The 1,080,000-nt window shown below is 41.5% G+C and overlaps 15 protein-coding genes, 4 long non-coding RNA genes and 1 pseudogene across 52 annotated transcripts; 12 read left to right on the forward strand and 8 right to left on the reverse strand.

Annotated features, from left to right (window-relative positions):
• Nucleotides 1-17,869: 17,869 nt before the first annotated feature.
• Nucleotides 17,870-100,963, reverse strand: LOC309367596. The gene is made up of 4 exons (XR_014167247.1): nt 100,876-100,963; nt 80,835-80,995; nt 21,340-21,439; nt 17,870-18,523 (listed from the first exon to the last, which is right to left on the reverse strand). It is a non-coding gene; the product is annotated as an uncharacterized lncRNA (long non-coding RNA).
• Nucleotides 100,964-138,414: 37,451 nt separating this feature from the next.
• Nucleotides 138,415-174,608, forward strand: MAP3K7 (mitogen-activated protein kinase kinase kinase 7). Of its 3 annotated transcripts, XM_081907003.1 has the most exons (17): nt 138,415-139,180; nt 141,576-141,686; nt 143,717-143,782; nt 144,554-144,599; nt 145,404-145,542; nt 146,546-146,670; nt 148,647-148,775; nt 149,866-149,996; nt 151,992-152,073; nt 153,279-153,430; nt 153,873-154,032; nt 158,261-158,341; nt 164,220-164,287; nt 166,774-166,888; nt 169,660-169,721; nt 170,715-170,827; nt 173,761-174,608. In XM_081907003.1, exons 1-17 carry the CDS (start codon nt 139,091-139,093, stop codon nt 173,939-173,941), a joined length of 1,851 nt encoding a protein of 616 aa, XP_081763129.1. In that variant the 5' UTR covers nt 138,415-139,090; the 3' UTR covers nt 173,942-174,608. The 3 variants fall into 3 exon arrangements, with proteins under 3 accessions (XP_081763129.1, XP_081763131.1, XP_081763130.1); XM_081907005.1 differs by lacking the exon at nt 158,261-158,341 and having other exon boundaries at nt 138,416-139,180; nt 164,223-164,287; XM_081907004.1 differs by lacking the exon at nt 158,261-158,341 and having other exon boundaries at nt 138,422-139,180.
• Nucleotides 174,609-187,152: 12,544 nt separating this feature from the next.
• Nucleotides 187,153-424,424, forward strand: BACH2 (BTB domain and CNC homolog 2). Of its 4 annotated transcripts, none has more exons than XM_081906998.1 (6): nt 187,153-187,261; nt 347,149-347,303; nt 378,889-379,143; nt 405,275-406,822; nt 415,869-416,075; nt 417,417-424,424. In XM_081906998.1, exons 3-6 carry the CDS (start codon nt 378,901-378,903, stop codon nt 417,897-417,899), a joined length of 2,481 nt encoding a protein of 826 aa, XP_081763124.1. In that variant the 5' UTR covers nt 187,153-187,261; nt 347,149-347,303; nt 378,889-378,900; the 3' UTR covers nt 417,900-424,424. The 4 variants fall into 4 exon arrangements, with proteins under 4 accessions (XP_081763124.1, XP_081763123.1, XP_081763126.1 ...); XM_081906997.1 differs by lacking the exon at nt 187,153-187,261 and adding an exon at nt 248,066-248,911; XM_081907000.1 differs by lacking the exon at nt 187,153-187,261 and adding an exon at nt 249,384-249,472.
• LOC309367598 lies at nt 410,271-413,019 on the reverse strand. The gene is made up of 3 exons (XR_014167248.1): nt 412,803-413,019; nt 411,478-411,771; nt 410,271-410,680 (listed from the first exon to the last, which is right to left on the reverse strand). It is a non-coding gene; the product is annotated as an uncharacterized lncRNA (long non-coding RNA).
• A 1,987-nt stretch (nt 424,425-426,411) lies between the features above and the next one.
• Nucleotides 426,412-434,654, reverse strand: GJA10 (gap junction protein alpha 10; the record flags this gene model as incomplete). Of its 2 annotated transcripts, XM_081905571.1 has the most annotated exons (3): nt 433,845-434,654; nt 430,833-432,366; nt 426,412-427,134 (listed from the first exon to the last, which is right to left on the reverse strand). In XM_081905571.1, exons 2-3 carry the CDS (start codon nt 432,354-432,356, stop codon nt 427,096-427,098), a joined length of 1,563 nt encoding a protein of 520 aa, XP_081761697.1. In that variant the 5' UTR covers nt 432,357-432,366; nt 433,845-434,654. The 2 variants fall into 2 exon arrangements, with proteins under 2 accessions (XP_081761697.1, XP_081761696.1); XM_081905570.1 differs by lacking the exon at nt 426,412-427,134 and having other exon boundaries at nt 430,788-432,366.
• Nucleotides 434,655-437,955: 3,301 nt separating this feature from the next.
• On the reverse strand, nt 437,956-453,981 carry CASP8AP2 (caspase 8 associated protein 2). Its single transcript, XM_081905544.1, has 10 exons — nt 453,844-453,981; nt 452,110-452,190; nt 451,372-451,449; nt 450,294-450,394; nt 449,811-449,885; nt 449,232-449,347; nt 445,070-447,249; nt 440,711-443,939; nt 439,713-439,812; nt 437,956-438,933 (listed from the first exon to the last, which is right to left on the reverse strand). The coding sequence occupies exons 2-10, from the start codon at nt 452,162-452,164 to the stop codon at nt 438,877-438,879; spliced, it is 5,991 nt and encodes a 1,996-aa protein (XP_081761670.1). The 5' UTR covers nt 452,165-452,190; nt 453,844-453,981; the 3' UTR covers nt 437,956-438,876.
• A 2,712-nt stretch (nt 453,982-456,693) lies between these two features.
• On the forward strand, nt 456,694-545,448 carry MDN1 (midasin AAA ATPase 1). Of its 2 annotated transcripts, none has more exons than XM_081905542.1 (102): nt 456,694-456,923; nt 460,418-460,644; nt 461,615-461,839; nt 462,473-462,580; nt 462,694-462,886; nt 464,275-464,490; nt 465,043-465,174; nt 465,843-465,946; nt 466,664-466,778; nt 467,600-467,790; nt 468,074-468,155; nt 468,614-468,709; nt 469,811-469,923; nt 470,227-470,375; nt 470,470-470,530; nt 471,094-471,299; nt 472,611-472,714; nt 473,369-473,513; nt 474,610-474,706; nt 476,092-476,205; nt 477,887-478,034; nt 478,186-478,296; nt 478,982-479,133; nt 480,382-480,560; nt 480,699-480,907; nt 481,449-481,595; nt 481,952-482,093; nt 482,215-482,349; nt 482,470-482,608; nt 482,714-482,852; nt 482,978-483,105; nt 483,331-483,466; nt 484,533-484,662; nt 486,254-486,487; nt 486,780-486,977; nt 487,551-487,759; nt 488,016-488,138; nt 489,139-489,336; nt 489,505-489,612; nt 490,262-490,450; nt 491,261-491,350; nt 491,460-491,720; nt 491,938-492,208; nt 492,981-493,140; nt 493,785-493,901; nt 494,944-495,146; nt 495,393-495,538; nt 495,794-495,996; nt 496,919-497,139; nt 497,916-498,029; nt 498,533-498,662; nt 499,531-499,640; nt 499,786-499,919; nt 500,723-500,883; nt 501,343-501,463; nt 502,380-502,590; nt 502,760-502,982; nt 503,392-503,518; nt 504,895-505,062; nt 506,422-506,636; nt 506,918-507,305; nt 508,088-508,197; nt 508,693-509,392; nt 510,242-510,403; nt 511,360-511,633; nt 512,819-513,054; nt 513,744-513,839; nt 514,100-514,194; nt 514,750-514,874; nt 515,548-515,685; nt 516,504-516,613; nt 516,802-516,875; nt 517,427-517,622; nt 518,733-518,889; nt 519,023-519,169; nt 519,903-520,029; nt 520,887-520,992; nt 522,338-522,453; nt 522,758-523,213; nt 525,207-525,436; nt 526,457-526,597; nt 527,524-527,696; nt 527,905-528,066; nt 528,418-528,555; nt 529,250-529,391; nt 530,433-530,605; nt 531,653-531,793; nt 532,728-532,866; nt 533,866-534,161; nt 534,436-534,597; nt 535,580-535,681; nt 536,142-536,343; nt 537,619-537,792; nt 538,254-538,408; nt 539,664-539,744; nt 540,187-540,302; nt 541,522-541,696; nt 542,248-542,321; nt 542,412-542,526; nt 542,936-542,999; nt 543,553-543,695; nt 544,533-545,448. In XM_081905542.1, exons 1-102 carry the CDS (start codon nt 456,825-456,827, stop codon nt 544,719-544,721), a joined length of 16,617 nt encoding a protein of 5,538 aa, XP_081761668.1. In that variant the 5' UTR covers nt 456,694-456,824; the 3' UTR covers nt 544,722-545,448. The 2 variants fall into 2 exon arrangements, with proteins under 2 accessions (XP_081761668.1, XP_081761669.1); XM_081905543.1 differs by having other exon boundaries at nt 464,278-464,490.
• A 2,270-nt stretch (nt 545,449-547,718) lies between these two features.
• LYRM2 (LYR motif containing 2) lies at nt 547,719-563,411 on the forward strand. 2 transcript variants are annotated; one of them, XM_081905591.1, is made up of 4 exons: nt 547,719-548,026; nt 550,745-550,885; nt 553,212-553,412; nt 563,169-563,411. In XM_081905591.1, the coding sequence occupies exons 1-3, from the start codon at nt 547,982-547,984 to the stop codon at nt 553,290-553,292; spliced, it is 267 nt and encodes an 88-aa protein (XP_081761717.1). In that variant the 5' UTR covers nt 547,719-547,981; the 3' UTR covers nt 553,293-553,412; nt 563,169-563,411. The 2 variants fall into 2 exon arrangements, with proteins under 2 accessions (XP_081761717.1, XP_081761718.1); XM_081905592.1 differs by lacking the exon at nt 547,719-548,026 and adding an exon at nt 549,266-549,328.
• Nucleotides 555,627-621,659, reverse strand: ANKRD6 (ankyrin repeat domain 6). 12 transcript variants are annotated; one of them, XM_081905545.1, is made up of 17 exons: nt 621,334-621,659; nt 589,580-589,844; nt 579,843-579,965; nt 577,637-577,888; nt 574,636-574,734; nt 573,377-573,475; nt 571,743-571,841; nt 570,044-570,142; nt 568,455-568,553; nt 568,220-568,297; nt 567,754-567,858; nt 567,309-567,446; nt 564,113-564,289; nt 563,080-563,232; nt 561,909-562,022; nt 559,769-560,096; nt 555,627-556,665 (listed from the first exon to the last, which is right to left on the reverse strand). In XM_081905545.1, exons 2-17 carry the CDS (start codon nt 589,697-589,699, stop codon nt 556,097-556,099), a joined length of 2,652 nt encoding a protein of 883 aa, XP_081761671.1. In that variant the 5' UTR covers nt 589,700-589,844; nt 621,334-621,659; the 3' UTR covers nt 555,627-556,096. The 12 variants fall into 12 exon arrangements, with proteins under 12 accessions (XP_081761671.1, XP_081761678.1, XP_081761681.1 ...); XM_081905552.1 differs by having other exon boundaries at nt 579,843-579,941; nt 621,334-621,620; XM_081905555.1 differs by having other exon boundaries at nt 577,637-577,814; nt 579,843-579,941; nt 621,334-621,619.
• A 1,923-nt stretch (nt 621,660-623,582) lies between these two features.
• Nucleotides 623,583-636,879, forward strand: RRAGD (Ras related GTP binding D). The gene is made up of 7 exons (XM_081905585.1): nt 623,583-624,084; nt 630,208-630,503; nt 631,554-631,753; nt 633,096-633,210; nt 633,742-633,884; nt 634,888-635,036; nt 636,109-636,879. The coding sequence occupies exons 1-7, from the start codon at nt 623,883-623,885 to the stop codon at nt 636,258-636,260; spliced, it is 1,257 nt and encodes a 418-aa protein (XP_081761711.1). The 5' UTR covers nt 623,583-623,882; the 3' UTR covers nt 636,261-636,879.
• Nucleotides 636,880-638,891: 2,012 nt separating this feature from the next.
• UBE2J1 (ubiquitin conjugating enzyme E2 J1) lies at nt 638,892-652,834 on the forward strand. Its single transcript, XM_081905589.1, has 8 exons — nt 638,892-639,172; nt 645,241-645,314; nt 645,557-645,688; nt 648,220-648,304; nt 648,819-648,924; nt 649,498-649,627; nt 650,073-650,210; nt 651,823-652,834. The coding sequence occupies exons 1-8, from the start codon at nt 639,142-639,144 to the stop codon at nt 652,084-652,086; spliced, it is 960 nt and encodes a 319-aa protein (XP_081761715.1). The 5' UTR covers nt 638,892-639,141; the 3' UTR covers nt 652,087-652,834.
• Nucleotides 652,835-653,015: 181 nt separating this feature from the next.
• Nucleotides 653,016-678,199, forward strand: GABRR2 (gamma-aminobutyric acid type A receptor subunit rho2). 3 transcript variants are annotated; one of them, XM_081905567.1, is made up of 10 exons: nt 653,016-655,201; nt 660,219-660,325; nt 667,242-667,309; nt 667,714-667,937; nt 668,563-668,645; nt 670,285-670,425; nt 671,741-671,893; nt 672,728-672,924; nt 673,031-673,168; nt 674,757-678,199. In XM_081905567.1, the coding sequence occupies exons 1-10, from the start codon at nt 655,011-655,013 to the stop codon at nt 675,063-675,065; spliced, it is 1,611 nt and encodes a 536-aa protein (XP_081761693.1). In that variant the 5' UTR covers nt 653,016-655,010; the 3' UTR covers nt 675,066-678,199. The 3 variants fall into 3 exon arrangements, with proteins under 3 accessions (XP_081761693.1, XP_081761694.1, XP_081761695.1); XM_081905568.1 differs by lacking the exon at nt 673,031-673,168; XM_081905569.1 differs by lacking the exons at nt 653,016-655,201; nt 667,242-667,309 and having other exon boundaries at nt 660,263-660,325.
• A 19,044-nt stretch (nt 678,200-697,243) lies between these two features.
• On the forward strand, nt 697,244-728,414 carry GABRR1 (gamma-aminobutyric acid type A receptor subunit rho1). 9 transcript variants are annotated; one of them, XM_081905572.1, is made up of 10 exons: nt 697,244-697,461; nt 713,518-713,571; nt 715,656-715,762; nt 720,021-720,088; nt 720,920-721,143; nt 722,344-722,426; nt 723,383-723,523; nt 724,146-724,298; nt 726,087-726,283; nt 727,587-728,414. In XM_081905572.1, exons 1-10 carry the CDS (start codon nt 697,340-697,342, stop codon nt 727,875-727,877), a joined length of 1,440 nt encoding a protein of 479 aa, XP_081761698.1. In that variant the 5' UTR covers nt 697,244-697,339; the 3' UTR covers nt 727,878-728,414. The 9 variants fall into 9 exon arrangements, with proteins under 9 accessions (XP_081761698.1, XP_081761702.1, XP_081761701.1 ...); XM_081905576.1 differs by lacking the exons at nt 697,244-697,461; nt 713,518-713,571 and adding an exon at nt 714,729-714,745; XM_081905575.1 differs by lacking the exons at nt 697,244-697,461; nt 713,518-713,571 and adding an exon at nt 714,814-714,903.
• Nucleotides 728,415-734,680: 6,266 nt separating this feature from the next.
• On the reverse strand, nt 734,681-753,684 carry PM20D2 (peptidase M20 domain containing 2). The gene is made up of 7 exons (XM_081905584.1): nt 752,588-753,684; nt 752,111-752,259; nt 746,041-746,183; nt 741,616-741,770; nt 740,148-740,280; nt 738,417-738,524; nt 734,681-737,165 (listed from the first exon to the last, which is right to left on the reverse strand). Exons 1-7 carry the CDS (start codon nt 753,107-753,109, stop codon nt 736,960-736,962), a joined length of 1,416 nt encoding a protein of 471 aa, XP_081761710.1. The 5' UTR covers nt 753,110-753,684; the 3' UTR covers nt 734,681-736,959.
• Nucleotides 753,685-757,331: 3,647 nt separating this feature from the next.
• Nucleotides 757,332-767,650, forward strand: SRSF12 (serine and arginine rich splicing factor 12). 2 transcript variants are annotated; one of them, XM_081905540.1, is made up of 5 exons: nt 757,332-758,605; nt 762,159-762,263; nt 763,967-764,070; nt 764,265-764,406; nt 765,153-767,650. In XM_081905540.1, the coding sequence occupies exons 1-5, from the start codon at nt 758,541-758,543 to the stop codon at nt 765,505-765,507; spliced, it is 771 nt and encodes a 256-aa protein (XP_081761666.1). In that variant the 5' UTR covers nt 757,332-758,540; the 3' UTR covers nt 765,508-767,650. The 2 variants fall into 2 exon arrangements, with proteins under 2 accessions (XP_081761666.1, XP_081761667.1); XM_081905541.1 differs by having other exon boundaries at nt 758,065-758,605; nt 765,213-767,650.
• Nucleotides 767,651-767,681: 31 nt separating this feature from the next.
• On the reverse strand, nt 767,682-771,669 carry LOC309366753. The gene is made up of 2 exons (XR_014166866.1): nt 771,618-771,669; nt 767,682-770,466 (listed from the first exon to the last, which is right to left on the reverse strand). It is a non-coding gene; the product is annotated as an uncharacterized lncRNA (long non-coding RNA).
• A 3,029-nt stretch (nt 771,670-774,698) lies between these two features.
• Nucleotides 774,699-777,640, reverse strand: PNRC1 (proline rich nuclear receptor coactivator 1). Its single transcript, XM_081905696.1, has 2 exons — nt 777,030-777,640; nt 774,699-775,736 (listed from the first exon to the last, which is right to left on the reverse strand). Exons 1-2 carry the CDS (start codon nt 777,453-777,455, stop codon nt 775,302-775,304), a joined length of 861 nt encoding a protein of 286 aa, XP_081761822.1. The 5' UTR covers nt 777,456-777,640; the 3' UTR covers nt 774,699-775,301.
• A 483-nt stretch (nt 777,641-778,123) lies between these two features.
• On the forward strand, nt 778,124-779,367 carry LOC309366843 (BLOC-1-related complex subunit 6 pseudogene; annotated as a pseudogene). Its single transcript has one exon. The product of its transcript is annotated as a BLOC-1-related complex subunit 6 pseudogene (transcript).
• Nucleotides 779,368-790,172: 10,805 nt separating this feature from the next.
• Nucleotides 790,173-918,831, forward strand: RNGTT (RNA guanylyltransferase and 5'-phosphatase). Of its 3 annotated transcripts, none has more exons than XM_081905565.1 (16): nt 790,173-790,247; nt 793,659-793,768; nt 794,658-794,761; nt 794,841-794,929; nt 800,569-800,644; nt 805,303-805,555; nt 810,181-810,290; nt 811,396-811,497; nt 826,622-826,757; nt 829,892-829,963; nt 841,326-841,490; nt 861,210-861,278; nt 885,876-885,976; nt 892,627-892,693; nt 914,449-914,572; nt 917,120-918,831. In XM_081905565.1, the coding sequence occupies exons 2-16, from the start codon at nt 793,682-793,684 to the stop codon at nt 917,275-917,277; spliced, it is 1,713 nt and encodes a 570-aa protein (XP_081761691.1). In that variant the 5' UTR covers nt 790,173-790,247; nt 793,659-793,681; the 3' UTR covers nt 917,278-918,831. The 3 variants fall into 3 exon arrangements, with proteins under 3 accessions (XP_081761691.1, XP_081761692.1, XP_081761690.1); XM_081905566.1 differs by lacking the exon at nt 790,173-790,247 and adding an exon at nt 792,859-793,064; XM_081905564.1 differs by lacking the exons at nt 790,173-790,247; nt 861,210-861,278 and adding an exon at nt 792,868-793,064.
• A 28,415-nt stretch (nt 918,832-947,246) lies between these two features.
• Nucleotides 947,247-949,899, forward strand: LOC309366775. The gene is made up of 2 exons (XR_014166868.1): nt 947,247-947,388; nt 949,675-949,899. It is a non-coding gene; the product is annotated as an uncharacterized lncRNA (long non-coding RNA).
• The last annotated feature ends 130,101 nt before the right edge of the window (nt 949,900-1,080,000 follow it).

Below are 1,080,000 nucleotides of genomic sequence, written 5' to 3' on the forward strand. Positions count from 1 at the left end.
AGGACTTGTGGTGTTTGAGGTTTTTCTCTTCTTGTCATCTGAATCTGTGGGCAGAAAACTGCACTAGAGGCTAAATAAAATCAGCTGCTTAAAAAAATGCATTTGATAAGTTTACAAAACTAAAATTGAAAACAATAAGTAAGGCATAATAAGAAAATAATAATAATCATTCTGTATTCCCTGCCCTTCCACCTCCCTAGTCCTCAGTCAAGACTTAGAATAATCAGAAGCACTGATGTTATTATAGCCATATCTGCCATTGAATGGATGACAATAGATCTGTTCCATGATTGCCATTAGTATATGAAATAAAAGGCCACCAAATCATAAAAGAAAATGCACCAGAGCTGCACTCCTCACTTTCCTATTCCACTTCACCATTGTTCTTGGGGAAAGTACACAAACTTTCTGGAAAAGCTCAGAAGTACAAGTCTTGGGAAACCAACAACCATCACTGGGTGTTCCTGCCAGTTGCCCTCTTTCTGAATATTTACATTGGTAAGGGGACTTTGTGTGAAGGGCTGCAGAAGAAGAAGAAGCCTAGTCTCTAAGGCCAATTTGCTCCTCCTTCCTCTGTGCAACTGGCAGAGAGTCATTGGGAACTCCTGTCCCAGGCTGTAAGGAAACATCACCACAATTAAACAGCTTTTAGTCAGTTGATAACCAAAGGTTGCATTTCTCTGGCAAGACAAAAGCAGTTCATAACAATCTGAACTCATTACAGAGTTTTACTTATATAATCATGAAGCAACTCCAGGCAGAAACTGTCTATGCTCTTGCAGGGTGTCATGGTATCGCTGGTAAATGCCAGTCTGGTGTGCCAATGAGGCTACAACTTGGATAAAATATGAATTCACAGAGGCTTATTTCCAAGCTAATTCCAACACTCTTGCACCTGACAGATAAAAGACACAACCACCCATCTGCTTAGAATTTAGGATAAGAAACAAGATTAAATGGGGTTACAACGGAATCACATAGAAATGCCTTGGGGCATTGATAACCTTTGTTTACTTCTTGATAGCTTAGCTACAGTAAGTAGAGGCTTTAGAAACAGGGGAAAGGCCAATTTAGCCGATATATTTTATCAGAAAGCCATGTAATTGGAAGCAGAGCATGCCTTATTTATATAAACTTTATATAAGAAAATACTGTCATGGTCCTAATTTGAGATGTGCTTTTGATAGACTATACCAGCCTTGGCACCTAGACAACATAAAAAACAGCAGTGACATGGCAAGGACATTATGTAAACAGAAAGCAGCAAGCTGGAAGTAGAGAAAGACTATGAGCTGTAGGCAAGGGTGTTACTGCTGCTGCCATAATGTGCTACCAGAGGCACCGGCTTGGACCCAACATTGCACGATGCCAAGAGGAGGCCCTGTGCCTAACCCAGTGCATTGACCACAGCAGCCATGGTTGGCGACAGCGGAGTGCTATGGCATGGCTTCCCAGCCGCAGGAGGGCTGGCCACTTGTGGACCAACCCAAACTGTGGTCACCAACAGGCATTACTGTCAAGAGCCTTACAGTAATGGTGGGAGGAGGAGGCAGATGCAGCAGCGGCATGGGCAGTGGGCAGAGTGGATGGCAGAAGCCCTGGCTCAGTTCACACCATAGGAAAGAAGGCACAGCTCTGCCCCACACGCTGCATTAAGCTCATGTCCAGCCCAGCTACATATGACCCAGAACCAACACACTTGTCATATTGTGAAACAATCCTAGACTGTAATTATAGGAAGCTCACGCCTTTAAATCTAGGTGAAGTTTCACATTTCATTTGGTCGGCTCATTGTGTTGAGAAAGGATGTAAAGCGTGCGCGCACACACATATACCATATCTTTATATTCTTAAGAACCTAATAAGAGTCTTGCCTGACCAGGCCAAAAGCTCATCCTTTCTGTTCTTGTCAAATGTGGCCAACCACTACCTGTGAAAACCCTCAAGCATTTTTCAGTTTCCAGTTGGACTACTTGGAAAACTGAGCACAAACTGAGAATCAGAATAAACAGAAGATTCTCAGCACACTTATACCAGGACTGCTTCATATGGGAGCAATTAAATTTCTTTAAGTGCTTTGAGGGCTGGTCCTTGAAATATTTTTCGCTTGCTCGGCCCCTATTATATCATGATATAACGAAGCAGCCATCCTAACCAATTTCTTTGTTCCTTTATTTATTTATTTATTTATTCTGAAGCACTTCTTTCTTGGAAATTAAGTTTCTGCCTAGGTACTCTATAATCCAAAGGATATAGACAAATGGAAATATTATTAGGGGGATGGAAAAATTAATTTGAAGTGAAGGAATTAAATATGTATGAGAGAGCTTGACTAAGAAATGACAAATGAAATGGTATAATGTATTTGAAGGCGTACACCCCAGGGAGCGGAATTACTTAAGAGTTATTCAAAGTGTTAAAACTAGGTCTGATGGGATGAAATTAAGAAAAGGCAAAGGACCATGAAATTCAGGGGTGTAAAAGCTCGATGAAAGTTAAGTTTCTATTAGACTGTGCAACAGTTTCCCATAGGAAGTGGTAAAAGCCCCAATCCGTCAGCATTTACATTCGGTCTAGGCAAAGCACCACTAACTGTACAATAGGGAATAAGGCTACATTGGTGGAAAGAAGGACTACCCTAGAATAATTGGCCTTTTCTTTCTTATTTCTCATTGCTATAATTCTCTGGTAATTTTTACACATCAAAGTCTTCTATTTTTAATGAGGATAAACTCAAGGTCCTTAACCTGTCTTCATCATTTAGAGTATTCAGTTCTACAACTTCTTTGGATTTTTGCCAAAGCTTCCTGAAAGCAATGCTATCCTCCTAGAGCCCTTGTAAAGCATAGTATGCGGAAGCTCCCATCATTTCTAACCAAGGCATTTCCATCTAAACTTTTGTAAAGGGAAATCTAGTGTAAGGGTGGAACTGTACGTCTGGAGGAGGCAGGAATGTTGCTGAAAATGGTTTTCCACTTCATAGATTTAGTTGACTCAAAAATTTTCAAACAGGAACTTCCAGCTTGAAAATGGGGGGGGGATTCATGGGGGGGTCTTCACAGAAAAGATGAATCTAGAGGGAGACCAACATTTCATAACAGGTTTTTTGGCTTACCATTGGTGGCAGTAATGGTTACAGTGAGTCGTTTTTTAAATGTTTTGTTTTGTTTTGTTGCCACTTCCTGAGGCGCTGGTGGCACCAAAGCTCCTTTTGACTGCAGGCTTCCCTTTTACTTTTCCCTCAGAATGTCCCAAAGCAAAGCTTTATCATGTGCATTCTGGGAAAGAGAAAATGGTGAGTGCTCGTGAAAGGAAAATATGCTGCAACCACTTTTTCTTGTGGTGTAAAAATATATATTAAAGCTCTACCTAAGTTACCGCCCGCCCCCAAACAATAATAATAATGCTACTTGTGAAATGGGTAACAAATGAGGAGAGTGAATTTACAGCAGCACTCTAACAAGTAATAACATTTTGCCCTGTACCATTCCATCACAATGCTGACCATTTCTTCACCATGATAAGCCACCGTTGTGAACAGGGGCAAGAAAATACATGATGTTGTGATGTCATGGAGCAAGTGATGCTACCTGTTTTGGGAGAAGAAGGTCTGGAAATGGCAATGATGTTTTCCAAGGTATGTGGACTTTCAAGAAGCTTTTGATACCATCCTCACCAAAGACTTTTGAGTAAGCTTAGCAGTCATGATGTAAGAAGACGAGTCCTCTTATGTATCAGTAACTGGTTTAAGAACAGGAAGTTTTTACAATGCAGTGATGTAAGAAGTAACCTTCCAATAAAATATTCATATTGGAACCCAAGGGTTTTGTTTTTACTGTTTTTTATCTAGTGATATACAGTGAGCAATGAATCAGCCAAGACCCCTCTGCTCAATCCACCACCATCCAGGAGGGTTTCAATTGTTCCATCATGTATGAGAGACTGCCTCAAAACTCTACATTTTTCAGAGACTGTTACCTCCTTAAGTGAACCTCAGGATTGCAAGCAAAATTATAGAGATTGCCATTTCTGTCTTTATAGACCACCTTCTGCTTAAGTCTTCCACTTTGTTCACAACATATAGATCAACAGAAGAAACCTATTCAGTTTGAATCCTTTGGCACACTAGCCGCTTGCAGAATCATGATCAAATCCCTAAAGAACCAACCTGAATTTTTCAAAATAATACTCGCTTGGGTTCAACAATAGCATTTTTCAGAGCAATTTTCTAATGCTAACATTTTGTACAAAGAAGTGTCGGGATCCAGCAAAGCCTCTTGAATTATTCAATGGAGTGTGGTATCAAATTGATTTCCCCACTCCAGTGTTGTTCTTGATGCATGAGAACATAGTAGTAGGTTAACCAGCATGCATGAAACCGAAACAGTGATTCAGCTGTGTAATTAATGCAAAAGAGACCCAATTTCTTCACTTTCAAGTGTGTTCTGTGGGTTCAATTTTGTGGTTAAACAGCTGGGATGGGATGGGGGTAGGAGTCCTGAAATAATCTGAGTAGGAGCCTTTTGAAATCTGTGCTGTTTGGAGGGGGGAGTTAAAGCTCTCTTACCTTGTCGTGGGTCAAATGAAAATTGTTTAATTTTCTTTTCAAATTAAAGACTCAGAAATCTGAATAAGACAGAAGCTAATGATGATCTGAACTGTGTGGTAACTCCTTTGAGGGCCATAAAATGTATTAAGACAGGAATTATTTTGTACACCGTGCTGTATTTCAGTGTTTAATTCTCAGCAGGGTATATCAAATCACTTCCAAGATAATGAAATTACAGAGGAATTTTAGCTTCATATTAGTTTTCAGTACTGCAAACATTAAGGAAAAGATGCTTCAAGAATATGATGGGGAGTATCACTAAGGATCCCTGTGTTGGATATTACTTGAGCTGGATTATCTAGAAAGCCCTTTGATAAATGAGAATTCGTGCAGAAATTCTCAGGCCACATGGCCACCGGCCCAGTAAAAATGGTAAGTACCAAAAGCTCCTTCCGTATCCCTTTCAGGCAGCATTGTTAGGATAGAAGAGGCCGGTCAGAGCACTGGAACTGAACAAGAATGCTGGTCCCCTGGTCAGTGCAAAGATGCAGCTGGCAAGCATCCTTTGTGGCTGGGCCAGGACAGACACTGGTTGGTCTGACATGTACATATAGTAATAATAATAATTTATTATTTATACCCCGCCTATCTGGCTGAGTTTCCCCAGCCACACTGGGCGGCTCCCAATTATGTGTTAAAAACAATACAGCATGCACATGTTGATGTCAGGAAGGTCCTTAGGTCATTTAAGTCCATGCAAGGCTAAGCCATTTTGTCAGGAAGATGTGGGACATTACATGGGAATAAGGAAAACTGGGGAGCACCTGTGGGCACCTTTAATGACCATGGATGTTTCTGGAGGCTAACTGCTAGGAGGTATGTGGCCTTTATGGAGCACACTTGGGGATAATCTGACTCCAGTATGTTTATGATTGCTGCCTTGGAGCTGGCTTTTTCTTCTGTTTAATATACAGGTTTCCTAGCATCTCAGAGACTTTTGTCAGTTGACTTTGCCTAAATAATCTGCAATGCACCTGACAAACATATTCCTAGAGATGGGGGGCTTGAATTGTATTTCATTTCAAAGGCAGTCCAAGGAAACAGAACAGAATTCTCTGCTTGTTTTGCTTAATTTAGTTCAAACCATTACTTGTTCCGTCTAAGCTAGCAAAATTTATGGACACATTTACCAGGTCTTTTAAAGGCTTCTTTTGTTTCTCTACAATGAAGACTAAAAGAGATGTGATTCCAGAAGCTGGGCAGGCTTTGATTCCTTTGTGCCAAGTTCCACATTATATTTATCTCCCAGCTATCATCCAAACACAGACCCAGTTTGTAAAAAACAGCCTTTGTGCTGCCAGCAAGATTTCTTTCTTCAGGCAGCATAAAATGAACTATTAGTTTGCTTTCCATTCTTGATAGTTCTCTTCCTCCCATTACTTCTTCAACTGTCTGGCATCCTCCACTGCCTCTTTACTTAGCTTTTCATGGAGTGCTTCCTCCTCACCCTGGTGAAATATCTCACACTGCCTGAAAACTGTCTGCAGAGGTGCTGAGTCACATCAACAGAGTCATACCCATCCCATTTGCAAAGAGGATAGGACTAATTGCAGGCACTCTTTCTGATCCAAACGTACAATGTTTGTGTGGGGTTCTCCTATGCCACAAAGTTTTTCTTGGAACAATTCTGGTCCAGTTGACTCTCAACGTACACAGGGATTACATTCCAAGGATAGTGCATAAAGCCAAAATCACATATAGTCGAAACAACCTTCTGGAGACTCTCCCAATTCTGCTGAACACTTTTCCTGCACCTTCAAATGCTCTCCCAAGGTGAGTGCAATGGCAGGTAGAATTGCTGGCATCTCCCCTCCCCCCCCAAAAAAACCACCCACCGCCACCCCTTTTATTTTCAGTGATACACATGTAGTTGAAATTGTGCAAGTTAAACTTCACGCAACTCCTCAAAATCTCCCCCCGCCCCCGTGTGAAGCCTTTGGGCAAACTCCTAATCCCCATGCCCTACTGTAACTCAATCTGTAAATAAGCCCAATAACATGCAACCAACCAAAAATCTGCACATTGCTTCCTTGTTTTGCCCACAGCCTGAACATCCCTCCCCTTTCTCTGTTGTTTCCTCTGTGTAAAATTTGAGATTGTAACCTCCCAAAGCACAATGCACACTGATGGTATATGGCTGACGAAGACACATCTGTTTCAATGGGCATTTAGATGAGGAGAGACCTGATTGCTGTCCTTCGGTGATTTGTTGTTCTACATTTTAAATGGATTCTGGTTTTATTGATTTTATGTATTCTTACCTGCTTGTTTTTTATTGTAAACTGCTCTCTATCCCATGCAAAGGGCAATACATAAGCCATGTAAATTAACCAACCGGTAGTTATAATGATTATTAAAAACAACAACAACAATACTCTGAGAGACAAGTTTATCAAGGTCACACACTGAATTATTGAGGGCAAGACTTAAATGCTACTGTCCAGGATCTAATCCCATTCCTCCATTTACTAGATCACATTTGCTGCCAGAGTCCAATTTCTCCCCTCCTGTGCTATGGAGTTTGTTTCCTTTCTTAATTTCTAATCCATTTGTAGGCTTGTGACACAGTACCTTGTAATTTTTCATTAGCACCCAGTGGATAAAATACCTGCCTCTTGTACGGGAAAGAAGCCAAATTCTCTATTAGCCTTTCAAATCAAGTCTGGCTCTTTGTGGCGTCTTTGGTTCAAGAAGCATAAATGTGTGTTACTGGTCAAACGCCCCATGAGCCTAAAATTATTATAAGCAGGTACAAATTATAGTAGTCATGTATTTCACTAGAACAGAGATTGAGGACACTCCCCCCAGTTGTTTGCTTGCTTGCTTGCTTGCTTGCTTGCTTTTTTGTTTGTTTGCTTGTTTCATTGTTTGGTTTTGCATTCAAGTGCTTAACCTTTCTGCATTGTTATGTTTCGCTAGCAGTAAGTGACGGTTCCAAATTTCACAGCAATTTTTAAACGTTATGCTGATGTACATCAAAGCTTTTGTTATGGCATTGTGGCACCCTAGACCCAGCTGGCATTACAGACTTTCGGAATAACAGATATACCATAAACCTGTTCCACTCCAGATGAAAATTGCCTGAGAACATGGAAAAGTTGGCAAAGTACTTCATGACGCTTTGACCACATCTACTCCAGGAATACCAGGACAGATAAAAGGAAGTACTTCTTCATGCAGTGCATAAACTATGACACTCACTCCCACAGGAAGTGGTGATGGCCACCAACTTGGATGGCTTTAAAAGAGAATGAAATGAACTCATGGAGGACAAGGCTACAAGTGGCTGATGTCCATGATGGTTCTGCTCTGCATCCACGACTGGTAGTGCTTCTGAATACCAGTTGCTTGAAAGCATAGGTGTAGTTCCTGTGTTTGTGTCCTTCTTGTAGGTTTCCCACGGGCATCTGGTTGGTCACTGTGACAACAGAATGGACCATTGGTTTGATCCATCAGGCTCTTCTTATGTTTGGAGAACAATTCCCTACAAGTTTACATCATACAAATCATGAAATGCCAAGGACAACATCTGATTTCCTGCAAATAGCCCGTTTTCCTTTGATCATCAATATTTGGTGTATCTATCAGCATTTGCTCATGTTAATTTGGACTTAGTTGCTAGCTTCCTGAGTTGAAGCAATTCTTCAGTTTAGTTCTTCAGTTTAGACTATATGTTTCCAATGACTCATTCAGGGCACTGAAACATATCCACATTCTGCATTCATTTCAGTTGCCCAGCTGATATAGCGGCAAACTTGGACCAAAGAGACACTGGTTCAAATTCTTGCTTGGGAATAAAACTCATGGGTGATCTCAGACCCATCGCTATCTCTCAGCATAAGCCATCTTCTAGAGTTGTTGTGGGAATAATAGGAACAAGATCCCATGTATGCTATTCTGAGCTCCTTAGTGGACAAGTAGATTAAAAATGTGATTAATAAATACTGGTAATAATTGATAAGTTCATTCATACCTTGTGGTCTAGCAAAGGCACAAAAGGAATTTGAATTCTTCCTTCCATTGCTTCCATCAGTTTCTTCAATCCGAGGAAATGTGTTTGATAATGTGAGCGATAAACAATAGATATAATTACTATGATGAGAGGGCCTAGTTGCAAAGCACTTAAGACTGCAATATCATAAGATGTTCCCATCCAGGATTGAGCAATGAAAGGAAGACCTAATAGCATCTAATTAGCAAACAAAGGGGAGGATAATGAAAGCAAAAAATGGACCACAATCTACTAGCCTTGCAATAAGAGTCTCTTCGCAAAAACACAGTCATAAGGAAACCTGAAATAAACCTACCCAAACAGAAACAATTCTCCAAACAATATGACCATCAAAACAAGAACTGAGGAACTGAGAGTGACTACACCATAGGAACTGTGTACATCCAACTCGAATTCCTTTCCTTCCTGTCAGCCCTTTGCCTTTCCTTCTCCTCTTTTGAAACATCTCTTTCCCTTTCCTGACACTGGATGGTATTCAGTTCAACAGTTTGGCTAGTACATGGACTTTTAGCTGCACAATGGAACTTCCTCATCCTTTCCACTGCCTCCCACCCCACCCTACCTTCCACCCCACCCCATCCCTACATCTGCTCTAGGTTTTTTCCCAACCTTCCCCAGCAGATGTACAGGGAGTGCCGGGAGCACTGGGGAGGGCTGAAGTCCTTGCACTAACAGAACTGTTGACTTGGATATCACTCACAATTTCTCAATCCCTTTCACACACACCCCTTTGATTTAACTGCAGTCTACCCATCTTTAACCTTGATTACACACCTTTTTATGGGTCTCTCTAGGATTTAGTTTTCTAATATATTTCCTTTCTTGTTAATGTTGTATATAAATGAAAAATATCTGGAATAAAACTTTTTAAAAACTGAAGGCAAAACTCATATAAATTCCTTCACCTATATACCCTGATTGAGTTACCTGATTTTTTTATTCAAAAGAAGAAGAAAAGAAATATTTTTTCATGTGTGAATTGAACAGGCCCACTTTTTAAAAAAAGAAAAGAAAAGAGAGAAATGACAGTGGAATTTCATTTGTGTTGATAATTTATCCATTTGCTATAGACACTATCCAGTTTGCTATGAATGCATTTCCGATGGCACAAGATTCAGAAACATAACAAATCCTTTCGCACCTTTTCAAATGTGTTTACACGAAGCAGTTCCAAAGTATAGTTTCTCTTATCTTTCACATCGAGTTACGCAAAGGTCAGCCAAAATAGAACGTTGAAAAGATTCCAAACCTTTCATTGAGCAATATGTTAGCGTTTGAAATTCAGAGGTGACGACTGCGTGGAAATTAGTGATCCACGGTGTTTGGCTGATTCGGCTTGCATCACTAAACTGACATACAAAATTAATGACTATAATTTTAAACTTCAAGGCAAAAGGGGAAATTGTCACACAAAATGATTGGATCAGTAAGGATCTTGAAAATAGAACCACAGCTGTGGATGATCCTCCACGCTATCAAAAAAATTTCTTTTCATCATTTCCCATCTTCAAAAGAAAGTTAAAGAAGCCGTAAATGTTGATAACACTTTGCTGAATAGCTTGACAAGATTGTAAGAACTTTGAAAGAGGATTTTGGACTACACACATATCAAGCCAGCAGTCAATTTTCTCACTAACCCTTTCATCATTGGTGAATAAGCACAATTGCTAATATACACACAGCTGACACAGAATGGAAATCATAACTCTGTAAACAGATGCACAATTAAGGCAAGATAATCTGCTCCAGGTTTTCAGTCATTAGCTGAGCACTGGAATTTCCATTTCTGAGTGAAACTATATTTGTGGCATTGAAGACAATGGACTAGAAGTTCAGCTGAATCTGGACAGGTGCAGACCATATTCATGACTGCCTGATGATGGCAGTGATGCCAGACCACAGATGCTGGCTGAAAATATGCATTGTCTGGGTTTTAGCTAATATAGAGAGTATATAATTTTGTGTTTGTTGTACATTTTGGGGGTATTATGGTAACCTTGTAATTATAAAATTGTTAACTTATGACTATTGTTGCAATTCTCAAATCACTTGCTGTGACATAAGGCAGTCACAATGTGGTCCAATAGCCAGAGGAGGGACATGGACCTAAGAGACACTGATTCAAGTCCATGTCCAGCTATAAGTTCATCAAATGACCCTGAGGAAATGACCTATACTAGTTTCAATAATGGATAGTAGTGGAACAAAGCCATTTGGTAGTCATTAACACCTGCTTCATGCATTCAGAAGAACACATATGAACATACAGTGTGTAGTGGAAGTGGTAGGGACCTCCATCATCCACATCTGCTCTAGCCCTTAAAGTCTGCTTAAAGTGGCACCTTAAAGTCTAGCAAATTTATAAGCTTTCTTGGACTTCATTAAGGGCATGAAATAAATAAATAGCTAGGATCAGCGTGTCAGTTACACTGCATCATGGTTAGATTCTCTTTGGAAGCTAGGAAGCTTTTCAGTAAGCAAACTAATTCGTGCTTTCATAATAAACCAAAGCAATGACACTTGCAGTTACCACAATGGCCTCCCCACATTTTCATTTCTCACTTTGCCAGGTCTCTTCCTGATGGATGATGCTGGGCCCCCAGGAGACTTTGAGATGCCTTACAGCTGAATTGGCTTTCAAAGAATGATACAGCCTGCTTTCAGAGTGTTTTCTGTATATTATTTGTTTAGCAACCTGGAGCAGTGAAACCTGGAAGTGGTGTAATTCACATTTACCCCCTGTACTTTGTCAATAACACTTACTCATTTCCTCTACTTGAATGGCATATCCCCACAGGTAATTGTCTCGGCATTTTTATGTGCTTCTACTTATTCACTGGAATGAGCAGGGAAATGTCCATCAGAAATCATTACCATCTCATAGCCATGCTCCGTTTTGGCTCTTGGAATATTAATATTGGGTCCAAACATAAGAAGAGTCCTCCTGGATCATTCCAAAGGCCTTTCTAGTCCAACCCCCCCAAATTGCAACATCTTATCTGCAGCAGAAACACTGTAACTATTGGCAGAGGAGAGTGTTTCAGGGTTAGATGATCAAATTTCTTGCTTTGGTGTAAAAAAAAAGAGATTGTAGAACATGTCTAGAATTCAAAAACTGCTCCCCCTCCTCTTCCATTAGTGAATACCTCCGCTAGATCAAAAGCCCCTCCATGAGTTTAAGGGCATCAATTGGATCCAACTCTGTATTTCATGAAAAATGGGGAGATCAGCCCAATTAATACACTACTCAAGCAGTATTAAAAAATTCAAAACGCATGCAAAAAGAGAACTTATGAGAAATTCTTACACCACCGTTCCTGGAAAAAGTTGTACTGGCATGAGAATTTCACATGCCATCCCTGCATCTCACTTGTCCCTTGTGTCCATTCCTAATAATGTGTGTTCACATCATGGGTTTCCATGGGGTGTTTTCCAGGAGGACAAGCAAAGTAAAACATGGAAAAGGAGGAGCAGGCCAGTTTCTCACCAAAATTGTGAAGACTGCTTCTACTTTTTTCCTCATACCTCAAGTTCTACAAATGCTGGAACTTGCTCTCTATTCTAAGCAAGCAAACAAACAAACAAACAAACAAGCTGGGAATTATGGTTCAGGGGTGATCTCCCCTGCCCCAGATGCCCTTAGCTCATGATGGTATTGGTATGCTTATAAACAATCCAACTTACAACAGTGCTTACTGTTTGTACCTGCAAAAAGTTTTGGGCTGGACATAATGCTTTGTTTCCAAATGGTGCATGTCCTAGAGCTTCCTGCTGAAATCCTGTAATATTTCATACCACAAATGTTCCGGGTTGGGTGGGTGGGGGTTGTCCAGCATTCGTTGCACTATAGCAGTGTTTCCCAACCTTCGGCCTCCAGCTGTTTCTGGACTACAACTCCCATCATCCCTAGCTAGCAAGACCAGTGGTCAGGGATGATGGGAATTGTAGTTCAAAAACAGCTGGAGGCCCAAGGTTGGGAAACACTGCACTATAGCATGAGACTACACCTCCAAACAGCAGTGACAGGGTAGCACTGGGGAAGCATTGCAGAACCACTATTGGGATGGTGTGTGGACAGTCCACTACTGCATCAGTGACATGTTTCAAAATACACCCCCCTTAAAGCCAACAGTCTGGAGAAGCCCTTTTAGAATACAGGTGGCTACAGGTGGCAATGACAATCACACTCTCAGTTAACATAGGAATAATGTACTTGAGAGTACCCAAGAAGGGTGTGCGTGAAAATTTGAGCTTTTTGCTTGCCTGCTTCCTGCTGAACCCCTAATCTGTGATTAAAGCTTTAATCAGTTAATCGCACCAATTAACAGATTAAAGCTTACAGCTCTAATTACTTCTCATTGGCTATACTTCAGACACACACATTGCAAAGGAAGCAGAAAGATGCATCCCTGTTCATTTCCCTTTGAGACGCTTCCATACTCATTCCAGAAGACATCTTCCCAGTACAGAAAATACCAGGTGTGGGATTTAAATAGCAACTTTTACAAAAGAAATATACTTGATAGACAATAATGCAAAGTATCCAGCTGCTGCAAGATGCTAAATTGTTCCTTAATATTTATAGGGTTGCATGCAACATAGCACCAAGACTAAGATTTCATCAGTGCAAGGATTTCTGCTTGTGCAACAAAACCTTTTCTCCTGTTCCTCTTCCTGCATACCCCCTAAATCTGTTATTAGGGTTCTCCCAACCTTCCAGAGCAGATCTGGTGATGGGACAGTGTGCATGTGGGAGGATGGTAGTGGAGTCCCACTGTGTTTGTGCGAATGCTTGCATTGGTTCTGATAGCACAATGGAATGGTTGAATTATGGTATTCCAGTAGCATCTGGGCATATTCTCTGTGTATCCATAAGTGATCTCTGGAAGATCTGTGGGTTTAAGGGAACTCTCAACACATCAAATCCTTTATGAATTCTTTGAATGGCCTATCCCTCACCCCTATTCTAATGCAGTGCTGCCAGAGTTGAAAACATTGAATTTCAACCAAATCTTGGTGCCATGTTACCTGGAATGAAGCCAGAATTAATCTCTTGCTGCTTCCAAACACTACATACGCAATTCTATTTCAGCACTAAATATACTTTTTATTCTCTGAAAACCATCTGAATGATCAAGTGAATAAATAAACAAGCATATCAATTAATGGACTGGAACTTTGAGACACACAAGTCAAGACTCAATTTCCTTCATTTAAAAGTTCATTAACAGAGTTGTGCAAAATGAGGAGGATGCAAATGTTGCTAACTTTAATTAAAACGTAGACTAAATCTAATGAAATTGTCATGATTGCAAAACTTATTTTATCCCTTTTTATAATAGTGTCATTTGTATCAAGTTCCTACCCATCATCCCTATGAAAATTCAGGGCCCCCCCTTCAATTAAAAAAAGAAAACACTTTTGAATACACGTGTATACTCACACAACTGCAAACTAAACTTCTGATGGTGTAAATTAGCACACACCTAGCCAATCTAAGTAAATCAAGGGTAGAACTGTCTGTCTTGCCACTCAAAGGAGATTATGTGATCTTTGTAAGTATATGTCTATACTGCTTCTCACTGGAGAAGGAAACATGCAGGAGAATGGGACCTCAAACACAATGCATGAGATTATCCACTGAGGGTGATAACTATTTAAACAGGCTGTATAATTGGCTATCTAGTACTGCAGTTTACTTCAACCACACTCCCTGAACCAAATCTCAGATCTTTTATGCCTGTGTCCAACCCCACTCCCAGGGAAGGATCAATCTCTAGTCATCACAATAGCTGCCCCTTCAATCCCACTGAATTTAGACACTACCGCCCACCTAAGGACTATGATACAAAGACCTTCTCCTAGAGTCTCTGTGGGTTCTGGTAAGTGATAATTGGGAGCACACAGCATGGGCAGGAGGAAGAGACTTTGTGTTCAGCCAATTCCTCAGAAAGTTCTGAAAGGCATTTGGCCATCACGAAAGCATTATCTTAAAACTCCAGACATGCTGATTAAATGGCAGAGTTCTGTGTTACAATTAATTAAAATGGCAGCCACCTGCATAATAAGTGGAACACAGCAAGCACAGTAAAGCAAGTAAAGGTGCTTGTGTGATAATTTTGATCTCTCTCTGTAAATGTGGATGAGATGCCCTATGTGGTCCATAGACAGGACTCCAGAATACTGTTCAGCATAAAGCATTCATGTCCTGTAATCCAGAACCATCTAGGAACCTACAGGTATGGGGGACCAGGTTCATCATCTTTAACTTGAAAAAGTGGCACATCGGTCCTAAACACACCATGTAGAATTCTGTCAGGTGTCAGCTGAAATGCATTAGCTTTATCGCTGTTCTATTGATCATTTTGGTACTTTATTGCTTTTTAACATGGATTGCCTTGAGATATACATTTATTAGATTATTATTTTAGAACACTTGCCTGTTTAAGAACAGAGTTAATGCAATTTCCAACAAGCTAAGGCTGATGCCTTGACAGACATCTCCCAAGATCAGCAATAATGTTGTGCAGTGTCACAAATTGTGCTTGCTTACAACTTAACTTCCATGCACCTACATTTTCCTTGGTCTTTCAGCCCAAAATCCAGGTGGATTTGCTCTGGACCTGTACCGTTTTATGTAGCATCTGAGCCTTACTTTATTGCTAGAGGAATCTCTATGTGAGTTGACTCATGCCAGTTGGTTACTTACAGTACATAAGTTGACACAATGGCTGTGACTCAGCAGTTCCAGCATAGAAATCCTGTGTTTCACATAGTCAAGGGCTTCGTTTCTATCTTCTGTGAAAAGCTTGCCACATGCCGACAGGTACATCACTGTGTGCACATCAAAGTCACCACTTGAATTGTGCCTAATTTGCACAGTGTATTTTTGAAAAATTGACCTGTGTCTGCTCCTACCTCCTTATGGAATTCCCATGTACTTGAACGTTGTTCTGTTAGCCTCATCCAACTTAGTAAGAGACTATGGAAGTTTGGTCCAGCAACATTAGTGGGGGCACATTGGCTACCCCTGAACTAGACCCTTAAATATAGTAAAACAAGGCAGAACACAGAAACTTTCTAAACACTTAAAACTACTTGGCCACAGATGGAAGCATCTGTTTCTGTCCCTCAGATGTTGCCCACTGGAAAGCTTTCTTTCATGTAGCATTTCACTCTTGGGAGATTTTTCCTCCCAACCAACCCCCCTGTACAGGCTAAAATGGCCAACACATGGGAATGCATAGGACATCTCTAACTAATGAAAATTGTACGGCTCTGTGAAGATAGATTTTTTCCAGTGATGAAAGTCAGACCTTTGGTAACTGAAAAAATCTGGTTTGTGGTGGCCATTTTTGACCATCAGAGTGTGAATACATGCTAGTTTCCCCCACCCCCCAAAAAAAAATCAGTGAAGGACAATGTATCCTTGTTTCCATACTGTTCATTAGTTTTGTGGCTTAATTCCTATCTCTAGTTAGCAGGGGCAAGCAGCTTTGTTCATTCAGCAATTGAAGTTGAATTGCCCTGCCACAGATCATGTGAGTTTGTTGCATGAGTGTTGCCAACTCATTTCTCCTTGAGACCAAAGCATTTGCCTGCCAGCATGGCATTGTCCTTCAATGCTCAAACACATTTGGAGCAACGAGCTGTGAGGAAATCGCCAGAATAAGCACGGGGGGGGGGGAGATTTTGTAAGTTTTTAGATCAGAAAGGTGAAGGGGCGCAATACAGAATTAATGGTGTCATTTTAGCCTGATTTCAGAGTTACCATAATGTATGCTTGCTACCAGAGACACCACTGAATTATATAAGTCCCCTTCATACCTTATCTTACATGCATCCACCTTACGTGTTGATGGAGTGGTATCATACCACTGACCTTGCCCTGACACTGCAATGTCCCACTGGCCCTGCCCCACATAGCACTGAAGATCTGGAAAGAAGCAACCTGTAGGCATACAGTTGTATGCACATGTGCGGACCATGCAACTGGGAATCCTAATTGTAGCAGCTTGTGTGGAACATCTACAGGCATACAGCTGTACATATGGACCTTCAGCTTCATACAAGGAGGTGTTGGGCCGAGACAGCAGGGCATAGTGATGCCAGAGCTGTGATTTTGCACCTGCTCCATAAGTAGTATGAACATGTGAACACTGTATGAAAGGAGCTATAAATGTAAAGGTAAAGGGACCCCTGACCATTAGGTCCAGTCATGACCGACTCTGGGGTTGCGGCGCTCATCTCCCTTTATTGGCCAATGGAGCCGGCGTACAGCTTCCAGGTCATGTAGCCAGCATGCCTAAGCCGCTTCTGCCGAACCAGAGCAGCATACGGAAACACTGTTTACCTTCCTGCTGGAGCGATACCTATTTATCTACTTGCACTTTGGCGTGCTTTTGAACTGCTAGGTTGGCAGGAGCAGGGACTGAGCAACGGGAGCTCACCCCATCATGGGGATTCGAACCGCCAATCTGCAAGTCCTAGGGTCTGTGGTTTAACCCACAGCGCCACCCGCACCCCTGAAAGGAGCTATAGAGTCACCCTAAACCAGCAAGGGAAACCCACCTGTGGAAGTAGGATTGGGTGAGGAGAACAATTGCAGCAGATTATGCATTTCTGAATGTACACAGTGATGATCTTCTAGGTTCTTTTGGGTATATGTTGCAATCTGGATGGGATTTCACATCTGTATCAGGAACAGGGCTGACCCTACCATTAGGAAGAATGAAGCAGCCACTTCAAGGGCAAATGCTAGGGGCAGCAGAAATAGTGATAACTGCCACTCCCTGAATCCTCTCCCCAGTTACTTCCATCCTCCTAAGCTAACACTAGCAATGTTTGCTTGGTGCTGACTTGAGAAGGCAGGCTGTTTTACTTAGCCATCTTCTCACAATGCATCTTCTCCCATCTTCTCCCAATGCATCACAGACAGCACCATTGAAAAGAACCCTCAGCAAACAAGCAGGCAGGGAAGCACCAACCTGGTCCATGAACTTTATCAGGCACTGCACACATTGCTCTGTCTGTGTGATGCAGTGGAAAGACTGTATTGGTGGACATAACTGATGGTGGTGAGAAATTATGTCAGATCTCAGCCTGATCAGTGAGTAGATGGTTTTATTAGATGAAAACTTTGGTCTTTCTGAAGGATGAGTGGGACATCTATAAACCCTATCCTTTTATTATAAGTCCAGAAATGAACGCAGCATCCCATAACCAGGGTGACAACTCAATGCAAGGCAAACCCCCACCCCATTGGTTTCCTATAGGAAAATGTTATTGCCTCTTTAATGGCAATCCACCTTGCCCAGTATTATGTCTAACTTAGGATCAGAGGATGGAAAGGAGGGATATATATGTTTTATTACTTTTACAACTATACATGTAAAGGGATTGTTGTTGTTGTTTTTTAATGTAAATATTCTGCAAGAGGCGATTTACAGCAAATAGAAACACAACAATCCTAAAGAATGAGCATTTTGCTTTCCGAAACTAAAGTATAGTCGAGCTGTGTGGCTTAAGGTACTGGCTCACATTTGCATTCAGAATCTGGAATTTTTTTCTGCAGCCAAAAGCTCAGATAGAGGGTGGGGAGTACAATGTGTGGGCTTGTGCAAGTGCAAATACAAAAGGTCACTGTCTCATCTAGAGAAACAATAAGATTAGTGCTTTTATCACTCATTTTTTGCTATCCTGCACTGTTCTGTAAACACTGTTGTATAACTTTGCCTCTTATCATCAGTCAACGGGATCTGCTTTTGTTGAAAGAGCGTCAATCACAAGGGTTTTGCCATTCATATACTTAGCCTTGTAGCTGCAGGGACTGGGAGTGGGGGGGGGAGGGACAGGCTTTCATTCAGCCTACAATAGGTGGCTCTGTCACTGTTAGAAAAATGCTGTGAGAGGAAAAGGAATCGTCATGGATAGTGTAACCAAGAGTTCACTTGCTCTGTCAAGCAGATTAAGATAAAGCTGAAGGAGGTCAAAGCTATTAACATTTAGACTACAGGGTATATAACCAGTTAGCATCTAGTTAGACAGTGGGTTTTTAATTGGAGAGTAGCTTCCTTCTAACATTATGTAAACACTAATATTAGCTGAAGCCTGGGTGGTCCCATCTTTACAACCCAGAGGACATATTTGATGCACATCCAGCTCCAAATTATCCTTTATTAACCAAGCCACATTTGAATTGTAAATGAGTCCTGTCCCTACCACCCCACTGGCAGACAGAAAGCTTCAAAGTCACAAAAAACTTTGGCTTCCCATTTGTTGTCTGCAAAGTCAAATTCTCTTTTGCAGAACATACTTGGTCTTGATCTTATTCTATATTCTATTGCTTTTCTAGAATTTATTTGTAAAAAATAAGAAGAAGTGAATTTTTCGCTCAGTTCTTACAAGACTGGTAATTCCCTTGGTGTGTATGGTGGTGGGGGTGAAAACCATGACATGAACCTACCCAGACCCATCATCTGAGGCCCTTCTTCATGTGCCTCCTCCGTGAGAGGTCAGGAGGGTGGCAACTTGAAAATGGGCCTTTTCTGTGGTGACTCCCCACTTGTAGAGGTCCACCTGGCGCCTTCGTTACATATCTTTATCTGGCAGGCAAAAACATTGCTCTTCTCCCAGGCCAATTAAACTAATTAAACAACCTATGGCCTTTTAAACTGGGTGGGGGTTGTTTCTGTTTGTTAATATGTTATGTATTTTTGTGTTTTTATATTATAACCCACTGTGCAATCCTCAGATAAAGGGCGGTGTAGAAATTTAACAAATAATAAAATAATAATAATGTGTGAAATGAACAAATGAAATTTAACAAATACAGAGACGTGTACGCGCATGAACCCAATTTATGTAATCTTCCGCAACTGTGCATTTTTCACATGCAAGGTCAGCCAAGTCGTGCTGAAGGACATGGGAACGAGCCTTGGTGCTAAAGAACCACAACACATAGATACGCACACACAGGGCCAGCCCTACCATAAGGCAGAATGAGGCAGCTGCCCCAGATGGCAGGTGCTGAAGGTGCCAATAGCTCCCACTATTCACCAAGTACCTCCTAAGCTAGCATGCCCTGTGTCCCATAAGCTAGCCTGCTGGCCTCATATACACTGGCAAATGTTGTCCCAACACTAGTAAGATTCAACAGCCAGTGTGGTTGAATTATGTATTTACTCCAAGGAGCATAATGTATTGGATCAGCCTAGTACAGACACAACATATGCTCTGTTTAATATGAAGAAATGTTCGGGGGAGGGGAGAGACCACCTACATCATTTTTGCAGTAGACATATTCTCATATGTAGGCCTCCATTCATATGAAGCTGTCTTCTATTGGTTGCTGAAGACATTTTAATTCCAGAAAGCTTTTGTAATGCTAAATAATTGACATTTTACTTAAAGGTTGTGTTTTATCTGTTGTTTCTCTGCCTCTGGTGTGTTGTTGTTGTTCAGTATTTTGATTAAATAGATTTTTATTAAAGATCTTTAAACTTTTAAGGATCTTCCGTTTCTCATGAATAGTTTCTAGCCTCATCACTAATATAGCATATTTATTCAGCCAAAATATGGTTAACCATAAAAATCTGCAAGAACTTTGAAAATGCATGCCTGTAGTGGATTTCTTGTGGGTTCCCTTCTCTAGTAGGTACACCTTATATAGTGAACTAACCTAGAGGGTAAAACATATCACTCACATCTTTAAGGGCTCATAGCTTTCACAGAACATAAACAACTAACAAAGTACATATGGAGAGGACTCAGCAAACAGAGCAGAAAGTAATTTGTTCTCAATTTAGCAATACACCACCCAAATAGGATATCTGGAAAAAATAAGCATTTGGGTGTTTGTGCAGTTGTTCCACAGCCAACTCACACAACCTTGGGCTTATGTTGGCCATTTCAAGTTGTTATGTGTGTCATTTCCCTGCCTACAGCCAAGCAATCTGCTGTTGTATGTAAGATTAAGTCTGTTGCACACACCCATAACTTAGCCTACTTATCATGAAGGGTATGTCTTCCTGCCTCTGAATTCCAGTTGTTGTGGAATAGGAAAAGGCCTATCGTACTCATGTCCTGCTAATAGATTTCCATGTTAGGTTTCTGTGTGTTGCCACTGTGCAGTGCTTTGGAGTCACAAGACTCTGTTTTGCTTTCCAGAGATTCCAGGCTATTGGCAGTCTCACGGAAGACAGGAGACGGATGTAATGTTACTGGTTTCCTGTTCTTTTGTTTCCCAGTTGCTCTCTGCTCTCACAGAGAGAGGATGTTTCTTTTCTGTCTGCGTAGAGAGAAATAAAACTCTTTAGCCATGTAGCTCATCCTATTTCGTCCTTCCCTGTGTGTTGGATACTCTGCGTAATGGGGGAATGTGCTTGGAGCCTTATCAGAGGCTCAGGTCGTTAAACATTGTCAGAGGCGATTCCGGAGGAGTCGCTCGGTCAAACGCAAGTCCGACGTTCCCATCAGCAACCCGTTGGCTACTGTGAGAACAGAATGCTGCACTAAATATGCCTTTGACCTGATCCAGAAGGTTCTTCTTATGTTCTTGACCAAAAAATTAGCTTTTGAATGGCAGGCAAAAAAGCTAAACCCTATCCCTGGAAGTGACTGGTGACTGCATACAGCTTGCAGTCAATACGCAGGTTGCCAAAATGTACAGAAATTTCAAGTGACCATCATAAACTTAATGGAAGCATGAAAGACTTACATTGTAGTTTCTAGTCACTTTCCAGGGGGCTTGACCTATTGCACTCATGTCCTGCTTGCGGACTTCCCAGCAGCAACTTGTAATTGGCCAAATCCAGCCCCTAAGAAAGAAAGAGAAAAGCGAGGACATTCCAAGGTTTAATAGTCTAAATATAAGTAGAAATGCATTAAGAGAGTGGGGAGAGTATATTTAAATAAATGAGGAATTCAGAAAAAAGAGATTAAAATCCAAGTCTGAGTAGAATATAGGGTATTCCACTTAAATTCCAAGTGGAACACACATGCACACACACACACACACACACGGCCCATCATTGTTCATTTTAGGTGACCTCTGCCTGAGATATCAGTGCGCAGCACAGAATATTTTATTAACAAGCCAATAAGAGTTTGGAAGGGCATATATCAAACTGCTGTAGATACCACTTTCCCCAGTCATCATTGTTGGCAGGATGGAGACAGATGCTCCCAGAGCATTTAATAGCTACAAATGTTTTCAAGTTGCTATTTGTAAAAAGAAAGAAAAGGCATGTTCCTCCTTGTACTCCGGAGAAGGCAGGCAGCTCTTTGAGTCATCACAATGATCCTGCCTTCATCTTATACTTTAAAGAAGAAAATGTGAAGCATCTCCAGATGTTTTCAAAAACAGGTCAAAGCAACTACCACCAGCTGAGCTTCTCTTTCTCTTTTACTTTACTTTTTTTTATTTACGGAGTGCACAAAGTAAACACATCCATGTATTCCTATTCTTCTTACAAACCATACATAAATGCAAGCCATTTCTTAACAACTTCAGATGTGTCTATAACAATATCATCTTTCCAAGTCACTAATGAAGTTGGAAAAAAATACCTTGCATCCAACCTTTGTATAACATTGATCCTTCAGGCTCAAGCATCTTCTTTCTATTGAAATCTTGAAGGATTTCTTCCTGTTGTCCTATTAACGTTCAAAAGAGACATTTTCCAAAGAGATTCAGGCATCTCTTTAGTCTCAAATGATGCATTTTAATGAAATAGCTTCATTATGTTTTCAGGGCTTCACAAATACAGATACACAAGAGTTAGTCAGAACTCACTTATGAAAGAAGGGTGGCAACCATTTGAGTTATTTTCCTCAGTTCTTAGAAAAAAGAATAACTTCAGTCTGTGTATTACAGTTAGCTGGAATTTCAGCCAATATCGAAAGCCTTAATCTAACATCACTTAGATCCAACAAAAACACACTATACATAGCCACAGACACAAGCAAACAAATGAGAAGGCTCATTTTATTTGTCTCAGTTCAAATTTGGGGGTTCAAAACTTCTGCCAAAGTCTGATCTTGCAAAATGGTATTTTTTAATAGGGAAGTTGTTTGAAACAAACCAATGTGTTAATAATGGAAGTGTATGCATTTGGAAATCGGGTTTTCGGCAACAATGTTTTACCCGGCAAATGAAAAAAGCCATAATAGGAGTGTTACAAGTTATTGCTACATAATGATTCATCCAAGTTGTTGTTAAAGCTCAGTTTTCCTTCTTTACAGGCCTCATTGCTGCTGTAAAAAAAATGAAAGTGATGGCAAAAAAGTCAAACAATGCAATGGCCCCATTACTGACAGAAGTTAGTTTTATGATTGTGCTGGGCCACTAAGAAGCCAATGCAGTGTAGTGACAAGACAGCCCAATTTCACTGCATGCTAACTCAAATGCAAGTCTCACTGTAATCCATGCACCTTACCCACGTGAAGGTGTGCATAGCTTGGCAAGCTAACAGCAGTTGTGGAAAACTGGAGTGACAGAACCACCATTACATGCATAGCCCCAGAAGGGGTGCATCAGTTTCAGGGCTGGCACAGCAGAGAGGCCTGAGGGTTTTTGAGGCCCCATCCCTACAACACCCTGTTTCAGGGCATTCAGCTGGCTTGAAGCAGAGGACTCCCCCACTGATGCTCTTTTTTGCTAGCTGAGACTGCTGGAAAACCTAAGAACTGCAACCTAAGAAGCACACCTGTGAACCAGGATCTGCTGTGCTCTCCTCTCTGGTACTACTAAAGCCGAGTCAACATTTCCAGGATGATACTCCTCAGAGAAAATGTCTGACCTTTCCTTTTTCTCCCCGCCCCCCAAAAAGATCACTTTGCAGAATTTTACCTGAATATTCTCCACCATTTCCTTGCCCCACAATGACTGTGGATGGAAGATGCAAGATAGTGGGCCAGATTGCTAACGTAGTTGTTATGCTTAAAGCTGCACAAACAAGCAAAATGAAGGCCAAAATTTCCCCAACCATGCCCTAAACAGGTATGTCTATCTCAAACAAGATGTCAGTGATGGTTTCCTTTGTGAACATACAAGTCGCTAGAACACTACTTCAAAGGGGTATTATAACAGAGAAGCAGAACCAGGAGTTGTCATTGTCCCACTGCATGCAATAATCCACTTTTTAAAGTGCTATGAGTCACTTTTGTGGTTAATAGGCATTCACATTTTTTTTAAGGGCCATTAGGCGCCAAAGAAAGGAAATATTAAATAGATCTCCTAATGGACTGTAAATCTTAGAACATAAGAGTTATTCTGAAGTTTCAATCCAGTCCAGCTTCTGGAGATGGCTCTTTAAAGCTTACCATTGATAAGAGTTTACTTGTACTAGGAGATTTAACTTTATGGAGGTCTGTTATACATTTCCTTTATGTGCCACACTTTACGAGCAAGTTCTCTGTACATGAAGGCATTGAAATCCACCACCATAGAACTTAGTGCATTAATTCACTTGATCTGTAAAACACAGTTCACTCACATAGAGCAGATTAAAGACCTAGCAAAAGGGAGCAAGCTGGTGAACCAGGAATTAGATACATCATGTTGGAACTATATCTTGTAAAGCTTTTTTCCAAAATAAGTGTCAAAATCTTCCAAGCAAATCTAGTCCTCTACTGAAAACCAAAGGGATTTCTCAGTTACATGTAAGATGGGACAAATTCAAGCTGACTGCAGGTAGTTGTAGGACTTCAAGTTACCCCTCCTCCCAAAAAAAAAACCAACCCAAAAAATGTTAAACCTGCAACACTTGAACAGAGTACTTGGCAAACCCATCATTGCTTCTACTAGCATACTGCATTTATTTAACATGAATAGTGTAGTCAAACAGAATACAAACGGGAGATGTTGCATCCCCTGGACCACGATATATGTTACTATCTCCCCATGTATTAGAGTGGCCAGATGTAAAAGAGACCAGGCACTAAATTTAATATTTTTGTAGAAGACAGAATTTTAGCTGGTATAGCCAACATGGCAAGCTACACCCATTCAACTTCCCCCTTCTACATAACTATTACAGATGCAGGAGCCCTATGCTATTTTCTATCTCATCCCCCCGCCCATGCAAATTTACTCAGAAGTAAAGCCCTATTACGGCATCCACCATCACACGAGTGAGAGGCGCATGGACTGGCCAACAAGCATGTGGCAGAGGAGCTGAGGCCACAGAGCTGGCCCATGAGGCGAGGTGAAGCAGCTGCCTCAGGCAGTGGAAGAACAAGAGGCCCCATCCCACCTGCCCCACTGCTTCTGCTGCCAGCAGAAAGCCCCCTCTTGCCATGGGGCATTCCAGCACACAGCGTTGCTGCTCATTTTCTTCACTCCTTGTGAAGCGTTTCCTCTTTTGCCAAGTTTGGTGAGGGGGGTGTTCCAGCATGCAGCGTAAGTGGGGGCTGCAGCGTAGCAGGAGGGCAGGAAGTAGTACATGCCCATTTTGCCTCAGCTGGTGAAATGGGACATGCCACCCCTGTGGGGCCAGGAAACATGCCTTCACACACACACACACACACACACACATCATAGCACTGTAATTATGTGAAGGGAAATATCCAAATATGGCTTAAGACTCCATCAGTTCACACAAGAGCACTTCCAAATATGACTTTGTTTCTTCAAAAGCATTTGAGGTAATAACATTTAAAGGACACGTTTTGCACACAAGAGGTTCTAGTTTCAATCCCCAACATCTCCAAGTAAGGCTGAGAAAGACTGAAATCCAGAACTGCTTTCAGTTGGTGTAGAGTAGGTTTCAGGCAGTAGCTAGATAGATACCCACAAACATTTATTTAAACACTTATATCTTTCCACTGCTCAATAACTTAAAACACAACAAATGGCAATTAAACAATAAGACCACTAACAATCAAAACAATTACCGGTACTAACATACTCAGGCCATTTGGGGAGAAGAGGAAGGAAGGAAGGAAGGAAGGAAGGAAGGAAGGAAGGAAGGAAGGAAGGAAGGAAGGAAGGAAGGAAGGGTTGTCAGGAGTACAAATAATTGTCATTTTTCAAATCTGGTAGAGAAACAACAATATATTAGCACACAATACTGAAGTTAAAATGTGATCAATGTACAAGACTATTGTGCTGGACTTGTTTATTTTTTAATGCTTTGTGTTTTTGTAAAATAATAGCACTTTGTGGGCAGCCATTTTTTCAATTACTTTTACAAACAACATTCTGGTTCTGAAGTATGAAAGCATGATTATGAGAAGCGCCAAAATAACCCTTAAAAAATATACACACAACCTGGAGGATTGTTTTTTCATACCAATAAACTTTTGCTCCATTGGGAGATATTCTGTACACAGAGCAGTCATTAGCTGTCTAAAGCCAGGTCATGCCTTCCCTCATTAAATGACTTTCTGTTTGGAGGACATTGGATTGCTTCAGTTACCAGTGAGAATATGTCAGTCTTTATTTCCTGCAAGCATTGCCTCACCTAATGGAAATGCTAGCCTTTCATGTATATTTCCTGGAGAGCTAAAGAATGTTAATGACGGTGAAGCCTATGCCACACTGTGGCTGGGTTTGTCAAAGTGGCTGGGGCAGCGGACAGACGTCAGCAGGATACACACATGCTAATCAAACCTCCATCTGCACTGGGGGCTGCTTACAGAAACAGACAATTAATTTATAGAGCTCCATCCTATGCCTAGGGAATGAAGAACATATGAAGACAAAATGAATTCCCAAGGTCTGTAAAATGTTAGTAGGCTCCCCCAATGCTTTGGGGAGTGTTTGAAACAGAAAAAGTTTGTGTGGGGGTGGTGTGCTAACCTTGTGGAAATCGACATCTTCATCACAGACAACTGCTTCATTTATCTGAAAAGGCTTGGTGTTGTTGCTTTTCTCCAAGTATAGGAATTCTGACGCTATAGCTATCATGTGCCTGACTCTTAAAGTGACCCTGTGGTGCCCTCAGGAATGAGGCGGCCAAAATCCTTTTCAACTAAGGGAGGAAGTAGTGGGGTGCCAATCACAAGACAACAACACATTACAATGACTGGCAGTCATGGTTAGCAAGCAGTGAAATATTTTTTTCTCATTTCTCAATCTCCTGCTACTGGAAAGGGAGGGGGTGGGTTTTAGAAGGCTTTCTGGATGAAGAAGCGTGAACAAAAACCAGCTCACAAAATTGCACAAAATCAGTGTTTCTTATGTCTTCTCTAGCATTACAAGTTTCATATGATTCCATTATTGAGGGCCACCTATACTGCATATAGGGACGCAGGTGGCGCTGTGGGTTAAAGCCTCAGCGCCTAGGACTTGCCGATCGAAAGGTCGGCGGTTCGAATCCCTGCGGCGGGGTGCGCTCCCGCTGCTCGGTCCCAGCGCCTGCCAACCTAGCAGTTCGAAAGCACCTCCGGGTGCAAGTAGATAAATAGGGACCGCTTACCAGCGGGAAGGTAAACGGCGTTTCCGTTGTGGCTCTGGCTCGCCAGATGCAGCTTTGTCACGCTGGCCACGTGACCCGGAAGTGTCTCCGGACAGCGCTGGCCCCTGGCCTCTTAAGTGAGATGGGCGCACAACCCCAGAGTCTGTCAAGACTGGCCCGTACGGGCAGTGGTACCTTTACCTTTACCTTTTATACTGCATGTCAAAATGTAGGTTGAGTATTTTATGGCAGCTGGAGTTGAGCTGAACGTATTTCAGGAGGTTGCTGTGTAATCCTGATAAGGTCTTGACTGTCACCCATCCCCTCAGCTCTTCCACAAGCCCATGTTTCCAAATCAGTGACACTACTCTGAAGAGACCCATACCTTATCAGGGTTTCACACAGGGAGCAAGTGAAATCTGTGCTTGTCTCCAAGCACACAGGCATATTAAATGGTGAAGGGAGAATGTGAGTTAAGGCAACTGCATAAGATCATATTCACTTACAAACTTACCAAGGCAATGTAAAACAGGGATGGGGAGCCCTTTTAAGCCTGAGGGCCATGTTTCCTTCTGGGCAACCATTTTAGGGGGCATCATATACCAGTGCCGTGTGGGGCCAGAAACATAAGTAGGCAGAATATCAAATACTATGCTTAGTTTGAAGTGTTATATTGGGATGAATGGCACATATTATGAGGTTTTATTTACCTTTTAGTTATTACATTTCTATACCGTCCTTCAGCCAAGGATCACAGGGCAGTTTACAATATAAAAACACAGAAATACATAACATAGTAACCAAACAAAACAAAAACCCACACACAGCATAAAAAGCTATCAATTGTTTAATTCGCCAAAGGTATGATTCTGGGTGAGATTCTTGGGGCAATCTAGGAAGCTTTTTAAAGTTAAGTTCCACACTTGTTTTAAGAATGAATTGTGTGCTCAGGAAATTCTGTGCTAAGGCACCGAGTGTGAGGGAATACGCTTCTCATGCATATGTATGCAATGTATAGAGTCATTTTCACTCGTTTCATTAGCTGTTTAACACAATACCCCATTAAATCCCTTCAAGAGCTGCATTAGAGTTCTGTGGCAATAAGAAACTACAATTTAAAGTTGCATTATTCTAATAGTGTTATTGACGTTTTGAGGAAAAGCTTAAAAAGTAGGAAAGCATTGGTTGCATTGTGGAAATTCTCTTCAGGTGCAATCAACTCTGTGGTAAATAAATGATATTTATAAGGTAACATATTCATTGACTATTTAATTGAAAGGGGACTGAGCTTTTTTGCAGTTTTGCTTATGTTCAGTGGTGGAACGCTTCACTCCACAGAAGACTATGATCACATCTACTGTCTCTAAATCTCTTATTGAGGAGATACTTGAATGCTTCCCATTAGAGCATGATTGCACTCGTTTGTAGTTAAACATAATTAAAATAATGGTACTCGTGTTACCTTGGGTATATTACCCCCATTTTCAAGCTATCCTATGGAATTAAAAAGAAACTGCACTTGTGGCAATTGAAACGATGAAGAAGAAAAGAAATTGGCACATCATTGGATTCTGTCAGCTACATAAACACATAAATCTCTCTTTTTTCCATAAACAGAGCCAAGTCACACTTTTATATACAACCACAGACTGTATAGAAAGACTGTCTAATGAATTCTATCCCATTTTGTGTGTGATCACCACAATCACTTCTACATGAGTTCAGATTGGTGAGCCAAATCCCATTCCCATTTGCAATATCATTTACTCTCTCTGGAAATGACCCCATTCGCTTACAGGGAAGAATGTTCCTTAGAAGTGTTTCATGCATATTTAGCAGCCATTGGGAAGGTAAACTAGGAGGCTAGTCAGTGCTCACTGGACCATCTATATAGTCCTTTGCAGGAGACTAGATCAGAAGGGAATGCACTGCTACAAAGACCATATATCCAGGTCCAGTAGACATTCCTACGGAAGATGCTGGAATCTTCTATATCTGTCCACCTTAGAAGCTCGTAGAAACTTTTTCTCAAGTAAGCAGTATACAGCAACTAGAACTCCATGTTTGCAAAAGTGCTTAAATAATATAGAGTCCAGAGAGAAAAGAAATCCCAGTAACATTTTTCTGAGGAAATGAAACAAAAGCAGTGTACAATCTGAGAAGAAATAAACAGAGAAGTTTTGTCTTGAGGCCTTGAACATAGCAAGTAGGCATTCAACTAAAAATACAGAGGAGACGCTCCCTCAGAACTGCACAGCCAATCAGGGCATACAGTACAGCAGCAAACATCAGGCCACTCTGCCTGTCAACAGTTCCTCCACCACCGCTCTTGGTTAGATGACTTACTGATAACAGATTACCCTTAAGTCACAAACTGGCTGATCTCTGGTGTTGCATTTCCAACAGACCCGGACATTTTGGTTTGATGCGTCATACCTAGGTTTGTCTGCTGCAACCTAGAAATTGGCTTCTTTACATTCTCTGATTAAGAGAGAGATCAGTTGTTGTTTATTCTACAGCCTGTTTTCACCTCCTCCTTTCTGTTGTGCTGACCAGCACACCTGAAATCATGCTTACTGCAGCAGGCAGGGGGAGATAATAGAGTGAAGGGCAAGAGTTCAATCCATTGGGGAATGCTACAGTTGACCAAGGCTCTTGCTTGGTCAGGATTTTTAAAGAATAGCACCAATCCGTACCCATGCAGTTGCTTTTTGCAAAAGTGTTTTTCCCCTAGTAACAATCAGGAAAAGTATAATGAAGTTTCAGTGAACTCATTGCGAAAGAAAGAAAGAAAGAAAGAAAGAAAGAAAGAAAGAAAGAAAGAAAGAAAGAAAGAAAGAAAGAAAGAAAGAAAGAAAGAAAGAAAGAAAGAAAGATCCAGTCTTTACTTCTTCCTTGTTGAAGCTACTGGTGGATTTCCCCCCACCTAACAAGAAGAGAAAGCTAAAAATGGAGCCAAATAAATGGTGTGCTTTTTTTCTTTGGGATTGTAAGGATATGTATTCTCCTTAACTTGCTGAGTGACATCAGCATTTCTAACACTGTTTAATGGCTGAGTGGTAATCCCTTTAGGAAAACATCTAAAGCCTTACACAAAGCAACAGTCACATCAGTTCTGATTCACAGTCAGTGACTTTCTATGTCTTAATGTGCAGGCTAAGATGCCGGTTATTTAGAAGAGGCTGGGTAATGAGGCCCAGACGGAAGAGAGCAAGTTGCAAGCCGTTTCACACCAAGGGTTGACACTATGCCAACGTGACGTGAGACTTTGTGGATTAGAATATAAATTATACTGCTGTTGCCTAGTTCATGCAGATGAACTCCAGTGCTAAGTGTGCCGTTTATACAGTTTTCATGCTAGTCAGACAAACTGAGATCAGTGGGAGATCCTCCTCCACCCAATATGGAGGGTAACACACCCATCTGCTAAAGATATTTAAAAAAGATTTCAGACGGGTAGTTGTGTTACACTGGGTGCACGCCATGCATTTCAAGCACATTCCTTCCCCACCTCAACGATTCCTGGGAACTGTACTATTATTATTATAATTGGCTGCCAGTTCTGGGCCGCACTAGCATTTAAAGCCCTAAACAAGTTAGCCCCCAAATATTGGAGAGTCACACACACACACACACACACACACCCCTCTCAGGTGTTAAGATCAGCAGAAGGGGCTCTCTTGGTAGTTCCACGATTTCTGTTGTGAGGGGTGGCCCAGAAAAGGGCTTTATCCGTGGCACCACCTAAGTTGTGGAATTCCCTCCCCACAGAGGTTCATCTTGCTTCTTCACTATACAGCTTTCGACAAATGATGAAAATGCAACTCTTTACTGCCTGACACCTATGATGTGTGTTTTCAGGGGCCAACCTATTCCCGTGACTGTAATCTGTTTTAACTCTGAGTGTTAAGTTATTGTAACCCACATTGGAACTTCCTGATAAAGGGCTGGCGGTGGTGGTGTTGTTGTTGTTGTATTTTATTCTGTGAACTGCACTGGGAGCTCTTGATGAAGGGCAGTATATAAATTTATTTATTTATTTAATAGTTAAATAAATTACCACCTTTATCAAACAGCTGCTGCTATTGCAGCAAAAACATGGGAGGCAGCAGTTACAAGTTATCAGTCTCTACAGCCACAGCAGGCACTGTGATTCTCCAGCAGTTTGACTTCATCCTCAGAGGTGCACTCTATTGTTTCTCAAGACAGACGGATGCCCACAACAGCAACAAATGATCCATATTCTGGTAGAATCATTTCAAAAGACTACATAGGGTTTTTTAAATGCACATTGGCTTTATCTATCTATCTATCTATCTATCTATCTATCATCTATCTATCATCTATCTACTGTACTTACTTACTTATTGTACATAGGTATAAACCACATCACAGTCTGAGGCCATCAAATTCAGTCCATAGTTGACTGGCATTCAATTGATGGGAGGCACCCATCAACAGAACAGAGAAAGAGGTCATTCTCTCTCTCTCTCCACCCCCCTCTCCCCACCCCAGAAATTTGCCTGTGCACCCCAAAGTCTGCTCTAGAAGTTGCCTCAGACCTCTGGGTCAAATTTAGGGATGGCAGGGAGACTGTAGGGGGAGGAGGGATCACAGAAAATTGCCTCTCTGTTCCAAACAGACATCAACCTGGGGTCTCCCTTTGTCCACCATTAATCAGAGAGCAGATATCTGCAGATCTCTCAGCCATTCACTTCTCCTAATGCTCTTGTTTTTGTTATTCTGGCATATCAGTCACTTGCTCATCCTGCACTATTTAGTTCCGTTGTTGCCTTTGCTGAGGAGAAATTTCATTTAAGGTATTAAAGATAGGGTGTGAGGAGATTGCATAAGTAGATGAGCTGTAAAATAGCTGTAAAAGCTCCACCCTTAGATGATTTATTTCAAGGCACATGAGTTAGGCTTTGAGAGAATGTTGTGGACAGAATGTGATCCACAAAGTGCCACTCCAGCATCCTTCAGTGGGAATAGCACCAGACAATGCAACCCACCCATAGATTGCAAATTTTGCCCTTCATTCTGTCCTCCTCGATCAGAGTTGAAGGAGAAAAGTAGGTCTGAAAAGAAAAAGGAAATCCGGATAGCATGTTTTTCTCTTATCTGTATCAGAAACTGCCTCTAATCAGGATTAATATTACAACATTCCCCATGTGCTTCAGTAGAAATATTTCCTAGGGTGCATCCATTTCCATATTTGATCTGCATTAATACACAAAATCCCCCTGAAGTTTGTTTCACGATACAAAAGATTTACAAATTGTATTCTGAGATAAATATGTTATTGTGATGTAAGGCTAACTCATGCTTAGAAATACAAATGAATGGGGCCCTCAGTCTGAGAAAGGTTCTCTGCCCCTGCTGTGGACTATAAATGATGCTCAGCAAACTATAGGGCAGGATGGAGGGCTAAACTCTCCAGTAGCAAATACATCTGCTGCTGCAGCCTAACTTGAGAGAAGAAATTCATTTCATTTCACATATAAGGTGGACCTACCTAACTTGCACTTTCTGAAACAAAGAATTCTTTCAAAGTTCACACATCTCCAAATTTTGCAATGCAGTTCTCCAACCAAAAATGGTTACAAAAATGTGTTTATTGCGGTACAGTGCATAAATAAAAACATATGTTGATGAAACTAGCATACAAAAAGGACTGGTATTTGAGGAAATTCTTTGGAAAAATATGTATATTAGGAAAAAATGCATATGAAACATATTAGGAGAAATTCACACTAAAATACTGACAATTTTTCATGAGGACTTAAAAAAAACACCTTAAACTGATGTGGAAATGTGGGGGAACTAAAGATTGGAAAAATGAGAAACTAAGAGGAACAGTAAATGATAGATTCACTCATCCCTGATCCTCACCAATGAACAATGTACTATCCCAGGAAAGACTCTGAAGCAGATATTACAATTGTTTGAAACTGCCCTTAAGATGACTAAGGTGAAACCAACCGAAGGGAGCCGGCATTATCAGTGTAGGGATCCTAGAGTTGTCAGGGACCAGGAAGAATTAGCCTAGTTGTGAACTGTATAATGCCATTGCTGTGCATAGCCTCCCCATTGCAAAAGTTCTGCCCCAAGCACAAATTTTGAGGCAGCGCCAATATGATATTGAGCCAGGGGCAGGATATGCAGCCCGCCCACCCCTGCTCTACATGTTTACCTCTCTGTTTGGAGCTACTTTGAGAAGAGGGCTTGAAAAGCTAGTGCTATTTTTCTAGAAAATGAGGTGCTGGAACTCACCATGAACGCCTCCCCGGTTCTCTTATAATGGCAATGGCATGCAACTGAGAGGTGTTGGAACTGAACTCTGGTTTGTTCCGGCTGAAAAAAAAGCCCTGAGAAAACCACAGGTTTTTCTAAGACTTCCCTTTAACAATTATTGAAAATTGTAACCTGTAGAATTACAGGAGTTCATACACCACTGGTTTCCTGAGACAGGTTTAGGGAAGCTGGGCTGAAGAAATGCATGGCGAGCCCTGAAATAATAATTATTATTATTATTAATAATAATAATAATAATAATAATAATAATAATAATAATAATAATAATAATCTGCCCTCCATGAGGTCACAGGGCAGGTTACAATTGAAAAATACAATATTAAAAACAGTTAAAACAGATTTGTGTTCAACAGGTCCACATTTCAAGCCACCCAAGAAAGACACGTGGATATGAAAATGAGCAAGAAATGTGCTTTATCTGCGCACAAAGGCCAAAACCAAGCACAAAGACAAATTGCTCTGCCACCTGGACCACTACTGCCCAGAAGAAAAGGCTTCAGTGTTCAGTGTGATAAATGCACGTTTGTTGCGTGCATTCTCGGCATCTTCTCTCAAGAGGGATCTCTTTTTCCCAGCAGTGGGACAGCAAACTCATACCCCGCTGAACTCCCATACTGTTCTCACTGGTCTGTAAAGCACACTGATGTGGCACTATTATCATCTAATTTTAAAACATTTAAAGCTTTTTACCTTCCGGCACCCATCTAGCCATTTTAATGACAAGCAGAAAAAGCCCTGTCATTCTGTAGGCTTTTCTGTGAACGAACTCATTTTATGGGTTTGGCACGCCTCCTACTGACTCCCACCCCTCAGGCCTGAGCTAAGCATCCATCTCAAGAAGTAGATGCTGGAGGTGCTGGAGGCCACAGCTGTGTGGGCAACACAGCCTCCCTCTGTGCCCTCTGAAGTAGCCTGCCTCCCTCAATTGTTGCAGGGAAACAAACCAGTATTCAAGTCAGATTCAACTACCAGTTCTATCATCCTATTTACATGGAATGCTAGAGGGGCATCATATTGGCCTTTGCCTGAAGCAGCACAATGTCTTGAGCCAGTCCTGCAACCCTATCATAGCCTCTGCAATGAGATTACACCAGTGAAGCCACATTGCCTGATGAAAATCCAAATTCTACAAAGCCATTCTACATGAGACCATCTTACAGAAAAACTGAGAATTAGATTGGGGGGGGGAGTGTATTCCAAATGTTGCTGTTTTTCCCAAAGGGGCAGGAAACAGGGTGGAAAAGAGCAGATTAATTTGGATTTGATTGAAGGGTTTTTTTTCCCCCACCCAATATTGAGCAAGTATTAGAGATATTTTCCTGTTGGTTAGAGGTTCTGGTTTCTGGACCATACTTCAAATCATTTGGTTTGTGGTTCGAGGACCCGACCCCCGCAAAGTAAAATGAAGAACCAGGGACACGTGATATAAGGTTAATGGGCTAGAAAAGGCCACAACTTTATTGATTACAGCAATGAAAAGGTATTGGCTTAGGCATTGGATCGCGAAACAAGTGGGTTTATTCACCAGGGGTTCATCACCTGTTGATGCTAATCCAACTATAGGCTCACCCCTGAAGTCACCGAGGGTCGTGCCATGGCCTCCCGCCAAGCAGGCTTCGGACGGAATACACGACCGCCAGATTCCTTTAACAGAATACCCCTAGAAATTGAAGGCATAGGCGATGGCCACACCTAGCACTTCGACACACCACAACACATTATTCCAATGCCTAACCGCCACCCAAGCTAAAGGCTCGCCGCCAATACCTTCAAAGCTGCAACCAATCCCAGATGCTTTTGCTGACACTAGCTAACCAAATGTCGTTCCCCAGATCCGATAAGTGGACGCCGTCATTCCGGTATAAAGCTTGGTCGCCAATCCGGATATGGTCATGATAAATGAAATGACTCGGCCATACATAAAGCTGTCATAAATCTGTCATAATCTGTTATAGCATGTACCTTCTCCTGAACTTTTTAGACAGACAAATAGTCCAGAAGTCCCTGTTCTAATGGAACTAGAGGGGATCTTTTGATTCCCCCCCACCCAGAATTTGTTTTTTACTTTTTTCTTTCTCTGCTTCCACAATAACTGTACCTATCCTGCTGGTCATATTTCCATTGCCTCCCCAACAAAATTCCATACCACAGTCATGCATTGCACAGTCTTAAGGATGAATTGATTGGCCATATGCTGGCTTTTACAAATCATATATGTGGTAAATTAATGACTCCCCTTTATGTCCAGATAGCTGTTGCGCAGCACTGGAGAATATATTCCAGTTGGAAAAGAAAGAGAGGGAGAGGGAGAGATAGCATTTCAGTACCTCCCAGTAACATTGCCTCTTTCCCCTCTAGTGTCTTTTACCATCTCAGGGATGACTAGATTCAATCCAATGTCATTCTCTTTGCGCCAACCACACTCTTTCCCCATCCCAAGATTTTCACATAAAATTAGAGGAATGGTTAGTATGACAAATACTGAGCACAGCAAAGCGGTGTTGGATTATTCTAGCTTTGTTTCAGGTCCAACCCTTTACATCAAAAGGTAGCTCTTGGGAGTATCTACCTGACTGCATTCACCTGCATTTCACGAAAACGTGTTTGCAGATAAAGATTAATGCAGCATTGTCAACAAATGTGCAGAGTTTCACATGAACAATTAGAACTGCCATTGCCTCTTGGCTTGGAAATATGTTCCACGGTTATCCTCTCCTCCCTTCTCTGAAGCAAAACAAACAAGGAAGTCTGATGAAGTGCTTACTTATTTTTATCTTTTAAAGAGTCTTAAGATACACCACACCAATCAAATAAGCTTGTGTTTTGAGATAGGAATCAAGCCAGAGGTAAAAATTCTGCCAGCCTGTTCTCTAGCATGTACATATGCAGTGAGAAAAGAGTGGGGAACATCAAGAGAAATAATCCATAATCTAAAAATAAACTGCTTGCCATAGTTAAATTAAGGAACTTCAAGTACAATCTTAGAGAAAATACAGTATTCATTTCATGCCCATTACCCAGGTCTCTGTGCTTGTTGTGATTATTGAGTCACACTTGAAATGCTCGCATCTTTCTACTTAATTCTGTAATGCAGCTAGACAAATATATTTACTTATTTTAACGTTTGTATCATGCCCTTTCCCAGAGAACTAGGTTGAGTAGGGATGGGGGAGAAATTTGGTTCAGTTTGCTTCCCAAAACAATAAGTGAACTGAAACACAGCTAGCCTTCAAAGCTCATACTTCTACAAATGTTGCAATGCAGTTCTCCAACTTCAAAAATGTGTGAAAGGGGAGTATATTAGGGCCAAGTGTGCATTAAAAATTAAGAAAAAATGCTTTCAAAAACATGTGTATTGGACAAAATTGCATGCAAAAAGGTGTATTTTAGGAGAACTTTGTTTTAAAATGTTGTCAAATTTTCATAAGAACTTACTTACAGTACTTACATACTTTATTTCCCGCCACCCTAAAGTGGGTTTTGAAATTAAAACACAATATTAAAAACAGTTTAAAACAACTTGTTCAGAAACTGATATGGAAATGTGTCAAACTGAATTCAGATTGAGAACATAAGAAACAGATAAATTTATAGATTGTATTCTTAAAATGTTATTTAAATTTGGGCCTTATTAGTGTGATGCCCATAAGAACATAAGAAGAGCCTGCTGAATCCAATCAAAGGCCCATCTTGTCCACCATGCTGTTCTCGCAGTAGACATCCAGATGTCCATGGGAAGCCCACAAAGAGACCCTGAGCCAAACAGCACTCTTCCTCACTTGTGATTCTCAGCCACTGGTGTACATCAAACACCAAATGCCAACCAGGTCAGGAGAGAGAGTGCTAGAGCAGGCAGGCAGGCATCCAGGAAGCCTTTGCATAAAACAGAGAATCCCCAAGGACAAACCTTTGCTTCGTTCCAGTATAGCTGGGTCTGATGCCAAATGGCCTCGCTTGTTCATAGTCCTCATTGTGGCAGTGAACTTGGAAGCAGTTCCCTCCCACAGTTCCCTCCCACAGTTCCGCTTAAAATATGAACAATTCTTGCATTTTACATATGTGCTGTTAGTCTATGCATATTATACACATATTCAATCCAGTACATGAACAGATTACCTACAAGGATGCAAATAACTGTGATAGAGATCGAGACAGAGGTATGTTGCATAAGTATAGTACAACAAGGTTCTTGTATAATGTATGTATGTTTTGCATAGAATTTTCCATATTATTAGCCAAGCTTTTTAAAAAATAAGGGGAAACTGACAAAGCACGGGCAGCTTAGACACTTGACGCAAGGGGCAGTCCAATGCAGAAAAAGCTTGATTGTGTTAGAACAACCAGAATCCATATATGAATCCATTTAAAACAGATACTTCCTCCATCCCTCCTGCTCCTTAGGAAAAAGGAGTAAAATATGTACAATGGGAGAGATACATTTGATGAACCCTTGTTTTACATGCTACCTAAACAGTTGTGTGGCTGTACATAGGATGAACTGCTAAAAGGAGGGGGAGGGAAAACCCAGCATCTACTTTCTAATGACAGTCAGCAGGAATTTAACCATCCACAGAACACATTTGAATTTCATAATCTACTCATTAGCACAGGTAAATGCATTTCCAAGATGCCCTCAGAAACAGGCGACATGTAGCAACGCTGCTCCAGGAACACATACCTGACATTTTTGCCATTAATATTTTCAGGAGCACATTCCATGGGCCACATATTCTCTAGTAAGAGTAGGGTCAGGCCTGCATAATTTCACATTTCAGATGGAGAAACCCTTTGAATTCAGAGCAGTGAGTAAAGATCTTGGCCACTGAACCCCAGTACATTTATCATATCTAGTTAAGGCATTTTTATCCAAATCCCATCAGTGAAAGAGCAAGCGAAAGGAATGACTACTCAATGTGATCAAAGGACTTTTCGCTGTCTAATGAGAGTTATTTTGCCCTTCAAAGGCTGACTCGGTAAGTGGATAAAAGTTTTACTGTTGCTTCCAGCTTTGAAAAAAACCCTTTCGCCTTTAAGACAGGGGCCATTTGTCATTCATGTGGCCTAAACAAAATGTAGCATAATAACCTCCCTATATTACCATTGTGCTTGGACTTGAGAGTATTTCTTGACTACTGCAACCAACTGCAGCAAGAAGTTTTCTCTCCTTCACAGGTCAGTGTTGCAGTCTAATGAGCCATCCCAACACAGTCCAAGGTAGCAGGCATCGTGGACCCTGCAATGCTTTCGAAACATCAACATATTTAGAATAGAGCTGGGCTTTAACATAACATTTTGGCTTCTACCTTTATCAGTTGCTCTGAGAAAAATGATTCTGTTTCCAAAGTAGTGGTTATAGAGTTTTGAGGGTGGAAAGTTCAGAAGGGTTTAACTTATTGAAGCTAAGGTACTATCCTCAAAGAGGTTGAGGCCATGCACTGGTAATGTGTCCAGTGTGTGCTTCCAGAAGTTCTCTCTTTTTACTAACATGTTGGCATCCCTATAGCAATAACTGATAATTCTGGCAGACTGTGGTTCTAAGAATTAAAGTGCCGATTTGTGGTTTCTAAAATGTGTGCCCTGGTTACTTGTAGTTTTAACTACATGTTGGATATGACATCCTGTTGTTTTGTTTTATTTTGTTTTGTTTTGCAATACACACACACATATTTCCCAAGGATAGTATTTCACACATACAATAACGTAGGCTCTAGCCCATGAAGCTTTCGCTTCAGATTTCTTTTTTTATGAAAACATAATGTATGGATGCATTATATACTACCAACATTTGCATGAAAAATATATAGCCTTATTAACTGAAATTACCAGTTGTAGAAGAAGGAAGGGGCTGAGATCTTCTGGGAAAAGGGACCCAACAGCATTAGAGGGCAAGAAGTGTTTGAACACATCCATGCAGTTGGACACACCTTAACTCCCATTCCTACCCAAAGGTTGAAACAACTAGACAGGGAAAGTAGAAGAGGGAGCATCAACCTGGCATGTATTCTTGCAGCAGGACACAGAACACTGTGTTTATTCTAGCTAGATGTCCATCTGGCCAGTAGCAGGGCTGGCTCCATAAAATGTAACTCTATTGGACATGACAAAGGGATGGATTTAATCTCAACTGTGCTGTGCCCAAACAAGTAGATTGCAACATGGATGAATTAAAGTTAATCATAAATGTGAGACTCATACTCAAAGTAAACAAATACAACTCTATTAAGATTGTATGGGTTACACCCTCTGGTTTTACATCAGGGGTGAATTTGCCCATAAATCTATAAAGCAAAATGAAATGTTATTGAGGGGTATGTTCTTGCAGCTGTCCTTCAGCTGAGAAAAGTTCAGCTTCACTTAGAGAATCAATATGTTGATAGAATCGTGTTTTCAATAAAAATGAGGGTGTGAGTAGTTGCCCGGGTTATTAATTTCCAGAAGTAGCCGGTGAGCTCTGAACATTTGCATTTAATTGCCAATTATTAGGAGAGGATGGGATGATTGGCAAGACTGAAGTCTTAAATAATCATATCCACCTTTCTACATATTTAGAAATCACTTGGCTTTTGAGAAATATGAACAAAAATAAGGGGGAAACATTTCTTTTGCGGCATTTCCATTCTTTTTACTTAGGTAGCCCTATGCTCATTCTGCCACCTTGTGTGTGTCACATATATTACAGGAGCTCATGAAGGAACTCTTCTTTCTTGTACCAATGACTCTCTTCTCATGATAAAAACTTACAGAGCATGTGCTAATGTCACAAATCATGTGATTCATCAATATATGGTCTGTTCTTATAAGCAGAATCCACTCTTGCAGCTAGATAAACATTCAGATTTTTTAAATAATCTTTATTATACATCAATTTACATAGAAATACAATTAACAGTTTACAAATACAATACAATTCATTACATATAATACATACCCAACATACCTACATATCCTATGTGTATACCACAAATATTAGACTTCAGGTGTTTTAACCATTTCAAAGCACAAACTGCTGCAAGATTAATGTATAATCAAAATTCCTTAAATTTTAGAGCACAGCAATGATCTAGATAGTCACAAAGTCAGATATGCAGAAGTGCCTACAGAGGTTTGCAAGGCCATGGGACATAGTGGGGAAAGGGAAGAGAGATATCAGCATTGAACTTAAGAAACTTGGAGTCACAAAACACAAATTACCTAGTGTACATATCCATAGAGAGTCTTCATGGTCAATATTACTTAAACCAGTTACTTAATTTATTTCAGCTTTTTATATACAGCTTAATCGGCAAAGTTTCTAAGTGGTGTGCATACAAATTACCAAAATCATACAGAGGATATGATCAATTCAAAATCATCATAAAAGCAGAAAACTGTCCTTAAGATGCCTGCTGTATTGTTCAGGCACCTGAAGCTCAGAATGCAGGGGACTTGACTGATCTCAGCCAGAAGGCAGTTCCACAGAATCAGACCCACAACAATGAATGCATGGCTTCTGGTGGATACAAGCCACGCATCTGAACCATATAAAGAAACAGGTGGTCTTTATGGCATCCTGGACCCAAGTTGTTAAGGACCTTTTAAATTAATTCAAGAACCTTGAACTGGGCCCAATAACATTTGAGCATGTAATGCAAGGTTTTAAGTGCTGGAATTATGTGCTGGTGGTAGTTCGTCCCCACCAACAGTCTAGCCACAGCATTTTGAACCAGCCTCTGGACCAAGCCAAGGGTTGCTCTACATACCAGGAATTGGTTCAATCATTCTCCCCTGGCTGCAGGGTTTGCATTGCTGGGGGCCAGAAACTTTCAGAAGACTCCCCTTCCTGGGTGACCCTCCTCTTTCTCACCACTCTTGCCACTGACCATTCAACTGCCATTTCCCCTGGTGTCCAGTCCACATTTCTACCTAAAAAAAGAAGCCAAATGGAGGCTTGCACTCATTTCCCTTGCGCTACCCAATGCTCATACACTCAGTGCAGATGGAAAGAGAGAGATGTGAAGGACAAAGAAGAGCAGAGTCAGAGGACTTGCACCTGGGGTGTGGGCCTCAGTAGGTGCCCAACAACGCTGAGCCCTGCCCCACACCCTAAGGATAGAGCAGTGTGCTGCAAAGATGACCACAGCCCTATTGGGTGGGTGTAGTGGAGAAGAGCCAGTCCAACAGCTGAGCCATCAACAGGCTGCCCTTACTGAAACAGGGTACATAATTTGCTCATCAATGGAGTGCAAATCATTTGAGCACATTCCACAGCAGAACCTGAGCAAACAGCTGTCCCTGAAATTGTTTTGGCTAACACGTTATACAATTTGGTCTGAGAGGTTTGTTAAAACTCAACTATCTACTCTCACCTTAACAGAAGCTGGGGAGGCGGGGAAGGAAATGAGTCCACTTGTTTAATAAGGAAACACTAAGTCACTATTGCTGCAACAGGACTATATGGTGCCTTGAAGACAGAGGAGAATCTAATTAAACCAACCAACAAACCTAAAGTGATACAGATTGCCTTGTTCATCAGGAGTCCAGTGTATATCCAATGCACATCCTTAAACATAAATATTGTACCTACAATTTTTACAGAGCTGTGCCACTACAGAAGGTATGGGCTCTCCTGCCATTTGCTGCAATCTATCCATCCCCATTTCCAGCTAATTATAGGATATGTTATTAGGTATTAAGGTACAGGAGTCAGTCTTTTTGCTGCCCTGGCAGTATGCTTTCTCTTTTAAGCACTCTTTGTGCACAGAAAGGTATAGACTTTAACTAATGCCTTCAAGGAAGTGCATATACCACTGCCAAATTAGCTCACTGCAATTAGTAGCTCAGGTTTCACTGCAATGGCAAAGGAAAACAGCAGCAGCCATTGATGTAGTTAATAATGCTGACCGGGTAAGATAAAACTTGAAGGCTAATATTCAAAAGGCCTGCCAGGGAGCAAAAGGCCCGCTTTTTAAAAAATGACCTCTGCAATGGTTTACAACCAGCAGAGGAGATGGGAACTGGAAGCAAGAAAATGATAGAATGCTTTTACATTTCACTAAATAGAGACAAAATAGAAGTGCCAAATGATACATTTTCAGTCCATCAATAGCATTCACCTGACATTTTTGTGCGCTCTGTGACATTGGACACAAGTGGGAGAGGAAGGTTACCACAACTTATTGGTTGCATTTCAAATAGTTTAGACCAGCCTTTTCCTGCATGCTGGCTGGGACTGGTGGGAATTCTAGTCCCAAACAGTGCTATTTTTCTGGAAAAAGAGGTACCAGAACTCACCATGAATGCCTCCCCAAGAGATGCCGGAACTCAGTTCTGGCTGAAAAAATAGCCCCTATCCAAAATATCTATAGGGCACCTGGTTAGAAAGACTGGTTTAGATCATTCACAAACAACTTGCTGGAGGGTTTTAAATCATCATCATCGTCATCCTCATAGGGTCCATCCTTACTTTAGAGCAGTGGTTCCCAATTAACTAAGTACTGCAGACCCCCTCTTTTTCAAAAGCTAAGCCCCAACTTTCCATATCTCTATGATAGCTTTTTGTTATGTGAATGGTGCCCTGGACCCCTTCGGTGGCTTATGCAGAGCCCCTAGGTTCTGCAGACCACCAGATAGGAACCACTGCCTTAGAGAAAAGTGCTGGGATAAGTGACACATTAACATGTGTTTTTATTGTTTCTTCATATGCTCCCAAACTGAGCCCTGGAACGGAGGACAGGCTTTGGGGCTTGAATCCACACAATGTCAGTTGTTGGAGATGCCAAGTGGGCATGGGGCAGCTGCTGTCCTTTATAGATTTCTTCACTTCACTGCAGGATATTCTGAAGCAGCAGCATTCCTTTTATTAGCAAAGGGAGTGCGGGCTTGACTGCTGAACTCCTGCTTGAGGCTAATATGCCTCTGCTTTGGAGTCTGACTCTCCAATGGCAGCCTAATTGCTCCTTTATGAGAAAGTCCAAGGGCATTCCTTAAAAGCCTTGCTTCAATATGTCAATGCATTTAAGGTATCCCTCTGTGTCTGCTTGCCGTCCAACATTATTTTCCCCCCTCAAGTATAATTACTCATTAGATAAATAACAGTAGCAATAAAAAATGCAAAGGAGGCTGGGGATCAGATTAAGCCAAACAATTAAAATGATGCCTCTGTGTGTGTGTGTGTTGTTTAGAATTGCACAGGACAAAAAGACTGTGTCAACGGGGATAATGGCTGTACAATCCTTCCCGGTGCTTGTGAGAGCACAACAGGAATTGACTTGGCAAGCTTGAAAATGGAATTGGAGAAAAATATTTACCGTGGGTCCTTTAAACCACTGCAAGGGGTTTACGAAAGCTCAAGCTGTTGTTAATTTTACCTCCTAAGCTGTCCCCATTCTGTTTCAAGGCTAAATGCTCTTTACTAAATACTCTTTATTACTTTTTTTAAAAGGGGGGGACCGTAACATTTTAAGCCTGAAACTTTGTGTGCGACTTTCAACAGATTTGAGAGACCTCTAGCTATTTCCAACTCTTGAGCTTCACTATTCCAAGCACCATACCGATAGCGCCGGAAATTAAATTGACCCATTTTATTTAAAAACTTTGGGAGGGTGTAAACCTCAGCTGTGTGATTGCCACTGTGTCAGAGCTGCTGATGACCTACGCCTTGAATTTAAGGGATTGTGCTGGCAACACTTTATAATAAGTGGCAAAAGATTATTTCTGCCTTTGGTACTCATTATTATAACATTAATTGGGGTGAAAGGTAATCCGTTTTGTATGCTAAATCATGGATCTTCTCTTAAAAGGTTAGCGGGAGGAATGATGTGCTGCTTGCCTAAGTATGCAGCATTCAGGGTTTTTGTAATACTTTTGCTTCAAAGCTTGACAGCAAAGGTGCTACCTCCCCACAGCTTCCTCAACAATGCAAAGCTATGTACAACTGTGACTGGAATAAGCCAGGTAGAGATAGGTGAGCCTGATTAGATTCCATATGGTCCTGAAGCTGGATTCTGGCAGAAGAACTGTAGTATGGTCAGTGCATCAGGAGAAACATGGCAAAATGGATGGTTCAATTTCAAAGACTTAATAAAATGTTGCAGTGTGGAGTTCTACTATTCAGGATTCTAGTCGCTCTAGTCTGTCTCCCTGTCCTGGTTTTCTGTCCATCCTGTATCAGCATTCCAAGGCTGCAGAGCATTCTCCAATCTCATTGGACAATTTTGGGGGTTCTCCACTTTAAGAAAGTGTTCACCAGGATTTTTTGTATTTTTGTAAGCATTGGGGTTCCCCCATGCCTGCTGATACCTTCCTCTTGTGCATGGGTGCAATGTTTTGCCTACATAAGCAACAGAACACACAGCCTAAACATTAGAAATAGAGGGAATTGTACTAGGTAGTATTTGTACAGTCGAACCTCAGCTCCCGAATGCCTTGGGAGTCGAATGTTCTGGCTCCCGAATGATCGAAAACCGGAAGTGAATGTTCTTGTTTTTGAACATTCTTTTGGAAGCCAAATGTCTGATGGGGCTTCCGTGGCTTCCAATTGGCTGCCGGAACTTTGGAAGTAGAACGTTTCGGAAGTTGAATGGACTTCCGGAACGGATTCTGTTTGACTTCCGAGGTATGACTGCATAGTACTTTCCTGGGTTCAAAGCACTTCATATGCCTATCCAGTTGTAATTCTTGCAACAACCCCATAAGGTACATCAGTATTATTATTCTCCCATTTTGCAAATACTACTTGGAGTGGGTATTGCCTAACACCACTTTGAGTTCTTTCAGATGGTGGCTGGAAGTCACCAGGTCATCCATATATCACAAGTGGGTCAATGGCAACAGAGTTTTTTAAAAAAAAAATTAAAGGGTTTCCTATGGAAAGGATAGATCTCGTTTAAATTGGGGAGGGAGTAGTATTCTGATGCCAACAATGTTGTGTGGATTCAGGAAAAAAAACACCCTTGCATGCATGAGAAGCACTGATCTTACCAAACGCAGATTTAGGGGAGCTTCTGGGGCACTGCAGTAGATGCCACAACTACAAGGTCCAACAGAAATTGAGAGGCATAGGATGCCAGATTTTGGTGTTACACAGGGTGCCACTGAAATTTGAGATGCCAAGGTCTGCCACTGATCTCACAATAAATACCCATCTGGAAGCACACTACACATTCAAACCAGAAGTCTCTTAGCCACCATTCTACACTAGCTCTCCATTCTTGCCCTACTTCTTGGCAATGACTTTGAAGTAGATTGTGAATCTTAAAGCACACAAAACTCCACGTTTAAAAATAAGTCTAAAATTGATCTAGCACCTTGATCCTAAAGGTAGTCGTGTGGGTAAACTATATGCCTTCAAACAAAACATCTCTTGAAAATATTTTTGCTGAAGAATGGCAGATCAAGTTGATGGATTATGCCAAAATGGTTAAAATGACTGGAAGAATCAGAAATCAGGAAGACCAACATTTTAACAAGGAATTGGAAAAATTTATAATCTATCTTAAAAACCATTGTAAACAGTTAAAATCATTAGTAGGATTGGAATAACACTTGTAGTTTAATGGTGAATTTTGGACACAACTGAGAGTTAAAAGATTTGGATTATTATAAAAGATGCAGGAGGAAATTATTAAGAATAGGACCCGCAGAGGGGAGGAGAGAAGTCTAGAAGATTCTTTGGAATCTTGTTTGTATGTTATATGTTGGATATGTGATTATAAATTTTAATCTGAAAAACCAAATAAATAAATTTATAAATAAAGGAATTATTTTTTGTTGAAATGCATGCATACACACATACAATTTAATTTGAGTTAATCTCAAAATACCGCAATGTCATCATTTGAAAATACTGTGGAACCTTGTGTTCCATAGGGGTACCATACCCCTTGCAAATGCTGCGGGTTACGAGCTCCGCTAACCTGAAAGTAGATGCTCCCAGTTGCGACCTTTGCCCCGGGGTGTGAGCGAAAGTCGCGCACCGGCAGCATGGCAGCAGCAGGAGGCGCCATTAGCGAAAGCGCACCTCATGTTACCAGCAGTGTTTCGGGTTGAGAATGGACCTCGGGAACAAATTGAGTTTGTAACCAGAGGTACCACTGTAGGTAGAAATAATTTATGGACATACACACAAAGGTGAAACTCAGAGGGTTGGGATGCTGGCAAATTAAGAAAAGGCTGTGATGTGTCAAGAAGAGCTGGCAAATGGAATTGAAATCTTAGATTATGAGCTTGTTCCTGGAATTTGGATTTAGAACCTGGTTTGTGATGTCTGTGAATTAGTATTTCCCCTCTAAAAGTGTAAGAATGCTTTAAAGTGCTCTTTGAACGCTCCTTGCAAGCAGTGCCCATGCTGTCTTTTTATTCAACATAAAATATGACCTTTTAGAGAAATGTGCTGGTCTTACAGAGTAATCCTCTCTTTGTTTATCTTGTGGCATGTCTCATGTGAGAGTCCCTCCTGCTTGCTTGACCTTGGCAGCAATTGCAGCATCTCTCAGGAAGGTCAAACAGTCAATGAGACCAAGAATGGATTAAAATATAAAGCTTCAGATAAATCCTAGCATTTATTATACCCTGGAAGAAAGTTTCAGGAGCTGTTTCAATTAGGGAAGGTTTTGAAATGTAATGAACATGTTAAGTATGTAACATCCATCACTGCTTTGAGTAGGAAGCATGCAGAGTTCTTGCCTCAGATCCTGAAGATATTTGTTTGGAAATAGATTAAAGCATAATTGGGTAGTGGTGGGGAAGGATCTCCTAAAACAGGGTATGGGAGAAGCTTGCCAACCATAAAAAAGTGAAGGAAGCAGAGGTGGATACTGACAATAGACTGTTGCAATGAGTTCAGCAAAGGAAGGAGAGCAAGTTAAATTCCAAAGAAGGCTTCGATGAATGAAAATACACAAAAGCAAATGAGGTTTCAGAGCTTTTAAAGATACTCTCTGGGTTGTGACCTAGACCATACCTATCATAATCCTATTGATAGGTGTACCTCTTTTATCTACTGGCACAAATATCATAAAATATATTTACTGGAAAGGGAACCGTTTTCTCTGTTACAGATAGGTAGCCGTGTTGGTCTGCCATAGTCAAAACAAAAAAAATTCCTTCCAGTAGCACCTTAAAGACCAACTAAGTTAGTTCTTGGTATGAGCTTTCGTGTGCATGCACACTTCTTCAGATACACTGAAACAGAAGTTACCAGACCCTTCTATATAGTGAGAAGGTGGGGAGGGGTATTACTCAGAAGGGTGCTGGGAATGGTTGATTGGCAGATAGCTGTGATGAGCCTGTTGACGACTCTTAACGACTGCAATAGGTCTTACAGGAAAAAGCAAGGGGTGAGAAGGTGAAAAATGGCTTTGTCATGTATAATGAGATAAGAATCCAATGTCTTTGTTCAGACCAGGTCTCTCCATGGTTTTAAGTTTGGTAATAAGTTGCAATTCAGCAGCTTCTCTTTCCAGTCTATTTCTGAAATTCCTTTGTAGTAAAACAGCTACTTTGAGATCTTGTATAGAATGTCCTGGGAGATTGAAGTGTTCTCCTACTGGTTTCTCTGTCTTGTGATTCCTGATGATAGTTTTCTCTGTTGTAACCTTTTGGAGTCAGCAGACACAGTTGGAATTTTGATAAAGTATCATTGGTGCCAGTCACAGCTGTTGTGGGGACATGGCCTAACACAAAATGGTTACCATGTCTAAAAGAGCAGAAAAAGAGAACCACAAAATGGTGCAGGTATGTAACTCACTATCAGTTGGAAGGGGAAAGCACCTATATCAGCCACTGCTGCACTTGCTTACAGACAGAAGATCTGAACAGGAAGACCAAAAGGTCTATCATGCATTGTGAATTTTTGAGGCAATATTTACCAAGACCTTCCATAGGCATCCACAGGTAACACACTCACACTCCCTGCTCTACACTGACTGACAGAAGCTATCCAGGGTTCAGACAGAAGTCTCTCCTAGCCCTATATTTTGCATGTAAAACTCATGCTCTACCACTGACTTATGGCATAGGAATGCATGGATGTTACTTTATTTCCAACATTCTACTGCGCCCTATTATTTTAATTATTTTAGAACTGTGTAGTTCTGCATTCATTAGTCATGATCGCACCATCAATGATAGGATTTTTAGATACCCCTCTTCTTCTTCTTTTACAATGCGTTAAACTGTCCTTTTCCCACACAGATGATACAGTTCTGAGCATCATAACAGCACTAATTTCCAGATGTTTCCAGTTCAGACCATGCAAGTCAGATGTGCATTACATAGCACTCAAATCATCACTTAACCACCCCACATTCCTATACACTTGTATAGACAAGTGTCCCAGATGACTCAACTAATCAAGAACAAAATAATCTTCCTGGTGCCAAACAGACTTTCTTATCAGAATGCATCAGCCCAGTCCAATGACCTACTCCAAACCTTTTGTGGTGGTTAGCAGGAGAACAAAAAAAGAATGACACTACTTTTTACACCAAGAAGATTAAAAACAATTCCTGGTCTTGAAAGCCCAGTAAAGAATTAATAAACTATCACATGAGATTCAGTTATGTCAACTATAATTTTCAAATAAGAAAGGAAATAAAACATTATGTCATTTATCTGCTTTTTATTCTAATTCAATTTTGGAAAACATCTACCGGAATTTATCAGACTAAAGCACAGATTTTTGCAATTGAGTTTAATGAAATGAGAGTGAAGTAAAAGGGTTCGCCCCACGCTTTTCATATATCAGGCACAAGAGTTGAGACGGAGGATTGTTGAATAAAACGGTTAATACATTTCTTCTGCTCATAACTGATTCTTCTACTTAAATTATTTACCTGATAACACGTAGCTCATATGGATACACTTGGGCCAAGGGGAGAGGACAAAGTGCCAAAACAGGCAGCCATAGCATCTGGCCTAGTTATAATGATTTTGATAGTTAAACTGTATTTAGTTTGCATAAAAATCTGCAGGTTTCCCACACAGAATCCACTGAACCTTGTCCAAATAAACAAGGCTGCTACATGATTATGATTGTGTGTTATTCTTATACATATTAATAACTTGCAGAATCCACTTAAAGTGACAGTGTCATCACACACTGTGCAATATGGATAGCAAATAACAACTCAGTTACTTATAACATGTCAGAGGCCAACTTCTGCAAAGGCTTATATGCAGGGTCTTTTGGGGTGGGGTAGGGCACTACAGGGCTGTTTGGACCCAGGGCATCATCTCAAAAGGGGGCTCAAATGAAGACACTTGTTATTTTTTGGCATTTGATAAGATTTTCAATGTCTTCTTAGGCACATCTAGCCAAAACGTGACACTGTCATAGCTGCAAATTCAAGCAAAGAAGGGATGTGATTTAGTAAAAGACACTCAACATTCAATCTGTGTGTTTAATTCTCACAAGTTACTCTCCTGTGGATCAGTTTTATTTCTTACTTTGAGGTTGAAGTAAAGAGCTTTTTGGTTTTTGTTTTGTCATTTTAAAATTTTTATTATTGGAAGGGACTGAGCCTCTCGGGAGCCCTGAGAGCCTCTGCTCACATGTGTGGTTTATTCACAAAGAACAGTGTTACTGTTACTAAGTCATATACATGTCTTAACTTACTCATAAGCAAGCCCCACTGAGTTCAATGAGGCTTCCTCTCGGGTAAGTAGGTTTAGGATTCTAGTTAATGGAATGAAAGGTCTCCATCAATGGTTAATCTACACAGACAGCAGACAAAGCAGGTCTATAGTTCACCTAATCACAGTTCCTCCCCCCCCCCTGTGGATGTAGTTGTTAGTTCTCTTTGGATTATTTTTACATTGTATATGTATATAATAGCATATGCAAATTCTATGCAAATCTGTTTGCTCTCCCTGCCCCAAAATCTTTATTTATGATGCATTTCCTCCTTTTTTGGCAGTGCATTTCCTTTCCTTCCCAGCAGCCCCCACTTCTGTGTCCTATCCTATCCCACATTGTTCAGGAGAACCTCCCAGTTCACTCTGGAGAAGCTTTCGGGGAGATCACAGTGGCTGCAGGGAGGAAGAGAAGGGCATGAAAACTTTCCTTGAGCATCAGTTCCATTGACATGAAAAGAAACAGCCCTGGGAGGTTGATCTCTTTTTAAATAGCAACTTGAAAAGCAACCCTTGTTTATCTCTGTTTTTCATTTATTCATCCAATGATCCACAGTAGTGCTACTACCATTATCATGCAAAGACAGGAAGCATCCATTAAAGTGCAAGCGGATGCTCGCCAAACACTTGCAAATATTTATGGGCAATGACCCAAGAGCTGGCATCAATTTCCAAAACAGAGCAACCCCAACAACAGATGCCTTGCTCCAGTTCTATGCACATAGGGGCTTTGTATTCCTAAATATATGCTTTGTGTACTACAGTTGTATGCATGGCCCTGTAGGTAAACGAGGCATGAAATGCTACACAACAGATTATGAAAAACACAACCTATATTTGCTAATTATTTAAGGAACCATCCAAAGCATATAGAAATGTCTCAGGGTTTTCTAGAGCTGTTCCTTATAACATTCCATCCTCTTAAGGTCTCTCCCCTGCCCAATAATGAGTAATTTATATAAAATATTCATCATAGTTGCTGGGGAAATGACATTAGGAATTTTAAACTTTAAACACACTGAGGTGGGGGGTCGGTCTGTCTCTGCTCCGTTATTCTCACCCAACATTTCACTTAAATCATAAAACCCAACCTCACACTTTGAGATAAAAACACAAAAGCCATAAACAAACCAGCTGCCGCTCCACATATCTCCAGCAATGAGAGCTCTTTTCTCCAGTAAAAGTCTGTATTCCATATAGTTTTATATGTTCAAGAATTTAAGTCACTTAAAGTGAAGATGAGGGGACGCAGGTGGCGCTGTGGGTTAAAGCCTCAGCGCCTAGGACTTGCCGATCGAAAGGTCGGCGGTTCGAATCCCTGCGGCGGGGTGCGCTCCTGCTGCTCGGTCCCAGCGCCTGCCAACCTAGCAGTTCGAAAGCACCTCCAGGTGCAAGTATATAAATAGGGACCGCTTACCAGCGGGAAGGTAAACGGCGTTTCCGTGTGCGGCTCTGGCTCGCCAGAGCAGCGATGTCACACTGGCCATGTGACCCGGAAGTGTCTCCGGACAGCGCTGGCCCCTGGCCTCTTAAGTGAGATGGGCGCACAACCCCAGAGTCTGTCAAGACTGGCCCGTATGGGCAGGGGTACCTTTACCTTTACCTTAAAGTGAAGATGAAAGTATAATCCGATGTTAACCTTGTAGGCAATGTGAATTACTTACCATATGAAACAAATTCTTCCACTGGCTATTAGCTGCTGTAGGTTCTTTGCCAAATTGGACACTCCAGGTGAGGGCAACGCTTCTAATGTTTCCTGGTCTTTCACAGGCTTGATGTGCCAGTTTTGAATTACGACCAACCATTTCTGTTACACATGACGATGGGGCAATCATGCACACCACACCTGATGCCTATCTAGTCTTACTCTGTCTAGTGCAAAGAATATCTGGGAGCTAACAATAGGGTGCAGGTGCTTATAGTTGATCAAGGTGGGAAAAGGAGAGTTCAGGCAAGGCCGGCCCTACCATTTGGCAGAGTCAAGCAGTCACCTCAGGCAACAGATGGTAGAGACTGTGAGTGGCACAAGGGGTTGGAGAACAGAGTTGTGTTTGCCACATAGCCAGTAGTGCATTTAAGGAATTCTAATATCTGCATTTAATTGATAGTAGCATACATACTTCAAAATGTGGTAAGCCAGTCCTGCTACATTTGGGAGCCCCCCTGCTCATTCCCCAGAGTAGGACCCTCGACATCTGCCCTAAAGTCCTGTCCTGATGGCACCACTTCACACAGCCTGTGCTCCTCCTTATAAGCTAGACTGTTTCCCTCAAGTAGAAAACACAGCCAGAGTTGAATTAAAAGTCAAATGACAGTTGACTTTCTGCCCCCAAAGCTTCTGTACATGGACTTGTGGAGGGATAAACCTCCTGTCTTTCACCTCAGATAGCAAAATGTGCGGAACATTTGGCCCTGCCCTCCAGAAGTTGCCAAACTACAACTCCCATTTACCTTAGCCATTGGCCATGCTTGCTGGGGCTGATGGGAGTTGTAGTTTGGCAACATCTGGAAGGCCAAAGGTTCCCAACACCTGGCCTACAAAATCCCCTCCCCTTGTATGATTCCACCATTACAGTTAAAGGATTATAAATTAGTACTTATGGGATACCTGTCCAGATTTCACTCATGTGCCTAAGTCCTATTAAATGTAATCTCCTACTTCCAAAACTGAGTCTTGAAAATCTATGCAAACATTAGCTAGTCCCTCACCCAAGGTGCATTTCAACAACTCCTGAATCAAGTTGTTAGCTACCAAAGTTAAATTTCTAAGTGAATTCCTAAGGACTCTTATTGGATCATCAGTTTTGCACATATCCTGGGGAAGTATTGGGTCCATATGAAAAGAAGGCTGAGTTGTAAACCCCAGACAATTCCTTAAGAATCTGAAGGCACCTTGTGGCCATCATTTCTTTTGTGGCCTACAAGCAAATTGAAGACAAGAGGCACATAAGGGACAGCATGAATGTGTCAGAAGACTTAAGAATAAATGAATGGTCCTGCTTTCAAGAGCCCATATTCTTTTCTTGATGTAATAATGGTAAGCTGTTCATCTATACTTTTATTGCATACTGACTGCATAATCATATTTTAGTGAAAGCCCACAGGAAAATTAATCTCAACTGTACTTCTGTTTTAAGACACTGCTTCCATAAGATTGCAGAATAAATTTATGCAAACACACCATCGCTGTCAAAATCCTGATTTGGGAGCAGGTGTGTGTGTGTGTGTGTGTGTGTGTGTGTGTTTGCAAAGTGAAAACGAGATGCATGTGTTAAGAGGAATCAAACCCAAGCGTTCTGTGGCTGTGCTAAAAACCGTCAGTATGGTTTTCATAAAGAAAAGCATATTGAAGTAGAAGAGAGGTAATCAACACACAGCTTATGTGCTATGCTGAGCCTGCCAAGGTCTTTCTCTCAGAAAAGCTTTCCTCCCTTCTTTTTCTCAGAACAATTGGCCTGCAGGTGAGTTTCCATATGGCAGCTTCATGGTGTTGCACAGTCCAAGGTAAAAAATCTTGGCAGCCATGGCCCATATATGTTTCCTATCCCTGTTCTAGAAGATGCCACTAAGCATATGTCTGGATATACGCATGATTTTTACCCTATCTATAGAAACATTTTCTGGCTGCAACACACCTATCCAAGACTAAGTCTTGTCATGCTCAGCTTGCTTCTGAACAGATATGCATAGGGTTGCATCTGCCTACAATTAAGGATGGCGATAAAATTTTAGAGGGCGAGAGAGCAGGATAGTCTCTTATAAATACCTATTTTTGCAAAAAATATAATGGGTAATTGCGGTAACTTCTACTGCTTCCCAACTTCCACTCCCCCCCAAAAAAAACCCCTGAAAGCCAAAGTCTTCCACATGCAAGCTCCCCTTATGCTAAAGTCAGAGTACTACAAGACTCAAAAAGTTCTCATTTGATGTTCCGCATCCTTTGCTTCTGTTTGACTATCCTGTTTGTCAGTATGGATGGAACACAGGAAAATGCCTTATACCAGGAATGGGGAAGCAGTGTGACTCTCTAATTGTTGACACCAACTCCCATCATACATGAGTATTAGCCATAGTGGCTGGAATGGGACAATATTTGGAGGCCCACAGATTCCCCATCCCTGCATTATACTAATGGTCAATGTAAGTATTGTCTATGTTGGAGTATCCAGTGTGGTACCCTCCAGAGTTTTTGTTGGAGTCCAGCTCCCATCAGCCCTAGCCAGTATGGCCAATGGTCAGGAGTGGTGGTAATCATAGTTCAGCAACATCCATAAGATGCCATGCAAACTATCCCTGGACTACACTGTCTAGCACTGACTTTCCAGAGTTTCCCTGATAAGTATTCCTCAGCCTACCTGGAGATGTCAGAAATTGAACCTGGAACCTTTGCAAGCAAAGTATGTGCTCTCTCACTGAGCTACTTGGCTCCCTCCATGTCGGTTCCAGAAGGTAAAGCACAGAACACTTACCTGGAGCACTGAAATAATTGTGAGTGAGGACAATCCTTTTGGCAAAAAATATATGCAAGAATATTGTCACAGATCTGCACTCATACATTTCTATCTATTATCATCCTATTTTTTGTTTGTTGATTCAACAGGCATCAACCCCAAATTGAAATACTCCCATATATACAACAATTAATTCAAGGTGTAGTGATATACTGCACCAGATTGCTTAAAACTGATTGAAATTATGTGTGCATGTTAGTAACAGTGTGCTACCTATGCTTAGAAGAAGAAGAGTTTGGATTTGATATCCCGCTTTATCACTACCCGAAGGAGTCTCAAAGCGGCTAACATTCTCCTTTCCTTTCCTCGCCCACAATAAACACTCTGTGAGGTGAGTGGGGCTGAGACACTTCAAAGAAGTGTGACTGGCCCAAGGTCACCCAGCAGCTGCAGGTGGAGGAGCGGAGACGCGAACCCGGTTCCCCAGATTACTAGTCTACCACTCTTAACCACTACACCACACTGGCTTACTTGTCAAATGCCTAGATTTTGCACCCTGAACACCACTCAGTGCGTAGCTAGTTGCAGAGTCCTATTGCACTGGGTGAGTAGTCTCAATGTAGTGTCACTTTGGGCATCTGAATGTTCTTGCTTTTGTAATATTCCCACAATGTAACAGAATTGTAATGAGCAGCTTCTTTAAAAAACAACAACCCCAAAACAATCTGTACGCTTTGGGTCTTTCCATTTTCTGCCTCCCTTTTTTATTTGTTGCCTTCTTTTTCAAATGCTACTGCAGACTTTGGTGCTGAAGAAACAAGAGACATTATTGGAGTTTTCCCCTCTCTGCGTTTTTTGCCAGCTTTTGAAAGAGGATAATACACTACATCATTTCTCTGATTTATACTGCCTGCAGTAGTGTGTTGTCTTTACCTATTTTGAGCAAGATGAAAGTTTTGGAACCAGAAAAATCAATGCCTTATTGTTCAGTGATTTCTCTTTGCATGTTTCTTTGTGCGCTCGGGGGGAGAATGTACATTTGTTCTCTTGCTTGAAAATGCATTATTTAGCTATAATTCATTTAGGAGTCGAGACAAAGATATTGTATGACATTAGTATTCTGAAGTAGTATTGATTACCGGTATGAAATGAAAATATATAATTGATGAAAACATCACGATCCTGCAGGCACAGTCAGATTGGAAGGTTAAAGGAAAGCTAATCAAGAGGAAGAAGAAGGAGAGAAGGAGGAAGAAAAAGAAGATCTACATGTAGTCTAGTGAGCTGACTCTGAAAACATAGGAACGGGGAATTTTCCATCAGTGCTGCAGTTGTCATTAGCAAAGAGAAATTGTTCCTTTGGGGCAAAAGCATCAGCTTTGGCCTAATTTCATCTCTGGTGGTCTCCCTCTGTTTTGCATATAAATAGTCCCATATCAGTTGTTCACTCCCAGGATGCTCTCAATGCAAGGCAACCTGAGGTCAACTGATTTGGTTTGAAGCCTAATATTGGTAAGGTTGCAGAAATATGTTCCATTTTGGGTCATCAGCATATTCGTATCTTTAGAGTGCCAAATCAGAACTATTGCAGCTAATAGATATATGAACAGACTGGCAGCCTTGGCAAACCATATCGCTAGACCTCCTATGGTCACCATCATAACTCATTGAACTTGAATTGCCACATGTGCAAGAGGTGAAGGCAACTGAAGTTGGAGATAAAGCCAACCCAGAACAGGAGTAATGTTCTTGGATAAAATTTGCAGACAGGAATAACAAGCCTGGTACAGCCTCCTCTACCCCATGGCTTGGCTTGACTAGCATTAAATCCTGTCTCCAATCTGTCAAGAAGCAGATAGTATCAGAGCATTACCAGACTCTGCCCTTTGTTTCTGAATTGTCTACTGGTGCTAGAGAGAGGGAAAAGTTGGTGTATTTTGTTACTTACTGATTTACTTACCAAATGCTTTGACTGTCCTTCATTACAGAAGAATAACAGAGTATGTTCCAGCAGAAAATAAAAGCATATATTATACAACATTAAAATAGTGTTTCTGATTGTTTCTGCTGTGCTGGTGACAAAAAACTTAACTGAGGAAGTAGCAACTAGGTGAGAATGACTCACTACAAATAAATCTGTGTGAGCTGCATAAAAGCTGTAGATAAATTTGCAAATCTTCTCCATTCTATTAAAATTCTCAAAAAAGTAATAGAAAGAAAGTTTGCACCACAGAGCCAGCCACCGATGGCACCTTCCAAACAGACTTCCTTGTGGGAGCTGTTTCATATGAGGCCAATGACTTCACACTCTGACTTAAGACTGGACTTGTGACTGGCCAAATCATTTGTGGTTTGCCAGACACTTGGTGACTGGCTCTTTTATGCAGACACCAAAACAAGTTTTACAGAATCCTTGGAGGGTTGCTATACTAACTTGACTGGGTAGGCTGTGTTTGTGGGTCAGAAGTTGGACAGAAGTACCGTAACTTTGGCTCATCTTTTATATATATATATATAAAAGCAAGCAATATTTTTATGATGTGGTATCTGAAATAAAGGTAATCTGTTATGTTCTAATGGAAGTGTGATGTGTGGAAAAATGGAGCATCTCATACGTGCTTTGGGGCTGTGGTGTGGTAGCAAAAAATGATGATCCTTCAGCAGAAGAAACATCTGGCAACCCCATGTATCATCACCCTTCCTCTTAGTGATCAATCATCTGCACGAAGCTTACCTTAATTTTTTTCATACATGAAACATTCATCATTTGTCACATTGATAATGAATGCTTCATTGCTTTCCAAAGACCTAGGGCAGGAGAAAGTACCCCAAATAAGGAACAGAGATGTCTATAGCTTTCAGCCATTTTGGTCAGCACTGCTCCTTTAACAAGCGTCATCCATCGTATTAAACTAATAGCGCTGAGATCTTAAAGAGTTTCATGGCCTAGAGTTTCACATCATTTGAACAATTTAATATATGAAAGAAGTTTCTAAATTGTATTTCAGCTACATTGTAAACCTCAGTTGCTACACTTTTCCTGGTTCCCTTTTTACCCTTCTTTTAAAGGACTTGTCATGTTTATTAGTTGTAAGAGGAGGCTGCTTTTGTCTCTTGGACAGACTTGCTTTCTGTTTTGCTATAAGCTGGAGATGCCGAAACTGAACAATAAAGACGAAATAGCATGATATGGTGGCCTAATTGGTGTTTATCAAAAGGAGTGTTGTGTCTTCTTGAGTTGCTGGCCATATCCATTAAGTTTCATTGAATTACCTCAGGAATTAGCCATTTAAGTTTTGCTTTCCCAACTTCACATATTTGTGGAGAGCAACAAACCAGAGTCAGGTTTTTTTAATCATCTTGGGAATTCACCACACAGTTTATCAGACTTAGTTTTGGCCTGAATCAAGGCCTATAAATTAAAAGCATACTCTCAATAAGGAGGCAGCTTTGATGTCTAATAGGGATTCTGTGAATCCATCATTTAAATATTTTAGATTTATAATCAGAGGGCTTGCCCCTTCACTCCATTCCCCATAATACTTCCCTCCTCCCCATGATCACTTTTTCTACCCCCTTCTGACAAATGTTTCCCTCAGATTACATTCATTAATGCAGTTGATGCGTAACTAGCCCTTGGGCCACAGGGATCAGAGACAATTCAAAACATCAGCTTTCCCATATATTGAAACTAAAGTTCAAAAGGAGTTGAGAAGATCTTTCAACCAATCTGAATGGTTTGGATTCTGTATCAACGTATATCTGCTGAGAGAATGCTGCAGAATTTTAAACATTTCAGCATCAAAGTGCCACAGAATCAGCCACATGCCAATTAAAGAATTTCACAAAAGATGAAGAAATCATGGGATTGGATCAAAATCATGTGTTCTACACCTTCAGTGTCAAAAAACCACCCATGTTTTAAATATTTATCATCCCCTTGTTTCTCCTACTATCTTCACAGTCTTCCAAAGCTCTTCACTGTGTTGCAAAAGCTTTGCCAGATAAGAGTATATAGATAGAAGTGATCCTGTTGACATAATGTACAAAGACTTTCAAAAAGCTTTCCACAGCGTACCTCACCAAAGACTCCTGAAGTCATGAAACAAGAGAAGAGGTCCTCTTGTAGATCAGGAACTGTTTAAATAGCAGGAGCCAGAGAGTAAGCATAAATGGGCACTTTTTGCAATGAAGAGATGTAAAAAGTGGAGTTCCCCAAAGATTGGTATTGGGACCCGTGCTTTTTTAATTTGTTCATAAATGATCTAGTTAGGACTGAGCAGTGAGGTGGTCAGGCCTTCTGATGATGCTAAACTGTTCAGGGTTCTTAAAGAGAGAGGGAAATTACAAAGAGCTCCAAATAGCCCTCTCTTAACTGAGTGAATGGGCAATAAAATGGCAAATACAATACAATGTAAACAAGTATAAAATGATGCTTGTTGAGGCCAAAATTCTTAATATCACATATACGTTCATGGGGTCTGAAAAGGTAGTGACTTACGAGGAGCAAAAGCTTGGGGTCGTATTAGATAGCTTAGTGAAGATATCAATCCACGGTGGGGCAGCTGTAAAAAAGGCAAAATCCATGCTAAGAATCATTAGGAAAAGAACTGGGGGATGCCAATATCATGATGCCAGTATGCCAATCTTTGATGTGACTACATTCAGATTACTGTGTACAGTTGTAATCCCACTTCAAAAAGGCTATTGCAAAGTTAGGGAATGTTCAGGAAAGAGCAACCAAAATAACTGTGATAGAAGTTTCTAAAATTAAGCATGGCATGGAGAGAGTGGAGAGAAAATGCTTTTCCCCTCTGTCATAACACCAGAATTTGCAGAAGATATTGCTCTTGTGATCGTTTTCTGTTTGCAGGATTCCCACAGGCATCTGAATGTCCTTTTGGGTGTGCATGGAAATGAGGAACTAGGTCTCCAGATAAGCAATTTGTAGTTACATCACTTGAGCTTTAGTCCTACTATATCAGGCACCCCCAAACTCGGCCCTCCAGCTGTTTTGGGACTGCAACTCCCATCATCCCTAGCTAACAGGACCAGTGGTCAGGGATGATGGGAGTTCTAGTCCCAAAACAGCTGGAGGGCCAAGTTTGGGGGTGCCTGTACTATATTCATCTACAACATATAGCAACAATTATATCACTACTTGTTAATGCTGCATAACGTTGTGTAGATTCATGATATGGCACATGTCATCAGAACCTCAAATCACCACAGTGTCAGTTGACAGCAACGCCCAATAATGTGGTCACTTCCAGGTTTGTTCCAAGAAACTTAAAGGAAATGCAAAAGTTTTTACACCCTTCAGTCTTCAATTTGTGCTTCATCAAACATTCTCAAATCTATTATCTAGCCAGGATCACACTGTGAGGCCTAGATAAAATGATTTATGTTAGAAATAAAAGTGGCAGAACAATTTAGAATGCACTGATCTTGCACGGTATGTTCATTTGTATGTGTTTTTCTTTTGTAGAGAAGTGTGCCAGTTCTTTTGATTTTTGTACATTGGCAAGGTCACTGTGACAAATTTGTAAATACACATGTAGGGCAATATCAAAAGACAATAGTCACCAAAAGCCAAACCAGGGTGTATGAAAATATATTTAAATAAGGCATGATTAAGGCTTGAAACAATACACAATCCTAAAGAACAAACTTCCAGATCTAAAATTGTTTGCAGTTGTTAATCTCACCTTTTTCTTCACACTTAGGCCAGGTTCAAGTGCAGCAGGAAACCTTGGTTTTCTACTACATGTATCAACCATGCCAAACCTTCAGCTTTCGTAACTATGAAGAGGAGACCGAAAGCTTCCCCTTCCAGTCTTAAACTAACCATAGTTATTTTCCTCAATGAAGGTTTATATTTTAAACCATGGTTGAAGAATAACCCAGGATCTATATCTACAGTTGATCCTATTTTGTTCTTTGCTAACTATAGCTAAAGCAAGCCAAAGTTCTGAAGCATCCAGAACTGTGGTTAGCTTAAAATAAAAATAGAAGCTTTCAGTTTTCTTGTCTGGAATGCAGCAGAGGAAAAACAGAGAAAGTGCATCTTTGACCCTGAAGTTCTCGTTGGCTCTTGCACATGTAGTGGTAAATAGTGATTCCCTGTTATCTCTGAAGCTGGCCAAAAGAGTTTTTCATTCGCAATATACCTATGTCTAGTCTGGCTGCACTGTTATATAACCTAATAATGTTATCCACAGCATCAGTGGGTCATTCACCTATGCATCTTCCATAGTGATATATGCCAACTACTCCCACTAATGGCCTTCTGCATTCTAAATGGGACAAATTTGCTCCAGTGAAAGATTTGCTTTAAGCCTGGTAGTCATATCACTGTCTCTCCCAATGTCGTGATTATGACACAGCTCTTTTTAAGCACATGAATGATTCCCCATCTCCGCCAACACTCATTTCAAGCTTCTAGTTCTGTCATTTAGCACTCTCACACTTTGTCCATAGCTGTAACTCTTTCTCCTCTCCGTTAATCTTTCTAGCCCAACTTACCTCAATGTGTAATAATATCAGAAGCACTCCTTCGTGCAGAAACAACCAACCATTACGGAAATGTGAAACCACTTTAACCACTTTACCAGTAATGTCTGCACTCTAGAAAAGCAACTGGGTGTGCAGAAATGGGTTTTGCTGTGCAGAAAGTGTCTCGGTAGTAATGCTCTAGGTAGGAAAACACAGTAAGCAGATGGAAAGCTAGACAACTGCAGAAACTATAGCCATGTAGCCAGGGTTGTTCTGCACCTCATTATGAGATGGAATCCTCATACTTTCAGTGCTTGGGAAGATTCCCCATCCCTTCTGACATGAGTTTCAAGCTTGAGGTTTCTAACATGCACTCATACTTTGTCCATAGCTGTATGCCTTTCCCCTCTCATCTGTTCCTTATTATGATGCTTCAAAGAACTTCCCTGGGGAAAATGTCTTCACTCTGCAATAGAATGAGAACATCCCTTCTTTATGACTTATGGTCAGCCTCTCCCAGTTTGTAGATCTTTCCTTTTCCTTCCCCACCAGACCCATGAAGGGGGGGGCAGAAAGCCGGGTATACTTTCCCCAGACCTCAGGGGTCTCCGCCATAGACTGGCTGCTTCTTTGTTTGTGTTTATAATTTATTCTAACAAGATTTCCACCCTGGGCCTCAGGTGAATTCTGCATGGGCCTGTTCCCCCACCCCCGCCATAAAGCAATAACATGAGGCAGCATGTATAACAGTATTACAGCCTTTGTTAAATATAAATATACAATTACAGATAGGTAGCCGTGTTGGTCTGCCATAGTCAAAACAAAAAAAATTCCTTCCAGTAGCACCTTAAATACCAACTAAGTTAGTTCTTGGTATGAGCTTTCGTGTGCATGCACACTTCTTCAGATAGGTATCTGGAAGGAATTTTTTTTGTTATAAATATACAAGTTAAATTTCCTATACAGGAAAGCTAACTTAGAACTTTTCCTTCCATAAAGGAAAATAAAATAAGTCCAGCCCATGGTCTTCAAAAGTGTGATTCAGTTAAAACATTTTAAAAGACATTTATTTAGATACTTCATTAACCAATCATATAACTAACTCACTACTCAAACATTTACCTCCCACCAATTATTTCTCTTAGTGGGGATAATAGAACTCCTGGATCCTGGTTAAAGTCCTAGTTACCCAGTGGTAATGAGTAAGATATAGATACTCAGATATAAAGAAAGGTAGGTGTATCTAAATCCTGTTAAAATTCCTGGGCTTTAAATTAGTTGCAACTAACTTGTCCCATTGGTTGCCATAAGACCTAGTAACATTTTCTGGATTGGTGCCAGTTTAAAATGATTGAAGATCACAACCAGGACATTTAAGTTGTCTATAAATACTGTAAGAGTAGCAAGTTAAAACTGAATAAATCAAGAAGCACATTTTCCCACCTTGCCTGAGTTAAAGCTTCAGAGGTACAAAATGTCATCTTAAAGATTAAAGGTTAGCACATGATATATAGCCAATCAACTTAGCAGACACCTTATCTATCAAGTCCATCTTATAAAGGTAGCATTGCCTAAACTGTAGTAAGATACCAGGGGATGTAGACCAGGATCCCAAACTTTTAATCAATGAACTTAATACATTCACTCACTAGTTTTAAAGCCTGAACTGGTTTTGTGGGCTAAGATTTTTATATCTACACCTGTACTTGTGTCCATACTCAATTGCAAGAGAAAAAGTATTGTCTAGTCCCTGCCTTTTTGCTCCCAATTGTCATCGGCTGATGTTGAAATGTCAAAGGGGAGCAAATCAACTTCCCATCATCCCTGTATCCTGCAAGTAACACCAAATGTGTCTTCTTCTGGAACACAATCCCATGTATCATATGGGATTGCCTCAACGCCATCTCTGAGTTGTGTGTTGCCATTAGGTTCTAAGTATTATCAGAATGAGCTGTGATTTTTGCTCCTTGTTATGAGACTTATACCAACTCCATGTGACATCCTCTGGTCTACCACTACAGTTCTGGGGTCCAAAAATAAAAATAGGCTATAGCTCAGTTGGTAGAGCATCTTTTTTGCAGGCAGAATGTCCTAGGTTCAGCATCTCCAGGTAGGAACGGGAACCCTGTCTGAAACCCTGAAGAACCACCAGCAGTCAGTGTAGACAATGCAGAGCTAGATGGACCAAAGGTCTGATTCAGTGTAAGGCAGTTTCCTATGTTCCTATGTCTCCCTTCCAACCCATGACATTAATGCCACATCCTGACCTATGATGCCAGGTACCATTTTGGAAGACTTATTCTCTGCTTTCCTGTCAGAGCAGATCAGAGGCTGTCCCTACTGGATGCAAAAATTACATTTGTGGTTGTGATCAGCTACTAGCCAGCCATATTTGCTGTTCTTTTTCCAGCTACTGGTTCCAAATCCCAGGGCTAACTCTCAGAAATACTCTCTGTATAAAGACAGTGCAAAGGTGACTCTAGCTGTCCTTGGTTAGTAGGATATAAGCTGATGGACCTGCCAGAGGAGCAATGAGGAGAATTGATTTCTTACTTCAGAAATGACCAAGCTTCTCCCAAACTTGTAAAACTTATAATTTGCTGGCTTCATATCATTGTTGAGAAAAGTTAGTAAATCAGGAACATTTGCTTTTTATTTATTTCTTTGGCTGAAAACTGGAGTTATCTTGTGTATGTGCATCAGTTAACCCAATTTCTTAGGTAAGTGAGTTCTGATCCAGTTCTGATCTGGGTAAATTCTATCCAAGCATGATTTATCCCACATGAATTTGACCTGTACTTGCTCCAAGCTATTAGGAAAGCACACTGAGGGCACATGTCTAACTCCCTGATGTTGATGCCTGAGAAGGAGGAGGGTTTAAGATGGTGTGCAAATGCCTCTCTACTGGTCTCCATGAGTGAAAGGGAGAGTGGCTGATGGGGCAGTGTCTTCCACAGTGGAGTCCCCAAGCATTGCCCTGGTGGATAAGAAGTTATTACTGCTGGTTTTTTTGCTGGTGGTCATAGCTGGGAGAAACATCCGCAACAGGGTGTTTTAGGGTGTGGCACCAGAGTCTTTGCATCCATGGGATCTAAAGTCCCACAGATCCCCTGAGGGGCCTGTTTGCCCTCAGGTGCCCCAGCCTAGAGATGAGACTGCATAAAAATGCCCTTTCCATGCTGGCCAGCACAAGCATTGGGACTTGGGGTGCAGTGGTGCATTGCTCTGCTGCTCCAAGGCTGGAGGTTGGAGTTTCTGTGTGACCCTTAGATATTTGTGGTTATACTTTCAGAAGCTGGTTGGAGAAACTAGTAATGCTAATTTTAGTACTGCAGTGTCAGTGATGATTAAAAAAAAAGTAGATAAATAGATGTTATGTTCCCAAATGTTTATATCTCACTTAGATTTCTTGTAATGTTTAAATGGGGGGGGGACTTGCTAGGTCCAAGCATGCATCCCGATAGCAATTGTTTACTTCAATTCAAAATGACACATTCAGAAATGATGGCATCCATTTGTTCTGCTAGATACTCTGTCTCCCTTGCCTATGCTTCTTAATTTCCTTCTCCTTCTGTTACTAGTCTTATGACTAAATGCTTCAATTTATTCGCCATACAATGTCACTACACTCGATTTTGGTCATTTATTACATTTTCTCTCTCTAGCTTTACAGTATGGCCAAGGTGTAAGTGGGGGGAGGGGGGAAGAGTGCTTTAAAGACATTGCAATGTATCAAGGTTTTCAATTTGATGCTCCCAGGCCCTTGAGGAGTCAGGAACGTGTTTCACCGAGGTCGCGGAAACTTTCTTCTTTTTTAAATTTTATTTTGCGCCCTTTCATCTCAAGGTTGCCAGATGTCTCCCCAGATGGGAGCTTCGGTATGATAAAGCAGGTATCTTAGCTTACTGCAAGTAAACAACTGAGCTCTGCAAGTCCTAAAGCCTACCACAAAGTAGAACAGCTATACATAGAACGCTGTGCAAGTTATAATAACTGTGCAAGTGAAAATCTAATCAGCCAACACAAATTACCCAGTAGATACAAATAACATTCAGCATTCACGGAAGTAGGATCAGTCTAAATGTGTTCTGCACACCGGGCTAAGCAATCGGACTTAAAACAAAAGGGCTGTAGCTCAGCAGTACAGTATCTGCCGTGGAAGCTGAAGGTCCAGGGTTCAGTCCCTGTAATCTCCAGGCAGGGCTGGAAAGACTCCCTGCTCAAAACCCTGAAGAGCCACTGCAATGGTCTGACTCTGTATAAGGCAGCTTCCAAAGTTCCTATCAAGTGGGCAGTAAGGATTCCCTACCCACCATTCCATGCCATGCTTCTTTCAGGAGGCAGTAAATTAACGAGTTCTGTTCATAGGAACATGTCTCAGACTATTGGCCCATTATTGTCTGCTCTGCTGATAGCACCTCTCAGGCAGACATCTTTTACACCACCAGCTTCCTGATCCTTTTCTTTAACTGGAGGTGCTAGAGATTGAACCAGGCAAAGCATAAGCTCTCCAATAGAGATACTGGCTCTTCTTAAAGCAGCAGCACTTTGACTGGTGTTTACTTTGGCAAATGTGTTTCATGTGCAGCCAGCTCAGACGTGCCACAGAATAGTTGCAGGGTGGATCAGCGCCCCTGTTCTGACCTTGGAGGTAATTTCAGCCTTAGCCCGAGTGATGTTAAACAGCCCAAGGCCACAGACCAGATCTGATTCATGTGTTAAATGATTTAAGGCAGAAGGCAGATAGGGATCTACTGGTGGAGCTCTGGGTGATTTGCAGTAGATCGACAAGGCGTTCCGATTCTAAATCGATTGTATGTTTGCAGATATAGGTTGTTGAACAATGCCAGCAACAAAGTGACTTTTTAATTCTACCTAGGCTAGGCTGCTAAAATAAGTTGGCTAGCCAGAAGTGCACACTTGTGTGAAAGGACTGTGTGCTCACATTTATGTGAAAGGACTGTACTGAAACCCAATTCCTAGACTCAGAATGTGCTCAGAGGCAGCCTGTTTGTTGATTCTAACCTCATGACTTTTGCACCTGGCTCTAGCTGACAGGTCCTGGGGTTCTGCCCAAAAAATGAAATAGAGCCGTCAAGTCCAAAGTCTGCCCGCCCCTGTTTTAAAGTATGCTTGTAATGTGTTTTACCTGTAAAAATGCAATGTGAAAAAATAAAACTAGCATAGGATGTGGCAGCCCAGGAAAGACATATTTCTTAGCAGTCTCATATTGAAATTTTCAGCAATTTAAAAGACGATGTAAAACTATTGCATTCCATTGTAGCATTAAATGTAAATTGGCACGAACAACATAAGCCCTACCACGGAAGAGGCACTTGCAATAAGAATTAAGATGAAATCCATAACCTCAGTGGCACTTGCCAAGCCCATTTCTCATTGCTTCTTTTGAAACTTGATTTCATCATATAGCAGAGAAGAAAGGGAAATATATTGATTGGAGCATAAAGCAGATGAACTCTTAAACAACGGTGAAATCACAGCCTGCCTCTGTAACTATAAAGAAACAGTCAGAAAGTAGGGCATCTATTGAAACTATGCAAAGATTATACCTATATTATGCTATAATTGGAAAGGAGGCACAGGCTTTTAAGTCATAATGATTAAACTGTGGAAACTGGAAATATCAAGGAATGGGGGGATGGAAAGAAATAGGCATGTAGGGGGGGACTTACTGACCTGCTCCCAAAATATCATTAAGATCTTTTGAAAACAGCCAAAATTCTGACATCTGAGAATAATTCCACTTGATCTCTTTGCCAAGCTTTGGCATGAAAGAAGAACTGGATTGTAAAGAAATGCTTTGCTTTCTTCCAAGTAGAAATGTGCCTTCTATTCCCCACTAAAGACGCTGTCTAGTGACTGGGATTATTTCTTCTTGATAACCTTGCAAGTTTTAAAATTCTAGAGCCTAATTAAAAGTTCCCCACTAACCCAAACTGCAGTAATAAGGAACACCAACTACTAGTCCCTTATCGTCTCAGTAAGCGCTCCATTTCACCAGTCATCCTTTTGGAAGAGCATTACGAAATCCCTCGGTTTTATAGTCCTATCAGCAAATGCATATGGATGCGCACACACATCCAGGGAAAAAACCTTGCTGCTCATTAAAACCTTTTATCTTTCTTCTGACCAGGTTCTAAGAAGACCTGCGAATTAATATCCCTTTCCCAATATAATATATTTTGCTCTTTCTCCGCCTTTAGAGGGATATGTAAAAATGTATTTACCTTTTTCAATATGTGCATTAATGGGAACTAGAATTGCAAGGTTAGGACATTCTATCATATGCTTGCATAGCTTCCTTTTGTGTTCTGAGAATGAGATTTCTTTAAAACCCGACATATTCCAAGCCAATTATTTAATCAATAATTGGAGCAAAATTATCTAGCGTTGTAGCTTGACTAGGGAAGCGAGAGAAGAGGGGGAATTGCTGCAGGTGGCCTATACAGCTCATTTTGAAGTTAGCTCTCCTAAGCTTACGCAGCGGTCTTGAAGAATATTAATATAGTGTAATGCACCAAAGTACCCTTAGGGTGTTCACCTGCCATGGAATTTAATTTATTTTATATCTCATCTAATAGCCTGAATCTCCTCAATTAGGTAAATATAATGTGAAAATGTTTCCTTGTTTCTCTAAGGAGTTTTAAACCTGGAAGGTCATTCCCACAGAATTTCCTTCCTTGTACATAATTGGGTTGAAAATTGAGTCTCTGTGTGTTTCCTTCTCTTAAAGTGAATGCTGAAAGTGCAGAATGTGATTGATCCACCTCCATATGCTGTGACTGAACAACTGTTGTGTAGATGGGCAAAAGGCATGAATATTGCAGAGAATTCAGCAAGGTATTATATTAAGTCTCTCTTGGATTGAGAGACAGGTTGCAAGAAGACACCCCCATATTTTCAGCAGGCTACCGCACATGTGTAATAAGCTAAGTGGCATTGCTACATGGATATGTACAGAGGTGGTGTGGCAAAGACTGCCTCTGTAACTTTCATATAATTATGCCTATTGACTGGTGTTTAGATGAAGGTTATATCTTGTGGGGGACATAGCCAGAGAAAGATGGCTGTACTTGGTGGAATGAAACATAGATGAAAAGGAAGAGCTCCATCTATTGGTGCAGAAAGAAATATATTACAAAGGATTCAACTCTCATCACTATTTCTGCATTTCCATTTTCAGATCTGAGGTACTTCAAAATAAACAGAAGAGTTGAGAAACAGGAACAATTGCTACAGTACTTTCCTAAGTATTCATTTCCTGCAACCGTATCCTCAAAGTCCTGTTGTCCAGAGCACTAGAATCTGGAGCAGTTTGAGCAAAGTCTTTCCATAGCCTCCCCATGATATACTCTCCCAATCCTAATTCCATACTTTTATTCTACCCAATTTGTTTCATTAAAAAATGGTCTGTTTGTTCTTTTCATCCACCTGCACCATCTTACAGATGCCTAAACCTTAAGTTTTGGATTCCACCCAGTGCTTTTTTCCAGGGGTACTAAAGGGTATGCAGTACCAACACCTCTTTTTGTTGTTAAAAAGTGTGGCACTTACAACAACTTCATGGTGAGTACTGGCACCTATTTTTCTAGAGAGAAAAAGCACTGACTATACCTGAACATGGAAATGAATAACACAAAACCAGACCACACACGATACATTTCCTGGAATGCTGCCAAAACCCATGTAAAGGACCAATGTCGCATGGCAGTCCCCACTCTCAATGCCTCCAGCCCACATTTCTGGCCGCAGCCAGAAGGCACAGAGATTCTCCATATAGTGGCAGCCCTTGGGAGATCAGAGGAAATGGTTGAAAACAAACTATCAAGTGGGGTTTCTCCTGTGCACTCTTTTGAACCCAATCCCCACCTGGACTATTGCTAAGAATGTTTTTTGCCTTAGCTCATTTGAACATTTTATAGCATGCACACATGCTAGAATATTGTTATAAACATATTCACAGATGTATAATTGCCACTCCCAATTGCCATTTCAAACTCTATTTCAGTTTGCATGGAAAAGCCATGTGACATTATTCTCCCTTTGGTCCAAGATGGTGTAGTGGTGAGAGTGTTGGACTGGGATCTGTGAAACCAGAATTCAAATCTCAACGGAGCCATGAGGTTCATTGGGTGACCTTGGGCCACACACTATTGCACAGTTTAACCTACCCCACAGGGTTGTTGTGAGGATGAAATGAAGACCAAATGAGAATGAAATACACACCACCTTGAGCTCCTCAAACAAAAGGTGATGTACAAATGTAAGAATGAACATGGAGAAAGAGAGAGAACAACTAACCTTTGAGACTTGCTTTATGTGGCGGGAACCAAAAATAAAATAAGCAGGGATGGTGGAGGGAAAAGTGGAGAAACTGCATCAGAGCAAGAGAGGGCAAAAACCCACAGGCGAGTTTTAAGAAGTAGATGTGCTTCAAGTATGACATTCTGGTACAGAGGAAATTGAATCCATCTATTCTTGATAAAGGTGGCTTCATTATTCAACTTTGCTTCACAATGACACTTATGAAAGATGAAGCCATCCCTATCTCATGAAGATAAATTCATGATCGGTGGTATCATTTTAGTATATTCCCTTTATAAAGAAAATCTTCTTAACAGATGGCAGGGGGGATCGTATTTTTAACTTCAGTGCTACATGAAGAAGGGGGAAATGATTCATAAATAATTGAGAGGTGATATCTGGGGTGAATGTATACAGTGCCCCAGTGCAAAGGAGGATCATATAATTGTGTTGTAACAGAAGTAGGAAGTCAGTGGGCCACCAGTTAGTGTTAGACTCCAACTCCTATCAGTCTCAGCCAGGATAGACAAGGTCAGGAATGATGATAGTTATGGTTCAGCAACATTTGGAGGGGCAGGGGCTTAAAGTTAGGTTTGCTGCTCTTCAGCTTTAGCAGTGTGGGCTCACATCAACTGTTGCTAAGCAGGCTGAGTAATTTTCTCCTCACTAGATTTGCCCACTTTGTGAATGTTAAGAACTCCATTCCTTAAGCTGCCCATTGTGGTGGATCCTTTCTAGTCTCCAGCCACTCTAGCTCTTCTCTGTACCCACAAAACTACCACTGTAAGTGCAGTGCTGTGGGGATATGCTGGCCACCTTCGGGGACCAAGTGTGATTTTTTGCCCAATTTTTGCCCATCCTTTCTGAATGCAAAATATGTGTTTATTGGGAGAAATTCACACTATTTTTAAAAGAAAATGCTGCAGAAATGTAGAAAACTGAACTTGGAATTAGAAAATTGAGACAACTGAAATCGACAGGTTTGCAAATCCCTGTCCTTGATCTCCCCAATTTGTAATGTGTGAAATGATATATCTGCCCCTGTAAAAAACATATGCACTACCACAGAGGGTGTGGCAGGCAAGAGTGATCTAGAAAAAGGAAGAGGCCTTGAACTGAATCCTCCATGCCTATTTTTCCTGTAATGATCATTGCAAGGCAGGATAGGGGAGTCAGAAAGCATTTTCCACCCGTGAGGCTGAAATTGATTTTGAGCCTCTCCTGCACTATATGAATGCCTGATCATGGCCCATGCAGAATAGAAAGCAGAGAAAAGAGGCATTTCTCATTCAGACCAATGTAGGTTTTACATTGACATTTAACCTGATTCAAGCAAGAAAGGCTGTTTCAAGAGGCTAGCTTGCATAATGGATGTCAAATTCTCTCTCCTCTCTGTGATGTCCTACATTAGGAGGGGGATATGGCTGTAGAATGTGGCCTCTTTCTTACTTCGCTCTGTGCAAGGCTAGTGTAGCCAGGCATGTGCTAGGCAACATGGATGATTGAGCTGTTCTATCCTTGTATGCCAAACAAAAAGATTCATATGTCTTATCTAAGTGGGCTACACAGAGATGGTTCAGTGTTTGCCTGCGTCTTCATTATAACCTTGTTCAAAGTTTTGCAATGTAGCCATTAAAATCTGTTTCAGGCTGAAACTTGGCACACCATTATATGAAGCATACAAAAGCAAGGAAAAATGGCTTTAATTTCCTGCAAATTATTGCAGCCTGCCCCTGTTCAGGAGAAAGGAATATGTTCGCTTGCTTTGATTCCACATGCATAAGCAGTTAATGGAAATTTCTTCTTCTTGGTCTACAATCTGCACATTTTATAAGCTGGTGCTGTCGTGAGCTATACAACCAAGCATTTAAAATATACACACAGAGAAAACCCTACAGCTCTATGCATATATGATCAAACAGAAGTTGCATCCTTGCAAGTACGGTAAATGAGAGTTATGTTGACAGACTAAGAACAGATTAAACTTGATTAGAGATTCTCAAACTTCATAAAAGTGAAGGCCCACAAGCAACTTGATATTGCAGACATATAGACTGAGATTCCAGTGGATTTTACCACTTACTTGCAGGTTCAAGGGTGATCTAGCTGTTGTCAGACCTAAGCTCTTGTCAGAATCAGATCTTTTACAGGTCTTCTAACCCCATATAGGTTAGAAACCAGAAAGACTCATGCAGAGTACTTCTGCACACCGAGAATGGAGCATGTGAGAATTTCCCCTTAAAGTTTCCACTATTTAACCAAAATTTCTAACTCTCCGTGGTTGCAAGTTGTTGCGGGGGTGTTTTTTTTTTTTAATCTGAGAAGCAGGACAGGTCATGGAAAGGTCTGTTAAATTGCGACTTCAGCCTACCCAGAGAGAACGGAATGCACACATCCTATTATAACAAACATTATAAAAATGTTGGAAGTAACAACTCAGGCTTAAGCACTGTTTGTGAATTGCCAGTTAAGGGAGGGAAAGAAGGGACAGAAGGGAAAGAAGGGAAAGAATGTATAGTGCAGTTTCCCTGAGGGTCCAGCTTCCATAGACATACAGGCAGGTCAGCAAATGCACTGGGCTAAGTAATCCAGCTGGGCAACTGGCAATTGAGACTTTGTCTCTTCGATTCATGCCTTGGTAACTTCTAGATTAGATTATTCTAATAGCCTCTACATAGGACTGCCTTGGAAGACTGTTCAAAAAATACATTACATATGTCCTTGAAGAGTTGTAGAGGTTACCTGTTGCTTTCTGGACAGAATTCCAAGTGCTAACCTGAATTCTCAAAGCTCTTTACACATACTAGGTCCTGCTTGCTTGAAGAAAAACCTCCTTTCATAGATAGGATCTGCCCATGTGATGCCCACCTAGTGGAAACTCACATGGCCCTTAATTGTAAAATATATGATGGTCTCCGCCAACAATTCTTAGACATGGAAACCAGAGACAGAGGTTATATGCTTTTTATTACAGGGGAGAGACCAGGAGCTCACCAAGACAGTAGCCAAGTTCCTCTATTTGATTTTCTGCCACCAAAGTACACTAGAGGACCCCTGCCCTTGCTGGTGTCCCACAGAGGTGAAATAGATTGCTCGCCTCTTCTTCCCTTTGGCAAATGACTGTACTGTTGAAATGGTGACGAGATCGCATTGGCCTATTTATTCTGAATGTTTGTAAGTGATGCCAATAAAGGTTTGATGATCACCTCCTTTCATACATGCCCTGGGAAACTAAAGAGGCTCTTTTGCAAGTACCCTTGCCACACAAGACTCCAGCTTGCCTATACACATCCCTCTCTATCTTTACAAAGCAGGCAAACCCTGTTATATTTTGGAAGGAATTTGCCTTGGCAGATGCTGTGCTTAAACGATGAGTTAGAGGCTGCACTTAAACGAGACTGTTGCTTTAATGTTAGCCTCAGATCTATATTGCTGCTTTATTAAGGTGGGCTTGGCATGGGCTATAAGGACCTATCACAACAAAAGCTTCTGAAGGACTGGAGCAAAATATGACACCAGTGATTCACTAAGTAGTAGATTCATTGGGCAACAGCCACTGTATTTTGTTTTAGCCTAGTAACCACTTTCTCTACAGCAGGTTTATTACAATCAATGAGTTCTCTCAGAGGTGCCGGATTATAAACAACAGAAGATCCGCATCTGGTATAGTAAACAAAAATAGCTGTTCCTGAAGTTAGTTTTAATCTTTCTTCCCCCACATCTGTTTTAATGTGCGTGTTTTTTATATATAAAAAAGGGAGGGCACACTTCTAAAATCTAAGCAGGTGTCATTCATTTAACAACAAAGCAATACTTTCTGTTAGATCAAGTTGCTCCCTACCTCTATATCCTTACATAAACAAAGTAATTCAGAGATTTCGACTCTACACACACCGTACAATTAAATCACACACACCCCTCCCAAAGAATCATAAGAACCGTAGTTTGTCAAAGGTGCTGGGAACTGTAGCTCTGTGAGGAGTAAACTATAATTCCCAGGATTCTTTTGCGGAGATGCTTTAATTGTCTGGTGTGCATGCAGCCTTTGTTATCAGTTTATTATTAAAACAGTTTCTAAGGCATTTGCACAACTTTGAAAACATAATACATGCAAAAGTTGGACAGCACATTGGAATGCATTAGGGAGGGCCAGGGGGAATTCAATGAGACAAAACTTATTTTTCCAGCTCTTCACACCAGGGTTTATGGTGCTTGCAAGGGATACTATAAATGTCTAGACGGGGTATTTTTAGCATTCACAGTCATTGTAGAAAAAGAAGAGTCTAGGAATAAAACATTAAAGCAAACTTTCACTACAATGGAAGAGGTTTTATCTTTTAGTGAGTAACAAAAGGTGCCTGGTGAATAGTATTTTGAGAAGAAGGGCTCTCTGCATAAATCAACCAGGCATCAACCTAACTAGAGTAGAATGGACGCATATCTACTGTCGGTCCTGTCCAGTTCATGTAAGGCAGATGTGGCTAACTTGCGGCCCTGCAAATGTTGTTGAGCTATAAATCCTACCATCCCTAACTGGCTTAGGTCACCCATATAGCAGCCATCCCTGATATTCAAGGATTACATTAAAGAAGGGGAGGACTGAACCCAAACACACTCAAAAAAGTTACACAACACAGTAAGAGTGGACTCTTTTTGTGCTTGAAAAGTTGCTTTGGGAGGAAGTGATTGGAGGATGTTAGAGCAGTGAGTAAAGGAGGCATGGGTTACACTTTTCAGCCTCAGAGCCACATTCCCTTCTGGGCAACCTTCTAAGAGCCAGGAGTGGGTAGGGCCAGAGGCAAAAACAGGAAGAGGAACTAATGTACATTTTGTTTTTATGGTACACCACACCTTTTCTGCACCCACCCTCCTCACTATCTTCCACTCCATTCAAGAGGCCTCACCACTTCTCACTCCCTTGGCACCTCTCTGCCTTCTGCTTCCTCCTGCAATGGCAGTGGGACTCAAGCAAGCATACACAGAGTGGCTGCTTCTCTGCCTGCTTGCCTCATTAAGGCCTTTCGCAACAGTGCTGTGCATCATATGCTGGGAGTCGGGGCAGGGCAGCCCAGAAGAGCAGTAGGCAAATGCTGTTATCACTTCTGGGATACCAGCTCCGAATTATGGTAACGGTGGGACAATTTAGGGGGCACCCCAGTACCTGTTTTTTCTCTGTTTGTTTCCTCACTCTGCCTAATGGTAAGCTTAGGTCATTTGCTTGATCTAGTCCAGCTTCACTTGGGGATGATTTCCACTGGGGAAGCTGTGAGCAGCAAAAGTATTAAAGGTCAATTGGGTTTATCTTATTCTGTTTATTTCAACAGAAGAATAATTCACTGCTGACATCTCTTAAGGCTCTGGAATGAAGAGTGCTTGATGAACTACACTCCTTTGCAATTCACTCTTCAGTTATGTTTGTATAATTGGACTTAAAACCTGACCCAGATGATTCAGTAGCTCACATTATTAGGTCCTGATCTTCAGGGAACTGAGCCTAATTGTACTCTATGGAAATTCCAGGGATAGCCAACTTGCTGTCTGCCAGCAGTGTCTGCCATCGTGGTAACAGCGTCCTTGCAACAACACAGGGTACCCACACATACCGGCAATGATGTCAGAGCAGAACAAGGGTTGCAGATGCCATGGGACATCCCAAACATCGGGCCACACAACAGCCAACCAACTAGGCTTGCCAACTGATCAGAGAAACAGACAGCTTGTACCTGTGCTTTTCACAGTGGAGAAAAGCTTGTTAATCTTTGTATACATTAAGTTAAAGGCACAGCCTGTGACCAGCTAAGATGGACCTGCCGCTCGGGCCCTAATTATGCTCTGCTACTCCTCATTCTCTCCCTGTTCCACCCCTTCTTTTTGGTTCCTGTCTGTTCCTTCAACTTCATCCCCATACTAAGGAATCTGCTTCTTCACCTTTCTACAGCTCACTTCCTCCCTTCTGGAGGCCCAAGATCTTAAGAGGAGAACAATCCCAGCAATCTTGGGCATTACAAGTTTAAACGGTCCTGTCTTTAGAAATATAACGATACAAAGCCCTGAGCTGATTGTTACAAAAAGCACACCTGTAGCTTTGTAAGATATTTTGTGGGTTCATTTATATAAAAAAATTGAGGAAAATAAACATTTATACATACATAGTCATACATGCATACATACTAACCCCAGTTCACTATTCCTGTTCTATACAGTCCCATTTGCTTATCAGCTGGACCAAGATGGCTCAAATATCCTGACTAAAGGAGAGCGACCTATTTCTGGTTTCTAAATCCACTGTACATTGGATATCATTGTTATTAATTTAATTTGTATACTGCCCTTCAGCCAAAGATCTCAGGGCAGTTCACAGCACAAAAATACAGAATAAAACCACAAGATACATAATATAAACAAGAAAAAGAACAAAGCAAACTAATAACCCCCCTTTCACAAACACATTTAAAAGGACATAGACTGTTAGTCATCATTTTAAGAACGTCATTTCCCTTGAGCACCTGTTGCTATCTGTCTTTTAACAGTGCAATTCTAGTCCTACTCAGAAGTAAATACTGTTGTGCTCAGTGGAACTTTCAGGTGTTTGTGGAACTGTGGGCGCAAAGTGTACCTGACAATTTAACTCAGGGGGGAAATGGTTTCCTGTAATTGTCTTGTTTATTTAAAAACACACATGCACAATTAAAGTAACTCCTGAGTTTTCACTCTTCTGGCACACTTTTATAAGCACACTAAACAAAGCTGGGCATTTTATCCGCTATCTGCTATGGGTGGTTGCATATAATCCTATAATTTCCAGTGAAATAATTAGAGGTTTAATTTTCCATTTCTTTCCACTGTGAGATGGTGTGTGGCTCTAAATGCTAACTCATGTCTGCATGGGTACACAGTTGGCATATGCATTGCTGTGAAGCCAATACTTGTTTTTTTAAAAAAACAAAACAAAACCTCAAAACAATTCCAAGCAATATTTAAAATCTACTGAATAATTTATCTTTTCTACTAAGTTTTAGTTTCCTAAAGAGTTCTTAATGGAAATGCCTCTTATTCAATAATATATTTTACTGCTTGATTCAGAAATCTTTCAGTCCGAGGTTTAGAAACCATCCCAGTATATCCTATAGCACATGGGAGAATCCTCCAGATTCCAGAACAAGATTGCTTCCAGATGAGCTGTTTCTTGAGCATTCATTATGATTTGTTTCCACAAAGTTTGTGGGGAGGTTAGACAATGTTGTGCTAAGTGATTGTTATCTTGCACTTTCCAATGCATTTCCCCATCACTTTTCTGATCGCAAAATGTCTGCTTGCAAGGTGGGGGTAGTGGGTTTGTTGCATAGCAGCACCAATTCAGTTTGAGTTTTACAACCTGAATTTACCAGCATGTGATTGAATCCCACCTGAAAAAAGGAACAGCCTGGAAGCTCCCTGAGAGATGGTGGAGGGTCACTCACCAAACCTAGTGGAGCTTCAGCAATAGTCTTCTGGAGACATCAGGTAGAAGGCAGAGGCAGCAAGGACTTCAGGGCCTCTTGGACACAATAGCAGAGCCAATGTGGTGCTCCCACTGCTGCAACCATACACAGCTTTAACCTCATTGCTGCATCTCCCCTTTCTGGAAGCAATAGCAATACCATTGCAGGAAGGCCATTGCTTTAGCTCTGCTCCACCAACTGAGTCACTTCTGCTCACATCATTGAATAATCAGAGAAATGACTAACTCACATTAAGAAAATGCAAACCACCAAATGGAAAAGGTCTTCCAGAGATACCTGAGAGTCAAAGGTGAAGATGCCTGTTGAATCTCTGCAGGAAGAGAGTTCCCCAGAATGGGAGCAGCACCACTAAATACCTGTCTTCTAGTTCAGGCCAGCTGGACCTCTGCAACACAGGAGGATACCGAACAGTGCTCCTCTGGATGTTCTCAGGAACTGGGCTGAGATATAAGGCCTCCGGCAGTCCTTATATCCTAGGCCCAGTTTTTTCAGGACTTTGCATATGAATACAAGAACTTTGTAGAAAGTAAAAAGGAAACCCAGGACGGATTGTTGGAAATGCCAGCAGCTAGGTAGGAGGAAAGCAAACATTTGAACAGACCTTACCCAAGCTCATTTATCCTGAAGCAATCCTCTATGTTGTTAACATTATACCGCTGTTATAAAGAGGCGCCAACAATGGTCATTATCCTCCAATAATAACATTTTTTATCAGTATGCTGCAATGGCTTTCTACAAAGTAGGGCCACTCACCCCCTCTAAAATTTGACAAAAGGTGTACTGTCAAGATAAATGTTTGAAAAGGTTAGTGATGTAAACTTCCTGCTGTAATCCTTCTGAGATTGTCAGTAGTGTGTGTGTGTGTGTGTGTGTGTGTGTACGCACTCACGCACGCGCAACATGTTGTTTACTATTAGGCTTGTTTGATCTATTTGTTCAGACTGGAAAGCTGTTCCTTGGCATCCCGCTGTGTTTTGTAAACAGCCCCAGCAACAAACAAGGTTTTAAATGAAATCTGTGTGTAATCAGAAGACTCCTATGCATCTTATCAGTTCTCCTCAAATATCCAGGTAGCTTCCTGATCAACTCGTACATTTATCAACTTTAAAATTAGATATTCCATCAGTTCCTTTCAGGTTCTTTTGTCATAAGGCTGACAGATTACTACAGCCTGACTTTGCACATGAGAAGAACTATTATTTGTTCTGAGGAGGGGACAGGGGATAGGGGAGAAACACACTTTTCCAAACAAAAGGCAGACTGAAACACAGCCATCCTTTGAAATTCACACTTCTCTGAATTTTGCAATGCAGTTCCCCAGCCGAGTAATGTGTGCAAAAATTCATGTATTGGCTAAAGTAACATACCAAAAAAGCATATTAAGGCAAACTGCTTTGCAAAAAAAAGTTAATTAAATGTCTCTAATTGTTCAACCTAGTAATGAAATAATGTTTTCAGGTGACTGAATCACACCGGAAAATAGTGACCCTCTGAAAGTGCCCTTAGCTCACATGGGAGTAAGTGAAGTCTTTGTGCCCCTCTTTAGAAATATGCTTGCTGACCAGGTTCAAAAGACATACTAGTTGGGGCAGTGGTGTTGCTGACATTTTCAAATTCTATACATTCATTCATTCAACTGAACTGGCCACTAAGATGCTTTAGATTAGGCACTAGTAAAGCTAAAGGGGACCCCTGACCATTAGGTCCAGTCGTGACCGACTCTGGGGTTGCGGCACTCTTCTCGCTTTACTGGCCGAGGGAGCCAGCGTACAGCTTCCGGGTCATGTGGCCAGCATGACTAAGCCGCTTCTGGCGAACCAGAGCAGCGCACGGAAACGCCATTTACCTTCCTGTTGGAGCAGTACGTATTTATGTACTTGCACTTTGACGTGCTTTCAAACTGCTAGGTTGGCAGGAAGATTAGGCACTAGAGCCCTTTTATTACAACACTCGGTATAGAAGCCTTTCTTTTGAGATATTTGCAGGATTGCAATGAAACATGCAGCTTACGTAGTAAACTCCTGAACACATGCCAAGCCAGCAGCTTTACTTTAACTGAGGTTAAGTCTTAGGTAATTTACTATGTTGCCTTCCTACACAGAAGAAAGGCAACATTTTTTGTTGACAATATTTCCCAAGAATACACTGGCTTTGGGCTTCTCTCACTTCCTTGACAGTCAGAGGTATACATTTGCTGGATGCAACTTGATTTAGGAAAAGAGCACCCTCTATCTGTAGCACTTTCTGCAGTCCAATCAACCTGCAACATACTCAGGAAAACACAACCTTTGCTACAGCTCATAACGTACAAACCAAGAATTCCAGAAGAAAATCACAGATTGGGAGAGCCCAGTCAGAAAATAAATAAAAGGGCTCAGATAAGGTGGTCTCGGCTTGCTTTTAAGAGTTGATCATACTGGCAGCAGAGCCCTCCTTGTATGATACATTCTTCATTTCCCTACAAACCTGCTGCAAAACTGACATTTGTCAGCCAGCAATGTTTGCAATGAAAATGTATTTATAAGCTTTCCAAGTCCATTATAGGCCAAGCATATCTGATTTAAGATTCGCTAATCTTGTTCAGAACAGCAAAAACTCATTTTCTGCACAGGAAGTTGCTGCACAGTAGCAAAGTCTGCAGGGAAGGTCGGTATTTAAATTGATGAGGTAGGTTATGAATTAAATGCTGAGGTTCCGATGCTCTTAGGCGTTCACGTGGCGGCTTGTGGGAGTGTGGATTGTGTATGGATTGGCACCTCCAGGTGGAGCTGCTGCCAAATTACAGGGTGGTCGTGGGTCCTTTCACAGGTTGTCAGGATGATCACATCAGGGATGGATGGATCTGCCCCTTTTGGTTTCTTTCCATTTCTCATTTTCCAAATATTAAATTCAGTTTGCCACATTTCTGAATCAGGTTGCAACTGGCTCTGTCATGCAATCCGAGTTGGTTGCAAGCATTGCATTATGCAACATTTTTTGATCCTTATACCAACGTGTCATGCTAAATTTTAAATGGTGGGAAATAACTGTATGCCAGAATAGTGTCCCAAGTTTCAGCAATGCAAAATTTCTACAATTTCCCAAGTTAATGGGTTTGCAAATGGACTTTTTTCTGGAAATAATTAAAACAGAAATGAATGCTAGCCTTTCACTAGATTCCACTAGATTTCCGGAAGTGGCTTTTACAAGGTGTAAGACTTTCACATAAAACACAGACATGCTCAGGTAAAGAGAGAGCAGGAAAACAGAATAAAGTGCTGTCTGGATGCAGCCTAAGTACAAATTATCATGAATGAGTACAGCCACAAGGCAGCAGAAGTTTAGGATCAGAGTTTCCTTCTCCTAGATGGGCTACCTTCCCCGTCATGGTACATAATGACTGCATAGTGTGTGAATTTGGGGAATGCATGCTAGAGCATATTGCTGGTTCCAGTTTTTTGCGCATTCTTGAGCAAAATACTCTTAAGAGCCAGCTCCCTGAGTTTGCCCCTTTTCCTTCCTACTATTGCCATGCCCTCTTTGCTTGCCTCCCATTCTGGGTCCATTCAGCACCAGCACATGGAGCTAGAGGACAAGGCATGCAAAACCTACTACAGTGGTACCTCGGGTTACATACACTTCAGGTTACAGACTCCGCTAACCCAGAATTAGTACCTCTGGTTAAGAACTTTGCTTCAGGATGAGAACAGAAATCGTGCTCCGGTGGCAGCAGGAGGCCCCATTAGCTAAAGTGGTGCTTCAGGTTAAGAACTGTTTCAGGTTAAGAAGGGACCTCCAGAACGAATTAAGTACTTAACCCGAGGTACCACGTACTCCTTCTCCTTACTGCCTTTTCGTAGAGGGCAGGTAAACAAGAAGCAATAGCAAGGAGGATGAGGGGCAGAGGAGGCCCTGGAAATGAGGAGTACAGACCACAGCAGATGCCCAGCAACACGAACTCTGGCACCAGTCCCACTATGAATGTGGAATTGCATAACTCTTACTACTACCAGGAGCTATGCTGCTGCTTAGCACTGTACTTAGCCTCCTCCAGGGTTACACTGGGGGCAAGATCATAGGATGCATCATCTTTTGTGAGCCTCAAGAAACTGGGGGTGAGCAATCTCTTTGTACCTTCAGTTCAACAGCTTGCTTGTGGAGAAAGGCGACAACGCCAAGAGAGTTGTGGCTGCCTGCTTTTCCGCTGTTGCAAAGTCACCGCTGGCCGCGTCGTCCTCTTCTTTTCCCCTGCTGACTCCCAGTGCCTTAGAGCAGGTGAGAACACCAGAATCAATCTGTAATTATAAGAAAATTTACACTTTCCCCAGGAGTTAATATACTTTATTCTAGGCAGTTTTATGGGAGGCAGCAAAGCTTATCCTGAAGCTGATGGTCATAACAATGAAATAATAGTATAATTTTTCCTGCTCGAAATATGGCTTTTAAGAAAATTACATTAAGAGAAAGAGCTGCTCTAGGACCTCATAAGGAAGGTACTTAAAGAGCCATTATCTGCGGAATTCTGGGGAAGTGTCAGGTTCATTTACTATTTGAACTGTATAAAATTCCAAAATATCTTTCTTTTGAGCTATTGCCCACCCTCTTCCACATGGGGTTAGTGAAACATTATTTCATTTTCACTGTTCTTAGGAGACATATTTTGTTTGGGAGATGGCAGCTTCAGAACACAGACTGCTATAGGCTCATTCGGGCAGAGTGCCTTGGCATCGCTGGAGTTAAAGCACTTTCCATAAATGCATCCTGGCATCTACATAAATAAACACATTAGTTTTCCAAAGGCTTCTGTTTTCATCACAAAGGGAAAACTTCACATTCAAATGAATATATATATATATATGCACTATTATAAGCATAATTGGAGCGCACAGTGCAATTAGAAATTGGAAATTTTGCTCCCATAGCTGTGTGCCCAACTAAGCAACCAATTTTACATGGGAAATACCAGCATGATGAGTCTTTAAAAAATAATAATAATAGTTAATAATGAGGTAAACCAAGAGGTTCAGGACTTGAAATTCAAAATGACTGAAAATCAGCTAGGCGGTGTATATTGCACTTCAATTTCCATGGCCTTATCAGGACAGGGAGGGAAGCTCTAGACACACGGACACACCAGATTAATCACTGTCCCAAGGGAATTTCTATTCCCACCTATAGCATTTTCATAAAATGTGTACCATATTAAGCTCATCCATTTCGCCAAGGTGCTGAGTAAGTAGAACAGGGTGCTGTGGTTGCTTAGCAACATGCTTTTCCTTCTTCCTTAACATAGGGGGGGGTGTCTGAGGTGGGGCTGCTTATTTGAAACTGACATTAGCAACTCTGAGAGCACCCAGCATCTGGTTGCTTGGGATCCCTTGAAGAACTAGTGCTGTATTGGCAAGCATCTTCTACAAATACATATTGATCTCTTCTTCAGCTGGCCTCTTTTGAGTGAGCAAAATATACCTATATTGTCCATGCTATTTGTCTCTTGCACGGAAGCAAGCACCGCCCTATCTCTGAAATATGTTGCCTCAATTCACTGATTAAGTTACCAGCACCAGCAAAGTCAATCAGGTCCTTTCATTGTCTTCCACAGGGCAAATTTCATACCTCTACAGGTATTTGCTGATGAGAGGTGGAAGTGCTTGTGTGAAAGCTGTTTTCTGTGTTGGAGTGAATTTTCAGTTTGAATTTCACACAAGTAGCTTTATGCTTGAAAACTGGGCAAGGTGTTGAAGACTTTACTATGTCAAAGACAACTGTGTGATTCAGTTGGGTTATTGGATTTTGGTCTAGCAAATGATCACAAACGTCTTTACAATATTGATATTTGTCTAACTGCAAGGTGCTAGATGCTGAGACATGGACACCATCTGCACTAGACATCAAAAGCAGCATCATATCACTTTAAATAGTTGCGGCTTCCTCCAAAGAATCCTGGGAACTGTAGTTTATTAAGGATGCTGGGAGTTCTCAGAAGAACCCCAATTCCCTCACAGAACTACAGTTCCTAGAGTGGATGAATTTCTCTTCCCAGAGAACTCTGGAAATTATAGTTCTTTATGATAGTCTACCACCTTGCCCTAGATGGTTTTGGCCCAAGCTACTTGAAGAAGCTACTTGAAGGCCCAAGGTACTTGAAGGTGTGCTGTCATGTCAACCTGCCCATTCCACGAAATCAACATCAGACGTTTGGCTTAGGTGTCCACCTGTTAAGATTGCTGACCACCTGTATTAAAGTCTTCTCCGCTGTGGCACCTCTCTTGTGGAACTCTGTCCCTTTCAGACGGTGACAGGCCTCATCTCTTGCAATGTTTAAGAGGGCATGGAAGACCCAGCTCTTCTCAGTGGCTTTTAGTGGGTAACTGGAGTAACTGGGTATCTGGAGAAACTGATTTTGTGTGGCTCTGGGTTTTAATGTTGCTTTGCTGTTTTATTCATTTGATTAATTTATGGAATAAAAGTTTCCTCTCCATCTGTCTTTTATGTATCATAATGCTTATTTAAAAAATTAAACACAGTGTAAGCTGCTTTGTAAAGAATATTTCTGAAAAAGTAGGCATAAGTTTATTAAATAAATAAACAAACAGTGGGAGAAGGCTTTTTGTCCTGTTTGTTGGCTACTGCGGGCATCAAATGCTGTATTATGTAGGCTTTTGGACTGACCCCCACGGGGCTCTTTTTACAATGTTTGGGATGTTTCAACATAAAGAAAGTTACCTTGATTCAGAGAACTGGGATTCATGACCTTCCTATTGATTTTATGGTTCTAATGTAAGCCATCTATCTTTGAGAAAGTAACATCTTATTTCATTAAGGGAAGGTATAACTGCATCATCTTTTAAGACAAGCCTTCTGGTTACGACTCATACTTAGTTTCATCTGTGTTTGCATTCAAAGCAGTAAAATCTGAAACAAAAACACAGAGGAAAAATGCTCTGGAAAACTTTTTTTTTTTTTAACACCTTTAAATCTGACTTCATCATCTGAGACAGCAGTAAACACATTTTTTATGGAAGGTTTCGAAGGCTATGAAAGAGAAGGACATAAAGTGCCCTAATAGATTTTGAGCAGAAATCCAACCTTTATTGGGGAACTTTAGTGTCCTCAATAACGACTTGTCATTTGTCTCATTAAGCTTGCCTAGAGATTTGTTTTGCCGGACAACATCTGCGGCCTTCTGGTTCATGGAAAATGGAAAAAAGTTACATGACTTGTCATGGCAATGCAGTTGAGTGAATCAGTAATATTCTAAACTGCATTTCACAGGCCAGTGGCCTACAGCAGGCAGAAGTGACATGGCATCAACAGGCACACATGAGAATAGAGAGGCCTCCCTGCCACCCCCAGTGTCCTCTCCCCACCACACCCTCCAGATGAACTTCAAAGTGAAAGCAGTATTTAGCTGTAGCCCGTGGAACAGGCTGCAGTGTGTGCTTCATTGTGAGGGGTGTGTAGTGCCTGCAACAGTTTCTCTGGTTTTCCTATGTGCGCACAGGGCCCAAAAGATTTGTGAACCTTGTCCGACAGAAGTCACTTCCAAAATGGAAGTGTGCCACATCACCTATGCTCTGCATAGTGCCTAGAGCATGGCAGTGTTCCACAGCAGTCCCTTTCACAAAGCCTGAATGCATATCAGAGTTAAGGCAAGACAACTTCTTGAGGAACCGAAAGAGCAAAGACGTCCTTATTGCAAATTTAGTACTCCATTTAGGTGGAGAATATTGAAGTATAATGCAGTGCACAAGACATAATGTGCCATATGGTATAGTGCAGCCTTGAAGAATTCCCATATGCTCACCCTCCTCGTCCTAACAAAGGCATCCCATGTGTTTGCAATAAGCTGGAATTAACTTTTTAAGTTCCTCCCATCCTCTTTTTCTTTTCTTTTTAAAGAAGCCTCAGAAATCAAAATAAGATGAGAGAGAAAATGAATACAATAATGGATGAACTTTAAAGAAATAAATTTCAAGTCGTTTGAATCTATAATTTCACACCAGGATAGGTTTGTTGTATCTGATTCTTTAAAAGGAGGAAAAAGCCCATCTTCACTTAAATGCACAAACTATTCTATGGTTGGTTAAAAGCCATTTTTGCAGTCGCAGATGGTGTCAGCTGTGATAAGACCTCCTGCAACAGAGATCAATAAAGCTTACTTTAATAGCACTTTTTTTCTTACCCGAGAACCTCCAAAATTATTTTGCGCCACAATGATCGCTATTGGGTGGGAAATAAAAGGAAGCTGAAATCTATCAAAGTTTTCTTAGCAAGGAGGATTAGTTCAGAACGACACAGCATGATAGCTAAAGTTCTCTATCAGCACAAAACTGGTGTGCAGGGAAAGACTGTGATAGTGTTGTGGGGTTTTTTGTTTTTTCATTTCAGGGGCAAGAGACCTTGATTCTTTTAATGAAGAAACAAAGGAACAAAAAAATAGATACACACTGTTTTCAAGAGCCCATGGGCATTCAGTTCAGAAGGAACCAGTAATTTAACAAAAGTTTTCTCCTTGGGAGCCTTACAGCTGAATAGTAAGGCTAGAAATGCATCCTGCTTTTTTTCAAATAAAAAGAGCAATGTTTTAAAGGGTATGAGTCTAAAGGTACATACTAAAGGTATGAGTGCTAATTTTGACTTAGGTGAGCCAGGAACTATAGTACACACTCATTGTGAGGACATGCAAAGAAGCCAGAACCAAAGGACAAGCCAGGAAGCAAGTGTAAGGAGTAAGCCACAAGTCAGGGTCAAAGAATAACCAATGAAGTGGCCTGAGACAGTGGCTTCACCCTGCCTAATGGCTGGGACGGCTCTGTGCCTACCCACCAGCTCTGACCTGCAGAACTGCATTTTTGTATGGCCACAGCAAACATGGAATAATATAAAATGCCATGGTTAGAAGCAGATGTTTCAGAACAGAGTATTAGTTTCACAAAGTGATCAAATCTCTGTAATACTATCCCAGGCTGTTTTTCCAGCAGCACAGGGGAAGTTCTAAATCACCTGTTGTATGTACAGTGCAAATGTGTATAAGAGCTCCAATTCTGAAAATGGGAGTTTAGTGAGGATGCTAAGAATTCCCAGCAACCCCAAGTTGTCTTCGCAGAACTACAGTTCCCAGGTTTCCCAGAGCAGAGGAAGTAATTGTTAAAGCAATTTGCCAAGTGCAGCTATGGCAGCTGTATAGCAAATGTGAAGGGGGAAATAACATTTGTTTTCATTTTTTAAGTCATAGTTCTCTTTCGTAAAGATCTGTGATTGGCCACAATCCAGTGATAACACTTTCTGAGCAAGCACTTGCACAAGAGATGCTTCTTCATACACACCTCCCATTCATTTCAATGGGACCTTCATGAGAGAAGGTCCTGGTGAAATGTGTCCTTTAATTATTTTTGCATTTTGTAAGCAGATGGTCCGGCTCAAGACACATGCTTCCCTCTAAGGAAATCTTCTGAACTTTCCATTATTTCCACTAGCATACAGTACAAATTAAAACCCTAAAAGCCAAAAGCATCGGACAGAAGAGACGTTGTCTAGGAGATTCTGAACATATTAAATGCCACTTATAAAAAGCAAAGCTATGTTCAAATGTCTATTTACCTCCTGCTGTTTAACCATATTAAAGATTAAAGGCAATCATTTTGCAACCTGAAAACTTCATAGTACCATCTTGAGAAGAGCGTGTCAGCATTCTAGATACGGTAGCTACAAAATCCTTGTTGCTGTGGATTGCTAACGGCTCCCTTACCACTCCATTCCCAACGGCCAAGGGCGTCCGACAAGGTTGTCTCTTGGCCCCTTTACTGTTTAATCTCTATCTTCATGATGCAATTTCCCCTTTGAAGCTAGCAACTAAGTATCCTCCTCACTTAGCAGGCCACCCCGTTGCTTCCCTTTTCTATGCAGATGATGCCGTCATCTTATCCAGAACAGCAGCGGACCTAGCAAATGCAGTTAATGCATTTATCGCCTATTGTAAGGCGGAAGCTCTTAATATTAATTATAAAAAATCGAAAGTCCTCCACTTCACTCGTTCCCGCAAACTCAAGCTGGAGCCCTAAACTGAGTGATTGCCATTGTAACACAGTGAAACAGAAAGACTTCTAGACAGATATGGGGAGCCATTTTCAATCTGAAGACCACGTTCCCTTGAGGACAACTTTCCTGCAACCACCAGTGGAGGGTGGGGGCCAGAGGTGAGAGAGAGAGGAGCAACGGATATGATTTTTTTTACATTCCACCCATGCAAAAGTTAGAGGTTTACACACACACACACACACACACACACACTGTTCAGCACCCTCCATCAAGGCAAGCAAGACTCACATTCACAACTCAAGGATATAATGCCAGCCAGGCCAGAGTTCTTAAGGAGGGTGCTAAGGAGGGCTGGTCTGGGGAAAGAAAGTGAGACTAGGGAAGTGGGACGTGGCCTGGGAAAAGTACCAAGGACTGGATAGAAATTCCTAGAGGGGCGCATCTGGCCACACCCACACCCCACCCCAGGTTTCCCACTCTCTGCTTTAGCTCGGGGTCTTTGCTTTGGCTCTGCATCCTTTTGACTAAAATTGAGTCTCTCTGCCTTAAAATGCCTAAGTCTTTGGGGAACTTTAGAATGATGAAGAGGGAATATCTTTAGAGCTTTTGTGTGTTTCAGAGCTTGCATTTACATGCATTCAATAACCTTTGGAATACACTTAGCGGCTGAGAAAGATACAGTGAAACTGGGGACATATTCATTCTGGTAATTGAGAAAGCTTATTCCAATGGAAGTGAATAAATGCATAGCACTCTTTGCCATTTATTGCAATATTCCTCCAAATGTTTCTTCTTAAAATATGTGCATAGACCATGGGTTATCTCTTTCTGATAAAAATCCTTTAGATTGTTCTATGAAGAATTTAAAAACTTTTTTTATCATTTCAATATTCCACCTAATTAAAGGACCTCTTCTGTTCAAAACCTTTTTTTTTAAGGGAGAAGGTTGCATTTTATTTTAATATATACTGAACTGGTAAATACAAATTACAATCTGTCAGGGCAATATGAACAGGCTCACAGAATATATTTGCTTTTGTAGTCATCTTAGCTATAAACTTTGCCTAAAGGTGAAAAGCTGTGCTTTTCAGACTAAGCTTTCACTTTGGAATATGTATTGAACCACATTTCACCCAGTCTCTGTTGGGTTTTTTCTTTTAAAAAAATCCATTCAAAATTTTCTAGATACAGTGGTACCTCGGTTTACGAACTTAATCCGTTCTGGAAGTCCGTTCTTAAACCGGGGCCTCTGAGGGAATATTGAATAAAAATGTTTCCATCCACCCTTTCTAAATCTTAGCTTTCCTGTTAAGCCTGTACTGCTGTCTACCACATGATCCACAAGTATGTGGGGTCACGGATGGCAATTTCTAGACCGTAACATTATCATACAGAAATTAAATCAGAATACCCCATAGAAGTAGAAAAGGGGAGGGAAGGCATTTTAAATATGAAAAAGCTTGTCTAGGCCACATTTTATGATTTATTAGCATTAAAGGAAGCTTGGCAGAAATGTTTGACACAGCATATCAGGCCAATTTTTGCCGCCTCCTCAAACATCCATCTTTAGGACAATTAATTGCAAATTTGCTGTGCTGATAGATGTACACATCATAGTTGCCAGATGTTTTTAGGCTCCATGTAATTGTTGTGTCCCCTTACACCCCTTAGCTCATCTCGCAGCAATTGTTCTACATGTATTGCCAGTCACCCTCTATGGTCATTTGCACAAATGACACTGCAATCTTTGCATTTCTCATGTCTGCAATTTAAATTCTAAAAGCTGCCTTGCACATTCAACTGGGTCTTTTAAGCTTCTCTACAACACTAACAACATCTGTAAAGTAACAGATTTCAATTTAACATATTACTGCTATCACCTATGAAATGCTCGATGCAGTCAGTTTCACCATGTTCAGGAAACTATCTGCTGATGTGCATGGCCAGGTCACTAAGTGGATGCTACTTTACATTCTTCTACACCAAATAATCCAGGTGTTTTTATTTTATTCACAGAAAAGACCAGTAAGTTACAGAAGTGTTTTATTTTTTATTTCTTATTGATTGAGAGGTTTAAACCATCCTTTCCATTTCATTAGAAATCTCCAAGGTGGATAACATCAATAAGAATCAAACCAGTAAGCATCATTAGGTGTGGCTGGTACAATTAATTATGAGGTACAGGATGAAATATCATGTACTATTCTGAACCTATGCGCTGCTACCAGAAATAATGCTTTTGATTCAGCCAAATGATTTATGTTGTACTAACCCAGAACAATAAATCATTCAAAATGGCTCAAACTGTTGCTTAAGTTAGGAGTAAGGAACCTGTGAATCTAGGTTGTTGTTTTTTTACTCCAGCTCCCATCAGTCGCAATTAGCATGGCCAATGCATGGATGATGGGAGTTGTAGTCCAGCAACATTTGGAGAGCCACAGTTTCCCTTCCCAAGGTTTAAAGTATAGTTCTATGCCAGGATAGCCAGCTTTTCAACATTGTAGAACCTGTAACTTTAACTGCTGGCTATAACAGGGATTCTAGCAAAGTGCTATAGAGTTTGAAAAGTCAGACTTGCTAAAATTCTGTTTACCTATGAAACAATAGACTACATTTTCTTTCTCATAGTTAAATAGGTATATCCTGTGGTAGTGCCCCATCAATCTTAAACTAATGTAAAATTAATGCAAATCGAATTCAGAATGTGAAAACAAAAAATACACGAAAAATTCAGATTTTGCATTAACACAATTTTACAACGTGACATCTGAATTTTTAGGGCTCAAAACTAGAGCCATATTTAGAACTGGCAAACAATTTTTCATTATTCAGATATTTCTGGACATAATTGAGTGCCAAAGCCCAGTGATTATATTTTTTTAATTAATGATGGAAGTCCTTGTTTGCAGAAAGGTCTAAAGAAAATGGGTGAGAAATTCTGGTTCTAATTATTAGCACTAACCCCCACGTTTGATACTGAAACTGCAGTATGGCCTTTGAAGAAAAACTGGGTGTCTCTTTTGATAAGGAACCTTGCATATTTTTCACCAGAATACAGTAGCTTGAATCCAAAGCTAGTTAACATAAGGAGATGGCCAATCTGAGACACTAGCTTCATGCGTGCCTTCTTTTTAATAAATAGCTTTACAAACGAAAGAGTTGAGCAATATACCAAAAGATAACTCTGCTTTTGATTCAGACATTACGCTGCAGGTTCATTATATTAATGCATTAATGCATTCACTCACAGGTTTGGGGATGGAATGTACAGAGTGAAATGAGCATAGATTATTATTATTATTATTATTATTATTATTATTATTTGCACTCACTTTTCTTCAGAACCTTTGAACAAAATGGAAGTGAGGAGCCTTCAATGTCAATAAACATGCACTCCCTGTGCTATGAGCTCCATGTCAGTACCCTGGAATCCTTGATGTTTATTTGTCAAACAATCAAACATTGGTTTGAGATTCACATATGTTTAAAAATATTCAAACGTAATTACTCAGAAAACTGTTTAGGAGGAAGTTGGGTTCTCTCCAAAGCTCCAGGGATTGCATCCTGGTTCATACTCTATAGTCAGGTTAAAAAGCATTGATGTCTTGCTAACAAAAATATCAATGACCACCAGATGTTTGGAAGTCAATCCTTGACACTCTAGAAAGGTTCTATGACAGGGAAGGATTTCTGGGAGAAATCTTCACTATTCAACAGCAGCAGCAACAAAAGGATATAGAGACAGACACAGAGATCAAGGTATCATCAAGGTTACTCCTTGCAACTGACAAGAAATATCTCATTAAACAGAAGAAAGAGTTCCCAGGAGCAACAGGCAACCCCAGGGAGGAAAAGACGAAAAAAGGAAGACAATGCAATGCTTTCCTCAAATGTCAAAGCTCTTCTGAAAAAGAAGATAGAACTGAAGCAGCTGGGACTATTTCAACAAACTTTGAAACCAACCTTCAAGATGAATTAGCCTCAACTAGGAATTATAGTGGCATGTTTGCTTAGGGAGCTTTAATATTTTTTAGCATAGCTAACATGGTGCTCTTCAGACATTGCTGAATTATTATTTCCATTGGCCTCAGCCAACGTGGCCAGGTACGATGGGAGTTGTAGTCCAACAATATATGGAGGCTACTGTATGGGCTACTGCTGGTGTCCAGAAACTTAGAGCAGGTGATATGGGTCGTATGGCTTTGCTCTGTTGGAGAGCACGTCTTCTTTTTTCAGCTGACACCTCCGAACTTCACTGATCCTACATCATTAGTTTTGAATTAATTTATTAAAACAGTTTGGTAGATCTAAGTTTTTAGGAATACAATCAATGAATTTGTTAGAGTTATTTTAACAGGATTTTTCCATTTACATATACACACACGACCCTAATTCAACTAAACTGGAGGGCTTTTTCTTCTTAAGATGTCCACAATTAAATGTAGTGCAATTAAATGTAGAAGATTCTCTTTCCATTGACGGTTCAAGAATTAAAACAAGAGTTCTGAAGATGAAGAAGAGGCCTCCATTGGTGTTACGCTTTTTTATCCTCAATTACACTTGCTGAAAATGAGTAATGCACCTAAAAGATGCCAGCTGGGGGGTAACTGATTTATTAGATGGTTGATATCTTGATAACCGATCTGCATTCCAGTGATGACTTCCATTAAATATTAAAAGGGCCTTCAACATACCTTTTCAAAATAGCCCAGTAATTGCTCAACTAGACACTATTTTCATCTCTTATTCTTCCCAGGTGAAGCAAAAGAGCTGTAATTGATATTGAACAACCAGCGTCCTAAAGATGGTTTAAATAAGAAGGTTCTGGGTAGAACATATTGATTCTCTGGCATTCCAAAAATAGATGGGGGTGAAGGTTATCTATAGAAATAAAGCACTTATTACTCTACCGGTGTGATGGCCAACTTCTAGACCAAGTCCACTAAACTTTTGTGGGCCAAGCTACTTGAAGGCCAGAGCTCAGAAAGAGGAAGAGGGACAGAGAAAGGGAGACATCTCAGGCCTGACATCACTGCCATATACAAACACCAATGCCATATATGAGTTCCATGTATGTTTCAACCCACTCTGGGAATGAATGTAATGAAGAGTAAGTCAAAAGTGACTCAAATAAACAAATGTAGGAAAATTCCCATGTATCCCATGTAAACTATTCCATTGGAAAAATACTGGCATGTATTTTGTGGTGCAATAGACCTGTGCATTCACCACATACATGCATTTTTTTCTGCAACAAAATCATATGATGTTGCCATGTTTCTGAAGTAACTTCACTCTCCATAGAGTTACACATGGAGGTGTGAAACGGGCTCACTAAAGCCCAGAAAAAATAAAACTCCTACTTATTGTTGCACGCTTAGTAGACTATTCAGAAAGCTTCAAACAAAAGCTTTGCAAACTCCTGCAAGTTCAGGCCAGTTACTTAAGTTATTTTTCGGCATGTAAAACTCACCATGAATTTTTAGATTATTTTCACATCAGTGTGGTCGTTGCTGTTGCTGTTATAACTATTTAATTGGAATGTGAGCAACTACAATGAGATATTTTGAGTGTCGAGGTAAGCATGGAAAACAGAAGCTCGCTTTGATGTGGTAAGTGGCCTTCAGGTGATCTGCTTCACATTCTGAAAACACATGTGATGTTGTTGAAGGAACATGATAGCTAGTCCCATCCTCCATGACTGATACAACCACCTGCTATACCCCCTTCATTCAGCAGCTGTGTGAAGGGGTCATACACATGTGCTAAGCTCCTTCACACAAAGAGGAATCCTGATTCACTCAGGATTCCCCCATATCTGGTGCAGAACTCAAGTATACTTCATACAAGTACACAGTGTCAACTCGAACACATCTGTCTATGTGTTTGTTGACAATCTCTAAGGATTCTAATAGGTTAGTGAGACAGGACTCACCCTTGCATAAACCATGTTAGTTCTGCTTCAGTAAGTCTTGTTCTTGCAAAGCAGCAGCATCCACTCCGAAGTCAGACAGCCACTCCAAGATGCCATGATTAATTGTATCAAAAGTCACTGGGAGACCAAGGAGAATCAACAGGTGCCTTATCATACAAGTTCATCATACAGGGTGACCAAGACAGTTTCGGTGCCAAAACCCGATTAATAGATCTAGAAAATCAATTTCATCTATTTCAGAGTGATTGGACCTGTTTGGGAATCATGCCCTGGAAGGGAACATTTGTGACTGGTCTATAATTATCCAGATCCAGAGAAGGGTCTTATTAGCACCTTTTTCACATGGATTGGGACTGCCCCCTCATACAAGGAGATATTAATCATCTCCTTGGCCCAATCAGGCCATGCCTTCTCTTCTAGATTTTACTAGCCACAATGGGCAAGACTCAAGCATACAAATGGATGCTTATATTTCTGGCGTGTGCATTTACAGGAAATGGTTACAAATTGCACCCAGGAGGTGTTTATTCTGCTATTTGGGTCTTTTAAATTAAATACTGTGTTCATCATAGGCAGAGGGGCAATGGATCAAAATGCTTAGTAAATGTAGGTTTTGTACTTTTTGATCAAACGAGTTTTGTTCCATTACAGACAGTAAAGACAAATTGATGCACCTTTACATTCATTCTGCACGACAAAATATTAATCTGAAGTGGGTGTTCACTTTCCATCATGAAGAAGCGTAAGTACTTAGATCTCATCAGCCAGAGCATTTATTTAATTGTCTTTTTACCAAACAGATGAATGAAAATGATTATTTTACTTCTTGCTTTTCCTTTAATGTCAATCTTATAGCAGCATTAAAGAAAGGAAGCCCTGTTTAAAGAGGAAACAAATGCGCCTGTATTGAAATAAAGGCATATTCTCACTGTGGTGACAGACCTGTTTCGGAGCTCTATCACTTGAAGCTATGGATTGTTGGATAGACAAAATCTGCAAAAAGAAAACTAAAATTTACCAAGACAGATAAGCTAAATCCCTTTTCCTCCACATATGTGTGGAAGAGGTACTTTGTATGCCAGAGAGGGTTCAGTGACATGATATGCATTCTAGGCACAGTGGTGCAGTCTAGGGACAAATGTAACAGAGTGGGGGAAACTATGCCAAAACTAAGCAGGTATGCTATTTCAAGTGTATCAAACATAGCTTCTTGCTAAGAGCAGGGTAGGGAACCTTCCCCCATGCCCATCAAGGACTGCATTATCTTGAGATAATTGTCAGGGTCTGCATGCCAGTGGAGGATGGGTCCTCATGCAGATGGTGGGCATGAACTGAATCCAAAGTCATCCCCTTTGCCCTCCGTCCCTCCCTCTCGCTGTCTCTCTGCCACTCCCTTTCCCACTTCTTCTTCCCATCAGCATAAAGTGAGGCTGAAGCCCACATGACTGCAGATATTATTGAACCCCCAGCTCCCACCGTCCCTGACCATTGGCCATACTGGCTGGCCCTTACATAGAAGGCCACAGATTTCTCAGCCCTGCACTCCTGCACTACAGCATTAATGGTCAAAGGCAAGATCAGCTTTATTTAGAAAGGTATTTTATTATGTGTGTATTATCATGTGTAATCATAAAAACCATTGTAGCTTTTCTTCCCCAATGGTGTCAGGTTTTTGCAAAACGTATAGAACATGAATGTCAGAGTCTGTGTCGTTAGTCCAAAATCTATTGCAATTAGATTCAGAAATGAAAACAAATGCCAGACAGCTACATTTCCTTCCTTCTGCTGTGCTAAATTGCTTGTGAAGATCTATTTCTTCCATTTTAGCCATGGCAAAAGCGTACAGCATAAGGCCACATATGCTGCCTATTAAATGACACTGTCAAACTGGCAACCAAGCAGTGCACAGTTCCATGCTAAACGTGTTAATTGAGTGTTTCTGAACTAGCCTTTGTGTAGCAGCCCATCAAACTGGCTTTGACACTATTCATCACTCATTTATTGCAGGGAATCCAGACAACATTTCTTCCAAACCATTACCATTTCCAAAGATCATTGCAAGTTTTCAAAGAGACTGGCTGGTAATGATTTGGGAGGGTGTTTTCATTGCAAATGTGCCACAATCCTTTCATGCACCAACTAGTACAGTGCTGCTATCTAACATAGGTAAGATGCTTTGATATTGAAACATCCCTAAAGACACAAGAAGAGCTCTGCTGGATCAGACCAAAGACCTATGGCTATGGAAAGCTCACAAGCATCATACAAGAGCAATAGCCCTCTCTTTCTGTTTTTCCTCAGCAACTGGTATTCAGAGGCATGCTGTCTCTGATTCTGGAGATGATCTATAAACATCACGACTAGGGCTGTGCAAATACCAAACATGTAAAGCACAACCCCAAGAATCCTCAGAAATGTAGTTTGTTAATGGTACTGGGAATTATAGCTCCATGAGGGGTGAAGTACAGTTCCCAAGATTCTTGGGGAGAGGAGAATATGCTTTCAATATATGACATGTACCCAGCCTAGCAGACAATATGGCTTGGAGGCTTGGTTCATAATGATCTTGCTGACAGGTGTAAGTAACCCAGCCTCTTCTCCATTATTGTCAATCTAGTTGTCCTGCAGGACCACAACCTTCATTACAGAGTGTTAACTCTTCAGAATAGCTCCCTGCTGATTAATGGAAGTTATTCACATTAATTTGAGGGGCCTGAGGCAAGAAATCCTCTAACAGCCCAATTTGGATGTGGCTACAGTTCAGCTCCTCACACCAGGCTGAGAACTTGACCCTGACAAAGAAGCGACTCTTGACACGGCTGTGCCATTCCTCCTCTATACCATCTTTTCTTTCAAGATCGTTATTTACCTATGTAGACTATTGTTTATTCCCCCTGTATAGAGGAGGAGAAATGAGGCATGATTGCAGCTTTTGTGCACAGTAAGAGTTACCTTCTCATTTATTACACTCTTATTTTGATAGATTTTTGCACACATGCTTGGACAATTTTTAGAAGTGTCATCAATCTAAGACTGCAGTGCAGTTGCTCTCTCACCCCCTGTTCAGCCTATAACTGAAGAGCTGCTCGTAATAAATGAGCGATACGGCTGAGTGTCACCAACCTGCTGTAACATTTAATAGATATTCATAACATGTATTAATCATATGCCGTTCTGAAGGGCTGCGGTCCTGCAAGGTACCAGGCACCTTCAGCTCCCACTCGTGTCAGTGGGACTTGAGATTTGAAAGACGAGGGCCTCCTGCCCTCCAGAAGCTGCTCTTCCCACTTCCTTCTGCCTCCCATGTGTCATGATATAACCCCAGACAGAAGGAAGGGAGCACACTCTGAGGAATAGCTACTACTGTAATGGATTCAAAAAGGAAGGTTTTTGTCTACGGTTCTTCAGCAGTTGGTTTCTTGTGCCTGCATAGGTAAGCTGCCAAGGGAAACTCCATATTGTATTCATTTCAGCTCCCTAAGGCTAAACCCTGGGAGAAAACCTTGATGGATGCACTAAGTTGCACTTCAGTGGCAGGGTGTCTGCTATGCATGCAGAAGGCCCCAGATTCTATCCCCAGTATCTCCTGCCGGAAATATTGAAAAGCCACTACTAGTCAGTGTAGACAATCCTGAGCTAGATAAGACCTATGGTCTGACTTGGTATAAGACAGCTATGTACCTGCTTTGAGCCCATTTTAACTCTAGCTCTGTTCATGCATTTATGCAGGACACTCACACATAGTAGCAATGGCCCCGTCCTCAAAATTATGTCCTATTGCCATGCTTCCCATGGCCTTCCCATGCTGAACACAGGAGTCTGAAAAGGGATAGCTTTGCATCAGTAGCTGTCCACACAAAGTCCTCCACAGTAAATGTTATTGGTGGAGCCAGAGGCATCACCCCACTTCTGCTGCTTCGTGTGAGTAAATGTGTGAATAGGGCTTTTGTGTACTTTATATCACCTGTGTACCATTAAAAAAACATTGTGGATGCAGATTAAGATAAGCTCAGAACTACCACCACCCTCAAAAAAACCCCATTCTTATGTTTTTTGACAATTCAAAGCCACTCTTACTTTGTACCACATTGTGTCCCACCCTTTGTTTCTGGTACATTTATGAAATTTATTGTTTCTATATAGGGAACCATACTGCACATGTACCGTACAACTTCCAGTATGGTAATGGCAACAGTGGAGGTTGTCTGAGGCTGCACTGAGACACCAAGAGGAAACAAGAATTGCAGGACTAGTCAAAACGGGGCAGAGCTGCCTAGTTTATATCCAAATACCTACACATAAATACTGCAAACCTGAATACATACCCAGGCAAACCTTATTACAACATAAGTAGTTTTATAGGCTCAATAATTAAACATCCTAAAGTTTCCTTATCCAATAATGTAAAATATTGCCTTGCAATTAAAATGAATGAGAAAGGGATAGATAGAGTTGCAAAGCATTCCTTACAACAGATCATAGTTCCCTTTTCACTATTAGGGTAACTGTGTTCTAAGGTGATTAATATTGTATCCACTATAAAACAAAGCAGAGGGAGAACAACTGTGAAAGCTCAACCCTAATTTGGACTTGAAAACAAGAAGAATCAGACAGTTCTAAATATGTGCCCAAGATTTCCAGGGTCATCCACAACTAGATTCCACAATACACTTATTTTACTTATTTATGGTGAAGTCTTTTCCTCTAGCCTTTGGTCCTGTTTGAGACCACCTTCCCCATGGAGAACTCTCCCAACCTTAGAAAGCAGGATTGAACTCTGCATATCAACTGATGCATGTAGAGTTCAATCCCCCCAACCCATGGGCCAACTTTGTCCAGTGGACGGGACCCCCCCCCATACACACACACACACCCCTAGCAATCACCTGACATCATGGAAGGGCTCACGAGGACCATCTAGTCCAAACCCTTGAAATTCAGGAATCTTTTGCCCAACATGCTCTACCAACTCAGCTAAATACTTCATTAGCATTATGATGTCAGATGATGGTCAGGTGGGTGGCCCTGCCCACCTGTCAAAGCTGACCCATGGAGTAAGGGCAGATAAGAACCTGGCCTGCTGCATAGTCTTTGATCCACATTTGCATGCTTATTGTGCACCACTTACATTCAAGTTAATGCAAGAGTGTATGGTGCTTTGGATCGGAACTTTTGCCATGAATCACCATATTTGCTAAGTGGCCTGTAAGTTCCTTTTAGTTAAAGCTCATTGAGAAGCAAAATACTCAATGTACCTTAAATGAAATAAGAACAATAACAACAACTGTGCAATTGTATTTTTATTTTAGGGAGAAATCTATTATGACAACAAGATCAAACCTAAGTCAGGTTTAAAAACATTTCTATTGATTTAGCGTCTTTATCTGTTTTCTGAAAGACATTCAATATAAATATCCGATTTATACTAATAGTTATACTTAGCCCAGGATAAAAAGTCATATCTGATTCTACCATGATCTCACCATCATCTAAATCCTAACTTTTAAGCAACCAGAAAAAAGCCATGCTCTTTCAATTCTGTTTTTAATATATGTGAATATCTTCTTCCACATAATCAGAGACACCTAGACTTTTCTTTTCTTTTTACCTTTGGTCCTGCTTTACAATTCCATTATGCAAATTGTCAGTAGGACTCATTGTGAAAAAGAACATAATAATAGGAAATGAGCTATCCAAGCTCAACATAGCAAAAAGAAAACGATATATTAACTAGCAAAGTGGGGGAGAGCTATATTGGGTTAATGGTGGTGCTTGATGCTCAGATTGTATGATCTTCCAAAGACAGAAAAATATTTCTAATTGGAAGATATTTTTAATTGAATTCCTACATGCTTGTAAGTGTCTACCATCTTCAGAATGTTGATAGGACTAACTCCATTCTTTTTTTAAAAAAAAAAGTGAAATGAGGGGAACCTGAGATTGCATGCAAAGAATATCCAAAACTATTCCTTTGGGAAGATGTGTCTACTCTAGATGAAGAGACAGCATATGCACGAATATTTCCCTGGGGAAATATGTAAGCTGAGCTTTGGACATCCTGAAAGGATAGGGAGAGGATAAAGGCTTTGTTTTCAGACATTTGAGGTGAATGCGTTCAGGCTAAAAATTGAAGGGGGCAGGACACTGTTCACAGTCCTCATCCAAATTTCCCCATGCACACCATTGCAAATTCAGACCTTCATCTATTAAGAGAGAAGTTCTGAAAGGGGGTTCTAGGGACATCTAGGTGAACATACTTAGAATCTCCCCTCAGAACTTCCTTTTCAACACAGTAAGGTCTGAAGTGGAACTGGTGGACTTGTGGCTTATGTGCTCTCACCACTTTAAGTTCAGTTGCATTCAGGCAAATGCCCATAGAGGTGGAATGTCTGAAACTAATCCATGATTAGTAGTACCCTACAAAAGTAAGGTCAAATAATCTTGGTTGGTAAATTTGTGCAACATAAACGGAAAAGCTACTTTATGGTGCTCTAGGGCTTTTAAATAGCATCTGGGAAGTTTTTATTTCCCTTTGGAAATTAGAGATTTTCTATTGTCTGCTATGGCATCAGAACTAGGGATGAAGGCCAACAGAATTTATTCAGAAAAATATACTGTGATAAACCCAGTGGTTTAACTGTAATAGAAGCTTAATCCACCCTATAATATTAGTTTAACTGATGTTAAAATAAACTTAATCTATTATTGTTGAAAACGAATAAAGTTACTTAGTTCAGTTGGAGTTGCACCAAAGTCAGGGTGCATAGGTTTCTGCAGCGGCAAAAGAAAAAGGTAACAGTTGGCATAAGGTATGAATTGGGGTGCTGAGAGTCCTCTTCCATTAATCTTCCCATTCCAGGAATGTTAGAATGGGGAATTAGCCCTTGTAACCTTATGGTGGTATTTAAAAGAGTTCTCCAAGAGAATGAAACCTGACTCCATGTGTCACGTGCCAAAAGGTGGTTTCTTCAAAGAAACTGGAGCAGAGACCCATTCTGCTATGGACAATAGAGTTGTCCCTTTCTACTCCTCATGTCAGAAAATATCAAAGGCCAAATGCGACACCAAAAAAACATAATAATTGCCTCGCTCAGTGATGAGACTGTACTTTGTGAAATTTTCCACTCAGTTATGCCCACATGATATATGATCAAATGCAGTATGCAAGCTGCTCTGTTGGGCTCTTTTGGCTGAATGTAATCACTGTGAAGCCGTCTACTATGTTAGGCCTCAGGCAGACTGAGAGGGACAAAAGGGACAAACGGGCTCCATTTTTTTCTGTTTTCCTGTCGCATCTCATCCTCTCTCTCTCCTTTTCCTTCATCACCCTTTCCCTGAGCAATGACATTGAAGCTGGGATAAAAACAAGAGAAGCTGGTTTTGTTCCTAATGCAGAATGGGAAGAAAAGAAAGCCTTATGTGGTGTTCTGAGATTAATACCTTGCCTGTTTTCAGCTGTCAGATTTGTTTCTTCTGTGTGGTGAAATCATATCATGCTATCACAATTCTTATTATGAATGACTATTTAAAGCCTTGAACAGCCTGATGGAGGGGGATTCCTACCCCCACCAGTCAAGGCATGATATCAAGAACTGAGTAACTAGCTGTAGTTTCATCTGGATATTTATACTGGGCATCCTATCAAATTCCACTCACCCTTCATTGACCCCTTTATCTTGTGCTAACTCCTCACGAATCCCAGTAACCTACTGTATTATCCTTGCAGAGAATTTTACGCTCAATTATAACTATCACAACATCTAAGATGGCCTGTTTTACAGAGCCATGTTAAGCAATCAGAAGAATTAAATGGCATTTGAGGCTGGCTTTCTCGGTAATAACTGTTCAAAAGAAAAGCTTCCATATTTAAAGTATTAGCAGCTGTCTGTATTATCGCTATATTGGGATGGGAGGAAAGCAGGAAATAAGGAAAAGATTGCACGCTTTATTTAACAAATTCACCAAGAGATTGAAAAACCATTGAATGAACCAAGCTACAGCTCAATGAAGCAATGTATTTGAGCCCATGGGTGTATTGGCTGTACATGGTGTCTTACTGTGAGCATATTAAGTGCCACAGACAAAAAGATATGAAAAAGTAGGTCTGCAGTTGTAATCACAGTTTTCTGAAAAAGAAATCCCATCCTGCAGAGAATGGATTAATAAAATATAGAGGTTTATGGTCATGTCCAAAATTGCCTGTCAAATCTAGAAATGCAATCACCCAAATGGCTCTGATTGTTCCCTCAATATGTGGCTTCTGTTCTTCTCTTGTGTAGAAATTCCTAAAGGGAAAAAGATACCCCAGAGTTCTTCAAATGCCTATCTTTAAACTGACTGCAGTGAGCTAAATCAGAAGGGCTTTTAAAGGTATTTTTGTGTTGTAATTCTAAATCTAGCTTCCTCTTTTTTAAAGTAACAAATGCAATAAACAAATAGCCATTAGGAAAGCAAATTGTTTGTTATTTCAAGGTACGCTCAAAGTAGGTAGGAAGCTGAGAGCTTACCCGATGAAGAAAGAGGAACATACGATTGCATTTTCGGTCTTCTTTGTCCCACAATCCTTTTTGTATTTCTATGGCTGGATTATAATGGTGTACTTGGAGCAACTGCACAATGATCCATGTCTATAAGAGGGCCCCATATTCTTAGCTGGAAGGAAGGAAGGAAGGAAGGAAGGAAGGAAGGAAGGAAGGAAGGAAGGAAGGAAGGAAGTCCCCTCTTGGAAGGAAAATTATGAAGCAAAATGTACATACAATGTACAGTTGTACAGTTTGCACAATTAAAGTGGATTAAAGCATTCTGTCACCCAGGCACAACAAATCCATTTTTTGCAGTTAGGAAAGTGATGAGGAAATGCACTGGAAAGTTTGAGGTGAATTAATGATTGACAGGAAGCACTGTTATTATTTTATCACCTACCCTCCCTTCACCCTAAGGTGCTATGTATTGATGTCATGCAAGTGTATAAAGAATGACACTCATTAATTTATCTACAAACAAATTGGAATGAATCCTTAAAAAGAACAAGCATATCTAACCTCAACATAAGCTTTGAAAGTGAATCAGGATAAATGCTTGACGAAAGCTCTTGGTGGGATTCAGAGGTTCTTACCTTTGAGTAGACATTTGTAGGGTTGGCCTGCACAACTATAGCCTAGGTAAATATAACCTACCCCCCCCCCCAGCTTTTTCTGCTTTAGAAGACTTCTGGAATAAAATCTTACTTCTAATCAGAAGTAAACTAGCTTGGCTTAGGCCTGTTTTGTTGTTATTGTCAGCACTTCTTGCATTAATAGGTTCTATATGATAGCTACAAAACTTATACCACTTACTTTTTAAGTGAAAACAATTTTTAAAGGGTTTCATATGCTAAAGAAGATACATGTTGTGTGTATATATATATATATATATATATATATACACACACACACACACACACACACACACACACATTTGGTTTTCAGCATAATAATATCTGACATTTATATAGCATTTTAGAGTGTTCAAAGTCCTTCACATGAATTATTGCCACAATCTTTGCAAAAGCTGCATCAGGTCAGTATCATTATCCAGAATGGGGAAGGCAGTGGGGAGTGAGGCTGAGAGTATCTCACCTAAGGCCATCTGTTAAGTTCATGGCAGAGAAAAACTGTGAACCTGTGACCAGTAGCTCTTTCATGCTAAAGAGCTTCTTACAGCTAGAGGTCAGGTGCACTGAGAACCTCTACACATTTAAGCAGGCAAAAATGCTAAATAAGATACATAAAAATATAATACAGAAGATTGCTGTGCTGAATTCAGGATTTGAATTTTAGTGCAAAAAGGGACTTTTGATGAAGTTAAAAGTTTCCTGAGAGCTACAGACACACTCACAATTTTTGAGCCAATTTGCTGCTAGTCACAGATTTGCATAGCTATTGCTTCAGTCCCATTTGTAGTGACCTTTTTCGTTCTGGAAACAGTGAGGCCATGGTGTAGTTAATCACATTTGGTTAAGTGATGATGTCACTGCAGTCAATTGAAGCTATTTGGAATGGGAGCATTGCCCCTTAGCTTTATTTATCATCTGTGATGTCATCATCTTGCCAAATCTAATTGAATAACAGCAAACCCACTGCATATAAATATATGTATTTATTTACTCATTGCTTTTTAAAAGCCATTTTTACTGGGATAATTATTTTCTCTGCCAATTTTTACAGTACACAAAGCAACTTTGTAACATTTGTAAGCACTCATGTGACAGTGGCATGATGAGAACAACATGCCATGTTCGATTTCTGGTGATGGTATATTTCCAAATTTGATTAGTACTATCCTATCCCTTGGGCAGTAAGAAATATTGATGCAGACGCTGACCTGATCTCCACATTAATTCACAGACGGAAATGTAAAGCAATTTTTTTGTTTCAACAGTTTGTCAGGAAAGCCTAAGGCAGCTGTCAACCATGACAAGAAAAGAGAGGAAATGGAAAATAGGGGATCCTAGCCCTACTATCAGGAAAGAAGGCTGTGAAATTACAACAATTTACTGTGATGTGTTTCAATTTTTCAGTAACTAATATATAATTGTATACAATATTATAATCTTGGTTAAAGAAATTAATTCACAAGGAAGAAGGGGTTTTGCTGCACTGATCCTGCATGCAGGCTTCCAATGAGTATCTGCTTGACCACTGTGGGAACAGGATACTGAGCTGTATGCCCCTTTGTCCTGATCCAGCAGGTCTTTTGTTATGCTCTTACTACATACTGATATACCAGCTAGGCCTGTAAAACTGAGATGATATCCCCCCCCCCCAGCCCACCACTTATAAAACAGAATGAGTTGGAGGGTTGTGGGTTGTACCCAATAGGTGCCTGGGTAGAAAGGAACTTCTGCACTGGGTCCCCTTTTCCTAATGGATCCTTTCCATCTTCCTCAGACTGATGACCTTGTTTCCTAAGAAAGAGGTGGATTTGGGCAAGACAACAGGTTCCACTGCACTGAGCACCAAGCCTAGGGGGAACCACAAGGTGTCACAACTATGACTTAGTGAATTGAGCAGAATGGAAGGTGAGAGGTGGGAGTGTACACCGAATTTTGGCCCTGCACAGAGCACCACTGAATTTTGAAAGACCAAAGTCCGCTCATTCCCAAGACCCTCAATCTCTGTGACAGCACTCTGACTTGGGAGTGGGAAAGCACTCTCATGTCCCTAAGACCTCATCCAGCAACTTCACTGACTCTCTCTGGTTATCTTGACTCAACGAAACAAACTTGTGTCCTTAGTGTCAAGAGCTTATGGCACTGAACACATACAACTTCTGTCCAGCAGGACACAATATACAGAATAGCTCCCACATTCCTGCTGCCACATTTCTACCTGCACATGTATTGTTGTTGTCTAATGAGTTTCTGGCTCCTTGCCCTACTGAAAAACTCACTTGTTACCTTGATGCTTTGCACTGGGGCAAGACACTTCCTCAGCTAAGAGTCCATCACTTCCACTAAAGACAGAGCCAACATTTGAATAACTAGTTTTATTATAAATATAGCCTTCTAAGTACTACAATGTTTTTACACAAAAACCAGGGTGCATGAAAGACATAGTCGACATTGTGGCTATTACTTATGCAGAGCCAGCTATCTCTGTGATGCATGCTAATTGTCTGCAAATATTTGAATATGAGAAAGAAAGATTACTTTACAACAATTCCAAAAGAAAATTATAATAATGGAACATTAAGGCTGCCACTGAGAGTCAGAAGCTGAATACTTAAGACTGCAACAAGTAACTGATAATACTTCCTAGACAAGGAGATGTGGTGAAGGTGGTAGTAGTGGAATCATTTATTATATGCTCAGGCCTCAGGCCCTCCCCCAACCCCCCCCCCCCCGCAAAAATGAAGTCAGCAAGCCTCACTGCAGCTAACAGCACTGAAAGCGACACCACTGTAATGCACTGCACAACATTCTTATTGCCTCCAGAAGCCCCTTTTTTCAATGTGAACAGTGGGAGTTAGTTTCATCTGATGTGTAGATGAAACATGGGGCCATTAACAATTTTGCAGAACAATTTTGTGTGGATCTTTTCACATTGAGATGGATGTCAAGGAACTTCCAAATTCTAGAGTCAGTCTGGCTGGCTCCCTATTGTAAGAAGTCTTTGGGTGTCAAATGCTAATGCTCAGTGTTAAATATTGAGAGAGTATCTACCAAATGTGTATATCCAGAAAAGTTTCACTGTTAAACTTCAGAAAGGAGCGTTTTGAGAAGAATTAGAAGGAGCAGTTTCTCCCCTTTTTTTCTTTCAGCCTTAGTATTCATCAAGTCCCAGGTGTTTCTGTTTCACAATTTGGACTCTACATAACACTTTTAACTTAGCACTTACTTGCAGTAAACTTGTTGTGTAGAGAAGACCCCTGAAACTTAATTTGATTTCTGAGCAAGTTGGGAGTACATAGCTATCTATTAAACAAGGTCAGAAAGAATTCTGAACGGTATACCAAGTTATCCTGAAGTTTCTTTGTAATGTTTACTATGTTTTTCAAGTTCTCGTGCACTGGAGGAGATGGAAAGGGAAGCTACGTCTGCCCTTTAATATTAAACCATGTAGCTGGGTGGGTAAACAGTGCGAGCAGAGATGGTACAGTGAATGCCCTTGGGAAGGGCTTGTACATAGCTCTGACATGGGAGAGTTATTAAATCTTCGACCCAGTCAATACAAATACATTGAACCAATGATTAATCAGACTGGGGAGACAAAGGAAATAACAGTGTGAAAAGAGAATTCTGCACAAGGTTGCTGAACCAAAGAAATGTATCACAGAAATCAACTACGCAGTGCCATTATTTCACAAAAGCTAGCAAAATGTTAGCAGTGCATACTTAAAGTATTGCCAGTGTGATAGAGGAGCATTTATGCTTAGATCAAATCTTTCTTTTGCACGTATTTGCATTCTTAGTCAGCAAGCTTGACTGCAAAAGTGTTCAAAAAGCAGAAATGCAAGAGAGAGTACAGCTTCATGTTCCTTTAAGGTTCCTAACTATCCAAAAGAAAACAGCGAACATGGAGAAGAGACAAGGGAATGAGAGGGAGGAACTAGCTGGAGTTGGAGCAATGCTGCAATGCACACAGTGTTTCCACAAAGACTAAAACAGCTTGAGGTATGAAGACTGAACAACGTGGACCCAAGCACATAGCAGGGAAATTAATTGAAACAATAGATAAACTTGAATATGGCTGAAGAGAAGGGCAAGATACTCAAGGGGAAAGCAATTTCCAAGACCGAAGTGAAGATGCTAAGTGATGAGAAGCATGGCAAATCAAGTTTGTTGCACAGCATAGAAATGGTCTAGGGACGTGGGTGGCGCTGTGGGTTAAACCACAGAGCCTAGGACTTGCTGATCAGAAGGTCGCGGTTCGAATCCCTGTGACGGGTTAGGGTTAGGTTGCTCGGTCCCTGCTCCTGCCAACCTAGCAGTTCGAAAGCACATCAAAGTGCAAGTAGATAAATAGGTACCGCTCCAGCGGAAAGGTAAACTGCGTTTCCGTGCACTGCTCTGGTTTGCCAGAAGTGGCTTGGTCATGCTGGCCACATGACCCGGAAGCTGTACGCCGGCTCCCTCGGCCAGTAAAGCGAGATGAGCGCCGCAACCCCAGAGTCGGTCACGACTGGACCTAATGGTCAGGGGTCCCTTTCCCTTTCCCTTTATCGAAATGGTCCTAGGAAACAGAGGGGCTTCATTTGGGGCATATTTGGAGCTTGAGTATCCCATGGAAAACTGTGGGGTGGCAATATAGTTCCAGGTGCAAAACAGAGGTGGGGAATACTATCCATACTTGAAGACATGGCTCCTGTTGGAAATCAGTCATACACCTGAGCCATGAGGGACCAGTAGCTATTCGGACTAGTGTAGATTGAGTGATTCAAGCCTGTGCCCACAGAAACTAGTATGAACCTCCAAATGAGATGTTTCTCCAATGCAATTCAGCTCACCCAGGAATTGCATCTGATAAATTAGCCATTTTCCTCATGGAGAGAGTTTGGGGTTTTCCAGGTTTCCCATTTGAGGGAATTCATAGCTTCACCACCATGACTTTCCCAGTCGGGGGCCATCTCAAACAGCCCAAAATAAAGGCCACCTGGGAGATAGAAGACCCAAGCAAAGGTCAGAAATGTGGCAACAGGCAATCAGGAACAGATTTTTAAAAATCCTTTCCAGACCCCATTAAAAGCAAGCAGCCATAGCCCAGAGTACTCCATCACAAAAGCTGTTGGCTGAGTATGCTACACTTCTGCCTGCCCAACTGTACTAAGGCAAGGTAGAAATAGAATTTTTGTAGGTCCCACTCATGTCTCTCATTAGAATTCTCACAGGAGCACATGGCCAAATCTCTGGTATTGTGAAACTACAGGCAACTGCCACAAAACCTGCCAATACAAAGCCTGATTGCTACAGCAGGTTTGTTGACCCTGTGGCTGAGGATGCTGGGTTCCAACTCCCATCAACTCCTAACAGAATGACAAATGGGATTCAGGGATCCTGAGAGTTGAAGCCCAACAATGTATTGGGGAACAAAAGCTAGCCACCCTTGACCTACAGCAACACCCTCCCCCCTTGCAGACTTTACAAGAGTGTGTAGAAGAGGAGTCTTTTTTTGCTAGAACCCATTTTTCTTCAAGAGCTATTTCTGCCTGCCATTAGGTGTGCATTCTGCTCTTCTTATTTGCCTTCTACTGATATGCAGTTCTTGCCAAAACCCTTCCAAACAAATTGAAGGTTAGGTGACTTGTTTCTTTAATGTCATCAGTGCATTAAACATTCTCTCTCTGCAAAATGAATTCTTCATACCTATTCCGTGAACATTAATTTAGTTGAATTTGATAGTGAGAGCACAGTGACATTGTTAAAGTTAACGACCCAGTGGTTTACAAGACAAGACACACATCACACCAAATTGATTGCATTAATTGTTTTATTGAGTAACATCAACAAGAATGTGTAGTTCCCAATGTCCTCGAGCAAAGGCTGTGTGATTCCATTAATAGTGAGAAGTGTGTCCAAATTCATTAGGTAAGTGGCACTTTTTTGTTTATGAAATCTGTAGATCTAAGTAACTAAAACTTTAGCTTCAATACAATAAATACATCACATTATTCATCTCGCAGCTCATCTTGCACTGAAAGGCTCATATAACTCCTGCATGCAAATTTGCTTGCTGTGGCAAATAGAATTTCTGTGTGTAATCTTCCAAATCAGGAAAATGAGACTCAAATACCACACTTCCTTAAATGAACTGTAGTGAATAGTATGGATCCAAAGATGTGTGTATGAACTCTGCTTGTGCAAGGGAGTCTTACCAAAGTATTCCATCCTGCTACAGCCTCCCATTCCACACTGTTCCAGCATATCCATCAACCATCAATAATAGCTTTGGGGAGTGCAAGATGAGTCGGGAAAGCTGCCTTGCACACAAGGAGCACCAACCATATCAGAATGGAGAGAAGGCAACACAGGAGCACAGGATCAGGCCCACAGTAAAGAATAATCCAGATTTATTTATTAAATGCTTTATATCCCATCCTTCCCCCAGTCTGAATCACAGGGCGGTTTTACAACAATACTAAATAAAACACAGCACAACAGTAAAATATATTTCAAAGCAATGGTTTTTAAATAAAAATAAACAACCAATAATTATTGTCACAGTTGATAATGTGCAAAATCACACCATGGGAATACCTTTCTTAAGATCCAGACACATGATTTATAGCACACCAATATAATACTGATTCAGTATCTGATTCCTTATTACTTCCTTGGTGTGCCACTGCATGAATATAGCCTGCTAGCAGACAGAAAAAATGAGGAAGTAAAGTATAGTATTGGATAGCAATTCTCAGAGCTCATATACACCAAGGATCAATAACCTGTTGACCTCCAGATGTTGTTGGACTCCATTCCTATCGGCCTCTGCTAATATGGCCTGCTAACATGGCCAGTGGTCAGCGGTGGTGGAAGTTATTGGGAATCGAGGTGTGGAGAACCTTTTGAACTCGAGATGTTGCTAAACCACAACTCCCATGAGCCCCAGCAAGCATGGCTAATGACCAGGGGTGATAAGAGGTATAGTAAGTGGCATCTGGAATACCAGAAGTTCCACACACCTCTTGTAGTCCATCAACACTGAGAGGGCCCCAGGTTCCCTGGCTCTGAAATGTACAAATACATGTTTACACAAATGTATTTCAAGCACATTTAAGATGCCCCCTTTGCTAAGTAAACTGAGGAAGCCATGCTTGTAAAATTCCATTCACCACGCTGCATAATTTATAGCCCAGCGGTCACAAATTTTGGCTTCCCAGGCACTTGTTAACCTCCCTGTCTGTACAATCCAAGGCACACAATAGAAGCAAGTTTTATCAAGCCCCTGGTGGGCTGTCATGCCAATGCAACTGGCAAGTCCATAGCCTGTTGCATGTCTTCTATAATACCTATATAAAGAGGCCAGAAGAGGTGTATCCATATAGAAGTCTGCCACCATTTCCCTGCTCCCACTGCATTCTGCTTCTCTTTCGTGCTCAGCCAGAAATTGATTCCTGCACCTGCAATTTTAACCCAGACAACTTTCAATGATGCAGCAGAGTTTGGAGACAATTCCAAGAAAGAGAAAGAGAGATCATTTCAGAAAAGGATCACAAACAGGAAATGTGCTGGCTGAATAGCAAGCCTCAGCTTGTGAACTAAAAATCCATCTCAGATAATTGACATTTATTTGATTGAAACAGCAGGGTGCCCTCCATCACCATGGGAGGAGACCATATGGAAGAACAGTAAGAGTGGAGATAATGTCTGTCTGCTGAGTGTGTCAATGTGTTTAGAGATTATTCACAGGGCTCTAGGGATTCCTGTATGGTAATGTTTCAGCTAAATTGGAATCAGATTAATTGCTCTAATCTAATTGAACGACAGTGTTTATCAAATTATTGCTCATTCACCACATGATATTGCAGAGTCATTATTCTTTGAGTTGAAATAAATAATAATAATAATAATAATAATAATAATGAAAAGGATCTCTTGTCGTGCATCTGCTCAAGAGCTCTGAAAGATTGCTGAGCCCTACGCATGAGTGTTAATGTAGTTTATAACTCTATGAGGTAACAAATAAATTAGAGGCAAAAGGTTTACAGATGATAAATCTGCTGTCTTTCTGTGAAAATGCTTCTTGTTGCATAATGCAGCCCTAAGTTAATTAAACTGTTTTTGCAGAGCCGAGTTTCATTTCATTTTAAGTAAAGAATATTTCTTCTCAGAAAATTAAATGTTATTTTTTTGCAGCAAGCAGCATAAAAAAACTAAATTAAAAAGGCACATTTTAGTTCTGCTACATTTAGTTTTATTCTGCTTTAATTTTCCTCCCCCCACCAAATGATACTTTCAAATTTTATTTTGTAAATTACTTTGTAGATAAATGTTGTTATAATTTTCCTGGAAACCTTCATTTAATTCCTGTGTCAGGTAGATTAAGAATCATGTAGCTGGCTGGGGTCGGTTGCTAACGACTTTAACATCTGGTCCTATGTAACACAGTATCAGAAGAGAAATAAACATCACCTCTCTGAAGCTGCTGTTGGTATTTCAACAGAAGCCTCTGTTGGGGCCAATTGGAGCTTGCAAATAGCAGCTTAAGAAAGGCAGGAACACTCTCCAGTACCCATTATCCCAAGGCTGTTCTGGTCTCCCTGTAGTTGCTGTTTCCTACACTTTCTTTTTTTAATGCACATGAAGTGTATTCATGCAATAGACATCATATCAAGTTTGCACTAGTTCAGCTCACAGATAACAGGAAAACATTGACATGTTTAGGATGTTTTAGGATTTGATGCCTCAGTCTGTGTTCAACTGCAATCAGGAAGGATGGCCTTTCCCTACACTTTGAGATGTGTGTCAGAGCCTGAGTGGAAGAAAAATGACTTGAGGGAAGAGGTTGCAAGATGAAAACAGCAACCAGAGGCAGGGTTCAGGCAAACCACTTCTGCAATGGGGATTGACTCCACTGCCTTAAAGTGTTGGTCAGCATTCAAAGACGTGGTTCAGAGGCTGTCAAGTTTGATCCTCTGGTATTCAAGATCAACAAGAGGTCCCCCACCCTCTTTAATCACCAACACCTACCACTTAGTGAGTATTGAGTCAGATTGCATTCTTAAACATAGCTAGCTTCGTCTCCTGCCCTGAAAATGTATCCCCCACCCCAGATGTTACCTGTGAAAAGGATGTTGTCATGATCTTGAATTCAAAGGTGCCCTCTGAGTCACAGAAAGCCTCTTCCACTCATGAGACTATTGTTTCCAATCTAGCAGAAGAGTGTTGCATGAGAGAAAACTCACCAGCTTTACATAGAGATGCTAGGGATTGAACCTGAGAGCTTTTGTATGCAAAGCAGATGCTCTATCCTCACAGGAATACTTGTACAATAACTTCTAAAATGTGCAGGGGGGTTTTCAATAACTTTTTACCACCCACTAAAGTGGATAGTTTGACCAAACTGCAGGAGGCAGTGGAAGACAGGAGTGCCTGGAGTGCTCTGGTTCATGGGGTCACAAAGAGTCAGACACGACTGAACGACTAAACAACAACAACAAAGTGGGTAGGCCATAGTCAAAATCTGTCTTACTCACCATGTTTCTTGTACTGTGATGTAACCCCTGATACATTGTGGCACTTCACTACAAGGAGCCTTCTACAGTCATACCTCGGGTTACAAACGCTTCAGGTTGCGTTTTTTCAGGTTATGGACCCGCCCAAACCCGGAAGTACTAGAACAGGTTACTTCCGGGTTTTGGGGCTCGCGCATGCACAGAAACGCTAAATTGTGCTTTGCGCATGTGCAGAAGCGCCAAATCGCAACCCACGCGTGCACAGACGCGCCATGCAGGTTGCGAACATGCATCCCTCATGGATCACATTTGCAACCCAAGCGTCCACTGTTCTTACTAGTGCTTGTGCAAGTGTTCAGAGAAGTGCACCAATATACAGTATTTCACTCATGGTGCTTCATATCCTAGTCACTGAAAAAGGAGTTTGCCTGAGGGGTACCAAGCAAAGGTTAAAAGTTAGGAGGGCTTGCTCTCAAAGACCATTCAGAAATGGTCTTTGAAAGCAAGTGGTGAGGAATTTGTGACCCTCCAAATGTTGTTGGACTCCAATTTCCATTATCCCTGACAATTGGCCATGCTGGCTGGGGCTGGTGGTTACTTGGAGACCAACAGCCTCTGGAGGGCCACAGATTTCCCCATCCCTACCCTAAGAAACTTCTCTGCCTTTAGAGCAGTAGGTAATAGTGTCAAGATCTGTTTGGGAGGGATTCATGGTGTGCGTTTAATTTGCATTTATCATTTTTATGATGCACTCAGTTAACTTAAATATCTCATTTAAATACATTTTATTATTCATATTCTTTACACTCTTCACTGCAGTTATTTGGAAATGATTCAGAGTGGCTGCGGTAATATCTAGAGAATCATAACAGATGGCAGCATTGGGAAAACACATAGGAAGCCCATTTGTAGGCGGAATATATAGCTTAATCTATTGTCAACACAGAAAAAGGAAACATTCTGCTGTGTAGGTGACTTTGTCAGGCATCAAATTAAAAGATTTGCAAACTAACATCAGAAGTGGCCTTTCTGAAGGAAGGGATTACTTGAATCTTATTACTTACTTTAAATTACTTTTAGCGTTAGAAATGCACAGCAAGCTTTTCAGACTTGTGAAGCAGTAAAGGGTAGTCCCTGATGCAACAAGCCTTAAGCTCAATTCTGATTTCAGATCAAACAAGCACATCACCACGTAGGATGGCGGCAGCCACCTTTGGGATCAAGCCTTAAAATGCCAGTGACAGGATATGACACAACACAGCATTATCTTGTTTTCAAATGAAGGTCAGTTGCTACAGCTCTAGCTCCAACATTACTAAATTTAGCCCTTGATAAAGACTACAACTGCCCTGTTGTCTTTTGGGGAAAAAATTACAGTACTGGTCTTTCTTAGCCAATCCTATCCATTGGAGGAGAGGAAATGGAATGATAGATTGTTAAGGATATTAACAGCTAAAGATGCTTCCATTTGGTTCAGCAGCTTCCTGTATACTAAGGCAACAGCCCCCAGACTCAAGAATCCTCAACTGACTTAGTTCACATACAAAACAATCCTATTTATCTATAGGTAAAGGTAAAGGTACCCCTGCCCATACGGGCCAGTCTTGACAGACTCTAGGGTTGTGCGCTCATCTCACTCTATAGGCCGGGAGCCAGCGCTGTCCGCAGACACTTCCGGGTCACGTGGCCAGCATGACAAGCTGCATCTGGCGAGCCAGCACAGCACATGGAACACCATTTACCTTCCCGCTGGTAAGCAGTCCCTATTTATCTACTTGCACCCGGGGGTGCTTTCGAACTGCTAGGTTGGCAGGCGCTGGGACCGAACGACGGGAGCACACCCCGCCGCGGGGATTCGAACCGCTGACCATGCGATCAGCAAGTCCTAGGCACTGAGGTTTTACCCACAGCGCCATCCGGAAGTAAATCTATACTCGGAAGTAAATCATGCATTCTTCAATGGGAACTGCTCCCATGTAAACAGAGATAGGTCAGAAAGAATACCTTCCTCAGCACACCTTTATGAGCAGGTGATAAATGCTTCTTCATGTCCATACCTGGGAAGAGGAAAGTAAGTACAGCATGGGATAATGTGCAACCCTACTCTCAACTGCATGAACTTTCTTCATAAATTTTGTATATTTAACTTTGCTTATATAACAGACAATGACACAATGTATTAAAAGTTTGCTTTGTTTTTTTTTGTTTTTAAAAAAGGCTGAAATATGTATGTATTTTCAGTTTTGCTATAATTTCCTGTTTCAAAAATAAAACTTAACCAGTGCTGTGTCTTGGGAAATATAACTACTCAACTGAACTGAAAGATTCCATACAGCCATTCCAATCCATCTGCTAAAAATATATTGGTACCTATGCTTTTTAAAGTCCATCTCATTATTAAACCAGCAAGATGGCTCTAATCCCATTCTAGGCACATGACTATACATTATAATTTGGTTATATTAAGATGTAACTCATGTTCAAATATGATAGTACAAAGCATTCCAAGTCTGAATACTGTAAACTGAAGGATGCAGGTGAAAGGCTAAAGCTATGTGGGAAAACTATGGGAAACAGCAATAAATAAAATATGCTATGATCTTGTCTATTAAATTTTCAGTTTAACCCTATTTTTTACAGCTGTATTGACAAGCTCCTGAAAACAACATTCTAGGAAACCCTCCTGCTAGGATATTGAACCACTGACCTCAACTGAACAATCTGGGAAAATTCAGGTTATATTCTATGTTAAACTCACCATTATACAGTGGTACCTCAGGTTGAGAACTTAATTTGTTCTGGAGGTCCGTTCTTAACCTGAAACTGTTCTTGACCTGAGGTACCACTTTAGCTAATGGGGCCTCCTGCAACTGCTGCTGCGCCGCCAGAGCACGATATCTGTTCTCACCCTGAAGCAAAGTTCTTAACCTGAGGTACTATTTGTGGGTTAGCAGAGTCTGTAACCTGAAGTCTCTGCAGCCCAAGGTACCACTGTAATTCAAAAAGGAAGACACCTGTATTTTCTGCGTCTGTGTGTCTCGTGTGGAATAAAATAAATAAATGGAAGAAAACTTGTTTTTGAATTGATTTGCCCTTTGTCACTGCCACAGATATGTTTTCCAAGTTATGACAGGTAGTTGTAATTCTATTAACAGCTCATCAACTTCCCTGTGAAATCGATCTAGGTTGAGTTAGCTGAGTCTTCTTAAAGGGGCTGATTTATAGCTTCTGCCAGTTTTAAAGGGCGGGGGGAGAAAGAAGCACTTCTGCCTCCACTGTAATCAAAGCGCCCAAACAATGTCTGCAAATGAATAACTTTTAGACCTTACTGCAGGTTGTCTTAGTGGCAGGTGAGCTATGACCTAGGGCTGGCAGTTTTGCTGAGAGGCCTGCTGATGCTGGCATGTATAAATGATTGTCAATTTCCTTTATTAATTTATCTTGCCATCTCATGTATAAATGAGAAGATTTCATTCCCCACCAACACCTTAAACGTCTCCAGCATCAATCTACCATGTTTGCCTAATTTGCAATTTTGCACCATGCTGCACAAGCAGTCAGATATGGAGAACTGCAGAAAATACATTTCGATGCCTGTCCTTTCATGCATATTGTAAATGGGGGCACACAGGTGAATTTTCAGTTGACAGCACTTTAGTTAAGGTCATGGAAAGAGGTTATCATAATACTTCTTTTTATTGAGTGACATCAAGAGGAGGGTAATGAATCACAGTGATGCAAAAGCCATCCCTGAATTTTAAGAAGTAGCTACTTGTGTTGCAGTCATTAATTAATTTTCAAGAGATCAAGCAAATTGTTCAGCTTTTTTTTTAAGACAGTAGGCAAATTATTCATCTTCTCTTTACTGATAAAATATTCAAAATACTCATCTGAGCTTCAGCAACCGAAACTACAGGTTGCACATCCAGTGCAAAGTGTCATTTGATCCTTAGATACTCATACATCTGCAGGGTCTAGAATGATTTAAAAGTGGATGGAGTACTGTGTGTTGAGATTTTTGTATTTAAGGGACTAGGTAGCAATCGAAGTCCCTTCCAATTCTACAATTCTGTGATTCTATCTATATGGATCTAGGGGGCTCTACAGAGGGCTAAACTAGGATATTAAATGTATCCAGAAGGGTTTCTCCTTTACACATGAGAACACACTATTTGCTGCTGCCTGTGTTAGTTATATTGCACCTTGATGAAAAGCCTCAAAACCTCTAGGTCTCCAGATAGCTTGAGGAGAGCATGTGTCAGCATTAAGCACACAAACTTTTGGCTTTACTACAACCCTTCTGTATACTGCAGTGGCACAAATAGGCTATTAAACCAATTTAATCAGTCAACAGACAATTTGCCCAGCCTGGGAAATCCCCAAATTGTATTGGGGCAATATGGGATCTGGCTGCTAAATTCAAATTTACGGCCCATTTTCACTGGCTTAAATAAGGGCAGGCTTTTCCACAACTCATGTTGTGCTGGCTTGAAATACGTTGCACTCTTTCTCCTAAAAATTACTGAAAACTCATCTTCTAAATAGCATTGAGCCCAGAGGAGAAGATCTATAAAGGTTACCAAGCTGGAATACAATGTCTTCTAATATGAACCAAGAAAGTCTTTAAACAGTTACCCATAGGAAATCAGTTCAAACTCCTAATTAAAAAGAACTATCAATCCCCTTTCTTAATAGAGCTTTTATCACAAGGGTGGGTTCCCCCCCCCCTTTAATTGAACATAAGGAAAGGGATCAAAAATAAAACTGCCAATATCAAAATGCCTTTAAACAAGTATGTGGAGCAACTACACTTGGAATACTTTGTACAGTTCAATTGCAGCATCACAAAAAGGCTGCTGGAAAAAGTCCAGGTAACTTTCCATGAGAATGGAGCAACTCCCCTTACAAGGAAAGGGTTAAGGTCTTTGGGACCTTTTAGTTCAGAAAAAGGGCAAGTAATCAGAAACACAACAGAGATTTACACAATTTATGCTGTGAGGAAAGTTGATCATAGTAAAGTTCAGTCTCTCTCCTTCCCACCATCTCACAATATTAGAACCCAGGGTCACGGAATGAAGCAGAAGGATTAGAGATCTGGGACATACAAAAGTACTATTTCACACAGCACATTTTTAACCTATGGAATTTGCTACCGCAAAATGTGGTCAAGGCCATCAACTTGGGTATCCTTAGAAGGAGATCAGACAAATTGAAGCAGCTATCAATGATTACTACTCATGATGGCTATACATGACCTCCAGGACCAGAAGAAGTATGTTTCTGATGTATCAGTTGCTGAGGAACAGCAGCAGGAGAGGGCAATTGCCTTTATCTTCTACTTGTGGGCTTCCCAGAGGCACCTGTTTGGCCACTGTGTGAAACACAATGCTGGACTCAATAGGCCAGGGGTGAGGAGCATTAACTTAAGACTATCAAGTATTGCATTCCCTTAGGGGAAATCTGCCAGGGGCTGAATGCTGGTAGTGGCCAGTGCTGAAGCCTATGGTGGATGGAGCCAGAGTCAAAGGTCAATTAGATAATAATAATAATAATAATAATAATAATAATAATAATAATAATAATTTATTATTTATACCCCGCCCATCTGGCTGGGCCCCCCCCAGCCACTCTGGGCGGCTTCCATAGAAACCAGGAAACACTAAAATATCATACATTAAAAACTTCCCTGAACAGGGCTGCCTTAAGATGTTTTCTGAATGTCAAGTAGTTGTTTATCATTTTGACATCTGCTGGGAGGGCGTTCCACAGGGCGGGCGCCACTACCGAAAAGGCCCTCTGCCTGGTTCCCTGTAGCTTTGCTTCTCGCAATGAGGGAACCGCCAGAAGGCCCTCGGCACTGGACCTCAGCGTCCAGGCAGAACGATGGGGGTGGAGACTCTCCTTCAGGTATACTGGGCCGAGGCCATTTAGGGCTTTAAAGGTCAACACCAACACTTTGAATTGTGCTCGGAAACGTACTGGGAGCCAATGTAGGTCTTTCAAGACCGGTGTTATGTGGTCTCAGCGGCCGCCCCCAGTCACCAGTCTAGCTGCCGCATTCTGGATTAGCTGTAGTTTCCGAGTCACCTTCAAAGGTAGCCCCACGTAGAGCGCATTGCAGTAGTCCAAGCGGGAGATACCGTATTTTTCGCACCATAGGACGCAGTTTTTCCGTCTTAAAAACTAAGGGGAAAAGTCTGTGCGTCCTATGGAGCGAATGCAGGGGGGGAGGCAAGCAGGAAAAGCCCCCAAGAGCCACACACAAGCTTCGCGCGGCACTTGCAGGCTTTTCCCCAGGAGGGAGAAGGGACTGACGCGGCCAGTCAGTCCCTTCTCCCTCCTCTAGAAAAGCCTTGCGCAATCTCTACAGTCGTGGGAGGCTGTGCAAGGCTAAAGAGGAAGCCCGGGCAGCGAGCGCGATCCATCCCGCTCGCTGCCCGGGCTTCCTCTTTAACCGTGCGCGCCTCTCCAGCCGTGGGAGGCTGTGCAAGGCTAAAGAGGAAGCCCGGGCAGCGAGCGCGATCCATCCCGCTCGCTGCCCGGGCTTCCTCTTTAACCGTGCGCGCCTCTCCAGCCGTGGGAGGCTGTGCAAGGCTAAAGAGGAAGCCCGGGCAGCGAGCGGGATGGATCGCGCTCGCTGCCCGGGCTTCCTCTTTTGCCTAGCAGCCTCTCCAACAGCCTCTCCAGCTGCACAAGGCTAAAGAAGCCAACTTTTTAAAAATCTCTCTATCTCTACCTCTTTTTCTTTTTTAGTCCTTTCTCCACCCCCTTATTTTCCTCTGGATCAGTGTTTTTATCTAGATTAACGTTTTAGTTTGGAAGGGGGGGGGGTATTATAAAAAAGGAAACTTTGTAGCTTTTATTTTAGTATACAATAAAAACAGATTAAACAAAACACAAGAGAAGGAACTAGCATAGAAGAAGAAAAGGGAAAGAGGGAGGATACAAAGCCATTTACCAGAGGTAGATCTTAACCCTTGCCTCACCTGGGAGCTTCTCTGGGCAGGAATTCCCTCGTCTTAAGTGTGGTGGGGGAAGAGTGGCAGGTAGGGGGGTACCTACCTAGACAGTGAAGCCACATGTCTCTCCAATGAAAATTGGGAGTGGGCATTGTGTGAAGTGGCTGTGGATCTCCTGCCGTAGAAGTGTAGGACTGCATAGAGTTGGGAGGGTCACCCGAGGGTCATCTAGCCCAGCCCCCTCACAATGTAGGAATCACAGCTAAAGAACAGATGGTCCCCCAACCGCTGCTTAAAAGCCTCCAGTGGTGGAGACCCCCAACAACTTCCGAGGTCACAGAATTGCAGGGTTGGAAGGGAACCCCAGGAGTCATCTAGTCCAGCCCCGGTGGACAGCGGGCACGATCCATCCCATTGTGCAAGGCTAAAGATGCTGCTCAAGGCTAAAGAGGAAGTGTGCAGCCTGTCCGTTGCTCTTTGGGGCTGGGGGGGATAATATTTTTTCCCTTGATTTCCCCCTCTAAAAATTAGGTGCGTCCTGTGGTCCGGTGCGTCCAATAGAGCGAAAAATACGGTAACTAGAGCCTGCACTACTCTGGCGAGACAGTCTGCGGGCAGGTAGGGTCTCAGCCTGCGTACCAGGTGGAGTTGGTAGACAGCTGCCCTGGATACAGAATTGACCTGCGCCTCCATGGACAGCTGTGAGTCCAAAATGACTCCCAGGCTACGCACCTGGTCCTTCAGGGGCACAGTTACCCTATTCAGGACCAGGGAGTCCTCCACACCAGCCCGCCCCCTGTCCCCCAAAAACAGTACTTCTGTCTTGTCAGGATTCAGCCTCAATCCATTAGCCGCCATCCATCCTCCAACCGCCTCCAGGCACTCACACAGGACCTTCACCGCCTTCACTGGTTCTGATTTGAAAGAGAGGTAGAGCTGGGTATCATCTGCATATTGATGGACACCCAGTCCAAACCCCCTGATGATCTCTCCCAGCGGCTTCATATAGATGTTAAAAAGCATGGGGGAGAGGACGGAACCCTGAGGTACCCCACAAGTGAGGTCCCAAGGGTCTGAACACTCATCCCCCACCACCACTTTCTGAACACGGCCCAGGAGGAAGGAGCGAAACCACTGTATAACAGTGCCCCCAGCTCCCAGCCCCTCTAGACGGTCCAGAAGGATGTTATGGTCGATTGTATCAAAGGCCGCTGAGAGATCCAGCAGAACTAGGAAACAACTCTCACCTTTGTCCCTAGCTCGCCGGAGATCATCAACCAGTGCGACCAAGGCAGTTTCGGTCCCATGATGAGGCCTGAACCCCGATTGGAAGGGATCCAAATGGTCCGCATCCTCCAGGCGTGCCTGGAGTTGTTCAGATTAGACCATTCCTTCCTCCCACCTCTTACTGCAATTCTTTCTTTCTCTTTTCCCCCTCCCCCTTCTTTGCTGGACAGATTGCTTTTGCTAGAGCTCTCAACTGATCAGCTGCTGATAGCTTTTGAATGTTAAGTTTGCTTCCATCTGAAATCAGGTTGACAGCAGCAGAGCACCCATCCCAGATATAGCCTCTGGTTGCCTACATCTGAGGTAGCTTTATATTCTTATGGCTTCTTTATGTTCTTAAGGCTTCTACTCATTTATATTTAACAAGTCTTGCTTTAAATTCAGTAGCAGCTAGCAGAAAGGAGAGACATCACTTACCTGACCTCCTGTCCCCAGCATCATTGCACTTATCAGAGGTGGTGTGGCAGTCATCCCTGTGCAAATGGTTCAATGGAGCCAACCCAACACTCTTGTTGGTGCATTTGCACTGCACTGACTGGCCCACTGCCTTGCCCCTCTTCCTCTCCCTTCTGGTCAGTCCAGCAATACTGGTGATAGGAGATTAGGTAAGAATCACCTCTGCCACCTCTGCTCAAATATATAATAGTGAGGAAACTCATTCGATGTTTTATAGGTTAACAAAAGTGCCTCTATTTGCATCTTTGAAATGTTGGAGGGGCTGAGGTCCAAGCTAGAAAGCTTATGCCAAAAAGCATTTCCCTGATAAGATTAGTTGAGATTCCCAATGGCAATGGAATCAAATAAGTAAAGCCACTCTTCTTACTTAGTTGTATCCACCTCAAGAGTAGACCTCTTGAAACTGGTGTGCTGACTAACTTGAATGAACTGATTTCATTGGACCTACACTAAAATATGGCTTAGTTGGATACAGACCCTCTGTCTTCTTCCAGGCTTGTTTCAATCAAAAGGCCATACCCTGATGCATATTATCATTCAAATTGTACCTGAGACTTAATTATACTCTCTTGTTTTTATTAATTCCATATCTGTGAGATGTACACCTACACAAATATTATGCTGTGCTATTAGTTGGTGAGCAAAACAACATAATTAAGATGTATAAAAACATCCTCCATTGCAAGTAAATATTTTCTTTTTAATTATATTATTACCTGGTTTTATGCGACTAATTACTGGAATTTGTTATATAATTGACTCAGTAAGGGGAAAAATTATCCAAGCAGCACTGCTTCAAAACAGCATGAACATGGTAATAGATTCCAGTAATTTTAATCTAACAACCTATGGGTCTGTGTAGAATTTAGTATGCTCACAAGTTTAGTTTATCATATTCAAATTAAATATTAATCGATGCCTAGTTCCTTTGGGAGACGGTTACTGCAAAAGATAAAGCAATTCTGTTGTAATGATAGACTCTACATTCATATAAGAAAGGTCGTAGCTCAGGGGTAGAGCACATGGTTTGCATGCAAAAGGTTCTAGGTTCAGTCCTGGGGTCTCTAGATAAGGCTGGACAAAATCCTTGGAATGTCGCTTCCAGTCAGTGTCAACTATACTGACTTGGTGTAAGTCAGATTCTGAGGTTTCTTCACTATGCTATGACTGCAACAACAGATAATTGTTGTCAGACTGTTGTCAGACTTGGGCAGGTGTCTATAGTCTGGGATCATCTAGACTTGCATTTTCCCTGTGCCTGAAAAGCATGGGTCCAATTGGTTTTTATGCTTGTCCTGTGCTTTCTAGACACAGGTCTGAGTAGTTTTGCCTTTGCCTTGTCACTTTCTCCAAGAAAAAGAAACACTTTAGTGCTAATATCGGTGCAAATGTCAATCTGGGGAAAATCCAATTGATCTTTGCTCCTATTCAGTGGTAAAGATGGGGTTTTCCCAGAGGAAAGTGGTGGGGCAAGCACAAGTCTGGATGAGCCCCACTAGATTTTTCCCTATCAGCAAGAAAAATCCAGATGCTAAGAAAATATAGTACTTTTACCCAAGAATTGGGTGGGCCAGATTTGGCCTCTGGGTTTCTGTTTCTCTTGGTCAGCATGAGATTGTGTTTGAGTGGGAATATACCAGAGGGCTATATTGCCCAAGAAGTGAAGGTACTGCCATTACTTACATTGCTGCCTTATGATAAAGAAATCCAATGATTTGTCCCTGATCCAGACAGAAAGTTAGTAGGGTCCTGTTGCACAGAAGACAACAGTAGCTTCCACAGTGAGGAGCAAAAGACACAGACTTCCTCCACATAACACAGCCAGAATAACTGCAGCAGTGGGAGTCATGTCCTACCCCTTCACTGGCCTACCTAGGAGAGAATGGCATGCACACAGGTGGAGTGTCCAGCTATGCACAAGACGAAGTGGAATTATTTTCCATTTTTCCGAGTATTTACATTGCTGCCCTGAATGCCACAGATACCACAACTCACATAACTTCTCCATCTAAAGACACCAATGCCAAGGTCCCCATGAGCCCACAGAGATGACTAAACCAACTTCAGTGTAACTTGCTTGTCTTCATAAACCTCTTAGGTGGTAAGCAGAACTTACTATGTATCTGGTGCAAAAATGATTGCCAGAATTTGTGGTCAAATACATTGCCCAGCTGAACTCTGTGGAAAAATTGCAAAGCTTGCAGAATCTTGCACACTGCCAATTGCTTATTTGGAATCCAAGCTCCCCTGTTCCCCACTCCAGTATATAAAGCTAGAGTTTATACATAGTAGGGACACAAAAGAGCTCACATCATTTGTTCAGCCTATGTACTTCAAGAGTTTCCTGTGTTAGTCAGGTTTTGATTTCAATTAAACCAAGGAATCAACTACTCATTTGTATCCAAGAGAAAAGGAGATAGGTTTATGCTGAACACCGTAAGTTGTCTTGCCAACATATAGATTAGCCACTGCCATCACTTCATCAATGTTTTGCACTAATGAAAATATAAGAATATCACCTTGCTGCAAATAATAAGCTGACTATTAGAATCATGAACTATTGATTAATGAAAACCTAAGTTGATTCTGGGATCAAATGGTCCTCAGTTCTTTTATCGTTCAGAATTTGTGCAGGGTTTTGAAAAGAGGAAGACCACCACCCTTGACAGGGAGCCTGATAAGAGATAAAATGAAAATACAGATTGAAGACCAAGACAGGATACACTACATAGTGAAGAAGAGGAGTTTCCCATGTTTCTGCAGTTTGTTTCTCCCCAAAGCACTTTGTAACCATGGTGTAGGGCAGTGTGAGACAGAACCTTGCAACCTCCGTGAGGCGAAGCATTTTAGCCACTTAGTCTCTCTACAATCTCCAGATTAAGACCTCCCAGGATTTAAAAAAGGGAGAAGTTACATTTCAAGTTTCAATATGAAATTGGGGGCGGGGGGGGTTGATATGACGTGGAAGCCGCATGGTCAATGTGTGAAACATAATTCATTATTCAAGCTGTCATATTTCATATTATCCTTGCATGATTACACTTAAGCTCCCTAGCTAATTCACTCTGGAGGGAAATGCTCTACAAGTGAAACACAAGGCATATTGGTTTGATGGTAGTTAGCGAAGATGTATGCTCCTGTAGTGGAGTTCACAGCCAGAAAACAAGGACCTGTCCACACACCAGTTTTGCTAGCACAGACAGTCTTGACTCGCCAGGTATTTGCATGTTCACATGGACAAAATGGGTGTGTGACGAGGGTAGTCACAAATATAGTCAGAGACAAGTCCCATGATCACAGGGCTCCTGTGATGTGGAAAATTGTTAGACTATATCCACAATTTCCTGTTTGGCACAATCTATCCCCTGCTGCCTACATACAGAACTTTATCCTTATGCAGCTCCGCATGCACAGAAGATATCAGCACTGGCGTTATACTGAGTTCTCCCCCTACTGACCTTCTGCCCCTGCACAGTGCCAGAAGCAGTCTAATGTGCCCAGCCATCAGCAGTAACATGAGCGCCTCTAGCATGTCACATGCAGTCATCAAGTACAGTCTCTTCTCTGGGCCTACAGTGTACTTGAGTTGGGAAAGAGTGACTACTGAATAATATGTGTACTTCATTGGAGGGTCTCAAGTTACTGGCAATATCTGGGTATGTTGTAGTGCACCTGACACATCCAGCTGATGGAATAGATCAGTATGGAGATCACTGGTAGGGAGGGGTGGCAAGGTGGACCTGGCCCAATAGCAGTAGCACCAATGGCATGTACTGGGATGGAGAGGGAACAGGGCACCTACAAGTTCAGGGCACTTTGGGCATAGCAGTGGGGCCAATATGGCATTGCAACAGTGGAACCAAAGTGCTCCAACCTCAGTGTCACCCTGCCCTACCACTCACCATCCTCATACACAACAGTCCTGCTGCTGGCATAGCAGGTCCATGGAGCCACCCCTTCCCTGCTGCACAAATTGAAGTATTTTCCATGCAGCCATTTTATGCCTGCAGAACGGTGCACACAGATAATCTATCATGTGCAGAAAGGTATGGCTCTTGACAGTTATGTTCATCTATTATGTGAATGCATAAAAAATGTGCACACTAATAAGGCAATAATGCTCTCTTGTCAATTGCTGATAAAAGCACAAGCTGATCACACACACACACACACACGGTTGAGTTCAGCATTTCTGTTCAGCTACTATGCAAAATGAAAGAACGGCAGATTTAGCAAAACCAGCTACTAAGCGACAATGTAACAGCAAATTCACTTAGATATATTCCAGTATATACTATTAACGTCACCAAGAGTGATAATGCTCTTGAGCTGACATCACTCAAAGACAGAAATGAAAGCTGTTAAGAAGTCAGTGCCTCACCCATAAAAGTTTAAGAGCCTGAACACTTTAAAGCATCAAAAGCTTAACAAGTTGTATATTATACAACATATGTATACTCTTGTATCAAAGAAACAGCTGGCCCAACAGCATAAACAAATGAAGTCATTCCTGAGGCCTGCCTAACTCAGAAACCACCCTGATCAAGTTTTCTTGGTTTATGATGCCAGGTGAGCTTTTCCAATGAAATTAAGTCTTGTTATTTGCACAGGAGCCATCTCTTGTCCTCCATGTATAATGTAATGTTTTCAGAAATATCTATTTATCAATGGCAGAGGTGTTTTTCACAGAAGTCATTCACATGTGCACAGTTAATTGCAAACTATAAATATGAGAAATGACTTTTACCGTATAACAATGCTGTCTATTGTGACTGATACATGCTATATTTTGAAATAATGTTTGCACTATATTATAATTTTGGATGCTGCAAAACTCAGCTAAAGATATGCTTTGGTTCCATTACAAATCAACAGTCAAATCAACTCTTCTCTTCCCTTAGATATAAGATAGTTTATTAGGGTCTTTGGAAAAAAACATATAATTCAGAGAACGGTGGCAGCATCACCCTGGGGTCAGTGTTAACTTTCATCATTGAAGAGACAGCTACAATGCAAAAGAATAAGTTGTGTTTAATATAACTAAATGTGTGTGCCCTGAGTCAAACAAAGTACGTTAACTGTCCTGAATCCCTAGCCTACCTGGCCGCAAGTCCTGCTGGCAGCAAGTCCCGCTGGTGCATACAGTATGTCAAGTCCAAAGTTCAACAGTCAGGAAACATCCCAGAGTCAAACCCAAAGCATAGTCCCATAGAGGTCCTGGACTAGGGGTCAGCACGGTTTATCTTGCCTGGGCCGGATCAGTCCCATGGAGATCCCTCTATGGGTCGGATCGCGCATGCACAGACGCGATTTCCGGCGCCGCGGAAGCGAGTCCCCACGCCACGCTGCACTGGTTTAGCACAGTGGGCAAGTGGGCGTCTTGTGGGCCAGTCAAATGGCCTCTGTGGGCCACTTCCAGTCCATGGGCCTTTGGTCAAGGACAGGGGTCAGCAACCTTTCACGATGAGGTTCATCAAGAGGGGCAGTTGAGAAGACACAGCAACTCGGCTCTGCTTCCCTTTTATACCTTGCATGTGGATTGCAGCATCTGGGCTTGACGAAGCATGTGACCCTCACCTGTTCTGGCCTAATCCATCTGAGGAATCACACACCTCCCCCCCCCCCCGAGCTAACAAACCACACCTGGGCTTTGGGCCCTTTCCTGCCTTAGCGTCCCTAGAGTGTACCTCCCACTGCTCCCTATGCCTCAGAGCCTGCCTTGTTTGTAGAGACAGGGGCCTCTCTGGCTCTGATGAGGGGTCCTGTTCTTCTGGTCCCAGAACACTGACCCCCCCCCCTTCCTCACTGTCCTCTGTCATCTCATGTAAACTTGCTCCGGTTGGTCCCAGTCACAGCTGCATCCCTTGCCAGGATCCTTTTCCTCCTCTCCATTGTCCTGCCAGTTCATGCTATTGAGTTGCGTTGAGTTAATATTTATATCCTGCTTTTCTACCAACAAATGTTGAGCTCAAAGTGACTCACAATAATCACAGTAGCATTAAAACAAAAACATTGTCATCGCTATAATATCAAACACAATCTCATATAAAGCCACAGATGTGCCATGTGCCTGGTCACCCTGCCAGAAACAAAACAAAACAAAAACAGCTTGAGAACAGGTTACCTAAGGGAATACTTTCATTCTGATAATTCTGCCCAAGAACTGAGACCTTCCACAGATCTCATTTCAGCTAGTCATAGAGTGACAATGCACAAGGAGTGTTTACTGTGGTATCCCTCCACTGGAGATCATTATGACTCCTTCACATCTTATGTTAAGGAGGGCAGTTAAAACTTTTTATCTTTAATAAGTTTTTTTACTGTACACTGCTCCAATCTCCTTAGGGAGGAAGAGTGGGAGGTAATTAAATTTAAAATAAATAATCAAATGATAATTAAAAATAAATTTTAAATAAATAACTTGTGATTGCTTGATCATCACTCTCTCTTACACACACACACACACACACACACACACACCAGAATTACCATGAACACCAGCCCAAAGCTGACATAATATTGAAAAAGTTAAGGCTACCTTTTTGCAGTATTCCCCCCCCCCCTCACTTTTTCTAAAACGGTCAGACAGAAAGCAATCATAAACAAAAGAAGAGCAATGCTGGCCTGAAAGTTTGTATTAAATATCAAACTGCAAACAGTAAAGCCTTGCAATTCTCCTGTCATTTCTTTATAAGAAACTTACCGCTGTGCTGCCAGGGTAAAGTCACTGGATTAGCAAGAATACCGTGTGCCCTTCCTTTTAAATTCTGAATTATCTCCAAAAAGATATGAAGGAGGACATGCTTTGAAGAGCAAAGATTGCTGAGTTCCAGACTGCCAACATTGTCACCCAAGGCCCCCCAGAATGTAGAATTCCCAAGAAGTATGCCCATTTTAATATACATTTTCTCATCTCAGACCAAAGTCAGATTGCTGGAAGCCTCATTAAGCTTTAACTGTCAAACAATTAATTCACATGCAGACTTAAAAGGTAAAGGTAAAGGGACCCCTGACCGTTAGGTCCAGTCACAGATGACTCTGGGGTTGCGGTGCTCATCTCACTTTAATGGCTGAGGGAGCCGGTGTACAGCTTCCGGGTCATGTGGCCAGCATGACTAAGCCACTTCTGGTGAAGCCAGAGCAGCTCACGGAAACACCGTTTACCTTCCTGCCGGAGCGGTACCTATTTATCTACATGCACTTCGTGCTTTTCAACTGCTAGGCTGGCAGGAGCAGGAACCAAGCAAAGGGAGCTCACCCTGTTGTGGGGATTCAAACCGCCGACCTTCTGATTGGCAAGCCCTAGGCTCTGTGGTTTAACCCACAGCACCACCTGACTTAGCCTCTTTCAAATGCATATCTATCAAGGTAATTCTCAATGGAAGGCTGTCACATTTGAGTCTATTCATGTGTTCAGGTCAATGAGTGTGGGCATTAAAGTGAGGAGGGGCTTGCAGTGTGCATACAAGACACATACCTCCTCTTGTGCCAACTAATTTGAATGCAAAGATCTGAAGGGAGATTAAAAGCATGTTCAGCTGAATGTGCTTAGATGCCTTCTTGTTGTCAGAGCTCCTGACAACAAGGGGGTTCTACGAGAGTTCAGTCAAATGTGTGTCAAATCTCCCCTTGTGTGTCACAACGCCAAATGTGTGTCACAACGCCACCCGCGTCCCTTTCTCCCAGCAATAACTAACTGGCCCTTAATGCTGGCCTCAATCCAGCCAGGGACCCATTGCTCTCTTTTCCCAAAGGAGGACATAGCTGTGTTGTGTGTGAACAATTAAGTGTGTATGTCAATTGAGAAAAAATAATGGTGATGATTATGACAATGCTCTAAAATATTATTAATCTCTGCAGCCTTATGCACTATAGTAAGTGCTCATCTAGTTAAGTGAGGGCTCATAAAAAGTTCCTAGGAGTTTTCATAAAAGTTCCTAGTAGTTCTCATAAATAAAAGTCTGTGATATGAGTCATTCTTGCCATTGTTTTCTAACTCAGTATCACTTTCTGTTCCAGAGTGAGAGAGACTCAGCAGCAATTTACAAGACAAAGCAAAATCTGAATGCTAAATCAAGCTAAATGATCAGCCAAAGACCACACTAAAGAAAATAATGGGTTATATATGTTATAGTAAAATGCCCATTGAAAATTACCTCTGAGCATATGACAAAAGATATCAAGAGATTCAGCATTTAATGGAACCAAACTTAATTTTTCTGGGAATATGGGGCAATCATAAAAAGTCTATGTCACAACCTCAGTACATTCTATACAATGTTAAGTTTCAATTGTTGGGCAGTGCAGACTTATGACATAAGTACAAAATTACAACAATAAGAGCTGTAATAGGAAATGGTGATTATTTATCAAATGAGGAATTGTCAACTACAATGGAAGCTAACAAGCCCCATGGTATCAGTATTTTCAGCTAAGGAGCTTTCCGATGATAATTTTAGAAAAAGAGAAAGGAGAATTGGTACAATTGACATCATTTGAAGAAATAATTACACAAGGGGGGGGGACTGTTATCCAAAATATGATAATATTTTTATACTTCATGAAGTATAAAGGAAATGAACATTGACAATAAAAAGATTAAAATAAATGTCTCAGATGAAATGTGGAAATAAATATTTTCTTCCCAGTTCTCCCTATCCTTGTTTTAATCATGCCTCTGCCATTGTTTTAAACTATCACCTTTCTCCCTCTCAGGGTCTCTCCCTTCTCCCATGCCATGGCCACTGCTGTTGTGCAGATTGCCTTCACTTTTGCTCCCCTGCGCCATCTATGAAAATCCAGGACTGTGATGCAGTTGTCCAGAGAAGACTATGAAATGACATTCTTCCTTTTTTATTATAGAAAGAGATACATTTTAGGAAATATTTATATCATATTACATTAAAGTTATGGTCTTAATGTAGGATTGATTTTCTATCCCACTCTTCCTCCCAAAGGAACCCATGGCAGCATACAGAAGTAAGTTATAAATTTGGTGAATATTAGGTAATATGTAATATATCACATGTGCTCTTTGTTTACTTGTGTATTTAAAATTTGAAAAAAAAAAAAAACAGGCAGGCTCACATTTGAAAGGTTATTACCCATTAAAGCTTGAAGCCCCAGGACATAGTGATGTTAAAATCAGGGGCGTCTTGCCCATAGAGGCAAGTGGCGCGGGGCGCCAAGTTCTGGAGGGCGCCAGGGAAGAGGCAGAGGCTGGACGTGGCACCTCACCTCCCGGCATCAGCTCACCGCCCTCGCCCACCTCGCTGAAGCAGCGCCGCGCCCGGATCCTCCGCCTCTTCCCCGCCAGAGGAGCCACTCTCCAGTCGCTGCCCGCCTCCTCCAGTCCTGCAAAATTGCCAGCAGCGATGTAAAAAGGTTGGCAACTCTGGGAAATTATCAGCTGCTTTATTTCTATTTAAGGATGTTTTCGCTTTGAACTTTATTGTATTATTTAAACTGGATGTTGTAAGCTGCCCTGAAAAAAAATATTTTCAGGATATAAAATAAAGACAATATGTACACAACAAATGTAATGCCTTAAAAGAGAACATAATGAAAATGATTTACAGGTGGTACATGACCCCAGTCAAGCTTGCAAAAATTTACCATTTGCCCAATAATAAATGTTGGAAATGTAATGAGACGGAAGGTACCTTCTACCACCTTTGGTGGACCTGCCCAAAGATTAAAGCCTTCTGGGAAATGATCTATAATGAAATTAAGAAGGTCCTTAAATGGACTTTTCCTAAGAAACCTGAGGCTTTTCTCCTGGGCATGGTTGGCCAACTGGTGCCAAAGAAGGATAGGACTTTTTTTATGTACGCTACCACAGCAGCAAGAATTCTTCTGGCAAAGTATTGGAAGATGCAAGAACTACCTACTCTGGAAGAATGGCAGACAAAGGTGACAGACTTCATGGGACTAGCAGAAATGACCAGCAGAATCCGAGACCAGGGGAAAGAGACAGTGGAAGAGGACTGGAAGAAGTTTAAATTATATCTTAAAAACTGTTGTAAAATAGAGGAGTGTTGAGATGTCAAGGGGTAAGAAGTAGAGAAATACAGCGGTAATTATTAAGTTTAAAGAAATTTAATGAAAGGGAAACAGTAGATAAACTGATTAAAGGGTTGCTAAAGAACTTCGGAATAAGGATGCAGCGAAAGGGAGGTATGGGGAAGTCGGTATATGTTTAATGTTGGGTATGTTTTTGTTTTGTAATGTGTATGTCTTTTATTATGTGTTTGGAAAATCAATAAAAAAATTTATATAAAAAAAAAATATGTACACAACAAATAACGTTGAAATAGTAGGCACAGCACTCTTGGAAAGTACCCTGCACAAGTTTCACTATATCATATGGGAGCCACAGCAAATGTGCAAGTGATTGTGCCATTTTCTTTTTAAAAAAGAAAAAGGGTTACTCAATGATAAATGAGTGCTGAATTGAGATAGCAAGGATTGCTACCAAGACAGTGGATGTATAGTGTTAAAGGTACAAAAGTTAAGGTTCCCAGAACAACACTAATTTTGCCGTATGGAACAGCATGTCTAACAGATGTTTCACTTTGGATTACTCTCTCTGGTTGTGATAATAAACACGTTTATTAGCAGATCCCAGTACCCTCAGTGGAATGTATTCATGAGTAATTGTGTTTAGGACAGCAGCTTCAGTTAAAACATACTCATGCTGGTTCAGAGAGGAGAGAGAGAGGGGTAGAGAGGATTTGCATGATACAATGTTGAAATATCAAGCAAGAGTTTTTAGTTATCAAAGTACCGAAATACCGGCTCATCCCCTCTGCAAGGAAAACCAAGGGGAACCAGTGGCTTTCCAGATTTTGTTGGACTTTAGCATGGGCAATGTCCAGGGATGATGGGAATTGCAGTCTAACAACATCTGGAGGGCTACAGGGCTTGGGACATCAGAGGCAGATTTAGGGGAGCACAACTGGTTCGACCACACTGAGTGCTGCAGGAGGTGCCACAACAATGACAAACAACAGAAGGCAAGAGGTGGGGGGATGTTGAATTTCGGCAGCACACAGGGTGCTGCTGAAATTTTAAAGCCCCAAGTACACCAATGGGGACACAAACAGATACTGTGCTAAAACTGTTTTTGCTAGTTTTGTATTTGAGACAGTTCTACTGATCCAGATAGATGGACAGATAGATCAACTTCCACACTCTTAGGGTTCTTCCAGACTCTCACTATTTTTGGATGGGCTTCAATCATATACTGGCACTAGGATAATTGACCGGGAAATATTGTGTCACACATTCTATTTCCCCCAAAGGCTGGAATTTTTGTGATGGGAAAAGTGGTGAGTTGAAGTGTGGAATAACACGTGCTTTGATACAAAATAAACAAGCAAATCAGGATGAATGCTCAATAAACAGGTCATCTAGAAGTAGCCCTTGACAATGGGAAGAACTAGTCTGGAATCCTTATTCTCTATGAAAGACTATTTTTTTCTATCTACAGGGAGTTTTAATACTGGGGGGGGAACACACATTCTGCTGTTCAAAAAACAGTTTCAACATGTGACCTGTTGATTTTGGAGGGGGGGTGAAGAATCAAGTGCAAAGGGGAGAGACAAATCTCAAGGCCTTTGAACCCAGCCCTTTGATTACCCAAGAGTGGCTATGTTGAAAAGTAGCACATCCCTGCTTTGGAGGAGTCCATGTGAACTGGAGAAGTTGTCCAAAGCAGTTTTATCAAATAGTCATAAATTTCCCTTAAAACACATGGAAACCAGTTCTATTTGTGTAAATGTCCTTTTGTTGTTGTTGTTCCAGGACTTGCAGTCATTTATTATCCGCTCTACTGTGTGTGTCCCCATTTTGTCTCTGTCCCCATTTTGTCACAGCCCTGACAAGTAATCTGTGGGAGGATCTGTGACATATATCAAACTCTGACAATGACATTGTCCTTGCTAGCCGAGCATGCATTTAACAAATTATTATTAGTGTAATTGTTTATTCATAACTGAGTGCTTCACATAGATAGGCAAGATCCACAGTCTCCAAAGATTTTGTATCTAAATAACTCAAGAGATAAATAAATATAAGATGAGACACAAAGGGCTGCTGCAGCAGAGGGAAATTGAAAGGATTACGACCGGTGAAATGCAAAGGGAAAGAATTTGTTTAGAGAGACAGGTTTAATTAAGGACAATGAAGAAGGTGACTGGTAGGCAATATCCTGATTCAGGTGGCACAAAAACAGAACGGTTAAGAATTAATCACTGCTTGGAGCATACTCTGATGGAAGTCCAAGGTCCAAGCATGGATCTTGTTCCACTGAAGAGCTAGGCAGTCAGAAGCTACCCAGTTCTGAGAGCTAGTTGCTCCATCACTCTGCGTCAAGAACTGAAGGCTTTTAAGCCTGAGCCTTCAAAGCACAGCGGCTGGCTATCAGTGTGAACTACGGGATTTGAGTACTCATGAGGAGTGGCTTCTTCACAAATACCCTTTTACTCATGCAGTCACTTTTCTGCTTCTGTTGGCTGTTCAGTCCCCACCTCTAGGTCAGAGCAGGGCCTATCTGCATCTTGAGGGGAAGCATTGGTTGCCATCTCCCCTGGGGGTCCCAGATCCACTTGATATACCTCAGCATAGTCCCTCAACATGGGCTGTTCCTTTGTGACATTTGGCTTGGAGTGCTCCACATCATCTGAGTATGAGGATACCATGAGCAGGAACAAACCTGAAAAGAGGACTACTCCCAGCAGGAACATGCTAAGCATAAGGAATAGTGAAAAAGAAACTTCAGAACAAAACACAGAAAATAGGAATAGAAGAAGCAGAAACAGGAATATACTTGAAAGACCCTTAAAAGAAGGGTAATAAAAGTGATAGTCAATGCAAGGTGATGGGGAAAGGAGACAGAAAGTTAAGCGCGTGGTCTAAAATGAGGCTGCAAATGTTAGTCTGCTTAATTGGCCACTTCATCAATAGTTCAATAATTGGTGCAGGCCAATTTTAATAGATGAAGGTACATATTCATTGATTGGATGAATAAAACAGCCCCAGCAACCCAGAAAAACAGCAGACCTAAAAGTTTTAGAGGCCACTGAAAAGTTAAAAAATAATTTCTTAAGAGCTTTAAGGAAAATGCATTTTTAAAACATCTACATCCACATAGTATATATTGAACTAATTATGATAAAACAAACATTGGAAAGGCAAGAAAATGTTACATTTCTCCAAGAGGCATATAGGTGACATTTCTTGTAGTTTGAATTTTACGTTTTCTCATACACATCAATATTTTCATTTAGGTTCCTAGAGAGGAACAGAAATATTTGCTTGCATATTGTTACAGTTACTCTAAATAATTATTCATCTAAAACAACTTCCTTATCCTGAAATGACCTACACTAGGGTTGCCATAGCTCAGGAACACAAGCAGCTATTATTCCATTTCTGCAAATCCCCAGACATCCCTTAAAGTAAAAGCGAAAGTCACCTTTTACTACCTACTCATAAGTAGGGATGGGGGAGAAATTCAAGACCATTCACATTTACAGGCAAACTTGGCTAATTTGCACTTTCTGAAACACAGCCATCCTTTCAAAGTCACACTTCTCCATATTTTGCAGCACAGTTCTCCAGACAACTAATGTCTACAAAAATGCATAGTTGATTAAAACGTGTTTATTGGTACAAAGGAAAAGGAAAAGGCGATGAAGAATTTCCTTGCATTGGATCTGAGGGTAGTGTAAAGATGTACCATTGACAGAAGCATAGTCATGGTTTCAGTGAGTACAGGATAAAATGTAGGTGTCCTTCTTTCCTATGACACACCCATCCCATCCAGGAATCCACTCTATTTTAGCCATTTTGTTGGTGCATTTTCACCAGCACAGCAACTGTACTAGCAGGGTTTTCTAAGAGCATCTCCAAACCGTTCTGCTGAGATATGTGTCATAGTGGCAGTGTATCTTGTGTTCTGCCAGCAGTGTGGCTTTCACCATTTCACATATCCAGAGGTAGTGAACATGGTGCCTTCCAGAAGTTGCTAGGCGAGAACTCCAATTGTCTCTGGCCACTGACCATGCTTTCTGGGGCTGATGGGAGTTGGCTTCCAACAACACCCAGATGGCACCATGTTGCCTAGCCCCTTGCCAGCTTAACTTGAGTAAAAAATTGCACCCTAAATGGATCTATTTACAGACAACTCCTCATTTGCACAGGGGTTGCATTCCAGGTCATTGTCCATGTCATAAACCTGTTCCACCCCCGCCACACACCCATTTCACCCCTTCTGGAGCTGAAAACACATGCATGGGTGGTCGCATGTCAATTGGATGCATGCTAAATGGTTGCCACCTGTACTTAGGTACTCGTGTTCATCATATTTCCTACAGTTGTAATGAAGTATAAGAGAGGAAATTATCACAACAAATGCTCTTAAAATAATTGGGGGGGGGCTTTCCAACTAAACCTTGAATATACTCCAAAACCAGTCTTTAGACCCAGATAAATATTCCTCACAAATTCATATGCCACTGAAATAGCCAATAATACCTGTGATATTGGGTGGAGCCATACACTGCACCAATTATGATTCAGGATGTTATCAGAACAGGCATAGATAGTTCAGCTGGACCGTTTGCCACCTAGCAGTTTTAGCATTTCAGCCCAGGTTTCCAACAAAAGTTTCACACATTTAAATAATAATAATAATAATAATAATAATAATAATAATAATAATAATAATATTCTAATCATCAGGCTGAAGATACCTCTCAAGTTTTTAAAACAAAAAGGACATATTGTTGCAAATGAGTTATCTTGTAATAAAATGTATAAATACTGTTCACAATGTAAAAACAAAAGTACTAACAAGACACAATACTTTTTTAAAACAAACTTGCCAACTTGTTGATTAATTTTTTTAACTCTTTTATTTTGAAGATTTCTGGAAGTTGGTTTCAGAAATGAATTAATTTAGTAACGTAAAGGGGAAGATTTCATAGAACAGTAGTGCCACAGTACCACCTTGTGGGAAGAAATATATTTGATACTGAATAGGAAGTAAGTTTTAGAAAAGGCAAAGTAGCAGGTTTTCTGTGTGCTTTATTTTAATTATATGCTGGTTCTACAGTGTTGAAGTATCTGAAAAGTGTTCAATCAAATTAAAATTTAAAAGAGAAAGAAAATAAATATTATGAATGCATCTTCAGTGCATTAGTACGATGCAATAATATTGCTGTCAATATTATTACCAATATCTGTTTGGGGGATCAATAGTTTTATTCATTTTTTGTTAAACCTGGACAAGTTTGTTACTTACAGACCTGTATGATTTGCTACATGAGTTCAGAAAATCAGAATATGTTTTTGTAGTACCTAAGGCTGCAAGCCCAACTCCACTTAAGTCTCAATTCAGTAGAGAAGGTATGGTTAAGACTGCATAGCATTCAATCAAGAAGAAAACTTCTGAGGAGACATGGTTTGTGATTGCTCTATAGTGTAGAGTGCAATCCTATACTGAAGATCCACCAACAGCAAGAAACAACTATGCTGACAGAACTCCAGATATGCAAACAACCAAGACACAAATAATCCTTAACAACAAACTATGTAACCGAAATATACGGTGTGTGTGCAAAAATAAAAAATAAAAATCAGAATTCTACTACAGTACAATAAAATAGTTGAAATATGTACAAACATTCCAGTAGCAAACTGGCAACCAGTGAAACTCTTTCAACAAGAGTAAAATATTCCTGCATTGCAGGGGGTTGAACCAGCTGACCCAACTCCACAATTCTATGATTCTAAGTTGCCAGTAGCCTGATCCTGTGTACAATCTGGCTTCTCAATTCTGCACTGCTTGCAGCTTCTGACCAGATGCAAAGACACTCCACATAGAGTGTGTCACAGTTATAAAGTCTTGAGGTTACCAGTGCATGGACCACTATCATTAGGTTATACCAGCTCAGGAATGGTCATAGCTGGAGTACCAGCTAAAACTGTTAAAAGCACTGCTAGCCACAGAGGCCTCTTGATATCCCAAATTCCACACGGTTCAGAAGCATCACAGTTTCAAGTCAGTCTTCCCCTGGCAACCGATGGGACCAATCTCCACCCAGCACCCCCGCAGGCCTATCCCTGCTCACCCATCTTGTCCTGTATCACTGAGACCTGGATGGGTGAGCAGGGAGGAGTTGGTCTCATCCAGCTGTGCTCATCTGCATACTTGGTGCAGCATCAGGCCAGAATCGAGGGTTGGGGAGGGGAAGCTACTGTGATCTACAGAAATTCTCTTCCCACCCCTCCAGGTTCTCTCTCTCCAGGTTCTTTACCCAGTTGCGGGGATCTAGTGTGTGTGTTCCTGGCATTGGGCAATTAGGACAGGTTAGGGATTTCACTGATTTACTGCCTGCCTCACTGCCCAGCAGTCTCCCTGCCTGAGCTGACAGAGCTGACCTCAAGAGGTGGTGTTTAGGCAGAGTTTCTGCCCCAGGTGAAGCCTCCAGAGGGGCACCATTGAGGCTCCCAGCCTCCCAGGGCTTCAGCTGGAGAAAAAGATGAAAAAGTGAAGGCAGCCAATAGCATCTTCCTTCCCCTAAGAAGCTGAAAAAGGCTCATTTACAACATGATGCAGGGAGAGGGAGAGTTTGAAAATCTGGAGAGGTTGCATGGCTCTCCCCCACGAAGCAAAAGACTCCCTGTGGATTTGCTACTGCATTGAGATTGTAATGAAAGGGCACTTTCTACTTTAAACTCGTAAAAAGCATTTTTTCACCTTACATGGAACCTAAAATTGCTATAAAATTATCATTTCCTAAAGTGAGTAATCAAACAAAAACAAAATTGAAAGGAATCTTGTTGAAGCTTAAAGGTAAAGGGACCCTTGACCGTTAGATCCAGTCGTGGCCAACTCTGGGGTTGCGGCGCTCATCTCGCTTTATTGGCCGAGGGAGCTGGTGTACAGCTTCCGGGTCATGTGGCCAGCATGACTAAGCCGCTTCTGGTGAACCAGAGCAGCGCACGGAAACGGCGATTACCTTCCCGCTGGAGCAGTACCTATTTATCTACTTGCACTTTGATGGGCTTTCGAACTGCTAGGTTGGCAGGAGCTTACTCAGGAGTAAATTTACACATCAAAAGTCATTGAAAAGGTTCTCTCAGAACCAAGAAGAGGGGTGGGTGACAAAAAGCCTCAAAGAGAAAAAGGAAAAAAGGAAACCAGAGGGCCTTGGGTGATCTTATAGAAATGCTGTCTTTTAATTATCCTGTGACCAAATAAATCCAATTCAAAACCTGACCTCAAATAAACAATCGATGCACATGGAAGTTCTACTCTTGACAAACAATTTGCTTTTACTGGAGGGGATTGCTCATTTTCCCTTTGGCCATACAGTCATAATACTTCTTAGGATTCCTTTGTATTAAAATGACATATTGACTACTTTTTATGCTCTTTACAGATAAATGTGTTGTTTGTTTGTTTGTTTGTTTGTTTGTTTGCATGCATGCATGCATGTATGTGTGGGTACGCAAACATGTATGGGGGGGTGAGGTGCCAAACTGGATCTTTGACCCGATTGACAGAAAGCCTAATTTCGGTCCTGGTTTAGAACTCCCATATTATCAGGGCTTCATTGCTGCCATGACAACCATGGGGCTGCCCCAACATGTCATTGGCCCAATGCATGTGGCAGGCCACACTCTGGACCTTAATTGGGCAGGAAGAGGGTGATCATCAGTCCCTTTTCATGGTCAGATGCTCAGTGAGGTGTGCCCATTTGTGCCCATTGACTTTTTCCAATATAAGTGCAGTACAACGCTCTTTGGCAATGCTCCTACCTAGCACGTTGGTGCATTGGTAGCGGAAAAGCATCCCGTCTAAAATCTATGCCTGTCCTGCTGCTGCTCAGAGGTGTACAAGAGAGCAGTACAGTGGTACCTCGGGTTACATACGCTTCAGGTTACAGACTCCGCTAACCCAGAAATAGTACCTCAGGTTAAGAACTTTGCTTTAGGATGAGAACAGAAATCGTGCTCTGGCGGCACAGCAGGAGCAGCAGGAGGAGGCCCCACTCGCTAAAGTGGTGCTTCAGGTTAAGAACAGTTTCAAGTTAAGATGAATTAAGTTCTTAACCCGAGGTACCACTGCACTTCTCCTAAGGGAGACATGCGCTTCCATGTTTCGCTTTCGTATTCCCCGCTCTCTCTCGCACCAGGCCGCTGAAAGCCAAGGCAGGCCACTCCTTGTGAGCCTCACACCTCCTGGCCGGCTCCGGAGGGAGAAAAGCCCTTGCCCGCTCGCGGCTACGGGGAAAGCGATGCGAAATGACGACCGCGGGTTCCTCCGGCGGCCTCTGGGAGGCGGCAAAGCAAGCAGGAAGGCGGAGCAGCTCCGGGAAGAGTGAGGCGGCGAACGAGCGAAAGGAAAGAGGAGGAGCAGCTAGTGGTGCCGCCGCTTCTCCTGCCAGGCCGTGGCCCTGGCCGGGCCTCCTCAGTAGCCGGAAAGGGAGAGGCGGCGCGCCGTGTGGGGAAAGTCCCTTCCGCGAAGCGGCCCCGATGTCGGGCGAGGCGGGTGCTGGGCTCTGAGCGGCGGCTGCGGCGGCGGCTCCTCGTCCTCCTCATTCAACCTCCTCCTCCTCTGCGAGGGAGGGGGCGCAGCCGCCGACGCGACTCCCAGGCTCCGACCGAGGAGAGGCCGCGGCCTGCAAGAGCGGAGCAAGGAGGGAAGCCGGGGGTGGTGGTGGAGGCGGAGGTTGCGTGCGTGCGAGGGCGCAGGATGCCGAGCCGGGCCCCCTCGGCCTGGGCTTCCCGGTGGCCCCAATAAAGCCCCGGCGGAAGAGCCTCGTATGAGGCCTCTCGGCGGCCCAGGAGGCGCCTCCGTCGGGCCCTCCGTCCCCCGCTGAGTGCTGTGAGGTGGGCTGGGGGTCCCGGGGAAACGGCCCCGCGAGAGGAGCCCTTCTGCGCCCCGGTCCCCGCCTCGCCTGGGCGGCCTGCGCTCTCCTCCTCTCCCTCCAGACGCGCAGCCCCACACACCCCATATACACTCACACTCACCCGCTGGAAGTGGAGGGATGTCTTCTGCCAACTCCGCGGACATGATTGAAACCCCCCCGGTGCTCAACTTCGAAGAAATTGACTACAAAGAGATCGAGGTGGAAGAGGTGAGTCCCCACAGGTGGAGAGGGCGCCGGGAGGGACATTTGGTAACTCAACTCGGCAGTAAAGCCCCACATAACTCCAAAGACACTTTCCCCGCCCGCCCCCCTTGGAGATATATAGATGCATATATAGGATGGCAGGCTCGGTTGCACGAAGTCAACATTGCCTGCATTGCCCCCATGCGCACACTTGAGACTGTAATCCTGTGCCTAAAAATTACTTGAGAGTAAGCCCAATGGAGTACAGTGCACACATAGGATCGCAAATTTATATGAGGGGTCTGGGCTCGAGGCTTTCCTGAAACTGGGTTTCAGGGTTGTGTGTAGTATTTAAAGGGCTGCCCTTAGACCAGTAGCTTGGGGTTCAAATCTCTACGTGACTTTGAAGCTCAGTGAATGATCTTGAGCTGATCCCCATCTCTTGAGCATAACTCAACAGGCGTGTTGTGAGGATGGAATGGGGAGCGACCTTGAATTCCTTAGAAGGTTTGAAAATATACTAATATTCCAGTGGTACTTTATCAAGCATGAAAGCTGAGCTATGGCTTGAGTAACTAGTTCTGAGGCAGTCATCTCAAGATTTGAGTTGCAATAAGATTTAAAGGCCGCCACCCCCAACACACACACACACATGTTTAGGGAACCTCAACACACATAATTTTAAAATAAAAGATAAGACTGAGGGACTTTTAGTGAGTACAGTGGTGCCCCGCAAGACGAACGCCTCGCAAGACGAAAAACCCGCTAGACGAAAGGGTTTTCCGTTTTGGAGGCGCTTCGCAAAACGAATTTCCCTATGGGGTTGCTTCACAAGACGAAAAAATCTTGCGTCCCCCGGCGGGTTTTTTTTTGCTTTTTTTGCCCTTTTCCTAAGCCGCTAAGCCGCTTATCAGCTGTTCCGCTGATAAGCCGCTTAACAGCTGATCGCTGGAAGCCGCTTGACGGCTCTAGCACTAATCCGCTAAGCTGTCAATGGGCTTGCTTCGCAAGACGAAAAAACCGCTAGACGAAGAGAATCGCAGAACGGATTAATTTCGTCTTGCGAGGCACCACTGTAGTTCCCTAGACTGGATGGATGGGAGGTTGCCTGCTCTTGATGGGGGTACATGCCCTCTGAAGGACCAGATACGCAGCTTGTGGGTATTTCTGGATCCTTTGCTGTTGCTTGAGGCTCAGTTGGCCTCAGTGGTACAAGGTACCTTCCGTAAGCTTCAACTTGTGGCCCAGCTACACCCCTCTCTGGACAAGGATAGCCTAAATTCTGTAGTCTATGCTCTGGTAACCTCTAGATTAGATTGCTGCAATGTGTTATATGTGGAGCTGCCTCAGAAATTAACATATAAAACAGCCAGTATAAAATAATTATCACTAAACACAGCATTAAAGCAGTAAATCAACAGTATCGCCAATGAAACCACGCAAAAGCAGCTTAGAACAGATTGATCTTCAAAGCCTTTTTAGATCAACAAGACCCATCAGTGGTGGGATCACTTTAAAACAGTTAGCTACTGAATATGGGTTTGGTATCTTAAGTTGGAAGAGTCATCATAAAGTCAAAATCCTTTTTGCAAGTTTACTTGCAAGTAGTCCCTGTTGATTTTTGTGGGACTAACCTTTTCCATCTGGGCTATCACATCTCCTGGATGAATTACCGTATTTTTTGCACCATAACACTCACTTTTTTCCTCCTAAAAAGTAAGGGGAAATGTCTGTGCGTGTTATGGAGGGAATGCCTATGGGTGGCATGCCTACGGATTTTCCTCCTCTAAAAACTACATGCGTGTTATGGTTGGGTGCGTGTTATAGAGCGAAAAATACGGTACAAACTTTCATATGCACTCAGCTTCATAAACACTAAGGTAGCCAGAAGTGACATATTTTCTCAGCTCAGGGAGATCTTGCATTCAAATAAAAAATTGGTGTGTCAATGATGGGAAGTGTGTAAGGAAGCATAAGATCCCCAAGGTTCATTTCTTAAAAATAAAAAAATCTGCACACTCCTGGAGACTCAGGATAATCAGTCAATGCCTGGATAGAAAGGTTTTTAGGATAGAAAGAAGTTAGGGCATATGCAGAGATGGAAATTATTTTGGACAGATCTGTACAGCAATATCTCAAATCTGAACATGACCCACCATCCAGGTATGGTGGTTTGCAGGAGCTTGTTTAAACCTCTTGGTTTTGTTGCCTGCCTGAGACTGCAAAAACAGGAAGTTGCCAAGCATCTGGCAGACTGCGATTAATATATCTTGGCAAGCCATGAGTTGTGCAGGTCTTTTGCACAACATAAATGTTTTACCATATCATTCTATAGTAGGAAGAAAGAAAATAATATGAGCTATGCAGATGGTTTGATTGAAATATGTAACTGAAAGTTTCCAATTGACTTTTTATATAGGTTGTTGGAAGAGGAGCCTTTGGAGTAGTTTGCAAAGCAAAATGGCGAGCAAAAGATGTGGCCATTAAACAAATAGAAAGTGAATCGGAACGAAAAGCTTTCATAGTAGAGGTATATTTTTTCCTTTTAAAATTCTTTTAACATAATCTGATTAACAGGTAGCCTATTGTGAATTTGTATGGGTGCTCATAATTTTATTGCTGTGCCGTAAAATGTTCCTTTAAGATTTATTGTGAGTTGTGTTTTGAAAAGTTTCTACACCCCTGGGGTGTATTCAGGACTCTGTTGGGATGAGGGACAAACTAGAAAGTTGACTCCAAGAGCCCTCTGAATTGTAGTCCCACCACCTGTATTTGGGAATATTGCAAACTCAATTAGCTGATTAAAGACTGAATTCTTCTGTGTCTGTAGGGATATTATGTCAACTGCATTTGCTTAGAATAAAACAACTCTGCAAACTACTAAAGCTGACTTATTGGTGTCCTGCTTCTCCAGTCACACTGGCCCATTTAAAATACTACTTCCCCTCTATGTTCTCCCTACAAGCAGTGGTGAGGGAAATGGGACTGTGCGTTCCTACTCTTCCTGCTGGTAACTCTTGTCACACTAGATGTGGGTGTCACATTTTGTAGGGTGTGTCAGAAGGGTAGAGAGGGAAAGTGTGTTTTCTACCACACATAGAAAAGAGATCAGGAAGTGAGTGTAATTTAAACCAGATCACTCAAAGTGACAAACTACTTGAATATGTACACTTATATATCAGACGATCAACACTTAATATTTCAGGGGGTTGGGGGGAGAGAGAGAGAGGTATGGCACTTCCGTTGGTGGTACAATGGTCTATTGCTAGTACACTATTTAAATATGCAGAAATACATAATTAAGCATAGTGTGCCCACAATAGGCCTGACTCACACAAATAGGCAAATAACTGGCTGTAATTTTTATTAGCCATGCTTGTAGTTGGTTTTGCATATGAGGGCAGAAACATCGACCTTAACGTGTCCAGTCCAGCTGCTGAAAGGGAGCTTCTACTCCATCCCAGTCCAACTGCTTGGGTAAACCTGAGAGACAGAACCATGGTGGTCAAAGGCCTGATACAAATTTCCATCCCTTTTCTCTGGAGTGGGATGAAACTACATTTCTCTTTCTGGACTGAATTGGAGTGCTCAAGTGATCCCCCACAGGGTCCTGCGGAGTGTCCAAGCCTTGCTTCTGTTGTGTAAAGTGTTGATTAGGATTGCCAGTTACTACTACCATTATCTGCCATGTAACATCTCTGTACATTTTCTACCTATAGCTAAAGACTATTGTTCTTCTCAGAGGATGTGTATTGATGTAAAATTAGTCCAGGGACTCAGCTGCAAATAAAACATTTTGAATGTGTTGTAAAGTGCAATATACAATTGTGACACTAGATGGTGACTGTGAGCTATAGCAAATTCAATGCTTTTTTCAAAACAATTAAAAAAACGCATTTTACAATGTTTTTAACACGTGTGTAGATTAGGCATCCATTATTTGTGGTCTCCACCTATCCCTCCCCTATTGTATGTGCTGTGGACTTCGGACAGGGGTGGGGTCACCCTTTCATTCTTAATGGCAATCAGAAGCCATGAGTTCCCCCTCCAGATTTTTCTGTGGTGAGAGGACTTGGGGGATAGGGGTCTCACATCATGCTATGATTGGGACAGTGGTCACCCAGAATTGAATGCTTGCAAAGGCTAACCTGTTAAATGTGTTTCTAGAACCTGATTTTATGCTCAACCTGATTTTATGTTCAGATGCTGTTCTATACGTACAATACTACTCTGTCACTGGCAGAGTAGTGGCAACCAAGGGCCACCACAGATAACACAAACTTTATCCAAAGTTTGGATAAAGCAGTCCATCTCACTGAAAAGTTGCATAGGGGGAGGGTAACTGGTAGTATTTTTTTTAAAAAAAAATAGTGTTAGGTGAGGTATCTGCTTTGTACTAACTAAACCACAGTTCATTCTCCAGGTCTGTGTAAAATACCATACAGCATCAAACTGGTTTTAGCATTCAGCTGTGAATCCTACATGAGCAAAGATTAGAAAAGATCACTTTTTAAAATTAAGGACGTAGCCTTTAAATGCATTATTTCTCTTAAATTCCAGCTTCGACAGTTGTCACGTGTGAACCATCCTAATATTGTCAAGTTATATGGAGCTTGTTTGAACCCAGTAAGTTGCACTTTTTCTGTTTTTGAGATCACAATACAATATTTTGTAGGGCTAAATATTTTATGATGATTAAAAGTTTTGCTTGCATTAAGTAAGAATACGAGAGCAAATAGTTCCTTAGTTGGCTTACTTGCACATACTGCACTGACTTTTCCCATTTTTATTATGAAAATGTGTGTATAAATTGGATATGCTTTTGCTATTTGTTTAGCAATAAACCTGGAATAATCAGGTTTCCCAGGTTATGTTTCATGGGTTCACTTGGCCCAAGATTTTCTTTTGCCCCCCTTCCAATTCACATGAATAATTTCTAAAATTAGTTTCTAAAATTAGTTTTAGAACTGTGCACCAGTTAATTTATTTTCATTTGTTCTTTCCCCCCTTCATTACCAATGTTCACAAGTGATAATTAACTGAAATACAACATAGAAGTGCATCAAGATTTTTGTGTGTGCTGTGAATATGCACAAACCCATGTGTGCATCAGTAAAGTAGGGCTGGATGGATATCGTGTAAGAACAGAAGGAAATCAAAGTTGCAGCAAATTATATGTATGAAGCTATCTGCAAAGATCAGACATCGAAAAAAGATCATGAAATTATCCCAAGTTACTTTTGCCACTGCACAAACAAGATCAGGCAATTTGGAACCCACGAATCCACACAGGAGTTTAGATAGGGAACTTTTAAAAAACATTCCTATTTTAAAGATTTTCTTCTACAGAAAAATCAAAAGTGTCTTCTAACTTAACACTTTGATTTTTCCACAAAGGTTTGTCTTGTTATGGAATATGCTGAAGGAGGTTCTCTCTATAATGGTGAGTCTCTCTCTTGAGTTGCATTATCTAAAACACTTAACTGAAGTGCAAGGTTGCATTTAGAAATTTGTACTATAATTCCAAAGCTGTAGAAGTGACAATTTCTTTCTAGTGTTGTTTGATTTTTATAATGTGAATTCATGTGTTCTTGTTTTGTCTACTTTAAAAAAAAAATCAGAACTCGCTATTAAGTATTCTACTCAACTACCATTAATCAACTCCATTGGCATTGGGCCTAAAGTTGTGAAGATATTTCATATAACCAAATTGGCTAAGCAAGAAGGTGGGTTCATCAGCAAGTTATGCTGTGGTGGTGCAATTGCTTTACTATGAGTATACAGTTACTGAACCCACATCTTTTAAGTCACCACAAAGCCACTGAAAGCATATTCACTTGTGGTATTATAAACATAGAGATTGAATTGTATTCTTAGTGAAGCATCCCTTATATTGCATTATCTAGAGCTGCCATATTTCAAAAAGTGAAAATCCAGACACAATAGTTGTTGAGCTACCCTCACATTACCACAAATACCATTCAGGACAAATGACTTTGAGCACACATTCTTAGTCTGCCAGTTTGGCCCTGTGTTTTGTTCTAGAAATAAAGTTACTGCAATACCCAAGATGTTTGTAACTAATTCTTCACATAAGTGGTGCAGTTCACAAATTAAATTGGCTACCTTCTTGTGTCCAATGCTGCTAGAAACAAACAGTGACTCAGACCTGTGATTTTGTATTCTTGTTTTGTATCAACTGTAATGTGCAATTAAGTTCTTTTTAGTTTGTAACTTTGTTTTTCAGTCCTACATGGTGCTGAACCTCTGCCTTACTACACTGCTGCACATGCAATGAGTTGGTGTTTACAGTGTTCCCAGGGAGTGGCATACCTTCATAGCATGAAACCGAAGGCTCTAATTCACAGGGACCTAAAACCACCAAAGTAGGTCTTTGGGCACTGTTTAAGCTTCTTAACATTCAAAATAAATCTTGTAGTCTTCTTCCCACCCCCACCCTTCTTAGAGGATAAATGGCTTACAGCGCATCTGAAAGCAGATACTATGCTCATATTATGGTTCTTTTTATTAGCAGGGAATAGGGTATTCAGCACAAGTGCTCATTGTGCAACATGCAAAGCATGTGTTTGTATAACATCAGATACCCAGTTCTACGAAACTGTTCTTTAAAATTAACATTAAAAACAATGTTTAAAAAATCTATTGAAAGTTATGGAAGAACTCCCATTATAGCGCTCCATTCTTTATTCTGATCTGTGATTGATAATAGCTTGGAACAACATGATAATCCTCTAATAAAACTCTCCTTCTGGCAAGTTTGCATCATTCTCCTCAATGGAGCATGGGATTTCAGGATGCAATCTTGAAATGTCTGGCTTACAAGGAAATACAAATCCAGCACCCTCCTGGGCTTGCCTTAGGGCAGTAGTAAGCACAGACGAATGCTCTATTCCCAACCTGTATTTTTTATATATATAAAAAAACCCACAACTCTATATTTTTCATTTTCTCCCCCACTGAAAACAATGGAAAGAAAAGGGAAGAAACAATTTTAGACCCTCTCAGAAGTGTGTCAGTCTCTATCCAGTTTGGGGCTCCGGAGGGAGGGGTTAGAGGAACAGAAGACTTTGGATTTTTCAGATCTTAGCTACTCTTCAGCAACCATTTGCTTTTTTGGCCCTGCTGATGTCAGAGCTCCATCACTGCTTGAGCTAGGACATCAGAGGGGTCAGCATCACCTAAGAGGGGGCAGTGGGCAACATCGTATCCTATGGCTCCTGTAACACCTTCCCAGCAGCCATAGAATCTCACCTTTAGTGTAGTAACATTTTTAAAGTTTCTATCCCACCCTTCTTCCCAAAAGAGCTCAGGGCAGCAACTACTCTTATTTAGTCACAAGATTCCTAAACTATTCTCTTTGTTTGACAGCTTGCTCTTGGTGGCAGGGGGGACAGTTTTGAAAATCTGTGATTTTGGTACAGCCTGTGATATTCAGACACACATGACCAACAATAAGGGAAGTGCTGCTTGGATGGCACCAGAAGTTTTTGAAGGTAAGAAAGTAATTTGATGCCTAATATGCATTTTTGTGTGTTCTACTAGCTTTATTGTTCGTTGGTTTTTATACTGATTTTTATTTATCAAGGGCATATGTAATTTTTCTTTCTCTGTATTCCTGTTGAATATTGTAATAGGTAATGGGTTGGGGAGGTTAAAAACAATATATTTAACAAAAGTTAGATATTTAATACCTTGAGTTAATTTTAACAATAAGCAATAAACTTCCAAATCGTTAAAATATTAGCTATATATGTAGACCCACCATAAATTATATATCTTGAAGGGAATTACCTGTTGACAAAGTAATTTGTGCTGTTATGAGTCACTTTGTGCATATTTACATTGAAAAGTAGCCTATAAACTTAAATATTAAATAAATAAACTTGCTTCCATATTAATATATACCTGCATTTAATCTTGCAGGAATTCAATTCAAATATTGCCATTTATAAAATCTGCTTAGTGGTATCACTTCTGTGACACTGAAATAGATATGTATATGAGATTATGCATGCAGGATAGGGGCATTGGTGTAGCCTTGTCACATGCAATAGCATCCTGGTGTGGACACAACGTAGTAGAAGTTCACACACACTCAGAAGTCACCTAAGAGTTTCCTTGCTCCTGTTCTCAATCTGAATATGTAATAAGCCATTCAAGGATGCACTCTCTTGGTTCCATTGAGCTGTCACTCAAGGAATGCTTTGTAACATGCTTAGAATGATTTCTTTTTAAATTTCTAACAAAACTACTTGCAAAGAAGTTTTCTTTTTGAAAACTCATCAATTGTTGTACTAAGAGAATTTAAGGGACTCCTAGTTAAATATTTCCCCCCAGATATTTGGCATTGATCAAATTAATTAGAGGGGGTGGGAGAACCTTTCCTGTGCTTTGTATGTCAAATTTGACAGTTGGGTAGTCCTGCGTGTCAATAACTTGCCCCTCCCCCAAACCCAGAACCTTGTCTTTGGTGATTCAAAATATTCAGGGTATAAAACCAACCCTGCAAGGTATTACACTACCATTACTCCTTAAGTGCAACCAGCCTGGGCCAAGAGACTCCCAGACCTTACTGGAAACTTCCCTAAGATTCCAAAGAAGCAACAGCTGAAACAGGACTGTCTGTTCCCTGAGCCTCAGATTAACCACCTTATTCAGTAATCGGTAACCAAGAGATTAGGAACTAGAATTAGTACCAAGGCATTACCCAAAATAGACAGATAGCAACATAAGCGAGGTAGATTTATTAAAAAGAAAAGACTGGAAGTAGAATAAAAATAGCCGCATATGACAGAACCAAAAGAGCCATAAAAGTTGCAGATCAAAAACCCAACCGACAAACACCACTGGGAATTACAAATCAGACTAAATAAGAAAGCTAACTTCCTAACTCTATCAGTTCCATAAAGCACTGACCCTAGTTCTCAATTAGCAGGCCTCACTGCTGATCTTGAAGCACAGTAGCATAAGATAACACAGTGCTTCAACCTGATGAGCTCACTCCATTACTGAAAAGTAACAACTTCTCACAGACCAGAGGCCTAAGCAAAAGAATCTTTTTCTTGACACCTTCCACCAAACATCACAATGATGTCAAGTGATAATTGTCAGTACTTCAAAACACCATGCCCTACAGGGTGCTTTGAAGCATCACTGATCAACAGGCTTGAAGTAACCACCCATCAGCTGAATGCTTTCCTACTTTCTGCAGAGATTAGCTGTTTGATGGCACACCCCACGATTAACTTGATCCACAGACTTGAACACAGCTGATAGTAATTTCAAGCCTGTTTTTTGCATTGGTTGGTCATGGGGAACGTCTTCTTTACCTGTGTTGTAGCATCTCATACAGAGTTGAATGCATGGAACACCTTGAGTTTTGTCACTAACATTCAGAAAATATATTGTTTGAGAAGGGACACATTTTGTTTTTAAAAGGATATAAATTATATGAATAACCTTTTTTCAGGTAGCAATTACAGTGAAAAATGTGATGTATTCAGTTGGGGTATTATTCTTTGGGAAGTGATTACCCGTAGAAAACCTTTTGATGAGATTGGTGGTCCTGCGTTTCGAATCATGTGGGCAGTTCACAATGGTAAGCTCAAACTTAATGGGTAACTGACAAGTAGCATTTCTGAATTTTTTTTTTTGTGTGTGTGTGTGTATTTGCCACATGTTTTCAGGAAAGTGCATTACTCTAGTGCCTAATTCACTGGCGCAAGATTGGGGCAAAAGTAGACCAGCCAGGGGCAAATCCACTTGTTTAAACTCTTATCTGCTCTAGTCGCATAGAAGGCAAGGGATTATTTTAAATAGTAAAATGGTCATTAAGTGAATGTTTGATTGATTGATTGATTGATTGATTGATCAGTCAATCATTTTATTTGTATGCCTCTTCTCCAAAGTTAAAACTATGCTCAGGGAAATTTACAACTTAAAAAAAATTGCATAACTACAAACATCAAAAAGTACAGAGCCAAATTAAACATTTTCCACTTAATTCATTGTATCTTAATTTTGGATGTTGTGATTTAACATGAACAACAGCAATAAGCCCTCCGCCACAAAACCCCCTAAACAACACCCCAGCCCAAGATTCTGTTAAGCAGCCTCAGCTTTTGTAACTGGAGTCAGTCAGGGCCCTGCCCTCCCAGGCCAGGTGGGATAAGGTCTTCCAGCACTCAGTTTAGGTCCCAATTTACCTTCTTGCAACAATTTGCTGCCTTCTATGCTGTCTTGGCAGAAGCCAGGTTGGGAGTAAAAAAGGCTTTGGGGACTGAATGGGAAGCCTCTGACAGCTGCATTTGGCCTACTGGCCAGAAGATCCCCATCCTCAGTTGAGAGTATATACAGTATTTGCTTCAAGTAAAATGCTTTTCTCATTCAGAACCCAAGTACCACTTCATAAATTGGCATACCTTTTCGGTAAGCAATTTAGTGAAGTGGTAAAATAATCCCTATATCCACTCATGTGAAATCTTTCAAGTTGCAATGTTGCAAGGATAGCAGATGGAAAGCCGCAAGATTATTTTGTTGAAAAAGCAACGGTATTGTTAATTTTCTGAAATCGTCAAGGATGGTTAGTTCAGTATAATCAATGGGATAAATATGTTTGTTTTGTGTAGAATTCTTACAACTTCATTGTACAATTTTATAATGTATTTTTTTTAATGGTCTCCCTGTAGGTACTAGGCCACCACTGATAAAAAATTTACCCAAGCCTATTGAGAGCTTAATGACTCGCTGTTGGTCAAAAGATCCCTCACAACGACCTTCAATGGAAGAAATTGTCAAAATAATGACACATTTGATGCAGGTACATTTTTCTTACATATGGCATAATGTACTGAAAGGACTGGCTTATATAAGGCATGGAAAGTGGATGGTTTGGAAGCAGTGGGGGAAAGAGAAGTATGGAAAAGTCACCACCATTGTAGAAGAGAATGATAATGGAAGACCAACAGAAGTTATATGCTCCAGAACATCCAGCCCATAAGAATTTGCTGGCTTGGGATAATGTTCTGCATATTGTAAAACTTTATTTTGATTTTTTATATATTTTGTTTAAATAAGTAGTACAGAAAAAAGCTAACAATAGCAAAAAAAGAAAGAAAATTAGATTGAATACAATCCAAAAATATTGAAAGCACATATTACATACTTACCATATAATACCTCCCCCGCCCCGCAGCTTCCCTCTGCCACAATTCAACTTCTTTGAATCTCTATTTCCACCTTTATCTTTGCATTCTCCAAATGTCTCGTTCTTTTTATTTCTTTTATCTCTTCTCTTTTCCAAATCATAGATATACTTTACATTTTTATTCTAGGCATATTAGCATATATTTCTTAGAACAATATTTTAACACACAATCTCCGAAACATTTGCATTCCTTTTTAAATTTTTTATTTGACTGCTTTCTAATGATTGAGGTTAGCTTAATTTTGTTAGTAGAATGTTGGGTGGTTTTGTTCGGAGGAATAATTCTCTTCTGCTTTGAACACCCTGAAGCAAAGGTAAACAGCAGACTATATTTTTTACTCTATTTGAGACTTTTTCTTACTGCTTCCCCACCCACAGAAATACATTGTAAAATATTCCATTCAGGCCCAGTTTGCACATCATGCTAAATTACTGTTTAGCACTTTCAGAACAAGTCTCACTATCAGGTACTCCTCACCTTTCCACTCTGTCATAGCTGCAAGGAGGAGATCAGAAGCATCAAATTTTAAACACACACCCCACTTCATTGTTATGCCCAAAGTATAGTTTATTGAAATTATGGTTTATTAGCAAGCCATAGTGAACGATGATTTGAGCCTTACTTTTGAATATAAATCATGTTTAAACTAACCACAGTTCCTGCAAGTTTGGTCATAGCAAGGAACTCTGGTTTATTTAAAAGCAGATACTGAAGATCCTCATGTCAGGTGAAAAGAGAAAAGTGGGGAGCTTTGAAGCCTGAGATTTGCCAGGACAGATTCCCATAGCATTTCACCTAGGAATCCTCTTTCAACTACCTGCGACAGTTTCAGCCTTACAACCTAATTACAACAATCTTGTTATAACTGCTTTAGCCTTCATAGCCATTGGAAAGATCTATGCTGCAATCTAGAGATAGCTATCTAATTTCTTGAAGTAACAAAAGAGAAAGTAACATGTCACTTGGGACCCATGTTTACAAATTACTTTACTGTATTTGCATAATATGCAAGATTACAGTGGAAATGTGTAATAGAAATTATGCTGGTATGCAAGCCTAGAATGGAAATGTTCACATCTCTGTTGCCAGGATTACTGGCAAACATATGTAGCCACATCATATATCTCTTGTGCTAGTAAACTATTTATGAGACTTTTCTACAGTCACATTTGGAGTCAACTTTGCAAAATGAATACTGCCTTTCATTACTGAACATCAGGATTGTCTAATGAGTAGTGTTTCAGTATATTTTGACTGATGCTGTTAAACAAATATTGCCATTTATTTAATATCACAGTAGAAAGACTGCATACATCTTTTATGTTAGCTGAGTGTTGTCATTCATACATATGAATCATGCTACATCTCTCCTTGTACTTATGTCTGTTTGACATTTTTATGTTGTCATGACTTTTTAGTTAAAGAATAAACTGGCTTTATACCAAACATCCAACCTCAGATTTTGAGAATCAAGCTGAAGATCTATGGGAGTTTACTAAAATAATATATGCAGTATTGATTTTTCCTGTTTCATGTTCTGTCCAGTGTGCCAGGAGACAAAATGAATTTGTCGATCATTGAGCTTTTCCTCCTTTACGTCTTTGCAGTACTTTCCAGGAGCAGAGGAACCTCTACAATACCCTTGTCAGTATTCTGATGAAGGCCAAAGCAACTCTGCCACTAGCACAGGTAAGTAGATTATATGCATAAGTAGTTGATTATTAATTAAGATTTTGTAGAATTTAAAAAATTGCACAATGTCCTACTGCTCATTGTGTCAGCAGATAAATGGTATAGGCATAGCCCAGAACCACTGCACTAGTATGAGTTCCCAATTTACAGTGTCTATAACACAGCAAAAGATGTCGTATTGGCGCAGCAGTATTTGGTATAACTCTAGAAGCAAGCAATCTTTTTTCTTTTGTAGCATTGTACTAAGCTGTCATGGTAAGACTCACCTACATACTGTTTCAGATGTTTTTTTAAGGCACCATGGAACAACCATTGTGTTTAATATTTTCTTAATATGGGCTGTAATCCACAGACAGCATAGGAACAGGAAGCTCTCTTATACTGAGTCAGTTCTTTGCTCAGTGTTTTCTTGATTGTCAGAAAGCAGAATTCCAGACAGTATTTGTTCCCAACCCCGCCTGGAAAGACCACAGAGCCTCTGCTCTGCCACTGAGATACAACCCTTCCCCACAGAGAGTTAGTTCTGCTTCTTATGCCTTAAATATTTGAAGCATAAATGTTTCTGCCTCAAATGCCTTACATACAGTAAGTCTGTAGATAAACAGTACTGCAGAGTGTAAGATATTCTTTCTTGTAGTTGATTGATGGTACGATGATTTCAGCAGACTAAGGAATCCTTTTCACATAAAGTTACTGTGAAATGCCTTAACTCATATGTGGAGAAATTACCTGGAAGCTAGCTTTATGTTCAGATTTATTCCTCATAAAGTTTAGTGCTATCCATCTCATATGCTCACAGAAAGAAATAAACAAGATAACAACTTTGCAGTCCATATTTAAAAGATATGCAGGATCATGCTATTCTGAAACCGGGGTTTAGCTGAAACACCTAAGCCTTCTAAAGAAGGATTTATGTCAGCAGAACTGGTATCCATTAGCAGCACTGCCTGTCATGTTTCCAAACAAAATACCTTTAGTACTAGTGATTTGTTGTGTTGAGAGGATGAATTTGATTTTCACATACTGGGATAAATCCGTAACTCTAACAAATATGTTAAGGCTGTAGTTATGCAGTCTATTTGGGGGTTTTAAAAAAATAATAATCTAAAAATAAGAAATAGAATACAACCAATATTTAAAACTGTAGTTTTGTAGTCATGAGTGACTTCTCAAGTAAAGTAACATACTTCTAAAATGTATAGGTTCCTTCATGGATATGACTTCCACAAATACTAGTAACAAGAGTGATGCCAACATGGAACCAAATGACTTTCCAGGAACTGCTACCAATGACACTATTAAACGCTTGGAGTCAAAACTGGCCCAGCAGATGAAAAATTCAGCAAAGCAGTCGGTAAGAACATAGAAATAATAGTTATTAAGGAAACTTTAAAATCAAAATAATGAGATCTCCCTAACCATTACTGCTTGAAAAATACATATTAAATCATTTTAAAACTCTGACAGTAAGTACCTATTCAGAGTTTGTGACAAAAAAAATACACAAGATTTAAAGACATTTATCAAATCTAACTACTACTGCTTTTGTTATGGAGATCCAGGTTTGCAGAGAGCATAAAAATAAGTTCCATGCCTTAAACATATGTTTATACGTTAACAGAAGCATAAACCTACTGCCTACTCTTCTTCTGAGAGTGGTTATTATGGGCTTGCATATCATCTTAAGAACTAAATGAAAATGGCGGCTGCAGATGTATTATTCATGCAAACTTTATTTGTTCACCCATTTCTGCAATTAGTTTTTGAATCATTGTAAAGTGTTTCGTTTTCTGCAGGGAGAGCCTGGCCGTTTGAGCTTACCTCCATCTCGCGGTAGCAGTGTCGAGAGCTTGTCAGACGTTCGTGGGCGACCGCAGTCAACCCTTGTTTCGGGAGAAAGCAAACGAATGAGTGCTGATATGTCTGAAATTGAAGCAAGAATTGCTGCTACCACAGGTAAAAGAATCTTACTAAATGGCTAGGGAAATGGGACCGAGATCAATAAGTTCTGCCAGGGGCTATAGGACCAAAATGAACAGAGAGAGCTGCATTGTAGGAGGAGAAAATCATCCACAATCAGGTGGATGAACCTTGCACCAGTGGAGCTTGCTGGCACAAGATGTATCTACCTGAGGACTGCAGGAGAGAAGGATCATTTTGTCAGCTGTGCACATTTGTGATGCTATTTAATTCTACTCGCCCACCCCCATCCTTCGCCATTGAAACGGGTTATTCTGGGTGCAGTCTGACTCTCAGTTAAGTGCACTTGTGTTGCAAGAAGATGAGTGAGGCATATATGCAATTATTTTTGCCTTCTCTGGGTATGTCCATGACTGTTAAAGTTGGTCACTTTATTTTTCTAAATCTATGCAGTTCCCTTTAGGACTGAATGTTTTCATTTGCCTGGAATATTTTCTGCATTTTAAGAACAGCTGGTTTAATTGAAAAACTGGAATTCTCCACATGTAAGAGGAAACTGGTGCATACGTAAGGTAGTTATTAAATTAAAATATGGTGATCTTTTGTAGAGAATTCTAGTTACTCTTTACTATATTGTAACTAAAAAGTGTTGTGTATGGCCTTTTGTAATGAACTCTGAATTCAAGTCTGTGATTTAAGAATGCACAGAATTCATAAACAGAACAGAAAATTGCATGCCTATTCATCATCCTGAAATGGTTGGAAGGCAGAAGCTGCTGTCTCAGAGCGTGGAAACAAAGGCAAAGTGGGTGTCCAGACTTTGTTTCAGGGCCTTTCTCCCAGCTGCTCACAATAGATCAGAGTTGCCAGGGGCTTCCAGGTGAACCTTCTCAAGGAGCCCCTCAGATATTTGGTATGATCAAAGCTGAGGCAGAGAGCATGTCTGGAGTATTTGACCGCGTTAATCTTGTGTTGTGCAGAGGGAGGTGCCTAAATGGGGCCAGAGCACCCACTTTTTTCTACCCTGGCTTGAGGTCTGAAAGGATCTAAATAAGGCTTCCATTTCCGTTTTTTAGTAAATTAGTGGAGTACCTAAAATGTACTATGTCGCTAATTATAATATAATAATTTATTATAAAAGGCAACCACAGCTTAATTGGGATTGACATAACTAAAGCGATGTTGTTTAATCTATTTGTATATTAAAGATGGTTTTTTTGTACTATGGAAAATTATTGGTATTCTGAACCGGTTAATGTGCCCTTACTAAACAGACATTTTTATTTTATCAATCAACCTTTCTGTTGCTTACTTCTGGTGAGATATTGGCCGAACAACGATGAAGCAAAGTTTTCAACAGGCAAATGGGATGACTAAATCCCAGCCTTTGAGATCGTAGGTTCTCTTCTGTCAGTAATAGTTCAACATTTAATATGTCCTTGTAAATGGCTACAATTGCATTCCTGTACAAAATTAACAAAGAGAAAGTCCCATTGAACATTCATACACATGAATTCAATGAGTAGACATGCGTAGGATGGTGTTTTTAAATTACATTTTGACTACACACTCACTTCATTAGGTGACATAAAACAGATATACACACTGGAACTGATACTGGTTTGTCATTAGTTTTTATACTAGATCAGTTTCCTGACTTCAGTGGAGCAGTAGAGAAAACTGAGAGGCAATTCTTTGTTCTTAGATTTTGATCTGGGTATCCTTTTGATTTAAAGAAGGCTAATTTGAAAATGTCAAGTACCCAAATCAATAACATATAATTCCAGGAGAAACTTCAAAATGGAGATCATCTAATTATGTTTATGTAAATGTGGTGGAGCAGAATGCTCCAATTCCATGACTGTCTAAATCAGAAGTTATGGTGCCTAGAATAAAATAAATGTTTTAAAGATTGATGTGTGGCCTCTATTAGAAAACCAATGAGAGCAACAACTCCTGCTTATATGCTCTTATTGCAAGCAATTGGCTAAAGCAACAGAATTTAAATCTTTTAACTACAGGGAATGTTGCCCATGGTCAAATCTGCTATGTTCATCCTATTAGTAGTAGTAGTAGTGGTGGTGGTAGTAGTATATACCGCCCTATACCCACAGTTCTACATTCTAGTCCAGAAGTGATCTATATTTGGAGCTGGCAACATTACTGTTATTTATTTATGTTTGTGGCCAACTCTTTTCCATAAGGTCCCAGGGCATGTTACATCTTAGAAATAGAATAGAATACAATACAGTGGTGCCTCGCAAGACGAAATTAATTCGTTCCGCAAGTCTCTTCGTCTTGCGGTTTTTTCGTCTTGCGATGCACGGTTTCCCATAGGAATGCATTGAAAATCAATTAATGCGTTCCTAGGGAAACCGCCTTCAGACCAGGTCCGGGGACAGTCTGTCCCCGGACCTCTTCTGAAGGCTGGGGGGCGCGGGCTTCGCAGCAGCGCTACGAAGCCCGGCGGCTGGGGCAGGTGTTCCCGCCCCCCCCCCCTGCTTCAGAGCAGCCTTCCGAAGCGGGGTGGCTGGGGCAGGTGTTCCCGCCCCCCGCCCGGCTTCGCAGCAGCGCTACGAAGCCCGGCGGCTGGGGCAGGTGTTCCCGCCCCCCCACCCCGCTTCGGAGCAGCGTTCCGAAGCGGGGTGGCTGGGGCAGGTGTTCCCGCCCCCCCGCCCGGCTTCGCAGCAGCGCTACGAAGCCCGGCGGCTGGGGCAGGTGTTCCCGCCCCCCCCGCCCGGCTTCGCAGCAGCGCTACGAAGCCCGGCGGCTGGGGCAGGTGTTCCCGCCCCCCCGCCCGGCTTCGCAGCAGCGCTACGAAGCCCGGCGGCTGGGGCAGATGTTCCCGCCCCCCCCGCCCGGCTTCGCAGCAGCGCTACGAAGCCCGGCGGCTGGGGCAGGTGTCCGGGATCTCTTTTGAAGCAAGCGGCTGCGGAGAGACGCGATCTCCCCGCAGCCGCTTGCTTCAAAAGAGGTCCGGGATCTCTTTTGAAGCAAGCGGCTGCGGAGAGACGCGATCTCCCCGCAGCCGCTTGCTTCAAAAGAGGTCCGGGATCTCTTTTGAAGCAAGCGGCTGCGGAGAGACGCGATCTCCCCGCAGCCGCTTGCTTCAAAAGAGGTCCGGGGGCAGCGGGAAGAGCTGCCCCCGGACCTCTTTTGAATCAAGGGGCGGTGGGGAGAAGCGATCTCCCCGCCGCCCCTTGCTTCAAAAGAGAAGACCCGCTGTCCCCGGGGCAAGCTTCGTTTTGCGAAGCAAGCCCATAGGGAAATTCGTCTTGCGAGGCAACTCGAAAACGAAAAAACCTTTCGTTTTGCGAGTTTTTTGTCTCGCGAGGCGTTCGTCTTGCGGGGTACCACTGTACTGTAAAACAAACTTAACCCAACTTAGAAGTACCATACAATACATACATATCAATGAACCCGATGGTATACAGGGATTGGTGAAGGCACTAAATATTGCTAGATTCTCATCCACCGTATTCATAAGATTTTTATAGAACAGCATTCCCAGACCTGTTATTTGTTCTTAAGAAGGAGCTTTTAACTTAACTCGTTGGGCCATTATACCACCACTGTCACCACCCTTCTTTATGTTACTGGTAGCATTAACAGCTGTATTTAATTCCAAAGCTTTCCATTACACATTTCACTTCCAGAAAATACTTATATTTCATCATTTTAATCTTTCATTGTGTTTAATATTATGGAGGTTGCTGATTCTGACTCTCCTTCAAAATGGCAGTTCCAGTCAGTTTCCAGCTGAAAAGTGGGTGGCAGGGAATAATCTGGCAATGTTAGTGCACGTAAATCAAAAAAGCTTTCTTGAAAATGTATAGGCGTTTTCACTAAAATCTTTTGAGAGGAACACTTTTTAGAAAATATTTAGACTGCCACATGTGGCAGACATCTTATTAGTATATTAGTGAAGTGGAGCCAGTGGACAGTTTAGTTTATTTTGTGACCAGACTTTGGTTTTCCCTCTCTCCTTTACCATTCCGCTTTGTTTGTTTGGATTTTGTCTTTCTAACTATAACTAATAAAGTGCTGTGTTACGTTGTTGACCGTACTTATGTTTGTTGCCCTTAACAAATGCTTTACAGTTTTGAGCATGAATGGAAAGCTGTGCAGACCATTCTGCATGACCTTTTTTGCATGGTCTCCAGTTTAACCAAGTTGAGTAAAAGGTGCAGTTTTAGTCTGAATGATTTGTGTTAAAATTGTAGTCGTTTGCATGTGTATTGTATGTGTGTATGTGTTTTTTCAGCCTTTTCCAAACCTAAACGAGGCCATCGTAAAACTGCTTCATTTGGCAACATTCTGGATGTCCCAGAGATCATCAAACCAGGTATCACATACCGGCAAAGTGGGCCATTGACATGGATGCTGGAATAATGATCAGTTCTTTAAATACTTCTTGCTCCTGTTAATGAATTAACAAGCTGGCACTACATGCTAAAGATGCATGAGAAAAAGAAGGCTTTTGCTCCCATTGCAAATTAACACAATTCTTTGAACTAGTAAATAATAATAATAATAATAATAATAATAATAATAATAACAACAGGTGAATTTGTTCAAATTCTCAGTGTAGAAAGAACTTGATTTTTTAAAAATGAACTATTAATATGATTCTCAGGATAAATTTTCCTGAATTATGTCAACATACCACTGTTGTCTTTCAAATCCAAATGGTTCTCTTCATAAAAAAAACCTCTTACTTAGAAAGGTTAATATGTGAAACAAGTCTGCATTTTGAATGATTAAATAACAACTACATTATCAAAATTATATCAGACCAGTTTTGGCTATAGTAATAATTAAATGGTTATTTAAACCCATGTATATGGTTTATGCCAGTGCACCAGATATGGTTAAAATAACAGATTTTAAGAAAGTATGCAATATCTACTAAGACTGACTAAATGTAGCCTGAGATATAAATGCATTTGTTACAACTATATTTTGTTAGTTTTAATTTTTACTAATTACTATTAATACATAAAGGGAATATATGGAAGGCCATGCAGTAAATAAAGAACTTAAAATAAATATTTATGAATAAAAATGTAGGGCAAGATCCAGTGATTTCTCCTTCCTCTCCTCATCCCGCCTCTTCTCTCTCTCTCATCCACACCAAATCTGCTCTGGATGGTCCACTGGTCGATGGATACAATCAGATTTCAGAAAGAGACACACTTGTTATTAAAAAAACACAGGTACACATGTACATTAATATATTTTCTTCTCCAAAAAGTTGCTATTCTGTCACAGATGTCTTGTTACTGTGACTTCCTTCTCTCAATTTAACATGTTTTTAAGTTGAAGTGGTCAAAACACTATATACTTTCTTCACACTTTGGAACAGTCTCATCCTTAGTTAAGTTTGCAACAATAATTAAGTTTCCAGTCATAAGTAATTTACAACAATGTATTGGATCATAATAAGTGCTCAGAGAAAGGGATTGGCAAAAGAGCACTTTCCTGTATTCCCCCAGACGTCTGAAAGTTTGGTGGGCCTTTCTGAATGGGGTGAGCTATGAAGCAAGAAGCAGTTCAAAACTGGATGCATGCCTCACCCACAGAAGTTACCTGGGCTCATATATATATATATATATATATATATATATATATATATATATATATATATATTGCAGTTCCTTCTCCCACCCCACTGCCCTGCACCTCACCTTAGAGCGGGCTTCTGGGAAGGATGGAAATCACGTGACAGTACAGGGAAGTGTTAGCAATAAGAATCTTATACAGAGTGCAGTGCTGGAAAGGAGGGAACAGGAAGCATTCTCTCTGAACTTCTTGATTTATTTTAGGGTCCAAGTCTATTTTTGTCAACTTTATAATTAAATAGGAATGACGCCTGTTGAGTAATGAATGCTCTATGTAAGATTGACAAATATACAGAAACAAAGTGACAATCAAAACATTCTTAACAAATGACCTTCATATAGTAGTTATTCCTAGCCAAATAGCTTAGCGAATTTCATGTACCAAATACTTTATAAAAAGTTCTATTACACCCTGAGTTAAAAAATGAATACAATGTTATGCGATGTCTTGGGACATAGCAAAGAAAGTTTTGAAAGGAATTCTAAATAGTCAAGATATGATGCATAGCCTAGAACTTGGCCTGGAAACAAAGGCCAGCACCTCTGCTGTTGCCCAAGTGATAAGGAATCTGGTGACAAGTGGTTAGGAACTTCTTCATTGCATTCTCAGCAATCCAAGTGTTTCTGGAACAACAGTAACAAATGAATTCAATCATAAACTTCTGTAGGCATGGAGATCACCTTTTCAGATGAATGAAACAGTGTTTTCAAACAGGTTCAGTCATTGAACCTGTTTTTCATATATGTTTATGAGGAAAATTGGCATGCCAAACATTCATTCATAAATGTTTTGCACAGGATGGTATTTGCATTATTATTTTTTACATATTTCCTGTGTTTTTTACTTTGGGATTCACTGTTGGCTCAGATCAATCTATTTCTGGTTGTGCCAGTTTCACAATATTATTTCATGTATCTCATTTCCAGAACAGTCCAAGTTTATTTTAACCAGCACAAAAATATGCATTATTTTAAACATTTCTTCACAAGGTGCACATTATTTGTATGCATTTTGGTATTTATTTTGTGTCAAGATTTGTGAAAAACAAAGGGTTAATGCATTCCATTCCATAAATCCAGGAAGCACAAATCCAATTCACTTAAAATGCAGAGCTAAGAAAATATGCAAGTATACTAGTTCATTAGCAAGTTACAGTTGTGAGGTTGTAGTATAATTAAAAGCAGGGATTGTCAATCTTTTGGGGCACATTCGTTATTTGGAGGCAGTGCCATGAGTGCCAGTCATAAAATGGCTGCCAGGGGGCATAGCACAAAATGGCTGCCATATCTAAAAGAGCAGAAAGTGACAGGACCACAAAATGGTGCAGCAGATCCCTCTCCCTCAGATAATAAGCCATTGCCATATTTGCACCTTTTCTCTGCTCACAACAAAAGGGTGAGCATGAAGTGTGGTCATGTTTCAGGGGACATGTAGGAGAGGCCAAAATAGGGCAAACAGCGACAGGACAAAAAGGACATTTATTCTCATTCTGTCCAGATTTTTGATGGGACATTTACTGAGACCTGTTGCAGGCACCATAGGAGGTACTGGCAGGCACACTGGTGCCCACAAGTGTCTCATTGATAACCCTGATTTAAGCCCTTTGAATTTACTCATGCTTCTGTATACTGTGGAATGTATCCTTTGCCACAATCCCTCAACTAAAACAGCTAGAGTGACAGATTCTACAGTATCTATAACACTTCACTAAACTTCTCAGGGGAAGGATTTGAACCAGAATTTAAAGTAAAGAAACACATGTATTGATTGGTGGTCAGTACACATGTTAAGTATCTCCCCACCCAAAATTTGTTTACCTATCATTAACATTTAGGGTTATGGTGCTTTTCAAAGGCTTCTCTTTACCTTTTACCCCCAAATTACATAATCACTTGAATGGCACTCCTTGCAGTAGGATATTCTCTTGTGTTTTAACAGCATTGTTTTCGGTTCGTAAAGAGTAAGATGGTTACTTCTAAAAAATAGTAGTAGTAGTAATATTTATTAAATTTACTGCCTGCTCTTTGCCAACAGTGTGGTTTACAACAATTTAAAATTCAGTATTAAAAACACTTAAAACAAATTGCAGTCACAGGTGTCCTGAAACACGCATCTCAGGTGTTAAAGGCCAATGTAAAGAGATGCCTTTTCAGCATTCACTAAAAGCTGTATAGTGAAGGTGGCAGACATACTTTGGGTGCCACAGAAAATGCTCTCCTGGGGGCACCACCAGGACTTCTGACGGTGGCAGAAATACCAAGACCTGCTTATTTTAATACCCAAGAGGGTCTATAGGAAAGGAGGCGGTCTGTCAAATATTTGGGGCCTAATCATTTGAGGGGTTTTAAACAGTAATGTGAGCATCGTGAATTGGGCCTGGAAATGAACTGGCAACCAATGTAGCTGTTTTGGAATGGGTTATATGCATTCTAAAGGCATATAATCTGGCTGCTGCATTTTGGACCAGTTGAAGTTTCTGAGTTGTGTTCAAGGGCAGTGTTTATAACTGGAGCTAACTGATTTCCGTGCTGGAAGCTTGTGTTTTTATGGCTGGACCCCTAAGCTGATATTGATCCAGGAGCAACAAGTATTTATCGATTTCCTGTTTGTTTGGCTGTGCTTGAGCTGCTTGCCCTATGCCAGTACTAGTTAACTGCAATGAAAATGCCTTAGCCTAACAGCTTGCTTTAAATCTCACGCTGCTAATCTGGAGGTTTCTCATTTAAAGCAGTTTGGTGTCGTCAGTGCTACAGAGCACAACCTTCTTGAATATAAATATATAAAAGCATTTTTAATTCTACCCCACCCTGATTATTTTAACTTTTTGGTGGCCATGATATAATGTTTCAGCAGCACATGTGCTGGGTTCTTTAGATTCACAAATGTTGCTAATCTGAAAGGAGAATGGGAATTCCAGATATTTTTTACAAGTTTATTTCAGTTAAGCTAATTTTAGAACGGAGCTGTTGAATGAAATGTGGACATAATTGTTACATCAGTCATGAGTGGATCATCTTGAGGTCCATGCTAAGTTGCTAGAGCCTGTGACCAACTGCATAAATCTGTTAATGAGCAACTGCTTTTTTAAAAAAACATCACAAGTTGTGCTTCCCAATGTAAACTCCTAATGATCATTTTCTTAATGACAGGCTGCTGCATGCTTTTTAAGGAGCAGATCACGGACCACTTAGGCAGTTCTTGGGAAGTTTGTGTAGTTGACCTGGAAGTCAAGCACTTGTGTGTGTCAGTACTCTGTAATTGATATTTTCAGAAGTGGCGTAGAAATTCTGAACCACTTTGCTGCTCACAATATAAATTTGCTCTAAAGTTCTAAAAACTTTTAAAGTATCTGATTCCCTTTCTGTATTTTTTTAAATAACTTGTTAAATCAAAATCCTTTGGGAGAAATGGGTAACAAACCGCCCAAATATATACTCCTTTTGGTGGTGTGTAACTCAAGGGGAACCCAAGATGTTAAGCAAGACATTATTCAGAAAACGGGTTTGTTCTCTTCCTTTTTATCCCGTTTATATTCAAACTGGAAATAAGTTCCTAGGTCACTTTAATCAACATTGAGGCCTCGTATAAAGCCAAACTGCATGTTGTAAAACAGAATGATCAATTGAAGGACGCTGAATGCATGTGCTTCTCATTGTTGGAGTGGTTGCTTGCGTTACCGCTGGTCTGTGTTTTTCTAAAACAAAAATGTTATGTAATGTAACCTTCAAAGACTGAAGAATCCTAAGTATTGTGTCAGCTGTTAATTTCAATGTGTTGTTGTTTCCTTTGGACAACTGATCTCTCATCCCAGAAGCAGCATAAACAATGATCATTAGAATAGCAAAATGCTAGCGGAAATGCTGCATACCCAAAAATTGTGATCTTTTGTTATTTTATTGGCTTGCAGATTTTAACAATGTATATATATATCACATATAACCATTAATTTTTTAATTAAAAAAACTGATGGCATTCAGGTCTGTAATAGGTGCAAAATTATATATATATAAAAGCAGGCTACATTTTCAAGAATGGGACAAATAAGTATAATATGATTCTCGGCAACTAAACAGGAGCATTATAACTGGAATAGAAATTGGGTTGGCCTTTCCTGTGAGAGAGAGCAAAATTATGATTTGCAGGTCAGTACTGCTGATTACTCATTTTGCTTACTAATCCAAAGAAGTGAGAAAACTGGCAGCATCTTATCGTAGTAGCCGTGCTCTAGAAATCCCCATAACGTAACCTCCTTGAAATAGATGTCGTCATCAGTGCCAGCCCCCCAAGCACTAAGCCTGTTAAAGCACATGTGACAGAAGATGGTGAAGGAAAGTGCAGAAGCTATTCATGGGTTAGGAGTGGTTATTGTATTAGGATATGCTTTCTGTTGACACGCCAGTGTGCAGGGTGCTTTTTTTTTTCTTCTTCTTAAAACTTTGCAGCTGTCTTTCTGCTCTCCCCCACTCCTCCCCATATACAAACACACTCTTTCTCTCCCTCTCGCTGGATCTGTACAAATTCCAAGCTCTTTCTGCAACAGTCACACCCTTATTTTGTTTGAGTGCATTTCAGCTCCTTTTTTTTTTTCTTTCTCTCATCAGCAGGCAACGGACAACAGAGGCGCAGATCTATTCAAGACCTTAGTGTTGCTGGAACAGATTCCAACCAGGTAAAAAAGCTTTTTTTTTCCTTGAAGATCATAGTTGGTTCATTAAATGATTGTCTAATATTATTTTATTTTACTTTTTTTAAAAAAAATGTTTTGTGGGTGAACAACTCTTTTCAAATTGAAACCACCAAATTAAAATTATAAAATACCTGAAGAGCACTAGAATTGTGAAAGTGCAATGTACAGCTTTGAAGAACCTCTACCATAGCTCTGTACTGCATTAAAGATGCTTAAACTGGCAAGAAAAGTTTCACAATATTGTCTCTCCTTTGCTATAGTCTAAAGTATATTTGCTTGCCTTTTGGTAAGACTTAGTAATGGTATAACAAGCCTATATCCCTATGTATTATTCCAGGTGAGAAAATGGCATTGTACTTAGTAGGAATTGGTTCCAAGCGAAAAACGCACAACATGCCTAAAAAGATTGCAAGTTCTGTTAACGCTACCCATTGAAAATGTTTATTGTTGACTATGCATATGATGCTGTTAATTACTATTTTTTAACTATACTACTACATATTTGGCTAAATTTGAGAGCAATTTCTTGCCTGCACAAACCTTTATTTATAAAACTTAGAATTCTTCAGCTTCATTGCTTTACTGTAAAACTTTTCAAGACCGATGTGAATTTGAAAGCTCTCAAATTTGTGTTTAGGGAAAATACAACTACTGACTTATCCATAGTTTCACCTTGTGATTTGAGGTGACATTTCTGAGTACATATGCACATACCAAAGACATATCATCTCATCACTTTGTCCTTAGTGGCTTGGAGTGAAATCATTGGAAGGGGGGAAATGAAATCTTTTACGTTTTGTGTTTTTAATTTTTATACCTGAGCTAATGGAATGTCAGGCAACAGTCTTTAAATGTCAGTAGCATGAGTAACATTGATTCATTTGCTTTGAATATGGTTAGCGTCAAACTAGTAATGGCAGCATGCGTGCTGCCTAGGTGCTTTTCATTTTATATTTTTGTGAAATGTGTGATCATGGCCTTCATAATTAATACTTGTGCTCCACCTGTATTTGTATCAGCATAGAACAGGGATTAAATCTTTCCTCCCCATTGAGATGGGAGCCCACCACAAGCCAACCAGAATCTTGGTGCAAAGTGTTCAATAACATTAGTCCTTCAATAAATTCTCTGTATATTCTTTAACAACCATCCGTCTGGGCATTAATGCCCCACATTACCTATGCATGTATTATAAGAAGAAGAGCCCCACTGGATTAGACCAAAGGTCTATCGAGTCTTGCATCTTGTTTCCATTAGTGACCACCCAGATGTCTCTGGCAACCCTGCAAACAGGACATGAGCACTCTAGCCCTCTTCTGTTGTGGTTTCTCAGTAACCAGTATTCAGAGTCATGCCGGTTCTGATCCTGGAAGTGTAGCGGAGGTGTAATGTAGCCATTGATAACCTTAGCACTTTTCCTACTTTGGGCTCTAAGAAGCCCATCCATAAATGTACAGAGAAGCTTGATTGGACTGGAACAGGGCAGAGGTAAGAGGTGTACACATTCCAAAGGATGGGCAACACTCCTCGTTTTCCATGACAATAATTTGTCCTTGCTAACTTTGTTCCCCTTTACGGCCAGTTCTTGTAATTTTGCATTTTTCAGCAGGGTTATTGTGTCTGATGCAATCTTGTCCCAAGAATCCTTTCACTTAACCCAACCTACCATTCCATGTTTATTTGGTTGATGAATAGTGCTGTTTATTTTCCCAATAAATCCTGATTTTTATTTACATGATGTTATACTGTTGTTGTTGTTGTTGTTGTTAATTGAATTTATATACTGCCCTATACCCGGCGGTCTCAGGGCGGTTCACAGAACAAAATCAGAATATAAAACACAAATATATAATCAAAATAAAAACAACAGCCCAGTAACCCCCCTCCCCCCTCAAAACCCCACCATGTTTTAAAAGGGTAGAACCCAACTTCTGAGGGCCATAGCCCTTGTATGCAATTATTTTTTCCTTTGTTCTTGACGTTAAATAGTCAGCAGGGGCTGCAAACCACATCAGTATCATGGCATGGGGAAAGGGGGACTTTAAGACTTTGCTGCATTATGGTGTCAGTCTAAACTGAGGATGGGAGGCCACACCGGCTATTTTCAGTGGGAGGAAGAATATGTCCTTTGGCACCAAGTGGGTGGGTTGGAGAAGAGGCATTGCTGCTTTTTTAGCTCTACTCTTTTCTGACAGCAGTCCCCGTCACTAGAAAGTCCCTGAGCTCTGATGAAACATGTAGAAAAACATCATGGAAGAATGACTCCCGAAACTTGTGGACTGCTTCACATGTTTTTTTATATTATTGTTTTCTTTATTTCAAGGGGAAGCAAACCTCTCAAATGTTCATGAAAATTAACTGATCTGGCAATCAAGAAATTTCAGATTTTCAACAGTGTTGTTCTGAAATTGCAATGTGCTTAAGATAATAATTTGGGTTGTTTTTTTTTAAAAAATGTCTACGTACAGGAAAGCAGGAACAACAGTAGATCATCTAGTCCTAGTGTGAGAATGATCACTACCTCGGGACCAACCTCTGAAAAGCCAGCTCGCAGTCTTCCATGGACACCTGATGACTCTACAGGTAAAGTTGGGTTTGGGTTTGGCTTTGGAAGTATCAACGCTCGCTCTTGAGAAGTACTGTGTTTGCGTAGTGATTTACACACAAGGCTTGTGTGTATTAATCAACTTCAGGTTCAAAATCAATGTGAATCCCTGCTAGGCATCTACCATAGGGCAAGTGAGTGTGTTGCTACAGCTGTGACTGCGGCTCCTTATTTGGCCTCTTGTGTCCGCACCATAATCAGAAGCTTTATTGCACTAGCCAAAGGCCACAGCATCATCTAAAATACTCAACTACATCACAGAGGGAGAGAAAGCTGCTGCTGTCACCTGATCACTTGCTTGCTCTCCATCAGTAGTGCTGAACCATGGGAGGGTGATCATTTGTATTTTACAGGAACCCGCTAAATTCTTATGCAAAAACCTGGAGCCAGGACTGTTGGACATTGTGCTGTGTGTCAAATTTTTGTTACAAAATGTGTTCTTCCAATGCTGTATGTAAGTTACTTTTTAGCATAAAACATATAATAAAAACAAATTGTACATCATTTATGTGCATGCCTTCATTTAAGACAGGCTTAATTGATTGTGAATGTTACCCTACATCAGACTCTCCCCAAATTTATTCCCAGTGCTTCTAGTGTTAATAACTACATTGACTTCGGCAAAGTAAATTACCATCTGTGTTGTTGTTTAGTCATTTAGTCGTGTCCAACTCTTAGTGACCCCATGGACCAGAGCACGCCAGGCACTCCTGTCTTCCACCTGTACTTCTAGCATTATTACATCCAACAGCAAAATAATGTAGAAATGGACATTTTGTATACAGTGTACTGTAATCAAACTGTTGTTTCTTATTAGATAGTAAATGGCCAATTCTTGTGATAATGAATACTCAATATTAGGAAAGAAATGCTTTGTAAACATGACTGTTCCGTAATGATTTTTTTTCAAGCTAACCTGAAGAAACAACTTTTACCAGTGGTTCACATACTGCTGCAAAAGTGCCTTGGGTTTTTTTTTGGGGGGGGGGGTGTTGGTTTTTTACAATCAAGCAACATACAAATTTTATGAAATAAATAAATACCTCCAAAATGTGTATATACACATGGTCCAAAAGCACCAACTTTTTATTTTACTTGGGGGAATTTACATCCTGTCCCTGGGAGTCCCCAGGGCAGCTTCCAACATGGCATAAAACAACTATAAAAAGCACACTAAACAAAATACAAATGAATAAAATTAAAATCCTGAAGAAAGCATAGCAGATTGGCAATCCAACGGTTCATATTATAAAAATGTAGCCTGGTCCCCAGTCCCCACCACCCCCACACATTCACACTCCTTCTAGAATGAAAAATCCTTTACCATTTCTAAAATGAAAACAAAGATGCCCAGCTTCTTTGGGAAGAAGAGATCATAATGGGATTGTTGAAAAGACTCTGTTCATCTCTGCAGATATAACTACAAAAAGGTCTCTGTTCTGGACTCTTTCCCTTTAGGAGGATGCTGGAGTAGGGATCGATTCTGGGTGCTGTATTCAGCTACCCTGCTGCACACATAGGACTGCAATGTTTGTGCACGCCACACACACAGCTTTGCACCTGAAAGGATTGCATCTTTTATGAGTAACAGAATGCCTTGTTTTCACAACAGAGAATCCTCGTTGTCTTTGCAAAGTATGCCTTGACTTAAGAGAACAAGGAAACTTATGTACATGAGCAGTTCTGTATGTGCATGAAAAAAGATGCTATTGCCAGCATCTTGTAGATTCCTGAGGGCCATTGTAAGCGAATGCTATTACAAATTCCTACATATACAATACATGTGGAGATGGCAGTACTGAAACTGTAGTATTGTTTGTACAGAGATTTGTGTAAGGAGTTAATCACCCCAATATTGCTATTTCAGCTGGAGTGCTAACTGGCTATTGTGTGATTTTTCTCCTTGCAGATCAATACTAGCTGATGACAGCAATGGCTGCAAAAGTCTTAGTAACCGTCCTTAAAATAAGGACTACACTTTTGCCCTGAATTTTCAATTGTATAATTTTAAAATTCTAATTAACTTTGATAATTGTAACTGCTTAGAGGTGTTTATACATGTTTGCCTTTTAAAATCAAGTTGCAAAAGTCAGTAGCTGGTGCAAAGAAATATCCATCTGCCTTTTGCAAAAAGATTTGGATTGATTTTGGGGTAGATTTGGATTGCTATTTTGCTGACACACACCCACCGCCGCCGCCCAAACCACTCAGTAGACCAAGTACAACATAATGGCCATTTTCATTATTGTATGATGAGAGGAAAAGTGACCTTTTTATGTGGTTTTGAAATTGAACAGGCCTAGTTGGAGGAAGACTCTAGAAACCTGCTGTATGTAGATGTAAGCTCCTTGAAGAAAGAATATGAGGATTTAACAGCAACAAAAACACTATTTTTATAAATATATCTCCACTGCATTCATTATTATTAGACTACTTGAAAGCACCTAGATACTAAAGGTACAGGATAGATATCTGACATTAATACACTCCAACAGCTTTACAGTTCTGTGTGGTTGTAGTTGCTCATTAAATACTTCACTGCATGATCAGTTAGTATAGTCAGCAAGCCATAAATGCAGCCATCATGCAGAGATAGATAACAAGTGCTATGTGGCACTTAGTCATGTGAAAGTACCCTGTATCATTTCCTCATGAAACCAATGTTTATGTAGGACTTTGAGAACTTCCAACATGTATTGATGTCACTTTGCACACTTGAAACTCAAAATACCTGTCTTTTTTCCAACAGATACCAATGGGTCTGATAACTCCATCCCAATGGCATATCTTACATTAGATCACCAATTGCAGGTAAAATCATTCTGTGATTTCCGTTTTTGCTTAATATGTTTAGGCCACCTTTAATGGCAAAAGCTCTTTTCCCGGCTTCTTTCAAAGAGAAGCATACAATACACAACCTATTAATAAATAAAAAAATAGATGATACAATTCTCTATCTTCAATATTTTGTCCATTTTGGGGGGTAAAAAGGTAAAGGACCATTAGGTCCAGTTGCGGACGACTCTGGGGTTGCGGCGCTCATCTCACTTTACTGGCCGAGGGAGCTGGCATACAGCTTCCGGGTCATGTGGCCAGCATGACCAAGCCACTTCTGGCGAACCAGAGCAGCACACGGAAACGCCATTTACGTTCCCACCGGTACCTATTTATCTACTTGAACTGGCGTGCTTTCAAACTGCTAGGTTGTCAGGAGATTTGGGGGGGGGTGTAATTATACTGGTGTGCATTCAGGAGTCAAGCCAAATTTAGCATGTGCATGTTTAAAATAGTTTTGTTTTTGTTTGTTTTTTAAAAGGGGTACTGTTGCAATTGGTTTGATTAACCAAAAAGCTAGCTATGCAAAATGTAGTCTCTGGTCTTTATGTCTGAATAAATTGACCTGATGCAACGAACTGCTGCCCTGACAGCCCAGCTCAGAAAGTTAGAGTTACATCTTGCCAACACTAGCCTCTTATCCCACACTCTGTGCTGAAGAAGTACCAAGTACCAAGTACATTGGTAACTGCATGGTCACCCATCCCAGGGATGACGTAGACATCCAGAGCAGAGTGGGCTGCCACTTGAAACGCTTCATCAGTCATGATGATCGCTAAATAGTTGCCCACATATATTTCTTTTACAGATTATAAAATAATACTCTGGTATACTTCATGTTTGCCTAGGTCTGCGAAGATGTTTTCTGGATATAGTTTAGTTCCCTTGAATTTAAAAAGAGAAGGTTTGACATGCTGTGTGTTGAGATAACAGTTGGTTCATTTTTAACATGTTTGATTTTATTTTCAGCCTTTACAGCCATGTCCAAACTCAGAATCTATGGCTGTGTTTGAACAGCACTGTAAAATGGCACAAGAATATATGAAAGTTCAGACAGAAATTGCATTGCTGTTGCAAAGAAAGTAAGTGGTAAAATATGTTCCTTTTTTTGTTCTTGTGTGATAATTTTACTGAAACAAAAGTGTAGATTAACACAGTATTGCATTTTTTAAAAATTAAAAAAACCCCTACATATTGCTTCTAAAATGGCAGCATTTTCTTATTTTCAAGCATGATTCTGGTTATGATAAACTTATAATACTAGGAGTCTCTGTAGATGAATTTGTAATCTGCTTACAGAAACAAGAACATGTAAAGGTATGGTTCCCTGTTTTGTGTCATGTCCCAAGGTTGAACTATCTTCTTCACTTGCTTTGAATGGCAGATTGGGCTGATAGTTATAAATATTTCACATGCAACAAGCCATGGAGTAATGTTTCTGTACTTCCTAGTGAGATACAGAGTCCCATTTCTCAGAACAGGATGAGTCTGGGAAGGCCTTGGAAATTCCCATGACTCCCAAACTATTTATTTATTCATTCATTCATTCATTCATTCATTCATTCCTGTTTATATATTCTTCTTCACACAAGATCACAATGCAGTCTACAGCTAAAATACAAAATAAACAACTGCAAAAACAAATAATCTAAAACAATACATAAAAATAATTATAACTTTTTCATAATACACTGGTGCCATGATTTGTGTCTTTCCCAACTTAGAGCTGTAGGAGTGACGACTGGCTCATTCCTATCATGGGAGCTTCCTCCAAGACGGTTGCTGCAATTCCAGACCCCCATTTCTCCTCTTCTTTTCCCAATTGCTTCCCCAATACCCTGGCCTGTGACCATAGCTCAGCATTCCACCTGCCAGGCAGCAGTTCCTACTTTTGACTGCAGGACCATTTTTTTGTGACAGAGCAAACAGCATGCTCTTCAGTTCCCAAGGCAGTCCAACCCTTGCTGCCATGAGCCGTGTCACAACATCACTCTTTTCTCTGAGTGTTAAATGCCACTCACTCTCCAGTCTTAAGGGAAGCAGCGGATGCCCATCTTGTGACAAATGTGCTTCATCATTGAAAGTGCATCATTTGGAGCAGTTGCAAAGCAGTACAATGGACCCTCCGGATACGAACTTAATTTGTCCCTGGGGTCTGTACTTAACCTCGAAAAGTCAGTATCTAGAGGCGCCACTTCTGCAGAGCACTTCTGCACATGCGCGCACTTCTGCATATGCACTTCCGGGTTTGCCGCGTTCGTAACTTGAAATTACGTTACCCAAAGGTAACGTAACCCAAGGTACCACTGTATTCCCATTTCTGCTTCACGGGTACATCTCTAAGAGAGCACTGTGGGGCAGCTGGACTCTCTAAATGAAGTAGATTCTTTAAGACCCAGAAGAAAACTCGGAGAACTAGTTCACTGCAACTCTGTCTAGAATATTTTCTCATCTAAAATTAGAGGCCGAAAGTGTTTTGAATGCTTATCTCATCAATTAAATGAAATGACAGTTGTGAAAAAATAGTCTACGTGACTCTTGCCTCTGCTATTTTAACAAGAGTTCATCTCAAAATAGAACGTGACCTATTTTGAGAATGGTGTAAAAAGGACAAAACCTAAATAATCTTTGAGACTATGAGCCGAAATAATCTTCTGGAATATTAATATTATTAGTTTGTTTTTTATTCTACCCTTACTCCCAAGGGAGCCTAGGGTGACAGGACACATGATTAAACGTTTGAAAACTCACAAATGAAAACAGTGGTCTCAGGGTTTCCAGGAACAGTATCTCAGTCATCAAATAGCTAGGTGGATATAAATGTTTTTATTCTCTCCTTAAAGTCAATAACAAGGGAGACAGATGCAGCAAACCAGGTCGGAGATTCCACAAATGGGGAACTGCCACAGAAAGGCCCTGTCAGAAGTCACTGCCAATCAGACAGCCCCTAGTGGCACTTGTGTCATATAGGGCTTTATATGCCAGTACAAACACCTTGAATTTAACTTGGTAGCTTGGTGGCAGTCAGCACAGTGTTTTGAGGACCACCAGTGACACATGGTCCCATCAGGCTACCTCACTTACCAGCTTAGTGACTGCATTCCACACTAACTCCAGTTGTCAAGTGTAACCCCGCATACAGCACATTGCAGTAGTCCAGATGAGAGGTTAGCAGAGAATCGATAACTGATGCAAGGCTATTCCAATCTAGGAAAGACCATAGCTAGCAAATTGGCCTAAACTGGGCAGAAGCACTCCTAGCCACAGAAGCCACTTGAGACTCCAGTGACAAGTTGGGATTCAGGAATACTCCCCACCTTTGGCAGATACAGACACTGACTTCTGGATGAACCTGTGGCCAGATCATTGCCTGTTAATTTGACATTGACTATTAATTATGATCCTACATATAGGAGTCAGAACTTGAAGCCTGTACTAAGTTCTCCTTAAAATCAAACTGATAGTTGCTTTGTGAACATCTGCTTCATGCAGTGCATTTGTCTAGAACTGCTGCATACCTGAACTGAGCCAGTGACAAGTACAGCTTCACTAAAACCACACTTGAATTTCATACATAATTTTGTGACACACAATTTTGGCATCCAAAAAACTTGTTAAATAATAGACTTAAGTTATACTACTAACAAAATATTGGTGGCAACGATCTTCTGTACTTCAGCAGGCATCTGCTACTGAAATATTGTTTTTTATCAATATTAATGAACTTGGGGTTGGTTTACACTGCTCCCTTGCCTAATTTTCAAAAGTCATGTGCTGTTGTATGGTACATGGATAGTTGTGGACACACATGCTACCGCACATGCATACTTAAATGGGTGTGAAGGAGACCTTACTACTGTACCCTATGGAGATTACTTTATCAAACCTCTGTGAAGTATATTAGATAATATTTGAGACTTTTTTTTTTTAGTAAACAGCAATGTTGGTAGATAAATGTGAGTATCAATTAATTTCTCTTGAGATTCTAATGTTAACTTTTCAAAATTTATTTTAGGCAAGAACTAATAGCAGAACTGGACCAGGATGAAAAAGACCAGCAAAATACATCACGTCTGGTACAAGAGCATAAAAAGCTTTTAGACGAAAATAAAAGTCTTTCCACGTACTACCAGCAATGCAAAAAACAGTTGGAAGTTATCCGAAATCAGCAACAAAAACGTCAAGGGACATCATGATTCAGTGGGACTTCAAATTGACAATGTTGCACAGAAAAACTTCTTTTTAAAAAATTATCCCTTAATATGACATCTTCTGAGTGTTCCCTTATTGGTGTGTGCTGAATGTGTAGACATACCTGCTGCTCTTCCAGCATCGGTCCAGTATCCTTTTTATTTGGTTGAACATTGTTTGAGAAAGGTATGAGCAGCTACAGGAATTATCAGCAGCACTAAACATAAAGCAAAATGCAATGAACTCTGGCTGTTTGCATGCACCTCGTGTGATGGCTAGCCTACCAAAAGTGGTTTAAGTGGCTGCTAAATTGTAAGATCTTTTGGTGTTAACGCAATAGGAACAGTATAGATTTCCCCCCCCGATTTTTAGAATGTTTTTGTTATTCCCCCATCTCGGACTGTTAGCAAGAATCAGTCATTTTCAGGACTCCACCAAGCACGAGAGCTGATGCTGGCTAAACACTGCATTCTTTTGAATATGGGAAGTCTAAGCTGAGGCCACCATCACTGGTTGAGCACTTGATCACCCTGCATTTTGACTAAAATTTCTTGTAATCATGCTATCATACAATCCTGTATTTTCTTTACATTTGAGAGTTAAAGAATGGAAAGATATGGTGAAGAAGTTTATCAAGCCCGTATGTTCAAATTGAGGATAAAGATTCAATAAATCAGGGATGTGACACCTGAGGCCTTCCAGATATTTTGACCTACAACTCCAATCATCCTTGTCAGCTGGCCATGCTTGCTGGGCTCGATGTGGGTTCAGCAACAACTGGAGCCCCCAGGTCTCAGCTTTAAATGTCCTGATGTAGCAAGAGAGAAGGTAGTTGCAATTCCCCTTGAATCCTGTTCTCTACACCACTCTTTGTCTTGTCAGATGCGAGCAGGAGGATTACAGGTACACTGCTACACAGTGGGTAACATGAGGATGATGGGATTCAGCAAGCGAACAAGTAAACAGTAGCTACCTTCTCTTGTGTTGCAAGAGATTATAAGGAATGTGATCAGATCGAAGGTCACAACTCTGCTGCATCTTAGAATAATCAAAACATTGCTACCTATATCGCAGTCAAATTTGAATGCGGAGTTGGGGAGGGGAGAGAAAAAGCACCATGAATGTCCCTAAGCTCTCTCACTAACCACCACCTTCTTTTAAGAAAACAAACTCCTACAATCTATACAGGGATTTTTAAAAATTACTTTTAACCCCATTAGAATAGCTGCCCCCCACTCCCAACACAATCTGCTGTTGAACTGCCCCAAGTCTCAAAAGTGGCTTCCATGTTGCGTGGGCACTTGGTGGTTGGGAATTGGAGAACAAGGTGGTGAAATGGTGGGTCTGAGTGAAAAACCATGTCAAGTGACTTTTAGTACATAAAATGCCTATTGTCTTCCGAGTCTGAAGCAGAAAGGCTGCATTTTGACAATATTTTGTCATGTCAGTACTTTGAACCACAAAGATTAGACATGAATTCTTTTGTGTGTATATATGTAAATATGGCCCAGTGTGATGAGAGGGAGGAGTTATTGATTCCAACTATAGATTTTGTAAGTCAGAAAATCATTAAAGATATGACTCACAACCTATGGTTAGAATTGTCCAAAAGGAAGACATACAGCCTTACACGTTTCAATGTCCATCGTTCTGTGGGTTGACACTGAGAATCTGGATAACTTTCAGTCCTAGTTGAAATATGCAGCCTGATTCTATGCAAGTTTCCTTAGCGCTATGTCCAACTGTATTCTCTGAGGCTTATTCCCAGGAAAGCATGTGCTGTGTTGCAGCCTTAATATGGCAATACATTTCTGAAACAGCTATGGTTTTTAATAACTTGAAACTTATAAAACAAAAATGGTAATTGCTTTGGTGAAATATCCAAGAAGCCTCTGAAAGATTAACTGAAAAATGTTGAGCTTTGATTCAAGCTCGCTTTTCACAAAACAGCTACCTATGAAAGGTTTTTAAAATAACTCCACACATTTGCCACTGTATACCATACCCGTGCACATTACTGTTTACAGAGGCATGGAGGAAAATATACAGTAACTTCTACAATATCCGGTGAGCCATTGCACTCAGATGCTGCTTTCATGTGAAACAGACCTTGGAAAAACCAGTCTGGTCAGGAGCCATTCCAAAATACTCAGAACTCCCCCCAGTTATAGTGCAATACTCTGCTTATTTGCCAAGAAGTGTGTGCAGTGGGGCTTACACCATAGTAAGTGTGTGCAGGATCCTTCCTACTTGCCTAGTAGTAAGTCTCATTGAACTCCTAATGACTTCTGAGTAGACAGGTATAAGGTTTCACTGTATGTGTCCTAACTTTATCCTTGCCCTCCTGTGTTTCTTTAAACTATGAAGTATTGCTGACTTGTTCACAAAGGTTACCATACCTAAAGGTCTGTGTTCTGAAAACAGCCCCTTCAACTTTAAAATAAATCTATTCTTGGCAAGTTCTCAGAGTTAAAACCCATCTCATTTTGTCTAAATAAAGGGGAGGGTTATAATTCCTGAAACCTTAGCATATAATTTGATTAGTTAGCTGAAACTGATATTGGGATCAACTTAAGGGCACACCTATTTTTAGCAAAATGTAATTGGCAGGGAAAATAACTATAGTATTAGGAATAGCTCAAAGTTATCCAAAGCATTGCTATCTGCACACATCTGTCAGGTTAGCCAAATGGATGCAGTTGTGGTGCATCCACTTTTCTCAGTAAATTTGAGTAAGACTAAGCACATATGTTGAAATTTGACTTTTTCTACACATTATAGGCTACAACCTCAAGTTGTCTCTGGAACAATCCTGTTCTACTGTGTTGTGAAATAGCTTTTGAAGTGTAGTCAGCGTAGATAATTGCAGGTGCGTAACTTGCACGTTAATGGAATATCTACTGAAAGCTATGGTTTTTACTAATTTTGTTTTAATACAAAATAGGCCTAGTGGTGCTGAAGAAGTTACTCATAGGGATTAGCGTTACTGAGCAACTCTCCTTTGCCATATAATGTGCTTTGAGGGCTATGGAAAAGCTTCATCAAGGATGATTGCTGCCATTGTGCAAGATCCAGTTGATTATTGCAGTAGATTTATATCACAAATGAGAAAGCTGCACCTCAGATTTGTAGGAGCAGTTCTGAAGGGCTGAAATGGCAAGCAGAACTGTGCACTTTTAGACCAAATGTAGCATTGCTACATCTTAGGTTAGCTCAGTTGATAGAGCATGAGACCCTTAATCTCAGGGTTGCTAAAATTAACAAGTAGAAGGGTAGCTTCTGTGGGAGATGCTGAAACTTCCCCAGATATCTTAGCCTTGTAGTTCCCTCTTAGGTTGGATTTGATAGTAGAACAAACCCTCAGGCAGGCACAGGGGAGTTTTTAATGCAGGGATTGCAGAGGGAAGGAAAGTATACACATCTTTTTGGTATTCTAAATCATGTTTCACATAAATGTGCTTTAAATGAACAATACATTCTGCTTTGCATCAGCTCAAATATGTCTTAGGAGCAAAGAGTGATCCTTGGCCAACGTGTTTTGTATTGATACGGAGATGGAAACTTGCTGGCCTCAATATCAGTAGTATGCAAATGCATATTTGGGAGGGGGTGAAATACAGCTGTGTTTGTGGTGCTGTTTTTAACAGGTTATCTTGTAGGAGAAGCAGCACTGTAATATATATAAGATATCTACAAGAAATCGTTTGAATACTCCATCAATCCATCCCACTACATATAAAAACTTGCCCTTTGCCTGCTTCTTTCTTATACATCTTTTTAACTTTCTGGAATGGAGAATTTCAAAAATAGGAAGAAATACTGGGAGTGGGAGTGAGAAATAAGCTTAAACAATACCTAACAGCAGCAGGAGGTGCGAAGCATATCCTAGATCAGGGTTTCCCAATCTTTGGTCTCCAGGTTTTTTTTACTACAACTGCCATCATCCCTAGCCAGCAGGGACCTGTGGTCAGTGACGATGGGAATTGTCCAAAAACATCTGAGGACCCAAGTTTGGGAAACCCTGATCTAGACGAAAAGTAGTTGTGACAGGCCCTGTTGGAATTAATGGGGTTATATAGTCCTGTGCTTCTACAAATCTTGTGATAATTAGAGGGGTTTTCCCCTGAAGTTATTTATTTCTTTATTTTTAGTATCTGTAAACTTTTGAAGTTACCCTGAGTCTACTGATGTCTTTCTTGGCAGTATGGTTTTGGTTCCTTATGCATAAGCCTTAGAATTCTAAAATTTGTGTTGATGCTGTTGAAAGATGGGGCTGAATGTCAGTCCAAAATCGGAGAAGATTGAAAACAACTTGAGTAATCTACTTCGACAACTGTCCAAGACACATTAATGAACTGCATAGAAGCAATACTGGTCGGTTATAAATGTCACTTTGATAGCCATAAGATAACTAAGCAAAACTCTGCATCCTGCCCTGCATTTCAGCTCTCTACATCAATTCCAACTGAGTGTTTTGTGGTTAGATGAGAGCTTGACATTACTTGTGAATGACACAATGCACCAACGCAACAAAACACACTGGGAGCTGGGCTGGCTGTGCCGCAGGAATGGTACTAAGAATTTATTTTTGTAAATTAAGCAGATAAAAGGAGAGCAAACATGAAGTAAGATGCCATTTTTATGCACTTTTCTGTCAGCACCTGTGCTTCAAATGACAGCCCAGGGCAACAGCTGAGGCCAGCAAATGACTTTTATGGAAAAGCTACCGCCTCCTTTACCAATAGGCTTCCGAAATTTCCAGAATTTTAGAGAAGCCTGGATCTGCAGCCAAGCTTTGTGGTTCAGTTCCAGTGTCCATATGGATGTATACTCATAGTCATTTGAACATAAATCCCATTGAGCCCCACAGGGCTTACAACTGGGTAGACCTGTGAAATGTGTGAACTGCCTCCATCAAAAAGTATGGTGTTGGTGCTATAAGAAGCGAGGGAAACACTCTGTGATGACTTTCATGCATGCATCCAACCCATCACAGTATTGATGATGAGTGACAGGAAAAAACCAAGAACATGCCCTTAACGGATTGGGGGTAATGGAAACTGTCTTAACTAGAGAGAAAATTCTAAAATTGAGCAGATTCAGGGGTCAGCAAACTTTCAGCCGGGGGCCGGTCCACTGTCCCTCAGACATTGTGTGGGGCTGGACTATATTTTGAAGGGGGGGGAGAACGAATTCCTATGCCCCACAAATAACCCAGAGATGCATTTTAAATAAAAGCACACAATCTACTCGTATAAAAACACCAGGCAGGCCCCACAAATTACCCAGAGATGCATTTTAAATAAAAGGACACATTCTACTCATGTAAAAACACAATGATTCCTGGACCATCCGTGGGCCAGATTTAGAAGGCAATTGGGCTGGATCCGGCCCCCGGGCCTTAGTTTGCCTACCCATGGGGTAGATGGTGCCACAATCACCCTACAATTGTAAGCAGAGATCAACCCTGCTTCCAGATTTTACCTTGGCTCATAATCCCCACCTACTTCCCAAACTGTCACAATCTAACCAGGTTGTAAAAATGGGACAGGGAGGGGCTAGCAGGATTCAAGCCGCTGGCTGCTTAATTTGTTATTTCATTTTTTTAAATAAAATTTTTATTGGTTTTTCAACACTTATTAAACACAAACAATACAACAATACAAAACAAACAAACACATAAACACACAAATATAATTTCAAATCCTTTTTTTCCCTTAAACCCTACTTCCCCGACTTCCCCATACCTCCCCTTTCTGCATCCCTATTTCCAAATTTATTTCAGCAAATCCTCTCTTCTAAATTTATCTAGTTATCCCTTATTCTTCTCTTTTACTTAATCTTTTACAGCTGTAATCCTCTTTTTTTCAATAACCTCGACATTTTAGCACTCATTAATCTTATAATATTTCTTAAGATAAATTTTAAATTTCTTCCAATCTTCTTCCGCCGTCTCTTTTCCTTGGTCTCGAATTCTGCCAGTCATTTCAGCCAGTCCCATATAGTCTATCACCTTCGTCTGCCATTCTTCCAGAGTGGGTAGTTCTTGTGTCTTCCAATACTTTGCGATGAGAACTCTTGCTGCTGTAGTAGCATACATTTAAAAAGTCCTATCTTTCTTTGACACCAATTGGTCGACAATGCCCAAGAGAAAGGCCTCTGGTTTCTTGTGAAAAGTACATTTAAGTACCTTCTTCATTTCATTATATATCATTTCCCAGAAGCTTAATTTGTTATTTCAGGGCCTGTGTCAAGGCTGGGCACCTGTTGAGGGCCCACACCACAGCAGAGGGCCTGCTGGCCTGCTCCTCTTCACCATGGCAACCTGCTTGCTCACTTGAATGTTGCTCTGGCCTAGAGGAGATGGGCAATCAAACAACTGCAGTGTTTAGTACAGGGAGCAGTAGATGCTGCTGCCAGCTTGCTCATTAGGTCTTTACATAATAATACAAATTTTATTGTTTATACCCTGCCCATTCCTCAGCAAGGAAGCAGGAGCAACTGGCAACAAGAGCAGTGAGCAAGCAGATGCACTGTGGGGAGGGTGTGTGTGGAAGATGTCTTGCTCAAGGCCTTCAGCCCTAACCAGACTGACAAGGCAGAAGCAGTTAAGACAACCATTCCATCTTGAAGTCATTGGCACTAGCCCAGGCGAAGGGTTTGAGAACTGTATCCACAGCGCTGGAGGGATAGCTTTCCAATACTCAGATTAGGAAGCATTTCCAGCAGTTATACATTAGCAGCTAAAGAAAAATGAAGAGTCTGTAAGACTTTGGACAGTCCTGGAGTTGAACCAACATCACATCATCTTCTCCACTGAGTAAGTATCTGTGCACTCAGCACAATGGGCAAAGCCATTTTCAGCTCACACAGTGAGCAGTGACAATGTCCAGCCTTATTTCATTTGGCTGGAAGGGGAAGGGGGGAAAAGCAGCAGCTGCTCTTAGAGATGCATCAAAAGCTTAACATAATAGCACACTTGCCACTGAACACTGCAGTGGTGGTTTTCCACATACAACTAAAATGATGCAATATTGGCAAGGCATTTGTTAATGTGAGATGGACACTTGCGGTCTTCACAATACATAAATAAAAATAAGTCATCTTCACCCTGCTTTCAAGGATCGAATCAAGCGCCTTACATTCTAGCACAGGTGTAATCTGCTGTTTGTGACTTGTCCTAGGCAAGAGCAATTCAGCTTTTAAGACACCTGCCTCTTGGCTTGCTACACTCTGGTCATGCTCCCACAACTCTAGCTACTTATTCTCACCATCTCCAGCTTCCAGTTTCACCACACTGCTGTTGCCTACCAGAAATGTCTGCCTCTCGAGTTGTTCCCCCGCAGCGTAGTTTACAATTTTTTGCTTCTCTGTATGGAATATCTGACCGGACCAGCCTATCTCACAGGGTTGCTGTAAAGATATTATAGGGAGAAGAGAACCATGTACACCACTTTTATCTCTTTGGAGGGCAGTTGGGTTATAAATGCAGAATTATTGTTGCTTTAGGAGGCTGTCCGCTGTTCCAAAAAGATAAACGATCACATATTTTGCACAACCCACCTTGAGGTTTTTTTTAAAAAAGGAAAAGCGAGATACAAATATTTCAAACAAACAGTTTGGCCTTAACCATGAAGAATCCTTTGTCTCTGGGTAGCATTTAGTGAGAACAAAGCATTTAAATGTTATACCTGAGAGGTTCTTAGATTCAAATGGCTTGGAAGACAAGTGGTAAGTGAACGCCTGCCTTGTCTGTTAGATTGGAAATACAGCTTTTAAGTACATCCTTTAATTAAAAAAAACAACACAAGCAAACACCTAACCCTTCTCAAGTCGTCATTGTAACAGAATTACCACACTTGAAGAGCTAAAATATATCATGCACTGGAAGTTCTTGGTGAATCACACAGAGAGCTCCAATGCTTAAGAATATTTTTCCTTTATTTTTACAAAAGGCTGCCCTTTTTCATTCTTCTTCCCCCCCCCCCCCCCACTTTTTGTACTTGACATATTTGGCTCAAAGGATATTTCCAAATGTTAAGGGCTAGTTTTTCATTGCAGCATATGGAGAAAGAGTCTGAATCCAAGCAGAGCCAATGGCTCTCATGCTGCAATTTGTCGGAGAGCTAGTGTTGCCTGCCTGCCAAACATTAATAGCTAGTATTTATCTGACGAATGGCCAGGATGTTTAATGTTCTATAGAGAATGCCTCACAATGGAGCTTTTACATATGGCAGGGGTAGGGAACTTTCTTCAGTCTGAAGAATGTATTCCTTTCTAGGCAACCTTTGGGGGGTGGCAGCCACATACCAGTTGGAGGAGGAGCCAAAGGCAAAAGTGGGTGGAACAATGACTGTAAATGTTTATCTTTCTGCTAGTTTCTAGACATCCTCTCACACTCTGTCCTCCATCTGGACAAACAGGGATCTTTACCAGAGTTCAGGGGCACATTACAGCCTGACAAAAATACTCATGGAAGTTGTGATGCAAAGCTGGTGAGGAATTTGGCCTGGAGAGAGAGGGTGTGAGAGGCAGGTGTGTGGACACATTTGGCAAGGTCAGAGGTGCTCCACGCCTGGCCTGACATGACACAGATTAGTGCATGCTTTCATCACTTTGCATTTGCAGACTGGTAGATTAATATGCTACCAGATTTTTATCTGTGGGTGTTACCGGTAATTTAAGACCACACTGCTTGTTCTCCACAGCCATGCCAGCATTTTAGAATTCAGAAATTGAACATAAAATAACATGTTGAAAACATATACACGCCAGATCACTGATATGTCCAAAGCTTAAACAGGCAACAAAGAAATTAGATAACATACATAATACAAAATATGGACAGCAGCCACCACTGTCTCCCCCTCCCCTTCTGTGGAAGCTCTAACAAATCACTAGCCCTTTGCCTTGAACCCCTGGCCTACCTGGCAGCAAGTCAGTATGCACAGTTCCAAGTCTTAGGGTCAATCACACAAGCAAAGTACAGAGGCCAAAATTCAAAGGTCAGAAAACACAGTTCAGGGTCAATTCAAGTAGCCAAGTCTGAAGTCTAGCAGTCAGGATATAGCCCATAGTCAAACCCAAAGCACAGTCCTGTGGAGGTCCAGGAGCATCCAGGTCAAGGTCCATCAACATGGGAAGTTGAGCAGACAAAGCACCTCAGCTCTGCTTCCTGTTGTACTTTGCATCCAGACTTGATGAGGCATGTGGACCCTCGCCAGTTTGGAGCCTACTCCAGCTGAGGAATCACACACTTCCTCCCAGAGCTAGTGAGACCCACCTGACCAGCTAGGGAGCTGGGCTGTGGGCCCTAGCCTGCCTCAGCCTCCTAGAGTGCCACTCCGGCAGCTCCCTACACCTCATAGAATCACAGAATTGTAGAGTTGGAAGGAATGGTATACATGATTCAATCTCTGGTCTTCTATTACCATGATTTTAAATAATTTACAAGTGTCCTGAACAGATTTGACGTCCTGAACAGATTTGACTCTCTTGACTCCTCCCTTCACCTTTCTTCTAACTAATCAATATGTTTTCAGAATATTCGAGGTTTTGAAATTAAACAGGACCCTGCTGGGCTTTCTGGGTCATTTTCTATTTTCACGTATGTTGGATCTGATAGCTCTGAGACAGCTCAATCACTGTTCCAAAGCAGTTCAAACAACACACCACATCCCGAGCACTCTTCAGAATACAGCTCAAACTTTCCTCTTCCGCCACCTTCCCACCCCATCCCTGTACCCCACAAATTATCACCTCCTCTAAAGCTCCATCCTTTATTGTATCTAGAAATGTTGTGTCTTTGTGACCAAACCCCAAAACTAATTCACTCAGTCAATGTGAGGGTAGTTAATATACAGGGTACTATATAAAGCAGAATAAACAAATCACAGGAGCAATCTGGATTTCTATAGAGGGTGTAAAGAGAGATGTAAATGTATTATTATTATTATTATTATTATTATTATTATTAAAATTTATATCCTGCCCTATACACGGAAGTCTCAGGGCATTTCACAGAACAAAATCAAAATATAAAACCACAAAATATAAAATGAAAATGAAAAAAGCAACCCAATTGTAGCAATGCGATTATGCATAGTGAGGCTTGGCTTCTGAATTGGGTGAGGATTAATAGGAGTTATTATGGGGGAGCACAGCAGCACTGTGGGTCATAAATTCAGTAGCAGTGTGTCTGCTTTGCATGCAGAAGATCTCAGGTTCAATCCCCAGCATTTCTAGGTAAGAATGGAAATGTCCCCTGTCTGAAACTCTGGAAAGCTGCTGCCAGTTTGGTTGACAATACTAAGTTAGATGGACCAGTGGTCTGATTTGATGGAAGGCAGATTCCTTTGTTGGTATGCTCCCTCTTGTATGTTCTCAAGTGCTTTGAACATTCTAAAGTGCTGCCTAAATGCTAGCATTAACATTAGTATTATTAGTATTATTTCAGAACCTCTGCACCGCAGCAGGTGGAAAGCCTTGAGGGCTCAACCCCCTTTTTAAATTGTTTAAACAACACAAACGCCTAGGAGCACATTAACTCTCTAAACAACTGGAAATCATTTTCCAGGGCTGCCTGTTCAATGAGAGCCATTCAATTCCTTGAAATGCAAGCTATTTTCGAGTCATTTAGCGCAGCAAATGGGACAGGTCCCAATCTGTTTCTTCAAATTTCTGTAATTTAAAAGGGACATAACTGCATTTTTTATTCTAATGATCATTGCAAACTCATGTAGAAAATGTAAATGCACAATTCAGAATGATCTTGCAGCGCAAGGCATAGCCTCTATTAATGTGTTCCAATTTGTAATTCTTTACACAGTATGAGATTGGAAAGCTGTGATTAAAATTAATTAGGTTAAGTAAAGTTTATCCCCCCCTGAGCACTGCTGTTTGAAGAAAGAAATGGTACAACACTCGCTACATCTGGCGCTGCAGGAAGCAAAGGCATCAGGCAAGGGAGCGAGGCTGCTTAGCTAGACGTTCCATGCTGCTTATTTGGCACACCTTACGCACCATGTCCTTTCTTCCAAGAGCTAATTGAGACTAAAATACTTGCTGACACCTTGCAAAATTTTAACTACTATCTGTGGATGTCACAGAAACTGGTCACTGAAACAGTTATTTGGGGCAGGGTTGTTTATTAAGAAAAAGTGAGAGAAGAAGCCCTGCCTTAGTGAATGGTGGGGCTCCCTCCTTAAGTATCAAAGATATAGCACCTGTTCAAAAGAGTAAGAAAGCATACTGTCAGATTTTCATTGCAATATTCAGCTGATAAAAGCGTTGGTAAAGCACACAGATCTCAGTTGCTACTAGGCATGGTACACTTTTTTAAAGGAGATTAAACATACACATATATATGTAGATGTACATGTACATATAATTTGCGCATGCTGGCATGTTAGCATCACATTCTCCCATACCCTTTTGGAAAGGTGAGCCATTACTGTAGCTGCCTTGCCAATACGGTTGGTGGTTATGGTGGAATGCAGGTACACAAAATTGTCAACCACCTCAAGCATGTGGTCACCACTGCTGATGTGTGGAGTGCTATCCCAGCTGACCCAGGATGCTGGTCTTCATCAGGCTGAACTCCCTGCAGTCTTGGGCAAAGCGGTTGCTGAGTCTCTGTAGAGCTTCCACAGAGAGTGCTGTCAAGACTGCATCATCTGCAAACTGCATCTCTTGGAAAAGGACAGGCCACACCTTTGTCTTGGCACGGAGACATGTGAAAGACCCCTGTTGCTCCTTGAATGAAAGCACACATCATCTTCAATCAAGCTAAAGGCATATGAGAGCATGAGGGAGAAGAATATGCCAGAGAGAGTTGGGGCGAGAACACAACAAGGTTAGTCACTGAAAATCTCAGCCCTGCTATGAAAACCCAGAACATATTGTCCCTCCCAGGGTGGTGAACCTGAAGCCCTCTATATGTTGTTTATGTCACATAAGGTTGAACCAGCAGAACCAGTTATCACATATGTTGACAGATGTGCTGTGAAATATGTTAAATCCACTAACTTAATACAGAGCTTAATCCAGCTTTGAAGTATCTTTCAATATTTTAAACACTAGATGGCAATAGACACATTGCTTTATTCAATGAGGTTGAAGAGACAATGTCCTAAAATCAGTTATGACAGTGAAAAGCATAACCTGCAATTTAAATTTCTTGTTCCCAAGCCCTGTTAATTATGCCTACCATGCTACATTTCTATCACAATTTTATATTGTCCGTGATCTGTGCCCTGATGATTGTAATGTCAATTCTGCTGAAATTCTACCCCCTCTGAAACATATTGGAAAGGTCTAGTGGATTTCAGTGGGGCCAGGGTATTTTTCATTTTTAATCTTTCTTGGGAAACATTGAAGGGGGGCAGAGGGCAGGGAGACATTTACTCCAGTGTAACACTTGTAGTTCAATGTTAACCATGCTTACTCAAAAGGAAGTTTCACTAATTTCCTCAGCGCTTTATTTCAAGGAAGTACGCTTCGAATCTCCATTCATACCAATAAACTGAACTAAAATGACAAAAGCAAGATGTTCCACCTAGAGAGAAAAAGTATAGTCCGTTGTAAAACATGCTCAGCATGCATCCCATGTTCAGTCCCTGGCATCTCCAGCTGAGAATCCAAAATAGCTTCCTTAAAGACATATGGCTGGAAAATACCTTCTGCCTGAAATCTCCAGGAGATGCTGTCTTTGAAACAGACTGTGGGTAGATCCACTTCATGCATTTAAAACACATTTAAAGCACATGACTCGCCTCCCCCCCAAAAAAAACAAATCATGGGAATGGTAGTTTCCTCCTAATGTAGCTACAATTCCCATCTCCCTAAACAAACAGCAGTTCCCAAGCCTCTTTGTGGGAGGTTTCTATAAATGTATAGTGTAGTATAAATCCATATAAAGTTGCCTCTTATGCTCAGCACATCACACAGTAACAACAATGCAGCCTTCAGCTGTGAGGCATCTGTTCCTTCAATAGTTGGGCTGGAAGCAGACATTTCATCAAATGCAGTTTGTCAGTTCACAATGACCCAACAGCAGCCTGACAGGCAGAAATTAAGCAGGGAGGGTGCTGTTAAAAACACTGCTGCAGCCCCATAAACAGCAGTAGCCCTCCTGACATGACTACAATATTATCGGCACTGCTGCTTTGTTTACAAGGATGTTTTCCTTCCTTCCCCTACAAGGGCTGCTTGCATCATGGAAGCTAAGCTCTGGGACGGCTTTGTGAAAAAGCTGGATGTCACATGCAGAACCCTCACCTGCAGGCGCTGTTTGGTTCGCCACAACTCAGTATATGCTTTGCCAGGTAAGAATATAACTTTTTACTAATAAACACTGTTTCCCAAACAATCTGGATAGAATATATCAAGGGGCTACTATTCCATATTGCATAGATGGGTCAGCTGCCAACTCTTTTTTTCTGGCACGGCTCCAGTGCCTTTAACAGGTGTGTGGCAAGCAGAAATTCAGGAGCTAACACTCTCCCCATTACTTCATCACCTTCCTTCGCATGATGAATTTCTCCCAGGCATGAAACTCTTAGGGTAGGAGCCTTGCCAGATAAGGAACTGGCAACCCTTTTTTGAGGAGTGTTCAGGTCAGCAGATACAAAGGACTGTGTCTTGAATAATTCCTGCATCTTGAATGTCTGCTCTGACAGGCATGGCAAGTTCTACAAAGATTTATGCACAACCATGACTCTTCCTCTACATTTGGTCATGCTAACATCCATTAAGCATTTTGGATAACCAGAGTTTGTTTAATTTACATATCAGGGAACACCAAATCCTGCCAATTGTCAACACAGAAATACTTATGCTCGTTATTGAACTTACTTAGGATTCTCTAAAATATCTCTTTTGTAATATAAACATGGATGGCTTTGTTTGTATAAGTCTGTGTTTTGCCAGTTAATATAGTCTGTTATCTCTTAGGTGTGATTTCATAATTATTAAATGTTTCCAGTTCCTCAACTTGTTGCCAGGTGTTCCTCTATCTCTTATCATTTGCAAAATGTGATAACTTAAGCACAAAGTACTGTACAACACTATATTCCACAGCTGATTTTCCTGCCTACGAAGTCAGTTAAGGACACATATCGTCATGTTCTAGGAAAATGAGGCATAGTGAAATGCAGTTAATTCAAACAGCCAGAAAACTGTTTGGAAGTTTTGACTCAAGAGCTGTCTGTATATACTGGCATGTCATTTGCCCCCTCCCCCCAATTCCCTTTAAACTGGTTCTCTCTCCTTCTCTCTCTCTCTCTCTCTCTCTCTCTCTCTCTCTCTCTCTCTCTCTCTCTCTCTCTCTCTCATACACACACACACACACACACACACACACGGATGTCCTGCTTTCTCTGACAGGACTCTTGTGCCTTTCACTGTTGCATGACAAACAGAAATTGTGCAGGTGTAGCATTGTCCAGTGTTACCACAAGAATTACTTATTTGCTAAGTATCCATTGCTGGTGTGTGTGGTGTTAGGGGAGGGGTAGTAGTACCTCTGGTGGAGGATGTGTCGTGATCGTTCTGGGGTGGTTTGCCCACCTTTGGTCCCCACCCTGCTCTCACCTGTGGATTTTAGAAGCTGTCAGCATGCGGCTGTGGCCACATCCTGAGAAAAGGCTTTGACTGACCGGCTAAACCTGGTGAAGGTAGTTGATGGGTCTCAAACCCTCAGTGAGTTTGGGGTTTCCCCTGCCTGTGAAGACGGGCTCTAGTGAATTGAGCGGTGGAAACCAATGGTGGGTCCAATGGTCAAGAAGAGTGGTGACAAAAAATAAAATAAAAACACAGTTGTCAACCATTGAAAATGGGCCAATGAAATATGGAAGTTATGAGTGAAAATACAGACTAACAAACAGAGCATTGATTTAAGAGTTGTTGACAGTTCAGAAAAATTAATTAACAAACAAAGAAGTACCAGAAGGGCACCAAAAGAAGGGGGGATTTGTGGCCATCTCAAAGTTTCCTTGCTGGGGTATGCTTATTCTGATAAGTTTCAAATGGTCAAGATGGTGATGCTAAAGTTATTCTGACTTAATATACTTTTTAAAAAAAAAATACAGTTTGATATAAAGTCTGCTTAGAAGGGCCTGACTAGTCGTTGTTCGTGGTTGTGCCTTTCCTGTTAGTTTGTTGTTGTGGTTTTTCAGCTACCATGCAAACCACTGTCAAGTGTTGCTGGCACTGCTGTGGAATTACGTAGATAATATTCTTTTGCCTCTTATAATCTCTCTAGTGGGGAGGGGGAGTTGGCCAAAGCTTGCTTATTTTAGTTTATTTTTTAAAAATTTAATATAAAGATAAACTATAGAGGTATTTTTTAAAAATAAAAAGCATGACCCACTAATAACAGTATTAATATTCCACTCCACACACACTCATACTGTGTGAACTGCAGAGCACACAAAATATAGGAGCATTTGAGAGAATTCTCATGATTTACTAAACCTTCTCATCAGACTCAGTGCAGATGTCCAGTGTGTTGGACTTGGACCTGGAAGACCAGGGTTTAAATCCTCACCCAGCTATGAAGTGATTTTGAGTCAGTCACAGCATCTCAGCCTAGCTACTCACAAGGGTGTTGTGGGGCTTAAATTAGGGTGGGTGGAAAACCATGTATACCACCTTGAGCTCCCTGGAGAAAAAGGGATATGAATGCTAATAATAAAAATAAAATAATAATAAAATAATAAATAATGATGTCACAGCCAAACTATGCCCATTGGGAACAGTTGTCTCAAATGAAATAAACAAAGTCATATGTCCTATTGTGCTATAGTAAAGCAAGGGTGGAGAACCTAAGACACGGGGTCAAAACGCAGCCCTTGGGATTCTCCCTAAACCTCACTCCCTCCACACAGGCCACACTGTTCATTGGTGTCACGCCCAGCCCTGACCTACAGGCGAGACTGGAGGGAACCCAAATTAGAACCAGAATATATCCCTTAATTTAAGATACAGGGGTAGCTGGGTCAACATTTGGAAATGGGGAATGTTGGGGTGGAACCAAACTAGATAGCTGCTAAGGCTTCAGATACTGTTGAAAAGAAGCTTCCATGTGTATAGTTCCATGCCTTCTCTTGTCTAATGCCTCATACAAAAATCAACTCAAACCATAACATTTTGTCTTTTCTCACCTTTCCTAAAAAGTGACAGCTAAAATATGTGACAGGAATGCCTCAGCTCTTGTGGTTTGCAACAGAGAGCTAGTTATAATATAGTTCTGTGCAAAGACATGCAAAGAGAGCAAAGGTTCTTGTGTAGTATGATAACACACATATCTGGGGCCATAACTCAACAGGCCTCCAATTTGATTGCTTCTGGTAAGCATTAACTAACTCTGCACTTCTGGACTGTGTGCTTTGCAGTCTCCTTCCTCCTGTTCTGCTTCTGATACTTTCCAGTGACCCCTGTAATAATGTTTTGCATTATTGTAGCGATAAGACTTGGTGGCATAAGAGCTCAGCTTCCAATCCGTGATGCATGTGATTATATTAGTCTTCCTTCAGTGGCTGCAAAGTCATAATAATAAATATATCCCTTCTGTAAATCTGCCCCATTGACGTCTGAGGAAGTTGGGTTTGTTATTGTTTCAGCAGAGAGCATTCTGCAACTTCATTGCTTTGATCCTTGGCCTTACGTGGTTTTTTAAAGCTCAGCAGAGAGGAAAGGAGGGTTACGAGACTTGTAAATGTTTCTGTTACATCAGATTGTCTTTCCTTGTACAATCTGCTTGTGTGACTCATACTTTTATATATTAAAACTTGAACATCTCACTCTTTGGAAGGCCCAGGGCCTTGTTCTAAAAGATTTCCAAACAATCATTTATTTATTTTTGTTATGTTTAGACATGATTTAGAAGTACGTAAGCGAGAATAACTGTTAAGCAATTTCAGACATTATTGATATTAATAATAAATTATAGACTACAGGAGTCTGGAGAGGTGTGAAGCTGCTTCCACAAGATTTAAATCTGTTCTTCAAGAGCCTCCTCTCTGCCCACATAAAAGGGCAGAGCGGTGATAAACCTGTATAATTTTTCCTGCTGTTTTTCTTCTGCTGAGAAAAGCCTTCTGCGAGAGCAATACATAAATCGTTCAGCTGCTTAATGGTATCCGTTATGACTATGTTAGGACAGGGGGAGGAACTGCCTTTTATTGGAAGCCTAAGTAACATTTTCAGGCAATGGTTTAAAACTGGGCGTCAGAAGTCCCATTTCCTGTTGGCAACATTTGCCACTGGTTGAACTGTGTGCAGAAGCCACAGGATAGAATAGGACTCGGACCAATGGCTTCAAGTTACAAGAAAAGAGATTCCAACTGAACATCATAAAGAACTTTCTGACAGTAAGAGCTGTTCAACAGTGGAACGGTCTCCCTTGGGAGGTGGTGGTCTCTCCTTCCTTGGAGGTTTTAAAGCAGAGGTTGGGTGGCCATCTGTCATGGATGCTTTAGTTGAAATTCCTGCATTGCAGAGGTTTGAACTAGATGACCCTTGGGGTCCCTTCCAACTCTGAATCTATGAATCCGGAAATTGGTTTACTAGTTTGCTTCATCACCACACCAAGCTGCTGCGGGACTGGGGGCAGGGAGAAATGGTTTTTAAGTTAGATGTGACTGGAAGGAATCATTAATGTGTTGCCATGTTGACTGTGGCAATTTGCCCACTAAAAGAAACAAATGCCCACTTTGGCTTTCTCCTTGTTCTTTCAGTAAACCACCTTTGTAAGCCAGGGCCCCCTAGTATTCTCTTATACTTCCAGGGTTATTTGGTGGTTCTTTTTAATGGCATCCATCAGAATGAATAAGTATGGAGACCTTCAGTAATATGCTTCAATAGATAGTAATATGCTCCAATAGTTGGACTACAGGGGCCAAGTGCTCATTTATCATGTTGCATTTCCTACTGACCCAGAACGACACAAGGTCAGCAGTTCTGCTCACTGACATGAATAGGGACATATCACATTTAGGAAAGTTGTGTTTGCCACCCAATTAAGGGTACACATGTTCAGTAGTTTGCCAACCTGTTCAACTGCAGGCATTCTTTTTAAAATTAAAAATTAAAAAATGCTGACCACATCAAATGCATTGAAGACTAAAGGTGGGAGGTATAAAACTAAAACCACTTAAGGTTGTTTCACATTACCTTACCACAACCACAAATTAGACACCAGGTGAATGTTGGCTTAAGAAGCTCTTCAGTGGCTTGGAAACTGGCCTCACATCCCAAGAATGTACAAATATTGTTTATAGTATAAAGGACCAAGTGTAGGTAATTGTTTGCAATTGTAAGCACCGCACTAATACAATTATGTAGACTGTTACGATTTATTGTAACATAAATCATGTAATAAGAACAGCTGTACTGAGTCAGTCCAGTAATCCAGCTCTGATTATGATCCAGATCTGAATGCTTAAAATGTATAATAGCCTAGGAGGTTTACAGAGCAGCGGTGGTGAATCTGTGTCTCCCCGGATGCTGTTGGACCATAGCTCCTATCATCCCTAACCGTTGCCATGCTAGCTGAGTCCTGCAACTGGCAGCAGGGTGGAGAAGGCTGATCTGCAGGGCCACAAGTTCCCCACCCCTGTGGTAGAACTTCTTTGAGATACCTCTCTTATCAGTGGTTCACTGTGTAATGAAGAACTGAGGCAGAGCCATTTTTCATCATTGGCAAAGAGCATCCAACACTGTTGAGCAAGCAGTCCCTCCTGGAAGACAAGGGTTCCAGCTTGTCGTTCCTCGCAAGCAGATCTGATGCAGATGGGGAAGAGCCCCACATTTTAATGACCTAGCTGCAAGGAAAGACTACACAACTTACTCTATGAAAAATGTGCATAGCAGCAAGAGCCCTTCCAACCAGGAAACACTAAAAAATCAGGATATTAAGTTTTCCCCAGAAGCACAGCCCTGTTTGGAACTCTGCTAGGATGAGATACAGGCTACACTAGCTGTGTGAGTGCATCTCCTTGCAAGCTGGAATGTGTCTGGTACAAAGGAGGGGTGCATTGTACATGCTTGTGTAGTGCCTTTTTGCAAAGATGGGGAGGCTTTCTTACTGATACTATTTTGAGTACCTGAATAGGATCATGTTGGGAAAGTGTTAACTCTTTTTGTGAAACCAAATCCACCTGCAATCACTATCCCTAAAGTACTGCTAAATAAAAAATGAAGCCCCAAGACCTCAATTTGAATCTTTTGTAGCTAGAATAATAAAAAGCAGGCTCTGAAACAGAAATAACTTTATGAGGCAGGGATGTTGTTCCAATCTGTAAGTAATGCCATCTGGTTGTCTAACAATCTAGGCGGTTAACATGGTTCCCATCATCGTCACAGTTTGTGATTTTCCACATATGGCAGCGATTCTTCTACAATTTTGGTGCAAGTCCTTAAATTGTTCTGTGTGCTGAAATCTCTTGTAAATGTGATTTGGCTATACCAAAACATAGTCTCATGTTAAAATTATTTTCACCAAAGGAGTTAAATTAGTACTACTGTATGGTAAAAAGTTTTTATTCCATACTATATGTATGTCAATCTGTACATAAAATAAGGAAACTAATTTGGGTGTACCCACTTCCGCCGTGGTCTAGGACCAGGAATCTTCAGACACCAGAGTCTTCCAACAATAACTCCAAGGATGAGCTGGATCCACTCCCCATTCCATCCCATGTGGGTCCATTGACCCTGCATCTCATCCCCTGCAGCCCAGGTAGACACTTCTACCACCAGCCTCCAATGACTGGTCCACAGACTTCTTCGAGGGTCCCAAAAGATGTGAAGAGCTTACCCCAAATAAATTCCTGAAGCATGAAAATCTACTGTCTAGGGAGGAAAAAACAACCGCTGCAGGAAAAGGCACTGGTCCTTTTTCTGCTGATGCACAGCTCAGGGGGCAGAGCTTCCATCTGCAATACCGAGCCCAGACTATAAAGACCAGTTGCTCAAATATGTTGCTGAGGTCACTTGTATTTATTTGCTCTGGCTGCAGAACTGCTCTGCAGTTCTCAAAACTAATCGACTTGACCTCCTCCCCTGTCTGTCCTCCCATCCCTCCCTCTGCCCCAGAGAGCATGTGAACTTCCAGGATTGGCTTCCTTTGCCTGGTGTTCCTGGAATGTCATTCTACAAGGATCTTGGTTTATGCTTGGGGGCTCAGTTTCATGTGCATTGGAGGTGGGGTGCTATTGGGTTGTTGTTCCAGGACTGAGCCTCACCATCGTGCCCCTGGCATGCCTGTTAAATGAGAAGCTGTTGTTACATCCCCAAGATGCGCTGAGCATTTATCGCACCACCAATCCTTTTCCTAGCACTTAATGTTAATTGCTAGCCTGGTGTTTGCATTAGACTGAAGGATCTGGGGACAATTAAGGCCTGTGTCACAAAAGCAAACATAACCATCTCCTTTCAGAGAGTGAAATGCATAATGACTGGGTATAAAGGGGTTCTCAGAAATCCCAAGCTGAACATATTCCAGAACATGACTTTCTCTTTAATAGGCTCCCTGCCAGAATGACACATCGCTCTGGCTCACTGGAGTCGTTCATAAGCTGCCCTTTCTCACTCTGCTCCTTCCTGCAACATTCCCGCTTCCATGGACAGGCACCAGGGGATGGTGCTACCGGTGGCAAAATACTGTTATATTATTTACACTAGCAAAGCTGTGGGAGGAAAGAAAGATTCTTTGCTCCTTGCTCAATCTGGTGGAAAAGAAAGGGGAGGAAAAGACCACAAAAAGTACATAAAAATTGAGCAGCACAGAAGGAGTTGGATGCCCACCAAATGCTTAATTATTTGTGGCTGACTTGGGTTTTCCACTCAAAATCTCTAGATGGCTTTTGACGGTAAAGCAATATTGGAAAAGCATCCTGTTCCTCTTCCTGCTTTCCTTGAGAGACCCTTGCTTCGGGGATATTGCGCCCTGAATATAAACTTGAAGTTGAACCAGAACGCTGTGGGACTTGCAAAACAATGGCAAGGTCTGTCAAAGAGACCTAGTGATATGGAGTTGTTTGTTCTTTCCCCCTCCCTATGAGCCAATGAACCCTCTGCCCACATAAAATGCCCCTCAGTGCAGTAAACAGGCACATCAGGGAGTGTGTTGTACACCACTGCGACCCCCTGGAGAGCAGCAGGGTAAATGCATTTTAAATGAATAAATAATTAACCACATGCAGGGTGTTTGTTTTGTTTTTAAGGTAGTAGAGTATTCAAAAGCATGACTCTCTCCGAGTCCCATTTGCAGTCAAAAGATTTGTAGGCTGGGATTAGGCCACCTTGGGACTATTCATCATGCATAGCTCTACACATCATGCATCATGTGTAAAAAGCTCTAATTTGCACTTGCAGAAATATGAAAGAAGAGAACCAATCGGAGACAAATCCCTGGACAGGTGCAGAATTGCAGACCTGATAAGATGGCTCACTCAAGACAGAGTTTCTTTTGTCTTTTGTGCACATATTCCTGTTTTCTCTTTCTCTGGCCAGGATGTTTGGTGAAACTTGGTCACGGCTGTGGTTTTCTTTGAGCAAACTCATATTTGTTCTATTACCATTTCTCCCTCAATATTTGTGTCATTTTACAAATTAAGGCAGATAAAAAGTTTTCAGTTTAACGGCAATCAAATAAAGGTTTGTCATTGCCATACGTTTAAAGCACTTTTCTGAGATGAGGTGGGTAGCAACTAGGGGCCAGCCTTCTTAATGATAATACCTCAGTTTTGGAAGTCTATTCCCCCTCCCAATGCACAATCTGTTCATCTAGAGCAGAGCTGGTAAACCTGTGGTCCTTCAGGCATTGGTAGACTCCAATTCCCATCATCCCCAACCAGCATGGTCACTAGTCAGGGATGGTGTGAGCTGTAATTCAACAACATCTGGAAAGCCACAGGTTTCCCATCTGTGGAGGCCTTTCTGCTGTTGATTAAACTTACTTGAAGACGCATGCTTAATAGAGACTAATTCTTCCATTTGGCTGCTGTTTTTTTCTTAAGTTTCATAGTTCATCTTAACCATTTCCTTTTTGTATTATATCATGATAATGTTGGTTTCTGAACTATACTTCTGGGTAGTGTATAACTATCTTAAATAAAATGTAATAATAAGATGTGTTGATTTGTGATGTGATGGGGTGATGTATGAAAGATAAATGAGGCTAGAACTGATGTTCTTCTGTTCCCTTTCTGCTCTTTGATTCCATGATTTAATACAGTGCCAAATCTGACTCTCATAATACTGCTTAAATCATATTTCCTAAGGCAGAGGGTGGGGAAGGGGAATTCAGCAGGTGCTACAAATACACCCAGATGCCTCAAGGTACAGGATCATTGGACGATGGGATAAGGAGGATTGAATCGAGGCAATATGATTAGACACATTCCGCAAGAAAAAAGGCACTTCCTTCAATGGGCAAATTATTCACTGTCAATTATTCATTTAGGTCGTCTTATATCCAGTGAATTATTCATTCAGGTTTCCCTCTGAGCTACTCATGGTGATCAAATATGAGGTCAGAAAGCAATTTCACCAAGAACCTACTTGCAACGGTATATTTAGCAGAGTATAGGGAGGACAGCGTCAAGTTTTTCAAACTGTGTTTTTCATACAAGGTTTTCTCAGGAGGTTTAATCTGTTAAAAAAACAAAACACCCTTCATTATTCAGCTGAAGATATGTAAAAATAAAACTTGACAGGCCAGTAACCTCATGAAAGCTGTTGCATAAGATGGGTGCCACAGCAGAGGAGGTCCTGCCTTATGCACTGAAGTAGAAGGAATATGGGTTAGCCAGTTGGTGCCACAGCCCACCAAGAATATTGATTTGCAAGACCCAAATAACTTTTGAAATGTACACACACACACACACACACACACTTACTTATTTACTTCTTGCTTTGTTTATGGTAATTGTCTCCCCCCATCTTCTCCCCAAAGGAGCCCAGAGCAGCAAACAACAAAACAATACAGAAAATTTTGAACACTGAAAATGTGTGGCTTGCCAACATACATTAAGGACAGTACCATAATGGCTTGGATCCTAAGATTAAGTTTTAAAAGTTTATGGAAGGAAAGTTTCCCACTCCCCAATCTCTTCCAGCTGTGCCCCCTCAAAATTCTCTCTGAACTGGGTGTGTGGCACTCCTGAACAATGTTGCATGGGGATGCTGGGGAGGAGGGGACCCCAAACAGTCTCAGAGCATAGGATAAGTTAACTTAAGAAAACCCATGGAAGAAAATTTTCCCATCCCATTCTTCCCAAAGCAACTCCCAAGCCCTGTCCCACATTGTTCAAGAGGGGTCCCTCAAGCTGTGGTGAGGAGGGTGTGGGAAGTATTCCTTCCATGAATGCCTTTAAGGTTAGTCTAATACACAGCTGTTTATATTTGTGGTTTTAATTCCATTTAAATGTAACTCAGGGGTTACTTTTGTGATGCAGGGTAACCTACAAAATATTTCAAAACAAATAAAATCTATTCTAGAATCCAAACCATTATCTACTGAAGGCTCATCATAAATTGCTAAAAGCTTCAAAACTTTAAAATAATGGCTCTGATTCAGTGTCTGTTTTGGGGGTGCTAGCAATTCATGGACACTTGGGTGGAATCTACACACATATAAAAAATGCTATGAAAATGCTTTTTAAAAAAACGTTTTGAAAAATACATTGAATTTGGCATAGCTCACTGTCACCATATAGTGTCACATTTGTATATTGTCCTTTACAACACATTTTAAACATTTTATTTGTAGCTGTATAGCTGAGTCTTTGGGGACGCGGGTGGCGCTGTGGGTAAAACCTCAGTGCCTAGGACTTGCCGATCGCATGGTCGGCGGTTCGAATCCCCGCGGCGGGGTGAGCTCCTATCTTTCAGTCCCAGCTCCTGCCCACCTAGCAGTTCGAAAGCACCCCTAAGTGCAAGTAGATAAATAGGTACCGCTTTATAGCGGGAAGGTAAACGGCGTTTCCGTGTGCTGCGCTGGTGCTGGCTTGTCAGAGCAGCTTCGTCACGCTGGCCACGTGACCTGGAAGTGTCTCCAGACAGCGCTGGCCCCTGGCCTCTTAAGTGAGATGGGCGCACAACCCTAGAGTCGGACACGACTGGCCCGTATGGGCAGGGGTACCTTTACTTTTACCTTAGCTGGCCCGTATGGGCAGGGGTACCTTTACTTTTACCTTACCTTTACTTTTACCTTACCTTACCTTACCTTAGCAGGGGTACCTTTACTTTTACCTTACTTTTACGGGACACGACTGGCCTGTATGGGCAGGGGTACCTTTACTTTTACCTTACCTTAGCTGATGAAAAGGCTCTAGGCATTTCTGTTGCATAAGAGGAAGTTGGTGGTTGTCCATTCACTTCTCTGGAAAGGTGGCAGCAACATCTAGTAATGAACAATGGCTACGGTTCTGTATTTGTAGTAGAGTCTGCCTTACCAATCTTAATAAGCATATGACTGGAACTTGAGTTCCTTAACCTTTGCTCAAGTTTTGACTTCTTATTAAAGTAGAATAGGGATTTCCATGCTTAGATTGCAACATTTACTGTACACCAAGATGCATCAACACTGCAAGATACAAAAAACAAGAACATGACACAGATTAAAAAATAGCTTCTGCATCTTCAATGAGGCAGCAGTTGAAGAAATTGAGCACTGATTGTGTGTGTGTGTGTGTGTGTGTGTACAGTAAAAATTGCTCTGTTTTTTATAGTTTACCTGTGTCTGCTTTAAAAACAAATCCTGTACCCTCCTGCCCACTCACTCACCCACACTGCCACCAATTTCCATGTTCTACCAGACATGTCACCAGCCCATTTTAAAACCTAAACAGGACTGTCAAAGCTGCCTATCTATTTACTGATCATCTGCTCTACCAGATTTTAAACAGACAAGCAACAACAAGGTGAAACAAATGAAAGAAAAGTACAGGAAGCCTATTTTAAGGTTTAAAAGTACCATGATTATGATGAATTGAAATGTGACTAAAAACACACCAGGTGAATCTTGTGCATTTAACACTGTTTCGTTTCAATACACTCTTCTAGAGGCATTGTCAAAAACAGCATTTGTCTCAATTAAAAATGGAACATGCACATACATAGTGACTTTAGTAAGCAGAAAAATGTATGTGGCATTGAAGGAACTTAGCATGTGGCCTGTCTTGCCAAAGGCAGTGGTATAGAGTAGCATTTTTGTTACCTCAGCCTATGATTCTGTGATTGTGTAGATTAAACATAGGAAGTTTATCTTGAGCCGGAGCCAATTGTAGAAGAGGAGAAGGGAGAGGAAAGGACATTATTTTAATGAATTGCTCATGGACAAAGAGGTGAATATAAAAGAGAGGTTGTGAGCTCCTCTCTGGGAGACTGCCCTTGAGCATGTTCTAGCTAAACCATAGTTCAGCATACCATGTTGTGGGAATCAGGTCATTTTCTGTCTGTCTGTTTATTAATGGGTCTCTATGCCACCATTTGAACTCCCAAACAGCATTCAAGGTGGTTAACATCAGCAATCAAACTATAAAATGATATTAAGACATAACAGACAGGACTATAGAAAGCCAATGACAAATTCAACCTCAAGTGGCAGACAAGGTGAAAGCTTGTTTAAATGACAGTCTTTAGCCGCCGTCAAAAGACAGAGAAAGGCAGCTGAATTGGTCTCTCAGAGAGAACAAGTCCCACATTCTGGGTTACACAACCAAAAAACCCTTTCAACTTTTTCTACCATTCCTCCTTCCTTAGATGGTGGGGTGAAGGCCCACTGCAACTAGCCTCAGTGTATGGGAAAGTCTGAATAGGAGAGGATGAAATAATGCATTTGTCAATATGGTGTTTAAGAATATATCATCTCGTGAGCAAACTCTGATGCATTTTCTTTTCCAACGTCATTACTTTGTGAAGTGAAACAAATAAGGATAAAGATGTTGACGTGCACTGTGTATATATAGAGTGAAAGAAACCTTTTCATTCTTACTGCGTCAGGGGACGGTCTTAGCTGTGAGAAAACATGACCTATGTGAAGTTGGCAAGGTCAGCTACACCCAGAGTGATTTGCTGCGTAAGAGCCGGTGACACCAGCTAAGTTGCCTTGAGGCCATTTTACTTAGGTAGCCAAATGCAACAAGACATTGTTTCTGAAATCTGAGCAAACAGCTTTCTTAGTTCCTTTAAAAAAAAAAAGGACGACGTTTATCCTAGAGCATATAAACAGACTAACTAGTATATTATTAGGGTTGGCGGGGTGTTAAGTGAAACTATCAGCAAAGATGCCAGTAATCAAATTAGCAAGGTGTTCCTATTCCGCATATTCACTGAATTTGGAAAGTGCAGGCTGCCTCTAATGCAAGGGAAGGGTGCTTCCAAACATAGACAATTTAACTGCACCCAAGTCTTTCCTGTTCTGCTTTAAGCAGTGGTGGGCCTTGGGGTCTCAAATTTCAGCACCGCCCTGTGTGGTGCCAAAAATTGACACCCTGTGCCTCTTGCATTCCATTCTATGTACCTCATAGTTCCAGAGACCCCTGAGGTGACCCAGAGGCTCCAAACTGGCTGCACTCCCCTAAATCCACCTCTGCTTTGAGCTGCAAATGTAATAGAAACTCTGCTTCCAAACTTCTAACAGTACCCCCCCCACACACCCCCACTCTGTTTCTGGCCCATTCTGTCTTTATACAGAGTGCTGATTGGCAAGATACCTCCCCCTTGACTCCACAGGATGCTGACTGGTTGGCCTATATGGCTATTCCACCTTTCAAATGAAATAAATACAAACTGTTTGCTGCTGCTGCTTCTTCTTCTTCTTCTTCTTCTTCTTCTTCTTCTTCTTCTTCTTCTTCTTCTTCTTCTTCTTCTTCAGAAATCAGCCAGGTGCATTTCAGTCTCAGCCTGAAGAGGAACACTCCTGTCATGTATTTAGAATATATGGCAACATTTTGTTAGAGATCCTATTGGTGTGTTCTTCTCCTGAACTAGTTCAAAAATGGTCCATCCTAAAAGAGCTGTTATGTGAAAAGCATTGTAATACAATTTCTGGTAGATATAGGAAGGACTATTAGCATCATAGATGAAGCAACCTATACTTAGGAATGCTCAACAGCTGAATGCACAACCACCCCAGTTTTTGTATGTGGGTCCATGGTGACCCGGAAGTGTCTGCGGACAGCGCTGGCTCCTGGCCTCTAGAGTGAGATGAGCGCACAACCCTAGAGTCTGTCAAGACTGGCCCGTATGGGCAGGGGTACCTTTACCTTTACCTTACCATGGAGAAAATACAGATCAAAAGCAAATGTACTACTATGGTAAAATAAAATAAAAAATACAGGGAGTGTTGCAGCTTTCTGAATAGCCCAGACTATGAAAGAGCAAATTGATATGAACTTACAGAAGCTATCAGCTGTGCTGCTTGTTCCATAAAGTTGTACTAATGTTTGAAGTGACTAAATGGGTCTGAGCCATTACTCAGAAGCAACAGTATAATAGGGTATTGACAGCAGCATTCATTAATTTGATTTCTTACTGAACACTTTGAGTGGACATGCTACAGTAGTTGGATCCTCATTTCAGATGCCTGTACATATTGATAGGAAATAAAGGGAAAATTACAGCACTGAGCATTGCCGCAATGCAGGAGATGAGCTAATGGAACATCACTGGGCAGGCATCTCAAGCAAGTTGATTGCAAAAGAAGAGAAGCCAGTTTGTTGTAAGCTCCAGAGGGGTGCAACCTTCCCCCCCCCCAGTGACTGTGATCAAGACAGTGACGAGCCACTTCACTGAAGCTTGAATGCTAAGACTTGGGTTTGCCCTCCCACACACTTTGGGTGGGCAGACAAACCGCAGACTGTCATTTGCAGAGTCAAAAAGCACTGGGTACAGCATTTAATTACTGTGTTAACACTTGGGAATGCTTTCTGTGCCAAGAGCCAGTTGCAGAGGGCTGGTGGTACTCGGCTGTCCTTTCACTACAGCATAATAACAGGATAAACCTGCACCTGGGATTGAAGCTATGCAAGTGAGAGTGCAGGGATGTGTTACCAAACGTCATTCCCTATGACAAAGCAAAGATGCAGGTTTTTTGCCTTACTATTGTTCCTTTGCTCTCCTTGGAAAAATGTTGTTCTTTGTAGTTCTGTGTGGCAACAGTAAAGGATTTTCACAGTCTGAGCTTGGGTGACCAGGCCTTCTGTTCTTTTTAACACTTCTGTGGAAGGGAATTTTATTACCCTTCTTGCTTCACAAACCTCAAATCTCTCTTTTACACAACTCTGCTCATTAGAATGCCTGTAGGGCAGCCTCTTCTTGGCCACCAAGATATTATTTGGACTGCATCTCCGACCATTGACTATGCTGGTGATGATCTCAGGACTCAAGGTTGTGGGAGGCTGAAGGCTTCTGTAGGAGGCTTTGTAGCCTAAGGTGAAGGACAAGATGGCGCCCTTCGCCAGTACACATACAGAAGCTGACTGGACTGGTAGATGAGACTCACTTTGACACAAGCATCCTTCCATACTTTAAGGGGTACAGTGCATGCTGCGAGGCACACACAGTTTTGTCTTCCTGCAGAGGGGAATGGCTGGAGCAACAGCCAGGAGAGCTGCCACTGCTGCCCTTCAACATCTGCCACCTGAGGTGGCTGCCTAATGATAGGGTGAGTCCAGTGTGGAGGTTTCCATGTATAGAGCTGTACATTTGGTAATGAACCCTACTATTGCAGCTGTATGAGCAACATGCATCCATAGCTAATGTAATTTGTAGATAGTGCTTGCTCCCACCCCATTCCGCCCTGCAAACACACACCTAATCAGGCACATATCAAGTATTTGGAATGCTCAAAAAGGACTATTAGCACTAAATCATTTGGATACTTAAGTTCTCAGTAAGTATATTTTATATAGCAAATCTGGGGGTTTTCCCATTAGGAAACCTGCTAGTGACTGAAGGAAGGTTTCTAAAGCCAGAGACAGCTGCTGTGTTCCTGACTAAGCAAAATGGATGAACAATCAACAATGAGCTTACTCCTGCACTTTCCTTTATGTCATCTGAAACATGTACATAAAAGTAATTGGAATCTAACCTTTTGTCAGTGGTGGGAATAAAAAAATATGCAATTCAACAGCGTCTCTTCACTCAGCACTTCTTCTTGATTACCTTGCAGATGTTCCTGTCTGGTGTTGATGTGTGAGAGAGGCAGGGTAAGCAGTGTAATCCACACACATAGGGTTCCTTGGTTGGATTATTTCTGCCATTTCCTTCCTGGCTAGGAAAACTGTATATACACATAAACACATAATTGTCAGGGAGGGGGTCGCTTTCCTGAGTTCTCCTTCCAAGCTACTAATCAATCACACACAGGAACCAAACCTGTTACCAGGCTTTGGTTACCACCTGCCTGAGGGGCCACACCCAGCGATACTTGATCACAGGATCGGTACTTCATGACAATAATATTCTCCTAGTTAAATTCCTGCCCTCTGACTACACAGTGCATATATGCCATTCTGCATCTTCTTTTGAATACACCAAGACATCACGTTGAGAACAGCCATTTCTTCTTTCATTTTAAACTCTGCACAATGAAGAAAGGGGAAAATGTGAGTGCTGATATAAATTATTTCACACGGTTAGAATGTTCTTAGTTAGGCAGTCAGATAACACCATCATCAATATCATTATGTTTATGTTGCATTTCCAAAGTATTCCACGTGGTGTGTGTTTTTAAAAAAATATCTATGTTTATTTTTGTATTCCATCCCATAACATAAAGGTATTGGGGTGGCTTACAACAAATAAATGAAATATAATTTTAATATAAAATTAAAGATAAAACCATAAAATTAAACACTGCTTCTCACTTTCAGTCAAAAGTTACCTCAGTAAACCTTACCCTGCCCCCAAGAAAAACAACTTAAAACAACTTATGAGGTGAGTCACTATCATATCATACAGGAGTTTGGGTGGTGAGTAGGAACTTGAGAAGAAAGTGGCTTAATTAAGGCAGACACAGTAGCTTTGGGTACTTCCAGATGCACGGCTTGAACTCAAAACAGGTCATTCAAATCTGGTGGGGGTTTTTTCATAGCATGTTTGGCACTTTAGTTTCCACGCATTCCTGCTTTTCCAGTCATTGATAATCATTGGTATTCAACTCACTCACCACCCATTCCATTGGAAAGAAGGGGCTTTGGTTGGGGGAAGGGGAGTTGTCCCTCCTTTCAGTCATGTCTCCTCCACTTGCCACCAAATTATTCCATTCAGGACATGCGTACAAATATCTCTGTGTGCACGCCTTAAAGTAATTTTAAAATCCTAGGATTTGTGAAAGGGCAAACGTTTACCCGCCTTACTTATCAGGTTTCACAATGGACAAAAATGGAAGCTTATGCTGTTTTGGTGCTGGGGTGGGCAGCATCCCTTTCCATTTAGATCAGTGGTCGCCAAACTCGGTATTTTTTTGAGACTACAATTCCCATCATCCCTAGCTAACAGAACCAGTGGTCAGGAATGATGGGAATTGTAGTCCCAAAACATCTGGAGGGCCGAGTTTTACCACCACTGATTTAGATGATGTGTGCTTTTTTAAAATAGTGAGATCTTGTGCAAGAGTGATGTTTACCTTACTAAGGGATACACAAGAATGATTAAGACTTCTTGCACAATCACTCTATATTAACTGATTCACTACCAACTCTTAATAGCCACTATACCACACCTGATGAATGTTTTGTAAATAATTAATCTAGCATCAAACAATAGAAACTCTCTCATCTCTCAATTTACCAGAAAGGGATTGCTTTCAGGCCCAACTTTATCATTAGGCAGAGTGTGGCAGCCATTTCCCGCAGCAGATTTTGGGAGTTCTGAAAGGGCAGTAAATTGTTACTTATTTAATTATGATTGTAAGCTATACTTCAGAGGAGAAACACTTGTGGGATTTTCTGCCTGGAGTGCCAAAGTAATTTGGCCAGCCTTGCATCCTGTACACCTTACCTTGTGAGGAAATGGATGCTATTTGGTGCTATGCCTCAGAAGGAAAAATGTCTTGGGTTTGGCCTGTTTTCTTTCCCTGGAAGTTATAAATACATTTTAGAGACTTCAGTGTCACTCCTTTCCTTTAAAACCTCCATGCCTCACACTTCAGCTTCTCCAGAATGGTTGTGAAATTTATTCATGCATGAACCAGCAGCTGAATTTCTGTCATGTAATGTTCATGTATTCTATCATTTCCTTTGCTTTCCTACAGAGGTTTCTTTTTCCCTGTCTCAGCTACAACTCTTAAAGCTACTTGCATTCTGTGGTGTTATTGGAACACCAGATTCTCTCTCTTTCATTTAAGGGCAAAGGAAGAGAGAAAAGCAAAGTGGGGAGTTTGTGTCCCTTGATATTTTAGTCCGTACGCTAATAATTGTATCAGCAGGTTTATAAGCTGATGTTCTTTTAATTGTTTCACCCTCTCTCCTCATATGCATACACTAATGGGCCCACTACCTCTTATCCTTTCATATTTTTTTAATTGCTAATGGTTTATCCAGTAATATAAAATGACTGATGGCCACAGTCTGAAAAATATAGAAAAATCAATATGCATCCAGACTCCATCTGTATAAGTAGAGAAGACAAGGAGCTGGCTTTGCAAGACAAAAGAAATCCTTTCATGGTTCTGCCGAAGTGTGCTAAAATACTGACCAATTCCCACAGCTAAGAGAATGAAGGCATGGCAAAACAACATGGGTCGTGAGCACTCCCTTGTGCTCCAAGTAAGAGGCAAAGCCACTTCTTAGAGAGCAGGAGCAGAAGAGATCTATTTGCAATGATGCTCCTTGCCTTCTTATAGTCACCTGCTGGCCACCGTGTGAAACAGGAATCTGGAGTAGATGGGCTTCTAGATAGGGTTTGTTTATTTTCTTGTGTTTAAATCTCACGGGCCTACATAGGTCCACCCATATTTGCAATTCAACCTAATCAGCAAAATACGGTACAGTGGTACTTCGGGTTAAGTACTTAATTCGTTCCGGAGGACCGTTCTTAACCTGAAACTGTTCTTAACCTGAAGCACCACTTTAGCTAATGGGGCTTCCTGCTACCGCCGCGCTGCCGGAGCCCAATTTCTGTTCTTATCCTGAAGCAAAGTTCTTAACCTGAAGCACTATTTCTGGGTTAGCGGAGTATGTAACCTGAAGCGTATGCAACCTAAAGCGTATGTAAACCGAGGTACCACTGTACTTCCTTTCACTAGGTTCTCTATTGTCCTTTCCTCTAGTCTGGTCCTGGGGTAAAATTGAGCCAGCAGCAATTTTAGATGTTTATGCCCATGCAGCAACAACCACAAGGTGTTAGGCGCATTTTGGAACATCAATAATCGTGGAAGTTTCTGAAGTAAACTGTGTGAGTTTCTGGCTCACATTGCTCATGGGATGAGAAGGGGAGAGGAGGAGATAGTGAATTAAGAGGTGGAACTGGAAATGGGGCAGCTCAAATGACATGGGGTTGTAATCTTGCAGGTGCCTCTAATGTATAGAGCTCAGCAAGTAGTTCAAATTTGTAATGTAAGTATGTTTCTAAAATTCTAAGGCTGACTATATCCAGGCTTATTATAAAGACTTTTGTTTTTTACTTCATCACACCTTTGAGTTATTTTTCAGCTGACTCTACAGCTTGTTTTATTCTGTTTGGTTGTATGTTTTTATTGCTATTTTAAGTCGGGGGGTTATCATTGCTGTTGTTATTATTGTAAGCATTTTGTTAGTATTGCAAAGTATTTTGTTAGTATTGCAAACAAAATAAATAAATGATTCTACATTGACTATAGCTTAATAAAAATGTAACCCAAATAGGCTAGATCTGTTCTCCCAAAAAACAAAAGATCACGGTATCCTTAAATTAAAAAAGGTTTTTACTAAAGCAGAGCAAGAGCTCATCCTCACTTCAACTTGTGCAGTGCCTATAAAACACTGTTGTGAGCAGTTTTCTGCTTGACTCACACTTTTTAGGCTTGGATCCAAGCGGTTTACCACTTGCCCTACTCCTTCCCAGGGGAAAACCCACTCTTTAGCAATAGATTGGAAGAAATGGCAATCCAAGGAAGACCTGAATTGCCATTTGCTCCAGTGGTTTTCCTCAGGTTGCGGGGGGGGGCAGAGGGACAAGAGGAAGTCTGGATAAGTCCAACAAATTCATTCTTTCCAAATTTAGCTATAGAAATGTGGGTCAAGTTACTTAATCTTCCTTGCAAGGTGGACAACCAGTGCCGCTGTGGATCACCTTTTTGGGTTACAACGACTGTGATGGTGCCACTCCCTTTCGCTGTTTGTTTTTATTGATATTTGGATGGGGGGATTGTGGGTGCTTCCTGGCGAGAGCAGGGAGCTTTGGGAGACAGTAAAATTTTCTTACACCTTTTACCGTGACGTTTATGTTAGGGAGACAGCAGAAGTGAGAGTGCTGCTTCTACCTATAAATACATGCCTGTATATTTGGTGGGTGGCACTGTCTGCCTCTGCTGCATTTTTGTATTTTGGATCTGCTAGTAGTTATTTTTTGAATAGGCTACAGCCTTTAATTAACACCCACTGTCTTTAGAAGAAAAAGCTACTAAGGGTATAGTCCCCATATGTTAATTGTTTCAGTTTACACTGATGTTTAAGAGGGTATATTATTTAATTGTTATCTGTGCTGCTCTAAAATGTGGACTTTTTACTTGACTTTTGTATTTGACTTTTAAAAGTAGCATTTTAGAATGTTGTCAACGGCTTAGAGATTTTCCTTGAAATATGAAGCTATATATACATATTGGGCCGATGGGGCTGGTCAACCTGGGAAGGTATCTCATCTAGGAGAAGGAAAACTCCTTCTGCCCTGGGGCTATACTCATTTGTGAGAAAGGCTTTGGGGGTAAACTCCAAGGAAAAATCTCTGTCCGCTGCATTGTAGGACATCTTTGGGAGAAGAAAAGGCTAAGGAGTGAACACCACACCAATCTGGAGTGGAGTCCCTAGGGCAGTTGGATGGTGTCTTGTACGCCTCCTTCCAGCAACTCCTGCAGCCAAGGTGGTGCGAAATGTATTGCTCTGCTTTCCTTTGGACCAAATCCTGGGGGCAGGGATGTCTTATCGTCTGGGCAGCCCAGGACCTCCATAGACACTTCCCAGTCTTGTGCCCTGGAGAGGTCACTTTGGTGCTGCTAACACAGCAAAAACAACACAGGAGGGAGCAGTCATGAGTTACCATTCCCTGCAGTCACAGTAGCTGCTGTGATTCTCCAGTGGTTTGACTTCACCTGCGGAGGCACACTCCATTGTCTCTCAAGACAGATGGATGCCAGCAACAAACATATATATTTATTACCTAAATAAATAAAATATATTTTTAAAAACTTCTAGGCAGCACAGCTAGCTTGTGCAGTCTGCTAGCTAAGGCTCTTGGGCTTCACCATCTGTCAGCCTCCAGGCCCCAGCATCATTGCAGCTTCCTGGGATGGGGACGGTGGTGGAGAGGTCAGTGCTGGTGCAGTGGAGCCAATCCAGCACTTTCGCTGGTGCAATTGCGCAGTACGAAACTTCTTGCCACTTCAACCCTCTCCCTTCCAGAAAGCCACTTCACCAGTCTCTCCCAGCCAGACACTTCTGTCCAATGTAAGGAAAATTGACAGCAATGGGCAATCTCTGTCCCAGGGAGGCTTGTACACCTGATCCCTTTGTTGAGGCTTCTCTTCTAATTCCCGTCCCCGAGCTGGAAAGTTACAGACAGAGACACACAAAGAAGAGTCATAAGACCTATTTTGAAACATTTTTTTTGTGAATTAATTTTTTTGAAACTAGTTTCCTAGGCAATCTCTGTCCCAGGGAGGCTTGTACACCTGATCCCTTTGTTGAGGCTTCTCTTCTAATTCCCGTCCCCCAGCTGGAAAGTCACAGACAGAGACACACATAGAAAAGTCATAAGACCTATTTTGAAACATTTTTTTCTGTGAATTAATTTTTTTTGAAACTAGTTTCCTAGGCAACTTCTCTTCCCCTCCTTCTCCATCCAAGGATCTGTCCTTTTTCAGTCCTCCTCACCTTTAAACACCCAGCTCAACAAATTCTTACCCAAGTAAGAACTTTTTCCTCCTGGGAATCTCACTTGAAGAGTCCTTTCCTTGCTTGCACCAATGCATCAATACAGTGGTACCTCAGGTTAAGTACTTAATTCGTTCCAGAGGTCCGTACTTAACCTGAAACTGTTCTTAACCTGAAGCACCACTTTAGCTAATGGGGCCTCCTGCTGCTGCCACACCGCTGGAGCCCGATTTCTGTTCTCATCCTGAAGCAAAGTTCTTAACCTGAAGCACTATTTCTGGGTTAGCGGAGTCTGTAACCAGAAACGTATGTAACCTGAAGCATATGTAACCTGAGGTACCACTGTACTGGGGTGGGGAACTTCTGGCTCCAGATGTTGCTGGACTTTGGCTCCCATCATCCCTCACAATGAGCTGGGCCAGCTAGGACAATAGGGATTCATGTATGACTACATCTGAAGGGCCACACTAGTTCGCCATCTTTGCATTAAACATGATCATTTTTGTATCTTATTGTAAGCTACTCACAGCATAATTATATGGACATGTTTATTCAGAAGGAAGCCACACCATCCTCAATGTGGCTTACTCCCAAGCGGGTTTACATAGGATTGCAGCTGTAGACTGTATACACACGTAGCATTTGAAATGCACAGGGGTCAGTTTTTTCACAGTACATAGTAGTTTGCTTCACGCAATAACATCATCTAAAGTGTCAGCTAATATCCATGTTGTCTGTAGGTGGCCATGTTTTCAAATCAGTGTGCTATCTACTCGTTGTCCTTCAATTACTGTTTCCACAGACCATTTTTAAAAGACACACACACCACACACGCGTTCAAAGCCTTCAAATGAGAGGGGCTGGAAACTGGTACATTGATATAATGATATACAGAGGATATATATCAATATAACTTACTATACTGCTTCCTTGTTTGCCTGCTTCATTCATAGGCAAGTTAAACATAGTGGGGGGGGGGGGCGGCACATTCCTGCAACATCATTATGTCTGCTTCAATAGGAAGTGACCTGAGAAAGCACTCTGTGTATAAACATGTAGACAGCAAGCATTTCAGAAGTGCATTCTTGGCACAAAACAGATTATAGCCATTCCAGCAGAATTCACTTTAGATTGGCAAATAGTGTGGGACAGGGATGTCATGGGGATGACATCATATGCACAGCAACCAAAAGAGGCATCTTCATCCAGCACCAAATGCACATTATCATGCAGTGTGTACATGAGCTTAGTAGCAGCACATAATGTCTCTATAGTAAGCTTGGAAGGAGCAACCTGTATTGCTTTGTCCTTGCTGAACCAGCAATTCAACAACTCTTTGCCCTTTCCGCTTGTCTAAATGCAAAACGGGGAACAGCAGTGAATCAACATTGCTGATCATGTGACACACAGGCTCAACATCTCCACAGAGGGTCTCTTTTTCTCTGCGTATCCTCTCACCTCACACGTTTCTTTTGCTCACCTCTCCAAAACCCAGAATCTCAGTTTGGTTCAGCAAGACCAAATTAACTGGCTAGTTAATGCTATGAAATGCTGCACAGAGCACAAAAATGTTTGCTGAAATTCTGTTGTGTATTAATGTTTTATAAGAATAAAACTTGTGAAAGAAAGAGGGGGGAAACACACCAACACCAGCTTTTAGTGGAAAAGAAAAATAAATGACATTTTGTACTCAGAATCTATAGTTCAAGGTCCAGCGTATGTTCATTACCAGAAATATAGGAAATTAAAAGCAGGTGTGGGGAGGTTTTTCTGAATGATGCCAGGGCTCAGCTCAGACCTTGGCTGGAAGGAAATAAGTGTTTGCACACACCAAATGACTGGTTTATTGCATAGTTGACGAGCTGCCACAAAGCTTCATCCATTAAAATCAGGCAAATATGCTCAAATTGATTTAAAGTAAAGCCCTGCTTGATAACAGATGCCAGTCGGAGGAAGGGCTTGTTGGCATTCAGTAAACTTAATGAGGAAAATCTGTGGGACTGTACCACAACTTTTCTGGGTATCTTTTTTTATTAAAAAAAAAATGGATATCAGAGACAGCCAGAGAAACCAAACTGTATGAAAGCTATTTTTGGTAAGCAGTGGCAACAGAAAACAAACTCCATATTTTCACAAATGCTCTTTCTTAAAAAGATAAGAGCTGCATTGCTGGTAGCTGACCAGATTTAACAAAGAATAAAAAAAATCCCTGCTCTTGTTCCTTGTATCAACAGCTTGGTGTGCATAAATCAAAAGAAGTATTTTGGTGCATACAGATTCATAGGTAAAGGGTCCCTGGATGGTTAAGTCCAGTCAAATTCGACTATGGGGTGCAACGCTCATCTCCACTTTCAGTTTGAGGGAGCCGGCGTTTGTCCACAGACAGCTTTTCTGGGTCATGTGATCAGCATGATTAAACCACTTCTGGCACACAGAACACTGACAAGTGCCAGAGCACACAGAAATGCTATTTACTTTCCCTCTGCAGCAGTACCTATTTATCTACTCGCCTCAGTAGATGTCCGGGAAAATCCGGACGCATGGCAAGCCATGCCAGCAGTGTCATTTTTGCTAATTTTCCTTAAAAATAGCTCAAAAACAGCAACAACTTTGCCAAAAACACTCAACAACTTTTGTGTCTGGATTTCCACTTTTTGAAATATGGCAACCCTAGTGTTGGAGGCAGTATGCCTTTGAATCACATGTGTTGTTGCACTCAGGTCCTGCCAAGCCTTTGGTCTGATCCAGCAGGGCTCTTTTCATGTTCATACCTGGTAGTTTGGTGCACCCAGGGGTGCATGTCTGGAGCAATGGCTGGGAACATGTGGCCCCCCAGATGTTGCTGGACTACAGTTCCATTCAACCCTTACCACTGGGAATGCAGGCTGGGGCTGATGGAGATTGTAGTATAACAACAGCTGAAGGGCTTATCTCTGATCTGGAGGCTAGAAGCAGGTTCAGTGGATGTGGTCCTTCTCTATCAGCATAGATAAATACCTAGAGGAATGACTGAACAGAGTTAGTTAAGCTACTGGCTACACTACGTCTTGAATTCTGAATGTTTATTGTGCATTGTGTAAAATACATGCTTTCTTTTCCTGTCCTCATTCACATGTTTGCAATGCTTCATCTGGGTTTCTTGGTCAGAGGGGAAGCTCAGTGGAAATCTAAGAACATGATCTATCCAAGAAAGATGCTGAAAGAGTCATGGGAGGTGAAGGGACCCAGAGTAAAAGATAAACAGGTTCTGCGTTAGCTCCAAATAGTTCTCAGTCTAGACTTTGGACAAAAAGTCTGCCTCTCTGTTTTTAATTCCTTCTGCTGGAAAGAAAAGTGCTGGAAATTGGTTCTTCCTCCTGCTGTATGTTGAACACTGACTCAGGAATGAATGCCCTTCAGCTATCCAGGAACTGCCAACTGAGGCCTTCAAAAGAGACTCACATGGCCAAGCTTGAACAAGGGAATTTCAGTCTGAACTTGGCCCCACCGAATGCAGTGGTTGAAAGGCCCCCTGAGGCTGCAACAGTGCTGTAGTAATCCAAGTAAACAGGGACATTTTTTCCCCACCCCTAACTTTCCTCCAGTTAAACAGAACTCGCTTACGCATCCAGTCGTTTAGGCCCAGTCATGATTCTTTTCAAGCAGCTGCCAACAGTTTTTAGTCATCTTCTGGCAAAGTGTTTTTAACCACAAATGTTACATAGCTGCTGGATGAGTCATTGCTTTGAGTTATCTAATTCCTAGACCAGTGCATGCTTGCTTCTTCCTGCAGTTCAGGAGAATTCAAATATCGTAGAGGGTGCTGAGCAGAGCTCACTGCTTGGAAAAACAGGAGCACTCGGAGTCACTCTTGTCTCCAAGACAGGGATCCTTGAGGAATTTGATCTTTGTGAACTGCACACCTCCTGATTGATTGTGTAGATTGAGACATTATTATCCTTTGGAATTCATACTTTTCTGAAATTTGTGATACGGTTCTCAGTTCAAAAGAATAGCAAAAAATAATCTTTTAGGATAAAATATATTTAGAAATGTTACATTTTAAATACATATTTGAAACATTTTTATATTTGAATTTCCATCCATTTTTTAAATTACATATTTATTTTATTTAACAGGATTTATCTAGCACTTAATCATCAATAACCTCTAAGTTTACATGGAATACACATTAATGTTGGAATGGACTTATAAATGGATACATGACACTGACACGAACCTGGTAATAGATTAATCCATCCATCTCAAGTCTGAGAAAACCTTGTTAAGATGTTTAAGACAAACAAGTAGCTCCAAGTCATGCTCCTGGACTGCAAACCTGCACAGTGCACTTGGTTGGTTTGCTGCTAGTTACAGGCATCAATAATACCTATAAGATGTTTCCAGACAATGGAGTGACTTGTGCATAGGCTCCTGTATCTGAAAAAGAGGCCCTGGTTTGTTCTCTGGGATTTTCTGTTTCTTGAGCGCAAAGGCAAGCTGTGTATAGATTGACTAGTTGGGTTTATCAAGTGATAGTTTGCCACACTGTTGTAAGGGTGTCAGGAGCAGGTCAGCAATAACAACTCACATGGTGGCAGTGAAATTAACTCTCTTTATTCAAAGAAACAAGACAGCTCAGTAGGCCAGGTCAAGTGAACACAGTAACTGTTGCTGGTAGATCTTGTGCCAATGAGGCAGTTGTGAGGACTGAAGGTCCCCACCTTCCCGCAGCTCTCTAAGTCCTTCCCCAGCAACCTGAGACGCCTTCGTCTTGCCTCTTTTTGTTCTGCCCGCTACATACCTCTTTGGGTTCTGGGAGACCAGGATGGAGGGCAGCTGCCTGTTGCAGGAGGGGGAGGCACCCTGACTTTCTCACCAGCCTGACCCATCTCTACCACTTGACCCCCCTCTTCTCCAGCCTCCACTTCTGATTCTGGACTGCTCTCTGCCACAGCCTCTTCCTGTTCACTAAACCCTGTTGCCTCTTTAGTTTCTGACACCTCCTCCTACCAGACTTCTCCCCCTGACCACACACTGTTGTCCCACCACTAATCCCCGGGCTCTGAGCCCCCCTTGGGGGTTCCCCAGCTGGTGCCTCCCACCACTCCTCTAAATCCAGCCAGACCATGACAACTGTGTATGTAACCAGCTGATTGGCTGGCCTATAACAGCCTGCCAAAACACTTCTGTATCAGAAATCTGGGAACCACAGGAATAGTAGAATTCTCATCATTTAGCCAAATAATATAGGCGACTAGCTTATCACATGGTTACATGCTCAGTTGTGCAATGCATAACCGCTTAGTAAATGGCTGTCTGTATTCACCCAGTGAGACTGAAAATTCCAAAAAGGAGAAACACCCACAGAACCTGTTACTCTGGTGCATCCATGCACTGTGACTTCACAACAGTCCTAAGCAGATGGTCATTGAATGCACAAATAAATGAGAGGTGAGACTGGTATCATGTCAAATGGCCCTGCTTTCAGTCTCCATGTTTTCAATGTGTCATTTGCACAGAAATGTCCCAGCATCACCATAGTGTATGTAGGTCCATACACACAATTTGTCCCCTTCATTTTTTTCAGAGTACAGAGTGCACCTAAAGACCCTATACTCTAGAACCTATACTCTTTGGGGTGTACTTGCATTTGCTGTCCATGTGTATACAGTACAGGGGTTTCTCCACCCTCATGAAGAAGTATACTACCTTTTTTTAAGGGCAAACATTTGCACAGGCTACCTTGCCACCAAAATAGTACATTCAAATTAAACCTATACTGTATCTGTTTACAGGGATGTAAGTCCCACTGAGTTCCATCAAACATTTCCATTTAAGTTTCAGCCTAAAACATATCAGTTAGTCTGCTTAGCCTTTTTGTGTTTGGCATTCGAAAGTACTGTAGAATCAAAAGCAAAATATGAGATCAGCAGTGATGAGTGCATATATTATGTTTTGCGGTATTTCAGTTTTATTTTGTGGCTTTCAGTTGTTAGGGTTCTTAGTTACAGAAGTATTACTTCTTTGGCTGTCTAGATCACAGCAGTTGAGTAGTATGATTTAAAAAGTATAAAACTGGGTTAGGTGACAGCTTTCACTCAACTCATATCCGTCAACCCATGGGTATGTAAATATAGAGTTATGTGTAACTCATAAGCCTGCATTCGGGGCCCACCCAAGATGTTTTGCCCCTGCCACCTCTGTGGGTGTGTCCCAACCTCTGCCATGGTTGTGCCATGCCACCACCACCATGGGTGTGCCTTGGGCATGCCCCTTCCCCTTCCTACATTTTGACATGCTTATCTCATTCAGCCAGCTGATAAACAATCTACTAAACCAGGGTGGGTAACCTTCACCACATGGCCAGTCCTGGCCTACCAGGGGTTCCAATTTTACCTGTGATGCCATTAAAAAAAACCAACAACCGCACCCACCTGACAATCAGGTGACATAACATCAGTGGACAGGTGACTTCACTTTGATGGGCAGGTTTGTGGGCATGGTGGTTCCCTGCACCCAGCAGAAGTCAACATCCCTGCCTCCCATCAGCTGATGGACAGGGAGAGGATCAATTCTGCTTGCTTCGACTTTACACACAGTCAATCCTGTGGGGAATAGTCGATTCCTGCAGAAAGCAGTTCAGTTCTGCTTGGTTTGGCTGCGTGCACAGAGAATTTGCACATACAGTCAATCCCTTCACCTAGCAGGAATGACTTCATCTACCCATCCATTAGCTGATGGATAAAGAGTTCAATTCTGCTATCAATCTTGCCTACCTGTCAAAGTTGGCCCATGCAGGTGGCAGGTAAATAAAGATCTGGCCCATGGGGCCTAAAAGGTTCCCCATCCCTGTACTACAATATACAGTCAGGATAACTGTAAGCACTGGCAGAGGAACAGGGGTGCAAGGGGAGCGCACCGCCCCTGGTGGCACGATCCCGGTGGGGAGCCATAGAGGCTGCCCCCCCGCACTGGGCGCCACACCCCCGCAGGCAGTACACCACACCCCCAGGATGCACGCCATGCCCTGGGACACACGCCACACCCCCTGGACGCGCGCCACCCACACCCCCACCTGCTCTCCACCACCCCCGCCAGAGCTTGAAGCTCCACCACTGAGTGTAAGAGCTGCACAAGTTGTAATAATAATGAGATTTCCTGCCCGCCCTTCACCATGAGAACCCAGGTTGAGTTGCAACAATTTAAAAATACAATATTAAAATCATGTAAAACTAAATGAGTAATAGTGCAATACTATGCATATATACTCTGAATTAAACCTCCCTGCATTAAGCAGGGCTTACTCACTAGTGTGTTTAGGATTGCAGTCTGTAGTGTAATATGGTTAGAGTGTTGGACTATGACCTAGGAGACCAGGGTTCAAATCCCTTCTCAACCATTGGCTTTTTTAGCTGCCGCGTCACACTGTTGGCTCATGTCAAGTTTGTGGTCAACCAAGACTCCTAGATCCCCTTCACATGCACTGCTCTCAAGCCAGGTGTCACCCATCCTGTATTTGTGCCTCTCATTTTTTTTGCCCAAGTGCAATACCTTACATTTCTCCCTGTTAAAATTCATCTTGTTTGTTTTGGCCCAGTTCTCTAATCTGTCAAGGTCGTTTTGAAGTGTGATCCTGTCCTCTGGGGTGTTAGCCACCCCTCCCAGTTTGGTGCCATCTGCAAATTTGATCAGGATGCCCTTGAGTCCATCATCCAAGTCGCTGATAAAGATGTTGAATAAGACCGGGCCCAAGACAGAACCCTGTGGCACCCCACTAGTCACTCTTCTACAGGATGAAGTGGAACCATTGATGAGCACCCTTTGGGTTTGGTCAGTCAGCCAGTTACAAATCCACTGAGTGGCAGCATAGTCAAGACTGCATTTTACCAGCTTCTTTACAAGAATATCATGGGGCACCTTGTCAAATGCCTTGCTGAAATCAAGGTAGGCTACATCCACTGAACCATGAAGTTCACTGGGTGACTTCGGGCCAGTCACCATCTCGCAGCCTAACCTACTTCACAGGGTTGTTGTGAGCATAAAATGGAGACAAGAACCATGTGTACTACATTGAGCTCTGTGGAAGAAAGGTGGTATATAAATGTAAGATATAAAATGAAGTAAATAAAATGTAACGAAAGGTCTGCTTCAGTGTATAATATGCCAAATGCAAAGAGCTGAGGCAGTGTACAGTACCAGAACCCAGCTTATCTGATTCTCTGCAGTATCATGTTATGCTTTACTACTTGTTGTCTAAGCATGGATGGATGAGCTATACACTCAACCACAGCAAAAAGAAATGCAGTATGAAGATCCAAGCGGTGAGGTGATCAAAGGAAAGGGAAATAAATCAAGGGGGGAAATGGTTGTGCCGAGTGCTTCAGCCATTTCTTCCTCTCCTTTCCCCCATCCCAGCCCCCAGCATTTTCTTCGCTAGATTCTTCAGTCTGCTAAGTTTTCAAGATGTATAAAACATTACCATCTTCCCCCTCCAAAAAGGGGGGGCACTTTTCCTGACCTTACTTTAGAGTTGTACGTATATTACATTCTAAAACTGTAGTGTGTGTGTGTTGAGGGACCCAAGGTGATTTGTTTCATCACCACACTGGCTATCCAAATAAATGCCTATTGACCTTAGACACATAACTTTTCCTTAGGACTGAGAGAGCTTGGTGGGGGGATTCTTTTGACTAGCAAGCTCTCTCTTTTCTTAGATCTTGCCAATGTCACAAAAATAGAGTCAGCTTAATTGCAATCAATGGATAATTCTCAGAGATTTTTTTTTCTTTTTTGCATGGTGTAATTAGCAGCTTTTTGCAGCTTTTTCTTATTCCTAAATTCGTCTGTTTTCTGCTTGGGCACATTTAGCTGTAGTAAACAAAATTCTGCACAACCTTTTGTGCTTAGGATTTCATTCCCCCTCAGTGAGCAAATGGCTATGACTATGGCTGTGTGCACATTGCCAGCTTAAAATGCAGCTTGCTTGTTCTTTTTCTCAATTCAGATGGAAGCCACTTTGGAGGGGAAACGTATCAAAATGCAGAAACAACAGGATAGATTCGGAATAGATATGGATTGTCCATATATACATGTACAATGAATCCTAAATTTCTAGCAATAGGTATTCAACTGTTCCAGATCAAAGCTGGTTTGCTGGTTCTTTGTCATTGTCCCTGCTTGTTAATATAATTAATAATATCATACCAAACTGGTAGAAACATGTCTGCTTTATTCTGCCTCTTGCCCATCTCAAATTATAGGTTAACTCACCTATGTTTTGTTATCTTGAATAATATGCAGGAATTCAGGCTTACAGTGTCTTTAAGGGAAAGAGTCAGATCTGTGCCAGTTTTCTTCTAATAACCAAGCAGCATTAAACAGAGATATCAGAAACTGGAAAAGGAACAGCCATTTTTTATCTAATCCATACTGTGATACAGTCCCCTAAGTTCTAGTAACATATTTAAAATGCAGCAAACAAGCAGTGAACTTCTGTGTAAACAAAGACAAAGACATACTTTAAGTTGTTTTAAACTGTATAATATTGTGTTTTTAATATCCATGTTGTGTTTTGATTGTTGTGATCCACCCACCCTGGCACCTTTCGGTGAATGGCAGGTAATAGGTAAAGGTAAAGGGACCCCTGACCATTAGGTCCAGTCATGACCGACTCTGGGGTTGCGGCACTCATCTCGTTTTATTGGCCGAGGGAGCCAGCATATAGCTTCCGGGTCATGTGACCAGCATGACTAAGCCGCTTCTGGCAAACCAGAGCAGCGCACGGAAACACCGTTTACCTTCCCGCCGGAGCGGTACCTATTTATCTACTTGCACTTTGATGTGCTTTCAAACTGCTAGGTTGGCAGGAGCTGGGACCGAGCAATGGGAGCTCACACCGTCGTGGGGATTTGAACCGCCGACCTTCTGATCGGCAAGTCCTGATCTGATCGGCTGTGGGTTTAACCCACAGCACCACCCGGGTCCCCGAACGGCAGGCAATACATTTTAATAATAATACTGCCCCATTTTAATGTTGTAGATCAGGAGAGCAGGTGGGTGGAGGATAACAATCTGCTCAAAAGAGGCAATGGGGGTGAGGGATGGAGGTGATACCCAGCATGTACACTGAGTACCACAGACATGGGTGCCTTAGCACTTGCCACTTGCAGGAACCTAGAAAGGAAAAGTATAAAATGTGCAGGACCTTTTTTGGGGTCCGGCAGTTGGGCTTACAAAAGGCTGGGGTGGCGGCATTTGTGTGTGCATTCCAGAAAAACGTGTTGCTTGCTTGGTCCTAATTGGAAAAGAGGGATTAGCTGATATAATATTTTGAAAGAGACCGTCTTTGAAAGAGACTGGCTTTCAGCACAGGCAAGCCATTTCACCTACCGAATTTCCACCTAAACGTCTTACCATTCAAACACTCCTTGACTGGAATCTTGACCAGTCTGGGGGCCATAGCTCAGTGGTAGAGCATCTGCTTTGCACGCAGAAGAGCCCAGGTTCAATCCTCAGCATCTCCAGAAGGACAAGAAGAGAGCCTTTCCTGAAACCCTGGAGGATGGCTGCCAGTCAGTGGGGACTATACTGAGCTAGAAGGACTAAAGCTGTGCCTCAGTATAAGGCAGCTTCCTGGGTCCTGTGCTTTATTATGTGCATATAGATCTCCCTTGCTGGCTGGGTTGAGAAAAGAAAATTCATTGTATTTCCCTGGATGTCTTTCTTTCCAAATTTGTTTTTACCTTGTTCCACTATAACCTGACTGAGAGGCAGGATGGAAAGCAGCTGAAAAGCTTCAATCTTGGACATAAGTCATTTTTTTTCCTTATGAAGAAGTGCACTGCAGATGAAAGGAAAAAAAGATGAAGCCCTTTGTTACTTATATTATTTGTACTGTGTTAAGCGGGTGGGTGGAGGGGCAAAATAGCCAAAGAAGCATCAGGAAGGGGTTTGTTTTCAAGATAGATATATTCCTTAATCCTTCACTGCAGTACTCTCAACTGTAATGGAAAACTCGTCTCTCATTAAATCTCTTGGTGCTAAAGAAGGTGACCCAAACTCCCGTTCCATCCATTTGCATCTTGCTCTGGCAGCCACCGACTCGTTAATTTTTAATATGAAATATTTGATGGTACACGGAGCAGCTGAACCTTGCGTAATGTATTGTTGCTTTCACCCCGCATCTCTGAGCTATGAGAAGTTCCACTTTGTGACATCAGAACTGCATTACAGAAAGATATCTTCATCTAAGACATTACAGATCTTTCCCATCTCTTGCGTTGCTGCAGTGCAAGCCATTTTTTTCCTTGCCATCCGAAGGCACAGGCCCACAAAATCTCTGCTGTTATAATCTTTGCAAATTTACATTCTAGTGAATCTTGTTGTTGTTGTTTAGTCGTTTAGTCGTGTCCGACTCTTCGTGACCCCATGGACCAGAGAACGCCAGGCACCTCTGTCCTCCACTGCCTCCCGCAGTTTGGTCAAACTCATGCTGGTAACCTCGAAAACACTATCCAACCATCTCATCCTCTGCCGTCCCCTTCTCCTTGTGCCCTCCATCTTTCCCAACATCAGGGTCTTCTCCAGGGAGTCTTCTCTTCTCATGAGGTGGCCAAAGTACTGGAGCCTCAGCTTCACAATCTGTCCTTCCAGTGAGCACTCAGGGTTGATTTCCTTCAGTATGGAGAGGTTTGATCTTCTTGCAGTCCATGGGACTCTCAAGAGTCTCCTCCAGCACCATAGTTCAAAAGCATCAATTCTTCGGCGATCAGCCTTCTTTATGGTCCAGCTCTCACTTCCATACATCACTACTGGGAAAACCATAGCTTTAACTATACGAACCTTTGTTGGCAAGGTGATGTCTCTACTTCTCAAGATGCTGTCTAGGCCTGTCATTGCCCTTCTCCCAAGAAGCAGGCGTCTTTTAATTTCGTGGCTGCTGTCACCATCTGCAGTGATCATTGAGCCCAAGAAAGTAAAATCTCTCACTACCTCCATTTCTTCCCCTTCTATTTGCCAGGAGGTGATGGGACCAGTGGCCATGATCTTCGTTTTTTTGATGTTGAGCTTCAGACCATATTTTGCGCTCTCCTCTTTCACCTTCATTAAAAGATTCTTTAATTCCTCCTCACTTTCTGCCATCAAGGTTGTGTCATCTGCATATCTGAGGTTGTTGATATTTCTTCCGGCAATCTTAATTCCGGCTAGGGATTCATCCAGCCCAGCCTTTCGCATGATGAATTCTGCATATAAGTTAAATAAGCAGGGAGACAAAATACAGCCTTGTCGTACTCCTTTCCCAATTTTGAACCAATCAGTTGTTCCATATCCAGTTCTAACTGTAGCTTCTTGTCCCACATAGAGATTTCTCAGGAGACAGATGAGGTGATCTGGCACTCCCATTTCTTTAAGAACTTGCCATAGTTTGCCTTGGTCGACACAGTCAAAGGCTTTTGCATAGTCAATGAAGCAGAAGTAGATGTCTTTCTGGAACTCTCTAGCTTTCTCCATAATCCAGCGCATGTTTGCAATTTGGTCTCTGGTTCCTCTGCCTCTTCTAAATCCAGCTTGCACTTCTGGGAGTTCTCGGTCCACATACTGCTTGAGCCTTCCTTGTAAAATTTTAAGCATAATCTTGCTAGCATGTGAAATGAGTGCAATTGTGCGGTAGTTGGAGCATTCTTTGGCACTGCCCTTCTTTGGGATTGGGATGTAGACTGATCTTCTCCAATCTTCTGGCCACTGCTGAGTTTTCCAAACTTGCTGGCATATTGAGTGTAGCACCTTAACAGCATCATCTTTTAAAATTTTAAATAGTTCAGCTGGAATACCATCACTTCCACTGGCCTTGTTATTTGCAGTGCTTTCTAAGGCCCATTTGACTTCACTTTCCAGGATGTCTGGCTCAAGGTCAGCAACCACACTACCTGGGGTATACGAGACATCCATTTCTTTCTGGTATAATTCCTCTGTGTATTCTTGCCACCGCTTCTTGATGTCTTCTGCTTCTGTTAGGTCCTTTCCACTTTTGTCCTTTATTATGGAAATCTTTGTACGAAATGTTCCTTTCATATCTCCAATTTTCTTGAACAGATCTCTGGTTCTTCCCATTCTATTGCTTTCCTCTATTTCTTTGCATTGCTCGTTTAAGAAGGTCTTCTTGTCTCTCCTTGCTATTCTTTGGAAATCTGCATTCAATTTCCTGTATCTTTCACCATCTCCCTCGCATTTTGCTTGCCTTCTCTCCCCCGCTATTTGTAAGGCCTCATTGGACAGCCACTTCGCTTTCTTGCATTTCCTTTTCATTGGGATGGTTTTCGTTGCTGCCTCCTGTATAATGTTACGAGCCTCCATCCATAGTTCTTCAGGCATTCTGTCCACCAAATCTAAATCCTTAAACCTGTTCCTCACTTCCACTGTGTATTCATAAGGGATTTGACTTAGATTGTATCTTGCCGGCCCAGTGGTTTTTCCTACTTTCTTCAGTTTAAGCTTGAATTTTGCTATAAGAAGCTGATGATCTGAGCCACAGTCAGCTCCAGGTCTTGTTTTTGCTGACTGTATAGAGCTTCTCCATCTTTGGCTGCAGAGAATATAATCAATCTGATTTCGATGCTGCCCATCTGGTGATGTCCATGTGTAGAGTCGTCTCTTGTGTTGTTGGAAAAGCGTGTTTGTGATGACCAGCTTGTTCTCTTGACAGAACTCTATTAGCCTTTGCCCTGCTTCGTTTTGATCTCCAAGGCCAAACTTGCCAGTTGTTCCTTTTATCACTTGACTCCCTACTTTAGCATTCCAATCCCCTATAATGAGAAGAACATCCTTCTTTGGTGTCACTTCTATAAGGTCTTGTAAGTCTTCATAGAATTGGTCAATTTCAGTTTCTTCAGCACAAGTAGTTGGTGCATAAACTTGGATTACTGTGATGTTAAAAGGTCTGCCTTGGATTCTATCATTTTTGAGATTGCATCCCAGTACAGCTTTCGCCACTCTTTTGTTGACTATGAGGGCCACTCCATTTCTTTTACGGGTTTCTTGCCCACAGTAGTAGATATGATGGTCATCCGAACTGAATTCACCCATTCCCGTCCATTTTAGTTCACTGATGCCCAGGATGTCAATATTTATTCTTGCCATCTCATTTTTGACCACCTCCAACTTACCCAGGTTCATGGTTCTTACATTCCAGGTTCCTATGCAATATTTTTCTTTACAGCATTGGACTTTCCTTTCGCTTCCAGGCATATCCGCAACTGAGCGTCCTTTCGGCTTTGGCCCAGTCGCTTCATCAGCTCTGGATCTACTTGTACTTGCCCTCCGCTCTTCCCCAGTAGCATGTTGGACGCCTTCCGACCTGAGGGGCTCATCTTCCAGCGTCATATCTTTTATATGCCTGTTGTCTTTGTCCATGGAGTTTTCTTGGCAGGGATACTGGAGTGGCTTGCCGGTTCCTTCTCCAGGTGGATCACGTTTGGTCAAAACTCTCCACTATGACCTGTTCATCTTGGGTGCCCTGCTCGGCATAGTTCATAGCTTCTCTGAGTTCTTCAAGCCCCTTCGCCACGGCAAGGCAGTGATCCATGAAGGGGAATCTTAGTGAATCTTAGTGAATCTTAGACGTGACCAAAGCACCTACTGTGGGAAAGCTGTTGGACTGATTCCTAAAAATCAATAGGTAGTCCAAAAAAGCACAAGCTCCCATCTACAAACAGTGTATTGTCCTGGGCAGTCTTTTTATCCAGGGTTTTCATGAAGCTCCAAAGCTTTGTATTGCACAATGGCTTTCAAGGCACTGCTGCAGGAAGATCTAAGGGACATCCTTCCAATCATATTGTCCCTCAAGGGCAAATGGTTTCCTTTTCTTTCTTCTGTTACCCTGACCAGTCAAATCCATTCTTTGGAACTAACTATCCATCTGTCCAGTGGAACATTGTTCAAAACAAGCTGTCCTAGTCCATTCAAGTTGGCAGCAAGAAATTTCTATCCCTCTGCCTACCTGCCCAGTCCAAAATTAAGGCACCTCTCATCCCCCAGTTTCTTTAACACTATGAAACACATAGGTTTATGGCTTGCTCCCACTGCCAGAATTTGCCTCTGGAATGCAGGAACTGCAGCCGTCTGAAACTGCTGGAACCAGAATGTGTTGCTTCTCATTCCTCCATTCTCAGTCACATCAGCTCACAGTTCTTTTCTGTGTAAACACAATCCCACTCTCACACCAGCATTATTCTCACCCTGCTTCTCAAATGGTGAGGGATGCAGGGCTTACCCAAGTCTGGTTTTCTTTGGAAGAAAAGTCACTGGAGGCGTATTGACATTTTATCATATTTTCTTTTGTTTACAACTATACAGGTTGAGCACAGGAGGAGGCACAGTTTAAACACCCCAACAGATAACCAAAGTCCCATGTCAGATCTCCAGGAAGACAGCTAGGATCCTAAGAGGAACCCAAACTCGGCTCTCTGTCTCTTCCTCTGTGTATATAAAGCATCTACACCCACACAAAGGATCTTGGGAACAGTAGTTTGTTAAGGGTGTTGGGAATTCTAGCTGGATAAACTGAAGTTCCAATTATTTCTTTGTAAGGGTACTTTAAGTTTATAGAGTGTATTCATGCCAACTGCAACATCCGCAGTGGGGGTTGGGGGGGGGTGAAATCTGCTTCCCTCCCCTTTCAAGCATTCAGAAGGCTTAAGAGAATTGGTCTAACAATTAGTTTCCATGGGAACACAACAACACTGGGATATTAACATCCTTCTATCCCTTCCAAGGCTCCGTCCAGGTGTTGACTCAGGACAACACACAGTGATAGACCTGCTAGCCAAATTCCGATAGGGAACCAAGTAACAGTTTGTTCAAGGAAGGCCTCCAAAGTTGGAGTCAGCCAAAAGCCCTTCTGGATCACCCCTCAAAGCCCATCTAGTCCTGCACTCTGTCCTCACAGTGGTCATGCAAATGCTTATGGGATTTCCACAAGTAGGGTGTGAGAGCAACATCACATTTCCCAGTTGTGGTTCCCAGGAACTTGCATACCTTAGGAGGCATACCACGTCCAATACCAGAAGTGGTACATATGCACCAGTGTTAGCAGCCATTGAATAGTCTTATCCTCCATGAATGTGTCTTAAACCCTTTTATTGACATCCAAGTTTGGGGTCATTGCTACATACTGTGGTCGTACCTTCTAGTCCCTGAGATACTTTGACAGATGCTTTCTATTCCCCCCCCCCTTTGTCTCTTGCTCTCTGCATCTTCTTTGAGCAGCTGTGCCGAGTTTCTCCTTTCATCTAATGTTATGAATCAACAGATCAGCAATTGAATTTCATCCCCTTTCTTATGTAAAGAGAAGATGCAGTTTTGCGTTGTTGTTTTTAAAGTGCCCTCTTTGCTGCAGGCATTTTCATTTATTTATTTTTAATGCTAAATATTTTAAAATGTAGCTTGGGAGTATCTCCTCTTGTATGCCCCTTCATGGCTCTTGCATGGCTAAGTGGGCATCTGAACCCACATTCCTCTGGTACTATTCAGGTCCGACATACTCTGTGCTACACAATACGCAGACGCATTTAAAGAAAGCGATTCAATCACATGCATATTCAATGCACATATATTGCAGGCCTTCCTATATATGGAAAGGTGGGCTATACTATAAACAAACCAACTCATAGATAATGTCCATCTTTGCAGAGCCCCAGAGCTGCAGTAGCAGCTTTAGCAGCAAGAGAAATCACATCACCCAGAGTTAAACATGTGTTCCATGTAGTAAATACAGGCTTAGAAGACTTATCTCCTGGCTTAGGGCACACTTTTAGGAAGTACTGTAAATCTCTGTTTAAAATGATTCCCATGATGCAAGATTATGATTTGTTACCTGCGTACTTTGTCAGGGTAAACATACATTATTGAGGTCATCATCTCACATAGCAGCTAAATGCACAATCAATAGGTTTATTGTAATAATACTCCTCTTTCTTCTCTGGCAAGTGGCCTGCTGACAATTTTCATAGTGTGTTTGCTTTCTTCTTGCTCAGGGCCAGTGGCGTAGCGTGGGTTGTCAGCACCCGGGGCAAGGCAAGTAATTTGTGCCCCCTAACCCGTGGATTTGCGCCCCCTAACCCGTGGATTTGCGCCCCCTAACCCTAACCCCCTGATGTTGCGTCCGATGCGGCCGGCCCCCCCTGCACCCCCCATGCTACGCCACTGCTCAGGGCACTCTCCTGTCCTCAACAAACAGCCATCAATGCCTTATACGTGTCCCATAGAACTTGTGATGGAACAAAATACTTTTATTAATCTCTTCTCCACCACCCTCCCACAAAGTGTGCTGCTTCCTACCTACAGTCTACCTCAGGACTAAAGAAGTCAGATACAAGATGAACAGAAACAAGTTGAGCACATATTTTCTGTCTTGCATGTAAATTCTTTGGACTTCAACAAACACATGTTCGAACTATTCCCCCCCCCCCCATTCTTTAGACCAATGGTTCCCAAACTTTTTTGGCCATCTCCCCCTCGGTTCCATAAATACATCCTCTACCCTATCTTATAAAAAGCCATTACTGTATTCAGAATAGCAGTTTGCAGGACACCATAAGGATAACACAATAAAATTCAGAACAGTCACAATTAATTGCACATTTATTCAAAACCCAATTAAAACTATTTATTAGTTTAACTAATTCAACAAAATTGATGAAATGGATCCAGCGACAACAGCTTTTTTACCTCCAGCACACCTTTGCTGCCACTTTGTCTCTTAGCACCCTGCTAGGTAATCCCACCGCTAACTTTGGGAACCACTGCTCTAGAAGCTTATCTAATTACATCTTTATTAATAAGAATGGTAACAAAAACAAGAAGATTCCAGAATGCAGACTTAGGACCAGGTTGAAATCTAATTATGGTTTGATTGTTTGAAAAGGGATCCAAACTACTTCCGGTCAGATTAGGAAGTCTTTTTAAAGCCTGGTTATCAAGTTAGCAGGTTACTTGGGAAGATAGACTATAGCTTCCCAGCATCTGTATACAATATGCATGTACTGTGAAAGATAAGTGTGCCCAATCATTCACACACACACACACACACACACACACACACACACCAGGTGTGGGGAACCTTTGACCCTCCAGATGTTGCTACGACTGTTGTTATCCTTGGCCAAGCTTGCTGGGCAGATAGAAGTTGCAGTTCAGCAACATCTGGAGGGTCAAAGGTTCCCCGCACCTGATCTAGAAAGAGGTTTCCTACTTTAAACATGTGGAAACCAGACAGATTTCCACATCCAGTGGAGGACTGCAATCACAGCAAGTGGCCCTAGTTCTTTGGTGTCCTTTCATTGAATGTCACAATTTTATCTGTGGACTCAGCTATACAGCTGCAAATAAAACGTTGTGCAACATACAATGTGACACTGGATGGCGATGGTGAGCCTAATGGAAAATTCAATGTATTTTAAAAAATTGTTTGTTTTTTTGTTTTTAAGCATTTTCAGAACATTTTTTATATGTGTGTAGATTCCACCAGGGTCTACATTAATCAAATGCAATGTGTATAGCCCAAACATTACGACCATCCTTCAACAAATGGTTTAGGAATGGCATGTGCAAGTTGGACTCCACACTTGTAAGCTCCCATTAAAACATGACATCCAACACACATTGAAAACGAAGTCTGCATGTATGAAGTGGCTCTGGGTCATAGGAACATAGAGAGATGCCTTATTCTGCACTGAATCAGAACATTGGTCTATCTAGTTCACCACTGACTAACAGCAGCTCGCCAGGATTTCGGCAGGGATCGCTCAGCCCTAGCTGGAGATGCTCAGGGCTGAACCTGGGACTGCATGTTCTAACTCTGAGCTACAGCTGCTCCCATATCCAGACCACAGCTAACTGAGAATTTGAACCCATGTACATAGTCTACAACAATCCAGGCTGATGGACCATTGTGGCTGGCCAGTCAGCCAAGTCATCATCTTATTTAACTTTTTGTAAACCATACTCATGAGGTTCATCTCTCATGAGGTACATCTAAAATGTTTTCCCCTGCCTCACTAACTTGCTCACTCTGTTTTCCTTAATCCAGCACAGCAGTACTTCAATATGCTCTGTGACGATATTGTGGAATAAAGGGTGATTGTGAATGTGTTTTGGGAAGAGTTCAGCAAATCAGGGCAGTGATTTCTTTATTGAAAAATGTGAACACTTTTAATCACATTAGCTGACATTACAGCAATTTATTTCTCTGCTCTCATAAAAGGAAGTAATGAAGCATGAAATTTCTTAAGGAAATTCTCAACATCAGCCTTCAAGTAATGTTCATCCACATGTGAACATAGTGAGACGGGGGAAGAGAACAGAAGAGAACAGAATAACAGTTCAAGGAAAGTGTCTCTTGTCTTTTTTCAGGAAGAAGAAAGACCTTACTACGCCAGTATAATTTTGGGGGTAGGCTTCATTTTAAAAAAATTGTATTAGCATTAAAGAAAATTTAGCAGATATACAAATTACAAGTTATGAAAAAAGAAGGAAAAGGAAAGGAAACGGAGAAAAAAAGAAGATTACAAAGATAATTATTTCATTTGGCTTTATTCATATTCATTTATTCTTATTCATATATTATAGGAAAGAGTACTATTTTCTTTAAAGAAATTATTGGATTGCCTTTTTCATCTGATCCTAAGGATATCTGTCAATTTCTTTGCTGAAAATGTGTTGTCTTTAATGACAAGTGGATATTTAGATTTCCATTACTGAACCATTTTGATTTTATTTATTATTTATATACCACTTACTATCTAAATGATCTTGAAGTGGTTTCCAATAGGTAAATGCACACACAAACATACACATGCACAGTACGAACAAAGTACAGTACGAACAAAGAAACACCACATATGTTTGATAAACAACTGCCAGTTAAATGAACTGGCTTTTTTTTTTTTTGCATTTTAAGTAAATCATATTGGGGGGAAATGTTGTTGTTCTTTTAAAATCATATCATTTTTCTTAGTTTCCAGCAAATTTCTTCCCTAGATTTGCACACCCAGCTTTTGAACAGGAGGGGAGCGTGTGGCTTTCTAGTTATTGTGGGCCTCTCCCATCAGACCTAGCCAGCATGGGCAAAGATCCATGATTATGGGAGTTATAGTCCAAAAACAAAGTTAGATGGCCATAGGTCCCTCACCTCCATCTTCAAACAATTGTATTTCTACTGAAATTTCTACTTTCTGCAGGAACTTAATCCAAATCAAAACCTGCAACAAGATCTAATCAACATAGGTACATACAGACTGTTTTCATTGTGTCCAAAGACACACATTTAGTATTTGATTGCAGTTTCAAATTAGCATTCGTAACTGTTGCCTGACACACTGGTTCCATCTATATGGCACTGTGGCAGCATCTATAACTACCTTTGTCATGATGAATAAATCCTCTCTGCAGCTTTGTTGACAAATAAGCTATTAAAGGATTAGTCATCATCAACACTGAGTGGCACTGCGAGTGCTGGGACAATATACAGAGCTGACATCTTCACTGCCTTGCACTTTATGCTGTGATTTATACACAACCCATTGGCTTGACTCACTGAAAGACATAAACTGAAAAGCAGAGAAATCACTTTTTCAAATGTAGCTTTTCATTGGAGGCTGAATCCTGATCCGCCCGCCCACCCACTCAAACCCCCCAATCCAACCCACTTAGTTCATCCCTGAGTACATTTAATTAATAGAGTGGCCACTTACACATTGCCAAAAGGGAGGAAATGCAGGTCAAAAGATGTCGCTGATATGCATAACATGTGCACATGCTAATTTGTATGTACAGATGCAAATTTATACATGATTACTGTTATTTTAATAGAAATATAGCGCCTCTCACCATAACCGAGGCAAGGGCCAGGTTTGCTGCTCGTTCTCCTTAATGATGTTAAGGAGAATATGAAAGAAACATCAGGAGGGGTGGTTTGGGGATCTTTATTTATGGAAACACCTGAATCCCTATCAGCAGTTATCTGATTTACCTTCAACAAGTTATGTACATATATCTATCTATAATAATACGGGGAGGGGGATTTTGAGCAGAGAAGTGTCAGGTAGGGAGTGAGACAAGGTGTTTCCTCTCATTCTTTCCTCCTACTGTGCCATCAATGCTGCAGAAATGCAAAGGCATATCGGCTGCCTTTCAGACTTAACAGACTTATTCCACATTCAGTATTAGCCACAAGACCTTGTGCATGAACCTTACTGGATCCAGTCCAATGGTTTCACTGGGGTTAGAAATACAAAATCAGACCAGTGCTTTCTTTCATTACAAGAACATTATCCTTCTCTTCCAATAGTAAAGGTAAAAGGACCCCTGACCATTAAGTCCAGTTGCGGATGACTCTGGGGTTGTGGCGCTCATCTCGCTTTACTGGCCGAGGGAGCAGGCGTTTGTCCACAGACAGCTTCTGGGTCATGTGGCCAGCATGACTAAGCCGCTTCTGGCGAACCAGAGCAGCGCATGAAAATGCTGTTTACCTTCCCGCCAGAGCGGTACCTATTTATCTACTTGCACTTTGATGTGCTTTCGAACTGCTAGGTTGGCAGGAGCTGGGACAGAGCAATGGGAGCTCACCCCATTGCAGGGATTCGAACCGCCAACCTTCTGATCATCAAGTCCTAGGTTCTGTGGTTTAGACCACCGCGCCACCCGCATCTCTTCCAATACCCTCAGATTAATTTCTTCTGGGTATTCTCTTCCCTCCAGCAGCTTTTTGATTTATTAGCATCTTTCCCCCCCTATATTTAGAATGATCCAAACCCTCCCTCCATTTCTTTGTCCTTTTCCCTGCTTGATGTTTCTGCCATAAAAACAAACAGTATTTTGAGTCTAACAAAAGACACGCATACTCACAGGCACACACACACACATGATATGAAACAGATGGCAGAAATAAGGTAGGTGATGATGTGTCACTATAACAATAGGCAGAGCACAATATTCTATAAACATTGCAAACAATCTGCTTCCTCTCATGGAATGCATATGAAAAGCTTTGTTTAAAGAAAGAGTACACTGTACTAACTAACACTTACCAGTGTTGTCATTAAGACTCCAGCTGGTAGAATGCTTGGGTGAAAATGAGCGGCAATGCCTCATGTTCAATCCATTTTGAAGTTAGTTTTCAGGTTAGTATTTGGAAGGAAATGAGGGAAGTCAACAAGCCAGGGGGTGGGGAAGGATAGCAAGAAATTGCTCATAACTGATTTAGGGTGCTTGGGAACGCTTTCTTTCTTTGTGCGGGGGGGGGGGGAGTGAGATTCAATGGCACACCGCCAGATCCAGGTTGTGCAATTAAAGTGGATCTGGTGCTCTTCCAAAGAGAGAGAGAGAGAGAGAGAGAGAGAGAGAGAGAGAGAGAGAGAGAGAGAACATTTCTGACCACAGGAAAATGCCCTGCAAAATGTGGGGTAGCAATTGCTTAATGTGGTGTCCGGGAGCCTACCCCAAAAGCAAATAAATAAGGATGCATACAATCACATTTCTACTTGGGTATCTACAGGAATTTCTCCAGTGGGACAGAGTGACCAAAGTAAAACACTGAAAGGGAGGAACAAGCTAGTTTCTCAATAAAAAGGATAGTGACTGCATATCTTGCCTCATTTCTCAGGTTCAATAATTATTATTTTAATGAAAGTTGGGATTCTAGGGATTCTGGTAAATCCAAGAGAGCAAAGCCCCTCCCCCTCCTTGTTCCCCTCCCATATAGCCTCCCCTCATACATCATGCAAACAAATCCGGATGAATGCTCAATAAACAGATGGTACAAAAAAAAAAAGGAAATTAATTCCTACAAACTGTAGGCTTGATAAAAAATAATTGGGATCAAAAAATTATTACAAACTAACATAAAGACATAAGGCATATAAAAATAAGTTTATGAAATCTAATAACAATTGCAAATGATATATATCTATTAATATCCAAAGTGAGAGAGTGCAAACATAATCCACATATACTGGTATAATTTTATGAAATGTAATCACTTACAAACAAGCGATGTATATCTATTAATATCCTAAGCAAGAGCATGCAAACACTAACAGCATGTACTGATGTTTTGTCGGTATTCATTGTTTATGTTTGCAATCTCTTGCTCTGGATATTAATATACATACTGTTTGTTTGCAATTGTTAATAGATTCCACAAAATTATTTTTATATGCCATATGTATTTATGTTCATTTGTAATAATTTTCTATGCTATTTTTTTTATCATGCGCTCAATAAACAAATCCTCTCAAAGTGACCTTACACCCAGTAGCAAATGATTTCAAAACTTAGTAACCTGCAACTAAACACCTCACGCAAGGTGGTGTGCTTTCCTCTAGGTTCTCCTGGAGGGAAAGTGCTGGATTTCGGGTTGCCGCTGCCATGAGAGCAAACCTGAATTATATTCCTGACACTGCGCTACCTGGACTCTATTGACAGGGAGTCCAATACTCTTGCTGACAGCCCCCTGTCTCTCCTGAGTCCTGACCCGTCCAGAAATTTATCATGAATAAAATTTGAACCTTAAACTGTGGCTAGGCTAGAGTAGACTGTTACCTTCCAGATTTGTTAGACTCCATCTCCTTTCAGCCCCACATAGCATGACTAATAGTCAGGGATGCTGGAGGGCCACAGATTAATTTAAGAGTGTCCCACAGAGTCCACATAATCTCAACCGATAATCAAAATAATAAGAGAGAGGCAAAGCCAGCTAGTTTATCTTTCTTTTGCTGCTGAGGACAACAATTACAAGTCTGTTCAATTCACTCAGATAGGTGCATCTTTGAAATTCAAGAAAGGTACATGTACAGCTTTCTTGACTCATTTCTTTTGCTCATTACGTTATAAAACTGAGGAACTTGTCTTTACATGAATGCTTAGCATTAAACTTTCTCTCTTTTTCCTCCAACCCTCTGATGCTGTCCTAATAATATTTTCACAGGATGCAACAAAAGAAATTATTTCAATAAAGTTTCTTTCTCCCTTCAGGAACAGAGGAAATAACTTGTTATGTAGCCTCTTAAAGAGTGACACATCCCTCTGACATCCTCCCAAATTCAGAGCTAATCAAAGGCCCGCATCATTAAGAGTTTTGCTTCTTCTAGTCTTTTATAACTAGCTTAGTTCTTATCAGTTCTGGAAAGGTTGTTAACATCTGGTGCATTACAGAGTGATTCATAGTTTTCATTCAATTACCTCTGTGTTTACTTAGAATAATTTGTGCAATGCTTGCCTTTTTATTATCTCTAACAAGGTTGGCCAAGCTAAACGGTATCTCCTTTCTGGGAAGAGATATCTTGTTACTTCAATTTGGTGCTAAACTTTAGTATGTAATTTCACCTTTGAACATCTTCTATTAGGATACATATTAACAGTCTAGTCCTTTTCCTGACATCAAGGGGCCTGGATTTCCAAAGCTGCAGCAATAGAAGAAGAAAAAAAGAGCTGCTACTAAATAGCTGGAAATACTTAGGTCTCACACCTTCCATTTATTTGTGCTGAACTCAAATGAATGATCTACCTAAAGATGCATTATTCACCTAATGCACAAGAAACTGATGGCCCGTTTTTATACAATAAGCCCACAACTTACACGAGGGTTCAGCTCCCAGGAACTGCGTGCAAACCCCAAAATGCATGAAGCCAGGAAGAAGCCGTAAAATGTAAGAAGCCGTAAAAAAGTGTAAAAAAAACCTAGCACTTCCAGCCAAGGATGGCTGCTTTTAGCTTCCCCACCAGTTGAAAGGGAAGTGACCTTGTATTTGGGGGCCATGCTCTCAGACTGAAGCTCTGCTTGCTCTCAGACCACTTTCTCCTTGCAAAAAGTGGTTGAGTTTACAGCTGTGTCTCTTCCCACCATGTGTAGTTAGATGAGAAGGACATATTTAAATAACTTGAGGTACAATCCTAATTAACTTGCAGTTTGAAAAGCACTCTCACCCTACCCAAAATTAGATATGACCAAGAGATGACCAATAGGCACTCTTGCTCTCTGTGTAATTTAATGATGCTCTTTGATTATCATAATGAACTGGAAGGCCATCTAAACCCTTCCACCACACACACACAGGAGTACTGCTGGAAACTGAAAAGTGGCCAAGTATCTTCCTTGTGTTAGGGAAATCAGTTCTCAATAGCTGGTCTTCTCAATGGCTAAATTTCTGAAGGGTGGGGGCACACATCTTCCTCCATCCCAGCTAAGGATGATGTGACCTAGGTGTCTGTGAAAGAAATCCACATTCTCTAAAGAGGCGGGGCTGGGGAAGATCCAACATGGCGGCGAAGGTAGTTTCCGGGTAATTTCGCTTACCCTTATCAAAGTTTTAAGTGGTTTTAAGCGGTTTTTGTCCTCCCTTGTTTTTAATCCGCGAGTTTTAATGATCTGCTGGCTGTGCTGGCTGTCTTTTAGTATCTTTTAGTATCCCGCTACTTGTTTTATCTTTGTTTTCTTTTTATCTGGGTTGCTCTGACGCCCAGACTTGCTGCCACGGCTGCCGCCGCCTCCCTAACTGGGAGAGATAAGTGAAAGGTTCTCCTGGGCATAAATCCTCTGCCCTGTCGACCAGCTCTTTCCTTTAGCTTTTAGTTTATTGCATACTACGAAGTGAATTTTGCCCGACTGCTGGAACCGAGCTTTCTCAAAAACCCTAGGAACAAGGAAGAGGGGAAGGAAGAGGCTTGAACTGACTGCCTTACTGTGAGTAATTTTATGGCACCACTCTCCTGGAAGTGGTAGTATTCTTGTGAGGAAGACTAAAGGATTTAAGGAGCTCCCCAGCACAGTGCCCACGACAGTTCTCCTGCAAAATTGATTTATGGGTCATGGAAAACGTCCAAGAGACTCTGACGAGGCATTATCCTCTCCGAGGCCTAAGCAATTAAGAAAGGGCTCACCTAAAGGAGGGAGAGGCCCCGAGGAATGTACCTACTCAATAGCAACTCAAAATCGTTTCGATCCTCTAACTGCACTTCAAACAACATCAGAAGATGAGGCCCCTGAGACGTTACAAATTGGAAACGCTAATGGTAACACAAATGGGGATGGTCCCTATCCGAAGGAGGAGTTGGTAGCTGAATCGGACTGCACAGGATGCGAGCAACTCCATCTAATAATTAGAACTCTAAACTGTATATTTAAGAGAATTGACGGCCTATCCCTTCAGCTGCATAGCCTTCAGCAAAAACTGGATGACCTGCCGGCACAGACAGCCCAAGATGGGGCAGTAGATGTTCCATTGTGCCGGCAGAAAGCTCCACCAAACACTGATCGTATGAAGAACTGCAAATACAATCTCAACCCTGCACTGAATCGCCAATCCCTGATTCTACATCCAAGGAAGATTTCCTTAACCTTCCGGGAAAGGGACCTAAGTTGGACAACGCTACATGGGACTAAAGAGCACCTCAGATGGCTTCTAAAACTCGAGGCATCACAAATAGATCTTTGTGCTGTGCTTCCCTTAGTCCGCCAGAACAGATATCAGAGAATGATGCTGGCTTTCCACTCTGCAAAAATCCCCTCTCTTATTATTAAGCAAAAAGTTTTTTTTGAATAATCTTGGTATTTTTCCAACGAGAGTTTTCATGGATTCCAAAATTAGACGCCTCCTATCAGAGGGATTAACCAAGGAGACGGTACAACCCTCCCGCCCTGAACCACAAAAGAGGGCTGAGCTGTACACCCCATGTCTGGGCCAGTCTCATAGTACCCCCACTCCTACAACTAAACACTACGAGTGTGCCAGTAACTCTTTGACACCCCAGGAGGAAAGAGAGCTTATCGCCTCCTTTGGAGAGTTACCAGCGATGGAGCAACAAGAAATTATAAATAGACTGGATTTACTTAAACTTCAGCTCCTAAGGATCGCCTGCAACGGAGTTCCTACGAATGATACCCACTCTAATTTAGCAGTGCCATGCCCAATGGAGGTGGAAACAACAATTCCCCAATACCCAGCATATAAGGTGCCTTCTGCAGTGGATGGGAAGGTCCCACTGCTGGAGGCAGACTCTTCTCCTCCCCTTCACGCTGGTAACTCATCCCTGCTTTTAATAGACTTATCTGTTCCCTCCGTGAATAACCAATCCAAAAATGGAACTCAGGATAACACCCCCCTGGATAAATCGTTGTCCCTTCACCCCTCCATGCCGGACTTGGAATCAACATACATCGAAGACCATCCACGTCCTGAGACGGCAGTGGCCACCTCAGGCCAGGCTTCTGCACCAAAAATCCAACAATCATGTGAGGAAGACACCACAATGCCGAGAGTCACCACAGAGTGGACTGAAGACCCAGCAGGACATATAAACCAAATGATCACAAGTGGATCGGTTAGATCCCCAAAGAGGACGGACCCAGTGGACTTGGCAGGAGCATCTTCAGGGCCTAGTTGGGCCCGACAGCTAAAAACGTCAAATATTATCTCTATTCACAATAGCTCAAGAGGCACACCTGCGCCAAAAGGAGAGAAGTCATCTACCATTAGTCAAAGGAAAATTACTGACTTCTTTAAATTTGACAACCCACCAAGATCAGCGGCCCCCCCTTCTCCATTGTGACTACCCAAACCTCAGTCAAATCTTCCCCCGTTCTCCCTTCTAAGCTGGAATATAGCAGGTTGGAAGGGGAAAAAATCTGACCCGGACTTTGTAAAACTAATAAACTCACACCAAGTAATTCTTTTGCAGGAAACATGGGAAGAGGGGAGAGTAGATATTAATGGTTTTGATGTTACATCATTACCGGCATGCCCGTCTACTAAAGGAGGCCGGCCTAGTGGAGGATTAGTTATAGCAATTTCCTTGAAAATACAGGCAAAACTCACGCTTGTAAACGCTTCCACCTTTGCAATTACAGCCCTGGTTACGGGGAAAAACTTTGAACTTGTTATAACAAATGTTTATCTTCCTCCTGGAGGCAACATTGCAGACTTATACAATAAATGGGGAATCTTGGAGGAACATCTTACTCTTTGTCACTCCAAATACCCCAATATACCCAATGTTATAGCAGGGGATTTCAATGCTCGCATTGCAACCAACTGGGAGTCTTTAATCAAAGCCAAATGGTGGATAAGCCCAGAATTCATTAATGACCTCTCCCTCCATAATCAAAGACTTTCCAAAGACAAAAGGGTAAATGAAGCAGGAACCCTTCTTTACCAATTGGTACTACGTCTAAACCTAGTGATTCTAAACGGGAATTGCCCGCCTGACGTACCGGGTGAGTTTACACACATAAGCTCCTCTGCAAACAGTGTCCTGGATTATATGTTAGTATCTCATGATATATTCCCCAAATTTTCCCATTTTAAAGTTGAAAATATTCAATTGAGCGACCACCTACCGTTGGTCGCCATAATGACTATAGACTGGACCCCAGATGGAGACAGACACCCAACACATCTGATTACGAACTCAGTATTGCAAATCAAAAGTGTCAAATGGTCCGAACTACAGGCCCAAAAATACTCAGCATATTTTCAACAAGGACTAAAACAAGCATATTCAGGCTTAATCGAGGATTGTGATGATTATGACCAAACTCTAAGACTATTCTCGAATTTGTCGGAAGATCTAAGGTCTTTTTTCTCTGTCCCGACGCATAAAATAAACTGAACACAAAGGAAGATAGGTGCATTGTGGTTTAACAGTGCTTGTAAACAGGCTAGACAACTTCTTGGTAACATCTACAAAGAGTATAAAGCCTCCGGGGCAACAGTCTTGCCAAAAGAATATTTCCAAGCAAAATCGGCCTACAAGCAAATTCAAAAGGAAGCCAGACAGGAATGGCAAGCGAATCAATGGCGGGCAATCATAGAAGCCTCATCATCACGGAACTCCAGACAATTTTGGCTCCTTGTAAATAAAAGAACTAAAAAATACCCTTTGACTATTATTCCTGCCCCGGTTTGGGAATCTTACTTAAAAAATTACTTTGCCACAACTGACTGTATTGCTAACACAAGAGATGAATTCCAAGATCAGCTTCCCCTCTGGCCCCCCACCGATCCGGAAGACATCCATGATCTGATCGTTAAACTCAAAACAGGGAAAGCACCTGGGCCAGACCTGATCCCGGCAGAAGCTATAAAATACCACGCGGACTGGTGGGCCAAAGTCCTGGCGACCATCTTCGATGCCGTTAACAACTCTGGAATGATCCCGGAAGTATGGAAGGACGCTGTTATCGTTCCAATCCACAAAAAGGGCTCACCAGATGACCCGGGGAATTACAGAAATATCAGTCTGCTCTCAATAGTGGGGAAACTGTATGCCCGCTTCCTGCTGAGCAGACTTATCCAGTGGTCCGAAGAGAAAAAATTAATTGGGCCCGAACAAGCTGGATTCCGCCCCAAACAGTCAACAATTAATCATATTCTAATTTTACAGCATCTTGCCTGGAAATATTCCACCCCAAAGGGTGGCCAACTCTGTGTGGCATTCATTGACCTAAGGGCAGCATTCGATAGTATCCCCAGGAACATCCTCTGGGAAAAACTCACCCGCTGGGGCATCGACAGAAGGCTTCTCTGGCTAATAATCAAACTCCATGAGAACTCAGCGGCTAGAGTGAGATTCACCCCGGAGGGTGATCTCACCAATTCAATTCCCATTAACAGAGGTGTCCGACAGGGTTGTATATTGGCTCCATTCCTGTTCAATTTGTTCATAAGCGACATGAGGACTCCCCTAATAGAGGCTCAAGAAAGGATTCATGCACCCCGCCTAGCACTTTATCGCTGCCCTTTGTTACTATATGCGGATGACGCAGTCATCCTTTCCTTTTCTAGAGTAGGTCTCAGAAGGGCCTTGAAAATTTTTGGATCATATTGTAACGCAAATTCCCTTACAATTAATTATGGGAAATCTAAGATACTAGTTTTCTCAAAGAGCCGGAAACTCCATAATTGGAAAATTGATGGGAGAGCCATCGAACAAGTCTATAAATTCCAATATTTGGGAGTTTGGTTACAACATAACCTTAGATGGAAGGCCCATGTAGCCTATGTTACAAATAGAGCCAAAGCTATCTCCTTGGCGATCTTGCGATTCTTCTTCACCGATGGGGCCCTTCATATCCCATCGGCGTTGAAAGTCTTCAAGGCCAAGGTGATTCCGACAATTGCTTATGCCATCTCAATTTGGGGGACTTTTGTCAATCTATCTCACCTAGAGGTTATTCAAAATCAGTTTTTAAGAGGGATATTGAAACTGCCCAACTGTGTAAGTAATACAGCGTTACGCATGGAACTTAACACTGTATCCCTGGAAAACGCTCTGTGGAAGCACATACTTTGTCATTGGTTATCTCTATGGCACAATCTCCCAAACTTGTACTTGATACAATGTATGTGGAGAGATGATTTCCAGAGCCCATGGGTAAAAAAATTACAGCTGAAAATTACAGCATTGGGAATCTCCCCATCCAAATTACTAGAGCAGGACATAGTTCCAGCTAAAAGAACAGTAACCTGTAAACTAGAGGAGATGGACTTGCAGCAGAAAATGGTCTTGGGCAACGGTACCTGCTCACCTCTAAACCTTGGTTTATTACCCCTCTTAAGGCTCCCAAACTATTTGAATTCCTTAACTTCTTCGGCTCATAGATATGCCTTTGTAAAGGCAAGATTCAACACCTTCCCATCAAACGTGCTGAGAAATAGATTCTCCAATGGACAGATATCGCTCTTATGTGATTGTAATTGTGGGGCACCGGAATCGTTGCATCACATAATTCTTGATTGTGCTTTTCACTTATCGGCCAGGAGCAAGTTTCTTGCTCAATATCTTAAGGGAATTGCCGATGATACAACTGAAGCCAAACTGAGATATCTATTAAATGATGATGACCCCCTAAGATCACTCATGGTTGCCAGATTCTTGATCAGCGTCCTATCCCTAAAGAAGAGAAACGGACTCTTGTGTGGCTCGGATAATCCCTTTAAACCATGATCTATGTTTTAGGATGTAATTAGGTATTATCACCATTGATGTCTTCTATTAATTTATGAGCAGAGGGCGATGTTTATGTTACAAATTTTGTAATGTATGATGTTGGTCTTTTGTTTTTGTTTTGCTTTGGTTCTTGTCAGTTTTTTGTAAGTTTTGGAGGTTTTAAATTTGGAGGTTCAAGTACATTATGGTGGTATGGGAAACTGTCGTGTGATGGGCCAATGGCCGTAATAAAGATCAATCCAATCCAATCTCTAAAGAGGCTCCCATACCAGTCCAAGAACAACTTCTACCCAGGTGATGTTATTACCTACTGATGTTATTACAATGGCCATTCTTCTTTTTCCTTTGTTTTATAAGGAAGTCTTCTATAACCCTAAATGCATTTCTCAAAAGTAAACCACAGGGTTATTAAATCAGTGGCAACCGCTTCCAAGTACTCTTCAGATCCACTGGTCCTAATTCTGTTTGCTTTTAGGTATCGTCAGTCCAAGAGCAGCTCCTTCCCCCACCCCTCTCCCAAGTGGTATGGTACAGGCAGCGGTTTAGGTCTGAGCACAAAAATGTAAAGACAATTAGTCTGTGTTGTCTGGCAGTGGACTTCATTCCATTTAATTTGGAGCTGCAGAGGAATCACCTGATGTCCCATGCACGTTCATGATTTGATATATTTATATGGATGATATGGATCCTAGAAAAGGTTCTGAATTACTAGTATTTCCCTGACAAATTACAGGCAAGATGGGATGGGTAATGTAGGTGAAAGGAGCATGTAGTAACAAAGGCTGCATTGCTGTGCTGCTGCTTTGATGTAGCTCATCTTTGCCCTAAAGGAATTTCTTTCTTTCTTTCCTTCCTTTTTTTTTTCATCCTATGGTGAGCCAGCAATGAAAACAGTGCTCAGAAATCAAGCCTTTTAGGGAAGGATATCTTGACTTCCATAATATAATGGATGAGTGTGACTGGAGTGCATTTCTATGGTTAGATAGTATCACTTTGAACATTGATCTTTAAAGATTAAATTAAAAGATATTGGCCTTCTTTGACAAAATATTCCATTCAACTATCCTACCTGCCCCCGCCCCCATGTGCTATGTTCACTGTTTTGGAGGGTATGTTTTCCTTCACAATAAAGTCTTTCTTTTCTTTTCTTTTTCTATCAGGCTGAATAGAATGTCAAAACCTAGCTCTGCAAAGAGTGCAGTGGGCTGCTCAGAACTATATTTAGAACAATGCTGCATCAGATTTACACACACACACATACACAGACAGGTTGGGAGTGGGATGTACTTTACAGACTTTGGAGCCAAATAGCGTTTTGCTGCATAATGATGATATGCTAACTGTTCTTTGTAATCAGGTTTCTTTTAATTTTAAAAAAATGCCACAGAGCAAATACCCAACACACATTTCACATTTTCAACTAAGGATGTTGTCCCTTAAAACTGATTTTGCAAAGGAAGGAAGGAAGGAAGACATGCATTTGAAATCTTTTGTATTTAATAAGTCCATTACTCAATGGGGCATTGTAATGCAATGGACAGTCTCTTTGCCTATGTTGACTGTAATAAGTAAAATTAAGAGACCTTCGGGAAATACAAAATCCAACTTTAAATGTGATGAAAAATTACATCACAGAAATTGTGATTTTTTTTAGGATTGTTTCCCACATCAAACTTTCCCCCAGTTATATTTTCCCCATCTTATTTGTGGCATTTGCACCACAAGAAAATTGGTTGGGATTCCAAGAGCTGCTTCGCTTTACGCAATGAGTTAGCACTAGCTCAGTAGAATTTTTGGCTTACAAATAATAGTGATGCTGATGGTAATGTTGTTGTTGTTGATGATGATGATGATGATGATGCAGCTATCCTACAAGCTATATCATATATATATTTCATCCCCTAAATTTCAAAAGTGTTTTATGAAGAGACACGTGCTGCTGCTGATCCACAGAGGAGAGGGGCATTTCTAGGTCTATAGAAGATGTTTTTCAGATTCTGGTCATTTAATTACAAATTCTGACCCGGCTGGTAGATGCAGTCCACTGCCACCCAGCTTTATACATTTTAGATCCTTATTTGCCTAGATGAGAAAGACTCTGGAGTCTAGACCACTTACTAACAAACAGAAGGAACAGTTTACATATAGGATAAACACATAAGCATAGGGACAGAGGAAGCTGCCTAGTAGCAAATCAGAAGGTGGATTCATCTAGCTCAGTGTTGCCTGCTGACTGGCACAGCTCTTCAGAATTCCAGACAGGAATCTTTCCCAACTTTAGCAGGAGATACCGGGGTTTGAACCTAGGAATTTTGCATTCAAAGTGTGTGCACTATCACTTAGTTACACGGTAGGAAATAGGTTGTCAATAGAGGCAGCTGACACCTTTAACCCAAACTTCTGCATTTGCAATCTGTTTTGCATGGTAAAGAATTAAAGAACAGAATAAGCAAGCTTCCAATTTATTTTCTCTGGTTTAAATTCTTCCTTGCAGACAAATGACTTGCACAGGTTGCAGAGTTGTAAAATGTGCTTTATATGTATTTTAGGAACACTGTAGGGCAGGTATGAGCCGACATCTGGCTTGTCAGATCGACTTCTTTTGCTCTTGGAACCCCAAGAGCTACCAATCAGTGCCAGATGCAAAAGATATATAGTTATAATTAAATAATAGGGTGTTTCTGAGCATATTCTGAGCCTAGGAATTTGTTTACAGAGCCTGAGCTGAGCTGAGCTTGCAGCCCTTCCACTTAATTTCAGCAGCCTTAATTTCTTAATTTCAGCAGTGTAATTCAGATGAAAATATTGTAAGTTGCTTTGTTGTTGCTATTATTAAAGAATTGAGAGCCAGAAATACTTGCTGATCAGCTGCAAATTACCCAGAGATCCTTTAGTAGAGCCAAATCTACCATCTACCCACCCCTGCTGTAGGATACCATGTGTGCTAATTACCATATCAATTAAAATAAGTCAAAAACAAAATTCCAACAAGTTATACCTCTTAAGTGATATGTCAACTATGCATATGTTATTATTTATGAAACTCATTTCCAATAAATGATTCCCGATAGCACTCATTTACTTTAATGAATATCACACATTTAAAGAAGCTGTATAAGGCTGCAATCCTATACCCACTTAGCTGGTAGGAAGCCCCACTGAACTCAGTGGGACTTATTTCTGAGTAGACATGGCTTGGCTCATGCTATAAGGCAGAGCAGTCCAGCTTTTCATGTCAAGAGTATTGTGACATGAAACCTGTGGGCTACAAACTACCTTGTCGCATGGGGGTGGAGAACAAGGCCAAAATTTGATTCTCTCTCCCCCGCAGCCCTCATGCTGCCTTCCCAAAACCAGCTAAGCAAGACACTGAGCTTTGAAAAGGAGGCATGAGGCTCATGAGGCTCTGGCATGATACTAGAGTCCTCCCACCTGCTTCCCAAAGCTGGAAAAGTGATAACTGGGCTTTGGGAGTACCATGTGAGTACTGGGGCGGCGGGTGTCAAATGTTGCCAAGGGCCACCAAAAAGGCACTGAGGGCTGCATGTGGCCCTTGGGCCAAGCATTGGACCACCCTGCTGTAAAATATTAGTTACTACCCAAGTATCAATCACAAAGGAACTTTCCAGACTTTTATTGCCTGTGTGTCTCAGCATTTCAGTACTATTAACTATGGCCATAATCACACCATGCGGTACTTTTAAAGCACTTGGATACTGTTCACAAATGATAACATTTATTTAATTGTTTCATATATATGAAACAACATGAAAGTAGTAGTTATACGCAATCAGTTTCAATTAATATATTTTATCATACCTATGATATTAAAACCTCTAATTTTCTGAATAAATAAACAAACAAATAACAAAGACTTGTCTTTTATAAAGTCATTTCATTTTCATTCAGTTCAAGGTACAATGTTTACTTAAAATCCTTAATTAAAGTTAGGGGAGGTAGGCACTGAGGTAATAGGTTAATTGAAAACTGGATCTTGTTTATTGCTTACTGGAATTGCAGAATGCAAGTTACAGTAAATCCTTATATATTCTTTGGAGGCATGCAGATTTAAGAAACAGTGGGATTTGTATTCTGTTAATTAATTCTTTTTTTTGTGTGATGCCATTTCTTATACCTCAAGAGGTCAGGTCCTCAAGGATTTTTCCAGCTCTCCAAACCCAAGATTGCCCTTTGGCTTCACTAGTTTGTTGTCTCACAACTTCTTCTGGCTATGCTTAGACAATCATTCTTTCTTCTTTCTCCCCCCTTCCATCCATTGTGTTTCTTCTCTCTCTGATCTTGCAAATTCAAGTCCAGCCGTGCTGTGCCTGCTGGATTTCCTCTTTCCACTGACCTACATCATTTCTATTGGCTTTCACTCACTCAGCCTCATTACACCAATCTTCTTCCTCAACCTCATTAGTATTTTCATATCTTTGTGGCTTCACTTTTTATGCCATCTGCTATATCCTGCATGACTCATCACTAGAACAACAAGAATCCCTCCTCATGCTGAAGAAACAATAAGCTCAGCAAATTGTCTGCTCTCCTGTCAAAGTGTGGGAAGAACAAAGCTGAATACAAAGGTGGTGCTGAATTAAAATCTGAATGGAAACATTTTTTTTAAAGATATAAAATCCCCTGCAGGTGCCTAACACCCGTACAATTTTGCTTGATGTTAGCAAACTGAAAATTCTTCCTTTTTATATGTCTTGGTTTGAAGCTGTTACAGTCCTAAATCTGAACAAATCTGAAATCTTTTCTAGCACATTTTTACCAGTACACACCACTGTAAACATTATTCAGTCTTAAAATCCATCTGAAAATGGTAAGAAGAAAAGGCAGTTGTGGGGGTTTCCAAAACAATTTCTTGAAACTGAGCGAATGGTCATTAAAATGGCAAATGCAATGCGATGTGGACAAGTATAAAGTGATGCACATTGGAGCCAAAATACCTAATTTCACATAAACACTAATAGGGACTGAACAGGCAGGGACTGACCAGGAAAAAGGTGATGAATTGTGGTGAATAGATAATGAAAATCAGCTATGAGTAAAGCAGATTTTATACTCGGGATAATTAGGGAAGGGACTTAAAATAAAACTGCCAATATCTTTATGCCATTATTCAAATCTATGGTGCAACCATGTTTGGAATATAGTATTTGGTTCTGGCTGCTGCACCTCATAAAGGGTATTGTATGGTTGAAATAGGTTCAGTAATAAGCAACCAAACGATCAAGGGGCTGGAGTGACTATCCTATTAGAAAAGGTTCCAACATTTGCAGCTTTTTAGTTGGGAGTACAAGGGAAGGGGAAACATGACAGAGCTGTGTAAAATTATGCATAGTTTGGAGAAAGTGGGTAGATAAAGGAATTTAATAAAGAGAGTTTTCTTCATCTCAGAATATTAGAATCTGGGGTCACCTAACAAAGCTGAATATTTGAAGATTCAGGACAGGTAAAGTACTTCTTCATGCTGCACATTGGGAAACTGCAAAACTTACTGGCACTTGGATCACTTTATAAGGCTAGGCATTGGTGCACTTGATGGACTTGAAGCTAGATCTAGCAGGTTCCTCTTCTGTTTTTATCCTCAGAAATATGAAGCATGGTCCAAATTAAGTTATGCACATGTAGGTCTGATCAACTTTGATAGGTGAGATAATGCATTTGGGAATGTTTGATTTATGAAATAAACATTTAAATGCAACCCACAGGGGGAAAAAATGTCAAAACAACAAGGCTGCTCCCTGTTCCATCAGGGTTCAAATTCGTTTTCCTGGCTCAATGCTGCTTTTTAATGTGTGCATTATGAGGTTGTTTTCTGCTTGCTATCAATAAATCCCAAATCCACTCTCCATTAAGAGGTGTTGGAGAGTTACTTTCCTGCATTTCACAGTATGTTGCGATAATGAGCACAATTAGTGATGACTATTTTCATTTCATATATTTATTGCTTTGTTTGGCTAGGGTGAGATGCATATTCCAATATTGCAATATCTCGAAAGAAAGTTCAAGGAACATTAAAGAAATAAGTGAGAAATCAACAGATCAATGAATCAAGCATGAATGAGTGCTCTCTCTTATTGAATCACAGAGGGATAGTGTAATTAGTGTGTAGCAGCAAATACAATATTGCAACATTGTAAAGACTAAGAGGGATAATGTGCTTAAATGCATATAGATTAGGCTTCATCAAACACATGGAGTATTATCCTCAAGTTGGCAGACAGATATATGCATGTATCTCATATATATGTATGGTGTACACACAAACACATACAGATATACATACACATAGAGATGAAATGAAAAAGAGAAAAGCAAAGCAAAGCTGTAGGTCATGAAATATAGGAGGTCCGCTGGCCAATACAGTGGTACCTCAGGTTACATATACTTCAGGTTACAGACTCCGCTAACCCAGAAATAGTACCTCGGGTTAAAAACTTTGCTTCAGGGTGAGAACAGAAATCGTGCTCCGGCGGCACGGCGGCAGCAGGAGGCCCCATTAGCTAAAGTGGTGCTTCAGGTTAAGAACAGACCTCCAGAACGAATTAAGTACTTAACCCGAGGTACCACTGTATGTGTTTGTTACCTTTCTATGTAAAGCTTACACAAATACAACATAATAAACGACCTATTCAAGACAGCGGCAATTGGTGCTGCTATCTGGGTAGCAAACAATGGTTAGCTAATTTAACAGCTGCAGGGATGCATTCCTTCTGCGGTGCATGGGTCACTTCTGATCTTACATGCTTTTGAACTTTGAATAGTAATAGCCTTTTGGTCTCATTCTTTTCATTCCTCCCTCCCTTATTTCTTCTACTTGTAAGCTGCCCAGAGGACTTTGCAGTATGGTGCTGAGTTGTGGAGGCTGCCCTGGGGTGCCTTTGTGTCATACCTAGAAAACTTTGGCAAAAGCCCTTGCAATTATGGCAAAATGTGGAAAAGGAGGATGGCAGGTACTATGTCATCACACAGTTCAGGATGTAAAATACCTGGGCTATTTGTTTTGTTTTGCTTTTTTAAAAGGAGGGAAAGTGGAGGTATAAAGCCAGGACAATGGAAAGGATTGCAAAAATAAAATCAAGCCAATACTGAGTTAAACAATTTACTGCCCCAGTGACCACCATGTAAGGTGTGGGGGCTGTAGTTGTTAGAACCTGGATCTCTCTCTCTGATGCCACCACAGTATCAATGCAGTATGTTATTTATAACAATTTACTTATTTATTTTAATTTTTATTAAGTTTATATACTTCCCTTCATCCCAAGATCACAGGTGGTTTACAATATAAAAGCTATTTAATATTACACACACACACACACACACACACACACACACAGAGAGAGAGAGAGAGAGAGAGAGAGAGAGAGAGAGAGAGAGCCCTTTTTACAATGCAGCTTAAAAAAAATTAAAACACCTATCGATTTATGGCCCACTGATGCTTGTGTTGTCTTGGCCCATAGTCTAAGCCCATTTATTATTCCACGAAAGCACTTCGTTTAGCACATATTGGTGATTACCACTTTATTATGTTAGGGCTTCGCGCTTGCCACGTTTTTATTAAACACGTTTCAGTTTATGATGGAGAAGGAGGTGGTATTCAGAATTCGCCTAATGCATCTCTCAGAAACCAAAGTCCTCGCTAGTCGTTCAGCACAGAAACAATGACCTCATGCCCCTTTCGGCTACACACATACACAGCGGCTGTGGCTGCTTTATTGTCCCGCTGGGGCTGCGTTACAAACGAGTTCCCCTTCCCTTGCTCTTCCAACAAACGCAGAAGTGAAGAAGGAGAGGGAGGGAAAGGAGGACTACAATTCCCAGTGTGCCTTTCGATAGCTGCGCGATCAGGAAAGGAGGGGGGAGAGAGAGAAAAGTTAGGAGCGAAGGAGCAGCGCTTGGAATCACTGAGGCCGCTGTGCGCATGCGGGCAGGAGCCCTGGGAGAGAATGCCAGCAGCGCAGGAGCTCCTATTCGCAGAGCGGGTTTACGCCCGGTTGTGCGCGTGCGGGCCCGCGCCGCCTTAGGAGCGTGCGCTACGCGATTTGCGCGGCGTTATTGTGAATGGCGGGGGGGAAGGCGGGGTGGATTCTATGCCTTGTATGCATGCATGCATGTATGTGAGTGTGTGCGGTAGTTGGTAGTGGCGGCGGCGGCGGTGGGAGGAGGATGATGTCAGCCTGCGAATGTCAACAATGTAGCGATTGAGGGGAGTAGGCGGCGTTCCATTGGGAAGAGCGCGAGCCACCGGGAGAGTCAGTGGAACCAACAGGACGGGGGCAGCAGCCGCAGCAGCAACAATACGACGCCGCCGGGCTGCGAAGAAGCGCGGAGCTGCCGCCGCCGCCGCCTCCGCCTCCGCCTTGTGCACAGAAGCCCCCGAGCGCTGCAGCGGCAGAGCAAGCCCTGCGTGGCTCCCCCCTGCCACCTCTCTCTCTCTCTCTCTCTGCCTCCCCCCCATCCCTTTTCGCCGTTGCAGCCTCTTCTTCCTCCACCACCGCCACCCTCTTCCACTTCCCCGCCCCCTCCCTTTTATATGTCTATATCCATTTCTGTCCTCCCCTCCTTTTATGTCTATGTATATGCATGCCTATATGCGCGTGTACATAGGCATATCTAAAACTCCTCCTGTGCAAGACTTCGCTTCGCGAGGCAGCTGGCTGTTGTTGTTTCCATTTCATTTTATTTTTTGATCGGCGAGCAAGTCGGTATGTGACCGGCGCCTTCTTTGAGGCGCACATTTTTCTACAGACCACCTCAGCGGCCCCCGCGAGAGCCCCCAACCAGATCCAGTTTGTTTTTTGTTTTGTTTTTAAGACCTATATAGATAGATATATTTCGCCCCCTTCCCGACGTTGCCAGGGTAAGGACCGGTCGCTTGTCGAAAGTTGCGTGGATGAGAAGGTGAGTCTCGTTCTCTCTCTTTTTCTTCTCGGGATGGGAGGAGGGCGAAGTTTGGCGCCGCGGGTTATCTGGGGGGAAAGGGCTGCTTTCCTCGCGGCGGGAGGGAGACTGTCCCTGCGCTTTATTTCTCTGCCTTTGCGCCTTTGTATTCTGGCGGGAGACCAGCCGCGTTGATCCGGAGGCTTCAGAAAGTCGAGACGTTGCAGCGCGGGAAGTGTACCCGAAGCGAAGCCAGACCTGTTGTGAGGAGGCGGGCGGCCGTGTGTTGCGCTCCGAGAAGATCTGTTTTGTGTGTGTGTGTGAATGTGAATTGTGACCGGCACTGCTTTGGCTCTGTTGGGAGTCCCGCGCAAGGGTGGCTTTTATAGGTGGCTGGGGAGGAGCGAAGCGGAGGGAGGGGTGTGTGTGGCGTGGAGAGGGTTAGGCCTGCCTTATACAGTGGGCATTTTTTAATTTCATTAAAGCTTCCGTCCCCGCGCGCCAGGGGAAAAGTGGTGACTGCCCTGTGCATGCCCGGGGATGGGTGTTTTGAGCAAGCCGCAGGAGGAGGAGCTCAGGATAGTAAGTCGGAAAGCGGGGAAGGGGAGGGGTGGAGAGAGAGCGACTCTTGTTTTTCATGCGAGCAGCTGTCAGATTGCGAGGCCTTTTTAACAAGCTGGGAAAGAGGGAAGGGGGAGTTGGCAGGCAAATATTCCCTGGCCTTGCACATCTACTTTTATGAATTCTCCCCTTCCCCCAAATGTGTCTCCGGTGCATTCCAGTTTTCCTGTGTTGCAACAGCGACTTGATGGTTCTCAACTGGGGTTGGGAAAAGCTTGTGCAGAACCTGGGAATGCCTGGAGACAAGTTCTAAGAAAGGAAGAGGTTGTGTTGTTGCTGCTGCTGCTGGTGGTGGTTGCTTCAGGTGGTGCTGAATAGTGAGCGGGCAGAGAGGAGATGGGTTTCTTTTTGTGAGCTTGTTTTGTTTGTTCAGTCTGGGTGGCTAAATGCTTCCTGCCAGATCCTTATTAAAGCCATCCAGCATGGGCAAGGCATGCAAAGCTGCTCTCATTATACCCGCTGCTTCTGCCCTCATCCTCCCATTGGGGTTTCCTATTCATAAGTCAATATGGATTGGGGATGTCCATCTGGTCAGCACCTCAAATCCTTTCTTGCCCTCCCCTTCTCCCTCCCTTTCCTTCTTTGGGGCATAATAGGAATAACTTTGTGGTGCATTGCAATGAAATGAACACTTTGGGAGTCAATACTACATTGCAAGTTCCTGTGTATTCAAAGGCAGCGTCTAGTATTATTCTGTTGATTGCTTTGAAGAGAAATTTATGTTCTGTTTCCTCCCAGAGAGAGATCTGGAACATGCATTTGTGAAAGTACTTGGGTCACTGTGTGTAAGTGTGCATACTTAGGACATCAAAAATGATTGCTTCATTTATAGCGTCAGGCTGCCAAATCATTTAATTACTGGAAGTGCCTTGTGGCAAGCAAAACTCTCTTTTAAATTATTTGTGACAAACGTTGGAGGATGCTTTCTTGTAACACAAAAGATTGTGCCATAGTTTTTTTAAAGAGTGGTTTCTATATCAATTTAATCTGTTGAGTTGCACAGCAAAGGATAATTACTTCCCAACAAAATATCTCACTTGCCTAGTGGGTTCCCAAAATAAGATAATGCCAAATGAAAGACCACATTTTTCATCTCTCTCTCTCTCTCTCTCTCTCTCTCTCTCTCTCCTGTATAAAGTTGGAGAGAGATGTTAGCGCCGATAATTATTTTCCCAGATCATTAAAATGTAACATACAGACCAGGCCTCTTAACTGTAAAGGCTTTGGCTGTCATGAAGTAAGCTAAGTGTGAAATCATGCCTCTCCTTTTGTGGAACAGGCTATTTTTGTAAATCACCAGGCGTCTTTTTAAAAACGCTTATTGTGAGATCATTGGGCTTTTCATTACTGAGGCACTGGCAGATTTTGAGTAAACTTTTTTTTCTATTTTAGATTATCAGGATGTGGAAGTGACACCTTCTTACACGGAGGGCCGTAGTTTAGTGACAGAGAACATCTTAATGTTCAAATAGTCTCTAGTTGAATTTTTTGCCATCTCTAGTTAAAAGGAAATAGGTAACATGACAGATCCATCTCTGTTTGAGATCCTGGAGAACTTGCCAGTCAGAGAAGGCAATGCCTGGGACAGATTGGCACATGACTTAATGAAAGCAGAGGCAAATTTCAAACTAGGAATTTCTTATTTGTAGCTCAGCCACTCAATCACTATGCTATACTACATATATACAACACACATAATATGTTGTGCTAGGTACACACGTGTCCTCTATTTGGTACAATTTCTCCCTAGAATTACATAGGAAAATGCTCGTATTTAGGGTTTAGGACCATTACAGACCGATCCATTGCACATTTACTGAAATCAAGTCCAATTCTGATCAGTGCACTTACTCCCTGGTAAGTGTGAACAGAAGTGCAGTCTTGGCCTACATTCAAAAGCACATAGAGTAAAATTTTCATTGATCTCAATGGGGCTTTCTTCTGAATAAGCACGAACAGGATTAGACAGCACACGACTATGTATTGTCTCTACTAAAATCATATTTTCTTAGAATAACATGCTAATAAATGTTATCCTTTGGCAGTAAAAATAATTTAGCACTCTTTTAATATGACTTCCTATTCTAGGCTGGACTATTTGCCAATCTGTGCCTTTCACTAGGCTAGTTCATAGCGTTATGAGCATGAGTCGGCTGGGTATTGGGCTCACATGAACCCTTCTCCCCTGTCTTCCTTTGATCTAGCTGCAAAAAGGCAATTGGAAGCTTCAACTTCCACTTCCACATTTTAAACTAACCAGAGTTAGTTACATACAGATTTAGGGGGATTTTGGTTTGAGTAAACTGTTGTTTTTTTAAAATAAGCCATGATCATGCTATTGAGTATTATCCTGGCTTGTGCTAAAACCATAGCGTAAAAGTAAATACAAATTAATTTAATAAAAAGTGGTTCTAATCCTCCCCCTATATCCATACCAGGGAGCGAGAACATGTGAGCCAAAGTGTGATAAGTGTTAAAGCAGGCATAGGCAAACGCGGCCCTTCAGATGTTTGGGACTACAACTCCCATCATCCCTAGCTAACAGGACCAGTGGTTAGGGATGATAGGAACTGTAGTCCCAAAACATCTGGAAGGCCGAGTTTGCCTATGCCTGTGTTAAAGTCATATTTTAGTATCGCACCACAACCCCAGCAAATATAGTCATGACTTGACCTACAGCAGGGATCGGGAACTGGATCTGACTGGTGTTTCAGATCATTATTTCTCCCATCCCACTCCATGGTCAAGTGGACAGGTGGGCAGGGCCACAATGATGTTAGATAAGCCCCCCATCTTTTTGTCCTCATGGTTTGAAATCAAATATTGCAGTCAAAGACTCAACCTGTAAAGCACGAATGATCAGCTGATGTTGAGTGCTGTGAAGACCCCCAAGTCAGCTGATTGTCACATCTTGTCACACACTTGTACATAGCACTTTGCACAGGCCTTTGTAGGCACGCCAAACACTACACCACTTCAGCTGAGCCAGGTTTCTCATATGGTGTTGGGCATGGAGCAGATGGGCATGATGTGATCAAAATGGCCGCATGAGCCAAATGGGGAAGCGTGATTAGGCCCACAAGATGAAGGTTCTCCATGCCTTACCTTTATACAGTATTGTGTTTTATAAATGGCTAAGCCTGCTTCACTCATTAAGATTCACTCATGAACATTTTAACATGGAAGTTTGGTGTCTTTTTTTTTTAATGAGTAACAATTGTTATTACCTATATGAAGCTTATGTAAGTTCAACACACATCAAATATACACCCCCCCCAAAAAAAAAATAATAATAGAGATGTATCTGAGATGTTTATGTCAGCATTGTAGCTTTTTGGATTTGGCAATGAATAGATTTTAAGGAAACATAGCTAAGAAAAGAAAATGCTAATACATTTTAGCCTGTAAACAGTAAATAATACTCCAATTATTTTTTAAATGAATTGAAAGACGGTGCCAGTTCTGCCCCGTTGTAGAATACTTCATCACACTTCAGCCCAAATTGAGATATGTCGTTGAAAATATTGGATGCTTGACATCGAATTCTTAGTGTAAAAGGGATGGCACTTTGTTTTGTGTTTCTTTTTCAACTCCCTGCTTTACAAGCGTGGGAATAAGAGTAGGGATTGTACGTTGGTATTCCCAGTTCTGCAGATAACTTGTTCTGTGACATGCTTCATTTTCTCAAGCTGTACAGGTAATGCCTACAGCGATGTTATAAAGATGATTGATGTTTTCAAGAGAGTTAAGAGATCTCTTGATGAGCAAATACTGTAGAGGTTCAAGCAATAGCTGAGGTAAACTCCAGACCTAATTAACTTCTGGAAGGTATGCATTCATATGCAATTGTAGGCAGGAGAGACAGGTTGAGGTGTGGAGGGATGACTACACACTGCTTCTTAACTTGCCACTAGAGAGCCTTGTGGGAAACTTGCAGTGCAATCCTGTGTATGTTCACTCAGAAGTGAAGTTCAATAAAGCTGTGAATAAAATTGCAGCCTTAATCGCAAAACCCAAAGATCTGGGTTTATCCAGACAAAGAAATGCACGTGTGACCTTTTGTGAACAACCTCTGTGTGAAAACAGAGCAGGTAGTGCTTTTTAACCCAAATATAAATCACAGGGTATATTCTTATAGGGACTTTTCAGGATTACATGTTACTTCAGTGGTGGCCCATGTATAAAAATGCAGCATATGCACATTCAGAAATGGATATGATCTGGGGTAAAATTGTTGCATACTTCAGCTGTTGCATACTAAGAACTATACAACTATTTCCACATGCTCAATGAACCTTTGGCTTGGTATTTTTGAATGGCAGCCCTCCCCTGTCTTGGGTGGCAAACTGATTTTGAAATGTAGTTGCTTTTCAAAAGCAGCTAAAGTGATAATGGCAGTTGGGAAGGGAGGGGGTTTGCTGTCTAAAGAACACTATTCAAAAGTTTGGCTCTGCATGCACACATGTCGTTAAACATATTTAAAGTAGATCTTTGATCCCAGCCTTGATATGGAAGAAACTGCTTTGGGTGATATCTCTGGTTTTGACATTCTCAGTTATGCAGCAGTGTTCATTATATGAACTTCCCCTTCTTGGAGCTTCTGCAATAATTATGAGTTAAGCCAAATTTCTTCTGAGTTCAGACTTGGCTTCTGATTTGTCCAGCCTTCCTATCATTGGTTCTTGCCACAGCTACTGCCAGTCCCTTCTCTTTCCTATAAAGTAGAACAGCTGCTGCTGTAGCTTTCATTTGATACCTGCATTCTGGGTGCCAAGACTCTAGGAAATATTGTCTTCAGTGTCTTTCATAAAGACCCTGGAAGATACCTTGAAAAATACAATTCCTAGGGATTTTGCTGCCTAAAATACTGTTGCTGTATGAGTGCCTAACCACAGTACCGGTTACTCTTATCTGGAAGCAATGGGAATAATGAAAAGCTTTGAGGAAAGCAGCAAGCCTTGGGCATTGCCATATTCCCAGTGACATCTTTGAGAGCATAACCCAACATGGAATTTGGAAAGGGTCCAAATTTGAAAGAGTTAATTTGGGCCCTATTCCAAGCCAAGATAAACTAGCTTAGTTTAGGTGATCACATTCCAGATTGAATCTATTGCTAGTGGCTTGGTTTGCAGGTCACATCACTATGGTTTAATGTGAACAAGAACTACTCCCCGCCACACTGACAAAAAAGCTAGCATCATTCATGGTTTGTTTCCTCCAAACAAACCAGAAGTGGTAGCAAATGTTTATGCTTGGCTTACTATTTGTGGTTTGTTTGGAGGAAACAAACCATGAATCTAGGTTCAGACAACATGATAAGCCAGGCTTTTGCATGCTTTGTCTGTTCCATGACAGTAGCAGGAATCAGGGAAGAACACTGCAAACTTTTCAGCCATGTTGGTTCACATCATACCATAGTTTGTTTAAAACAATGGTTTATTATGACATTTGAACTGGGCCAGTGACAGAGACCCTTCAGTGCTCATATTTACATGAACATGGTCATGTCCCTGTATTTGTCTTGGGGATATCCATCCTTTGTTTGCCACCAAGCCTTGGTATTCAGAGGTAATAATAGTCTATAAAAAAATAATGTAGCTTACTAGCTAGAGGCAGTATTTGATAAAAGTATGTTCAGATACATAATATGAGAAGGAACCTTGCAGATACTTGGCGCTGTAATAGGAAATTTGCTGAGCATGTTAGCTTTGATATGATAGCAAACTATAGTGTGTGATCATTCCTTCATATACATTCCTGCAATAGATATTGAACGAAGTAGAGCTACTTTTTATGGGTTGTTTGGTATATGTTTAGCAGTTCGAAAGCACGTCAAGTGTAAATAGATAAATAGGTACCGCTCCGGCGGAAAGGTAAACGGCGTTTCCGTGCCCTGCTCTGGTTCGCCAGAAGCAGCTTAGGCATGCTGGGCCACATGACCTGGAAGCTGTACGTCGGCTCCCTCGGCCAGTAAAGCGAGATGAGTGCCACAACCCCAGAGTCGTCCACAACTGGACCTAATGGTTAGGGGTCCCTATACCTTTGGATTTGGATTTTGGATTTGATATCCCGCTTTATCACTACCCGAAGGAGTCTTAAAGTGGCTAACATTCTCCTTTCCCTTCCTCCCCCACAACAAACACTCTGAGGTGAGTGGGGCTGAGAGACTTTAGAGAAGTGTGACTAGCCCAAGGTCACCCAGCAGCTGCATGTGGAGGAGCGGAGACACGAACCCGGTTCCCCAGATTACGAGACTACCGCTCTTAACCACTACACCACACTGGCTCTCACTTTACCTTTACCTTTACCTTTGGTATATGGATATATGATATAATTTGGCAATCTACATGGGAAGTAGTTTTTGTGTGTGTACAGATTTGTTAGTATGGTGTAACGTTAAGTGAATTACCACTTGTATATGTATGTGAATTGTTATTGTAGGTTCCTAAGTTATTCTGTATTGTGATTCTATTAAAATTGATAATAAAGGATATTGAAGGTTGAGCCTCCAGAAAGGGAGGATATGAGCTCGAATAAATGAATGTGTATGTTCTTGAATAGCAGTAGTGAAGCGTTCTATGCTTTAGGTTTACCTGTAAGTATTCAACAATGTGTTCCACTAGGATATAGCTAACAGTTTCATTGTTTCACTTCTAAAATCCAATTCTGTATACCCTCTGAAACACTGAAAGGGAATATTTCAGCTTGTGTAAAGTGATTCAGTAATACTGCCTCATACCAATTCAATATTTGATGATAATGTCTTGGCATGCAGAATTTATATATCTGGTTCCGTCTTTTATGTGACCCCATATGATGCATCTTCTGATTAACGTAGCCTTTCATCAGCTATAGCTGTACCAATTTCGTTGAATGCCCTGTGGTGTTAGGGAGTAAATATAATATGTTACACTGTTAATTTGGCACAGATGTTTTAAAATAATTGAACTTCCTATGTTAGCAATATAGACAGACCATGCTTCCATTAGTGGATTTCAAAGAACATAATGGTTTATCCTGGAATACTTCAAGTGCCCATTTTTCCTTTCTGAAATCTGCATACGGTTTGCTACAACTGTGCTAATAATGCCTACTCAGCTCTTGCAAAACTTGGTCACTGTTTCTTCTGTTCTGAGCAGAACAAAATAAAATAAAATAAAAAGAATCTTATGGCAGCTGCATAAATTAAGTATTCATTTTGAAGCTTGCCTCAAGAAAATGTAAAATGTATGAGCATAGCCAGCTGAGTTGCAGCATGCTCGTTTTGCTTTCTAGTCAGACTGAAGCATCTTTGTAGTGTGTTGAAAAGCGTCATACTTAGCCTGCCACTGCTGGAGTTGAAATGATAATTTTAGAGCAAGCGAGCAGAGGAATGCATATAAATTTCTGTGTGATCAATAATGAGCTCAAATTGAAGCTACTGGCTTAGTACAACAATTACCAGCATTGACAGAAGAGCTATTGAATGAACAATGCATGCAAATCAAAAGGCAAAAGGGGTAGCATTTTTAAAAAAAACAACACAAAAACTAACCAATTTGGTGATATGTTATGTGAGTGACATATAGTGTTTGTAATCTTCTATGGAAGGTTGAAAAACGGGTACTCTTCACTTGCTCATTGATACTTTGGGTAGTCTAGTTTTCATACTTGGGTATGCTGCTATTTTCCTGCTATAGAAAATGACTTTAAGATAATGCTTTTTATGCATACAATGATACCCTATGCATGCTTTCCTGGAAGTAATTCCCTGTGCATTTAGTGGTGCACTTAGGATCACAGCATTTGTCATCCTAAAAAAATAATGAATTGGTATAGTAATTTCCTACTTGGCCCTAAACCTGAAGCCTCTACAATTTTTGTGCATGTGGATAATATTGTTTTTGCATTCAAATCACTTATCCTAACATATTCAGATTGAAATTAATTAAGAATACTCTGAAATCACTGTGTCCTGAACCCTTGGCGTACCTGGCAGCAAGTTCTCCCTGGGGTATACAGTCCCCAAAAGCGCAGTTCTGTAGAACTCCTGAAACATCCAAGCCAAGGTCCATCCACATGGAAAGTTGAGCAGACACAGCACCTCAGCTCTGCTTCCCTTTTATACCTTGTGTGTTGATTGCAACTTCTGGGCTTGATGAAGCATGTGACCCTCACCTAAGCCTACTCTAGCTGAAGAATCTCCCAGAGCTAGTGAGCTAGGCTATGCTTGCCTGTCTCTGCCTCCTGGAGTGCACCTCCTACTGCTCCCTATGCCTCAAAGCTGACTGTGTTTGTGGAGACGGGGACCCCTTTGGCTCTGTTAAAGGATCCTGTTCCTCTGGTTTCGGGGCAGCGACCCCCATCCTCTCGCCACCCCATGAGTACATTCTATGTGTTCCGCTCTGGGTTCCTGTAGCACATTCACATAGTGGTCAAAAAGTAAAAGAATGGCTGCTGCACATTATGGAGTATAGCGATAGTGCAGGAAATATACTGGCATGTATCTGCTAATTTCTTTACTAGAGCTGTCCACATGTATTGTGAAGCTAAACTGTGGCTTAACACAGGGATGGGGAGCCTGTTAGGCAAGATCTTTACTTCTCCTCTCTCCATGGACCAACTCTCATCTATTCTTCTCCCCACTTGTTGAAGCTGACTGGCTTACATGGGGGAAGGGGTCTGCTTGACCAGCGCACTCCCTGCAGGAAATGTGCTGGGGAAGCCTCACCCAGCAGTTTGAACCTGGCCCATCAGCTGACATCACCCAGCAATTTCATCTGATGGACAGTGGCCATGGTTTGGTATAAATGACTTTGAAGGCCAAATTGAACCTCCTGGTGGGTCAGGATTGGCCTGTGGACTAGGCAGTTCCTCTCCCCTGGCTTAGAGCGAACAAGTAAGCATGCTCATGCCTGGCTGCTTTCCTTCTCTGTTCCTGCTGCTTTGGTTTGGAGTGAGATCTATTTGGTTTAGAATGAGACGAACTACGGGTTCAGATGTAATGCTTAAGCCAAACCAAGGCTTAGCTCTTGGTAGCATGGTGGCTGCAGGAATGGCACAGGATTGAAGCTGCTGTGATTTTCTCCCTTGCACTGGTATGTTTGTTCGTTCATGCTAAGCCAAATTTTAGTTGAGTTATGTGTGAACCAGGCCACTGTACGACGAGGACTGAAAAGGTTAATAGATTGTTATAATCCTGTTGTTTGCAGGTCTACAATTTTAAGCCTGAGTGAAGTAGCAGCAATATGTGCAGATTGTGTTCATCATATTACTGAATAATTGCAAGTGTTTCCCCTGCCTCTCAAAAACCAATCCAAAGCCTGTGAATTGGGTCTTCGAGGTCAAAAGGCATTATCTTCTAATATGACTAAATTCCAGCATTTTTCTTTCTAGAAATAAACCTTTATTCTCCAGCTTATGAAGTCATTTCTTAACTAGAGCATTTGATACTGTGAGTGTTCCAAGTTCAACAAAGGACTCCCAACTTTAAAAAAGGAAGTGCATTTTACAGCCCGTGCAGTAAGTTGTGCTCTGTGACAACAATTTCAGTTTTGAAAATAGAGAAGTGTCTCAAGTCCTTTGTTTGAATAAATAAGTAAGCTAAACTAGTTGACTCTTGAAACTCAAATGCAGCTGCTAATTATAACTCACATTAAAATATTTTGAAAAAGAAAATATATGCAATAAGGAGAAGAGAACTGTAAGCTGAAGGTTGTTCTGAATGCTTGTGTGTGTGTGTGTGTGCATGTGCACGCGCGCACGTGCGTCTGCACTTACTGAGTGGGAAGGGTTTTGCGTGTGTGTGCATTTAGCGTATTTGAGCCATTAAAAAATGTCAGCAGTTTCCTACAGGCAGCTCTTGCTGACTCACATGTCTGCCTGCAGCACAAACTACCTTTAATTTAAGCTGTGCACAATAGGAGAGCACAGACTCAAAGAATGTGAGAGAGGTGTTTTGTTGCTCAAAGGCTATTTTTAAGTTCCCTTTGCTGCGGCAGTTTCCTTCCTCATTAACACAATACAACTTTCTTCTTCTTCATTTTAACATCTTCAGATTGCTCTTTAGATGCACATTTCAAGCAAAGATGACCATGTTTGCTGCACCCCTGCTGATGTGGGGTGGCTCCTACTGATGTTTTGTAGAATATGTTTGTCTGTCTTGGGGGCCGCTCTACACATTGCATGACAGCACACCTAGGTTAAACGTTGAAAGCATATTTGACATGGAGATTCATTTAATCCTTTACCTGATTACAGCAGCCATGTTTCAAAACGTATTTATCTCACTTACGCTTTTCAATTTTAGATACATATGTGCCTGTACACCCCCCAAGAAAACCTCCAAACCACACAGTGATCACATGTAGTGTGTTTCCATAAGGGTCTTGCTGGCTTTTATGCCTATTGGATAATTGCAGATCGTTACTGCTCTTTTCTCCTTTTCCCCTTTTCATTTATTTCCTCCCCTGTTTTCTTTCTTGCCAAATGAATTCCTCATTAGTTACAACAGTGAATCTTGATTGCATAGGTATCTGAGTACACACCTGCACAGCAGTTTTTCATGCTGCCAGAACAACTAGAAAATTCCTGAACAGGCTTTTCTTGCAGCATTCCTCTGTGTAGCACTGTGCCTTCTGGCCAGTGATTCCCACAATGGAGGGCCGTTCGTTTTATGAATGGATAGGTGAGTTCATGTGGCCTGCCGGAATTCAGTGCACTGAAAAGTTCATATCTGGTCCCCTGTGATCTTAGGCAGGCATAATTTCACCATAGGATGGTGACCAGCATGATGCTAGTTCTAACTGTCAGGAGTAGATTAAATCCCAAAGTCTCATTATGCTCCTGTGGATTCAGCTTGTTTCATCTTTCCCAAACGGTTCTATCTGTTGACATAAGAGCCGTCCTTCCTTTATAACAGAACAAATAGTTGGTACATACTTTAAGTTCTGTCTGCACAGGTTCTACATCTTGGTTGGCACATGGTCTCCTGTCTGAAACGCTCTTACCCAGCATATTTTTTGCTTTAAAAACTGGTTGCACTGGAGGCATGCAGAAGTATAGTTGAACCCATGGGATCTGTTCCATGCATGAGCATGATTGGTGTACTAATATCTGCATGGTGTCAATGGTTTGTGGTGAAAGCCAGGGTGCCTTTGCCACACCATTACACAAAGTGTAATCTGCTCTGTTATACTGGTATTCCATTACACTGGTATTGCTTCACCAGGGGAGTTGGTACCGCTGTGGTCTAAACCACTGAGCCTCTTGGGCTTGCTGATCAGAAGGTCAGCGGTTCAAATCCACACAACGGGGTGAGCTCCTGTTGCTCTGTCCCAGCTTCTGCCAACCTAGCATTTCGAAAGCACACCAGTGCGAGTAGATAAATAGGTACCGCTGCGGCAGGAAGGTAAATGGTGTTTCCATGCGCTCTGGTTTTCGTCATGGTGTTCTGTTGCTCCAGAAGCAGTTTAGTCATGATGGCCACATGACCCAGAAACCTGTCTGCAGACAAATGCCAGCTCCCTCGGCCTGAAAACGAGATGAGCGCCGCAACCTCATAGTCTCCTTTGACTGGACTTAACCATCCAGGGTTTCCTTTCCCATTTATTGCCTTGCCAAGGTCTGCAAATAGCATTTAATATAATAATTCTGAAGATTAACTAATTGTTTAATTGTTCTGCCTTTATAAGAGTGTGTTGCTTATGATGTTGTAGGCCAACTGCTAGATTTTACGAGTGATCCCACTTCTTTTCCAGATAGCAATCTAGAGGCTAGGACTGTATTTTTCTTTACTACCTGCAATATTGCAATGAAGTTGGCAGCACCTAGGAGTAAGAGCTTTCACACTTATGGCACACAGGCTGCCAACTGGGATATGACATATAAAATCACAATGAGGCAGATAACATTAAAGCAGGCTTCACCAACCTGGCACCCTCATATGTTTTGGTCTATGGCTTCCATCCACCCCAGCCAGCTTGTCTTTTGCTAAAGTGCAAAACATCTGTAGGGCCTCATGTTGCAAAGGTTCACTAAATAATGGAATCTCTCTCAAAATTTTGAAAACACATGTTTGTTTGTTTTTAAAGACAAGACTCCCTTGTTTTTAAGCAACTCTTGTTAGGTCCCTTCAATCCATTTGACTAATGATTAAGAATGGGAGGGGGCGGAAATTTATTTATTTATTTAAAAACCCTGAGTGCTGTGGAAGAAGTGAAATAAATGGGTGTTCTTGGTATCCTCCAATACATAATGACTCATTGGTTTCAGGAGGTTTTCTACTTCTAATAATAAATCTGTACAAAACTCTTCTTAAAAAATCTGTGGTGTAAGTTCATACTCATAGTGAAAGGCTGGAAAACTTTACATGAAGAAGCACTCTTCTTTTCTTTTAAGTCAATCAGTTATTTATTCTTTCTTTGGTTAGTTGAACAGTTACCTTGCATGGTATGATTGCTATATCAGTTCCTTAAAAAACAAAGAGAAGGCTCCTACTCTCACCTGGGTGCTAGCTGCATGCTTAAGAAATATACATAGGAATGGAAAATATATAGATTCCACTGACTTGGCAAAGCATAAGCTGGAATATCCTCCTTGATCCTGTAGTCCTGTTTCCAAGACAGGCAGAGAGGGAGTCACATCTAAGTTCCCCAGGTTGGCCTGTTAAGCCTCTGCTTCTTTGTGACACCATCTGCACAACTTCTGTTGCAGTTTCTTTCACTTCTTTGGGTATTCAGGGTATTTGGCTACCCAATTCTCCTTAAATTACTTAATAATACTTTAATACATATGTAGTCCTATAGACAAAGTGGCTTCTGAAACTAGGGAGTTGGAGGTCAGGAATTCCTCACCAGTGAATTGGAGGTTACTGGAAGCAGAAGTTGGACACAGGACAGATGATATCGTTTATTTATATACCACCTCTTCTTTCAACAATCTCAAGGTAGTGTACATGGTTCTTCCCTCCCTGTTTCATCCTGCCCTGTGAGATAGGTAAGACTGAGAAACACCCTTTATGGTGTGTCAGTTTCATACTTGAGTTGGGATTCAAACTCTAGTCTTTCAAACACTAACCATTACACCGCAGTGGCTTCCAGTGTTCTGTCTGAGTCAGGTAGTGGACTGTTCCTTCCTATAAATTAATTGGCATCCTGCTATAGAACTCTTAATCACTTGTGAGGTTTTTTTTGGTTCTGTGATGTGTGCTTTACTCAGTTATTTCAGTTTTAGGAACTATTGAAGGGGGAAACAGGCAATAGCTGGAGCAGGTATCAATCATGTAGTTAAAGTTAGATTTTAAAGCACATTATACAGGGTGAGTCCTTTAAAAGAGGCCCCGTGGATACAGAGTACACATGTTCCACAGGGCCTCTTTGTAGTAAGCTATATGGTGCCCCAAATTCTGTAGATTGGAGGGTTGGGAGGTACATTGCCACCCTGACCTTTTAAACGATTTGCTTGGAAGCAATTGATTTTGAGAAAACATAGTTATAAGTGGCATTGATGAAGCCATAGTTGTCCTCAAGTGAAAATCTTTTTAGGTAGCCTTAGTTTTCTGAATTTGCAACACAGAGCTTTGTTATTTGTTCAAAACATTTATATATTGTTATTCACCCAGTTTGGATTTCAGGGTAGTTTACACAGCTGGTGAAACCCAATAAGGATGTGAGCAAGATAAGTTTGCCTATCTTATTATGATTGTCTCATAATATTTTACCGTACATGCTTTTATAGTGGCCATGGAATACATTTTAGATTTTTATTTTTTTGTGTGGCAAACCACATTATTCAGTGCTGTAAATATCTGTTACTGCTATCAGCACTAAATATTATCTCCTAATGTTGAGACATCAAATCACCTACACAGTGATCCCAAGTATGTTATTTAGGAGTAAAATATATTGAATTTTGTGCATCTCAGTTCCTGGGAAATATGCTTAATATCCCAGATTTAATATGGTAGATTGAACAGTAGCTTATGAGTGCTTTTGGCTAGCTCTGGGAAAATATCACCAAGATGCAATTATTAAAAATAACTTAAATATATGATTCAAAGTTTATGACGAGAGTCGTATTTTCTCAATGCAGATGAAACACTAGTATTTTAAAAGGCTCCTATAGGAAATTGCAGACACTAGATATTTTATCCATAGATGCTTCACCCATACACTTAATTGTGGCAGTTACAGTACTGTGTTTAGAAACATGCTGTTTGTTTTTAACTGGGAGTATTATTATGGGCTTGTTGAAATAACACTGGTAGGAGGGAAAGCAAATTCTTTCTTTGAAAGGGACATGATACACTGTAATCATGCCAATGTATCAGAGAGAAGTCAGTGTTCAATATGGTTGGGACTCACCACTGAGTTATAGAAATTTTCTGAGTAAATAAGTAAGCTTCCAATGGTGGAAACAAAATAGAAGAATAACACCTAACTGTTGGGTTTTGTTGAGACCAATAGGTGAGTTATTTTTAATAAAAGGCAAAAGAGTAAAGTTAATTTAGTAGAACTTGCATGCACCTACACATGAACCACTGCCATAGCTGCATGATCCTAGCAAAAGATAATTAACAGTTGGCTCAGTTAGTTAGAGTGTGGTGCTGATAATGCCAAGGTTGCAGGTTTGATTCCTGTATGGGACAGCTGCATAGTCCTGCATTACTGGGTATTGGACTAGATTATCCTCAGGGTCCCATCCAACTCTACAGTTCTGTGATTTACGAATATTTATACCCTCACCTACTAACCAAAGTTTTCAAGTAGAAGTGTGGTTATCAATGAAATGTAAGAATGGTGGCTACTCAGAATATATTATTCTTTAAATTCTTCATGGTCTACTATATGTGCAAGTAATGTACCTATTTTGAAACAAGGGAACCATTTTCTTAAGAAGGAGCTCTGTGCAAAATCTTGATCGGAGACCAAGTTCTCCAAATAATAGATAATGAGAAGATTGAGTATTGAGTGTTGTCAGTTTTATTCTGTTCTGTTTATGCTATTTTTCTGTTCTTTGTATTTCTACACTTAATCATGTCGATTTGAAATAATAGCTGTTGGTTTTGAGGCAGAGATAGATAGATAGATAGATGATAGATGTTTTAATACTTATGTGTACCCTGCCTTAAGACCTTTGAGTGAAGGGTGGGCTATACATCTTTGAAATACATACACATACACATACCATTTTCCTGAAATACCTTCTGGTGGTTCATGATTTAGGACAGATTTCTGAACTTCATGTGCAATCCAAAACCATATTTGCATTCAAATCAAATTGATAAGGAAGCAAGTCTGTTTGAAGTCTGTGCACTTGCTTCCAGATAAAAATACATTTAAATATTGGGGTGTTAGTTATATAAGCTTCCTTGTGTGAAAAATAATGACATGTTGTGCAGAAGCCAGAATGAGTTTAGCAAAATTAAAGCCCATTGATCTCAGTGGGATTGAAGAGTACTTAATTCTTTCTGGATAGCAGAGTATGCCTGGCAGCATATTTACTTTTACCAGTGTCTAAAGGGAAGGAGGAACAGAAAGAAAGGGGCTAATGTGTTTGGGCCTACAATATGCTTCAAGGTATGTAGTTGAGGGCACATGGAATTCAAAGCTTTTTTTTTAATTGAAGGGAGGAAAGATTGGCCCATTGATTCCCTATACAGAAACCAGTGCATAGCCTTCTTGTATTGTATGAAGTGGGCTATGGTGCAGTAAGTTGGTCCTCTCCCATGACATTAAAAAGCACAGTGAAAGGGACCAAATAGAAGCTAGTTCTCTTTCCCCTTCCCTTCCTTTGAAAAAATTGTTTGAGTCCATTCACTGCATAAAGGACTTTCTTCTTGTATGAATGGTCTGTCATATGCGCTGAAATCCAAAATGTTAATTAGGTGGCCTGATCCAAAAGAGATGACGTCCCTGTATTTTGCAAGTTGTATAAACTTCTGCATTTTGCTGTTTTCTACTTTACAGTTTGTTCACTGGAGCTGGAATTTAAGGGTGATGCCATACACAGATATAAGCATCTGTACAAAGAATTCATTAGCCTACATAGGCACAATGATGTAAAATTGTAAGAGAGAGAAACAACAGTGACCTTACTGTGGGTGCCTGCTATAGACCACCAAGCCAGACTGAAGACTTGGATGATGCCTTACTAGAGCAGATTACCAAACATTCAAAAAGGAAATAAATAATAATCATGGGGGACTTAAACTTCCCCGATATCTCTTGGGACTCAAATTCTACCAAGAGTGTAAGGTATGACAAATTCCTCCATTGCATCGCTGACAATTTCATTTCCCAGGTGGTGGGAGAACCAACAAAGGGATCATCTATTTTGGACTTGGTCCTCAACAAAAGGGAGGAACTGATTGATGCTTGGAAACTTGGGAGGAAGGGAAAACTGAGTGCAGTTGGACATGCATTCTGGACTTTAAGAAGGCCAATTTCGAAAAGCTGAAGAAGTTACCAGGTGTGATCCCGTGGTCAGAAATACTCAATGAGAAGGGAGTCCAAGAAGGATGGGAGTTGCTTAAAGGAGAAATATTGAAGGCCCAAATGCAGCAGATAATACTAACAAGAAAGAAAAGTGGGAGTTATCTAAGGAAACTGGTGTGGTTGCATAAGGAGCTTACAGATGAGCTGTGAGTTAAGAAGGGCATGTATAAGAAATGGAAGAAAGGGGAAATCACAAAGGAGGAGTATACATGATTAGCCAGCAATTGCAGGGAGAAAGTCAGGCTGACTAAAGCTCAGAAGGAGCTCAGGCTTGCAAGAGAGGTTAGAAATAATAATAAAGGCTTCTTTGGTTATTTCCGAAGTAAGAGGAAGAACAAGCAACTGGTAGGTCCTCTGCATGGGGAACACGGAGAAATGCTATTGAGTGACAGAGAAAAGGTGGAACTACTCAACACCTACTTTGCCTCTGTTTTCACCCAAAAGGAAAGTGATGCCCAACCTGGTGATAACAGAATAAATTATGTAAGGAGGGAGCTGCAACCCAAGATAGGAAAAGAGGTAGTAAGGGAACACCTAACTACTTTAAATGAATTCACATCTCCAGGACCTGATGAGCTGCATCCAAGGGTACTAAAGCAGCTTGTGGATATAATTTCAGAGCCTTTGTCTATTATTGGAGAATTATTGGAGAACAAGTGAGGTCCCTACAGACTGGAGACGGGCAAATGTTCCCATCTTCAAAAAGGGGGGAAAGGAAGACCCAGGTAACTACCGACCAGTGAGCTTGACATCAATAGCAGGGAAGGTCCTAGAATAGATAATTCAGCAATTAGTCTTGTGAACAATTTAGAAAAGGATGCTGTGATTACTCAGACAGCATGGGTTTCTTAAAAATAAGTCATGCCAGACCAATCTGATTTGTTTTTTTGATGGAATTACAAAATTACAAACAGGGAAATACTGTGGACATAGTGAATCTTAATTTCAGTAAGGCTTTTGACAAAGACCCCATTACAGTATATTCTTACGACGATGCTGGTAAAATGTGGGTTGAACGAGATAACTATTAGGTAGATTTGTAGCTGGTTGACTGACTGAACCCAAAGAACTCATTAACGGTTCCTCATCATCCTGGAAAAAAGTGACAAGTGGGGTGCCGCAGGGTTCTATCCTGGGCATAGCTGTCAACATTTCCCTTTTTTTAAGGGAAATTCCCTTATTCCAAATAGGATTCTGTCTAAGTTGACAGCTAAAGCCACAGAAGACAGAATCAGAATTCAAAATGACCTTAACCAGATGTGCAAATATAGGATGGGGGACACCTGGCTTCCACACTTGGAATACAGTGTCCAATTCTGGGCACCACAGTTTAAGAAGGATGTTGACAAGCTGGAACATGTGCAGAGGAGGGCAACCGAGATGATTAAGGGTCATGAGGAGCGCTTGAAGGAGGTGGGTATGTTTAGTCTGGAAAAGAGGAGACTGAGAGGAGATAGGATAACCATTTTCAAATATCTTAAGGGCTGTCGCTTGGAGGAGGGAAGATGCTTGTTTTCTTCTGCTCTGGAGGGTAGGACTTGAACCAATGTCTTTAGGCTGCAAGAAAGGAGATTCCGACTAAACATTTGGAAAAGCTTTCTGACAGTAAGAGCTGTTCAGCAGTGGAACAGACTCCCACAAGAAGTGGTGGACTCTCCTTCCTTGGAGATTTTTTAAGCAGCAGTTGGATGGCCATCTGTCATGGATGCTTTAGCTAAGATTCCTGCATTGCAGGGGGTTGGACTAGATGACCCTTGGGGTCCCTTCCAACTCTAAGATTCTATGATTATTTGAGTATGTCCTACGTTACTATCCTTTCCCTTTCCCATTCTTAATCCTGTGGGCTCTGCTAAAGCAGGATCTGTGACTCATTCAGTTATCTTTCTCCTATAGATGCTCATCCGCCACTTGAGGTTTATCTTCAGCTCGGTGGAATCTGATGACTAATACTTAATAAGAGTAACCACCACAATCTCAGCTGATATATGCAAGCATCAAGAAAACAAACTATCCAGTTTTACCATGTCATGGTTTTGAAGCTAATAGAATTTAGCATGCTTGCTTAGTTGAGTTACAACATAATTGCTTTGTCTAGCCCTGATTATTAATATAATAGATCAAGGGAAAATTTCGGAACAAAAAATATGCAGCTTCATGCATTCTGTATCATGCTTATATTACCAGCACCCCAATGTTTAAATTTCAGTTTGCAACCCAAAGTATGTATTCTGTTTTCTGTAATTGCATATACTGTGTATTCTCAGTTAAATAATGATTGTGCCACCCAGAGGCTTCACTATATATACCTGAAAATAAATTATTAAAATAGTCAAGATACTGCAATAGATTTAAGACACTTACACATTCTTTAGGAAAGTAAAAGGTAAACGACCCCTAGATGGTTAAGTCCAGTCAAAGGTGACAATGGGGATGCGGCACTCATCTCACTTCAGGCCGAGGGAGCTGGTGTTTGTCCACAGACAGTTTTCCAGGTCATCTGGCCAGCATGACTAAACCGATTTTGGTGTAATGAGACACCGTGATGAGTGCCAGGCACAATGGAACACCATGACGGAAGCCAAGATCGCACGGAAATGCTGTTTACCTTCCTGCTGCAGCGGTACCTATTTATCTACTTGCACTGGTATGCTTTCAAACTGCTAGGTTGGCAGAAGCTGGGAAAGAACAATAGGAGCTCACCTTGTGATGGGGATTTGAACTACTGACTTTCTGATCAGCAAGCCCAAGAGGCTCAGTAGTTTGGTCATGGTAGGTTGTCACTGCTTCTTAGCCTTTTTTTAAATAGCATGAAAGGTATGTGAAATACTCACAAAAGCAAAAGAACTGAAAAGTGAAGCATAAACTGAAACAAACATTCTAGGGAAGCGAATTGGAAGTAGTTCACTTGCCAGCTAGTTCTTTTTCTTTCTCTTCCCTTTTGGATAGCTCTGTTTTAACCCATTTTCTTTGGGTATCTCTCTTTTCTTTTGGCTGATTTCAGATCAATTATTCACATGAAGCTAACATCCAGCATTTTATACTGAACTCACTTGACCTGATCAATAGGGGAAGAAGAGAGATAAGATTGTCTCCTCCTTAATGCTTGGAATAATTTAAATGTTTGCTAAAATCATAGTTTTTGTGGCTTGATTCCCACAAGGTAGGTATACCGTATTTTTCACCCCATAGGATGCACTTTTCCCCCTCCAAAAATGAAGGGGAAATGTGTGTGCGTCCTATGGGGCGGATGCAGGCTTTCGCTGAAGCTATCCTTAAGCCTAGGGAGCACGTGGGAGTTCCCGCAGGGCTCCCTAGGCTGCGGATAGCAGCCTGCTTGCCGGGAGCGCAGGGCGCACTGTTAGCAGAGCGCCCCGCACTTCGGGCAGATATCTGCAGCCTAGGGAGCCCTGCGGGAGTTCCCACGGCTGGGGGGGATAATTTTTTTTCTTTATCCCCCCCCTCCAAAAAAACCTAGGTGCGTCCTATGGGCCTGTGCGTCCTATAGGGCGAAAAATACGGTAGTACTTAGGATCTGAAACATCAACGCCTCGTTTTCTATAGTTCTTATCCAACAAGAACAAACTCTGTTATTCCATCTTTCTCCATGTTTTTCTCTTCTTTACAGAATAGGAGACCGCCTGATATTTATTTACGTTGTTATTTTCAGGAGCTCAGAGTGGTTGATAAGACACAACTGTAGCACTCTTTTATCCTCACAACAGCTGTTTGAAATAGATTGTGCTGAGAGACAATGGCTAGCCTAAGTTTACCCAATGGGACCAGGACTGAGTGGTGATTGGAACCTGGATCTCCCCAGCCCTATTTCAGCATTCTAACCACTGTACCATATTACAGGGACCCATATGTACACCACCTTGAGTTTGTTCAAGGAAGAGAGGTGGGATATAAATGAAATGAAATCAGCACTAAAGATCTCTACTTTTTGCAATGATAACTGCTCGGTGTGTTGTCTGATTGTACAATAGTTAGGACTATTTAACTAAAGAAAGCCACAGGTTCTTCCAGGTGGGTGCTTAATTTGCTAACAGGTCACTGAGATATTGTTGGCAATTTATTGTTGGTTTTGGTATATGGAAATAGTAAATCGAAAATAAATGGGGAATTAATCCAAGGTGGCATTTTGATGCCAGTGACAGTCGTACCGAGGAAGTCGAATGGAATCTATTCCGGAAGTCAGTTCGATTTCCAAAATGTTCAAAAACCAAATTGCAGCTTCTGATTGGCTGCAGAAAGCTCCTGCAGCCAGTCAGAAGCTGTGGAAGCCCAATCGGACATTCGGGTTCCAAAAGAACATTTGCAAACCAGAACAATCACTTCTGGGGTTGCGGCATTTGGGAGCCAAAACTTATGAGTTCCAGGGTGTTCAACAACAGACAACTGTACTGCAAAAAAAAAAAAAAAACTTAAATGCATTGGGAGCACCAATCCCACAACAAACACCTGTCTAGAATCACCCTGAATATATAAAAGACCATGTTTGAAGTAGCGCTCTTGATGTTGAGTTATATGAAAGTTCTGTCTGAGTTGCCAGTGCTTGCTGTTTAACATATATGAATCATCCCATCAAGTTGCTGTCTTAAGTCATTAATATTAATAATTTTGACTCTCCCTAGCTGCACATGTTTGGTATCATGTGTGCCTCAGTGACAAGGGAAAATACAGTAGGGGTGTGGGGATTTTTATTTTTTATTTTTTGGAGGGGGGAGGGAACAAATGACTGACTAGCCAGACAAAACTTTGATCTAGAAAGCTTTTGACATATATAATCCATAAACTGATGTAGAAGGAAGGAGGGACTAGCTGTCTGCCCATGCAATAGAGGCCTAACTTACAATTTGAAAAACTGCAAGGTAAGGTAATAATGAGGTATTACAAATTCATAATGTCTTGAATGCAGTGTTATCTTAATGTAAATTACTTCTGGACAAACTGAATTGTCTGCAAGAAGACAAGTGAAACATTCCAGCCATTTGTAGGCCTAAATTTAATAAAATGTGCGAAATGTCCCCAGACTTTGCCTACAGGAAGAGAAAACTGTCCAATTTGCATCAAACTTTTAGTGTCCATTTTTACTAGACAGCTGTCAATTAGAGCCAGGCTACATGTTGAATGGGACACGGGTGGCACTGTGGGTTAAACCACAGAGCCTAGGACTTGCCAATCAGAAGGTTGGCGGTTCGAATCCCCACGATGGCGTGAGTTCCCGTTGCTCGGTCCCTGCTCCTGCCAACCTAGCAGTTCAAAAGCACGTCAAAGTGCAAGTAGATAAATAGGTACCGCTCTGGCGGGAAGGTAAACGGTGTTTCTGTGCTCTGCTCTGGTTCACCAGAAGCGGCTTAGTCATGCTGGTCACATGACCCAGAAGCTGTACGCCCGCTCTCTAGGACATTAAATCAATATGAGCGCCGCAACCCCAGAGTCGGCCACGACTGGACCTAATGGTCAGGGGTCCCTTTACCTTTACTGTTGAATTCATCACATCAAAACCAGCCACATTCAAACCAGCTAAGAATTCCTAAGGTCCTCCAGAAACAGAGAGTGCAGGCTAGAGAGGATCACCAGCAAAACACAAAGGAAAACAGGAGCAGCTGGTCAACTTTCTCCAGTCATTATGCATCTGTGCTCTAGTGGCCAGTTGCCCATCATGGCATTGTGGATGAGAAAGGACAACTAGGAGAAAAAGCAAATCAAGATGAACAACACAGCTAGAAAAGCAGCCAGCGAGATTGGCCCTGCCATTAGGCTGAGAGAAAAGCTTTGTCTTCTTCTTCTTCTTCTTCTTCCTCCTCCTCCTCCTCCTCCTCCTCCTCCTCCTTCTGTCATGAATGGGAGGCAGATTTTTTGTTGTTTCACTTACTGTATTTCTACTCCTGAGGAGAGGCACTTTCTGCTTCAGGCTCGGAAATAATTTGATGATTAGCCTTGGCTAACCTGCAGCTTGACTGGTGAAGGCATTTTCTGTTGTTCCTCAGGAAAAAAAATGTAGGGGTTTCTAGTGGAAATCCGGACAGAAAAGTTGTTCAGCTTTCTTTTTTTCGGGGGGGGGAGGGGGAGGGAGTTATTGAGCTTTAGTTCGACCAAAGGTTATTGAGCTTTTCTGGCAAAATCGCAAAGAAGCCATTTTTGAGCTTCTGTGTGTGCGCCTATCTACAGTATAGTCTTATAGAGAACACTTTTTGCTGGGTTACAGATATTAGGATAGCTGACGTCACTACCAAATGGCACTCTCCTTACTGCACCCTGCTCTTTTTATACTTGTGAGTTTTCATTCTATTTTCTTATGCACAGGGATATTGTGTTTGGGGTTAGAAGTGGTTATTTCAGTTCTGAAAAAGAAACCAAGTCTTGCTAAATGCACAAATCTTTCCACATGCTCTTTGAGTCTTTGTTAATGTGCATTATGAAGTAACAGCAAGTCTGTCTTCTAATGCATCCTTTTTCCATCTGACATTTGGATATTTCCCACCTTTCCAAATGATGTCTGCTGATCTAGTTAATCTGAGCACATACTACAGTGACACACATACCCCAACTATATGGAGAATCTGCCTCTTCATAGTTCCATCCTTATTTCAAACATTGTGTTATATCAATATATTGTGATGTTTAACTGGTGATATATCGTGATGTTGAAAACCAGATATTGCCGAGCCCTAGTGGGAAAGGGTATCACCCTTTCATCTTCTTCCTTCTGTTCTACATACTTTCCAGGTTGGGGTGTAGCAACCACCTTTGCCTCCTCAAAACAAAGCATGCAGGCTTTGCTGGCGTCAGACAAATTCCTCAAGGGTACCACTGAGACTATGGGCACCATGTTGGTGACCCCAGCACTAAAAGGCTAATATGAATAGAAAATAATCTACTGCTAATGTGAATTCTTTGGATGTAGTGTCAACAAGTCTACGATGATTCATAATGGTGTGTTTTAATAATGATATTGTGGGGAGTAGAGTGGTTCTGCAGTTAGACACAACCTTTTATTTTTAATTATGTTTCCATAAGTGACCCTCCTACTTGAACTCTTCAACTTGGAAAAGCATTTGTGCCCTGGAGAAAACTCTCAAAAACGCTGCAGATCCTGGATTTCTTAAAAGCCAGTCTTTCAAGGACTGGGAGGTGGGGTTTGTTTTGTTTTTTCGTTCAGAATGAAATCTCATTCCAGGATCTTAATTTCTTCCATGTGTATCAATATGTGGTGATTGCTGGCTTTATGTAATGATTGTGGGGTGGGGCTTATCATCTGGGCAGCCCAGGACCACCATACACCCTACCCAGACTTGCGCCCCGGGAAGGTCATTTTGGTGCTGCTAACACAGTGGTTTGGCTTCACGCCCTCAAGTGCACTCCATTGTCTCTTGAGACAGATGCCACAACAAATGTTCGTGATAGAGAGTTTTCTTTCTTTCTTTCTTTCTTTCTTTCTTTCTTTCTTTCTTTCTTTCTTTCTTTCTTTCTTTCTTTCTTTCTTTTTCCATTGAAATTCTACCAAATACTGTAAAAAATGCTTCATTGTGAATCTTTTCTCTTTGGAGGGAAGGCTATTGGGCCATTAAACATCAAATTGCATAGTTGGCAATTTTTATATCAGTAGCTTAAACTCATAATACATTACGTATTGTTTTAAAAAAAACAAGTGAATGCGGCAATCACTAGCAGAATCCAAGGATCACAACAACAAATAATTTTAAAAACGTTGTAGTGAAGCCCTATACTGAGGCAGTTTCTTGGCAGAAATACCTTTCAGCGCATTCAGAAGTGAATTTGGAAGAGAGATGAGGGGCCTTTAAAAATAAATAAATAAATATTTTGTGGTTGACTCTATAATGTAAGCATTCAAACGAATATCCTTTTTGGTTGCAATTTACAGAGCTGGCAGCCTAGTCAGTGATTCACTTTGCAGGTGCAGTTCTATTCAGTTGGATAAACCACTACTTTAAATAATCGCTCGAGTGAAACATAGCAGTTAAAAATGGCATTTAAATGTCTGCTTTTCTTTTTAATTCGTCCAAAGTTCTCTTTCTCCCTTTGATATTATGCCCATATATGCCTCGTGGCGGTGGGACATCTCTGGACTTTTTGAAATATAAAGCATTTCCCAAGCATTCTCTTAATACCTTAGTGATTCTGTAAACCATCTCCATAGATTATTTGGGCTTGTCTAAACAATTTATATTGTTTGCCAGGACTTGAAAGCCTTTACATCTTTTCTGAAATAATGCAAACAGGCAAAACTTCTCTTAAAAGTGTGTCTGAAGGGTCCTTCTAGAACTTGGTTACATAGCCAATTTTCACAAGATGGCACCTCTTTAATTTTCTGCAGTCTCAATTTTGTTTGTGTAGTAACTAAAGAAAATGATTGTGCTTAGATCTGGGTAACTCAGCAAGTGGCCCTGGTCAAGATTTCTGTAAGATAGAAATGCTGCCACAGGCCCTGTGGAGATAAGACAAAATATAAACATAACAAATAAAGTAGCCTTTTACATCAGAGATGGCTGACCCTTCAAAATTAAGGTGTCTGTACTTTAGTAACATTGAGAGGATTTTGGTAGGTGAAGTGTTATGTGAAGCAAAGCCCCTGGAAAAATCGGGCATTAAACTGGTTGCTGAATCATTTAGATGCATCTTATAAGAATAGAAGATGAAATAAGCCTTTGTCTACCCTTCATTAGCCAACCTGGTTTGCTATTAATGGCAGGGTGATCAACAAATGTTAAGGAAAAATTAATCCATGTTGGCCCGGGCCACTTTTCTCTTTGTGGTAACCCATGCCTAATGGTCACTGTGAACTCAAAGATTGCATCCCTCTTTGCTCCTCTGCTAGCAGCAGATCACAACCCTTAAATTAGTGATAGGTCTGAAACAGAGTTTTGCACTGAACAACCATGATTGGTAAGTCATAAAAGTAAACTTGGTTTTACCAGTCAGGGTTTGTTAAGAGCATAACAAATCACAGTCTCAGATGTTATGATCTGCTGATTGCACTAGGAAAGAAGAGAAGCTGGGACCATCTATATGTTTAGGTAAACTTTTAACTATTGGTTGCTGTGTTGTATGAATGCTGACACAGTCTCATTTGGTGGTTTTTTAAAAAATTATTCCCCCACCTCATACCCACTTGTTGAAAAGGACGTCACTGGAAGACCATGACTGGACTTGCTAAAGGGATCAAGGAAGGAAAACAGTAGGGAGGATAGGAAGTAGCTGAAGGGGTATTGTAATCATAATATTCTTACTGATTATAGCTTTGAAATATTTAGATTCAGTGGGAAAATGAAGGAGAATAATTTCAACATTTTTTTGTTTCGGGGTAAGACTACACGTTATGACTAGAGATATATACGTGCATTTTCAACGCACATTTTCAACCCCAACATTTTTGGAAATAACAGCTGGGTGGTGTGATTCAGGGTGAGATCACGGTGCATGGGTTAAACTTTTTCACTGTGCACCCCATCCCATCCCATGCTGTTGGTTGTCTTGTTAGTAACAGCATGTGACCATACAGTGACTAATTCTAACATGGAATTGGAGAGGACATGCAAAAAAAGACCAAAAAAGAGAGGCGAGTTTACATTTTAAAAACCCACGTGTGAAATCCTGTAGTCTACCACTAGAGGTTCTGCTTTAAAAAATGCCTGTGGGGGAGGGGGGGGGAGTATTGTGAATCATGACACCAGAAGGTAAAAAGGAAGCTAATTTTTCCCAACACCACCCTCCCAGATGTAATTTGTTCACCAGTGGAAAAGACTCGTCAGAAGAGCAAAATCTCATTGCTTGTCTCTCTGTGGGTTTAGCACATATATTTTAAAGTCAACATTACTCTGTACCTTTACAGAAGATAAGTTCTGTCCTGCTTAAAATATTTGCCCAATATTCTGTTGAGATAATCTTAAAAAACCACACAACAAACACCACCCTCATTCAGGTTAATAAATGCTAGCAAAACAGTTTTGTGACAATGATTTGCCCTTTACACAACTCTTTGTGCAGATGCTTATGGAGATGTGCGTACTCTGTGGTTGTTGCTGTGCAGCTGGAAATTACGTGGGAGACTGCTGGCTTCCTCTGAGACAGTTACAGGTGGCCAGATGTGGGTGGGGTGAAAGGAGGAGAAGCTGTGGGAGAGGCACAACACCCACATCCTTTGGCACACACTGTAAGAAATGCTACTGTTTGTTGGCATATGCTTTGTGTTAGAGCAGGTTTGATTTGTGCTTTTTCTTTCACTGTTTTGGTCGAGTGAGCATTTGGTTTCAAACAGCCCCCTCTTTTTTTTACTTGAGTGAAATATGTATTAAATCATCTAGAAATATTTTGATCCAGCTTGGTGGATTGATTTGAGCCAGGATGACTTTGGCTAAGATCCAAAGGTGCTCTGCATTGCATCAGTAGAAGTCATTTCTGCTTGTGCAAGGTAGATACTCTTGATTTCTACCATTTATTCCTTCCACCCTCCTTTAGTCATTTGTGCCTTGTCCCACCATTCTGGAGAGCTAGTGTGATAACTTTTATGGCTGTAGTAGTGAGGAAGAAACCTATGATGCAGTTGGAATTTTGTATGAGATTACTCACTGATTTCCCTTCACTATTAGGCTTAGGCTGAGTGTACCTGCGGAGACCCATATCCTCTATCATTTGCTGAGAGGTTCTGAAGAGTCCTTCATTCCTCTGTGAGAAAGTCCAGGGACTCAGCTATACAGCTGCAACTAAAACGTTTTTTTTTAAGTGTGTTATAAGTTCGATGTACAATGTGATGTACAATGTGATGGCGATGCTGAGCCTTATGGAAAATTCGATGTACAGCGGTACCTCGGGTTACATACGCTTCAGGTTACATACGCTTCAGGTTACAGACTCCGCTAGAGTACTTTGGGTTAAGAACTTTGCTTCAGGATGAGAACAGAAAGCGTGCTCCGGCGGCACGAGGCCCCATTAGCTAAAGTGGTGCTTCAGGTTAAGAACAGTTTCGGGTTAAGAACAGACCTCCAGAACGAATTAAGTTCTTAACCCGAACTGTATTTTTAAAAACACTTTAAAAAAAAAGCATTTTCAGAACGGTTTTTATATGTGTGTGGATTCCACCCAGGACTCTTCTCATCATAGGGCATCCTCCACTTGTAAAGTCTGACCCTTAACAGAACCCCTCACAATTCTGCTTATTTCTTGGAGTGAGGCTTCTCCATTCCCAGGCCCATGCATGACGGGCAGGTGGAGGGCATGGGGCTTGGAGAGTTAAGCTGGCTGGGGGTGGGGGCAGGGACTGGCTCCCTTTTTTATTGTGTTTATTCCAAGAAGATTCCAACCCCCAGATCTCAGACAAGCTCTGCATGGGAAATTTAAAATGGTGGTTAGCGCCAGGTACCTGTTGCTGTTCAGAGAGTGCCAGGCCACTTTGTCTGTTAAAAGCAGACAAAGGGAGGAAGGGAAAGTGGGCTGTAAATTTGAGGTGTCGTCGTTGTCAAACCCCCCCCCCCAAAGCTCAGTTCATCCTGTGGACTGGCAGTGGGGGGCAGGTTTGCCACACCAGCCAAGGCCAGTGCTCTGAAAGGGAAAGTGGTGCAGCTACAGAACAGAGTTGCATTTTAAATTGCAGGGGAAAGGGCAGTTCTGTTGCTTTCCTCAGAATACATCTGTGTTGGAATATGAGGCCCTTTTGACACCTCATTTGTACATTGTTTCTGTTGGATCAAGGCTAATCAAAAACTGTTTCTCAGTAGGATTGAAAATTCCTGTTGGACTGGTGATTTAACAGCAGTTTGAAAGCATACATATTGGTAGACCAAATTAGCAGTAGGTTTTTTGAAAAAGAAAATATGTACACAGCAGGTGGATGGCACTGTAATCTATTTTTTCTTACACTTGTTTGAAATAAAGCCTGATGCTGTACATAAGGCTTCATGAAGAGCAACTTAAAAACATTACAAAAAAAAAAAAGGAAAAAGCAGTCTGTATACCGGAAACATGTCTTTTTTTACTCCAATAAATAAGAGAGACTGGGTGATCTGTGTGTTTGTGTGCATGCGCCTTGTTTTGGGAAGGAGAAGGACTGAAAACACATAGTGGTCTACTTTTCTGCTGTTTTCTGCTGCTCATTTTCTCAGCCTCTCCAATTTTATTTATTTATGGACAACCCAATCACAAAATTTGGTGGGCAGTTTACAGGAAGGAGAAATGAAGACGATGAGATAAAAGCCTAAAAACATGAAATCCAAAACAAAACAAATTCAACAGCAGAGTGAAACCAGCAACGGAGTAATTTTGTTGATAGCAGCTCCAGACTATTATGCTCCTGCTTCACCTTTTGGGGCCTTCTGAATGGGAGCACTCCTCCAAGGAAATTGCGTATATACAGCCACATCTTTTTCCAAGTTTATAATTATTATTATTTTCCCTACTGAACCAGACCTATAATATGGCATACCATCTTATAGGGGAGCTTTCTGTTATAATTTTCAAGTGGGCACTGCAACAAAATAGTGACTTTTGTCTTGCATTCAGGAATCTAAACAGTCTGAAAAAGAATGGAGAGGTAGAATGGAGAGGTGGGGAGTCTCTGGAATAGGAAAGGAAAAGATGCCTTTTTTTCTCCACCATCTACCCCAAGCTTTCTCCTGCTTTGCTGTTTTGTACTAGAGGATTGCTAGTGCCAAATCTGAACATTTTATATTGTGGAGGGAAGAGCACTGTTTTGGAAACTGAACCATATCTGTATGTTTCTTTTCAGATTTCATAGGATGCATCATCATTACATTAACTACCAGTATACTTGTGATTAACTGCTGTGTTTCCCTGTGCATATGTGCAGACGTTCAACTGATCTCATGATGCTCTGTTTCGGCTGCTCTCAGCCATAGACTTAATTGGGGCTCACAGGGTCTGCCTGACTTCAGCTGCTTCCCTCAATCTCCCTTCTATTATTAAAGTTATTATTATTATTCTATGCTTACCTGCCATCAGCATTTTGTAAACTCCCAGGTTCTTTGTATTGAAGCTTTTTTTAAAAAAAATGTTGACAGCAACATTTTAATTTACAAACATCTCTATTCCTTCCTATATAGGGAGTCCCCTAAGTGGGTAGAAACCATGGCCATACTTCAGCATGACCCCATTTTGCTTCCAGACTGATAGCTACGCAACAGCCTGAGTTTGCTATTAGAGGGAATGATTAACACGAACACACTAGCAAGAGTCAGGATGCATCGTGGTCTAGAAGAAAGTGTGGCCAGGATGGGACAGATAAATTGTTCCTCTGATATTCTTAGAGGAACCTCCCCCAATTTCTCCTTTCAATTTGCTCTTGGAAAATCTTGCTGGCTACTAAGTTTTGCAAAAAAATAAAATAGATAAATCTACAAGATGCTCATGCACAAAATATGCTACCGTGATTTCAATCCTCTCCCCCTGCTTCGCATAGCAGTTTACCAGTTGTTGCATGAGATGCACATATCTCTCAATATGTTGCCGTTGCTGGGAGATCCAATTTTTCTAGCACCTAAAATAGCATAAAGTATCTTGTCAACGGCAAAAGTAAATTTTCTCCAGATAACAGTTCAGTTGTGATTAGTGCTGTGTTGAACGTGATACGTATGTTTATGTGTCACTATAGGAGGCATTTCTGTAGGGTGGGGATAATGCATTCTGAAGCAGTTTTGCTGCTTTCTGTAAATGCATTTTTGATTCTTTGGTTGTTTTTCTAACCTGGCTTAACACATATTGTATGGTTAAAACAAGGATGCTTTTAAAAAGGCCCCATCTTGCAAAATGTTTAATTCAGCAACACACTGCCTTCATGAATGCTGAAATGCTTGTCACTCTACGCAGTTTCATGTCTTTCATTGCACTTGGAAATAATGTGTGTGTGCGTGTGTATATACAAAAGACAGTTTATTGTGCAGTAATAGTTAGAATAGAATAAGTTGGGATCTTTTTAATCTTTCTCCTTTTTGGTTATTGAGTTTGCAAGTAGTTGACAGCTATTCATCATTTTCAAGTGTTTAAAAATGTAATATTTAATGCTGAACATTTCAAAAGAAATGGCTGGGAAAATGAGCATGAGATTCCAGAGCTGCATTTAATTTGCAAGCCATACAGCTTAGTTTGGAGTAAGCCCCCTTGTTAATCAGTTGGACTTCCAAGTACAGAGAACAGGATTGAGTTAGTAATCATGAAAACAGTTGCATCCAAAATTCACACCTAATTTCTGTTTGTGATATCATTTCTGATTATCGGAGTACAGTAGATTGATTTCTTTTGGTATTTAGATTTACACATTTATAGGTAAATAGGTCCAGGAGCTTTTGTGCTAGATCCCCCTAAAGTTTGTTTTAAAAAGGAAGCACCCATAATTTGGGACAGAATTTGAAGAAATTTGCAGGCAAGGTTACTCCTTCTGAGCACACAAATCCTGCCAAATTTCAGAAGTATAGGTGCAATGCTTTTTCCACAGGAGAAACTTAGTTTTAGGGTGGATAAAAAGGAAATCTCTTAATCTTGCCTAATGTTTTGTGGACAATTGCTCTGAAAAATACAGACATGAGACAGCTGCCCCTGGATAAGAAACCTTCCAAATTGCAGAGAAAGAGATCCAGGGGCTTTTGTGCTAGGTAAGCATGTTTAAAGTTGATTTTGAGGTGCGAAGAACTAAAAGGATTACGGTAACTTTTGAGGTTAAAACATTCCTTCTGATCTGTCAGTCGCAAAGAGGGCTCTCACCCCATTCTCCCTCTGCTCTGATGTTTGCTTTGCATCACCCCATCTTAGTGTTATGGCGCTATTGGTAAACTTGGAGACGTTACTTTTGATTTCAGCGGCCACTTGTCTACTGCATTTTTTAAAATGTCTGCATTGTCAAGATACCACAAAGCACTTCAGGGCTCCCTACTTGTGCAGCTGCTTCACCTCTGACAAGCCAGTATTTTCTCCAAGGCACCCAACTTTTGGGTCTTGAACTTTGTCCAGATCTGACACACACCTCCAGTAACTAATTCATGCATGACTATGATCCTGTGTTACTGAAATTGCCAAGACAGAACATCTCCGGCGCACCAGTCAAAGTGGGGCAAAGGCATTGCTGCTCACAAGTCTGAGTCCAGGAGTGCGCCCAAGCTACAAACCTGTTCTGATAAGGGGAGTATAGCCCTGTCCAGAAGAGAAGGACATAATATGCCTATGGGGCTTTGTACATATGTTCCCCATCTATAAATTGTGCATATTTATGTCCTATGGCCATTTTAGCGGATGTTGAGAGGGCCAAGTATATAAAAACCAGGGTACAGGGGGCTATGAGCAGAAAAAGAAAATGGACCGAATGTGCATGTCCACTTCTGGATGTAAAAGTCCCTGAACAAATTATGTGGACATCTGGCTGTGTAAAAAAAGCCTTCTGCATATGAAAGATATTCCCTAGACAAGGATTGGTATTTTTTCCTTCAACAACGTTCATGCACAAGCTGTTCAAATTAAGGAAAGCACTATTTGCAGTGAATGTACTGTGTGAATTGATTCCTCTACTACATCATTTCAGAACACGGGTGGGCCAGAAGGTTGGCGGTTCGAATTCCTGCAACGGGGTGAGCTCCCGTTGCTCGGTCCCTGCTCTTGCCCAACCTAGCAGTTCGAAAGCACGTCAAAGTGCAAGTAGATAAATAGGTACTGCTCAGGTGGGAAGGTAAACAGCATTTCCGTGCGCTGCTCTGGTTCGCCAGAAGTGGCTTAGTCATGCTGGCCACATGACCTGGAAGCTGTCTGCGGACAAACGCTGGCTCCCTTGGCCTATAGAGTGAGATGAGCGCCGCAACCCCAGAGTCGTCTGCGACTGGACTTAATGGTCAGGGGCCCCTTTACCTTTACCTTTACTACATCATTTCAAAACAGCTGTCCTGCATCCTGTATTCTGCCTCAAGTACAGTCAGTGCCTTTTACCAAAAACATATTTTCCCACATTTTCTCTATATTGATATTCATTTGTTACTTTCTGAAGAATTTCATTCTACACCCCTTCCCCCTGTACCCAGTTTGACTCTCTGTAGGTATCACTTTGTCTTGTCTAATAAAAATAAGATTGCTGAACTCCAGACTTTGCTATGAGAGAAGGCCTTTCATGATTAGAAGGTGATTCTGCTCTAGAATTGGGAAGGAGTAGCTGCTGACCCTTCTCTGCCTTCTTGTCCCTGCTTAAATAGACTTATTTGGTAACGCACATGTCTCTGGCCTCTAAACATCACTCCCGGATGCCAGCCAGGCCATACTTTCATTCTAAAACTGGTGGCGGTGCTTCATTCCATGCCAGGCACTAGAGTGTTGTTGACTAGGAAATCTCCGTGTAACTAAATTGGGAATTCCTCTGGTTTACTTCTCTCAAAATAGATCAGCAAGTCAGCTCCCAAGCCTTTAGACTCTTCCTCATATCCAAGATTTTTTCTTGGAAGAACCTAACCTGCATAGGCTATTTCAGCTGTATCACCTTTGTGTGTGTGGTGTGTGTGTGTGTGGTATGGTGTGTTTGTGTGTGGTGCTTTTTAGAAATCCAAGCTGCTGAAAACATGACAGTGGACCATCCTAACCAGGCTGTGAAATTCTCTCCAAATGTCGCTTGGTATTTAATAGGCTCAGTGGTATGACCTAGTAGCTAACACATTCGGTTTCCCATTACCAGCCTGCTGAGATTTATGGATTCTCTACTCCCTCCCTTTTATTCTGGGAGTTTCTTGCCAAAGTATGAAATGTTGGCTGTGGCCAGATTTGAGGCAAGATGTATTTTTGGGGTGGGGGTGGGGGGAGAGTTAAGATGGAATGGGCTGGGTCTGTGGCCCTTGTGTTTCCATAGGCTTCTTTACTGAAACTTGCCATTTTTCAGCTGGTACCTACCTTGGAAATATGATCAATGTCTGCATTCCTTACAAATTCATCTAATGCAGGGATGGATGGCCTAACAATAGGGCTTCTTATTCTGCTCTGTAGACCACAGTGTTTTCTCTCCTCCACTTCATCCTGGATTTAAGCAGGTTGCAGGCAGACTGAATAACAGAGATTACAAATTTTTAAATGTCATTCAAAGAACACTCTAACCGAGCTTAAAGATAGAAGGCAAAAGCTGTTTCCATTTCTCAGTTACAGGGAAATCTGTGAAAGGCGTGCATGAGACATGTTGTGGAGGTGACACACAAAGAAGGGCCTCAGATCTTGGGGTCTGAGTTGGTTCATATGGGGAGAGATGGTCCTTGAGGTATTGTGGTCCTGAGCCAAAACCGGCACTTTGAATTGGGCCCAGAAACTGATTGGCAGCCAGTACAGTCAGCTGGGCCAGCCTTGGTGAGCAACCTGGCTACCAAATTCTGCACCAGCTGAATTTTCTGAATCATTTTCAGACGCAGCCCCACATATAATGCATTGCAGTAATTTAACCTAGAGGTTACTAGATTGTTGGGTTGTATACAAGCATGCAGGCAAATAAGCAATGAAACAAGTCTCCAAAATGTCACTAGATATGCAAAAGTTCAATATGTGATTGATTCTTATATAGTATCAGCTATGAAAGACTGGATTCTTGCAGTTAGGAGTTTTGTCCAACAAATGTGGAGTCTGGCAATTGTGAGATGGTAGAAACAAACTGGAACTAAATTGTGTAAAAGGAGGCCCAATAATCTGGTTTCGCTTTGATGTCTGCCACGTGAAGCCCCATGAAAAAGGTGACCCCATTTTATTCACACTTTTGGATGACTTTTTAAAAAGGCACCTCTTGTTGGAATGAGAGAAAAGATTCTCTGATTCAACTCACTGTTTCCTTCCACTCGTGGTTCTTGTCCCCACTCTACCTCAAAAATAAAACTTTCGACATATCCATGTAGCTACAGGTGAAGAGAATAATGGGGAATGCACCAGATGGTGCAGTGTTCACACAAAGCACTTCACTTGCATAGTATGTAATGGTCTTTGTACAATGGCTTGAGACATAGTGGGTTGCTTAAAGCCACCACGGGTCTGCTCATAGACATGCCAAGATTTTAACTTTGGTAGCGCATGGCTCCAAGCAACATCAGATTCTTTCTTTGTGGAAGGAATAACTTGTTACAATGGTGTAGTGACTGATTTTGTAAAGTGTGAAAAAGAGTAAAGCATGAAATATTGTCTTCATTCTTGGTCTTGGACCTTGTGGAAAATACAAGGATAATCCTGAAACATGTGAGTCTCTCTTGGCAGGCTTGGATCACAGATGTCTTGTCTTCCTGTGTTCTTGGAATGTAAGCAAATGACTTCAAACAAATTCCATTATTCAGACACTTTGTCTCAAAAGTAGCAATGTCTCCTGTTAATGGAATAAAACTCAGAGAATCAACTTAACAAGATTACTGTCTATACATATTTGTAAAACATATGAGTTGCACAACCCCCTTTAAATGAGATTATGTTATATTTCTAATACTCATATCTTACAACCAATATGGTCTAACACTGAATCATTTTTATTTCATTTCTCTCGCTTGTTTAACTTCATGCTTTAAACCAATAAGTTGCAAATTCGCATGACTGCCCACTTATCGTTACTTTGAGGATAATTGCGTTAAATCACTTGTTCATAGATGCAGATAGCCATAGGGAACTAACACTGGGTGGATATTTAAAGAAAACTGGTATGTTCATAATCCACAGTGTGAACAGCTATCTGAGGGTAAAACTTACTTTCACTATGCAGCTGTGCTTTGATAACGTGCTATCAGTGTAATAAGTGAAGCAGATCATTAAAGCAGTTTCATTGGCTGAGATCCAGACTAGCACCTGCCTAGGTCCACACACCCACTGGCACTTTCCATCATTTTGTTTTCTAAAAGAAGCCCACCCCACTGGTTTGTTGCAAGTTCCTATTAATAGGAGTCAAAAGGAGTTTACAGCGTAGGATTTTGGAGTTACTGCATGCTCTGTTGTGTAAGAGGAATCTTTGCAGTTGCAGGCACTATGATTCAACACATAGCTTTCCTTGTGCTTGGGAAGTGAGTAGAGAGAAAAATACCTACTCCAAAATCAACTTTATTTGCTACTTTCATACTGAACATCAACAAGGGATGAACCAAAACACATTTGGTTAGCATTTGGTTTAAAGCTCTCCTTCTCAAAATTCCTGTACATAGTGCCAAAACTGTTGGGGAGCGTGGCTTGCTGTCTTATAGCAGGACACCTATAAAATCGTAGGGGAGAGGGGTATTTTGAAGGAATAGTCTCCACCACATTGTGCGGATATTTGCTATATTTTGCACTCATCCCAGCCCTGTATGTTAAATCCAGGGACTGGCTTGTGAGGCTAGACATTGTGGGATAGAGGACAGAACATCTTGGAGGAGTGCCTTGACACATTGCTGTGAATATTTGTGCCATTGTATACAAAAGACGTTGCACAGTGCAATACCTTAGACCACAAATTGGATCTAGAATTAATATGAGCAGAACTTTGATGTCTCCCATATTCTCCTGAAAAGTTGCTCTGCAGGGTTTAAAACCTCCATAGTGGTGCAAGGACTGCAAAGAGAAGGGGAAAACCAGGAAAAATTTCCTTCACTGGATCTCATTCAGAACTGCAAATGAAAGGAGGCTTTCCTCTTTCAAGTGATGGTCTTGTTTTTTTCAGGTATATTATATATATATATATATATATATATATATATATATATATATATATATATATATATAGAGTGGTGGTGACCTCCTAGAGTTCATATTTTTATACACATATATATTAACACTAAAATTATTATGTTACAATGGTGTTATAGGACGTGGCGTACTGAGGTAGATACCAGAATGCTGCCAAAGACTTTGGTGCTGATACCTATTGCATTCTGCAAATACGGTCCATCTTCATGTTTAGCTAGAATGCTAAGCTGTACAAGTTGTGCTATTGACAGTTAGTGACCGTGAATTGTGCGTTGTGATGGTACTTGAGCTCTTTTCCCATGTGTTAATGGAAGTATAGTGTGTGGAAGTGTTTTCATCTTTTAAAAAATAGAGCACATGGCCAGTAGAATAAGCCTTCTTGGCAGCTGTTAAGTTGAGGAACATGTTCTCACTTTTGGCTTGAAAGCAAGTTAAACTATTACATTTTGAAATTACATGCATTATACTTCGAAAGCTTGTAAGTACGTAGGGATTTTAAACTTCTGTTTCTGGATTATATTCAGTGCTGAAGTTAAAGCAGATTTCTTTTTTTTTCTTCCACATACAGGAAGCTTGTGCCTTTATTATAAAATGTGTTAGGAAGATAGTAGCAGACAAATAGCCAGATTACATTAATGAAAAGTATGGGAACAGGTTTCCATTTTAACACTGGTTAAAATTGATTGGGACAGTAGGCACACTAGCTAGCTACCTGCTACCTGAATGCCGTAGTTTGAAAAATATGTTTCTGCCTTGAATTTTAAGAGCCAGATCACTACAGAGCAAGGACACACACAAACACTTTGCCTCTTGTCCAGCTAGAATAGGGGTGGGGAACTTGCCCTTCAGATGTTGTGGAACTCCAATTCCCATCAGCCTCCCACCCAGCACAGCCAGTGGTCAAGGATGATGGGTTTTGTATTCCAGCAGACCCACCCACTGCTCTGGCCAGCAAAGAGCACTAGAAGAACTCCAGATCCAGAAGGGCAAAGTAAGTTGCAACTTGAGGTATCATACAGAGATATGTTTTTACTCGTATGTAAACTTAATCAGTTCAGCTTTGTTAAATTAGCATGCCAGACAATTGCTTCTTTACACACATTATTGAAACAACTGCATTGGCTTCTGATTAGTTTCTGGACCCAATTCACAGTGGCAGTCACAGTTTGGGACTAGTTTGTACTAGCCCATTGACTAATTCTTTAGAGACCTTGTGTGCCTCAGGAGCATATTTGGGTTCAAATAAGAAGGGGGCCTTCTCAGTAGCCATCTCCAGGCTCTAGAATTTCCAACCAAGTTATGTTCACTTTGCCCCTTGTTTTTCCCTTTCCCCCCTGTGCTTTTCTTCCATGCTACAGTATTCAGCTTTGTGTTTTTTATTTTTTTATTTTTATAAATATTTTATTAAGTTTTTAATAAACAAATTTCCACTTTCAAATACATACTTCCATGAATCCAATGGACTCCCCCCATCTCCCGGGCACTGCATTCCCTGTGTAACCAAAACCTCAGCAATTTGTTAACTTGTTTTATACATAACAATATATCTTCCATTTTATCGTGTTATCTGATGTGAACATTTCAATACAATTGCATTAATTTTTAGTTTCCACACAATAAAAATATTTCGTTACCTCACTTCTGTCTTATAGTGTCTTATTTATCAATTCATAAATTTGCCGATACTGAAGCTATACCTTCCTAGAGAGGAGCATTTTTTAACATTCATACAACTTATAATGCTTTTTCAAATAGTCCTTAAATTTTTCCCAAACTTCCTCCGTTTCTTCTTCTCCCGAGTCTCGAATTCTGCCAGTCATTTCAGCCAGTTCCATATAGTCCACCAGCTGCGTCTGCCATTCTTCCAATGTGGGTAGATTTTGTGTCTTCCAGTGCTTTGCCAACAGAATCCTCGCTGCTGTAGTAGCGTACATAAAGAAAGTTCTATCTTTCTTGACCATCCTCTGGTCTACCATGCCCAGAAGGAAGGCCTCCGGTTTCTTAGGTAAGGTGAATCTCAGCACCTTTTTTAGTTCATTATGTATCATTTCCCAGAAGGCCTTCACTTTCGGGCAGGTCCACCAGAGGTGTAAGAATGTCCCTTCCTCTTCCTTACATTTCCAACATTTATTATCGGACAGGTGATATATCTTTGCAAGCTTGACTGGGGTCATGTACCACCGGTATATCATTTTCATAATGTTTTCCTTCAAGGCAGTACATGCCGTGAATTTCATTCCGGTGTTCCATAACCTTTCCCAGTCTTCAAACATAATGTTATGCCCCAAATCCTGTGCCCACTTTATCATAGAGGATTTGACAATCTCATCCTGTGTGTTCCATTTAAGCAGCAAGTTATACATTCTCGAAATTAGCTTAGATTTTGGCTCAAGCAACTCTGTTTCTAGTTTCGATTTTTCTTCCTGGAAACCCACTTTTTTGTCTGCTTTAAAAACTTCCTGGATTTGAGCATAATGCAACCAATCTCGCACCTTGTTTTTTAACTTTTCCATACTCTGTAACCTCCATTTATCTCCAATTTTTTCAATTATTTCCCAATATTTAGGCCAGTGGGCCTCCATATTGAGTCTTTTACGTGCTTTGGCCTCCATCGGTGAGAGCCACCTCGGAGTTTTACTCTCCAATAAGTCTTTATATTTTGACCAGACCATGAAAATTGCCCTTCTGACAATATGGTTTTTGAACAATTTATGAACTTTAACCTTGTCATACCACAAATATGCATGCCACCCAAAAGCATTATCAAATCCCTCCAGGTCAAGGACGTCGGTGTTCTCCAATAGAATCCAATCCTTCAACCAGCAGAGGGCTGCAGCTTCATAATATAACCTCAAGTCCGGCAGGGCAAACCCCCCTCTTTCTTTCGCATCTGTTAGTATTTTAAACTTTATTCGGGGCTTTTTGCCCTGCCAGACAAATTTAGATAAATCCCTCTGCCATTTTCCAAAACATTCCACCTTATCCACGATCTGGAGGGACTGAAACAAAAATAGCATTTTCGGCAATACATTCATCTTTATAGCAGCTATTCTGCCCAGCAAGGAAAGTTTTAATCTTGACCATGTTTCCAGATCTCTTTTTATCTCTGACCAACATTTCTCATAGTTATCCTTAAATAAGTTCAAATTTTTGGAGGTCAAGTGCACCCCTAGGTACTTTACTTTTTTAACCACATTTAGTTCTGTTTCTTTTCTGAACTCCTCTATTTCAGTAGTTGTCAAGTTTTTTGCTAGAACTTTAGTTTTTTGTTTATTCAGCTTGAATCCCGCCACCCGACCAAAATCAGAAATTAATTCTAACGCTCTTTTAGTACTAGAGGCTGGCTCCTGTAATGTTAATACCAAGTCGTCTGCAAAAGCTTTCAGTTTATATTGTTTCTCTCCGACCACAATTCCCTGTGTCAACCGGTCGTTTCTAATCATGTTCAGTAGCACCTCCAGGACTGAAATAAACAACAGAGGAGATAGAGGGCACCCCTGTCGTGTCCCTTTTTCAATTTTAAACTCCTCTGTCACCACGTTGTTTACTATCAATTTGGCTTTTTGTTCTGAATAAATTGCTTCTATTCCATTTTCAAACCCCCGCCCTACTCCCATCCTTTCCAAATTTTTCTTCATAAACAGCCAAGAAATGTTGTCAAAGGCCTTCTCCGCATCAATAAAAATCAACACCGCTCTTGTGTTTGAATTAATCTGTAAAAACTCCAAAATGTCAATGATGTTTCTTGTGTTGTCAAATAAATGCCTACCAGGGAGAAAGCCTGCTTGGTCCTTATGAATCACTTCATTTAAAACTTTCTTAAACCTACTTGCCAAAATGTCTGCAAAAATTTTGTAATCCACATTTAGGAGTGAGATAGGACGGTAGTTTTTAAGTTGAGTTTTTTCAGATTCTAGTTTTGGAATCAACGTGATGAAAGCTTCTTTCCACGTTTCCGGTGCCTTCCTCCCCTCCATAATCTGGTTACAAACTTCCAGCAATGGTTGTGTCAATGAGTCCTTCAATACCTTATAATATTTGGAAGTAAGCCCATCAGGTCCCGGAGATTTGCCCAGTTGGAGGTTCTGAATGGCGCATTCAATTTCTTGGGTTGTAATATTACAGTTCAGGGTTGCTCTCATTTCCTGGGGTATTTTTTGTAATCCATTAGTTATAACAAATTGGTCCACCTCTAAGCTTTTTTGTGGCCTTTGAGAGTAGAGTTCTTTGAAATATCTCTGAAAGGACCTTCTAATTTCATCGGGTTTCTGAACCATTCTCCCTTCAATCTCTAGATTTGTAACTGTGTTAAGTTTTTGTCTCTTTTTCAACTGCCAGGCTAACAATTTTCCACATTTGTTTGCAGATTCGAAGGATCTTTGTTTCATTTGTTTAATTTTCCATTCCACCTCTTGATTTATCAGTTTCGAGTATTGTGCCTGGAAAAACTTCACTTCTCTCAATACTTCCTTTGATTTAGGCCTGGATCTCAGTTTTCTCTCTCCTTCTCTTATTTTCTCCAAGATCTTCTCCTTCTTTTCATTCCAGAGTCTTTTTTTAATCGTGTTCTGTTGTATTAGAAACCCTCTTATCACTGCTTTGCTTGCGTCCCAAATTATTCTTTTTTCCACATTTGTCTTTAAGTTTATTTCGAAATAGTCCTTTAAAACTTTTTGGGCCTTCTTAACAATCTCCTGATCTCTTAACAAGGCGTCATTCATTCTCCATCTGAACGATCCGGTTGTATTTAGTCTCAATTCCATTCTCAAGGCGTTGTGGTCGGAGCAGGTTTTTGGGCAGATTTCCACTTTTCTGGTCTTAGGCGCCAGCCCTCTAGTTATCCATATTTGGTCGATTCGCGTCCATGTCATATGGGCCTCAGAAAAGAAAGTTCCTTCTTTCCCTAGAGGGTTCTTGATCCTCCATATGTCGATCAAATCCAAATTGTCAGTCATTTCAAAAAAGGTTTTTGGAAGCCTGCCATCTTTCGTTATATTAGCACTTTGTGACTTATCCATATTCACTGAGGCGACACCGTTCATATCTCCCAACATGATAATGTTGTTATAGTCCAAATAATCCAGCATAATCTCGTGCAGCTTCTTAAAAAATTCCAATTTTCCATCATTTGGGGCGTAGATTCCTAGAATTAAAAACTTTTCACCTTGTGTCTGGATTTCAATTGCCAAAATTCTGCCCTGTTCGTCTTTAAATACAAATTTTGGGGACAAGTTCTCCTTTGCATAAATCACCACTCCTCTTTTCTTAACTTTATCCGATGAAATAAATTCTTGGCCTAACCTTTTGTTGATTAGCACTTTTCTATGGAGTCTTGTCACATGTGTTTCTTGCAGGCAAATAATGTCCAATTGTTCTTTTTTCAAAATATGAAATACTTTTCTGCGTTTTTCTGGAGAATTCCCGCCATTTATATTCCAACTAAGAAGCTGTAGAGACATCCCGGTTTACTTCTTGGGTATCACAGTTGGGTATCTAGTTTGTCGTCCTTTTCCGGAAGCTGTGGTGCCGGGCCGCCTCCAGATGGTATGGATCCTGGTGGTAATCCCGGTGGTGGAGGCCAAGAATCTACGGCTCTCTTTTGGAGGTCCTCCTCGTTGTCGTGTAGGAACTTCTGGTGGTCTTCTGGTGTTTTAATTCTTACCTTCTTTCCTTTATAGGTGAATGACAGACCTTGAGGAAATTCCCACCTATAAGGGATTGCGTTGTATCTTAACAATTTGGCCAAGTCTGTGTATGTGGCTCTAAGGTCCAACAAATATTTAGGAATGTCTCTATAAATTTCTGCCCTTTTGCCTTCGACTTCCAGGGATTTTTTAAAGTGTTGGCCTAATATCTTGTCTCTTTCCTCTCTTGTTCTCAAACTAACCAAACAGTCTCTGGACTTATCTTTCTTAACCGATCTTCCCAGTCTGAAGGCCGTCACAATCTTGAAATCTTTATCTTCTTCCACCCCCCAAAATTTAGAAAACAGCTCCGTCAAGAATTTCTCTAGGTTGCCCTGTTCCAACTCTGGGACAGCCCTCAGCCTAAGATTACATTCCTTACTTTTCAGTTCCACCATTGACAGGTAGGCTTGCTGTTCTCCTACCTGTCTTTTCAGAGGTCTTACTTCCCCTTTGATCTCTTCCACCTTCTTGCACGCTTGCTCAGCTTTTTGATTGGCTTCCGCAGCTAATTTGTAGTTCTCCGCCGTAGCTCCTTGCAGTTTCTCAATAGCCTGAGTGTGCTGCGAAACCTGATCTGTTAGCTTGCTGATAGTAGATGTAGCTCTATCAATTTTAGATGACTGATCGTCCACCTTCTTATTCAAAAGAGCCAATTGTTCCAAAATTTGTTTCAAGACTGGATCAGTTCCTCCAGCTGCCATTTCTTCTGTAGCAGGTGTTTCAACTTCCTCCTCCTGCGCCGTCAACACAGTTGGCACCGAGGATCTACGATGATGAATCAAGGTTGTTTGGACAAGCTGCCCAGCTCTCTTGTCTTTTTTCTTTTCTTTAGCTTCCTCAGCTAAAGCTTCCTTAGCTTTAGCTGCTCTTGTTTTCGCTGGGCCACTCATTCCACAGCTGCTGTTCAGGGTCAAATAGTCTTTCAATCCATGAGAAAGGCAAGTCCAGAGTATAAACAATTAAACCACAAAAAATCCCAATAAAAAACAGTTCCCAGACCACTATGCCTCCGCAAATCCACTAGGGGGGGTTTTCAAAGGAAAGAAAGTTTCTTTTCCACCATCAAAGCTCCTATTTCAACTGAAATCCCCAAGTTCATAAAGGAGGATTTCAGAAAGTTCTGTTTCAAATTAGTGCCACAAGGTAACGGAGAGGTTTCGATGACAGTATTAAAGCGATAATGTATCCATCAATGCAACAGTTTATGTTAAAAGAAAAGTTTCAGCAGCCTGACAGTACTCATTTGCAACACTGGCAGTCCAATAACTCGGTTATCCCCTTCAATTCCACATCTCTTCACAATAGGAGGAAGATTCTCTAGCACACTGAACCAAAACATTTATTTCTTCACTCTTTTTCAGTTTCTAGAAACACACAGTCTATTAATGCCCCTTCTTACTTCTTTCAAAATCTCTTTAACGCTTCAGCCCGCATCGGGTTCTTTGCTTTGCTCCGATTAGCAGGACCGGAAGGCGGATTTCCTGTTACTCGCCTCCCGTTTTCAGCCGAAATAGCCAAATTTAAGTTAATCCTTAATCAGTACTTTGGTACCCCTTACTCACGGGTAGATTGCAGCCAATCTCGATGTTTTTCAAGAAGAAAGGTCGGCGCTCATCAGCAACAGCAGCGCGGCTTCACTTCCGCGAAAAGAGCGATGAACTCACAGCGCCGCTCCCCCGTTCACGATCCGGAGCCTCTTACGAGGTCCCTTCCTCGCTTCTGGGGGGGCTTCTGGCACCCGCCGAGTCCCACGGCCACAGGCTCGCTCTGCCTGCGGTTTATCTGGATGGGTCTCCGCTTCGCCGTAGCGGAGGACCCTTTTTCGCGGAGCCCCTCTTCACTGAGTAAAGAGGACCGCCATTGCCGTTTTGCGCCGCCTCCTTTTTTAAAGTGTTTTAGCCTGAGCTGAAAATTGCGCTTAATGGATGCTCTTTATTTTCACTTTGCTATCTGTTTCTTTGTTGGATTTTTTGGGGTGTGGGTGGGTGTTTATCTCTTCTCATTTCTATTTCAATCTTACAGTGTTAGCTAGCATGGATTCTGTTGGAGGAAAGGCAGGGCTAAAATGTTTGTATGAATAAATTGGTATTAGCACAAACTTGGGTCAAGGTGTTAACTAAGACTGTCTTGCTAACAGATGGGTCTGAAAAACAATTTCATTGCCTGTTGAGTCAGTTATTTTTTTCCTTCGAGATCAGTGTAGCAGCATCTGTCTCTACTGAGGTCAGATTAGGTCATTCTAATTTGGTATCCTAACACATTATCAACTCCAGCAGATTATCTAAAGCAGGGGTAGCCAACATGGTACCCTCCAGATGCGGCTGAACTACAATTCCCATCATCCCTGACTATTGGTTACGCTGGCAGCAGATGCAGTGCAACAGCATATGGAGAGCACCACATAGCTCTCCCTTGGTCTAAGGGCACTGTGCAGAAATTTATGCACTTCTCTTATTTCCATTTCAAACAACTGGGCAGTGTGAACAATTTTAGTTAATAGCATCCATGTCCTGCTGCTATATTATTTGGCGCTTCTGGACTGCATTTCTACAATATCATATGAAATTGTAAAACTACACTGAATCATTTTGTTCAATAACAATGTTTCTAAAACAAACACAGTTATCATGTGAATTTTAAATTCTTTGAAATCTTTTAAACATTGGCTTTATTTAAAAAATAATAGAAGTAAACATATTATAAACACAGTTTCTAAGTACCATATTTTTCGCCCTATAGGACGCACTTTTTCCCCTCCAAAAATGAAGGGGAAATGTGTGTGCGTCCTATGGGGCGAATGCAGCGCGCCATCCTGCTGTCCCCCGACCTGGTTTGGAGGCTGGCGGTGGGGAGAAGCCCACTTCTCCCTGCCGCCAGCCCCACAAGCTCGGGGGACAGCGGGGAGGCGCAGTGCGCCCAGGCTTTAAGCTTTGTGCAGCTCTCCGCAAACCGTGGAAGCCCGGAGCTGGCCTCCCATGGCTTGTGGAGAGCTGCCTGTTCTGGGGGCTGGGGTCGGGGGAAGCTCGGGCTTCCCCTGCCCCAGCCCCGCGCCGGGGGAAAAAAAAATAATTTTTTCCCCTTTATTCCCCCCCCACCCAAAAAAATTAGGTGCGTCCTATGGGCCGGTGTGTCCTATAGGGCGAAAAATATGGTAGCTCTTTTAATGTGTCAGTGTTTTCTTTATTTTTAAATTGATTTTCACTATCTTAAATTCTTTTCTAGTTAGTAATCCAAAATAATCTAAAAAAAAATAATAGTTGGCTGTTATCTGGCTCCAACCTTCAGCCTAAGTTGGATCTATAAATCAAAATTTGAACATTCTCATCCACCCTTTGCTAAAAATATAAACAAAATAAAGCAATGGTCTTAAAGCAATATGTGCATAGGATTGGCATACATTATTCTCTTATTACAAAATTAAATCTCCAGGTTGATATGGCAGAAAGGAATGGAGTTCTGTGTGATCTGCCTGGTCTAAGCTCTGAGTTGCTGTCAGCTAGCTAGACTTGAGAGAGAAACCTCCTTTTTATTTCCGGAATAATGAGTACATTCAAGCATTTTTTCATTTTCAAACTGAACAAACATCAAACAACAATCCCCCTTCCCCTGCCAAAATCATCATCATAATCATCCTTGTCAGGCATTCTAATCTGATTCTGTTTTTTCCTAGGCTCACTTTGGAAGTGTTGAGGGAATTTTAAGTCTCTACCCGTTTTAAACAAAAGTAGAGGCTCTTAAGTCCTGAAACTTTTATGTGAAAGAATAGAAAGGGCTCTGGACATTGCTTTACTCCTCCTATTTGTGTCTGGCAATATCAGGAAATGCAAGTTGTTGGCATTTTGTTATGATATTGCAGTAAGTTCTATAAATTCTGTTTAGAATATTTTTATTTTGTCAAATTACAGTCGTTTTTGGTAGGTCTGAAACCAGAAGATTATACAAACGTGCTTACTTTCTGGAATATGCAACCTTTTCTTCCTGGAGATGCAGCCTGTTGGCAGTGAACTGAAAGGAAATGCAGGGTTGGTGGCCATACTGTTCTCTGAAATGTGTGCCTTAGAGAAATGAAAAGCATGTGGCGAATTGTAGGTTTTATCTGTACTGTCCTTAAGCACAAGTGGAAGTGGAAACGCTACATGGAAGCAGTCAAACTGCGTTCAAATGAGCTTCCACTTTTTAAAGCATCTGCTCACATTCTCAGACATTGGGAACCATGGATTTAAGGTATTTAAGCTGTCAAGTTGCATAGCTTTAAGAGAAGATGAATCGTCTGTTCATGCTAGGGTTGTGCCTTGCCTCGGTTATGTTTTCAGATAAGGGTTAATTTTGTAGGATTTGATTGTGAATGCATTTCTGTCCTTCTGTCACCACCTCCTAACTCCCAGTTGACTTACTAGGTGTAATAGTCTGCTGATGATATTCATATGAATTTTATTTGGATGTAGTAGTGAGCTAGGCACTGTCATCACAAATGTCCTTTCCTGTGTTGTTGCCCTTCTTTCAGGACCTTAAAATATGCATAGTGAAGCAGGCAGAGAATGGTTTCAGATGTGCATCTTCATAATGTGTGAACCGCCCTGAGACCCACAGGCATAGGGCGGCTCGCGCGCGCGCGCGCACACACACACACACACACGTGTGTGTGTGTGTGTGTGTCTTAAAATGATGAGTCTGTGAAGGCTACTAGTCATCTGTCTTGCCGTTTATATAATGAAGGCCCACATCTGTGGCCATTTTGTTGCCAAGATCCTGCATGTACTTTAAGTGATGCAGAAAACTAGTGATTGTTGCATCATAGATTTTCTTGTCACTTAATAGCCACTTTTCCTGAATTGATTTTTGAGGCCTTTGTGTACTTACTCTCTTAAGTAATCATTAAGTCTTTGGTTAATTTGCTTTAACTATCCCTTTAAACCAAGGATTATATTATAATCTACAGCGATATTATGGTTTTATGTGGATCGCTCAGTGCAGTAACAATAGTACAAGCAGTGCCACAAATACTGAATTGTCTACAAAATAAATTGAAAATGGCTGCATGGCCAGCTAGTATTTTGTAATAGTCTTCATTCCACCGAACAGATAAAATGAAGTTTGTTTGCTATAGAACTTGACAAATACTTCTGTTGAAGGGGAAACTGTCATTTACGTTGGACACCCATGAGTTGATCCAGGTGCTTGGTCTTCAGCAAAGAAAGATATGCTCAGTCATGAGTGTGCAAACTGTTGCAATCTGTTAATCCCTTTTGAATGTATTAGCCAATCAGAAACAATGGGCATTAACGTTCACCTGAAGTTATTTTAAAATGATTGCACTGCCATATTCTAGATTGCAGTTACTGTCTTAAAAAAGATCTCAAAAATATTCAAGTAGGTTATTGGTTTGTGCTCCAAGCAGTCTAAGAAAGCTGTTGAGGTGAGGTGGCAGACATAGCACATGCAGAGGCCAAGTTTTCTATTGAGGACTGTGAAGCAATCCTGATCAACACAGTATACTTCAGTTGAGTGGTTTTCTTTAGACTTCATGGGCAGGGCATTTATTTTGTTGGTTTTAGTAAGATTTTATTAAAGCTGGCAGGGTGCTTATTTTAATAGGTAGGAAGCTCATCTAGCTAATATAGGTTCTCTGAAAAGTATTAGTTATAGTGATTGGGTGGAGTCAGCAAAACATGCTGATATTTTATTATTTATATAATAAACCAAACTTTTATTATATGGTTAGCTAAAAATACGTAGCTACAGAAACACTCACAGAAATTTATGAAGTTGGCTCTGTTTTTGTAGTTTCTATATATGGCATTGCTGAATAGAAATGACTAAGAAGGTCCATTATCCAATTTTAAATGTAGAAAATAACATAATAATAATACTGCTTTGATCCTGGATAGCTCAGTTGTGATAGAGCATGGTGCTGATAATGCAAAGGTTGCAGGTTTGATCCCCGTATGGGACAGCTGCATATTCTTGCATTGCAGGATGTTGACCAGATGATCCTCAGGGTCCCTTCCAACTCTACAATTCTATGATTCAGGAAAATTGGGAGAACACTTGCACATTCTTACTTAGCCATAGTTTGGCTTAGTGTAAACTGAACAAAGGTTCTCCTTCCTTAGATAGTCACAGGGAATTAGAGCAGTTAATATTAGAAAGAGGATGCTCTCTATGAGCATTTCAGAGTGGGTATAATCGGTTCTTTATGCCCATTTTGTTGCAGTGTTGTCTAGTTATGAGAATGTAATTCTTTGTTTCTACTTAGAAAAGGAATCACATCTGTTGTGATGCAATGTGATTTATTTTTCCTCCTGGGAGATATAAAACATTATACTTTTTGAACTTTCAGGAATCCACAACAGTACCATTAATTTAATCATTGTAAACAATAATATTGTAGCATAGCCAGACTTCAGCTAATTTTTAGTTTTGTTGACTCACTATTTATGGAGTCACATAAGCCTAGTGCCTTTCCCACAGTGCTTAAAATAATGACATGGTAGAATTTCCAAAACACTATAGGTAGCTACCTAGGTCAGCACTTCTGCTGTTGCAGGGGTTGGTGAAGGGTGCTCCTGTTTATTAGTGTTGCCTTGGTAATTGCTTTTAGATTCTCAGGAATAACTGGGTTAAGCGAAGATTGAGAGTTTGATGTTTGCAGTGTAGTTTCTTCATAGATATTCCTGAAGTACTACAGTTCCCAGCAGTCCATAGGGGATACAGAAGCTACGAAACAGTTAGGAAGCCGAGGGGGTTAAGAAAGAGCTAGAGATTACAAGAACTGCAACCAGAATGGAGAGATTAAAGTAACTCACTTTCTAAAGAGACTTTATTGTTAGACAAATGTCAAATGGATACAGCAATGCTGAAAAGAAGCAAAAAATAGGTTGGTCAGGAACTGAGGAGTCTTGAAGACCAGAGCCCAATATATAGGGTAAGGGCTGTGGCCAGCCATGAATTTTTCAGCCACTATTCAGTGAGAAGTATAACGAGGAAGAATCTTGAGACAGCTTTGCCAAAGAGAAGGTGGAAGAAGTCCTATCAGGGGCCCACAGAGTGAGCCATCAGGTTCAACAAATTCCACAACCTGAGCTGGTAAATTCCACGACTGGGCAAAAAAGGGGTCATCTAAGGTCTAGTGCAAGGGTAGACAACCTGGTGCCTTCCTTCTAGATGGTGTGGACTACAATCCCACAATTCCTAACCTTTGATGATGCTTGCTGGGGTGATAGGAGTTGTATACAACATCTGGAGGACACCATGTTGGCTACTTCCAGCCTAGTATTTCAATTGTGATGACAAGGTAAAAGGAACAGCCACTCTGAGTTCTAAGGAATTGTGGAGAACTCTCTTATACTGTACGAAGCCTGCTTCAGAGTTTAATTTGTAGTTCCTTGAAGTAAATGGTAACCATAAATGGTAACCATTTCCCAAGGTCACTATCTCATAATGCAAGGACTATTGGTTCTCACATGTGATGGAAATAACATTCTGTAGGAAGCAGCGTCATATGACAAAACTTCAATAGCAGGTAGCCATAATGATCTTGTCTTAAGCTATGTGAGACATTCATGCTTCTTTTTGTGTGTGTGCATGTTAAACACCACAAGCATCTGAAAGAAACTGCAATTTTGAGGGGAGGAGATGAGGGGAACAGAACTGCTTCTTCTATGGCTCTTTTTCTGCTCAAAATCTCCCATCTGTTTTTCTCCCTGGGGTACTATCAGTGGATACTGGTTCCCACATCCCTTTGCTATGCATCACTTATAAGTGCTCCACCCTTAAAAGTAATGCATCTGAATTGCTGCTGGAAGCCAAAATCCAGACTAGACAGAGCCTAATGTTTTCTATGCTCACAAAGGTTATATGTGTCAAACATGACATTGTTACAGAAGAGCAGGAAGTATGGTGAACTTGTTCATCCTGCTCCTGAACAGCCGGGTAATGTTTGAAACTGCTCTGAAATGTATTTGTTGTAATATGTTACATGCCATTTGTCCCAGGTCTTGAGGTTTAAGGTGGCTTATACATTCAAATGCTAAAAATATTATTGCAGTTGTTTTAATCCCCTTTATATTTTCTGTATCACATTGAAAAATCTTGAGTGAGTTATCATTTGATTTCTCTAAATTTCTCTTCTCATTCATAAATGTTTTCTTCTGGAATTTTGAAAATATTTCAGGTCATTTATTTCTATTTTGATTTTTTTTATTAAAAAAGTCATTAGAACAGAATGAGGTCAGTTCCCTTAGTGGGAGGGCCATAGCTTTGCTCTCAGAAGGTCCTAGGTTCAATCTATGGCAGTTCTAGGTAGAGCTGGGATAGACTTCTGCTGAAACCCAGGACAGCCATTGCTAGTCAAGGACAACATTGCAGAGCTATATGGACCAGTGGTCTGATTCAGTATAAGACAGTTTCCTGTCCGTGTTTGAAATTATCCAGGTGCCAGGCGTATTTTGCACCTGGCTTTTAACCACTTGTAAACAAGTGAAGATGCCTGTGCACCAGGATGGCACCAGAGATCTCTACCATCTGGAAGTGCATGGCTGAGGATCCTTGGATCTAGACTGTTTTCACATACTAAAACCCATCCTGTAGAATTATATCAGTTAAATTTTACAGTATAAGCACAATCAGAATGAATTTCAGGAACCAAAATGCTTTTTCTGCGCAGCCTGAGCAGAAAAGAAAAAGAGGTCAGAATAGGCCAAGTATATGCAGATTGTCTCTGGATCAAGTGCCCTTTCTTTTTTAAGTTCTCAAAGCTCTTAACCTAGTTCAAGGTTGTCATCTGAACTAGCCAGATGTTTAACTGATCATCACAGTCAGTCCATTTGAAAAATAAGACTTTTGAGCCTTCTTGCCCCCAAATGGCAACTAGACATTCTGTTTTTGTGACCTGGCACCTAGTTTATATATCTGAGTTTCTAGCACTTCTTCCTGTGTTCTTATGTCATTCATTTTTTTATTTAGAATAATGTTTAACTGAAAAACAGATGCAGCCATATTCCATTAAAAACAGAACAGTTTTTAGCTGCGGATTGACAGTGTCTTAACGTAGTATGCGTATGCGAAGACTTGAAGAAGTTTTAATATTTTATAGCAGTGGATAACTAAAAACCCAAACCTGCTGTCTTGTTTCTATGGTAACAAATATTGAAGCATGTCTAGCCAACACTGATTTTCCTGCCTTAATTTTTGTGTTAATGATTTTCTAGAGCCTTCAAACTGTTGAATCCTTTAAAAACAAAAACATAATTATGAATTCCTTAAGATCAATGCTCCAACATTAAATTTCATATTTTAACAGATTTAACAGAAATATTTCTTTGTTCAAGGGAAAGACTTAATAAGCAATGGGATGTGGAGACTCTTATTAGGCAATTGGATGAAATTCCTGGGAAGCATTTCGCGTCGACATTGTGTTTTGTATTGCAGAATTGGCATTGAGTGGGAAGAGTTGGATTTCAATTATTATAAAACAGAGTTGCCGTGGCAGGATTCTAGGAAGAATGTCAGAATCGTCTCTGAGATGGGATGTCCTCCAGATGGTGTTGGCTTGGGTGTTTCATGCCTTAACTAAGGCTTAGCTGAAATTTGTGGCTTACCTCGAAGCTGCGGCCCACCACTCAGCCACTGGTGAAGTTGCGAACCCAAATGTTTGAAGGCAATTCCCATTGCTGAATTCCACATCACGGGGCAGCTGCACTTCCCACTGTACTGTAACCTTTTGTCTGCCTTAGGCCTGCATTTTCTGTAGGGCTTTCTAGACAATTTAAAGCACACATCCTCATGCACTTACGGTGCTTGTGTAGGGGTGTACATTGTCTTTGTGTACTTTGTGATTTGAAAGACGTTTTCACATTGTGAAATTGCATTTTGCCAATAACAAGGCATCTCAAGTAGAATAAGGAGCTTCTTAAAGCCCTTGGTTGCTCTGCGGATTATTTCCCCCAGGGCATTTCAATTAAACAATGTGTTTGTTTTTCACGTGGGCCTGTCTCTTTCCCTATGCGGGTCTATTTCTTATCTTGTGTAAGTCAATGGAGATAACTTTCCTATCCCCTGCCCTGCCCCTGGAAAAGAGGCTGTATTTTCAAAAAACTATGGTGCGGGCAGAAGCCCACCTCCTACCAGCTACCCTTGAGGTAGCAGAGTCTTGCTTGGAGGATGATATTTCTCTCACTCCTAGGGTTCCATGTTCTTTCCCCCACCCAAATACCTTGCATCTAGTTACAATTTAATAGGCTCAATCCACTCTGGAGGTGTTCCTATGTCTGCAAATTTCATCTGCTTATGTGAAAAAGAACAACAACTAAAATAGATTCCCCATTATAGTGACTGCGAGGAAAACCAGAGCTTCCTTTAAATATGAATTGGAAAGACACAAAGTGGCTATGAAATGCCCATACATTTTCCTTAATATGATACTTACGTGAGCTCCTGTCCAACTCCAGCACTATAATATCCCACATAAAGCAGCTCGTGGCTACACTTAACATTCACTTGTTTTAATCAAGTAAAGCTAATATGCTACAGTGATGAAATGCGTTACATGCTAATAATTAAATTACACACATTTAAGAAATATAGAAGATACTAATGTAATGGTAGGGTGTAGTTGGCTCAGGAATATGTAGCTTTGTGGGCAGTGGTAATTATACGTGCCACATGTTCATTACCATAATGGAATACTAAGATGAGGGAATTTCAGGCAGTGAAGTACTAAATAATAAGTAAAAAGTGTCGGGAATGCAGAGGAAAAAAAGGGCATGTGTACGCAGGAAAAGGGAACTGCACCACATCACCCATGATGTCATACACATCTCCAAATAGATGTGAGGCAAATTGTGTTTTTCACAGCAATTACAATGGCCAGCAAACTAGCTCCATGTGTATGTAATGTTATTTTGTAAAATATTGTGACCGGGCCCTGGAGAAAAATGTAAATTTCCATACCAAAGACTTGAAGAACTTGGGAAAAAACCTGTGGATTCTGCATCAGGTATCAACAGCACAATGGCCGTGTTTGGACATAACATTAAAGTAGTTTTATTTTAGCAATATATTGAACAATTCAGAATCTGGCTTGCTGATAGGCAAAGAAGTCACAGCTTGTTTCTACCTAGGGTTGGGTTTCTTATCCTTCTGCCTTCTCTAAAAACATCTGGCTGCTATCCTGAATGTATTTGCAGCAATTGAGGACTGGGCTGGCTGATCAGAAGGTTGGCTGTTCGAATCCCCGCAACGGGGTGAGCTCTCGTTGCTCGGGCTCTGCTCCTGCCAACCTAGCAGTTTGAAAGCACGTCAAAGTGCAAGTAGATAAATAGGTACCGCTCTGGCGGCAAGGTGAATGGCATTTCCGTGCGCTGCTCTGGTTCGCCAGAAGCGGCTTAGTCATGCTGGCCACATGACCCGGAAGCTGTCTGCGGGCAAACGCCAGCTCCCTCGGCCAGTAAAGCGAGATGAGGTCCGCAACCCCAGAGTCGTCCGCGACTGGACCTAATGGTCAGGGGTCCCTTTACCTTTGTAGCTTCACTATTATCACCAGTTCCCTTGCCACTGGTAATTACTGAACATACTCCACCAAATCTGGCTATTGTGATTTCTTATTCCTTTTCTCACAACCCTTTTGGAGCAAAGATTGCAAAAACTTGTTTACTTTTCGACTCCAGGACCTCTCTCCCTCTCCCTCTCCCTCTCCCTCTCCCTCTCCCTCTCCCTCTCCCTCTCTCCCTCCCTCCCTCTCCCTCCGCCCCCACCCTCTTTTTACTTCACCTCAGAGAAACTTTCCTTTTATATGGGAGTTAAGTCTATGGTTGGTATGAAAAAAGTCGCAGATTCAGTATTCAGCTGAAAAGATTTCTAGTACCACTACTAGTAGTGCTAGGAAAAACTTCTGAAAGTTGGAAAGATGCTGCCAATCGAAAGAGAAAAAGAGGAAGCATCTAAGGATGATGTGCAGAAAGAGAAATGAATCTCACAGATACCCAACATGTTTCAGCCAAAAATACAATAAAATAACACTATATAATTTCCCTCAACTCATTTTCTGACTCCTTACAATTGTTATTATAATGCATTCTAAGTTTTAATATTTTTTTTTAATGTGTGGTTGAGTCATTGTATAATAAATGTTAATATTCTCATTTTAGATAAGCCATTGACGAAGGTATGTTTAGCCAAAATGATTTGGGCACATTTTTAAAAATAAAGAACACATCCCTTTGTTAGCATTTGTTCCAATCAGGAGAGATAGTACTGTTGTCTATCTCAGTGTAAAGCAACTTCATTATTTTCATTTCCAGCCCAGAATAAGAGTGGGACAGCTTCGGAACAGTGACTCTCATTCACTTCTTTTTAACTTGAAAGCGAACCACAATCACACAGATAATTGTCTAGCAAATAATTGTTTTTACGCCAGTTCTTATCCCTATGTTCAAGTAAGGATGCCTGAGGAATTTGCATTCTTATTTCCAGTGTGAATTAATCTGATCTTTCCCACACTGATGTGTGGATTGGACCAGCCAATCCTTATTTAAATGGTATTTCATGAATTTTTTAATCCAGATTTTAAGAAAAATGCAAATAAATGTGGAAACGGGATAGAACAGATTTGTGAATGAACACATGCAAGAATGGCATGGACTGGGACGATGGAAGAGTGGAGAATGAAATTAATGGACTATGCAGAACTTGATAAGCTAACAGGAAAGATCCGAAACCGGCGGGACCAGAAGTTCACCGAGGACTGGAGTAAATTTGTGGATTATTTGAAAAGTATATGCAGCGATGAAACAACATTTGTGGGCTTACAAGAAGCTCTGTGAAGAAAAAATATTAGAAATATTGTAAAAAAGGGAAAAGAGGGAGGAGAGGTAAATTGTATAAGGCAATATAAAATTAGGAAATGCGTAAGAAATGCGTAAGATATGGATGTCTCATACACCGCAGGTAGTGTGGTTGCTGACCTTGAGCCAGACATCCTGGAGAGTGAAGTCAAATGGGCCTTAGAAAGCACTGCAAATAACAAGGCCAGTGGAAGTGATGGTATTCCAGCTGAACTATTTAAAATTCTAAAAGATGATGCTGTTAAGGTGCTACACTCAATATGCCAACAAGTTTGGAAAACTCAGCAGTGGCCAGAGGATTGGAGAAGAACAGTCTACATCCCAATCCCAAAGAAAGGCAGTGCCAAAGAATGCTCCAGCTACCGCACAATTGCACTCATTTCACACGCTAGCAAGGTTATGCTTAAAATTCTACAAGGCAGGCTTAAGCAGTATGTGGACCGAGAACTCCCAGAAGTGCAAGCTGGATTTAGAAGAGGCAGAGGAACCAGAGACCAAATTGCAAACATGCGCTGGATTATGGAAAAAACTAGAGAGTTCCAGAAAGACATCTACTTCTGCTTCATTGACTATGCAAAAGCCTTTGACTGTGTCGACCACAGCAAACTATGGCAAGTTCTTAAAGAAATGGGAGTGCCTGATCACCTCATCTGTCTCCTGAGAAATCTCTATGTGGGACAAGAAGCTACAGTTAGAACTGGATATGGAACAACTGATTGGTTCAAAATTGGGAAAGGAGTACGACAAGGCTGTATATTGTCTCCCTGCTTATTTAACTTATATGCAAAATTCATCATGCGAAAGGCTGGGATGGATGAATCCCAAACCGGAATTAAGATTGCCGGAAGAAATATCAACAACCTTAGATATGCAGATGACACAACCTTGATGACAGAAAGTGAGGAGGAATTAAAGAACCTTTTATTGAGGGTGAAAGAGGAGAGCGCAAAATATGGTCTGAAGCTCAACATAAAAAAAACGAATATCATGGCCACTGGTCCCATCACCTCCTGGCAAATAGAAGGGGAAGAAATGGAGGCAGCATTTTACTTTCTTGGGCTCCATGATCACTGCAGATGGTGACAGCAGTCACAAAATTAAAAGACGCCTGCTCCTTGGGAGAAAGGCGATGACAAACCTAGACAGCATCTTAAAAAGTAGAGACATCACCTTGCCAACAAAGGTCCGCATAGTAAAAGCTATGGTTTTCCCATTACTGATGTATGGAAGTGAGAGCTGGACCATAAAGAAGGCTGATCGCCGAAGAATTGATGTTTTTGAATTATGGTGCTGGAGGAGACTCTTGAGAGTCCCATGGACTGCAAGAAGATCAAACATATCAATTCTTAAGGAAATCAGCCCTGAGTGCTCACTGGAAGGACAGATTGTGAAGCTGAGGCTCCAATACTTTGGCCACCTCATGAGAAGAGAAGACTCCCTGGAAAAAACCCTGATGTTGGGAAAGATGGAGGGCACAAGGAGAAGGGGACGACAGAGGATGAGATGGTTGGATGGTATTCTTGAAGCTACCAGCATGAGTTTGAGCAAACTGCGGGAGGCAGTGGAGGACAGAAGTGCCTGGCGTGCTCTGGTCCATGGGGTCACGAAGAGTCGTACACGACTAAACGACTAAACAACAAGAAATGACTAATACAGAGGATTATCAGAAGGGCTGAGGGAAGTCCATAACGAATGTAATTTGTGAGAAAGTATGTGTTGTGTTCTTTATAATTTTGTATAGTAAAATTAATAAAAAAAGTAATAATAATAAAAAATATATGGCATAGACTGGACCTATCCTTCCCTACCTGCAAGTATAACCATTTTAGCGGCTGTAGATTTCCTTCTGGATCCACCATGTAACTCTGAGAGATGAATTTTGCCCTAAGCATTTTATTTTAAGGAGAAGCGTTGCATCTCTAGAGCATTTTATTTTCTACAGTAGCTACCGTCTCGAGTTTTCCTTTTCTCTCCCCCACTCTGAAGACTCAATAACAACAAAAGGTTTTTCTTATTGCAGTGTTTAGAGGTCTAGTAACAAAGGTTGTTGAGGTTCTTTTCTTCTGTATTTTTACGCTTCATATAATTTTAAATTAATAGGTCCACCCTTCATCTTGAGAACTCTTTTCAGCAGATATTTCCTAGTTTTTCCCATGACGTTTCGGCCTATTTCTTCAGATGACTGTGTGGTGTAAAAGAGGTTATTGTTTGCTGCCTGAGAACAAGTATGTGCAAGTATGTTAGTCTGGTTGGTACAGGATTTCAAGACTGGGTGGTATTTGACTCAGGGGCAGAGTTTGGACATGTGGATTCATTTTAACCCCAGGAACTTCTTTTTGTCACTATGCTACGTATTTCCTGGGTCTATAGGATCAAAGGTGCATTGGCTTGGAAGCTTGTTTGCTTGTATTAATATTTGATACAGGAAAAATAAGTAATTTGTGTCCCTCCCTGCCATATGGGCTCATGGTGGTAACAACATATGATTCTACGATGGCCCTAAATACCGCTCTCAGAGGCCCTCTTCACTCTCTAACGCTGGCCATGTTGTGCGATCATTTTCCAAAGCAACTATTCTATTCCAAACTTAAAAATGGAAAGCGTAATGCTGGTGGTCAACAAAAGAGGTTTAAAGACTGTCTCAAGGCAAATCTAAAAAAATGTAGTATAAACACTGACAACTGGGAAACACTGGCCTGCGAGCGCTCCAGTTGGAGAACATCCTTTACCAAAGGTGTCATGGGCTTTGAAGACACTCAAACTCAGGACACAAGGGAGAAACGTGCTAAGAGGAAGGCACACTTGGCAAATCCACACCATGATCAACTCCTGCCCAGAAACCAATGTCCCCACTGTGGAAGGACGTGTGGATCCAGAATTGGCCTCCACAATCACTTATGGAATCACTTATGGACTCATTGTTAAAACTGTGTTTATGGAAGACAATCTTACTCGGCTACGAGTGATTGCCAAAGAAGAAGACTATTGAGGTACATCAGGGCCCTTTCCGTAAGTCCTTTTCAGCTTCCGCTCTTGATGCCTTCAAACAGACCTTGAAAACATTGATATTGGCATCCTTTATGTTTAGCTGATCCTAGTTTTTGTTGTTGTTTGTTGCATCATATTGTTTGCTATCTGGGGAACCTCCAGCCTATGGGCCAAATTTGGCCTACCAGGGATTAAATTTACCCAGTTAGGCCATTCCCCCAAATTCATGTCTACTTGCTCTGCATCTGACATATGTGGGGCATATAGACATGTGCTAACAGTGCGCAAATGAAGTTTGCTCCTGACAGTCCATTGGCAAGTTGATGGGAGGTAAAACTGAAGCTTTGGACTCTTTGCAAATACTCCATGGTGCTTTGAAGTCCTGCCTTTGGAACTTCAAAGTGTCATTTGGCCCATGAGGCTAGGATCTGATAAGGATTTGGCCTGTACCACAAAAAAGAAGGTTCCCCACCTCTGTTGGATGTCAGTGTGTTACATACATTTTCCCTTCAGGATTTCCTGATATATAAAATGCATGTGCTATAGTGTTTTTGTCTGGCAATTCATCTTTTTTGTATTAGCATTGTTTTAGCTTGGAGAGCCCCAAGGATTGCTGGGCTATAATATCCACAATCCTTGACTGTTGGCTGGTCAACAGACTGTTGGCTGGCTGTGCAGTCAAAAAACATCTGGAGGGCCAAATAACCCCCATCCAGTGTTAGTGAATGATATTTTAGCCCTTACAGACTAATTAAAATATGTCCACTGCAGCTCTACCTGATTATAGAGTGCTAGTGTTTTGCCTGCAATTTTCATTTGTATGAATGAGTGAAAAATAAATGCATTCTGTACTATAATATTGGGTATATCTTTAGGTTTTGTACATAATGCTAGGTATATATGATCTTAAATGGATAAGTCTTTACTGTATTCCTCCCATTATTAAGACAGTGTCATACATCTTTCTTACTGCTAGGTAATATCAGCTTCATTGTAGAGGCTGATCACCGGTGAAAGAACTAGGTTGTACAGCATGCTCTTCAGCTTCAGATAACCATTAGAGGAATATAGTATACCTCAGGAATATAGATGTGGGCCACCACTGCCTGATCAGAAGATACTGCTGAGGAATGATTTTGTGGTACAGTAATTTGGAAACCCAATACACCTTTTAGTGGGAAGTTAAAATTCCTGGAGTGCAAACATGCTGCAAACACCATAGTAAAGTTTTCTTGTATCATGTATTAAAAGAGTTTAGTGCAGGACATAAGAGTAGACATTGTCAGGTTTTAGAATACAACTCTCATGAATGTGACCAATGGTCAGGAATGGTGGGAGTCATAGTCTAACATTTTGAGGACACCACACATTGACTGCCCTTGGTTTAGTGCAGGCATGGCCAAACTGACCCTCCAGCTGTTTTGGGACTACAACTCCCATCATCCCTAGCTAACAGGACCCAGTCATCAGGGATGATGGGAATTGTAGTCCCAAAACAGCTGGAGGGCCAGGTTTGGACATGCCTAGTTTAGTGTGTAGGCATTTGAATAGAAATGATATGACTAAACCCATCTTGGTGCCCAAGAAACTAGTATCAGTGGGAGGGAGGTACTTCTGAGACACTTAACTAGGATCTAGATGGGGGGGGGGAAATGGGGCTGCTGTTTCCTTGGCTGACCGCTGTAATGCTACCACTACAGCCACGCATCAGTCACCACCCCTTATGAATTGTGCTTGCTGCCCATCCGAAAATCATTTCCATGCACAAGAAATTGACTTAATACGCTTGAATATTTGAACATGTGGTATTGAGTCCAAGGGTATTTTTACTTGAATACTGTGTGCACGGCTGACTACATTTCAAGCTTTTAAGAGTAGCAAGTACAAAATTTGCTGAGCATTCCAATTTGCTTTCATCAGCGAATGTTTGATTGCGATTGAAATTATACCAGGCTAACAAAAGGGATAGTCATTGTTCCTCCTAAAGTAGCCGTTACACAGGGCTATACTGCTTGGAGAAGTGAACATTTCTACAATAGGCAAAGTGTAGCTTCAAAACACACAAGCAATCCTTCTGACCCATCTGATTTTATTTGATTGGGATGTTTGTGTGTGTTCGGTTGCTGTTTAATTATTACACCCTCAGTCCAGCTTTGAAGTTGTCAGAATGTAGTGAAGCTCACTTCTGTCAGGGTTTTGTTTGTTTTTGTTTTTGTTTTGTTTTTAAACTCATTTCCAAGAAAGCAGTGTGTGTACAGAGGGCGCCACGGCAATGCCTGGATCGGTTGAGACGGCACCCTATTTTTAACATGCTGTATCAAGTGTCAGTGCTGCCAGGTTTAAATCCCTGTGTGTGTGTGTGTGTGTGTGTGTGTGTGTGTGTGTGTGTGTGGTGTATGTATGCACTTGCTCCCTCCGAGATCTCTTGTACAAACAGGAATGCCTCTCTATGCCTTGTTTACAGTGCATTCTTGAATAATTATAGTAAAAAGACCTTGGCGGGATACTCTGTGAGCTAAAGTTTACTTTCAGACTGATGAATGAGAGAAAATCTTTGCTGGGAAGGGTTTTTTTTAAAGGAAGTTGTGTGTGTGTGTGTGTGTGTTTTATAAAGCAGACATAGAAAGAAACATGCGGCTCTGGAGGGAAATACTCCGTGCTTTACAGTTGCTTGTGTGGATGGGAACCAGATGGTAAGCTGGGATACCCGCTCGGATATCTGAGGAGCCAAACATATGGTTAATAGTTAGGAGAAATAGCTTTCAGAGCCATGGCTTTGCTGACTGCTTCACGTTACAGATTGCTACAGTGTGTCATTACATTGCCAAGCTAAGTGCTTAATACCCACTGTGGGCTCTGGGCACGCACTTGCACAAACGACTTTCAGCTCTTTACTGGCACAAAGTAAGAAACTGATGTCATATATGCAGCTTCAGAAATGCCACTTTCCTCCTCCCTGCTCTGTCTGCCGTGGCGAAGCTGTAGAGTGCTTCTTCCTCCTCTATGTCTCCCTTCCTTTCTCTTTCTCTTTTTTACAAGCTGAGTCCCAACGCCAATCAGTTTTCTTGTTGTTCTGCGTGTGCTTGTGCATTTTTCTGTGCTCCATATATTACCAGTATGTCATATTTTTTAATAACCGGAAGCTTAGCCTGGATTGCAGCGTTGCCCTTACTTGCCCACCATTTGAAGTTCCTGTTTTGGAAGCTTTTGGGGGGTAAAACCATGGCCCCATGTTATCTAAGGAACTGCTGAGCTCATTCATCTGCTTTTCATGGCCCGCTTCCTTTTATTTTTAGCCAAATCCGTCAGGCCTGACAGGCGGGTAATTTGAGCCAGAGAAAGGGCAAAGCTCCAGGTCTCTTCCACAAAGCAATTCTTCCCTCCCTCCCTCCTGGGAAGGCTCCAAACTTGGCCTGCTTGAGGCAGATGGATTTGTTGAGTCATGTGAGATCATTTACACAAAAACACAGCTAGGCAGTGAAGGGGGGGAGGTGGAAAAGAAGTGTGGGGGAGTGGGAAGAGGGGGGTTAACCGAGGAGGAGATGTGGGTGGGTGGGAGAGTGTGCATTGCTGTTGACTCTGCTGGCGAGTGTAGGAAATCTTCAGTGAAGCAGCTAGACAGTGGAATGCAGCAGATTTATTCTTGTATAAGGTAATGTCTAGTTTACAGTATAGGGTGGAGACACGGCAAAGGGATTCGCTTAAAATTAAAGCCATAACGCGTCCGTCCAAGTGGAGCGGGGAGGCTGTTCCCTTCGACTAGTGGGTCACAGTAGCAGTCCAACCACTTGACAGGATTGCGTATTTTGAAGCAGAGAATGCCTCTCGCAGTTCGGAAAACCCTGCCTGTGTGATGCAATAGGGAGTTTGCTTTGTCTTGACTCCAGCATGACTGTGGCGTGGGGGATGGGGGTGGTGGTGGAAGGAAGAGCTGGAATGCAACGTGAGCAACATGGGCAGGTCCTTCCAGAAATTATTTAGCAAGACAGCTAAGGGTGGGGAAACCAGTCAGCATTTCTGTACACTGAATCTGCATAGAGCAGCAGTCATGGCAGGACGGAGAGCTGGGGGTGGGGGGTGGGTGTTCCCCCGCACACCACCACACTCCTGAAAAATAGATAGGTGGTTTTGGTGGTGGTCTTCATGACTGAGCGTATCTACATTTACGTTCCAAATGGTGGGTTGGCAACAATGATTTGAAAGGTTTGGTGGTGGGTGGAGGGGGGGGGGAGTGAGAATGGCATTGTAATAAAGCAGACTTTGAAGTACAATTTCAAATTTGATCAGAACACTTTATTTTAATGTTTCATATGAGGTAGGTATGAGGAAAATTGGGGATTTTAAAATTATGTGGATCTGCCAGATTCTGTAGCTGGAATAGAAGCAAAATATGCAAACTGGGTGGTGTACAATATGCAAGAAGAGTGGTGGTGTTTTTTTAAGTGCTAATATATTTAAACTAGGAATATTAAAATTTGGTTTTATTGGGTACCCTCCCTGCCCCATTTGCCTTGTACCTATTCCAGTCTCTTCCTGGATGAAGTGTATATATATTTATCTACAGAAACAATTTCTTTGTGTGTATATTGTTGAAACCAATATTCATATTTTGCTTTGAATGATAAAGTAATGTTTTTACTTTGAACCAGGATGTTTCAGTGGGTTCTATCTCCTTCCTCCCATATCTTCCTCCTTGTTTCCCCTTCCTCTAAAAATAGGACAGGGACACCCGGCTAGTTGAATTATAATTCAATCTGTTCTTGATTTATTTTTGACTTTCAGTGTGCCTATTAATGAAGCTGATACTTCAGACTGTGAGTCGTGGCTCACATGCTTCACATGCATACACAGAAGGGGAGAAATCCCTGCACATAGAAAATTAGTGTGTCAGGAAGAAGGCTAGGATATTCTGTAGAGGAGTATTCCATCATGTAAGCCCTGACTTCACTCTATAGTAACATACCCTCACCCCAATAAGAGCTAAGCCATAACAATGTCTCTTTCTTTGGGGATCCAACTACATGTTGTACTCAGATACATTCATCATAAGCCCAATATCTGTTTTTCCTAGGAAAAAGTGGCTTTGGAGTAGAGATTTGAAGAGGTGGTGGTGTGCTTGTGTCCACATAATATGTTCAATCCTTTCTTTCACCTCCGTCACCAATCTGTTCCCAACCCAAATGACTTCCAAAGCATAATTTCCTTCATGGCAACCGACCGCTTCACATTGGACGGGGTGGCACACAAAGGCTCTTATGCCCCAAGCATACCTATAGTGGAATGTGTGACATGGGTTCTGTTTGTGAATAGTTTATTAGATCCTTCTCCCCCCAAAACGGGGGGGGGGGGTGAAGGTTTAATGCCTATGTCATGCCTAGGATTATGCCCTGAATGCACATGGTCAGACAGTTTGCTGACACTGATAAGTTTTAGGTCTGGTCAGTGCAGGGATGGAGGACCACATAGGAAACCACATGTGTGCTACTTAGGGTTCTGCAATGGAAGATTATGAAAAAAAGGAATGTAGCACATAATACAAAGTTCAGAAACATCAACATTTGCAGGCATTGTGGGGGTACTTTTAATAAGTGTTTTGAAAAGGGTGCTCTAAGCTCAATAGCAACCTTCAGGTTACATACGCTTCAGGTTACAGACTCCGTTAACCCAGAAATAGTACCTCGGGTTTCTGCACCAGTCAGAAACTGCGTCTTGGTTTTTGAACATTTTGTAAGTCAAACAGACTTCCAGAATGGATTACGTTCGAGAACCAAGGTACGACTGTAGTGAAATATTAGGAGTATCATCAGCTTTCCTTTGACTTCTAATTTTTGTTTCTCATTCAGACAACCTCATTTTGAACTGCAATGAGTTGATTTTTTGTGGCATGTTCCATTTAACTTGTAGCTTGAAAGTGCAATGCACTGGGCTGTTAATTCATTTTAAAATTATCTTTTGCTGATACAGTAAGAGACTCTTCAGTGGTTTAATGCTTGAAGAATACAAGTACGTAAATAAGATAGTTTGCGTATCCATAGCAATAAAATATTGTGTGATATCAAGATAGTCACAAAAAATGCATCTTAATTATAGGTACTGGTAATCTGTGGTACTTGTTATGGAAAACTCACCATATTGTGATACAATTTTACAGTTCATTTCAATTAAACCAGGATAATTGTTCTATACACTAGGAAAGGGGTGGTTAAACTTGAGGGGAACCTGGTAGATTGACACTAATCTACATAATCAAGGCATTTTGTAGAAAGCTGTGTCTTTCCTTCTTTACTTGCAACTATTTTTATTATTTCTTAAACTTGTATACCACCTCTCATCCACAGATCCCAGGGCGGTTCACAACATAAAATTACTAAAAACAACAACACAAAATACACAATAAAAATAAGAACAACAACAAGCCAATAATCCCCTACTCCCACAACAAATTTAAAGGGGCATCGGATGTCGAATTAGCTAAAGGCCTACCTAGCAAATGGCTGGTGAGAGGGGACCACAGTTGAGTCATGCTCTGCCCACCTGTCCAGTTAGCAGATGTTTCTGTATACGAAGTGTTCTTGCAGGATCAGGGTATTTGAATATGAAAGTTAACACCTAGGTTGTTAATCAAGGTAAAACACATGGAATTGAAATACTTATGTTCTCCTTCTTGTAATGATTTCCTCCAGAGGAACATCAGTGATGCTACTAAATGGAGACTTTTTAATAGTGTACTTTAAAGACCCCATATACAAAGTATTTATGTATAAAACATCCATTGTGGTAAATTACTACCTTTTATTATTTAACAAGTAGTAAACATTGCATACAGCATTGCATATGGTAGTATTGCTGGGTGGGAATCGCCTATACCAGGCATAGGCAAACTCGGCCCTCCAGCTGTTTTGGGACTACAACTCCCATCATCCCTAGCTAACAGGACCAGTGGTCAGGGATGATGGGAATTGTAGTCTCAAAACATATGGAGGGCTGAGTTTGCCTATGCCTGACCTATACTGATGAAATTTGCTAGCATGTAGGGAGGGTTTTTGCATTGAAGAGTTAGCTTAATACTAATGTTCAGAAATTGCAAATTACACCTTTTTTATATTATTTGTTTGTGAGGCTTCTCTCATCATTGCAGCTTCCCCCACTCCACCCGCCCCTCCGGTCTGCCCACGCAATGTCTTTAATAGAGATAACATTTAAAGAAAAATATAACCCAATTAAAAAGAAATGACTTGGTTAGCAACTCTTAAAGGCTTGCGTTGGATTTCAGTTGGGGTTGCACATACAGCAGACGAAGGCCCCACTGGAGAGTCTGTGAGAGAGCAAGAAGCAGATGCTTTTGCTCGACTGAAAGACATTTATCTCTTTTAATGAGATAACATCATTAGTGCTGACAAAGTGCTGCAAATCAATACACATAATGGACTGCTTCTATCTTTCAATAGTACATGGATTGTCGTACTTCTGAGCCCTTAGAATCTGCTGAATCACAGATTCAAGCTTGGTCTGTCATTCTAATCATTAGTTTATAACTTCCTAGAATGAGAATACACTTCAGGGATGGGAGTGCAGAATAAGCAGAAATTAATTTGTACATCTAGAAGCCCCCCCCCGCCCCCCATGAAACAATTTTGTATAAGAAGCTGCATATTGCCTGGGTAGGAATGGAGGAAGAGTTAAATGAGAATTCTTTTGTGTTTTAAAAAAGGCCACAGAAAACAGGATTTATCAGGCTTATGACTGAACACATGCAAAAGTGCTGCAGATCCTTCTGCTTGGGCCCTAGAAATTCATCTTCATTTGAAGTCAGTTTTCCTTCCTTCCTTTCTTCCAAGATATCTACGGATTGTCCCTTCTGTCCTTCATTTGCTTTGTTTCAGAACACTGGCTTAATAGCAGCAGCTCCCGGTTAGTTATTGACATCAATGGCACTAACATTCAACCATCACAGGTTGAATTGAAAAAGGAAAGGTGACCAGTAAGCACGGTGAAACAAAACATATCTATGTGTATTAGGGGGTGCCATGTTTTTCTTTTTAAACATGGTTTTAGATTCTATGTATACAGTCATAAGGGGCAGGAACAAGAGCTAGATGAGAAAAAAGGGGGAAATATAAAGTACATCTTAAAGGTTACTAAACCATCAGTCCATCACCTCTTTTCTTCCACAGAATAATTTTAAAAATGTATCTGTGTGGGTGCACCCAGATGTAGGGTTTTCCCCTAGAATAGCTAAACTTTATCTGGCTTTTGGGTAACCACACTGCTTTGCAGTTATATCCCACAGTACATCAATTCTAAATGTGATTACTTTCCAGTTGCACCAGAAATTCTTTTTCTTGTGCTTCCCATACAGTAAGAAGGGGGGGGCGCTATTGTTTGAAATCATATCATTTCAATTGGGAATCAAACATCCTGGGAATCCTAACCGACTAGCAGTGCTGTGCCTGTATACTTTCATTGTCATGTCAGACACCCCATTACTGGGCATTCATGCTAATTATGCTCCTGTTTAGAAATTGATAAATAGCTGTAGTCCTCCTCCTTATGAGACATATCCTTTAACCCTGGCACAAGATGGCCAAGATCCTACTGAAAAAATCCTGTAATAGGTGTGCAGTAGCACATACACTTCTCCTTTAAATCAACACCACCTCCTGTGCAAGAACACTGGCATGGGCACGCAGAGAGTTTTAGCAGACATAAATTTCTACTGAATCACATAGATCTGTTTAGAAAAAGTGTGCATTACTGTATTCCCATGGTAGCACAGGGAACTGTTTTGCTTTGTCCTCCTTCAGGGGACTAACGGCTGCTTGCTTCATTCATAAATGATGGGAAGTCTTGGAATCTACTCTTGCAGTGTCTCATTAATCAGGTGAAACTCTTAAGCCTGGACAGTGAGTAGAACAGAGACAGCCATCCTTGATTGCAGGCTGCTAATGGAACTTGGGGAGCAAGTTACGGTTATAGAGTGGAATTGGCAGTAATCCATTTTTCTTCAGCCCACTTCCTGCCCAAACTCTCATTAATTTCAAGTTCTACATATTGTAATTTGTATAATGGAAATGTGTAAATTGCTATTCGTCCTGTTGTTTCTTGCAGTAAAGAGTTGTGTCAAGGCAATCCTTGCTTTTGATTATCTTTTTGGCCACACAGGATAGGAGTCTGTATTGAAGGTAATCTGTTAAGTTTTGTACATGAGTAACTTCTCTAGACTTAATTGCAGGGCTATGGGAACATCTGGGACAAGGGTAGGTGTTCATGGTGCCTTCTGGGTGGTGTTGGGATACAACTCCCATCACCCCTAACTATTAACTATGTTGGCTGAACTCAACAGCATTTGGTGGGCACCACATTGGCTACTGCCAGTTTAGAAAATGGAAGTCATTCCAGACACATAAGTAAAAAAAAATAAGAATCTAGCAGAAGTGCCTTTAAACTGAGGAGTAGAAAGTTGGGGTGGATAGATCTGTCTGTTTTTTAACCTATGTAAATATTGTATATGTTTCTTCATAAGTCTGTTCCATCTTGTTTTTGCATTATCCTGCAGTTTTTATTTTATTTTTTAAAATCGTATTCCATTCTGTCATTTATGTCAAAATGTATATTGAAATATGTATTTTATTTCAGCACCAAAAGCATTGCTCCCAGTGCTGCTCATGAAGTAAAAAAAAATAAAATCAATGCAGTTTTGAAATGAGTGGTGAAAATCACTGCAGTTTTGAAAAGCTCATTCTGCCATCTTGATTCAAAATGGCATACAATCATATCCAAACATAGACAGAAACTGGCTTCTTGATCTTAGAAACAGTCATTTGATTCTAATTTCTCAAGAGATGCCCAAATGAATAGTGAACAGGCAGAAAACTTTCCCAAAATAAATAGTAGATATGCATTTATAAACATACTTTATCCCCAAACATGCATTTTAAATGTATTTTGGTCCATTTTCGAGCCAGGAAATCTGTCAATTCAATTTTTAATTCAATTCTTTATTTAATTAAATAAAGATACGCATTTAATAGATATGCATTTATAAACATACTTTATCCCCAAACATGCATTTTAAATGTATTTTGGTCCATTTTCGAGCCAGGAAATCTGTCACAAAATTCTGAGTAGTGCAGAGTCCATAAGATGATTGCATTCTGATCTGAGCATTAGTCTGGGGGTGCAAATTTGATCATTCCACTTAACGATACAGAACAGACAAAATCCTCCTCCATCCCTAGTACAAAGGACTTGGGGCTGAACAACTTGAAATGGACTTTACTTAGGCTAGGAAAAGTGATACCCAGCATCAGCAGCCACATAAGCAGCAACCTACTTAAGGTCAAACAAAGTATTTGCATGTTTATTTTTTACAGAATACAGATCAACCTACAGTCTGAGCCAAGAGCTGCTGCACATAGAAATTTCATGGTCTCCCACTTTGGGGGAAAACCTACCACAACATACAGATGCAGAAATGCAAATTAGATTTCTTCTGCGTATGTTCAAGCGTCTGTGAGCACCAATAAATTTCTTTCTTTTTTCTTTTTACTGTTTTCAAAGCTTGATTATATCTGAATGTGGAAATACATGGCTACAACTTCCTAATCACTTCCACCATTTTGCAGCCAAATTCCAAAATGTATATTAGGTCAATATTTTTGTAGAGATTTATTTCTTAGTTGTAGGAATTGCAAGAATTTCAGTTCATACTTTTCTTCTTTACTTGGGATGGGTTTGATAAAGGATTACAAAAATTATTTGTTGTAGAAACTTTTTTGCAGTGCTTGCTTGTTAAAGCAATAATTCTGGTGCCACCCAAATACAGTGGTACCTCGGGTTAAGAACTTAATTCGTTCTGGAGGTCCGTTCTTAAGCTGAAACTGTTCTTAACTTTAGCTAATGGGGCCATCCACTGCCGCTGCGCTGCCACCACACGATTTCTGTTCTCATCCTGAAGCAAAGTTCTTAACCCGAGGTACTATTTCTGGGTTAGCAGAGTCTGTAGCCTGAAGCATCTGTAACCTGAAGTGGTACCTGTGGTACCACTGTATTGATAATCAAGTATGTTACCTAATACAGTGGAGACCTACTGTTGGAAAGCTGAAAATAATGAGAGTTTGGTCAGAACAAAAACCATACTGGCTAAAGGTTGCTTTAAACTGCTACAGCAGTTTAAGATGTCTCCTTCTGTAGTATGATAAGGTAGCGCATGTCCAGTACCACATGTATGACCATTTGGAATAAAAGTAGGTTGAAAATGTGAAAAAATAAAATAAATTGTAGCCTTTTGTGCTTTCCAAGAGGGTTACTGCTATAGTTCATTAGCCACAGCTCTTTGAATAGCATTATTTTCAGAAGGAGCTCAGAGGATAAATGGAAAAAGAAAAGGAATTTTGAACTGTGTTTTTGCACAACATGGGTGGGTCACCTTTTCTTTTCTTTGGTTTTCAAAACGGATCAGGTTTCCAGTCACAACTTAACTAAAATTACCTTTTTATCCCCCTACAATGAATATATTCCCTTGATGTTTAGACTGTTAGTGTGCCCTCAGGATGGGTAATAACTTTACAAAACTCATGTGCTAAGTATACCTACGAAAACTTTTATGCAATGTGTAACATCACACCACCCACAGGCAACTTGGAAATATATTGTAAACATTGCCCCAACCCTATCCAAATAAATATACAACAAGTTGTTCCCCACCACCACCTATTTGTTCATCCTAGCCGTTTTGAAGAAGTGTGGGTGGAAAAGTGGCCTAGAAATTAATAAATATCCCATTTATTTAAATGCTTTCTCAAAGACAAAGATCTCATGGAATCTCTTGAGAATGTTGTGCTTTTGGAAAATCTCAGAAGTACGTGTTTCAGGGCAGCAGCACAAATATAATTGTGTGCCCTTATACTATTTTATGGCATCCACAGGAGTGTGCATTTGCTTGGTGTAAGGGCACAGTGGAGACATGGGGAAGATGCAGTCTAAGGCATAAAGAGTTTTTACAGGTAAAAATCAGTATCATGGTTGAAAGATAATAAAATGTCTAGCCATTAAGGTAAATCGATGAACTTCCCTCAGTGCTTTCATATCATTACACTGCAGGATAAATGGACATGTGAATATATATTTTCTTCATTCTATTAACAGTTGCTTTAAGCCAAGAAACCTGTGAATGGAAGGAGAAAATACGTTAGTGCTCTTCCATGAATAGGTTGCATTATAAGAAACCGTGAATAATGAATAATGATGCCACCTGCATCCCTAATGAAAGTGCAGGTTCTTGTGTATAAACTGTAGAGGACTATAAAGTCTTGTGTAAGAAGACTTTGAACAAACACATTCCCAAGAGTTTACAAGAACAGAAGAAGTCTTGCGGATTTGAAGTCATTTTTCTCACACAGCTCTCTTCTGTTACATCAGTAACAGTCATTTTTGTAGAAGAAAGATTTATATATTTATTTTGTTAACAGAAGGGTAATGTTTCTGGAGAATGATGTTGTTTGGTTGAACAGTCTATTGCATGAGTCTGCTCCACCAATTACAATCCTACTGTTAAATTAATGTCACAAAGGCATTGCTCTCTTGCAGATAAAATATTATTATTTTTTGTAAATGTTTGGAGTAAATAGCTTGGATCCAGAGTAGCCATTCTGTTAGCAAAAGGGCCTCTTGCATTAACAGACGGGGTAGTGATCCAGTAAAGGTTTCCATTCATTGCAATTTTCATCAGTTCCTTGGTCTTCCTGCAGTATCCTACCATCCTCAGACCAGCCCCATTTAAAGAGTACAGGGCTGCCTGGGCAAGGGCTGATTGCTAAAAATTACCTCCAATCCCTTCACTGAGCCAGAAGATCCATGAGTGGATCTGTGAATCAAACTCCGATATGCACACATCTGTGTCCCAAGCCTTGCAAGTTGGATTCCGATATAAACTTCACACTAAAGCCACAAAGGAAACTTGGAGGAGGAAACATTTGCGTATCTCAAATACTTAAAGCGGTGCCAATTATTTCAGCAAGCCATAACTGCAGTTAATCGGCTACTTTATTGTAGATGAGGGCTGAGAGCGAGGGGGGACCACCTATGGCTGAGGTGGTATTTGAATTTGTCACATTCTCATCCATGGTTTTCAGTCCTATTCACTGCACCACATCACCTCCTGGGGCCTTGGTGACCCTGAAAATATCATGAAAGCAGATCCTTTCTATTGTAAAACTCTATTTAGAGGTATGTTAGTATAAGCCATGAGTGTCCCATGGATGTGGTTGGACTGTATGTCCCTTCAGCCCACAAACAGCATGGCCCAATGGCCAGGGATGATGGGAACTGTTGTTCAACAAGACCTGGAGGGCACCCTTCTAGCTACCCCTGGTATAGGCAGTCGGTAGGACCATGGTCTGAGGCCACTGGATGATGCAGCTGCAGGAGTGAAATGAAGCAAATCAAAGGGATGAGATTGGAAGCCACCTGGAAGCACCATGTAAGCTGCCTTGAGTTCCACAGGGGAACAAAAGGCAGAAAATGAACATATTAAATAATAAACATCTGTTTCTCTGGCCCTCCCTTTTTTTTGCGAGGGTAAATGCTTCAGAATTCAATGTTCTTGTCAATGCATGCAGATACAGCAAAAGTTTTATTGTTTCGCATAATTGTCTACACCATTAAGTACTTTATAAACACTAATTAAATTAAATGCCACACTACCCCAGTTGCTGCTAACTATTAAGCAGGCAACTATTATACTTGTTACCCAGATGAATAAATAAGGGCGTAAATAGGTCACATCTACCATAGAAACCACAATGACTTAGCGACAGATCTATTTATAGAAGTGAGATTTATTTTTTTTGACTCATCACTTTTCTTACCTTTTATGATAATGTAATTTGCAGAAGTATATCGTTGTGCCTTCCATAATGAGGGAAGAGAATTAATAGGAAATTATGCTGATGACTTAAGAATTACTCTGAACTGGTTCCCGGCTGCAGCTTCTGAAGCATGTATAGCCGGGTGCTTCTTACGTTCTGCAAACTGCTGGGAGGAAACTCAGGTGCAGGTTTGGCAGAGGTTCTCAGATGTGATACGAGCCTTTCTAATACCTCCTCTCTAGAGAATTGGTGCCTGCAGAGAGGGGGACTTAAGCCGTGTTCAAAACTCGCATTGTTCTAGGTGCATTTTGAAACATGGAATTTCATTAGGGCGAGCAGTTTCTGAGCTCTGGGCGCAGTACTGCACCTAAGATTTCAGATTAAAACTGCAGAGTGGAAGGAAAGGAGGACCTTTTTCTGTCCCCCCACTTTCAGATACTCTCTGAAGACTGCAGAAGAGACCCTCTTAAGAATATTAGGGGGGTGGGCAGGGGAAGGACTAGACCATGTGAAAAATGAACACAATATTTTAGCTGCAGTTCATTCATTTTCAGCTTTGTATTTTTGTTATGAAAAAGCGCCCCTAGTCATTCTGTTGTTGCACCCATAACCTAGGTTTAAGGTGCCATTTAGCTCCTAGCTTTCATACCTCAGTTTCTAACACTGGACTTAAGCCCTCGTGGGGTTGGCCTCTTGGGGGTATGGGAAACAGGGGAAGAAAGTAAAATGGTAAGCTGTCATTTACTAAGAAATATGACAATCTTCTCTAGAGACGAGGCAGATTTGGTGTCTCAATCTGGTAAGCAGTTTGAGCAAGGAGAGTCAGGGACAGCTTCCCCCCTTCAACTTTGTGTCATTTTGGACTAAAATCCCATAGCCCAAAGTCAGGGAAGGTGGGAGTTATAGTTTAGCAGCTAGTTGGGTAAGGCTATAGGATGGAAGGTAAGAATAAGGACCAATAAGAAGAGAGGGAAAGAAGCAGACAGACAATGAAGGTGTAAAAGCCACACACACACACACACACACACACACACACACACACGGCATATGCCACCAACTGCCCTGTGGGGAAGATCCTGATAACTTTTGGTATTTTGATATTGTTTGCTATGGCTTTTGAAAATGTATTTACTTGTAAGCTGCCTGAGAATGCGGGATATAAATGCATAGGGGCAATATAAAATGCATAAGGAGCCAGGGCTGACAATGAGTTCCTGCGTGGGGGAGCAATGCATAGGATGTGGTTTGCTGCATAGACAGAGATTGTGGGGAGGAGGAGGAAGTTTATATTGGGAGTGAACAGCAGCAGTGTTTGAAGAGGAGGGGAAAGAATAGAGGAAAGCGGGTTAACACAGTTTCTTGTCCCCAGTGGAGGCACATGCTTTGTGAGGAAAGTGGTGCCTCCATGAATGTTTTTTTAAGTCTTTCTGCAGCTAGAGGTCCTACCACATATGGAGCTGTGGACAAAGTTTTGGAGGGCTGGGACTGGAAATGTGAACTATTCTCGTTCTCTCATCTCTCCTTTATTGAGCCAGGAGGGGCAAGCGTCAAAGAATAGCAACAGCTCCCACTGGCATGCTTGCCCAGTGGGGAAGGTTGCGATAGACTATTGTCTATCATGAGAACGGCTGTCTTCTTAACCACCGCTTTTAATATTTTTATGGAAGCTAAATTCTCATCTCTCATTTGTCTGTGGAGGATTGTTTCCATAGGCAGCTGGATTTATGGAGTGCTGTGGGGCACAACAAATGCATTTGAATAAAACTTTTGAGGTTATAAAATCATAGAGTTGGAAGGGACCAACAGGGTCATCTAGTCCAACCCCCTGCAATGCAGGAATCTTTTTGCCCAACGTGGGGCTTGAATCCTATGACCCTGAGATTAAGAGTCTCAAACTCTACCAACTGAGATATGTTTTATTTTGATTGTTTCTAGGAAGAGGGAATGCGCTGTCTAGATATCACTCCCAAAGCAGGTCATGTGAGCATTATTCTTAATTTTTACGGAGTTAGTTTTGAAGCCAGGGAAAAGTTGGCATTGTTCAGACACTTTCAGTTGTGGGTAGTTTGCCACAGTGATAATGTGCTTTAAAGGGGGCATTTTCCCCATTTCACATCTCACCAGATGCTTTTGTTAATGGCTCTTGTAAGCCCGTTGTACCGTATTTTTCGCTCTATAACACGCACCCGACCATAACACGCATGTAGTTTTTAGAGGAGGAAAATCCGTAGGCATGCCACCCATAGGCATTCCCTCCATAACACGCACGGACATTTCCCCTTACTTTTTAGGAGGAAAAAAGTGAGTGTTATGGTGCAAAAAATACGGTATTTCCCCTCCCTTTCTTTTCCTGCTCTGTACCTCTACTTGGGTAAAGATTGAGCTTGGTGGAACTAGTTCTTCATGGATGCTCACCATTGTAACTCATTTCTTATTGGAATGAATTCAACATTTCTTTCCCTTCCCCCTTGTTTAGAGCCATTTGGCAAAACTTGCTGCTTTTAGCGAGTTTTTAATTGTTATCATTGCATAATGACAACATTGTATAACATTGGAATTTTAGCTAATTATATTGTGCTAATTTGAAGGTATTTTGGTTTTTGTAAATCTCAAGAATATAAAAGATTTTTTTTTAAAAAAAAACTTACATTAAAAAAATTACCCTGGCTTTAAAAAGAAAAACCCATGCAAGCCCTAGGTATCAAAATTTCCAGAATTTAAAGCTCAGATGCATATCAACACTTGTGGGTTTTTCAAGCTTCCTGATGTGTGGGTGTTTAGTGGCATGCAAAGGAAGGTCATTTACATTTACATTTGACTTGTCATAAATATTTTTGAGTAGTGTTAGACTTAACAGTTTTGACTGTAGAGGCTAAAACCAACTTTGCTCTTTATAACTCTGCTGTTATATTTGGGGTGGCAGAGGGGACAGAGAGAAGATGCTTGCTTTCCTGCCAATCCTGCCTGCAGGATAACCTGTCAAAATTGTGTCCTATGAATATTTTTCCTGTTCCCTTAAACAGCTGGTACCTCTAGAACCAGACGTAAACTTTGTAGACAATCAGACAGGTGTTTGGGACATTATGAACACAAGCAAAAGCATGTAGCAGCTAGAACATCTGTAGAAGTTATTTAGCAGTGTATGCCTTCTCCTAACGCATATATTGCATACTGGAAAATATTTCCCACAAGGAATATCCTGTTCAGTGACATTCCGGTGATGATTCTCCAACCCAGAGTTCTCTTGATGGTCTGCTTTCTGTATGGAGAACAACCCTTCTCTCCATGGTGCTGCATAGAGGTACCCTCAGAATTAGATCCTACTCTAAAACCTGGTCTAGCATAGCATTGAAGGGCATGCAACGCATCTTGTTTAAAACTTAGCTACACATGAAGTTGGCTAGCTATCTTGGGTAACTTGACACTTCCTTAGCCTTAGTCCTATATTCCAGATGGAGGACTATACTAGTCGGCTTTGCAGACTTGCTGTAAGGACTGCTAAAATTTTGTGGAACAGCTTGCCTTGAGCAATTAGAACCCAGTGTGCCAATTCCACAATGCAGACCTGTGCCAAGTATTCTTACAGCCCAGCCTCTACCATTTTACTTGAAAGTGTGCTCTAGTGATTTTAGTTGGATGTTCCTGGAAGTAAGTATAGATCTGGACTGCTAGCGTCATCCATGAAAGTGTGTGATCAATGCAGTAAAAAGGATTTCCTCATTGTTGCTGTGGCCAACGTCTGAAAGCTCTCTTCTGTTAATATAATGGTAGCTTAGCTGGGACCTGGGAGGGTCGACAATTGATTCACGGCTCTTACAGGAGGCTTATAATTCTTGCTGATCACAAATGAAACCCCACAGTGCTATAGCTAAGTTGACAATTATTGATGTGCACATGAGGGGAAGAGTAAAAGAAAGAGAGGGAAAATACTCTATGCTGTAGAAGGAAATGTACTTATGCAAGCGCTGGAAACCAAAGCAGTTTTATTAATGGCTAAGAATTGGAGTGAAGAAAGTGCTAATCATACTTTCTCATGATTTTTTTTTTAATGGAAGGAATGGGGGAGGAAAGCTGCCTCCTGCCCCATTCCTTCCATTTATTTTTTTTAAAGCATAAGTGGTTTGCTTTCAGTTATTTGCTCTTTGCCTTCCTGATTTCTGAACCACTTCTTGTATTGAGTGTGGCATTGGTGGAATTTTTGGCAGATGGGCAAAGTTCCCTCTTTGGATGTTACACTCTGCAGTGAACAGGTGTGTGAATCAATGCATTATCTTTTCATCACTTATTACAATGTTCAAAGTCATCCCTTTCACATTTATACAAAACATTTTTGAAAGGTGATGCATTGGTTCAATTTCCCACTTCCCCTAAAAATTGCTTACCATAGACTATGTGCCTATTAATTCCCCGTAATCATCCCTATCAAAGTGGTTTGCAGGAGGTTAGTCTTTCCTTTTAACCAAAGTGCAGATTTCCCCCCAAAATTAATAGTTCTGAACATTTGAGTTTAAAAACGTGTGGCGTGTGTATGGCATGAATAAAATAGTCAAGGCTAGATGTTAGTCCACTATACTTCAAGTTTCTACTTCTTTGGGCTGCTCAGGACACAGTTCTCAGAGGTGGGCAAATTTCAGATTGGTGGGTTCTGCTTTGCTTTTTTGGTGGGCCTTGGGAGTTCTAGATGCAAAATGGTGGCTAAGGGAAGCGAATAGCCACTTAAAATTAAGGAACAATGCATATGCTTGGCCCACACATTTTGTGTTCGGTACTCAAGCTGAGCTCACAGTGCTTTAACACAAAAATTCCCCTAAGCTCTTCTTGTTTCAGCTGCCTAATTTAGCAGTTGGGAGCTTTTCCACTGTTTAATGGCAAGTTGTAAACCCTTGCCAATATGCTGCAAATCACCCACAGATCTACCAATAGATCCCAATGTACCTTCTGCCCACTGCTCTATATAGGATCTATGTGCAGGGGTGGGAACGGGGTGTATACCAAAGAGTCTAAATGCAATCCCTGGGACTTTCAGTTTAAAGGACTTCAGGTTGTACACATCTGTAGCTAGATGCAAGCGTGTGTGGAGGTCTCACCTCACCATCTCTGGTGTACTTAACATCCCTGCAGTCTTTGTATTGACTCCTGGTTGTCTGCTTTGTTTTATTTCTATTTTCACAGTGCTTCAAGACTGGCTCATTAGGTATTTTACATTTTTTTAAAAAGACTTCTCTCCCACCCACCATTTAAAACTTTTTAAAAAAGAAACTGCTTTGAATTTGCTCTGACATGGGGAAATGGGCCTTTGTCACTGACACAAAGGCAGCCTATCCATGCTCTGCTCTGAGGAGAATGGGAGGTAGCTTTGTGACTGACTCATGAATGGACGAATCCAGGCTGTTTGAAACTGGGCAAGTAGGACAGGTACTGCAAATATATTGAGCATGTTTTCACAGCATGCTTCCTGCATACATTGTGTACCTTCATCTTGAAGAGCTAAGGGGGGAAAACTGCTTGAAAGCTACTGCCATTCAAGCATAGTGCCAATACTCCTCATGTTGTTCCTTTTAACAGCATTGGGGTGAACAATTTTTGTGTTATTTCAATAGTTGGACTACATCAGCTTCCAGCTCTGCTCTACACAGCTCTTTATTTGCAGCAGCGTCTAACAGTCCCACAATTGTAGCACTAATCCATGGGTAGGCAAACTAAGGCCCGGGGGCCGGATCCGGCCCAATCATCTTGTAAATCCAGCCCACGGACAGTCTGGTAATCAGCATGTTTTTACATGAGTAGAATGTGTCCTTTTATTTAAAATGCAACTCTGGGTTATTTGTGCGGCCTGCCTGGTGTTTTTACATGAGTAGAATGTGTGTTTTTATTTAAAATGCATTTCTGGGTTATTTGTGGTGCATAGGAATTCGTTCATTTCCCCCCAGAAAATATAGTCCGCCTCACCACAAGGTCTGAGGGACAGTGGACCGGCCCCCTGCTGAAAAAGTTTGCTGACCCCTGCACTAATCAGTGTGTCTACATGTTGGAGGAAGAGGGAAACTAACACAGGAGGACAGCAAAAGACTTATGCAACCTTCTGTGTAGATAGAATGCTTAAACTCCCACTGAATAGAATGGGACTTACACTGTCTAACCATGTGCATGACTGCAGCCTTCATCCCCCTAAAAACAAATTACTTTGTAGTGCAGTATAAAATTGATGTGCCTGTGAACATGGAACGCACAGGATTACCTTCTGTCTTTTTATCATGGAGAACAGAATCAGTATGGGGGAAAGAGATTTATTGCACATTCATTTCGAGCTGACCAAGCAGCTTATAAGAGATTCAGCTAATGATTTATTTCTAGAGAGAGAAAGTGTTCTTGATGAAATGTCATTAATTGCTTAATTATTTGAGGGAGAAATTACACTCAGCAATTTGTTCGCCTTTTAGATTGGTTTCATTTAAGTAATTCTCCGTGAAAGCATTCCTGGGTTAGAAGTAGATGATGAACTTGCTAAGCAAACGCATGCATTGCAAATTGCTGATATTCCAACTATTTACCTACTCTCATAATTTTATTTTATTTATTTATTAAATATATATACACACACATATATACGTATATGCATATATATACATATATACACATATATACATATATATACATATATATATGATTCGTCTCCCCTCTGCTCTCCGCTGCTGAAATTCCTACTGATACTAGAGGCACATATTTAAGTCAGTGTTTGTATGGCTTTGCTATGGTCTTTGGCTAGTACAATAAAGCTTACTCACTCACTACTTAAGAGGAACTGTGCCTTAGTTTCCATACATCACTGTAAAATTGTGTTGATGAACTTGACATAAGCAAATTCTGCCACTGTACAGTCTTGCATTGTTTCAATTTTGCCTATTTGTACACTAGCATCCAATAAAGACAACGCTTACCCAGTGCTTACAAATGCTTATGCTACAGAGTTTGCCTTTACAATAACCACAGAAATCTTTATGGCTTGGCTACACCAGTGGACTGCAATTAGGCAACTTGTTGTGATTAGGCGCTTCTGTGTAGAAAAGCTTTAATGAAATGGGAATTTTAGAATCATTTATTGTTTCTGCTGAAATCTTTAAAATATTAGACTTTTCTGGAAAAGAAGTGTTGCTTGTTCTCTCCCCCAACCTCCTTTCAATGATTAGAACTTTTGTAGGTTTGAGAAGAATATGAAAGTTACAAGGCCAAAAAAAAGTTTGAAACTTCTCATACTGTTTTTGCTACACGTGAATGTTGATAATGAGGGAGAAGCCCTGTCCAGGCATTCAGCATGATCATGGAACAGCTAGATGTGTGCAGAGGGCCAGGCGTGCATGTGCTTCCTCTGCCCCCAACCTCTCCTGCATTCTGGGCATGCCCTTCCTCTCCCCAGCCTTTGTGTGTTCACTGGAGAAGTCTGAAGGCGGCTTCTAACAGTGTTCAGTGGGAGAAGCCCCCTTCAGGTTTTTGGGCTAAACACATTCCTGTTGAGAAGGTGTATTGGGGGACAGGGAGGCCATGCCGACAGCCCTAAACACATTTAGCACTCCTGTAAACAAGTTGAATGAGTAAATAACACAAATGTAGAAGGGAAATTTATACTTAGGTTCTAGCTGACATGGATTTTACTTTTACGCATTAGACCACATTTAAGTCTCCCACATGGAAATGCCCTTAACACCATCTGATTCATGCAAGGGGGGGGCAATTTGTCAAATGACAGTAAGGATTGCAGGCAAGATCTCTGAATTGCCATTGGCCTTATGTTAGTATGCCATTTGTTAGGGCATCTTTCACCATGTTGTTTGTTGGGGTACAGGTGTGTGGCACATGTGTGTATATGATGCACTAATATCAAGGTGTGAACAGAGAACATTTTAAACTGAAATAATTAACCGGTACTTGTGAATCTTGATTGAAAATTTAATTAATGAAAGCAAAATGTGTGAAAGGTAGTTGGAGAAGGAATTTTGGGAAGTGATATTCAGAAAAGTATGGTTCTTTTAATAAATACACACACACCCCAAACCAGTTGCCAGAAAAAAATACTTATTTCTTTGCCTTGTGTACTTCAACATTGTTGTATATTTATAGCCATCCAAGTCTCCACATCATCTTAGCAAGGCCTGTAGTATGATAGCAGTTTCCTGAAAAAATGCTGGCTCCATTGATACTTCTAACTCTTTTTGGCTGAACTCCCAGTCCTCTTCTCTGTGTCCATTCAGTTATTTTTGTCAAAATTTGAATGGTTTGCTTTCATGCTATATCACATTTGCCTCTGTACCCCATTTTCATTTTTTCCTCTTCTTTAATTATATACACAGAATATATCTGAAGAAGTATCTGAAGAAGTGTATCTGAAGAAGTGTGCATGCACACGAAAGCTCATACCAAGAAATAACTTAGTTGGTCTTTAAGGTGCTACTGGAAGGAAATTTGTTTTGTTTTGACTATGGCAGACCAACACGGCTACCTATCTGTAACTTTAATTATATATGTAACTAATTTAGAAGAAAAGAAGTAACAACAGATTATTATTTTTTAAAACAACAACAACAATGTATTGTGAGGAAATGCATTGTGATTACTTTAAAACAGAAGAGGGGAATCAGTGGCCATCTAGATTTTGTCCCAATACAACTACCCTCATACCTGACTATTGGTCATGCTGACTGAGGCTGATGGTGATTGTAGTCTAGCAACCTCTGGAAGGTTTCAGGTTTCCCACTGTTACTTAAACAGTCTAATATTTCAAAAAGGTAATCAGGTTCCTTACAGACCTCAGACGTAAGCCCTTTGGAGTTCATTGGGACTTTCTCCCAAGTAAGTGTATATGAATCAACACTAAAATTATTTCTAGTGTTAAGGGTCATTTGGAGAAAACCTCTGTCCTTGGTACTGGATGCGTATAAGACATTATTAGCCTCTTCTGCCAAGGAACCATTTCCTTCTTTAAGTTTAAATTATAGGGTTTTAAAAACATGCTGTGCATTGTAATGAATTAGAAATTAATCAGTCAGATTTGTCTTATTTTGTCCATTACAAAGTCAAAAATAAATGGGCACAAGAGGGGAAAAACCAGGAAGCATGTTGGCAATTTAAAACATACACACAATATGTAGCAGTTGGTTTTTACAGGCTTAACTATTGTGTCCTTTCTTGAATGATGGCATGAAATGTACCATTGATATCTTATGTGCCTGCTGAGACAAACACATGAACTCTGCTTGTATGCTCAACCTTGTTTAATGGTCCCCCCCCCACTCAATAATTACATTTTACTTGTGTTCTCCCTTTAGTTCATAAAAATGGATCCCATTCTCAGGCTTCATGGGTGGCTGTTTGTGACCAGCTCATAGCAAAGGGGATAGGACTTCAAAGATCCTGTTTAAGGTCTTGCCACTTTTAAGTGTTTGAAACATTTTGAGGCAGATAGGAAGAACTGAGAGCTTATTTGGAATGGAAGGAAACACTACACTTCATTCAAACCTTGAAAACTTCACACACACACACACACACAGAGAGAGAGAGAGAGAGAGAGAGAGAGAGAGAGAGAGAGAGAGAGAGAGAGAGAGAGAGAGAGTATATAATGTGGTGTAGGTTGAAACATTTCTCAAAGTCTGCAGCCTCTTGCTTCATGATTTGCTTCTATGGGATACTTCAGTTCCTTATTTGCTTACTGAATGTTATATTCTGCCTTTTCTTTCATCATGGAACTGAATATGGTATATGCACATATTCCAGGAAGTCTTCAATCTAAGCATTGAGCGGATTCAGTTTCTTAAGCTTTCAGACAATTCGTCATGACATCACACTTTTTATTACAGCCTGAGACACCAAATTAATTGGGCTTTTATTGGAAACTGCTACTTTAAGAAGTGGCTCTATCAGTTGCACTTTTATTTGTTTTAGTAAAGGGTAAACACTTAGCTCATTACAAAATATAATACTGCATTGGCCTTTTCTTTGAATTGTGACATAAATAGTTCATTCACCACCCATCAGAAATATGGTTCCTGAACGTAAGCTGGTAAAGTCCCAAGTTGTCATGTGTTTGCCGAGGTAATGATATCTGTTAGGTCCAGAACTTAATTCTTTCTATAATGCTTAGGCAGTCCAAAGGTATTGCCAGGATTTGCATGAGCAGCAAATCTCCTTCAGTCTCTGAGATGACTTGCAGAAATGAGAAGAAAAGAAGATTAAGTGTATTGGCTTTTAGCATTTTGAATCTGCTCTGTCTTTGCACTTTATAGTTTTCTTTGGGTTCAGAACTCTCTGCGTTACTCATTAGTTTCTTTGCATTTTGCATCTCACAGTTTTAATTCAAAAACAAGTCTCTCTGATGTTCGTTGAATCCCATGAGATGTTTTGTTTATTGATGACCACCAATGGTCATGACCACTGTTTTTGCTCATGAAGCCAAAGTAGGTATATCTGGGTCCAGAGTTAGTATACTTGGTTTCCAGTTCCCCTGATAAACCTTCCAAGATGTCCTCCTTGCTTTCTCCAACTTAAGCCTCTGCCTGGTTCCTTGTGACATATCAGCTTCTACAAACTGATGCAAAATCCTCTGTTTAATAGTGTTAAAGTGTGCATAGATAGATAGTTACAGCTATAGCTATAGATATATTTGAACATCAGTTTGAGGCCTTGATTTTCAAGCCAGGAGCTTTGATGTAGGCCAAGGTTTCCCAAACTTGGGTTTCCAGCTGTTTTTGGACTACAATTCCCATCATCCCTGACTACTGGTCCTGCTAGCTAAGGGTGATGGGAGTTGTAGTCCAAAAACAGCTGGAGACTCAAGTTTGGGAAACTGTGGTGTGGGAAAACTTGATAAGAGGAATTCCTTGTCTCAAACAACTTGAAACATAATGGCTTTGTCAGTAGCTTAAATAAAAGCAAGTTGTGCCAAGTAACCAAGTGGTCTGTGATATTTCCCATAATGGACCTTCCCCTATACTTTTGTGGTCTGTGAGGTATCAATGTCAATGAAACCTAGGATACAGTTCAGTCGGCGCAACTTCTTTGCAGTGTGCTTTGTAGCATTGTAACGTGTGTGTCCACCTATGTGTTTCTTAGGCTATGGCCTGGCCACCTGGTAGTCTTTTTTGGCTAATTTCCCTGTTTCAGCAAATAGCTGATTCCATGGGAGGGCATATTTTTGTCTATAAATGCTACACTGAAAAGGCACCTGTTCCAGAAGCCCAAGTGCTTGGATAATTGCAGCTTCCATTATATGTAAATATTAGCGTGGGAGTAAAATTACCACAGAAATCATGAAATCCTACCGCACTTATGAAAATAAATTCTTGGACTGAACCTTTTTCTTAAAAGTTCTCACCATCCACAAATATTTATTCTGCGGAAAATTGTGGGAAGTAGGATTGGCAGGTTATAATGTCTCATATTCGCAGCTGGAGAGTCTGCAAGGAGAAAGTAGTTCCTGTGGAAATAAAGGGATGTGCATTGTGTTCCTCAGTAATGTGTGTGTCCTGAAAGAAAGTGGATCAGTTGTGGAAAAGCCTTTGCCAATGCCTCATGTCATGCTCTCCTGGGTTGCGAAAAGCTTAGATATCAATGAAAAGACTTCTAGCTGTCCACGTGGAGAAAGAATTTGTGGGGGTGTTTTCAAACAAGTGGTTCCTGCTTGTGCATTCTGAGTATTGTGGAAAGGTGTGTCATGTGCCCTCATTAGTATCTGTTCTCAGAAAAATATGTTGGGTGGTTGTGTGTGTTTTTATAGTCTGCAAACAAAAGAAGCCAACAAAACAGGTCAGGAGTAGAGATTCAGTGGAGTGCCGTAAGGTGTCTGAGCTGCCCATTTCCAAGAGTTTGCCTTTTACCATCCCACAAGTGCCTTACATAACATGGGGAATTTTGGGGGGTAATCCTCTGATACAGCCTGAAAGTGTTGGGTGAAAGGAAGAAATAGGGGAGGTTTAGCGTGCAATCTAAAATCCTGCACCCCTTTGCCAAGACTTGAAAGAGAATATTATAACAAGGCAGGTTTTTCGTCAGTACGTTTTGTTAATTGTACATCCTAGTGATATTAATCACTCACTTTTTGTTGGGGCGGGGGAAATAAGTACTATAATGTTTTGAGTTGGGTGTTCCCTAGGAAATGAATAGTCTTTGCTGTGTACAGCGGCAGTTAAAGCGATGCCAGCGAACTTTTTGTGAGACATTGAGACTAGCAGCAAGTGTGATTGTACATAACTTTAATGATTTACAAAATTTATTTGAGGCTGAAAAGGCTAAACTGCAGCGCAGTGCGGAATCTAGAAGATCTTGTTGATTGAAAGGGTATGTGTGTCACTGAGTAGCCCTTTAAAGGGAGAGAGAGTGTTTACAGAACTCGCAAATGAATCGTACGCTCAGAAATGTAGGTCAGTCAGTGACCTCCCAATAGAATGAGGCAGCAGTTTAATAGTGCAACTGACAGCTCAGCAGCAGTAAACCTCACTGTCTCCAGGAAACTTGTCTTGACAAATGTAAACACATTATATCCTATATTACCCTGACTTATTTAATTTTTTCCCCCAATTGCCACAGCAGGAACCACAAACTGTCACTGTGGAGTCCCCTTTCCTCACTCCTCCTTGTCCCCAGAAGCAAATGTCTTGCAACAAAGCTTAATCTGTTGATGTTGGGAGACTGTATGCAGCATGCAAGGCTTGCATTGAACCTTTTGAAATAATAAAATTGTAGCAATGCTACATTTCTCCATAGTGGTAGAATGACTGAATAAAATTGAAATTCCTGTTTCCTTGCAGGAATGCTACCCCACCCTCACCCCTGCCCTGAAGAACAACCAGAATTTGATTATATAGCACCTAATCTTATCTGGTAGTTATTGCTATGATGGTCAGGAGATGGGCATGTGCTGATGTGCATGTTACATGCGGATTTCAAGTCATTAATAACTCTGAACACACACACACACACACACACACACAGAGAGAGAGAGAGAGAGAGAGAGAGAGAGAGAGAGAGAGAGAAGATAAGCACTGCTCAGCTAGTGCCTTAAGCTTCTGCTCTGCTCTGCTCCCAGTTATCACTGTCATTTGGGGAGTGAGAAAGTAGAAAACAAAATAAAAGTGTTTTGCACTGCATGATTATATTGAACTGTGTGGTCTGCCTGACCTGACAACCAGACTAGACTTTATATTTAGCCCGTGGAGGCAGCTGCTTGAAACAGCCTACACATGATGACATATCCTTGCCATCACCATAACATGTAACACTTCTTTACATGATTCTTCCATCTAACGTACAGATTCCACTTCAGTCTGGCCCGGTAATGTTGGCGGCTTGTGTGTGGAGAGTCAGAACATGAAGTAGGTGGAAAAATTGCACAAAGAGTAATGCTTCATATTAACTGTGACAGAATGTCACCATGTATAGACCATTATTTGAGCAATGTGCGGAGTAGACATCACTATACTGGCAACCCAAAGAGAGAAGAGCACCTGTGATATGCTTAGATCAGCTTTACCAATAATTCAGTAGTAGACTTGTCTAAAAAGGAGTATCTTTAGTCTTTCTTTCTTTCTTTCTTTCTTTCTTTCTTTCTTTCTTTCTTTCTTTCTTTCTTTCTTTCTTTCTTCGGGTTTTAAAACTTGGTTTAGTAGTAGTGGACTAGAATACGTGGGTGTAAATTACAGTTTCTTGATGTATGTGAGCTGAAACATTTGCTGTTCACAGCCTAATCTGCCTTGTGTGGCTTTTGAGAGGGGAGAATCGTATATGGCTACCCAGCACTACTTGAAGGATGGGTGGGATAAAACTGTTCCATTAAAAAAACAAATAGATGTTTTATTTCAGTATTCTGTTATACCTAACTCCACAGTACAGTGGTATCTCGGGTTAAGAACTTAATTTGTTCTAGAGGTCCGTTCTTAACCTGAAACCGTTCTTAACCTGAGGTGCCACTTTAGCTAATAGGGCCTTCCGCTGCTGCCACGCCACCAAGCACGCGATTTCTGTTCTCATCCTGAAACAAAGTTCTTAACCTGAGGTACTATTTCTGGGTTAGCGGAGTCTATAACCTGAAGCGTCTGTAATCTGAGGTACCACTGCAGCGAGCTGTTTACAGAATATCTGTAGTCTCCATTTTTTAAAAAAGTTTTTTTTTTTAAAAAAATGTTTATCCTGCTCTTCATCCCAAAAAGTCTCCCTGGGCATCTTTCAGATCAACAACATGGCAGTCCCTACTCTTGTTGTTGTGGCAGCATTCCATCAGTTTCAGGAAACAGTATAAAGAGACATAGCACTAAAATAAAATGGATTTGAGGTGTGGGGAGGACATAAACAAACACATACAAGTTCCCAGTTGCAAGTTTTTGTATTACCAGCTGGGCTGAAAAAATCAAATTTGCTGGTCTTTGAGACACTCCTAGAGAGTTGTCCTGCATCACTTCTCTCCCCATCGTTTCCTATAGCCTGATAAACTGGCTGCTGTTATGTGACAACTGATGGAAGGAGAAGCCTGGCTTCTCAGCAGACTTGTTACAGCCCTGAAGTAATTAATGGCTGCTGCAAGCTGAGTTGGAAAAGGAGCCTGATAAAGAGAGATTCTACCTTTTTAAAAAATCCACTTGCTTGTTTAAGCAAAAAGCTTCTTACAGTTGTCTCATGAAACACTTTGTTTAAAGAGGCATGCAGATGCAGTGTTAAATAGATACAGTGATTTTATTATCACTACATCATCATCATCTAATGGGCAAGTTCAGTGCCGCCAGGTTTATATGCAGTCTTCAAAATCTGCAACATTTGCAGCCACCAAACCTATTCAAGTTTTCACGTAAATCCAAATATGCTAAATGGGCCTTATTCCCAGGTAAATTTGTACAGGATGGCAGCCTTACTGCATATGTTTCCTAGAAAATCTAATATTACACAAAGGGCAACTTGCATACATATGTCCTTTATTATTCCTCAGTCATAATACCATGTGTGAGACACACGGGTACGTTTGAATTAATATAATTTCTTTTTCTTGGATATGGTTTTCTCTGCATTCCTGAGCAGGTCCCATTTTGTTTTTCATTTAATGAGCTGTAAAGATAAACTGTAATTCTGAGCCAAGTTGAAGAATTACAGATTTCCGTTCCAACAGCCCTTGCAGATAGAGTAGTCTTTGTTTTTCCAATCACTCCCAAACATTCTTGGGGTTGTTGTTTTTAAGTTGTAACTTAAAGGATTTTTGCCTTGATCCAGCTCTATTTGCAGGTAAAATTGGTATTAACATGTGACCACTTGTGCCAGAATGTTAGTGGGAGTGAATAATTGAATGTCATTGAAAGGTGCTTTTCTAAACCTCAGGCTCCAGCATTGCAACCAGCATTTCTTAACAAGGAGTCTCTGGAAAATTTGCTATGACTACAATTAGCTACATGTAGTTATGATGGATCTCTATTATAGTCTACTCCAGAATGGCAAATTTGTGGCCTTCCAAGAAGTGTCTGGCTTACAACTTCCATCAGCCCCAGCCACCATGGCTGGAGTAATGGGAGTTGTTAACCAATATCATCTGCAGCGTCTTGGGGAAACTATAATTTGCTTCCTTTTTAACCAGGAATGGAGGCTCATAGTGACTGGCCCAAGTTCACTCTTGTCTCCCAAGACCCAGTACAACAGCCTAACCAGTACACCACACTGGTTCACACTGACCAAAGTTGGGGTGGGCGGGGAGTATAGCTTATCTAAAACAAATAAGAGACCCGGAAAACAGATTTCTAAAGTCATCAAGCACCTGCTTTATGAAGACAGCATTCTTTCAAATATTAGAAGCTAAATTTCTGTCTTTTTTCCCCAGTAGTTCAGTAAAGCAATCTTTTGCTTATTTCTGTCCCTTTGTAAATTGAATAGTACCATTTTTATTTTTAAGTTAGCTCACTAGTTTTTTTCTCTTGCTCTTGTCAAATTCTCTTCTGTCTTTGTTCTTCTCCTTTTAAAAGATGTTGCAAAATGAACTACATTTGGTATACATTTTGCTTCTTTGCTCTACCATTGAACAATGGCAGAATATTTAGATGTCGTTTGAATGCCACCCATTGGTGCACAGAATGTGCCCTTCAGAAAGATTAATGCTGTCTGCAGCTTTCAAACTATGCTCAAGTTCCACCTTATTTTTGACCAAAATGTTTTGACCAGAATGTTGCATTCTCAGCTGACTGTGTGTGTGTGTGTGTGTGTTTTGCACTTTCCCCTTAATTATGATTGGCTTTTTATAATCCTGCCCTCTTCCAACTTTCCCCCATCTCTGCAGTTGTTGTTTTTTTGAACCAGTTTGCAAGTTACAAAAAAATTGCTCTGCTTCAATTGAAACATTTAAAGGAAGATTTCTGGAGCTTATGACATCCCACAGCAAGTCATTAGCTATCATGGCTCTCTCTCACCATGAGTGGGAACCACATTTCTGACTTCACACATGAACAACTAATCTCTCTCAGAATAAGTACATTTTGAAGAATTCTGGAGGTTTTTGGCTGTGTTAAAGAAAATAAATCAGGTAAAAAATGGATTTGTGTTGCTGTTCCAGTTAACAGGAGCTAGCTGTAAAGGAACAGGTCACCATATCACCACCATGCAATTCAGCCTTCTATCTGAAGTCGATTGCCTGCTTTTAAAAACTGATTCCCCCTCAGTTATAAGTGAAATTGTATCTAATAATGCTATGTGAGTAGTATGTCATACTAGAGAAAATATATGCAGAGTTTGGGAGGCTGCAGGTACTATTTATGTTTTCATTAAATCTCTGTTATTTCTTTGACTTCTCACACAGGAATCCTGTCAGGAAATATTGAGTCAGATATCAGTTTCTTAATTTAAGCAAATGCTATAGCCTAGTCAGGTGCCAAAAACTTTATACTCATGAACACACCACATCTCAAAACTGTAATTTAAAATTAATTGCAGGCAATATCAATCCAGGGCTTTCAGTCCAATCATTTCATCACCACAGTTAATTAGCTGGATACCTGAAAGACTTCCAAACGCCAGCCAAGAGGTTGCCGCCTTTGCATTAAGGACGCATAAAAACCAAGGGAAGAGTAAAAATCAAAAATTCTCTTCTTTCTTCACAAGCAGCTCCTTAAATGTGTGCCTATTCCCCACTCTCCTCTAGGTCAGTCTACTTGCATTGTTCTTCCAATCCTTTGTTGCAGTTCTTTCCCTCAATGTTCTCAAAGCTGTAGCAAACACAACTGAAACGACAACCCTCTTTCCAATCCATCTGCTGTTCCTTTGTCTCACCAAACATCATCTCAAGCTATGCCCTCTGCTCTAACATCAATACATCCTGATCCAATGAAGGAATCTGCATTTGGATATAGATTGAGATGCGTGCACAAAAGTGTGTTGATGAAAACCATTAGAGGTTGGTGCTGCAAGCATTGCGAGTATTGCTCACCTGGCTCCTTAACACTACATGTTACTGAGGGGGAGAAGCAAACCAGTGGGGAGCTTGGCGTAGCGCAGGCTTAGCAGAGTCAATCCAGTACTCCTGCTGCCACTCCTGAGCCAAGCTCCCCATCACCTCTCTCTCTTGGTAACCAGCAGGGACACGTGGTGTTGGGAGACAAGGTGAGAAACACTACCTTACTGGCCACTACTGGTGATAATCCCACCACCTTGGTCATAGGCATCACATGGAGTTAATTGTTACTGTGTTGGATTTATTCGAACTGCCAAAGCAATGGGGCTTAAACTTTCTACCATCAAGAAATTTCCACATGCTGTGTGTCTGCCAGAGAACCATATGGAACTCCTTCAAGTTGCAGAGGGTTCAGGAACTGATTCTAGAATGATCAAATGGGTTGCTTGCCAGATATGTTAAGCCCCCCCCCCTCTCTCTCTCTGCGTTTCTATTAAGAACGGGCTCTATCATGCAGCCAACCCTTCCCTGTTGCCACCTGTTCCAGGGAACAAAATAGGTACAGATATGCTGTCGTTTCGGAAAGGTTGGTCACCAGTTCTGACCTCAGCACTGGCAGTGTTGACATTCTCTTTTAAAGTTGCACCGGGTTAGAGTCTCATGACAAGCCTTCATCTTCATGTGGAGATTTGTAGGTTGATGCCACCATGAACTCAATACCACAACACATGTCTGTAGTGCTACATATTTCCTAGTTGGTGTAAAGCATTTTTCATAGAGCACACTTGAAGCTGAGTGACTTCTTTTTTTGGATAAAATACAGTACATGTGCTCCTGTTTAACATTGGGGTGGAAATCAGTCACTACCTCCTAAAAGATTTCTCTGAATTTTTCATTCTTGTCAGAAAGAGTCTTTAGTGTGGGACTTTAAAGACTAAATGTTCATTTTGATGGAAACTTGTGAAGGAATATAGTAATATCTCTCTCTCTCTCTCTCTCTCTCTCTCTCTCTCTCTCTCTCTCTCTCTCTCTCTTTCTCTCTTTTATACCAGAAAGCCAAACTTGGACTTGGAATCCAATTCTAGAGATAGTCTCTGTCACAATTACCATCATTCATATTCTCTCTCTCTCTCTCTCTCTCTCGCTCTCTCTCTCTCCCTCCCTCTCTCTCTCCCTCCCTCCCTCCCTCTCTCTCTCTCTCTTGTATTAAAGTATGATTCACAATGTCAATACATAAGCAAAATCTGACTCTGAGGTATGTTTTCTTCAATTAAACAGATCTGGGAGCACATGTGGAATTATATGGTTTTGTTTATCCACGGGTTTTTTAAACGTCAGCAGAAGGTAAAAGAAATAAACAAAACCCCAAATTGAGTCAGTATTGGTTATTAATAGAGAAAAGTAATTGATGACTCAAGCATTCAATGCTATGGCAGTTTCCGAGTTTCGGTTTCATGTTAAGTTCTTTTTAGGAATAGTTTTTGTTTTAAAATTGAAGTCAGATTTGTGTTCTACATCACTGCTCAGTCAGAAAAGCAGTAATAAGCTTGGGCAGAAGACTGCTTTGGATCTGTGTAATAAAAGTAGTCCAGCTAATAGGATGAAGTAGATGACGTATAGATCTTTCCCTTTACAGTTATAACTGGGGAAATTTGTATCTATATTTTCATTTGTTAAAGAAACAACTGAGTCAAACTGTAGCACTTGCTGAGTTTCCTTTATTAGTCATTTCAGTCAGGGTGTATGTTAAATTGGTGAGTCAGAAGCTGAGATGCAAAATATGTTTCTGAATGACAGACAGAAACAAAGCACAACTTTGAAAAAAACCAAGTGCATTATATTTATTATTGCTCGTTCATTGGTAGTCTAAAATGCACTGGACGTTATAGATTCCTCTTATTAAAACCCATCCAGTCCTGCTGCAATTATTTGGGGGGGGGAGGGAGGAAACTGAAGTTGGAACTGTCTGGCACATCTAATTTTTGGATTGGAGAACAAATTCCTAGTGAATGATTTCACTGCCTGTAGTGCTGTCTGATTCAGTTACGGCATTTGATGGGACTTGTTGGAAGTATTAGCAAAGACAGGATGTTACTACATTTGAGGTCATATAATTGTTGTTGTTTTAAATATGTGCTTTGCATTCATGGCATTGAATTCAGTGACATAACAGTCCCGTCCTTAAGGTACTCCACCTACTCAAACCTGAGCCAACAAAACACTCCGAGGATTGGAGCATAAGGCTTGTACTATTACGATTTTTCTGTGCTAAGTCTGAATTTGATTTAGCTTTAGCCTGCAGGAGGTCTGCAACATCTCAGCTAACTCAATCTCGGGATCCCCGTATTCACCAGCAGAGCTATTATTGTAAATAGTATTTGCAAAGCTTTTACCTATCACATCTGGAGGAGAAACAAATGTTACTACTAACAAATGACACCTAACATATCTAACACCTAACAAATAATGCATGGTGTTGGCAATCCTAAACAACTGTATGTGTTTGGCCATGGTTGGCATATCTGGACCCTCTGTGTGATTCCCCCCCCTCCATTCTTTTATTGCTTTTGCCTGTCCCACCTAGCACCTAAGTGGCTGCTTGCGTCAGTGAGCCATGCCACTCTTCTGTGTAGTTGGAGGGGAAACATTGCAGCAATGTTGCTTGTTCCTAATGTAAAAGAATGTATAAAGCTTGGGACTGAGTTACGTGAGAAACTGCTTTGCCTCTTTCTTATTATTATTTAAATTTGTATCTTGCCCTTCCTCGAAAAGGGTGGCAAACACAGCAGTGATAAAGCAATATGGCAAATACAACAGGCACCCACTGTTTGTGCTTCATGGAAACAACTGAGGACATTTTTGTTTTGAGAAACTTTTCCAGTTGGCTGTTTTTGTTTCCTTTTAAAGGTCTGTGCTTTGGGTATTTGTTATTATTTAAATCTATCTTTAGTTGTTTTCTAACCTATTTTTAGTTGTTTGTATGTAGCTTATGTGGAAGACGATTCATAAAGATGGTGGTGATGGTTTAAGGTTGATATATGACAAAATGCCGGTAGATTGGGAGACTCTTAATCTCAGGGTTGTGGGTCTGAGCCCCACTTTGGGCAAAACAATTCCTGCATTGCAGATGGTTGGACTAGATGGTTGGACTAGGTGACCCCTTGTTCCTTCCAACTCTAAAATTATCTGATTCTATGAAATGCTTACACAAAGGATGCATGAATAAAACCCAAGTATAGCTATTTTAGCACAAAGGCCTAATTTATCAGGGGTTAGAGGGGGCTACAAGCCCTTGGATCCATGTTGTGCAGGACTGCCATATAGACAAGTCCTAAATAGTATCTTGCAGATTTTTATAGACACACGAGTGAGAAACTTGACACCAGTATATCTTCTTATCTCTTGTAGAGAATGTCTCTGCTCCAGTGTTAGAAAGTCCCATTGTTCTAGGTGCATTTTGCGACAGGGAATTTCATTAGGGCGAGCAGTTTCTGAGCTCTGGGCGTAGTACTGCACCTAAGATTTCAGATTAAAATTGCAGAGTGGAAGGAAAGGAGGACCTTGTTCTGCTTCCTCACTTCCAGGTACTCTCTGAAGACTGGAGAAGAGACCTTCTTAAGAATATTAGGGGGGGTGGGCAAGGGAAGGACTAGACCATGTGAAAAATGAACATAATATTTTAGCTGCAGTTCATTCATTTTCAGCTTTGTATTCTTGTTATAAAAAAGCATGCCTACACATTCCGTAGTGCCCATAATCTAGGATTAAGGTGCTGTTTAGCTCCTAGCTTTCACATCTCAGTTTCCAACACTTCTCTACTCCTGAGGCAGCACATCTTTGTGTAAAAGGGATGTTTATTTCTGGAAAGGGAAGGGGGAAGCGCCAGGGCATTACACTTGAATTGAGTGTATGAAATTGCAATGAATTAAACAGGGCAATGTGTTTTTAAAATGAAATATGCAAATTTCTTCCAGTTGTGTTGGAATCTATGGATTTGATTTTGGTCTCTAGGTGTGTTTCCCCGCCCCTTTGCTTAGGTATGCTATTTCCCTGTGCAAGCTAAGCCAAGCCAAGCACAGACACAAGTATCAAACCACATTCCATGCTCCCACGACTCTAGGGAGGGCCTGTGTTTCAAAAACAATTAAGAAGTAATATACATGGAAGTGGGAAGATTAGAAGGGAGGGGAGCAGAGAAAGGTTTCTTACAGAGGTACATCCATGCATTGAGCACCAGCCCTTACTATGCAAATTTAGGCAGGTTTCCCCGCTGCTGTGTCTTGTGCAAGCGCAGTCCAACTTTCAGTAGAAACTGCTGCTGTGCACCTTCTGTCAACAAGACTTTCCATGCATCCTGTGCTGCCTAAGGACAGAGCTCCAGTTTTATGGCACTCTTGGCCTGACCCACATGCTTCTGGTATTCATGGATACAGTGGTACCTCTGGTTACGAACACTTCTGGTTATGCACGCTTCAGGTTACGAGTTCCGCTAACCTGGAAGTAGTTGCTTCTGGTTGCGAACTTTGCCCTAGGATGTGAGCGGAAGTCGCACGCCAGAGGCACGCGTGCAGCGGGAGGCGCCATTAGCGAAAGCGTGCCTCAGGATAAGAACAGTTTCAGCTTAAGAGCGGACCTCCGCAATGAATTACCGTAAGTTCGTAACCAGAGGTACCACTGTATGTGATACAATATATGCATACACAAAGCAGAGCCAATAGGGTGATTCACTTCTTCACTCACAGCTGCCCCATACCCCTTAATTTTGAACATTTCTATCTAGATAAAATGTAAATAGTTTATTGCTTCAATTAACTTGGAATTCCAAGTAGTTGTTGGCAGTGGCAGACCTGCATTTTTGGGGCCCTGAAGCTTGAACTGATATGGGGCCCCCTTTGCAACCAGCAACAAAGTTTGAGTAACCACAGTTATCTTCTTCAGTGGATTTGTTCCTTGACAGATCACCACATTAAAAGGGGGGGGGGGAAGGTACTACATCTTACATTTTGATTAAAATTGCTGCATTGGATTATCTCACATATCAAAGTCACTGGTGTGAATAAAAAATTATTATGCCTTATAGTTTTTGAGGTATAGCTCAGTTGGTAGAGCATGAGACTCTTCATTTCATGGTCATGGGTTCGAGCCCCACTTGGAGTGAAATATTCCTGCATTGCAGGAGGTTGAACGAGATGATCCCTTTGACTAAAGATACCTGGGATCTTCTGCATGCAAAGCATGTATTCTGCTAGCAAACCGTGACCAGTTCCTCAAATATAGTGATACAGGAACATAGGAAGCTGACTTATATTAGGTCAGGCCAGTGTTGCCTGCTCTGACTGGCAGGAGCTCTTCGGGGTCTCAGGCAAAGCCTGTGTATTTTGAAATACCCGGACACCTTTATCTTTTGGAGTGGGCGGGGCAGTTGAAATTCTGGGTTAACTATTCAATTGTCTTCTGCTGGGCTGCCATGAATTTTAAAGGGATCAAGTTGCCCTCCCCCCCCCCAAAAAAAAAGTTGTTGTTTTTTGTTTTGGCACTTCCATTTCTAACTTCAGTCCAGGAAAAAGAACTTTTTGGCTTCAAAATTTCCAGGCCTGCTATTCCTCAAAATGAGGTTAAGCATAGAATGTGCCAAACATTTCCTCAAATGCTGTTTGGTACAGAAAGGAATTCAAACATTCGCAACTTGTTTTGACTAAGTTTAGGGAAGTGACCTGATCCATTTAAACTAAAAACTAAGCAGGGTCCTATTATATACTTGCGAAGCCTTCCCCCAATGTGTCTGTAAGCAGTTCCAGCTAGAGCTGAGCTTTTTTATTTGGCCACATGAGCTAAGTGAACTCTTGGAGACACACACTGTGTGTGTGTCTCTGTGCGTGCGTGCGTGTTCATTCTACATATGTTCAGTCAGGGACCTTCGTCTGAGAAACTCAGGGATTTTTACAGCCTTTCCTCACCTTAAGATACCTGTTTGAATTTCTGTGTGTTCAGAATAAGGTTATAAAAGCATAGTGATGGTGCTACTAGAGGGAAAACTACATGGGTGTGCTATATTTCAGTGGTCCTACTTCACCAGTAAGGAGGAAGACGGAGAATCTGTCCATTACATCATAGTTGTAGCAATTGAAGCAGTGTCTTTCCCCTTGACTTTAGGGAACTTCCTGTAGTAGTCCGCACTCAGGCTTGCAGGACTTTAAAGCCAGAACCATGTCTTTAGCACAAATTGATAGCAGTGAAGTTCAGAAAGAATTTGGTGGTTTGGAGGATTTGTGGAGAGCTCCAGGTAGAAGCTGAATTGCTGCATTTTTGAGCTAGTTGAAGTTCCTTTGTGGTTTTTAAGGTCAGCCCAACATACACTGCATTTTACAAGCCAAGTCATGTGTATTGTTGCAAACCAGTATTATTTAAAATATAGGAACAGTAATCCTTGCTTTGTCTTAAAGGGATGTTGTGAAGCATCTTAAGATGATGTATGTGAGATGCTCTGAGCGCTTGGAGTGCCCTATATAAATGTGCATTGCTGCTTGAAAGGACGCTCTCTACTTATGCCATCTTCTGCTTTGTTGTGTTTTGTTTTTAAAGTGTCTCATTTCCACTTCATTAATTCTAATTTCTGCTTGAGTTCATTCAGGCTGAAACAGAAATCACAGTCCATACCATGGTGATCTTGCAACATTTGAAGCAATCAGTCTTGCTGGTTTAGTGCATAACTTTCAGATGTCATGGCAGTTTCTGGAACAGGTCTAATCAGCAAGTGATGTGTTGTTCAAGGAAGAAGGGGGCAGAATTAGAAGCCTGTCCTGGTGGAAGATAATGCTTTTTCTTCCACCCCGTCCCACTCCTCTTCAGCAATTTCGTTCTTCCAGATTATTTTCCCAAACAAGTAGCCTCCAGCTGTGGCAGAATAGCCTCAAGGCAGAACACACATCTTAAACAATATTTCTGCCAAACCAAACTCCTTGTTTGTTTGTTTGTTTGTTTGAGTGGTTGCATTTGGAGCAGCAGACATGGGTAGATAGATGAGCATTGCTTTCTAGAGATTTGTGGGAAGCCTATTCTCTATACTCAGTTTTGTTAATCTATGATCTACATCTACAACTACCTCCATGAGCATATAGCTGCATTCTGTTGTACCGACCTTGTTTGTGTGGCTTGGAGTGTGAAGCCAATGCAGGGAAAGGATTCATATATACTTGGGTGGAGGTGTTTTACATCAAATCTTGATCAATGGGAGTATGTTCTCCCTCCTTGTGCCTGTTTTTTTTTTGTTTTGTTTTTTTGGTGTGTGTAACGAAATTATTTCTATTAGTCATTCCCACATTTCAGAATAAGAATAGCTGTATAAAACAGAAGCATGGGATGGAGTTAAGACTAGACACAGATGTTTAGCAATGCATTAGGACAAGGTTAGATTACAACTTACCCTAGCCTGACCCCTGAGCAGAGAAATTCCTGCTTTCATTTTATAGGTCATGTGTTAAACTTAATACGCTCTGGCTCACTCAGTGTAGTGTAAGGATATCTGGGGAACACAGGGAGAGAAATAGAGAGTGAGACATTTGCAGAAACAGAATGAAATGTGTGGGATGCAGTCCCAGGCTTCTACAGCAGTGAACATCAATCACACCTTCCAAGAACAGGGTGGACCTGGTTCTCACTGAGGTGGCAAAGTTATGTTTGGGCTCTGCCACGTCAAGACTGTCCCGTGCTATGAAATGGCCACCCACTGAAAAAGAAAAAGGTGTGTACATATAGATATCTGGCATGCCAGAAAGAAGCCTTGGCTAGAATCTTCTTCCCCGAATCCTTGTGCTTGAATCTTGCTTGTGGGTTGCCTACAAGCCTCCGGGCAGCTACTGTGAGAACAGAATGCTGGACTAGATGGGCCATTGGCATGATTCAGCAGGGCTGCTCTTATGTTTTTGTGTTAGCTTTCACATAAAGCCTGGAGTGAAACAGCAGAGACATCTGTACTAGGCCACAGACTTTCCCATCATGTCTCAAGTTTCTCCCACCTCCATTCCAACCTTCCTCCCAGAACAATTGTAATTTGACTGGAAAAAGCAAATGGGGCTCTGTTATGACAAACGCACACACTACTAATTTTGCTACACATGGACTTGTTGATATGTGCTTTTCATCTTTCTCTACAAATTATTTAAGATTTTACCATCCAGGTAGAACTTGAGTTCTGTATTTATTGAGAATGGTTTATGCAGGCTCTCTGCCCCACCTTACTTTATAGATTGGCAGACAATAGTAGATGACCCGGTGTATAAGGCACTATGTTCCATGCTTTCAGAAAGTAATTTCTTCTTTGTGGTTTTCTGTGGTGCATCAAAGACTGGTTATGTGCCTGTACAGAACAGCATTTGGAATATTCCAGAGCTAAGCTACTGAAACATTTATGTAGGCCACAAATGACTAACACAGGTAGGTATAACTAGACAAGCGAATTTTTAAAGAAATGTTAGCTGGATTTTTGTGGGGTTTTTTTTTTGCGTGTCTGTGTGTGACTCTGGCTTCGCTCATTATCAGAACATCCTGAGAATGCTTATTGATTGAGCTTCTGTTCTTCAGTGGCATTAAAGAAATGAGTCAATGTATAGCTTTTAATTCATTATGAGATTATAAAATTTTGTAGGGGAAAGGGGATGCTTGTGCCAATGCAAACCTGTTTTCTCAAATGTGCCCTGATGTTTTGTTATGTTTAGGTTGCCACCAGAGAAGCTGAGCTGCCAGAGGCTTGCCCTGTGAATCTTCAGGCGTTCTTATCTTAATGGATTGCTGTAACCTACTAATCTCTCCATTTGTCCACTTCCCTGTTTCGTGAGAATATTAGCCAGCACAGATCCTGGGAAAGTTACATGTAAGTCCTACTTTTGATTCCTATTTCATCAAAAACAAAACAAAACAAAACCTATGCAAAGAAGGGGGGGGGGGTCCAACTGGTAAAGGGGGGGGATCCATATAGCACTTGTTAAATCATCCTAAAAGCTGTAATTCGTCAGATAACATTAGACTGTGAATAAATTGATCTTGAAGTACTTATTGTCTCTTTAAAAACTAAATGGAGAATGTAATTTTGTCAATTTGTGGGCTTCCTAAGTATGTTTTCTGCCACAGCTGAACTTGTCACAAAGCACTTTATAAATAGCTTAGGCTTTTTTAGCTTAGGCTTTTTTCTCAAAAGTAGGCTAAGTTGATGTGGTGTGTGTTTGTGCATATATATGCGCAAAACAGGGTAATATTTCAGTTGAGGTGTGGAGAGGTTGTACTGATAAATCACTTCTCAGAATCAGCCTACAGATTCAGCCAGACATCTCCCCCCCCCCCATTAAAAAATACAGTGTGGCAACTCCTGCATTTCAGTACCCAAGTATTGGCATTTTGGGGAAATCAGGGGTTTCGAAGCTTCCAAAATATACAGAGCTAGCTACATGACAGATTCCCGGTTACTTATTTCTGTGCAAGTAGCTAGTGTGTGTTAACAGAAGAAACTAGTTGCTTGAATCTATCCCTAATGAAACAGTTGCATATAAAATGTGTACCACGTAAACACACTAGATGGATGCCTTTGGTAGCACACTTCAAATGGTGCTTAGGTTATTATTCCGAAGCAAAATCAAAGTAGGAATTTAGGAACTCACATACTCTGGTGACTTCCAATGTGTCTTTCTTGCTGCATAAATACAGAGTGCGCACTCAGAGTGATGCCTACTCAGAAACATTATGCCTCTAAATACCAATTGCTAGGGAAGAACAGCAGAAGAATACTATTGCCCACATGCCCTGCTTTGTGGGCTTTCTGTAGCTGTCTGCTTAGCCACTGAGAGAACAGAATGCTGTGCTGGATAAGCCTGTGGTCTGATTTCCTCAGGATTCTTGTCCTCTTTCTGTTTTCTGCTTTTCTTTTTGCTTTCTTGGTGACAAGGGCTGTATTTAATTAGATGCCGGGGCTGAATTTGATGCAGCGACTGTTGCTCCACGTGCTTTTCAACATAGAACTGCCCCAGTCAGGGCAAATGGAGGACATGGGCGGGTATAGAACCTCCCTTCATTTCTGCCTTTGTACCTTGCAACTTTTCAAGTGCTTCTCTTATTTTCTCTTCGAGCTGTTGACAACTCATCTGATGGGCTTTTGAGAGCAGAATAATATGAGGGTGTGCGTTTTAAAATTAGACAGTGCTGTTTGTTATGCAGGAGGAGCAGTGCTAAGATAACATGCCTCTGCGCATCTGAGAATCATATGGCCCTGCGTATTTTACCAGTATCAGCCTGGAGTTCTCCCACTGTTTCCAACCAGTGAATACATGTCTTATACAGTGGATGCTCGAGTTGCGAACGTGATCCGTGCGGGAGGCACATCCGCAACCCGCAGTGCCATGTCTGCACATGCATGGGTCATGATTCGGTGCTTCTGCACATGGCCAAAGCGCGATTTAGTGCTTCTGTGCATGCACGAGCGCTGAAACCCAGAAGTAACCCATTCTGGTACTTCTAGGTTCGGCGCGGTGCGCAACTCGAAAACACATAACCTGAAGCATCTGTAATCGAGGTATGACTGTACTGGGTTATGCCATCTGTCTATGCATCCCAGCATTGTCTACTCTGATTGGCAGTAGTATTCCAGTCAGCCTTAGATTCACCTCAGCTGGTACCTGACCCTTTTAGCTAAAGATGTTGGGGATTCAACTTAGGCCCTTCCACATGGAAAGCACATGAGATATGACCCCTCTACTCCTTAATTTCCAGAGCTGACTTGAATTTTGGGGCGCTGTTTTGAAATTGCTTACCTCTGCATGCTTTCCCACATTCCTGTACGAGCCGTGCAACCTGTAATAATCCATTTGTAACGTACGTAATCCACTTCAAATGGACTGTTCAAGGACAAAATAACCCTCTGGCCCTCTCTTCTCCAAATGGATCTTGAGAGCAAAGGGCTTCCCCATAAAGCCAGAGAAAAGCATTATGTTCCATTCATACAATTGAAAACTTTGAAAATCAAAATAACTGGCGAGGAACATCAACGCTGCTGGTATTCACACTCCACATTCTTTCGCCTGCTCATAATTACTAGAAAGTGCTCTCGCACTGAACTGTCAGACAACAGGCAACAGCGTTGATCACACACCGCTTTATGTATGTCCTACATGTGGATGAATGGTAGGACACAAACCAATGGCTTCAAGTTACAAGAAAAGAGATTCTGATTAAACATCAGGAAGAACTTTGACCGTAAGAACTGTTCAACAGTGAAACAGACTCCCTTTATGCTGCACCCTTAATTTGGTACTTTTATACTCCACTCTTTCTCATAAAGCAGGGTACCTGCCTCTACTACCACCCATTTTGTCCTCATAACAACCATGTTATGGTTAAAGGAAGCACTTCTGTTGTGCAGTGGGTCAGTGCGTCCGCCTGTGAACCATTGCAGGGTGCTGAATTTGATGACCCTTGGGGTCCCTTCCAACTCTACAATTCTGTGAATGATGTTGTTAAATAAAATGATAGTGTACCATTGGACAATTGAGTAAAAGGAAGGATATGCCTTATACTATGGACAGGAAGATTGTACCATTGAGCTCCATGTTCAGTGTTAGCTCCCTGATTCAAAGGTTTTGCTTAGGAGCATGTGTCAAAAGAGGGAGAAGGGGAACAAGAAAGGTCAAGCTATCCACGAGAGAAAATTTGAAACTATTTTTGTGTGTGTTAGTGTCCCTGCCTCCAGACAGCTTGTCATTTCATTCCTGTTTCCTGTCTTCCACATGGACAAAAAGCCTAAATTGATGGAGCATGACTTAACATTGCCCATCCTATTCTTCCCAACCCTGCTTTGCCTGTATGACCTATGTGTCCCAGTGTAGTCACTGTTTATTGTATTTGCTTTATTTCTACTGTGGCTCTTATATTTATCAAGGTTTGTGAACCTCAGAGCTTATGGCCAAATGTGGCCCTCTAGGCTTTCCTATCTGGCTCTTAAAACACACCTTACTGACCCTTCTTTGTATCCCGAGCGCTTTGCTTGGCTGGAATGTGCCTTAAACTCCCACAAGAGATTTCTGACAGTGTTGGTGATTGTGTTGTTTTTGAAGGAAGGAGTGAAAGTGGAACTAGAGTCAAGGAGAGAGACAACAGTGCTTAGTAGCAGCTTGCAAGCATGGGAATGAGGACAGCTTAAATCCACAATGTGAAAATGTTGGAGCACAACTCAAGGCAACCGTAGAAAGCTTTGAAACACAAAGTTTAGGTTGGCAAAATCCCATGTGCATTGGTGCAGTTTGCTGATAAGCTCACAAAAATATGGACCTATATTTCCCAGATTTGGGTCTTTTAGTTGAAGCTTCCCAGTTCCGTTGTAAATGTAAATGACCTCAGAACTGTCAGGTTTTTGTAAACGGGAAAGTGCCACCAGAACCACTTGTAATACTTGGGATCTTTTTTTGTCTTTGGGCATGCTGCTACTTTAGACGAGGCTGGGTACTGTGGTGCCCACTATTCATAGTCTTGGGGGTCATGTGATTATTTGCAGCTGCTCAGATAATTCTACCAGGATAACCCAGAAAGAATTTGTAGAATGAAAACTGCACTGGATCAATGCTCAGGAACGTGAAATATTCTGTATAAGGACATCTGTCATTCACACTCCTGGTGTCCCTAGCACAAGTTTAAACTACCCCTTTCTTGAAAACGGCTTCACACATTGCACTTTTCATTCAGATGTGCAAGTGAACCACTTTTATGTGTACCCAGGAACGTTCATGTGTGGACGTGTGTGTTCTCTTTGTGCATTGTACAGCTCCAGGCTCCCTCTTGCATGTGCATGCTGTGGCCTGTGTCCACCATGTAACATTTGAAGGGGCCCAGCGTCTCTGAGCCTATTCTGTACTTGGAAGGTATCAAGTACACTATTCAAGGATAACCATCTTTGGATTCAGACTTGGTGAAGGATTTATAGCCTGATTCAAGAACATGCCACAGCGGCAAACGGAATATTTAGAGGAAAGCAGGCTGCATACACGCCAGTGCAAGGTTGAAAATCAGCACATAATGCTGGCACAGCCACCACTGTACTTCAGACTGCAGGCAGTACTTCAGAGCGGACACTTAGGATGTGAATTAATGTGCTTAAATCTTTGTGCTAACGGAACAAAGAAGCTGATTAAAGGTGTACGGCAAGCATGAATCATACATAGTGGTGCCTAAAGGAATAGTGTGTGTGTGTGTGTGTGTGTGTGTGTGTGTGTGTGTGTGTGTGTGTGTTAAACGAGTGGGTTTTGAGCCAGCAAATGCTGTCATTATGGCTACTTTTAGCAAGTGCTGCATTCTTGCTTCAGAGCAGTCTATTTCACATAGCGTTACAAGATTATTGCCTTCTGAGCTGTAGCTTGAAGCATTTTGGTTGCTTTTGCATTTGAACAACACTTAACTTTTAATGTTAAAACTCGTTTTTTAAAAAATGCTAAGGTCATCATATAACATTAAAAGTATAGTGTTGATTTTTATATAGTGCCAGTAACATTGAGAGTACCATGAGGCTTCTAAAGGTTTAACTATCCATCATTCTTGAAGAACATAGGAAGCTGCCTTATACAAGGAAGCAAGTGCCTTATAGCTCAGTATTGTCTCCACTAAATGGGCAATGGTTCTTGATGGTTTCAGGCAGAGAACCTTCCCAGCTGTACCTGAAAATGTCATGGATTTAACCTGGGACCTTCTGCATGCAAAGCAGATGCTCTTCCACTGAGCTATGAGTTTCAGTTTCGCAGCTTTCAGAAAATTGCAACATGTTCACAAATCCATTAAATTCATGGTTTTACTTAAAACTATCTTTTGATGGTCTGTTAGCATCTGTGTGCAATTTTGAAAGTGCAGTGTATTTTCCTTCATCTACCTAGCCCTCACTTCCCAAAGAAAATACTAGTATCTATGCATACTAGCATGTATAGATCTCAACCTCCTGGTTGTAACACTGCCCCCAAGGGTTATTGCTGAATCCGCAGTATGAACTACCCATGTTCTAGCTGATAACTGCACACATATGTATATTCTCACATCACATTTCACACGTGTGTCTCCCCCCCACCCCACCCACCATTTTTATTTTTTTTACACCACAGTGTGGGAATTGTCATTGTTTCGAAGTGGTTGGAGTTGTACAAACTGAAGCTTAATCCAGGCGAGAACAATGCACTATTGATTCAGGTTTCTTGTGATCTAGGAATAGGTGTCCAATCTGTATTGGACAGGTAGTGCTCTTTTTTCTTAAAAAGTTCTCAGCTTAGTGGTGATCCTGAATGGCCAACAGCAGCCAGGGACGCCTTTTATCAGTATGTGAATTGCATCCTTTCCTTGAGAAGTCAGACCTTGCCAGCGTCATTCCCACTGTAGTCACCCTGTATGCTGTGATGTTGGGACTGCCTTTGAAAACAGATAGGAAGCTTCATCTGGGGCAGAATGTGGCTGCCAGGATATTACTAGAACTGGCAGATTGTACACATAATTCCAAAATTGTGCCATCTACATTGGTTTCCGCTTTGTTTCCAGGCTCAATTCAAAGTGCTGGCTCCCTAAATTTTTGATCGTTAAAGATCAAAACCAGCACTTTGAAGTAGTTTCTGAAAAAACTGCAACCAGACTATATATTAATCATCCCCACTCACATGAAACTTGCCTGACTCATAAGATCCTCTTCTGTCGCCAGCTGAGTTCCATCTGCCCCTGCCATTAGAAGTGTGGTGGTGGGCACAAGGGACAAGTCCTTTTTTATTATTATTATTTTGCAGCGCCAGAAAAACAGTTGTTACAACCACCGTCGGTTTACCGGTGTGCCACCTCTTCCCTGATAAACAGCACCCAGAGTGGCTTGCAGTAGCCTTTGAACCAAGTGCAATTGACAAGAATATGCATAATAAAATGTATCACCGCAGCATTCCAAGACAATCAGTTAACAATTCAGTTTAGAGCATATGGGAATAGTATAAATTGGGGTTGTGCATTCCAGCCAGGCAAAAACACTCAAGGTGTGAAGTAGGACCCCTGAGGGGTGTGGCCTGGGGAGAGTCCCAAGGGCCAGATGGAGAGGCTGGGGGGCCACATTTGGCCCCTGGGCATGAGCTTCTCCATCCCTGAGTTAATGTTTCAGTTGGCTCTCCAAAACCCCTGAGGTTAATAAATGCGATATTAAACTAAGACTGGACAATCCACTAAAAATAAGAAATTAAGCTACAGTAATAAAAATCCTGAAACAGGATTCAAATTAACCACAATATAATTTACCAACCCACATTACAGAACAGGATAACAATGTAAAGCGAAGTATTTATCACAATCCGTTTCAAAACAAACGAGCAGAACGTTAAGTCCACAATCGGCGTATCATGAACCCGACGAAAAGCATATCATATTGATACATTCAAAATTATACATATATTAAACAGTCCTTTTGAACTCATGCTTAATAATAATAATAAAACACCAGATTTAGCAGCAGAAAATTAGAACTTTAGGAATTGGGTGCTATAACCAGAGGCAGGAGCAGTTGGTATGGTTTAGCCTGGTTTGTATGAGAGCTGCTGCTGGAGTCTTTAATCTGAGATATTATAACCCAGAACTGCAGCAGCAACAGCAGCCCTCATAGAGATTAGGCTAAACCATGCAAATTGCCTCTCTTCTTATCCGTTTCTCAAGACCCTCCCAAGGCTTTGCCCCCTCCCCAGCTCTACTATACACCCTCCATCAGTGCTTTTGCCTGGTGAGAATACGTATGTCCTTAAACTGTGATAAGCCTCTGACTTCTGTGTAGCTAGACTGTAGCCTGTTGGACAAAAAGGAAACATGACATCTGTTGCTCTGCCCACTTTTGCTTCTGGTTCAACTCACTTTTGCATGTTGCCCCTTGGAAGTTGCCCACGAGGAAATGCAAGCCTTGGACTGAATAAGTTTTAATCCCCACTCCCCCGGTCTGTGCTTTGTTGCCCTTTTTTGACGTGCATTTGAAAGCAGGCTCCCATCCATGTTCTTGCACAGGTCTTCCATGAATCTTTCTTGATGTATATACTCAAGCAGAGCTGGATCAGAGCAGCATGGTTGCAGATGTGTGCTGGAAATTGTTCTGCAAGGGGAAGACATGGGCTCAATAACTCTTCATATATAATGTTATCGGAAGGTGTTGAACGGTCAGCCATCTGTCACTGTCATACAGGATAATAAAGCTAATGGAACTGCTGACACTTGAAATAGGACAGCATCATAGTGAGAAACTGCTATTTCCCTTTTTTATGCCTTTGCTGGAAACTGCACTATGCAGACACTAAATTAAGATAAATGCCATTTGTAACCCCACTGGACATAAAATTAAAGCTTGGAAGCCATTTCACTGTGCATATTGGATGCTTTTAAATATTCTAGCTTTTCTTCCCTGCTTCCAGTCGTTTTCTCCATGTCCTAACACTAATGTGAAATGTCCCTTAAGTTACTGTAATGCTAAATTATTTCTCCCCCGGCCCCCCAGCTGCCTACCAGACGCTGCTTGTAGCTTTTTCAGGTTGCAACCTGTGTATACTTCTTCACATCCCAGATTGGTAGGAACCCCCCCACACACACACACACAATGTTGGAGGTAACTAGAAGGGATGCAGTTTCATACGTTGGCATTGGGCAAAGAGAGCTCCGTGGGGAAAGAGCCAAAAATTGCAAGCTTCAGATACTTGCTTCGGGACTGTAGCAACAACAACAAAAGAGTATATTTTAAAATGGTTTGTGGTGGTAGTTTCTTTTGTACCTAATAATAGCCAGGGTTATATAGAGGCACTGGGAAAATAATCACAGCTGGCCCTCCATAAATCTTGCCCCAGTGATGAACATTTCCCTGTAGGTCAGTCGCTGTCTTTTATGGACCGTAAAGTTTCCCATAGAATCCTTCACATGCCAAGCGCTAGTCATTTATTTCAAGACAATTTCAATGAAAGATTACTTAAAAAGACGATACTAGTGAAATCCACTTTCCCTAACCTTAGCCAGTGAAACTCAAATTCTTCTCACCACATAAGTTTTAATTTTACTGCAGTTTCAATACTTCCTTCTGTGCTCGTCCCATACTGTACAGTCATTTAGTGTCTGATCTGAGGGCATTGTGGTTGCAGCTTGAGTGAGATGTGACCCATTTTTCATAACACTTCTAAATGCTACAAATACCAGACGTATTTGGAACTTCTACAACATAAAATAATCTTCAGAAAGCACGTTGCTGCTGCTGTTAATTTATTATATAGCACTTCTAGTTTTAAGTGCTTTTACAGTAATCGTTTGTTAATCCCCTCATTCATCCGGGCATTGCGCTCTGTGGGAAGGGTCAGTTTTAGTCCTGTTTTGTCCCTAAGGGGGACAAAACATTTAAATCTGGGCAAGTGAGTGAAGGCCCAAAACGGTTCGCAATCCCTGCACACAGCCAGGTCAAGTGAGGCAGCCACATCAGACAGCTGATTTTCAGTGCTATGAAAGAGCAGCAAATGGTTAGTTATTTTATTAATGTCATTTTTGCTGCTGGGGGAGAGAAACTTGTGGGGTTTTTTTTTTGCCTCAGGTGCCAAAATAGCTTAATTTGCAGGGTGGGAGGCATTTGCTACTCTACCTCAGGCAACAAAATGCCTTGGGCTGGCCCTGATTAATCATTAGCTTATTTACAGTGACTAGAGGAGAGTTCACATTAAGCCATGTCATAATGGAAGGTCAATGGACATAACAATGTGCAATTTCAGAAAGGGGGTTAATGGGGGGGAAGGAAGCTGGCTTTCTGAACTGTCTTCATTCAACTGTGTCTGCTCTCAAGGTGGGTTTCTGCTAAATAGGCAAAAGATGTAAGCAAAGATAGTCATGTGCGTGTTAAAAGAGAATTGCTTCTGAAATGCATGTCTTTCACGGAAAGAAAAAAAAATTAGGTATGCATGAGACCCATAATGGGGGGAAAGGCGCACGGTGTTGTGTGTCATATGTATTAAAAATTAGTCTAATTTGCAAAGCAAGTTCTGAAGTACAGTATTTAAACCCAGCATCATGCTTGACTGTACAATGTTTCTGTGTCTTCAGGTACGATTATGACTGCTGGGGTTTTTCCTTCTCACTGTAATCTATTTTCTGGGAGGGGCCATAGCTCAGGGGCTCACGGCACCAGATCTGCATGCAGAAGGTCCCAGGTTTAATCCTTATCATCACTGGGGGGAAATATTGTGTAGAGGGTGATGCGAAAGACATTGAAAGCTTCTGCCAGCCAGAATGAATCATACTGGACTACATAGACAGATACTCTCTAACCAGCCATAAGGCAAGTTTGTACATCGTTTATGGGTGGACCATTCATAAAACTCCCCAGCAATAAGTTGCTCGGCAGCTTCTTTCTTAACTATTTACAATGTGCATAATCCAGACAAAGTTAAGCACTTGGACAACTAATTACGGTAATTTCAGTGGAAGAGTTAAGAGCCTTCTTCAATAGCTGCCGCTGAAATAAGGGGTATTTAAAAGGGCTTGAAAGTGACTGCATACTGTGCGGTGTTTCCACATAACCTCAGCCTTTTCCATTTGAAATACAATGCTACCCGTCCTTACGGCGGGGCTTTATGTTTTACTGACTGTCCGTGTATGTTTATTTGTTCATCTCCATTTATGAATCACTTCCTATGAAACATCTCAAAGCAATCATTTAAAATGTTACCATTCAAAACTTGAAAAACAAGTTTGTATACGAGAACCATTTAAAATCTAATACAGATACTGACTAGCATGTTCCTCAGTGCTCTGATTAACAGTAGTGATCATATAGGTATATAGCAGGGAATCATGTATAGTTTGGGATTCCCCCCCTCCCTCAGAGCAAACGTTAACATATCACCTCATCGTCTTGACATGTTTTCTGCAGCTTTTGCCGATTATTGCTTTGGCATCTGCATGTATCAATTTACAGCAGAGATTTCCATAATGGAGCCAATCCTAGATGACCTCCAGCCTGCATGAAACCCTTACCTCATGTCCTCAAGGGCGACCTAGATTCATGTGGGCAGAGAACTGCTCCAGTAAAGTAGAAAGAGGGTGAGATAGGAGATCCAATTATAAGGAGCAAAAGTGGTGTTCAGGTGAGGAATGCAGAACCCAGACCGATTCCGTTTTAGCGTTGGAGTCTCTAGTTGTGGGGAAATAACCTGTTGGAAGAGTCAAGCAATGAGAAAGGGGATATTCTGTCTGCATCCCGCCCCCTTTTGGTTCATAAACCGGACCTACCTACATACATTTCCTTCCTGCTTCCTAGGTGATTTCAGCAAGTCTGATGGTGACACAGGGATCTGTCACCATCATATCTAGTTCGAACCCAAGCTCTATACATTTCCGCCCCCTATATCTGTTCATCAAGAAGCAACTACGTTTTTGGGTGGCGAGGGCAGATGGAGAGGAAGAGACTTGTTCTGGTTTGGTTTTAAGTGAGCCATCAGTCTGGGTTTCCCCCCCACACTCTTTGTCTTTGTTGCATTTTTGTACTTGCCTTGTAGGTGTTGGAAGTGTGGGCGGACAAGAAAAATTAGTGGTTTTAATAAGACTTTCCATCTATTGCCCTTTTGTGTACAACTGAAAATAAAGACTCATATAATCTGGAGCCGTAGACCAAACATAGTCAGTCTGTTAAATGCTCACAGTTGGCTGGCTTGCAATCCTGCCTCTGTCTGTCTGGTAAGATCTATATTTTGTATTTGGCAGCTAACTCAGTTGAATTGAAAGAGGGTTTTCAGGTTAAAATAGCAGTTGTTCTGTATGAGATAAAGTATTTGAACTTGCTTACTCAAAAAAAAAAAAAAAGGAAAATAATGTGGATGTGTAAAATAATTTTCAAAGGTTTGGCGTAAGTGGCTACGAAGCCTTGTATTCTTGGTTAAAATTTATCACCCAAAGTGCAATTGTGCATTTAACATGGATCTGGATGCAAAACCTACATTTCTGGACAAAGCCAAGATCCATCAAGCTTTGGCACCAGATGGTTGTTGTAGGCAGGGCATGAAAGTGACCGGTATCACCTGTTGTTTTTTGCCAGCATCTGGTAGTCAGGGATATTCTGTACAGTACATTCTGTACATCGAGGTTCTGTTTACAGGTCTATAGACCTAGGCTTGAATCCACTTGTGTCCTTCCATTCATGGAAGGACCTTTGGTCCAGCAGATGCCTCAACTGATGGTAGAGAAGACTCAGCCTTTGCTCATTTCCCTGTCCTCTTTGCATCTTCTTGCGCCTTCTGAAAATCTCTTCCAGATGTTTGAAGGATCATACAAGATAGCATGGAAGGTGATACACAGCTCTGCAAGGAGAAGGGGAAATCATCTCCCCACCTCTTACATTAGAAGAGGCTAATGCTCTTTGGTAGAGCAAAGGCTCTTTGGTAGACAGAAGGACATAACTGGATACAAACCCTAATTCTAAATCTATGGTGGGTGGCCATGTTAATTGACAGTGGTTTGTTTGCTTCTCATTACTGTTGTTTGTTTGTTTGTAGAATTTATATCCTGCCCTTCATCACAGGCAACCTTTCAATGGGTCATTTATTAATGAAACAAACACATACAAGAAAAACAATCAAGAAAACAATTAAAACTACGTAAACAACTTAAACCCTCACATTCAACGTGCTCCTTGAACAAAAGACATTTGAGGGCATTTGTCTAAGCTGGTTAATTTGTTTGTTTGGACTTCTGGTGATTACAGATCTGAGAAGTTGAATATGATCACTTGCAGGGTTTCTGTTTGTTGTGTTTTAACTTTTTGTGTAATTGGGATTTGAATTGTATCCCTTTAATATTGTATGTCTCCTGAAGACATTGCTGCATCAAGAGATGACCAATCTGAATGATTATTATAATATAAAAATCAAGCAAGTGGCTTGATATATCAATCCCCATCACCAACCAAAAGATAAAGGAAAAGGAAGGGTGATTTTAGCTATGGGACAGGGTGGCACTTGCAAGGCTTTAGTTCTGTCCTAAATAGCTCGGGACCCAATTACCTGAGAGAACACCTTCTCATCTGTAAACCAGCCTTTATGTTAAGATCAGCCAGGGAAGCTGTCTGGGCAGTGTCACTTATTCCTCATGTTTGATTATCAGTGATGCAAGGGAACGCTTTCTTGGTTGTGGCAGCTCAGCTTTGGAACTCCCACACTTTCTGAGATATGCCTGGCACCTACATGGTTTCATTCACCCAAGCTTGGGGTGCAGTGCAGTTATCTGACTGGATGTTTCTATAGTTCTTGTAATTTATCTGCCTTGTTTTGTGCTGTTGTATGCTGGTTTTAATGTACCATATTTTTTTGCTGTATAAATCACACTTTTCCCCTCCTAAAAAGTAAGGGGAAATGGGGATATGGAGCGAATGCAGACGGGAGTCTCTGCTCAGCGCTCCCTTTTAAAAAGCCGCGCTACCTTCTCGGGGGAAATCCCCCAAGAGCCGCACACACACTCCGCTCGCTCTTTAACGGGAGCACAGCTCTTGGGGAGCCTTAGCCGCGCGCAGCCTCTCCTGGGCAGGGGATGAAGGCTCCCCTTGCCCAGGTGAGGCTGCGCGCCACTAAGCCAGAAGCCTGGACAGCCAGTATGTCTTACTGTTACTCACTCTGGAATGGTCATTTGCGATGTAGAGTGAGATATAACTTTTTCAAAGAAAGAAATGTTTTAAATAAATCAAAAAGCATTTGGAGGGGGAGTTCCTGTAGAAATACCCAACTGCATATTGTGTTCACCCCTCCCCTCTGTAATTGGCAAGACACTGATAAATATATATGAGCTTCCGATGTACTACTTTAGCTGTAGTTTGGTTGCAATCATATGAAAAGCATGGTTGTATGAGTAGGCCAAACTACACACAAAAAGCAGGTCTGTGAAAGGATCTCATGACATTTCTATTTTTCTTTGAACTAATAATGGAGTCCTTTGGTTTGGAGTGGAACTGTGATGCTAAGGAGGGTTTTAAAATATCCTCCTTGCCATGCCATTTCACAAATCTAAATCCTTCTCAGTTGTTCTTTCACCCTGGAGGGGGAACATGCAGTTATCTCTTGAAGTTTAGACCTTAGGATATCTTTATGTTTGTTTTTGGAGAGCAACAGAAGTCTATTTTAAACAGTTGGCTAATAAAATTTCTATGCATGGGTGACTGTTTTGCGATTATAACCTTTCCAAATTGAACAGTCACCTATAAAATGAGTAATATTGGAAATGCTTAAATTTAACTCGCTTTTTGCATTTAAGCTTCTAGCACCGTGCCACAGAATTCATTTGAAATTACTGTGTGCCTAGTCAGACACGTCTCTGAAAGGGGTTGAGTTGGTCTTGGCCGTACACAGACTTCTATCAGTCTATTCCTCTCCCCTGCCCCCAATTCTGAAGACAAGGCAGGTGGTTCAGGAAGATCCTGCTCTTCTGAACTTACTATTGTATTGGGTCAGGTGTTGCTTTTTACATAAGCAGAGAGGAAGAGTAGAGATGACAGCACCTGTGAGCCTATGACTCTTTCACTTATTGATTATACCCAACTAAATTCTACTCAGAATAGACCCACTGAAATAAATAAACATAAGTTATTTAAGTGTGTTGATTTCAACTGTCTACCTGTGTGCGTAACATTGCATATCACCCTGATTGTTTAAAACACTTATACCCTGCTTTTCTGCTTTGTATCAAGGCGGTATACAGCAAAAGGGTGTACATCTGTCTAGGACCTATACAAACTCCTAACTTTACAAAAGAAGCAGCAAAGATCATATTCCACCAGCAATCCACTTCCCACATCAGTATGCAGAAGAACTACAGAGGTTTATAGATGTTTCTCATTCACAGTGGATGACCTAATCTCCGCATAATGCTTGATGGCGGTAGCTCAGTCCAGCCAGTGTCGCTTTAGTTGAATAATATACAGCATTTAGCAGTGCCACACTATAATAATGTATTTTGCCTGTGTATCTCTGCTCTCTGGCCACAATGCTTGCTTGAGGAATGCTGTGTAGCACTTACAGCTAATGGCAGAATCTTGTGCGTAATTGGAATTCTCAAATAAGGAGTGCGGAATATAAATGCAACGAGGGCATTTCAACAGAGCTCTGTAATTGGGGATGAATGGAGTAAATTTGTACACATGTGCTGTGAAAGGGCACAGTGGAAGGTGAAACTGCACACTCTGCAGTGAATGAGGGATGAAAGCCAATGTATCAGTGTCATGGCATGACAGTGTAGAGTATAAATGATATTGTCACTGAGTACTGCAGCAGGTATCGAGGGAATTCCACTCCAGTGAATTACATTACATAGGCAGACCTGAAGGCATTGTGTCTGAATGAGTGGAGGGGGAAAGAGAGGTTGTCAGCATAAAGGAGAAGACGTTACAGTACAACTGGCTGCAGGGTTTGGAAATTGGTGCATTTCTGAAGTTTACCATGTTAAAGCGTTTCAGGGCCCTCTGCGTTTAATTTTTTGCAAGTTTGTGTGTGTCAGAATACATTCTTATTCTCTCTGCTGCTGTTACTTAAATTAAAGGACCTATTTTGCAGAGGATGTGGGCAGTAAGCCAGGGTTGTAGCCCAGTCAAACATATTGCAACAAAAGCATATACACCAAAATGATTAGGGATGTGGGGTCTGTCACAGACAAAAAAAGGATCCTGGAATTGCCTCCCCCTTCCGCTCTTTTCTGTGCAATTCAACGTCTCTTTTAATAACCGATAAAAAAAGAACCCCCCAGGACTATTAGAAACAACACCCCCCAAGCTTCAAATTGATATATAAGACTTAAGATTTATATACAGTTTAAGCTGCACTATGGCCAAAGTGTTGCCTTTTTGTTCCTTTTTTAAAAGATGCAAAAGCAGCAGAGGACTAATATTTTTCCACAGAATGCTTTTCCATGTGTGTCTTAAGAAAACTTGTAGAGCATTTTTTTTTTAATGCAGAGCTTAATGTATAACCATAATCCCACCTATGACTCTTCCCAGAAAAGAAATAAAACATCAGTTACCCATGTACTATGTTTCTGTTGGATGTTTTGGACCATGACAAACCCACATGTCCAGGAAATTACCCCTATGAAAGATCATTATTTACATAAGACCTAATGAAGTTCAAACTGCAACCCTATGAGCAATATCCTACACTGTCCCCCAATGCTTAGGAGCATAATTTTGGGATGCTGTGATACTTGTGGTGTAGATTGAATTCATTTGTTTTTGGGGGCGCGTCCAAAAGGTACATGATTCAACATTCTGAGCATAAACTGTGATGCCTACTGTGTCTCATTGTTTTAATGATCTTGTTCACTTGCTCACCCCTTAGGATCAGATACAAGGAGAGTAACATAAGCCATTGTAGCATTAAGTCACATTTTGAGAGATCTAGTCAGTCATCCACTATCCTATTCCTAGTTCAACAGTAATTGCCAACCACCGTACTTTCCGAAAAGTTAGAAATCTACCTCTGCGAAAGCTGAGATACTGGATGCACTGTAAATCATGCAACTTTGGTAAACATATGTGAAAGTAAGAAAATGAGTGGATGGGTGCTTGGCTGGAATTGTCCAAATACATTACATATATGTGGTCATGGTTGTATCGAGACCTTTGCCAGGTTGGTAGTGTGATGTTTCCTGTCTTTTGGGAGAAGCTTTTCAGAGGACAGTGGCAGAGTGTGTGTGTGATGCTTTGTGTGCAGTTCTTCAGTCTTCAATCTGTTCTACTACTAGGGACTTTTTTCCAAGAATTGCATCTTGTAAATAGTATAGTTTAATTTTATAAGCTTACAAATATATATCAGCATTGTTACAGTGCTTCCTTAGAATTCAGAGCACTTCCAGTGTATTATCATATTAATTCTTTTTAAAGCCCTGTAATGTAGGCCAGTATTATTTATTATCCTCATATTGCAGATTTGGAGAATACTGAGAGAATACTGCTTTTGTTTTAAGCTGTCTCTTGAGTTCATGGCAAAGACAAAGTCTGAACCAGGTTCACAACTCAGCTTCTCTCTAACATAGCATTCCAAGGGATCACAAGGAAATCCTCAGAGTGGTATGCATGTGAACACCAGAGTGGTTTTTATTTTGTGATCACAGAGTCATAGCAGTCTCATCAACAACATACACATTCACAGGATCCAGCAGGTGAATGTGTGCGTCTTTAGGGAGGCATTCGCCGTAGCACTGACTAAGGGAATTGTTCTGTCTGGCAAGCTGATATGCTTGCCCTGGCGGAGCAACTGCCCTAGTATAACGTCAGATTCCTCCCTAAAAATCCACACTCCTTAAAGACCCTCCCTCTCCTCCCCATTCATGCTGTTCTGGGGGTCCTCCTGATCCAATTTCAGGGGGTGCGTAGGGGGAGAGGGGAAGGGAAGTCCTATTGCAGAAACACTTACACTGGGCTTCCACTGTTGGGACTTATCTGTTGAATTTTACCCTTAGTTTTGGAAATTCACAAGGTGCATTTCCCAGCATTAAAGAGAATGTAGAAAACTCGTGTAAAGAACTGTGCACATAGCAGAGCTCTGCAGAGCTTTGTGTGGTCCCTCTCATGGTTGAAATGGGATGCTGTGGCTGTGTGCTTTCAGATGCAAATTATGATCAGTTCCTTCATCCACAATAGCTTAAGTATGCTGTGTATTTCTGTTTTTCCATGGTTTCTTCTGGAAACTCTAGCAAGATTTTGCTCAAGTCGTAAAGGTTGCTCTAATGATGGCAACAAAGGAAGTAGGCATTGCTATGGCAGGAGGAAGATTAGGGGCAGGATGAATGCTTTAGGAAGGGCAGAAGAACAAGTTTTGCAGATACATGTTAGAAGAATGTTGTTTTTCTTAAGAAACAAGTAAGTTGGATCTGTTTTATGTATGTAATCTCTCATTATTTTGTTTTCTTCTCCCTTTCTTGAAAACCTTCATTTAAACCTGCTGAATCAGATTATGCCACTTTGAGCCTTTTCGGTTTACTGCATTCTCTAAGACTGCGTTCAGCATAATCTTCTGACTCATAGCGGTTCTTAATTTAGCCCACCCTGGACAAGGGATTTAGTGATGTATGCGCAGTAATATTAGTAAAAGCCATCCAACAATTTTATTTATTGTTGGATTTGCACCCTACTTTTCCTCGAAATACCTTAAGGGTGACATACATGGTTGTCCTTTCCATTTTATTCTCACAGCAACTCTGTGAGGTAGGTCAGGTTAGGTTGAGATGGACTTGTAGCAGCACTGTGTGCAGCCTTGAATACAGGCACCCTTCTCACCAATAACAGGACACACTAGCTAATTCCAGCCCCCCCGTAGTAGAGCCTGGCCCTGCCACCATGGAACAAAGCTGAAGTTTTGCCTTAGAAAGGGATGCTGTGTTGCACCTAAAAGTGAAATACTTAGAACTTAACTTTTATTATATGTGCCAAGCTTTTAAAGAATTCACATATATAAACACACACACACACACACACACACACACACACACACACACTTTCCTATAGGCTTGGATTTCCTTATCAAAGGCTAAATTCAGTAACATTAGTGCTGCTTTAATACATATCATTATAATGTCATTTAATATGTCAAAGGCTGTAAATAATAAACTAACATAGTGTTATTAAACTGCCAACTGAAAGTGTAAAACTTTCCATTTTTATTGAAGTTCCCCAAACTGCACTTAAAAAAAAAAGCACTTTTGTTCCCACTCTGTAAGAGGAATAATGGAAAATAACACTATGCCCCAACAGCAGCACTGTTCATACAAAGATATGTTCTGAACAATGAAGTTATTTGTTCATATGTGACATATGCACAGAGGAATTTGAATTATGAGAGATTTTGTGAAACAGAATAGAGTACACACCACTGGCATTGTGTGAAGTTCCCTGCTACTGAATCTCTGTCTTGAGAAGAGTCGCTTTATTCTTCCTTCAAAAATCCATTAGTGTAAACTGCTCCTACTAAAGCACTTGTCATTGCACTATTATCATAATTTCATACCCCAAGAGAATCTGTTTGTCAGGTGAAGTGCAATTGCACATGTATTTAATTGTGGTTCATAGCAGCCTCCACTCTCCCTAAAATCAGAAAAATTGCAGCATTTTCCCAGTTTACCTGTCTGTTGATACAGCATCTATATTGTCCATATGTATTTTCTTTTCTGTAGTCTAAGCCAAATTCTTTTGAAGGTATTTTGTGAGAGGCTTCATGTTTTGTCCCATCCCCTCCCTCTCCCCCCACACCATAACAACCTCAGAAAGTAAAAGCAGAGTCGAGAACTCTTTTGAATGAGATATTGCCATTTGATTGGAATGCTGGTATTTAATCTTTTTAGCTTGATGTCACCACCACTAAAGAACCCTTTCCAGGACATGGCATTTGTCAGAAACAGCATTCCAAGAGCCATGCTAAATAAACACAGCCTTCTTGAAAAGTTCAAGTGGGCAATCAGTAGGGAAAGTGGTTTCTTCTCCAGTTTGTTTGCAATGTGTTTATGATTTCAAGGAAACCTCACAGTAACTGGAAACTACTATGGCAGGCAGTTGGTGAGCCAGCTACTTTGATTTTACCTCATTAATTAAGGCTCAACATGCCTGCAATGAGGAACTATCACTCTTGTTTCTGCCATACAGGACATCATCAGATCAACTAGGAAGGGAAAGCGGGGAGTACTAATTCCTGCAAGTCCTTTTCTAGATAAGCAATGCAATCCAACTCCTTCAGGGGGCAATCTCTAAAAACAACTCAACAACCCTGGCAGATCCCCTAAGAAAAGCTCAACAACACCCATGTCCACCATGCTTTTTAACATCTATGTTAAAACCACTGAGTGAGGTCATCCAGGGTTGGAGTGAGTGAGCAGGGTTTGGATTGCGGTGTCACTGGTATGCTGACGACATCAAGCTCTCTTTCAGTTTTAAATCTGATCCAGGGAGTGTGCTGGAACTACTGAGCTAATGTCCAGGGTGTCACCGGGATTGTCAGATGAGTGTGTGAAACTCATGCCTGCCTTTTCTAACATTCGCCACCATGTATGCTCATTTGATCATCCCACTGTTTCTGGCTCCTTCTTCCTTACTTGTATTTTGCAGAAAGTAGGAATAGGGAAGATATCATACCAAATGTTGCCCTCAAGCTGGCTGCTGAGGTTAAATGGAAGTGTTTTGCATGCTAATGGGCTGGATTGTAAAACTTGTTATGCCAGCTGTTCCCCAAATAGCTTCAAGAATTACGACACTGCAGCGATTCTGCAAGGGCAGCCCTTCTAGAACCATGAAGGAACTTGCGTAAGTTTTTTTTTATAAAGGCAGCCACAATTCTATACAATTGCTAAGGATTGCTAGATTCAGCCATTTATGGTGAAAGGGGCCATTTGGCTTTATAGTCAAGCCACCTGTGCTAGGCAGATCAATTTGCGTTAGACGCTAAAAACATTCCCATTTTCAGGACAGTATCGCTTACCTACTTAGCAGGCAGTTACACACTGGGCTGCTTTTGTACTTGATGCCAAGCCATGGCATGTTTCAACCATGGTTTGTTAAACACACATTAGCAAACAAGCCGTGGCTTGTTCCTTCAGAGCTTGGCTTGTTTTCCACCTGCCCATATCTCATGCCTCTTTGGTCAGCAAGTGCCTGAGGTGGGATGGCCAAACAAACCATCATGAAGCAAGGCTCTTGGGCTCAAACCTCAATGCTAAACTATAGCTAAACAAGCCATAGACGGCAGCAAACCATGGCTTCACGTCATAGTTTGTTGCCTGAAAAGAAATCATGGCTAGTCTGCTGGGTTGGCTTCAGATGTTCAAACAAGCCACCCTATAGCTAAATGGCTTAGCGTTGTGTGAAACAGACCATTATGTCTTTATTGCTGTTGAATTTTAAATGGTTCCTTTTGGTGAGCTGATTTGAGAACTATGCCATAGGGTAGCCTATACATGGCATTAAAAACCCCCCATAGAATTTCCTTATTGCTGTTATTACTTGTAACTGACTTGATTTAATAGTATATCTATTTTAAGATAAACGTTATTACTCTGCAAAGTAATCTGACCATTTCCAAATGGGAAAACACTGTGCAGCTTTTTTAAACTAAAGGATAAAAAAATCTTTTAATCTCTAGAACTACTGCTGTTAAGTTTGACATCAGTGAACCCTGTCTTCCCTTTTCAAAAAAATATTCAGCCACAGCACTTGCTTTATATAGCACCAATCAATACAGTTTAAGAAAATCTTCAGCTTTAACCTCTCTTCCATGATGGACAAGGCTTGTTATGTTAACCTCAGCAGCATTCTGTCCTTCTAATAATGTGATGCAGTGCCTTTACCCTACTTAGAAAGCAATCTGTGTTGACTGCCTCAGATTTCTTAAATAGCAAATAGTTGTACCGAAGCCTAAATAGGCTTTCCCCAACTGTTTGAGAATTTGTGGATGGGGGAATAAAGACAAGTGATTAATTGCACATTTCACTGTGAAAGAACGTTAATAAAAATATGTACACTACATGAGTTTTGTTTAACGTAGATATCAATTTCTCTGTCAAACATCCATAGTTTATGAAGTATTAAATAATTAGGAATCTTCACGAGGCAGACAGTTTTAGCATTGGCGATGTCAGATTGATACACTCATAATAAGCATAAATAAGCATACTAATATCCCTCTCATGTCTTCATATCCATCCGCTCATTGTTGATTGAAAAGTTGTCTTGTAGAGAAGATGATCATTGCATAATTTAGAATGGATGTTCAAACGATGGGCATGTTGTTACTCCACATATGACAAAGATCATTTGTCACTTTAGAATACAGGAATCTCCCAATCGAAATAAATAAAAAATTGTCCAGTAGCACCTTAGAGATCAACTAAGTTTGTTCTGGGTATAAGCTTTTGTGTGCATGTACACTTCTTCAGATACATGCATTCTTCAGATGAATGCACACGAAAGCTTATACCCAGAACAAACTTAGTTGGTCTCTAAGGTGCTATTGGACAATTTTTTATTTATTTCGACTGTGTCAGACCAACACAGCTACCAACCTGGAATCTCCCAAGTCCCTGAAAAAATGTTTGTTTGTTTGTTTGAGAAGTACCATTTTCTTTGTGTCAGGTCGCACTTTTACAGAATGTGGCATTAACCTGTTTTAAACAGAGGTGCTTTATCATCTTATGCTTATCTTTAATTTTATCATCATTAACTGTTATTTTCACTCCTTGCCTGCCTGTATTACTGTAGAATTTCAGCTCATTTATACGTTTTTGACCGCCAGCACTGACTGCCTTTGTCACCAAACTGACACTATTTCTGGTCTGTCCTTTTTTTTCTTTTTCTTTTTTCCCCCCTGCCCAACTGAGCAGTAACATTTCCTTTTCTCTGTCACTACTGGCTCACCTTTTGGCTACATTTCTACCACAATCAGCCCTCCATCAGAACTCTCCTCCATCGACTTCTGTGCTAACAGTTGCTTTAAACAAAAAACAAAAAAACCTATCTCCGTACCCACTTTTCTGTCTGACTTTGACTTCATTCTCCTCCTGTTATTCCAACCCCCTTTCCCTCCCCTCATTCATCTTGGCTGACCTCCACACTCATTTTGTCCCCTATGGCTGTGTTGCATGATGCTTTTATTCTCTTGCTTCTCCTTCTGACCTTCAGCTCTGGACCATCTCCATGTCATATAGATAGATCTCATGAATTTATTGCTGAAGACACTCTGCAAAAACATTGGGCCTCTCTCTCTCTCTCTCTCTCTCTCTCTCTCTCTCTCTCTTTCTCTCTGGGCTTTTAGACTCCCTTTTCATGTTTCTGCAATTGTAACTTTCTCACTTCCATCCAAGTGAACCTCCCACTGTAATTCAAATGAGAAACAAACACTGTTGTAGTAAATATGTGGGCATACTAGATGATAGATAGATAGATAGATAGATAGATAGATAGATAGATAGAGAGATAGATAGATAAATAGATAGACAGACAGACAGATAGGCGACAAATACATACAGTGGTACCTCAGGTTAAGTACTTAATTCGTTCCAGAGGTCCGTTCTTAACCTGAAACTGTTCTTAACCTGAAGCACCACTTTAGCTAATGGGGCCTCCTGCTGCTGCCGCTCCGCCAGAGCCCGATTTCTGTTCTTATCCTGAAGCAAAGTTCTTAACCTGAAGCACTATTTCTGGGTTAGCAGAGTGTGTAACCTGAAGCGGATGTAACCTGAAGTGTATGTAACCCGAGGTACCACTGTAGTTGCCTATATATTACTGGAGAGATTTCCTTTCCTCTAAGTGATTTTGAATACTTGAGATTGGGAACAACACACACACATGCTCATGGTATGGTGCATCCTGGCTCATTCTGCTAACTATGATTGTGAGTTTAATGCATTTTCATGTGGGATTTATTTTCCAAGAACTTTGTGCACACATAGGAAATATGGTACAGGTATTAATTTAGCCATGGGCTTCCCACATAGGCTTATATTATACCCTTAGCAAAAGGCCATCTGCTTTTTCTTCTTCTACCTCTTTGGTTTCAATGAAAGAATTAGACATGTGTTTAAATTTGACCCATTCAAATCCATGGGACTTAAGAAAGCTCAACTTGGGCTTTGAGCCATCTTTCTCTGTTTTAGTTATTCTTGCCCCTTGGAAACTCACCTTTTGTCCTGCCTGTATAAGTTATGTAAACACTTTGAATGAGCAATTTATGGCTAGTGGCTGCTAATATACACCATGTTCAGCATGTTTGCCAATAGACATAAAGGCAAGGCCATGTAGTCCTACTTGACCCATTATTGTGTTTCCAATTATCCCTGATGCTCCAAGAAAGGAGATTAATGCATCTGAAGATGACATGGCAAATTACTGCCGCTCCCTAACCTTTTTTTAAATTGCTAACACTGTTGTAATCTGTAATTACAGAAATCAGCGTGAGAATTGTGGCACTGTATAATTATCTTTTCCTGATACATTATTGCTGAATGAATTATTAATCTAGATCAGTCTTGTATCATATTTGCAACAGCTAAAGAATCATAATAATAACGTACAATTACATTTCATTATTTCTATCTTTATGTTCATGTTTTTGGATGTTGTAATTGGTAATTAATTTGGATTTTTTTAATACTCCCAAATAGCTGGTAACTTCACATGGTTGTAAATTATTTCATGTTCCAGCATTTGGCTAAAAAAAAATAGGTGTTCGTTTCTTCTTCTCTTCATCCTACTTAGCTCTTAATGATTTTCAGCACAATCTACCAGTTCTGTTTCCTGCACAGTAAATGGGAACTTAACAGAGGAATATGTCAGTGGATTTTGCCATTTGAATGATAAATGGAGAATTGGCTAGAGAATATCCTGATGCAAAGGGAATTATTGCTGTTATAATTCATATTCCTGTTTCTGTAGTGGTATGAATGTTTCTGCTCCAGAACTGCAAAATTTTGGTGTGTGTGCGTCCCGTGTCATTTGTATATCACAAAAACAGCATAATAAATTTGCAGTAATATCTACAACATATGCTTCATTATTGTTGGCCAATATATAAGTTCTTGGTTCGTGAATTGGTTTAAACAGAAGCAAAGGGGAAACAGGATAGAGCAGATTTAACAGATAACATTCAATATCTCATAGCTAAATGCCTAATCAGGAGCCCTTGTAGTTGTGCTTAGATTAACTATGAGTAATAGTCATTTTTCCTCTTCTGTTTCCAATGAAAAATATAGTCTTAGTATATTGATGAAAAAAGTGAAGATAACAATTGATGTTTACAAGTCTTTCAAATTGGGCTAGTGGTCTTGTGGATGCCTTACTGGTAAATAGGTTAGCAAAAAAAGTGTGGATTTGGTGGAGTAGCAGCCAAAGGGTTTTGTAAGTTTCCTTGCTAGTTTAGTCCGTATTTCTTGGTCTGAGAGTGGTGCATTTATATTATAAAAGTCACATAACCAGTACAGACTTTTTGCTTCCTCCTCCGTCCACCACCAGATTGTCGTGAAGTTAAATAGTGGGTGAAAGGTGGAGGGGGGGCAGTGGTGGCAGTGCTGGAGTCAGAATTCCTGCCTTCTCTTTCTACACATTAAGCATGGTTTGTGTGAAGCTGTTTTGGATTTTAGGCTGGTTCTAAATGCTGTGGTCTAAACCACTGAGCCTCTTGGGCTTGCCGATCGGAAGGTCGGCTGTTTGAATCTGCGTGACTGGATGAGCTTCCGTTGCTCTCTCCCAGCTTCTGCCAACCTAGCAGTTCAAAAGCATACCAGTGCAAGCAGATAAATAGATAATGCTGTGGCAGGAAGGTAAATGGTGTTTCCGTGCGCTCTGGTTTCCATCACGGTGTCCCATTGCTCCAGAAGCGGTGTAGTCAGGCTGGCCACATGACCCGGACAGCTGTCTGTGAACAAACACTGGCTCCCTCAGCCTGAAGCAAGATAATCATTGCATCCCATAGTCGCCTTTGACTGGACTTAACTGTCCAGGGGTCTTTTACCTTCTGAAGATGTGCTAAGAACTCATCTTCATTTAATAGATATGCTTTTTGTTTTCCAGTTTAGAGTCCCTTGATGTCCGGTGTTGTTCTGAAGCACATAGCTAATGGTTCCAAAGTTAGGGTGAACAAAATGGGAAAGTAGGCAGCCTTGTGGATTAAAGGATAACTTGCAAACAGGATACCATTTTCCTTGATATTTTCTTACAGCCACAAGTTAGGTGTGTCAGCAATATCTCGAGGGTCTAGAACATAGGAATCTGCTTGGTATGTTATAGTGGTTTCCTCTGTTGCTATGTGTGAGGCATTTGTGAGAACCTTTGCTCCTGTTAGCATCCTTCAACCAGCATGAGAAAGTTCACCTCTTTCTTCTTCCACTGCTTGCTGCCATTCCAGAAGTAGGCCAGTTCCAAAAGTATTGAGGAGATGTGTTGCTTCCAGTCTATTTGTTGCTATGACCTATATTGATCTTCTCATGACAATAAGACAGAAGGGGAAGCCCCAGCGATATTTAATTACAGTTTCTTGCAGTTTAATTGTGCAAGCACCTAGATTCTTTCCTTTTTTCAGTGCTTCAGAAGTCAGATCCTGTATCACCATAACTGGGCTGTTTTTATACATTGTGGATATTAGGTTCCTCTGTTTGTTCCACACTTCTTCCTCTTACCTGTAAGGGGGAAAGCAGACAATTATATCATGGGGAGTGGAATGGAGCTCCCTCCCTAAGTTTGGGTCCAAGTGCTATGTGTGCCCGATCAAAATCATCAGTAGATACTATGAGGTCTGAAAGCAGTGATCTAAGCCATGAGGCAATAAATTGTGCAGGATCATTCTCTTGCACTCTCTCTACCCCCCCAAAAAAAGTAAATTAATTGTCATATTTCGATTTTCTGCATCTTCAAGCTTGTTGCATATATCTGTACAGTGGTACCTCTGGTTACAAACTTAATTCGTTCCGGAGGTCTGTTCTTAACCTGAAACTGTTCTTAACCTGAGGTACCACTTTAGCTAATGAGGCCTCCTGCTGCCGCCACGCCAAAGCAGCGCGATTTCTGTTCTCATCCTGAGGTAAAGTTCTTAACCCGAGGTACTACTTCCAGGTTAGCAGAGTCTGTAACCCGAAGTGTTTGTAACCCGAGGTACCACTGTATTTCCTTTTTGTAATTCTTTGATTTGAGGAGGGGGGGCATGGATTTGGCTTAATTCTTTTGCTGCTGTAGTTGTGTCTGTTAAGTCTTCTGTTAAGTTCTGTCAGTTTCGTTTCCATTGGAAGCATTAGTTCTTTCCAAGTATTTTTTAATAAGCTTCTTTATGGCTTCTTCTTGTGCTGCAAATTCTTCTCTTAAGATATTCTTTTTGAGAAAGGAAGAGGCCACTTTTAAGGGCGGCAACATCCTGGACCATGCATTAGTGTCCTTGTTGAAGTAAGCCTTCTGTCTCAGGGCAGGAAGAATGGAGTGAGGTCTTTTATTTTCAGCTTTTCTAAATCCTTTTGCATTCCCCTCTCCTTGCTTCAAGGTTTGGGGTTTTGACAACCAGGGCTTTTGCTGAAAACAGTTTTTTCTGAGCTAGAGTTTAAACGGCCATCTTCTTTCCTTCGTGGCCACGCTCCCTCCTTTTAATGCTCCCCCCCCCCAAACCTCATAATTCTATTTTCTAAAGGTTGGAACTAAGTTGCTCTGTATTAGCATTTTGACCTAACAGCTCCTGCATGTGGCTAGGCAGGATTACTAGGCTTGCTGTGGTTTGTATCTATCACTCTTTTAACCTGGATATTTTCACTGTTTAGAGTGAGCACTCTAGGGCTAAGGATTGGAAGGTTGCTGCTATTTATCAGAACTTGTATCTTTGCCTAGATCAGAGATGGGGAGCCTTAGGCCTGGGGGTGAAAAGTGGCCATCCAGATCTCTCTATCTGGCCCCCAAGACTCCTTGGCCATTCTCCCTACCTAGGCCCTTCTCACTTAGCTCTGAGACCCCCTTGAGCAGCCTGAATATGTCTTTGAACTGTGATAATTCATCCTGCTTGCCCGGATGGAAAGCTCTGGTTTTTGCATGGCTGGAATGTGGTCTGCTGTACAGACATAAGAGTCTCATCCATTGCTCTGCCTACTTTTGCCTCTCGCCCATCACTAGCACGTGGCCCTTGAAGAGAAGCTATATTAGTGTAGCAAATGTCAGTAGCTCTTCATTTCACTCAGATTTGAGACGCCCAACTCACTGAATTCAGCAGTGCAGTTTGCTTCCATTCTGCTTGTAATTAAGACTTTTCCTGACAGATTGACCTACTGCTATGTAGCAATTACTGTGCGTATGTGGGGGACCTTTTGTCCTGTTAGCTTATTTAGACTGAATATATTTGGCTGTCTTGCTTTCCAGTATTAGAACTGGTGTTTATTTAACGGACTGCATCTTGATTGTTTCATAGAATCTATCTTTCTTTTCTTATTTTAAACCTTCCTTGCCTTAAAGATGCAAGAGTGTTGTATAATTAACTGATTGGGAAATCAGTTAATTAAAATGATAATTAAGATTCATTCTGGATTTTTCTGAAGATAATTTGTACTTGTACTACAATCCTTTAAAACTAACCTGTCCATATAAACATAAACTTACCTGCACATACCTATGAAGTAGTGCAGAACTCAGCCACTTCTGGGGGTGGGGGGAAGGTAAAAAATTGATATTCAGGGAGTAAAAGGTGCAACCAAGACTATCCTTCCTAGTCTGTCTCACCACGAATTATTCATGCTCTAGGGGCCATCAAAAACAACATTCCTGTTGTATGTTTTCCTGCCTTCAGGTTTAATGCTTATTACATAGAATGGAACATTATGTAGTGGGTCTTCTCTCCCACCCGCTACAAAGAATGCAAGATACTTGCTGCATGATGATAGTTCTCCACAAAGTAAGAGCTCCTAAATGTTCCAGCTCAGATGGGTAGAATGTGCAACAGGGATGCCATTTGGGGTGACATGGCAGGGATATCATGTATCCTACCTCTTAATGTTGTCTTGCTCACTTTCAGCATAAAAAATTGATGCATTGATAAGTGTGTGTCTTTACCCACCTGAAGCCTTGCTGAGCATGGTATGAGTAGGCCAGTGGTGCCTGCTTATTATGGGCTCTTCCACTTAACTGATGTGAAGTCCTGACTAAGGCCAGAGTTAGCAACTTGGCACCACTAGGCAGCTGCCAGGCACCCAGCCCCTTGGCAGGTCCCACTGCTAATACCTGTCCATGAAGTGGGTTTTCAGTACTACACCATGCCCCATATCAATGCTATGTCAGTGATTGTTCCAGGGCACTGTATGTCACCTGAATGAATGCCTCAGGCTGCCCTAGCTCTCATTCTTGGGAGAGGTATGGCCTTATTTGGATTTTGTGCTCTAAAGTATCAGGTATCAGAGATATCACCCTGCTCTTTCCCCAAAGCTGGGGAGGGGAGAGAGAAGGTGGCAATCTCATCTTTTCCTTCCACTTTGCTTCAGAGATAGCGCCTCCAGGGATTAAAATGAAAGGCAAGTGAATGTGGACAGTTGCCAGAGGGCTGGGAAGCCTTTGGCGGTAATTCACATGCTCAGTCTCTACATTTGTCTCCCAGACAGAATCTCCTTCAAAGGTGAGCAGGAGGGGAGGGAAATACACTTTTTCATTCATTGAAAGGAGGGCATTCATTTAATCTCTCTTGCCCTTCATTAGTGTTGCAAAGTGATGTCATCTCTTATTTATGTTCTTCTTAGAGCATCATCTTTTGCAGTCTCTTCTCATCTAGCTAATCTGCTAATCACTTTCACCACCCTATTTGAATTATACCATTTACTTCTGTGGCTGGTTATATACAGTGGTACCTTGGGTTAAGAACTTAATTCGTTCTGGAGGTCCATTCTTAACCTGAAACTGTTCTTAACCTGAGGTACCACTTTAGCTAATGGGGCCTCCTGCTGCCGCCGCGTGATTTCTGTTCTCATCCTGAAGCAAAGTACTTAACCTGAGGTACTATTTCTGGGTTAGCAGAGTCTGTAACTTGAAGCATTTGTAACCCGAAGCGTTTGTAACCCGAGGTACCACTGTATAGCATGGAAGCACAAACCTATCTGAAAAGCGCATTTAAGATTATTTTTATTTCAGTGGCGCCCTGTGTGACGCCCTTCCCCGGCCTCTCATGTTCTGTTCGACACTATTGTTGTGGCGCCCCTGTGGTGCTGGTGCCCAGTGCACCTGAACCAGTGGTGCTACCCTAAAACCACCTTTGCTTATTTATCTCATGCATGCTACTTGTCCCATATTTCAGAGCAACCCAGGAAGCAGAAAACTTGAAAGAATCAAAATGGGAGTGAAGAGGCAATAATTTATAGTTGCCTCATTCTGTTTCTTAATTAATACGTTCTTCCGTCCTTTTTAAATATCAGTATAGAGACAAATAGGACAGTCTGCATAACTATAGACCAAACTGCATTCCCCAGCACATGTCCACTTGATACCTTTTTGTGTAGGCAGAGCCGTGCAAACATGAGCTTCCCCTTTAACCCATCTAGACCAGAGGTTCTAGACCATCTAGAGGAAGTTAAGGGGTGATATGATAGCCATGTTCAAATATATAAAAGGATGTCACATAGAGGAGGGAGAAAGGTTGTTTTCTGCGGACACGGAGCAATGGTTCCAAACTACAAGAAAGAAGATTCCACCTAAACATTAGGAAGAACTTCCTGACAGTAAGAGCTGTTTGACACTGGAATTTGCTGCCAAGGAGTGTGGTGGAGTCTCCTTCTTTGGAGGTCTTTAAGCAGAGGCTTGACAGCCATATGTCAGGAGTGCTCTGATGGTGTTTCCTGCTTGGCAGTGGGTTGGACTCGATGGCACTTGTGGTCTCTTCCAACTCTATGATTCTATGACCAGTCAGTCAGTTGGACTTTTTGTCCTAGACCAGGTTGGCTTCATTTGGGGTGAAATTGAAATACTTTCCTTTATTGTTTTGCCTTTGCAAAATGCAACAATGTTTTGGGTATTACTCTTTTTTTAAAAAAAGCAACTTTTATCTTCTTTGTATATTTGTGTATTTTCTGACGCTTGTGCTTGGGTTACATCCATCTGTAATCTCTCACTAATTCCTCTGCCTTATTTCTTCTTCTGATGTTTCTGGAACCCTTCACATGGTGAGGGCTGGTGTTAAAATGTTTTGTCACACCAAATTTTGTCCTACTTAATAAAATATTATTAAAGTTTTTCTCTTTCTTTCTTTCTTTCTTTCTTATTTATTTATTTCATAAAATTTGTGCTCTGCTTGATTGTAAAAAAAAACCCCTCAAAGAGCTTTACAAAAGATAAAACAGTAAAATAAAATAAAATTCACAACCATATTTTAAATCATTAAAAAGTTAAAATACTAAAACAGATGTAAAATACTTCCAGCTTTCTAAGGCTCTGGGTAGGCTTGTCTGCTTGTTTAGCAGGTGTGATAAAGAGTACATTGAAGGCAGAGGGCTTGTGGTAGCTCAGTTGGCAGAGTATGAATCTCTTAACCTCAGGGTGGTTGGTTCAAGCCTCACATTCAGCGAAAGATTCCTCCATTGCCAGGGGTTGGACTAGATGACCCTCGTGGTCCCTTTCAACTCTGTGATTATATGGTTCTATGTCCTGCTTGATCTCAGTAGGCAGCGAGTTCCAATGTGTAAGCATTGCCACACTAAGCAATTGGGTTCTTACAAATGCAGGACAGGTTTTATGAAGCAATGCCAGCTCTGTTGACATTCTTGCTTAGATGTGAGAATGGTAGCCACTTTCGTATTCAAGAAAGTGAAGCACCTTACAGGTGAGGAACAAAGCTTGCTTCTACCTATCACACGCAAGTCACTGTGAATAGTTACTCAGTGCTTGCAGAAAAGCATTGCAGCAGCGGAAAACAAGTACGGTAATTAAAAACATTTTAAAAAACCAATTAAAACCAGCAGTAAACTGACAATACATTAAAACATAGTGCAGATCTCTCTGTAGAGAATGATTTGAAGACTTGGGGGAAAGTTTTATTTTAATGCTAACTATTATCAAGAGCAGGATATCTGTTTCCAAGCCAGTTTATTGAGGTGCGAGGTGTTCTCAGATCATTTACAAGTGTGGATAGAGCATGTGCACTGTATGCAGAAGGTTTCAGGATCAATCCCTAGCATCTCGAGATAGAGCTTGGAAGTACTCCTGCCTAATACTCTGGGAGAGCCCACTGCTGGTCAGTAGATACTACTTGACTAGGTTAACCAGTGGTATGATTTAGTATAAAGCTTCCTCTGTTCCTCTGCTGGGTCCTGTTCTGAAGACACACAAACACACTGATCCAACTGGTCAAGTGTACATACAGAGTGAACCCCACTGCCCCATTCTTTTTGATACTGATAAATATTCTGTGTACAGGCAGTGGGAATTTTACACAGAGATTTCTGTGAAATGTTGGGTTGTGATAACTTATTCTGAATTGTGCCGGTAAGCTTCAGTTTGGCACCATAGTTCTAATATGAAAGAGCTCTGGGTTGAATTGCTTTTCTCTGCCAAAAGATGCTCACAAATGTTTTTTTAATTTGTGCTTCCCTTTCTCTCCCCACCCATTCCCAGGAGCCTCCTATCTATTAAAACTGTGTTGGTTGATAGCCTTCAACATTTCAAGACGTTATTCCATATTCCTGATTCAATGTTGTGGGAGGGAGAAAGAGCCAACTAAGTGCATAGAGTAAAAAGCTTATAATGCAATTGTCTTTTCAGAGATACATTTCAGAGAAATATATATATATTTCTTGAGCTCTTTGTTCCAGCCAAGAAACAAAGTGCTGATCAGCAGTTCTGCAGAGAGCTGGCTAACCCATGCAGGACGCAGAAATCATGATGTAATCTTCCTTTCTTAGCAAGCACTTTGACAAATCTCTCCAGCCCTATCTCTCTCCCTTATTGTTTGTTGTTTCTATTTTAGGGTGTGAACGGAATGTCTGTGGATGAGAAGACTGAATCCCCCATGTATGTGTATGAGTCAACAGTCCATTGTACCAATATCCTCCTGTGCCTCAATGACCAGCGGAAGCAGGATATTCTCTGTGATGTGACTTTGATTGTGGAGGGGAAAGAGTTCCGAGCCCACCGGGCTGTGCTGGCTGCGTGCAGCGAATACTTCTTGCAGGTGTTGGTCGGGCAGACAGAAAATGATCTGGTGGTCAGCCTGCCAGAGGAGGTATAGTATGTCACCATTCCTACGTCCCTTTAAAAAAAGCAAAACTTTATAACGTGGTAACAGAGACAGAGAATAAGCCACTCTCTTACGGGTAGGAACATGTTTTCAGATTTGACTCTGTGTGTGTTTTAGTCCCAGGAGTGAGGGCAGTAAATGATTCAGAATCAGACTCCCTGTGGTCTTCTGGGCTAGAAACAAGAGAACAAAGGCGCTTACCAGGCAAGAACAAGGCAGCAGGCAGGGAAGAAGGAAGAGCAGAAACAGGGAGGGATCATACAAACATAGCGTCATGAACTCCATTAATCTGCTGCTGAAACAAGAGCTGGAAAATGATCTGGAATACCTATCTGTAGGTTGTAGAATGAGCCATTGCAGAAACAGGGAATGCATAATAGAAAGTCACTAAGAGAACAGAGTATGTCTCCCAAGCAGGTATTCTCTCAAGCTCACAACATTGTCAGGGTCGAAACAGGGTCACTGGGACTTTTTTGCTGCGTTACAAGTGGTTGTGTGACACTTAAGAATAATTGAAAAAGCCTATTTCCAGCACATAGAAGACAGCTTTCTACTATCTCAAAAGAACTTCACTATAGTGAGAAATGTAAAATCCAAAACGGCAAACTCACTGTAGTTTCCCTGCACTACCAGTACCTTATACAATCAAGCGACTTGTAGAAGTTTGAAAGATATTTCTAGTCCTCTTCACTGCAGCATGCAAATTGCTTCTAATATTACTGTCACTTAAATGCACATTTTATAATGCGGAATAGTAGCACAGGAATCTTTTTAGGACCAATAAATGTACTTCCAACACGCTTCAGCTTTTACTGTTTGTATTAGACCAGGAAAAGATAACTGTGCAGCAGAATCTCACGTTATACAAGTGTCCATCTGTATAAAATTGTAATACCAGAACAAGGCTGATGTTTGCATGAGATAAACTGAACAAACTGTCTCCAGCGGCAGGGTTAGTAGGGGAGGCTTATTGTCCGTCCCCCCCATTCAATTGCCTCACCTGCTGGTCCACCTACTCAGCCCTTATGAGATTCTTCAGAGAACTCACAGCATCACCATTCCTGGCTTTGAGGAAGGAATTTGTGCCTCAGGGAAAGGCATCCTAGGTGAAGTGTCTCTACCTTTGCAGTTACCGTTAGAAAACTTTTTTTTTAAATAAAAAGTTAAAATTTACTAAAGTAACTTTACTAGCTTTCAATTTTAAAAGAAAATTTCTAGCTGCCATAGAAAAGGATCAGAGGCACGGGAACACTCCCAATGCCACCTCACCCAGAATGCCTTGCTCCGAGAAAGGACCCCCTCTATAGAAGAAGGCAAAGAAGGCAGGGAGCTGGAGAAGCCACCCGTGCTCCTGTGTGTTAGCAGCAGCAAACCATTCAAAAAGTAAGCTGGTGGGGAGGAGGGGAGGAGGAGGAGCAAATTGCAGTGCCGGGGGTGGGGAGGTGGCAGCAGTGCATGCTACTGTACAGTGGTACCTTGGGTTACATATGCTTCAGGTTACAGATTCTGCTAACCAAGAAATAGTACCTCGGGTTAAGAACTTTGCTTCAGGATGAGAACAGAAATCGTGCTCCGGCGGCGCGGCGGCAGCAGGAGGCCCCATTAGCTAAAGTGGTACTTCAGGTTAAGAACAGTTTCAGGTTAAGAACAGACCTCCAGAACAAATTAAGTATGTAACCAGAGGTACCACTGTATTTTAATATTTTGTTGGAAGCCGCTGAGAGTGACAGGGGAAGCTCAGCCAGATGGGCAGGGTATATATAATAAATTATTATTATTATTATTATTATTATTATTATTATTATTATTATTATGCTTCCACCTCACACGACATGCCTTATATCACCCTAGACTTGGGATGCTTCGCATGGTTGGCAGCAGCTGCTTGAAGCTTCAGAAATAAGTCTGGTTGAGACATGGAACATGTACATGTTGTTTGGCCTCTTCCATTTCCTCATGACTTAGGCTTTCTGCTGCTTGTCCCATGAGGCTAATGCTCCCTTTCAGCTTTGCCTTGTGTGAGGGTGGACCTTATGCAACTCTCTGAATTCTTTTGAAACCTGGACCTGGGAGACCAGGGTTCCAATCGTTTCTCAGCCGTAAAGCTCACTTGAGTGACCTCTCTCAGTGTAATCTACCACACAAGGTTGCTATGCAGGTCAAATAGAGAGGGTCAGAGTGTGGCATCAGGAAGGGCTATAACTCAGTGAAAGAGCATCTGATTTGCATGCAGAGGGTCCCAAGTTCAATCCCTGGCGTCTCCAAGTAAGGTCATGAGCATCTCCAGGAAGGCTGCTGCCAGTCAGTGTAGGTGTCAGGATGCTGTCAGCGACTCCCGGCTGGTTGCCCAAGAAAATATAAAGACAAGGGAAGGTTTCTTGCTGTCCTTTTTTATTCAATATTTACAGAGAGAGGCTATAGAACCCAGCCTCCTGGATAATGGCGTTGTCCTGAGTGAATCTCCACACACACATCCTGCCTCTCCTACTTCCTCATTCATCACTTCTGTGGGTGCTGACAAGTGCTCTCTGTCTTTGAGCTCCTTGCTCTCCTACTTTCAAGGCTCTCTGGGAGAGGAGTGGGTCTGGAATGCTTTCTAAAGACACTGTGTCCATCAGCTGTTGCCCCGCTTCCTCCTCCTCCTCTCCCATTATTTCCCAACTATTCCCCTCATCTGCCTCTGAGCTGCGACCTCCCTCAAACCCCTGTTGTAAATCTATACTGTCTTCCTCCTCCTCCTCCATGGAAGGGTCAGGCTGGGGAGGTGGTCTCCACCATTCTTCCTCTTCCGAGTCCCTGGCAGTAGGCAATACTGAGTTACATGGATGAACTCGTTATAAGGCAGTTCCTCTGTCTACCTTGTGCTCCTTGGTGATGTGATATAAATGTAATAATAAAATAAAATATTGCAACTGGAGTAAATTATACAGATGAAGAAAACTTCAAAGTAATAAAACTCCAAAGCAACAGAGCAAATATTCTTCATACCCGGGGTAACCAACATGGCTTTCTCCAGATGTTGCTGGACTCGAACTCGCATCAACCCCAGCCAGTATGACCACTAAGACACTAGACATCCTTGGGATGTCTTCAGAAGCAAGCTCTGCTGAGTTTGGTGGGACCAGACCCCCCCCCCCCCAATTAAGCAGGTGTAGGGTTTCATCCTAGGGCTGTCATGAAAGCACAAGGCTAATTCATCTTGCTTATACAGTATTTGCTCTCATGGTGGGTTTGAGTTTTAGTCTATGCCTTAGTACCATTCATTTGGAGGGGGAAACCCACTCAGGCCTCATGACACCCACCCGCCTATGGAGCAGCAGGAGGGATCCTCCCCTCTGTGCACGTTCCATAATGACTCTTGTTAAAAATTCAAACCGAATAAATTATTTCCCAAGAAACATATTAATTCGGTAGAATTGATTTGATTCATATTCCTGTTGTTGTTGTGTTTTTGCTTTATTTAATCATAGAAATCAGTCCTCCTTCCTTTTAACAAGGCATTTAATTAAGCTTTTAATTCATGATAAGAAGTTAAATAGCACTTGGGAATATTTCTTTAATGGTTTCCACTTCCCATCTAGATTACAAAAAAAAGAAGAAGTGTGATAGAGAGACATCCAGGGCTGTCAGCCAAGGGTATTGTAGGTCATGCCAATATTAGCTGGCAGAAGGCCATTATCCAATTAACATTGCTTCATCGCTGCAAGTAATAACTCTCAGGAAAATGATTGAGTCATTCATGGTGTAGTGGTACTTTTACTTTAGAAATACCCAGCACTGTTTAGAATAGTGCCTGATTCATAGGGTTGCCTGCTCTTCTTTGCCAGTTAAAGCAAAGCTGCATTAGTCATCTCTGAAGGTGAAAGCTGCGTGGAAGGAAAGCATGGATTTTATTTTATTTTCCTGCTTCTGACAAATCGAGATTTTAGCTAAAGGGAGTTTTAACCCAATACAAATGAAGTCTTGGAAATACTAAAGCAGGGTAACAAAACAATGACTCCTAAGGAAGCCATTTTCCATGGGGAAAATGCTGGGGTAGCAATCAGTGTTGTCTAGAACTCTTGTCAAATACTGATGTCATATAAGATAGCCAGAATTACAGGCAGTACAACATTATAAGAATGGTATGCTTTCCCCACTTCCTGCCCAGCCAGCCCATCATAACATATCCTTGTTTATTTTTCTAAATTGTGTTACCAATACAGAGTGTGTGCATTATATGCTATCTTTGCACTTTGCTCTCATTTTAAGTATTTATCTGGGATCTGCTTTGAAACATAACACCTTTCAGTGACAGTCGCTGTCCTGCATTATCTCATCCGTTTTCTTATAGATCTGCATATATAATGCCTTGGGTTGCTGAATGTTTTACATGAAAGAAATACCAGGCAGAAAGATGAACTCAGGCTTCTAGGCTGGCAGAAGCCAAGTGTGTTTAGAAAGCTCATCCATTCAGAGCCATGGGTGGGATGGAGTCAGGCATCCAGCATTAGCTGTGTTCCTTAAGTGGCAGCAGTGAGAAGCCCTTGCATCAGTTAGCCATCCACGGCAGCCGACTGGCCCGAGATGGGGGAGCGGAGTGTTGTGTATTAGCCAACAGAAGATGATTGGGCACAGGAGAAAAATCAAAGGCAGAATGCACAAGGTCAATTACTACTGGAGTGTTATATGAAAGATTATGACTTACTGTGTTTTATTCTTTGTTCTTTTAGAAAACCGAGAGTGTTCCGTTATGTGCATCTCTCTTCTCTCCTCTGTTTATATATTGTGTATAATAATTTGACAGAGTGCTCATCAGATGTAGCACATCTGGTCTCCACAGTGATCTGAATTTGGAGAAAAAACAAAGAATAGTTAAAGTAGGAGTAGTAGCCATTTTTAATGGACAAATTCGCTGCCTGGCTTTCAGAGCAGGCAGGAATTCATCATAGGTTAAAAATAATTATACAAAATCAGTACATATTTAAATATCTAGTGATTTAACAAAACAATAATCAGAGGGATAGAGATGGCAACTCTACTGGGAAAGACTTTCTAGCTGGGGGGGGGGGAGGACAAGGGGGTGGAGAGGTAGAATGAATGGGACATGATAAAGGTTCATACAATTATGTATGATGTGGAGAAATTCATTCATTCATTCATTGCTACATTTTTATCCCGCCATTTCCCCAAAGGGCTCAAGGTGCCATACATACTTTCCTTCAGCAACTATCAACTGAAGCTCTTCATACGCTTTATTTCTTCCACTGATTTGTCAGATTCCAAACTAGCCTGCATTCCAGCCTTCACTCCTCTCCCATCTTTCCTTCTGGAGAGAGGTTGTTTGCACCCATCAGTTTTCAGGCTAAAGTGATAAAGCTAAGCTCTGTGAACATTTATATTGCATTATGCTCAGATCACTAATAAGCATTATCATCATTCTACACCCAGAGCACTTTGCAAGTGGTTCTCTAGCCTCTGCGGATTGATGGGGGGGGAATTACACCTATAGTCGGATGCATGCATGCTAGTTGTTTGAACTTTTGCAGTCTATGTTCTAAGTGTATTTTGACAATCACAGCATCATGAATCTGTGTCGAGAGAGACAATTCATTCTCTTCCCTGAATTACATAGATTTAACTATTGTCCTGAAAATCCTCTGTTACAACTTCTTGGCTGGCTATTTCAGAGCATTCCAGGATTGCAATTCCACAGTTCATCTGTGATTTTCTTTTTCTTCTTTTTTGCCAAGAAATGGAATTTCAAATGTTTCTGAAAGGGGTAATCGTGTCGGCAGATACGAAGTGAGGCTCTGTTGTGTGTATTAGTGAATTGGATATTATTGGAAGTGGCCATTAAAAAAAAAAAAGCTTTCAGAAACCACATGAAGGCACCCTGTGATACTTTATTCAGAAGGCACAATAGTTCTGCTTTCTAGCATACAGCACAACATCCACCTTTTTGAGGTGGAAGAGATAAAGAGAGCATTGCAAGCCTTGAAAGTCATTCCTTTCCCTCCCTCTGGTGGTGGTTCCTGATTCTAGGTTGTTGTTACGATATGAAAGCAACACAGCTGCAAATGAATATATAAATGAATATATAAATGCACTATTTGAATACAGATTGTGTAGACATGAAACTACAGGGATAAACCCCCTCCCTGATATTCTGTGTGAAATATAAATTGAAAGCCAAACAGTATGTTAATAAGGCTTGGTTTATGGGACTGTATTAGCCTTGGTTGCCCTAGGAGAAAGATGGATGGGAGTGTGATCTTGCTGCTTTTGCTCAATCTCTCAGCAGCTTTTGATACCATCAACCATGGTATCTTACTGAACCGGCTTGGTAGGATAGAATGGGAGGCAGTGTGTTGCAGTGGCTCCACTCCTACCTACAGAGTTGTTTAGAGGGTGGCTTTGGGTGATTACACCTTGCCCCCCCCCCCGGCAGCTATGATGTGGAGTGCTCAAGGTACTGCCTTATCTCCAATGCTATTTAACATCTATATGAAACAATTGGGAGTGGTCATTAGCATCAGTAAGTGGATGACACTCAGCTCTTTTCCTCTGTTACATTTGTCAGGTGTGGCTGTGCAAAACCTAGACCTAGACATAATGGTGGGCTTGATAAGAGCAAATAAGGTGGATGCTGATGAGTCAGAAGCTTTGTGTGTAAGCGAATTCCCAAGTCTGGGGATCAGGCAATTTGCCTGCTCTAGGCAATGTTGCACTCACCCAGAAGGAACAGGTATGTAGCCTAGGGGTACTCCTTGAGCCAGCAATGCCTGAAGATCTTCTGGTAGATTCTCCTGCTTATACCTCAGTCGCTTCTGGTACAGAGCCTAGGGGGAAAGCCTAATCTGTAGTTGCACCCACCCCTAAGCCACTTCCCCTATGAAAGAAGGTGCTTACTAAAAACTTACCATTTTCCAGATGAGTCTGAAGGACATTTCTTCATAGGGTGATTTTTATTTTATTTTTTAGTGAAAGGTGGTATGTTAGTCCAAAGGGCCTTTCTGTGGAAGTAAAGCCACATAGGGAGGATCAAAGAACTGGTGCTTAATTTTTTACCTACAAATTTATCCCATCCTCTCTTCTCTATCCCCCAAGTGATTCTCTCTCTCTCTCTCTCTCTCTCTCTCTCTCTCTCTCTCTCTCTCTCTCTCACGCGCGCGCACACACACACACACACACAGTTTAAATTGTGTGCATTTGAAATGCTGGGTGTACAATTTCAAATAGACATTAAGTGCACAAGGAAAGGGTTAAGCACTACTCTCTATCTACCCTCCCATGCTGATTTTCTTGCACACAAAAAGAGAATATGGTTGCATTGTACCATTTCCACAAGATGTGAATTTAGCCAGTAGTGCGTAGATTTTGAAATAGCTACTTCTAAAGCAGCAGGATGAACTAACTTTGCTAAATTACTATAAATTTATTTCTTTTAGATTAGAATCATGGTGAGCCATCTTTTCACAGTGTTGTTATTAATTCTAGTTCATACTCCTGCCAATTAGTGGCCACAAGTCCCGTGGTCAAGGAAGTAGATGCATACCGTCACTTCCACCATGCACTTCCCATAACATGTAATGTGTAGTACTAGGCCAGGCTCCCTCAACCTCGGCCCTCCAGATGTTTTTTGGCCTACAACTCCCATGAGCACTAGCTAGCAGGACCAGTGGTCAGGGATGATGGGAATTGTAGTCTCAAAACATCTAGAGGGCCATGGTTGAGGAAGCCTGTACTAGGCCATACAACAGGGCTCAATATATTTGGGAAGGAGGGGAGAGGAAATCTTGCAAATAGAGCTTCCATGCAGAGCACATATGTCACACCACCTGCATGGGAATTGGTAAGCATGTGTGGTAAGCAAGTGGATTTCATCTGAAAATTGGGCCAGATTCAAAAGTTTTGTTAAGGCAGTGGCAGATGATGATGATTTTATTTCTACCTCACCCAGTCACTTTTTGTGTGATACATGTGAAAAGTTTATGCTGAAATCCCCCTCTTAACTAGGGGTCTGCCCCATTGAGCACAGGAAGCTGACTTCTGAATAAGCCCGTACAGGATTGTGATATTAAGCATTCTAAGAGCAACATGGAATCCCCGCCACCAAGCAGATGTGGTTTTCAGGGGTGTTCACACTACAGAAAGAATGTGTGAATTAGAGCTAAAATTGCTGAAACCAAATTTTGCCTAATGCACACCTATTGGCAAAGCACTTTCCCTTAAAAGAATGCATTTTTGGATGTTATGTTTACTGATACAGTGGTACCTCTAGTTACAAACTTAATGCGTTCGGGAGGTCCGTTCTTAACTTGAAACTGTTCTTAGCTAGAAGCATGCTTTCGCTAATGAGGCCTCTTGCTGCCGCTGCACCGCAAGCACACGATTTCCGTTCTCATCCTGGGGCAGAGTTCTCAACTTGAGGTAACTCTTCCAGGTTAGCAGAGTTTGTAACCTGAGGTGTTTGTAACTCGAGGTACTATTGTATATGCAATTTTATGGACCCTTAAAACCCAATACAGTCATACCTCATGTTATGTCCGCTTCAGGTTGCATGTTTTCATCTTGTGTCCCACGGCAACCTGGAAGTACCGGAATGGGTTACTTCCGGGTTTCGCCGCATGCGCAGAAGCGCCAAATCGCACTGCACCCATGTGCAGACATGGCTCTTCGAGTTGCGGGCTTTTCACGTTACAGACTGGCCTCTGGAACAGAAGCTGTCTGTAACACAAGGTACCACTGTATATGCATTTTGTTAAACATTGCTTGCCTGGAGAACTGCATCGCAAAATTCAGAGAAGTGGAAATTTTAAAGAATGGGTAGGTTCCAGTTCTTGTACTGTTTTGGAAAGTGCAGAATTCGTAGGCTGTGAACCGAATCTAATTTCTCCACCATCACATAAGCCTTCCCCTTTCCAGAGTATTTTCTTTTTCAATTACACACTTTATTGTGGATATCTGTATTTTGTTGATTGCGCTCGGCTTTCTACATTTTTAATATATTTTTTTATATTGAAAGAAAAACATAGCAATGCAGCTGCTGAAGTAAGTTGTAGAAAGCAAACACATTTTCTCCTCCCTTCTTCTTTGTATATCATGTCAGAATCTGATTTGACCAGCAGGTCCCTAGTCTTCATTTTTTTGCTTTTAATGATGGAGACTGTGGAGTCAAAGCCAGTATCTCATTGTTATGCATGAATAGGAAGTATTCCTGTACTTATTTGCATTCATTAGCTGTAGGTAGTTCCTCTGTAGGGGTCCCTAGTCTTGTTTTTACAGTGCTTTTGGCAGTGTTTCTGAGGCACGTGAATTTTTATGATCTGTTGCATGTTCGTGCAATTTCCTGCCCTGTAATGGTATCGGTTTTCCGGGCGCAGAGGAATAGAAACGAAAACCCAGGAGCCCGCATTAGCATAAAATGTCCCAGTTCTGTCAGTTTGATTAATTTGTCTCTTTGTCTCCACTCTATATGATAAGTGCTATTAATGGCTGCAACACTTCATATGTCAAAGTCTTTCTTCCTAATGACTTGAAAATGTGGTTTATTTCCCCCCTTTTGTATTATTTTCCTCATTTAGCATTCCACTCAAGTGTAGATTTATGCTGCGCTCTTTCATTATCTTACTGGTTGCAGCACTCGAGTGATTACATATGGTGTTGGGGTATGCGTAAAGATGTGATCCCAGGGGTAGCAGCTGCTGATGCAAGCTGAAAATAGATCCTGCGTATGCTCAGCACTTTTCCCAGAGGTCTTTTATTTATTAGTAACAGTCTTCGTGCAGGGCAGCTTGGATCCTCATTTAGCAGGATGACTCTTTGCCTTTCAGAGAAAGGCAGTGACTTTGCTCTATTTACCGACTGCTGTGTAATTTTATTTGTTTGTTTATTTATTTGCTGCTACTTGCTTTCTATAGCCGTGTGGTGATATCACCTAAGCACAAATTGTAATACAACCCTGATTTAAAATGAAGTCAAGATATGACAGCTCCATTTGAATTAATGGAACCAGGCAGATCTAAGGTTTAAATTAAATAATCCTATTTGTAAGACAGCGCTTGTACATGGCGCACTGATTTAAACCGAACTCTGGGCTTTCTCCAGTGATTTCTTATACTCGGTATTGTTTCTCTATTCTGTTTTTCCATAGGGGATTTTTTCCCTGTTATAAATTCATTCAAGAAGATTTCATCTGCCTTATGTACTGTTAAAAGAACTAGCCTGATCCTCATGTTTCATCATTTCCTGCATGCAAAAAATATATGCCTTGTCTCAAGCATAACTCCTATACAGCCTTTCTGAAATGTGTCGTACATTTTTTAATCTTTTTTTTTTAGACTGACTCTCTCAAAACCTGTAAAATGCCTACACATTTTGTTTCATAGGACAAAATAAGCAGAGCTTTGTGTTGAGGTGGGGATTTAAACCAGGGAAGCCTTGCCAGGAATAAAGGGTTAAATATCTCCTCCCCAGCACCGCACCCCTGGCCCTATTTCTCCCCCACGTCTGCCAGCCCCATGATTCTTTTAAGCATAAAAAAAGCAAACGTCAGGACCTTCCACCATCTCATCAAGCTGCATCCTTCATTTGAAAGATTTGTATTTTCATATGCATACCATAGTATTTATATGTAGGAAACTTTCTGTTTTGGAAGCTTTCAGAAGCATGTGAAAATGTAGCATTCTTGGCTGGGAGAAGAAAAATGGAATTCAGTTGTATAGGCCAAAGCTGGACTAGGATGAACATGCTTCTTCCCACCCATCCCTGAGATTTCTAGACAGCAGAATCAAAGCTTCCAGGATGTTTACAGCTTTATTAAAATAAAAAGTCAGCAGGGAAATAGTGGCAACGTCATCTGTTTCCGCTTCCCTTTCTTTTTTAATACATAAAGCATTTATGAATAAATGTAAATAATAATTAGAAAGAGAGAGAGAGAGACTGACTTCTTTTCAGATGGAAATTGAGATGAAACCAACTTCCAGGCTCTATTAAGTTCATTGTGCAACTATGAACCTTACAAGAAGCTGTCTTTCGTCGGATAGTACTGCCCAGGTGTGACCAGTTCTACCAATCAGCATTGCCCCTGGAAGTGCTCCGATTGAAAAAATATTGCTTTATAGGATCACCCCCACCCCCTCACTGTTTATTCTCATCAACACTGATTAGTTATCACCTCCTGCTGGGAAGCTATTCTCCCCTGAAACGGTTAGCCCATAACTTGGAGAGGCAGATATTCTGGAAGATAGCAAGTATTAATTCAAATATCTAGGAAGGTAGCACACACATACGACAGAAGAAAACCATGGGGAAAACTTTTTATTTTTAATAATGGAGTTCCACTTCCTTTGTAATATCACCTTTTAATATAATAGGAGTGGGGTAGGTTATAATAGTGAAACCAGAGGCAGAAAGGGAGGGGGTTGAAGGAAATAGTTCCCATTCTACAAAATCCTGCTTCCTTTGTCCACATGTCTCCCATAAACATTTAAACTTCCCCAGTCAAGGGGAAGGGCTATTTCTCAGTGGTAGCGCAGTTGAATCCCTGGGTATCTCCAGGTTGATTTCCTTTCTAAAACCCTTGAGAGCTGCTGCCAGTCAGTGTAAACAGTGCTGAGCTAGTTGGACCAATGGCTTGACTTGGTCCTTTATTTCTAGAATTGCATTACATTTTAGTACAAATAAAGAAATAACAAAACAATTGGATGAAAATTAAACATACGAAAACAAAATGTGGGGCATTTCATTCACAATCCCGGAAAACCCCCATTACTGTTAGTGTTAAGGGGTAGTAACGTGATAAAATCACCATCATATAGTGCCACCTATGCCACTTATTTTATCACTTTTCTTATGTATTATCACATCTGTCATTCTTTCCCTTGATGCCTTGTTCATCAAATGTTATACCAAACTCCAGCCTTTGGTTATGACATGTGTTCCCAGGATTAATAGTGTATTATATGTCTTACTAATAACAGTAAAGGAAAGTAATTTGGGAGGAAGTTGGGGGAACACGTGTACATTCTGATTCAAAACTCATACTGGTGATACGTGAGTTACTAGTATTACTGTGGTTTGTAGTATAATCTGTCATCAGAAGGATTAATGACTAGTATTATTATTAGTATTCATGTTGGTAGTATTAATATTATCTTCCCCCACCCAAAGGGTAATGGGACATACCTAAATTATATGGCTAGATAATGCCTTGCAGAGCATTCCATCTCCAATAACAATATATTTGCCATGTGTTTCAGCTTTCTAACCTTAGTGAGAGCCCTCTGAAGGAAATAAAAGGGAGTGGGGCATCTGAACTAAAATATACTATCTATAGTAAACACTTCAAGAGCCTCTAGTGGTGACATTCTCTACCGCTTTTCATGAGCGGGGGGGGGGAGGGAATTGGAAACCATGGCGTTGGAGTTGACCCGAAGTGTGCCTTTGAAACAATGAGCTCTTCACTGAAAGAGAACACTTCAGAACAAGCCACATTTGACCTACTTATGCTGCCAAAGAGGGATGCTGTTAGAAAGCAAAGGGAAAACTGAAAGGCAAATGGAATGCGGAAGAATTTATGGTTTCCACTGCAGGAAATGCAGCACTTTAGCAAGGAGCCTTTGTGAGAGGGATGGTTCGTGCTCTGTCTGTCAGGGCGAGAGTGTGCTGTGGTGCCCTTCTGTTTTATTCTTCAGGTTGCATCCTCGCCATCCTGACCTTGTGCAGGCAAGCTTCAAAGAAGGGTGATTTGCCGCCCCCACCCCCCAGTGATTTGCTGTTTAAGAGTTAGACATGAACGTGCAATGCTGTGAAAGTGATTTCTTGAGTTGAATGCAACCAAAGGAAATTGAGGGGAGTCATGGACAAACAATAGAGCAGATGGCAGAAGAACCATGAAGTAGATAAATGTGAAGTTGGATTTGCATTCATTTTGTAATATTTTATAGTATACTGGGCAGAAAATAGATTTGCTCCTTCATAGCTTTTTGTTGTTTTCTCCTTTGCTGCTTGCTGCAATGTTTTTGGGTCTTCTAGAATCTGTCTGGATCCAATTCATTGAATTTTTTCTCAAGCAATCTGTACATATGGACCTCAACCTATGTCCTTCATATGAGCAAAATGCTAACTACCCACACCAAGTTTCTGTTCCTCAAAGTAACCAGGCTTGCACCTATTAACTCATATTGGCCCATTTTAATCTAAGCCTCCATTATCTGTTTTCTCATTTTAGAAAAGGTATATCTTCTATTCTTTCTTTTAAAAAACATAAACATTTGCCATATCAGTAGTGGTTAAATAGATAGCTTAATTTCATTTCCTTTTTTCCACTTGAATCCATAGGCACAACCACATCCAAACTATATTCCAGTGCAATTCATCTATAAAGAAACAAATGGCTGAATTTGAGTTTAATAGACTTGCTGATTCGGAAACCAAATTTGGTGATCAGAGAAACCCTACGTTTTTCTGCTGCTGTCAGTATTCAAAAAAAGTCCACCAGCTCAAGCCTTCAATGGGCTTTGTGCAAATAAAGAATGTCAAGAGTGTCACATAATTAATGCTACAGAGAGCTGATTAAAATTATCCTTAATTAAATTAACTAAGTTTTGTGGTGCTTAGAAGAGTGATCTTAAGCACTTAAAAAAGAAGACATGACTCCACTCTTGAGGTTTGTGTGGATTTGCATGGATTTGCAGATTTTGTATGCTACTATAGTTGTAACAACATAGAATGGTTGTTTTGTAAGGTGTTGATCATTCGTTCTTGTTTCCTTCTCTGCTGTCTATGGTAGAAAGAAACGGGCGCATGTGGTGGGGGGGAGAATAACACTTTACTTTGACATCAGTAGCAAGATGACAAATTATGCTCATAAAAACAAAAACCTATTTTTCTTGAAGCTGTCTAGGAGAAAGAGAGGCTACCTATCACTTCAGAAGCAGGAGCCAGCAATCTGCCAAAGATGTAGAAGCATGTGGGGGTGTAATAGTCAGCAAGGCTTCAGTTGTCATCGAAGGAGAAAGAAAGAGCTCCCAGTGAGGCAAATGTTTTTTGTACGGTGTGCTAAATTTTGGTTAGTGCTGAATTGCTGAATGTGAATTCTCCTTCCCTCCTTCCCTCTCCCAACATTTTTTTGCTCTTCAAGTTTGTAGGTGTATCACCCCTCCCCCCCCCCCACTGGACTTGTATTCATTTTCTACTGAGAATAGCTTCCCAATTTTATCACCTTCTTGCCATGTCAAGATCGGTTTCATAGTCCTCTTCCTTGTATTTTGAAGTAAAGGAGATGCATGCAATAAGGAAAGGAATTATAAAGCCACTAAATTTGCCAAATGAGGACCTCATCTTAGTTAAGAAGCACTAAACCATGATATTAATTTTCTAATTACTAAATATAAGATGATTCAGCATGCAGAAGGCTATGTTTTTCATCATACGGAAGTAAATGAATGAACCATCCGAATATCATTTTGCTGTTCATTATTTTATTCAGACAGCGTTAATTGCAGTTATTTTCTTTGAGTGTCTCTAAAAGTTTATTTATGCTGTTAATAAGCTTGAGCAGCTGTAGTGGTACTGACTGCCAGAAGTGTAGCTTTTTTTCCCTTTCTTTTTTTTGATACACTCTAGTGTAGCAATAAAGCAGTTGGAATATAAATTCAAAGTGAGCATGATCCTGTCTTAACAGATGGAACCTAAGCTTGCTCACACATGCACTCCATATTCTTTTCCTCTCACATATGCATACACACTTCCTCTGGCAAAATGGTTTTATCATTCTCAGTTGAAACCCCGCAAACAATAGCATAGAAAGAAAGACTTCTGTCCGATGGCATTAATCTAAAACTATAATGATGTGGGGAAGTGAGAGCCTGGCGTGCTCTGGTCCATGGGGTCACAAAGAGTCGGACACGACTAAACAACAACATAATGGTCTGGATTGTATTGCAGTTGCTATTATCTCCTAGGTGTTACAAAAGCGGAGAACTGTAATGGATGAAATAGCTGTCTAGTGCTGGTCAAAGGGAAGACCTGCCACCTTCTGGTCCTTTCTGTTCAATAACTCAGTCTAGACCTTTTTGTTCCTACTGCCCACTAATGCATCTTTCTTAATGGTAAAATTTCCTTACCGCCCACCAGTGCTCAATGGAAAGAGGATTCAGTTTGTGCTGTAGAACCCCCTACCGCCCACCTAGAATCCTGAAACGCCCACTAGTGGGCAGTAGGGACCAGGTTGACAACCCCTGGTCTAGACAATTGGAAACATAGATGACAGCAAGGAGAGGGTGTGTGCATAGTGCCTATAGACAACACAAAGTAGTGAATGCTATAAGGGAAGGCCAAAATTAATTGGTTCCTGACTCTTGGAGATCCTCCAAATTAATTCACAAGATAGGATTTCCCAGGGTCTGATTTTACGCCATGTCAGTTAGTGACTTGAACCCTCTGCTTTTCCTTACTGAGTGGAAGCAGCTTCTGTTCATGAAAAGCCCCCTTTACTCATGATAAGTCCCATCAGTAGAAATGATGCAAATACAGTGAAAACTTCAGATCTTGGGCCACTGGTCTTAAGCACATTTAACTAGGGAGGGGGCAGTAGGTGGGCCATGTAGGTGTCATGCAGGGTCTGACCTGACCTGGATGTCTCTTCCAACACCAAACATCCAGGCAGCCTAGAGCGTCAGAAGACACTTGAGAGCTTGCCTCCTGTCTCCAACCCTGATGAGGGTGACCTTGGGCTTCTTGAGGAGTTCTCTGGCAAAATAACCTCCTTTCCAAGTCAGAGGGGGAGGCAGGTGGAATCTCCTCTCAGCTTCAGATGGTGGATGCCAGAAATTTCAGGCTCAGGTGGCTGCCTTGCAAAGGAGTGTGCACCGGAGAATGCAGAGTTACCTAGGAATAAGGGGCTCAGGCAGTGTGCCCATGGGTTCCATGTAAAAGTACTCTTGCGGTTCACTTGGTATGAAAAGTTGGACCATCCTGACCTAGACCCTGCTTTTTCTATTCCCTTGTTCCTGACTGTTTCCATTGTGCCTACTATTGCCCTGGTTTTGTGTTTGTGGGATTGGTGTTGGGAGAGAGGGCCTCTGCCTCAAGAATTGAGTTCTAATCCAGTTGAAGCTAAACAGTATGCAAAAAATACACAGTTAAGAACATGAATGTTGGTGCCTGGGCAGCAGCACCTATTCCACAAAAAATGCAGAGTAAGCCTAAACACCCTGTTGTTTTCTCTCCAAACATGACTGAAAACAAGTACACTCTTAAGTTTGAGTGTGCCCTTTGTGTCTTTCTCCATCAAGTGGATGTAGAATGCTTTTGAGCTAATAGTACCTTTTAAAAATGTTCTTTATACTCCTACTGAGGAGAGAGAAATGACTATAGAAGAGGCGTTGTTCATTATGTAAGTAGACTGCTGTTCTAAAACTTCTCTCAAAATGTTGAAGGCATGGCTATAGTGTTATATACTAGTATGCAGCACAATCCAAACATCATTAGTTTGATCTGTTATTTGGGGGTGTAGCTCCTTGTTTAAGTTGAGGGCACCACTAAAGAATGACCCCCTTTTCAGCAGAGCTATGCTGACACTGTGCATGCAAATAATGAATTAAAATGCAAGCTGCGCCAGTCTTGAGAATCACTAAGAGTATAGGAACAAAGTACAATAAGTGCCAAATTCGGGGGTGGGGGATAGAATGGGGGAAAATAAGGGATTGGTGTTTCAGATTCTCCCAAAAGACTAGAAATTGAAAGCTATAGATAATCACTTTATGGTTGTTTTGGATGGTATATAAAGGCCTGCAGGAAGACAGGATATTTATACATGGCTGCAGCCTACCAGTTAATGATTTTAATTGCCTTGTTATCTAGTCAAGTGGAATCCTCTTTTGACAGTGGATATCTTCAGTAGCCCAGCTGAAGTTCCCACCATTTGGAACATTAGAATAGTCTAGTTGCGTTGCTGATTCAAGGGTTTTTCTCCTCAATATTTTTTTTCTTTGCCGCTCAGTAGTAACATTGCCTCCTTTTGAAATACTAGCCTCCTGATTGTACATAGTCTTGAGCACACACAGTCAATAATTTATCGAAAAATTCCTGGTGGCGTTTTCATGTTTGGAGATTTTATAATGGTCCGGGTATAATTCTGCTTTCTGGTCCTTGCTTGATGCGCTTGCTATGATGCATACTCACTAAGTGTCGTTTTTGCTAAAACGTACACAAAATCTGCATCCCCCAGCCTACTCAGCAACATTTACTAGCAGATGCTGACTGGAGGGCTCTTGCCATGAAGGCTTAATTTCACTGCAAAATACACCAGAGTGTGTTTTCCAGAATGCTGTCAAAAGTATTTGCATAAATCTCCAAGCTGAATCCTGATTTGTGTAGAAAAAGCGAAAGCAAATGGCCTCTCTGCACAATAAGTTGAAGAATCAGTGGTGGGGTTGCACAAGAAGTGTTTCTTTGTTATTTCCCTCAGAGTGGCTCTTCAGATGTGGGTCTATTTCACTGCCCAAGAATTTGAATGTGTTTTTTAAAATATAATAAAAATGTTATATTCCCCTTGATAGCTTATCTCCAGCTTTTGAATTCAAAAAGGTATAACAATAGTTTTAACAGTAGAGATGAACATCTCTGCTCCCCATCGTCACCCTCCTCCCAAATCCTCCCAATTTTGTAAGCTTATTTTTTTATTTACGTAGACTACAATCCAGAGATGCCCTTATTTTCAGGTTTTGGGTTTTAAAAATAAAAAAAAATCAAAATGTTAAGCCACTACATTTAAAGTACTGGAGCCAGATCCTCAGGAAACACTCTTCAGACTTGTCTGTCTGGATGAATTCAGGCCTCCTGACCAAAATATTTTGTCACAGTTAAGGAGTTTTAAAAGGTTGCTGGTCCGTTGGTCCATTTTATACGCATCCTATCCTTTAATCTGACTTCATAACTGCTTGGTAAGCACCTAAAATTTAATATATCTGATTATAACTATGCATATGGTTCGTGTTCGCTATATATGTGCCAATTCCCTGGAACAAAAGAGAAACAGGTTACATAGGAAACTGAGACATAGTAAACTAGTATACCGTATTGGCCTGAATATAAGCCGCACTCCCCCCCCCCCAAATTCTGACAGTGAAAAGTTAAAATGTGGCTTATATTTGTGATCTTACGCTGCCAGCAAAGTGGCGCGGCTCCTCCCTCCCCCCGGCAGCAGTCTGGATATTGTGGCTTATTTGCGGGAGCGGCTTATATTTGGGTGAATAGTACTTGTCCCAGACTAAAAAGCAAAGCATTTTCTTCATACAATCTTCCTTATAGTAATCGGTCCTCTAATGTGGGTGTTCTTTCTTTCTGGATATCTCTTACTGTATATATACAGGGTGAGTCTTTTAAAAGAGGCTCTGTGGAACATGTGTACTCTGTATCCACGGGGCCACTTTTAAAGGACTCACCCTGTATATATATTAAAAAACATGTTTTGAAAGCTTAATACATATAACAATTTTAAAAATGAGTGAAAATCACTGCATAAAATGTGCATGTAAGCAACTCTGCATGGGGGGAGGGGGGAATGCCAGTTACTGCTCTCTGTCTCTCATTTGGTGAAAAAGCTGATCATTCGGCATAGCAGCTCTTGAATTACAAAGTTCACAAATGAGAAATTCTGCCTTATTTTAAGAGGTAATAATAATAATACAGTGGACGCTCAGGTTACGAACGTGATCCGTGCATGGTGCACGTTTGCAACCCGCAGCGGCACATCTGCACACACACAGGTTGCAATTCGGTGCTTCTGCGCATGCACAACCCCCAAACCCGGAAGTAACCTGTTCGGGTAATTCTGAGTTTTGGAGGGCCTGTAACCCAAAAAAACACAACCTGAAGCGTCTGTAACCCGAGGTATGACTGTAATAAAAAGTTGGTCTGTTTAACTTGTAATGTAATGTAATTACACTTTGAGTGCATTTAGTACTAGTTACAGACACACTATGAAATCCTCATTTCCAGTTACCGCACTCCTGCTGAAGTTCTGCAACCTTTCATATCACAAATGTCCCAGGGTTTTTTTTTTCTGTCCTACTATTGTTGCACTATAGTGCAAGAGTGCTTCTCCAGATGACAATAACACAGTTCCAATTACAGAAGAACTAATAAAGCAGAACAATGTGTGGACGGCTCAGTTTAAATCCACCGCTAATGCACTGTTGCATTAGTGAGATGTAGCAGAATATACCCACAAAAAACCCCTCCTCAGTCTGGTCTCCCCCACACATTATACCAGCACCCTGGCTTTTAAAAAAGTATAAGTATGCTAATTACAGCAAATGAGATTAGAAGTCATGTTTAATCCCAGAGACTTTTGTAAGGCTGTGGAGAAAAAATAGAAACAGAGTTAACTGTCACTAAGCTTATCTTCTATTTCTAGGGACTGGTTTCTTATATAAATTGTAGCTTTAGGAAAATGCCAAGTGAGGCTATTAAGTAAATTGACTAATAGAGCTGAGGGGGGGAAGGCAAACCACCTATGAAGCAAGTAGAAATTCAGGCTGGCACAGGCATAAAAATTAACTAAGCTTCAAGAATCCGCACATAAATTCCACTTGCATCTCTACCTAGGTTCAGCATCGTATTCAGCCATTCCCAACCTGGCATTGCCCTAAACTTGCTTCGAGAACCTTAAGAGTTGTCTAGAACACTGAACATGGCTGGTTAGAGGGAATGTGTGCCTGAGAACAGAAGGATAGGAAGTCATGAGCGCATGAAGATCCCACAGCCTGCTCTGGAAGCTCTACTTAGTGTTTACATCTGTGCATGGTCATAGATGGCTTCTTATGCTAGATAAAGATCATTGCATTATGGGCAAGGAACTGGACGACCACCCCAGTGTGTGAGGTGAGCACCCAAGGAGGTGAGTGGGTATAATCAAGACATAAAGGAGAAGTAACCAAGAGCGATGGAATGGTGGAGAGAAGGTCCTCTAAAAAGGTGCCATCATAGACAAGCCTTCCCAAGTTGAATACTAGGGTCTGGGTTCAGCTAACTCTTCCCACTAGAGGAAGCCTGCACAAGGACTTCTGCTAGCACAATAGGGCTTCCCCACCCCACCCCACATCCTAGTGGAAGGTGGGGAGGGACATGCATGATCTACTGACTCATTCCAAGTCTTGCTAACTCACACCAGCCAGGGTGGAGAGAAGGGCAATGTTCGCTTCATCATTACACCAGCTCCAGGCTGACTCAGGCCCCTCTCAGGAGAATGGAGGAGCTTAGGAGCATTTCCTGGAAGCACTTTATTGACTGAAAGAAACAAGTGTAGGAAAGGGGGGGTGTATTTATTTATTTTATTAAAAAATATGTATTGCTATATTCCGAAAATATGTCACAGTGGTTTAAAACAATATGAAAACATAAAATCAAACAATAAATTTATAAAAAGTTACAAACAAGTAAAAAGGAAAAATAAATTAAAAACAGTCATCAATGGACAATTGTGAGGGATGATGAGGATGAGGATGAGGATTTTATTTATGATGTCTATTCCTCCCAACTAACTGGGTTGTCCCAGCCACTCTTGGCAGTTCCCAACAAAAAAAATGGTAAAAACAAAATACTCTTAGTTGCCAGCAATAGGCCTGGCAGAATAGAAAGGGGTTTTTTGTTTTTTGTAAATAAGTTTTTATTGGTTTTACAGTTTTATCTTCAACAATTATTCTTCATAAAAAACACATAACAAAAAAAGATTTAGACAGAAACATAAGACATTAACACTTTTTTCATTGTATAAACATCATCTCTTTCTTTTTGGAGGTTCTCTTTAACCTCCTGACTTCCTTCCATTTCCTTTTCTGTGAGTTTAGCCGTTTCAGCATAGTCCATCAATTTCAGTTGCCATTCTTCTATTGTTGGTATCATGTCTTCCTTCCACCTTTGGGCTAATAGAATCCGGGCTGCTGCTGTTGCATACATAAACAATTTATTCTTTTCCTTCAGGATTTGGCTTCCTGTTATTCCTAATAAGAATGCTTTTGGTTTTTTAATAAAAGTCAATTTAAACTTTTTCTTCAGTTCGTTATCTATCATTTCCCAATAACTTTAACCATTTTACATTCCCACCACATGTGATAAAAGGTACCCTTTTTTTCTTTACATTTCCAACACTTATTAGAACTTGTTCTATACATTTTGGCAAGTTTTACTGGTATTATGTACCAACGGTACATCATTTTCATATAGTTCTCTTTCAGTGTTGTGCATGCAGTGAACTTCAAATCCCCCTTCCAAAGTTTTTCCCAGTCACTCATTTGAATATTATGTCCCAGATCTTTTGCCCACTTTATCATCACACATTTAACCTCTTCATCCTTTGTTTCCCATTCTAGCAGCAAGCTATACAATACAATAATTTGGTATTGTCCTCTACAATTTCTTTTTGAAATCTGAATATAGTATAACTAAGTCCTGTCTTTTTATCCTCCTTAAAAATAACATTTAATTGAAAATATTGTAACCAATCTGTTATCTTTTCTCTTATTTCTTCAAATTTTCTTAATTTTAATTGATTTTCCACTTTGATTAGGAGCTCTCTATATGTTGGCCAACTTGTCCTCATATTTATCTTTTTGAGAGATATTGCTTCTGTGGTGACAACCAGCATGGTGTCTTTTGTTCTATTAAATTTTTGTATCTACATACCTACAGAATAAAAAGGTTTTCAACAGGCATTTAAAAGTTGCTACAGAAGACACTCACTGATGACCACAGTTGCTAAAATGTTATGTGTTTCTGGGGAAGTTTCATTTTCTTTCATCACCACTCCAAAGATTTTCAGATAGCCCATTTGGCAAATCATGAGACTCTTAATTTCAGGGTTGTGGGTTCAAGCCCCACGTTGGGCAAAAGTTTATGGGGTTGTACTAGATGACTCTTGTGGTCCCTTCTACCTCTACAATTCTATGATTTGAAAACAATGAAACTATAAATGCCAAGAATCAAATGTTGAGAACCAAAACCTCCCTTCAGCACTCTCATGTTATTTATTGTTAGATTGTTTCAAAGGGCTTGTGGCAGGTGGTGATGAGCAGATCCCTACCTTTCATTTTGGAATCTGTTGATCCCAAGACAAATGATTAATCAAAGTGGATCTCATTTCACTGTGACGAGATTATCAGGTGTGCAAAAAGGTCTCATCTCCCAGCCACCTTTTAGCCTCTAAACCCTCACCTAACTACTGCTGTGGATGTCAGTAGCTCTGGGGGAAATTACATCACCCAGGCCTTTTAGCTTCTAGGACAGCGCTTCAAAAGCAAAAGGAAGATGGAGACACCTCCGCTTCTTCTGGAAGCAGCCAGGCAAAGAAGTGGGAGGGAGGAATAGAAGGTTTCTGGGGAGGGGGGAGGGGGGCAGAAGGTTTTGGTGTCTTATGTGAGAGACAGTGGGAAAGGAATTGAGTTTTTCTCTGGCTTAGTTCAAAATCTGAGTGGAGAGAGATGTTGTTGCTTGGAAGGCCTTTCTTATGTTTACTGCAAGCATTTTGAGTTAAAGAGTTACTTTCTGAGCCAAGTAGTATGAACTATGGTGGTATCTCTAATGGCGAAATATGCTATGTCCTTATTTCATTCTAACTTCCCCAGCTGCCCTGCAAGGTAGCAGAGACTCAGCAAATGACCGAGCAATCGAGTAGGGATTTGAACTTTGATCTCTCATGTAGAAATCCAACATTCTCTGTACTGCACAGCTAAGTATGCAAGTTCACACAAGGTTGCAGACTAATCTAAGCCACTAAAAAGGAAGGAGGGGTTGTTTGTCTGGATTGAAGCTGAACTGAAATGTGCATTCTTGGGCAAAACATCCTCTGCATGGCCATTTTGATGAGCATAGAGCTTACACAAACCCGTACACAAGCTCCTAGGAATTGAGGTTGTTGCAGCCAAAGTGGGTATTCAGTAAAGAAATGCAACTAAGGAGACTAGTGACATACTTTATGACACACCCGTTTTATGTGGACATTTTTAGGGCTGAGTTGACAGGCTAACATTTGGGTCCAAGTTGAAAGCTGCTCTGTTGTACATATGGAATATCTTAATCATTTGGCACCCCTTGGTTATTAATTTTTAAAAAACTGCTATTTTACTCTCATCATTGTTTCTGCAGAAAGATGTTGCATCCCATTGTGTATTCCCTTTGTTATGCTGTCATTGTAGCATACTTAAGTTTCTCCCAGAAATGGTGGAAGGGGTTTGCACCGTGAAGAGCCCTTACCATCATATACAGAAAACAAGTGTTTGGATGTAATGTATGCAGCTTTTAAACCTTCCTCTTTAAAATGTGCAATATTTATAAGCACTTTGCAGTCCCTGAATATCTGCTTTCTTGTCACAGCAAATTAAATACAAGCAGTTCCAAAGGCAGTGTGCTGGTGGACCCACAATAAAGGCCAAATCAATATTTAGACAGCTTCAGGCTACTGAGATTCTGCCAGCTTCCACACTTGCCAGCAAGCCTTGCTTGCATTCATCATGAAAGTTGCTGTTTATGTACTTGAAACATTAGTGCTGGTCTGAAATGCTTCTAAGAGTCCTCCCTGAGGGCATCTTTTAAATTTGCAGAGACGCCTGCTACAGTACTTCAAAATACAGCGTTACTACCCAGTGCCTCTTGTAAATTGGTGCTATGTTGTTACTGATACAGGATTTTTGTAGATACAAACACACCACACTGATTCAGTCCTCTTACCTCCCTCCTTCCCCCCTCCTGGATTTTTTTGCCCTTTGTTTTTAAGAGCAATCAGCTGTCTAGGATGCAATGTGAACAACATCACAATACTGCATGCAATATCCTCTGGAGGAAGACACATGTAGCAGATGTCTCCAATGCCATGCTTTTGGGGTGCTGAAAGTCTTGAATCAGCTTGAAAGAAAAATGTACCGTGGAATGTTCTGAGTCAGGGAAATTTCTTTTATTTTGCCTAAATGGCATTGCAAGAGGTACTGGTTAAAACATACTTGGAAGCTCTTAGGCAAGACTCTACTTGTTTTGCAGTTCTCCCACCTAGTGGCTGCATTAGATAACTACAGATTGTATATGTATATGTATACATATACATATATGTATGTATATGTATATATATATACACACACACACACACACATACAAAGGTGACTATGGGGTTGGGTTGTGGTGCTCATCTTGCTTCAGGCCAAGGGAGCTGGCATTTGTCCACAGATAGCTTTCCAGGTCATGTGGCCAGCCGCTTTGGGCACAACGGAACACCGTGACGGAAGCCAGAGCACACGGAAATGCTGTTTACCTTCCCGCTGCAGCGGTACTTATTTATTTGCTTGCACTAGTGTGCTTTCAAAGTGCTAGGTTGGCAGAAGCTGGGACAGAGCAACGGGAGCTCACTCTGTTGTGCGGATTTGAACTGCCGACCTTTTGTGCGGATTTGAACCGCCCTAGGCTCAGTGGCTTAGACCACAGCCCCACCCAGGTCATTCATATACACACACACACACACACACATACACTTTGACTAAAGCCAGACTGAGACAGTAAGCAAATACCTTAATTAGAAGCAAGTGAAATCACAAAGTGGACTAGTGTACACAGGCTATTAAGTGCTTGCTTTGGTTTGGACTGTTATCAGTGCAAATAGTTGTGCTGAAGACCCAAGTGACATTTTTAATATCTGAGTTTTACAAATTGTTCATAGAATACATATATTATCTGAGGCAGAGCCAGCCCTAAGCTGAGGCACAGTGAGGCAGCTGCTTCAAGCGGCAGAAGCTAAGGTGCAGGGAGCTGTGAGTGCCATGAGCCCTATGATAGCCTGTTGCCCTCAACTTCAGTTGAATACACTGCCCTTTCATCAGTACTGCAGAAAGATTCTACCACCAGTTCCAATTGGCTTATGTATGTGCCTTCGGGGACGGTGCCATTTATCCTTTGCCTCATACAGCAAAACGTCCTGAGCCAGCCCTGATCTGAGGGGGCTGCTCTGGCTAGCCAGTCACTCCATAGAATCATAGAGTTGGAAGGGACCCCAACTGCAATGGGGTCCAACCGAACTGCAGTGCAGGAACCTATTTCAGAAGCATCATTATTACGTATCATCACATTTTCCTCCTGCCAGGCTCACAGCAGAGATAGTTCCCAAGTTGTTTGAGGGAAGGGGGAGCACAGTTCAAAGATAGAAACCTTATCATCATCATCTCCTTATACACCCCTAATTTTGACATAGTCAAATTTATTTAGGTGCATGAACCCCATGCACCAGAGCATAAATCTATCTGAGAGTGAATTCAATCAACTAGGTTAAGGCTAGAATTATTACTTCTTCACAGTGGTGCTGAAATCTGGGGAAGCAGGTGCATGTTAACTTTGTATTTCACTGTGTATTGGGAGGCTATAGCTGGCTTCCCTATGTTGTTAGAGAAACCATGATGTAATATAAGTGTTTAACTAAATCCTTATCTGAACTCAACCAGAGACTCCAGCATTTGTGGGATAGTTTCCTATACAATTATTCACGTTGTCTCCATGCTTAATGTTCTGTCTTCCCACTTCTATTGCATACTCAGACAAACCCCATGCCCTTCTCCAACTTTTTATTAGTACCATTTAATACTTAGGTTGTTCCAGCATAGGGAACTTTGTTTTCACTAAACTAACCATTATAATAATATATTCCATTTCTTTGAAAACCCGATAAACTGTTGAAGAAGAATAAAGGATTTTGTAATTGGCATAATTTATTCTGATCACAGAGTGAAGTCAGCCTAGATTATAGGAATATTGTGAAATTGGTGGGATTCGTGCACTCATTGGAAACTTAGCAGCATTCTTGAGTTCGTTAAACATATAAATACCATTTGCCACATATCTCATCTCTCTTTAAGTCATTTGTTGGAAGTGATGTTTAGCTCATCCTCTAATATGAAGTGTGCAAGCAGCAACAGGGCAGGCAGCATTAATGATTGGAAGTAGCATTACTGCTGACTTAAGGAAAGATTAACTATTGGACGGTGGTATTTATGGACATTAGAACTGTTGAGTTATCTAACTACACTTGAGGGGCTTGGGACAATAGCAGTGCTGATGGTAATGCTGGCAATTTCCCTGTGTTTTTGTTCTTTTGCAGGTCACTGCCAGGGGATTTGGCCCATTGTTACAGTTTGCCTACACTGCTAAGCTGTTACTCAGCAGAGAAAACATACGAGAGGTCATCCACTGTGCAGAGTTCCTGCGCATGCACAACCTGGAGGATTCTTGCTTCAGCTTCCTTCAAACGCAACTCCTGAACAATGAAGATGGCCTGTTTCTGTGCAAAAAAGACACCACCTACCAGCGGATGCATGAAGACGAGAACTCCGAGGGAGAAGAGGAGGAGACAATGGAGTCAGAGACTTCCAAGATCTCTTGCCCAAGGGAGAGAACACACCCAGAGCCCTTTAACTTTGAATCGGCCAGTTCGGGAGCGGACAAGGAAGAAGGGATGCTGCCCGACTCTGATATCTTGAACGATGGCAAGGACAGTTTGGACAAAGAAGCAGTGACGCGGTTACCCAGATATAAGAAATACCAGATGGCTTGTACCAAGAATGTCTACAACGCATCACACATCAGTACCTCAGGTTTTGCAAGCACATTCAGTGAAGAAAGTTCTGGCGATAGCCTCAAGCCAGAGCTTCCTGTAGGGCAAATTAAAAGTGAGCCTAGAAGTGAGGAGAATGATGAAGAAAACATCACGCTTTGCCTCTCTGGAGATGAGCCTGACATCAGGGATAAAGAGGGGGATGTTGAAATGGACCGGAAGCAGCCAAGTCCCACCGGAGCTGACAGGTCTAAAAGTGTTTCCTCCCCTTCCTGCCTAAGGTCTTTCTTCAACCGAACAAAAAATGTAGACTTAGTTGGCTTCCCCAGTACTTCCCAACAGCACTTTGCCAGGAGTCCAGCATGCCCTTTCGATAAGGGGACAACTCAGGGTGACCACAAAACTGATTATGTCCCTTTCGCGGGGAATTATGGACTCTCCCAAGCTGTTCAGAAGGATGCTTCCAATTTTACCGTGGGATCGCCTCTCAGGGGCCCTGGCTTTGTTGAAGGTCTCTGTAAGCAGGAAGGTGAGGTGGACAGGAGGAGTGTTATATTCTCTTCAAATGTTTGTGACCAAGTAAACACTTCGGTGCATTCATATTCTGGCATGAGCAGCTTGGACAAAGATCTCACCGAGACTGTGCCAAAGGGTCTCTGGGCAGGAAGTAGCCAGTCCCTTCCCAGTTGCCAGACCTATTCTCACATTGGACAGGCAGCTGATCTCTTACCAGGACGGATGCGGCCGAACACCAGCTGCCCAGTGCCAATTAAAGTTTGCCCTCGCTCTCCTCCACTAGAAACCAGAACCAGGACCTCCAGCTCATGTTCCTCCTACTCGTACGCGGAGGATGGCAGCGGGGGTTCGCCATGTAGCCTCCCTCTCTGCGAGTTTTCATCTTCCCCCTGTTCCCAAGGAACTCGGTTCCTGACCGCTGAGCATCAGGAGCCAAGTGTGATGGGAGATGGAATGTACAACCAAGTCAGACCCCAGATAAAATGTGAGCCATCCTATGGAACAAACTCTAGCGATGAGTCTGGATCGTTCTCTGAAGCAGACAGTGAATCATGTCCTGTGCAAGACAGAGGACATGAGGTAGGGCTTGTGATAAGTACACCTGTTAACACGTCTTGTTACCAGTTCAATAAGCCTGTTGTTCTCTTAAATGGCATTCCTTGTAAACAGAGGCAGGGAATAGCCTGTTTTACCTCACTTTTTGTTGACATTGCAGTCAGACTAATGGGGGGAAATGCATGAAATAGGTGGGGGGGGCAGTAAAAACCCATCATATGAAAAGGTTCATTGCAGCCCTAAAGCATTTTCTTTTTGCTAACTATAGTTCACTCAAACTACAGTTTGTGATCTGCTTCTAACCATAGTTGCAGAGTGCTGCTTGGTGTTACCGTAATTATAGTCAGCAAGAACGTTGGTACAAAATATTTTTGTCTATGTTGCTTGTGTGCCAAGATGTGATGCTAATCATACTCATCTCCAAAACTGAATCGGAGAGGGCAGTGCCTATGCAAAGGGATGGATATAGTATTTGCTCATCTGTTACTGCAGGACAGGGGAAACCCCTGTAATGGCCACTTTTGTTCTTCATGGACACCTCCTGAATTCTGAATTCTTTTTTAAAAAATGGATTTGTTCCCAGAAAGATTTGTCCCAGTGTCCATTTTCAAGTATAGTGACCCTGTGTGAATTGGCAGGTTGTCCTTTCTCAAAAAGTTTTCATGGATTGAAGGATATGATCATACAGACACAGGGGTTATTTTCCACCCAAATCTAGCTAAGTATTGGCATATGGTCACAATCAGCTCTCAGCCAGAAGATAATATGAAGTGGCACTTCAGGCAGCAAAATCTGGCCACTTTTAAATAGTAGCAAATTGCTAGTTACATAATTTACAATTTTATTTTAGCTTTACTGCTGCTAGGGGTGGGGGAAATCTCTGCCTCAGGCACCAAAATGTTTTTGGCAAGTGCTGCATGTTATTTAATGTAGTTGGCAAGTTCTTTTCTTTTCTTCCTATTGGTTTTATCACCCTTGGAGGGACATAAACGGAAGAATAAAGAGTTTAATGGAGAAAAAGGGAAATGCTGTTAACTTCAGATTCAGCAGTCGGACTTCTGATATGTACTAATGCTAACTTTATCAAAGATAGTAGAGATAGTGTACTCTTTGAGAAGTATCCAGTTTATAAATTTATAAAGAATAGGAAGGCATCTCTTTTCAATAGTGACTTTCTTTCTCTTCCCACCCCAGTCCTTTCTGTCACTTTAAAACAACTGGGTTGCTGTTTTGTATTTTTGTTATATTCCCTTTGGACTGTCGCAAGTGAAATCTAAACTTACTACATCTTAAAAGCAAAAGCTTTCTAGAGAATATTAAAGAAAGACAGAAAGCATTAGTAGGCCATTCTTCCAAGAACTGTTTGTGCCAGAGGAATTGCATTCATCTTGTCTTTCATTTAATAGCATCTCCCTAACTGGGGTTGGTGTGTTCCTTTTCAAAAGAAATATATCTCAAAGGCAGTGCTGTGAGACAATTCAGTTGGCCTACTGAGAATTCTAAAGGCCAACCATGAACTCTTAAATGACAGTCCTAAAGCATTTGTGTCAAATTGCATTACAAATAGCTACTCGTGTATATGTATGGTCATAACCGAATATGAAGGACCTGATTTTCAGAATAGCTCAGCTAATATTATCAGAGCTACCCAAACCTAAACTTGCATTTAACATTTAAGAGAACGATGAGTAATGTGTGAACCCACTGCTTAATCTTACAGTGGTGCCTCGCTAGACGAAATTAATCCGTTCCGCGATTCTCTTCGTCTAGCAGTTTTCTCGTCTTGCGAAGCAAGCCCATTGACAGCTTAGCGGATTAGTGCTAGAGCTGTCAAGCGGCTTCCAGCGATCAGCTGTTAAGCGGCTTATCAGCGGAACAGCTGATAAGCGGCTTAGCGGCTTAGGAAAAGGGCAAAAAAAGCAAAAAAAAAACCGCCGGGGGACGCAAGATTTTTTCGTCTTGTGAAGCAACCCCATAGGGAAATTTGTTTTGCGAAGCGCCTCCAAAACGGAAAAACCCTTTCGTCTAGCGGGTTTTTCGTCTTGCGAGGCGTTCGTCTTGCGGGGCACCACTGTATCTAGCTTTTTCGCTTGTAAGCTGATGGTGCTCTCCAACCAGAGCCCTGCATCCCACCCTTCAACACATGGTTTCAGGGTGGATTTCGGTGAAAATCAAAGTACAAAGCAGGAATAAAAATTACTGTACTCAAATGAAAATACTTCAGTTAAAAACAACAAATAGCATATCACCACTGCTGTTGGAAGGCCTGGTAAAAGAAAATGGTCTTTGCTTGAGATCACAACCCATCCAGTGTCGATGACTGTCTAGTCTCAAGAGGCAAAGCTATTCCAAAGCTGGGATGCTACCACATAGAGCTAATTTGAGATTGGATCAGCATTAGCATTTACCTGGCCAATGGAGCAACACAAATTGGCTCCTCAGTTGTATTTTTTAAGTGTTCCTGTGTTTTGGGTGCAGCTTTGGAAATCTGTTTAAGGCATAAAAGCAGGATTTCAAAAAGCAAGATATTGAGAACACACTCACTGTAATACAGTTGTGTGCTTGTAGTTATTTCAATCGCTCTGTCACAAAGCTGTTTTGTTTTTCCAGGAGGGGAAAGGCCAAGACAACACTGACATCACGGGAAGTAGCTTAATGCAGATACCGTGTGACTATAAGCCCTATTCAGTCATTCAAAGATCATGTAGGAACAAATCCCTGTTCCCACCACCTGTGCCCCAACCTTCCCATGTTGAATGAAATGGTCTGAAGTGGGCTTCTAAGTGCATTTAGCTGAAAATAAACATTTCTAAGGGTGATGGCAGTTTATAAGCACATTCTGCCAAATGCACAAGGAATCCCTCCCCAGACCTTCCAACTCAACATGGGAAGACTGAGAGTGGAGCTGGTAGTGATGAGGACATGAGGGAGCCTAGGCTGCCATTTCCCCCTTTCCTGCACCCCCTTCACGCCCCCACGTGTTAACTGAACACTAGAACATATCATTCATGTAATGATTATGATGTACAGGAGGCCACCCATGGCCATGCCATGGCCTGGTTCACAATAGCATTGTTGACATTACGCAACTTGGTTTAATTGAATGCACAGCCCTCAGGTGCTGGCTGCTGTTGGGGATACCTTGTGACCCTGGGTGTGTGTGATGATCCCTGCACAATAAATGAGGAACTGAATTACACCCATCCTTTTTTCTTTTTTTCTTTTTAAAAATTATACCTGTGAAATTCATGAAATTACAGAGCACATTGTGCAGTAATGCACAGAAAAAGGAATCCCCAGATCTTGAATGACTTTTATTTCATGCTTTTTGTATGTGTGTCATAAGGGTAACTTAACCATCCCTCATTGTTATATGTCACCTTCTATGCAGCTCACTGTGAGTAGCAATGACATTAGAAGGCAGGTACACATGTCTGGACTTGCAATATTTATGAGGTACATTCTCCCAAGAAGGACACTGCTGTGAATTTTAAAAAAGAAAAAATATCTGGAGGGTGTTTTGTGATTTGTTTTTTAAACAACATATATCTGAAGAAAGAAATGTGCAATGATTAATTGTGCAGCTATTTAAATGTTAAACATCAAAACTTTAAAGCTTTTCTCTTTAGGCTTATTGGTTGTTGTTGATAACATCACACTGGAATTGTGAAGCCTGTACAGTTGTTTCTATCTCGAAACATCTCAGATCATTTGTTAAGATGTTATTTACACTGTGCAAGACCCAAACCAGCAACAGTTTATTTTTATACATCCTCTTTTTATAGTCATCTCACCTCAAGGTCTGTTAATGTTTGATAGATTCTTGAAAACACATTTTCCCCCAGCTTATACAAATGGATAGGGAGATGGTCCATGGCCAATCTAAAATTAACAATGGCACCACATCTTAACTGCTGTGCAACAACCACTTCCTTTTTGTTTTATTTTTTAGGGAAAGAAGAAAGTGCCAAATCTGTGAGCTTTGCAATATTGTAAATGAATTATTTCAAATATGCTACATTCCTTCTCTGTAGCAAATACATGGGCAAACTTCATTTACACCAGCTATTTCTGTTCTGAATGAATAATTTGGGGGAGCTTCCAGAGCAACTGTATATTGCAGACCCAGGCACAGAGAAGCCATGAGGGACTTGTGCAGACAGCGAATGAAGACAGGTGTTAGATTGTAATTAGGCCACAACCTTATTGACTGCAGTCATATAGGTTTGCGATAGGCACAGGGCATGTATCCATTGCCATAGGCATTGGACATGATACATTGATCAACGAGTTATCCTACTGGTTGACATGCTTTCTTTTGATAGATGCAGTGCACCAGTGTTAGGGATCTGCCATGACATGAACCACTTCCAGTGGACCTTGTTCAGTCACTGGCAGGGGGCATGGTTGCTTGTCAACCCCTGAGCTGGACAGCAAGCAGTGCCCTCCAAGATCCCTTAAGGAGATCCCACACTTGGATGGGGCAAGGGGGCCCTTCCTGTGCCCATTCCTGCTAAGGATCCAGACCAATGCTTCTTCCTCCCTAAAGTTGCAATGTTTGCTATGAAGTCCGCAACACCCCCAGACCCAGCCCAATATGTCTGTGAAAAAATTCCTTCCTGGTCCTTACTCTACTGCAGTTCCATGGAGGGGGGTCACACATATATGCAGTTACTCACCTCTGACGTGGAGTGTTTATGGTCCAAAGGGCATTAAAAGGAAGCCAAACATTCTTCATAATCACTAGTCAGCAGTCTTAATAGTCCACATCACTGTGTCGAAGGTCAGCTTCTGTGTATTCAAACAAATCATTGTTTTCTCTGGCAGCTCTTTTCTTGTTCTTTCATGACCTGCAGCAGCGGTGTGTATTTTGATACGGTGCCATCTTTGGCCTTCATTGGTGGGATGTGAGGGTGAAGTCCACTGTGCAGAATGTGTGGATGCATTCCTGTGACTGTGGAGTCCGTAGAATTCTATGAGCAAATGTCATACGCAAAGAAATGGAACGAAATAGTTGTGCTTTCCTATGTAGAAAAAACTACACTGTAGTGAATGCCACATTATGTGTAACTTTCAGGGTTGGTATTTGGGGGCTGACATGGTCCGGTGTTTGCCAAAGACCCACACCCAAACAACAGGGGGTACACTGGTGAGCCTCCTGGACCTGCTCCTCTTCTTTATCATTGCAACCTGCTTGTTTGTTTACCTGCCTCTTGCTCTGGCCCAGACAGCAGTAGTGGTTAGAATTTGCAGTTGTGCACATTGGGTAACCCCCCCAAAAAAATAATTTTTCATATTTGTTTATGTGAGATGAATTGGCAGTGATTGACCAGGAACAAGATCTTGGGGTCATAGTGGATAACTTGATGAAGATGTTGACCCCAATATGTGGCAGCTGCGAAAAGGATGGCTTCCATGTTAGGGAACCTTAGGAAAGTGGTTGAAAATAAAACTGTCACTATAATAATCTTACTGTGTTGTATAAGCACATTATACAAATCCACAGTGAGATTGCACGTGGACTACTGTGCTCAGTTATGGCTCCCATGATATCGATATAAAATGATATCGTTGAGCTGGGGAAACATCAGAAAGGGGCAACCAAAATGATCAAGGGGTTGAAACAATTCTCCTAAGATTATGTATGGTGTGCAGAAACTGGGTAGGGAAATAAACCTTTCTCCTTCCCTGATAATACTAGAACCAGAAGCTGAAAATTGGAAGATTTGGGAGAGACAAAAGATAGTACTTATCCACCCAGCACAAAATTAAACTATAGAATTCACTCTCACAAGTTGTAGTGATAGCTACCAACTTAGAGTAAATAGAGGATACGGTGAATTCATGGTGGCATAGAGCTAGATCAATGCTTCCCAAACTTGGGTCTCCAGCTGTTTTTAGACTATAGAATGGGAATTGTAGTCTGAAAACAGCTGGCAATCCAAGTCTAGGAAACACTGGGCTAGATGGCTGTGTTCTACCCCCATTGTTGAAGGTGTTGTACCTCTGAATACCAGGTGCTGGGAATAACAAGTGGGGATAATGCTGTTACTCATGTCTGGCTTGCACGATTCCCATAGGCATCTGGTTGCTGATCATTGGGGCTGATCCAGATGTGTCTTTGCTTTGATCCAGCAGGCTGGTTCGAATGTTAGGAGGAGGAGTAGATGGCACTGTCATCCATTGTCCGTTAGCTCTCTGCCTGGCAAGCAAGCAGGTGGCAGTGGTGATGAAGAAGACGAGCAGCAGTTGGTGATGATGATAGCAATGAGGAGTTAGTGAGAGACCAGGGCCTGTTTGGATTTCTTGCTCAAGCACCCTCCAAAACCTAGTGCTAGCACAGGTGACATGCACACTATTTGTTGTATTAAAACAGGCAGAAAGGTTTGAATTGGCTTCTAAAGTAATAGTAGGTATCTCTGTCTCCATGTATTACAGCATCCATACTAAGTACTAAAATCTGCAATGAAATATCAACAAGAGTTTTCCTCAGGAATCTGTGACTAGATGACCCTTGGGTTCTCTTCAAACTCTACAATTGGCAAAAGAATATAAAGGCTTTACTCGTTCTGTTTACCCATTTCTAAGTGCAGTCTTTCTTTCAGTGTGAAACTTAAAGGCCTGGCACCACCTCGTGGCCATTGTGGATAACTGAAACAAGCAAAGATGCATTCACGATGTATTCTAGCGTAGTGGGCTGTTTTCGTACATAAAAGGACGAAAGATGTCAAGGCACCTTGCGGACTAATTGGTTCCTTGTAACATGACCTAAAACCATAAGATCTATTTTGCTAGATCAGTATTCTTATTCATTTCTAGGAATAGTCAAACTAGGTGCTTCTAGAAACTCAGAGCAAGAGCTAGGTGTTGCACGGTCTACTGCTGTGAGGAATACTACTTCTGAGAATGGAGCTTCTATTCAGCTGTGGTGAATAGCTGTTAAGAAACCAGTGCTCCATTAATTTGTATGATTCTTTCCCAAGGAGTAGCTTTAACCTGTGGTCATTCAGAGGTGGTACTACAATCAGTGGTGGAGCTTCATGCTCTAGCACTGGGGGGCGGAGAACAGGCGGGGGCGGGGCTGGCATGTGTCCCAGGGGTGTGGTGTACTGGCCATAGGGATATGGCACATATCCTGTGGGCGTGCTGTGCATCCTAGGGGTGTGGTATGCCACCCATAGGGGTGTGGCACATGTCCTGGGGGTGTGGCGTGCATCCTAGGGGTGTGGTGTGCTGCCCATAGGGGCGTGGCACCCAGCGCGGGCAGGGGGCAGCCGCGATGGCACCCCGCCAGGATCGCACTACCAGGGGCGGTGCGCTCCCCCTGCACGCCTCTTCCTCTGCCAGTGACTACAATTCCCATAATCCCTGACCATTGGCCATGCTTGCTAAGGCTAATGGGAGTTGGAGTCATTGCAATATCTGGAGGGCCACAGGATCCCTATTCCTTTGCTACATTATCTAAGATAGTAGTCGCCATAGTGTCTTGGGGAAGTAAAATTATGCCTTGTTTGAAGAAGTACTTCCTATTGTCTGTCCTGAACCTGCTGCCAATCCTACCACTGTTGATTCCAGAACAAAAGGTTTGGGCAGAGATGGGGGTGGGGGGTTATGTTTCTTTCCATGACATTCTTTCTTTCTTGTAAATAAATGTTTTTATACCATCTTTTCTATAAATTAGAATAGTGACTTTAGTGTTCGGTTGTAGGAAGGGTATTCCCAATATATTGATTATTTCGGGCAGCAATCATATACATACTTACCTGTGAATAAGTCCCATTAAACTCAATGGGATTTACTTATTTCTTTTAATGGGATTTACTTCTGAGTAGATATGCTTTGTTTGTTACTATGTTATACACACACACACACCGTGGTACCTCAGTTTTCAAATGTCTATGTTGACAAACATTTTGGTTTTCGAATGCCGTAAACCCGTAAGTAAATGATTCGGTTTTCAAACACACCTTGGAAGTCGAACATGCCATGTGGCTTCCATATTGAGGTTTCCGTGTTGAGTTTTCGGTTTTTGAACGTTTCAGCAGACGAAATGTCTTCCAGAACAGATTACGTTTGAAAACTGACATATCTATCTGTGTGTGTGTGTGTGTGTGTGTGTGTGTGTGTGTGTGTTTATTGCCCTGTGATCTTCAGATGAAGGGTGGTATAGAAATTTAATAAATAAAAATAATAATGTAAAGGATAGGGCTGTTAGTTGCTCTTTTCTGTACTTTGCCCAGTTCTAACCAGAACTAAACACACTATTCCAAGTATGGATGTGCCATATGCTTATCTAATGGCAGTATGTTACTTGTTTTATTCTCAGTCCCTTAGGATAATTCATTCCTTTCAGAGGGAAAAACATTTTAGGAACCTTGAAGGCCTATGTATACTATTTGTTTTTTAATTTGTTGGTTTTGTTTTTAATTTCCTTCTCATTTATATTTTCATTGTAAGTTGCCTTGACTTTATTTTATCACAGAAAAGTGGGAAGTAAATGTCTAAATAAACAAACAAAATCCTGAACATTTGTGCCAGTGTGTGAACCTCAAGGGTCACTGAACTGCTTGCATAACATTTTTGTGCCATTGCATTGATGTATTTGCTCTAACCTTTTATATGCTGGCTGTCAAATTGGATAGTATATAATCCACTGATATAAGTTGGATGAACTTTCTCTACTAAAACAGTTAACATAAGCCATAAATAAATTCAGTAAATATGAGAAAATAGTTCTTGTTTTAGGGTTTATAGCAAAATCTTGCACTATAGAAATTAAAAACCCTAATTCTCACAAGTGGAGCTTCTATCAAGTAGACTAGTTTCTTCTTATATATAAATGAATCCTGTTCAATTTATAATTACCTAGAGATAGAGGTAGCACTGCTGATTTTATTATATAAACATTAACTTAAACACTAACTTCTGTGAGTATTCCAGGCTGACTAGAATGCAGCAGTTAGTATAGATGTTGTCAACCCTCTTTGGATAAAATCTTCTTTCCCTAAACAGCTGTTAAATACTTTGTTAATTAAGCAATCTGAATATTATTTTCTCTTTTTTTCTCCAGGTGAAACTTCCATTTCCTGTAGATCAAATCACGGATCTTCCAAGGAATGATTTCCAGATGATGATAAAGATGCACAAATTAACCTCAGAGCAATTGGAATTTATCCATGATGTTCGACGGCGCAGTAAAAACCGGATTGCAGCTCAGCGTTGCCGTAAGAGAAAACTGGACTGTATTCAGAATTTAGAATGTGAAATCCGCAAGTTGGTGAGTTTTACCTTTTTGTGTTTTAATTATTTTTGCATTCTGTGCCCTTCCTTGCTTCCACAATGCAGCCTGCTACTGACTTCATAAGGGTTCTAGGTTGTTTCCCTGCTTAGTGTTAGCAATCATGTGCCTTCACGTGATGGGCTTCACGCCTACATGTATATTTAAATGCTGCTTTTGTGCATCTTTTGGTCATGCCAAAGTGAAGAGAGGCATGTGGGTGAAGTTTGGTCACCATATTTTTTCCTTTCTCTCTGAAGCCCTAAGCATTTCTTATCTGCCTTTGCCCTCTGGGCTACCTCAGTTACCTGTGCTCATCCTTAGCACATATGGCCCAGCTGTTTTTGGAAAGTGAAGAAAGAGGTAGAAATTGCAATATATAAGATCAGCAAGTTGCATGTTTTTTCCCTGGCTGTTACAGACATCGAAAATGGACCTAACTAGAGCTCTGGGCTGCTCTACACATTACATAGAATGAGGTTTCAGAGTGTGGTAAAATTTTGGATGTGTACCACACCTTATGGAGTGCAAATGGTAGAAAGTCCAGTTTTTGAATGCTGCCTTTTAATAAGAAACTGTCTGCACTCTTCTCAGAGAGGGCTGTGCTATACTTTTCTCTCTGGTGTGCTACTTTACTGCATGAGGGGGGAGGGATTTTTACATGGTTGTGCACTTCATAAAAATATGTCACGTGTGTGCAAATGCACACAAACCACTGCAGTCTGAAGCAGGAGTGTACAAACCTCCTAGTGCATGCCCTGAAAAATAATTGGGTCTTTGAGTGTACTATCAATTGTCTGAAGCCCTCTTCAAGCATTCTAGTAGGAATCCTCAAAGAGCCTGGTTCCTTCTACTGCCTTCTATCCCTTCACCCTGTCATTATCTGAGGAGAAATAACCTTATTTTGGGGGAAGGGGTTGAAGCAGCAAGAAGTCAAGGGCTACCCAGATGGAAGGCCTCTCCTCCTTCCTATAAGCAGAACACATTAGCCGTATAGAGACTCTGCTAATGAGTTCTTTTACTCTCCTCTTTGGGGTGTGAACGGAAATGAGGTTGGGACAGGGAGCCTACACTTAGCATGCAGTGCCCCTTTTTGATTTTATCTACAAGAATTCAAGCAGTGATCCTCACATGCTCAAGAAACTCTGCTTCAAATCTTCACTCCATCTCTAGTCTGAAGTTGTATAGTCCAAAGTTTTGCCACATCATTCTGTGTAATGTGTGAATTAGCTTTGCCTGGATTTATTTCTGAGTTCTAAAAGCCTGATACACCATATTTCTTAAAATGAAGACCTTTCACTTCTCTCTCTCTCTCTCTCTCTCTCTCTCTCTCTCTCTCAGGTTTGTGAGAAGGAGAAACTTTTATCAGAAAGGAACCAATTGAAAGCATGCATGGGGGAGCTGTTAGATAATTTCTCCTGCCTTTCCCAAGAAGTGTGTAGGGATATGCAGAGCTCCGAACAGATCCAAGACCTGCACCGATACTGCCCTGTCCTCAGGCCTATGGATCTTCCAACAGCAACCAGTATCAACCCTTCGCCAGCCGGAGTAGAGCAAAATGTGGTGACATCTCAGTGTGTTGGGGAAGGCTTGCAGTGCTGTTCGGAGCAAAGCCCAGTGCAGCAACTAGGAGCTCACTGGCTACCTAACAACATTTCTGACAAATGCGCAGCGGCAAGAGTATTGGATGGAGCTGACCAAGGTACTTACTGCGAGCAGGAGCTCCCTCTCGAGCAGAATAACCAAACGGTGACAGTGGACTTCTGTCAGGAAATGACTGATAAATGTACAACAGATGAGCAACCTAGGAAGGAATACACCTAGTGGCTGTATACCTTTTTCACGCCATGCCTAGCAAGGTATTCTTCAGTCAGCCAGTGGCCACGTTCGTTTGTTGTTTAGATTGAAGAACATATTTGGTGCACACTACAGTGGTCTTAGCAGCAATACTGTTTTTAAGTATTCCCTCCTCTCTACAAGCGGGAGTTTAACTTCTTCACTATGGTGCTATCCCTTGCTCATGCAGGGGAACAAAACAGTGGCAACACTGTCTGTTTCTTTTTTATTGTTGTTGTTATTGTTGTTGTTATTGTATTTTAATTTCAATATTCAACAGGGATGGACATAACACCTCTGAGGACCCAAACGCAGCTTTTTTCTCAGTGGCCCATGTCACAAAACCCTAACTCAGGAATTTCCTCTGAATGTTCAATTTTTCATTGAAGACAGCTTCTTTACACATCAAAGTTTTATAACTAAACTGTACATACTATATATAGTATATATAAAAATATATATCCATATGCAAAAAAAATCCCTGCATGCCTCAATTTTTTCTCATGAAAACAACTGGAAATTTTTTTTCATTTCTATTGTATAAACAAATTCCAACATTCCTTTTTTTTGTCAATGCTAGGTAGTAGTTTGTACCTGTTTTTAATATTTTCTCACCACCACTTAGGTTCACGGTTCAGCAATATCATTCAGTTTGTATTTTATTTATAAAGTTTAATGTTGGAAGCTGATTTGAAATTTTAATATACACAGTGTTTGTGGCACAGCTGTCTTTTATGTGCCCATTTGAGCAAAGTGGGTTTTATTTGAATCCTCTCACAATACTGTACAGCGATGGTCAACTTTGCCACTTGCACTGAGTTTTGGATCAAACCCCTTTTCATAAATGAAGTTGTGACTTCAGTATAACTCATATACTGTATTCTTTGCTTTTTTATTGTTATCTGTTAAGTAAAACAACATTTTTTATATAAAAAACAACAACACCACTCAGGAGATGATTATGTAGGGAAATAACAATCTTGCCAAATATGGAATTCACCCAATAGTGTGAATTGGGTATTTTCTGTATTCGTCTTTTTCTTCTTTCTTTTACTTCCCCAATTCAGATATTAAGTCGCTGCTTCTTCTTCTTTCTTTAAGAGGGATTTTCTATTTGTCAAGTATCGTTTGATACTTACAAAGACACCTTAAAAACTGTACAGTGGCCAGTGTATGTCACTGATATTGAGAACTATAGCTTAAGACACAGGCTGTTTACGTTGGTGAACATAGTTCCATGAGACTCAGTGAAGTTTGAATTAAGCTTTCCACTGCAATTCTTGCTTATTTATGTCGTACTAGTGCTGTTTATCCCTTCCAATAGTCCTATTGGCCTCAGTGTGTAATTCTGTTGTACACCATGTTATGCAGGTGTTAACAGCAGTGTTTCACTACACTATTTACACTGGCATTTGTTCAACTCTAACTCAGCTCCACAAACGTATGAGAAACTGTCTACGTGAAAGGTTTCCAGGACTGGCCCTGTAATATAGACATGTAGAGGTTTGCTTAGAGCAATCTCTACCCCAAAGTGCTAAAAAAGCGTGCATTTCTGCAGTGATTCTGCAGTGATTGCCCATGTGTCAGAAATATTGTGCTGTCAGGTTCCCTCAGTTTGTATTATTTTTATCAGCACAAAGCAGCATCTGTCTCAGAGGAAACTTTGTTGGAGGACAAGTTTCAGAAGTACTGAAACTCAAGGAAATTCACAGAACTCCAGCTGACCTGACTCACATGGTGATTGTGCAAGGCAAGCTTCTTTCAGATGTAACATCTGCCCAACAAACACATGGAAACAACTCTTCAGGGAATGGGTGGGCACAATCCACCAGGACTTTTCCTACACCATTTTTATTGTGATTGATGGGAATTGCTCAAGAGAGATGCTTTTGCATAACATCCAAAGATTTCAAGGAGTTTTTTTGTAGGATACTTTTTCCCTCATCACCTTATCCCTGATGGATTGTGTCCTCTGTTTTGTTTTGTTTTTAAAGTGACTTTCTATCTTGATTGTGCCAGGGTGCTTTGAGCTATATTTTATGATGGCATCTATGGTTTACAGATTGGTACCTTTTCTGTGGGTAAAACCATATTGAGCCACCCCATGTGATTCAAACAGGCTTGTTTCCCTATTAACTATGACAATATGTTTCTCAGTGCTAATGTTTACACTAAGCGGTATGGCACTCAGTAAATCTGCATTGTTTTTCTAAAGGATGAATTGACACCCTCTTTTTTATCAGCTTATGCAGACAGCTTGCCAGTCCTGTTTCTTCTCTGTACTCCAAATTCACTGCAACCTACCTGCCAACCAGGAGGCGTATCCATTGCATGTGCCACATTTATTTACTAGGAAGGGAGGGATGTTCTTATGTAGGTTGGAACTGCTATGTTTTTAAATATATAAATTAAGTATTAACCATTTCTGTAAAACAAACAAAAACTTACTCTAATTATTCATCTATTTATATATGTCATAAGGATGCTAGTTCAAGCTGTAGGATGTTTTGGCGCAGGGGTGAGAAAGTCCTTGACTCGCTTTGTAGCTATTTAATTATATTGGAAGCTTGCAACAATTCTGTGTGCAGAAAACAGAAGCTCTTTAGGGGGTTAGGGGATATGCAACTATGAGGGGATTGACTTGTAATCAGTTGACATTGCAGAGCCCTTCTGTGCTTTGCAAAGAAATCTTAACTTCTGTGAGATGGACAGTGATGGAAGCTAGATTTTTTTTAAAGCTACATGTGAATTGCATTACGGCTTTAAAGCCAGGTTTTTGCATTTGAGATTTTGTTGTTGTAATCGTTCAGTCGACAGTATTGTTCAAATGTTTGTTTTTTTCTGTTGCCTTCTTTATTTTTAAGTGACCTCCAGCTAGTTGTGGTTTATATGGGTATTCAACCAAGTCTGAGCTAGCTTTCTGACATGAAGATTTGCTATCACACCAACTCACGTGCAACTGGTACTTTTGACCTCATTCCAGTGGTTTAAATGCAATTGACAGAACATATTGTTCCACAGCTATTGTATTGACCTGGCTCTCTCATTGGTGCTGGGCCTCTCTCTACCTTTTTCTTCCGTTTTCTTTTCTTGGAGAAACTGATTTTTTAAAGTCCACTGCTCAGATAAGTCTATCGTTTCAAGCTTTTTAGGATGAGTTTAGCTTTTCACCATTTACAAATGACTGATATGTATATTTTTCTTCATTGGACTATATATTGTGTATGGTTCTTCAGAACTACATGTGGCTCTTGGGTTAATGTCAAGAGAGACATGTAGGAGAATTAGCTTCAGAACTGGACACGAAGCGACACATTTGAATAAATAACTGACGACCAAACTTCTATTGGAAAATAAATAAGTAGGCATTGCTGAACAATGCAGAAGGAGAAAATACCTTCGATTGATAAAAAATTCATAAAGGAATTAATAGGTTTGTCTCAGTTTGACGTTTTGTGCTAGATGGAAACTGCTTTTGCACTGATACAAAGAGCATGTAAGGAGTATGCATTTAGATTTGTCCAGTCTGCAACTAGTCCTCCTTTTTATTTGCCTTTGCTATACTTTGTATTGCCAGAAAACCTCATTTCATTTAGGCTTTTTCTGCTTTTGTCAGGTGAGTATTACACTATGTAATATATTTGTTTCTCCGCGTTATCTTGGGGGTGCCTTGAATACAACTGAAGTTCATTGCAACCTGATTCTGGAACAAAAGAGCTAGTTTAAAAGGAAAAAAAAGACTCAATCAAGTTACCAAGACATCCCCATATTTATATTCTAGACCTAACATATGACGACTCAGGCGTCAGAGTTTGATGCTGCAGTATAAAACTATTATTTTATATATTGTGCAAGTAAATTATTCAATGTCTTTCTAAGGATATATGCTGCTTTAAAGATGCACTATTTAATTTTATTTTTTTGGATCTAATCCATGTATTTTTGTTCCCAAGGAAGTAAAAAAAAAAAATCATTGGATACACAAACCACTGTGATTAGTATTTGCAACTGCTGTCTCTTTAAAAAAAATAGTGTGGGCGTTGGATAAAACTTAGTGTAACAGATTCAGCTGCTGATAATATGGTGGTTAAGGGTTACATTCAACTCATGTCCAAGCTTTTAATTTCAAAAGCTTTAATAAACCCAGCATACTTTGATAAACCCAACATACTTATATAGGCAGGTTTTTTAAGAAAAAGAAAGAAAAACATTCAGCCTTTTTTTCACCCCTGACAGGAGTTCTGAACACTGTGGTATTCAGCAGGTGTGGATTTTCTCGTCAGTGCATTGCTGTGATGAGAAAAGCTACATCTGTGGAATTTCAGTTTTCCTCAGAGCTCTTAAAACAAAAACGAATTCTTCCCTAGATGGAATATGGTAAGCATTGTGACAAACTGCTATATATTTGGGGGTTTTTAGGTTTGTATGCCAGAGTCAGAATAATTCTAAAATAAAGAGACCTCCAGAGCCTTTAATCTCATTCCACCATTTATCTTCATGGGTGTCTTTTAAAAATAAATAAAAATAATACATGTAGGTTTAGCCGATGAAGCTAGAGTGTTCCTTGAGCATCTGGCCTAATGGGTAGTATTGATAAGCCTATGCAAGCCTCACCAACCCAGCTCAAACCAATGACTCCAAGAGGTAGTCTTCACACACAAATAATAAGGTTTTTTGTTTATTTATCCCCTTATTTTTGTTACATCAGCTTAATTGTGTACCTGTTTTAAAATTCTATTTAGAGAAGGTGGATAGGGACAAAAATTTTTTAAAAAGGATTTGATGTAGCCTAAGGGAAACCTTGCTAAAAAATGTGGTAGCTAATTTCTATCTCCAGTATAAAATCAGTGTGTGTACTTTTGCTTGTTTATACTATGTATATTTATAATATTTGAATTATTTCAAGACTCAGGCATCAAATGATGCTGCTGAATAGAGTTGTACATGTACATATGTTAAGTCCATTCAAACAATTTTATGTATATTAAAATCTATAGTTTGGTGGATTGTAGACTACTAATAAATTATTATAATTTTCTCTGGAAGTTAGAATGTCATTGCTTGCTGTGTAAAAGAATTACAGTATTTTCCTACACTCCACCAATATTATAGATTTAAAAAAACACCATTAAAACTAGTGATATGTGTTTGTTTTAAATTATAATACTCATATGGTTCTACCATTGTGATGGAAACCACTTTTCCGGTGGAGCGTTAATTATTCAAATTCCCTTCTCAAACTTAAAAGAAAAATTTTATGACTGGCTTAAATACCTTTTATTGTTGGACATGTCATTAACTCTATTACAACATCAGCTCTATTATAGAAGTCCAGTTTACATACAAGTTTAGACACCTATGCAGTGTGGTAATTGATATGTACATTTGTGCAGCATGTTTGCTTCCTTTTTGATAGAACTTATTCTTGGCTAAGTGTGCATAGGCCTGCAACCTTTGGAACTGAAAAGCTTAAGCAGTTTGGTCAGAAATTGACTTTTTTCATTGCTCAGAGTTTGAAATGTGACTCAGTTTCTCATTCTGGAATTAGTTATCCATTGATTTGAAGGAATTTTGAGTCAGAAACTCAGCCTAGGATTTCCCATAGCCCTCTGTCTTAATAGGTCAGTTCAGATTTGGAGAGCCATCCTGAGTATCTAATCGGGATTTCCCCACCCCACTTAACCATAGAACTGTGTGTTGTTTTGAAAGCAAGTTTAAGCTCTTACATTTGCAATGTCACAAAAAAAAGATGATGTGTGCTTCAGAAACTTGTATATTTACTACTTGTGATATGACTGAATATATCTGGATCCCTCCAATCAGAAATTATGCTAAACACTTTGGAGATCTTTGGATGCTTGATTTTTGCCATTCAATTCAAGGGTCAACTTTTTATTTCAAGGGTGGAGACCACCCCAAGTTTGTTCCAGAACCAGTGGGATACAAGTGCACCTCTACTATATGCCTTACAAACTTCAGAGGCCATATTCAAAACAGGGTTTTTATCAGTGTATGCAAGGGGATGCAATCCCTCTTCTCTTCCTCCCCAGGTCAGACAGTATGGACAGTTTTCACACATATCTACCTGTATAATCCTCTGTACCTCTCATAACTGGTCAATGACTGTAACAAGTTGCATCAGGTGTTTTTCTATATACTTTTTACACAGATTCTATGCGATTAATGTAACTTAATTCAATGCATCATTTTATTGTACTAGTTCTTAAGCTTGTCTATTATTTTTTTTCTAGGTGACTGTGGTTTCTTGTGATTTATATTGTATAAATGAAATGGCTGTTGATGCTTATTCCTTGTTACTAAGAATTTTTACCTTTTTGGAGAAAAAAACAGCATTGCTATGAACTAATAAATTTAAGACTTCATTTACTCATTGTAAATACAGTATCGTGCAAAGAAAAAGAAAACCCTTTCCATTCATTTGAATTGATAGTGTTAACTGAATTTTGTCTAGACACCATTTCTGTTGATGAAATAAAGACATATCATTACGTATTGTAGATCTCTGCCTCTGAATTTAATGTTACGTTCATTGAAAAGCAAGCAAATCTGAAAGGTGGCTAAGGCAGCAGTCCTAACCCCTTTACCTGGGAGTAAGCCCCAGTAAATTCAATAGAAATTACTTCTGGGGTATATAGGGTGTTAGGAGAGGCATAGTTCCATTGGTGGAGGAACGCATTGTGCTCCTTCTGTGGTAGTTTGTCTTCCTTTGATCCTCACCCTGCACTTAGCTCTTACCTGTGACTTCACCCCGGAGGCATATCCCATTGTCTCTCAAGACAGATGGATGCCAGCAACAACTTCTGAATAGACATGGTCACGATTGTGCTGTTAGATACCAGATCTTAAATAAACTGCAAGACTACATCTAAATGTAGCATTATGTAGGGATTAGGCATTCTGCCATTGTCCATACTGGCTCACTGTTGGTCTTCATTTGCACTTCAGGTAGCAAGATCGGTGTAGGTGCCACAGGCTTTTATCATGGGCAGAATTCACCTTTGCATGATCTTAGCTTACTTTTAAGGTGAATTTTAATGGAATCACACATTCATGTTCAGCCCTCAGTGGCGTGCAGCCGAACAAATGAGCTGCCTCTGTTATAAAGCATTGTATCCAAGGTCATGTGAGCTACTATGAACGTTCTGTCTGAGCTTTTGATGAGCGTTTTCTCACATGGGGGTCTTCTTAACATTCATAAAGCAATATACATATGTGAGCCACCTTCAGGTAGCTTAAATGCATTTAGAGAGTTGCTCACATGGACTTATTTCAGGAATATTTGGACTGCTCGGCTTTGAAATACTGAGTTGCGCATGTCATTATTACTTTGGCATTGTATATATTATTTAAGATCTCATGTAATAGAATGTGTTGACATACTGTACATTATTGTCAATTAGGTTTTGTAAACTAAATACAGTTGTTTACCGTAGTTTGTGATTTATCTTGCTGTATTCCTTGGGCATGGTATCTTTTAGAAAAATCTTCATTTACTAGTAAAGAAAACGCTAAAAGCTTGTGAAAAACATGGAAGTGGGTCTTCCCCACCATGTCTTTCTTTATCCTTTAGTTAATGTTTCCTATTCAACCTAACATTTAAGTGTGCAGCTTGAAGCAATTGTGCATTCTTGAGGAGGGTTGATTGGAGCACCATTATAACTGGAACAGAAGAAGAAACTCACTTGTTCCATATTGAAGTTGCCTGTTTGAACGTTTATCTATTGTGGTTTCTAGGGCTGATTTTTTCTTTCTGTCCCAAAGGGGTAAGGGTTGGTTTTTACTCTGTATGCTTTTTGTGTTTGAGTGAGACTGAAAAGATGGAATGGATTTCATAAAGAGAGTGTGTGCTGTATGAGAAAAAGAAATCAAGAAAGAAAGAAAGAAAGAAAGAAAGAAAGAAAGAAAGAAAGAAAGAAAGAAAGAACTATTAAATTTGTATCAGAAATGCTTTTCGCATGGAATATAGCAATGAGGGCCTCTTGAGTTAGTTAAAAGCACTGAAGTGACCCTTGGGAGTTGTGCATCCCTGTTGTGAACTCGATAATCTTTCCCTTGTTGCCACACATAGCTGGAAACAGTCTGGCCTATTCATTTTTGACCTTGCAGTTATTCCCTACCATTTTTTGAATCTATTATCCCCTCCATTAAGTCTATCTGTGTGCTCAGACATCTCTGCCCTATTTAAGAACAAGAGGAGAGAGAGAAAACACCCAGATAATGAACAGTTTCCCTTTCAGGACTGGTATCTTTTCTATGGCAAGGCTACCCTTACTTCCTATGTGCTATATAGGGCAGGAACAGCAGTAGTCAGAAAGAGACGTTATTATTCTTTTGTTGTTAAAAACCCTACCTTTCCATAAGCAGCAGCAAGTAGAACTGTCTGGACAAAGACAATGTAGAAACAGTTTAAGTTGTTGTTTTAGTCCCCTTTTATGCTAAAGGAATAAAACGGGGGTAGGCTATGTCATGTTTTGTTTTTTAAAAAAAGCTTTCAGCCCGTGTTTATTAACATTTGGAGAAACAGGCAAGTAACAAGGTAATGCTGACAATTCCTTCAAGATCATAAGATTCAGCGTGCCAAAGGTCTGGGGAGGGAGGTAGCTGTGCATCTTCGAGATGGATTCAGACTTCTTTGTTAACCTGCAGCATTGAACTAAAAACTTACTGCATGCTGCTTTCATCTTTTATTCATTGATTCCTGGGGCGTACAGAGGTGGGCAGGGAAGAGAGCCTTTCAGAAAGCAGTCTTGTCTGCCAATCCCACCCTTACAGATGTTTTGTATCTCAACAGCCTTGAAGTTGTGTACCGGGGCTCCTGCTGGATAGCTATGTGACAGTCCTACAAATCAAGATGTGTATCTCCCCCATAGTCTTCTCCTAGGAACAAAAGAATGCTGTTTTGTAGCAGCTGGACACACTAAACAGCTCCTAGTTGTTGAACATGAGAGGAAATGGGAGCGTTTTGAAAGAGGCTTTTGGATCACACGTGCGGCTGCCAAGATGCATGTGTCAGTCAGAAATAACAGATTCCATATCCATAGCTGTCCACCTTGAAGCAGCATATTTGCTAGGGTCTAGGAGGAAGGGAGAGAACTGCTTTTAACCTTCATATTTCAGGTTTCGGGATTTGCTGCTGTGCTTTGGTAGTGCTGCTAAGCAAGCATTATTTTTTCATGATAGATGATAGTTCTAGTAGCACATTCTGAAAGAGAAAAGAGAAAGAAACTGATTTGGCTTGTAGAAGAAGAAAGAAGGTTCAGTGAAATGTTCAATCTCAATAGATTTGTAGATTATTTTCGTTTTAACTTACCTGTTTTGCTTACAGTTTAGCGAAAGAGTGACAAATCTGTTTCCCTCTGGATGTTCCCATCATCTCAAACCATTGGTTATGCTGAGACTGATGGGAGCTAGAGTCCAACAATATACTGAGGGATGCAGGTCAGCCACACCAGCTCAGTGCTTCATCTTAAAAGCACAACAACCACCCTGCTGGATTAAACCAAGGTCAGCCTAGTCCAGTCACAAGCCGTACTTCTGTCCTGCTGTTTGGCCCCCAACAAATACTTTCCAGTCATCTATTGCCTCAGAATATGAGAGTGGTGGAAAAGCTGTAGCCCTGCAGATCATGGGTAGGCAAACTAAGGCCCGGGGGCCAGATACAGCCCAATCGCCTTCTAAATCTGGCCAGCGAAGGTTCAGGAATCCGCATATTTTTACATGAGTAGAATGTGTGCTTTTATTTAAAATGTATCTCTGGGTTATTTGTGGGACATAGGAATTTGTTCATTTTTTCCCCAAAAATCTAGTCCGGCCCCCCACAAGGTCTGAGGAACAGTGGATCGGCCCCCTGCTGGAAAAGTTTGCTGACCCCTGCTCCAGAAGATGTGGAAGTTGTGGCGCATCAGCTGCAGCTACCATCACAAAATGGTTAAGGATCATGGGGGTTGTGGTTCAACAGTGCCTTGGGGCAGGGGATGCAAATGGTTTCACATTCCTGATATAACAGATCTGTCCTCCATGAATTTATAGGATCCCTTTAAAAAGCGATCTAAGCTAGTGGCCATTTCTGAATTTGTGTCAAAGTACTTCCCTTTGTCTGCCCTCAATTTCTTGTCACTCAGGGTGTTTCCGAGTAGCAGGACAGGACTAGCTTTGCTCTGCCTGCCCCATTCTCTAAGCAACAAAGCCACATTTCAGTTGCTGTGCTGGTCAATGCTGCTGCTTCAACCAATCCAGCAAATGGAGCTGTACATGTCATGGCTTTTAACAATTCAATTGGAAGAGGGAAATCAATTGCCCAGGACTTCTTGGGTCCTGTTCAACCACATAGACACTTGTTGCCTAAACAGCAGAGCTCAGTCAACAGCTGAACAGCATAGTAAGTAGTGCAAACAATATTTTCTCAGAAATATAAGAATGTAGCAGCCCACAAGGCCCAATATCCAATCTCTGAAAGTGAGCCATCTTACTTGTTTAAGATGTCCTGTCACAGTGGAAGCATCTGCTAGTGTGAGTTCCCCCTTACATCTGAACTTAGAGCTCTGATTAATTTAAACTACAGGTGCCTTCCAGGTGTTGTTGGACTACAACTACCCATCATCTGACCCTGACCATCAGACATGCTGGCTGGGTGGTGTGAGCCAGGTTTGAACCTGGTTTGTTTCATTAAACCATTTAAATATATATATATTTATAAACCACACTTTGATAGAAAAACAACAAGGTGGCGTGCAGTGTGGAAACATAAGCTACTATAATAGCATATCAATAAAACTGGTTAGTTAAAAACAACAAAATCCAAAGGCCCGTCTGAACAGTACAGGTTTCAACATCTAAAAGGAAGCAAAGGTGTCCTGAGGGACTTCCATTGGCAAGGAGTTTCTCAGGGTAGGAGCTGCAACACTGAAAGCTTGGTGCCTGGGAAAGGCTGACCAAACCTGACAGGCATGAAGGGCTACCCAAATTCCCCCTTGGCAGTGGAATATTTAAGGAACCAAGTGGTTTTTAAGGTACTTTAGGCCCTAGTTCTGTAGGGCTTTGTGAACTAACACAATAACCTTGAACCTGGTCCAGCAGCAAGCTGGCAACCTGTGCGGCTCTCTCAGCAAGAGTAACATGTAGCTTTCTCCCATGAGCAGTCTGGCCACTGGAAGTTACAGCTTCCAGACCAGAAACAAAGGCAGCCCCACATAAAGCATCTTTATAGTAAACAGTTTTGAGGGTAGGAATGAGATGGGCAGCTAAAGCTCTGACCCACCCCATTGTCAGTGCAGAGGTAGAAAGGGAGACTAGAGCAGGGGTGGAGCACCTGTAGCCTACTAGATCAGGTGAGGAACCATTAGCCCTCCAGATTTTTCTAGATATTCATAGATATGTTGATGAGCTACGATTCCCATTGGCCCTTTGGCATTATTGCCATAGAACATTCATGCTAAGGCTGGGAATTTGGAGGGCCATAGGTTCCCCCACACCTGCTCTAGATCCTGGCCATGCTGGCTGGGGCTGATGGGAGTTGAATATGGGTAGGGCATAAGTTTTCTGTCTATGATGTAGAGAGAGTAGTGCCTATGGTCATGGAACATGCAGGCAGTCTAATGAATGTGTGGTGAGCCATGACCTCTTGTCCTCTTTCTGGGTTCTGTCCAGGCATTTAAAGTGAAACTCACAAAGTACCACATGGCAGCCACATAAGAACCTCTCAGGTAGCATCGCCTAACTATGCGGCAGATGAGCCTTTGCTTCTTAGGAAAACAAGTGTTATCGTACACTGAGCCTTTCTCTGAATTGGAATGGTTGCAGGACCATGGTAATGCTTAGCTCAAACTACCAGTTGGAAGCAATTACCAGCAATTACCAGCCAAAATTAGTATGGAGGCAGAATCCTGACAATTGAACAGGTTAGAAGAAGGCACCGCATGATAAGAGACCAGTCTCAGTTAATTCTTGTTTAGCTCATAAAGGAGCAGAAAATCTCTGCTTGGAAATGCACCCACACTCATATTTTATTACTGTACAATTTCTAACTGCATAGGTCACATTCACTTGATATGACTGTAAAGGTCACTCAGCTGATTGATCTGCATGGTGTCTACATAACATTGTGGCATCATGGCTTGGGGAGGAATTCTGAGATACATACATACCCTTGATCACATTCACCTGCTGGGATAATGGACCCTCCTGTCCCCTAGAGGGTGTGCACACACAAGACGGGTCACTGTGAGCAGGACACAATGGAAGCCATGTATATAGCAGAGGGGCTAAGAGGTTTCAAGCCTCAGAATGCTTTGTTAGACCAGTGTTATGATACCCATATCAAAGGTTGGAGCTGAGTCCAAGAGGTCTTTGGCTTATCTTATACCACCTTATGAGTTTATAGCTGATCTGTGATTTGATGGCACATCCTCATAACTGCTGAAAAATAGAGTTTAAAATCCTACTCAGCTGTGGAGATAATGTACCCTTCATGGTGTCCTTAACCTCAGTTCCCAAACTGAAAAATAGGGTAAAGTATGCTTCAAGGAGGATTCAGGGAAATACTGTTTACCCTGTTTGTTCATGTGTGGAAGACAACAAGTCTTTACATTAATATTAACACTGATAGCAGTGGCAACACTATTTGATTGTATGCACCTCCCCCATTCCCAATCCCCCCCCCCATAAGATTCATAGTGGCTGATGCCTTTCATTTTGTTTTGTTTTTAAAATGCCTTTCTGCTGCAACAGTTATATTTCCTCAAAGAATTAACTTGGTATAAAAGAACTCAAAATTATTTTACGCTCTATTTTATCACAATTCTGAACGAACCAGTATAGCCCAAGACCTAAGCTAGCGCTATGCTAAGGAGCGATAACTCACACTAGCAGGGTATAGAAGGAAGGTCGCTTGGGTCTACTTGCCATTGACATTCTGCGTCCCATTGCGGAAGGAAGTGGTGGTGTGTTCGGAAGACTGCTATCATCTCTGTGTTTGGCATCTGAGCCAGAACCATTCCGCGAGTCTGAGGTGTCTGAGTCTGTGTCCAGCTGGCTTTCTGACAACACCCTGGACAAAAAGCTAGACTTGCGGTTCTGATGACGCCCGCTGTCTGGAGAGTCACAGCGATCAGTTCCTAAGTCCTTGCAGCTGAGTGCCCGGCTATGCTTTCGAAGAATGCCTTGAGGGCTGTCCATATGACTGGAGATAATGCAAGGTTTAGGACCATGTTGAGGATTCTTGGAATGTTCTAGAGGATACTGTTCATTCTTTCGATAGCTGTTGGTGCCCTGCTGTGATGGCTTCTGGACATCCTCACTGCTGGAAGACTCATTCTGTTGTTGATAGTCATGCCACTGACCCATGAGATTTTGGAGGTGCCTGGGGAGCTGTCGGTGGTGCTGATCACACTCATTAGGATGTTCTAGATGTCTGCAGAGGTGGTGGAGTTGACCCTGGTGCTGATTTGGCCTGCTTCTCTGGTTGCTGCACCATTGTTGTTCTGCGTTTATTGGGTTCTGGTTTTGTTCAGCAGGTGTGAATCCTTCCTCAGGAGCCAAGTAAGCTGGCAGCCCAACTTGCTGGTCTGGCATAAATTTAAAACTGCCTTGGGGAGACAAGTTAGACATGATGCAAATCTGCTGTATCACTGAATTTTTTTTTGAAAAGTTAATGTCATTATCAGTAGCTACAAGCTCCTCCTTGGGTGTCCCACAAAGGGTCTTTTTAATCTTCTTTACCCCCAAGTGGACAATCTCTAAAACATTCAGAAAGAGAGAAACTGCTGCAATACTGTGCATGAAAACCATGAAGATAGTTTTCTCTGTTGGTCTAGATACAAAACAATCCACAGTGTTAGGACATGGTGGGCGAGTGCATTTATAAAGTGGATACATTTGAAACCCATATAAAAGATACTGACCCACCATAAAACCCACTTCTAAGACTGACCGGGTCAGGATATGCAGGATGTAGGTCCACAGCAAGGCCCCTTGCAAGGGTGCCTTGTTTACTTTCTTTTGTTCTTCCAACTTCCTCAGTTCCCTCTCTATTCTCCTGTGTTCTTCCAATATAAGCTCGATCTCTTCCAGCTGTGCTTTGAGGTGAGCTTTCTTCCGCTGCCTCTCTTTCTCAAGGGCCCGGAGTCTGTAAAGGGCATGACCCATATAAACGAGGGAAGGAGATGAAACAAAGATTACCTGTAGCACCCAGTAACGGATCAGGGAGATGGGAAAAGCTTTGTCATAGCAGATATTGCTGCAGCCAGGCTGCTCTGTGTTGCAAATGAACTCTGCTTGCTCATCATCCCAGACATCTTCAGCTGCAACACCAAGAACTAGCATTCGAAATATGAAAAGGATGGTGAGCCAGATTTTGCCCACTATGGTAGAATGGATGTGTACTTCTTCTAGAATGCTGCCCAGCAAGTTCCAGTCCCCCATAGTCATGGGTTCATCCCTGAAACAAATAACAATGCAGTGTTAAACGATGAAATACCAAACTACAGTTCGGTTCTAAGGGCATTGGCGCTTGATCACATTTTTATCTAAAATTGTTCCTAATTCCTTTTGACACAGCTGGCACTGACTGAAATAGGATGATCAAATGAGATTTGCTGTGTTTACTGTTGTGAGTTGGGAACCCTATGGCCCACCATATATTGCTGAACTATAACATTCCTGATCATTGACCATGCTGACTGGGACTGAAGGGAGTTGAATACATTTGGATAGCTACAAGTCCCCATCCACCAACCTAAAGGATCCTCTTGGGCATTACTATTGATTGCATTATTTTCTTTCTTATGCGATCTTCACCGTTGAAGACCTTCAGGCTTCAAATAATAATAGGAACAGCTAGTCTCTCTCTCTCCCTCCCTCCCTCTGCCTTTCCCTGTCACCTGGTTTTCTAAACTTGGACAAATTCAACCCCATCTCAAAATATCAATAAAAAGTTGCATCTGGTAGACTGAATGAGGGGTGCCACCTATCAGCCGAGAATTTTGGAGATGAATAAAGAACGTAAGAACAAACCTGACTGGTTTGACTAAAGATGCATATAGCCCCACATTCTTTATCAAATTGCTTTTGGGTTTGTTTGTTTGTTTGTTTGTTTTTGAAAGCTTACAAGCAGGGCATGAAGGTAACAGGCATCAACTGTTGCCTATCCCCGGCACCTATTGCCAACAGGTATGCTGCCCTATGTATCAGGTTCTATCCTGGTTTCACAAATTTGCCTAATCCCACTTTAAAGACACCTAAAGCAGGGATGGGGAACCTGTGGCTTTCCAGATGTTGGACTCCAGCTGCCATCATCCCCAGACACTATTGCCAATAGTAAGGGATTATGGGACTTGTAGTCCTGCAAAGTCTGAATGGCCCACTGGTCCCCTATAGCTCATCTAAACTAATGCCCATATACCCATTCTGTGGTAGCAAATTGTGTAAGTTATACACCATAGTTATACACTATAGCTATACACATAGTGCATAGATGCTGGACCACCTGTGCTCATAAGCAGGCCACCATTCCCCACCCACAAAATAGCCACACAAATGCCTATACACACCCTTTCCTTTGATTCTAACTTAAGTTTCAACCAGGAACATAATTATAAACACATAAGATCCCAATGAGACTTCCTTGTTAAGAAATGCTGTGACGGACAGATGTAAAATCTGTTCTACCTGCTGGAACTTTTCAGTTACCTTCCTTTTTCCTCATGGTTTTAGCACCCATCTGGTTTATATAATCAGGTGCAAAGTTTAGATTAGAAAAATGGATAAGGGGAAAAAATGGAAATATTATTTAAACATGGCAAAATCGTAACAGAACCTAAGCAGTCATTTAAAAACCAAATAATAAAAATAAGAACTATGTAATCACCTACATATATTTGCCTTTGAAATAAGTTCAGATATTATTTGGCTGCTTACCTTAATAGTAATTCTCTTGCTCATAAGCCTCTTCAAGTATTATAAACATATCAGAACCTGAAAATGAGTATACAGCCAGAAAGCATCATTTAGAAACTTTGTTTTTCCTTTTCCTTTTTTTAGAGCAAACTCTTAAGACAGTTTACGGTTGACACGGTGACTAGAATTCATAGTTCTGTAGCTGACAGAATAAACGAATCTGAAGTACGCAGGCAGAGTTTGATCGACTGGCTGACAAGAGGACAGTGCCTTCAGCCAGAATTATCCTGCAATTATTTTAGTCCTACCAAATCACCCCCAAGGCTTCACACATACTTCGTTACTCTGTAAGGCCACTGCTAATTTCGTTTGAACCCAAATATGCTAGCCTTTATTGCTGAGCCAACTGGTAAATGAGTTTATTTTTTAAAATGAACAAACAGCCTCTTCACACGGATCTGGCTTCTTACGTTTTCTTTACATTCCATTAGTTTTCATGAGAATCAATGCCTGGTGATCAATCGGTCATGTCCGATTTCATAGTCTATTGCCTAGTGGGACAGACGGGTTAGAACAGCACTCAAGGGGAGGGGTTGAATGAGACACCAGAATAAACTGGGTTTAAAATTTGCTATGAGGAATCGAATTTCACGGATGTTGTGTTTCATTTTGGTCGGCATTGCTATAGCATTTATGCTTATATGGCCTTCATCTCCTTTCCTCTTCTACAATGGAAGGCAAACATCTGGCTGAGCTGGCTTAAAGACAGACGTTATGTGTATTTTAATGAATTGAATAGAAAGATTACAAATCATGGGGACATGGAGAGAGTTTGTGTGTGAACTTAACAGAGCTTACTTAACTTATATTTTTAGTTGTTAGTCTGTTAATTTTGTTCTATAAATTATAAGTGCCATATTGATTTGGTAATCATATGTCTTTTGCTGTCGTTTTGTGTGTTGTTGTTTTTTTAATTGCTGCTTTTAATATGTTTTATACTATAGATTGCAATTGTTTTATTGTAATTGCCTTCTCGGTAGTTGAGTCCGCCCTGTGGAATGCCCTCCTGTCAGAGGTAAAGGAAATAAACATCTACCCGTCTTTTAGAAGACACCTGAAGGCAGCCCTGTATAGGGAAGCTTTTAATGTTTGGTGTTTTACTGTGGTTTTAGTTTGTTGGAAGCCGCCCAGAGTGGCTGGGGCAACCCAATCAGATGGGCGGCATATGCAATTATTATTATTAGTAGTAGTAGCAGTTAATTTTTTAATGATTTTTCTGTATCTGTGGTGTTCCATTACATTTTATTCTCTTAACTGTTATTTATTGTTTGTAAGCCGCTTTGGGATTTATTTGAATGAAAAGCAGCATAGAAATACGATAAATCAAAGAAACCTGTAATAAGCACTTTTGTGTTTTCCCCACTCCCATCCCAGTGTCTCCTCATTCTGTGCAACAATATTAATTAATGAAAAGAAGCAGGGCTATGAAGTCAGCTATGTTAATTGTGTGGCCATTTATTGTATGACATGAAGCAGAAAGAGAAAGCATATTGAAGTCTTCTGCTTGTGGAATTGCTGTTTGTATAACTATAGCCTTAGGTACTTGGCAACCTCTGCCTATGATGGCCATAGGATTCCAGTTAACCCTCCATTCACTTCAACAGTGTTTGCAGCTGCATAATATTTTGAGGATCCGCTCTATGTCTGATTGCAATTCAATGAGGTTTAGGGAAAAGAGAGATATGAATACTCACTTCTGGTACAGTCTCGAATGACTTCCTGGGATTATTCTAGATAAGCAGGCTGTAGATTAAACTTCATCTCCAGAAATTATTATCTGACAATGAGAAGCTACTGGAGCCCTTAAACCCATCTACAGCACTGAAGACTAACAGACTTATAGCGACATAAGATTTCATTGACTAGAGCGCTTTGTCAGATGAAGTATCCTCCTTCGTTGGTAAATATACACACACAGCTTAACTACACATGCAATATATGTCTGTCACCTGTAACATGTTGAGGTCTTTTTTAAAAAAGTACGGTGGGGAGGGGCACTGAGTTTTGAATTGGATTTTGGGGAAGTGTAACCCTTTCCTTGCTCACTGTGATTCTGACAAAAAATGGCAACAGGGAGGAAAAGGTGATCGAATTGGAAGCCCAAAACATCTGGAGGGCACCAGGGTTGGCAAAGGCTAGCCTAAAATGAATAGAATTGTTTGTTGCTAAATTCTACTTCATCAATTTCATACCGGAGTTTCCCTTTGAAGTGCTGTCACTGAGGTACAGCAATTTTAAGAAATGATGTCTTCTGGGAGAGAGAGAAAAAACCGTTTCCCCACAGGTTTGTTAATGTTGCAGTTTTCAACATCACCATTCACCAGTTCTTAAACCACGTAACTTTATTTTGGCGCTTGATGATTGAAGAACTACTTCTGTGGTAAATGACAATTTGCTGCATGGCATTCTTGGTGGAAATATGTATAATACTTGAAATAACCACCGACTGTCCTTCACAAAGAGAACCTGATGCCACTTAAGTGTTCTCTAAATAGAGCTGATTAGATTAAGAGAGCAAGGTACACTGGAAAAAAATCACAAATGAAGCACCATGCACACATATTTATCCATTATTTACCTGGTCTAGTAGGTAGTAGCTAGGAGATAGGAAATCCCAGCCTCTGCCATTAACTCATCAAATGGGCTTAGCCATGCCACTATCTTCCTGCCTCAATACACCATCTGGCAATACAAATTAGGCAGAAATTATTCTTATCCTCAGTGGTTCTCTGGTGCTGGAGAGAGTGGTGGGAATGGCACTAGTGGTGATAAGGATAGGTTAGATTGTCGGGAAGCACTGACCAATAAGTGTGCATGCAGCTGTGCGCACATGCTGGACATGGGTTCTCTCTGATGAAGGCCCATTTTCTGCATGTGAGACCTAGCAGAGGCAAATCTTGATGAAGACTGCTCTCGCTAGATCAGAGAACCCTCACTCGAAGCAAGCCTCCATGATTTCAATTTCAGTGGAACATAGTACAAGTGCTGGGCTTTGCACTGGAATATTATGACATATGTTACCCTTTATGTAATATAAGGTATCATACCCTGTACTGAAAGGGGGGGGGGGATACAGCAACACATGTTATAAAAAACACTTCAGGTCAATGTTTAATGAATATTAAGTGCATTCATTTTACAAAGTTTGGGGTTTTAACAGTGTGCAGTATTTAGTAGATACAAAATAAAACTTGTTTTATGTAATCAAAAATGTTCAGGTAAAGAACAATATTTTACACATTAGAGAATCTGTACAGGTATTTACAGAAGTGTCTCGTTTAAACTCTACTATTTACACACACAAACACACATATCCAGATCAGAACGGCAGTAAGTGACTTTAAGAAATGAGTTTTCACCTTTTTATAAGATTGTTTTCTTTCTGAAATAAAAGGCTGGGGAGCCACTTAGGGCTTTTCCTGCTGTGCACATGTTCAGCAGAAATAGCTGCCAAAACAAGACCCTCACTTCTCTAAAGGTTAGGACTTATTAGGGCAGAGGTGTCTATCAATTTCTCTGGATTACCTGCAATTAAAATTTTGAACCTCTTAATTTAAGCACCTTTGAATTTACATATTCGGATTCTACACTTAGTTCATAAAATGTTGAAAGTATGTTGTAAAGGGAAGCAATACTTTTAAGCTAACACGAAATGGCAATTGTAGTTTAATTGCAAAAGTTGGCTTTTTAAATACAAATAATTGTGCATACAGGTTCCAAATAATTGCTCTGCTTGGCTGCAATGCTAAGCCACAAGTTATGGCTTCTCTAATCACACTCATCGCCCATTAGTAAAATTGATGAACAAAAACGGAGTGGCTGGCTTAGCAGCACTTCTGGTTTCTTTTCTCCAAACCATAACTGGGAAGGCAAAAAGAAACTTTGGCTTCAGACTATGGTTTATTGTGATGAGAAAACCATAAGCACTGGTTGGGACATAATGCTAAGCCAGGAGCTCTGTGGTTTGTTTCCCAGGTGAACTAATGGAAGAGTGAAGCAGAAAAGCTTGAGTTGTGTGCACAGTACGGTTAAACAAGCCATATTTCATGGTTTAGCATTATTTCTAATGATCTATAATAAGGACTGTATGTACAGTACATCTTTGAACAAATGCCATTGGGTAATATACTGCAAAGTTTCACAATCTGTGTTTGTGCTTTCTGAAAACTGAGAGAAAGGAGGAGTCTGTTGTTTAACAACCAACCCTCTTGTGTTTTCTAGTGGTCAACATTTCTCTGTGACATTCTAAATCAAGGTGGGGAATCTATGTCCCTCCAGATATTGTTGGACTACAATGCCCATCGTCCTGACTATTGACCAGGATGGTAAGGGCTGATGGAAGTTGGGAATCCAACAACTTCTGGAAGGCAACAGGTTTGCTGTTTGTTTTTAAATCAATAGCATGAGGTGTTTCAACTCAAAGAATTCAACTTCCCATGTGCTAGGAATTGATCATCTGCTGTCCCCGAAGTTTTAATAAAATAATGGCTTCAGACACAGTGGAATGCAGAGAAACAAGAAGTACTATAGTGTCTTGCACTTCAACTTCCCCTAACCGTTCTTTATAATCCCAAATGAAACTTCTAAGGAGAGATATGAAAGTTTCACTCTAGGCAATTCAGGTAACAGGAAAGACAGGTTGTATGCACTTCCTGTTTCCTCTGTGCTCTCCAATATGCAAGGCTGCTCAAGGACACTAATAGGTCCAACAGATCTGTTTGATACCTTCAAAAAAAAAATATTGAGAAAGCAGGGCATTATTATGAAATCTGTGGGCATAAAAGGTGCATTTTAAGTCTACCTAAATGGAGAAGCGACAAACAGTTATTCTGACTTTGATTACATGTCCCATTTCTCTCTCTCTCTCTCTCTCTCTCTCTCTCTCTCTCTCTCTCTCTCTCTCTCTCTCTCTCACACACACACACACACACACACATGCACACAGTGCACATAAACTCATAACAGTCCATTCTTAGTAGCAATAGTATAGCCACTAGCTGCAGTTTGACATCTTGAATAGTTTCAGCAACTGCTTGAATCTTTCTTCAACCTGTGGAAAGAAAGCAAAGAGTCTAAAAGTTATTTCCCTAAAAATAAAGTATGCTTTTTTTCTCACACATGTGCAGATATGAATATGAACATATCCCACCAGTTCTGATTACTGAAAAGTGCAACTACAATCATGGAAATGCTGCCAGCCTTTTCAGCGATTGCTCAGCTCACGTGCATACTTCAGGTAGGACACCCTTGCCAATATGGAGAAGCAACATTATGTATTGAATGGCCTCAGTATATGTAGATGTGAACATTCCCTCATCTTGAACAGACTAAAGTGGGTTATGTAGGCTTTCATAAAAAAGGATTTCCACAGGTTAAAGGCACCAGAGGTATAAATCTATTGATTCCTGTCTTGTGTATGAATATTGCATATCCACATGCAGCATCATTAGTAAGACTGCCACCTCAGAATAAACAAGTCCCCGCCCCCACTTCAGACTTTATGTATATCTTTTATGGCATGGTATATACCCAAAGGGTTATATAAGATCAAATAAAATTACATGTAAAGCCTTTATGGATGTAATATTACTTTTCATATAAATATATATTAAAAATTAACTTCCTTTCTACCAATCATTTCTTTAGTCTGTAGAACAATCTGAATTTTGACACATCTTTACTGATACATTTTTTCTCCTAAGAAATGTTAATGAATTCAGTAGTGTCATGGGGTTATATTTCTGAAGATATGCACTGCTCAACCAGACAGAAACAGTTAGACTTGTGTGCAAGGGAGGTTCAAACACAATTCCTTACCAAAATACGTACCTGAGCTGGACTTTTATTTAACCTGACAGCAACAGAAGCAAATGTTTTTCCTGAAGGTCCTTTCTTCTGACATTCCAATAGAATCTCCCGGTCATCATTTCTATAATAAACATACGAGGGTAACTTCAACATCTGAACACTGTTTTGAACTAAGTCTATCTATGTCTATTGCACTTCACACAGCAATGTTGTAACTCGAAATAAGTTCTTAAAAGTCTGTTAATGAAGACAAACAGAATTCTGAAGGCTAATAGCAATTGCCCAAACCCTCCCTTATAAACTAAATGATACCCATTATGTTCACGCCATTCTGAAGCTTCTTCGGAACAGTGATGATCACCTTATAATAATAATAATTAACAACAACAACAACAACAATTTATTACTTGTACCCCTCCCATCTGACTGACTTGCCCCAGCCACTTGGGGCAGCTTCTAACAAAATGTAACAGAATACAGCGAAAACATCAAACATTAAAAACTCTGTTCAATGGCTTTGAGGTCAGGTTTTCTCTCAAAAAATAAAGAAACCCAAAACAGATTGAATGGTTGCCCTTGGGTTTCATTCGGATATGAAAAAAATATTTGTAAAACAAAGTAAAAGCTTATACTTTCTAATTACTTTGCACCATTGCTCAATGAAGCAAATGGAAATAAAGCAAGGATTTCCATTTGGGACTATATTAGGCTTCATGATTTACTGCCAAATGCAGACATTTTCCGCAAAGAAAGTCTATACAATACAATGAACCCTGTCAAGACAAGAGGCCACAATTCAACCCACCAGGTGCTCACTTGGGCTTCCAAGTTTCCCCCTCTCAATCAATTTACTGTCCCTACCTTCCAGTTCAGAAAACCTAGTTTCGACTGCAATGTAAAAATAAGACTATGCCACAGAATGCAGAAATGTATCACTCTATCTCCAACTGTTATACACTTCCAGACCTCCCTTATTCATCCCATTGATTCGGTTTTTGGTTTTGGTTTTGTATTCTTACCTTGTCCAAGAAATCACAACTTCCCCTTTTTTCTTAATGATGTTTTTGGCACACAGACTTGAGGGTGTCAGGGAGGATGTTGATGGTAAAGAATCTTTGTCTCCGACTGATGCAGTTTTATTACTGGATGTGTCTGTGGTCACTGAAGTAATCTCTTTAGACCTTTTGCTGTTTTTTTTACAAGCCAATTCACTACTCTCCTTTCTTTGTCTTTTTGCATTGGATGTATCTTCTGTCTCTTTTTTTCTTTTTTTCCTTTCTTTCGTTTCACATCCCAGGCCACTAGTATTTAGAGTAGTACCTGTTTCAAAATTCTCATCTGCTGTACACTTGTCAGGAGGATGCTCTGTCAAATTTACAACTGCTTCAACATCATGCTTTGGATGATCATCTGCTACATGGTGGTTCACTGTCTTCTCCTCATCTTTATCTTTACATAAGCCTCCCATTCTAGCATTTGAAGAACGTTCCACTGTAAGATCCCATGAATCAACTTCATTTTCTATGGGAGTCTCATCAGTCAAGTCTACACATATATCAAAATGGGTCTCAGAAGACAACTTTTCTACAAGGGAAACTGCTGCACAGCTAACTGGAGAATGTTCTAATTCAGCACAAGATGCATCTCTTTTTTGAAAAACTTTCACGGTGTGTGCCTGAGGTAGTGTAAACACTTCAGGTGTGTCCTCATGCTGGCTAGTTTTAACCAAGGATTCTAAAGTTCTCCCTGGTTCTTTAGGTGGCTCTTGCAAATCAGTGGCTTCTTCTGGGCCAGCACCACTGTGCAACACCTGATGGGGCCCAAGTAAATCAGGGCCTTGAGTTTGACTGGCATTAGTATATCGCTCCTGAAGCAATTCAGACGCTGCAAGATTGCAAGGTCGTTCTTCTATGGCATTCCTGAACAGGTCCTCTACAGATTCAAGTGCCTTGTTCGGGGCATCAGAATGAGGTTCCTGTTGGGGTTCAGAAAGATGAGGAACCTGATCGTTTGCAAGGCACAGAGGTGGCTCCTTCTCAGACTCCAGCAAATGAGTAACTTGTCTCTCTCCAACATCATTCAGCTTACCCTCAGAGTCAATAATCTTTAAATTTTCCTTAGATGTTGCTGTATCTTCCAAAGGAATGCTTTTGAGGTCCAAAGTATCTAATTTTTCTTCCAACACTATTTCCTTGTTTCCTGCCCTACTAGAAGAGGTCAGTGGTTCATTTGCTAGAGTAGGCTGTTCAAGGACTGGTGAGGTAGATGGTGCGGCACGCCTTATTTTAACAATAAAGTGGTCATTTGATTTCTCCATAATTACTGCCTGCATTGGAAGGCTTGGGCAATACTGAAATCCAGGAGCAGGAGGTATACTTGCCCATGATGAAGAACAGCTTGATTTGCTGCTTGAATTATCAGATTCCAAAGCCAAATGGATGTCCTGTTCAGAAGCATCCTCCTCTTCGAGATGGGCATCTTCACTGAAGTGTGCACTCAGAACATCCTCAGGAACTGAGCCATACATGTCAGGTTTCAAGAAGCTAAGATGAGCATCTGACTTCAAAGGGGAGGGAATAGTCAATGACACAGCTAGGTCTTCCAGAAGAATAGAAGAGACAAGTGATTTTGGTTTGTCTGAAATGCACTCCTCACCTTTCTTCAAAGCAGGACTAGTAGGAATTTCAAACATACAGCTTTCATCAAGAATATCTGGATCAATTGGCATCTGCAGCCTAGCTAAAAAAGCTGAATCTCTTTCAGGTGAAACTATAGGCCATTTAATTCCATCTAGTACTCTTGACTCAACTCCAGTCTCTCTTGGAATCTGCTCTCCGGTCTCATATGGAGGCTCACTCACACAGTTCTGGCCATCTTGGGTGTGTTTTTCTGGTGTCCTGAACTCCCACTGATTGTCATTGATAAAGTCACCATTTTTTTCTGAAAGGTCAGAGCCTTGTAACAAACTTTTGAACATTTCACCCATTTGAGCGTCATTCACCAGGTTGAATGTCAGGCCAGACATCTGCTGTTCTGTGAGAGGTCCACAGCTAATATCAGACTTGTGAGAGTCTCCAATCATATGCAATCTTTCATTTTCATTTTTTCCACCGTTCAAAGAAGTGTCTGACATGGAGCTTTCCTTGAAAGGTTCAGCTTCAGTCCGAGAATGTTTTGGGTTAACAGTATGGGAACTTCTACATTTTGCAGTCACATTTTTCTGTGTACTCATTTTGTTTGTGTTATGGTGGCCTCGCTTCAATAGCTGGTTACCTGCTACTGGTTTTGATGGGGCACATTCTTCAGGCCTTTGCATTCTAGCATTTAAGGCTGGTTTCTTTGATTTCTGTCTGTCAATTTTATTTTTATGATTTATAAGGCATTTGGGGCTTTCTTTCTTTCTTTTATCAAGCTTACCTTCATCGCTTTCATTTCCAAAGCTTACCAAGGTACATAGCTTTAGAATAATTTTTTTTATTTTATCAAATAAGTAGTCAAGCTGCTCGTCCACAAGTTTCCACAACTTTTTCTTCATATCGGATTGCTGCTGTTCAAAGAGATGCTCTATTGCACTATTCTCTTTGATCCGATTAAGTTTATATTCTATAACTTCACAGAGGTTCAGCTTTAAAGCCTCACTAGATTTAGACATTTTAGAGAAGTCAAGGTATTTTACCAGAGATGTAAAGTTCAAAATAGCTGAATCTATGATCCTATGAAAATGCTGTACTGGAAATTGTATCTTAAACTTCATGTAGCTTTTCCGTACTTGCTTTCTTATAGCTTTCAGCATCTGCATGAACTCATGCACTGTAGAAGGTACAACAATAATTTGAACTATTTTTTCAAGACTGTCAATGCTCACAGTTTTAATTTTCTTTACTTCATTGGAGCGCATTATAGTTCCATCTTTGGGATTTTCTTTATTTTTTCCCCCAGAAGACAATTTTCCTGTATCTTCTCTGGAAGATGTTGTCCTGACCTTGTGGTTGCAAGTACTCTTGGCCAAATTAGATCTATCTGGAGATGCTTTTCTTCTTGTTTTTTTACTATTTTCAGAGCTGGCTTCTATTTTAGGCTCATCATTGTCACTTACAATTTCACCTTCTTCTAATTCATCTGAGGACATGCTTAGCTGAGACTCCTCTAAGATTTGATGATCTGAGCAAAGAGGCTTTTGGTTTTCCTTGTTCAGTTCACTGGACTGGTTCCTTCCAGGATAGACAACTGCATTTTCTGGAACAAAATCTAGAAATAATGAAACAATTTGTTAATTAAGCAGCCCAAAGTAGCAAGCCTCAAAACAAATTCCAATGACAGTATAATCTAATAGTCAATTTTAGTTTAGAACAGTGAACATAATTGTTTAGAAGTGCCAGTAGCTCTAGGTGATGCATTTTAGCAGAGGACAGGCAGCTTTTGGAAGAAGAGCTAGATTTAAAAAAAAAAAATAGCATGGAAACAGTATTTATATATCAAGTTCCATGGCAATTTATCTTGAAATTGCAAGATTAAGCCCAAAAGCACTTTTAATTATTACTGCCTCCAAAACTAGTGGATAAGACACTGTGCAAAGAGTTCTGCCAGAATGTGGGTTACACTATGTAGCTTAACATGGCTTGCAATTGTAATTTTCAAGAGTGGGGAAACCCTTTAGATGCTGTTGGACCCCAACGCCCCAGGGTTGATGGAAGCTGTAGTCCAGCAGCATCAGAGGGTCATGGGTTTGCCACTACTGCTTTAAACAGTTTCCTCCTATGTAATCAGTTTGAATAAATATCTACCTCAGAGCTAGCAGACTGAAAGCTAAGTCTTACTCCCCACTGAATTTAAACAGGAGAGTCAGTAGCCCAGTGTCAGAATATTTGCTTTGAACACAGAAGGTCTGAAGTTCAATCCCTGGCATCTCTAGGTAAGGCTGGGAGAGACTCTTGTCTGAAATCTTGTAAAGCCACGGCCACTCAACGTGGACAATACTGAACTAGATGGGCAAAGCCTCAATATAAGGCAGCTTTGTTACCTAACTTGAGAAAAAATGCCTGTGAATTGCAGCTGTGCAGTATGATCTTGTGTGATGCTCAGAAGTTGCATTTAGTACTCCCATTCAAGTGTGTATGGGATCACAGTCGTAAATTCCTACACGCTAAGAACACTTACTAAAGAGAAAGCTCCACTGAACTCAATGGGGAAGATATGTACAGGATTGCACTGCACAGATGAAGCACGCTTGCCTACAAGTTGTGCAGTAAGTTCTACTGAAAACAAACAGAACTTAATAGCAATTCACTTATGTTTAGCATCGGTATACGTGTGAATGCTTAATGTGTTCCTCATTCAAATAAAAATCATGTAACAGGCAGAGCATATTAAACATATACCTGTATTATAGCTTTTCACAGGTCCTTTGTAAGGGCTTTCCATTCGGGGTACTTTAGCCAAAGGTCGCATTGGACTATTAAGTGGGCTGATTGGTTTTGGAATATTCCTCATATGATTGAGATCAATGCTCAGAATAGAGTTATCATCATCAACAGAAACTGTGCTTATTTCTCTTGCTGGAGATGTAGGTTTCAACCCTTCATTGTATAATGTTTCCAAGTGGTTTTCATGGTTACGGTCAGGAAAGCTTGGCTCCAAGTGACCACCACTCAGTATTTTGCCTTCTTCCACAGTAGCTTTATGAGGCATAGGCTTGTTCTCTTTTTCAGGACCCTCCAAGACATTTTCACCTGTCCAATTACTGGACTCCTTCTCGTCCATCAGTGAGTCTGAATCTGTCCCACTGATCTCATCTATTACACTAAAAGAATCAAAATCCACAGAACTTATAGTCTCCACATCATTGAGAGAGTTATCGGGAAGTGTGTCTTGATCCAAGGGGCTTTCTAAACCAGAAGCCACATGCATCTTATCAACTCCATCAGCTTCTCCCATCCCAGTTTTTGCCTCAGGCAGGAGCTTCACATCCTCCGGGGCCCACTGCGCTGCTATATCTTGTGGGTCTGAGGTTGTCTTCAAAGGCTTTGTGTTTAGAGTTTTTGGCAGCCCCTCATTTCCCACCTTCGTTTTGACTTCAGAAAGAGGAATTACTTGTTCCGATTTGGTCTGAACAGGATTGTCACAGATTGGTGATAGTGGTGTTTGTGTTTGCTTAATGGCATTAGCACCAATAGCCTCAGCTGGTACCAACATGACTTCCTGACCTGGAATTTCTGTACCACATTTATTGGTAGACTTTGCCACTGCTTTGCATTTGTCTGTTTGCTTCTTAGCAGGAGAAAGGGTTAAATTTAGTGTCTGCATAAAGCTCAGTTTTAAGTCTTTGCTTTTCGACTGCTCCTCCTCCCTTCTAACTTTTATAGGCACCTGCTCCTCCAAGCCTTCAACTACCTTGGCAGTCTCTACTGATTGAAAGGACTTCTTTTTCTCCCTTATTGCACTATCTTTAATTTTCATGGCTCCTTTTCCTGTTTGGAGGGATGCTTCCTTTGATTCTCTTTTTTCATTTTGAGAAGTCCTGGCCTCATTAGAATCACCTCTCTCATTTTTCCTTTTCTCTTCAGTTCTATGTCTGCCCGATTTTGAACGTGTGTGTTCAGATTCACTTTTACTGCTATCCTCTTTAGGGTGGCCATGTTTCAAGTCTTTGTTTAAAACAGAAGGTGGTGGTGAAGGTTTCCCTCCACAGGGCACAGGACCGCTTGCTTCTTTGTTCCTCCTGCAATCACTATGTTTTCTCTTTCTGTCTTCCACATAGCTTTTGCTTAATTTTTTAGGGCTTCTGGCAATTTTATTCCATTCAGGGGGACTACTAACCTTGCCAGTTCTTTGTTGTTCTAGATAGCTGTCAGATTGCCTGTTTTTTTGTCCGTTGTTGCTTTCCTCTTTGTTTCTCAGTTTCAGGTCCTTCTGATTTTTGTTTTGTGACTTTTCACTCCTGTCACTGCTGGAGTGTTCTGGTTTTGACAGTGATGTGTCTTTAGGAGTTGGTTGTTTCTCCCTAGCAGAAGGGACCTTACCAGTTCTTTTTTCTGTATGTGGGCTGCTTTTGAGCTTCAAGTCCTTTTTGTCTTTCCATAGTCCATTTTTTTCTGTTTTGTCTGGATTAACTTCCAACCGTCCATGAGGATCCAACTTTCCCTCTAGTGTGCTGCCCAGATTTTGGTGTGCTTTTGTTTTGTATCTGTTGTTATTCTCACTGCTATGATGCTCATTATGTTTCATTTCTTTTCTTCCTTTTTCTTTGTCATAAGAGCTGTCAACACTTGCAAGCCTTACATGAGTACCATCTCTGCAAAGCTGTTCAGGATGAGATTGAGATACGTACAGAGTGTCTCCTTTTTCTGGAGGCAATTTCTTATTTTCTGTACCCCAAGGTGGATAACCGCAAGGTTTGTCCTTAGGCAGGGCTTGGGTAGTTCTAGAATCGGTTCTTGAATTGTTCTCTGGAACTAAATCTCTGAATTTATTTTTCAGTTTTGATCCCTCAAAGTTTCTTGCATTATTAGTTGATGCTGGGACGTATGTTCTATTCGGATGAACTTGAAATTCTGTTAACCTGTTTAGAAAGAGATTGTATTACTATACTACATTTCAAAAAATATTTCAGATTTAAGCAAACTCCAAATTCTACTAAAATCTAAATGCCGTGGTGAGACAAGCCAGAATAAGCCTTTAAAAGTGTTAAATAAATATTTAATCTTCCTTTTACTTTTAAAGGAATAAAAGGTCCACACAATGGCATTCTTTATGAAGTTGGCTTGTATCAACAAAGCATAGTTAAGATTAACCAGTTTGGATGGGGACCTTCTATTTAGGATTTATACAAACAAACAGAAAGGATATCACTGAAGGAATTACCATTGGTGTTCAAAGCATGTCCTCAACCACACGCTTCAGGAATATTCTCACCCCACACATTTCACTCTGCTGCTCTCAGCAGGCTAGAATCAAGAAAGGTAGGGGGCAACGTTGCATCTCTGCTTACACTGACAGCAGACAGCTAACTCTTTGGGAGAGCAACACACATTTCTTACTGTTACAATACTCTTGCTTAAAAGTTCACTCATTAATTGAAGAATCGTGCCCAAAGCAATAATTTAGCAGTCCATGTCTGACAAATATATAATCAGGCTTAAGCACCCTTCCCTCAGCAGGCATAGCAACAGAACCTGCACAAACCCTGCTGAAGCAACTACTGCTTGCATTGTTGCTTTTCTCCCAGTAATTTTGAGAGTCAGGGTCCCATAGGATTTGTCCAAATCAGTTGAGAGCTCTTCTAATGAGCTGTCGTTCCCTTTTGAAATGACAGTCCCCATTTAATGTTTTCTCTCCCCCCCCCCCACTTCCTAATATAGTAACATACCAGAACCAAAATAGGCAGAAAAAGAGAGCCTTAATTCATAGCCTCTCTGGTTAAACTGGTCCCAATCACCCAACGCATGCTTTACTCAGGGCAGCCTAGTTTCAGGAGTGCTGTTCCCAGGGATCCTTGCCTGGTGCCAATGTTGTTGGCATGAGATGAAAATGATATGAAATGATTTGTTTACAAATGTTGATGGCTTGGGGCTTTGTTGAAGCCAGTCTGGTCCTTTCAGCTTTTAAAATTAAGATAGAATGAGAACTGAACATCATTTAATTTGCTTGTATCTTCCTTAAAAAAGAAACAAGTCTCAAAGCAACTTCCTATACCGATAAGTACATGCTAATGCAGATACCTCAAAACACACTTTGAAACAGTACAACACATTAAAAGTGTCCATCCACAGTAAAATGGTAAAGGCAAAGGACTCCTGACAGTTAAGTCCAGTCACAAACAACTCTGGGGTTGCGGCGCTCATCTCGCTTTACTGGCTGAGGGAGCCGGTGTTTGTCCGCAGACAGTTTTTCTGGGTCATGTGGCCAGCATGACTAAGCCACTTCTGGCGAAACCAGAGCAGCGCATGGAAATGCTGTTTACCTTCCCACCGGAGCAGTACCAATTTATCTATTTGCACTTTGATGTGCTTCCAAACTGCTAAGTTGGCAGAAGATGGGACTGAGCAATGGGAGCTCACCCCGTCGCGGGGAGTCGAACCGCTGACCTTCTGATTGGCAAGCCCTAGGCTTAGTGGTTTAGACCACAGTGCCACCCGCGTCCCTCATCCACAGTAGTCAGCTTAAAAACAAAATACACTTTCCCTGATCACCACTGAAATGAACACCCAATTGAACCACAAGACCTTAGCACCATCACCGGCCAAATACCGGACAGAATGAAAACATTCCACATCTTTGTGCACTAGTTATGCTAGCAAGCATGAAGCTATGAACATAATGTGTGGGTAACCTTTTTCAAGAAACACTTCAAATTTTAGCAGAATTTTTTTTTCAGAAGATGAGTATCTGATATCTAGCAAGTTAATGTTTATGTGTCTGTTAAATTTAACTACAAAAAAGATAGGCTTAGAAAACATCTTCTACTTTTTAGTTTCAAATGTGTCTTGTTTCTTTTTCTTCTAAATATTTGGACAATAGAGGACATTCCTGAAAAAAGCATACCTTCGCTGGAGACTATTAATTTCTTCATCCTTGCGATTAATTTCCACTCTAGCTGTTTTTAGAAGAGCGGAAATATTCTTTTTAAGAGACTGGTTTTCATTTTGCAGAGCAGAGTTCTAATTTTAAAAAAACACAGAGACATATAGATGTTATGAACTTGTATCTGCATATATTGGGGGAGAGAAGGAAAACACCAATAACGGTTTAGGAAAAAATCTCATTTAAATGAATCACAGTTAACTTTCACAAAGAACTTTCAAAATGCCCTACCGACTTTGTGCTGCAACCTCATACAAAAAGCACTATTTTCAATAAGCATCAAAGCAAAATACATTTACGATACTAATAGTCCTTACAGAGACAGAGCTGCCCTGCACAGCCTCACTAATTCAAAATATTACTATTGTGGTTGCTGTTTCTTATTTTATTATTTTGTTTTATTTAAAAAACAAGATACACTCGCAACTAATACTTCAAAACAGCAAACCAATACAAATTGGAAGATGTATATGAAGAGTTTCTAGAACGCTTTCAGTTACAGGATACAAAATGGGTAATTAATGCTTAATGCTTCTTTACCTGTTCTTGTATTTGCTGAAACCTCCTTGTCAACTCTTGAAGTTGTTGCTGACATTTCTCATGTTCAGCCTGCAACTGTTGAAACAGTATTATTCACATTTGTATTAAAGACAGTATTAAGTGAGCCTAATTTTCTTTGGGTAATAATAATAATAATCCAGCTTTGTTAAAATATGCAAGAAAAGTCATTACATTAAAATAATAGTAAATAAAATTTCCCTCACAAACAGGAAAACCTTCCAAACATGCATTTACAAAATGTCTGTGTCATGACTGATCACAGATTTCCTGATGCACGTCGAATTTTTCAATAAATTGAGACTGCTCAGTAAAGTGGGTGTTTGGGGATTTTAAAATGTTTTGATAGTACATAGTGTACTAAAATGTGCTGAACTGATGAATTTAAAACACACACCTTGCTAACTAACTTGCTAACTAACTACATCACATTTCACCAACATATCATTGATTCAAAATACATACATCATTGTAAGTAGCTTCCTTTGCTGTTCCTTCTTCAATCAGGATCTCATCGAATAGGTTTAAACTACTTATTGATGAGGTCAGTTTTGTAGCAGGTTTGACTGAGAGAGCAGGGAGAGGGAGAGGGAGAGGGAGAGAGAGAGAGTTTTACATGGAATATTTTCCTTTTTCATTGTACCCATTCTTCCATTAGATAAGATCGAAAGAGCTACTTTAATAATAATAATAATAATAATAATAATAATAATAATAATAATAATATTTATACCCCGCCCATTTGGCTGGGTTTCCCCAGCCACTCTGGGCGGCTTCCATCAAAAGATTAAAAGTACATTAAAACATCCGTCATTAAAAACTTCCCTAAACAGGGCTTTTTTCTTACGAACAGCAGGTTCCTATGCCACATCAAACTGCTTTTGAATATTTTTCTCAGTTTCAAAAGTGTTTCCTATGTGGGACGGGGGGGCGGCGGGGGGCAGGACGCACTAGGCATCTAGTGGGGGCTTAATCCCATTTAAAGTTGTGAAAGTTAGTTTCAGTTTCACAACTTCCATCAGGTTTTTAAATTATGTATAGTATTATGATGTTCCAGGATACAGCAACGGGTTCTGCACATTTTATCTCTCCCCTGAAGTCCTTCCAAATAAGCCATGGTTGCAACTTGTCACCTAAGAAATTTTACTTAGATCAAAATGCTATTTGTGGCAGCTGCTAACTCAAATTGCATATCAAAGCCATCTCTTGAGAGTCAATACAAACTACTCCTATTCTGAAGTGCAAAAGATACTTATTTTTTCTGCAACAAACCCAAAACAAAAATGCTCTATCCTAACAGCAGGATGAATATATACAGGACCTTTTATGATAAAATTCTCCAATGTATAATTAAATAACCAAATTACTATGGATTGTATCCAACTCAGCTGAAAGCTTCTGTCAGTGGAACAGGAAGGGAAGCAGTGAATTCTCAGTGGTTCCTCCTTCCTGCTGAAGCCCTACCCCCATGTCCATCATAAATCTGCTTCAGAGTTTTACTCTCAGCTGAGCAATGCCATTGGTTACAAAGCTATGAACATACCAGAAATAACTGGAGAGCTGTCTAATCCATCATAAATATCCACTGAACTCTCATCATCATCTACTCCTTGAGAAGAAACTGCAAATAAAGAGAATAAAGTAATAATATGTAAGTTCACCCAGTCTACGTATGCAGTAATGGTGAAATACAAGAGAAATACACTACAAAGGATCTCTAGTAGAAAATCACTATGAGATGAAAGAAATAAGAAGCTCGTCTCCCCTTGCACTATCGCCCCCTTCAAATTGTAGCCTCAGCGGTGGGTTTTATAGAATTAAAAGGGACAAAAATAGGCCATTTCTGTGTCAGAAATAACTTCTTGCATTAAAAACATAATACAGCATCAAACATAGCCATAACAGTAATATCTAGGTCCTTATTATTTGTTCGATAATGGTATCCATCTTATTCTATGAAGCCAGAAGAAATGGGGCAGAGCCTAAAATTGTAGTTAAGAGGGCATCCAATGTTTGTCTGTACAACTCTGCTCCCAAAGATCAGATTCTTAGAAAACCATGATGGGTCTCCCAGCAATGCAGGAAGAAAACTCTCTTCCGATGACCAGCAACAGCTCTTGCCACAACATATGACAGTCAACTGTGCTGTACAAGGAGCTACATATACTGGTCCATATATAACTTTTCTCAAGGGTTTCTTCCTTGGTATGGAGTTTCCCTACATTTATTTATTTTTTAAGTAAAAATAATCTGATTAAAACCAACAAACAAAAAAACTTACCACCATGCAATAAATTAGAAAACGTCATCCCATCGTCATCATCATCTGTTGCCATTATACTCTCTTCCTAGTATTCTCCATCTGCATTTGACAACAAAAAAGATTTTGATTAGCCTAAGTAAAAACATGCAGGTTATTAATATAGAAGACAATCCATCAGAGAAAGATGGGACACAAGTGTTCCTGCATACACAGATGGTGGTCAGCATGGGAAGAATATATTCACAGGTGAATGAGATTGCCAGCATTTATTTTTGCAACAAACAGTTCCATAGCACTAAGCAGTGTTGTAGCTATAGGGGGGCTAGTCAGATCTTTTTGCCCCTGGTGAAGCCACCAGAGGGGCGCAATTGAGGCTCCCAGCTTGTGTGTGTGTGTGTATACACAAATGTGTATGGGGTGTGTGCCAAACTGGGTCTTTGACCTAGGTGAAGTAAAACCTAGTTTCGCCCCTGGTGCTAAAGCAAACCATAACTTGGAATGAGAACCAATATTGTAGACAAAGCACTCCTTCCCCTGATCACACTACCTAGGCCTAAGCCAAACTGTGTGTCAGGACAAATTAGTGTGTCGGCTGCACTGTGTTGAGTGTGCCTTGCAAATGCTCCCAGGGCTGGAAATGGGTTAATTTAACCTCTAATCTGCTAGTAAAACTGAATTACTGTGTCACGAAATGACACATGTCTAAAAAGTGTGTCACCAACAAGAAAAGTTTGGAAAGCTCTGGCCTAAGCCGTGGTTTGGCTTAGGGTTATGTTTGAACCTGGGCTTGTGGTTTGTCCACCAAGTCAGAGGGGAGGGGGAGAGCAAGTGAAGAGCAGTTCTCCAAAGAGGACAGAGTGGAGCGACCACTGTATACAATTCTTCCTATGAAAAAGTACAGGGCCTACTGCTCAACCAAGTCTTATCCAATGAAAAGCAGTCTTCACTCTTAACCACAATAGGTAGAAGTGCTTTCTCATTACTAAACAGCAAGGCACTCTGCACATGTTCTTTGTGCACTTATGCACAACCCTAGTCTACTTAACTGGGAGCAAGCCTCACTGAATTCAACATTGAATTATTCCTCAGCAGACAAGTTAAGCATTACAAGGTTAGTCCTGGACTCAGGTGGGGTGTGGGAAGGCAAATTGCACCCAAAGCAGAACTAAGTGGCGATATAAAACATGACCCACCACCACTCTCCGGTTAAACTGGTGCGGTCCAAGTCCACCACTTCGGAACTTCGACCCCCTCGTTCCCTCTTCGGGTGCTGACCAGGCCTTAAGGCAGCCCCAGCCCCCCCTTTCACCCCAGTGACCTCCAGCTGCTGTTGGACTACATGCCCAGTCACCACAAACCAGGATGGCTTGAGTTGTAGTCCAGCAACGTCTGGAGGGCCGTAAAGGCACCCCCACTCTCCAAACCCCCACCCTTGCAGAAAGCAGGGGCGAGAAAGTGGGAGACGTGGGAACTGGGAGCGGGAAGAGTTACATGCTGGTGGGGGTGGGGTATGATGCCATTCGGGGGAAAGACAATATATAGATAACTCGGGAGATGTGCTCGTGGGAATGCCTCCGCGGGGATCGGCAGGGGTTCCGGGCAAGCGAGGCAGCCACCCGCTTGATCCCCACCCGCTTGATCCCCCCCACCCGCTTGATCCCCCCCACCCGCTTGATCCCCCCCACCCGCTTGATCCCCACGAGAGAAAGACACCCCCCCCACTCCCTTCCCGGGCCACTGGTTTCCACAAACCGGAATAACGCGCGGCGTGCGGCCTCCGCTTCTCCTCACTTTCGCTCCCTCGGCCGCCGGCCGCCTCTCTCGCTGACAACACTCCCCCCACCCCCAAAACACCGCCACCTTCGCCGCCGCCAAACGGGAGAGGTGGCGCCCGGAAGAGCCCGGCCAATCACCGGAGACGCTGGGGCGCGCGCCGTGCCTCGACGTCAGCAGCTCCCTCCTCTGCCACAGAAACGCTTGGCGCCAAAAGGAAGCGTCAAGGCCCTCCCCTTCGGGATGCACGAGGGGCGGGTTTCCTTCGCCGGAGCTGCTTCAACGAGCGGCTCCGCTGGGGGGCGCCTGCTTTTGCTCTCGGGAGCAACCCGGCGGATTCTGTTTTTATATGCAAACGCAAGCCCTGAAGCCGCCGTCGGTGTTTCGATACTACAAAGCCACCAGAAAACTTCGTGGCTGATAACTTTGCCGGGGCAGAAGTTTGGGTTGGCGCAGCCGCAGAGCTCGTTTTAATCAGCGAGGAGCGTTTGTTTGTTTCGCCAAAAGCCTTATTGCGGTAACGTCAGCTGTCAGACGTGCATGAGGACAGAGAAACTCTTCTCTGTCAGCTGTCAATTGAGGGCATGCCCCAAATATGTGATATAGAGTGGGCTCCTAAAGGCGCTAGTCCTGTTCACGAGGATTGGGAGGAAGTCCCGTTAAATGCAATGGAGCTTACTTCCAAATAAACATGCATAGGGTTATGGAAAAGCTCATGCCCAGGGCTTTTTCTGTGAGTGCTCAAGGGTATGCAGTACCAACACCTTTCCTCACAAATGTTAAAAGTGTGGCACTTATTGTAACAACTTCATGGTCAGTACCAACACCTTTCCCCCCTATTTTTAAAAACAAAACAAAAGCACTGCTTATGTCACAGTACACATTGCAAGCCTATGCTTGTCTACTCAGAAGTAAGCCCTGTTGAATTCAGTGGAACTTAAATGTAAAGGAGCAGTGGCATAGCGTGGGGGTGCAGGGGGGGCCGGCCGCACCGGGCGCAACATCTGGGGGTTAGGGTTAGGGGGCGCAAATCCACAGGTTAGAGGGTGCAAATTACTTGCCTTGCCCCGGGTGCTGACAACCCACACTACGCCACTGTAAAGGAGTAAGGCCCACTGGGTACAATGGAGCTTCTGAGGTAATAATAATAATAAGAAGTTATTTATATCCTGCCCTTCCCAGCCGAAGCAGGGCTCAGAGCTCCTAACAACAATAAAAGTAACACAGCATTCTAAAATCAATTCATTCTAAAATCAATGCAAGGTTGCACTATTAAGTCTTCAAGGTGCTACTAGATTATTTGCTGTTGGTGTAAGTAATAGACCTCAAATGAGCAATGGTTCAGCATTTTTAAAAAATGTATCTAGCAATCCATCTTTCATCTCCTAGATAAAGGGCAAGGGGAAAGGATGGCTAAAGCTGGCTGTTGGATAATTTTTTGTGGTTTTGGAAACACAGCAAATGAGATGAGACCTTTGCAACTGGATTTTATGTATGCTTTCTCAGCAGAAAGCCCCGGAGTTCAATGTGACATACTGTCATGTACTATATAGCTGCTATAGCACATACAGTTAATTACATCTTGTACCAACTAGGGGTTAAAAAGATTGATTGTAAATTTTCAGATCTCCTTTGACCTAAAAAGTTAACTGTCATTTGTTGGCTTTGTTCCAGCTATCCCATATAGTTTTTAAGGTTCATTACAATAGTACTTTTGATAGCAGCAACTTTGTCTTTTGGCACACAAACTTGTTCGCATGCAACAAAGTGCTTTTGGCCACTTCCATTTAAGGTGCTCTGTGCAATCTAACCCTTTGTATATTTATTTGGGACTTAGTCTGAATAAATTCCAATCAGCTTTATCCCTAGTAAGTCCGTTTAAGATGGCAGCTGTGCGGTCCAGTCCTGTGCAGGTATAGGTATGTCAGGGATTGTTGCCTAGAAATCAATGGACTTGTAAGCTTAATTTCCTTTAAGGCTAGCTGGGCTGTTGATGTTTTGCCCCCAAACACAGGCCCTGCTGTTCAGTACAGTATAGTGCTAGAGCGCCACAACCCTGAGTATTTTCGTGCTGCTTTCAAACTATTCCTGCCACCCTTGAAAACCTATTTCTCTCCTTCCTCTAACAGAAACTGATGTAGCTCCATCAACTGGGGAAAGGTTTTGTTGCTGTTGTTGTTTATCAGCACACTTTTGTTTGTTTTAGTTACAGGTAGCTGTGTTGGTCTGCCTAGTCGAAACAAAATAAAATAAATAAAATAAAACAATTCCTTTCAGTAGCACCTTAGAGACTAAGTTAATTATTGGTATGAGGTTTCATCTTAGTTGGTCTCTAAGGTGCTACGGTCACGACTGGACCTAATGGTCAGGGGTCCCTTTACCTTTACTTTTTAAGGTGCTACTGGAAGGATTTATTTTATTTGTATTTTTTATTTTATTTTTGTTTTGTTTGTTTGTTTGTTCGGAGGTAAGTCCCAATGGGATGTTCCCTATGCTTTAAAGCCCAAACGCCCTGCAGCCACGGCGTTTCTGTTTTTATCTAACACAAACCCGGCTTTTGAGGGACTTGGCGCAAAAACCCCGCGCAACTTCAGCCTACAGCGAAGGAGAGGAGGGAAATCCTATTTATCCCCGCGCGCAACGCTCGAAACTATGCAGGGAGTTGCTACGAAGGAAAGTCGCCGTGCATGCTGGGATGAGTAGTTTTTGTGCGTGTGTGTCTCTGCAAGAGGCGGGTGAAAAAAGCAAAGGCCGAGACCATCCCTCCTCCGCCTTGGTTTGTCGCTGGGAGATGACGCGGCGTATACACGGGGAAAACGAAAGTCGCTCTCCTTCCCCACGTGTCGCGCAGCAGCAGCGGGTGGCGGAGGGCGCTAGCTGGTTGCCTTCGCGCGCGCGCGCCCACCGCCCGTTACCTCGGTCCCGGGGCGAAGGGGAGCTGCTCCGGGAAGGCCGAGGCAATGGAGCACCTGCGTCTCAGCCTGGCGGCTCCGCTGCAGATGGTCGCGCAGAGGAACGAGAGGAGCAGCGGCGAGCTCAGCAGGTTCCTCGCCAAACAGGTGGGAGAGCAACAATAGCGGCGGCGGCGCCCTCTTCGCCCTCCGCAGTCGTGGGGGGAGGGCAGTGATGGACATCGAGCTGGGGGAGGGGGCAGCCAGGCAGCCTTTGCCTGGGGCTGGCCGTCCATCTTCGCTGGCTCGACCCCCCCCCCGCGCCGTTTCTTCAAAGTGCCTTGTGGGCGGAGGGGGTGGTCTGGCTGGAGAAGGAGAGGGAGCAGAGCTGGGTCTTGCCTTCTTTGTTTTCTCATGGTGGCGGGAGGTGGGGAGGAAAGGAGGCGAGAGTCCCCTCCATGAGCCTCCCAGCGCTTTAAAAGCCCCAAGCAGAGTGGAGATGGTTTAAATTTGTAAAGAGAACCTCTGGATCGCCGAGGAGCTTCGTCTGTTTGTATTTCCTGTTGTTGTTTTTTATTTTTGTTTTTAAGAATATACTTTGGCACAATCCTATCTGTTTACTTAAAGTGTTTGGTTTTTTTCCCAACTGCAAGGAAATGCTGCCTTGTTCAAATGTATATGGAAGATTTCTCACTTCGTTGCTGTAAAGTTGATACTTCTCTGCTTACAAATTTGCAATACTATACACACACGCCTCCGCCATTGAGTCTGGGTAGTTGAAAAATACTGTTAGCCCCTCCTGTAAATAAATTCTTATACCACTTAAAGGAGTGTGTGTGCAGGGCCGAAACTAGGCTTTCTGTCACCAGGGCAAAGACCCAGTTCGGCACACACACCCTCAATACATTTGTTCATAAAAGCCATGACATGAAAGAAGCTGGAGAAGAGTTAGTTTCCCAAATAGTAAAATTTGATGTGTGTGTGTATCTGGCTTTCATTCAACCTCAAAAGAGTAATAGATCATTTGAGAAAATCTAAGAAGTATTATGACTGTATGATCAAAGGGAAGAGATACTGACACACACCCCTTGACTACAGCCCTGGTGTGTGTTTGTTTATGTATGTATGTACTTCTAGTCCCTTTCAATAAACTAATCATGTAGAAATAAATTATTTTGGTAGTCTGCACAAACAAAAAGATTTAGGACTGATTCAGTCTGTTGCAAACGTTGTAAGTGGAAGGCACATTGGTATGTGGTGAAATATGTAAGTCTTGTGTAGGTCCCCATGTGCTCAGATCACATATATGGTATACAATATTTGCATATCAAAATGAATGCATGTATTGTATGGTTATGGAGCCTGAGACTGCTGGTGATTTTCACTATTTACTCCATCCTCAACAAAGTGCTTTTTGTGTATTAAAAGAGAGACTAATGTTACAAAGCTCTGTAAAGATGAGGGGTCATAATTCAATTTTAGTACAGCATTTTTGTTTCTCTTCATACTAGCATTAACTCTTTAGTAAATTTGCTGTTGCTTAATTTGGAGCTTAATTTGGCTTGCTTTAAAATTAAATTAAACGCACTGTTAATATAAAAATTAAATGCACTATTAATAAAAATTAAACGCACTATTAATATAAGGGGGGCTAATTTAACTAATATCTTGTTTGCAAGAAGAATAGTCAGTTCTATTCTCAATTTGAAACTATATCTATCCACATTCTGCAAATATTTTTTTCCCAATGCTTTGCTGTACAATACTAAAATCTTCAAATGTTTCTTTGATAATCCTTTAATCTTCCTGCCACACCAGCGTGCGTCACCACACCCTTGAGAGAACCACTGTGCTAGAATTTAGGTGGAAATCTAAGTTTAGGTAATTTTTAACTGACAAAATAGTAATATGCTAACAGCAGTAACAAAACAGAGGTTGTGCTTGCAGCAAAAATTAGTTTAATTAGAAATATTCCCAACTGCTAAAATACTGTTCTTCCCCCCAATCATACATTCTGATGGGGCAAGATTTCAAGCTTTGTAGCAAATTGGTTACAGCAACAACAAATTATTTTTACAGCTTGCTTAATCCATCTCTCATTGTTTTACTATAGAGCTTGAGCAAACATTTGGGCAAAGGTTATCTGCTCTCTTTGGACCACAGAGTGCTGTTCTTGTTTACAAGGGCTCCCTTGTTTTATGTAGCACTTTTTCTGAGTAGCTACATTCCCATCACTGTGATCCAAATGTAGTTTGCAGTGTTGTTTCAGGAAAATATATCTCATTGGGTACAAAACCTTCCACCAGATTTGTACCATAGAGAACTGATTCATGTGCCCATTGAAAAGTAGTTCATTAGAAATGCTTTTACAAGGTTGGAATTTGTTTTTGGGGGGGGTTTTGTCAAAAGATTCAAAGATTTTCAAGGAATGATAGCAAAAGTTATCTCTATCTTTCCTAATTCTGTTATGTTACTCTTGGTAGGGCTATAAATTTCTTCCCTAACTACTGTCCTTGGGACTCTTTGGATTAAGCTGTCATCGATCTTTAGGCACTCATTTTGTACAATACTTTGACTGGGGTGGGAAACCCATAACCCTCCAGATGTTGAGTCCCATTAGCTTCTGCCAGCATGGCCAGTGCTCAGGGATGATGGGAATTGGAGTCCACCTGGATCCCCATCCATGTTCTAAGGTTCTCTGTGTTGAATTTTTAAGAGCCCAGAGAGGCCCACTATATTTATAAGCCAAATTCCTATATTTGTAATCTTGAGTTAAAAAAATGAGGAGAGGGTTGTATTCCTTATACTTGGTTTATTGGAGTCAGAAGGTTGTTAGAGACATGCGATACTCTAGTTCACTGCCCCCTCCCCAATTCCAAGGCAAATGGTGTTTGTAATTGTTCATGTGTATGACACAGTCTGATACCACCCTATAGTAAAGTCACATTGTGTTTTCTTTCTTTTTTAATTTATTTAGAAATGTAGCCTGTCTTGTCATGGTAATTCAGGGTGGGTTAGAAAAACACTTTAAACAAGGAAGGGTGGAATTGGCAGTTTGCTTTCCTTAAATGAGCTGTAAATTAACTTTGTGCACATTTTTGTTTATTTTTGCGTGATAGCATGCCTAGCAGTAACCATCAATTTAAAGGTCTGCAAGAAAAGTAACCTTAAGTTTTTAAGAGCTTATAAGAAGCAACTCATCAAATATGGCTGCCAGTCTCTCGTTTTAGTAAGGCTTGTATGGCAGTTCCAAGTCTCTCATAGTAGAATGAATAAAGGGGGGACAGGAGAAATGTTTATGTTACACTAAGTGTAAAGTACCTTTCCCTCCCATTCTTGCTTTCCACATTCTTCTTCAGCTCTTCCTCCTAGCTTTATCCTAATTCTATGGAGGTTTGAAAAATCTTTTTCATCCCTTTTTGTTGTACTTCTAAGGCAGTTTTCTTCAACCTTGGATTCCCAGATACTGTTGGACTTCAACACCCATCATCCACAGCCAGCGTAGGCAATAATCAGGAATGATGGGAGTTGTAGTCCAACAATATCTGGGAATCCAAGGTTGAAGAATGTTGCTCTAAAGTCTCTTCCATACACAACATGACTTGTACTTCAGTAGAATGCAGGGGGGGATCACTCTTTACTGAGCATCTCTTTGTTTTCAGATCTGGAGTCAGCAGGACCGTCAGTGCATCCTCAGTGCCTTAGCACAGTTACTGTTGGATAAAGAATGCACGCTCCTCATTGGCCGTCAGTTTCGCCCAATCTTGCTCGATTTGATGGAAAGAAATGCAGAAATAATTAAATCCAGTGGCCAGATCAACCATGATCTTCATGAGAGACTCTGTGTGGCAATGAGCAAACTTATTGGTGACCATCCAGATGTGATGCCGTAAGTCAGTAGATGTCTGGGATTAAGTTTTGCTTTCATGGGGAATTGCTTGGTGGACAAGCTGAGGGTTGGTGCACATGGTAGCCAGTTCAGGTTGGATTTACATCCATACAGTCATGAGTAGTGAGCCCGGTTTCCACGATCCATATCCCTTTTTGAGGTGTGCTGCAGGAATTTGCAGCTGCGCATACCTTTTGTATCACATGTCAAGGGTATCTGCTTGGCTAATTGTTTTAAACCAAGGCCTTGTATTCTATTACATGCTCAATTCAGCAATTACTGAATTGCAACTAAAGCTGCTGTTAGGTGCACATTTACTTGGAAGCGAGCCATACTTTTGAATAAAATGCATAGGATTGGACAATAAGGGTGATGTAACCCAAGCTTCAGTTTAGAGGAATACAAAGATTGAATGGCAGTTAGACCTTCATCTTCTTTAACATAAAGGGGTGTGTGTGTGCATTATTTGATTCAGTGAGAGAGGTTTAAGTGAAAGTTGCTCTTGACAGATCCCCATATTAGATTAGAAGTAACACTTTTATCCAAGGAGTTTTGAGTAACATGCATACTGTTCCTATCTTGCTACTAGTGAGATCAGAGCTGGGTCTACATCAAGTGTCTTCAGGCTATTGTTTGAGTGTCAAGTCCAGAATACTACTTCCAACCAGTTGTCCCTACCCCACCCCACTCACAGGCTGACCTTAATTTCTGATAAACTAAGGAACTGAAAAATGGTGATGGATTTCAGTTTTTTTATTAAAACATAATTTGCTGAAAAGAAGACCATAACTTTTCTTAGGACCTTTTTTTTTTTTTTTTTTTTGGCCAATTTCTTTCCAAGTTCAGAAAAGCTTAGCATTCTTATTTGTGTCAGGACTTTAATAGGTAAGCATCTGCTTCATCAGATGAGCTGAAACCTCGCTGTTCTAGCTACATTTGCATTTGCTTTCAATATCTTCATTTCATGTAGATTTGCTTTGAGATACTTTAAGGATACTTCACCAGTGTTCCAAAGACTGTTTCTGGAGAGCTCAGATACAAATATGGTTCGATATGGGCGACGACGAATGAAGTTAAGGGATCTCATGGAGGCAGCCTACAAATTCCTCCAAAAAGAGCAGGCTGTATTCAGAGAGTTATGGGACTGGAGTGTGTGTGTCCCTTTACTGAGGAGTCATGATACTTTAGTTCGATGGTAAGTTTAATTTTCGTTTAATTTTATATGTCACTTTCAGTGTGTAGTGGGGACTATTTTATTTCTGTCTTACTAATACCTCATGGGGAAAGTAAGGTACAGCAATAAGGGCAGAAAATGACTTGGCCACATTTGAGTTGGATTTGAAACCTACAGTATAGTTACTGGACTACATTAGACCTCTTATTGACAAGAAGAGCAGTTTCTGGCAAGAGGTTGAGGCTAAAATTGCTGGAGTCAAATATGAAGAAAGATTGATTTGGTCATATTGGGTGTATTTTCTTAGAACCTACTACTACTCCTTAATTTTCAGGCCCAGGGGCTGACAATAACCCCACACTAAATTGTGAGACCTACATCCAAGTTCTTTGTTTTTTGTCCTGTTCCATCACTCTTCTCTTACAAATGCAATAACCATAAGGCAGAATGAAAATGGTGGTACTGCCATTGGTGTGGCTCACTTTAAGTTGGCACATAGACCTGTGCATCAGTGGCCAAATCATTTATTGAAGACCATTGATCAAACAGAGACCATTTGAAGGGACAGGATAGCCTTTTGTTGTTTTTCTCTGAAAGGAACCTGGTTCTATAGACTTAAGATGTAACAGTACTTGAACTACCTTTGCTTCATAGGTATACTGCCAGTTGTCTCGCACTGGTTACGTGCATGAATGATGAGCATCGGTTATCCTTCCTGAAGAAGATATTTAATCCAGAAGAGTTAATACATTTCAGACTTAAGTAAGTTTTCCCCCAAGATGTCTTTGTGTGTGTTTTTTCAGTTAATATTTTACATGGTAGATTTGTCTCCCATTTGTTCAAAACATTGAAAGATGCACATTTTTGACTGATAGGCTACTGGAGGAATCACGGATGCAGAACGTTGAGTGTGCCCTTGTCCTGGCCAATCCAGACGCAACCTTTTGGAACAAAGAGGAGGAGTTGCGGTACACTCAGGGAGAACTTGTATCTGCTGACCTCTCTGCAAAGGTTGTAGCAGTATGTGGTGTTCTGCTCCCTAGACAACAGTTTGGACCAGGAGAAAATGTAAGTAAAGGACTGATACGTAAGTTAAATTCTTTGGCACTGATCCTGATCTACCTTTTGCCTATCCCAGCTCTAGGAGATTTCCCTCTGAAAAGAGAGGAATCCTGGGCCTTTGTTTCCCTCAAAATTTCTTCGTAGTGCTACTTTGATGCATTTAAGCATTGATTAAAATCCTGTCCTTCGGTTTTAAGGCAAAAACAAACATGTTTTGTATAAAAGTTTCTGCAAAATAGTATCCTTCCCTTTATAGATGGAATACACTTTAAGAGCAAGCGCCTTTGAAATCTCCAGTCCCATTTCTGATCCATGCCACTGTGTGTGTTTTTTTCTCTCCCTTTTTGATATCCACAGGCTTGGATGTTAAGTAACATAGAAATCATGGCCTCATTTATCTGTATGAAGTATGCCAGGGGAAGGGGATAAGACAGTTTTTTCTATATGGCTCTCTTTGTTACCAAACAGTGTGCTTCAGAAGGATTCTGAGTGTTGGTAAAAATCACCTTGTACCTTTCTGACCAGCGAGAATCTCTGCTAGATCCTTAGGCAGAGATATCACTGTGATCTGACAATAGTGTTTAATACTTGAAGCAAAATACCTTACTTTCTGTCACTCCAGGCATGCAGCTGGCACTCCAGGTATTCTGATGATTTAACATAGGGCAATTTCATACATAGAAACATATGAAGAACACACCTTCAGACATAAGTGAAATTCTGAACATAAGTTGAATACAATTATGCTCTAGAGACTTAATAGGAACAGCTAAAGCCATACAAGATTGGTTCTCTACAAAGTAGAAAGATTAAAAAGTGTCGCTATTAGTCTTAATAATACTATAGGAAAAATGACCAACTATGAGTTTCACAAAATAGCTTGTTTACTGAAGATTACTTAGTGTGTGTGGTGCAATTGCCTGGATTGGGCCAGGCAATTGCACCACACATATTATATATGTATTTGAGATGAATCAGAATTTTGAGCATATCCTAAAGTAAGCTGAATCTTTGAAATAACAATAATAAAAAGAATTGACTTGTCATTAAACATGGTCATTGTCCCTCTTCTGGTTAAAACAGCAGCTTCAGAGGGGTCATTGGTCCGTATTTATCTCATCCCCCTGAAGCTGCTATTTGTTCCTGAAGGTACTATTGCAGTAAATGGCACCTTGGAGCAGGGTAAGCGGAACACTTGAGTTTGGTGGGAGGAAGAAAGTGCAAGGGTTTAAATCCCCCTTTAAAAAATGGGTGTGGAATGGGGACATGGATGTGTGTGGCTCTGGGATGCGTAAAAATGGTAGCTTAGCAAATTTGTAACTTGTATTTCATGTTTCTCCATAATACTTGCACCCAATATTATCAGTTGAAAGCATTGTCTTCTCTTGTCTCAGCAGGAGACCATCCTGAACCAATTTGTGTTGGTGAAATCTTCCTGCACAAATCTTCAAAATCTTGCTATGGCTGTAGCTTCACAAAATGCAGTGTTACTTGAAGGACCAGTAGGTTGTGGCAAAACGTATCTTGTTGAATACTTGGCAGCCGTTACGGGAAGGATAAAGCCACCTCACATTCTGAAAGTCCAGCTAGGAGATCAGACCGATAGTAAGGTAATGGAAAATGCATTTTAGTTTTCACTTGCAGTTGTTATTGCAAAGTTAATTGCCTTGCAGAAACTGGCTGCGCTCAGATGTAACGATAAGCCAAAAACCATGTCTTACTATGGAATTAGCAGTGTGCACACTTCAGAAATCCCTCCTGCTGCATTCCTCCCCTAGTAAAACATGAGCAAGACTATAGATTACTGGGATGCCTAAAGCAGCCACTATTGGGGCTTTGCTTTAGGTCATGGGTTGTTTGGTGAGGGATATCTCAGTGGCTCAAACACCACAGTAATCCAAACTCATGATTTTTGCTCCTGCTCATACTATGAGAGGGCACAGCAAGAATGATTTGGCAGTGCTTGTTCCCACTGAGCTTATTGTAGCTGCTGAAGCTATATCTGGCAATATTTATATTTGGTAGCATACCTAGTATGGAAGAAAGCAAATAGAAATAGATACAAACCTCAGAAACCTTATTGTTCGGTAAATATTTGAAGACACTTTGTAAAGTTATATGGACATTATTTAAAAACCTTTCTTGCTTTTTCTTCTTTGTAGACCTTACTGGGCATGTATCGTTGTACAGATGTACCAGGGGAGTTTGTGTGGCAACCTGGGACCCTGACCCAAGCAGTCAGCAAAGGGCACTGGATACTCTTGGAGGATATTGATTATGCTCCTCTGGATGTGGTATGTAGCTGTGCTTTCTAGAGGTAGTCCATAAATACCTTGGGTGAGGCACAGGTATCTTTTTTGGAAGTCATGTATTTTGTAACCAAAGCAAAGGAAACTTAAGGGCACTGGATAAAAGAAAGCAAAAGTTCTCCCCAAAAAGTTATCATGGTTCTCAATTCCCAGTATATTTTCTTCTTCGCGGGCAGTGATTTTGGGGACACTTGTTACAAACTACTGAATGGACCCTGTCTGTATCTGCTATTCACTGGTTCTCTTATACGCCCACCTCCCACAATCTAGAACTGGAATGTATATGTAAAAGGCTGCTTATTGGGAATGAGATTTCTAACATTTCTTGTAACATATTTGGTCACCAGCAGAGGTGAAACAGATTGTTTCATGCACTGTCTGCTGTTAAGTCTTTTTGGTTGTTGTCATTGATATAAGGTGGGGCATCAAGATAGCCTCATGCATGAGAACATGGCATTACAATGAAGCTTCCTTAGATTTTTTTTTCTACTGCTATAGCACCACATTTTATGTATGCCCTGCCCCAAAGCAATTTTGGGAAGGCTTCAATGAGTTAAGGTGAGAAAGTCCTGTTCTATGAGTGGGATTCTTCTTGTGGTGCTCTACATCCTGGTCATTGAAATTGTATTCTGTGGTTTTTTTCTATTCCTTAGATTTCTGTATTGATTCCTCTTCTGGAAAACGGAGAACTGTTGATTCCTGGGCGAAGCGACTGTATAAAAGTAGCTCCTGGGTTCCATCTTTTTGCAACGAGAAGGTAGACTGTGTAGCTTTGTTAACACAAGGAAAACTCTTAGCACACGACAGTCATTGGCAGTGACTAGACAATAGTCATAAATATAGGAATTTGGGGGGGGGGGATCCAGTTTTTAAATTGTGTGCATATATAAAGGTGACATGATTTTTGAATTATAAGTATGTGGGCACTCCTTTGCTATTTCTTTTGCAATTTTCCATACTAAGAAATAGAAACTTATCTCCTGGAAAATGATAGCTAGGAGTGTGAGATTATTTTGAAACATAATACAACTCTTTCCCCTGGAACATAAGTGAAAACTAAGCTTGATAAGAGGAATTACCAAGCAGCCATAGGGAAGCCATCATCACTTGGCCTTAATCTGTAATATGCAGATAATATTGTCCTGTCTTTACGCTTATTGACATTATACATGTATGAAGTGCTTTGCACATAGAACATGCTTGTTGTTGTTTTGCTTAGCCTGCGGGATACAGCTGCCCTATAAGCAATTACTTAGCATTTCATTATTTAAAGACTGTAAAGTGGAAGAATGACAATTGGACAATTGTAGATGGTGAATTCATGTTTCTTGTATTGATGATGTTGGGACTTTGACTCCCTTATCTGGTTGTAGATCTGCAGTGAAGGAGCGTTACAGAACCCTTGAACTTACTCTGTTCTGCACTATAATACTTCTAATGCTTCAATTAACTTGTTCTTTCATTTTTAATCTAGACTCTTCAGTTATGGTGGTGGTTGGTACAAACAGCAAAACAGCCATGCTGCTCTTCTAGATAAATACTGGACAAAAATTAAGCTGAATAATATGCCTAAAGTTGAACTCAGAGAGGTAAATGGTATCAGAAAGAGAACTGTTACTTTGTGAACTGATGTCAAAGAGTTTTCATTTAAAAACAAGTGAAAGTAGTCCTAATTTTTGTAGAAGAGGTTGAAACTGTGTCCATTCCCTTTTCCCCACATGGCTGTGAGGAGACGTTTAGAAGCATCTGTGTTTGGTTAACCATAGTTTCTTGTGTTGTCCGAGCCAAAAAACTGGGAGGGAGTTAGTCTCATTTACATCTCACCAAACCATAGTTTAGCATGATGTCCAAACACAATCCTTGACATGAAAGAAGTTTGTATCCATTCCATAATGGAATGCTTGTTGCTTTGTGCTTCTGCAAGAAAAACAAATTGACGTTGCTGGATTGACTTAATCCGACTGTCCAGCTATAACTTCATATGAAATCATCTTAAATTGTTATTGCCATTTCCTCAGCGTAGTATAGCCTGCAGGTTTCCCATATGCATCTTGTTGGCCACAGTGAGAACAAAAAACCTGGACTAGATGGGCCATTTGCCCAGTCCACCGGGTTCATCTTACTGACTGACATTTCTATCTAGCAAATAAAGCCTAAGATAATTTAAGAGCATTACTGTATTTTACAGTGTAATTGGCATGCAAAGAAATTTTCCTTTAAGAGAATTTCAAAGTAAAATTTGATGGTAGGCACTACCCCATGGGACCAGTCCAGGCAATTGTGCAGACTGTAAATGTATCAATTCTCTGGATTTTAAGACCATTGTCTGTCTAAACAAAACTCAATGAGTTATATAATCCTTGGAATACTGTAAAATATTTACTTTAGCTAATGTTATTTTGTTTTTCAGATTCTTCAGAGGAGGTATCCTAAACTTACTGTCGTAATTGATCGCTTGTTAGAGATTTATGTTGAGCTTACTGGTGATAAACATCTATTGCAAAGCCATATCGCAGACGATGAGAACATAATGGAAGACGCATCACACTTAACCGAAAACAAAAAAAGCCTGAGCTTAGAAGGCAGAGAGTTATCTCTGAGGTATTTTAATATGCAATTAAGCTGATGGATATTTGAGTTTGGGGGAGGCAAATTATCTTTGGACTACTGCTCTCTAGTGTGTTGGAGGCCATTTGCTCTGTTCTTAATTGAAATTCCTAGTGAGAAGGCATTAATTGAATGAAAATGTGGTGAGTTGGCGCTTAAAAAAAATAGCCATGCAATTAATGAAGCGAGACTAGCACTTTTAGCAGTGTGCAGCTGAGGAAAGTTAAATGAAGGACTACTGTTGAGTTGCTTCACATCACTTATTTTCTTGTGTTAGGGACTTGCTGAATTGGTGCAACAGGATCGCTTACAACTTTGATAGTTCTTCTTCCTCTACTGCACTGAATATTTTTCATGAGGTACGTGTCAAACTGTTCCTTGTTTTTAAGAGTAATGTTGACCTATTCCTTAAAATGTAAAAACCAGGTTGCATTTGGAATATGAACAGGGGGCTGGTTCTGGTGTTGGAAATTTTCCTTGAGGGTCAATCTAACTAGACCTGCTGCTTCACAATGGGGGATTCACAGGAATGGTTGCATAAATCGCACTAGGAAGAGGCAGCTGTCGTTGGGGACATGCCAGGTCCCACAGCTGTTACACCAGGAATTCCATTATGAAGAGAGCTGAAATGTCTGAATTGGCTCGTCCTCTTGTTTTCCTCGTGGAGACATACTAGCGATACATTGCATGAAGCTCAGTTGTATATTTTGACTACAGTGAACTCAAGTATGGAAGAAAAGTAGAACCTCTGATTAAATATTAAATTAGCTTGAATTCTGTCTCTCTGTTTCTCCCTCCTGCCACTCTACTTTGACAGGCGTTGGATTGTTTCACAGCTATGCTGTCCAAGCAAGGAAGTAGACTGAAGATGGCAGAAATCATTGGAAGCCAACTGAACATTTCCAAGCATAAGGTAGACATAAGGAAGAGTTCGCACACATACTGTATTGTGCAATAAATACCCCTTTGTCAAGGAGGAAAAAAATAGTTTCATGTCTCCTTCACTGCCAAGAAATAATTAAATGATCTAACTGGATAGTGTCCACTCTTGTTTTTCTTCTGAAAGAAGAGAGCCACGTGTAACATGGCTGAAATTGGGTGTAGGGATCATGCACATGCACATCGCCACTGGTGCAAGATTCCATTGCCTGATTTGAGGCAGCAGCTTCCCTCCTGCTGCAACCATAGGCTTCACAAGGAGGCACCCAACCCTTTGGAGGGGAAAAGTGACTGCAGGGGGGAGCAGCAGCAGCAGGAGGAGGAGGAGTGAAAGAGAAAGTTTGGTTGCATGAGCTGACTTCTGTTCATGTAACAACTGAATACAGCCCAAAGGCCTTGTTCTCACATCACCATAGTTAATAGTTCACTGTAACCATGGTGATCTTGGTCATTTGAATCCTGTCTACTCACACTTGGAGGAAGCAAGTGTTACATTCAAATGAGGGATCATAGTTTTGTGCCCGGCAAATTGCTGTAGCTGAGGTTGTTCTTGATTTGCTGATCATGGTTTGAAGCAAAGCAAATCATGGCCTCTGGTTTGGACATAATGCTAAGCAGGGACTGTGGTCTGTCTGCTCCCTGCTATCATGAGGGGGGGGCGGGACATACAACCCAGAAAGGCACATTCACAATTCACTATTTACTATGCCTTACTGTGATGTGCAAACTGGACTTGTGTCTTAACTTTCAGTTGTACAGTGGTACCTCAGGTTATATACACTTCAGGTTACAGACTCCGCTAACCCAGAAATAGTACCTCGGGTTAAGAACTTTGCTTCAGGATGAGAACAGAAATCGTGCTCAGGCGGCGCGGCAGCAGCAGGAGGCCCCATTAGCTAAAGTGGTGCTTCAGGATAAAAACAGTTTCAGGTTAAGAACAGATCTCCGGAACGAATTAAGTACTTAACCCAAGGTACCACTGTATTGCACAACTGCATATGACAAAGGACTACATCATGTGTTTCTTTTTAGTAAGCTGAGTTCAGTATGTATGCTCTTTATTTATTTACTCTAGACTGAATACTACTGTCAGCTTTACAAACCAGAAATTGCAATAAGGGAGCAAGAGGTCTCTGTGGGAAGAGTCCAGCTCTTACGGAAGCAAATTCATGCACTTCTTGTGCAAAGGTATTGATGCGTTTGTTTGTTTGTTTGTTTGTTTGTTTGTTTGTTTATATTTTAAAATTACTAAGCCACCCTTCAACCAGATGGCTTACAGGTTGATGTACAATAGTGCACTTTTTAAATGTGCTTGTAACTTTAAAATTCCGTGCCAGCATTTTTAATGTCTCATTGAGGTGTTTTTTTGAAACCTGGTAATAGAGAGAGATTATATTTGTAGAATTAGTGAATCAAATGCACTTGGAGATGCTTAGCACATAGCATTAGAGTATTGCTAACAGAAGATTTTACCCTTTCATGTATTGGCAGAAAAAAGCAGACCTTTGCTCCCACTCGTCCATCATCCGTATTAATTGAGCAGCTGGCTGTGTGTGTCGACAAAGGAGAGCCTGTGTTGTTGGTGGGTGAAACGGGGACAGGCAAAACATCTACTGTTCAATACCTGGCCCACATTACAGGTAAAATGAAGTATAATGCGGGGACTTTGACCAGGATTCTAGAAAAGGTTTGAGAAGTGCTTCAGTGTCTTTTCTGTGTTTTATTTCTTCCAAGGGCACCGTTTGAGGGTTATCAACATGAATCAGCAGAGTGATACTGCAGATCTCCTAGGGGGGTGAGTGTCTAATAATTCTGCAAATTGCTGTTGGCAACTGCATCAACAAATCATTTTTTTCACTCGTGACTTCAGATCTTGTATTTAGTAGAAGTGTGCATGGACCCCATTCATAAGAGTTACTGTATTCAGAAATAGAGAACCATATGGCAAAAAGAAAAGTACATAGAGCGACATGAAATGGGGTGTGGGATTCCATGGATGGGGTAATGACAAGTACAAGGAAGTAGAACAAGGAAAAGGGAATGTTCAGTCTTGGGGCAGGGAGAGATGTTGGAATGAGCGGTGCCATGTAGCTGTGGGATGAAATTTTTGACATTTTGTGTACCTGGGAAAAAAAGGGTAGGTTCTCTTATATGTTTCAGCCGGTCTCTAATTTTCAGCATGTTCAAGTCATCTGTTTAGTAATGGTGTGCAGGGGCCACCAGATTCACCTTTTATCTGTTATCAGATCCGCTGAGGCTGGTTTGATTTTCACCTTGTCCGATCGTACTGAGCCTGATCTTGCCACATGTCGCTGCCGGAGTTTTCAGTTAACACATTACTGTTTGCCCAATTTACAGCTATAAGCCGGTGGATAACAAACTGATTTGGTTGCCCTTGCGAGAGTCTTTTGAGGAGCTTTTTGCACAGACGTTTTCCAGGAAACAAAACCAGACTTTCTTGGGGCACATCCAGACATGTTACAGACAGAAGCGCTGGCATGATCTTCTCAAGCTGATGCAGCATGTACACAAATCTGCCATTAATAAGGAAGCTAAAGAAAATGGTAAGACTTCCAAGTTCTTAAAATGGGTTTCTGTTTGAGGACGGGCAGGGTAGAAATCAAATAAATAAAACGAGAGATTTAAGCGGAACTTGCATTCTTAAAGTTGGGTGGACTGTGCTTCAGTGTGCATTTGGCAAGGGAGATACAGTGTACCTCAGGTTACAAACACCTCGGGTTACAAACACTTCGGGTTACAGACTCCGCTAACCTGCAAGTAGTACCTCGGGTTGAGAACTTTACCTCAGGATGAGAACAGAAATCGCGTAGCGGGGGAAGCCCCATTAGCTAAAGTGGTACCTCAGGTTAAGAACGGTTTCAGGTTAAGAACGGATCTCTGGAACGAATTAAGTTCATAATCAGAGGTACCAATGTACTAGGTGTGATTTTTCCCTAGAATTCAAATATGGAGAGATCAGCAGTGGAGGGAAAAAAGCAATTTTTCTGCAGTAGAAAATAGCATTTTCTGATACATGATCCAATATCATTCCTGAAGCTTAGTGGGTATGGATCTGATCAGTGACTTGGGTGGGAGATGCTTGGGAGTCACAGTTCAGCCTTCCTGAACTATTTAATGAACAGTCAGATGAAAGGACAGAAAGAATTAAACATTCTCGCACATCATCTTTGACTGAAGAGGTGAAGGTCTTGTTAAAGTTGTACAAACTTTATCCCAGCCTAATAATAATAATAATAATAATAATAATAATAATAATAATAATAATAATGTAAGCTTGACTGCATTTTAAAGGGGAAGGTGAAAGGGGGGAAGGTTATTGTTTTGTTTGTTACTATGTTTCGTATTTTTGTGTTTTCATATTGTAAACTATCCTGTGGTCCTCAGTTGACAGGCAGTACAGAAATTTAATAAATAAATAAAGATAAAAATAAAATACTGCTCTGAAGTGGAAAGAGATACAGTTTAAGTAACTAGCCTCCTAAGGCTGAATCCAGATGTGTTCAATAAAAATAACAGATTTGTAAGCATTCCTTTGTTTAAACAGAGGAGGTGATTGCAGATGCATTACAAATGACTGGAGCATTACTTGACCACAAACATTACTCAGTCCAATGAATTCCAACTCATTCAGTTCATTCATTTTAATGTCCCTGTTCTGCTAGTAGGATTTAAATTGCATAAAATCACTGGTCTAAAGGTGATTGTTGGAATAACTGGACTAATTCTCTTCAGATCGGCTTATGTTATATTCAGAGTTGTTTTGCACTATGACAAATTCTATTACGTGGTTTCATGAACTTGAATGTTTTTATCTTACCCTACGTTTACTATAGCTTGCCTTTTTTTTTTGTTAGGCTCACCATTGAAGGAAAAGTGGGAAGAACTTGGTATCCGCTTAGATCATGCAAAACAACAGATGAAGATGACAGAAAATGCGCTAGTTTTTGCATTTGTAGAGGTAGTCCTTTTGTCCATAAGATGCATATTAAAGTTACTTTATTGAAATAAGGTTCCAGCTGCAGTTTGTTAAAGGTGCTGGGAATTATAGATCTGTGAGGGGTAAATTGGAGTTCCCAGGATTCTTTGCAAGAAGCAGTGTGCATTCAAATGTGTGATGTGGATCATACATACACAAAGTTTTTTTTTCTTCTTTTTTTTGCATGTGGAGGCGGTCATTTGATTTCAGGCTAGCCAGGTTTCACTTAATGTCCTTGTGTGATGAGCACCTTTACTCCCCTTAGTCTTGGCTGAAAATGAAGGTGAGATAGATTTCCTCTGCAAGCCAGGAAGAATGAGTCCTCATTGAGGAAAAAAGTTAATGCTGCAAAGGGTTTGGTGCTAGGTAAAAAAAAGTAGGTACAACTAGAAACACCTTGGAGGGGTTTGCAGATATTTAACTGTTATAGGGCAAAAGCAGTTAATTAAATGAGGAGTTTCCACCCCACCAACTTGCTTAAAAACAATGTAAAAGATGGAATTCTGCTTATACCACTGTGGAATTATCTAATTCCTCTAACTATAAATGCAGTTTTCAAAACATAATCCAAATAGAGGGCAGCACCAGATGCCTTTCAAATGGTAATTTTGAGTCTTTTTGTCTTTTTTTTTTTAGGGCACCTTGGCACAAGCAGTGAAAAAAGGAGAATGGATTCTACTAGATGAGATCAATTTGGCAGCAGCAGAAACTTTAGAGTGTCTGAGTGGTTTACTTGAAGGATTATCTGGTTCACTGATATTGCTGGATAGAGGAGACACAGGTATTGTTTTTGGTTTTTGTTGCAGTAAGTTTTCCTGTTCTGCAGTGGTGTATTTTTTCAGTTCCCTATTTTTTAATGAGAGATTGAAATTAATGGTTTCAAGTCATCTAAGTTCATTGACCCATAGATGAGCATATAAAGATGCATCAGACCCAAAAGCAAAATATTAGGAATGTAAATGAAATAAACTCAAGAAATTTGAGTATATAATCCACAATATAATCACCATTACGAGGAATTGCAAAAAAAAGATTATATTATTCATATAGGAGGTGCTGATCTCTAAATATCCAAGCCCTTTATTTCTGATGCTCATAGAGCCTAATTAATTTCTCTGCACTATATCTTGTAAACTTTTTCACACCTATGTCACCTTCTGCACAGTCACATAAACCCCGTGGGTCAACGTTGACCACTTTAGGAAGCCCTGTAAACTGATAGCTGAAAAATTCACATCTGAATACAGTGGTACCTTGGGTTACATACGCTTCAGGTTACAGACTCCACTAACCCAGAAATAGTACCTCAGGTTAAGAACTTTGCTTCAGGATGAGAACAGAAATCGTGCTCCGGCGGCACGGCAGCGACAGGAGGCCCCATTAGCTTAAGTGGTGCTTCAGGTTAAGAACAGCTTCAGGTTAAGTACGGACCTCTGGAACGAATTAAGTACTTAACCTGAGGTACCACTGTAATACTATCTTTTCACTCTTTTGATTCCCGATAACTTAAGAGATTAGCATGTGGGAGTTTTCTCCTGAAGAAGAAAATTTCAATTCCTTGCCCATGCTGTCCCTTAGCTTGAAGAACAGCAAGTTCCAGAGGACTATGAAAAAAGACCCTTTTGTTTGCTAAGATAGAAGATGCAGTTTTCATCTTGTGCTTTTAAGGATAGCTTCCTCTGAAGTTTGAGAGTAGGTTTTTACCAGCTAGGACAACCAATTGGCTGTGTATGAGTTTTTCTGTTTGCTTCTTGAACTTCTGTTTTTTTAATTTTCCTTAAATGGCTGTTTCATGCTTTCTTGTTTGTATGCTTCATTTGTTTTTATGGGGCCAAACAGCGCTGTAATTTGTTGGTTGTGCATTTTTTTTCTTGTAGAGCCCCTGGTACGTCATTCAAATTTTCGTTTGTTTGCCTGCATGAACCCAGCTACTGATGTTGGCAAAAGAAACCTCCCTCCAGGAATACGGAACAGGTAGATACAGAATGTACATTTTTACAAAACCATTTTAAAGCTGAGAACAACTTGTAGCTCTTGAGGTGTTTGGCCTTCAGTAGCCTAGAATGTTGTACTTCTTTTGGTCTGTTGCATACATCTCTGATTGGCATGCAGTAGCTTAGGGATATGAGGGACCTGTGGCCAGCCAGTTTGTATTAAGACTCTTAACTCCCCATCCTCATCCCTGCTATAGCTGAAGCATTCTGGTAAGCTGCTATGTTACAAAATACCTTTTGCTGCCAATCTCAGGAATAATAGACGTTGCACACTCTCTTTGAGAGCTGCAGTTGTCTTCAAGTGTCCTTTATGTCATCAGGTTCAGAGTTGGATACTAGAATTATATAGTGGTCTCATGGGAAAGATAAAAGGAAAATGATCTACATTGCTCTGTTGGCCATCTTCTGATTGTCAGCATTACATGTTAGCTACAAAAACAGCTGGATAAAAGGCTGGTTGGGTATATGAGTGGATTTTATGCTCACTTTGATCTTTCATAGCCCATGCAGTCCAAATTAGCTAGGCAAGCAAGAGCTGATGGTAGCTTGTCAAGTGTTCATTAGGCACTGAATTCCACAATTGCACTTTCATTTCCCCACTGAATTGCTCAACAGGTTTTGACTTACGGACAGTGTGACATCAGTGACAAATGCATGGTGTTATCACTGCCCCTGCAGAGCTCAAAATAATTCAGCAGCAATATCATAGTAAACCCAGTATCCTAGGTTTGAGTGTATAGCAGATGAAAGGATTCCAAAATTTACCTATGATAAAAGGTCTATGTTTTTCCAGAAACAACTAATGCTCAGATAAGCCAATAGAAGTGCAATTTAAACATTTTTGCATGTTGTTTTTAATGGTATGTTTTAACTTTTGGGGTTGTATTCAGTGTGGCGCTAAGTGGTCCTTTGTGTGAGAAGAATGACTTCTGCTTGCATGGCAGGACATCTCCCCCCCCCCTTCCTCTGTGTGCCCCCTAATCTGTTCTGGGGTTTCCCCAACCTTCTAGAAAGGTTTGGGGATGGCGGGGGCAGTGCTCCAAGACCAAAGGCAGATGTTTTCCTAGGCTTGCTACCTGACTCCTTTTTAATTACAGCTCTTGGGGGTTGAACCTGGGACTTTCTGCATGCTGAATTATGTGATTTCTAAGTAATCTGAAGCTTTCACCGAATGGTACTCTATTAAACGTAAAGGGACCCCTGACTATTAGGTCCAGTCGTAATCTATTGTTACTCTATTACTAGTCTTTAATTCAGTACATTTGTAATTGGTTGTGATGTCGACAGGCTGGGGTCCGTGATCAAATATCAGACTTTGGTATCTATAAGCAGACAGGTTTTTTACAATGTAATGTTGTCTTGTAGGTTCACTGAACTTTACGTAGAAGAGTTACAAAATGAAGGAGACTTGCAGATTCTTATCATGGATTATCTGAAAGGGCTGAATGTGAGCAAGAGCGTAGTGCAAGGAATCGTAAAGTAAGTTTTTGACGAACAGAAAGTATTGTATAAATTGTAAGATCTGATAAGGGAGTCTTTGGGAAAGTTTTGTTGTATTTAACTTGTAGCAGTGCTTTTTCTGAGGGGGATGGGAGATGCACTGGTACGCATACCCCTAAACATTTTGTGAATCTAAGTTTGGCCTCATTAAGGCACAGTATTTCAATATGAGTAGGAAAATGAGAGTACCCCTAAACATTCTTTAAGAAAAAAAGCACTGACTTGTAGTGTGGTATTTCTGAAACTGGGGTAGTTAACCTGTGGTCCTCAGAAGTTGCTGCACTACATCTCCTATCATCCCTGACCTTTGGATACACAGGCTGACGGTGATGGGAATTAAGAGTTGAGATTGCGCTTTTCTGCCTTTTGAACTTCCTCTATGAGTTGCCATTTCTTTGAGCTCATTGCAGTTCAGAACGTCAAATAATTTATTTAAATTGTGCACCAGATTCCAGATGTGCATTCCACTTGCTTTCCATGTTTTTACTAAATGAGTGTGAGCTGCACTCCCTCAGTGTCATTGTCTTAGCCAATATCACTGTCAGTCAATATATATGGGTTTTTCCCTGCTTTTCTAAGCCCCAATATTTGAATAAATTTTAATCAGAAGCCTTGAGTATTTCAATTTTATTCTACATTAGCGTAACAGGGATGCCCTCTTCTCTCTTGACAGTGGTTCAAAAGTTCATTGTAACTCTTAACTCCTGAAATTCCTGAGGAATTTTCATGTTTGAAGACTTTAATTTCTTTAGAAAACTATTTATTATTGGATAATGTATTGCACCACTTTATTTTTCTATGGCTGGGGTGAGATTAATATGAAGGGGAAAGCATTTATCTTTAACCACTGTTTTCAATATTTTGATATTGATATATCTTAAATACCTAAATAAAATTATCAGTAATTTTAATGTTATATTTTATAAAATGCTTACAGTTTTCTTTATGAGTTTTGTTAAATAGATACATCTGAATATTTAGGGACTATCTCATAGAGGGCCTCACTCTATATATACTGCAACACACGAGTCCAATTTCTTTGAGTGGTGTGAGATTCCAGGGGTCCCATACATGATAAATGCAGGATCTGTGTTTCCTTTTGGAAAAATGAGGCACAGTGGAGCCTGTGGTGTTTTTATGATATATGGTTAATTTACGCATATATACAACATGAAGCCTAAAGGAGGAGAATCCAATCATTACACCCATACAGATTGTCCCTTGCTCTTTCATAGCTGTGCTCCACTTCTAGGCAAGAGAGCATTTTGGCTTGGCACAGACATTTAGAATTGAGCTTATTTTTTATGGCAGTTTCCTCTAACCTAGTGCATTCCAGGTTGTTTTTACACTGCACCTCCCATCATATCTGTTGTCCAAGCTGATTGGGATTCATGGGAGTTGTAGTCTTTCACCAGATGTTCTGGAAGACTGATATGTGATATATAGACTGAGCCTTACCTGGGTTGGTTAGCAACAATATGGAGTGAAATCTCTTTTGCACCCTTATTCAATCCTGAAGGAGACAATATTTATTCAGGAAAAGGAACTACGCAGCACATTGAGGTATCAAGCCCCTAGATAAATTAACTCCTGTTAATATGGTAGAAAAATGAGTGTAATGAAAAATATGCTTCATATATATAACCCTTCGCTTCTGCAGCTTTTATTTGTCTGTGAGAAAGGAGTGTGAAACAAAACTGGTAGATGGGACAGGCCACAGACCTCATTACAGCCTTCGTACTCTCTGCAGAGCTTTGAGATTTGCATCATCCAACCCATGCTGCAGCATACAGCGCTCTCTTTATGAGGTGACTATCTTTGTTCTCTGTTCCTAAACTTCCTTCTCTCTTCCCTTTTGTCTTTAGACAAAGAGAGAGAGAAATTCTCTGGCGTTAGCAATTAAAATCTATTTGAAACTAGCTACTTTAAAAAAAACCAAATCTGTTTTCTTCTCAATAGGGCTTTTGCTTGGGTTTTCTCACCCAGCTTGACAGAAGTTCTTACCCTGTTGTTCAAAGGCTAATATGTCAGCATATTCTGTCTGGAAATGTGAAAAGCATCCTCAAGCAGGCAAGTAATTTCTTAACTATTTGTGTGTGTGTGTGTGTGTGTGTGTGTGTGTGTGTGTGTGTGTGTGTGTGTCTGAATGGAATTGTTCTCAGATTGAGTTCTCCCCTACTCCTCAGAATTTGCTTGGGGTATGACATAAAATACATAAAACAGAACAAAACTCAATTTGAATTCTGAGTTTAATTTTACCCACCCTGGATTAAATCAAGGGTTTCCCATTTTCACCTGGAATGTTTGCTGAATGGACTGACATCGATTAAAGCCTCCCACTTGGAGGAAGGTGAAAGACAATTGTTACTGATCTCATCTGCATACACCCTAGCAGTACCTTTCACACTGTTTTCGAAAGCCCCCGATCCATCTCGACGGGTCTGCAGGAGAAAGTAGAAATTGACAAAATGCTCCCTCCGCACCCCCACCCCACCCAATCTCCATAGGAGCATCCTATAATGAAATTCCACTTACTGTACAGGAATGCTGAATCCATGTAAGGTGTAGACTCTGTGCTTGCTTGGTGTATTATACCATAACCAGAGTGTGATAATCTTCTGCATCTCACATATGAAGGAAATACCACATGTATTCTGGTGTTCTAAGAATGTGTTGCTTAGCTAAACAAAAAACAGAATTATTATGCGGAGATAGCAGTTCATAACAAGCTGGTTTTGTTTCTGTAATGTTCTAGTCGTTACCAGAGCCTAAAGGAGGGAGAATGATTAAGGTAGAGGGATACTGGATTTCGATTGGTGACATGGAACCAACTGTGGATGAGACTTATGTGCTCACAGCTTCAGTTAAACTTAACCTCAGAGACATCGTCAGAGTTGTATCTGCTGGGTATGTTGGACTTCAGCTGTACCTTTTTCTTTCCTTTGGAAATAGTTTAATTTTGATTGGTGAGAATAAAATAATCACTTGCTATTTGTTCCTGAGAGCATACTTCCTTGAATTGTGGCTACAGTGAATTTTTTTATTTAGTAATGTTCTTATTTTACAGGTACTGCAAAAAGCCAAATATTAACTGAAAACAGTATTGCAAATATATAAGCAATTGACAAATGTCTCTAACTGTTGTAGAAAAGCACGAAAATATTTTCTACATCTGTTCTTGATTGCTTGTAATTGGAATAATTTCTGGAGCATTGTTATGACTCCGGAATAAACTATGCCATACGTGTTCTTCAGTCTTTTTGAAATTATGGAATCCCGCTTTTGGAGATCCCATGATGTGAATTGTTTACGTGGCCAAATTTTGACGTATATGGGCCTAGAAATCATGACTTGAAATTCACTGAGTTGGGGCTGCTTACGTTCCACCTTGTTTTTGCATTCTTGCTAACAGGCGGCAAACAAGATGACAGCCTACATTTCCAAGTATATATTAGCAATGTGAGGAATGTAAGCAGTTGTTTGTTTTGTTTTTAAGAAAACAGAATTTTGAAGTGTTTAAGACTCTTAACAAGTATGTACAATACACAAAAGTGTCTCTTTGCTCCATGGGAGCGAACGACTACAATAAACATGTAGTTTGAGTTTCAGACATTTGCTGGAGGAGGCGTATAACACGACAATTAAGAAGCACAAATACTGTTGTCGGTTGTCCCTAGCTTTGACTTGTTTATTCTGAACTTCAGCGAACTTTTCTTTTTTTAATCACACAACACAACAGGAAGCCCAAGTCTCATTTCTGGAAGTGCTCTTAATCAATATATGTTGTAAAAAGACCTTGAAGCCAATCAGGTACAGTGGTACCTCAGCTTACGAACTTAATCAGTTCCGGAAGTCCATTCTTAAACTGAAACCATTCTTAAATCAAGGCGTGCTTTCCCTAATGAGTCCTCCCGCTGCCAGTGCCCTTCCACCATTTGGCTTCCATTCTTAGACTGAGGTAAAGTTCACAAACACTACTTCCAGTTTTGCATAGTTCATAAACAGGGTTGTTCTTAAACGGAGGTACCACTGTAGCTTCTTACAACAACAACAACAGTAGTAGTAGTAGTAATAACAGTAGTAGTAATAATAATAATAATAATTCAACACCATAGAACACAACATATAACTTGGCTGTTTTCTAATTCTTTTAAGAACCTATCCAGTGTTGATTCAAGGAGACACATCCATTGGTAAAACCAGTTTAATACGCTGGGTGGCTGCTGCAACTGGGAACCATTGTGTTAGGATTAACAATCATGAACATACTGACATCCAAGAATACATTGGCTGTTATACTTCAGATCCATCTGGGAAGCTGATATTTAAGGAAGGTAGGATTTTGATTATTACCTCAAATCACTCGGTGTTTCCTTGCCAGCCGGCTCTCCTACTTGCTCAAACAGATGCTTGCCTGGCTTGCCTCAAGTGGGCAACTCATTTATTTCTTTTTTTCTGTAAATGCTTCATAGGTGTCCTCATTGATGCTATGCGAAAGGGCTACTGGATAATCCTGGATGAACTCAACCTGGCACCCACTGATGTTTTGGAGGCCCTGAACAGATTATTGGATGACAACAGAGAGCTGTTCATAACAGAAACCCAAGAAACAGTCAAAGCTCACCCAAGATTCATGCTCTTTGCTACACAGAATCCTCCAGGGCTCTATGGAGGCAGGAAGGTACATACATAGTTTCCTCAGATGAAGCTGGCTTTCTTTTGATATGCTATTCACACGTACACTCCACCATTTCTTCAAGGACCTTATGGTGGCATATGTGATTTCTCTCTTTCACCGTAGTCCTGTGCAGTAGGTTAGGCTGAGTAATAGTTTGAGTGAAAGACTGGCCTAGGATCACCAAGTGAGCTTTATAACTAAGTGGTGAGTTGAACCTGAGTCTTCGCCACTCCTAGTCAAACGCTCTCGTCTTTGTAGCATATCCAGAACCAGTAGTGAAATCAGTCTACAAGTTGCCAATCCAAAATGGTACCATCCAAACACAAGAGAGAGGTGTCAACAGAGTTGGGAGAACCCCACTGTTTGCAGACGTGCACAGAAATCTTCGGGGGGGGGGAATTAAGAGGGCAAAGTATGACCATGTTCAGTGGCCATGAAATACTAGCTGACTGTTTGAGGGTGGGAAACGTGTTAAGTTTTCAGTGTGTGTGAATTTCTCAGTAGATTAACACTTGACAGGTGGTTTTTGTGTGTGTGTCTTAAGGTATTGTCCAGAGCTTTCAGGAACAGATTTGTGGAGCTGCATTTTGATGAGCTACCAAGTACAGAGCTAGAAACCATCCTGCACAAAAGATGCCACCTTCCACCTTCGTACTGCAGTAAACTTGTCAAAGTCATGCTGGAGTTGCAGGTACGGACAGTAATCTTTTTTCTCTTAATGAGAAAAGAATAGAGAAGTCATTTGAGCCCGAGTTGTAGTTTGGTGCCTTATACTCAAGGCGCACACATTTATTCGCTCTGGGGTTTTTTTTTGGGGGGGGGGTATTGTTGAGTTACATAGCAACCTACCAGAATTTGTTTGGCTCAGGGGACTGATGGTCATTACTGAAATATTGGTGAAATTTGGACAAATAAATGCTAAGAAGACAACTAGGAGGTTTGGTGGTAAGGAGGGTAGGCATTGCAAGAGTAGTGGAAAATGCAGTTGTGGGTACAGAAAATTGTGTTGGATCATGAATGCTTACTTTTATGTCCTTTTAAATCTAGTCTTATCGCAGAGGTTCCTCAGTGTTTGCAGGCAAGCATGGCTTCATTACCCTTCGGGATCTCTTTCGCTGGGCCGAAAGGTACCGATTAGCAGAACAGATGGAGAAGGAGTATGACTGGCTTCAGCATTTAGCAAATGACGGTGAGTCTCCACTCGTTTCTTTTCAACTTACACAGCCATTGTGTCCAGTTCAGTAGCCACATTTCAACCATTTTTCAAAAGCGGTGAACATCTTGATAAACTGTTGTCTTTCTGTTACTAGGATTTATGCTTCTGGCAGGAAGGGTCAGGAAACAAGAAGAAGTTGACGTTATCCAAACAGTCATTGAAAAACACTTTAAGAGAAAGCTGCATCCTCAGCGCCTCTTCTCAGAAGAAAGCGTAAAGAAGCAAATGGGTAAATTTGAAAAACGATAACAATAATAAAAGAAGATTTAATGTTTGGCTAAAGCTAATTAATTTCTTTTTGTTTGTTTTGTTTGTTTCCTTCCCCAACCCCATTACCACTTTGAACCAGCTAAAGCATCTAGGTGGACATCAATAATGGGCGATGAATTCAGTCACATTGTGTGGACTCAAGGGATGACAAGGCTTGCCATTTTGGCAGGCCGAGCATTAGAGTTTGGTGAACCTATACTTCTGGTTGGAGACACAGGGTAAACCAGTCTTCAATATATTCATTATTAGTTTTATTTATTTTTTGCGTAGAGCAACAGACAAGTCACTGGAGTTTAATTGACTGCAAACTTTTTGTTATGCAGGTGTGGCAAAACTACTATTTGTCAGATATTTGCAGCATTGGCTGGTCGGAAATTACATTCTGTGAACTGTCACTTGCACATGGAGACCTCTGACTTCCTGGGTGGACTGCGACCTGTCAGGCAGAGATCAAAGGATGAGGTAAGATGGCATTATGGTGCCTGATATAATTGAGAGCTTGAAAAATCCACCAAGTGCGTGTCTGTAAATGTATGTATGTATGTACACACACACTTGATCAGACTTTCCCCTTTTCTTTCAAACAGGAGTTTGATGGTTCTAGGCTGTTTGAATGGCATGATGGAGCCCTTGTCTTAGCAATGAGAGAGGATGGCTTTTTTCTCATGGATGAGATTTCATTGGCGGATGATTCTGTTCTAGAAAGACTAAATAGGTATGCACTTCAAAACTGGACATTTTTTAGTCTGTTGCCTTGGTGTGTCATTCACAAATGCAAATTGGATAAATCTTAACTTTTCGCTGGCTTCTTCTGATTCTTGCTGCTCTTCTAAACAACAAGAGTTGCAAAGGTTCTGTCGATTAGGCAGGTCTCTAGTGTTTTGTATGGATATTTGGAAATTTAACGAGAGCAAATACTGAGAACGTGGTTTTATTTCAGCGTCCTTGAAACTGAAAAGACGCTAGTGTTGGCTGAAAAAGCCAGTGAGGACAATGAAGTAGAACTGCTGACTGCAGGAAAGAAGTTTCGCATTTTAGCCACAATGAATCCTGGCGGCGACTTTGGGAAGAAAGAGGTAATGTAAGAAAATACCGTTCTGTGCTGGCCGCCACTTTCAATTACCTGCGGTTTTAGGAATGAAAAAAATGCCTATTCCGACTTAGTCTTAGGGTTTTTCTAGAAGCTTGTAAGGCATTGCAACCAGTCCCACATCCTACCTTTCCCGGACCCCAGGCTCTTTGATAGTTACATTTTCCTTATCACATGGCTGTCCTTCGCAGGCTACAGCTGCTTGGGAGCCCCATGCCCTTATCTGTAAGAAAGACCACACACTTTCACACTCCCAGTTCTTTTATTTATGACCTAATTACCACAGGGAGGAAGAGACAGGAAAGCTCTTACTACCAGGCCTTTCAAGTCAAGTAGGATACATTTCAAGGAGTAAAGAGTACTAAAATAATATTAAACGGTTAGGAAAAGCTGTTTCAGTATAAATTCATATCTCATTTGTTTCACCACATAGTGATCCTTTGCAGGGGAAGGTGGCCATCAGACTGAAAAAAGATTCCCTGCCCCGACCTAGCTCCACATGGAGCTCTGACAGCTAATTTGATTGTTGATTGTTGGAACTGAGTAAATGTGTTATTTCCTAGATAGATAGAATTAATCGGAAAAATGTGGAAATGGTTGAGATTAATAAAATTAGTGATGATGAAGAAAATGCAGCATAAAGAAGTGTGGGTTGGTTTGGGATCCTGTAGTAGATCATATTATAAGACTATTAGGAATTTCAGGGGCAGGAATTAATGTCATTCTCCTCTGAGAATGTCATAAAATATCAAGACTATTAAGCTGCAAGTATGAGTAAATCGTTTTTCTAAGGCTAAATTAGGTCTAATAAAACATTCATTTTAAAAAAGTAAAACTCATTTTTATGCAGTTTTGTTCTTTGACACACACTATTCTAACCTATTGTGCTTTTTGATACTCTCTTACACATTATTTGTAGCAATATGTTTTCCCTCGTTTTATAATTCTTCTATTTTCTCTTTTTATCCCAGTAATCCTCTTTGAGGATTCTTAAATTTTCCTCTGAGCAGTTCCCTTCATAATAACTGCACTTAATATTTTCTTGCCCATAGCTGTCGCCTGCCTTGCGTAATAGATTTACAGAAATATGGTGTCCGCAAAGTAACAACCGTATGGATTTAATGCAAATTGTAAACCATAATCTTCATCCAGGACTCTGCTTTGCCAAACAGAATGACAAAGGTAAATATCAGAGGTATTTGTTCACCAACTCCATCACCTACTTATTCTCTCTGGGTGTCGCTCTGCTTATATCAGTAATGGGAGACCTTTTCAGCACGAGGGTCACATGCCAGTGTTGGCCAGATTAAGAAGCACCTCTCCCCTCTTCCTTAAAGCCTTCTCTTCTTACTCTAGTGAGTTTTAGGGCTGCCATGCTCTGCTGGTTTAATCACATTCAGGCAGGATTTTTCATCCTTTGTTGGCCAGGAAGAGAATAGAAAAAAGAAAGAACAGAAAAGATGTTAACAGTCAAAAGAGACTTTTATGAAACTGCCAAAGCAGTTTCAAAACCAGTGAAGTGTTTTTGTTGCTGAAAAACGTCTGCAATCACTTCTGAGTACCTTTCTCCCTAGTAACCAGCCTGCACTCCTCCGTTTCTGTGTCCCAGTGGGGTTTCCTTCTAAAAGACCCTCTGTTCTTGCAAGTCAGCTTCTCTCAGATTCTAAAAGCTAAGAAGTTAGTTCAGGCGGTTCTGAAATAGTCTCACTCTCTTAAACGCTGCCCATAGGTTTTTCTCTAAGCTGAATAATATTCCTGTGGAGAAGTCCCATGGGACTCCTGCTACAAATGGCACAGACTGAAGGTACCACTTACCTGTTGTTCAGACGCGACTAGCAGATAACAGAAATTGCAAACGGGTGTGATCTTGCGACACTGCAATTTTTCACTTGAGATTTAGTCCAATGCATGTTTATCTGCCAGTATGACAAATTGAATATAGGAGTGCTTACCTTTGAGTATGTTTCAGATGCTGTCTGTTCCAAATTCTATACTTGATAAACCTAGATTGTGGAATTGAAATATATTTGCATAATACTGGGGTCATTTTAAGTGCAAGATCAGTTTCCTTTTGCTTAAATTTTATCATTGCCTGGACAGTGATTTAAGGAAGAACAGTTCGAGCTCTTAGTACGTTGAAAGGGATAAAAAAAAGTTTGGAATTCAGTGACTAGATTCTGTGGTATAGGCAGAGGTTGCTATGCATATTGTCACCAGAGACCTCATTTGAACACAGCTGTAAGTTGCTGTCGGAAAAAGCTCTTGCAAATTGAACATCTAAGGATTGTTCTAGTCCAAATATATGTGCATGTTATACAAGTCTGACTTAGGTTCTTTATTATCCAAGGTTTTAAATGAAGGATGAAAAAATAAGTAGTGCTGATGAAACATACACTCTTATTTTTTCTTTTTGGCTATATTCTCTGCATTAAGATGAATGTTTGTCCTCTTAGGCTTAAAGTAATAGTCTGGGCCAAAGTTCAGTCACTGTGGACAAAGAGACCAATGAAGTTGCAGGATCAAAGCATGTTTTGAATTTTGCATCTGCCGATTTACTTGTGGATGGTTTTTTTTAAAAGCATTCAACCCTTTCTAATTTTGCAAATATTTATGTAAAAACATTTAAGCACTTCTCTTCAGTTATCTTGCAAAAATTATGTACAGAGGCCTCTGCATCCCTTGTGGGTCATTGTGAATTACTGCAAAACATATTCTGTTTCAGGTCTGTGTCTTAAGAATTTTTCTCTTCTCTCCATCTAATCACCTTTCCCAGGGGCAGATATTGCAGGGATCATGATGGATTTCATAGAGTGGCTGACCAATCAAGAATTTGGACACCACTGTATCCTCAGCATCCGGGATGTTTTGTCGTGGGTCAGCTTCATGAATGCTATGGTGCAAGACAAACTATCCAGTTCTTCAGAGGAGCACCAGCTTTTTGGCGTCTGTCCAGTGACAACATTTGTCCATGCCGCATGTCTGGTGTACATAGATGGAATAGGTTCAGGTATGTCTTCAGTTTCTTTGCTTTATCTCTGAATAGTTCAGATCGTTTATTGGGGAGGGGGTCCCTCAACCCCTGGATGAGAACTACGCAAGGGTTTAAAGCAAGTTTGTCATTTTGGAACAAAAATAGTAAACAGTCTCAAGACGCATGCAAGCAATGTATAGTGTTTGTGCTACAGAGTGTGCATTACAACCTGTCTACAGATTTTGGCCATATCTTACTGTTAACTATATGTTCATTTCCACCATTGACATATAACTATGATCTCTTCCTCCCTCTACCCCCTATGTAGGCACCATGTCCTGTTCGGCTGGCTCAGCTGCTTTGGCTCGTGAAAAATGCCTGGAATATTTGTGTGGGAAAATTTCCCAAGTAGTGCAACTCACTGAGGTTCAGAAGAATGAGCTGAAAATATATGACCTGAAGAGGGAAAGGGAAATGGTTTGGATGGAGAACCACATAGGAATCCACCCATTTTTCATACCAACAGGCAAGGAACTCTTGGTGGTATTGCTGCTGCTGTACAATTTGAATGGTGATGTGCCGCTTACGATGACTTAAGAGCCGAATGCGTGAGAGATGACAAACATGCAGAAAAAATAATTTGTTACAGTCCTTCCAAGACCCTTCCATTTCTAATTGAGTGCTTGAATGCTCTTTTCTCAGATGAAGGCACTTAGCTTAGACTTCGCTCTGGCGTGCTAGCTTTCCATATGCATGGAGTTTTTAAGAGCTTTAATGGTGGAGCATTCAAATATTTTACTCCACAATCTGTAGTTAGAATTGTTAAGTATCATAATTCTGTGTATTTCAGATGTTAAGACAGGAGTGCCGTTGCTTAATATAGCTAAGCCTGCACCACCCATTAAAAAGAGGGGAGATTAGAGGAGATTGCAAAAATACAAAAAACAAAACTTTGGAGGAAAATCCCTCTGCATCAAGATGAATGTTGATCTGGAACCATTATTCTGTCTGATGAGCTAGTAATTTCACTGGAGCAAAAATGTTGATCATCTTACCCTGTAATCTAATTAATTTTTTATTTGCTTTCTCTGTGCTGTAGGCCCTATTTACCAGAAGAACAATGTCTCAGACTACGCTCTAAATGCAGGAACTACAGCAATGAATGCACAGCGGTTGTTAAGGGCCTTGCAACTTAACAAGCCCATTCTCCTGGAAGGCTCTCCAGGTGTTGGGAAAACCAGCCTAGTAGCAGCCTTGGCAAAGGCTTCTGGAAATTGCCTTGTTAGAATCAATCTTTCTGAGCAAACGGTAGGTAGGGATTACTGTGGTCTCCACTGAAATACCTGTACTTGTGAATGTGAGAGTCTATACTTGCAAGTTAACAGGTGTTAAGTTTTCACAAATCTTGAGAATACTCCTAATTGATTGGGGAGGGGGAAGATGCTTAGAAATAGGTAAGTTTAATAAGGGGTGTATTGTTGATTAATTATAAGAGGAAGCATTATATTCCTTTTCCTGTTTCACATGCATTTGGAAACCTTGACTTTTCTTCCTTCTGATCCAGGACGTCACAGATTTGTTTGGCACAGACTTACCTGTTGAAGGGGGCAAAGGAGGGGAATTTGCCTGGCGTGATGGACCTTTGCTTGCAGCATTGAAAGCTGGACACTGGATTGTATTAGATGAGGTGAGTTCAGCTTAATGTAGCACAGAAAAAGGATTTTCGTTCCTTTTTTGGAAAATGAGGTCTCTAGCTGTCTCAGTTTGCTGTTTGGGGGCTTTAAAAGGATCTTATCCCAACATGGTAAAGTTAACAGTGCATTCTCCTTACGTGGAGAAAGTATCCTGGAACAGTCTGCTGCTCCCATTTATTCAAGAGGCTGCTCAGATTTTATCTTCAGTTTTCCAGTGGGAGAACACACACTTGCTTTTTCTGGGGTGGCAGTTACAGAAGGCGATTTTGTGGACAAACAGCTTGAGTTCTGTGTCATGGATGTGCTGCAGTTTACAGAAGATTAAAACTACTACTCACCTTTTAAGTGCCGTCTTAGGGCTGAATTAGCTTGAAATCAACACTTTCTTAATAGAATCCATAGGAAGTGGTTTTATAATATTGGTCCATCCAGCTCAGGGTTTCAAACAGTGCCACTTGAAGATGCTAGCCATTGACTCTTGGGACCTTTTTTTGCACACAAGGTATCTACTCTACCCCTGAGCAATGGCATTCATCTGGGTGGATTCTGACAGCCTCATTGACTTCACAGTTGTATTTACCTTTAGGCTATGCCAGGCATGTCCAACAGGTAGATCATGATCTACTGGTAGATCCTGGTAGATCTCAGGCCCCTCAGTGATCTCCTCCCCCCCTCCCCCCAACAACTTTGGTCCATCCAACAACAATGGGTAGATCATTGCCAGTTTTTTTATAGTGTGAGTAGATCACAGTCTTTGGGAGTTGGGCGTCCCTGGGCTATGCTGTTGCTCTTTTGAGTTGTGCAAAAGGAGCTTGAAGCCTAAAGAGTAGCTAAATAACCAGGCCATTTGTGTTAATCTGAAGTTAACTTTTCCTGAGCTAACTACAGTACTTTTGCTTATTTGCTATAGATTTAAAGGTGTTTTGTGGGCAAAAGTGTGTGTTGTGAAGAAGAGGGGCAGTATAAATTTTCCTGTTGGTTTTTCTCAAATAGCTGAACTTGGCTTCTCAGTCGGTACTAGAAGGCCTGAATGCTTGTTTTGACCATCGGGCAGAGATTTACATTCCTGAGTTGGGAATGAGCTTCCATGTGCAACACAAGAAAACAAAGATCTTTGGATGCCAGAATCCCTACAGGCAAGGAGGTGGCAGAAAGGGGTTGCCCAAATCTTTTCTGAACAGATTCACACAGGCAAGTCCATAATGTCATTTAAAACTATTTCTCTTGTCCTCCTTGCAGTTCCTTTCTAAATGGAATCATTTTTTATTTCATTTGCAAGCGCACTGTGCATTTTTCTGTGTCTACATAAAAATAATACTTGAGTCTCACCTCCCACCCCATTTAATTATATTGATGTAGGTTTTCGTGGACCCTCTCTCATCCGCAGACATGGAGTACATTGGAAATACCCTGTTTCCTGCTATTGATAAAAAGATTATTGCAAAAATGGTTGAATTTAACAACATGGTAAGTATAATTCCTGAAACTCCTCTTGATGATGTGAATGGTCTTCTTAAGGAGAGGGACTTCAGGGTTCTGGTGACTGTCCCCACAAGTCCAAGCCAATGACTGCTGCAACTATGTGAAAAGCTGGTCACAGTTTCATCTGAACATGTATTGAGACAAACTTCATTTGTAGTCATTTTCAACTCTGGAGTTGCAGTGGCATGTAAACTAGCTGGGCTCCACAGATAACAGCCACTGCAGACTGGGTTTGTATTTCATTTTTTGTTGCCTATTATGTCAGACAGAACTTCCCTTTTTTTTCTTCCTATGGCATGTTCTGTTTGTGTGGCTGAGGCTTACTAAGTCTGAGTTCACATAAAAGTTTCTTTGAGGCTTTCCCCCTAGCAAGTAGGCATAGAATCATACATGTGTGTCCAAGGTAAGACAACTGCATGTTGTATGTGTTTAGGTTTCCCCAGTTATTCTGGAACAAGAGCATTCCATAAAGATTTTGAATGGACGGTAAAGAGTGGTGGTAGCTTAGAAGAGCAGTAAATTAAGTTGAATGCTTGGCGCGATGAATGCTTTCTTGTGCAATGGCGTTTTAATAATCTACCATGAGCTGAAACATGTCTGAGTTTTTAATCTTTTGAACTGGTATGTTATTCAGATTGATCAAGAAGTTATGATTGAGAAGAAGTGGGGGCATAAAGGTGGACCTTGGGAGTTTAATCTGCGTGACCTTTTCCGATGGTGTCAGCTGATGCTTGTTGACCAGTCGCCTGGCAGTTACGATCCAGGCCAACACATGTTCTTGATATACGGGGAAAGAATGAGAACAAATACAGACAAGGAGAAGGTAAGGAGCATGAAAAATGTGCTTAATCCTATTAGTCTTTTCTGTTTTACAAGTATGGATATGTTAAACCATTCTTGGAGCTTAAACACAAATTTTACTGAATTTTTTTGGGTACCTTTCCCCACATTATTTGAAACACTGAATGACTTCTATTTAAGATTATCTACTTTCCTCCAAGGCCTTGAATTAGCATTTCAGTTAAGCAGGTGCAGGATTTGAAGGGACCTCATGTAGTTTTATCACCATTCATGTGCTAAGGATGTGTTAGAGATAGATTAAACTCCTGGTACATTGGGTAAGAGGGCTTACAGCAAGTGTGTGGAAAGGGAAGCTACCTAAGTGTAATTTCATTGCGATTAGGGAGCTTGATCAGACAAAATGATCCCAGAGCTTTCTTGCTGTGTCCTGTGCCAGCAACTCTCAGATACCACAATCAGCCTTTAGTGGATTTGCAGAATGCTGTTCTCGTTTTGCTTATGATTAGTGCTCAGAAAAATGGCGTGAAAAATAAATGTGGTTTTGAGGGGCAATTGAAAACTCACTGGCCCCGCATGTAAGCAGTCTAGTTTTGCATTCCAGCTTCTCTCAAGCTGAGGCTTAGTTCAGGTTGCACCTGAGCATTACAAGCTGGGCAGATCTGTATCCTGAAGCAGGTGACTTCAGACTTCAACAAACAACCCATTTGGAGTTTCCCCGGTTTCTTTTGAAATCGTTCATTTGAAAGTTGCTGCAGAATTAGAATATAAGGATTTCAGCATTTGTTATAAATGTGATCTTTCATCTGGTTTTTTGTTTGTTTGTTTGTTTTAGGTAGTGTGTCTATTCAGGGACATTTTTGGTCAGGATGCTGAACCATATATGGGTTCCAGACAGTTCCACATCACTCCTTATGACGTCCAGGTGAGAGAGAACAAAAGTTGCTGCTACTTGGGCATCTTCTTGAATTTCTGCTCCACACTATACATGCACACTAATGCACTTGCTTATTTTGTTTTTAATTCTACTGAAGGTTGGTTTCTCAATCCTCTCCCGCGCAAACTATGCTCCTCCTCCTGGCAGAAACTTATCCCTGCTTCACCATTCACTCCAGCCCTTGGAGTCCATCATGAAATGTGTGCATATGAGTTGGATGGTGATATTGGTAGGCCCTGCGGCTGCTGGCAAGACCAGCCTCATTCAGCTTCTAGCATATCTGACAGGTCATCAGTTGAAGATCATGGCGATGAACAGTTCTATGGATACAACCGAGCTGTTAGGTGGATTTGAGCAAGTAAGTGTGCATTTTTTAAATTTGGGAATAAGGAAAAGTCAAGTGCATACAAGATACCACTTAACTTAAATTTGAGGAGTATATGAATGGGCAAAGTTTAAATGTCTTAACTGAAAGCAAGAAAGAAACACCTCTAAGTGGTTTCCAAAACAGTGCTGAAGGAACCCAGTGGGAAGTGGTGGTTCAAGCAGTGACCAATGTAATAAATGTCCTATAGGTTGACATCATTAGGCCTTGGAAGAGCTTGCTGGAGAAGGTGGAGAACGTTGTAAGCACACTTCTAAGAGACAGCCTCCTCCTCACTGCTATCTGTCCAGAAGATGCTGAAATTGTGCTGCGTGCCTGGAGCAGTTTCGTTCTAAATTTCAAGCCAAAGTCCCTTGGGGAAGGGAATCAAAACATAACCATTGAACTGGTGAACAAATTGGAGGGAGTCCTTGCACTGGTCCAGCGGCTGAACAACAAGATCAGCTCCTACTCAAAGCCAGGTATGCACAGAAGCAGTAGGAAGTGATAGCATTTTTCCCTTTTAAAATGTCATCAGCTAAGCATGTGCAAATTCCAGTTGCTGCATGCTACCAGAGAAGGCAAAAACCACAAAGCATTTTAAAGACTGCTCTGATGTTAAAAGGAAGACATTTTCATGGCGAGAGATGGTGTGCCTTTATGGAGCAGTTGTCAACTGAGATAAATGTGTACAAATGTGACCAGAGGAAAAGTATGAGTATTTGTGGTGCCACATGGTCTAGACATGTGTGCAACCACCTCTCTATTCTCCTGCACCCACTGGCATTCAGCCGAAGTGTGCAGGAACTTTACAGTGATGAATGCACTTAGAGCACTTGTGAGCAAGCCACCCAGGTCCATATTTATTAAAGCTACATAATCTGCGGAAGCACAAAGCATAATTATTTGCTTCCTTAAAGATTTTTCCAGCCTCCATCACAGTTATGGTTGCTCCGCTCCCCCACACCAGTTAGCAATAGTCTATTATGTTTATCATTCTGTGAATATTAAAGACATTCTCCCTTTTTAATGAAAACCTGGTTGAACTACATGCATTAGTTTAGACATCACATCTTGTCGAAGCTAATGCAAAGATCTTATGATCACAACTGAACAAAGAAAGAGGGACCGTTTTTCTAGTTGGCAAAGGATACTAGACTAAATGTAGTTGTGAAAAGCCCTCTGTGTGAATCTTGAGTACTGGCTTATTGGTTCATTGAATCGTATTCTAAGTATCTCTCCCCCCGATTTTAGAGTTTTCAAGACTTGTAGAAGAATTTCGGCACTTCAAGCTGCAGGTTATTCAGTATATGAGCAGCAGCAACCACGGCACATTTGAATGGGTTGATGGGATGTTGGTTCAGGCTTTACAGTCCGGAGAATGGCTCTTGATGGACAATGTTAACTTCTGCAGGTAAACGCAACTGTGTTGTTAGAAAGAAATTATCATAAATATAGAAAACCACATTGGATAAACGTCACTGAATCTCTGTTACAAATCATGTACCAGATCAAAGAGAGAAATTCAAGGAGTAGATCATCATTTACTGTTTCAAAGGAAACTGGATTATACAGTTATCTCCCATCTACTCAAGGAGGTCCTTTGCTCCAGCAGACACTTCCGTGAACAGAAGGGGGAAGTCATAAGGCAATTTTTGCTTATTTCTCCCTTTTCTCTGTAGCCTGCTGTGACCCCCCCCCAAAAAAAAGAATTCTTGCTCCAGAGGGTTAGGGAACACTTTGGAAAAGGAGGAGGCAATGCAGAAGAAAGGGGGGAGTTTGCAAAAAATTGCACACATTGCTTTCCCCTCCCTTCCAGTCACAGAAGCATCCACTGGGGCAAAGAGTCATTGTTGAGCAGAGGGGACAGAACTGGACACCATCCCATGACATTTCTGCATTACTTCCGTATATCTGATGCTATAAAACTGATCAGATTGAGCAGGGCGGCGGGAAGGAATACTCCTTCCATTATGAAGCCAAATGAATGCTTGCAGTTGTTAGTAAATCAGTGAGCCACCTTTAGTGCTTAATTGTTCCTTTACTTCTTGTGTGTAGTCCTTCTGTGCTGGACCGCTTGAATGCTCTGCTTGAACCTGGAGGAGTCCTCACCATGAGTGAAAGAGGGGTGATTGATGGTGTAACCCCCACTATCACACCGCATCCAAATTTCAGGTGCGCTGACATTCTTTGTGCTTATTGGAGTGTGTTGTTGGATTATGCTTTGAGAGTTGCAGTATGCATTGGGGTGGGAACACTGTCTCTTTAAGGTATCACTACTGCAGCCTTGAAAATAAGTGTAGGTTTGATCATCGCTCAGCTGGGTCAACAAAGTGATGTATTGCTTGATAGTTTTATCTTAGCATCCCCCCCTTTTTTTACAACAAGGTCATTTGTCTTCCTTTGCTGGGCAGCAAAGCAGTGTGATGCACGAATGCTAGTCTCTCCACCTTCTCTGAACTGCATGTGTATATGCAGGCACGCACGGACACACATACGTTTTCATTCTCTGCTTAATTATTGCCTTTAGATTGTTAACTGGATTCTTGTGTTTTTTAAAACAATCATTTCCTCCTTTTCTGTATAAAGCCTAGAGAGCATTTGCTGTTTGGGTGTCCAGCAAGTTTAATAAAGCAGGTTGGGGAGGTTGGTTGGTTAGAGTGCAGTGTTGATAATGCCAAGGTTGCAGGCTTGATCCCTGTATAAGGACAGTTGCATATTCCTTCACTGCAGGGGGCTGGAATCAGTGATCCTCAGGGTCCCTTCCAACTCTACAATTCTTTGATTCTAAGTAGGATAAGGAGAGGAGGAAGCCATGAAAGTAGCAGCCACAACATGCCTCTGTGTTCACCTAGCCAAGACAGTAGAACAGTGTGGTTAGTTCCCTTTTCTGCCAAGGCAGAGTTCCCTGGTGGTGGAGAGGAGGCAGTTCAGGGGTGCAATAAGCATTTTTTAAAAAAAAACTTTGTGCATAGGGAAGACCCAGACAAACCAAGTACCCCTCTAATAGAAACTCAGCTTAGAAATGTACTGTTGGTATCGCTCTTATCAAGGTGATAACATTGATCGCTAAACATTGCAGGCAAGTGCCTAATTGCAAGGCTGTAGTGTGACCTCTTCCTCACTCGCTCCACCCCAGGAGCAGCAGTGTAAGATTACATACTGGATGGGTAACTTAAATAACCATACTCTCTTATGTGTATTGAAACTTAAAAAGGCTTTTCCTTTCGATGGATCCATCACACGGTGAAATATCCCGAGCCATGCGGAATCGTGGAATTGAGATCTACGTTCCTGGAGAGAGTGATTCATTGGATCTTCACGATGTGAAGCTGCTGCTTCATGGAATGGGCTTGTTTGGAAGCAGCATATGTGATGAGCTCGTGGCTGTGCATACAGAAGCTAAGGAAAGCATAGCAGGTGAGATAAGCATGCATAATAAACTTGGCAAGCGCTAAAGAGAATAACTTCCATTTAGTGATTGTGTTAGAGACCATCTGAGAGAGAGAATGAATTGGGAAATTTTGATTATGATTTCAGATTTACAATACGGAAGTTAGCTCAGGTAGTTGGTTTGAAAAAGGGGGAAAGCAAAAAAAATGGTTAAATTCCTAGGCATTCTACAAAGGTGCTTGGTGGGTTGTAATGTTAATTTTTCCTTCTCAGGTTCCTCTTACACTCTATCTGCTTTGATTAATGCTGCAACGCTGATCGTGCAGCAGTTGCGCCGAGGATTCGGTTTAGCAAAGAGCTTCTATAAAGCGTGTTGGGACATCTACGTCAGTTCACAGCAGTCAGGAGACAATCAAAAGGTAAGTCTTCCTCCGTTGGAAATGTGCTCATCAAGTGTTTGTGCTAGAGAGTCAACTTTTGCAAAATCAGTGAGAGACAGTTCAAAGTCTGAGTAATCAAGAATTAGAGACCATGTATATATCTATCTTTTCAAACTAACTGCTACATTTTAATTGTTTTCCATGCCTGAGAAAAATGTTACAGAAAGACTACTGTTGTTGTTTTTCCCAGTTGAAGAACCTAATCGCAACCCTTTGTCTCTCCTGATATACTAGCATATGCTGGACTTGATAATGAAGCATGTTTCAGTCTTGGATTCAGAGGAAACGAGGGGTGCTTCCCTCCTTGCCTTAGGATTGTGGCCAGATTCTGCATCCAGTGCTTTGTTTGCAGCTGAAGACTCTCTGCTTTCTATGGTTCATCACGATGGCCAGGTCCTGGCTTACTGCCTGAACAGGCTGAATCTGAGAAACAGCAGGTGAGCACAAGGTGTTGCTATCCCTCTGGAAATATAAGAGTGAACTGTTCCAGGTTAATTGGTGAGCAGCCTTTTGCCTGCCCCTCTATGTAAATAAGTGAGCAACGTTAGCAGTTACATCTGCACTGGGCAACCATAGTTATCCTTGCTTACAAGGTAGCAAGCAGCTCTTATTCCTTATACCTGCGAAGCTTAAGCTGCTTTCAAATGTGGGGTTTATTGTGTTGCTATTTTGGTTATAATGCTAGCCCTGCTCTACCAGTTTCTAACATTCCTTTCACACTGCATTACCTGTTGCGTTATGGAACCGTGGCTTTTTGATGGATATACCACCATGTCATGCTAAAAGTCATTCTCACCAGTGGGCGTGACGTCACGGGTGTCATTGGGCATTTCACCCCCCTCTATATGCATACATGCTTCAGTTCCCCCATTGTGCACCCATGAAAATGTTGGGGGGAGGGGAACTGTATGATGGACTACCTACTCTCCTAGATTTCATCACATGAAAACGGCAGGGAAATTACAGCTCAAAACTACTGAGATATTCCAGGTTAATGGGGTGGTGCACAGTTGCTGTTGTTTTTCTGGAAGCAGTTAACATGGAAATGAGCATTGAACTTCCATTAGGTCCCACAGATTTCCAGATATGTCTTACATCATGTGAAAGATCACATAAAATGTGATTTTTAATAGTGCATGTTAGAAAAATGGAATACTGTAAAGCGTCAATTCTGGACGTGGCAATAGTTTGAAAGCATGGTTTCAGTGTCCAGCTGGGATTTTACTCAGAGTTAAGGCAGCACACTATGGTTACTTCTAACATGTTTAGAGGTTAAATCTCCTCTAGGCCTTTGGAAATCATATAGATGGTTTGTTCTTTGCATAGGTATGATCTTCTTACAATGACCTCTCGTTTCAGGACGCTGCCTCTCACTATACATGACTTTGAGAAAATCCTGCACTCTCCTAATCCAGACTGCCTCAAATTTGGTGCAGTGGAAGCTAGTGCCTCTTGGGCAGACGGCATGGAGGTCCTTTCTGCAGCCGTTAAGTTATTCATAGAGAAAGCAACGAATCAAGACTGGACGTTGAGAGTTGGGTGGCTTAATCAGTTAAAAAAGAATTTGCCACAAGTGCCTGGTAAGTGTTGACTCTTGCTGCTTAAGCAAGACTAATCTGAATGTTTGTGGTGGTGGAAGAGAGTCATGCTTGAGTTTTGTAAGTAAATGTAGAGAGATGGAGGAAGTCAAAAGCATAGCGTCACCAGAATAGTGTGTGCAATAAGTGAGTGAAAGGAAATAGTGTCTCATGGCCAAAAAATAATAATAACCCCAAAACTGGAATTTCTTGGCTCTGTGGCCTACAGCTTCTTCTTGGCCTCTGATAATAATAACCATACCCATCTGGCTGGGTTTCCCTAGCTCACAACTGATTTCATATGTTGATACCAATTCAGCTTTATCTTGATTAATTGACTGCATTCTCTGCAGGGGTTGGCTTTCTTCTCACAGCTGCCCCATGAATACCCCACTCATTCAGGTTGCTGGACTTTCAGCGCGTCACCTGATGTGTAAGGAGCTGCAGCTAATGGGAAGTAGCCCCTCCCCCCAATATTATGCACAGGAGTTCTTGGTCCTTATGCATGGGGCGGAAGGGGCTTTGGGATTGGATCGCAGCGGAATCCTTTGGCAGTCCAGGTGTTTTGATTTGTGGGACCCAGCATGTTTAATTGAAATTACACTGTTCTGTTTCGTTTCACTCGTTTTATAATTGTAATGGCTCTATCTGTTTTCATCATTGTGCTATTGCTGCAACCTGCCCTGACGATGAAGGGCGAGTAAGAATTCTTACCAGCATATAAATAAAAATAATAAGCTTAGAAAGGCATGAATTCACATGTCCTCTTCTTTCTACAGATTCAGTGTATACTCAGCTGGAAGCCGGTGCAGCATCTCTGAATAATTTTTACTTCAGTCCCCTCTCAGGTGCGATCAGTAATGTAATAAAGTTGCTGCAACCAAATATGACCGGTAAGATGTCTTCTTTCTCTCTTGGCTGCGAGTGTGTATTCTCTTCCTGTGTTTTTGATACAGTGAAGATTGATTTGCAATATTGAGGAGGTTATGGGGAGTGAAACGTAGCTTGCAACAGAACTGAGTGGGCTGTGTTTTGTTTGTTTTTTAAAAAAACCTTTCATTGGGCTTAGAAAATGCTACTCTGCATAAAATAAGATGCAGTAAATTGCATATTGGAACCTGCCCCACGTTCGTTCCCATTTAAACAAATCTCTCCTTTACGCAGTGAACATGTCAAAACAAAAAAAAATTCTTCCAGTAGCACCTTAAAGACCAACTAAGTTAGTTCTTGGTATGAGCTTTCGTGTGCATGCACACTTCTTCAGATACACACGCAGTGAACATGTGTTAGGTGTCTTGTATCCTGTTCATGCAATATTTCTTGGATTGAGGGAGTTGGAAAATGTTTATAATGAAAACAAACGTGAGTTTCCCTTGTTGTTCATCTATCAAAACAGATGAGCATGTGATTCCTATGGATCCCAGATGGAACATGCAGTGTTTGGATATCATTAGCAATTCAGTGGACTTTGAAGCAGAAGAACACTCGGATCAGCTGCTTATCCTGCTGAAATCACTTTCAAATCGGTGAGTTCAGTCACACACGTGCTATTTCTGGGATGGGGAAACCCTGTGGCCCTTCAGATGTTTTTGGTCTCCCAACTCTCCCCATATGGCCGATGGCCAGGCATGATGGGTGTCGTATTTCCAGCAACATGTGGAGGACCAATTGGTATCCACCTTCGTTCTGTTATTTTGATTAGAAAAGTTAGTTTGTCATTTCCACATTCTATAATAATGTATTTCCCTTTTTCAGTTGGTTGATAGTCTATAATTGTCACAGACACCCCCACCCCCCGCTTAAACTGCTAAAAACAACAACCAATCAATCCCTGGCTCTGTTTTCTTTTGGAAGGCAAGTTGTGAGGCAGCTTTCACTAACCTGGTGCCCTTAAGAAGTTTTGGACTACAGTTCCCATCAGCCACAGCTATGCTGTGCTGGGGCTGATAAGAGTTGTAGTCCAGAACAACTCAAGGGCACCAGGTTGATGAAGGCTGGTGTAATGTACAAACTAGAAAAAGTCAGGTACCCTTATGCTCACTGATAATCCAAAATCTAAGCGTACAGTTACATCAAAACCTTTATTTCACAAGGAAACTCATTTTTACATAAATCATTCAGAAGATTCATGCATCTTCTGCCATTACCCACTGCTGTAGTCAGAATTCTTTCCTCCTGTTTTGCTCGTCTGATGCAGATTATAAATTCTCTATTCAGGATCCATTTCACATTAGTATTTTGGAGTGTCTAATGCTTTCTCTGCATTATGTACGTGTTAAATAGTCCCGACATGATTCAATTCGTGGGTTGTTAGCTTCCTCTTAACAGGATTTTGATTTACTATTGACATAACTTAAATGATATCCGTGTGGGTTTGTTGTGTTGTGATTACAGGGCAATACTGCTTCTGGACCGTGAGAAAAAGAGCTACGTTGAAAGGAGCCTGATTAATACCAAAAAGCCAAGAACTAGTGCTTTGAGGATGTCACTGGAGTTCCATAAAGGTATCTATTGTGTTTCCATTTAAAAATTACTTAAACGAATCCCTGATGTTGTTTTTGTAGCATGGTGCTTGGATACAGTTCTGCATTTTCTTTTGGTTTAATTTTCTGCATTGTCTTTTGGTTTAATTTTATTCTTAAAATGAAGATCCCGGCAGCCACAGCTCACTGCCGCATGCTGTTGTGGTGAACCTCGCAGGCTTTTTTGAACTTTGGGATGCCTTCGTGCTGAACTGGGTGAAGTCTACTCAAGGATCTGTGTCTGATGAAAAAATGTATGAAGTAAGTAGACCATACAAACATCTGGGGTCACCCATTGCTTGGACTTTAGGAGCTGTTGACTTGCTTTCCCTGTGTTACGGTCTCTGATATTTTTGTCATACCATTTTGTTTGAAAGTGGAAACCTGGGAAGACGACATGAAATCCACCTGTCTATTCCAGTTGCTTGGAGGATCGGGCAAAGTGGTTAGTCACATTCAAGAGATTCCTCTGACTTAGGAATAAGAGCTCGTCTAAAACAGATAAATGTTTTGCCTAGTTTGAACTGTAGGGAAATAGTGTGCCCCTGTAAAGATACGTACATTCCAGAGCGAAGCCAAGGATCTATGAATGATTGCAGAAATGGGAAGCTGATCATCTTCATGCTAAAGGATAAGCTAAATTGCAAGAACTGCAGTGCTCCAGCTTTCTGTTTTTCTGGTCTAATTTAGGATGTTAGATCAGAGAAATCTGTTTCCAGAAAGATACTGTTCTCTGGAGCACAGCCTGGATGGGTCATGGAAGCTGCCTTAAGAGATTCTCTGAGCAAGGACCACAGGGAGTCTACTTCAGGCTCATAGCTCAGTGGGTGAAGTGCAAGAGGTTACCCTCCTGAGACACCAAAGGTTGGAAGGTGCAATTTTTGCCTAGCAGCTTGTGTTCATTCTCAGGAATGAAGGTGTCTTTCTGCTCAAACAAGGCCCTTTTGGATTTAAGACATGTGTCATTTCCTAATGATTAAAGAACAATGTTCTCCACCTGAAAAAGCATTACCGTGTGCATCATGGAATGGAAGACTCATTTTTTTTTCCTGGCTTGCCTCTAGATACTGCACTGCTTATTGTGGCGTGACAGGTTTTGGACGATATCGGACATGGTTGCTGTAGATTCCTCTGGCTTGGCACTCCTGTCTCTTCACTGGCACTGGGTTGTGAAACATTTAATCAGCAGGACAACTAAGTTGCTGAGCACATACGAGCAGCAGAAGTATGTTGTCTTTAGCTTGTACACCAATGCATTAAATCCGAAGGCAGCCTTCTATAGGGAAGCTTTTTAAGGTTTAATGTTTTATTATGTTTCCTATATATGTTGGAATGGCTGGGATTAGAAGGTATAAAGTTCCTGCACAGAGGTATTCTTAGTGTTCCCTGTAGGTAATCATGTCAAGATGGCTATGTACCATCTATAATTCAGTTTTATTAGCAAACCTGAGGTTAAACTAACCCCTTTCCAGCCCTAGGAGGAGTGCGGGGAGTGTTTGTGTGACACACCTACACACTGCAGCTGACACACTAATGTGTCGTGACACACTGTTTGGAAAGCTTTGGACTGGGAGAATGAGGTTTCATAGGTTACTGTATATCCAGGCTGCATGCATGGTTTGATGACCAGTCTTACCTTTTCTCAGTTTTCTGTATAAACAACTATTTCTTCTCTTATTTTAAGGCTGCCCAAGGATATTCAGTCTGCCTCACAACAAATCCAGGCTTGCCTAGCCAATCCTGCTGGTGTTTCTGCTAGTGTAAAGAAGCTGCAGAAGTTTTGGGGAAGACCTCTTCCATTCAAGGTGCAATGTATTTATATGTAACTGAGTACTGTTGACTTCTATGGAGGTTTCTCTTTGGTAATACGTTTTAGAAAAACTGTTGTATTACACTGCTACCCCACCCATCTAGAATTATTTAAGGATCTCAGAGTTACAGAACTGCTTATAGATATTTAAGAAGGTGATCAAGTGAGTGTATGGATTTAGAAATATAAATACTCTCCTTTCAATAAAAGTTAGAGCAGACTTACTAAACACCCTACAGCGAGAGCCATAGTTAAGTTTCATCATCATCATCATTTATTATTTATACCCCACCCATCTGGTTGGGTTTCCCCAGAATGCATGCCTTGTGCACAGAAGTTCTCAAGATTAATCTTCAGATTCCTGCCTGAAAACCCAGAGAGCTTACTGCCATTCAGTGCACACAGTACTTGGGTAGATGGACCAATCAGCTGACTTGTTTTCTGTGTTCCTAGATAGCAGTTCCTAGTACAGTATATGACTTTTGAATATACTTGCACAGCTATACAAATGCTCAGGCAGCAGATTTTTTAGTAGCATGCTTGTGCAGAAGCTGTGAGACCAATGGGGCCTGGCTTAGGAAACGAAGCAAACCGTTGGTCCTGCCTGTCCTGTCCTGCAGCACTGCTTCTGTTAACCAGAGCCAAAAGTACCCACTCTCTTAGACAGAGTATTGCATACATACCAAAGTGTGCACCCTTAGTGTGGGGCATTCTCATGCTTTGGACTTTGGCGCAATTGCCTAAAGGGTTAACTGCTGCTTGCATGCATATAAATTATATGCACCGCTTCAGTCTTTACAGAAGAGGTCAGAATAAGTGGTCTTATCATGCGTTTTAGTAAAACAATACAAAATAGTGTTCAATCTATTGAGTTGGGAGTTGCCATTTTTATTTTTATTCAACTTATTCAGGATGTAGGAGTAGTGGATGCGTCTGTTCAGTTGCGGAAAATTTCCAAAGCACTTAATGTCCAGGAGCTGAGGCCCGCTATTGGAGATGGCGAATGGCAGAAGGAGGTCTGTATTCTGAAAATGGCCGCCACAGAGTGGAAAATCAAGACTGCATTGCTCCAGGCTCAAGGCCTAGTTCTCAGAGCCAATAATTTGAAGGATGTCATTTCAGGTAAATGATTTATTTGTGGTCAGGTGAAGCGAAGAACACCTCATAATGTTTGTACTACAGGTTACTTCAAATATATATTTTCATGTTCATATAGTAAGCTTCCGTGTTTCCTGCAAACGAACATACAAATTCAGATAAAATTCATATTTCTATTCTTTATTTCTTTCAGATGAGTTATGGGCTCTGGTGAATCTCCAGCAGTCAAAGCTGAGGGAAGGAGGTGTCCTGCTTGAGCCTCTCAAAGAAAAGCCTGCTGAAGGCAAACAGGTGGATTCTAGTTTGATAACTCAGCTCTGCAATAAGGTGCAACTGTGGCCTGCAATGGAGTATCTAGCTGTGCTTTGGCAGTACAAGCTAACCACTGATTGCATAGCCGAGGCTTCCTTGCAAAGGTGAGGACAAGTTTTCTGTGACGGAGCAAAAGGTTACTGGGATTCATGTAAGGTCGATTTTCCAGCCTTTGCCTTCCTTAAGCTTTTGTAGTCTTTTTATCTTGTGGTTTGCATGGCAGGTAGCAAATTCATGAACACGCACTCTGAGCTAGAATGTCTCAAGATGTTTTTAAACCTCAGTTCTACTGACAGAAATGCAAGTAACTTTGAATTGGGGAGAATTTCAGAACTTATGTCTCAAAAGGATTATGAGACATTATTAATATTTCTGATAAGACCAGGATGATTTTGAATGTGGGACTTTCCTTTAATTTTTAATTGACGTGTCGTGTCTTTCCCCTTTCATTATTTTTGTACCTTGGTGTGTATACAAACTATCAATCAGTAGCCATGCCTTTTATTTTCTCAGGAATGGTAGCAGTCAACAATCAAGCCTATGTTCAGAAATAAGGCAATTTATTGCTTTCTGCCTTAAGTTTACACCATCTACCTCACAACAGCTTCAAGGCCTTTATTACTTGTTAGACTCTCAAAAGGTAGGAACAAATTTTAAGTTCAGAAAACTCCCCTTCCCTTTTCATTTTTCTTTTCTTTATTCACATGGCACTGTATTCTCCAATCCAGGACAGAGACCCGCAACATACAAAACAAGAGAAAATGTAATATGATATCAAAAGAGGCTGCATTATAGTGCTCTGCACATTCTCATTATCAGTGTCATACACCTGGGTACTTTTTATCTCTATTATTATTACTATCATCAGGGACAGGGGGCAGTTTGAATCCCTGTGACGGAGTGAGCTCCTGTTGCTTGGTCCCTGCTCCTGCCAACCTAGCAGTTCGAAAGCACGTCAAAGTGCAAGTAGATAAATAGGTACTGCTCCAGAGGGAAGGTAAACGGCGTTTCCATGCGCTGCTCTGGGTTGCCAGAAGCGGCTTAGTCATGCTGGCCACATGACCCGGAAGCTGTACGCCGACTCCCTCGGCCAATAAAGCGAGATGAGCACCGCAAACCCAGAGTCAGCCATGACTGGACCTAACAATCAGGGGTCCTTTTAACTTTATTATTATCATCATTATTTTATTTTTTGTCATTCATATTTTGAGTAATTTATGTAAAGAATTAAAAAATCAAATCAACATAAATTTAACTGTTACTTAATAAAAGGAGCAGCTACATTGGGGGGGTGGCAGGAAATGACAGACTAACTTCCTGGCATTTAAACAGAAGTCCTTGATTGACTTCCCATATTTATTTTTGGATAAACTGTGTGTTTAGCAAGAACTAAACAACGGGAAAATTGAAAGTAGGTAAGATGCCTCTAAAAAGCATCCGCTGTGGATTAAGGAGCCAACATTTCTCCTCTCTTGCCCCCCTTACTTTGTCTCCTTAACCTTGCTACCTGGTGAGCATCTCTGGTTTCAGTTGTCCAATGTCCTGGAAACAATCTTCAGGAATCAGCTAGCATCTTGTGGTTGCTTGCAAAGTTTTAGGAGTGGGAAAGTTCTTTCCTTCTGCTTGATTCATTGTTAAACTCTTTGTACTGCTATAAGTTCTTATGGTACTCTTTCTCCCTTTCCCCCCATGCTATTTGCTTGCTCCTATGTAGGCTGCATCACTTTTGGTGTACTATTCCCAGTGCATCTGGCTCAGTTTCCTCTATTCTCTCCCATTTATTGCTTGTCCGGAGAATGCTGCAGTAGGTCCTTAGCTATAACTAGTTGAACAATGTGGTTGGTGGTGGTGTTTTCTGTCTTAAGTTCTCTCTTAGGACCAAGGGAGAACCTTACTTTCAAATCTGATTCAGGAAATGCTTCCTGTCCTTAATAATAAAGCTAAGGAAAATTCTAGCTGATGTGGTTGGTCCCTGAAAAGTAACACTAAAAAAGCGTTTTTGTCCTACGCTTTTAGGTCTCTGCAGAAGAAATTTCTCTCGTGTGGTCAGAACTGGTGAATGCTGCTTTAGTAGCGTTTTGGAGCAGTGTCGTTACTACAAATCCAGAGCGCTGGTTGACCTGGCAGCCGCTGTCTGCCGAAGAGAAGAAGATGCCAAAATCTCTCATGGACTGTTCTGTTCAGGTTTGTGTGAGGAAACTTTCATTTTTTAAAGGATTAGGGTGAGACTCTACTGTCAGGGCAGGAACTTATTATACGATAAACTATTTTACGGAATAGTGTAAGACCTTCAACAAAACGATGTACTGCCAAGTGCTCCTGTTCACAAAGCCATGCTTTCTTTTAGGTTACTCCATTCCATCACCTCATTTAATTTTTTCCTCTCCTAATTGTGATTCTTCTCTGTCCACTGAGCATGCTCAGTCTTCACTCAGTTTTCCCAGTTACAATTTTTTCTGGAGATCTTTTTTTTGGGGGGGTGGAGTGTACTTCTGCAGATATCAAGTTTCCTACAAACTTTCTTATAGTTCCTTCTTGTGAATGAATGGTGCCATTTTGATGTCACACAGAGAATGGGTTCACTATTCATTCAGAGGATTGAAAGTATTCACTACCATTGCTTGGAGTGTGAATTAGCTACTAGAACTGATCCCAAGGAAGGCTCTGCTATTTATAGCTTATGCAGGTTTAAAATACAGCATTAATATGAAATAAAGCGTTAATGCTCCTAAAGTGCTTTTGAGCTGCCTGTTAAGCAGCAGATGTTTGTGACAAGCTGCAGTCTGGATAATTCTTCAGATGCTAAATTCAGGGGAACTTAGATTTGCTTTTTAAACAAAACTTGAAAAGGAGCCTGACAACTTGAACAAAAAACTAAACCCATTTTCTATGCCCTGTCCAAAAATCCAGCTGGACTTTTCATATTTGAACAACTTGTGCAAAATTAGCAAAGTTCCTGTCAGTATGTTCACTTTTGTTTGCATTTTTCTGTAGTGGTCAATGAAAATCATTGACTAGAGACAGTGCAGGAGATAAAGGAACACAGTTGAGATGAGGCTACATTCACCCCTCCCTATCAAATATTTTGATTATCAGAATGCCGGGGGTGGGGTGACAGGTTTTTCTCCCACTGTAGAGGACAGATAGACAAATAGCACAACCCTGCATTAGAAGTTGGGGAATTGTCTTTTAAATAAACTTTATTAGGAAATATATTTAGCAAAATTACAAATTTTGGGATTATCTTATTGCTGAAGGTAGGGATTAGTTTAGTGCTTATGCACGGTATTTTAAATACGGGTGGGATGGAAATCCTGTTTGGAAATCCTGTTTTGCATCCACCTAACCTGGTGCACTACGTAAATTTCAGTGACTTTCAGTGGGTTCCAATGTTTCAATGATGATGATGTTGTTTTTTGGTAACATGTTCCCCCAAATGTTCTGACATTTCCAAGTCTGTGACCTGCCCATTTTAAAAATAAAATAAAATGTGGAAACCTTTATCAATGCTATAAACATATGTTTTGATCTTTATTAATTTAGGGTGTGGGTATTTTGAGTCGAGCAGTTTTCTCCAAGTGCCTCTCTGAAATTCTAACTAGCAGCAGCAAGTGGAGCCAGTGGGATGTGACCGGCCTCCCTGTCCTGTCCGCCTCCAACGTCACACTGGGAGAGCGGCTGGAGAGAGCACAGCAGCTTCAGGAAGTCAGCACAGTTCTGTGGACCAACTTGCCCTTTTCTTCCATGGCTGAATTTAGGTATTGTATTAAGAAACAAAGCCGGAGGGGGGGGGGTCAGGAGAGATAGATGCTTTGTACCCTTAGTTAACAGCTGGTCTTAAAAGAGAAGCACACCTGAGGATGGGGTGGGTGGATGGTTGGCTGGACTCCCCACCCTACTGTAGAGATAGTTCTCTTGTCTCTATGTTGGCAGCAGAGGCCTAGAGGATACCTATCCAGTAGCCTGATTAGGCTCTAGGGACTTTCCAGTTGCAGATCTCTTCTTCATCCTTATTTGGAACATCTCTTTCTTCTTTCAGGTTTACAGATTCCAGGTTCCAAGGTGTCATGTTGCATAGGCAACTCGTAGTTCTTAAAGGCCTGGTTCCGGCAGAACAGCAGGAGGAATATCTCCGGAACTGCAATAAGGTTTCCTCCAAGAGCCCAGCGGCGTTTCAGTACATTTGCAAAGTGCTCAGGGATGCTGCTGCCCGGGAAATATTGCCTGAGCAGATCGTCTGCATCTGGCTGACTTGCTTGCAGCAGTTCTTTGGGCACGAAGGAGGACTGCAGAACTTGCCCGAAACGGCTCGGCGAGGCAGTCTCTGGGTCAACCTAGGTCTCCTGCAGATCCAGCTGTGGCTTCCACAGACCCAGTATGATCCAGCGGTGAAAAGGGAATACAAGCTCAAGTACGCAGAGGAAGAGGTGAGGGCTTGGGTTCCCTTGCCTTGTGGCTAATGGGATTTTTAGGCTACACCGACATTTCAAATCTTCAGACGACTGCTAAACTATACCAAGCCACATGAACAAATGTAGTAAGATTGCATTGGAAATTTGCTGTCATATGAGACAAAACAACCCAGTATTCAGATAACATGGTGCATAACTACAAGTACTAGGGCGGGTGCAAGATCTTATTTATTTTTCCAAACAGAAAATGAGTCTCTGCATAGTCATGTAAAACCCTACAAGATGAATAAAGATTTACACAGATATGCAGATTGAGCACAGGTGAGGAATCTGTGCCCTTCTGTGTATTGCTAGAGATCAGCTCCCTAGACAGTGATGGTCACTAGTCATGCATGGGTATTCAGAGGTAATTGGGGTAGTGGTGGTGTATCCAACAAAATCATCCCATTTGTGCGAGGACTTCCCCTCCCTCTACCTATACCCCTTCTCAATCTGCTCCAGAGGGCTTTGGGAATGCCAAGAACAGTTTTGGGTGTGTGGGGAGGGGGCCAAATTCATTTATGCAAGCATAAGTCCTTGCCCAAACATGACAACGTTGGAGACAGCCCACTGTTTCTAGACTTTGAGGTTCCATTTACCTGTCATGACGTAACAGCCTTGCTGTAGACTTACAACATACAGAAGGATCTGTAAATTCTCAGTACACAAGAATAGCTCCTCCTCCACCCAATTGGAGTGGTGGCAGAGTTTTATCTTGAATGAAACATGCATGGTTTTTTGTTTTTTGACACCTTCAGCTGCACCATCTAGAATGTGAATGGAAGACACACAATCTATCAACTCAGTTACGCACAGGGAAAGATCTGGAAGATGAAGCCATCAGCCATCACAGTCACCCTCACATTAGGTAACTTCAAGATTCCCTGTGGCTTTGGAATGTTGTAATGTTTACCTCCTGTTCCCAAATTTGAAAGGGCAATTGTAAATGGTCACAATAGTCCAGTGGGCTGTGGGTTGAAATCCCTGCTTGTAACAGAGCCTTGGGTAGTTGCACTTAAGTACAATATTCTTGTTTTCTTGACTCTCAGTTTGCCGTTTGGGTGATAAATGATTTGAGGCAGGGGTGGGTGGATTGCAAGAACAGGTGTGTGGCTCTTGCCATTTGGTCCCCATCCATCTGGACACAATTTAAAAAGCTCGCTTTCGTCCAGTGTACCTAGACCTATACAGAGTTGCCTGAGTTCCTTGTGGCAAAGAAAAGTGAAGCTATATAAATAGTCAGGGTGGCACTTAGATTTCATCATGGCAGCAAAATAATTTGTTCTGCTCTTGAAGGCGGCTTTCATCTAATAATCGTTGGGTGACCCTGACCTTTGACCTTTTGCAACTTATCCTCTCTCAGGATGTTATGCCAAAGAATCCAGAAGCTGAAGGACCAGATTGCCAGCCTCAGCCAAAAGCAAGCCTATAGACCACAGGCTCCTTCGTATGAGTCATTGTACAAGGAAGTTCATCAGTACGTCAGCAGCATTGCCCAGACTTCAAAAGTCCAGGATCTCGTGACCCGCCTGCTGCAGTTACTCCATTTGGATAAGTCTCAGTCTCTCCAGATGGTGCAAAACGTCCTCAGTGAAGAGGCAGCCTGGCAGCAGTCGCACCATCAGTTCAGGAAACGGTTGGCAGAGGACTATGCCGCCTTCCCTGATGCAATCGTCCCACTGCAAGCTGCCATTTTGCAGATGCAGCATGGCCTAAGGCTTGTGGCTTCTGAAGTCCATAGGACGATGTTCAGCAGTTTTGTCTGCCCAGCCAAGCTTGGCACTCTGGTTGCCTCTCTGCTGTTGTTTCCTTCCGTCAGCGCCACTTTCCCCTGTTACCTTTCCCACGCGGATGCCTTGTGCTCTGTGAACGCTCTGGACGTCCTTCATGGCCTTAAGAGGCTGTCTCTGAAATACTCCTCTGAGGATGCTGATGGGGAGCAGAGGGTATGCCTCACCCAGGAGCAGCTGCTGGTGAATGCTTTGTTGTTTCTCCATTGCCACGTGCTGTCCAAGGGAGAACTGGACCACAAATCTCTGCAGCTATTTAGGCATTTGTGCCAGGTATGGTGGTGCTATTTAAGCAGCTACATTTTTTGAGCCTCTACCTTCATTCTCTCCTTATTGCTCTGGCCAGGAGGGGACATCTTTGGAAACTTAACTTAAAATGTTACGTAGATGCATTTGGCAAGTGAAAGCAGGCCACTCTAGGAACTGTTGCTCTATTTTTTTAATTTGCGTCAGCCCAGAAATACCTCCCACAAGTAGAAATATGCTTCTGCTTGTGCAAGGCAGCTCCAGAGTTCTCCTGGTTTCCCTGTCCTGCTGCAACCGTGGTTCCTCACAATGCCATTCCAGAAGGTCCTTTGATCCTCACAAGCAGCTATTCTGAGAGCCACAAGGAGGGAAAGAGCCAAGAAAAAACCCCATTGTGTGCGTGGATTTTTGCTTTGTTTATCTCTGATAAAATGCAGCAGGTTGGATCTCAGTTGTTTATAGACTGCTTTTCTGGTTGCACAAAGCGTTTCAAAACCGATAAAAATAAATAAATCAAGAAAACCCGGCAATAAGACTAAATGGCGGCAAAAACTTCTTCCAAAAACTATCTGTGAAAAATAAATCTTGACACCCTTGGGAGAGAGAAAGGTGACTGGCTTAATGCTCACTGGAAAGAGGGGTCACAGCTTTAGAGCAACCAGTATAAAAGCAAGCCTACAGGCTCCAGCTCTGGGCTTTTTTTCTTGCCACAAAAACAGAGTAGAAAACAAAGCCTGTTTGACTAGGCTTCAACATACAAGTGGCCTCATGCCACCATATGTTTACTGTGTGACACATGTGGATTTTATATGCACAAGTCTCTTATGGGTTTCTCAAGATGAGTGGGCTATTGTTTGTTTGCATTCTATTTCTTAGGTAATTATAAATGAATGGGATGAACAAGAGCGCCAGGCCCAGGAAGAGGAGGAACAGAAGAACAGTCTTTACAGATACAGAACCAAGAGCCATGGGAGTGGCCTCAGTGAAGAGGAGGAGGAAGAGAGAGAGTTCAGGAGGAAATTTCCTCTGCATGAGAAGGTAAACAACTTCTGCTTTAATCAGAAATTGCGTACGGAACTTTATTCTGTTTGTGGTTGTGCAGGAGTTTACATACTCAGAAAGAAATACTGAAGTATCAATAGTGTGGCAGCTGGGAATTGGATGAAATGGGATAGGGGCAGAACCTGAAAATGTTTTTAATTTCACTGGAAGTCAGTATGTCCAGTAGCCTAACTTCCATTTCCATTTCCAGTTCACATTTCCGCTTTGTGTTCAATGAGCCATTGTGACGTTATTTGTTCTTGCTGGGAGAATACACAGTGTAAAGACTGAAAAAGCTCTCTGCACATCCGAGGAAAGTGTTTATAGAGCTTTGAATGGTAAATGGGGGGGGGGGGACTGTGTTATGAAACAGAGCAGGGGAAATAAGCCTTCAGTTACCAAATTGAGTCCTTCTTGCTTTTGGTTGTAGTGCTGTTGCTTGTGTTTTCTTTTTTTGAAAACAGTAAAAATATTAGTGTAGGAGTCAGATAGAGGCTTGGAAAGAGGAATAAAATATATTATGTTGCAAATAATTATAAAATATACAAGCTTTCTTTTTACTAACACCATAAAGAAGATTCCTAATAGAATACAGAGCAGATAATACAGCTGCAGTGCTATGGTAAAACGTACAGTATAGTTCCTCTATTGCCACAGAGAGGTGGCCTCTTTTTTGCTTCCTACCTGGATGTGTGTGGGGAGCCCAGTTGTGTTCCTGCAACTTCTCAGATGAAACAGGATCTTTAGTAAAGCCTGGCTCGCTAGACGACCTGAGGGTGCATACAACTGGTTCCCCATGTTCAGAAGAGCTGCATAGTAAGCAGTCATGCGGTTCTTACCAGCCTGCCTTGTTCCATGCAGGTGTGTTCTTTGAAATTGGTGAGCTTTGCTGGTGATCTTAAAATACAGTGCTGCAAGTTGTCACCAAATACACCTTTCAATACCATTTGCAGGATTTTGAAGATATTACAGCAGAGGCGAGCCTTGAGGGGAAAATGGAAATGAATGACGGTTTAGAAAAGGAAGCAGTTTGTGAAAAAGCCCTTCTTTCTCATCACTCAATGAAAACAGTCATGACGATTCATCAGCAGCTGTGCCTTTACTTTGCTCGGTCCTTGTGGTATCAGCAAAGCCTGTCCTCCCATCAGGCGAAGCATCATTTGAATACATTCCTTTCCTGTTACCAGACTGGTGCTTCGCTGGTAGCTCACTTCTATCCTTTGATTGGTAAGGATTTTTTGTTTGTGCTTTCAAGTATGCTGTGCTTCAGTGGCCCCATCCTTTTGAGGGAGCCATAGAATCCCCCCTCCAATATGTTGCACAAGTGTGTGTGGCACCTTCCTATCTCTTACATAAGCTAAAGTGCTCCCTGCAGCATACCCAGCGCTGCCCTGCCATCTGAACACGGCAGGGTGAGGCCATTAATAATGGGCAAGCTGTTAAGGAACCCCAGGTAAGCTTCCATGGAACCATCATTCAAAGACCGCAGCTGTGATTTAAAAATCCTGGGTGTCTACCGCTAATGGTTGTTGAAGTATGTACAGTTGTACCTTGGTTTTCGAAAAGCCTAGTTCTCAAATGTTTTGGCTCCTGAACGATCAAAACCCAGAAGTTGCACCCAGAAGAAGAGTGTTCCGGTTTTCGAACATTCTTTCGGAAACTTAACTTCCGACAGGGCTTCTGCGGCTTCCGATTCCACTTCCACTTCACGACTTCTTTGTTGTTTGTATTCAGAAACCCATTTTCCCACTCACGTTTGATATACTTAGCTTGAGCCTTAAAAGGCCAACGTAGCTTAAATGAGTGGTCTCTCATTTCCCTGCTTAAATAATGAGCATAATTCAGTTAGAGTTAGTTGTATGTGTAGAATACTACTGAAGGCTATAGGCTATAGGGTAGGTGAGATTTTATTGTGATGCGTAAATGGAATCTCCTACTTTCAAATAGCATGATGAGTTTCCACTGAGGGAAAGTAGTGTGTTTAGTTCTGCTCTTTATTCAAGAATCTAAATGACACTAAAAACATAGTAATAAAGCAAAAGAAAGCCTTGTATAATTGAACTTGGACAGCCTCTAGGGTGTGGGTGGTCATTTATTGAAACTTTCTGTGTGATCTTGTTGATTTGCTGTGCAGAGGGTATTTGGTAGAAAGGCATTCTAGGTTATTCTTCCTAGAATTAAACATTCCGGTCTTAAGTGCCTCAGAAGTAGATACTCACGGAGGCTTTGGGAGTGAGCTATCACTTTATATAGTGTTGGGCTGTGCAAAACAGTTGCTCTAAGACACAACACATTTGTCTCTGAGCTTATCCTTTACTGTCTTAATCAATGTGCTGTTTTAAAAGATAAATAAAGCTTTATTGCCTTAATGACTTTGTTTCTCTTCTTGCCTCCTGGACGGCCAAATCATAGGTTCTGAAATGAACGATAATCTCCATGGCAGCCAACTTCTAGCTAGCACGATACTGCACAATACACTTTTTGAACAGGGGGCTTCAGAACTAGTCCTGCAAAACGAAGGGCCGTATGACTTTTATCACCATCCTAATATTCAGCAAGTGCAACAGTGTCAACATGTTCTTGAAAACTTCACAAAAGAGGTGAAAGCACTATTGCAAGAATGGCCGGACCACCCTGCACTTGTCCAGGTAAGAGTCTAGACTTTCAGGAACTGAAGCAGTAGCTAAAATAACCAGAGTTCAATTTATATTTGCTTTGACCTAGGATTCCTTACATTTTAAGGCTTTGTATGGGGACGCAGGTGGCGCTGTGGGTTAAAGCCTCAGCGCCTAGGACTTGCCGATCGAAAGGTCGGCGGTTCGAATCCCTGCGGCGGGGTGCGCTCCCGCTGCTCGGTCCCAGCGCCTGCCAACCTAGCAGTTCGAAAGCACCTCCGGGTGCAAGTAGATAAATAGGGACCGCTTACCAGCGGGAAGGTAAACGGCGTTTCCGTGTGCGGCTCTGGCTCTCCAGAGCAGCGATGTCACACTGGCCATGTGACCCGGAAGTGTCTCCGGACAGCGCTGGCCCCTGGCCTCTTAAGTGAGATGGGCGCACAACCCCAGAGTCTGGCAAGACTGGCCCATACGGGCAGGGGTACCTTTACCTTTACCTTTATGGATAGCACCTTCCACAGAGACAAGCATACTGCTAATCCCCTAAATTTGTTAGTATGTTCAGCTATATGTGACAGATGAACGTTATATCTGCTATTAGCAGAAGAGATGAGATCTTGCAATGCAATATGAAATTAAAAGTTCTGTTCCTTTGTGTTGTTGATTACTTTTAAGCTTTAGAAGGCGACTGCCAGAAGCACTGATTGTCTTTCATTTTGCAGCTTTTGGTTGTACTGGACAGAATCCGTAGTTTCCCGCTCTCCAGTCCCCTTTCGAAGTTCCTGAATGGCTTGGAAATTCTGCTGGCCAAGTCCCAGGTAAGAAATCAGGGGGCAAGTGGTTGTTTGTGTGTAGCCAGAAAGGTGAGAAGAAGTTAAGAAACTTCTGTAATACACCTGATTTTTAGTAGTATAGGAAACACCAAATTTACTAATAAAGGAAACTTATTTGTTGAATGAAAGTGATTGCATTTTTAAATTTAAAGGTGTAGATAGTGGACAAGCAAATCAACTTTTTTTATCAACGTTGAAATGTATAATTTCAGTTTTTGTCTGAAAGGCATCTTTTCCTTTTCTAGGATTGGGAGGAGAATGCTAGTCGAGCTGTCTCTCTTAGGAAACATCTGGATTTGGTCATTCAGCTGATCATCCAGTGGCGTAAACTGGAACTGAAGTACGTACTGTCAGTTCCCTTTGTGCTGAGTATTTTCAAGTGTAAATGACCGGGGTGGGGGGGACAAGCCAGATCAGGGGTTTGCTCACAGCATCTGGAGCAAGCTCAGAAATTGAAGGGAGAGATGTGGAGTTTCATTCGTCTACACAGCTTCTTGCTACATTCCAGCATGTCTTCTATTTCCTACCTTCTAGATCCCTGTGGGTTTGGTTTTTTTGTATTTTTCTTCAGTCCTTAGCCAAAGAAGAATCCCTGTTCTTTCAAATATAGATAACCTAGCAGCTTATGCAAAATAAATGTGCTACATTCACTTCCTTGCATATCTGATTATTTACTAATGCAGATGTTTTTAAGTATTCATATTTCAGAACTGATGTTAGTGCAGAGCAAAAATAACAGCCTTACCTGTACTGTAAAAATAGTTGTCGTAAAAATTGGGCTGCTTTCTAAGAAACGTGTACCCATTGATCTAAAAGCAAGCCTGGGTGGGTGGTGATAGGGCTCCTAGATTTAATGTTCATTAATAGGTCTTTTTTTCCCCACTTGCATTGACAGCTGTTGGTCTGTTAGTCTGGACAACACAAGGAAACACCACACAGAAAAGTCAATGAAACACTGGTTTTCAATCTATCAGATGATTGAGAAATATAGGCAAGAACAGACACAGAAGAAAACTGAAGGTAACTATTGATAAAAGAGTGGTAAAAGAAATGCATGCTGTTACTAGAAGTGCATACACTCAAGGATACACATTTCTATAAACTGATAAAAATACAAATGGTATATGATCTATATCTGCATTCGCAATTCTCTATTACATGTCCAATAGCCAAGTTTAAAGCTTCTTTCAATATGTAGCATATTGGAGAAATCAAGTATTCTTCCATCTTGATTCTCAAGCCACTTAACAGGCAAATCTTGTAACTGCCTATATTATTGAAATGTTGAGCAGTCCAACTGTGTGTTGCTGTTCACAAGAGCTGTGAAAAACCACATTAGCCCACAATGCTGCTGACTTCAGAAACCATGGTTCTGTAAACAGGGCACACAAATCTTGGCTTGTTTTAAACCAGATTAACGTCCCAAGTGGGCAACTCTAGCTGAAAACAACCCAGTATAGACCAAGCACCTGTTATCAGTGCCAAAAAAAAATCTTTTATGAAGTAGGCAAGATCACATCTGAGCAGGACGTACGCCTTTATTGTCTGTCTGGTGGACTCTATAAAACCTTTTCCTTTAATGTGAAGTGAACTGTTAGTAAAGATACTATTGCATTAGATGAATAGTATGATGCCATCTTGTCCTCCCCCCCCCCCTTTCTTCCCTACAATCCCAACTTCATGAAATGGATAGATGTGAATTTAAAAGCACTGCTCGGCACACTGCAGGCTTTCATAGAAGGGTCAACATTGGGGGAGTTTGACACACGGCTTCAGATGCTGCTGGAATTCCACTGCCACGTCTTGCTGATGCCACAGGTGGAAGGAAATGGTAGGTGAAATGGGCCAAAGCCAGACGCCAGACTTGTGGGGTGTACTTTAGCTCCACCAGGTAGCGCTGGGTGGTGAATGCATGCACACACAGAATTAAAGAGAGCAGGGTGGCTCTGAGCATGTGCTCAGCTTTCCTTGATCTCAGCTGCCTGCTTTGGGAGCAGGAGAGCTTGCTGTTGTTGCTGTTGTTAAACAGTTTGCCAAGGGTTTTTGTCTCAAGCCAGTCTACTGTGGATCAGCTGGAGATCTACCAGCAGATCCAGATCTGCCTTCTGCCTACCTTTCTTTTCTTTATTGCACGCAGTTGAATTATTATTCCTAACATTTAATAGAGCTCAGCTAAATTTTCCAGTTATTATTATTTTACATCGAAAGTTTTCTCCGAAAGATACTGGCAAAATTACAGTGTGGTGTATTCAACCCAATTCTCCCCTGTAGCTTGCCAAAAGACAAAGTAGATTATTCTATGCAAAGCACTGAATGGAAGATTAAAAGTTTTTCCACACCTCTTTGCTTGTCTTCCCCTTGCAAAATTGCCTGAAGGAATCTCTTGATTGGAATGGGGCGTTGAACATATTTTCATTATTAATTTATTAATTTTTTACCCTGACCTTCCTCCTAAAGGAACCTAGGGAAGCAAACAACAAGGCAGCAATACAGTAGAATTAAAAAAATAAACAACTTCTTGAAACTTTTACAGATTTAATAAAAGAGAGATGCTGTTTCAGTCAGAACTACCATGTCCTTGAAGATCCCTAAATCCTCAGGTGCGGACGAAGATGCATTTTTGTATGAAACCCATTCTCTCTTTTTCAGACATGCTGTGCAATGTATTATGGAATCTCTACAATTATTATAAGCAGTTTTCAGAATGTGTCCAAACCAGGCTGACTGAACTTCGGCATCCGATAGAAAAAGAATTGAAGGTGAGAACAAGATTTCTTGGTGTAATAGTATTCTCTGGTTGTTGGAAGTAAAGCTAGTTCAAATAAATAGCTAGGTCCTACCCTGCTTTTTAAGTACATCTCTTCAAACCAGAAGCACATGTCCTCTCAGCAATTCTTCATTCTGTTTAAAATAAACATCATAGTTTATTGAATTGAATATTTTTCAGGAATTTGTAAAAATCTCTAAGTGGAATGATGTCAGCTTTTGGGCTATAAAACAGTCTGTGGAGAAGACACATAGGTAAGTATGAAATTTTGATGAGATATTGGGCATTTGGGCATCAGGAGGATTATATCAGTTATCGGCCCAGAGACGGGGGGCTTGAAACATGTCCTCTGGGGACTGCTCTCCTCTTTCCTCTCCTCTTACTTTTTTCCTTAAACCCCACGCTGAGAATGGTTAAGGGGAGGGTAAATGCAAATAAGTCAGTAGTGGGAGAACGAAATTATACACCTGAGTCATTGTCCCAAGATTCTGTCCACTATGAGATTGCAGAGCCAGTCATTGACAGTATGAATCTTAGCTACCAATATAGAGTTAAATTTTGCTTGGGTTAAAGTATCTGTCTGACTGGCCTGCATGTGTCAAATATCTTCTTTTGACACTCACATAGCATAGTGGTGACTGAGGATATACTGCTTTGCCATAACTGCATTGAATACCTTAATATGCATACACTCAAAGTGGATTTTTAACTTTTTAAATCCCCTTTAACCATGTTGCCGTGGAGCTTGAGCTCTCACCCATATTGATGGTCCTTGTTTTCATCCCTGTCTTTTCCTGGGTTTTAGGACACTTTTCAAGTTTATGAAGAAATTTGAAGCTGCTCTCAATGAACCCTGCCGTTCTGCCTTGGTGGAAACAGCAAAAGAAGAGCAACTTGCTTCTTTGCAGGAAGCAGAGACATTGGGCAACCAAGAAACTAAAATTCAGAGCCTGAACAACATATTAAGAAAAAAACTGACTGCTAGGTCCCATTCTGCTCAGGTACCTGGAGTTCTCATTTGCGTTCAGATGGAATGGTAGACATTCTTAACCTGAGTGCTGGATTCCCTTTCTGCGTATTGGAACACTCTTAGTTGTAACCGTGATATGACAAAATGTTTGAAATGATAACAGCGAAACAGGAACGTAAACTTTGTTCTCAGTGCCGTCCTAGTGTTTCATTGAGAGGTGACCAAATGTGTGTTTTTCCCTGATGGACACAGTAGCCAATCCCAGAGGGGTTACATCACACCCTACTAGGCTAGACAGGAAAACTCTTTTGCAAATCGGTAGGCTGTATCCTCCCCTAACTTTTTCAAGTTTATTTTGCTTACCGAGACTAGCAGAAGTCCTTTCTCCTCCATCCTGTGCTTTGACTTTCCCCCTACCTCCGAGCTTGCACTTCTTTTTTTCTCCCTCTCTTCAGGGCAGCCCAAGATTACAAAATAGAGGCAGCCTTCTTGCAGAGGGTTCTGCAGACTGCTTTCTTTTCTGGTCATTGGGTACTTCCTGAGAAGGATCTTTTTCTGATGAGTGAGAGGACCACGCCCTGCATGCATTCTTAGGCTGCTGATGGCTGCATTGCCTCTCTTCCTTATTCATCTGTCTGTTATCTGCATAACTGGAAAGGTGACAAAAGTCCTGGTTGCTATTTTTTTATTTTTTTTATACTTATCAGTTAGGACTCCAAGGCTTCCAGGGACATCCTTTCAAGCTTCTCTGTGAAATGGAAACTGGAGAAGCTCTTGGAAGGGGGTGTGGCTGCATTCAAGTTTGCAGTAGAATTTTCCTGTCTAGGCTAGTAGGATGCGACATAACCCTCTGTGGCTGACTTCTGTCATCTCACAGTAAGTACCCAGTGACTCAGTAATATGGCTGTTATTATAGCCAAGACTACAGGTACGTGTAAGCCAGCATTTCCTTCTTCAGTAGTGACCAGCCAGACTCCTTGGGAAGCTGACCAAAGGGCCCAATGGTTACCCTGCGTTAGGTTTGAAGTCCCATTCTTCACTCTCTAGGCTAGTTGGTACTGATAGGGCCCGTAAGTCTTACCAGAAGCACAAGGATTTCAATCACCTGGACTTTTGCCTGTTGTGAACGTTTCCCCCGCAGGCTGCTCACTTAGAGGATATCCAGGGAGACATTTTTCACCCAGAGTCCCTTCAGGGCCGCTTACCCAAACTTACGAAGCGGATGGAGAAGATCTGTACATCTCTAGTGAAGAACAACTCGTTCTTGGATCTGGTGGAGAGCCTTGACAATTTCACAGGTAACACTTTTATTACAGTGTAACATTCAACAGGAAGGTAATTTGTTTTTCTTAAGAATTGATGGGTTTGAGTAGACGTGCTGAAATTAATAGATTGACAGATTGCTTTCTGCTGCGCTCCTCCTTTTTACAGGTGACATAATTTCCTCTTCCCTTGAGCTGCAGCATATGTCTGTAAATCCAACTGCAGACAAGGAAAAGCAGAAGTCCGAGGCCAAACATTTACTCGTGCAGAAGCAGAGGGCCCTAACAGAGCTCTTTAAAAACCTGGCTAATACAGGTAAGAGGAACTGGAACTACTACTCTTTGGAGACAACAAACAAAAAATAAGCAGTAGTAACCCCAACTCCCACCCCTCAAACTAGCAAAATGCCATGTGAGTGTGTTTGGCACTGCCCATGATTTACCTCCATAGGCACATGTATAGTGTACCAAATGATAATAGCTGGGAGGTAGGTAGTACAATTGGGTTAGAATGAATACTAATTGGAAATGTGGAATGAATTTTTACTGTATTGCTCTACACACACACACACACTAATGCACAGCTTTGTAGCCATGCACACAGAAAGGATAGGGTCCAGAACGTTTTCATTATTTATTTATTGCATTTATATCCCACCTTTCTATCCAAGGAGCTCAAGGTGGCATACGTGGTCCCCCACCCTCTTCATTTAATACTCAGAAGAACCCTGTGGTGTAGGTTAGGCTGAGAGGCAGTGCCTGGCCCAAGGTCCCCTGGTGAGCTTTGTGGCCCAGTGGGGATCTGAATCCTGGTCTTCACACTAGCTCTGAAAGCAATTCCTGCTGGTTAGTTATAGCCGGTTGTTTTCTTTGCTCCTTTCAACCACTAAAGCTAAATTCTCAGAATCATCTGTATCAGCCATCATCACTTAGGTGTTGGAGAGGAAAAGGCATGACTGAATGGACTCACTAAAAAGAACTTCCATGTTGTTTATTTCAAGTCTCAAAAAGAAAAATTGAAGTTAGATGTATTTTAAATATCTTCCCAGGGTTGTCATATCGCAAAGGCCTTGCTTGGTCTCGTTCAAAAACTTCCCAGGACCTGCTTTTCCTTCACCCGTTGGATTTGAGCAGTGCATTAGCCTTGGTTAACTGCACACAGAAACTGGACGCAACGTATGTATTTTCTGTTTCCGCAGCTACAGTTTTGACCTCCAAAAGTATCTAATTGGGGTTTTTCAATCCAATAGTACCGTTACCTCATCTGTTTATTGGTGTGCCACTTTTCCACAGAAATTGTGCCCGAAGTAGCTCACAACATAACAGATGCACAATATTTGTTATGCACCTATTAGAAACCTTTATAAATAATCAGAACTAATAAGGACGAAAAAATCAATGCACATAACATTGCACAACAACAATGCAAATAAATTAGGTTATCCTAAAAACCTAAAGAAATAGAAAAGTAACTGTTGTGTGGGAGACTTGAACCATTTAGCCCTGTTAAGAGTTGTGGCTTCCCTCCTGTTAGTAGTGGGAAGAAAGCCGCCATTTGTGCCAGTGGCTGCTTTCTTCCCCTTGCAAACAGCAGACATAGAGGGGATCCCGATTCTGATCAGGACCATGGGGTGGGGGGCAAATACATACTCCATCTTTGAGCCCTCCCTCCCACCAGCTGCAAAGGAAAATCAGCTCTGCAAAGGTGACAAATGGTGAATCTAGTTTGGCCCTTGGTTCGTTCGGTTTTCATTTTAAGGAGCGACTTGCAAATTGTGTAACGTGATATTTTCTGGAACCAGCAGAGCAAAAACATCCGGATATTGCCTTAAGTAAAAACGCATTACAGCGTCGGGAGTATCAGTTACCAAACTGATACCTTAAGCAGGCAATGTAAAGCCGGTTAAGACTGCCTAAAAGCATGGGTAAGCCGAACTGATGCACGTTTTGTGTTTGTGTGGTCGTAGAAAGGCTTTGAAATTGCTTATTTATTTATTTTTGTCTCGGATGAACAAAAGTCTTACGCTTTCCAGGTTGCTCTCTGAGATCTCTTCGTCCTGGGATGGTTGCCAGAAATACTTCTATCAGTCTCTCGCACGCCACTGTGGGCTTCAGACAGCATTATTGGCACCTTCAAAGGTAAACACTAGCTTCAGTACTAGAGATTTCTTTCAAATCTTCTCCTTTTAAAAGCTTTGAATAGGCAAGACAGGATCATTCATCATCTAAACATTTGGCTTTTTATTCCGAATCAACATAGTTTTTTTCTCAGTCATGTTTATACCTGCCTACATTGTAGTTGTTGAGGAGATAAATAGAGGTAAACTACCAGTAAATCTACCTAGACTTGTCACTTATGTATCATATTTCTTTTCAAATGTACCCAGTTGCAAACCTTGACATATTCAGAAATCCTTGGCAAGTCACTAAATTGTAGGATTGTGTCAGGTTCACTTTCCAATTTCATATACAGTGATACCTTGGTTTTTGAATGTCTCTTTTGATGAACATTTCGGTTTTCGAACATCGTAAACCTGGAAGTAAATGCTTTGGTTTTCAAACACGTCTTGGAAGTCGAATATGCCACGCGGCTTCCGCTGAGTGCAAGATCCTGAGACCTCACTGTTGGCAATGAGTTTTCAGTTTTTGAATGTTTCAGAAGTCTTCCAGAGCGAATTACGTTCAAAAAACGAGGTACCACTGTAAACCTTGGAGAAAGTGGAGGTGACATTGATGTAAAATAAAAATGGTAGCATATAAACTAGCTGATCAGAGGACAAGCATTTCACCTACCTAGGCATTTACTGACAGCTCTAGTCCTCATAGCATAAAAAGGACACATCCTACTAACAGATGAATTGCTGCTGTTGCTGCTGCTGCTATCGTTATCTATTCAATTTGTATACCGCCCTTCACAGGGTGGTTCACAACATAAAAATACATTGCGTGAGAGCACAACATAAACACCAGTTATGAGTAAAATGCCTAGGTGCTTAGTAGCATCTTCATGTGGCTAAAGGTTGATAGAGCATTCCACAGCTGGAATGTTGTGGGGATCCTGCTATCCTCCCTGATTTAGCACATTCAGTCCTGATCATCCACAGCTCTTAAAACTGTCATTAAAGTTGCTGCGATAGGAATTTGTTTTCAAAGCACGTTTGTGCTATTTTGATCTTTTTATGCATAGGCTTTCAAATCTGGTTTTCTGGGTATGTTAATTGCCTGAAAATTGTCCAAAGGCTGTAATCCAGTGCACATTTACCTGGGCATAAGCACCTTTGAATATAGCGGGAGTTAGTTTTGAGTGAACAAGCATAATGTTAGATGGGGCTGCACAGTAGTTTGTGTGCCTTCCATGCATCTTTCATTGTCAAGGCGTAGGCAGAGTTCCATGGATTTGGCTAGTAGCAGTGGGGCGGGGGGGGGCACATTATTATGGCAACCGTTACACAGGAGTGAAAAGTGCTACATTGTCACACTGCAGGAAATTGGACTGGGCACCGTTGAGCGATGCAAAGGATTCACAGCACACCTTATGAAGATGCTTGTCAAGCAGAGGAGCTCCCTCACCGCCTTGACTGAGCAGTGGATTATCCTGAGGTATTTGGACTTTGGTTTTCTGTGTACTTCTTTAGCTCATTTGAGAAAGGAAAGCATTCTGACTCAAAAAAGAGAGAGGCAGACTGTATACTTCAATAATAGTGCAAAACGTAAACCCTCAGTACATTTCTACCCACATTCTCTATCCTCTGTTCATACAAGGAAGAGGCATTGCCAGATAAATAAATAAACTTTCCACAAAAGCTGCAGCGTTTGGAAATTGCCGTGATCCACTATATACTGACTGAGGTGTACCGATAGTATTATTATAAGCAGATCTCTTAACCTTGTAAATTTCCTACAGGAACCTTCTGAGCTGCGTGCAGGAGATTGATGCCCGGTTAAACCCTGCCTGTGAATATGAAGTGGCGTTTCCTCCTCAAGACGGTGTTCAACAGTGGACCGATAGACTGCAATACCTTTCAATGCAGTGTGTGGTGGTCCTGGAGCAGCTGTCCTGGTTTATGGAGTGCTGTCCAAAAGACCAGTCCTTGAATGCTTCCAGGGCAGAGACTGAAGCAACTGAACTGAATTCCCCTTGTGTTCTGAAGTCCATGCCTGGTTTTAACCCTCCAGAGCTACAATATTCCACTCCCATAGCTGCAGATCAGCTGCCCGCTGGATGCAAGATGCGAAAGCACGACCCGTTGTTTCAGAAGCTGATTTCAGACGTGAAAGAGATGCTGCTGGAGGTTAAGGCAGTAAAATCGGATGTGGACAGAATCAGACAACTGTCTTGTGAGACACTCTTCCATTCCTGGTAAGTAAAGTACTATGGGGAGAAAACAGTTTCACTCCTGCAGCCTTCATGCACCCTAATATGTAAGACTGTGACTTTATTGACTGCATTGTTCAAAATGGGGCCTGCAGTCAGCCCCCATTATATCCCAAATAAATGATTGGTGCTGCTGAAGTTGGTGGCCCAGCCATGGAGGCACGAAACAGTCCTCTACACTGCCGAATATCAAGACATATGCTGTATCTAAGCTTAAGTGCCTTGGGGAAGAGTTATGCCTGCACTTTTGGAGGAAGTGCACAGAGGAAGCTTAGCACTCCTTGACTGGGTGATACGCCCCTTGCATTTCAGAGGACATAATCAAAAGCATTAACTGTGCTTCAGCATTGCATATGAACTAGGCCACTGTGAGTTTAGAAATTCTAGTAATTTGCAGAGACATGTGTGTCTATAAACTGCTATTCCTAAACAAATAATAAACTTCATTGGACTAAATAATTCTTGGAAACCCAGACAACTGTTAGGCCAGTTAGGGACTCTTCTCACCTACCATCTTAATGCTTATGTCTTGTTTCTGTATTTGTTCCAGTGGTTATCCTATTATTATTATTATTATTATCATCATCATCATCATCATCATCATCATTATTATTATTAGAATTTATATGCCCAGAGGTTTCAGGGTAAAACCACAAAATACATAATCAAAATAAAAGCAACAATCCAATAACCTCCTTTTCTTTTACATTTGTATTTTAATATAATTTGAATTAACTGAAATGCTCAATAAGTAACACTTATAATAGTACAATAATAATAATTTATTATTTATACCCAGCCACTCTGGGCAGTGTCCAACAAAATATTAAAATACAATAGTCTATTAAAAATTTAATGCTTCCCTAAACAGGGCTGCCTTCAGATGTCTTCTAAAAGTCTGATAGTTGTTTTTCTCTTTGACATCAGGTGGGAGGGCGTTCCACAGGGTGGGTGCCACTACCGAGAAGGCCCTCTGCCTGGTTCCCTGTAACTTCGCTTCTCGCAGTGAGGAAACTGCCAGAAGGCCCTCGGCGCTGGACCTCAGTGTCCAGGCAGAACGATGGGGGTGGAGACGCTCCTTCAGATATACTGGACCGAGGCCGTTTAGGGCTTTAAAGATCAGCACCAACTGAATTGTGCTCGGAAACATACTGGGAGCCAATGTAGGTCTTTCAAGACCGGTGTTATATGGTCTCGGCAGCCGCCCCCAGTCACCAGTCTGGCTGCCGCATTCTGGATTAGTTGTAATTTCCAGGTCACCTTCAAAGGTAACCCCACATAGAGCACATTGCAGTAGTCCAAGCGAGAGATAACTAGAGCATGCACCACTCTGATGAGACAGTGGGCAGATAGGGTCTCAGCCTGCGTACCAGATGGAGCTGGTAAACAGCTGCCCTGGACACTGAATTGACCTGTGCCTCCATGGACAGCCGTGAGTCCAAAATGACTCCCAGCTGCGCACCTGGTCCTTCATGGGCACAGTTACCCCATTCAGGACCTGGGAGTCCTCCACACCTGCCCACCTCCTTTCCCCAAAAATAGTACTTCTGTCTTGTCAGGATTCAACCTCAATCTGTTAGCCGCCATCCATCCTCCAACTTGTACAGAATCAAAAAATAACAAATCTGCAACTTCCAGTAAAGTGTGTGGTTTAAACAGTGTAGTGCCTCTTTGTATCATAGAACATTTTTTAAGGGTGGAGGTACAGGCTAAAGAAACTGAAGGAAATCTGCAGGACTACCTTATGCAAGCTGAATTTCCTTTTCCATTCATGTAAGACACTTCCAAACCTTCTGGTAAAACCATAGATGTTATGTTTTTAGTATCACAATTGAGTCTTAGCTTGTTTTTCTGATTACCAGTAAGTCCAACAGAAGCGATGTTTTGTGTTAACCCCAGACCCACTCTTTCTCAAAAGCAAATGTGCAGGCTAAAAGGTGGCTCGTTAAAGTGAGCTGTGATTACTTTTGTCTTACAGGAAAAGCTTTGAAGTGTGCTCTTCAGGAATAGAATGTTTGCTGAAGGTTTCAACCCAACTGCAAGATATAGAGTCTTTCTTTGTCCTACCTGAGATGGAAGCCAATCAAGTTTCAACACGGATGGCGTTAATCAGAAGTCTTGTGTACATCCAAGGAGAAATTAATAGAAGTGTGGATGACTTTGCCATTTGGAAGACACAGCTCTTCAGTTCAATTTCACACTGTAATGGTAAAGACATGTTCCTTTTAATCTTTCAACCAATAAAGCAGTTGATTTAAGTATTATTCTGTTTTCTCCTTTGGATATTTGCATCTGTGGCTAAGGGCAGTAAAATTAGATCATGATTTTGTTAGGATCCTAAGCATGCTTACTGAGAACCAAGTCTTGCAGAGTTCAAGAGACGGTCCTATGTAAGTGTACAGAGAGTATTGAAGCATTCAAAATAATGTTCAACGTTTTGTTTAATGTAGCATGTCAAAATCCTAGCAGCTGTACTTTGGTGGGAGTTGGTGTTTTGTTTATTTCTTGCAAGTTGTTGTTGGATACTTCCTGGGACCTCTGTTCCTAGTATCTGATGCTACAAAGCTTGTTTTCTCATTAAAAGTTGGACATTTGTTTTCATGCCGCTGCATGTCTTTAGCCGAGTCTTGTTAATGCATTATGAAATGAGCTGGAATAAGTATAGCAGTGGCAACATTGCAAGGGGATTAAGGATTCATTGATTTGACCTGACTTGACTTGGGGAAAATCCTAGCAGCAGCACTGCCTGAAAATTCAGTCTCATTTCTGGGCCAAGGGCTGGTGAGAGGCTAAGAGGCAATATTATTTGCACTATCTTCCACTTTCAAGGCAGATGTCAGACTTTTGTTCTGTGAGATAACTGCGGCAAAGCATATATACTTGTTGGAGTAATGGAGTATATCAAATTTTAAATTAGGCGGGGAACTGGGAATTCTCCAGGTTTTAACAATGGGGAGACACTAGTTTTATAAAGCCCAACCATCATATCAAATCTTAATAGTTAATAGTTAGTCTTATTTCAGGTTTTTGAGCATTATGTCTTTCTTGTTAAAGTTTCATTTGTTATTGTGGCTTAGAACTGCAATTTGTTTGTGTCGTATCATTTGTTTATTCCATAAAATTTATTATGCACCACTTGATTGCAAAAACAAAACAAAACCCTCAAAGTGGTTGCTGCTTTCGAAATCGGATGTTTCCCCCACTAACATTTCTACTGTATTTCCAAAGGGAACCAAAAGTCAGATGATGGATTTGTCGAACTCTACTCAGAACAAGTAGAGCTTGCAATCCAAGCTATCCTGGGTGCAATTCAGTGTTTGGTAGAAAGGAAAAAGGTAAAAGAAGACGACACCTCACAGAAGGAGGATGGTGAGTCTTAACTTTTGTCCTTTTCTCTGAAGCACTCTTTATACTTTCAGAAATATTCTCTCTCTTTCCCTCTCTCTCTCTCTCTCTCTCTGTGTGTGTGTGTGTGTGTGTGTGTGTGTAACTGAACACAACATATATCCTGACAAATTAGGGGCAGAGGTGGATGTTCTAAATATGATTACCACGGTGAAATTGTGAAATTTGTACTTGCTGTAGCCGCTGCTTCCTGAATGCACCCCCCCCCCGCAAGAGACTTGTGGAATTCAGAGGATTCTTGAATGCTCTGATATATTTTATTAATCTGTTATTTATTGCATTTATATCCCACCTTTGCTCCATGGAGCTCAAGGTGGCACACATGGTTCTCCTCCTTCTCGTTATTATCCTCACATCAGCCTTGTGAGGTAAGTTGGGCTGAAAGACTGTGGCAAACCCATGGTCACCCAGTAACTCTAGCCACAACACCACACTGGAGGGTGGAGAGAACTGGCAATAGTGCCAAGGCCCCTTGTCTGTGAAGGGCAATCAGTACAGTTCTCTTGGGCATCTGGTTCCTCCTGGATCCTGCAACATGCCGTGGTGCTCTAGGGCAGGAGTGGGGAACCTTAGGCATGGGGATCAAATGTGCACCTCCAGGCCTCTCTGTTTAGCCTACAACACGACCCCTTCCCAGCCACACACCCTCTCCCCGGGCCCTCACCAGCCCTGCTTCATACTTTCCTTGAATTTTTTTGCCTGGCTTCAATATGCCCTTGAACTCTGATACGGCCTTTTTCTTGCCTGGATGAAAGATGGAAGTGTGTGTAGAAACTAGCCTACTGTACAAAGGCAACATTTTCATTGGGTAAAAATGTTTACCCAAACCTTTTCTGATTAAGGATGAATTAAGTCTTCAGTCTTTTCCCTTTTCCCTTTTCTTACTCAAGGGGAAGAATCCTTGGTTGACAGGCTCAAGGCAGGGCATTTAACTAAACTCTTGGATGAAGACATCTGTGCAGATGTGAATTCTCTGCATGTGCAGAAAATCATTTCGGTTATTTCAGAACTCCTGGAGCGACTAAAATCCTATGGCGAGGATTACACTGAATACAAGTGCAAGGTAAAATTCATCTGTCAAAATGTCCTTGCTCTTCATTGAGGCTTGGTCCAGCTGGAGGAGGCTTTGAATGTGAATTTCTAGACTTTCTGTAAAAGGCAAAATAGCAGAGGGAAATTGTAAGGTCACTTAGAAACTTCTCGTTTTGTCTTGGTGGGGGCGGGGAAGCCCCTATATTTTTAATGAACATTGGATTTATTTCTGTCCACAGCTTTTCAATCAATCCTGCCACTTACTGGTGCGTCTAATGCCAATACTTTACAAATATTCCAATATCATCCTTTTCTACCTCACTGTTACCTTGGCTACACATAGGAGCACTGGGAAATTGCTCTCTGTTCTAGCTAACATATTTACAGAACTGGCCCGGAAGGTAAGAAATTCTAGTTTACCCTCTCAGTGGATTTGGGAAAGGGGATAGAATTCTGAGATATCTGGAGTTGTGAATAAAGCTTGTTTAAAGAAAGCCACAGCAGAAGCAAAGATGTTCGTCAGTGTGTTGAATGAGCTCTTTATCTTTGGCTCCATAGTACTTTATTTGTGTGCCTGTAGATAGATAGATAGATAGATAGATGATAGATAGATAGATAGATAGATAGATAGATAGATAGATAGATAGATAGATAGATACAAGTCTGTGTATAATCTGTCCTTTGGAAGCTTAATTGTGCTAAAATCTGTCCAAAATGTTTCAACTTCTTATTATTGTTATTATTATTATTAGGGGTTTTGTTTACCAAAAGAGCTAATGGAAGATGCAGGAGGAGAAGGAGGAACAGAATTCCATGATTACGAAGGAGGTGGCATTGGAGAAGGGGAAGGCAAAAAGGATGTGAGTGACAAGATAGAAAGCGAAGATCAGGTACGTGCCAAGTGGGATTTGAGGCAGCAGCTCCAGAGTAGCCATGAATATGTTCATAAATAAGTTAACGATAGTAAGCCAGTGTAAATTTCACCAGTGCAAGTAACCCCATTCCACACCCTATTCAGGAGTGGCTGGGAGGGGCTACTGTTGGCTGTGTTGGCAGGCAATTATGGGCTTGAGTTTTGAGGATTGGGCCCTAGGTCACTTGACCTAGCTGAACAGACTTTGGAATAGCTATAAGTCTCTCCTTGTCCTGTCCCACCACTCCCCTGGAATGCCCTTTTTCAGGACCTAGGCTGGTTTAAGATTGTCTGGCTGAGTAGGGGTGAGGGAATTGCACTGACATTGTTACAGTTTAGCTGAAAGTCAGCCAAGAAAGCCCCAAGTTCCCCCGAATTCAGAATTTCTCATCCCAACGGACCTTGGAGGTTGGACCCTGCTCTTATTTTCATATAGTTTAATAGGTTTCATAGTAACTTTCATTGTCTCTCTCCCCCCCCCCCCCAAGCCATCTGCTGCTTACTCCTAAAAAAGAAGAAAAATGCCTTGGATTCTTAAAGCAGTTCTGTCCTCCTGCTGGGGTTGAGCAGTTAGATTTTATTCAGTAATAAAACTGTGTTGCTGAGATAATGGTGGGGATGAAACTAATGCTTCATTAAAAGCTGGAATATTCTTTGGTTAAATATCCCAGGTAGAAGATACTTACCAGAAGGGTCAAGAAAAGGAGGATGAAGACCCAGAATCCAAACCAGGTATTGAAGGAGAGGACAATGCAATTGAAATGTCAGATGATTTTGAAGGAAAAACCTATGACGGGGAGCAAGAAAACCAAGGTATGTGGCTTGTACTATGGCAATTGTAGGTTTCGCTTGTCTGTCCTGTTATATGCCAATACAGGTGGTAATGCTAAACATTTTTTTTGTGGGCATCTTTGTGCAAACATTGACATTCAATGGAAGTACTTGCGCAGAATTAACATTAAGTGTGATTCCAGCAGCTTGATGTCCTTCTGTGGCAAAATCTGGCAGAGTTCAGTATTTGTGAAAATGGTAATGCTGCTGCTCTCTTATTAAATTAATCCTTGTGTGGTTAGGAGCTCTTCCTGATTAATGACTATAATTGGAAGCTGGAAGCATCTATAACTATTTCTAAATGCAGCAGAAGTCCAGCTATATCATGTCTGTGTGTAGTGTGTTATTCTAAGTGGGATAGAACAATTGGGCGAGACAGTTAGTGAACCTTACCAAACAGTTTTCATGACATTACTGTTAATTTCAAACTGTGACAGACCCTTGGAGAAATCTGAATAAGAATATACGAGAATATACATTCTGTTCAAATGTTCATAATTCTTATTTCTGCTAAGCTTTTTCCCTTGTTTCACCAAATGTGTTGAAACAATTTCAGGAGATACACTTCTTGTACAGTAAGCCCTCAACTGCCACAGGGGTTACATTCTGGGGATTGCATCTAAACCCCAAATCACATACAGTCAAAATGCATTGGGTTCAATGGTGGGTGGGATTGCCAGAGTCTCTTTTCCTGGATACCCACCCCCTTTCTGCCCACTTTTTAATTAATAATAATAATAATTGCCATGTGAATGAAGCTGAATGTGAGCAAGTTAAATGCACGTAAGTTGCAGGCTTACTGTACTCATGTAGGTGTCCTCTGATGCAGAGTGGCTGAATGGTTTTAGACTGTCAGCCTAGTCCAGTCCCTGCCAGTATAACGTGTGCATTGCTAACCTGTAATGTCACCATGCTTGTGGGGTTCATCTTGAAAGTTTGTGAAAGGCCATGTGTCCCTTATGCACTGAGTTCTAGTACCTTATAAAGAGGATGGTGCAAAATGAGCTGTGTTGCCTTATACAGAAGAAGACGACAAATCTGACGAAGAGTTAGACAAACAGATGGGAAATCTCGGAGATGCTGAAGCTGACAAATTGGATGAGAGGCTTTGGGGAGATGACAACGATGATGAGGAAGATGATGAGAGTGATAATGAGGATGATAATATAACAGAAACGGGACCAGGAATGGATGAGGTAAAAACGTAAATAAAAGTGTGCTCCAAGGAGGAAGCATTGTCCAACTTTATAATTTTATGGTACGGTATATGAAATACAACACAGAGATTAGTGTCTCAGTTTTTTGTGAGACTCCCTTTTTAGAATGGGATTATTGAGAAGCCTGGCTTGGATTTCATAAAATCAGCAAGGAGTAAACTATCCTGCTGTCTACCTTTTTTTGAAGATGCCTCTCTCCATATGGAACTTGCCACCCACAGAGAGTGGCTGAGGAGGCAGTGCTTCAAAATCGTCCAGTCCTCAAGGTGTAGATATCAACAGGGGCTACCAAATCCAGAGCCTTTTATGTTGCATCCCTAGTTTTAGACATCTGCTTTCCTATGAAAAGAAATGGCGACCTTAGGGGTTGTTGTTTTTTAATCGGATATCCATCCATAGAGTGACAAGGAACAGATAAAACACCTACTCAATCTTCATAATACACAATTCCTGTAAAACAACTGTTGTCTTAATATATTTTGGGATCCAAAATGTGCAACCATGTTTCCTCAAGTAGACTGGTAGCTAGGATGTTGCCCTTCAGATGTCATTGGACTCTGAACTCCCATTAGCCCCAACCAACGTAGCCAATGGTCAGGAATGATGGAAGTTGCAGCCCAGCTATATCTGGAGGGCCCCACGTTGACTATCCCTGACTTAAAAAAAACGCACAAGGTTATACACGCATAACGTTATGCAGGTAGTTTAAACAACTGCGTGCACCTGCCTGAGAACCCTGCTATGATTAAGCTTCCAGGCAAATGTACACAGTCATGTGTTTATCATCCACCCTTTGCACGTTTGCTGTGGGAAATGCCCTGGGCTTACACACACAAAAAGCTGTTAGTGTGCCGCCGCCTTTAGTGTAATAAGTAGAGTGTTTTGATAAAGTAGCCATTTGTCTCAAAGCGTGTTGTATGTTCCCTGTGGCTTGACTGTAACAGACCCAACAGAATTGTATATACACCAATGGTAGCAGGATGTACAATGAAATGGTTCCATGGCTGTTTTCCTTGAACAACTTAGGGCGATTCAGAACTTGTAGCAAAAGATGACAACACGGATGTTGACAACAAAAATGATAAGAAATCTCCCAAAGACGAAGAAGAAGAGAATCAACCAGATGGTGGTGAACCCAAAGAGAAAGTCCATGAGCAAATAGATGAGGTAATGAGAGCAAGTTTGCTGCAGAAAGCTACGTTTATATAACTACCGTTTATTTTAACTGAACTTGAGCAACATGCGTTTCCAAAGGGTTTTTATGTATTGCTATTTCCAAGAATAACACCTGCTCCTTCTTAAATAGTTTGTGGTCCCATTGTCTTTGTGGCTTTCATTCTTTTAAAGCCCTAAATGGCCTCGGCCCAGTATACCTGAAGTAGTGTCTCCACCCCCATTGTTCAACCCAGACACTGAGGTCCAGTGCCGAGGGCCTTCTGGCGGTTCCCTCACTGCAAGAAGCGAAGTTACAGGGAACCAGGCAGAGGGCCTTCTCGGTAGTGGCGCCCGCCCTGCAGAACACCCTCCCATCAGATGTAAAAAAACAACTACTATCTGATATTTAGAAGGGAACTCTGTTTAGGGAAGTTTTTAATGACTGATGTTTTAATGTATTTTTAATCTTTTGTTGGAAGCCGCTCAGAGTGGCTGGGGAAACCCAGCTAGATGGGTGGGGTATAAATAATAAATTATTATAAATTATTTATTAATTAATTAATTAATTAATTAACTGGTGCATATTTAAGGTCCCTAAACCTAATCTGCGGGTTACCACCTGATTGGATTTTATTCTGATCCTGATCCTGATCTGATTTTAGGATGTATTTTAATTGATTGCCTGATTTTATGTTAATGTTAACATTTGATGTTAGCCACTCTGAGCCCGGTTTTGGCTGGGGAGTGCGGGGTATAAATAAATAAGATTATTCTAGGAAACTAGGCCTCTTTAATGAAGTTTGGCATCCTTTCTGTTGGGGGTTCATCTAAAGATAACTTCAAGAGTTACTTTACTATGGCTCTCAACAGGTTCCCTCCCTGCCCTCCCCCCCCAACTTCCTGCCTCCATTCCTTGTATGATGTGTCACTTCTTTCTGTTTAACAGCGTGAATATGATGAGAACGAGGTAGACCCTTATCATGGAAATCAAGAGAAACAGCCTGAAGCTGAGGCATTGGATCTTCCTCAGGACCTGAACCTAGAGAACGGAGAAAAAGATGACGAGGACAAGGAAGAAGAAGGAGGTATGGCTCACAAGCTGTTCCTTTATCAGCAGATATAAAGAAAAGAAAATACTACGTAGTTGTGGTGCCTCTTGAGTGTCTAGCTTTAATTGGGGACTGGGTGGAGGTACAGAGCCTTAATCTGATTCCAGACAAGGGTCGTCCCTGTTGTTTGGGGAAAATAAGGATTGATGTCATAATTTTGATCATTTGTGCTTATAACCATTGGAAGTTTGTGAATTAATTGCTGCATCTGATTGTGTTTGCATTGAGGAGCACTCATGTGGTAGGGAGGCTGTTGCCTTTTCCACACAGGTTTGGAATAGGCTATGATTGTCTTCGAAACTTAGGAAGAATCTTTCCAGTTTTGTCCCACCTTCTGAGGTGCCTGGGCCATTTATATCAGTGTTGGTTTCCATAGCTCTCTAGTCTCAAGTATCTGTCATCTTCTGATCCTCTCCTATTCCAATCAGGGGCACACAGTTTGAAAGAGAGATTCTTATGATATTGTTTAGTGGCCCCTAGGTCAATCTCATGCCTGTATTTGCAGGACTAAAACACTGTACAGTGTGGTAAGATGCACATCAGGGGCATAGACCAAGGAGCAGTGGACTAATTCTGGTTTCATGGGGCATATCTGCCATTTGCCTGTGTGTTTGCATGCATTCTTCGTATTTTAGGGTGTTCAGTACCACAAATGTTGATATGTGTATATAACAAATCTTTCACCTATTTCAAATAAGTAGTGTATTGTTTGCATGATTGATACCATATAGAGAGTTGGGCATTGGAAATACATAATATCAGCACTTCCATTCCTGCAGTACGTTGACATATTGACTATCTATGCTTGTACCAAGGGAAAGTTTCAGGTTAAATGTACCTTACCTTTTCTTTTTTAAGGATTATCTAGGAATCTTAGTAAATCTTCCTCTCTGTTCCTACCTGCCCAGCAGTCGGTAGGAGAAAAAACTGAATTCTGCCTGCCTTCTGAAAGGTGTGTCTTTTGCGTTGCTTTAGGAGAAAATCCTTTTGAGATTGAGGAGAAGACGATGGATGTAGACAAAAAAGAAATTAAGGATTCTGAAGAGACGGGAGAGGATGGTCAGGATCCTGAGCAAGCTGAGAAAGAGTCCTCTGAAGATAAAGGTGAAGGAGAAGATAAAATGGAGGAAGAAGAAACAAAGGATGAGGAAAGCGCAGGGCATCCTGATGCAAATATGGAGGAAGAAGCAGAGGAGCCAACAGAAGACCTGAGTGAATCTCCTGAGAAAGAGGGAGAAAAGGGCATCCCTGACCAAGGCCTTAATCCTCAGGTTTTGCTTATTCTTTTATTAATAAAAAATAGTAAATGGCCTCCTTGAGTTCCCCTGCAAGGAGGCATGTGAAAAACACATCTTAGTCTCAGCACCTTAGTGTATGTAGAGATAGTATACAGTTTTAAGGCTAAAATTCCAGTAAATGGTAGTAGCAAATTGTGGTTTTCTTGGACAGCAAATAGATCTCCTGTAGTACAAAACCCTTTCTGGCCCTCCCTCCCATCACACCTGTCAAATGATCATACTGATGTCTTCATCTGAATTGCTTTAGAAAGAGGAAGCTATCGATAACCCTGACAAGGACGAGGAGCTGCCTGATGCCGTTGAGAGAATGGAACATGAAAATTACGGGCAGGCAGGAGAGGAGAACCTGCAGAGCGACACGGCCGTGGAGCTGGCCGGAACTGCTTCTGAAAAGGACCAGGCGAAAGAGGTGAAGCGGGGAAAATCCCACAGTACCTTTTGTATTATGTGGAACATACTTTGGGGGAGGACTTCTAAAGCACTTAACTTTTAGGGTTGTCTCGCTGCTGCTGATTTTTCCTCTCTGGGTAAATACAATGCTTTTGGGGCACACAACTGTCTTCCTGCTCTCTCCCTGCCAATAAATCTCAGTAGCTGGACTGCTTAAGCCAGAAGCTAATTCTGTATGCTTAAATGGACGTAGGAGATGCTCATATATATGACTGTAACACACAGGGCCAGCAGCCCCTGTTTTCTGCTGCTCGATTCCCTCAGTTGTTAATCGTGTGCACAAATCGCAGATCCCACTGGGGCAGTCTCATACTAAAGGAAAACAACATATGTGATGGCCGTATGCAATGAGCAGTCTGTGACCCTAAGTGCAAGCAGAGAGGCAGCATTTGTTGATTCACCCTTCCTTTTGCATCTGCCACGCTACCTTCCCAGGCTCTGGTGTGCAAGAGGTGTCCAAGAGTGCATTGACTCTTCCTGTCACTCAGGCCAGAGTCCTTTGACTAAACTTCATATAGTACAACTATCTACAGTGGTTCTTCGCCCAGGAACAGAGCTACTACCCCCTATATCAACTCCCACACTGTTCTGGAAGGTCCCCTGAATCTACAGCACTAATATTTGGGGTGCTGGGAACTGCAAGGCATGTGCATTGGGGAAAAGGAAATGGGCAGAAATAGCCTCTCCTCCCTTCTGTTACCTGCTGCTGTCCCCAAGGATTTTTTCCAACCCTGTGGTCGAAGCATATTGATCGTGTTTCACTAACTAGCCTTGGGGTTTTCTGCCGTGTCAGAATTTACACCCTGGCTGCTTCTTAGAAGCTCAGTCGGGTATGCTTCTGTGTTGTGAAGACACTGCATTATTCTCAGATGAGTGTGGAACTGTGTGTTCTACGTTTTAGCAGAAGACTTAACTTTGGTGGTTTGTCTGTCTTTCTTCAGGAACATGGAACTGGAGCTGCTGATGCAGATCAGTCAGAAGGACACGAGTCTGAGTTAATGGCACGACTGGCCAGTCGGAAACAGAGCAGGAAAAATACACAGGTCTTTTATTCTTTCATAGATTAAAGAAATTGTGAGCTAGCTTTTTTATATGACCTTTTCTGCACCTCCTGGACTAATGCCTGGATCAGAAATTATTCAGCAGCTGTAGTACATCCCAAATGCTCTTAAGCAGCTCCCAGCTGCTTTTTAAAATACATCTTTGGAGAGAGTACATTTAGAAATTCATATTTAAATGCAAATTTTCCCGCATTTTTTAAAAAGATGTTTATATTTCCCCCAGTATCAGAGGCTGCTAATGCACTCATGTTTTGCTTGTGGACTTTGAACAGGCACCTGACTGTCTGCTGTGAAAACAAAATGCTTACCTAGATAGGATTTTGGTTTGATACTGCAGGTTTGTTCTAGTGGGCAGTGTGATAAGTTACCGAGCTTCTGAGCCTTGACTTTGGTTTTTCCGAACCTCATTGAAATTTCATTGCTGTACTTGCCCATTTTTCAGAGTTTTAAGAGAAAGCCTGGCCAAGCCAACAATGAGCGCTCAACGGGGGATCACAGTCAACAAGTTCACAAGCGGCTGAAAACTGTTGAATCCAGCAGCAAAGCAGAACAGGAGCAGGTTCAGCCAGAACGAAACATGGGAGAAGCTGATGCCTTTGAGCACATTAAGCAAGGCAGCGAAGCCTACGATGCACAGACCTATGGTATGCCAGGATTCGCACAGTGATGTCAGAGGGACAAACAATTTTAAATCCTTTGTACCACTAAACCTCCGCTTACAGGAAAATGAGCATGCATTCTTTATTGAAATAAAAGCAATGAAACATGTTAGATTTGGTTTGCACAACTTAATGCTGGGGAAAGTATTTAGATGAGGAATTTTTCAAGGAACTTGTGTTTGCTTCTCTCTTATAGTTCGCTTTGCGTGGCTTCATTTTTAAACTTAATAGGCAGCCATGTTTTATTTCTCCCCATTAAATCAGTTGAAGCTTTAAAAACAAATCCCTAAGAAGGTATTTTCTAGCGTTCCAGTCTAGGCTGCAGTCCATTATCTCATGGTGACAACACACTTGGGGGTGGGGCTATTGCCCAAAGCTTTATTTTACAGTGGTAGGTAGCCTGGTTTAAGATAGCAGCTAAAGTGCTTTAAGTATCTCCTGCAACTGAAGTATCTCTTGCAATTAAATCCCAGCTAAATGCTACTGTGGTGAATCCTACTTGCAGTTTCTAAAACAAAGTATTTTCATGGTTTCTCTCAAATCCACCTGTTTCTTGAAGGATGTGTGCTTAGATTTTATGATTTGTAATGAAACCTCTTTCTGTCTGTCAGTGAGGTGTGTAACTTGCATTTTTCGAGACTGGAGCTAATCAGTTTGTCCTCAGTATGATGAAGTCCGAATCTATTGTACCTGTACATACCATGAGTGTTTTAGCACACATCAAGTGCAGATGTGTGGTAAAATCCACTTTTAACACTGAAAAGGGCAACCAAAGTTCAACACGTTAAGGAAGTGTAACCCAGGAGATTGTGGTTCACATAAATTCTTCATTCATCTCATCTCATTCACCTAGGTCCTAAGTCATAGCAAGGTGGGTAGGAGGCAGAGCTATGAATGGGGAAATCCTCAGTTTGAAGTTTGCCTTTGCTATGACCTCACTAAGAGGCTTTAGGCACAATTCTCTCTCCCCCATCCCTCCCTTCTCCCCCTTAGCAATATGGGAATGGTGACATTGACCCTACCTGGAGGTTTTAAAGAGTGTAAGATAATGCAGGTGAAGTACTTTGAACACTCCCAAACGCTATGTAAATTGCAATATTTATTTCACTCTCTGAATTGTTGTTTCCCCCACCCCCCCTTTCAAGTGCTTCAGGTGTCAAGTTAAAACTTTATAGATATTGATGACTGTTAGTTTGGTGATAGGGGAGAACAGCACAGAGTTGCAAGATTTTGGTTTGATTTTGGCTATGTTTCCACCAGATGTAGCTAGCGAAGAACAACAGAAAACAACCATGCCTGTCACCGAAGACAATGAAGAACCAGTTTCTGAAGATGTAACTATGGAAACAGAAGCTCAGAAAGATGAGGATCTTAGAACGGTAGAGGCGGAGAAACTGAATCCAGAATTAAAGGCACCTAGTGCTGCTAAATCTGGTAAGTTGCCAGCTCATTATCTTTAAAAGAATTTTATTCTTCGGGAATAATTTCTTCATTTCAATTGAAAACAGTCCTGTAGTGCCTTTGGGGCATACTATTTGCTCCCTGGCTCTGACTCACCCACCCTGCCCCTACTGCTCACATGTTGCGGGGAGCCAGGGTCTCCTACAAGGAGCCTGCTGTGCCATACATGATTTTAATCCTGTTACCATGCATGGGGAGTTTATGCATCTGCGGCAGGCAATCCACTTCAGATGTTACTCCCAGGAGTGGCAGAGCCAGCAAGAGCAGCCTCTGTCTTCCCTTCACACCACTGTAACCAAGTGAAGGGCCAGTACCTGAAAAGAGTTAGTATTATGTATTGAATTTATATACCGCCCTATACCCGGAGATTAGTAGTATGATTGCTAATGGCCCTGAAAATGTGTGAAGCAAGCATGTCATTTATTCAACGATAGGACCCGAAGAAGTCGAATTGGACGGTCAAGCCCTCAATTCTGAAGAAGACGAAGAGCGTAGAACAGAAAAATCGCCACCAGAAGTAAAGCCGGACAGAGACAAAAACTCTACCATACATACTGCCCATCAGTTCTTGAGGGATACCTCCATCCAGGTAAACTACCAATTGTGCTATTCAATAAATAGGATGTGTTGATTGATGTAAATCTCTCCAGGATACAGTGCTATTGTAATTTTAGTTTATCGCCAAATTAGTTTCTTGCTCTGAATCAATATTTAGGTTCCACTGAGGAAGGACCTCCTTATACATATGGTAGAGACTGGGATAGGGAGATCACATGACTGTGAAATACTAGAGAAGGGAAGGTATACATCTGATCTACATTACTTAAGCAGATTTCCCTCTACATCAAAGTAGATGGCTTTTTTTAAATGACAAGTTGAATCTCAGATCTTGTGGCCTCAAAATGCATGTGTAAGTGAGCTGCCTGTAGGTGGGACTGTCTATAATTGAGTCAACACTCTCAGCTTTGACAACACGGATCACTTATTTGGAGGGCTGGAAATCCTTGAGTTTGGGGGCACCATTCTCTCTGCAGAGATTCAGCTCTGGTAGCTTTGCATGCGCACAATCTGATCCAACTCAGTATATTCATGCAGAAACTTGCATCTGCATGGAGATTTCCCTCAATGGATGGGGGGAATTTAGAAAATACCAGTCATGGAGATATTTGCAGCTGGATGTTTTCCTCCAGACCCCCAGCATACAAGGAGATATATCAGATTTGGGCTTGGTCATGTGGTTCAGAGATGAGATTAGTACAGTAATATGCTGTATGCACATAAATTTTCCCCAGGAGTAGAAAAGTAAATTTAGAATTTCTCCTTAATTGTTGCTATCCAGTGGTCCAGAACACTAAAAGTTCTCCTAAAAAGATCAGGATGTGTTTTTTTTTTTAAAAAAAAGTTTGCTTTTGGAGGTAGGTATGTATGTATGTCGGGATTAAACCACAGAGCCTAGGACTTGCTGATCAGAAGGTCGGTGGTTCGAATCTCCGCGGCAGGGTGAGCTCCTGTTGCTCGGTCCCTGCTCCTGCCAACCTAGCTGTTCGAAAGCACGTCAAAGGTAGATAAATAGGTACCGCTCCAACGGGAAGGTAAACGGCGTTTCCATGCACTGCTCTGGTTCGCCAGAAGCGGCTTAGTCATGCTGGCCACATGACCCGGAAGCTGTACGCCGGCTCCCTCGGCCAATAAAGCAAGATGAGCACCGCAACGCCAGCCAGTCACGACAGGACCTAATGGTCAGGGGTCCCTTTACCTTACATGTATGTATGTATGTGGCAAGTATGTCATTCTAAAATACCTGTCCATATTGTTTGATTTAAATTTCAATTTGTTGTTTTAAGTGCATTGTTAAGGATCCTGAAGAGCTAAGAAGAGAACTAGAGAAGCAACTGGAAATTTGGCAGAGTGGAAACGCTGCTGAGGTTAGTGAAATGTTTAGCCAAGCAATATACATTTGCATAATTCTTTTGGAAAGCTTTTTATTGAATATAAATGGAATATTAACACATTATTTCCAAAGCCATGTTAAATGTTGGGTTCTGGTACAGCTTAATCATTACAGAGCAAGGGGTGGAATTGTAGATACTGATAATCTTCTGCAATACATGGACGGCAATTATACACATAAAGACGCTTAGCAGTTGATCAGTTTATACCACAGAATGCTAAGACAAAGCTATACTCGAAAGTTCTAGCAAGAATTATTTAAAAAAGCATTGCTATAAAAGTATTTGCAACTGATATATCCTGAATTATTTAGGTTTTGTACTTGGGAAAGAGATCTATGTATAGAAAGGTTAATGCTCTGGGCTTTCAACTTTACTAATAAAAATTCTATGGGGTTTTTTTTATCTTAATTTGCAGGAAAAGGCAGCAGCAGAGATGTGGCAGAGATATCTTCTCCTCACTGCACCACTTTCACAGCAGCTCTGTGAGCAGCTGAGACTCATACTGGAGCCAACTCAGGCAGCCAAACTGAAGTAAGTTGGGTCACTGTAAAAATAAAAGCAGAGCCCCCTATATACACCGCGATTTGGCACCCAAGCCATCTTTCCAGCTACAACTGCTTTAGCCTATTGTTACTATAGGATGTATCATTCACTTTCCACTGGAGTCAATGGCAAGAAATCAAAGCGATTCTAGACTGTTGCATTATGTGTGCTGTATAAATGTGTTTGTTAAGTCATTCGTTTTACAAAGTACTTTGAAAGTTAAAGCGCTGTAGGTTTTGATTTGACACAGGCCACTATTTCCAGAGGTGTAGCCATATTCGTCTGTTGCAAAAACAAGACCGTTGTATCACTTTAAAAACTTAACACATTTATTATAGTAAAAGCTTTTTGTGGACAAAAGTCCACTTCATCAGAGGTACATGTGTGTAGTTTGCATGTATGCATGAAGGAAAGTATGTAGTAGGAATGGGGAGCCAGTGTTCAAATGTCGTTGGACTACAATTCCCATTATGTCTGACCATTGGCCATGCTGCCTGAGGCTGATGGGAGTTGTAGTCCAACCATGTCTGGCAGGCTACCATCCCTCATTGATATGGTTTGACCTGGACATTTCTCCGGATCAAACTGTATCATGAACAAAAGAGCTCCTTTCATTCACAGGGATGGCTGGTTTCCAGTGTTGGAGGAAAGAGGAAAGGAGCATATTTTTGCCAATTTCTCCTGCATCTGCCCATGCTGCTTCTCCTGCTGCTCTGGGGAGTCATTCAACCTCCTAGAGCAGCTTTGGAGAGGGTGGAGGAGGAATTATTGGCAGAAAATCACCTTCCTGCCTTCCAACACAAGTGGATTTCCACGCAGGTTTAGTAGCAAGTTCCAAATTAAAGATTCCAGAGAAGCTTATTTTCCCCCCTGAAAGGAAACATGTCCAGCCCTTGTAGGCATTGCCTGCTGAAATCTCAGAGGGGAAATTTGGTGCCTTTGACCCACCCATGTGAAACCGAAATAAATTATGCAAAATAAGAAGCAATGTGCAAATAGGCCTGGCTCCTCTAAATATCAGGACAGTTACATAGGTGTGCAAGTAATGAATCTTGATGCCCGAAAAAGCTGTCTTATTTTTGGCTATTCGTTATCTACCAGTTCATGTAAAATGCTTTCTCTGAAATGTATATCCCGCCAAGTTGTTTTTTCCTCCCCCAGCAACTGTGTTACTGTTAATATTGTGCCTTTTCTTCTTAACTACCAGAGGTGATTATCGAACAGGAAAAAGGCTGAACATGCGCAAAGTAATTCCATATGTTGCAAGCCAGTTCCGAAAAGATAAAATTTGGTTACGGAGGACCAAACCCAGCAAAAGGCAGTATCAGATCTGCTTGGCCCTTGATGACTCTGCCAGTATGGTAGACAACCATTCTAAGCAGGTAAAACAGAAATTGTGAAGAAGCCAACTTAAAAGTCTTATATGAATGAATTCAATATTCATCTTTCATGCATCAGACTTGCAGTTAACTATACAGGAGGCATTTCCCCACCTCATTGCTGTTCTTCTTCCTTCTCTTTCGTCAGCATGGCTGCTACTGTTTGCTTCCCTCTGTCTGTCACCATGGGGTTTACTTAACACCAGATGCTCATTCAACAAGCTCAGGGATAGCGACAGGGATATAGGAGGGTGATCATATGGCTGTGATGGATGAGCATGCATTTCTTTCCCTGCAGCAGGGGGTTTAGCAATGGGGAAAGTTTCACCTGGGGGGAAAGTTACAAGCAAGTGCAGATTGCATTGCAGGGGTATATCATTCCATTTTCTAATTCCTTTGCTTCTCTGATAGTATCACATATCACAGTGCATTTTTGGTCCATGACAAATGCATGAAACAGTTTTAGAATTTTGCAGTTCGTTAACTTCTGTGGTGAATTCTATGTACTTCACGTAGATATACAACAGACTCAAACTTTTATTTGTTTTCTATAGCTTGCTTATGAATCCCTGGCAGTGATTGGAAATGCTTTGTCTCTCTTAGAAGTGGGACAAATTGCTGTGTGCAGGTAAGGCTATTTTAAAGCCAGAGTTGTCGTCATAGAAATCTTTTTACTGCTGCTCACTGTACTGTTTTAAAACGTTTCATTTTATTTCAGTTTTGGAGAGGCTGTTCAGCTGCTACACCCATTCCACGAACAATTCAATGACCAATCGGGAACGAGAATACTCCAGCTGTGCAAATTTGAACAAAAGAAAACTAAAATAGCTCAGGTATCTCTCATCTTGGATGAGTGGGGCTGCCTTTTTTCATTAAAAGTTCCTAATGTTGTATTTAAATAACTTTTGTGCCAGGCTAAGGGTGTTCTTAGGTTAGTTCTTTTACTTTTCTGTCCAGTTTGTCCATAGAATGTTACAAGAAGAAAATGGTCTTGTCTCTGCACTAGCCTGGTATATTGCTTGTAACAAAAAAGAATGGTGCAGTCTTGTGTTTACTGCAGCCTCTTCAAAACAGCCAAGGAAATAATGTGGCTGCCGTAATAATTTTAAGTCTATTTTGAGTTCACAACCTTAGGCTGCAGTTCTCAACTTGCGTTCCCATTCATTTCTGAAGAACAATTGTCTTAGAAAAGAAATTGTTAGCTCACAGCTGATGCACATATATTCTCTCGCTTATCTACAGTTCCTAGAATCCTCAACAAATATGTTTGCTGCAGCACAGCAGTTCTCTCAAAGCATTAATCCAGGTGAGTTCTCCTCTCCTTTGTTGTATACAAACAAGTTAGGCATGGTAGTTGAAATAGTTCTTCATTGGATTTATCAGGAGTGTGGCTCTCTTGGCAGAATGCTGAATACACAAATGGCAATTGTTAGTAAATCAGGCTGAAATCCTAGCCCAACGTATGTGGGGAGTAAGCCCTGTTTTGGGGTAGGACTTGCTTGTGACAAGACATGATTGGGCTAGCTTTGTGAGCTCTTCTCAGCTTAATATTTTAATTCTTGTTTCTTCTTTGTTGGCACTACTACTGGACAGTGGGGATGTTTCTTCCTGTTGCTTTTAGAACATTCATAAGCATTGATTGTCTTACTTTAAATTTCGTGTCCCAATTTTGGGAAGCAAAGCTTTCACATCCCATTCAGGGATGTATTTTGTACTATTTTTATACATAAAACTTTGTTCTTGGGGCTGGCTTTCATGTCCACTTGTATGTTAAAGTAATAGAAAATGTTAGTAAGACTGAATATGTACCCTTTTTCTAGTTTTGTTTGCTAAAACTGAAAACATGCCTTTCTCAATAGAAACTGCTCAGCTACTTCTAATAGTGTCAGATGGAAGAGGTCTTTTTCTCGAAGGCAAAGAACGTGTCACGGCAGCTGTTCAGTCTGTTCAGAATGCAAATATCTTCGTCATTTTTGTAGTGTTGGACAACCCTAATTCACGGGTGAGTAAATGAACCATCAGATAATTGTACCACTTTTAACTGGGTGGAAAAATCACCTTGGTTGGGTTTAAAATAGGTCCAAGGCATCCTGTATATGAAAAACTTTATTAAACTGGTCAAGCTTCCTGCCAACCATAGATTTGGGAGCTGAGGTTTCATACTATTAGGAAAAATCTACTTTCATCTGCACTTATTTCTGGTTCTTGCCTTCAACTTTCGTTTTGCTAATAAGAAAATTTGCCTAGTGTTTACAAACTTCCAGAGTTAACTGCTGACTACCTTTCCTGCAAAATAGTTTTTTTTATATTTAAATCCAGCTTCTTCTGCCTCTCACCTTGGTGAGGAAAGCAACAAGTCCCTTTCCATTGGAGGTCCAGCTCAGGTTATTCTCAGCCTGACTTTGCAGGTTCTAGATCAAGGAACAAAATTCTGCGAGCATCTTTGTCTTGACATTCCCTGCCACAATACTGGCATTTAGTATTCCTACTGTGCTAAGTTTATTTCCAATCACAGGCAGCAGTTTGTGCATGGAGACTATGAGACTATGCTATAAAAGACCACATGGAGTAGGAAAAAAGCTACAAGTAGTGTATGGTGACAGCCCTGAAATCAGCACTAATATTCTCTCCCTTGGTGACCTCCTGCTTTAGTCTTCAGTAACTATTGTTAGGATTGTCTGCAAAGGCTACGATCCACTCATTTGAAAACAGAATGAATTGGCTCTTTCAGGAGATTGGTGAGAGATGAGGTCTGAGGGAGGCAACTTTTTTCATTGATCCCAGCTGCATAATGCTACTTGTGTAGTCCTGTATCTGATGTTGTCATTTTAATTCACAGGATTCCATCTTGGACATTAAGGTACCTGTGTTCAAAGGCCCAGGGGAATTGCCAGAAATCAGGTCATACATGGAGGAATTTCCCTTTCCTTTCTACATCATTCTGAGAGATGTGAATGCCCTCCCAGAGACCCTCAGTGACGCACTGAGGCAGTGGTTTGAACTGGTGACTGGTTCAGACAATGTGTAGAATTTGGCATGTCATGGGAACATATAGTTGGCAGTTAATGGCAAAGGTCGTCAGCAAATTTGAGTTGCTGTTCAGACGGGCCAGAAATTACACACAAACATAACATGCATTTTTCCCCTTAACAGTGCAGGAGACTATGCAAACCGTGATGAACTAAAAGACTGTTCACTTTCTTGCCTATATCTGAAAACAGTGGAAAACCATCTCCTGTATTTTTTACTCTTTGTATAATTTATTCTTATTTCTGTATCACTAAGAAATAAGTGGCTCCCAAGACTATTTTCTATAGTAGTAAGAAACTAGTTTCCTTCTGAAAGGAAGTTGCAACTAGAATGATTAACCATCATTAAAGAATACTTGTTTGTTTTGGGTCACATGTGTGAGTGGGACCCTGTGTTTGGAGGAAGGGTTGAATTTTACACAACCAAAAAAAACCACAACCACCACAAATCCTACTTGAATACTTGAAACTGTCGCTGAACAGTTGCTGGTTTTATGATAATGCTGGAAGAGTAGTTTTTTTAGAGAAAGACTCCGCGTTATCATTTTACACTGTGAACTTTGCCCTCTGTTCAAGGGAAATAGTGATAAACACATTTTAGTATCCTGAAAGCATGCCCAAGGCTCTTTCTGTCGTCTCCTATTCCCTGCCCCCCCCCCAACTTTTTTCATTGCAAAAGCTATGCATCAGTCGTGATTACTAATAAACAATGTTTTGCTGTTTGTATTGTGGTGTCCATTATTTGTTGGAATATTAAGATTCTATATTAAGAATCTTGGGAACTTAATAGAATTGGTCTAGAGTGGGCCTGACCTTCCTGCGCTGCTGTGACCTCAGGTCTGCTTCCTCCCCACCACTTCCAGGAAAAGCACTCGTCACATGATGTGTGCTTTGCTTGCACAGCCCATAAAAGAAACGTGTTCACCATCAGATTCAGATTTCTCCAGCTTCTTTCCAGAATGGACAAAGATGGGTCCATTGAGCGATCACAAGACCTCTTGGAATTTGCCCTTCTCTCTCTCTACAGAAGATAAAGAAGGAATTCAGTATAAGGGAAACAATAACAGAAGACCTAAAAAGAAAAAAAGCCAACCATTGTTGATATGCATTTGTCAAAGACCTCCAGCTCCAGGGAAATGAAGCTGGACAGGAGCTTGGGCTGATGACGTTATCCTGAAAGACTCACTTAAGGCCTTCTTGGAGAAAATGATTTTGAAAGCTACATGGATGACCCGGAGCCCTTTGTTTTGCTCTTTTCAGAGGGCAAATCCAAGCCTGATTTCTATGTTTTGACAGTTAATATTCCCACCGTAGTTTTCTCTGTAAACAACTGTGACTTTGAGGGGTGACTAAGTTAGCCCCCTTTGGATAAGCACACAGAATATTTAATGTTTAAGGATGATTCTTCGGGCACATTCACTTAGAATTTAAGTATTACAGAAAAAAATACATGAGATTAATAGCATAAGAAGCTTGATAAAATGCTGGCATTGCAAGCCAAAATACTGATTGTTGATGCAGAACTGAGAAACCTTAATTAGATAATAGAATCAGCAGTGGTAAAATTGGGCAGCAAGGAAAAGCTCATATGAAAGGTCCAAAGTGAAAGGAGTGAAAGATGCTCAAATGATGTGATGTTTACGCCCAATTTTTCCTTTGGATTAGTCCCCCCCCCCCAACCTTCCTCGGTTTATCAAAGAAAAACAAAAGTTGTAGGAAGGGAGTTGATAAATCATGCCCCAAATTCATACTTTGCAACTTCTGCATTAATTTTGATTAAACAATTTACTATCGGTAAATACAAATAACTTCTATTTTCTTAAAAGTTTTGAATAGAAGTTACATAGCACTATTGTCAAAACCTAGATGCTGCAAAAATGTGTATCAGTGTTAAAAATAGAATCTGCTGTGAATACAGCTTGGTAAATTAATCTATAAAGGCAGATTAATTCAGGCCAATTAAAGTCTTTTTCAGCCGGAGATATAAGCATATTGTTACAAGATAGGGGATGGGGAAGAGTGATGTACCATTCTGATATGCAGGTTTGGGCTTTCTCCAAAGGATGTTACAAAAATAGGCAGATGCCTTTTATTCCTACTTTAACAAGTTCAGTTGTGTTGCAATAGGGTAAAGAAAATCTCTGTACTGTTAAAGCTGTTTAACTTCTGATGGAAGCAGTCTTTCACTGATTAAAAAGTGATGTCACCAGAGTTAGAACTTCAAGCTTGCTCTCAGGCACAGGCCTATGTCACCTTAACTGCAATACTTAGCCTTGGACCTTATGCACTTACATGTGTACCTCTGAGCTTGCAGAAAGTACTTTTTTGTTGTGTTGTAATATACAGTTAGTTGCATGAGGGTTAACCTGAGCTCAGGTTGGGGCTTAGCAGGCTCCCAGTAGCTTCTGCTCCCCCCCCCCCTTCCTTTTTCTCTCTGTGTTTGTGTGTGCTCTTCCTGGAGCAAGAGGAGTCGTAGTCATGTGGCTTTGGCTCCCAGCTCAGCTGATCCTGCAGGTGAACTGAATCTCTCCAAAAGGCAGATTTGAAAAGCCTGCATCTGTGCTATATATACACGATGCTTATTTGTAAGGAAACACAGTTCTTTCCTTTCTTGGGTCGTTTGTTTCACTGCCAGCCGACGGAGGGCTTATTTCGTTGCAGCTTCTGGAAACTGTGAGTAAATATTCCACTTATTTGCAAATCACTTATTTGAGTATTTTCGTGGGGAATGTTTGTTGAAAGGTGGATGAAGGCGGATGTAAATCTAACCAGGTTAAAAAAGGTGCTTGGAGCAATCACCGTTGTGCTTGACGCTGCCATGAAAGAGTAAAACTCTTTCAAAGCCCTCTCTCGGCCCTTTACGTGGGCTCCGCTTAGCTCTGGCCGGAAGCTCTGGCTTCGTCGAAGCTCTGGCTTCGTCGGCGAGCCTGCAGGAGTCCGTTCCGGCCTTCTGTTTTGAGAGGAGGAGCCTCTCTCGGCCCACCCTGCGCCGTCCTTTCCAAATATCTGCAAAGTGCGCGCGCTTCTCCCTTGCAACCCTGCGCGAAGGGCGGCCTGCTGAGCCGCTCGCCCCGCAGAAGCAGAGTTTTTCTCTCCCTCCTCGAGGAGCTGCCCGGCGCCGCAGCCTCGTTCTTCCCAAGAGCCTGGAGAGAGACGCCGGGCGGGGAAGGGGGAGCCTCCGCTTCCCTTTCCTCTGACACGCCTCGGCAGAGCGCAGAGAAGGAACCACGCCGAAGCGAAGCGCGCGCGCGCCTCAGTCATGGCGTCGTCCCGGCTGCCCCCGACGGCGCTCACTCTGAAGCAGGTAGAGAGGGAAGGGAAGGCAGGTGCCCACCAGCGAGGCGACTCTTCGCCCTTTCCTCGGCGAGGCAGAGAGCAGGGTCTAGGCTTGGCGACCGGGCATTGGAGGAGGAGACTGCAGGGTCGGGGGACAGCAGCAGCAGCAGGCAATACTGTAATGGCTTTGCTATCTTTAGGTCAGGGGCCTAGCCTTTACTGTTGATTATTTCTATTACTAATTCCATTTCTATACCGCTTAATATAATAATTTAAAGTTGCGAACAAGAAACGGAAGCTATAGCAGCAACTTAAGGAATAACCAGTTTTTTAAAAAAACAACAACAAGCAACTGCATATGACAATACTACAACTTTACTGCTAATACTGTGCATAAATCGGGATTGGTTCCTTCTCCGCCCCACGCCTCTCACTCACCCAGGGCCCAAACAAACTCACAGCTCTTCCACAAAAATTCCGGGAAGAGCTTGTTTGGAGGTTCTAGCAGGGGAGCGCAGCTGTCGTATACCATTGACCGAAGAACGGTACACTCCTTCTCAGTGGCGTAGCGTGGGGGGTGCAGGGGGGGCCGGCCGCACCGGGCGCAACATCTGGGGGTTAGGGTTAGGGGGCGCAAATCCACGGGTTAGGGGGCACAAATTACTTGCCTTGCCCTGGGTGCTGACAACCCACGCTACACCACTGCTCCTTCTATCTGGGATGGTCGTCCTCTTCCACCGAGCGCGCAGCTTCGGGAGGGACGCACATGGAGCGGTGAGGGAGGAAGGGGACACCCGCCTAGCCAGCCAGATCAGCCGAATCAACCCTGGCGATCAATGGGGTGACAGATGTCGCAGCCAGATCGCCCTCACGGGCAGGTGGGAGCAGCTTCCTCAGGATGTCCGTTTTAGCAGTCGGGCAGCGCTCTCACACCCAGTTCCAGGTACAGCAGGGTTGCCCAGGGGGTCCCAAAGGTGGGAAAAGGACATCTCACCACCCCACTGTTCCTTCACCAGCCTCTGTCCTCTTTTCCTCGAGCTGCTTTCACCATAGCATTTGCATGCTGAGGAAAAGCTTTGCCAGCTGATTTTCTGCAGGAAAAGGAAAGTTGGTGTAAATAGTATAGTTTGTATATGGCATGCTTATGTTCACGCTTCACAGGAGTGGTGGAGACCCCATTAAGGCTGCATTTATATTCCTCTGAGTAATAGCATTTAGCAATAGCATCTAAGGGTTATTTGGATAGGCATGCTTGCTTCTGTTCTGTTTCTTCACATTTTTGGTGATGGAACATATACTGCTTTTTGACCCAAGAGGGGATGATGAGCAGGTGATCTCCTAGAAGTGTTCTTGGATCCACTTCTAAGATTTTTTTACTGCCCTACCCACTGTAGTGGACAGGACAAGAGTGTAGGAAATAGAAAAGCAACCTATATTTTTGTTCAATGAGAAAAAAAAATCAAGAACTTCGGTTTCTTTTCTTTTCGAAAACGAGTTTTTACTCCTGCGCTTTCTCATTTTAGCATTCTGGTTGCTATGAATAGCAGGGCAGTTAACACGGGTTGAACTGATAGAACTTTCTGGGTAAACAAGGCCTCACCTCTGCTTTGCTAGTGGGCCTTGCAAAGATGGGAACAAGTGCTTGCCCTTATAAACATGTGCTCCACATGAGTTTGGCCATTCACGTGTAGCACAAGCTTGTCACAGGTCTGTAACTCAGGCATTTACACTCTGCATGTAAATGGGACAGTGGTATTTATATGTGACAAGGTACTTGCGGAAATCTTATGCAGATGAGTTCTTTACCTGTGGCATTGTGTGTTTTGCATCTGAACATTTTAACTTAATATTTTAAATTCAGGTAGGTAGCCCTGTTGGTCTGACGCAGTCGAAATAATAATAATAAAAATGTCCAGTAGCACCTTATAGACCAACTAAGTTTGTTCTGGTATAAGCTTTTGTGTGCATGCACACTTCTTCAGATACCTGCACACAAAAGCTTATTATTATTTTTTAAATTAATATTTGAAGTGAAACAATTTATAAATGAATGGGCAACAGTGGATGTATGGTAACTGGTAGTTTGGAAAACATTGCGTTTTACATGTGAACGCATTAAAGTATTAACATATCTTCCGTCTTTTTTCATTTAAAGATTTATTTGTTTTGAATTACAGAAAAGAACTATTTTTCTTTCATAGTGTAGTAAGTGGTGATTTGTGTCGCACATGGGCCTCTTCATTGTAGTGTTTGAATCTTATTTTTATGATCCTGTCAAATGTTTTAAAACTCAAGGTTACCTTTATTCTACTTTTGGAGTGATTTTATAGATGACTGTAAATGGACCAACATGGGAGGGCAGGTAGTTAGAATAACTGATTTATAGACTGTGGTTTGCAGCAGAAAGCAGATGGACCCCGTAGTGGGATTACTACATCCATAGGTTATATACATAAGTTCAGACTCCAGTTAAAAGGATCTCTCTACTTGAGATCTGGAGAGCATCTGACATTCAGAGCAGATGAAGGGTGGAACATGTCACCCTCCAGATGTTTTTGGACTCTGCCAACAACCCCGGCTAGCATGCCACAGGTTGACATCCCTGGAATAGACAACGAATACAAAAGTTTTATCAGTCACCTGACTTGGTTTAAGACACCTTTCCATGAGGATGTGAGCGCATGATCAACACTAGATTGTGCAAACACTAAAAGGGTCATCCTTTATTTTTCTTGATACCTTGCAGTTCTTGAGAAGGCAGCAGGTCCTTCAGTTGTATAGAAAAATTCTGAAGGCTGTTCGTCAGGTGCCTAATGAAGCTGATCGCCATTACCTCAGGGACTGGGCAAGGGAAGACTTCAAAAGAAACAAAGGTGCTACAGACGAGGTGAGAAATACTTCTGGTTCTGCTGACTTGGTACATTGCAGTTGAAGGTTGAACCTGTATTCCTGGCTCATGAAGATGTCTTCTCCGAGACTTCCAAACAGCCTGTTCAGAACACCTCATAATGACTGGGAATAATTATCACTGTGTTTCACCTGCAAGAGGTGCCACGGTAGACTGGACAAATTTGGAATATTTGATTAAATGACTCAAGAATGGGCATTTCCAAGGCTGACTTGCGTAAAACCACAAACTGGTCATTGTGGTAAACCCTCTGAAGTATAATACTTAAATGAATCCATCCCATGTGCTATATCCTTCCCTTACTAAAGGATAATCGTGGCTCAGAGTAGATTGGGAGGGGAGTAGTTGAGCCACATTGGACCAGGTAGAACAGGGGTCAGCAACCTTCAGCCGTGGGCCGGTCCACTGTCCCTCAGACCATGTGGTGGGCTGGACTATATTTTTTGGGAGGGGGAATGAACAAATTCCTATGCCCCACAAATAACCCAGAGATACATTTTAAATAAAAGGACACATTCTACTCATGTAAAAACACGCTGATTCCCGGACCGTCCGAAGTCCAGATTGAGAAGGCGATTGGGCTGCATCTGGCCCCTGGGCCTTAGGTTGCCTACCCCTGAGGTAGAATGTTGATAGCACCAAAGGTATTTTTTAGGTCAGCACTTCATATGCAGACAGATGTCACCAAGTTTAATATTCTTGTGTTTCACTCTTAAATACTGCTTCAGTATACTGCGGGCTTTCTCAACCTTGGGTCCCCATATGTTCTTGAACTACAGCTCCCATAATCCCTGTCCACTGACCATGCTGGCTAGGTATGATGGGAGTTGTAGTAACAACATCTAGGGACCCAGAGTTGAGAAAGGCTGGTACAGTGGTACCTCTGGATGCAAACGGGATCCGTTCCGGAGCCCCGTTTGCATCCTGAAGTGAACGCAACCCGTGTCTGCATGTGCGCGGGTCGTGGTTCGCCGCTTCCGCGCATGCGCGTGACATCATTTTGACCGTCTGCGCATGCACGAGTGGCGAAACCTGGAAGTAACATGTTCCGTTACTTCTGGGTCGCCGTGGAGCGCAACCTGAAAATGCTCAACCCGAAGCTACTTCAACCCAAGGTATGACTGTATAGTGGATAGGTGGTTTTTAACAGCTCTGATACTTTTCTGTGGCCTTGAACTTTTTTATGTATATATGTATGAATGTATGAGCTCCAGTGGCACAGTCTCATGACTGAATCCAATAATGATGTTAGGTGGCTAACAGGGTGTCCCTGCCCACCTGTCATTGTTGCCTGTTGAGGTCAGGTTCCCCATCCCTGTCATAGAGATTCATTTGCCACACACGCTGCCAGTATTCTGGCATCTTTTCAAGATGTGCCTGTTTATCCTAGGCCCTGCAGAACAGTGACTGCTTTTATTAACACAATATGCCTCACCTGCTATAGTTGTCAGATTCTCTTAATGCTGTATTACTGTTCATTTGCAGTTACAGTGGTGCCTCGCTAGACGAAAAGAATTCGTTCCGCGATTCTCTTCGTCTAGCGGTTTTTTCGTCTTGCGAAGCAAGCCCATTGACAGCTTAGCGGATTAGCGCTACAGCTGTCAAGCGGCTTCCAGCGATCAGCTGTTAAGCGGCTTATCAGCGGGACAGCTGATAAGCGGCTTAGCGGCTTAAGAAAAGGGCGGAAAAAACCTGCGGAGGGATGCAAGATTTTTTTCGTCTTGCGAAGCAACCCCATAGGGAAATTCGTTTTACGAAGCGCCTCCAAAACGGAAAACCCTTTCGTCTAGCGGGTTTTTCATCTTGCGAGGCGTTCGTCTTGCGGGGCACCACTGTAGTGTGTGTGGTACTCAGCCCTGAGCTCCTCTCAGAGGAAGGGTGGTGTAAAATATAATAAGGATTAACTGCAATCATAGAACACTTAGGAAATGTCCAATGAACTTTATGTTGCATTCCCATTTCAAAAAGTTTATGCTAGTGCAGCTGTTGGTTCTTTGCTTCCTAAATATATCTAGAAAACAATAAACACAAGTTGTTGTTTTTGAGCCCATTTTAGCATGGTAGATCTTCAGGAGAGGAGCCATAACATGCAGTATTGTTTGTTATGTGAAAGATCTTTCTGGTATGTAACATAAGCAGAGGCTTTTCTAAGTGCCCTCTAGGAGTAGCCCTAATATGTAGAGCAGCCTTTGGGGTGAGATCATTAGTTGCGAATTTTATGGATGTTGAAAATAGAACAGATTCAGTGTATGAATGCATATTGCCTTTGTATGTGCCTACTAAGTGTATAATTTCTGCTTTGCAGGATACAATTAGGATGATGATCACTCAGGGCAACCTACAGCTTGAAGAGCTTGAGAGAACACTAAAGCTGGCAAAATCATAGCCTGATCATTCACTGATGGTGGAACACAATATGTGTTTTTTCAGTGTGTCTCCCTCAAAAGACTGCCATGGAAGGACCTCTCACACAACCAAACTGATTTCTGTGCAGACTCCCTTATTGGTAAGTAGACTTAAACAAAGCAGCTAGCACTGCTATAGGTGAGAGTGTTGAGATTGTTTTTTAAGGTTCAGGTGTGATGGGAAGCAGCTCATAAGAGGTTGAAACACGGAGATTTCTAGTTCTGAACTAGGTCTGTAATAATATGGGAGGTGTGCGCTATCTTAAGTAGTTGTTCTTAAGGTGCTGCTCTTGACACTTCTGAGGGCAGTTAACACTTCTGAAGTGCATAGAAACACCCACACACATCTAAACCTGCCTGAAAACAATGGCATACTCAAAATGAACAGAATGCAGGAAACCTTTAGTAAATTTTTGATGAGACATTCTGTGTGTTTCCAGAGATGGAGGATAGTCAGTTATGCTTCTTGTTTCCAGCAGGCTTAGTGCAACCTAATACATGTTTTTCCCTACTCTGGATAGTTGGGCTTGAAACAATGGATTCAAGCTATAATAATGGAGATTACAACAAACATCAGGAGGAACTTTCTGACAGTAAGAGCAGTTCAACAGTGGAACAGACTCCCATGGGAGCTTGTAGACTCTCCTTCCTGGGAGGTTTTCAAGCAGAGGTTGGATGGCTTTAGATGAGATTCTTCCATTGTAGGGGATTGGTTGGACCAGATGACCAATGGGGAATCCCTTCTAACTCTATTATTCTGTAACGGGTAGATATTCAGTTACATTGTCTGCTACGTCCTTCCATTCCATTTTAAGACTGGTGAGATAACAGGTTCTATGTCTTCAACATCAGCTACCTTTTTCCCGCCACTGCTCAGTTCTAACCTGACAAAGAGTTTTGGAGAACTAAAAAACCTGCAGACTTACTTTGTGATAGTGCACTATTAGCTTGTTTGGCCTACCTTAAATATGGATTTTGGTGTTAAAAATTGCTTTTTTAGCTATATCACACAGCCCAACACCACCACCTCCAAATTATAACCTAGGCACATTTAATAAGCTTATAGATTTATGGATTACCAGATTTAAATTCATTGTAGGATTTAAATTATACCCCACTTTGGGCAGCATAGATTTAGACCATAGAAGCACATGAATGTAAAAAATGTAGAGTATTTGGATTGAGATTTTGTGTATAAAGATCTTTATGTACTTTTTGTATACAACCATCTCTCTTTAAGGACTTCATTCAAAATGTTTATACTCTTACATGAGAGATAAGATCTGTGCCTGGAGAACTATTTCTAAATCACAACAGATTTGGCCTCAATTCAGCATTAGTTGTGCAATAATAGGGCTAGCAAAGCACAATCACGGGCACATCCAGAGGCGTACAATGTTAACATATTGCATCCTCACTAAGATGTGCGAAACATATATGCAAGTCTGCTTACATACCCTAGATTTCTTTAGCTGCATTGTGCTGTTGAACTTTAAAAAGCAATAGCTGTTTTTGCCTAAGTGTCATGCCAATGTTAATTTTAAAGTTTACCACCCACCCCCCCGGGTGAAAAAAACACACCTCTTGACACATATCACAGCACTCAATATATATTTAAAAATAAAGGAAGACTGAATAACAGTATAATTTGAAGACTTGAGACTACACAATCCATCAAGGGCCAATTGTGCATATAGAAACTTTAAGGCAAGTTTTAAAACTTTTTGTTAAAGATGAAATTCATGTGGGGCAAGTGCAGTGAAGACAGAATCTAATTTAGGAAATACGGCCCATTTCTGTACTTGCAAGGACCATTCTCCAAATAACAGTTAGTGGGCCAGAAGAACATGTTGCTACTATCTAGCAGTGTCTTTTTTCCTTTAAGTGCAACAAGGTACCACACCTTGGTTAGAAGTTGGCTGGGGCATCAGGACCCAGCTAAAAAGGCCATATTTAGCTCACAGACCACCAGTTGACCATCACTATACAAGGACAAGGCGTTAACTTTTAGGAATTTACTGTCACTCAAAGGCACTCAATATCTAGCTATATATAATGTTATTGCTGGCTGCAATAGCTTTTTGGTTGGAAGGGCTAAAACTTCAGCACCTCCATCCCAAAAGCTGATCAGTAAAACGGTATGACAAACGTACACACAGCACAAAGTGTTAGATAGGACTTGAAAATCACTCGCATGACCTGTTAGCACACAGTTCCCCGTACAAGCTACTCTATCTGTATTGGGGTAGGGGAACCCATAGGATTCATAAAATGGCAATGCAGTTCTATGAAGGAGGAAGAGGTAGCCTTGCTAATTTGGGGCGCTTAATTCTTTTATTTTCAAAAAGATACATGAGCACATATGGTAGAGCAAGAGAATGCTTCGCTTCAAAAACATGTCTTAAATACGTATAAAATAAAACTTTACAAGATTCATAAAAATGGCACAGGCATACTGGAGAGCTGTATCATCAGCACTGAAAAGCCACGCAACTAGGTTCTGTATTATACTATCACCACTGGCACACTGTATGGGGGGATAAAAGAAACATTTTTAACAGGGGAAGGAAAATTCAATGCAGTTTCTGTACAAAACAAGTGCTACTTGGAGGGCAGCAATCTGCATTCCTTGTGAGCAATGCACGAGCAAAAATCCTTATAATCTGGAAAGGCCACAAATCCCCAAGAAGTGTAAAATTCCAATAAAACTCCAATAGAATTAGCTTAATTGCTGTTTGTGAAAGTTACCAGTTCCTTTGCAACACTTCATGAGAGCAGGCAAATGCTAATGTTCCTTCTGCACTTTAGTCCTTAGCTTATAGAGTTCCTCTTCTAAACTTTTTATATGTTCTTTGAGGAGTGCTTTATCTTCCTGGGCTCTCTGGTCAGCTTGGCTCCGAGCTTCTTCAATCTTCCTTTCATACCACTTCTCCATCTGGCTGGATACAGCCTCAAAAAAGTACTGTGTGATTTCCAGAGCTTGAGAAGTGCCTGCAAGTTGAGGGCTGACCTCTTTTCCTCCAGAGACAGCAGGTGGTGGCGGCGGCTGCTCTGCAGAGTGGGTGCCTGCGTGTTGCTGAGGCCTGTGCTTCAACTGACCACTTCTGCCAGACCTCTTTGTTTGAGTTCCTTTATCTATAAAGCAGCCTCCTCTCTCCACCTCAGTCTTTGTAAATTCGGTCGGGGTCTTGGAAACAGTTTGTACCTTTGCGTGTCTCAATTTGGAGCCTGAGTATTCAGATGGTGGCAGTTCTTGTTTCAATCTGCTGAAACTTGCTTTGTCTTTGGGCCTTACAACTTGAGGAGAAACTGCAGCGGGAGTTGGGCCAGGACCAACTAACTGTTGCTCTATTCCTGTAACTAAAGAAATATTAACAGTTATGAGTTGTTTTTTAAAGGTTTATTAAAGGTTTTCTTGGGTTACAAAAGTACATTCAGTGTCTCTGCTTTCCGTTCATATAATTCTTTCTTAAGATCAGTTATACACTTATGTTACAGACAGTACAAGGTTAGGAGGGGACGGAGGCGGTAGTAAACTTTCATTCTTTTACATAGTGTATGTGTAAGGTTTTTGTGCCAATGTCACGTGGGTAGGTTCTCTTACTGTTCATTTACTAGTTTTCATTGGCAGGGAGGGAGATTGGGGACTCCAGGGTATGGTTGGTTGCCTTCAGTTGACTGCAATGAGTTTTGTTTGCATGTGTGAGGTGAAGGGGTTGTTGGGTCAAGTTATACATATCAGTTCATATGCTGTCGGTGGGTTCTTGTTGGGCTGCGTGTGTAATAAAGGGGAGCCACAACAGGGTGAAACCATCCTTTTTTATTTGTGCCCATGCTAGCTTCAGTTTGTTTATATCAGTGGTCCATGTTCACTCCTGGCTGTTGAGAGTAGGTGGGTTATAGTGTGAGCATTATTGTCTTGGAAAATATTAAATAAGGCCAGTTCTGGGGCGGCTTCTAATGCTTAGTTATTTTGCATATTTCTTGTAGGACTGATGTCCAAAAGGGTTGGGTTTGGGGGCATTCCCACCACATGTGGAGGTGCAGACTCTCCAGCATTTTAGTGAGGTTCCTGGGTGTATCATTGCCAGCTACCATCTGTAGATAGGTTTCAAGGTGAGTTCCCTTCTTTTGGCTGAGATGGATTAAACTATGATCTAAACATTCCTTTAATCCATCAGGCGGGGTTTATTTTGTAACCTATGTTGTGCTCCCTTTTGATTGAGATGAGGGGGTTTCTGAGATTCTAGTATTTTGTATCTTGTGGAAACCATGGCATGTCCCTCTGCTGTCAGGAGGTGGTTTTCGAAGTTGGTCCAAGGCCTAGTGGCTGCTGCTTTTACTGCTAGATTGTTTAAGGTGGTGTATTTTCCAGGATATTTGGGCCTCTCCTAGTTTAGTATTGTGGGGATTTTCCTTAGTTTTGAAGGAATGGGTATGCTATGGCAGGGGTCTTTTTGATTGGGTACGCACATTGTTTCGTCTTATCTTCTAAGACATATGGATTAGGTTGGTGGTGATTGATCTATGCTGGAAATTCCCAATCCCCCTGAGGAGGGGAGGTGTAGTAGTTGGAGCTTTTTCTGCCTATCTGAAGGTGGCTGGAGCACAGGCAACTGTGCACCCCTCAGCGGTACAGTTTAAAGCTGCTGCCTGACTGCATGGTCCCTCTGTGTTATGAGGGCCAGAGCGTGATGGTGGTTTTTACCCAGTGGTACCCAGTGGCGTAGCGTGGGGGTTGCAGGGGGGCCCGGCTGCACCGGGCGCAACATCTGAGGGTTAGGGGGCACAAATTACTTGCCTTGCCCCGGGTGCTGACAACCCATGCTACGCCACTGGTGGTACCTCACAAGTGAAACCACAGCCACTCTTGAGTCCCTCTGCCGCTAGCATATACTATGAATACTATGTTTCAAAGGACTACCCCCTGTACTGAAGGTGTTGAAGAATGCCCAACTGTGTGCTAAATTACTTCAACTCTCTCTGCCCAGCCTTAGCTGTAGATGATTGGCTATGTCAGTGAAACATCATGTTCTGCTGCTATCATGGGATGTTTTAACAACAAGCTGCATTGGCCCTCCAATATAGCTTGCTCCTCTCTCTGCCGTATGGAGGGCAGATTGTGATGGTGGCTTCACCCAGTGGTATATTTTGGGTGAAACAGACACCACACCCGAGACCAGTGGCCCAATGTTGAAAGTGGCGCTGGTAACAGAGGGTCTTGGGTGTGGTGTCTGTTTCACCCAAAATATACCACTGGGTGAAGCCACCATCACAATCTGCCCTCCATATAGTTCCTGGGTGATGTATCAATACAGCACCCAGACCTACCATATTTTTCGCTCTATACAACGCACCCGACCATAGGACGCACCTTGTTTTAGAGGGGGAGAACAAGAAAAAAAATTCTGCCCAGCGCCCCTTCAGCGAAGCAGCAGGAGGCACTGCGCAGAGGGGGGGATTTTTTTCCCTTGTTCTCCCCATCTAAAACAAGGTGCCGTTCAAGGTGCGTTCAGTCGCCTACCTTGGAAGTCTGGAGAGAGAGAGGGGTTGGTGCGCACCAACCCCTCTCGCTCTCCAGGCTTCAGTGAAGGCAACCCGAAGCCTCTGGAGCACGGCGGAAGTTCCCGCTGTGCTCCGGAGGCTTCGGGTTCCTTTTGGCCTGCTCTATCGGGCTGGCAGGGGGAAGCCCACCACCAGCCCCAAAGAGCAAGTCGGGGAGCAGCGGAAAGGCATGCAGCCTTCCGCTGCTCCCCGAGCTTCTCGGCGCTGCCAGGGAAGCCCGGGTCCCCCCCCCAGCCCTCTCCAGCCAGGAGAGGCTGCGCAGGGCTAAAGAAGCCATAGCCGTGGGCAGCCTCTCCCTGCCAGAGGGGCTGCGTGCGGCTATGGCTTCTTTAGCCCCATGCAGCCTCTCCCGGCTGGAGAGGTTGCGCGCGGCTGAAGAGGAAGCCAAGACAGCGAGCTGGATCCATCCCGCTTGTTGTCTTGGCTTTTGCCAAGGTGCGTGCAGCCCCTCCGGTAGGGAGAGGGTGAGCTATGGCTTCTTTAGCGCCGCACAACCTCTCCAGCAGGGAGAGGCTGTGCGCGGCTATGGCAATACCCCCACCTCCTGCAAAAGCCCACAGGAGCCGCGCACCCTTTAAGGAGCGTACGGCTCCTGCGGGCTTTTCTACGAGGAGGGAGAAGCGACTGACTAGCCGTGTCAGTCCCTTCTCCCTCCTGGGGAAAAGCCCGCAAGAGCCATGCGGAGCTTGTGTACGGCTTTTGGGGGCTTCTCCTGCCTGCCTCCCCCCTGCATTCGCTCCATAAGACGCACCCACATTTCCCCATACTTTTTAGGAAGGGAAAGTGTGTCTTACAGAGCGAAAAATGCAGTATTTACAACAGGAGTGATGATTCTTTGCCACAATACTCTAGCATAGCTTTCCCCTCCAGAAACTACTAAACAAAAAGATACCTGGAGTGTTGGCTTCTTGAACAACAAAATACTGCTTCCCAAAGCTCTGCTCTGTTGTGGGTACTCTACTTCTTCCAGTATCTTCCGGGACACTATTCTGAAGGGCAGTGCAAGAATGTTGCTGCGAACCATCCGACTGCAGTGGGGTTTGGCTAGCTTTACAGTCCTTCGTACAAGGAAGGTTCTCTGTATCCAAAGTCTCAGCGAGTGACTCACACGTAGACAGAGTTGATTTTGGCCTTGAAGATCTAGAGTCTCCAGAAAGCTTCAACTCCAGGTTCTGAATTTTTAGCATGCACCAAGCTTTCAGTTCCCCCACCAACGATATCTGTATGGGAAAAACCCATGTACAAATCAGAGGCCATCAAATGACAGTATTAGTTTTAGTAGCTAAATGCATGCTAGATTATTGTTGCAGCCTGATCTACTGAGTTAAAAGAGAACTTAGCGTCCTATATAGTAAGGAAGTTTACAAATCTAGCTTTGGGATAATGAATGTTTTATTTGAAAGACCCTAGCAATAATGGATCAGATCTGCACTCTTGCACACTGAAATGGAACATTTGCATTGGTGTATTGGCCTGGAACACTGTAATTATACCATGATTTGTAGCACTGTGATAGGACCACAGTGTATGCAATAGCCATTATTAATTGCTAGTGCAGTATGTCTGGAGACACAGTCTTGCTTATTCTACCAAAATGGGGGAGTAGGACATTGCTTGTAAGATTATTATTGCTGCATTAGAGCCATAAAAATGTCAGAACAAATATGAAGATTCTTGAGGATAGCAAGCAGGAGCATTCTTTTTAATCATTTTATATTTCATCCTTCTGCTTGGCTAAAATATATATATATTGATCTTCGTGAAGTTTTTAACCTCCCAGATCAGATCTAATAATGTAACCAACCACTGCTGCGGACAAACGTCAGCTCCCTTGGCCAGTAAAGCGAGGTGAGCGTCACAACCCCAGAGACATTCACGACTGGACTTAACAGTCAGGTGTCCTTTACCTTTACTGCACCCCCACGTTCTTCAATGCACAGGGTTGTTGACTTTTTTTCTTATTATGTAAGGAAATAGAAGTTTTAAGAGACATTCTGAAAGCATTTTCCTGCTGGGTTTCTAAAACTGGAAGTTCAAATGTTAGCTACCTAAAAGACAGTCAAATTATGACACCACAAAAATCAAATGAGAAGCAGATATTTCCTCAGAATACAGTGGTGCCTCGCAAGACGAAATTAAGTTTTTTCTTCTTGCGAGTTTTTCGTCTTGCGAAGCACGGTTTCCCATAGGAATGCATTAAAAATCAATTAATGCGTTCCTATGGAGACTGCTTGCCAGGCTGGCGGTGCGGAGAAGGGCTTTCCCCCCCCACCGCAAGCCTTCAGCACAGGTACGGGAACAGAGGGGAAGGCGCACAGCGCTTCTCCTCTGTTCCCGGGGCTTGCGGTGGGAGGAGGGTTTTTCCTCCCCACCGCCAACATTCAGAACAGCATCCTGAATGTTGGCGGTGGGAAGGAAAACCCTCCTCCCACCGCAAGTCTTCAGGACAGCCATCCGAAGGCTGGCGCGGGGAGAAGGTCTCTCCGCCCCACCGCCAGCCTTTGGAGGAGCCTTCCGAAGCCTGGCAGGGGGAGGAGGTCTCTCCGCGCCACCACCAGCCTTTGGAGGAGGTCCGAGGACAGTGGGGAAGACGCGCTGCGCTTCCCCGCTGTCCTGGAGATTTCCCTATGGGCTTTCGTCCTGCGAAGGAAGCCCATAGGGAAATTCGTTTTGCGAAGCGCCTCCAAAACGGAAAACCCTTTCGTCTAGCGGGTTTTCCGTCTTGCGAGGCGTTCGTCTTGCGGGGCACCACTGTATGGGTTCGTTTAAGCATCTTGCAAAAAGGTTTTACATAAGATCACTGAAATGGATAAGCTGCCGTCAAGAAACATATTTAAATGGCTTATTTCCAACCACCCAAGTAAGCTATCTATGACTGCTCAAAATGAATATCTCACTATAACCAGATAATTTTCTTTTTAAAATTGCTTGTCATTCTTTAGATAAGCGCTCTTTTCTGTGTATCTTAAATGGAAAGTTTCAGATTCCTCATTGTCTTATATGGTCCATGAGATACTTATTTTCTAATCTACCTGGCGTTTCTCCCCTTCATGCCTTTCCAACTCGGCATGCTCCTGAAGACGATGAAGGCACTCTGTTCTTTCTGCTGACAGCCTCTCTGCCATCAATTTGTCTAAAACGCGGAGCTGTGATAAAAGAGGAAAGCACAGCAGAAATGACAACAATGCATAGGCTGACTTATTAAACCTCATTACTTTACTACTGGTAATTTAACTTACCAAGGGCAAAAATTGCATCTAAAAAGGACAGCAGAAAACGCATTTGTGAAACATTGTGAATAAAAGTATTCCTTTCAGTGTTTTTAAAAACACTGCAGGTTATTTCAGTTGGCTGCAGGTATGACTCTAAGGAGTGACACAATAAACAAATGATCTGCAGTGATCAAGGCAGATTTCTGGTAATTCTAAACCCTGCTTGCTTCCCAAGGCTTTTCAGACCTTCTTGCTCAGTGCAGGAATGTCTGGCAAGGAGAGTAGTGCCACTATGTCCTGCATTGCAACCCCTCCAGAAATACAATTAACTAATGTCTGGCTAGGCCAGGTCTGGCTACTCCATGGCGCAACAGCCACATGGAAAAGATTGCCACGTTATGAGTTTCAAGCAGCCTCCACCTGAAGATTGTAACAAGTAGACCAGAAGTGGAGAACTGTTTTCTGGCTGGCAGGCCAGATCCTGTCTCCCCACCCCTAGGAGGGCCAAATCTGACAGATGGGCAAACCCCTGAAGACCTAGTGACAGTCAGTGCTCTTTTGTAAAGAGCCCCTCGCTATTCTTTAAAAGCTCATTTTCAAAGAGCAGCGTGGAGCTGTTTGCAAAAGTGCTTTCAATCAGCTCACCTGCTTTTTGAAGTCTGCATCACCTGGTGTCGTTCTGATGTAAGGTGATTGACAGATGGGGAAGAGAAACATGGAACAGGGTTGCACCCTCTGCTCACCAACAGGATAAGCTGCAGGTTCTGCTACTCCAGTGTGTTCTCCCAGGGAATGGGACCCTGCCTATATCAGTTGACCCAGCGACATCAGCTGGTGAATAGGTGGGTATGATTTGGGGGAAATGGCTTCATGGGCCAACTTGGACCCCCTGTTGGGCTCCATTCCTGACACAGACCAACCCACGCCCTATAGGCTTTAATCAGGCTCCTGGTATTTGAAGAAATACTTTGTCCATGGAATGTTTCCTTACCTGATGCTGAGTTTTGTTTTCCATTTGACCTAGTTTGCTGTTCATCTTATCCTGCGCTGTAACAAACTCCGCTTTTATTTCTTCCACAGCGGCTGCCAGCTGGTTCTCTACTTTATCTATCAGTGGCTCACAACGACATCCGTTTATTGGTGCCTGCAAGAAGCAAAACAACTGTGACAACACATCCTCTGTATCTTAATAACAACTATGATTGGCTCAAAGGACAGCAAAGCAACCACAACAAACAGTACTGCTTGGAGCCTCCAGGGAGAAAACAAATATACAGGTTATACAGTAGGAAATGAAAATAAAATAAATTTGCCTGGACGTTTTTTCTCAAGAGTTCATCCTTCGCATTTAGAGTATACAGAGGGCCTTTATTCGTTTAGGGAGAAAAATGGCAAGATATTAGCTGTTTAAGAAAAGCACAACTACAGCCAATAGTTTAAACAAATAGCTCGCTTGACCTGCTGCTGTAAAAATGAGTCTACGGTAGAACCACAGCATTTCCCATTGACTGCAGCTTAGAAGCTACCAGGTATGCTCCTTAAGCTCACACAGTTACGATCAGATCTCTGTGATGCTCTATTAAAGCTGTGCCAACACAGCTTCTGTAGTCCCTCCAGCTTCTTGTTAAACAAAAACCTAAAACCAGGAAGTATCTTTCATTGGAAATGTAAGTTTGTTCACTTGTAATCTTTCTAAAAGAGTTGGTGAGCCTTTTTCAGGTCAAGGACTGTGCTTCCTCAGGGGAAACGTAGGGACTTATGTACCAGAGGCAAAAACAGGCAGAGCAATGGATGTGACTCTTAACTTTGTACAGGCTACATTCCAGCCACCCAGAAGTCAGAGGTTCCTACATACACACAAACCCCTCCATCCTTCATTCAGGCAGAAAGAGGCTTCCGGGCTGGGGTAGCCCACAAAGGCACAAGACAGAAAGTTAATATATTTAACTTTTAAATCCTTTTCTGCCCCCTACCCTCTGAAGAGTGTACATGCCTGTTAATCCAATTACAAAGTGCATAGTTACCTGCATGATTTTCCCATTCTTTCCACGGTAAAGTGTATACAACTGGTAGGCTCTGAATTCATGGGGAGGTGGAGGAGATGTGCAGCGGCGCTTGCTCTTGCGTTTTGGCAAATTCTGCTGTGGGTTAGGAGGCACTTGCTGATCAGCTGGTGATGTGGGTTCAGAGAGTGCCAAAACCTGATTTGTTTTTAAAAATACAGCACTTTTAAAAAACCTATTTATTCCAGCACATTCATTCTCCATGAGTGCAAATGTAGCACTCATGATAACTTATCTATTGGCATACAAAAAGCCCCATTTTCCCCATATTCCATAACAAGGTCTAATTAAACTTTGCTGAGGACACATATGAAACATTCCACATTCTTCAGGATCAGACTGTTTCACACAATATCCATTTTAAGGTGATACCCAAATTCAAAGCTAACTGTGTTCTTCAAACAACCCAATAAAATTGTCAAAATAACGTGTCAAATGTTATCTCTCCTGTTACATTTGCTACCACTGCCCAATTGAAGTGATGAAATGCATTGGCGCAAATGTGGCTGCCATATGGACTTGTTTTCATTCATTCAAATCAATATTCCTGTTTGCTGCTCATCAGGCTCTGCAAACTGTTTTGGAAAATGTGTTGAACCACAACATGCTACGAACTTGTGCCTCTATTAAATGCACTCGGCACTCACTATCTGCCTAGATTTCAACACATACTAAAGAATAATTGGCCCCAAGAATACCTTTCTGTGAATAAAAGGGCTTCTTCCATTTGCTAAAAGGCGGAGGGCCCCACTACAGGAAGGCAATTTCCACCAGTTCCCCTTTCCCCTTCCAATGCCACTTTTAATAACTTCCAGAAGGTCCCCTGACCTTCCAGAGCAGGTCAGCAGGAGGAACACTGGAGAAGGAATCAGTAAAGGTTGCCTCCACCTCTTTCTTCTGTGGAGCATCCTTTGAGCAGCAGTCTGCTCATGTGAAGTCTGGACCCAAACCTCCTCCCCATGGTCAAGAGCAGGAGCAGCTAATCCTTTTAAGGCTGTGTGCTGCAATCACCCATGGTCAACCTGGGGGGGGGGGCACATGCCAAAGTGGTTATATGGCTCTTCAGGTCTCTCACTTGGCATGAGGGATTCACAGAAGCTGGTGATGATATTAGCAGCAACTACTACAGTGGTGCCTCGCAAGACGAAATTCATTCGTTCCGCAAGTCTCTTCGTCTTGCGAGTTTTTCGTCTTGCGATGCACGGTTTTCCATAGGAATGCATTGAAAATCAATTAATGCGTTCCTATGGAAAAAGCCTTCCCCCGACCTCTTCTGGCGGGCGGCATTTTAAAATCGCCCGGGACAGCGGAGGACTTCTCCGCTGTCCGGGGCGATTTAAAAGCCCCTGGGAAGGCAGGCAGGGGGGACAAAGGCTTTCCCGCCCGGCCGCCCGGCTTCGGGACATCGTTCCGATGCCGGGCGGCTGGGGGAGGCTTTCCTGCCCCACCGCCCGGCATCGGGACGATGCCCCGATGCCGGGCGGCTGGGGGAGGCGTTCCTGCCCCACCGCCCGGCATCGGGACGATGCCCCGATGCCGGGCGGCTGGGGGAGGCTTTCCTGCCCCACCGCCCGGCATCGGGACGATGCCCCGAAGCCGGGCGGGGGGGGGGAGGCTTTCCCGCCCGGCCGCCCGGCTTCGGGACATCGTTCCGATGCCGGGCGGCTGGGGGAGGCTTTCCTGCCCCACCGCCCGGCATCGGGACGATGCCCCGAAGCCGGGCGGCTGGGGGAGGCGTTCCTGCCCCACCGCCCGGCATCGGGACGATGCCCCGATGCCGGGCGGCTGGGGGAGGCGTTCCTGCCCCACCGCCCGGCATCGGGACGATGCCCCGAAGCCGGGCGGGGGGGGGAGGCTTTCCCGCCCGGCCGCCCGGCTTCGGGACATCGTTCCGATGCCGGGCGGCTGGGGGAGGCTTTCCTGCCCCACCGCCCGGCATCGGGACGATGCCCCGAAGCCGGGCGGCTGGGGGAGGCGTTCCTGCCCCACCGCCCGGCATCGGGATGATGCCCCGAAGCCGGGCGGGGGGGGGAGGCTTTCCCGCCCGGCCGCCCGGCTTCGGGACATCGTTCCGATGCCGGGCGGCTGGGGGAGGCTTTCCTGCCCCACCGCCCGGCATCGGGACGATGCCCCGAAGCCGGGCGGCTGGGGGAGGCTTTCCTGCCCCACCGCCCGGCATCGGGACGATGCCCCGATGCCGGGCGGCTGGGGGAGGCGTTCCTGCCCCACCGCCCGGCATCGGGACGATGCCCCGAAGCCGGGCGGGGGGGGAGGCTTTCCCGCCCGGCCGCCCGGCTTCGGGACATCGTTCCGATGCCGGGCGGCTGGGGGAGGCTTTCCTGCCCCACCGCCCGGCATCGGGACGATGCCCCGAAGCCGGGCGGCTGGGGGAGGCGTTCCTGCCCCACCGCCCGGCATCGGGACGATGCCCCGAAGCCGGGCGGCTGGGGGAGGCGTTCCTGCCCCACCGCCCGGCATCGGGATGATGCCCCGAAGCCGGGCGGGGGGGGAGGCTTCAAAAGCCGTCCGGGGGCTTTTAAATCGCCCCGGACAGTCCCGGGGCGATTTAAAAGCCCCCGGTTAGGCAGGCAGGGGGGGCAAAAGTCTTTGCCCCCCCTGCCTGCCTTCAAAAGCCGTCCGGGATAGCGGGAAGCGCTTCCCTGCTATCCCGGACCGCTTTTAAAATGCTGGCGGTGGGGAGCAAAGCCTTTCGCCCCCGCCGGCCTTCCTGGACCTCTTCTGAAGTCCGGAGGGGGGGGAAGGCTTTGCTCCCCACCGCCAGCATTTAAAAAAAGGTCCCCGAGATTTCCCTATGGGCTTTCGTCTTGCGATGCAAGCCCATAGGGAAAATCGTCTAGCGAAGCGTCGCAAAAACCGAAAAACCCTTTCGTCTTGCGGGTTTTTCGTCTTGCGAGGCATTCGTCTAGCGGGGCACCACTGTATTACACTTTTTTAAAGCAAATGGGGACACAGAAATCTGTGGGGCCCATTGTTCCCCTCCAGCTGAAGGTCAGCTACCCCATGGCCCATTCTCTTTGAAACTATAGAAAGGTTGATGATGTCTCTGACAGAGGGCAGCAAAAGTAGGCATGTTTTAGAAAGCCTGCCCATAAATGGAAGGAGTGCCTTCCCTCTGTCATTCTGCATCTGCTGGTACCTTTTCTCTTGGTTTCTTCTTTTTATTCTTCCTTGCTCTGAGCTCTGATAAAGGCAACTGTGCTTCCTCTTTCATGTCACCTCTCCCCTGAAGGGCCTGGTCACTGCTGTGAGTGTCATCAGCGGCTGAGGCACTGCCCTGTTTCAAAATAAAAGCACACACAGGCAAGGGGGCTAGAGATCTTGATCTTTGCTCTCTGATAAGTTCTCACATTCAGTCCTGAACACAACAGTTCTCCAAATTCCAAACAGAGCAGCAGCAGCAACCGAAGAGGGATCAGCTAGGTTGTAACGCAGGTACTAATTATTTTCCTCCAGGTGCTTACCGCACAGCAACGCAAAAGGTGAAACACTCATAGCAGATGAAAAAAATACTTTCAAAGGGTTGGGGACTCAAGCACTCAGACCACATTCCTTGCCTTCAGTACACAGAAAGCTGGCTGTACCTTGCTTTGCACCACTTCATCTCTTGGTACAGACTGAGCACGCCTTTCCTCTTTCAGTCTGTCCCTCTTCTTCCTCAGGCTCCTTCCACGATTAAAGCGCAAGATCTGCATGTAGCAACATTTCAAGTTAAGACCATCGTGACCCAGTCATCCTGGTCCAATTATAGAAAGGGAATGCTTTAAAATATCTGCCTGGTTCCTAGAATGTAGCAGCAGCAAAGTAAATTCTGCAATGGGCAGAGAATGTAGCATTTGAACCAAATGCTCCAACAACTAGAGCACAGCGTCCAATACATTAGACACAACACACCCCACTTGCTTATGCATGCGAGAACGAGTATCATCAAGTCTTCTCTTTGTCAACAGAACACATCCACTTCACTAGTGTGTGAGACATTTATTCCAGAGCAGTTTTGTAGAATGATGCTTCCGAGTCGATCATTAATGAACTGTATTCATAACGTACCTGTGGGGCTTTAGTGAGTAGAAGAGCAACCTCAGGGTTGTCATGTTCTCTGGCAACTTCTAGCGGGGTCTGACCAGCCTGCAAGAGAAAAGGATAACACGATTCTCTCCAAATGACATTTTAGAAATTAAAAGAACCAGACACTCCTTTCATCAATGCTGTCCTGTCATCCAGCACTCAGGAAAAAATAACAAGAAACAATAAGAATAAGGACTTCAGTGACTTCAGAGCTTACATTGTTAACGGCTGTACCATCAGCTCCTGCTTCCAGCAACAGTTTGACCACCTTCTTATGATTCAGAGCAGCAGCTACATGAAGTGCCGTGTCGCCAGCCTAGAGGTTAAGAAAGCGGAATGAAACTTGAATATGCCCCACCTTGAGGTCCGGACAAACAGCACCATTTTGTGGCACCCAAAAGGAGGGTGCACATTTTGTATTACCATATTGTTGAGCCATTCTAGCAGACTGGTTGGTTGAATACCCCACCTTTCTGCCAGTGCAGAACCCAAGGCAGCTCCCAGCATAAATTAGAACAGAAACAACTAAAAATGCATAATAAATAGGATTTTTTAAAAAAATTAAAGAAATAGCCCTATTAAAAACAGCAGTGAAAATATGTAAAGCCATTTAAAAGCACACACATTCACAAATGTATTCCCCAGTATATTGGCTTTGAGACTTGTCACACATTAGCAATTCAGTGTAACTAGATATTGTAAAGGATCCTATGGAAGCCACAGCCAACACTTGTCACCACGCTTGTTCCACAGCATCTTAAATTCCTTTGGACAATCCAGTTAACAGTGCAACTAAGGTTGCACCTTGGACCCAAATTCCAGAGCCCTGCAGACCAGAAGGTCCCAAAGGAGAGTGGCAGATGATGAAGGCAAGTGCAAACAGGACGAGCATCAATGTACCTCCAAGGTTCATGATACGTCACCACAGCTTCCTTTCTTTCTTATTTCTAATAATATTTTTATCACGAGGCAGCTGACTAGGCATATACATGGTTACATGTGTTCATTTTATTATTTTTACTTTTGTGTATATTTTTCTACAATGTTCTGAAGTAGATGTAAAAACAAAAAAAATTCCTTCCAGTAGCACCTTAAAGACCAACTAAGTTAGTTCTTGGTATGAGCTTTCGTGTGCATGCACACTTCTTCAGATAACGAAAGCTCATACCACGAAAGCTCATACCAAGAACTAACTTAGTTGGTCTTTAAGGTGCTACTGGAAGGAATTTTTTTTGTTTTGACTATGGCAGACCAACACGGCTACCTATCTGTAACTGAAGTAGATGTGTTTAACAACAAGACAGTAGAAGCAAACTTCATTTTAGTCTTATAGCCATGATGGTGTTGTGACTTAAATCAGTGGTTCCCAAACTACCCCACCCACCGACCACTTGAAAATTGCTGAATGATCTTCCTGCTGGTTGCAGTATTTGCAATGAGCTATGCGAGATGCCATGGAATGAGTCTTGGCAGAAGCAGGAGCATAGACTCAATGTTGCAGCTTTTAATTTACAGATATATATATATATATATATATATATTTAAAGAGTACAGATAAGAAATGTAAATGCAACAACATGCTCTGATGTGACAAACTAAGGACACCATTTCTTTAAGGCAATTCTTGATGCCAAAATAATACCTATGATATAGCAGCACTTTAATTAAAGGGGGAATAATTTCAAAAGCTTTCTCCATAGTTCAGAGCACAACAGACACTCTTTTGTTCGAAATACCGGAATCAGATTATACTTTAAAAGCCTTATAGAAAATGGAGCGTAGTGGCAATGAAGTTCATGCACTGACCTGGTTTTTTTCACGGACAGAACAGAAAGCACTGAGGAGCACCCTAATGATGGGCAAATGATTATATCGAGCTGCGACATGCAAACAGGTGTCTCCTGCCTAAAAATAAGGGAGGCAAATCACAGTAAGGAAGCTAACAGGATGCCTTAACACATTAAAGCTGTGGTTCTGTGGAGTAAGCCTGACTATGAGGAAATATGCATCTGGGTAAACATGCAGGGGCAAGTGCTGTACACTGGAAATCTGGTTAACCACATGGAGCAGTTGTGCTTCTTTTCCTCCAATATCCATGGTCCATTTAATTGGTAACTAAGATATTATGGTTCAATAGCAATAGCCAGGTTATAGCTTGAAAATGTGAGGCCACCTTTTTTCGGTCAAGGGCCACATTCTCTCAGGGGCAAACTCTTGGGGGCCTCATGCAAGTTGTAGGTGCAGCCAGAATGACAGGTAGGAGCAGAGAGAAAACTGCTCTGGATCAGAGGCGTAGGGAGGTCAGGTGGTACCTGGTACAGAAAATTTCTTGTCACCCCTCCGATTGATTTTTTTTTTTTTTGCTTGCAAAAATGGTTGTACGTTATTTCATATTTTTTTACAAAGGAATGTGGATTCTGAGGCTCTGATAACAAGTAGGAGACTATAAACAGATACTTCAGTGTGGATTGTGTTTTGGCTTGTGTTATTTTATTTATATTTATTGTTTGTTTATTTAATAAAAATTATTTTTAAAAACCTACAAAGTGGTTTACCCAAACAAAAAACAAAAAACCACAGCAGTAAAATCAAGAAAAATTAACAATCCTACTTTAAAACATACAAAAGCTAAAATATTGAGATTATAATTACTTCAACTTCCTAAGCATCTAGTTATGCTTGCCTAAAGAAGAATGCTTTTAGCAGGTGCTTGAAAAGAGTCTAGCAAAGGCACGTGCTTTGTTGAAATTTCAGCCTTCACTGAAATGCATGAAATTTCATATGTAGCTATATAATCCCTAGTGTAGTAAGGTAAAACCTTTGGAGCAGGCATTTTTTAAAAAAAAATTGTTATGAAGCACCCTAGTAGGGCAGTAATTGTTCCTTGATAATTTGTCACACACACCCTCCATTATGGCACCTGGGGCACGCCCCCCCTTCCTACGCCCCTGCTCTGGATTAACTAATCTGAAATAAAGACTACCCTGCGTCAATTTTCACCTTGGTGACCCAGCCTAATGTGGGTCTAGTCAGAAATAAGCTCCACTGGGTTTGATGGGGTTGTACATATGCAGATGGTCTTTTTTTAAAGGTACAAGACAATTGCTATCTTGAAAAACAAACAACAGTAATTCTTTCAGACTCCAGTATGCTCTATGCACTTGACTGAAAAATGGAGGAACAAAACACTGGGAGAAACTGAAGGCAGAGAGGAATGGGGCAGCTTCACGAGGCATCATTAATATGAGGTTGGGGTGCAAGCTGCCCTGCTGCCCTTCTAAAATGTTTTTTTGCCTTTATTAGGTTGACTGCAAATTTGCTCCTCTCCTGTTAAAATGTACAGGTTTTTAAACCTTCAGAAAACTCATTCAAAACCATTCAACTGATAATTTGGAATGGGACCAGCCACAATACTCATATCCAAGCATGGTCACATTATTTTTTTCCACTCAAAGACTGCATTTTCCACTCAAAAACTGCAGATATAGATTTTGATAACACTCACATTATTTTTTATATCAGCCCGTGAGCCTCCAAGCAGCAGGACCCGAACGCTTTCGGAATGACTGTTTTGGCAGGCCAGGTGTAGTGGTGTGTTACCTGCCTTAGGAAAGAGATGGGGGGAAACACAATAGTCACCTTTAGAAAAGAACAAGAAACTATCTTACATCATTTCTTATAATCCTGTTAGATCACCTATATATCACTTTGCTATAAATTTTGGTAGTTTGCTCTTTGGCATTAAAAAGTGCCAAAATCAGCTGTTAAAACAGCACTCTCTTTTTTACCTGCTGTTTGATAATATCTTTTGCTATAAATAAACTTAATTTCCTGAGTTCAAACCAAGGGTGCTCTTGTTCATTTCAGATTTCTCTGATTTCTTTTTCTTGGCCATTATAATAGAACTCCCTAATCCTGTATAATTCCAGTTTATTGGCTACTTTTAAAAAACAACAACTGGGTTCTGTTCTTGTTATAGAAAAGTGGAGCATGCATGGGGGAGGGGAAGTAAATGGGAACTGGATAGGAATTACTTTGTTTCCATCTAGATTTGAAAAGTGTGATTGTAGTTTTTAAGAAGGGACCATTCTAAGTCCTTAAGATGTGTCTTAAGGAAAATGGCTGCCACTACCAGGATTTTGTCTTTACACTAACCCACACATTTTTTTTTCGTAATGTCATAAGTGGCTTAGTCATGCTGGCCACATGACCTAGAAGCTGTACGCCGGCTCCCTCAGCCAGTAAAGCGAGATGAGCACCACAACTCCAGAGTCACGACTGGACCTAATATTCAGGGGTCCCTTTACCTTTTTAATTTGTCTTAAGTGATTTGCTTCATCATTAGGGACACTCTATGACCCTTCACCTTTTGGCTTGTTTGATTTGTGATCACACACAAACACTTTCTAGTAGATTTTTCCAAGAGTGTTCTGAAAGATTCGCCAACCCAGAAAGGTGGCACAAGTAGCAAAAGTCACCTCCCTGCTTTCTGCTGGTGGGAGTTTCCACTGAGTGGAATTATGCAAAAGGAAATACTCTTGCTGATTTAGAAAAAGACAGGATCCAGCCTTTTGCTGTCCCCCCCCAATCCTCTCTGCAAAACATTCCTCAAAACTTAATATAGACAAGAAGAGGAAGAACACCTGAGTCTCTCTCAAAAGTTTGCAACAAGAGCTTATCCTAGTGTCCTCATGGAAGACAAGCAGTTTCCCCTCAGTTTTGCCATTCATGTGTCTGGCTTTCTTGTTTCTGATAAACGGGTGTTTTTTAATTGACATTTTCTTGTTTGTTCATTTTCACACGCTTCTGTACTGATTAGAGTGCTAGAAGGACTTTGATAGTTCTTCAGCCATAATTAATGCGACATTCACTCCCAACAGAGCGGTGTGTGTGCATGTATGTGTGCGCGTGCGTCAACTGCCAGAATACAAGTTTTCCCTCAAAGAGAATAATCAAGGCACAGTCCATCTTAAATGAAATGGAAGAGTGTTGCCAAGAAAATGCACTGCCACTTATCCAGAAATGCCTCTGCTGGAAACTACTGATGAGGAAAAACTCCCATTTAAAAATTAGTTATTCTTTTCTTTTCCTTCTTTTTAAAGAGCAGCACTTGAATGCTCCTTTCTGCATGCATCTCACCTTGTTTCTGGCAAGAACATTTGCCCCTGCTTTAACAAGCAGTTTGGCAGACTGGCTGAATCCATGCCAAGAAGCTTCATGGAGAGCTGTGTTCCCGTCCTGAAGGCAGAGGAAAAGCAGCAGTTTAGAGTACTGTGTCCATATAGAGAAAATACTGCAAACATCCGGAGGTGCTATTTATAATTCTATCTGGATGCCATCTTAAATGACTGAATTACTATATGCAGACCATGGGAATTCGCATACTCACTGCCACTCTCTCTTTTTCAGGAAGTAAAACCCTCCTAGTCCCAATCTTTGTTAACCCAGCATCAGCGCGGCATCAACATTTAATTTACCTGAGGCTAACCAGGGTTTGAAGTACACTAGAAACCACAGCTAGGTGCAATCCCTGGTTAGAATTTACTATGATAAACATCAGTGCCAATGCAGCCTTTCACCATGGTTAAGCTAAGCAGAAAAAAATGTGTGAAGGAGGGAGCGGGGCCTAGGGCTAAGGTTCATCCCGAGCAGTTACATCTAAGAACTTAAGAACATAGGAAGAGCTTGCTGGGTCAAGCCAATGGCTCATCTAGTCCAGCACCTTGTTCTCACAGCGGCAATGCGTGTGAGAAACCAGCAAGCAGGATTTGAGCACAAGAGCACTCTCCCCTCCAAGGGTTTTCAGCAATGGTAGCAGCCCTGGGTGGGTTTCCTCAAAACAATGTGGTAATCAGCTCAGAGCATCCTACTACTTGAAGGGAAATAATTCACTTTGGACACTGCAGATGCCCACCATACATATATAGCACACCCAATGCAAATTTAAAGCACTTGGCTGGTGCTTCCCCCTCACAGAGCTGTGGTTCCCAACAAACTACAGTTCCCAGTATTCTTTAGGGGAAGACATATGCTTTGAGTTTATGTGGATCTGTAGCCCACTGCCACTTGAATACAACAAAAAAGGAAACATTAGTAACTAGTACAAAGATCAAGGAAGTTTGTGTAAGTATTGTATTTACAGTGATGCTGCTGTGCATGTATGTTGCCATGTGCTGTGTTGTTTTGTATTTAGCTATGACTGGTATTTACTTATAAAAAAAATGAAGTTTACCAATTCAATACAGATGTGTATTTCCAAGACCTTGTAGTTGTGTTGTGTTATTCTGCATTATATTTATTTCCTCTACAGCAAATGACACAAACAAGTTGGAGAGAGAGCTTCCTCCAGAGACAACAACCTAACACAGAAAGAGAATAAACACAAAACTGGCAATAACCTTGTCTTGTCTGTCCAAAGCGCAGCCTTCGTGGATGAGAGCTGCTATTACATCTGTGTTCCCCACAACGGTAGCTCGATGCAAAGCTGTCTGGTCACCCTGCAAAGAGCACCCATTATTTACTAACACACATTTTATTTCAAATCTACATCAACATACATGCATATCAATTAGCCGCATCAAAACATCCCATCCCCATAAGCAGCAACATACACAGTGCTACTGAAATACTGTATGAGTTTAAGAGCAAGCCACACTCTGGTTTCCAAATTCCAAATTCTACATTGTGCAACATTATACTGGTCTAGCTATTAGCAGATAACCTAAGCAATTAGGTCACCTCACGTGTTATACTTTTCCTACACAGAAAGAATTCCCATTTAGAAAAAGAAGAAGAACATGAAACTCGAGTGTAGGCTGTTGTCACATGTGAAGTTTTGCAGCATGAAAACTAATGCGCTGGCAACTGTATGTGGTGAGCCACAGAGGTTATCATGCTCCGCCCACCCCCCACCGTTTTCCTTGTAGAAGCATTACATGACGTAACCATTAACTGCTGGTAGCTTACGATTCTAAAAGTCATACCCCACTCCAACACACACTGCTTACAAATCATGGGCCTCACCATATGTCCTCCCTAGCAAACTTCTACCTAGCACTATGTATCACCAGATCAGCAGATTAACTGACTCAGAATCACTCAAGTAGCTCTGAGTGTTCCTCAATCATCTAGTTTTTTCAGATGGAACAAAATCAGGCAAAGTTCAGCAAACTGACAGGCAATTTGACTGACGTTTGCAATATCCATTGATATCTAGATAGCCCAATGAAGAATGCAGTTACAAAGGCCGCATGTTTGACTGGTCAACCAACTATTTGGATGTGTGGTGGGTTTTTTTTTTTAAGCCTTATGCAGCCAGTGGGGCTGTGTTGCTCTCCTGGCTTACCAACACCATGTGCCACGGCTGGTTACTGAGAGGAGAAAGGGAGAGGCAGCAGGGAGCTTGGCACAGTGAAGGTGCAGCATCACAGCTCCCCACACTGCACCCACAACATGCCAGTTTCCCCACTGCCTTGCCCTCCCTCTTGGTAACCAGCAGCAACACTCACCGGCTGGCCACTACTGGGGCTTATATTTGATGAAGAGGAAGAAACAGGCCATGATCCTTGGCTGAGTGTTACATCGGAACTAGGGGTGATGGTTTGTTTCATTTGCTACAAACCATAAAATCTGTCAGTAATATTTGCCCTTGGGATTCCTAACTGGTTTGCTGAAGCGAAACAAACCACATCCCATGGATCAGACATTAACACTAAACCAGGGCCGTTGGTTGTTTCACCCCACCATTAGTAGGGAGATAAACAGGACAGGAAAAGCTTTTCATGGTACACCATTAGGGTTACCGTGACGTGCAAACTGGGTCAACACATGTTCAAACCGCATCCACTTTTCCTAGAAGCTATGTCTGTTTCCAGTCTAAATAAAGAAGTTGGAATGTAAGTTGAGTGGCTCCACGCAATGCCTGGCCTGCAGCAAAGTGGTTATGTGACAGTTTGCAATTTGACCCATTGTGAAGCTATTGGGGAAAGTACAGAAAATATCTTCAGATAGCAGCAGGAGACCATTTTATTTGTACAAACATTTCAAGGAACACAGTTCTCTTAGTGGCATGTTCAGATACTATTTTCTTTCAAATACTATTTTCTTACTATTTCAAATGTTACTCAAATGTTCAAAAAATAATAATAAAGGCCAAATTATAAAAGATCATAAAATCAAGCTACATTTTTCACTGGGATGGGACTGAAATGAGCTACTATGATTCCCTGCAGCTCAAACCCAAAGCCTTCTAAATGGCACTGCTCAAGAGCCAGCTGTTGCAGATAGAATGGATTAGGCTGATGATTGTTTCATAACAAAAGACCCACTTGCTCACCCGCTTGATAGATTTTTGTTGTAACAATTATTTTAATTAGATCAGAGTGACAGCAACAAGAAAAACTAATGTAGTTCATTAAAGGACTTATTAAACATACTGGCATTTGAGGAAGACAACATATGCTCTGGGAACCATTTCCCTCCAATTAAAAGAAATCTGAAGTCACAAACAGAAAGATGCATTTCCAGTGCAATAACAAAGAGTAATTGAAAGACAACCAACGTCAAGGTGGAAAACTGTTTTATAAATAGTTGTCCAGGCCAGCTTGCTTTGGCTATCAAAGTCATGTGTTCTGTTGCACATAAATCAGCTACATCTGTATAATATCCACACAGGATAGCACATAAGAATGACTAGGAGTGAAGTGGGTATTTTCACTCAACATAAAAGAGTGCAACAGTGTTCTCAAAATATCAGGGGAAATAATTAGAGCTCTTTTCCTCCCCTAGCCCCGACTACATCATGTGCTACGGAGGATGAAGGTGGACAAATGAAGAGGAAATTGTGCCGTGTTAATTGCTGTATGCACCACCAAAACATAAATGTCCAACTAGCCAAAACTAGCCAATAAGAGCCACCTTTGAGGCACAGTATACCCGTCTACCCTCCATTATTTTCATGCAGAAACTATTTCTTAAGTGCAAGGTCATTCATAGCTGGCCAGTGACTTTTATGAGTCCAGAACTGTAGGGAATGCATTGAACAAGGGGTTGCTGGACCACAACTTCCATCATCCATGATCACCGGCCAGGCTAGCTGGGGTCGATGGAAGATGCGATCTCAATAACACCTGAAGAGCCACAAGATCTCCACCTCTGCTTTAGATTTTGGCAATGCCAACAATTCCCAGGAAGCATTTCCTTTAAATATGGTAACCACAAAACAATTAGTGGGACTCTTGTGTGAAAAGGACACAGGTAGGTAACCTTTTGGCAAAGCATATTTTTAAAAAAGCCAGACATGCAACCATGCACTTTTAAAGTAGCTCTGACATGCCAGATGGCCAATCCAAATGGTACATGCAACTGTGTCGCAGAGAAGCTGAAGTTAACAGTTCTAACCTCCTTCTCTCTTTGCAATCTTCTAGGATCTTTTCTAGCCTTTCTCCTCTGTTTTTTCTTATCTTTTTCTTCCTTGACTTCTTTAACCAGGGCCACTTTTCCCTTGACTATTTCTGAGGTATGTGCTGTATGAACACTCATTGACCAATCAGAGATGGCATCAGGATTCCAATAAGGGCTTGCAGGATTAGCAGGGAGAAGGAAAGAGTTACTTCTTGGGGTTTCATACTCTACAGAGCTGGTCTCCACAGGCTGAAATTCATAATAATCCCATTCAAGGCCACTGGAGGTCATTCTTCAACTAATGATAAGGTCTTTTACAATATGTTAACGATCAACATCTGTAGAACATGAAGTCAGCATTTTAAATCCTCCACAACATTTTTAAGAGTTTCTTTATGTTATGCAACATTTGGCAGATGGAAAATTAATTGGGCAATTATGTATTTACTATATAGGATATAAAAACAATATAGTTATTGACTTTCACAGTTCACTGGAAAAAAACAGGATAAAGGACAGTCTTTTGAAAGTTGAGAATATTTGCAATCCAGGAGGCTACAGAACTATGTTTCCAAGTCCACATTTGCAAGTTCTTTCTGGTGTACAACAACCACTGTTGTCTAGTAGCTGGAGTGTTGCTACCAGGACTGAGGAAACCCAGCTTCAAATCCTCAATCAGCCATGAAGCTTAATGAGTGATCTTGGGCCAATTACTGCTTCACAGGGTTGTTGTGATGATAAACTTGGGGAGGGAAAATCTTGTACACCACCTTGAACTCCTTGAAGGAAAGGTGGAATATAAATGCATTCAATCAATAAAAGAGGTACAAATATCTCAGGTGGGATGTAAATGGATAAAAAAAAAATCCACAGTGACCTTGAGTGAAATCCAACAAGAGCCATAAGCAGAGCAGATCCACTCAAAAACTCAATGAACTTAAGTCAAGCTCTGAATACAACCTAGTTGGATACAACAATTGGATTTCATCTATGCTATCTACTAGCTGGAGGAAAGCTACAGGAAGAGAGAATATGATTACTTCATCAAATGAATATACGCGCTCTGTATAACTTGTACATAATGTGACTTTCAATAATAAAACCACTTTCACCCCAGCTAGTAAAAGTTTGTTTGAGCACAACAACAGTATTCATGCTGCACAGATTTTATGAGAGTCAAATTCTGCCAAAAATATGAAAATAAAGGCTTCTTTGAACGTTTCTTTTTTAATGTTAAGGCTGATCACAATATATTAGTTCAATGAATGGCAAAGAACCATCCACTAGGAGTACAAAAATAGTGTGATTTCCATGCCATAAAGCATTTTGGTTCCGCTCAGAAATGTACTGAGCATTATAAATGCAAGCATTCTTCCCATGGGTTTCACACCTCTGAATGGCATGAATGATGTGATGGTGGGTGGTGGTGAGTTTCCAGCTATAAGAAAAGTGGAACCAAAAAGAACAGCAGTGAAAAAGATGAGTGAGGTTCAGGGGTGGGAATTTAGCTCCCTCAAAGCACTAATTTCACATGGAATGTTTGCAGATGTGAACATTCAGCACAGCTTAGCTCTGAGCTTCCTGGAGGAAGGAAAGGCCTGTGAAATCTAAAAACACTTGGTGTCTGTCCAACACCATATTGAAAAACCTTTTACTTCTCTGAAAGGCAACATCCACTCTTTATTTATGCTTAAAATTTGAAAAGTATCTGGCAAAACGATCCTTGCAGATTTTGAAAATATGCCCCAAGGCACCCATCTACAGGACCACTGTCTTTGACCATCCCAGTTACATGCTGTCCTGTAAAGCTTTAAAATTAGGGTCCTTCCAGATAGGGGTTTATTGTGGAATTAATGCTTCTCCTGCATGCAGGGTTCTGTTGTTGTTTGCAGTATCCATACAACTTTGTCAGCATCAAAATGCCAACCTCCCCACAAAATAATAATAATAATAATAATAATAATAATAATAATTCAGATGTACACTTTCTGTGTAAAATCCAACGTAGAGGAAAAGCCTGTTTCCTATGAACCGTTTGCAATATTAAGCTGCCATCTGGAAGTACCCTTAGAAAACAAAGCAAACATCTGTTTTGAAACAGAATCAGTCTCTAAAAGGAGACAACTTGTTGCAGTGTTCTTTGGACTGCTAACCCAGAGACAGAAGGGCTTTCCCTGGTGTAAGAAGGGTTAGAACTACTCACATCATCCTGAAGATCCACATCACAGCCTGCTTTGAGCAAAATCTGGGCAACGCGGAGATGACCCTTATAAGCCGCAAGATGGAGAGGTGTCCTCCCATGCTGTAAAGCAGAAGGTAGCAATTGCTGAAAAAAAATCAAAGCCAGTTGCTGGTACACAGCATGTTAGCAACCTTATACCAGAGACATTCCTATTAAATGAATATTGCAACACTACCAACTATATGTACTTACAAATGTATGGCCTCTCTTCATAGTCATGAACCTGCACTTCTCTCTAGGAGTATCAGATGCTCCTAATTTCTATTGTTTCACCCACACTTTCATTTCCCACTAGAATTCCATTTTAGGCCAGCAAACCAACTCACTCTAGAAGCAAGCAACTATAAATGCTGGCTTATATGGAAGAAACCAACCAATATTAAGAAGAAGAAGAAGCAGTGTTTGGATTTGATATCCCGCTTTATCACTACCCGAAGGAGTCTCAAAGTGGCTAACATTCTCCTTTCCCTTCCTCCCCCACAATAAACACTCTGTGAGGTGAGTGAGGCTGAGAGACTTCAGAGAAGTGTGACTGGCCTAAGGTCACCCAGCAGCTGCATGTGGAGGAGCGGAGACGCGAACCCGGTTCACCAGATTACGAGTCTACCACTCTTAACCACTACACCACACTGGCACATTAAGCAATGTGAAGTCCATTTATTTCAATGGAAGGGATTTAAGCAGGTGCTTAACTGTACAACAGAAAGCAAAAGAACTTGAAGTGCAATCTGAAGCATGTCTACTCTGAAGTAAATTCCACAGAGTTCAATGGGACTTACACCCAGATAAACTGCAACTTTTAAAATTAATTTTGCCCATATTATTTTATTGACTTTATCATTATCCTTTGGAGTGAGCACAGAAATCATTCATAGTGAACAGAAAGCTCTGTGAACATTGAAATGACATAAAATCATCAATTTCATACAGTGGAACCTCGGTTTTCAAACGAAATCTGTTCTAGAGGTCCATTTGACTTCCAAAACGCTCGAAAACTGAGGATCAAAGGGTTGCCAGCAAGTTCAAAGGAAAGAAATGAAAAATGCACATCGGAAGCCATTTGACTTCCGAGGCGCATTCAAAAATGGAAGCATTCACTTCCGGGTTTTTGGCATTCGGCTTCCGAAGTCTTCGGCAGCCAAGACGCTTGAAAACTGAGGTTTGACTGTAAGAATATAGGATGAGTCCTGCTGGATCAGGCCAAAGATCCATCCAGTCTAGCATTCTGTTCTCACAGTGGCCAGCCAAATATATATAGAAACCAGAAGCCCACCCCCACCCCTGTGTTATCTGTTGTTTTCAGAAAAGAATGTGTGTAGAAACAGGAAGTGCAGCTATCAAGATACACACTTTTTATTTAAATAAAACAAAAAGCCCACCAAGCAATCATAAAAGCATAAACAAAAGGCAGGAAGACCTTTAAAAAAAAAAAAAAAACTATCAACAGAACTAAATTAAGCCAGGAAAGGCTGGGAAAATAAAAAAGGTCTGCATTGCAGCAAAAATGCAACAAAACAGGCATCAGATGGACCTCTCTGTGGAAACAATTGCATAATTGGGGCACCACATGACGAACAATTTGGGATCATGAACTAATTGCAAAGTTAGATGTTTCTTGTAATTAGGGATATACTAATCAGCAGACTAGCTACTGGAACTAACCAAACAGAACTAAACATCCACGGAAGTGACAATCAAATAATATCGCCTGAACTCCAATTAAGTTTCACTGAATTACTGCTCAAAGTCCCCAAAATTATACTTTTTGAGGGGATAGGGGATATGTCCCTCTATCAACAAGGAGATAGCATTACACCAGAAAAAGAGAAAAGCTAATTAAAACCACTGGTCTGCCCATCAGTGCCTCCTTTTCTGCCTCCACCACTCTGGGTTGCCAGTTCTGCAATGCCAAAAAAGAAAACACCGCACCAAAAAAGAGAGAACATATCTTTGCATAAATGGTGCATATGCTTGCATATATATGCACCTAGATGAACATTTCGAAAGAATCACTAGAAAGATAATAAATGTCACCATAGTGGGGAAGAAGCTAGCCAGGGGGATCTGTGTATCTCCTTAATCTGCTGCCTAGTTGCAACTTTAACCCTGCTCTCTCTTCTTATAGTTCCTTAACTTGAAACCACACTTGGGTGGATTGCTCTTTAAGAGAGAGTGGTCCTCTGTAGGACACATGGCCACCGTAACACAACCACCTTGGACAACAGAATTCCAACCAGCTCAACAGCCACTTACGGCAGCAGCATATACTTCAGCCCCGCAGCAAAGTTACACAGATCCCATAGGAAGATACATGGCATGGAGCTACATCATGGGCTGGGACTTGTGACAGCATCATGATGTTGCCACCATCACCACTGATGATTGGCGCCTTGCATGAATATTATGGGGGCATAACATCATGTTGGCAGGTGTTGGCGGAGTTGCCAAGAATACTTGTGGGAGTGGCTGTGTACTATGTTATCTCTTGCCTCTACAAGCACTGTTTTGCTTTTTACTTTGCTGCTGGGAGTGCATAGGATTGTTACATTACATAATACCATATTAGTATAAAGGTTGCCAGCATAGTGAGATCATAATTGTGGTCAGCCCACAGCAGGGTTTTGTTCTTGTTCTCTGCTTGTCTGTTTTTTACTGTCCGTGGCTGATCTAACTGCAGCTTTGAGATATATTTAAAGGGGGGGAAAGCAAAACAAATCAGTCCTAAGGTTTGATTGCCATTCTAGAGATCATCATATGAAGATGCACCTATGAGCAAAACAGATGTCCAGAATCCTCAACTCTGTCAGAAGACGGTGAATGGAGCCAATGCTTGAAATTAACAAATCACCACAATCTATTTATCCATCCACTCTTCCCCTATCAGACAGTAATGGAAGGAGTCCTGGAATTAAAGAGTAACAAGATGCTCTTGAAAAATGCAAGTGTGTCATTTAGTCAAAAGAATGCCTTGTCCAATGGGAGTCTTCTTCCTCCAGGACTCTGTTTCAGATGACTTGGTCTTGTAAGGATACCAAGGTGGGTCTTTTTAATGGCAACCTCTCTTACCTAGCTAAACATTTCTTTTGGAAGGCATTTGATCAAGTCTGTAACAGAATGCCATTTTAATCCCACTGTATCTTCTATATTTGGACTATTTCATTTAATTACATGGCCTACATGACTCCTGCCCTATAAAACAGAACATTCTTCCAATATGCTTTCAAATAGCTTTATTCCTGTGCATTTTGGTTTCTTTTTATTATAACTCACACTGATTTACTTGGTGTCTGCAGCACAACTCATCCCACCCCTCATTTCAAAAAGTCTCAGGCAATGTGTGAATCTATTAAGTTCTTAAATTCCACAAACAGAAAGCTGTAGCTTTGATAGCCACATATACAAGTCTGATCTGATTCAAACAGGACCTTTTCAAAGGCTGTCATATAAAGTCAACAGCTGGTTGAAACCTTAGGAGTACATTTCCTTTTATTCTTCCCTGGAGAATATCATCCAGAACTTGACACTACTTTCAGCTGACTACGTAGTAAGATGGTTCAAAGAATCTCTTGGCAATTTCACACCCCCCCCCAAAGAACCTGAATTGATAAATGATTCAGAGATGCAAAACATAGATGATAAATATGAATTCAAACAAGTTTAGCCCTGTAGTCAGGGTTGGCAGTGTTTCACCTTATTAGGGCAAAAAAAGAGGGACACTGTAATGGTTCTAGGGGTTGCTCATGCGTAAGCTGGTGCCTATCTCCCCGGCTGGGTGCAAACACCTGGCTGGGTTGCCAAAGTGAACCTTTTCTGTCCGGACAGCCACTTACCCGTGGCTGACTCAATCACTGGCAGAATCCGTCAGTGGGTGTTTCTTAAACTTCTTCCAGCAAAGAAGCTCTTTGACGCCTAGTCTCCTCCTACTCTCTCTGCGCGAAAGCCTTCTGCGCAAGGAGGGCGTAGGCAACAGAGGACCCCTACTCTCCCCGCTGGTCCCAGGCAAGGAGTCATGGGACCGCCTCGCCGCTTCCCCCATCTGCCCCCCTTCTCCACTGGTGATACGCTGATTCTCTTCCCCAGAAGACGGGCTGCTTCTCCCGATCCCTGGACGCTCTCTGGAATCCCTCTGGCTTTTGCTCTCTCCCTCCGGCACAGATGGCAGTTCCCTGACAGACACATTTGCTGACTTCTACTTTTAACTATGGATTGTTATGACGACTCTCATTTTACATACCCATGAAAAAGAGAACATGTCCTGGAAAAAGAGGACATGTGGGAACCCTTCTTTCATATGCTGTGGGTCCACAAACAGTGGATGCAGCAGGGTTTTCTATGACCATATGAACTTGCCATGCCAGAGTACATCATAGTCAGTAATAGTAATTCCCCAATAGTGCTTCCACACTTGATTGTGGGAGGCATATGTTACCAGAGCTGGCACAGCGCTAACATTTGGCAACAAGTCAGCACATGGCAAGTGAAGATGGTTTATACTTTGAAGCTTACTTCCAACCCAACTAACAAAACTCTGTTTTGCTGGATTCTGATGTGGCATCACAGATATGCCTGTCTGACATGGAATTTTCACAAGCACAATCTGAAAATTGAAAATGTTAGGGCTCAATCCTGCTTTCCACTTGTCCCACAGCTTTCCCCTGGGAAATCCCACTCTTTACCACTGAATGAGAGCAAATGTCAATTGCGTTTTCCACTTTGCTCCAATTCAGTGGCAAAGAGAGTGTTTCCCCAGGGGAAAGCAGCAGGACAAGCAGAAAATCGCTCAGACCCATGGGGACAAGCAGGAAGTGTGGATGAGCCCTTAGGATTTTTAGGGAAGAAAGACCTGTGACAGAGGGTACTTTAAAAAAAAAAATGTTTTTTAAAAACCCTTCCAAATGGATAGCGGAAATGTGAATTCAGAAGTTTGCAGGGTGTGAGGTGGCACACAGCCAGCAATCTGTAATAAGGAGGTGGGGCTGTTGGAGAAAAGGAAGTAAACAACATGGTGTTGTCTGCCTGTAGGGCCTAGAAAGAGATTTATACTCTGCCACTAGCCAAGGGACCAGATAGAGAGGTCTTATCTAGGTGACAGAAACACTTTAAGAAAAAGAAAATTGTTTATAGCAGGCAGATGGAACAAAAGTGGTGGACTTAACAGGTAGAAACAAAAGAAAGACAAAAGAATAATCTACATAACTGGAATGATTTGATTTACTTCCTTGAAAGGTCTAAAGCCAAGCAAGTTCATACATATTCTAGGAATGCTGTATGATTTTGGTTTTGCTTACTTGGTGTTGTGTCTTATGAGACTGAAGATCCTTTGCCTCGGGGTAAATTTCCACATATTGGGATGGTAATTTTTCAATAAGGTGGAACCCCCCCCCCATACATTTTTACAAATGCTATGGCACACACACAACACACTGGGTGTGCAAGGTGTGTGTCCATCTTTAAAAAAATGTGAAGAATTACTTCTTACCATTATCTCTGTTAATTCACCCTAAGAGCTATTGCGCGCACACAAATTATATGAGCAAATACACACAGTTGATTTGATATATGCAACACCCTTTATCCTGCTGCTGCATAACACCACCCCTTCTGCATGTCCTTTTTAAACTTCTTTTCCATGGCATTTACTTCTCCTCTGCGTCCCTGCCAAAGCACACACTTCCAATCTCCAGCCAACACTTTGCCGAAACATGCATATCACTTAACACATTTGTGGAAAACATTTCCTCCTTGTGTCTTAAAGAACATGGTGGGGGTGTCTGGTGGCTCATTAAGGATGCATTACAGAGAGCTTCTGAGATACAGAGGTCAGTTCAGTTATTTCTACCTCTGTCTCTATAAACATGTCCTATTCCTTCAAGACATGGAGCATCTCCACCCAAACAATTGCCCCTAAACATTGGCACGGAAACAACCTATGCGATGAGGTAGCAGCGTGGATCAACCAGTGCTGAAGAAATAAGGAATGTTTTCTAATACAGTACATCACAGCTTTCCAAACTTTTCATGTTGGTGACCCACTTTTTAGACATGCATCATTTCATGACACAGGAATTCAGTTTTGCTAGCAAACTGGAGGTTAAACTAACCCCTTTCCAGCCCCGGAGGAGTGCAGGGAGCCTTTGCCCGACACACAGTTTGGAAAGTTCTGCAGCACATGCTGAGCCCATCTCTGTGTTACAGTAGAATCATAGAATCATAGAGTTGGAAGAGACCACAAGGGCCATCGAGTCCAACTCCCTGCCAAGCAGGAAACACCATCAGAGCACTCAATGGTACCTCGGGTTAAGCACTTAATTCGTTCCGGAGGTCCGTACTTAACCTGAAGCACCACTTTAGCTAATGCTGCGCCGCCGGAGCACGATTTCTGTTCTCATCCCGAAGCAAAGTTCTTAACCTGAAGCACTCTTTCTGGGTTAGCAGAGTCTGTAACCTGAAGTGTATATAACCTGAAGCGTATGTAACCTAAGGTACCACTGTACATGGAATAGCCACCACGAGAAGGCACTATATGACCACTGCAATGTGTAGACTGGCCCTAATTCAGGAATAGTTCCAACAACGACAGTGTTAAGAGCATGTTTAGGTATATGTCTGAACTTGCAGGCATTCTTTTAAAAAATTGTTACTGGACTTTGTATACTTGAATTGTCTTTTTATTAAACAGAACTTGTCCAGATATATTGGCCTTCAGTCAAGAAAAAGGAAACAGGAACCTCTTTCAATTCCAGCAAGCTGAGACAACTATATTATTAGACTGTGAAAGACCACGTTAATTCATGTGTTGCTGCTTCAGGTAAACAAGAATTCAAAAATGCTGTTTTCTTCCTTTCTGTTTAAAGGAGTTCTGTGTGTACTAGCCTGAATTCAGAATGATTTGAATACCTCCATAACTGTTTCAGTGTTTCCTCAGGCGTTTATTTTCATTATCTTTAGCCAGTGTGCTTTTTTTAAAAAAAGAAGAAGATAAGGAGTTTATTCTAAAATCTGTTCAAATGTTGGAAGTCATATGCCCTCATGAACATTCACCCTCTACAGATGGTCAGAAATAATGGGTGAGGGCTCAAAGTGAAGAGGGGGACGGAGGTGCATTTGATGACTCCACCCTCAGAGTCCCTCCCATGTGCTCACTCTTCCCCTCTACCTTCCTGCACTGAGCCACCAGTGGCATAAAAAATGGGCACTTTCAGGCACTGCAATGCATTGTAAACCTATTCATTGCTTCAGTTGGGAGGCATTTCTTTTACAGGATTTATCTTACCCATTAAGATTGGACCCTGTCATTTCCGAACTCTGAGCTGTCTCCAGCCCTTAAAATTAGTGTGGGTTGAAAATGAACATTAGCAGCCTGTCAGTGAAATAATCTCAAAACATTTTTTTCACTGCAAGCTTCCAAGATAACATGTCAGATGATGCTTCCAATGTTCTGGAAGAATAGGGTGAAAGGAGACGCCTTGGAACTGAAGAAGGAAATACTACTGGGGAAGCAAGCCTAGGCTTACTGCAAAGAGTCTGAGCTCCTACCCAAATGAATGAATATAAGAGAGTGGTTCAGTTAGGGAAAGACATTAGAACTGAACTGAGCCACACTTGTGTCTAGCACAGATTTTTAGGGCTTGCACACAGCGCTTTATATTCATCCTAACCCGATTCCACTGAAAGAGATTCTTCCACACCGCATTGATATTCTCCCTGTTTAGAAGTGCAGAACTATTGCAGGAGTGGGACCTCACATTCCAATACTAAGGTAATGTATATTCCTGCTATAAGCAAGTGCAGCTGCATCTACAGTAGAATATGTGTCTGTAATTTTCCGTTGGGCATTCCTATAAAGATAGGTGAAACCCTGTCCCAAATGGGAATTGGGAGAATGGCTGCACTACACCTATGTAGCTACCAAATTTATAGCTCAAAGCTTTCTAAAATTATGCCACCTCTGAAGCAAGTCTAAAATTTAAGGCATAACTCACTCAAAGTTAAGAATTACAATATCCCATCTATTTCAATGGGAAAACTAAATGCATGCTTCAGTCTCACCCATGAGGCTCTTTCTGCATGCTCATGACATTTTTCTGTTCAATTTGGCTTGTGCCCGCAAGAACCATCACAATCAACTCTCACTGGGAATTGCACAGAACTCCAACCATTCTAGGAGTGCAGAGGCCTCCTCAAAGATTTGACAAGTGCACTTGTCTTCCTTGCTATTTATGTGGAACTGGCAGGTGCACGGTCCATTCTTCTAAGGACTCACTGCCCAGCTACTTATATTTGATAGGCTAGTAGTTCCAGATGAATAGCCCTCTCTTCCACCAGAAGGATGCTCAGCTGTTTGGGGCACCTTCAAGTCACAGACTGGTGAACAGACTGTCAGCAACCTGGGGGGTCCATCCCCACAACCTTTTCCAGGGTTCAGGAATACACACTGTCTATAGGGTGGTAGCACAGACTGAAATCCAGTAATTCCCGGAGAAGTACATTCCTCCCTAGGAGAGCAACTGGAATCTTAGCCCCACGTTAGGACTAGAAGACATATTGAAGTTCTTGGTGCTTCCCAGGTGAAACAAATCTCCATCCTACCTATGTGTTAGGAAAGTGAGGGGAGGGGTAAGAGAGGTGAGGCCAGTTGCCAAGAAGCCTGGAATGTTGTGCAAATTGGCTGCCCCATATATATATTTAGTATATGGGAGGCACCTGAGAAAGGCCACCTCCACCTCCTGCTCACCACCACCCCCTTCAAGTATCTCTGGTGCCATCCTTGACCCAAATGACCACTCTCTGGGGGAAGGGTCCTTGTGGCCACACCAACCATTAAAGACCTGCAACTTTCATTCCACTCATGTTGAACAGCAGCATGCGTTTAAACCGCTGGCCTCTGGAAGAATGGAATAAAAGCAACACAGGAGAAGCACCCTCTTCCCAACTTCTTGGCTCCAGGCTAGGACAACATAAAATACAAAGACTCCTATCCTCCTTCCATGTGAAGAAATGTATATTTTTGTCATTTTACCATTTGTAAACATATATGGTTGGAAAACAGTTTTGTTTCGAACAAGATTTTGGTGAAATTTGGAAGCTGGATTCAAAAATGCTAGATCAAAGTTTTCAAACCCTGTATCTCACCCACCCATTCCAAACCTTAATTCTGAAAAATCAGTAGGATTACACAGTATACTAGAAGCATTCATTATGTTCCCAGCCATTAGTCCTCTTCCCTAAAATATATTATTTACAGCTGGAGTAACATTCCCCAAGACAAACAGGATGCTCTCCTCCCTTTTAAAGCAGAGGTGGTGCTGTTTTTTCCAGGCAGCCCCAGATAACTTCATTTTGATTTCCCTCCCCCTAAAACCATTAATTTTGCCACTGCAAAATGTGCACTTTTGAGAAAAATATAGAAGTGGATTCACTGTTCAACTCTGCACATTTATGATGCTCTAGGCTTCTTTTCCTTGGAGAAGGAAGAACAGCAGAAAAAGAAGGAAAATTATTTCAAATCTAAATGGTGTCTCATTTAAATGCAACTGGCCCAAGTTGGGGTGGGGGTGGGGAAATCAAATACTTTCGTCCGCACCACTTCCTCGAACAATTAGATTTTCAAAGCCAAAAGAACATTTATCAGAAAGAATGAATGGTTTGGGAGTGAGGTTAGTTCTCCATGAATTTGTAAGGAGTTTTTCTCTTGTTACCTTGGTAACGGCTACCTTGGCACCCTTGTTGATAAGCTGCACAACATTATCCAGTTGCCCTTTGTATGCAGCTATGAGAAGGCGTTCTGAAAGCACGGCGACCACATCCTGCTGGCTCATGAATTAGGAGAGAATGGATTTCAGGACAAGCTGTGGGCAAGCTCCTCCAGCCCAAAACAAAAGCTTCACATCAGTCCAACTGCAGTGCACGGAGGGACCCCAGTTTGGTGGAAGATTGGATCCGTTGCTATGCCATCTTCTGCATCTGTGTAAAGGGGGAGGGAGAGGGGAAGAGACACAAAACACACTCTCAGTCACATCATGGAAAACAAAACAGCAGCAATTACTCCTTTAAAAATTATTTGAAAAGCAGCAGGAGGAGTGGCAAACAATACCTGGAAGACTGAAAAAGCTAGAATGGTTGGATTCCTACATGCAACACAGAGGATCTGAGAAAGATATACTTTCGGAACATCCTTCTGCCGTCCATTTGTTTAACAGGAATATCAGTAGTTACAGTGCGTAAATGGCACTATATTTCTAACTCCACACCGCAGCGAATGCATGAAACCTGAGGGGAGAGGATGCGCTGCTAAGTAACCATCCTGCCTTCTCTTGTCGCTCCAGGATGTTCATTTGTAAGCCTGCTTTCCCTCCACAGCCTTTCCATTAATGGACAGCAACACGGCACCTCTTCCCTTACTGGTGTACTCACTTTCACAGAGTACAACCTCCGGCGTGTGTAGGTATCAATCCATTATCTATGTCTAAATGTCTTCCAGCAGGAGTCTCGTGATTGTTAAGAATATCGTAAAACGGACTCTTTCGTGATCTCAATCAGCACAGCACTCTCAGGATCTGTCGCCAGAGAATATTCTTTGGGAACGGCAGCCAAAGAGCAAAAGTATCCCTAATAATATGCAGGTTTTATGGCTATTTTACTGTGATAATAACAATACTTTAATTATTTACACCCCACCCATATGGCTGGGTTTCCCCAGCCACTCTGGGTGGCTTAACAACATCTCCAAAAACATAATAAAAACATCAGTCCTTAAAAACTTCCCTTAACAGGGCTGCCTTCAGATGTCTTCTAGAAGTCAGATAGTTGAATAATAACAATAATTTTGACACTTATACCCCGCCCATCTGGTTGGGTTTCCCCAGCCACTCTAAAAACATAACAACATATCTAAAAACATGTGAGAGGGAGATGGTGCTGGATTGTTGTTTTTTGTCCTATATTTATTTACAGATATAACTATGTTTTAATTATCAGGGCAGATAAAATAATGAAGAGATTAGTACACTTTTCTTTTCTGTCCACACAACACTTGACAAAATGGGTTGCTCAATTTGCCATGGGAAACACAAAGAAGCTTTATGAAAGAAATGCCACAGCTCAGGGGTAGAGCATCTGCTTTTCGTGCAGAAGGTCCTGGGTTCAAATCCCTGGCATCTGTCTCCTGCATGAAACCCTGGAGAACTGCTGCCAGTAAATGCAGACAAAACTGAGCTAGAAGAAACAACGGTCTGATTTAGTTTAAGGCAGTGTCAGGGACTGACAGGGCTCTGAAGAGTGTGTGGCAGAGGCAGGGGACCAGGAGAGGGGACCATTGGTACTCCCTTGGAACAAGTGAGGCGGGACACTTATATACTATAATATGTCTTGTAAACATATATAATTAAACCTTCATTGCGCATTTAACACATGAAGAACTCTCTAGAAACACTCCCCAAGACTTGTAGAGAGGTGGAAGCTTATTTAACAGAATATCTCAGTATTCCCACTTTACTAATGGCTAATGTCTCAAAGCCTGATTTTATACTCTTCCGCAACTCACCCCGGATTATTGCACCAATAATTTTCATTGAGGCATCACTAGAATCTTTTTCATTCCATACAGTGATTTAGAGGTCCTGTCTTCTGGTCTCTTTTGCTGACTGGATCCTTTACCATCCTTTCAATCTTGCTTATTGTGGATTATACTAACTCGGCAGAACAGTATCTCTTTAGAAACTGTTTGAGGTCTCTCAGTATTTGGATGGCTGTCCACCATAGCCATTGCAACAGCAAGTGATGTAATGGGGGGAGGGGGACCTTGCCTTAGTTGCATCTAGCCTTTCTGTTATGACAAAACAACATACTTGCCTTTATCTCTCTCAAGTAAGATGAATTTTGATACCTGTTACCCCACCCCCCAAAAAAGAAAGCTAAAAGGAAAAGGGGAAGAGAGAGACTATGCTACAACAGAAGGAAAAAATTAATCCTGTATGGTCTCAGGCTCCATCCACACTACAGCACATTTAAAGCACATCCATCCCAAGAACTGTTGATCATGAAGGGCACTAGGAATTGCAGCTCTGTAGGGGCTAAACTAGTTCCCAGGATTCGGGGTGGGGTGGGGGTGTCCTCAGCCTCTTGTCTAACCTATAGCTTGGTAATAAACAAACTTTAATCTTTCAAATAAATACAAATAAGTGTATGGATCACAAAAGGATAAACCACTCACTCTTGACCAGGAAGTCTTTACCCTTGGTCCTATGTCTGAGTTTCCAAATCATCTAGCTAGAAGTCATTGCTTTAGCAGGGAGGCCATCATAGTCTCAAGAGTCATGCTGAAACCTCTGGTTAACATCCGTTAGTGCTAATTTAGTCTCAAATGGGAACAGGTGCTTAGTGCTGCAGTAAAGCAATAATAAAAGCTTTGCTGCCAATTGGTTTTCAGCCCTAATTCAGGTTTGACCTATAAAGCCTTATGTGGCTCATGACTACAATACCTCTAGGACCGCCTCTTCCAGTATGAACCAGCCAGGACCCTGCAATTATCTTATTTATGTGCCCCTTCCATGAGAGGTCTGGAAGGTGGCAACATGAGAACAGGTATTTTCTGTGGTGGCTCCCTATTTTTGGAGTGCTCTCCCCAGAGAGACTCGCCTGACACCTTCCTTACTTATCTTCAGGCACCAGGCAAAAACATTCCTCTTCAACCAGGCCTTCAGCTTTCAGCTGTTAATTCCATCTACAGCCTTTCATCATCACCATTATCATTGTATGCTGCCTTTCCATGGTTAAAACCAGGCTCAAGGGGGCTTACAACATGAAAATATTTACATAATTACAAAAGTAGTCTTAAACAATAAATAGAACACATCAAAAAAGATCACAATCAAATTGAAGTTTCAGCATTAATCATAAGATCCAAAAATAATGTAACACAAAATGAATATCAGTAACAGCAACAAAAAAAACCCCAACAACAACCCCCCAAACAATAGTATTATTATAGTATGTATTTTCTGTTTTATGTTGTAAATCACCCTGTGGTCTCTTGATAAAGGGTGGTATATATTATTATTATTATTCCATACTCCCATCTTTATCAATATGAAATGACATGAGAAGATCTTAACACCGTGTGTGTGTTCAAATTCCAAGTTCCTTAATGCACAAATGCTCTTGAAATAACAAGCTAAAATCTGTGGCAAAAAAAGAAAGCCCATCCTCACTCCTCCCTGCAGAAAAGAGAATCTGCCAGTTAGGAGGACACAGATTTAGCATTGAAAATCACTCTTCCTAATGTTGCTTATGAGAAGATATGAGAGAAAGCAAAAAGGATAGTTTGACTGACAGAAAGAATTAGTATTTCAGACCCACAGCAATGAGGCAATGATGTAATCAGCTTCCAGATAATGGAATCCAAGAATATCCCTCAATGACTCATTCACTGCTGCATCGACAGTTAACAGGAGGGAAAAAGGCATCTCAAAGCAACAAGGATGGGTGGCTTTGAGATAAGGTTAGCAATGTCCAGGTTTTAGTCCTTTTCAACACTGAATGTATACCACGAGTCAGTCCCAAGTTGAACTTTATTTACGGAGAGATTCTATGTGCCGACTAGACTGAACACACATGGGAACTGGGGAAAGCTCTGCTGCATTGAGGAATCATGAAGACCCCTTCTAAAACAAAACAAGCTACAAAAATGTATGGAGATGGATAGTTAAACCTTGTGCACCCACACTTGTGTCATGTTGTTACTCTGCATGCTGGCCAAACTGGACCAAGCTACAGCAATGCAAAGAAATCTGCAACAAGATCTCACAATGTACTTTTCTTTGTCTTCCAGAATGCACTAGGGGCATGGCTCCGGGGAAGGAAAGGTTAAACTCTTTCCCACAGTTTATATTAGCTGCAGAGAGTGGGCAGGGCACTGGTACCCAAGACCCACATTGCATCTGTCTTCCCCGCCCCTCGAATAATAGCAATTCATTAAGTTTAAAGTCATGAAATTGCTGTGATGGGGAAGGTAAACTAAAACCTCCCATCCCAGAAAAAGACTGGCCCCAATCCAATCTGGAGGACCATGTAGCAGCTTTTGATTATTAAAAAAAGACTCTGGGAGATCACGCCACAAATCTCCCGGCCGTGACACTTCTTTTCAGCTCTCGTTTGCCCTTGGATTGTGCCTTTCTCCCTGCTGCCATTGCCCATACAAAAAAGTGACCCCCATACTAGGCAATTTTCGTTCTGCATGTTGCTTTTGCTTTTCAGTAAGATACCCCCTGGACTTCCCTGATTTTGATTTTATATTTAAAAGTAGACAGAAAGGATACTTGTGAAATTGACATTGGCCTCTCTTGCTGCTTCTGACCTGTTTGTACGTTCTGTAGAAAGCATGAACGCCAGGCTCATGTTCCCAGCCAATGTCCAATCTTGCCATCATATCTGGAGCCAACCATGTTCTTTACTTAAGACTCGACATAAGCTCAGGTAGTAGCAAGAACACAAATGAAAGTAATGGAGCGTAATGGAGTAATGGAGTAAAGGACAGCAGCAAAAAAAGATGGAGTGAATGAAATCCTAATGGGAAAATGCATAGGCTTGGTGGACATACCGAAGACTGATGTTGGGTCAATATCTGAACAAGGCGGGGAAACATGTGGGGGTACATAAGCTTACAAGAGCCTTTATAGGATTGGAGAAATGAACTAGGAATGCCAGATATTGGTTGGCAATATTCACACTTCATGAACGTTAACCATGAAAATGTGCCAGCGTGGGAAATAGGAAAGCAGTTTTGGTTAACTATGATGTGCAATATCAGTTGCAGAAATGGAAGAAATGCTGAATATGCACTTTATGTTATGTTTAAATATGTTGAGCCCGCTCTACCATGTTAAAGATGGAGTAGATTAATCATGGGATTCTGTTCCTTCACAATTCCTGAACTGCTGCAGGGAGAACCAGGCAGGATGAACCTAATAAAGAAGGGGCTAGGTTGGAGGTATTTCAGGACCAAGGTGATGTGTGCCTCTTATATCAAGGTCAGCCTCTGGCTTGAGGGTCAAATACAGCCCTCTAGCCAGTTCCTGGGCCCCAGGCCACACCCCACAATGCCCATGTCCCATACCCTTCCTGGGTGCTTTTATCTGGCTGGAATCTGTCCTTGGACTCTTTCTTTGCCTGAACAGAGAATGAGCAGTTGTGGGTGTGTGCAGAAACTCCCACATGACTAGAAACTTTTACATGACTAGAATGTACAAAAGAATGAAATCCATTGCTCTGCACACTTTTGCCTCTGGTTCCACTCAGTTTTTGCCTTAGACCCTACCCACCACTTGTGTCGCCCCACCTACCCCTAAAGGTTGCCCATGAGGAAATGGAATCCTCCAGCTGAAAAAATGCCCCCCAAACCTATTTTACAGTAAACAGTACTTGGTCACATCTGATAAATGCCATTTCACTCACGTAAATTATGCAAGGTCAATATATACAAAAACTGAGAACATTAAGGACACAGTCTTAGTTGTGCTTTTAATGAATTTTGCTCTTAACGTTATGCGAAAATCAATCATTATGGTCTAATGCAAGCAGTGCTGCCAAGAAAATCATAAATACATTTTATAACTTTCTATTTGTGGCCTAATTTTTCAATTTCCCAGCCAGCCTGGAAAGGGTTTCATTTGAAACAGGACACTCTGTTTCTAACAGAACGTCATGATGCGTTATACAAGATCAGCTGACCAGTGGAGTAATTGAAGTCTGCTTCTTTAAAAATAGAAACACAACACATTCAAATAGTTCATTTAATCTCCAGCAGTTGTTAAATAATTCATTATTTTCGAAACAGATTTTTTTAAAAGCACATCTTTATTATACACAGAGGAAAACTACACTTTATAGACTAGGATCCAAAGGATCACACATGTCAACGACAGAAGCAGGAACAGAGGGTGGGGGTACTTTTTTCAGACCACGGGACGTGACACCATCTGCTACAGCATCCGTGTAACTGATGGACTTTCCTTGCTAGGGTGACCCAAAGGAAAAGAGGACATGGGCTCTGTTCCTTCCAGCAGCACATAAGAGAATGAATTCCAGCAGGGTTAGAAAAAGGAACAGGAGACCAGAGTGTCTCTAGTAATCAATTTGCATTCCTGGGCAGAAGTCTTAGAAACATAATGTCATGATTCATTTATGGAAAAGGATATTTCAAAGTATGGTTTTGCATCTGTTTGCTTTGCCAACACAAGCCAACAATCTTTCTGCTAATGGCACTTCTTATTTTGCATGAGAATGATTCTCCTTTTTATCCTGTAGCTGGCTCACAGTTCAGGGAGGGTTGTAGCTGCCTCAAAACACAGACTACTTGTTCGCACAACAACCCAACAACCCAAATTATGACTTGCTAGGACCATACAAACGTGTGGGTTTCCCACAGAGGAGCTTCTGGGTCTTTTTACTCTCATGCCTTGTTTTATATTTGCTCCTTTGTCCAAAAGGAAAGGACTCAAATACAGTAGCACCTCTGGTTGCGAACGGGATCCATTCCAGAGGCCCATTCGCAACATGAGCAGAACGCAACCCACGTCTGTGCATGCACGGGTCACAATTCGCCGCTTCTGCGCATGCACGTGATGTCATTTTGTGCGTCTGCGCATGTGTGAGCGGCGAAACCCAGAAGTAACCCTTTCCCGTACTTCTGGTTCACAATGGGACGCAACCTGAAAACGCTCAACCTGAAGCAAACATAACATGAGGTATGACTGTAATGCTTACGGAGATAGTGCTTATTCCAGTCACATTTTCAGCATGTATTTCTTTCTGCCTCTTTTCCCTCCCTCCTCCCATCTCCTCCTCAACTCAAACTTATTAAACACCAAATCATAATCAGTCATTTTAAGGGTTTCTTCTACAATCAAGCAGTAAATAGATTTTATGAAATAAATAATTCACAGACTACAACACCATGATAAGGTTTGGATTAGAATACCATCCAAACTGGGCTAGTGCTTTCTCCTCTCTAACCATGAGCTATAGCTATGGTTTGTTCTTCACTGTAGCTCATAAATTAGCAAAGAGAGAGCTTAGCCATGGGCCAGTGTTTGGATTACATGCTAAGCCAAACCTTGACTTAGTTCAAGGGTGGTGCAGCCACCCAAAGGACCAGAGACAAAGCAAGCTCCTTTCGGGGAGCCTGCACATTTGCATGGTACCAATAATAGTTTGGCTTACCATGTTGAATGGATAAAGTCAGTGTCTTCCTTGTGGGGTTAATTCCAGGTTGGTTGTTTTTTTTCCTGGGAAGGTTGCAGTTGACCCCTTTCAGCCCAGGTAGCCCAGAAAAGATGAAGTCATAAATTCCCTAAACATAACAACTTTGTCAGTCAGGAACTTGCTCTTTATTGTTTAGAACAGGTTTCCTCAACCTCAGCCCTCCAGATGTTTTGAGACTACAATTCCCATATCCCTGACCACTGGTCCTGCTAGCTAGGGATCATGGGAGTTCGTGTAGGCCAAAAACATCTGGAGGGCCGAGGCTGAGGAAGCCTGGTTTAGAATCTTGGTTTCCAACAAGCCTTATAGACACCCACTTCCTACATCAACCAGATTAAGAAATCCCTCTGCCTTTTTCCCACACCCCTACAGCACATTACCTTTCGTCTCCATATATTACAGTTAACAATCAGGGCAAGGATGAAAAGTGCCTGCACAATATAACCTCTATTTTCATGGCAGCTGAAGCAAAGCCATATTCCTGAATCACCCTCCGTTTCTGGTGGATGGAGTTCTGAATTTCTAGTTTCGTATCCACATTTTGAATGGATGGCTGCTCATGAATAGGATTTTAGGGCAGACACAGACAAGATAGGGCCTAACAAACCCCCTGATGGCCCAGGGTTCCCTGACAGTTTATTTTTTGTTCTGACCCTTCCAGTCTTTCTGTGTTCTCGTTTCTTAATATATGCATCTCTGCTTATTAGGGTTATTTCTCCGCTTCTACGCAAATGAGGAAACGAACTGAAGCAGGTGCTTGACACCAGTCAGACATTGGCACTGGATCCCTGCCAACCCTACTGGCAGACTACTTAGCATAAGAGGGGGGGTGCACAGATTGTTGTTTTTTTTCCCAGGGAAAGAAAGGGTCAATACAAGCTGAAGAAACTTGTCTTTGTCAACCCAAGCAAGTTCACCGTTTCTGCCTTTGCTGTGGAGATCTGTAATTCATGCCTTTTGCCAATAACAATGTGCACCATTGACATGGCCTGCAGGCCTACTAGGCTTTTCAAATACAATGATATCTGATATGTACCCATCCTCACACAATATTTTTTTTCTGAAGACCTTTGCACCACACTGCATAATCTCCACTGCAAAGTTTTAAGTGGCATTAATGTATAAACAGTACCTAGATTAGTAACTGCGCAAATACAATTAACAAATGGTAACTACAGAAAGCAAATGTGCATTCATGATGCTGTGGTCTTTCTTCCAAAAAAACAACATGGAAGGGGTTTTTTTTAAGACAGAGATAGCATTTTAATTGCAATCATACAATGGTTTGAACAAATTACCGTATGCATCAATTCCGTTGGCTTACTAAATGCACCCAGTTAGCACTGTTTACCAGCTTTCTCAAAATATATAGAACAGCAACTTACTGGCATGTATCCTGGTCCATAGTAAAGATTACCCACTTTTGAAATAGAAGTACGTAATATTCAAATAAACTAACAGTGGAAGTCTACATGTTTACTCAAGACTGTATAAGATCAAGCTGACTCCAAGGTATATACGTATACAACTGCAGTCTAAAATTATTGAAATTGATTGTATGTTTGTGAATTTAAATCGTGTTCCGTTTTCAATTTGCACATTACAGACAAAGGTAAACTAGCTTCTGTTTACTCAGTAAACTTTAGTGCAACAAGGCTAGAATTCAACCCAACTTAGAAATACAGTGGTACCTCGGGTTACATACGCTTCAGGTTACATACGCTTCAGGTTACAGACTCTGCTAACCCAGAAATAGTACCTCGGGTTAAGAAATTTGCTTCAGGATGAGAACAGAAATCGTGCTCCAGTGGCGCAACGGCAGCAGGAGGCCCCATTAGCTAAAGTGGTGCTTCAGGTTAAGAACAGTTTCAGGTTAAGAACGGGCCTCCGGAACGAATTAAGTACTTAACCCGAGGTACCACGGTAATGAAATCTGATTTGGGACTGTGCATCATACATACATTTAAAAAGACATGAGTCCTGTGTTGGTAAGATGCTACTTTTAAGGATAGCCCCCAAAATTATCTAAATGTCAGAGAAATACAAAAATATAATACCTGCACCTGGGTTTTGATATCATCATGCACTGTTATGTATAGCAATACGGTTTAGGTGTGTTTGTGCAGTACGTGCTATTTTGGAATATTGTTTGTTTCTTATAATAAAAGGTTTTTTGTCTGTTTTAAAAAAACCAGACAAGGTGTTGGTATGTTTGTACCTTTACTGGACAACTAATAAGCAGTTGGAAGAGGCAAGCACTGTGAAACCTCCATTATTTAACCATAATTTCACAGTTGCAAAGCTAAGCAGGATCTGGTATGCTTTCAAATTGGATGTCCAACCGCATGTAGAGATTCCTGCATTACAGTGGGGTGGGCCTGATGAACATCAGGGTCCCTTCCAACTTTACAATTCTATGAGTCTATGAGATACACCTAAGCTTGTTAATTGATTGCATAAGGATCTTTACTTGCATGAAATATGGATTTGTGATGAACAAGTTCAAGACTACCAAATGTTTAAAATTAAATGTTCTATCACACACTGTACAGTTAGTAACTTCCTGAAGTGTTTTAAGTATGAATGAGAAAAACAGACACATGAAAAAGAAGGGGAAAAGAGAGAAGAATAAAGGCATGAAACCCATGGCATTTGGCTAGGAGGACCTTAGCTATTCAAATAAGTGCCTTTTGAGATAAGCTCCTTTTGAAGATTCAAGGGAAATGTTCAAACAAGCTCTGGTAGTTCAAAGATAAGGAGATATTGAGTGGTTTCTGTACTCTGCTTTATTAGGGTCAGAATTTTCTTCTCATGTGCAAAATTAAAGCTTAGGTGCTTATAAGGTTAGGACATTAAGAATCTTTAAATAAATGCATAAAGTTTCCAATAAAAGAAAAAAAGTTAATCCCACAAAGAACAATTAAGCCTCAAATCTGCCTGATATATAAACAGAGCATTCTGCTTTAGCTGTCCATGCCATAGGAGGTATTTGATTTTTTTTTATAACAGAAGGAGATAACCATCTTTGAATGATTAAACTAGGGCATGGATTATCATCACCCTAATGACAACAATAACTTATAAAACCAAGCCTTATGAGGAACGGTTGAAGGAGCTGGGTATGTTTAGCCTGGAAAAGGGGAGACTGAGAGGAGATATGATGGCCATCTTCAAATATCTGAAGGGCTGTCAGATGGAGCAAGTTTGTTTTCCCCTGCTCTGCAGAGTAGGACTCGAACCAATGGCTTCAATTTACAAGAAAGCAGTTTCCCACTAAACATCAGGAAGATCTTTCTGAACTTAAGGGCTGTTTAGCATTGGAATGGCCTCCCTCAGGAGATTGTGGAGTCTCCCTCATTGGTGGTTTTTAAGCAGAGGTTAGATGCATTGCAGATTCCTGCATTGCAACGGGTTGGACTACAATTCTATGATTCTAACATTTACTAAGCACTGTACACAGATTAAAAACAAGGCAGTCCCTGTTCATAGGCTTACTACCTAAAAGACACTGCAAAACCATTAAAAAAAGAAATAGGAAGGTGATAAGAAACTAGGTCTATGGGCAGCTACAAGTTCTGAAACATTTTACAGCAGTTATTATATGAAGGCAAACTTGGATGTAAACAGTTTTGGGAGGAGAGGAGCAAAATGAGAGTTGGTCCCTCAGTCCTGCTGTCCAATCTCTCTTCAGCGCTCACTCACAGTGAGCAAAAACTACCACATCCTGCCAATGTGCCTCAAAGTTTTCATGGGGCATATAAAACAAAGATTGTTAATAATGATCCCAACGCAGCCCGAAAGAAATAAGATTCTTCCCTTTTTTCCTAACCTTTATTCAAAAACTTCTTCTTGGGGTTGCTGGATGCACCGGATGTTTTGAATAAAAAGTTTGAGAGCAGGAATTGTCTCTCTCCTGCCACCTGCAAAAATAGGTGGTGGGAGAAACTGAGCAGAAGGATTTGCTGGGAAAAGAATAGAGTGAATCAGCAAACCTTGCATACATTCAATAACAACAGTCCTGTATTAACATCTGCTGCAAAAATTAAAGTGGCAAAGGCAACCAGATGCCAAGTACAAATGAATACATATGCTCACAGCCAAGCAAATAGGATTTATCATGCGAGAGACACTGACCAAACGTCAGTGAGCCCTTTGCGCAGAACTTAACAGGTCAGGTTGTGGCAGGAAATGAACTGACCACAGGCAAAGCAGTTAAAGATAGTGTTAAAAATGGAAAGCACTGTCAGCGCAAGGACAGACAGGTGGTGGCAATCCTACACACAGACTGCTTAAATCTACTGAATGGGATCAACACATAGCTGCCAACGTTTCCCTTTTTTTAAAGGGAAATTCCCTTATTCCGAATAGGATTCCTCGCAAGAACAGGGAAAAGTTAATAGCTATGGATCAACAGCTTCAGAAGATTCAGGACTGCAGCCAAACTCTAATCATGCAGTCACAACTGTTGTTGGTCTTGCTAAAGGTTTCCTTTGGTTTTATCAATAAATGCAGTTTCCATCTCACATTGGTTAAACCCTCAGACAACAAATAAATCATGGCAGAAGCTGGGTAAGATACCCCTGAACTGCGTCTTAATCTCTCTCAATTTCTTACAGTTCCAATTCTATTGGGACATATTCACACCATGCGTTTAAAGCGCTCTTGTGCCACTTTAACTGCCATGGATGAATCTGGGAACAGTAGTGTGTTGAAGGGTGCTGAGAATTCAAAGTCTGTGAGGTCAGCACCCTTAACAAACTATATTTCCCAGGATTCTTTGGCGGGAGCAGTGATTGTTGAAGTGGTATAAAAGTATTCTGAATGTATGATACGGATGTTAATCTCAATATTCCAAAACAGTTTGTTTTAGGACCAATTCTAACTTTATTTCACCTGCATAATATCCAGAGAATTCTCTAGAATGCAGGGAGGAGAGTCCATACCCCTTGATTCATCACCTCCAGGAATAGCCATCGCTGGCAAGAAAACTGTCCATGTGATCAGAAGCGCTCAGCATTAAGGTAAGATAAGGGTAAGGGACGTCCTAGTCTGAAGTGGGCTGTTACAGGAACACTGTAGATAGGAATGTAAGAAAAGCCTTTCTAGAACAAAGCAGAGCCAAAGTCAATCTAGTGCAGAGATGGTCAACCTGTGGCCCTCCAGGTATTATTGGATTGCAGCTCTCATAATCCCGGACCATTGGTCATGCTGGCTGGGGCTGACAGGAGTCTAATAACATCTGGAAGGCCACAGGTTCCTATTCCTGATTTAATCTAATCTTCTCCTTCTGACAATGACCAGCCAGGTGCCTCTGGGTAGCTTCCAATTAGGGCACAAAAGCAGCAGTTCTCCTATGTGTGTGTCTCCAGCATCACTTTTTAAATGTATAGCACCTCTTAACATAGAGCAGGGGTAGGCAACCTAAGGCCCAGGGGCCAGATGCGGCCCAATTGCCTTCTCAATTTGGCCCGCGGACGGTCCGGGAATCAGCGTGTTTTTACATGAGTAGAATGTGTCCTTTGATTTAAAATGCATCTCTGGGTTATTTGTGGGGCATAGGAAAATATAGAAAATATAGAAAAATAATAGTCTGGCCCACCACATGATCTGAGGGACGGTGGACCGGCCCACGGCTGACCCCTGACATAGAGGTTCCATTTGCTTACAGATACTAGCATATATCAATATTCTATTTCTAGTCCTTATTTTATGTATTTTTTTTACCCCAAGCAAACTAGCACCCAGTGGAAACAAAGACCATACTTAACATCCACTGGCAGACTTAAATTAATCAACGTAATAGGCAATCTGGACAGCTTAATGCTGCAGACCAGTGAAGAAAACAACATCTTGTATCAGCTTGTAAATCAAGGTAACAACAGTAAACAGCAACAGCATGGTATCTCCTGAGTCCTGAATCTATGGAGCTATGAAATGACATGATGGACAACAGTCACAAATTACTTGTGTGGTATAATTATTGAGCAATCCCATATATATAAACAGAGCTGTAGTTTGCTTGAGAGAATACAGTTGGCGGACTGCTGTTCACGTTTCCCTTTTCAAATGGTTAATGATCAGACTATAAATGAAATGTCTTTTAATCCCCGGGAGAAACAATTACCCCTCCTTCCTTCCTTAAAAAAGGTCAAAAGTATATTATAAATTAATCCTTAGCCATCTGGCTTCCTTGAACAATTATATATAGATGAAGAAAGGCTTTAACCTATTTCCAATATCCATATAAGCACTGAATATGGCAGAATGTAGTCATTTCTCTATCCACATTATTAAATCATATTTGGTGATTTTGCTTATATCTAAAGCAGTCACCAGTTAAAGATGCAGAAAGGGACATATTTCAGAAGTCCAAGTAGGAATTTTCAAAATGGCTGAAAGATGCTGATCCAGTGAGAACTCTCTTGTGAGAAAGATGTTATGACTGAGTGGAGCAGTCTTCCCCAACGTGGTACCCGCCAAATGTTTAAGACTAGTGCTCCCATCATCTCAGAGCACAGACCATGCTGGCTGGGGCTGATGGGATTTGTAGTCCAAAACAACTGAAGGGCACCTGTTGGAGGAAGACTGGCTTTGATTAGCCTGGGAGGAGGCAGAAGTGACGGAGGTGATGACTGAACTGGAGCCTGTACAGGAGGGTGCAGTCTTGTTGCCTAGAATCAGGTGCCACCTTCACAGATGGAGGCAGATCCACCCGCCCTGATGGAACATGTGTTTGCAATCCTGCCATTCCCACAAAATAAGCGAGTTTTGCGACTGAACGAGCCACATCTCGTCTTTAAAAGCTTGGTGGGTGGCTTGTGGAAATTTGTGGGACATCTTTTGTCACTTCCCTCCAGTTGTGAACTTCCTTTCCCTGCTCTCGAACCATGACTCCAGAGTTCTGTGCCTGCTGCTGAGCCTGTATTGTCACTTGTCTGAATAAATATCTCTTTCTTACTTACAAGTAAGAGTCACCGATTGCATGCTTTGAGGTGGCCAGAAGGAAAACCACTTGGCGCGCGCGCACACACACAGCCCTCTTTATTAGTACTTCACATGCTTACAAGGCCAAGTCCTGTTGCTGAAAGCACATCCTGGGGATGAGCCTTGGCACAAATTAAGCTCTGGCTGTATGAACAAAGGCATGGGGAAAGTTAGTTCAGGGTGCCATGGAACTGTGGAAATAATTAATTTGGAGCCACACTCTTTCCTTCCCGGTTGATTAATCAGAAATGAATACTACATCCTGACTGGGTCCAAAGCATGAGCATATCCTGGAGTGCGCCATGGATATTCGGACATCCGCATCTCTAGGGAAAAGCTGCTGACCAAGCAATTAAATAATTCTAGCAGGCTAATTACCTGAACTAAATTTAGTCACTCTTTTGTACACGAAGTTGTAATCATTTAAAATGTGGTAGAAGACATGGCTCTCTGCTCTTTCCAAAGTGTATTGGAAGATTCTGATGGCCCAGTGTAGGCTGATTCCAAATAAAGCCAACCTAATTTGTTTTACAAGCATTAATGGACATTGGGATCCCCATATATGGTATCTGTGGGAACATGAAAAAGGCCCAGTTCTATAATCATGTTTAACCATCAAGAAGACTATATTGTGCATACAAGTCTATTAAATAAAAGGAAGGATCCTTGCCTAACAGTTCACAGCAGCTCACACATTACAGGCTATGAATACCTACACAATAACATGGGGAGGAAGAGATCTGAAAGATGAACTATGTGAAAGGTGCCAGAATTCAATACATACTGAGGGACAAACTACAACTGCACCCATATTTGTTTTCCTCAGTTTTGAGAGAAGCGCCTGTGGTGACAGACCATGGAGAGGACGCTTCAGTTCCCCTTACCCACAAATCGTCTTTAGTGAAAAAATTAAGACTGCCCCTACCAACTCTTATGTTATATGTCAACAAGGGCATGCACATGAATAAAGATGGTTGCCCTCACCATTCCAGTTTGGTCCTAAATATAGAAGAATGCCAAAGCACATTTCCAAAGCATATCTATTAAATGAAGGCTCATTCTTAGCACATCTTCAGATGGTAAAAGGTAAAGGATCCCTGGACGGTTACCGGTAAGTCCAGTCAAAAGTGAGTATGGGGTGCAGCACTCATCTTGCTTTTCAGGCCAAGGGAGCCGGTGTTTGTCCACAGATAGCTTTCCGGGTCATGTGGCCAGAAGGACTAAACCGCTACTGACACACAAGAGGACCGTGATGAGGGCCAGAGCACCCGGAAATGCCGTTTACCTTCCTGCCACAGCAGTACCTATTTATCTACTTGCACTGGCGTCCTTTCAAACTGCTAGGTTGGCAGAAGCTGGGACAGAGCGACGGGAACTCACCAGACGAAAACGATCCAAGTAGTGGTGGTGGTGCTGGTATCCAAACTCTAGAGAGACAAGTGAGCACTTCCAGAAGCAGAATACTACCCAAGAGGTAGAAGTGGCTGATATGTACAGCTCCTTATCGTTATCATACCGCCAAAGAGCCAGGCCACAGTTCTACAGTATTGCTTGTTTAGGGTTGCCAGTTCTTCACCTGCAAATAGTGGTCTCAGTCAAGTTCTAGTCAGGCACAGAATGTAGATCCCATACAAAGCAACACACCACAAGTTGGCTTAGATGCACTTCTGAATGCATATATGTTAATTTAAAACGTGTGATCTCAACCTTCCTCCAAGGAACTCAGGCTTCATAACAACCACACTGGATGGCTCAAATGGATTGACATTGACTGGTCAAAGGTCTTTCAGTGAGCTTCACAGCTCTGCAGGTGTTTGAATCCTGGTGTCCCTAGTGAAAATCTGATCATATCAAAATCCAGTAATACGGGTACATTCACCCATTTATGTTACTTCCTTATCTGGGTACCGGTGATTGTCTAACTACATAAGCTCAAAGAGACCGCAACCACCGCAATTCCTGTCCTCCTATTTTACCGTTCCCTTGATCCCCCTCTCCTACCTGCAGGATATAGCAAACTAGTTTTGCCTGATAGCAGTCAGGGAAGAAGAATGAGTGAAGAAAGCAATGGAACAATAGCTTCACGCTCACTAAGTGCCTTTTCACTTTTAAAACCGCAAGCACCATCTCCAGGCTAAGATGGCCCTGCAATCCTACCCATGTTTCTGACATGATGTTTTATCATCTTGACAGTAAAACAGTTTGTGCAGAGACTGATGAGTTATGTCTGTCTATCACAGCATAATTGGAGTGAAATTAAAAGTTGAGAAATAATGGAACTCTTGTCTTAATATTTGTTTACCAGGGCTAAGGTTTTTTAAAAACAACAACAGCAACTATGCAAGTCAATGAAACAACCCATTAAAGAGATTAAATAAAACTATATGCATTTCAACTTGCATGCCCCAACCCCTGAAGCTTCCACTCAATTTATACAGTCCTCTTTCATAGGGGAAAAAACTGCATCAAACTGCAGCCAACTGTTTTTAATCTCCCAGTATTAGTGTTGTCAATCAATCACAATAAACACTTAAAAGAACTCTGAAAAGAAAACCACTGGAATTAATTGCATGGAGAGGCCCCGGGCCCCACAGTTCCCTCTGGGGAAAAAACACACACCAACACAAGTATATTGAGTTAATGGGGTGAATTAGGCACAACTTTATTGGTTACAGATGTGAGAGGTTTGGCTTCAACAATTGGGTGAAGCAAGAATATATCCTGACTCCTACCCATCTTCAGGAAGTCTCATAAGGGTCAACCACCAGAAGGGGGAGCCCTATGATATACATCAATTAAGAGCTCCCCCAGGGTCACTGTTGGGGTCCTGGCATGGCCCTAGCCCACGCCCAGGCTTCGGACAGGAACCACATCCCCAGATCCCTTTAATGGGATACCCTTAATGAGGAGGGGCAGGCGGAGGCTACAACCTCCCCTCCCATAATAAAGCTTACCCAATGCCTAACCTTACAAAGCTGTGGCGATTGCTACTAGGTAGGTGAAAACCAAATGGCTGGTGCCAATTTGCCAAGTGGAAAAATTCCTACCTGGCCCCAACAACCAGGCGACCGACATTAGTCATACCAAGGCCATAATCAATCAACGCAAGAAAAGAGGGTGGGTAGGCTGGGAGATCTGACAAAAGGAGGCAAAGGAGACTGTTCTCCAGCTGCACCGCTATTTAAACAGATGTAACCCAACCGGTCAGCTGGGGGGGGGGCATGACGCAACTGGGCATCCCAGTGATGCAGGGCTGTGTCACTCCCCCACTGCTGGGTCACTGCAAGACCCGGATACCGCCTGCAAAGCAGCCCCCCAAAGAGGGGGAACTGACATCTAGTAAAATGGCGAAGATAATCTGAATATCCAGGACATTTATTTTTTTGAAAATACAAACATGAATGTTTTCCTGTTGAAAGCACAGGAAATGCATACATATGCCACACATAATTCCTTTCTCATATGCTCAGAACACATGCAAAGATAAAGAACTGGGAGCAGAATTCAGCTTCCTGAAAAACTTGGGTTTCATGAAAAAATAAAGCATGTTTTTAGCTATTAAGGTTGCCCTGCTATAGTTATTATAAACGTTAAATTATGAATATGTATGGATTATTTAACTGGAGAAATTGCAGAAATTCAGAGGGGGGAGCAGGGCTGGCTTTGGTACCCATCATCCCAGCTGCTGAGGCTTCACAGAAAAGACCACCGTTTGCACTCCCAAACCTTCCTTGTCTTTCTTCCAGGTTTATTACAGGGAAAACCCCGACATTTAAAAGCAGGTGTACCATCACTCGCAGCAGATGCTACCATGCATGTGCTTTGCCATTCAGAAACTGTACCTTTGTACCAGGTTTAAAAAGCAGAACGTGAACCGCCTCTAAGGTACTTCCAGGCAATTGGTACCTACCTGTTAACAGAAGCATAACATGTGAATAAGCCTTGAGCCATTACAAATGGGCTATAAGAATCCTGCAAGGTATCTAGCATTGTTTATTTTTTTACCCAGTTCACCTCCTCAATTAGCAGATCCACTGGCTCAGTTTCCCGACTGAGCTCAGTATTTATCTTCTTGATTTTTAATCTTCTGCGGATTTTCTCCAGGCTGTCTCATAAAAAAATGCCTCTTTGCTCAGATACTCCTTCCCTTTCAGTCTATCACAGACTAGCCTTCTTTCTCTCTACTGCCTTGGCCATCTGGAGCACTCTGTCTGGAGTCTTCTGCCTCATTAACTTTCCACCGTGTTTCAAAGCTCAGAGGAAAGTATCTTTTCACATTTTAACTATTATTATCTCTGTTACAGTATTCAATTAAATCAAAATGATTAGCTTGAAAGTTGTCTCTTTTTGAATGCTTCCTCAAGGCAGCAAAACCGGAAAAAATAAGCATTTTAGGTTGACTTACTGCTTCTTATAATATTGGTACAAAATAAGTGACAAAGCTGGTTCACTTTGGATTCTTGTTTCAGTTTTGTTTGGAGGGGTTTTTTTAAGCCTTTGAGGGGAGCAAAGTGATTCTTAGAATCTCAGCCTTAGTTCTAAGGAATTGAAGATAGATTTTTCATTAACCAGAAAATGGTATATAAAACATTTTTATATACACAACGTATTAGTTCTTGTATCATTAAAAAATAGACTTTACTCAAGTCTGACCTTGTACTCCCATATTTTAACTAATCTGCTTTTCATAGGCATTAGTTTAAATCCACAGGTTGCATACATGTTTAAAAACCCGCTTCTCAATAGATTAGTACAGTATGTGTGTTTTGCACATAATAAATCTGTTACATTTCAATTATTCTCTTCCTTGCTTTCTCAACACCCTAAGGGTAACGGCTGGTCCTCCACATTCTGCCAATAAGGAAGCCAGAAGCATATAAGTTTTCACACATGGCTTCAAAATTTAAGATATTTTTCTTAAAACATTTTAACTACTTATCAATATGCTTCAATAAATATCATAGGTTTTAAAAACCATTTCAACTTGCTTGGCCCCTACAGAAATGTATCTACTTTCACATTCTCTAGTCAGCGTTGCAAACCTTGTAAAAAGCAAATATTATAAATAATTATATGCTAGGATAATAACGATAGTCAACTTTTTTAAAAGATGAGTTGGTATTATAAAACAAATTTGCAGTCACCTAATGTAATTGCTGAAACACAAAGTAACACCTTCTGCTAAACCACAATAACTTAATGGGTTTTAATTTAAACCAAAGCAGCAACGGAGACAAGACTAGGATCTTTTGTTAGTTTACCAACTCTGTGTAAGTCTACACAGGCTCTCCCACTGGAAAAGATAATAGGGCCCATTGTTTAAAGAGGAAAGAACCTTCAATTACCCCTCAAGGCTTTTAACAGCTCTTCCTGGAGCTTAGATAGCAAAATATTCCAAATATTTAAATGCAAACGTTGTATTGCTTTCTGGCTGCCTGTGCCTAGAACTGTACCGAATATTTATTACGAACACATGAATAAAAAAAAGCCTCCTAACTCACGTGAGACATGTTGCCACGCTCTGGGAAACAGTGGGTCCTCTCAGCCATGTGTTTGCAAAACATATTTAGGCGTTGAAGACCAAGCAACAAACAGACACCCAACACAGGGACAGCTGGGATAAACAGCAGTGTGACTACCACTGGCAATAATAGGGCAGGCCAATTTACATGTCAATGGAGGACTCCCCAGAGGCCCATCGGGTTCTAAAGAATTAGGGTCCAGTGGGGAAAGCCTTTGGTCCTGGAATTAGTGTGCTGCTTAGACAGTTGTTCACAGCCCCCTCCTCTATTGTATTGCAGACCAGATGCTATTATTCCCCAGGATTACTCTATCTCTGGTTATGACAAGGAATATACAAAAAGATATACAAATGCTCTTTAAAGAGCCACATCATAATTATTCTTTTGATACTCTGCAACTTAAATCTGCAATATTTCCAAGAGCAGGACTTTGAATCTTTCAGTGAACCTTTTCTGTTCCCCAACACACACTAACACATTCCCCAAAAAAAGCATTTGGATTACAAACTCTTGAATTTTACATTCTAATGGTAGCAGGGCACAGTCTCAGGTGGAAAGAGAATGTGGGTGTGTAGCAAGAGGAAACAGCCCGAAGACCCTTTTGGTGGGTCTAGGGGTGAAACTGTCTATTCTGTTAAAAAACAGGTGGGGTATTTGCAACCCTTCAGGTGTTTTTGGACTACAATTCCCATCATCTTAGTCCCTTGTTCATGCCGGCTAGGATGGATGGGAGCTGGAGTCCAGCAACACCTGAAGAACTGCAGGTTCACAACCCCTGACCTAAAAGATAAGGTAAAGGCAAAGGGACCCCTGACCATTAGGTCCAGTCGTGACTGACTCTGGGGTTGCGGCGCTCATATCGCTTTATTGGCCGAGGGAGCCAGCGTACAGCTTCCAGGTCATGTGGCCAGCATGACTAAGCTGCTTCTGGCGAACCAGAGCAGCGCACGGAAACGCCGTTTACCTTCCCGCTGGAGCGGTACCTATTTATCTACTTGCAATATGACATGCTTTCGAACTGCTAGGTTGGCAGGAGCTGGGACCGAGCAATGGAAGCTCACCCCGTCACGGGGATTCGAACCACTGACCTTCTGATCGGCAAGTCCTAGGCTCTGTGGTTTAACCCACAGTGCCACCCACGTCCCTGACCTAAAAGATACCGCTGTTTAAAAAGATGGCAGTGATGAAAAATTGGCCTTAATGCATGATGATCTTGCAACTGCCCTATTCGAGAGTTAGAAATATGGGGTGGAGATTCAACATACTCTTAAGTGGGGTATGCACGAGTGGAATGAGATCTGCTTGCACAACAGGTCTTCCTCCCCAGCCCCCTGGGTGGGATTAGAAAGAAATGAAACATCAGGGCAAAGGATCCTACCATCAGCAGGAGCAAATATAGAGAATTAATGGACCCAGGACTGAATGTACACTTGCCAATGATGTCTAAATAACACTTGCATTAGAAGTTTTAGATAACAGCACTCAGAGAGGTGGGGGAGCGTGTCACAAGCATTCCAAAATCCAGTGCAGAGATGGATGGGAAATGTGTGGACATAAATGGGGAAAAGCCTGCACCAATATGCAACAGACTGACCCCCAAATTGTGGCAAGCTATTCTGGAGCAGCTGAATAAGGAAGTTACCAGCTCACAACTTTGGTTGCATCAAGAGAAGTGTGATTGTAAGGTGGTTGTGCCAACTACTCACTGTATATTATGGTACGAGCATTTCTATAAATGCTTTTTTAAAAATAAAGCCAATAAAGAATACTCTTATTTCACATCCACAGAACCCTCTTCTCATGGTTAACCTACTAACTTTCATTTCACTGAAGTTAACACAGTTGTTAACACTTGGGAAGTGATTAAGTGCTTTAGATTACAAGCTACCATATGTTGTGGAAAGTTGTTTGTTTGTTATACATTGAGATTTACTGTTACAAAGAACAAATGAGGCTTGTCTTATCAGTGCAATAAGATTGGGATTAGACTAAATGGGGTTTTGGGGTCCCCTCAAATTCTATGGTTTTATAGCCCTAAAATGGGATCTGCAAAAAAGGGTGATTACTAAAACGGTCAGATCAGTTTCTTTGTTAAGCAGACCTGGCAAGATCTGCTAAGGATCCTGTTTGTAACATATGCTAGAGTAATGTTCCAGAAATGGGACAGCTAGAGATCCTTCTAGAAGGGAACATGTTTCCCTCCCCTTTAACGGGCTGGAGGTGATGTAATAAGGTAGGTTTGTGTGTTGTTGTTTTTAGACAGCCATCTAAATTTTGGGGGGTGGGGGCGGGTCTAGAATTTTGAGCCATAAGGAAAACACATCTCCAAGATACACATCACAGATCTTCAATAGTGGGGGTTTCAAATAAAACTTGTTTTAAATGTGGATTCTGTAGGAGAGTTGGATTTGGTGGAAAAGCTATACAAATGACAAATCTTAGAAACAAGAGCTATCACTAATGAATTCAGAATGATTAAAATACAGTGGTACCTTGGGTTAAGTACTTAATTCGTTCTGGAGGTCCGTTCTTAACCTGAAACTGTTCTTAACCTGAAGCACCACTTTAGCTAATGGGGCCTCCCACTGCCGCTGCGCCACCGGAGCACTATTTCTGTTCTCATCCTGAAGCAAAGTTCTTAACCTGAGGTACTATTTCTGGGTTAGCAGAGTCTGTAACCTGAAGCGTATGTAACCTGAAGCGTATGTAACCCGAGGTACCACTGTATATAGTTTGTTATGAGTAATGTTCTCCATGAGATGAAAATAATAAAAGACCCCAAAATGGACAGCAATCTCAATATGTGGCAGTAGAGGATAATATGTCAGCACAAATAGAAAGCAATGGGAAAAGTGCTGAATTGCATCACAAGGTTTGTTTAGCCAGCCAAATTTCAGCACTTTGCAGCCCACTGATTTGAGTGAGAGTTATGAGTGTACTCAAGTCGTTCCCACTGAAACCAATGGAGCCTACATGACTTTGGCTAGAATGCCCATGCCCTTTGCATGCTGACCTCATTGCAAGATTGCTCTTAACAACTTCATAATTTATTATACTGGTCAACCCATGGGCTGCATGTCCCTTTAAACTAAAGCAAGGAAAATATATTTGCAAGCTTGCTTAATTGACAGATTAAGGGCTCCCTTCCATACTACTGCAGTAGACAAACAAAACTGCTTCAAAACAAATAAATCTCTATGAAGCTTTTGGCATAAATTAGCATTTATTGTTATAAACTTTGGTTGCCCACTGTACTTCCTCTTTCCCTTGCACATGTTTTTCTATGTTAACTATGTGCTGTATGCAAAACAGGCTGTAAAGAATATAAACAATATCTTTGTTGGAATCATATAATTAATACTATCAACGCTTTTTCGCGCCAAATATCCTTATTTGGGTCATTACTTGAAGCATAATCAGGGCTGAAAGATACAACTCCCAGACTTCAGTCCATGTTGTAAACTTGGGGGATTATTGGGTTGTTCTTGTTTTCATTTTCATTATGTACTTCATGTTTTTATTTTGTGATTTTATGTTGTGAACTACCCTGAGATGTGGATATAGGGTGATATACAAATGTAAACAACAACAACAACAAATGGAAGTCCATAAGACCACTACAGCCAAAAAGCCTAAAATGCAGCTGGGCATGCTGTGACTACTCATGCAAAGGGTGATCTGAAAACACACACCCTATCGCTTATTATACAGTACTTTATTTTATATAGCTGGTTTTAAATTTATATTGGACTTTTCAATTATAAGCAAAATTTTCTTAAACAAATATTGATAAAACAAGCATATATTTTAAATGCAAATATCAAATTGAACAGCAAAATAAAATAAACACCACACAGTGACACATTAAAGCATGAAAAGCTAAGTTCCCCTTATGCAAGTTTTCATTAGATAAAAATCAAGTGATTGTTCAGTAATGATTAGCACCTAAAAGTTCCTAACCCTGACCCTTAGCACACAGCAAAGAAGGCACCATGTGGACCTCTTTGGGGAGTGTATTCCCTTTTCCCTGAGTGACTGCCTCAACTCTGATGGTGGTGAGACATTAACATTGCAATCCTATCCCACTGTACTCAATGGGAATAACTTCTAAGTAGACATGTGCACTATAAGGCTTACAATTACCCATTGTAAACACATATTTCCACCACCACCCCCAAATCTTAATCTCTGATAGAAATTTAGACTCGCATCCACTCAGTCTCATCTTAGCTTCTCATTTCTCATTCTTATCCCCTTCACCCCGCAAGGTTGTTTTTTTCAGGGCAGGAACATTTTTTCCTCTTCTGTAAACAACATTGTTTCGTGCCTATTTGAACTGTGCCAACAGTAATCACTAATTCAGCAACATCTCAGTAGCTGTAGCTTTAAACCTCTCCCACTTTGCTCTCCACCAGAACACAGCTAGCGCTTGGGGGCAGATTCAAAGAGGTCATAAAGGGTCACAAGAATACTATTAACATCCACTTACACCCTGTGTCAGAAGAAGACAGCAAAAGGGCTCAGGAATGAAGATTTAGTATCTTGGTGAAAAGATCTGGTTTTACAAGATCCTTCACAGATAATGTCCTTCATTCCAAGGCACTTTTGGCATTTTGTTCTGTGTTCCTTTGCCTCCCCTCTCCCCACACAAACACACTATTTGTATCAGGCTTCTGGAAGTAGGGTTTGGGTTTTTTTGGTTTGCAAAAGCCAGAGGAATTATAAACCTGGTCTTACTTTATCACAAATTAAGAATGCTCTTATGTAGAGAGAACCCACAAATCAGAAGCATGGGCACTGGGCAAACTGCTTTCATTCAAGTTGATAAAAAATGGCATAAACTTGTAAGGATAAGCTAGGAAAGGGGACACAAAGTTGTAGGGAATATGCAAAACTGGGGACAGGCATTAGGGCACTTGTTTCTGTATCAGACCATTGCTCAGTCCCTGCTCCTGCCAACCCAGCGGTTGGAAAGCACGTCAAGTGCAAGTAGATAAATAGGTACCGCTCCGGCAGGAAGGTAAACGGCGTTTCTGTGCACTGCTCTGGTTCGCCAGAAGTGGCTTAGTCATGCTGGCCACATGACCCGGAAGCTGTACGCCGGCTCCCTCGGCCAATAAAGCGAGATGAGCGCCGCAACCCCAGAGTCGTCAGCGACTGTATCAGTATGAGAAGACCTCAAAATTAGCAAGACCAAAGAGGAGGGGAAGTCCCTCATTTTTAGGTCAGCATACATAGGGTGGGGTTCTGCAACAGGCTTAAATGGTTAACATTTACAAGCAGTAGACAGCAGTATTATGCTCCAATACTACTTGTTTCACTTTCGTTGGAACATTCACAAAATTGTGCTCTACAACTCAAAGTAGGTTTCAGAAGAGGACAGTTGCCAGAAGCAAAGATTTAGAATGTAAAAGCACATTATTTTACATGAAAGAGGAAATATGTTTACTATTTACATGCTGCAAGAGGAGGTCCATTCCTTAATTTAAAATTTCTGTGTCTTTTTGATAGTGAGTAAATTTTACTCTTCTCTTAAAACAAACATAGTTTAGTCCCCCAATCCTAGAACTTTTTTTGTGATCACAATTATTAGAATACTTTCACAGGAAATATTCTGTACACTCAGAAAGGTCAGTTTAAAGAGAGCAGGAGGGAGGTTGTGTAGTTATTTCCGGAAACAGTTCAAACGCATGAACGATGATTGGTCTTGCTGACAGAAAAGGTTTTGAAGAATTACGCCCGCTACAAGCCTTGTGTAACACAGCTAACACAGTTAATTCCTATTGTGCCCTTCAAACAAATTCACTGAAGCTTAACCTGTCTTAACAGTAGTTTCGCTCTGCACACTCACTATTCATCATTCTTAAAATCCTCTAGATGCCAGGTATTAAAGGAAGCCCTGCGATATACGTAAATAATAATGTTGTCATAACACATTTTTGCCACATACAATTTTAGCAGAAAGGAAATAAACAAACTACAAGAGTTCAAGCTTCCCTGTGACGTAACTACCTTGTAATTCAGTCATTAAATGACGACACACAAAACTTCATTCTAGAAAGTTATCAAAGTACTGTACAGTACAACATAACACACTGAACTGACAGTAACTGCAAATTTATGCTTGTTTTCAGAATCCTCTAATGGAAGCATACAAAAAAAAAATGTTCTATAAAGTTTAAAATACAGAAAACGCACTGCAAACAGTGTTCGAAACTCCCATCATTCTAGGCGCATTTTGCAACAGGGAATTTCATTAGGGCGAGCAGTTTCTGAGCTCTGGGCACAGTACTGCACCTAAGATTTCAGATTAAAACTGCAGAGTGGAAGGAAAGGAGGACCTTTTTCTGCCTTTCCACTTCCAGCTACGCTCTGAAGACTGGAGAAGAGACCTTCTTAAGAATATTAGGAGGTTGGGCATGAGAAGGAGTCAGACCATGTGAAAAGTAAACATAATATTTTAGCTGCAGTTCATTCATTTTCAGCTTTGTATTCATTATACAAAAGTGCGCCTAGACATTCTGTTGTTGTGCCCATAACCTATGTTTAAGGCGACAATTATCTCCTAGCTTTCATAACTCAGTTTCTAACACTGACTGTAAAGTGGGGAAGAGAACAGTATCAACTCTCTTCACCAGGCCTGTAACACTTTAATACAGTAAAACCTTTGTTTTGTATCTTACATACCTAAGGCAAAACCTAAGGTCAGATGGCATTCTGAGCTTTAATTCTGAGGATTGAGGATCAAGCATCTATATGATATATTTTATTGCAGGAAGCATGATAACTCAGGGACAAACAGAATTTAGGAAACAAACACGGGCATTGCTTGTCATGAGCATTACATTACTACCAACCAACCTACCTACTTCAGAGAATAGCATATTCTTCCCCATACATTAAATTCAATCCTTGCATACTTAGTTTATGCAAATAACAATGAAATGTGCAGAAATGTTGAGTGTAAAAATATCTTGCATCCTTCAGTTTATTTCATCTTGTTTTAAAACTAGATCCCTTTACACCACCAGTTGCTTTTCATCATCATCAACATCAACAACAACAACACATACAAAGAGTCCCCCCTTTACAACGAAGCAGAATGACAATGTGACAATTTTGAAAGAGAAGAATGCTTTATTTTCAATGCCCTATTAGCACAAATGAAGAAATGAGCAACGGAGTGTGGGATTATATCAACTAAAGGAAGAATAATTAGATTACAGTCTGCTATTTTGAAAAGAAACAAATGCTGACTTTCTAAGTGATTTTTCACAGGCATTTTTTTTAAAAAAAAATATTGGCCTGAGAAATATCTAAGACTACCAATCATGGAGGCTGTGTGCAGAAGTATCCTTTTGCATACGGATGTCTCTGGGCACATAAAACCTTCCAATGTGTCTTGCTATTGATGGACTTGGGACAGAAATAACTATGCAGAAACTATAATACATGCCAAAAACTCAAGAATTTAATTATGCTCTTCTGCTATCTGCATGGGACAAATTGGTGTCGGTCTCAATGCAGTGAGGGTGGGGGATTTGACACAAATTTGGCACTCCATAGGAACACATCTAGAGATGTATGCAAATCAGCCTACAGATGTTAGGTAAAATTCAACTGATTATACATATACACAGAATGTATTAATTCTAAGGTGGCATGATTCCTGCTCTCATCAGGTGAGGGAGGCATGAGAAATTATTAATTACCGGTATTATGCTGTGCATAATAGCAGTTTGCTACTTCCTTTTGACTGTCACAATTTTTTAAAAAACTAAAAACAATAGATGCATTGAACAGATATTTTGATAGATCATCATTAACTCAAGCATTAAAAGAGAGTAAGAAACATTTTAAAGAATTAAACAGATAACAACTAAGAAACAGATTCTAGCACCAAGATTTGCGTTCCTTTTCAAGTCGCAACTCATCCTAGGTTTAAATTTTGCCTCAAGGGGATGCCAATAATACAAGAGACACAATACTAGTAATCTAATATGGATGTTTTTGGTACAAAAACAGAGGCCTGAAATGTAAGTTAGTGCCACACATTCTCCTCTTCTTTTTTGCAATCCACCCCTGCTATATGTTTCACTGCATATGAAAATAACTAGAGTGTTCAGTCCCTCCCTAGTACTGAATTATGGCATGACTTCTGTGCACCTAAGTAATAAATCTACAAATGGTATATCTTGTACAAGCATATAATCACATTAGCTAGGACACCGTTTTTCTATCACTCTTTATGTTCTGTTTCAAGCTGAGTGCTTCAAGAATATGCTATCGTTTTTTATAAATTTAGGTGTTCTACATCTACCTGAATATTCATCAAGCTTTGTGCTTTGTGTTACTTTAATACTCAACACAAAGCTTAAAAGATAGAGGACTAAGCCCAGCCCTGTTCTAAAGTGCCTGAAGCAAATTGCAACTCATCTCTTCAATAAGAAGATGACAGGCACTGTTTTGGAATGAATAGATAACTGCATTTTAGAGATGGGAGGATCCTGCCCTCTTGACTAGGCTGCTATGTGCTTCAGGGCAGGCAGTGGAGAAGATCAGGACTTTTTGAATTTGCAGGTAATGGTCACCAACCATACATAAACATGGAGAAAACTTGCATTGAAAGTTAAGTTGCACAAAGAGAGCCATCACTGCCAAAGCAGAGGCTGATTCAACACACATTTGTTAACGTTTATGGGAATACGTTCGGTGTGGCTGTGAAAATATTCCGCCAATATTGAACAGGGGGATGGGGGGGATGATTGTTAAAACATCTGGTGTATGAAATGGATATATGCAGAGCTGTTGTGGCACAGCAGCAAGACAGGGACTGGCCATGCTAACTATTGTGCTTAGTTGTCATTTCCAAGTCATAAAAGAAAGGAAGCTTTATTCTTTATACAGCTATGGAAACAGATAATATCTGGTCATATCTTAATACACTGTATTTGCAAGGTGTTATACTTTGCAAATGGAATACTGAAATGCACACAAATCAACATTAACTATTCAAACAGTAACTTTCTGCCAAAGCTTCCACTTCCTTATAGGAACTCTCCCACCCAACAGTTAATTTTATTTTCTCGTAACTGTCTTCGGCCAACACAGTCAATCACTGAAATTACACAATTACCCAAGTGTGTTATATACGTATAAAAACACCATAAAATATAGGTAACAGCTTACTATATTTAACAACCACTATAGCTTATTTTGAAGGGACGTGGGTGGCGCTGTGGGTTAAACCACAGAGCATAGGGCTTGCTGATCAGAAGGTCGGCGGTTCGAATCCCCGCGACGGGGTGAGCTCCCATTGCGCGGTCCCTATTCCTGCCAACCTAGCAGTTCGAAAGCACGAAGTGCAAGTGGATAAATAGGTACCGCTCCGGCATTTCCATGCGCTGCTCTGGTTCGCCAGAAGCTGCTTAGTCATGCTGGCCACATGACCCGGAAGCTGTACGCCGGCTCCCTTGGCCAATAAAGCGAGATGAGCGCCGCAACCCCAAAGTCACCTGTGACTGGACCTAACGGAGTCCCTTTCCCTTTACATAGCTTGTTTTAAAATACTTTAATCCCATTTTTCTGCATATGTAAAAGCCTAAAAGTAGCGTTTTAATTCAGTGTTTGCAATAAATTTGCAAAGTGTGTTGTAAAAGACCCAAATTATAATAATAAACTTGCTCAATGCAATTTTTTGTTTAACAGATTCTGTCTTCAGTCTTACTTGTCTCTAATGAGAACTGGTTGTGACAAGTCTACCTATAATTGGAATGAATGCAAGTTTTTTTAAAAGTATTTAAAATAAAAGAGAGAGACTGTTGGTGAATAGCATATGGTTAATTTCACAATTACGAAACCTTCATAAACTTCCAAAAATGCAGGAGATTATTTGATCCCAGTGCATTTATACATGGGGGGCAGGAGGGAAACCACATGTGAGGCAGTCAACACCTGACAACTTACATTTGGGATACACATCATAATACCCTCCACTGAAGCACCTATCGTTTAGAGAAAGTACCGTATTTTTCGCCCTATAGGACGCACTTTTTCCCCTCCAAAAATGAAGGGGAAATGTGTGTGCGTCCTATGGGGCGAATGCAGGCTTTCGCTGAAGCCTGGAGAGCGAGAGGGGTCGGTGCGCAACGACCCCTCTCGCTCTCCAGGCTTCAGGAGAGCCGCAGCGCCAGCCCCACAAGGTTGGGGGACAGCGGGGAGGCGGAACGCCGCCATCCCGCTGTCTCCCGATGTGGTTTGGAGGCTGACGGCGGGGAGACGCGTGCTTCTCCCCACCGCCAGACCCGCAAGCTCCGGGGACAGCTGGGAGGCGCAGTGCGTCTTCCCGCTGTCCTTGGACCTAGTCTGCAGGCGGGCGGCGGGGAGAAGAGCGCTTCTCCCCGCTGCCGGCCCCACAAGCGCCTGGGGGGGAAAAATAATTTCCCCCCCTTTATTTCCCCCCCAAAAAACTTGGTGCGTCCTATGGGCCGGTGCGTCCTATGGGGTGAAAAATATGGTATGTAACATGAGATGTGTTTTCTTCTTAAATAAATACAGGTGACGGGATTCTGGAAATGAGAGGTGTTGACAGCAGGGCTTACCATGAGGCAAGTAGGGGTAGCAGACTTGGAGTGCCATTAATTAGTGAGAGACAAGAGGGAGGTGACTATTGCGTGGGCAGAATCCACCAGGAAAAGTCCCTTCACAAATCGCACTGAAATGACCATGAGCTGAATATCTTGCACATGCACAGCTCCCATTTATTTCAATGAGGCTTGCAGGAGAATTACTCCTACTGTGGCCATTTAGATTTTCCCCATCAAGTTTGGAGCATACCTGGCTGGACTGGACTCTCAGCTCAGCCTGGAAGGCATGAAGTCTAACCTACAAGTCAACAAATGGGGAAGCCGGGCTCAGGAGCCAAATGCAGCCACCCAGGTCTCTCTTCCTGGGCTGTGTCCCCTCAGCCACAACCCTCACTAGCCTTTGCTTTGGGTTCTCAAGTGCTTCTGTCTGGCTAGAATGAGTCCTTGGGCTGTAATTAAATTAATCTTGGTTGGATGGGGGGAATGAAGAAGAGAGAGAGTAGAACCTGTAACTTTTGCATGTGTTTAACTACAGTGCAAAGGTAAGAGACACATTTCATGTCCCACTCCCGTTTGCTTCTGCCCCCCCCCCCCGCTGTAAATTGAGTCTCCTAATCTCAGGTGTGACCTGGGCCAGCTGTTGCTGCTTCTCTGATTGGTAAGGAGAAGGCGGCGGCACTCTGGCTATGCTTAGACTCCCGTCTGGCTTTTTTCTTTGTTTGTTTTTTTCTCGCCTTCCTACATAAACCAGGGTGTGCATTGGCATATCCAGGCAGTGTTATGGTTTAACGCTGGCTCAGACCTGAGCCCTGGAAGGTTCTGAGATTAGGAGGAGGGGCGAGAGAGGAAGAGGCAACACTTGCAGCGGCCAAACAATCACAGAAACCGGAGCTGGGGGTGGGGAGAAATAGAGAGAGAAACAGAGGAGTTCCTTACAGAGAGCTCTTGTATTCAAAGATTCTCCCCTCCTTCTGCTTGTTTACAAAATGTAGACACGGTGCAAGAGACGGAGACTTGGCTGCAGAACCCTCTCTTGCATGCAGGGATAACCCTCCCCTCCCCGCTCAATGCAATGCATATATGTATATTTTAAATGCCTACCTTTTCTCTTCTCTCCCAGGGCGCCCTGCTACGCACATCCCAGCTCGGCGGACGAACAAACCGTGCAAAACGATGGGCTTGTAGGAAGCGGGGAGGTGGGGGAATCTCTGCCGCTCCAGCTGCCCCTCGTAGGAGCGCTAGGCTCGGTCCTCCCTTGCTCCACCCTCGTGAAAAGGGTTTGCAAAGTTACTACGAAATCCTGCTCCAATGCACGCCGCAGGTAACTTTGCTCTCCGGCGTGGGGCGGGGGAGGCTTCTGCGTTCACCATCCGCTCCGGCATTGCCATCTAGCGGCCGCACCTGGAAACAGCCCAAAGTGAAAAAGATCTGCTGCTCAGAGAGCGGAGTCAAGAGGTCGAGATGGGCGTTGGTGAGCGACATCTAGCGGCCACGGTCCGGAATTCGTCTGACCCTCCTTGACTCGCGTGTCCTAATTTTTTTCATCACAATATATGTCCCATGGAACGCCGTGAGACTTGCTTCTCAGTAAAATAAAAAATAAAAAAATCATGCTTAGGATCTGGCTGTTGACTTTCTGTGTAGGAAAACAGATGTGGCAAAAGGAGCAGCACAAATTTAAGGGGGGGAAAAAGAAATCACTCAGTGATTGACTTGAATATGCAAAAAATGCTTCCACAGGTCAAACACCACTCTCCCCGCCACCACTTCTGGTGCCACTGGAACACACAGCCGGTGTTCCGCTCACCCCAAAACTGGGTGAAAGTAAAGGCATCCTGCAAGGTGTTGTGGCTCATCTTCTCCATCCCAAGAGGCATTCCAGTGAGAGGGCGCATTCTGGTGGTGGCGGAAGTGGTGTTCATCCGCCACCTGAGGCAAGTGCTTCACCCCGCTGCATCAGTGGGCTGGTTCCGCCCTCCGGTGTATGTCTGGGTCAAAAAAGCAGGCCTTGCCTATACAGTGGTACCTCGGGTTACATACGCTTCAGGTAACTCCGCTAACCCAGAAATAGTGCTTCAGGTTAAGAACTTTGCTTCAGCATGAGAACAGAAATCGTGCAGCAGCGGGAGGCCCCATTAGCTAAAGTGGTGCTTCAGGTTAAGAACAGTTTCAGGTTAAGTACAGACCTCCGGAACGAATTAAGTACTTAACATGAGGTACCACTGTATTTGTTTTCAAGCGCCTGAGCTCAGTAACAGAACATATAAAGCAATATTTTTAAAGTGATGAACCATCTGGTCATGAGGATAATGGATTTCTCCTATCGCTTACAAATCATGAGTCAACAAGCACGTTCAGAAGCAACAGATTGCTTACTGGCCACAGGATTGTGCAACCATAACTGTATAATGTAAACCAGTCACTCCGAAGCATCTTACCTGACTAAACCTGTCTGCAAATTTTCAAGGGTGCACTTTTCATCTTTACTGTCCCTGTCTTGCCAGCTTATTCAATGCCACTGCTTGAACTTGTGGATTAATACTGAGAAGACAGCACTTTTCAAAAGACACTTTGCGGTGTGGTTCTCTGAAGGTTTCCTCAGGTAAAATCTTGCTGCCTTCTGTGAGACTGACAGTGCAATCCTCTGTATGTCTACTCAGAAATAAGCCTCAATGGGGCTTACTCCCAGGTAGAAGGGTGTGGGTATTCACATGTCTTTTAAAAGAGGCCTGTGGAACATGTGTACTCTGTATCCACAGGGCCTCTTTTAAAGGACTCACCCTGTATAATTGCCTCCCTGGTAAGCATGCTTAGGACTGCAGTTGTATGTTAAAAGGGGGATTTTGGCTCTCAAATCTGACCAGAATACTTCACCCTCAGATGTGTTAGTAAGCTAATGGGGACATAAGTACTCTGTACATGCTCAGATACCAAATGCAAGAGGAGACAGTGACACCCATACATTTAATAGCTGTTCAGAAAAAAATGACTTTTGGGAGATCCTGTCATGTCACTGTGTTACAGAAAGAAATAAAAAAGTATACCTGTCAAAATCCCCAACTCTGCACTACTCTCGACTCTAGTCACCACCGCAGCCGTCCCACTACATACAAAGAGCACAAACACCTAATTTGGGGGCGAGGCGGGACGGTGTGTTTTGAAACATTGTTTGAAACCCCGCGGCTTTCCTTTCGCAAATTCAACGCTGGCCCCGCCCTCCGTGTGGCATGAGAATCCTTAATATATCTATCTATATCTATTTAAAAAGTATGCGTGCGCGCGCGCGCGTGTTCATTGGGAGGGCCCCTCCCTCGAGTGGCTCGTTTCTCGGCGTCTACTATTATGTTACTCCGTGTGTGTGTGTGAGTGAGTGTGTGTGAGTGTGTCAGGTGACTTGGGTCACGCAGTTTCTCTCCTCTGGGAGGGACGGCAGGGCCTCGGCTGACTTTCCTTTGACAACTGCGGCGGCGGCGAGGAAGAAATACAAGGGAAGGGAGCAGCTTAGGTCAGCGTCCCAGGCGAGAGGCAGCCTCGAGGGGCGCGGGGGGTCTCGTGGCGGCGGCGGCGGGGCGAGCGTGCCGCTGGGGGTCCGGCCAGCCGGCCGGGGTCTGCCTTCGGAGAAGGGACAAGAAGCCCGAGGAGGGAGCAGGATGAGCCAGGTGCCGGGGAAGCCGAAGGAGCAGGAAGAGGACGAGGGAGAAGAGGAGGAGGAAGAGGAGGAAGATGAAGAGGAGGAGGAAGAAGACGACGACGAAGACGAGGAAGAAGACGAGATCGTGGGGCTTGCAGATTACGGGGACGGGAGTGGATCGTTTTCGGACGGCGACCCGGAGAACGGCGGGGACGGGGCGTGTAAGTAGCTCGGCGGCGGCGCTGCCCCGAAGGGAAAGGGCGGCCTCGTGACTGCCAGGCCCATTGTTTTGGGGCGGAGTGAGCGGCAGAGAGAGAGGGGGGAACCCACCGGGCTGCGCGCAGGCGGCGTTCAGCGCACCCGGGAGAACTGGGGAGAGTTGCGGGGCTGGGAAAGGGGAGGAAGGAAGCGGGGTTGGGTCACGGGGGTGCCCACTTTGGATAAAATATTGTTGTGAGTGACACAGGTAAGCTCCGCCCTACGTAATCGATCACAAGACGCGGGTGCACAGACACACACCTTTTTGAATGGCAATGCCTATGGACTTTGGGGAACCTCAGCCCCTAGGAGTGGGAGGGGGGGCAACAAACTGCACCCATAATGTTTGCCCTGCATGCCATGGGCATAGCCAAAGAGGGGGGGCAGCTGCCCTCCCCATCAAGTAAAAGAATAGAAATATTTAACTGATCAATCCCCCCTCAACAATGTCCTGCACCCCCCACAAAAATATTGGCTATGGCCATGCTACACCCCCCCTTCTTTCTTTCTGCCCACAGCAACCTGAGTGGCCCAAGTCATTTTGTTACACGAGGCAATGAGGGCCAAGGTGGTGTCCCAGTTTTGACTCGGATGGCAGATATACTGAAAGGGACGCTGCCTGCCACCACACCTGAGGGCTGCAGGAGGGCTTAGGGGGCACATCAGGCGGCTGAATACGCAGAGGCCTTCTAGAATTGTAGCGTTTGGCGGGACCACATGGATCATCTAGTCCAACCCCCTGCAATGCTGGAATATGTTGCCCAATGTGGGGCTCAACCCCATGACACTGAGACCCCATGACACTGAGACTCGTGACAGAGCTATTCCAGCTTCCATTACCTTGACCTCTTGACTCATCCTCCTCCCCAGTATCTGCTGCCTCACTCTGCCTAATACTGGGACCGGCCCACACCTAACCTGTTGAACTGGGTTGGGGTTTCCCCTTTGCTTTGTTTTTTGGCAAGACAGAACCAAAGTCTCGTCATGCTGCCCAAGTGAATGCTGAGTGATCCTGGATTCTTGCAGATTGCAAAGGGTCTCATACAGGCTACGTCCGTACAGCAGAATGGGGGAATTGGTGCAGACGGTGATAGTGGTTGGAGGACAGAGCTTTGTGTGCCATGAAGCTTGTATGTTAGCCTGCTGCCCCTGGATGTGGTAGAGGATGGTGTCCCATTACCAGTATTGGAAGTGGAATTCAGTTGCCAAAGTCCAATCAACGTCTGTGCTTGTCCTTTGCCTTGAGTAGCAAAATGTCCTGGACTGGCCCCGCTTATAGAAGCCTTTCATTCTCTTTGGTGTACAAGTACAACAGTTTTCAAGACACTGGCAATACAGGTGGGAATAAGGTTGTGGGGATGTGGAAGACTTCTGGGGTGGGAAAGGCTGTGCTTTGAATTGGGTAGAGTATGGAGTGAGGGCCTTGAAGGAGAGATATTAGAACATGGGGCTACAAGTACAGTGGTACCTCGGGTTACAGATGCTTCAGGTTACAGACTCCACTAACCCAGAAATAGTACCTCGGGTTAAGAACTTTGCTTCAGGATGAGAACAGAAATCGCTTGGCAGTGGCGCAGCAGCAGCGGGAGGCCCCATTAGCTAAAGTGGTACCTCAGGTTAAGAACAGTTTCAGGTTAAGAACAGACCTCCAGAACTAATTAAGTTATTAACCCGAGTTACCACTCTAAACATAAACGTTCAGAGGTACTTGATGTCTCAGGGCTAACATTTGGAATAGGGTAAGAGTTTTAGGGCAGAGGAGGGAATTTGGGGGGTGGTATCAGGTTTGGGACGTGGGTGGTACTGTGGTCTAAACCACTGAGCCTTGGGTTTGCTGATCAAAAGGTCGGCGGTTTGAATCCCTGCGACAGGGTGAGCTCCCGTTGTTTGGTCCCAGCTCCTGTTAACCTAGCAGTTCAAAAGCACACCCAAAAGTGCAAGTAGATTAGTAGTACCGCTCCGGCAGGAAGGCAAACGGCGTTTCCGTGCGCTGCTCTGGTGTCTGTGTTCCATTGCGCCAGAAGCGGCTTAGTCATGCTGGCCACATGACCCAGAAAAACTGTTTGCGGAGTAGACAAATGCCGGCTCCCTCGGCCTGTAAAGTGAGATGAGCGCCGCAACCCCAGAGTCGTTCGCAACTGGACTTAACTGTCAGGGGTCCCTTTACCTTTTATCAGGTTTGGGAGTTGGAGACATTAGTTTAGGAATGGGGTTAGAATTTGGAGCATGGATGGGTGGTGCTAGGAATGAGATGGGTTGGAAGAGAAGCAAGCCTTCCTGGAGTTTGACTACAGAGATTTGGAACACACGACTAGACTGAAAGAGAGGTGTGATTATGGCATTAGTCACTGAGGTGGGGTGCGCTGGAGCTTACAGTAATTTCTGTGGAGAAATGAAACGGACAGCGAGAGATGTATTTTATCTTTAGGATGGCACCTGACAATGAGAAATCTGTTGGGAGGATTAGATTTGGGAGAGGATAGATTTCTCGTGCTTTTTATGGAAATATTTTTGTATATCACTTCAGAAAGTTTGGAGCACTTTACATTCATTATCTTGGTAAGCGTTGGGTGAGACTTGCTAAAGCCATCTTGTAGTTGGAGAGATTTGAGCTACATATACACATGAATCCTGGCAGGTGTAGTTTACCCCCTCACAGAGCTACAGTTCTCAGCAACATTAACAAACTAAAGTTCCCAGGATTCTTGGGGTGGTGGTGGATGTGTTTAAATGTATGTTGTGTATGCAGCCCCAAACTAGGAGTCTCCTGGCTTACAGCACAAACACTTAAAACACTAATGGTACTCCAGCTTTATGCATGGTTCTTTTTTGCTGCATAAATATAAAGGTTCACCATATTTAATGTGAGCCAGGGTCTAGTTTATGGGGAGGGGCGTTACTCCCCCATCCCATCTAGTTTATGTTTTCAATATCATGGTGTAGGTCCCACCCAGAAAATTGTAAGTAGCCATTGAGGGCCTCAACATATGCCGCTTTTACCTTGCTACTGAATGCCCACCTCTACCTTATGCATACCTGAGATCAGGATGGAAGGGGATTTCGGGTCCAAAGGTACAACCTGAAGTGCCGCATGACACCTAGCATTGTTTTTCCAACGGAAATTAAGTATGAGATGGGATGTAAGAAAGAGGAATAAGTAGCTGATTGGCTAGAGTCAGATCTAACTTTGTATTTTATTGTTTATTACATTTATAGACTGCCCCGTTGGCCAAATCCTCTGACAGCTTGAAAAAATCAATCAAATAGAAAAATACGATTGTTTAAATAATACAATCTAGCATATGTAACGCAGAAGCCAGCACCAAAAATACAGAAAAGCAGACCAATATAAAAATATCATTAAAACTTTCTTTGTAGATAGTTTTATGGATCTAGACTTTGTGTCCAAATAATAAGTGAGCATTTGGGGAGCGGAACAAGTAGGCACTTAGAGTACTGTCTGTTGTGTCTGTCTTGTTGTGGGGAAGAACAGGAAAAGAAGAACAGGGAGAAAACAGAGGGGGAAGGGGAGGAGGTGTCCAGGCATGTGACAGACAGTGGAATAAGGTAGGTAGAGAGCATTGGGAGAGCACGGAAATAAAAACATAAGTGGCTGCGCAGCTGATTGTATGGGTTGCTTCAGAAGTGAATTGTAGATGATATAAAGCTGGGAGGAAACTTATGTAGACGAGCAATGGGATGAAACGTCAATGAGAAACTAAAGGAAAGTAAAACTAAGTTCACTGAGTTGGGGGAGGGGAAATAAGCTGGAGACGGGAGGTTGGGTTCAGCCTGTGTTTTAAGAGCAGAGGGAGAAAACTATCCTAATAAATGTGTCAAACTCTTGAAACAGTATCTGGAGGGAGGGATAAGCTTTAATAAAGTACTTCCTATTGGTATTTGTGGTACAGATATCCAGTGTCTCTTACAAATTGCACGTGTTTTACTGATGCGAACTTGGGAGATCTAAGGAAATAAGGAAGGCAGACTTCAGGCCCATAAAAGGCAACAGCTGTAGAGGGCTCAGTGTTTAGAGCGCCTTTGCAGCTGTGAATGTCAGTTCCCTTATTACCAGGCTCTGCTCCAGGGTCTGCCTGCATATTTTTGATGACATTGTGTGCACTGGTGTGATGGTATAGAAAGGGTATTTTTATAGGCATGTTTAAAAGGAGAAACCCTTTTTTTCCTGCTAATGGGTTAACCATGGTTACCTACATTTTTGTGTTAAAAAGAATAGGCTGTTCTGCCACCTGTTGCTTTGTGCATAACACAAACTGTTTTCCTTTTTGGCTACATTTTCGTCTGTTTTACAGAGCTGGGAAAAGATAGAAAATTGCTTCAGACTCTAGGATTTCTTGAGGGAAGCGTTAGATTTATGTTTCAAAGTGTCCTTTTGACATTAATCCATAGAAAGCATTGTTGGTATTTTGTGCAAAGGAGTTTATACTTCTATAGAGTCTGTATAGTTCTCTCTCTCTCTCTCTCTCTCTCTCACACACACACACACACACATACACACACACACACACACACACACACACACACTTGACAATCTGTGCATTTATAAGCAAAACAGCTTTTCCAGTGACACTACTTTAAGGAGCACTTGTTCTAGTAAGAGTGCTCTTTTTTCCTTCAAAGAAAAGGGAATGTGACAAATATTACTTGCAGTGTAGCGGCCTCTGAAATAGGTGTTCTTCTCCAAAATGAATATTCTTCTCCATCAGAGGTCTTCTCCCATGATTCAGTGAGCATATGTGCCATCTCATGTTTCACAGCTCCCTTTCAGAACTGATCTGGATGTACAGAAATAGCACATGGTACTGTTCTTTCTGGGTTATACTCCTACAGACTGCAGGTGGTAGAAAGGTTTGAATATTTGAATGCTGCACCATATAAGGCAGGGATAAGGGAAGCTGTGGCCAGGGCTGGCCCAGGACATTTTAGCACCTAAAATGAGCCACAAAATTGTGCCCCTCCCCACCAGGGAAGAAGCGGGGAGTGAAGACCTACATCAGGAACAAGGCAGGGAATTAAGATCTACATTGCTGTGGCTCTCCTGATGTTGAATTCCAACACCAACATCTTAAACAAAAGATTACATTTACTAGAAGGCCATGGTAACTAAAGAAAAAAAATAAAAGATTTTTACTTAATTATTGAAAAAATACAGTGGTAAGGGATTTCTTACTACCGTATCTTGTCTTGCATTCCAATACAATAATACAACCTTATTAATTTTCAAAAAGATTTAAATGAAGTACTGCATATTTGAATCATAACACCCATGTTAGTTTACTTGAGGAAGGTATGCTGCTCCATTTTACATATTTGTTTGGGTATTTGGGAGCTCTTCCAGTATATAGCATTAATTATTCCAGATGTCACATACAGCAATGCATATTTTTCTTTGGTCACTGTCTATTTCAATATACCTGAAATACTTTTATTTACTTATTTTGAATATTTTTGTACCAGCCTTCCTCAAAACCTCCAATACAGGTGCCTTTCTGAGATAACTAAGGAAGTGTGAGAGGGTATAATAGAGAAAACAAAAAGCTGCAACTTGTATTCTTGGAAGAAAAGGCTGCATTTAATATTTTTTGCTTCCTTTCACTATCATACTAACAAAAATAGTCAAAAACAGTAAGTCTCAATGCTTTCACATTTTCCCTCACCAGTCAGTCAACTAAAGTTTTAATAGCTTGATTGATTATTAAGTAATAAAACTAGCAATCCTGTGACTGTAACAGCTTACAAAATGCAATACTAATTCTGAGGGTCTTCTGCATTTTTCACCATCAGTAGCTTACGTTATTCTTTAAGGGAGGTGAGTTGTCTTTTGAACCAGCAGGTGTTGCTGGCAAAATATCTGGTGGGTAGGGTGAAGGGGAAATGCAGAGGTTAATTAGTCATTAGATCAGTCAACTAAAGCTTGATCTCTTTGGCATTGGAAAGGAAGGAATCCTAAAACGGTAGGATTGGGGAGTAAAATCAGTTGAAATTGTGTTAGAATTTGGTTGCAAATAAACACCTGTTTTTATTGTTGTTGTTATTTTTGCAAATAATGTTTTCTTTTTATTCAGTTCTAGATTTCAATGAGCCCTTTAGTACTGAAGTCAAGCCAAGAATTCTGCTAATGGGACTGAGAAGAAGTGGAAAGTCTTCGATTCAGAAAGTTGTGTTTCATAAAATGTCACCGAATGAAACCCTTTTCTTGGAGAGCACTAATAAGATTTGCAGGGAGGATGTTTCCAACAGCTCCTTTGTTAACTTTCAGATATGGGACTTTCCTGGGCAAATTGACTTTTTTGACCCTACCTTTGACTATGAGATGATTTTCCGAGGCACCGGAGCACTGATATTTGTTATTGATTCTCAGGTAAGGAAAGGATTTGGGTTATGATCTTAGCTTAGACCAAATACCCTAAATTTGCACACACAAACATCACCCAACAGTAGAATGGATGGTAAAAAGTAGAGATGTGAAGAGCCATAAAAATACCTTTCTCACACACCCCATTCCCAATTTTTCTGATATTTCTCTTTGGGCCTTCACATCTTCAATAAGAATAGCAACACACAATGTGATTGACTCTCTCGTTAGTACAGGCAAGATCCAGAGAATGACAAGCAGGATTTCCCTTCTGAGGCAGAGTTTTCCTCTGTCCCCCTTCACACTATAGCCCCTTGCTCACACACCTCAAAAGCTGATTCTGAGGGACCCTGTGGAGTAGTGTGATATGTATTATAGGGGCCTACATCCAAGTGATTTGGCAAAAACCAGATCTCCCTCGCCCACACAAGCACGAGTGGAAGAGCAGCTCTATCGATCCTGCCCTGAGTTCTCATTGTTATAGTGTAAATATTGTTATTTTAGCTTTCCTTGTTGTGTACATGTAGACTTCATCATGACAGTATGCTTTTTGCACCTCTATGTATTATCTGAAACACTAATACATGTAGCAGAATTGAAATTTTTATAAGAGTCAACTCATACTAAAACAATGCTTGAGATTTATGAATGAAGCATGCGAAACTAACACAGAATGGAAATGGGATGATCCCTCATGCCTAGTTAAAACTACCATCACAAAAGTGTCCTATTTCTTAGTGAACACTACACAGAAGGAACTAGTGTAGTGAACACTACACAGAAGGAACAAGCAAGTGACCTGTACTTGTTAAAACAGCTGCTTTAATAAGGGAAGATGAAAGAGACAGGCAGGAAAAACAAGATTCAAAATGTAGGAGTGTTGCTAAGATTTAGTGCTTGATAACTCGCTGAAGTGCTTTCACGTTGTGATTTTTGTTTATGAAGATGTAAAAAAACCCACCCTTTAAAAACTTGAGAAGTAAAGATTAAACACTTTAATTCCTAATTGGATTTACAAAAGCAAAGCATTTATCCAGTTTATTTTTTGGTTTGTAGGATGACTATATGGAAGCTTTGGCAAGATTGCATCTCACTGTGACAAGAGCATATAAAGTGAATCCAGACATAAACTTTGAAATATTTATCCACAAAGTAGATGGTTTGTCTGATGATCACAAGATTGAAACACAGAGAGACATTCATCAGAGGGCAAATGATGACCTTGCAGATGCTGGGCTGGAAAAAATCCACTTGAGGTGAGGAGAGCAAAACAATTGATAAAGCCTGCTTTGGGGACAGGGGAGAATGAAAAAAGCAGTATGCCTCACATATTGAACAAGCACATGTGCCACCTTTTTGTAAAATCTTAAGGAAAAAAGGGTGACACAGCAGTGGTATGGCCAACTGAGAGATGCAGTGGTCAAATAATTAGAAATCACGAGCTTTTTAGGCTGGAGTTCAGCATTATGCCCAAAATTGACTAATGCTCAGCTTTAAAATGAATACTCAATAATTGACATGGGAAAATAATATATTTGGTTGTATGTAGTACCTGAATCCTGAAAACTGTTAACAGCATAGTCAAACTATATCCTTTGATGCTTAGGGCCCAAATACAACCCTCCAGAATTCCCTGTCTGGCCCTAGTCTCTTCTCTAGTCCACACCCCACAATGACCCTGCTCTGCATTTCTGGCTACAGTGTCCCTTCTTCCTTGCCTGGATGGAAGGCAGAGTGGGGTGTATAGAAACCAGCCTATGGCGGAAACATAATGCTTACAGCCATTAATCTACCCACACTTGCCTCAGGGCCCTCCCACCATTAGCATGTGGCCCCTGACAGGTTTCCAAAAAGAGAACCCGGCCCTCATGCTGAATAAGATTCCCCACCCTGGCTTAAGAGATAAACTTGTTGAGGATATAATTTACCGTTTACTCAAGTAATACACAAGATGATAGTCGTTAAATAGTAGGCAGATGGCACTTTAACCCTATTTCTTGTAAGAGCATCCCTTTAGAAGATTCCACAAACAGGGAGGAATGAGAGCCCTGTTATGGCTAACCTCACAAGGATACCAGCTTCAGTTATCACATTTTACAATTCGCTAAGTGGAGGCCTGTGCTTTTGCCAGGCTTGGCGGAGGGGTGGGGTGTGCAATTTGAACATGACTTCAGCATGTAGCAAATGGTAAAAATAGGCACACTCATCAGAACTGCTAGATTATGCTTGGGTGAGGAGCAAATGGAAATACAGGTGTGGTGATAAGAGACTGTTCACTGAAACATCATGTGTCAGATCACCCATCAAAAGAAGTTTCCTTATGAGTTTTTACACCAGGAGTGCATGCAGATGTATAATGGATTATTTTTACTTGCTGAATTTTCCACAGTAAGGGGAAATCCCAATTAAATAAAGTCTGAGCTGGCATTTTGATGATGGCAGCATGGGCAGGGGGTGGGGCAGGGGAACTTGCATGCATGGGCAGCCCTAATTCCACAAACTCCTGTCTGGAAGCGCCATGACGCCTCATTTCTGTCTACAAACTTTCCAGAGCTGCTCATTTCAGAGAGATACACTGATGTCTGTTTCCTTTTCCAGCTTTTATTTAACAAGCATATACGACCATTCAATATTTGAAGCGTTTAGCAAAGTGGTACAGAAATTGATCCCCCAGCTCCCAACACTGGAGAACTTGCTTAACATCTTTATCTCGGTAAATAGTTGTTGTTCTTTTGCATATGTATTTCCTGAGCCTTTGTATATTTTCTTGCAAAACACTGTTTTTGTTTGTTTTTAATTTCATTTTTGTGTTATGTGTTGTTTAGGATACTTGGTATATGAGAATAAATGCCAATAAAAACTGTTCAGTGATGTGGAATTACTTTGAAAACATTCGCTTGCTTGTAAACAACAATTCATTTCAAACTTTTGCTAGAATGTAACTTAGGTCTCTATGATTCTTGTTACAAGCTCATATATTTATCAGAACTGTTCTGATGCACTGTTCAGCATAGCTTGGTGTTAGGATTGCAGATCAAACACCAAGTTATACTTTCAGTGGGACACAGCAATGTGAGTTCTGTTGGTCTGTGCCCAAGAATTACACTAAGACTATTTTTATAATACCATATTTCACCAGCTTTTCTTTTCTCATGCACACTTTATTGTCTCATGCACATCATCTTTATTGTCTAAAGACTTGGTTCCTTCAATGAAATCTATATCCTCCCATGTTTCCTTGTAGAATTCTGGAATTGAGAAAGCCTTTCTCTTTGATGTAGTCAGTAAAATTTATATTGCAACAGACAGTACCCCAGTGGACATGCAGACTTATGAGCTCAGCTGTGATATGATAGATGTTGTCATTGACATCTCCTGCATTTATGGGTGAGTGAAGAAACAACAACAAAAAGTATTCTTACGCCATACTTTGTGCTTGTCTGTCTTGGGCAACCTATAAGCCTTAAAGTCACATAACAATTAAAATGCAAATGGAGTAGTAATAAGATTAGAAGGTTTTTCTTTCATATGCAGTAATGATCTTCTAGCTTGTTGTTTCAGAATAGAAAAAAACTTTAATTGCAAAAGCAGACACTGTGTGTGTGAGAGAGAAAGGTCATCAGAGTTATGTGTGTGTAGATAAAAGTGATTTTGAAACTCTAAAGCTTTTACAGCTGATAGAGCAGAATAGGCTGGGGTGCAGAAAAGATTAAGTGAATTCGCCTTAGACTTGTTTAATCTACAGCACTTTTTAACTAGAAACCAAGGTCTTCCAACAGGAGCCAGTTGGCTGATGTAACTGGGGGGTACTTGTGTATACAAAATATTATATTTTAGAGATTCTAGTAACAGCTCCTAAAATGCACCACAAGTTCTACACAAAGGCCTGGTCACTAGAAGGGCAGCATTGTAATTTTCATGTAAATAAAATCAGTGATAATTCCACTGAGGCTGAGACATAAGCGACTTTATCCCTGGCAAGCCATCAAATACATGGCAGGAATTTTTTTAAAACTGCAAATTTTTAAACAGCCTAGGATTGAAAACGGAGCTGAAATAAGATATTTACACACTAGATCAGGGAATATCAACATAGCACCCAAAGGTGCATGTGAACCCAAAGGGTCTTCTTCCTCTGCTGAATTAAGACTTGAAAGAAGCATTTGGTGGAATGGGCTGTGGTGTGTGCTTGATTAGGGGAGAGGGTCTGCCCACAAGAGTTTCTCCAGCTTGTAAATGTTACCACGGGCCTAAAAAGGTTGGCAATATCTGCCTCGAACATATTTTGCTTTAAATAGACTTGAAAGCAGCAATAAAAACGTATTCATTCAAGCAGATAAAATCACAGCATTTATCTTCTCCCCAACATCACCTGTGTCTTGCTGTTCAGGCTCAAAGCAGATGGAGCAGGAACTCCTTACGACAAAGAATCAACAGCAATAATAAAACTGAACAACACAACAGTCCTTTATTTAAAGGAAGTGACAAAGTTCCTGGCGCTAGTTTGCTTTGTCAGAGAAGAAAGCTTTGAAAGAAAAGGTATTGAACTTCATTTTGAAAGTTTAAAAATCCTTCAGAATCTTGTTCTCAATTAATAATTAAATATTTGTCTTGGTGATTCCATATGTAGAAGCTGTGACAAAACTATAGTAAAGAATGCAGAGGGTATGGAGGTATTACAGCTGATCATTGGGCTTGCTACAGCCTCTGTTAAAGTTGCTGGAGACATGTATTCATGTTGTTAGATTATATATCTGGTCATTTCAGTTCAGAGTGGCATAATGTTCTTCTTTGTCCCTCATTATTATTACATATCTGTGAGAGGTTAAGAGTTGAGACTGCAACTTGGCTAAAGTCACAAAGGGAGCTTTAAAGGTAGAGAGGGTATTTGAACCTGTGTATCCTAGTCCAACACTAGAGGGTTTCTGGAAATGGAACTTTTCTCCTCCCTAACGCTTGGTCAGGAATGACACTTTCTCGTTATATTCACCTCTCATTCTACTCCTATATTTTCCTACCATCCTCTAAATACACAAGTACACACAAGAGTTTCCACTTAAGCAGCAGTAACTTCCTTGCCTTTTGTTTTTGTAAACTTATTGCATCATACTTACTCTCCAAATGCTGTGGGGAATGTGTGCATAGAATAACTTAGTCTTCATGACTTCAGTCTCCATAGAGAGGTATTTCAACTTAAAATATATTTCATAAAACTTGGCTGGTCTTCATTATTTTGTGGCTTCAGTATCACATGACTTCTGAATCCCTGGAAAAACAAAGGGCTAACACAGCAGATTTAAACCACTTAAAATTTATACCCTCTTCACTTAGGGAAGTGAGAGAGCTTTATTAGCATTAATTTTGAGTGAGGTTACTGGCTTAGTGCTTAAATTCAAACATCGCAATGGTGCATTTTAAAATAATGTGTAGTTCTTGGTAAATTGTACATAAATTTCTGTAGTTGTTGACAGCTTTTCTTACATTGTTGCGTTTAAGAGAGAAATCTGATTTTAGCCCTTTACTTCTAGTACATACCACAGAAAAGAGTTTACTTAATTGTGTTGTTGCCCATGGCATTTTGAGTATGGAACATTTCTGTTCTTTTCTTTAGGGCTAATAGACTACAACTTCCACTGTTTCCGTAAGGCCATACATGAAGTATTTGAAGTGAGAATGAAAGCGGTGAAAGCTCGGAAGAATCAAAACCAAATTCAGAAGACCAAGAGGGCCACTCCTAATGGCACCCCTAGAATGCCACTGTAGCTGAACTGTGTGAACCACTGTTAACTTGTAAAACTTCTTATTTCTTGTAATGGTTTCATCAGGTTCCATAGCTGGAAGATTAAAGGGACTGCTGTACTGGTGGCATGGATTTTACCACACTAGCCTCCTGCCAAAACACTGTTTATCTTATCCAGTTGTTCATATTAAGAAGTATCTGTAACAGAACTTTTCTGCACTTTTGTCATGTTTCTTGATGGAAATGAACTTTTGATAAACCCATTTGTGTTTTATTTAAAATGACACTTTTTACGTGTGAACTTGGGTAGGATATGTACCGTTAGTTTCTCTATATGCTGCAAACAAATGAGTAAAACAATCAAGAAAAAATCGTAAGATACCTTTTTACAAATTTGTGGGAGTTTAATATTCATGCCAGTTATATATATATATAACTTGTAAATTGAAGTTTTATTTTGAAATACAGTAGCAATAAAAATATTTCCTGGGAGTCCTTTATTGGTACATGAAAAGTTTTGTAAAAATAGGCTTTGAGCTAAATATCTCCCAAATGTCTCCATAATCCTGGCAAACCCATTTTGTTCTTATAATGATGATTACCTCTACAACTTTCTATAAAGAGACCTATTTTGTAACAGTTGCATGTTGTGTTTGGGTTTGTTTTTTAAAATACACTTGCAGCAACAGGAGAAATTCTATGCAGTTACAGTGGAAACAAGCAGGGACCAGCAATCACAGGGTGCAGAAGAGGAAGGAGACTGTTCATCTTCTAACCACACCCATTACCAGGAGAGGAATCCCCAATCACCATGGAACTCTCCGCAGTGAAAGGACTGTATTTGCTGCTGTCATTCCTTAAGACTACAGTCATATCTCAGGTTGCAAACGCTGCGGGCTGCCCATTTTCAGGTTATGGACCGCGCTGAACCCGGAAGTACCGGAACAGGTTACTTCCGGGTTTCGGCGCATGTGCAGAAGCACTAAATCGCACTTTGTGCATGCACAGAAGCGCTGAATCGTGTCACGTGCATGTGCAGATGCGGCGCTGCGGGTTGCGAACGTGCCTCCTGCACGGATCACTTTTGCAACCCGAGGTATGACTGTATTTAGGTACAGGATATTAGGGGTGGGACATAGTGGTTTGATTTGGCAATAGGGCTCTGCCTGCTAGCCCCACAGAGCTATCTAGTGGAAGGACCCAGTTGCTGAGAGAGAACCCTGGGGAGGAAGGGGTGCATGTTGGAAGTGATCAACATAGTTCTTAAGTAATGGAAATACAGCATATGGTTTCTCAAACCATTCATGCTAATCTTTTGACTAGCAAGTATATGTTGGTAACAGGAACAATGTATGAGGGTCCACATATTTCTGCTTCCATAAGATGCCAATTCCAAGAGATGACTAAAGTGGCTCACAGGTTGCATATGAATGAATACAAGTTTCAAAAAGCATCTGAAGCTATATTTACATTTCTAAAGAAGATGGTACATGAGGCAGTATAGTCACTCCCTCTTTCTAGCTCTACCCAAAATACAATTATTTGGATTTGTTTAATAAAACTTACCCTGCCCAAGTTACTGTATGAAAGGCATTACATAAAACACTGCTTGTCTTCCCTTCCCTCTCAGGTGTCCCCACAATGGGCATTTAAGTTCATATTGCTTAAGCACAGCTTGTTGCCTCTGTTTAGGCAGAACTGCCAACTAATTTTTTTGCCATCTGTTCTTAGGAAGCTCTAGATTAAGCTTAATGGAAACCACACAATTCCTCCTTTTGGAGTGAAGGTTCTGTACATCTGAAAGAGTACTTCTTGAGCATGAATGCCACTATGTTTTGTGCAAATATAACTAGCATCAGCTAATTATAGATTGGCTTCACAACCACTTCTTAGGCCTACAAATGTGAAAAAAGCATTACCTCTGCTCTCTCGCATCCCATTGCTCTATAGTCTACTGGTAAATAAGAAGGTGTGTTCTCACAATGAAGTATTAATGACAGTCTAGGTAGTAGGAGTAGCAGTGATTATGACCCATCTTCTGGATTAAATTACATTAATTTGGTTTTGAATTTAGCAAAACAACTTTTGCAGTGCAATCCTATGATCACATCGAGGTAAGCGGGATTGCAGCTTTTTAGGTGCCTTGTCTTAGAACCAGGAAGATGCACAAAGAGTGCTTTCCATTTCAAGTCGCAAGGGGGGGAGGCAGGATTGGGAGAAGAAAATTTATAAGGATATATATATATATATATATATATATATATATATATATATATATACACACACACACACACAGAGAGAGAGAGAGAGCGAGAGAGAGCGCATATCATCATCCTATCTGATTTCATGCCTCGGGAGCCAACATACTTTGGACCGAACTTGTTCAGAGTTGGTTCTGGGTGTGGGTGTGTCTGTCTTCTCCTCTCCCCAATATACTGCTAATGGGTGTAGAGAAGATCCTAACCCTCTTAGCAAGTGCTGAGCGGGTAGCTGGGGTTGTGGCAATTACTCCAGATTAGTTTACTCCGGATCAGTAAATGGAGGGGTGATGGTCTTTGCAGTGCGGGTCAAGGGGAGGGCAAGCCGGGAGTGGCATCCTGAGGGCCGCCTGCCGCTGCCCCCTTTGGGAAGGCGAAGGAAAGGGGAGGCGGCTCCGTCCTCCTCCGAGTCGCCGCCGCCACGTCAGGGGGAGTTTCCCGGCAGCCTGCGAAGAAACGAAGGGCGGGCGGCTGCCTCCTCCTCCTCCGCCTCCCGCCCCTTCCTCGGTCTCGCCTCGCCGCCGGCGTTGCTGTTCTGCGCCCGGCCGAAGGAACAAGCCTTACGTGGCCCCGGCCGAGTCCGGGAAGGGACGGGCGAAGGAGGGCGGGAGAGGGAAGAGGCATCGCGGGCGCCGCCGCCGCCGCCATGGAGACTCGCTACAACCTCAAAAGCCCCGGTGAGTTGTGGGGAAGGGGCGGTGGGAGAATTGCCAGGGGCTGCTTCTTCTTCTTTAAGGGAAGGGGGCCCGAGACGGTCCTTTCGTGGCCTTCCCTGGGAGATGGCACTGCGGGGGTTGGGATCCAGCATCACGCGAGCCCCTGGTTCGGATGCTCGGCTAGGCCAAGGCCACCGGCTCTCTCCCCGGCCTCCTCCGTCTTCTGCCGCAAAGTGCCTGGCAGGAGGAGAGGGGAGGGGAGAGTCATTTTGCTTTATGTATTGTTATGGTTATGGCCCCTCAGTGGGTGCTGTTCTTGCGCTTCTTCGGCGATGCTTCAGCCCAAGGGAGACGTTTCTCTCGCCTCCTTCACTTTCGATTCCCCAAGAGGGTGACGAGGAGACGGCTTGGAAAACAGAGGTTATTCGTGTCACTGAGGTGGGGGGAGGGTTGTTGTTTTGTCTTCCATTTGCTCAGGGTTGGGGGGCATTCTTGCCTCAGTCCAGAGCTCCCCACCCACAGCTCATCTCTTGTGGCTCCATAAGAATCTTCTGCGTCTATTTTGGATCAAGCATATTTCCGGTTCTTCTGGCACACGTGTACCTAACACTCATCTCCATATAAGCTTGCAGTGTGTGTGTGTTTTCTTGCCTGAAGGATGCTTGTTCTTAAATTATTTTTTTTAAAAATCGGGGGATGGGGCAGGAAAAAAACTCCACACCATCACACTGTTCACATGACCAAATTGGTATGCAGGTTGAGTTGCTCTGTTTGTCCTATGGTACATATACAGGAAGCTGTCTTCTACTGAGTCAGAACATTGGTCCCATATAGCTCAGCAGTATCTACACTGACTGGCAGCTGCTCTGCCAGATTTCAAATAGGGGCCTCTCCCATCCTACCTAGGGATCTTAGGGATTGAACCAGGAACCTTCTCTGTGCAAAGGAGATGCTAGTCTGTTTAGTTACAGGTGAAAGGTGTTTAACTCTAGCTGCATACACAACACATTTATAGCACATTCTCTCCCTGCCCCCCCCAAATCCTAGGAACTGTAGTTCATTAAGGTTGCTAAGAATGACAGCTCTCTGAGGTGTGTACACAGCCTCAGTTCACATGTAATTTTGCCAGTGCAGTGTTATGAAAAGCTGTTTGAGCAGAGACATGGTAAATGAACACCTGAAGAAACAATCACAAGATCACTTAAGTATGTGGCAATGCTATAGTCACAATTGATGTTGATAATGTGGAATTTGGTCAGACTCCAGCAGTGGTTGCCAGCCTTTTTGAGCCTGTGGACACATTTGCAGACTTGAGAAACTGTTACGGGCACCACACATGCACCACAACCATACAGAAACATGTGCACTCATACTCTCCCCACCCCATCCCACTCCCGACAGCAATTAGGCTTGAAAAAATGTTTTAACTCCTCCTTCCTCTAAGTCTAATTGGGGGGAAGCAATCTTCCTGGAGAGTGCAGCTGGCAAGGCAAGAGTTAATTGCCCCTCCCCAGCTTCAAGATCATGCCCAGTCAAGTCATGACTAGACTTGAAAAAGGCATTCTGTTGACTATAATAGAATATATATTTAAAGTGAAATTGCAAGAGGGATGGGGATTTAGCATGGGGGTCCATACTTGTGGAGGGTTTATTCTTCTTTCCCCAATTATAAAGGCCCCCCAATAAGAAAAATTTGGTGAGGGAACCTGGACCTTGTAGGCACTGGCAAAGGCTTCTGCAGGTGCACCCATGAGTTCAATGATGGTGACTCATGCTCTAGTGTATTACATAATGGATACATTGTGAATACTGAAGCTCCACACAATGGACACAACTAATTGCAACCTGGAAAGTGGCCATTTTGAAACTTTATTTATGTACTTCTAGTACAAGATCTAGTACATTTTGATTTGCTAAATATTACCTGGCCAACATGGAAGATTTTGAATAGAAAACCATCCAAAGGGAACCTCCTATATCCAGCCACTTGTTTGTCTTTCCTTTAGATTGCAGCCTTTATGACTGTATTTTGTTATAGAAAAAAACTGCAAGCCAAACACATGTGACCAATCATCACATGCAGTTTGGCTAGTGGGCCTTTTGAGCTTGTGGTAGCTGAGGCTTTGGTTAGTATGAGCTGTCTTTGGCTTCCCTGCCATAGGCTCATACTCTCATATGAAAAGCTGCTGCTCAGCATGTGCTGAGCTCAGATCTGATTAGCTTTTGTACTCAATCCCCACTGTGATTTTTAAGACTATTTGTGCCTTCATGGAAATAGCTGATATAGACTGAGTTTAGCAGCTGCCAGATTTCACATGAACCTTTGCGCCAAGGTGGTGGTAGGTTCCTTCTAATCTGACTGAAAGAAAATATAATATGCTGCTACCATAGGCCTAGAAGATTGTTTCAAATGAACCCTCTGTTTGGATATCCTTTATGCACTCTCTGCCTTCAGTGTATCCAGTACTTTATGAAGTATGTTGCAAGGAAGTATGCAGTCACACAGTTCTCAAAAGTTCTCAGAACACTCACAATTTGTGGTAGCATGGAGGACCACAAAGCTTACTTAAATCATGATGCTTTCTGGGTGACAAATGAATGCATTTGAGACATACCTGAAAATGTAATGGCATTTTGTATCTGAAATGGGTTTTTAATGTTTAGTATACCAGAGGTAGGGAACCTTGACTGACTTAAGGTCATTACTTTCAGTAGGTCTACTGTGAATAGGACGTGATTGGATGCAACATTCTGGTGTCCGGAAGACAGTGGGTGTTGCTAGATGCAAGAGTGGACAAAGCAAGGGATGTGATTCTTAACTTTGTACAGTAGGCTGCATTCCATTCACAAAACAGTCAGAAATTTCTACTCATGCAACTCTCCTCATCCTTCATCCAGGCATGAGGCAGTATCACAGCTCACAGACACATCCCAGCCATGCAAAAGTTCTCAAGGAGAGTGCAGAGCAGTGGTGACTGTGGCCTGGGGAGAGTCCTGAGAACTGGACTCAGAGGCCTGGTGGGTCACATTCAGCCTCTTGCCAAAAATGTTGGAAGTACCTAAGTACATTAAAAAAAACAAAAAAAACCCCGAACCCTTCTGCAATACAGCCTTCATAGTCAGTGCTCATTCCTCTACATGGTTCTCTGCATTTAATATACCCTACACAGTTACCAAGGAATAAGTCCTGCACTGAAGGCAGCCCTGTTTAGGAAAGCTTTTAATGTTTAACAGACTATTGTATTTTAATATTTTGTTGGAAGCCGCCCAGAGTGGCTGGGGAAACCCAGCCAGATGGGCGGGGTATAAATAATATTATTATTATTATTATTATTCGCAGTTAATTCTGAGTAATTGCACAGAGGATTCCTTTGTGACTAGCTCCAGAGTAGACACTATACAGAGTAGAATGCAAAGTTGCATTCTTGTCCTTCACAGTTCAGATGTGATTAGGCACATCACTTTTCATACATATAGATTACTTTTTAAAGGATAGCTCAGTGCAAATATTTTCCTTGCCCCCGGCAATTAATTGGAATAGTTCTCTTCCCCTGTATACTCAACTCAGTCAAGGTAGGACAGAAGAATGAAAGAATGGAACATTTAAAGGGAGATGCAAGAATAAAGACAAAGAGTAGACATACTTTTTTAAAGCTGAATATAAATTTCATGCCTGCAAGTCATAAGAGTATTAGTAATTATTGAATAAATGTATTTCAGGATTATTTTGCAGATTTATAGAAATGTGTATACTATACTTTGTTTCAGGCTTAAGATAGTGATAAAGGAAGGTATTGCAGACTTAATTAGATTAGAACTATATTAGGTTACACTGAAGCCTGCTGGGACAAAGAAGTAATAAATTATGGCAGCCACTTTGGAAATGCAAAACTGCACTTAAATCTTGACTCACTAATCCCTTCAGAGTCAGAGATGAGAAGCAAAGAAAAACATGTGTCCTTGTGTTTAATAAATGAAATAATAAGAACTTTGTCTCTGCTTATACATATACACTGCATTAAACAGTCTGATAGGTAAATGCCCAGTGCTTCCTTAAGATTTTTTTTTCCTCCACAAGAATGATAAAAGTATTCTTTACTGCATATTTTTAAAATCACGATACTGTTTTGGCATTGTGGGCATGTCATCTGCTACAGGGCTCTAAAGGTAAAGGGACCCCTGACAGTTAAGTCCAGTTGCAAACGACTCTGGGGTTGTGGCGATCATCTCTCTTTACAGGCCAAGGGAGCTGGCGTTTGTCTGCTCCGCAGACAGTTTTTCCGGGTCATGTGGCCAGCAATACTAAGCCACAGAACACCAACACCAGAGCAGCACATGGAAACGCCATTTACCTTCCCACTAGAGCGGTACCTATTAATCTGCTTGCACTTTTTGGCGTGCTTTTGAACTGCTCAGTTGGCAGGAGCTGGGACTGAGCAATGGGAGCTCACCCCATTGCAGGGATTCGAACTGCCGACCTTTTGATCAGCAAGCCTAAGGCTCAGTGGTTGAGACCACAGCACCACCAGCGTCTAGGGATCTAGGGTGCAGCTAAAACTGCAATCCATCCTGATAGGGTCCTTCTAATCAAATGCTTACCAATGGTTGGAGATAAAAGTACTCCAGTGAAATATAATAATGACCACTACCGAAATTTGTTTTCAAAGGATTGTGCCTGAGTCTTTATGTTTGTTTAATGTATAATTTTAGGTGGCCTGTTAAAATTTCACATTTTGTAATCTATAAAATGAAGGGAGTGTTTTTACTCCAGTAGGTTCTGATGTTAGCAGTCCAGCTTACATAAATTGTGAAAAGCAAAACGGTTCATCAGTATTGCTCAGAAGCTCTTCTCCTTGCCTTGCAACTTCTTTTGCCCTTGCAAAGCCTGCTTCTTGCCCTTGCCATTTCAAAAATTATTATATAAGAAATGTTATTATATACCCTTATTTTAGTAGTAACTGAGTCTGGTGAATTGCATACTAAATCAGTGGTGCATGTCTACATGAATATGTGTTTGAAACAGGGGCATTAAATTAGAATCAAGATAAATCTGATGGATAATTATGGTTAAGATCCATACAACTTAGTTTGGTGTTCTACGCTTCCATCAGGTTTTTTTTCCCAGGCCTCTTATTGCAGCCCCTCATTCCCACCCCTTTCTCTGAAAAGCTTCTGAAGGTCAGCTGTTTGGCATAACATTTGAATTCAGACTAAAGGAGATCTCAACAATCCCTTTATGCATAGATCCTCTTTAAGCACATGGCTTTTTAGATCCCAGACAATTGCTTTGTTTTCTGTCACTTCGGACTGGATATGTAACCTACTTTGATTTTACAAATGTACTTGGAAGCTCCTTAAAAAAAAATATTCCTTTGAGATACATACAAATATATTTACTGAAATAATAAACCTTCACATTTCTTCAGTTTTTCTCCTTTTTCAGATGGGTGACTGGACTTCAAAGCACCTATTCTGTCTTACTGCCTTTTAATTGATATATTCTATAATTTCTTGCTATATTAAAACTTCATGTCTTGTTTTGCTGTTCCCTTTTCCACCCCAGTCATCCCAAAGCAGCTGAGGCAGTATCCTCCACCACCTTGGGACGAGCGAGAGGCACGGGTGGGCTGCCTCTCCCTTGGGGAGAAAGAAGCAGTCCGTTCGTGTCTCCCCCCGCCCCCTGGTCCCGAGGCAGTGGAGGCAGTTTCTGCTGCTGCCTGGAGACAGGCAAGGGGGACTGGTGAGGCTCAGCTGGGGGGCAGGAGTGCTTCTTTGAGCCATCTCACCCCCCAGCTGAGAAGCCCCATGTCCCACCAGCGTGCTCAAGCTGGATAGACATGGGGCTTGTTGAAGCAGAGGGAAGAACAAGGTGTATTGTGTCTTGGCGATGCAGCTTGTTTCTCCATCTGCAACAGTATGAGGGCAGACCATGATGTTGGTTTCACTCAGCGGTATATCGCTGGTGAAAGCACCCCCTCTCCTGAGTTCCTCTGCCCCTAATATATAGATATATCGCCTAGGCCTATTGGCTATAAGTTTTTGATACTGAAATCACTTACAGTGTTTTTTTTCTTTTTCTTTTCTTTCAGCTGTAAAACGTTTAATGAAAGAAGCTGCAGAACTGAAGGATCCAACAGACCATTATCATGCACAGCCCTTAGAGGTTAGCATGTGGCCATTCTGATAAATAAATTCACAACAGCAATGCCTACCTTAATCAGTCTGTCTTTCATTGTATTTGCAGTTATTGTGAAAAGCACATTGAGCTGGTTTGACTATAACACTAAGCCCATGGCTTAGCATGAATATGTGAGGGCTCCCAGATCATGGCCTCTGTTCTCCCCCCATCATGTCCTTCTGTTGCTATTATATTCAATGTATTTCTGTATATTTGGTTGCTTGTAGGACAATCTTTTTGAGTGGCATTTCACTGTCAGAGGTCCTCCAGATTCAGATTTTGATGGTGGAGTTTATCATGGAAGAATAGTACTACCACCAGAGTATCCTATGAAACCACCAAGTATTATTCTCTTAACGGTAAGATTGTTTCTCAGCCATTCATAACAGCATAAGCACTTGTTAGATCTACATCAGAAATTTGGTCTCCTTAAATGATATTTTTAAAAAGGTGTAAGCAAATAGAGACCCCTGGTTTTTTGGCCTTTCTCTTTGTATCCAGTTAGGCAAACTGGAACTTCACTTCTAGACTTTATGCAGGGAGCATTAGAAAGGTCCCAAGAAAAATGAATTGTGTTCTGTTCTGAACTCTGTAAGGCATTTTGTTTAGGGTGTTTTGAGAAATGGAATGTTTTAAGTGATTTGGAGAAGGCTTGGCAACAGTAGAATATGCTCAGTACCATTCAGGATTTTTCTCCTATTTGTTTTGAGAGTTTTAATAGTTACATTTTAAAAAAAAGGATTTATGTCCACTAGTCTTCAAAACATCACTACTGTCTTTTGTTCAGTTTACTGTATAACGTAACAAAATTACTAGTTATGTATTTTCCACTATTCCCAATATTTGAAGCTGTTTTTCATTGCGTGCACCAAGAATGCTACATATATCAAAACAATTTCCTCCTTGTGTGAGGGGGTGAGGTGGGGTAGATGTGTGCCTAATTGTGTTTAGTTGCTATGATTAATAACTGTAGGCTAGGACTGAATTACCTTGATATTTTGGTCAATAAATTAAACTGGAGGAGCATTTTGATGTGACTTAGAGCAGCCTATGTGACTGCAGTCCTCTTGGTTATGCGGATTGTTTAGACAAACAGAGACATAACATGGACTGAAGATGAGATCTTGAGAGAATCTGCTGTATTCAAAGTGCCCCATGATATTCTTGTAAAGAAGCTAGTAAAATGCGGTCTTGACTATGCTACCACTCAGTGGATTTGTAACTGGCTGACTGACCGAACCCAAAGGGTGCTCATCAATGGTTCCTCTTCATCCTGGAGAAAAGTGACTAGTGGGGTGCCACAGGGTTCTGTCTTGGGCCCGGTCTTATTCAACATATTTGTCAGCGACTTGGATGATGGACTCAAGGGCATCCTGATCAAATTTGAAGATGACACCAAACTGGGAGGGGTGGCTAACACCCCAGAGGACAGGATCACACTTCAAAACAACCTTGACAGATTAGAGAACTGGGCCCAAACAAACAAGATGAATTTTAACAGGGAGAAATGTAAAGTATTGCACTTGGGCAAAAAAAATGAGAGGCACAAATACAAGATGGGTGACACCTGGCTTGAGAGCAGTACATGTGAAAAGGATCTAGGAGTCTTGGTTGACCACAAACTTGACATGAGCCAACAGTGTGACGCGGCAGCTAAAAAAGCCAATGCAATTCTGGGCTGCATCAATAGGAGTATAGCATCTAGATCAAGGGAAGTAATAGTGCCACTGTATTCTGCTGAGGAACGGCTAAGGGAGCTGGGCATGTTTAGCCTGGAGAAGAGGTTAAGGGGTGATATAATAGCCATGTTCAAATATATAAAAGGATGTCACATAGAGGAGGGAGAAAGGTTGTTTTCTGCTGCTCCAGAGAAGCGGACACGGAGCAATGGATCCAAACTACAAGAAAGAAGATTCCACCTAAACATTAGGAAGAACTTCCTGACAGTAAGAGCTGTTCGACAGTGGAATTTGCTGCCAAGGAGTGTGGTGGAGTCTCCTTCTTTGTAGGTCTTTAAGCAGAGGCTTGACAACCATATGTCAGGAGTGCTCTGATGGTGTTTCCTGCTTGGCAGGGGGTTGGACTCGATGGCCCTTGTGGTCTCTTCCAACTTTATGATTCTATGATTCAAAGAAGAGCAAACTGTATCAGGGCTGTCTATCTCCGGATCTCCTGCCTATCTGGCTGGGTTTCCGCAGCCACTCTAGGTGGCTTACAACATATATAAAAACACAACTAAAATCAAACATTAAAAAACAAAAAAATCCTGTACAAGCAACAAACAAACTAATAAACCAATAGAAAACAACAATAACAACCAGTTTACAACAACAAGAACCACCAGTTTACAGTTATGCCCAAATTAAGATAACCACCAACTCCAACTAAACATTTAACTAACACCAACCTGACAAAAAAAAACAGAGGAACGAAAATTAGAACCATAAAAAACTTTTTTGCCAGTTGCAGCAAACCAAGAGTTGTTCCTGCATGGCCTCCCAGTGAGCCGCTTTTAGCTGTTCAGGGTGAATCTGGGTCCTGCCCCCTAGACCAGGTGGAAATGGGCCTTGCGGCAGGGAGCGGTCTTCCTTCCAGCACTCATGTTTGTGCAAGTTCCTCTTTTAGAGGTGGTTTGGATAAACCTTTGACTGTAGTTTCATCAATCATTGAGAATACTCTGTTCTTTGAGCACGACTAAAACAATTCTGCTACAGCTGAGATTTCAAGTTTCTTTCCCGTAACATTCAATTACAGAATGTTGACTGTACAATTGTACAGTATTCCAAAGATACTGTACTCTCTTCAAACTAGTTGAATCTTGCTTATGAAAATGGTTTGATTTACATAGTATTATTTTTCTTTATCTTTCTTTCTTATGTGCCCATTTAAGGCTAATGGCAGGTTTGAAGTGGGAAAGAAAATTTGCTTAAGCATCTCAGGGCATCATCCTGAAACATGGCAACCATCATGGAGCAGTAAGTATCAGCTATTGTTGGCAGCAAAGGGCCTCAGTACACAAGTACAGTGTTACCTCGGTTTAAGAACAGTCCTGTTTATGAATGATTTGGTTTACAAGCTCCGCAAAACCAGAAGTAGTGTCCTGGTTTGTGAATTTTTACCTTGGTCTAAGAACAGAATCTGTATGGCGGAAGGTAGCAGTGGGAGGCCTCATTAGGAAAAGCATGCCTCAGTTTAAGAACGGTTTCGGTTTAAGAACAGACTTCTGGAACGGATTAAGTTTGTAAACTGAGGTACCACTGTAAAATTGCTGTGCTACATTCAACAGCAGATCTTTCCTTTTAAATGTTATGTGACATTCCTGCTTCTCTTCAGGCATGTGTTGGACATTGGGGGCAGGATTTAATATATTTTGCATTACCTTGGGTTTATTTTTTTAAAATTACCTGTTATAAATTTGTACGTTAAGTAGTTTTCTCCCCCTCCCCTATTTAGTACTTAACCTGCACCCCTCTTCTTTTTTGATCACAGTAAGAACTGCATTGCTTGCTATTATTGGATTTATGCCAACGAAAGGGGAGGGAGCCATAGGGTCTCTAGACTATACCCCTGAGGAAAGAAGAGCACTTGCTAAGAAGTAAGGGTTTGCTTTTGTTTTTGTGACTAATTTTTTTTTATGTTGAATCTTATTTCTGAATCTTATTCCTATGTTCCTCTTAAGTTGGCTAGGTAAATCATATTATTTGCTCAGTGTATAATGCTCAGTATGTTACATTGCATTCATAAGCATATTTACTCAGAAGTTTGTCCCACTTTGCTCAGGATGGTCACCTTCATTTATTTTGTGCATTCTGTTCTTAGCTTAGAGGACAATCCTATGAATGCTTACACTGAACATCTGGATTTGCCTCTGAATAAACATGCAATGGATCAGGTGTCAGCTATTCTTATTTTTGCGTGTTCTTTATTAAATAAATACTTAAGAGCAAAACATTTAGTCACTTGTGTTTTGTTTTCTTACCACAAATATGTTATTGTCAAGAATGCACCATGGAGCTAATAGATGGCAAAATTTAATAGCAATTGTGCTGGTAGATCTATGGCAGACGTTATAATTTCATACATGTGTAGATTCATTAAGAATGCTGGATATTTTCATCACTGTTGGTGGTTCAATTAAATTAGCGTATAAACTTTTGTTACTTTCCAGGTCTCAGGATTTCTATTGTGAAGGATGTGGATCACTTATGAAGGAAGCCCTCTTGCCATTAACATCTGGAAGTGCTTCAAGCCAAGCTGATAAAGAGGCTAAGGAACTTGCCAGGCAAATTAGTTTCAAGGTTGTTTAACTATTTGCTGTTTCCCACCCCCTCCCCAGTTTATTTGAATAGGACCATACCTAGAGTAGGTTGGTTGGTGCAGCTAGCCAGGGTTCACTTGGAAAGAATGGAGGCAGCAGTAGTTGATTGATTGATTGATTGATTATGTGGTGGGTTGGCCATACTGCTGTATTTATGGCTTCACAGTTTCTTCGGTGGGTTTCAGAATTATTGGTTGTACTGTGCTTTGGCAACCAAATGATGTAAGCATCGCAGCTGAGGTCCAGAATTTCAGGCATAAATTGAGAAGACACTTGCTTTGGAAATAACATTGCACACAATGTGTGTGCACTTGTTTAATAACAATTGAATAAATAATGCTAGAGAAGAGAGAAGATGCATTATATAACATGTCTGATTAGAGTTTTTAACTGATGTACCATTTGTGCTGTTTTGTCCTTTTAAGGCTGAAGTTAACTCATCTAGGAAATCTGTTGCTGAACCTGCAGACTTATCGGGATTTAACCACTTGCCCAGTTCACCTGAACACCAACAACAAGAAAGTACAACTCCAGCATTCCAGGACACCACCCCCAATGAAGTGGTAGGTGTTTCATAAATCTGAGAAAAACAAATGAAGGCAAAGACTTAGAAAATCCAAATAATATTGGTAGAATGTCACTTTAGAGCATTTTTAAAAGCTTATTAGCATTCCAGTAAAACTACTATTGCTGAAGTCCTGTCACCTTCCTTTACTCATCTGTTGCCGTTTGTCACTGCAGCTCTATGCAGATTTACCTGAGAGTAAGTTCCTTTAAATTCAATGAAGTTTATATCTTGATAGACATAAGTAGGTTTTTACTGTGTATGGCTTTTCAGAGCTGTTGGCCCATAGAAAATCCTTTTCATCAGTTATTTTAGTTCTGACCTTGCTTACTATATTATTTTAACTTTTCTATCAAAATCCAATTTAAACATCTTCGTAAGCTAAGGAGATATATATATATAGAGAGAGAGAGAGAATATCCTGCCTTTTCGAATCTAAATGGTCCTTGTACAGAAGGTAATTTATTTGCAGCAGTGATATGGACTTGCCCCCAGAGCCACACTTGTTTTATCCCTAAGCCTGAGAGACTTATATAAACCAAAGCAAATAGAGGCCCTGCTCTTTAGTGATTTGCAGCTTTTATTCTATTAAATATGCTTATCATGTTCCTTTTTGTTTATAATCTCTCAAGTAAATTTGACTACATAAAGGGCAGTATTAATTCTGACCATTTTAAATAATTGTTTGCTTAATTATGACATATTAATATAGCCAAGAAGAGTGCTTATATAACCCATCCACTTTGGAAGTAACTGAGGCCTGGTATTGTGACAGGGCAGCTGCTTCTATGACTGCTGTGGATGCAATCTAAATTCACGGACAAATTGTAGACAAATCCCAGTTAAGCTTGTGTGTGTGTGGTGTGTGTGTGTTTTAAAGGTTGATGGAGCTGCAGATTGGTTTTTAAAAATCCTGTCAAATCGCGTCAGACCATCTGTTGCTTGGTGATGAGTATTTTCCAGCTATTTAGAAATACAGGCATGCTAATATTATGCAGATTTCCCCATCAATTTTCCTTCTGTCAGATTCTTACAGAGTTTGTGATTTGATTCCTGCCCCCCTGCAAGTTTCATAGTTCTTGAGTGTATGGTTTGTCTTCTTAAGCATATCCATTTCACTCACCAGTAATATTAATTGTATTTTGTGCTGAGAAGGGGGGAAAGTCAATAATAGTTTGATTAACCTCATTTTAGATGACTTTGTTTTCATCTAGCAGCTCACTAGTTTTATTCCATTTGTTGGGTCATCAGAATGAGTGACACACATAAAACAAACTTCCACACTTCACACTATGTCATGTTTCAGCACAGGGATGATCATGTTGGACTCCAACTCCTATCAGCCAGCATGTTCAGTGGTCAAGAGATTATGGGTACAACAGGCTAGCCACTCTTGGTTTAGCACGACATTCCAGTTCATGCACAACCCTGAACCAGTGTGATGTAGTGGGTAGAGGGTTGATCTAGGAACTGAGTGATCAGAGTTCAAATCCCCTTTCACCCATGAAGCTCACTGGGCAGCCTCAGTGAAGTTGCCAAGCTGCATTTTGTTTCCATTCCATGTTCTATTCCATTCTGTTCTATTAAAGCCAGAATCTTTATTTTTTTAGTCTGAAAATCAGACCAACTCAGCCAGCTCAAGTCAAGAACAACATAACCAGCCTGCATCAAATAATACTTCTATGAGCCCTCGCCAGCGGCGTGCACAGCACAGAAGGGTGCCAACTTCAACCAACTTCAATCAGGTTCAGCAGCCAAGGGTCAACACAAACCACATGGGCTCAAATGCACTGATTCTCCTCCTTGTTTTAGCACTGGCAGCTCTTATATTTAGGCGTATATATCTAGCCAATGAGTATATATTTGAATTATGAGTTTTGGTCATTTAAAAACAACAACTGTGACTTGAATTCTTTATTAAAATGTTCTGTGTTGGATATGTCATGAGGATTGTTTACATGAAATTACTTTTTGTATTTACTCACTTTACGTCTGAATTTAATGTATCATGAGGTACATTAATATCTGCAAGAAAAGCACACCTTGATATTGGTGTGAACATGGACTATTAATGATTAATACAAACTGAGCATATAACCTGAGAGATGATGTACAGGATATATATCTGCATTTGCAGGATATTTAAGGAGTGAGAGGGCTGAATGCATCACTTGTGAGCTTTGGTGGGTAATTTTAACTGATAGACACATAAAATTGTGGTTTAATGCTATGTGGCAACATAAATAATTATTATTTTCAAGTGTGTCTATAAAAAGTTACCTGAGAAAAAACTTCTTAAATTGAAGAGCAGGTATACTTGCATAGTAAATATTACAAAACTGAGCAGGGAGGGGAAGTTGTTGATATTTTGTAAGTACATTTATTTCCTACACAACAAATTTTTTTTGGGGGGGGGATCCCTTAAATTGTAGGGTTTTTATCCTCTGTGAAAAAGAGGGGCCAGAACGTTGTTTGCTTTTCTTTTTAGTTTTAATTTTCCAGAAATTAGGATAATCTTTTGTGCGGTTTGAATGTCATTTTCTAATATTCAATTGTGTATATTTTGTTTTTTTAAATTTGAAGATCCTGGAAATAGCTATAAATATGTAATATTTACCCAGAGCTTATTGACTGTGACTTATTCCAGAAATATATATAATGCATTGAGATGATTGTTTCATGGGCCCATCATTTAATGAAAAACTCATTAAAGCATTTTCAAAACCCATAAGCAAAAACAAGATATTTTAATCTAACATCATCTATGAAATCTACCTAGTGCCAAAAAAGACCCCTGAAATACAGTGAAGACTCAGTATGAGTGGAAGCTCCTTTGTCCAATGGGCTTTCCCAACCACTCCAACTCACCAAAAGCCACTCCTTTTGTAAGAAATCAATTTCAGCTGATTTGAGACATCTTCACACACACACCCATACCATGCTGCTCTGGAAGATCTTTGACCTCCAGCAGTGACTGTTCAGGATGCAAAGGTGTTGCAGAAGGTAGGCAAGGGCAAGAAAAAACCCTTTCCAGGGTATTTCTCTGTATCTTGCCTAGTGTAATTTGCATTTAAAAGTAACATTCTGGGCAGACTCCTGCCTGAGAAAATAAATCTTTAAATGTTTTTCGCCTTGACACAATATGCACCAATTTGTTGCGGCTCCTCACTTGTCTAAACTAATAGTAAACTCAGTTCTCCGAGTGCTGCTCCTTGTGTAGCCAGAGGAACGAAGCAGCAGCCCCAGAGTTTGTAGAAGTACAATATACTTTAGTAGGGAAAGCCATAGGAGTGGAATTCTTCCAAAAACAGACCAATGAGGATTAAAGATGCTCGTAAAAATGGACATAGGATGCTGGCTGACTGCTGTAGGAAAGGGGGAATGGAAAACGAGGGGAGGGGGAATAGAATGGACTGGCTTAAAACATGAACACGAGCACACTGTACTGCAATATTTGGTTGTGAGTTCCACTTGTAGTGCTGTATACATGCTATAGAATATGCGGCTTTTGAAATTGCCCTTAGAACAATCAAGATCAAGTCTGGTCCCTGTAATATAACACATAATTTTGGCCTGAGATATGGAGATGCCACATCAAAGTAGAAGCTACATAACTATTAATATTCAAATCTCACGAAGCCAAATTATTTTCTTCCTTGAATTTGCTTATCACATAGAAATGCAAGTGGCGCTGCCTGGCTATGCAGTGATTCAAAACAACTCTGACTAAATAACATTTTATTTTGAAAACAAGGGATTGTTAAAGTTGGCATTTAACTTCTCATTTTAATCTTTGAGGTCCTGAGAACTGTTGTAGTAGCTAAGAGTTTGACTCCAGAAATCTGCATTTCAGAAGCTATCTCACTGTACAGCCTTAGGGAAGCCACCACACTCTCCCAGCCTCAGTCACCCATGTGCAATATGTTAATAAAAACTGGTCTACCTTATGGAGTTGCCCCAAGGATGACAGAGATAGTGAGTGTATAGAAAGTGTTTGAAAATTAAAGCTCAAAATGCACTGCATAAGCATTACCTGCATTCATTATGACATTTCAGGATCAGAAACCAACTGTGAGTGCTCTAAAGACAAACAATTTAAGCCATTTCACTTATTTTGTTAACAATCTAGCATTTTCCTCCTGTTAAAGAAAATGGCACTTGATTTGTTACTTATCAGTTTAAGGTATAGTGCTTTTCATGCAGACCTCACACAGCGGTTTACAAAAGAATATTTATGAGCATTGATTAAAAATATGATAAAACTGAAAGACTATGATTTTAAAAAGCAGAATGAACAGACTCTGTTTGCATGCTGGCAGCTCTTTTAGATGGCTAACTTAACTACAAGATCACAAACTCTACAGTAGAGTGACACTAGGCTATGTTTGCTGCATCATGAACATGTAAGCACCTGCCTCTCATTGAAGAATGCTCTCTGTAAGACACACAGTCTATCCAGCCTCCCTAATAAAAAAACAGAGAGAGATGGTTTTGCACAGTCTGGCAGAGGATTGTGCAATTCCGAGATTAGTGGCTAGAACAAAACTGGCAGATGGAGTTGCATTCTTTTTATCCAATGGCTTTCTGCAAAAGCACTCGTTTAGGACCCAGTGGAAATGTTGCCAGATAGGACTAACTTCTTCATGAGTAATGGCCAATCCCTGAGCAGCAAGGAAAGGAAGAGCTCTGAGTAGGAAGCCCTGGAAAGCAGGTTTAAAATATTAAAGCAGAAAAGCAGTTTTCTTTCTAACAATGATCACACTGATAAATGTGAGATTCTGGAGATGCAGCTGATTCAATGTTTAAACCAGCGTGTACTTACACGGCAGGCGGTTACAGAACTGAAGGACAGTGGAGCAGTGATTCCCACGGAATGCCTTACAATTTTGCAAAACTAATTTTGCTGATCTTTTGTTTGTTCTTCCTTGGGGAGAGCAGAAAGCACAGGAAAAGGAGATGGACAGGACAAGTAGAGCTGCCGCAAATAAGGTAAGGAGTAGCTAAAATAACTGATCACTTCCTCAGTTTTCACTATATATTTTCACCAGAAAAATGCTCAATACGTGTAGTTCTGCTGTATATTGCATGGTGTGCCTGAAAAGTACATGCACTATAACTGCTGGTGTGAGAGAGAGGTAAAACTCTAGTTCCCCGAATAATACTAAATTGCATTACTGCTTTGAGAGCTATTATAATGATTCTTTTTCCAAGAATTTTAAAAGATAATGTGATTATGGAATAGATTCTCAGACATGAACATTAAATATTGAAATTGCATCAACTGCTCTGTTACTTCAAAACAACCCGTAGGGCTGCTTTTTATCTTGACCAAAGCCTATTGTAGATGTGAAGGTATAAAATATAAGACATAAAATATACTTCTCTAAATATCTTGCCTGTATCAGTTTCAGGATGTGCTCCCTGAAATCATGCATGTCTACTCAGAGAGAAGAACTGGTGGTTCTTCTTACTAAATAGATGTGCAGAGGATTACAGCTTTTCTGTTTTATTTGTTTGGTGTTGGGCTTGTTGTTTTGTTGGTTAAACATCTATTTTTCTTTATGTATAAATGCCTAATACTCATATTTATAAATTCTACCTTTTGTTGTTGCAAATTATTTGGTGAGCCTCACTTTTTTTTTAGTACTGTAAGCATGTACCAAACAGCTAAAAGGTCTTAGTAAAGTTTTATCAGATTTAATATCATAGAGCATGGTGAATGGTTTATATGAGAAAAAGATAATCTCCCCCAAACTGCTAAGCAACCCCAAGTATATATTATCCATTTTCATACTGAGTTATGTCATCCAGTGAACTGCATCTTACAGGACCATTTGCCTGGTTAAGACCTTATAAACAAAGTTGGGTTAATCCGTCTTATTAAATGGAAACACTGTGACCTTCATCTTTTTATTAGTTGTGTTTTCTTCAGCCTGACACTGTGAACTTAGAGCATGTTGCTCTCAAGCTTTGCACATGAAGTGATTACTAACTTCGTCCCACTGGGTAAGAGATTCACAATGGATGAGCTGATTTATTTTATTGGACTGCCATTGTTGGTGGAAGATTACATTCTCTCCAGCAAAACTAGTTCACCTCATCTTACTGGCCTCATTCTCTTGCCTTCCTGTGACATTTACAGTCCAAATCTTTACTGTGCAAGTAATTGGGAATGTTGTTGATTACAAAGACTGATCAATTCTTTGCTGTTTAGGAAAGAATTTAAGACAGCATTTATACCCTGTTTTTCAAAGGGGAAAAAAGCCTTCACAAAGCAGCTTGTTAATAATTCAGATTTGAAATGTTACAACATGGTGCAATCCTCCAAGCAGGGTCCATTGTTTTTAGATGGACTTACACAGAGGTCCTATCAACCTCTGCTTAACTCAATGGTGCACTGCTTGCTTGACTTTCACCCTTTATATTAAAAGCTGCAGGACCATACTTATCCATACAGGTCCCCAGGAAGGGCCTACAGATGCATAAATGGGCGCGGGATTCTTGTTCATAGTTTTGCACAATTTAAGGTTCCTAAGAGCTGACTCCTCGGTACATTTTTCTTTTTATGGAGGAATACCTTTTGGTGTGAAACAACATCTACCCTTTGCAGAATTTTAAAAATGAGAATAAACAGCTTTAACATACCATTTATATGTGGGATTGTGCATATTGTTTAATATCATTCATTCAACTATCAGAAACGAAATAACATGGTCAGGGATGAGAGTTCTAGTCCCATCAGCACCTGGAGCACCACACCTTCTCCAGCCCTGCTGCAAATAATGTATAATAATAATAATAATAATAATATATTTGTACCCTGGCTATCTGACTGGGTTGCCCCAGCCACTCTGGGTGTCTTCCAACAAAACATAATTAAAAAATCAAATGTTAAAAACTTCCATATACAGGACTGCATTCAGATGTCTTCTAAAAGTTATATAGTCATTTATCTCTTTGACATCTGATGGGAGGGCATTCCACAAGGCAGGCGCCACTACTGAGAAGGCTCTCTGCCTGGTTCCCTCTCACTTCACTTCTTGCAGTGAGGGAACCACCAGAAGGCCCTTGGAGCTGGACCTCAGTGTCCAGGCTGAATGATGGGGGTGGAGGGGCTCCTTTGGCTGTATAGCACTGAGGCCGTTTATGGCTTTAAAGATCAGCACCAACACTTTGAATTGTGCTCAAAAATGTACTGGGAGCCAGCAAAGATAGGTGGTTAACTCTCACTTCAAACACTGGCAATTAGACAACATTGGCATCCTCCACCACAATTTAGGACAGCAGAGACCGGCTTAGGAGGTGCAGGGCAGGTCGTGTGGCACATGTAGCTCTGTCCAACACCTCAGCGTCACTGACTGTCAGCAACTGCTACCTGAGGTGGCTGCCACACACTGCCCAGCAGTAGGGCCAGCTTTTCTGGATTTTTGACCTACTCTCTGGGCAGAAGCATCCAAGAGAGACCAAGGTTTCTTCAAAGACCCCTTCTTCCACATGAAGGGAGATCCTGCCATAGAAGGAAGAAGCCAATTTGGAGACCTGGTTGTGGCTTTGTAAGTGGCATTGGGAATGCCCCAGATGGCAGACTCTGATTAATTGGAACTCTATTTTTAATCTGCTATCAAGCTGTTAATCGATTAATGCTTTCTGCTTCAACAAATAATGGCATTATTTCATATGGCAGTGGGCTTCATAAAATCTTCCTTTTCCCATGCTTCCAACATTTCTCAGATTAAAAGTATTGTGCTTGTTTTATACTGTTTGTAGCTCTTCATCATTGTGGGGCACAGAAGTGGAATAAACCAGTTTTTTGTGAGACCTGTCAGCACACAGATTTTAGCAATTAGTAGCTTTAAAAAATACATTGTTGTTTTTTAACCCATGACCACTTTTGCTTTAACATTTAGAAGGCACAGTTTCATTTAACATTTAGAAAGCACTAGGAAAACATTTTTTCAGTGTACTAAAATACAACTCATAATCATTATAATTGTTCACAATTTCAAACAAGCTTGCTTACTAGTGAAGACCTACTAAATAAGTACAGTTAAGGTGCACACTGTGGAAGAAGAAACATAATGTTGGGGCATTCAGATTAATGCTAGCTGTGCCCTTTTACTGCCTCAAACAACAAGCATATGGGAGGAATTGGATGGTCATATTGAGTGGGTGGGTTGTAGCCAAGGGATTAGAGGTGGGGGCTTTTAAATGAAGACGTTGCTTCTTCCTCCAAGACCTCCATCATCTCTCTGTATTCAATTAAGATTGTTGTCACTCTGCATGTTATATAGATGGCAGGAATCACTCCTTTCCTGCTATAGTGATTCTCTTCAACTGATCCAGAAAGCCCTCTCCAACTTCTGTGATCATAACCTCACTCTCCAATCTTGTTCATTCTTTGCACTGGCTCCCTATTGGTCTTTACCATCAGGTTCAAAAATGTCTCCTCTTCTTTAGGCCTTCTCACCCCTTGCCTATATGCAGAATACACATTATATCCACATCAGCAAGCCCAAGAGGGGGGGTCTTGTCATCTGGGCATCCCAGGACCTCCATACAAACTGTCCAAGCTTGCACACCCTGGGGAGGCCACTTTGGTGCTGCAAACACAGCACTTTTACTTCACCTCCGGAGGCACACTCCATTGCCTCTTGCGTCTCAAGACAGACGGGTGCCAATAACAACCTCAGATGCTCTACTCATATATAAAGACAACACTATAGTAGTCGTGAGTGTGCTAAACTCTGCACCACAGTCTCAAATCACTCTCCACAAGTTGGAGGGCAAGCATGGAATGTCCTCCATGCACAACTGAGAATTCTGGAAGAATAGGGCTCTAAATTGTTCTGGGAGCTTCCATGAATGCCTGAGGCTCCCTGCTTCAGAAGTTTGCAATCTGGTTAATGGGAGCCAACAAAGGGAGCTTAGTGTGCTAATCCATGATTTCCCCACTGGCATGTTGCTTTGCACATTGGATAGAACCCCTGACAGTGTTTGTGACAAGGACATACAGCCCAAAATGGCATCTCCCAGGGCAACCAATCCCCACTCCCCACTGTAATGTTTGGCGGTAGTACACTACTAATGAAGACTGGGGCCACCATTTTGTGAGTCTCCACACTCTTGCTTCCTGTTCTTAGATGGGCATGGGGTATGATGTGGCGGAGACTTTCACCTATTGAGTTGGATGATGTGTTACTTAACTCACAAATATGGCTGCCCCACAAAGGCTTACAGTGTACTAGCCTCATTCCATATTATGAATACTTCAAAATGTTAGAAATCAATCACTACTGAGAGGCTATTTAGGGCTGCACAAGTTTGGACCAAACTCAATGAACTCCCATCAGTCTCAGCTAGCATTGAAATTTATCTGTTTCTGACTGTAGCAGTAGTATGTACAACTTTGCAGATCTCACTGCTAGAGCAAAGGGCTCTTTGGTCTTAATTTATTCTAATCCCCCCTCTTAAATCAGTAGTGATTAGAAAACGAGACATTTTCCTCTTACCTAACTGACCCCTGTATACCTTTAGCTGGACTATAATTAAATTTCCACATATGTATGTTATATTCACTTTTATATCAAGAGGTTGCTCTGCTATCTTTTTGCTACTATGCTAGTTAACTATAAGGTCACTTCCAATCAACCTGTTTACTGAGGATTCAACCTGAATAGTTTGCACAAAAGTTGCAGGGAGGTTATGTGGCACTGAGTCAAGCAATAATTGTTCCACACTTTCTAGAGCATTTCCCAAACACTTTCTTTGCCACAAAAAGTCTGTTGTTTTTTAAGTGGACATTTTGTGCAAGAACACCAAATTCACTTTTACTATTCAAACTAAATTTGCTGGCATGCTCTTGAATCCCACCCGCAAAATAGCGACAGTCTGAAAGTACTTCAACTTACATTGTAATATCCAAGTTATATAGAATTTCAGTACTATGATGAAGATGATGATGTTGGATGACTAGGAGTGACAGTTGGTTCTTTGCTTTCCATTTTAGTCACATATATAAGAAGAACCACGACATGACCAAAACTCGGACAGGAAAAAGTGAACAGCTCCTGAGGGTAGATGACCATGATTTCACCATGAGACCAGCCTTTGGAGGTAACTGGAGGGGTGTTGCAAATTCGTCCCCACAAAAAATGGTGGGAACGGCATTGTGGGGACTCACTGAGTTCAAGTCTCCAGGATTGACGATTGATCCTCTTTGCACAAGTAGTTATTATTATTATTATTATTAGTAGTAGTAGTAGTATATCCTGCCCATCTGGGTGGCTTCCAGTACATACAAAAACATAATAAAATGTCAGACCTATAAATGTGGTGAAGAAGCACATGCTCCATAGATTTTGCTGAAAATATTCACTGACCTTTTCTAAGCTGCACAATTTATACCTGTAACCCAGAAAGCATGTTAGTGGCAGATGCAGTACGTAAGCACCAAGCTGAATTTAACTGTAGGCATGCACACAAATCTGGGTACAACTTTGACTGGAGCTATGGAATTACCATCTAATTTGTGTCAGCAGCTCAGTGTACTTACCTAAGCGATTGGGTCACAGCTCTTAGGATGTACTTCTTGGGTCTCATCCCTACTGTTGTTTAATGTGTAGCTTCTTGTACCTCAATTAATTCTCCATTGTCCATATGATGCACTCCTCTAAATCACTGCCTTGCCATACTTTCCCCTCCCTCAATTTGGATTTTGTTGTACCATGGATACTCTGAAAAGGAGACGGTATGAGAAAATTCGGACGAAGGGGGAGGAAAGTGGTGGGAAGGCATTGATTTTGTGGAGAATATCACATGGACAATGGAAAACGAATGGATGCTGTTTTATTGCTATGGCCGATGGCTGATGCAAATAAAGATTCATTCATGGAGGTACAGGAAGCTTAGTGTCCACATTAAACAGCAGTATAGATGGGCCTTTGTCTCAGCTTGGCATGTCCACTGCATCCCACCATACAGGATATATAGATCCCATATGAATATATATCTAAAATCTTCTCTGTTCACCTCATGCATCTGACTTCTCCTTTCCTTGCATGTGGCAGAGCCTTTTCCTGTCCTAATATGAGAGCACATTTGATTTGACCCTTTCAGAGTTATCTCAGTGCCAATGACCTTGTCAGAGCTAGCAGATGTTCAGGTATTATTTACTACAAATATTAATATCTAAAGATTATGTAAATATTTCATTTGGGCTCCCTTCCTCAAACTCTCACTGTAAGCATTTCATCTAGGACATCTCTCTTTTTTATAGGGAGTCCATGAATAAGCAGCTTTAGCTGATACTTAAAATAGCAGTATCTTTTCCGTCGAAGAACAGCCTAATACGGTTCCTGTGATATGGTTTATTCCCCACCCAGTGTAGTACCAGCCAGTTCCTACTGGGTGACATTTAATTGGCACATACGAGCTAAAAGCAGGTTCTGCTATCTTTTGGGTGCCTGTCGGCATGTTTGCAAAATGAAGAAAATGTCGTGGGCATGACACACAGACCACAGCCATTAAGCACACTGTGGCTTGATGCATTGGCTACAACATAATGTTTATTTCAAGCATCAATTTGACAGCAGGGAGAGGCAGAGGAGATGATCCTGTGGGCACCAAAGCAGGGCTCTGTGGATAAAAATGGGGCTGTACTCCCTCTGAAGGAGTGAGTTACGTAGCTTTTGGGTACTTCTGGAGCCTTTGCTGTCGCTTGAGGCTCAGGTGGCCTCAGTGGTGCAAAGTGCCTTCCATCACCTTTGGCTGGTGGCTCAGCTGTGCCCTTGTCTGGACAGAAATAGCCTAACTTGTGTATATCCGGGTAGCTTCTATGTTAGATTAATGCTGCATGTGCCTTCCTTTCCTGTTCCTGCTTTTGCAGGTTTGGGGGCACATTGTCAAAAGAAGTGCGTACACTAATTCTGCACTGTTTAGACACTGTAACTGTGCTCCCTTTTGATCTGTTTGGTCACTGATTCAGTGAAGGAGCGAGCGCAACCAAATTTAGCATGTCCTTTCCTTGAAATGAAATCTATAAAGCATTCCAAATCAAAGTGGATGGAAGGCACCTTGTACTTGATCATTGGTATAATTAAAACCGTGCTTATTTTTCATGCAAGGTCAAGTTTGGGCTTCAGCCTCCCAGATTATTAATCTCTTGCCTCTTAAAGGAGATCTAAAATCCAATCACAATTTGAAAATAAAAATATAGCAAATGTTGCTCACGGAACGACAGGATTAGCCACCACAGCCTGGAGCCTAGCGGGCAGGTGCAGCAGCATAAGCTTCTCTGCTGAGCTCTGCCAGCAGAACTTAATCCTAACCTACAGAACCTTCCAGTCATCCATGGTGAATCGCTGACGTAGTAATGTTGTTGTGTACACAAATGTAAAAGCTGGAGTGACGTCAACCCTGCTAGGTTCATTCAGATGTAAAATTGCAGTATATCAAAGGGGGCAAGGGGGAGGGGAGAGAAGCAAGTTCTTCAAAGCACCATGACAGCCCCCACCTCCCTACAAGATCTTGCTCCTCTGCAGTGATGCAGCTAAGGCTAGACCTTGCAGCTGAAGCCCAGCCCAGCACCCGCTTCCCTAAATAACCACCCCAGGGTCGCAGATGATGTAGGCAGCAGCCAAACACTCCACATCGACACCTGGGCTGCTGTGGGTCATGCCAGGGCTCACCACAGCTGGCACTTGTTGCCAGACATGCCAGACATATATATCGTTTAATAGTTAGAGGTGGCTGGCCGGCATTGTACATGCTCATTCTATTATTCAAAATCTGTAAACACCTAAATGCTGTTTACAGGGACGGCTCATCCCATTTTGCCGCTTGAGGGAAAATGAGAAGTGTAGAAGCGTATTTAGGGGGACGTGACTGGTTTGGTTGCACTGGGCACAGAGCTAGGGTTGCCACGTTGAGCTTTTTTTTTAGGAAGACCCAAAAGTTATTGACCTGTCTAAGATCCAGGTCAAAGCACCGCCTTTCGGAAATTCCTCCCAGACATTCTGCCTTTGAAATACCACTAATGTCCAGAAAAATCCAGACGTATGGCAGAGCCTCGGGGGCACCAAATTTTGGCACCACACAGGGTGCCGCCGGGGAAGTTCTGCCCCTGTAATTGGAAGTTTCATATGCTTTATGAAGTCCAACTGAGAGCTGTTATATACATTTACATTTACATATGTATATGTTATATACATATACATAATATATACATGTTATATACTGTGATTAAATCAGATGCTTAGAAACACAAGTATAAGGATAAACATATCCAAGATAAGCCAAAATTCCTAACTGAGGCTGCCTCCAAACTGTTAATATTTTGTGAGAGGGATTCAAGTGCATACTGAGAAATGTAGGATTGCACAGTTAAAGCACTCTGTTACTGTAGCACAACAAATTAGCTATATACACAAGAAATTGACTTCTTTTCCTCTAAGAAAGAAACAGAGTAATGCAATGAAAAGTGTGGAACGAACGAGTGATTAATAGAAAATCTTGTAAATGTCCCACAAGCAAATCAGGATGAATGCTCATTGCCATATCACTTCCCTGCAATCAAATCAAAAGGAATCTACCCTCCCTGTAAGCTTTGTGCAAGCAAATCAGGAAGAATGCTCAATAAATACAGTAGGTCACTTGAAGGAGTCCTGAACAGGCTCAAGCAGGCAACAAAATTCCACACATTAAAAAGTAGACGAAAGTCTGAACTGATGGAAGCAGGGAGCAAAGTTATCAGTGAGACGGTTTCTCACACGACCCCTACTGAAATAGATGGAAGTTGCAGTTACCCTGTGGAGTTCTCCCCTCTAGGGAATTCAGCCTGCGAGGGAAAGATGCTCCCCACCCCTGCTTTATATTTACTATGAGAGAGAAACCAAGCAAGCTAAGACTGGGGGCCCTAGGCAAAATAAGCTTCCCAATCACCAGGCAGCTCCTACTGCCACCCCCAGCTGCTCATTTGATAGGGACTTGTGTAAGAGACATTCCTCATGCATTGCATCCTAGAATCTCTAACAGATACTTTCAGGGTTTTCCATTTCTGTTCCCTTCCCCAGTGGCGTAGCGTGGGGGGTGCAGGGGGGGCCGGCCGCACCGGGCGCAACATCTGGGGGTTAGGGGGCGCAAATCCATGGGTTAGGGGGCGCAAATTCACGGTTTAGGGGGTGCAAATTACTTGCCTTGCCCCGGGTGCTGACAACCCATGCTACACCACTGCCCTTCCCCACCCTTTATTTCCTGTACGTCAGAGTTTTATTTTGTTTCCCTTTCTATAGTGTTAGTTGGTGACGAATTTAACTAATCATCTGGAGTAGCATTCCCCCCCCCGACCTCCCCCTTCTACCACTGTGTAGTTTAGTTGGAAGCAGAGACAGGATTAAAAACCTAGCAGCTCTCTAATGACCGCAAGGATTAGCGAGATCAGAAATCTCTTGACATCTTCCTGTGACTCATCACCAGATGCTTAATTCAACAGTATGGTCTGCAGCACGGACAACCTTCTAAACCCACCCAGGCAGGGCTTGAGGCTGTTGGATTTATGTTGTTTTTGATTCTATAAAAAGTGCTCACCATGGCTGTAGTTTTTTTTAATGATTCCTGCTATTTTATACTACTACTCAGCAGGATACTCTTTTTTAAAAAATCTTTCCACTATGCTTGAACATAAATGCTATGTGATTTGTGTGTGATGTCAGGATGTAGACCAGGGGTCAGCAACCTTTTTCAGCAGGGGGCCGGTTCACTGTCCCTTAGACCTTGTGAGGGGCCGGACTATATTTTGGAAAAAAATATGAACTAATTCCTATGCCCCATAAATAACCCAGAGATGCATTTTAAATAAAAGGACACATTCTACTCATGTAAAAACATGCTGATTCCTGGACCGTCTGTGGGCTGGATTGAGAAGGCGATTGGGCCACATCCAGCCCACGGGCCTTAGGTTGCCGACCCCTGATGTAGACTTTACAAAAGTCAAATGTGTATGGCAATTTAAAGCACTGTGCTAACAACTCTTCTTCTAGGAATATTATTAGCAGTTTCTACAATTAGCTGACACTTGGAAGCTGTCAGATATGTAATTATATCCAAAACAAAAGCAGGAAAAAATAAATAAATGGGAGTCCTGCAATTCCATTGTTGTAGTATATCCAATTTTGAGCTAGACTCTATGCAGCTATAGAAAGCTTAATATATTCAGTTACATAGTATATTTTGGAATTTTTTGTGAGATCATATTAATAGGTATATGTAAGGACTCTAGTTTTTTAAAACGTATACTCCAGGTAGTGTGGTTGCTGAACCTGAGCCAGACATCCTGGAGGGTGAAGTCAAATGGGCCTTAGAAAGCACTGCTAATAACAAGGCCAGTGGAAGTGATGATATTCCAGCTGAACTATTTAAAATTTTAAAAGATGATGCTGTTAAAGTGCTACACTCAATATGCCAGCAAATCTGGAAAACTCAGCAGTGGCCAGAGGATTGGAGAAGATCAGTCTACATCCCAATCCCAAAGAAGGGCAGTGCCAAAGAATGCTCCAACTACTGCACAATTGCACTCATTTCACACGCTAGCAAGGTTATGCTTAAAATTCTACAAGGCAGGCTTAAGCAGTATGTGGACCGAGAACTCCCAGAAGTGCAAGCTGGATTTCAAAGGGGCAGAGGAACCAGAGACCAAATTGCAAACATGCGCTGGATTATGGAGAAAGCTAGAGAGTTCCAGAAAGACATCTACTTCTGCTTCATTGACTATGCAAAAGCCTTTGACTGTGTTGACCACAGCAAACTATGGCAAGTTCTTAAAGAAATGGGAGTGCCTGATCACCTCATCTGTCTCCTGAGAAATCTCTATGTGGGACAAGAAGCTACAGTTAGAACTGGATATGGAACAACTGATTGGTTCAAAATTGCAAAAGGAGCACGACAAGGCTGTATATTGTCTCCCTGCTTATTTAACTTATATGCAGAATTCATCATGCGAAAGTCTGGGCTGGATGAATCCCAAGCCGGAATTAAGATCGCTGGAAGAAATATCAACAACCTCAGATATGCAGATGACACAACCTTGATGGCAGAAAGTGAGGAGGAATTAAAGAACCTTTTAATGAGGGTGAAAGAGGAGAGCGCAAAATATGGTCTGAAGCTCAACATCAAAAAAACGAAGATCATGGCCACTGGGCCCATCACCTCCTGGCAAATAGAAGGGGAAGAAATGGAGGCAGTGAGAGATTTTACTTTCTTGGGCTCCATGATCACTGCAGATGGTGACAGCAGTCACGAAATTAAAAGACGCCTGCTCCTTGGGAGAAAGGCGATGGCAAACCTAGACAGCATCTTAAAAAGCAGAGACATCACCTTGCCAACAAAGGTCCGTACAGTAAAAGCCATGGTTTTCCCAGTAGTGATGTATGGAAGTGAGAGCTGGACCATAAAGAAGGCTGATCGCCGAAGAATTGATGCTTTTGAATTATGGTGCTCGAGGAGACTCTTGAAAGTCCCATGGACTGCAAGAAGATCAAATGTATCCATTCTTAAGGAAATCAGCCCTGAGTGCTCACTGGAAGGACAGATCCTGAAGCTGAGGCTCCAATCCTTTGGCCACCTCATGAGAAGAGAAGACTCCCTGGAAAAGACCCTGATGTTGGGAAAGATGGAGGGCACAAGGAGAAGGGGACGACGGAGGACGAGATGGTTGGACACTGTTCTCGAAGCTACAAACATGAGTCTGACCAAACTGCAGGAGGCAGGAGTGCCTGGCGTGCTCTGGTCCATGGGGTCACGAAGAGTCGGACACGACTAAACGACTAAACAACAACAACAAGTTTTTTAAAGGATGTTTATGAAATGCTGAAGATAGATATTAATAGTTAAGGTATTAATAAGGTATTATTTATATGGTGTGGTACTGTATGGTTTCGTATGACATATTTAATGACAATTTTATGTAAATATTTGTATAAGAATAGTTTTTTTAATAATAGGTAGTTTCTAATAGTTCAATTTCACTCTGTCACAGGCCCTGCTATTCCTGTCGGGGTGGACGTGCAGGTTGAAAGTTTGGACAGTATTTCTGAGGTCGATATGGTATGTAATTTTCAATTAAGGTTTGATTACCTGTGCCTAGTCAGGAAAAAAACCCCATATTTTGCTTCCAGGTAAAGGTAAGGTGTCTCACTCATGACTTTTACTTATTTCTTACAACTAATATCGTTATGAGATTACCACGGATAGAGATATCATTATAGGTTTGACTTTCAACAAAGAAGCAGCTACGTGTGTTATGTGTTCATAAACAGGTAAACAAGTGAGGAGGACAAGAAAGGCATTTCAGTCCTCTGGCATGCTGCTAATGACAAACAGTGATTCCGTACCTCAGCAGTGGATACATCATTTGGACTTTTTCCTCATCCATTCTACTCATTTTTTCACATGTGTGGAGCATAAACCACAAGACACATTATCTCCCCTTTTTCTTCCTCTCGTTGCAGGACTTTACGATGACACTGTATCTGAGGCATTACTGGAAGGATGAGCGCCTCTCCTTTCCCAGTCATACTAACAAAAGCATGACTTTCGATGGGAGGCTGGTGAAGAAGATCTGGGTGCCAGATGTCTTCTTCGTTCACTCAAAGAGATCCTTCATTCATGACACAACCACTGACAATATCATGCTGCGGGTGTTCCCGGATGGCCATGTGCTCTATAGTATGAGGTGAAAAGCGCACCAATTAGCTCAATGTGAACAGCACTGTATTGTTTGCCCAGAAATATCTTGGAATAGCTCTACAATGTAATAACAATATTTGATGGTTAATATCTGACGGGCGTTTTAACCAACACACTCAGGAGCCCTTATTCCTCTGTATAGGTAAAGGTAAAGGGGACCCCTGACCATTAGGTCCAGTCATGACTTACTCTGGGGTTGTGCTCTCATCTTGCTCTATAGGCCGAGGGAGCCGGTGTTTGTCCGTGGACAGCTTCCGGGTCATGTGGCCAGCATGACTAAGCAGCTTCTGGCGAACCAGAGCAGCACACGGAAACGCTGTTTACCTTCCTCTGTATAGCATGTGGCAAAACAGGAATTAATATAATACCTGAAAGAAGGAGAAAAACCTAGTGCATGTGGCCTCCACAGTGATCCTGGTTATCTCAACTCCACTAATTAATCTGCAATTACACTGTAATTTTATTAATCTACCAGTTGAATCAATTACAACTTGACGCCTGCCCAAGTATGGAGATTGGGGAAGGTACTATCTTCCTATATTTTCCCTGCACCTGTGACTCAGTCCTATTCCCTACCTAGCAAAACTGACTTTTCTTTTTGGAATTTCTAGGATCACAGTTACAGCCATGTGCAACATGGACTTCAGCCGATTTCCGCTAGATTCGCAGACTTGTACTCTGGAGCTCGAAAGCTGTATGTGGCATTCATGTTTCTATCTGCAATGTTTTCCTAGATGTCTACACAATTCCTTATGGATTTGTTTGAAGTGTGCATGTTAAAGTGAACATAGGATCCATAGGATCTGCCGATGACTGTGCACCACAAGTCAATAAATGTAGTCATATAAGAGCTGATCAAGCATAGAATCCAGCATATCAGAGACTGGATATATGTCTAGGTAAATGTCTATGTCACTATAACCAAGGGGCAACCAATGGAACATCCTGCAGACCGTGGAGTCTAGGAGGTGGAAAAGGCATGTTTCAATTATGCAGATGTTAATGCTGAGCATCCCTGATTCTGGAAGAGGCTTAATTGCTCTGTGAACCATAAAATTTACATTCGTGTGTCCTCTGGCTGAAAAACGGTTCACCACTCATGGTATATACAGCAAGACCCTATTTAGTATTACCGTTTAGCCATGCCATGTTCCAACAATTTTGCGTATATGTACACTACAAATGATACTGTTTCTATAACAGTGCAATTCTCATGGCTGCTGTGCAAAGAATCCTGGGAACTGTCATCTGGTGAGAGTGCTGAGAATTAACAATTTTTATGTATGTATGCATGCATGTGTGCATGTCTCACCCATCTGGAACAAAAGTAACACTCGGGGTAGTGTGCAATGTTTAAAATTACAGTTTCGGTTTTTTTAAAAAAGGTATAAAAGATCCCAAGCACACCACACTTATAGCTTTGTTATTCCCAAAGTCCTTGAAGGAGAGGGACAGAAGCTTAAGGTTACAATCCTATGTATGGCTACTTGGAAGTAGGAATAGGGAGAAATTCGGTTTAGTTTGCATTTGAAGGAGAACCTATCTCATCATCACTGAAACACAGCCATCCTTTGAGATTCGCACTTCTCTAAATTTTGCAAAGCATTCTCTAGCCAGGAAATCTGTACAAAGATGAATATATGAGTTTATATATGAGTGAAAATAACATACCAAAATGCCTTCCAAAAATGCTTATATAAGGAATATATAAAGAAATTGCATACAAAACTGTGTATATTGTGAGAAATTAATAGTAAACTCTTAATGATGTGTATAACTTATGTAAAACTGTGATAATGAGAAACAGAGAGAAGCCAAAATTGACAGATTCACCCAATCCTACTTGGGAATAACCCCAACTGAAAAGAGTGAATTTACTTCTGGGTAAATGTGCATAGGATTATGCAGATTTGAGTGTGAATCCCACTGAGTTTACAGGATTTACTTCTGAATAAATGCATGTAGGATTGCTGCATAAACCTTTTTTAAGTTTGAGAATAGAGGTATACTAATTAAGCATGTATGTGTAATAATACTTTCTCCTCCTCTGTCCAATGTTTGCCTGTTTTCTTAAGAACCCCAGTTTAGTTATGTGAGATTATTATTGTTTATATACCACCCTTCATCTGAAGATCTCAGGGCGGTTCACAAGATAAAAATACAGGAGATTAGTATCAGTACCAGCCAGCACCCAGGTCCATTATATATTTAAAAAACAACAGATTATTTTATTGCCCTCTCACATTAAGCCATTGATTCATCTGACTATTTCACTATTTTGCTGTTGACCTATAAATGTAATATTATTTTTGTCCCATCACTACCCTCCACAGATGCTTACACAGATGAAGATCTGATGCTGTACTGGAAAAATGGGAATGAATCTCTAAAAACAGATGAGAAAATCTCCTTGTCTCAGTTCTTGATACAAAAATTTCATACAACCTCCAGACTCGCTTTCTATAGTAGCACTGGTATCAGGTTTTCTTTCTAATCCTCTTCTAAATGCCTGCCACACTTATAAGTCAGCCTCACAAGTTTGCCTGGTGAAATGTCTTTTGTCTGTCTTTTGTTCATCATCATCATCACCATCACCATCATCCTGTCTTTCTTTGAAGGGCAAGATTCAAAGCTTTGCCCACCCCCATTTTATCTGAGCAATAATATTATGAGGTAGGTTAGGCTGAGAGATGGTGACTGGCCAAAGGTCATCCAGTGAGCATCATGGCTGACTAGAGATTTCAACTTGGAACTCTCCAACCCTTGTCCAATACTCTAAAAACTATACCACAAACACTGTCTGTTCTCTGTGAGTATATAAAAATCATTGAGCATAATACTAAGGGTCAAACTCTGCATGTTGATGGATTTGCATTCAAGTGTCTCTTTTTTATTCTCTAGTCTGGCCTTAATAAGCACCTTTGAAACTTTCTCATGCTGTTTGCATGCATGTGTGGATGCAATCAAAGGATGAGCAAGCCATTTTAAAATCATCCGCACGTTCTATATAATGTAGGCTTCAATGTGGAAATGCAAAAAAGGTGTGAAAATACTGGAGATCAGTGGATGGTACTAAATTTACCAAAAGCTGTGCGATCTTCTAAGATAATACATAATTTCCACAAGCACAAAGGCACTCTGTGTATATGTTAATGATCCCCAACCTGCTGTTAAGGAACAAAAGTGTCATTTTATATGGTAGTTTAATACTAACAGTATTAAGTACCTCACTGAGTAAATCCTTTGGTTAAGTCACTCTCAGTCTCGCTCCACAGTTGTAAAATGAGAATAGAAACTTGTTCCGAAGTCAAAATGAATTCTTTAAATTTAATCACACACAGAAAGTGTTATCTATATACAGTGGTACCTCAGGTTACATACACTTCAGATTGCAGACTCCGCTAACCCAGAAATAGTGCTTCAGGTTAAGAACTTTGCTTCAGGATGAGAACAGAAATCGTGCTCCGGCGGCCCGGCGGCAGCAGGAGGCCTCATTAGCTAAAATGGTGCTTCAGGTTAAGAACAGTTTCAGGTTAAGTACGGACCTCCAGAACGAATTAAGTACTTAACCTGAGGTACCATTGTAATAGTATATAATATTAATGTTTCTTCCTTGTCTCTTTTTCTGTTCTTCTATTTTTGTACTTTCAGAACCATCCTTTATCCCCGCCCTCCCTTTGCTGGACTTTTATCTCTGTATTACATACTATGTCTCACCTGATTATTGCTCATACCGCCATAAGGAGACCTACCACACATTTTTAATAGCTGCCATTTTCTCCCTAACAGGTTGGTACAATCGCTTGTACATTAACTTCACGTTACGTCGCCACATCTTTTTCTTTTTGCTGCAAACATATTTTCCAGCCACACTCATGGTCATGCTATCTTGGGTGTCATTCTGGATTGATCGCAGGGCTGTGCCGGCTAGAGTATCGTTAGGTGAGTGATTCTCAACTTTTATAAAGGACGGCAGAGCTGGATACAAGGGAAGGAAAACTACAGAGTCCCTATGAGCTATATCCAACCAAGTTACACTCAGAGTAGACTCACTGGAGTTAATGGACCTAAGTTGCGTGAGAGGCAGAGTCTAATTACTGCAGGGCCAGGGAAACTGTCACCCCCCATTTGTTGTTGGGCTTTAATTCTCAGCAGCTTCAACTATCATAACCTGTGGTCAGTAAGGATTGTTTGTTTATTGCATTTACAGTATATTTCACCTTTTCCTCCAAGTAGCTCTTCAAGGTGGTGTACATGGCTCTCCCCACACCTCATTTAATCCCCACCAAGGTTAGGCAATGACTGGCCCAAAGTCACTCAGGAGATTCGAACCCTGGCTTCCCAGGCTGTAGTTCAACAGCCTGGCTTTTGATGTGATGGGAGTTGCAGTCCAGTAACTTTAGGAGGTCAAAAGGTTTCTCATTCTTGAATTACTGTATTCTCCAAACTAAAATGGGGAGAGACTAAGACCCAATGATTAACACTGAAACGAAGCTCAGCTTCATAATAGATGCTTGTTGACAGTAATTTAATTCTAAAATAGTCCAGGGGGTCCAGTGTTCCTTCCTGCAAGTTCTTCCACTGAGCACAGTGTGCCTGGTGTCTGTCTGTGATTGCTTAGTGGTGAGGATGTCTGCACACCCTCAAGCAGATTCTGTTCATTATCACTTCACATGTACCACACTGAGCAATAGTTTTTTTGAAAACAGGTTCTGTGGCTATGAGACCTGGCTGAAATTAAACCCAATTCTTAACACTTGTGTGGGGCCTTTTCAGGGATCACGACGGTGCTGACCATGTCTACCATCATCACGGGCGTCAATGCCTCCATGCCTCGAGTTTCCTACATCAAGGCTGTGGACATTTACCTCTGGGTCAGTTTTGTGTTCGTCTTCCTTTCGGTGATAGAGTACGCAGCTGTGAACTACCTGACCACTGTGCAAGAGCGAAAGCAGAGGAAGCTGCGAGAAAAGGTGAGAAGCACTTCCTGCACACCTGACTAATATATTAGGGGCTAGTGAATGCGAATGCGGAAAACTGACCCTTGTGTGTCTGTGTGTGTGAACAATTTTTGTCTAGAGCATGCAAGCTGACTCCGAATCCCTGACACCACAAAAGCAGGAGTTGGTGATAGTAGGAACAACAGAGGGAAGGAAACTAAGATCAGAACTGGGGAAGTCTGCAACCTGGGACTTTGGCAAAGACAATATAGGGAGGGTAAGAAGGGGGAAATTCAGTATGGCATTTCCCTGTGTTTGCTGCATTGTTTTTAGGTACAGTACTCCTGATGAATCATGATGAAGCCCTGACCAGTCAGGTGCGCATTTCAAAACTGGATTCAGCCAATATAATAGTAGGAGCTAGACGCTTGCAATTCAAAATATAGACGGGCCTCTTGCATTACACAGAAGTTGTGGCTTCTGTGAACTCTGTAGATTTGCTTTTATACTTTCATTGTGTCTTCTGAATTGCACCCTGCCCTGAGACTCCTGCTACTGAAGAGAGCTCATAAATGACCTTAATTAATTATAATTTTATAATTAATTATTAATTAAGGGGCCGGAACAGATGCATGAATGACATATGCATCCCATTTGCACTTTCCATGTCAAGTGCAAAGGGGTAGCTCATGCATCTTTCCCACAATTAAACAAGCAAACCAGAGATCCACACATACAGCCAACGTGAATCTGATCAGGTGGATCTGCAGCTGAACCACACGATGTTCACCTAGGGCCCCAGTCAGCTGGCTTGAAATATCATTTAATGCCAATGGGGATACACATCCTCATCTGAAGCTGATTAGTTGTAGTGTTTGCCACTTGTGTGAATAGAGTTGGGTTCAGGCTGCTGTGCTTTTATGGCGCAACGGAGCTCACCCCATTGTGCTGATTCAAACCACCAATCTTCCGATCGGCAAGTCCAAGAGGCTCAGTGGTTTAGACCACAGCACCACCTGCGTCCCTCTTGATGATGAGGATGAGATGCTTCTGTCAACCTAGCAGTTTGAAAGCACACCAGTGCAAATATATAAATAGGTACTAATGCGGTGGGAAGGTAAACAAGGCTTCGTGCACTCTGCCTTCCGTCACAGTGTTCCGTTGCGCCAGAAGTGGTTTAGTCATGCTGGCCACATGACCCAGAAAGCTGTCTGTGGACAAACACTGGCTCCCTTGGCCTCAAGTGAGATGAGCGCTGCACCCCATAGTCACCTTTGACTGGACTTAACCATCCAGGGGTCCTTTACCTTTACTTTGCTTTTATGGTGACTCATATATTGTTAATTGTAGAAAAAGGAAAAGTATAATTTGTGTGATCACCATTCTGAGTTCTACAGTCATTTATGTAAGTCAGTGTTACTCTATAAAAAGAAAGGTTGTCTTTATCCTCAGCTATTTTTCAATCAAATTTTGAGCTGCAGACTTCCAGAAAATAAGAAAAATATGGTAGTTAAAGGATCTCCAGTATTGGTATTGCACCTTTACTGCAAGGAAATGTAAGTCCAAATGGATGCAAAATTTCAGAATTAAAACTTATTGTTATCTTATGTCACACAAATAATATTTTCCACCCTGAATTCACCTTTGCTTAACCCATAAAGGGTTTCATGAGCAGATGGATAGTACACCTGTATGGGTTTAGTGTGTCTTGATAATAACTTTGGGAAACTGCAGAAAAAGAGAATACGATTTTCAGTTGCAACATTAATGCATTTTCTGTATAAAATCAAGGTGTAATTTTTGTCCCCTGTTCTGTTTTTGCAATGCCTGAGTTTTCATCTGCCTTTTTTGTTCTCTTTTCTCAGTTCCCATGCACGTGTGGAATACCTTCTACAAAAACTATGATGTTGGATGGTATTTACAGTGAATCGGATACCAATAGCCTAGAAGGGTACCCAAGAGGCCAGATGGTGGCTGAGGAGGATAAGCAAGACAAGATGGTGGTCCATTTGGCCCTGAATAATGAGTCTAACTCCTCAAGGAAGAAAGGGCTGAAGGGACATGTTAGCCTCCGTATCATGCAAAACACACACGCCATTGACAAATACTCCAGAGTAATATTTCCAGGCACCTATATATTTTTTAATTTAATATACTGGTCTGTCTTTTGCTGAATATGCTAAGGCAGTGATTTTCCCAGGAGATACTTTAAAGACTATTGTGATTTTTGAGGCTTTTTGGCCTCTGAGAGATAAAGCAATCCCGTCCTGTTGCACCTTTGGAATGTGTGTTGGAAAGGAGGCACTGCAACACACAATGCTATTTGGAGACCGTTCACCTGTGCCAGTTGATTTAGGCTTCCCATTCCTTTGTTAATTTTTGATAGTCTTGACTTTCATACTTGAAAACATCCACCTGTTGGCTTTGGATCTCAGTCACTGCATGTGTCTTTTACAAGTGGATGCTGGCAAAAGGATGGCTGGGTCTACACTTTTAAAAGGGATCTGGAGTAGATTTGGAGTTTGCTATGAAATGTTGAAATCAAGGGGAACTGCTACACCCTTATGGGGAATGTGGTGGGTTTTATTATAAGGGGTAGCAAGCTGACCCCTGTATGGTTTGTTTTGCAGCTACTATGGACAAACCACCCAAGCTAATCTGCCTGATAAGAAAAAGGGGCTTCATATGGTGACTAAAACCGTCTTGAAAACAGCAGGTTTTCTTAGGATGCTGTTTAAGAAGGCTGCTTTTACAAGTGAGGTTGCACATGATAGCTGGGTATCCCAGTGTATTTCCACAAGCACTTTTTATCTTTCTTCCCTCCTCACAAACTCCTGTATGTTGCAGGAGGAAAGTTACACCCCCACACCCCCACATCTTTATAATGTTCCCTGTACATGGGAACAAATTCAGTCAGGGGTTATAGATCTTCTAGGCATTCAGTGGACTAAATGTTATTGTCTTTTGGGGAGTAGGGCTGCCTAGGTGAACATAAAGGATTATTTCTTGCAACGTAAGGATCAGGTTTAGGCATGGCCCACAAAGCTCTACATTTTGGTACTCTGGTTTTTTCTTATTTATTTGAATTAGAGATAAATAACACTGGAAATATGAACCTGAAGCTCATTCTGAATGCAAAAACAGCAAAGAGTGGTGCCTTAAAGGTGAACAGGGTTGTTGTGACATGACATTTTGGGGGCTCATTTTTGTCAGGTGTAGGAAATGCTATCTTCAGTTATGTAATACGCACACATAGGAACACATACAGAGAAAAAAATTCATAGGCAATAATTCTGGGCTTTTCTTAAAGGAGGAAATATATAATGAAGACTCCCATGTAAATATTAAGAGGGGGATATCAAAAGCTGGGAACCATGCAGGAAATGGAGCAGAAAAGTATCAGATACATAGGCTAATTTATCTTCGTTACTTTGCAATATATAGGTACCCCACTCCAGAGATCCTTGTTTGAAGTAGTAAGAAAGGACAAAAGGGAACCCTGGAATTAATCTCCACATCCCTCAACAGATATTAGAAGCTTGTCAGAACTGACAACATTAACCAACCAGTTGTGTATGTGTGCTGGTCCTGATTTCTCCCCATGCTGCAATATTTTGCACATGTGCAGGATTGTACAAAGAAGGGCAATTCACAAACAGAAGCTCATTTCTATATGTAATTCATTCTCTCAGTTAAGTGGGTATAGGGTTGTAGCTGCACCACATTGTGCCTTAGTTTCCCCATCTGTAAAATAAGGGGTGATGAACTAGCCTACCTCACAGGAGTGTTTTGAAAGCTTGACTGACTAAGAATGATTTCTAAGACATTTCAGATTCTTTTTTAAGGTCCAGTGGAAATGTAGGGTTTATAATGAATATACAGGGCCATAGCTGTCAATCCTATTCGGAATAAGGGAATTTCCCTTAAAAAAGGGAAAACATTGACAGCTATGATGCAGGCTCAGTTTGCATATCACAGTAAGCCATAATTAAAGGTTTGTGGTGAACATAGCAATCTGGGCTGTCTTGCTCCATTCGCTGCTAATGCATAGAGGATGCAAACCTAAATCCCTGGCATAACATAATGTCTGAACCAGGGATGGTGGTTTATTCTTGACCAGCCAAGTACAAAACCTGGCTTATCATCATTATTTGTTTAGAGCAGCAGTGGCCTTCAAAGTGGTTTGGTGCTGCTTACCTGGCTTCCCAACATGGAGGTCAAGACAGCTGACAGTTTGGTGCAGTGCAAGTTCTGCATCAGGACTAATCTGATTCTCACTGACCTCCCTGCTGCTTCTCCCATCTCCTTTTCAGTTACCATCAACAATCTCTGTGTTGGTAAGCCATCCTGTTCTGCCCCGCTGACTGCAGTGGTTTTGAGTGAAGCAAATAATGATCCCTGGTTTTTATGTAGTGCTAAGCCAGAGACCATGGTTTGTTTCTCCCCAGCACTATGGGAGAGAAGAGCAGGTGTAATTGATTCATGCACAGTAAACCTTGGTTTTACTGTGAAGTGCAGATGTGGTCAGTGTAACATAACTAAGCAGCCTGCTGCTAATTAGTATGTTAATGTGAAGTATAAAGAACTACCAGGAAAACTGGTTTTCTATACATCAGGTATGTACAAAGTCTGTTTCGGGGGACCTAATCAGCCCACCGGTCAGGTTAATCTGGCCCCTGTGGTCAACAACTTTGGTCAGCCCTTATGGCCCTTCACGTCATCAAATCTGGCCCTCTTTGAAAAAAGTTTGGACACAACTGCTATACATGAATCATTCAGAATTTTCAGGAATAATGGGGCCAAGCTAGCCATGGTTCACCACAAGCAACATCAGTGGATTTGCACCAGCGATAAATGTTTTCCGTGATAACTGTAATAAAATACTGTGCATACAGGTTAATTTAACTTGCTGTGTAAATAATTATAATTATATACAGACTGCTATTTATTTTTACAAGCTCTCTTGCTTAACCTATCTAGTGGCAGGAGAGAGTTATTCAGATGCTACATTCTGTTTTGTCTACATGATCTCTCATTTAAATGCTATGTAATGATCTTTGTTCTGAAGAGCTTAGCCTTAGGTAACTTAATATGCACATGTGCATGTATAGCATATAAAACTAAAGTGTTTCTAGCAGATGGAGTTATGTGTCCTGGACATGGGTACGGGTCTGGGATTGTCAGTTACTGAAATGACAGTCTTGAGCAGAAGCATAGTATTGTTTGACAGCTCTGAGACTGTATTTGCTGTCTCTGGTTCAAAATTTTAGCTCAATAGTGGATACCAATAAAGAACAAGACCTCTTAATTTCCATGCATTTGTGGTCATTCAGCCAACTTTTCATCAACCCAGGCAGCTTCTAGACAGGAGGTTCCAGTCACTGATCTTGCATTGCAAATTACAAGTGAAGTTGCAGCAGACTTTCCACATTCATGAGAGTATTGCACTTTTCCAATCTGTTCAACTCACTCTGTTCTGTTTACAACAGTGGCCATGGCATAGTTGCTCTGGGTGGGGCCATTTGCAGCTCCTCACACATTGTTGTGAGTGCCATTTTATTACCTCATTTTTTAAATTTACCTTTCACAATCACTGAAATGCTTTTCCAGATAAACGTATTAGGGTTGCCATATTTCAAAAAGTAAAAACACCCCCCAAAACATTTTGGCAATAATGAATATTGATTAATATAACAAAAACTGGACATAAATTTAATCACGGATGTGTGCTGTGAGATGTGATAGGTTCACTTTCCAAATATGTCACTACCCATGTCAAAACACTGTCCTAAAAGAGCACAAAAGGCATCCATGCCTCTGAAATTTATCATACCGGTACTTTTCTGTTCTAAAAACCAGAAGACTTTCTGTGTTCAAAGAAAAGATGCAAGAACCATAGAGAACATACAGGACTGGATGATTTTTCTTGTGGTTGCCACATATAAACCTAGAAAACGTAGCATCACAATTCAACACCCTCAGCCTCAAAGAGGCATGAGAGACTTGAGTTCAAATCTTGCCTCAGTCAAGGATTCACCTTGACACCTAAGGAGAGTTCACTCTCTTTCTGGTCAGTAAAATAAGGGTAAAATATGAGGATGGGGAAATGTCATTTGTGTCTTCATGCTTTCACCTTGAACTTATCCTGCAAAAAGAAGCACACTATTGCATTGTTGATCAAATTAAGCAGTTCCATTTATTATTCTGCAGTGTCTCTGAAACAGAAGTGTCTGGTCCAGGAAAACGGCAGGCACAGCAGTCCTACTGAACAGCTTGTGACATCTCCTGCTAATCTGCTTGCACTTCGCACTCATATGCCCGTCTCACGTGACCCAGCTATAAGCTGACAATCACAAGGGCAGAGCTGCGACCCTGCTGAGGCCACATTACTACCCACAAAAGTAAGTCAAATATGACTTTGCTCCTGCTCTGAGCACAACAGACCCCGCCATGACATTGAGAGTCATAGCAGCCTTAAGCTGCCTGTTTCCTTTGGAAGAGTCTTTCTCTCTTTTTCTGAGAAAGATAGATATAACCAATGATAAAGAGCCTACAGAAATACTATTAAGGCATGTTAAAAGCAGCATAAGGTTGGACATTATCACTGAATTTGTTGTTTCAAAACAGGTTTGTGGGGGGAAATGGGTATTCTTGTAACGTTTCGGAATTTATTATATTTTCATCCCAGTTTCCAATCAGCAATCAGCTCCTAATGTAGCTCTCAATTAAAATCCAGTACAGTGGTACCTCAGGTTACAAACACCACAGGTTACAAACACTTCGGGTTACAGACTCCGCTAACCCGGAAGTAGTACCTTGGGTTAAGAACTTTACCTCAGGATGAGAACAGAAATCGTGCAGTGGCACCATGGCGGCAGCGGGAGACCCCATTAACTAAAGTGGTACCTCAGATTAAGAATGGTTTCAGGTTAAGAATGGACCTCCAGAATGAATTAAGTTTGTAGCCAGAAGTACCCCTGTATAAAATGTAGCTAAAGACCCTGATCCACACTCCTCTGAAAATATCCAGCTCTCGATAGCTCTCTTCCATTCAAAACACTCAAGAAATGTCCAGCTATTTCCTGACTGTTGGAGAAGAGGTCACCCTGACCATTCTGGGCTATTAGCCAATAGTCATTGCAATGCAATGAAAGACAGAATAAAACACTGTTTTGCAGCATAACCTTAAAAAGTTATGCTTGTTACTTTTTATTTTAAAGAAATCACTTTTTGATACAGCTTGGTTTTAATCTACACATCCAAAAGAATGAGATAGTAGAATCCTGAGCTGGTAGAGTGGACTGTAATACTTCAGACTACTGGTGGGGTGTGTGACTTTTTTTAAAAAAATACTAATCTATGTGCAAGCTTTCTGCAAGTTAAAAAAGAAGAAGCCCCTCACAGAAAGAGTCTGTATCCAAACTCACTCCCTGCTGTTGCTAGTTTTCTAATTTCAGATTTATTTACTTTTTTTTAAAAAAACAACCTTACAGGGGCACTGAAAAATGTGACACACACATACCCTACATACAGTCTGAAATGATAAAGTGCATTCTATCATGTATGGACCCTTTCTTTCCATTACCTTCTCTTCTACTGCATGTGTAGACCAGGCCGTTGTGGGCTTATGTTAATGAGACTGGGGAATGGCATAATTCTTGTGTACACAGAAACTCATCTAAACTGAAGTTGAAACAATTTCTAGGATACATTCACAAAAGCCATTTAGTGTGGAACTGTCACACTTTGTTCACTCAACTTTTTCTTATACGTGATGTCATAATCAATCAATTGATATTTATTGTGGTCCAAAGACCCACAAAACAATTTCAAAACTAGATACAGTTAAAACAACCAGATAGACAGATGGAAGAAACCAAGGCAGTCATTTTTTTTAATCTAGGGCATAATGATCTTTGTTTCTTATAACCTCCGAAAGAAACTTTGCCAAGGCCAGTGTAATATCATTTGACCGGTCTTCCAAAAGATATTTAATATGGGAGGCTTCGGATTTTCCCAGCAAATTTGCCAGTAAGGGTTTGATCAGTTGATGTCATAATCTGCATGTTGCCTTCCTGTATTTTCTCTGCTGTTCTTCTGTCTTTTCCCAGAGCACCGAGCATTCTATTTTTGTCTATATGGAAATACAGTGGTACCTCAGTTTAAGAACAGCCCTGTTTACAAACTATTCAGTTTATGAACTCTGCAAAACTGGAAGTAGTGTCCCAGTTTGCAAATTTTACCTCGGTCTAAGAACGGAAGACAAACTGTGGAAGGGCACTGGCAGCAGGAGGCCTCATTAGGGAAAGCGCACCTTGGTTTAAGAATGGTTTTGGTTTAAGAATGGACTTCCAGAATGAATTAAGTTCGTAAACTGAGGTACCACTGTAGGTCATCACAGATGCAGATGCTTTTTGGTATGTAGACAGTGAGATAGGGGAAAAAAGCAGGCCTAGATAGCAACATCAACTTACTTCAAATAGTTAGCAAAATGCACTCATAAAATGGTACATTTGTGGGCATCCATGATGGATAGCTGATTTTAAAATATGTAGGTATGTGTGTTGCTACTTTTCATATCTAGCTCAATAGATAAATTAAGTATGTCCTGTTGCCTTGTTAAGGGAAGGCAATAAACTGTCATCACCAACTGACAGTTGGTTAGTACAGATTAATTCCTAATGAAGACAAAAACTCTTTATGTAATGTAATGCTTTTGGCTGTGGATCAAGGGTTGCAATCATTCACCACTGCAAACCTTTAAATCCGGCTTTGTTCCACAGGGGGGGAAAGCCCCCTAAAATATCTTCCTATATCTAAAGTTACTCTTCAACCAAGAAGAGTGGGAGATTCAAATTTGACCTGTAAATAAATAGGCTACATTTTGCCAGAGAAGTGATGCTATTTTATACTCAGAGATATTTGGAGTAATCAAGTGAGGTAGACAATGGTGCAATTAGGTTACTTCAGACTCTGCACTTAATAGTCTTGTGGGGTCTTTAAATGGTGATGTGTTATCACTTCACTTCAAAATGTTGTAATGCAACCTGGCTGCTGCTTATTCTGCTAAGAAACATAGAATTGTGGAGTTGGAAGGTATCCCAAGGGTCATCGAGTCCAACCCCCTGCAATGCCAGAATCTCAACTATATCATACATGACAGATGGCCATTCAACCTCTGCTTAAAAATATTCAAAGAAGGCACATCTACCCCCTCTCATGGGAGTCTGTTCCACTGTCAAACACCTCTTACTGTCAGAAAGCTCTTCCTGATATTTAGTTATAATCTCATTTCTTGTAACTTGAATTCATTGGTTCAGGTCTTAGCTTCTGGAGCAGGAGCAAACAAGCTCGCTCTATCTTCCATGTGACAGTCCTTTAGATATTTGAAGATGGCTAACGTATCTCCTCTCAGTCTAAACATACCCAATTCCCTCAACTGTTCCTCATAAGGCTTGGTTTCCAGACCCTTTATCATGTTGGTTGCCTTCATCTGCACCCCTCCCAACTCTTCACAAAGAAAAATGCCAATTCTTTTAACAACTAGTTCACCAATAACACAAGAGAGCAAACAAATATCCATCCAAAAAAAATGCTGAAACTCGACAGGAGAGAACCAAATTACTTACTAAAAGACACTGCCTTTCCCCATATACATTCCCATTAAGTGATGCCTGTGGGATGGCAGGGTTGCACTAAGTGAAAACTGATGAACAGGTTTCCTTATAAACTAGTCTCCTTGTAAAATAATGGTCCTAGCTGGCCGGGCTAAGTTCCAACATCAGCATCTTAAAGGGTGAACCATGTTGCCAAAGTGACAACTAAGTAACAGTTCTTTCCAGGAAGGGCTAGGAATTTCCACACCAACTTACCTGAATGAGAGGACATCATCTTGTAAGTTAGAAGAACAATAGCCATAGTCTGTGTGTGAGTTGGGTGATGCTGGGAGCTCAAGAGACACAGAGAGGGCTGCCCTGCCCTGTGCTGAATTCAAAACCACTGCTAAGATTCCCTTAAGAACCTAATGGGGAAACGACCTGCTGGGGTTGTGAGGCCTTCCACTGCCTATGCTCAGGTTGTATATATGTGTAAATAAACCATATATCCTAAAGACATCACAGTCTCAACTGACCTTTCCAAGTAAACTGAACTCTGGGTAAGCATTGGAACCTCTGGAGTTTGTAGCCACTCAGAGACTGGGATGTGTGCAACATCATTCTCCTCAGGCTTGGACACAGAGGGCTGTAATACACAGTAATACAGGAAACCAGGCAGAGGGCCTTCTCAGTAGTGGCACCTGCCCTGTGGAACGCCCTCCCACCAGATGTCAAAGAGAACAACAACTACCAGACTTTTAGAAGACATCTGAAGGCAGCCCTGTTTAGGGAAGCTTTTCATGTTTGATGCATTACTGTATTTTAATATTTTGTTAGAGGCCGCCCAGAGTGGCTGGGGAAGCCCCGCCAGATGGGCGGGGTATAAATAAATCATCATCATCATCATCATTATTATCATCATCATTATCAAAGTGGAGAACAGCAAAAATCAGGTTTCTTCAGCAAGAAGTAGTATTTTTGCTGGCCCAAAACCATTATTGGGCATGAGCATTGTTTATTGGAACATTTAATAATATGAACTGTTCTCAAATCATGAGCAGCGTGTCAGCCTGACAAATGATCAAGAGTGTGAAGATAAGCACTGGCAATCACTTCCTATGGCACAAGATGAGAACTGTTGCAAATTCTTAAGGTGTCACTGAGGAAAAGAAACTGAAATACACACACACAAAGGAAATGAAACAAAATGAATAAAAGGGCATATAGGATGTGCTGGAGGGGTTGTGCCCTATCTGCATGCATTTACAATTAGAAACTATAGGAGCTTCAGATCAGTGAAAGAAAGAGTAGAGCTTATCCCTTGCATTTTTGGCGCAAGGACAAAGGCCAGAAAACACATGTGGCACAGAACTGATGGTGGCTAATCACCTAACCGTTAAGAACCGGATGTTAGCACAAACTCTGAACACCAAACGTGATGCATTTTAAAATGTGGGGAGTACACTGGAAAAATCAGATAAAAACAGCCCAGTTTATATCAAAATCAAATACAAAAGCATTGTGCTTTACCACTGAGGGAAGAGGGTATGTACTTGCTTTTATTGACATTAGCAGCAAGGATACTAGTGGCTAAGCAAAATGTATTTACTTTGAAAACCTTGTATTGGAACAATAAACACTAGGGCAGTGAATGAACCCCCTGATCTGGTTTTGGGCCTTATTTGGCACCTCAGATTAGGCCCAGGATGACAAAGCCCAGGCCTGATTTGGGCCATAAACGGAATCAGGCTCCTATATCACACAGGACAGAATAATAAAGAACAATATTTGTAATTTTTAAAAAAGTTGCCGAGTTTGAAAGGATCTTAATTTCTGCTATGGGCAAAATAGCCTGACCAGCAGCAACATGAAACTGTGTGGCACGCTTTAAAATAGACTGTATGAAGGCAACCTATCATGTACGAGCCCGCTGGTCTTAGGAAATGTGTTTGTGTGTGGAGGGAATGTAAGTCCTGGAACAGCAGTGTCTGTTTGAAGGAGCAGCAGGAACTCAATGATAAGAGCAGCCTTCAGAATATGTAAACAAAGCAGAGCAACCTTCAGAATATGTAAACAAAGCAGCATTCCCAGGCACATTTCCTCAGCTCCCCACTACGCAAATGCAAGGAGCACAGGGCACGGCCACCACTTTTTTGTTAAGCCTGCAGCAATCTCTGTCCAAGGCTATCTCACTATGTCTACAAAAATGGGAAAGGAGAACTGGATCAAATCCAAAACACAATTCACATTGCAATTATAAGAAACAGAATGACCTAATTCTCTGTGTTGCAGCAAATTAATCTGTAACAAGGGAAAATGTCCTAGCCCATGGAGGCAGGGCAGGGGTGCTTCCATGGTTCAGCATAAGGCCTCCACACAAGTTACAACTGTCCTGATTTATCAAGCATGACCCTAATTTTTCACGCTTGACCCTAGTAAATCGCCATTTGTATTTTTGCCTTTTGGGGAAGGCTTGCTGACATTTTTGTTAGTGTTAATTGCTAGCGATGGCATTCTTCAAGACTACGCTCCCTCACTAAAATCTCAGAATGAGACAACAAGAATCTCTGGTGTACAAGCATATCCGAATGTGTTTCAAATGTGCATACATGCAAATTCATGAACATAAATGATAAAGCTTGACATTTCTCTCCCCCTCCCTCCCTCCCTCCCTCCCTCCCTCCTTCTCCCTCTCCCTCTCCCTCTCTCTCTCTCTCTCTCTCTCTCTCTCTCTCACACACACACACACACACACATTGCAGCTGCTGTGGTATGTTTGATAATATGTGGTATATTTGATAATCAAATGTGGGTCAAATATATTTAGCCTGAAGAACAAACACCCACAAGGCTTTTAAGTCAGTGACAAACAAGTTACTGCAGAGAAAATTAATAGTGCATATAGAAGGAGGCTCTGTCAATGCCCTCTATCCCATCTATTATCTCCTATTAATCTCCACTTCCTTATTTTGCTGAACTCTCCCCAATTCCTTCATTTTTGGGCTTTTTTTTCTTCCAAACTCACAACAGCTTCCCTACCTACTTGTTCTCCCCAGTAAACAGCCTCTATCTTTCTTATGGCCACAATCCTCTCTCTCGCTCTCTTTGACAAGGAAATATGGGGCATAAAGAAAGGAAAACTGTGTGTGCAAATATAATGTGTTAGATCTTCTAGACTAAGGTAGCAATCCTATGGACCAGAAGCTGGAATAAAACAAGCTGCTGCAATTTAAGCTGGCACAAAGTTATACGAGATCCAAACTCTGTTTAGCAGCAACTTCTCCTCTGCCTAACTGTGGCAAACCATTAAAATAGCATTTTATGTTGGCTTGCCAGGTTACGTGACCAAACTGGCAGAATTTAGGATCCCCCTCTTTGGTTCTGCTCCAGCTATGTCCCCAGAGCACCCACTTTGGGGGACGTACATCGGCCTTGACTCAGCAAGGAAGTCCTGGTTGAATCAGGATGAGTAAGTTATCGAAGTGTATCTTTGACTGAGCAGGGGTTGGGGACTTAAAACTAGTTGAGCCTGACTGAATTAATGATCTAGTGTATCCCATGCATCTCATCCCAGGAGACTTTGCCATAGGATTCCCCTCTGTGAAGGAATCCTGTGGCACTTATAACTGCTGTATAGGGATGGAGGGATTTGGTTCAGCTCACATTTAAAGGTGAATTCACTCTTTCTAAAATAATATGTGCACCAAAACATAGCCATCCTTCAAAATCTGCAAATGTGCATTAAAAAAAAATCCATGTGCTAGTGAAGACAGAGTGCCAAAACACATTATATATGGGGAAACTGCTTTGCAAAGATGTGTGTATATTATGGGAAGTTGCACTAAAATGCTGGTGCATTTTCATGAGGGTTATAAAAAAAATGATGTGGAAATGTTGAAAACCAAATTTAAGATTAGAAAAATCAGAAACAGATAAAAACTGAAATGGACAAATTCACCCATTCTTATGCCTCTGTAGAAATGTATAGGATTGTGTCATTAATAAAACTTATGTCCCATTGAAATCAAAGGGACATTGGGGATGGCTTAAATTTCAGTGAGTGCAATGGTAATTAGGAGCAGCCAGCTAAGTTTGAATCTAGCCCAATGTCTCTAAAAATAATTATTAATCTGCTTTATCTTTCCTCTCCCCTCCCTCAAGTTTAAATCATTTTTGCATGCCTCCGTCACAGCACAGGAATATTTTAAAATAATTTGGGGGATAGAATTTGCAGTTTTACATTTGCTCCACCAGGGGGGAATAAATACACACACATTTTTTCACCAGACTAAGAACAGCCCGCTTCTGTTGGATATGCATTTAATATCTTCTAGCAAGGCTCAAGAGTTCGTTTCTTCCCCCACCTTTCATTACCCTGCATAGTTGGGGGGGGGGGAATAAGCAACTCAAAAGAGTTCCCCTCCCCCAGTCTGAATTTTAAAAACTAAAATCTGATATGGCCTCTGGGAGGGCATTCCCAGGGGCATAGGACAGACCAAATCTGCCTCTCCACAGCTGGAGCTATAGGTTTTAGGCGTTTAGTTCTAAACCACTGGAGACTATTGATTACTTTCAATAGTTATTGTCACAGTACAGCATCATTTTATAGGTTCAGCCTTTCCATAAACAGTTGCTTGCCAACATTTTCAGCTACTGATGAAATAGAACACAGTCTAAGCAGTATTTCCTCTTCGATCTTCTCTTTAATTCCTGCCTTGTATGTATCCCCTGCCTCTGCAGTTAGAATTCTGCCCTGCTCATCACTACAGAAGCAATTGCCTTGGGCTGCCCCAGGGTCGTCCTAGTTCATCTCCAAGATGGAATTAACAACTTGCGTTGGGGATTCCATGGAGCATGAAATGAACAATTCCCCCTAGCAAAGGCTGCAATGCAAGGCTGGTCTGAAAGATGGCCAGCTGCTCAGGTCTGCTCCTTCTTCAGGCAGCTTTGCCTGAATGCCATGTTTCTTCTGTTCCCAGGGTTTATTGCCAGTTTATTAGAATTTCCTCAGTGAGGTCAGGTTATGTTAAAACCACTTGCCTACGTGGGCTGTTGGCTATCCCATCAACCTACTTTTCCCCTCTTCTTATTTCCTGACTATTCTGACGCAGACGCAGACACACACACAGAGCACATTTTTCCATAAGAAAATTAAGCTATCATTCCGAATTATCTCTGCTAGCAAAATCTGATCATTGTACAGTGAACCCAAGCAGGTTCACAGATCCTCAGCCTGACCTTCTTTGGCAGGAGAAAATAAGAACAGATAAAATCATGCAGAATATGAATGCTGCCTTTCCTATAGCACAAATCATCTACCATGTAACAGTTGTGCAGCAGCAATCCCTTTCTTATTGACATCTGGCAGTTGCATTCCCCTTTCTGATCTTTCTATTTTTAATATCGTCTCTCTCTCCCTTCACCTCCTCTCCCTCTGAAGATTAAAAAATCTCTCAGACATTGCTGAGTTGTCCACCTTCTGCTGAATCATCAGTTCAGGAAAGCACTGCTCTGCCTCACGCATCGTAGGAGACCATGTCTGCTCTGCAAGCAATATGGAGTATAATGGTGAATCTTTACAGACCAAACTTAGAAGTCAAGTATCAAGCAGAAAGATTCAACCTGCTTGAAAACAAGCTTGATTAGCAGACTCTCATAGGGGTTGGAAAAGCCTCCTTTCCTAGATGCTAAAGGAGACCTCCCTCCCAGTGCTTGTGGCAGATATTCATTGGGACCATGGAATGAAAGGTTTAAACTCTCCCTCCTCAGCTTCTCAGGTTCAGGAAGCTGCCTCCTACATCCCTCAACTGTGATTTACATTAAAAAACAAACAAACAAACAAACAAACAAACAAACCACATGCTAATTCAATCAGTGCCATACTTAATTTTGAAAGAAGAAGGTTACTCCAAGCAACAAGTAGTCCATGCTTTATGGGTGCATTCAGACATGGGGAATATCGTGTTAGAGCTTCTGCCTCATTTTCTAATATTCCCAGTACCTGTATAGAACTGTGGCTTTTTGACCAATATGTCAGCATGTCATGCTAAATTTCATTCACAAGGCAACCAACATCATTGAGGCAACATTACTCTCCTGACCTTTCTGGTTCTGCTCCCCCATGAAAACAGCTGGAAAGAATTGTATGCCAGTATACCTCCCCAAATTCCGTTAATTTACTATCGTGGTTTTCCAGGTGAAGGGGGCTGCAAAAGCATTTTTCTGGAATCAAATAACATGTAAATAAGTGCTAAACATGCATTATATTCCATTAGTTCTCTGGAAGTGGCTTTTATGTGACCTTTATGTGGGAGGTCAAATATAATGCGAAAATTAACAATCAGTGAAATGTCAGGGATATGTGACCATTTGGAGGCTGCTCAGAAAGCAAATTCTCCAGTGTGCAGCCATGCCACTACAAACCTTGGACCTCACTCAGGCTGTGAACACACTTCTGTTTACTCTGTGTCCAGGGCACTCCCACTGTTGGTTTGGGAAGCAGTGTACACACATTATCTGCAACATTCATCTCTCTCCTATCATTTCTTATGAAATACTGTGTTATGATATTGTTTCCCCCGCAAACCAGCTTTGATCCAAAAAGAACCACCTTGTTGTGTAATGTGTACACAACCATAGTTGCTTGTCACTGAAACTCAGCTTTCTTTTGGATTCATTGGTCTCCAGTGTAGCTGTGGCTCTTACTTCTCCAGCTAGAGACAGACAGTGGTTTTTTTCATGAACTCCAGGTGCCATTTGGAATATAGGATACTGGCTCAATACTGTCTTCAGTTATGGCAGAGGTTCACTTTATGCATTTTAATTAATTAATTTAAAAACAGTCCATTTTCCACCATGTATATCTCAAAGTGGCTTACAACAGTAAAACATACAACACACAACATTCAGAGTTCAAGAATTTAAAATTGCAACAAAGAAAAGAGAATGAGAGAGGGGGAAAACACACCTGAGAAGCATATACAGTACCAAGATTGGACTTGCCACTCACTTCTTCCTTCACCTGGGACATGTGTAGGGAGAATAAGGCTGGATAACCTAATCAAGGGGAGAGTTTTCAAATGCACATCAAGTAGCCACACCCACATCTGTGGATGGCAGGATCTAGAACCAATCTAGATTAACAGAAACATGTTGAGGATGAGCATGAATCATGTAGCCTACGATCTCTGTACACTTGCTTATGGTTTCAAGCCTTCTCTCAGAAACTGGCTAACCCCTGTTATATTATTTAAAGTAATCAAATATTCTAAGTTCAGCAGCAGAAGAGTCAGACAGGGAATGCTGAAAATAGTGAAGCGAAGCTGAAAGGTAATTTTGGCTGTGAGTGAATATTTATACAGTGTCTAAGGTGAGGTGATGCAGAAACTCCCACATCCCCTGGCAGCTTCCTAGTAGGGCTGGGAATGTTCCCTCTCTGAAACCCTAGAGGACCCTGGAATGCAGAATGATGCAACTAGACTAGTGATGGGTACAGACTACCATCAACACATGACACTGGTGTTTAAAGACCAGCACTGGTTTCCCATCTGCTCCCAGGCCAAGTTCAAGGTTCATATACTACTGTACATAGCATTGACTAACTTAGGCCCAGGACACCGTAAGTACCACCCTACCCAGTAAACTGCAAGTCGGTCACTGAGATCATTAGGGGGGATGCCTATTGGTGGCTCCCTATGGGCCAGAAGGACAATGCAAGCCAACAAGGAGTCATGCTTTGGGTGTTGTGGGCCAAACTCTATGGAACTCCCTTCCACAAGAAGTTAGGCAGGCACTGTCCCTGCTGAGTGTCAGGTGCCTGGTCAAATTGTATCCTATATCAAGAGGGTTAAGTACAGTAGCTTGTTTTACCTGAGTTTTTTTAAAATCAGTTTTTAGTAAAGATTTTGTTGTGTTACAAAACAAACAAATAAACAAGGAAAAGTACACATAGTGTCTCCACTTTCAATTCATAGAGTCTTACAGTTTGTTTACAAAACAATGTCATAGACATTGTTCGACTGGGGGAAAAGGGAGGGAGGGGGAGAGAGAGAGATGGAGAGGATATAATTATATTTTGTCCTATTGCATAGTGTTTAATTACCCTGTCCACTTTCCACACAGAAACAGTACTGTCAGTATTCAGTGACTATGACTAACTCTTTAACTTTGCAGTAAAGGGCATACCCACACTTAACTTTCCTCTGCTCTTTCCAAGCATATCCTGCGATTTAAAGTTCTGTGTCCTTCTCTTTTTGCTCTGGAGCTTTCCCTGTGAAAATTTGCACTTTAATGACAATCTGCAGAAAACTTGAATTAGTGTTTACTCCAATTCAGCTTTAGATTGGACACAGAACATTTAAGCGTGGACCTCTGCATGGAAAGAGCAGACAAAAGGCAAGTGTGGATAAGCCCAAATTTATTAAAAGTACCATATTGTATCAGTGGCCTGTTGTCATATCCCTTAATCTTAAATTTACCATTCTCCCACGTGAATGATCAGAGGAAGCACTTTCTGAGGCTGAAGCTGAGAACTTAGACTCATGAAAGAAAATTTATTCAGAGAAGACTCAAAAGCGGGGTGGGGGACTTCCAAACGCTCAGATTTGACGGCACTCTTGATGCCAGCCTTGGGTGTCATATATAATACCTTGAACACATCTCCCAACACAGCAAGGGCTCGTATTAGCCAGTACAGTTACCGTACATTCACTTGCCAGGCTCATTCAGAGAGTAATTCCTGGACTCTATTGCCCAAGTGGAGAGTTCCCAGCACAGTCTGATAGAAGACAGAGAAACTGAAGAACTGGCAGATGGCATGAAAAGGAAAGCTGCTGGTGAGAAAGAGCAGCCTGGAGCTGAGAGATTTAGAAAGGGAGTGAGAATGAGAGAGCTGGTAAGAGACAGAAGGAATGTAGCATGATAGAGACAGCATCTTAAGGGGGAGATGGTGCATTCTGGAAGGGGTGGTCCTTATTGGAGGGAGAGGGGAGAGAATGAATGAAACAGGGCTGAAGAGAAAAGGGAGTTTGGGTATTGAGGTGCAGAACAGGGTCTGTGGGAGTTGAGAGACAAAAGTGAAATTGAGAGGGAAAGAAGGAAGGGAGGGGAGTGTGAGGGAGGAACATAAGGGAGAAAACAGAGGGCCTGCTGTTGTTTGTGAGGGTGCAAATAAACCCAACTAAATATTTGTGAGGGTGCAGAAGGTTACAGTGACAAAAGCAAGATAGGCAACAGCTGCAGTGCAAGGGCAATGTTGTCAGTGTTTTGTGTGGAGATGTAAATGAAGTATCTTGGTTTGAATTCTGTTGTTCTTTTAAACAGAGCAGATCTGAGCAACATCCGGCCGCATTAGCTCATGTTGGCATGTGGCCAATTTTCAGGAGCAGCATTTGAGATTTCTGCTTCTTGACTGCATTCTGCCTTGCTTATTCCCCTTTCTTTATACAGTATACAATCCATTTAGGGATTTACACAGGCTTAGATGCACATGAACTATATTCTGCCTGCGTTTTTATTTTTGCTCTGGTTTCAGGAGACCTGGGGTCATGAGTGTTGTGGCATTTTATTTTCTCCAATAATAACTGCTAGGAGAATTATAAGAGAAGATAAACTGTTCCAACCACTCATATATTGAGAGATACCCCTGGTTTCACTCTGTTTTAATATAGCCTCTGACTATCCCTATTTACCATTGGAAAGCCCCTCAGACAGCCAACAATGGTTTTGAATCTGCTTGCAGCTGTGCAGATATCATTATGGCATCCCTCACCCAATAACGGGGGGGGGGGGCTTTAAATGAAGGTCAGGATACAGATGTCAGCAGTAAAAAAACAAACAAACAAACCAAAACCATGACCACACAAATCTGGTAAAACTGTATCAAACAGGCTGGGGATGTGGAAGGTATTTCCATGTGGGACAACAAATGAATCAGTTCTGTTATAGCATCCCTCATTTCAAGCGCTTTGATTGTTCCTGACCTTGTAAGCTTTTGTCCCTATAATATTATTCTGTCCAGGGCTGGGAGCTAAGGTTGAGTACAGAACGAGACAGCATTTTCAAAATGATAGCTTGCTTCATATTCTTATCATAGGTTAAGACTCAACCATTTTCTTTCTACAAAAATGCCATCTGCTGGTTGTTTTACTGAATTTATTTATTTTTAGGGCTATAAAATATGTATCGTTTTTCACCTGAGCATCCCATGGCATTTCACTCAAGATGTGGAGCCAATAATGCCGTTTTTCTCCTTCAGCAACTTAGATTAATTAGAACCAGGTAGCTGAAGTGATGCGAAATATAACAGGAAAGAGTTTTATCACTGTACTACTGTATCAAACAAACAAACAAACAAACAAACAAACAAACAAACAAACAAACAAACTGTACTACTGTACAGTATTATTACAGGGATATATGTAAGTCCTAGCACAGTGGTGGGGAATCTGTGGCCCTCTGGAGGTTGTTGGGCTCCAACTCCCATCCACCCCAGCTAGCATGGCCAGTGCATCAGGGATGATGCAAATAGGTGTCCAAAAGCAACCTGTGAAGAGTAAGAGATTCCCCATCCCTGATGCAGGTAATAAGGCACAAATAGAATGAATATAGAGACTGCTGACTCCAATTAAATTTTCCTGGAGCATAGAAATGGAAGAATAGTAATTTATGTAAAATGTGGACTATTTCAACAGTGACATGTTAAAATATATTGTCCATTTCAGGGAAAGGAGATAGAGCCTTATGAGGGGGGTTTTCCCCAGGAGCTACCCAGCTTGGGGACTTAGTACTGTGGGGCTGAAATAGATGTTCAGGTAGTAGAAGCATTTTCATTGTGAAATTTATAATAATCTGGTTGCGATTCTTATGGTATAATCATAGAATCATAGAGTTGGAAGAGACCACAAGGGCCATCGAGTCCAACCCCCTGCGAAGCAGGAAACACCATCAGAGCACTCCTGACATATGGTTGTCAAGCCTCTGCCTAAAGACCTCCAAAGAAGGAGACTCCACCACACTCCTTGGCAGCAAATTCTACTGGTATACGAACTACTTGACATTGGATTTCCTTCCTCTTCTGTTATGGCTTGTATGTATGGAAGTTCCTGCTTTTATGTATAAAATAAAGGCAGGAGGGGAGAGGAATATTCCTTTGCAAGCACACATCAGCCATGCATGCCTTTAAGAGATTCAATGTATTGTAATTCCCTCGTAGGAGGGCTTACTACCAGGCTTCTCTCTCACTTGCAGCTTGTTCAGAAGGCTGTAGCATATTGGGTTGGTGATCTGAACCTGTGATGATTTTCCATTCCTCCATTCCAACACAACAGCAGAAAGCCAGCCTTGGACATTTGACTGCTCTAAGTGAGATATTAAAAATAATACTATCACTCTCATTTCCTGGCATAAAATCCTGAAGCTGAGAATACTCCCTCCACACCCATATGACCTGGTCCTCTGGCTTCTCCACACTTTTCAGTAAATCCAGGCCCCAATGGGGTTCAACTACACATCTGCCAATGCCCACAGAGTACTTCTCTCTCTTCCTGCCTGCATGAGGTCTGTCTCAAGCCCTTAATTACTTCTTTTATAACTAAACTGCTCTTCAAATTGCTAACATGTGTGGGCAGAGCAACAAAGTACAAGTCTAAAGAAGCTGAGGGAATTAATAATCTATGCAAGAAAGAAAACAAGGGAGTGACTCATAGAATTGTCAAGTTGGAAGGGACCATGAGGGTCATTTAGTCCAATGCCCTACAATACAGGAATCTTTTTGGCCAACGTGGGGATTGAGCCCACAACCCTGAGTCTCATGCTCTGCTGAGTGAGCCAGCTTGTCATGAGAACATAAGAAGAGCCCTGCTGGATCAGACCATAGGCCCATCTAGTTCAGCATCCCATTGGTCAACAAGATGCCTAGGGAAGCCTGCAAACAGGACCTGAGCACAACAGCACTCTCTCCATCTGTAATTCACAGAGACTGGTATTCAGAGGTATACTGCCTCCAACAGTGGCGTGTTTGCACACAAGCCTGCAATTCTCACAGGCAAACCTGACACTCGGCATGAAACCTGGAAGCACTCCAGAGTTCATGTGAGAATTGCAGGCTACACACTTTATAACATGAGATAGAACAATGTCATCATAACTAGCAGTCTTTCCCTTCATGAATTTGTATAAATCCCTTTAAAAACCATTCAAGTCCCATTATTTCTTTTTGGAGCAAATTCGATTGTTTAACTATATACTTTGTGGAAAAGTGTTTTCTTTTATCTGTACTGAATCTCCCATTCAGCTTCACCATATGTCCATAAGTTTTAGTATTATGTCAAGAGTGGGAGAAAATCTCTCTTTCTCTTTACCCACATCATGTATAATCTTATTCATTTCGATCATGTTTTTTTATTTCATTTATGAATCACTTTCCATGAGCCATTTGAAACATCACATGCACATATATACACACACAAGGCTCCAGTTAAGGTTGAATACTTGAGCATCCCCAGGGCTGTGGACCTGCTCCTTACAGGGAAGTGCAAGCCCACCCAGGGCAGGACATTTCCCCACTTCCTGGACTTGGGACCCATGACACCTCTGTCTTTTCAGGATTCAGCTTCAATTTATTGTCCCACATCCAGTCCATCAGTGCCTCTGGGTACCAGTCTATCACCTCAGTTGCCTCTCCTGGTCCAGATGGAACAGAGATAGAGTTGGGTGTCATCTGCATATTGGTGCAACAATCATCAGATGCAGCAGCAGTACCTGGAAATTCAATTTCACCAATTGAGACTATGGTACCAAAGCCAAGGTGAAAGACTGGCAGTGATATCAGTAATCAGATTGTTGTGTTCATTCAGAAACCACCATGAAAATGGATGACTGATCCACTGAACTGTTGCACAAATACCTAGATTTTATTTTTTTAAAAATAATAATATAAGAAATAAATAGATGAAACATTGTCTGCCTCTTGGGTAACTGTCACCTGTTATCTGATGGTAGGGCTAAACACTCCATATCTTATTATATTGTGTCAAGGTGCAATGCAATTGTTCTTCTTAATGACATGTGGAGAACCAGTTCGGTTTGAGTGTTGGACTAGGATCTGGAAGACCAGGGTTCAAATCCCCACTCAACTATGAAGCTCATTAGGTAACCTTAGGCCAGTCACTGCCTCTCAGCTGAACCTACCTTCCAGGTTGTTGTGGGGATTAAATGAAGAAGGAATAACCATGTATGCCACCTTGGGTTCCTTGGAGAAATGGGTAGGATATAAATGCAAGCAGCAACAACAAAAGGGAGGGAAAGGTGTGTAATGAAGTCAAATTACATTGCTGCATAGTTGTTTGTATTTGTAATACCATGCAAAATGTGATGTTTGGGGCTCAGTTTCTCTGATAACACAACGTGTCAGCCTTTGCAATAATAATATGATAATGTTGGTCCTGTCTTTCCAAAATCTGGCACCTTGAAGGCAAGCTGCTACAGACCTGGGCCCTTCAACTGTGACAGTCTGGAGTTGCTGCAAACATCCTTTCCACCATGGCAAATGCAACCAGTAAGGTTTGGGATGCTGATCTCCCCTCCACTGCGTATTCCATCTCCGGGGTTTGGAATTTTCTGTGACTTATTGGGAAAGGAACAACGGGTTCAGCTATCTTGGGGTTAGCATCAGAGGTCAGCATTGTTGGGCATGGGCCACAGTTCACACCCCAGAAGGAGGCCCACTCCCAACCCCTGGATCCCACTGGCTCTGCTGATGCTCCTCCTTACTGTTATTGTCTGTTCACTTGTCCCCTTTAACAAAGTGAGCAGCAGCAGGAACAAGGAAATGCAGCAGCACCATCTTCTTGCCATGTCTGTTACCTCTGGACAGTGCATGGACTGGGCTCAAACGGAGAAGGGCAAGTGAATGGGCAGCACTGACAGCAGGGAGGGAATCCCCACACAAATAGTGCTGAGTTTTCTAAATCCTTTGTTAGCATCCATACCCTTTTCATGAACTGCCAACAATACTGGCAACAATACTACTTGAGCCTGTGAAAACTCTTTATCGCTTTCTTTTTCTATTAGATTTCCTACTTTGTTGAGATGAGAATAATAAGCTACGATTAGCTTCTAAATATCCAGCTCTGGAGATGATTTGAAATTCACTCTGTGCAGACCTTTTATCACCTTATAATTGGATGCTTCCTATATCCAGGCACCCTGGCACACAGTCAGCAATAAAGCATAAGCCACAAGCCCTGAACGTTCCTTGAAGCACATCAATAATGGCATCTCCATACACAACAAGGACGGAATGATACCAGATCAAAATAGTATATTTCACGCATACAGTAAAGCAGAGAAAATGAAGTGATGGTATATGATGCACCTCAGAATGGCTGCTAGTTAAAATCAGTGCTGGTACACAAAGACATCTCAACAGGTGCTCCCGTTACCCTCCCTTCTGTTTAAACTGCTATGCTAGACAGCCTCTGAACAGCCGGACAATCCTGGCTTTCCAAGAGGGGAATGACAAATATCATTTTCTAAAATACCTGAAATGCTTCACTTTAAACCAATTTGTACAATAGCCTGTTTCAAGCGAAAAAGAATAATTGTTCTGTGCAGATCCATGAATTCTACACTGTTTGAAAATCCCTGCCATCTGACGTAGAGGGATTTATAGGTTTAGTGGAAATTGCTTTCCCCACTGTCCAGATTAAATACTGTGGGATGATTTTTCGTATGAGTAAACATCCTTTCAATAATGAACAGACTGATAATGTCTTAAAAAGAGAAAAAGGATCTTCATTTTGGTTTTATTCTTCTTTTGTGGACTATTTCCGGACATAAGACCAGAGGATATCATGTTGACTGTTCATAAAATGCAGTTTAGCATTTTCTTGCTGTTTTGGGCATGGGTTTTGTCCACAGAATGCAGAGCTCACTGGCAAGGGAAAGAAATTCATGAAGTGTACAAGAAAGGCAGGTGAGTTGAATTGTCAATCTGCAGGGCGAGAGATGATGCAGTATTTCAGATGAACAAAACGGCCGTAATGGGTCAAACTAGCTGCCTCACATTTGTACAAGAGATCTTCTGTTCTTTGCTTCTAATGCTTTGTGTTGCTCCCTTTTCATTTAGTGTTGTGCATTTTTACAACTCAACATACCAGATGAACAAATGAAAATTCAATTTACTATGGCTTTCTAGCTTTAGGGAAGAGAAGCAGGAGGAGTTTAACAGGCATTTATTAAACAATATTTTAATCAATGTATTGATGTTACTGAAGGACTGTGACTAGATATAGATATAGATATTTTACAAGATATTTATAGACAGATTCTAATGTTTTTCAGTTTCAAATTTTGAATACATACCCAACACATAAAGAGGTATGTTGTTTAAAACTGCCATGATAATCTTCTTTGAGTGTCATGCATTCAACTTTCTATGCTTATGCCCATTATAATTATTAATATTTACTTATATTGTATTAGTGTTTTGAAGCAGAAATAAGTCAAATCAGACGGCAAACTGTTGTGGAAAAATAGGAGAAGTTATAAAATTCCCTCTAGATTCCTGATCTGCTTATTTCTACAATGAAGATGTGTTATTTTTCTTGGGCTGATATAATAAACAGAAAACATACAATTGTTGGAGATCAGAAGGGATACTGATGGTCCATATATTTTTATCTGTTCAGTATTTCTAATATTAACTGCCAGTTGCCCAGTTCAACATTTTACTGTGGGCGAGCAGGGTAAGTGCTTGTGCAGATTAGATCAAAGACTGTGACATTGTAGTTTTCATTACAAAAACTGTTATCTAAGACATATGCTAAGTGAGATAGCCATAAGTATCTTAATTTTAAAAACCAGTTTTGCATATTATTTCAGCATAAGCTGTGAAAATGATTGTAATTAATAGAATTGAGCGTGTTTTTGGTGGGGAGAATCTAACATTTTTAAAGCAATATAACTCCACTGATTTAGGAAGGCCAAGCGGTTCAGTTTCAAAAATATTACTAAAGTATCAATATTTATGTTAATAATTTATATCCTAAGATAAGTTAATTTAAGGAAGTTTGTGAAAGGAAAGTCCCCTCTACACCCCATGGAAAGCCTCTCCAGAAGGCCAGGAGGGCACAACCTGAACAGTGTGGGGTGGGCTTGGGGGTTTTGGGGTAGAGGGAATTGACCTATATGAAGAACTCTGCCTGATGTCAGGGTCAATAGCCCCCTCCTGTAGCAACCTCTTGAACATGTGATCACCAAGAAGAGCCTGCTGTTTCAGGCCAATGGCCCATCTAGTCCAGCATCCTGTTGTCACAATGGCCAACCAGACGCCTGTGGGAAACTGGCAAGCAAGGTCTGAGCAGGAGAGCAGTCTCACCTCCTGCAGCTTCTAGCAACTGGTATTCAGAAGCAGTAACACCTCTGGCTTTGGGGGCAAGCCATAGCCATCATCTCGCAGTGGAAGGACCCCTGACACTCCGAAGAGGTTTTTCAGGGGCCTACACAGGGGAATAACTATTCTTCTATTAACTCCCATAAATTATATTCGGATCCAAGCCTATGAAATGCTTTCAGGGCTGGTATCTAAATAGGTAAAGAGATACCATTCACAGCTGAATGATTAAATTGATAAATTGCCACAGATACTAAAGAAAAGTGACCTTTGCTAATATTTACTGCCAAATAGATTAATGTAAGCGAGTGGAGCAAAACCTTCAGAAACGTGTGTGGCAAAGACACTTAGGGTGCAGTTCTAATGCTGCTTACCTGGAAGTAGCCTCATTGAATTCAACAGGACTTACTTCTGGGTAGGCAGGTATAATAGTGCACTGTCAGGCAGTGATCTATGATGTGAAAAGGGTGTGTGTTATAATTTAGTGATTATTTGCTTAATATTTGCTTTTCAAACACATACACCACCACCACCTGGCCTAGGACAGGCCTTCAAGGACATAAATCGCTGTCCTTATGTTCTCCTCTGAAATGTTGGAAGATATATTGATGCTTAAATTGCCTGATCCGGTTCATGCTTTCCAACAATCATACTTTTGTGTATGCCGCAGCTGACATCAATCTCAATCACGCTAATTTCCATTTCAAATTGTTTTCCATAGCATGTGGAAGCACAGAAAAGAAATGGAAAGCCAGAAGTCTGTGAAAGAAAGCAGTAATTGTTGGCCCAACAGCCAATTGGCAAGACATAAAAGACTCATCAGGTGCCCTGTGTTTATTCCAGAAGTTCTGAAAGATTCTATTAACTGGTTGCATATTGGAATGACATGCACCTGATATAGTCTGGGCAGAGAAACTAGACACAGGAGGGGACAGCTTGTACTTTCTCCCTTGCTCTGCAGGAGACTGGGTAAACTGGACCTAAGAGCACATCAAAAATTACAGATAGGTTGTCTAGTAACAGTCCAGAGCAAGAAAACAAATAAGAAAAACAGAGAGATGAGAATCTTATATATTCCACAGAATAAAGTACTGGTTAAAAAATTCTAGCAGACTTGTTTCACACCCACACCCACACCTCATGTATGGGACTTGCTAAATATGCCTGGCCCATCAAAAGAAAATTAGGAAGCTTAGATTTGTAAATCATCAACCAAATATGTACATCGTAATATGATGCATGAAGACTAAGAGTAGATCAGGATTTGGATTCCAACAGGGAGGCTGTTTTTACTGATAAAAAGCATTCCTTCATGAAATGGGAATGTTCTGTTGGAGTGGGCGGTGGGGGGGGGGCAGGACCCAATGTGGTGCTGATACTGATACCTGATGTACTGAAATCAGGACATTGCTTTTGGAAAGTTCTCGCAGACCCTGGAAAAGGGATTGTTCACACTGGATCAGGTAATGGGTGGAGACAGGGTACCTACTTTCCAATTCCTAATATAATAAAGCTACTTTTCTTTTCTTAGGGCAGGGATGGGAAACCTGTGGCCCTCCAAGTGTTATTGCGCGTAAGCATGTCCCGCCCTTCCCCTTTTCTAGTGCCAAACACTGTGCGCACATGCACAATTGTAGATACACTGAACGTACAGTGAAATGGGAGCTGCCTGTACAATACTTCCTAATTTTGCTTTTGGTTTCCTTTCAATATTGAGTTTGAAACAAATTATACTGACAACAATGTATCATGACTGTGGCCTTGCCTTTTTCTTTCCTGATAGTGACATTTTAAAAAACATCACCACCCAACACAATTTTGCCCTGAAAGATTTTTATTTTGCAGCTGTTTTCAACTTTGTCTCTGGTTTCTAGAAAAACCATGAGTTCCATGGATGGCCCCACCATAAGGATGCTTTTCTTCAGTTAATTCTAATTTGATGTACTTAAATTGTCCCATTCTAGCTAGTGTTCCCATGAGAAGATGCCAAAACTATTCAACTATTATTTACAGCTTTTGCCAACCTGGTACCCTCCAGATGTTTCAGCCCATTCCAGTAAAAAAACAAAAACAACAAACAAACAAACAAACAAACAAAAAACATGGAAAATCCAGCATAAAGATAACAACTAAAACCAATATAAAGCCATCAGTGGGATAAGGTTGGCCTTTAAGTAGGGGTAGGGAAGCACCTCAGCAACAGGCTGTCTCTGACTTATGGCTATTTGTTTCAGCATCTGAAACAAGTGTATGCCTACAAGTGTAAATGAGTAGGAAGCTCACCATGCAGTAAGGAAACATGCAAAGGCAAGGTTCCTGAGTGCGCAGAGGTGCCTGCCATCATCATCTAGATGGCCAACACCAACGTGGACACTGATTTTGTGGGGGGATGAATCAGGAGGGTCAGAAGAGGCAGTAGCATAACCCACAGGTGCTAGACCAAGTCCAGTAAGCAGAGACCTTCAGAATCAGACATGCTTGGACTGGAGACCCCTGAGCTAGGACCACCAGTCACTGCAGCTTCCAAGCTGGACCCCATCATGAAGCCAGAATCATTGCCTTTAAGGGCCTCAAATGCCACTGAGAACGTTCACCACAAAAGGTAGTGTGCTCAATTAAAAAGAATGGAGAGACGGCAGTGTATCAGACTCCAGGACAGAGGACTGTAGGAGTCCTGGGAAGGGTAGTCAGGGCCAATAGAACAGCTCAGTTCCTACACAGCACATGTTGGAGTTGTCTTATCTCAGGGTCCTGTCCAGGGTCCTGAAATATATATATATCTGGTCACCATTACTTCCTGATTACTATTATTGACCTTTTGAATTACACTGCCTTTGCTTGTCAGTCTCTTGCTCTTGCTACTTGCTCAGGATTACTGCTAGATCTGCTTCTTCCAGACTCCACTGTGGGCTCAGTCTTGAAGTTGATCCTTCTGCCTATGCTCCTATGGGAATCTAATCTGTCCTGTCCCAATTTTGTTGGAGTTTGTATGTTCCCAGCACTGAGAAATAAGGCAATACATATTTCTAGGGCCTTAAATATCTTATTTTCCTTGTGTGTGCACTGCCTTCTCAGAAGCAATTCCCCCTTCCCCCAAGTTCAATGGGACTTACTCCCAGGTATAGGATTGGTGAAATAACTAAACAATGTTACTACAAAGGCTAATGACCCTTGGCTTAAGTAAAATCCCCCCTCACTTAAATAGCAGTGTTGTCTCTCAAGTAGGTTCAGTATCATTATCCATGCCTGGCTGATGGAAAAGTGACATCAGAAGACAGGTTGTGTTGGGGCACAAAGTGGTTCAGCACCCTCTGCCCAAATACCTCTTCTGCTCTGTAAATTGTATCCCACACACCACTGTCTGTCTCAGGAGGGGGGAACCTCTACCCTTCCAGTTCTTGTTGGGCTCCAATACCCACCAACCCCAGCCATCACAGCCAATGAGAAATCAATTTCCCCCCTGATCCTTAGTTCCTCCAGATGACATGTTTATTGAGCTTGCATGGCCTGATCTGTTTGCACAAAGCTTACATGGAAGTTATACCGTGTACAGTCTTTATCGAGCATTTGTTCTGATTTGTGGGGAGGCTATATGCCAATGAGCATTCGTTCTGATTTGCTTGCCACTATGGTTATATGGCTCCCTGTTGATCTGTCTTCTATCCCACACTTTGCATTTCCTTGTCACTTGCTTAACTGCAAAAAGTCCTTTAAATAAAGGTGGATTTGATGTGCCAGAACACCCTGATCCATTTTATTTGCTCAAATCTAACCTTGTGGTATACAGTTGAATTCCTCCTTTTTGCAATTTGAATTGCAAAAAGTACTGATGGTCCGGAGGCAACCCAGTTATTTTTCTAATAGAGCTTCCTGAATTTCCAAACAGGAGCAGAGTCTCCTTTTGACTGAGTTTTCTTCTTTTACTGCACCCACAAGTGGACATCTTATATAAATGACTGGGTGAGGCAGAACAGTTAATGGGTGACAACTAAGGTGTAACTGGAACGGAGGCTGCTTTGCAGTGATCATGAAAATTTTCCACCATTGCAACTTCCTGCATACAATCTTGGCTCAAGCTAGGATAGGGATAAGGATGGGGATTTGCCTTAAAGAAGGGCTAGAGGGGTTCTGAAATGAATTCTTTTACATGCACAGGCTGGAAAGCCTGCCAAAGGGGAGGAAGGTGAAGTGTGTGGGGGAGGGGGGACTCCCACTGCCACAGAGCAGCCCCACTTAGTTCCTGTGCTGCCACTAGAATCCCACTGTGACCCAGATTTAATCTATTTTTACCTCTTTTGTTTTATCATCTTCCTTTTTACTGCTCTGCATTTTCCTACTGCATCATTTCTAACAGCAGTCACACCTACTAATCTTCCCTGTCCTTAGCTCTTTGCTCAACTGCTGATAGTTATTATTTCCCTTATGAGTTGGTTCTCATAGAATTACCCCAAAGCAATTCAACAGTAAAAATATGTAAAAAACAGTAAAAAAGAATTTCAAGTCTAACACAGATACAGACTGGGATTTTTATTTTTTATTTTAAATGATCTTCACTTAAAAGTATTGTTGGGAAAGGAAGGTCTTCAACAGGTGCCAAGAAGATAATAGAAAAATACACTACGAAAGACTGGAGAAGTGATACCCATTTCCTTTTACTTTTTGTAGGTTGAGTTTATTATTAACTCCTTCTTCCCCTTGTGATTTTTTCTCTGTGATGGCACTTGGTAAACTACTTGTTCCTTCAGCCCAGAAATGGAAACCTGCAGCCTTCAACACATTATTGTTGGACTTGAACTCCCACCAGCCCCACTCAGAATGGCAAATGGTTAGGAATGATGGAAGCTGCAGCCCAATAACAACTGAAGGGCACAGCTTTCCCATCCTTGCTCTAGCCTATGTACCACATTTTCTACTTGGTGACATTCCTGCTGAGATACAACAAGCTACCACCTCCCACTTCCTGCACTTTCTGTAAACAAGTGAAGACATTTTTGTTCCAACAGGCTTTCACAGCTGGACAAGTGGGTCTTTACCATGAGTGTCCTCTTGTTAGGGTTTCAGTCTTTTTCTAAATGTACCTGTTGTTTTGTGTTTTTAACTATCATCTATGTAAACTGCCCTGAGAAATCAAAGATGCTGATGATAATTTCTTCTTTCTACCACTTGCACAACCTAAGCATCATTCCACTGTCACCATCTTCCCGCTTCTTGAATTCACCCTAATGCATCTCTCCATCTCTACTGAGAGGACCTGTCCATCTGTCTTTCCTCCCGCCAACATTCTCTCTCTCTCTCTCTCTCTCTCTCTCTCTCTCTCTCTCTCTCTCTCTCCCTCTCCCTCTCATTGGATTTTTTTTTATCAACTTTTATCAGAACTGGGATGGGCGGGGGAGGAAAGTTTTATGTCATTCAGAAAAATAGTTGTCAATATTGTGTTGCTTCCAGAGATTATGAAAAAATAAAATTGATAAGATTATATGATTTGGCTTACTTTTTGCCTTCCTCTGCTGTACATCTTGCATTGCTTGACTGAGCTATTTGAAGTTATTCGCTCATCAAGCACCTTTTGCAAGACCCTTTCATTGTGGTGTGCAAAACTGAAAGTTAGGCTCACAGGATAGGATCCAGAAGAAAGAAGCTTGGCAGCAGTACTGGAGTCACTGTAAAGAACTTGCAAGAGATTGTGCAGTTCCTTGTGCAAAATTGAAGCACACCTCAGAATTTCAGTTCCCTTTTCATGTGCAGCTATCCTTTCTAATTCAGAAAAGGCCTCAACAGCAACCCTAATATTATTTCTGATTAACAGTGGGGAAATTATTCAATAAATTCTTTTAGGGTAGTGATTTAATTAAAGTAAAATAATACCTTCACGTTCTATTTGTACCATAGTTACACTTTTGGAAGACTGAAAAAATATGTTCTCCCTGACAGGGAAGTGATGATTGCACCAGGATTTAAGAACGATTGTTTCTTAAAGTGCTTGTAACTTCCACTTTATTAAGTAACTATCACTTGTAACACAGAATCCTGGAGTTGTGGACATTTCTTTTCCTTCTCATCACCTCTTTAGACCTTTTCAGTCCTAAGCACCTTTCCAGTGCTTAAAACCAAAAATTCTCAAGGTCGAATGCGCCCTGAGGCCAGGGTTTATGTTACAGGGGGACAGGCCTTATGTTGGGAGGAGGGCACAACTAAGCTGTCCGCAATGCGACTGGTCAGTTATTTAAGTATTTTTATTTACTTTATTTTATTTACTTGGCTATGCCCATGCCCAGCATTGGGCAGAACACAGATGAAATTTGGGGAGAGGAAATCCAACAGTTTTTGGTGGGTTGGGTTTGGGGGAGGATCACCTAATGTGGAAGTGTTTTCCCCCCACATGTATGAACAAAGCCTAGCAGTAAAGCTGTCTATTCACTTGTAAAAAAAACCCCAACAAAAAAAAAACACCTGATCCCCTTTACTTTTCCTGCAACTGGACCATGAACAAAAACCTAAGTTTTTCTCTGATTGGTTGAAATACCTACGATTGAGGGTGCTTCCAGATCATAGCTGTCAACTTACAGATTTGAAAATAAGGGACCAGCAGCCAAAATAAGGGACCTGCAGCCTCACCTGTTCCAGGCACTCCAGTCTTCCTGTCCTCCTGCAGTCTGGTCAAACTCATGCTGGGTAGCTTCGAGAACACTGTCCAACCAACTTTGTAACCAGAGGTTCAACTGAATAGAATCTGAATCACATGCACCACAAGGCCTATGCAGCCTCAGCTTAAGATGGCTCCCCGGCCTGGCTTTGCACTGCAAAGTTTGCAGCAGCACATGCAACAAAGTGGCATCCAGCATTCAAACCCCCCCTCAGCTTGCATTAACTAGCCACACACAAGGCATGCAAGGTCCACCCCCCAGTCGTTCTTAGACTTCTTATTGGGTGAACAACACAGCCAAGCAACACAGCTGGAGCCTCCCTCCTCCCTGGCCAGCAGGGAGGGAGAGAGAGGAGCTGCTTCCTTTGAAATTTAAGGGACATCATTTAAGGGACATTTAAGGGACATCCAACAATAAGGGACAGCAGTGGGACATGGCGCTGGAATAAGGGCTGTCCCTTCAAATAAGGGACACTTGACAGCTATGTTCCAGATGGGTGTTTATTGTGGGGTAGGCACACCTCGCACATGCATTTTTTTTACAGCATCTACATGACGTTTCTAGCATCAAAATGGCATCCCATATCTCTCCCCCCCACCCTTATCAGATTTGCCCATTCCAGGAAAACCCCAAAACTGTAAAAAGAAAGAAAGAAAGAAAGAAAGAAAGAAAGAAAGAAAGAAAGAAAGAAAGAAAGAAAGAAAGAAAGGTTACCAACTAGCAGTTTGCAATAGCAGAACTATCCTTTTACAATAGTAACCTTGCCCCATCTAGAAGTCCCCTCAGGTTGCCCATGTTGGAACATGCAATATGATGCCACTTGTTTCAATATTGCAATGGTCCTGTTTCATAAGTAATGTATTGAGCAACAGCTCAACATAGTGGTGTTCTGCCAAGTGCATGGGGGCAGACTGTTGCTTCATAATGGCTCTAGAGAACAAACCAAAGGCTGGGCACAGCAACTGACCCCTCAGTCCTTGGTGGGATAGCTGTACATGCAAATACGGTACATTGTACCAATCTGGTTTGCCTTTTGCTTCTGGCATGTCAGCCTTTTCCATGTCGTCTGCAATAGCTCAAGATTAATGGATAGATCTGGCCTTACTTCTCCCAGACACCAGGTCTAATGCTCCCGCACATCTTACCAGATAGACCTGGACTCGCAGCCATTGGGCACAAGTACTGCATCACTACAACTTAAGTTGATCCCTAGACTTGAGGTGCTAAACTAGTATCCTATTTACTTCTATTTACTTTCTTTGGCTGCTTCCAGGCAACTTGTTCATTAAGCATTCATCTTGATTACTTTGCACAAAGTTTGCATTCTGGAATGAATTCATTCAGCATTCATTCTGATTAATTTGCAAAGACGCTATTATATGATGTCACATCAATGAATTGTTATCCTACAGTCTCCAGTGCACCCTCCTGTCACTTTCCTTACAAAAAGAGAGAGTCCAATTTCTTAATTGTGCAACCTGATTTTACTGTTATGTGAGGAGAAATCAAGAACAGTTAAGAAATGCTTCTTTCAGTACAGTACATCCTTTCTCTAGGCTCCACTAATCCTTGATGAGTTCACATGGTCAGTCTTTGTTTAAATAAGTCACAATCTACCCTCTTGTCAGATGAGCAAAATACAAGATGCAAACCCCATAATAACTAAAAAGCTAGCTCACAACATTATGTCATACTCTATGCCTGAACTGTGCATATAAACACAAGTAGCCCCTGCCCCCAATGTTCCTGTCTGCTCCCCCACCCCTGTGCTTCCCATATTGAACAGGGGTCCTAACCACACAGAGACTTCAAAGCATGTTCATGTGAACACGCATGAAAACTACCCTTCATACCTTTACACACAACATGCATGGGGGTAGCATGTTGGGGACAGGGCTAGTATGTGCACCCCCCTGCCATGCCCCATACTTGTGTTTGCATTCCCCTTTCAGGCATAACAGAGCAAGGCTTACTATGTCTAAGAAACTCAGGGAGGGTTTTTATGCTACTGCTTTCTGCAGAGCACACTATTGTGCCTCCTGAAGAACGAGTATGAAAGCTATACTAGATAGGACATGGGAGTTTCATGGCTGGAACTCCTGACCACCTGTTTCTTTGGACAAATCAAACAAACTTTGTGGGTATTTGGATCAGGGCTAGAGCTCACAGCAAACCTCCTAACTCTTTGGTCATATCCATGCCATACATGGCTTCCTCTCAAAGGATCCTGGGAACTGTAGTTTGTTACAGGTGCTGGGAACTGTAGCCTTGTTAGGGGTAAACTACAGTTCTCAAGATAATTGGGAGAAGCATTATATTTTAAATGTGCTTTCAATGTGTGGTGTAGATGTGACCCCACACCCAGACTCTGATCCAGATTTCCCTTTCTGGGAATAATTTATATTAGTGGCTGAGTGGAAAACAGACAAAAATTTAATTTGCTAGTCAGGATGAGTGAGGAGTGGGAATAGACTCGGATAAGAGATGGGAGCACTAACCCTCCAACACCACTCAGACATGGCGGGTGCAGAGCTATTATAATAGCAGGGATACTGGGATGTGCAGGGGAGGGGAGGGGAAGCCCGTGAAAGGTAGTTTTTAAGGCACCTGGCAGGCCAAAATCTGACTGCAGAATTGCATTCAGCTTGGTCACAGGTTCTACAGGCACCATTGGCAGGTGTTAAGCTGCTGCTAAGCCCCTCTTTGACACATTTTCTAAAGCTAATTGCCTGCCCAACCTCCTGCACACTGGGGCTGGGGCAGGGGAAGGAATTTTAAACAGGATCATAACTTCGTAGGAACTGGTTACAACTCCCCTCTCTCTCTCTCTCTTTTTAAATATATTTATTAGGTTTTTACAAAAGGAAAAACACATAACAGCCACAAAAGTGAAAACAAAAAACAAAAACAAAACATAATCAAAGATATAAAACAGATCAAAACAACAAAATACAAAAAAAAAAATTCCACCCAACAAGTTGAAAAATAAAAATTCCAGCTTTTAAAATCATACTTAATTAACTTTCTTTCTTGACTTCCTCGCGCCTCCCTTTTTTGTGTTCCTCTTTGCCCAATTGGATACAGCAAATCCTTGCCCTCTTTCAAAGCTCATTTCTAATTGTTAGATTCATTCTGTTATGTCTCCAATCTTTCCTCCTTATACGTAAACTCCTTTAAACTATTATTTACTTTCGACGTAATATAACCTTAGTCTTTCACCCTTTTCTGTTACATTTTTGCATACCTTTTTAAACTGTATCGCTAATGCCAAATTATTTTCAATCCAACATTGTTTTAACATTCATAAACTTTGCAGTATTTCTGCAAATAGTCTTTAAACTTCTTCCAGTCCTCTTCCACTGATTCTTCTCCCAGGTCTCGGATTCTGCCAGTCATTTCTGCCAACTCCATATAGTCTATTACTTGCGTCTGCCATTCTTCCAAGGTGGGACAACTCCCCTCTCTCTGCACTGCAGCCCAAATGAAAACTAGGAACTTCTTCACATTGTAACAAATTCCCTGGGTGGACTAACAATCCAATCCTATTCCCAGGGAACTCTTGTAGCTCTGTGAAGGTCTCCTATCAACACCCTTAACAAACTACACACCCCAGGATTCTTTGGGGAAGCAGGGACTACCGTATTTAATATGGCATGATACTGCTTTAAATGGATAGGGCAGATGTGACATCGAGGCGCAGGATTTCTGTGTGCAATGACAATTTTGTTTTAATTTGTTTATCTGGAGAAGTGTTAAGTATGTGAGCCTCCATCTCCAATCTGAAGTGAAACATCTTGCACACAGACTTCTAACTACTGAGGCATTTTCTTCGTGTTTTTGTTTTCTCCTTCAGTTTTGTTCCTGGGAATTGTCTGATTGCATTTTATCGTCTAAGAAATGTAGACTGATCAAAGAATTCAGTTTCTTTCTAGTGCATAAAATAACAGGGAGAGCTAAATGGAGGAAGCAGTTTAGAATTCCATTTTAACATGACTGCACTGGTTCCTTCCCCTCACATTGTAAACAACCAGGTAGTAAAATTATTAATTCCTCTACAAATGTAAGAACAGAGTATTTAGATACTATGACAGCTCACTAGGTGCATAGCTTTGCTTGTCTGTTCTGAGTTGCTACATTTGCACTCAGGGTTTTGTTCCAGGGGTTCTGTTGATTGAGCATTTCTCCTGATTTGTTCCCATGACTTTTCAGATAGGTTATATGTTGCCTGTGTATTAAGCAATCATTCTGATTTGTTTGCATGAAGCAAATGTTCTACCACACTTTCCAGCACATTTTCCTGTCACTTTCCTTATTGCAAAAAATATCTGCTGAGGGGCAGGTTGTGTTTGTTGCACAAGAGTGCAACCTGAATTTGCCGATCTGTGATTGAATCCCACCCAATAATGGTGTCAATATGGACAATCCAGGATCAGTTCCAGGTTTGAGAACCCTTAGGAAAGTGCTTTTTATGAAACCCCTCCTACATTAAATTATTATTACATGGGTCCCCCACCTCTTCCAGCCACAGCTGACCTGCTTGTGGCAATGGCAGTCAACTATGAGTCATGGTTTTAAATGTCCCACAATGCCTGAGAGCAACCAATGTAGCATTTGCTCCTGGGCATTGTGGGAAATTTAAAAAACAGCTTGTTACATGCTGTAAAGGACATTTTTTTGCTGCCAGTGGGCTGTCCAAGTGGGTATCCTGTCCAAGGGTCTCAGAAGTCAAGAGGCAATGCTTGTTTTGGTTTATCTTACTGCTGCATTTGGAAGGTTTTCAGTTCCCCTGCAGCTTAGTTCACTTGCTTGAGTCATCTATATTTGTTCTACTGACCTCCCTTCACCTCCAAGGTATCGGTTGGCACATTACACTTTGAACCTTTTTGCTTTCTTTTTATGGTACATTATTAATCTGGATTAGATGGGTTGAACAGTTACAGATGTTTGGCAATGAAGAGCCTGGTTCAGTAAAGGGATTGGCATTGAATGATGCTTGGCTTTCAGAGCCTTACAATCCTATAGGCCAGTGGTGGCCAAACCTGGCCCTCCAGCTGTTTTGGGACTACAATTCCCATCATCCTTGACCACTGGTCCTATTAGCTAGGGACGATGGGAGTTGTAGTCCAAAAACAGCTGAAGGGCCAAGTTTGGCCACCACTATAGGCTATAGGCTCTACAGCATAGAGAGATGTGTGCAGACTAACTATGTGTGTATCTGTGAATTTTTTATTATTAAGAGATTTCTATATTGCCCTCCACCAAAAATAGACATAGGGTGGTTTACAAAAATGAGATGATATAAAAGCATGTCACAGAACTTAAAGCAGAAATAATAAAACAATTCTCATAAGTTGCAGAAATAGCATGTTGTAAGCATGTTTCAGTATGTGTTTCTTGATGAGGGATAATAATGCTTCGTTAGTTTTGCATAACAAAGTGACTTTAACATTTTAAAAATCTTCTTTTGTGATTATTATAACATTCTGCACAGTTAATTCTAAGGGGGGGGTATATTAAAAGTTCATGCCCCAACACTTGTCTGTTTTCTGAGTCTATTTTGCTAGCCAAATTTCACGCATTAGCTCATCAAATTCCCTAAGAAAAGAATATAGACTAGCCTTCGCCTGCTTTTAGTTGCTTTCTGTTATTACCAAAAGCTATTTTGATAATGAATTTCCTTTGTTAGTGTGTTTTTTTAGTGTGTATGTGTGCTTACATAAGACAATGCAAAGTGCACCTGAACTGGCAGAGACAAGAGGAGAGATTAGCAAATGAGTCTGCTAACATGATGCATCATTTTTCATTCATTAAGCCTGGATTTTACATGTTTAAAAGCTTACTTTGCTTGCTTTGCCCCCCACAAGTGTGCTAATTGAGAAGATTCTCTTTTAGAAGGGGCCCAACCTGAAAGAAGTCGGCAACTGTCAGAGTACATCAAATGACCTGAAGTGTCTCTCTAGGTCATATATTTCCCCAGAATGCACTGTGCATCTTTGACTCCAGGGAGTCCCTTGAGTTCACTAGATTTTGATGGCAGCACCTGGCTCGACAGAGCCTACTTCAGCCACTGTGTCACAAATAGGTTGGTTCAGTACAGTATTGTCAGGGTAATGTACTGGACAGGATGTTGCGCCACTTTCAACAACACTGAGTGTGTATGCACACATGGCCATAAAGTGCATTCACTGTCTTCTGCAGACACATTTTTTTGTTCAGTGCACCCACACCGTCATCTTCATATTGTTGGTACATTGTTCTTTTGGTGTTTTGAAAGTGCCTTTCAGTGGAACAGTTAAAAGCTGTCTTGCATTTTGTGACACATTCTGAAATGCATTTGGCTTGTGTGGAAACAGAGAACGCCTCCTATTGGGCAGGGTCTTATGACATTGTTAGTCTGCACCTGAACCATGGAGATTAACCTGAGAAAAACCTGAGCCATTTGGTGTTCTAGTCTACCTGGAATATAATCAAATTGTTTTAAAATGTGGCTTAAAATGTCTGAAGAATTATTTTGAGCACTGCTGTTGTTGTTGCTACTAAAGTGTTAATATCAGTTCACTCACAATGTTATTGTCTCATGTTCCGCAGAGCTCAAATTATGGGGAGAAAGGCTGGGAGCTCTTAACAAGACCCTCTATTTAAGACCCTTGTTAAAACCCATCCATTTTAGCAAGAAAAAAAATGCTCCTGTAGCCTTCTAAAACAGTGACTGGGGTGGAGGGAATTGGAAAACGATAGCTTCACCTGTCTCCCATCCCTGCAGGATTCAAACACTGAGTAAAGGCTATGAGAACTTGACTCTATACAGCAGATGTTTATCCTTTGTTCCATGAGCATTACCCAGAGGTTGTGTGTAATTTTACAACCTCCTGCCTCTGATACTTTACTTTCCCCTCTTCTGCAGGCCAATCATCTAAGTTTCACACTGCAAGTTAAAAACTTTTTTGGGAGTGAGATTCCCCCTCAAAAAAGATTAAATAGAACATACCCCAATGTTAGTAGCTTATGCTGGAGGTGTCAATCTATAAAATTTTCCATATTCTCTGGTCATCTTCATAGAGCAGATCATATTGGCACCAAATATTAATGGAAATAAGCAAAACTGTGGAATACGAACTGCATCAAGATCCTCTAATGCAGTAATATTGTTTGGATACAACAAGGAAGTCGCGTTACAGGAAGATGAATAAATTATCCTTCACCATCTTATGTCACCCTGACTTTAAAGCACATGACTTTCCCCCCAAAAGTCCTGGGAACTGTGGTTCCCATCTCACAGGAGTACAATTCACAGAATCCTTAACAAATTGCAGTTTCTATGTTTCTTTGGGTGAAGTTATGTGCTGTTGGATGTGCATTAAATGTAAGGTGTGGGTTATCCCTAGATGTCAAGCATGTGGAGTGGGGCAAGAATAAGACCCTCCAGAAAAAGAAAATTGGCTAACCAAGTTCTGAGATATGGTTCAAATGCACAAACTTACAAATATAATAAGGATTAGGGAAGGCTGACAGCAAGATGATTCATTGAAATGTGAGGCTTGTTTATATCATACCGTATTGGAATGTAAGGATGCAGGAGGCAACAAATGCATATAGTTTATCAAAGCAGACATAGATTTAAATATATTTGAGGTCTAGTTGCACATTAAATATGGCTGGCTAAAATAATCTCTTTTTAGAACTATGAATATTTTATAAATTAAAATAAAACCTTGGGTTGTCTTATATTGAAAAATGTTGAATGACTTTGTACAATATCCAATATTTATATAACATTTCTGTATAGACAAATTAATTTAATAATGGGTTTTTGTATTTAGTGCTTATGATAATAAAATTTATATTCATAAAATGGAAAAAAGGAAAAGTTAATCTCGAGTGTCAATATAGTGTGTCAAGGATGAAATATGTGATTTGCCCTAGGAAGATATCAACGTAACTTTCTAGAAGATTGTGAACATACGCAACCTATCATTTTTGTTTTTGTTCATAGTCGGCCTCAAAGACAGAGAAGAGAAACACATGGAGAATCACACAAGCAAGGCAGGTATGCTACTAAAAATGGAACAGGCCAACGTCCTTTCCTATGCCTTCTCTCCTTTGTAACCACCCCTACCCTCAGCAGAAGTCAGTACTGATAAAGTTTTCAGATCACACCCATGCCAGTGTAACTAGCAGAATAACACAGCAGAGCTTCAAGATCTTGGTTCTTTTCCATTGTCAGCTATTTCAGACTTGACATTGAGGAAAACTCTTTGCCACGAAGTTCAACATGAAGTGTTTTAGAGCCTCAAGTCACAAGACAATTATTCACACTATATACTTGAAGTTAGAAGATGCTGGTGCATCATAAACTATGCACTACTAATAACTAAGTATAATAACCTGGGCTTAGGACGTTGTAGTAAACATGGCACAAGAGACTCAAAAAGGGGCGAGATCCACACAAAGCTGCTGGATGCTTCTAGCTATACATCAGCCAACACACATACACACAGGGGAGGCAAGGAGAGAGAGACTTCTCCTTTGGGCAAGAAGTCATGCCAGAAGCCTGTTGCTTTGAGCTGTTTTCAGGAGGCAAGACTGTTGTCTGGGACCAATAGCTGTAGCTCAGTGGTAGAGCACCTGCTTTGCACGCAGGAAGTTCCTAGCATCTTCTGAAAGGGCTGGCATGGAGCCGGGAGAGCTGCTGCCACTTAGAAGATATTAAGTTAGGTGGACCAGTGATTCAGTACAAAGCAGCTTCCTATACAAAATTAAATCCAGGGGCATGAAAGCCAATGGAAGATGCTAGCTCTTCCTCCCATTCTGCTGGGTGATACTGGCAATGGTGAAAACAAGCAGCCGGCCAGCAGCGCTCTTGGTCTCAAGTCTATTTCCAATGGTTACAGTGGAGCAAAAGTATTTAGGCTCGAGTACCACTACCAAGTCACTGTCAACATATCAAGTAACCAGCGTGTTGCAAACTTGAAATCGAAGCAGTGGGCCTGAGCAGCAAATTACCTCAGCCCTGCTTTCGAAATAAACCAGGCACACTTCCAGCTCAGACCGCCTAGACTGTGCAACCAAATTTGCTTCCCAAGCAGAACTAGCACAACTTTAAACTCACCCAGCTAAATGCAGCCTGCACATCAGCCCTGTATGAGGCCTGTCGCATGCATGGCAGCTTCCTGATTTGACAAGCCCATACAGACAGGAAGAACTGCTTTGCCACATCTCCAGTGAGCTTCCCTACAATGCTGATGGACTACATTTGGCTTGTGTGTGTGTGTGTGGAGGTGGGCCTAAGCTGAGGTGACTGTTCTGAAGTAATTGCTTCTGTGTTTTCGCCCTCTCCTCTTTAAGGCTCTCTTTGCCTTTCCTAAGATATCTGCAGCAGGTATGGAAGCCTTTTCTCTGCAAACCTGCTTCCAGCCTGGCTGGGCTCCCAACTTGCCACATTTGCTCTTGGGCTGCAGCCAGTTGGCTTTGCAGCATTGTTTCTTTAATGCCTTTCACAAAACTATCTTAGACTTGCTTACAATTCACTTCTCAGTGCTTCCTGGCCCTGCCCCTGTTCCTGTTTATTTAGCAATTACGGTAAAGATACATTAGACAGCGTGCTATACGCTGCACAATGTTGTGTTTGTTCAATAGGAACTGAATAATCTGAAACGTGCTTTAGCACTCCTATCACACTAGCTGTCTAAAAATACACCAGATCACATGGGGTTATTTTTCAAAGGTTTTGCATAGCTCCCCTACTAGTCCGTGATTGTTGGTGGGTCCAGTTACTTGAGCAGTGCTGGAGGAGATGAAGTCAGTGACATGTCACATATCATTTCATCTCCTCATGCCTTTCAGTCTGTAATCTTATATGCTCTTTTCTGAGAGGAGGTTGCATTGAACACCGCGGAACTTACTTCTGAGAAAACAGACATAGGATTGAACTGCCAATGAACTCGGCGAGGTTATCCACCACTCTAGGAAATATTGGGACTGGACTATTTTTTAGGCATTTAACCAATACAATTACTTGATTTGTGTCTCCACACACCAGATTGGTGTTCTGTGAGCCCCCTGTAGAACCCACGTTAAGGAATAGTGCAGTAGTACAGTTGTGTAATTGTGCTTTTCTCTTTCTCCACATAGTCCAATATTGAAACGAAGTCCTGATATCACCAAATCACCACTTACAAAGTCAGAGCAACTTCTGAGAATAGATGACCATGACTTCAGCATGCGGCCAGGTTTTGGAGGTATGACATGTAAACTTTTGTTGATATTCTTTTTTTCCTCTCTGTGTTTTCTTAAAAACACCTCTTATTGATTTTTTTAATTAAAAGAAGTCTATAGGAATACTCAATATCTACAGGTAAAGGTATTCCCTTGCTTTCACCCTGAAGTTTAGCTTTCATGCACTCCCCTCAGGAGTGGCACGTCCTACTTTGCCGCCTGAGGCAAAACAGAAAGGTGTCATTCCGCATCACCAGAGCCTCCCTTACCTGGGTCATGTGGCAGCGTCCATGTGGCAGCAGCAGTGATGGTGGGTTCTGGCAAGATCACACGGAGTGCACGGGATCTTGTGAGATCTCCCTGGAAGCCAGTGCCCCTGCTTCTTCTCTGCCAGCGGTGGAGAAAGAAGGATGGGCAGGCCGCCTCTTGGCATTCTGCCACCTGAGGTGCTCCCTCAGCCAACCTCATGAGTAGGCCGGCCCTGACTACCCTCACAGTCACTGTGCATTTAGTTAACACCAGGGCAGGCAGAAATATAATAAGTGCAGCTTCCTCTACTGCTGCATCCTGACCCTGAGAAGAGCTGTGTACGTTGAATTCCTGCCTGCCATTAAGCTGTTAAAGTAGGGTTGGAGAACCTGTGGCTGTCCCTATGTTGTCAGGTTGCAGTTCCCATCACTCCCTGCTTCATTGAACATACTAGTTGGGGATGAAGGGAATTGGAGTCCAATAGCACCTGGAGTACCACAGGCTCCTCCCCCTTGTGTTAAGGATGAAACCAGATGATCGCAGAGGCTGGGGGGGGCAGGGCGGAAATGTGACAAGCAGCTGATGTGGGTTGTGTGCTTGAGTGAAGTGGTTATATTTTGATAAAACTCAAGTAATATATTTTTTTAAGAGAGCGAATCAGTGCCCTCCTACGCTAATCCCAGATGTGGGAGGAAAGGGGTATTTTGAGGGCAACAGGGAAGAGTATTTTCTGTGGCGCTTTTTCTTATTTCCGAATTGAAGGGCTCAGCTCTGGTTTTTAAAATGGGTTCAGATGCCTGACTGAAATTAAGCCACAAATATGTCTGTGACCTTATTTAGCTCAGTAAATGCTCCTGTTGTGCTAAAGTGACTTCAGTTTGGCTCTATCATATTCCTCATATAAGAACATAAGAACTGCCCTTTGCTTGAGGGTTATTACGAATGGTGGTTTAAATGTGACGTTTATTTGGCTTTGCGGGCTAGTTCGTCTCTCTTAACTGATGGGCAGCTGCCTTTTTGAAAAGCTTAGGAACAATGAGCTTTTGTTTGTTTCTGCAGCGTATCTCTTGCAAGCTTATTGGCCTATCTGAATTGCCAGAGAATATTTTTTTAAGTACAATGTTATGTGCAGATAAGTACAATTCCCTCATAAACTTAAATTATAAATGGAAGTCTTAGGACCCCTCCAGACTGGTATTTTATTGTGGATGTATTCTGTGGCACATGTTGGATTAAATCCATTTTCTTTGTGCTTTCTTTCCCCAATGCTATTATATTATTGCTGTCTGAAAGAGCACCAGTGCAGCAGAAACAGGACAACCCCCTACCCCACAATAACATTTGTTACACGAACACCAGGAAGTTGCAGGATAAGCATTTATTTGAAATGAAGACCAGAAACGTGACTGGCAAAATACACTTTGACTGGAGGAGTGTTTGAGGAATAGAGCAGAGTATACTGAGTATACAAAAACAGAATCCTGAGAATACAAAAAAATAGGCATGCCTGTTCTAAAAATGGACATGCCTTCTATTAAAAATAAATTTCATGGCATTAAGCTGAACCTTACTTCCTGGTTGGGTCATATTTCTCTGCAGATGGCAGTGAAATCCCAAGGCTTTATTTCACAGCAACTGTGTGTGTATGTGCACATTTATTTTAGAGGTGAGGAACCTCAGGCCTTGGGGCCAAGTGCAGCCCTGTAAGCCTTACCTATCTGGCCTTTGGGAGTTGCCTGGCGCCCCACTCCCTCCTCAGGCCCCACCTCTCACCAGCCCTGCTTCATACCCTTCTCGGGTGTTTTTGCCTGGCCGGAATGTGCCTTTGAAGACTGATAATGCCTCTTTGGGGACGCAGGTGGCGCTGTGGGTTAAAGCCTCAGCACCTAGGACTTGCCGATCGAAAGGTCGGCGGTTTGAATCCCTGCGGCGGGGTGCGCTCCCACTGCTCGGTCCCAGTGCCTGCCAACCTAGCAGTTCGAAAGCACCTCCAGGTGCAAGTAGATAAATAGGGACCGCTTACCAGCGGGAAGGTAAACGGCGTTTCCGTGTGCGGCTCTGGCTCGCCAGAGCAGCGATGTCACGCTGGCCACGTGACCCGGAAGTGTCTCCGGACAGCGCTGGCCCCTGGCCTCTTAAGTGAGATGGGCGCACAACCCCAGAGTCTGTCAAGACTGGCCCGTACGGGCAGGGGTACCTTTACCTTTACCTTAATGCCTCTTTGCTGCCTGGATGGAGAACTCAGAGGGGCCTGTGGGTGTTTGCAGAAACTAGTCTACTGTAGAAGAGTAAAATTTACATTTCTTGCTCCACCCACTTTTGTCTCCAGCCCTGCCTGCTCACCACCACCATGTGGCCCCTTGAATGTTGCCCAGAAGGGAATAAAACCATCAAATTGAAAATGGTTCCCCAGCCCTAATATATATAATATGTCATCAACTAATGCACCATTTTGCTGACCTAGCATTTTCACTACAGAAAGAATATTTTAGATTGCTCCAGGTTAATGTTTTACTTCCAGCATTGTGGTTGCGTGCTATACAAAATCCAAGCTTTTAGGACAGAGGATTAGGAAAACATGCTTTCTTATGCCCCACCAGATTAAAGAATGTTGTAATTTATCTACCCTTTCCTGGCTGACAGATGGTCATTCAAATCCAAACTACCGGTACTATTTTACCCCTTGATGAGGGAAGCTTATTGTTACTCATGCGCAATATGCACAATACAAGTTGAATTAGTTGTAAAAGGTTGAGGGTTTTTTGTTGGGTTTTTTTTTGTCCAGCAGTGCTCATGAACAACCTTTATGCTTTTAGCAAATCTCATGTTCTGTAATTGCATTATTAACTCATCTAGGAGGATTTGTGTATGCATTTTACTAAGATAATCTTTGCTGAAATAGAAATTCTAATATTTATCTCCTAAGTATAAAAAGTGGAAAGTGGTACACCTATTTGGCTGAGTTCAAACAAGTGTGTCTGCAACATCATGACTGTACGAAGTCTCAAATGTCTCAAACCATGTTTTCGTATTCTCCTTGCTTCTCCTTGAACATGGAACTTATTGATGGAAGCAGACAGGTGGTTATAGCACTTGGGGAAGGGCTGTAGCTCAATGGTAGAGCATCTGCTTAGGATGCAAAAGGTTCCATGTGCAATCTCAGCCATCTCCAGGTAGAGCTGGGAGATATTATTTTTTGTTTAACATCCTGGAGAGCCACAGCTATGTTGAAAATACTGAGCTAGGTGGACCATTGGTCTGACTTGGTATAAGGCAGCTTCCTATGTTCCTAATTGAGAGCTAAGTAATTAACCTGCACGTGTGAATCGGCCATAAGTGTTTTGCGTATATATCAATATCATTATCATTTTTGATGTCCTGGCTTTTTAGATATTGGTCTGCCCATAGGGACCCCCAGTGCTTCTTACTTTGTGAGTAGGGGTGGCACATTCAATCTTCATCCTCTCTTGCTGGAGGAGTAAACGATAAGCCTCCTGTGTGTTGCTTTCACTGCGAGAATCAGGCTCCCCCACCTCTGTAATTAGTTAAGGAAAAGCACAATGCATAGTTTATCTGCTCCATATTAAACTAGCCTTTGCCAACCTGGTATTCTTCCGATGTTTTTGACTATGTATCCCATCAGCCCCAGCCAGCATTGCAGTGTAGTCTAAAACATCTGAAGGCCTCCTGTCTTTGAAGACCTCTAGTTTACATGGGAACCAGCCCAGAGGTGCAAATGGCCTGTGATCTCACCTAGCAACTGTGTGCTCCTCTTTAATGTTAATGTTTCATTGTTAGAAGGTTCAGCTCAGTCCTAAGTTACTTCTTGGCAGCTAATGACAAATAACCCAGGTATGATTTGGAGTCCTTTGCTTTGCAGTAACTGCCTGTGTCCTTAGACATGGCAGCCAGCAAATCATTTTGCACGCTTCCCTTCTTTGTGAGAGCCCTACTGCAAACTACTTCTTCATATGTTCTCTTTTTAAAACATATGAACAATTCTGATGCATTACCATGCTGTGTTTCTTATAGGCCCTGCGATTCCTGTTGGAGTAGATGTACAAGTTGAAAGCTTGGACAGTATTTCAGAGGTTGACATGGTAAGTGTCATGCCCATGCTTGGATGGTTGTTCTTTCTGAACAAGAGGTTTTATGGAATGGGCTGCTCTGAAAAACAGACATCACGTCAGGAGTGGGAAAAGAGATTACTGAGTGGAAAACACCTAGGCTGCATGTGCACCACACATTTTAACCACATTGTTTTCTCCAAAGAATCCTGGTAACAGACCTACAATTCCCAGCACTCTTAACAAACTATAGTTCCCAGGATTATTGGGGGGGGGGAGCACCATGACTATTGGATTGGCTTAAGAATGCTTTAAATGTATGGTTTGGGTATGGCCTAAGACATGGATTTGTACATTAGTTTCAAATCCAGTCCAATATTCCAATGGCAAAAATGTATTTAATACAGCACATCTTTAACTACGGAACGGGGGCAGCCGAACACTTGTAGGATGTCTTTGCCATTCTACCTGAATCTTACAATTGCAGTGTAAAACTTATATCCTTTATGACATTGGACTAAGAAATATTTATGGATTAAAAAATAGTAATGTGAATTAATCCGCCAACCTAGCAGTTTGAAAGCACGTCAAAGTGCAAGTAGATAAATAGGTGCCACTTCGGCGGGAAGGTAAATGGCGTTTCCGTGCGTTGCTCTGGTTTTGCCAGAAGCGGCTTAGTCATGCTGGCCACATGACCTGGAAAAACTGTCTGTGGACAAACGTCAGCTCCCTCGGTCAGTAAAGCGAGATGAGCGCTGCAACCCCAGAGTCGTTTGCGACTGGACTTCACTGTCAGGGGTCCTTTTCCTTTACCTTTTTAATGTGAATTAATTTTTCCTTGTCTCAATTTCTGGCTTATGCTAGGACTTCACCATGACACTTTACCTTAGACATTACTGGAAAGATGAAAGGCTATCGTTTCCAAGTACCAACAACCAAAGCATGACCTTTGATGGCAGACTAGTGAAAAAGATCTGGGTGCCGGATATGTTCTTTGTGCATTCCAAACGATCCTTTATCCATGACACCACCACAGATAACGTCATGCTCCGGGTCCAGCCAGATGGGAAGGTGCTTTACAGCTTGAGGTAAGGTGAAATCCACAAAAATGCTTGGTTGAGCTTCTGCAAGCATGCTGGCTTCATTTCTTATACAGCTGTGTGCATGAATTCTCAGTGGGTGTAACCCAGATCAAGACAAGTATCACAAGGTTGTGCCACTAACATTATCCAAGTTCAGAATAACAGATGACTTTGTGTATGTGGAGTCATCTGGTGGACGGAGCCATTGTCAGCTTCAGATTTAGAGGGGCCCTTGAGAACGATGCTCTCAGGGGACCCTCTCCTTTGCCACAGCCATCACTGCCCATTGCCTTGGGTCTCCCTCCGGGCTCACTCTTCACACCGCCCAGAAGGAGATGCTGCTGCTGTTCCTTCTCTTTTGCATTTGTCACTGCTTGCAGATTTAGCAATAGCAACAGCAAGGAGGAGAAGCAGGGCAAGGGTGCTCCAGAGCTCAGCAGTGGACCTTATGCTGGAATGTCAGGGGTTAGATTCACTCGAGATAAGTAAGCATAATATTTGTTATCCGTCAATTTCACAACTTTTAACAAAAGTCAAGAATGGCAAAGGTCTCCTGACAGTGTTGTCTGGGTGCTGTCCTGCTTTGGGGATTCACATGTGCCAAGTTTGGTTTGTGTAAGACAACCCTTTTTTGCTCCTAAGTCAGCAGGGTACCTCCCACCACAAATCTGGTTCACTTCTTTTCAGTGCAAGCCAGACCTGTTAATTCAGAAGTAAGACCCCACGAGTCAACACAGCCTACCTTGTGCATGTTGAATGAGACGTACTTCCACTGAATCACTGGGACATCTAGGCAGAAGCGCCAGCTTCTCCAAATGATTGAGGGGGCCCGAAGCAACATCTTGATGTCACACACATCATACAATGTCCTGACGTCATGCATAGGGCCCTCTGAATATTGAGGGGGGCCCACCCTCTCAAAAAAGAGATAGGGGTCCCCACAGTGCCTTGGTCCCCAGGAGCCGGCGCCCCTGCTCCTAGGTATGTGTGCAGAGGACTATAGCCTTAGGGAGTGAGCCTAGTTGAATGCAAAGGAATTACTTCTCCATATATAAAGAATTGTACGGACTTGAAACATGTGAAAGTGTTACGAACTAGGCATGCATCTAACGTGAATTATCCCTGCTTTGTGTTTTCTTTTTAAAATATGTGGCTTTTTAATCATGTAAAAGGAAGACATTTTAAATATGCTTATTCTGTTTCTAGGGTTACTGTAACGGCTATGTGTAACATGGATTTTAGTCGCTTTCCCCTTGACACACAAACGTGTTCACTGGAAATTGAAAGCTGTAAGTAAACGGGATCTCCGAAGAAGGTCGAATGCTGATGCCTCACATTTTGTTTCAAAATAGGGGTAGTGAGCTTTTATTCTGAAAGGGTGTTCCTGTGCTTTCCATAGCTGTGTGCTGGAGAAATTATGCAACCTCAGCATGAGTGCTGTGCGCACATAATTGGTACTGCTGCCCTAAGAAGAGTGAGCACAGCTCACAATGAATTGTCCAACAATTCTTTTTTCTTTTGCTTACAAAGATATAGGAACAAATATCCTGCTTCTTCTCTGTGACTACTTTAATTTCAGTAAAGCCCTCTTGCAAAAGGAGACCGAGTACAAACTCCCTCCTCTATTGCCCCTGCTAGTCATGGCCCTTGCAGGTCTGTGACTAGATTGGATGACGAGGGCCTAAAATAGACTAGATTGGATGATGAGGGCCTAAAATAATAATTATATTGGTGTGTGTTTTTAAATGTTGCTTATACTCCAGCAAACAATCTACAGACAGTACAGTGTCCCTTGTTTTCTTATCTCTTGTTGTGGCTAATTACTGGGTTCGTAAAGCATTGTGCAAAAAAAGTAGTAAGTAAAATTATTAATGTAAAAATTTGTAAATTAACAGCTGCCCACCTTTTGTTTTCACTTGATTAAAAATGAAGTGGATGATATTTTCAGAGGTGAAACTGGGAATTGCGGAGAAGCAGAGGCAATACATGTCCTCCACCCTCCAACATTGATGTTAAAGAGTCTGCTCTCAGGTCCTTTCCTTATTCTCATATATGTCAACAGCAGCTATTCACTTAAATGAGAGAAAAGTAAATAAGAGCTCATATTAAATAGAAAATAAAATCCTGTCACTGGACTATATGGTGTATATCTGTTGACAGTAAGATAGCATTCGGTACGCGACTTAGGCCACAGTGCCAACTGGCTTCATTACAATAAATGAGTTAATATTTCCTCCCTCTCTAGATGCTTACACTGAAGATGATCTCATGCTGTACTGGAAGAATGGCAACGACTCCCTGAAAACAGATGAGAGGATATCGCTATCCCAGTTCCTCATACAAGAGTTTCACACTACCACCAAACTTGCCTTTTATAGCAGCACAGGTGAGTGAATTTTGACAATAAAGCCTGGACAAGGCTCAATTATTGTCGATTTTTATGGAAATAGGTTTGATCGCTACTTGGAGAAACTGTCTTTGGACTTGCCAGAGAGGCTATGGCATCATGTCACACGTTGTCTTCTCTGCAAAGGGCTCGGCAGTCGATGCCAGATTGTGGTGCTGAACCCCAAATTTGGGTTTGTGCACAATGCTGTAACCCAGTATCTTTGGTACGGGGTTAATTCAAAGAGCTTATTATTAACAGGGTGATAATCTCATCCTGTAGCAACTGCTTTTCGAAAAGGCTGTTTAGAAAGGAGTTGCTGTACAGTAAAAGCTTCACAGTACTATTGCTACCAAGTGATGATTACCACCACCATGCAAACAACATGGTAGTCATCTTTGGGGACTGCTGTTTTGAAGTCTCTGTTATTGAGGAGTACATCTAAGGTGTGCAAAACGTTTGGATAGTTGTAGTTATACGAGGTCAGCACCCTTCATAAATTACAGTTCCCAGGATTTTTGGGGAAAATGCAATGGCTGTTAAAGTAGTACAAGATCACTTTAAATGTACGGTGTGGATGTGGGTTTTTGTGATTGACTTCTACCTTCTTTGTCTCCTGTAGGCTGGTACAACCGCCTCTACATCAACTTCACTTTACGCCGGCATATCTTCTTCTTCTTACTCCAGACCTATTTCCCTGCCACTCTGATGGTCATGCTGTCCTGGGTGTCCTTTTGGATAGACCGCAGAGCTGTGCCTGCAAGAGTTCCCTTAGGTAAACAAACCAAACCTCGCTGTGTCTGACCTGCTCTTTTTATAGCAATGCCAATCCAGGAGGGTCTCTCTGAACAGCGGGTGACGTTGCAATGTCTGAGACTGTTTCTCACTCCCTTCTCCTATTTGTTGGGGGAGTATTAGCTGGCCATGGGGGTCTATGGCAGGTGGAGGCCTGGATGCATCCACATTCATGGATGGCACTGTAGAAATAGGCTAAGAATTGCTTATTTATTAGTCACTTTTCTGAGCTAAATGCTCAGAAAGCAATGTAAAATAGAGAAATAATATCAGTAATATTTGCAGAGTATGAAGCATTGAGTGGAAAATTATATTTTAACATTTCAGTGGCTCCATCAGTAGGCATAGCTGTGATTATCTATTTATTAAATTTGCATTTGGATCTCCTAGTTCTCTCTTCCCTTCCCAATTCATTGCTTCTGATGTTACAGTTGTATTCTCTAGCCTACACAGAGTCCAATGAATTCATGCCCATTAGGAAATAAGCAGGGGTTTATGGTGTAGTATCTTGAGAGAGTTTGAGTAGTGTATATTTGCAGCACTGCATGTGACAACATAGACTCCAAAGGAGATGGTATTAGCTCCTGGACCTTTTGCTCTTTCTCTCACAAAGCAGGATTCTGTCAAAGCCCAAGCAGGGAAATCTTTCTTTGCTGATGTAAATGATGAGAGAAAAGTCTTCACTCAAAGGGATAGGATATAAAGTGGTCACTGCACTCACACTTTCAGCAGTGATTAAACTGCATATGCAAAGCTATTTGGTTCTGACCAATATTAATTGATTGGTAATGAATACAGGGTTGTGCCCCTGGCTAAGGGGTAATTATGCACTACTGTGACTTCAGATTGTCACGTTTTGTGGTCATCTGCCTATTTACCTTCTTGTTGTGCATCACCGCTATTTCGATCCATAACTTAAATATGTAGGAATGTCCTGTCCTTTAGATAATTATTTATACTTTTCAAATGGAATGCGGAAGTGGCACAGAATGTAATCATAGCTTAGATTTAAAACGTGTGAAACAAACTGGAAAGTCAGATTTATCCATCCTTCCTTGCGAGACTGAATAGTTTACAGCACAATCTGCAAAGAACGGATTCTAAGTTAAATGAGGCCTCTAGGTAATTGTGCTTTGGATTCCTGGTCTGCACTGCAATCCAACCCAGAAGTAAACCTCAGTGCTTTCTGTTATGTACTGAAGTTCTCACCATGGACCAGCAGGGGATACTCTACATAGTTTTCACTCAGGTCCACATATGCAAATAAGGGATTGAAAGTGACATTCAGTGATTGGATAGTTACAGAAAGTGGTTACTGTTGCGTTGTAGTGGAGCTCTATATAAGCAGACTGGCTGAACCCTTCAGCTCAGTTCTGTTCTGGCTTGTGAATAAACAAGAGCTGTTTGAAGAATCGTTGTGTCGTCTGATATGTTCCCCCACAACTTAACATTTTCAGTGCAGTTTACTCCCTAGTGAATATGTTCAGGACTGCAGCCTTGGTCTAAATCTGTGTCCAAGGGCTGTACCATCAGCCCACAGGTCATCCATGCATCAGCTCATGCAATCCAGCACACAATTTGCACCAGGCCACAACCAGAGAAAGGTGACAGCATGGAAGATGATAGCACACCATTCAAAGAAGGTAGAGCAGTCCACCTCAAGCTAGCATTTCATTTCTTAATGAAACACTTGGCCCTCTGTTTAGGGTAAACAAAGCCAAGTTGTCACCAAAATGACATCTCCAAACGGATTATTGTATGTCTCCAGGGATCACGACGGTGCTGACCATGTCTACCATCATCACGGGCGTCAATGCCTCCATGCCTCGGGTTTCCTACATCAAAGCTGTGGACATTTACCTCTGGGTCAGTTTTGTGTTCGTCTTCCTTTCGGTGTTAGAGTACGCAGCAGTAAACTACTTGACTACAGTGCAAGAGCGAAAGGAACGGAAGCTGCGAGACAAGGTAAATGTAACGTCATTTGGTGCTGTGCAGATAAAATGGCTGTGTACGGTGTCCCCCCCCCCTTGAAAACTAGGTGCTGGTACTCACCATGAAGTTATTACAGTAAGTGCCACACTTTTTAACAACAAAAAAGAGGTGTCTGTACTGCGTACCCTTGAGTACCCCCTGGAAAACCAGCACTGGCTGTGTAATTCTAAAGATGAATCAGACAGACAGACAGACAGACAGACAGACAGACACACACACACACACACACAATGGGGGTCTAACAGTAAAACTGTGTTCTACCCAAAGGTATGTTCAAACCAGTTTTTGTTTTTTTTACTCAGGTTGGATCTACACATGCAACATGAGATGCCCAAATATTAACTTTTTTTAAAAAGGTAGAAATGGTGCAGCTCACTATGCCACCTCTGAATGTTTCCATGCTAAGAGCAGCCTGCTAGATCAGGTTAATAGCTAGCATCCTGTTATCACAGTGGCCGAGATGCCTGTGGAAAGCCCCAAAACAGAACCTGACTGCAACAGGACTCTCCCCACTAGGGATTACCAGCAGCTGGCATTCAGAGGCATGTTGCCTCTGACAGTGGAGGTGGAACATAGCCATCGTGGCTGGTAGCTGTTTATAGAATTTGTCTAATCTTCTTTTAAACTCATTCAATTTGGTGGGCTCCCACTAGTTTTCAATTCATTTCCTAGTATGGAAATCACATTTTTCACAGCTTTCTTGGCACAGCGATGAACACTGCACTCACTATAGGAAGGATAGTCTAGAAAAACCATTAGTTTCTTCACATGAATTTTAATGCTCATGCTATACAGCCTACACAAGCACACTATCTCATATTGGATAGAATGAGCCTGAATGTGGCTTGGTTCCATGGTGCCCTCTATTAACAGAAAAGCACTTGCAAAAGTGGGGAGGTGCCCCAATTTCCACCCTTTCCTCAGCTGCATTAGAGTATAGGGCAGTATATTAATTCTAATAATAATAATAATAATAATAATAATAATAATAATAGAGGGTCCCATTCTGAGAGCATGTATCTGCTCACCATTTGGAAGAGCCAACTCAAAATCTAGTATGGTGTATTTTCACAAATTTACCTTTATATCAGCTATCCTGGCTACTAATAATGCAGGAAATCATAGCTAGATAAGAGAAACTGTGGTTAGATGAGATGAGTCCTCACCTATGGATTTGTGACAGAAGCAACAGCTTAAGGCTGCATTATTGCTCCACTCCAATATGTCAACTGCCAGTTTTCCCCAAGTACAACTATCTTCCTTCTTTCCTCTACAGCTTCCTTGCACTTGTACACTACCTCAGTCAAGGCAACTGATGGGGATGGATGGCAGCTATAGTGACGGGGAGGTGAATGAACTGGGACAGTATGTGTCTGAAAATGGAGATAAACAAGACCGAATGATGGTTCAGCTGGCACTTGGCTCAGAAAGGAATTCAAGCAGGAGGAAAAACCAGAGATACAGCAGCATGAGGATTGATACACATGCCATTGACAAGTATTCCAGAATAATATTTCCAGGTGCATACATTTTATTTAACCTGATATACTGGTCCATTTTTTCATAGTTATTTCTTTAGCCAGTTTCCATGTGGGTGGGACATGTGTTAACTGTATGAAATTAATGTCCATCAGGAAAATGTGACCATAGAGACTGTTTGATACTCCTGTTACATGAAATTCACACAATGCACTCTCCGATTTATTATACTGAGACCTAAGTGGAAATCTCTGCTGAACTGTCAGTTTCATCAGGCCTCAAAATGGCCATCATGGTCAATCAAAACAATAAAAAGTGGGGAGAGGGAGGAATGAAAATTTGCAAAGTGACAAATGCTTTTATTTCAAAAGACAATACGTGATAGGCATTTTTAAAGTACAGAATATTGTAACAGTGTTGCTATGATGGGAAGAGGAATTTTAGAGCACATCTGCGTTCCAATTACAGAAACGATGGACCATGTTAATATTTTTGTTTCAGTTTGTAAATATATACAATATTGTAAAATTATCTATTTAAGTGTAAATTGCAAATCTAAACAGTGTACTGTACACTTTTACCATCAAGACTCCTCTCAAGTAAAAACATCTACTTTTTTGGCTTACAGGCATGTGTGTGTGTTATTGCTAATCAGCCACTTGTTGATGTCACCCTCTAAGGAAAGTCAGGGACCTACAAGGTTCTTACACCTTTTTCCTTATCAGGATGCCCAATGTTGGTTATATTAGGAATAACATTGATTAAACTCACTCACTTACTGAACATTTACCCAAACTGAATATCCTGGGTGAGACCCAATGTTAATCAGATTAGATGCAGTGAAATCAACGGATTAACTAAATTAAAGCTGTTGGTTTCAATGGGTCTACTCAGAGTATGACTGCCATTGGATATCATGTCCTACAAGAGGTTCCACAGGAATTTTCACAGAGCTACCAGGGATGTTGCCTGTGCCTGTCTCATATTGAGGCATATTGACATGGAAAACAGTTTCTAAAGCAGGAATGCAATTTAAACTATTGTGTTTATAAAGTAACATTTGATAATACTCTAATTATTAAGCAATCGAAATTAGTCTGCAAGAGTGATCATATGCAGCATCATAGCTTAACAAGCAGGATTACAAAGGTCTTTTTAAAATTTTCATGGCCTATGGAATTCTTCCAGTTTAAGTATATAGTCTAACAGATTTTAGTTCAGAAATGTTAGAAAACTTTACTGTGTCTCCAAGAAAGGATTATCTAGGCACCTTTATGCAATTTTTATAAAAAACATGTTAAGAGAACACAGTACAGTGTTTCTGCACATCTCAGGTGCTCAAGAGGTTCACTGTTATAAACAAACCGAGTTGTGTGTTCAAGACTGAAAATGATTTTAATACATTACAAACTCTTGGTGGTTTTTGCTGGAATGAACATCTCACTATAAAAGCACAAGGCAAGATTGAAAATGGTTGGCGACGCATCTCAAGTGGTCAATGCATTGCAGAACTCAGGACTGAGCAGGTAAGATTTTCAATTTGACCTTTAAACTTCATCTGTCAAAATGGCTAAGGCAGACAAGCTTGAAGGCACAAGAAGAAAGCTTAACTTCTTCAAGCTCACTAGGCAACTAAGCACCAGAATTTCTCTGTGACATTTAAAGGTCGAAAAAGAAGCATGCATTTATTAGTTTAGCAACATACCCAGAAAGCTTCACTGAGCTAAATTAATGGAAACACATAATTGCTATCATCATCATCGCATACCTCATTGCCCTTGGAAAATGAATGCATCATAGTCACAGAAGTAGCCCAAGCAGAGGGGTGGCAGTGGTGGTTGCAGCAACAGCAGTGGGACCAGCGGCATCGCTGCTGCCGCCTCAGCTCCTTCAGGCATGTCACTATCCTCTGCGGTTGGCTCACTTTGCCGAGGGTGGAACGGGGAGGGTGCATGAAGCAAACTTTGCCAGCGACCCTTTAGCCTAACTTCTAGCTCGCACACACTCAACTTTGAACCCTGTATTTTGTCTTTCTAACTACCCATTTGTTATCTGGCACAGAGCCACTTTGTTACTTTGATAGCCCATACTTAGAAGGCCATCACCAGGAAGGTTGAATCCGTGCTGGATCCAGGAATTAGAAGGGTTTCAGGCAAGCTGTCTCCCTACCTGGTTTGTGGGTCACCCGATTCTGGTGCACGTCAAATAAATGCGCTCCCACCTCCCTCGATCTTTCAGATTCAGGTGGGTGGCTAGGGCAGCTCAGAAGGGCCCTCACACAAACATCTGTGCGTGCAACGGTAGAGGCCTAGCCGGAAAGTTTAAAGTCTACTCCTGCAGCTACACAAAGGATGGATTGAAGAAATATGAACTGACCCTGCCCCGTAGCTTGACCAATTGCGGCTGGGCTAGGTGCATAGATCTAAAAAAAAGTGTAGACTCGCACATGCTGGCCAGCTTCCATTTTAACCTGAAATGTTTGTTTTGCACTTCTCAGAAGTGGGTAAAGGCAAGAAGCAGGCAGGGACATGCCAGCACACAATGGCACCCACCTGAGAGGTGCCAGAACTGCCCTCTTGCATATTCTGGCTACAAAAAAACAAAAAACAAAACCACAGAGTATGTTGAGCTGCTCAGTTGAAAAATTCGTACTGTAGGCCTTACAGGATTTAGTGAAGGATGATCAGCCAAGTAGGGGTGTGCTGCTGCATTTCTAGAGATTTATACTCAGTTATTTGGCAGTTTCCAGCCTGTTTCATAATGGAGCATGCCGTTTATGCTTTTAAATTATTTTAAACTTTCACCCAGAGAAGTTAAATGACAAATAAATGAATGAAATAGCCTTAATGTAAGGCATAATGTGCTTCCTCAACAAAGATTTAGAAAGCTCTGGAAGTCCTCTTTTTGCAAGTTTCTGTAAACCGCTGGGAGCCTTATTACTATCTGATGTGACATCTAAATCATCACGTGGTGCTACTTCGTAGAAAGACATTTACTGTTAGTTTTGTTGACAATCTCTATTCTGATGGTCTGTTTTATGAGTTCCCTTGTAAGTGGCCTCTAGCAATTATTAAGAGGGGATAAATATTCAACATTTTAAAAAGATACAGCTGCATAAATCTTCTTGCCTTTATGGGTTATTCAGCTGACAGCAGGTAACCTTTGACAATGTGGAATGCTGCTGAGTATTTAATAAATTATTGCAAATTCCTTTCTTTGGCAAGCTGCCCTGCCTGATTAAATGATGCTCTCAAACCAACATCACAGGCATAATCCCCAAAGAGTGTTATTTTATCTTACTTTTTCCGTTTTGTCCCTTAAAGTTCCTATAGAGTTTTGCATTCTCTGGGACTCAATTTCTCAGTTCAGCCAAACTATCACAATGAGCAGTCTTTGTTAACTTTAACCAGGCTCTTCCTATGTTTAAGTAGTGTATTTGTTTATTAGGATATACCTGAGAAACACAATATAATGTGCAAGTCAATTTTATTCTTACAATCCAGAATGTACTTACACACAGCATACCAAGAAAGCTGAATGTACAAAACCAAGTGATAGCATCAACAGTGGCTCACTAGAAAATCATAAAACACATTTAGCAAAAGTACTTTTATAGCAATAGTTTATAGTGTAGCTCAAGTTTTTATTCAAACAAAACATTCTGTGTACAGATGGCACAGGAAGCTGCTTCAGCCCCTGAATGTATCTTTTCCTCAAATACCTGAATTCACTGCAAAACATTACACTTGCAAAGATAACCCTTAGAAGGTATAAAAAAAGGAAAACCACCAACTCTTGAGATATACTTGTGCATGTTTGCTGTTACATTTGTTCAAGTAAATTCACCATCCCAGCTACATATACAGTTTTATCAACCTGCTGTCGCAGGCTCTTCATTCTTCAAAACTGAATATATAGATTCAACAGCATACAAGATTTGGTGCAGCAGCAATAGCCAAGACACTAAAAAGCAAATATGCCTTTACAACAGCTTTGCAGCCTAAAAGTAATGTTGACTAAAATGTTTGTCTGGTGTCCTTGTCCTACTTAAGATCCAAGAATAATTGTTGTCTACTGTAAAGCTGCATTCTATTTAAGGAAGCAGTGAAAAAGTTGCCTTTTCTTGTTAATTCAGGTTACAGCAAAAGTGCAAAACCCTAGGATTTAGCAGTGCATTGTGTAAGAGGCTACAAATGGCACTAGCGATGAAGCGCACACTATCTAGTTTGGTACATTAGACGAAAAGCCACCTCCTAGTAAGGGGGAGCCGTACACGTCCTGTGGAATATACAAAAATGGCACTCACGCTTCAAACTTTACTTATGGCTTACTTGGCAAAAAGTCTGTCCAACCTGGCATACAGAATCACTGCATAACTGCTGAATCAGAACTGTAAAGAAAGCCTCAGCGTTATTAACAGAAATAAACAATGGCGTACTAACAAAACTAACGTTACTGGACAAGGCGTTCTGAAATTATAAACCAATGGGGCTTACTGCCTTAGCAACTCACCCGCACACAAAAGAAATCAAACACCAACCCGTCTGATCTTACAAAGAAAAGACAAAAAGTTCAACCACCTCAGATACAGTCTCTAACCCACAATTTCAACATGCCACATGGTCACATGGAAATCGTATATCCCTACAGGTGCTCCATGCAGCAATGATCCGTGCAAGAGGCCTATGCAAAGCACTTCCTCTCTGATCATTGGTTGCTGGCATGGCATGGCATGCTAATGCTGCGCATGGATAGCCTCACATTCAAGAAGACCCTTTTAATATGAGAGTGCGGCTGCATAAACGGTTCCAGGTAGCCTTATGTTTATCGTATTATTTTTATCATTTTCCAAATTATTACGAATCAAACAAAATTACTATAATTTAATACAATTGCATAAATCCTCTCCTTCCCCTGCCTAAACTTCCTTGCAGCCCCCGGAGGGCTATGAAGAATAATAGTCAATGATCATGGGACTGGCCGGAAACCCAGGTAGCCTTATGCTTAGACTAGATCTTTTCCTGACACTTGAGCTTTAAAGCAACTGCTGCGCAATCCATGTGGCTTGCAGCTTGATTGTTTTTTCTCACTGGATTGTGCTTTGTAAACAGAAAAAAGGTAAATTGTACTCTCCCAGGACAGTAGCAAGATTCCAGCTGTTTGATCTGTCAAATAACATTTATGCATATATTTAAAAAACAAAACAAAATTAAAACTGTGATATTAAAAACCATGCAAGAAACACAGGAATTCACAATAAATCAATTTCCCTCTTTTCTTTCATGTTCAGATAAGGAATACAGTATGGTTGGGATGGCTTCTACCACTAAAAGTCTCAGCCAAAATCTCCTTGCAAAGTAGGCCTCTGCTAAGGAATCAAGTTTGGAATAGTAAGCAAAATATTGAAATAATGCCCATGACACTGTTCAGCGGTTGCCACCTAAGCAAGTTTTCATTACAGAACACTCAGAGCAACAATCCAAGACCAATGGGTCCATAACAACATTAACCATGCTGTCTTGCAACCTTTGGGTTAGTTCCAGTCTGTTCATGTCAAGTGGCACACCTGGATCCAACCCTTTTGAGTTTGCAATTTTAGCAAGCTATAACAGGAGTCTTTGCCAGGTTTTTAAAAGACTATCAGAAATATGCAGCATTCTCCAAGAAAATAGAAGCCAGTCAATGTATCTTACTTGCATCCTGCTTAGGCAGCAACTTGCACAGCTATATGGTTGGAGCAGAAATAACCCTGAGCTCAATAAAATATCGAGTTCACCTTTGGTACTAATGTTTTCAGAAGCAAAGCTTACACAGTTGAATGAGGAGACATAACAAGACCCTTAAGAGACACTGATCCTTTCAGTGCAAGTACTGATCAGCTCCAAATCCCACTGAGGACAACTTGCCCTTGCTTACTATAGGGAAAAACAACCTTCCAGAGCCTTTCCCCCTCTTCTGAAAAGGTGAAGAGTTATTGCAAAAACTGTGTTTAATTGGATGAGAGAAGTTGAAATACTAAATACAGCATGGTAAGATTAATATTTTCTTTTGAAGTTGACCCAACTGTTAACAGGATCAAAGTATTGAAGCATAAGTTTGATAGTTACACATACTGAAATTTGCTATGCCTACTAACTAGCCCATGATTCAGCTGTGTATGATTTCTGTTCCCTGGCAAGTTAGGTCAGTGCAACATTTGGGGAAACAGCTGTACGTTGGTAAAAAGAAAACTGCTTCTCTTCTTACAGCACTGGTGGTGGTGGGGAAAAAATAAGTGCTGTGGTTAATTTCCTAACACGGTCTTCCAGTGCTTGCTAATGGATGTTAATTTGCTGCAAAACATTCCAACATTCAAATGTGCAGCTCAAAATGTTGTCTTCAGAACAGTTTCAACAGGTGATGTACAAAATATACATCTCTGTTTCTCCCTAGATAGATTTGTGCATTTGAGCATGTGTGCGCTTCAGTCAGAAATGCATATACCTTTAAGTTCTGCTAAACTTGCTACAATTCTTTCTGTTTATGAATAAAAATAATGTAATATATTCATTTAAACCAGTAGAGCTTTTGTGACTGACTCAGCAAAATGTGAATAGCCTTTTTTACTGGACCAACTTACAGGTAAAAATTGAGAAGAAACGCAAGACCAAAAAAAAACAACAACAAACCCATAATAATGGAAGTATTTGACCCTCAAAGAGAATATTGTTTAGGCAAACAAGCGGGCATAAAGACAGCATTTATATTGTTCTAGAACAGTGTTTCCCAACCTTTGGTCTCCAGCTGTTTTTGGACTACAATTCCCATCATCCCTGACCACTGGTCTTGCTAGCTAGGGATGATGGGAGTTGTAGTCCAAAAACAGCTGGAGGCCCAAGGTTGGGAAACACTGTTCTAGAATACAAAATTCTGTGCAGAGTTTGCTCCCTACAACACTTACAAAGGAAATTTCACATTATGCTTAAGAGGACAGGAAATTAGTATTTTCTTTCAGCATAAGATATGTTTATCTACTATTAGTTTAAGTAACAGGCAGTGGTGCGTTATGATACCACTAATGCAGCTTAGGCAGTGGTCTGTCACATAATTATGGCTACAATCCTGCAGCATTTTCCTGGGAGTAAACCCCATTGAACTGAATGGGAGTCATTTCTGCAAAGACATGCAAAGGATTGTACTTCAAGTCAATTTTGGTGTGTAGATTAATATATGCCAAATACAAAGACCAGCTTGATTAGAAGACAGCTGATCTTATCATAGGCAAAGAATAATCTAGACAGCCTAGTTAGAAGAGGAGGAGGAGTTTGGATTTGATATCCCACTTTATCACTACCCTAAGGAGTCTCAAAGCGGCTAACATTCTCCTTTCCCTTCCTCCCCCACAACAAACACTCTGAGGTGAGTGAGGCTGAGACACTTCAAAGAAGTGTGACTGGCCCAAGGTCACCCAGCAGCTGCATGTGGAGGAGCGGGGAAGCAAACCTGGTTCACCAGATTACGAGTATACCGCTCTTAACCACTACACCACACAAGTTATATTTTATTCTAAAATGCCTTCAAATGTCAGGTCCAGCTACTCCAGTAGGAATAGAACAAAGAACAAAGGAAAATCCCTTCCAAGAGTTCCTGCCACTTCTCTTTTGCTATACCTTGGGCAGCTGACTGATGATCTGCAGTGGAGTTGGCAGGAAATGGGAGATAGGAGATTGTCCCTGCCCCAGGTATATTTTCTAAAAAGTTTTCCTTCCTACCAGTGGAGAGAGGGGCAGAGGCAACCCATACAGGATCACATTCCTTCCCTACAGGAGAAGTACCTTTTACCTGCCAAAGGCCCCAAGAATTCACATTCTCGCCATCTTTTGCTTGTTCCGCAGAAGAAAAAAGCACATCTATTTTCTCTGCCTTGAAAGACAACATACGAGCCCCCAAACAGTCCACTACTGCTGACCCAACTCACAATGGCAACATTTAGCCTTTACAAATGCATTTGAGGCTCACCCAAAATACTAGGGTATCAACTCGAACATCCATAGGATGTCACCCCTTTCCTCAACTCATCTCTGTCATCAATGTACACATCTTGGGTCCTGGGGATTAACTGGTGGCGAAACTGACAAAATTATAGACAATTCTATTTCAGAAAGGAAAATGAATTTGAAACATAAGTTCTACTAATCTACTTTGTACAGCAGCTACATTAATGCACTGGAGCCATTCATTTTCAAAATGCAGCTATGCATAAATAAGACAGTAAAGCAGGGTTCATGTACCAAGTATTTCTTTGATTCTGTACAGTACCCTTAAAAACAAACAAACCCCCTACCTACTGCTTTAACTTCTCCTTCAATGTGATTGCTTAATTTGTGTCAAATAGGAAGAATTTTCACAAGAAACTCAGTTTTGGGTTTCATTTTAAAAGCTATTCCTGGACACTCATTTATAAAGTTATTTTCTTCTGGTGTATCTGTATGCTGTATAATTCTATACTATGCACAAAACTACTAAAGGATACACAGCGTTTGGAAATTGTGCAGAACAAGAGGTCAGGAGCCCACCACCTATAAAAATCACGTGATTACAAGGATAGTCCTTCTAGAAAAATTTAGATGGCCAAAAGAGGAAAGTGTGGTATGTTCAAGTGTTGAGCTACCAAAAACTGTGAGATACCGAGTGAAAAACCATTCTAATGTGAAAGTCTAGGCACATCTTGAACAACCATCACCTAACCTTTGGTATCTTCAGTTCAAATACATATAGATTTATAAAGCATATTAAGCCTGTCCTGGTGGATTACATTTGGTTCTGCATACAATAAGCTAAACATGCAACACTTCTCATTATTCCTTGGCAAGAGAACAGCTGCTATGAAGACAACCCAACATTCCTTTCCAACCAGAGTAAATAGCATTTAAAAAGTTTTTCCAAAAGTATGCAAAGCTGCAATATTCAGCGCATTTTCAATCACTGCAGAGAAATCACTCATTTTGTCTGCCAAATTAAGACCACTACATGATATCAGACAATAGCAATATTTTAAAAGTACTCTGAGGTCGCTTAGTTGCACCACTTAAAATATCAAGCATCTTTCCAGCTATTAAACATTTCCTAGAATTCCAAGGAAAAAAAATTGACGTTCTTTCGTGTTTAGATTTGTAATATGCTGTACTATTTCAACGTGATGCACATGCTGCTCCGATACCAAGACCAGACACCTTTCCATTTTCAGGGATATTCAAGTAACCTTCCTCTTTGAGTTTCACCAGTCTGAAGTCTTCTCTGACTTTTTCCAGCAGATCTGGCTTGAAAACAACATCCAAAGCAGTCATTGCCAAAGCTTTCGCTGTTCGCAAGGCATAGAACTGAGCTTCTTCTGACCCTAGGAAGAATTAAATCCACAAATGAGAATAGAAGGGATCAATAAAGAGGTGGTGGTAGGCGGCTGCATTGGGAGGGAGGGAGGGACTGGCAAAACCAATTCCCTCCTCATTCTGAACAGAAGTGCCTGCTGGATCAAAGAGAAACAACCCACAATTTTTAAAGTTAATTTAAGCTGGTCTGCTGCCTTCACAAATGGCCACAGGAGCAGGTCTTACCAAGAGCTAGGCAGTACATTCAAGACTGAAGGGATTTACTGTATAGCTATACCATAACTGAAGGGATTTGTAAAGGCCATTTCCCCTTCCAAAACAATTCAATTTGAATTACCCTGGGAATAAAAAGATATTGTCTTCTTCTAAGTAGCTTTATGTTTTCTTTTCCTGTATTAAAATGCACACCTTTCAATTTCAGTGTATCTAGCATAAATATGTGTTTCATACAAGAAATTCAGGCTCATTGTAAGCCTGAAGTTATTGCTTCTTGTGAATATGCCCAAATGTGGACATTTCTAGTTTCTTCACTACTCTCTCATAATTTCTGCCACAAACATACTTCTCATAGTAGGAGTATCACTGGATCTTAAGATGCATATCTGCATAAGAGATTTCAACAAGTTATCCACACCTGACCACCAGGAGGTTAGGTTAGCTTATTAAAAAAACAAAAAACCCTATAAAGATTGATTTAAGTCAGCAGCACATTGAGAGACCTGTGCTTGCACTTGCTAGTGTTAGTCAGCTAGCAAGGCATCAATATTTCCAGTTGCTTCAGCTGCAATAAAAAAAGCCAAGACTTTTGGAATAGTGTAGCACAGACTTCAAGAGAAGTGTGAGCAAACACCCTCTGAAAATTTTAACCACTGAAGTGCTGGCTAGAACAGTTTTATTTGTCATTGCAATTTTATCTTATTATTGTACAGTATATTATATTATAACCCACTCAGGGACTATATGGTAAAGGACAACTTAGAATTTTTGCAAATAAGCAAATAAATATTTATTACTGACTATTCCTAGGAACACAGTACACAAATGTCCAAGACCTAGTAAGAATAATCACAGAAACATAGGTAAGACACATTAATTCCAGTCCAGAACAATTTAATGTTCCATTCAGCTGCACTAAGCATAGGCCAGCTGGGGAAAACCTTTAACTCAATGTAATTTCCATCTTAGTGTTCTTGTATATTTTTTGGTGGGGGGGCCAGGAGGAATACATGTACACACACACACACACAAAACTCACTAACCTGCAGCTGTTGTGTATTGCTCAGTATGGTTTAGTGCATCAGACCCAATATAAAAATAAGGATGAATCCCAGGAACCACAAAGGTAACATTCCCAAAATCAGTAGAACCTAGGAAAAGGTAGTTTTAAATGTATCAGATCAGGCTACCAAAAGGGATATATGTAAGTACTGCTCAGCTATGCATGCTCTGCAGCAATATAATAATTCAGATCTCAAACTAAGAAAGCAGCTTACAATTGGAACAGTGCAACTAGGCACATTTGTTCATCTTGCATTATTATACTGTTCCAAATGTCAGGATCACAAAGTTATTTATTTATTGACTGCAAAATTGTAGAATTGGACAAAGACAGTGATATGGAGGTAACCAAAGGCACTGGAAATGAAGTGAAATGAAAAAAATCTGTGCAGCTCCTGTCCCACGGCATGAGAAAGTATGACAGAGAAAAGAGCACATAACACAGACAAAGGCAACAGGTTGTGAGGTTTTTTTTAGGTGTAAAATAAATATTTTGGGATTAGCAATGAAAGTTGATAGATGATAAGATGCAGCATCAGGCCAATTTCACAATTTTTCAAGTACATTAGGTATCTCCCAAACATAAATGTTTCACTTTGCCAAGTTGAAATAAACAGAATGCAGAAATGATTCCAACAGCAGAATGGAGGTTTTGGTTGAGAGAATTTAGTTTAGTTCAACAATTCCTCACATAAATGGAAAAAGGCATCACTCTTAAAGGGGGGGGGGGAGACAGTTCTGGAGAAAAAGTGATAAGTAGCATGCACATAAACTGGGGGTTTCTCCTTTCTGCAGTATCAAGATTACGCAGTCCTGAAATAATACCGTAGATTCCGACGTATAAGGCGACTTTTGAACCCTGGAAAATCTTCTCCAAAGTCGGGGGTCGCCTTATACGCCAGGTATGGGTGGCGCGGAGCAAAGCCCACCCCCCGCCACAGTGGCTCCGAAACACCTGCAGCGGGCGGCGGGCTCAGCTCCGCGCTGGGAGAAAGCTGTCTGGCGCGGAGCCCGCCCCCCGCTGCTGCTTTGGAAGCAGCAGCAGCGGGAGGCAGGCTCAGCTCCACAGCGGGCGGCTTTTTCCCGGCATGGAGCTGAGCCTGCCCCCTGTTGCTGCCCAACGTATTAGGCAACTGGGCTTATAAAACAAATCCCCAAATTGCAGCTGCCAATTTGGGGGGGGGGGTCGTCTAATACGCCCAGTCGCCTAATCCGCCGGAATCTACGGTAGTTTAACTTAGAGGCTACCAATCATATCCCTTGCATGTTGATGGACAGTAGGGTATCCACTGCCCTTGAACTCTACATCCTAAGTTGGTTTATGATGAAGAACAGATACCATGGAATGGCAAAACCACGGCAGCAGTGTTTACTGCCCATTTAACTCAACCTGTCCTTACTTCATGGATCAAGTTGAACAAAATGCTAAGAGTATTACAAGAAAATAAGTATATGATAAAGTATGTGATTGAAGTTTCAGAACAGCCCCATTACATTTTCCCTTACCAAATTCAAATCCCCTTCAAATTTGTTTCTGCATTCACCTAGCAATACACATTCTGATACTCTAAAATATAAAAACTGATCACCCTTCCCAATTGTTGGGAAATTCTTAAAAGATGTATAAATGTATTTTCCAGGCTGACAAACAAACCAGAAATGGATAGAAAAGGGGTAAAAGCCAACCTGATAAATGTTTTATTATTTATTACCTGACAACCCAGTCAAGTTATCTTCTGGGATGAACTCCATGCCAAGTTTCTTCCCATTCTCAATGTAAGCTTTTTCCAGGCTCTTGTTAGGAAGCACGTTGTAGTAATCATTTGCACCACCTTTTAATTCCATCTAGAGAAGAAAAATATTCATTTGCTTTGACACAAAAATACCAGATGAAGTCTAAACCAAAGGGCCTCCAACTCAATCCTATTTGTCTCACTCAGAGGTCAGTCCCACTGAACTCAAAGGGGCTTACTCTCAAAAATGCATAGGACTTAGTGTTTGGCTGAAATCTGAAACATACTTACCTGAGAACAAGCTGCAATTCAGTGTGGCTGACTTCAAAGTAAACATGCAAAGGATTACACTTTTAGGAACTAATTAGCTTTCTTCGGCATTTCACATCCTATTTATACGAAGCATGAATGTGGCATTATCTCCTAGAACAAGCAAGCAATTTTCTGCTTCCTGCCCCTAGACAACTGCAAGCTTCTTGCAAAACAGGATAAATTAGAAATGTGGAATGTCAGCTTCCAAAGATGCCAAATGGAAAAAAACACACAGCCAAGATTGTGTAAATTCTTGGAAGGGAGTTCCAACTGAATATGGAAGTGAGCTCTGGTTGGGAATTACTTTGAAGTAGAAGCTTTAGAAGCAGGGTTAATCCCCTTAGGCTCCTCACTACTTTTATGATTTAAAGAAAATACCAAAGAAGAAAAGTACCTAGAAACTGTTCAGTGAGAAAGGAAGCTTTTTTAAAAAAAAGAAAAAGAAAAGAAAAACAGCCCAATGCTGAGTCCTTGTGTATTTAAAAGCATGTGAAAGGTCGCTCTTACTTGGGTATGTTTGCACTTTTGAGAACCAAGACTTGACAAAGTTGAGGCAATACCCTCAGTTAAGTCCAAAATATCAGCTATGCTGAGATGTTAGTTCAACGGGATCAGGGTTTTAGTTCAGAGATGGATAAACCTTTTCAGCCTGAGGGTTGAGGCCAATCCTCTGAGGGCCACATGCCAGTTGTGGTCATGGCCAAGCACACCCTGCTCTCACCACACACAGACTGCCACTTACTTACATACATACATACATACATACATACATACATATGGAAACACATTCATTCCCATTACAGCACCGAGCTGAAACTTTTTCTCCAAGCACTGCAATGAGAGAAAGACAGAGGTGACCGGACCATTTCAAACATCTTGACAGGCCTAATCACCCCAATCTAGCCTGCTTGGAGCCACAACTATAGGGGGAAACTGTCAGAGGGTAGGCTGACATGTAGATGTTATGCTTCTTTCAACTAAAATCACTCAGTAGGTCCTGGGTGGTTTGGCCAAAAAGTCATCCAGAGAGTGGCTGGGACAACAGTCAGACAGGTGGGGAACAAATAATAATATTATCATTATTAGTCAGCTCACATTGTCACTTAAAAGCAAAATAAATCTTTATGAACCTTACTTCACACCCTGTGGCCAGGGCTGCAGATTTAAAGCAGTTCTCTGCTTTTTCTGTCAGGATGGAGAGTTCTTTTAACGAAGGAGCACGCAAGTAAAATTCTAATTCAGCATAAGAAGGGATGATATTAGGTTTCACACCTCCATTCTTTATTATACCTAAAAGAAGGAAGAACTGTGTTACTGAAATCAGAACTTTGAATAGTAGGTTTCTGAGGCTTCTGGCTAAAACAGGAAAGCCAAACTAATTTCTGCACCTGAGCCAACTCTCCAGCAGATGTGGGAACAAAAACAGATTTTCTTGCTTTCTTTTAGGAAAAAAACCCCTTGTGTCTTGAAATTTTATTTGATTTCAATAAAAACCCCACAAAGATTTGCATTCACGTTCTTCTCAGTTATTCATCTGTTGTCTTTCAGGATGAAATAAAATTGGATGGCATTGGAACAAGGGGGGTTAAGGAGCAGTAACACAGAGGCTGAATATATTTACTAGACCAGAAGTCAAGGCGTAAAAACATCCCTTTCATATTCTAACCTCTGGGGAAAAGACTAAAGTGTAAATTAAAGCTGAACAATTTAACATGTTTTTGTGGCATAATTCAACTTTGCTTAACCAAGTTAGGCATCAGTTTTGAACAGTACACCTGCTAACATATTTTTTCTGGCTTTTTTCTTCCACATAGCGCATGGTGGAAAAATACTAAAGTAGTAGGTTATACAACACCAGCTGCCCATGAGCAGACCAAGAGAAAGGGATAAGAAATGAAAATATTTCAAACTCTTAAACAGTATCCATTTTAAGGAGCATTTTTTGTGCATGCATTTGAAATGGGTAAGGGGGACAAAATTCCAGAACACCATCTTTTCCACCCTGGATAATATAAACAGTGTCACCCTTTGTCTGCCCATATATGCACTTTCCTTCTTCAAATTTTATTACAAAGAGACTAGAGTGCTATCAAGGTGCAGCGTCATCAAATAGTAAAAACAGGTTTTAGATTAAAGAAGGTTCTGTATCAAAAGCAAGTGTGTCGTTTGTTTGCTTTCCTGTTGGCCCAGATCTAACACACAATAGGCAATAGCTGACATTCATCATACTCAATAGACCCATTGAAATCCATTGATTTCAGTCTACTCCAAGTATGATAATTATCACTCAACGGCTCAAGTAAGGTTCCAGTTGAAACCACTTTGAATAAAGTAACTCTTGATCTGTTATATATGCATGTATGAAATTTTGCCCAGGCAAATGAATCTACTGCCAATTGGGAATTTCAAACAAGAATAAAAGGGTATGATACATTTCCATCTTAAAAGTCTTGCATGAATAGAATCTTGTTTGACTGAGTTCTGAATGACTCCAGCAAGAACAGGCTCTTTGTTTTAAGATAGTTTGAATTGCTACAATATTGTTATAACTCGGTGGTGCCCAGACCTAATACGCTTGCAATCTATGGCAATTTTTAGGCAGTAAGTTGTTTTTAGGTTTCTTCAATATACCTGGAATCATTGCTTACCTGAATAGTTCTTTAGTTGTCTTGGGCTATTCAAATAACTTGCCAGAATCCATCTGCTACACTACAGCAACCGAACATTGGCAGCAAATCTGAAAGCTGCATCTAATATTTATAAACCATCTAAATTTTATTAGGACATGTACATAAAACTGGCAAGCTTCCCTGCTCCAAGAATCACTTTTACATTATGCAACAGTTGTATGAAGCAAATCAAAGTGAGCGTATAGAAATAGAAAGGTTTAACTTTAAGCAAAAACTGGCTGGCTCACAGGTTAGAGGCTCTCAAGAGAGCTCCTGAGAATGCCATCCATGTAGAGCAAAACTAGATGTCGTATTTGCTTCCACTAAAATTCAACGAAGTTCCTACAAGCACAGGTTATCCCAAAATGTATTATTCTAAAGAGCAAGCCCATGCTTGCACCATGCTGTGGCATCAATATGAACACTTTGACTAAGCTTCAATACGTACAAGGAAGACTTTTGAGATGCTATCTCTATATATGGTTGATAAACAGGCTATAGAAAAACCAAGTGGTACACTGCTGGTATAATCCCATTCTCACATGTTTCTGCACAAACTAGCTGGGAAGATGTAGACAGGGCAGTTGCACAGTGTTTTTCTGATACTGGCTGTATAATTCAATTTGGCCTCAATAAGGTACCAATGCTCACAAGAGCAAGAAGGCCCATCATACAAAAATGTGCAAGATTTAAACCATGCACATGCTAAGAGTATTTTAATGGAAAATTATCACTTGAAAAGCAGCAAATCACTTGCAGTGCTGCCTGGGCCACAAATGCTTTCAATAATTTAATGGTTTTGTGCAAAGAAAACTAATTACCATTAGCTTTCATGACCACATAAAAAACTAAATGTTGACCAGCAAGGTAACCTTGCCTATGGTGGGGGGGAGTTAAAAAGAAGTAGAGCTACTCCAACCAGTTTAACCAGGAACTACATGCTATGAAGGGCACATCACAAAAAAACAAAAACAAATTGGGAATGCAAGAAGACATACCATTCCTTTCTTATCATCACTAACAGATGAACTTTGCCTCACTCTTTTCAATTTGCTATTCTTATTTGATAGCTCTAGTACAGATAAACATTAACAAGGGCAGAAATTTGATGGGAGGAAACAAAAGACGAGAAAAAGTAACAAGTCAGAAAGACCATGTTACTTTAACTTGAAAGTATTATGGATGACAAGTTGCTCAAAACCTTTTACATTTTAGTTTATATGGGGTGAGGGGGAATCTTCCACTGAGAATATTTTTTTATGCAGTATTCAGAAGTACTACAACAGTGACCCATAATTCTACCTGGAAGGTATTAACGCCATTGCTTTGGAAATCAAACAGCAACATAAATCATATGGGTGCTTCTGGATGAAAGCTTATCCAATAGGGTGGAGAGGTATCAAATGGGGAACTCCTGAGTGTAGCTGATCAAAGCTGATTGTTGGGGCTATGCTTTGAAGGCCTGATAATCAGCTGACAGTCAGGGTTTCAAAGTGTCAGCCCAACACACATCAGCAGTGCCTCCAATCTCCTCTGGGCCCAGGTGCAACTTTACCTGCCTCACACCTGACCTCATGGGTAGGACCAGAGGTGTAGGATAGGTAGCTGTGGATTGGTCAAAACTGCCTGATCGGGCTTTTAGAACAATAGTTACTTTACCATGCAGATGGAAACCAAACCTTTTCACTATTAACTAACTTCAGTCAAGTTAATGAATTGCAAGTGTTTATGGCTAATTTGATCCCTTTGGTTAGCTGTCTAGATTAGTTGCCACATATTTTTAAACGATGTTGTATAAACTAGAAATCCTTCTACAGTTACACCCATATTATTATGGTCAGGTATAGACAAACAGTAGACTACATGCTAAAACTCAAGTGTGGACCATAGCACTTCAGCCTTGCAGCTTACAAAACTGTGCCTCATCCTCACAATAATCCCTATACTGTATATAGTTAACTAGCACTTAATAGAAAAGCTAAACTGGAACGCTATTTGAGCATTCAATTATATAACCATCACCTCTTCCAGGACTCCACTAATAAATGTATCAGTTGCATGAACTGCAGAGCTTGTGTTACAGACACTTATGAGTATGTAACTCGTATGCTTTACACATCTGGATGACACAAGCTTAGCACAGCATGCGTTCTAACCTCTGACTAAGGGTGAGGGGCAGATCCTATAAGCATCCCCAAAGCATAAAAAAGGAAATAGAGAGCTGCACCAACTGCGAGGGTATGATAACCCACATTTGGGGGAAAATAATGTGGGAAAACAAATGTGTGAAGACTCGCTGTTACAGTACACATTATTGCAGGTGTCTGCCATCATAATACTCAACCTTAACACCAATCACCATCTGATGAACGTTCATTAACCTTGGCTAATTAAACCACACATGGAGCCTGCCTGCTCTCACTTCACTCCACCCCTGGTATGAGCAGATAAAATCAGCTTAGAACAACATCCAAACTTGGGTTCATGGTTTGTTCTCCCTAACAAGCGAGAATTTGCCAACAACAAACTAAGTAAACATAGCTTGTTAGGGTGAAACAAATCACAATCCAAACTTCAGACATCTTGCTATATGGGTTCAATTACCTATGGGCTGCATACACCAGCATGCAGCTCACGCAATATGGTTTCTTAAGCAAACAACCCTGACATATTGTTTTGGGAAAACATGACCAAAGTCTATTAAGTGAACATATCCATACCAAAGTTGTATAGCTCTTAAAGAACTTTCAACTTTACCAACAGATTGAACATTTATCAGAAAACTAAGCACATGAACAGCCATTTTCATCTTAATGTTAACATGCCAGATACATTATAAAACAGTGCCTGAAGTATTACTTGCTGGACATAAGATTTAATGAACATCTCACCATGAACTCTCCATGTTGGTTTCATTTGCTGTCTTAAAACTGACAGATTGTTGTATGCAAGAACAGCAGCATCTAATGCATTTACTCCTTCCCAAGGGTAAGCAGCAGCATGAGAAGCTTTTCCATAGTATTTCACAGTCACACTAGGAAATAAAAGCCATCACTGGTTTTTAAACACTTTTTGAAAGGAAAAATATCCCTTTGGATTCATTCAACGAACTTATGTTCTAATGAGATAAAAGTCTATGCTATAATATAGGGGTTTGATTTTTTTTTTTAACCTCAATCCTCTATAAAGATAATTGCTGGAAAAACAGACCAACATGTTTTGAGAGTAGGAGGTATTCAATACAGAGCTTTGATACTCAAAGCTGATCTTTGTCATCACAAAACCAAGTCTGACATTTATATGGACCACTTGTACTGAAATAGGTACATACAAGACAGAAACTAACTTCTGTGGAAATAAAGAATATTAGTATATTAGACAGAAATAAATTGTGTCTGGTAGAGAAATATCTTAACAAATCAACTAAGAAAACAGACATTTTCAAAAGGCGTGAAGCAAATAAAAACTACAATCAACTGGTGTGAGATTTCCTGACAACTCAGTTCACCACCTCCCCTCAATTACAATACCCAACACAGTTGTCCTCATCCAGAGATCCTTTCCAAATAGAGAACAATTCAAGCATTTCATGAGAAGGAAGTACACATGTTTATTTATACATGGTTCATCCACTGAATGGGGGGAACCATTCTCAATGGAGGAGCTCCATGCATTCTGAGCTGCCTTAGCCAGAACCATTTGGTTTGTCAGGATGAAAGAATTTACAGAACAAAACAGATGCTTTACTATTAGCAATAATATTGAATAACTGCTGCAGTGTTTTCTACCTTTTCTTTAAAAAAACAAACACCACTGCATTTTCTAAATTTAAAAAGATCAGATGATGGCCAGCTCTACCACTGAATTGCATTATACAGATTGCAGTATCCCTGACAAATTTAAAAACCTTGCCTTGTTTATTTTCATGAAAAAGAACTGTGTTCAAACCAACATAATCCTAAATTAAAATTTAATCACAACTAAGACAGACCTGAATTTTTAAAAGCAATGTTAAAAAATTAGCATGAAAAATTTAGAGTTCAAGGAACTAGCACCGTTATAACTTTGACCTATAAAACCTGCTGGGATCAAAAGATTAGTAAGTGTCCTCTTGTATTTATTTATGTATGTATTTACTACATACATACATCCCACCTGTCCTCCAATGAGCTCAAAGGGATGTAGGTGTTTCTCTCTCTGCAGACGACCCTCACAACAACCCCAAGTGATCGGTTATGCTGAGTTGGTGAACTTCACAGCCAAGTGAAGATTTGGCACTCTAACCACAATACCACACTGGTTATCTATCATATTCTGGCATATATCATATTCTTCCTAAGATCTTAAGAGATCTATAAAGATATGAAACCAGCTGCAACAAATTGCAACTACTCAAGAGTCTAAATATGTACATCTGATGACTTTATTCTGACCTTGGGAAACTTGAGTTACACTTAGGTAAGATGACTACCTGAGGCTTAGTAATAAAAATCATTAATTAGAAACAGGTATTAAGCACACTATGAACTGTGAGCAAACAATCCCAAATGTCCCGCATTACACGGGACCCTTGCATAGGCTTTTGCTTACATGGCTTCATTTCCAAAGCGTGATTTATCATCTAGGGTGTGTGTGTTATTCTGTTGCAAACCTATTCTTCTTTGGCTGCAGCCAAGTTTGGAGACTGTGCAGACTTTGTTCAAAAATACAGTGATACGTGTTTAATAAAACTTGACAGAAATTATAACGAAAAGGTTAGAACAAACACAAAAGCCAAAGGTAAAGACCGCAGTTTGCAATGTCCTGTGTGAAGACAAACTTGACACATTTCCCAACCAAAAACTACAAAGAATTCAGTAAACAGTTTCCCAGAGTGCAGAATATTTGTTGCTGAGGTTTTCCTAGAATCAAGTGTTTTAAAAACACTGTTAAATAAATGTGGATATGCTGTGTATCAGCACTATCCACTTCCAACATGACCCAAACATAACCCCAGCAATACAGTACCTGCTAGGTGCAACATATAAAGCTATATCCGAAGACAGCCCAGCCTTTCAGGGTCATGCCAGGCTATGGAGTTCAGTAGCATAAGTTATATAAAGTAGGATAGAGAAGCAGCCTAAATGCTATAGATAAGAGAAACAAGAGAATCATACTTCTGTCCCAATTGAATCATAGGGAATACTGTTTGGCTCAGAATGTCAGTGCTCTTCCATCCTTATGCATATATAGTTAAAAGGTTTATACTATTAGTCTATTGAGAGCAGCTGGAAATGTTGATTCAACACTGCTGTTGGACATAGAAATGCTAATCATGAAATCCTACAGCTCCTCTCACCGAGGTATGATGTATTGGCAAAAATTGGTAGCAGAGTTTGCTTGTTTTCCTCTTCCCTCCCTATGCCTCCTCTTTTCCCTTCTGTGCTGTGAGTGATACCCAACTAAGCCATACTTAGACCAGACCCATTAAAATGGGCTAAAATCCATTGCTCTCAGTGGGTCTACAGCGTATTATGACTATCACTGTCTTTCAGACTGCATGCCTGTGAGCAGGTCATCTTGCTACTGATCTTATGTCATCTGCTCTGGAAGCCTTTTCAACAGAAAACTGGGTAAAAATACTTAAGGTAGCCTGGCCCAAGAACTAGGATAGAATCCATCAATTATTTGTCAAAGGCCTTTCTCTGTGCGTCCTGAAGTTAGGTGAGTGACTAGTGGGAGAAGTGCCTTTTCAGTGCTGGAACTCTCCTCTTCGATATGTTCAACTGTTCCTTCATCATTACAATTTGGGCAAATCTGTTCTGTCTGCTTGGAATGCTAATGGCATTTGGTGGCCTGTTATGATACACACCACCCTTTTAATTGGATCACTGCTTTAAGTGTTATTTTCTGACTCAATTTTATTTGCTGCTAAGTTTTAAAAATTGTGTTAGCCAGTTTGAGATGGATGCGAAAGGTGGGGTATAAATTCCTAAAACGAGTAGCATTCAAAAACCTGCTTTGTACAGTTCTCTCTTGGAAATCTCAAACGAGCTCTGAACTTCTAAGCAATAATTCAGTACTGTACTGTAAGTTCAATACTGCCCCATGTATCAAAAATAACATATCCCTATTACTACAATGGCAATGTTGAGAAGTAAATGCGTAGAACTTTCCTACTAGTTGTTTTGGTATGTGCAGGGATATGGAAGCTAAGAATACAAAAAGCATCTGAAAGTAAACACTTTCAACAGAGCTCTGTTTCCAGTTGGTCTTCATATACTGATGTCCACCACCTCCCTTCCCGCTAATCCTGCTATTACTGTGCAGGAGTAGAGGATCAAGCACCAGGTGTACTGCATCCAGGGAGGGGAAAAAAGATTATGTTCTGCAAATGGAGACAATTCAAAGGGCTGTGTTTTTACTTGATGAATCACCTGCAGAAGAAGACGTGAAAACATTAGAATTAGTACTGATCTAAAGTAATTTGTTACATGAGACCACAATTAATTATAAAGCTCATAGCTTCTAGCATTAGATTTTGTGCCCATTCTGTTCAATATGAAGAACAAAGGAAGATTAAGTCAAGACAAAACTGAAAAAACTGTACTAAATTTCTATGAAGGGATAACATCCCTACCACACGTATTGGGGGTCGAGGGGGGAAGGAATCTCATCTTAGTCTCTATAAAGATGTTGTGTGGTTTTCAAAAGAAGTGAGGAAGTGTTCTTCCACCTCTAGTCACAAGAAATCATCTGTGCTGGTCAGCTCGCTTCAAAAATGGAAAGCCATCTCTAACAATGATGAGGAAAGGCACCTGAAGCTTGTAATATTTACTAGTGATCCAATGAGAGCTAGGTGGCGAAATGAAGCCACACCTTTTATTTATTTAAAACATTTTTATCCTGCTCTTCAGTCACAAAAGGTGCCCTGAGTGGCTTAAGATGAGCCTTTCTATTAAAAAAACCACAAAAAACCAAATTGGGGTGAAAATCATGACTTTGCAAAGGAATTTTTTTTTTTACAAATATACCTTGTTTGTCATTGCAATATCTGCAACACACCACTGCTTTCCTGATACAAAAGGCTACTGAGATGTCAACATAGCCATCATACCCTGGGTGTGAACTTCACTATGGCAGAAAGGCAGTCAAAAAACAGAATACCAAGAGGAATGGGGCACTCTGCATTTCTAGGTTGGTGTGTTAACTGCCAGAATTTTTTAAGAAAAGCACAATGCACAGTAACACCTCTGGTTACGAACCGTCCTCCCTGCGAACACTTCGGGTTACAAGCTCTGCTATCCTGGAAGTAGGTGCTCCTGGTTGCAAACTTTGCCCCGGGATGTGAGCAGAAATCGCGCTCCAGAGGTGCGCAGGAGGCCCCATTAGTGAAAGTGCGCCTCAGGTTAAGAACGGTTTTGAGTTGAGAGCAGACCTCCAGAAAGAATTAAGTTCGTAAGCAGAGGTACCACTGTATTCAATTCTATATACAATCTTAATTGTATACAGCCGAACATCAGTTCTACTTGTTCTTAATATGCCTATGTGTGGTCATCTTTGCAGAAATGTGAAAGGAAATATAAAAGTTTTTAACACTCCACTGTACAGCTTTGAGTCACAAGACATTTAGGTCTACATTGCAGGCAAACACCAGATCTAATTTCTGGAGATGTTCGGTAATGAGATCAGCTGAAACAAACTCCTTTAATAATCACATGAAGAAATATTGTATAACCAGAATTGCTTCCAACTAAACAGAATGACTTCAAAAACACCCAGCACCAACTCTAGTCCCAATAATGGTTCTGTTCAAATATATTAACAAATGTATATAAAGAGTAAAACAAATTGTGGGTGGAAGGGTGTTTGTTAAACTGCAGCATCTCCTATTCCAATAAAGTTGGCAGTTTCATGAACGCTATCACACATCAGGAAATGAAATTTATACCTTGAGCTAAATTAAAAAATCATTGTTAGGGTTACCTAGCTACTGGTCCAACTAATTTAAAAACAAAACAAAACAGAAGCTCATTAGGCAACTTGAATAAGATGATGTTGAATAAAGATATGTTTCAAATACGTAAAAGTCCCTGAAAATGAAGCCCTGCTGTAATTCACTACAAAGTGACATAAGTGACATAATTTTGCATGCAATACTTTACTCGGAATGTGCATATAATTGTAAATATATAGAATAAGGTCAATAACTGAAGATCTTAGGACCAACTCTAGATGGAGGCTCTATCTGCCCCTCCTCCCAACAACCAGGGGAGTAAAAAACATGTAGAGAGTAGCAGTTCTGGAACTAAAACTTGCTGGCAGATCACTGGGTAGGATATAGCTTAAGGAGGATGAGAAGTAACTCAGTGGCACAGCATCTGCTTTGCATTCAGGAAATTGCAGGTTCAATCCCCTGCATCTCCAGGTAGAGCAAGGCGAGCTAGATAGACCAATGGACCTGTGTTCTGTGCATGGACTCCATCACCCATACTGAAGGACTGGTTACTGGGAGCAGGTTGGCTTTGGAGGTCCTCATATCTTCCTCACACATCACCCCAACTTTCCCCAGTGCACAGCTAAGAGGAAAAGTACATAGGAGAATTGTGGGTGAGCTTCTTCTGGACAGCATAGTGAGAAAGAACAGGACCTTTGGCACAAGAGGCCTTGGCAGCTGTTTCATAATGCCACCCAGCCTTCCTTTCTTACTGGGGCCCTTTAGGATAATGAATTAACGGTTATGGTATAAAAACTCAAACCTCACGTAATACAAGTTAATTGAAGTAGAAACTTGTTTCGCTTGACAGCTCCACACAAGCACCACGTGCTCATTAGCGGTTTATTAGAAACAGCAGCAGAACGTTACATAAATTGTTCCAAGTGCCCTTTGGAAAGCCAAACGAGTAACTCAAAAGTGGATCAAAAGTGAAAGGCTTGTTACAATGGAGAAGTAAACAACGCCTCCCATTCCAGTTTACTCACTCATGTTCTGCTACATCGGGCAAATATGCTGCATCTTCTTGGGATGGATGAGCCATGAAAACAACGTCCAGACCATCGAAAGCCCCGGCTTTGATCAAGTCGATTTTGCCTCCTCCGTCTTCTTCGGCAGGGGTGCCCAACACGGTGACCTGAAAGTAAGGGTGACATGTGGGTCAGGAAGAGCAGCAAAATACCAAAGCATCCCGGGGTGCGGGACGTGGCACTCTCTTTACGGGAGGGTCTTTCTTTATTTACCCATAGGTTTACAAGTTGCATATACACCTCCAGAGATCTTTCTAGGGCACTTTGCGAAAACAAGACGCAAAGAATGGACATGGTGACAACTACAGCAGCGTCCCAGCGCCCCCCCCCCCCAAAAAAAAGGAAAGAAAAAAGAGGGGGCTCAGAAAGGTTGTGGGTTGAAGGCAGGAGATGCGGGGCACAGCTTCTCTCCCTCTCCCCCCACCCACCCTGCACCTTGACGGCGGGGACGTGGCGGGACAGTCCGTCGGCGGCTCCGCTCGGGCGGAGGCTCTCCAGGGCGCCCTTCAGGCCCAGCGCGGCGGCGGCGCCCACTTCGGCGATGAGGTTGTGGCCGCAGGCGTGGCCGATGCCCGGCAGGGCGTCGTACTCGCACAAGAAGCCCAGACGGAGGGGCGCCTTCTGCCCGTCCTGGGCGGCGGTGGTAGGAGCAGCCCCCGCGGCGTCTCCCTCGCCGCCCCACTGCCAGTCCGCCCGCAAGGCCGTCTCCAGCTTGTAGCTGCGCTGCACCAGCCAAGCGCCGGCCGGCGAGGACCCCGGGGCCAGGCCGGCGAAGAAGCGGGCGAGGGCGTCGTGCGCCTGGCGCTCCTCGTAAGCCAGCTCCGGCCGGCTCCAGATCTCGCGGCTCAGCTCGGCCAGCCGCTCCGACGACGCCTCGATGCACTCGGCCGCCCGGCGCTTCAGCTCCTCCAGGCGCGCCGCCAAAGCGGGCGCCTCGGACGCCTCGTTCGGCCTCATCGGAAAGGAGCTCGTTCTAAGGGAGAATAAACGGGAACAACAACGGCGCGCTGCAGCGTCAGAAGGGAAAGAGCCGCCACCAGCTTCGCAACCACGACAGCCACCGGCAAATGTCTGAAACCCGCGCCGCCTGAGGGGCTTATATAGCCTCGGTTAGCAGCCCAGGCCGGGACTTTCTTTCGCAGAGCTTGCTGGGAAAAGTAGTCGCTTTTCTTTAACGCTCCGCGAATAGTTCTAAAAGGAAAAACAGCTCCCGTCTCCGCCGCCGCGCGCTGCTTAAGCTACCAAAGCGTTGTTGCTCAGGTGTATATATAGGGTTTAACCTGAGCCGAGTGTCAACACCGAAACCTAATCCTACCTCTTTTCCTAGAAGTCACTCGATACAGGGCATTGTCCAACCACAAGGGACAGAGGTTAAAAAAAGGTTATTTCTGGGCTAGGCTCTTGGGTCAATATTATGTTTATTGTTGTGGTACCCGAATGAAGATAGATAAGAGACAGATAGAGTGGTTTGTGAAAATTTATGTATAGCTGTATTTATACGCAATTTTCACATCTCTCGTATTCAGGTACCACAACATTAAACATAACACAAACAAACACAGAAAAGAATCAGCATTGAAAGATACTAGTGAGAATCTGTATTGTTTGAGGACTTTGAAGAAACGCTGGCAAGTGTATACTTAAGTCTGATCAGGTTTGTCTTCCAGGAGTCAAGTGTATTTTTATCAAAAGTACTGCATCAAATAAACATCTGTATGTTTATGCTGGTGGGTGTATGAAGTTCTGCAACTTTCCATTGGTCTACCAGAACTACCATCTGTTGGGGTCATAAGGGCCGGGAGATCAAGTTTAATGCAGCCCTCACAAGTCTCATTAAGTATTTAGCTGTGCATGGCTTAATCTGTTCATAGCAAAAAGCTTTTGGTGTGTGTATGTTTAAAATAGAAGTGCCTGCTTCTGTCCCCAAGGATGTCTTGAGCCTGCTGAAGTCAAATGAAGAGTGGCTGAAATACAATTGATTGCTGATTGAAACCAACCAGTAGCAGTTTAGATTGCATGTAAATACCCGCAAGAGTTTTATACCAAGGATTTGACTGATTGTGTCAAATTAATATCCATATCCCCCTCACCTCCCAGTTCTTCCTAGCCTACCTTTTGTCACATGTTCCCTTGTTGAGACCACCACCCTATTCATCCTATTGTCTTTACAGTCTGTATGAGCTGTGGTCCCCTAGTTTCTCACTGTTCCCAGAACTTCCTGCCTACTCACAAGTTTTGACAGTTTATGAACATTCCCTATCATCAGAAAAGTTTGGTTAATAGCCAACTATAGAAGCTATCCCAGACCAAATGTCAGCCACTGTTATCCCAGAAGTGTCATCTATCTATTCCCCCCAGCATGTTTTGCATCTAATTTGAAAGACTATTAACATACTAGCACATTCATGCAGAAGTTAAATTTCCAGAAGGGTGTTGATGGGTTGCAGAATTCAGGTTTTTAAGGCCTAAAATGATCCTCTAGAGCCTCTGCAATGTTAGAAAGGTAGTGGCAGCCAGAGGGGACATCGGTCCTCTGCCAGCACAGACCTACTTGAACATGAGAACAGATATACCTTCAATATAAAAAGAAATAGGGCAAGCAAAGAGGACAACACCAGAGGAAGGATCGCTGGGGCAGCGGGAGTAGAGTGTAGGATGTTTTGACATGGCAACAAATATTTTTTAACTGCTAATGTTGTATCATATTTATAAACATCTTATTTAGCAGCACTCTTCTGGGAGCAAATCACCTACTAAGTCTAAACTGTTTCCACCTGGAATCAGTCAAGTTCTTACAGGCTTAATATATATTGCCATTCATCATTCAAACAAATGAAATCAATCCTTTCTAAATCCCCATTCTAGCAGGATGCTTCTTTATTGCTCAGTTTATTGCAACATGTGTTTATGACAGTGAATTTTAATGGGCTGATTGACTCACTTTAAGAAATATATATTGGCTAAAATGCACCTATCCTGGCAATAATGGGAAGTAATAATTCTAAACATGCTTGGATTGCAGCTGTACATGAAGTTCAGCTTTCTTTCGGCTTAAATACCAATAATATAAAATATCTCGGTGGTGGCGCCCGCCCTGTGGAATGCCCTCCCACCAGATGTCAAAGAGATAAACAACTACCTGACATTCAGAAGACATCTTAAGGCAGCCCTGTTCAGGGAAGTTTTTAATATGTAACGCTGTACTGTTTTTAACACTTGATTGGGAGCCACCAATTGGGTATAAATAATAAGTTGTTGTTGTTGTTGTTATATCCTCCAAACCACAAATTAATATATATTCAGGCTCCAATTGACATCACAGACTATAAATAAGAGATTATGCTAAGATACATTTAGTATCTCAGCAGTTTCCTGCTGTATCTTCTGATAGCTGGCTTACTATTTTTAACAACTACAGCACGTGTATCACATTATTTTAATAAGAGAGAGTGCTGGAATATTTGTTCAGTTTGAAATGTTGATACATTTAAGTGCATTAGAGAAATAATTATAATGGGTGTCAAATCCAAGTAAACATGATAAAAACTGAGCAGTTTGCTTCAGAGGTTGAACAGTGACTATACATTAATCAAAATTTATGGTATAAAAGCCGTATGAAAAGGAGAGAAAGGATTAAGTTAAGCACTGCATTGTTTACCCTGTGCTGTTGTGCACTAACAGCTGAATAACCTGCCTAGTTAGGATTAATGGAAAGATGAAAAGAACAGCAGAATACAGGGATGCATGTAAGTTTCAGCAATGATTTAAAAAATTATATATATATTTAATTAAGGCGGAGCCAAGACATATAAAATAATTTAAAAGAAAACAAACATTTAGCATACCTAAATTGCATCTATTTATTATTAAAATTATCCCCCTCCTTTCATCCAAGGAGCTCAACATGTCATACACAGTTCTCCCCCCTAACTCCATTTTACTTCACCACAACCCTGTGAGGCTGAGAGAGCAAAATGACTGGCAAAAGGTCACCCTGTGAGGTTCTGAAGGAATAAGGCTACAGTTCATGGCTGAGCAATGATTTGAGCCTGGATCTCCCCAGTCCTCACCTAACATTCTAACCACTATGCAACATTTATGTTATAAATATAATCTTTATGATAATTATTAAAGCAGTAAAACCTCACTCACTAAAGCTGCAATCATATCCACATTTGCTTGAGAATAAGTTCTACTAAACACAGTGGGACTGACTTCTGAATAAACATATGTGGGAGTGGGCTGGGTGTCCCTGTCCCATGTCTCAACAAGCAAAACCAGGTCCTCCCTATGATTATATACAACTAGAATAGACATGAAAACGTGCTTCCCCTCCATTATTCAGTGAGGTCAACACTGAAGGATATGTTGATGTGCAGTTCAGTCTCTCTGGCTTCTCCCTCCCATTGCCAAATTTGATGAAAAATATATTTAAATCTGGCTTCTCCTTCCTGTTTGTATTCAAAGCTAGCAGGCATTTAAGCCTTTCTTCCCTTCTCTGGGGCTACTTAAAGACCTATGTGCCTAAGGGAAGGCAGAAGAGAACCCCAGGCCAGGACGTCTGTAATAATTGGCTCCTAAAGGAACCATCAGTGGGCAAAATGCTGAGGGCACTGTTGGAGCAGGCCCTCCTTTCCTTTGTTGTTGTTTAGTTATGTCCAAATCTTCGTGACCCCATGGACCAGAGCACGGCAGGCACTCCTGTCTGCCACTCCTTTCCTTGTTATTGTTGTTTAGTCGTTTAGTCATGTCCGACTCTTCGTGACCCCATGGACCAGAGCACGCCAGGCACTCCTGTCTGCCACTCCTTTCCTTGTTGTTGTTTAGTCGTGTCCGACTCTTCGTGACCCCATGGACCAGAGCACGCCAGGCACTCCTTTCCTAGTATGCCCTGAGGGAAGGCAGAAACCCAGACCAGACAGCTGATGCTATCAGCTCCTGAAGGGACCACTAGTTGGTCTGACAGTATTGTTCTATATTTTATACCCCTTTTTGAAGGTTAAGGTTGGAAGTGCCTTGGCAGAATGTGGTATAAAAATGCAACGGATAAATAAATTTCCATTAAGCCTTGTGGTTTATTTATTAATAATAATAAACAGGCTAAAGCAGTTGAGGCCAACAATGCACAGTTGGCATGATGTCTGTATGTGCTTTAAATCAGGTCCTTCCACAATCAGGGCCATCTCTACCATGGCCCTGGGACCTTAGGGTGAAGGGGTGGGCAATAAATAAATAAGACTATGAAGCAGAGTGAAGCGGCCCCCTTGGGTTTATGAGGGGTGTCATTAAAGGGCAAGCAGGCTGTTTTTACAACTTCTACTGCTGTCACTTCATCATTGGCTAACCCGCTCCATCCTATTTATGAGATATGAATTAATGGAAGCTATTATGGCGAATATAATGTTCTATATCTCAGATAGCCCCAAATGATGCAAAGGCATTAAAGATGGCTTGGCATTAATATTACAATGCAGTGGCATTTAAGAACGTAAGAATAGTCCTGCCTGTGGGAAGCCTTGCAAGCCGGACCTAAGCGCCACAGCACCCTCCCCTCCCACAGTTCCCAGCAATTCAGAAGCATATGTCTTTCTTAACACTTGTGTTATTGACAGTTCCCCATGCCTCTGCTCTGATACATGGTTCAAAACCAGAAGCAAAGCTGTAATTTATCTCCCATGCATTACTGATGCTCCAGGTGCTCCCATCTTGGCATGGTGCTGAGCCGCATCTCGATTCCCCTACAAAGCCCTAGCTTGAGTGTGGACATAAATAAAGCTGAGGCAGAGACTCTTCAGCTCCTGAGCCCATTTCTCCAAGCGCTAGAATTATTGCACTAGCTCCTTCCGTGGGTTATTGAAATGTGAGACCTGTCACTTCTCTCAGCTCAGCTGCCTTTCCTGGAAGCGTAAGCGCGTCGATTGTGTGCAGTTCTACATTTCCAGGCAGCGGAACTGGAGCGCCTCAGCAGCCCTCGCCTTTCTCCAAAAGGAAAAAAAAAAAAAGCGAGAAAGGAGGAGCGGTCCATGATCCCGCTACCTGACACCCCTTGAAAGCAGGGAGTGAACTTGGGGCCTGCTGAAGGCGGCAAACTTTCCCGCGGCGGCGGTGCCCTTCCCTCGGCGAGCCCAGCGAGCGGCCTCCGCCGTGGTCCCTGGTCGAGCAACCCGCGGGGAGAGCGCTCGCTGCTTCTGCTTCTTCTTTCTCCCCTCCTCCATTGTTCCCGCCCCTTCTGGTCTCCGCCGGCTGCCGCCGTTGCAGCTCCTACCTCCGGCCCCTTCCCCTTCCGCCGCCTCCATCTCAGGCTCTCCGGCGGCTGAGCGCGGAGAGCGCCTCGCCCTGCCCAGCCCCCTTCTCGGTGGGGAGGAGAGTCCCCGGGCTCCCCGGCGCCATGTCCCGGTACACGCGGCCTCCCAACACCTCGCTCTTCGTCAGGAACGTGGCCGACGCCACCAGGTAAGCGGCGGCGACGAGGGAGGCGGCCTGCGCGCACCGAGGGGCGGGCGACGGGGACTGCCCGGGGCGGAGGCCTCCTGCGAGGATGCTGGGCCTCTGCGGGGGGGGGGGGAGAACAAGGCCTTTCCGCTTCCCCTTTTTGGGGGAAACGTGGTTTTTTGTGTGTAAAATGGCTGAGGCCCCGCGGAGAAACAGGCAGATGAGGGGCTGGGTCCCTGGAAGATAGAAGGGGCGCTTTCTTCTCGGGGCGGGGGGGGGGGCTGCTCCTCAGAAAGGTGTGCGGCGAAGATGTGCACAGCGTGGCTCTATGGGCCAAGTAAAGCTGTAGCCACCCGCTACATTTTCCTATCGACTTTTTTCTTTTTTTAAATTAAAATTGTTTCTATTGTTATCCGCCGTCGGTCCCACTTGCCGGAAAGGCGGGGTATAAACGGAAGCAGGCCCCGGGTTGTTTTTTGAAACATTAGTCGCCCTCCTTGTTATGGAAGAAAATGAAAATTGATCTCGTTCCCAGAGGGCAACCTGTCCTGGGAAAACCAGTGCAATGATATTTATAGCACTATCTCTCCCTCTCCCCCCCCCTCCGCCCACCGCTTGGGTACAGGGTGTCGCTTTCTGGCTAATCTGTGGGCGTGGAGGAGAAGTTGGTTCCTAGGCATTTGCTAGGAGATGACATGGACCTCCATACACACTGCCCAGGGTTGTGCCCCAGAGAGGTCACTTGGGTGCTGCTAACGCAGCACTTTGATTTCACCCCCAGAAGGGCACTCCATTGTCAGACAGAAAGGTGCCAACAAGTGATGTGGTCCTACAGGCACCCTGTGGGTTATAGTTACATGGCTTGAAAGTTTGCCACAGACTATGTTCCACCTAGGCCAGTACAGTGGACGCTCGGATCGTGAACGTGATCCGTGCGGGATGCAGGTTCTCAACCCATAGTGGCGTGTCTGCATAGGTTGCAATTCGGTGCTTATACGCAATTTAGCGCTCCTGCGCATGCGTGACCCCCGAAACCTGGAAGTAACCCATTCCGGTACTTCTGGGTTTCGGCGGGTCCGTAACCCAAAAAATCACAACCTGAAGCGTCTGTAACCCGAAGTATGACTGTACTGTCTATTCTTTCTGTCAGGGACCACAGTAGTATGAGACCTTTGCTACCACTGTTGCCTGAGATATGTTCAACTAGACATTTAGCCCAGAACTTTTGCATCATAAGTGTTACCCATTTATCCAGGTCTTTGTCATCTTTTGTTATATTAGTAATTATGTAAATTTATTCATGTTGGAAGCCACCTTAAGAATGGTTTTTTAACTATGGAAAGGTGGCATACAAATAAAATGATCATAGATCATAGAAAGATAGTTGTAAGGGAGCCTGAGGATCCTCTAGTGTCTAGTCCAAGCCCCTGCAATGTAGGAATATGCAGCTGTCCCATACAGCAGTGGTTCCCAATTAGCTAATTACTCAGGACACCCTATTTTTCAAAAGCCAAGCCGCAGACTCCCTACTTTTGAAAATTTTGATAACTCTATGGTAGTTACCTCTGCAAAACAATTTTTTGAACAAAATGTGTGTGGGGGGGAAATAAGCAAAGGATTTTAGGTATACTAAAAAACAAACCGATCATAAATTTTTTGTTATTACAATGCAAAAATAACAAAAAAAATAATAATTGAGGGGGAGGCAAGGGATGGGGCCACGGACCCCCTGGGTGCGTTCTCCAGACCTCTAATTGGGAACCACTGCCATACAGGGATCAAACCTGAAACCTTGGCATTAACAGCACCATGCTCTAACCAACTGAACTGTATGTATGTATCCTGTCTAGCTATTTTTATCTGAGTACTTAAAAGCATGTTTTCAGTCAATTCTTCCTTGCCACTTTGTAACCCCAGTAATGAAATTAAATGGAACGCCACATAAGGTGACAAGATGTGAATGAAGCAGGGCAGTGAATTTTGATAGTTGCATAACTTTTGATAAAGTTATGGAGCCCTCTCCTCCATTGCATTTGCTTGCCTTCTACATTTTTTTGTTTTGTCTTGGGCAGGCTTCAGTAGTTTTGTGGGTTTAAAAAAAAATTTGCTAAAAAGTCTTCCCATTTTCAGCTATGAGATTCCTCTCTTCAGTAGGGAGCACTTTGTAGGGAAAGTTTATTCAGATAGCAGAATACAGCTAGGACTGCAGCGTTTAAACCATTAATTAGTTAGATGAATCACTTTCATAACTCTTTAATTGAATAAAAGTGCCCCAATTAACTGGGCAGCAATATTAAAACATGACATTATCTTTAATATATGTACTTATAAATAGAAATGGCAAGCAGCATATTAAAAAGGTATTCCTTCTTTTTTCTCACATTAGGAATGCCTCTTCTAATATCAGACCAGCATCACACAGCAATGCATTATCTAAAAAACAAAAAAGCAGCACTATTGTTTCCCTCATATGCAAAATTGATATCTGTCTGCTAGCAAAAAATCTTTACCCTGTTCTCCAAGCATAGTAGGGTTTCTTTTGTTCCTTTGTAGGGCGTGGAAGACTCTTTCCGGCATGAGAACCCAATATGCAAATAATTGCAAATAATTATCCTTTCCCCCTATGATCGAAAGACCAGCCAATGAATAAGGCATATAATTAAAAAGCTAGGTATTATATTGTACAACCTGATGTTATCCATTCTAACAAGTGCCCAATAATTACTGACTTGTGTGGAGTCTTTTGATATGTATGGAGTGACACCCCTACTTCCCAGTTATTCATTTCACAGAAAGGAGCAAATATGTGCATGCTTTTCTCTGTAGGTTTGTGTAATCCTCACCACATCTAGTGGCAATGAATTCAGCATAATATTATTCATTGTGTAAAGTTATTTCTTTTGTTTCTCCTGATACTTCTGCCTATGTGAGGATGTTTGTCTTATGTGAGGGAAAATATATCTGAATTCATCTTCTCCATTCTGTGTGCTCTTTCATGATTTTCCCCCCATGTCTGAATCTTTAGTATATTTGTTTTAAACTGAAAACTCATCTTCTGGTGCCCCAGTCCCATGTTGAAAAAATAGTGGCATTATATTCAATCAAGTTGTTGACCTGTTTATCTCAGTACAGTGTGCTTCAGTACAGTGTGCTTCAACTGGTGTTTGATCTCCTGAGCGATATTGTAGTCTGACAAAAAAAGCAGGGGTTCCAGAAAGAGAATTGTGTGCCTTTGGAGAATTTTCAGTTGCAGGATTGTTGGCATTCATTTTTGTGTCTGCCCCATTTCTGCAAATTGCTATTAGAGTAATCACAATGCGAATGATCCAATACCAGGAAAAATACATTTAAGTGAACCCTAAACATACTAATAAGTTCCTAGCTCGTTTTAGTTTCAATAATTATATATGTTCAAAATTTATGGCTATGATTCCCAATACTGATAGAATTATTGAAAGTGTGTCTTTAATAGTCTTAATACACAAGATGAGTCTGCTGCAGCTAGGTATTGCTAAAGCAGGTACAATGATAAAGAAGCACTCATTCTTTTTGCCTTATTTCTAAAACACTTCAGGCCTGAGGATTTGCGTCGTGAATTTGGTCGGTATGGCCCTGTAGTAGACGTATACATTCCGCTTGACTTCTACACAAGACGCCCAAGAGGATTTGCTTATATACAATATCCTTTATGTCACTGTATTTTTTATTGAGGTGCATTGTTGTTATTGCGTCCTAACTTAATGTATTTATTTCTTTGTCTCAGAAAATGTAAAGCAGTCCACAGTGGCTGGCAAGCACCCCAAAGTTTGAATGAACCTGGTTAGATAGAGTCCAAGCAGGCAAGCCAAAAGACACCTTAAAGTTCAAGCTTCAAGGAATAAAGAGGGAGGGTGGAAAAAGATAAAAAGAAAACTGGAAGAGGGGAAGTCCTTTTTCAAGGAAAAGACAAAGCCACAACACCAAGTTAAGGCTTCGGCTTTCCGACATTTGCTCAAGTTCCAAAGTCAAAGCCAAGTCTGATTTGGTTGGTTCTCCGGCCCTTGTCAAGTCCATCTAGCAAGCCCTAAAGAGTAAAGGTCAAGATCAAGTGACGTGGAGGTAACTGCCAAAGTTTCCTTTTGTATCTTATCGCTCAAGCTCTTACGTTGCAGTCAAGAATTTGTTTGTTTATAACTGTTTTAGTTTAAAATATTGCTTCCTTAAATTGGTACAAGAGAACTGTATGCAAATATTTGTTCGCTTTTCCATGAGTCATTTTCCTAACAGAATAGATTTCATTGGAATACTGAAACATATCAGTAATTTAGATGATCTGGTGACATATTTTTGTGGCATTTACAGCTATTTGTTTTAAATATTGGGAGTAAAGGAGGAGGAAAAACAAGTCAGCTGTTTATAGATATGAACAATGTCTGCAGTAAATCAGAACAGAAGTAATGAACTGAGGCTGCTTACCTGAGAGTAAGCCACATTGACTTCAGTAGGTCTTCCTCAGTAGATATGGTTAGGAGTACACATCTAGATAATATTATTTTCCACATCTAGGTAATATTTCCTATTAATGCGTCAAGTTTAAGGGCCTTCAAATAAGGTCACACCTTAAATATTCTTGCTTTACTTTAGTTATGCATTAAAGATGTAGGGACTCCAAAATACACAGCGAGTCCCTTCCTACCATTCATTCCTTTGCCATTCAGATCTGTAGAGAAACAACTCTGTGTGCCCACAGACATGACATTGAAATGGAGGGGAAACCACTGTGTGTGGGAATTTCATGTGCATTTCAGTGTACACATGAGTTTCCGAATAAGGGCACCTATACTTTAAAGGCATTTATTATTACCTTGTTTCTGCATGTCATTGAGCTGCCTCATACTTTTTGTGGCAATCCAGGTATACTGACTGGTACTTGCTGTGACACACATACAAAGTGTGAAAGAAAGATGCACATCTTGCAGAATTTTGTGGGCCTTGACACTTACTGGGTTCTCTTGAGAAAGATGGGGCTTGCAAAACAAAGCGGGGATGACAACATGACTAGGGCAGTGGGCCCTGACAGATGCCTGAGCTTGCCATTCTCTGGAGTCAACACTGTTTTGAAATATGCATTGTACCCTGGACGGGGAGTTGTGGCCAATCCTAGTTTCCCAGCGTGCTTGTGGTTGTGTGTCCTCCTTCCATACATATATGTATATACAACCAAACACACTGCTGGAGTTCTGCTGTATTTGAGTGGCAATATAAAGTATGAAGCAGCTCTCAGCTTAAGTGGCATATCAAAATAACTCTTGCTTTTTAAAGTATCTGGAGTAATTTGGTCTATGTTACATGATACAATTTTTTGCTTTGTGCATGTTTAAAGCGTCCTTAACAGACAGTCATGTTTGAAGATGTTCGTGATGCAGAAGATGCTCTTTATAACCTCAATAGAAAGTGGGTATGTGGCCGGCAAATTGAAATACAGTTTGCACAAGGTGATCGCAAAAGTAAGTGAACACCACCTTGTCACTTACTTATTCTGCAAAGCATTTCTTTAAGATAGTTGCCTTTCATATCTCTTAAGATTGAAAAATAAAACAGGCACAAGCTTATAAACTCTAGTTTTTAAAATTGCATGCGTGCTCAGTATGTAAGAAGCTGCAGTTTTCTTGCGATCTTCCAGTTTTGCTTTAAATTCTAGCACCAGGTCAGATGAAATCGAAGGAGCGCCGCCAGTGTTCTCCAATGGACTATAGAAGGTCAAGAAGCCGTAGCCGAAGGAGGACACGTAGCAGAAGTTCTTCATGGGGCTGGAGCAGGAGACATTCTGATAGTTTTAAAGAGTAAGTCTGAGGATCATGAGACAAAAATTCAATTGCATACTAATGATTGTGTGTATTATGTTCCAGGAGAATATTTGTGAACAACAGTGATGGTAACCAGTGAGGATAAGGTAAACTTGAGCTGGTCCTGCAAAGGTTCAGTCATCCTGGCTCCTTTGTAAATAATTTGAACACTAATACTGTACAGGTAATACTGTACTTGTTTATCTGGTAATAAATCCCATTGAATGCAGTGGGGCTTACAGCTGAGTAGAAATGCATAGAATTGTGCTGTGTGGCTGGCTATTCTCAGGCAGGCAGGCAGTGAGGTAGTATAGCTTCAAAATTCTGGCACTGCATTTGAAATTTTGGATTAAAATGTAAGTATTAAAATCATCTTGCTGACTGACTCCTAGTGAGCTCATTCTTGTTGCACCAGGTTTGAAAAAATAAAGTTTTGAGACAAAGTAGATTTTGTCTGAGATAGTAACAATGCATAGATAATTTTTAATAGCTTGTTATTCCAGTCTGAAAGAATAGAATAGAATAGAATAGAATAGAATAGAAGCATAAACCATGGGAATCCTCAAAACTACTCTTTAAATTTTCCTTTTAAAGTTTTGGGGTACTTTTGGCATACAATACTGTTACAAAACCAAACAAACAGTACCTCAAACAAATTAAGCAAACTGTTTGGGTTACGATGTTCCTTAAAAAGTAGGGGAAGATCAAATATCGCTTCTAATGGAGCTTTGGATGATTTTCAGGTCAAGGCGTAGACGACATTCTTACAGCCAATCTAAGTCTCGCTCAAAATCTCTTCCAAGGCATTCCAGCTCGCCCAGACGATCCATCACCCCGCAGAGAAATTCTAGTTCTAGGGGAAGGTCACGATCCAAGTCACCCCACAGAAGTTCCAAATACGTTGAAAAGTCACCATCCAGTTCCCATCGAAGACGTTCCGGTTCAAGAACAAAGTCACGATCACATCCAAAACGTTCCGGCTCAGCTACCAGATCCCTGTCGAAATCCCCTCGGAAACATACTAATTCCAGTTCTCGCTCACACTCTAGGAGCTTCTATCAGAGAAACAGCAACCAGTCAGTATCTGAAGAAGATTAATGCCTCTATTTCTTTAACACCGTTTTTTATGAGCACAAAATAAGGAGAACAGAAATTGTCCAAAGCTTATATGATATGTAAGGTAACTGATAAATGAGAGGCCTTGCTATGTGCCCTTTCAGTCCCTGCTTCAGTGTGCAGAACTCCTTTTAAGATTTTATTTTTTATTTTTAAAGAAACATTTACCTAGTCTAGATTCTATTTCCCTGTACTTGGAACCCAATAGTAGGCGATCCCAAGTTAAGCTCCCTGCATCCATGCAAGCTGTCGTTAGTCCTGGCAGTGATGTAACTTCAGCTGCTGAAAGACCAATCAGCTTTCCTTATCAGAATTGTAATTGCCCTTTGCTCCATGTTCTTTCAGTTGGCAGAACCTAATGTCAGTTTAACATTGTGCTGGATAGAAGCTGTACGAGAGGTTTCCTCCTGTTTCATGTGGGGATAGAGGCAGAGCCATTCAGCCATGCCCTCCTTGGCTCTCGCATAGTGCTTTTGTAGATATTGTAGTGCAAGCAAGGCTTGTTCTGCATATCTACACCTGGAAAAGGGCAGCGCTGCTCAACAAGTAGCCTTTTGCTATTCGTTTTAACGTGACATGAATTAGATGCAGCTACAGGTTGTTTTACTTCATTTTGCTGTTTTCTTTGGCATTATTTTTCTGCCTGCTTTATTGTCATACCAAGAATAACCAGTTCAAATCTGAGTCTGCTGTTCTTGTAGGTTCTTTGGGTAATTAGGGTCTTTTGTTGAGGGTGGGGGTGCTGAGGGAGGCATTATATAATGTGTGTGTTGAGTTTGAAATGCCATTTCAAATTCAGGTGGTCTAATTGTTTCAGATTAGAGAAGTACATTAGCAGGCTAGTATGGGAAATTTTGTATAACATAGGGTTCTCACATCCTTCCGAGTTTATGTTTTTTCAAATATAATTTATATTTAAAAGCCTAGCAATTTATTTCCATTTGGGGCTCCATGTTGAAAGAGAAGTGCTAACTGATCTTAATTAACTTCTATCGAAATCCCAATCTATAGATCTGCAAGCACATTAAAGCTTTTGGAACTCAATTTTCTTGTCAAATAGATGATAGGCAAGAGGGGGAAGGAGTACCCAGATAGCCTTTCCTTTCCTTCACTAACGTACAGGCTGTGCATGCAGATTGGGCAGTGTGTTGGGATGGGATGCATTTCAGTCTGGTCTGAAGACGCAGCAGAATGAGGTATAAGTAAAGGGCTGGATTAGATTGTACTGCTTCATATGGGCAATACCACTTTTGAATGCTCTCCCTGCTTTTTTCATTCCCAAAGGCAATGAAAATAGAAAGTCATATCAGGCAAATAGTTTGGCTACAGTCTACTCCCTGTTGTGCTTACCTTCTATTGGTAGGGAGTGTTTAACATAAGGGAACATTCAAAATGTGATTTATCTACAATCCAGAATTAGTACAGTTCACTCTATGAAAACATTCTGCTGTATGTGTAAGATACAGCCTTTGATCCTGTACAGTGGTCTCTCAGCATTTGCAAAGTGGATGATTATCACATTGTCAGTCACTGGATTGTGACCAATGTTTAGTAGAAAGCAGTCTAATAATACGTAATGGAAATTTAAAAAGTGATAATTGGTTATATAAAGTCATTTTGTAATACTGTAATATAAGTTGTTAAGCACATGCTTTTCATGTGTAGTCAAAACATTTTTGTGAAACCCTTAAAACAGTAATATTTGTAGTGTAAGAATCTTGCTACATTATATATTTTCAAACTGTCATTGTATTATGAGATTAATGTAGAAGACACCTTCTTCAAACATTTTAAAGTTCTGAGCCCTGAAACTATTGAACTATTGAGTATAAAATAATTATTGGCTTGTCTAACCCAAGTAACAGAAGGTATTCTGAAAATATTTTGTATTTTATAATATGTTACATTTGCATTGTGTAGTAATGTTTGGGAACCTATAATTTGTGTTTAAGTGTATAGTACTAGCTGTGATGTCTGTTACATGGTACAAACATTGTATTAAGTAACTGTGGTGGCAGTAAAACCACATTTCACTTCATGAGCAATTATACAATTTTGTGTTGGAAATAGCATTATTGTTATTTCATAACTTAAGATATTATTTTCAATAAAACACATGAAGTTCCTTGTCATTCCCTTTTTCAAACAAATAAAAACATACACACAGACACTTCATAAGTACTGTGCACACCAGCATAGCAGAGTGGTTCGCATAGGGGAAGAGTGACTTGCCCAAAGCAACACAATTAATCTAGGATTGGGTTCTTAGTTTTGTTCCACACTGCAGGAACCTGCTTCCACACTGCAGTTCCTCACAGTGCCAGGTTGGATGAGAAGTTCAGAACCATACAGGAGGGCTCATCTGGCAATAATGCCCCCTGCGACATTAGCACAATGTTTGAGGGTTGAGGCTATTGTGGGAAAGAGTTGCAGCATGGACTTCTCCTCCTGTATGATCCCAGGCATGTCACACCACTGAGAAGACATGAGATCCCAGTTTTATTGTAGATCTGCACATAGGGAATAAGGGAGTAAGATGCTGGGCTACTGTTGCAGTTCAGACTGTAGAGTGGATTTATTTATTTGCTTTCCCCCATTTTTTGTAAAATGCACACATTCATCCCTGCATGCAGTGGTCAGAACACACAGAAGAAAGATTAAGTGTAGCTTTCTCTGTTTTCAGTTTACTACATATGTAGATCTTTTATTGTTCAGAGCATTAAAAAAAAAGAATTGCAAGAAACAAGAGGGAAATAGCAACATAGTCTGGGAAATGCTAAGATTTGTGGGTGTATTAAATAAGATTTGGGTGGGAGACAAAGGGAGGACCCCTCAAAAAACCACACAGTGAGGACTGAGCACAGTTAGTGACCATAGAATGTGTGAGAGTTGTTGGATCAATCCATCAGCCTCTGATGGGTGATTTAGAAGGATTGGGTCCAGCATCACTTTTGCTGTGTGTGTATCTACACTTGGCCGTTACATCTCAACGCAGCTCCTTCCTTGGAAGCATCTTCAGGTTTGAAGGTACACACGGTAGGCAATAAGTGCTCATGGACGTCATAAAGATTCAGTCAAGTGCAGAGGTTTACTTGACAGGCATAAAAGCATACTGGTAGCAAATATATACAGACGTTTACCACTGCATGCTTAGAGTTCAACAAGAGTCCAAGGCTCACTGCTCTCACCACAAGTCGCAAGCAAGAGACTGAACAAGTTAAAAGAAGTTTCACAGAACCATTGTTATCAGTTCTTCCTGTGTGTCCTTACATAGACAAAACAATCTCAGCCTTCTGCTGCTGCTTGAAACTTTTCTGTTTCTGGAACAAATTATTCTCTAACACACAGAATATCCAACAAGGGGAATAATGGAAAACTAGGAGAGAAGGGATGGAAGGAAGAGTACATTGCTAACTGGCAAGAACCTGAACAGGAGTACTTTACCCAGCAACCTTCTGTTGCAGGTACAGCTTGCTCTGTAAAGCTTGTAGATAAGTTATTAATGGGTAAAAACTAGTTTTTGTAGAAAGTTTCTAGTCTTGGTAGAAAGTTAAGCTCACAAGTATACAGTAGCAAAATGGTAAGTTCAGCGTTAAGAAATTTTTGAGATTGAACAGCAAATACCTGTTCAGCACCGAAATGACCTCCCCAGGGTGTATATAATCATCTTAATGCCATTACAGTGGTACCTCAGAAGTCAAACGGAATCTGTTCCAGAAGTCCATTCAACTTCCAAAACGTTCGGAAACCAAGGTACAGATTCCAATTGGCTGCAGGAAGCTCCTGCAGCCAATCAGAAACTGCGGAAGCCCTGTCAGTTGTTCGGGTTCCAAAGAGTGTTCGCACACTGGAACACTCACTTCCGGGTTTGCGGCATTTTTGGGAGCCAAAATGGACAAGTACCAAGGCATTCAGGATCCAAGGTACGACTATATACATCCATTACATGCTGACATTTGGAATATTATGAAATTCTGGCTTTCCGACCTCACTCAAAAGAATCATCCTAAACCTGGAAAAGAAATAAAGCAAGACATGTAAATGTCTATAACTTACTGAATTAGATAACAGAAGATGTATTACAAATGAACAAGTCAAGCTTCCTTAAGCTAGAGTGCCTATTGGACAATCTAGTTCAGTCCGTATGTCACCAAGTTTCCAAAGTCCTGGAGGAAGTCTTCCTAGGTCTGTTCCCCAAGATTCTTCAGCCTAGAGATGGAACCTGGAAGCTTTTGCATGCAAAATACTTTTTCTACCACTGAGCCATGAACACTATGCCCCTACTGATGGCTACTTGCTCAGAAAGCTTTAAAGAGAGAAATTAATGGAGGATTGTGCTATCGATACCTATGGCAGCTGAACAGAATCTTGCACGTATTCCTCTGAGAAGATATCTGTTGCTTTCATACTTTTTTGTTAATTTCAAGGGACAGCTGTGTGTTGCTTTTGGAAAAGGGTGGTCCCTTGTAGAAGTCTCGTGCTGCATCTCATTTCTTGATGGGAGGTGTGCCCATAAGTGCCCTCTGCCATCCCTTCCCATTACTTACCACAAGGGCTGCCCACTGAAATACCTCAGCTAGTTTTACGAACCTATGGATGGCTTATAAACTCTCTCAAATGACTTATGTTGTACAAGAAGAAAATGGAAATGTTCTGAATGTTCTTAATGAGATGGATGGCTAGTAATCCCAACACCTCTCAGATCTTATGTTGTATGGCAGAAAATGGAAATTTTTGATAGTTCTGAATGTTCTTCATAAGATGTTTTGCCCATTGGATTTTACATGCTACTTATTTTCATAGCTTTCAGTGCTAGCATAAATGACTTCATACCTTTCTTGTTTTTGGATCCAGTTTGAACTGTAAGTACCATTCTTTTTCTCAGTTTTTTTCTCTTATGCTGGCCACCTCCAGGTGTTTTTTCTTCCCCATTTACCAATTCTGCATAGAAGATACCAGGAAAATGGTCCGGTATTTACCAACAGCTCGTAAGTGAACTTTCTGTCCAGCATTTTTATTTACATTAATCTCTGGGACTTTGAATAAGAGCAATACATTTTTAAAATAAAAAATATGGGATATATGTTTTTCAAACAAAAATAATTTACCATCATGGTTTTTCAGTTTAGATATATGTCAAAGCTGCTTATAAAATCTGTTGAGAGCTAATGTAGCTTTGCATTGAACAGTCCAACAAGGATAAGAAAAGTGCCAGGCAAAGCATCTTCCACTTCCACTTTAATTTCCTGGGAATGGCTCTGAGCCATGCACTGGCAAAATCTATATATACAGTATATAGACACCCTCCCCCAAAGGGATTCTGGCATCAGATCCAGGGGGCACTCTGGTCTATCATTTACTTCTCTATGGACTGGATCCAGAGACACACTTGTAGAAGAAATTATTGCACTGATGCCATTCCATTAACAGTTGTGAATGAGCTAGTGGAAGACTGACTTTCTACAGCAGATTGTGCAAGACTGTGTGTAAATGAAAGAATATTATAGATTTCAGTTCCCTTGCATAAGGATCTTCAGCTAAGTCAGAAAGAAATCCTGCTTGCAGAAATCAGGACGCCTCTGGATCTAGTTTTCTATGCCAGTCCTAAAATCCTAATTACAATGGTTCTGGTATATGTTTGTGTTAAGGGACGCGGGTGGCGCTGTGGTCTAAACCACAGAGCCTAGGGCTTGCTGATCAAAAGGTCGGCAGTTCGAATCCCCGCGACGGGGTGAGCTCCCGTTGTTCTGTCCCAGCTCCTGCCAACCTAGTAGTTTGAAAGCACGTCAAAGTGCAAGTAGATAAATAGGTACTGCTCCCGTGGGAAGGTAAACTGTGTTTCCGTGCACTGGTCTGGTTCACCAGAAGCGGCTTAGTTATGCTGGCCACATGACCCAGGAAAACTGTCTGTGGACAAACGCCGGCTCCCTCAGCCAGTAAAGTGAGATGAGCACCACAACCCCAGAGTCATTCGCGACTGGCCTTAACTGTCAGGGATCCTTTACCTTTTTTTTTAGGATTAAGATACACTGAACAAAATAGAATTTAACCCTGTAAAAACATGCATAATATGCAGCAAACTTTTATATTACCTTTTCTTTGGTGAACAAAACACACTTTTGAGTAAACATGGTATATACCCTGTTAAGACAAAGAAGAGACAATTTTTAACCTTAAAAAAAAATACAACCTAAAAATTATGTACTGGAGCATATGGTTCAGTGTCTGCTCTTTTAACTTGTCATGCCCTATGCAATTAATTCATGCAAGTCAAATCACTTCACAGAAGCATGGATTGAAATTGATTGTTACAGTAGGCAATTTAACTGGGACATAGAACAGAATGCTAATCTTATCCTTTGCAGTTGTTCTTGTTTAAAGATTGTTCTGAGACTTGGAATTTTGCCTGCATAATTGTTTTGAATAAAGCTTAATTTAAAAGAGATTGTTGCTGATCCCTATTTATTAAAGCTAAGAGATGTTTGCCGAAACAAAGTCTTTTGATCTGAAGCTTACTGTAGTACAATATAGCTGGCAAAGGCAACCAAAATCCACTAGAGGGTGCTCCAAACTTTTTGTACACCTCAGCAGGAGACTTACTGTAAACATGTCTCCCTCTTATTTACATTCCTTTTTGTTTTGAAGACACGCTAGGAACAGCAAGCAAGCAGAGGAGGGCATACAGTTAGAAATGCAATAGAATATCTGCTGTATGCCAACTGGAAAAAGAATAATGTGGAGATGGGATACAAGAGTAGACAAGAAGCCTAGGAGGCAATAAGCTGCTCCTGAAATGGCAGCAACTCCTTTTGGAGATCTTTCTTCCCGTGCAAATTCAGCTCTATAAAATGATTTGTCTCCACACTGCTGCAAGCTGCTGCCTTCGACACTGGAATGTCTGGATTCAACATCTTTTGTTGTTTTTACAAAGAATTCAAAAGTCGTCAGCCAGCAGCATTCCAGTGTGCTTTTTTTAGACGGTTTCTGGCAATGCATGTTTAGTGTGCGTGTTTTTCTTATGTATCCACAGTACTAGCCCAATGTAGATTGACAAGAACTACTGTTGTTTTGTTTTTTTAAAGCACATATTTTGTAAAGAAACATGAGCTCTCGCCTAAGGGACAGGCATTGTTAGGTTTTTAATGTGGGGAATGAAGCTATATATTTAAGTGCCTTGTGGGAATACCATTGTGGAAAAGCAGTGCCACAGTAGTTCTAAGGGACTGTAACATAGAAGCATCCAATGTTTAGTAGAAGGGGCTGTGGTAAACTGTAATTTCTTCTTTGGTACGAAGATCAGTGGGGAAAACCCCACCATTAGAGAGCTCTGGAATCTGGTTGGAGACTCTGAAGATAATCCAGCCTAAAAGCCAGGAGATTGGGGATTTGTACTTTGAGAAGACAACCATCTGACCATAAAAAGCACTGTCCCTACAACATTCCCAATTAGAACTGTATCTGAACTTGATGAAAAACATTGTCTGGAGTATGTGCAACATGCGTTTGTCATGTGTTTTTCATAAGCCCTTAGATGTCATAGAAGAGACAGGCCAAAAGAACCAGCCTCTTGGTGTGTACATTAACATTCCCCAGAACAGCAGATTTTGGCAACCTTCAAGATTTATCTTGAGCAGACAGCTGGTTGTGTAGTATGGTATTAATGTTGCAGTCTATCATGGGTTCCATTTCAGTACTGGATACTACTTTGGACAACTTAAGATACTGGAAGACGTGTGAGCTGTTTTTTTCTCAACAGTCGTTTCACTGTGATTTCACTTGTTTCCTTAGTTTGGAACTATAATTAACTAATACAACACAGTATTAAGTAAATGTAAATACTATCTTGGTTGGTCTCCTAATACAAATGTACAGGGCTGTATCATATGGTGATATGATCTCAGCTTTATCTCAGCTGATAAGGGCTTCCATCAGCAGAACGAGGAAAGCAATTTTTGGTGTATTCCCCTTCTGCAGCCATCTTATACCCCAGAGGGCTGGGAGACTTCCAGAGATTTAAGATAGAAAGTAGGCTTTGGCAGGGAGTGGGAATCGCTGAAAATTGCTTCTCTTCCCATTCTGCTGATGGAAGCCTTATCATTGCCTGAGTAACACAGTTGGGTGCAACCTGTAATATTTATGAGAAAGTAAATATAATTGATGGGCACTGTCCAGTGTTACTCATACTCAGATTAGTCCCATTGAAATTAACGTACTTGCCAATTGATTTAAATAGGTCCACACTGAGCATGGCTAAATTGGATATCACCCAACTGTAATAAAAAACCCCGACTGCTGTATCCACAGGTGAGAACAGTTCTCACCTGAAGACCTGGAAGAGTTATTTTACAGATGAACCAGGGTACAAACTAAATAAATACAAAGTGGCACTGTTTCTAGTGTTAATATATTATAGCTATGCTCTTACTGTGCACTGTGATACATTATTGCTGAAGGTCAGAATGCTACAGGGTAAAGTGAAGTATGCTTTGCTATGATTGAAATATGCCACAAAAGCTTTATTTGGGGCATTTAATAAATTAAATGAATCAACTTTGGAAAATATTCCAATTGTCTTTTGTACAAGGACCAAAGATGGATTAATTTCAAATGTTTCCTTTCTGGTGATAGTATTTCATCTGGAATAGGGCTTATGTCATACCTCCCAAAATGGGCTAATCCTGAGTCACAGTAAGTAATGCCCCATTCTTTGCACATATTTAACAAAAGCCACTGTTCTACCTCCATTCTTGGGTACTGCAGTCCACTTCCTACTGAAATCAGTGGGCAGATTTGTTTGCTTCAGGGTTGCGAGTAGCATTTTGTGTTTTGCTTCTTTATAGTTTTTTAATGTACTTGTATACACTTAGCAATATGGAATCTCAGCAATGAATACTTCATAGTAGTCTGCAGAAGACTTCTTAAAACGGTTATGAAATTTTAGAGTTGCCTGCTTATGTTTCCTATATTTTCCAAGGCAAATGCAAGTATCACTGGGAAGGATTGTGGAGAACTTTGTGTTGGTGCTTAAGTAATAGCAAGACCAGGGTGTAAGGAAGATCTTAAGCTAGAATAAAAAAAAAAGTATGTCCTACCACTGACAAAGCACAGCAACATTTAGTACGTGCTGCAGCATTACTGTTTAGACAGAGCAACTCAAAAGAATGACAACCAAGTAAGGGGAGGCCAAATTGTTTTATTTAAGTTCTTTTTTAAAAAATAGCCAATTATTTCTGGCAGTTTGCTCTGCTATTCTCTATCAAGAGAATCAACAGAGCTACGTTTCTGGGCTAATTAATCTAATCAAAAATTTATATTTCCAATGAGAAATTGAACTCCATATACTGTTTCAAGCTCATGATTTTATGAGCGCTTCTTATCCAATGAAGCATTGTGCCAAATTGTAAAACTTTTCAGTAGTGCATTAGCAATGTTTTCACATTTCCATCTGAACATTGAGATGAGTTCTTCTTTCAGAATCTCAGCACCTTGTGCAAACCTTGTCAGGTCTTTCCATGTGTCAAGCACACATTAGAAGGTGTCCGTTATTATATACAAAAACCACTTACCACGTGGGCAGTGTAAAATTCATCCTTTCATAACAAAACTAAAATGTACTTCAAAATATGAATATACACATTACATGATATACACTATTTACACAACCATAAAAAATAGAGTAAAAGTTTGCGAATTTAAGATTTGACAGTCTTTCGCACTTCATGTTGCAACAAGGCAGGTTTCAAATTCCTGGTATGCTCTCTGTAAATACCCATAAGCTACGCTTGAACTTTTAAGAGAGTTTTTAGATGGACTGCCATCATCTTCCTGTTTTGGTCAGAATATTCAACAGGGCTTCCTACCCAATGACTGGGAGGCTTTGGAAGGACACTGGGTGAAGGAGGGTCACTAAACTTTGCCCCAGCATAGTTTTCTTTTTGGTTAGCTTCAGTCAGAAAAACAGGTTTCTTTGATTTCACATTTTCTGCATTTTTCAGAGGCTTTTTCTCCTGCTTTTTAATGAGTTCAGGTGACACGGATTGTTGCCAAAAGTTATTTTCACTTTTTTTGGAAGGTGGAATCTTGTTTAGTGGTATATTACATTTGTTCCTTGGTCTGTTAATCTTTGATTGGTCACAAAGGTGTATACTGTGAATAGGTTGACTGTAAGGAATGGTAACCTTCTCGGACTTTCCCATCCTGTTTCTGAACAACTGCAAAGATAAAAGATAATTTCATAAATATATTTAACTACATTCACAGTTATTGTTTCAAAGTTAGTTGTCCTTCACATTCACTCTTTATTTTGTTAAATGATTCTGTGATGTCGAAATACCAGACGTAGAAACATGCAGATGCAACGAACATGCAATTCTTCCAGATGCCCCGTTTACTTAGCATTCATTCTGATCTGTCTGCTGAGAAATTACGATGAGCACTGTTCTGAAATCATATTGACTTGCTTGTGCAGTGGTTGTACATCTTCCCATTAATCATGTACACTTTTCAGTGCATTTCCCTACTGCTATATCGCAAACACAAAAATCAGCTTGTGGATGTGTTGCACCAATGTGACAGATCCAATTAACTGGTTTAATTGTGCAAACCTAAAATTCTGGCATGTGCTCGAATCCCTTCCACAAACCATGGATAATCTGGAGGCAATCTAACTAGGGAGTGATTCCAATTGAAGGCACCAGGAGTTAAGTATGCACAGGATTGTACACAGGATTGTACTATTTTCTATGGGGCTGTATAATTAAAATTTCAGTAAACAACAGACAAAATACAGTAAACAACAGACAATCAGCAGCATTTTTTTTTTAAAAAGTTTTGAGCTCCGTTAATATGGAGCAATGCTGCTTAAACTCAAAGGGATTTGGGGGAGTTTGCTCCCGAAAAAGTAACTCTTTGATCGCATAACTATACTTTAAAGTTCTCCCACAAAATGAAAAACTATCTCGATTAGGTAAGCTCTATAAATCTAAATAAGAAGATTTTTTTTAAAACCCTCTCAATCTTGGTTATGCAGGAAGAACTACCAGTCAACTTGACGTCAACACTGGCTCCTCGCCCAGTACGGCTACGCACACAGCGTAGCCCTTCCAGGCGAACGCGGCTCCTGCTCCTCCCCCAACCCCGTTCACTGAGAATGCAAACCCCGCCCCAGCCCCTTTCCCTTCGTCCATTGGGCACGGCGGCGGCGTCACGTCTCTCTACCCCTCCTCCGTCAATAGCCACGGACAACGGGCTAAATCGGGCTGTTGCTGGGGCGCAGCCGCCAATCCGATTGGTGGATTCCTTCAACCTATCAGCCCCGGAGGAATCTCACTTCGCCCTTTCCCACTAAAGACAACAGGCGTAACGGAAACTTCCTCACTCCCCCCCCCAAACCGTCAAACGCAAACTGCGCAGGCGCGTCCCTCTCGAGCTGAGAAAGTGTTTTCGCCTACCAGCAGTAGCCCCCATCGCCCCGCCCCCCACCAGCCGCGCTAAATATTATTTACCTCTTTCCTGAGGGGTTTACTTATACTGACGGGGGCTGTTCTCGGCGAAGGTGCCGGCGGTTCTGCGCTCGGAACCGTTTCTAGCCCTGGCTCTGAGGAGGGGACAGGGACTTCGTAGGGGTTACACGTCCCCTGCGCGGTGTTCCTTCGCGTCAAGCCGGCACGATGTTGCTGGTAGTGCTGGTAGCGGCTCTGCAGGAGGCCGGAGGGAGCGGACCGTATCTTGGCTCTTCGCCGCCGCACTCTCTTCAGCGCCGGCCGCGCGCTGCCTCCTGGTCCCACCGGGCAGCAGTTGGGCTGGTGGCTTTCCCCGCTGCAGTCTGCCCGCATGAGGCGCTGAAACAGGGATGCAGGGAACCGCCGGGGGTCCTCGGTGCCGGCCGAGATCCGGGCTAGAAACGGTGGAGGCGCCGTAGTAGTCACCATGGTCGAAAGGAGTAGGATTTCGCGCAGCAGCGCGAAGGTGGTTAAAAAAAAAGTTGAGTTGGTGGGCAAGGGGAAAAAAGAGCTGGGGCGCAAGGGGTGCGAGTGCGGAGCGTCCGCTCGGGATTTTAAGTAGCTGCGCTGGTTAGGCGATCAGCTCCGCTGCTAGGAGAACATGGCGGGGGAGTGAAGAGAAGTCGCCACAACGCCCCACTGTTGTTACTCGAGAAGGCCACACCCCCTTCCCGCCGCCTGCCTATCAGAACGGAAAGCTTGTATGGGAGCCCGCCTTTCCGTCGCCGTCGCCCAATCAGCCCCGAGCATGTCCTGTGAGGGCCTCCCTACTTTCCCCAATGAAGACGGACACAAATACTGTGCAGGAGGTCACGCCCCCTTTCTAGAACGAGCCGTTGCTTCCTCGGCTTCTCGCTTAGCGATGAGCGAAATGAGGAGAGGGTGCTTCACCTCCCCACTGCCAGCCCTCTTAGGAGCGTAGACCACCTACCCTTCATTGGAGAGTAAGCCCCATTGAAGTCAGTGGGATTCACTTCTGAGTAAACAAGCGCAGGGTCGCGCTGTGAGGCGGAAGCCGCCAATCAAGCGCGACAAAGCGCATGAGCCACGCCTCCCCCGCCTGCGCCCCGGCTAATCCGAAGCGCGTATGGAGGCCAAGGCCCGCCTCCTTTCTGAGAGAGGGGGCGGTTGATACCTCGGGCAGTTCCGAGTAGCGCGCCGGGCAATGGCTGAGGCGGCGGCGGGGGGAGTTTCCCCGCGGGGCGGCGGCGCGGGTAGCCTGTCGGAAGAGCCGCCGAGCGGTCCGGAGCGCGAGGACCCCGTGCGCTGGGACGGGCGCCTCACGCACTTCGTGGCCCGCGACTTCGAGCAGCAGATGCGGCGCAGCGCCCCGCCGGGCTCCGGCTGCCTCATCCCCGCCGTGGACCCCGCGGCGCTGCAGGACCTGGCGGCTGTGGCCGTGCAGGCGGCGGCGCAGGTGGACGAGCTGCTGCGCAGCGTGCACGGCGCCCTGCAGGCCCTGACGGCGCTCAGCGTGGGCTGCATCCAGACATACCGCGACGGCGTGGAGAGCCTGGGCGAGGCGGTGGACACCAGCATCCGCTCCATGTACACCCTGATGGCGCGCTGCGAGGAGCTGGACAAGGCCATGCAGCCGGTGCCCGCCTTGGCCCGGCGCATCCGGGACATGAAGGGGGCGCTGGAGAAACTCGAGGGGCTCTGCAAATAGGCGCTGAAACGAAGTAAGCTGGTTTCCGGACAGCTGCTCTCCTCGGCGCTGGTGGCTTCCCCGTCAAAACCCGCTCTGGCCTTTGTTGATCTCAGGACAATTGCATAGCTTTCTCTTAACCAAGCTTTTGTTCGAAACTGTGCAAAATCAGTTGTGCCACGTAATAAATACTTTCTTCTCCTCTTGCAACAAACTGACACAAATCGCCTTTCCAATACATGCTTATGTGGCTTTGTTGAACAGATTTTCTTAGTGTCCCTTATAAAAAAGCCATAGAATGGACTCTTACCGATTGATCCTCTATATAATTACTCAGAAGTAAGTCCTTCCTAAGTAAGGGATTCCTAAGCTTTCTGCCTGAGACGGCAATCCTGAAGATGCTTACTGGGTAGAAAGTCCCATTTTGAATTTTCCAAATAAAACATGCAAAATTCTTTGTCTGCTGTATCTGAAATTTTATGGCTGCAATTGCTTATGCGGATACAGTTAAATTAAATGGAATGTAGTCGTAGTTCTGGAAGGACAAGGTGGCTAATACATTCACTGGCTGAGAGACATTGTTGTGCTGCATAAGACACAGACCTTTATTACAACAAATATTCACTATCTTGCACTTAACTTGAGCATAATTCACAAACTTGTGCTTCTATTTAATAAAATACTCAAAGTAGATTATTAGCAGTATTGGTTTTTATAACAAACTAGAGATTAACATTCAGCTTCTAACTCGAGGTGGCAATTCCCAGCCACTTACTCTGACAGACATTAAGCCCACAACTTGTGTACCTTTAACTTGTGTGCATTCAGGTTTAAGCATGTGGCAAAACTTAAAAAAATTAAAAGGGGGTGGGGCTCTGGGAAAATGACATTGTCAGTCTCACCCACTATTGACTGTGTGATTTTGGTGTTGGGGACGATCCCTGGAATGTAACCCCTGCGTAAGTTGTAGGCCTGCTGTAATTTTATCTGCATCAGAGTTCTTTTGGCTCAAGTTTTAATTCTGAACCAACCAAGCTATGTTTCTTAGATCTAAAGCTACTGAGAGAAATACGGTAATGTGAAACCAAGAGCTAGTGTGCTGCAGTGAACTTGGAATTCCCAGGCTCCAACCTGGCCTCGCCCATAAAAAAATGATTTGGCAAGGCCACATTCCCAGGGCAAGGAATGAGGGCACATGATGCAGGAAATGTGCTGAAGATAAGCAAGTCTGGATCTGCTCAGAGCTTAGATTATATATACAGTACTACTTAGAGTTCCATGGAAGAAGAGTAGGATGTAAACGTCATAAAATGTCCCTGACCATACTTGTAATTACCCTGACGCAGTGTCATTATAATGCAACTTCAAATATTCACAAGTTAATGCACCCTGGCAGTGGTTTCCCCCGATTAGCATCTGCCCTCTAGTAGGGGTATTTCCCAAGCCTTCTATCTGATAGGCTTTTCAATGGGAATGTCAATGGTAGAAACTGGGACCTTACATACAAGGCGTATGCTCTTACAGAGCTTTGGCCTCTTGCCACATCAAGCACATTTGAAGCCATACACTCAGAATTTCCTATTCTGGATCATATTTTTAAAACAACATAATAATGCTCTAGTAACTGAAACCTGTAAGTTCTGACTTCTGTAGCACAACCTTACCAACTGTATTGCCAACTATAGAAAGTGATATGGTTTTTATGGACATATACCTATTCACTTTTATGACACAACCTATAATGTAAACTCATTAAAGCGAGAAACAATGACTTACTATGGCCTGCAAAACAATACCAATGGAGCAAATAACAATTCTGTGTTGCTCATCACTGACACTTGTTAAAGCTCCCTGGTGCTACTCACAAATAGGTAAGATTTGGGCTGCACTGTTGGTATCATTAATCCCACTCTGTTGGGTTTGGGTTTTTAAAAGGCTTGAAATAATACATGTTACAATGGAATGCAACTACAAGAATAAATACTATTTGGTTTTAATCACCACTGGAGTTACTGAAATTAAAATAACTTGAATGCAACATAGACCGAGGCAGTAGTTCTGCCTATAATACTAAAAAGACCTATTTAATATTAGAATGATTTTGTATAACTTTGCAATTCTGAAGAGTTAAATATCGAAGTCCTTGTCAGTTGGTATAATAAGATGCACAGTAACATTTTCTTTCAGCACCAGTACTGGGGGGTGGGGGGAAATGTTTGAAATTCCAGGTTGAAGTTATGCAGAGGAAAATGTTTCATATTTGAAAGTGCTAGCATTAGATTTCTAGTGCATATAAGCAAAAATGACATGAATCTTTTTTCCAGCCCTGAGAGAAGTACTGTAGTAACAATGATAATAATATAATACAATACAACACTTTGGACTGTGTTACGGTAAAATCTGGGTGCGAGGCTGCTCTGCCACCCAGATTGTCGGACTAAGTCCGCGGGTCCCTGCGGAGGAAAATGAGCTCAGCCGGAGACAGGAGCAAGCTGCAGAAGATCCAAGTTTCAAGGCGAGGTTGAACAGCGAGAAAGGGGTGACATAAACTTTTGAAACTTCCCTCCATGTCCCAGAATACAGTGCAAAATACATCATAGTTACATCATGAATACATTAAAGAGAGGTTGGGTTACACAGATTACATCATGAATATTTTAAAGAGAGGTTGGGTTACCCGGATTAACATATGGAGGAGGGAGGGGGAATATGCAGAGCTGGAGATATGCACAGATAAGCACATCCTGATGAGAAGACAATGGTCCATGTACTGGCATTGCCTGGAGGAAAGGCTTGGCAGAGTGATTTGACAAGATTAGGGTCTTGACACCTTGCTTGAGGGATTATGGAGGTCAGGGGAGGTGTGATGGAGTCCTAGAGAAATTGAGCAAATTGGCACGTTGATTTTCTATGAATTTTATAGATTTTAGTCCCTTTTGACATTGACAATTGGAAATAAATTGATATATTGTAGCGAAGAAGAAGGTGAAGAAGACACGCCCCCCCCTTCCGTATCAACTGCAATCCTAGAAGCTGGAAATACACAATCTTTATCCTCCATTGAGACCTATTCATTTCATTGTATATTCAGACCAGGTTCACAACACGAGGCAGTAGTTAATAATACTGATGTCCTCCTGTGATGAGGGATTCATTTTTATACTATAGCATATTTATAGTTTTATTTATTTAATTTGTATACCACCCTTCATCCGAAGAACACAGGGGGGATAGTGTATTTTAGGGAAAGGCTTTTAATTTTAGGACAAGTTGCTTTTTCTCAGTTAATTCTCACAGCAAATAATTAAGTGGATTTTAAAACAAATTTAAAGTGTCATATGTGTGAGAGAGTATTTACCCTTAAGGCCTTTTCAGGAGTTTTTAATTAAGTCAACAACTTGGTAGCAATTACTCTAATCCAGTAGATTAAAAAGTGTGCGTTTTCTTGGTTTATTTGCATCTCTTTGCTGCCAGTCAGTCAGTTATGAACTCAAGGCCCTCTTGTACTTAGATTTATGAATATTATTCTCACTGGTTTAAGGTATATTAAAGACTGGGTTGTATCCAGTGCCCCTGTGAGAATATCCTCTCATTTCCCTGCATACCTCCAAATCTGCTCAAGATCCCCAAACCAGAGTATATTTTGGAAGTAATCGGGGAGAGCGAAGGGCAAATTCCATTATTTGAGCAGAAGGATGTAATTGGGTACAATCTATTGCCTCTAGTACATACCTTTTTAAAAATTATCCTGATAAAATTGTGATAATGAAGTATGTAATACTGTAAAGGTGAGGAAACTCCCAGTGACTTTTGAGGCAACGATTTGTGTATCCATATCAGCTCTCAGCTTATTTTCATTTCAGATATAGCATAAATATATATTCTTTTTTCCTGTACCTGCAGGGTTTTTGTTGTTGTTTTTTCTTTCTGATTTTGAAAAAAATAACTTCCTTTTGAAACTTTCTCATTTGAAAGGAGAATGTCATATAGTATGACTCCAAGATCACTTTGTTTTGTTTAGTAATAATGGATTGCACCCTAATCCTCTTTCTTTCTTTTCTTGGAGCTCTCCAAGGTGCTCCAGAAGCCCCTTCAGTATGCCCCCCCCAAGACATCAAAAGCATTTACATCCCAGTTGCATTTCTTGCCTCATTTCTCTTTGACATATTGCTTTCAGAATTATACTGCTTTGGGTTAGTAGACAGAACGCTGGACTTCAACTAGACTTTGGTTCAAATCCCCCCACCTCACCCTTACTACAAAATTTGCTGGGTGATGATTCTGCAGTCACTCTTTCACATGGTGATTATAAGGAAAAAATAAAGTAAGCCTGTGTGTACTTGGAGTTCCACAGAGGAAAAACAGAATTCAAATGTTATTCCTTGTTTAGATTACTTCATTGGCTTTTCATAGTGGTTTTTTTTTTTGCTACTATAAAATATAATAATAATAATAATAAATAATAAATTTTATTTATATCCCGCCCTCCCCAGCCGAAGCTGGGCTCAGGGCGGCTAACAACAATCAAAATAATCCAACATTCTAAAAACATTCATTATAAAATTAATTAAAATCAAATTAAAATCAAATTGATGGCAACCATTAAGCAAAATTCTGTGCAGATTGCCAGAGGAGGGGGTCAGGCTGCGCCCTGACCAAAGGCCTGGTGGAACAGCTCTGTCTTGCAGGCCCTGTGGAAAGATGTCATGTCCCGCAGGGCCCTAGTCTCTTGTGACAGAGCGTTCCACCAGATTGGAGCTGCGGCCGAGAAAGCCCTGGCTCTAGTTGAGGCCAGCCTAACCTCTCTGTGGCCTGGGATCCTCAGGATGTTTTTATTTGCAGACTGTAAATTTCTCTGTGGGACATACCAGGAGAGGCGGTCCCGTAGGTACGAGGGTCCTAGGCCGTATAGGGCTTTAAAGGTTAAAACCAGCACCTTAAACCTGATCCTGTACTCCGCCGAGAGCCAGTGCAGCTGGTATAGTACTGGATGAATGTGATCTTGCAGCGAAGACCCCATAAGGAGTCTCGCCGCGGCATTCTGCACCCGCTGGAGTTTCTGGGTCAGTCTCAAGGGCAGCCCCACGTAGAGCGAGTTACAATAATCCAGTCTGGAGGTGACCGTCGCATGGATCACAGTGGCTAGGTCAGGGCAAGAGAGATAAGGAGCCATATCTTAATCTCTCTGATTTTACATTACAGTATTTCCTTAAAACGGTTCCAGTAATTATCTCATTCACATTGTCTCCCTTGTCCTTCCCCCCCTTGTTGCTGTTTGCATGGAATACCTTTGACGCTAGAATTGTCTGTTTCTCTGAGCCTTTAATTTGGGGAACAGATTTTACAAGCTGAAGTCCTTGATATATACAGCTGTAATTTTGCCAAGTGCTAAATATGACCGCATCCTTTAACAGAATATATTTTTCCCTGTTACATGAAGTAATAAGAGACTCTGATGCAATTTAAATATTTGACAATCAGAAACATGTTGCAACTCTAAATTACATATGTTGAGCAGTTTGAAAGTATACCGATAAGGGGGTTGTCTGCTATAAATTAAAGGCTGTTAGAAGAAAATTAAGCAGCTGCTGCCTAGGCTTGCTCTTGAGGATTATATGCAAGCACACTAAATGACTCAGCCTCAGGTGATATGGAGAAAGGGGTGATGTAATTGGTATGAAATACACATGACATCCTAGGGGAAACCCTGCCCCCCCCCCCGCCCCGCAAAACTGCCTGGTTAAAGCTACTTCTATTATTCTGTGCTGATAATTTGGCTCTTGTTTTTTTCCAAGTAACAGCAAAGGAAGGAAGGATTAGGTTGATAGTACAAAGTTGATTCTTCTAAGTATACATGAATGCAGAAAAACAGAGTTTGTATATCAGCAAAGATGGAGATTCGTTTTAGATGGTGTGGTGGGTTAAAAAAAAGAATTACCGGGTATTCAACCATAGCCTCTTTATTTTTCGCAGCATCTCCTGGTGCAACCTGAAACCGACAAGACTGCCTTGTTAATAGTGCCTCATTTAAATGTCTGCTGTCTCTTTCCCTCATTTCATCTTAAGGCTGCAGGCCTCATTCATGGCTGCAGCAACAGCCAATGTTTTTTCCCCTGCTCTGTTTTGTTTACTATCCACCCAGCCTGAAGGTGGATGGAGAATGGAAAGCCTGCATGCTATTTTGTAGCATTTTGTTTGGTTTAACAAGGCTGGTTTTGGAATTGTATTTATAAGTGTTTGTTTGAAATGAAAGATTAGCAAAATGAGAGATTCTGGAGTAGAAAAACACTTTTTGCTTTGGAAGCTTTCAAACATTATTGTCAACTTGCTTATTATTACCACTGTTACAGGAATTCTAAGGTCTCATATATACTGTATAAACCATATGCTCATAGGAAGGAAATGGGAAAACCCTCCCCATTGTCTCTTTGTTCACATATTCTGTCTTAAGGGCGTATCTGTGTATGAATAGTGTGAGCCTGTGACTATCTGGTGCAATGTGTTTACCATCACAAAAGAATGGCCAGGATGCCCAGGTAAAAGCAATCAGTGACCATTATCAGGTCAGACAGGTTTTCTGCTGTAGACTGCCCCTTCAGTGATGTATGTATGATGTTTTTGGGGGTGGTAGTCTTGAGCTACAGGGGAGGCAATTTTCAAATTTCTTTTTTTTTTTAAGAATAATTTTTTATTAACTGACCAATCACATCAAATCAAACCAAATTACATAAATTCCAAATTACACAGCCGAATTTTAAATTTTTGTTGGGGGTACCCATATTTCAGGTTCTGAAGGGGATCCAATCAACTTCTTGCTTCTTGCTGCTGTTTTAATAATTTTCAAATTTCTATATAAGAGCTTGCACACATTTCTTCTAGGTTCCTCTCCTTCCTCCCTGTGTGGGGTGAGCGGGGGACCCTGTTGCAACAGTTTAATAAAGATCATGCTTACTAGCTGCTTAGCTTCTTAATATTCTCTGGTTGGCCTCTGTTATTTTCTCCTACCGATAAAAAACCTACTTAAGGACTCTATATGGGCTCTTAGATACCTCATAAGGGAAAGGGAGCAGTATTTTTCTTATAACACCACATTGTGATACAGATATTCCCTCCCTAGAGGAAAGTATGGACATTATTTTATTATCTTCGGGATCTGCTTCTTGAAGCTCAAAGACAGAAATAAAACAATTTAGGATTTCTTTTTTTAAATAATGCCAAACTGAAATCTTAACCGTAGCTAATTTAGATTTTTATGGGAGGTTGCCTTGGAAAAGTATTTCTGTGTAGATATGTATCAGAACCTTAAACTGAGCAAGATGGGACAGACTACCCATTCAAGTATGCTCAAGGGCTGGGCTGGGTTTTCCTCTTTGTGTTCAGACAGAAGTGAAACTGCAAAGCTTGTGGATTATTGCTGGCATTTACGTAGTACTGGGAAAAGTCTCGATTGCAACATTCATGCGTCATTCGAAGAGAGAAGCTCTATTGGCCTCACAGAATATATGCGATAGAGCAGCAGAAAATGGATTATCTGGAAACCAGCTTTGCTGGGGGGTACATCCTGCTGTTTTTAGTTTTTTTTATTAGAAAATATGCAGCAGGAAGGGGGGGAGGGAAAAGGAAATCTTTGACCCAGTTTCAGTTTTGAATGGAAGCAACATCATGCAAACACTCCAGGAGCCTTAATTTGCTTCTGTTTTGGAAATTCCTGATTTGGGAATGAGTGAGACAGTGGCACATAGTTAGGACATTTAACTATTCAGTGTACATTTATGAGATACAGTAGCTTATTTTGAGTCCTAAGATTAGACAAAATTAAGCAGTTGCAGGCTTAATGTACATTGAAAGAAAATTTCATCTTAATTACAGAATGCTGAAGCAGACATCTTGAATGTTTTTCTCACCTTGAGACAATTGGGACCACAATTCAGTTCCAATAGTCTGTACAGTCCTCAAACTAGTAAGGTGATACATGATAGACTGGGGAAGCTCCATTTGTCCCCTTAAATTGTTCATCAGCACACTTCCCTCTCACTTTCTTGAGCTGGGCCCAGGGATTTAGAGAGGAGTTGGGGATTTTCACTTGATCCTTTCTTGCCAGAGTGTATACTCCTCCACAAATTTCTCCTTTTAGTGTGGCGCCTGTAGTCTTGTTCTCACAGCTGCCTCTTAATTTTCCTAACCTTGCCTCGAAGCGTTTATTCCTGTCTTCTGTTTGCACAGTGGAGAAACTGCTGAAGACATCTGCCCCTTTATTTTGTATGTCTCAAAAGCACCTGGTATAAATGGCATCCACTCAAGATTTCTTAAAGAACTGAAATGTGAAATTGCTGATCTTCTGAAAAAAATATGTAACTTATCCCTAAGATCTGCTTTTGTGCCTGAGGACTGGAAAGCGGATAATGTAACATCTGTAAGGAAAGGGATCTGGAGCAGGATCTGGGAAATTACAGGCAGGTTAGCTTCTGTTTTGGGAAAACTGATGGAAAGAGTTATTAAAGATAACATGATCAAGCATGGTTCTTTAAGAACAAAACCAGAAGAACCAGCATGGTTTCTGTAACAGTAAGTCTGATAACCCTTTAGAGATATTTAAGAGTACTGTATCAATAAGTACGTAAATAGGGTGGTGCGGTAATCACAGTATACTTAGACTTCCAAAAAACCTTTCATACAGTCATATTACCAAACACTTCTGAGTAAGTTTAGTGGTCATGGATAAGGGGACAGGTCATCTTACGGATCAGTTACTGATTAAAGAACAGGAAACGGAGAGTAAGGCTAAATTGACAGTTCTCACAATGGAGAGATGAAAGAAGTAATTTTCCCCAAATATCTGTACTGGGACTTGTAGTTTTTAACATGTTCTTAAATGATGTAGAGTTAGGATGAGAAGTGAGGTGGCCAATTTGCTAATGACACTGAATTGTTCAGAGTGATTAAAACAAGGTTACAACATTTGGGTGCTCTTTAGTCTAGAAAAATTGTGAGGGACAGGGGCATTGACAAATATAGAAGATTGTGTATGGTGAGGAGAAAGCGGATTGGTCCTTTCTCATAGTATTAGAACATGGGGCCATCTAATAAAACTGAACTTCGGAAGATGCAGAACAGATAAAACAAGCGCTTCTTCAAGCAGCAGATTATTAAAGCTGAATGTGCATAAGTTAAATTCTCATAAGTTGCGAGTTGCCTGTGCTTTCTAAGCAATTTCTGCAAAGTAAGAGTGGTGAGGATACCTTGTGTATATCCCCTGTTATTAGACAGCAACAGCATCTGTCTGTATGTCTGCATGTGTGTGATCTCCATTATCAGGACCAGCAGGACATAGCGGACTTTCCGTCGTAAGCATAAGGTTGTGGGGGTGGGATGATGGTTTCTCTAATTTTGTTGTCTGTCATGCTTCTCCACTAGTCTGAAAAGCTTGGTGACTCCTGGGTTAGATAAATTTATGGAGGACAAGGCTATCGGTAGCTACTAGTCATGGTGGTGGTGTAAGAACTATCTCCAATATTATAGGCATCTGAATATAAGTTTCCATGGGAAATACAGTTCTGCTCATGTCCTGCTTGTGAGCTTCCCATAGGCCTCTAGTTGGCCAGTGTGAAAACAGAATTCTGGACAAGAGGGGCCTCTGTCAGATCCAGGAGAACTGTTCTCATGGTAAAGGGAAGTGGCAGGCATTGTCCTCAATTGTTTACAGGCACACTGAGTCCACTGCAGACCCATAATGCAGTCACAATTGGTTTAGTTCTAATTCAGTCTCTGTGGATCCCTTAAAAGTGAAGAAACCAAGCGGATTCCCTTATTATCTCTTATTGCAGGGCTGCTAATATTGGTGTTCCAACTCTTCTAATTGCCTCTCTTCTGTACAGTCTTACCTTGGGTTAAAAATGCTGCAAGTTGTGCATTTTCGGGTTGCGGACTGTGCCAAACCCAGAAGTACTCATACTCACACATGCACTCACACATGCACAGAAGCGCAAAATGACACCATGTGCATGTGCATGTGCATGTGCAGACGCGGCGCTTCAGGCTACAAACACTGCGGGTTGTGAATATGCCTCCTGCACGGATCATGTTCGCAACAGAGGTATGACTATTTCCCCCAGTTCCACACTAATCAGGCTCTCCAGAGACAGGAGAACTACTACTTTGCATATAACCTTTTCGCCTTCCTGTTTCTTTTACTTTCTGCACAGCAAATCTGGGTCTTTGAAGACTTTGTCTCATGGTTCCTTATTAGGCAATTTGCTACTTTTTGTCTCGCTTCTCTATCACCGCAATAACAATTAAGTAAATGGTCCAGGCAAGGCGTGGGTGAGCTTGCCTGTGGAATATTAAACCCATCCTTTTCTGTGTTTTTCTGCAGCTGCTATTGAATTATTTTAGATTTGCATACTGTCACCTTTAAGCATTTATTTATGAATAATTATTATAACTGCAGCTAAGTTGTGTTCATTACTGGCACTGGGACATGGGTGGCACTGTGGTCTAAATGACTGAGCCTCTTGGGCTTGCTGATCAGAAGGCCGGCAGTTTGAAACCCCATGACGGGGTGCGCTCCTGTTGCTCTGTCCCAGCTCCTGCCAACCTAGCAGTTTGAAAGCATGCCTGTGCAAGTAGATAAATAGGTATCGCTGCGGCGGGAAGGTAAACAGTGTTTCCATGCGCTCTGGCTTCCATCACGGTGTTCCATTGCACCAGAAGCAGCTTAGTCATGCTGGACACATGACCTGGAAGGCTGTCTGTGGACAAACACCGGCTTCCTCGGCCTGTGAGATGAGTGCCGCAACACCATAGTCGCGTTTGACTGGACTTAACCATCCAGGGGTCCTTTACCTTATTACTCTCTGGCGCAAGGAAGCTAAGATTGGTCTGCATCAAACCCCTAAATTAAGCAAAGTTATCAAAGTCATTGAAATTCTGTCTGTCTGCAACTGTTTCCAGTAAAGATCCCAAGAACAGTATTGCTAATTCCTCAAAATTAGACTTTTGGACCAAACACTTGTAGGACGTGCATACATGTGTGCAGTGGTGCACTAGCAAACCTGGTAATAACACACTCCTTTGCTCTAAAACCAGATCTCTGCCTACCCTACCATTAGTCACAATGTATTGTCTCAGGGAATGGGATTGGGAGGCATAGTGCAATGAGCAATGAGCTCCTCCTGTCCTGCTAGAATGACTGTACCATGACAGCTGTCCGAGCCCTCAGGCTTACACTGCTGGGCTGTGAAACATGTATTTCAAACAAAACAGAAATCAAGAAGTGCAAGATGCTTGACAGGCACTCCATAACTGTGAAGAATCCAGAGAGATTGGACAGCAACTGTGGCACCATATGAAGCAGCAGCCAACCATAGATTATAAAGGCCTCTCACAATTATAACCTGGCCAAGTCTTTGCCACAGGCTTGGCAAAGCTTTGGAAGGCCTGGGGTGGCTTCTTTGAGGAACCTGAGCTAAATAGCTGTTGCTAGCAGGGTGAAACATCAGCATCTGGCAGCAAAATAGCTTGGGCCAGTCTTGAATGTATTCCTAAGGAATGGAGACATGTGGATTGAAATATAGGTAGGGGTGTGTGTGTGTATATATATATATATATGTATATCTATGTGTCATATTGTGCTGCCCTCCCTCAGTATTCGTACATGAGGCCTTCTTTATTCCCACATAGCAGTCACATTTACTTTGGGCTGGCAGCTAATGCAGCTGAGCACATTATGTTCAAAACAGAACCACTGGGATCATAGGCCTCAGCCATAATTTATAGAATAGACATGAGCATGCTTTACACTTAGTTCCTTGGACAGCTGAACTGTGTTTAGGGAAGCAATGGTTGGGCCCGTTGCCAATGCCAACTGTTTCAAGGTCAGGCAGCTATCTTCTAGTGTCAACAAGGTCTGGAAAGTAGGTCACATTTCTGAAAGCAATAGTTCCATTGTTTACCTTTTTGAAGGCTGAGTTTTAGAGTTAACATAAATAGTACAAACACAATGTTTGCTCTTTCAATAACCTCCTCTAGAGCATTTTATTTGTATGGCTTAATATTAATAGTTAAAGTCCTTTTAAAATTATTATTAAACCCCCACAGAATGCTAATAATTATTTTAACTTTTCCTGTTGCCTTATAAGTCTGATGTTCAGGGAATTTTCCCTTAAGGCTTCAGTTCAAATCATGTCTCTTCCTACACTATGGAGATACAGTTGTCCCCCTCATTACTGTACTGACTTTTTGTTGCTATCTAAAGACATTTCTTTACAAAGGCATTTGGTGTTGGAGGCTGAAACCTGATACAGCATTTTGAAATCTGCTCATGAATCATTTGACAATTGTTTCTTTCCTTCCTGATTTTAATATATTACGTGTTTATGGATTGTGCTTTGTTCATACACCAATGAGATGAAGCTTTGCAATTAATGTTGTGTGAGTATGTGAAATCTTTGCGCCACCTACTGACTGAAGGCTGCATTTAAATCAAACATTAAGGATCAGGGTACAGTATTTTTGTTTTGTTTTGTGTGCACGTAGACTTGACTCCAAAACAATGTGAACCCTGATCCAGCTAATGAACTATATTGGCAGTAGTTAAAATTAAAGACACATTTATTGTTTTAAATTCCTATCCTGCCCTTCCTCCCAAAGGAGTCCAGGGTAGCAAACATAAAAAGTTAAAACTAAACAGTTATGAAGACACAGGAGACACCCACTTTGGGCCCCCCGCCCCTGAAATTATGCTTAATTTTTAGTGGTTCCATGATTTTATAAAGCTTCCTTATGATTGGAGGATGATGGCTAATTTGAAGTTGAAGTATCAGTGTGGAATAAGGACGTTGTGTCTGAATTTCCGTGGGGTTGTATTTGTTTTTTTATGTATTCATAATGGATAATTGGTAGTTTTTTCAAAGTGGTATCAGTTTTAGCCCATGTTCCTTACATTGCCTGTTCTCTCCCACAATATAACATTGAGTTTGGGTGGCTGCCATTCAGCTGGTGGAAGCCACCCCCACCCCCCGCTGCACTTAGGACTAATCCACATAGGAGTGGCATCACAGTGTCACCATCCTGACCATGGTGTGGTCACTGTTTACCTGAATGGTGCATAAGGCTGCATAAGCACATGGGTGAGAGTGCTGGGTGGGCTCTACAGGTGCATCCCTGACCTCACCACCACCTTGTCTCGCCACTGCACCGCCCAGGCAAGTGGCAGTAAATGCCAGTGCTTGGAAGATGGCTTTGAGGCACTTCCCCAGCACCTGCTCCTGAGCAGATCCCACCGACAGCACTTTGCTAAGCACATAAATGCAATTTGTCTCAAATTGTCTGAAAACGAGGATGTGTCTTAGAAAAAGGGGACACATGGTAACCCTGTTCTTATTTTTTTTTTTAGCCTGGCCGTTTCTTGGTCTTCAGAAGGGGTTTCCCCAATGCTTTTGATGGCTCAAAAGTAATTTGAGTCTCTTGCAAAAGCCTAGACTGTTTCTCTGCCCTCCAGGCTTGCTAAAACAGTAAAAGTGAAAGCTGCACACAGGAGACAACGGAAAAGTCTACGATTTACTTTCAAACACAGGTCTTCTTTGTGGGCTTTATTTATTATTTTTTAAAACGCAACTTACATCTTAAACGTGTCCTGTTAACACAATTGCATTGCCACAAGAAGCAGTCTAATATTGGATAGGGCGCCCATTTTTGGTGCGAGGAGCGAAACGATGTTAAGACGCATCGCCTTCCAGCAAAGCTGGACGGGATCCAGTAGTTGCGTGCAAATTTAACTTAGTCTATTAAAATAACATATGGCGCAACGGGACCTCCCTTTTCCCGCCGCCTCCCCAATCCTCTCTGCGGGGTTTGGGTGAGCTACGTTAAATCCCACTCTATATGTATTTTACAGTACAGTATAAACTTTATTAAATTAAAACCCCTTGCTTGCAGAAACCATATTTTACTTGAAAACAGTAATAGAGTTAATAATGACTCCCCGCTCCTTCAAGCCTGAGGTATTCCTCTGCATGTTTCGTACTTCTATGGGAAGAAGAGCGGCGTCTCCGCTTTGATAACCGCGCTGCCACAGAGAGGACGGGACACCCCCTCCTTTCTTCCTAGAGTGGCCAGAGCAAGCCGCAAACTCGATGGATCCCGGAAGCGGAACCGGCCGCTCTCGGCCGCGGTGCATTGTGGTCTGGCGGCTTCCTTGCGAAGTGGCTGGGACTGCTGCTGCCGCCGCCGCCGCCGCTGCTACTGGCGCGGGAGGGGGAGCTGTCAGGGAGTCCTGCCTCCCGGAGAAGCGAGGCGGCTGCGTGAGTCTTCCGGCCTCGGGGCCGCCATGTCTTTCAACAAGATCCCGCCGCGGTGGCTGAGCTGCCCGAGGCGCGGGCAGCCCGTGGCAGGTGAGCGGAGATCGGGGTGGCCGGTGAGGTGACGGCAGGGCGGGACAGGCGTCGCTTTCGCGCGCAGCAGCCGTGCCTCTCCCGGCCTCTGGACACTTGCGCCTGTCCTCCCGGCGCGCCGGTGCGATCGGTGGGTTGCAGGCGGGTAGAGGAGGACTTGTGCCCCGCTTGGTCCCTTGTTATCCTTGCCATGAGAGACTCGGCCTTCGCGGAGACAGGTCCTCGGGTTTATTCACGCTCCTCCAGTCCAAAGAGATAATTGTCACAGTCTCTCCTGGACAGGCGCAGGTGCGCAGGTTACATGGGCTCCCCCGTCCAGACACAGATCAGGTTCACGCTTCCCCGTTTACGTAGGACTTGGGAGTCCCACAGGTGTATGAAAGCATTTACTCATCGTTCTGGATATGGCGGTGCTGCCAGGGTTTCAATTTGCTTTGTTTTGGTTAGTTTTAAACCGAAACGAAATCTTGCAAACTCCGCTACAGTTCTCATGAAAGCATTTTAACAAAGATTCAGGCCGACGGTCGCACATGTTTATATGACTCCATAGGTGTGCTGTAAGACGTAAGATTTTTTGATTTTGTTGCCACACAGGGAAGTTTTTGCCCCTGAAGACAATGTTGGGACCAAAATATGATGATCAAGTTGCTGAAGAGTATCGTTTCCACCCCAGTATGTTATCAAACTACTTGAAAAGTCTTAAGGTAAAGAATAAAACCAAAGAAGTGTTTCCTTCACTGCATAAACATTTGATTCCCCCTTCCCTTTGATAAGTATAATAATAGAAGATACATAATGGCTGTTTGGGACAGTGGTACATAATGGCTATTTGGGGACAGTGGTAGTGGGAAATCACAATTGCGGAGGAAAGATGTACAGATAGAAATAAGCCACTTTCTCTACAGAATCACTATCCTTTTGCACTGGTGAAACATTATACATTAACTGTATAAACTCTGTAAGCATATGTGCAACAGCACATTAGAGGAAAAGTGCCCAGCATTCTTCCATAGCATATGTTGTTGTTGTTTAGTTGTGTCCGACTCTTCGTGACCCTGTGGACCAGAGCACGCCAGGCATATATGTAGCCTCAAATTCACATTTAGATTTGGCTATGCAATTGTTTCTTGGTACTCTCCTTTTTATTATTATTGTTGCCTGGTAGCCTGGGGCTATAAATCCACTTTACTACTGTCTACACTCAAAGTGGATGTCTACATTTTTTAACCAAAAGAATTGGTAGTTTGAGAGGAGTGAGGCAAGGTATGTTAGATGTGCAGAGGATATGCATGCTGAAGATAACACACAGAAGGTAAATAAACTAACTTTTGAGGCAAAAGTAAAAAAAAATACCAATATGTGCACAAACTTAGGAGACTGTTTTTGGGATGAGCTTCTCTATCGCACAGTATGCTGTGGTGGTGGAGACTGCTAAAAGCACTTTTATCAACAGCAGCATTAAGGAGTTGGAGAAGGCTTGAGACAGTGTGGAGTGGTTGATAAGTTCCTTTTTGGCGGCGGCGGCGGCGGTGGGGGGCAGTTAGTCCTGGGAAGAACTGTGTGTGCCTTAAACACTGGCTTTATTATTTCCAGGTTAAGATGGGTCTGCTGATAGACTTGACAAACACCACTAGGTTCTATGACAGGAGTGATATAGAGAAGGATGGGATCACATATATAAAACTTCAGTGTAAAGGGTAAGTTGATTGAATTCACGAGTATTTGCTTTTACACAAGAGGAGTGTTTCTATAACTTTGACTGTTTTGTTTTGCCAGGCATGGTGAATGCCCCACAGCTGATAACACAGAAACATTCATTCGTATATGTGAACATTTTAGTAATAAGAACCCAACAGAACTTATAGGTACGTGTTTAATATTTCTGTTTTTGCCATTCTTCTGCCTTGTTTATCTCTCTTTTCACACAACACCCTTCCAATCCTTTCCCCACCATATACCAGTTTTATTTGGGAGTGAGCATTTCCCGTGGTAGTAGCGTGGTCAGTAGTACTTATGGGGTGGGCGAGTTATTTAGTACACCTATGTTATGTTCCAGGTAAAAGACCCACCTTCCTTTAAAGGCAGTAAATTAATTTGGCCAGCATCACACAACTGGGACAGAATAAAATAGGTGTTAGTCAACTATGTTTTACTCAGAGTAAACCTATTGAAATTAATGGGCCTAACAATCATGCTCATTAATTTCAGTGGGTCTGCTCTGAGTAAAACTTGGGTGAATCCCACACTTTGAGAAAAATATAGTTGTTATTACTGGTAATGTATGTACAGGCCTGAATGTCTAGTTGGGTATATCTAGTTTTGAAGTTTACCTAATTAATTTCTACAGTGTAGTATTAGCCCTCTTGGCTACATTACTTGGTAGTCTCTATAAAGCATAGGCATTGTATAAAGCAGTGGTCCCAAACTTGTGGTTGTCTGCAGAACCCACCCAGGTGGTTCATGGCACCATTCACATAATAAAAAACGACCATAGTGATATCAACATTTTCAAAAGTAGGGGATCTATGGCTTGGTGTTGTGACCTGCAGAGCCCGAGGGCTCACAGACATTCAAATTTTGCAGAAGAACCAAGGAAGAAGCCTAAAATGCCAGAGTGATCAGTTCTAGTATTTTATTAAAGAGAAAGGCATAGACTTAGCAACAGCAACCTGCCACTTCCCCTTGCCCCATCTCAAAGTCTTCTGTGGGACTCCACAGCAAGGAGATGGCACGTCCAATGTTGGACTGTCCACACTCAAGCAAACGTGCATACATTCTTTATACAACAGAGTAGCATACATCACATGGAAATAGGTGGCTGATACCCCAAACATTACAGATGTTTCCTCTTTCTGGGCTCTGTGCCCAACCTCCCAAGCCCACAAAAAGAGTACAGTGGTACCTCGGGTTACAGACACTTCAGGTTACAGACACTTCAGGTTACAGACTCCACTAACCCAGAAATAGTACCTCAGGTTAAGAACTTTGCTTCAGGATGAGAACAGAAATCGCGCTGTGGCAGCGGGAGGCCCCATTAGCTAAAGTGGTACCTTGGGTTAAGAACGGACCTCCAGAACAAATTCAGCTCTTAACCTGAGGTACCACTGTACTATATCCAGGCTGGCCAATTAGTGGATATCAAAGTGAGCTGTGTATGAGCTCAGTGCTACAGCTACTAACAATCAAGGATGGGGTCACCTTGACTACCAATATGGCATAAGCAGGGCTTTCGGAGCACTCCACCTTTGGTTCAACACCAAGTCCGCAGTACTTAGCTAATTGGGAACCACTGGCATAAAGCATAGGCTCATTTTTAACCCCCTCACCCCAATTGCCAGTTTCAGAGGCGTGAGTAAAATTAATGAAATACATTATATGTTACATAATATTCCAAGTTCTTCACAGGAAAATGTAAGTGTATACAGTCTCAGTGGGTAGAGGCACAAACTGTAGGAGGGCACATTTCAACTGAGCATTAGGAAAAACATATCGACAACAAAATCGGTCCAGCAGTGGAACCGATTTCCTAGAGGTAGGAGCTTTAAGGGGAGGCTGAACAGCCATCTGTTGCAGATGCTCTAGTTCTGGTTTTCTGTACTGAGCAGGAGGTTGGATTAGACAGCTTACAAGTGCCCATCCACTTCTTTAAGTCTTTCCACTTGAGACAGCAGCACTGAATTGATCAGAAGTGGAAAGAGAATGTCCTTATCTGTTCTCAGTTGTGGTGTCTGTGGGTGGTATTTGGCTAAGTTTTACTCAGAGCAGGCCTATTGAAAATGCAGTCTCAGACAGTGGAGGTAGAACACAACACTTGTGGCTAGTAGCCTTGTCCTTAAACACCTTTTAAAAGCGTCCAAATTGGTGGCTATCACTGTTCCTTGAGGGAGTAAATTCCACAATTTAACTATGCTTTGTTTGAAGAAGTACTTTCTTTTGTCTGTCCTGAAACATTAAACATTTGGCTTCATTGAATGTTCCTGTGTTCTTAGTCTTATGCGAGAGGGAGAACAATTTTCTCTGCCCACTTTCCCCCACCCCATGCATGCTTTTCTACATCTCTGCCATGTCTCCTTTTACTTGCCTTTCCTTGAACTAAAAAGCCCCACCTGATGTAATCTTTCCTCACCCCCTTGATCATTTTGGCTGCCTTTGCAGCTCCACAATATGCTTTTTGTAGGTGAGGTGATTACAACTGTATGCAGTATTCCAAGTGTGGTTGTACCATAGATTTGTATAATGTCATTATGATATTAGCACCAAGGACCTTTGTGTTAAGGCACTCTAGAACTGCTGATTGTCAGATAAATTGGTACTGAGCAAGTGGACAGATAATCTGACCTGGTACAAGGCAGCCTTCTTGTGTTTAAATGATTAGTGGTTTCTTAATGATCTAAAATGGGGAGATGGCATGTGTGTAGCCTCTGTGGCATGGTTCTGTTTTAAACACAGAACTGGGGTATAGTGTGTGTACATTTTCCTCTGTTAGAAGGAGTAGTTTGCTACCCAAATGCCTGTTCGTGGTAGTTGTTACTCTCCCCAGATGAGCAGACAAATGATACATTGCATAGTTCTATTATAGAGATTAAGTTGAGGTTGATAGGAACATCATTTCTTGGAGGAAGAAAAGCAGTTTTCTTAAGTTTGTTCAAAAGGGTGTGTTTGTTTGTTTTATTGGTGTATGTGCTTCTGTTAGTTATTGGTGTAGGTTTCTGTTAGTATATAACAAAACAAAACCCACAAAAAACAAATTCAGAAATATACAACAAGCATGTTTTTAAAATTACCCATAGAGCAAAGTACTTTATTGGGCTCATATCTATTATGTGTTCATGTTGGGATATTGCACTGTTATTTCTGCAGCACACAGTGGCTAAAACTGCACATTCAGTTATAGTGCAGAAAGGCCTTGATAAGCAATTTGCAGTGAAACTGGGTATTGTTACCTGGTTCTAAAACAGTTCATAACAGATACTTGTTTTAAATGTAATTTTCAGTGATGGGCTGTAAACTTTTGATGTTAGGATACAGGGAACATATAGTGCTTCACATTGTTTATTTTATGCTGCATGAATGAAGACATATTTTTGAGATGGTTCACAAGGCTGGCATTAAGTTACATCTTGCCTTAATATTTTTACTTCTTTTTCTTGAATATTATCATATTAAAAACTTCACATCTGGTAGGTTTTCTGCAAACATTGCTAAGGGAAAATAGGTGATACTTCTGCAGGTAGAGTCAAGTATAATTGAGAAGTGCTGGAGAATTTTAAATATCATCATGACACTATTCCATTTGTTCTATGCATTAGACCTTATTTTATTATACCCCGCCTTTTTCCCTGATGGACCAAAGCACCAACGGTGAAATAATTAAGTCTCTAAAAATGTTTTCAGCAGATGACCAAACATCATTATAGGTGCCTGTCTAATTTAAAAAGGAACATTGTTAAAAAGTACTTGCTGAAACCATCTAGTTCTTTCCTTCTGAGGTGAATTAACTAAACTAGGTGAGTTTTTGCTTGCCTTTATAGAGAGACTTGGTGGAAGTGGGGGAAACTGAAGAGCTGGATTAATGTATTTACATTAAAGGAAATACAATTGGATAAGTAAATGTCAGACCATACGGGCCCTGAGTAATATGAAGCAAAAAACGGAAATAAGCCAGCAAATATTTCACTTCTGAAATACTGAGGATTAAGTAGGAACTGTAAAGGACATAACTATTTGCTTTAATTAGTTGTTGTCTTGAATAACAAAACCAATACAAACAAAGACATCTAAATCTGACACTTGTATTTTAATTTAGACTCAAGATTAAAAAAAAAAAAACCAAGCTGGTTATAATCAATAACTTTGTAGTTTTAATATATTTTTAAATTGGCCACTAGATGGAGATATTGCCACAGGAATAATATTCTTAAGCGGTTTTGTATTAAAAAACCCACACTGCATATATAATAACTTAAGTAATAAATCTAATACTTCAGGAATTTTCTTGTAGCTGATTGCTGATTGTTGACCTTTGTTTTAATAACAAAGTGCAGTGTGGTCTTAAAATGCAAGCTATTGTTGAAGGTTCCCTAAAACATAGGGAGAGCCCTGTTGTATCAGACCAAGGGCTCCCCTCGTTCAGCATCTCATACCTATGTATGAGATGTGCCTATGAGAAGCCTTCAAATGGGACATGAAGCCTTTCTCCCAGTCACTGGTATTCAGAGGTGTATTGTCTCTGAACCATGAGGCTCTGTTTAACTTCTCATAGGTAGTATCTTTCAACCCCATCTGTACTCTATGACTTTTCCAGATGCCCACTTAAAGCCATCTAAGCCGGTGACTGACATTACATCTTGTGAATCCCATAAGATAATCATGTGTTGATTGAATATGTTACTTCTTTGCCTGCCCTGATATTCTAGTCAGTAACACTAAGTGAAGAATCTTTGTCTATTTGTTTGATAGCAAGTAAAGAGATGTGATCTCCCTTCCCCTCCCCACACCGCCAGGTTTTGGATCGCTAAATTCTTTATAGTCCTTTCTTTGGTTCCTACAAATATTTGTGTCAGAGAAATGGAATACTTGCACCTGTTAATCACTACAGTAATTGCTATTAAGCTGCTTCTGTGCAGGCTACTGATATGGATTAGTATTAGTAATGAGATTTAATCAGAATTCATGTTATAAGAATGGGAATCTTTTGATGGAGGTAATTCAAAGGAAGACAAAAAAACTGACATTCTGTAATATGCAAAAGCAGTCTTCCTTTTAGCTCAGGCACATTTATTTGCCTAATATTTTGAAACAGAAGAATAATGTTGGATTCTGGAAAAACTGTGGTTAGAAATACTGCTTAAAATGTGTCCAGTTACAGATCATAGCATTACTGTGAGTGCTTGTGCTCTTTGTGGAACAGGGAGGAGAATGGCAAAGGACAAAGAAAGATGTAGCTGGATATAGCTGCTGTGGCCAGGGTAATTTGAGGAAGTTTGAGTAAAACAGTTTGGAAGACCTAATGGGTTGGGACTGGACACTGTGACCTTGGCAAGTGCCTTGTACCAAATGAGAGCAGAGTTCAAAGTTCTCTCTCTCACTTTTCCTGAAAAATGAAAGATCGACATCTTTGGTGGGAAGGAAAGAAAAGCATCTTCAGAATAATGTAGGGCCTGGTGCTTGCATCAAGGAAGCTCAAAGCCATCCTTCTTGGGAGAACTGCATTCAGGAGTAATAGGTTGCACTTCTGCCTTCAGCCCCTGGCTGAAAGTAGAACGTAAAGAAATGAAATGCTTGTTTACTCATGGAAGCATTTATAGCCTACCTAATCTAGCTTCCGCTCTCATTTCTTCCAGCACAGAGTTGCTGTTCCAGATATGTGGCAGGGGGAGAGAAATGTAGCAGTCAACTGACCCCACCCTGAAGGGAGAAACTGTTTGAGGGCTGACTGTGTCAGAAAAGAAATATTGTTGCTTTAAAATAGTCTCTGTAACTGCAATTAATTTTTGTTTTTTAGGTGTTCATTGTACACATGGTTTCAATCGTACTGGTTTTCTTATCTGTGCCTTTCTGGTTGAGAAGTTGGACTGGAGGTAACTTTATACTTTTTTAAAATTTAAAAATGGATTATCTGTAAACATTGCATTGTTTTATGGGTGGGCTGGTTGCTGTAATTTGTAGCTTAATCTATTATAGCACCCTTATCTTTTTAGTATACAAGTTTCAGGAATGCTGATGATAATATTAGATGATGTTTTCCAATATCTCTTTCATTAATGTGGCAAATGTGGAATAGTAGTTGATAGATTGTAGTATTGCCAGGGAGGAGTTAGTTGACTGCAACTTAAGAAGAAGGAAGTTTTTAATGTTCAAAGTTTTATTCTGTTTTAGTGTTCTGCTGGGAGCCGCCCAGAGTGTCTGGGGAAACCCAGCCAGATGGGCATGGTATAAATAATAAAAATATTATTATTATTATTATTATTATTATTATTATTATTATTATTATTATTACTTCTACTACTACTACCACCCTATCCACCCTCCCCCTGCCTCTGCCTCCAGGAAAATGTGTCTTGAAATTAGGAGCTGATATGATTACAAAGTCCCCGCTGATAATAACTTGGATGTTACAGGTTTTCTAAGTAAGTGTGAGATTTTGGCCCTTTTATGTCATAAAGCAATAGCAGCAGATGCGAGAGTGCTGCTACTGGCATTCAGTAGGCGCCTAGCAAGACTTCTGGAGGAATCCTTGTGAGCTGAGTGTGTGTAACTTTAACAACCAGTTTGATCTGGTTTGGTTACATGATAATGATACATGGCAATATTACCTACAACTTATGTGCATTTCAATCTAGTATTATGACTTCTGAGGCCGTTTTGCATCATAACAAGAAACATATTTTCCTTTTTTTATTTAATTGTTTAAGAATTATATTGATACACCCCCCTTTTTTCTGCAATGAAATGCTCAAATCAAGGTGGATAGTTTTCAGAGCTGCTCCACTGTGCTCCCCTCCAATAATGCAGGCAGCTGGGTTTTATGCACCTTTGGTTGCTGCTCCTTTTGTGTTCCTCCTTGGCCCTCTTTCCAGTTGGATCAAAACACATACAAACAAGTTTTTTCTCACCCACAAAGGTGTAGTTCTAGCAGAAAGAAGAACTGTCTGGTGTCTACTGACAAACTGCCAGCCATATTAATTAAATTGGAAACAAACAATTCATTCTCTATCTCTTCCCCTTGCCTGAAGGTGGAAAACTGATGCAATTGCCCCTTGAGGCAAGCTACAGGCAGTTTCAGGATTGCATCCAACACTTCTTTTTTGCTCATGCAGCAGACTAGGGGTTGGGGACCCTTTGGAGCAAATTTAGGGGGCACATGGGGAGAAGAGAGGAAGGAATAGTGCCACTGTGTGTGTGTGCAGAATACTGCTCACATGGTATTGGATGCAACCCTTAGTTTTTAAACATTTTGATCCTGTAAACACCATTGCATCCTTTAGCTCCTCTTTGAATCGTGATATTTCATATACACATCTTGTTGAATTGGATTGTATCTTCTTTTAAGATACTCTGTTCTATGGGCTTCTATGGGCTTAAAGTTACCCATTCTGCTGTTGATTTGCTTTGATGAAAAGTTTCAGTGGATTTTATGTATACCATGTTTCTAGTTTTAATTTTCTAGCTTTATCTTTTAGCCCTTGGGTATGTTTGTTTTGCAGCTGTGAAAAGATTCTTCTGTTTATCAGAAAATTGTTTTTCTGTAGCTGTCCTCATAAGTTGTCCTAGTATTATTTGTGCACTGACAGGTTTTTAAGGTGTCACATTAATAATAGTGCCTTTAAACCAGAAACATAAAAAAGCTTAACAATACCAGGTCTTTTGCACTTGGCAACAACATCCAGTCCTTCCCCCCTAAAAACATGCATACAAATACCTTTATTTTAACACAGGAGCTTTTAGCCCAAGGTCTTTCACTAGAATATTAAGAGCAGGAATAATTTCACTCGTCCAAAATCACGTAAATGTTCTCATGCATTTAATTGCTAAAAAGCATGTATGTATCCTTTCCATGATTTTACAGGATACTTTACAGTTTACAAAGTCTCTGAATAGGGCATAAGTTTGACAAAGAATGTTGGTGTTTACAAACTTTGCCAACAAATCCAGTGATAGCAAACTTCATACGCCATCTGACTGTGCAATTGTTATTCCTAAATCGATTTGGCAAGTCTACATACCACAATGTGTCACTTATTGAATGATTAGCGATAATGTATGTTACAGACTTTGCATTTTTGTATCTATCCTTGGAGCTGCGTGTTGGGAAATTCAGGGCAGATAAAAGAAAAGACACTTCTTTACTCAGTGCATAGTTAAAACTGTGGAACTCTCTGCCACAGGAGGCAGTGATAGCCCCAAAGTGGGATGGCTTTATAAAAGGATTAGACAAATTCATGGAGGAGAGGGCTATTAAAGGCTACTAGCCATGATGGCTGTGGTCTCCCTCCACTGTTGGAGGCAGCAATGCTTCTGAATACCAGTGGCTATGGGAAACCAGCAAGCAGGATTTGTGCCCACTCCTGGCTGGAGTGGCTATGGGAAACCAGCAAGCAGGATTTGTGCCCACTCCTGGCTGGAAACACAGGAGTGGGCACAAATCCTGCTTGCTGGTTTCCCATAGGCATCTGATCGGCCATTATGATAACCGGATGCTGGATTAGAGGGGCCATTGGTCTGATCCAGCAGGCTCCTCTTCTTCCTCTCTGTTACTTCATGAATCCTGAAGGTGGTTGTGACCCACTTCTTTTTGCCCACTGTCCTTTTTCATTATTGACTTTGTTGCCAAATGGCTTGCTCTGAAGTTTAAAAGGATGATGTTTGTCTTGACCCTTGCTGTGGGATTTTGTGTGTTGAAAGCATCTTCAAGCACATACTCTTTTTAGATGTAATAGATGCATGCAGTGGTGCTGTACCTTAAATAGCTAACAAGACAAATAAAATGGAAGCATTTAAATCAGGAGGACTGATTATTTAAAATGGCTGTTTAAAATGAATTGGAATAAATAGATATGTTTACTCAGATATAAATATATATAGTAATGTAAGTAATATAATTACAACCAGTTAATTACTGTTTTGTGAACTGCCTAGGTATTTTTTCTTGAAATGAAATGTGGTATATACTTTTAATCACAATACTGTATTAAATGTACTTCGAGAAACAATAACCAGAAAAATAGTTTAGCTTTTCTAAATAGTAAAGGTGAGCCATATATTTCTGGAATAAGTGCTGACAAAATCCCAAACAGCATTATTCCACCAGCAGGTTGATATTATCAGCAGCACATTGAGTTGTATTCCCAACTAAGTTATACTCTTTGAAATCTCTAGACATAAGTCAATACTAACTTAAATCCATTCATTTTATTGGGTCTACTCATTGTGTCTTTGCTGGATATAACTCATTATGGACGCACATTATCCCAGGAATATACTTTTGTGTGTTGTGTGTATTTGAGGAAAGGTCTTAGCACATCATGTTAGATAGCTTTCCTCTGGCAAATAGTTAACTAGTAATTACACTTGTTCATCTTGCCAAAGGCAAACCATTGTGGGCTAATGCAGCAGATTTAAAATACAGTTTACTAAAAAACGGGGAGCAGGGAGAGACTATTAGCAGAATTTCCTTAATGTGACAATTATATAGAGTGGATTCATTACCATTAGAAAAGTCCCCTTTGCTGCATTGTTCTTTAAAGCTAGCAGACATTATTTACTGGTGGAAAAATGTGTTCCTTGTAGAATAGTCCATCCACATCATCCCTTTAGCATATGAAGTAGAAAAGCTGTAGATACATAGTGACTTCTGAAATGAGTTTTAGAGTTAGTTTATGGAAAGGTTGTCCAGATGGAGAACTCTCCAGTTAAACAGTGGGAGTCTACTTCAGACTCTCCTTTAGCAATCAGCTTGATCTCCCCCAAGGCAGTTTTACTCCATGAAAGTACCAGGCTGTTTCTTAATACATGATAGGGCTGCCAAATGCCTATTATTTGTCATTTCCTGCATTTGCAGGGGGAAAGTGCAGTATTGAGGAAAACTGGGTATTTTGCCTAAGATGCAGACGTTGAAAATAGCTAGTATCCACTGTTCCTCTTGCCAGTTTTTTGCTCTCTTGGCGTATCAGTAAGATACTGAAATATGCACTTTCGCCAGGTACTGTTCTATGGGGAATGTCCTCTGAATTGCCTTGATCTTCAGTGAATATATGTCTGTGGACTCTCATAGGCTCAGTAAGGTATTGCCAGGACCCCAAGGTTTGGCCACAAGAACTCCTGTTTCAGCATTACAATAACTTGTATGCCCTGTGGACCATAGAGTGTTCTGAGTTACAGTCCTGTAGGCTGAGGCTTGTCATAGGTTTGGAGACTTTCTGAATCTACCCTGCAGAAATGGGTGGGCAGCACTGAGCCTTGCTATGGCATTTCAGTCAGGCTTAGTTGGGAAGATTCCTTGCATTCTTTCTTCATTTTGCAGCAGGGCTGTCATTTTGTCATCGTAAGGAATGCACTCTTGTGTTTGAGGCTCTTTCTGTATACTTAATTATATGCTTACTTAACCTGAGCAAAATATTGATTAAATTTTATGGTGAACTATGGTGATACCTTGTTGGGGATCAGAATGATTGGGGTTGCAGAAACAAAGCATTTAACGTGCTGAAATAATTCCCTGACAATTTCTGCTTTGTTGCAGCATTGAAGCAGCTGTGGCTATTTTTGCCCAAGCCAGACCACCTGGTATTTATAAAGGTGACTATTTGAAAGAACTCTTCCGTCGATATGGCGATGGAGTGGAGGCGCCGACCCCTCCCCCTTTGCCAGAGTGGTGCTTTGATGAAGATGAAGAAGAGGATGAGGATGATAACTGCAAACCAAGAACCCCCGAATCAGAAGCTGGGTCATCGACTTCATTTTCAGGCAAAAGAAGAAAAGAACACTTAAAGCTGGTAATGTTGTCCCAAGAGAGCTTAGCTGTATTTGAAATTAGCTAAAACAAACTTACTCTCTTGTGCTGATCAGAGTCTGATACACTCCTTTGGAACTGCAGAGATTAAGGAACCTGTTTTTGTGTTATTTGCTATACTAGGACAACAGAGTTGCTCCTGAAATGTAAAAAGTAGAAGACTCTGCATAGAGTGCAAACAGAATGGGCTGGGAAAATGGACAAACAAGATGTTTGGGTTGCAGACACCAATGTTTTGGATTTAGCCACATATTCTTCTTTTAAGCAGCTTCTAAAATGCATGGCGATGGTGGTGGGATGAGTTCTAATGTTGACAGAAGGAAAGTTAAGTACCTCTGGGCGAATGCAAGACTTTCAGATCCCAGCGTGTCAGGGGTCGGGAGGAGTGAAGGCAGCAAGTGTGATAAAATTCTGGAAAGCAGGAAAAAGGGCTTTGAAATTGTTCCTTTTCTGCTTTGGTTGGTAGTCCTGTGTTTCCATCCTACTGTTCAATGCTTTCTTTTCACTTCCTTTTCACCAACCACCAGAACTTCATTCAAAAGGTCCGGAATTCCATAATAAACCAATACAAACATTGATAGCTATTTATATCTAGTATCCTATGCAATTTCCTTAGGGTAGAAGTAGTTGCTTAATTTTGAAATGCTCTGGAATCTAAAAATTTTGCTACAGAATGAGCACTCTATTTTTGTGTTGGATAACTCTGGGGTGTAAGGGAAGAATAGTTCCAGTACAAGGAACCTGGATACAGAAGATGATGAAAACCCTTTTTGTTTTCTAAATTCGGGGTATAAAAGTTTAGAATTGTGTTTCTCTAGGGAGTTAGAGTCATGTAAATTCATAACTGGTAACTTAATGGCTTTTCTGTGAACAGTTTTTCTTTCATTGAGTAGAGCCGTGGGACTTTTAATTAGTGGATGGAAATTCACAACTGTGATGCTTTTCAGCTAGCCGCGAAATTGAAATTCTGAATGCTTAAATTAGTAAACAGATTGTACATAACCTTATCTATTTTAGTTGACATGGCAAGCAGTTATGTGAACTTTTAAAAATAGATTTCTGTGACTAATGGTCACAGAACTTTCTTTGCATGATGTGATTGCAGCAAATGGACTGTGTTTTGGTATTTGATTGGATAGGGTTTCACATTCTATATATTTTATCTGCTTGTTTTGCCTTTCTTGGCATATTTGAAAATAATAGTGAGGTTTATAATCTTAAACATCTGATCTTTGGCCAGCTGGTGAAGCAGCAGGTACACATGATGTTGAGGACTGTGTGCCTCTTACCTCCCTTGCTGCTTTCCTTTTCCTTACTGCAGGGCCATCAGTTCTGAATGGCTACTAAGAGGTGGGGCTTAGCAGTGGTTCATACTCAGCGGAAGGAGTTTTTTAACACCCAGAATTTTGAAAGTGATGCTATACTACAGATGTGTGCATTAATTATTATTTTTTAATTACACGTTTCTCTGGCATAGGGCAAACCTCCATAAGCATAACTAGAATGGTTGGGGCAATGGTAGTTTCCCTTCGTTATCTCTTCTTCAGGAAAGTGTGGTCTGCCATGAACGCATTAGGCTGCATCCTCTTTTATTCAAACTAAATTCTCATCTGTTAATTCAAAACCACAGTAGAGGAAGAGATGCAGCTCCATGACTGTCCCTCGTTTTATCACCTAGTCATTTGAAAAAAACCATAAAGCTAAATTGTGCGAATAAGCATATTAATAATTGAAGCAGAATTCAAAGATGAAGCGATTCGAGCGAGTAGAATAGTTTGGTTAATATGCATATTCATATAATTGAGTTTTACAGCTTTGGATGCACTCTTTGTCAAGGAGTGTAGGGAAGAAGAATTCTATTGAAAGCTTTAGCTTTGCCAGTAGCTGAATAGAGAAGGAGGCAGCACTGTATCTGACTGAACTATAGGAAGGCAGAACTATGAGGAGAAGAGCTTGTCAGGTATCCTTTAGCATTTTGGTTGCTGAGGTCACTAAAAAGCTACCATTAGCCGAATGTAAGAGTGAGGAACCTTTTTCTTGCTAAGGGGCCGCATTCCCTCAGGTGTAATGTTTTAGGCACTGCATGCCAGTGGTGGGCAGAGCCACGGTTGGCAGTGGGCAAGGCCAGAGCCATTCATCACTGTTCATCACTCATACCTCTTGCACATACATGCCTCACGCCATCTGTTTGTCTGTTCACACACATATACCTCTCATTTCACACACACACACACACACACACACACACACACACACACACAGTTTATCCTTATGTCCATTCACAGACACTTATCCAATCCAAACACCCACCCCCCGCTTAATTGAAAGCAGGCAGGTGACTGGGAGAACAACAGAGCCATCTCTCGGAAAATGACAAACAGCCGAGAAGAAGGCGGCTGGCCAGTTGGAAATGTGCTATGGGCAGCATTTAAAATTTGCCAGGCACATTTTGCACCTGGCTACTGGCCACTTAGGACCAAGTGAAGATGCCTGGGTGCCAGGATAGCACCTGATATCTCCGCTAACTGGAGGTGCATGCCTTGAGATCATTGGACCTTGCCTGTTTTCACGCACTAGCAACACATTCTGTAGAAATCTGTCAGTTATATTTTACCTGCACAATCAGAATGAATTTCAGGAACCAAAAAGTCATACTGAAAAACATGACTTTCAAGCCGGCGGGCCCCCAAATGCCAACTGTTTTGGTGACTGTAACCCTGGGTGAAGGAGCCATTTGGCGCCTAACTTATGTATCTGAGTTTCTAAGACTGGCAGTGGGTCAGGTTTGACCCAAAGTAAGGAGATTCAATAGTTCCCCAGACATAGCCTAAAGATTAAGGGCTGTCTAAACAAATTAATAGTCTGATAAATTTTGAACTTCACAAGATGTACAGAGAAAATATTTATTGGAAACATTCCAGGACGTAATACCTTTCATATTTCCTGTATCTAGCAGCCAGCTGCTGGGAAGCTTTTCCATTGCTTCCCTAGACTTTCAGCACTGTTGGGTTGGTCAGTTCTCAAGAGTTGTTAATACATGATAACGAAACAGTAGCAGCTTCACTGGCTGATGTTTGAATTCTGTAAGGGCAAAATAGTTGAATTCTGATTGTAAAACACACTTCTGTGTGCTAGTTGATAACAGACAAATTAGGCTTAGAATACTTTTTTTCGCAGTTCAATCCCTATGAAAGCAAAAACTGAGAAGCATGTTTGTCTAATGTGAAATCTTGTGTGTTTTGAAGCTTAACTGTGCATAGCGTAGCTGAGCTTGCAGATGTAGAGATAAGAGAAGATAGCGTGGCTTTTGGAGTGTGCAAAATATGGGTATCTTTGGTTGAAAAGGTCTTTTCCTGTTCTGAACTTCCTTTGTACAAACAGCTTTATAAGATAGGCATGGCAGAATAAACAGTATACATTTGTTCAGAAAGGTCACATGAAGCATGATGTGGTTTCTGAGCAGCGTCAGAAAGAAAATCAATTTTAGATATCGCCCGGGTCCTGTGCTTGCTTTCCTGGTCTGGATTTATTGTGCTTTTTTTTTAGGAGATGCAGGGCAGGTGAAAGCCTTGCAGATAGGTGCTTGTGAGCTGCTCCAGCCCACTCACAATGGTACACTTGGTCATGCCCTGCTTGGATCAGGGACAGCTGGATTCATATGATCTGCACAGCCATGGAGCTCAGTGGGTGACCTTGAGTAAATTGCTGTTGGGCTACAGCGGTGGTGTTTCGTGAAAAAAACACCAAGGTGCACCCTATGTTACACCTTGAGCTGCCTTGAGGAAGGGCACAGTAAAAATGACACACACACACACACGGCACTGCTTCAGGGGAACCTAGTCAGTTTGTTATCCTTGTTAAACAGAGCATAATATGAAGATATATTGATTTTGCTATTAATCAGTTGGCACATTTAAATCAATTATGCAATATCTACATCCAGAAGTTACCGTATTTTTCCGTGTATAACACACACCCAGGTATAAGACGCCCCCTATTTTTGGGGACAAAATTAACTCACCCGCCTGACCAACACTTCCTATTGCATGCGACAAAGAAGCTACCAGTTGTCTCACTGCTTGCAGACGGCAGCTGCAAATCACCCTCCATATCACCGCAGCAGCGGCTAGTCGACAAAAACCCTTGCCGCAGCAATGAATCACCCGCACTACCGTCGCTGAAAGTCTTCTGCTCACGGCAGCAACCAATCCCTAGTCCCAACTCAACACTATCCATGTATAAGACAACCTCAATTTTAAAACATTATTTTAACGTAAAAAGCCCCTCGTCTTATACATGGAAAACTATGGTACTTGGGAATGTTTGGTGGAGATCAGAGGTTGAATCTAAGACAAACTTAAAGCAGACATATTGAAAACAATGGATGTGACTAGCTTTAGATTACATCATCCATGTAAAATTTAAAATTGCATCAGCAGAAATGTGCTGGACAAAAAATAGCAGTGTACGGTAATCTAATTTCTTAAATCTTACTTCAAATGTGAATTTGTACCTACTTAATGCTGAAATCTGGATAACCATATCATCAGATTTTCAGGCTGTTGTTTGTTGTATTCTGATTGTTTTGTTCTGTGTGTTTATTTTTAGGGTGCTGTGTTCTTGGAAGGAATATCAGTTAAGCATGTAACCCAAGTAACAACTCAACCAAAGTTAGGAGAGATACAACGCAAATGCCAGCAGTTTTGTGGCTGGAAAGGGTATGGAAACACATATTTGGAAAAAAACAAAAATAAATAGTTTGTATACTGTAAACTAGAAATAGGTATGTCTGCCATACCTCTAAAGATACTAGGTTTCTTAAAAATATAAAAGTGAAATATTTCAGTAAATGGCATCTTTAGATAATTGTTACCTCCTTTTTGAAGTGCTTAATTAAAAGATGCTGATTGCAAGATATGGAAGTAGAAATCTTCATCTAAACTTTCACTGAATTGAAATGGTATCAGAAGTTGCATGGAAAAAAACTACCACAGATACTAATTGGGAACCACTGTTTGAGGGTGATAATCATACTCAGAGTAGAACCATTGAAATCAATGGACTGGTGGGTGTACACTGAGTTTGAGTTAGTTGGGTGGGTATCGCCTTTTGAGCATATACCAAGTTTACTACCTGAATAATATTTTTGAATTTGCTTTGGAAACTCACAAGACCCTTTCAAAAGCTGTTGTCCCAGATGGGGGAGCCCAGTATTCAATTGCTCTGAAAGATTTAATGTGTGGATATTAGCTGCAGCTAGTATACCAAAAGGGACGCGGGTGGCGCTGTGGGTTAAAGCCTCAGTGCCTAGGGCTTGCCGATCGAAAGGTCGGCGGTTCGAATCCCCGCGGCGGGGTGCGCTCCCGCTGCTCGGTCCCAGCGCCTGCCAACCTAGCAGTTCGAAAGCACCCTCGGGTGCAAGTAGATAAATAGGGACCGCTTTCTAGCGGGAAGGTAAACGGCGTTTCCGTGTGCAGCTCTGGCTCGCCAGAGCAGCGATGTCACGATGGCCATGTGACCCGGAAGTGTCTCCGGACAGCGCTGGCCCCTGGCCTCTTAAGTGAGATGGGCGCACAACCCCAGAGTCTGGCAAGACTGGCCCGTACGGGCAGGGGTACCTTTACCTTTACCTTTACCTAGTATACCAAAATCCTAAGCAGTCATTTTGGCCACAAGACGGAAACATTTTGCAAGCACTTCCATCTTCCCAAAAAAGTGATTCCTGTTTGAAAGCCACTATTTCAGGAAAGCTGATTGCCAAGAAAGGCTGATTGTAGAGTGATGCTGCAAGATATTAATAAGGCTTCTTTCCCCAAACTTTAGAACTGGATTCCCCGGGGCACAACCTGTTTCTATGGATGAGCAAAATATTAAACTTTTAGAGCAGAAGCCATACAAAGTAAGCTGGAAAGCAGATGGAACTCGGTAAGTTGAAATTTCTTTATAAATTCGTGTTCCAAACACAAATTATGAATTGTTCTGACATGCCACCTTTTTGATATGCATAATGCATGTCCTTGTGTGTGATTTTTTTAAAATGGGGTGTGATTTTTTTGCTGCACAGCCTTACATCTTTGTGAATTAGAAAGCATTGTTAATAATACTGCTGCTAAAACTTTATTAGGATGACTTTCAGCTTGCTCATTCTGCAGGAGACCCAACCCAACTGATCTTCCCACAGTTTTAATTTATTGTTTTAACTGATTTTGCAATGCTTTGCAGTATACATATCCATCATACATATTATGTAATACCACTCATAGTACAAAAGAGTTTATAACTGATTGAACAAATGCCTACCAAATGAGAAGCAGAAAGAAATATTAGCAAGCTTGTAATTAAAAAAGCTATTTTAATTTATATGATTTGGCTTTTGTTGGGATTCTTTAATGGTACTTAGAGTTTATGCAAGGAGACAGTATACTGTTTGCTTAGACTTGCTTATACAGGGTGAGTCTTTTAAAAGAGGCTCCATGGAACATGTGTACTCTGTATCCACAGGGCCTCTTTTAAAGGACTCACCCTGTACATTAAAAAGATTTGTGCATACCCTCCCCCCGCCCTGGCTCTCATCTCTATTCTTGTGCTGACCTTGGGTGTTAACTACTTAAATCTTTACAATACTGTAATGAATTATGTGTTTCTTCTGCTCTCCTGCTGTGTTACGCTGAGGAAGACATGGTCTTCTTCAAAACTCTGTTGCCTTGTTTTTACCTGCTGCATTTGCCATATGCCCCTGTCATTTGTTATTGCCTACTCTGTATACCCAAAGTTTGCTCTTTCAGACAGTCAGCATTGCCTCCTAGGCTGGGGTTCCTTTGACTTTGGGTACAATCTAATGTATAATTTGTCTATTAGAAAGGTTAAGAAATGTATGTACATACTCTAGTTTATTTGAGAGTTTCTAGAGTATGAAAATACATAGTCATGCAACATCAAAACAAGTGTGCTCTCTTTTTGCCACTCTTAAGCCACAAATAGACTTGCTGGACCACGTGGTAGTCATGTGAGCTTTCTCTGAATTTGTTCTGAGTAAATAATGATTTTTAACTAGATCTTGTTGGCTGGAGTTGTTGGTTATTGGGTGATAGTTAAGTCACCTTTGGTTACTGTGCTCTCCTACCAAGACTTTCATCCATATTCCTAAAAACTAGAAGCTTTGCATATGCTGGGTGATGGGGGAAAACTGAGACTGCATTTTCTGACAGGGTGAATTGATTGCTGCCATGCAGACTTCCTGTTTACCACTGAAAATGGTTATTGGCACACAATATTTTTGGTAGTCTTAAAGATCACATCGTTGTGCAGAGAAAACACAGGACCAGTTTTTCTGGCCAGCTCATGTTAATGCCACTTACTAGCATAGTCAGAGAAGAACCAAGTACACCAGGACTTAAAGATTCTATACTTTTGTATTCACAACTACACTAGAAAACAGTGCACACCATCCATCTCCCCATTATTCCTCATGGTAATATGGAGAACTGGAAAGTGAAATGCAGTCGCACACATTGACATCCTGCATTATTTTTGGGTGTGTAATATCTACTCACGGCTAGCTCCTGGAGTTACTAGGTTTTGTCTTCTCTGTTACTGGGAAAAACTTACCTGGCTTTGATGATCAGCTTTCATTTCTGCTATACCTGTCTCAAAACACCATGCACAACTTTTCACCTTGAGCAAAGATGCTAAACTGTGGAATCCCTTCTTAGTAATTCTGTAGGCTGTGTGGCTGCCTATACACGTTTCTAATAATGATGATGATGATGATGACAAAAAACCCAGCACACCAAAGCACACACAGAATAGTACTTTAGCTTACAGATCTGTTTCCTTCCCTACTGGGTTTGAAGATTTGCAGTAGTAGTCACAAAGGTTAATCTAGAAACATCATCCTGAAATCCAAATAAGATTAAGGGTGGTACACAAATGTTTTAAATAATAAATAAATATCAGGGATGTGGGACTTGTGCTTTCACATATACTGGAAATCTTTGAGTTGGAGAAGGCAATTCCTTTATAACTACGAATATATTCATTCTTGCAGAATACATGCTGCACTTAACTAAAATATACAAGCATGCTTTAATCACACTGTGCTTACATATTTATGTTTAATTCATCTGCATATATCCTCTTGTTTTCTGGCACGGAGCTCAGGGGAAAAGAACTTACTCTGATACAATTTCAATGTCTGAACAATTTAGGTTTTAAAACTTTGCCTCTAAACGTTCCATGAAATGAATTGTATAATGAATTTACTGAAATAGATTTTTATTAAGCTGCTGCTGTCTCTGAAATGTTTTTATGCTAATATATTCATGAGAAAGAGATCTAAAAGGCAAACTAATTTTTTTCTATTACACAAATTATTCTTGTGGTCCTGATATGGGGTATAATATTATAGGTTAGGAGTAGCTAAGGGAAGTATGGTTTTACAAATGTACCCAATTTGGAAGGATGAGGTTATTGAAATTGAAATTGTATGAATAAGATAATTATCACAATATGGTGAGGCGGGTTCTATACTTGCTGCTGCGATTGGCTTTTGTAATGAAAAGTATAATTAGGCCAGGTGGTTAATGGTTCGCTTCAATCCCTAGATACGTATCTCATTAATAATGTTTGTAGCAGATGTTTGTTCTAATGAGTGGAGGTGAATGCTCAGGCTGGAATAGTGTGGGGAGGGAATGAGACACCCATCTTTGGGAGACTCAAAACAACTACTGAGAATATTACAAAAGGGTTTGGGTTGTTTATGAAATAGATAGCAATAGTGAAAAAGGCAGTTCTAAATTTTATGATTAGAAAATTTGTTATCCAATAAAAACTGTTAACTGATGGGGTTTTTTTAGGCAAATGCGATAATTTTGTTTTTGAGATAACACATGTAATTTTTTGAAATGATTCTGAGAGATAGACAGATGAGTATTCTTTAGGTTGAGGGAATTGTTTTCAATAAAACATTCAATATAAACTGTTATGGGAAATGGCTATTATATTCTAATAACCAGTGCATGGTAGCTGCCATGTAAAAAACAGCATTATTCAAAAATTGTTCTGAATGTGACTAGGCAACCTCAGTCTCTTTCCTTACAGCCACAGTTTGAAACCAATTGTTTAAATCAAATCTTTGTAACTTTTGTGTATTCATTTTGTATATAAACACTTAAATAGGAAATCACATTGCTTGCACAGTTTTGCCAAACACATAGAATTTTCATGGATTAGTAAACTCGGTGAATAAGGTTGTATTTGTTTCTTGGAATAAAATGAATACTGGAGCACGTTAGGTAAGAGAAGTCTTTTCTTATCCATGCTGTTGATGAAATTTGGTTTCTGTAGATTCATATTGAAACTGCATCCCTGAGGGTGCAGTGCTTCTGTGTGGCTTGGAAGGTAACTGGTTATAATATTTTAACGAAGGTGGTGATTGCAAGGTAGCACAAAGCAGATTGGTAATAGGGTATGGCAGATCAGGCAGAACTGTAGAAATACCAGGCAGTTCCTATTTCTGGTATCCCTGACAATACTGCCTGTGCATGTTAGACTGTGTGTGTGTGTGTGTTTAGTAATAAATCCCCTAAAAATCCCCTTTAAAATCTTAAGTCCCTTACAGAGAAGGAAAGATAAGGAAACTCACATTCTTACGGACACAATACAAAACTTGGAAAGGCATGGGGAGGAAAGAGGAAAGCAAGCAGATTTCAGCAAGACTTCTTGAGATTATGCAATCCGAGTGGTATCATCTGATCTGAACCAGTGAGCTTCCCTGCTTTTAAGTACACTTACAGGACTCTTTGACATAACTGGCACTAGATAGCTAACCAGTGGATGTGTTGGCTTAAGACCACACAAAGACAACTGGTGAGGCTTCTAATTTTTCCTTGCTTTCACATTAGAGTAAGCAGGTTCATTTTGGAACTAAAATGATCCTGACTTTTCTTGGCTTTGAAACAGTTTCTTATTCAGATTTTTTAAAATGTATTCTACTGCCCCTATTTAGTTTAAATGTGCTGTTTACTCAGGCATACCTTCCAGGGACCCATGCCAAAAGTGGACAGGGTCAAGATTTTGATTTTCATCAAAATGAAATGATAATTAATAATGAGTATACTAAACTTGTGGTATGGAAGGCAATCTCCCTCCTCCCACCACCAGTATTTAGATGTAACTAGTTTTATACATTCAGAAGTTGTTTTTAAATTGCTTGAGTTGTGGCATTAGCAAGACTATGCAGCTCACCATGATTAAATGATACTTTTTAAATGTACGAATCATCATAAATCAAACCCCCTCATGCTTTTAGATGGGACTGACAGTCATAAGAAATCCTACGCAGCTCACCAAGATTTAATGATTATTATTATTTAAGTGACATTGGTGAAGATGCTTAAATTTATCTCCAATTTATTAAGTTGCTTTCAGGTTCTGACTAGGAACTTTGGAAGCAAGAGGTGGGCAGAGCACCGATTCTGATGGTGTCCAAACCCTCCATAAAACAACTCTCATCTCTAGTGAAGGTTTCCAAGAGCAATGGAAGTTGTTGACCAGAAAAGGCAGGAAACCCAAGTGGCACAGAACACTTGATGAGTGGTTGTTTTGTGTTTCTCTTTTCTTCTGTCACTACTGAAAGCTCTCACCATCATCAGGCCTTGGAGTGCTTGACCAATGCTCAGGAAACATTGGACACTTCCAAAGCTTGTGGATCTCCTCTGATGTTTCTTGTTATATCCAGTGCTTCCTGATCTCTTCCAGTTTGTTTATTTATTATTCTGTTTATGAATTGCTTCCCATAAAATATATTGAAACTGATTGAGCTTTCAGTGCCCTGCCTACTTTCAGGCCAACAAATATTGGACAAGCATTGGAGGAAATCAAGAAGCATCTCTGATGTATGTTTAGTGCTGTTTGAAGACACATTCCCGGGCCTGTTTGAACACCATCAAAAAAAGACAGTGGAGGTCCCTGAGGAGGACCAGAACTTGAGGACTGATGGGACAGTCCAAAAAGTTTCATAGGTTTGACCCAAACTCTTTGCCTCTGGCTTAAATGTACATATCTGATGGGTTTTGGGGTGGTGGTGGGGAGGAACCAAGCTTTTAGATCACTTGAATAGATGTTTCAGTTGCAAAAGTTAGTTTTGTTAAAGTCTGTTCATAATTATGTAGTGCTTATTACATTTAGTACTTAAAACAAACCAATACTTTCTTTTTCCCTGGAGGTCTTTATTCCCATAACTGAAGGAGAAGGGAAGTTTGAAGTTTGGATTGCATTTATGCATAGCCTTTATTTTATGTGCTGCATTTCATGTAAGCTGCCCAGATGGTTACTGCTGATTCCAAGTTCATTTGAGTATCCTGCTGTGGAGTAAATGCTTAGTTATAAAGAACAAACATTTACTAAAAATAATCATTCTTGATTTTGCCCCACATGAAGTGGTACATACTTTTTGGAATTGGATGGAATTGAATTATTACCTTTTTCTGGATTGTTGTAAGAGTTCCTTGAGGCTTATGAGCAGCACTGTTAATCAGCCAGTCTGAAAATGGAATAACCAATACAATAATGTGCTGTACATGCTCATTCGATTATTTACAAAGATACAGTACATCAAAATGCTAATTATCTTGTTTGTGTTGTGAATAATAATCTTGTAGTCCTTTTGTCTTAGAGTACTCTAATTAGATCAAAATAAATGGGATTCTTGTTTGTACGCAATGTTCAAGTTGCATAAGTGTAGACGACTATTTAATTTCATATTGTAGAACATTGAGAAAGGGATACTAAGCTTAGTATTCAAGAACCATCCAACCCTTAAGTGGAAGAGAAGCCAAGTGAAAGCCATCCTCCTAGATCAGTGCTTCGCAAACTTGGGTCTCCAGCTGTTTTTGGACTACAGCTCCCATCATTCCTAAGCTAGCAAGACAAGTGCTCAGGGAAGATGGGAATTGTACTCTGAAAACAGCTGGCGACCCAAGTTTGGGAAACAATGTCCTCAACTAAGAAACATAAAAGTACCGCAATGTTTATGGGTATGTTTATGGAGAGCCAGTGTGGGGCAGTGGTTAAGAGCAGTAGACTTGTAATCTGGTGAACTGGGTTCGCTTCCCCGCTCCTCCACATGCAGCTGCTGGGTGACCTTGGGCCAGTCACACTTCTGTGAAGTCTCTCAGCCTCCTTCACCTCACAGAGTGTTTGTTGTGGGGGAGGAAGGGAAAGGAGATTGTTAGCCGCTTTGAGACTCCTTAGGGTAGAGATAAAGCGGGATATCAAATCCAAACTCTTCTATGTACCATAACTTGTGATTTTGGGGGAATTAGCTCCCCTTACCACCTGGGGGCCATCAGGTACATCATCATCAAATTTATATATTTCCATTCTTCTGAAAATCACAGGGTGGTTCACAACATAAAAAAGCAAAATTAGAACACAAAATACATTTTTAAAAACTCAAAACCTGCTCCCACAAACATATTTAAAAGGACATAGTGCTTGTATTTGGGCCTGGAAACTAATTGTCATCCAGTGCAGTTGGACCAGAATCGGTGTAATATGCTCAAATTGTCTTGCCCTGGTGAGCAACCTGGTTGCCAAATTCTGCACCAAACGATCTTCAGAGGCTGCCCAAAGTATTACATATTGCATTAATCTAACCTAGAGGTTACTAGAGCATAGATGACAGAAGTTAGGCTATCCCTGTCCTGATAGGGGTGCAACTGGGCCATCATCTGAAGCTGATGGATCCTTACTAACTGAAACTCATCCAACACAACAGGACTCGACAGTGCTCTGGACACCCACTGAGATTCATCTGCTGTAACAGTGGAGTCAAGATCCCAGTGGAAGCAAGCAATTTTATCTTCCAAATGCTCTGCAAATAAGTCACAGTGAGCTATTGTCAGTTCTGCCACCTCCTTCAGGCCATGATGTAAGAGGCCCCATACTATCCAGAAAAGCTCTGCTGGACAGCACAATGAGGATGCAATAGAGGCAGCAAAGTATGCCCTCTGCTGCCTTCACTGCCACTAGGTAGGCTTGATTATGAGCCTTCACAAGTGTTTGAAAGCATTTGACCAGAGTTTTCCTCCACTCACATTTGAGCTGTCTCCCAGCTTGTTTCTTTGCCATAAGATCCGAAGTATACTAGGGAGTCAAGCAGGCTCCACAAAGTGGGAGAAGGGTGCTCTGGGATGATTGTTTCAATGGCCCATGCCATTTGGATGTTCCAGAGGTCAGCTAGGTCTTCGGCAGTCATATCAGCCAGAAAGCCCATTTGAAAGCCCATTGGATCCATCAACCTCTGAGGGTGAACCAGCCCTGATGCTGCACTGACTACCCAGTTTGAGGGAGAACAGAGGGAATAGAATCCTCCCCAACCCAAAAAAGGACATTCTGTTGACAAATAGAACTTATAGTTGTAAGTAGTTATTTGCTATATTTCATTATCTTTTTTAAAAAAAACCCGTGCAGTTGTTTTTTTAAAACTTTTTTGGCAGTAGGTATACATCACCTGAATGTTGAGCTTTATTTTAATAGCATCAGTAGATGGCAGTAAATCATGACTGATTTTTATCCTTCCAAGATGACAGATTTATTTCCAGGGATCCTACCACCTAATGACAAATTCAGCTAACTTGACTGTTTATTAGAAACCAAAGAACTATTTTGGGCTTGCCAAAGGGCTTTGATATACCCAGGGGAATATTTGACTTTTCTTTTGTTGTGCCACTTCACAAACTGCTTTTGAAAGTCTTCATTGCAGGCATGGAGGGTTTGCTGTTTGAGGAACATGAGCCCAATGTTCTTTGTGATATGCAAAACAAGTAACACACTTTTTTGGATTCTGTCCTTTATTAAATAATTTCTTTCCCCAAAGATGAAAGAGATTGGGCTTGCTATTTCTGGGGATTTAAAAATAGCAATACACTTGTTTTCTGTTTACATTCATCTGACTTGGAGGGTGGGTTGAAGAAGGTGTGTTCAGTGCCTGACCTAGGGCAAAGTGAAGCTACCATTTCCTAAATCCTTATGTTTACAGTAACCAGAAAGTCTTCTTCTTTGGTGATTACTTGTAGCCGAGTAAGATTGTCTTCCATAAACACGGTTTTAACAATGAGTCCGTAAGTGACTGTGGAGGTCAATTCTGGATCCACACGTCCTTCCACAGTGGGGACATTGGTTTCTAGGTGGGAGTTGATCACAATGTGGATTTGCCAAGCGTGCCTTCCTCTTAGCATGTTTCTCCCTTGCGTTCTGAGTTTGAATGTCTTCAAAGCCCATGAAACCTTTGGTAAAGGCTGTTCTCTAATTGGAGCGCTTGCAGGCAAGTGTTTCCCAATTGTTGGTGTTTATGCTACATTTTTAAAGCTTTGCCTTGAGACAGTCTTTAAGCCTCTTTTGTTGACTACCAGCATTATGCTTTCCATTTTTAAGTTCAGAATAGAGTAGTTGCTTTGGAAGACAATAATCAGGCATCTGCACAACATGACTAGTCCAGCAAAGTTGATGTTGAAGAATCATTGCTTCAACACTGGTGATCTTTGCTTCTTCCAGCACACTGGTATTAGTTCACCTGTCTTCCCAAGTGATGTGTAAAATTTTTCGGAGACACCGTTGATGGAATCTTTCGAGGAGTTGGAGATGGCGTTTAAAGTGGTCCATGTTTCACAAGCATACACTAAGGTTGGTAGTACAATAGCTTTGTAAACAAACATTTCGGTTTCCCTGCGAATGTGCTGGTCCTCAAACACTCTGCACTTCAATCAGGAGACAGCCGCACTTGCGGAGCTCAGGCAATGCTGGATTTCGGCATTCATGTTGGCCCTTGTGGAAAGATAACTGCCCAGGTAGGAGAAGTAATAGAAATTTTCCAACGATACACAATTGAGTTGGATTTGTGGCGCTGCAGAGGGGTTATTGTGTACTCGCTGGTGCAGCACTTTGGTTTTTTGGATGTTGAGTGATAGGCCAAGCTTTTTGTAAGCTTCTGTGAAGATATTTAGGATGGTTTGGAGGTCATCCTGTGTCTGACCTAGGGCAAATTGAAGTTACCATTTCCTAAATCCTCATGTTTACAGTAACCAGAAAATAGAGATGCAATAAATGGACCAAGCACATAGGATACCTGTAATGCACAGGGACGGATGCTGGTGACATCATTTAGGAAGTAAAACTTTACTGGAAGCTGGATGCATTTTATATATTTTAAAAATGGTTTCTAGAGTCATGTGCCTTTTGTAATTTTGTACTATTGGTGCCATTGGGGATGCCAAACTGATTAGATTTGGGGATTGGAGTAGGGAGACATCCAGTGGTGCACAAGTGGAACGACCTTCTACTCGTGCAGTCTTCCTTCTCCTCTTCTTCCCCTCAGTTCCCTCGATGTGCTGGGAATCTGCTCTGGAAGGCTAGGGAACCTACAATTTAAAATATTAATATGGCAGTATTGTTAAAGTGTATTAAAGTTGTTTAAACACCTGGGACGCACTGAAATACTTGAGTCTCTAACTGTGTAATTGAATTCCTTCCCAAAAGTTGCTTCAGATCACAGCTGAAATCTAACTGTATTTGCGACTTAAGCTATGTGATCTCATAGACTAAATCATAGTTGCATTGTTCATTTGGCTTAAACTGCAGGAGAGACACAGGATCAATAAACCAGCAACATGATATTTCTTAAAATAAAGTATCCTGGGGAAAGTATTTCAGAGGTGAATGGCGTTCTGAGTATTTCAGCTGCTTAAGGGCCTTCAGATCATTGTCACAGAGCCAAGGCTATGTTGCTTTACCTACCAAGTTGTGGGCGGCATGTGTGGATATGTGGCCATAACAATGACCTACATTTAACTTTGTTGGCAAGTCCTAATTTTGCTTTCCCTTCCAAGTTCCTGCTGTCTCCTCCACCTCCTCCATATTTTAAAGTACACAAAGTTTTCTAAGTGCTGTACAGAGGCGAAACAGTACATTCCCTTCCTGCAGGTTTATAAACTAATAGGTGCATAACCACCACCACCACCAATTTCAACAGTTGGAAGTACAATTACTTACATCTTAAGATGAAATCTGTATGTAAAGGTCTCATTGTTAATATCGGATATATTTGGAGACAAGTGGCAGATGAAATTTTAGCTCCTAGAGAAGCTTGTTACCTGACCTTTCAAAGTGTCTCTGTACTCAGACGGAAGAACGTTCAATCTCAGGCATGTGCCTGGGAATAAGCAGGATGGATCATCACATAATTGCCTTGTGTTTGAAAGACTAGCGTAGAATGATGGAATACTGATCTAGCTGTGGGTATTTAGCAGAGGTATCACCGACTTTCTGCATTCACATCTATCAGAAGGCAGTAAATAAGTGACAGTGCACCCACCAGTGCAGCAGTTTTACAACCATTTTCCCACGCATTCCATTAGTAGCACTTAGGTGTGAACTGATTAGCTTTGCTATTTGTCCATCTAGCCTAGTATGGTCTAACATGACTGGAAGCAGCTCTCCAGCATGTTAAGCAGAGATCTTTCCCATCACCTCCTACTTGATCTTTCTGACAGCAGATACTGGGATTGAATTTAGGTCCTTCCGCATATTAAAAAAAATGTGCTATTGTGCCAGTACTAAGGCATGGTCTCTTCCATAAATGGAATTGGTATGCAAAAGAGAGAAACACATACAGGAAAAGGTTGGCAAGGAGTTCCTCTGCAGACATCACATTTAAAATCGCTGGACCCTTTATGATGACATTACAGGCACCCCCCCTTACACACATCTTACTCACGTGTGATCACGTTTACGTGGGTTGCCGTGAAATAAATAAACAGATTGGCCTTCCTTTTATTGGGGCTTCTGCAATTTCACTTTTGCGTACAAGGCCCTGGAGCATAACCAGTGTGTTAGTGGGGGTACGCCTGCACAGAATGGGAATGTCCTTAGCAGTCAGTCAAGGCAGCAATGGGATTATACCCTATCAATGGCTTATAATTAAATATTTTTAGGGCAGAGCACAATGCAGAAAACACATTTAAAGCTGTAATTACAATAGTTTATAACATATTTTTCATAGTACAGCTTATCTTGGGATCTCACAGTATGTTGGGCTTTTCCCAAATGAGTAAGAAACTCCGCTTTCCTCTTAGAGGAGTTAGAAAAGCTGATAATATTTTGACTGGCATCAGATACAACTAATGCTTTCTCTTGAACAGAGCATTACTGTAGTATTTGAAGATGTAGTGTGCAATGATAGGTTTCACTGAAGAAGCCAAAAAACGGAGAGAAATTATGTGTCCTGACTGTTGTATTTTCTGTCACTGGAGTTTTCTTTCAAGTGACATAGACAGATGTTTCTGTACTGTATAGACCTGGCTATCATTGAAAGAACTACATGGGATATTGTATATTTACTGTAGTTACCATGTTTTCCTTCATTCTTGAATTCTGCTTATGCTCCTTAGTTCCCAAAATACTGGGAGCAGATTGTTGGGACTTATTTCGGGAAATGTTTTTGTGTGTTTCCTTCATCAATTCTGCTGCAGATGCAGAGCTCTCAGATTGCACCTGTCTGGACAATTTTTGGTTTCATTTGGCTGTTATGTAGATCTGCTTTGTTAATAATCCAAACAAAATATGACATACACCGAACAGCATATGTAAAATTTTGCCTGCATTTGAGTGTTACACTGAAAAATAACGGCGTACACAGGAGCATAGCATAAAATGAAATAGGCGAGTGTTCATTTCATGCATAAAGTGGTTTGAATATATTTTACCCTCAGTAACAATAGTAGCTTATTTGACTTGGTTGCACAAAGGGATTTGGGAATATGAATATATGCTCAATATTTTTTTCTAGAGTCAAATAAGCTTCCGGCTAGTACTTCATTACCCCTGGTAGAATCCTAATCATAAGTGCTGAACAGCCAGTAAGTTTCTTTCTTGACATGTTAGGAATGTAAGATTTAGATACTATATGTAGCTGTACTCTCCCTGGGGAGAGGCGGGGGAGGAGACACATTAGCTTTGAAAATTTAAGTTTAAGAAGCACCAAATACTTGTAGTTTATTGAGCATAACTGTATGGACTCAAGGTATGAGCAGTGTTGATCCCATATAGGGTGGGTGCCATGTTTTATTGGACTGACCAGGAATTAAATATTTTTCTTAAGATTTTGAACTTTGCGAAGGTTGACTTCAAGCAATGTGAGGAATAGAGGAAAGGTTGGGCATACCCAGTGAGGTTTTGCACAAAGGGTGCATATGGCTGGTTCATTAGATTTCTCCTGACTGCATTGGTGAGCTGGTCTTTATTTTTTCTATATTTTTACTTTTTGGTTATGTGGCAAAGGTGTGTCTAATAAGAAAACAAAGTACCTTCATCCTTAAATGAAGCTGTTAAATATTTGTGTTAACTTAGTGAATGCCATAACGGTAGGAGATGAATATAACTGGGAGACGTCAGTGCTTTTGGCTTAAGCTGTATTTAGGAAGCATACCAGGTAAAATTAGCAATTAGCTAAGAACTAAATACGACATCTAGGAAAGCAAATACGGCAGCATTTGCCAATCTGATCTCTCCAGATGTTTGGACTGCAACTTCACTACATTAGTGAAGGCTGAAATAGGAGGTGATCAAATATGTGATGGCAAAAATGACTTTGTTGTTGCTGCTGCTTAATTTGTAGTTCCACCAGAGAGCTGTAAAGGCTCCAAATTAGGACAGTGCAGTGGTATCTCTAGATACGCACACCTCTAGTTGCGTATCTTTCAGGATGCGAACGCTGCAAACCCGGAAGTATTTTTCCAGGTTTCACCACATGGACAGAAGCGCTAAACCGTGTCACGCGCATGTGCAGAAGCGCTAAACCATACTGTGCGCATGCGCAGAAGCGGCACCTCTAGTTGCAAATTCCTCGGGATGTGGCCAGACCTCTGGAACGGATCCTGTTCGCAACTGGAATTACCACTGTATTTGGAGCAAATCTGAGGTTTTACTCCCTAAGGACAACCCTACTTCCTGGAGACAGAATTGGGGGTGTCTGTTGTACATATTGAGTAGGACTCCTAGTACAGGCAGCGACTGTTTAGTCTGGAGGTTATGTTCCTGATCCTCATGCATTGGCGGAGCATGCATAAACCCCTTCTGACCCCTTCTGACCCCATCCCCTCTCCACCCCGCTCCACTACCTTTCCCGGCCACTTCTGGGTTGCAGTGATGCATGTGTGGTGGCACCATACTTTTGTCGGCTGAGACTTAAAAGGGACCTCCTGTCAAACACTGTAGCACCATAAGTGGGCACATGACGTAGCTTTGACTGAGCCATCCAGAGTGGGCTCTGCTGAGGTAATTGGTACTGAGATATGTGGCCATCCTGGTGATGAGAATAATCTGTTCTAGATTGTTTGAGGAACAGGCCTGCAACAAAACTGTTGGGCGGGGATAAGGAGTTTCCAGGAGCACAGTTTCAGTAGCTTGCCTTCTCTGCTAGTAATCCAGAGAAAGTTTACCTGAGCTTTATTGTGTTACCCAGTGAGTAGAGGACAACTATACACATAATGTCCCAGGTTCAATTCCTAATACTTTCTGTTAAAAAGATCTCAAGTAACAGGATTGAAAACACTTGGGTCTGAGACCTTGCATTGCTGCTGCCAGTCAAAGTGAACATTATTAGGGTCAATGGACTGGCAAAATAAGTCAACTTTTTGTGTAATCAGCATTATTGACCAACATAGCTGAATGGGTTGATAAACTTTGCAACTTCTATTTAGATATTGGACACATAGGAGCGCCTTTCAAACAGCAGGGCTGAATTTGTATGCATCAAGAAGATTTGTTCAACATGAGGATGTGAATTTTTTTTTTGATATGTCTTGTATCTTGGAACTCTAAACAAGCTCTGTCTGCTAAACAAATGCATCAAGATGCCTGAATATTTTACCTTTCCTGCATTTCAGCTTATGCTATTCTATAGTGCCCATAAAAGAAGTAAAAGGAAGAGACAGTGGAAATTAAACGGTTTGATTTTAAAATATTTTCTTTTTAGAAAGCTACAAGCTAGATATGGATTCACTGATATAGAGGGATCAATTGTACATCATCCAGATTTTTGGAGCCTGGTCACTAAAATAGCCATGTTCATCTTTTATCTTTGTTTCCAGATGTCCTAGCTCTTTGAACCAAAATAAAAGTTTATCTTCAAAAGAACATTATAACAAAGGACTTCACTTTATGAAAGACTTGTTCTGTCAGGGAAAAAATATATAAAAGCTGAATGCACATGTGGATGTGGGTTGTTAACTTCAGAATTTTACCACACGTGTTGGTATCACCCCTGTATTTTTTCCTTCCTTCCATAAAAATTAAATGCCTCATTTCTGCTGATTTGTATTTTGCCCTATACTTATTTGCTTTTTAAGATGGCATTTTACAATAGTTACTAATTGCATGAGAATTATACTATTCATTGGACTCAAAGTAACTGAAATGTACACAAGTAATTGGACAAATCTGCTTTGAAATATATAGAATATTTTTTTGTTTGCTGTGTTACACAAACATTTTCTTCCTTCCTAGAATGTTGTATATGAAATATGAAAAACAGCTGTATGGAATTCCAGTTATTTATCTAATATGGACAGATGGAAGTTTGCAGCACCTCATAGGCAGTTCAGTTAGTAGCATAAAGATTTATGATGTAGTTCTCAGTGCGTATTGGCTTTCATAAAGAGATAGTGGCATCATACACTTTGAGGCCAGTTTTGCTACAGTGGTATGTGTTCTGTACAGTTGTGTCAAATGCAGGACGAGGACTTTGTTCCTTGCCGACCTAGAACAACTAATTTAAAGCCTTTGGGGGCTTTAACCAGCATGAATTATTATTTGAATCCTGGCCTTTTTTATGAAATAATGCTGCTTATATGACTTCAAACAAACATGTCACAAGGTGCAGCTTGTCTGTAGTAATTGTACTCTTTCAGATTTAAAGGATGTGAAGTTAATAAAAACTGCTGCTGGCTTTGGGGTAAGTAGTGCTTTGATTGTCTTTAATTTTTCTTTGCAGGTATATGATGTTGATTGATGGCAAGAATGAAGTGTATATGATTGACAGAGATAACTCAGTGTTTCAGGTATCAAATCTGGAGTTTCCATTTCGTAAAGATCCACGTGTACACTTAGAAAATACTCTGATGGATGGGGTAAGAGGCTCTGTCTTTCTGTACCATATGCATGCTGCTTTCATTTCAGTAGCTTAAGATAGTGTGGCAACAGTGAGGGAAGCCTAGTGTCCAATTATTTCTAGAATTTGCCCATTCTATGGTTTCAGAAGAAAATTACAGCTGGGGCTCTGTGAAGGTACCCACTAGATTGCCAGTAGTGACAGTCCATATTGTTCAAGTCACTTTGGGCTGACTTTGCAGAAGGCAGAAGTTCTCTGAGCAGCTCTGCACAAAGTAAAATTATACTCCACTCTTCCGCTGAGTCCTTTGGCATTTGGAGAAGAATAAGGAGGGCAGGATCTTTTCTTTTCTATCCAAAACAAGATTTTGGGGGAAGCAGCACTGTAGTCTTCCTCACCACTTTTTCTTTCTCACTGCATGTGTAGAAGACATGTAGGAGGGGAGGGATCAGTGACAACCACACATAATAGCTTTCTGTGCTGCCATTTGTGATCCTGCTGCATACAACAGTTTCACCCCAAAAGAGAGATTTATCCAAAATGGTCACAGTATAAATAAAATTAGCTGTGAGGAGCTAAAGGAAGACAGGTTCAAATTTGGTCCAAAAGACACTTCTCCCCCATAAACCATGCCCACCTGCCTCACAGGTAGAGTGGGAGCCGTAGAGTGAGCTCCTGATTATGCAGTGGGCAAGAAAAGCACCCGATGGGTGGGAGCTCCAAAGACTGCTGGATTGGCTGTGAGAGAAAGTTCCCTGTAGGGAACTTGTTCATACAGACAATGCCTGCAAAAAGCAAGGCAAACTCAGCCGCAGGAGTGAGACGTGAGCCTTGTATGCACTTTCCATCACTATTCTTCAAACTCTTCACTGAATGCAGAGCGTGACTTTTGTACTGGGAAAGTCCAGACTTTATTTGAAACTGGAATTTCCCTGAGCTTAAGAGGATAAAACCTACGGTACTTAGTGGCCCTGGTTGTTTTAATGTCACAAAAATAATTTTGTGGAAAGCTTAAAATTTGTGGTAAGTGATTTCCAGTGTAGCTGTGCTTCTAGCATGTACTTTCCCTTTGGAAATATTATACAGTCATACCTCATGTTATTTCCGCTTCAATGTTACGTTCTTTCAGGTTACGTCCTGCGGCGACCCGGAAGTACCAGAAAGGGTTACTTCCGGGTTTTGCTGCAAGCGCAGAAGCGCAAAATGACAGCATGTGCAGACGCGGCGAATCGCAACCCGCACATGCGCAGATGCGCCACTGTGGGTTGCGTTCTTTTCATGTTGTTAATGGGCCTCCAGAACGGATCCCGTTCGTAACCAGAGGTACCACTGTCATTGGCCCTGGTCCTTTGGTTCGTTGATTTAAATCTGAGGCTGCTGTTAAGTTTAGTTAAATGAGTATCTATATACTGTTTTATATCCATAATAACCTCCATCACTTAGAGCAGTTACATATTTAGGGTGATGGAAAAATGATGAGGAATGCCTTTTTGGATTTTTAACCCAGTTTGTGCCCTTTGTGCTATAGCTGTCATTCCAGTAGATCCTGGATATATCTTCCTTCAGGTGAACTGCTCAGTCTTTCTAGGAACCCTTTAAATACAATGTGAGGTGGATTTCTTTCAAAAGTCAAGTGTTTTCTTTCCATCTTGCAAGGCTAGGGAGCAAAGGATTTAGAATGTGACGTAAAATAAATACATAAAATTAATAGCCATGTGAATTGCAATTGAAATCTATAATTAATATTGTAGCAGTGATGTGAAAGACTCAACAGCACCCTTGGGCTTGGTGTCTTTTCTTCTCGTGGTTGTTTTTACTCTTTTAATATTGGCCTGCGCAATGATTTTTGACTGTATTAAATGTAAAACAAATGTCTTCAAAGTAAATTTGGTACAAAACACACACTTTATTAGAGATGCTGTCTTCACTTTACAACGAAAGCTATTACTTGTTGTGAACATTACACCAGATAATCAAACTCCTCACAGCAACTCTAGCATCCATTGTGAGTATACTCATTTTTAGTTTCCATGGCAACACAACTGTATAACAGAAACCCCCAAAGATGCATTTCTGGTCTCAAATGTTGCCCCAGAGCTCAGTAATGCTCCTGGTGTTGTGCTTGCTTATTGATTTCATGTTAGTGTGAAAGCTGCAAGGAGAAAAGTACTACTCAGACTTGAATGCTGAGGGAGAAGAATATGAATTTCCAGCAACAGCTTTCCTTCAAGATGGCAATGTCCTGTTACAATCTTTGCAAGCTCTCAGCCAGAGCTATCTCTCTTTCTGCCACAAGCTCTCCTTGAAAGGCTAGCCCACACCAATATCTCAAGGAAAGGACATCAGAATTTCAGAACAAAGACCAGAAGTGATGTTGCTAATATCCCTTAAGTTGTATAGTGAAGACCCTAGCACTAGAACTCAATGCTGAAAAAAGAGAGTTTATGCACTGCTACACCCCAGTACATGCCCTACAAGAGATTTACCATTTTTCTAGGGTGGTTTCGTTGATGACCAAACAATGTCTACCATCAGATTATTTTTTTTTTAAAAAGCAAAAGTTCCATTTCTTCATTCACAGAAAATATTTCTGCAACTTGGAACATGTCATCTACTAATTTCTGGAACAATATGAAGCAGCCCTGAAGTGTATTCAGACTTTGATTGGATGCACACATCTCCTCTTTGAACGATCAGTCTCAAACCCTAAACATCTGTTTTGTTTGCATGAGTTTGTTATCTATATGCTAATAGGAATATTCTGGATTTCATAGTAGTAAGAGCTTTATCATTATGTTGGTGCTGCAAACAAAAGCGAACCATATAAAACCAGCAATCTGGTGTTCATATTATTGTAAGAGCCTGATCGTGTCATGCATTATCCAGGTTTTGCTGATGTACTACCATTCATACAGCATGCATTTAATTTACCTGTCTGTCCTGCTCAGCTCCAACCATCACCACACATCAGCTGCCACATGGCTTTTGGGTTTTATGCAGTGTCAAGCCCACTCCCAGCAAGAAAATTTCATGAAAAATGAATCCATGCTGGAAAACTGAGGGAGGGATCCCAATGGTAAAGCAAAACTTGTTAAAGTACTGCTTGCAAGTTTTGCAAAAATATTAAGATGTTATTTTGCTTCTTTTTTTCAGGAAATGATTATTGACAAGGTAAACGGCCAGGTTGTTCCTCGGTACTTGATATATGACATAATTAAATTCAGTGTAAGTATATCACGCTTTGAAACATTTAGTTAGGGTAAAGAAGAGCCAGTTCTAATAACCATTTGTATAAATGTATAAACTACTTCTTTAAACCAAATAAAAAACCTCTATATGGTGAAGAACAGTAGTATTTTTAGACAGCAATGAATACTTAAAGTCAATTACTATCACACCTGTCAAGCGAAACCGAAATGTGTAATGGGCAGCTGTATTGTTCAGCATGGAGACTATGCTGAATACATTTGTGGATTTTTCGTGGGTGACTTGGTAAGAGTGTGCTCCCTGGAGTCTTCTTCGCTTAGTTTTTCGCAGCTTTTCTTACAGGATTCTCGGGGGGGGGGGATCTTTTAGTAAAATCTCCCCTTCTCAGGGAGCAGAAAGGAGAACTACAAGGAAGGTTTGCAGCAGTAGTGGCAACCACTGGAATATATCCCCCCTTCCCATTTCATAGAAGTAGTCTAGGAGGATACCATGATCAATGGTGTTGAGAACCACAGAGAGACAGAAATAGGAATAAAGTCATACTCCCTTTGATCTCTGTAAATCTCATTCGCCAGGGTGACCAAGGTCAACTCAGCCAAGACAGCTACCCCACTACAACTCTCTGCACCACCTTACTCAATAAGGATATATTTGTGACTGTTTGGAAGCTTTTCCAGTCCAAGGGTCCAAGGTTTTATTTTGCAGTGGCACTACCCCCTCATACATTGCACATTCTGGATCCAACCAGTCAAACCCCTTTTGCTAGATTTAATAAGCCTGGGAGGGACTGGAGTCAAGAGGACTTGTGGTTGGGCATTAGGCAGCAACATCTTGTCCTCATCAGCTGACTGCATCAGTTGAAACACAACACATCATTGGCTATGGCATTGGATGCTTCATCTGGAATTGCAATTAACTGCAGAGTCAGGGTTACTCCGAAGCTGAGGAACCTAATCCTCAAAGCATGAATCCAGTTAATCACAGCAGATCCTCAAATACTCCAGATGTCCTTCCCCCACAGTGGGAATCAATTAACATCTAGAAGTAACTTCATCGGCTTGATCCTAGAGGATGCAATGCAAGCTGTGAAATGAGCTTTCTCTGCAGTCCACACTGTCACATGGTAGGGTATCTTATGTGCCCCATGGTTAATTAACCATAGTTTGTTCTTGGGAACAAGAATTACTAGGTTTGAAACCAACAGGATCTGAAACCAACTTCATATGAAACAGTTGTGTTTGTTTGCCAGTGGATTTGATATTGCTTCTGCAAAAGGATTTCCTTTCCCCCTCCTCTTCCACGTACCCCCCAAATATGCTCCAGACAGTTGGGGAACCATCAAGCAGATTTGGAGTTGGGTGGAAGGCTGCATGGGGGTAGGAGAGGAAGGAGAAGTCGCTTATCTCTGTTATTTTAAGATGTTTACAATGGGTTTTTAACACTGTGTATTAAATTTTAATGGTTGTAACCTGCCCTGGGTCCTTTGGGTGAAGGGTAGGTTGAAACAAACAAAAACCAACCAACCAATCAAAACAAAACAATAAATGTGGGGAGCCAAACTCCAATGACTCAGGTTTTCAGTTCCTGTTTTTACCTCCATAGCTGTAAATATGGGTTTCCAGTTTGGATGCAAAGAGAAATGATGGTTAATTAAATTGGGAAACATTAAATTGGGGTCTGCCAAGAAGGCAGGAGGGAAGACGTGATTCAAAAATGGAGTGTGTGGGCACAAGCATTTGTGCGCATATCATAGCTTAAGAAACTGAACTGGACCCAATGTATTGCCCTGCATTCTGTTCCTCTGATTTAGTTAACATGACTGTTCTGGGTCAACAAATTAATTTTTAAATTAATGAGTTGTTTATTTCTTTACTGAAAGGCAGTTTCTTTAGCAGCACACATACATCAAACAAAGTAGACTATTCTAAAGGTTTGTGTGCTTATTTTAGGAGGAAAGGAACACCTATGCTGATAGGGTAGATTTCAGCCACCAGGAACTATATTAACCCTGGTTGAGATTAGTAATGCTTGAAAGTCAAAATACTTTAGGTTGCTTAGAATATAGTGGGAAACTGAAAAGGGAATTTACTAAGCAGCATTGTGCTTCCAGTTCAAGGACAGTTCCAGACAATGTGTTATCAGCAGGAACAGAAGTAAGGCTTTATCTTTAAAAGGCCATTAACAGTAGCCAAGCTGTAAAGATGAAAAAAGCTAACAAACTCTTTATGCTAATTATAGAAGCCTAATTACAAAAATAGTTTAGCTGGAATGTTTGACTTGGCAAGAAGAAGCATAGTTTTTTCAGAGTTATTAGGTACTGAACAATGAAAATCAATGGGACGCGATGACTTGTCGCAGGGGAAAAGTGCTAGTTGTTGCTTATTTATTTATTTTTTAAAATTCTGCTCCACCAAATGTTTGAAAGAGGCCCAATGGGTCATTACGACAATGGTATAAAAACAGATTATCACTCCCAATTTAGACCCAAATACAAAATCAGAATATAAACATTAACACTAATTTGTGCTGCATTGAATTATGTGCAGTCAATAGTAAGAGAAATGTATCGCTTCCAGATCCTTATAAAAGTAGAGTTTATAACAGTTGCTTTAAAAGTTTTGTTTTATTTATACATTATATATTCATGCCATTTTAAAAAATAGTCTTTCAAACTGGCTCATTCAAAAAAGCGCACAATATCCTGTTTCGTGCACAAACTAAATCTTAATTTAGCACTATATGCACAAGCAGTGATGAGTCTTATGTGCATGACCCTTGTATCCAATTGTGGGCATGAGGAAGAAGTCGGAAGAATCTGCTTCTGTTTTTAATCTAATTTCTATACCTTAATGTCTGAAACTGGGAAAACTCTGGTTTGTGTAATCTATAATTTGTTCAAACAAGCCATAATCGTTGATATAGAAATCAGAGAAACCCTGGAGAGAGCCACTGCCCGTCAGTGTAGACAACAGTGAACTGGATGGATCAATTATCAGCTTTCAGATAAGGCAGCTTTCCTGTGTTCCTAGTTTTGTGTGAAATGGACCATTGCTGCTGATGGGAACTGTACGTAAATGAAAATAAGACACCAGACAATGCTTACTAATGAAGCAATGAGACATTGAAGGCACGGGGTGTGTGGAAGGGAAGACTCACAAGGGACTTTGCAAAGCCAGAACGAAGAGGTAAAGTTTTAATATGCAATAGTTTCCAATTCAGGTCAGTTACTGCTGTGCTGTACTTGAGGTGTTCCATAGGTCTTTAATCTTGTAGTTGGTGATGGGCTAGAATGTCTCTGAGAGGGAAGGGGGAAGTAAACTCACTAGAGATGCTCCCTTCGATGTCCCCCAATGGGGTCAAGCTAATCTTCCGCTTGCCACAAATAGTGTTCTTGGGATGTAAGAGCTACACCTTCCCAGTGGCCCTTGGTTCCCTGGCTGTTGACAGAAGCCAACGTGACCTTCTGTTTGCTACTGCACGTATAATGCAATTAAAAGTTTTAAATATCCTTCTGTGGGAGAGTCTTTCCTATCAGTGTGTTATTTTGTTCTAGGTAAAGAATGGAGGGAACATGTAAAAGCTTAGGGGAGGAAAAAAGAACAGCAACTGTGCTACTACTACTTTGTGTGAGTTTGTAAATGCATCAAGAGAGAAAGTAAAGTGCGATGGTCAGATTGATCACATATATTTTTCTCAGACAACTTCTGGTCAAATGCAAATTGGATGGGCTACATATTAAATAAAGGGAAAAAATGTAATTCCTTGTGCTTTACAAGAGGTCAGACAAGTTAATCTGGTGTATTCTGGCTTTAAAAATCAAAGTCTGACTTGATAATGTAGTCCATATGTGGGGAATTAATTTACCAAGTTCCCATCCATAATCATTTCTACAATAAGCTTTTTAAAATAGTGCTTCAGTCTCAAAAAGACCTTCAAAATCTGAAATCCAAGCACCTAGATAGAAATGTAGTTTAAAAAAAGAATATTGTGTGAAATAGAATTAAGGATTGACTTCATAATTGACTTAAACATTGATGGAATTGATAAGCAGTTTAGGCCATAATAAGAGTCCTGTTGTACCTTAGAGACATTCTGACCCACTCAAAACTTATCTTTTACTTTGAATCCTTCCTTTTAAAATATCCAGCAGTTTCGCTTCCACTATGTGGGATTTTTTTTTCAGGGCGTATACAGGGTCAGGTTCTAGCATTAACGTGTCCAGAATGACACTTTTTCACTTGCTGCCTTACCAATAGTAAATGAAAACTTGCTTCAGCTGAATAGCCTGCTCAGGTGCTTCTCCTCCTCAGTGGTGTTTTTGTGGACATATCAGCTTTTCTCGCATTGTACATGGTGTGCAGGGTTGAGGGAGCAAGTGCAGGGGCTACTTATCTGCTGGGTTGAATTAGTAGATAAGAAAACACTCAATAATCAAAACATCACTGGAATCATTGTAATTTCAAATGAAATTACAGCCTTCCTTAGTAAATTGTCTCTGTAACTTGAGGCAGCTTTTTATGAGCAAATAACTTCCCGGCCTTATGATTCATCCACACATTTGGTAGAAGGTATTTGCAGCTGAGGGACAACGCAATTGCATGCACTTCCACATCAGAAACTGGTGGTAAGCTAGCACTTAAGGACAAAAAGTTCTTTTTTTAAGCAACAACATTTTTTATTAAAACATTTTGATTGTTTTAACATACTATACCGTCAAAATAAGACAGATAAACCTCAAAACAATTAAATAAAGGAAACCCAAGCAAACAGGCTTCAATGGCCAGCTGCTCCTCCTCTCTCGTTCTCAGGGGGAGCCAGCTACCGAAACTGCTCTGTGCTTGGCCTCCTCCACCTCCTCAACATTGAGGGGCCCCTGTCCCTTCCCAACAATTATTGGGGGGCAAAGACACCTGATACCTTTTTGGATGCATCAGGCTAGTTGCAGGCTCCTTGGATTCCAAGTGATAGAACACTCTGAGTCCAAGCTAGTGGGAAGGAACATTCTAACCTGCCCAGGCTTTCAGTGGAGCACCAGAGTCATGAGAACATTAAATAGTCTGCATTAATTTAGGATGTGATGTTGGGTAGATGCTGTCAGTTATTACCAAATCACAGTGAGCACACGGCTGTTACAGAATGAACTGCATGCATTCTGTTTTTATTCCTTTGTGAATATTGACATTGTTCTGTGGAAATCTCTGCTGCCCTGAATGGCTTAATTGGCAGAAAATGTTTTTTTTTAAAAAATGTTCTTGGCGTTGGTTAAATTGTCCCCAGATTCCCATTATACATATATGTCATTCATCTACTATTGTCTGTCTTCAAACTGCACTCTGCTTGTGGGAATAATAAATTAAAGATCTTTGACTGAAAGAGTTTTTCCAAGCACTTTGTGAGTTGTCAAGCTAAAATGATTGTTTTATGCCTTCCTTTGGAATGGGGTAGGAGAGGGAGCAACTGAGCCAGACACCTGCTTTCCCTATCTCCCCGAGGAGGGAAAAGCAGTATATAAAAATGCCAGTTAAAAGGGTAGCTTGAGATCACCTGAGTTTTTATAGAGAGGAACAGAGCCTTTTACTTGCTCTTCCAAATTTCCTTGTGGGAGATGCTTGTGTTGCCAAGATGATCCTCTCTAATTATTGTTGGGCCAACCCTGTCCATTGGCCATCTGTCTGGGGTTGATGTCCAGCAACACCTGAAGGGCACCACATTGCTGCTTCAGTCCATGGTGGCCTCTGTTGCCATCTATGCCTACAATCTTCACAGCAGAGGCTGCCACTGAAATTATGTTAGCTAGACCCTGGAAGATCTATCTTCTGTCTTGGAATGGTTACCTAAAATGCAAAATAAAATGGGGGGGGGGGATGATGTGAATTAGGAGATGGCAGGTGCATAATGCTAGGTTTTGTTGGTAAATGGTCATAGCTTGCAATGATTGGAATCAATATGGTAAATATACCAAAGCCCAGCTGTTATTAGAATGCATGGACTCCTCACAAGAATCTACACATTGTGGAGGCAATTTGCATTTGTAATGGAACAGTAATAAAATTTAGGACTAGCAAACACACACTCCAGCATGTTAGCAAGGACTCAAGCCTTTCCTATTTGTTGCTTGCTTGTATTATAAAGAGAAAGCAGCAATCTATAAGACATTCTGTTTTGAAGTCCGAAGCATTTTGGAAGTGGCCTTCCTATAACTTTGTCATATGAGTACTCCATGGCAAATGACACTGTGCTATCCAGGTTCTCGATGTTTTTTAAGAGGTTGCAATATCCATTGCGCAGTACATAGAATCTTCCACTTCAAAGACGTAGGGTTATAATGCAATTTTGTTTCTCATTTCCCTGAAAGTTGCTATGTAATGTAGCAAGTTGACTAAGAGCAAATAATTATTTTGCTGTCTCATGCATTATTTATGAAGTGACGGGTTTTGTGTCAAGTTTAAAGATGCTCTTAATAGGATTCTAATAATTTTTAAAGTAGGTTAAATTGAGCTTAAATAGGAAATGGGTTTTAGCTTTGTAGTCACGTGCATAATTGCTATTTGGATTGAGTACTTGGTTTTGTATTTTTAAAATCTTTTAAATTTGTGTTTAAAGAAACACATTTTATTTCTTTACAATATTTATGAATTTCACAAATTAGTCTTTATAGGAATTAATCAAATGTAGTCTGTAATATTAGAGGCTTTATGTATTGATTTTAAATCAATTCATAGTGTAAGGTTTGTCCTCTTACTGGTTCTCTAATTCGGTCAGCTTGCAGACTTCGTGTACATGGACTTTCCTTTTTGTATTAGTTTTTGAAATATATCCTTTTAAAATGGAAAAACTATAATTCATGATAATTATTTGTTCTTTCCTTACATACTAAATAGATTTTCCATTGTAACTTTTTTTTGTTAAACTAGCTTTTAAAAATATAAAAGCTACTCAATGGTTTTGAGCATATTTTTCTTTTACAAATGATTCTTGAAATATTAAAAATATATGTTTTGAGATTTAGTAGAGAATTACCTCCTAAGGTCTTTGAATGCTTAAGGATGTTTTTGGGATTCCGTAATAGTGATTTTACAGAAGTGTCATCAAGTCTCAAGTCCAACTTCTGGTAAGACTGAAGGGCAACATTCAATCTTAACAACAACCTCAAAGAAAGCTGCCCTTGTTGCTAGTCTGGCAGCAGCATTCTGTAGTCAGCAGCTATCTTAAGCCTTTACTCTGGCATTGTAGAACCATGGTCATCTGTTGGTTATGCCGGACTGTGAGCTATATACCATTTAAGAGAAAAGATGGATAATTCCAAAGGCGTTACCATACTATTTCCATTCCAAGACATTATATTTCATCTTCTTTAAGGATGTTTAGATTTATTATTATGACACTTGAAAATGCAGATGTTAGCCATGCATGCTTTGAATTATCATTAGTAATGCTGCCAAAAGCTGATATTTTAGCCTGTTTTGTTACAGTTTGGTTTCAGAATAATAAAACTTGTTAAGAAAGTTGTGGCATATGCTCTGCTTAAGCTAAGTAAATTAAGGCAAGGACATGCCTTATGTGCCTAACTTGTGTGGGTGTATACTTTGCCTAGTAAATTATTCATTTTATAACACTTGAGGGGCAAAAAGTGACTCTGTTTAGGAAGCAGCTTGCCCATTTTGAAATTTCTCATTGTAAACACAGTAACATATTTAGCTGTGTATAAACAATCCAATGCAGTGTAATGGGTCTTCTTGCAAACATGGAAGCTTCATGAAAGCCAGTGTGGTGTAGTGGTTAAGAGCGGTGGACTCGTAATCTGGTGAACCGGGTTGGTGTCTCCATTCCTCCACATGCAGCTACTGGGTGCCCTTGGGCCAGTCACACCTCTTTGAAGTCTCTCAGCCCCACTCACCTCACAGAGTGTTTGTTGTGGGGGAGGAAGGGAAAGGAGAATGTTACCCGCTTTGAGACTCCTTAAAGGGAGTGAAAGGTGGGATATCAAATCCAAAACTCCTCCTTCATACTAGCTGAAAGTGCTTCCACACAAGGTGATGCACCTGATTTTGGCATATCCCCAGGGTGGGAAACCTTCCTTAGATGGAGAGCTGGATCCACAATTGGCCCACCTTCGGCGGGCCATTTTTGATAGGTGGGTTAGGCCATTCACCTGACAAATCATATGGTTGATTGAAATGTCAAGCAAGGAGCCAGCACAGACTTATCTCTGATCTTAGATCTGTGGAACCAGGAGGCAGAGGCTTACATCTGAGCTAAGTGTTTTACAAGAGTAATCAGCCTCTCATATTGTTCCAGGGGTTCCTCAACCCTCAGAAGCTCTCTCTGTGTGTGGAGAAACATGGACTGCAGTCGGTTGGAGGGATTCATGTGCAGTATAAAGCCAACATTAGACACACTATGTAGCTTTTGGGTTGAATGACTGATATCATGTGTTGAAAGAGTGGTGTGTTTGGTTATGTTGCAAGGAGGGATGAGAAGAATACTAAGGGTGAATTTTTGAAAAAGGTCCACTGATCTTTCTGCATTTACTCTCCTACTGCTACCAGCAAATCTTTGACATTTTCTGCCCATGTGATTAGGTGTTGTTGCATGATACCATGTGGATTATGTAGACAGTATCAGTAGTGTGGTATGGGAGCAACAGTGGAGAAGGTAACAGCTGTGCTGTTCCAGGAAGTCTGTAAAGAAGGTATTATTACTTTACTTACAAGTTGGTTTTGTCACTTAATCCTATGTGTGAATATACATGTACACACTCCTTTCTCCGGCAGCTATACTATATCTCACATATGAATGTGTTAACTCTATTCCTTCCCATTCCACACAGTGTAAAATTTTGATATGTGAAGTAGACTTTTGCAATGTGGCAAATATACAAGGGGTCAAGAGTGGTTTTTGATGCCACCATGCCTAAAGGTGCCTCTTTAGCACAAAATTGCTGGGGAAGGAAGGACTAGAAGCGAGTATGAGACATTCTTAATTTTTGTGTCAATTCAATTTCGAATAAATAAACTTGATCTTTTGAAAACCACCATATTAGCAACACATAAGTATGTGTGATGGATTGAAAAATTCAGTACCTTCAAAATACATAAAGTTATAGGGACCAAATATAGCACTTGCTTTTTCTATATAGTTATAGCACATATACTTGTATCCTAATTTCTGTTAAATCTTATTTCAAAAAGCTAGGAAAACGTTAAACCAAACCTATTCCAGGCAAGGTAGCAATCCCAATACTATGATTGCTGCTACAATACCTTGATGAAAAGTGCTAGAAAGGTGATGAATGTTTTTCAGGAAGTTGCGAATGTTATTACTGGTTGAAATGTCAACACCCTTTCAATGAAAATGCTGAGTATGTAGAATTTAGATTGCTTTCACCTGAATCACAAAAATGTCTCAACACGAAAAATTGTGAAATTGCTTTTCATACTTTGATATTAACAGGACTTACAAAAGAGACAGGGATTCTAGATCTGAAATACTTAGATGGTACTTGAACATAATACAAAACACTTTGGGATACCCTGTTCCAAGCAGATTCACTCCCATAAATGAGGCAATCAAAGAGACTGGCAATCGTCTGCCTTAAAGAGCTGATATCACTGTCTTAGGCTCAAGAAGGGGCTGAGAGAATCATGACATTTCTTTCAGTGAAGCTTCAGAAGGAGCTGTAAGCAGTGACAGTAGTCAGCAAAGAGTGGTGGGCGTCTATGGTAAGGCTGCAGGGAGCTCAGCCAGGGTGAAGACTGCATGAGAAGCTCCATAGAAACTCCTTGTGTTTCCAGGAGGCAAGTGACATCCAGGAAATCCTCAGTACTCAAATCCGCTGGGAGGAATGGCTCAGGATAATTGGCAGGTCAGCTGAAGCAGTTACAGTGGAACTGTCATTTAGAGGAATAGAACCCTGGTTAATACAAACACTTAACGTATTTTAGTAACCTTTTGAAAATGCACATTTTTCTTCTTATAGTTATTTTATAATGAAGTATAACTGTTGGTTAACTGCTATTGAGTCTGACCTGCCTTGTGTCATGTCTAACTCTCACAGCTGTTTGTGTGTAAAAACAAGGTGTTGTCATTAGCAGGTCATTTAGATATATGGTGGCTGTGGGCAAAAAGGTTTAAAACATACCTGGTAGGTATAGGTAGAAGTGTGTGAGTGGGAATAAATGGGATCCCCTTTACACATTTAGAGAATCAACAGTGTGAGTAGAAACTGCTTTCTCCATGGTAGCCATTGTGCTTTTTCTACCTCTGTCTCTCGAGACTGCTGGCCAACCATAAGAACCATCTAAGGCCCACAGAAATGGAGGGAAGGAATGAACACTGCTTTTATCGGTACAACTGCACCTGTTCTGATTTAGAAGTGTGTGGTGGAGTTGGCTTAATTTCTTCAGTCTGTTGTAGCCACCCAGCCATGCTGCCCACCCACCTGTCATACTCTTGTAGTTTCTAAATTACTGGGAGAGTGAAAGCCTTGTCAGCTATTGCTGTCACACACAGCATTGTTAGGGATCAGAATCAGCCAAAAACAAAAAGACTTAAAGAAGAAAAAGGGAGGTAACTGGTGGGGTGGGTGGGTGTAAACCTGTGTAGGAGGAAAAGATATAAAGGTGGGTAATATTGCATAAAAATCTGCAGTGGCACAAAGAGGAGAGTGCTATGGGATGGAGAGAGAGGGAGAGAGAGAGAGAGAGAGAGAGAGAGAGAGAGAGAGAGAGAGAGAGAGAGAGAAATGAGCAATATGGAATGCATAGGGTGGATCAAACTGAGTCATTCTGTCAGCACAAGGATTTCCTCTTATGCAATGGAATCCCTTGCCCTGTACCCTCCCCAAGTCTCAGGTAGGTTGGGAGGACCCCCAGAACAGATTCAAGGGGGCATGGGGGGGAGAGGGGGGAAAGGTCTCTTTTGCAAGTGGAAATTCTTGCACTGATAGAACAAGTTAGTTGGATATTGCTCATAGATACCTGTGGAGGGATAGCAGAAAGATGGGAGTCTAGTGAGTCCTGTAGATGAGGAAGCAGAAAAAGAGGGGATAACCAAGAGATGGTGCTGTATGGTACAGAAATAAAAAGCAGGATTTGCAGAGAATGGGTAACAGTTTAGCTTAGTGGTTTTTTGGGGAATATTTTTCTGCAGCTGACTGTGTGATATAGCCCTCTTGAATTGATAAGATTGTAAAGTCACTCTGCTGATTTGAGTAAAAGGGTTGTGGCATGGCATACCTCCCTTTTATTTCTTTGCTTATCATTTTATTACTTAAATACTGTTTAGTTATAGATAATTGTTGGGTGATATTTTAGTGCACGCCACTTAGATTTTTATAAACGTGCAAACATTTAACAAATTGTGTATTTTCTTTTGGCAGGCACAACCAGTTGGAGAGTGTGATTTTAACATTCGTCTGGCATGTATTGAAAAAGAGATTATATTCCCACGACATGAAAAAATGAAGACTGGACAAATCGACAAAGCACAAGAACCTTTTAGTGTTCGTAACAAACCATTTTTTGACATCCACGTTTCAAAAAAGGTAAACATGTTTTTGATTATTTAACTCTATGCCCTTTGAGTAGTCATTCTCTTTGCATATGGTTTTTAATCTCTTTCAAGATATCCTTGCATTTTGAAATATACCTTCAAACATAAGGTTTTGTTTTATATACTTTATTTTATTTTATTTTATTGATACAGTAGAATGTGCATTTTAGGGGAGGTTTTAAAAAAATTACTTAGAGAAAGGTGATGAACAAGAAAAAGGGTTGTCTCTGTGCTTACAATGTAGTGGTGCAGGTACTATCGTTGCTTTATTGGGAAGTCTAGAGCCATCTATATGTGTGTTTGAAATGAGAATCATTCATAGGAGGAGAATATATTGTCTTCTTCATTCTAGTTAATTATTGGAGTGAATTTTTCATTAAAACATTTTGTGGTTTGTTTCTTCTGCTGGCCTTGGGTGTTTGAATGGAGCAGCCTGTTACGTTTTTCCGCTGTAGACAAAATACTGCCCCTCTCTGATCCGGGCCTCCTCCCTGTCCCCGATGTTGTGCCTGTGTTGCTGCCTGCCTTGCTACCGCAGCTGCACTCTCGCCTGCAGCTGCACCTGCACTCCCACCATGATGCAATAACAGCGACAGGGGTACAATATTAGAAGTGAGGGCGAGGGTGCTGTGTTAAGGTCAGATCTCCAGCCTACGGCAAATTGCTTCACCTCGCCTCATTGAAATGTCAGCCTTGGTGTTGAAACTATGTAGAATATTATTCTACTTTAAATTATTAGCTGCATGGGAATTCTGTACTGCTTTGGGGGCATGTTGGTGACAGGATTTCCCTTAAAACAAGTGACAGTCCTTAATGGCAGTGATTCTGGAGAAGCCTTAGAAGTAGACCACTCTTAACTGCATTCCCTCCCCTTCTGCTTGACTGCCAAAGTAACTGAGAGACAGAGATGGGATCTGAAGGTAATTATGTCACAATCTGTTAAGTCTCTGAATGAGAAACCTCTTGGGAATCTAGTGTATGGTACTTTAAGTTCTCTGAAGTATTAGAGGGATATAAAAATAAATAATACGATTTTGTGATTACCTATTCTTTTTGAAAATCAGTCTCTCATAATTGTCTATTGCTTCCCCCTCATCTTTTAATATAGGTTTAATGTCTCGATATAGCATCTATAACCACACACTGGAGCACTTCAAAAATTCTTAAATTGCTCCCCCCCCCCCGTTTGCCATGAGTTTGGGGAAGCAAAACATGACTGGTTAGGTAGGAATGTCCTTCACCTGATCGGTTCCTGGCAAACTGAAGAGAAACATTTGGCCTACCAGCTTTTCCTTGATACTACGGAATATGCTACTAGAAAAACAGAGAAAGAGGGAAAGGGAGTTCTTCAGTAGGAACTGCATGCTTGTAATGTGAAACTGGATTTCAAACTGAAGGTTTAAGTTGAATGTGGACTGGCCGCTCTCCTTGCATTTAAAGGAGAGACAACTCTCTATTCCTATTCCTACAAAGTCCTATTGCTGTGGATTCTATACTCCATAGATTCTCATCCACTGAAAGGGAGGAATAACTAGAAGGGTATGTCTTGAATGCAGGTGCTAGTTTTAGCCCTAGTGCTGCTCTGTGTCAGGGATGTACTTTTGAGATATTGATAAATAGGAGGCCTCAAGTGTGTCAAGAATTTGTAAAATATTTTGAAATAGCATCAGTACACTGAAGGCAGGATGTAAATAGCATGTAGCATACATTGTTTGCCAAGTAGTCTTTCGTTGTAGAGGCAGATGAGACTCATGTTGGCTTTTGACATAAAAACAGATAGTGGCTGTGAGATTCCTACCCTTTCCTCTTCTATATCCAATTCATATGGTCATGATTATTTCCCCCTTTTCTAACCAGATGGTCTGCGACTCCCAGGTAGCAAAGAATGGTAGCAATATCACATTCCTGCAGAGAATGGGCTCTGGCTATATGCTTGAAGGTGATTTAGAGGACTGCTCCTCCCTCCCTCCCTTTCTCTCTGGCTTTCAGTGAATGTGAGAGATACATTCTCACTAAAATTTCCCCAATTCTAAAGCTAGAAGTAAAGAGAGGCAGTGATATTTTGGGGAGTGGTTAGCTCTGGACTCTGTCCAGACATATGGAGATTTCTCCAAAGCTAAAAATGAGCATAATTTATCCTATGGGGAATATCCTTATATATGTTTACCTGGTAGAGAATATGGTGCTTTGGCAGAGTCTACTACATTATTTTACAGTGCAAGCATCCTGTTTTGCAGGGACTTGAGGTTTGCAGAGAAGTAGTCACAGTCCAGCTGAGTTTCTTCTGGGCAGATGAAGTCAGTCAGTGTGAATTTCAGGGCTGGGGAACCTTTGGCCATGGGCTAAACCTGGTCTGCAACGCATCCTCATCTAGCATATGAAGCCTTATTGGGAAAGGCACGTGCATGCGCCCTACTCCTGATGTCATAGATCTGTGGGGTGGATCAGGGCAGTTCTTCAAAGGAATAATTGGGAGCTTAAAGCGGGCTTCCGATTGTTCCTTTGCTGGAGCAAGAAATGCACAGCCTGGGAGTCATTTTGGACTCACAGCTGTCCATAGAGGCCCAGGTTAATTCTGTGTCCAGGGCGGCTGTCTACCAGCTCCATCTGGTACGCAGGCTGATACCCTACCTGCCTGCGGACTGTCTTGCCAGAGTGGTGCATGCTCTAGTTATCTCCTGCTTGGACTACTGCAATGTGCTCTACGTGGGGCTACCTTTGAAGGTGACCCGGAAACTGCAATTAATCCAGAATGTGGCAGCTAGACTGGTGACTGGGAGTCGCTGCCGGGACCACATAACACCAGTCCTGAGAGATCTGCATTGGCTCCCAGTACGTTTCCGAGCACAATTCAAAGTGTTGGTTCTGACCTTTAAAACCCTAAACGGCCTCGGTCCAGTATATCTGAAGGAGCGTCTCCACCCCTATCGTTCAGCCCGGACACTGAGATCCAGCACCGAGGGCCTTCTGGCGGTTCCCTCATTGCGAGAAGTGAGGTTACAGGGATCCAGACAGAGGGCCTTCTCGGTAGTGGCGCCTGCCCTGTGAAATGCCCTCCCTTCAGATGTAAAGGAAATAAGCAGCTATCTTCTCTTTAAAATACTTCTGAAGGCAGCCCTGTTTAGGGAAGTTTTTAATATTTAATGCTGTATTGTTTTTAACACTTGATTGGAAGCCGACCAGAGTGGCTGGGGAAACTCAGCCAGATGGGCGGGGTATAAATAAATTATTATTATTATTATTATTATTATTATTATTATTATTATTATTATTATTATTATTATTATTTTTTTATCATCATCATCATCATCATCAACAACAACAACAACTGCTAACCAGCTGATGGGTTGTAGGAACATGCCTTGCTCAAGGAGGAGGGAGTGTTTTCATTAAGTGGAAACTGCTTCTCCAGTTCAGCACTGCTCTTTGAAGCCACCTCATGCTACTTCTTTCAACCTCTGAAAGAGGAAGTTGAAAAGACAAGTGAGAAGCAGTTTGCAAAGCATAGGTCTGGCAATGCATTTTGAACTGTGGTTCCCAAGCTTGGAAACCTTATGCAAGGGATTTTGATAGGTGGGTGGGAGAACATACCTGTCAATCGTGTGTCATCAGAATGACATAATGTTATTGGCTGGTGGGTTGCCCATCTCACCTGTTGAAGTTGGCCTGTGGGCAGGATCAGATAGAGACCTGGCCATTGGACCAAAAAAGGTCCCTCCACCCCAGGCTCCGCAGTAAGGGAAAGTCATGGAAGGTCCAGACCTGTTAAGTCATTCAGGTAAAATCAGGGGATAAAACAGAATCCTGTTGCAAAGATAACAGGGAACTGAAACCACCATGGAAGGGAAAACTTGCTTCCCAATAGGGCATACTCTCTTGAAAGAGATGGCTGTGTTTCTCAAAGGGCCTTGCCTGATTCTGTATCCTTTGGCTCTTGAATGGATCTAAGATATGGACTTCTGGGGACCTATCCTTTGAGTTCAAAGTTGATGGAGGGAACAGATGAGATAGTAAAGGCTGTCTAGGTATAGTAGACTGAACCACCATCTTATCTAAGTCTTCCTCAGAGCACTGTGAGACGCCAGGGTCAGAGGCCATGGCAATCAACTTTTGCATTTAGAAAGTACCGTTCAAGTGGATGATTTTTGTTTTTGTTTTTAAAGGAGAAGCAAGAGTGATTTTCTCACCCTGGGAACTCTTGGAAATTGAAGGTGTGCAGTGTAAATCAAATCAATCAATTAAAGGGCAAGCCAAAGTCTTGGTAGATTGTGGCCTGCCATTTGTAATGGTTGCTTAAATTGTGCTTTCATTAGAGAGCATTTCCTCTTGGGTCCTGAGCTGCTTGTGAGAAGCAGATAATAAGAATTCACCAGTTAGGCCTGCTTGAGAACCTGTTAATCAGAAGTGACAGACACATGTGGGGCTGCTTCTGGTTTTACACTGTGTCCAAGTAGAAACCATAGAGAAAACTATGCTTTGCCAGGGGAGGGGAGTAAGGTGTATGTTTTGGCTATTTCTGGCTGGAAAATGAGTTAGGTTTAGCAGATAATTTCATTTATGAAACTTTTTCCTTCCTAGTTTTCCATTGAAAAAGCAATGCCCAAGATAATAACCAAATCATAAAACATAAGGAGAAACAAAGCTGAGAAGCAGCATGTCGGCTCTGCTTTGTAAAATAAGTTGCATATTAGGGGACAAGGGAGGACCTAGTTCTGAAAAACAGACTTGTATGAAGAATATGTTTGATGCTATTACTGACTTTAATGAATTCAAAGGTGATGAATAGCTTGTCTACTGTAGGTAAAACCAATAAGTGGTTAAAACAGTGTTTGCCAGTGATTGTAGTAATCTGTTTTTGATTTGCCATACATTTCAGCACATCAAGTTAAGCCAGTGATGAACATAATTTAATTAGATTTGTAGCTGACCATTTCAGATAGCATTTACTGCATGGGTGGGTATTGACTTCCTTCCTCACAGACACAACCTCCCCATTCACCACACAAATACCCACCCACCTTTCCTACGTGGCCTGTCTCCCATCACTCTGTGCTGAAATGCTGAGATCCAGTTGTATCCCTTGTCTCAGCCAAGCTGATTAGTGCATGGAACAGCTGAAGAATGCTCCAATCTGAGCTCTCTTCAACGCTAATCAGCTGGGCAGTGAGAGTCTGCAGACCACACCAAAGTTGGCTGAGGGCTGTGTGATTTCTAATGTACAAATACCAACAATAATTTTCAAAAAAATAGAACAAGCTTGTCCATACAATTAGTCAACCAATTTCTCCTCCAAAATCCAATTTGCTCTTTCATATTTTTACAACTGTTTAAATGGACATTGGCATTATTAATAATCAAATTTGTATACTTCCCTTCATCTGAAGATTTCAGGGTGGTTCACAACATAAAAATACAAAAGAGATCACAAAATACATAATAAAACAAAAACAAACCAAAGGGCAGTGACATTAATTTTAGTTTCTGAAGGACATTAGTTTAGTATTTTGGGGTGATATGCTAATGCACCGAAAGTCTAGATATCCAGCAACCATTTCACTGCTGTCAACAGGCTTTCAGTTTTTAAGGTCAGAATAAATGCCTTTCTGGAATAAATATTTTTATTTATCTGTAGTTTTGAATTTAACTGAATCAAGGGTCAGCTACATGTGCCCATTTATGTGGCCTGCCATCCATTAGACTGGCATATTCCCAAGATTGTCTTTTTAATGACCTTTTTAAAATATGGAAATAGTCGGGTAAAGCAAATATGTAGGAAGCACTGTAATACAGATATGCTGTGCCACTGGGTTGGATGCGCTGGGCCTCAACAAACAGCAGAAATTTTGGAGGCATTTCGCTATTTTTACTGATTCAGAAGGTCTCTGAATCAGATCCCCCGAACCTCAGGAGCTGCTTTTCAGGTTGTAGAGAAGGCTACCAGTTTTACATTTAACTCTGAGGTATAATAATAGTAGTAATAGTAGTAGTAGTAGTAGTAATAATAATAAAAATAATAATAGTAATAATACATTTATTTATTCCTCACCCAGCTGACTGGGTTTCCCCAGCCACTCTGGGCAGCTCCCAACAGAATATTAAAAACATAATACAGCATCAAACATTAAAAACTTCCCTAAACAGGGCTGCATTCAGATGTTTTTTAAAAGATAGTTGTTTATTTCCTTGACATCTGATGGGAGGACATTCCATAGGGCAGGCGCCACTACCAAGAAAGCCCTCTGCCTGGTTCCCTGTAACCTCACTTCTCGTAGTGAGGGAACCACCAGAAGGCCCTTGGCGCTTGGACCTTAGTGTTGGAATAGAATATACAAATGATTCTATCTTATTCATCCTTCACATCATGTATTTCAATCTTGATACTGTCTGTTGTCTTCAACATGAAGTTCCAGATTCAATGTATCAATTTAGAACAGGTATCTTATTAACAAGCAAGCACCCATACATGTACATCCATCAACTGAACAATCTGACTGACAGGCTTGTTCTTCAGATTTTGTTCATCTCAAAGATAAAACAACATACATCATCATGGGGCATGTGTGCAAAGTGGGCTGTAAAATAGGAAAGAGGAGGAGACATGGAAATGGCAGGTAGTCTGTATCAAGTGAGACTTGAAAAAAGGAGTAGGGAAAGGCGGTGGTGGTAATAATGGGATGTGTGCAGGTAAATATGGATACTATGGACTGTGGAATAGAAGAGAGAGGTGGCTTCAGAAAGAGTTGGGAAGGTGGAAAATGGAGCTTAGCCATTCATTGCAGGGGAAGGGAAAGTTCCTAGGAGGTTAAGCTGAGGGAGTGGTGGGGGCTGGCGAGTAGAGCAAGCTGGGGGTCAAGCTCTAGTTACTGTATTTTGGGGATGGGACATGTTGGTAAACTGGTGAACTGATGGGGGTGTAGACTATGTGGGTGTACTGTAATGTCCACTTTTAACCTAAAAAGCAACACAGAAAACTTTTGGAATGATTTGTTTCTGTCCTCATTTACGTTTTTCATTGCAGTAGCATACTTTTTTTTAAATTTAAATGTCTTTTCTGTTGACACTTGTAAGTTCATGTATAAAACATAACATACTATTATGTCCTCAACTAAAATGTCACTCGGCAAAGCTCATCAACCCCGGCGTACGATTCTGCTCTACCATTCCAACTGGTAAATGCCTGAGTGAGCAGAAGAGCTTTGCAGCATGCCACAAAGGTCATCAGACAAGGAATAAATCTTCACATTTATGGAAGCATGAGCTCTTGCTGCATTTGAATGCTGCATGTACTTTTAACTGAAATAATCAGATATTCTTCCATTCTTACTTTTTCAGTCTTTTGTTTTTCCTCCCTGCTAAGTAACAGTGGTGAATATTGTTTACATCTACCTCAAGATGTCAATATGGAAATTGCTTCTCAGTGGCCATTAGACTTTCAAATACACTTGAAGTGTAACCCTGTTCTTATAATGGACTATATTAGATCATATTATCAATCTGGGCTCTTTTTGTAGTCGGTCATATCAGTGACTATAGTAACAAATGATTTTCTTCCATTAAATACATTCAAATGAGACCCCAGAAAAAGTTAAAATTATGGAGTGTTATTGATCATTGTCATGCTCCCCTTTTAAATGGTACTCCCATTTCTCCTCCTCCTGATTTCCTGCCCCCGCTGCAACAGTAAGTATTCCATAGACACTGAGCATACTCAGAACTTACTGGGTTGTCTTTCAGTTCCCCTCTTGGGTTCCCGCCTATGAAGGTTTACTGTATTGCTGCAAACCTTGGAGATCCCCAAGCTTGCTGATGCCGCCCTCTTGCATGTAGATGGTGCCATTTGGTATACATAAGGACCATCACTCACCTTTGAGCATTGGAAAGGACAAGGGACAAGTGAATATCTACAACAAAATGTTGCAGTGTAGAATGCTTCTTCTCAACATTCCAGTCATTCCATTCAACTTCCCCAACAGTCAGTTGGGTTTGTGCTCAGTTCTCATTGGGTTTTAGAGTGTGAAGGACATACTTGATGCCCCATCCAGTTACTTTAAATTCATGGATTTCTCCATAGATTTCTGTGGGCTGCTCTGCAATCTTGAGGGTTTCCTCAAGGATACCTCTCCCTTGTGGCCTGGAGCCATTTGGGGGACTGCAGTCAGAGAACTGAATCCCAAGTATAGATTATGATTATAAGAACAACAGAGTAAGTAAAGGTAAAGGGACCCATGACCATTAGCTTCAGTCGTGGCCAACTCTGGGGTTGCGGCGCTCATCTCGCTTTATTGGCCGAGGGAGCCGGCGTACAGCTTCCGGGTCATGTGGCCAGCATGACTAAGCCGCTTCTGGCGAACCAGAGCAGCACACGGAAACGCTGTTTACCTTCCGGAGCAGTACTTATTTATTTACTTGCACTTTTGACGTGCTTTTGAACTGCTAAGTTGGCAGAAGCAGGGACCGAGCAATGGGAGCTCACCCCATCGCGGGAATTCGAACCGCCAACCTTCTGATCGGCTCTGTGGTTTAACCCATAGCGTAACTGTAATTCTAATAGGCATTTTAATCTTGCTTAATCAGGGTACATTATACCAACAGATCTTTTGCCTTTCCACCAAAATGATACTTGATCACCAGCCATAAAGTGTAAACATCTTGAATTTCCCCCCTTGGCTTAAAGGAATGCTACTTCATATCATGTTTTTGTTTAATGAGTATAAGTTTCTTGGGGAAAGGCCATCACTCAGTAGTAGCCTTGCAACCAAAAAGGCTCCAGTTCAATCCACAGCATCCTTATGTAGGGTTGGGAGAGACTCCTGCCTGAAATCCTAGAGAGCCACTTCTAATCAGTGTAGACAATACTGAAATCCTAGAGAGGTACTTGCAATCAGTGTAGACAATACTGAAATCCTAGAGAGCCACTTCTAATCAGTGTAGACAATACTGAGCTAGCTGGACCAATGTTCTGACTCAGTATGAGTCAGCTTGCTTACTATTTATTATTACAACTTCAGATTACTGTGCTATTACTATATGCTTACTATGTACTCCCTTTAAGAGGATTTATAAAGTGTTCATCAGTGAATGGGTTACCATGAGTGAATTTGCTTTAAAGAAACCATTTAACTCATAGGGAAGTCAGCAAAATATTTTCTTTTCTTTAAAAAAAGAAAAACTACATTATGTTATGTGTCTGTCGTCAACAAGTTCTCATAGACCCAGGATGGGGAGAGCTGGAATTGATCTGAAATTCAGTTCTGCCTAGCCTGTATTTTTAAAAATTAGAAGAGGAGGGAGGGAGGTGTTTTGTGACATGTTAGAACTCAAAGAGGGGAGAATGACCTGTCCTTCCAGAATGAAAGGAAAAGAGTTGGATTGAATTCCTACTTGTGTTTTTCCTGATAACAGTGACCAGAGAGGTCAGTCAAGTGACATAGATAAAGGAAGAAGGGAGGAATGTTTGCAACTCCTGCCACCCAAAAGTTTCTTTCTTTCAAAATCAAATATTTCTTCATACAGTGGCCGAAAGATGATGCAAGTTTGGGCATGTCACAACTGGTTTTTGTATAAGAACAAAAGGGCTGTGGAAAGCACCCACCTACTCATTTTGGATCAAATAATTAGTCCATTTCATTCTGAGGATTATATTTGTCCTTAATATATGAAATAAATTCAGGGGGCACTTGAGATATGAGATAATTTTATGAACAAAGGGGGAACGTGTGCTTAACAATAATAAAGTAATTTAATAATGTGTAATTATTTATTGCTTCTGATATTACTACTGGGATAATTTAAGCTACAATGTAATTAATTTCTTCAAATGAAAACTTTGCATAAAGCTCACCTATGTGATTCTCATAGAAAAGCAATTTGCCATTTGCCTTTCAGTTTATCCAAAATATTACATACCTCTCTGGTGGTCAGGAGTTACTTTAGCAATGGGTGACTGGGGAGGGGTGAGAAAGACAGGTGCTTCTTTTTGACTACGGTAACTAATTTGTGAAGCTTTCTCTAAACGTCTAAAATATTAATACTTGAAAATTGATACATTTATGGATAAAGTAATCCTAAGAAATGCCAGCGGTAGCCACTATTGCTAAGTTGAGTTGCATGCAAACATTGGGGGTCACAAATCATTTAAATTGCATTAAATTGCAAAAGTTTTAGACTTGTCAGGGCCAAATCTTCAAAAACCCTGCCTCATCACATCTTCTGTAACACTTCTGTTTTTTGCACCTCAAGTCTCTCATCAGATGACATTCCTGTACCCTCCCATTCTTACTCCCCATGTCATACACTTCTCCTTGTACATTTTCCAGGGTGTAATCTTCTCTAGCTAGAAAATATGGGCTTCCTGGACACTTGTATGCATAGTATAAGCATTTTGACAGCGCTGAAGGGGGGGGGGACTTGTTGTTTGGCTACTCCCATTATGTGAAATGAAGCTCAATCTTTATTTAATTATTTCAAGAGTTTATATACAACTTAACAATGAAGTTTCCAAGCAGTGTACAGTAAGATTAAAAAATGCATGCCCTGGATAAAATGAATAAGGAAAACAAAAACAATGCCTATGGAAATATAAAGCTCTTTGTCAAGCATCTGATCTCAGTTGGGAGGGAGTTCTTTAGATTCTGTCTTTGTAGGTGAATGCTTGCTTGGAACCTTGAAATTTTGAGAAAGCTTAAGAGTTGCCAAGCACAGATGGCGTATGGCCTTGCTCTTTCATGATCTTTCAGTGTTGTTTTGCCATGGGTCCAGATGGTTGAATCCAGAGGATAGGGTGGGGAGGTGCACCCCACTTTTGCTATTGGGTGCTGCAGGGCACCATTTTGTCTCCAATGCTACTTAATATCTGTATGAGGCATTGGGAGCTGTCATTAGATGATTTGGCTCTCCTCAGTTTTGGTATTCAAAATCAATTTACTGGGCTCAGAATTCTTTAATTATAATGATATTGCCAGGTTTAGCAAAATAATACAAAGTAAATCCTGCAAGCTTAAAACATGCCTACCCTGGATGTAGGTTACTGTTCTTATGTATTGTAAGCGAGATAACTGAAAACTAGTTCACAAGTGCACCTTTATGACATGATTTGGTAACTTGCATATGTGAGTGAACTTTCACATAGCAAGGCACGGGAGATGGAACTTAATATATCCTTAAATTTGATGTTTTCCGTAGGAATCTGTTCACATATTCAGCTGTCAAATCATGTGATGTTCATACATGTGTGAGCCATCGTTGACGTGCCTGAGTAGACTTAAGGTTCACATTTCTTTGTATACATTTTTATAGCAATATTAAGCCACTATTATGGGACACGGGTGGCGCTGTGGGTTAAACAACAGAGCCTAGGACTTGCCGATCAGAAGGTCGGCGGTTCAAATCTCCATGACAGGGTGAGCTCCCATTGCTTGGTCCCTGCTCCTGCCAACCTGGAAGTTCAAAAGCACATCAAAGTGCAAGTAGATAAATAGGTACTGCTCTGGCGGGAAGGTAAATAGCATTTCCATGCACTGCCCTGGTTTGCCAGAAGCGGCTTAGTCATGCTGGCCACATGACCCGGAAGCTGTACTCCGGCTCCCTTGGCCTGTAAAGCTAGATGAGCGCTGCAACCCCAGAGTCGGTCACAACTGGACCTAATGGTCAGGGGTCCCTTTACTCTTTGCCATCATGACAGAGGGGAAATGTCAATAATACTCTTTCTCAAGGATAATACTGGCTTAAAGGTAAAGGGTACCAAGTACCTAATATGAAAAACTGTAAAGACTTATTAAGACTTTCTAGTATAGGCACATGATGGTTTGTCTCCTTGTGCACCCTACAGGGGTATGATCCCATGGAGGATTACTGTAGATCACAGTGAGCAAAGGAGTAGTGCAGAAAGTTAAATAATGACATTTAAGTCAACCTATGCAACTTTTTTCAAATTCCACAATACAGTATAGCAATGATGTGTTGTTTCTAAGAATATTTTGTGTTTAAAACATGACAGCTGGTCCTAGCACGAGACAAATTGAAGTGTAAACTCTGTCTCTAAGAGTAAACCATAAAACAGCATGGTACTTTCTTCAAACCCTGAGACAAGTATACATTCTGAACTGTACACCTCCTTTTTTTTCCTGCTTTGTTTAATGTTTGCACAGTTGTCATTTTCTGAAGTCTTTGTTGTCTTTAGATAGTACCATATTTAATAATGTTCTGTCCTCTAGCTCTTAACAGTGTAGGGAGAGGTTTTAAATGATGAAATTCCAGTCTCATACATTTTGAATTAACTAAAATTAATATAAGTTGGAAGGCTACTTTGGGGGACTCCAATCCATCAGTGTAAAGTGAAAAATGCAGCATATAGGGAATAGAAGTAAAATTACATGAGAAGAGATGTGGAGAAATGTGTGTATTTGCTGGATGCTTCCAAGCTCCATATTTAGGTGGAGAAACAATTGACACCATCTGGTGATATTTTTTTTTTGCCAAAACTGTGACCCCTTTTCTTTGTTTGATTTTCAGTTTTGTTTTCATTTTCCATGCCTTCAGGAAGGACTGAATCACCTCACCTATCAGCCCTCTGTTTCCTGCCAGAATTGGCATTATTATTCTCCCTGCCCTTCTTCCAGCTCCATCTGTTCCTTCTTGTTTTTTGCCCTATTTGTCATCTTCTCCTGTTTTCTCTCCTCTCTCTGCCTTCCCTTTTTCAATATTTCTGCTTTTCTTACTCCTTTATTTTGTCCAGTTGCTCTAAGAAAACTAGAAGATATGCACCTAGGATTAAAATCAATACTGTTCTGCTATGCTTTTAAGTCTTTCCATTGCTCTATCCTTTAATGCATTCTTTCACTACCCTTTCCTTTTGCATAGTTCCTGCTTCATCAAAAATAATGTTTTGATTTCAGGTTTCTTTTGAAAAAATGGCTTTGATTGGATCATGATTAACATCACCAACAGCAATCTTTCCAAGCCTAAATAAACTACGCCAGAGCAGGGATGTTTCCAAGTTGGCAAGCCACACGTGGTTGTCTTGTATCACAGTGAACTGCCCCCACTTCTGTTGTTTCTTCCTAGTTGTCTTCTAATGGCTGCTCTCCCCCCCACCCCCGTTTACTCTTCTGTTTCCTGTCCTAACAGCTGTCCACACTCCTGGTCCATTCTTCCTTTGAACAGTGCACACTATGCATCTTCCATCCTCTGCTGCTTCCCCCGGCAGCCTGGCCAACTGTCCTCTGGCCTTTCTGTCTTCTGCCACAGTGGATAGGGTTGCTGTGACCTAGAGTTCTTTCTCTTTATAAGTTCCATTGATGCTAACCTAGGCTGGAAATAGATTCCTATATTTTTATTTAAGGTTCATTAATGAGTAATATAACCAAAACCGACACACATTGTAGTTACCTGATAAAAGGAAAGGGAAGCATGGTTGTCTTTAGGATAATGTAGTAATAATAATAATAATGATTTTTATTTATACCCCGCCCTCCCCAGCCAGAGCTGGGCTCAGGGCGGCTAACACCAGTAAAGTTACAGTAAAAACATAATATGGCAAAAAACAAAAACAAAAAACCCCCAACCAATTTAAAATACAGGTTAAAATACTATTTAAAATGCAGCCTCATTTTAAAAGTAGCCTATAGAACGAAACCATAAGGGGAGGGAATGCTAAGCATGCTCAGACAAGTATATGTCTTCACCAACCCAATATTGTCAAGCCAACATACTTTTTATTCTTTTATGTATTGAGTCAAATTATCAGTTATTATGCAAAGTAACTAATTATATGCTTGGTATCAAATAAGGATTTAGTTATCTCTCTTGTGTAATAAACTTGGAACATGGACTTCCCTCTATATCCAGACTTCTGGCCTTTAATTTGAAGTGTTTTGGGTATCTGTGGCCTCTTTTAATGGGCTGGAATCTGTAAGACCTGTATTTTGTCTGAATAGACTTTTTTAAGGCTTTTATTGGTCATATTTCTTTTACTTGGTTACTAAGTACCTGAGTCTGTTAGGCTCCTGGACCACTAGAGCCTACAGGGCCAGATTCTGGACCCCACGGGTGCGTGAGGAACCAGATGCCTCCCATTGCAGTTCACTAGTCCAGCAGCATAGCGGAGCATACCATGAGGGAGGCTGTGGAACAAAGGAGGGCTGCTAGAGGATTGTCCCTTGAAGGTGCTGAAGTTCTCCACAAGGGCATGGAGCCTGAAGGAAGTAGTCTAGAAACAGAAACTTAAAAGGCACCAGTCTGCACTCAATCTTCATTGGAGCAAGTTGCTAACTTGGGAGCTATCTGTGGTCCTGAAATTTCTGATCAGCCTTACATTGTCAGCAGCCTTGTCTCCTCCTTAGTATCCAGCAATGGACCAAAACATGACAACTACGGCAATCAGGAATATCATTCCATTTGGTGATTAGCACATCTAATTGCCAAACTCTGCCACTTTGCATTTTGCACATTTTCTTTGGAGAGAAAATGTATCCACTGACCCTGGTACTTGTATGGCTCCACAGCATGCCAATGCCATGGGGCTGACTTAGATCAATGCTTCTCACCTCCAGGCTCTAAAAGCGTTTCCTCTGCTAAAGATATACAGTGGTACCTTGGGTTAAGTACTTAATTCGTTCCGGAGGTCCGTACTTAACCTGAAACTGTTCTTAACCTGAAGCACCACTTTAGCTAATGGGGCCTCCTGCTTCTGCCGCGCCACCGGAGCACGATTTCTGTTCTCATCCTGAAGCAAAGTTCTTAGCCTGAAGCACTATTTCTGGGTAAGCAGAGTCTGTAACCTGAAGCATATGTAACCGGAAGAGTGTAACCCGAGGTACCACTGTATTGATGACTTCTTTATCATCTGTGCATATGGACAGGAGATATTTGAGAAGTTCCACAAAGATTTTGATAAGTTTCACCCCACCACCGCCAGCTAGACCAGAAGTCTCAGACTTCAGGGCAGAACGCAGCCCTCTAGGCATCTCTGTCTGGCTTCTCCCCATACCACATCCCTCAGTGGCCCTGCTTTGCACTCTCCTCGAGTGCTTTTGCCTGGCTAAAATGTGCCCTTGAACTTTGATAATGTTTCTTGTTTCCTTGGATGGAGGAAGAGAGGACTGTGCAAGTAAATTAGCATTTCTTGCTCACCTTTGCTTCTGGCCTTGCCCCCCACTGGCCTGCCACCCCTGGAAGGTTGCCTAGAAGCTCAGGCTGAAAAGGTTTCCCAATCTCTGAACTATTTCATTTAGTGGACATTATTGTGCAACTACATAATGGACAGACAAGCACCACCTGAAAATGGAAACCTTGCTGAGCACTACACATGCCTACATGCTTCCAGCTTCTACCCAGCGCATATCACAAAAGCCATTGTTTGCATCCAGTCCTTACAACGGCATTTGTATTTCCTCAGAGACATTGGACAGAAAGGCAAACTTGAGAATTCACATCATGTATTCCTCAGACTACAATACTCAACTAAAGAAGTGAAAAAGCAGATCAACAAAGCTGGACTTGTACCCAGGAATAGTACAGGATAGGTGATGAACAGAGCTGCTATTATTATTATTATTATTATTGCATTCTTACTCCAAACCAGCATGTTTACCACCTCCAGACTGCCAAGATGCACCTTTTTCTTGTTGCTTTTAAACAGTATATGAAATTGGTGGGTTATTTTCAAAACTTGCTTTGAATTTTGGCATTACTGGTAGAGTCATAATGGCACAAAGAAACCAGGCTATACGAACCACACCGCAAGTATTTGGCAGCTTACCAGTTTTGCCCCTACTGCAGCAGAGGAGTCTCCCATGTCTCACTCCTAACTTATCCTGCCAGCTACTGATGCAAGCAACAACCAAACATGAGTAAACCCACAGGAGAATTCCTCCAGCAATACATTAAGGTCTGTAAGGGCCAGCATAAACTGGGACATCTTTGCTGGTTCCAGCCAAGCCATAATTTAACCACAGTTTGTCTGGGTCCGGATGTCATGAAAAGTTGCATTTAATATGAAGCAGAAGTGAAGTTTCTAGCTTCTTCCTTGCAGCTGTGCTAGAGTAGGAGGGAAGAGTGCAAGAGCCTGAGGTTCACTGTTGTTTGTCCTTGTAATGTGAATGGGCAAAAGCAGCCATTGTCTGATTCTGATTGATACGTTTGGAATACACAGTAATGAAATTCCGAAAAAGATTTTCTTTGAAATGGTGCTTTATGTCCTAAGTATCTCACTTCCTTTTGAAGTGTTCTCTAACATCTTACAGCAAAATCATCTCAAAACATGTTTGGTTTTCTTATTTGAGTAGCACTTGAAACCATCTTGGGGAAATTAATGGAAGAATTTTACCTTTTAAAAGAATAACACACCAAGGCACTGAATTATCGCTCTGAATTTAATAATGTGACTGCGCACTCAGTTTAAACTTTAATGTATTCTCACTACATGTATGGGGGATAATTTCTTGGAGGCGTTAAATATAACAAGGTACCCATAATCTTAATCCCTTTTGCTGTCAGGGTCAATGTAACATGTGACTTCTGTTGCCTGGATTTCAACTGATGTGCCATTTAAAAAATAGGTGATAAAAAGGTGTCCATTCTCTTTAGGCTGCAATTGTTTAGGCTACAATTCTGTATATACCCAACTGAGAGGACACCCTAATGTAAAATTGGTGGGACTTCCTCATAAGTAGATAAATTTAGGATTGCTCTGTAAGATAATTATTTTGAAAGTTTCTGAAGAACAGTTGAGCAGTTGATAACTCCCCCCTTTATAAGATCAAGGACGAGAGAGAACCTTTTTTGAGATGTAAATATAGAGGCTGTAGGGTCCATCTGGGAGGGGTGCATTTGGGCAGAGACCATTTTGCCTCAGGGCACTGACTAAAGAGACCGTGGGGAATGCTCCTAGATTTGCAGTTTCATCATTCTGGAAATCCAGGTCTACAGTTTAGGATTATTTGTTGATTATGAAAACCAGATCTGTATACTGAACACTGCTCTGATACAATGTTTTATAATTGCTTGGAACATGTTGAGTGTGATTCATTTATAGTTAGTAATAATAATAATATAGGCTTCTAAGATCAGGCATGTTTCATTTCTCATGATTGTTATATGAAATCATATGCAATTTATATGAAAGAAGATGCAGTAGTAGGAATAGCCTTTAAAGCAAGCAAACATATGTCAGACATGCTTTCTAATGCTGTCAAATGTTATTAGTTTAAGTGTCCTGGACAACTTTGAAAGCATACATTAGTGACTAGCAGTAAGTCAGAGTTACCGGTGTTCTGACTTATTTCTACATGTAACAGATGGTGCTCGCTGTGAAAGACTGACAAGCTGTGGGATAGCAAAGCATTACTAATAAACCCCGTCATATGTTAAACTTGACCTGACATTAATCAGGTTTGGAATGCTTCTAATGAATCATGGATAGTAATTAGTGAGCTGATGCTATTAGTGAGCAGCAGTTTCATACTGTTTTCCTTTTTTTCAGGAAAAAAACCACACAATTATGTTGCAATTTATAGTTAGTGATAATAACATTGTGCTATCTTTAGAGTTTTGTACAGTGAACTTTCCTTCTCTCCAACAGCCAGCCTGACCTAGTATGTTGAAAAAACTGGACAGAGACAGTAATTACATTGCAAGTTGGGGCTGTGGACCGGCAAGTCACTAGTTGAAATTTTACCTCAGCAAGGAGCTCTCTGGGGCAGCGTGGGGTAGGGGCTTCAGTCTTGTCGTCGAAATAGGAGTACTTTCTCGCTTTTCCTCCTCTCAAGAAAAAAGACAAAAAGTAGTGGAGAACGCAGCCGTTTTTCACTCTGATTTGTTACAAAGGCTGGAAATGCTGCAGTTGCTTCGTTCTATGTCTGTCTTAACTGGAGAAATACAACAGGGTTTTATTTTTTAAAATTGCTGCTGCTGTTCTTTGTTTATTTTGTTTGAAGTTAGATTTTTATCCTGCTTTTAAGGTATGAAAAACTCTTACTTGTATTTGGTTGTGCATGGTGTCTTCATCTACCTGTATTCCAGCCGTTTTATCTCTGCTGCTCAGAACTCACTGGTAAATTAAGGAACTGAATATGAGAGAGAGGCAACACACATAAGGAAAATGGTGTCTAATGCTCAGGCCATCTCTGAATACCAAAGAGTTACCTCTAACAAAATTGGAAACTTGGCTGGGATAGCTGAAGTTGGTCCACCTGACATCATGGTGATGTCAGGAGATGTACATGTGGGTGGACCCAGCCACCTGTCAAAATGGTCTGTTGGGGTGGGGAAGCTGACCAAATCCTATGGCTCACCCCAGATGTCCCAATAATCATTGCCTGGTTTATCTTTGTCTTATATTTATTTATTTAATTTAAAATACCATATCATAATCACTGGAACAAAAAATTGTATCACATTTATGTATCTTTGCAAGGAATATTTTATAATCTATTGCCAGATGCCAGTTTAGTTTTGCCTCCCATCTTCAAATGCACTGAAAAGCATCCTCATCCTCTTCAATCTACCATCCTTAAGGTTTTAGAAAATGTGTATATCCCCTATAAAACTTTCAGAATTCAGATAGGTGGAGACAGAGTGTATATTTAAGCCCTGCTCATTTGAGCTCAGTGGTTCAAACTGACACATTCCTTAGTGTGAATTATATTTCATTCAGCGAGTATTTGTAGTATATGTATGCTTTAAATCAGCAAGCTACTGAATCAATTATGCTTTGTGAGGCCATTTTAGTATTTTTTCAAAATCTTTGAGGAAAGTAAGTTAGTTTTTAGTGTATTTTTTTTAGCATTGCCATGGGTGTTCACCTTTCGTCTTTTGCAGAATAAGATCAGTAGTCTATGGTGTGTGTGTTTTTTTAAAATGGAAATATTCTTCAGTTCAGATGAGGGCTAGGTTTTAAGAGTTCTGTTCATCCCACAGATTGCTGCGAAGTAATTTTTGTCTCCAGGGACTTGTTTTGAGGACATATAAAACCGCTAATAACAAAATGTTCACCTCAACAGACTTCTATCTCAAAATATTTGTGGGTTTCATAATAAAATCTTCACAAATAAAAGCTTCCAGGTTCCACAAGCTAACAGGAATAAAAAAATATGTGGTGTTGGGAAGGATATTCAAAAGCAAGATGACTTATAAAAAGGAGAACACATTGGCCACATTAGTGTGCTATGAGTGGCCTGGCTGGGAGAAGTTATTAATAGTAAATCACTGTTTACTATTATGTCCGGACACATCAATCATTCACGTGAAATCGGGTGTGTGTGGGGGAAATAATGCAACCCATATAGGGACAGTTAATCTGTAAAATGGTTCCTATGCATTTTCCTTGGAATCATCCAGGACTACTGGCGGCTGCCTCTCATGAAGGCGAGGTCAGGGCAGTTGGTTGCAAGGCTTGTTCAATGTCTAATAAGATGTGCTTTATCTATGGAGGATTGTTGAGTCTGAGTTGGCCGTATGTCTTCTTGCAGTGCAATCATCAGCGTGCGAACTTTAGAAAAAAAGTAATTACAGTAGTTCATGGCTTTCATTGTTCTGCTTATCTTCTAAACTTACCTGTTTGTTTATTTAATGAGAAGCGAGTAGTAGATGCTGGAAACCAGTGTTTTCCAGTGAATGCTTTATTGCATTGATGTAGATGTCTATGTCTTATTTTTTGGCATGGCTACTATTCTTGTTATTGTAAAACCAAATAACTCTTTGATTTTTTTTACAGCTTCTTGAGGGAAATTTTGCTAGAGAAGTCAGTCATGAAGTGGACGGACTAATTTTTCAGCCTGTAGGAGTAAGTTGCCATGATTTTGACTTTTTAAATCACTGTATAATAGTTTCGATATGGGGTGGGGGGTTTCATCATCAACTTGTGCTGTTGAGAATTTCATCATTCACTGCCAGTAAAATATTTAAGCAAATATTTATTTATTTGACCCTAAAATCCATTCTTTTTGGCTTTCTGAAGAATTTGTTGGCTTAGATATGTAGTATCCTGTGTCTATCTTGAAACCTTCACAAAAATGTATCAAATTAATAGTTTTCCGCAAGCACTTCTTAATACAAAGACCATGAATATTTGAGCACATTGCTTGTACTTTTCTATCTTTATCAATATTTGATTGAATGCGTTTGAGTAAATTATCTTAAAGGATAAAATAAAAGCTGGCATTGAATGAAAATGTACAAATCTTGCTTACTATTTTATTTCTGAATTGTGGAAATTCTCCTGCAAAAAAACATTCTTGTTAATGGGATAAAGAATGGCATACGTATTGACTTGGCATTTAAATATACAGAAAAGCAACAGAAAGGGTAATTATATGGAACAAATATGAAAGGAAGCAGTAGTAATACTACTTTTCCTTTCCTCAAATTGTGGTGACCTTGAATAGGCTAAATACAGGACATGTTTATCACCCATAAACCTGTGTAGAACATGAATAAAAAAATTGACATTTATGTCATTAGCTTTGGTGTTAAACCCCAGTTTCCATACAAGTTAATAGTAAGTAGTTTCTTTCTTTTATCTCATGGACTTTGCTGCAAAGAACATTTGTAAGAGGAAAATGTTGATTCTCTATTGTAGTAGACACTGTACAGCATGGAGCTGTCCTTCTGCTTCATTTTTTTAATGTGTTAGCTATAGCTAGAATAATATAGAGAGTATTTTAACTATATGACACCTTGAGTTAGCCTAATTTGGATTTATGATAACTGTACAGCCTTTTGTAGTGTTGGAGCACTGTTGGGATTCAGTCTGACCTCTGTAGCCCAAAGATAGAAGCCATATTTCTCATATTATTTTCCATAAGTTGTAACACATAGTGAACCCATATTAGGTCACTGTGTTTATATAACCAATGAAAAATTAGTCTTTTGGAAACCCCCCCATCCCACATATATATTTCAAGATGCTGCATCTGTCTTTGATTTTCAGTGACAGTTTTGAAACATCTTGTCCATCTTTTTATATCAATATGTATTAGTGATTACAAATGCTAATCATGTGATGTTTAAAACTTTAGAAGACACAAGGCTCTTTGTGTATCTTTTTCATCCTGTTTCTAGATATTCTTGTAGGTATAAATGTTGTTTTTCAAGTGTACAAATCTTTAAAACTTTGGAAATCCACCATAGAAAATTGGGTTATTTTGTGCTGTTGTATTATTCTCTGGTCTATATCCTTTCCCATGTACAAAGTCCATCTAAACACAAGAGCCCACATTGCCAACATGATCTTGTGAACTATAGATTACCACTGTGGCTAAAGTCTCAGACCTTTTGAGCCACAGATCCCAACCATCAAAAGTGTGAGAGCCACAAGATGTGCACAACCTTTACACAGGAGTTAAACATTAATTCATTTTTAGATTGATATACAATATTATCAGCTGATTTCAGTTTGGCCAGCTACTCTAATGAATGCAGAAAGTCAGGTTTGTTGTCTGCTTAATTTTAACGTGGTTAGATCATTTCTCCTTAACTGTGATCCAGGAAGTATTCAGATAAAACTTTTTTTGTGTTATTTGATCATAGTGGGACTTCAAGTTGCTTCCTTTATTGTGATGATACATTTCACAGGGCTATGCCTCCTTTAACATTGAATACAATATCTTCCATTCTGGCTTAAATTTTGATTTTCTTCTTCATACTTGCTTTTTTTTAAAACATCTTGATAATATTATGCTTAAAGCTACTTTACGTATATAAATGGCATTTCCCAAGACTCTTGCATGAATAGAAGAAAGGATTAGATGCTACTGCAAACTCCATAATCAAATTAGAAAATGTTACTGCAGGGTGGTGAGGTGGGTCCAGCTCATTTCCTGCAGAAATAGTTACACAAGATCCTTTTTGAATGCTACAAATAAAGATTAAGGGGTTTTTTTTTAGCTTGGAAGGAGGGAGACAAACGCCTCCTTAATGCCATGGGTGGAAGGGAAAGTTCTAGGGTAGGTGCAGATTAATTCTCTCCTGTATGTCTTAATGCCCTTGGAAAAGCCCTTGTAGAGAGCAGAGTAATAATCCCCCTTTCTAGGTGTGGCCTGCAGATCATGGGTGACGGATGAATTGGGCAAGGCCCCATAAACTGGGCCTCACTCCTGCACGGAGACCATGAGCAACACTGATCTACTGCTTACCCCTTTCCAGGCCTTGATAGACTCCTCTTTTTTCCTCCTCCCTGGGCTTGTTTTCGTTTCTCCCCTTTCTAAGGTGTTCATACTACCCCGGCAGTCTTTAAATTACCTTTTCTGTCTGCTGAATTCCTGAGACTTCCCCTGTACCCCCAGTGGCACTCGCAGCCCAAGTGGTTGCGGAGGGCAGGGGATGCCTTGTGTGCCAGGGAGGATGCCAGGAACTCCAAAATGCACAGACAACCTTGTTGGCTCAAGAGCTACAATTAGATTGGTCAAAGAACCACATGTGACCCCTGAACTACAGTTTGACCATCCCAGTACTGTTATTTTATATACAGTGGTACCTCGGGTTACAAACTCCGCTAACGCGGAAGTAGTTACCTCGGGTTGTGAACTTTGCCCCAGGATGAGAACGGAAATTGTGCGGCAGCGGAAGGCCCCATTACTGAAAGTGCACCTCAGGTTAAGAACGGTTTCGGGTTAAGAACGGACTTCCGGAACGAATTAAGTTCGTAACCAGAGGTACCACTGTATAGCCTTATCAGTGTACAGAGATATTTCTGATAGCATTTAAAATACGCTAAGTGCCTTGATTATAGCAGAGGGAAGTGCTTAAAGCTATCCTGCCTGCAATGTTCACATAGTTGACATTAATATGCACTGTGGGGACAGAAAATGAGAGGTTACTTCCTTTCTATTTCTTCTCTTTTCTTTTTCAGACCCTTTGCTTTTATTCTGCTCATCTCTTTTCTCTGCCACTTGTTTGGAGAGAGTAGACATTTAAAATGCCTATGTCTGCAATGAGAATGCAAACTTATTTATAAATCTACAATCTTTCTTATAGGGAAAATTGTACCAATTTAGTGGTAGTTTTTACTGTTGGAGCATTTTTCAATCTAAGCAATACTGCAGATTTATAAATTCACATTCACATGCCCCTTTTGCAAGTGTTATCCTTTTTTTGTTCAAACCGATACTTCAGAAATCTTTGCTTCTTTTTAAATGGTACTGGTCAGAGAAACTCAAAATGCTTACTCTTAAGGAAAATTATTTAAGCTAGCTGCTTTGGAAATTACAGCCTTCTGTGGGATGTCTTTTTGGGCTTTTGAGGCCACTTGATATTTAAGTAAGCAGTCTGCAAAATTGATTTACCTACTGCATAGAAGCATTATTGACTTCCTCTGAAAAGGGAAGACAGCTTATTTTCATTTAAAAAGCTTTCCTAAAGTGATTTCTGACTCCATATAGAGAAAGATGAATTAGAAATGTAACGAAAGTTTTTTTCGTTGTTGTTGTTAATCGGGAACGAGTTTCAAAATACATTTTTTGAACTTTGGTTATTTTAGGGTTTCAGTATCTAGGATTTCTTTTAAATACATTAAAAGCCCAAACTTTAAAATGGTGCATTTTCCTAATTTTTCTTTTTAACCAACATCTCATTAAATTAGCTGTATTATCCAGAAATAAGTGAGTAAATTTCAATATGCCTTCAAATTCTTTGTACTTTTGAGTAGAAAATCTTTCACAGCACTTTTAAATACATTTAAAGGAGTAAAGGAGTAAAGTTAGCTTTAAGCCACAAATATTTTATAATACGCTTTAACAGTCTCAGCTAGCTGGAATCCATAATGACTTATTAGTTATTTACATCATACCAAATGAAGCAGGGCAAATTCATCAGTGTGCTGCATTGTAAAAGTGCACTTGAGATTGTACCGGTTAATAATCTATTATATGGCTCCAAAAGGTTATGTTTTGTGCTACACCACAGAAGCAATTTCCCCTAAACCACCTCCTAGGGTATAATTGGTGCTCTATGTTTCTTAGTTCTTTATGATTTTTAAGAAAACTATTATGTGAGCTGGCAAGAGATTTTTCAATAATGTTAATTAGAAACTGTGCATGCAAAGCTAAGATTTGGCTTTACTTACCGTTATTAGAAGTAGATGTCCTTGCATTATTATTATTTAATATTGATATCACTGTAATACCCACTGCCTGCAATCAGTGTCAATTGATTAATGTCCTATGCAGATATGTATGACCCCTTTATATGAAGAGCTGTTAAAAGAAAAAATGAAGACAGGCAAACACTATATAAGTGGGACAATTTTTATTATTGGTTGGGAGTAAGGGCACCTTATACATTGCACTGGGATATTATAAATGTTCCCAATACACATACAAATGTGTTACCAGTCAATCTTATACTCAGTTCCTGTGGAGCAGGGACTCCCCTAGAATCCAGGGTCTCACAGTGGTTTTTCTATCAAACCTAAATTGAAGTCCTGCCAATAACTATTTTCTAAAAATGTATTTTAAACATAAAGAGAAAACATTCAAGCTTATATTTCTCACCATATACTGAATATTAGCACCCATGGTGCATATTTGTACCACAACTTGAGACATTTTAGACATACAACTTGGGTAGATATTTTCTGCTTTTATAATAAGGTTCTCAGTGGTACTGTAAACTTGAACATCATTAGCATTTTTAACATTGTTCAGGAAGCAGCACATCTACAGATGGCATTAGTTTCCCAGAAACATGCTATTTTATGCTTTATTGCTGCCACTGATAATACTTTTTGAGTTTTCTGTGCTATAGTGCTTCTAGTGATAAGAACACCCCACAATAAAGGAAAGAGGTCAAGTGGAATTGGGTTGCTGGGGGGTTTATCAGAGAATTATAGAATTGTAGAATTGGAAGAGACCCAAGGGTCACCTAGTCCAACCCCCTGCAATGCAAGAATCTCAACTAAAGCATGCATGACAGATGATCATCCAGCCTCTTCTTAAAAACCCCCAAGGAAGGAGAGTCCATCATCTTTCAAGGAAGCAAGTTCCTCTGTCAACAGCTCTTACGGTTAGAAAGTTCCTCCTGATGTTTAGTTGGAATCTCCTTTCTTGTAAATTCAAGCCATCGGTTTGAGTTCTACCCTCCAGAGCAGGATCTGAACAGATGTGATTATATTGTAGGACTTGGCTGTAGACAATGGTTTTGTCTTTCTGGGTGGAAGCTAGAAGAAGCAGGCAAACATGGGTCAATGGGTTCCCTATATAAGTTGGTTCGTACTTGTCTATTCTGTAGCAGCACAGTAATTTGCAGAAAATGATCCTTGTGTATAGACTGGTTAAGGCTTTGATTGATGGTGGGTTTCTAAAATGTGCAGGAAGCCTCTACAAGTGCAGGAAGAACCCCACTTGAGAAGATTGCCCTGCAACTTGTGGGCATTATGCACAGAATGGAAGCAGGGGGCAGAGCTAGCTTGCTTATTCCCACAGCTCCCCGTCATGTGTTTACCAGACATGGTTAGAGTACACCTAAAGAGTGGCTGACATGTGTGTGCATGAGCACCTAGTTACAGACCAGAATCGATACAGTGCAGTTTCGTTGATTTGTCATGTAAAGCACAAGAGACTTGGCTTTTTAAAACCTGCCATCATTTCAGAACTAAAATATTCATAGACATTTCAGAACATGTTTGGGCAGACTGATCAGGTTGTGAATATTCTGCAAATGAAAGGGAGCTAAACTTGTCATAAATTATTTATAGTAAATCATTAGCTGAGCTCTAATCTTCGTATTGAGCTAGTTCATCTATATGGATTTCTTGTGCAAGCTGCCTTGAGGTTTTATTATTGTTATTTTTATTATTATCGAAGAAGGAAGGATAATAAACATATTGAACAAATGTTCTCTGTAGTTTCAAAAGCCCTGAAAGGTAAGAGTTTATTAAGTTGTGGATGACAACATGCAAGTCTCTAGCAAGTCATCATCCCTGTGATATTTATAACCTTGGAACAATCGCTTTGCTAGTTCCATGTGTATAAAGAAATTGAAATGATGTCCCGCGGCAACTCCAAGTTTCAAAATGTGAATTCTGTCACATGTAGACATTATGTAAACTAAAAATAAAGATTAGGTTTTTTTTTAACCTGGAAGGAAGTTGTGGTTGCAAAATAATAATAATTTTGCAGAACACTGGCTTTTCTGGTCATGGTAGCAAGGACATGAATGCTGGAGATCTCTCCCCCGCCACCACCTCAAGCCAACCTCTGAAAATGCTGTTGAATCATCTCTCTGATTTTTTAGATTTTAGCAAGCTTTGTTCATATACTTTCAAGCATACATTTAAAAGCTATGGCAGCTAGAAACTGGCTTTAAAACAGTGGGGGAGGGTTTGGGGCTGAGAGTCCCAGGAGTGAATTTTGTGCCCATTGCCATATTCCATACCCTTCTATAGTATTGCACCACAGAGAGAGCCCTGAACTTCGCTTGTGTAAGAGGTGGTATACTTTGTGAGTCGAGCTGAAACATGTACCGAAGCTTTGATACTTTAAGGACCAAGGATAAATAACTTTTGTCAACACCTTGTTTTCTTCACGCTTGTCTTTTATAACAGCTCATCAGCCTCCTCTTGTGTATATTCAGCTTCAGACTGAAACTTGCATATTTGAAATTTAATGGATTAAATTTGTACAGTTGTCAGGCACGTTGAATATTGTGAGTAGTTTGAAGAATAAAAAAAACATGTTATGCTCCGGGACAAGGTCACAGTATGTTCGATGTTGTTGTGGCTAGGTGCTGTTCCAGGGATGATGTTACCATGGAGAGAGCTTTCGTTTCCATGACATTTGCTTGCAAATGTTGATAGGCCTTCAACCTGCAAAGGGTTTTGTCCTCTGACATGCATAGTGGGTGGTGGAATATTTCTTCTCAAACCTTTTTGTGTGTTTTGCACTGCAAAATTAATACAGTGGAATATTACAGAATACTTCTGACACCCAGGCATTGTACTTTTGTTTTTCCTTTAAAATTAAATTGTACTTTTTGCTTCTTCAGTATTAACTTAAGAAAAAAACAACAGGTAGCTAGACATGCAACTGAAATCTTTGCTTTATTGCAAAGTTGTGAGTTAGAGAAAAGAAAGCCTTTAAACTGAGTTGCCAGACAATGTTTTGTGAAGTAATCAATAAATTGATGTAAAAGACTATAAAATCTTAATTTTCTCTGTCTTTTTTTAAAACGACACCTTGAGGTGAAGTAGTTAGGTACATTTATATGGGCGCCACTTTATATGGTAACAGTTTTCCTAGAAAGGTAATTATGACAAATGTGATAGGAATCTGCCGGCAGCTCTTGTAATTCTTATATGTAGAAATTATTCTAATTGCTGTCATAAGTGCATCCTCTATATTGTAAATAATGCTTTCATATTGGTTATTGATGCTGGCACGTAAAGATTTTCTTTCCTCCTTCCTATTAACAGTTTTCTTTCCTCTCTAGAAACAAAAAAGTCACAAACTTACAATTATGTTGCTTCTTTTCAGCATTTCTGTATTGTAGAAGGAATAGAGAAGAAAAGGACAAGATGATAACATTTCAGATTAGGGATCAGCAACATTAAATTACTGGTTGTTTTTTTAAGAAATGTGAATGCAATAATATTACCCCTTTTTGCTTCACCACTACCCTTAGGATTAATTTAATTTAATTTCAGCCATCCCACAGTGTTCATTATCCTTTATTAGGTTATTTGGTCCAATTATTTGAAATGTTCAGTGGGTCCTACAGTTTGTCCCATAATGACTTTTCTGAAGGTCCTGATGGTAAGCTTTTCGCTAAAACACAGTATTGTCCTAGAGAGATCATGAAAACTCTTACATCCAAATTTTGCTTGTGAACATGCAAAATATCAGCATCACAAACCAGACATTGTCCTGACCCTGTACACTTGTAGAACTATTGTGGCATGACTGGTAAACAGCTCTAATAGCTGCTGCTTTCCAATCCCTTCATTTCTTCCAAACCTGTTGATGTTCATGAAGATCCACAATCAGTTTTTTGACATGAGCATGTAGCAATTATTGTAGCTCTTCAGGTAGGTTTCCATAACTTCTCCTTTGCATTATATCAAAATAATTCAGTTTGAATACCTATTAGAGTTTTGTTTGGTCAGACATTTTAATAACCCAGAAAAAAATTAGATTAATTGGTGGAAATATAACCATTATGTTTTTATATATGCTGGAAGCTGCCCAGAGTGGCTGGGGTACAAATAATAAATTATTACTACTATTATAATTTTTTAAAAATTTTTTTATTGGGTTTTCACATTTTATATAGACAAACAAACATAAAAAGACATAACAACACATAATTTTATACCCTTACTTTCTTTACCTTCTTTCCCAGACTTCCCCACATCCCCCCTTCCCCCCTCCCAATTTCGTGATTAACTCAGCAAGTTATTTGCCCTCTTCTCAAGAATAATATTGTTTTCTTTTTTCTAAAGCTTAACACTTTTTACTAGGCCCAATTTTACATAACCAGAATTTCCCCTTTTTTACACAAAATCCTTTTTCTAAGGTCGACCTAGTTTCTCTCCCACGAATTCCTCCCTTTTTAAATTTAACCAAAAAAAACCCATAATAACCAAATACAAAAATTAAAGTTTTAACTAATCTACTCCCCCCTCCCTCCCTGCCCCGGTCTTTGTCCCCTTCCGAAACAATGTCCTCAAAAAACGGTTCTCAGCCCGGATTTCTCACATCCGAGGCTCTAAAGTCCCAATTAACCTCTCTCCGGCGGTTTTGTTGGTAGTCCTTTTTGTTGGCCCTCAATTTTCGAAGGAGTTTTCTCACAAGCCCCTCCTGTTTTCCTCCCTCCAAATCTGCCAAAAACAGTTGCTGCAAAGGATCAACCAGTTTTCCATGTTCGAACTTTAAGAAGAAGTCCCAGTCATGCTTATTTGTTCTTTTATATTCCAATATTCCAAATGTTCCACAGACTTCTTCCTTTATCTTTCTCTCCTTTTGCAGGTTTGTAATCCAGTGATCATCCTCTTTATTTCCTTTATTTATTGAGAGTATAGGCTTCTGATTAATGTTTCCCATCTGTCCTTCCTTTCCTTCTTCATCTTTCCCCTCCGATTCCAAAGTTGTCTTTTCTGCTTCAGCTGCGAAGTTTGTATCTTCAGCAGAGCTGCCTAGTTTAAGATTCAAGGTCGTAAGTTGTTTGTTCATAGCCGTGCTCTGCTCTTGTAAAATTCCCACGAGAAAGAACATTCTTTCTATCTCTGCCAGTAATTTTCCTTCTGCAGCCATTGCAATATCTTTAATTTCCTCCAGGGGGATAGCCACCCAATAGTTCTTTTCCAACAATCCGTTACTTTGTTGTTCACAGTCACTTTGTTTCCAACCAGTTCAGTTCAAATATAACACCTTTAATCCAGAAAGATATTAAATAACACAGTTCTAAACTTCAACCGCCCGTTTGACAGCTCTTTTGACAGCTGTCAAACTCTTTATTCTTTTTCTTCGGGCTCGCACACCTAACGCTCCCGGGTCCAAAGGGGGGGGGTTTGCACAGCAGTTTCTAAGATTCCTCTCTCCTCTCCAGCACAATAACTTCTTTTATTTAATTCGTGTAGATATTCTTTTGTTCATCTAAACACAAAGTCTCTCCACCTTAGTCTCTTTTCCTTACTTTGGATCTTACAGGTGGGGGGGGGTGTGGACTTCCTTTTAACACATCCCCCGATCGTACTCAAATTCAGGAATAAACTTTTAGGGTCGAAATTTCATTCTACTCACGGGTTTCTTGTTTCAGTCCAAATTTTAGGAAGAAAGACAGTGCTCTCCGGCCATGGCTCGCGGCTTCGCTCCACTGAGGTAGCGATGTACTCTCGGCACCACGCCACTCTCCGGTCCTCTCCGTAGCCTTTAAAAAGGCTCTTCGTGGGTCGGGGAGGGCGCTTAAGGTGCCCACCGAGTCACCAGGTCCGCAGGCTTCCGCGCCTGCGGTTTCTGAGGGTCCCCGTGTCGCCGGCACGGCAAGACCCGTCCTCAGCAGAGCCGACTCCCTCTGGAGCTCGGAGGGAATCCGCCATTAGCCGTTCGCGCTGTCCCGGAAGTCCCAATTATTACTACTATTAACCTAGATTCAGGTGTAGCAAAAGAAAAGTAAGACTTTTTAACTAAACCAATTTCTTCTGTGTATGAAAACAGATAACAAGGGGGGGGTGTTCCTATCTTATATAGGCATGCAGATCATTTTCAAATAGCTGTTTTGCTCACAGTTTGCTCACAGTGATTGTTAGCAGGATTTCTGTCAAGTGGTCATTTGAGCATTAACAAAAATGTAAACTTTTACTGCCATGAGTCACGCTGGAGACGCCTTTTTTCTTGATTTGGAATTACTTCTCAGCCCCTTATGTTTAAAGCTTCCAGCTGCATTTTAAGTTTTATGTAAGTGTACATTATTAGAACGTCAGTACAGAGGTTGTCCTGGGAAAAGGTAATTACATTTTACAGATCTTGTTAGCATAATTATCCCATATTGCACACTCACTGGAGTCTGACAGGGTTGCTCAGAGCAAGGGGAAGGCAAAAGGAAATTAAACTTGAAAATCATTTGGTATACATCAAAGAGAGAGGGCAGAATAATTTGGAATACAGACAATAGCCAACATTTTAATTCACAGAATAGGCCCATTTTGACCCAGCCATCCACCTTACACAGCAGTTTTAATTCAACTTCACTCACAGCAATTGATATTTTTATAGCATGGCAGGTGCTGATTATTCTGCTACTTGGTAAAAGTTACATTTAAAGCAGCCCTCAGAGGAACACACATTAAAAAGAAAGAAACGGAAGAAAAGCATCCATAGAATGTCTTAGAGAGGTTCTCAAACTGTGGTCTGTGAACTCCATTCAGGTAGTCCATGAAAAGGTTATAGAACACTTTGATCACAGAAGCAGGCACGTCTGGTGCTCTCGAAAGGCAAGACTATGGTTGTGAAATATAGTATGATCTCATCTTACATTTAACTTGCACAATTTCAACCATACAAGGTTGAAAGCAGGCTGGTTAAAATTGCACAAGTTAAATCCAAACAATGAGGAGAGCTCAAAAGCCCTTTTTGCACCAGGTATGATTGGGATACACCTTGCTTGCAGGGCAAGGCCTGCTCAGTATGCCAGCTCTGGGCATACAAATCAGCCTTAGGATTCCAGAGCTGATGTGCTGAGAGAGCCTTGCAGGAGCTTAAAATCTCTTTTTTGCATCAGGTCCACTTGGGTTATCCAAGGCAAGAAAGAGCCTTTAACCCAGGCATAGGCAAACTTGGCCCTCCAGATGTTTTGGGACTACAACTCCCATGACCCCTAGCTAACAGGAACAGTGGTCAGGGATGATGGGAATTGTAGTCCCCAAACATCTGGCAAGCAGAGTTTGCCTATGCCTGTTTTAACCTCTGTCTTGCTTGCTTGGAGTACTAGGACTTCTCTCTTCCTTTTACTCTCTAGCCGTAGGGTGGCTCCAAGGGTTAGTTTATACAGTCATACCTTGGGCTGAAGTAGCTTCAGGTTAAGCATTTTCGGGTTGTGCGTTACTTCCGGGTTTCGCTACTCACGCATGTGCAGACACTCAAAATGACGTCAGGTGCATGCGCGGAAGCGGCGAATTGCAACCCGCACATGCTGGTTGCATTGGCTTCAGGATGCGGACGGGGCTCCGGAACAGATCCCGTTCGCATCCAGAGGTACCACTGTACCTGATTTTCGTATCTGAAACCCACACATAATAAATGATTCTACTGTATTAGTAAGGCATATGCTTTGATTTATAAAACAAAAATCATTAAGTGATCTATGAAGACCCCCAGCCATTCTCAAATGATCCGTGATGTGTGGGAAGAGGGAAGCTTGAGAACTGCTTTGTTAGATTTTTGTTGTCATAGAGGTAGACCTTGAGATGGAATCATGAAACATCTGGTTTAAGCTTCAGTTCTCTTTGTCAGATGCTGCTGGACAATTTAATCTGGTATGCTGAATATAAAGCTATATTTGAGGCCTTTGCTCAGTCAGATATTCTGCCTTCAGCTGCTCCATATCTTATTTCTTAAACAATTCTACCAATTCTCGTTTTTTTGGTCCTTGCCCCCAAAGCTTCCTTCTGTGTATTACGTCCTCCATTCCTTTTTTTTTTAAAAAACAACCCCTTACTGCAAAGCCGTTGGCCGCTAACTTTGTGTCCCACATCTCCTCACTGAAATGAAACTTAATTACATTGAATTGCATTTCCTCTCATCCTTCCCTTATTACCCTTCCTCTCACACCTTTTTCTGTCTTCACTTCACTTTAAAATTTAGACTGCAAACCCTTAAATAGCAGTGACCTTTTTGTTGTTGCTTGTATTACCCTAAAAGTGTGTGAATGTCACTAAATGAAGATGAACTTTTTTTGATCTTAGGCTCCAAGCACTGAACTATAGTAGGTAGATCCCCCCGGTTTATAGAGAAATCTTGCTGCCGTATCTTCCTGAATGTAATGATTTAGCAGTGTAAGTGGGATGTTACATGTGTCCCCCTCTTTGCCTGTTGTAGACCAATTTATTCCTGTGGAATTAACCAAGGTTAAATTTACCCTTTGCAATTTTAATCTAGAACTCAGCATATGAATTTAATGTAATTAAAACTCATCATTGCATAATTATACACCAGAATATGCTTTTTGAAAGGATGGTTTTGTTTCCACTGTGAGATTATCTGAATTTAAGTTGTACAGTGCTTTAAGAATATGAAGCTATCAGGGGACAGGGTCCTCTGGTGATTAAAACAGCTTGTCCCTTGTTTTCTGCAAATCTAACCGTAATTTGGGCTCTTCATAAGAGAGCAGCACACAGTGCTTAATGATCATTGTTTACGTAGGTCTTGTTTTTATTAATATTTTTATAATATATAAATAAGGTAGTCCAGTAATCAGTCTGATGCTTTTGTACTCAAATTAGGAATGGACTGCAGTGACTAAAAGACAATCTCCTTATTACTTGAGTAAAAGTAATTAAAGGTGGGGAGCCTTTTATTCTTTACCTGAAGGTGATGCCTTGCCATTTTTGTTTGTGGCATCACTCTGCCAGTACTATACAGTGTTAGACTACTGACTAACTAAAGAAGATTGGCACAAGGATGACATACATTGAGGAGGAAAGCCAGATGATTCAAATGAGTATTTTGGAGGACCTGCAACCAATCCATCACTTATTCTCCTTTCCATAAATTGTTGTTCAAAGTGGAGGTGCAGAAGGAATGGTAGATATAATAACACCTCCTGTGATTTGGGTGAGAATAGTGCAACCAAAAGGACAAAGTATACAGATTTAATAGCTTGCCCTTTTCTAACCAGGGACACATGCTGGAAATACAGTGGTTTCTAATTGGTGGGCTGTGGCTCTGATCTCTGCATCAAAGCAATAGTCAGTTGAGTCGTTGTTTTGTATTTTGTATGCTTTCAGATCATTTGAGATGGTCCTAGAGCGGTTTTGTGTTTAATGGGGCTGGAATGACTAATTTGTATTTCACGACTGTACTCAGATGCTGCTACATGGTTAGAGCTTTAATACAGTAAAGAAGTAAAATATCAGTCAAATGATACTGGCTTGAAAAAGTCACTTTTAAGGCAAAGTGGGAAACCAACGCACAGAGCCATTTTCTTAAGGCTTTTTTAAAGCTGAAGGTGGTGAACTTGAAAATACTTATTACTCATTTTTACAATGAGATAAAGTGGCAGCATTCATAGCTGTAGCTGTGCAACCGAGCACACAGGCAGCCGTGCAGGATAGTCTACAGAGCCCTGCATATGTGTGCAGGCTGATATTTCAGAAAGATGAAGACTATGTCGATGACTGAATTTGCATTCTGTGGTGGCAGTAGATCATGCAGCCATTTTCCACTAGTGGTTTTAGCTACTAGGGTTCAGCGTGTTATGTACTTTAACGAACTCTATAACCCAAACATAACTTCTTAACTTTATCTCCCCACCTCATCTTTGGGGATTAACTAATGCAATTAACCAAATTAGGAAGCATTGCACAGGATTGTTGGATCTTAACCTTATTCATAACTCAGGGAAAGAGTGCTTGGCAAACTGGCAAATCAAATTAGAATGGAGTTTAATTACTCACTTTTTAATGATACTAACACATTTACCCTACCTGCTGGTTATTTCATTTGTCTCAAAGCAGCAGGACTATCATACTAGCCATTGGAATTAAGGTGGCACTCATCTTGTTTTCTAGCCTTTCTCTTACTGAATAGTTTCTTCCGGTTCCTACTGCCATTTGTCTTAATGATCATAATCATATGGGATAGAGGACCACTTGCTAAACCATGAAGCTTAAGAAAATGAACACTGATAATTTTTGTAGCTGCTTTAAGTCTGAAGGTTTTCAGCTACATACATATATATATATATATATATATATATATATATATATATATATATATATGCAGGTTTTGGTGTCCTCGGGTGTCTTCCCGTGTAAAAGTTGGGGTGTCTAGGCGACGTTTCGACGAGGTCTCACTCGTCATCTTCAGGCTGGTGCTTTCGGCCTGAAGATGACGAGTGAGACCTCGTCGAAACGTCGCCTAGACACCCCAACTTTTACACGGGAAGACACCCGAGGACACCAAAACCTGCATTCCTGTACCCGTGAAAATCTACGAAAGCATATATATATATATATATATATATATATATATATATATATATATATATATATAATTTTATTTGATTAATTGAAATAAACAAAAGAAACATTCTTCATCATCCATTAATACAAAAATATAAAACAAATCAACCAAAAGAAAGATTTTTTTTTATCTAACATAATAGAATAAAGAATATCTTCTTACTCTACATACAATTTCCCATCCATTCCATATTTCACATATTCATTATTAACTTATTGCCAAAACTTGTCAGATTGTTATCAAAGCCAAAAGTATAAATAAATATTTAATTATCTGTGGTCTCGATTCTTACTACCAACTAGTACAAGTGTTATTGGAATGCTACAACAGAGTTTAGACCGTGACAATTAAACAAAAAACAAAAAAACCCCTCCCCTATCATATCAAATAAATAATGGGATTAATTATAATATTTAAATGAAGGTAGCTATGGAGAAAAATTTGTCATGTTTTTGTCATGCTCAGTGGAATATCAAGAAAAGCTATTAGTAGGCTTTTGAAATGAGATGTTTAATGAGGCCTGAGCTCTGAGTTTAAATTATGGCACGTAAGAAGCAGACATTTAACCGCTGTAATTACAAATATAATGTACAATAAAAATGTGTTGATCACATGCTTTTTGCCTGAAGACTAAGGAACAATTGAAATATCTCAAAGTATTGACAAGTCTAGTATATACGTGAATAGTGCACTCAGTTCTCTGTGTGTCACTTCTTACGTAGCTGGTCAGCGCCATCAACACAGAGGAGGCTGATATCAGCAGGTTGGGGAGGGGACCTCTAGGCTTTGCAGAAGTACAGAAGATATTTAGACACATAACCTTGAAGGTAGTGGTGGGGAGCCCAAAAAAGCTTATGGAGGACTAGGTGGGCTCAAGGGGGCATGGAATGCTGACTGACCATTACAGGCACTGTAATGGAGTGGTTGGAAGTCTGAACAGAAGCACTGTAGACGACAATATTTCGTTGCAAGTCCAAGCTGTAATAGCTACTGTAATTTTCTAAATATTATTTGCTTGCCATTGTTGTTTGGAGTCCCTGCAAACCCAATAAAACCTTTTACATAAAGGTGCATAATCCTCTCTAACTGATGAAATTCAATCATGCTTTGTGCAATTACTGGAACAAGAGACATTATTTTAAAATCAGATGTGTTCATTTTTCTCTGTCTGACATTCTAAACGGTACAGACTCGATCTACCATGAGGATTACAGTGCATAAGTCTCTAGACCAGGCATTGCCAAACTTGGCTCTCCAGCTGTTTTTGAACTACAGTTCCCATCATCCCTGACCAATGGTCCTGTTAGCTAGGGATGATGGAAGTTGTAGTCCAAAAACAGCTGGAGGGCCGAGTTTTGCCACGCCTGCTCTAGGCCCACTAGCTTCCCTATATGCCACAAGCAGAAGCATTTTTTCACAGAGAGAAACATTAAAATATATCACTTCACTCTCTGTGACACATAGTAAACTTCTTAAAAGATCCCAGTAAATAATGCATACCTCCTTCCTTTATATGAGGAAGAGAGATGCAAAATGCACATTCATATATTTGTGATCCCTTTCATTAAGAACTACAAAACTAAATTGAATTTTTTTAGACCTTGTATTTCTGAAATGTATATATATATATATATAAAATTGTGTGCACCCTAATCTCTGAGCAGTGTAAGAGATTTCAGGGGGTGCCACTACATACATAATTTTTCATTTTCTTACACTGAAGATCACTTCAGATCCTTGTATCTTCATGCTATATGATTTTATTTATACACATATAAAGGCTTAGCATAGGATGGAAGGTCTTTGGCTTTAACATTCTAACAGATCTCACTCCCCATTAATTTTATAGGACCCCACCCCCAAGCCCATAGCTTTGGATTCAGTTCAGAAAGCATGTCAAGCCTCTACTGTCTCTTCCCTGCCCAGTTCAGAATTTCTTGCTGCTTTGTACAGCTTCAATACTCTGAATGATATAACCTCCAGCCAGGGAAAGGCCTCCCTCCCTCAACCCACTTTCTTGAAAGAGCTCCAGCTCTTTAGTTTCTATGGTCACACGAGTGCAGTTCTTTAGCTATGCAAAAAGATACTTAACAGACATGACTAGAGCCATTAACTTAACAACAGTCTTTTTTCCCTAAAAAATGTTTAGGAGTACTCTCATTTTCCTACTCATATTGAAATACTGCCCCTCAGTGAGGCCAAACTTAGATTCACAAAATGTTTAGGGGCATGCGTACCCCTGTGTCCCCCCAGAAAAGAAAGCACTGCTTAACAAAGAGACTGTTTCAACAGTTTAGCATTATCTTTTTCTACAGAATCCCATCTCACAGATATAATCACAGGCTTGCGGAGAAATCCCAAAAATGGCCTCCAGATTAACCTCCCTAACCTGTAATTTGCTGGTGTGTCTGTGAGGCCAGAGAAGTGTGCATGCACACGGAAGCTTATACCAGAACAAACTTAGTTGCTCTATAAGGTGCTACTAGACATTTATTATTATTATTATTATTATTATTATTATTATTATTATTATTATTATTATAATAATAATATTTTTATTTTTATTTTTATTTTTATTTTTATTTTTATTTTTATTTTTATTTTTATTTCGACTGCGTCAGACCAACATGGCTACCTACCAGAAGCCAGAGGGAAAGGTATGGGAGGGCAATAGAAATTATTGAATTGACCGTTTCATTTTAAGATAAGCATGTTGTTCTTGCAGTTATAGTCTAAATGAATGTTTTAAAAAGGTAAAGGTAAAGGACCCCTGAAAGTTAAGTCCAGTCGCAGAGGACTCTGGGGTTGCGGTACTCATCTCGCTTTACAGGCCGAGGGAACCGGTGTTTGTCTGCAGACATTTTCCCCGGGTCATGTGGCCAGCACACAGAAACACCATTTACCTTCCTGCCAGAGTGGTACCTATTAATCTACTTGCACTTTTGGGCATGCTTTTGAACTGATAGGTTGGCAGGAGCTGGGACCGAGCAACAGGAGCTCAACCCATCACGGGGATTTGAACCGCCGACCTCCAAGGTCATCAGAGCTGAAAGATAATTTACAGTGCAATCCTGTGCAATTTGGAAGCAAGTCTTACTGGGTTCAATGGGACTTATTACTACATAAGTGTGTGGAAGATGGCAGTCCCTTGCAAAGTAACATTACCCTGCACCACCATTTAACTATGTTTCTTGCAATCAAAACAATCAAGGAAGGGAAATAAGTCTCCTATGCTAAATTTGCAGGTTGTAATGATCCAAGTGCATAAGTGTGGGGACTTACTTCACCCTGTGTTTAGAAGCATGGAGTTAGGGAATGGATGGAATGCATAGCAGTAGACAGCACTATTGTTAAATTGTGAGAATTTCTTTCATTTGTGGTATCTGCAGCTGAATGCCTAAGTACATTTAATGTAGATGGAGATAATACTGGGGATCTTCACCCTCCAGAAGCGGTTTGCCAAAGGGACTTGACCAAGTGAGACTAATGAATGGAAGGTTTGGCTTTTGTCTTTCTGGAAGGTTGGGCAAATTAGGTAATCATGGTAATGGCTCAGCCTTTGAGAGGAAGTAATTTATCTTGTGTGTGATTTCCCTCTCTCCTATCATGGACAGTTAAGGGTAAGGACAATGGCAATCCAAGGCAGATCGCTACTGATTAAGACTAGCTGTCATAAGTGTAGGTGTATGGGCAAATTTTTGTTTAGATAATAAAGCAGAGAAAATGCTTGTCCAAAACATTTTTTCAGCCTAAATGATTTGATTAATCTCCTGGATTTTCAAATCCCAGGAGTGCTATTCTAGTTGTGGAATTCTTCTTCCAATCTAAAAAAATATTTCCAGAGGTATAAAGCTTTAATATGCTTTATCTTAGATGGAGATATATGGAAACGCATTGCAGAAGTCAGCAGGGTTCTAACATCATTGGAGGTAAGTGGTTACCACCAAATCAATACCTCTTTGGGCCTTTATTTGGAAGAAGAAAAAGAAGAAAGTGTGGGGCCCATATTTGGCTGGTTTCTTTTGCCCAGACTTCTACAACCCAAACTAAAGCTAGTTTCAAGGCTGGCCTTGATTGCTGGTGTAATGGAGAGTTCTCAGTTAAAGAAAACACCTTTTAACATGTCGTTTTTCCATCATAATAACTCTGTTAATGTAATAAAACTTTGGCTATTTTAGGATAAGTTCCAGGGAAGCTGGTGATAAGGAAAAGTAAACACGCAATTTTCTTTAGAAGCCATGGGTCAAGAGAATGATCCACAAAGGATCTAAAATTTTGGGGGGGCAAAAAGCTTATATTAAGGTAAAACTAAAGCAGAAGAGGATCTCTAGGGAAGGATCCCCAGCAAGCTCATAGGCACTGGGCCTTTTGGCAGCAGACATTGTTTGTGCTCTCTTGATAAAGCCTGTAGTCATTTAGGAGCTGTCAATGTGGCGATCTCTGGGTGTGGTTGGGTGACAACGCCCATCACCCCCTGTCCGAATGGTTATTGGTCAGGGATTATGGGCACAGTAGTCCCAAGAACCTCTGGAGGACACTATGCTGGCTGACTCTGCCATAGCATATTGTAGGCTTCCAACACAATTTTACCTTCACCAGGGATACTTTTATATCAGAAACATTCACATTGATGTGTAGTGTGTGAGATTATTATTTTTTTAAGCAGGATATTGATATCATAGACATGGATAAACCAAAAGAGAACCTGCAGGTAGCTATGAGACTGACATGAAGTTATGTCTGGCAGTGCAGTTGCTAGCATGGGGAAAGTATATAGGAGGATTGGGGAACTGAAATTGCATGGATGGCTTTTTAACAGTAAATTTTAGGTATGGAGGGAATGCGTGATTCCGCCCCCTAGCAAATAGTCTCAGGGTCCCAGATTGGGATAAGTAGAGGGGCTTTAACCCTTGCCTTATTGTGGTCCCAATCTAAAAACTGATACCCACCTACTATTACCTTAGGGGAAAGTGCCCATTCCTCCATTCTGACAATTTGCATGAATGGCCGTTTAAAAATAATTTAAAACAATGTGAATGGTCTTGTGTCTAGTTTGGCCCTAAGATAGGCAGGTACAGATTGAGCTGCAAACACTCATCCTTTCATAGCAGAGGTGAAGTCTTGTCTTCATTAGCCATGATTATTTCTGGTAGGATGTGCTTATTCTGACTTAAAATGTGAACATTTTAAAGATTGGCATTGTCTGGACAACAGTTTACAGCTACTGCTATGTCTACAATAATACAGTTTTTAGAATTTAAATCATAACATTTAATTATTAGCAATTATGAAGGAGGAATGGAGAGACTGCAGTTCTTGGCAGAAATTGTGTTATTAAAGAGCCTTATATCTAAAAATGTCAGAATGAATCTTCATATTCTATAATGTCTTTTATCACTCAGGTATCAGCTTTGGGTGGTTTTGTTTGTTTTAAAAGCAAATGGGCCTGTTAAATTAGTGGTTTTCACACTTTGCTTTGAGGAATCCTGGGGGTTCTTGGAAACTTATTAAGAGTTCCTCAGCAGAAAGCTCAAGAAAGTGGAAGATAGTTTATCCATCACTTGTAATGCAGAACCACAAAGAAGCAATAAGTGAATTTTCATTCAGGAATAGTGATAGCATATCCTGGCAGCCTTACCCAGAGTTCTGTATAAGCTCCTATAAAATACCCCAGAATTCTTCCACTGAGATAGCATACCTCCAGTATAAGAACTTTCACTCTCTCCCAGTCAAGTTGAACACTTATTTTTTTAATCTGAAATTCTGCATGGACTATATAAGTTGAATAACTGTGTTTAATTTTTAAGGTTAGAAATCTTAGGCATACAAGTTAACTAATGTAATGTTACAGTAATAATGTTCAAGCAACAGTTTTAATTACTTGATGTCATGTTGCATGTAAAATCTCCTAACAGCTGTTTAAATAGGACTCAGAGGAATATGGTAGTTCAGGTGGCAAAAATGCAGACTTAACTACTGCATGTAAATGAGTTTGGGTAGGCTTTTGCCAGAAATTTGGGTAGTGCCTATTAGGATACATTCTTGATAATGACTTTGATATTGTGACTGGCAATATTTGTTGTTGTTGCTGTTTAATTGTGTCCGACTCTTCGTGACTCCATGGTGCCTCCCACAGTTTGGTCAAACTCAAGTTGGTAGCTTCGAGAATACTGTCCAACCATCTCGTCCTCTGTCTTCCCCTTCTCCTTGTGCCCTTAATCTTTCCCAACATCAGGGTCTTTTCCAGGGAGGCTTCTCTTCTCATGAGGTGGCCAAAGTATTGGAGCCTCAGCTTACTATCTGTCCTTCTAGTAAGCACTCAGGGCTGATTTCCTTAAGAATGGATAGTTTTGATCTTCTTGCAGTCCATGAGACTCTCAAGAGTCTCCTCCAGCACCATAATTCAAAAGCATCAATTCTTTGGCGATCAGCCTTCTTTATGGTCCAGCTCTCACTTCCATACATCACTACTGGGAAAACCATAGCTTTAAATATACAGACATTTGTTGGTGGCAATATTTAGAAGATGGAAATAAAGGACTATGCTCAAACAAGTTAAATTCAGGAAGAAGAATGTCTGTTGGAGTCCTGGGAAGAACATCACAATGTGTTGGCTGTTAGTTTGCTGGGGGAAGAAATGACTGCATCAGATACATATTTTGGAAAGTTGGTTGTCTCTCTGTCTCTTCTGTATGCATTTGGATACCTAGTAAGATATCACAACTAAATTTACATGGTGGTTCTGAGATCAAGGAGCAGGTTTTGTCTATGTTTGGTTATGTATAGCACCATTTTGAATCAAGATGATGGACTGAACCTTTCACAACAACACTGACTTTAACCTCTGATTTCAAAACTGCACTATGTTTTTTGTTTCCTAGAATTCCCAAACAACACCAGGCATTTTTTGTTAGTTGGCTAGAGAGACCAGTATGAAGAAAATGACATTCTCTCTGCTTTTCCATAAAGTCATACATTGGATCGTACTAGGCTATAGCTAGTGGTGACCTTCCACTAACATAAGGTACTATGATTCAAGAGAGACTTATGTCAGTTAGATGGGGAGGAAAGTGACTGTTGTAGATCCAGCAGACCCCTGCACCACCTTCTATGCTGTTCCAAAGGACCCCCCCCCCAACTCTGGTGCAGACCAGGGTGCATGGAATTGCCAAAGTAGCCTCATTGTCTGTCCTGCTGATTGAAACTTCCACTGCATTGAAGAGCCTTCCATCCGTGGAAGATCATAATTGGATATAACACATGTCAGTAAACTCTGCATAATTGTTGAACATCTTGGCTGGAGGTGGGGCATTTTGCAGCAGGCTAAAGCACTGATGTACTGAGGGCTATAAAGAATTAGGGGCGTGAGCATGTTCCATGCATAGCATACTATATTAACCTGTTAACTGATTATTTTTTTAAATGCAAAAGTGGCGGGGAGGTTCATAGGCTTTTACCCAATGCAAGAGAAACCTGTGGCTATTTCAGCCGCTCACCAAGAACATGCCCAGAATGACAGCCGCAGTCAAATCTCTATAAACATGCTCTGCCAAATACTGCTTCAAGATTCTACCTACAGATTTCCATATTTTTTATAGAGAGGAAGTATAAGTAGCAGCTTGCATAGCATTTACTTTGAGAGCCATTCAGACCTTGAGATTGCATCCAATGGGATTTGCTTATGAAAACACTGGTTCATTTCCTTAGTTTCTTCTGTTGCGTGGGAGAAATGAGTCTGAATATGATGAGAGAGGAAGATAAATTTCTTTATCTGTTTCCCACTTCTATAATCATGCAATCATGATATATCATGATTTCCCCTCTCCCAATTCCAGCCATCTTTTTTCTAAATAAATTTTTCGTTCTAAGGTAGACATTCATTTGAGTTCCTTGTTTTTCATACCTTTTCCAGATACTCTTTTTTAGATGGGGAATAAAACTTGATACATAAAAAGTAAAGAAATTGAGTAACTGAAACCACTTCATTAATCTTCACATAACTTCACATAACTAGCTCACAGTTAAACTAAGAAGCTTACTTCTATAAGATGACATAATGACCACCAAGTTGGATGGCTTTAAAATGGTTTTAGACAAATTTATTATTGTTATTATTATTTATTGAATATATATACCACCCTATACCCACTGGTCTCAGGGCAGTTCACAGAACAAAATCAAAATATAAAACCACAAAATACATAATCAAAATATAAACAACCTAATAACCCCCCTAAAAACCCCACATTTTAAAAGGGCATAGGGTGTCAATCAAATCAGCCAAAGACCTAGTTACAAAGTAACCTTTTTGCCTGGCACCTAAAGGTATATAATGAAGGCGCCAGGTGAACTTCCCTGGGGAGAGTATTCCACATACAGGGAGCCACTGCAGAGAAGGCCCATTCTCGTGTTGCTACCCTCTAGACCTCTAGGAGAAGGCAGACAAAGAAGGGCCCCAGATGATGGTCTGAAGGTCCAGGTAGGTTCATATGGAAAGAGGTGGTCCTTGAGGTATTGCAGTCCTGAGCTATTTAAGCACATTGAATTGGGTTTGAATTTATGGAGAATGGCTATCAGTGGCTGCTAGTCATGATAGCTGTGGACAACTCCAGGACTGGAAGCAATATGTCACTGAATACCAGTTGCTGGGGAGCACAAATGAGGAAGAGTATTGTTGTGCATATTTCCTGCTTTCAGGATTCCCATATGCATATAGATTGCCACTAGGAGAACAGGATTCTGGGCTAGGTAGGCCTTTTGTCTGCTTTAGCAGGGCTCTTTGTGTTCACATGTGGCTCCTCCAAAGAGTATTCTGTTCCATTAACCTACATTTTGGTGTGTTTGGTTATAGGTGTATGTTCCCATGCAGGAAGATGGTGGTTGTTGTCAAAACTGCTGTGGGTGTTACTGAGGAAGCTGTTGCTAGAGCCAGAGCTGTTGAAACACTGACTTGTGGCTTCCTCCAGAAATTCACATTGTGTCCTATGAAATCGTAATTGAGTTTTAACTTTATGCATACACTGCTTAGTATTCCACTCACTGCTTAGTATTCCAGTCACTTTCATGACTCCTCCCTGAAATGGCAAAAATGCTTGCAAAAATGCTTGCATGAATGTTTTTTTTCCAGACTTGGTTGAATTTCAAACTTCCATCCCTATTTTGACACACTTATGCAAGAGTTTGAAATGATCACAATGTTATGAAAGCTGATTCTTATCTTTAGAAGATATAATTTGTGTGTTTTATTATCCTGTTACCTTTCTGAATTGCATATTGTGTTACATTTATAACAAACCAGCTTTGGAATAAAGGTACAAAACATCCATCGTTAGCCATACCAGATTTGCTTAGTAACTTAATGGATTTGGCAAGGCAAGGGCAACTCAGCTATTTCATTAATTCATTTAGTACATCTGACCGTTTGGACCACATGACAACTGTGTGCACTGATCCCCAAATATCCCCCTTAGCAGATTAAGAAGAATCATAGGGGCAACATATATTTTACAGAAGAGGCTTGTAAAATCCCATATAGCATGGTGCCATCTTCTAATAGGTCTGATTACTTCCTGCTTCATGTTAATGCACCAGTCATGAATTTTGGGATGTTACAGTACAGACATGGCCATTCTGAAATATCTGACAAGCTATCAAATGCTGGCTTAAAAACAAAACAACGTTCCTTTAATTTTTATTCTTTTTTTTTTAAGAAATACAAGCCGGGACGATGTGATGACATTTTGAAATGGAAGCCACCCAGTCTGAATTCGGTGGATTTTCGTCTAAAAATAACAAGAGTTGGTGGAGAAGGGTATGTAAGCTCTTCCCATTCATCTTATTTTTAGCCTCATTTTTATATATAAGTGGACTGTGTACTGTTAGGTGTGTTGCAGGCAAGCGGGCTGCGGATGAGGAAGCTGGGTGAGACCAGAGTTATTTCAAGATTCCTCTTTAGCAATTCTTCAGACTCTTCATAGGTTCCAAATAATTTCTAGCCTTGAGGAAGCATATGCTTAATTCCAAGCAGCAATGCAATTTTATGTGTTGCTGTAGCAGTCCCCCACCCCATCCGCAAGTTTTCTCTTACAAAGCTTTCCCTTGTGCCAGGTTAACAGACCCAAATTTAGAAAGCGACTTTTGAGTAGCTGCATCATCAATGCCAGCAAATACAGCAAGGCTCACAAAGGGAAAGCTACCACAGCTCTTACACTGGAAAAAACCAAGCCTATCTGGAGGATAAAGGTAAAGGGACCCCTGACCATTAGGTCCAGTTGTGACCGACTCTGGGGTTGCGGTGCTCATCTTGCTTTATTGGCCGAGGGAGCCGGCATACAGCTTCCGGGTCATGTGGCCAGCATGACTAAGCCGCTTCTGGCGAACCAGAGCAGCTCACGGAAACGCAGTTTACCTCCCCGCTGGAGTGTACCTATTTATCTACTTGTACTTCGTGCTTTCAAAGTGCTAGGTTGGCAGGAGCAGGAACCGTACATCAGGAGCTCACCCCGTCGTGGGGATTCGAACCGCTGACCTTCTGATCGGCAAGTCCTAGGCTCTGTGGTTTAACCCACAGCGCCACCCGCGTCCCTCATCTGGAGGATAGAGAGAGCTTAAAGAGGAGGTAGAGGCACACCCAGCAAACACGGAAACTTGCAGAGAAAAGGAGAAAGTCACAAACTTTGCCCTGCCCTCTTTTGTCATGCCACAAGGTCAGCCACAAGGGAGTGTGACCCCCCAGGCTGAAAAAGGCTCCTCACCTCTTCTTCAGGATGAGGGTAGAAAGGCAATCATGGAATAGTGATTTATTTATTTAGTCCTGATATTGCATGAGGCTCTGTGGATTTCTTTTCAAGCCCTGCCAGTGGCTTTAAGTTGGACTTTCCAAGGCACAAGGAAGGATTAGGAAAGGATGGCTAGATGCACTCGGCTTCAATGGATGGGCACAAAGAAGCATTCTGTAATAATTATTGGAAGGTGCTTTGAAAGTGTGAGTGGAGGGGCTCATCATTTTAGCATTTGATATTCTAGAGCAGCAAAGAATCTGCTCATTCTGTTCTAGAGCTATGCAAAAAATGCTCTTGTTTAATAAACTTTTGGGGGAGGTCGTGTATAGGGATCACAGATTCTTAAGTTTGCTAAAATTGCAATATCCTGAGTAGCTTTTTTTGCTTGTCTTAAAATGAGAAAAGTTATATTCTGGTCTGCCAAAATCAGGTGTGTACCTTGACGTGATGAAAAAGCAGAGTTATGTGGTAGATATTTCATTCAAATTAGGGAAAGGAAGAAAGAAACTGTCAGTTTCTTTAAAATAATGGCAGTGGTAGGAATAAGCTAGCCTAATAACTGCAGATTTGTCATTGACGATACAAATGATCTTGCATAGTGGTTCTAATGAGTGTGAAAAATCATATGCTTGTCTTTGTTAGAGCTAAACTACATATGGGTATGTAATATAGGAACTGGAATAACTTCACTTTTTAATGTGAATGTTTAACATTGTAACCAGCTAGTTTTAATTATTTGAAATAATTTTCTTTTACAAAACCTATCAAACAGTAATTGTTGATAAATAATAATTTATTGCTGCAGAATTTCTGCTTCTGTTCAAGCACTGCAAACCTTTATATTTTGCAAAATATTACAGAATTATCAGGAACCAGTTTTGCCACAATAAAGGCATAATAATATGGTTCTGTGCCTACACATATTGGGGTTTGGAACTCAACCCCGGGATCTGGCATCTAAGGCTCCAATTGTGGACTTCTCACTCAAAGAAGAAAAACAACTTCTTCCTTGCAAGTGATGATCTTTGAGTAGTCATTCCGTGCAGTCTTACATCCTGTAGGAACTGAGCAGAAAGGTTCATGTCATCTATCTCTTGAGGCATGTATAAAGGGAGAACTCTCTCCCCTCAAGAGAAGGGCAGAAGTACTACCTCATAGATGACTACTGAACTTGCATCAGTAAACAACCTGTTAGCATTTTTGTTCACTACTACAGTGTATAATCAAGCAGAAGAGACAGTGAAGAATGCAACCAAATCAGTCTTGAGTATGTGAAATTTCCAGACATACTGGACAAATGTTGGATAGTTTGGGGAAAATGACCCCCCCCCCAGTATGGAAGGTATGCTTCACCTTCTTAGATGGAGATGCCAACCATTTAAGTATCTTGAACATTTTTAAAGTGCATTTCCTTTTGTTCTAGCTCAGATGGGGAAAAGGTTTATTTTATACTTGGCAATTTAGGATTTTAACATCTGGTGCCAAATTGGGCTTATAAAAATACATTTTTCTTTTTTATCTTATAGTTTTAAATAAGTTTCTACAAAGTATCAGATTTAGTTATAGCCTGTACATTTCTGAAAGTGCATGTTTTTAGTGACTAGCCACTCAATAATGCTTTTTTTTTCATTGTCCTTTTAAAGAAAACAGCTTTTTGTTAATGTAGGCGTGTGGGCTGTGCCATGGATTTAAATGGGTTTCCATCTGTATTGCTCATGCTATAATTTAATGATTCAGTGATAAGGTATAGATCAAATAGAATAAAAATGGATTAGGGTGTGACTTTTTACTGCCTGTGTATTTTAATGCTTATTTTCTAAATGCATTATTTTGTTAATTGAGCTGAGTTTGCCATTTCCCAAAGTTTTTGTTTTTGTTTTGGCATGCCAACATTATTAATACACAGGCCACAAATTACTGCTTTTATAGCATCCCAGAGCAGAGCAAATGACCTGGTTGGACCAGCATTTAGCTGGAAAGGGGAATTAATGGCATCTTGGAGTCTTTCTGCAATGAGGAATGTAAATTGTTTTGCTTCAGTGGTGTGAAACAAATTGGAATGCACAATACTGTGAATACCCTAAAGGCTGATTACTTATGATACTCACTGATAATATTGAGAAGGGAATCTTAATTGGCCAAGTGAAATATGAATTATTATCTCATTGACCAGTTTTTAAGCAAAAAATAAAGATGGAAAATGTTTATTATCATCCAGTGTGAGTTAGATCTTTGGGGTGATGTCTGAGGTAGACAAGGCAATTTCTTTGTAGTACAGTTTTATCATGAATAATTTAAATTAAGTAGAAATCCTCAATCAAGTGCAATGAGGTCATTATGGTACCAAACTGAACAATCAGTTATCAGGCACCATCTGATAGGTGCATTTTATTTGTTTACACAAATTTGGAGAAATTATTTTGTATGCATCTCACAGTGTAATTCTGTATGTGTCTACTTGGAAATAGATCCATTGAGTTCAGTGAGCCTTTCTTCCTGGTTAGTGAATGTAGGATTTCAGTTTTAATTGTTTTCTTTTGTTCCTTACCTAATTGAAAGCATAATGGTTAAGCATAGTAAACTTAGAAGTATATTTGTTGTAATATAGCAGTTTATTCCATATTTTTCCAACTGAATTGAAAGAGATAGGTTTCCTAGATGCTTTAAGCACCCCTAAATCCAAAGTGATCATCCTTGTCATTGCATGTGGAACAAAATGAGTTTATAAAAAGCTGCTTAGATTTGAAAACTCAAGTAAGCCTTATTAAGACAGGAAATGGGAAGGGGGTGTCACAATCCTATGCCATTCTCCCGTCTGCATAGTCCATCTCACCACCACCATCAGTGCCCATTTCAGGCAGGATTTGTGCACTTCGCAAGTTCTTGTGTGATTTTGGCAAGATTTTGCCCAGCAAGGTTTTGCCCAGCAGCCTCACACAGCCCAATGGGATTTTCCTCATCCATTGGGAGTAGATTTGGGGGGAGGGGGCATGGGAAGATGAGAGGGAGGGGAAGTTTGGTTGCACAACTGGAAGGCCTTGCATGAGTGGCTTGACAACCCTAATATAAATACTCTATTTGCTTTAATAGAATTTTCACCTCCTCTAGCTTCTCAAATTTTGTGTTTCTTTTTCTCAATCCCTGCCCTGGAATACCATCCTCTTACCTAAGAATCTGTTCCAAAATGACACATACTACATCATAACACTTTCTGTAAATGTGGAGCAGCACAGGCTAGTGGAGAAAGCGGACCAGAGTTTGGATAACAAAAATAGCATGTTTCCAATAGGGACAGCAACAGCAAGTTAAAACAAGGCCTTAAAAACAAACGATTCACATGGCAATTGTTACATGCACTGAGTGTGCTGCCAAGTGGATATATACAAGACTGGCGTTTGATAAGGTAGCATTTGAAGAAGTTGTGTAGAGGATTATGTTGCAACAATACTTTACTTACACAAAGGCAGAGCTACAGATAGCAAAACTTCTTATTTCAATACTGCAGCCAAAGCCTACAGCTTTTTTGGACTACATATGCTCAAACACATTTGTCTTGATACATTTGCACTGAGGCGGGGAAAAGGTCTGTATTAGAATAATATAAACTATGAGGACGTAGCCATTAGGATGAATAAAGTATTGAGTCATGGGAGACAGGAGAAAGGGATAATATTAGAATATAATTCTAAAATATACAAGGATACGGAAGATTTCAAATGCTGTTTTTCAAAGCATTTTTTATTATCTCATTCATAAACTAGAGAGGGGGCAAAGGAATTGAAATGTGTCAGTCCAAAGTCACTTTTAAATACTGTGGAAACCCCATGAATAGTTTCCATATCCCCAATCCACAACTGGATAAAAACAACTTTACAAAGAGATGAAATGGAGAGAGAGAATTGAGAGTTCACTGGGAGGCGAGGGGAATCTAACAGCAGTGGCGATTAGACTGTGCAATCATATCCCAAAGGAATAAGAGAAGATCAATTATTTGAATAATTTATAAATAGGCGGAACAAAATGCTCAACACACTATAGGAAATCTATCAATTGCGGGTAAGGACATGCTACAGGATTATCTAGGCATCCTTTTTCACATATTTCACAAACTGTAATAAAAATGAAACAATAACTTTGACCAAAAGCTTAACCAACTGGCATATATTTATAGAAAATGTTCAAATGACTGCAAATGGCAATACTAAACCATTTTAAAAAGTGCTGCAGAAAACATCTGGGCAACGTCCACCCTAATTATGACACATACTCATTTGCTTCCTGTTAACAACTTGCGACTCCCCAGGGGCGCATCTAAATAAATAACAACGAACACCTGTCCTATGTTTATCAATAATAAACAATGATATTGCAATTTCCCTTAAACTTGAACTGCTATCAACCTCAAGTGTTCATGCACATCTCCTGTGAACATTGCCCTAAACTGAAGAGGCAACCATTGTAACTGAGAAGTAAACCTGGTGTTTACTTTTCATAAAAAAACTATTTAATATTATGCTTTGCATTGCTGAATAAAACACTCATACAAAACATGCTTAGCAAAAATGTGCCCTTTCAGGAAAATACTGCCCTCTGCAGAAGTCCATCAAACCTTAAGTTATCTTGAAATGTTGATCATTAGAACATCGACTGCTGCCTTGATGCACTTTACAGTATTCAATTTGTGAAGCAATTTGAAATAATAGATCTTTAAATGGCACTTAAATGATGCCTGGTGCTTGTTTTGCCAAAAATATGCAACTTCTTACATTAGGACAGTTTAGACTATTTTCCCAAACAGTCTTTCTTACTGTTTGGGAAAATATTCTAAACTGTCCTAATGACTGTATTACTATGAGAGTGACTAAACAAATAAAGCATCCAAAGTTTTAGAGATGACTTATTGCTAAAATGGTACTTCTGCAATCTACAGAGGCAACCTTATTCTAACTAGACAAAAAATAGTTGATAAGGACTTTTTATGGTTTTTTGCTTTGGCAAAGACATTTCTGTTTGTAGCTAGATACTGGATAAAGAATTAATGCTTTCAGGCTGAGTAGCTAATATTGATTGGGTTGTAATAAACCTATAATTCTGTATCTATGTCAGTGTTAGCATTGTAATTGTACTGCATGTTTACAGATACAGGTGAGAAACTCAAATGTTACTAATGATGCAGATAAAGTTATACAATTTCAGACATTTGCTGCACTGGTCTATAGTATTAATTTTTAGATGACTTGTGAGACTTCATGAGGCAGGAATATTCACCAAAATAAGAGAGAACATCCTGTGTATTCTGAATCAGCATATGGGCTGATGACAGTGGACAACACCTGCCTTGTGCAACAGGACTACTCCTCCTCCCCTGTGGTCCCTCTGTTGTATTCCAGGGGGTTCCTCAACCCCCCAGAACAGTTTGGGCAGGGGAGAAGGGGGGAAATATATTCATTTTTCCAGTGTGTTGATTTTGTGTGTGTGTGTGTATGCATGCGTCATTATTTTGAGGTTCTTGTTGTTAAGACATTTTATTGATTTACTGTTGCATTACTTGCTTTCAGCAACAGGAGTACTGTATTATTAAGAAATCAGCTTTTCTTACGTGTATTTAGTCATTTCTCCTGCTCTTAGCAAGGCATGTAACACTGAACAGACATTTCTTAAAATGCATTTTCTTTTCTAGGCTTCTTCCGCAGAATGTTGGACTGCTTTATGTTGGAAGTTTAGACACTCCTTTTGCACAAATTAAGGTAAGAGAACTGAACTGTCTCTGTGTGTGTGTTGGTAAAACTTTCAGTGCAATTCTTTTGCCTTCGTTAACATATTCTGAAGCAGTAACACTGTGTTGTTGCTTTAGCTGCAATAATATTTACTACTAATTTTTTGTTTCTGTTTCACTTCCTCTTGTGATTGCTTAGTTGTATCTCTAATAAAGTTGGGAAAAAATATTTGCCAAACTTTCTCAGCCATATTAGCAATGTAACATTTGTAAAACATTTTAGGATGTATATATTCTTCAGTACTTCAGAAGGTGGATGTTTTCAAACATTCATGAGCTTTATTGCTTTCTTGGAATGTTGCAGTTCTTGCTGATTTGTAGAGCTGCAAACTTGCATTTGGGGGCTGATACAGGTTTCTATGGGAGGCATTTTAGTTTATGCTTCAGTCTCAAAATGCTATATAAAAGTCACCTTCAAATATAATATCATGTACTACGTATGCTATATAAAATCCATTTGGTCCATTGTAGTGACCAAGTGTACAGATGACACCAAATCATTTAGGCTGGTTTTTTAAAAAGCAAACATTTGTGTCTGCAGGGAGATATTGTGAAGTGTTCCAAATCATTTTCTCCAAACTGGGTGACTAGGCAACAAAATAGCAAATGCAGTTCCATGCTAGTGCAAAGTGAAGCATATTGTGACAAAAAATCCTAACTCCACATATATATTAGTCTGTGCACATAACTCTAAACCATGGTTAACATTAAACATAATTTAAGCTGAGATCTCTGGTAGATGATTGTTTAAACCTTGGTTTATTAGGTCACTAAATAGTTAAAAGCACCCAGGTGCATGTATTAGCATGTAAATTAAGGACTTAAAATTACACAACCATAATAATAATAATATTATCGTCAAAATCATTAAAATTTCTTTTTTTTTTTTAAATATTTTTATTAGTTTTTACAGATATTAATAACAATACAAAACAAACACAAACATCAAAAACAGACAACAAAAATTGACTTCCCCATGCCTTCCCTTCGCCACATCCTTATTTTACCATTTTTTCGAGCAACTCATCAATCAGTCTTTGATTAAGTCCCTTTTGAATTTCCTTAAAGTTTAAGATTTACAGCTGTAGTTCTTTGTTTCTTACCCCTTAACATCTTATCAGTCCACAATTTTGCAGTGATTTTTTAGATATACTTTAAATTTCCCCCAGTCCTCCTCCACTGTCTCTTTCCTCTGGTCACGGATTCTGCCGGTCATCTCTGCCAGTCCCATATATTCGATCACCTTCGATTGCCATTCTTCCAGAGTAGGTAATTCTTGCATCTTCCAATACTTTGCCAACAGGATTCTTGCTGCTGTAGTTGCATACATAAAAAATGTCTTATCCTTCTTTGATACCAGTTGGCCGACCATGCCCAAGAGAAAAGCCTCCGGTTTCTTTACAAATGTCCACTTAAGGACTTTCTTAATTTCATTATAGATCATTTCCCAGTAGGCCTTAATCTTTGGGCAGGTCGACCAAAGATGGTAAAAGGTACCTTCAGCCTCATTACATTTCCAACATTTGTTATTGGGCAAATGGTAAATCTTTGCAAGTTTGACTGGGGTCATGTACCACCTATAGATCATTTTCATTATATTCTCTTTCAGGGCATTACATGCCGTAAATTTAACACCGGTGGTCCATAACTGTTCCCAGTCGTCAAACATAATGTCATGACCAATATCCTGTGCCCATTTAATCATAGCTGATTTCACTGTTTCATCCTGTGTATTCCATTTCAGCAGCAAATTATACATTTTAGATAGGTTTTTAGTATTGGATTCTAGCAATTCTGTTTCTAACTTCGACCTCTCCTTCTGAAAACCAAGTTTCCTGTCCTGTTTAAACACCTCATTTATCTGACGGTAGTGTAGCCAGTCTCGAACTTTATGCTTTAGCTTCTCAAAGCTTTGTAGCTTCAGTCTTTCACCATCATATTCTAAAATTTCACAGTACTTAGGCCAATTAGAGTCCATATTAATTTTTTTCACTGCTTTCGCTTCCATTGGTGACAACCACCTGGGGGTTTTACTTTCCAATAAATCCTTATATCTATTCCAAACATTGTACAGTGCTTTCCTGACAATATGGTTCTTAAAACTTTTATACACCTTTACCTTGTCATACCACAAATATGCATGCCAACCAAAACTATTGTCATATCCTTCCAGATCAAGAATGTCTGTGTCTTCAAGAAGTAGCCATTGCTTCAACCAGCAAAAAGCTGCTGATTCATAATAAAGTCTTAAGTCTGGCAGGGCAAAGCCCCCTCTATCTTTTGCATCAGTTAAGATCTTAAATTTTATTCTGGGCTTTTTGCCCTGCCAGACAAATTTGGATATGTCTTTCTGCCACCTCTTGAAACAGTCCATTTTGTCTAGAATCTGCAACGTCTGAAATAAAAACAACATTCTTGGCAATACATTCATCTTGATAACAGCAATTCGGCCTAACAAGGAAAGTTTCAGCCTAGACCATATGTCTAGATCTTTCTTAACTTCTGTCCAACATTTTTCATAGTTGTCTTTAAATAGATTCACATTTTTTGATGTCAAGTTTACCCCCAGGTACTTAACCTTTTTTTCTATTTCCAACCCAGTTTCACTTTGAAACCTATCTTTCTCCTCTTTTGTTAGATTTTTTTCCAGCACCTTTGTTTTCTGTTTGTTCAATTTAAATCCTGCGACCTGGCCGAATATCTCCATTAATTCTAGAACTCTTTTGGTACTAGCTTCTGGCTGTTGCAGAGTTAGCACTAAATCATCTGCAAATGCCCTTAACTTATATTGTTTAGATCCGACCTGTATTCCTTTTACCAGCTGGTCCTTCCTAATCATGTTTAATAAAACCTCCAGGACCGATATAAACAGTAAAGGGGATATAGGGCATCCCTGTCGTGTGCCTTTCTCTATTGGTATTTCCTCCATTACCACATTGTTCACAATTAATTTCGCTCTTTGTTCAGAATATATTGCACCTATACCGTTTTCAAACCCTTGGCCTACCCCCATCCCATGGAGATTCTTCTTCATAAATTTCCAAGAAATATTGTCAAAGGCCTTCTCCGCGTCCACAAAGATCAGAACTGCCTTTCTATTAATGTCCACCTCTAGCATCTCCAAGATGTCTATAATGTTCCTCACATTTTCTGACATATGTCTCCCTGGGAGAAAGCCTGTTTGGTTCTTATGAATCTCCTCCATCAAAACTCTCTTAAATCTTTTTGCTAGAACGTCTGCAAAAATTTTATAATCCACATTCAGAAGTGATATAGGGCGGTAGTTTTTAACTTGGTGTTTCTCAGTTTCTGTCTTCGGTATAAGTGAGATAAATGCATCTTTCCACGATTCGGGAGCCTTTTTCCCCTCTAATATCTGGTTGCATACTTCCTTCAATGGCTGTATTAGCCATTCTTTAAGATCTTTGTAGTATTTTGCAGTCAAACCATCTGGTCCTGGTGATTTCCCCAATTTCGTATTCTGGATGGCACCCTCTATTTCTTGTTCTGTAATTTTTTCATTCAAAATCCTTTTATTTTGCTCTGAAATCTTTGATAGTCCATATTTTTTAACAAAGTCTTCTATTTCTTGTTCATTTGTAGGCCCATGTGCATAAAGTTTTTTGAAGAAACTTTGAAAACAGTTGCTTATTTCATTTGGTTTGTTGATAATTTTCCCATCTATTTCCAGGGATGTCACCGTGTTTAACTTTTGCCTCTTTTTCAATTGCCATGACAGCAGTTTCCCACATTTATCTGCCGATTCAAATGTCCTTTGTCTCATTTGCTTTATCTTCCATTCTATTTCCTGATTCATCAGTTCCATATATTGCGTCTGGTGGTACTTTATTTCTCTTAGAATCTCATGAGACTTCGGTTTGGATCTCAATTTCTTTTCTCCTTCCTTTATCTGGTTCAAAATCTTTTCCTTCCTCTCATTTTGTTTCTTCCTTTTTATAGAGTTTTGCTGAATTAGGAATCCACGCATCACGGCCTTGCTTGCGTCCCATACTATTCTTTTTTCCACCTCCGTTCTCAAATTTATCTCAAAGTAATCCTTCAATATTTTTTGGGCCTTTTGGTAAATTTCTTCATCTCTAAATAGGGTGTCATTCATTCTCCATCTGAAGGTTCCAGCCGTTGTTAACTTCATTTCCATCTTGACTGCATTATGGTCGGAGCAGGTTTTTGTGCAGATTTCTGTTTTTTTCACTCTTGGTGCCAGACTGCTAGAAATCCAAATTTGATCAATTCTAGTCCAGGTCATTTTTGCTTCCGAGAAAAAGGTACCCTCTCTTTCCAGAGGGTTCCTAGTTCTCCAAATGTCAATCAAGTCCATGGTGTCAGTGAGTTCGAAAAAGGTCTTTGGTAGTCTCCCATCTTTAGATATTACTTGTCTTTGTGCCTTGTCCATGTTTGTGGAGACAACTCCGTTGAAGTCTCCCATCATTATAATTTTAAAGTCCATAAAGTCCATTAGAGTCTCATGCAACTTCTTGAAGAACTCTGCCTTCCCCTCATTGGGTGCGTAAACTCCAACAATTAAGATCTTTTCTCCTTGAATTTGAATTTCTACTGCCAGGTATCTTCCTTCATCATCTTTGAAAATCATTTTTGGTTCCCATTTTTCCTTGGCATAAATCACCACCCCTCTTTTCTTGACTTTGTCCGAGGAAATAAATTCCAGTCCTAATCTCTTATTTATCAGAAGTTTCCTGTGTATCCTGGCAATATGGGTTTCTTGCAAACAAATTATATCTAATTGTTCTTTCTTTAATATATAAAAAACTTGATCTCTTTTTCGGGGATGGTTTAGACCATTACAGTTCCAACTCAGAAGTTGCAGAGACATTTTTATTATTGGGTACTTTTCCCACCCACTGCTCCAAGTTCTTGTTCCTCGTCCGTCGGTGCTTGGTTCAATCCAAACGATAGGTTGGTAATGTCCAGTGTTCCCCCCTCTACAGTTCCTTTCTGGAAGTCCTCAAGATTCCTCTCCAAGAAGTGTTCTTTATCTTGAATTGTTTTTATTTTAATTTTCTTCCCTTTGAAGTTAAAGGACAATCCTTGTGGGAATTCCCACCTGAATTGAATGTTGTTTTGTTTTAAAATTCCGACTAAGTCTTTAAATTGTGTTCTCACCTCCAAAAAGTATCTGGGAATATCCTTGAAGATCTGTATCTGGGAATTTTTAATAACCAATGCCTTCTGGAAATGTAAGTTCAATATTTTATCTCTCTCTTCCTTGGATCTAAAAGTTATTAAACAATCCCTTGGCTTCTTGCCTTGCTTTCTTCCAATCCGGAAGGCTGTAGTTATTGTGAATTCCTCTTCCTCTTCTCCCAACTCTTCACTCCAAAATTCTTGAAACTTATCTGTAAGGAATTCCCCAAGCTTGTCCTCCTCCTCCTCAGGTACCAGTCTCAATTTCAAATTCTTGCCTTTCCTCTCGAGTTCCATAAGGGCCAGGGCTTCATCATGCTCATGAACCTTCCTTGCAATAGGGACAAATTTCCCTTTGGTTTCCTCGGCCGTGGTCCTCGCGTTTTCGGCTATTTTCCTCGTCTCTGCACTTTCTTGAATTAATCGATTTATAGAATCTGTATTGGTCGATATAATTGTCGTATTCAAATCCAGTCTTGTTGTCAATTCCGTCAGTTTTTTGGAATTCTCTGTAGATTGCCTAGTAAGCGATTCTAAAGATTCATTTATCTTGAGTAGAGCCTGTGTCATGGAATCCATTGATACCGTTGTTGTTCTGTCCTGTGTTGCTGTTGCTCCTGTCAAGGAGCCTCTTTTCTTTTGAGCCTGAGCCTGTTTTGCCTTTGATCTTGTTGATATTTCATCCAGTGGGCCGCTCATATCTCAAGGTCGTTCTCACAGGAACAGTTGCAGCTGGAAAATCCCACTGTTTATATCTCAATGCAACAGTCTCTCTTTTAAGCCTCTAGAGGGAGTACATTATATCCAATACGGAAACAAAGAAACAGGGAAAGAAGTAGCCATGCAAAGTTCCAAAAGCGAAAGTCCAAATACAAACCCTACTTTTTGCAGTTTGAAAGTTACAGTTTTTGTCCGCTAAAATCCCGTTATTTTATATCAGACAAATCTTACTTTGTATCCTCAAATCAAATTTTGACAGCTCACTTCAGGCGCTCTCTTCCCCGGCAGCCTGACCAGAGTATCGGCAGTGGAAGGTTTCCCATTCAAGTCTCCCTTCTTGAGCAGATAAAATTAAGTCAAATTTCTTCCCCCCCTCTTCTGCTCGTTGGGGGGGGAGGTCCTCTTCCGATGTCAAGTTCAACCAATTTAAAAAGCATAAAAACGTCCCCTTTAAACACAGCTTGCTCTTTTCGTTGCTCAGTCAATCATGTAGCTCCGGGGGGCTGACTTCCTTACTTTTTGCCTCTCCCGTTTTCAGCCAAATCTTCTCAACTTTTTAAAGTCCCGTTCCCTTTATTTATTGTTCTTACTCACGGGTATTGTTTCCAATCAGTAGTTTCAGGAAGGAATCGACGCTCTCCGTCAATGGCGATGCGGCTTCGCTCCGTGAGCTGGGTTGCGATCCTCAGCACCGCGCTCACACCCGATGCCGCTCCGGAGCCTTTAAAAAGGCTCTTTCGCGATACCGGGGGGTGCAAAGGTGCCCACCGAATCTCCTTGTTCACAGGCTTCAGCGCCTGTGATTTTAGGGGTCCCCCGCTCGCCGTAGCGGGTCAGACCCGAACTCACGGAGCAGTCCTGCTTCGGAGCTCCGAAGCAAGGACCGCCATTAACGCTGGCGCCGACCGGAAATTTCTATACCATCCTTCATCTGAGGATCACAGGATGGTTTACAGTATAAAAATACAAAACATAATAACAAACAAAAAAATACCCCCAGTTTAAAAGGCTATAGATTGTTTAATTAGCCATTTAGCCAAGTTTAATGATGTTCAATCTTATGCCGCTTTCAGTTGTTGTAATGCCGTTAGCATTTGTAAATGGATGCCTATGATTTTGCTATGATTTAAATAATTGGTTTTTTTTTAAAAAAAGAATTACATATGTTGCCCCACCCACCTTGGGCTTCTGTCCTCACCCTTCAGAGGCAATCCTTATTTTCTAGCACCCATCTCCCCAAAATATATCTGTGCATATTTTGTCCATTTTTTTTGCCTCTTGAGGAAAATATTGGGAAGTCTATTAGAATTAAATCTGCGCAGTAAGATGCACTCAATTGTTTTTCTTCCCGTCTCCAATAACTACCGTGTAGCTAAAGTCCATGGGTGTGCAGGGAGGGATGGAGAACAGGTGGCCCCACAGACCCTGCCGGAATCCAACTCCCATCAACCCCAGCCAGCGTGGCCAATGGTCGGGGATGATGGGAGCTGCAGTCCAGCAACACCTGGAGGGCTACAAGTTTCCCACCCTGCTTCCCATTTGCTGCTTCAAGCTGCTGGTTCTCAGGTGCAGGCAGTGCATTTGTGTTTCTGGCCATGGAGTCACAGAGAATAAGTCTTTTCTGCAGGAAACAGGTGAGCCGAAATTTGGAGTTCATGGTGTCCAACATCTTTGTGGCTGCTCTGGTGCAATATGTGGCAGAAGCTTTCCCTCACCACCCAAGGCAGTGTTGTTTCTTCTCTTCCTTGTTTATCCCATTGCCCCGTTGCCTGTGTGGAGCTATGTAGGTGGCTAGCTTGCTAGTAAACCCGAAGGGCTTCTTATGGTGAGTCTCCTTGTGCTGAATGAGGCTTGAGCTGCTGTGGAACAGTGCCCTGCAGTCTTTGCACCCATAGGGGAAAGCTCAGGCCCTCCCTGTGCCTGAATGACTACTGGCACTCGAGACACTCATATAGCTCCTGCCTGTGTGGATCCTCTGATGTATGAGCAGCTTTGCTTTTCATATTCTGGTTTGAAGAGCATAATATGGGAAAACGTTCTCAGAATGATGGGGGGAAATGCCATGGCTTCATGAGCAAGCCAAAGGCAAAAATGGCAAAACATTTTACAATACAAGAGTGAAATGGAAATTCAGCTCATAAAATATAATTTGCATCTTGGCTGAATGAAATATATGCCTTCAGATGGTATCATTTTGAAATAATAAGCCTGCAGTTGTTCCTGATCTGTTTCCTAGTAACGTTTATGTGACTAGGTATTTAATAAAGTACATATTTCTCAGTTGCCAACATTGGCTATTGGAAATATACCATAATTAGCCTTTTGAGATCGCATTTGTTCTTTTAGTGTGCCACAACCCAGATGAGAGAATATAAAGGAAACTGAAAATATGTGATTAAATCTTCCTCTTTTTATTGAAGAATGTTCCTATATAGGGAATATTGTGCTATGGGGAAAGTAGAGCTCCTATCGCACAAATCTGGGGCTTTGTTAGGCATAGAAGTCGACCCATGCATATTATTACATGCAATTATCATAAAATTATGGACTAGAAATTGAAGAGTCATGCTGTTGCATTTTAGACAGCATATTTGTAATAAGCTGTAATAAAGTAAACATTTTGAATGGATATAAGAATAGGCCTTACTTGCAATCACAAATGTGTGCTCAATTGAAATGCTTTTGAAGCTCAATTTAACAAAGCAAACACATTTTCTGGCAGTATTAGCATAATTGTTCCCAGTGTTAAATTCTCATTTGAATTTTTAAAAACTTGGATAAAGCTAGCTGTTTAGAAGCTAGGCAGAGTGGAAAAGTACTATTTCAGATACCTAGCATTTCACTGTTTTATGGTATGTTAGTAAGTTAAGAATAAGTGCCAAACTACTTGTGTTAATTATTCCCTGCTTCAGCCTATGATTCAGATCATTTGCTGATGTGTGATGACTCTTTTTAAAGATATATAGTTATTCTACAAACTTTACAAAGGGAATTCACTTATTCTACAGTGCAAACATCAAGCATACTCATAAGGAAACGGAAACCTGTCCATCTTCCTTGACAAATTCTGAATATAATGCATGAGTTGGACATGTTCATTGGTAATGTGTTCATGTGTACCCTTAAAAAATTATTAATGAAGTTGCCTTTAGGCTAAGACCTCAGTAAATCACAAAGACGGATGATAGTGAGTAGAAGCAGCAATTTAGCTGACTAAAATGATCTTTAAAAAAAGCTAAAGGTACCCCTGCCCGTACGGGCCAGTCTTGACAGACTCTAGGGTTGTGCGCTCATCTCACTTAAGAGGCCGGGAGCCAGCGCTGTCTGCAGACACCTCCGGGTCACGTGGCCAGCGTGACGAAGCTGCTCTGGCGAGCCAGAGCCACACACGGAAACGCCATTTACCTTCCCGCTAGTAAGCGGTACCTATTTATCTACTTGCACCCGGGGGTGCTTTCGAACTGCTAGGTTGGCAGGCGCTGGGACTGAGCAACGGGAGCGCACCCCGCCGCGGGGATTCGAACCGCCAACCACGTGTATAAGAGTAAAGGGCAGATGTTTTGCAGGTGAAGAGATTCATTGGTGAATATTATTATTATTTATTGAATTTATATACCACCCTATACCCGGTAGATTGCAGACATATCATATAGTAGTTTACCTGTTCCTGTGTTAGTGGGAGAGATTTAATTTCTTTTTAAAATATGTCTTTGAACTATAATTTCATAGAAAGTTGTGTAGTAGAAATCCACACTAATACTTCTGCTTATTCCTTCTGTTTGTGGATGATTTTTTCTTGAAAAGGATAGAAATCCATCCTGTTTACTACTGGGTTGATACATTAAAGCTGCAATCATAAAGCCACAATCTTGATTTCCTATTTCAAATTTTCCTAATTAAATTATATATATTTTTAAATTACAAGTGCTCATGGTCGGTTAGAAGAGAGCATAACCATGAGTCCTGGTCGGGAAACCAGGCTAAGCTAAACCATGGCCTAACCATGGTAGAATTATTTCACTTTTATAATATTAATTTTTGTTCCCCTAAACTGAAATATATTGCATAAGCTAGTTTAGATCCCTTTTTGTATAAAAGGTATGGTAAGAGATGCATTGCTCTTGTAAGAAATAGTGTCGACTGTTAACTAGGTGAAGAAAACTGCTAAACTTTGGGTGAATTGCAGCCATTCTAATAATAGCACATACTTATTTATTGTTACATTTACATTTCCTCTATGGAGCACAATGTGGAATACAGCATCTCCCCCTCCCTATCTTATCCTCATGAAAACATTATGAGGTAGATAAGGTTGAGAAACAGTAACTGGAGCACGGTCACCCGGTGAGCCCTATGGTTGAGTGGAGCTAGGAACCCTGGTCTCCCAGGCCATAGTCCAGCACTCTAACCACTATACCACACTGGCTCTGGTTCTTCACAGAACCTGAGGTAATTTTTACTAAAATTGATGGTAGTTTTGCTTATGTACTCCTTGCTTCAAAGAAAATCCTCATCTTAATTTTTGTAGCCATGTAGTCTTATGGTCAGTATTGAACAATTGTAGGATATTTTAGGACAACATTCTAATTGATTGTCATTAGCTATTACCTTAAGCCTGTTAGGCAGCTAAAGAGTTGCATGTCTGTTTAGTTATTCCTGCCAAGTATTTGTTTCATTAGTTACTAGGAGCTCTGACATTATTGAGATTATTGTTGAGTGAACCTACTCCTCCTCAACATTGTGTGAGGTACTTTTCAGTGGAGAGCATGTCAATTCAGTGCTACCAAGGAGGATTTGTGAGGCGAATTCTTCCAGTTGTAGTATGGTAACACTATCCCAGAAATGCAGGTTTGCTAGCCTTACCAGTTCTGGCTCCATTAGATGTGTATCACCACTGCAGGACCAGCAGTAGCTCATACAGTGATCGTTCTGTTCTCACTGAATAGATAACTGCAGGATGAAGTACCGTATTTTTCGCCCTATAGGACACACTTTCCCCCCTCCAAAAATGAAGGGGAAATGTGTGTTCGCCCTATGGGGCGAATGCAGGCTTTCGCTGAAGCCTGGAGAGTGAGAGGGGTCGGTGCACACTGACCCCTCTAGCTCTCCAGGCTTCAGGAAGCTATCCGCAAGTCTGCGGAGCCCGGCGGGAACTCCCACGGGCTCCGAAGGCTTGCAGATAGCTGCCTGCAGCCCGAAGCCTGGGGAGTGCGGCACTGTGCATCCTGGGCTTAGGGCAGCTATCCGCAAGCCTGCCGGATAGCTGCCCTGAGCCCGGGGTGTGCAGCGGGCTACAGTGCCGCGCTCCCCGGGCTTCGGATAGCAGCAAGCTCCGGGAGCGATGGCGAGGTTGAGCGCAACCTCGCCTTCGCTCCCAGACCCCCAGCACTGAGGCTAAAAACGAAGCCAAGACAGCTAGCGGAATCCATCCCACTCGCTGTCATGGCTTCTTTGCTCTTTGGGGCTCGGGGGGAATTTTTTTCCCCTTTATCCCCCCCCCCCAAAAAAAATAAGTGCGCCCTATGGGCTGGTGCACCCTATAGGGCGAAAAATACGGTAAATGGAAATCTAATTCTTTGAAAATAAATTCACAGAATTGCTCAGATTTCTTCTGCAGCTGAAAGAACCCTTAGCAAAATGGAAGACCCAATCTGCTTCATGTTTTTTTGGAGGAAATATAGCAGTGTAGTAGCACACAATTTGAATGTGTCCTGCTATACAGGTAGTTTTTAATCACTAGAAATTAGACATGTGGGAATGGTCCAATTGTCCTCCCTGTGCAAAAGGGCAGGTTGAAGTTGTTCTGAACATGTACAAATGACCATACATCACTTTGTCTTCCCACTAGGTTTATCATGCAGTAGTCGCTTCAGTCCTATACCTGCTTACTAGGTACTAGTAAGCCAGTTGAATTCAACTGAGACTTTCTTTAGACTGGCATGTATAGAATTATACTGTTAACCTATTATTATCACCTTGCTTGCTTTTACTGCTTGCAAAATAAGTGAGTGATATGGTAGATAGCAGTCACTTAAAATGATACAGGGTATATATAATTAGCTCAGTGTTTATTCTTGCGCTCCCCATCCCTCCTTCCATGTTTAGAGTAATTATGGGAACTTTTTATTGTTTTAAACTGATCAGCAGTTTCTGTTGGGAAAATGGATTTAGGCCATTGCACTGGCAGATGTTAGCATTTTCTGGAAAGATTTGTCTTCCAGATTGCTAATGAATGACCAAGCAAGTTAGTACATAAGATAGTTAATACTGCTTAATTGTCACAGTCAAATAGAGCAACCACATAATTTTCTGCTATTCTCATCCTGTGAACACTGCAAGAATGATCAACAACGAAGCCTTACAGAGAGTTCTAGTTTGTGAAAGTCTTTGGCTGCTGCAGAATATCTTCCCTCACCCCCTTCTTTCTCCATCAAGCAGGTGGTTCACTAACAACCTTTTCCTGCTCCAACAGGAAAAAAATGTATATAAATACCAAATTTATTTGGCAGCCACTGCCAGTTAATATTCATTTCCAAGTCATTACACAGCCTCAAGTTTCTTCCTGTGTTTAAACATATTCACTGTGGATTAGAAAAGGATGTTGTATTTTCCTGAGTGTGACTTTTATGCTAGCTGAGTCCGTGGTTGCGAAACATCTGTTTGAAAAATGCTTTCCTCACACATAGAGGAATGTGTAATGTTCTGTACAAAGGAGGATTACTGAGAAGGAAAGATAGACACACCAGGGAGTTAATCAAGCAAGCAAGATGAGAATGATTCTACAAAACTGGGTTTGTTGTAACTTCATGGCTGTGTAAAAGCCAAATGCTTCTCATGGTATTACCTTTCCTAGAAAAATAAAGTTCCACAGTTTCCTTTTTCAGAAATCAATTTAGCCATCCTAATACCTGCTGAGTAAATTACTGTTTTGGTTCTTTGGGGTGGAGGAAACTTGGCCAGCAGAACTAAGGGAAGAAAAATAACATTTTATACCAGACTCTCAATTGTGCATCATGTATAATTTTGGTCAGAAATGAAGTCGATAATAAGCTATACCCCACAGAAAATGACGTGGAAGTTTGTAACACACTTTCAGAACAAAATAATGCTCACATTATTCAGCAGCAAAATCCTCTATTTACTTGTGTGTTGATAGCTAATACAGATCAAAACGAATGCTAGTGAAATATTCATTGTTGTTTGTTGGTGAGGAAAAATACTTCTGAAATACACTGTTCAGTCTAGACCCTTCCTTTCTCAAACTGCAGCACAGCAAATATTTCATCAAGTGGTGATGGACCCAATCATAATAAAGTTCTTGTTAAGAAAAATGAAATGTTCTCAACAAGTGGAGTTGCCATAGTTACTCAGAAATTTTGCAGTGGCTAATAACATGCATAGAGTATGGTGCGCAAAACAAAAAGGAAGTTATTGAGCTTAAGCGATTCTCTGAATCATTTAATAGTAAAATATTTTGGGGGAATATATCTGTCTCTGGTTGGCAAGTAATGAATGATTTTTTTTTTAAAAAAGCCCGTGGAGTACTCCAGACATTTGATATGTAAAGATACCAGGGGAATTTTCAGAGCAGAAAGAAAGTGGGGGGGGGGATGGTAGAATGGTACAAGGTAGGAAGTATAATGCATTGAGGCTTTGAAACCAGGGGCATGCTGACACTGCTAAGGTTCAGTGCCAGGTTGATCCACTTATCTCATTGCTAGTCTGCAGTATTTATAGCTTAAAACAGTTAGCGTTGTATCCAGCACTGAAGTTCAGTTCACACCACAGAGTTCCATGTGTGCAACAGAACTTCCCCTTCCTCTCCCACTCCTGCTGCCTGAAGCCCCCCATGAGCCTTCATTATAACCCCTTAGAGTTATTGTTGGCACAATTCACGACCACTGCAACTACAACTTTAAAACTTCAGAGCCAATCAAACAGTGATTAGAATGCAAAACCACAACTATCACATAGCAAGGATGGAAGCAGAAAAAGGTCCACATACATACTCAAGTAGCCACCCAGCAGAGCTCTTTTGAGTGGTTTAAAAGTTGGTACTACCTGCCCCAGTCAGTGGGGCACTGGAACCAGCCTACTGTGATAAGTTCACTAGGCATCGAGGTCAAAATTGTTCACCATCCTAGTGATATTGATGTCAGGAGCTCGTCCTACACTTGTGTAAGGCCCTGGTAGAGACATATGCCCAACTGGCATGTTCTCTCCTTCTTGGTCATTTGTTTGGGAGCTTCAAAAGCTTTCTTCAGCCTGGACTTCCGGAGGCGGCGCAAAACGGCAATGGCGGTCCTCTTTACTGTGTGAAGAGGGGCTCCGCGAAAAAGGGTCGTCCGCTGCGGCAAAGTGGAGACCCATTAAGAAAAACCGCAGGCAGAGCGAGCCTGCGGCCGTGGGACTCGGCGGGTGCCAGAAGCCCCCCCAGAAACGAAGAAGGGACCTCGTAAGAGGCTCCGGAACGTGAAAGGGGGAGCGGCGCTGTGAGTTCATCGCTCTTTTCGCGGAAGTGAAGCCGCGCTGCTGCTGCCGATGAGCGTCGACCTTTCTTCTTGAAAACATCGGAATTGGCTGCAATTTACCCGTGAGTAAGGGGTACCAAAGACTGGCTTTAATTTGACTAATTGGGCTGAAAACGGGAGGCGAGTAACAGGAAGTCCGTCTCCCGATCCTGCTAGCCAGAGCAAAGCAAAGAATTTGAAGTGGGCTGAAGCGCTTAAAAGAGACTCTAAAAGCAGAACGAAGGGGCATTAACAGACTGTGTACTTAGAAGTCAAAAGGATATATTGGCTAAACTTTCTGGTCTTTTTGCTACGGAACTTTCTCCCTACTTTTGAGCGATGTGGAGTTAAAGGGGATAACCGAGCTGTCGGGCTGCCAGTGTGTAAAAGGAGAACTGTCAAACTGCTGAAACTTTTCCTGGAGTATAAACTGTTACATTGATTGATACACTAGCGCTTTAACATTGATGCTGGGACCTTTCTGTCACCTTGTGGCACTATTTTGAAACAGAATTATCTGGAAGCCTCCCTTTTGAACTTGGGGATTACAAAGGTCTAAATAGGAACTTTAATGGCGGAAAAGAGACTTTCCTTCTTATGAAACTTTGAAACACCCCCCCTAGAGGAATTGCGGAGATATAGAGGTCTGGGAACTGTACCATATTGAGATTTTTTGTGGTTAAATTGTTTACATTCTGGACTTGCCTTTCTCATGGATTGAAAGACTATTTGACCTTGAACAAAGGCAGCTGGGGAATGAGTGGCTCAGGGAAAACAAGAGCAGCTAAAGCCAAAGAAAAAGATAAGAAATCTGGGCAACTTGTTCAAACAACGTTAACTCATCAACGCAGATCCTCTGTCCCAACTGTGCTGACGGCACAGGAGGAGGAAGTTGAAACGCCTGTTACAGAAGATATGGCAACTGAAGGATCTGATCCAGTCCTGAGACAAATTTTGGAACAATTGGCACTCTTGAACAAGAAGGTGGACGATCAGTCATCTAAAATTGACCGAGCTACATCCACTATCAGTAAGTTATCAGATCAGGTTTCCCAGCATACTCAGGCTATTGAGAAACTGCAAGGAGCTACGGCAGAGAATTATAAACTAGCTGCGGAAGCCAATCAAAAAGCTGAGCAGGCGTGCAAAAAGGTTGAGGAGATCAAGGGGGAAGTAAGACCTCTGAAAAGACAGGTAGGAGAACAGCAAGCCTACCTGTCACTGGTGGAACTGAAAAGTAAGGAAAGTAATCTCAGGCTGAGGGCCGTCCCAGAACTGGAGCAGGGCAACCTAGAGGGATTTTTGACGCTTTTATTTTCTAAATTTTGGGGGGTTGAGGAAGACAAAGACTTTAAAATTGTGACGGCCTTCAGACTGGGAAGATCGGTTAAGAAAGACAAGTCCAGAGACTGTTTGGTTGTCTTGAGAACAAGAGAGGAAAGAGACAAGATATTAGGCCTACATTTTAAAAAATCTTTGGAAGTAGAAGGCAAAAGGGCAGAAATTTATAGAGACATCCCTAAATATCTGTTGGATCTTAGAGCCTCATATATAGACTTGACCAAATTGTTAAGGTACAACGCAATTCCTTATAGGTGGGAATTCCCTCAAGGACTATCATTCACCTACAAAGGAAGGAAGGTAAGAATTAAAACACCTGAGGACCAGCAGAAGTTCCTACACGACAACGAGGAGGACCTCCAAAAGGGAGCTGCAGCTTCTTGGCCCCCACCACCGGGATCACCACCAGGACGTGTACCATCTGGATGTGGACCGGCACCACACCCGTCGGGAACGGAGGGAAATTTAGACACCCAATTGTGATACCTAAGAACTAGACCAGGATGTCTCTGCAGCTTCTTAGCTGGAATATACATGGCGGGAATTCCCCAGAAAAAAGGAAAAAAGTATTTCATATTTTGAAAAAAGAACAATTGGACATTATCTGCTTGCAAGAAACACATGTGACAAGACTCCACAGAAAAGTGTTAATTAATAAAAGATTAGGCCAAGAATTTATTTCATCGGATAAAGTTAAGAAAAGAGGAGTGGTGATATATGCAAAGGAGAGCTTGTCACCAAAATTTTTATTTAAAGAGGAACAGGGCAGAATTTTGGCGATTGAAATTCAGACACAAGGAGAAAAGTTTTTAATCTTAGGAATATATGCCCCAAATGAAGGAAAATCGGAATTTTTTAAAGAAGCTGCATGAGATTATGCTGGACTATTTGGATTACAACAACATCATTATGTTGGGAGATATGAACGGGGTTGTCTCAGTGAATATGGACAAGTCACAAAGTGCTAACATAACGAAAGATGGCAGACTACCAAAAACCTTTTTCGAAATGACTGACAATTTGGATTTGATTGATATATGGAGGATCAAGAACCCTCTAGGGAAAGAAGGAACTTTCTTTTCTGAAGCTCACATGACATGGACGCGAATCGACCAAATATGGATAACTAGAGGACTGGCACCTAAGACTAGAAAAGTGGAAATCTGCCCAAAAACCTGCTCCGACCACAATGCTTTGAGAATGGAACTGAGATTAAATACAACCGGATCTTTCAGATGGAAAATGAATGACACTCTGCTAAGAGATCAGGAGATTGTCAAGAAGGCCCAAAAAGCTTTAAAGGATTATTTTGAAATAAATTTAAAGACAGCCATGGAAAAAAGAATAATCTGGGACGCAAGTAAAGCAGTTATGAGAGGATTTCTAATACAGCAGAACACGATTAAAAAAAGGCTCTGGAATGAAAAGAAGGAGAAGATATTGGAGAAAATAAGAGAAGGAGAGAAAAAATTGAGATCTAGGCCTAAATCGAAGGAAGTGTTGAGAGAAGTGAAGTTTTTCCAGGCACAATATTCGAAACTGATAAATCAAGAGGTGGAATGGAAAATTAAACAAATGAAACAAAGATCCTTTGAATCAGCTAACAAGTGTGGGAAACTGCTAGCATGGCAGTTGAAAAAGAGACAAAAGCTTAATACAGTTACAAATCTAGAGATTAAAGGGAGAATGGTCCAGAAACCCGAGGAAATTAGAAAATGTTTCCAGAGATATTTCAAAGAACTTTATTCACAAGGGCCGCAAAAAGATTCTGAGGTGGATCAATTTTTCATAACTAATGGACTACAAGAAATACCCCCGGAAACGAGAGCAACTTTGAATTGTAATATTACGTACCAAGAAATTGAATGTGCCATTCAGAACCTTCAACTAGGCAAGTCTCCAGGACCTGATGGACTTACTTCCAAATATTATAAGGTATTGAAGGACTCGTTGATACAACCACTGTTGGAAGTTTGTAACCAGATTATGGAGGGGAGGAAGGCACCGGAAACGTGGAAAGAAGCTTTCATCACGTTGATACCAAAATTAGAAACTGAAAAAACCCAACTTAAGAACTACCGTCCCATCTCACTCCTAAATGTGGATTACAAAATTTTTGCAGACATTTTGGCAAGTAGGTTTAAGAAAGTATTAAATGAAGTGATTCATAAGGACCAAGCAGGCTTTCTCCCTGGCAGGCATTTGTTTGACAACACAAGAAACATCATTGACATTTTGGAATTTTTACAAACAAACTTAAATACAAGAGCGGTGTTGATCTTTATTGATGCGGAGAAAGCCTTTGACAATATTTCTTGGATGTTTATGAAGAAAAATTTGGAAAGGATGGGAGTAGGGCGGGGGTTTGAAAATGGAATAGAAGCAATTTATTCAGAACAAAAAGCTAAATTGATAGTAAACAACGTGGTGACAGAGGAGTTCAAAATTGAAAAAGGGACACGACAGGGGTGCCCTCTGTCTCCTCTGCTGTTTATTTCAGTCCTGGAGGTGCTATTGAACATGATCAGAAATGACCGGTTGGCACAGGGAATTGTGGTCGGAGAGAAACAATATAAACTGAAAGCATTTGCAGATGACTTGGTATTAACATTACAGGAGCCAGTCCCTAGCACTAAAAGAGTGTTAGAATTAATTTCTGACTTTGGTCGGGTGGCGGGATTCAAGTTGAACAAACAAAAAACTAAAGTTCTAGCAAAAAACTTGACAACTACAGAAATAGAGGAGTTCATGAAAGAAACAGAATTAAATGTGGTTAAAAAAGTAAAGTACTTAGGGGTGTACCTGACCTCCAAAAATTTGAATTTGTTTAAAGATAACTACGAGAAATGTTGGTCAGAGATTAAAAGAGATTTGGAAACATGGTCAAGATTGAAACTTTCCTTGTTGGGTAGAATAGCTGCTATAAAGATGAATGTATTGCCGAAAATGTTATTTTTGTTTCAGGCCCTTCAGATCGTGGACAAGGTGGAATGTTTTGGAAGATGGCAGAGGGATATTTCTAAATTTGTCTGGCAGGGCAAAAAGCCCCGAATAAAGTTTAAAATACTAACTGATGCGAAAGAAAGAGGGGGGTTTGCCCTGCCAGACTTGAGGTTATATTATGAATCTGCAGCCTTCTGCTGGTTGAAAGATTGGATTTTATTGGAGAACACCGATGTCCTCGATCTGGAAGGGTTTGGTAATGCTTTTGGGTGGCATGCATATTTGTGGTATGACAAGGTTAAAGTTCATAAATCGTTCAAAAACCATATTGTCAGAAGAGCAATTTTTATGGTCTGGACAAAATACAAAGACTTATTGGAGAGTAAGACTCCGAGGTGGCTCTCACCGATGGAGGCCAAAGCATGTAAAAGACTCAATATGGAGGCCCATTGGCCTAAATATTGGGAAATAATTGAAAAAATCGGAGATAATTGGAGGTTGCAGAGTATGGAAAAGTTAAAAAACAAGGTGCGAGATTGGTTGCACTATGCTCAAATTCAGGAGGTCTTTAAAGCGGACAAAAAAGTGGGTTTCCAGGTGGAAAAATCGAAATTAGAGACAGAGTTGCTAGAGCCAAAATCTAAGTTACTCTCGAGAATGTACAACTTGCTGCTTAAATGGAATACACAGGATGAGACAGTTAAATCCTCCATGATAAAGTGGGCGCAGGACCTGGGGCATAACATTATGTTTGAAGACTGGGAAAGGTTATGGAACACCGGGATGAAATTTACGGCATGTAGTGCCTTGAAGGAAAATATTATGAAAATGGTATACCGGTGGTACATGACCCCAGTCAAGCTTGCAAAGATATACCACCTGTCGGACAATAAATGTTGGAAGTGTAAGGAGGAGGAAGGGACATTCTTACACCTCTGGTGGACCTGCCCGAAAGTGAAGGCCTTCTGGGAGATGATACATAATGAATTAAAAAAGGTACTCAGATTTACCTTACCCAAGAAACCGGAGGCCTTCCTCCTGGGCATGGTAGACCAGAGAGTGGCCAAGAAAGATAGAACTTTCTTTATGTACGCCACCACAGCAGCAAGGATCCTGATGGCAAAGCACTGGAAGACACAAAATTTACCCACGCTGGAAGAATGGCAGACGCAGTTGATGGACTATATGGAATTGGCCGAGATGACTGGCAGAATCCGAGACTTGGGAGAAGAAGCAACGGAGGAAGTCTGGGAAAAATTTAAGGACTATTTGAAAAAGCATTATAAGTTGTATGAATGTTAAAAAAATGCTCCTTTTAGGAAACTATAGCTTCAGCATTTGTAAACTTTTGAAATGGAAAATAAGGTACAAGAAGCTAGAGGTGGTGTAATGAAATAACTTTATTGTGTTGAAATTAAAAGCTTAAGGATTTGGACTACAACGTCCTAGAGATTAGACATCACGATAAAATGAAAGATACATTATTGTGTTTGAAATAAGTTAACAAATTGCTGATGTTTTGAATGTACAGAGAATGCAGGGTTCGGAAGATGGGGGAAGTCCACTAGATCTATGGAAATTTGTAATTGGAAGTTGGATTCTGTATTTCATAAACTTAATAAAAAATTATATTAAAAAAAAAAAGCTTTCTTCAGCCTGAACATCACAGTGACCGATGCCAACAGACACCGGCACACTCAGGGATCCACAGAGTTTGCGCAGTTCGCGTAACAGAACTCAGTATCTCAGCATTTGACTAATCTACATTTATTTATGTACGATACACTCGGAGCATTCTGACTTAGCTCCTTCCTCTTTCTCATCAGATAGCAAAGAGAAAGAACAAAGGACAACAGTCCCACTTCAAGGAACACAGTAAAATAAACATCCTGTCTCCATCACTTCCTACTCTGTGGAGTCAAAACATACCGGTACACCATCATGTGATAGACAACAATCCCATGACTGCAATCACGGAGCAGGAATCTTAACAATTGATGCCTAGTGAACTTATCACAGTAGACCGAGTTTGGCATGAAATCAGCCCTGACCACCCTGGCAAATGAACTCCTTTGAGGGAGAGATGGGGGAGTGCAACCCTGCTGTTGCTGGATATCTCAGTGGCTTTTGATACCATGGACCATGGCATCCTCCTGGACTGTCTTCATGGGTTTGGAAGTTGGAGGTACTCTTTTATGGTGGCTCCACTCCTACCTGCATGACTGTTACCAGAGAATAGCATTGGGAATGCCGCATCTTGGCAGCGTAAGCTGCAGGGTACCACAGGGCACAATTCTGTCCCCAGTGCTATTTAACATCCACATAAAGCTGTTGGAAGCACAAGGCATCAGTATGCTGATGATGCTGAGCTCTACTTTTCTATTAAATCTACTCAGGAGATGATTTCTCATATGCCCTACTGTCTCATCTTCTGGTGCAACAACAGAAATTTAGGCATTTGGGTGGCAAATAATGGTCAGTCTCTTCCCTGTGCTCTGAATGTTCCTGAGACTTTTGGAGGGGCTGTGGTTGATGCAGAGATACATGTGCCCACTCAGGAATCCAGGAGTTTTCCATTTTCTCAGGGCAGAGCTCACTTTGCAGCAGATGAACTCTTATATGCCCCTACCACATAATCTGGCACAGTTCTTAACAATTTCAACAGCATTGCAGGGGGGTGGAATAGATGGTCGATGGGGGCCCTTCCAACTTTGCAATTCTATGAGATGTGGTGGGGAGTTGATGTCCAGTCTTTTCCTTGTTATCTGGATAGTACTACTGTTTCTACCCTTTATGTGTATTTGCTAGCAGGAACCAAAAATAGCTACTTCGTGGTCTTGTCTAAAACTCCTTCATCTTTTGCTGGCAAGTGGGACGGGGCAATGTCCATAGTACGTTGTACAAGTTGGAAAAAAAGTTTCATAACTATGTGAAATGTGCATTGGTAGTTTTGAGTATCCTCACTTAAGAAAGAAATGTTTGACTTCCCCCATCTTTGACAAATGTAAAACATTTATTTATTTATTTATTTATTTATTTATTTAAACAGGTAACAAAAGACTTGAAACAATATGACAATAAGATTATAGAATGCAAGTTTGAAAACAATAGCTGGGTCTTCATGAGACAACGGATAGACAAAAGCTTTCCAAATGCCTACAACACTGCAATGGGTGAGTGCAATAATTGGTCCAATATCTCAGCATTTTATGTCTGCCCTGCTTCAGTAAGGACATCTTTTCAAGGACTTTATACTCAGCTCAGTTGCTTTAATAGCATCAATGTTTTAATGACACTGGTTAAAATTTGGGTCACAACTTGAGTCTGAATTGCGACTGCTTTAAAATAACAATTTTTGTCTAGTGTGGACTGACAAAGCATATTCACAATGTTGTGTTGTGTTCCATTGATACACAGAGAAAAGGTAGCTTGGCACATGAATGTACTATATAAGCTGAACTTGTGGAACAAAAAATCCTTGATAATTTCAGTTCTATTCAAAATGGCGCAATCATTGTTCACCAGATGGAAGAAGACTAAATTAGGAGGAGAAATTGTAATTTTCAGATCCCAAAATAGTATGCAAACAATAGAGAATAAAACAAATGAAGGCTGCAGGGGTGGGGGGAGTATGTCCTTTATGAGACTGTGACATACTCTAATTCTCCTTCAGATAATAAAAGGACATTATGAAAAGTGCAAGGCAGCAGCTTTCATTCACAAGGCAAATATAAGAATTTTAAAATTAATGCAAGTTTGTGTGATATAGGTATTTTAACTATTATTCTTTGTGTCAGACAAACTACTAGACACAAATTTATTAACTCCTCAGTAATGGATTTCAGCTCTGCACATTCCAGATACTGAGAAATTCCTGTGGGGTAGCCATGTTAGTCTGTTGTAGCCAAAACAGCAAGTATCTTCTGGCATCAAAAAAGGCTAACAATTCTATTGTGACATAAGCCTTTGCAGGCTAGAGCCCACTAATATTTACTCACATATACAGTGTCACATATATAGTGATACCTCTAGTTTTGGACTCGATCCGTTCTGGGGTGCTGTTTGCACCCCAAAAAGTCCGTAATCAGAGCGCCGCTTCTGAGCATGCGCGCAGCGTGATAGAGAGCTTCTGCACATGTGCGAAGCACACAGAACACTTCTGCACATTCACACGCGGCGAAACCCGGAAGTATACACTTCTAGATTTGCCGTGTTTGCAAGCTGAAAAGACGTAACATGAACCTAATGCAACACGAGGTATGACTGTATTGCTATGCCAATTTCACACCTGAAGAGATGCCATTTCTTTAATGAGAAGGATACTTCCAATTAATTAATTCTGACCTAAAATTTTGATTCAGGTCACTGATGTGGGAGTTCTTATGACCCCTACTCTCGAGGCAATTTCAGGAGGCACAAGGGGGAAAGCCTTGTTGCGCAAGCAGAAGCCCTTGTTTGTTAGGTGAATGTTATCCTTTGTGTTTACATTTTCATAAAGCAGATACAGAGTTCAACCGTAAGTCCTCATCTCGCCGTTTTGTGGTTTACCATAGCAAATCATACTGCAGGGCCAGGAAACTAGAATGATGGGCAGATCATACCTGACTGACGATAGGGAGGTGTGGAGCAGAGTGGAAGATCCTCTCCCACGCCTGAGGCCCTGCCATCCAGGGTAGAAGTGTGTGTGGGGGGTAGGCTTTTGTGCCTTTTTTGCTGTTATTGCTCCAGGCAGAGGTGGATCAGCAGATTGAAAAGCCTCCAAAGCACCAAAATGTTTTCTACTGGCGATTGATTGTGGCAGAACCACTGGTGGTAGTTTGCTGGCTGCCATGTTGGAACCAGTGGGGCTCCTCTCTACCAGTGTCACCTGACAGAACAACATGGTGGGGGAGCAAAATGAGGGCTCAGGGAGGGCATTGCCCGCTGCTACTAGAATGAAGAATTTGGTCTTCCTCAGGAGACCAGCATTGCATTATTTGCCCACTTCTCAAAGTTCTGTTCTTTTTGCCAGCCTGGAATTTGAATTACAGATACTGTGATATATGTAGTAATCAGTCTTATGGATCATATCCAACAAAGTTGTCCTGTTCATGCAAGGACTTCACTTTATGCAGTGGAATGTCTGCGTCCTCCCTTCCTTTGTGCGGCCTCCAGAGCAGATTTGGGGGACTCATGGGCTGGAGTTATGTTGTGTAAGTGGGATGACTTCATTGGATACAACCCTGTGTGATTAAGGGAGTGTGATTTACTCCATAATATGACAACTTTGTGACATTTCTGTTCATCATGAAATATTTGGATCAACATTGCTTTTAGGGTACTTCTGTACTGTAAATGTAATGTTTATAACTTACTACAGAGGTCATCTGCAAAACAAGCCAGCTTCAAAATATGGGTTATAAAGCTGGCCTGTTTCTTTTAAATGATAGTTCCTAATTTGTGTATAATGACCAGAATCAGACAACAGGAAACCAGATTTTGGTTTGTACAATCTCTTGGGTGAGAGGGGAGCAGGAGTGCTACTCCTGAACTCCCTGAGGCTTGTTTAAATCACATGATATCCTGGCTTAGTATTGTGTGTGGACCGTGCCAATCGCTTGCTGCTTAGGAGGGATGCCCTAAATTGAAAATAGGAAAAGTTGACTTTATCACATGACTATTCATGTGTGTTATTATCACATAGTTATTTGACTGTGTTTCTCTCCCCGCACCCCTGACAGCTGTGTGTAATAGCATACGACATCCAGTGACAAAGGAAATCCTTTTCGACTTCATTGAAAAATGTACAGCAGCAGCTCCAGGACAGACCCGCAAGCATCACCTGGATCCTGACACTGAACTCATGCCACCGCCACCTCCTAAAAGACCACGGCCGTGATTTAAAGACTGAGAGAATACCGTGTTGTTTACAGTTCTACAAAACAATGTGTGTGGGACATTTGCAAAAAGTTATTGTAAACATCCTGTAAATACTTATGTGCATTTTTTTTGGAATGCCACATCATGGACTCAGATTTGTTTTGTACTTGACAAGTTGAATATTGCTTTGTGGAAACTGAGAACAGATTTAATCCAAAGGGTTAGATGAAAAAAAAAAGTGTAGAATCAATGGAAAGCCACCTTGTTTGATAGGTACCTTTCAAATCTAACATTTTATACCAGTAAACTGGAACTGTGAAGCCATGACAAAGCGGCCCTTTTCTTTTTCCAAGTGGTGTTGCAAAGAGTGTGATGTTGCCTCTAGCCAGTTAAGATTTGTTGCTTTGTTTTATTTAGCATAGTTCTCTTAAGTTTCTTAGGCTCATGTTTAAAGACAAACGGCAGCAAATGTTCATGCAGTGTACTCTTTAAAATAAAAGTTTATCAGGTTTCATTAATTTTTTTTAGGAAAAAAAATATTTTATATTAAAGAAGTAACCCAAGTTGTGTAAATCCTTTTGGATAGGTATTGGGTTTTGTTTTTTTGTTTAGTCTGAAGAACCACATTCATCTGTTAACGCTCTTTTTAATATCACATTTTAGGTTTTATGCTTTGGTAGGCACAATCAATCCTCAGTATGAAAAAGCAAAGCTTAATTTCTGTACAGCAGCTGTAAATGGATTATGTCAAAAGATGTTCATCATGTTGATGTGTACGCTAACCATGTTAATGACACTGCAATAATTCTGTGGAGAAAATGTTGGGGGAAATTCCAGGAGATACTTGAGGTGATGAATAGAAGTGAAGTGTGGTTTCCCTTCCAGGGAAATGGCCTCTTAGAAACTTTAATAGAAAAGGGTAAAGTTTTGTTACTGAAAGTAGCATTAGGAACCCCCACACCTCCTATTTTTAAAGCAAGAGCCATGTTAGGTACCAAACAAGAGCAGTCTTCTTCCCTAGCCTAGTGGCCTTCAGTGGTTTTGACTTCGCCCCCCCCCAGCCCCCAGCTAGTCTCACATATACGGGGGGGCACTAGGTTGGCAAATGCTGGTTATGAGTATTCTCTCCAGTGATGGTAGTTTAAAAATATGAATTAAACAGTTTTCCTGGTTTTTGCTGAGGTATAGCAAATTTATTAGTTATTCCATCACTACAGAGAAGCCACATTATTTAGACCTTGAGCAATTATTACATGTTTAAGATCTAGGAACAAATGTAATAGCATTTCACAAGCTGACTGTAAAAGAAGCCATTTAGCATTTTGATTGTTTATACTTATTGATATGTATAAGTCACTTAGGCATTCAGCTAGCTACTGATCTGCGAAAACTTTATTTGTTATGTATTGATAACCAAATGGTGTTTATATTAGGAAATATTTAAAAGTTTTAATATTTCCCTCCCCTGTTTTTATACATGAAAATGCATTTTATGCTTTGTTCAGTAGCCATTTTGAAACCTGTCTATTAAAATGTTACATTTATCTTTCTGGGCACTGAACAGATAAAATAAGTTTATTCTTCTTGAGAAGTTGAAATTTGACCAAAAATTATTTTACTTACATATATTCCTGTTCACCTATAGAAGATAGCTGCCACTTAAGCAGTAGTTTCCCATCAGCCTTATAAATAGATGTGAAAAGCTATGCAATCACTGCACTCATGGATAAAATGTAAGTTTCTAAATGGATAAAATTGTTTTGCCCTAGATTTAAAGCTCTGCCGTGCAGGTACAGCATAACATGATTTCTAGTGCCATTTGGACACTTATGGTAATAGCCACCTTTCAGCTATGTTGCAAATAATACGTGTAAATTTTAAATATCTATTACTAATATTTATCCTGTCTTTCAGTATTCTAGCATGCTGTAACAGCTGGTTATGACTTAAATGCTTCTAGATCCATAGCTTCGTACCAGTATTTATTATTTTCATAAATTATGCCCATTGCTTGTGTCCTCATTCACATTATTAATGGTTATATTGAATTAATGAGATTTCCATTTCACTTGTACAAATGCATTTTGCCTTTTAAATTTGCTCTCACCCTTGCATTTGTGGGTCGGGGGAGCTGAATAGATGCTTCACATTTTCTTTCCAAAGGCTGAAAGCCTTGACTTAGCTATGAAAGAACAAGAGGCTTCCATGAGAAACAAATGAAAGAATAATCCGAAACACAATTTCAGGTGGACCAGCTTGCCTTAATCAGTGCAAGGCCTCCATTTGTCTGAGACCGAAGTCAGCAGCAACAGAAAAAGTTTACTGGACCACATAAAAGGAAGCTTGAGTGGGCTGATTTTTTAAAAAATAAAGTAATGCAGAACATTTGCATTCAATGACATTCCAGGAAAATGTCATTACATTCTGCTGCAAAATATATTTTAAATATTTGAGGGAAGTCAGTTATCTAAAATAATGGTAGTTCAGTTTAAGGGGGGAAATAGATCTCATTTACAAATGGGGGCACTTTTTTTGTTAAGTTTCACGGCTGGGTGGGGTCAAGAAGGGGGTGCCAGAGCCCAAGGCATTTATACTACGTTCCATCTTAAGGCAGAGCTTTCTCTGAAATGAAGTTATTACTTAATTTATTCCAATCATTTTCAAGCCTGCTGATATGTGTACATGTACAACATAATCTAGAAAAACTGAACAGCAAGCAGTAAGATGAAATAATTCAATTCTCTGCAAGAATAATGGTAGAAATAATGGCTGCTTAAATGGATAAAATGAACCAAGCAAATCTGTAACCACAGACTATATTCCAAAAAGGAATTTGCATTGGCAGAGCTCATTTTCAGATACGATTGCAGAAAAGAGGCTGAAGAGAGCTGACAGATCCCACCTGATAAAATTGCCTCCTGCTAGACAAAAAGGAGGAATAAATTAAGTTGCCTGATTAAAGGAAAAGATAAAAAAAAACCAGGCCCATTCTTAGTGATGACCAGTCATCAGTGTCATGTATAGAGGTTGGCAGGATGGCAACGAAACTTTTCAGTTAACTTTTCTGTGACTACAGGAGAGAGAAATGGTAGTTATATTGAGAAATCCTATGAAGGATAGGAAGAGCCAGATGCATCTGTAAAGGCTCTTGGAAGGAAAGGGAAGAAACTCAAAGGCAGAGTCTCTTCGTTAGGGTTTTCACCTCATTTTGTGCCCCAGGAGATTATTTTATTTTGTAATGAGAGCAGCCACCCTGTCTATAGGTTTGGTGCCCACGCTGAAAAGCAAGCCTGGCATTTGACTCCATTGTGAGTGCTGTACCCAGTCAAATCTGCATGTTTGAATCGGCCGCAAGCCAACCATAGTGAAGTGGGAGCGATTTCATTTAGAACAGACATCTAGATAAGCTGAAAATAAGCTATAGTTCCCAAAGAGGCTTCTGAATTTATTTGCCTGTTTCACAACCAAGCAGTGGTGTCCGGTAAGATGTTGACTTGGTAGGGCTGCAATTTTTATCCTTTCTGTTTTCATCAAAAGAGCATTTATTTAGGAAAGTGTGCCATTACCAGGGCTTTTTTGAACCAGAAATTGCCAGAACTGAGTTCCGGCAATTCTCAGGTGAGCACCATTGCCATTATAAGAGAACAATGGAGGTGTTCATTGAGAGTTCAAGCACCTCTTTTTCTGGAAAAATAGCACAGGTCATTACACATGCACAGAGTACCACTGTCTCTTCTAAAACACCATCAACACCACTAAAAAAAGAAATATCAAATTCTTCTCTGCATATCTAAGGACAGGAAACAGCTTCCATGTAAGAGGGCTCAGTCATGATTTTCAGACAAGATTGACTCCATAGCTCTTATTTAGAAATTATGGTATTGTACCAAATGATGTGTACGTTTTGGAATTCATTTATTGTTTATACATCCGTTGCTAAAAAGCTAAACACAAAAATGTTTAAAATGTGCTTCCAGTTGCATGCAGTTTTCCTCACCCCCCCCCCAAATCAATCCGGCTTTTCATTATCCAAAATATTTTCCCCCTAAATTAAAAAGATTATGCAGTCCCAAACAACAGACCAAAAATGATTGTGTCATTTGAGCCAGGGCACATCAGAGCACAGCAGAACATATTTGCAATGCATGGCTCAGTCCTGAAAATGTGAAGTGATAATGTGTGCTTATGTGCAGACTTCATCACATCAGACTAATCACAATCAACCTCTATTATGTCTGATATTTGGGAGAATATCTTCCATGTTTGGAAAAGAATATGTAGTCATATCCAGACAGGCACAGAGCTGAAGCACTTTGTTTTAGAGCAAGGTAGGGTTGCCATACGCCTGGACATGTCTTCTTTTTCAAAGGTAAAATCACCCAGGTGGATTTTTTATATTTTGCAAAACGTCTGGGTTTTTATTTTTAGTACTATTTGTACCAGGGTCGCTCTAGGATTCACTGGTGAGGCCTTGTGTGGCCTTCCGGGGCTCACTTAGACCTTGAGTTGTTTCCGGTGGCCGCCAGGGCTCACACAGTCTTCCTGGGGTCGCTCTAGGCTTTGTGTTGCATCTGGCGGCTACCAGGCCTGGTGCGACCTTCCTGGGGCCATTTAGCCTTACATCTCCTGGAGACACACCGTCTTGTGAGCAGGAGGCCGAAGACAGCAAAGGTAAGAGAGGGGAGGGAAGGAGAGAGCAAGGAAGGGGTTAGCAGCAGGGAGGGGGCAACCCATGGAGATGCGAGATGGGGGCGAGGTGCTCTGAATTTTTCTCACAAAATGTTGGGAGGGTATGTCATTTTCATTTTTAGTTACCATTATTAAATATTTCAATACACCTGCACATGCACTATTACTACTATTTTTCTTCCTCCCCCCCCCTCCTGCCCCACCTACAAATGTGTGTCCTCTTTTTTGCTCTTTGGAATAAGGCAACCCTAGGTAGAAATAATTGTGTAACAGCATTTTTCTCCATTCCCATGCATTCAATATAAATTTCCTGCTAGGGGAGGGGCTTGTTGGAAGCAGATCCACACACCTTTTCTGGAAATATTATGGACTCAGATCTACCTTACCTGCTCTATTCCACCCAACAGCTACAGCAGCTTTTAATAAGTGAATACAGTGGTACCTCAGGTTACATACGCTTCAGGTTATAGGCTCCGGTAACCCAGAAATAGTGCTTCAGGTTAAGAACTTTGCTTCAGGATGAGAACAGAAATTGTGCAGCGGCGGCGCAGCGGCAGAAGGAGGCCCCATTAACTAAAGTGGTGCTTCAGGTTAAGAACAGTTTCAGGTTAAGAACAGACCTCCAGAACGAATTAAGTTCTTAACCCGAGGTACCACTGTATAGGGAAATTGCTAATACAGAGTTTGTTGCAACACATACACAGGCCATCCCTCTCTCTCAATTGCTGTTTGCTTAAAACTCAGACACTGGGCTTTAAAAGTGTGGACTGTGCCTGGAAAGCATGGAAGAAACTATGGATAGGACTTGGGCTACCTGATCAGTCACCTGGTTTTTCTTGCTATAGTTGTACTTTTTGGCTTAGGAGTGGTAGATAGAGCTGAATGGCCAGAGGACAATAAGATGGACAGAAATGCCTCTGTAAGTTCATGGAAGTATACAATTGGGGGGGGGTCAGGAGAGGTGGTGCAACTGTGAGATTTGAGGAGAATATTTCATTTTCAGTAGGGGGTGGCATTCCCCAGTAATTCCATTAGACCAGCCTCCACTGCATATGAGGTAGATGAAGTGCCATTTATGAAGGCAAGGGTTCAAACCCCTCCCCCCAGCCGGACCTTTCCGGAACACAGTTCTGGCACCTCTCAGGTGGGCACCATTTCCATTCTAAGAGAAACAAGGGAGGCGTTCATGGTGAGTTCCTGCACCTCTTTTTCTAGAAAAATAGCACTTCTGGAGGCAAGTATGAAAGTTAACATTTCCCCAAATGGAACATGACATAAGGAGATCAACTCAGAACAATAATACACAGAAATTGGATTTAGGATGGCATCCTGGGCACCTATAACAGGAGTTCTTTTTTTTTTTTTTGTCCTACTGGGCAGCGTTATTTTAACTCAACTTTAGTTGTAGGCAGTGGCTGTGAAAAACTGGCTTGTGTTAAAAAGAAGCAAGGGACCCATGGACATGAGCCCATCCCTTCCTTCAAGAGAATAGTGAATGAAACTAATAGCTCTGATTAGATGACACCACCACCCATTTGGGTGGCAAAGTGAATCCTAGAGAGGGAGAATTATATCCACTGAAAATATGTCAAGTGCTGTAGAAAAGGGAATCTTAAAAATATGGGATACAGAATTTTTCTATATGAATGTGGGATATAGATTTCCCCCCAAATATATAAATATTATATAAACACACAGAGAAAAATAAACCAACATTAAAATTATGAGAAACACAGTTCATTTTGGGATATTGTATTTGAAGTTGGTAATATATTCTGAGTGTGTAGATGGTAAAATTAAAAAGACAGAATTGCCAGAAATGTTGAAAGCTCAAAAATAAAAACAGGCTTGTTCTAAAATGTCTATAGTTACAAAAGAAATTCATATTTATAGAAACTATTTAGATTATTTAATTTATCCCAGACACATTTTTCAGGTGTGTCTACGTGAGGGGAGGCTATGCTATGAGATCTGCTTTTTAAATGTGGCAGATCTATTAAAAATGACAATTGTAGCATGGAGGGAAGTTCTGTGTTTCTAATTGCATGTTCAGTTACAGGAAATGTGAAGAGAGCATTATCCATATGTTGTCTTCAGGAAAATTCAAGATATCTCTAGATACCTATTTATTTTATCTATCCTGTATGCCTATTCAAGTGGATAACCCTATGGCAATTTCAATTATGTTAGACAGTCTTAACACAATCTCTCTCTCTCTCTCTCTCTCTCTCTCTCTCTCTCTCTCTCTCTCTCTCTCTCTGTGTGTGTGTGTGTATAAGTAGAAAATGTTAAATTATGTTTCAGCATAGAAAGCAAAAGCATGAAATGAAGAGATGTCTAGATAACTGTTGAGGACTACTAAAAGATTGGAATATCTGTGGGCTATATGAGTGGAATATTGAAGTATTGGGTCTCTGAAGTCAAGTATCTTTTGGAAAATGATAGCCTGGGGAAATAGCATTGCTTCAGATTCATATGCTTTCATTCCCAATGAGATTTGGAAACAACATTTTTCTTTGTCTCTACTGTGCGCTGCAAACCTAGGAACTATAGCAGTAGTTTTGTATATAGATCTTTAGATTTTCCTTAATCAAAATGGCTGCTGGGTTCTTTAGGGTATGCTAATATTAAATTCCACATAGTCCCTGGGATAGATCATATACACATGATGGATAAGCTGCATTTGCTACCTTAATTGTTACCTCATGCTACTGGGTGCTTCCAGATGGGTACAATATTTTTCACTCCATAAGACGCACCTGTTCATAAGATGCACCTAGTTATTAGAGGAGGAAAACAAGAAAAGAAAAATATTCTGAATCACAGTCTCCTCAGGAGGAGAGCGATCCCGCAGAGGCTTGGGAGGGAAGCTGCGCGCCCGACAGCCATATGAGGCTTTCCTTCTCCCCACTTTTTTCTCCCCCTCCAGCACAGGCCCCTTTTCCAGCCGCCTCCTCTCCGTTCCATTCTCCCAAACTCATCAGGCGACGTCTGCATTTTCTCCCCTTCGCTGCTGCCTCTCCTTTGCCCTCTACCATGACTCTCCACTCGTGGCAACCTACCTCCCTTCGCCCCGCTTCTCGGTCCCCCTCCTCTCCGTCCTCTTCCTCCCCTCTCTCGGCAGCCTCCTCTTCTCGCCATCCTCCAGCTAACATCCCCGGAGCCATCAGGGGAAAGGGGAGGCCGTAGGCAAAGTCTCTCTCAAAGAGAGCAGCTCCGGAGCGTGAGGCAACACCACACAGCCTGCCCATCACTCCCAAATCTTCCCGGGGCTTCAGGGGAAAGGTGATGCTTTCGCCAAACTGGGAGGGTGAGGCAATGGCGCGTGTCGCACTCGGGTGATTCGGCTCCAGGGACCACACATTCTCTCCATAAGACACACAGACATTTCCCCTTACTTTTATTCTGGGATCGCTACTCCTCTCAAACATGGAAGTTTTTTGCAGCAGCCACACAACATCATTGGCCTAAAAATGCCACCCTAAATTTCCTCCTGTTTAATCTCAATTTACCTTTCTGGAGATAATCCAATACATTCTGTTTAAAAAAACTAAAGCATGTTGCCAATGACCTATTTGTAATATCCCCCATTCCTTACTTCACAGTTCCCATTTCAGATTTGTGCCCCCATAATTGCTTTTTATAAATGAGCCGTAACCATTCACAAATATGACTCAGAAATGTGCCTAAAGTTGCCTATACTTTATGTAAATAGATGGATATATCTTACTGGTAAAGCAAAAGTCTGGTTTCAAAAAATGACATTGTTAAAACTGCCCTATTCCTATGTTAAGTACAGAAAGTGTATAATTCATAGACATTAACTAATATGCGCTGGTTGTTTTTTAAATTTTTTTTAAAGGATTTATTGGGCAAACAATTTGAGTCTTTTTCAATTTGGAGAAATGGATTAGCTTAAATGTACTCACATTTGTATATTGAATCCCAACAACATGTTTGGATTCAACTCCTTCTTACATTCCTGTAGCTCCATCTAGATTAGTAGCACAGTAAGGTTTTGAGTAAGGTCCAAGTAAAGTAAGCCAATAACTGGACAAGCCTATACATGTTTACTCAGAGGGAAGCCAAACTTAAGTTGAATGGAGCTTACTCCAAGGAAATTGTCCATAGGATTATGGAGTTTTCCCCTCATTCTTCTTGGATATTCTTCCTACTGTTTCAACTAGTCCCATCTTTCAGGTAACTTTGTGAATGCTCATCAGATACTGTGATCATAGGATAATTTGAAAAGGGAGTTAATGGGAAGAATACAGAATCTGTCTTTTTCTTATGCATTGGTTGTCACCCTAGGTTGATAACTGACCTGTTAAATGCCTGTATGTCAAGCAGCACACAAGAAGAAACATTTCTGGCATCTGAATTCATGGGGAGGAGGGCAAGGTGCATAGTTCCAAAGCCATTAAGCTCCACAGCCATGTAAAAAAAAACAATAATGACTCAGGACTCTTCATTCCGGCTTTACCTGAGCTTTGTATAGAGAGATGCCTGTCTTTTATTTAATAAACTGTTGTACTTTCATGACACAGAGGCTGTCTGCAAATATCCAAATGTGGTAATGATATTCATAGCTGACTGTTAGATAAGATCAGCCATCACATGGACTTAAAATACCTTCTCTTTAATTTCGTACAAGATGCAAAGTTCAATGTTAAGAATATCCTTTAACGATTTGCCCTTTTGACAGCTTCCTGTACCCTTGAATGTCTTGATTTTTTCTATGCTGCCTTTGATTTCTTTCTTGGAGAATTGCATTTACTGGGCAAAGCCTAGCTCATGGGTAAGGAACCAGAGTAACCCTCCAGAGTCCAGATGTTGTTGGACTCCCATCATCCCTGAACACTGACCAGGCCGGTTTATGAATATATCCTTCTGATGGGAGCTGAAGACCAAAACATAGAGAGGGCTACACTTTCCCCATCCCTGGTCTAGGTGATTGGACATTTGTTCAACAACAGCATGCACTACAAGGTTTAAACATAGTTTTTTGACAAATCTGCCTTCTGCAGTGGCAATATTTATATTTATTTTTGGCAGTGTTCTTTGTGATGTATCTACTACAGATTTATATGCCAGTAGATTGTGAAGAAGCTACCTTGGGAAAGGTGACAGGGAAAGGAATGGAGACAGCAGTGGGTGTTCCCACAGATGTGTGGAGATTCCCACCCCCTGTTGAGTTGGGATGTGACTAGTCCTAAGATCCCCAGTGAGAAAAAGATGCTCTGTACAACTACATCTATGGAACCACCTGCCATAACTACCCTGCTGTCTTCCCCAAGGTAACTTTTTTTGTCTAGGGGGTAGTAGTAGTAGGAGGCAGTAGCAGATGCTCAAGGGGCTCAAAAACCCAACATAACTATCCCATTTTGGAATAGGGAGGTAATCACTCCTCCCTATTTCCAGTCTCAACCTATGGAGTGAAATTATACTGAGTTTTCTAGTCACAGAGTCTAGTGGTTAAGTTTGACTATTGTGCATAATTAAAACCTCAACCCCTATCTTTCCTAATGATGAGTATATTCATAATAGCCCTCACTAAAATGATCTGCCACTGTGATAAAATGCAATTTACTGTGAGACAGTGGGATGCTTCTATCATTGGCAGTGATGCGCATGAAGATTCAACTGTTTAGAGCAGGTGGGAGAGCAGGTGGGAGAGCCTCCCACACCGGATGTGCCTGCCTGCTGTCCACACATTAGATGTGATGGAATAGGAGCTATAGTGCAATGGAAGTTGGGTCTGCACTGACCCTAAATCACTGTTACCTCCAACATGTGACACCATCTTTCTCTCCCACCACACCTTTGCAGCCTTGCGTGAACAAGTTATAACCATCTCACAATGCCCTACTGGGCTAATTTGATCATATTCTGAAGAGTCAAGATTTTTAGTTTCTGTTTAATTCCAACATGGGTGAGTTGCTTCACATCATTTGGCATTGTATTAACGTTAATGCCTTGCTTAGCATTCATTTTAAACGATTGCGCAGTAGAAATTTGCCATCTTCACAGCAAGCGGAAGCTTTCTGCTCCTTTAATTACCCGTGCATGATTCCTCATGCTACGTGTTGGACAAGTGTGTCAGCTGCTGTGAAGGATAGGTGCTTAATCAATTATGGATTACAGAACTTCACAAGAAGACTTAATCGCAAGGGACTTGGCATTGCCTTGAAATGCTCTAACCAGCTTTTGTTTTAACCGAGTAAATTTTCCAGATTTTCAATTTGCCCTCTTAGAAATATTAAGCAATTGGGAGATGGGGAAAGCTTCAGTTGTATAGATTCCATGTGTCTGTTTCAGTGTACAGACCAATCTGGCACATAGGTCCACTCTTCTGCCACTGACAGCCATCCACTTCCAATGTAGTGGTGAAGCAGCAGCGTTTCATATCATGCTATCTCCATATGGTCTAAATAATGCATCTGCTAATGGTGTGGCCTTTAGCTGCAATTTCCTGACATTTTGGAGTGTCTGTGAACATCGAAAGCCCTTAACACAGCATGCAAAGCAGAAAGCTTTTTTTTAATTAATTGAACCATCGCTGTACTACTGGGGAAAGGGCTTCAGAGGCAGCACTCAGATTATGGAATGCCCTACCAGAGAGGCAGATTTTTTTGTGTTCTTTTTGGTACCAGATGAATACCTTTTTATTTATGCAGGCTTTTAAATGGTGAACTTTTTGAATCCATCCAATTTTAGGTCCGCTGTATAATTTTCATTGTGCTGTTTTACCCCCTGCTGATGTTTGGTGTGGTTTTTTTTTAATGCCAAGCTATAATTTGTTTACTTCTTTTATTGTTCCATTTTTTTTATTTATTGTATGCTTTATTATTTCTAGAGAACACTGTTTGGGGACAGCACATAAATGACTGTTAATACAAAAATAAACAGTATTTGATTTATGGGCCCTAATGTGGAGATCCTAATGTACGGCATCATCGTAATTTACACATTGTTGCTTACAGGGATTTCTTGCCTGCTAATTAATTAAATGATTGATGCTGGCAATTCAGATGGCAGCTGATGCAGAGGAGCTGGGCCTACCTGGGTTAAATGTCTCCCATGCCCAACCAGATTATCAGAGCTCCTTGGTGCACCTCCGGCCCAAAGGCCCATGCATTGCCTTATGCTGCATCACCCCACTTTCTGCTATTCTTCAGGGGGTAGGAATCCAAAAAGAGCACTCTAGCTCCTATTTCTGCATGTGGATTGTCTTTGCCTTGTTGGTCCTCTGGTCTTCAAATTTGTGAATCTAATAAATTTTCACTCACAAGAAAATAAATACATGACAATAAAATAGCCATTAAATAAGATAAATGTGGGGGGGAGCGGAGGGGAGGGGAGGAGGCCATTCAAACAGAAGACAATTGAGGAATTGAGTCTTTTTGGTTTTTTTAAGTCAACTTACACTTTGCTTTCTGCTCCACAGAAAATGTATTCCTTAAAAAAAGATTTAATGCGTTGCTGGTGCAGAGAAATCAATTCTTTCAAATCAATGGTAATTTTGTAGGCAGTTAGTACTTATTCACATGAATGAGTGTGCCTCTGCTGGTGTTCTGCAAAAATAATCAGTGGCAGAACAATATTAAACTTTGGAGCTTAATTTGCAAGTACGTAAAATAGCATCTATTGATGCTCATGCCTCTTTTATGTCTTTATTGAAATGTATGATCTCTCCCTTTTCTACAAGCGCAGGACAATGGACATCACTCAGATGCATTTTTCTCTCTCTCTGTAGGTAACGAACCCCCCTCATTCTTTGCCTGGGGGTGCTGCCTGGGAGGTTTAGGGAGTGCAAGGTGCTGTAATAATTAGTAGGTGTACGGTAAATTCTTTGGAAAATCATATAGTTGACCCAATAAACTAGTACCATACCATTGCTTAAAACATTGGAATAATTTTGAAATGCAACAAGCCCCATAAATATGCAGCACAACATGTGTTAAGTCAAAGGTGTTCAGCTGGTGACTGAAAGAAGCTTAGGGCAGTGCTACCACCACCATCACAGTTTTTAAATGTTCTTGCTCCTTTTGGTATCATTGCCTTTCCTTTCAGCCAAGACTATGCAAACTTGGTACATCATGAAAAGAAGAGGAGAAATGTATTTTGATCCAGTATGATGTCCACCATCAAAGGAAGTGGTGGGCCAAGCAAGATGTAGCCCAGTAGGCCTGCAGTTGTGTAACAGAGGAAGATAAAAGAAGGCGAGGAACTTGGACAGGGACCAAAATATTGGTTCAGGACCATGCTGCCTGAGAAGCAATTGGCAGAGCTTTATAATCTAAGTCCAGATGAAAGCCCCACCTCACCCCGGAGTGCTGCATCTGCCTTGTTAAAGGGCTGGTGCTTGTTCCTGCAGCTGGTGGCTTCTTTTAGGCAGTGGTCTGCACAAGAAAAGTGAGCGAGAGAGATGTGCCGATACCAAAAGAGGGAGGGCAGAGGAAGATAAAGCCCATCTGAGACTGGCCAGGGGCAGCTAATCTCAGTGTAGTTTCCCCTACACTGGGCACCAAGCCAAGGGGGTGCAAAATGTTGATCACCACCACACCTATATTTATACAAGTACCTACTGAGAGATTCATTTAAAAAGCAATTTTTGTCCTTGCTTAGGACATCACCAAAGTCCACCCCTACCAGGGGCTGGGTCCCCACCCTCACATGTTGGGGGAAAGACTGCTGTCATAGTCAAGGGTGATTGAAGTTCTATAATTTATTTACTTAGATCTATGGAGGAAGTCATTTAGTACAATACATTATTTGGATGGGTACTCAGAACTTTGAGACTTGGTCTCCATGGCATAGTGGCAGTTTGAAAAGACTTTAAAAAAGAAAAAGAAAAAATTGATTTGATTCAAGGGAGATTTCAGTGGCGATCCTGGTGTGTGCTTTCATAAGTGTAATTCCCCCCCCCCCCCATTGCTGCTGGTTTCTTATCTGTCAGAAGCACACACATCTTCATTCCAAATTGGGCAGAAAGTGGCTAAAATATTCATTTGCAAAGGCCTCTGTAAGCAGGCTAGCGTTGTAGCATGGCTGATATGAATAAATGTTTGGCAATAACATTATTAATTTTCTAAACTTGCTGAAAATGAAAGAGAATACCAGACTAAGCTCAATGTGATTAAATTTAGCTGCTTTGATGTTTCTTAAACAAATCTTTGGCAGAAGGTTATATTCCAGCCTTGCCTGTGTGTCCTGTATAATTTAATATCTTGACAGCCTCAATGGCTGCAAATTTCAGTGATATCTAGTTGGCCTTATATTTTTGCTCTCTTGGTTCTTTAGGAACAAGAAAACCCCAAAGCAATAATCCCTCTTTCACTGTACTCTGAGCTGCTAGTTATCCATGGCTCCTAAGTCTCCTTTTTTGCCACCCATTTCTATTCATGTTCATATTCTCTTCTTTTGACACACTTGAAAAGCTCTTAATTCAGATGTTGATTCTTCCATCAGACTTTCCCTTGCAAAATATTTTCATTTGCCATTGATTTAGCCTGTATTCGTAAGTTGCTGTTTGCAGATGAGAGCATCAAGCCAGTCTCTGGGTGACTGGAAACATTTGGCTTGTGTTTGCATAGAGAGATAGCAACAGCATCTGAGACCATGGAGCAAACTGAGCTCTTGGTAGGGCAGATTTCTTACAGCTCTTTTGATCAGAAAGAAGGAGCCCAAAAATATTGTAGGGTGAAGATCAAAAGGGAATATTCTTTTCATGCTTTAAGCTGTGCTGCATCCTGCAGGCATTTCTCCTGCACAAGCCCCATTGCAATGCATGGAAACTGCTCAAGCTGTGTTTTTGTACAGTTCCCATTCATGTCAGTGGGGCTTGGAGCAGAAAGAGATTATTTCCTTCTAAGGGAGGCACTTTAGGGTTGCCATATTTTGAAGAGCAAAAAAGAGGACACGTTTGCTGGCTTCTACTTTTAACTATGGATCGCTATGACAACTCTACCCATTGAACAGAAGGATGTGTCCTGGAAAAAGAGGACGTATGGCAATCCTAACAGTTTGGGGAATCTGTGCCCCCCCCCAGATGCTGGGCTCCAACTCCTATCATATCTGACCATTGGACATGCCAGCTGGGGCTGATGGGAGTTTGAGTCCAACGACATGGGGGTCCCCAGAACAGCCCCATTCCTGCCCTAAAACTTGTAGTGCTTTCTTTTATTGGACCTGATGCAGAAAATTCTGACTCAAGCCACAATGCTCCTCGAGAAGATGGGAGATGTTGCCAGGTCAACTTTATCTTAAGAGAGGGCTTAAAGAAAGAAGCTGCTTAATGAAACCCATAAACTGTGTTTTTTAAAGGGTACACAGTACCGGCACTTCTTTTTTGTTGTTAAAAATTATGGCACTTACTGTAACAACCTCAGGGTGAGTACTGGCACTTATTTTTCTAGGAAAAAAGCACTGCCCATGAGGCTTATTTTTTGACACTCCCCAGCAGGTCTGGTGAACAATGTACTTGGGCCAGAAGGGTGATGGCCTGAAGAGCATCCCAAAGCCCATAGAGAGAGGCCTGGAGGGCTGCATTTGACTCCTAAGCTTGATCTTTCCCACCCCTGCTCTAAATGGGAAACAGTACAGTTTGGTTTTTTTCCTTTATCATATTCCTATGCAGGTGAATGCCCTTCATTGTATGGGAGAGATGAAGAAGGAGGACAAGTTGTGTTCTAGGCTGACAGGGCACAAAGTCCTGCATCTTAATTGATCCCAGAAGAAGTATCCCATTTCCTGGTGGCCTCTGGGCTCCTTCGGGGTGGGGCTTAAGAACATGGTGAATTTGCATTCTTTAGTCGCTGTGGTTCCCCAATGCTCTCTCAGTTGATCCTGTGTTCATTGTCCTAAGGGTCCCCTCACTACTGGGATCCATCATAGAGCTCTAGCAAAGGGTGTGTGAGCTAGCGCCGCCTCTTTCATAATGATGGACAGCTTGTATATTGGCAAGTGACGGCTAAAGAGCAGACCTTTTCAGCCTATGGAACAGCCTCGCCAGAAAGCCTTAGCAAGCACTGTCTCTCTGGTCTTTTCAGTGCCAGGAGAAAATGTATTTGTTCGCTCATATATTTTTAATTTTGTTTCAAATCTGGACTGTGAACTGTGTATACTGCCTCTGCTGCAAGGGAAGATGTTAGCTGTTTCTTTCTGACTTTTAATAATTCTAAAAATAACTTTCTTTCTGATTTTAATAATTCTATATTATATTTTTAGTATTATCTTAGTAAGCTGACCAGGGAATCATGATTGATGGGTGGCAATATAAAGTGAATGAGTGCTGATAATTGATATGAAATGATTATTTGAATTGATAGGAGAATATTATGGGGATGGTGCTGGTCATGTATATTTTCTATTGCAACTGTCATGGAGTACACGGCTTAGAAATTTAATAAATATACTCAGCCCCTGTCCTGCACTTGTGCCTCTTTACCTATGAGGGACAACAGGATGGACAGAGAGGAACTCCTTATTGAATTGGCACTTGGGCTCCTGTTCTTTCATTCAAAACCATGCCTGAAAATTGTAAGTGGCATCTGTGTTAGAGCTCATTCATACTTCTGACACTCATCATAACAACTTGTCCTTTTATATATATATACAGAGATCACTGTAGTACCTGGACTGAATATATATGAGAAAGTTGAAAGAAAGGAAGACTCCTTTCTTTGTTACATTTTTGCATTTTCATGCTCCAAAGGCTGATGACATTAGCATTTCACTTGCTGTGCACCGGCAAGACCTTAACCGCCTGACTTGCATCATATTTTCTTTTTACATAGAAATGTTATACTTGAGGTAGAGAGGTGCTGCTGCTATATATGTAGAATGGCTGCCCTATAGAATACATGTTCAGGGTGGAAGGGAAGGCGGGGTATTCTGAAGGCAGCCCTGTATTGGGAAGTTTTTTTAATATCTGACATTTAATTATGTTTTTATATGTACTGTAAGCTGCCCAGAGTGGCTGGGGAAACCCAGCCAGATGGGTGGGGTATAATAATAATAATAATAATAATAATAGGAAAACACATACAACCAACATTTCCCCTATGAAGAAAGGCGAAAGGCTTTGGGACTTTTTAGTCTTATAGTTTAGAGAAAAGGTGACTAAGATAAGACATGATAGAGGTGTATAAAATTAGGCATGGTAAGGAGAAAGAAGGCAGAGAAAATATTTTCTCCCTCTCTCATAATACTATTACTCCAATGAAGCTGAATCTTTGGGAGATTCAGTTCAGACAAAAGAAACTACCTATTCACACAGTGCAAAGTTAAGTGGACTATATCTCCTATCTTCTTTGATCATTGATCACGCTGGCTAGGGCTAATGGAAGTTGGATACCATCAAGCTCTGGAAGGCACCAATTGACTTCTCCTCCACTATATCTTTCTTAAATCTCTCCATAGTTCATAAGAATGAAGCCTTGTGATGGTAATGTGGTGTTCCATGGGTGTTTCAGGGCATTTGTCAAATTCTGAAGCCCCTCAGATATAGGATTGGACCCTAATTTTTTTATATATAAAGATATGCCTCTGAAAACCAAAGACGTTCTTGCTCTGTGCCTGAGTGCCTATGTGGTTTAGTGGTTAGTATTGGACTAAGACCTGGGAGACCAGGGCTCAAATTCCCACTCAGCTGTGAAGCTCACGGGATGACCTGGGGCAGTCATTGCCTCTAAGCCTAACCTACAGCATAGGGTTCATGTAGGAATTAAATGAGGAGGAGAACAGAGTATGCCACCTTCAGCTGCTTGGAGAAAAATGATGGGATTGGAGAAAAATGATGGAATAGAAATTCAATAAATAGTAATAATAAATATTCATTGTGGATTAAAAAAAAAAGAAAGGGAAAAAATGAGTCCCAATCCTTTGTGGCATTAATAGTGGGCAAATTGTTCTACAAAACTCATGAGTTGCTCTTGCGCCCCTTTTCTCTTAAATTATTCTTGAGTAGATAAAAATGATGTGAATAATTACCTTCCGAACATCTAGCTATTGTGCTATAAGAGGGAATGTTAGATATATGGCTCATAAACTGAGCAGAGCAACTTAATAAAAGAGTTTGATTTATTAATTTTTCTAAGCTGTACAACATCTGACATTGTGGTTTCCTGTGATAACAGGCGGTTTTGATGGATGTGAAATCCTTTTTTTCCCTGGCTCGGTGTGGTCTCTAATTAAATGATACACTAGGGCTCAATAGGCTCAGATGCCTTTTTAGCTCTTCCAGATTTTTTATTTTAATAGATCCAGAACCTCTGGGGGAAAAAAAGTTTGATATTGTGTCTATGTGCTGTAATGGATCTTTGACTGATTCATGTCTGCTAATGCCAGGGTAAAGAGGTTCCATTGTTCGGCCCATTTTTACCATGATTTGGTTCTTGAAAGCATCTTTTTTTGAGAGGGAGAGAGCTATTAGCTCAAAACTGTCCTTTCTCAAATAGCACATTTTGCAAGCAATTCTCTCAGCTGTTCACTCCAAAAAGGCTTTGTTCTTCCAACCAGGCTTTTTGTATGTGTATGGGTGTGTGTGTGTGTGTGTGTGTGTGAGAGAGAGAGAGAGAGAGAGAGAGAGAGAGAGAGGGGCAGGCAGAGAGAGAGGGAGCGTGGGCAGGTGGAGAGAATGATTTAAAAGTAATCACAGGATCAAAACACACCTAAATGCAGATAGCCCCAGGTATGGTGCTGCCAATTGGATCAGGGCTTGTGTGAAAAGCCACCAGAGCAGCAGAGCCTTCAGAACTGGCAGCCAGCTGGAGTTAATATGGAGGCAGAACATCTGATATAAACTGCAGCGCTTTTGTATGGAAGAATGTTTTGTCCGTCAGCTTCACAGAGAAACGCTTGCTTACCCCTCTTGGAGAGGGAATAAAAGCTCTATGGTGGGGTGGGGTGGAGAGGAAGAAAGGGTGAGGGAAGGGATCGCAGGTGGATTAAGGTCCACTGAAAAATTAGCCAGGTAAGTATGTCTGTGTCCTCATCGGCACTATTCAATTAAAGCACACTTACATTCATAGCTTCCCTCAAAGTATCCTGGTGTCAAGGGCTCCGAGAGTTGCTAAGAGACCCCTATTTCACACATAGAGCTGCAATTTCCCAGAGTTCCCTGGGAAGAGGGCCTGAGTGTTAGTTATGTGAGGGGAATGCGGTGTGTGTGTCTCCTAACATCTACAGCTCCCAGGATTCTTTGTGGGGGCCAAGACAGTTAAAGTGCTAGGACCGTGCTTTAAATGCATGGTGCAGGTGTGCTTGGTGTGTTTCCCTGCCTGCTTTCAATAATGTGTTCACTTGCTTTGTTTATTTGGAAGGCTTTGACGCAGCCTGAAGTTGAATGGCTCCTCCATGAGCTGTTGCTGAGAGAACGCAGCCCTTATAGCACTCGGTGACAGCTGGATCACTTAGCACTTTAATCAGAATCCAAGTGGTTGCCGTAACGACTATTTGACCTTCTGTATCATAAAAACAAAACAAAAACCCACTTGGGGTTTTATTCTTTTCTTCATTGGTGCATTATTATATAAGTCCACCTTGGAAGTCAGGACAATTCAGGCCCTTCTTCATATTCTCTCTCTCTCCCCCCGCCCCCGCCTGGTGTTGTTCTTCTGGCATCCACATTTTGGTGTGCGCAGCTCATCAGCGATATCTGATCTTGCAGTAGGGAACGCTCAGTCGCAAAAGTATGTGCTCAGTCTGAAATTAAAGCTCAATTTAGTTTAATTGTCCTTGATTTTATCAAGTGCATCAAACGACTCATTCCATATGCAAAAATAAATGCAGAGGAAAAACAACTAAAAATGCCTCCATCTTAAGAATAAACTGCACTATCAAGTGTCACCATCAGCCCTGTGTTATTTTGGTTGCTGCTCTCAAATCCAGTCATATGGCAGCTGTTGTTTTTTTCTGTTGGGGGTGGGGGGTGGGGAGGACTGTCTTCAATTCACGACCATTCAACAAGGAAAAGATCAATTGTAAGAAATCCTCATACTGGCCTCAGGTGACCTGTGAATAGGGATAGACAAGTCTGTCAAATTCAGTTTCTCTCAGTGTCTCGTTTTGCCAGTCTCAGGCCCTCCGCATTTCCACATCAGTATTCATTTAAAAAATAAATACCTAAATACAGAGCTCCTCATGAAAATTCACCGGCATTTAGAGTGAATGTCTCCTACTATACACATTCTACATATGTATTTTTATGCATACTTCAAGCTAGCATATGCGTTTTTGTACACATTGCTTCGCTTTTGAGGTGGATGACCAATGGCCTGGCTCAGTGCAAGGAAGCTGCCTATGTTCCAGAGAGAAGCAGCTCCCCAAAATCCCAAATGTTCCCCATTTGCTCCCCTTCAAGTTCTGAATGCCCTCTGAAATTTGTTAAATTGCCACCAGGGTGGAGCATATTGCCCCAGTTGAGAATCATTGGTCTAGGTAGACAATGCTGACCTAGACAAACCAATGGTCTGGCTTTGCATAAGGCAACTGCCCGTGTTACTACTAGCAATTTCCACAGTGAGATAATTGCTTACCTAGACCTGCCAGTTACACAGACATAAAAAGAACTCACTGAAATAGCAGAGGTAGTGAGAATAGCAGGTTGTAGGATTTCAGCCAAAATTTACCATACTCTTAACAAATTTGTTCCCCGACACCACAGACCCATCTTGTATGACTTGTGAGCAGCCTTTCTTCATGGGTTTCTTGCGGTATAAACTTTATTGTCATTTTTCCTTGTTTGCTTTTTGACTGGCAGGTTGCCTTATTGCACAATGGCCCCCAACCTGCTTGTTTCCCATCGGATGGTAACTGAGGCCTTCCGGCAAAGGGTCGCCTGCTTTTGTTCGCACGAGTAGCAAATTAAATTTCCCCCTCCTGCCATGTAGCACAGAGCTGAATGCCAGTCCAATGAGCCATCAAACTTCACCTACTGTCAAGTATGCCACCGAAACTTGTTGATGGCAGAAGCTGAGCTAGAGTCTGTCAGAGCAGAAGCACAGTTGAGAAACGACTTCCTTTCCTTTTCTTTTTCAAAACCCCTGTCCATACATAGAGATTTCCACAAAGCATGAAACCACTGCTAAACTGTTTTTGTCTCTTGGTTGAGCAGAATAATTTAGCCCACTTCCTTTTTATCACACCTGCATCCCTTGAAATGTGCCATGTGAGCCCTCCCTCCCTCTCTGCTGCTCAGTGGCTCGGGAGATTGAGAGCTTCCCTGTTCTTTGGACTATCAAATACACTTGATTTGCCCGAGAGCATCTTGGCAAGGAAGTCAAACAAAGGCGGTCATGCTGAAAATGAAGTCTCTGAAACAGTGAATATGGATTAATTTAATGTTGCGGCCACTGTCGCTCACCCTGTTGAAATCTTGGACCCTACGCCGCCCAGGAAGGCATGGGAGAGGAAACTTTGTGCAGCTACTCCCTTCATAACACTGCACCGAGAAACAAAACACTCTGCTTTTCTGCTTCATCTAGCTCTGTAACTGATTCTGAATGATGGCCGGAGCATATTCTGGGTAGGGCAGGAGCATATTCTGTATACAGTGGTACCTCGGGTTACATACGCTTCAGGTTACAGACTCAGCTAACCCAGAAATATTACCTTGGGTTAAGAACTTTGCTTCAGGATGAGGACAGATATCATGCAGCAACGGCGCAGCAGCAGCAGGAGGCCCCATTAGCCAAAGTGGTGCTTCAGGTTAAGAACAGTTTCAGGTTAAGAACGGACCTCCAGAACAAATTAAGTACTTAACCCGAGGTACCACTGTATAAGCAGATGAAGGGCTTTATTCACTGCACAGATCTATGCTCACGGTCTCATCTTGGGCATGGTCCACGGGCACATGACACCAGCTGGCCTGCTGAAGCTAAGCAGGTCTGGGTCTGGCCCAATGCATGGATGGGAGACCATGTGGGAACGTCCTGTATGCCATCTTCCATAAGAGAAGAAAGGGGGGTATAAAAGTACCAAAATAAACAGATAATGTGGTTTATAAAAGTGTGGCTGGCTTAACTGTTATGTTCAGTATGCTCCAGACAAGGGGTTCTGATCTAGTGCAATTATACAATTGTGTTTCTGTTTCACTGGTTTCCCAACTAATAGGTTGTAAAAGACTGTGGAGTGGTGGAAGCCTCTTTTGTGTGTTGTTGAATTCTCATCCATGGCTGCTTGAAGGAAATCATGGATGGGGAATGTCGGGCCTGTGGCAGAAAGATTTGTGTATGTGTATGTGTTGTGTTGTGTTGCATTGCATTGCATTGCATTGTGTTGCATTGCATGTGTGCGTATGTGTGCAAGATCTTCCTAGTAAAGAATTTTGGAACTGAACTTGCTGCTTATGATAGCTTTCTTAAATCTCTCCATAGCTCCTTTTTAACTCCGTTTCCAGCTGATTATGGAAAGGCAGTGCCTCAGCAGTGCTAAAATGCTCTGGTGTGGATGAAAACCAAGCTAGTCCTCCCTACATGACTATAGGAACCTGAGACTATAGGTAAGACAGGATGGGGTATATAGGTTTGATAAGGCAAGACCCTGAGCTGTACTTCAGCACTGAGTTCCTCCCAGTACAGTACTTTAATCCAGCATTGGAGTAACTATTATTTCCTTTCCTTCTGGGAAGGATACCATAATACTGGATAGACCCATCTGTATCTCAAGTTGCTGTTAAAGCTCTAAATATTGTTTTGTGTCCCACTTGATGTGGTTTATTCATGCAACCACAGCCGTGGCAAATGTGTCCATGGTCTTGATAGGGCCAGTCCTCTTGCACTAGGTCTTTCCATCTCTCTCTTTCCCACTCTCTCAGTAGTCTTCATCATACACGTTCTGAACCCTCTAGATGGTTGTGCTGCTTTACAAAAAAGAAAATGCCTTTCCAGAGCCAATGCCACTCTTTTCTGAGGCCTGTGGAAGAGCAATGAAGCTCTCGTCTGTCAGCCTCAGATATGGATTTAAATTAAATCTCATTGAGCTGGGCTCTCCCTTTTGATTTATTGGCAGATGCCTCTTGGTGTTGAAGCCTTGTTAAATTTTGAGCAAACGCTTCACTGACCAGCTGTTCCTATTAAGCCAAAAGTGGGCTGTAGCACAGGGTCAATTTCTCCTCACGTTTGACGATTCCGGCGTGTCATCTTGCGTGGCACTTTTGCAGTTAGGGCATTATCTGCCGAGCACCCTGGGAGTGGGCTGGTTAATATGAATAAAGTATAAGCCTCCAGTCCCTTTCCACTTCTTGTGTTTTTGTATGCTACAAATCAACACAAGCTCTAATAAGCTTCCTGTTGAGAGATGAAGCAGCATCATTTTCTAATTTAAGCATTTCGGTGACTTATTAAATGCTGTTGACTATGAACCAGTCGGTGATTATTCCGATGAGTGCAAAAAGAAAAAAGAAAAAGAAAACTTTTTTAAAAGTGCTGCTGTGTTGCATGTGTTGGTTAAGAAATCAAGATTTGTTTTTGTGTCTTCAAGTCTCAGAGCACCGAGGCTGGTATTTAACATTCAGAAGAGGGTGTTTTAGCAAACAAGAGGCTGCTTCAGGCACGGAGTAATGATTCTGGGGCTCATTATACCAAAGGCAGGGCACTGGATGTTTCTTGACTCCCTTCCTCCAGTGCCTCAAGCTCAGCACAGTGACCTCGCAGGCATACAGTTCAAATGCATCTCTCTGTCAGGTGAAGCATGCAGATCAGCTGTTGTTCTTTTCACGCCAAGTCAGAGGGAGAAAGTAAACAACTGGCTATGGACACACTTCAGGGACTCCCGTGGCACCTGAAACATTAATGCATGAGGTGCTTCTATGGTGAAGAACCTATTTCAGGTGTAACCAATATGGTGCCTTCCAGATATTCGTTAGGCCACAGCTCCCATCATTCCTGACCATGAACCACACTGCTGTAGGGTTGATGGGAGTTGGAGTTCAATGTCTTCTGCAAAGCACCACCACATTGACTATGCCTTCTCTGTTTAATTCAGTGCTGGATGTTTTTGCTACATTGGACTAAAGTGGCTGCTCGTAGGGACAGAAGAACCACCCTTTTGGGTCAGACCCAAGGTCCATCTAGTCCAGCATACCATATCCCACAGTGGTCAACTGGATGTCTATGAGAAGCATGCAAGTGGAGCATGAATGCAACAGCACACCACTCTTCTGCTCTTGTTCCCCTGCCGCTGGCATTCACCTGCTAAGTGGCAACTTAGAGTTTAGGAACCACTTCTGCCCAATGTAAATGCAACAGGCAGCATTTTTTAAAAAATGATGTTACACATCACAGGCAGCCAATAAGTGCCACTGCTGCCACGAAAGAGGACACCCCCCCCAAGAGAGGTGGTAAGGCAGCAATGCAAACATTTGCCCACTGTGGCAAAATTTGTAGCTCCTGCATTGATCCATTACTGTAATGTGTGTATCAAATGCCACAGGCAATGCTTTTCATGTCACCTGACAAGTATGGCATTATGAAAGATCCATTTCAAGTCACCAAGGAACTGAGCATGTGCAAAGGTCTTACAGTGCTGACACTATCTGGGATGAAGCCATTTCCCTTGCTCATTGAAAGAAGATTGTGAGTGTGTGAGTGTGTGTGTGGAGGAAGGTGTGGGCTCAGGCATAGACCTTATCTCCAATATAGAAGCATGTCCTTAAAAAAAAGCAGAAAATCCAGACACCAATAAATTATTTAATATTTATAGGCAAAAGATTTAAGAGTGTGAGCTGAAAGCTTAATGCGTGGTGGTGAAGACATCACACTTTATTCCCAGCCCTGTCACTTCCACTTAGGCTTTCCCTGTTCCCAACATAGACCTTGTCGAACTGAGCTCATCAGCATCTTTTTAATTCCATAAGAGTTGCAAATTGGCTTTAAAAACCCCAAAGATCTGATCTTGCAGTTTCCTTTTCTTCCCTTTCAGCTTCAGATGATCTGAAGGCCTTCATCTAGCCAAACAGCTATGATATTAAAAAGGCTTAATAAATTCAGGTTATTCTAATCTTCACCTCTCTACTGCCCCCCACCCAAGAATGAGTCGTCCAATGCTCTTAGGGATTCGCCCTCAATATTTGAACTTAGAATTCTGGGTCAGATTCTCCACACAGAGAGGGAGGGAGAGAGTGAGGGAGGGAAGATATGAAAGAAATGTCAGTTTCCTGCTTCTAAGTTGTCTTGAGCCTTTTCAGACCCAGGACCCACTTTTAACCAAAACATGCATTAAGGGACCCATTTCTCAATCTCTTACCATATATCTGCATGGTGGTAGTGACCCACCTTGGATCAGACCACAATCCACGAGTGGGTCCTGGCCCGCCATTTGAAGGCCAGTGGTCTGAAGCATGCTTTTGAAATGTGGGAGATATCTTTACTCATCTGCATTCCACAGAATTCACTGCTGATGACAAGAGGCGAGTAGTTATTATCTGAAGAGGCCGATTTGCCTGCAAGCAAAGAAAAGGGATTTGTGGGTCAAGGTTGTTGAGAATTCTTGTTTGGGTTTATTTCAGTGTATAGCAAGATTGTATCTGATGAAGGGGGATCTAGGCTTTATGCAATATCCTAGGCTTTATGCTATAATAAATCCATTCCTACAGATGCCCCAAGACTCTTTGTTGTTGTTTTTCCTCATGGTTGGGGCTGGACTTTTCCCATGTGATCCTGCTGGTCCCACAGGGTCTCTGCAGTCCTATGTTGTGTCAGAGGAGCATAGGATGGGACCACATGGAAGCTACAAATGTTCAATCCTGAATGTCAGAATCAACCATTAAGCCAGCAGGCAAATATAAAGTAGTATGGCAAGAGGTGGGGAGCCTCGGGCCTTTCTCTCTAGCCCCTACGTTACACCATCTCCTCAGGACATACCCTCCAGGTGCCCTTCTCTATGTGTTCCTTGTGAGATATTTTGCCTGGCTGGAATGGTCCTTGACATCTGAGAATGCTTGGTGGATGGAGAGGTCTTTTTGCTTGGCTGGAATGTAGCACATTCCACAACCATTGCTCCTCCGCCCCTGCCCACACGTGGCCTGCGGAGTTTTTCACCCTTGTAGTGGGACCTCTTCTTGCACCATCATCGCCAGCAATCAGGGCAGGGAAGGAAGGAAATACCAGCAGATCCTGGGTTCACATTAAGGCCTCTACTCCAACAAGATACCATAATGGAAACCAAGCCTTATGAGGAAAGGTTGTAGGAGCTGGGTATGTTAAGGCTAGGAAAGAGGAGACTGAGAGGAGATATGGTGGCCATCTTCAAATATCTGAAGGGCTGTCACATGGAAGATGGAGCAAACTTGTTTTCTCCTGCTCTGGAGAGTAGGACTTGAACCAATGGCTTCAAGTTATAAGAAAGGAGATTCTGACTAAACACCAGGAAGAACTTTTTGACAGTAAGAGCTATTCGACAGTGGAATGGTCTCCCTTGGGAAGATGTGGGCTCTTCTTCCTTGGAGGTTTTTAAGTAGAGGTTGGATGGCCATCTGTGGTGGATGTTTTAGTTGAGATTCCTGCATTGCAGGACTGGAAGACCCTTGGGGTCCTTTCCAACCCTACAATTCTATGATTCTGTGATTCTGTTATTCCAATGCAAATTAACTCTGGCCTCAGTGCATTTTAATTATCTTTTGCACTCAAAACAAGGTTGCTTAAAGACTGGGGGAAAGGAGGGCAAATTATTTAACCTCTTTCAACCATGCTAAACTTATCAGATCAAATTCTTAGCAGCAGATTCCAGGGGTGGCAACAGCGCCCTGCCTGCCTCCATATCTGCGCGTGGCTGAAATTGCTGTAGCATATATATAACGAGGTGTTTGAGAAGCTGCCAGTAGATGGTTTTAATCCTCTTGTAAAACCTATGCAAAAACACTGGCAGAAAGCACAGAATCTGGAGCAGGGCTGGACCCAGGACAATTTGCTCCCTGAGGTGGCAAAGCAGCAAATGATCTTGTGCCTCTATCCAAGCCAAGATGCTTCGTTCAGAATGCTGGCCAAGTTCTTTTGGCACCTGAGGCAGAAAAAGAATCCCACAAAAACCTCTCCCCTTCCCTGGCATTTAAAATACAGCAATAATGAAATGCCTAACAATTAGCTCCTGCTCACGACACCCCAAAACAGTGAAGGAGATTAAACCTACCTATGTCTAATTTCTCTGAAGCTGAATTTAATCTAATTTAATTATAACACCTGACTGCAGGTAGTCCTTCAGGTACCACACAGTTCTAAGCTTGCTGGGGTGAGCCAGCTTATTCAGGCAAGACCAGAAGACAACAGAAATAGATTATCTAAAGAGTTTATTAGAAATAGAATGCTTAAACGTTAGAGTCAACAGAGCAAAGCTGACACATACTTGCAGCCAGTAAAGTAGTAAAACAATGAGCCAGCAAGACAACCCTAGGTAGGTATGAAAGTAAACTCATAGCAGGTAGCTGTGGAAGTGAAGACAAGGCTTGGGTTCTGCTCCTGGTTCTCTTCTCTCCCCAATCCTAGACTTTGACCTAGGCTGGATCTAGACATGTCAAAGAAGCGATTCAGTTAAACGTGTTGTAAACTCATACAGGGAGATCCGGTAGGGAAAGAAGGGAACTCCACAGCGCCATCTGGTGTCATAGTGTTATATCGCATATACAATGCTTTTTCTTTACCAATCTAGCTGAGTCCCAATGGCATTAAACTCCATTGTCTCCCCTCCTTGGGGGAGAAACCTATTGTTTAATTTTTGCATAGGTCCTTAGAACTGTTTTGCACTGCTCCCTTCCTGATGCATTAATTCATCTCCTGTTTCCCCCCTGCAATAGGTACAACTGACCACAATTTCTTATGCACACCCCTGTGTGCTAACATTCCTCCTTGCCTGGCACTTTGTTTCCCATTTGTGCTGGCTATCTCTGCTCTTTCTTCTGTTTTCCTGAAAGTTGCATCCAAATGTGCTAGAAGGTACTTGCAGCTAGAATTAATGCCAGCTATTAATGCCTTTATTTTAGCTTTGGGCAGGGCTTTTTTTCAGCCGGAACTCACCAGAACTCAGCTCCTGCACCTCTCATTGCCAGTACAGTGGTATCTCAGGTTAAGTACTTAATTCGTTCTGGAGGTCTGTACATAACCTGAAACTGTTCTTAACCTGAAGCACCACTTTAGCTAATGGCGCCTCCTGCTGCTCCTGCTGTGCCGCCAGACCTCGATTTCTGTTCTCATCCTGAAGCAAAGTTCTTGACCTGAAGCACTATTTCTGTGTTAGCGGAGTCTGTAACCTGAAGCGTATGTAACCTGAAGCGTATGTAACCTGAGGTACCACTGTATAAGAGAACAATGGAGGTGTTCATGGTGAGTTCTGTCTCACTCTACCTAATGCTAGGGCCAGTCCTGATCAACCTTGCTCATAAGATGAGCAATTTATACATTGCTGCCTATCAAATATTTGGAAGGCAGAGGTGAGCATGGGTGATTCAAGTGCAGAGCTGTTAGTTTGACCCCAGCCTGACCCCTGTGGGATCAAAGCTTTTTACTTACGCACATCTACCGCCCACTTCTGTGGTTCACTCTTGAGGATGAATATAAATTACAGTGTTACTGCTGCTTTTTCCCATGTCTTGAACTTTCCCTGGCATCAACCTCAGGAGACCAGATATATGAAATGGATCTAATCTGTGATGGGCAGTTCGATGTGTGGGTGTGTCAGGAAAGCCCTGCTTAATATGCTGTTTGTAAGCTGAAATGGCTTGGCTGGGCAATGTATTGCACATGGAAGTCACTAGAGTTTCTTCTTTTTCATGCTTCTTAGCAGGCTATATTTCAGTAGCTCAGCCAGAAGGCTACATAGGGAGGTGGCTCCAAGGTGCTAAATGCAATTATAAATTTGGGATATCAAAACACGGAAGTTTTTGATCGCATGTTAATGATCTCCTTGATGAAACGCTTTTCATCATGCAATTTTCATCTCAAGGAAGTGTGTGTGTGTGTGTGTGGGGGTTGTTTCGCACTATTAGTTCACCTCTAGAAAGGTTTGGAAAAGCGGGGAGGGAATTAGCACTGCCAACAGAGGATGTAGCTCAGTCCACCAACAGCTACGCACATGCAGAAGCCAGAAACTATTTGTGCCAAACAGTGTGATGTTTGTAGGTGAAGGAACCCTAGGGACCAACCTGCTGCAGCCTAGGTTTCCTACCTCCAGGGATGTAGGATCAGGATCCCATTCCACAGGGGCTGCTGGCAAGGATTATGATAGAAAACAGGGAATTGGATGCAGTTGCAGAGAATGACTTTGAAAATGGCTCAGAGCCTTCTATAAAAGCAGCTCTGAAGGAAGGGAGGGGAGATAAAAGTAGACAGGGAAGCAAGTCTTATGGTGATGTCAGAAGGACCTGCTTCTTTCCCATTGCCACCCTCTTCCTTATATAAATGGTCCTAGTCACAGAAAATGCTTGGCTCAATGGCTTTTATAAGGCATTAGGTGTTACAGCACACTCTAAATACACCAGTCCACTGGTAAGCTCTCCAGCAAAGAGGAAGTGCACTCCATGTTTTACTTGTTCAGTCAAGGAATTTTCTTTCTTGGCAGCTCTGACAAAACATTTTTTTTTCTGGGGCAGGAAAGCCCTCTTGCAATTCCTTCCATGACCATCCCACATTCCTAGGCAAGCAAGCCAGTGTGGTGTAGTGGTGAAGAGTGGTAGTCTCGTAATCTGGTGAACCGGGTTTGCGACTCCACTCCTCCACATGCAGCTGCTGGGTGACCTTGGGCTAGTCATACTTCTCTGAGGTCTCTCAGTCCCACTCACCTCACAGAGTGTTTGTTGTGGGGGAGGAAGGGAAAGGAGAATTTTAGCCGCTTTGAGACTCCTTCGGGTAGTGATAAAGCGGGATATCAAATCCAAACTCCTCCTCCTCCTCTTCTTCTTCTTCTTGGGGTTTGCTTCCCTGTGAGGTCTGCTTCCTTGTCTACACTTGCTCCATTCAGGGACTTGGGGTGACTATTTCTTCATCTGATTTGTTTTGTGTCCTAGCCAAATCCAGTCCACAGCCCTACTGAGTACCTGCAGAGGGTGCCCTAATGGAAATGTTATCCAAATGTATCAAGTGCACAAGACTTCAGGTAGACCAAGGAAAGAGCGGTGAAGCAGTTAGAACTTTGCAGTCCTACTGGGATTCCCCCGCCCCTCCTGGTAAGTTTTCAGAATAGGAGGAGCCAGGAAAAAAATTGTTTGCTCACTGTTTCAGTTGTTTTCCTGTTCTCTATAAAATGTGGCTTTCTGTGTGTTAAAAAATGATGATATTCTTCTGACTGTGCTTGGAGGTATTTTCCTTGTTTTCTTTAAACACATTTTTTTCCTGGTTGGGGAAAAGACACTCTGCACGTGCTCAGTGGCAGCTTGTGACTCCGGAAGGATGGAAACAACCAGGCAGAAATCCTTCAGAGCAACTTGCCTGGGGCCTAATTAAACGAGCTAAAGGTGTGTCTATGTGTGTGTATCATTAACCCTGTGCCCAGGTGTAGGTGTCATAGCATATGTTTAGTGGAAGGCTTGGCAAAAGGAAGAGAAAAAAAAGCTTTGCAAAGCAGCAGCCCAGGAAGCCACCTCTGAGCATTGCTAAGCTGCCAGCCTGCCTTGCTCATTCGATAAAATACACCAACATCTGCCTGCTTGTTGTGAGGCAAGGACACAGCAGTGATCTTCGCCAGCATACTCACCTCCAATGGTCTTCCAATGTAATTACCCTTCAAGGCTTACTAAAACAACAGTAGCCACAGGATGTTATTTACAAATGCGTCACTGTCATAAATCTGCTGCTCTGGACTCGACACATTGGACGCTTCCCCCAGACCCTGTCAGCTACCCACCCATATGGAAAAGCCAGAAGCTCATCAGGCACACATGTTTTGTTCTGTGAGTGCCGAGCTGGATGAAAGGCTGTGAATGAATATAAATGAATATACTAAATGTGAGTAACACATTTGGGAAGTGGGGGGGGGGGAGTGAAGAGGGATAATAGCCGAGCCTAAGAGCTAATTTGAAAGAAGAGTCACAAATGCACACCATGTTGAAATGACTCCCCTGCCAGAGAGAAAGTGGGAGTAGGAAGCTGCAACAGGAATTTGTTTTTTAAAATATTTCCACCCATTTAAACGTTGCTTTTTGAGCATTTTGATGGGTGCTAAGTCTTCCTCTCCCCCAGCGATATAGTTGAGTTTATCACAGACTCGCGACCCATTGATCTTTGCCATTCAATAGGCATAGCCTAAATATCTTCAAAGGAAGGTATAAAATAGGCTGAGTCTTTGGAAGGCAGATTTTTTTTTTAAAAAAGGCTTTGGGCTATAAAATATATTAAAGGAAGCACGGACAAAGTCAAATAGAGGTTTAATTTTGTTTCTCTATCAGACCCTGCCTCCCCCACCCCACCCCATGCCATTTCACACTGTGAGTGTGAAAGAAAAAGGATTTCTCTGAACTTTGAGTCCTTACATGGAGAGGTGAGTCTAATTAAACTCTCAGGCTGTGCCTGTATTGGTGGAGAGGCAGGAATCCAGCCATAAAGGTCACCCATGGGTCTGGTTTTTTTATTCTTTTGACATTCTGTAGAATTTTTTAAAATATGGTTTATGCACTTTTGCTTAGATTTATCTATTTGATAATTTAGTTCTGTACAAACATTAGCACTGGATCCTTATACTGACCTCATTCCTGTCTACAAAATAACCAGTAGATTAAAAAGTAGTAGCCATTGTTGTCTCACGCTGCTTTCAAAAGATGCTTGGCTCCACTTCTCATGACCCTCCCGGACCAAGGAGGAGTTTCTTGTTCTGATGGTGAACTGCTGCTAAGATGAATGAAGTCACTTATATATGGGGCAACAGTTTGCAATGCTTTGGGACACTTGAAGGGGCATGCTAAAACCTAATGCACACCGTCACTCGTCCTGCAATGACCTTTGCTAGTGGCTGAGAACCAGTGGAGGAACCAGAAAGACCCAGGTTCAAATTCCCACTTAGCCATAAATCTGGCTAAGATTTTGGCTTCTCTCAAGTTTCTCACTTTTCCAATCTTAAACTCAGATCTTCTATATCAGAAAGTGATTTTTTAAAAATCCTCATGAAGATTCATTAGCACTTTGAAGCAAATTTCTTCCAAGGTACATATTTGTATACCATTTTGCCTAATACACATTTTTACAAAGTACTCTGCCCTAAAATAATGGATATGTTATTTTCATGCAAATATGCATTTTTATGCACACATTTTACCAAAGGAACATGCATATTTGTACACATGACTTTGCTGAAGAGCTCCACCACAAAATTCAGAGAAGCGCAAATTCTGAAGGATGGCTGTGTTTTGGTTCATCTGTTGTTTCAGAAAGTGCAAATTAGGCAGGTTTGCCTTTAAATGCAAACTGAAATGACTTTCTCTGCTGTCCCTGGCCATGAGGCTCACTGTATGACCTTGGGCTAGTCCCTCTTCCTGAGCCCAACAGTCTAATGTCTATCTTAGGGCTGTTGTAAGGTTAATAGTACGCAGAGGGGAAGGAACTGTGTGTGCTGCCTGGTGGAAGGTAAGGTTACAAAAATGAATAAATAGTATTGGCTTGCTCTCAGCACAAACGAGTAATTCCCATAATACCACTGGGGTGGAGCGTGGAGAAAGCGCTTCATCTCAGACACTGCATTCTGGTGAAATTTCCTTTGCTCCTCGTTTGAAGGCACAGGAGCTCTTTTCCTTCATCCGGATACTCTTTAGGTGAGATGGAGAAGCATGGCTGGAGACTATCTAGGAAGAACAACCACCCCCCTTGGAGGCAGTGGATGCTGTTGCCTGAAGACAGAATTAGTTCATCAGACTCCAGCTCCTCAAGCTGAGCAAGGAGGCAGATAGTATATGCTTGCATGATACTGCAGAAAATGAACAGCCCTAATTAAAATGATAGCAGTGTTTTTCTAGACTGCTTAACTTCTGTCAACTTAATTTGTCCTTTAATTTATGCTGCCTTGTCATGGACTTGGTACATTTCTTGCAGTGGGTGAGAGAGGCAGTATTTAATATTGTTGCACACCAGCCCAATCTCTGAGTGGTATGAGATCCCAGCAGTTCCAGACACTTGTCCAGGGTTTGGTTTCCTTGGAATGAGTAACAGCAGAGACTGTGGTGTCTTTATGATATATGGTTTATTCACACACACACACACATATATATAACTCTAGGGGCTCACAGCATTAACACCACCGAAGGTCTTGCATCAAACAGAAATCAAGCCTGGGTCTCACCCTTTGGCTTCTGCCAGCAGCCTGCTTCTTTCTCATTGCCAGCTGGGGTGGTCTGGTCTACTTTTGTCATTAAATGAAGTGCATAGGGGAAGGGACCAAAACAACTCTCTCTCTACACCCCCCCACCACCTAAAGCTCTACTGCTTTAATTTTTTCCCCTCCTCAGCCTGGCTCTTCTCTCAAAAATGAGGTAAGCATGGACTCTTCAAGCAGTAGAGGTTGGTGGCTAATTTCATTCCCATCCCTCTGCACTCTGTTTTAGGGATAAAAGTAGACACCCACCTCCTATTTTATAGCCAACCAGTGAGTGTGTGTTTAGCAAGCAGCTACATGTCTATTTTGGCCCTTGGAAGACCCTGCCAAAATGACCCTTCCTAAAAAGGAAGACTACTAAAAAGGTAGATATATACTGCAGACAAAGTTTGGTACCCCTGCCAGGGCGAGCTACCTTTTCTGCATCACTCCAGAGTGGTTTTGATAGGTTCATTCATTGTATCTGTCCGTCCTTTTCAGAAAACTGTCTTATAAAGGGGATTGTTGGGTTATGAAGAAAGCAAGAAACAGCAGCAAATATACTTATAAAAAAGAAAGTGTGTGGAGATGATCTAGGGAAAGATGTCTGGTTTCCTAGAATGAAGGGATAGAGGTGCCACTCAACAACACATCCAGCGACCAGTTCCCTGCTTCTGCCACCCCCACGAGATGCCTGTAGAGCCTAAACACAGATAATAGGATAATAGATAGCCAGATAATTCCCAGGCCTATGCTGTTCATTGGAAACATTATGTCCAAACAGAATGAATTATGTGTTGCATTTCCCCACTCAGAACTGAGATGGCCCAAGGGCAGCATGACCTGGATTTGCTCTTCTTAGGGGGAGAAAACAATGAAGACTAGTTGCATTTTTGTATAAAGAAAATTATTGACAACTGTACAGATGTTGCTACAAGCAGAGGGAGCAGCTCTGCTCCCCTGCAACAACTTCCCCCTGAAAGAAAGCTATCCTGCACCTAAAATGCCTTCACTAACTCCCAGCAATCAATCTCTCTCTCTCTCTCTCTCTCTCTCTCTCTCTCTCTCTCTCTCTCTCTCTCACACACACACACACACACACACACACACACACTCACACAACCTAGTCCTCTGGCATTCACGCACAGGAATAAATTGTCCACCTATCTCCCAAACTATAATAGAAGCACCAACCTAACCTTCATGGACCATTAACAAGTAATCTCCCTAACAAAGGAAGGTTGGCCAGAGGTTATCACTCAGTTGCCTTCCTACTGGTTCCGTTCTTTACCACAGTTGGTTGCTTTTTTGGCTAGATTGCTATGAGTACATAGTAGGTAACAGAACTCTCATCACTAATGTCTGACCTGGGAAGAATGGTGGTCGAATGAGGGTCTTGGTACGCAGAATGAGACCGATGCAATAATGGTCAATTAGCCTGAACAGGTGCTAGAGAGGGTGGCTGTAGTCTATATGGCCAGCAAGCAAGCGTGCTTTGATTTGTGCTGACACGGCACAGCAATTACAGGAGAACCTGCTGCTCTTCCATCTGTTGTGTCCTGTCCTTTCTTGTGTCCTCAGGCAGCTTCTGGACACAGCCACACAGGTCTCCCCCTTCTGTTTGCATATGCATTTAGCTTTTGGTTCTGTGAATACATATATGCATGTCCCACTGCAGGAAAGTGTGCTTTGAAGAGGCGATTGGGCAATATTTTATTTCATGCCATTAAGAACATAGGAAATTGCCTTATACCAGATCAGACTATTGCCTTGTCTACCCTGACTGGCAGCAACTCCAGCGTTATCAGTGTGCATACTCTGGATGTAAGTACTCGGACCAAGGAGAGAAGGAAGGTATATGGTGCAAAATATATGCAGAGAAAGACCACAATAGGAATGAAGTGAGAGCCTGGCCAACCAACAATTGTGTTGCAGCATTGACAATGGATCTGGGTGATGGTGGAGGAAAGGTCTAGGGTTCTCGCCAAGCAATTTGCTGGAAAGTCTCTTTTTATGTTGTACAGGGTGCTGCTAAAATTTGAGACCCCAAGGTCCGCCGCTTCTCCAGTGGCCAAAGTGACCCTTGCAGTAGGGAGCCAAGATGGAGGAGAACAGCATGTCCCTTGGAGAAACAATGGCTCAGTTGTAAGTGGCTGCAGTCCTTGCATCCTGCCTGAGCTGCCTGGAGTGGAATATGGTGGTCCACTTGCCAAGAGAGCTGTACTCCCTGCTTTGCTAGGTCTCCTGGGCCTCCAAGGAGGGCAAGAAAGCACAAGTGGTACATAGACCAACACTGAAGGGCAGATGCCACAAAGCTTAGCTGGAGGTGTGATGTCTGAAGTCAGGTTGGAAAAAGGAAACATGCTGGGTGGAGTTAAGCACCGTCTCTCTCCATGGGGAACCTGTAGCCATCTAGGTGTTGTGAGACTACAACTCCACTCATCTCTAACCATTTGACCTTGCTGGCTAGAGCTGATGGGAGTTGAGGTCCAGCAACATCTGGAGGGCTATGGGTTGCCCCATCTCTGCCCTGGATTCTGAAGCCAGTTCTGAAGCTCAGAAGGCTTGTTTCCTCACCAGGGGCTGTGTATCCCTCATTCCCTTTGGATACAGAGGTTTGGTGTCTGAGTGCACTCAAAACAGGCATCCACACATGTAAGCTGAGTATCAGAAGAGAAGCTGGATTGTACCCCTTGGGCCTTGTACTGATTAGCAGGTGCCTCTAAATAGCGCAGCTCCCCAGCTTTTGTAGTTTGCATGCTCTCTTCAGGAAGAAGTACGAAGTCTGCTTATTCTGAACAGTTTACTAGGTGATAAATGTAACAGAAAAAATGGTTTCTCACAAAGGTACAGTGGTACCTCGGGTTAAGAACTTAATTCGTTCGGGAGGTCTGTTCTTAACCTGAAACTGTTCTTAACCTGAAGCACCACTTTAGCTAATGGGGCCTCCCGCTGCCGCCATGCTGCCAGAGCACGGTTTCTGTTCTCAGCGTGAAGCAAAGTTCTTAACCCAAGGTAATATTTCTGGGTTAGTGGAGTCTGTAACCTGAAGCGTATGTAACCTGAGGTAACACTGTATAGAAATTTTCTGGTAGGTGTGCTGTAGATAATTAATAAAATGATGCTTTTTTAAAAAAAAAATCAAGCTTTGAAGACATCAGCAACAGAATGAACAAGTTAATGTGGAGCTCACAGAAATAATAGAACTGTAGAATTGGAAGGGATCCTGAGGGTGATCTAGTCCAACCCCCTTCAGTGTGGGACTGCACTGCCATCTCTGGATGGGCTCAAACCACCAACCTTCTGGTTAACAGCCAGACACACTGTGTGTGTTTTTTGCTGCGAATGATCTGTTTTGGCAAGTGAATATGAATGGAAAATGTGTTTTCAGTGTTTTTGCTTTCATTCTTTATTATAAGGAAGAAACATATTTTTCTCTTGGGGTGGACATTAGGAACAAAGCAAGGCTGTTCTTATTACAATGTCCTTTATCAATTCTGCTAAAGCAATTGTGCTGGAACTAGGAAATGCATTTGCACATCGGCAAACACTGTGCTTTGGAGGTCTTTTCATGCTAAGAAGAAAAGAGGGGCTTTTAGAAACAGTGGAAATGTAATATCCAATCTCCGTAATGGTTTCCTAATGTTTGCAAAATGAGAAGGCTGTGTCATCTGAACACTTTAATATAAATAATGAGAAATTGTTCTACATTCTCTGAAATAATCATGGCTGCTGAAGAACATTTGATGTGCATTTGCTGTGTACCGAGAGATTTACACGCAATAATAGATACCTAAAGATTGCATTTTACATTCAATAAGTCCTGAATTCTTGCTACATTTACAGTACATTTCCTTTTCTTCCTAATTTAAGCTACTGTGCATAAACAAAACTTCACTTGTGTACCACCACAGACTGAGAATATTATTTTCATCAACATAGAAACATGGTCTAATCCAATGAAATAGATCAGTACACAGAAACAGCTTTCACATGTACCACTAGTGCAGTTGTACTTTGGAAAGCACATGTGTGCACCATCTAAGCCTCATTGAACTGTTTGATTGTATCCTTGGATGATGATGGGTGATGCACATTTCCCTCTAGGTTGTGTTGTTTGCATGAACCTACTTGTATGTGACTACAGCATCCAGAAAGTGTTACCCAGTTGAGGATAGTTTTGTTTGTATCATCTGTGCCCAGCTGTTGCCAGAGAGAGCAATTCTTCACTAATTTTTAGCAGATGACTATGAGCTTGACTGCACCGCAAAGCAGAGTCCAGATTCTGAGCAACTATTTGAAAGTCCTTTCCATACATTCAAGAGGCACAGTGGTAGGGTGGCTAAGGAGGGCTTCTCTCCTCTTCCGTAATCATCTTATTTTGAAAATGTAAGCTTGTCTATATTCCACAAACAACACAAAAGCTTTTTTAAAATAAGCATGTTAGAGGTGGGTATGGGACGTATAGGATGTGCTATATCGTATATCTCTCTATATTGCTGAAACTTCGAAGTTGTTGCTGTCCTGCCTCAAGTGTAAGGAACAGAGTGAGTCACGAACTGGCAACATTATGATAATTACACAGATGATTGGACTTGGATGCTCTTTGCAATGTTTTTAGACAGGTTAATAAATAAATAAATAAATGGAACATGTTTAGACAAGAACTTTGTTCAGCCATATGGTCTAACACCCGTGGACATCCAGTGCATCATGCAAGTTGAAATTTAACAATCCTAGTAATTAGGCATCTAAATTTAGACAATACATTTGCACGTGTCAGTAATTATTCTTTGTTATCGGCCATGCAGTTTGCTACGTTTCCCACAGAACAACTTGATTTCCTGTTCAAACACTTCTGAAATTTAAAATGCAATTTCCCACTACCACATTATCTGCACACCATCAATTAGAATAGATGATGTAAATGCAGCCAAGTCTTCCTATGAAGAGTTTAAGATCTGTCGTGCTAGATCAAACCAAAGCCTACAAGCCCTTCTCTTGCTGTTGTTTCCCAGCAACTAGAATTCAGAGATAAGCTGTCTCTGATCCTGGCGGTAGCAGATAGTCATCATCATGACTAGTAGCCAATGAGGGCTTCATCCTCCATCAATTTGTCTAATCCCTAAAGCCATCTAAATTGATGCCCCTGCCACATTTTGCGGTAGCAAATTCTGTGCTTTAATTATGCACTGAGTGATGAAGTACCTCCTTTTGTCTGTCCTAAATCTGCCACCATTTGGGTGATTGTGAGTCCCAGTTTTAAGAGAGAGGAAGAAAAATGCCTGGTTCCATTTAGCTTGAAGTGAAGTCCATTCCTTTAGCTCAGTTTATCCCAACACATGCCTGTGTGCATAACAAATTCCTCCTGCCAACAACTTCTCATCCATGTGCCATCAACTTCCTACCCAGCGAACTAAATTTTGCTTCTAGGTCTGTGTGACTACATTCTCGCCCCCATCATTGGTGCCTTCCCAGTGCTATCTACTCACATATTTAGATGGTGTGTAACATCTACTAACTCTGAACTAGACAGACATATTACCATGTGGTCTACACACCCATCAGAAGGCCGTCTCTCTGGGCTTCTAACGATTTTATAACTGATTACTTTGATCTCCTTATCCTAACAGACATATCCTTGGCATGAGATGGCGTAAATTTATCCCCCAAGGAATAGATCCTCTTTGTGGGATAATTTCCTTCTTTTTTGGAACGACAGCCCCTTATCCAAGACCCTCCTTGTCGGTAACAGCAGAAAATCTGTCATGCTGAGAGTGGCACGTCAGTATTTGAAACTGGAAAGGATTCTTCCACAAACCTTTCCGCCTTCCTCAGTTTCTCCAGGTGAATTACCTTGGTCTCAAGGGAATGATCTTGTCCCCTGAGAACCGGGAGTTAATCGCACCTAGCACACACCCATGATTTCTATCCATCAGAGACCTAGCTGTACATGTGACACTCTGTACAATGCTTTGGGTAGCCCTGATGCCCCTGCAGGCTTTCTAACTTCATAACTGTTGAAAATCTTGGACAACTGGGATGAGTAAGATCAAAACCCAAGGATGATTAACTGCCCTGGCCTCCTTGCCCTTTTGATACATTCACACAGATGTTTAACTCACCTGCCAGCTGTTTATCTTGATGCTTTGTCACTGAGATGGAGGTGCTTCATAAGCTAGAGATCCCCTTGTGCTCATTCCCATCATTCTTGCCTAACCTATTCATGCCACTCCAGCCGTGTCAAGAAGTGCCTTTAACGGTTAATTTAGAAGCACTGGGGATTTGCCTCCCCAAAGCACTACCCTGTACTAGCGTGAGGAGGATGGATTCTGATAATAACACTTCATGGAACCTCATTTATAATCTTTCTTGCTTGGGTGATTGAATATTCCATATTATTAATATAATCTTTCCTGTTGCCATTATGAGGCAAAGGATATTGGCAGCTTACTAATGATATTTCCCAGCCTTGAGCAACTTGAATATAATTCCAGACAAGATGGAAGGTCTGTTGGTGGGGGGGACTTTTTTAAATATGGGTTTAGACTGAAGTATAGCCATGTTATAGATGGGGAATATAGGTTTGGAGTGATCCTGGATCCACTGCTCCTAATCTAGAAGCTCAGGGGGCATAGGGGACTAGGAGTGTTGTTTACCAGCTTTGGCTGGTGCACCAGTTGTGACTATTTCTGGCCAAGTTGGAACTTGTTTTAATCATTTGTACCACAGTAATCTCTAGGACAGATCACACTCTATCTGGGGCTGCCCTTAAAAAGCATCCAGATATTTCAGTTATCATGAAGTAACATTTGATACCCCTTTTATTGTGTTGTGGGAGGGGGAATTATTGATTTGCCCTGAGATCTATGGATGGAGGTTAAACAAACAAACAAATTTATTTTATCCTGCCTGATTTACACTGCCCTCCTCAATGTTTCCAGATTCTGTTTAATGACTGGTCCTGTGCATTATAGGTTTCTTTGCCATGCATGGGAATGTCCAAGAATTTGAGGCAGGACCCAAAACATGGATCAAAGAAAGAAGAGAGAGCTTTTGAGCATGAGCAAACTCACAAATGTGTAAGCACAGACCAGATACCACCAGCGTCCTGAACTGGCAGGACAGCAGGGAGAGCAGGGAGGAGGAAGAAGATCCTGGCGAGGGGTGCAGCTGTGACTGGGACCCACTGGGGCAAGCCTGAGATGGGAAAGGAGAGGTTGGGCTTGTGGAAGTACACACAGGATGACCGAGGGATGGGGGTCAGTGTGCAGAAGGGCAGGACCCCTCATCAGAGCCAGAGAGGTCCCCATCTCCACAAACAAGACAAGCTCCAAGGTGCAAGGAGCAGCAGGTGGTACACTCGACAGGCAAGGGCGCACAGCCTAGGTGGGGCTCGTTAGCTCTGGCAGGAAGTGTGAGATTCCTCAGGCTCAGAACAGGTGAGGGTCACCTGCCTCGTCAAGCCCAGATGCTGCAATCAACATGCAAGGTACAAAAGGGAAGCAGAGCTGAGGTGCTGTGTCTGCTCAACTGCCCATGTTGATGGACCTCGGCTTGGACGCCCTAGAACCTTTATGGGACTGTGCTTTGGGTTTGACTCGGGACTGTGTTTACTAACCATTGGACATTGGACTTTGCTTATGTGGAGTGATCCCTGGACTGGGTTTCCTGACTGTTGAACTTTGAATCTGGCATACTGTATATGCCTGCAGGACTTGCTGCCAAATAGGCCGGAGGTGCAGGACAACCAGCCTCAAGTGAGCTTGAAGCCTCTATTGAGCAGGTAAGCCATATGTTTAATAAGTTTGTATGAGTTTCAATTCCTCTTAGTCTTTTCTGTTGTAGTTTTAACTTTCTGTATGTTTCAAATTCTGGTTGTACTCCCCCCCCCCCATGATAACTGGATTGTTTTATCTTTCTTGTAAATCACTGAGGTGTTTTTTTCTCTCCTGCACTCAAGCGGTTTATAAATTTTAGGAAATAAATAAACAAAACCCTGTCCTTGACCCATTTTCTCCCTTCTGTGTTAGAGACAGGCAAAATATTTCCAAGTCCTGCTGACCAAATATTGGTTTATGCCATTTTGGGTCTCTAAAGAGTCTTTGCAAGTGCTGTTGAAAGGAAAGGGCTAAAGCCAGACTGAGAAGCAGATGAGTAACCATAGGAGATGTCAAAGCTCTCTAGTGAAGCAAAGGGCAGCCGCCACGAGACAGCAGGAAGTATCCAGGTGAAAAAGCTTGTTGTCAGGGAATCAAAGTCTGTTTCCTTTCCCCCTCCAACATACCAGCTAGGAACAAAGGACTCTGGGGGAGTGACCAGATCCAGGGTACAGGAGGACAATTAAAGGTGGTGGCGACTTCCATGGCATTAGTTTAAAAGGGAAAATGGATAAAGTGCTTGCTTTTGTTCTTTTTATTAAGTGCTCACATTAAAGGCTGAGGTTTTAAGAATATGTGCGGAGAGGGAGCAACACACTTGCTTTTTGTTATGAAAATATGTGACTATTTTAATGTGATAAGCCTTGGAAGAACTGTACCACTGTGTTGTGTAATAACAGAAAGCACAGAAATTACTAAGAACTGAGAAAACTGCTTTACAATATGTTTTCTTCGAGGATGAAGGAAAGGCAATAATGATGCAACCTTCTGCAAAGCTGGTTGTTTTTTTTTAATGTTCTAAATGTACAGGTTGGACAATGGGTGGGCAATCTGACAAGAGTTCCCCGCCAACTAGGCAGATAATGAATTAAGTGGTTATGGTAAAAAAAATATTAAAAAATGCCACAACAAGAAGTAATGATCAGAAGTGTTATTATTTTGGGTACACAGTGCTGTCTGGGTAATTGCTGTTGGTGTTTACAGTGCTTGAAATCCAATCATGTGCAAAATGTCAGCAAATACCAAAATACCACTTAAAACCACGTAAAAAAAGATTAAAAGTGTACTCTGGGTAGGTTCTTGGCATTATTCTCCCCTCCAAAGATTATAATTTATCTTAACTTGTGACTGAACCTACAGAGTAGGTGAGCTATTATGTTGTTTTCAAAAAAAAAAATCATTCAATATCTCCCGCCCCCTTACAAAAAGAGTTTTTAGTTTATTTCTCTCAAAACCAATAAAGCAAACATTACTTCACAAGCACTCCCTTAACTTCCAACCCATTTGAAGAAACTGGATACTGGCCAACAGATGTTGGCAACACCATAGCAGCAGGGCACCACATATGCCCATCTTTCCTTTCCATTTCCCATCTCTGAAGGGCTCCATCGCCTGTGCTGGAATTTTAGGAATCTGAGTGGGTGAAGCAGTGTGCAGTGAAGAGTCGCTGTGAAGAGGGAGTGGAGGCGGGATTGTTGCAAGTAGAAAATCTGTGGGGGAATGTTCATCCTCCAATAGTGTTTCTTTATTAATTTTTTTTATGTAAATGTGTCCCCAACTTCATAGCCCAGGATGATTCCCAAAGTGGCTTGCCATAAAAAGGATAAAATACTTAAAAGATAGAATAAATGGTAGTAAAACCAATAAATAAATAAATAAGATAAAGTGTTAGCTCCAGTGAATTTCTGAGAAGGATTCAGCCTTCTGTGCACAAACTGAATGAGCAGCTAAGCCTCTCTTGGCAAAGCTGGTGGTCAACCAGGAGTCATTCAGCGGCTCTTAAGCCAGTGGTGGAAGTAGTTAGGAAGAGCTGCTCCTTCAGGTATAGAGCTTCAGGAATTATTAAACCTTTAGGTATGTCCCCACCCCCCACCCCAACACTGCAGGGTAGCTTTCATGGACAATTGCGACAGTGCAACATAAGGTTATGGCATGTCTAAGCCCTTTGAATTTGGCCTCTGTTGAACTGTGACTTTGGTGTGTGTGTGTGTGTGTGTGTGTGTTGGGCTAGACATTTAAATTTAAGAAGAAGAAGAGAAGAGTTTGGATTTGATATCCCGCCTTTCACTCCCCTTCAGGAGTCTCAAAGCGGCTAACATTCTCCTTTCCCTTCCTCCCCCACAACAAACACTCTGTGAGGTGAGTGGGGCTGAGAGACTTCAAAGAAGTGTGACTGGCCCACTTCCCTAAAAATAAGGCAAAAGCATGTATCGAGGTCACTAAGACAAAAACAGTGCCACTACTTGTAAATATTTGCCTCAAGTCCCTCAAAACCCAGTGGATCCTTGAAAGCTGGATGCAAACAACTCCACTGCTTTGTGAGGTGTCAAAAGTGGAAGGTGCTAGTTAGAATCTACAATGGCTTAAATAACTTCTCTATCCTCGGTGTCTGTAGGGCAATGTAAAAAAGAAACAAAGAAAAGTAGTCTCCTTTTTGGTTAGGTAAATCAGAGAGAGGAAATTTTGCATCTGATTATGTCTTAGCACCACAAAGATCCCATTGACCACAAAAGACATTCGAAGGCACAATAAGAATGTTCACATTTGTTTTACTGCCAGGTATATATGGACAGGACTTTTGTTTATTTTTTAAGAAAAAGGGGTGGTGGAACTCGCTGAGCACCCACCTTCTCTTCTTCGCTCCCACCACCATTTTCGTCAACACTGCTGCTGACCTCCACCACCTCTGACACGCAGCCACAAGTGCAGCACCAACACAATCACCATGGCAACTTGATCGTTGTGCCGCACAGCTTCAGGCCTGGTGCCCCCCGCCAGTGCACGGCCCTGACTTAAAGAGCTGCCGGAACACACCAAAGAGGTGCCAGAACTCAGTTCTGGTGAGTTCCATCTGAAGAAAAGCCCTGTGTATGAAGAAGATAGATGGTGCCAGCAATGTCAGCATGTTGTAGTCCACCTTAAGACTTGGGGAAATTCAAGTGTACATATCCATTTCCTCTTATTTATTTCTTGGGAACAAAAGACCAAGGATTTGAAAGGAGGCAATACAATTTGCATAATTATAAAGGAGTGTCAATCGTCCTTTGAATGAGCCCTACTGATGCTTGGCTTAGCATAACCAGTTGATTCAGGGCCGCCAATGCCCTGAATTTCAGCCAATAGTAGTTGCCAGCTATTGTGAGGTTAACTTCGTACCACTGAAGAGTGATGATTTTTGAGGCAGTCATTTCTGAAGTTGCGTGTCAATATAATGCAAGAGCTTCTATAATTTACTATGTCTCAAAGCATGCAGAATAAACAGGGCACCTAAATTAAAGGTTATATCCCACCTCCTGAAGATATATGAGGAACAACATGGGTTTTGGTGAAAATAAACTACAGTAGAAAAGAAACAGGGCTGCATGCAACAAATATAGGGCAGAATGAAAATTAATGCCTTCTTACATCCTCACCTGTGATGCATGGACTTCAAGGAAAGTGGCTATAGGATCACAGCCTACATTTTGCATGCGCCTGCTGAAGTGGTCCAGCAGCAGATAAGGTACCCCTGCCCGTATGGGCCAGTCTTGCCAGACTCTAGGGTTGTGCGCTCATCTTACTCTATAGGCCAGGAGCCAGCGCTGTCCGCAGACACTTCTGGGTCACGTGGCCAGCGTGACGAAGCTGCTCTGGCGAGCCAGCGCAGCACACGGAATGCCGTTTACCTTCCCGCTGGTAAGCGGTCCCTATTTATCTACTTGCACCCGGGGGTGCTTTCGAACTGCTAGGTTGGCAGGCACTGGGACCAAACGACGGGAGCGCACCCTGCCGCGGGGATTCGAACCGCCGACCATGCAATCAGTAAGTCCTAGGCGCTGAGGCTTTTACCCACAGCGCCACCCGCATCCCCCAGCAGCAGATACTAGGAAGCAAATTTTATAGGAACTAAAATAGTAATCCCAATAGTTTTCGCTTATTACGCTATGTACAACAATTTGATAAAACATTTGATTTGGAAGAAAAAAGCTTTCCTTTTCATGATGGATACATCAATGTCTTTCTTCTGCAAATGACTTCTTTGTTCTTCTGTGCTTGTGTTCTTCCTGAAGAAACCCATCAAATGGGATGTGAGGGAGAAGGGTCTCCTGTCACAAATCATTTTTATCAAAAGAACTGGAGCAGTACAGAAATTGGTTTGTATTTCTTGTTCTATCTCCATCACTGTCCAGAATTATTTTACAGTGCAATATATTCTTTCTGCTTCTCAGATTGCCAACCTGAAAAATCAAACAATATTCCAGAAGAGATGCATCCTTTTTTGTGAAGTTAAGTACTCATGCTTAGGGAATAGAGGAATAAATTACAGTTGTGAACTGCTACAGTATAGTTGTTAGATTCTAAGTTCTTCACATTTCAGATCATTTTGTGGTAATTATTATTTTTTAAAGCCCTAATGAAAATCTGCCAGTATTCCTACAAATATACCAGTTTTGTACGCAATTTTGGCCAACATGCACACTTTTTGCAAACAATTTTCCTGTAATATGATGAATTTTTGTCTGTTATTTTCTTGGATGTGTGCATTTTTTAATGCCCACATTGCCTTTGTATGTGCATTTTTGTGTAAGTTACTTAGCTGAAGAGCCACATTGCAAAATTTGGAGAAGTGTGACTTTCAAAGGATTGTTGTGTTTCGGTTCTCGTATTGTTTCGGAAAGGACAAAATAGGGAGATTTGCCTTTTAATGTGAATGGAACAGAACCTCATCCCTGCCCTTGGGATGTGGGTGGCCTTCAATGTCTCCCATTCCTGACCCTTGGCTGTGCAGGCTTGGGAGTTGGAGGGCACCAGGCTCCCCACTCCTGCTTCGATATTTTCTGTAATATTTGCTGCCTAAATGATTTTAAGAGGGCCACCATGATTAATACAGGACAACCTTTTTGAGCCTCGAAAACTTTGAGGAACGCTGCTGTAGGAGTTAAAAAAACAACAACAAGGCCATATCAGGTGATAACTGAATAGTCATAAAGGCAAAAAAGAACAGGAGTAAACCCCCAAGGGGCAGAGGAAGAATCAAAGGAGAGATTATCCTAACATCTTTCAAAAGCACACAAAAGACTGAGGGTGTGTGTGTGGGGGGGGGGGGGAAGAGCCGGCTTGATTCTATTAACTAAATTTTAACACCTCTGCCCAAAGTATACCTGTGAAAAAGGAAGGATTAACACTCCCAGAACTAGATATTGCTGCACTGAGAGAACAGAAAATAACCCGAATTACTATGGCTCATGTTAAAAGTGAGAGGTTCATCAGCAAGGCAGTCAGGCTAAAAGCTCCAGACAGACAGCTGACAAATCTGCCAGGTAAAGATACCAGTCAAAGAGCTTAGGAGGTAGGTGTGCAAAAATGGCAGGTGACAGCTATCGTAACTTCTATTTCCACTGAGGTAGCATCTCGATCTCACAGAGTGAGATCAAGTTTATATGTTAAAGTTTAAAAGTTTCAGTTTCAGGCACAACAATATCTTACACTACATTCCTTTTCCTCTGCAAATTTTGTCACCAGTTCCTCTAGGTCAGGTGCTCTAATGATAACCTCAGTCTCAGGCTGATGGTTTGATTACATCAACATAACATACAATCATTGTCATTTGTTCAATATTACTAACATCAGGTGTGCTGCCCACAATAATTGGGTAGTATTTGGCTGAGTTTGGATGTGCTTTTTCTGTTTATAGTAGTATAAACTCATTTGGACTATTTTTCCCTAGCTAGTGAAAGTGAACCATTGTTTCTTGATCTTTAACTCTGCACAAAAGTTCATTCATGATAGGATAGAAAAGGGCTAGATATTCTACAAACTTCAAAAATATTCAGTTGCTAGCACTGTACAACTTTTCACTTCTACCATGGAATGCCAAGTTTTGCATGCCTAGAACTCTGACCAAAGCACTCAAACCTTCCAAGACTGGTCTCCAATCTTGCCTAATTTTCTGCTGCTTTATATCATCAATTGTTTTACCTTTAGATAAGTGCAATTCAAGTCTCCTCTTGTATGGTATAGGAGAAAATCTTTTGGTTTTTTAGCCTTTGCAAAAATCATGTGATACAACCTGCTGTGGTCCATATTGTCACAAATTTTTACTGCAATAGTTAGACAGGTCACTGTAATTCGAATCAGGCACGATACCACCTTCTTTAGCAGACTTTGCAGTACTCTCTTTTCTTGACACCCCCTTTTTCTTCTGTTTTCCAGAAATATCTCCAATCTGTGAAACTTCTGTCTTAGAGTTTATATGATTTGTAGTGGGTGCACCACATTCAACTCCCTCAGTGCTAGTTTCAACAAGAGTATAGTCATATTCTGAAGAATATGTGTATCTGAAGAAGTGTGCATGCACACCAAAGCTCATACCAAAAACTGACTTAGTTGGTCTTTAAGGTGCTACTGGAAGGAATTTTTGTTTTGTTTTTAGTCATATTCTTGTTAGTCAATTGCTTTCTGTGTACAAAGGAATTTCAGGAAGAACCCCTCTGAGTTTGTTTGCTCCTTAGCTTTTTTAGCCTTTCGTTTGCAGTACTGAGCTCCAGATGGTTGATTTATTTTATCAGCCATAGCTCACTAGAATAATGAATACATTTTCCAAATAAGATTAAGATGTGACAGTACAATTTAAAATTAAGTGCATTCTAACTTTGTGTGTGGATACCCTCTAATCAACTCTATGGTCTATCTATTTCATACATACATAAAAAGCAATTCTAATGTATAAATTACCTAAAAAATGATAAAATCTTCAAAATATAAAATAAAAGTAAAATATTATCAGAAATTTCTAAGATATAACGAAAGATAATCTGTGTAAAACTGTGCCCTTGTAAGGTTCATACTGGGCCCCTCTGCGGTCTGTGCCCTGGGTAGCTGCCTAGTTAGGCTAATGATAGCACTGGTCCTGGGTGCAGGGAACCTTTGGATTGCCAGATGTTGCTGAACTACAAGTCCCATCTCCCCTGGCCATTGGTCATACTTACTAGGAATGATGGGAGTTGCAGTTCAGCATCATCTAGAGGGGCAAAGGTTCCCCACTTCAGTTGTAGATGACAGGAAAGACCCTCTGCCAGGGGAGCCACTGCAAGTCTGAGTACACAGAACTGGGCTAGGTGAATATTTGAAAGGAGAAGGACCGTTTCACAAGATAAACATAGTTTGCAATGGACATACCTTGAAAAGGGAGCTGCATCTAATAGTTCTCTGACCATGTGTTTCCATGAAAGTGGCTTTCACATTGGCAATGTGTACATATTTTTAGGTGTGCACCTCAGATATTTTATGAGTACACTTAAAAGTCTAACGTGAGAAACTTGCCTTTGCAATAATGTGTGTCAGTCAGGTGCATTTTGTCAGAGGGGAATCTTTGTAAGTCAGTCCCCATTGCAGGTATGTCTCTGTGAATGCACATTCAAACCCCATTAACATCAAAACACCATCTATGCAAAATCCCAAAAGTAATAGTAGTAGTAGTAGTAATGATAATAATTTTATTATTTATACCCCGCCCATCTGGCTGCATTTCCCCAGCCACTCTGGGCAGCTTACAGTACATATAAAAACATAGAAAAAGGTCAAACATTAAAAACGTCTCTTCCTCCTGCCCTGATGTCAATAGACAGGGAGTTCCAAAGTGAAGGTACTGCCACACCAAAATATCAATTTCTCCCGTGCAGGACAAGTATTATGTAGTACCTGTAATAGTGCCAGTTCTACAGTTCCAAGTTGTGGTGTGGACACATATGGGGTAAGATGATCCTGCAAATAAGCTGGTCAAAACCATGAGGGGACAGAAAGCAGCACCTTGAACTTGGCTCGGTACATGCACTTAAAAAGAAAAGAGATGTGTTTTATTCTAGTTCAGGGAAAAAAAATGTCCTCCTGCTTTTGAAAGGGGCTACCCTGTTAATAACTATTCATTGGAGCCGAGTCTTTTGTATCCACAACGCCTCATCCCTGAATCCAACAAAAGAGGCTAGTCTCTAAGGCTCCTATATATGTCATTGTCAGAGGCCCTTCAGTTCATAAGTACACCGTTACCAGGAGATTAAATGAATTAAAAATTGATGAACATTCTGTGCTAGATGTCTTGCAGTCAAGGATATTTAAGCAGATAAAAGAGCGCCAGGGTAGGGGGAGGAGAAGGAGAAAGGCAGAGAGAAAAGGGTTAGTTGCTAATGTTTTTATAATGGAGAGGGTTTTCATAGAAAAGGAAGGGGGGAAAGATCTGCAGGGCTCTGAGCATGTGCTTATTAGAAAAGCAAAATCAAGGGGGGAATTAGCGTGCCAGGTTCTTTGGGAAGTTCTTTGTGCTGGCCACACAGAAGGACTCCGAACAGAAATAAGGATTTTTAACAAATTGCATCGGCATTACTTGTCTCGGCAGCAGCCTGTGCTAATGGGTAAGCCTAAGTATAAGGTAAAGAAGACGACCCACTGTGGAAGTTCACCGGGGCTATTGTGAGGGTGAGGTGCCAACCGTGTAAAAGGTGACACTGATTATTGACCCACTGTGGGAAGATGGCCTGCAATGTCTTGTGAGTATGGATGCTTATAAAAGAGAGGGGTGGAGAACAAAGTGATAAAAGGCCGGAAGCAGCTGAAAGTTCTGCTTATAGGAAAGCTACATTCCTCAGTCACTGCATCTACTTGTGCAGATGATGGCAGAAGTAAGTTTTGAGGTGGGGTTAGGCAGGACAGGAGAAACCCACCCAGCCTTATTAGTTTTTATTTATCAATAGTGCTATCCAATACATGCCTACTCCAAAATAAGTCCTGTTGTGTGCAATGCAGCTTGCTCCCAGGTCGGTGAGGTGCAAGTGTATATAGGATTGCAGCTTAAGTATGGAAAATGATTTAGTGGAGTGGATATGGAATGACTGGCTTGGATTTTACAGTGATCTATACCTGTGCTATGGGACGCGGGTGGCGCTGTGGGTTAAACCACTGAGCCTAGGGCTTGCCGATTGGAAGGTCTGCGGTTCGAATCCCCCTGAGGGGTGAGCTCCTGTTGTTCGGTCCCAGCTCCTGCCAACCTAGCAGTTTGAAAGCACGTCAAAGCACAAGTAGATAAATAGTTACCGCTCCAGCAGGAAGGTAAACGGCATTTCCATGCACTGCTCTGGTTTCGCGAGAAGTGGCTTAGTCATGCTGGCCACATAACCCAGAAAAACTATCTGTGGACAAACGTCAGCTCCTTCAGCCAGTAAAGCAAGATAAGTGCCGCAACCCCATAGTCGTTTGCGACTGGACTTAACTGTCAGGGGTCCTTTACCTTTACCTTTTTATACCTGTGCTATAAATATCTGGAAAGGGATTCTTCAAATCCAGTCTACATTAATTCCTTTTTCAAGATTTGATCCAAAGCTGACAGACTTTTTTCCTGATGTTTAATCTGACAGGGGAGCAGTGCTTTTTTTTCTTGTGGTACACGCAGGTACGCAGTACCGGCACCTTTTTTCAAGTAACAGCACCACCGTAAAGCAGGAGAGCAGTGACTGGCAGCTGCTAAATCATCTGTGCCTTGGAAGTGTTTCCAAGATCCCCTTTCTCTGCTTCCCATCTCCTCCAGTTTCTTAGCATTGCTGGTGACAAAAAAACCCACACTTCTCACAGCTGCCAGCCCTGGCACCTTCTCAGTTTACTCAGCCAGTCCCAGAATTTAACCCCCACCCCAGTCATTCCCCAAGTCAACCATCTCCTCTGCCCACTCTAATTTGTTATATGGAAGGTGACTGATGGCTGGTTTCTTGGTTGGTGGGTGAGCAGGTGGGGAGCAGTGACTGGCAACTCTGCAAGCCATTGGAGGCATGATTTGCAAAGGCGGAAGGTGCCAGCAGCCAATGAGCTTTGAGAATGGAGGGGAGAGAACTGAGGGAAAGAAGTCAGGTGAGGAAGGCACTTCTAGTGCCTCATCCCACCATGCAGATACAGTTTCCCTCCCCTCTTCCCGCCTTGCTGCCAATCTCCTTGTGCGGCCATGTCACCAATGCAGATGCTGCTGGAGTACATGGGGGACTTCACCTCAGCTGGCTACTAGGAGTGCTTCTTTGAGGAGGGAGGTGAGTGTGCCTTTGAGTGGTACAGTGAGTACCGACATCTTATTTTCGGGGGGGGGGGAGCACTGGATGGGAGAAAAACGATACCTCAAGAACCAGGTGATAGCAACCTGTATTTATCCACAAAGTTCATTTAAGGAGATAGGCTTTGTGTTTGGTTACACCAAACGGCCCTTTATTTAATTCTAGAGCCTGAAGATGAGGGCGTGGGGGTGTGGAATGACAGGAACAATTGTCCCTTCAGGACAACAGCTATGGGAACAATACAGCAGCAATATATCAGAGTGAAAGGAAGAGAAGGCAGGTGCACCCAGGCTTCTGAGAGAGAAAAGGCTTAGAAAGTGACGAACAGCCAGCAGGCTAAGATCAGAATAAATTAAAATTACCTCTTAAAGGCAATCCTGTACATTAAAAAAGAGAAAGATAAATGAGCTGTCATTTAGAAATGTAGGGTGCCAGAGATGTGGGTCTGGAGGAAATGCTTTCAGCTACACTGCTAGAATACTTGAGTGTTTAAAGAACGAAATTCTCCATAGAATCCTTATGTGCTCTTACCTGAAGGATGCTTTCAAAATCTCTGTGTGTAAATTAAAAGATTTTCTCATTCCAGCGCTCCCTATTTGCCAAAAGACAGCGATCTTGGAAAGTTTGTCTCAGAGGGTTGTTTATATTTTGCACCCTGTGCAGGGGAACTATGCTCTCCGCCCTAAATCCTGTGCTGGTCACAGCCTTGGATTCAAACAGAAATCAAGGATGACTCGCACTCTGCCTTGTGCCTGCTTCTAGCCCAATTGACACACACTCTGGCTTTTGACTTTCTCCCTACCTACCAGATGAGGAAGGGGGTCCACCTATTTGCTCTCTGGCACAAAGCAACATCCTTTGCTATACAAATGACAGTACTCAAGACCATTTATTCACCAAGAAAGTTGCCTAGCTCATTCAGCAATGGAACCCTCCATTAGATTTTAACTCAAGACCCAGTAAGCAATCAGAAGGGACTTGGGCATCATGCAAGCTAATCCCCCAAACTCACAACACCATATTAGTGAAAATAATGTTAAAATGCATTACATTGGTGAAAACCACAAGCATATGTATATTAAGAGAAATGCACACCAAAACTATGACAAATGTTAAAAGAAAACTGCAACTGATGTTGAAATGTAGTAAGCTGAATGAGAAACTGAATCAGAAATTGACCAGTTTGCCCATCCCTGTATGTGTTCTCAAAAAATAAGTCCCATTGAGTCAGTGGAGCTTAGTCTTAGGTAATGAAGTAAAGGATTGCAGACTGAGCTATTAATCAGGACGTCCTCTAATTGAATTTCACTACTGTCATGAACTTACTAGGTGGCCTCTATTTTAGCCTTGGTTCTCTCATCTGCCAAAATGGCAGATAACACCCTACCTTGCAGGGTGGCTGTCAGGATTACAACTAGATAATGCATGTGAACTGCTTTGAACAGTTGACTGTGCTATACAGCTATTAAATATTAAAGTGGCTGTCCCAAAAGGAAGTGTGTGTCCTCTGAAAATATATTAAAACCAGTGTTTATTTTGTTCAGATTGCTTTGAGCTGATTGCCTTCTTCTCTCTTCTCCATCTTTTTTTCCCTAAAAAAACTTATTTTTTCACTTCCTCCTGATCACTCTTTATGGTGTTCTTTATTTTTTTTATTAAAAAAATCTCCCATGTCTTCTTTACACCTTCCTCCTTTTGTTCTGTGTCATCTGCAGGAGGGCTCCAGGTTCTTCATTCATTCTGCTACATCTTTTGTTGAAGCTGTTAGCAATGCCACCAGGTTTCCTTTGGAATCTGTGACAATAGTTTTGGGTTTCATTTAGGTCACCTTAATAAACGACCACAGGTTTGGCCTTTTACAGGAGCAAGGTAAGGCCACAGCACATTGTTGTGCCCTTAGTCTTGTGGTGTTTCTTGTGGGAAATGAAAAGAGTTGGTAAAGCTTTCACTGTGTGAAGGCTGATCACTGCTAAAAAGCTTTTCTTCTCATCCCCCCTCTCTCTTTTCGTCTCTGAACTGTATTATCTATAATAGGACTGGCTGGAAGGTACAGTGCTCTGATCTTTTGTAGAGAAGTTATCAAGGTAATCTGTGCTGTTCCCTTTCTGAAGCCAGTTCTGTAATAAAATCAGGGGAAGGAGAAGCAGGAGAGAGTGTTCTGTGGGTGAGATCACTCCTTCCTTTTTAGGGCTTTCAAGGAACCCAAAAAAGTTGAGCTCCCTTCTGAGCATAGGTGAAAGTTCACGTCTTCAGCAATTCCTTGGCTTGTAACAAATTGAGGAGGCTTCCTTCCACACCCTGAGTTCTTTTATATATATACTTTTTCTAAAAAAGTGAATTGTTGCATCCCAAGCTGAACAAAGCTGATTGAGGCTAAGGCTCTGGGCAGGATGTCCTTGAGAAAACTGTTAACCCTCCCCCTGAACTCCAGCATAAGACTATTATTTCCAACCTGCTCTAGCTGACTTGAGACTTTCCCAGATTCTTAACTTCAGGGTGCTGCATTTGGTATCAAAATATCACTGAACAGATGTGACTTTGGGAAAACATTGTAGTGTTTTGCTTGGAAATTAGTGTAGGAGAATGGAAACTTCATGGTTACACTACCTATCCACTGGCTGTATAGAGAAAGATCAAATTATTTCAAGCATTCATAGAAAGAATTTCTGGTCAGATACTCTCTGACCATATCCTATTATTCTCTGTGTTTAAATATACCTGCCAAACATATCCAATAGACGATTCTCTTGAGCATTTATTAGAGGTGTGCATCTGTATGTACCCCAAATAATGTATGCACTCCTCACATTCTTGAGTCAGATCACATTGTTAATGAGGCCTATTGAGGCAGTTCAGGGAATCCCTAATCTTATCAGTAGCTTTGTTCCTTGGGTTTCCCCCAAAATTTAAGCACATTATCTTTTCCCCTCCTTGTGTTTTCGGGGAAACAAACCCAAGCTGATTGGGGAAATGCCCAGAGTTAAAGAGAGGAGGTGATGTAAAGAAGTGGTCTTTCTTTTGATGGACAGGTCTATGCTTTAATGAGTTGTCTTTAGCATTGGTAGGGCAGAAGGCAAGGAGGCCAACAGTAGGTGGCGCCAGAGCCAATAATAGACAGAGCCAACTAATTCTGTTTCTGTCTCCATCTTCGTCTGCTGACTTCTACAATGGCAACACTGAGTCTGAGGAGGAGGAAGCTTACAGGTATTGTCACCCTTTGCACTGATTGTGAGTAAGGCTTTGGCAGGTGGGGGGCCTGGTGGGACAGCGCCTCCCTTGCCCTAATGGACCAGCCTCCACTTTCCTGAGTAATTATTTTATGCATTAGGAGGACAGGGTGGAAATTCTAGTATGATAAATAAATATATCCATTGCATGCTTGCCTGAAATAAAAGCCACATTTTTTGTATCTTTATTCTTTCGTTTGTTTCTAAGCCTAGAAAGTTCTCATTATTCTTTGCTGACAGCTGTGCTAAAATATGCTCAACTTGTAGGTGATCTTCGGTGACAGCATTCATCTTCACAGAACAATGTGTTCCTCACATTGCCGTTATAGATTTGCACTTGACTGTTCTGTTGGAGTTGTTTTGACCACTGTATTAAATGGATACAAAATTCAGATTGGCCTTTTTCTTTCCCGTGGCTGACCTGCTATTGTTATATGAAGCTATGATACTGGACAAATTTCTCAAAAGTTACTACAGCCAACCTTATCTTATTACTTATAGCTATTGATTTCTGGAGATTGGATTTCTTATATTGACATTAAGTTCACAATTTTTTACTTCTGGCAGTATTGACTAGCTCTTAATTTGCAGATGTTTCTTAACACTGCATGGTAGGCAGGCAGTTGCATAGCATAGCATAGCATAGTTAGTTAGTTTGTTTATCCTTGACTAGCATGCATAGGTTCTCTGTGTCAATGCATACCTTGAATCTGAAATCCAAGACCTTGGGTAGTTGTGGTGGGATGACTTTTGAATGCACCATCTTTTCTCTGTGGCTGATGAAGGTGACTTCAGGAACTGTGTGAGGCTGCAGCCACTGATAACCTTAAGCCCAGTGATTTGTATGCATAAGTATCCTCACACTATAATCTGTTTCAGCCTACTGGCTTTGTGCTTCCTCTCCCTTGATCCGTGTATGAGTAACTCACGATGAGAAGTTATCCAGCTTCCCAAATGGTGCTACTTTCCTGTTTGTCATTAGCATTTTGCTCACCACTTGCTGTTTTTTCGCTGGTTGGATTATCTGGCTGTGACCTTGAACTCATTTGCTTTTCTTGTACGTTTCCTGGTTCCTGATAACCAACTATGACTTACTGTTCTGTCCCAGGCAGCAGATGCAGGGCAGGGGTCATTCCCAAGTGATGGGTGTGTGCGAACTGGACACAGATTCAAGGGATGGAAGGTCAGGCACCTCCAGTCCCTATTCATGATTCGGAGGTCAAGTTCAAGCAGGGCAAGGCTGAATGAGCTGTGCGGGTCCAATTAGGAAGGTCACGTTCCAATGAGGTCTGTCAAACAAAGCAGAGAGCGGATCACAGAAGTGAAGTCAACCGAGAGGCAAACCAGCAAAGCAGGTAGCACTCTGGACAGCTCCCAGTGGAGTTTAGACTAGACATCCAATAAACCAGGTTTGAATACTGCCCCAACAACCAGTTGGAACCTTAAGTAGGACTGCAGCTTTCTCTGGGCAGCTAAGCACATCCCTGATGAGTGGAGTCTCTTCTCTTAATGGGGCTCAGCCATTTACTCGAGCGGCATGAGGAGCAGGTTTCTGCTGAGGCCTCAGGGTCTGACGAAGGCAGTGCAACCTCTTCAGGTCAAAGAGGCATTATAGGCTCCTCTGGTTCTAGAAATGCCAAGGACATCAAAGGCTGGTTCTGAGACCCAACTCTCCTCCTGGTCCAAGATGTCCTCTGAATCCGTGGCCTCCTCCCTTGAGGATAAGTCCTGGGTCACGATGGCACTTTCCAAGTCTGTTTCTGTCCATTCCTACCTACTGTTTCTTGCTCTATGATACATCAGAACTTTTTGACTTGCAGACACTGCTTTCCAAGGGGACCCAAATCCAAATCTCTGCATGACTGAGCCCCTCTCTACCCCCTGATTCAGTACAATGAAGCGCTTGAAGGCATTCGGTTAGAAGTAATATATTTTGTTGGGATGCGGGTGGCGCTGTGGGTTAAATCACTGACCCTAGGGCTTGTTGATCAGAAGGTCAACGGTTCGAATCCCCGTGATGGGGTGAGCTCCCGTTGCTCTCTCCCAGCTCCTGCCAACCTAGCAGTTCAAAAGCACTTCCCGGCGGGAAGGTAAATGGTGTTTCTGTGCACTGCTCTAGTTTGCCAGAAGTGGCTTAGTCATGCTGGCCACATGACCTGGAAGCTGTACGCCGGCTCCCTCGGACAGTAAAGCGAGATGAGCGCCGCAACCCCAGAGTCGGTCACGACTGAACCTAATGGTCAGGGGTTCCTTTACCTTTACGTAATATATTTTGTTATTTTTAAACTGTGCTCTTATAGGTTTGTGCTCAGCAGATTTTATCACAGTAAGTTCTCAGCCTATGTGGGGGCAATGTTCCAGGAACTGTGCCTAAAGCCAAAATTGGTGCACACAACTCTGGCTTCCAACAGAGTGGAAGAGCCAGGAGACTTAGGAAAAGCTGTGTGAAGCTGTGGTGGCTGTCACTGCTGCCCCATCACAATCTTGCATCTGCTACTTTGGACGGCTGTACAGTCTGTCAAGTGGTATGGAGAGCCTTGAAAGAGAGATAAGAGTGGTTAGGATTAGAATTAATGGATTAGATTAGAGAATATGATGAAGATAAAGCAAACATTTAGGGAGTTGAATCGACTACTTAGGTCAATTCTTTATTGTGTCCACATTTTATCATCTGTCTCTACATGAGCGGCCATGGAACTATAATTAAGAGGGAGGTGAAGCAAGGAATTCTATTTTAGGGCCTGCTTGGACCATAGCCTTTAACAAATGTCTGTGAAAGCAAATGACTCAGAAAGAAGGAACTCACAGCTTAATGGATTTTCCTCTGGGGACACATGCAAGCACACACACACACACACACACACACACACACACACACACACAGAGCACAGATGCCACTCTCTAGCTGGGCTTGAAAGGGAAGTTCTGGTGTTTGAAGATGTTCAGCAGATTAAGGGATTAAACAGAAAAGGCCCCATTGCAGCATTTTCCTATTCCAGCTGGTGCTCTGTTGCTGTAGAAAGTTATTTTGCTGGAGAAAGAGAGATGGTATAGAAGGTAATGATTTGAGCCCTTTAATGTTAATAAATTCTGCAAAAACATTTTTCTACTGCAGGGAAACTACATTACGGTAATATCCATTGCTACCTTTACATTAAGAGGAAGAATGTGCTATTACTAGAGAGCAGGGAGGCACCAGAAAACCACATAAAGCTGGGCAAAGAAGCCATTTGTTCATGTGAGGCAACATTCTTTCCAACTATAAATTAGCTGGATTTTTAAATATTGAAACTGAAGGTTGGACATGATACAATTATGAGTGTGGTGAAGGACAATGTAGGTATGGGTAGATTATATGGGAGGACTTTAAATGTACCTTTTATTTTAAGGCACATTTGATTTAAACCTTCCTATTTAAGATATTTTTAACATAAATATATGCGTACGGCACCACATAGAATGTGCTACTTTCATTCAAAACAAGATGCACCTAAAGCATGCATCACTGTGCCCAGATTTAACATTTCCAGGGATGAGTAGAGTTGGCGCACTTGTCTCAGCTGAGCGAAAGTTGTCTTGGCCTCCTCTGCAAACTGGGCATTCAGACTCAGGCCTGAATCAAAGAGTGCACCAAAACTGCAAACTTGGGTCTTCAAAGTTGGTCAACCCTATTTAGCATAGGAGTGGAACTGAACTTCGAAAGCCAGAGGATGTAGTTTTTATTGAGACTGTGGGATCATGCCTGAAGGGTCCCCAAATGCTGCAGTGCGAATAAAATTGCCTGCCTGCTATTGTATTTTTTTTAAAAAAATGACATACTGTCTAATGATCATTTAGCATCATGCCCCGTTACCAATGCTACTCCTGCTCAGTTCAGAAATAACAGGGTAGCTGAGGTTCTGTATGGAAAATTGGATGTGTTCAGCTGACTTTCCAATAGTGGATTTGGCCTTATTTCTCTTTGGAAGCAAGGGGAATGTGTTTATTTTCTGGCCACCGAGTTGCTTTTCGTAAATGGAATTGCACTTATAAGCTTGGGAATAGTCTATTGGTTTGTGTTTCATTTTCACATTTCCTCCCTCCCTCTAACTTTCTCTTTTATTCCTCTTCAGTCTTTCACTAATGGTTAGAGAAAGTATTCTAAGCTATAAAGTTGATTTTGTTTTTCTAATTAGGAATAATTAACTCATTCTGCCCTATATGTTAAAGACTCTGAGGGACATAGTAATAAAAGTAAAATTACTTTATGTGTTTGTAAGAGTTTGACAGAACAAAAAATTGGTGGGGGGGGGTGCCTGATTTTTTCTCACTTACTTAACTTACAAAATGGACTATTTCAAACTCCAGCTAAATCACTTGCCTTTCTGAATGTAAAATCAACCCAATAATGTGGTGTAATGGACAAAAGGAAAGAAATGCACAATCCACACTCTCCATTTTTTATAAATGTAAACAGAAGTTGTTTTGAAAGTGCCATTCAGAAGGTAGCTCTATAGAAAGCTAAAAGCACTTTAATTGTACTAACAGGTACTGCATGAGCAAAGACCATTAGTTTATCCCCTGCTAGCACAGCAGACACTCAGCCTGGTCCAGTAATCTGTTCTGATCATAAATGCCGTGATGTGTGCCTGAAACTCATCTGCATAGAAATGCTTACCCATTCATTTCCATAGAGGGAACTGACTTTTTTGGTACACCCTCCTCTGCTGCACAGCTTTGCTCTCCCCACTAAAACGAATGAGGACCTCTTTAGTCCAGGGGCTTCCTGTGCATAGCTGATGAACCATTGTTCGTTGGTGGCATTTGTATCCCACCCTTTCCCTTGAAGAAGATCAAAGGGGTGTACATAGTTCTTCCTCTCCTCATTTAACTCCCTGCAACAACCCTGTGAAGTAGGTTAGGCTGGGAGGCAGCCCAAGGTCACCCAGTGAGCTTCATGTCCAAGCGGGGATTTGAACCCCCGGCTCTCTCACCAGACATGCCACACTTATTTATCATGGTTTCCTACCCAGTGTTTATCTTTAGGAGCTAATATAATCTCCGTACGGTATTCCTGAATGCAATTGTAGCACAGACTATTTTATTTAACAAAATTTATAAACTGCTGGATGTAGTAAAAGCTCTAAATGGTTTTACAAGCTATGACAGATTGTCCATTGAAAATACACATTTGTCTTGGTATTCTACCCGCCGCCGCCCCCCTCCGCACACAACATACATCTGTTTGTTTAGATAAGTTCTTAGTTTAGCACTGAGACTTTGAGCATGTCTGCCACGTATTGTTATTTCATTCCAGTGCAACTTCCTTTCACTCAGGCCATGTTGACTCCTTCCATGCTCCCAAATAAGCCACATGCTAAGGATCCAAATGCTGCACATTATGTGCACTTCTTGTAGAACAGGATGGTTTTTGTAAATTAATTAATTGTAAAAATATTTATATACTGCTAAATCATAAAAATATATGCAACATCATCATCATTACAGCTAATCCTCTCCCTACATTTTTTAATCAAGGTGGGTGTTTCTTTGGTTCAAGGGTGCCTGAGAACTGTCAGATTTTCTTCTGTGAAATGGGTATTTTGTTGGTCCCACAACAGTTCCTTAATTTTTCAAATGTGTACATAAGTCGAAAAAAGGTGGGGAACCCCTGATAAAGCACTTTCGAAGTGCGTCCCATTTTCCAATTGATATTTAATTATTTCATTGCTATCTCATTTCCAGCATGGAAAAGTAGTTTAATGCTATTTCCATTTTATAACAAGCATGCTCGTTCAAGGTCACTATGCAAATGCAGGGCTGAAATAAAATTATAAATTGATTGGGTGCGTCATTCAGTATATTGCTTATCCAGAGTCTGTACCAGATGGGGTGTGGCTGGATTGTGGAAAGTCTGTTTGTCATATATGCAACACCATTGTTTGCCAGACACCTTTGTTTTGGGAATACCTCAAAACTTGGCAGCATGGGCAGGGGATGATAATTTAACACTTATTCCATGCTAGACTGAGATAGACAACAGCAGGAGAACTGATGCCTTTTCAGCATTTGTATTCACAGTTGAGATAAAGTTCATTGCTTCATTAAAGGTGCTTGTTTCAAGTTGCTCTCCATCAATCTTCATCTGCGACAGCCTGCGTGGGTGCAGCCTGCTGTATATGTCAGTTTCTTGTGCAGCTACAGGTTCCTGACCTGAAAATATCAGCTGGACCTGGAACAACTGCAGTGTGCAATCTCTGACAAGCGTTTTTGGCCTGCCTGCCTGCGGTGCGACTGTCTCATCACACCCTTTGCAGACAAACATTTTGTCATCCCACAGTTTGTGGACAGCTTCACTAAAGGGGGACTCAGGAATGCGAAAGAGCAAGCAGCAACTCATTTCCCAGGAGGTCCAAAAATGTGTCTGTCTAAGGACAAAGAATGACATGTAAGAATGAGGTGTCAGTCTAGCACTGTGATGGTACCAGCAATCACACATTCCTGCAATGCGGTGTTTAATGGTTTTCAGCTCATCAAATGTTCAACTGCTGTGTCTGATGGGAGTTGTAGTCCAAAACATCTGGATGGCACCTGGCTGGTGATGACTGCTCCAATCTGGCCAACTACTCAGAGCTGACTCTGATACCCACCCACTCTGCAAAGCTTGCTGTCTTCTCCTTCTTCATGAGGAAAGTAAGGGACAGGCTAGGAGTTACTAGTAAGCTGAATTCAAGATTTAGACCTCTAGTCCATGTTTTATGGACTGCTGTATTCTGCTTCATGCAGATTGATTGAACTAGAGGCAATCTTTAGATGAAACTGGTTTTATTCAATGTACATTGCCACTCCAGTCTACTCCTAATTCAGCTGGTTAGGTCTGTCTAGAACTGGTTTCATGAGGTGACATAGTTGCCCTTAAGGCTTCCTTCTTGTGCAGCGTTGTGGCATTTTTATTCATAAAATCTCTCTGAGGAGGTTGGATTGGATGTGCAGGAGAGAAACAAAAACTAACATGGGAGGGGAAAGAGGGGATCTTAGATCAGACTGCTAAACTTGGATTTATATTTATTCTGATGTTTATTTTGTTTTCTCTTGGACCATCATACTCCCTAGGATTAGAATAGTTGAGGCTTCAGATAAACTGGTTTGAGCCATGGTTGCTAATGTTATAGATTGGATGCCTGGAAAGCGGGAGCGCCATCTAGCACTGCCCAACTTGACTAATTCTATTTTGTTATTAAAGGGCTGCTGTAGCTTTAAAAAAGCCTTTCCTGGTTTGAAAAGGCAGTTCTGCTTATGCAATCTTTGTGTGTGCTAGCGCTAGCTGAAAGCCTTGCCCTTTTGTAATTTGTTCTGTTGGATATTCCCCCCCTCCTTGCATTTATATATATATATTGTCATTTATAAAGGTTGTCAGGGGCCCATGATGACTGTTGTGTGAAGTGTATGCTAAACATCACCACCCCTTTTCTACTGGAAAAAGAAGCACCATGAGGTTGCACTGTGGTATCACATCTTAGGCTGCTATTCTGAGAGCTTCAGGCAAATGCTATTGTGAGCTGTGCCTCTGGGAAGCTCAAAAGGGAAGTCAATGGCCCCCTCCTGTTGTGCCTCCCCAGCAACTGTCTTTTTTTTTTTTTATAAAAATTTTTATTAAGATTTTTTACAGATACATATTTAACAAACAGAATAAGTTTCATAACATCCTTTCATTCTATTGTGGACTCCCTCACGTCTCCCGCTTCCACTTTCATCATTAAAAACGAATTTTTCCAAGCAAATTATCATCTTGTTTATGCTCTTAAGTACAGTATTTAGGTTAAACTCAAATAAAAAATTATAATTTAATGGTAGACAGTTATTTCTGCTCTGGCTTCCTTGTTAGGATTCAACCAAATTACAGTACTTTTGTAAATAGATCTTAAATTTCTTCCAGTCTTCTTCAACCCTCTCCTCTCCCAGGTCGCGGATTCTGCCAGTCATCTCAGCTAGTTGCATATAGTCCATCAGCTGCATCTGCCATTCTTCCAGTGTGGGTAGATCTTGGGTTTTCCAGCTCTTAGCAATAAGTATCCTTGCCGCCGTTGTAGCATACATAAAAAATGTTCTGTCCTTCTTTAACACGTTCTGGCCGACCATGCCCAGAAGGAAGGCCTCTGGTTTCTTGGTAAAGGTATACTTAAATACCTTTTTTAACTCATTGTATATCATTTCCCAAAAGGCCTTCACTTTAGGGCAGGTCCACCAGAGGTGAAAGAATGTTCCTTCATTTTCCTTACATTTCCAACATTTGTTATCAGACGAATGGTATATTTTAGCCAATTTCACTGGGGTCATGTACCATCTATATATCATTTTCATTACATTTTCCTTCAGAGCATTACATGCTGTGAAGTTCAGCCCGGTGGTCCATAACCTTTCCCAGTCCTCAAACATAATGTTGTGCCCAATATCCTGGGCCCACTTTATCATAGCCGATTTAACCAATTCGTCTTGTGTGTTCCATTTCAGCAGCAAGTTATACATTTTTGAAAGTACCTTAGTCTTAGGTTCTAACAGTTCTGTTTCCAGTTTCGATTTCTCCACCTGGAATCCTAACTTTTTATCAATCTTAAACACTTCCTTAATCTGAGCATAGTGTAACCAGTCTCGCACTTTATCTTTCATTTTCTCTAAACTCTGCAGTTTCCAATTGTCTCCATCCCTTTCTAGTATTTCCCAATATTTTGGCCAATTGGCCTCCATATTGGGTCTTTTTCGGGCCTTAGCCTCCAAAGGTGACAGCCACCTCGGTGTTTTGTTTTCTAATAAGTCTTTGTATCTTGTCCAGACATTAAATATTGCTTTTCTGACAATATGGTTCTTAAAGACCTTGTTAATCTTAACCTTGTCGTACCATAAATATGCATGCCATCCAAATGCATTGTTAAAACCTTCCAAATCCAGCACATCCGTGTCCTCCAGAAGTAGCCAGTCTTTTAGCCAGCAGAAAGCTGCGGCTTCATAGTACAACTTTAAGTCTGGCAGGGCAAAGCCCCCTCTTTCTTTTGCGTCCGTTAATATCTTAAACTTAATTCTGGGCTTTTTGCCCTGCCAGACAAATTTGGAGATATCTTTCTGCCACTTCCGGAAGCACTCCGTTTTATCTACAATCTGCAATGTCTGAAACAAAAACAACATTTTTGGCAATACATTCATCTTAATAGCAGCTATTCGACCTAACAATGAAAGTTTCAATTTTGACCAGCTATCCAAGTCTCTCTTAATTTCAGACCAACATTTTTCATAATTATCTTTAAACAGACTCAAATTCTTTGCTGTTATGTTTACCCCTAGGTATTTAACTTTCTTAACCACAGTTAATTCTGTCTCTCTCTGAAACCGTTCCGACTCAATATCTGTCAAGTTTTTTCCCAACACCTTGGTTTTTTGCTTATTTAGTTTAAATCCCGCCACCCGACCAAAATCTTGGATTAGTTGTAGTACTCTTTTCGTACTAGATTCTGGCTCCTGTAATGTCAGAACTAAGTCATCTGCAAACGCTTTAAGTTTGTATTGTTTCGCTCCGACCTGTATCCCTTCCACCAACCTGTCCCCTCTAATCGTGTTCAAGAGCACCTCCAGGACCGAAATAAATAATAACGGGGAAATCGGACAGCCTTGTCGTGTTCCTTTTTCAATTTTAAACTCTTCTGTAACCACATTGTTAACTATCAGTTTAGCCTTTTGTTCTGAATATATTGCATCAATCCCATTCTCAAACCCCCGGCCCACTCCCATTTCTTTTAAATTCCCTTTCATAAACTTCCAGGATATGTTGTCAAAGGCCTTCTCCGCATCTATAAAAATTAAAACAGCTTTAGTATTTATGTCTGTTTGTAGAAGCTCCAATATATCTATAATGTTCCTTGTATTAGCAGACATATGTCTACCTGGGAGAAAGCCTGCCTGGTCCTTATGAATTACTTTGTTTAAAACCCTCTTGAATCTACTTGCCAAAACGTCTGCAAATATTTTGTAATCCACATTTAAAAGGGAGATGGGACGGTAGTTCTTAAGCTGTGTCTTTTCAGTTTCCGATTTTGGTATCAATGTGATGAAAGCTTCTTTCCACGATTCTGGCGCCTTCTTCCCCTCTAAAATTTCATTGCTGACCTCCATCAGTGGTTGTATCAAATAGTCTTTCAATGTCTTATAGTACTTGGAGGTCAGCCCGTCTGGTCCTGGTGATTTGCCCTGTTTCATGTTTTGGATGGCCTGCTCAATCTCTTGTCGTGTTATTTTGCCATTCAGAATTGATCTATTTTCTTCTGACAACTTTGCCAGTCCATTTGTCCTTAAAAATTGTTTAATCGCTGCTTCATCTTGTGGCCCTTGAGTGTATAATTTTTTGAAATATCTCTGGAAACACTTTCTAATCTCTCCGGGGTTCTGGATACATCTTCCTTCAATCTCTAAATTTGTCACTGTATTTAACTTTTGTCTCCTCTTCAACTGCCAAGCTAGCAGTTTTCCACATTTATTAGCCGACTCAAAAGTTTTTTGTTTCATTAGTTTGATTTTCCATTCTATTTCCTGATTTATCAGTTTGCAGTATTGTGCTTGGTAAAGTTTGATTTCTCTCAGAATCGGCTGAGACTTCGGATTAAGTCTTAACTTCTTCTCCAGCTCCTTGATTTTTTCCAAAATTTTATCTTTCCTTTCGTTTTGTTTCCTTTTCTTTACCGTGTTCTGTTGTATCAGGAACCCCCTCATCACGGCCTTACTTGCGTCCCAGATAGTTCTTTTTTCCACTGTGGTGTTCATATTGATCTCAAAATAATCCTTTAGAGCTTTTTGGGCCTTCTTAGTAATCTCCTGATCTCTAAACAGGCCATCATTCATCTTCCATCTGAAGGAACCGGTTGGAATCAATGTCATGTCCATTCTCAGAGCGTTATGGTCGGAGCATGTCTTTGGGCAGATTTCCACCTTTCTGATCTTAGGTGCCAGACCTCTAGTTATCCATATCTGGTCGATTCTTGTCCAAGTCAGTTGGGCTTCAGAGAAAAATGTTCCTTCCCTTCCCAAGGGGTTTCTCACTCTCCAAATGTCAATCCAGTCCATATTGTCTGTCATTTCAAAGAAGGTCTTTGGTAGTCTCCCATCTTTAGAAATTTTTTGGCTCTGTGACTTATCCATGTTGGTTGATACAACTCCATTCATATCTCCCATCATAATGATGTTGTTGTAGTCCAGATAGTCCAGCATAGTCTCATGCAACTTCTTGTAAAATTCCGATTTTCCTTCATTTGGAGCATAAATTCCTAATATCAGTATTTTCCCCCCTTGATGTTGTATTTCTATCGCCAAAATTCTTCCATGCTCATCTTTAAACAGAAATTTAGGTAAAAGGCTCTCTTTTGCATAAATTACCACACCTCTCTTTTTAACTGTATCCGAAGATATAAATTCCTGACCAAGTCTTTTATTTATTAACACTTTTCTGTGGAGCCTGGTCACATGTGTTTCCTGTAAGCAAATAATGTCCAAATGTTCCTTTTTTAAAATGTGAAAGATTTTTCTCCTTTTTCCTGGAATGTTACAGCCATTTATGTTCCAGCTCAAAAGTTGCAGAGACATCCTGAATATATCTGGTTATTCTTGCTGTGGGGGTACCTTGTTCTCAGATTTTCGGGGGTCCGGGGGTGCAGGAACCCCCGGAGGTTCAGGCCCTGGGGGTAATCCAAGTCCCTTATGAAGCAACTGTCACTCCAAGCAACTGTCACTCCAAAGGATGGTGCCTCTAAACCTGAAGGATGCCTCTCATTGCCTGAGAGCCAGAGTGGTACAGTGGTTAGAGCATCGGAGTAAATTCTGGGAGACCAGGGTTCAAATCCCCATGCAACCATGAAGCTCACTGGGTGACCTTGGGCCAGTCCCTTACCTCTCAGCCTAACCTACATCACAGGGTTGTAGTGGGGATTAAATGAGAAGCAGAGAGAACCATGTTTGGCACCTTGAGCTCCTTGGAGAAAAAGGAGGGATATAGAGGCAATAAACAAAATAAATAATAAATAAGACCATTTCATAGGACCATTTCATAGGACTGGGTTGTTTGAAGTAAGATAATGGAATTATCTTGCCCCCAGATCTTTGGGGCAGGTTGGAACAGAACCCTAAAAAAACAAAGACCAAATAAACATTAATAACAACAGTGCTCCAAGAAGTCAGACAGATCTGTTTGTTGAATGATAAGAGGAGATTCCTGCCAAGCATCTCCAGATTGGAAACAACACATGCCAAATATTGCTAGCAAGGTGGCTGTGCTGGTCATGACCAGGAAATCAGAATACGGGCTCTGCTGACAAAAAACAACAACACCAGAACAGAACAAAACAAAACAAAACCCTGACCCTTTGCAGCCTTATATGGAACCTGTGTGTTTAACTGTAGGATCTGTTTAATATTCAGTAGTGGTAGTTAGTGGTTCCTAGAGCAAGGGAGTTAATACCAAGGCATAAGCATTTTACCTCTGCACCCAGATGCAGTTGTGCATACTAATATCTGCTCTGTGCATTCAGCTACGAAAGAAATGAGTTGGCAAACTTAGCTGGCTTGTAAGTGTAGGGACTACACGGTAGGAAAAGTTATTAATGCTGTTCAAAACATTGCTGTGTGCACTGTAATATGTGTTTCCCGCTTTACAGAGCAACAGAGGAACAGGAAGCCTCAGAGAAATGGTTGCTCAGTGAAAGATGAGGACTTTTTTTATGACAAACACTGATTTAATTTTGCTTGTGTACTCTGCACTGGCAAATGAGATTCCTTTGACAAGAGATGGCAAAAATATCTAGCTACCTTATTTATCATGGTTTCCTACCCAGTGTTTTTCCAGATTTTGGGGGCTTTGCCCATTTGCTTGCCCCCCCTTTGGTGCACAATATGCACTGCAGCCCAGAAGGGAGAGGTCAGGTCAATGAGAAGCTGCTGCTACCAATGGCTACTAGCCACAATGGCTGTGTCAGAGATGGTATGCTTCTGAATGCCTATTGCTGGGAATCACAAGTGCAGTCAGATCCTGCATGTGACTTCCCGTTGGCATCTGATTGGCTACCATAATGCTGGGTTAGATGAGTCATTGGCCAGCAGGCTCTTCTTACGTTCTCCTTCTTCTTTCACTTGTTATGGCTCACCACCTTGTAGAGAAGGAGACAGGGCAGCAACAGGGAGGAGGAGGAGAAGCAACAGGGTCAGGAGGCTGAGAATCAGAAGTGGGATCTCTGTGGGCAGGGCTGCCCCTTTCATTAGGCGGTCGCCTCAGGTGGCAAATGCTAGAGGGTGGAGAGCAATGGCAGAAAGTTGGAGGACCAAGCTGTTCATGCCATGTGACCTTACCTGGCAGCCTCTAAGCTAGCCTTCTGCCCTCATGAAAGGTGGGGGACATTGCCTCATAACCCACACAAAGTATATTTCAACACCAGTCTGCTGTCCGTCAGCTTCAAACACACCTGTGTCTCTGGGTGCTGTCATTTTGTCTTTTGTCTCAGGCAACAAAATGTCCTGGTCTGGCCCTGCCTGTTGGAGTGGTAGGCCTTGGCAGGTGCCTGCTAAAGCTAACCTTTGATGCGACTGCCGGTTCTCATTCACAGCTACTGGGCTCTTCCAGCTATTTGTCACATGCTTTGAAATGGTCTGAGTTGAACATCTTCATTCCACGTAATTCATGCAGTGATAGAAATAGCAGGGACCTTGTCCTGTGTAAGCATTGTTATGCCTTCACTGTGTGAAAACAACAATGAGCCTGTGACTTATTAAGAAACAAAAATTTAAGAAACAGCAAATGAAGTTGGCTGGCTGCAACATCAGGCAGGGTGAGGTGGGCTGCTTCGGGCAGCATGTTTTGGGGTATCGTTAAAGGACTGCAAATGGCCAGCTCTTTAGATCAGTGTTTCCCAACCTTTTTTGGGCAAAGGCACACTTGTTTCATGAAAAAAATCTCGAGGCACACCACCATTAGAAAATGTTTAAAAAATTAACTCTGTGCCTATATTGACTATATATAAAGTAACTCTCTTTAATAGGAATCAAATAAACACAAAGAAAGTATTTTATAATTACTTTATTATGAAATAGTAAGTAAACAGAAATATGAAAAATTATAAAATACTTTATTCAGTGCGCAACCTGGGCCTGTTTGGCTGAACACAAAGCTGATATTCTGGCTGGAATCGAAGAAAGACACACACGTAGCTCTTCGTCAACAGCTCTCAGGCTCTCTCTGTATTTAATTTTTATAGCAATCATGCTTGAAAAGCTCAACTCACAGAGATATGTAGTGGAAAATGGGAGCAATGTCAAAATAGCTTTGTTTGCCAGAAGGTGGAACTCCTTGGCAGTTTCCAACCAAAAACTGCCCAAAGGTAGATCAGCAAATCTTAGCTTGAAACCACGATTTTGGTTAGGTGCTTGTAAAACTAGCTTGTAAAAAAGGCTTAAAGGTAAAGGTAAAGGTACCCCTGCCCGTACGGGCCAGTCTTGACAGACTCTGGGGTTGTGCACCCATCTCACTTAAGAGGCCAGGGGCCAGCGCTGTCCGGAGACACTTCCGGGTCACGTGGCCAGCGTGACATCGCTGCTCTGGCGAGCCAGAGCTGCACACGGAAACGCCGTTTACCTTCCCGCTAGTAAGCGGTCCCTATTTATCTACTTGCACCTGGGGGTGCTTTCGAACTGCTAGGTTGGCAGGCGCTGGGACCGAGCAACGGGAGCGCACCCCGCCGCGGGGATTCGAACCGCCGACCTTTCGATCGGCAAGCTCTAGGCGCTGAGGCTTTTACCCACATCGCCACCCGCGTCCCTAGCGTAAAAAAGGCTTAGGTGCTTGTAAAACTAAATTCCTCCAAACTTTTGACAGCACCGAATCTCAAACTTGGAAAAGGCAAGAACAGCAGAGCCAATCAGAGAGCAGTTGGCAAGGCTGTCATGAGAGAGAGAGAGAGAAACCCTCTTAAGTACTTGACTTCAGAGGAACTCTTGTACTGTCTTCCAGAGTAGAACTGCCGGATTCACTTCTTGGTGCACAAAACATGCACGCAGCAGGAATGCTATTTCTACTTCTCCAACCTCCTTGCCACCTTTTGATTTAAAAGAGCAGCAACACTTGGCTGAGAGAAGACAACTTTCAGCTTTGATTTCTGCTTGCTCACTCACTTCCTCCTGCCCCCCCCGCTCCAAATGCTGTCTGCCAAAAGTCACTCGCCACCCAAATCTCTCCATGCTCCTGAATGCACTCAGCCCTTCATTTCTAGGGAGGAAAAAAACTAAATAATAATAATTTATTATTTGTACCCCACCCATCTGGCTCGGTTTCCCCGGCCACTCTGGGCGGCTTGCAACAAAACACTAAAATACAATAACCTATTAAACATGAAAAGCTTCCCTAAGCAGGGCTGCCTTCAGATGTCTTCTAAAAGTTTGGTAGTTATTTTTCTCTTTGACATCTGGTGAGAAGGCCGCCTGCGAGGTCTTGCCCTTGCACCCTGCGCAAGACCCACCTCGCCACCTATGAACAACCACGAAACACCCCCGACTAAGTGCAAGGTGCATTTATTTTCCTCGGTGCCGCCAAGACATCCCCAGAGAGAAACTGGCACCGTAACCACAGCAGCCCCTTTTCGCTCCCACCTCTTGGGAAAATCTAAATTTGACTCCTGCCGCCCCCAAACAACCGAGAAACGGCATGGACTCGAGTTCGCGTGAGAAGAAGAAACACCCTGCACGTGCCCAGAGGCACTCCGTTTTTTTTTCTGAGCCCGCCGTGATGCACTCTGTACATGCTCGCAGGCGCACCTGCCTGTCTTTCCAGCCCCCGCAGGGCCCCCCCGGCTCACCTGAGGCCCCGCCGCGCTTCTGCTGCCTGCGGTGGTCGCTCTCGTAGAAGCCGAGCGTCTCGGCGGCGCACTGCTGCGGCCCGGGGCCGGGCGACAGCGGGCTGGAGGCGGGCGGCGCGGACCGAGCCGGGGATGGCTGAGGGGAGCGGCACTCGCCGCCCGTGAAGCTGCTCCGCCGCTGCTGCCCGGAGCCCGGCTGGAGCAGGGAGAGCTCCGGGGGGCCGCCGCCACCACCGCCGCCGCCCGCCCCGCCGCCCCGCCTCTCGCCGGCCGACTCGCCCGCCTCCCTCCCACGGCACACCAGGCAGCGTCTCGCGGCACACTAGTGTGCCGCGGAACACCGGTTGGGAAACACTGCTTTAGATGATGATGATGATGAGGAGGAGGAGGATTACTCTTCATTTCACTATATAGGAAGTCTTCCTCTTCAGCTATGTACAATTAGAGCACGGCTGACTGTGCATATAACCTGTCCTATGCATCCATAATGCTGATTATGGAGATGGGGAAGCTGTGTTTTGCCCTTCTCACTCAGCATTGTCTACACTGAGTTGCAGCAACTCTCCAAGGTTTCAGAGAGGGAGTCTACCAGACCTGGAGATGCTGAGGAGTGAACCAGAGATTTTCTCCATGCAAAACATGTGCTCTGTCACTGAGCCATGGCTCTGACTAATGCTCATTGCAAAACTCAATCAGCTAGAAAATGAAATGTGGAGACTTCTTCTGTTTCCCAAACCAAGTTTTATTTTTCACTCTGTGTTATGTTCAGTACAACACAGGAAAATAAAGGGATAATTCCAAATGGAATATCTGCCAGCTGAGTGGCCGCATGTTTTACAAGAAACCAACTAAGCTGGCAGAATACCAGTTGCACCACTGGTGGGGCACCGTATCAAATCATACCTTCTCATAATCACCTCTTGTACATCTAGCTTCAGGGATGGACCTTAGCATTGCTCAGCTGGTAGAGCATGAGCCTCTTAATCTCAGGGTCGTGGGTTTGAGCCCCATATTGGGCAAAAGATTCAGGCATTGCAGGGGGTTGGGTCAAATGACCCTTGTGGTCCCTCCCAACTCTGCAGTTCTATGATTCTATGATTCTACTGCTTGTTACTGTCCATTTTATGCTCCGGCTTATGCTCTGGCTTAAATCACAGATACAAGACCACACACCTCATTCTGTGGAGACCCATGCCCGTGTGGTTGTTAACTTGCTAATTCTGGGCAAGTAGGGCCAGCCCTAGGGGACACAGGTGGCGCTGTGGGTTAAAGCCTCAGCGCCTAGGACTTGCTGATCAAAAGGTCGGCGGTTCGAATCCCTGCTGCGGGGTGCGCTCCCGCTGCTCGGTCCCAGCGCCTGCCAACCTAGCAGTTCGAAAGCACCTCCGGGTGCAAGTAGATAAATAGGGACCGCTTACCAGCGGGAAGGTAAACGGCGTTTCCGTGTGCAGCTCTGGCTCGCCAGAGCAGCGATGTCACACTGGCCATGTGACCCGGAAGTGTCTCCGGACAGCGCTGGCCCCTGGCCTCTTAAGTGAGATGGGCGCACAACCCCAGAGTCTGTCAAGACTGGCCCGTACGGGCAGGGGTACCTTTACCTTTACCTTTAGGGCCAGCCCTAACATTAGGCAGACATTTCAGGTGGTAGATGCTGGGGACAGGCAGAGCGTATGCCACACATTCTGCCACGTGCCCCTTATACTAGTCTGCTGCCCTCAAATGTGATGGAGGAAGCAAGTGCTGATGTAAGAATTAGCTGCCAGTCCAGTTACCTTTCATAGAAGGAATTGGGGGCTGGGAGTAGGGGTAGGATGCTACCTCAGGCAGCAAAATGCCCAGTGCTGATGTGCTTTCAAGTTGTTAGCTCCCTTCTGGTGTAAGTATAGGATGGCTCTGCACAAATCTGGGTAAACAAATCAATAGTAATCAAAAAGAGTTTGATTTATTTTTTGAAGTTGTAATTTACAAACATGAAATGGGCTGTTTTAATACTTACAGGCAACAGGGTATGACTAGCACAAAATCCTTACGTTTAGGAACGTGTGGTGATTACATCAACATGCGTCTAGGTTTATACGCCAGGAGTTTTCCCCTCCCCCCTCCCTTGAAGCACCAAGGTATTTCTTGCAAAGGAAAACCATTTTTTAAAAGACCTAATGAGCAGAAGGGGCTGACCTGTTTTGAGTTGAGGGCTGCATTGGCAACCCTCCAGGAGACGCATGACAAAGTAAGGGTGGTCAAAGTGTAAAAATGGGCATGACCAATTGTTTGTTTAAAGGGTACATTTTGGGGAGGAGAATCCATAAAAATCACAGTATGACAGCAGAGGCTTGCAGGAGTGGTCAGTAAAACAATATTGTGATTTTTAAAATAAACCTTTTTTTAAATGCCACATTCGGGGAATCCTGGACCCTGTAAAAACACTGAGGGGATGGGTACAGCCCATGGGCTATGGGTTAGCAACCCGTGCTGGAGATATGGTTTGGACAATAGCTGGTGTGATAGTAAGATCTGACTAATTGGATTCTATAACAGCCTACCTATATGTTTCATTAATAGTGTTGTGTGCATGTGTGGGCAAATCCTGTTATGACTTTGGGTATCTTGATTAGCATGAATGAGCCTGTTGCTATGGTTTTATCAGACAAACTAATAGATGCACTCAGAGAATTAATAAAAGAATATTAGTATTCCTTGATGAATGAAAATCTCTCTGCTTTGCCATTGGTATGTGACATCTATCACAGAAATGGTGAGGGACAGACAGCTTGAGTACTTTGAATTGGCATGCGGCCAGAGAAAAGTAAGAGAATGTTTATTAGCTAGAGTTGGCTTAAACTGAAATAGACTTGCATACAGTTTGTCTTTGGTGGCCTGCTGTAGCCCTTAATGTTTAGCACTCATGCTGTGCACTTCAGGAGTCTGCTCCAAAGCAATCTACTTGTACATTTGTAAATAAATATTACAATGACTCCATAGCTCAATTCATTAGAGCGTGGTGCTCATCATGCCAAGGTTGCAGGGTTGAACCCTGTATGGGACAGCTGCCTATTCCTGCATTGCAGGGGGTTGGACTAGATGCTCCTTATCATCCCTTCCAACGCTACAATTCTATGATTCCCAGTGCTCTCTGATAAAAAACAGAGACAAGCGACTATTAAATACTGCAGCACTGTCCCTTGACAACTCACTTGGCCAATCACGTTCTCCTAGCCTAACCAAACTCAGTGTAAGAAAGATAATCAGCCCTTAATTCCACTCTGTTGGTGAGAGAGAAGGTGGAAACAACCACCACTTTAGGATTGCAGCCTAAGATACAATGATACGCACGCACAAAAATATACAACACAGCATTAAAAATTCCAGCAGCATGGAAAACGCCATTAAATTCTCAAGGAACACCTATAATATTTTAAAACAATGTTAAACGTTTCTTCTTCATTTAAAGGTTTTTCTAAAAATAAAAAATAGCTAGATCTAGCTCCTTCCTAATCTTCTGTGGGTCCTTTGTGCTGTGTGCTAGCTAGCAGTTGAAACAATTAACAGCAACAACAAAACCCTCTCAAATTTTTTTGGTCTGTCTGTTAAAGGAATGCGACATAATTGATGTTGACGTGCTTCCCTGTAGCCTGTAGCCAATATATTTACTCAGCTAATTCAGTAGAACTGTATAACATACCCTCTCTTTCATGGGCTATTAAATTCAGTTTACCTGGCAGAATGCCAGAATATATCACAAAGGTATCGAATCTGAGCCCTGCATTCACTTCTCCAGTGCCCCTAGGCACATCTATTAGTCCTACTAATAAGCAGGACTAAGCCAGTCAGTTTGTAGAAATGAACTCTAAAAGGTCTGCTGCCGATTGATCTGAAATAAGCCCTCTTGCAGAAATATCCCAACTGTGTCCAATAATGGCTGGACACCACATCTTATGGATGGAACACAACCTGAAAATCCCAGACACAAGCTCTTTGATCTGTAGTGTGAAAGCTTGGGTAGATATATCAATATGCTTGCATTCGTTAGGAATGTAAAACAAGCACTGAAAAGTTTAAAGATACTTAATACTTTCACACTTTTTGGAGCTTCCTCGGTCAGTGGAGGCTAGGGATGGAGGAGAGATTTGATTCAGCATGCATTTAAATTTTGTAAGCTATCAAATTCACATTTTCTGAAACAACACAGTGAGCCAACACAGCCGTCCTGCAAATGTTGCACTTAACCAAATTTTGCAGTGCAGTTCTCCCAACAGACAATGTTTACAAAATGGCTGTATTGGGGAGAGGTGTACATAAGAGTGAAGATGTCAGTGAAAATGGCATGCAGATATGAATTATATTAGGAGAAATTGATTGCTAACATGCATACGTTAGTCAGAACTGCATGCAAAAATGTTTATTGGGAGAAATGCACACTAAAATGCTGATGAATTTTCATGAGGATTTTTTGTTAACTTCACAAATTGCTGCAAAAAGTTTTGATTCATAAACCCTATGTGTGATCTCAGCTTATTTTAAAAACACTCATACCTAGAGTTTTAATCATCATGCTACCTAAGAAGGCTTCAGAGACCCCCCAGGGAACTTTGGAGTCTATCTGTTAAGGGGCAGCAGCTTCGTAAAGAATTACCGTATTTTTCGCTCTATAAGACGCACCAGACCACAAGACGCACGTAGTTTTTGGAGGAGGAAAACAAGAAAAAAAATATTCTGAATCTCAGAAGCCAGAACAGCAAGAGGGATCACTGCGCAGTAAAAGCAGCAATCCCTCTTGCTGTTCTGGCTTCTGGGATAGCTGTGCAGCCTGCATTCGCTCCATAAGACGCACAAACATTTCCCCTTACTTTTTAGGAGGGAAAAAGTGAGTCTTATAGAGCAAAAAATATGGTAATCTCTTATCTGGTGGTGAGTATTTCAAACAGGAAAAAGAAGGATGCAAGAGAGGGTAGACTCTGTTGTGGCCAGATCGCCCTTCCTTAGTTGGCCTGGGATGCAGGGTGGCTGGGATGTGGCTGTCAAAACTCTATGGCCCCTCCCCTAAACCTTTAAGTAATGACATGCATTACTGTAGTCACTCAATGTGTCGAACCAGTGGGCTGGCCAGATGTATAGATTATTTTGAGGAATAATCACATGCCTCTGAAACATTGGCATGTGTGCCCTGCTGAAGTTCCACGATCAAAACATGGCCACAGCCCAGACTTGGAAATATAATGTAAATTAAATGTGTTTGTTTTATTTTATCTCCATTCTTTTGGGATGCATACTAAATCACGCCCAAGAAAATGGATTTTTTTTTTGCACACAAGATAAACTTGTAAATATGTTCCTGTCTCCAGCACTTGTGCATTATAGATCTTGTGTCTTCAGAAAGATGGATAATCATGGCACCTTGGGAGAGAGAGTCATTCATTTTCTTCCCGTCCCTCTTGAATGCGTTAACCACGAATTCTGCAAAGTGGGTGATCCTCACGGGCCAGGATGACAAAACAAAGAGTCCTCTTGTCCCCAGAATAGCTGTGGAAGTAATATTATAAGATCAGCCCTCATTAGATTAGTGATGAATCTTCCAATTACTGTGTATATTTCTGTTTCCTTTCCTTTGATTAAATAAATATTGCATGATGAGGGCTTACTAAATATAATCAAATCAAATTATGCTATATAAATCATCTGAACACACATTGATTTAAAACGTTTGCCTAGTTCCATGTTGCCTGGGAAGTATTGCTCCTTCATGGAATAACTTGGCCTGATTTCCGTTCCTTCGATTCACATATGGCAATCCGTCTTTGCCAAAATCATGGGGAATAAGACAGCAAAACCTAATGAGCTGTGCATCATAAATCTGTAACACATCTCTTGGATGAGTTCATCCCCTATGCGTACGGCATATATACTAAATTTAGAATCTCAGGCATGCTTGTTATAATCCTATTGTGCGAAGAGGAGGCTGCACACAGGTTCTTTCCCTGTGAGCCTGTCCTGACAGAATGCGCAAAGTGCATTGAAAGCTGCTGTTCCAAAGGGCTCCAGGAACCTTCTTTGGGGAGTGAATGTTTGGAGCATATCAAATGACTTATTGACAGGAGTGTTCTCATTAAATCTGTGCTGCTGCTTCCAGTGTAAGGGTTTCCAGTGGTTGTACCTCCAGGGAATCATTTCCAGTGGCGTAGCGTGGGGGGTGCAGGGGGGCCGGGCCGCACCGGGCGCAACATCTGGGGGTTAGGGTTAGGGTGCGCAAATCCACGGGTTAAGGGGCGCTAATCCACAGGTTAGGGGGCACAAATTACTTGCCTTGCCCCGGGTGCTGACAACCCACGCTACGCCACTGATCATTTCCACATCCAGTATGAAACCCTAGGATGCAAAGGATTATGGGCACATGTTCTAAGGCACACCTTCAGTTCTTAGAGAATGCTGGCTGAGCCTATTGGGCCTCAGTGTTTGTCCTCCTTAAACTGAGATTGAGACCTATAACACACACCACCCCCAAAAAACAAAAACAAAAACTGGAGCTGAACTGAAAGTTCTCATGTGAGAACTTTTGCCTCACAATTAGGAAAGTGTGTGGGAAATTTGGGCCTCCTGAAATGGGAGGCAATTTCAGAGGGACAATTAAATTGGGCAAAGGCTGCTTTTCTGGCATGTTCATTTTTCTTGACACAGTCTGTGAGTGACATTATATATATGTAGCTAGCTTTTCCTCCTAGGTTCTCCTATGCACATCAGCAGCAGTTCTTGTCCATCGATTGCAGGTGGTTGTGCAGTGTACTAGGCCCAGAAAGTGGTGTTCACGTATCTGAAAGGTAGCTTCTTATGTTTTAATTGTTGCCCAATTCTAACCACATAAATTACTTTGAGAATTTTTTGAGGCATACCAAAGTAAAAAGTTTTCCCTTTGCAAGGATGTTTTAATATCAGGAGTTCCACATTGTACCTGAGCACACAGAATGATTCTCAGCCAGGAAGCTGACAGGACTGCAGTGAGACAATTTGGCGTCTATTGCAAAGTGAATGGAGCATGTCCTTAGAATCATGAAAGACATAATGTGACACTTCACTGTTCTCATCCTGTTGGTAGAAGACACTGTGCCGGCTATTGCTATGGCTAGCAGACATTTCTGCTAAATAAGCTAAGGGCGATTCAAGCAACTCTTAGTGCTTCCATCTAACTAGTGCTCTATATAGGTCTTTGCTACAACTTTTAGGAGTTCACTTCTATATTGTCGTCTTCCTCGTTTCCAGTTTTGTGTTTGGTTTCACAGCAAAAACAAGGAAAGGATGAATAGATGATGAGCAGTGCTCTGCTGGCTCTATGATTTGTAAGTGGGTGATGGGACAGGTCTTACTATTTGCAGAGAGCGGGGCGGAAAACTAGAAAAACTTAATGTTTTTAAATTGCCTGGAAGTGAGTGTCTGTAGGAGTTTCTGGCTCAGGTGCCAAAATTATTTGGTTGGCCTTAAATAATATACACCTTGATTTGGGTGTGTTTCATTTGGTGCTTTGCCTCAAGCAGCAAAATGTCTTGGGCAGGGCTTGGTTGGTGATATTTAACAAAGCACAGTCAAAGAAACAATAACGGAAACCAAAGGTGGTGTGGTTTGGTGTGATTAGATTTGGGGATGGAACACCCCAGGCCCAGTAACCTTTTCATTGGGTAGCCTAGGATTGTTGTTGTGAAGGTAAAATACTATCCTCAAATCCTGAGAGGAAGGGCAGAATACAAACAAAAGAAATTAATAAAAATGACTCTTATTAACTGGAGATGGAACTGTGAAGCAGCAGGTGTAAGAAAAGTTAGAATGCTAAAATGTGATAGTAAGGAGGTCTTTCCCAGCATCTTACAATATGAGAAATATGACAAAAAGATGGTCAGTGTAAGCATTTGTGTGGGAGAAATTTGGTTCTCCTTCACAAATGTTAATACATTGTAAATCCGTAAGTCTTATTTGAAACCACATCTTAATATATCCATTTTGCCAAGAAGTTGGCAAACCGCATTCACGATTTCTTAGAAAATACTTGGCCATTACTGAATAATCCCAATTTTTCTCAACCCACTCTTTGATTGCTGGTTTACTGCCAGTCATTAATTGTAAATGCATTGTTTAGCTTCTTGGTTCTTACTTTGTCTTCACATCCTCAACTCCTGCCTGGAGTGGATGATCCACAGTTCTCCCCTACAGAAATATTGCTGCTTGCCACTCTCATTGTTATATAACACATTCAGAGCCATTGTTGTGAATGTTTACCGATACCTCAGTCTTTAGAAGAGTTTCTGTAAAGGAAGAACAGAAATGGTCAAGCATCTTTTGGTCTCAAAGAAAACAGAACACACTCAACAGTAAAAAATAAAATAAAATAAATAACAGGTTCAAAGAAGACAAAATGCACTCAGCAGTAAAAATAAAATAAAAATAAAACAAATAACAGCAAAACACAATGGGGGTGCTTTTCAGATATCATAGCTAGATTTTTGGTGCTGTTGTGGCTAATGCTACTTTCGTTGCTGCTGTTGCTGTTATTATCACGAAGAGAGTCACAAAAGCTTTTAAGAAGTGTTCGACATACAATATCCAATCTCTTCAGAATGATAGTCATTACCTAAGATAAGATGGGAAAACAGCATTATGAGGCTAAGAGCTTTATCTCTATAGCATACTCTGTATCTTTAAGAAACATTTGAAACATATTCTGTCACTCAAAGAATTCTGGGCACTGTAGTTTACCCCTCTCAGAATTGCAATTCCCAGCAACCCTTAACAAACTACAGTGCCCAAAATTCTTTGAAGGGGGAGAGATTGTGATTCAAATGTGTTTTAAAGTTATAGTTTATAGACACAGCTTATGTTTCAGCCATTTTTATTTGAAATTGTGGCCAATATAAGGACAAAGAAAGGTATTGAAAATATATATATATATATATATATATATATATATATATATATATATATATATATATATATTCCTGTACCCGTGAAAATCTACGAAAGCATATATATATATATATATATATATGCAGGTTTTGGTGTCCTCGGGTGTCTTCCCGTGTAAAAGTTGGGGTGTCTAGGCGACGTTTCGACGAGGTCTCACTCGTCATCTTCAGGCTGGTGCTTTCGGCTTCTTGTTACTGGAACAGAGCAGGATCTCAGTGTTTGAGTTCCTATAAATACTGTTGAGGGGGTGTGGTGTATAGCCTCCAATGTTCTGGGCAGAGAGGAAGTTCCCAGGCTAGTGTGCCTTTTCTTCTTTTGTTCCTTAATTACTTGAGGGATATCTTGAGTGATTTCTTGAGTGATATCCTGAGTACCACTTAGGTGGGTCATTAGGTGTGGATTAGTTGCTAAAGTCTTTGTGTCTTGACCTCTTGAACTTTGTGAAGAGTTTTTCTGAGAAGATGGCTGTACTGCACTTAGTTGTGCTCTGGCTTGGCTTCGTGTATAGGGGCGAGCTGTGGTTTTGTGGCCTGTGTCAGCCAGATCTGTGTAGGGATTGCAGGGGGGTGCAGCATCCGGAGGTGCCACCATGGTTTGGCTACTGGATGGTGTCTGTAATTTATCTGTGGAGAGGGTCTGGGTTTGGGTCTGGTGTGGTTGATTGGTGATAGCGTTCTGTGTGCCTCTGGATCTGGTGTCAGTTTTTGTGGGGAGGGCTAATTTCCAGATGTCTGGCAAGCGGGATGTGTCGTCACGCTTGTTCATGTTGTGAGGGTGTTTCTCTATCTCGATGGCTTCCATGATTATTCTCTTGTGGTGATGTTCCATGTTAAAGAGCAATTTGGAATCTGCAAAATTAATTTCGTGTCCTGTTTCTTTCATGTGTTGGAAAAGAGAGGAAGTTTTTTCTTCTTTTTTGACGGCATTCTTGTGTTCTGCGATACGTGCATTTATTCGTCTGTTTGTTTGTCCAATGTACGTGGCTGGGCAGACTTTGCAGGGTATTTCATAGATTCTGTATTGAGTTACAGAATCTCTCAAATGTGTTAATTGCCAATGGATACCAGCAAAACAGGGTTACGAAGCTAATCCAAAAAGAAACACCCCCCAAAAAACAAGACACAGAAGAAAACAATGGCATGGCCCTCCTTCCTTATATCAAGGGCACTACAGATAAAATTAGCAAAATCCTCCATAAACACAATATCAAAACAGCCTTTTGCACCAACCAAAAAATAGCCAATATCCTCAGAAACCCCAAGGATAAAATCCAGTTGGAAAACCAAGGGGTCTATGAAATACCCTGCAAAGTCTGCCCAGCCACGTACATTGGACAAACAAACAGACGAATAAATGCACGTATCGCAGAACACAAGAATGCCGTCAAAAAAGAAGAAAAAACTTCCTCTCTTTTCCAACACATGAAAGAAACAGGACACGAAATTAATTTTGCAGATTCCAAATTGCTCTTTAACATGGAACATCACCACAAGAGAATAATCATGGAAGCCATCGAGATAGAGAAACACCCTCACAACATGAACAAGCGTGACGACACATCCCGCTTGCCAGACATCTGGAAATTAGCCCTCCCCACAAAAACTGACACCAGATCCAGAGGCACACAGAACGCTATCACCAATCAACCACACCAGACCCAAACCCAGACCCTCTCCACAGATAAATTACAGACACCATCCAGTAGCCAAACCATGGTGGCACCTCCGGATGCTGCACCCCCCTGCAATCCCTACACAGATCTGGCTGACACAGGCCACAAAACCACAGCTCGCCCCTATACACGAAGCCAAGCCAGAGCACAACTAAGTGCAGTACAGCCATCTTCTCAGAAAAACTCTTCACAAAGTTCAAGAGGTCAAGACACAAAGACTTTAGCAACTAATCCACACCTAATGACCCACCTAAGTGGTACTCAGGATATCACTCAAGAAATCACTCAAGATATCCCTCAAGTAATTAAGGAACAAAAGAAGAAAAGGCACACTAGCCTGGGAACTTCCTCTCTGCCCAGAACATTGGAGGCTATACACCACACCCCCTCAACAGTATTTATAGGAACTCAAACACTGAGATCCTGCTCTGTTCCAGCAACAAGAAGCCGAAAGCACCAGCCTGAAGATGACGAGTGAGACCTCGTCGAAACGTCGCCTAGACACCCCAACTTTTACACGGGAAGACACCCGAGGACACCAAAACCTGCATTCCTGTACCCGTGAAAATCTACGAAAGCATATATATATATATATATATATATATATGAATGACACTTGCTACATTCACTGCCTTGAAGTCTGAAAATTCCCAAATAGCCTGATGGCTTTTCGTCTCCTCTCTTTGCCTCAGGATCTGTCCCATTCTGAATAAAATTATGCTATAAAACAGGCATAAGCAAACTTGGCCCTCCAGATGTTTTGGGACCACAACTTCCATCATCCCTAGCTAACAGGACCAGTGGTCAGGGTTGATGGGAATTGTAGTCTCAAAACATCTGGAGGGCTGAGTTTGCCTATGCCTGCTATAAAATATTGGTAAGTAACACAGAGTTGCCTCACTAAATTAAGAACAATTGAGCAGGAAAGCTTCAATCTTTGGTCTGTGTTTAGAAAAAGGAAAGTTTCTGGTTTAAATGTATGTGTTACTGTAAAGGGCAAGAGATGATGGTCTCCCTCCTGTGCTGCAGTTTAAATTCCCCGTGGACCCACCCTCTGGTAGGGCCCTGCCCAGTGCCATTGGTGTGACCAAGTGCCAGCGAGGAGGGCACCAGTCTCTGGCCCTCGGCCGGATCACCGTGGGGCCCAAGGCCTGGCCACAACACCGCCTACCGAATTAGGTAAGCAGACCTTTAAAATAAAATGGAAAGGGAACCAATTTAGGGTACTCTCTGCTGAGCAAAGTTGATTTCTGTGCATTTTCTCCTCCATCCCCCCCCCCAGGGGTTGCCATACACAAAACCATTCCCTCCCCCATTTTTAATGTGTTGCCCTGGAAAGAGAGAGAAGACCACTGCCATGATCCTAGAACTGGAGGACTTCCATTTTTAACCCATTATTCTTTTGTGTTCTGTTCTGTAAGATAATTGCAATATTTTCCAAAGGTTGTTTTAGGGTTCCTTTGGGCAGTTCTGAGAAATGAGAGTAGGGGGACACACCATTTTTAAATTATTGTTCTTCGAGAACACAATCAATGTTTTCCCCCTACAATTATTTTTCTCTGGGAGTCTATGCAAGACTGTAACAGCCCATTTGCTTCACTCGCCTAGTTACCATAAAGGAATAACTTTATAAGAGATAACCTGGGCACTTGTGTGAAGGCATTCTGAATTATTTTCCTTATCAGCAGTGTGGGCAATTTCTCATAGTGGAGATATGTTTGCCTGCCTTACACCTGGGTTTCTGACAGGGCTGAGTATCCCACCTACAGTGCTGCTTCATCTTACCCTGTAGGGAATCTGCTTCTGATTATTGCTTTGGCCAAGCCAAAAATGGAAGAAGGAACATTTCTGTGTCTCAACAGATTCTGCCATTCAGTGGGAGAAACTGTTTTGCACTAGGACAATACAGTAAATAATCCTTGGTGTGGTAAGAAGTGAAATGGTGGATTTTCTTTTAATCCCTATACCTGGGGATACCTTCTGAATGCAAAGCAGATGCTATACTGCAGAGCTACAACCCTTTCTTACGAATAAACTCTTTCAATAAACCTGTAGTTTGGTTCACAAAGCCTATAGAAAGACTGGCCACTTTTCCAACCGGCAACAACCACAGACCCCAGCCTGCTTCCAACTTCTCATATGTATGCAGAGCTCAGAGGGAGGGCAAGGGTAGTGGTGGCTATTTGCCCACCTCACAACATTCTAAGATGGTTTCCAGCCAAAATGCACCTCTAATGTAGCAAATGGTCAGCCTTCACTGAGGTGGCTGTACTGGGAGACTGATATGTGAAGCATGCCACACAGAAGAAGGCTTCGTCCATGTTCAGATTCAGGCCCATTAGAAAAGCCAGGGTTGCCAAAGTTCTACCTCCAATAACAAACCCCCAACACATTGAGATGAAAAACTGGGATGCACATCGTCTGGAGCTGACTCTTGCATAGGTCACGTGGCATGGGCGAGCCCGCACCCTTGAAAAGAATGCTTTTTTCAGGGTGAGATTGTGATGCCCCAAAATGCACGTTTTTGGGTGCCTTGCTGTCACACAAAACCATGGGATGTCCCAGTCAAGATAGTTGAGGGAGATGCAATAATTACTGCAAATTTCACAACAGAAAGCTGAAATCATAGCACTAATTTAAGATCGGTTTAGTACAGAGTGAAGTAGGTTTATTTGCTACATTGCGGTAGGCAAAATTATTAACAACAACATCATGTGCCTTCCATATGCTTTACAGTGGAGTCATGACAGATCTTTCAGACTAAATCCATATGATTGATTAACCCAATTAACTTGCCATTTCATTCAAAACGTGATCCTGGTTTCTGGGCCATCTAGTGGTGGAAGACAGATTGATTTTTGGTTGCTATTCAGAACCCCATGAAAGGATGCAATAAGGAAGATAGCAAAGATGCAGCCTGCTGAGCACACAGGATTTATAGAAATTGCACCTGAAAGATGGATAGAGTTAGGCTCTTTTTGCATCCTTCATCAGCCTGGTCTGTCTTGGTGTCTGCAGTGCAAGGGAAGAACTACATCCGTAAAAGAAAATGTGTCTACAGGTAATGAGAGCAAAATAAACATGTACTATATCATGTCAGTTACATGGATGTGTAGATCATACATTTTCCTTCATAGGGATGTGTGTTGTAGTTTTCCACTATTCACTTGTTTTCCTTATAAAAAGAAGAGCTCTAATTCATACAGAAGTGTGCTCTTCTCCACAATTAATGCAACACCCTTATCATTGTATCTGAACACAGAAGTTTTCATTCTGTTTATTAAAAACACTTTTTAATCCCCTCTTTCAATTTACAAATTCAAAATAAATAATGCACATACAATTTAGAACAGAAAACAGATTAAAAAGAATAAAATCAGCATACAGAATTATAATCAGGATTAAATATTTAAGAAAGGCTAAAAAAGAAAGGAAAATGTAGTCTTCTCTAATACCTAAACATATTTAAACCTGATTTCTGATAAGGTGGGTATGCTGTGGCTTGTTGGTTTCTTAAGTCCAGGAATGAGATGAGCAACAGGTTGAAAATCACATTGAAGTAAAAGGTCTGTAGTCCAGAGGTACTTCTGGTTTCCACCTTGTCACTGGAGACTCAAATATCTGCAATGGCACGTAGTGTCTTTCCCAGCTGCAGTTGGTTTGCTAGCTATGGCTGTTACTGGTCAGAATTAGCATGTAACATTGGGTAGAAAAAGAGCTCAGGTTAAAGTATTCAGTGTGGGAGAGTGTGGAGCAGTTTAGAAAGAATAACTGGAACTGTGGAGAAGATGGATGACTTTGAAATGCTGCAGGACTTTGCAAGCAACTGAATTCAGGACTTGGCTTGTGAACTTTGGCACAAGAACTTTGTAAGCAAATAACCCTCTCTGGGCTCAGAGAGTGAAGACTACTAGTAATATCTGATAATAGTGTGTGTGTATAAAGTGAATGTATGTGTTAGATAACTCTGTATATAGAGTGTGTGTTTGTGTTAGATAATTCTGCTAAACAGATGTTTCCTGTGGTGAGCTTAGCTGCTTGACTGAGCTTCAGCAGAACACACCCAACAACCTGACATAGGGGAAGAGCTCTTCACTATCTGGTACCTATAGCAAACAGGAGATGAAGAGCACCATGGAGAAGAAAAGCGACGAAGAGAATGCAATGGGGATTTTGGGGGTCTTTAAGGGGATCTCACACTATATTTGTTATCTCATTTCTTCAGCTATGTCCAAATACTTTTAAAAATCTGCCCAAGCTTCTTTTTTTTGCAGCAAAATCAATGTATCAGAAGTGAATAATGATCCACATGAACAAATAAAACAACATTGGTTTTGATGGGTTCTTTTCCCATTCAGCTGAATGCCTCTCCTTTTACTTGCACGGTGAGCCATGCTAAATGAAAGGCATCCCTTGACTTTTCCTAGGGACATTCATTACTTTGGCATCGTCCCTCATTTTCTTGGTCTCCCTTTAAGTATAGTTGAGCTTGGTGTTTCCATTCTCCCTGCAGACACCAGCTTTTCTGTAACTCTAACAATTTTTGTTGCCTTCCCTTTTATGTTGTGTTCTGAGCTAAGAAGAGCAGCAGCAAGCCTGGTGTCTCCTAAGAGATTTGGATCATTAGCTGACGCACCAGCTTCTCCTACTTCAGCTTGGATGTTGTCATAGAAAGCTTAGAGGACAAGACGATAATGGCAAGAGGAAACTCTTGACTCCACCCAGATACAACTAAGTCCAGTGCCACCTAGAGACAAAACAATATAATGACACTACCCCCTGCTTTATTCGAGGAGCCTCACAAGTTTATAATGTGTTGCAGAATACAGGTCCCTATGCCACATATTTTGCAAGAAATGTATTTTTTTAGAATTTCTCTTTCACAGATTTTTATTGAGATCATGTTTTATTGAAATCCTTCTGTAGTTACCATGGTTCCAACTGTGCAGGATTCAGAAAAAGAGAAAGATTAAAAGTAATCAATCTACAGCAACAATAAGAGAGACAGGGACATATTTTCAGTGTTTTTAAAATATGACAGTGGTAAAGTCCAACGTCCTGGTGTCTTGATACACTTCTCATTCTAATGCTGTGTTATCATCTTCCCTTCCCAGTGTCATAATTCCTTGTTTTTTTAATGCAGTTTTCTAAACCAGTCCAGAGGGACTGAATATTGAATATTCTGGACTCTGAGACAATAGGAGGGATAAGGCTTATGCATTTATGAGGAAATAAAAGGAGAAAATTGGTGGCAGGCAGATTTTTCTTCTTGAAGCAGCTGGCTTGAGCAAACATTAAAGTTCTTCCCCTAGGAGATGGTTTATTTACTGGAGGGCAGGTGAAGAGGTCAGAGTGCAGAATCCCTGCACTTTAACAGCTAGTTGTCACCATCATCTACACATTCATGAATTTCTGACATAAATGCCTGCAGCAGGGTGCAGACGTCAGGTGGTTCCCTCGCCCCCTTCCCTTTCCTGGGTAATTATTTCATAGTGTGAGCTATTAAACACCCTCATTAAAAAGATACTGTTTTACAATGAGCAATTAAAGTTAAATTTCAACCCTGTCCCGCCACCCCCCCCCCCCGTAAGAGGCTGTGGATGAGTCATTGCCGAAGTCAGCCGCTATGACAGACTTTTGGATTATTTCTCTCTACCTATTAATACAACTTGAGATTTACTGACACTTTGGAAGGATGAGTAGCGCTGAAGGAAGCTTTAGGAAGCAACTAGAAGCAGAGGGGAGGGGAAAGTCTTTGGGACAAAAAGGGGCTGAACTGGAAAAAGGTGAGGAGGCTGGGGAGGGGATAGCTCTGAGAGTGAACAACTGAAAGGACCTTCTTTGCTCTTGGGCTGAAACTTAGGGCATGACACTGGTTCAACTCTTGCTTAATGCTGTCGCTGATTAAATCTGGAGGCCTTGCGAGCCATCAGGTCCAAGGTGGATGTGCTTAGTCAATAAGCATGCACCCTTAGGCAGTACAGTGGTATCTCGGGTTAAGTACTTAATTCGTTCCGGAGGTCTGTACTTAACCTGAAACTGTTCTTAACCTGAAGCACCACTTTAGCTAATGGGGCCTCCGGCTGCCGCCGCGCCGCCGGAGCACGATTTCTGTTCTCATCCTGAAGCAAAGTTCTTAACCCGAGGTACTATTTCTGGGTTAGTGGAGTCTGTAACCTGAAGCGTATGTAACCTGAAGCGTATGAGACCCGAGGTACCGCTGTACTATTTTTCTAGAAAAAGAGGTGGCGGAATGCTCCATGAATGCCTCCATTGTTTTTTTGTAATGGCAATGTAAATGACTGTAATAAATTAGATGATATCCTGTACTCCAGAATTTGTAAATTAGTTGCCTCCCCATGCTCTGCAGAAGGGGAGGAGTCCTTGGAGACAGGACCTGAGTCCAACCCCATTTTCCCCTCCATCTCTGCTTGCTCCACTGATTAGACAGCTGCCTTTTCAGCTACCCTGGGAACTTCATTCTCAGGTGGTGGAGACATCTGGTGGAGCCCTCTTCTCTGCCACTGCCCGAACTCTGCTCATCCTCAGTTCTGTGGTCCTCCTCCTCTAGCAGATCATGGCATCCCTGTTCTGTCTTGTCTGGTGTTGGGTGGGGTAGGGGAGCATGAAACAAGATGTAATGATGACCACCAACTGGAATGGCTTTAAAATGGAGTTCAACAAATTCATGGAGGTTAGGGCTACCTCTAGTGTTGGAAGCAGCATTGTCTCTGAATCTCAGAGTACAATTGAGGAGAGTACTGTTGGCATTCATATCCTACTTGTGGACTCAACATAGGCATCTGGCGGGCCAACAATGCATGCTGCTCTTCCACTTATATCAAGCTAACAAATCCCCAGTGAGAATACTCCTTTTCAGTTCCTATAGAACTCCATTTTGTCATTTCCAATATTCAATTTGCGGAAGAGGCCATTGAGCGAGATTATATTATTTTAAGCCTGCCTGTTGGTTGATATCTTTGTATAGCACAGCTGCTGCTCCTCCTCCTCCTCCTCCTTGAGACTGGACAAAACTGAGGAGGTTAATGCTAGAGGATTCATGGAAACTGATTTGTCAGCCCACCTGCTTCACTGCTTTGAGCCAAGGATTCTGTTGCATCTACCTTCCAGGATGTTCACTGACTTCCTCTGAATAAAAAAAAATCAGTATAAACTTTGTGTTGCCATATACAAAGTCCTTTGGAGGCTAGTATCTGTGTGCTTAGCAGATGGATTTCTCCCATGTGTTCTACTGAACAGTCAAAGATGACTTGGGGCTAAGTGTCATGCTGTTATAATGGCCAGGCAAACAGGCTTGGGACGCTGTGTTCTTTCTGGAAGCCCTGAGTCTCCATGGTGGAACAATTTAAGTTGATTAAATTGGCCATTAGCTGAAGAAAGTAGCTTTTACAATCTGTTAGGCCTGTTTGGCCAGAGAGGCAGAGAGAGCTAGTCTGAGTAGTAACGTAGTCTTCTGCCCAGTTTGCTCTGTGATCAACATTTTAGGTTTTCTTGGCTGGTTTCAGAATAATTAGGAAGTGGCTTATTTTCAACTGTGGGATAGCATCGTCAATGTTGCTCCCCATTGTATTTCTATATGATCAGGGACAGGGCTGTGCTTTCTGTGCAGTAGTGATGCTTCAGGAAATCTTCATGCTTGCCAGATGTAGTGAACTTGCTCCTTCCAAGGAATGATGTCAGTTCCCCTATATTGCTGCTGCCTGGGCCTTTCATGCACTGAGGACAACATCTGACATGTCAGCTTAATTTTTTCAGTACACACTTTGACCCCTTGCACCATCTGCTAGTCCAAGCACATAGGGTGGTACCTAATATACTTTTCCCCATTACTCCATTGATTTACACTTGTACAACAGACCTTCCCCCCTCCTCGCAATGCATGCAGCCAGCACACTACCCAAATCTACTCCAGAGGGTTGGAGGAACCCCCAAAACAGTTTGAGGGGGGCACGGGAGAGGAGAGGAGGCAGTTCCATTGCACAAACACAAATCCTTGTGCTAACTTAACAAGTTACTTAGTGCTACAATGGATTCAACCCATAGTGTTTTAGATTATCTGGATATTTTTATTGCTTCAAAGGAAAGCTCTTTCGGTCAGGACTCCAGGCTGGTGTGGGCTTGCAAGTACAGTAGGTGTGGCTGTGCTGACAGCACACCATAACCGTATGTTTGCAACTTGTGCATTTGTAAACAAGCGGATGAGGGGCAGAAAGAGGTTACTGGAGTTGCTTAAACCTCCTGTGTTCTGGAAACTGACTCCAAAATGGTCACCCTCTTTGACTCACTGCTTGGGGCATGAGGAGCAACTGGACCAGCCCTGCAACCAGGAAAGATGAGGCACCTTCCTGAAGCAACATATGCTGTGTGATGGCAGGGAAGCACTGAAGGACGGGGCTGTGTGTTCCACATGTCCTGCCCAGCAATCCCTTAAGCTCACCTGCTGCCATCGAGTGCAGCGGAGGACGCTGGTCGATCCCCAGTGTAAGACGCCTGTGCCTTTATCCTGTGCCTCAGGCAGCAAAATGTCTTTGGCCAGTCCCAAGGAGCAAAATATTCTCTGCAAAGGTGGTTTGGATGGAGATATTTTCTTGATGGCCAAGGTGTGTGTGTGTGTGTGTGTGTGTGTGTGTGGTAATGGTCATGGTTCTGCCCACAAATGACTCCTTCTGAGTGACACCTTTGAAGCAAGGATTCTGGAAAACCACATCTTCCTTTCACTGTGTGTGACCTTTCCTTGCCTTATTATTATGAAGATTGGCAATTCTTAGGGGAGAAAATTACTCCCACTGTGCATGCAGTGAGCTTTGAAGATGCGTCTATGACTTAAGAATGTCAGGAAATCTCTCTAGGACGTGGCTGGATTGACTGTGCTGTCAGAATGACAGCCGCAGGCACAGTGGAGATGCAAGAAGACGCATATGTTTGCGCTGCCCTCATAAAGCAGGGATGCAGCTTGACAATTGGGAGGATTTTCTTTTCCAGACAAAAGAAGAATGGAAACATCAGGTGGATAATACTTTTGACAAGTATGTTAGGTCCTGAATGATGAGCTCTCTATACTTACCTGTCCTGGGTGGCACATTTTCTGACAGCTACATAGAACCTGTGTAGCTTTTAGAGAGGAATAGAATGGTATTGTGAATTGTTTATATACATTTGCCATAGATTTGTCACTTTCTATAGGATTTAAGCCATGGATAACATGTTTTTTCCCCCCAGGAGCTCCCATGAATTTTTAAAATAACACCCAGCATCTATATGATATTTCAGAATATCAGATATGTTTCACATGCAGCATCTTTGTAATGATAGCCAGTAATGTTAGCCACACATTGGAGAAGAGGTTGGAGCTGTGACTGAGAGATAGTGGCATTTCTGATACCATCTAGTTTTTTAATAATTGAAGGGAGATTTCCTGGTTGACAGATCTGGCTCTCAGCTGCTACACTACATTGGTGCTAGTAGGGTACAATATGTGTACTCTAGGCTTAATGGGGAATGTGGGGGAAACTATAATTCTCCATTGCTTAGCTTTGCCTGTTCCTTGTACCTGCCCAACCATGTGCCCTGTGTGTGGGATACCAGCCTCATATAAACAGCATACTTAAGTCAAATTACTGCAGGAGAGGTTAAAACCATAGAGTAAGCTGTCATGCCAGGCTTAGTATCTTGGGAGGGCCTAGGTAATCAAACCTTTGATCCCCTTCAGTCTACCCGAGAAGCTCAGCATTTGAGGAGGTCTGAGAGTGTTGCTCCAAGCTCAGACTGCCCTTCAGTTTACCTGAGAAGCTCGTCATTTGAGGAGGTCTGAGAGTGTTGCTTCAAGCTCAGACTCTGTGGCTTTCACAAGCCACTCTTGAGTTCCTATACCAATAATTTAGGAACTTTCAGCAATGTAACTAAGCCAAGTTTTACTTTACATTTCTGAATGCTGTATGGAAAAGCACATGAACCAAACCTTTGAACAGTTTGTAAGTAAAACTAATTTGAACGTACCAAATGTGTGGTCAGGGGCGAACGAAGGCTAACCGACACCTGGGGTGGGGCAAACCACCGGCTGTGCATGTGTTGCACCACTATGTATGATGCATGCATGCCATCGCTATGTAGGGCATATGTGTGGCATCGCTACATACAGTGCATACGTGTGACACCGCGCATGTGTTGTATGTAGTGGTTTGTGGCTGACACTGTCCGAGCGTCGTATGGACGGTGAAGGGATCCTCCACTTGCAGCTGTAGCGGTGACAGAGGGATCCAACTGCCGTCCGTATGGTGCTTGGGTGGCACTGGGGGCAAACTGCTATGTACAGTGCATGTGCGGCATCGCTACGCACAGAGCATGCATGAGACACCATGCATTCGTTATACGTAGCGGTTTGCTGCTGCTCGAACGCCGTACGGACACTGGCGGGATCCTCTGCTCGCGGCTGCAGCCACAAACGGAGGATGCTCCACATGCGGCTATGGCAGCATGATGGCTGCTCGCTCCACCACGCCCAGGGGGGGCGGGGTGAGCACCCCACAGGTTGCCTTCTTGTCACCCCTCCAGACATGGCACCCGGGGCGCACCGCCCCCCCTTGCAACGCCATTGCGTGTGGGAGAAGAGGGAAGTTTTGGAATTCACAAGGGTGTATTTTAAAGGTCTAACAGCCTATATTTCCATGCTTTACTTTCCTGCATGTTTTGGTGATTCCGCTGGGGTTCTCTCACCAAAGAGTACTTGTCCTCAAATTGGATCTTGCAACAACACTCTGGACCTCTGCCCTTCCTGGCATATTAAATCCAGCAGAGCAGGATTTGGCTTGTGGGGTCCAGAGTGTGGTTAATGCTTCAGAGACTATCTGACATCAAAAATCACAATACAGAGGTTTGTGGATAATTTTGGAGAAATTTATTTATGCTGTGATCGCTGGGAGTCCTGTGCAACTTTCTCAGCAGGTAGATTGGCTTTGCTCTGTCTTTATGCCAGTAGAATTTCCCATTAATCCTGATCTCACAAGGCAGAAACTGCCAGCTGCAGGTGCCATTTGCTAATAACACAAAACATCCCATTATTTGCATTCGGCCTGTATATGCCCTGCTCTGCTATTTTGTACAGATCAGGAGAATGATCAATTGCATTCAAACTGCTACTGAATTATGCTAATAGTTCATTGCTCAGTAGATATGCTGAATGATAATATGCACAGCATTTTTAAGGAACATTTGAAGGCTTTCCCTTTCAATAAGCATGCTAATTTGAAGTAAGATCGTGCTGTACTTAGAACTAACTCCCATATACCCATATAGTCACAAGATTATTTAATGCATGCACTAGATAAGAAAGTGTACTATCATTTCTCATGTGAACATTGAAGATCAAGGGGCTACAAGAACATAGTGGTGCTGAGGACACTGTTCAAAGCTTAAAGAACTAGCATAATTGTGCATCTGTGTATCAGCCAAGGTTACATCTTAAGGGGACGTATCAAGACAGCTGTTCTCTGTGCCCAAGGCAAGTCCTGTTAGCACCATCTTTGATAGCGGTGGGATGTGGAGAACACTAACTCTGCACTGAAAAAAAGAAATATTGTAGGGGAATGTGGTCTTTCATCTGATTATTTGTAGTGGTCTGAGGCTGCAAGGCTTAATTTTAATTTTAAAAAGAATTAGCTTTTTGCCTAAATATTCAGGTGTGAGCTGCACAAGAATTGGTAGCAGATGAAAATCAAAAGTAATGGGGAAAGGCAGCTTCCTTCTCTCCCCCTCCCCCGCCTCTCCATTCTTTGAAAAGAAAAGCTTATTTCAACCACAAGCAGTTCATTTGTAGTATAATCTGTGAGCCCAAGGTTCCAGATTTTACATGATACACACTCTCTCTTCCTCCTTTCTCATTCACACACACATGTATATTGCAAAACCTTGACTCTCAACCAATTTTCCCAAGCTATTTCTTTTGCATTTTGCAGGAAAATGAAATTGGCTCCTGATTCAAACCTCCTTTCCAGCATTGGACTCAAGCTGAGCACAGCTTTAAACTGAGGATTTAGACCGAGAAGCTATATTGCATTGTGTCTGCTCAAATGGATATCCAAAATGAAAGGATTTCTACACCAGTTACGTTGTATGCCTGGGAGGACTCCATAGCTCAGAGATCATGGCTGCCAGCTCAGAGATAAGGGGCTAGATATGCAGAAAACCGAACCTGAGCTCCTCACATATAAACTGTGAGGGGAACAAGGGTCTCCTAGTAACTCTCACCACCAAGGTACAAGTCGCAGGAATGGGGAATCCCTGAAATTGGCACCATTGCCGGAAAATTGGGCCTCACCAGTAAATTCTCATAACTGGGAAAAAGTATGTGGCAATATTAACTCTGACCTTATCTGCACCCTACATTTTAAGCAACATCATACCAATGGCTTCCCCCAAAGCATCCTGGGGACTGTCATTTGTTAAGGCTTCCCCTTCACAGAGCTACAGTTCCCAGAATTCCCTGGGAAGAGGGATTGTTTGTTAAACCACTCTGGGAATTGTAGCTCTGTGAGGGGAATAGGGGGTCTCATCTCTGCACCTTTCACAATCTAAAATTTCCAGGATTTTTGAGGGGAGCCATGATGTTTAACATGGTATAATAGTACAGTACTTTAAATGGCTTTGGTTATCTTGCAGTTGTAAGGACGGTGCCTGACCATTGTTCTAGAATCTGACAAAGAAAATATATTAGCATAATTTTGCAGTGTGGAGGGCTCCTGTTTAATTTTTCCATCCAGCCACCCATGCAACTCCCTTTCACTGGTAACCCCCCCCCCCATTATCCATTTCCTCCACAACAGCCAACCAGCATTCCATGGACACTGAACACACTTAGTCCTCAGTGGGCTGTTCCCAAAATAATGTTTGTGCTTCTGCAAACTTTGAGATTCCCTTGAGCCTGCTGATAAGGCCCTCTTTTGGGTGGTGGTCCTATTTTGGGTAGATAAGCAATGACGGTCACAGCCTGAAGGTCAGAAATAGAAGGAATGATGTGGCTCTAGTATTATTTTGGGGAGTGGGGACGCACACAATTGTGCCCCAGGGTAACTAAAATTTTAGAAACCATGGTCTAAATAAGGCTAATTTGTGATTGTGCATGAAGTCATCCGTCAGTGACTGCAGCAAGCTTTAGGCAACGCTCCTGGGTGTCTCCAAATGGCTGTGACTCAGGAGCATGATTCAAGAACTGCAGCTTGGTATGCTGCCAACCACTTTTCAGCAGCAAACTGTCCACTACAAACATTAGCATGTGAGACTCTATGTGTCACTAGCAGGTATCCACAAATTCTCTTCATGCAGCATATGTTTTGATGGGGGCGGAATACAGAATATCAAACCAAAACAACACTTTGGGGTTGTTGTTTTTTAGCCTTCCCTGAATAGGAAAGAGAGGTCATGCCTGTCATTTGCAGTGTTATCCTCTGATAAAAAGTTCACAATGCCATTTCCTCACAACTCACACATTCTTACTGGCTACAGAATAAAACTGCCTTCTCCACCCACAAGCCTTATTAAACGAAGAAGCGAGGGCTTCCCATCAACTTCCAACGATACAAACGAGAGACAGCATCTTCTGAACTGTGAGAAAATGTCAGACACATCATAAGTTAACCAAATGGTGTAGCAAGTAGAAAACACACACACCACTCATTGCTGTCACAGCGTCATTAGGATATGCTAAACTGGAGCAACCCTTTCTGAAAATTCCTTCCTTCCTTCCACAGCCTCCAACCTTGAGGTGAAGCCCAGTCTTGCTACCACCCCTACAACTGCTCAGTAATCTGTGAAGATGGAGCAGTGGCAATGGTGGGCTTAATTCTGTGATCTGAGGCCACAGGTGACCATCTCCTCCATGATTTTCAGGCACTAGGTGGTGGCTTTAACTGGCTACCACGTAGCTTCCAGTCATTTGAATCCATCCCAGGCCTGATATCAGCACCTGGCAACTTGGTGCCCCGGGGCAGCTCTAGTGAGCGATGGTTTTCATTTCCCTGACTGCATCTGACAGCGTATGCTTCAGGGGCATTGTGGCAAATTAAGAAGGCACTTTGCCAAGAGCCAAAGGTACCTAGAATTGACCCTGTAACAAGCAGAGTAAAGGAATAGGATTAAGGAATTAGATTTGGGGGGCGTGGGGCATGGGTGTGGCTGTGTTGTTGGATGACACAATTTGTTATCTTTCTTATCTAAATGACTTTCAATACATGTATAATCAAATTATCCAGCTTCCTGTAACACAAGTAATAACCACTCAGGAGAGGATTGTTGACTGTTTTGCCTTTATCTCATGTGACACGTGATCTTGTAGGCTACAAAACATGTTCTTTAAAACAGCTGATTAAAACACTAGGGAAATGGCTTAGTGGTCTAAACACCACATTTGTTATAATTAGGCACCCTGGAGTGTTCAATTGCTAGCAGGGGTTGATTTGGAATGTCATCCTTTCAAGGTTGACCAATTAGCAGCCTGATCCACAATGCAGTAACACTCAAGTAGTAGGATTTAATCTGAGTTTCTCTCATTGAAATCAATAGGAATAAATCACCTTAAATCCCAATATTTTCAGTTCAACAAGGCTCTGAATTCTGGGTAGTAACTTCTGAAATGCTTAATTAATGTAGGGATTTAGGGCAAGGTTTTCAAAGCAATAACAATGCTAATAAAAGTTTTTATAGAAGCTATCTGTTCTAAATATTTGCCCCAATTCAGTTAGGGTTATAGGTACGTAGCTGCAGACTTCTCTATGTGTGTTTTACTAGCTGGATGAGGACTCTGCATGTGGTTACTGACCCTATATAGTTCTCAGACCTCATTCAGAAAATCAGTGGGGGAGTGCAGATCAGGTGTTCAGGAGGGCAGAAAAAGAGAATTGTGTCTTGCTGTTCCTTACGTCAAATAGCCAGTTAGTGTGATTCCCAAAAGTCTGCAAAGTCATATATTTAGCCCTCTCTGCTGCTTGCACGCACAGATGCATTAACACCAGAGACATCTCCATAGTACAGGAGGATAAGTGTTGGTTTCTCTGTCCTTATCCAAAATTGTCACATCTGGCTATAGTGCGAGGTTCATTTCCCTTAAAAAATCCATTCATAGAGAATATTTCAATTTAAAGAACAACTTGTGCACCGATGTCAAAGTTTGTGATATGTATATAAGGGACTATATTTAAAAAAGTGTTAATAATAAAAGCAAGCCCTTCTTATTTCACCTCCCCCAACTTATTGTCAGTATTTTTCTTGATGGACTCCCAACTTCCATCATCCATGACATTAGCTGAGCTAGCAGAGACTGATGGGAGCTGAGTCCAAAAATATCCGAGGGCACCATGTTGGCCATTCCTGCTTTTGATATTACAACATATGACAGCAGAATACAGTTTACCTTGGCGTAAACCCCATTGAACCCAATAAGTATATTTTCAACAGACATGTATAGGATTGTACTTATGAATGTCCAGTCTTAAAGACAATCCCCAGGGCTTCCTTCTTTGTCTGCTGTTTGGGTTTGGTGCCAAGGCAAAACAGGGCTTTGGGCTTTGTGATGAATGCACTTCTTTTATTTACCCTTCATTTTTTGACCACATTCCCTCTTTACAGAATCTTTGGTGCATGCTTTAAAAATGCTTTAAAATGTAATAAGTGAAGTGGTCCTCAGAGGAATATTCGGTGGGGGGGGGGGTTGTTTCCATTCTGAAAGTTGGCCCACATTAGCCTTGCAGTGTCCTGCTCATTCAAACCTCCTACCCTCTTCAGTCTCCATATTGCCTGAGGAAAATGAAAAGCATTGTTAGTACCTCAGGAGGTTGCATATTGGCACTTATGTACATTCTTTATCATATAAAGGAGGCTCTGTGCTGACCTAAGCATGGGACAAATAGGAACAGTTGCTACGCAACCAGAGACACAGTCGATGTACAATATCCTTGAGAACCCATGTTAGGTTACCTTCAGGAAAGGTCAGGGTGACTCAAGTACTTCATGCCTAAAGTTCTACCTTGCAGTGAATGCAGATTGAAACTAATCTTCAGCATCAATTTCTCATTTTCCAATCTTCAGTTCATCCAATTTCCACATATATGAGTAATTTTTTTTTAAAAAAAACAACCCTTTCTGCATAAATTTTATGACGTTTCCTGCAGTTGTCCTAATAAATGCATTTTTGTATCTATTTTTTAAATAGACTTCCTTTTTGCATGTTATCTTCACTCATAAAAGCATATTTTATGCATTCGTCAGGCTGTTGAACTGCATTGTAGAATTCAGAGAAGTTCGAATTTAAAAGGAGAGCTGTGCTTTGGTTTTCGAATAGGTTCAGCAAGTGTGACTATGGTGAACCGAACAAATTCCGCCCCCCCCTCAGCCTCTCATCATATCTCCAGAGAGAGCCGCAGCCTGAGATGCTTTCAATCTCCAGCTAACTCTCTCCATCTTTCTCTTTCAATGCCATAAACAAATGACTTTCTCAGATTCCCATCATCTCTGGCCATGAGCCATGTTAGCTAGAGCTGGCAGCAACTGTAGTTCAGCAACATATAGAGGACCGATGGTCCCCTACTGCTGCCCTACCGCATCTCACAGGGGCGGTTCATAAATTAGTGCAATTGTGTGGGAGCTGCTTTTTCATGGGTGCTATAACATTCCCGTGATATTTGGACGTTGGCATCACATGAGCAGGGCAGCTCCCATTAATTGACACCCAGCCAGAAGTGACAGTGACTTCCTAGTGCGAGAGGCAGCTGCATTCTGAAAACACCCTTTTTAAAAAGTGCTCTTGTTTGGAAGGGCTCTGAAAAAGAAAATTGTCAGAAAATTGTAATTTCTCAGGATATTGCAAATAAATAATGTATTGTCCAAATGAAAACTAAGGCTGCAATCGTATAGGATAACAGGGCAGGGTGTGTGTGTAAATCCCATTGACTTCAGTACTATAGAGCAGATCTCCGTAGCATTAAGCCTGTAAACCTTGATCATAATAACATATATGTATCCACGTTGTTGTTGTGTTTTTATTTGATGCTTTCTTAGGATACTTGTTTGTAACTTAAACTTAGGATATGTGACTATTTTAATAAATACACGAGAGATGATTAATAAATCCTGCCTTTGCGAAACTTGATGTTTTTCCCATTGAGGACCTGTTACAGACCTTCGTAAGGCCAAGTTAGAAAATTTCTACATTTTAAAAAAACTCAGTTTTGTTCACACTCCCGTGTTCCAAAGTACATCTTGCTCAGGGAGAGTTTCCAGAATCAAGGTATAAAATAAACCACAGAGAGGAAAGGAGGAACAGCCCAAAGAGCAGTTTACAAGAGAGATTAAAAGGAATAATGAAACAAGTAGGGAAAGGCAAGTTTCTTGGTTCATATTTCAGTCTGTTTTAACTGTAGTGAAAAGGGTGCCAAACACAAGGGAAGGTCTGGTTGTTGTGATGTGAGAGGAGACCATTTACCTGCAGCCACCGGTTTTAGGGGAGAGAGGACATACCCTGGCCCTTTCATGAGGCTGCACTGCATAATATCCAATCCAAGCACCCAACTCTTTGCTGCTGAAGCTAGATTTCCCTCCTCTCCCAATCAATACTCAACAAAAGGCATAGAGTGAAAGGGAATAGCAGCAGAGCAAAGATATTTAATTGCAGCTCCATGTAATCTCTTTCACAGTCGTTATCATTATTGTATATATATTTCCAGCCCAATTCGTTTATCTTTTCCGGCCGCCTGTCTGTGCAGCTGCCTCCGCTTCTCTCCTTCCTGATGGCTGCAAATATCTGCTTATCGCCCTTTTTCATACTGTTTTGTCCGCCTCCGCCTTTATGCGTAACCCATTTGGTCATTTATTATATCCACCTCCTAAGTCGTGGACATTGTTGCAAGGAACTCCGCTGTGTAAGCTCCATGCTCTGGTTATTCTCTCCAGCCTCTTCTTGTCTTGCGTGATTTTATTTTTGATGAACTGACCTCACTCGGGTCCAGCTCAGCAGCCTGCTGCACTGTGGCTGGTATGGCTGCATTGTTGTACCACAAGGCAGTAAGGCAGATGGGGCGGTTTCTTCCTTATGCCTTTGTGCTAATGTGTTTTTCACGCCTAGTCCTATGGTGGTGGCGAGAATCTTCCCTATTTCTTGAACAGAAGTGCATCTCTTAAGGGAATTCCACCCAAATTCCTTTTCAGGCTTTGTTTAGAATATGTATTTATTCTGAAATATTTATTCAATATTGTAAGCAGCTTTTTAAAGTGACATTTAGAGGAGTGGGAGGCAAGGCACAATAGAAAAATAGTAACATAAATGTACGGATTCCTAGGAGAGGCTGCTGTGGAAACACAAGCTGTTTGTGGTATCAATTAAAGGCAGCTGTAAAGAAGGAGGTCTCCAAGGCCTGTCTAGATGCCAGAACTGAAGGGACAAGGTCCATTCAGAGTTCCAGAATTCTGGGGCCACAACTGAGGAGGCCCTGTCTCCATAACACCAACTATCTGTCATTGTCCCTATGCTCGTGGTTAAATACTTTTCATTCCCCTTTCTTTGTCTGGCTATCCTCTCTGTATAGGCAGGTCCCCAAACAGCTACGCTTCACCCCATTGGACTGGGACTATAAGTAGAACCCCACTTTACAATTTGACTTTAACAAGTTTCGAACTCCGTTGAGAAATTGGCACCATATCTCTTTGTGACAGCTATTTGACAGCATTTGGAAATGGTTAAAAAATAGAAAATTTATCCTAGAGAGAAAATATGCCCTTCTCTTCATAACTCAGACATGGAATGAATGAAATAACACACTTATTATAGCCTGGATGCTGAACTGAAAATGCCCTGCTTTCATGCTTCCCCTTGATTTAATATTCTAGTACAATTTAGGCCTCTGACAAATTAAATTGTTTAGAGACTTGGTTCACTGCCTAAAATATATGCACTGTTTAATGCTGTTTCTTTCTTCTGACATTTTTTTATATTAAGGGTAAGTGAGAGACAAATCAAATGCAGCAAATCCACGTGTCTAAATGCAGATCTTACCCCAACCAAGCAGAACTATTCCCAAACCTACAACTACCGCCTGCTGTCTGTTCCTGCAGGTGTTTTTCTCTTCAAATGAGCTCTGACAATAAAAGTGTGCTCAGCCTGCTGGAAAAGGTGCTTGGGGAAAAGGTCTGTGGTGAGCTAAGCCTTGGACAAGGAGACAACAGGACGCTACTCCTCACCCTCCTTTTTGGACCTGATTAGGGTAGATCCACATTTAAACATCTGGTTGGGCTCCTCATTTATCCTCAGGATAAAAAACCCCAAAGGAAGAGACATCATTAAACAGTGCACAGATTTTAGGCAGTGAACCAAGTTTCTGAACAATTTAATTGATCCGAGGCCTAAATTGTACTAGATAATCAAATCAAGGGGAAGCGTGAACGACAGTGCATCTTCACTTCAGCACCCAGAACGTAATGACTGTGTTATTTCATTCATTCCATGTCTCGGTTTGAATTATGAAGAAAAGGGCATGTTTCCTCTCTAGGATAATTTTCCATTTTTAACCGTTTCCAAATGCTGTCAAACAGCTGTCACAAAGAGAAACGTTGCCAGTTTATTGCTGAAGCTTGAAACTTGTTAAATGCAAATGTAAAGTAGTGCTCTCCTCCTAGTCCCAATGCAATGAGGGTGTGGGGGGGGGAGGTATAACCGCACTGAGATCTGCCATGTTTAAATGCATGGTTCTGCCACCATCACATCTAGTTAGGCCTTAATTTAGCTCTAGAGCAGACCTTGTAAATCTGCAAGGTGTGTTGATATGCTTGGTGATTCTCAGCTGGTGAGTGCCAGGGTGGTGTAGTGGTTAGCGTGTTGGACTATGACAAGCAAGGCCTGAGATTGAACCCCTAGTCAGCCATGAAGCTCATGGAGTGACCTTAAACCAACCACTATCTCTCAGAATAACCCAATTTGCTATGCATCACCTTGAACGTCTTGGAAAAGGGGCAGGATATAATGGTGTTAAATAAATGCACAGCACCCACATTTGCATGGTTTTCCCCACTGTGCTCATTTGTATTTCCTATGTTGCCATAATTTGTGGGTTTCCAGTCAGGTTTCTGGTATTGCTGGGAATATGTACATGGCTACTTGCCAGCCAAAACTCAGCTAGCTTGTTTTCTATTTCCCCCCCATGGTGAGAGTGCTGACGGAAGGCAGCTATGAGCAGCGTTGCCTGCCAATGGCATAGTATGAACCATTTGGTGGAAAAGCAAGATGGGGAACCCTGCAAAGGAGGACCAAAGACTTTAATCACTTTCTCCCTTGGGGTAGATGATTTTGAAAGGAACACTTACCAGGAGATTCTACCTAAGAGATTCTGAATGTGGGCCCTCAGACCTGTTAAAAACAAAACAAAGGTGTGCTTTGGCATAAAAGGATTGGCATTTGAGTTGCTACTCCGGCCAAAGCCAAAAACACCTCTTCAAAATCCAAAGGTGGAAGCATTCTCATTCAAGTGGCTGTTCCCTATAAAATGACCTAGTGGTGCAGCAGTAAAACTGCTAGCACATTTGCAAAACTAAGCAGGCATGCTCTCAGATTGAATGAAGAGACTGAGTGTTGAGATTACTGCATTGCAGGTGTTTGGACTAGATGACCCTCGGGGTCTCTTCCAACTCTACACTTCTGTGATTCTAAGATAGAATTCCCTAAAGTCAGCCTGGCTGATTTTTGTTCAGGTTTTAAAGCAACCTGGTGTTCTGAAAATCCTTGGCTATGTAAAAATGACAAGTGCTGCTTAAAAATAAATGTATTCACACAAGGGTAATTAAATACATCATTGGAATCCCACAGCATTGCTTTTGAGGCGATTTCTTTCTTCTGCACACACACATTTTGTTTGGTTTTGCTGTCCGTCAGATATAGTGGGGCAGACTGACTCACCCGTGTTATAACAGCGGCACCTCTCCGCAACCTCCAGGTTTCCCGGTGTACAGACTACAAGAGGATGCTGTACCCTGCACAGATGCTAGAATGTTATGCTTGGCTGGTAGCAACATCAAACACAACACTGGGATGACTCACCCATTTTACTAATTTATAAGAGCAGCCTTCCTTGAAATCCCAGCGTAAATTCCTGTGCTCTCTTTTTCTGAAAGCAAATACAGCCTTGAAGCCAACGAAAGCTACAATGCGATATGTTGAATACAAAATAATGAACCTGCTACTTTTGTTTTTGTACAAGTTTGGGTATATTGTGTTTACAGTGGCGAGGGGATTCAGGAATCCCATAGTAAGAAGAGGGGGAGGAAAGAGAATCTCAGTTGCAAGCACAGGGAATGTCGCAAAGTGGCAAGCAGTGAGCAACAGCAGCTCAGGTAGATTTGTTTTGATCTCGCAGAAAATGATCACTAGGAATTCCAGAGATATTGAGGGAGAAGTTCATCACCAGTTCACATACCACGTAGATTTTTATTTTTTTAGGTTTGTACCTAAGTTTTCTTTTTGTAATGGGCACCTAAAGAAGCAAATGTCACAAACAGTTCTGTATCAAAGGTATTAATGTGTCAATATTTGCCACTGCCTCTTTAGTATAGCTGGGACGCGGGTGGTGCTGTGGTCTAAAACACTGAGCCTAGGGCTTGCCCATTGGAAGGTCAGTAGTTCAAATCCCCATGACAGAGTGAGCTCCCGTTGCTCGGTCCCAGCTCCTGTCAACCTAGCAGTTCAAAAGCACATCAAAGTGCAAGTAGATAAATAGGTACTGCTCCAGTGGGAAGGTAAACAGTGTTTCCGTGTGCTGCTCTGGTTTCACCAGAAGCGGCTTAGTCATGCTGACCACATGACCCGGAAAAACTGTCTGCGGACAAACATTGGCTCCCTCAGCTAGTACAGTGAGATGAGCGCCCAACCCCAGAGTCGTTCACAGCTGGACTTAACTGCCAGGGGTCCTTTACCTTTACCTTTACCTTTAGTATAGCAGGTGGCAAGCCTGGGTTAATGTGTGGACTACCCGCCCCCCAGGTTTTAAAGACATTGAGTGACTCTCACAAATTATCATCATACAGCCATTTTCATAATGAATCTATGAACCACAGGGCCACACAGCGCTTTCACAATGTATCAGTCCACGGGAGGAGCCAATAACTTCTCAGCTGATATGATGTACCACTCTGGGGGTTCTTGTGCTGGACGATTGAAATGGCAGGTGATGGCAATGGGATCCAGACTCCTTGGTTCCTGGGTTAGCATCATGGTTGCTTCTCAGCATCTATGATCACAAGAGCCCTGCTGGATCAGGCCAAAGACCCATCTAGTCCAGTATCCTGTACTTACAGTGGCCAACCTAGTGCCTATGGGAATCCTGTAAGCAGGCCCTGAGTGCTAGAGCACTTATCCTACCTGCGGTTCCCTGTAACTGATATGTAGAGGCATAGAGTGGAGGCAGAACATAGCCATTGTGGCTAGTAGTCATTGATACACTTACCTTCCATGAGATGGTCTAATCCCCTTTTAAAGCCATCCCTCTTGATGGTCATCTCTGCCTCTATGCACTGTTTCTTTTGCCTGCCTTGAATCTTCTGTATATGAATACTCTGAGAAGATTTGTGCTTTGTTGCGCAGTTTTTCTCCCTCTATAACATTAATCACAGCTGCGAACTCAGGGGTAGATCCTTAACTTTTATAGCCACGTAAATACATCAAACACATCAGGAAGTTAATGCAGAAGAACAGGACTAGTTAGTTTAAAGAAAACGAGAACATAAATGCAAGGACAAACTCAGTAGATCAGAAGAAAATATATTAGGTACAGATAAATAGTATCACGGAAAGTGTCTCTGAAACCTTTGCAGGAAATACATCTTTAGGACTTAGGACTGATTCATGTACGTGGTGGTGGTAAAGCACAAGCTTTGCATGCTAGTTGCTATAAATCATAGGACAGGAGATGGCTCTTGTGCTTGGGTGCTGCTTGTGGGTTTCCCATAGGCATCTAGTTGGCCACTGTGAGAACAGAATGCTGGACTAGATGGACCATTGGCCTGAGCCAACAAGCTCTTCTTATGATCCAATGTAAAAGGCTCCAAGCTCAGTCTCCATCTCCAGAAAGATTCCTCCCAAAACACTGGACAGCCACTGCCAGTCAATGTAAACAATACCAAGGTAGATGGGAGCTGATCTAAGGCACCTTTCTATTCTCCTTGTATTGCCAAGATATGCTACCTGCACAGTACCACCGTACCACCAGCTCCTTCCTCTTCAGTCCCTTGGCTAAAATACTGTCTCATGCTCTAGTCAACAACCTCCTTAACTCCTGCACCCTTCTTCTAGCTCACCCTTCCCTTATCACACCTCCATCCTTCCACTTCTATCCAAATCTCTGCTGCCTCTCACATTTCTCTTATCACAGGATGTCCTGCCTCAAAATGCTGTGCTGGCTTATGGTCTTCTACCAAGTTGAGAGCAAACTCCTTACCTGAACCTCTTTCAAAGCTCCCCAAGGCCGTAAATGATTCCCATTTTCCTTTTGCTTCTCATGAGCTTCCCTTCTCCAGCTCTACCAGACTTAGTCACGGACAAGCCTCCTGGGTCAGTCAAACTATTAATTAGTTTTAAACTAATTAGTGATTAGTTTAATCATAAAACTCTTTGGATGGTGTACGTAATTGAATTATAGATTAAAAAACCAACTATTGAAAATTGTATACATAAAGTAAGTATGTAATTAAAACAAAACACAGACAAAATCAGTAAAACTATTAAAAAAAATATATAGGAAACCAAATTGTATGCGCTTAACAAGCAGGCAGATACATAAATTGCTTTTCTTTAACTTATTGCAGAGACAAGGAAGGCATCATGCTGGAAGGGGTGCCATTGCTCTCCTTTTGTTTTTAGGCTCCTGCTGTGGGAAAACTCCATTTTGATCTTGGTAAAGGAATAAAGAGATAAGCACCTGTTTCTCTTGTACTGCCATCACATTGAGAATTGGGCTCCCCTGCCCTTGAAATTACATTTCGGAAAAATATATTTGGCTGCCTGCTATGTATTTAAGCACACGTCTCGTTTGGCCTTCGATTGCCTATTCAGTCTTGCCTGCCCCCATACCTGGAACTCTGTTCCAGGTCATCTACAAGGTGCTTCCCCCCTCCCTCACACCCCTTTTCTGACCTCTCTTTTAAACCCATTAGTCCTCATCTCCAACTGCAGCAAAGCCAATATTCACAATATTCACAGGTTCACAATATTCACAAGTTTCAATATTCACAATATTCACAAGTTCATTTGCTTTTCTACCCTTTCCTCCTCTTCCCCCATCTCTATTTATTTATTTGGACAATGTTTATGCCACTTCTTTCCAGGCAGTCTGCAAGGAATATAATACAATGGAAAGAAAAACCCACTTGAAACTATAAAATCCTAATTCAGTTAAATATGGCTGCTGGAATAATAATAACAGAAGAAGTCTCCAGTCAGCACTGGGAGCTCAATCTTATCACCTGCCATAAAACTGCCAGTATTTAATCTTCGATCCAGGGAATTCCATTTATGGGATGTTCCCACTTATGTGAGGGAGGGGACAATTTTTGCCAGTTCCCTTCCCCCTGCAGCGCCCTCCAGGAATTGCCTGGAACAGTATGAGAGGTATTGTGGGGAGGAGAGTTGCAGGGAAAGGAAATTTGGGCTGATTTCCCCCTTCTTGCAGTGACTCAAAGAGCCTTCTGTCTGTAAAAAAGCAAGTCTGGATCCAAACATTAAATGATAAGCTCTTGAAGGTAAGGACCCATGGCTTTCGGCATAAGTTATTCTAAAATGCTTTGTTCATGCACAATGCTATATAAATATTTAACATTATCATCACTGATCATAATCTATTCCCATAACTGAAGTTATATTTGTGTGTTTGAGAATGCTTTTACCCCTGTCCTCCACTACCATATCATGTGCTGTTCTCTTTTTTTCCACTTCTCTTGTTTTTCTCTGAACAATCCACTCAAGAAACTAATTAGTCTTGTTGTTTTGAATGCCAAGAGCCCAAGTGCTACTTCAAATCAGAGAGCGGCATTGTTTTCTGGGAATTATCAGTGCTGTTTGGTAGTTATTTTCTGCTTTTGTAAATGAACATTGGGGAAATGATCAGATAATATATTGGAAGGAAGGAAGGAAGGAAGGAAGGAAGGAAGGAAGGAAGGAAGGAAGGAAGGAAGGAAGGAAGGAAGGAAGGAAGGAAGGGTAGATGGAGAAGTCTGACAGGCAGGCAGGCAGGCAGGCAGGCAAAATAAGTAAGTAAGTGAGTGAGTGAGAGAGGAAAATCATCATCACTCAAAGAAGAAAAAGACAATGAAACAAAAAACTTCTTTTATTATTCAGAAAAGGAGTCAAAACAAAAGTTTTATCTGAGTCATCCTCATTCAGAAAGTAGCTTGCAGTTCTTCCCTGCCATTTTGCACCATACTTTGATGTTCTACCTAGACCAATAGGGATAGATAGGAGATTCGGGGGTGGGGGGTGGGATCCAACTAGATATCCATCTTATTTCTTTGGAAAGTGTGGCCCATAACCTCAGGTCCATTCATACTGCTCCAGCTAGCTCCTGTCTCCCAGTTCCTTGGCTCCTGTCATGGCAGGTCAAAAGTACTGGCAAGGACTATGGGGATGCACCACTGAACAAGAAAGATTCAGTTCCATTGTCATAGCCAGGATTTTTGTTAGGGGGGACAGGCCTTTTGTTGGGTGGGAGAACCTCAGTTAGCTATGTGTTTTTATTGATGGGGGGGACAGCTGCCCCCCTTCCCCCCAGCTACGCCAGTGTTCAGTTTGGACCCCAGTTTCGCATTTTGGAAAATGACCTGCTTTGGTTTTAACTTGTTTTGCAGTGTTTTGGAATCAGTCCCCATTCCTCCTCAGTGCCCAGCTTCAGATGCTGCTGTCTCTGTCCCTGCATCTAATAAGCTGGCCTCCTCTGCAGCTTCTGTTAAAGGAGCTGCCAGTGGCAACGTACTGCCAACTGCCTCCTTGTCTACAAAGAGAGCCCCCTTTTGTAGCGAGAATGGGCTGCTCACCTCATACTAGCAGCGCTTTCAGCCTGCAGGGCAGTGGGTGGGGCAGGGGAGGCCTGCTTCTGAGGATCATTATCACTGCTCCCGCTTGCTGTGATAAAGATGTTGCATTTGAGACTGTGGGTGAATTCAAATGCCGGTGCAGCTGCCAGGCACCGCTGGCATGCCACTTGCCTCGCTACAAGTGCCCCAACCTAGCTCACAGGATTGTTGTAAGGGGGAAAGAGGGAAACCATCTATGGACATCTATGGAAGAACAGAAGATACCAATAAGGGTATACAGCTGATTCAGATACATTCCAAATGAACCAAAACAGGACCTCTTTCTTTCTTTCTTTCTTTCTTTCTTTCTTTCTTTCTTTCTTTCTTTCTTTCTTTCTTTCTTTCTTTCTTTCTTTCTTTCTTTCTTTCTTTCTTTCTTTCTTTCTTTCTTTCTTTCTCTTGTGCCTGTGAATGCTATACAGTACTGTATTTACTGTATGTTTAGTGTAGTTGTGCTCTTCTGTTTTATCTTTTAGTCTGCCTCGAGTTATATTTGTATGTCATAGCAACAACAACAACAACAACATCATGTGTGACACATGCAAAAGCGATTGTTTCTTACAGTGCTGTATGTATTGCTGTACTGTAGACAGCAACTTAACAGCAACTTACTATACCAAATCATGTATGGTCAACACACATTGGGTGCAATGGCAGGTGGGATTGCCAAAGTCTTTTTTCCTGGATGCCCACCCCCTTTCCACTCCCTTTTATTTATTCATTTTGCCAAGCGCATAAAGCTAAACGCACACAAGTTAAATGTTTGTATGTTGTGGTCCTACTGTACAGGTACTATGTCCAAGCACTCACATTTCTAAGTAGTAAAGCAAGACACTGTCTATCTTTTCATGTATTGTTATATTATACCCAAACACCCCCCTCCACTTCCTTTACATTGTGTTTGATCATGAGGCATGTATGAGGGCTAGCACCTTGTCCAGGGGCACCAAAGGATTTGAGCCCAGGTTTCCTGATATTGGGGGTGTTAACATGTAACGCTCAGCAAGTATGCATTCTGTGTATCTGTGCACACAGTAGCTGAGCTGTGCAAATAAAAAAAGTGTACACTCTTCCACATGAACCCTCGTGTGTGTGTGTGTGTGTGTGTGTGTGTGTGTTTGTGTGGAGACAACTTGTACCTGTCTTTGGTGTAACGTGTCAACAAGCCTCTTCTGAACTTTTAAAGTGCAGTACTCCTGTAAACAAGGATACAGATAGATGTTGCTGGCACCAAAAATATTGTTTATGCAGCTGGCTCCCTTGGATAAAACTGAAGTTTTGTTTTGTTTTTTTGCTGGTGACTGATTGTCTTCAGGTTTGTTTTCCCATGTAGCTCATCCATTCATGGAGCAGTTTTAAGGAACCTTTTGTGTGACAATTAATATGGTCTCCAGTTGGAAACGCAGCTTTGAATAGCCAATTACCGTATTTTTCGCCCTATAGGACGCACTTTTTCCCCTCCAAAAATGAAGGGGAAATGTGTGTGCGTCCTATGGGGCGAATGCAGGCTTTCGCTGAAGCCTGGAGAGCGAGAGGGGTCGGTGCGCACCGACCCCTCTGCTCTCCAGGCTTCACGGACCTCTCTGCAAGTAGTGGGAGCGCTCCTGCTGCTTGCGGAGAGTTGCCTGCATGCTGCAGCCTGCGCGCCCTGAGATCAGCGCGTCCAGGCTTCGCGGACTTCTCCGCTAGCAGCGGGAGCCAGCGCTGGGCTCCCACGGCTTGCAGAGAGCTGCCTGTTTGGGGGCTGGGGTTGGGGGAAGCTCAGGCCTCCCCTGCCCCAGCCCCGCGTCTGGGGGAAAAATAATCCCCCCTTTATTCCCCCCCCAAAAAACTAGGTGCGCCTTATGGGACGGTGCGTCCTATAGGGCGAAAAATACGGTATTTCAAAACCTCCACGCCAAAGGAGGAAGAAGAAAGTGAAATGAAATATGTGCAGCTAGCAAAGGCATATTTATCCTTGTTTTATTTCCTCCTTTTTATTATTATTCTGTTGCAATATCAATTCACTTTCAACTGTAGCAAGTTATCATTAGTCCTATTATAGGCTTTCCCCTCCAAATCATTCATTTCCTCTCCTTTTGCTTCAGATGTAGCCAATGCGAACAGCTGATCTCAGCTGGAACAATAAAAAGCCTACAGTTCTGTTCTCTCACAGTCAACTAGTTATTATGCTATACTTGAAAAGAAACTGGGAGTCTTTTATCGATTTTTCCCTGGTCAGAACAACATTTATTTTATTAAGAATGTTGATTTTGGGGGGGCGGGGGCGGGATGATACATTGATTGATGTTGGCTGACATTTTGACTCCATAAATCCGTATAATGATTGGCATGCGATGCTCTTCAGGGGCGTAGGCTCATCACAGACTCTACCGTCGAAATATGGCACTGGAGCCGAGAAACATCAATAAACGATGCAGTGCTGCAAGCCAACATTGTAGTGAAAGCTTCTTGGCTCTATGAAGCATCTATTACCCAACTCTGCATCAATTTAGCATGTACCCATTCTGGAATATGTAGGAAAATATTCTCTGTTGTCAGTGCAAGTTTGGCATTGTGAGCATGCCTCTTGCCAGAGCCCTGAAGAAGCTGTCAGGGCCCAAGAGGACCAACATCTGACCTAGACTCCTGGCTGTGGGTTTGCCTGGTGGTGATAGCAGGCAATGCCCTCAGTGTACTCAGAGTGCTGGAGCTGGCGATGACTGGCCAGAAATCTAAGTCTGGAGGAGCAACAGTCCCTGGTGAGCCAGGAAGCAGGTGCCTTGGTCAAAATCCAAAGTCAGGACTCAAGGGCAAAGCAGAAGAGAGAATGGAGGAGCAAGCTGAAGGTCAGGACCAAAGGACAGCCAAAGAATACAGGAATGCAGCAGAGCTTAGGCAAAGCTCACATAGAACAGGAAAAATCTTTTATACTTCTTTCTTTCCAAGAAGATCCAATGGTCAGTCTAGGCTGACAGTCTTTCCAGGACTCTGCAGGTGCTTCAGTGATATGTTACTCCACATGGGGTAGCTGCACACACACATCACAGTAAATCCTGACAGATCCCTGAACTTGGTGGCTTTGTTGGATACACTCAGGTGCAACTTGTACCAAAGGAACAAAGGCTCCACTTAAATAGCTATCTTCAAGGCAAGCAACTATCTGGTAGGGCAGAAACTGTGGATCAGAGTGGGACAGGTGAGGGTTTCAGGTAGGTGGCATGAACGAGGCTGGCACCTCCGGCCCAAGGTTTTTGCAACTTCAGGGAATCTCCTGTTAATTTCTAGATTGCATCTCGTCCTGTCTCTAGTCTCCATGTCATAAAAGGAAAATACACTGCAGAACTATATAAACTCCATTCAGTTCAGTTAGAGTCACTCCCCATGTAGGTGTGTTGAGGGTTTCAGCCTGAGTGAGGAGGCTACGGTTATTCTTTCTTCATGAAAGGAACACAAAGCTAGAGATGACAGTAATACATTAGAGGGTGTTGAATCCTGCAACTTTCAGATTCCAAAAATGAGGGATACTAAAAAGTTGTAACATGACTAGGAAATTCAAAAGGTATGTTGGCTAAATTAATATAATAATTTAGTTTTGCTTGGTAAGTAAAATGTGTGTAAAATTGCATAGAAATAATTAAAAACTGTGGCCAAGAACTTGCAGTTATATTACATATTAATATTACTTTTATTAATTATTATTATTTAGCATTACCTGACATTTTCAGATGGTAAAATTATTATTATTATTATTATTATTATTATTATTATTATTATTATTATTTTGGTTTTCCGAAAGCAGTTTATGCGCTTCTTCATCAAACACAGACTTACCAAGCGAACTGTTGTCCAACCACAAAAATAATAACAGATTTGAATTCCACACACCCAAAAACATCTTTTAAAGATCCCTCACTGAAGAAATTTTCCACCAAAATAAGTTTCACCTCCTAAAATGACCACACCCTAGTAATATAAGGTATCGTTGTGAGGGGTGTATCAGGAAGAAGGATTTTTTTTTTGCTTTGTCATAAATTAAGTAGGGCAATAATTGCTGTTGTTGATACTTAGCTTAGTCAAGCTGTTTTTAGACTGAAGATGCATGATGTGCTGCTGAACTGCTGTGAACCAAGGAAGCAAGGACTCCACCAGCCTCTACAAATCAGCTTGCTGCTGAGATTCATGCCAGCTTGCCAGCTTTGTCTTGTTGTTTTGCCATGTTCTGCTGCATTTAATGAACTGTAAATTGGCTGTGATCCATTTCCTGTTTTACTCATTCATCTTCCACTTCTGTTGTATGGTGTCCAATGCCAAATGCATCGTTTACCCTCCTTTTATAGACTATATGGTGCTAGAACTACAGTTATACTTAGTGTGTACACACCATACATCTAAAGCACATTTGAAATGCATGGCCTCCCTCAGAGAATCCTGGGGACTCAAGATTGCAGGGAATTGTAGCTCCGTGAAGGGCAAACGACAGTTGGCAGGTTTCTCTGGGGGAGACGTGTGCTTTAAATGGATGGTCTGCCCTCAGCCTACATCTGTGATGAGTTAGGGAAGGCGCTTAACTGGATAAAAACCTGAGTCCCTTTCTGATGTATCTCTTCCATCTACACAAGACCACAGTGCTGTAACAGTGCCTCAAAATCACTGGAGTTTAGACCTGTTGTCTAAATTCAATCCAGCTTAGTCACATTGAAACCAATGAGAATGTAGCCCTTTTCACTCATTATCCCCCCAATGTGTGAGATAAGGAGCAGGACCGTGCTTGCTAGCCCAATGCCATAGCCCATGCTGGCCCACCCACTATGGTTTGGAAGTGAAGGCCAGAAACAGGAAGTTGTTGGCATCCATCTGTCTTGAGAGACAATGGAGTGTGCCACCAGGGGTGAAGTCAAAACACTGTGGTAGCAGCACCAAAGTTACCTCCTCAGGGCACGAGCCTGGGCAGTGCATATGGAAGCCCTGGGCTGCCCAGATGACAAGGCCGCCCCTCCCAGCCTCACTGATGTGATCCAAAGAAAAGCAGAGCAATACATTTGGCACCAGCTTGGCTGCAGCAATTGCATACAAGACACCATCCAACCATTTTAGAGACTCCACTCCAGATTTGTGTAGGGTTAACTCCTTAGCCTTTTCTTCTCCTGGAGATATCCTGCAAGGCAGCAGAGATTTAGGATCAGAGTTTTCCTTCTCCTGGATGTGCTACCGTCTCAGGTTCATGAGCCCTGTCTGCCCCTCACTTCCCTCTACAGGATGTGCAGAAACCACCTTCTTGACCGTTGGTAACATATGACTTTGGTATACGTGCCTTGTAAAAACAACAACCCATCTCCGCTTAACTATGCCATTTCCCTATTGTATTTATCTTTTTTATCACAGCTCTTTATTACATCCAGAAGACAAAGTTTTGAAAATGTTGCAGTAATGAATGTCTCTATGATGCTTAGAGGATAATGGTGTAAAGATGGTCATTCATCATAGGGAATAACAATTTCGCTGGATGATGCATTGCCTCGATGCAGAATACTGGAAATATAAACAAGGAGTTATGTATTGTCCCAGTGCTATAATCTAATCTTATCAGGCTATAGGAGACCAAATGTACCGAGGCTCATTGGAAGAATTCAAATGAGCAAAAAGTGAACTTTAATAAAAATAATTAATAGCAAGGTTCTTGCAATAAGAGAGGTCCCTAAGCATAATTGTTGCAGTCAATCATGCTGCTTGCTTGCTCTCTTCCAGAGGTTATTGTGAGTTCAGAGATATTAAGCTGCCTATTAAATTCAGCTTTCTTGCCCACCATTTTTATATCACTGTAAAGTACTGGACTGATCATCTGACCGCCTGGAGAAATGCAGGAGGAAACCTCTGGAGATCAGTCAGATGAGGAAGGAAGGAAAAAAGAGATTGCAAATGTACAAGGGAGCAAAACAGTGGCAGGGAATATTTTCTCCATCAGGGGCCACATTTCTCTGGAGAATAATCTGTTGATTTGCATTCTAGCCCAGTCCTGTGTGTGTTTACTCAGAAATAACCCTCACTATTGCTTTATTCAGGTATGATTAAATTATATCCATGGAGGGGTTGTGGGCTTGCATAAGCCAGCTTTGCTACTTTCACTCCCAATCTTCTTGCACTGCACTGGAAAGTCCGAAGGAGGGGTGTATAATTGCGGAAGGCAATTTCAACCTTCCTCACAACTGGAGCCCGGTTCATGCAGCTTTCCTGATCATGGGGAGTGATTGCAAGAACATTGCAACCCCATTTCAGACTTGGGAATGGAATAAAGTCATGGGGTCATGGGGGGCACATGCTCTCCCATTCCTCCCCCCCCCCAGTATAGTTTAAGAATGCTGGAATATGGCTTAGGGGAAATGGCACTAAGGGAGAAATCTTTCAGCTGCAGACATTAGTGAGAAAGCAACAAAAACTGGGCATCCGTTGAGGATGGTGGGAAGAAATGTTAACAGGTATGAGATATGTTAGCAGGTGGGCTTTTTGAAGAGATGAAAACAGTGGAATCATGCAGTATCAGAGGCTGAAGAAGATGCAGCTAGTTCTTCAAACCTTCAACATATGATACCAGAGGCTTGATATGTGATTTGTGAGACTGTGGACACTGAGGTTTTAAAAAAATCACCTAACTTAACAGAGAGGAGGGAAGAGGGTGGGTGGATTGCATATTGAAAAATTAAAAAACCTTTTGCTGAGTTGGAAAAAGCTACTGCATTTTTAAAATTTTATTTATGAACTGATCTGTTAAGTGCTATAGTAATTAACAGCTGAAACATTAATGCAGAAAGAAAATATGAAATATGTGAGAAGTAAACATGTATTTCTTCCTGTATAAATTACAGCTTCCAGGATTCTTTAGGGGAAGCAATGCCTGTTTTAAGTGGCGCAATGCTGCTTTCAATGTATTCTGCAGATGGGGGCTTAGCATATAAAGTAAGGACGGGGGAGAGTTTTGTAGAACTTTTTCTTTCTTCCCTCCTAATGTCTTTTGTTACTTTTTAACACGCTGCTGCCAGTTGCAGTTAGGCAGATGGTCCTGAAATTATGCTATTCAATCACAGAAACTATCTCTGCCTGATGATGAAAATGCTGCCTATATGTTTCATGGTGTAAACACTGAAAATATTGCTTGTTTCTTTATGCAGTGGGAGGGGGCTTTAAAGGGTTAACAACGTCAGCTGAAGAGATATGAAATTGCTGTTCTGTATCGTTTACTCTTATGCAGCCTGTGTCAGGGTCTTAATCAGGGATCTCCAGTGGGGTACACACGGGTGCTCATGGGGCCCTCAGATAACAGCAGCATACTTTCACAGCCATTGAGACTGCTTTTCCGTCTCCAGTGTGATTAGGTGTGAATGTGTGCTATGGGGAAGGAATTGCCTAAGTCTTTCCCTTTTGTCCACATTAGGTAGAAGGGAAAGGGTTAAGCACACACACATTAGGTAGAGGGGAAAGGGTTAAGCACACATACCGTACGTACACAGTTCAGCCCCACCATTTTTCTGCTGAAATTTGAAGCCACAAAGTCTACAAGAAAATGAAAATGGAGGGGGGAAATGCCAACATCTGTGTGTAGTTTGATGGGAAGAAGAAGAGTTTGGATTTGATATCCCACCTTTCACTCCCCTTCAGGAGTCTCAAAGCGGCTAACATTCTCCTTTCCCTTCCTCCCCCACAACAAACACTCTGTGAGGTGAGTGGGGCTGAGAGACTTCAGAGAAGTGTGACTGGCCCAAGGTCACCCAGCAGCTGCAGGTGGAGGAGCAGAGACGTGAACCCGGTTCACCAGATTACGAGTCTACCGCTCTTAACCACTACACCACACTGGTTCTCAATGGGAGGGATGCAAAGTGCTCATAAGCAATAGGAAATCAAAATCAGATATATGTTTGTGTATGGTCTTATGGAATGCACTTCCTGCACTATTTTTGTCTGATTGGTTGGTGCATAACAGACAGAGGAGTGTGGTGGGCGACTCACAGAGATATTTCTTTTTACCCCAGTTCTTCATGGTCCTCTTTGTTCCAGTTCTTTCCCCTCACGGCCATTCAAGGGTCTGAATGCTGCTGCTTCGGCTAGCATGACTTCATACTATATAGCAGGGGATAGCAAAATTTTTCAGCAGGGGGCCGGTCCACTCTCCCTCAGACCTTGTGGGGGGCCGGACAATATTTTGGAGGAAAACAATGAATGAATTCCTATGCCCCACAAATAACCCAGAGATGCATTTTAAATAAAAGGACACATTCTACTCATGTAAAAACACACTGATTCCTGGACCGTCCGCGGGTTGGATTTACAAGACAGTTGGGCCAGATCCAGCCCCCAAGCCTTAGTTTGCCTACCCATGCTATATAGCAACTGTAAACAAAACGACTGGTTAGAGGACAACAGGGGCATTTGCACTTATTTCCAATCTAGTTAGCAGACATTTAGCCACACAGTGAGATGGTTGCCCTCTTCCCGTTACCTAATGTGTTTCAGGAAATGGAACACTAGCATTGTTACATTCTGCTGAACTTTGATTAAATTAGGAGTCTGTCTTCAAATTGAAACTAGCTTTATTTTAGATACCAGAAAACCATTTGTTGTGAATCAGTCTTGGCTTCTCTTTGCCCTATTAGGTAGAAATAGTTGGAACCGTTTATATGTTGCACTCAGCCAAAACTTCCTCAGTGAACTTTGATAGAACCCTGTCAAAGAAAAGGAAAGAAATATCTAGTCTCTTGATTATTTCACTCATTCTCTGACTTTGTTTATGCTAATTGTTCACAAACAAACAAACAAACAAACAAACAAACTTGAAAGCCTTATTATGACTGTATCTACTCACTAGATCAACTTAGTTCTGTCCATTATCCTCAGGGGCAGAACGTTTATGGGTACAGAACCATGGCACACATTTGCCTCTGGGAAATTTAAGATGGTGGGTGGCTGGGGCCTTACCAGCACTGTGCTTTGCCCAGCAACCCAGTATGTATTTATTTTTTAAAGTTTTAAAAGAGAGTAATGGACAGAATATTCAAGGCCAGTGCAAAGGTCCTGGGATTCAGGCTGCCAGCCCCCCGCCCAATGCCCCCAATTACTCTGGTTCCAGCTCAAGGAGGTGAGGGGGATCCTCTGTTCCCTCTCCACTACATCCCTGATCCCCCACTTCCTAAATTGGTGTCATCTTTACATTTTTCATCTTCAGTACTGCAAGCCTTGCTGAAGAATACAGAAGCTCTTGCACAATATCTCCCCACTTAGCGTTCCTGGCCCTGTCACCCAGCCACAAGGTCCCCTGGATTCTTGTAAAAGGTCGGGTAAAAACACTGGGAAAGAATGAGATGAATATTTCATACTTGGGTGGCTACTGCATAAAATACTTCTTTAAAATCATATTAAGATTCCTCTGCTGCTTTTGATATCCCTGCTTTACTGTGGTTATAGAACTTGAAAGATGATAAAGTCTGCAAATAATCACTTACGGCAGAATGGAGAAAAGTCTATATAAAGTATATGGATATAAATGGGGCTTTGGATATAGACAGACACTGCAGTACAGTTATGCTGCTTAACCGACTGACCAGAAGCTTGCCTGCATGGCTGAACTCTTATCTTCTTGATTTAACAAGTATTTGTCATGCATCTTACCTGCCTAGTATCTGGATGTATAGCCAGGAACTGGTGTACCTATGCATCAGTTGCCATCATCAAAACCATCAATTTCAGTCATGGATAATGACATTCTAACACAAGAGTGATTATAATACTTCAATTTGCAGTACAACAAAACGTGTGCTGACAGAAACATCACCCTGGGATTTTCCTGTTGCCTTCTTACATAGACAGAGACCTTCTTGTTCAAATGCCCTCCTGCGTTACATTTGTTTAACTTTGCTGGCGCAAACGATCTGCATATTTATTGCCTCTGCTTCCTGTCTAAATTTGTTCATTTTATGATAAATTCTGTTATATTTGTGGTGTTTTTTTTAAATTATTATTTTAAATAAGGCCTACTAGAAAGGTAGCAAGGAAGCAAATTGCACCCACAGACTCACTATGGAATCCTATGTATGTTTACTCAGAAATATTTCCCATTGCAATTATTATTGTGGTTGTTGTTTTTAGTTGTGGTGGTGGTGCTATTGATAGCAGGTCCCAAAATGGTTACAACAATTTAAAATTCAATATTAAAAACGGTTAAAACAAATTAAAATAACAGAAACTGTCCTTTAAAAGCCTAAATAGCACTGTGCCTTTCCACACTGTGCAGGCTATTGTCGGAGCTGTATTTTATAGCAAACAAATCACATCAGATCTGGGGGGGGGGGAATGGAAATACTGAAATCCAACTATTTGACAATGCCATCATATGGGCTCCTTATCTTATTTTGTTTTTAAATGAGTGAATAAAGGATGGCAATTCTAGAGAAAAGGGATACTGCGGAAGCAACATTAAAATTCAGCACTTGAAAAAGTAATTTTAAGGAGGATTGTAAAATGGAATGGAAAAAGACTTATAGGTGCACACAGTGCTCCACAGACCATTGGGTTCACAGGTACAAACTATTAATATTTGTAGTTTCCACTTTGGAATCAGATGACATTAAAGACAGAGAATTAGCATGCTGACAAAGGTAGAATCATTTTTCTCCTTTCCCCCCTACAACCCATACATCAGAGTCAGCCAAAAGTGCTTACTAATGTCTTTCTGCAAGATAAAAAAAGTTTGTTGTTATTTTTTCAGCTGATGAAACTTTGACAACCCTTTGCCATCGACTTGACTTGTGAACCATAATAGTTCTGAAAAAGTTTTTAAAAAACCAAAAACTGGCAGCAACACAGGCTTCTCAGTCCCTTGGTACTTGCTTTCACATTTCAGCTGGAATATATCCCAAGCACATCAAATGAGGTTCTTTCAAGCAGTTTATTCCATGAATGCACACAGACTAAAACAAAAAAGTGCTCATGCTTTAATTTTAGAGTTTTAGAATACATCTAAACTGGCCCATCCTTGTGCTCCCAGAGGTTATTACACAGTCATTTGAGAGAAGACTTTTGGTGCAGCAGAGGTGGAGTGGGGTGGAACGACTGACTACTTAAGTGATGTAAATCCCAAACCCTCTAACATTTCTCCGATGAAAATAGGGACATCATAAGGAAAAGTGGGACATTCCGGGATCAAATCAGAAACTGGGACAGCTGCTCTAAATTGGGGACGTCCCTGGAAAATGGGGACACTTGGAGGGTCTGAAATCAATGTTCTGTTATTGCCAGCAGACAGGAAAGTTGAATAAATGTTAGGTGTACATCACCTGAGCCCAGTGCTTTCTTTTCTGTGGATCTAAACATTTTGTGGATCTATGTTTGGCCTCATTGAGGGGCAGCATTTCAATATGTGTAGGAAAATGAGAGAAAAAAAGCACTGCCTGAGCCCAATCCTCCAACCACAAACATTATGGGTACAGAGGAGCTAGGAGTGGAATCAGCTTTTCTCCACTGTGAATGCAATCATGCAGAGACCACTTTTTCCTTCTTTTTGTAAATAACTAAAGATAAGTAACTCACATTCTCTATAAAGAGAACTTGTTAGAATTCCAAGGCCAAAAGGGTAGAATTTGCAGAGCTACCATTCCAGGGACGGACCTCCATTCAGCTTGGTTAATTTAAAAGACAAGATCTTGGCAGTGGGTTTTTCAGACTCGTACTGCGTGCCATATCTTAACGTTTCTACAGTGCTGGGGTTTTTTTTTAAGAATGCCATATAAATACTCAAACAGAATGGTCCCATCCTCTTGAGAATTACAGGCCACATCCTCACTATTATACCACTTTAACCATCATGGCTTCCCCCAAAGAATCCTGGGAACTGTAGTTTGTTAAAGCTGCCAAGAGTTGTTAGGGGCATCCTATTCCCTTCACAAAGGGACACAGGTGGAGCTGTGGTCTCCAGTGTTTCCCAACCTTGTGCCTCCAGCTGTTTTTGAACTACAACTCCCACCATCCCTGACTAGCAAGACCAGTGGCAAGGGATGATGGGAACTGTAGTCCAAAAACAGCTGGAGGCACAAGGTTGGGAAACACTGGTCTAAACCACCGAGCCTAGAGCTTGCCCATCAGAAGGTCAGCGGTTCGAATCCCCACAACAGAGTGAGCTCCCGCTGCTCGGTCCCAGCTCCTGTCAACCTAGCAGTTGAAAAGCACATCAAAGTGCAAGTAGATAAATAGGTACTGCTCCAGCAGGAAGGTAAACAGCGTTTCTGTATGCTGCTCTGGTTTTGCCAGAAGCGGCTTAGTCATGCTGACCACATGAACCATAAAAACTGTCTGTGGACAAATGCCGGCTCCCTCAGCCAGGAAAGTGAGATGAGCGCCACAACCCCAGAATCATCCATGACTGGACTTAACTGTCAGGGTTCCTTTACCTTTTTTATTCCCCTCACAAAGCTATAATGTCAAGAGTTCCCTGGGAAGGGGGGTTGACTGTTAAATGACTATGAGAATTGTAGCTCTGTGATGGGAATAGAGGTCACAGGCCCTAAATAAACTGCAGTTCCCCGGATTATTTGGGGGAAACATTGTATACTACAGATGGGGCTTAGTATATAAAGCAAAGATGGGGGGAGAGATTTGTAGAACTTTTTTTAAAAAAAGAGCTTCTGCTTACAGGAAAATAATATTTGGACCAGGGAAGGTCAAAGTACAGATGGAATACTGCCACATTTGTTGTTTCTTCTTCTTCTTCTTCTTCTTCTTCTTCTTCTTCTTCTTCTTCTTCTTCTTCTTCTTCTTCTTCTTCTTCTTCCCTTATATTCATATCCACCCTTTCTTCCATTATGGAACTCAAGGTGGTGTACACATGGCTCCCAGGTGGTCAGTCACCTGGCACTGACCTGACCCAGACTTGGTTAGCTTTGGGGAAGTGGTGGCCACCTGTGTCTTCTGAGCACATCTGATAAAAATGATGTAACCCTCAGAGATTTCACATAGCAGAACATACACACATATCTACTCATCTCCCTATCTAGCTATATCTGTCAGTGGAACACAGAATACCTGGACTGTAATGTCTGTGGACTTTACCTCCTTATTAAACACAAGGATGAAGCAAACTTGCTGCATTCCATGCGAAGTGGTGACCTGGAAATTTCTGGCACGTTCCCAGCACGGCTTTGAATTGTACAAAGTTCAAATTGCATATGAACAGGGGGGGGGGGTGAGGGTGGAGAGCAAGTAAGATGATAGAATTTAACAGAACTATTTATGGAATGCTAAGCTCAGCTTAATTAATGTCCTCCCTCTAGGCAAGCTAGTTTTCCATCTTCTTTAAAACTATTATGGCGTTAAGCACTGGTGTAAATCTTCAGGCAAAAAAAGAGAGAGAAAGATCACTTCAGTCTTCACAAGACAGCCTATTTGTCTAAATGTGCCATAGTCATGCTTTAACTTTTCATTGATCTCGTCAGAGTTGACAGAGGGCTAGTTGAAGACAGTGTTGCTTCTGAATACCAGCTGTTAGAAACCACAGGAGAGTGTGGTTATTGTGCCCAGGTCCGACTGGGTTTCCTACCAGCATTTAGTTGGCCACTATGAGAACAGGACATTGAACTAAATGGGCCATCGGCCTGATCCAGCAGGATCTTCTTATGTTCATAGTCCATCCTTGGGGAAAGTGAGACATGGTGCCTGGAAGTACCATGGCACCCCATGACACCTTTCTTGGTACCCCAACGTGGTCCTCTACTTCTCCCCATTCTAAATGGGAGTGTGTTATTCATTCATTCATTCATTCATTCATTCATTCATTCTCATTGGGAAGCATATTCTGGCACTTTTCCTTCCCTGTTCCCCCGCCCCCCCCCCAGGCTTGGTGAATAAGGTTGCAAACCATCTCAGGGTGATTGCTCCCATTCTTCCTATATTCAAGAAAAAATGAGGCACTACCAGGGAAGTCAGAGGCGAACTCTATTCCAACATGATGAGCAGGGTCATGGTGAACAGTGTGGAGGCAAGAAGAGGGCTGAAAAAAAGAATTTCCAGCCCTGGGTACCTGTAGTAGCTGTCAGGACCAGTATCCATTACAGATGCCCGGAGGCTTTTGTTCATGTAGTGCCTCCTTTTAGAGGCTGATGTGTGAACCAAGCCTTGGTTGTCATTGTCTATGTCAAATGATAACCAGTTTCTGACTCTGGTGCAAGTGTGCATCGTGGAAGTGGAATACATGATTTGTGGAATATTTGCTCTTCAATCACAACCTGACACAAAATTCTTTCAGTAAGGGGCATCTTGTTTGACAGCCCCATTTATAAATGGCTCTAAAGAAAACACTTTATACAAGGATGTCTTTAATGCTTCAGAGTATTTTTTTTGTTCTGAACTCATGCTTTGAAATTAATGTAAATTAAACTGTCATTATTTGATCAAACAATGTACCTGGGTCACTTGTATTTTTAAAAAGTTATTGTAAAATACAAAAGTCCTCCCTCTTTGATAATATGCTGTCAGAGCTTTTGATGAATTACAGTGTGTAAACTAACTCCAGCTCCCAACTGTTCAAGCATTAAAATGTGCTCCCACTCCTTGTAAGCATTTAATACCACACCTTAACATTACTCAATGGAAAATTGTATCTGTGAGGCAAAAGGCAGCGTGGTTCAACTTCTCTTTGCCAGAAACAGCAATTAAATCCACATTTGCCTAGTGCAATTTCCTTCAATTTCCAGATAAACAAGGAATATTTTTTTGTTAGCAGATATGCTGTGTGCATAATGATAAAAGACATTCTTTCGTATGCCATTAAATGGCATTCATAGATAGAAAGGGCCAAAAAAGGGGAGGCATTGAAAGGAAGCAAGATGCATCACACCTGTATGATCACACCTGTCCTGACCTTATGGAAGCATCTTGACCAAATATGACATTTTGTGCACTTCAGTGTGTGAATCTCTTGCCAGCAAGCTACCCTGCCCAATATCACTTTTGTTCTGTGATCCAGAAAACTTCATTTCGCCACTTCACCTACCTAGGTAGGTATGCAGCTTGGTCTGGATGGGATTGCACTCCCCTCCCTCCCTGTCAGACTCACAACTTGGGAGTGTTCCTGGACCTCAGTGCTATATTGCTGATGCGTGACCAGCTTAGGCTGTGGTGCCCTTTCCTGAAGAAGCAAGACATGACTGCAGCCATTCGGGCAAATGCAGCTTGCAGATTAGACTACTGTAATGCTCTCCATATGAGACTGAAGTGGAAAAGTGCTTAGAAACATCAAATGGCCCTAAATGTCTAACTGGGGCTCACTGTATGGAGCATTGAAGCTCATTATTTTCTCCATGCTGGTTACAAATTTGTTTCCAGGCCCATTTCAAAGGAGCCAGTGTGGTGTCGTGGTTAGAGGGTTTGACTAAGACCTGGGGGACCAGGGTTCAGGTCCCCAGGAAGCTCAGTGGGTGATCTTGGGCCAGTCCTTCAGCCTAACCTATTTCACAGGGATGTTGTGAAGATAAAATTGGCAGGAGGAGAACTATATATGCCACCTTGAGCTCCCTGGGGGAAAGGTGGAATAAAAATGTAATCAACAAAGTGGTGTTAATAACCTTTAAAGGCCTAAATTATCTGAAGGACCACCTTGTCTCACGTGTGTCTACTTGTGTGCTCTGGACAACATCTTAGACTCTGCTTTGTGCTTTCCCCACCCTCAGAGGTGAGGCAGGTTGGCGTCCAAGGCAGGACCTTTTCAATCATGGCACCATGATTATGGAACACCCTCTTGAGGGAGGCCCACCTGGTTCAAGCCATGTTCACCTACTGGCAAGCAGTGAAAGCCTGGATATTTAAGAGGTGTTTGGGGCAAATTAGCTGTTTGCATTTTTAAAAAGTTTTTGGTGATACTTTTTTTGATATGTTGTTAAAGGACTTTTTTGCAAGTTGCCTTTGGAAGCATTGGAAACTAAAAAGCTAGGTGTTAGATGTTGTATAGAAATGAACTCAGCACGAGCTCACTTGCTATAAATTGAAGAGGGGATGACATCAACCCAGCACATGTATCTGGGTAATATCCAAAGGGTCTGTGCAAGTCTGAAAAAATATATAGATCTGCTAACCTCCCCCCCCCACCACCATGACTCTGTTCAGATATATATTCTCAAAAGAACCATCACACCTGAAGTTCTCCTTCCTTCCAAAAAAGAGACTATCCTGACTAGCACTCATATTTTTGCTGTGCTTTTCCTTCCATAGGCAAGATAATAAAATCTTTTCTGCTGCCACATTGCATTATATACTTTTCTTTTCACTTCTGCTACTTTACAGATCTCTATAATTGGGATGTCTTGTCCAAGTTGCAGCCTCAGCATTTTTGCTCTTTGTTTAAGCTTCTCCAGACTACCAAGTGCTAAAGGCTTTTGTTTTTCTTTCTACTTTCTCTTTGTAGACTTATCCCCCCTCCATTTTTTTTATTGTGAATGAAAAAAGAAAGAAAGAAGGTGGACTGGAAGGAAGGAAAATCCATAAGGAAGTTTGAGAAAGAACAGGAGGGTGGGCAGATACTTCTTGAGACGAGGGGCTCCAGAAAGGTGATAGGAACTTGAAAGAGGTGGTGGTCACTCAGTGGGAAGAAGCCAGGACACTGCTTCTTACTGGGAGAGGGAGGGATGAGGAAGCAGGGAGATTGAAGCTGTCCAGGTATACCAGTGACAGCACCAGACTGAATTCACCAAGTGCACCCACACTGTCTAGGGACGCAAGTTATTCTACAGAAATGCCAAATTCCCTTGCTGTGGATCAAAAACTCTTACCTTTCTGAATCACTGCTGTCTCATCTTTTTAAAATTCCTACTACTGCCACTTATCCTCCCCTCCAAAAAACTCCCATATTTCTTCACAATTCCTGCCACCATTTTTTCTGTCCAGTTGCTTTACACTGTAAGCCCTCTGGGCGTGAAACGCATGCCACTCTGGTGCTTGGTATATACACTGAGTGTGACTATATGGTGCACTGCAACAGTCTCATTCCCTGAACAGTACAGTGGTACCTCGCAAGACGAATGCCTCAGAAGACGAAAAACTCGCAAGACGAAAGAGTTTTTCGTTTTTTGAGTTGCTTCGCAAGACGAATTTCCCTATGGGCTTGCTTTGCAAGACGAAAACGTCTTGCGAGTTTGTTTCCTTTTTCTTAAAACCGCTTGAAGAGGTGCAGTTGCGACTTGACCGTGCTTCGCAAGACGAAAAGACTCGCAGAACGAATTAATTTCGTCTTGCGAGGTACCACTGTAGTATTCTTTCCCATTTTTATGCACAATGTAGTAATAAGTAGGATCTGTATGTGTCGCAAATACACATACCTAATTGGCATTGGAATTCTGCCAAAGCTTTGCTTTCAGTAATACGTCGTGACGTGACAGAGATGTAAACATATTAAAACAAAGGAGTAGCTATCTTTCTAACCCTTGCTCTCCTGTCCAATAACTGTTAGCACTATTTCTTTTTCTTTTTCTTGCTGTGATTATCTGTCTTATGATGTCTAAACTTAACAACGCCTCCCCCTTTGTGGTGAATGCCTTTCCTTTACAGCTGTCTTTAATGTGTCAGTTACTCCTAGGGTGCCCAATGAATAATTAATCATATTTCTTTTACCGACAAGGGTGCTTGCTGCAAATATTCCCAGAGCATCTCAAAAAGAGATGGTGTGTGTGTGTGTGTGTGTGTAGGGCTCTGAGCATTTAAAAGCAGAAAGTGTCAGGGTTATATCAGCTTCAGCTATGGAGAGTTTTCCTCTCCATTAGCAGGCAGGATTTCACAGACTTGCAGCCACGGTGGACCAAGTGATTTATTGAACCATCAAAATGGACATTGGGCTCAGTGGTATCCAGTTTTACTGCAGCTGTGTTCGGTAATCAAGTTTCATTACATCAAAAGCTAGGCCAGGCAGTTAACAATATGGAAATTGTTCATGAGGTAAGACGATTCACATTCCATTTTCTTCACTTGGGGACTTCAAGGCAAGAGTTAACGGAGAAGACAGGTGGGAGAACAAGCAGAAATATATTTATTGATTTTTCAGAGTAACTGTCACTCACTGAGGCAACATGTTAAGGAAACTGGATAGCTGCCGTAGTTTTTATTACAGAGACATTGATGTAAACATTTTTACAACTTAAACAAAAAAAGGAAGGATGAAAGATGGATCTCCAATTCCATCCAGTCAAACAGCTGACAATGTGAAGAGAACAGAGAGAATAAAGGGAGGATAGCAGTGGATGCAGTGTAGGGCAATTTTGTACATGATATTTATTCATCATGTTGTTGGGGTCTTAGTTCCTCGACATTGATTGTTTTGGTTGGGGCTGAAGAATGGCGAGGGGTTTAAGCATGGGCTTAAGGTGAAGAAATGTGGGTTCTGATGAAAAATTTGGAAGAGAGACAAAAGTGGTACTGAGTAGTGCTGAGTATATATTTTGACCCACATGTCTTTCTTTTTCTACTAATCAGCCTGTTTTTGTGTTACTAGGGAGCAAGCCCCACTGAAAACAGTGGGACCTACTATGAGTAAACATTGTGCTGCATGCCTTCCAGTACATCTTATGAGTCAGTTCTATAGAACAGTAGTCTCCAGCCACCATTTTTCTCTCAGGGTTCTTCCATCCTTGCTTTACTCAAACCTCTGCTGTTGTTCAAAACTGCCATTTTCTTCTAAATTTTACTCCACCCCTACTTTACTCAAACTTCTCCCATTGTTTAAAACAGCTCTTTCCCCCCTTTCAATGTCTTTACCTTCTTGCTGTATTCAAACTTTTCCCTCTTCCAGCTGAAAGAAATAAAGCATGTGCAGCCCTTCAGGATTCCTCAGTACAGTGGTACCTCGGGTTACAAACAGCTCAGGTTACAGACTCCACTAACCCGGAAGTAGTACCTCAGGTTAAGAACTTTACCTCAGGATGGGAACAGAAATCGCATGCCGGCGGTGCGGCAGCAGCGGGAGGCCTCATTAGCTAAAGTGGTACCTCAGATTAAGAACAGTTTCAGGTTAAGAATGGACCTCCGGAATGCATTAAGTTTGTAACCAGAGGTACCACTGTACCTTCAGGCAATATATTTCGGTCATAGTGCCATGCATTTTCTTCATCATGAAGTTCTAGATTCAACGTAGTAATTTAGAGCAGGCATTTTATTAACAAGTAAACACCTACATATGTACAACATCCATCAAATGAATTTAACCTTCCCTAACGAAACAAAGGGACGCAGGTGGCGCTGTGGGTTAAAGCCTCAGCGCCTAGGACTTGCCGATCGAAAGGTCGGCGGTTCGAATCCCTGCGGCGGGGTGCGCTCCCGCTGCTCGGTCCCAGCGCCTGCCAACCTAGCAGTTCGAAAGCACCTCCGGGTGCAAGTAGATAAATAGGGACCGCTTACCAGCGGGAAGGTAAACGGCGTTTCCGTGTGCGGCTCTGGCTCGCCAGAGCAGCAATGTCACGCTGGCCACGTGACCCGGAAGTGTCTCCGGACAGCGCTGGCCCCTGGCCTCTTAAGTGAGATGGGCGCACAACCCCAGAGTCTGGCAAGACTGGCCCGTACGGGCAGGGGTGCCTTTACCTTTACCTTTAACGAAACAAACTGACAAGCTTTCTTTACAGTAACATATACCATCATGAAGTGTGTGCACAAAAAGAGCTGCAAAATAGGAGAAAGGAGAAGGCATGGAAATAGAGGTGATCTGTGTAGAAAGGAGAATTGAGAAAAGTAAGGAGGGGGGAGAATGAGTTGAAGGTAAAATGGGAGTGCAAAGGGGGTTGTAAAAAGGAGAGAGACATGGAAATCGGGTGATGATGAAAAGGGGGCATCAAAGGGTCTGCAGAATAGGAGGGAGTGGCTTTGTAACTGTGTGGATGGTGAAAAGGGTGCTTAGTTGGTGCAGTGCGTGGACGGAAGAATATGCAATACCATGGGGTGGTTTGTTCACAAGGGAGGGTTGCACAGAAGGAAGGGGAGGCAAAGGTGAAAATGGGTGTGAGACGGGACTGCAGAACAGAAGAGAGAAATGGCATCAGAAATGGGGCTGGAAAGGTGAAAAGCGAGTTGAATGGAGAAAGTGGGGGGAAAGCTCTAGAGGGTTAATCTGGGGGCAGTGGTGGAGATTGGTGAGTAGAGAAAGCGGAGGTTCAGCCCCTCGTTGTTGTTTTTACTTTTTAAAGTACAGCCATCTCCCTCTCCCTATTTAAAGCTTCGTTGATTTTGACATTACTGGGGTCTAGCCAATCAGTTTTGCACACAGCTTCTGTTGCTGCAAGGGGGAAACTTGGGTTTCCCCTGAGCTATATGGGGGGGGGGGGAGATAGGTATACCTCATCAAAATATCAACAACTGCCATAGCAAATTAATCACTAATATTATGCACCTTTGGACACAGCTATGATTGTTACACTATACAAAACATCTTGCTCCATCGGGGAGAGAGGAAGCTGCCAATGAAACATTTATTAAGCTGGAAAGATTGTACGGTGAGTCACCTAGGTCGAATCTATGAAAAGAAAGGCAAGGGAATTCTGCCACTGACGTGAGCAAAGGGAACAGTAGGCAGCCTCACATCATTTTCTGATACATTTTCTGATATATTTTTAATAGGTCTGGGATGTTTTTTAAATCTATCATCATTTAGACAGCTCAAGCAATTTTTATTTCAACATGTTACGCCTAGGTCAGTCATGCTTCCTTGCAGGCCATTCCATTAAATAATAATAATGGCTCTTTAGATTGAACTATCATTATAAAATGTTTTATTAGTATTTGTTCTGTCACATTAAAAGCAAGCCATTTCTGATCATAAAATGATCAGCACTCAATACCTCTGCAGGAGTTATTCAGAATGACTTGTACTATTGTCCTATTTTTTTGCACAGGCAGAATCCTAAATTCTCTCACATTTGAATAAAATATTGACATGCACACCATTTGAATGGCAATGTCCATCAACTTTGGGGGGGGCGAAAATTAGCTCTATCTACAAGAATACCGTATTTTTCGCTCTATAAGACGCACCAGACCACAAGACGCACCTAGCTTTTGGAGGAGGAAAACAAGAAAAAAAATTCTGAATCCCAAAAGCCAGAACAGCAAGAGGGATCGCTGCGCAGCAAAAGCAGAAATCCCTCTTGCTGTTCTGGCTTCTGGGATAGCTGCGCAGCCTGCATTCGCTCCATAAGACACACACACATTCCCCCTTACTTTTTAGGAGGGAAAAAGTGAGTCTTATAGAGCAAAAAATACGGTAATTCTGCATGCCCAAGTGAACTTTGAGCTTGCATTTCTTGGACTGCCATCCTATACAACAGGGTTGGAGAGTCTTAGACCCTGGAGTTGAATGTAGCCCTCCAGACCTCTCTGTTTCAGGTTCTTAGGGCTGTCTCCAGGTCATGACTCCTTCCAGGCCACACCCCTCACTGCCCCTGCTCCATGTCCTCAGATACTTTTGCCCGGCTCGAATGTATTGAACTGTGATGACACATCTTCTTTCTCTGTCTGGAGAATTAGAAGTGTACATAGAAACTCTTATTTTTGCTAGGCTGAAATGTAGCATACAACATACCCTTCAGCATTTCTCCAGTGAAAATGGGGCCGTCCTATTCAACAATAACAACAACAACAAGAACATTATTTATACCCCACCCATCTGACTAGGTTGCCCCAGCCACTCTGGGCAGCTTCCAGCTGATATAAAAACATAATAAAACATTAAACATTAAAAAAAAAAACTATTCAGGGCTGCTTTCAGATGTATTCTAAAGGTTGTATAGTTACTTATCTCCTTGGCTCGGGGGTTGCGTAACTCCATACCCTCCAACATTTCTCTGATGAAAATAGGAACGTCCAAAGTGAAAGCGGGATATTCCGGGATCAAATCAGAAACTGGGACGGCTTTTGTAAATCTGGGACTGTCCCTGGAAAATAGGGACACTTGGAGGGTCTGCATACAGTACAAGGGGAGGGATGACATCCATTGCTCCACCCATTCATTACTCTGGCCTACATCTTTGCCTCTTTTGGTCCCAACCACCATTGGAATGTGGCAGTGTAACTCAAGAGGAAATGCCGCCATTGGGCAGAAAAAGGCTCCCTGTCTCTGCTATACACGGTTACCTAGATACGCTCATGTCCGAGGCTGTACGCTTCTGAAGACCAGTTGCTGGGAATTGCAGGAGGGGAGAGTGCTGCTGTGCTCAGATCTGGCTTGCAGGCTTCCCCACAAGCATCTGCTTGCCTCCTGTGAGAAGAGGATGCTAGATTAGGTGGGGCCCTGGCCTGATCCAGCAGGCACTTGTTATGCTCTAGTGACATGCCTGGGGTTGCACCGCTGAGCAGTAACCCACTACAACTCGTTACAAAAAGCTTTTGAAATATATACATTTGTAGTTTATAAATCTGTTTGTAACAGTGCATGGACAGCCAGAAGCGGTTGCTAGTGGAGGGTGGCATGATTCTGCCCAATCTACACACATTTCAAAGCCCCCACCAAACCAGTGTTTTGGGAAGGTTGCGTCAGGCCTCCGGAAGCCTCCATGTGATTTTGCGGGGCTCTTGCAAATTCTCGACTGAAGCCACTCCAATCACTTGTCCTCACCTCTTTGGCGGCGGGCATGGGGCAAGCCCAAGGAGGTGTCCCTTGGATTCTGCTGCCCGAGGCAGCTGCCTCATCCTGTCTTGTGTATGGGCTGGCCCTGCTAATAGCAAACAGGCTGGTAGTATTTTAATGCTTAAAATAAAGCATAAGACGGACTTAGAAATAACGCAAGGCAACTGGTAATTCTTATTTAAGCCATTATAGTATATTTATTTCAAAAACAATTCAAGGCAGAGCAACACAGAAAATAAGGGAATATAGATTTATGCTATCTAAATCCGTAGTCACAATTTGAGCAGTCAAAGGTCCACCTCAACATCAGAATTCAAATAGTTAAGCAAATTGGAGTTAGTAAGCTGTGGTTCATATTTTAGATTGTACTTAGCAGCTGTGTGGGAAACTTATGCATCTTGTCCCTATTCTTTTCAATGAGTATATATAATATCTTAGGTTTCTACATAGCCCACACAAAAGGAAGTAAATGAGGTGGTTCAGTGGGATTTCAGCATTTAGGCCCTTTGGAAATACCAGCCTTATTTCCTATAATCTCTCCTCACAATCTATTGACTTCAGCTCTCATTTTCTCTGAAGAACTCCTCCTTTCACTTCAGCTTCTTTCATCCCTTTATCTTTCTACAGTATATACTGCAGTAAAATTGGGGCTTTAACACCTTGCATTTAAACCTCATGTTGTATCATCTTTGCAATCAGAATCGATAGAGCTATTATGGATCCTCAAGAGCAAGCCCACACATTCAGTTCAAGAAACGATACCAGAGAGGCATGATTGGCTTATCACCTCCTGGGAAATTGCCTGACAAGAAAAGAGACAGTGATCCACAATATCTGATCCATGGGAGCAGTTTCATATGCCCTCAAGGGACAACTTCAGTGATCTTGTGTGAAAAGACAGTCAGAAGGATTCACCATTATACTGAGGTTGTGCTGCACCTACATTGCTCCCTGCACAACCTTTTCAAAAACAAGCCCTGTCCTTTGGTGCATGTACCAGCATGTACTATTGCGACACTGAGTTGTTTTCGATCAATCTTGAAATTATAGCTTTTGACGTATAAAGCCTTAAATGTCTCAGGACCACAATACCTCAAGAACCAGCTCAGACCATGCAATCATCCTCTCAGGCCCTCCACAAGGGGTCTGGAGAATGGCACCTCAACGTGGTGGCTTCCCTTTGGTGGAATGTTTTCCCCAGGGAGGCTCTCCTGGTGCCTTCATTACATATCTGTAGGCATCTGGCAGAAACATTCATCTGCACCCGGGCCTTAGGCTAATTAAACAATCTATGTGTGTGGCAGAGGGTATTGTTTCGTTTGTTGTTATGTTATATTTTTGTGTTTTTATACTGTAAACCACCCCGTGATCCTCAGATGAAGGTTGGCCTATAAATTTAAGGCTGTGGGAGAATCAATTTGCATAAAGTTTCTGCCTCCTTCTATCCTCATGAGCGATGCCTCAGAAGTGATTGTGGTTTCTCTCCATTTTCATATTATCCTCAAGGTACCTTAACCATGACTGAAAAGTATAAACATGTCATTAATGTGACAAAACACCACCCCCATCCAAGTCAAATCCCTTCCTACTCAGCAACTTTCCTCTGGCGCAGCCTGGGTAAATGGATCAGCCTTGCTGTTTATCTGAAGGTGTTCAGGCTTGCGTGGGGGCAAAGTGAGGAAGTAAATGCCAGCACTTGAGTGCCTCTGATGAAACTCCCTCCCTTCATTTCCTCTTAAGAAACACAGGGCTGACTGTTGCATAGTTTGCCTTTTCACTCCTTCATGCAGCCCCAAAGTGCATTTGCCTTTTTAATCATGCCATTTCATTAAATACTCATCTTTACTTTTATCATTCCCATGAGTGATTACCCTGAGGTATTTCTCTGCAGTCTTGCAGTCCAGCAACCATTCCCCCTATTTCTGTCTTTTACAGCCCCCTGAAACTATGTGGAACTTCTGTTTGTTACGTTTCATTTGCTTTTCGACAGTTCCTTTAATTCATCCTCATTACTGCTTGCAGCTTCTCAGTTAAATCCCCATCCCTTACACACCCCTTGGGGGTCAGCCTAGAATTTCAACAGTTCCAAGCTTTTCAGGCTTGTTTTTCCATCTGCTGAGATTGTTCCTTGTCCTGCCCCCTCAACCAGCCTCATTCCTCTATCACCTCTGCTTTCTTTAGCCTCGTGCAGTTCTCAGGGAGAACGAAAGACGAAATTCTGGAAAGTGGGCTTGCACAGGCTGATAGTCCATTTTCCTGACTGAATTGACCAGACACGCATATACCAGCACTTCAAATGCTATGTCAAACGATCCATCTTGCTTGTCTCCTGCAATTCCCTCCCTTGATATTGCTTTTTGCCTTGCAGGAGAAAAATCAGAGGGTACCCTGCAGGTGGGTTCCTTAAGGTGCTGCAGTCCTGAGCATTGAGCTGTATACTTGCCCTAATGGTCTGGGCTCTATGTATACGAGGAGATCATTAACTCAGATCCTCGTTGACACTTTGCTGACTCAGCATTCCACTTGGGCAGGGTGGCCACTTACAAAAAAAATAGGAAATGCATCACTCCTCAAAAAGAAGAGGATATAGATTTGCATAAAATGTGCTAATTTAGAAATATAGGGAAATAGGTGAATTTAGAAATAAATGCTGTAATTTAAATAGAAGCACAAACCTCCAACCCTGGCTCTCCCTTCATATGGTTCTTAATCTTTAAACTGGATTTGAACTGGATGCCCTGCCCAAGTATGCCATATAGCCATGCCTATCCTCTGGATAGGAGAAATGTAGTGATCAGAGAAGCATTTTCTGTATGAGAGTAATAACACCCTCCCCAAAGAGGTCCACTTGTCACCTTCATTATTAGCATTTGGGCACTAGCCAAAGACCCATTATATTTCTTTAGGTATGATTAGTATGTACTGCTCTCATCATTGTTTATTTTGCTGTTTTGCTGTTGCTGCTGTTGTTCTGTAACTGTTATGAGTTTTAATCTATTGGTATTCTATTGTGATTATAGTGAGCAGATACTTTGGATAAACCAAAATATGCATATTTTAAAAAATAATAATAATAGAATCTTCTTGAGGTTTTTTTCCATTTTAACTAGCAAAAACATTAAAGCACATTTCCCTTAGAAGACAGGCTGTGATAAAGTCTTTTTTTTAATTACAGTTGATCCATCTGCTTTATTGGGGTTAAGTAAGAACCCATGGCTACCATCCTGCATACAGTTACGAGCCCATAGGTCCTACTGAAATGTTCTGAATTTATGTGCAAATTACTATGCAGAATTACTGTCCGTATGCTTAATAGGTTTCCATTGTTGTATTAGCCCAGATGATTTACTAAGAAATATGAAAATAATCTTAACTTCGATAATAGCACAATATAGCTGTAGTTTAAGTGGACATCTTGATATGGGGCTTTTGAGAGAGAGAGAGACATAAAGAGCAGAATGGTTGCTTAATTACATGGTTTAATGGCTGACATCCTTCAGGAGTTCCATTGAGTCAGAGTGAAGAAAAGTATCTCTACTTATTTTTTGGCATTAAAAGAAATTCATTGAAACGTGTTTGTTATCAGCATGAATGCGTTCTGCAACAAGAGCTGATTTTCTGGGTGTGCAAAAGGTCTGGCTTTTGCATCATATTCTAATGTCATTTAATTATTTCTTTATCTGAAAAATATGCACACTGCTCAGAACTCTATATTGTAGATGCTAGACACTGGAAGAATAACTTTGAGAGCTATATTTTAATTATGTTACCAAATATGGATGGCAACAGACTCTCACAGGCATGCCCCAAACCAGCCTACTAGTAGATATAGGGAGGGTCTGTAGCTCATGTGGCTGACAGAGTTCAGGCCCCAAGCTCAATGCCTCACATCCCCAGTTTAAAAGTTCTCGTGTAGCAGTGCTCAGAAAGGACTGTGCTTTGAGAACTAGTAGAATCATAGAGTAAACTGGTTAGATGGACTGGTGGGCTGACTCACATATGGTAGTTACAACAACAACCCATTAAAAAAAACTTATTGAGATACAGATAATCATTTTTCAGAGACAACACAGGATAGTAGGTTGACTGCTGGACATAGGTATGTACTCACTCCACATCCCACACCCAGTTCTGTTTATGGTTTCTTGTTTGGGGGTTTCTTGCAGTGCTTTGAAATCCTGCAAACCTTGCTTTACCAGGGGCCAAAGCAAGATAGAAAATGTGAGTGGGTGTACCTTGGCCAATGATAACTCTACTAGACTTCTGTTCTATTTTTTAAAAACCCAAACTCAACATCAAACTTCATAGGAGCAGAATGTTTGCATTTCCCATTTCCTTGAAAATATAGTACCTTCCTTTTTTGCTCTCAACAAATAAAAAGTGAAAAGTCCATGAAAATCATAGAAATGTGTACTGAGGGTATTACACAGGAAACCGAGCCTTAACTTTACCCCTTGTTATCTGTGCACTTCTAAATAAGCATTGTCTGGCAATGAAGCATTTATCACAAATTGGACCATTGATCAATTGGATCAAGCATCCTGATACTTTAACACAGCCAATAAAAATGCTCACAGAAAGTAGAAAAAAATAAGCACCGGCCCTAAATGGGTCTACTATTAGCAACACCAACAGAGAACAGAGGGCATGTTTGCATGTTTGCAGTGCAGGTTTTTCCTCATGCACATGTTTTGTATGGCATTTGGCCCAATATATGCAATTTTTTTGCAAAGCAATTTCCCCTAAAATAATTCAGTTTTGCATACTATTTTCACTGTATATGCATTTTTATGCGCACTTTACTCCAGTATATGCATTTTCGTACACCCCACTTGACTGGAGAACTGCTTTGCAAAAATTCAGAAAAGTACAATTTTCAAAGAATTGCTATGTTTCAGCTCCTATTTTGTGCCAGAAGGTGAAAATTAGGTAGGTCCAACTTTAAATATGAATTGTGGGTTGAATTGTGGCTAAGCTAGGGGTCTGGTTTCCAGATCCAATATGCTCTGTGACTCCACCTCTAACCTCTCCTCTGGCAAGTCCATTCCTTCTTTTATGCCAGTGTTTTCTCAAATGCAGGGAGAGGGAAAAGATATTGCTTGACTTGCCTCCAAGGGGAGGCAAAAGTGCTGCCAGCAAGGGGTGCTCCATCTGGGTGTCAGCTCTATCCATTTATGGACGAACGACTGGAAGAGAGAGGCAGTCTCCGTAGAAGCAAACTCTCTTTTCATTGCTGCCATCACAAGAAAAGTAATTTGAGGGCCCTTCACGGGTGTCCGTGCCACTCTGTTGCATAACCTTGGGCATGAATGGTAAGGGGGAAGGAAATTTGCCCTCAGCTACAACTGTGCAGCCTATTGATTTCACAAACAAGGAGAAAATTTGGCACAAGGACTTTGGGTATAAAACGGAGGGAGGATGAGAGTGGGAGGAAAGAAAGGAAGACATGTTCACAGAACAGCTAATAGGCAGAAGCCAAGCCTACCCTGGTTTCTGGATAATGAGTTGTCAGCAGCAGGAGTATTACTGGGTTTGAAGTGGAATTATTGAGCTGATTATGGGAAACCTCTTGTATCTACATTCTGCCAGAGTCCAAGTAACAAGCTGCAAACAAGACAAAAGTCGAGCTGAGAGAAAAGAACACTGCAAAAGACTATTATCTGCCAGGAAGAGAGACACATTGAAGAACGGGGGAGTCATTAATAGAATAATAAATCTGTGGAAAGAATGTCAAGGAATCAGGAGATTTTCACTTTTTCAAAGAAGGCACTTAAAATTTTTATATGTGATGGATTCCCAAGAAAAGTATAAATGCACTCATTCGCTAGTGTAAGTAACACATCTCATATGTCAGCCTTGCCAATGAGGAGGCTGTAAGGAAACTTTGAGATCTCCGCTTCTACCTTGCTGTCCACATGGAAAATTTGAAGGAGTGGAAGCTGCATCTATTGCATTGGGAGATCAGAAATAAAGAGGCATGACACTGTGTGGGGTGTAAACTAGGGTTACTGTATTAAACTATAACTTAAGAAATTATGAACTTCTACAATTGCATAGGGAAAACAAACTTTACGTAGACAATCACCCAAAATTCAATCAGGCTCCTTAGACTGCAGATTGGGCAAGCCTATCCTGCAGGGGATTTTGGAAAAGTACAAATTCTATCCCTGCTTTTAGGGCTGGGTAGTAGGAGTGCTTCTCACATTGCATCTTTTGTTAAGCACTGCTGTGCACCATTCCCATATAGAAAGGGTGTAAATAAGTACATCTTACCACCATTACCTGTATGCCACTAATGTCCTGGGTGTAGCCTGCAATTTCAGCAGTGTAGAACAGCACATTGCACATTTACATTTAAACCATAGTTTATTTTACCTAAGGTTTAAAGTTACATCTGTCTTAGTCATGCAAGTGACTGATTTGGAGAATATAAAATAGTAGGAAGCAGCCCTTGGTCTGAAGTATTCTATAGATCTTCATATCTATCCAAAGCAAAATATATACTTTGCTAGTCAAAAACTGTGATCATTGTGAGTTTGTTTTACACAGGCGTAAGCTGGCGAGTTGTGTGTGCTTGTGCATGTGCACTTCCCTTCTTTGTAGGTTTCCAATTAATTCAGATTTTCAGAAGGAGAATAATATACAGACATGATTTCTGCTGCACTTCATGCTAGGAGACAAATGGTACACATTCAGTTCATATGCTTGTCTTTGTGGCAAGAAAGTGCGATTAATCAAATCAAGCCTCAAAACACAGCTTCTAGAGGTGGCAGGGAGAGATAACTAATCTTTGCTATCACTGCTGCTGAATTGAATGAATGTCTAGAGTGGACTCTTTCACGCAAGACAGATTTCCTACATGGAAGTAGTTCCCCCTTTCCTCCTTCCTCTTTTGTTATGAAAGCGCCAGAGAAGCTGCTACAGGTCACCTCCTTCCCCCTTATCCAAGCTCTGGGCCACATACAACGAGCCCACGATGTAGTTCTTCCCATATTCCATGTCGTCATTGCTCCAGTCATGGGAGGGAATATCAGTAGTTGGTGGCATGGTGGGGTGGTGGGGCTCATTTGACCTGGTGCTGCCACAGCTGGGAGGTAGAGGAGGAGACAGCAGTGAGGTTGATGCACTAGCACAGGTATGTCCAACTCCCAAGAGACTGTGATCTACTCCCAGTATGAAAAAGCTGGCAGTAATCTACCCATTGTCATTGGAAGGAGGAGGAGCGTGCGTGGGGTGGGTGGATTGCACAGAGTTGTTGAGTTTTTTGGGGGGAGGATTGCACAGAGTTTTTTAGCTCCCCCCATAACTTTTTGTATATGATAAGGATCTTGCGATCTACCAAATCAGCCAGGATCTACCGGTAGATCACGATCTACTGGTTAGACATCCCTGCACTAGCAAGAACCCTGGGTTGGCTCTGCTGTTGTGTCTCCAGTGTGCTGACCTCGCCACCACCTTGACCCTTGTCTGCCTCCTGGTAAGCATCAGCAATGTGACTGACCAGAGGTCAGCTGAGTGCTGCTGCTCCACCAAGCCATCTGCTATTGGGAAATGTGCTCTGCCATCAACATGGTGATATCAGCAGGCTCTGTACTGCAACAGCTCTCCTATGCTGCCACCATAAAATAAGGGAGCCTAGTACATTGCATTAATCCTTTGTGTACTTGTTGCATAGGATACATGCACACCTGTTTCAAAACGTGTACATGGAACCATGAGCAGTGGTAGCTTTTCCCTGTGTGTAGATACCATGAAGTAAGTGCATGCGATGAAGTACATATAAGATTCATGCAGTTTCTCCCAATTCTGATAGTAACTTACAACCACAATTGAACATAGCAAGCCCTGCCAGGCTACAACAGTGGGTAAAAATTCCAGGAATGCTTGAACTAGCCTCTTTTTTATATGTTTTCTTTGATTCCATAACCTTCCTTAATGAAGTTTTCTCTCAGTCTATACACTGATTTTTCTCTCACATCTTTTTTTTTTTTTTTTGAGGGGAGGAGTGGGTGGGGAGGACTGCAGTTCTTCTAACTCAATATCCATGTTGTGAAGCTATACAGGAATTTACTGATGGTGCATGACAGTGGGGACTTAAAGGAAATTATGCATTTCTTTGATCCACCCTCAGGCACACAAATCAAAGTCTCTCTTCCTGCACAGTGCATAGTAAAAATGAAAGTATCTACACTTTATATGGAAATGAGCTGCTTCCAGAATGTAATATAACTAAGCATATATCAAAACCAAAGACAATGAACTTGGAAACAACATTTCTTTTACTAGGGCTATAAACATCTGCTTTGCTTTTATTACTTACATATTAACACGCTGGACACAATCCACCAGGATGCTTCCAAACTTGTGTGCAACTCCCATTTATTTCAGTGAGGGGTGTGTGAGCACAGGAGAACTTCCTGATGGATGGTGCCCAGTGTGTTTCCCCAAAAGGCAACATTGGACAGTATATCTTAGATGCACAAAACTGAACTAATAGTTTGTATTTTCTTCATCTTCATCCTCCTCCTCCTCCTGCAACCTTTATTTCCCACTCTTTCACTTTATGCATTTTAAAGGGTAGGTTTATTTAGTTATTACGTTGTTGTGCTGTCCTTTGTTCAGGGATCTCAGGATGCCAGACATTGTCCTCTCACCGTCCACACACTTTATCTTCACCACAACCCATCATAATATCAAAGGTTAGACTTGGGAGACTGTGACTGACTCGAGGCCAACTAGAGCGTTTCCTTGGTCCAAGTGCAATGCTCTATCCCTCTGGTCAGTTACTGATTTTATGGGAGGGCTACTTTAGCTCAATGGGACACAGGTGGCGCTGTAGGTAAAACCTCAGCGCCTAGGACTTGCCGATCGCATGGTCGGCGGTTCGAATCCCCACGGCAGGGTGCACTTCCGCTGCTCGGACCCAGCGCCTACCAACCTAGCAGTTCGAAAGCACCCCGGGTGCAAGTAGATAAATAGGGACCACTTCTGTGTGTGCTGCGCTGGCTCGCCAGAGCAGCTTTGTCACGCTGGCCACGTGACCCGGAAGTGTCTGCAGACAGCGCTGGCTCCCGGCCTCTAGAGTGAGATGAGCGCACAACCCTAGCGTCTGTCAAGACTGGCCCGTATGGGCAGGGGTACCTTTACCTTTTTACTTTAGCTCCCTTCAGATGTTCTCCCCTCATGAGATTATAATCATATGAAGGGGGAGTGCCACCATGTTTGCTGGTCCTCTCCCTGCCAGCCCTACATTGGTCAGGAAGAGCTGAGGTGGAGAGCCATCTAGGCTCCCTACACAGTGCAGAACGCTCCACCGTCAGGGTTCTACATATGTCCATACTGTGGGATGGCTTTCAATGGGTTGGAGAGAGTATATTAATTGCAATTTATCCCACCAGGCTCCCAGGTGTGTGGGTTGAAGAAAATTTCAAAATCCCATCCTTGGCAGTAAAATTAAAATTAGGCTGCAAATTAGGTTCCTTTTGAGCAAGTCCAGCTACAAAGTAAGCGGGCTCCCCTTTCTTACCCTGCTTCATAAAGAACTAGGCAACAACTTGTAAAGTAAGTTTAAAAATAACATTTACTTACTTTATAATCTTGCATTGGTTCACAGCAACTGTAGCAGTAAAAATTATGCAGGCAAAATAGTTATATTTACCATATAACCAGCTTCAAACATGAGCCTAAAGCTGGAGCAAGCAGGGGATGTCTGCATCCAACACTGGTCAAAAGAGATGGGGAGAGAAAGGAACAGGAAGTGCTATATACTCTTTCCTCTCCAGGAGAGAAGAAGAAATGACATCACACAGAGTCCTCTCTACCAATTGTATTTATATGGTCTGAGTATCTGCCTATCAACAATGCAGTTCTGTGGTCTTAACCCCTTCTCATTTGTTAGGTTTGGCTGCTAATCTCCCACACATATATCAGGCTCCCCGCTTCAGACATTTCTAACCAATGGATGGGGTGGGGGGTGGGCAGCAGGGGCAGTGAGGACCCAAGAGTGAATGACTGAAGGGAGTTCTTGAAGAGAGCACGGCTGATGGTGGGGTAGCACCCCATGAATCTGCCAAAGTGGATTACCAACATCCCATATTGATACTCCCCACTTCTTGCTTCTGAGCTGGCAGCTGAGGGGGAAACAGCTGATAATTCTCAAGGAGATGGATGGATGGATGGGTGGATGGATGGAGGCCCCAAGTCTCCACTGGTCTGATTTCTACTATGCTTTATTCTAGTGGTGGGGAACCTTTTAGGGGCTTCCTGCCAATGGTAGGTGGAACAATGGATGTAACATTTTCCCTTTGCACAGCAAGCCATATTCCAGTCACCCAAAGCCAGAGCTTTTCGCGTACACACACACACACACACACACACACACTTTTCTCTCCCCCACTTCCCTCCAGGAAATCAAGAGGGGCTTTTACAGTTCACTCCATCTATTCTAGGTTCAAAAAGGGATTGCAACAGGGTCTGTGAGAGGTATAGCTAGATAGAGCTAGATAGAGATGTCTGGAGGACAGCATTTGTTCCCCAGGCCTGGTATTCCTCACACCTGTTCTACACTGCACTGACTCCCTAGATTCAGGGATGAGTTGTTGTTTTTTGTAAAGAGGAGGCTCTGCTGTTCTGTGAAGTACTGCTGATGTTTCTGCGAAACATAATTCAAGGGAGAAAACCTGGTGTTCCATCTGGCATAGCATTACATGGAAGAGTACCTACTCATTTTATTTTCGTCTTGATTGGTGACAGAAAAATGGGAACTCAAAATACAGCTGTTTGACTTCTTGAATATTAAGTGTACTGGTGGTGCTAACCATATTCTAGTATTTCCTTTCTGAGCATGCTTAAGTTTGCTATTGAGAGGACAGCATTTCCAGCTTTCTTGTCTACAGACCCTTCCAGGTATCCTTTTTATTGTGCTAACAATTATATCACGGTGGCTCCTGCTTTCAACACTTTTGTAACCTGCAAAAGCTTTGATGCGGGCATACTGCTTCATTTCCAATCAGTGCATGTCCCATAACATTCTGCTGAAATCCCAGAACTTATAAAAACGCAAATGTTCCAGTTGTTGTTTTCTCCTGCTTTTGTTGCACCAGAGTGCAAGAATGCTTCTCCAGAAGACAATAATGCTATCACATTGGAGAAGCATTCCAGAACAACTAATAAAGTGGAATGAGGTGTGGACAGTCCAATTTAAAACCAGCTTTAAGGCACTGTTATTGAGTCAATGATAAGCTGCAGCATATACCCTAAAGAAAACAGATCAGTTTGGAGGGGCACTAAATGTGTGCAAATCACAGCTCCTACATTCAGGATCTCTGCAGTGAGGAAAATTCTCCAGTCTTGATATCTTGAATTGTGCTACTTTTTCATTTGCAACTTTCATAAAGTTTGTGTGCCCCACTTTTATGATGAGATGCAAAGCTGATGCTAAGGATATGCTTAGTGTTATAAAATGTATATATATCTGTAGCAGGAAGCGGGCAGAAAACAAAATGGAGAAAGTGTTTTAATTGAAAGCAAAGAATAGCAGCCTCAGGAATAATAACATTTTCCTTCCTGTACAAAATTGTGATTTGTAGAGTTTGTGGAGCCATTTCCTTGCATGCTTCTCAGCCACATGCATCTGGTCATTTCAGAAGCTGCTATATCCTGAAACGGTATCAATCACTGCATCCTTCACAAGTGTTTTAGACAGAACCATGTCTCTCTGAAAAGTCAAACCAGATCCTGGTTTCTAGGCACCCCTGGACTATATAGTTGCTCTGATAGGATCCTGGAGAAACTATGATAAACAAAATACTGCAATCACTGACTTCAATCTAGGAAATTGTGGAGCAGTTGTCCGAGCCCACACAAAACAATTTATCAAATGCTGTTCTAATTGTTGCTTTTTGGCTAGAGAAATGAAGATCCAGAGAAAGGATCTGCTGTAGAAGCAAAAAGATGGGTGGTCTCTGCAGCTTCACATTCCTGACACTGCTCCCTACACAGGCCTAGAGCAGGAGGTGTAAGTAGGGTGAGAATTGGAAACCAGTTCATCTCTCACCTAACAGAGGATTGAGGGGATATTGCAGCTAGTGGCAGTCTTAGGAAATGTAGAACCAGGGACAGTCTGAGCAGTAATAGTCCCTTCTCCACCACCCCCTGTCCAGTCTTATGGGACTCAAGGCTGATCAGCTTTTGGCACTTGAGACAGAACATCCCACATGTGCCCTTCTCACTCCCTAACAGTAAAAAAATGAAAATGCAACAACAATAAATTAAATAGGTAAGAATTTGCCATCACTTAATGATACCCCAAATCAGTTGCCTGGGGCAGGCACCTCACTCTGCCTGGCCCTGCATGGGGCTTCAAAACCTCATGTTTCAAATGGACACCCTCTAATTAGAACCAAATGACCTTTCTATTTTATATTATACATAAAATAAATATATATTTCTATATTATATTATATTTTTGTGAGTAGGGAAATACATGCCTTAAGTCCACTAGTCGCAGTCAGCATATTTAACTGTGTGATCCCTGGGTACCTCACCTTACAAACTAGTTAGATGGTGAGTGAGACAAATTCAGGGCAGGCCCTAGGCCACTAAAAAATGAAACAGTTTGGCAAACTACAAGGTAACTTGTCTGACGTGGACCAATCAAATGGCTATTCTATTTGTTGAGGGGCAGCATAGCTGATTGCTCCCATTGTTGCAGGCAATAACTTGCTCTGTCTCACAGACAGCCAAAACTCACATGAGGCAATGAGTGAAAAAGAAGTCCTGAGTATTTTATTTTCTTATCTGTGCAGAAAGGACCAGGAAGGATTTCTCCCAAATTCTCTGGCCCGTGCCAACGCATTCCATACCATTTTATACATCAATAAAGCACATTCCACAAATTCCATTACATTTAAATTTCCTATCCAATTCCTATCCAATCCAAATACTGAGATTCCCTCACCCCGTTTTCCCTGATTGGTCCAAAGTTACAAACAGTGTGAGCATGGGTACTATCATCTAGAACAGAGAATGTCGTGAGCGTCATGAAGAGCGTAGTGTGATTGGCCAATACCAAACAAAGGGAGCGTTGTGTGATTGGTCACCTTTACCAAATTCCTTGGGCATGCTCAGTATGCCAGGATCTCATTTTGTAATTCCACGACTAAACCATGTGTGACTTGGTTCGTTTTACAGCCCTGCCCATTTCCCATCAGACCAATGTCCTGTGTGACCACATTGGCATTACATCATTCTACCCCATTCTTTTTAATGCAAACAGGGGGAGCATAATCAAGTATGCATCATTTGCAGACTGAAAGCAGCAACAACGGTGAGTATCAGTTCACCGCATTGATTTCCATTCAGGACACAGGGTGAATAAGTGAACAATTCCACTCCTTTTTCTCTTTTTGTTGGAATTCTCCAACATTCTTAGCTTTGCCACCTTGATCATCCTAGCCCTTTCTGCCATTTTTCTTACCCTGCTTTGTATGGGCTATTTGAAGGTACTTTAGGAATCTCTCTCAAGCATCTAGAAGAGAATCTATCAATATACAACACATTACTTTAGAAGACATGGGGAAACTTTGTCATTTATCACTTGAGCACAAGCCATTCAATATTGTTTTGCTGACCATGATGGGCTCTGCATTTCCACTTTGGCATGGCTGTACTGTATAACAGTCTTGCATGAAGTGATCTAATACATACGCAGTCAATCAATTCTTTCAGATCATCCTGGCAAAAAGCTACTGCGTAAACCAAACAAACAAAAAAATAATAATATTACTTTGGCCAGAAGTGCAAAACTATCCTTCCATAAAAAGTGACAATAATAGCAGAAAATTCTGCAGAGCAGAACTTTCAAAGTTATCGCTATGTAGCAATGTCTGTTGCTTTGTCTAAAAATGAGTGAGAATGTGTCAAACCACTTCCTCCTCCTCTAAGCTCAAGTTTTACAGGCAATTAATGGACAGCAGGGCAATAGAGTTCTCTTCTTCAGCCAGCAGCTGAAGACTACACTTCATATTTCACTAAAGCGAATGAAAAACTCTAATTGATTTGATGGTTCCGGATAGTACCAAAAGGCTGCATTCTGCTGATATCTTTTTTTAGAAAACAGAAGACAACTTTTATTTATTTGTTCACTACATTTGTATCCTAAATCTGTCTGTCTGTCCATTTATATAGTTTATTAAATCTATATCCTTCCTCTCAAAGAAGTCTAGGGCAGCCAGATCTGAATTCATTAAACATCTCCGTGCCTCTATATATACACATACATAAACTTCAGCACATTCTCCATCTGTAGGAGATGTTTGGCCCTCAGTGACCGATTGTGCTTCAAGTGACTTATTCTTTTTCACACAGTTTGAGTATTTTAACATCTTTTCTCTAAAAAATGATGTTTGTGTATGCAAAATAAATAGATGAACAAACAAATAAAACATGTACATAAGAATATAAACGTACTGCACATAAATGGAGCGGGCAGAATGTGGCCTTAAAAGTTACTGCATTCCATTGTAAGTTATCTGTTGTGTTGTTATAGAGATACAGAGCTATAGACAGTCTGTTCTATGAAAAATCAATTCCACTCTTGCTGTTTTTAAAGACAACTTGGCAAGTGGACATATATGGTAGTAGAGAATTAAATACTACTATGGACGAGCTTTTGAAATCCCTTTTGCACAAAATTGCTTTGTTTTACCCAATGTTTTCTGGTCGCACTACTTTGCAAAAAGTAACTGTTTCATTGCAGTCAGACACACCCTTATGTATTAAACTATTATCCAGACCCATTACCAGTGTGGCTATGGCAACTTAAAACTGTTGACATGCTTAGGCTTATCTTCATCTGCTTATGCTAAGAAAAATATATGAACCCTCAGTAACCCTTCCTGTCTGTTGGGGGGACCTGCATTCAAGCCTGGACAGAAAGAAGATTCCATGCTGGTGTTTGGTTTTGAGTGTTTTTCAACCTTGGTGGCATTTGTAAGATAGCAATGTTTTCTAGTTTGAGATGTGAACCTATTCAGCAACATAAGCATCGTGTTGTGAAATCTGATACAATCGGATGTGTGCTCTTGCTGAGGGCTTTGCTTTTCATCAGATTTCTTTCTAAAGTACCTGACATGCAACTCATTTGTTTCATAACCTCCAACAGAACTCAGTGGACATAAAATTCCAATTTTCTTATTGTGCATGGAAATTGCTGGGGCGATCTACACCATGTTGATGCACCCCCTATTTTTTGGTCAACTGGTTTGCTCATTACTAGAATTCCATTCTCTGCTCTTTATAAAACAAGCACAACTGGATTCTTCTGTCAAATATTGAAAGTTTCTCTTTTTTTAATAAGAATAATTTTTTATTAACCGACCAATCACATCAAATCAAACCAAATTACATAAATTCCAAATTACACAGCCGAATTTTAATTTTTTGTTGGGGGTACCCATATTTCAAGTTCCGAAGGGATCCAATCAACTTCTTGCTTCTTACTGCTGTTTTAATGTCCACAAATCTAACCTTATGATGTTCACAGTACTATCCAGTCCTTTCTTATTATTTTTCCACATCTCTTGTCGTTATTTTCATATATTTTTCCTTTCTCTTTGTGACCTATGATAGTCTCCGCAAGCTGGTTAGAACAGTTTGTAATCCTGCGTGGATATTATTTTTTTTTATCCAGTAGCCATATCCAGACGTTTTCCATATAACATCACTTCCATACATCAAAACAGTCTTAGCGTCATTAATCTTCACCAATCTGCCTCCTTTCTCAAAACCTCTGAGGAGATTCACTAGGAATGCAGTCTGAAAACAAATCAGTTCTTCCTCCCGGCTATAAATCCTTTGGCAAGATGGCAACTCCGAATTAATTGCTGCGCCATTCCCAAAAGCTCTTATTGCTTCTCGGTCTCCATAAAGCATACTTTTGGTTAAAGTTTATCTCCACACAGACCTTAATCATCCTGCTTGGGTCAGTTCAACTGACGGTTCTAATGAGGAGGGGTTCTTGTAAATCACATAGAAAAATATTGAAAGTTTCTTATGTCCTGCATCATACCCTCACAACCTTAAGATGCAAACATAAGTTTGCAGTTCATGTTGTTACAGAGAGAAACTACTGAACATTAATTTTTAAAAGCAAATTTAATGAAGAAGAAATAAGAAAAAAGTGAAGAAGAAAAAGCCAATATCAACACACTGTCAGCTTACATTAAGGAATACAGTAACCCTCAGTATATGCATCTGAAGTTCATCAAATAAGTAGATATAAGTCCTCCAGATGTCCAAATAGGTTATTGCTGTTTGCATCTGTCTGTCTCAAGAGACAATGGAGTGCACCTCTGTGGGTGAAGTCAAATTGCTGGAGAATCACAGCACCTACTGTGACTGTAGAGACCAGTAATTCATAGCTGCTGCCTCCCACATTGTTTTTGCTGTGTTAGCAGCACCAAAGTGACCTCTCTGGGAAGCAAGCCTGAGGTCCTGGTCTGCCCAGAAGAAAAGCCCCCCCCCCCCGAGCCTCACTGATGGAAAGCAGAGCATCACATCTGGCACCACCTTGGCTGCAGGAGATGCTGGAAGAAGGCGTACAAGACACCATCCAACAAGACTCCAATCCAGATTTGTGTAGCCTTTTCTTTTCCTGAAGATGTTCTGCAAGGCAGTGGTTATGGCGTTTTCCTCACAATTTACTCCTGAAGCCTTTCTCACGAAGGCCGTGGAGGTTAAGGGTCACAAGGCCGTGGAGGTTAAGGGTCAGCTTTTCTTCTCCTAGATGGACTACCTTCCCAGGTTGAAGAGTCCCATCTGCCCATCCCGTCCCTCTACAGCATGTGCAGAAACCACCTTCTTGACCATTGGACCCACTATTGGTCTTTTCCGCTCAGTCCTCCAAAGCCTTTCTTCACATGCAGGGGAAGTCTCTAACTCACTGAGGGTTTGAGACCAATTGGCCAACCTCACCTGGTTTAGACAACCAGTTGAAGCCATTTCCTGGGGTGTAGCCACTGCCACATGCCGACGAACTGAGCGCAGAGTGGAGACCAAAGGTGGACAAACTACTCCAGAAACAGCATGACGTGTCCCTCTCTCCCCTAACACTCCTCACACCCCTCAGAATACGCATCCACATGAGATTGATTTTTATAGAAAATATGTTCAAATGCAGCAAGGGTGATGAGGTCCTCAAACCACTGTTAACAGATGCTGAGTGTTTATCCTTCCAGGGTCAAATAATAATAATAATAATAATAATAATAATAATAATAATAATAATAATAAGAGTTTGGATTTGATATCCCGCCTTTCACTCCCCTTCAGGAGTCTCAAAGCAGCTAACATTCTCCTTTCCCTTCCTCGCCCACAACAAACACTCTGTGAGGTGAGTGGGACTGAGAGACTTCAAGGAAGTATGACTAGCCCAAGGTCACCCAGCAGCTGCAAGTGGAGGAGTGGAGACGCAAACCTGGTTCCACAGATTACAAGACTACTGCTCTTAACCACTACACCACCAGGGCTCACAAAAGCCATTTTTGTTCTTCTGGCATTATTCCCCATACTAAAGGAATGTACTGTAGTTTATTGTTACATGAACATTTGCAAATATCAAGGATTACACCAATACAAAATTGATCTAGACAACGACTTCAGACTCAAAAAATCACTAGACGTACCTACATTGTATGCTTCAATGAGACATTTCTAGCATTACATTTCCAGCATCTATCTGTCTTAGTGTCTTCCTGTAAACACACTGTGAAGTGCAGTATAGCTAAAACATAATTTTTTGCTGGATCAATTTCCCATATAGCTTCTAAAACAATTTTCATTGCATAGCGCATTCTAATTCCCTACTCCACACCTCCCTAAGTTCCCAAACATCTGCTTTACAAAGATCCAATAAGTATTTATAAACAGCAGTCATGGACTTAGCTTTTTGTAAAGATAAAATAATTCCCTCAAACAGTTTAGATAATGCCAAACCGTTCAAAGCAGATGGTCGATAAATACACAGCAACAGGTGCTGTAAGTGAAGATATTGCCATTTAACACTCGCTGGGAATTTATTTATTTATTACATTTGTATACCCCATTTTCTCCAAGGAGCTAAATGTGGCATCAATAGCTTTCCTCCTTCCCATTTTATCCTCACAACAACCCTGTGAGGTAGGTTAAACGGAGAGTGAGTAGCTGGCCCAAGGTTACCCAGTGAGCTTCAGTGCTGCTCTCCCTGGTCCTAGTCCATTATACCACACTGTTTCTCAATGATATTGAGAAAATATCTCAATGATATTTAAACAACAATGTAGGAAACAACAAATGTTTTTCACCTGAACCTCTCAGCAGATAGGTGTATAGAGCCTATAATCAATCCATTCCTTCCACAGAAAAGGCAGCCTCCTATCTTCAAATATGGATTACCCCATAAAATTAATTGTGAGCATTTGGTCAAATCGTAACTGATGAGAGACATGTCTCTCTAGGTGCTAAGATTATAGACCATTTAGGTTCTTTCCTTTTTTTATTCACATAGAGCCCAAAATTAACCACCCAAGGAGGGGTCCTAGCTAAATCACCTCTAAAATTACCCATGTTGGGGTATTCATAGTGGAATAAATTTGCCAGTCATTTGTGTGTGATATGCCTTATTATGGTATAAACTAACTGCTGAAAAATTAAATCCTCCTTCTTATAGTGGCATCTGCATTCTCTTAAGTGAGAAGTGAAGTGCAGAACTATCCCAAATGAACTTTTGAAATATCTTACTAACTAAAAGGATTGACTTATACACCAGATCTTTGGACAAAGATGACATTTATGCACTAGGACATCTGCAGCGAACACAAAAGGTTTTGTAATTCTAATCCTATTACCTTGCCAATGGAAAAACAACAACCCTGAAATTAGATTTTTGACTCCTAAGGAAACATTGCATGTTTGTTTTTTGATATTATTTCCAATATTTCTGTGCTGCGTTTCAGGGCAAACACTCCCAATGCAGCTCTGAGAAATAATACAAAAAGTAAAATACAACTAAAATAATGCATTATAATTAAACCAGAAGTCTAAAATGCCCTACAGGCCAGCATAGCTGATCAGATAGAACAAATAAAACAATTTAATACACAGCCACAATTAAAATACTAAGCTCAGTTTCTCAACTAAAAGCAGAGCAAGACAGCAAGTATTCTGAGGCCCATTTAAAAGCTAACTAAAAGGGACCAAATGTATTGGTAAGGTGTTCCCATGGGCCCACCATTGAAAAGGCCCTGTTTTCTCTAGTGTCCACCAATCTAACATATATTGATGGCATCCTGTAAGCAGGGCCTCTGAAGCCTGTCGTAAGGGTCAGGCAGATATGCTTCCAAACCATTTAGATCTGCTTTGGATGTGCACCCAACATGATATTAACTTGAGCCTTCTTGAATTGGCTCCATAGGAATGGAGGGGTGTGTGTGCATCTGTGTGCATGTGCGCACACCTCTGTTATCTACATATTGAGCTCAGAGTTGACATCTTATAACAACTCCTCTGTTGTAAACACATCACACTGGAAGATATATTGTGCTGCTGACTGATTGTGAGTCAGGCATTTGTGAACACTTTCTTCAGTCTGTCATCTTGCCACACTAAGACATCCAGATCTGAGTCAAACCATAAATTAAAGTGGTATAATTATCAAACCTAATTTCAGTAATCCTAGCACTTTGACATTTTGTATTCTTTGCATTAATGTGCCACCCTCCCTCCTCTTGCCAGACTCTTCCTCTCTTTCTGTTTTTATGGAGTGGTGATGATCTAATCGGCTTCTAATAGCGAGCTTTGTGCTTTCACTGATCCATTTTATTGCCTTGAAGCCAAAACAAGATCTTTAGCGTTATAACAGATTGATCTCCCACAAGAGGCTCTCAGCATCTCTGTGTAAATAATTGTACCACTCTGCAACCTGTACTTTTGATGCTTACAGCTTAGAAGAGTGAATCCAGTACTGAACTGGGCCAGACAGGTATGGAAACAGCTTTACCTTGCTGATCTTTTAATTTTTTTCTATTCCATTTCTTCTTTTATTGTTTATCCCTTTCTGGACCAAGGTAGCCTGAGCACTGCTGTCTATGACCTGGTACCCTGCAGGTTGGATTACTGCAATGTACTCCATATGGACACAGGTGGCGCTGTGGTCTAGACCACTGAGCCTAGGGCTTGCCGATCAGAAGGTTGGCTGTTCGAATCTCCACGACAGGGTGAGCTCCTGTTGTTCGGTCCCTGCTCCTGCCAACCTAGCAGTTCGAAAGCACATCAAAGTGCAAGTAGATAAATAGGTACGCTCCGGCAGGAAGGTAAACGGCGTGCGCACGAGCTGCTGCATCTCTGTCTCTCCCTTTCCCCCCTCAGGGGCACGTCATGAAGAGACAGGTGGCAGCAAGCGGACAGGCAGCCTCTTTCTTGCGAGACTTCTGCCGCACTGCCAGGGGAAGCTGGAGGCAGCGGTGGCAGCTGAGGAGGCGGCCTGAGGGAGGAGAAAAAGGAGGGGATGGGGAGGGGCACAGAAGGGCGTGCCGCAACCGCCTCATGTCAGGCTTGTGGATGGCATGGGAGAGTCTCTCTCCCTCCCCCCCCTCGGGTGGGGAAGGGCCGATGGAACTCCTCGCACCAGGACAACGGCAGCCCCAACTTGCTGCTTGGCATACCCTCCAACCAGTACAGCATCTTAATGTAGTGATTTCCCCCTCTGCATCCCTTTCATAACTCTATTTTTATAGTTCAAATTTCCATAGTTCAAATTCTTACTACAAGTTTTCTGTCAATCCTACCAATGTATGTAACTCTTTACAATAGCTTTTCAACTAAATTAGAAACTTTCCCCATTCTTTATTAAAGAGGTCCTCTTCCTGGTTTCTAATTCTGCCTGTAAACTTTGCCATCTCGACGTCGTTCATCAGTTTTGTCTGCCACTCTTCTTTGGTCAGAGTTGTAGACGCTTAGGATCATCTAGTCCAACCCCCTGCAAAACACAGTCAGTGGCAGCAAAAGCAGCATGGCTCCATCAGTGCCAGGTTTCTGTATAAGCAAAGCAAAATCCCTTATTTTGGCTGCTGATCCCTTATTTTCGAGGCTGCTGGTCCCTTATTTTCAAATCTGTAAGTTGACAGCTATGGAAAGGACATGATATAAATTAAGAGGGGGGGTATCTAAAAGCATCTTTTTGGAACTGAACAGGGCACCACAGAGGAAAAATGAAGACAAGTGACAACCTGTGCTCTAAAATGTCACTCTCACAAACTGGTTTGAGCTGGAGTTACAACTCCAGTGGTCCACATTTCTACTGTGAAGTAGTCTAGGTCCTCAGTCACCGCCTTTTATATAGTGCTGGTATTATTGGGAGAAGCTGACATATGCTATGTTTATTTACAGCTTATGCTGTCCAGTTTCTAAAAAGGGTGACAACTCATATCAAAATGAACCAAGATAAGGCATTGCACGTCAATACAGCAACAGTGTCACACTGCTGCTGCTGATTTTGTGCAGCAGTAGCAGGCAGCACCTTATTCTATTCCATTGTGCTGGTTACAGCTGTTCCCTGCTGTTTCCAAATCAGAGACAACAGGCTTGGAACTGGTTTTGCCTCTGGATCACCTGGAAAGCGCCTGGCTGTTACAGTTTTAATTTGGGATGCTTAAGAGGCCTACCCAAAAAAAAGGCACCATAGTAAACCTCACCTTATCTGTATTTACCAGAACTTTCAGGCAAATGGCACTGAACACTAAAGCAATGATTGCATTTGCATTGGCACTGATAAATAGCTCGCAGAGTCCTAATGAGATACTAATGCTGATAGCTGTTGTTCAGATATTTTGCACTTTGCAAGCAGGATTCGATAGAAGGCAGGCAAAGAGAAACAAGTCACAGCTACAAGCAAGCTGGCTGGCAGAACAGTAATTATCTGATTAATCGATTTAAAAATACATTGACCCTGATCAAAGGTTTCATGTTATGCACAGGGAGTATCTGAGTGAGCAGCCTTTGTTAGTAGCGTTAATGGAGGGCTAACACCTCCATGCATGTTTCTATTTGCATACATTGAGCTATGCCCTCCGCTGAAGTAAAGGGAGCAAGGGTCTCGGAGGTGTCAGCAAAGATTTCTGGAATGCATATTACCCATGATTATATTCTTTCTATCACACAATGAGGTTTGTCAGTTGTTTAAATGTTAACTTAAAACATTAAAGAGGCTGAGAATGAAAGTAACAAATCTAATATAAAATATATGTTGACCAGCATGTCGTGGATAGAAAATGCAATGGAAACACAGATTAATTGCACAATCACTCTATTTATCCCCAACTTTGTACAAATAACACCAGATGGGGAGCACTTATGTTTTAATTAAATTAGGTTTATTAAATATAGCTTATTAATTTTAGCTTTGATTCCCAATAGAAATAAGATATACTTTCCCCTCAGAATTATATATATATTTCTTATAGACAGGTATTTTTTTTCCAGCCGGAACTCACCAGAACTCAGTTCTGGCACCTCTCAAGTGAGCGCCATTGACATTTAAGAGAACAAGGGAGGTGTTCATGGTGAGTTCCGGCACCTCTTTCTCTGGAAAAATAATACTGCTGATAGATATACAAATATTTCAGCTATGGTTTGAGTTTGGGATCTCAAAAGTCCTGGCCAGACAGACATCGTGGTGGAATTTCACCCCTTTTGCATAAAATAAAACTTGCATTATAAGCAGGTAAGGACTATTTGGTGTATTCAGGAAATAACATAGTGCCACTATCCTGGAAATGAACTCCTTCAACATCCAGGGCAGGTGTACCATCACTGAATTTTTATTTTTTATTTTCTTAAAAAATGGCATTTTCATAAATCACAAGAAAAAGTTAGTGAAGCTGCCTACAATAAAATAATATAAAATATAAATGAGTACGTACTCCGTAAGCTAAATGGACTGTAACCAACTAAACAGTTTACAGGCATTTTTGGCATGCAATGGAACTTCCTCTCCCTCTCCTCTGCCTGCGTGTGCTCCATGCACCTGCTAAATCTGTTGTGGGTTTCCCCCTAACCCTTCCAAGCAGATCTGGTTGGGGGGTGGGGCAGGGAAAGCAATTCTAGGGGAATTATAGAATTTTAGAGTTGGAAGGGAACCCCCTGCAATGCAGGTATCAAATAAATAAATACATGGTGTATCAAAGTTGTAGAATGGGCAGCAGTTGCAATAAAGAAAGCCAACAACACCAACCCACCAAGGCTGTCAAAATCTGAAGCTGTGGAAGGCCCAAAGATGGTCCTTGCTCCAATTGGTCCAGGGCTGCCCCCATGGAAGGGCTGCATTCATCCCTCTTTCTCTCAGCCCTGCCCAGAGATCATCTTGCCCAGCATGTATCAGAACCATGGGGGCGGGCTCTGCAGGAATTACAATTGGGCAGCAAAACAATGAGTGCACAAACCTGATGGAACGTGGACCCAAAGCCTTAACGCCTTTGGGAACAGCTGGCAGGTCCTGAGGGCTGCCCTCAGCAGAAGGAGGGAGGCTGGCCAGGATACTTGCATTAGGTCAGCCGAGAGTGCCTCTTGTCCCTCATGCGCATCTTGTCCTTCATTCAGTAGTTAATTTCTAAAACAAGGGGGAGAGAACTGGGCCAGTAACGGGGTGGCTGGGGTGCATGTGTGATCCCGAGAAAGCCACAAGGGTCAGACAAAGAGTCCTGGAGGGCTGCATTCGGACAGCAGACCAGAGGTTCCCTGACCATGCTATAAAACCTGCAAATTTCTTTATATTTGGGTGCAAAACTCCCGTGCTATAGGTGGCAAAACTCAGGTTCACCTGTAATTGAAAATAACATGATGCTTATTAGATGTCTGCCATTCTCATATGGTGTCCTATATTCAATCTCCCTGAAATTTGGCAGGCACTATGCTATGTGATGAATGGATACAAATAGGTTTATTGTTCATGACTCACAATCATACCAATTCCTATCCATTCAATGCTTCTTTGGGGAGTGGATTAGCTTTCTTAGCCGTTGCAGGAGTTTCAGAGCTGATTTCGGCATCCGCTCTTGGCTTCCGCCATGTATTGTCCCAGAATGCCCCGGAGAGTGTATTATTTTCTTCTGCCCTTCCTATCTTCCCTTTTGTGTTGTGCATTCTAGATTGCAAGCCATAACTTTGAAGCACATTGAGTGCTTTGGCAGAAAGGTGATATAGAAACATAGTAAGTAAGTAAGTATATAAATAATATTGACTCAGTTACCCAAGTTGCAAGATGATCAATGCCCTCTGCTGTCTCCTTCAAATTGCTGCTACCCACTTTTATGGAAATGGTATCGTATAAGTTTCGCCAAGCCACTGATCACCCATGAGACAAACGAGCAATTCTGGATGTGACCTTTCACAGATACATTATTGATCTGCAAACTTGTCCAGAGTCCAGGAAAACAGTCGCTCTCCTAGTCTAATCATTGCCACGCCATCCCAAAAAGTTAGCAAGTAAAAATGAAAATCCCTTATATAGAGTAAGAACTGAAAGGAAAATAAATGCTGATCTCTTTGTGGACAGCTTACTAGAAGTATTTCTTCCTGAACCAGCTACTTCTCTGTAATAGAAGTGATAGTGCAAGTCATTCCTCATGCCACCACATCTTCCGCTGCTCTGTAGTACTCCTTTCCTAGCAGGGGGATAGGAAAGCCGTCAGAAGGTTACTCTAAATCAAAGTCAGCCAAGGTATGTACAGTGAAAGGTCAGTGCTGTGCCCGAGAGTCACAGATGTAGCAAAAGAAGCTTTATGGGATGGCAGAGAAATTACAATGCTGGAGGGAAGGGTGTGTGTTTGTGTGTGAAATATCCACACAGGAAGTGTGCCAGGAAAGGTCATATTTTCAACAGGATGTTCTTATCGGAAACCCACTATGTGCACATGAACGTAATGATTTCATATCTACAATTAGTAAATAACAGTTTACCGAGGTTTGTATGATGCTGCAATGATGCTTTACTCTTTGGCTTGGTTCATGCATTCATGTACTGCGTGCAACTTAATTACACTTGATTTCTGCAGACGAATGTATGAACTGATTGCCAGAAAGCATTGCTTCTGAATTAAGACATGATATAAAGGTTCAGTCTGTAGTGATGAACCTGTGATGAATAATTCGCACATGTGATGGTCATCACTTGATGTTATGGTCAATGGGTTGTCAACATGCAAGCCAGCCCTTAAGGGGAACCTGTGCTATGGCCCTACAGGTTTTGCTGGACTACAACTCCCATCATCCCTGATCATTGGCCAAACTGACTGGTGCTGATGGGAATTGGAATTCAACAACATCCGGAATGCACCCCAGCCTTAAGATCTCTTGTTCTCAGAAACTTAGGGAAGCAGTGTGTTTTTATCCCATCCCATGCACTCTCCGTACATTTTGAACCTGTGTCATCACATGAGTGAAGCCAACAATGTAGCTTCTTCCATGGATGCATCACCCAGATTGGTTGATTCTACTGTGAGAAGCAACAGATCATTGTTTCCTCACATGTGACCTCTCAGCTGAGAATGTTACTCAGAACAGCATTGGAAGCAACCACAGGACCATCGCTCAGTAGCAGAGCAACTGCTTTGCATGCAGAAGGTATCAGATTCAATCCCTGGCATCTCTAGGGTTGGGAAAGACTCCATCTGAAACCTCACTGCTCTGGTCAGTGTAGACAATACTGAGCTGAATGGCTCCATGGTCAGGATAAGGCAGCTTCCTAGGTTCCTAATTTCTGGAGCTAGCACACAGATTTTTGTGTGAAAATAAGGTTTTGCAAATGCATTGGGTGGGAGGGAAGGTGCATTCTTTTATTTATTTATTTTATTAAAGTGTGTAGATACCATCTTCCCTAGCTCTTCAAAGCCATTTACAATCAATAATATGAAATACAAAGAAAACAAAAATGTCAGCAGACCCTAATAATCAAATTTAGCAGCAACAGAAAGAGTTCAACCAAGAGCCAACTGGAAGAAATATGTCTTGTAAGCCGTACAAAGTAGCTGCCCTAACCCACCAAGGCTAAATGAGAAATCAGTGCAAAGAAATGTCAAATGTATTGCCCCCTTCCCTGACTCCTTTGGCTGACTATATTGCACGTGACCACTTTAGAAGATGCTGAAATGTCTTCAGGGACTTGTACATGAATTTTCTGCTTTTGTGGGTTCCATTTCTGCCTTACAGAATTATTCAATGGGAGAGGTGGCACTTAGTTTAGAGGTCTCAGTTTTCAAAGAGGATATTATGCATACAAAACGTTAACTTGCATAAGACACTTACCATAAAGCACAATTGATATGTATATCTATTCATCTAGTTATGCAGGGTTTTCTGCATGTGGTTACTCCTAGACATTTTTCATAGTTCAGTTTGTATGGAGAATCCAGAAGAATGCCTATGGGCTTCAAAAGCAAACCCAAACACCCCATCCTCTCCAATACAGTTCCGAGTTTAAAGATGCATCAATTCCTAAGGTAACTTTCACACAAAAAGAACAAGTCTTCATTATACAGCTTTCAATTGAATGTAAAAGCTGTAATGGCCCTTGAATTTTTTGTTTTTATACATTCAAATAGTGAAAGAAAACGAACAGTTCCTTCCTTCCTTATAATACCTTTAAGGTAAATTTGATAAATACATTTCTGAAAGAAAGTTTGTTTCGAACATGCAATTTCCACATCCTCACACTGCATTGAATTTCAGAGTTTGCCAAGCAACTGTCCTGTTGAAGTTGGATTCAGAATGCTTCAAAGAAATCACAGCTTTTGGGGACACCAAATCATTGGCTCTGTGGGAAGGACACTCTTTATAGTTGCTGCTGGCTGGGATCTTCTGGTTCTGCCTCCTGCCTCTGTTTCCTGCTCTAGGATTGAAGACATTAAATGCAGAGTGTGATATAAATACTGAAAAATAAAATGAAGCAAGCAAACAAAAAAGATAGCTAATGAAACAAAATAAATCCCCAGGCCCAGATGGATTTTATCTTTTTTTAAGGCCTGCAGGTGGGGGGAGACAGACTAGCTAGCCCCATAATTAATTTTTCTCTTTTGCTTGTGAGAAAGAAAAGAGTACGGTGGTACCTCAGGTTAAGAACTTAATTCGTTCTGGAGGTCCGTTCTTAACCTGAAACTGTTCTTAACCTGAGGTACCACTTTAGCTAATGGGGCCTCCTGCTGCCGCCGCACGATTTCTGTTCTCATTCTGAGGTAAAGTTCTTAACCTGAGGTACTATTTCTGGGTTAGCAGAGTCTGTAACCTGAAGCATTTGTAACCCAAAGCGTTTGTAACCCGAGTTACTACTGTATTGCAGATATTCATTTCACAAGCACCCTGAGAAGACTGAGTCATATAGATTTGTATCATTATTAAAGATAGATTACCAATTATTAACCGCAGTTTTTGCTGTATGATTAAATTCCATCTGACTAGTTAGATTTCATAAAAGGGGACAATTAAAGAGAAAATAATTATGAAAATCATTAAACTTATCTAGGTTAATAATTCTGTTCTTATCAGTGGCTCTTCTGGTTCCACAAAACTATTCAATTGTATACAGTCCTTCATTAAGCAATTGATGTGAAATGATAAAACCCAATGGGTTACTGTAAGGAAAGAAAGGAAATGTGGCAGGTCATTAATCTGAAGACCTTCAATATAAAGACCTTTACAGTGCAGTAATATAGGGGTGTGCATATAAATAAATAAGGTCAACTAGATGCAGTGGTTCGGTGAACTTACATACGATATGTACTAGATAGTCCAAGTCATTGTTTGATATACAACTTTGTAGATGGTTGAATTCTGAACATGATTAGGTTGAAGACACAAAGCACCGTATGATAGCTTGGAGGTCACTGGGATGCTGCTGAACCTGTAAACAATCAGAAAACACAAGAAGTTGACAAAATCTACCATCTGTCATGGAAACAGGACATATAAGCAGAGAGAACATTTTTCTTTCATTTGTACAGAACCTTTTACCTTCTTGAAGAGCAACATGGACAAACAACCTCATGTGTGTTTTTTTCCAGGATCCTTGAGATTGCAGGTAATTTATGTTAAGAATACAATAAAAAAGACAAACCATTAAGATATAATGTTTTTGTATTTGTGTAGAGTCTGTCTGATACAAAGGAGCATCAATCTCCCGGCACCCTTTGGGCCTTACTTTGATGCAGACAATAAAACAAAATACTCCGCTTTTGAGCGTAATAGCAGGAAATAAAAATTGCCTTTGGATAAAAATAGTTCCTTTTGATTGTGCATTTTGTCCTCGTGTGTTGCCTTCAGGCAACCTGTAACAATTTTGGGACCATTTAAACCCCCCTCAGGTGCTGTTATCTAGATGTTCACCTTTCTGCCAGTCAATATTTGTAATTATCTGTCTGTCCATTTGCCCTGAGTCTCAGAAAAGTGAATACAGGAGCAGGCAATCACTGGCAAGACTTTTCCTTGCAAGCCCCACCTGAGTTAGGGTCTTCAGACACAGAGTGATGAGTTGGCATTACCAGGGCCTTTAGGAGTGATATTTTCTTCCGAACTTTTGTATTTCATGCTCATTTTTTACAAACTAAAGATACTGCTTAATAGATCTGCTTTTTTATTCATTTAGATTTGTTTCCTGCTCTAGGCAGATTACTATAGATATCTGCAGATACAACTATAGACATGATGTACATATAATCTACCTTCCCTCCCTCCCAGGAGCCACTTCATCTATCACCTGTAGGTAAACTATTAAATTGATGAACAGATGTTTGAAAGCACACACACCATATTTTAAGTAAGCTGTACTAGACCTATTTATAGAACTTACATTTCACCTGTACTTTTTTTAAAAAAAGACCGTATTGTAAACAGCTTTTTGACCATCTATGGTGAAAAGCTCAATAAATATTGGAGGGGAAATATGCGTAAACTTGTTGAGCAACTGTGATGCACTAAATCTCCCTGTGGAATGTGCACTTGGTGGCAAACCTCAGTGAAATATATGCAGATCACCCCGATTTATCACCAACATAGCCATGCATAATATGGTTGGATGAGAGATGGTGACTTGCTTTCAGCCATCAAGTAGTTTTTGTGAATGAAGGACCAAAAGCATGGTTCCCTACGAGGCCAGCTCAAGACATTTGCTGCCTGAGGTGCATCAACAGATGCCCTTGGCCCTCCTGTCAGAGTCTGCAGTACCCAATGCCAGCCAAGTTGTTTTGTCTTCTGAGGTAGACAATCCCACACATGCCTCTTCCTCTCCGTGACATAAAAAAACCCACAACAATACAGTGGTACCTCAGGTTAAGTACTTAATTCTTTCCGGACGTCCGTACTTAACCTGAAACTGTTCTTAACCTGAAGCACCAGTTTAGCTAACCTGAAGCGTATGTAACCTGAAGCGTATGTAACCCGAGGTACCACTGTAAATGAAACAACTTAACAAATGGCTACCCTTTCATGACACCCAAAACCAGCTGCCCAAGTCTTCTGCCTAATGGTAGGGTGACCCTGACTCTTCTGTATCCAAAGCCAGGAGGTCCTAAAAGCTGCTCCACAGCTCATAATGCCAATTCTTTTGGGTCTTGCTGTGTTGTTGGAGGCAATTACCTGGATTCGGCATCTGTTTCAGATATAGGGGCTCAGTTGTGCACTGCATGCACTCTTACCCACCAGGGCTTTTTCATTGCTTCCCTTCCTCAGGGAGGGGGCAGCCCTGGTATCATAAATAGATCTGTGGTGGTAGGCGCTCTGTTTAGTGAAGTGAATGGGGTACATACTTGAGATAAATGGGCATTCTGTGATGCAAACCCCGGGATTCTAGATCCAAGTGTTAACTGAGTCACTTGAACGTAGCTGTACTACATAAACCACTTGTAGTTCTCAATTAATTCTTCCTGACCTTAGTGAAGACCCTGCTGAGTCAATCATTTTTTTAATGAGCATGGCAAAATACGGAATTATAGGTATGCTACTCAGACCACAACTTTTGTGACTGGGAGATCCAAGAACACGTAAGGAGTACTGTCCCGTATTTTCTTTCCTTGTTAGCATCTTCTGTTCTTAGCCGGCAAATATATTTTGAGAGAGGTAGAAATCTTCTCATGCGAAATGTGTTGAAAATGGGACTCTGCCTAGCTCCTCTAATCTGCAAGCTGGTGGCTGTGGAGCTGACACAAAGAGGCAGGAGAGGGCACAGCTGCCTTGCAAAACTCTGTTATTAGCATGCCTGCATCAGCAGAATGTGCTCAGAGCGGGTCACCCAGCTGGATTTTAACACTACTGTGAGCTCTTGTTTCCGAAACTGGTATTTTTCTTCCCTTTATAAAGGAGGCGTGCAAAATAACAGAGCCAAGGAAAATGTAAATGTTTAGGGGTGGTACAGGGCGAGGAGAAATTTTAGACCAATTGGCCTTGGCACCAGCCCCGTGGAAAAAAAATTACTGGTGGTTTCTGTTTTCAAAAGACCTTCAGTCAGCCAAAGGCAGAACGGCCAAGACTGTTAATGGAATGGGCTAATCCAGGAAGTCCTGAGTGCTTCATATTAAGGGGCCTAATCCCTTGGTTCCCACTGAGAGCTGTTTATAGAAAGCAAGACAACTCATTGCTATTTAAACTCAGATGCATTTTATTCAAATGGCCCCCTTCGTTATATGTTTCCACCGACCCCCAAAGGAAACAATCAGACCTAAGAGGCATGGCCACAGTGTCGTGATATTTTGCGTCAGTACCCAGAATGCACATTGCTTCTGCTCAAGAGATTCTGCAACATGGTGTTATATTCTCAAGATCAAACGGCCACTGAAAATCATGAAGAGTGTGGGGAAAGCAGAGAGAATGACACTGATTCTTGTACTCGGGGACACCCAATAAAGCTGTCCGATGGTACATCCAAGACAAACACAAGAACACAGAAAGAGCCCTGCTGGGTCAGGCCAAAGGCCCACCTGGTCCAACATTCTCTTCTCCTGGTGGCCAAACCAGTGTCTTGTGAGAATCCCACAAATAGGAAATGAACTCTCACTCACACTCCCCAGCAAACGCCAACCCTGACTGCAACTGGAAATCAAAAATTGCAAGCATGTTATTGCAAAAGGCATGGATGACCTCCTTGTTTTTACATATTTGTAAGGAAGACAAGTCTACCTTTCATCTACTTTGATCAACTTGAAGCAGATCTTCACACAGAGCTGCTGATGGATAAGAAAGGGCCAGGATTTATCTAACCACTACATAATACTGTCTCTTTGCATGTCACAGAGGAAGGCCACCACCTGCATAATCTACTTGTGAGTGCCCTGTGGCATCTAGCCAGCTTTTTTGGGGGGGAACACTAGATATAGACTTTGGTCTGATATTGTCCTCTAAGGCAGGGCCTGCAGCTCAGCTGTGTGTTCACCTTTTCTGCATCCTCGGATTACTGAGTGCTTTAGGCTAGCTCTAATGCTGGGTGATGGTACATCCATTTGAGATGTGAGCCCATGATGGAGTGCTCACATGACCCACATGACGTTGTAATATGGAGACCCAAAATATATGTTTTGCCAGAGGTAGTAATGGGAACTGATCTTCATGGTGGTACAGTGTAAGTCTTAGTGCATTTCTCTCCCTATTCACCCTCTCCATGTTTCCAAGGCCGGGCTCAGAGCATCTTACAAGCAATAATAAAAACAAGTTGAATGATTACAACTTAATACAGCTCCTTCTTTGGTATGCAAGACTGAGGAATGGCAGCGGCAGAATCCCATTCAGTTCACATTTAAAAGTGAACCTACCCTTTTCAATTTGCCCTTTTCAAAACAATATGCAAATCAAAACACAACCATTACACTTCTCTAAATTTTGCAATGTGGTTCTCCAGCCGATTAATGTGTGCAAAAAGTCCATATACTAAAGTGTGCACATAAATGCATACTTCGGGAAAACAATGTGCAAAAATTCACTTTAATAGGGGGGAAAGCTTTGCAAAAATGTATCTGTTTAGGAAAATTGCATACTACATGTGCCCTAATATGCTAGTGAATTTTCATGAGGATTCTTTTTTAGTATAAGAAAATCACAAACTAATGTGGAAAATTGAATTTAAGATAGAAAAAATGGGAAACTGAGAGAAACCACAGTTGACCTCGTTGCTCATCCCTATGCAAGAATCATTATTTTAGTAAGCCGTAATGATTCTATCCCCCACAAAGTACGATTTCCAACCTTTCAAAGTCAGGCTGCAGTCCTAAGCATAGTTAATTGGAAGGAAATCCACACATACATGCCCTGTCAGCTTTTACTAGCAAGATTGCTATGTTCAGTCCTGAAGGTGGGGGAAGGAAAGGGTATTCAGCCAGTCCAATATGTACATTTGTTGATAGACTTCCATTGTAGATGCAGATTTGAGACACACCAGTCACTGGTATATACATAGGGGGTGAGGACAGAACAGGTACTGTAGATTATCTAATTTTGAGTTAAGATCCTCCTGCACTCGCACTGAACTGGTCTTGCATTTAAATTCTAGCAGCTTATTTCCTCAACACATCATCCAAAGGATAGTTAATGGGTTGTTGCTTTTTTGTGACATAGAATTGATGGAACTGCATAGGCAGATGGTTTGTTTCTTTGCACTTGATAGGACTCTGTACATGAGATAAGTATGCCAATGTTTTGCCCAGAGATCAGTCTTCTGAAGTTTTCCATGAGGGGCTGGGGAGGAAAGGAACTCAGCTGTCCCAATAATCATGAGATTAGAGTGACAATGTTCTCTTTTCAAATAGATTCTTCTTCTGATCAATTCTTCTTCTTTTCTTTCTTGGGAATTATGGCTATTTCTCCTTTTTTAGCCCAAACTCAGTGTAAAGCAGTAGTTAAATTAACATGTGGATACATTATAGAAATCAACATCAGAAAATGAGCGCTGGTTTTGGCCTCTAGAGAAATCAGCATGGTAGAGGCAGAGTTGAATGAAGCCTAGAGCTGGTTCAGAAGGTCTAATCCAGGTGTGAACAATCTCTTCATCCTGAAAGGGCCACATGCTCTCTTTCTGGGTCCACTTGCCAGCAGCTGCACAGACAAAAGTGCTCTGGATTAACTAATCTGGAATAAAGATCGCCCTGCTTTGAGTTAGGATTAAATTCCCCATCCTATGCAGGTCTACTCAGAAGTTAGCACCGCTTGGTTTGCTGGGGCTAGTCTTAGATGCAGAGAAGGAATATGATAATGATCATTAATTTGCAACAGGCTAATACAGCTAGCTACTGTTCTGGAAAGCAAGTGACAAGTAATTCCTTTTTTTACTTTAGTGTGCGACACACGCACATGGCAGAAGCCTACCAATTTATTCTCAGACGGCTGTGGAAGGGGGGGGGGAGGTGATTTTCTTTTCCCTAAGCCAAAAAAAGAAAGAAA

This window comes from Podarcis melisellensis (assembly GCF_964234715.1).
Source record: "Podarcis melisellensis genome assembly, chromosome: 3".
Taxonomy (NCBI): Eukaryota; Metazoa; Chordata; class Lepidosauria; order Squamata; family Lacertidae; genus Podarcis; species Podarcis melisellensis.

What these genes read in the sequence shown, in the direction of transcription:
- SRSF12 (XM_081905540.1), top strand. Translation starts at nt 758,541, where the DNA reads ATGTCCCGGTACACGCGGCCTCCCAACACCTCGCTCTTCGTCAGGAAC. An exon ending in AACGTGGCCGACGCCACCAG is followed by an intron (nt 758,606 to 762,158) that starts GTAAGCGGCGGC and finishes AAAACACTTCAG; the next exon opens with GCCTGAGGATTTGCGTCGTG. An exon ending in TGCACAAGGTGATCGCAAAA is followed by an intron (nt 764,071 to 764,264) that starts GTAAGTGAACAC and finishes TTTAAATTCTAG; the next exon opens with CACCAGGTCAGATGAAATCG.
- LYRM2 (XM_081905591.1), top strand. Translation starts at nt 547,982, where the DNA reads ATGGCGTCGTCCCGGCTGCCCCCGACGGCGCTCACTCTGAAGCAG. An exon ending in CGGCGCTCACTCTGAAGCAG is followed by an intron (nt 548,027 to 550,744) that starts GTAGAGAGGGAA and finishes GATACCTTGCAG; the next exon opens with TTCTTGAGAAGGCAGCAGGT. An exon ending in ACAAAGGTGCTACAGACGAG is followed by an intron (nt 550,886 to 553,211) that starts GTGAGAAATACT and finishes TCTGCTTTGCAG; the next exon opens with GATACAATTAGGATGATGAT.
- GABRR1 (XM_081905572.1), top strand. Translation starts at nt 697,340, where the DNA reads ATGTTGACTGTTCATAAAATGCAGTTTAGCATTTTCTTGCTGTTTTGG. An exon ending in AAGGTGCTTTACAGCTTGAG is followed by an intron (nt 721,144 to 722,343) that starts GTAAGGTGAAAT and finishes TTCTGTTTCTAG; the next exon opens with GGTTACTGTAACGGCTATGT. An exon ending in TTCACTGGAAATTGAAAGCT is followed by an intron (nt 722,427 to 723,382) that starts GTAAGTAAACGG and finishes CTCCCTCTCTAG; the next exon opens with ATGCTTACACTGAAGATGAT.
- MDN1 (XM_081905542.1), top strand. Translation starts at nt 456,825, where the DNA reads ATGGAGCACCTGCGTCTCAGCCTGGCGGCTCCGCTGCAGATGGTCGCG. An exon ending in TGCCAAACAGAATGACAAAG is followed by an intron (nt 484,663 to 486,253) that starts GTAAATATCAGA and finishes CACCTTTCCCAG; the next exon opens with GGGCAGATATTGCAGGGATC. An exon ending in AGATAGAAAGCGAAGATCAG is followed by an intron (nt 528,556 to 529,249) that starts GTACGTGCCAAG and finishes TAAATATCCCAG; the next exon opens with GTAGAAGATACTTACCAGAA.
- RRAGD (XM_081905585.1), top strand. Translation starts at nt 623,883, where the DNA reads ATGAGCCAGGTGCCGGGGAAGCCGAAGGAGCAGGAAGAGGACGAGGGA. An exon ending in GAACGGCGGGGACGGGGCGT is followed by an intron (nt 624,085 to 630,207) that starts GTAAGTAGCTCG and finishes CTTTTTATTCAG; the next exon opens with TTCTAGATTTCAATGAGCCC. An exon ending in AGAAAGCTTTGAAAGAAAAG is followed by an intron (nt 635,037 to 636,108) that starts GTATTGAACTTC and finishes TCTTTTCTTTAG; the next exon opens with GGCTAATAGACTACAACTTC.
- RNGTT (XM_081905566.1), top strand. Translation starts at nt 793,001, where the DNA reads ATGTCTTTCAACAAGATCCCGCCGCGGTGGCTGAGCTGCCCGAGGCGC. An exon ending in GAAAAGAACACTTAAAGCTG is followed by an intron (nt 805,556 to 810,180) that starts GTAATGTTGTCC and finishes GTTTATTTTTAG; the next exon opens with GGTGCTGTGTTCTTGGAAGG. An exon ending in ACAAGAGTTGGTGGAGAAGG is followed by an intron (nt 885,977 to 892,626) that starts GTATGTAAGCTC and finishes TTTCTTTTCTAG; the next exon opens with GCTTCTTCCGCAGAATGTTG.
- PNRC1 (XM_081905696.1), bottom strand. Translation starts at nt 777,455, where the DNA reads ATGGTGACTACTACGGCGCCTCCACCGTTTCTAGCCCGGATCTCGGCC. An exon ending in GTAAACCCCTCAGGAAAGAG is followed by an intron (nt 775,737 to 777,029) that starts GTAAATAATATT and finishes TTATCTTTGCAG; the next exon opens with TTGTTCAGAAACAGGATGGG.
- ANKRD6 (XM_081905545.1), bottom strand. Translation starts at nt 589,699, where the DNA reads ATGAGCCAGCAGGATGTGGTCGCCGTGCTTTCAGAACGCCTTCTCATA. An exon ending in GGGCTGATATAAAAAATAAT is followed by an intron (nt 570,143 to 571,742) that starts GTGAGTGTTATC and finishes CCTTATTTTTAG; the next exon opens with GCAGGAGACACCTGTTTGCA. An exon ending in ATGAAGGGGAGAAACGCCAG is followed by an intron (nt 560,097 to 561,908) that starts GTAGATTAGAAA and finishes TTTCCCATACAG; the next exon opens with ATATCGTTGGTGGGGGAACT.
- CASP8AP2 (XM_081905544.1), bottom strand. Translation starts at nt 452,164, where the DNA reads ATGGCAACAGATGATGATGACGATGGGATGACGTTTTCTAATTTATTG. An exon ending in ATTAATAGTCTCCAGCGAAG is followed by an intron (nt 447,250 to 449,231) that starts GTATGCTTTTTT and finishes CTTTCTAAACAG; the next exon opens with GTTAACAGAATTTCAAGTTC. An exon ending in GTTGTGATTTCTTGGACAAG is followed by an intron (nt 439,813 to 440,710) that starts GTAAGAATACAA and finishes TGTTTATTATAG; the next exon opens with AAATGATGACCGGGAGATTC.
- MAP3K7 (XM_081907003.1), top strand. Translation starts at nt 139,091, where the DNA reads ATGTCTTCTGCCAACTCCGCGGACATGATTGAAACCCCCCCGGTGCTC. An exon ending in TAATGACACATTTGATGCAG is followed by an intron (nt 149,997 to 151,991) that starts GTACATTTTTCT and finishes ACGTCTTTGCAG; the next exon opens with TACTTTCCAGGAGCAGAGGA. An exon ending in GACACCTGATGACTCTACAG is followed by an intron (nt 166,889 to 169,659) that starts GTAAAGTTGGGT and finishes TTTTTCCAACAG; the next exon opens with ATACCAATGGGTCTGATAAC.
- PM20D2 (XM_081905584.1), bottom strand. Translation starts at nt 753,109, where the DNA reads ATGAGGCCGAACGAGGCGTCCGAGGCGCCCGCTTTGGCGGCGCGCCTG. An exon ending in GCCACGTCCCCGCCGTCAAG is followed by an intron (nt 752,260 to 752,587) that starts GTGCAGGGTGGG and finishes CCTTACTTTCAG; the next exon opens with GTCACCGTGTTGGGCACCCC. An exon ending in CCCTGGCCACAGGGTGTGAA is followed by an intron (nt 740,281 to 741,615) that starts GTAAGGTTCATA and finishes TTTCTTCTCTAG; the next exon opens with ATGGAATTAAAAGGTGGTGC.
- BACH2 (XM_081906998.1), top strand. Translation starts at nt 378,901, where the DNA reads ATGTCTGTGGATGAGAAGACTGAATCCCCCATGTATGTGTATGAGTCA. An exon ending in TGGTCAGCCTGCCAGAGGAG is followed by an intron (nt 379,144 to 405,274) that starts GTATAGTATGTC and finishes GTTCTTTTGCAG; the next exon opens with GTCACTGCCAGGGGATTTGG. An exon ending in AATGTGAAATCCGCAAGTTG is followed by an intron (nt 416,076 to 417,416) that starts GTGAGTTTTACC and finishes TCTCTCTCTCAG; the next exon opens with GTTTGTGAGAAGGAGAAACT.
- GABRR2 (XM_081905567.1), top strand. Translation starts at nt 655,011, where the DNA reads ATGTTTAAACCAGCGTGTACTTACACGGCAGGCGGTTACAGAACTGAA. An exon ending in GTATTTCTGAGGTCGATATG is followed by an intron (nt 667,310 to 667,713) that starts GTATGTAATTTT and finishes CTCTCGTTGCAG; the next exon opens with GACTTTACGATGACACTGTA. An exon ending in AGAGGAAGCTGCGAGAAAAG is followed by an intron (nt 672,925 to 673,030) that starts GTGAGAAGCACT and finishes ATTTTTGTCTAG; the next exon opens with AGCATGCAAGCTGACTCCGA.
- UBE2J1 (XM_081905589.1), top strand. Translation starts at nt 639,142, where the DNA reads ATGGAGACTCGCTACAACCTCAAAAGCCCCG. An exon ending in CAAGTATTATTCTCTTAACG is followed by an intron (nt 645,689 to 648,219) that starts GTAAGATTGTTT and finishes TGCCCATTTAAG; the next exon opens with GCTAATGGCAGGTTTGAAGT. An exon ending in CCAGGCAAATTAGTTTCAAG is followed by an intron (nt 649,628 to 650,072) that starts GTTGTTTAACTA and finishes TGTCCTTTTAAG; the next exon opens with GCTGAAGTTAACTCATCTAG.